Raw genomic sequence first — 1028003 nt, 5'->3', positions numbered from 1 at the left:
CCCACTGCTGTCATGGTGACAGAATAATCTATGTCCCCATTAGGCTGTGATTCTTAAAGGGCAGGTTGGAATCCTTGTTCATCTTGGTATTAGTGTGTCTCACTAGAGCTTGGTTCCTGATACGTGCTCAGGAAAGGTTGGCTTGAGTTGACGAGCAGACTCTCTCAGGGGGACAGTGTTTTGCGGGGAGAGCATTCTGTGAAGCTCCATGAGGGCGGGGGCCAAGGCTCACTGCCTGGGCTCCAAACCCCCAGAGCCTAGCCCAGCACCGGCCGTGTGGGTTCCCTACATGGGGTGTTCTAAGTGAGCAGAGGGAGAACCGTGGTGATTTTCTCTTGCTCAGAAGGAGACTGGGACATAAACGGTCTAGTACCCTCCACACCCACCTTCAGGATTTCGTCTTAGCAGAAACAGCCCTGCTGATGTTCTCTTTACTGCTCCTTGAAGACAGCACATGGGCGGCCTGCAGAAAAGTCACCTCACCTCAAGCTCACGTCATGGCCACACGTCAACTGTACGTGTTCTCCAATTACAGAACACAGAGTATATTAGAATTCCATATGTGTGTGTCTAAAAAAATGCTAGTATGTGCAGTGAAAATACCTAGAAGGTTATACAAGCAATTCTTAAGTGGTTACTTTTGGGGAATGGGATTGGGGGGCCAGCGGGGAAGGACTCATGATTTGGGTATTTCTCATTCTTTCTACACGGCTTCAGTTTTATAACAAGCATCTATTGTTACCCTTTTAAAAAAAGACGAGCGTGGCAACAAAGCCAGCTTGAAATAGATGTGATTTTGAATAATCTGAAAAGTTAGGATTTCAATCAATTCAGCCCTAGACGTGGTCCCATTTCTCAACACATGGAATATCTCATTCCATTTACATACTCCCTTCAAAATGTGATTTTCAAAGATATCTTTTGCCTCATTCTTTGCTTTTAAGTATTATTACAGCCTTTTGGAGACTCACAAAACAAGTGATTTTCTGTAATTATTGCCTAGAAAAAGGGTTGGATCAAATGATTTTTGAGAACCTTAAGATTAGATGTTGCACGAAATGGAAGAAACAAAAACCAGACAGACTGATGAATGATGTTTCTCACAGTCTCTGCTTTCCGTGATGCAATACATAAGTCAGCCTGCAGAGTGTGAAGCTGTTGGCAGCTGAGGAAGGAACTTTGAACTTTTTACAATCCTGTTTGTTCTTTTACCCAGAGGGAAACTCAGAAGAGAGAAAAGTGACATTTCCTTCTGAATTATCTGAAGGAATTTCAATGCTCACCCATCTGTAATCACGTGGGTTTGTTCATTTTATTATAGAAGACCCATGTATTTTGTGCATGTTTTCAGTGAAAACCTGGGAAATCCATTTGTCTTGGTGGATAGTGCTAAATATCATTAATGAAACATAGTTTTCCCTGATGTGATAGATTGTTTTTCAACTGTGTTGAAATGAGCACATCAAAAAAATCTGAGGAATTTCAGTGAGGGGCTCCTGGGTGATGCGGTCAGTTAAGTGTCCAACTTCAGCTCAGGTTATGAACTCGCGGTTTTTGAGTTCGAGCCCCCATTGGGCTCTGTGCTGACAGCTCAGAGCCTGGAGTCTGCTTTAGATTCTGTCTCCCTCTCTCTCTGACCCTCCCCCAAAGGAGGAGTCTCCTTTGTCTCTCAAAAATAAATAAACGTTAAAAAAAAAAACAAGAGGGGCGCCTGGGTGGCTCGGTCGGTTGAGCGTCTGACTTCGGCTCAGGTCACGATCTCACGGTCCGTGAGTTTGAGCCCCGCGTCGGGCTCTGGGCTGATGGCTCAGAGCCTGGAGCCTGCTTCTGATTCTGTGTCTCCCTCTCTCTCTGTCCCTCCCCCGTTCATGCTCTGTCTCTCTCTGCCTCAAAAATAAATAAAAACGTTAAAAAAAAAAAAAGTAAATAAAAAAAAAAAAAAAGAATGTCAGTGGAAAATACCCGAGTGTCAGAAATGCTCGGTTATTTTTTTAAATACTGCAACTCTTTTGAGAAAAGGGAATAGTTAGCTCCAAGTCCTGTTTCAATGGCGTGTCTCCCCTAAAACTTCTATTCAGTCATCATCGGTTTTCTCTGTGCATTGCCGTGGGCAGGCTGTAACAGATCTGCTCGAACTGCTCAGGAAGTTGAAGCTAAGTGAGAGTTTGGTCATTAGCAGAGCCAGTGTTGTTTCCTGCTTTGCAGAATCCCATTTCCCCCACAATGTGCCATCAAGTTAATTAAGGTTTGAATACAGTTAGGGATCAAATGTCAACGAGTGAATATATTCCGTCCCACCCCCAAATTGGTGAGTTATAATGGAAGGAGGTTGGTACAGTTAGAAGTTGGGTCCCTCTCAGCTTGGCATAGGGATGGGCTTGGGTACAATTCTCTTCTATAATTAGAAAAATGATCAATAAATGGAAAATATTCATGTTTCCCACTCTGTGCCTTATTATCCACCAGACTAGATGAGTTGAGAGAAGAACCCTATGAAAACTTACGAGCCCTCCATCTGTCTGCTATAATTGACCATCATGAAGAAAACAGGCAAAAACAAACCTTTATCAGAAAGTTGGAGGCAAGGAGGCATGGTACCTATTCTGTTTGCTGAGCTACTCAAGGAAGAAGAGTATTTGCAATAGTTAATGCCAGAACCAAAAATTTAGAAATTCCGTCAGGCATGTAGTGGGAATTTAAATGTTTCTTGGATGGATGAAATCATATTAAAAACTCAAACATCAAGAAACCAGCTAGAAAGGGAGATAGAGAAAGACAAATACCATATGATACCATTTGTATGTGGAATTAAAAACAAAGAAATGATATGTGACATGATAAAGTAGCTGAGCTACTGTAAAAATCCTACTGTAATATATAAACGTATCAAGCCACACATGGTAGGTCTTAGACTTACACAGTGTTATATGTCAGTTATAGCTCAATAATAATAATCATAGCTAGGACTCCCTGGAGCTTTTCCAGACACAGAGATTTGCTGCACCTGTTCAATGCAGGGAGACAATTGGGCAGAAACAAAACTGATGCATCCACCAGTGGCCTTTCCAAAATCTACTACTCACTGATCACTGATCTCCATCATGATGAGTCACAAGTATTGCAATATTCCTGCAGTGCCTTCTGAATCATCAAAGACTTGTTAAAATTCAGTATGACTTCAGTATTAAGTACATTTTAGTGCGAATTACTATATTTGAAGGTTGGCCACCCAAGTGTGAGAAGTGTGATCCTTCTCCCTTAACCAGAATAGACTAAGAAGAATTCTTCCCCCGTCATGTCAGATAACAAGAGTATCTTCTTCTGCTATCACTGTGTGGCAAAAGAGCCAAGCCTGACATTGTTTAGCCCAGAGAAAGGGTTGCTGAAGTGAAGGAGGTTCATCAGGGTGTATGAAAAGATGCAGAAGAAACGTGGTTACAGAGTGAGGGAGTGTGTCGTGACAAGGATGTCAGCACATCCCCTGGAAGCTGAAGGGGCTGGTGCATGGCAAGGTTGAGTCATTTAGTGCCGTTGACATTGAGGAGGGAGGAAGATGCTAATTTGGGATGGTTTGTATCAGATTAGCAGAAGTAGCTGATTCTTAAGAAAGAGTAATTAATGGGTTTTGTTTAGTGAAAAGTTTATTAGCTTTGGATGCCACCTTTAAGTCTGTGCTCAGTGTGTAGGGTTGGAGCGGATGTGGAAAGGTGATATTTCTGGATGTGGGAAGCGAGGGTAAAACTTTCAAAGAGTTGGATAATGGAAGGAGCAAAGATTTGTGGGCATATTTGGGAGGGGGCAGGGAAGAAGTAGGAAAGAATAATGACGGCCCAAACAATGGGGAGAGAGCACAAGGGACTTTACCCAAATATTTTCTTACCAGCATTAGATGGACAAAGCCTGCCTTCTATCGGAAAAAAAAAGTGGGTGGGGCTGTGTTGCTAATAGCTTTGATGTGAATACAGTCATTTCTATCACTCCTTTCAGATAAAAATATGAAAAACATATTATTTTATAGATGTGATTGGTACCTGGCTCTCAGGGCCCTGCTAAGATTTGCAGCCATTTACATGTACCTTTTTCTTCTCTCACGAGCTCCAAGAGTGCTTACGATCTTACAGACAGGAGGTGCTGGCTGGGCAAGTGCCCTCTCTCTTGCTTTGGCTGAGATCCCCAAGAGGGGAGATGTATACTGTGAGATGACATTTATGCATTCACGCATATTCATTCAATTCATCCATTTATATGCTCATTCACGAGTTTATGTATCGGGCAAGGTCCTGTTCTCAGGCGTCGTGTACAGGCGTCGTGTACAACAGTAGCAAGTGAGTCAGACTCCCTGGGCTCGGGGAGAGTAACATTGTCTGCAGAGTTTGTAGCGAGTGGACTCCCTCCAGTACCTTGTGTCATTCGCATCTTAAACTCAGAATCTCCACTGCAGATTTAAAAACTGGGGAGGCATCCGTCTCCTGTCTTGGTCTCAAGGGCACGGCTTGGAGGAGTATTGCACCACCCATGTAGGTTTCAGGCCTCTTTCCCAAGATTTTACTGATGCTTCTGAGTGCAACTGCTGGCCGTTAGGAAACTTTGACCTTGGGGCACCTGGGTGGCTCAGTCGGTTGAGTCCGACTCTTGGTTTCAGCTCACGTCGTCATCCTGCGGTTGGTGAGATCGAGCCCTGCATTGGGCTCTGCACTGACAGCTCTCTCTCTGCCCCTCGCCTGCTCATGCTCTTTCTCTCTCTCTCTAAAAAAATAAATAAATAAACTTAAAAAAAAAAAAAGGGCGGGGGGAACTTTGACCTTTTGCTTTGTCCCCTTACCACCCCCAGTTTTAGACCTCATCTAGTAAGCTTGGTTGCCTTTCTAGCTTAACCCAGCTAGAAACCAGAATGCCATGTAGTGCTGTTGAAAACACGGGTGCATTCCCCGGTGACCTGGTTCTGAACATTAATGTCCTTGTTGCTATGCCAGAACCGGGCATGATAAGTGCACGTGGGCACGGCCAAGTGGCCTCCTCCTGTGTTTTAGAGGGAAGGGCCTGTGATCAGCCACGAGCACAAATGCAGCTCAGCGAATACAGATCCAAGACCAGCTGTCAGGCTTCCCTCCTCCTTATCACACCACGGCCTCGGGGGAACAAAAGTGCCCAGACATCTCCCCCCAAAGATTAACAAACTGTGCTTCCCAAGAGTATTTACTGATAAACATCTGCCTTCCAAAGAGAAACCACTTATTTAACCAACTGCTCTTTAGAGATTAATGACGCAGCCTGCCTTCCTGCCATCCCTCTCAACCACGATTCCCTTTTTTGTCCTCCTCTTTGTCTTTCCTAAAAATTTGCTTTCTGAGCCTCAGTGCAGAGGAGGTAGCAATTGCACAGTAACATAAATTTTCAAAAGCCCCTGCCTTACTTTACAACATCTTTTTGGTTCTGCCATGAAAGCGTATTTATGGTGAGTAAAATCTGTAGAACCCTGGTTTATCACGCTAAACCACTCTGCCCTCAAAGATAAACGCTCTTAACCAGCAGATCCCCTTCTGTGATGAACGCCAGCCTCAGTTCACGTGTCTTAGCCCTTCATCGGTCACTCGTGTGTGGCTCTTCTGAGATTACATACTGCTTTGTCACTGTATTTACATCACAGGCTGTATGTATTGTCTCCCCAATTAGATTGTGGGGTATTTAAAAGGACAAAACTCTCTCTTCTGCTTTCTTTGTGTGTTTGGAAACTTTGAAGAGAGCAGGTGTTTGTTAATGAATAATCCCCCCAAGATGACCAGTGGTATGAGGGGACTTGGGTTGGACTTTCTGTCTTCTCAGTGGATAGATGTGTGATGAATTATAGTGTATATTCCGTGTTGCTTCTTAAATACCTCCCCCGCCCCCCCTCCCCCCTGCCAACTCATGCTTCCAACAACTACTAGCTTGGGTGACTTTGGTCAAGTTACATGACCTCTCTAAGCTGCAGCTTCTCCATCGATAAAATGACCATGATGCGAGTGCAAGAACTTGAATGTGGTACTCTCCACAAAGCATCCAGCTGTATGGGATGTGCCAGAAGGCCGTGAATGCCCATTAATCACTATCTCTGGAGAGTAGAGATCCTGTCTTCCTGCCATATTCCCAGCAAGCAGAATATGTAGAGGGACACGTTGCTCAGCACTCAAGGTCAGAGGCTCCGGGGGTGGTCAGTGTGAAGCATCTCCTTTGCAATGAAGAGTGTGTGGATGGCAGGCCTTGATCTCCTTGGAACACGGGCTGTACCAGGAGGGAGAGGCCAGAGACCGCTGCTGGGGTAGTCGCTGCACCATCAAAGCTGTCTGCTTGCAGATCCCAGAGCAGGCGCCTCATGCAGTAGGCTGTTCCCAGACCCCCTGGACATAAGCTCCCCCTGTGCACCTGTGTCCTCATGGCTGTCTCTGGGTCTTGTCTTAGTCTCTCTGGACTAAGACCTGCCTGTGGCTGAGCGTCTGCCGGGATGTGGTTGCACACTTAGCACAGTGCCTCACTTTAAGGAAAAGAATCTTCACTAACTGAAGAGTGATGGTGTAGACCCTTGGGGGAGGTTTAATTTTCTCACGTTTTCACCATGCTACCAAAATAATGGATGCAACACCACATCACACATACCTCATTTACAGACAATGTGTATAAATCTAATTATGAATGCTAGTGGCCCAGGAGGAATTCAGGGAGGAGAGACCTGACTGTGGTAAGACTGGAAGATTTCCAGAAGGAGCCATAAATATTACAGACGAGCCAACTGGGTGCAAACCAAGGCCATGCTGGGAATTGAGATCTGGGTTTTGCGAAATGTCTTCTAACTGCAGCATCACATTTGTGTATATTAACCTTCCCTATAGAGGAGTTTTATTTTAATTTTGACTGGATTCATTCCTGAGCAGAGTCGTAAGTGGGCAACTTATTTTGCTTCTACATTATAGACAACGTTCGTGTTAGGGGATTGACGTCTACAGATGGGTTACTCTGGTCGTCGGGAGAGTTACACGAGATTTAGTGAAATCCAACCCACAGCTGGAAAAACACCTCCAACACACTGAGCTATATCTGTATTTTAAAAGCCCTTTTAAAAATAAGTAGTATTCAGGGGTGCCTGGTCAGTTAAGCATCCAGCTTCGCTCAGGTCATGATCTCACAGTTCATAAGTTCGAGCCCTGCGTTGGGCTCTGTGCTGACAGCTCGGAGCCTAGAGCCTGCTTCAAATTCTGTGCCTCCCTCTCTTTCTGTGTGTCCCTCCCCTGTGTTTATGCATGCACTCTCTCTCTCGCTCGCTCTCTCTCTCTCTGTCTCTCAAAAATTAACATTAAAAAATAGTATTTTTTTTATTATAAAACTTGTTCATTGCAAAAAGCATGTTAGCTATATAAAAGTATACAGAGGAAAACGATTCATGATTTAGCTACTAGTAACGTTTCATGACATTTCCTTCTGTTGTCTTTCTTCTTTCTTTCCATCCATGTGTGAGTAGGCGGAATAATGGCCCCTAAAGACAGCTGTGTTCTATGGCAAAAGGGTGGATGTTACCTTCTGTGGTGAAGGATGACATCAAATTAAGAATCTTGAAATGGGGAGATTATCCTGCATAGTCCAGTGGGGCCGAAATGCAGTCATAGGTGTGCTTAGATGAGGGAAGCAGGGAGAGATGTGATGCAGAACAAGGCAAAGTCACCAGTGAAGCAAAATGCCACTGGCCTTGAAGATGGAGAAAAGGACCGTGAGCCAAGGAATGCAGGCAGCTTCTAGAAGCTCAAGAAGCCAGGAAATGGATTCTCCCCTAGAGCCTCTGGAGAGACCCCAGCACCTGACACCTTGTTTTTGGCTCAGTGATACTGATTCCTGATTTCTGACCCACACAACTGTAAGAGACTATGACTGTAGATACCAAATTTATGGTAATTTGTTATAGCAATAATAGGAATGAATACACCATAAATCTTGACAGTTTTTGTACCTATTAACCTACTTACCACATACCTTTTTCAATACAATTTATGTTACTATATATGTATACAAATAAGTATATAACAATGGATACAATATACATCATGTATGCTATGTGTTAATATGTTTTATATATATTGTATATATTCATGTATACATTATTTATTGTGATAAAATATATGACACAAAATTTACCATTTAAATGTACAGTCCAATGGCATGAAGTACATTAATGTTGTTATGCAACCACACCCCCATCTATCTCCAGAAGTTTTTCATCTTCCACAACTGAAACTCTCTCCTCATTAAACACTAACTCCCCCCTCCCCCTCCCCTGCCCTTCCCCCCCCCCCCAGCCCCTGGCGGCCACTGGTCTACTTTCTGTGTTTATCGATTTGACTCCTCTAGGGGCCTCATAGATTTGTAACTCTATGATATTCATCCATTTGTGATCGGCATTTCACGTAATGTCTTCAGGAGTCATTCATTTTGTAGCATGTGTTAAAGTTTCCTTCCTGATTAAGGCTGGATAATATTCGACTGTACTGATAGACCACATTTTGTTTATCCGTTCATTTGTCAACAGACACTCGGGTTGCTTCCACATTTTGGCCATTTTGAATAATGCTAACAATATAGATGTACAAATATCTGTTTACATTTCTGCTTTCATTTCTTCTGGGTATATACCCAGGAATGGAATTGCTGAATCATGTGGTAATTTTGTGTCTAGTTTTTTGAGGGACCTCCATACTGTTTTCCACAGTGGCTGCACCAGTTTACATTGTAATCAACAGAGCATAAGGTAGTTTCTCCATCTCTTTGCCAACAGTTGCTATTTTCTTATTTTTTCTGTAACTGCCATCCTAATGGTGGTTTATACATGTATATTTTTATATTACCTTTTTTCCCACTCAGTTTTCTATCAGAGCCTTCAAAGATATTTTTGAGGCTTTATAACAATCTATTCTGTGTACTGTAATTTATATAACTATTCCTCCTTGTTGAACATTACGCCGTTTCTAATTTTTTGCCATTTAGATTACAAAAGTGTGAGCCTAATTGAGCACTAAACCTTTGCTCACATCTCTGAGAAGATCCTACGAATGAATTACTCAAGGGAGCATCACATTGAAAACTATTGGTGTGTTTAACAAAATTACTTTCCAAAAGGATGTTCCGATCAGCAGACCATGAGAGTACTGAGTAACCCATTTTTAAAATGTATTTTTTTTAGGTGCAGAGTATTTCTACAATACAGATAAGACTACCTGTGGACTTGAACAATCATACTAGCAGAGTCAACTTGTTTATTTGGGGGCAGAAGGCTCAGTTTTCAGTGTTGGAATGTTGAATTTAAAGACAGACCTGGTTTTCCCCTTAGAATTCTGAAGTGAGAGAAGTACCATATGAAAAAAAGGCTGTTGCTAGAAGAAAATACATAATTTGCAAGCAAGTCATAAGACCTGAGCTCCGTTCTGGCTCAGCCACTAAAAAACCACGTGACTTTGGCAAGTCATTAAAATATCTGGGTTTCGGATGGTTCATTTATGTATGAGTGGGTTCAGTCCTCACATTTCTTTAAGTATCATATATAATTATGGGTTGTGAGCTCATATCTGGTGGAGTTTTATCTGCTGGAGTCCTTTAGGCTTCGGTTAAAGATGTGTCCCTCTAACTAGTCCTTTCTTTCAGGCATACCAAGGGTATTATCAGCCTGAAATGACTTTTTTATGTGAATCTTGCAACGTAGAAATCCCTACACAAATGTAGTACAAATGTGTGCAAACATAGGATAGAAAAGGTCCACGGACAAACTCTCAAGGTAGAATTGATTTTGAAGACACTTAGACTTGAAGCACAGGATTAAACCAGAAAGCTCTCTTGTTACATCGCGTTGCTAATAGGCCATATTCTTAATTCACGCTTTTACTGGGGACGTCAGCCTGGAGGGTCTGACTCTTGTTGAGAACTTCTGCTCCATTTTCCTACCATGGGTCTAAGTCTTTATTTGTTTATTTTTTTGTCCTAACATGGCTATTAAAATGATAGCTGCTTGGCCATATAGGGGCCAAGGATAGTCCACCCCCCCCCGCCCCCCCCCCCCCCCCCCCGCCGCCAACCAAATGTGCCATTTCGATAAATTGATGATTTGAAATTAAGTTACTTAAGAAACAGCTGGTGCAGAAAGGACTCAGCCCCCTTTGTCTCCAGAAAGCAGGAAATAAATTTCCCACGGAAAAGGCACTTTCCCTAAGACTGGAAGGTAAAAAGACATCCTGATTACTAGAGGTAGGGAACTCAGAGTAGAGACGGCTGTATAAACAAGTCTTGTTACTTTGATTACTTCCCCTGCCCAAATTCTAGGATTCCTTAGTAATTAAAGCACCTGAAATAAGTCTTCTTTGTCCTACAGTTCTTCACAGATTTATTGTCTGTCTGTCTAAAAAGTATAAAAACTGTCAGCCTCCGTCATTTCTTTAGGTCTCATGGGCTGCCATGTGCACTTAATTAATCTTTGGGTTTTTTCCTCCTGTTAATGTCTCGTGTCAATTTAATTTTTAGATGAGCTGGAAAAGTCTTGAAGGATAGAGAAAAAGTCTTCCTTCCCCAACAGCTGTCAAGTCCAGCAGAATTCATGAGAGCTGTCTGAACTTCTGCTTTTTGGTTTTGTTTCTGGCTTTTCCCTTAAGGATTTCCCTTACTTTCTTGCCTGTTTAGTTATATATTTATTTATTATTTTTTCTCTCTTTTTAAAAACCTACGTCCAAGTCGGTTAGCATATAGTGCAGTAATGACTCAGGAGTGGAATCCAGTGATCTGCCCCCTACATATAACACCCAGTGGTCATCCCAACAAGTGTCCTCCTTAATGCCCCTTGTCCATTTAGCCCATCCCTCCCCACCCAGCACCCTGGCGGCAACCCTCAGTTCTCCATATTTAAGAGTCTCTTATGTTTTGTCCCCCTCCCTGTTTTTGTACTATTTGTGCTTCCTGTCCCTTATGTTCACCTGTTTTGTATCTTAAATTTAGTTATATATTTAAAAGGATGTTTATTATATTTTGTGCAACATTTCCAGGTGGGAAGATTCTCAGTTATTGTAATCTACCTTATTGCGAGAAATAGAAGTCGGCTGTTCTATGATTCTGTGGGTATTAACCACTTTCTCCCATTTAGCTAATTTGGATATTTATCTTATTTCAACTTTATGGATTGAGTGTTGAATCCATCCATCATGAATCCATGATGCGTTGGAACAATCCTGACTCAGTTCTCTTGGAAGCATCTTAGTAAGAGACTGCCTGAATGCACTAAAAAAGCTGAAAGCTGAGAACTTTAACTTCGATCTGAACTTAGCATAAAGCAATGCAATTGTCCTCCCTCAAACATTTCAGCCAGTGTCACAATATTGGCCATCAAGGTCACTTTTGTTGCAGTGCTAAGCAAGCATGTGTACTGTGTTGGGAAGGAACGAATAGCATTGTGCATCAGCAAAGTCCAGTCAGTGGTTGAACCCGAGTTTCCTCTGTGGCCAGCACTGGGGGAGGTCTGATTGCACTTGGGATTCAGTATACTCTTGGGTTTCTTAGACTCTGGGATGGAGGCACCTCAAGAACATAAAAGATGGTCTACTAGTCGGCCTACAGATTATTGAGCCACTAATTGGAAAAATAAAGAATAAGTGACTATGTTTCTATCTAGATTCGGTGGAGCAGTTCACACTAAACTCTATTTTTTCTCTTCCACCGATTTTCTCATTTAAGAAATGGCAATTTTATTCTGGAATATCTCAAACTTACACAGAAGTGGAATGAATAGTGCAATGACCCCATTGTCATCATCACCCAGTGTTAGGAGCTGAATTGTGTTCCCTCCAAATTCATATGTTTGGAGACATGACCGCAGAATATGAATGTAATTGCAGAAAGGTCCTTTAAAGAAGTAAGTAAACTAAAATGAAATCATACAGGTGGGCTTTAATCCAATATGGTGGTGTCCTTATAAAAGAGGAGATTAAGACAGAGACACTTCATGCACAGAGGAGTGGCCATGTGAGGACACAGGGAGAAGGTGACCACCTGCAAGCCAAGAAAAGAGTCCTCAGAAGAAACAGAACTCGTCGACACCTTGATCTCAGACTTGTAGCCACTGGAACTATGAGGAATTAAATTTCTGAGGTTAATCCATGTTACTTAGTTATGGCCTCTCTAGCAAACTAACGTGCTCAACTTCAACAATTGTTAAAACATGGCTAATCTTTCCTTATCTAACTTCATCTAACATGGACTCCATATTGTAGCAAGTCCCAGACATCATTTCATCTGTAAATTTTTTAGTATGTACCTCTACAAGGACTCCCCCCCCCCCCAAAAACATGACCACATGGGAATGTAAACTGGTGCAGCCACTCTGGAAAACAATATGGAGGTTCCTCAAAAAATTAAAAATAGAACTACCCTATGACCCAGCCATTGCACTGCTAGGTATTTATCCAAGGGATACAGGTGTGCTGTGTTGAAGGGGCACGTGCACCCCGATGTTTATAGCAGCACTGTTGACAATAGCCGCAGTATGGAAAGAGCCCAAATGTCCATCGATGGATGAATGGATAAAGAAATTGTGGTATATATATACAATGGAATATTACTCGGCAATCAAAAAGAATGAAATCTTGCCATTTGCAACTACGTGGATGGAACTAGAGGGTATTATGCTAAGCGAAATTAGTCATAGAAAGACAAATATATGACTTTGCTCATATGAGGACTTTAAGATAGAAAACAGATGAACATAAGGGAAGCAAAAATAATATAAAAATGGGGACAAAACAGAAGAGACTCTTAAATATAGAGAACAAACAGAGAGTTGCTCGAGGGGTTGTGGGAGGGGAGATGGGCTAAATGGGTGAGGGGCTTAAGGAATCTACTCCTGAAACCATTGTTGCACCATGTGCTAACTAACTCGGATGTACATTATAAAAAGTAAATAAATTATAGAGAAAAAAAATGACCACAATACCATTATGACACCTAAAATTTAAGAATACTCTAATATCCAGTTGGTATTTACATTTTCCTGATTATCTCTTGCTATTTATATTCTTATGGTTTGTTGAATTGGGATACAAATAAGGCCCATATGTTATAATTGACTTAATGACTCTAAAATCTTTATGGATTCTCCCTCGTTTTCTTGCGTATTTTTTATTGTAATTTTCTTTGAAGAAAGGAAGATGTTTGTCTTACAGATTTTCCTTGGTCTAGATTTGGTCTTCGTCCCCATACTACTGTTCAGCGTGTTCCTCTGTTCCTTTTGTTTCATGTAAATTGTCAGAATCCCTGCGTATTTGAAGATTTTGTTTGTTGTAGTGTTGCACAACCACCGAGTGGGTGGTGTTGGGAATGTCCATCAGGAGGGATATCATGTCTGGAGTCTCTCTTTTTTGTGACGTTACTTGCCATTGATGACCAGCGTCTAGATCTTTTCATTCATTAGGAGCTACAAGAGGGTGATATTCTCATTCCGTCAGCTCATTATTTTAGCTCAAGTACTAATGCAGATAGAAACTTGTTCTCTTCAATTATTTGGTTACAGTGCAGATAATATAGAAACAGCAAAAATAGATACTTCTTTTACCTTATTTGTCATATTTCAAATGTTTCCAGTCTCCAAAGTTGACCAATGAGGCTTGTTTGATGGCACTATGAACTAACTCATAGATACTAACGTATTTGAAATGATTTCCTCCATTTCATTTATTGTTTTATTTTGCTGTTCAAATTTTCTTACCTTTGACCAGTGTGGTATTATTCATTCCCGAGTCCCTGTGATAGAAGTTTAGTGATCTTTAGTAGTGTCCTTGCTCTTGTGTGATCCAGGCTTATCTTTTACATCTCCTTCCCCTTAGAATCAGCCACTTCTCAAAAATCCCTTGTCCTTTTAGCGGGAAATCGTGTTTAGCAACCACAATCTTGGCTCAGGGGTGCTGATTACTACTGGGTTGATGCATTGATTCTTGCTTTATTCAGTGGGAAGAGCAAGGAAATATGATTTTTAAAAGTCTTTCCATTGAAACACAAGTTAGATGCAAAAATGGCACAAATCTTAAGCAAGCAGCTTAGAGAATTTTTACAAATGTATACACCAGTGTAACCATTATTCAAATCCAGGCACAGTAGATCTACCAGCATCTGAGGAGCCTCCCTTTCATTCCTCCCCAGTTACTGTCACTCCCAAATGTACACATTCTAAGTTCTAGCACCATGAATTATTTTTTGTATATAAATGGAATGCTAGAACGTGGGCTCTGCATTATATTTCTGAGGTTAAAGCATGTTGTGTGTCATAGTAATAGTTTTTATTTTTCATTGATGTATGCTATTGTTTGAATATACTACAATTTGTTCTTTCTACGGGTTCGTAGACATTTGGGTTGTTTCCAGGTTTTACTGTTACAGTGAAGCTTCTGTGAACAATTTTGTGCCTGCCTTTTGGTGCGCATATGCGCTCATTTACATTGGGTATATTCCTAAGAGTAGTTAGAGAGTATTTTCGGCTTTCGTGATCGTTCCAAAAGCATCTTTCAAAGTAATTGTACCAGTTTACACCCCCACGCAGTTTATGAGTTCCAGTCGGTCCATGTAGTAGTCACTCTGGGTTGTAGGGTGACTGACTGACTGACCCTGACTTCTAGCTGCCAGTGTCATCATCTGTCTCTACTGCAGGACTTTCTCTGAAGGCTGGGGCCTGCTGTGCCCATGCAGATGGCATCCTGGAAATACTCTAAGGTTACCGCCTGCAGGAGTCGCGCTCAACCCATAATTGACAGGAGTTGGTGTATAAGCCCTCAGTTCCCTCACTCCTCAAGTAGGATAACTCTGAGGCGAGTGTTCTACAGTGTCTCTCAGAGTTCCCATGGGATTAAGCTCCAGTTACCCCCGGTGGTAACTTGCTTGATCATGCGTAATTTATTATCTGCCTTCCGTTTCCTATCTGTCTTCGTCACTTTTATTTGGGATCACATCCCAAATAAATTACCTGCCCTTGAAACCTTGTCTCAGCATCAGCCTTTGGGGGAGCTCAAATACTGGTCTTCACATCCTCGTCACTCTCGTACTGCCAGGGCTTTAAAATTTTAGCCATTTCGTGTATGATGGTACTATGACATTGTGACTTCAATTTGCTTTTCCGTTATGACCATTGATGTTGAGAACCTTTTCATATTCATGATTTTATTTAAGATCATTTCCCCAGCACCCGTAAGTAAAGTTGTTCTTTAGTTTTCTTCTTAAAACAATCTTTATCAGAATTTTGTATCCCTGTGGCTCAGTTGTTTGAGCGTCTGACTCTTGATTTCAGCTCAGGTTGTGATCTCAGGGTTGTGGGATGGAGCCCCATGTGCTTTAGATTCTCTCTCTCTCTCTCTCTCTCTCTCTCTCTCTCTCTCACACACACACATACACACACACACACACACACCCTCTCTCTCTCTCTCTGCCCCTTCTCCAGCTCACACACTCTCTCAACCTCTCCCTCTAAAATAAATACATTTTAAAAAATCACATTAAAAAATTTTGTGTCAATATTATTCTTGCTTCATAAAACAAATTTGGTTTCTGTTCTACAATAATTTAAGTCTAATTGGGAATATTTGAATTTTGAAAGCTTGGTGGACATACCCTGAGAAACCACCTATGTTTGGTTTCTTTATGTTGTGTGTGTGTGCATGCATGTGTATGTGAATAACCATTTTATTTTTTCTATGATAGGTAGTCTATTAAGACTTTCTGTATTTACTGGGATCAATTTTTTCAAATTGAAAATTATCCCTTAAAAATTATCCTTTTCATCTAGTTTTTTTTTTTTTTTTTTAAGTTTACTTATTTATTTTGAGAGAGAGAAAGAGCACGAACAGGAGAGGGCAGAGAGAGGTTACAGAGAGAGGGAGGAGAAAGAATCCCAAGCAGGCTCTACACCATCAGCATGGAGCCCGATGTGGGGCTGGAACTCACAAACTGGGAGATCACGACCTGAGCTGAAATCAAGAGACAGTTGCTGAACAGACTGAGCCACCCAGATGCCCCTCATCTAGGTTTTAAAATTATTTGTAGAGAGTTGTGCAAAGTAGTCTCATAGGTTTTTCCTTCTTTCTCTTTGTTGGTTATTCCCATTTGTCACAGATACTTTGGTATATTTATGTTCTATTACTTTTTTTGTCTTGATCAGCTTAGCTAGTGTTTTGCCTATTTTGTTGAGTCAGCTTTTTGATTTGTTATTTCTGTTGGCTTTCTGTTTTTTAAATCATTAAGTTTTGTTTGTATATTTCTTCTGTCTTCCACTTTCTTTGGTTTTTCTTTTTTACTTGGGTGTTTAATTCATTTTATTTTAAAATACTTACTGGTATGACATTTAATGCTCTGATAACTGCTTTAGTTTTATCCCACAGATTCTGATATATACTGTTCTTATTATTGTTATTTAAAAAGAATTTTGCTATTTAATTTTATGTTTCACCTTTTACCCAAAAATTAATAGCATTTTTTGCTTGTGACCTAAACTCTGACTAGTATTCTTGACTATTCCATGAGCACTTGAAATGGATGTGTACCCCTTATTAGTAGAGTTCAGAGTTAGGTATATATCTATAAAATCTATCTTGTTGATTGTGTTGCTTAAGTTTTCTATAGTTTTACTAAGTTTTTAATCCATTTGATTGGTCTTGGACTGACAGAAGTATACTAAATTTTCCTGTTGTTATTTTATTTCTGTCATTTTTTACTTGCATCTCCTTTGTGAAAATTCTTGCCACGCATTTGATACATATAACTAATAGTTATTATGTCTTATTACTATGAGTAGTTTTCAAACTAATGTGGTACTGCCTGCCATAACTGTAAACATACAGATTAATAGGATAGAATTGAGAGTTCAGAAATAAACCTGAACACTTACAGTCAGTTGATTTTCAAGGAGGGTGCTAAGACTTTCAGTGGGGGAAAGAATAGTCTCTTTAACACACGGTACTGGGACAGCTGGATATCTTCAACCAAAACAATGAAGTTGAAAAACCCCTACCGCACACCATGTGCATAAATTAACTCAAGGTGTATCAAAAGACTATTTTTTAAAAGACCATGTGAAAGTATTAGAAGAGAAAAGGCATAAATCCTTACAACCTTGGATTAGGGAATGTTACTTAGACATGACATCAAAGGACAAGCACCAAAGGAAAAAAAAACCAAGTAAATTTAACAAAATAAGCATTTAAAACTTTTCTGCCTTAAAGGATACCATCAAGAGAATGAAAAGACACCCCACAGAATGGGAAAATTTCTTATAAATCATAGATCTGATAAGGGAGTTGCATGTACAATGTAGAAAGACAATTACAACTCAATAATAAAAGAGCAAATAACCCGGGGTGCCTGGGTGGCTCAGTCAGTTGAGCGTCCGACTTGGGCTCACGTCATTATCTCGCAGTTCGTGAGTTCAAGCCCGGCACTGGGCTCTGTGCTGACAGCTCAGAGCCTGGAGCCTGTTTCAGATTCTGTGTCTCCCTCTCTCTCTCTGACCCTCCCCCGTTCATGCCCTGTCTCTCTCTGTCTCAAAAATAAATAAACGTTAAAAACAAATTTAAAAAAAGCAAATAACCCAATTTAAGTGTTGGCAAAATATTTGAATAAGCAATTCTCCAACAAAGATATACACATGGGCAACAAGAGATGGTCAGCATCATTAGCCATTAGAGAAATGCAAATCAAAAAGCACAATGAGATGCTACTTCATATTTACTGGGATGGCGATCCTCAAAAAGACAAATAAAATGAGACAAACTGTAAAATTCCTAGAAGAAAATATGGAAGAAAATCTGGACATTGGCCTTGCTAATGACTTCTTGGAAATGACACCAAAAACACAGGCAACAGAAGCTAAACCAGACAATTGGGACTACATCAAACTAAAAGCTTCTGCACAGCAAAGGAAACAATCAACAAAATGAAAAGGCAGGCTACAGCATGGGAGAAAGTATTTGCAAACATATATCTGATAAAGGGTACATTTCCAAAATATATAAGAAACACCTACAACTCAATAGCAAAATAACCAACTCATTTTCAAAATGGACAAAGTACTTGAATAAACATTCCTACAAAGAAATTGAAGCATGCTACTGTAAGATTCTTGTGTTATTTGTGAAATGATATGATATTGCTTGAAGGTGGATGGATAAAATAAGATGTGTACTGTAAACCCTAAAGTAAACGCTAACACAACAAGGAGTTATAGCTAGTAAGACAACAAAGGAGATAAAATTGAATAATAAAAAATCCTCAGTGAAAGAAAGACATAAAAAGAATAAAAAGGTCAACGAACAGATGGAACATACAAAAAATAATAGCTGTATGGAAGATTTAAATCAAAGCATATCAGTAATTACATTAAATATAAGTTGTATAAATATCCAATTCTCATGCAGAGATTCTCAGATTGGAAAAAACAGCAATACCCAGCTGCATGCTGCCAACAAGAAACCCATTGTAAATGTGAAGAAGCAATTCAGTTAAAACCAGACCTGTGCAACCACCATTGCCATCTTTAAAGAATCTCCTCTTCATCTGATTATTATTATTATTATTAATTATTTTCTTTTACGGAGAGGGCACATGAGCAAGGGATGGGGCAGATAGAGAATCTTTTTTTTTTAATGTCTTTTTATTTTAGAGAGAGAGAGCGTGAGTGGGGCGGGGGAGTGGGGGGGAACAGAGAGAGAGGGAAACACAGAATCTGAAGCAGGCTCCAGACTCTGAGCTGTCAGCACAGAGCCCAGCGTGAGGCTTGAACTCACAAACTGTGAAATCATGACCTGAGCTGAAGTTGGACGCTTGGCCAACTGAGCCACCTAGGCACGCCGAGAGAGAATCTTAAGCAGCCTCTGTACGGAGTGTGGACTTGGGGCAATGCGGGGCTCCATCCCATGACCCTGGGATCATGACCTGAGCCAAAATCAAGAGTTGGACGCTCAACCGACCGAGCCACTCAGGCGCCCCTTCATAATCTTATTTTTAAATCTTGTACTATATGCCTCTTTATAAATCTTTTCTCAAATGAGGCAAGCTATACATGTTAAAATATTTATGAGTGATACTTAGGATGAAATATATAGCCTTAAACACTTATTTTGAAAAGGAAGAAAGGCTAAGTGTCAATGAAATGAAACTGAAGAAAATAAAACAATAGAATACATCCAAAGAATGTGGAAGGAGAGAGAACATAAAAAATAAGAGCAGAAATCAATAATAATTTTAAAAATTACATTAGAAATCAATAAAACCAAAACTTTGTCCTCAAAAGAGGCTAATAAAGTAGTTACATCTCTGGTGAGATTAATGAAGGAAAAAATAGTAATATTAGGAAAGAAAAAAATTATGTAACTACAGATCCAACCAAAAGTAAAATAAGGAATATATGAACAGGTTTATGCTGATAAATTTGGAAGCTTAGATAAGCTAGACAAGTTCATAGGAAAATATGACCTACTGAAATCGTCTCAAAACAGAAACAGAAAGCTTGAATGACCCAATATCTATAAAGAAATTGAAATAGTAGGTTTAAATTTTTCACACAAAGAAAACACCAAAACCAGAGGACTTTTACAGGTAAATTCTGACAATTTTTCAAAGAACAAATCATTTTAATATTAGAAATATTCTTCCAGAGAATAATAAAAGATCAAATAGTCCTCAGTTTTTTCTATGACCTTTGCTTAATCTTGATGGCAAAACCAGACATTCTGTTGAGCAGAAGAACCAGGCATAGAAGAACAAGGGTTTGATGATTCCATTTATATGACGTTCAGGAGTAGGCTGACAGTAATCTCTGGTGATGGACTTGAGAGCTGTGTTGTCTATGGTGACTGGGATTGACCAGAAGAGGGCATAAGGGCAATTTCTGGAATAATACAAGTGGTTTTTTGTTTTTGTTTTTTTTTTTGTTTGTTTTTTTTTTATCTTGGTTAGACTGTAGATTTATCAAACCTCAATGAATTGCACATCTAACATGTCTGCATTGCACTTCATGCAAATTGTACCTCAGGGGAGAAAGAAATTTAACGAATGCTGAACTCTAGTTAGTAGGCTTGCTTTTTGTGGTGGTCTGGGCTAACAGTTCTAAAACTAGTTTTATTTCCAGCAAAGGAAACAAACCATCAGCAAAATGAAAAGGCAACCTACAGAATGGGGAAAAAAAATATTTGCAAACCACCTCTTTGATAAAGGGTTAAATATACAAGGAATTCACACACCTCACTAGCAAAAAACCAAACAACCCAACTTAAAAAATGGGCGACAGATCTGAAGATGTTTCCCAAGAAAACATACAGATAGAGATACATGAAAAAGTGGTCAATAACACTAACCATCAGGAAAAACAAAACAAAAGAACCACTAACCATCAGGGACATTCAGATCAAAACCACAATGAGCTATCACTTCACACCTGTTAGGATGTCCATTAGCAAAAAGAGAAGAGATAGCAAACGGTGGTGAGATTGCTAAGTGACATAAGCCAGACAGAGAAAGACAAATTCTGCACGGTATCACTTATGTGTGCAGTCTTACAAAAACAAGTCAAACTCATAGAAACATAGAGTGGAATGGTGGGCAGTGGGGGTAAAGGGGAGAGGTTGATAAAAGGGTACAAACTTTCAATTATAACACGAATGAGGTCTGAGGATCTAATCTATAACATGGTGACTATAGTTGATACTAGCGTATTGTATAATTGAAATTTGCTACAAGAGAGAACTTAACTATTCTCACCAAAAACAAACAAAAAACCTGCTAAAAAACCTAAAAAAAAAAAAGCAAATATGTGAGGTGCAGATGTGTTAATTGTGGGATTGTGGGAATTCTTTCATAATGGATACGTCTATCAAATGATCACATGTACACTTACAATATATTATAGTTCTGTCAATCATACCTCAAAAAAGCTGGAAGAAAACTCCTTTTATTAATAAAATGCATGTTTCTCCCCGCTGGAGAAAGCAGTTACAAATATGGAAAGGAGGAGAGTTTATTGCCAAAGCCAGCACTCTGGTTTCTCTTTTTCAATCTGAATTTTATTTTATTTAATTCACTTTTTTATTTAATTTTTTTAATGTATGTATGTTTCTTTGTTTATTTTGAGAGAGAGAGAGAGTACGAGCAGGGGAAGGGCAGAAAGAGAGAGAGACACACAGAATCTGAAGTATGCTCCAGGCTCTGAGCTGTCGGCCCAGAGCCCGACACACGGCTTGAACCCATGAACTGCAAGATCATGACCTCAGCCAAAGTCGGACATTCAACCGACTGAGCCACCCAGGCATCCCTCAATCTGAATTTTTAAAAAATGTCCCAGAATTTGGAAACATTTTGGATAAATGAAAATTCATCATAAAATCAGGAACTTGATAGTTACAACTTTTGATATATGTTGATTGTAGCTCAGGATTATTCTAAGACCACATCTCAGATATCTGATAGATTTTGCTTTGTTCTGGCATTTCCAAAGAAAATTCCTTTTAAAAATTATATCCTGTAAAAAAAAAAAATCCCTTCCTTTCTCTCTGCCCTTCCCCTGCTCACACTCTCTCTCTCTCAAAAATAAACATTAAAAAAAAAAAAGAAAAAAAATCTTTTGGGCAAAAAGATACAGTGGCTTTTAAAAATGCAGTTAACTGTTGAACAACAAAGGTTTGAACTGCACAGGCCCATTTATATGTGGATTTTTTCGATTTTTCTTTATCGTTTTCTTAATACCATTGTCTTTTCTGTAGTTCACATTAATGTGAGAATACCGTATACAATCCATGTAACATACAAAATACGTGTTATGTTATTAAGAGCATAAGCCTATTAAGAGTAGGCTATTAGTAAAGTTTCGGGAGAGTCAGAAGTTATATGACTGCACCAGGGTGGGAGTTCTGTTCCCTTAACCCCCACATTGTCCCAGTGTCGACTGTATGGGTGCAGGACATGAGGAATTTCCTGTCAAAAGTAGGCAACATCCTTGGCGAAGCCTGAGTTGTCTGGTGTTTCTACTTCAAGCCTCTTAGCTACATTTCTGGTCCTGTAGAACAGAGCAGATTCCAGAAAAGTAATTTTTCTTCTTTTGTAGAAACTTCTTTATCTGGCAGAGAACGGTAACTCATCAAACCTGCATCAGAAAGCTACTTTTCAGCTCCCAGTCAATATGACGAACGTTAGGCATCCATCAAATGAAGGATCGCGAGCAATAACCTTAAAAAATCCTGCCGGGCGACTAGTTATTGATTCTGTGTTCAGCCTGATGGATGAATGCGTAAAGGCAACAAGTGACTGCAGAAAGCATAGAGCTGGCCGCCTGCCTACTCTGGCAGGCCCTCTGGCGAGGGAGCACCGTCTTTGGCTTTACCAGAAACATGGTTCAGTCGTCATGATCAATGAGAATTTGATCCTACCCGGAGGTCTGCTCTTCCTCACCTTGCCTTGGAATTTTCAGAACAGCCCAGAGAACAATTTACAATAAAACTTGATTACCTTCCCCCAGGCTGGTTGCATGGTTGAGACTGTTTGTGGGGGATGGGATTTGTGACTGAATACCAAGAAGAAAAAAAAAAATCGGTATGTTAACAGTATGAAGGAGCTTGTAGGAAGGGCTTAATTTATTTTGGAGATTAAATTCATTTCAGGAACTTTAAAAGCATTGATTCATATTAAGCTAATAAATGTGCTAATTACAGTTTAATCGTTTCACCTCATTAAGCCACGACCACAAGACCTCTCATTAGTCATACCACCTTAGTGGGTAAGAATGATTTCATGTGTTTTCCAAGGACTCCTGGGGTCAGGCAGCTGGCGTATGGCTGAGCTGCCCTTGAACAGAATCAGAAAGTAAGTGATCTCTCTGACGGCATCCTTCTCCCAAAGCCCGCTTTGACAGACTGTCAATGCCCTTAGGTTTTCTGCCCTAACACGTCTGAAAGCTTTCCCTGACCAGTTGCCTTAAGAAGGATCAACGAAGGGAACTGTGCTTTATTATGGCCCTTGGAACTTGTATATGGCACTTGCAATGGTTTATTTAGGTTTCTATCCCTACCAGACTGTAACTTCTAGTCAATAAGCTTTTATTGAATACATGAATGTATGTCCAAATTTATAAAAATGACTTATAAAATTGCCTGTTTGAAAGTAAAAGTAATTAAAATTTAATGAACTAGATGGTCAGCTCCTGCTCGGCAAAGAGTAGGTCTTATTTAATCCCGAAGGACGACACGATATCTGGCCCCAAATTGTTGCTTCTCATAAATAATAATGAAAAAGCGATAATCTCTTAACCTCAAAGCAGCAAGTTCTAATAGGAGAATTCTTTTTTTTTTTTTTTTTTTTTTTTTAGTTCTTTTTAATGTTTATTTTTGAGGGAAAGACAGAGCGTGAGTGGGGGAAGGGCAGAGAGAAAGGGAGACACAGAAGCTAAAGCAGGCTTCAGGCTCCGAGCTGTCAGCACAGAGCTCCATGCAGGGCTCAAACTCATGAACCGTTGAGCTGAAGTTGGACGCTCAACCAGCTGAGCCACCCAGGTGCCTGTCTAATGGGAGAATTCTGATCTTGGATGAGAGCAGACTTGGATTGGCATCTCTCCAGGTGACCCTTGGAGTCACGTGTCTCCTTCTGACACCCCCAAAGGGGGAAATGCTTGTGTGAACAACTCCCTTTGACTCAGACCCACCAGAACCACAGCAAACAGCTGCCTGACAGTATTGAGTTGGCGGTCACTGGACGTGTTCAGGGAGCATCAGCATGTGTCGAAGTTGGAAGCCAGAGTCCCTGCTTTGAGAGGATTACGTGATCCCCGAGTTTCTGTGGCTCATGAACCTAGTTACTGCATCATTCACGGAGCGACAACAGGGAACGGTCATTACCTCCTAACGAGGGTTCAGCATTACCGGAGAAGCATGAGAATGTTTTCCAACACCGAGTGTGAAATGCTTGTTGCTGCTAGCTGGGATGCTCCAGCACATAAATCAATTCCTGAGTTAATTAGTCAGCGTCTGCTGAACACCTTGAAAATGGAAAGAGCTATATAACAAAAGTTATATAACAACTCTCCAGCTGCATCCTGTCCCCCCCCCCCCCAAATCTTTGGCATAACTTTGTTCTGACGATTCATCTTTGCCGGTCTCCAAAATTGTGAACAAACAGATTAAGGTAAACAATTAACAAGAAAACATTTCAAAACCTCTCCTCTGCTAGAGGATGTAATTTGGCTGAGTGTTGTATATTTACTTGAGTTGATTGAAAGAGGGAAAAGAAAAACCATCTAGCACCATGCAAATCAGCCAGTGAAGTGTCGAGAGGGTGTGATATTTTTACAAAACAGTCCAGCTGGCTTACACTGTTGGTTTAGGAAAAAAACGTCCTATCATTTTCATTCCTAAGTTTAAGGTTTGTTTTGGAGATGGAAGGAAACTTCACGACCTGCTCTTGTTTCTGGCTAATGCTGACATGGAAACAGTGGGACGAAGAGAGAAATGGATGGGTGACAAAGGTAAATCGAGAGACTTGTGTCTCATGGGTGAGGGAAAGAGAGTTTGGTGGTGAACAGTCCCACTTCTTCCCCCATGCCCCCCGAATCCTGTGATAATGAAGCATTTTGTGTGTCTGTGGTAGAATTTAAACTCATAATGCGACTTGGTACTGTGAGGAAAAAAATAACGTCTGTCCTGGTTTAAAAATTTAGTCTTATCTGGTCATTTGGTTGTGCCCAGCTTCTCTTGACTGAAAAGGCTCAGCCTCTCAGATATGTTTTCTCTCACTTTCCATCTCAAAGATGGTATTTGGGGACGCCTGGGTGGCTCAGTCAGTTGGGTGTGCAACTCTTGATTTTGGCTCAGGTCATGATCTCATGGTTCGGGAGTTTGAGCCCCAAGTTGGGCTCTGTGCTGGGTGTGGGGCCTGCTTGGAATTCTTTCTGCTCTCTCTGCCCCTCCCCCGCCTTAGAATAAATAAACATTTTTAAACAAAAGGAAAAAATAAAGATGGGATGTGGGATGGAGTGAGGCTTACACACATGTTGCTCGCGTGGTGGGGAGTTGGTGGGATGTTGAGCAGTGCTCTGATCTTCAGGGGTAACCTCTCTTGTCCATCCGGAAGCTGCTCGCCTTGCTAGGGTTTGCAGCTGAAGGTTCTGTCTGGTTGGGCCCCAGTCTAGACCAAAGCCGGGCTGTGACTCCCACTGGGCAGGGCCCCCATGGTGGCCCTGGAGAGCCACCACATCACTGCTACTGTGACCTCTGGTCCTCTCCCACCCTTCAGACTCAGTCACTGGGGGTCTTGTATTTTGAAGGAGTGCAAAATACACACCCCAGGATGTGCCTCTTTGGCATAAGGATTATCTTGAGTCGGTTATTTTTAAGAAGCAGCAGACATAGGAAAATCTCTAAAAAGGGAGTAGAAGTTACCATGTTGTGAGGGACATTAACATTTATGATGGAAGTCTCTGTTTGTAAAGTTGTCTTTCTCTCTCTGTCAGGCAGAAGAGAATAACTAAATCTCCGGAAACTTTTGTCAATGGAGAAGGAACTTAAATCTGCATAACAACCATACCCTGGCCACCCTGCTTTGCCGGGTCACCTCCCATAACCTGCCTTCCTCTACCCCTAACACCTTCTTTTGTCTCTAACTGGAGATGGTATTTAAGGTGGTGGCTTGGGCCACTTTGGGGAGTTACATGTTGTTAAACTTCTGTTTGTTTTTGTCCTGTTAATCTGTCTTATTTGGGGGTGGGTGGGTGTAGTGATGGTGTCACAGCCTAGAAACCCAGATGGGCAGAGGGAAAATTATTTTTCTTCCCCTCCAGTATACCCCATTTGAACTGAGGGAAGCTGTCAAGATGTGCCCAAAGCCTGCTCACCTGACCATCCTCTGTGGCCAAGTTCACTTTGAGTGGCAGCATCCTGGGTTGGTACAGGGAAGCCTATTATTGTGATCTTCTTCCAGAGCCCTAGATGAGGAGAGAGGAAGACACACCTTTCCTCTTCTTTCTATGGCCCCTCAGAGTGGAAAAGAGGGATTTGTCTGTCCTCTTCTTTTGGTTACTATATGAGTGCCCTAGGGCTGCCATAACAAAGCACCACAAAGTGGGTGGTCTAAACAATGGAAATGTATTGTCTTTCAGTTGTGGGGCTGGGAGTCTGAGATCAAGGTGTTGGTAGGGTGGGTTCTTTCTGAGGGCTGTGCGAAAAGACTCTGTCCCAGACCTCTCTCCTTGACTTGTTGATGACCATCTTTATGTTCATAGGCATTCTGCCTGTATAGCCGTGTCCAAATTTCCCCTTTTTATAAGGACGCCAGTCATGTTGGATTAGGGTCCACCCTAATGACTTCATTTCAGCTTCATTACTGCTGCAAAGACCTACCTTCAAATAAGATCACATTCTGAGGTACTGGGGTTTAGGATTTCAACATATCAATTTGAGAGGGGAACACATTTCAAAGTATAGTCATATTCTGCCTCTACCATGGAGGAACCCCGGTCATGGTATTATCTCCATGAAGTGGTTGTTATGGGCAAGTGGGTTACCTCTTCTTCATTGTGTGGATGCCTCTATGACCTGAATCACTCAGGCTTGATAGTTAATATTCCAACGGAGGAGAGAAAGGTGTTTAATCTTTTATTAAAGCTGCAGCCTTATTGCAAGACTATTACTGCCTTTGTAGTTAATCCTACTTTACATGTCAAAAGCTGAGTATTAAGCTGTATTTATCTTTATACTTTTTCTGTGACATGTTTAATCTTCCCCATAAACATCCCCTCCTCCCAATTTGTGCCTTCCCCTAGGAAAATGGATGCCCCAGACCAACTAGGACGAAGGTCATGCAATGAGAAAGGTAAAAATATCAAATATTACTAAGTTTTAAAATATTATCCCCATTCCAATACATTGATGGATGAAGCCAGTATCCTTTGGAAGGAAGTTTGCCAAGCTGATTTTTAATCAAGTATTTATTGAAACCCATGGATCTTGATTGAAGAGAGAATCTGGTGTTCAGTTTGTAAATATGAAATTGGAAAAAAAAAAAATGTAATGCAGGGGAGGAATTGATTCCAGAAGCTGAAGAGGTAAGCTCAACTTAAGACAAAATGTTAAAAGCAAACATAGATGGAACATGAGGTGGTTGTAAGTCTTGATCCCTTTTCTCCCCTACCCCTCCTTCCTTGATTTTCCTCTCCTAGCCCCTTCTCTCTCTTTAATTTTCCTTCTGCAGAGCCTGTCTGCATGCCCTACAGCTGGGGACGGAACATTTAGTACTGGGATTAACTGCATATGAGCTGAAAGAGCTTTTACGCATTGCTGCAGAGCTAACTAAAATTTGTGTTGCTTTTGGTTTCCGTTTTTATTTAAAAAATATTAAGTGCACCACTGGGGGCACCTGGCTGGTTGAGTCCATGGAGCGTGCGACTCTCGGTCTCAGGGTTGTGAGTTCCAGCCCTACGCTGGGTGTAGAGATCACTTAAAAATAAAATCTTAAGGGGCGCCTGGGTGGCTCAGTCGGTTAAGCATCCGACTTCGGCTCAGGTCATGATCTCACGGTCCGTGAGTTCGAGCCCCGCGTCGGGCTCTGTGCTGACAGCTCAGAGCCTGGAGCCTGCTTCGGATTCTGTGTCTCCCTCTGTCTCTGACCCTCTCCCATTCATGCTCTGTCTCTCTCTGTCTCAAAAATAAATAAACCTTAAAAAAAAATTAAAAAAAATAAATAAAAATAAAATCTTAAAAAATATATAATATTTCACCATCCAGAGAAAACTGTTTCTCCTAATATCCCTTTCACTCCTATTTTAATACAACGCATTTCGTTTTTCTATAACATGCTCTTGACATACCCGTATACATAAATATTTCTGTGATATTGTAAGCTTGGGCCGCATACCAGATAATATCTCCTGATTCCCCACTTCTCATTCGATTTCCTATGCGACAGCATAATTGACATCATAATCACTTTTAATATTTGCATCATGTCTCAACACACTGATTTCTTCTCACTTATCATTTTTCTCTGTGGCACAATTTGATAGTATCTAGTTTGGCAGTTTAAGGATGACAGCCTTCCTCGAACATCTTGGCTTTTATCCTCCCACCCTCATTGAGTTGGTGGCTTAGGACATATTCCTTGCAGTGGGATTCTGGGGTCAATAATTATAAACACACCCCTGGCTTCTGATAATTAATTTAATTGGGAAATGAATACTGAATTTTACAAAGAAATGGTCATGCAGATAAAATTGCACCCATATTGCTGGTTTTGCAATGGCAGACCAGCTATCTTGAATCACGTTCATGCTATATAAACCTAGCCTTCCAAGTACACGTTTGCTAATGTGTCAGTCTTCGTGTGAGTAGCGTGTCCTTGGCTTTGGAGAGCTACAGTATTATGCCTGAGGGCAGGATTTCTGCTCTATTTCTGCTCCCTTTCAGTCCCTGGGACATTCATTCTTAGCCGGCTGGGAACTCTGATAAATGCATCCAGCCGGGATTCTGGCTGCGTGAGGTGGAGCTTGGGAGGAGAGGTGGTGTCTCTAGTGTACTCATGTCTTTTTCCAGAATATTTCTGTAGGCGGAAGGAGTAGGTAGTGTTGTCAAGGCCTGAGAAACAGGACGCAGCTGCTTCTCAGAGCTCTGTGAGGAGACGGGAGGTTCACTTGTGAGCTGCTGTCTTTCCTCTTTCAGACGAAGCCAGAGTTGAGATATCTCACTAATGGAGTTCTCTAGAGAAACAGAGGTTGCCTTTCATGCTGCAGCCTGCTGCCGACTTTTAGATACTTGCAGCAGCTGGCAGGGCTGCTGACAAACATGTCCAGAGATAGGTTTGAAAGAGAAGGGAGATAGAAATGACTCTTCCTTGCCACCCTTCCATCCTCCCTCCCCCACTCCCTTCTTCCTTCCTTCCTTCCTTCCTTCCTTCCTTCCTTCCTTCCTTCCTCGTCCCTCCCTCCCTCCCTCCCTCCCTCCCTCCCTTCCATCCTCCCTCCCCCACTCCCTTCTTCCTTCCTTCCTTCCTTCCTCCCTCCCTCCCATCCTCCCTCCCCCACTCCCTTCTTCCTTCCTTCCTTCCTTCCTTCCTTCCTTCCTTCCTTCCTTCCTTCCTTCCTATTTTATCTTTCTCCTTTTTTAAGCATTAAAACACTCAGAACATTTTCCTTCATGGGAAGAGCCAATTCTATGCTGCACACTTGAGAACAAGACACGTAGTTCCATTACAACGAGCAGTGGGAAAATTCCAGCTTCTAGGCCTCTCCCCAAAGCTGGATGCAGGTGGCTCCCCCCCCTCCCCCCACCAGACTTTCCCAGCTGAGATGGACTGAACCCGGAAGCCGGCATGGAGCCATCAAGTGATGAAGGCAGGTGCTTGGTCTCACAGTATGACACCTGCTTTCTAATCAGCTGGGGAAGGAGAATGCTGTTGTTCATCTTGAAGTGATAGGTGATGAGGCTGGGCTTGGCTCTAGTAAAGAAGCAGCAGTGTCTTATTCCAGAAGTGCTTCCAGGTTGGATGGGCATGGCCACATCCCCCGGGTATACTATAACCCCTATGGAAATAGGCTTAGAACAGTGCACATAGGAAGCACCTGATAAAAATGAGGCACAATGGAATACTACTCAACAATAAAAATAATAAACCGCTAATACACGCTGCCTCATCGAGAAGTCTTCAAAACATTATGCTAAGAGAAAACAAAGCCACACAGGAAAAACCACATGTTACATGAGATTTCCAAAAAAGGAAAAGATATAAAGATAAAAGCCTATCAATGAGGACCTCAGGCTGGGATGGGAAGATTGAATACGAATGGCCATGACGGAACTTTTTCAGGTGCTGGAAATGTTCTAGAACTGGATGCTTCTCAATGGTACTGATGTTGCACCATTCTGTACATTGATTAAGAACAATTGTAGTGCAATCCAAAAAGATACATGCATTCCTATGCTTACTGCAGCATTATTTGTAATAGCCAAGATATGGAAGCAGCCCAAACGTCCACCAGTAGATGGAAGGATAAAGAAGATGTGGTATATATACATATGTACCATTATATATATATATATAATATATATGGAATACACACACACACACACACACACACACACACAATGGAATGTTATTCAGCCATAAAAAATGATATCTTGCTATTTGCAACAACATGGATGGAGCTAGAGGGGATAATGCTAAGTGAGATAAACTAGACAGAAAAAGACAAATACTGTATGATTTCCCTTATGTGCGGAATCTAAAAACCAAAACAAACAAGCAAACAGAAAAAACAGACTCTGGAATACAGAGAACAAACTGGTGGTTGCCAGAAGGAAGGTGGGGGATGGGGAATGGGTGAAAGAGGAGAAGGGGATTGGGAAGCATAAATTTCCAGTTATAAAATAATTAAGTAACGGAGATTAAACGTACAGCATATGGATCATAGTCAATAATAGTATAACACATGGTGACAGATGGTGACGACACTCACCGTGCTGAGCACTGCGTAACGTATAGACTTGATCACCATGTTGAACACCTAAAACTACTATAACATTGTATGTCGACCATACTTCAATAGTAAATTTTTAGAAATTGTAGTGTACCATTAGAATGAGTGTATTTTCATGGAATGTACATGATACTTCTATAAAGCATCACAGAAACTAAAAAGAAAAAAGCAAACTTAAAATTCTCGAAGGAACGAAGGAGGGTGTCACATCCATAAAGCTGTTGATCATGAAGTGAGGACACGTGACTTTGAAGAAAGCCTATTTGGATACCTTGAAAACAGCACAATTTTGCAAAAGCGATGTATTTTTCATTGGCGACACTGGAAGTCAGAGTATGGGGAAGGAATATGTATAAAGTGCCGAGGGAAAGAATGTGAACTGTAATTCTATCTCGGGCCAAATAATCACTTAAGAGTTGGAGTAACTGGCATTTTATGTCATATAAGGTCTTTATAAAGTTGTCACCCATAGATTTTGTATGGTTGTATTCCAGTTAGCAGATAGGAGAGCCCAGCAGCAAGACGTGTTATACAAGGTGTAACAGTGGGAACATGTAAGTAAAGTGTACTTTTTAAAAGTGTTTATGTACTTATTTTGAGAGAGAGAGTGCAAGCAAGGGAGGGGGGCAGAGAGAGAGGGAGAGAGAGAATCCCAAGCAGGTTCCATGCTCAGCGTGGAGCCGGATGCAGGTCTCTTAATGCAGGGCTTGATCTCATGACTGTGAGATGATGGTGTGAGCCAAAATCAAGAGGTGGACGCTTAACCAACCGAGTCACCCAGGCACCACTGTACTTTTGTTTCAAATTCAGCCTTATAGTAGAAAGATAGACCTCAGTTTGCCGGTTATGCGTGTAGTGTGTAGAGATGAAACGAGAAAAAGTGTGTTAAGGATCCTGGTTTATCCTGGGGGGGCTGTTGAACCACATAAAACTACCGTCTTCTGCAAATAAGAAATGACCCAATATTGGCAATTTTACATGGTTCAACCAAATCAATACTGATTTACTCTTTAAAAGTATCCATAAAAAGAATAGAAATGGAATAGATATTCAAATCAATAGAGGGAGAAAGGGGGTATTTCAAAAAAAAAAATAATAAGCAGGGATGTTGAAGCTGCTTTGGGTTGGAGCCATGCCTGGCTGACTTCAGGACCCTCACTTTCACCGTGGGGTGCTAGGAGCCCACCCTAGTGGTCCATGCTGGATGCTGCAACTTCCTCCCTTCTGACCAGAAATGTATGAACAGTGCAGATTGAGAAGCTGATACACATTCTAGCCTCTAGGAGACCTTCTGGTTCTCAACTCTCTGCTCTCTAAGGGGTGGAAACTCAAACCTGTGTTAGGGATGAAATGGGATCTGTGGTCATGGACCCCTCCCACCCCCATACAATAGGTGGAACTTCTAGTTGGAGGTGCTGAGGGACTCTCAGCCTCTGTCCTGTGCTCTCGGGTGGCTGTGTCTCACAGCCAGTGCTCTGAACAGGTAGAAACAGGCTCTGGTTTGGGAGGAACAAACAAGGAAGGCCAAATGGAGCCCAGGGTGAGGTCCAGAGAAAAAAGACCTGGGGTGCTGCTGAGGAGGCTTCTGCTCTAGACTAAAAGGGGCTCAAGGGGGGCTCACCCCATGTTCATTAGCTGGGGCTCTCCAGAGAACCAGAGCCAAGGGGGGATGCAGAGGGAAGAGGGAGAGTCTGAAATTGACTGTATGGAATTGGCCTGCTTGACCATGGAAGGTGGCAAGTCCGCAGTCTACAGGCTGGAGACCCAGGGAAGCATTCATGCTTGCAGCTGAAGGCTGAAAGCCATCTGGAGGCAGAAGTTCTTCTCCTTCAGGGACCTCTTCTTTGATTGAATGACCTACCTTCATGATAGAGGGGGATCCGCTTAACTCAAAGTCTGCCCACTTAAATGTTAATCTCACCTGAAAAAAATACCTTCATAGTGACATCTACACTCATGGCTGACCAAATGTCTGGGAACCGTGGTCTAGCCGAGTTGATACATAAAATTAACCATCGACTTAAGGTTGGGGCCAGCTCCTCCAGGGACAGGGCAGCTGGAGACTCCACGTGTTCCTTGTGACTTTGGGGCTGTGGCAGATGAGAAAATGAGATCCCATGCTTCTGAGTCCTGCTTGGGGGTCCTTATGTGAATACCAAGTACACATGACTCTGCCTCCCTACTCCCTCCCTCCCTGCCTTTTCTGAAATAACATGGGAAATGTTCTCTAACCCTGTTGGTATTAGGAGGTAGTTTGGTGATGTGCAAAGTCCACAGGATTTGGAGACAGGCAGGCGGACCTGGCTTCAAATCCAGGCTCCACCATTTATCGGTCATTGTAGGGCCTTGAGGAAGTAACCAAACCTCTCAGAGAATCAGGTTCTTGAAAATAAATCAAGAAGTTCTAGTGAGATAATGTGGGTAGGCCATGGCAAATAATAGGCAATAAACAAGAACTGGCCTCCCCACTCATCTGTAAGGCAAGAATAGGGGAGCTGTCACAGGCCCAAGCGGGGGCACATGAAGATTATTTGGCTGCTTTAAAGCAAAAGATAACAAATGGAATTGTTAACTCAGGTTATATAAGCACTGGTCTTTGGCAATGAATACAATTTCTTGGATACTTTCCTTCTGATGATCTGTGTTTCCATGAGATGTGCACATTAGACACCAGAAAGACTTTGAACGGAGACTTCCAGGTTTATAGGCAAGCTCTGCCTGGAGCTGGCGGTGTAGTCTGAGCTGAGCCATTTCACTCTTTGTGGGGACATCTGTAAAGACGGGATTGGGCCTTGGTCTTAATTTCCTTTTCAGCTGTAATATTCCATGATTCTGCATGCCAGTGTTTGTGTTCTAAGATGTACAATAAGGTGTGCCATTTTATAGTTGGCCTCAAGCTGTGTTTAGGAGAGTTACAGTGCGATGTGACTCAGCCATGGGACTGCATAGCTTACAGGTGGAACATCAATCATTCCCAGGAGCAGATGCCTGGGTTTTAATGAATTTTGCCTCTTAGTTCTCTTTTTTTGTGTATTGGCACCCTGTTTTCTCCCTAACTACTTTTAGTCTGGACATATTCAGAGTCTAGATTCTATTGACACAAGGTATACATTCTGAAGTCTTTAGAAATTAATTTTTCAGCTTGTTTGGAACTTCTGAATGCTAAACTGTTTGTTTTTTTTTTTTTTTAATCTTGCAGAGTACTTTCCTTCCTTCCCAAAAAACCTTTTCAAATTTTTTAAAGTTTATTTATTTTGAGAGAGAGAGAGAGAGAGCATGAGCAGGGGAGGAGCAGAGAGAGAGAGAGAGAAAGAGAGAGAGAGAGAGAGAGAGAGAGAATCCAAAGCAGGCTCCACACTGTCAGTGCTGAGCCTGACGTGGGGCTCAGACTCACGAACCATGAGATCGTGGTCTGAGCTGAAATCAAGAGTCAGATGTTTAACCAACTGAGCCTCCTAGGCACCCATTAAACCTTTTCGATTTTTCATTTGAAAACATAAATTCAGAATTATGAAGAACAGGGTATTTTCTTGGAGGGAAGATACCATGTGTCTAATCTTGTTTTCTACAAGGTTAAAATTCATGGGAATTTGTCTGAGATGTCTCTGCTTTTAAAGTAGCCAGGACTCAGCCTTGATGTCCTGTGGTTTGAGTGGGCTCCATCTGGTAGTGCCACGTTAGGGCAGGTTGTCTGAGAGAAGGATGTGTCCGTGGTTTGAAGGAGAAACTCTCCCTATGCTACTACTGCTCATGTGCTATGCTTCTAAGACACAATCCCTAGGCCACAGAATGAGAAGCATGAACACTTAAATCCATGGGTAAATGAGGTGTAGACTCACAGTTGGATCTATTTCTTCTTTTTTTCTATACTTTATTCCCTCTAAAAAAACACTGAGCTAGTACCCAGAACACCTGACTTCCAGTTTGTACCCTGCTTCTAACTGACTGTGTGGCCTTTAGGATGTCACTCAACTTCTCTAGACATTAGTTTCCTCATGTGTGAATTAGAGCAATGGAGTAAGTTGGGAACAGCAAATACACTATGCACACATTACCAGTCGCCCAACTCATGCAAGGAGCAGACATCACTAATCAATTGTAGCACTGCCAGCTACATAATGGTTAATTGATCAGCATGGAAAAGGGCATCTATGTGTTGTCCTTGCATGAAATGTTATCTAAGGTCTGTGAAGGCAGTTTGTTTGAAATGTCAGAGAGTGGAATAGGTTGTCAGTGGGCCAGACTCTCATCTATCTAGAGTTAGGAAAGTTGTACTTGAAGTAAGGGGGAGTGGCTAAAATGACCTTCAAATTACCCAACATGTCTCTAATCCTGTAGCAATTGAACTCAACCAAGACAACATCTATTAAACATCTACTTTGATAAAACCCTCTGCAAGTGACAGTGGGGTGCAAAGACAGTTCCTGGCCTCAAAAAAGTCAGCTAGAGGAAGCAGGTAGAATGGTCTAAGCATGAATAGCCCTATAAGCAATGTGTGGGAAGTGTTTTCTTGCCCAGTTCTGAATGCTTTAAATACAAAATCTTGTTTAGTCCTCTCAACGACTATGAAAGGAGGTATTTTTATTATTCCTGTTTTTCAGGATGAGGAAACTGAGACCCAGCGAGATTCAGAAAACTCTCTAAAGTCACACAACTAGCTAGTAGCAAGCTGGGACTAAAACTCAGGTTCTCAGGCTCCGGAAGGGGATTCTAAGGAGATTAGGCTCATTGTTAGAGAGGGCAACATCTGCCTCAGGAGATGAGAATGATTTTAATAGGCGAGGAAGAGAGTAGGGCCTTTCAGGCTGAAGGAATGGAGCCAGCATTGGGTAGAGTCACGGAAAAGCAAGGAGAGCTCCAGGGCCAGCACTGACCACGTGCTCATGTTCTGTTTACCAACGCTCCTGAGCAGATGCGAGTCCCCTGCTTGAGTGTAGGCTCAGCAATGTCGGTTCTGTGATGGCTGGTGCAATAAATTGTCAGTGCGTGCAGTGGGTGATGAGGTCGGAGGTACCACTCCTGTGGGACTAAGAAGACCCATGATTGGCTGACCTGATTTAAGGGTGATAATTCAGGCATTAATGTGATGAGGGCAAGTGGGGCAGGAGGCTGGTAGAGTTGTCTGGGTCAGAGGAAAGGAGGAGACCCCAGATAAAGAAAGTATCTGTGGGACTGAGGGAAGGGTACTGACTTTTAGGGGGAGCCAGTGAGTGTGGATGGGCAACCTGAAGACTGCTGTTCATGGTCTGGGTGATGGAGATGATGGGACACACACATACACACGTGGATGTGCACCCACACTCACACTTGTCTGTCCTGGTCTGACACTGTTGTCAAAATCATTCAATGGTTAAGTGAATTATGCTTTAGGGCAATGAGATTTGACTGCATAATATAGTGGTTTGTCAGATTCACTACATAGAAAGTGGATCCAACCAAATATGACCCTCCAGTTATTGAGTTATTGAAGCAGGTAGCATGTAAAGGGAGGTAGATATGCACAAAAACAAAGCTGGAGGGTATTGCGAACCAGGTATCCCTTCTAGAAGGTGCAGACTGTTGCCTCTGATCCCAGAGTTATTGATCTCAAACAGTGCATTTCCAAAGCATTAGGGAAATATTCTGTCTGCACACACAGTCAAGGCCAGGAAGCCGTGACATGGTGCAGAGATAAAGGTGATGTGAGAAACTATCAGAATCAGCATCAGGAGCACAGAAAACCTATGGGCTCGGCAGGTCCAGCCCAGTCACCACGACGAAGTCTGGGTGCTTGTCATGGGGAAGCTGCAACCAGGGCCTAGGAGCGGGTTCCTTGCTGGGACTGGTTTTCTCTGACAATAACCTGATGAGGTGGTCAGATGGGCGTGACATGGATAGGAAGTTCTTGCTCCCTTACTTATCAGCTTTGACTTTGGCATCAGCCAAACCCTGGGAGCCTCCATTTCTTCATCTCTGACAAGGACATGAAGGATCGTTCCTTGTAAGTGGTACAATTAGCACGTAGTCAGTGCTCAGGAAACATGAGCCATGGTCATCTAAGCATTAGACTCATTTAGAGTTCTCCTGTGTCTACGTAGATTCTGTGCTTTAGATCTCAGACGATTCCAGGTAGACTTTTTATCCATCAGATTTTGGTTTATTTACAGTCGATTCTGGCAGGAGTCTTAGAAGTCATTTACTCTAACCTCCAGAAAGAATTCAGAGTATAATGCGTGTGCTTTCATTTGTATTTCTTACACCAAGCAAAGCCTCCCCACTGGGAGTAGATGTGTGACCCATACAGAAATCAAACCAACAGCAAGTCCCAACCAGGCGGCAGGTGGACAGTTTCCAAAGCGGCTGCTCACGCCAAGGTGGGTGGCTGTGGTAAGCACAGGGGGCTCTGTGGGGCGCAGGCCTTCTGAGTCATGGGGAGACTTTCCAGTAACATTCAGGCTGCTGTTTATTACCAGTGAGATCTGGGGCAGGAGAGGGAGGGGGTGGGAGCCAGCAGGGAGAAAAAGAGATCTTCTTACTCCCCCAGCAGAAACAAGTTTGCAGCACAAACATTGAAGATGGGCCACGTTGCCTTCTCCTCCTCCTCCTCCTCCTCCTCCTCCTCCTCCTCCTCCTCCTCCTTCTTTTAAAGTTTCATCCATTTATTTTGACAGAGAGATAGAGCTGGGGAGGAGCAGAGAGAGAATCTCAAGCAGACTCCACATTGTCAGTGCAGAGCCCAACGTGGAGCTTGATCCGACGACTGTGAGCTCATGACCTGAGCTGAAGCCAAGAGTCAGACACCCAGTCACCCCGAGCCATGCCTTCTTGAAATCTAGGATTTTGACAAAAATTTGCAGCAGATAGGAGCAGGTGGAGCCAGAGCGATGGAGGTAATGATGAAAATTCTAGATGTAGCTTGAAGACCTTCACCTGTTAGCCTCTATTTGCTGGGCTGTTCTAATGCATCCATCACAGCAGGTTTGGGCGTGTCCCCACCGGTGGCCGGAGGGAGCTAGCCCTGGGGTGGGCAGGCGCTATGGGCCACACAGGAAGGGAGGACAACAGCTTCCCCCCCTCCCCCTCCCTTCCTCTGTATCTGCTAGAACAGTTCATGGCTACCAGTCTCCAGCTCATTTCCCAGCCGGGCAGGGGTCCAGCCCCCACCCTGGCCTGGGTGGTTGGGTCCCTGAACTTCTTGGCCAGGTTTCACGAGCGGCTGCTGCACAGGGTCTGAGCCCTGCTCTCAGCGGTTCCTGCTGCGATGTGGACAGAACTTTGCGGCTTCCGACCCTTGTCTTCTGAGGCATTGACTCCCTGCTGCCGCCCGCCATGTGTCTTCCCAAACCCTTGGTAGGGCAGGTCCGGGTGTGATGGTAGGTTAGCTACCGCCCTTGGATTCACTGATGGCAGCTGTCCACCCTGTGTGACAAGGAGGCCCTCTGTGTTCAGGTTGGTGCCCTCCACCCAGCTCTGTCTGGTTCGTCCCCCTCCTCCACTGAGAAATCCCTATCTCCTCTTCTGAATTACTGACCTGGAGCCTGAGAATTTTCTGCAGTTTATACCTTCGCTCTGTGATTTGTGGGGCCCAGCACAAAATGAAAATGCAGAGTCCCTTGTTCAAAAATTCTGAAACATTTCAGGATGGAGAAAACTGAGCAGTAAGCCGAGCACGGGGCCTTTCTCAGCTCCCCGTCCACAAAGCCAGTCTTGGCCTCACTGAACGAGGTGTGACACAGCCGAGGCCAGGGGGCTCATTCAGAGCTGGTGCTGGGCCTACAAAAGGGACCTGTCCCTGTCCTGGGCGGTGGGACAGAATTGGGTCCCACACTGTGGTCGTCTGTTCTCTACCATTGCATGTTGTATATGTGACTGTGCACTTAGGAAAACTTTATTAAATGATACACTGCTCGTTTTATAGTGGGGGGGGGCTGTCCTTAGTAAATAGCTTTTACTATTGTTGTCACTCTGAGTCCTATTTTGAAGAACCTCTTCAGGTACTGTTACAGTGAAAAGTCTAAATTGAGTGACTCTGAATGAAGTTGTGCGTGAGTTTCTGTTGCAGACGGCCAGCTTGATGAGTGGCCACCCAAATTCTCGAATAAGACAGAAGGAGCTTGGCCAGATGGATAGCAGTGACCACCTGAGGAGTTTGACCAGGTCGCTCGTGATCCTTGTATATGCCTGGGATTAATCCAAACCTGGCTTTGGCAAACAAAACAAAAAACGGGATCATACTGACTCAGTCAGCGGATGTTCTGTTCATCTAGATAAGTCTCTCCATCAGGTGTTCTAGGGCTTTGAGGGGGACCAAGACGCAGTTCTGGCCCCTAATCTCTATCCCAGTTGGGGTAGAGATTGCGGTGTGATACCGCTGGGTTAAGGGGTGGTTTGGCCCTGTGTTCCCGAGAAGTCCAGCTCATGCCGGCTGTGGGAGGCTGCGTGACGGTGGGATGAGCGAGGTGCCCAGGGTGGACCGCAGCAACCCTGGGCGGCCAGAGACATTGTCTTCAGTGGGTCTCGATGGTGTCGGGTCTGAGTCTGGGCTCTGGGGTTGCTGTCCTCGAGCAACGCACGCATCTTTTCTGAGATTCTGGTTCCTCATCCACAAGATGGAGAACTCATCTCCCTCACACAGTTGTCAGGATGAGATGCTGAACGTGAAAGCACTTTGGAGCCACGTAATCATCCATAAATGGCAGGTGTGAGTGCTGGCATGATCTCCCTCCTCCCCGTTCTGTAGCTCTTCCTTCCAATCCGACACACCATCCTTCCCACGTGCTCAGCTCTCGTAATTCTTTGGGAATCTTCTCCAGACCTTTCCCTTCTTGGGAAGAACCTATTTCTCATCTCTCCTCCAAACTTCGACTAGTCGGCAAAGAGTGGAGAATCAGATAAACTAATTTACATTAAGGTGTGCATTAGTCTGCTAGTGTTGTCGGGATAGAATACCACAGACCAGAAGGCTGAAACAACAGCTACTTGTTTTCTCATGGTTACGGAGGCTGGATGTCCAAGATCAAGCTGCTGACAGGGTTAGTGTCCTCGGAGGCCCCTCTCCTTGGGGCGCAGATGGCTGCCCTCACATACTCTTTTCTCTGTGCTCGTGTGTCCCTGGCATCTCTTGTGTGGCCACATTTCCTCTTCTCGTGAGGATGTCAGCCGAGTGGACTAAGGCCCACCATATGATATCATTTAACCTTAATTGCCCCTCTAAAGGTCCCTTCTCGAAACACGGCCACATTCTGAGCTTCTGGAGGTTAGAGCTTCATCATAAGAATTCTGGGAAACACAATTCAGCCCATAACAAAGCGTTAAGGATCAATGATCTCCTTCTAAAGCGCCTTGCATTCATGAAGAGGATGCCGAAGGAGGAATCATAAAGGAAGATTCTAGCATCTCACGACCAGTTGGGTGTGGTGGGGGGTGGATTTCTGGCCGCGGATTTTCTTATCACCCTTCACAGACCAATATATAGGCAGCTACCTGCTCTGTCCGTGAATACAGCTGACACCAAGTAGATGGACCGCATTTCATTTTCTTCCTGGATTCCAGCGAAATATGCCACTCTCACCTCCCCGCCTCTAAGGAACACCAGTATTTTTTAAATAGTTCCTTGAATAGCAGCTGTTTCAGCCCTGCCTGGAGGATTGAGCCGTCAGCCTTGCCAACTGTTGAGTACTACAGGGAGAGGCGTTCTGTGACTCTGAGAAAGGAAGAACTCCAGAGTGCCCCCTGGCAGGGCACAGCCGCGAAACAGCCACTTTTCACAGTCACGAAGCCGGCCCTGCTCCAGCCACAGCGAGTGCTAGAGAGAAATTACTCGCTGTGGTTTTGGGGGGAAGCAACAGAGGGGATTTGTTTCTTTTTTTTCTTTTTCTTTTTTTTTTTTTTTTAGCTTTCTGCAGAAACAGCAGGGTTCTTGCCATGGGTCATTCAGAGACTCGGCACGCTAGAATCTGGATACGTTGTTGGCAGAAAACAGCAAGCTGAGCCCAGCGGCTACCACTGTCCTTTGTAGGGGGTGTTAGGAAGTCCACCTGTTCCCCCAAAGAGATGGGACTTCTTCACATATCTATGACTCCCCCTTTCATTATCCCCTTGCTTGTAGAAAATGGGTATGAGTGAGTGAGTGCGTGTGTGTGTGTGTGCATGCGTGCATACACAGGCACGTTTGAATTCAGAGATCTGCTGGAGCTTTTAGAAACAAAATACTCAACAAATGCAAAATAATTTTATCTTGCTAATCAGAAAGGATGTCCTTAGCCCTTGTTAATGTGGGAGGAATGCCCTTTCATGGCTACACACACACACACACACACACACACACACACACACACACAGCTAATTTTATGCATTAAGAAATACATGAAATATTCTCCAGCCTCTCTGTCCTTCTTTCACAGAAAATGTGATGCTCGCTGTGGCCTCCAGGCCATCGTCATAAGCATTGCTTTCTCTAGTTTCATCCAGCTCTCAAGCTATCATCCAAAGCCTGTTGTCTGTTTCCATTTGCAGCACTCCGGCAGCCTGCTAGGGGCTGGCCCAGAATCCATAACTAACTGTAGTCTTTGCCAGTAGGAGTCACCGGCTGAATTCCCTGGTCAGACAAGACCTGGGGAAGCTTCTCCATCTGCCTGCAGTGGGGATCGGCCCTGTGCTGGCAGAATGGTGGCAGTTCAGAGAAGACTGGGACCAGGCACCTTTTCCCTAGGATGTGATCTGTAGTCATTTGCCAAGAAGCTTCCCTTGCCGTACTGAGCTGCAGCTGTCTGGAACAAAGGAGTAGAGACAAGGTACATTCTCGGGGATAAAGAAGGTCACCACCTTCAGCAAAGATAAATAGGGGATGAGAAAAGGTACAGAAAAGCTAAGGGGAAAGTAAGATTCCATCACCCAAGAGACAGAAAGAAAGCAAAGGTCTCCTGGTGCCTGGATTGAAATAGGAAGTAGATGGTGAGAGCAGACTGAACTAGGTCTGCATGGGCCGAGTCACATGGTGGTTGGTGACAAAGTGCCCCAGTGTTCAAGCGACAGGTTAATTTCTTATGCGTGTGGCTTGTTGCTCGTAGATCAGCCAGAAGCTCTGTCTCTTGTGATCATCCAGGAACTGGGCCCATGGAGGCTCCGCCTTGACTTCTAGGCAAGGAGACGAGAACGTGTGTTAAGTTTCTATTGAGCGCTGGGTGTTTAAGCTCCCACACCAAATAGACATGTGACACATGTGACTGTCACATGTCACTACTAAGGTGACAGCTGGCTCACTCCTAACTTCCAATCCTACCATGCTTAGAAGGAGAACAGGAGGGGCATCCGGGTGGTGCAGTTGGTTACGCGTCCAACTTTGGCTCAGGTTATGATCTCGCAGTTGGTGGGTTCGAGCCCCACGTCAGGCTCTGTGCTGACAGCTCGGAGCCCGGAGGCCGCTTCAGATTCTGTGTCTCCTTCTCTCTATGCCCTCCCTGACTCATGTTCTAGCTCTCAAAAATAAATAAATATTAAAAGAAGGAGAACCAGAAATTCGGGTGAATAGCACTAATGACTACCGTAGCAAGCATCAGAGAATGAGAGAAGGACAGAGGGAGACACAGTGAGTGGGAACCAGGATCACACGCATCAGCGGAGCTGGGTGGGCTCTGGGTAGGGACACCTGCATGTATCACGGAGGACAGAAGTCTGGCAGGCAAGTGGTGTTACCATGTTCCTACACATGGAGTCTTGAGGTCAATATAACCTTGCTCCTTTCAGCTGCTACATTGCCATGAGGGGACACACACACACACACACACACACACAGAGCCATGAAATCTCATCAGCTGAGTAAATTCACCTTTGCCCCATTCTCTTTGTGTTTTCCACCTAGGACACCAGTTCAACTATGTCAGAACTTTTCACAATGTCCTATTTGTCTTGTCTCTTCTCTTTCTGTCTTTTTGTCTCTCTTTTGTCCCTCTATTTTTCTTCTTGCTTAGCTTCCAGTGTACATATTTTTTTTTCTGTTGTATCTAATCTGACACTAAACCCATCCAAAGTGGTCTTGATTTCAGTCGTGTTATTTTTCCACACTAGAATTTCCATTTGGCTCATCTTTTCTAGTTTTTAGTAGTAATTTCTTGTTACCCACCGAAATCTTTCATCTTGTCTTTTCTTTCTCAAACATATTTGTCATGGTTGTTCTGAAGTTTGTGTCTGTTTTATTATCTGGACCTGTTGTGGGTCTGTTTCTGTGGTCTATTTTTGTCTGCATTTTTCGTCATGTTTTATCTTTCTATGCACCAAATTCTCTTCTAATGAGTGCCAGATATTGTATATGAACATCTGCAGAGAGAATTTGAGGCTTTTAATGCTGTGATATTCTTCCAGAGAGGATGCACTTTTGCTTCTGGCAGGCATCTGGGCTACAAACACTCCTAATTCCAAGTTGCCTTAATTCAATCAAGGATTTAGATTATTTGAAATTGAGCTTCAGACCCTGAGGGGGCTGGTCTGTTGGTTCACACTTATTTCAAAGGCAACTGATAGCCTAGGGTATTTTCCTGGGCTCCCCTCCCCAGCAGTCTCTGAAACCCATAGTGTCTCTGTCTCTCTCTGTCTCTTTCTGTTTCGTATTGAAGTATAGCTCGCAAAACGTTACGTTAGTTTCAGGTGTACAACATAGTGATTCGACAACTCTATAGGTTATGCTATTATGATATCATTGACTGTATTCCCTATGCTATAACTTTTATTCCCATGACTTATTCATTCAACTGGAAGCCTGTGTCTTCCCACCCCTCTTCACCCATGTTTGCCCATCCCTCCCCAGCCCCCTCCCCTCTGCCAACCATCGATTTGTTCTCTGTATTTGTAGGTCTGATTCTGCTTTTTGTTTGCTTTTCAGATTCCACCTATAAACGAAATGACGTGTGGAGAACGCTGCCCAGTGTTTCAGGCTCTCAGCTTCCACCTGCAGAATTTACAAATACCTCTAGGGACAAGTGGTCCCAGATGCCAGACTCACCCCTGGGCCTCCTTTCTTCCTTAGAACTGTGATTCCTCGTTGCTTCGGTGGCTCTCTGATGCCTCCCAACAGATGTAGTTCTGGTTGCACCAGCCTTGCTCGCTGTTCTTGGGGGAAGAACCACTTCCAGAAGTGGAAATTTGGGAGGTGACATTTGGACCAAGGCCTGAGTGAGAAAAGGCTGGCATCGTCAGGACTTGGGGTCTGGGGAAGAGTGCTAAGGCCAGGAGATACCAAGAACAATAACTTGCAGTGAGTGAAAACGTGGCTCTCTGTGTCCAGGGAGTAGACAGGCCATTGTGGGTGAGGATCAGTGAATGAGGAGGAGAATGGTAGGGTGAGAGGCCAGCTATGTAGCCGGGGCCACACCATGTGGGTGCTGGAGGTCATGGAAAAGAACACAGGCCCTTCCCTTAAAGAAGATTCAGAGGGATGTGGACACATGTGTTTGTGGAAAGGGTTCCGTCTTCTTGGAACTGCCATCGTAGAGTGGCTCATGGATTGTGTTCAGTTCCCAAACACTTGAAATAAATGATCCACTGGTCCTACTTGTAGATCTGAAAACTAACCAGAATTCCTAAGTTTTTGGCTTATTCATAAACCAGGCAGTTTCCCTCCATCAGAGCACATTGCTAGAGAGAGCAAATGGGAATAAACTCAGAAATGCCATTCATTGGCAGATAGTAGCTGCTGGGATGCTAGGGAAATGGCCAGTTGATTGGATGCTTTTCCATCCTCCTTTTTTCTTTTCCTTCTTCCTCCTTCTTCCTCTCCATTACCTGTTGCTTCCATGCCGTCCAGTGTGCCATCCAAAGTCCCCACAATGTCCAGGCCTTCCAGAAAACTCAAGCTATGCCTCCTGTTCCCTGAGCTTTATGACTCCATTTACTGATGGACCTCTCTGCCTTGGAAGGTAAGAAATACACATTGAGTAAGTGTGTGACTGAGTGTCTAGGTAAAGCAGTTCACAAAAAGGTCTAACTATACTTGACTGTCTCTGGACAGCACAGTTTACCTAAATGAACTTATTATTTCTAGATGATGTATTAGAGCTGATTTTGAGCAGGATTTCAACATAGTTTTCTTTCCTTAAGAAACCTCCCAGGGAATAGAATGCCTGTTCTCAGCCCAAAACCCCGACAAGTTATCTCCATTCCTCTCTCACTGTTTGGAAGTGGCTCGGCACCTCACGAAACTTAGGAGACAGAGGTTACTGCTTCTGGGGACACGCCTTGGTGTGGGAAGGAAGGTACTAAAACATTCAAAACTGGAAGTCATGTCTCCATAAATTCGAGGGACTCACATTGTTTTCAGTTCATAGGAACTTGAAATCAAGGACTCAGAGTCCTACTTGTAGATTGAAGATGTTATCCTTGGTTCTGAAGTTTTGGTGTTTTCAGAAACCAGGGAGCTTAGCTACAGAACCTCCTTCAATATGTACCTGGCAGGCCAAATGTGAAAGAGAGAACCTGTGTCCTAAAGTTCCTGCTCCTGTTTAGCCGGTGACACTTAGCAGGGTCGATCTCCTTCTATATGCTTGAGGATCTTAATTTCATATGGTCATATGATTGGTCTGAATCCAGGAATGGATGGCTGCAGGAGTTTTCCACCAAAAAATATCTCTGAAAGAGTGAGGGGGGAGAAAGGACAAGAAGAACATCTCTGTTTATATTAACATTTTCTCAAATGGCATTATCTAATAATGTGTCCTTCGGGCTCATCCCACCCATAGTCAAGATTTCTGGGCCTGTGAATGCATCTTGTGCAGGAAATTCCATCCATTCCACTTAAGGGGGTACAGCATGCCTTGTCATGCTCAGCTAGGTGTTTCCTGCCTCCCCTATTTGACTGATGATGTGCCCTTGATACAGCTGTGTGTGTGATCCACTGTCCTTTCTGGAAGCGCTAACTCGTTCTCACTCCAGAGCCCTTCGTAGAAGACATGTCTACTTGTTTCGTTGTTTCCTGCGACATGTCCGATGAGCTGAGCAGTGTTCTGATCGTGTCATTCCAAACTTACCAGGAAGTTATCTCCATACTGAGCTCTTTGACAAGAGAATTCGGTGACAGCAGTATGCAAGAACAACAGCTCTGGGCTCCAGAAATGGCGCTGTTTTCCTTCCCCATAGCTTCAGCTCAGGCAGTTAGGCTCACAGATGGCAGCACAACAGAGGGCCCTCCTGGGAACGTTCTTAAATCTGATTCTAGAATCAATACACATAGCACAGGAAGTGCCTGCAAACAAATGCCTTGCATCCATGAGGATGAGGCTCTGTTCCCCGCCTGACCTGCGTCATCGGAACAGGGCCCGTCCATCTGATCAGAGCTAGGTGAGAAGCATCTCATGGGAAGGAAGTGAGCAGTGGATGAGGCAAAGTGATTTACTTGAGGTTACTTCACAAATCAGTGCCAGATTTTCCTGAGAGAACCTAACCTCCTCTTCCCCAAGCTCAAGACACGGAAGCCTGCTACTAGCCAGCACGAAGGGTCTGAGGGGCCAAGAATTGATTCACTGATACATTGAGTGACTCTTTTGGGAGGGAGGTAGGGGCATCTCTCATGCCAGGAATTGAGAGCACAGCTGCCGACAAGCTGATGTGGCCCCATTGTCACAGAACTTTCATTCTATGGGGAAAGACAGACAACAAATAAAAAACGGACACACAAACAACGTTGTGATCAGTACTGCGAAGGAACCCCACAAGATGAGGCTCGAGAGTTTCAGAGAGTGGTCAGGGAGGTGGCTCTGAGGAAGGAACATTCAGGACTCCACGATCAAAGGAAGAGCTGGAGCCAGCCAAGCACAGGTCAGAGAAGTAGGGGAACAGCTTGGCATGTTCCAGAAACTGTCACAATATCAGCGAGCCTGGCAGTGTGGGGAGCAAAGGGCAGAGTGGCAAAAGGTGAATGGAGACAAGGGAGCTGCCAGCCTGGATTCTATAACAGGTTAGGGGCTTTGATTTTACTCTGGGCACCCACAGAGGCTAGTGAAGCTTTCCCAGCAGGAGTGGCTGGCCACAAGTTGATTTGTCCCTTTAAAAGACCATTCTGGATACACTTTGAGGGGCCAGAGTGGCAACGGGAACTTCTTGCATCACCGAGAGATGGTGGGGGTGTGGTGGACCAGGTGGTGGGCCATGGGGTGGCGGGAGTGGGCAGAGTCTTGTTATATTTTGGGTGTAGAATTGGCAGGACATCCAGATGGTGGGCTGTTCGGTGGGCAGGATGAGAGGATGGAGGAGCCCAGGGTGTTACCTAGATTCTTGGCATCAGCAACCGTCTGAATCGAGAGAGATAGCAGAGGCCACTCTCAAGGCGGGGAAGACGCGGGGAGGGACAGGTTTGCATCTCCTCTCCAAACGCACAGGTGAAGAAAGCTGTTGAATGTATACATTTGGCGCTGAGAGGCGTTGTCTGGGTTGAAGATAACAATCTGAGAGTCATCGAGATATAAACGGTATTTAAGGAAATTGGAAGCAACTAGACTGCCAGGGAAGAAAGTGTGGCGAGAAAGCAGACACGAACCTGCAGCACGTCCGAGTTTCAGTGTCTTACAGGGGAAGGGAAGCCCATGGGGTGACTAAGCATAGTCCGTTCATTTCCTGTTGTACTGTAAGCAGCACCACAGACATGGGGGAAAGGCATGTGAGTGGGAGAAAATATTTGCAAGCCACAAATCTGGTAAGGGGTTCACATCCAAAATGTACAAGGACTCATACAACTCAATAGCAAAGAAAGGAAGAGAGAGAGAGAGACAGAGAGAGAGAGAGAGAGAAAGAAAGAAAGAAACACCCAAAAGATCCAATTAAAAAATGAGCAGAGGAACTGAAGAGGCATTTTTCAGAAGAAAACCTACAAAGGGTCCAGGAAAAGATGCTCAACATCCATGATCGCCGGGGAAACACAGATCGAAACCACAGTGAGGTATCACCTCTCACCTGTTAGCACGGCTGTCATAAAAAGACAAGAGGCAACAAGCGTTGGCAAGGGTGTGGAAGGAAGGGAACCTCGTGCACTGGTGGTGGGAATGTGAATTGGTGCAGCCACCATGGAAAACAGTATGGAGGACCCTCGACAAATTAAAAATAGCACTACCATATGGTCCAGCTCTGGGACAAGCCATGTGCCAATGTGACTATGCCAGGTGGAGAGGACCTGGCGAACAGAGCCTCTGAGGTTTGAGAAACTGTAAGAAGGCCAGTATAAGTAAGGGGAATTAGAGAGAGAGAGCGAAAACGAGTTAAGGTCAAAATGAGAGGTTTGCCAGATCACACAGGACCAAGTAGGCCCTGATAACGATTTACCCAGGGTGTGATGTGAATTCCATGGGGCTTTTGAGGAGGAAAATACAACTTGTGATTTTTAAATTAAATTTTGAAATTTTGAAATGATTTCAGATTTACAGAGGAATCGTGAGGATAGTAGAGAGAATTCCCGTGCGCTCTCTGCTGGTGTTCAGCCCAGCTTGCTCCTAGCGTTGGGGTAATTAAGAGGCACACAGGCATTGCCATGGTATTGGGACACGGTGATCCAAGAGATAGTTTCATGGAGGACCCCACTAAGTACGGGTCAGGATTTGCAGGTAGATTCCCAAACTACCGTCACCCACTGATCCTTAGTTTGCCCAAATTCCCAACAGGAAGGGGCACATTGCTCAGCAGTGTCTACCCCACCTGCCTTTCTCAGGGACTTTGTGGTCAGAACTCTCTTCCTACACTCCAAGATGCCAAGGTTTCAGAAAAGGAAAATTTTTTCCTGAATCATCAGGATTCTCTCGTTGGTGGCGCCTGGTAAGAGGTGTCATTCTACTCCGCACTTTTCCTCTTCTGTGCCCAATGCCTCCCTGGGATTCTGGACACGATTCCTTCTTCCTTCTCTGTTTCCTCCCTTCCTCCCTTCCTCCCTCTCTCCTTCCTTCCTTCTTTCCTTCCATCTTCCCTCCCTTCCTTCCTTCCTTCCTTCCTTCCTCCCTCCCTCCCTCCCTCCTTTCCTCCCTTCCTCTCTCCCTCTCTCCCCCGCTCCTTCCTTTCTTCATTCCTGGGATTCACATGCTCATTGGGATTTTCTCTGCCATCTGCCGTTGTGGGTGAGCAGGAGTGAGCACCCACCCAGCCACTTGTCCCGCTGCCCCACCTTGCTGGCAAACAGGGCCCCGCATGGCACATTGGTGAGGAGAGGTCACGGTGACCACAGGAAGAATTTCATCTTCTAGCATCATCCCCCATCTCACAGCTTGGACCAGTTGCATGCTTTGCTTTCCTGGCTTTTGTCAATCACAAACTTCGAGGGCTCTGTTTCTGGTAGAAGAGGGGGAGGCAGTGGAGGCCGGGAGAAAGACACCCTGCATTCCACAAATATAAAAACGTAAAAATATCTCTCCTCAAGACAGAGTGATAAGAAACTGCAAAGCCTGGCGGCAGAATTCCTTTTAGGGAGGAAATGGTTTTTAGCACAGCAGTGTGATAAACCTTTTGGCCTGTGAAATGATAGCTGTCAGAGGTGGCTTGGGTGGGTCGGGGAGCTGCAAGACATTTGAATACCTCTGAGCGAGGGTTTCAGAGAGCCGGTGGCAGGGAGATAGGGGACATCCAGGGAGAAAGAAGGGCCAAGAACCAAGGCAGGATGCTGGCACCTGGGGAGAAGGGGCCACTCATGGTGGGAACAGCTGAAGAGCTCTGAAGGGCAGGGACGTCTAAGGCTCTACTCTACATGATCTGCTAAACTGGCTGACAGTGTAAACACCTGCCCTAACTCCCAGAATCCTCAGCAAAGTCCACCATGTAAATGGTGTGGGTTGTACATCAAGGAAAGGGGCTGCTTTTGCTCTCTGCTTCCTCTGTAAAGTTCGCTGCGTGCCATTTTCCTGGTCCTGAGAAAGAGGAGAAGGTCAGCACACTGATTTGTATCATGCCCCCCAGTGTCTCACTTCTGTGGTAATTCTTCCCATATTAATTTTTTATTTATTTATTTAAAAAAATTTTTTTTAACGTTTATTTATTTTTGAGACAGAGAGAGACAGAGCATGAATGGGGGAGGGTCAGAGAGAGAGGAAGACACAGAATCTGAAACAGGCTCCAGGCTCTGAGCAGTCAGCACGGAGCCTGACGCGGGGCTTAAACTCACGGACCGCGAGATCATGACCTGAGCCGAAGTCGGACGCTTAACCGACTGAGCCACCCAGGCGCCCCAATTTTTTTTTAATGTTTATTTATTTCTGAGAGAGACAGCATGAGCCGGGGAGCGGCAGAGAGAGAGGGGGACAGAAGATCCCAAGCAGGTTCCGAGATGACAGCAGTGAGCCCGATACAGGGCTCAAACCTGCAAACTGTGAGATTATGACCAGAGCCAAAGTTGGATGCTCAACTGACTGAGACAGGTGCCCCCCATTAATTTATTTTGAATTTTTTAGGTTTATTTATTTTAAGAGACAGAGACAGCATGAGTGGGGGAGGGGCAGAGAGAGCAGGAGAGAGAGAACCTCAAGCAGGCTCTGCACTGCCAGCACAGATGGAACTCACGAAACCATGAGATCATGTCCTGAACTGAAACCAAGAGTCAGAAGCTTAACTGACTGAACCACCCAGGTGCCCCGTCCCCCTTTTAATTTTAAGATAAGAGCTTTGCCCTTACAGGAGGAAAGCCTACCATTTCAGGTTGCCATTATTTTTTATATCATTTGGTAAAGAAAGAGTGAAAGCTTCGTCGGTGAGTATAAAATCAGTAAGTTTTATGATCTCATAGTCAGATCTACCAGAGAGCCCCAGGAAAGGGAGAAGGGCTTAGACGTTAGTGATGATTTTCCATCACAACAATCCAGTTAGATAGGAGAAGTGGGAGGCGGGGCAGCGGCTTGGTTCAAAAGAATGAAAATGAGAAATGGATTTTGAGCTGAGTTTAATGAGACTGCTGCAAAGGTTGGCTTTAGGTCTAGGCTAACTTGACATTTTAAGGAAAAAAAATACCTGGGAAGAGAATCAGCAGCAAAGTAGATGTTGGTAGTACTAGATTCTGGGGGGCGGGGGGGGGGGCACCACTAGGGGGATCAAAGACAGACTACAGAAAGTTAGGATGTTTGGTGGTCATTGGCCAGTAAATAACAAAAGAGGAGGAAACTACAACTAATCTGATTGTAAATTCCGTGTTGAATGAATTAATGCTTCAAAGATCCCTGGGGAGGGGTGTGGGCAGGATGGTGATAAATTAGTAAATTAGGAAGGCTTGCCTCCAGGTTTGCCTACGGTGGCTCCAGAGAAAATCCTTACCCTTTGTGGGCAGGGGGAGCTGGCCTTGACTTCCTGAGACGGAGTCCTCTGGGTATGGGCTACGATACCTTGAGGGCTCAGGAAAGTGACTCCTATTGCTTTTAATTCCTTTCCCTCTGGAATTTCCAGCAGCTGTGGAAGCAGGGACTGTGATAGGATAGCTTTGTTTTTAAAAATGAGATTTAGATTTAGCTCCAACTCCTGCTAATCAGGATTTTGAGTAATTCAATCTCAATCATGCATTTTGGAGGAGGAGAGGGAAGGAGGTGGGTGGGGAGGGTGACCACCTCCTAAGATCATTCAAGAGTTCTTAGGGTTGGAGATAAATGCTTTCCAGAAAATCTGAAGGGAGACCGTATTAGTTTCTTGTGACTGCTCTAACAAATTAACCCAAACTCGGTGGCTTCAGACAAAAGAAATGTAGTGTCTTAATGTCCTTGTGGCCAGAAGATGTAAAGCAAGGTTGTTGGCAGGGCCACATTCCCTCTGAAGGCTCTAGGGGAGAATCCTTCCTTGCTTCGTCCAGCTTCTGGTGACTGTGGTGTTCCTTGACGTTTTTTGGCTTGTGATTGCGTTGGTTCATCTCTCCCTCTGTCTTCACATCACCTGCTCTGTGACTTCTCTTCTCTGTCTTATTTTCTGTATCTCTTATGACGATATTTATGATGGTGATTAGTGCCCACCAAGATAATCCAGGCTTGTTGCCTCATCCCAAGATCCTTAACCACACCCTCAAAGATCCTTTTTCCGGGCGCCTGGGTGGCGCAGTCGGTTAAGCGTCCGACTTCAGCCAGGTCACGATCACGCGCGGTCCGTGAGTTCGAGCCCCGCGTCGGGCTCTGGGCTATTGGCTCAGAGCCTGGAGCCTGTTTCCGATTCTGTGTCTCCCTCTCTCTCTGCCCCTCCCCCTTTCATGCTCTGTCTCTCTCTGTCCCAAAAATAAATAAACGTTGAAAGATCCTTTTTCCAATTAAGGTAACACTCAGAGTTTCTAGGGATTTGAGATGCGTACTTCCTGGGGAGGCACTATTCAGCCTGCCCCAAGGACCTTCTGGTTTTCAGTCTGCTTTTGCATAATTGAAATGCCACATTGCCCTGGGGCATATGGTTCTTACTAAAGCTGGGGCTCAGAGACCTCTCAAGGAGGCTCCCAAGCCTTGATGTTTGGCCATCTCAGGTCTCTTCAGGCAAGAAAATTCGACTCTATCCCCTACTCATTCTCAAAGATCTTTCTGTGGACCCTAGACATGTTGTTGCAAGCCCAGTCTCCATCCTCCAGCCAGCTTACTCCCAAAAAAGAACAGACTGCCAAACAAATTGACTGTTGTCCAGCCACGGACACACAATCTAGAGGTTGTGGGGGTTTCTGGGGTCAGCCAAGAAAGATGTGAGCTAGGAAGTGACAGTAAAGGTTGGGTTATGGAAAGGCTCAAAGACATAGCAACGATGTGTTGGTCTATGGGTCCTTGAGGGTGTGGAAGACAAGCCAGCATGGAGAGTAATTACTTACAACAGATGGATGGGAGCAATCGAAGGAAGTTCATAATGATCATAGTAATCAATAGTAATAATAACCGCACCCGGCAGGTGTGCACTATTAATTATGACTATACGCTATGCTAAGCACTTTACAGGCAGGTACTTTGTTCGTCATCAAAACTTCCCATTTTACAGAAGAGAAAACTAAGACTCAGCAAGACTGGGTAATTTAGTCAAGGTCATCTAGTTAATAAGGCAGAACCAGGATGGCCATTTAGGTTTGTTTCATTCCGTAGACTGTACTTGGCTAAGTATAAAGAAAACTGCTTTCCTGTGAAAGCCATTGCTTTGTTTAGAACATATAGCTGAGCAAGCCAAGCACTTTCCTTACTGTTTGGATGGTTTCTGAGTGCCTAGGAAGCCCTGTCATGATGTGATATGGACACGACTCATTCACATTCTGCACCGAAGCTCTGAACTTACAGCTTTTCTGTCCAGAGTTCAAGCTCCGGTGGGCAAACAATCAAGTCTCCCAACTCACTGAGGAAAGGAGAAGCCCACACATACAGAGCTTCTAGAAAATGCTACTGACTCTGTAAGCATCCCTTTCCCTATCGGTATGAGAGTCTAAAGGTCCTCTTATGGCAGAATAAAATAATTGTGCTAAGACTAATACTTAGTCCTAATAAAGATGTAATAAAATGTGATAAAGAAATACATTTATTGGGAAATTACTCACCAGCATCCTATGGCTGAAGTTCTGGAACGTATCAGAACATTTTGTGGTTTTGTCTCTGACCTGCTCCTGTAAAAGATCATGTGGCAGACCTGAGCTTCGAGCTCCCACTTTACCTTTAGTTGTTAGAAAATGCTTTTATTACACAGTAAAGGGAGGAGTGAGCCTTCACCAATCGCAATCAAGGCATTTCACTCTCTTACCGCAAGACCTCCAGGGTCCTCACCAAGTCCTACAAGGAAGGCCCTGGATGGTGCTCTTAGCCCCAGCGTCCACTTTGACTCGATTGCCTCGTCACTCTGTCCTATAACCCCCATCCCGGCCTCCTTGCTGTTCCTCAGAAACCCCAGGGGTGCTCCTATCTTTGAGCTTGTCTTTCCTTCTTAGAAACATTTGCCTCCAGACACTTGCATGGCTCTGCTTCTCCCATCCTTCGCGTCTGTGTGCTCCAAGGTCACCTTATGAGAGAAGCTTCCTCAGACCCTGTGTAAAACGGGACCTGCAAGCCGTCTCCCTCCTTTGCTCTGTTTTTCTTCGGGGCACTCCTCTCTTCTGAGCCTAGCACAGAGCCTGGCACATAGTGCCCACTGCAATCTTGTTGACTAAATAAATGAAGGAAAGGATAATTAACATGTATTCACTCTTCATGCTAAAGAGGATCCAGATTGTGCTGGTGTTTTCTTCAGAGACACACCAGCGTGGACTCATCCTCCACCAGAGAAGACAGAGAAATGGAGCAAGCACTGAGTTCTCCAGTCCCGGGGACGACTTTTGCTTAAGTGACCTAGAAAATTGAGATCAGACTCTGCTTTGACCCAAATAGAACAAGAACGGCTTCAGATTACTTCCTCATTTTGTCAGTGACAGCCACGCCCCAGTTTGCTGAGATAAATTAGATTTTATCCCAGTGCTGTCGTGGATCACTGCCTAACTAATGATAAGTAAATGAAGCTTCCAATTTATCTCTTTTAAAAATGAGTCCAACTTACCAATTTTTTAAAACTTAAGACTATGATTTACACGCGGAGTTCTTCAGGTACTCCAAACAGATAACTGTTTATAGGCACCGAATTCTTTCAACAAAGAGCTTTCGTTTTCGGGCTTATATAATCCTATTTATACACTATATGCTTTGTCTAAGTATCAAAAGAGCTCCTGGTCTTTGCTTATTTGTTGTATATGTGATTTAAGGTCTGCCCCTTCCTTATTTGGATGATATTTTTCTCAGTTTTATTTAAAAAGAAGACGTTTGTCTTATGTCCTCACCTGAGTCACCTCCTTAGCAGCTGTTTCCTTCTACCTCATGCTCTATTCCTAAAAGAATAGACAACAATAAAATACAACATTCAAAAAATTAACTGGAGAGATCTTTTATGTTCACAGATAGGAAGACACTATTGTTAAGATGTCACTTCTTCTTCCTTGATTCCATGTAATTTTAATCAAAATCCCAGCGAGTTCTTTCATGGATATAGACAAACTGATTCTACGGTTTATGTGAAAAGCTAAAAGACCCAGAACAACCAACACAATCCTGAAAAAGAAGACAAAGCTAGAAGGCTGCCTGTTGGACATCAAGACTTACTATAAAGCCACAGTCATTTGGACAGCATGATACTGGTGAAGGAACAGACCATTGGATCAGTGGAACAGAATAGAGAGCCCAGTAATAGACCACACAAATGTTGTCAACTTATCATTGACATAGGAGCAAGGGCATTGCAATGGAGAAAAGATATTTCAACAAATAGCACATGACCATATGCAAAAATACACACACACACACACACACACACACACACACACACACACACAAAGCCTACCCATAGACTGTCCAGCTTCCATAGAAATTAACTCAGAATACATCTTGGACTTGATACATAATGCAAAATGAAAAAAGTTCAGGAAGACAACATAGGAAAGAAATCAAGTGACCTTGGGTTTGGCGGTGAGCTTTTAGATATGCCAAAAACGTGGGGTGCCTAGGTGGCTCTGTCAGTTAAGCATCCGACTTCATCTCAGGTCATGATCTCACAGTCCGTGAGTTTGAGCCCTGCACTGGGTCTGTGCTGACAGCTCAGAGCCTGGAGCCTGCTTCGGATTCTGTGTCTCCCTCTCTCTCTGCCCCTCCCTCACTCACGCTCGGTCTCTGTCTCTCTCAAAAATAAATAAAGATTAAAAAAAAATCTTTAGATATGCCAAAAATGTGATCCGCAGAAGAGAAACGTTGGTAAATTGGGCTTTATTCAAATTAAAAAAAAAAAAAAACTTTCCTATAAGAGATACTGTCAAGGGAATGAAAAGAGAAGACCCAGCCTGGGAGAAAATACTTGCAAAAATGACTCGTATCCAAAATATACAAAGAAATCTTAAAACTCAACAATAAGAAAACAAAGAACCAAAGTTACAAAAACGATGGGCAAAATATCTGGACCCCTCACCGAAGAAGATTCACAGATGGCAAATAAGCATATGAAAAGCTGCTGAACATTATTCGTCATTAGGGAATTGCAAATTAAAACAAGATACTATTGCACACTTACTAAAATGGCCAAACTCCAAAAAGCTGACAATACCAAATGCTGAAGTCTTTCTTAATGTGTATTTAGAATATATTGTTTCTCAGAATAATTGTGTATCCTTGCAAGAGAGGAACCAGAGAGGATATTTGCACCACAAAACTAACCAATAAGGTTACTCAAGAATAAGAGAGAATTCTTACATCTCAGTAGGAAAAAGAAAGCAAACCAATATAGAGAACTGGGCAAAAACCATAATAATGTATTTTATCTAAGAAGAACCACATGTGGCCAATAGACACATAAAAAGATGGTAAGCCCCTAGGGGATTGCAAAGCCTGTGCACAAGTAGAACCCTATTTGATACCCATGTGATTATAAAAGTTAAGAAGTCTGACAATGCTAAGTAGTAGTGATAACATGGTCATTGGGATCTCGCATATAATGCCAGTGGGAAAAGAAAGTAGCGACCGCTTTCTAAAATCATTTGGCATTATCATGTCCATTTCAATATTTGCACATTTGCAATTCCACTGTAGGTAAATATCCACCAGACCTTTTAGCGCTTGTGCATTAAGACGCACATGCGAGACTGTTCGTGGCAGTCTTGTTCTATACAGTAAAACAATGCAAACAACCGACGTCCTTCGACAAGAGAATAAATTGTGGTATATATGCGCACAACGGACTATCACAGCACAGTGAAAAATAGATCAGCTCCAGCCACGTGAGACAACTTGGATGAATTTTAACTACACTTGTTAAGTAGCAAGCAAAATCAAACAATGTATTGGTGGACAGACATATAGATGGGGTAAAACACAAAAAAGGAAAAAGGCTAAGAATGATAAACACAAAACCCAAGGTGTTAACTTGCTGCAGGAAGCAAGCGGGGAAGTGGGATAGTAGATGAGCATATGGGTGCGTGCGTGTCATTGGGAAATTTTTAAGTCTTTGGTGAGGTTGGCTTGGCAGTTTGTTATATAATAAAAATAAATCTGAAAGCAAGAGGGGTTATGTAAGGACCAGTGATGATTATGCATCAGGAGCCAAGGAAGACACTTGGTACAGGGCCATGCGCTTAAGGAGCAAAACTGAACAAAACAAAAAGCTCGTTGATAACTTGTGTGATAACAAAGACAATGTCCAGCCTACTCGTGGGAATAAGAGCTGCACTTGGGGACAGCCCGGGGGTAGGTGACGGTATTCCAGGGGGAAGCCTTTCTCCTCCTCAGAGGGTCTCTTTGAGCCCCAGGATCCCCTCATTTAGCCCCACCGGGCCCAGTTCTCTGTCCTAGCCTCCCCGTGTCCGCAGGTCGGTAGACCTGCTGGCCCATTGCCCCCGCGCCCACGGTTCTCCTCATCACATATTTGTCATATTTTCATTCTGTGTCCACTCCCAAATTTATATGATTTTGCTTTTGCCTCCGACGTGTACTAATTATTGTAATTTGAAGAGTGAACCACAACAAAGCAAAGTGGTGGAGGCAGAGGACGAGGAATAGAACGTGCCAGCCAAAGTGTGCCGAACCCCCTGCATCACCCCATGCATCTCGCCTTTGCACCTTGTAGAGAATAATAACTGGTGCTTTGGGGTGCCTGAGTGGCTGAGTTAAGCATCCCACTTCAGCTCAGGTCATGATCTCATGGTTGGTGGGTTTGAGCCCCGCATCGGGCTCTCTGCTGACAGTTCAGAGCCTGGAGCCTGCTTTGGATTCTGTGTCTCTCTCTCTCTGCCCGCCCCCCCCCCCCCCCCCGCCCCACCGCCGCTTGTGCTTGTGGGCTCTCTCTCTCAAAAGTAAATAAACATTAAAAAAGAGAGAGTGTAACGGTTGTTGGTACCAAATCGCACAAAACAAGGAATCTGGACATGGGCATTTCCAGATGGTGTTGATGCACTGGTTCAACCAAGTCAGGACCCTGGATCGGCACCCGAGTTGCTCTTGGCTTTCCCTTGCCGGGTGCCAGAGGGCAGCGGTAATGCCCAGCACCATTGCCTCGAGTGGCAACATCAAGCAGAAAGGAGGAGAGCTCCTCCTCACATGGCTTCCTCCTCATGTCAGGGAGGGCTGTCTTTCCCACCACCCCTCACTGCACCGTGTTCCTGCAGGTGTCATGATTCTGAACCAGATCACATGCTTACTTCAAAGTAGCAAAGAGGGGATAGGATTTCCATGATTCCTGTGGTTCAGTCGTGATCCCCTTGTGCTGAGCACAGAGCCACCCTCCACCTGCACACAACTGGGGTTCAGGGAGGCAGGACTGAGGAGGACATGGCAGTCAAGAAGGTAAACAAGGGTGCCTGTCCCCCTATCAGTCTCTTGTGTACTTCAGAGTTGGTACCGCACGAATGGCAACAACATTGTACGTCCACTAACACTTCTCAGTTTGCAAAGTGTTAGCGTACATTGTTTCACTGATTCTCACCATGAGCGGGAGAGATAGGAGAGCCGTTCTTCTTTGTCTTTCACAGGGAGGGGGACTGAGGATCGTAGGTGGTGAGTGATTCACCCATGATCTTGCAGCTTCTGGAAATAGAACAAGGGTTTCCGACACTGGCGTCCAGCGTCTTCCACTATCTTCTCCATGGGGACATGGCAGGGTAACTGACAACCCACGGATGTGGCTGGACTGTGAGTTCCCTATGAATTTCCTCTAGGAGCCAATGATGCCCCACGTGTGCCCAGCAGATGTCGCGTGATGGGTGCCGGTTTGGGGACAGGCAGTTGCGGAGAAGGAGTGGGTGGGGAGACAGCATTTTTACACAGACGCATCTTGTGCAAAGTAAGCGATGCCAGAGCAGAGGGTGAGGTCCCGCAACAGAGGAGCAGATGTGTGAAGGCTGTGTTCAGCCCACGTGGTAGGCAAGAGCTCCAAAAAGCGTCCCTGCAGTCCAACTTGCTGTCAGCATCAGCATCAGCGCCTAGCCTCCTCTTAGTGATGTAAACCAAGAAAGATAGAGGTGATGGCTTTCAGGAAGCACTTGGGAACATGCACAGAGGACAAGAAAAGCATCCGGTTACTCTGAAGCCGAGGACCCAAGGCCATGAGGTCCCACAGGTGCTCCCAGCTCCGCCCCTAGGAATCAGCCAGAAGCTTCTCCAATGATGCGTGCTCAGGACAGGCAGGGGACTGCCTTCCCTGGAAGAGTAATTTGGAAGTACATGTCAAGAGGTATAAGAATGTTAAGACCATTTAAACCATGGACAGCCCTCTTGAGACATCATATTAAGGAAATAGCTAAAGGGGAGGAAAGTGGAGGCTGGAGGGGTGGAAAGTGGATACCTATTTTGTTACACATATAGTTTTTCTACATATGTTAGAGAAAAGTTGGGAGCAAACACTCAACGGCAGGAAATAGCCATAGGATCTACTCAGTGGTATCCAGGCAGCTGTTAAAAAGTATAATTGTAAAATTTAGGTTTATTCAAGAAAAATATTTATTGAATGCTTGCAATATGCCAGACCCTGAAACAGTGAACCAAGCACACTGGGTCCCCTGCTTCTGCTAGTTTCTGCTGTGGTGTGCGTGGCACAGAAGGGCAGATACAGCAAGAAAAAGAATTGAAGGTTCGGAATTCAGGGAAAAATACAGAAAAGAAAGATCGTAAGTACAACGTGGTCCTTTCTATGCGATGTATGTTCCAAGTCTGTGAACAAAGACCGGGAGGAAACAAGGAAAAAAATACGTGGCCGATAGAATGATGTGATTATGAACAAGTTATTTCCTTTATTGTTCCAATGCTTTCAATGCAACACTACAAAAAAAAAAAGTCTAAATGGGAACACAAATTATCTGATATTTTTAGCATTCACTCTGGTGTTTCAGAAGAAATGTGTTTATCCAATTGTGTAGAAGTCAAAGAGAAACTATAATAACATATTTGAGGAAGGAAGGAAAGAAAGAAAAAGAGGAGGAAGGAGGAGAAGGAGGGGAAGAGAGAAGAGTAGAGGCAGCGTTTGTGTTTGTGTCTGGTTTTAAAAAGACCCTCTTTTGTTCGTACTTGTCTCTAGGTCCCAGGCCCATGAGAATCAGGCAAAAGATCTAAAATGCCCTTGTGACCTAAATTCTGATTTGCTTGGGCAAATCAGAACCTCCATACTCTTACCACCACAGTGGACCAGTGAAGTGACATCCAGTAAAGGCACGTTCTCTGAACAACTGCAAAACCAGCAAGCATTTGGTGGCCACCTGTAGCCAGCTTTGGTCATAACCTTGAAGTTGCAAGTCTAATTATAAATATGGAAACTGTGTTTTCATGCATGTTGCCTGCGTCCCAGCCGCCCAGCCCTCTAGACACAGATGGCTTCAGGTATCGAAGGGCTATAATGTGTTTCTTTAAAATATCTTACCCCCCCCCCCCTCCCCTTCTTGTTTTCTAGATCCAGCAATCATCTGTTTCAGGTTTCAGGCATTTGGGGTCGTGAAGGAATCCACAGCGCTTTGGGTAAAGAAGCCCTTTTTGGCTGCTCTGTCTCTACCATCTGCTTCTTCTGTTCCGGCTACTTGGAATCCCACCTGCTGCTTCACTTGCCGTGTCATTTGTCTTCAGGTCCTGCCCGGGCTCTTCTGTGCCATTGCCCTGCGCTGCAGAACAGATGCTGTCTTGGAGCAGGCTGCATTTTTGTGAGCTGCAAGATGGTCCTTGCAGGTGTCTGGTGCATGAATTTTCAGCTTGCCAAATGCTTTGAGATAGGAAGCTAAAAATACACATGTGCGTGTGTGTGTGTGTGTGTGTGTGTGTGTGTGTGTGTGTGTGTGATTCTTCTTTGTGATTATGAGCAGCAAGGAAAGAGTGACGAGGGGATAAAGGCTGTGGATGGCTGCATTGTCATCATCATCATCGTCATCAAATAATATTTAGTAAGCTGCTTCTATATGGCTGATGTTAAGGGCAACTGTTGTCATTGTTGGACAAACGCTGTCACTCACTGTGTTGACACACTGCAACAAGAATCACTGAGAAAGAAAGGAAGGGAATCTTCTACTAGATTTACCAAATCAATAGCAAGTGAACAAGTGTCCGCTCTCACAGCTGGGAGACCACTACAAAAAAAGGCCGAGCAGATTTCCAACAGGAGAGGCTAAGGAGCAGATTTTTCGGGACATTGTGTTTCGATTGCTTCCTCTCTCTCAGTTCTTAAAGAGCATTGGAGGTTGTTTTGCAAAGGTGAGTGATATGTTTGGTGGAGAGACAGTGGCAGCAAAGGGGCAGGGATCCTTAGGTATGGAACTGGCTCTTCCACCGGGAAGATTTCCTTGGGAAAATTAATTTAGCCCCATGTGGAGAATTTAACATTTCTTCGTCTAAAAATTGAGAAGGTTGGACGGGGTGGTGCCCTGCTTGTTTTAACACGGACATGCCACGTCAATTTATGGAATTTGAGAGAGCCTTTTGGTCTAACTCTGGCTCTCGGGCTGGAATATTCATGCACGATGCTCTATTCCGCAGTGGAGTGTCATATACTGTGAGACTCTGGCTTTGTTCTTATGGGAAGTCAAGAGCAGTGAATAGTATTGTGTTGTCCCAGCACTAAGCTTTCTCAGTCTTTGATCACAGAGAGGACTCTGGATCCTACTCGTACGCCTTGCAAAGAACTATTCCTTCTGAATTGCTGCAGATCTCATAATTTCCAATAGCCTGTTAGTAGGTATGATTTCTGTGGCAACACATTATACCGTCGGCACCCCTTTTTGTCCACGGAGCTCTCCCATCCTGTGGCTTTTCTGATGCTTTTTCCGCAGAAGCAGACATTTCTCAAACTTCTGCCCTTGGCCTTCTTTCCTCCTTTCCTCATTGTCTCTGTAAGTGAGATTATCCACTCCTGCAACTTCAGCTGCTATCTTTGTGTATTTCTTCCCCAGAACCCATCTGTACCTCTGACCACTTTCTGGAATTCTCAGTATCTAACTGCCTGGTAACCATTTCACCCAGATGTCCTGCCCATGCATTGAGTTCAACATATTTGAAATGGACCTCATCAAGTCCTCAAATCGGTCCTGGTTCCTAACCAGTGTTCCCCAGGTATTGTGTCCAAATTCCAAAGGCATCTGTCAATTACCCTTGGTGCCTACCTTCCCCTCAGGCCCCACAACCAATTTGGCCTCTGTAGTGTCTTGGCAAGCCTCTAACCTTCTGGACTTTCTGCATACTCACTTAGCTGTATATCTGCAGCTGTCATCCTTCAGTTATCAGTATCGTAACATCCTTCAAGTTTATGGAGAAAGTGTTGCCTATACTGGCTTTATCAACCTCTTCCTCCTGTCAGTTTCTTAATTGAAATATAATTCACACACCATAAAATTCATCTGTTTAAAGTATACAGTTCAGTGCTTTTTAGTACATTCACAAGGTTGTACAACCATCACCCCTATCTAATTTCAGAACATTTTCATCAACCCGACAAGAAACCATGAACCCTCCAGCAGTTACTCCCTTCTTTCCTTTTCCCAGCTTTTGGCAAACACTCATCTACTTTCTGTCTCTATGGATTTACCCATTCTGGACATTTCACATAAACGCATGGATACAATATGTGGTCCCTGTGAGTGGCTTCTTTTACTTAACATAATGTCATCAAGGTTCATCCGTGTTGTAGCATGCATTGGGACTTCATTTCTATTTTATAGGTGAATAATAACTCCATTGCATGGGTATACCATATTGTGTTTATCCTTCTGTTCATTGATGGACATTTGGGTTGTTTCCATCTTTTGAATATTCTGAATAATGCTGCTATAAATATTTGTCTGAACACTTGTTTTCAGCTCTCTTGGCTCTCTTGGATATATACCTAGAATAGGAGTAGAATTGCTGAGTCTACATTCAACTTTTTGAGAAACTTCCAACTGTTTACCAAACTGGCTGTACCATTTTACATTCTCACCATCGATGATGAGGGTTCTAATTTCTCTACATTCTGCCAATACTTGTTAATGTCTTTTTGGTTCTAGCCATCCCAGTGGCTGTGCATTGGTATCTTATTGGGGATTTGATTTGCTTTTCCCTAATGACTAACAATGTTGAGTATGTTTTCATAGGATCATTGGCTTTTTAGGTATCTTCTTTGGGATAATGTCTAATCAAATTGCCCATTTTTTCCATTAACTATTTTTTAAGTACAATGTTTATCTTATATTTTTGTTGGTTTTTCTTTTTTCATTGATACATAACTGACATTTAACATTATATTAACTTCAAAGGTACAATGTAATGATTTTGGTGTTTGTATATATAATGAAGTGATCACTGCAATAAATTTAGTTAGCTCCATTACCGCACATAGTTACATTTTTTTCTTATGATGAGAATTTTTAAGATCTGTCTTAGCAACCTTCAGATATGCAGCACATTATTAACTATAGTCACCATGCAGTACGTTATATACCCACATCATTTTTAAAAATATAAATTCAGGTTTAATCATTTTTCTCCCTCTGCTGTATCCAATAGCCCATCAAAAAAAATTGTTCATATCTGATATTATGCTTTCCATTTCTGGCATTTCTATTTGACTTTTTAAAAATAGGGGCTCCTGGGTGGCTCAGTCGGTTAAGTGGCCGACTTCTGCTCAGGTCATGATCTCACAGCTTGTGAGTTCAAGCCCCGCGTTGGGCTCTGTGCTGACGGCTCGGAGCCTGGAGCCTGCTTCGGATTCTGTGTCTCCCTCTCTCTCTGCTCCTCCCTTGCTCACACTCTGTCTCTCTCTCTCTCTCAACAAACAAACAAACAAACAAACATTTAAAATAGTTTCTGTCTCTCTTCTTACATTAAGTTCATGCACTGGTCCATCTTTTTTTTATTAGATCCTTTAACATTTACATCACAGTTATTTTCAAGTCCCTGTTCCTGTTATAACATCTGGATCATCTCTGAATCTGATTCTATTTATTGCTTTGTCTCTTGACCATGGGTTGTGTTTTCTTTGCTTTTCTATGTGTCTTGTAGTTTGTTATTGAATGATGGGCATCATTTATAGAACAGTTGAGACTTGGGTAAGCAGCATTTACATCTGGAAATAGAAACTCTAGTTCATTTGTTAGGGTGTGTGTGTGTGTGGGGGGGTGGGAATGAGTCAATCTAGTTGAGCAAGATTTGAGTTTCCTTGCTGTTTGTTACCCTCGGTGTACCATGGCTCCATATTCCTTCAGGGTTGGGCTGCCAGAGGGTTTTCCTCAGTGTTCTCATTCCACTTTTAGCCTTCAGCTATCTTTGCACATCTAAGCAAATGTGGATTCTCTCTCCACATTCATTCCTCTTCTCCATTGATAAACTGTTACTGTTGATTACTCGGTACTGAATTTATTAGGAAGGGATAGAGAGGTTCTCATGGTCCTATTGGTTCAACTCCAGTTTTAGGCTTAAGGTTTTTGCTTCTTGTGAGAAGAACGTCTGGGGAAGCAGATGATGTTTTGTGACTGGCCGCTAAAGGCAGCATTCACCTGCCACACACCTGTGTCAATGAGAAGAGCTCTCTCAGGTCCCCTGCCCTGCCACCGTCAGTCTTTCTTGTGAGTACCATGTGTAGGTTCATGGGAAAGTCTTGGGATGAGTGCAAATTTTCTGTGTGTCTGGGGCTCCCAGTTCTAAACTGATGGACTAGCCACATGTGGCCTTAAGGAATTTGTTCACTTTTTAGCTGATTTCTATTTCCCCTCCTCCTCCTCCTCCTCCTCCTCCTCCTCCTTCCCCTTCCCCTCCCCCTCTTCCCCCCCCCCCCCCCCCCCCCCCCCCCCCCCCTTCTCCTTTTTCTTCTTTTTAAGTAAGCTCCACTCTCAGCATGGGGCTTAAAGTCATGACCCTGGGATCAAAAGTTGGATGCTCTATTGACTGAGCCAGCTGGGCTCCCCTTAGCTGATTTCTTACCCACTTCTATCACAGCCTCTTTTTTGACCCATGTTCCTCCAATGGTGAAAGAGTTACTATGTCCCAATATCCTTGGAGGGGTTTGCCACTCTTTGGAATTCAGCTCCTTTGGTTGCCTTGAAACTGCAGCTCTCTGTCGGGTTCGAGACAAGTTAGGATTTTGTAGACTATCCTGCTTTTTCTCATTGTTGGGATCAGAGCAACATTCTCCTGGAGCTTTGCACAACATAGATAAGGAAAGGACTCCCAGACTCATCTCCTTTTGTCTTCTCCTCTTTGCATCTCTTTGCCTCTTCTCCTCTAAGCCTTACACAAGCACAACATTGTGTGCTGCTGATACAATGCCACGCCATTTCCTCTGCCAAGGATATCTTGTCCTATCATTACCTTTTGCTTTTATTATTTATTTATTGTTGTTTGATTCAATTTTTAAATGAAAAACAAATATTTTAAAAGGCTTGCTACTGAAGGCAGACACCCCTTGCTCCTTCTCTCTCCTCTGAGCCCCCTTTCTCAGAAAGAAACACTTTAAACGACACTGCTGGATGGTTATTTCTGGATTTGTTTAGTTTTAGATAACATCAATTTATATTCCTCTTCCACCCTTCCCGCCTCACCCCCACCCCAAACATCCACCTGTTTGGTCCTCCTACTCCAACTTCCAAAAATATTTGCCTATATAATAATTTTGGTAAGATCAATATTTAGAGCTTACTTTAATATGACCTTTGAAATGCTATTCAAAACTGAGCCATGGAGTAAACTATTATCATTTTAACTTTCCTGAAAAATCTTCTGCTTCCTCTAGAGTAATGAATTGTCTTGATTGCTTATTTGCTTAGTTTGTGTACTAATCCGGTACTGGTCATTAATTCAACCCCAAGCTCTGTGTTTATGTCTCCGTTTTCTTCTCCATACATTTGGATGCAGCCAGGTATTTTATCAATTTCATCTTCTTTCTCATGTGGTTCAGCCTGACCCGACTGGCTGTGTTCTGTGCTTGGTGCCTCATTGATCTTGCTTGAGCCTTGCTTCTCTATCAATCAACCTCTTGAATTCCGTTTCCTGTGCCATTTTTTTTTTTCTCTTTTGGTTTATTTCATTGTTTTGATGGAGAATATACTCAAATTGCTTCCTCAGGTAATTATAGTTTCTAAGGTTTTTGTCATGTAAATTAAAGGTAGTAAAGCTACCTTTGAAAAAACTACCTTTACCTTGTCAGAGTGATCATTTGTTTGGATGTAGTGCTCTACCTTGACGATAAGGCTCCTTTCAAAAGCTTAAAACATTGTGACATTAGTTTCTGGTGCCATTTTGATCTCTGCTTCATTGTTTGTCTTTGGTATTCCGAAATTTTATGACATTACCCTGGGCACTTCTCGGGCCCTTTCAAATGGAAATTCATGTCATTTGGTTGTAAGAAATTATATTCTTTTATTGACAGTTTCTTCCCTTTTCTCTCTTCCTCTCTGACTTACTCTTTGGGTGTTAGACCTCCTAAATTGGTACTTCAAATTTCTTATCATTTCTCTCTTATAATGCATCTCTCTTTCTTTCTGTTTCATTTTCTGAGAAAATGCTTCAATTTTATTTTTCATTGCTTCTGCTTAATTTCTCATTTTTGCTCTCATGTTTTTAATTTCCAAGAGTTTTTTTTAATTCTCTGAATATTCCTTTTTGAAAAAGCATCTTGTTTTTGGTTAGTGGAGTAAAATCCTCTTTCTGATAAAGAAATATTTTTGAATTTTCTTCTTACATAGACTTTGTTTCCTCCAAGTTCTTTTTTTTTACTATTTAAAAAATTTTTTTGGATTCTTGCACCTATTTTAGAACTTTTCGTAAATGTCTGGTGATGCTTAGTTGTCTGTTCATATTTCAGAGTGGGATGTTAAGAAGACTATTGGAAGCTCTGAGTTTGTTGATGGGGCATGAGGAATTTTGGGATTCGCTGCAGGGAATGTAGCTGGCTGCTGCATTGGAAAACTCTGCCAGTAGGCATTAATTCTTTCAGAGCTGTCCAGATTCCCCAAAGGTCTTCCAATCTCCCACCTCCCGGCATGCTGAGAGCCGAATTGGGGAAGAAGGCTGGGGATTTCAGCATCTGTAAATAGATGTTCACTTAATCCCCTTGGTTTCAGTATGGCACTTCACCCCCAGCTGGGCCTGCAATCACTAAAGTAGGGACCATTTTCAGAATAAGCCCTTAGTCTTTCATTGGGCTGGGAAGGGCCATCCGTTCATTTGTATGGAGGCAGTTGGCGGAGTAGGTCTCGGGCTCTCCTTTGTAAACAGTTTAGCACCATTTTACTTGGTCTTGCTTCTCTATCAGTCAGCCTGTTGTAATCCCTGTGTCCCATGCCGATCTTTTTCTTTTTTTGATTTATTTCATTGTTTTGATGGTGAATATACTCAAATGATATTTACACTGTCCCTATACACACACACACACACGCACACACGCACACATGCACACGCGCACATCTTCCATAATTCCTCCTATGTGCTTCCATGAGATCGCAGTGCTCTCTGCAGGAAGTTCCTTTATCCATCCATTCAGTAAATATTTACTGAGCACCTACCATGGGGCCCATGAGGGTGCTAGGGTTACAGCATTGAATTAAGTATACAGCCTTCACGGAACTTTCATTCTAGGGGGTGAACCAAACAACATGTAGGTGAACATACAAACGAACATGATAATTTCAAGTAATGGTAAGTATTATGAAGAAAATAAAACAGGGCACCAAATAGATAGATGTGGGGTGGGAATGGTAGGACCCTTTTATAATGGGTCTAAGCTGTATTTTCTGAGGTGGTTAATTCACTCTCAATTTGAGTGCATGCAAAGTAATCAGGGTCCTCATTTAGAGCCCAGAGGCAGATGGATAGTTGAGAGAAGGGTTTGAAGATCCGGAGGAATGTTTTGACCACAGACTATAATTCCCCAAGGCCCCTGGTGGGGGAGGTGAGGAGGGGGGTTGGGTAGGTGAGAAGGGCAGAGGACCAGCAGTGCAGAAGCAGGAGTCAGGTGATGCTGAGAGGAAGGTTTGAGCTGCTTGTGGTGGCTGAGGCGAGCAGGGGGGAAGGGCCCGATGGGGTAGTTCTGCTGACATTTTTAAACAGAGGGTGAGGCAGACATCCACGCTAGAGCCTAGTGTATTTGGCCATGGTTTGTATTGGGATCACCAGCCTCCACTGGAGTCCTCAGGTGGGGACTCAAAAGCAAGCACATGGGGCTGCACTGTCTTCTTTGAGGGGTTCTCATGAATGTGTGTGGGAACAAAGGTGGGTCCCCATTATTCATTATGATTGGTGATGGTGATAAGGCCTTTGGGAGGCAGAGGTTTGGGGAGGAATATTCTGAAAATTCCAGGTTGTGAGAAAGCATCTGTGACCCTTTGGTGTCCTTCTCTCCTCTGGGACTGTCTTTCTGGCCGGGTCAGTCACACTAGTTAGATGATCTCTTGCCCAACATCCTTGAATGGAGACACACAGGGCTGTCAGTGTCAGGAACACCTGGCCAGCCTCTCCTGTGGACGTCACCCTGCTCTGTCCTTTGTCCTCTCCCCTGCCCCTTGCTGACAGGACTGTGCTCACGAGTTTTGGCAAAGCTGGCAGAGAGAATCGTTTTGTGTCATGCTGCTGTTGAGATGGCTTCTGTATAGGGTGGCCTTTTGTATCCTTGGCTGTGGCCCTTTTGATAGGTCAGTGTCCTCATTTCCCCCATGAATTTGAGGGTCACTGACATTCTGTGTCACTCAGTGACTTCACATGCCTCCAGAAAGGAAATGGGGTCAGGCACTCTATGTTTGCTCCGATGTCGGGGTTGCCCTTTTACCCCCAGAGCACTTTGTGGAAGGATGGACTTTTCTCCAGACTCGCAGCGGAGGAAGAAAGGAGGGACACCCTACCAGTTAAATAAAAAGCCTCAAAAAGCTCCATAAATTCAACACCAAGAGTGAACCCTGATGTGAGAACTATGGGTTGTGGGCAATGATGATGCGTCAACGTAGGTTCGTTGATGGTGATGCATGTGCCGCTCTGGTGGGGGCCATTCATAATGGGGGAGGCCGCGCATGTGTCGGGGCAGGGGGTGTATGGGAACTCTCTGTACCTTCCTCTCTTTTTTGGTGAACCCAAACTGCTCTCAAAAAATGAAGTCTAAAAAAAATAAAGCGCTGTGAATTCCCAAAGCAGGATTTTAAAAACATGGTTTAAATTATAGGACAAAATAAGGTTACCTGACCCATGTGCCTAGAAAATTCGACTGACTTCTAAAGAGCTTTGTTTTTATTACCTCATTTGCAAGCCAATTAGCCTGGGCAGGGTCCTGGATGTGCCTTGCTGCCCAGAATGCGTGGGGACTGTTGGTTTAGCGCAGGCTGAGGCTCATTGGCTGTGGTTTCCCCCCAGGCTCTCCCCAGCCACCAGATGGACACTGTGCAGGCGTCCAGTTCTTATTATCTCTGTCGTTACCCCGAAGACAGAGGAAACCAGTGGGCCCAGGGGTCCAGGCAGGGTCAAGGCAGTGGGTGAGTCTGGGTATAGTTCCTTCTCTCCATTCCCACTTGGGGGTTCTTTTTGAGAGCAAGGAGGTTGGGGTTTCTCTGCACCATGTCACCTCTTGGCCTGTCTCCCCATTACTTTGTGAGGCCAGTGGGATTCCTGATTGTGACTTGTGTCGGCAAAGCCTGTTCAGAGAGATGAGTCTGAACCAAGACTCTGCTTACCAACTTGCTATGTTAGTGGCTAAATCACCAGGATTCTGGGCATCTGTTTTCCTCTCTGTACAGTTGGGGGAACTTTCAGAGCCTTACAGCTCCAAATATTCTGTAGTTCTAATGGTTTTCTGGATGTCCATAGGTGATGCACGCTTCTTTTTGCCCTTTACTGGCAGGAGCTGAGGCTTTTATTGATTTGGTTTGGTCTGAGGAGAAAGGAACCCCAGGCACTCATATTCTCCTCATTAATTTTTCATGTTTCACAGGCAGCTCTTACTTCTCCCACCAGGAAAGGCTGAGCAGTGGACCATCAGTAGCTTTTGAGCATCAACTATAAGCTGAGCTCCCTCACCTAATGGTCACTGAGTCCCAGTGGGTGACTGGGGGTGGAGGCACAATGCTTCCCTTCTGTCTTCTCGGAGGTAGTGTGGCTGAGAGAAACTGGGGAAGGAGAACAGAGAGACAGGGGAGAGGCAGGGCGGGGTGGGTGGGGGAAGAGAGAGCAGAGGGGTGGCTTGAATAATTGAACGGCAGTTGCCCTCCCCACAACGAAGCCACACCGGCCCTCCCTGGGCCCAGAGGATGGTGGTCATTTCCCAGCCAACAGCGGCTGGAGCCCAGGGTGGTCCAGTGGCTCTCTCCAAGTAAGAAACGGCAGCATTGCAACTTGAATTCCTCCTGGTTTCTTCCCTGAAGCAGAGCTGGCTTCTGTCACCAGGGTACGTTTTGACCTTTCCAAATCGTCACTGAAGATAGTACTGTGTGTGACTGTTTGCTACTGGAGGACTCTTTTTCTCTTATCAGGGAAGTTCTGTGCGTCATGTTCCACAGGGCTATGGAGACCTGGTTGGCCTGGGGCACACAGACATGGGTGACCACAGCGCCCTCTGCACACTTTGTTAAAGCACACATCACAGTATTGGGAATTGCTTGTGTTGAATTCCTTCCCCCTGGATTCTGAATGCTCCGAAGAGAGGTCTTCCTTACTTGTCTGGTTCCTGGGATCTCATCCAGAGCCAGGCACACAGGAAGTGCCCATCAAATAGTTGTCCAGTGGCTGGGAAATAAATATGACCCTGGCTCGTATCTTCCCCTGGGGGTCCTGAGCTCTGGCATTTGGACTGAATGGTTACGGTTTATGGAAGCAGATTCTGTAGACTGGCATCAGGGAATAAAGGGGGTCAGCCGAATTAAAGCCTTTCAGTGTATTAAATGCCCTGGCTTCATTTCCAGGCTTTTTGATGTAGCTGGGAAAATCCACACTGAAATTCAAAATGATCTCCTTGGAGATCATCTAATGCAATTCCCTCATTTTCTTAAACAAGGAGATTCAGAGAAAATAAATTTATCAAGTTCCCCATTGGTAAGCGCCCCTACTAACTGCCTGTTAGAAATCCTGCTTTGCAGTCCTATATTTTGACCAAATTATCTCGACTCCCTGTTTATTCACTTCTTCTAAGAATAGAAATGGCATGGAATTTAAAGAACAGAAATTGGAAAACTAGCATAGTAAATGCATGGTAAGGAGAATATTTAGGTGGCTTGCTTCAGGATGCAGATACTTATCTTTGTCTTGTTCATTGGCTATCCACGAAGGACTTATTTATCGATGTATTTTCTGGAAAGGACAAAGGAGACCAAAGTCTATATTCTCATATCTCTTCCTTTCTTTCTCTTATGCTTAAGGTTTCCTGGGGGAGTTTTTTGTTTGTTTGCTTCGTTAAGTTTGCTATGTCTATTTTGAAACATAGAAAGTAAGCTAATCCTCTCTCTCTTTTCTCCATTCTTCCCCAGGCTGTGTCTCTGTTCCCAGGTGAAGACTGGCTCTTGAGCTACATTCTTGGTGGCCTTCCCTTCTTCCTCTGATCACCAGTGAGGACACTGAGGAGGAAGAAGACGAGAGCAAAGATGAGGAGGAGGAAAAAGAAGAGAAAGACAAGAAAATCAAGCACGGTCCAAGTCAGGAAATGAGCCAGCCAGGCTGCCATTGACATTGTGGTGAATGCGGGTGAAACCCTCTGGAGGTATGCAATGACAGCTGCATACTACGGGGGCCTTAAAGTTAATAAGGACCAAAGGACATTTTTTTCCCAGTAAAGGAAAAAAGGTAGGTGGAAAGGTAGGTAGGAAAAAAGGAAAGAAGGTAGGTGGCCTACCTTCTACAGATACCCACCAACTTGACCTCCTTTTTCTCCTTCTGTGAAGGACTGCGGAAAACTTCATCATGGCCCTGCATCTGGGGACAGCACCCTCAAAAGAACTGCCGAACTTCAGAATCCAGGAGAACTTGACAGATAAGCTCTCCAGGGAGTTTGGGGATCTGACTCCATCATGATTACTCAGGCCAGTATTAAAGCTGATACTTACTGAATCCTTTCCCTTATTAACCCTTTAATCCTCACGACATCCCCACTTCACAAATGAGAAAACTGAGGCAAAGTCCCCACAGCTGGCAAATCTGATGTGGCTCTATCACAGCCATTTGCTAGGGTGCATGCCTGGCCCCCCATGGTAAGAGGGTTAGTTCTAGTGGCTGCTGTCTGGTGGACCCCAAACCCCCTTTCTCTCCCTCATTGGCTAGCCCTGGCCTGCTCCCTAGTGCCTGTCATGATTCCCTCTCAAATCCTTGCTGTTTCCTCCAGCCACATAGTTTCAGCAACCTGGGGCTATGGGTAGCAGGTTGGAACAGTTTCCTTCAGGAAGGGACTGAGGTTCCTTAACCCCGCTTAGCAGTTGTGCGGTGTTGGTCTTGATCTTTTGACACCGATGCTATCCCCTCAGAATGCCTGGGCCCGTATAATGTATCTCTCAGCGAGGCCCCGAAGACATTCTCTCACCAAAGCAAGCGCTGGGGCTGGCCCAGCCTTGTGGTTCTTGCTTTGGCTTCAGGATGCACTTTGGCAAAAACCGTCAGGGACCTTTGAGGAACAAAGTTTATTACTCACAGATTATTACACGGCACATCGAGGGCTGCACAACAAAGTAGAGAGAGGGGATGGGCCTCGAATTCTGAGGATAGGGTGTCTTGGGTTTCTTGGGTTCACTCTTTCTTGGATCATTTAAGGCCTAAGAGTGGGAATTAAGGCACTGGCAGGAGAAGCGGAGTCACTCAAACTGTCTTATGTAGCTTACCCAGAACCTTCTGAAAGAGGGGACTTTTATGGGTTGGGATGGCCTCATTTCTTATCTGGCTGTTTGGCCAGTAGCTGTGTCTTACAGCTGGCCATGTGTTTATTGGAGGTGGATATCTTTGCCGTGGCTATTTCGGCAATCAAAAGCTTCACGTCAGGCGCCTACATCACAATCAGAGAGCTTGATGTCGTGCCTACGCTGCACGTATTTTTATCAATTATTTTTGATCAAATATTGTGTCCCGCTAGAGACTCAACACACTGGTCGTGTGTAAGGTGGCTTTTTGCTGATGGAGAAAGTGGGAGCATGAGAGGTGGGGGAGGTGAGGGCTGTGCGGACTCCTGCCTGCCTGTCTCTGGTGGTTTCTCTCCCAGGGACAGACTGAGCTCTGGAGGAACACCTCCTACTCGCTTCCAGCCAGAACGGCGAAGAGGAGCCCTCCGTCCACCACGGACCCCCGAGTTGGAGACAGAAATTCATTTTTTAGCCTAACTGGATGACTGGTCTTAGTTTCTACTTTTTTTTTTTTTTTTATTTTTAAATTGTTTATTTATTTTTGAGAGAGAGAGAGACAGAGCGTGAGTGGGGGAGGGGCAGAGAGCGATGGAGACACAGAATCTGAAGCAGGTTCCAGGCTCTGAGCTGTGAGCACAGACCCCGATGTGGGGTTCAAACTCACCTTGAACTCACGAGATCATGGCCTAAGCCAAAGTCGGAGGCTTAACCAACTGAGCCACCCAAGTGCCCCTGGGTGCCCCGGTTTCTACTTTTGAATCTTTTGATGGTTTCTGAATGTTCCTTTCTCTTTTTGCAGCCCTGAAATGACATGCCATTCTTTAACGTCAAATTGAACCGGTGCACAATAGAATATTTCTTACCATTTGGGTACACATCAGCTCTGAGGGGTAATTTTATGGCTATGCTTTCTGACCAGACATTAGTAATATTCTGAAGCAAAAAGCATAAAAGAGAGCTGTTGCCATTGAGACACTAAATATGCATAAACACATTTTTAGAAGCCAGTGATTTTGTTTCAGGCTTTTGGGAAGTCTGGCTTGTTATTTTCTGATTGTAACACAATGGAGGACTAGGTCTGAAATTATATAAGAATACCTCAGGAGCGCGGTGCCTATGTTATTTGCGTTTTTAATGCCATTATGAGGACTTATCATAAAGATTCGAATTTCTGTCACAATTGAGTTTCCAGTCGCTGAACACGCCTAATCTCCAGTTTTTTCTTGAGTTCAAATCTTTATCTCATGTCTTCCTTAATGTAAATAGTAGTGCTCGGAAAGAAAACACGACCCATGATGTTTCACACATAGGACGCTGGTTAGTTCAGCTCTGAGGGGCAGGTAGCATGTCGTCCTGTGCACAGCTCTGCCTCGGCTCTATTTTTATTTTAATTTTTTTAATTTTTTTTTAACGTTTATTTATTTTTGAGACAGAGAGAGACAGCATAAACGGGGGAGGGTCAGGGAGAGAGGGAGACACAGAATCCAAAACAGGCTCCAGGCTCTGAGCCATCAGCACAGAGCCTGACGCGGGGCTTGAACTCACGAACCGCGAGATCATGACCTGAGCCGAAGTCGGACGCTTAACTGACTAAGCCACCCGGGCGCCCCTCGGCTCTATTTTTAAATAAAAAATACCTTTTTCTGTAAGAAGGAAAAGGTACCCGGTGAATATGTGTTGAATGATTAAATAAATGAATGAGTGGATGAATACAGTGATGCTGATATGTACCAGTAAATAAGTCACTTAGTCATGAAGCATATTTTTGAGCATCTGCCCATCCCCCCTCGCTAGGATGAGGCCAGAGTTTTGTCTCATGTGTTCACAGGTACATCCCAAGTGCCGAGCACGGTGTCTGGCCCATAGAAGGCACTCAGTAAATATATATATATGTATATAAACATTTTTTAAAATGCTTATTTATTTTTTAATTTATTTTTAATTTTTTTTTAACATTTATTTACTTTTGAGACAGAGAGAGAGAGAGAGAGAGAGAGAGAGAGAGCATGAACAGGGGAGGGTCAGAGAAAGAGGGAGACACAGAATCTGAAACAGGCTCCAGGCTCTGAGCTGTCAGCACAGAGCCCGACGCGGGGCTCTAACCCACAGACTGCAAGATCGTGACCTGAGCCGAAGTCGGACACTTAACTGACTGAGCCACCCAGGCGCCCCAAAAAATGTTTGTTTATTTTGAGAGAGAGAGAGACAGGCAGAGTGTGAGTGGAGGAGGGGCAGAGAGATAGAGAGAGAGACAGAATCTGAGCTGTTAGCACAGGGCTCTAATGGGGCTTGAACCAACGAACTGGGAGATCATGATCTGAGCTGAAGTCAGACGCTTAACTGACTGAGCCACCCAGGTGCCCCAGTATTTCTTGAACAATTAGTGAATCTGAGGCTGTCACCCCAGACCACCCTCCCTCATCTCAGCCAGCTGGTTCCTAAATGTATAATTTTGGTCTCAAAGGGAATTGGGAGAAATATTTCAGGTGTGTTAAAGGATCAGAGCAGGGTGCTTGCTGTTCCTGGTGCCGTGACACGAATGTCTGTCCATGGGAGCCCTTGCTCGAAATGTATGGAAGGCAGCTGCAGACAGCAGCCTGAGCTTATTCATGTTTAAGGATTCTTCCAGATGACTTCTAACTTGTTTACTCTACAGCTTCCGACCAGTGATTTTGCACTTTCTGATTCCTCAAAATAGTCAGTTCTGGTGACTGCAGGGGCTCCAACGGATACTTGGCCACCCACGTTCCAAGCAGCGTTCTTTACAGTAGCCAAAAAGCGGAAGCAGCCCTCGTGTCCACCGACGGATGGAGGGGTAAACGGTGGTATTCACTGCAGTACGGCCATACCATGAAACACTCTTCAGCCTCAAAAAGGAAGGGAATTCTGACACAGAGAGCCTAGGTGCTGAGAGCCCCAGATGAGCCCAGCTTTCCAGACGACTCTACCACAGCCCTAGACACGTGATGGAAACCATCCTGGACCCTCCTGAACAGGCCCCCTGCCAAGTGAGTAGCACTGAGAGACCCCCTGGAACAGGAGAGTTGCCTGCTGAGCCCTTGCTGAATTCCTGACCCACATGGCTGTGAGATACAGTAAAATGGCAGTTGTTGTGTTAAGTCACTAGATTTCGGGCACTTACATTGCGGTAGATAACAGCTTTGCCACTCAAAGTAGTTTCGCTTTTGGAGATTATCTGCTGTCGTTTAAGCTAACAAGGGTCAATTAACTAGGGAAATTCTCCTGCAAGGCTGCTCTGAGTCTTAAGAAATCTCTGGGTGGCTAGATTTCCTCTGTCTAAGCCAAGTGAGCACCATTGCAGTTACCAGGACGATTGAGAAAACCCTACCCTTTCTGCTGCTACTGGCCATGCATTTGGGGGTGGTCACAGCCTACTGACGCGGGACCGCACCTTTGCTAGTGGAAAGACCTGAGCAATAACACTAATGGAACTGAAGAAAAAAAAAGAAAGACATGGAATAAAATTCCTATTGTATCTTGAAAAAAAATTGATCTCCCGAACCATTTTGTTGTGGTGGTTTGGCTCTTGTTTAATCAGAGTAATATGTTTGTATGTTTCAAAGAAATTCAAGTGCCAAAGGAAGGCATTCAATAAAAAGCATCTCCATCGCCATTGTAGCGCCATGTTGAATAGACATGGTGTGAGTGGGCACACTTGTGTTGTTCCTGGTCTTAGAGGGAAAGCGTTCAACCTTCCTCCATTTAATATGTTAGCTGTGGCTTTATTATATTGAGGTGTGTTCTCTCTACACCAATTTTTTGAGAGTTTTTATCATGAAAAAATATTGGATTTTGTGAAATGCTTTGTCTGCATCTATTGAGCTGACCATATGATTTTTGTCTCTCATTCTATTAATGGGTGTTATCACATTTGTTGATTTGCGTGTGTTGAATCTTCGTTGCATCCCAGGGATAAATCCCACTTGATCATGGCGGATGATCCTTTTAATGTGCTGTTGGATTTGGTTTGTTAGTATTTTGTTGAGAATGTTTGCATCTATGTTGATTAGGGATATTGGCCCATAGTTTTCTTTTCTTGCACTGTCCTTGTCAAGCTTTGGTATCAAGGTGATGCTGGCTTCATTAAGTCAGTTCAGAAGTGTTCCCTCCTCTTCAGTTTTTGGAAAGAGTTTGAGAAGAATTGGTGTTACTTCTTCTTTAAATGTTTGGTGGAATTAATCTGTGAAGCCATTTGATCCTAGAATTTTCCCTGTTGGAAGGTTCTTCCTTACTGACTCGATCTCCTACTTATTATTGATCCATTCAGATTTTATATTTCTTCATGATTCAGACATGGTAGAAATATCCATGTCTCTAGATATTTATCCACTTCTTCTAGATCGTCAAATTGTCGGCATATAATTTTTTATAAATCTCTTATAATCCTTTGTATGTTTTGTGGTACCACTTATAATGTCTCCTCTTTCATTGATAACTTTATTTGAGTCCCTTCTCTTTTTTCTTGGTAAGTCTAGCTAAAGGTTTGTAAATTTTGTTTATGTCTTCAAAAAAGAACATCACTGCATTTTCTTGATCTTGTCAATTGTTTTTTCTATTCTCTATTTCATTTATTTCTGTTCTGATCTCTCTTCTACTAACTTTGTGCTTAGTTTGTTCTTGTTTTTCCTGGTTCCTTGGGTGCTAAAGTTAGGCGTTTATTTGATATTTTTCTTTCCATTATTTGTTCAGGAGTGTATTCTCCACATATGTGTGAACCTTCCAGTCTTCCTCCTATTATTGATTTTTAGTGTCATACCATTGTGGTCAGAAAAGATACCTGGTATGATTTCAATACTTTTAAATTTGCTGACTCTTTTGGTAACTGAATACAGTATATGAATGTATATATTAAGGTAATGTATGAATAAACGTAACTTAATATTCTCTTATTATGGAGAGGTCCATTTAGTCTAAAGTGTAGTTCAAGTCCAATGTTTATTTATTGGTTTTCTGTCTGGATAATTTATGCATTATTGAAAGTGGGGTATTGAAACCCCTGCCATTATTGTATCATGGTCTCTTACTCTCTTCAGGTCTGTTAGTATTTGCTTAATATAATTAGGTGCTCCGATGTTGGTTCCATATAGTTTTATATTTAATTTTTATATCATCTCGATGAATCGGCCCCTTTATCCTCAGAATTATCTTGTCTCATACTACCATTTTTGACTTAAAGTCAGTTTTGTCTTATAGAAGCATAGCTACCTCTGTTCTCTTTTGCATTCCATTTGCATGGAATATCTCTTTCCATCTTTTCTTTTTGAGCCTATGTGTGTCCTTGAAGTTTAAGGGTGCCGCTTATAAGCAGCATATAGTTGAGTCTTCTGTGTGAGTATGTGTGTGTATTTTCTCTGTGTTGTTTTAAAAAATACTTATTCCTCCACTGTGGGTTTTTTTTTTTCTTTTCTTTTTTAAGTAGTCTTCATGCCCAGCATGGAGCTCAGTGCAGGGCTTGAACTCATGACCCCGAGATCAAGACCTGAGCTGAGATCAAGAGTCAGATGCTTAACTGACTGAGCCACGCAGGTGCCCCGCCCTATGCCTTTTGATTGGAAAATTTCATCCATTTATACTAAAAGTAATTATTGATAGGTAACGACGTACTATTGCCATCTTGTTAATTGTTTTGTAGTTCTTTTGTTCCTTGCTTCCTCTTTTGCCATCTTTCTTTGTGAATTGATTTTTCTGTAGTCATAGACTTTGATTCCTCTCTCTATCTTGTGTATATCTACTATAGGTTTTTGTTTTGTGGTTACCCTGTGGCTTGCTTGAAACATCTCATAGATGTGATAGTCAATTTTAAGCTGATAACAGTTTAATTTTGATCACATACCAAAACTCTATCCTTTGGGGTGCTTGGGTGACTCAGTGAGTTAAGTGTCCAACTCTTGATTTTGGCTCAAGTCATGGTCTCACAGTTGTGAGACTGAGCCCCATATCAGGCTCTGCACTGGGCATGGAGTGTGCTTAAGGTTCTTTCTCTCCCTCTCTCTCTGCCCCTCCCCCACTCATGCATACTCTCTCTCGAAAAACATTTTTAAATATAATTTATTGTCAAGGGGCTCTTGGGTGGCCCAGTCAGTTAAGCATCCGACTTTGGCTCAGGTCATGATCTCATGGTTTGTGAGTTCAAGCCCTGCGTCAGGCTCTGTGCTGACAGCTCAGAGCCTGGAGCCTGCTTTGGATTTTGTGTCTCCCTCTCTCTCTGCCTCTCCCCCACTTGTGCTCTGTCTCTGTCTCTCTCTCAAAAATAAATAAAATGTTAAAAAAATTTTTTTTAAATATAATTTATTGTCACGTTAGCTAACATAGAGTATATACAGTGTGCTCTTGGCTTCAGGAGTAGATTCCCATGATTCATTGCTTGCATACAACACCCAGTGCTCCTCCCAACAAGTGCCCTCCTCAATGCCCATCACTCATTTTCCCTCCCCTCACCTCCCTATCAACCCCCAGTTTGTTCTCTGTATTTAAGAGTCTCTTATGTTTTGCCTCCCTCTCTGTTTGAAACTATTTTTTTCCCTTCCCTTCTCCCATGGTCTTCTGTTAAGTTTCTCAAATTCCACATATGAGTGAAAACATATGATATCTTTCTCTCTCTGACTGATTTATTTCACTTAGCATAATATCCTCCAGTTCCATCCATGTTGTTGTAAATGGCAAGATTTCATTCTTTTTCATTGCCAAGTAGTATTCCATTGTGTGTGTGTGTGTGTGTGTGTGTGTGTGTGTGTGTGTGTGTGTGTGTGTATCACATCTTTACCCATTCATCAGTTGACAGACATTTGGGCTCTTTCCATAATTTGACTATTGTTGATAGTGCTGTTATAAATGTTGGGGTACATGTGCCCCTATGAATCAGTACTCCTGTATCTTTTGGATAAATTCTTAGTGATGCTATTGCTGAGTTGTAAGGTAATTCTGTTTTTAATTTTTTGAGGAACCTCCACACTGTTTTCCAGAGCGGCTGCGCCAGTTTGCATTCCCAACAGTGCAAGAGGGTTCCTGTTTCTCCACATCCTCTCTAGCATCTGTTGTTTCCTGAGTTGTTAATTTTAGCCACTCTGACTGGTGTGAGGTGGTATCTCAATGTGGTTTTGATTTGTATTTCCCTGATGATGAGCAGTGTTGAGCATCTTTTCACGTGTCTGTTGGCCACCTGGGTGTCTTCTTTGGAAAAGTGTCTATTCATGTCTTTTGCCCATTTCTTCACTGGATTATTTGTTTCTCAGGTGTTGAGTTTGGTAAGTTCTTTATAGATTTGGGATACTATTTATCCCATATGTCATTTGCAAATATCTCCTCCCATTCTGTTGGTTGCCTTTTAGTTTTGTTGATTATTTCCTTTGCAGTGCAGAAGATTTTTATCTTGATGAGGTCCCAATAGTTCATTTTTGCTTTTATTTCCATTGCCTTCAGAGACATGTCAAGTAAGAAGTTGCTGCGGCTGAAGTTAAAGAGGTTGTTGCCTGTTTTCTCCTCTAGGGTTTTGATGCCTTCCTGTCTCACATTTAGGTCTTTCATCCATCTTGAATTTATTTTTGTATGTGGTGTGAGAAAGTGGTCCAGTTTCATTCTTCTGCCTGTTGCCATCCAGTTCTCCCAGCACCATTTGCTAAAGAGACTGTCGTTTTTCCGTTGGATACTCTTTCCTGCTTTGTCAAAGATTAATTGGCCATACATTTGTGGGTCCAATTCTGGGTTCTCTATTCTGTTCCATTGGCTTATGTGTCTGTTGAGTTTTCCATGTAGAGTATCATGTCATCCGTAAAAAGCGGAAGTTTGACTTCTTTGCCAGTTTGGTTGCTTTTTATTTCCTTTTGTTGTCTGATTGCTGAGGCTAGGGTTTCCAACACTATGTTAAACAACAGTGGTGAGAGTGGACATCCCTGTCATATTACTGATCTCAGGTAGAAAGCTCTCAGTTTTTAAAAATTAAAAAAACCCTATCCTTTTATTCCCTCACCCCCATGCTTTGTTTTTTATATGTAAATTTATATCCTTTTATATTGTGTAACCATTAGTAAATTATTGTAGTTATAATTTTTTTGTTTGTTTCAGGTGTACAGTGTAATGATTTGATATTTGTATACATTGCAAAATGACCACTGCAATAAATCTGGTCAATATCCTTACATATTTTTCCCCTTGTAATGAGAACTTTCAAGGTCCACTCTCCTAGCTACTTTGAAATATACAATATGGGGGGCACCTGGGTGGCTTAGTCGGTTAAACATCTGACTTCAGCTCAGGTCAGGATCTCACAGCTCGTGAGTTTGAGCCCTGTGTCAGGCTTTGTGCTGATGGCCCAGAGCCCGGAGCCTGATTCAGATTCTGTGTCTCTGTCTCTGTCTGTTCCCCACCGCTACTCATGCTGTGTGTGTGTCTCTGAGTCTCAAAAATAAATAAAAAACATTAAAAAATTTTTTTTAAAAATGAAATATGTAATATGGTATTATTAACTACAGTCAGTCTGCTATACATTATTTTGTACTTTTGACTCCCTTTACCCATTTTGCCCTCCTCGGGGGCCAGGGCAAGTAGCAAGGGCTGAGGTCAACTGCAGGCTCCCTGGCATCTTCAGGGACCCTGGATATTGGTGTGAATGGCCACGTGTGCTAGTTCTCAGCATGGGTGCATGGCAGTGGAGGCCGGTGTCAGGAGTCAGGCTGGGGGCATGCAGGTGCACAGCTGAAGGGGCTGTCCGCAGGTGAGCCTAGCACTACAGGCCCGCGACAGGAGACGGGGCCAGACCCGGGCCCGCCAGGACTACAGGGGCCCTGGCTGTTGGTGTGTCCTCTGTGACTGAAGGCTCTCTCCAGGGGTGTGCACACGGCAGTGGAGGCCCGGGTTGGGCGTCACCGGGAACCTCCATTACTTCCATCGTGTGTCTGCTGTTGTCGGCTGCTGCTTTTCTTCCTCGCTCCTAGCCGTCTCTGTTCATCCGAGCTTTGCTTGTCCAGGTGGAGTGAAATCAAAGCAGGACCTTTGCGCTGTTCCCCAAAAGGCTAGAGAAGCTCAGCAGTCGCCCCGCTCCCCCTTTCCTGGTGACGGGAATTCTTTCCAGCTGGAGAGGTTCCTCTTGGTTCGGAGTAATGTTGGCTTTGGGGAGGGGATGATGCAGGCGAAAGGAGGCTGTCTTCTCTTCGTGTGCGGTTATTCTTTTTGTTCCATTGTGTTGCTGAAGTCTCTTAAGTGGACTCCAGAGCTGTCTCAGAGCTGTTTTCACTCAGGGGCGGCTATCTAATTATTGACCTTTGTGGGGGGTCGGAGGCTGGGGTCTCCAACTCCATCATCTTGGTGACGTCACCCCCTGCCCCCCAATCCACTCTTGAGTTTGGAGCCTTGACGGATGGAGCTCCCCTACTGGCATCCCCTGCACTCTTCCCTAATGCAACTTCTGGACAGTACCTTCCTCCACTCTTTTTTTTTTTAACTATTAAAATATTCCACATATGTACCATATTCTAGAATTTGTCAGATTTATAAAAAATCTTAATAGCTTACTTTTCCCATTTCTTGCACTGTTTGGGGTTTAATTCCATTTGTATCTCTCCCCCCCACCCTCCCCCCCTCAGGTGAACAGGATTTGGAAAGAAAAGAGCAGTAGTCATGTATGTTCCATTTGTTCATCATCTTGAAACTAAAGCAAATAATACACTTTTGGATGTTGTCTTGGTTGAACCCAGGAGCCAGCATATTAGAGCTGTTTATTCTGGGTTTGGGATAGCTAGTTAGCATTATTCAGGTCCCCACCAAGGAAGGAGAAGTTGAAAAGGTTCATGGAAGCAGAAAGCAAGCAGTTACTATAGATTATAATGATTGTACTATGAAGGCAGTATTGCAGATAGGAAGGAAGTAAATATTTAAGTAGAATACATATATCTATGTACACCATATACCTTTGAGTCTATATATAAATAAGTAGGTGATATATACATTTGATTATTGCTAGCTTTTAGCATGTAAGTTTAGGAAGGCAGGAGTTTTTGTGTCTGTTGTTCATTATTCTATCCCCAATGCCTGTTACGAATTAGGTGCTCAGTTAACACTGATCAAGTGAATGCATAAGTGAACACACACACACACACACACACACACACACAGAGCCATTGCTGCTCTGGCTTGTTGCCAAGAAGTATTATATATATAGAAATTCAAATCTATGGGAACATTTAGCATTTGATAGGCTTTCCTTCTTCTTGCCAAACCATAACTGTGTACAGTTGGAAATGGTATTTCCACTCATTCTTTGGAAAGTTGTCTTCATTTCTAAACTGTTTCATCATCTAAGTTAATTCTCCCTTTCTACACTGTGTGCATACTTTCAATTTTATGAGCAGGTTGAAGATAAATTTCAAGGATGTTAATGACTATGTTTTGAGGATATAAAGCAGGAGAGCACTGAAATTTTCTTTGTACAGTTTTTAATGCTTGAGGATCCTTAGCAATTTAACAATGACTATTTAAGCAGAATGTAGAAAGATGTTTTGGATGTAGTAATGCGATAATTGTGGGTGTTAGTAATACAAGTTTATTTTTTACTTTTTATTTTTTTTGAAATTTAGTAATACAAGTTTATATGCAACACCAATATTTGTTAAACATTTTGTGATTAATTATGGTCATCCCCTTCGGGTCAGTCCTGTGAGCAATATACGTGACTAAGTATTGCTAATCCTCAAAACATTCTTGGGAGCTAAATACTATAGCCTGAAGGTAACACGTGTCTCAGATATTAACTGATTTTGCCATTAAAGAAAAAGGCTAAGAAGTCAGGAAAATGGGAGATTATGGTACAAATATTATGAATTGCTCTGAAAGTACCTGAAATTCTGCACAGTCCGTTTTGTCCAGCAGCCATACTGTATCTTTTCTAAGCTTTTAGCTTTTCTTTCAAGGCAAAGTCAAGCTAGGTTTTGTTCCCCGCCTTCAGGCAGTGAAGCTCAGCCTCTTTGAGGACAGGGTGCCAGTGCTCAGTTTTAAACAACATGGAGATCTGGCACTTTCTGAAAGCTAAGAGAAAAGAGGGAAAGGTGGAAGTGAGTTCCATCCTTAAATTCCTACTTTAATGCCAAGGCACTTTTTTTTTTTTTTTTTATTTTGGGGAGAATGCAGGTAGGGGAGGGGCAGAGAGAGGGGGACCCATGATCCAAAGTGGGCTCTGCTCTGACAGGCCGAGCACAGTGAGCCTGATGTGCGGCTTGAACTCAGGAACTGCGAGATCATGACCTGAGCTGAAGTCGGATGCTCAACCGACTGAGCCACCCAGGTGGCCCCCAAAGGGCCTTCTGAGGGCTCAAGCAGAGAATGAAGAATAAGAATCGGAAATGATATGGGGAGGACAAGAGCTGGATGAGCAGGAAGGAGCTGGGTATGTCCCTGATCTCTCTAGTTTCCGTAGTTTCCCAGCACATTGCTTCTACATCTTCTTACTCCTTGCCCCCGCCCCCCAGCCCCCTGCCATCCCCTCCATCTTTACAGGATCCACCTCAGCAACAGGAAAGGGAAGGCAGGGTGGGAGTACCGGTGAGTGCTGAGGCACCACAATAGGGGAGGCAGAAGAGGAGGGCTTGGTTCTCAAACTATTCAGTTCCTTCTCTCTCTGCTCCTTTTACTGGTCCATTTCACTTTTGCACACCACCGGTCTTTGCCAATACAGCCACAGAGACTCTTTAATACAGCATTAAGAATCCAGTTACAGGGACGCCTGGGTGGCTCAGTCGGTTGAGCATCCGACTTCGGCTCAGGTCAGGAGCTCACGGTCCGTGAGTTCGAGCCCCGCGTTGGGCTCTGTGCTGACTGCTCAGAGCCTGGAGCCTGTTTCAGATTCTGTTTCTCCCTCTCTCTCTGACCCTCCCCCATTCATGCTCTGTCTCTCTCTGTCTCAAAAATAAATAAACGTTAAAAAAAATTTTTTTTTTTTAAAAGAATCCAGTTACCAAAAAAACATCCCGTTACTAAAAGTGAATTGGTCTGTGCAAACCAGGTATATCAGATAGAGAGGGTGCTCAGTCTCCAGCTACCGGAGCATGATGAACAGAAAAAGTGGAAATGCCACGGGGCTGCCCTGACATCCAGTATCCGTCACGCGATGATCCTTGTCCCAGTGGTGAGCGGCAGAATTAGACAGAACAACTTGACCTAGCCAATCAGGATGAGAGAAGCCCTTTTGAGATTAGGAACCCACAAGGCAAAGAGATAAAACTACAAATAGAACATGCTTCACACACAGTAACTGTGGCCTTTGTGCGTAAGCGGTGGGGCTGTGGCTTAAGTGTTGGCATTTATTGTTAATATTTCTAAAAATGGTATAATCTAGAGTCAGAAAGCAACTGTGCATGTCTGAAATGAATAATGAAGACATGAAATCACTCCTAAGAGGACAGCAGCCCACTGATTAGCATACTAAGTCCAACATTTTCTAATTCTATGTGAGATACACATCTTAGATTATTTTTAAAACAATTTCTCACATAGTCTTACAATAATCCTGTAAAGTAGGAAGGAAATTCTTCACACCCTCATTTGACCAGTGGGTCAGCTAAGGGCCCTGCCCTGGTCAGCCGACAACTGTTTCTGTCTTCGGCACCAACAATCGCCTGCTCACCTAGTGATTCTGAGTCATTTAAAGTTTGTGTCTCCCATGTCCGGGCAATATCTCTCACTTCTTTTCAGATATCCCACTTTTCTCTTCCATATTCCCTAGCTCCTCACCAGTGTAGTCTGGAGTCCCCTAGCTGAGCCCACTTGCTTCCTGCTGCCTTCCCCCAACCCAACCTCGATTTCACACCACCTTCATGCCTCCTGATGTCAACATCATTTTCCCATGTCCCTGCAGTGCCTGGCCCGTGGCAGGTATTGGATGAACCCTTGGGGCACAGACTCCTTCCACACTCTATTGGGACTCCCTGGTCTGGCTAACTAGTTCTCTGTGCGTGGCCCATCCCCGGGGTCTCCCAGAACCCCACGCTGGCTCCCACCCATGCTCCCATGAGGGGCTCCTGATCTAGAAGGTGCTCTGCGTTTCCTCTTTCCTGACCGGCAGTTTCCCTAACAGTCCAGGGCCAGCCTATCATCTGCCTCATGGCAGATGCCATGGGCTCTCCCTTTCCCTCATTCCTCTGAATGGTGCATCACTGTGGAACCTTCTTGCAAACTGTCCTTCGGTTGTAATTTTGTGACACCAGCTAGATGCTCAATCACTTGAGGGAAAGGACCAACCCTCTCTTCTCCCAGAACACTTATTTATTCATAACTGTGCTTTAGCGCGTTCTCAACACTTCTCGTCATCCAGGGCAGGGGACTAGGACTCAGGTCTCCAATTCTCTCTCCACAAACCCATTGTTCTGGAAGTTACAGCACTTATGCCCTAATTCTCTATTTTCTATGTTCAGCCAGACAACTTGGCAGACAGTTCTATTAGTCAAGGAAAGTCAGAATTGTATCGTTTCACTGGAGACCAGATAAAACCACTTACCTTTAGTTGTTCTTTTTTTTTTTAATATGAAATTTGTTGTCAAATTGGTTTCCATACAACACCCAGTGCTCATCCCCACAGGTGCCCTCCTCAATGCCCATCACCCACTTTCCCCTCCCTCCCACCCCCCATCAACCCTCAGTTTATTCTCAGTTTTTAAGAGTCTGTTATGGTTTGCCTCCTTCCCTCTCTGTAACTTTTTTTCCCCCTTCCCCTCTCCCATGGTCTTCTGTGAAGTTTCTCAGGATCCACATAAGAGTGAAAACATATGGTATCTGTCTTTCTCTGTATGACTTATTTCACTTAGCATAACACTCTCCAGTTCCATCCACGTTGCTGCAAATGGCCAGATTTCATTCTTTCTCATTGCCAACTAGTAGTCCATTGTATATATAAACCATTTCTTTTTTATCCATTCGTCAGTTGATGGACATTTAGGCTCTTTCCATCATTTGGCTGTCGTTGAAAGTGCTGTTATAAACATTGGGGTACAAGTGCCCCTATGCATCAGCACTCCTGTATCCCTTGGGTAAATTCCCAGCAGCGCTATTCCTGGGTCATAGGGTAGATCTATATTTAGTTTTTTGAGGCACCTCCACACTGTTTTCCAGAGCGGCTGCACCAGTTTGCATTCCCACCAACAGTGCAAGAGGGTTCCTGTTTCTCCGCATCCTCTCCAGCATCTATAGTCTCCTGATTTGCTCATTTTGGCCACTCTGACTGGCGTGAGGCGATATCTGAGTGTGGTTTTGAATATAACCAATTTGACCACATTTGGAAAAAGTGATTATTTACATTCAAAATCACTTCATATACTTGTAGCGATTTGAGTTTTTGTTTTTTTAAGAAATTGACAGATGGGAACATTTTTCTCTCATTCTGTGATTAAAAAAAACAATCGAATGTTAGTATTGTCTACTTTCTAGATAGGATAGTCTGAAAGTTGAGGTAATCTGGCCTGGCTTTATGTTATAATTCATATTTTCATTTCAGTGCATGTGGAATATTTTTGAATACTTACGGAGTCACACAGTTCCATAGTTAGCTCTTTGGTGTATAAATAGAACACTATCTTAAAAATAATTGTAACTGGGTGACTAATCTAACAGAGAGGTAGAACGACTTCTTGTTCACCCAAGTGGATTTCTCTGAGTTTCAGGGGCCATGGCCAAGGGCAGCCTCCTCACCACATTTCTCGTCACCCCACGTTTCTTTTGCCCAGCTTCCCACACCTGGGCCCTGGACCATTCTTGTGAAGACCCAATCCAGTTTCTGTTTCTAACTAACCTGCATGAATGGTTCTGCCCCTCCTCTATCAGGATTCATAATGAAGACTGTGAGGTGGGGTCCTGAGTGACACCAGGGCCCCCAGAGGAAACCAGCTTCTTCCCTGTGTGGCGACTCCTCCCTATACTCCTCACTTTTTTTCCTCCCAACCTCGGAGCATTCTGTGGAGTAGTTTTGGCTGACCCCACCCTGACCATGTTGTCCACCCTCTGACAAGGTACCCAGTGCAGTAGTAGGCACCCAGTAAGTTCTGGGCTAAATGGTTGGAGCCAGGCACCCTACTGAATAGGTTCCAGCTGACGACTGAATGTCTAGGTTGTCTCTGACCTTGATGGTCAGATCATTGTGCTTTCTCTCTTCCAGAAGGCTGGGTCTTAGGAGTCAGCTTCCATAGCCTCCTGGTGATCCCAGCTCCTGGTTATTCCTGCCAGCACCATACTGCTGGCAGCAGGCCACCATACCTGGGCCCATGTCCTAAGTTATGACAAGGGTGGGAGTGGACCTATGAATGATGACAATAGTGACAATTCCATGTATGAGTATCAGTGATATGCCAAGACACTGTATTAGGGCCCGTGAAATGCTTTCTCATTTAATCCTCACAATGCCCTCATGAGGTAAGAATTTCCCCCTCCCTTTTGCAATTGAGGAAACAAAGTCAGTAAGTATAGGTGACTTGCAAGGATATATAACGAGTAAGGGGGAGTTGGAATTCAAATCCAGGACCACGCTTAGTGGTCAAGCTCACACGCTTAACTGTTAAGACATGTTGACTTCCAACAGGATTTCGGATTTTCTTTCCTTCCCACGATTCCTTTTTTTTTTTTTTTTTTTTTCTCTTTTTCGACTTACAGGGTAAAACGTGTGAATCACACAAGCATGAATTTGTTGTTCATTTGCATTATATCTTTGTCCAGATTAGGGTAGTTCTTTTTTTTTTTTTAATTGTTATTTATTTATTTTCATTTCCAAGGCCTCTGGTTCAGTGCTGTGCGTGTACTGGGTCCACAGTAGATAGGGACTGACTAATTAATGGTAGAGCCATGTTTCCTAAATGTAGAGATACCAGAGATGGTAGGACCCAGCTCAGACTTTGTCCCAGAATCCAGTACCACTGGCAAAATCAAGTCCTTGACAGGGCGTCCGCCTCTGTGCACTTGGTGACGCGTGTACCTGGTGCCTACAAGTAGCCGGGCTCCCAGTGACTGCCCTTCGTGTGCTGACGTCTAGCCCTGTATAAACAGTTCTTTTTTAGAACAAGTTCTTAATTCCTACACCCTTTGGTTTATCACTAGTTTCTTGAGAAAGTAATCTGTCCGCATTCTCCAGTCATAGGATGATGATTCAGGCCAGGGATCTGGGCCATTTTCCGGGCAGTAGCTGGACTCCTGGCCTCGTCCTGTGAGAACCAGAGCCAGCACACCACAGAGAGGTGCTCCTTCCACCCTCTGCTACTGATGCCAAGCCTTCTGCTCCCTTCCGCCTGCCCACTCATGCCTCTGTGGTTGCCAGAGTAACCATAAAAATATTACTCCACACGCTCTTGGAACAAAATGTCAGTGCACTTTACTATTGTTTTAATTTAAAAACCGAAGTGTGAAAATAACTCCAGCCTGGAAGAAATTCCCTGTCTGGCAGACAACTCCCTTTGGAAATCAGAGATACAAAATTAGGATGAAGAACTCAAGAGTAACAGCAATACTTAGGTTTATTAAAAGGACCCACACTCCTATGTCTAGTGCAATAGTCAATGTGCAATAAATGCTTGTTCAGTGAGTGAATGACCCACACTCCTATGTCTAGTGCAATGGTCAACGTGTAGTAAATGCTTGTTCAGTGGGTGAATGAATGAGTGGAGAATGTGGCAAACTTTGGTGAAGATTTTAGGGAAAAAGTATTTGAAATTTAAAGTAAAAGTGCTAATCCCCGAATGCTATTATATATTTCCGGATGGTAGGTAGAATCCACCAAGAACCTGAGAATGTGACTTTATTTGAACATAGAATCTTTGCGGATGTAATTAGTTAGAGATATCACAGTGAATTGTTCTGGTTTTAAGGTGGACCCTAAATCCAATGCCCTTATAAGAAGAGAGGACACCAAGATATCTATATACAGAGAGGAAGGCCATATGAATATCATGTCAAGAGAAGCAGAGATTTGAGCTTTGCTGCCATGAGCCAAGGAACACCAACAGGACCTGGAAAACGCAAGGATAGATTCTTTTCCTTTTTTTTTTTTTTTCAACGTTTATTTTATTTTTGGGACAGAGAGAGACAGAGCATGAACGGGGGAGGGGCAGAGAGAGAGGGAGACACAGAATCGGAAACAGGCTCCAGGCTCTGAGCCATCAGCCCAGAGCCTGACGCGGGGCTCGAACTCACAGACCGCGAGATCGTGACCTGGCTGAAGTCGGACGCTCAACCAACTGCGCCACCCAGGCGCCCCAGGATGGATTCTTTTCTAGAGACTTTGGAGGGAGCATGGCCTGCTGGCACCTTGATTTCATACTTCTGGCCTCCAGAACTGGATGAGAATACATTTCTGTTGTTTAGGACACCCAGTTTGATATAATTTGCTATGCAACCCTTAGAAACTAATACAGTGGGATATATGAGATTAATATTGATGTTTCCTTATTTACTTAGTAGTCAGAGAGCATGTCATGAACTCCCAAGGTGTGTGGAAAAGTGCACTTAGCATAATTATCATGGTAAAGAAAGATAATCTCTTCTCTACCTATTTTCTGTTCTTTGGTACACCTTTTCTCCATACATTTATAGTTGCTCAGTGATACAGATGTAATAGGAAGAAAAACAATGGGAAGTTTTGGCTGACTGGCTAAGGAGGAAGGTGGGATAGTAAGGGAGAGGATCTTATAGGTCATTAGAATTGTGCCTCTGGAGCCTAGTCTGGATAATCAATTTCTTGGCATGAGAAAGTGAGAAGAACTTAGAGTTCTTTTGGTTGGTCCCAAAGAGGGGAAGGGTCTTGAAAAAAACAGAGAAAAGGTGATGTATAAAGATGTGAAGGGAGAGAGAGTGGGGAAAAAAGGTGAGGAGACAGAGAAGAGGTGAGGAGAGAAATGGAGGGGAGAGACAGAGTGGAAGAGGTGAGAGAAGGGAGGAGAAAGGAGAAAGTCCTTGGGGGCAGGGGATAGGGGTTGAGGAGAGAGAGAAAGAAAAAGGAGGTGGGAAAAAGGGAGAGGAAGAGGAGTTAGAAAGAAAGGTAATTGTATCCAATCTGCCTTTTAATTGGAATGTTTAGACCATTTATATTTAATGCATTTAGTGACTTGTGTTTAAATCACCATCTTGCTATTTGTATTGTTTGTCCCATTTGTTCTTTCTGCTTTCCTCTTTTTTGCCTTCCTTCCTCTGGATCAGTCAAGGTTTTTTTTTTTTTTTTTTCTTTTCTTTTCTTTTCTTTTTTTGTTTTTTCCTTTTGAAAGAGAGCAAGTGGGGGAGAGGGGCAGAGGAAGAGAAAGAGGGAGAATCCCAAGCAGGCTCACGCTCAGCATGGAGCCCCACACGGGGCTCCATACTATGACTCTGGGATCGTGACCTGAGCAAAAATCAAGAGTCAGATGCTTAACTGATTGAGCCACCCAGGTGCCCCAGGAATTTTTATTATTGTATTTTGTGTCTTTTTTTTTTTTTTTTTTTTTTGGTATATTAGCTATACCTCTGTTTTACTCATTTATTTTCTGTGGTACCTTTACGATTAAAAAGATAAATCTTTAACTTTCACAGTTCAGACTGCAAATAATATCACACCACTTCATATCTAGGGTAGGAACCTTGTATACTCCCATTTCCCCCTCCCATCCATTGTACTACTGTTGTCAAACATTTTACATAACATTATAACATGTATTATAAACTTCACAACACATGGTTATTAGTTTTGCTTTTAAATAGTTTACCACCTAAAGAAATTTAACAATGAGAACGATAAGAAAAAAATGTGTCTTATTATACAAAAAGATCATATCATGTTACTTTCTTGTTTAAAACCTTTCAACAGTTTCCTCTTGTGCCTTGAATTAAATCTAAACTTAACATGTCCCAGAGCTTAAATCTAGCTAGGGGGAAGGAATGTGTTTTTAGCTGGTTCCATGCTCATTTCATGAAAAGTTCTCAAGAAATGATAGCTAGCCTTATTATTATTATTATTATTATTATTATTATTATTATCATTATTATTATTATTTTAGAGAGCCAGCACAAGCAGGGGGGGGGAGGGGCAGAGAGAGAGAGAGAGAGAGAGAGAGAGAGAGAGAGAGAGAGAATCTCAAGCAGGCTCCATGCTCAGTGTGGAACCTGCCCCAGGGCTTGATCCCATGAACCATGATATCATGACCTGAGCCACAATCAAGAGTCAGACACCTAACTGACTGAGCCACTCAGGCACCCCAACTAGTTTCATCATTAATTTAATTACTGTCTCAGTGTAATTTACATAGCCCCAAAGAGGAGTCAACTAACCTAGCTATAAAAGCTCCTTTCTCTCCTTTCCTTTCCTTTCCTTTCCTTTCCTTTCCTTTCCTTTCCTTTCCTTTCCTTTCCTTTCCTTTCCTTTCCTTTCCTTTCCTTTCTTTCTTCTCCAGCCCCTTCCCCATCTCATTGGCCATACTCTGCCACCTAGTCACAAAGGATTTTTGTTACAGAATATAACCTTTTGGATTTGTCATGTATCTCTTACATTTACCTTATGTTTTTACTAAGATATTTTGAAAATATGAGATTTCTGCTCCAGTTATTTGCTCTTTTTTTCAAAGACTGCTTTCTTCCTTGTCAGTGCTCTATATTCTGATGGGAGGGACAGGCTTGTTCTCTTCTTCAGAACACTGAATTAAATTGTACTGTGATTACTGTTACACTGAGTTTCTCAACACCCATTTCTCTTAACACTTTGGTAAACTGTCTGGCAGGTTTCCTTTTCTTGTGGTCTCTACAATGACTGGTTTTGGGGGGGCGCCTGGGTGGCTCAGTCAGTCAAGCATCCGACTCCTGATTTTCACTCAGGTCATGATCTCATGATGGGATAGAGCCTGCTGTCAGCACAGAGCCTGCTTGGGATTCTCTCTCTCCCTCTCTCTCTGCCTCTCACAGCTTGCACTTTGTCTCTCTCAAAAACAAACAAATAAGTAAACATCAAAAAAATAAAATGACTGGTTCTTATCCCCAAACTCATCTATATCTGTGCGTGGGCTATTGATGTTCTCCATTATTGCTAACTCACCTAATTTGACATTTCCCCAGGGCTGCTAGCTTTCCCTGCTCAGTCTTGTGGCTGCACTCCTGACATGGTATCACTCCTCATGGTTCTACTTTGTCCCTGTCCCTATCTTTCTCTGTCTTTCTGGCCCTTCTGACTCACTGCTGAACAGAAGAACACAAATCTTGACACAGAAGACCTCCTCTTCCCAAATAGCCTCCGCATACTACCATTGCAGGAGAGCTCTTTGTTCACTTAGTAGTTCATTCATTGCTTCTTTCAATCAATATCCACTGACTCCCTCCTATGGACCAGGCACTGGGAACGAGAGTGCTCTGCGTGCAATGAATTAGGTCACTCTCAGCGACCTATTGGCTTCTTACGGCTGATAAGTGTTCTAATTAAGAGACTTGGATAAGGAAGTTTGGGCTAGGTCCTTTCCTGATTGTACTGATGACACAACATGGTAATGATGGGGTTACTTCAAGGTTTTTCAGCTCTCACATCAGTCTTCCAACTGGTCCTTGTTTTCCCCAGTACTGCCTGCCCCTCCTTCCCCCGGTGCTTAATGGGCATGTTGTTATCAAACAGAAGACACTCTCTTCTTTCAGGTAGAGCTCAAACACAGTGGAGCCAATACTCCTCATGCCGCCTCAAACTCTCTACTTGGACACTTCAGTTCTGTAATATGGTTTGATAATTTGCTCCCTTTATTTCCTTCATTCTTTTCTCTTTTAACTACTATGAGCTAGATGCCATATCGCCTAGATTGAGACCGCAGGTTTTTCCTCTTTCTCTCCTATGTTTCAGTTCTGTCTTTTTATTCCACTTCCAGGAAAGCCCCTCAGTTTTAACATATAACACTTGGTTGAACTTTTAATTTTGGTTAACATTTGAATTACTAGGAATTCTTATGTGTTTTCTTATTATTCCTTTTGCATAGGCACTTGTTCTTGTTTTATGGGCATGATACCCTAAAATGAGTGATGATATTCCTTGTTACTCTTGTTATTATTTAGCTTTATTCTACACCTTGTATTTTTTGTATCTTGAGGTCATTTTTCCTGTTTTTGCTGGTTTCTTTTTTTCTCAAGGCAGTGGCTTTCCTAAAACATCTGCTTTATCCTTGGCTTTATATTCTTATCTAGTATTAATGTATAGTGTATGTTAGGGGTCAAGCCCAAGCTGCGGTAACACAGAAGTTCCCAAACTACAACTGCCTATACCAAATAGAGGTTTGTTTATCTCTCTCAGAGAGGAGAGGGGTCCCGATTGGTGAGGGGCTCCACGCTAAGGGTCAGTAGAGCCCAGCCAAAGGTGACCGCAGCAGTTAGTAGTGCTGCGGGTTTGGGGAGGTGTGGTAGGCAGAGGAGATAGAGAATAGAGAGCCAGGACATAACAAAAATCTCTGACACAGGATAGAGGGAAGATGAGTAGGGTTGATGGCAATTACAGACATAGGTGGGAGCAACCCCTGGCCAGTGCATGATTTAGGGACAAAGTTCCTGTGCCTGGGGTGGGACCTGACAAAGGTCAGGCAGACTCTCAGTCTAGAAAGAGACAAGGAGTCAGAATAGGACTCAGGGCAGAGCCTGAGGTGCTGTGCCCAGAGGGACTTAGAACCTTCTCGATTAAAAGTTTGCTTCAGACTGTGAGGCCACAGCTGCAGGGTTTCTTGCCTTAGGCTCTGTGATGGGGCTGAATGTTTGTGTCCTGCCCAAAATTCATATCTGAAATCCCAACCCCCAAGGTGATGGTGTTAGGAGGTGGGGCTTTGGGGACGTGATTAGGTCATGAGGGTGGAGCCCATAAGGGATTAGTACCCTTATGTAAGAGACCTCAGATAGCTTGCTCATTCCTTCTGCCACATGAGGACACAGTAAGACGATGATCGTCTGCAGACCAAGTAGAGGGTGCTCAGAGATCTGCCAGTGCCTTGACCTTAGACTTCTTAGCCTCCTGAACTATGAGAGAGAAATGTTTGTTGCTTAAGCCACTCATTCTGTGGTATTTTTGTTGTAGTGTGGCAGCCCAAATGGACTAAGACAGGCTCAGACTGATTTAAGGACAGAGGGGAGAGACCCAGCATATGTATGGGATCAAGTGACTCCTTCTGTGGTTGCCTAAAAGGCTTTTGTTGTTGACGCTCTGGATTGACTTTCAATGTTTGGAAACAAGAAGGGTCTGGTTTTTTTCCTAAGATATTTTATACTGAACAGACTAAGATTTGTGAACAAATAATTAAAATGCATTTTGGGGTGATTCCAAATCAATGCCTGGTTGATTCCATCAGTTAAGCATCTGACTCTTGATCTCAGCTCAGATCTTGATCTCAGGGTGATAACATCAAGTCCCATGTTGGGCTCTATGCTGGGCGTGAAGCCTGCTTTAAAAAAATGAAAAATATAAAAAATGAAAAAAAAATACAATTTAAGGATATACGAATTGAATTTGTAGAAACTGAAAATGAAATATAAAATGAAGCCAGAGCAAGAAGACTGGACATTTTTTGCATATACTTTTATTTTTTATTTATTTAAAAAAAAAATTTTTTTTTTCAACGTTTATTTATTTTTTTGGGACAGAGAGAGACAGAGCATGAACGGGGGAGGGTCAGAGAGAGGGAGACACAGAATCGGAAACAGGCTCCAGGCTCTGAGCCATCAGCCCAGAGCCCGACGCGGGGCTCGAACTCACGGACCGCGAGATCGTGACCTGGCTGAAGTCGGACGCTTAACCGACTGCGCCACCCAGGCGCCCCGATTGCATATACTTTTAAAAGAACAATATAGTAATTTCCATATATGGAAAAACAGAAAAAAACATAAAAGGAAAACTAATTGACTGAGCAAAATACTTTATAGGATATGGAATATAAGAATAATACGGGGCTGAAAGTAGGGCAGTTTACAAGGAGAACCATGAAGAAATACTGCCATTTAGTAGGTAAAATGTTCATAGAGCAAAGTTCAGAGAGGAAAATTTAAAAAGACTAAATGTCTTAGTAATGAAATATATAAATGAAAGATTTTTGTTCATTAAACAGATATAGAAATCTGATCTTAAATGATACCTATAGGGTGGAGGCATTTAAAAACAATTTCGTACCCATCCATGGATTCATCTCTATTGGAACAACACTATGTGATTTGACTTTGGAGGTATGAATTGAATCTAAGACTAAGGGGAAAAAAATCTGGGGCATCCGTGTCCATAAGTTTTGCTTATTGACAATTTTATGTACGGGGAAGCATTGGTTTTTAGAGAATTTGTGGAGAAGTTTGAACATTAACAAAAAAAGGTAAGTTGCCTATTTACAAAAAGAATAATCCAGATGTCTTCAGACTGGCAGACACAACCTCCATATCAAGAAAGAAGCTGGAAGAAAATAATTGTGTAACCTTTTGATGAATATTTGAACAAGAGCAGTAGTAAACAGCATGGCTTTGTGAAGAACAAATCCTGTCAGACTAAATTAGTCTCCTCCTATGACAGAATGACAAGTCTCTGGTTTGAGGGGGAGGTAAGAGATATTCACTATCATGACTTCAGCAAGGATTTTGATTTCTGCTTGGGAAGCAAGTAAATAGGTTAATTCCAGGCAATGGTGACTAGTTAAGAAGGAAATAGGACAGAATATCGCGAAGAGAGGCGATGGCTGCATGTGCCTTGGATGTGGCGGTCAGGGGGGTTTCTTGGAGAGGATGCTTGAGCAACCACAAGGAGCCAGTCATGCAGCGGTCTAAGGGGGAGAGCCCCATGGAGCAAGCAGCTGGTGGGTGACCTTGCCCTCTTTGGTGGGTAGAAAGAAGTCCAGTGGGGTTGAAGTGTAGTGAACAAAGGCAGAATATGGATGACAAGGGGGCTCAGAAGAAACAGAGGATGCAGGACCTTGAGGGTGGGGGATAGGGGGTACGGATTTTATTTAAGGGCAGTGGGAAGAGGTTTGAAGATTGTAAGCAGGGAATAACATCCATTTTACTTTTGTAAAGGGTCCCCCTGGCTGCTGGATGGGGTGACAAGAGTGGGTGACAGGGGAAGTAGAGGCTACAGAAGGAGAGCAGAGGGCGAAGCCTTGGACTCGGATGCTGGTTGTGGGCATAGTTCAGAGGGCCGGATCTGGAACACAGTTAGAGGTAGGACTTGCCATGGATTACACATGGAGAGTGAGAAAAGAGAGTTGACCCAAGGGTTATGCCTGGGTCTTTGGCTTGATCAACCGTGCACCACCATTAGCCCAGATGGGAGAAGACTCAAGAAGGAGTGGTTTGGGGCAGAAATTTGGGGAATTGTTAGTTCCGTTAGGGATATGTCGTATCTGACTGTCTGCGCTCCATCCACATGGTAGTTGGATACTCCCACCAACTACTCTGGAGCTCAAGCAGCAAGGTTAGTGTTGGAGACAGACCGTTTATGAGTCACAGCATAGAGATGATATTGAGATGACCTCATTTGGATTCTCAGGATTTCTCTGTGAGGTAGCTATACCCAGCAGCAATAGGTGAGTGGTGGGTATGTAGTGGTCCAGGTGTGACCAGATGTGCCTGTAGAACCCAAAGTCCAGGCAGAACAAGAGCCATAAGGAGGACAGGTTACATCAATAAGAGGGATTCCAGAGGCTCCTGGGTGGCTCATTTGGTTAGGCATCCGACTCTTGATTTTGGTTCAGATCACGATCTCAGGGTTCATGGGTTCGAGCCTTGCATTGGGCTGCACGTTGAAGGCACAGAGCCTGCTTGGGATTCTCTCTCTTCCTCTCTCTGGCCCTCCCCTGCTCGCTCTCTCACACCCTCTCTCTCAAAATGGATAAATGAACATAAAGAGAGAGAGAGAGAGAGGGCTCCAGGGCCAGTCTCTGTCCCACGAGCATAGCTTTACCAGATTTAGCAAATAAAAATATTGCATGGGACAATCTTATACTAACACATTGATTTGTTATTTATCTGAAATTAAAATGTAATTGGATGTTCTGTATTTTATTTGGCAACCCTAGTTGAACATCTAAAAGAGTCTGAAGCCTTCCATATATCTTCCTCTTTCTCCATCACATACGTCCCCCCCCCACAGTAGTTCTACTTTTTAGTACGTTGGGTTATAATGCTGTAAACCTCTTTCCCCTCTTAGACTTTGTGTGTTTCCTTCTTGTACAACCCTTACACTGGAAGACCAGAGCTGAGTAAAGGACATTCCAACATTCATCTTTTGCTTGTTTGTTTTTTTGTTTGTTTGTTTGTTTGTTTTCTCCTGTTCCATGAATGAAATCTCAGGCCCCTAATGGGGGCCCCTCTTGTCACTTCTAGTCATAAGATCAGTCTTGGTTCAATACCAGAATGTTTAGGCCAGTTTTATAGTCATGACTTTAAACTTCATCTCCTCTCTTGGAACTTAGGAGCAACTGGCAGGGAATCCTAAAGGTGGGGATGATGGGGTCTGCTTCTCTCTTATTTTCCTACCTTATCCCTGTCCTTCTCCCCTCTCTCCTCCTCCAGGCTTGGAAAGTGTCACTGAGAGGGAGAAAGAACTGGAAGGAAGCATAAGTAAAGTTACTCCCATTTGGCAGATCCTTAAAGGTGATTCTTTCTCTCTGAGATGCCTTCAGGGGTTTTTCAGAGGGCCCACCCCGCCTTCCCTCTGCTCCCTATAAGCAGCCATGCCCCTCCCCACCTCCCCCTCCCCTCCTAGTTTATGCTTCCATCTCTAGTCTCTGTGCTGTGGTCGTCTTGCCCTGGTGGGAAGTCCTCTTGGGTCAGGTGCCTTTAAAAAACAACAACAAAAAAACCCCTAACTTGCAGGAAAATGCCTCTGATTGTGCTAAATGCATCAGGCTGCTGGTGTGGCCTTGTCCCTTCCCCAGGGGAAGCCTCTCACTATTTGCCTTTCTCAGGCCGGAATCAGATATGAATCTCTAGGGGACCCACATCACACTTTCTGTATCCCCTCATTGGCTTTGAGTGAGGGATGCACCTGTCCTCTCCTCCCCCTAGACAGGGTGATAGATCCAGGATTTTGGCAGCACTCCACCTTCTCCAAAGACATCAGATCTCTCAGCCACTTCAGACTCGACCCTTTTATATCCACAAGCACTAAGGGCTTCAACATCAGTTTCCAGCACCTTCTCTGCAAGTCCTACATGGGTGTTCTGGAACTTCTCTTTATTATGTGGGAGTCTTTGCCACTTATTGTGTTGCTTTTGGCTTGGGTGCCTTAGCTGAAGTGGTAGATGAAAGATTATCACCTTACCATCTTTTGTTATATTTGTTTCTTTAGCCCCTAGTTCTGTGCCTAGTGTCGAGTAGACACCCAATAACTGTTTTTCGAACCAATTAATTATTAATATGAAACTACAGTTAGGAAAGGAGGTTGGCAATTCCCAATCCAGACAATCCATTAGTCTAGCACATGCAATTCCCTGCACCCTGAGATTTCACAATCAAAATGAGATGGGACATGAGGGAATTCAGAGTGTCTGCTCAATTCCTGGCTCTCCTAAGCACAATATGAAAGAACATCAGTGACGGGCTCTTATGTAATGCGTTGGGCCATTTCAGTTGAAGTGGATCTTACGATGGTGCCACCACTTTTCAGCTTCTTAGGTCCACCCCTGAGATCTCTCCTTCTGCCTTGGTCCTGCCTGTATTCCTCAATCACGAGGACCACTCTTTCTGTGTTCTCCGATCCCCCAAATCTGGATGACACCTTCTTACCGTTCAGCTTACAAATCACTTCCTCCCTATCATCCTCACAAGCCTGCCCGCCCCCACCACCCCCAACTCCTCATCCTAAGTACCTGTCACAGCACTTACCTTTCTGCATTGTGTACATCTGGAAGCTACAGAAAGGCCAGCACTATCTCATTCACTCTGCATTCCAAGAAGAGAGCACAGAACAAGGCAGTAAGTAACAATGAATAAGTGAGTGAATGAATGAACGAATGAACGGGCATTAGAGTATCAGTTGTAAAGCCTCCTAGGTTGGGTTTCACAGTGGATCTGTCCTGGCCTATAGCCTTCAGCTCTCGTCACACCCCAACAGAAGTCAGAGGGAGGGCGCTGGCTTGGGCAACCTCATCCTTTATGACTCCCATTGGTGGCACAGTGCACCGGCTAACTGAAGGTTAAGTAGAGAATTGTGCCCAAGTATCACACCACAGAGCTTGATCGATTATTTTCATCTTGAGGTCCATAGATCCTTTTCTCAAACTCATATTCCTTAGTTCCACCATCTTTAGAAATGTCACCGTGATCATGGCATCCAATGGCAAATTAAAAAATATAATTCTGTTTGTATCATAACACTGTTACTCAGTTAGTATGTAGTTGAGCACTGTAGAAGTCAGTGTTTAAATTCTTCTGGACTTTCTACTCTTCCAAAAGTATTACAGCATTGGATGAGCATGTCACCTTCTCTTTTCCCGGCACCACCTGTGCCCCCAGACAAATGGATCTCTTATTGTCAAATCAAGTTGAAGCTAGAATATGGTAAGAACTTGTAGCTTAAAAAAATCAGTATGTTTTGTGTAGAAGAAGTTTAGTATGTGTGACATACTAAACTGAATATTAGCAAAATAGCAAGAGGCTATTTTGGTGAATTACATATTAATTTTCTTAGGTTTTGGTGAATGCCTGATTTATTTCCATTTGGGAACTAAGCAAATGGATGACATAAAATATATTTCTTAAGGGATTGAGGACGTTCTTGAGACCACCCTCTTAACCATAAAGTTGTAAAAGTATGTACTTATCTCACACGTAAAGACAATTGTAAGGAGGTTGAGGCCAAATATATTGGTTGTCTACCCAGTGTTCGTGTTCATATACTTTCTTACCAACGGATCCATGATTTTGTAGAGACTGTAATGTAACCAGCTAAAACCTGTATTTCATAGCCTCTCATATAAAGAGAGAAGACCACATTCTGGCCAATGAGATAGAAATGAAGGTTATTTGTGGGGATTCTAGGAAAACTCCTTACAGGGTGGGTTAACTCATATGGCCTGTGCCCTTTGTCCCACCACACACCCCTTACTCCCATTTGGAATGGTGCTACAGCAGCCATTTGCGACAATGAGGCTTGATTCCATGACCTAAGGATGATGGAGCTGAAACATACAAGGACGACAGCACACTGATAACATCACAGGAGCCACTGCACCAGTTTTGGATTACCCAGTTTTAGATTTGTTAGTTTCAGGCATGTTACATGAGAGAAACAATCCCCTGTGTTGCTTAATCTCCTGATTTTTAGGTCTTTGTTCCTTGTAACCAAAAACATTCTAAAAGACAGTGGCATATTTGTGGGAATGTAGTTCATCTACCAAAGAAACTCTTTACATATAAATAAGCATGACAAAATTAGAAAAATTTTTATTTTTGAAGTTGTTGCACTGAACATACCATCTGATTGATTTTATTTCAGAGAATATAAGTAATTTTAGTTCTAAATTTAAATCACGTACACACACACACACACACTCTTCAGTGACCGTGTCCATATTCCAGGCATTGTGTTCTGCAAATTATATTCATTATCTCACATGATGTTCACAGTAAGCCTGTGAGGTATTATTATTATTATGCTCATCTTATACATGGGGACACAGAAGTTTAGACTATCAAGTAACTTCATAGTAAGTGGCAAAGAAAGGCCTGGAACTGAGTTTGTTTAGCCTCAAAGCGCACACTTATGATTGCTACCTTGTCCTATTTCCTGGGACGTGAACAGACGAGCATGAGCCCCTTTGTTGGAGACAGTCACCAGCTCAACAGCAAGGGTGATGGAATACAGGATGCCTTTGTGTGCGGGTGTGTGTGTGTGTATGAAATCCATCAAGTTGTACCTCTGGGCAAAATTCAACAGATAAAGATACTCAGATGATTCCTAACACCCCAGAAGTTGACATGCATAGAGCATGGAGATTCAGGTTAGATGTTAAAGTGTGTAGCCAACTAGGCTTAGTTTAAACCAGACTGAGCGTGTTAGGCCTTTTCCTGAAAACAACGGTGGGCGTTCCCTCTTGGAATGGGGCACGATACGTACCATGTTTACTGCCTCCCTGGCCTCATTGCCCACCACTCTCCCGCTCTTTTGCTCTATGTACTACACGGCCCTTCTTGCCATCCTACAAACAAGGCAGCTCACCTCAAAGCTTTGGCACACACCAGTCCTTCTGCATGGAATGCTCAGCCTCTAGAAAGCCACGAGGCACATTTCTTCACTTGATTCAAGTCACTGCCATGGGACTATACCAGCCTTCCCTTGACCACTTTATCTGCAAAATGGTCTCTTCTGTCACTCTCTGTCTCCTTATCTTGCTTTATATTTCTTCATAGCATTGAATGTATCTGACATCTAGATTTATTTATTTATTTATATCTATCTCCTTCCCTAGAAGAAGCCCCATGATCATGAACCTTATGCATTATTCACTAAGACAAGGCCTGGTCCAGTAAGTATTTGTTGAATGAATGAATTAATGAGTGAATGAGTGAAGACTGAGTTCAAAGAACCTGCTCATGTGTTATGTAATTACGTGAAAACATGGAAGAAATTAGGGAGATTGGTCCTATTTGGGGGTAGATTCTAGATTCACAAAGGTTTCTGGGTTACTTTTGTGTTGTGAGCACATCAAGGTGGTTAGTACCTTGCAACTCATGAATGACCTCCGTGTAGGGGAAGAGATAGAAGGAAGAATGGTGTTTCCAAATTTTCTCAAAAGGAAAATAAAGCTGGAAAATTGTGTACAAAGTGGTAGCAGTGACCAGCAGTCTATGACCATGGAGAATAGAGATTCTTAATTACTACATGTGAAGAATGAGCACAATAAGAAGTAGAAGCCTCTAGATGGTTGTTAGTGCATTTGGGGGATACTATCCTTAGACATGTGACTAGAATCCTGGACAATATGGGATGAAGGGCCGTGATTCACATAAGGGAGTTACCATCTCTTGCCAGGGTAATCCAAAGCTCAGAAGTGGGCTTTGAATTACTCCTTGGAGGATGGAACAGATCTTGACAAGATTTTGTGGCACTAGGCAGCAGAAGAAACAGCAAAAGAAAAGGCATGATTGCTTAATGCCCATATTTTATCTGAAGAACAGTAGCTTGGTTTGGGACCAACACAAGAGAGTACTCGAAAGTAAATATTGGAAAGGAATCTGGAAGGCTTTATCATGGAGACCCTCAAACACCAGACTGGGGGGTTTGAATGTAATATGGTAGGTATCTGGAAGTCATTCTTCAATGGCTCCAATTCCTACTGTGCAAGGAAGTGGCTAGTTGTAAGTATTGTTGTAGGAGGTTATTCTGGTAGAGTCTGGAAGATGGCTCACGGTAAAAAGAACAAAACCCAGGAAGACTAGTTAAAAAGTTAGTGAAATAATTGGGGACCTAAAGACAAGAATCAGGAAGATGTCTCTTGACCCAGGAAAGGACACTGATGTTAGGTGGCGAAGGTCAGGGAGTGTCTTAGTCTGCTCTGGCTGCCATAACAAAATCCCACAAACTGAGCAGGCTGCCTAACCAATAAAATTTTATTTCTCAAGGTTCTGGAGGTGCTCCCAAGGTAGGTTTCATTCTAAGGGCTCTTTTGGCTTTTAGGTAGCTGCTATCTCACTGTGTGCCCACAGGACCTCTGTATTCTCCTTTCCTCTTTTTATAAGGGCATTAATCCCATCATGGGGGCCCCCCCTCTCTCATGACTTTATCCAAACGTCATCACCTCCCAAAGGCCCCACCTCCAATACTGTCATACTTGGGGTTAGGCTTCAATGCATAAATTTGGGATCCCACAAACATTCAGTCTATAGTAGGGAGGAATCAAAGAGGATGATTAGCTTTTGGATCCTAGTTTTGGTACAATAGGCATAGGCAAACCAGGAGGAAGACCCGCCTTAGGGAGTATATGACAGCCATAATGACTACTTGTGCAGGCACTGAGGCAGTTTGTGGTGGAGAGGTCTCTGGGGAGCCCATGGCTCCTCAGGAACCCTTTTTCAGCAGAGGAGGGCTTAATTAGCAAACTTTTAGTCACGTAAGGTCAACCCCTTCATGGTGTCAGGGGCTCTGCTGACCCCAAGAGATAGATCATGTTCACTTTTATCATCTGTATGCAGTTTGGTCTTGACCCTGGATAGCAGAATACTAATTATAGTTTGCGGCTTCCAAATGGTAAGCTCAACTTAGGGAACTGATACGATAGTGAAGAATAACTTTCAAGTCTTGAAAAACTGATCTCCCCTAAGAACCCAAACTACAGGCCAGGACACAAGTTGGATTTTATTTCTGATCACATAATAATCCCTGTTTCCTTTTCCAGAACTCATTTGGCATCCCATGAGCTCACAGGACCCCTAGGGTTGGTATGAAATCAGGAGTAAATCTCCAGGGGCTGCCAGGACCTTCTTTAGTTGGTGTTAGTCTAGACTCTTCTGTGGTTTCCATGCTGGGTGGGGGAGGGCCAATGGCACGAAGCAGTGACAAAGATCTAAGGTTTGGAGACCCCTGACCCCGGCCTCACCACTCAGCAGCTGGATGATCTCAGTCTTTACTTAGCTTCTCTAAGTCTTGGTCTCCTTTTCTCTAAAATGGCGCTGCTATAAAGATGGAAAGAGACAATAAAATTAAGTGCCTGGAGCACTTGCTCTGGGAGTAAATGCTCAGTGAATGAGCCTTTATCATCATCACCATCAATGACCATGACCATGGCCATCACCATTACTATCATCATTTTGATGCCATTCCTGACCGTCTTGCATTAATGCAGACCCAGAGATTCAGGCTATGCCCTCCAAGGATTTGCTGGAGTTTGTTTTTACTTCAGGTCTACATCAGAACTGTACTATTTTAGGATACATGTGCTAAAGATGGAAATACAGTGGACATTTTCTAAACTTCTGCTTTGTTAACTTCTGAAACAGGATAGGAAGAGATGCTGTGAAAACCTCCTTAGGTATTGAAATTGGGAATCTGAGTTGATAAGCAGTAGGCTCACCCTTCAGATCCTGGGTCCTCTCCAGCCCAATTTCATCATGATCTAATGACAATAGCAGAGGCTTTCCCCTCAGCATTGGGGTCTTTAATTTATAACTGAAAGAAGCTGAATTAAAATGATAACACTGAGTATTTTAGCTCATTTTCTGTAGAAATCTTCAGCAAGAAGTTACTTTTTCTAATGCTCATGTATATCATTGGTGAGTTTAGTAAGTTGTACACGTAAATGAAAAATCTCATTTCTTGTCTTAATTTTTTCTTCTTTAAGGATGTCTAGAGTTCTGCCTAGGGAATAGTGGGCTACACTGGCCCACTCTGAGTTGATGATTGTAGAAAAATTCTAATTGAAAACAAAACAGGAAGTGATGGTTTCCCCCCTCACTTGCAGGATATAATATTGATCATAAAGTAAAACACATTCAGATATGGACTAAAACATATGGAGATAACATCCTCTCAATGATTTTATAATCAATAAAGTCCTAAAATGGAGTGTTATGGGAAACAGGTATGTTTATACAGAGTACAAAGATTACAAGAAAGCAATATTAAGATGACAAATTTCAGTAACAAAAAGCAAAAAAAAATTATATGTAATATTGATATAAAAAAAGTAACATTTTCATAAGAACTACAAGAACCAGGGGGAACCTGAGTGGCTCTGTCAGTTAAGTGTCCAACTCTTTTTTTTTTTTTTTAATTTTTTAATCTTTATTTATTTTTGAGAGAGAGAGACAGAGCGTGAGCAGGGGAGGGGCAGAGAGAGAGGGAGACACGGAATCCGAAGCAGGCTCCAGGCCCTGAGCTGTCAGCACAAAGCCCGACTCGGGGCTCAAACTCACGAACCGTGAGATCATGACCTGAGCCGAAGTCGGAAGCTCAACTGACTGAGCCACCCAGGCGCTCCAAGTGTCCAACTGTTGATTTCAGCTCAGGTCATGATCCCAGGGTCGTGGGACTGAGCCCCACGTGGGGCTCCATGCTGAGCATGGAGCCTGCTTAGGATTAACTTTCTCTCTCCCTCGCCTCTCTCCCCCACTCACTTCTCTCTCTCTCTCTCTCAAATAAAAATAAATAAAGCACTATAAAAACCAGAGATATTAAGTGTTGGATGCTTATGGAAATTCTAAATAGACAAAATCTTTTTTTCTATTTTATGAAGTATAATTTTGTGCCTCTGAAAATATGTACGAGCTACCCCCAATAGCTTAAGTCTACAATAAGAATAAAGACATTGAACGTAAATTTTAAGCTGTAACCAAAATAGTTCCTTCTCTCAATTAAAATTATGTTCAAAACGGAGATAAGTTCGCATTCTATCATGCCATGATACTTCCAGTCAAAATCAATTTTTCTTGCCATGGTTGTTCACCAGAAGAAACTAGGAAATCATATCCGAACTAAACAAACTGAACCCGTCAGCTTTTTTAGTTTTAATTTAAATTCCAGTTAGCTATCATACAGTGTTATATTAGTTTCAGGTGTCCAGTTTAGTGATTCAGCACTTGCATACATCACCCTGTGCTCATCACAAGTGCGCTCCTTAATCCCCATCACCTGTTTTATCCATCCCCCTACCCACCTCCTCTCTGGTGACCCATCAGTTTGTTCTCTGTAGTTAAGAGTCTGTTTCTTGGTTTGCCTCTCTTGTTTTTTTTTCTCTATGATCGTTTGTTTTGCTTCTTAAATTCCACACATGAATGAGATCATATGATCTGACTGAATTCACTTAGCATAATACTCTCTAGCTCCATCCATGTCAATGCAAATGGTAAGATTTCATTTTTTCATGACTGAATTATATTCCATTATATATATGTATATATACCATATATATACACCATCACATATATATACACATATATATGTATATATATACACACACCACATCTTCTTTATCCATTCATCAGTCAGTGGACATTTGGGCTCTTTCCATAATTTGTATTGTAGATAATGTTGCTATAAACATTGGGGTGCATTTATCCCTTTGGATTAGTGTTTTTGTATTCTTTGGGTAAATACCTGGGTAACCCAATTGCTGGATTATAGGGTAGTTCTATTTTTAACTTTTTGAGGAAACTTCACACCGTTTTCCACAGTGGCTGCACCAGTTTGCATTCCCTCCAACAGTGCAAGAGGGTTCCTTTTTCTCCACATCCTCGCCAACACCTGCTATTTCTTGTGTTGTTGGTTTTAGCCATTCTGACAGGTGTGAGGTGTTATCTCATTGTAGTTTTGATTTGCATTTCCCTGATGATCAGTGGTGTTAAGCATCTTCTCATGTGTTGAAACAGTTTTAAAAAAATATTTCAAAAATTCCCCTAGCTTTTAGTAACTTATTAGTGTTCTTGTGAAAATCATCTCAATTTTTATAATTACGAAATATAGAAAACATATCAGAGTACCAAAAATAATATTCATGCATATACTTATCACTAATATTAGATCACATGCTATATTTCCTTTAGTTCTTTAAAAAATGAATATTATGATCATTCTCAAACATGTTTTTATACTTCTAGTACAGATTAGAGATCTATAAACCTCATAGTATTGTATTTTTATGTTCAAGTCCACACAAATGTATGTTTTACAAAAGTCCTCTGCTCAGTTTGCTACTGAAGACTTACTATATGGTGAATATTAAGTACTCAGGCCATTTAACATGCTATCACTTGAGAGAATTAAAGAAGTAAATATAACTCTTGGTAGAAAAATGTATAGCTTAGCTAATATGCCAAAATGTAAAACCAGTGAGTTAGAGTTTTTATATTTTACCTACTATGTGGGTAGAGTGGAGTAATTCCCAAACATACAATGTGCATGTTCAATTAAGAAATAGTCTATGTAGGCATAGTTACGCATAAAATACAGAAAAATTCAATTTTATGTCATAAATTTGGAAGATCAAACTATTTAATGTGAAATTATGAGCCAATTTCAGAGTATAGTCATCCTTCATGGAGGACTTTTACCTTTTGTGAGGACTCTGATTGCTCATTTAGAGATTCCTAGGAGTAAAAATACACATAAATCGTAATGGTTTAAGATTTAGTTGTCATGGATCACTGTACAAGAATATGTCAAGCACTTTAGGTGACTAGTATCATTAAATATAACAGAACATTCCTACTCTTATAGGGGAGGGAGAGTATTTATCACACCTGTTCTTTTTGGTATTCATTTTACTGGAAACGGGCAAAACCAGCTTAGCAAGTATAAAGTTGAGGAGAGCTGAAAATAAGATGTACCCTGCATAGAACTTGCTGGTAGGTTTTAGTAACTCATTCGATGCCGCAAAATGTGTAATGTTAGGTAAACTGATGCAAAACCTTAATTTTACAGTTCTTTAATCTTTGTAGGACTGAAATTGGAAACTTCGCGTATATTTATTAAGTATCTTAGGTGGCTGCGGTGGGCTAGGGACAAGAGATTAGTGCTTCTTGTCCACATCGTCTCAGACACCCTGCATTTTGTTAAGTCACAGCCCTTTGTCAAATGGCGACGTGGTGAGCTATTGGGTGGATTTGTGCGAGGTAAAGATATTGTGATATATGGTGAGGTGTTCAGATGTTCTGAATTTCTTCAGAAATAAATGGGTACCAAAGTCTATTTAGCTCATCAGCGATTCGAGTTTATTTGATCCCCTCCTTTCCTGCAGTTCCTAGTCGAATCAGAGTTTACACACCGTTGTCTGCCTTGCACTACAGGTGTCTGCCATAGACACTCCCCACATACTCGCGGAATGAATTTGTTCCAGTTCTGTGCACCGCGCACTTTGTATGGATGGCCTGTGAAAAGCAAGGTACACCGAGACTAGATATTGCAGAATCCCCTTGTCGGTCAGAAGTAGAGGAAATCCAAGTTTTAAAATACCCTGTGTTGGGTGACTTAATTTTCGATTACCCACTCCGTGCGTCCAGCTGAAAGATGATCCTTGCGCGCCGTCCGGGGTGCCGCGCGAGTTACCGCCGCAGTCCCCTCCGGGAGGAGAGAACGCTGAGCCCCGGGTTTCACCGAAGGTCAGAGGGGCGGGCGGACCCGCGGAGGTGGAAGGCTGCGCGCTCCTCGGTGCTCGGGGCCCCGATACCCAGGGCAGCCAGTAAGCGGCGCTGGGCCTCGGGTTTGGCGGGCCCGAGCGGCGGGCTGCGGATTACCTGCAGCAGAGGGGAGCCGGCGAGCTCCTCCCCGCCCGCCGCCCCCACTCCCCGCCCCCACCGCGGCACCAGCCGGGGCTCCGCGGGCTCGGCGCACTCGCTCGGAGGAGCCGGGGCCGAGCAGTCGGCCGCCGCGGGCAGGGAGCGCGGGGCCGGCGCGGCTGGGCTGCGGGGTCGCCCTCCTCCCGCACAGTGCGGCGCAGGGAGGCTCCCGCCTTGGCCGCCCCCGCCCGCGCCTCCTCCTCCGCTCTGCAGGCGGGGACCGCCCGGCGCTCGCACCCGGCCGCCGCGGCCCCCTCCGCCCCCGGCTCCGGGCGGCGCAGCGGCAGCGGCGGCAGCAGCAGCAGCGGCGGCGGCGGGAGGCAGCGCGAGGGGCCGCCGCCGGGCTCCGCGGGGCTCGGGAGCCAGCCCCGGCGAGAAGGCGCGGAGCCATGGCCGATGGGGGCGAGGGCGAGGACGAGATCCAGTTCCTGCGAACTGTAAGCGGCACGCAGCCCGCGTTTCCCCCGGGGGCCGGGGCCGGGCAGAGCGGCGGGGGCGCGCGGGCGGGGCGGGGTGCCCCTGGGGCCCCGGGGGAGCCGTGTGGGGGCGACGGGAGGGAAGGGTGCGTGTCCGTGCGCGCGTGGGGGAAGCCGGGGCCGGAGCGCGGCGGGAGCGCTGAGAGCGGGCGGGAGGCGCGCAGCCTCCGGTCCCGGGGCGCCGAGGACCGGCGCCTCGCAGCCGCCGGAGTCCCGGAGGAGGGCCCGTCCGGCCTGACCCGTGGCGGGGCTTGCGCCTTCCGGATCGCCGCTGGGGGTGGTGGTGGTGCGGGCCGGGGGGCCGGTGGGGCCCCGGGACGAGGGCTGTCGCCGGGAATTCCGCCGCGGCGCGGTTTCCCCGGCTTGCGGGCTGGACCCGCGCGCTGTCGCGCAACCCCGGGACTCGCCTACTTGGCGTAGAGCGCGCCGCGGTCGGCTGGTCCCGGAGGAGGTGCGGGACGCGGCCCCCCCCCCATCTCCCCCAAGTCAGGGTGCTGCGGAGGGGAGGAGGAATCGCCCGGGTGGTCACCGAGGTTCCCTGGCACGCGGGCCACGGTGCTGCGACCGTTTGCAGAACGTGGAAGGGATGGGAAGCGAGGGTGTGTGTGTGTGTGTGTGTGTGTGTGTGTGTGTGTGTGTGTGTGTGTGTGCGCGCGCACGCGGGGGTGGCGGGGACATCGTGAACGTGTCGTTCTCTCAATGCTGGCTTATTGAATGCCTAGTGCAGCAAAGTGTGAGCGCGTGTGCGTGTGTAAGGGCAGGGTGACTGCCCGGAATTTCCACACTGGGTGGCAGCAGGGAAAGGTTGGCTCCACACTGATAGAATTTTTTTTTCTCCTTAAGTACCTCCTGGCGCTGCTCCTTCCCCTCGCTGATTTGTTCGAACGCTGCAGATACTTCCCAGGCTGAGGCATTGCTCACCTCAGAGCTGGGACTGGAGAGCCTCTTGGCAAAAGAAAATGCCGTAACTTCGCGGTAGGAATAACCTAGTTAGCATTTGCAGCATCCTTTCCGTCGTTCCTTTCCCGGCACTTGTTTCCTCCCCTCCGAAAGATTTTTCCTTCCAGGGTTCCCCCCCACCCCCGCCCGAGGACTGCAGCTTCTGCTTCTTTTCCTCAACGGTGCAAAAGAGATCACTTCCCAATTACCCGCACAGTCACGAAAATCATAGATTTAAATTTTGAAATATTAGCCAGACAGTAACTTTTAGGTGTGAAAATAGTGTAGATGATGTATACAGGAGCAGAACAAGTGAAAATGGTCAATTTGTTCAGGAACGTTGTAAGTGGCCATTTTTTTTTTCTTTTGGTCTTCTAATTTTTTAAGGCATTTATTTTTCCTTAATATTTACGGTGGGGGTGGAAAGCCTTTGTAAAGGATAAGATCCAGGGTCGGCCTCAAATGGGGAATGATCTGAGCTAACGGCTACACGTTATGCACCATTATATATGCTGTTTGAAGTACAACTGGCCCACGACTGGACTCTGAAGAGCCTGTAGACTAAATCCTTGCTCGTGGGGAATGTTTTAAGCCTACTCATAACACAGTTTTTTTTTTTTTAAGTGAAAAACTGTCCATAAGGTTTTAAAAAAATTAATAAAAGACTCATGGAAATAAATATGTTTCTCCAAACCACAACATCTTTTGTTCAAGTGGGCAAAGCATTATTTCCTGTGTAATTTTTAAATTGTTTTTTTTTTCAAACCCCATAGGGTTAAAATCAGCTAGAAAAATTTGAAGCCTTCACACATTCAAGGGCTTCCTGCAGGCTTAAATGTTAAGCCACACTGGTGGACGTGGTGTTATCAGAATACTTAATAGAGACAGGGGTAATGTGTGTGCTGATGGGGTTCTGCACATATAAAGTAATGTTAACTCCGTGCCACTCAACAGCTGCCTTTCAGCTGGTGCGACACCTTTGATAAGTGGGTCCTGTGTAGAGATCTGGCAGTCCTAGGCTGGGATTTTTCTTTTAATAAAACATCCGTAGGTTGTGCTGATGATAAATGACCTTGAAGGAGGTGGCACAGTGGAGCAGGGGAATATTTTTGGTGTCGCTTAACGTTTAAAAGGAAAACATGCCGGTTCCTCTAAATTTTACAATTTTACGTGGGAATTCTCCAGTCCTTTACCACCAGCTCCACTGCCTTCTGCCTTTGCTCTTTTCCATTTTATTCTCTTAACCTGAGACTGTGTTAATGATTCAGAGATGGTAATGGAGTTATTAACGGAGAGAATGTAGTTCTTACAGTAAATTCATCTCTCTCTCTCTCTTTTTTCCCCCAGGGCATTTCTCTGTTGTGTGCAATTTTCTCATTATGAGTTATTTCTCCTTCTCCTTCTGTTTTAAAGGAAATGGCCCAGAGAGGGTTAATAATCGGTATATTAGATGAAATAGTTATAGATCACAGTTAAAGCTATTGTGTTTAAAAAAAAAACGAATATCAGTCATTAGGAGACCTTAATTGTGTAGTTGATTGATCATTTCATATATCTGATTAGAGCACCTTACGTATTATCTTGGATTCTTATTTAAGCACTATGGCTCATTGACACATCCTTGGCATCCTTCTGTCCACAGAAAACTTGATTTCTTCTTCTTCTTCTAGAAGACATCGGTGATCACTGTTAAGGGAAGCAAAGGTGAAATCTTTAATGAACTGTGCCCATGAGTTATGTCCACTGCTGTGAATTAATTCGTCATTTGTGAAGGGGAGTTTTGTCACTGGTTAGCCTGTGCCAGGCTTTATCATTTTGCAGTTGTGAGTTTGCTGACATTTCTTGCAAGTGGTTATGTGGATGAACGATCATCTTTGATTCAGTGACTCCCCCACCAGCTGGAAGCTTGCCCACTCTGATGTGTTTATCTTGGAGAGAAAGTGAGAATGTGGACGTGTAAACCCTGGATGTGCTAAGGACCTAATCCTGTCGTAAAATAAGCCTTCAGCCCGTGATGGATTTGTTCAGTGTCCTATCCAAACATGCCTGTGATTTGGAATGGGTGGTTTATTTTATTTTAAAATTCTCAGTGAACTGTAATTTGGTACTAAAACCATGGATCTTTAGTAACACTCCTCTTATTTTCCTAGCAATCATAAAATTTTATAGAGGGAATTTCTTGACTTCAAGAAAGCCTTGATGGAAGATGACCGTGGTCAGGGGTTAATTTTCCCCAGTACTTTGCTTTTCCTTCATTTGTGTCGGAAAGTTCAGTTACTCTTTTTTGTGTTTATGCGTAGATCGAGATTGAAAACTTAATCCAAGCTGCAGACATTATTCCTATGGGGATGTTTTGGCTTTCCTCCGGCCTTCCTTTGCAGAATGAGCAATTTAACTGTAGATTTCTTTGCAGGACGTGTACATCTTGCAGATAATAATAAGAAGAATTTTAGAAAGTACTCAGCAATTAATAGTAAGAATCCTAAAGTATCAGGTCCAGCACCCAACAGTGTGAAGTAGATTGAGCCGGAATGTTTAGCCTCGTTTGTGGAGGTACAGGAAGGTTAATTGTACAAAGTCAGTGACTCAACAGTGCGGAACTAAGACTGAAATTCAGATTTTAGGCTAATGTCCTTTCCAGGAGAGAAAGGCTGCATATCAGCGGTTCAAGTAGGTTTCGGTGCTCCAGCAGACAAGGTACCCAGTGGCTTTTGTCAGCTGTAGGAATGTCATGGAGTACAAAGGAAAAGACTCTGAGTGGGCCGTGGGAATTTGCACCTTTTGTTCACTTGATAACGAAGGCATGACGATAGATGTGCACTGTGGTATTTTGTCAAGGGACTGATAGAAAGTGCACCCAGGCTTACATAATCGGACTTTTTTTTTTTTTTTTTTAAATTTGTGTGTACACATTCACAAGAAGGGCAGGATCTGAAACAATTAGGGCACTAATTTATTTGACATTCAGTCTTATTTGTACTTGGGCTTTAGGTAAGTGTTTTTTTTTTTTATCAAGGCTGAATTAGCCGAGAGAAGATTACAACTTCTGGGACTGTCCTTGGAGACAGGAGGAAGGCACACATTTGGCTCCTGAAACTGTGACATTACGGGAATTTTATTAATTCAGAAAAACATTTGTTGAGCACCTTCCGCATGCAGGGCGTGATATTCAGTGTGAAGGAAGCATCCAGAATACGGAGAGATGTGGTTTGCAATTATAATTGCAAAGAAGCGACTTAGAGGCTGGCGTGAAATCAGAAGGGAAGAAAACACATGTAAAAATTCTAGGATATTAGGGTAGGAGGAGACCTTTGGAAAACGACATCTCGTCTACCCCCCTCCCCCCCCACCCCCCGCGGTCATTTAAATAAGGACTAAAGCTCAGGTGCAGGCAGCTGCCATGTGTGACCCCTTCCTGGTTTGCAGCTGGCCGTCTTGCCGTGTCCTCACATGGCTGAGAGAGAAAAATCTTCTGCCCTGTGTGTCTTCTTATCAGGACACTCACTCCATTCCTAAGGGTCCTAGCCTCCTGCCCTAATGACCTCCTAAAGGCCCCACTTCCTGATGCCGTCCCATTTGGAGTTGGCATTTCCCCGTATGAAATTTAGGGGGTTGCAAACATTCGGTCCCTAGCAGTGGCGTAGAGTCAAGCCAGGTGCGTGAAAATCTCTGCGGAACGGTCAGGGAGCTGGTTTTCAGCACGCCATCCTCCCTACAGAAGCCACCTGTCCTGTCGTATCCTTCTCTTTCCCCTTCACAGGGTTCCCTGTCCACATCCGCCCCCGGCCTTCCAGCCACTGACAAGGACGCTGCTTTCCTTTTCTCTGAAGCTGCCGTTTCTCGCCCGTCCTAGACCTTGGCCCCTGCCCCCTGGTGCCGGGCGGGAGTCCGCACATACTCCTCCTTTCCCTGCCTCCCTCTCCGCTGTTCTTCTGGTCCACCTTGACGCACTCGGATTTCTCCCGCCCTAAAGTTTCTCCATTTAGCCGCTCAGCTCTTCCAAATGTGGGCTCCACCCACAGCTGGTCTCTGCCTCTCCTTGTAATTGCTCCCTAGCTGCTTTTACCCCGAAAACCGCTGAGCTGGATGTTTCCAGTAGCCCCCTCCATGCCCAGTCGAGATGCGCCCCTCCACCCCTGTTCCTGTAGTCTCCACACGCTCTGCTAGACTCACCCTCCCGAAGTTCCTCTGTGCACTTTTGGAGACCTGGCACATTCGGAGTCATTTTGATATATATTTCTGATCAGGCTGGATCTTTGGAATAATAGAGTTTGAAAAGACTTCACGATGACCTCATCCAACTCTGAGAGCCAGAGCAATTATAGGAACTTTGTCAAAGTCACTCCTTCCTGCAGGAGAAACCCACCTCAGAACTGACCGTGCTCTGCCCCTCGCTGCCAGCTCTCCCATCCTGAGCTCATGTGTATTCAGCCCCCTAAGTGGCTCTTCCTCCAGTGGCTCTGTGTCGGCCAGTGGCACTGCCATTTTGAGCTCTTAGAAACACCAGTGTGGTCCTAACCTTCATAGACCTGCTCTGAGGTCTTTCTCCAACAGTTACCTAGCTTATGTACTTGGGGAAATTTTTTTTTTTTTAATTTCCCTTATGGCATAAAGAGAATATTAGGCATTTCAGGGGGATTTTTGAAGATCATGTGATAGAATTTATGTGCAAAGCCTATTCCGCTGCCTGGCTCATGTAGGCACTCCATGCATTTGTTGAGTTCTTTTCTCTTCTCTTCCTGTATCTTACTTGTCATCATCTCCTGGGGTGTTTTCCTTGGCATCTGGCTCAGATTTAGATTTCTTTCACACCCCAGTACTTGTTGTGACCCTTCATTGTCCCTCTACCCCACCAGCCAATAGCAACCCACCTTGAATTCTCCTGCCATTTGAATCCTCCTAAAACCCTGTGCCCGTGACGCCACTCCCCAGTTCCACGTTCCTGTCACATGCGGTCTAGTTGCTCTGCCTGGTTCATGACCTTCTATAATCTGATTTTTGACACCTTAAGTTCCCCATCCTCTTGGAGCCCTTGGGTCACTCCAGCCAATGGTGATTTTACCTTTCTCGAACCATCTCTCGAGTGTCCCTGTTCCACACATTTTATCACTTACGTGTGGCCCTAATTTTGCTCCCCTGAGGCTCTGTGAGGGGGTTTGTGACTGTTGGGGGCATTCATTTCCCATGATGCTTAGCACAGTGTTACCTACAAGGACAGGTTTGAGAGGAATCACGGAAATGGAGGACCAGGACAAGAGAAGAGTTCCTCCCTCTCTCCTCCTCCTAATAGTTGTGAAGATCCCGTGAATGTGTTCGAATGCCGAAAGAAATTATCTGTGATGAGAGAAGTAGACAAACATCGTGGGGATGGGAGAGTGTTAGTAAGATCCCTCCTATGGGCAGAAGAGTAGGAGGTTAGGGGAGGTGTGTGGGTGAGACAGACGAGGTGATGGTGGGCTGTGGGAGGGCTGCGGGGGCTCCTGGGCCATCAGGGGAGGGCATTTGGTGCTAGACATGTGAGGAGCATTCCAGAGAGGGAAGTTACCGAGACAACTGACGTAAGGAGAGAACGAGACTAAATGGAGGCCTGAGTGAGTCTGAGTGAGAGACACTGGGTCCCTGTCAGAATTTGCATTTCAAACGAGATGCTTCTAGATGGTGAGGTGACTCTCAGGGCGTCACAGGCGCTTCTGATGGGGCAGTTGCGTCCACTTATGTTCATCTCTGTGAATCACGGGAAGAATATTGGAACATGAATGGTTGTGTGACTTTGAGGGTGGAGGTGTCCTATGAAAATTCTTCTGGGAAAGGTCAAGTGGGGACTTGGCTCTGAGGGGCCCTCTGAGGTTGCCGTGTTAGGAGTTCCTGGGGTCAGCCAAACTCAAATCATTTAGAAGGATGAGTATAACAAAAAAACCTTACCCTTTTGGGGCACTTGGGTGGCTCAGTCGGTTAAGCTTCCAACTCTTGATTTTGGCTCAGGTCGTGATCTCATGGTTTGTGAGATCGAGCCCTGCGTCGGGCTCTGATGACAGTGTCCAGCCTGCTTGGGATTCTCTCTCTCCTTCTCCCTCTGCCCCTCCCCTGCTCTCTCTCTCAAAATAAATATTAATAATAATAAAAAACACCTTACCCTTGTGCCGGAAGTACGTGCTTTCAGTGACTTTTGAGGTCCTTGGAAATTCCCATCCTGGTAGATCACAGAGTCAGTGACCAAACTCCTAGTGAACCTCCTTTTTAATCTTCTCCCCTGGCTTAGTGAGGACTTCTCTGGCCTCCTGTTCTTACTGGGTTAGTGAACAAGTGAGCATAGTTCTGGGGTTTCCTAAAACATTACAGTTGGCCTCAGAGCCCAGATGGGAGGTATATTTCCTGGTTCCTGTGGCCCAATGAAAAGTTCTGTAGTGATGTTATTTTGCAATTAAACACAAATTTGAAGTTTTCCACTCACTAGGAGTGTCCAGACGACCTGCGTGTCGTTGCCTCCGGGCCCGTTAACCAGGCAGAGTTGTCAACAGAGTAAGGGACCAAGAGAGAGCCAGGGCCACCGAGTGCCCCGGTGAGACCTCCGCTAGGTGGCTGTGCGCAGCCACTGACCGTCGCTGACTGGAGAGGAGGATTTGCCAGTTTACCTGAAGAAAACCTGAAGTCTAGCTGGGGAGCCAGGCGAGTGCAGGGCAAAGTGAGGGCTCTAGGAACTCACAGGGCGATGGGGCCTTGTTGGGTCCCAGGAGGGCTGAGGCAGGAGTCACCCAGGGGGTGCCATGAGCACACAGTTGTTCACAAGGATGCACACTTATTAATGTGCGTCGGAAGGTCACGTGTGGCTGGCCAGTGAGGGTCACGGGTCCCACATCGTCATCAGCACATCAGGAAGAGCAACCGAGTGTGGTCCACTTAATGTTTCCTTCCACAGCAAACAGCGTTTTCCCCTGTGAAACTTTGTGATTTAAAAAACTCTCTGCACATGTGTTCCCCTTGTAACGAAATTTTTAATTATTTCATTTCTCTCTGAATTTAGAATCTGACTCATAATGGTCACATGAACCCGTGAATTTTACTTGTGTTTTAACACGTAACCAAAGATATAATATATAAACCAAAGATATAAACCAAAGATACGTATATGGTACCTATAAAAGATACGTTTTTGGAGGACAAAAAAAGAAAAATATGGGACAACTCAAATCCTTGAGTGTTGAGTAAATCGGGACATTGTTAAAGTCAGTACTAAATGTCACACTGAGTTTATAGCCATTCAAAGTTGTGTTCGCTTGCTTTCCACAGCAGGTTTCTGATTATCAAATTAAAAGGAATTATGATTTAACATCTTTGAGATTTCGGTGGAGTTTGTAATTCTTTCACATTCAAAGAAATTTTCATTAAGAAATTTTGGTCTCACACACACATACACACGTATAACGCACTCACATGAGAGCAAGATAGTACTCCATATTTATTTTTTCATGGGTGGTTTTCAGGGGTGGCTTCTTTTTTATTTTTTAATGTTTATTTATTTTTGAGAGGGAGAGGGAGGGAAGGGGAGGGGCAGAGAGAGAAGGAAGACCCAGAATCTGAAGCAGGCTCCAGGCTCCAGGCTCCGAGCTGTAGGCACAGAGCCGGACGTGGGGCTCCAACCCACAAATCGTGAGATCGTGACCTGAGCCAGAGTCGGATGCTCAACCGACTGAGCCACCCACGGGCCCCACTCCATATTTCTTTTTTTACCAAATTTTGACCCAAAAGTGAAATTCTGTTTAATTAGTTCGGCGTGGCAGTGAAATGTTGTTCTCTGTTCCTGCTTCTCATACTTGAATGTCTTGTTTTTGTTCTTTGAACGCGGTAAGCCACAGGTCCCACGGGTGAGCCGTCTGTGAGAGATGCCATTTTGATGGGGGCAGGGCCAGAGACAAACCAGCATCATCCCATGTGTCTTTTGAGGTTGTCTGGGGGAATTCTTAGGGACATCTGGACAATTCTAGAGACTGACGGAAGTCACTTGAAGTATGGTGGCAGCCCTGAAGGGCCATCATCTCTCTGGTGTGGTCAGGAGACCAGGGCTATTTTACGGAATTACCTACCTACCACTGTTGGTGACTTAATTTCTCGTAGGTATATTCGTAGTCACTGTCCATAATGTCTGCTCTGGGTATTTCACTTTTATCTCCTCATGAAATCCATACAAAATCCCTCAGAGGCAGGTACAAAGAAGTTCAGTCACTGGCCCCCTATTGCCAGACACAGGCTGTGGAGCTAGGGTTTCAGGCCCAGGCAGGTGGCTCTAGAACCTGCACACTTAAAGACCGTATGGGGTCCCTTTCCGCTGGAGATTAATTTGTTTTAAAACCAGAGGGAAGCTTGATGCCTTGCTTTTCTCTGTGGGAATGTACTTTATAATATTGAGTGTGAATTTCTTAAACTACCAGTGCCTCACAGGGTACGTGCCGCATGAGAGGCCCTCCTTAGATGTTTGTGGAATCGAAGTGACTGGATTCTGTGAGACAATATGTTGATAATATGTTGACGATAAATACAGAATAGAGCAGTCGTGTGCAAAGTTGACTAGGCTGTCCTAACTCAAGAGGCACACATCGGAAACTGAGTTTGTTCACGGTATAATAATACCAGGTACGTGGGAGACACTTGGCAGGCAGGAGCCAGTCCCGTAGAGCTGAGGTGTCGAAACAGCGGAACTTTGCACACGTCACCTGGGGACCGGTAGGCTCGTGGTCCTGGAGGGTTGCGCTCTGTGTAAATTCAGAGGAGACAAAAGGTGAAGAGTGGTGAATGTAGCCATAATGGGAGGGCTCAAAGGCCACCTCCGTGAGGTGGGGTAAATTGCCACGAAAGTAGGTTTGATTTTATCCAAGACGTGAAAAGAACACACAAAGGGCAGCATCCAGAATGTAGAACAACATGTTAGGCAGGAGTCGAAGCTCAAAATGCCACATGATCTCTGAAAATGCCCCCATCCCGATTCCTCTTTAGGGTTTCTGAAAGTTTGGATTCATTTTATTTTTGGAACAGTGGACATTTGGGAGAGTAGGCTGAGGGATGAAAATACATATCGAAGCACCTTTTTGAAAGGAGAGAATGTTTTAAAGAACTGCCCTTCAGGGACATGTACAGTTATGAGCCTATAGGGCAGAACATATTTTCTTTTCTTTCAGAGAAGAGCATGATGGAAGGATGGTTGAGGCACCTGAAAAAGCAGGCACGCACACACGCATGCTCGCACGTCTTTACTGGATTTAATCCCCGATGGCATTTTATTTTTTTCCTTATTCTCTCTTAGCATATCCCTTCCATCCCTTCTGGTCCGGGACACATCTGTCATGATTTGTCTTCATGGACAAGGCTCACGGTTGGGAGTTTTGCTCAGCTTACAGGTTCTAGCTTGTAGGTTCAATGAAACATCGGGAGAACGTTTCTTCCCGAGTCACAGACAAAATGAAAAGCTGAGCTGAATGCTTTCTGATTGATGGCTGTCAAGGAAGCCGGAAGCATCCAATTCTTCTGCTGTCCTCTCTGTGACAGTAAAGGGGGCCACTGTCTCCTGAAGACGGGGTATCATTATGGAGTATAAAGGTCCCACGACTGCGGCTACGGAGAACAGCATCCTTCAGGAAAGCCTGCAAAACTGGCCCAACTTAAGTCCTTTGTACACACATGAGGATACAGAAACTGCAAAGGAGAAGAGAGAATTGTGGTTTTACCTCTTCCTTCTCCTGTTTACTGTCTTGTCTCTCCCACCCCGCCTCCCCTGCAAGACTGCTTTGATATGTACGTATGTATGTAGTTACTTATTTGAGATAGAATTGACTCATAGCATTATATTAGTTTCAGGTGTACAACATGATTCGATATTTGTATACATTGTGAAATGATCAGCACGGTAAGTCTAGTTAACGTCATCCGCACGCAGAGTCACAAAATATTTGTTTCTCCAGATGAGAAATTTTAAGATCTACTTACTGTCGTAGCAGCTTTCAAATATGCAATACGGTGTTATTATCTGTAGTCACCATGCTGTACATCACATTTCCAAGGCTTAGTTATTTTGTCACTGGAAGTTTGCACCTTTTGACCCCCTTCACCCATTTTGCCCACCCCGCCCCCCCCCGCCGCCCCACCCAGCCCCCAGCTCTGGCGACCACCCATCTGTTCTGTGTATCTGTGAGTTTTTGTTGTGTTTTTGTTTTCAGAGTCTCCATACAAGTGAGATGAGACAGTATTTGTTTTTGTCTGGCTTATCTCACCTGGTGTCGTGCCCTCGAGGGCCATCTATGCTGTCACAAGGGGCAAGATCTCGTTCTTTTTTATGCCCGAGTAACAGTCCATGGTGTGTAAATGTATACCGCGTTTTCTTTCTCCACTCATCCTTCTGTGGACACTTACGTGGCTCCCATGTCTTGGCTGTTGTGGTCATCCTGTCGTGGACGTGGAGGGTGCAGGTCTCTTTTGGAATTAGTGTTTTCCTTTCATTCAGTTAAATACCTAGAAGCGGATCCTGTGATAGTTCTATTTTTAATTCCTTGAGGACCCTCCATACTGTTCTGTGTAGTGGCTGCCCAAACTTATATCCCTGTTAATAGGGCACGAGGGCTCCCTTTTCCCTGCATCCTGGTGAACGCTTGTTATCTTTGATCCTTTTGATAATAGCCATTCTGACAGGTGTGAAGTGATAGCTCGTGGTGGCTGTGACCTGTATTTTCTTCTGGTTCATTTTGAAATATTTGTTGACCACCTACTATGTGCCGAGCACCATGCTAGGTGCTGGGACTCAAATCTCTCTGGGCCTGTTCTGCTTCAAGGAATTTATTGTATCTCTGGTGGGTGGGATGGGGAATAAAGAAACAGCAAATGTCCTACCGTGGATCAGATGCAAGAAGGAGATAACTGCTACGAGCCAGGATGTTGAGGAGGGAAGGATGTGTGTCTGATAATTACGGTTGCCTAGGGCTTCCTGGAGGAGGCATTTATGGTCACAGTGTTTTCAGACTCAAAAGGAACGTCAGGTCCAGCTGAAGGATTTTCTAGTGGAGGAAAATGAAAGTTCCTCAAGAGTTTTGGCTCAGACAGGATAGCCACCATTCATTCATTCAATTCCCCCAGCAATCCATTACGTCCGCAGGGCAGTTGACTGCTTTCATGCAGATCAGAAGATAGATGTAGGGCAGTGACTTGCTCAAGGGCAGCGAGTGAGGACAGGATGTGGGTGGTGAGCCCAAGGTCTTTGTGGCACTAGACCCCGTTTTTGTCCTTCCCTCTCTCCCTCCTCCTCCTGTCCTTGCCTTCTTTCTTTCCTTCCAACAGTCGGGAAGAGTTGGGCAGGACTGTGGATGTGGCCGATGAAAAAAGAACTGTGGGTGTCCTGTCCGCCTCACTCTCCTATTTGGGTCATCTCTGCCTCTCCTTGGTCTTTTGAGCTATTTTACAATTCCTTAAGTTGTGGGAAACACAGAGCAGTGATTCCTGAGTGTTTGGTTGTCGATCACGGAAAATGCAAAGTGTCTGGTGGAACGTGGGCACTCGGCACTTTTGCACATTGCTAGCAAGTTCAGGTTCATTTTTCTGGAGGACTTTGATATGCACACGTCCTTCGGATTCTCCTTTGAACCTGCTCTCTTGTCATACTGGTCCTTTATTGCTTAGGAATTCAGTAAAACCTCAGACGTGCGTTCATTTTATGTTTGCTTAAGAGTTGTGTTTTTACCTCTTTAAAAGAAATCTTTGATGTCACCAGTGCCTTTTAAAGATGGGCAGAGAGGGAGGGAGCTAAAACATAAGAGACTCTTAAGAACTGAGAACAAACTGAGGGCTGATGGGGGGGGTGGGAGGGAGGGGAAAGTGGGTGTGGGCATTGAGGAGGGCACCTGTTGGGGTGAGCACTGGGTGTTGTATGGAAACCAATCTGACAATAAATTTCATGTTAAAAAAAAAATAAAGATGGGTAGATTTTGATGACTTGGGTGAGGAGGGTGGGCAGACAGGATCCCAGGTGAATCGGAACGCGAGCGGAGGCAGGGTGTGGGTTTTCTCTGTCTTCCCCATCCCCGATGCATTTTTACTCCTGTCTGCCCTGCTCCGTGTCCGGGAGGCTCCTGTTCTCCCCGGGCACTGGGAACACGCTCCTCCCTTGCTGCCTCCGGCCCAGGGCTGGTGACAGCTCCCCACCATTGCTGGCCCCGCTCTGTTGGACCCTGTCACCCTCCCTAGCGACTCCTTGCTCCTTTCATTAAACACCTTGCAGTGGAACCTTCTGGAGGGGCCGTCTCTTTTCTTGGCAGGACCCTGGACTGTATAGCCGGGAGACACATGGGGCCACGGCCAGCGAAGAGACTGTGTGAGAGTGTGGGCTGTGGTAATCCCAGAAGGCTGGAGAGCCTTGACACCAGCAGGGGCAGGGATTTATCCTGAATTGGGAAGGTCAGAAGTGCCTCTGAAGTTAGTCTTCTGTTTTCTTTTTCTTTCTTTTTTTTTTTTCCCCCTCTCTGGGGAGGGAACTGGGTCAGAGCCTCTGTTAGGAAGATTAATACGGCGGCAATTTATAAGATGAATTGGTGTATGGAGAGATCAGATGGAGACTGCAGGTCGGAAGCCTGTTAGGGGACGGTCGCCGTGGAGTTGGCGTAAGAGAATTCGGCCCAAATTTGCGTGCTGGCTGTGGGAACGCAACGGAGGGGAGAGGTTTAAGAGATGCTGTGGAGGAAGGAGAGGAAGAAAAGGAGGAGCTTAGGAGACTCAGCGACACGTGGCCCAAGTGAAGGTTTCAGGGGAGGGCTGTGGGGTTAAGTGTGGACATACTGATTTAGAGGTACATTGTGAACTACCTTGCGTCCTCCCCGAAGTGATGCACCGGAGTCCTAACCGGTGACTCAGAGCGCGATCTTATTTGGAGACACAGTCAGTTAAAATAAGGTCGTTAGGGTCGGCCCTAATCCAAGGGGATTGGTGTCCTTAGAGAAGGGAAGTGTGGGCTCAGACACGTACAGAAGGAAGATGATGTGAAGATACACAGGCAGAGTGCCGTGTGCGGACAGGACTGGAGCCTTGTTCCCGCAAGCCAAGGGATGCCCGAGGCCCTCAGAGGGACCCAACCCTGCTGACTCTCTGATCTCGGGCATCTGGCCCGCGAGACGACAGATACTGAACCACCCAGTTGTGGCTCTTTGCCGCGGCGGCCCCAGGAAGCGAATAGGCGGGCAACACTGGAAATGTGCGTTTAGCGTTTGAAGAGGAGGCGCCTGAGGGGGCGGATTTCGACGCAAAGGCGGGCGGATGGTGGTGTCCCATCAGGAGCACGAAGGGCGCCTGCTAGCGGAGTGCTTGATGCGGTCTCTCCGAGGAAGGTGAAAGCAGATGCCGGGTGCAGGAGAGAGGTGAGGGTGGCCGGAGCTGAGGAAGACGGTGCGGATGGACATTTTCATCCCGTACGTTGGTGATGAGGAGGAAGGAGGGATGGGCGGTGGGAGCCTGGGGGGCGGGGGAGGACGCGAGCTTGGACGAAGTCATTACTTTTTTCTCATGGGCGAGACCATAATCTCAGTTACGGAGGATGAGGGATAGTTGCTGGAGCAAGACTGTAGGTGCTGGGCAGGAGAGCGGCCGTCCTCCCCCTGCTGCCGTAACCGGGCACACGGGGACACTGATGCATCATCCCCTTATTGCAAATGCTTCATCACTGCTTTACCTGATTCGAGAGCACACGCTCTTTTCATTTGGTTTTAGGTTGGCTTTGCACAGTTGCATTTTCAGCCGGGGACCTTTTGGTACGCGGTTAAGGTCAGAGCTTTGTTGGCTCTAAACTGGGCGTGTTTCGTTTGGATGTTGCATGGTGTCATCGGTGATGGAATGAGCCACCTGGGCTTGAAGCAGGCCTAGCTCAGTGGGGTGTGTAGAAGTCCCCAGTGCTGGTGTTTTTTTCTTTCCTTTTTCCCCCTTTAGCTATTGACTCAAAAAGATTACAGGGCTTGTATAGGTATTTACAGATAATTTTTTAGCGAATGGACAGCCTAGGAGCATATTAAAACAATTCTCTGACAGTTCGGATCAGGGGAACGTGTTGAAATACCGTAGGAAACAAAAGGATTCTGCTGCTCGCAACTGCCCTTGGCTCTCCTAGTATGATAAATAGCTTAGCCGGCTCAACAAACTTCAGTAATTTTTCAGAAAATTAAGCAATTTACACTTTTGAGATATTTTAATTTCCATAAAAATTACATTTGTATGTAATTGGCACTCTACGGCAGATATAATTTGTAGCTTGCAAAACTCTGTGTTTTGTTGTAAATCTAAGTAGTAAATGCATATAGCATTTAAGCGTGCACATCCCAATTTGTCTCATACTTGAACACCAGGGATATAAAAGTAAAAGCTGTCAGCAGATGTCTGTGCTTAACAACAAAGAATGTATCTTAATCTCTTTATTGCCCTCAATCACTGCCTGCAACACTTTCTTAAAAGGAAGCTGCTTTTGAGATGACGATTATTGTAGGGTCTGCCCCACTAGCCAAAGCACAGGCTCGCCACCATGCATCGATACAGAATTAAGATAAGAGTATGTCACCTTTTGCCGCTATTAAATTAGATACATCTGACCTTATTTAATGTACATAGGTATGTATGTGTAATAAATATGTATATGTAATAAATATGATATGCCACATATCAAACAAAGTTATACACTGTGCAACTTTTTAAGAACCTCTTCAATCAGTAATGTACTAGGTGAAGAATTCAGACACGTCATCTGTCTTTTTGGTCTTGCTGGGATGTGCCTGGGGTGCCAGCATTTGCTACACAAACAAGTTCAAAGACTCTACCTTTCCATGTGCCAGGATTAAATTTTAGAACGAGCCCGGACTCAGACGTAGCAAGCCACGCATACCCAGTTCTCACTCCTTTCTTAGGAAATGAAACCACTCCGGGTGCCTGGGTGGCTCAGTCGGTTAGGCATCCAACTTCGGCTCAGGTCATGATCTCATGGTTCATGGGTGCGAACCCCGTGTCAGGTTCTGTGCTGACAGCTCGGAGCCTGGAGCCTGCTTCAGATGCTGTGTGTCTCTTTCAGCCCTTCCTCTGCTCGCTTGTGTGCGTTCTCTCTCTCTCTCTCTCTCTCTCCCTCCCTCCCTCCCTCCCTCCCTCTCTCAAAAATAAATATTTTTAAAAAGTTATAAAAAAGAGAAGAAAATGAAACCACTCTTGTGCAAATGTAAAAGAGGGTTTGGGCATGCCATGGGGGGCAAAGAGGAGCTGGACCAAATGATCTAGAGGCTTCTTCCTGTTGTCCCTGGGACTCTGTCGTCATTTCAGCCGGTTGCAGTGCTTATGGATGCTGATCCAGAGAGAAGGGGAGAGGAGGACGATGGTAACACTCAAGCACAAACTAGAAGCTGGGAGGGAGGTAGCCACCCAACATTTTTATTTTAAAGTGGTAAGAAACTGCCATATCTGCTGTGAGTAGAGCATTTTCTAGTTTTAGTCCTGCCAAGGACATTTTCTGCAGAACAAAATCTTGAATTTTGGATTGGCAGGATCGGCAGAGCAAGAAACAGGGCATAAGTTATATCAAAAAGAAATATTGTTCTGGAACGGCCCAAAGCAAGGACTGATGTCAGTAGGGAGTGGCACCAGTGATCCTGTAAATCACACCGGGGTCACGCAGTCACACAGGAGGGAACAGAGAGACATTTGTCCCTTCCCTCTACAGATGGGCAGCTTGAAGCCCAGAGTTCTGGAAGAGGGGGCATGTATAGAGATAACCCTGATGACTCAGGTTATAGAAGTGGGTTTAAAATCTCAGCGTTAACAATGGTGATGCTGTTGCCCTCTGCTGTGAATAATGGAGCAAACTAGAATCTGACTAAAATGGAGTCTGGTGAATAAATCAAGGAGAAGGGCTTGCAGATCTTTGCATAAGAGAGAAAATGAGTAATGGAACCCTCTTTTGCTTATTCAGGCCATCAGAAGTCAACATAATTTAATAGTACAACTTCCAAGATGGGGGCCAATATTGTGGATAAATGGAGTCTATTTTTTAAGGCTAGATAAATCCAGCCAATTTTTATGGGCAGAGGAAAATTATTGCTGACGTGATTTGATAAGGTTCTTCTGTGCCATAAGCTGAACTACTGAGAACATAACAGTTTTTCACATGAAGTAGAGAGAAGAAAAACTACTGTAAATTATAGGAGACTAAGGCTGTGTTTATATTTGGGCGTTGAATTAATATGTTTTGGGGCACTCATTTTTATTCACACAATTGGCTTTGGGTTCCTTCAGTTCCTTATGAATGCCATAAATATCGGATTGACCATTTTTTAGGTTGATGTTTTCACTGAATGGTGATATTATGAATACACTGGGTGGGAGGGACCATGATTATTTATGTGCGTGTGTTCCTGTTTTCAGCAAGGATGTATTCACTAGCTTCGATGTATCAGGAATTTGTGGGGTGCTGGGGGTTACCCTAGAGCTTCTTTCTTCATTTGTATTTTCAAATCGTTTTTATAGAGTCACTAATAAATCTCCTAAATAGCAAAGGGCTGAGGCTAGAACCCAGTGCACCAACCTAGTAAGATTTCCTTCTAAGTCTGTGTCACGTCAGTTGTATATTAGAATCATCCGGTCTGCGTTTTCCCATTTTGTCCAAGGGGAGATTAACAAGGATTATCAGATGCTGGCTGAAAACCCTCGTATTTGTAACAGTGGAAATAGAAAGTACGTGTAAATTTATATATTACTATTGTTATTATTATTGTATTCTTAGCGTTTCTGTTATGTATCTGCCAGGCATTCTGCTTGACTCCATGGATATAATGAGATATATAAGACATAGTTCTTGCCTGTAGGCAACTTTTCCTAAGACTGACTTATTGGCCTTCCCTAGATTCTTTTTCCTGTTGAATTTTTCTTAAGTAAATAAAAAAAAAAAAAAAAAACTTAAATTCACAGTGTAATTAGATTATACCTATAGTAAAGCACGTAAGTTTTGTTAAGTTGGTTTAGTGCATTTTTTATTTGTTTTTAACATTTTTTAAAGTATAGTTGACACACAGTATTATGTCAGTTTCAGGTCTACAACTTAGAGCTTTGACAAGTTTATACGTTATGCTATGTTTACCACAAGAGTTAACTGCCATCTGTCCCATTATGTTGCTGTTGCAATATCATTGGCCATAAGTCTTAAGCGCACAGCTTGATGAATTTTTTTCAGTATGAACACACCTGTGTAACTACCACTCAGACCGATCTGTAGAATGTTGTGTGCAATTAGAAACCTCTCTCACCCCCCCCCCCCCGCAAACGCCCCCATGGTTACCGCCTCTCCAAAGGTAACCACTGTTGTAACTTTTAGCAAAATAGATTAGTTCTGCCTGTTTTTGCATTTTATGTAAAATGGAATGTTACAACATGTGGTCTTCTGTGTCTGGTTTCTTTGCTTAATATTATGTCTGTGGGATGCGTCCATGTTGTTGTATCGAATGGTGGCTCATTATTGTCATCGTTTTATGCCACAGTTGACTGAATCATTTGGTTGATAGATACCGGCTTATTTCCAGTTTTTACTGTTATGAATAGAGCTGGTATTGTGAATAATGCTGGTGTTCTCAAATGTTGAATGATCACCTGAAATACAGGTATGTGTCCATTTCTCTTAGATGTGCACCAGTGAGTGGAATTGCTTACTGGGGATACTTGAGGCTCAGGCTTTGAACACTTAACCAAAGTGGTTTCACCAGTCAATGCTCCCACCAACAGGACTTAGTCAATGTTAGTTTTTCTAATAAAAATTAATCCCTATGGCATATATCATTGTGATTTTAATTTGCATTTCATGATAACTCATACCACTGGGCATCTTTTTGTATCTTTAATGGCCATTTGGATATTTCCTTGTGAAGTACCTATTCAAGTATTAACCCATTTTTAAATAAAATTATCATTTTCTCATTAATTTGTTGACTGTTGTATATGCTGCCTGTGTAAGGCCTTTTGTCAGGTTTATTGCAGATATCTTCTCCAGCACGGCTGCTTTCCCCCTCTTTTATGGGCATTTTGTTGTGGTAGTTGAACGGTAGTTTTTCCTTTCAGTGAATTTCAAGTGATCAGGTTTTTCGTTCATGATGTGTTCATGTTATACCTTGTTTAAGAAACCTTTGCCTACCCAAAGGCCACAGAGATTTTCTTCCGTGTTTTCTTCTAGAGTTTTATTATTTCAACATTGACCTTGAAGTCTATAATCCATGTAGAATTGATTTTCCATTATAGCTTGAGGTAGAGGTAAGTTTCCCCGCCACACCGCCATGGGTGTCCACTCGATCCAGCACCAGTCATTACAGAGACCACTTTCCCCCCACTTTTTTGCTCTAATCCTGTGACTTTTAACTTGGTCCAGTTTTATATTGACTTGTTATGCGTTAGTGTTAGTCCTCTGACTTTGCTCTAATTCCTCTTTCATTTCAGTTTAAATTTTGGAATTGGCTTGTAAATTCCAACAAAATAAACTGCTGGGACTTTTAATGAGATGACATTGAGTCTATAGACTAATTTGGAAAGAACTGGTATCTTCACGGTATTAAGTCTTAAATTTCTCTCAGGGATTATACTTAGTTTACTATGAGAGGCTTTTTGGATCAGATATATTCCTACGTTCTTGAAACTTATTGATGTTAATGTAAATGGCATCATTTAAAAATTATTTTCTAGAACCTAAGAATATAGTTACCTTTACATATTGACCTTGTATCCAGCAACGCTGCCAAGTTTACTTATTAATTCTAATAGACTATCTGTTGATTCTTTTGGATTTTCTCTGTACCCAATTATGTCATCTGTGCCTAATGACCATTTTATTTTTTGCTTCCCCATTTTATTTCTTGTTCTTGTCCCATTGTACTGGCCAGGACCTCAGTAAATGACAACTGTAAGACATGATGGCAGATCTTTGATCCTTTTCCCCAATTTCAGAGAAAACTTAGAGAATTTCATCAACTATGATTGCTGTAGTTTGGTAAGATGTTTTGTCGTCTTTTATTTTTTTGAGAGAGAGGGAGAGAGCGAGTGAGAGTGCAAGTGGGGGAGGGGCTGAGAGAGAGGGAGACAACAGAATGTGAAGCGGGCTCCAGGCTCCGAGCTGTCAGCACAGAGCCCAATGCGAGAGTCAAACCACGAGTCCAGAGATCATGACCTGAGCCAGAGTTGGATGCTCAACTGAGCCACCCAGGTGCCCCCATATTTTCCTTCTTTTAGATTAATCATGATTGATTGATTTGTAATTATCTTGGTATGTTAAAATCATATTTAACTTTCAGCAGATGAAACACAATCTTTGAAATGTAGAGATCCATGGTGAATATATATCAATTGAGGATCGTCTGGACTGGGACCAGAGAAGGAAGGGCAGAGTGGAAAGTAAGGTGGTGGGGCAGTGATTGTCTCCCTGTGTGTGGCCAAGTTCAGAGGTTCCCAGTGGTGGCGGCAATGGTGTCCATCGGGAAATTGGCTGTAATCAAGTATTTATTAACACTAGCTTGTGAGTTATATGTTCTTTTATTGCTCTTTCAGTGTTTGTGGTAGAGATTATAGCATACATTCTTATTAGTATCTACCGTAAATGAGAACTTTTCTATTGTACTGGACACAAATAGTGCTATAAAGACCCCATAACATTTTAACTTCATTTACCTCCTCCTGATTTTTTGTGCTATTGTAGTCATGTATTTTAATTCTCTCTCTCTCTTTCTCTCTCTCTCTCTCTCTCTCTCTATATATATATATATAAACTGCATAAGACATTTATATATATATATAAACTCATTATATATATTATATATAAATATATATTATATTATATATAGACATATATATTATATATAAGACATTTTATATATATATATATATATATATATATATATATATATATATATAAACTCCACAAGACATTTTTATTGTTCTTTTAATAGTCAGTACTCATTTAGATTGATTTGTATGTTAGGCTGCCTTGTATCTTACTTGCCTTCTTGAATCACCATGCTTAAATCTGGGATCGTTATTCTGCTATCTGAAGAACTCCTTTAGGATTTTTTTTTTTTAATCATAGGTCTATGCAAAATAAATTCTCGGTTTTTGTTTGAAAGCATCTGTATTTCTCCTTGTCTGAGAATAGAACTGGCAGTTGTTGGTGGCTTTTTTTTTTTTCAGCATTTGTAGCTTCTACTGTTTCTGTTTGAAAGGTCAGCTGTAAGTCTTATTTTTTTCTTTTCTTAATGTTTGTTTATTTTTGAGAGAGAGAGACAAAGAACATGAGCAGGGGAGGGGCAGAGAGAGAGGGGGACACAGAATCCAAAGCAGACTCCAGGCTCTGAGCTGTCAGCACAGATCCCCACGGGGGGCTCCCAACTCACCAACTGTGAGATCATGACCTGAACTGAAGTCAGACACTCAGCCAACTGAGTCACCCAGGTGCCTCTGGTTTTATTTTCAAAGATGATATTTGCTTTCTGTTTATCCCTGTTTGGGATTTGTGAAGTATCTCAAATTTGTGGCTTGATGTTTTTCATCCATCTTGGCTAGTATTTCTTCAAATATTGCTTCTGCCTCATTTTCTCTCTTCCCTCGGACTCCAATTACATGTATATTTCTCCTTTTCCCTAAGTCTGTTTTATATTCTTGTTATGTTTTTACTTTTTTTCCTCTTTGTACTTCAATCTGGATATTGTCTTCTGACCTTTCTACCAGTTCCTAAATGTCTTTTGCTTTGTCTAGTCAAGCTGGTAAACCTATGTACTGAATTCTTAAATTTGCAGTTATTTTATTTTTTACTAATAAGATTTTGCCTTGATTCATTTCCTACATGCTTACTTTCTTGTCATAGTCTTCCTCTTTTTATCTGTTTTCAAAAATATGTATCACAGCAGTTTCCTAATAGATAATTCCAATGTTGATATCACTTGTAGATTTGTTTTTATTGTCTTTTGTTTTTTCTCTTGGTTTTTATTCATTTGGTCTCAGTTTCTGGCAGCCATGCATTTTTTTTTTTTTTTTTTGACAGCTGGGCATTATGTAAGGAAAATTGTAGAGGTGTGGGTGATGTTCTCTTTTTCCACATGCATTATTCCACAGAATATTCCCTATTCTTCCGTAGATATATTAATATCTGGGAGGTAGGTAGAGTACGGGCACATCCCATTAATCTACCTGAGGTTTGTTTGTTTCCAGATTGCTTATAAGTATCACTCTTCCAGAGTCTTACCTGAATGCCTGAAAAACTCTGACCTGCAGAGACTGGGCTAGTGGTTGGGATCCCACGTACCAATAGGCTAATTTGTGCCTTGGCCAAAATACTAGTTTTATAGGTCACGATCCATGGACATGGCTTAAGAACAGTTGAGGGTGCTATTGTTACACAAATGCTGTTGAAACCTATTACGGTAGACAGGACTATGTTCACTGACCACTGTCCCTTACCATTGTGGCTGTTTATGTAAGTGAATTCTCTGTCTTATTCTCCAGTTCCATATTTTCACAGGTGGATGGATGTTCTTTATTCTTAGGAATGAAAAACCAACAACTTCCCATTTGTTAGTTCAGTGTCATCCAACCTATATTCTTATTAGGATTACATTTGTCCTGAGTTCTGCAAAAATGGGTTTGGGTATGGGAATTTCTTTAAGAAAGTCCTACTCCATTATGATTGAAGCGAATGTTTAAATGAATTCTTGTTCACCAAAATCCATTTTTACTATGAGCTTAAGTAGTTTCACTGCCTTTGTTTTCTGTCTTTTGATGTATAAAACGAAATTCGTGGGCGTGTCGGTGGCTCAGTCGGTTAAGCATCTGACTTCAGCTCAGGTCATGAGCTCATGGTTCATGGATTCAAGTCCCGCATCAGGGAAGCACAAGGCTTGCTTTGGGTGAACATGAGCCCTGCTTTGGGTGAGCCCCTGCTTCTCTCTCTCTCTCTCTCTCTCTCTCTCTCTGCCCCTTGCTTACTTGCTCTCTCTCTCAAAAAAAAAAAAAAAAAAAATCTGTTGCTGTTTTTAGAATCTCCCTCTACTGTGGCCTTTAACTGACCTTGTCTTCCAACCTGCTCCTAGGTGAGCCAGTTGAGAAAAAATATATACAATGGAGACATTGTACCGGGGCAAAAATCTCTTCTAGCTCTTAAACTTTGGCATAATCATGGCAACCCCAGGAGAAGTGCCTTTTTTTGAAAAGAGTTTATTTTTTTTTAAAGTTTATTTATTTGGGGAGGGTTGTGGGGGGTGGGGGGAGAATCCCGAGGACACTCTGTGCCATCAGCGCAGAGCCTGACATGGGGCTCAGACCCACAAACTGAGATCATGACCTAAGCCCAAACCAAGAGTTGGATGCTCAACTGACTAAGCCACCCAGGCGCCCCTCTGAAAAGAGTTTATTAAAGTAAGAAAAGTTTAATGATGGATGGGGATAAATGGTCCTTTAGAACATTGTGATCTTGAACTGCTGATATTTTGTAAATGGAATTAAAAATCTTGTCTTTAGAGGTTGCTCTGGAAGAGTGTTAGTGAATGTATTCTAGGCCCTCAAAACCTTGATGTAATATATTTGCAGCTTATCCTTGTTACCCATCGTTTACTGAAGATCTGGCTGTCTTTTGTGAGAAGAGGAAAAGTGAGGGGAAAGACAAGAAAACCACTCAGATGTTTAGCAATAGAATTTAAAGGGAATGATTTTAAAAGGCTAATTGTCTCATGTGTATTGATACATAAACTTACTGTTTATGGGATTTAATCATTCTTGAAATTATTTGTGTCTAGAATAAGTAATACACCTCAAAGTGGGTGCAGCAAGTTGGACATTTATAACTTGCATGATGGGTACGCAGTGGACTTTTGTACTGGACTTAATTATTAATGTTTGTCATCTGGATGGCTAAAAGTAGTCCAGAGAAATCGGGAATGTTTATATAACATTTAACTTAACAGAGAAATATTTCCCAAGGAAAATCCATGATGATGCTTTTTGTCAGTCACTGCTGTTGCCTTTCACAGTTTTTTTTTTTTTTTTTTTTTGAACTTAAGAAAGTACTGAATTATCAGGGGTGAATAATTTTCTTCAAGTATTTTGACAGTCCAGTTCTTTCTTGTAAATAGTGTTAGCCAAGAGTTTGGACATTTATTTATTTATTATTATTTTTTTAAGTATATTTTTGAATGTTTATTTTTGAGAGGGAGGGAGGGAGACAGAGTGTGAGCAGGGAAGGAGCCTTAGAGAGAGGGAGACACAGAATCGGAAGCAGGCTCCAGGCTCCGAGCTGTCAGCACAGAGCCCGATGCGGGGCTCGAACTCACGAATCGTGAGATCATGACCTGAGCCGAAGTCGGACGTCCAACCGACTGAGCCTCCCAGGTGCTTTTGTACTTTTTAATGTTTTATGTCGCATACTGACCTGAAGCAGAGTAGGCCGCACATCCTGTTCACAGTCGGTCAAGAGCAAATCACCCGAGGGAATGAGAAGCGGTGAGATACGCGGGCCCTGCTGTCAGGGACCCTCCGATGTGGGGGAGGGAAAGCTGGCCACCTCACTGTGTTAAGCGGGTATTATCGATGCCGAGAGAACCGTGCGGCTTTTGAGGCCGGGTGGAGTTTGGGACGTTCTACTTCGCACCAGTCGGGATGGGCTTCCTGACATCCTCGATGAGCAGATAGGGTGAGGGAGAGACCGGTGAGGGGGCACTGCCAGCCAGGGAACAGAGGCGAGGAGGCGTGAGGCGTGACCAGCTGGCGCCCGGCAGCCAGGGCTTCTGAGTATTTCCATCAGTGCGCCAGCTGGCGGGAGGGGAGCACGGGCCAGCAGGAGTGCTTGGACGTTTGCTGCTGTCAGCTGAGAAAAAAAAAAATTTTTTTAATATTTACTTTGTTTTTGAAAGAGAGAGGGTGAGCGGGGGAGGGGGACAGAGGATCTGAGGATCCCTGCTGTCGGCACAGAGCCTGATGCGGGGCTCGAACTCACAAACTGTGGGATCACGACCTGAGCTGAATGAAGTTGGACGCTTGACTGACTGAGCCACCCGGGCAGCCCAGGCTGGTGTCAGTTTTGAAGCTGCGTGCCGTAAGCACAGAATGTATTTGGAGACTTGTATTTACTCTTAACAACCGTTTGGGGTTTTAGTCTTCTCTTGCATTGTATATCAGAGCATTTCAATATAAAAATATATTTTTTAAGTTTATTTATTTTGAGAGAGAGAGAGAGAGGTGCTCCTTAATATAAAAATAATTTAAAATACTCAGCAGGTAGTTTCACAGGTGCTCCAGGAAGATGTAGCATGTTCACTCCGTGACCTTTTACGACCTCCACCCCCTTGCACTGCTATAGACATCTGGGGCCTGGGGAAGAGGCTTTACAAATAGGAAGGTGGGGCAGTTAAGGAGTTAAAGACTAAACCACAATGTCATTTGAAGGAATTTGGATTTCATCTTGGAGTGTTTAATTGAATGACTGTAGAACAAACATTTACCGAATGTCTAATTTGTGGTAGGTGTTGACAGTACAAATATGGCTCCTGCTTTGGGCGGGCCCCTACCTTGAGCGAGTGAGTCAGACCGTGATAGGTGGATTAATCCAGCTACAACATGGAACATGGGTGGTAAGAGTGGGTCACGGCCAGAGAAGAGCTTCAGTGAGAGAACTTTCAGTTGGAGGCCCAGGAAGCGAGTTAGTGGCATGGTCTGTATTCAGGATAATCGTTAGAATGATTGCTGTCCAATATGGCAGCCAGTCACCACACACGGCTGTTGAACACTTGAAACATGGCTAGTGGGAACTGAGATGTGTTGTAAAGTGGAAAACACACACCAGGTGTCAAAGACTTAGTGGGGCCAAAAAAAAAAAAATATTAATACTTTTGCAAAAGTGATTGCATGTTGAAAGAATACTTCGGACATATTAGATTATATAAAGTATACAGTTAAAGTTAACTTCACCTTTTTATTTTCATCTTAAAAAAAATTTTTTTTAACGTTCATTTTTGAGAGACAGAATGTGAGCGGGGGAGGAGCAGAGAGAGGGGGAGACACAGAATTGGAAGCAGGCTCCAGGCTCTGAGCTGTCAGCACAGAGCCCCACGCAGGGCTTGAACCCACCAACCGTGAAATCATGACCTGAGCCGAAGTTGGATGCTTAACCGACTGAGCCACCCAGGTGCCCCATCAAATATCTCATTTTAAACGTAAAGGACACCGAGGGACACAAAGAGCTTAGATGCACTGTCCAAAGTCTCGTGGCTGCTCCTCATTCCTTCTGGTGTAATTCGTGCAAGCATTGCCCAGTGCCCGTTGCGTGTCAGGCAGAGTGTAGGACAGTTACCCAGACTTCTTGTCCAGGGCTCTCCTTTTATATTCTTTTAGTTATGTAACTTAGAGGCATCGGCCTGCCTGTCATCTGTATGAGGAGCTTGAAGAGTGAGCGAATCACTTGATAGCAACCTGTGTCTTCTCCCTGAACATGCGAGCATTTGATCAGTTGCAAAATATGAAGAAAATAGTTTGTCTTCCAAACATGAAGCTCTTGTGAATTTTAGGTTTGCAGCTTTCTTTTTTCATGTTTATTTTTGAGAGAGAAAGAGAGAGAGAGAGAGAGAGGTAGGGAACAGAGAGAGAGGAGACAGAGGATCTGAAGCAGGCTCTGGCCTAACAGCAGAGAGCCCAAAGCGGGGCTGAAACTCACGAACCGCGAGATCACGACCTGAGCCATTCAGACGCTTAACTGACTGCGCCACCCAGGTGCCCCTTTTCACCTTTAAAAAAAAAATGTGGCTGTAAGAAAACTTAAAATCATACGTGTGGCTTGCGTTACTTTTTTCAGACAGTGCTGCCCGGAGCTATGTGATAGTCTCGAGACCAGGAGGAATGGGTGGGTCCTCGGGGAGGCAGATGAGGCAGTGATAGGACACAGATGAGGCTCCTTTAAACCATAGGGACCTCGAGCAGGATTCACCGTTGGGTCATTTGCATGCATCCCGTGCCACCTGCTCCTTCTCCCATAACCTGTTTCAGATGGTCTGCGTTGCCCCAAGTTCTCGGTGCTCAGATGTATTTATGCTGTCGCCCGATGACTAGTCAGTCGCTCACCGTGGGTATAAGGCGTATTCAAATGCAGCATCGGCTGGGACCGGTGTGGAACCAAGGCGCGCACCTTCTGTGTCCTGTGTAGAGTCTGGCCCGTGCCTGGTCACTGAGGATTGGGGAATTAAGTCTTTCAGAGATGACTCAAGAGGTTTTACCCTTGAGATGTGAATAGAGATGGGGTTGTCTTAATAGAGGTTGCAGGTGATGGTGATGAGTCCTTGACTTCACAGCTGTAGCGTAGCTGGAGTTGTGTGGCTGGGCCTTGGGGGAGGGGTCGGGGCTGATACCACGTGTTTGGGAGCCCTGTCCATAGAATGGCATGTGGGAGTCCCTCCGTTGTTAGAGGATTAGAGCCTCAAGAACTGGACCTGCCCTGGGGCACCCGGGTGGCTCAGTTGGTTAACCACCTGACTCTTGATTTCAGCTCAGGTCATGATCTCAACAGTGGTGAGATGGAGCCCTGTTTCAGGCTCTGCACAGACAGCACAGAGCCTGCTTGGGATTCTCTCTCTCCCTTTGCCCCTCCCCTGCTTGCGCGCGCGCTCTCTCTCTCTCTCTCTCTCTCTCAAAAATAAGTAAATATTTTTTTAAAAGCTTAGGAAATGGGGTGCCTGGGTGGCTCAGTAGGTTAAGCGTTTGACTTCGTCTCAGGTCATAATCTCGCAGTTTGTGGGTTTCAAGCCCCACGTCGGGCTCTGTGCTGACGGCTCGGAGCCTGGACCCTGTTTCAGATTCTGTGTCTCCCTCTCTCTCTCTGCTCCTCCCCTGCTTGTGCTCTGTTTCTCTCTTAAAAATAAATAAATTACAGCAAAACAAAACAAAAATACACTGTTTAAAAAAAACAACAACTGGACCCTCCCTGATTTAGGTTTCATGCTTAGATGTCAGCACTGTGATCGTAAAATCTGAGGCTCTAAGCAAAATTTTGGAAAGCCTGTTTCATGGTTCTCCTTCTTCAGGGTTTTCCACCTTTTCTGCCCTTCTTTTTTTTTTTTTTCCCCCTACCTTCGAAAGAGGATAAAATGTGGGAAGCAAGTTTGTGGGAAAGGAGGTCAAGAAAATTCTGAGCCACAGATGTGATGTGTCTCCATTGGCATTGGTCCAGGATGCTCTGGTTTATTCCTTACTCCCTGTGTGTGGACACCCCATGTGTGTAAGTTATAAAGGGACAACCTGGACCTCTGAGAGGTCTCTCCCTGTGTACATACCCATATACACACACATATGCGTCTCCATATGTATATGCACCTACCTACCTACATACATACATATGTCTGTGTACAAATGCACTTGAAGTTACCAGATAACACCAGATAACCTCGTGACAGTTTAGACAGTTTAGAACTTTCTTGATGAATTTATGCTAAGATGTGTTACATATGCCACACTTAGGTTGCATGTATGCCCCACACGTCTCTCGCCATACTGTTGCACCCCCAGTGACCCATGCAGATCGAAGGATGGTTTTGTTGGTGATTATCTGGAAACTTACACTTCCTATTGGCTTCCCTTGCTTACAGCGGTAGGAGACCGCCACCCAAGGGCTAAAGGCACAAAACCGTCACTCCTAAAAAATCAGCCTTTCCTTCTCCCAGTGCAGCTGTTCCTTTCCTGGCTGCCATCACTGGACTCTTGTTTTCTTTTAAATACTCCCTGGAAGGCAGGACTTATCAGGGCCTTCATGAAGGGAAAAACCAACAGCTGCAAAAGTCACTGTGAATGTTTGATGGTGGGGGGAAGAAGTGGAGACAAAAACTGACTGGAGGTGAAGCTTCCCGGCCCCATCACACACTGTCTCTGAGGTCACCAGCTGGAATGCTGGCTTGCTAAGATCAGGTTCTCAGAAGCTTTAATTGTTTAACATGGTGGCTAACGTTGTCGGGCACTTAGTAGGGGGCAGGTCCTGTTGTGAGCAGGGTTAGCTCATTTTCTCCTCCTGTGACCACGTGAGGTCTGTACTGTTCTTGTCTCCATTTTAATGGAGGCACAGGGAGATTAAATCACGTGGCTCGTCATTTTGAGCCGGCGCTCAGAGCCTGCATGCTCACAGCTTTCCCAGGCCGCTTTAAAACAAAAGGTATGTTGTAGGGGCCATCTGTGAGCTAAGATGCCACATCTTTCTAGTGGTCTGGAAGTGGAGTATTAAAAATGTTATTGTCGGGGCGTCTTTGTATGTTAATTTGTGGGTGCCACTTTTACGCACGGCCCCATTATCTTGTGGAATTAAAACCCTCGTGTTATGTTTCTTCAAGTATGAAGAAAATTACATAGGTATCATCTCTATGATATATATAATATATATAGATATATTTGTCTATCCATAGGAAAACCTTAGATTGCGAGTAACTTGTTCTGCGAGCGTTCCACAAAACGAGCGAACATTTCTAATACATTTTAACCTGATAAATGAGTGACGTCTTGCAGTACGAGTAGTACGTGATGCCCGGTGTCCCATGATCCCAACGGAGCCGATGGCTCTTGAAATCCGCTCTGATGGACGAGTGCTTCGGTTTACAAGCATGTTTCTGGAACGAATTATGCCCGCAGCCGAGGTTTCGCCGTACATATCGTATGCATCTAGTACCCAGGAGAGACTTGCCTCTTCCAGCTGCCCCCTCCTGCAGTCTGTAGTGATACCAAGTTCTTAGTACTAGAGGGTTAACCACCGAGAGCTCCGATAAACAGATGTGTGTGGGCCTGTTTCTTCTCTATGGAAAGAGTGTCAGATTGGACCCTGCTATTGTTACGGTCCATTATTTGAGGAATAAAATAAGAAGGGAAATAAAGGGCAAGTTTATAATTGACTCGGTTCACATGTGACAGGCATGAGAGTCCAGCCACACCTGCATTGTCCGGTGACCTTGATTCTTGTGTCTCCTTGCTGTCCTTATAAAATACTAGAGAAACCGCGGGAAGCATGAGTTAAAATCTAGCTGTTCAATGAAGTGAAGACTGGATGTTTCCACAAGTTACCACATGACTTACCTTCTGTAGCCACTTGTGCTTTTTCTTTTTCCTGTGAGTGTTTACAATGTTTGTGGGGATCAGAACGTGAATTTGGGAGGCAGCATGTCTGTGTCTTGCTGGGAAAAAAGCAAGGGGGCTGGCACACTGTTTATAAACATTCACAGCTCTTCCCTTTCGTAAACAACAAACAAAATATTTTTGAACCACACTCCATGATTTCCCTGCCAAAAACGTTTGGAGGCAGCAATGCTTTATTTACTCACTGCCCCTGCTGTAGTATGGTTCACCACTCTCCAGGACAGCTGCCTGAAAGATTCCTGGTGGCCAAACGCTTTCTCTCAGCATTAGTCACCTTGAACTTCCCTAGTGGAGATGGGACTGTCTATTTAGGCCTCAAAACCCAGTGTATGTCTTATACACAGGACATCTCAGTGTGGACTGGCCACGTTTCATGTGCCCACTAGCCACATGAGATGCGTCGTATGGGATAGTGCAGCTCTACGCAGAGATTATCTCACTCTCCAGCCTGGTTTCCTTTGCTTCCCACGCTCCTCCCACTGCCCAGACGTGACTGCCTCAGGAGTCTGGTCTTCCCTCATCCGCACACACTTTCTCCCCTTTGACCATCTCATCTGTTGCCGGCCCCCGGCACACAGCATCGAGGATGCTACCTCAGTGGGCCAGAGTGCTCCGTTGTTACCTCCAGTCCGGCTTGTCCAAAGTCAAAAGCTGGCTTCTCTCCTTTCGTCTGTTTTCCTGGCCTCTAATGTTGCCTCTGATTTTATAAAGCAGTGAGAGAACAATCAGTCCATGTAAGCAGACTGAATACTCAGAACCCGAGGGCTGAGGGCATCGTGGAAATTGAATGGCACTTACAAGAAAGCCCAACATACTGAATGATGTGCATACTTCTTACGGGCAGCAAGGTGACAAGGTATATATAACTATTCGTGAACATTAAGGTGGTGATTGCTTTTATTCATGGGCAGAGCAAGCATGTTGGGAGCAAATGGGCAAGCGGGGGAGGGAGTGGCTCACGACCCTCTTTTTGGAACCTCCTTGCTGCCGGTGGAGTGGGGAGGGGAGTCGTGGTGGATGCCCTGCTTTTGTCAGTCCACGTCCTGGGAGCTGGTCTCGCCATTTTTGGTCACCCTTCCCAGTTTTAGTGCTTAGGGACTAGTGTTTTGCTTTTCATCAGGCACTTCCGGGATGAAAGAAAATTAAATTAAGAGCCGATCTGGGGTTCATGATAAGGTGAAATTAAGTGCTGGCTTCACCTACTGCACCCACTCAGGAGGCCGGGGCTGACTTGCTCACGGACCCTGACCTCTGAGAGCCCGGAATAACCTTGTCACCGGAGCTGTAGCCCCCAAATGCTGAATAGTGACAGGAGAGCTCGGGGTTGATGTTGCCATTTTATTACTCTGTATTTTAAAAGTAGGTATTTCACTGAGTTATCTTTCAGTCAAAACTATTCAAGGGTGCTATCGTCATTTTGAGCATGATTTGTAAAATTTGAAGTGAAATTTTAGTTTCTCTACAAGCTCGTGTAGTAGAGAACATCTAATTCATACCATTTTTTAAAAAAGTTTATTTTTCAGAAAGTGTGCATGCGCATGGGGAAGGGGAGAGGGGTAGAGAGAGAGAGAGAGAGAGAGAGAGAGAGAGAGAGAGAATCCCAAGCAGGCTCCATACTTCCAGTGCAGAGCCCGATGCGGGGCTTGAACCCATGAACTGTGAGATCATGACCTGAGCCAAAACCAAGAGTTAGCCACCCAGGTGCCTCTATAGCAGTGTAATAGTGAGCTCTAGGGATATTTGAATACTGTTTACAGTGGCATTTCCACCCCCTCCTCATGTAACTATTTTATAAAACATTCGGCCATCTCAGCTGGGGGAAGGAAACTCTCACATGGTGGAAAAGACAAGGGCTTTGCGACCAGAAATACCTGGGTTCAATTCCTGCTTCCACTGTTGGAAAAGTGACTTTCATCTCTCCGAGTCCCTTTCCTTTTGCATCAAGTAAAATCTGCCTCAGAAGATAAAATTCTTAACTTGCTCAATAAACGTTAATATCCTCTCTGCTCTTCCTGGGGGCTGGAGGGGGCAGAAGGAAGCCACAGGATGTACAATAGCTGTACTTTGGAAATGGTGTAATTGTGTGTGTGTGTGTGTGTGTGTGTGTGTGTGTGTGTGTGTGTGTGTTTAAGCAGATTGCTTTTCTGACATCACGAGCCAGGAGTGTTTGGAGTGAAATGCTCTGTTACTTGATTTCAGGTGGGGGCAGTATGAGGCTGATGGGCTCCTGGGGACTTGAGGGGAGAGAACGTCAGGGGGCAGGCTGCTGTGTAGACAGGGGCAGGAAGAGCGTAAGGCCCCTCAGACACTTGAAGGCGTGCTCTTTTTCTTTCTGTGGTAGTCTGCCAGGGTGGCCATAACAAAGGACCACAGGCTGAGGGGCCTAAACAAGTGTCCCACGATTCTGGAGACTGGAAGGCCAAGATCAAGGTGTTGGGACGTCTGGCTTCCCCAGCAGTATCTCTGCTCTGCTTGTAGAGGGCTGACTTCTCACGGCCTTTTCGCACGGTCTTTCCTCCGTGTGTCTGCGGCCTAATTTTCTCTTCTTATAAGGACACCAGTCAGATTGGATTAGGGCCACCCTAATGGCCTCATTTTACCTTAATTACCTCATCATAGATTTTGTGTCCAAATACGGTCACAATGCTGGTAGTTAGGGCTTCAATGTATACATTTTTGCGGAGGACACAGTTTAGTCCATAACGCTTCCCATCTTAGCGACCAAGTTTTTTTTTTTTTTTTTTTTTAAACTCTTCTGTGTTCTGGATTCATCCTTTCCTTCTTCCCCTCTGTCACCTTTATCTTACTAAGGCTCCCTCGGTGGGAAAGGTGGGGAGCCGACCTCAGTTTCAGCCGGGGCTTGCTCATTGGGCATCCTACAGTGTCCTCAGTATTGAGGATGGCAGGCGGCAGGGGGTGGCCAGGAGCTCTGGTCGGGGCACGTCGCTTGGCTCAGTGAGGCTGGGAATGCTGGGGCCTCGGGAGGACAGGTCACGGGCATTGAGTGTGTCAAGATACAGGGCCTCCGTTCTCTCGCCGCAGTGGACCCTCGTTGGCTGAAAGCCGTAGACATGATGCTTTTCACTTGGATAGAGCTGATGACAGCGGACGAGTTGACGCTCAGCCTGGAGGACCATGGGTCGCCTGTATCGTGTGTGGACGTGTACCTGCACCTCTCAGATGGCAGTGCTAGGCGTGCTGTGGCGTGAGTTCTTCTCTTTCCAGAGGGCGCAGTGCATTTGCACGGCCACTGGCCATGAGAAAACTTCTCAGCTTGCACTGGCGAAAGATGGGGCGGGGGGACTTCCACGTTAAAGCTTTAATTTCCCCGCAGGAGGGACTGTTGTAGGAACAACTTACGAATTGCCAGCCGTTTGCTGTTGCTTTCCAGTAGCACCTGAACCAACACCTGGGCCGAGAGAAGAATGTACTGACTTAGCTTCATTCACTGGGCTTGGCTTTTACGGGGTGTATTTGTAGGAGAGCGTACCCTTTGGCTTACTGTCTTGCTTCAGGCGCAATCCTAGGCTTAGGATACACTGCTTTTTTGGCTTCTGTCCTTCCTTCTCTTCCCCTCCTCTCCCTCCTTCCCCACCTTTTTTTTTTAAACGTTGCTAATGTGATTACCTACCTGTGATGAATCATCCGGTTTTGTAGTCTAGCAAAGTCAGGATAAAAAATGTAAATGTTTTTGTCTAAACAGAGATGCAAAGTGTGAGGACTGTAGTGAGTAATGACTCACGCTTCAAGTACCGTGTGTGGATGTAAATTTATTCCTAATACCAGATACACCAGGACACGTTTTTTTCCCCCTTCAGCCCACAGAGATGTCAAGAAGCAGAAAATGGGGTTCACACATTTTTTGCGTACGGGGGTGAAACCGGCCGGATCTCACCACATTCTCCGATTTGAGATGTTGACAGAACTGATGTCCCTCTCTGGGTCCGGCTGGCCATCTTCGGTTTCTCTTCTCATATTCCTCCTACCACCGTGGGGCTTGGACGTGTTTCTGAAATGAGCTTTAATAAAAATTTGAGATCTCCATTCAGCTCTCTGTGGTTTTCATCTCAGAGATTCTTCTCGGGGCACCTGGGTGGCTCCGTCGGTTGAGTGACCGACTTCGGCTCAGGTCATGATCTCACGGTTCTTGAGTTCCAGCCCCGCGTCGGCTCTGTGCTGACAGCTTGGAGCCTGGAGCCTGCTTCAGATTCTGCCTGTCTCTCTCTCTCTCTCTCTCTCTCTGCCCCTCCCCTGCTCACACTCTCTCTTTCAAAAATAAACATTAAAGAACAATTACAAGAAAGGAAATTCTTCGCATTATTTAGAATAGAGAAAACACGCTGGACCCCTTTAAAGAGACAGTATTCCCTGCCCTTATTCCTCCGTGAACGCTGCTTTAAGTCACTGGTATGTGCCATCCATTTGGCATCTGCTGACACCAGGGGAGAACTGTGTCCAGTGACACCTTCACATCTAGAAGTGCAATGATGGCCACATTTGCTATTTCTGTCTTTCAGAGAATGCTGGAAATTGAGGTAACTAGATGTGATGCTCCCTGAATTTACTCCTCCCAATCCCAGATCGCTTGGCACTAGTTACCTACAGAGACGTGCCTGGGATACACACCTGGCATACGTACATTCATGGGTTGGCGGCCTTTGGGGTTTGGTCAAGATGTGGACGGTTAGCGAGGTCCTCCTGGCCACCACCACACTCTTTGTGACCACGACTCATAATAAGTCTCGATGGCTGGTCGGGAGAGATGGGAAGCGAGCTCTCTCCTTTCCTTCTCATACTTTCCTTGCAAGAGTGGATCCTGTTGAACACACGTGCAAACATATATGACGCGTCTGCTAGGTGCTGGGCAACAGAACATAAATGCTTTTCGTGACCTGTCATCGCAAACACCTGTGCCGTATGAGACCAAACAGAAACAAGAACAAAACCAGGGGTGTGGATGTTGTCCCTGACTTTTCTCAGCTAGTATCATTCCGTGATTTTGGGACCTGTTACTTCGCCAAAGAATAAAACTGGGAACTCACAAATGAGTCTGCGTTGGTTTTATGTTGCAGAAAATACTGAAGGGGTGAAGTCACTTTTCTACCCATCAGGTTAATTCTTTCCAGCCTTGTTCCTGTGGTAGGTGGTATTTTCCCCGTAGTACTTGATGTGTTTAGATGAAGCTGTCGTGTGAAGGACACGTTACGTGCAAAAGAGGTGGCAAGTCAGTATTCTGAGACACAGCACTGTATTGGATTTCAGTTAAGTGTTTGTGTTATTTATGAAGCCAAAATAACCCTTTCTTGACCGAGTTTTTACTCTAATGGGAAAAACGCTTTAGCTCGTTAATAGCAGCCAAACCTGTATGGTTGCATGAAACTGAATCCCTCATTCTCGGGTTAAACTCACAGAGAGTCACCGTCTACTTTCTCGACCTTTTCACTGCTGAGTGCTCCCTTTGAAGTATTTCAGACCTCAGGAGGCATCTGCTCAGTCCATCCTTTTCTTCTGCCTCCATATTAGTCTGTTCCTGATATGGAGTGGCTTTATTCCATCACTGATCTCAGACTAGTGTTTCTTAGGTGTAAATGAAGAAAGCTAACATTTTGGTAGGCATGTCTCAGAATAAGCAGAATCCTTTCTTCCTATCCATCAGATTTTTATGTGCATTTCCAAAGAAGATAGTGGTTGTTAGAATAACCATCTCTTTTCTCTTGAATGCTTTTATTGTTGGAAATCATTTTTTGTTCAGCCCAGTTTACATTTGTCACTAAAAGGTAGTGAATCACTAAGAAGTAACCTAAAGTCACGTGATTTTTAAGAGCTGAGCTCCTGAGCATGAATTAAAACTACAATGTATCATGTCAGGTTTATGTATGACCTCACGTTTTATCACCAAAATCTCTCAAAGGATACAACAAAATCCACACTAGCTTTGGCAAATGAATATTACATATTAGTTTCAGAAATAGGGGAAGATAAATAGGCTACAGTCTAGAAAAATAATTCACATGCCTTAACTATTTCCAGTGTATCCCATGTGATAGTGAAATGCATAATACAAACATAAAACTTAAGTTGGTAAGACTATATAATGAATTAAAAAAAATTTTTTTAACCTTTACTTCTTTTTGAGAGACAGAGAGAGACAGAGCATGAATGAAGGAGGAGCAGAGAGAGGGGGAGACACAGAATCCAAAGCAGACTCCAGGCTCTGATCTGTCAGCACAGAGCCTGATGCGGGGCTTGAACCCACGAGCTATGAGATCATGACCTGAGCTGAAGTCGGATGCTTAACCGACTGATCCACTAAAGTGCCCCTATAATGAATTTTTAATTAATCCCTGGCACTTCAGAAGATTATTCTTTTTTAAAAAAATAATTTAGAGAGAGAAAGAGAGAGAAAGAGAGAGAGAGAGAGAGGAAGAAAAGAAAGAGAATGCTGTCCATGCTGTCAGCACAGAGCCCAACTCGGGGCTCAATCTCACGAACTGTGAGATCATGACCTGAGCCGAAATCAAGAGTCAGGTGCTTAACCCACTGGGCCACCCAGGTGCCCCCAGAAGATTACTCTTAATCAGGTGGTTTGCGGAGATAAGTTTATAAGGTTGGTGTGCTAGATAGGAAAATCGCAATATCCTGTCCCCTGCCAATATCCTGTCCTAATCTGTGGAACCTGTGAATGTTCCCGTACAGGCCACAGGGATTTAGCAGGTGTGATTCAATTAGGGATCTCTCGATGGGAAGATTATCCTGGATTATTTGGGTGGGTCCAACATTATTACAGGGTTCTGAGAAGAGGGAGGCAGGAAGCGGGGGAGATGCTACGCCACTGGCTTTGAAGCTGGAGGAAGGACGACACCCAACAGATGGGTGCTCAGAATTTTAAGAAAGAATACAGCCTGGCCAACCCAGTTTAGACTTCCAACCTCCAGAACCGCGTGATAAATTTTAAACTTTAAAGACAACAAAGGGCACAGGGTGTGGCAAGGGTATCTGAAATAAAATTTATAAATCTAATCAGTTTGCCTTTGCAAAGGGAAGCCTTGGCTTCAACTACGAGACTTGGATTACGTAAGCCAGAGTTGGGCACTGCATATTTCTAGAATTTGGTCTTCAAATGGAATCCTATAAATACTCCCAAGTATGTACCGCATACTTCCTCCGCGGCTGCCTCCGTGGGACCGTGCAGCGCTCTTCCAACAAAGCTGATCCAGACGTTACAGGACGGCCACCCTCTGCGTGTCGGAAAAGGGTAACATTTTACTGGGCCCTTGTCTGAAATCACTCTGTAGCCAAAAAGTGCCACACAAAATAAAAAATGGTTATTTTTCATAATTTTAGCTGACCGCAGGTACCACTGACATCTCCTTCTCACTAAAGGGAAACAGATGCCCCCGAGGCACGCCGTAGTGCCTCCCCCTTAGCCTGGTATCTGGAGGTCAAGGACTAACAGTGTTCCATCTGCAAGGGGGATTTGCTTTGCTTCTTCGAGGCTTTGGGAAGCATTAACCAGCCACCGCCAAACAGTACTCGTGGCTGCGGAGAGGTTCCAGGCAAAGGAGATCAACCAGAGAACGAGATGGCGTACAATAGGCTTGTTATGAACTACTCATTGTGTGGCTCACCTTGGCTCAGGCAAGAGGAATCAGCAAGTGATAAGGCTATCAGCTGGTGATACGGGAAGGTAGACTTATGGTTGACCTTGAACTCTGGACATTGCACGCAGGAGGGACAGCATGGGCCCCGAGAAAACCGGGTTTCCCTTGAATTGTTCTACTGGTTTCCCTTTTTTCATGCAGAAGTCTGCGCCTTCAAATACATTATTGTGACAAGTTGGACTTCTACACTGTCACAGGAAGATGGTAAAGGTCACGGCCCCCTGAGATCCTGAAAATTGTTTTGTGTTTTCATTGACCTTCACAGTGTTGGATTTATGGGAAGGGGGAATAAAAACTGGATTTGACAGTCTCTTCCTTCAACAGAAGGGACATGCCTTTGAGTTTATGACATTAAACAATGCCCTATTTCAAATACTTTCCACGGGAGAAAGAGTGCCCTTCGCTGTGTGACTACCAGTCTGGGAAATCTCTCCTTGGACTTGTTTTGTTAGGGATTAAGTCACGTGCACCTCTCTTCTCCCTCTTTTGCCATTGTACTCAAGATAATCCTGCTTCCTCCCTATGTGATTTTTTTTTTTTTTTTTTTTTTTTTTTGTAAACCAGAAATTAACACTTCTAGTTCACGGTTCCTATGAGAGTAGTTTCTTTACAGCACCTTGTGGAAGATAACAAGATTTAAAACTTAAAGTCTTGGGACTACATAGTTCTCAGTTCTCATTTCCCTGAGCAGCTTTGCTTTCTGGCAAATGGGATATACGTTGGTGTTCTATTATTCTAACCGTGGTAATGGTATTTGGCAGTAGTATTGACTCTTAGGCTGGTTACTCTATCATCGGGAACCTGCTTCAGAAAAGAAAATATGGAGATCCTTAACTATAAAATTAAGTAACTATAAAATTACTTGGACTAGAGATGCACATTCCAGAAGAGTACTGAGTGAGCTCTCTGGCAAGTTTGGAACATGTCTTCTGTGACCTAGACGCTAGAGGGCAACAGCTCGTGCCCCCTTTCAATCTGTGGGGGTGTGTTCCAGAAAGCCTTTCTCCTAACAAATAGCTAATTAGGAGTCCTCCACCCCCAAGGAGCTGGAATGGAGGCCTGTCCCACCATCGGCTGTGGGAGGAGAGCCCCAAGTGAAAGCTGTCCAGTCATACTTGTGATTTTAGTCTATTTTTGTCTAGCCTGTTTGTTCAAAACCTTACTAAAATTGGGATAGACTAATGGCCCTCTCTTAAAATTGGATTGATTTTAGCTTGAATATATGTTTTCTTTTCTTTCTCAACTTCTGGATGGCTCCTATTCCAACTGGTATGATTCAAGTATTCCATTGCAGTCAAGGATCCAAACTATGTCCCTTAGGTAGATAAATAAATAGAGAGTGGAATTCTTTAGAGCTGCCAGACTGACCTTTTCCATCAGCACTAAACCCTGAAAAAGAGTACAGAGATTTAAAGCCTTGAGTTAAAAGGGGAAGAGATTGAGCTATTTGCGTTAAGGAATCCAGAACTCTCTATCTTGTTGGGTTCTTCGTTCTTACGTATGAATTCATTTTCCTTCTGCTCAGCCGGCACGCTTATTAGCATTGAACACAAGACCCCTTGGGACCCCAGGAAACCACACCCACAAGATCCCAGGTCCCCAGAAGCAGGGTCCCTCTGCCCCATTTCTGAACCGAGCTCTCAGGCCTTGGCAGTGGCCGGAGCTGTCCCCAGGGCTGGGAGCCGCAGGGTCTTTTGGCTCATCATCTCCATGACAGCCTGCTTCACGGCATGCTTCTCCTGCAGAACTCGCTGGGGTTTCTCCATTTGGTTGGTGAGGAAGCCCGTCTTCCTCTCGAAAAAGCCCTTGGCTTCCTCGGCGGCTGTCTGCTCCCCATCGATGAGCACGTGTTCTGCATCATGTAGCTTCCTGGGGACACATGTAGAGCTTGTCGGTGGGGCAAGTCATTCTTACGTCTCTTGCTTGTGTTGGATGCGTTCAGACAGTCCTGGGCTTCCACATGGTTGGTCTGTACCACCTTGAGCTGGGTGGCGGGCACGGGCAGGGTCTTCACTTCCTGGTCCACTGGGTTCTTGAACATTTCTAGCTGTGGTGGGTTTTTCTTGGTGATGATCACTGACTGTGAATTTTTAATAAGGAAGTGAACCCCAGATGACAGAACTGGTTTTCTTTTATGGGGTGACTGTTGAGATCTCTTCTGTTACTTAAATCAGGTTAAATAAGAAAGAATTTTGTTTTGGTAAGTCTGGCCTCTGGGTCTCTGGTATATTCACGATTTCTACTTAAAACCTGTTTTTCTTTCTCAGGGATCCTGGTGACACCACCCTCTACTCTGAGAGATTGAAAAGATGAGACAAAAGGAAAGTATCTTTCATAGTACAATCAAAGCAACTTTCATTTTTGTCGGCAGGTAGGATATGGGTTTTAGGTAAAATACAAGTGGATGATGGGCATTAAGGAGGTCACTTGTTGGGATGAGCACTGGGTGTTATATATAAGTGATGAATCACTAAATTCTACTCCTGAAACCATTATGACACAATATGTTAACTAACTTGGATTTTTTTTAATGTTTATCTTAGTTTTGAGAGAGAGAGACAGAAAGAGAGGGAGAGAGAGAGATTGACAGAGCGTGAGTGACAGAGGGGCAGAGAGAGAGGGAGACGCGGAATCCAAAGCAGGCTCCAGGCTCTGAGCCATCAGCACAGAGCCCGATGTGGGGTTCGAACTCACGAACTGCAAGATCATGACCTGAGCCGAAGTGGGACACTTAACTGATGGAGCCACCCAGGTGCCCCTAACTTGGATTTAATTAAAAAAAAAAAAAAGAAAAAATATATAATTCGTATATGTGTATATGTAAATTGATATATATAAATTTATATATGTAAGATTTACATATATATAATTTACATATGTATAATTTAAATGTAAATTTATACATATAAAAATTTTATATATATATATATATATATATATATATATATATATATATGTATAAGACTCCATCTTACTCCTTCTGGGAATTTATTTTTTTTAACCAAGTATGTACTCCATGTACATCTGTTAGCAGTGATGTTAGTGATCATCACTTGGGCTGGAGACCTGGAGAAACGCAGCCTTACATTCTGTGGTATCTTGGCTAGCAAATGCCCCCAGGCCCATTGGCATTGGTGTTGCTCTGGTTTTGTTGATGCACATTTGTATTTTAGAAAAATAGATTGGGTCATGAATTTCCAAGGGATTTTCCTTTTCCATTTTCTTTCTTAAGATGCACGCATTAAAATTTTTGTACTTCAGATAAAAATCAAGATCAGCTCTGATGGTCTCTTTGGCTCCCTCTTCATTTCCCATAGGAATGGTAAAAATTTAATTATTCATGCATGAAAATGGCATTTGAGACCTTGAAAATAGAGACTATTTGGAAGGGAAAGTCACTTGTGGCATAAGAGCTCTGAACACAGAAGAAGGGTGAGTGGTGTAACCTTGACCATAGGAGAAGTCCAGGAGACCCGGAATGGACCCTGCTCACTAGTCAGCAGGGCCCGAGATAGCCTCTCCCTCCTGCACATCGCCGCCCCTGAGTCACATGCCCTGTGCCGCACGACACGTGATGCAAAAGGCATCCGACGGCCACCAGGGTTCCTTGCCTGCATGGACTCTGAGTCCCGTTACCCATCTGATAAATGAGAAAATAGTGTGGGTGTTAAGGAACAAAGAACTCAGAATATGCAATAGCAATATCAAGACCGTATTTAGGTTAACTCAGCCCAGCTGGTCCACAGACATTGCCGTTCTCTCCACATTCCAGAACCACAGATGGCCAGTCAGCCTCAATGGCTTCCTCTCCAGCCCTGTGCCATCGGTTACGGGATGAATCCAAGGACAGGGGCATAATGTGTAAGGACAAATGATAAGTTAATACTCCTACTCTGTTTCACATCCCCTGTGGTGGATCAATAGGATCTTTTGTTCTGATAAACATTGTGTTTTGAAACATATTTAGGTATTTATTGGGGGGAGCAGTGAAAGAAAGAAGAGGTGAGTATTTAGTGCCACTCACTATTCTGAGTATTTATTTAATTCTTCCCAAAATACTATAAAGTAAGTACTCTTAGTTTTTCTGTTTTACAAATATGGAAACTGAGGTAGGGAGGATTTTTTTTTTTTTTTTTTTTTTTTTGTAACTTTCCCCAGGTGAAGCAGCCAATTAGAAGCAGAGCTGGCCTCAGAGCCCAGCCCCTGAGCTCAAGTGCAATCCGCTTCTGCCCCGTCTCAGCCTCAGTTCCTGGGGTTAGGGTAGCTGCACATCCATACTTTCCTCCCCGGGCCTCCCACCTGCCCTCGCTACCAGCTTAGGTGAGAAATGGGGTAGTTTCCATTTTTCTTGGGTCCCCTTTGGGATCAAGTGTGGAGCTTTTTCAAGGAATGCTTTCTGAAAAAAACCAGGGGCAGGGGGAGGATATGAAATGAGGAAAAGGAAAACGGAAAAGCAGAGAAGGAAATAGATGAGGTTGAGGAGAATGAATTTCTTTCCCTCATCCTGACATTCTGCACTGAGCGTCTCCTGCACACGCCTGGGCTTTCAAGGAGTTTCCCCGATCGATCTAGAATGTAAGTAGGCAGTTGCTGGGTGAACAGAAGCCACAGCAAGAAAGGCGTTGTGTACCTGGAATTCTTGGGGTTTTTGAGTCAGCCACTGATTCTTCTCTTTTTGTGTGTGGGGGCTCTTTGGTGTCCCTCTGAAGTTATCCCGGCCCCTGAGGACAGAAGATAGTTCCTCACGTGGCCCTGCCCCACCTCTTCCCTCCCTGCTGCACTGACCTCTTGGTCACCCCTTCCATCCCATCCATCCAGACCCCATAGTGTCCCCTTCCCCCAGAACCCATTCTCTGTCCTGCCTGGTCTGTCCAAAGGGGACCGTCCCCATGGCTTATGTCTGCCACCGCCCCTCCTAAGCCGACAGAAGGCTCTCCTGGGGGCTGCTAACTCATTGCTGCATGACGGTGCTTCCTTTCAGGGTCCAGAAGCTTCTCTTTTGGTGTCTGGCCGATTGCCTAATGGCCTGTTGTCTGCGGTTCAGCTCTCTCCCTTTCGGCTCACTGGCGTGACTTCTGGGTCCGTGGCTCAGTGAATAAGCAAGTTCAGACGCTTGGCTCTGGCCACTTTGTTCTTGTAGACTCATCCCCTTATTGCCTCCAGGAAAATTACCTGCCAGATTCGACTTAAGACAAACCAATAGGACCTCCCAAACAAAACTCTGTTTCTTTAGGGTCGATGCAACAATATGTGGTCCCAACATTAGCAAGGGAAGCTGTCTCATTTCTATTTTTTTCTTCTTTTGGCTCATCAATTACATATTTATTGAGCACTTACTAGGCTCTGTAGAGGTTGAAGACAAACATACGGACACAGCGTGCGAGAGAATTCCTGCTCCTATAATGTTTTCAGTCTTGGTTAAAGCACATATACACAGGGGGCCTGAATGGCTCAGTCGGTTAAGCATCCGACTTTGGCTCAGGTCATGATCTCGTGGTCCATGAGTTCAAGCCCCGTGTCAGGCTGTGTGCTGACAACTCAGGGCCTGGAGCCTGTTTCGGATTCTGTGACTCCCTCTCTCTCTGCCCCTCCCCTGGTCACAGTCTGTGTCTCTATCAAAAATAAACATTAAAAATTAAAGCACATCTACACAGAAGGGGCTAATTAATAGTATAAGGTAAGCGCCAAATGGGCCTCCAGACTGGTTTATAAATACCACAGACGTTTATTTGTACAGAAGCAAAAGCAATGCCCCATCGTTAATAGAGGAGTTACTGTCCTACACACCCAGGAAGCTCTTAAAGGATTATACAAGAGGCACTTTTCATGTGTTTTTCACTACTTCTATTTTTTTCACTTCGTTAGTAGCCTGGGGCTGTGGTGAGCCCCCAGAGATAGGATTGAGGCAAGTTGGTGGGGAACAGGACAGCAGGCGGGGAGAATACCCAGAGAGCAGACGGAACAAGAGCGGGAATAGATCAGCGTACCCAGAGTCGAGGGTTCGTTTAGGGCCGAAGGTGGTGCTTTCTTACCTGAGAAACACCCAGAAAGGTCAAAAACAGATTTCTGTCCCCAAACCCCACCCTGCGTGCACACACACGCACACACATACACACACACCAACAGTCCTTCCTCCGTCAGTGTGTCTTCCTTCCAGATACAAATACAAGTATGTGCACTGCTCATTTAGGAAAGTAGTTACCACACCCAGGGCATTGACCTGACCTCCACACAACCAGGCAGACTCTGGCCTGGGCCTCGGGGCCTGAAGCGAGTGATGTGAGGAGACAGGGGACAGCGTAGAGCCCAGTCAGATGTTGGTGCTGGGGTGCCCTAACTGCTCCCGTGTGGCTCTTGGCTGTGGGCCTCGTTTTGGCCCGCAGCTTGCTTGGGTTCCTTCCGGGCCTGGTGTACCATTCTCCCTGTCAGTCCGTGAGCACCCATCGGCACGCCGGCCCAGTTGACCGCTGTGTCGTTTGCAACCAGGAGCTCTGGTCTGGTTGTCCGTCTGTGGTCACCCAGGCCTCTCGTGGCCTACATCATCCCGGTGAAGATCCCCCATGGGTTCCCCATCTCTTGTGGTTGTAACGGGACCTTTAGTGCCCGTGCCCTAGGTCTGCTCCTCATCACTTCTCACCTGGACCCGGACAGGGCTCCCTATCTCCAGCCCATCTCCCACCCTTGTTGCTTGCAGTAGGACCTGGAGGGGCCACAGTGACCTCTCATCCCTGGCAGGTGCCTGCTTGAGGCTTGGCCCGTGGGGATTTGTGTCCGTCTTGCATTACATCTGGTGCTTGGAACTCCCTTCACCTGCGGCCTCCAGCTGTGCAAGCCCTGCGGGGGGGGGGGGGGGGTTGCATCATGCTCTGGGCCATTTTCTTCTGTTCCACCAAACTGCATACCTTTTCCCCGATGCCCCGAGTCTTCCTAGGTGATTGGCGGGATAATTCTGGCTCATAAGTACCTTCAAGGGTCCTCCTTCGTCTCCTCGTTGTTCCTGCCTCGGTTCGAGCATGACTGGTTTCTCACTGGGGCTCCTGTGACGGCCTTTTCATTCAGGCTCCTCCGGTGAGGTCTCTTCCCTCCGCCACCCCCTCCTGCCTGCCCCTGGGTCCCCCCCGAAACAGCCCTGTTCACACACCCCACTGCTTTCCCCAACCTAGAAGGCAGCCAGTGCTTTCTCCCTTCGGCCTCCTCTTCCTCTGCTCCTTCCAGGTGATGTTCTAGGGCCGTGAGTTTACCAACATTGTTGTTTACGTGTGCTGTCCCTTTCACAGCTTCGTGGCTTTGCAGGTGCTGTTGCCTTTTCCTCCTTTCTTTGCCAGGCAAATTCTGGCAAATTTTTCCTCTCACACTTCAGGATGCCGTGCACAACTTGATTGCATGTTTAACCACAGACGGTGCTTCGGTTGTCTGTGAATGCACCTCTTTCTCTGCTGAGACCCCAGCATCTTGGAGGGTGGGGACGGCGTCTCCTCTAGCGTGAGCCCCGAGTTTCTGAGCACAGCGCTGGCGCACGGCAGGCCCTCTATACATGCCTACTGTTGTAGGATGGATTCTCAAGCAGACTAACCTGTGCCCTGATGGTGATGACATTCTCTCCTCTGTGGAGGCCCCGTCAGAAGTGTCACAATACGCTGAGAGTTTCGGGCACTCTGGCCAACTGGGGGGAAATGGTGCAGAAGGGCCTTCTGGAACCTTCCAAGTAAGATGTCAGAGAAAGGTTGCTGCTCCCTCCATGTGGGTCATCCCTTCTCCCGCGAGAAGGTTGCCAGTCTGGTGCACATGGTTGGGGGGAGTGGAGCGGAACCCCGCGCTTGCTCAGGGGCTTGGGGAAGGCTCTGGGGTTTATTAGGCACCTGCTATGCTCTAGACTTTACTCCAGATGACTGAGCTACATTGTTAATAAACACTGTGCCCTCATGGAGCTTAGATTCTGGTGGGGGAGACATAATGAAAGATAAACATATTATGTGAATTGCATGGTATGTTAGAAGGTACTAGGGTGCCTGGGTGGCTCAGTCGGTTAAGCATCCGACTTTGGCTCAGGTCATGATCTCGCGGTTCATGAGTTCGAGCCCCGCGTCGGGCTCTGTGCTGACAGCTCAGAGCCCGGAGCTTGCTTTGGATTCTGTGTCTCCCTCTCTCTCTGCCCCTCCCCCGCTTGTGTTCTGTCTCTCTCTATCAAAAAAATAAATAAAATGTTAAAAAAAAAAATTAAAAAAAAAAGGTACTGTGGGGAAAAAATGAGAAGTAGACCAGGATAAGGGGGCTGAAGGAGGGAATGAGTAGGATTTTAAATAGGCGACAGTCAGGATGGGGCTGCTTTAAAAATTTTTTTTTTTTCAACGTTTATTTTTGGGACAGAGAGAGACAGAGCATGAACGGGGGAGGGGCAGAGAGAGAGGGAGACACAGAATCGGAAACAGGCTCCAGGCTCTGAGCCATCAGCCCAGAGCCCGACGCGGGGCTCAAACTCACGGACCGCAAGATCGTGACCTGGCTGAAGTCGGACGCTTAACCGACTGCGCCACCCAGGCGTGGATGGGGCTGCTTTAGATGGTGCTGCTTGGGCAGACTTGGGGGAGGTGAGGCTGTTTGTCCCGGGTCGTCCCGGCAGAAGGGGCAGCCACGCACGGAGACCCAGGTGGGGGTGTGCCCGGGGAGTCTGAGGAGGAGCAGGAGAGCAGGGCAGAGGACCCGGCTTCTGGCCAGCAGCGACCGGGGAATCCCTGCGGGGCTCTGAGCGGAGGGATGACTCCTCTGGCCGCTGTGTTGAGAACAGAGCGGGGGAGGTGAGGGGGTGAGGAACACCAGCTGCCCCAGAGCCGCTCCCTCTGTGCCCCGGGGTCCCGCCAGGCTTGTCCCTGGTGGCAGCAGGTGGAAATGATGCCGAGGGGCAGGACTCGGTGCACTGGGAATCTGGAGGCAGCGTGGGATTCCCTGGTTCCCATGGGGGCTGTGAGGGGAGACGAGGGCTCAGGGTCTCTGAGGTTCTGGCGGGCGGGTGGAGCAGGTGTGGCCAGGGGGTTGGTTCTGGATACGTGGACGTTTTCCACCCCTGCCGGGGAGTCACGTGGAGTGGCTGGGAGGTGGTTAGTTCGGGGGTCCAGGAGAGAGGTCTGCAGAAACAGACTTGCCCTTGGGGACAAGGATTTCTCAGCATGGGGTATGTAAGGCATCCCTTCCCCAAATGTGTGGAGGTGAAATCGGAATAAGACATCTGAGAATATGTGGGAAGAATAGGGTTGGAGGACTCACGTCAGGAGTGAACCAGAGGAGGCTCATGAACATTCTTATGTTTCCTTATATTATTAAAGTTGTTTTTAATTTTTATATTTTTTATTAAGAAAACAAGTGTTTTTAAACGTTTGTTCAGTTTTGAGAGACAGAGCACGAGCGGGGAAGAGGCAGAGAGAGGGGGAGACACAGAATCGGAAGCAGGTTCCAGGCTCCGAGCTGTCAGCACAGAGCCCGACGCGGGGCTTGAACTCATAAACCATGAGATCATGACCTGAGCCGAAGTTGGACGCTCAAGCGACTGAGCCACCCAGGCGCTCCTATTAAAATATTTTTTAATGTTTGTTTATTTGTGAGACAGAGAGAGCGCACGTGCGTGAATGGGAGGGGGCACGTTATGGAATATCAGAATGTCAGTGTCAAGGGACCCGACTGCACAGTGCTCTGTCCTTCTTAACTTAGAGGTCATGGGTGCTGTGCTATAAATCCCCCGTTATGATTCCTTGCTTATTAGAAAGCATTCCCTGCAAGTGTAGTTTATCTGAGATGCTTATAAACTCACCTTGCCCTGTTACAGGTGATGCGTGCCTCGTTCTGATTTCTGGCTCAGAGCTTGTGGCTTCCCTCCCTGATGTCCTGTTCCTGAGGCACAATCAGTCTCTGTTATGGTTGTGGAGATGCGGAGGGGAGTGGGGCTTGGGGTGGAAGACACTTCAGTCTGAACTTGATCGTCCTTAGCCTTTTCTTGTGGCTTCCCTGGAGCCATCCTTGGAAAACCTTTCCTCTGCTACGCTGCTTTACCTCCTGGCAAAAAGGTTCGAGCCCAGAGCTCCCAGTTTGTCTCATTTCCCCCGTGGGCGTGTTTCAGACTGACCTGCTGGATGGTGCTATAAACCTCAGTGCAGCTGGCTTATACATACCCAAATTTTGCATAACTGGGACACCGAACCCTAATCATCAGGTTCCGATTAGGATTACTCACCTAAGCAGCACCCCTGGGGAGGATCCGGGAATCTGCATCATAAGACCACACCCAGGGGAGGTATTCCAAGGGCCCAGTGTCCCCTAGTCCTCTTTCCTGCCCAGGTTCTGAGCAAACTGAGAAGAAAAACAATGACTAGGACAAAAGAGGTCAAAATGTCATTTCTTCCCTAATAGAGGCTTGGCTGGAGGATGTCGAGTTAAGTCAGCCCGCCTAGAGGCTTGCTGATTGAATTCTTGGAATGAGGCTTCTTTGCCTGGAGGCCCCAGCAGACCCTCCCTTGGGGCAGAGGCCTGGAGCCCCACAGAACCTCACAGGCTGCAGAAGTTCACTTCCAGCGAGAGAAGGGGGCCCGGCTGGGCTGAGCTGAGCAGGGTGGGCGATTCTCCCAGATCTGTCAGTCTGAGAAGTTACTTCTTCCAGCAGGAACATAGGTAGAGGAGAGACCGAGAGTCCAGGAGTGTGCTGGGGGTGGGGTGGGGGGAAGTCCCTCCTCTTGGCAGTCAGGAGTGAGAAAAGCCTTCTCCCTCCAAACGCCCCAGGTGATTTGCGGGATCTGGAAAATCTGGGAAGCCTGTCCTAGGATTCCTACAGTATTGTCTCCGGTCTCTGATTTTTCTCTGGAATGCTTCGCTTTTATGCTTTCAGGATCTCTGAGCTAACTCAGTTTCTGTGTTTTGGGGTGCTGGCTCCCAAGTGCAGCTGCGGTGTGCGCCCCATGGTGGTTAGATGGGGACCTGCCTCACTGGGTCATCCATCGCCAGTGGCCATGCTGGTGATGCTGTTGTTTCACACAGACCTGAGCGAACGGGTTTGATTTTGAAATCACCAAAAAGTTTTTGGCTTGTGAGTACTTGCCCGTATGTATGGAACAGAATAATCAGGGGAAAACCTAACTCTCTTTCTCTATAAACTATATATATATATATATATATATATATATATATATATACTTGCATTTTAAAATAATTATAGATTCACAGGGGTTGCAAAAATGTGCAGGGAAGTGCCACATGCCCCTCTATTTTTTTAAAATTTTTAAAAAGGAAAAATATTTTTTTTAAGCTGGCAAAAAATACATGCAGTGAAATTCAAAAGAACATGCAGTAAAATTCAGGCATGGTTTTACTCAGAAACTGGATTCGAAAAGGAAGACATCTTGTTTTGCATTGATTTTTGTCTGCGATGTTAACTGTATGTTTTGGAAAAATCTGCAAGCAGCATCTGATACCAGTGCTTCACACCCCCCGAACGACCAACACGCCTGTGGATTCTCCAGAAGGGCCTTTGTGGTGGGCCCGGTCGGGGGTGGGGGGGGCGGGCGGGGGCAGCAGACAGGATCTCCTGCCTGCAGCAGGGGTGAAACTCATTTAAAAACTATGCGCAAGAGGGGTGCCTGGGTGGCTCAGGTGGTTAAGCACCTGACTCTTGATTTTGGCTCAGGTCATGATCTAGCTCAAGGTTTGTGGGTTCAAGTCCCCCGTTGGGCTCTGCACTGACAGTGTGGAGCCTGCTTGGGATTCTCTCTCTCTCTCTCTCTGCTCCTCTCCCTTGCTCTCTCTCAAAAAAAGAAACCACCACCACCAACAACAATATGTGCTAGGGCAGGTGGGGGAATAGGGAAAGCTAGATGATTGCTAGCCTACTACTGTTTTTTGGGGAAGGTTACCTCCCGGAGGACTTTTGCTTTAAATTTTTTTTTTTTTCAACGTTTATTTATTTTTGGGACAGAGAGAGACAGAGCATGAACGGGGGAGGGGCAGAGAGAGAGGGAGACACAGAATCGGAAACAGGCTCCAGGCTCTGAGCCATCAGCCCAGAGCCTGACGCGGGGCTCGAACTCACGGACCGCGAGATCGTGACCTGGCTGAAGTCGGACGCTTAACCGACTGCTCCACCCAGGCGCCCCGGACTTTTGCTTTAAATGTCATCTTCGTGGCGTTCAGCGACCTTTATGGGGCATATGACCCAGCTTTGAGCTCCAGGGGAATTGTGCAATATTACAGGTTCCGGAGTTTGGCTGTAAGATACATACGTGGTCAGCTGTACCCCTTTGCTAAGCTGAGAAAGTCTAGTCCCCCTGCCGTGCTTTCCACGGGTAGGAATGTTGGAGACCCCATATCCTGTATTTGTTTTCCTTCTAGAGATGGAGAGCCCTAGAACTAAGTGTCCTGTGCTCGCTAGTGCTTCTCAAACTTAAGCACGCGTTGGAATCTTCTGGAGGGCTTGTTAAAATGTCTGGGGTACATTTCTGGCAAGTTCCCAGGTGATGCTGCTGCTGCTGGTCTGGGGACCCACGTTGAGAAGCGCTGCTGTAGACAAAGCCTGCAAATTTAGTGCACCCCAGGCACACACCTTCTACCTTCTGTCGCTCTGGGTCTTTGCTGCCCTTCCTTCCTCCCTTCCGTGTGGCGCTCAGGAACCTCCTGGTATGTGCAATCTAACTTTCTGTTTTGATTAATTTGAACTGAGATTCAGTGTCAGCACATCTTTACGTTACTGCTGCTGGGCCATCGGCTCTGATGCTCCGTTTGTTCTGTGGTCTCTCCCACAGCCTCCTGGGGGAACTCTTGTGAGTCTCCCTTCATTGAGACTAGAGTTGGGTGGCTTTATCGAGGTCCAACGAGATCGTGGGTCTCAAATTCACAGCCTCTGTGAACAGTGCTGGGTCCGCTCTTCTCCCTGTAGCTATCATTAAAAAGCACCATTCAACTGAGTATATTTGAAGGTCTAATTGGCTTTATTAAATGATTGATGAGTCGAGCAGCATCCCATTTTGCAAGTAAAGGGGAGCTCCGAGGAGTTGTAAGTTGTACAGAATGGAGGGTTTTGTAAGAAGGAGGGTGGGGAAAGAAAGTATTTGCAAAAGAAAAGACTTGTTCCAGGCCAAGTAGCTTTCCCTTAGCAGGAAGGGCAAGGGGTGTTATCATCGTCTTCTAGGGGATGGACAGGGACCCTGTGGCCAACCCATCGGTGCTTATTGGAAATTTCCAGACTGACCTTAAGATTTTGTTTCTGGGGGAGGTTGAAACTGCAGTTAGATTAGGTATTAAGCCCTGGTTTGGGGACTTGGCCTAAAGGACACCATTTTGGGTCTGGGATTTTCTTCTCAGAGGAGCCCTGGGAAGTCCTTACCTGGAGCATTTGCATCCTGTGTGAGGAATTGGGAGGGTGGAGTGTGTGACTGAATATTTACTGTGAACGTGCATTTGGTGAAATTTCTGACACTGTTATGTCAGGCTGCTACAGGGAACAAATTTGGTTAGATGGACATTCACGGCACTGTCCTTGTTGAATCAGTTGTAGGACTGTCTATTCCAGCTGTTAATATGTTGCTGTCCTTTCTGTCAAAAGTAGCAGAGAATGGAGGAGAAGTTATTCTATTTATTTCTGAGAGGAAATGATTATATCTCACTCCCTGCTGGCGACTTCCCACACGTAATGCCTTCCACGCATGACAGAGAATTTCAGTGGTCCCGGCCAGTGGCCACTGCTGTGAGGATGTGGCCTGTCAGGCAGTTCTTGAGGGAAAGTAAAAATCTGAAGTCCTGTGTGTGAAGGGTGCTTCAGGGTAGGACTTGGAAATCCAGTGGAAAACATCAAGTAGAAGACCCTGCCACCTTTGGGATTCCCTTTCGCGGTGCTCATTTTTGCCTCTCCATACAGGGTCACAGAAAACTCATGAATTTGAGGTCCCGTAAACCTGCTTGGTCTGTGCCCTGATTCTGCCCCATGAGAGCTCTCCTGTGGGCTGTCGGGTGAGTTGTGGGGTTAGATGTCTCAGCCTGTAGAACTGGGATGATAAAATGTAACTCATGCCATGGTAAGGTCCATGGAAACAGGCACCGTATTTGTTGGTACCCTGGTGGCATCCCCCTGTCCCACCTAGCGGCCATCAGATGGACACCTCATCGGTCATTCCGCCAGGGGGTCGCGGGCAGGGGCTGGCCCCAGTGGCTGGTCAGGAGGATTAAGTGAAGTATGAGGAAAACAAGGGTCCCTCTCACTAATTATTTCCTCTTCTTCTCTATCTCTACCCTTTTTGGTTCCTTTAAAAATTTTGTTTACCTCCGCTAATATTTTTTGCCACGCTTATTATGCCTTAGGCAAGCAGAAGTCCAACCCACCTCTTTTATCTAAACTACACCATTTAAAAAAAAATTAGTTGATGGCTCAGTCCTTCCAGGCAAATTTCTAGGATTCAGGGACTTAATGTTTTCTTCCTCTGACAACAAACGCTCACCTTTCCAGCCCACATGTAACAGTCATCATAGTTTTACGTTTCTGGGAGGGGGGGGGGGTCCATGTTTGTTTGATTTATTTCCCTATGAGGATGCGAACCTCTTAGGAATGGGGCCCATGATTGTTTCATGACACGTAGCTGACTTTTAAAATAACAGTTGAGTTTCTGGCTCATATTTAGTTTATGCTTCTTTGTGTAATTTGCTGTCATTCTTGTGTTTAGCTGGTTTATCCTTAATCCTGTATCTTGGTTGTTTGCTTTTTTATCCCTAAGTGCCCTAAGTTGTGGAGGCCCGGTGTTATATAAATATTTGTTAAATAAGCTTCCTAGAATCTTACCAGGGCTGTGTTCACATATCCCAGCAGTATGTTGCTTCTCACATGTGCTGGGCACTTTCTGCATCACCGACCCAATACTCGGTAGGATGGACAATCAGGCTCTGCTCTTGGGGTGTCAAGAATTCCTAAGGTTCAGCTTTTATAAGCCTGGAAAGGGAACTTTCCCCCCCTCCCTCTGGTAGTAGGACCTTGCTGGTTCCTCTGTTACAGGACTCTGTCCCATGGTCATTTAAGGATGTGCCTGATGCTTGGAAGTTAGGATCATGTTGTACTAATGCGTCTACTGGCACCTTGCGTAGTTAGTTGCCCGTCTGGAGGAGGGCACTTCCTAAATGTTTGTGGAGTGGAATTGAAACTTCCATGGAACGGGGTAGAGAAGCACGCAGCGCACTTGTGAGGAAAGGAGATAACCGGAACTTTGCAGGCAGAGGAATAGACAGAGCTAGAAGGTGGAATTCAGTAGGCTAACACCTGTTGGCTGGTAGAGTGCTGAATTTCAGTCCCTTTTATTTCGACATCTCAGAGTGCATTATTTTTAAAGATCCCATGAGGATAAACACTTGTTAAAAATACAGTATTGAGGGGCACCTGGGTGGCTCCGTCGGTGGAGCGTCTGACTTCGGCTCATGATCTCACGGTCTGTGAGTTCGAGCCCCGCGTCGGGCTCTGTGCTGGCAGCTCAGAGCCTGGAGCCTGCTTCGGATTCCGTGTCTCCCTCTCTCTGCCCCTCCCCCACTTGCACTCTGTCTCAAAAATAAACGTTAAAAAATTTAAAAAACCCCAAAAATATAGTATTAACATGCTGGTTCACCCTTCTTTGATGAAGTGAGGGAAATGGAAATGGAAAGCTCGGGAGGTCTCTCCATGGAAAATGGAAATGGAAAGCTCAGCAGAACAGCTAGCCTTGGCAGGACACCTGCTCTGTGTCATTTCTTGTTGCAAACAGGCACAACCATTTGCTTCTTCCTCTCGAGGCCGTTTGCTCAACCAACACGCGGTCAGCCGGGCACCTTTTTGTGAAGGGAGGAGAGACTTTTATCTCACAAGTAGGGTATTTAAAGAAATACAGACGTCCCCGCGAAACCTAATAATCCAGCTGATCTCAATTCCCATCTAAATTGTACAGAAGTGATTCTTTTTTGGTGAGATGTTTTTCACAGGAGTGTGGAGAGAGGGAGAAAAATCAAGAGGCCGGAGTCCCCCAAGACAGACCTGGTCTATTCACTTTGCCTAGGACGGAGCTAGGTGCTAACAGTTCTTTCCTCTTTACTGTGTTTACAGTTTCTTATCAAAAATATTGTTAAATTTGGTCTGTAAAATATGATTTCTCTTTAAAATTTTGACCTCTGCAGATGACATTTCCCTGAAAAGTATTTTTTTGAATTTATTTTTATGTTTGTTTATTTTTGAGAGAGAGAGAGAGAGAGAGAGAGAGACAGAGTGCGAGTGGGGGAGGGGCAGAGACAGGGAGACACGGAATCCAAAGCAGGCTCCAGGCTCTGAGCTGTCAGCACAGAGCCCGAGGCAGGGCTGGAACCCACGAGCCGCAAGATCATGACCTGAGCCGTAGTCGGACATTTAACAAACTGAGCCACTCAGGCGCCCCTCACTGGAAAAGTATTTGAATAACAGAAGATGTTCTACCACGTGAAGGTTTTTGAAATGACATCTGCACCTTTAGCGTGTGATCCTGAATTCTAGAAGTTTCTATCATAGAATGTGAAAGTGTCAAGTGTTTGACTTTGGACACTGCAGGTCTGTTAGAGCTTGTAAAAAAAAATACTTTTTTATTTTTTTATATATTTTTTAACGTTTATTTATTTTTGAGACAGAGACAGAGCATGAACGGGGGAGGGTCAGAGAGAGAGGGAGACACAGAATGCAAAACAGGCTCCAGGCTCTGAGCGGTCAGCACAGAGCCCGACGCGGGGCTCGAACTCATGGACCGCGAGATGGTGACCTGAACCAAAGTCGGACGCTTAACCGACTGAGCCAGGCGCCCCCCCCCCCCCCAAATTTTTAAAAGCTGCCACTCTTCTTTTTTAATTATTATTTTTTTAATTTTATTTTTAATTTTTTTAAAATTTACATCCAAATTTGTTAGCGTATAATGCAACGATTTCAGGAGTAGATTCCTTTGTGCCCCTTACCCATTTAGCCCATCCCCCTCCCACAACCCTTCCAGTAACCCTCTGTTTGTTCTCCATATTTATGAGTCTCTTCTGTTTTGCCCCCCTCCCTGTTTTTATATTATTTTTGTTTCCCTTCCCTTATGTTCATCTGTTTTGTCTCTTAAAGTCCTCATATGAGTGAAGTCATATGATTTTTGTCTTTGTCTGACTAATTTCACTTAGCATAATACCCTCCAGTTCCATCCATGTAGTGCAATGGCAAGATTTCATTCTTTTTGATTGCCGAGTAATACTCCATTGTATATATACACACCACATCTTTACCCATTCATCCGTCGATGGACATTTGGGCTCTTTCCAGACTTTGGCTATTGTTGATAGAGCCACTTTTCTTCTGCATCACTGGAAAATCCTTTTAGAAACCCTGCTCTTAAGGGAAAAACACCTGAGGGTAGATGGAACAGGATTCCACTGAGAGATGCCAGTTTAGGGGAGTAACGGGGGTGAGGGCCGGTCCGCCCTGGAGGGTAACAGCCCTTGCTCTGGAGCCAGACTTTCTGGAACCCGCACTGTGGCCTTGAGCAAGTCGCTTGGCCTCTCTGTGCTTTGGTAGCCTCTTACTGTAGAAAGTGGGCACTCAGGAATGGTGTTTGCCCTCAAGGGTTGTCTGGAGGATTATTGGAGCTGATGCCGATCCTTGGGGTTTCTCGGTGTATACGTGCCTAATATTCATGGGGACTAGCGATTGATGCACGATATACATAGTATGTCTTATGCAATATTAATAGATTATTGTACATGCCTAACCTTCATGGGGCTGATAATTAATATGCCAGTTTTACATGACATGTTTTATGTAATGGTAATAGGGATTTCGTACATGCCTTGCTATGGGGGAAATGAAGACGTTGGGCAAGCACGGTACGAGAATTTGCAATATTTGAATTATGAAAGTTGTGGGGTTAATTTCTGGTATTAGCAAGGAATAGTGTAAAAAGAATTTCAGCTTTGGGTGCTGAGGGTGGGGCTGTTGCTTCTTCCTTGAAGTCTTAGGGAGGGCATCTATTCTCCTTTTTTGGTTTACAAGACCAAGGTATTTTATATACTACAAGGACTCTTCATTTGAAGAGGCGGTAGGGGTCCTCGGAAGGTAGTGACTGAATGTGTATTCAGCTGTGGGCTCTTTGGTGGCCAAGATCATCCAGGAAAGCAGCAAGGGTAAGGTAGTCACCACCAAGTGGTAGGAGGTGGGAAGGGTGCCCAGACTTGGAGGTCTAAATTCGAAAGGGTTGGGAAGAAAAGGAGGGCCAGCAGGGAAGGCCAGTGAGGACTCTGGAGCGGCTGGCAGCCCTGTCCTCTTGAGGTCCGTCTGCCTCCCTGGCGCGGTCCACTGTGCAGGAAGCTGGGTTCTCTAACACATGCGGAAACCCTCCAGAGCCCCCAGCTCAGCCCCACCTTAGCGCGAAGGAAGACTCCCCGTGGTGGGTTAAAAAAGCATGGAAAGTGTTGCGGAGGCTTTCTTTAGGAAATGGGATCGATTTTGTTTTTTCCTTGTGAGGACGAAAGCGTTCTTTTTGGAAACGAAGTTGATTTTGTAGTACCTACTCCTAAAGACAAAGGTTCATTTTCACACAGAAAACCTGAAGCCCCAAACATCAGAACTGGGCTTTGATGACCATCAGAGGTGTGAAGTCTCCTGGCGAGAACCAACTTCGAGGCCTTCACGCTTCCAAAGGTGTGAAATGTTACTCTTCAAAAGCTGTGAAGATAACTTAATAACATCTGAAACTTGCTCCATAGTTTTTTTGTTTTTTTGTTTGTTTTTTGTTTTTTTATCCTAGTCCGTAGATAGGAAGGTGGAATGAATGTGATATTGATGTTAACCTGTTGCCCTTTTTAGTTTCAGCGTATCAATTAGTTCTGTACTTGGAACAAAACCTGTCTTGTGTTTTCTCACCTATAGCTGAAAAGTGGAAGAATGAGTGGGCCTAGAAGAAAAGAGGAGAAAACTCTCATTTTGATAGGGTCAAAAGATGATTTCAGTTGATCTTAAAGTCTGCAATTAGGATATCAAAATCTGAATACCTTCTGTTGAAGAATTCGGATTCTTGCCTAGTGACTTTGTAAGCCTTCTGGGTTGACCCTCGCAAGAATCTGCAAAGACAGGTCAGGTGTGATCGTGGTCCTGGTTTCGTAGGGGAAGCTGAGCCCGGCTAAGTGACCCACCCAACAACCCACCCACCTTGCATGGACTTGTCACTCAGGGAGAGAGGAGGCAGGTGGGAGATATGTTCCAGCACTTTCTTCACTGAGGACCTGTTCCAAGTCAGGCTTTGGAGTCTGATCTGGTGGAGCAGGCAGACATAATGGGAGACCTTCTGATCTCATGAAGGTGTGAGCAGATGGTCTGTAGTCCTAGACCATCGAGGCACACATCTGGGTGTGTGAGTCCGGGAAGGGCCGGGTCACAGGAGTCTGCATCTTGAAGGGTAAATAAAAGCTTCTCAAAGAAGGAGATGCTTAAGAAGGAAGAGAGAGTAGCACATGTAAAAGTGGACGGAGAAAATGTAGGACATGAGGTATTGATTGGTCAGGATGGAGGAGTTAGGTCGGGTTCATATCACAGGAGACCCTCTCTGTTGCCCTGAGGGATTTTGACCGACTTCTCCAGGCATTGGAGGTCAGTGGAGGTTTGTAAATGGAGGAGAAACATCAGGTTGTGTTATTAGGAAGATAAATATGGTAGCACTGTGGAGGATGGACAGGGTGGGTGGAGGGATTTGTTTTTCTATTTGATTCTCTACTTAAATTGTGTGTGTTTGGATTTCTGCACTGAGGTTAAGGAAGGCTTCATGCTGAGGCTGAGATATTGGACATCCTCAGGGAGAGCTGGGGTCTGTGACTGATGGGCTATCGTTTCAACCAGTTTTCATTTTTCCCAAGTTTTATTTAAATTCTGGTTAGTTAACATACAGTGTAATACTGGTTTCAGGAGTAGAATTTAATGATTCATTACTTTCATATAACACCCAGTGCTCATCACAAGTGCCCTCCCTAATGCCCATCACCCATTTAGCCCATCCCCTACTCACTTCCCTCCATCAACCTTCAGTTTGTTCCCTGTTAAAAGTCTCTGATGGTTTGTTTCCTTCTCTCTCTTTTTCTCTTCCCACTTGTTTATCTGTTTTTTTTCTTAAATTCCATATGAGTGATATCATATGGTATTTGCCTTTCTCTGACTTATTTTGCTTAGCATAATACATTCTAGCTCCATCCGTGTCATTGCAAATGGCAAGATTTCATTCTTTTTGATCAGCAAGTAATATTCCATTGTGTATGTGTGTGTGTGTGTGTCACATCTTTTTTTTCAACATTCTTTTTTATTCTACTAATTTTATTTTTTAAATTTCAATCCAAATTAGTTAGCATCTAGTGCAACAATGATTTCAGGAGTAGATTCCTTAATGCCCCTTACCCATTTAGCCCATCCCCCCTCCCACAACCCCTCCAGTAACCCTCTGTTCTCCATATTTAAGTCTCTTATGTTTTGTCCCCTTGCCTGTTTTTATATGATTTTTGTTTCCCTTCCCTTATGTTCATCTGTTTTGTATCTTAAAGTCCTCATATGAGTGAAGTCATATGATTTTTGTCTTTCTCTGACTAATTTTGCTTAGCATAATACCCTCTAGTTCCATCCATGTAGTTGCAAATGGCACAATTTCATTCTTTTTGATTGCCAAGTAATACTCCATTGTATAAATATACCACATCTTCTTTATCCATTCATCCGTCAATGGACATTTGGGCTCTTTCCATACTTTGGCTATTGTCAATAGTGCTGCTATAAACATGGGGGTGCATGTGTCCCTTCGAAACAGCACACCTGTATCCCTTGGATAAATACCTAGTAGTGCAATTGCTGGGTCATAGGATAGTTCTATTTTTAGTTTTTTGAGGAACCTCCATACTGTTTTCCAGAGTGGCTGCACCAGCTTGCATTCCCACCAACAATGCAAAAAAGATCCTCTCTCTCCGCATCCTCGCCAACATCTCTTGTTGCCTGAGTTGTTAATGTGAGCCATTCTGACAGGTGTGAGGTGGTATCTCATTGTGGTTTTGATTTGTGTTTCCCTGATGATGAGTGATGTTGAGCATTTTTTCATGCGTCGGTTGGCCATCTGGATGTCTTCTTTGGAGAAGTGTCTATTCATGTCTTTTACCCATTTCTTCACTGGATTATTTGTTTTTTGGGTGTTGAGTTTGATAAATTCTTTACAGATTTTGAATACTAACCCTTTATCTGATACGTCGTTTGCAAATATCTTCTCCCATTCTGTCAGTTGCCTTTTAGTTTTGCTGATTGTTTCCTTCACTGTGCAGAAGCTTTTTATTTTGATGAGGTCCCAATAGTTCATTTTTGCTTTTGTTTCCCTTGCCTCTGGAGATGTATTGAGTAAGAAGTTGCTGCGGCCAAGGTTAAGGAGATTTTTGCCTGCTTTCTCCTCAGGGATTTTGATGGCTTCCTGTCTTACATTTAGGTCTTTCATCCATTTAAAAAAAATTTTTTTTTTACTTTTTTTTTTTTCTCCGAGAGAGAGAGAGACAGAGCACAAGTGGGGGAGGGGCACAGAGGGAGAGGCAGGGAGACACAGAATCCGAAGCAGGCTCCAGGCTCTGAGCTGTCAGCACAGAGCCTGACACGGGGCTCGAACTCACAAACTGCGAGATCATGACCTGAGCTGAAGTCAGATGCTTAACCAGCTGAGCCACCCAGGTGCCCCTAGGTCTTTCATCCATTTTGAGTTTATTTTTGTGTACCGTGGAAGAGAGTGGTCCGGGTTCATTCTTCCGTATGTTGCTGTCCAGTTTTCCCAGCTGAAGAGACTACTTGCTGAAGAGACTGTCTTTATTCCATTGGAGATTCTTTCCTGCTTTGTCAAAGAGTAGTTGGCCATACATTTGTGGTTCCATTTCTGGGTTCTCTCTTCTGTTCCATTGATCCGACTGTCTGGTTTTGTGCCATATCGCATCTTCTTTATCCATGCATCAGTGGATGGACATTTGGGCTCTTTTCATGGTTTGGCCATTGTTGACAGAGGTGCTATAAACATCCGAATCTGTATTTTCGTATCCTTTGGGTAAATACCTAGTAGTGCAATTTCTGGATCATAGGGTATTTCTATTTTTAACTTTTTGAGGAACCTCTGTACCGTTTTCCAGCATGGCTGTACGAGTTCGCATTCCTACCAACAGTGTAAGAGGGTTCTCCTTTCTCCGTATGCTCGCCAACACCTGCTGTTTCCTGAATTGTTAATTTTAGCCACTGACAGTTTTCAACCTTTGTGATTTTCCAGCACACACACAAATACCTGCAAATAACTCTTTCTCCCATTTCTAAAGAATTTAGGGGAATGTGCACACATGTAGGTACATTTTAAAGGGGAGTTGATTGGAATTTATCACCCCCCTCCCCTCCATTTTTTAAAAAGAAATTTCTTGAATTAGATTCCCAGGTGCATCTGAAACTACGGTCGGGAACTGCCACCATGGAGGACGATAGTTCTTCCTACTGACTTAACACAAAGTGCTTTTCCACATTGCGGAAGCCACATAATGGAAGCCACAGACATTTCCCAGATGTAGCAAAGCGATTGCTGTTTTCATCATTCAGTAATTTGTTTCAGCTACATACTGGATGCTGTGCTGGTCCCTGGGGAAGCAAAAATAAAATTATTCATGGTCACTGCCTCCAAGGGACAGGCTCATTAGTCAAAAATACTTAGCCTGTAGTCAAATTAATAGGTTAGAAAGTAGAATGGAGGTTGCCAGGGGCTGGGGGAGGAGAAAATGGGGAGTTTGTTTAATGGGCGGAGTTTCAGTTCTGCAAGATGATAAGGGTGCCTGAGGTTGGTTGCACAACAGTGTGGATATACTTAACACGACTGAACTGTATACTTAGAAGTGGTAAAGAAGGTAAGGTGTGGATTTTAACCACAGTTAAAACTAAAATGCTTTTGTGTGTATGTGTGCATGTAGCTTAATTCGTTTCGAAGCTGGTTTTGACTATGTTGGCTAGGAGTATTTCAGAAAGACTTCGTGTCTTCACTTCTTCAATGAGAAAACTTTATGGGGCGCCTGGATGGCTCACTTGGGGTAAGTGGCCGATTTCGGCTCAGGTCATGATCTCACGGTCTGTGAGTTAGATCCCCGTGTTGGGCTCTGTGCTGACAGCTCAGAGCCTGGAGCCTGCTTTGGATTCTGTGTCTCCCTCTCTTTCTCTGTCCCTCCCCTGCTCACGCTGTGTCTCTCTCTGTCTCTCAAGCACTGAATAAATGTTAAAATATATGTATATATATATAAAATGAGAAAACTTTGTCCCCGAGACCTGGAGTACCTACATCACTATCACATGGCCAAATGAAAGGAGAAAGATTAAAAATTTTTTATAAGAAAAAAATTTTAAAACGCTAACAAAAGCAATAGATACTCCGTAACCCTTCTTGAGAGAATGTTGGTGTGTATGTCTGTGCCTCTTATACTGTGTATAAATATACTTTATTTTATTGGTCTCCTTTTGAACACCATCTCATAACTCACCCTTTTTACTTCACGGTAGGTGGTGAATTCTTTCTAAGTCCTAAACCTTCCTCTACTGTATGATTTCTTTATTTTTTTTTGTTTTAGAGAGCACGAGTTGGGGAGAGGGGTGGAAGGAAAGCAAGAGGGAGAATCTTAAGCAGACTCTATACTCAGTGAGTAGCCTGACACAGGGTTCGATCCCATGATGTTGGTTTTGTGACCTGAGCCAAAATCAATAGTCGGATGTTCACCCCACTGAGCTACCCAGGAGCCCTTCTACTGCGTGATTTTTAAAGCCCGTATAAGATGCCATAATAAAATGTATTTAGCCAGTTATTTAAATGTTTAACATTTTAGGTTGTATAGTTTGCTAGTACAAAGCATGATAGGATGAGCTTCCTTTTATATAAATATTCAGAATACTTCTATGCAAGTGGAGTTGTCAGGTCAAAGGGATGCTATATTTCTAAGGATTTTTTTCTTCTCTACTTATTAACATTATTGAAGTAGTAATGGCTGAATATTTAAAGGAACTTAAATTAATTTTTTGGACCTAATTCATGTGAAAAAGAAAAAAAAACTTTTATAAAAAATGAATTTGGAATGACATTGTTCTAACTAGTTATAAAGTTTATTTCTAGTGTGGGTATTATGGGTCGAATTATGTGGCCCCAAAATGCATATGTTGAAGTTCTAACACCCGATACCTCAGAATGTGACTGTTTGGAGACGGAGCCTTTAAAGAGGCAGTTAAGTTAGAATGAAGTCATTAGAGTGGGTCCTAATCCAATATGACTGGTGTCCTTGTAGGAAGAGATTAAGATACAGACACAGAGAGGGGCACATGGGTGGCTCACTCGCTTAAGCGTCTGACTTCGCCTCAGGTCATGATCTCATGGTCCGTGAGTTCGAGCCCTGTGTCGGGCTCTATGCTGACAGCTCCGAGCCTGGAGCCTCCTTCGGATTCTGTGTCTCCATCTCTCTGCCCATCTCCTGCTCGCACTCTTTCCCTCTCTCTCAAAAAAAAAAAAAAAAAAAAAAAATTAAAAATGTAAAAAAAGATACAGAGAGAGGACCACATGAAAGCATAGGATGAAGACTGCCATCTGCAAACCAAGAAAAGAGGCGTCGGCAGAAACCAGTCCTGTTGACGCTCTCATCCCCAGCTTCTGACCTCCAGGACGTAAATCGTTTTTGCCACGTAAGCACGCAGCGTGCTCCACTTTGCTGCGGCGGCCCCCGCGAGCCAAGACGGTGGCTGCTTGTTGCCATCGCACGCTGCACACATGCGTCGCGGTGCACCTGAGTGAACACTGCATGCTGGGCTGGTCGGAACGGACTGGACTCCAGGTGTCCAGAGACGCACCCACAGGTGCTGCGTCGAGGGGGCCATCCAGGCTCCAGCGGGTCCCTCTCCAAGGATGACCGGTTTGTTGAGGGGGGTCCACACGCATTCGATGAGTGGAAGGAAAGGCGAGGTTGGCCTTTGTGGGTGTGAGGCTATTCTGTTCGTGTCTTATCGGTTGAAGTCGGGGTGAGAAAAATGGACTGTACTCCGTGGAGGTCCTGCAACTTGTGACCTTTTGGTACCGGAGCCACCCGGAGGAAAGCCCCGTTCACCTGGATCTCTGAAATCTGTCTCTTGGAACCACCTCTTTGCACTGGATCTCATCTGTGATCACTATTCTCTTTCCATTCATAGTTTCGGGTTTAGTTCGTAGCATGTATGCTCTTAAGTGATAAATGATTTCTCCTAACACGGGTTATCCAAAGACTGAGAAGTCCCCTCTCTCTGAGAGTGCAAGCGAATGCTTTAGGCTAACTACCCAGGTGCTTGTTCTTAAAAGCAGAGGTAAGGGGCGCCTGGGTGGCGCAGTCGGTTAAGCGTCCGACTTCAGCCAGGTCACGATCTCGCGGTCCGTGAGTTCGAGCCCCGCGTCGGGCTCTGGGCTGATGGCTCAGAGCCTGGAGCCTGTTTCCGATTCTGTGTCTCCCTCTCTCTCTGCCCCTCCCCCGTTCATGCTCTGTCTCTCTCTGTCCCAAAAAAATAAATAAACGTTGAAAAAAAAAAAAAAAAGCAGAGGTAATACAGTGTGGTATTTATTTTTATGATCTCTGGAGTCAGACCACTTGGTTTTGACTCTTGTGTCCTCTGTTCACTTTGTATCCTTTAGCAGATTTACCAGCTTCTCTGGCCCTCCGTTTCCTCATCTATAAAATGGTTTAATAGTTTTTTAATCACAGGGGCATTGGGAGGATTAATGGGGTGATTTTTCTGTGGTCTGTGTTACATTGCCTGACACATAGTAAAAGGCTGATAATCGTTGGTTACTATTATCCTATTGTTTAAACATCCCATCAGAAAGTACCTTAGGAAGTGCACTTTGAGTTCCAACAATCCCGGACTACTTAGCTCCACGTAAGCGTGTGTCCGAATCTAGTAGATTTGCCGTAGCTGAGTCATCTTTAAGATGCAGTCGTTAGGAGTCTGAAAAGAGACAACGTGCGCACAGTGTTGAACACGTGCCTGGAATCTTCTCAGTGTGCAATAAATGGAGGTGGTAAATGTGCAGCGTGGAGTCACGAGGCGGGTCTGGGTTTGATTTGGGTCCACCTCTTCCCCTAAGTAGCTTTGTGACCGGTGAGTCCCTTAAGCTCTTCGAGGCTCATTGGTCTCCTCATTGGTAAAGTGTAAATAGTAGAACCTACCTTATTAGGTTTATTTGAAGCTAAATGTGCTTCATGGAGCTTTGTATTAATGTTTTTGCTGTTGGCATTGCTGTTTTCCCTGATCTGGCTCTCCTACGTATATTCTAGCTAAGGAGGGATAAGGGCCTTCCAAAATGGAGTTCTGAGTGGCTGTGACAACCGTCTGTGTGGTGCATCTGTGGCCCTGCTGGTTGCCAGGTGATCTGGAGATCTGCGAGGCATTCTTTCCCTTCATGCCTTGCTCATCCCTCCTGAGGCTGTGGGCTCCATCCAAGAAGATGACCTTTCTAGATGGCAGGGCAGCTCTGCAGGTGAAGAAAAAGGAGGGGCTTCCTTCTCCTGTTAGAACGCACAGATCTGTTAGAACTGCAGGTGTGAACTGCAGGGCGTGTGTGTGTGTGTGTGTGTGTGTGTGTGTGTGTGTGTGCACATTCAGTTAGACCACTAACACATATGGGTGGTATGGAGAAGGCGTGGGACCAACTTATAAGGGTCAGAAGAGGAAAATCTCTGAGAGGTGAGGCTCGTACAATTTGCAAAGTCCAGACAAACCCACAAATGCCATCCTTTTGGGGTTGTATTTAGGTCAAGGAGAGGCATGAAAGGATTACTCAGGCCTCTGGTGAAACAGGGAAAAGAAGATAGCAACTGTTTGACTACCAGCTTCATGCCAAGTGTTGTGGCTGGCATGTTACAAATATTCTCTACTTCAGTTTAAGAGTAATTGGAGCTTGAATACTCAACTCCTTTTTTTTTTGTTTTTGTTTTTGTTTTTTTTGCTTCTGTCATCTCCTTGGTCAAGGAGAAGGCTGTAAAAACTTACTTGTAAGAGAATTGAAGCCCGGGAAAGACAAAGAGAAAGTAAACTCCAAATAAGTTGCTTTCCTGATCCAGACCAATTACCTACTAGGATTTTTCCAGAATTTGTAGTGAAGGTTGCTGAACCACTGTCATTTGTCACTGAGGTGCTGTGGAAAAAGGAGAGGTTGTGGAGGACCGAGAATGGAATCTTACACACTTCACATTGGGGTTTTTGACGTTAGTTTCAGATGAAGTTCTGGCTTGATCATCAAATACGGTAAAACCGTGGATTGCGAGTAACTTGGTCTGCGAGGGCTCCACAAGAAGAGTGACCATTTCTAATCAATTGTTAACTTGATAAACGAGCAATGTCTTGCGATACGAGTGTACGTGACACCAAGTATCACATGATCACAACTGAGCCAGTGTTTCTTCTCTCTCTCTGTCTCTCTGTCTCTCTGTCTCTGTGGGATTATGGGTAGTTGTCTCCCATGCTCGGATGCTTGGTCTCAGGCTGTGGTGTTTGGCAGAAATCAGTGATTTTTCAGAATGTTGAAAGGTGCCCACAACTGATACTAGTGTAACTAGTGTATTTTTTGTCACTTCAAAGCACCTATGGGCAGTCCTTTGCTTTTGCAGACAAGAGTGAGCTTACGAATGCTTGCTTCATTCTGGGTCGGGCTTCCAGCAGGTAGAGACCCTTTCCTCTGCCGCCCTACTGCCGGTTACACGAAATACAGTGTATGACAAGAGTTTGTTAATACTACACTGTAGTCGACATCCATGTGAGTGTATGCAATGGCCTCCATGCAGAAAAAGATTCCATTGAGCGAATAGATAGCAGCGATTCCATTAGTGATAGTGAAGGTCGTCCTACACAATGACCCTCCTCTCTCTCGTCTCCTTCGCACCAGCCATGAAACTTTTTGAAGGTAAGTGCAGGTTAATTTGTTTTTTTCTTTATATTTTGTATTTTCTTTATTATTTTGTATTATATTACAGCATTGTAATCATTTTTATGTGAAGATCTTTGGGTTGTGGAACAAATCATCTGAGTTTCCGTTATTTCTTATGGGGAAATTCGCTTTGATATCCAAGTGCTTTGGAATATAAGCATGTTTCCGGAACGAATTATACTCGCAAACTAAGGGTTTCTTGGATGCGTTCTGTGTGAAAGGGAAGCAGTAACCACCAGAGTCCCTCATGGGTTCACGTTCAAGCCACCATAGCGGGTGACCTCATCGGATTCCTAAATATCACTACACTGGAAACTGTTTTAACTGTGCGATATATAGATTCAGACACGGTGTCCTTGATAAAGTGTCTCTTGGTATCTTTGTGGGAAAAGGAGTGAGGTATAGGACAAAGTATAATGGATGATGGCTCATGAATGTGGAGACAAAGCTAGTTCAATGGCTGTTTTCTCAAAGTGCTAGTTGGTGAGTTGGGGTCCCCCCCTTCCCGCCCGGAGGGAAGCCTGCCTTAGTAGCTTTGGGTTCAACTGTTCATCAGTGCTGTGAATGATGATAAGCTTCCCAGATCTGTGGAAAATTTAGTGTGAGTTAATGGGAGCTGCCAGAAAAATGGGATTGCACTTGAAGGTCAGGGATGCTGATGGGAATGATCCATTCAGGAGGGAGGTAATTCAGAGGAGAGGGGCATACTTTTAGCAGTGAAGTAGCTTCCCATAAACTTCACTGATTTGAAATGAAAAGTGGGTTCCTAAATAAGGAAAGACTTAAGAGAATCATGACCTTTCCTTTTGCAAAAGCTGAAAGGGGATGTGCACAAAATGATGGCCGGTGTTGGATGAATAAAGACTTACTCAGTCTCAGAGCAAATGCTCTGATCCTCATTAAAACACAGGAGAAGCACTTAGCTAGCTTTCTCGTAGGCATGCTGCCTGATTTTTGTTCAGGATTGCACAAGTACTCATTTTGTTATTGCATACAAGTTGAAGCTATGTGTAAATGTGCTATCGCTTTCTCAAATAATTTTTATTGGAAGTTAACACTTTTTCTCCGTAAACATTTTTTTAAAATGAAAACCTTTATATGTAAGGGCTAACGTGAATTTTCCAGAGACCCAGAGATAGAAAGACATTTATATCTTCCTTGAAGTTAACTGATGAACAGGTGTCCATGTCCTGGCAGTTGGGAATGATGTAGCTCTGTTAAGCGTTGTCTTGTAATTTGTGTGTGTGCCTTTTATTTTATTTAAAAAAAAATTTAATGTTTATTTTCTTTTTGGGAGAGAGAATGAGAAGGGGAGACAGAGGCAGAATCCAAAGCAGGCTCCGGGCTCTGAGCTGTCAGCACAGAGCCCGACACGGGGCCCGAACTCGTGAACCATGTGACCTGAGCCGAAGTTGGACACTTAACCGACTGAGCCACCCAGGCGCCCCTATCCTATTAATCTTGAAGAATCCTATAAAGGTTGTCAAGTGAGATACTGCTCGATAGCTGGGGACTTCAGTTTTACAGATGAAGGACAATTACAGTAGTGAGTGAGTGGTGAGTGACATTCAGGAAATAAGCTGGAGTCTGGTCATTGGTGTGTGGCCCATTTTGTGATAACCCAAACCTGTCAGCGACCTTGTGTTTGGAAATTCGGAGAAAATACTAACTTCTAGATTGTTCAAATCGGAATCGGAGAAAATATCGGAATCAGAGAAAATATTAGCTTCTAGATTGTTCAAATCAGAAGGAGTTGGAGAGGTTTGTTATAGCTTGCCACTCAATTCAGGGGCCACTTCTGTGGTGTCCTCACAGTTGACCAGCGTCTGCTTGGTTACCTTCAGAAACGGGCAGCTCACTGCATGTGTTTTCTACCGCTGTTGTAAGAAATCACCACAAATCTGGTGGCTGAAAAACACACACGTATTTACTGTCCTGCTGGTCTGGGATTCAGAGGTCTGGGATGGGTCTCACTGGGCTAAATTCAAGGTGGTGGTAGGGCTGCCGTCTTTGGAAGGTCCTGGGAGAGAATCTCTTTTTCCTGCCTTTCCAGCTTGTGTGGATTGCCTGCAGTCCTTGGCCCCGTTCCATGTTCACATCCAGTAACGGCGAGCTGAATCCCGCAGTCCATCGTTCTGGCTCTTAGGTCTGCTTTCCTCTTCCACTTTTAAAGGACCTTTGTTGGGGCGCCTGGGTGGCTCAGTGGGTTAAGCGTCCGACTCTAGGTTTCTGCTCCCGTCATGATCTCACGGTTCGTGAGGGCGAGCGCTGCCTCAGGCTGCATGCTGACAGTGCAGAGCCTGTTTGGGATTCTCTCTCTCTCTCTCTCTCTCTGCTGCTCCCCAGCTTGCTCTCTGTCTCTCTCCTAAAAAATAAACTTAAAAAAAATTAAAAATAGGGGCGCCTGGGTGGCGCAGTCGGTTAAGCGTCCGACTTCAGCCAGGTCACGATCTCGCGGTCCGTGAGTTCGAGCCCCGCGTCAGGCTCTGGGCTGATGGCTCAGAGCCTGGAGCCTGTTTCCGATTCTGTGTCTCCCTCTCTCTCTGCTCCTCCCCCGTTCATGCTCTGTCTCTCTCTGTCCCAAAAATAAATAAAAACGTTGAAAAAAAAATTAAAAAAAAAAATTAAAAATAAAGGACCCTTGTGATTACATTGGGTCCACTCAGATAACCTAGGATGATTTCATTTTGAGGTGTGCTGATGAATAACCTTAATCCCACCTGCATCCGTGATTCTCCCTTGCCAGGTAAGGCAACCTGTTCCCAGGTTCTGGGGATTCCACTGTGGGCTTCTTTGGTGGCTGGCCCTTTGCCTGCCATACTCACTGTCTTCTGAGCTAGTCCGTATTGTTGTCTTTTGGTTCTGATTTTGGGTATGTGCTGACTTAGGACAAGGACTTCTATTTATGCAACAGATGAATTTTTATAAGTAGAATAAGGAGGGGCACCTGGGTGGCTCAGTCAGTTTGGTGTCAGACTCTTGATTTTGGCTCAGGTCAGCATCTCCCGGTTCGTGAGATCGAGCCCCAGGTTGGGCTCTGCACTGATAGCATGGAGCCTGCTTGGGATTCTCTCGCTCCCTCAGTCTCTGCTCCTCCCTTGCTCTTTCTCTGTCTCTCTCAAAATAAATAAATCAACTTAAAAAAAAAAGTAGAATAAGCAAACCTGGGAAATCTTCAACCTTGAGCAAACCCACAGCATTGAATGCCGAGACTGAGAAAAAACTACGGTGGAAATTTAATTCATAGGGAGTAGGGTCTTGTGAGTGAGGTAATTTCTTGGTGTTTCCCAGACACAGGAGAAACTATGAATCTTGAATGAGGAGCACAGAAAAATCTGTAAAACTTTGGGCTGGTGACTTCATCTTAATTGCACTGCTTTACTTAGCTGAGGTTGGAGAGGTATTTTTTTTTTTAATGTTTATTCTTGAGAAAGGGAGAGAAAGAGAGAGGCAGAGTACGAGCAGGGAGGGGCAAAGAGAGGGGGAAACAGAATCTGAAGCAGGCTCCAGGCTCCGAGCTGAGCCATCATCATAGAGCCTGACGCGGGGCTCAAACTGACGAACCACGAGATCATGACCCGAGCCCAAGTTGGCCACTTAAATGGACTGAGCCACTCAGGCGCCTCTGAAAGGGTGTTTTTAAGGTGACTTCCACCAGACCCGGGGGTCGGTTAGTTGTGAGTGATTGTAGGGCACTCTTGGACAGTTCTGACTTTGTTAGAGATTCGAATCTGCTGAGCCATGTGAACTTGGTCTGCTCTCGGTGACTCTCAGCTACAGGGGAAATCACGAAGCAAAGTGATGACTTCATAAAGCCCGTTTAAAAAAACAAGACAAAAATCCCCAAACTCGTAGGTCCTGTGATACTGCTTCATTCTGTTCACGTGGTAATTACAACAGCCGACTAACCCTTTCAGGTGTTCTAGTGTGGTGGGAATGGCTTCATTTGGGGGACATTAAAATGTAATCATAGACTGAAAAGAGACTACTTAAGCAATGATATAGAAGTGTTAGCAACACTGTTCTTATATTAAGTTTGTCAAGTGGCAGGTAGAAAGTTATCAAACCGAAGGAAAAATTGGTTTAGACAGTTTTTCCCACTAAGGCCCTTAGTGAAAAGCAAAATAAACATGTACGAAGTGGAATTTTGCCTTTTCCTTTGGTGCTTCTTTTGGTTGGGCAAGAGGAGACCTTTGTTACTGGTAAATTAAAACCCCTCTTTTCAAAAGGTCACCTTCTCTAATGAACGGAACAAAGCGAACGTTGGCAGAAAGCACGTGGCAGCCATGGGGGGTCTGCCACTCCCCTCCCCACTGCAAAAGAGTAGGTGGCGACACAGTGTTCAGCTGCTGGACCTTCCTGTGTGCTGTAGGTCATGGCCGGCCCACTCTCTCGCTGGCCCGCTTCCACCCAAGGACTGAGTCTGGCAGAGGGAGACCAGGGCTGGGCTGTTCCTGCCCCACGGAGGACTCTTCTAATGGGTAGTCTTTGCTGTCCTTCCTCTACCCCCCGGCCTCCTTCCTTCTCTGCCCCACTCGCTCCCCTTTCACGGGTGTCAGATCTGCATCTGGGTCTGAATGTTCTCCCTGCCTTGTCCCGCTTCATATCCCCTTTGTCCTTCATGGGTGTCTCCCCAGAAAATTGCTTGTATGTCTAAATCTTCCTTGGTGTCTGTTCTTTGGAGGACCCTGAAGTGTTACACATGTAAAGAATCAGTGAATGAAATATAAGGTCACTTGAGGATGATGTTGAATTTCCCTTGCCAAGCTTGGGGTACGGTTGACCCAACTCCTCCAGGTCTGCCCGAGACCTTTTGGGTTTTAGCACTGAAAGTCCCATGTTTTGTGAACCTTATCCTGGGTAAACCTTGACGGTTGTCCACCCCAGTTGTGGGTGCACATGTATCTACTGATTGACATTTCCAGTCTTTTCCCCCAAGGGTTTGGAGTAACTCTCAGTCAAGGACTTACATAAGTTAATGTTAAAAAATTTATAGAATCAGGATGAAGCAAAGGAGGAAGCAAATGTCTTACCATAAGCACTGATCTATTTTGGGGAAACACTGTTTTTCTTGGCATTAAATTTTTAAAGGAATTTCTCACATGGGGCTTCATATAAGGACAATGAGTAATGTAAACATTGTCCTTCTCAGTAATTCTTCAGTAAATCAAAAAATGTTTTTCACATGGTCCTTTCTTTTAGGGTTCTTTTCCAAAACCAAGGGTATGACATTTAGGTGTGCCTTGCACAAATGTTGATTCGTGTTGATTTTATGAAGTTCTGGGCTAATGAAGTGTAAGTATACAGTGTTCTGTTCATCTAGAGTTATCTGAAGGAAAAACTTAGAATTTAGGAGGAGGAGTTGCATAGATGGTCTTATACCTTAGAAAAGTAGCTCTCAGAGAAGAAGCAACGGGCTCAAAATTTGCTCCTCCTAAATATATCTGGGTAATGCCCTTAAAATGGACTATAAATGACAAACGCAATAGCAGAATGGTTAAAAACAAATACCTGATTTAGGTAGAAACGGGCTTTTTGTTTTTGTCGGTGCATAAGACCACAGAATGTTGAGAGGATGATTTATGGAGTGCAGGGTAAAAGGTATGGAAGTTTAACGACCACAGCATTGACTCATGCAATGAATCTTGGTTGGATTCTTGTCGGGGTGCTGGAGGTATACCAGTGGACACAATCTCTTCTCGTGTGGAGCCTGTATCCTGGTGGGGGGGATGTATGTCAGATGGCAAAAAGTGCTTTGGAGAAAAATAAAGCTAGGAGGGAAGTTTTCCATGGGATCCTTGAGGAAGGCCACATGAAGGAGGTACTGGGAGCACTGGGTACTTAGGAGAAGACCTGGGAGCAGGCCTTGCTCTCTGCTTGGTCACATGTTCTGAGGAGAGCCATCTCAGCGTGTGATGAAGACACTCAAGCGGTCGTAGAGGGGCCGTGTGAAGAGGAACCAGGGTCTTCCAGCACAGTGGAACCCAGCACTATGTGAGTGAGTCATCTCGGCAGCACCTCCTCCTGCTTCAGCCAGTCCCTTCAGATGACTGCGGCTCTGGATGGCAGATCGATAGCAACCTCATGAGAGACCCTGAGCCAGAACTATCGCCTAAGGTGTTTTTAACTCCTGATTCACAGAAATCATGCTTTGAGCCACTTAGTGTGGGGTTAATTTATTATATACTCATGGATAACTAATGTGGATGGGCTTACAAACAGGCTGGACACTTCAGAGGACAGAATCTATGAACTTGAAGACGGGTCAAGAAAAGTCAAACCATAGTGCACCTGGGTGACTCTGTCGGTTAAGTGTCTGACTTCGGCTCAGGTCATGATCTCACAGTTCGTGGGTTTGAGCCCCACGTCGGGCTCTGTGCTGACAGCTTAGAGCCTGGAGTCTTCTTTGGATTCTGTGTCTCCCTCTCTCTCTGCTCCTCCCCCCGCTCACACTCTGTCTCTGTCTCTCTCAAAAATAAACATTGAAAAAACTTGAAAAAGAAAAGTCAAACCAGAATACAAAAAATGAGAAGAATTGGAGAAACAGAACCAAATTAAAGAACAATACATCTGAGGTAAAGTGGGGCAAATATCAAATACATGCAGTTGGGTTCGCAGAAGGAAAAGAGAGAAAGGTACGAGAGAAATGTGTTTAAAAATTATCGGTAAGGACTTTACAAGATGAATGAAAGACAACAAACCTTAGATCCAAGAATTTGAGAACTCCAAGCAGGATAATTACATAGAAAAACATACGTAGGCACATAGTAGTCAAATTGTTGAGAACCGAAGGTAAAGAGAAAAATTTTAAGAGAGTGCAGAGGAAACAGAACTGTTTCGGAGGAATAAAAGTTTAGTTATGTCTGCCTTCTCATAAACTATCCCAGTCAGAGGACATCTGAGTGTGATCTTTAAAGTACTGAAAGAAAGAAAAAAAGTCAGCCTAGATGTTTTACTTAGACAAAAAAGAAATGAAGATAAAATAAAGACCTTTTCAGACCCGAAAATCTGAGCAAACTCATTATCGACAGACTAAGAGTATATGAGATCTTAGATGAAGTTCGTCAGGCAGACGGAAAATAATAACAGACGGAAGATCTACAGAGGAGTGAAGAGTGCTAGAAATGGTAACAATGTGGACAAATAAAAACAGACCTTTTTCTCTAATTTTCGATCTCCTTAAATAATAGTTGGCTGCCTAAAGAAAAGTGTATTGGGGAGCTTATAACATGTAGAAGTAAAACGTGTAACGACAATAGCACAAAGGGCAGGAGGGTGCAAACACAAGTAGACTGTACCTTATGTGAAGAGGAATAATATAGACAGTGATGTTAACAATGTATATTATAGGGGTGCCTGGGTGGCTCAGTTGGTTGAGCGACCGACTGACTTCAGCTCAGGTCTTGATCTCGTGGTTTGTGAGTTCAAGCCCTGCGTCAGGCTCTGTGCTGACAGCTGGGAGTTTGGAGCCTGCTTGGGATTCTGTGTCTCCCTCTCTCTCTGCCTCTCCCCTGCTTGTTCTCTCTCTCTAAAAAAATACATAAACATTCAAAAAATGCGTATTACAAACTCTGGCACAATAACAAACAAATTAAGGGATATAGTTAATAGCTAATTCATAGAGGAAAAAGTAAGAATTATCAATAAGAAAACCAGGAAAGGGGAAAAAAGAAGACAGATAAAACAAGTAAAAAAATGAATAGCAAAGTGGTAAATATACATTGAGCATATTGATAATTACATGTAGTATAAATAAATACTTCAAAGGCAGAGGTTGTTAGAATGGATAAAAAGCAAGAACCCAACTATATGCTTTCCATGGGAAGCCCACTTTAAATATAACGATACAGATAAATATTGAAAAAATACTCAACTCAAACACTAATTAAAAGAAAATTGGAATTCTAGATAAATCTTCATCTAGATTCTAGATAAAGAAGAATTACAAGGGATAAAGAATGATATTACATGATAAAGGCATCAATTCATCAAAAAGACAATTTTAAGTGTACATTCATCTAATAGAACTTCATATGAAGGAAAAACTGATAGACTTGAAAAGATAAATCGACAAATTCACAATTACAGTTGCATAGTTCAACTCTCCTATCTCTGTAATAAACAGGAAAAATTGAAAATCAGTAAGGATATAGAAAATTTCAACAGCATTTTCCATTCACAACATACATAGAACACTCCAACCACTCAATAGTACTTTGTAAATTTTTTTAATGTCTATTTTTGAGAGAGAGAGACACAGAGCATGAGTGGGGGAGGGGCAGAGAGAGTGGGAGACACAGAATCTGAGGCAGGCTCCAGGCTCAGAGCTGTCAGCACAGAGCCTGAGGCAGGGCTCAAACTCACAAGCCATGAGATCATGACCTGAGCCAAAGTTAAACGCTTAACCAGTTGAGCCACCCAGGCTCAATAGTACTTTTCATGGATATTCATCAAGGGTGACCATATTCTGGACCATTAAAAAATTCAAATTTAAGAGGATTGAGATCCCAAAGTAGTTCCTCTATTCAAAATAGAACTAAACTAAAAATGAATACAATAAAGGTATCTATAAGATATCCAATATTTGGAATTAAATAACTTTTTTTTTAAACCCATAAAGAAGAAATGACAAGGGAAATTAGAAAATATGAAAAAACTTTTTTTTAAATGTTTATTATTGAGAGACAGAGCATGAGCATGGGAGGGGAGGAAAGAGGGGTAGACACAGAATCTGAAGCAGGCTCCAGGCTCCGAGCTGTTAGCACAGAGCCTGACGAAGGGCTCGAGCTCACAAACTGTGAGATCATGATCTGAGCTGAAGTTGGATGCTTAACTGACCTAGGCACCCAGAAAATATTTTTAACTGAATAAAAATCAAACAATAAATCTTCCAAATCATTTAAAATTTTTTTTTCAACGTTTATTTATTTTTGGGACAGAGACAGAGCATGAATGGGGGAGGGGCAGAGAGAGAGGGAGACACAGAATCGGAAACAGGCTCCAGGCTCTGAGCCATCAGCCCAGAGCCTGACGCGGGGCTCGAACTCACGGACCGCGAGATCGTGACCTGGCTGAAGTCGGACGCTTAACCAACTGCGCCACCCAGGTGCCCCCCAAATCATTTTAAAATAAGGCAACAAAGGAGGGAAGTAGAGATGGGACAAATAAAAAACATATGGAAAGATGGTGTATTTAAACCCAAATATATCAGTAATTATATTAAATGAAAATTTTCTAAAATTGCCAATTGAAAGATAAGGATTGCCAGCCTGGATAAACGAATGAAACTCAAGTCTGTACTATTTACAAGAGACATATTTACAACAGAAAGACACAAATATAAGTGGAATACTGACTAAAGCTATATTATGTGAACACTATTTTAAAGATAGGTGGTATAATACAAGGTGAAGCAAATGTTAAGGCACAAAACATTAGTAGAGCTAGGGAGACCTTTTATAATGATAGAAGATTCATTTAATAGTTCTAAACTTGTATGTAACTGATAACATAGACATAAAAAATATAAAGTAAAAATTGGCAGAACTTTGAAGAGTAGTTACCAAATCGACAATCATAGCGGAGTTTAACATATCTCTCTTAATAACTGCTAAATAAACAGACAAAAGTTAGTAGCAATAAAGATGTGAACAATGATAGCAGAATTGACTCAGATGGTACCATGAAAAAACATATCCACAGTACCAGGAAAAATATTTCCTGTAGATTTTTGTCAGTACTCCTTAGCAGATGGAGTCTGTTCCTTTTTATTCTCAGTGTTTCAGAAGTTTTGTTTTTTTTTTTTTTTTTTTTTTTTTTTTTTTTGTGAATGGATATTGAATTTTATCAAATATTTTCTCATCATCTCTGAGATGTTATAGTTTTTTATCTTTATCCTGTTAATGTGATGAATAGTACTGATTCTTGAATGTTAAACCAAGCTTGCATTCCTAAAATAAACCCAACTTGTTTGTTACATGTTATGATTTTTATATATTGCTGATTTTGGCTCGTTCACATTCTGCTTAGTAATTTTGCTCATGACTGAGATTAAGCTGTAGCTTTTAGCTTTTCTTTCTTGTAATGTCCTTGTGGGTTTTGGAGGGAGTTTAGAGAACATTCGCTTAAGAGCTCTTAAGGTTGGGGCACCTGGGTGGCGCAGTCGGTTAAGCGTCCGACTTCAGCCAGGTCACGGTCCGTGAGTTCGAGCCCTGCGTCAGGCTCTGGGCTGATGGCTCAGAGCCTGGAGCCTGTTTCCGATTCTGTGTCTCCCTCTCTCTCTGCCCCTCCCCCGTTCATGCTCTGTCTCTCTCTGTCCCAAAAATAAATAAACGTTGAAAAAAAAAAAATTAAAAAAAAAAAAAAAGAGCTCTTAAGGTTGAAGGTCTGATTCAGTTTTCCAGCAGAAGTGCTTGCGCATGTATAGAGAGACACGTAAGAATTTTCATAGCAGAGTTCTGTGGGTAAGTTGTGGTTTTGCTACACAATATGATAGCATATATCAAAGACAACTAGCTACAACTGGAGACAACAAAATGGAACATGATATGTTGAGTGAAAGAAGCCAGATTTAAAGAATGTATAGTATATGTTGCTATTTTTAGATTTTAAAATTAGCAAAAATAAACTAGTGTCAGAGATACATGCTTAGATGTTAAGAGTATAGAGAGAAGCAAGAAAAGGAAGTGAGATTATGCTTCCATTCGTAGAGAAAGATGAGGGATCGTCCTTAAGTTGGGTCATGATGGAATTTTGGGAGTAATATTTTATTTCCTGACCTGGGTTGTGATTTCAAGCGTGTTTCATTGAGGGCTACGTATTTGTTTTGTTACTTTTTTTGCCTGTTTAAAGTGCCTTGAAAAGGTACAAGTCAATTCATGTTACTCCTGTGCACGAAACCTGCACAGGCCTCCACACACCCAGAGAAAAGACCCTTGCAAGTCCTTGCAGTGGCCTGTGACACATAACAGAGCCTGGTCCCCTTGATACCTGTGGGTACTCCTCTCTTCCTGGCCTTCCCCTCTCACGCTGCTTCAGCCACCCTGATTCCTTGGCGTCACTCCCCAACAGGCCAAGCCCGGACCTGCCTCAGGGTCATGTTAATGGCATACTCCATCCGAACCGTCACCCTCACTTTCCACAAGGCTCTTCCATACTTCCTGCAGGTCTGGACTCAGCCATGACCTTCTGAGTGAGGCCACCACTGTAATTTCTTCGGTAACTGGAACACATTCCTCTCCCCGCATACTTTCCCTGGCTCCCTTCCCTGATGATCTTTTTTCTAAGTATCCTCCTTATCTAATCCATTATGTTTTACTTATTTTGCTTATTGTTCATCTTCTTCATTAGCCCAACAGAGCCACGAGGGTGGGATTTTTATGGTTTCTATCTCTACTGAACCCTCAGTATCTATGCACATGAAATATGTGCTGAAGAATATCATCGAACGCAAACATAGGTGAGATTAATGAATTTGGAGTTCAGAGCAATGGTCTACGCTGGAGCTACACGTTAGGTCATTAGGCTGGATGGAGGGCACCAAGAAGGGGTGAAAAAGACTGGAGGATTAAGGACAGAATCCAGGGAATTGAGGATCTAACAAAGGACTGGAGGAAAAGTAGGAGAATGTGACATTTTGAAAACCTACTGAAGAAAATCTTTCAGGGAGGATGTGACTGATAATAGTAGCCACATATTAGCCAAGTTTCCTGAGCCCTTTAAATATCATTCGTTTCATAAATATTCATTCGTAAATATTATTCCTCCTAACAATAGCTTTTATGAGATAGATACTGTCATTCCCATTTTAAAGAGAATGAAAGTGAGATGTGGAGAGATTAACTGATTTATCCAAGGTCACCAGGAAGTAAGTGGGGATCTAAGATTTGAACTCAGGAAGTCTGGCTCCAGAGTTTACGCTCCTAACCAGTTTGCCGTGCTACCTGTCAATTAGGTTAAATGCTGCTGATCTTGTAAGGTGGTGATTGGGAATTGGACTTATCACTCTGCAGCTTATTAATGACCTTGACATAGGGTCATGGGGTAAACTTCTGATGCCAGTGGTGTAGGAACAAATGGAAGGAGGGGAATTGAGTGTGGATAACTCCTTAAAAAATTCGGCTCTGGGGTGTCTGGGTGGCTCAGTCGGTTAAGTATCCTACTCTTGATTTTGGCTCAGGTGATGATCTTACAGTTCATGAGTTTGAGTCCCATGTTGAGCTCTGGGCTGACAGCATGGAGCCTGCTTGGGATTTTCTAACTCCCTCTCTCTGTCTCTCCCTCTTCTGCTCATGCTCTCTCTCAAACATTTCAAAAAATAAAAAAATAAAAAATTTGGCTGTGAAGGAAAGGAGAAAACGGAATGATAGCTGGATTGGGAAGCAGGGTCCGAGAGTTTTAATATGGGAGGAACAAAAGCACGGGACTATGTTCATGTAGAGGATCCACCTGAGAAGGAATATATGATGGTGCAGGAGAGAGAGGAGAGCAGTGTCCTTGAATAGGAGAAAGGAAGGGACGGGACCTTGTGTTTCTAGCTAAGGGTTGGCCTTACCTAGGAGCTAATACAATCATCCACGTAAACAGGAGAGAAGGCAGAGAATATGGGCACAGTTGCGCTTAGGTGAGTGAATGGCTGGGAGTTTGTGCAATTTTTCTGATTGCTTCTGCTTTCGTGGTGAGATAGGAGGCATGAGCTTCCACTGACAGTGAAGACTGGGGGGAGAAGTTGACTTTCAAGGAGAGAGGAAAAATGAAATACCCCAGGCTATTGTGAGATCGAAGAGGGAAAGGTCCAAAGATTCCCTGTGGTCCCACTTAGTTTAGGGTTCAGGTGGAGTTGGGCCATTAACCACGGTGGTTTTCTCAGTCAATGTGGAGAGAAGGAAGGGATGACAGGGGATGAGTGTGTTGTGTCAGATGTGCCCTGATGTTTGTGCCCTGATGGTTTGTACTTCACCTGAATGAGGAGGGAAGAGAGGACTTTGGAGGAATAGAGATGGGGTTGGGAGGCAGGGGGCTGGTGGCAGGATCAGGGGTTGTAGGGTTAAGGGTATCAGACAAGTCCTCCAGGCAAAGGACTAGCAAGAATGTGAGGGAGATGCTTAAACGTGGGCTTCTGGGGGCACCTGGGTGGCTCAGTCGGTTAAGCGTCCGACTTCGGCTCAGGTCATGATCTGACACTTTGTGGGTTTGAGCCCTGCGTCAGGCTTTGTGCTGATGGCTCGGAGCCTGGAGCCTGCTTCAGATTCTGTGTCTCCCTCTCTCTCTCTCTTCCCCTCCCTCGTGCTCTCTCTCCCAAGAATAAATAAACATTAAAAAAAAGAAAAACAGTGAGCTTCAGGAAGAATTAACCTTGGTAAGGTCTGGGGCATGACTTTAGTTACGAGGGTTGGACATCTGGCGGAGAACCAGATCATTGGAAGAGAAGACGTTGTGGGCCATTTCCTTACATGTACCATGAGGCCATTGGTTTAAAATGCATTTCCATGACTGCTTTTCTTACTTGAGATTTGATAGGCGTTAGTGGAGAATTTGTTGAGTCTGATAAGGACCAGAATATTTTGCTTGCAACCAGTTGAAAGAAGAGGTACAATGAACCCTCTTAAAGAAATGGAGACGCCTAATGTGCACACCCATTCAGAATGCCTTCATTTTTAATGTTTTGATTTATTTTTGAGAGAGAGTGAGCGAGCGAGCATGGGGGAGGGGCAGAGAGAGAGGGAGACACAGAATCCGAAGCAGGCTCTAGGCTCTGAGATGTCAGCACAGAGCCCGACGTGGGGCTTGAACTCAAGAACCACGAGATCCTGACCTGAGCCGAAGTTGAACACTTAGCGGACTGAGCCAGCAGGTGGCCTTTATTATAATGTAGGCACGAGAAGAAAACGTGTGGAGTTGTGTGTATCTCTGCCTTTTAATACTGTACGTTCAGGCTTGGACTGCCTCTCACAGGGCAAGTAGACATTCGTCAGTTGTGTGTGGGGAGTGAGTAGGGGGGAGGCCCTGTGTAGGCGGTGATCGTCCATTAGTCAAGAAAGGCGAGAAGGGATGTGCTCTGTTGGTCGTCCACATTTCCATTTGTAGCTGTTGGGGGCGCTTCCTGGGATTGACTTGTGCACGATCCCTCCGTGGCTTGGACGGAGTCAGCGCTTGGGATGCGTGAAGGGTATTGGGCTGCTTCTGGGATACCATGGTGGCGGAGGCCTAGGAGGTTCCTGGCTCAGAATACTGCTCTGGACGCCACTACTGCCCCCCTCTGGTTTGGTGGGCTCTGAGCCAGTCCGACCCTGCTGTGGGCGCCCTCCCTTGGAGGAACCAACAACTGATTTTTGGTGTCGAGTTGTTTTTCAACTGGGTGATCTGATGTTCTCTTTATAATGGGTAAAGGCGAGCAGGGTAAAATAGAATTTAATACTTTCAAAGCAAGCGGTCGAGGGGCCGTCAACATTTTTGATCTGTCCTAATGTATACAATCATAAATAGCTGTAAGAAAGTGTCAGGGACTGGAGCGCTTGGTGGTTCAGTCAGTTAAGCGTCCAGCTTTGGCTCAGGTCATGATCTCACGGTTCATGAGTTTGCATCCTGCATCAGGTTCTCTGCTGTCAGCACAGAGCCTGCTTCAGATCATCTATCTGTCCCTGCCCACCCACTCCTCCCCCCCCCCCGCGTCTCCCCTGCTTGTGCTCACTCTCCGTCTCTCTCAAAAATAAATATTAAGAAAAATCGTCAGGGTCAAGTGTTCTGTTTGTTAACTCCTTTCACCCTTGAAACGCTTTGTTGTTTTCATTCCCATTCTGCAGGTGGGAAAACTGAGTCACAGAGCCAGAAAGTGGCAGGGCTGGGCTTCAAAGCCAGATCGTTGGCCTCTAAACTCTTTGCCCTACTTGCCATCCTGTGCTGTCCTGTGTTCTCACGGTGGCAGGAAACAGGGAAATGATGGAGCACAACCAAGCCAGCAACTTGAAAGTGGAGGCTGAGTCCAGAAAACCAACGACCTGGATCCCTTTTAGTGAACAAGTCAGCCGTCTGTAACATATCTGGTGTGCGAGCTCTCAGAGCTGGATGACTCATGCCATCGATGCCTTATGTAAGGTTACTCAGTTCCTTTAGTTTATTTTCAGGTGTCTTCAAGAAATCTTAGCAACGGCAACCAAAGATGGGTAGCATCACTTTTGATTTATCTTTGCCATACAGTAGCGTGAGGCAAGTAAAAAAAAAAAAAAAAAAAGTTCCTATAATGGAATTTCATGGCGGGGGGGCAGTTTTCCCGATATTGTTCTGGGACATTCCAGTCTACGCTCTGACTTCTACCAGGTTCTTCTTGCTGCTTGTGTTTTATGTCAAATTTTGACATATGACTAATTGAGCCTCCTTAACTTTGATGGCTTTGTCTCTTGTCTCTTGTCCAGCCTTCCATTTCATACATCACATCTCTTTGGATCCCTCAAAGGGTCTTTGCCGTGACCAGCGAAGTCTTTCAAGTTGATAACCGTGCAGCAGAGAGAAAGGGCAGGGCCTCCCCCGTGGAGGTGGATACGCAGGCATGTTGGCTTGTGGCCCCTCCTCCACTTGGTCACAGGGTCCTGGGGAAGGAGGGAAAGCTGCCCGAGGGACAGGGAGCAGAAGTCCCCTGTCAGTTCATGTTCCTGTGCTGCCTGCTGGTTCTTGGGAGAGAAAGACGTGTACGATTGCCTTCCGTAACTTGGGTGTGCGTGACAAACTACCCTTCTGTCTTGACCCAATGGTCAGCTTTGCCAACTGAATTTCATTAACGGTCTCTGCCGCACTAACGAAGTAGGAGCAGTCGTCCTCAGAACGTGCTCAGAACGCAGCTGCCATGTAAAGACAGTAGCGTGGAGAATGCTCTCGCTACGGTACAGAGGCTGTTGGAAAGCTATCGAGTGGAGGGCAGGATGGTGGAAGGTGCTAAATAACCTTGGCTCATTCTTACTGTGAACGGTCCCGTCTCCTCTTTCCTGTCGTCACCTGGGCTGTGTGACAGCGTGCGTGCTGGGCAGGAGGGCTTCCAAGAGCTCCAGACGATGAAGGGCCAGATCAAACCTTTCTCTCTTGCCTTTCCCCGCCACCTAGGCCGTGAGACTCCCAACAGGCTTATAAGGAGCACACCCTGCTTCCTGCAGCAGGGGCTCAGGAGGCTTGGCATGTTGCACAGTGGTGATCATTTAGAATGTGTACTCAATGCCTTGGAACTCTCGAGAGCAGACTGTGTGTGGGAGGGACAAGTACTGAGCGGGGGCAGAAGGTTTGCCCGTTCTAATGCACCACGGTGCAAAAGCCAAGTTCTTAGTACATCAGAGGTTATAGAGTGGAAATTAAAAAAGAATACTGGAGGAAATATTGTAGATCCCTCTAGCCGGTGGTCTCCAACTTACCCTTCATGAGCCTGTACTAGGGACCTTGCAAAATTTTACTTTGCCTTGTGAGTCACCAACTGATATAATTGTGTGTGTGTGTGCGTGCACACCCATTGTAACCATTAATTTCACTTCCCTTAATGAAAGATTCTCTGCCAGTGGTGTCGGTCTGAGTCAGCAAGAGTGGGAAGCATCACTTACCCTGTCATTGTCTAGCAGCTCGTTGCATGCGTTTGTTCTGCTGGGCTGACCTCGAATTCTCCAGCTCTAAAATAATTTGCTAGAGAGTGGGCTCTGGGCTGCCAAACAGTGTAAATATTAAGGCTTTTAGTGTCTAATGTGAGAATGTCCTTGCCACTGCTAATCTTTTCCTGGTGAAGAGGAAGAACAGGTGTGACCCTTGGGTTGTGGGTCGTTGAGGGTTGTCAAGAACGTCAAGGGTTTTATGAGGTTGCAATCAATGTAATTTTCAGTAAATTGGCAGCGAATGATGTTTAGTAAAGGGCAGTCACTTTGAAAAATGGGTTGTCTTTGAAGGCGATGCTTCTGTTTATCCGTAGAGAATAAATTGAGATGTGCTGTGTGGTCTCCATTCAAATAAGTATGAAAGACCGAAGAAGAGAATTCCCTGCCTTTAACTGTCAGCTTTGGATGGATTTTAAGTAGTTTGTTTTGTAAAGCAAAATCTCCCCCTTAACTATCCGTAAGTTTCCGTGAGCAGAAATTGATTTTTAAACTTTTTATTGTGAAATACAGTGTCCACACGTCTAGGAACAGTTAAATAAAGAAGCCAGTGCTTGTATAATCCCGACCCAACATAGGACCCTGTCAACACCACAGAAACTTGAGTGTGCTTTGCCCCTTCCAGGATAACCTGACCTTTTTGATAATCATTTATTTGCTGTGCTTTCTAGTTATATCACTCTTACGCCGGTGTTTTTGTTCTTGTTCATCTCATTTTGCTGGAGAGATCTATTGTCTGGGAGATGAGAGACTTATTTACTTATTGCTTGTTTACTTGTTTTTTCCCCTGGCCTTTCCCCCTCCGGTCCAAGATGGTTTTTTCATTTAGAGTCTCTGGGATTATTTTGTTAGATGTGGGGAAAAAAAAAAAAGAGATTTGGTTAGATTAGCAGTTTTGTAGTTTGTTGTTGTTGTTTTTAGGTCACATGATGTTGTTTCTGAAACTGTGTTAGAGAAGCAAATAAATTAATCTTATGTAAGCTTTGATTTATGAAACTAAGTCATTATAACATCCATAAGTGAGAACACATGAGTGGTTGGCAGTATTTAATGTGTTCAATTTGTAATCTGGAGGTCCTCTATTTTGAAATGTTTATTTGTTTTTGAGAGAGAGAGAGAGAGAGAGAGAGAGAGAGAATGAATGAGTGAGGGAGAAGCAGAGAGAGAGGGAGACACAGAATCTGAAGCAAGCTCCAGGCTCCAAGCTGTCAGCACAGAGCCCGATGTGGGGCTTGAACTCACAAGCCATGAGATCATGACCTGAGCTGAAGTCGGATGCTTTACCGACTGAGCCATCCAGGCACCCCTCGAAGTCCCCTATTTTGAATTAATCCCATAATCCCGTGCATAAGGTGTGTAAAGTTGAGTGTGTAATAGCCAATAAGCACATGAAAAGATATTTAACGTCACTGGTTACTAGGGAAATGCAAATCAAAACCACCCTGAGGTACTACTCCATACCTCCTAGGATGACTATAACAAAAAACACAAGTGTTGGTAAGAATGTGAAGAAATTGGGGGGTGCCTGGGTGGCTCAGTCGGTTGAGCATCCCACTTTGGCTCGGGTCATGATCTCGCAGTCCGTGAGTTCGAGCCCCGCATCGGGCTCTGTGCTGACAGCTCAGAGCCTGCAGCCTGCTTCGGATTCGGTGTCTCCTCTCTCTGCCCCTCCCCCACTTGTGCTCTGTCTCCCTCTGTCTCTCAAAAATAAATAAATGTAAAAAAAAAAAAAAAAAAGAATGTGAAGAAATTGGGACCCTCCTACACTGCTGGTCACCATGTACGATCATTCAGTTAGTTGCTTTGGAAAACAGCCTGGCATTCCTTAAATGGTCACACGTAGAGTTGTCATATGACCCAACAGTTCTCCTTTTAGCAGTATACCCAAGCCAAAGGAGAACATATATGCCCACACAAAAACTTGTACACAAATGGTAATCACAGCATTGTTCACAACAGCCCCCCAAGCGTAGGAACAAGGCGAGTATCTATCAACTGACATACGGGTAGACAAGACGTGTATGCACACGATGAATTATGATGTGGTTGGGAGAAGGAAGCCCGTAGGATGCACGCTGGGACGTGATGGCTCTTGAATACGGAGTGAAAGAAGTCAGACGCCCAAGACCACGTGTCGTGTGGTCCCGTGCATATGAAGTACCCAGAATAGGCACATCTTTAGAGACAGAAAGTAGATTAGTGGGTGCCAGAGGCTGAGAGTGCTGGGAAGATTTGGAGGGCGCCACCTAGACGGTGTAGGATTTCTTTTTGGGGTGGTGAAAATATTCTTTTTTTATTTTTTTATTTTTTTTTTTTCAACGTTTATTTATTTTTGGGAGAGAGAGAGACAGAGCATGAACGGGGGAGGGTCAGAGAGAGAGGGAGACACAGAATCGGAAACAGGCTCCAGGCTCTGAGCCATCAGCCCAGAGCCCGACGCGGGGCTCGAACTCACGGACCGCGAGATCGTGACCTGGCTGAAGTCGGACGCTTAACCGACTGTGCCACCCAGGCGCCCCTAATATTCTTTTTTTAAAAAATATTTATTTTTGAGAGAGAGCAAGCAGGGGAGGGGTGGAGGGGGGGGAGAGAGAGAATCCCAAGCAGGCTCTGCCCTGTCAGTGCTGAGCCTGACATGAGGCTTGACCCCACGAACCGTTAGATCGTGACCTGAGCCGACATCACGAGTTGGCCACTCAACCCGACTGAACCACCCAGGCGCCCCTGGGGGTGGTGACAATATTCTGAAATAGATTGTGGTGGTGGCTGCACAAGTCTGTGGGTATACGGAAAAGCCCTCAGCTGTATATTGCAAATGGATGAATTGTGTGGCAAATGAATCCTCACTCAATAAAGCCATTGTGAGAAAGTTAAATACGCAAAAGCGAGCTAATGATCTTGCATGATACACAGCAGGGGGTAGAAAAAGGACTCTGTTCCTGAGAGAAAAATACCATGATAAAATCTCTGTGAGCAGCGTGTGATCAGTTATCCAGTCAGATACAGGATACCTTTCTATACTGACCATGACTTGGAGTCCTCTCGTCCGGTATTCCTAGTGACTTTGTTTCCATTATCACTGGACATTGCATTTTCCTAACATTTATATTCATTCTTTTTTTAAAATAAATGCCAAGACTGAAATGCATTAACAGTTTCCAGTAATTTCACCAATGCTATGATACAACACGAGGATGTTAACAACACGGCATTGCTGGGATGCACTGCTTGGGCAAGTGATGGCCAACGTGTGTGGACAGAGATGTGTGCAAGTTCAAACTCAAGAACGAGAAGGCGGGGTGCCTGGCTGGCTCAGTCGGTTAAGCGTCTGACTTCAGCTCAGATCATGCTCTCACAGTCTGTGAGTTTGAGCCCCGCGTTGGGCTCTATGCTGACAGCTCGGAGCCTGGAGCCAGCTTCAGATTCTGTGTTTCCCTCTCTCTCTCTGCTTGTGTGCGTGCTCTCTCTCAAGAATAAATAAAACAGACAAAAAAGAACGAGAAGGTGATTCTTATATGCAAGTGAGGTTTATTCAAAAGCTGAACACAAAGTTGATGACGGAGGACAGTTTACATTGGAATGCATATATTTCTTTGGCTTTGAAACCTATCAGGAAAAGAAATCAGAATCAAATGTCATGGAACCCTGAAGCACTATTGTGGTACATAGTTTGTAAACCACAATCACTAGATAATATTTTTCAGTTCTCTGATTTTGCTTTTTAGTTCCCACGTGAATATCTACTGACCTCCATCCAAAGGACTCCTTGGATTGATTTTTTTTTTTTTTTTTTTACTATGTGCCAATTGAGTAGAATAATCATTTGTGCTTGATTATTTGCATGGTTGAGTTAAAAATTATTTTTAGTGGTATTGCATGACAGAAACTTTTTAAAAAATGAGCACATGCAAATTTATTATTAAGCCAGTTATCACAGGTTAGATTTTGATTAATTGTTCTCCACACTGCTCTGTTAAACTGAATTTTCTCTGAAAAAAACTTAAAACACTGATGTCCCATCGGAGGGCATCTGAAAAACCCCAGCACAAAAGCCATTTATGTACAGCTTTGTATTCTCATAGGAGACAAGGGAGGCTGTTCGAGATGATCTCGTCCAACTTTCTATTTCCAAACAAACGGTTTGAAATTAGGAACTTCTAGTTGGTGGCGTTTCTTGGTGAAGTCTATGGGGTAATAAATGTTAAGAGATTTGAATTCAAGGCATATTAAAACATTTTAAATAGAAAGCTCTGGAAACCCATGGAATTTCTGGGTCCAGACCATGTCTGTGGCCATGGAAGTAGCTTAATTATTATCAGGTCGCTTTGAACTGTTGTAGCTGAGTTGACTCACTTTGGACCATCGGATATCTTTGGATTATCTGCATGAAAGCATCCATAATATCAGGGTTTAGCCTCACCTTTCCCAGCCTCTCTGTGTCCCCTAGATATACAGAGCCAGGCTGAGTCAGCTTTTTCCCTATCAGCAGCTGCAGGTTAAGGAACGCACCTGTTCTGTTTTTACACTCCCTTGTAGAAATATATTGCAATTTTTAAACACATTTTCCTGTTGGTAGACACTTAGACTGTTTCCCTTCTAAAAATTTCTGCTTACAAAACAGTTCTGCAAGGCACAGTCTTGTCCGTGTCTCATTGTGTATAGTGTGAGAACATCTTCCAGACATAAATTATGAATGGGTTGGCTGAGAAATAGAGCATACACCTATTTTATTTCTGTTTATTGTCTGACTGTGCCTTCTAGAATTTCTGGTACCATGGTGAATGAAACAGTGTTGGTGGATGTCCTTTTCCTGTTCCTGACTTTGAGGGGGATTTCTGATGTTTCACCATTAAGATGTTTGGTGTGGGTTTTTGGTAGACCTCTTTGTCAGGTAAAACAAATTCTCTTATTCCTTGTTTGGAAAGATTTTTTAAAATTATAAGTGGTGGATGAGTTTTATCAGATACCGTTTTGGCCAACTTTGCTTTATTTATTTATTTATTTATTTATTTTTAATTTTTTTTTAACGTTTATTTTTGAGACAGGGAGAGACAGAGCATGAACAGGGGAGGGTCAGAGAGAGGGAGACACAGAAGCTGAAACAGGCTCCAGGCTCTGAGCTGTCAGCACAGAGCCCGACGCGGGGCTCCAACACCCAGACCGCGAGATCGTGACCTGAGCCGAAGTCGGATGCTTAACCGACTGAGCCACCCAGGCGCCCCTGGCCGACTTTGCTTTAATCCAGTCTCCAAGATGTTTCAAATGGGGCATCCTTCCAGTTTCCTAGTGTCTCCTATTTATGGGGTAATCTGGGGACCTCCAGTGACTTAAATTGAGCCTCTCTGTCTTGGGGAGGAGTCCTATAACTTTCAGTTAGCCACAGTCTGCCAGGAACCTCTGCTCTCCCATTCCCCTAAAGTGTTTGTGGGATTTACCAACAGATTCTTCCTTAAAACCAGCCAGTCAGATGTAGTCTTAAGCTTCTCAGTGGAGGGGTGCCCGGGTGGGTCAATCAGTTAAGCATCCGACTCAGGTCATGAGCTTCTGTTTTTTGAGTTCAAGCCCTGCATTGGGCTTTCTGCTGTCAGCACAGAGCCCGCTTCAGTTCCTCTGTCCCCCTCTCTCTCTGCCCCTCCCCAGATTGTACTCTCTCTCTCTCTCTCTCTCTCAAACAAAGATAAACATTAAAAAAAATTAAAAACATAAAAGAAGCTTCGCACTGGAGACACCTTCTGACCAGGTAGGGGCCCCACACTGCACACTGATGAGTTGGGTCCTGCCCTCAGTCTTTGAGGGTATAGGGTGACCTCAACCTCCAGGGGAGGTGTGCACCCTAAGGGGTCTGAGCGCCCCTTTCCTCTATTTGTTGCATTTTTGGGCATTTGGACAGTTTATCAGGTGTTTGTATGAAACCAAAGTGCCAGTATCTGTTATTTATGGACGAAACGGGAAATGCTGTAAATTTCATGACACTTTATGTCCAGTGTCCTATTTGCTCTAAAGGAAAGTCGAGAAAGGCTGGCAGCTGGAGCTGTGAGTTAAGAAAATGACCTCCTGTTCCATTTATCTTAGGTAAATGTGAATAGCATCTCTGGGCACGGAGCCCAGGGAGGGAAGCGATCTGGTAGGATTAAGGCGACCACTCGGTGACGTGGAGTATTCCACAGACGCGTGGAGGACAGAGGAGTGCAGCACCATTGCTGGTGGCATTGCTGGTGGCTGTGGAGCTGCAGCCGAGAGGAGCACACCCATATCTTGGGGGCAAAGAGATTTTGCAAGCGGGGGTCTTTGATCTCATCTGCTCAGTGAGCTCAAGGTCAGATGCACGGAAGGGGCTCTGACCCCCAGAGCACAGTGCATTGCTCCCTGTTGACGGCTTATATTATTTTATTTTCTCCTCTCCCTGTGTCACTGGAAGCTGTGAATGGGGAGAGCCCGTCAGGCTTGTCCCGCCTGGTCGTCTCCAGGACAGGGGGAGACCACTGCTGCGGGTGATGTCTGCTGCCTCTCCTCGCTCCCTGCTGGGGGAGACCCCCGTCAGCTCCAGGTGGCTTGAGACTCCTTGGCATTCTTAAATTTAACGTTCGCAGTTTGTCTTTGGTGAGTAACTCCTAAAGTCTGTGGCAGCACGTTTGTAAATGTGCCGAGGCACAGACATTTCCCTCTTGTTGGGTGGTTCTGATTTGATGGTGCAGAAGTGGAATGACTCTGCAAAACGTAAAATCAGGCCATTCCGTTCAAGTTCTCCGGTAGCTTCCCATGGCAGCCAGGGTCGACCCCAAGCTCCCTCCCAGGGACTCATACCCCAGCCTCAGGGTCCTGCCTGGCCCACCAGCTTTCTATAAACCTCACTTTGGAGGGTTTTGCTTCTGAATGCAGACGTCCGCAGCTCTTCCTTGGAAGAGATTCCTTTACCATTGTACATAGCTGCTTTGTACCAGTGAGTTTATGCCTCTGGTCACCCCCTAGCCCTCTCCATAGCGGTTCAGGATGGAAACAAGAAAGCCCAGCTTCCTGTTGAGGCAGAACGAACACTCCGGAGTTCCCACGTGAAATCAGGAACTTTGGCTGCCACAGCCTTCTTAGCTAGGCTTCCCCCTGCTCCCGGATCCCATCCCCAAGCCCCTACCAGCTTCCTGGGAGCTCTTCCCTACTGCCCCCCTGCATACAACTCTTCCTCCAAGAGTCTGCTCCATGGGAATCCAACCAAAGACCTAAGTTTAGTAGCCTGTCTCCAACCACTCTTGGGGAAATGGAATTAAAAACTCAATCTTCAAAAAAATCTTAAAAAAAAAAAAAAAAGTAAATGTTCTTCCAGTCCAGAAATCCTCTCTGCAAAGGCAGTAGAGAAAAAAAAAAAAAAAACGTTTTATTATTGAATAAGCATTAAACCAGAACGTCATTACACGTGGGCAATCTGCTAAAACCGTAAAGACGAAGAAATCTCACTTTCGTATATGGTGACGTAGACCCAGCCCATGGCATGCGTGGTCTCAAGGCAGACAATAACTAGTCCCCGGGTAAGATGACGTGACCTCACCATTTATTATACACAGTTCATTCTAAATTTACCTGGCCATTGGGGTGATCATCGTATTAACTGGTTTTATACAAAGAAAAAGTTTATTTTTCCTATCTTTTAAAAGAAATTTTAATGTTTATTTTTGAGAGAGAGGGAGCAGGAGCCAGAGAGCCTGAGTAGGGGAGGAGCAGAGAGAGGGAGATACAGAATCTGAAGCAGGCTCCAGGCTGAGAGCTGTCAGCACAGAGCCCGACGCAGGTCTGGCTCGAACCCAGGACCTGTGAGATCATGACCTGAGCTGAAGTCCAACATTCAACACACTGAGCCACCCAGGTGCCCCTGTTTTTCCTGCCTTTAGGACAGGAGATAATTTTGCAATTGGAGCCAGGTGTAGCCCACGAAGTGAGGCTCCTCCCCTCCTCCAGAGACTGGGACGTGGGAGTGCTCCCTCCCTTGGATGTTTCTGTTCTGAAGAGATGGTTCTCAGGTCCTTGAGAAAGACCCATGTGGGTCACGTAGCTGGTAGAGCCTTTAATTAGCTGTAAAATAACTTACACAGATTTCAAAGAGACAAGAAAAAAATCTACAATCACTAATTTTCTAAAGCAAATACTCAAAGGGGAGGTGGCACATCACTTCCCATATTTGTAACTGTGGGAATTAAGCTTATTTCAGATTACTTGGTCTTCCATCATGTTTCAGTCCTAGCTGCCTTAGAAACTGTCATATACCTTATGTTACTTTCTTCATAGCTTTCTGAATGTGATATTTGATACATAGACAATAGTATATGTAACACCTCGCTAAGTTACAAAGCCTAGTAATAAAGTGAATACTTGTGACCCTAGCACCTGGCTTGAGAACTAAACCATGGGTGTCCCCTTCTACCCTTTTTATTCCCTTCCAGAGACTTCCGAACCTGAATTTTATGTTCATTTTTTCCTTCCTTGTATCACATGTTGCATGTTTCCCTATAACTGAAAGTTCTAAACGAAACCACTAGCTTAGCTCTGCTTAGTTTCACACTTAAAAAAAAAAAAAGGGGGTGGTGCACAGGTACCTGGGTGGCTCAGTCAGTTAGGTGTCTGACTCTTGGTTTCAGCTTAGGTCACCATCTCATAGTTTCATGGGATCGAACACACATCGGGCTCTGCACTGACAGTGAGGAGCCTGTTTGGGATTCTCTGTCTCCCCTCCCTCTGTCTGTCCCTCCCCAACTTGTACCATCTCTCTCTCTCCCTCTCTCTAAATAAATAAATAAATAAATAAATAAATATATTAGTAAGTAAGTAAATAAATAAAACTTAAAAAGGCACCCTGTAGGTTGTTTTTGGGGACTAGACTTTCACAATTAGTGTTGTGTTTCTTTTTTATTTTTAACATTTATTCATTTTTGAGAGAGAGAGAGCACAAGCAGGGGAAGGGCAGAGAGAGACAGAGACACAGAATCCGAAGTAGGTTCCAGGCTCTGAGCTGTCAGCACAGAGCCTGACATGGGGCTCGAACTCACGAACCGTGAGATCATGACCTGAGCAGAAGTCAGACGCTTAACCGACTGAGCCACCCAGGCGCCCCATCAATTAGCATTGTGTTTCTGACACTCAGCTTATTTTTGCCCGAAGCATGTACATTCATTTTTGCTACCATCCGATACTTGGTGATGTGCACATTTAAGCATTTACTTATCCATTCTCCTGTCTGTGGGCAAATGGGTAGTTTTCCTCTTCTGTGAAAATCTATGAACATTCTCGTGTCTCCTGGCACCGTAATCCGGAGTTACTGATGTGCACTAGGGTTGAAATACTAGGCACCTGTTTTTATTTTCCTTACAGCACGGATGCCTCTGAAGATGCCTTGTTCATCTGTTTGTTTCCCTGTTTATCGTCTGTCTCCTTCTCTCCTGTTCCAGTGTGAGCTGTCAGAGAGTCCTCTGTGTGTACCCATTGGGTCTAGATCTGCTGTACATGGGAACGCCAGTGGCCCAAATCCTGAATAGTGGTTTTTCCTAAAAAGACCCTCCAGAGAATACCAACTCTCCATTTTGGTGATGGCAGCGAGGAACAAAAATGAGGAACACTAGGACACTGATGGTTGCCAGCCTGAAAATAGAAGTTTTAAGGGAGAAATTATATGCCTTGGCTGTATCTTTGAGTGTAGGGGTTTCTGACCGTCAAGATCTATTATTAAAGTTGAAAGGGGTTTCTCTTCCAGCTGCCACTGTGTTGGGAGTAAACAATCATGGTTAAGGCATTGAGGTCTCGGTCAACAGAGCAATAATGTAAGTATTGGTAAGAGTGTTAGGTTACAGTTTGCCAAGAGGTGGGCATGCTGATAATAGATACTGACTGAAGAGGGGTTTCGGATTAGCATCCGTTTGGATAACAGATGTGATATGTGGTGCTCTCTTGGGTGTAATGAAAACAGAATCAGCTGCTGAATTTCTCTTGAAAAGCCATCTTTTCAGAAGGAGTGGAAAGACTTCATCAGATGGCAGGGTTTGGAAATTTAGGGAGATGTCCAAGTAGGATTTAAAATCTTCGTGGATTTCCCTATCTTTAACCCCACCTTCTAATCTGATGGGTGGTGCCTACGGACGGTGAGAAAGCTGTCTGAGGAGCACGCCAGTTTTGCAAAGAGGTGCTCCTGGAGTCAGCGTGTGGTTTGTGTCTTTGAGACGGTTGTTCAGTTGACACAGGAATGCGTGAGAAAACAGTTCCGGGAGTCACTGACCCGGCCCTCCTGGGAACCCACTTCAAATATGCAGATAACATGGCAGCCGCATTCCTGGAGGAAACCATTCCCACCGCGCGTAGGGTCCTAGGATTCGTTCCTTCTCAGAGCACTTGGCTGTATTGGCAGCTCTTTTCCCTGACTCGTTCATTTGGTGACAGCTTAAATCCTTTTAGAACTCCTTTTCTTTCTTAACCAGTTTCTCTCCACTAGTAAAAATACTTCTTAGAAGTTGGGCTGTTTTGAATGGTCATTTGGCCAGTTTTTTTTGTTTTTTTTTTTTCCCTTTCACTCGGAGAATGTGTGAATCTATTTCCAGAATGCATTGCCCTCATTTAGTCTAGTAGTTTAATTTTTGAATTTTAAACTACAGATGCACCCTCCTGTTGAATCTTTGAACAAAGAGACGGTAGTTTGCAGACCTACCTTCTTTTGGAGTGTTTGTTGTGTTTTGTTTGTTTGTTTTTTTGCAGTTAAAATCTAGACTAATCACCCATTTATAATTAGGTTATCATTAAACATAACACTTAGCAAAAATCTAAATTTGCCCTTAATCTTATGCCAGCTTTAAAATTTGGGGGGGGGGGCTGTAAATTCCCTTCATTCTGGACTGGGGATGACTAATGCCTAAACAAATCTCTTAGTAAGAGTCTTGGGGGTCAAGCAGACAACTTGGAAATAGGGATTTGAAATTCCAGGAAACTCCTTTTAGCTAAAAAAAAATACTGAGTGCCAGAAAAGATCAAGGATACCATGCTGAATTATATATTTACGTAAGAGGCATTGAGAGATCTTTCTTTTTGATTAAAAACTGAAAGGGCTTTTAAAGCATTTTTAGCGTAGCTTAATTATTTTTTTTTAATTTTTTTTTTAACATTTATTTATTTTTGAGACAGAGAGAGAGCATGAACGGGGGAGGGGCAGAGAGAGAGGGAGACACAGAATCGGAAGCAGGCTCCAGGGTCTGAGCCATCAGCCCAGAGCCCGACGCGGGGCTCGAACTCACGGACCGCGAGATCGTGACCTGGGCCGAGGTCGGACGCTCAACTGACTGAGCCAGCCAGGCGCCCCAAGCGTAGCTTAATTATTAAACAAACAAGCACCTAGTCAGTCTTGCGAATTTTGATACATTTCCCTTTTTCTGTTACCTTAAGAGGGAAGGGGGTCTGTAGCTGTTCTCGTAGCATTAGCAGTATCCAGTGAAATCCAGCATTTCAAGCGGGCAGTGGTGGGACATGCACACAGTGACCTGCTGCTGAGGGCATTCTTTCTTCCCTCTTTGCAGCTGAACTTTTCCTCCTCACTGATCAACTTCCTCCTGCACAAGTGATGAGCCTCTTACACCTTCAGCGTTTCGAACGTGTCTAGGGGCAGCCATGCAACGTTGAGATTCCTTCCGTGATCGCATTTTCAAATTTTATTGTAGTTGCTGCCTCTTACGTCATGCATAATGTAAAAAAAAACTCCTCGACACGAGGAGCCGTCTCTTAACCACTTGTACATTCTCCGCTGGTATATCTGGCACATAGTCCTTGTGCCCTGACTATTTGCTGAGCTGAATGTTTTGCAATCTTGGAGTGCTGTGGCTGTCAGAGAATCAGTTTTAACTGAATACGGCAAGACCGAACATGCGGTCAGTTATTGCAGAGTCGTCTTATATTGGGAGAGTAACCGAGTAAGGGATGTTGCCCAGTTACAGTGGTGTTTTCTTTTTATTTTTTTTTAATGTGATTTGACTTAACAAAATTTTAAACATTATATGAAAAAATATTTAATGTTTGTTTTTGAGAGCGTGTGTGCACATGCGTGCATGAGGAGGGGAGGGGCAGAGAGGGAGGGAGACACAGAATCAGAAGCAGGCTCTGGTCTCTGAGCTGTCAGCACAGAGCGTGACACGGGGCTCGAACCCACAAACCTTGAGATCATGACCTGACCCTAAGTTGGATGCTTTGCTTAACCAACTGAGCCACCCAAGCGTACCTCAGTGGTGCTTTCTTAAAAAGACTTCTGCTACCTTGACTTGACCTTGGTCTCCTTACAGTGCTCCTGTTTGGTTTTATTCAGGACAGACTTTAAATATTTATTTTTGAGAGAAAGTGCATGAGCAGGGGAGGGGGGCGGAGAGAGAGAGAGAGACAGTGGGACAGAGGATGTGAAGCAGGCTCTGGGCTAACAGCAGTAAGCCCAATGCGGGGCTCAAACTCACAAGCCGTAAGATCACGACCTGAGCCAAAGACGGACGCTCAACCAACTGAGCCACCCAGGTGCCCCAACGACAGACTTAACCCAGCCACTGGGCTTGTTAACTGTAATTATCTGAAAATTGGATGGCACAGTAGTTCTCTTGTGAACCGTGTTCTATAAGCTGTGGGACAACATGGGTGTGTAAATGGGCTTTGGCTGAAGTGTTCAGGGTCTAATAAACATGAGACTGTGGGATAAATAATTTGAAAAACCCACCTTTCCTTTCTAATCTCCTTTGGGAAATTGGTTTTCGTCTCTGTATGTGGATGATCGTGTGGGTATTCTATCTCTACGCAGAAGCGTATTAGAAAAGACAGCGTGGTGTAAGGGGAAGAACATGAGTTTTGAACCCATGCGGGCTTGTGTTTGAATCTAGGTTCTGGCTGTGCGATCCTTGGACAAATTACTCTGAGCTTCATTTCTTTATATAAAATGGTATGAGTTATATCTACCTTGTAGGATTGTTACACTGATGAGAGAGGATGAATGAAGTGACTGGCACACAGTAGGTATGAAATGGTAGTAGTTACTTTTATCGACATCGGAATTGCCCTGCCCTTTAAGATCGCCTAGATAAGATTTGGTCCCACCTCTATCCAGAGGCTTGAATTCCAAGAACCTCCCATCCTGTGACCTCACATCATCATGACATTGCTCGTTGGAGGTCAAACCATGGTCCAACACGAAATCAAATGCTCTCTTTCTCTGAATGCTTTTAAATATGAACGTGTCAGGAGGCCACTGTTACAGAAGGAGAGATACAGTAACAATCAAGAGCACGGGCTCTAAAGTAAGACACACCTTGTTCAAGTTCCGACTTGCTACTTCCCTTGTATCAGGAAAGTGATTCAATGTCTCTAAGCCCTGGGAAAGGTGAGTACCCTACCTGAAATGTTGTGAATTCTTCAGGTTCTTACATTTATGCACTTATTGCTGGCTCCAAGCTCTAGCTTCTTCCAGATTGGGTTTCTCTTTCGAGTAGACAAATCTAGTAGAGATGCTGTTCAAAGCATCAGTGGAGTGTTCAGAGAGTCCGATGTACTGGGAGATAGTACGTCAAAAACTAAGGCGATAATTGTTTCCAGATGTGGTTGAGGGTGCATTGTTAGATCTGGGGAGTTTATTCAAAAGGTGCCTTTTGCATTATTTTCTATGCCTATATGTACCCTTGAAATATTTGAAAATTAAGAAAGAAATTTAAAGGAGGAAGGATAGGTGTGTAATTAGTACGTGATACGGCTAGCTAGGTTTAGAGATATATTGGTGAGATTTAGCAGTTAGGTTCCCCCAAACATACTTGCCAATGAAGTGCTATCAGCAAATAAAGTAACTGACTCATTATAGAAGTTCATTTTATAAAGTTAACCATAGGCAACACTCTCTGTGGAGAGTACAAGTAGCAGGGTCCTGTTAGATCTCATTAAGAGTGAGATATGGGATTTCTTATTCTCCTTCAGAATGCAAAGAAGCTCACCCCACATCTGTTACAGACAGCCACAGTATCCTGGATTAATTTAACTTTTGACCTCTCCAAGAATTTGGTGGGAGCAACAAGATAGCTCATAACTGGTCTTTGGTGATCATATTACTTTGTTTCCTGGTGAAATGAAACCCAGGCTCCCTCAGTGAAGTAGTGAAATGGGGCCCCTCTGGGAATTTTTATGGAGAGGAAGATTGACACCAGTATTTTCAAATATAAGAGACATTGCCATCATGATTCACGTGCTGGCCTGTTTTCCACTCGAGAAAGTTCGTTAGTGGGGTTTTGAGGACTTAACATGTGCTAGGCCCAGTGGCTAAGTATTCTCTGTACGTCCTTGCTTATGAAAGCCTTGTGAGGTTATGTTCTTTCATTATTTTCCTTTGTTCCTCACCTTTCCCAGGGCTTAGAGACATTGAATCACTTTCCCGATACAGTAAGGGAAGTAGCAAGTTGGAACTTGAACAAGATGTGTCTTACTTTAGAGCCCGTGCTCTTGATTGTTACTGTATCTCTCCTTCTATAACAGTGGCCTCCTGACACGTTCATATTTAAAAGCATACAGAGAAAGAGAGCATTTGATTTCGTGTTGGACCATAGTTTGACCTCCTGCGAGCAATGTCATGATGATGTGAGGTCACAGGATGGGAGGAATTCAAGCCTCTGGATAGAGGTGGGACCAAACCTTTTATTTTTGTGTCTTCGAGCAATTAACACTAGCATGTGGAAAGCCCCTGAATATAGGTTAAGGTAGGTAATTTTCTTGGACTTGTAGTTTGAAAGGTTATTTATTTGTTTATTTATTTAATGGCATGGTTCACACAACTGCCTTCTTTTCTATGAAAGAAAATACTACAGGTAGAACTTAAGCTAATGGAAATGTTAAACCTATGGTACATTTGACTGATTTTTGATAATATATTTGGGGAATTTGAAAATGCGGGGATGAAGCTCTTGAGTGTTTTACCGGGAAGGTTCTAGAAATCCTCCGAGATTTCATGTCTGGAGGCATTAGTAGAAAATCCCACAGATTTTGTCTTCAGAGGCTTTGAATTTGCTTCTGATTGTCAGGGATCCACTTCCCACACTGCTGGAAGAAGAAAATTCTGATTTGCTGGCTGGCATGAGAGTCCAGGGTTTAAGTCACAGTGCTTTCAATTTGGCTCTGATTACTTCTTTTAGATCTCAGGGTCATGATTTTGAAGGTGAAATTTCACAAATAAACAGGAATCGCAGGAGAAAATAGATTGGGTTGATTAGTTTTCCTCTTGAGTTTTACTTCTGATTAATTTTAGATCTGGGCATAATGATGATGCTGTCAGGAAAATAGTTTTAGGGGCCATTTAATTTTGCATTAGGATTGTACTGTGCTTGATTTTTAATTTGAAGCTTAGTATCAAGACATTAGTATTCACATGCCATTTTGCAATTGCCAGAATTGTCCAGAGACCAAAGTGTACTTCTTCTTCTGAAAGACATTATTGCTTAAAAACTGGGTCTCTGCCTGTTCCAGTGATGGATATATCAGAGTGGAGAAATGACCTTAACAGAGGGAGCCGCCCAGACTTTTGGTATTTTGACTCTAAAGAAAATGACTTTCAGTAATGCATAGGGCCCCTCTCAAAATGCTCTATGAATGGCTACTTCTAAATGTTACTTAGAAGTAACAAATGAAACGTGTGTCCTGTTACAATGGATCTTTAAGCAGGGTAGTATATGATTGCAGAGTTCATTCAGAAAGACCTGAGTTCAAATTCTGCTACTCTTGCAATCTTTCTGTATTTCCTTGCAAACCCCTATTTTCTCATCTGCTAAGTGAGCATATAAGTAGTTTCAAAAATATCCAAGTTTATGGATGTTTAGCTCAGTGTGGGATCATTATTGTTATTGATATTGTATTGTTGCTTATGATAATCGAAGTGTCAAGGCGATTGCTGATGGAGCAGGGCAAGGGCCTTGTAATTGATGCCCTTTGGGAACTGGAGGTGGGCTAAGTGTGGAGACCGAGGTTTTTAAGCAACGGGACATGACCTATATTGATCTAGCATATATTTACGAAAGACCTTTACAATAGTCACCTTGCTGGGTGCTGGATCACATTCGCTTTTTAAACAGGTGATTCAAGGGGTACCTGGTTGGCTCAGTCGGTTAAGCATCCGGCTCAGGTCGTGATCTCGTGGTCTGTGAGTTCAAGCCCCGTGTTGGGCTCTGTGCTGACAGCTCAGAGCCTGGAACCTGCTTCGGATTCTGTGTCTCCCTCTCTCTTTGCCCCTCCTCTGCTCACACTCTTCTCTCTCTCTCTCTCTCTCTCTCAAAAATAAGCATTAAAAAAAATAAAAAAAAAAAAAGGTGATTCAAGGCGTGCCTGGGTGGCTCAGTCTGTTAAGCATCTGGCTCTTTGGTTTTGGCTTAGATGGTGATCTCACAGTTGCTTTGTGGGTTCCAGCCCCGTGTTGGGCTCCACGCTGGCTGCATGGGGCCTGCTTGTGATTCTGTCTCTCCCCTTCTCTCTCTGCCTCTCTCTCAAAATAAATAAACTTAAAAAAAACATAAAAGGTGATTCAAGGTACAGACGCAGAGAGACTAGAAATAGAATGCTTAGGATGATATTGTGTGGATGCCAGTGGGAGATGATGAAGGTTTGGACAAAGAGTTGATGGATGACAGAGTATTTAGAGCAAAAATGGAAGTGAGGCAGATGAATTGGTCTGAGGAATGCTAGGATGGGAGAAGAATGAATTAGGGATGAATAAAGTGTTGGTACTTGGGCGAACGAGGACTTTATTAATGGAGAGGTGACATATAGGGGAATAGAAATAAGTTGATAAGAGTTGGGAATGAAGACCGTGTCTGTCTTTTCTAGGACTTCTTTAATTGAAATCTAAATTTTTTTAAATAACGATGGGTCTTTATTACCCATCATTTTTCTGACAGTTCAAATTAGGTAATAATATTTCTATCAAATAACTCTTGTACACTGTTGCAATATATTTGGTTGGATAATGAATTTAATGTTGAGTCAGCTGGCATGAAACAGTTCTAGATAGGACGAGGGATGTGTATGCAGAGCATATTTTTTGTGTAGTTCTTGAAGGTTATAAACTACAACTCAATAAATGTCTTTTAGTTTTTCAATAAGTTTGCAGGCAACCTGCGAAACCATTTTTAGGCCACGGCTAGAAAATGAACATCGTAAATTTAGATGATGCTTCTTTGAATTGTTACATATTTTTTCATTTAAATCACCCCAAGGCTGTGTTTGTATTAGAAATAAAAATGTAGTCTTCTACTGTAGGAATTCTGTGGGCTGTGGAGTGGTGTTTCAATTCTGCAAAGGACAGATTAAAATAATGTGTCTCTTAAAGTTTTCTGGGTTGGTACTTATTACTTTCAAAAAGTTTCATTCTCCAGGGAAGTAGATTTAAAGGGTGGATGACCCTGGGAAGCACCTTTGTCATAAATTAATAAATGTGATTTAAGGAGAGGAGGACCACACACACACATTCACACACACACACACACACACACACACACACACACACACACCAAAAAAACTGCAGCCTGGGGGAAGGGCTTTGGGTTGCATTGCTGTCGCCAGATAACATTGGTAACCTCCAATTATAGCCCCCAAAGGGAAGAGGTCACAGGAGCTGTGGATTATGGATGGTGCACTTTTCTCTGCAAATCTGATTCTCGGCTTCTCTGCGCCTTTGGTTTCTGAGAGTGCCTTGTGGGGCTGGCTTGTTCCTCCGTTGTTACTCTCCAGGGACACAAATAAAAGTGCTCACCTACTGATCAATGAGTGATGCATTGCCTCTCTGAACAAAGTATTATTACTGGTGGGGCAGTCTGAGATCTGGAGATGTGCAGTGATTTGATGATGAAAATTTCCAGCTATTCTGCGATGAGGTTGTCCCCCTGGACCCTGTGAATATCTGTGGGCTAGGAAAGTTAGGTGCAGCTTATTTATTTGTTTTTTTTTGTTTGTTTGTTTGTTTGTTTTAAGACAAAGACAAGTGTCCGTGCTGCAGAAGTGTCCAGAGTGTTTAGCGTGAATCTACAACTAAGAATATACAGTATATGGCTTTTTATACAATTACTTTTTTTTGTTTGGATTTAGGATCTAAAATTTTTATTTATTTTTATTGAGGTATAATTGACATGCAACATTTTATTACCTTCAGGCGTACAATAAAATGTTTTGATATTTGTATAGATTGTGAAACGATCACCATGGTAAGTCTGGTTAGCATCCGTCACATACACAGTTACAGATTTTTTTTCTTTTTTTTAGATGTTCTATTGTTGAGAGAGAGGGCACGAGTGGCAGCGGGGGAGGGACAGAGAGAGAGGGGGAACAGAGGATCTGAAGTGGGCTTTGAGCTGTCGGCACAGAGCCCAATGTGGGGCTCAAACTCACAAACTGTGTGATCGTGACCTGAGCCAAAGTCGAATGCTTAACCAACTGAGCCACCCCGGTGCCCCAGGAGTTTTTTTCTTGCAGTGGGAACCTTCAAGATCCACTCTGTTAGCAACTTCCCAGTATGGATTACAGTATTACGTTGTGCAGTGCGTTACCATTCCCAGGATGGATTTTATAATTGGAAGTTGGTACCTCTGCATCCCCTTCACCCGTCTCGTCTACCCCCGACCCTCCACCTCTCACAACCACCATCTGTGTTCTGTGTCTACGAGCTTAGCTTTTCTGTTTGTTTGTTTTTAGATTCCACATGGAAGTTATTTTCCGTTTCTGATTGGCCAGTAGAACACTGTTAAACTGCTTGCCCAGCTTTCTGAAGATAAAGTAGGATTTAAGCAAAAGAATTCAGTAGTGACCTTTGTGGATTTGGACCTTCTTTGTCTTCCTAAGAGGTTTTATAGACTGCAGTGGGCATAACATACGTGGTTTCAAGTATATTATACTTGTATGTATTTTTGCTTTTACTGTCTCCCCATTGGTTTCAAGAGTGAAATAGGATTTTTATTTTATTTTTTAAATGTTTATTTTTGAGAGAGAGAGAGAACAAGGGAGGGGCAGAGAGAGATGGGGACTGGGCTGCCAGCGCAGAGCCCGACGTGGGGCTTGAACTCATGAACCATGAGATCATGACCTGAGCTGAAGGCAGACGCTCAACCAACCGAGCCACCCAGGTGCTGCAAGAGTGAAATAGGATTTTTAAACGTGTGTGAGTCCCTCTATAACAAGCTCCCCTTCTTGTCAGCACTGAAGATGGATGCGTGCTTCATCACTCTTCATCCTTTCCTCCTGCTTTTGCAAAGTCTCAGGTGCCCCTGGGGCCACTTGGCATTTCATGCCTCAGGGGTCTTTAGGTCTTTGGGGATTAACTTTGGACGGCAGTTGTCTCTTTCTTTCCTCAGATGAAACTCCCTGATAAAAGAGGGGACCTGAACTAAATCAACACATGAAACTGATAGGCAGGCAGTGGGTTATGAAACTAAAGACAGAGACCAGAATTCGATTTAGGGGGAAGAATAGATGGTCTGATTTGAAACAGAAGGTGGATGTTTGCGGTTTCGTATTGGAAGAGAGCTTGGCGAGTTTTATTTTTCACGTTTACTTGTTTTAAATTTTTCACGTTTATTCATTTTTGAGAGAGGGAGAGAGACAGAGCATGAGTGGGGAGGGGCAGAGAGAGAGGGAGACACAGAATCTGAAGCAGGCTCCAGGCTCGGAGCTGTGGGCACAGAGCCCGACGCGGGGCTCGAACTCGGGAACCGCGAGATCATGAGCTGAGCCGAAGCTGAAGTTCGGCTTAACCAGCTGAGCCCCCCACACGCCCCTTAGTGAGTTTTTACTAAGTAAAGTAAGTCTCCACCTGCATGTTCCTGTGGTTTCTATGTAAATGATTTAGTAATTCAGGAGCGTGTGCACGGCTGAGTATTTAACGGCCCTTCATGCATTTCTAGATCTGATTGGGAGGAATAGGAAGGGTTAGTGTTGCTACTACTCTGCAGGGAGAGTGGAAGTTGAATTCTGAGTGTCTAGAAATTATAAAAGTTTGCCATGACCACGACATTGAGGCCAGCAACACAGGCATAAACTAATGCTCTCGTCCAGTCCCCTTGCCACTTGACCGGCCGTTTGCTTATGTGGCACTCCTCTGCCCCTGGGGGCCTGTAGGGATCTTCATAGCCCTGATGGTGCCTTGTCACCTCTCCCAGCTGGGCCTTTACACGACTGCTCGTTCTGCCCAGCCTCACATCTGTCTTTTTTGGCTTTTCACCTGCAGGTGTCTGGTTGGACGCTTAGGCCTCTGGGTTGGAGAGACCTGCCCTGGTCCTTTACTTAGCGGTGTGGGTCCTGTGTTCTCACAGCGTCTGGGGCACCCCTGCCGCATCCCTGAGCATCATGTCACAGGTTTATCAAAATGTGTTCTTTGGGACCCTCCTTCCCCCACTGGTGGTACTTTCCACAAAATCTGTGGTCAGAAAGTTCTGGAATGGATGGTAATGATGTTTGCACAGCATTGTGAATGTACTTAAGGCCAGTGAACTGTGCACTAAAAAAATGCTTAAAATTATAAATTTTACCAAACAAAAAAGAAAGAAGTCTGGGAGAATACTCATTTATACTCACTTCCTGGAGATTTTGCATTAAAGAATCTGAGAAGTCTTAGGGCACCTGGGTGGCTGAGTAGTTTGAGAGTCCAGCGTGGGCTCAGGTCATGATCTTGCCATTCATGAGTTCAAGCCCCGCATCTGGCTCGCTGCTGTCAGCACAGACCCCGCTTCGGATCCTCTGTCCCCCTCTGTCTGCCCCTCCCCTGCTTGTGCTTTCTCAAAAAATAAACATTAAAAAAATATGAGAAGTCTTTTTTTAAAAAATGTTTATTCATTTTTGAGAGAGAGAACATGAGCAGGAGAGGGGCAGAGAGAGAGAGAGAGAGAGAGAGAGAGAGAGAGAGAGAATCCCAAGCAAGCTCTGTGCTGTCCTCACAGATCCCAGTGTGGGGCCTGGGCTCACAAATCACGAGATCATGACCTGAGCTGAAGCTGGACCCTCAATTGACTGAACCACTCATGCACCCCAGAGTATGATAAGTCTTAAAAACCTGTTTAACTTTGCTTGACTCAGTGTTCCCAATGCTGAGATATTTTTTTTTTTAAAGCGCAATTACCTGTTAAAGTCTGCAAATTGATATTGTCATTAATATTATTAATTTTAATATTGATATTAAAATGCATTTTCCCACTTAACTGTGGCTCTCCCACACTATTTGGTGATCTTCCTGAGAATATGGGCAGGACCACTTTTGTAGTCCTAGAATAGAGGCCGGAATAAGCCTTCAGTAAGTATATTGTCTATTCAACTATATTGTATATTCAATTCAGTAAGTATATTCAACCAGTACACTGACGTAGAGAGTGCAGTGGGGTCATGAAAGGAAGGTGGAGGTCTAGACCACTGTCACGTTTACTGTGTGGGTTCCGTGACCCCTTGGACTCTGACCGATTTCTTCACCTATGAAATGCGAGTGAAAAACACCGTATGAAGATTACGAGCGTTTGTGCACTTTGAGTATCTGGCATCGAAGGCAAACGAATGGTAGTCGGTTTCCTCTCCCCGTGGAAACCTAAATCATCATAAAATACTTATAGACGAAGTGGTTCAGGTGTTCAGGATGAGATTCCTTCCCGTTGCGGGGAGTCAGGGAAGGTTGTATTGTCGTGGGGGGCTCAGGGATTGGCGGAGTTTGGACTGTGGAGATAAAGGGAGGAGACATTAAAGAGAACAAGAAGAGTCAATGTGTGGAGAGGAGAGAATGGAGCACTCATGGACTCTTGAGAAAAATGTGTCACCTGCACAGTGTGTCCCTCCCAGATACTCTTTCTCCCTGACTCTTAAGGAGGAAATTAGTGATGTTTACCTGTATCTATCAAGATCGGACAGTTTTGCCTTAGTTTCCTTTGTCTCCCTTTTTTCTTGTCCTCCTACTCCTAAAAGTGCCTCGGTGTTTGCTTTCTCAACCTTCAACTGGTAGCATTTTGGTATGCTGTGTCTTTGTCCAAAATATTGTCTACTAACAGCTGAACTCATAGGCTGTGAGCTCTTTTAGGGCAATAATCATATTCTTTTTCATCCGTTCAGTGCTTAGAATTGTGCTCAACCCAGAGTAGTTAGGGAGTAAATGATTGCCACCTGAATGCATGAATGAATGAATGAATGAATGAAGAAAGAATGGATCTAGCTCTGTGTGTCTGAGACAGGCTCAGGATCTCTCATGAGTTTATGTGAAGTGCTAGGCAGTAGCCAGAATTGGAGAACAAGGTCTTTCTTTCAGACTTGATGTGATTGGACAGAGCAGCATGCTTGCGATACATAATATATGGTCCAGGTTACTCACTGTTGTTGGAAAGGCGTGAGCCAAATTGAGAAAAGAGAAGTGGAAGCTAATCGGTAGTCATGTTAGGTCCAGGACAGGGCGTGGTCTGTGGGGACCGCACCTAGGGAGGAGCAGTGATCAGTAGACAGGAGAGTTCTGTGCAATGTGTGAATTGCTTTTATGACAAATACACTTATATATATATATATTAAAAATTTTTATTTAATGTTTATTTTTGAGAGAGAGAGACAGAACATGAGCAGGGGAGGGGCAGAGACAGAGGGAGACACAGAAATTGAAGCAGACTCCAGGCTCTGAGCTGTCAGCACAGAGCCTGACGCAGGGCTCGAACCCACGAGCTGTGAGATCATGACCTGAGCCAAAGTTGGACGCCCAGCTGACTGAGCCATCCAGGGGCCCCACTACACTTATATTTTCATGGCACTTGTGATTCGGCTCATTAAACACTTTATTGTGTACTCTGCAAGGAGCTGGGCATCAGAGGGATACAAAGACCTTATAATAGATTGACCCTTGGGGAAATTTTCAATTTTATAGAGAAAACATACACATTTGAGCTAGCTTTTAAGGCCCAAATCAATCACCATCTCATCCATAACCTCATCCCCAATGAACACACAAGCTTATGAAATTATTAATATGAGTTGGAAACTTAATTCTGTGTCCTATTATTTACTAATTGCTTCCTATGTAGGGATTAGTTTTATTTTCCTCTCCAGAATGAATATTAGAGGCCAGGGACCATGCCTTACTAATGGGAATGATGAATACACCATGTTAATAGAATAATTTTACAGGATCCTAAAGTCTCTAACAATCAGTACTTGACAAACACATACTGTATTAGTAGCAGAGTATATTATCTTACCAATGAAGAATACCTTAGTATTATGATAAAGCCATTCCATTTATAAAACAAGTTTATTATTCATATTGATTGCATTAGAGTCTGGACTGTGTACACAATAATATATTTTATAAACAAAAGCTTGTCAGGTTTTCAACCAAATATCAAAATAGTTCACTTTTATCATGGTCTTCAACTGCATTTTCTTCCCTATTTTCTTTAATATTGTTTGTAATTCTTAAGTTGTACTGTATGAAGTGATGCTCTTTTCTACTTGGTTAACCAGATTTTGCCACCCTGAAAGACAAATCTTCTTTCCCTCTGATCTGAGTCCTTGTTTTGAACTTGAGACAAATGTTTGTGATTTTTTTTTTTTTTAATGGAAGGGATGTTTGAGAGTGTAGCCCTGAGTGTCTGAATATATCTTCATCCTGTTGTTAATGGAGTTGTCCATTTTACTAATGTCTACTGACAGCCTGTCATTGATCTTTATAGTTCTTTTCTGGGAAGGTAAGATTTTACAAGCTCAAGGTGATTGGACTATACTTGGGATTTCCATCACCTCCCTGCATCCCCAGTAGATGATAAAGCAAAACAAGAAACTAAGAATTGATTCTGAAAACTGGTAAGAGGAAGAATTATTCTTTGTAACAATTATAAACCATTATAATTTATATGTTATTAATTATTTGTGCAGGTAGAAACATAATAACACTCCAGGGGGCTGATTCACATTCCTGGATGTTAGACTTGTCATGGGGTTTTTGCTTATTTAAAGTTTTTTTGCCCATTGCAGTTGTTTCTATAGAAGCATTTATGAAATCCTATAATTTACACTTGCTTAGTAGATAACTAAGCTACACATTGAACGGAGTGCTGTATTAAGAGATTCTGGGGGTTGGGGCACCTGGGTGGCTCAGTTGGGTAAGCATCCAACTTCGGCTCAGGTCGGGATCTCATGAGCTTGAGCCCCGGGCATCAGAGCCTGGAGCCCGCTTCAGATTTTGTGTCTCCCTCTCTCTCTGCTCCTCCCCCATTCATGGCCTGTCTCTCTCTGTCTTTCAAAAATAAATAAACGTTGGGGCACCTGGATGGCTCAGTCGGTTAGGCATCCGACCTCGGCTCAGGTCATGATCTCACGGTCTGTGAGTTCAAGCCCCGCATCGGGCTCTGTGCTGACCGCTCAGAGCCTGGAGCCTGTTTCAAATTCTGTGTCTCCCTCTCTCTCTGACCCTCCCCTGTTCATGCTCTGTCTCTCTCTGTCTCAAAAATAAATAAACGTTAAAAAAAAATTCAAAAATAAATAAACGTTAAAAAATTAAAAAATAAAAAGTAAATTTAAAAAAATTAAAAAGAGATTCTTGGAAACACCTGGGCAGCTCAGTCAGTTAAATATCTGACTCTTGATTTTGGCTCACGTCATGATTTCGCGGTTTGTGGGATCGAGCCCCGAATCGGGATTCTCTCTCTCCCTTTCTATCCCCCTCTCCCAAAATTAATAGAGAAATTTTAAAAACAAAAGAGATCCTGATAATTGTAGATTAGGAATCACCTGTTTGAGCTGTGGACTATGCAAGCAAATACTACGGATGAAAAGAATACGTGTCTGAAAACAGCGTGTGACCAGATGAAATTGTGGTTGTACCTCCGTTAGGATTTTACTTGTCGTTACAAACCAGATGAATTTGAAGCATCTTCAGAGGCAGTGGAGAAGCTTTGGCTGTTTTGTTCCTGCTTAGTATCCTACCGTGTTTGAACTGGTTTTCTGAACTGGTATATAGCTTCCTTTGGGAGATTGAGGTGTGGAAGCAGGTCACCCTGCTTATTCTTTTTGTGGATCATTTATGAGTCTGGCATTGGTAACTAAATACAGTCTGTTAATACGGAATAATCATGCCGTCACGTAATTACGTAATTCATCCAAGAGATCTTTAGTGGACTTCCTGTGTGTCCGGTAACACTCCCCCTCCCCCACTGCCACAAATAACCTTAACCTCTGTCATCAGGGAGCTTTAAAAAAGGCTAAACAGAATTAGGCATGTGATGACCAAAACCCTCTTTGAATTTAACAAACATAAGTACCTTAAACTTCGCAAATATCTGATGGCCACAAGCATGTTAATGAACATTAGTGAGCATTAATGAACATCAGCCAGCGGTTTCTGATCATAAGTTGCTGTTGTTTTCCTTTAATAAAATGCTTGGGTTGCAGGAAAAAAATGTTTGTTGAGTAGTCGAATTTTACTAGGGAGTGAAATCACACATTGTAGGAAAATGCCACCATAACCATTCTCAAATATTTGAAATGTTCAAGTGCCATGATTCACGATTATCCGAGGATCCTAACCATCTGAATGATGCACAGCATGGATGGCCTAATGTTTTTCATATTTAAATCAATGGCCTCATTAGTTGCCTTTATTACAAAAATGTCTTAGATGTACTTGGCCCCAGCCTTAACCTTTTAGCTGGGTATGGTACTTGGATTGTGTAAGTGTGGCTTAAAAGTCACTTCACCATTTCAAATACATAGCCTCACAAAGACAGAATTCTTTGAAATCCTTGTTTTATTCTTTTTACTGAAAAGAAGAAGAAAAAAGAAGGAAGGGAAGAAGGAAGGAAACACCAGCGTTTGATGCCCCTTTGTTTTACTGACTCACAGTCTTAAAGATGTAGAAGCGCCAATAGGCTAATTTTCTGGACCAGAAGATGCCAGCAAGCAGGCTTCACTTACTTGGAGTAGAGATGTTTCCGGTCAGCAGTTCTTAAAGTGCTTCTTTTTTTGAATGCTAAGAAATTATTGAGCATTTTGAAGAGCTTCTGTTTATGTGAATTGCACTTATCAAAATATTAAATTTATTAACTTATAACTTTTTTAATCATTTAAAGCAATTATATTAACATAAGTAATGTCTTTTTTTTTAATGTTTATTGTAAGTATGAGTGCACCTACGAGTGAGGGAGGGGCAGAGAAGAGGGAGGGGGAGAGAAAGAATCTTAAGCAGTAGATTCCACGCTCAGTGCGGAGCCCTACGTGAGGCTCGATCCCACAACTGTGAGATCGTGACCTGAGCTGAAATCAAAAGTCGGATGCTCAACGGATTGAGCCACCCAGGTGCTCCAGTAACATATTTCTTTTTTGTTTTTTTAATTTTTTTAATGTTTATTTGTTTTGGGGGGTGGGGAGAGAGAGAGAGACACACACAAAGCATGAGTGGGGGAAGGGCAGAGAGAGAGGGAGACACAGAATCCGAAGCAGGTTCCAGGCTCCGAGCTGTCAGCACAGAGCCTGTCCACCTCGGGGCTCGAACCCACAAACCTCGAGATGATGATGTGAGCTGAAGTCAGATACCTAACCGACTGAGCCGCCCAGGAGCCTCATCCTAGTAATGTATTTCTTAATGAAATATTAAAAAAAATAGTGGGAAGAATAACACTGTAGATTTTTGCTCATTTCTAATGTTTGGCTTCAGAGAAGACAGCTGGATTCTTCTATCTGCTTTTGTATTCAGTCTCCTGTGGTGTGTTCCTTAAGGTAGTTACTTGCTGGAAGTATTTGAAGAAAATACAGCCTCACATACATATGTGGTTGGAAAAGAGATGACTTGTGGAGTCCTGGGGCCCCTCTAGCGGTCCTTGGATCACGTGCTGGGAAACCATGATTCTCACCTACGAATTGTTGAATCTTTACGCTCTCTGGTACTTAATTTGACCAAAGATTGCCACCATTAAAGGCTCCGGGCTTGGTGTATCAATAGAACATCATGAATCCGTTTAATATTTAGTAGATCTCTGGGGGTAGCTTAGGCTAGAATTCCAGAATACCCTTTTTATTCACATACCTATCAAAGAGGGAGTTAGGCGTGTGCTCAGTGTAACTCTGGGGTCCTTTTAAATTAGAGAAACAGGAATATTGAAAAGCAGAAGAATACTCACCCTGCTGTGTAGTGCAACAGTGTTTCAGGAAGATGGTTATGCCAGTTGGAAAAATAAAGCATAGGGGCTCCTGGGTGGCTCAGTTGGTTGAGCGTCCAACTCTTGCTTTTGGCTCAGGTCATGATCTCATGGTCGTGGGATCGAGCCCTGCGTCTGGTCCCATGATGAACGTAGAGGCTGCTTTAGGGATTCCCTCTCTCTCCCTCTCCCGTGCTCGCTCTCTCTCTCTCAAATAAAAAATAAAGTGCAATGAATATCTCATTATCTAAAGCATCTGTAGGTAGAGTTACAGTTTTCTCCAGGAGTCTAATCCGGCTGTTACAGGGGGTGGCTGAGACATGGTTTTAGAATACCCAAGGAGCAGAGGCTTCATCAGGCATAAAGGCTACTTATTTGTCCAGCTGCTACTTCAGTAGAAACGAGGACCAGGCAGAAATGCTCCATCTCCTTTTCCCAGTGGTAAATCCAGTGGTATTTGATATTCTTATCTACACATTGTGTTTGATAGAAGTAGAGATTGAACAACAGCAGACTCTGGCCTGAGATAGGTTCCTCTTTCAGCTTTTCGAATGGGAACACACAGGCACCCATACCAACTACCGATGTTGGGAGCCCCCAGGGACTTCTAAGTACTTTCAACCCCGCACCTGTGCTCAGAGTTAACCAGTGGTTCCTTCTTTTCAGACACCTAAGGGATATGCCGTACCACACTTCCAACAATAGCATCTCCTTAGAAGTTGCAAAGGATCACAGCTGCAAACTGCCCCTCACCCTCGCCCCTGCCTAGTGTTTTCCAGAATCCACAAGGTCTACGTGGGCAAACGCCAGATGCCTTGGGTCTCCCTTAGGAGTTGAGGACGTAAACACTGCAGGTTTTATGACTGTACTTCACTTGATACTTAAGTAATTCTCTTGAATTCCTTTTTTCATTCTTTTTAAAGCACTTTTTTACCCAAGGAGACCCAGTTCTCAAAGTCAGATTCGCGAGTGGTGGTTGGCGAATAGGTCTTTCCTTCTGAAAACCAGAGACAGAAGAGGGAGCTGAGGACAGACTCTTGGCTTGTTAGCTGCTGAGTGTATCCGCTTACCGCACAGATTTGGTTCACGTTTGAGAGGCCAGGAATTTGGTAAAGGCTTCAGCCACTGGATGTGAAATATAACCGTTTGTCTGTGTGCACATTGATAGATTGAAACATGGAGGAGGCCAGCTAAGGGGCTGTACTAGCCTGTCACCGGCTCACCAGGTTGCTGAGGGAGGCAGGTGGGGGTGGGGGTCTGCCTCTGCCCCTTGCAGGATCCGAAAAATAACTTTATAGGAATGTCCTGGAGTGAATCAGATTCACTGTCTCAAATTCAGAAAGCTCGCAAAGCTGAGGAATCCCATTAGAGCATGGACTTGTTATTAACTGATGCAGAGAAATGTTGCCATCGACCGGGCTGGGGTTTTGCGAACCCCATGATTCCTTGGTTCATCAGACAATAATTTTAGGCTCTTGGGGTATAGTGTGAACAAGACACCATTGTGTTGGGTGTGTTGGGAGGGAGGCAGGGTGAGGGAGCAGACATAGGCCACAAAGAAATACAAGACTGAGAAAACGATCAGATAATGATGCATGATGTGCAGAAGGTGACCTTGGGAGGCTGTGGCGGCAAATGGCCTGATTGGTGGCCCACAGTGCACTGGCCAGCCTTTCCGGCAGTTAAACCAACGGGTGCTTGATGAGGTTGGAATCAAAGACCCCCGGGATTCCCTCCCTTTTGGACAGAAAGGCTGTCTGTCGTCAGGTTCATAAAGACAATCTAGTTCATGCCAAAGCGCTCTAAGTTGATTTTGCTTATCTTTGTTTATAGCTTTCTTCTACTTTGCATGCGAACTCTCAGAAGGCAATTCCTCACCCCCCCTGCCCCGCCACCTTCCCCCCCCCCCCCCCCCCGTCCAGAATCCTCTGAGCTCTGTCTAGCTGCTGTCTATACCCCATGTGCCAGTTGTGAGGTATTGAAAATCATGGAATAATCTGGCCCTGTGTAGGAAGATATTTTAGAGAATTATTTGCAGTGTTCGTGTTTTCAGGTCTCATGTCACTTACTGCTCATTTTGCTTTTTATTCCTGGAATGAACGTACTGATGGGGAGGGCGAACACTGAGGGGAAGCCGGAGATGGTTGAAAATCAGTAACATTATGGCAATGAATTTGTTTTCAGGAGAACATCTTAGGGATGGATTATTAACAAATTCATGTGCACATTCCTGCTGAGTAGAGCGGAGACTTCTTGAAATGGATCAGAATCTTTTTGCTTTTGACTAACTTCATTTGAAAGCCCTGTAGAAACAGATCTGTGAATTGTACATTTTTGAGGCTGTCAAAAATGGGATTTTCTTAAGGTTGGGGTAAACTGTGAACTGCCTGTCCCCAAATTACCTAATATTGTTAATGTATTTTAATTAATATTCTTTCATTTATTATTCAGACTTCAGAATGGGAACCTGAGGGTGATCTTAATGCCCCACCTACCACACAAGAGTGAGTTTCCCTTGGGGGCCCCGGTTGCTTGTCGTCGTGAGCATGTGTTTTTATGGGGCCTGCCCACTCGATCCTGGGGACTTAGCTTCTTAGGGACAGGTTCCAGTCCCCTCACTACCTCACCTAGAACACCCGGGTGTTTTGCCATCTTCCCCTTGATTCTCTGATCTAATTTGTGAGCAGTGTTTTGAAAACTATTAGACAACACCAGCAATAAAAACAGATACTTTCTGCATGAATGTTTTTGGAGGCAGAAAGATGAGCCCATTAAGCATTTTGTTTTCCGATTCACATGAAACATTTGCACACATGGATGGTCTTTTTGAAATTTGTGATTTGCTGTTGTGGTTAATGATATTTAGACTGAAGTCTCTCAGGGAGGGAGCCCAGATTTTAAAATTATTTGGAAAATCTTCTTGTGAAATTAGCCATATAGTGAAATTAGCGATATGTTATAAAATCAGTGCGCAGAGTGGACTTTTGAGACACACATACAATCTAACCATGTGTGTGTATTTATTTTTAGACATTGTTCCATCGCTGAGTCATGTGATGTGTATTTAAGAGAACAGTAATTCCATGGAACACTTACATTTCATGTTGCCCATTGGGCAGAAGAGAGCGTTGATGATTCCAGTTACAGATCACACTGCAGTGTGGAAGGTCTCAACGAGCTTAGAGCATTTGCCACCTCACATATCATCAGTTTGGAGTTGAGAGCATAAAAACATCAGGGCGTACCGATTAGGTTCTAGAGCTTTAGGTCCGATCTCTGGATAGCAAGACTTAACGAGAAAATGCGTAGTCACCAGAGACTGTCCTTGGCATGAAATTGCTTGAGATGAAGCTAGATGTCTTTATTTGGGTTTGAACAAAAACATTCAGTAAAGTAACGAAGCAACCAAGAAACTTAACACACAAAACTAACCTTGTCCTTGCACACTGACTCTTAACACTTAGCATTCTAAGATCGTCCAAGGAAGCTATAACCAAAGCCTTTCTATTCGATTTCCAAAGCCTGCTGTGTTGCATATTTGATGAAACAGACTGCAGATATCTGCAGTGGTGTTTGGGGGAATCCCTGCTGGCAGCTTTAGGAGTCTGTCCTTCTGGAGATTTCCAGGGGTGGACCCTCTACCTGCAGAATAGGAGAGAGAAGCATGATGATTAACCATCACATAAGTAGGCACCACAATGATGTGTGAACCCTCAGAATTTCCCATCTTCACGTAAAATTCCGTGTAGGGTTAGAGTAGGGACCTCCCATCCAACAGAATTGTGGTCCAGCTTTTTGTTTTTTGTTTTTTTCCCAGAGGAACAAAGACTGCTTTAGCAGTTTGTCTCCGGTGAGGACAGTTTTGCTGAGTAATATCTCTGGGCACGATGGTGAGGATCCTTTTGTTTGCTCTAACTTTTCGATTGGATGGATTATGATAGCTTGATCCCTCTTACCTGGAAGACCAGGAGTAAGCAGTGTGGTCTGTCAATAGTTGTTTTCTCTAAATTAGGGCATCATTGAAGCCCTGTGATGGTTTGCGTGTAAGGAGCCCATGGCGATTTCTTTTTGAAAGCTGGGATTTTGTTTTGTTTTTTGTTTGTGCTTTTGAAAGATGTGATTCTAAGTACAGGATGACTTTCTTTCTCTCAAAACAAAACACAGAAACAAACAGCAAGAATAGTTCCTCATTTTCCTGGATACCCATCCAGCCAAAGGGAACCAAATTTGATTGGGATACTGACCTCAGGAGACCAGGAGTCCCGGGGTTGTGGCAGGCTGCAGCCAATGGCAGCACGGGCTGTCTTGGGAAAGGTCCGATGTTCCCTCCGTTGACCTGTCAGTGGTCCGTGTGGCTCCCGCCTGGGAGGAGGGGAACGTGGCCAGCTACTACACAGAGGGTGGATGTTAGCCCCACTGTGTGTCAGCGCTGTCCTTCTCAGGTTCCTGGGCATGACTTGTGAAATATTTCATTAGGGGTGAAGCTTTAAGCAAAATGGCTTTGATCTTGATAGATTTCCAGGACGTCTCTGCATCGTCTTTTCTTCTTCAGCCTTTCTGGGGGAGGACTGTCAGCGCCTTACGAGGATGGAGGTGGAATGTGTATTGCATAATACTTGCATGTAGTTATGGGGGAAACCTAAATGGGAGAATTTAAAATCTTTAGATTTCATTGACCTGTTTTTGCTAATTTTGTAAACTGACTGCCATTAGGTTTGCCCCGCTTTCCGATGTTGAATGCTCTATATCTAGCTATAGATTTAGTTTGCTGGTTAAAAGGAATTTTGCCTTTTGGTATTTTAGGATGTTAATCTGGATATACTGGGAGTATGTAAGCCTTTCCAATTCTTTCCCCACCGTGGTGTCCATGCCATTGGAAAAAACTTGGCTATTGATGATTCTGTTTTTGTTTTATTCTTTAGTCTTCCAAAAAGAACAGAGGTGATTCAATGTCTTATTTGAGATATTTTACTGTAGGAAAACTTTTTTTTTTTAATCTTTGGGTCTTCCATAATGGGAATGGGAATTTTGAGTACCTTGGATATGCCATGGTGATTTCTCTTTTCTTTTGATGATGATAGGCTGAGCTGTTTGTTATTCATAAAATATTAAATTGTTATTAAATTATAGTTAGCATGAACATGCATTCATCACTTTCTAAATGTCATCTAATCAGATTTCTAATTTAATTTCCCCCCACACACCGAAAGATCATTTTGTTTTTGTCTTGGCTGCTTATGATACAAACAGGCTTCTGTGTGTGATTGCCTTTTTACCAGGCGAAATATACTTCTAATTTCTTACTGGTTTTTTAGAGTAAATATGGATGGAATGTCCCTTTTACATTTCTAAATGCATAATGTAAGTGAAATAATGTGAGCAAAAAAATGATAAAGGAGATCTGCTTGGAAATACTTGTACCATTTTTACCCAGGTAGCTTTTTGGTGTTTGGATAATTCACGTACTCTAGGCATGAATATGCTTTTTAGTGAAAATTGTCAGAGTGGATACTACTTAAAACCCTACCATTGGTGAACTGTTAGACACCGCTTAAAATTTTTATCACTAAAAATTGCTCTAAAGTTAGCTTTAGGTATTTAGGTATAGTTTGGACATTTCCCCCCTCCCTTTATTCATTTGCTGAGTGCTTAATGTGTTAAGTCATTACTCTAGGTGCTGGGGTTAGACTGAATAGTGAACAAAATAGACAAACGCCCTTCTCATGGGAAGCTTCCCTTGGAAGACGGGAAGATTCCCACAATAAACAAAATAAGCGAACCAGATAATGGAAGACCGGGATATCGCTTTGAAGAAGAAAAACAACACAGTAATGAGAGACAGAACAATATAGAGTTTGGGGGTAAGAGGAGGAGGGTGTCTTAGGTTGATCGCTGGTTGATTTTTATGGATGTGCTATTTGGGTTGAGTCATGAGTGATGAAAACGAGCCAGCCCCGACAGCATCTGGGGAAGAGCCTTCCACACAGAGAAGCAGCAAGTGCCAAGCTCTTAGGTGGGAAGAAGCTTGGCAGGTTGGAGGGCTCTGTGGTACAAGTAGATCCAGGGTGTAAAGTTGGGGGGGGTGGCAGGGCTCACTGGTGGTCTCAGTCTCAGGCAGGTGGTCTGGGGATGTCAATGGCTAACAGAAGACTGGCGGGATAATTCTAAAATGTGACTAATACTGGGGCGCCTGGGTGGCTCAGTCGGTCAAGCGTCCGGCTCTTGATTTCGGCTCAGGTCATGATCTCATGGTTTGTGAGTTTGAGCCCCATGTCGGGCTCTGGACTGACAGAGTGGAGCCTGCTTGGGATATTCTCTCTCTCTCTCTCTCTCTCTCTCTCTCTCTCTCTCTCTCCCCCCTCTCCTTCTCTCCCTCCCTCCCTCCCTCAAAATAATATAAGTAAATTAAAAAAAATGTGACTGAATAGAAACAACTACAAAGTTGTTTCTATTTAGTTGGAGTATATACTTTTGTTAAACTGTGTATTTCAGGGGCATCTGGGTGGCTCAGTCAGTTAAGCAGCCAGCTTTGGCTCAGGTCATGATCTCATGGTTTGTGAGTTCGAGCCCTGGGTCGGCCTGTGTGCTGACAGCTCAGAGCCTGGAGTCTGCCTTGAATTCTGTTTCTCCCTCTCTCTCTCTGCCCCCCCCCCAAAATAAATAAACATTAAAAAAAATTAAAAAACCCTATATATTTCATTTCTTTTCACCCTCAGACCTATGTGGGTTTTTTTTTTCAATCTTTGCAATAAATACTTGTTAAGGATACAAGAAAGAAATGAAAAAAATATCTCTGGCTATAGAAAATTTTTCCAAAACCCTTAAGTAAGTACATGTGACTTACAGGCAGGTGTTGAACTTCTGTGTGGAGGGGTCGGGTGAAGACACAGCTGATGTAAAACACAAAACCCGCCTTAAAAGTGGTTCTGGAACACAGAGTAGCGTCAGGGTATGTGTGGGGGAGGAGGAGTAGACACAGAAGGAGGTGCACGTGTCAGTGCTGGAAGAGGAGGGGACATCGGTGGCACCGGCGACTTTAATCTGTCCTCTTGCCTAGTTGTGGCATGTCTTGGAGGTTCCTGGCGGGCGGGGCGGGGGGCGTCAGCGGCTATTGGGTATGATGGAGAGGAGAGTGAGGCCAGATGGGCCGACTGTTCTTGAAAATAGGTTGTCCTAGTAAGAAAAAAAAGTTTCCTTAAAAACAGTTTTAAAATACTCTGCCCTAGAATGTCCATCTTTGTCATGAAGTAATAACCATATGACTGAAGCAGAGAACCATGTTGATGGAGGTCGAAGACTTTTCTCATTTCTAACCATGCATTTGGCCGCATGTTTACAACTCACTAAAACCGTCCTGTGGATGACCAGCTACTTCCAGGGAAAACACGGGAGCGATGGAAACATCTGGATTTTATCTCCCTTCCGTGGGCTCATTTTCCTTACTTGGTGTTAGAAACCTCTGGAGCTCAGTGCTCTAGGTAAGCTGCCAATTGATATTTTTGGCTGTTAGCCCCTTGCACTATCCGAATAATATCAGATCTTATCCGGCGAAAATCTCTAAGACTCCTCTGGAACTTCTCATTCAGAGTCTGCTTTCATCAGGGTTTCTCTCTAATCACGTGGTGCAGTGGTTTAGAAAAGGCTGCGGTAGATGCATCTGTCCCTCCCTCCTTGCTTCGCAGTTTTTATATTGTACAATCAGTAGCGTTGTGCTTTGCTTCCCAGAGCTGATGATCACAGAGCTCTATGCACACAGAAGTGGTTTCCATGCTTTTGCTTCTGGGTTTCTCTGCTTTGCTCCCATGAGGTTAAACGCACTTGGCGTTCTTTTCCACATCGTGCATCCTGTACCTTGGCTACCTTTGCCTCCATATCAACGGCTACTAAGCAGCAGGCTGGCTGGGCTGGGCCCTTCCGAGTATGGAGACCTTAGAAAAGAGCATAGCAGGTTCATCAAAGTCTGAGTTAAATGGTCTCTCTGCCCCTCACCACCAGTATTTGGGCATAATTAAAGCACTGTTTAATTTGTTCCGGGAGAAGAGATCTCGTTCCTCTTTAAGTTCAAGTATAGCTATAAAAGATGCATTTAACCAGTAGGCTCTTTCACTAGACTTCGGATTTTGTTTGCTGTTGGGTAGGTGAAACTCCTTTTGCTCCCCAGGCACGGATCCAGACACACAGCTTTCCGTCGTTAACCTAGCTTCCATCATGGGAACCAGGTTTAACCAGTTTGGGGTTAGCACCTGTGACAAGCCTTATTTAAGTGGTCGCCGGTGAGATCTAGCGGCTTCTAGGTCTCCAGTGGGTGCTGGAAGAGGAGGGGGACATATGTGGCACTGGCGATTTTAATCTGTACTCTTGCGTAGTTGTGGCATGTCTTGGAGGTTCCTGGCGGGCGGGGCCGGGTGGGGGTGGTGGCTGTTGGGTATGATGGAGAGGAGAGTGAGGCCAGATGGGCAGACTTTTCTTGAAAATAGGTTGTCCTCGTAAGAAAAACAGTTTTCTTAAAAAAAAGTTTTAAAATACTGTGCACCCTGACAGCGTGCACAGGAAGCAAAAAGAGATGATGATTTTTACAACTGCTTTCCTCTTAAATAACCGAATTTGAATTCTCTTTTTAAAGAGGAAAGCCACTGCTCCAATGAGTCTAACATCCTCATAAAGCCAGTGAAGCGAAAATAGAAAACTTTGATTAGGAGGGGTAACAAGAGATGTGAAACACAAATGCTTTCGGAAATTTACCCAGTCTTCTTTTGCCCTGGAGATGTTTTTGGCAAGACCAGTTTTATCTGACTTAGGCTCTTTAATTACTCACTGCGCATAGAATGTTGGGGCAGGAGAGATTGCTGCGTCATCTAGGTGTGTGACTTCGGGGCCCCAGGGAGGTTCCCAAGGAATCCACATTTCCCCTTTCTGGGATGGCCATTTGCATCATGCCATGCTGTTTACACAGCATGATAGGTAGACTGGGGTGCCTGGGTGGCTCAGCCGGCTCAGGTCATGATCTCACAGTTTGTGGGTTCGAGCCCCGCATCGGGTTCCCTGCTGTCGCTGCAGAGCCCGCTTCAGATCCTCTGTTCCCCTCTCCATCCCTCCCCCACTTGCATTCTCTCTCTCTCTCTCTCTCAAAAATAAATACACATTGAAAAAAAAAAAAGGTAGACTTATAGCCTAGGTAAGATTGTTCACTGTGTTCGAGTACTGGGGGAATCAGATGTCAGAGACCTGCTTAGTGGGCTGTTGGCTGCTTGTTGGGAATCAAAGCAATCCTATTGCCCACTTAATCCTCACCGTAACTCTCTTAAGGTTATTACTACTACTAAGGTGTTGTTGGCCCAACTTTTCAGGAGGTTCAGGAAGAGGAACTTGACACCCGGTGCCTTGTTATAGACGTTACAGGTTCAACTAATGACTCTCTACTTAGCAGCTACGTGTCCCTAGCTGGGGTTCCAAGCGGTTCTGAGAATAAAAAAGGAAGTCTTAACACACTTTGCTGGTGTCTGTCTCGCTTCATGGCTCACTGCTTCCCCCTGGGGTTTGTGCCTAAAGACAATTGGTTTGAGGCCTGGCACTCTTGCTTATTGGTCCTGTGTCCCGGGCACGTGACTGAATCTCTCCAAACCTGAGTGGCCTCCTTCGTGAAACAAGAATGGAGAACGGTGGCAGAAGAGAACCCTTCGCACTGGGTTGTGGTGAGTTACAGGAGGTATGTGTAGGATGGGGTCCTGCCCAGAGTCAGCTCCCCACGACGGTTAGCTCGTAATGTTATTGTGGTTACTTCATTGAGAAAACACCGAGTGGTAGTCCAGAAGTTGCAGGAGAGAAAAGCAGGGTCAGGTGGTAGTCGTCCTCCTCAGGAGTTACTGGTCTCGTTCTCTGTGCCTTAAATTTTGCACATCGACAGGCTGGGACGTGCCATCCACACAGACTCCTTGTCTGTATGGAAACACAGACACTTTTTATGCATGTTTCTTTTTGTTTTGTTCTAAGTTTGTCTTTAAATTCCAGTTAACATTCAGTTTACATATACATACAACATACAGTTGTGTGTATATATAACATATATACAACATATAACGTACAGTTTATATAAGGTTTAGTTTACAATTATAGTTTACATTTATAACGTTTACAGTATAGTTTCAGGCGTACCATAGAGATTCAGCACTTCCATACCATACCACACCTGGTGCTCATCTCAAGCTCACTCCTCAGTCTCTTTCACCTATTTCACCCTTCCCCCCACCTCCCTTCTGGTACCATCATTTCTCTATGGCCGAGAGTCTGTTTCTTGGTTTGTCTCTTTCTTTTTTTCCCCCTTTGCTCACTTGTTTTATTTCTTAAATTCCACCTGGGTGAAATCATATAATATGTGTCTTTCCTTCTCTGACTTGTTTCACTTAGCATTATACTCTCTGGCTCCGCCCATCCATGCTGTTGCAATGAGCAAAATTTCATTCTTTTTGATGGCTGAGTGATTTTCCATTGTGTATACGTACCACATCTTCTTTATCCATTCATCAGTCAATGGACACTTGGGCTGTTTCTGTAATTTGGCTCTTGTAGATAATGTGCATGATTCTTTTTTTTTTTTTTTTAATTTTAAGGTTTATTTTTGAGAGAGAGAGAGAGACATAATGTGAGTGGGGGAGGGGCAGAGAGAGAGACACACACAGAATCTGAAGCAGGCTTCAGGTTCTCAAGCTGTCAGCACAGAGCCCAACGCAGGGCTCGAACTCACAAAGCACGAGATTATGACCTGAGCCAAAGTTGGACGCTCAACTGACTAAGCCACCCAGGTGCCCTGATAATATGCATGATTCCTAATTGCTGTGTAGGCATTAGAAAATTGGACAGACTCACTGAAAGAGTCTACCTTCGTGATAAAAGATTAACATAGTTAATTTAAGACAGCATTCCAAGGATACTTAATTATGGTAGAGTATTCATGAGAATTTAAAAAAAATGTTTCATTTTTGGGACACCTGGGTGGCTCAATTGGTTAAGTGTTCGACTCTTTCAGCTCAGGTCATGATCTCATGGTTCGTGAGTTCAAGCCCTGCATTGGGCTCTGTGCTGACAGTGTGGGGCCTGCTTGGGATTCTCTTTCTCCCTCTCTCTCTGCCCCTCCCCCACTTTCTTTCTCTCTTTCTCTCAAAATAAATAAAAATTAAAAAACGTTTCATTTTTCTTCATTCAGTATAGTTTAGTATTTAAGCGGAAGATATTTAATGGGTTAGACCATGAGTGGTACCTTTATAATAAATCAGCGTGGCTCGGAGTTGTCCTTGAGTATTTTGAGTTTTAATCTGCCCTGAGGTTAGTGGTAGTATTAAAAAATCATAAACAACCACTATATTCTTGCTTAAATCAAGTTGGGTCGTAACTTGTGATCTGGTTTCTGGCCAGCTCTGAGGCATCACCTTTAGTCACTTCTTCCTAAACGAGGTTCCCTTTGAACCGAACTTGGAGTTCAGAGGCATCTACTCTCTCTCGGTGTTGATCTTTCATACTTGTGAACCTGCCTTCCTCATCACCCACCTGTTGCACCTACCCCTGTCCTCAGCCTGTGCTGACCTCACTGCCCCATTTGGGGTTCACCTCCCCGCCTCCTTCTGTGATAGCACCTGAGAGAATGAACTGTAGTCACCTACTTAGTTCTGTATTTTAACTTTAGACCAAATCTGAAATTTATTAATCTCATGCTCTTTCTAAAATATACCTGTTGCTTTTAGCAGTCAGCAAAGTGGGGAGGATGCACTTAGTTTATGCTAAATAGTTAGGAGTAATCTCATAATGGAGCTGTTTTAGACCAGGCTGTTAGAAATACCCCAACAATGATACAGGATCACGATTGAGCAGCATTGGTGAAATCTTTTGATGACTTATGAGGGAAAGGTAATCTTTGTGATGGCTTCCACTTTAAAAAGAACCAAGTGACTGACTTACCAAAGTTAATCAAGGAAGGCTAAAGAAACAATTAAGGTTTTCTCTTTGCAACATTTATTAACAAATATTTTTCTCCAGGTTTTAAGTGTATGATCATGAGTCAATCTTTATGATTGCAAAACCTTAGTCTTATTAATAATACATCACTTCTAAATGAATCATGTGCTTCTGCATAGCTTTTGAATATGCAAGTCTTAGAATACTCCTAATCTGAAGGCTCCTATTTTTCTGTTTATTTAAAAAATGTTATGTCTGGGGCGCCTGGGTGGCGCAGTCGGTTAAGCGTCCGACTTCAGCCAGGTCACGATCTCGCGGTCCGTGAGTTCGAGCCCTGCGTCAGGCTCTGGGCTGATGGCTCAGAGCCTGGAGCCTGTTTCCGATTCTGTGTCTCCCTCTCTCTCTGCCCCTCCCCCGTTCATGCTCTGTCTCTCTCTGTCCCAAAAATAAATAAACGTTGAAAAAAAATTTTTTTTTAAATGTTATGTCTTGCATTACATTTTATAGATATGTTGTTTAGCATATATTCTCTGCATACCACATTCAATCTGGATAGTGTCCTCTAGGGCACCTTAACTGTATGCTATAGTTCTTGAATTTTTAATGTATTTTTCAGAAATACTTTTTTTCCCTCTTTATTTTCCTTACGGTGGATCTTAAAATAGCAAATGGTTGCTCTGGAATCTGCTGTTATGCATGCCAGTCTGCTGGAAGCGGTCCAGGTTTATCTTCTAGTTTGGCCTTCAGAACATTTTGTATTTCTTTAGAGTCATGCCCGTAACCATGTATGATTTCTCCCTTTCATCATGTCTCTCTATACCTGCCTACTTGTATAGGCACATGCTTGTATGTGCATCTATAATACATTGGGAAATTGGCTGTCTTGTACTTCATGTAGTAGAGCTAATGGAACCATTGATGTGAATTCTTTTGGAATCTAAACGTACCGTTCTTAATGCCTATGGCACACTTTATATATAATTTTGAATGCCTTTGAAAAGAGCCTTAAGATCAAAGTTGCTGTTCTATCATGTCCTAAACCACAGAGCAGTTCCAAAGTAGACAGCTGACTTTATCGTGTCGTGACCAATTCAGAAGGACCTGGGCAAAGACATTGGCGGCAAGAGAGCAGAGAAATACTCTGTCACCGACAGTAGAACAAATATTTTGAAGCTAAGAGTATTTCTGATTCCAGGCAGAGTGCCCTGCTAACTAAGACAGTCCTAGCCAGCACAACATCTGTTGGGTTCCAGATTCATCCTGGTCTTTCCCCTGTATTCCTCCTTTAGAGACAAAAGGGCCTCTTAATAGGACCTCTTTCCTATCTTGACAGCCGTAATTTGGAAAGCCCGTAGCTGGTCTTCTCCGTCTGCCGTCTGTAGCGTTATCACTGTCAGTGTTAGGCACATTGTAGATACGATAGGTTGGAGAGTTAATTTTTAAATTATAATAATTTCCTGTGCACTCAGACAAATGGCGAATGTTATTTCAATCACATTCAGCTTGTAAAGTTTGCTCAGCTAATATTGTCTAACTTCAATGGACAGTGGTTCCTACTTTAAAATATACTATTATATATAAACATTTATGGTCCTTACAAGAATCACAGAAACGGCTGTGAGGTGATTTTATTGGAGTCTGTCCCTTAGTTGGACTGAGCACTGTTTGAAATAAGTAAACCCTAGGTCTTGTGACATGCAAGTCTTACTATCTAAAAAACCAGACAGAGACCCAGCAAAAAAAGAGAACTGCAGGCCAATATCCCTGATGAATATGGATGCAAAAATACTCAATGAGATACTAGCAAATCGAATTCAACGGCATATAAAAAGAATTATTCACCATGATCAAGTGGGATTCATTCCTGGGCTGCATTCCTGGGATTTATTCCTGGGCTGCAGGGCTGGTTCAACATTCGCAAATCAATCAGTGTGATACATCACATTAATAAAAGAAAAGATAAGAACTATATGATCCTGTCAGTTGATGCAGAAAAAAAACATTTGACAAAATTGAGCATCCTTTCTTAATAAAAACCCTTGAGAAAGTCGGGATAGAAGGAACGTACTTAAACATCATAAAAGCTGTTTATGAAAAGCCCACAGCTAATATCAGCCTCAATGGGGAAAAACTGAGAGCCTTCCCCCTGAGATCAGGAACATGACAGGGATGTCCACTCTCACCGCTGTTGTTTAACATAGTGTTGGAAGTTCTAGCATCAGCAATCAGACAACAAAAGGCAATCAAAGGCATCAAAATTGGCAACGATGAAGTCAAGCTTTTACTTTTTGCAGATGACATGATATCACACATGGAAAACCTGAAAGATTCCACCAAAGTCTGCTAGAACTGATACATGAATTCAGCAAAGTCACAGGATACAAAATTAATGTTCGGAAATCAGTTGCATTCTTATACACTAATAATGAAGCAACAGAAAGACAAACTGATCCCATTCACAATTGCACCAAGAACCATAAAATACATAGGAATAAACCTAACCAAAGATGTAAAAGATCTGTATGCTGAAAACTATAGAAAGCTTATGAAGGAAATTGAAGAATATATAAAGAAATGGAAAAACATTCTGTGCTCATGAATTGGAAGAATAAATCTTGTTAAAATGTCAAAACTACCCAAAGCTATCTACACATTCAATGCAATCCCAATCAAAATTTCACCAGCGTTCTTCTCAAAGCTAGAACAAGCAATCCTAAAATTTGTATGGAACCACAAAAGGCCCCGAATGGCCAAAGTAATTTTGAAGAAGACCAAAGCAGGAGGCATCACAATTCCAGACTTTAGCCTCTACTACAAAGCTGTAGTCATCAAGACAGCATGGTATTGGCACAAAAACAGATACATAGACCAATGGAATAGAATAGAAACCCCAGAACTAGACCACAAAAGTATGGCCAACTAATCTTTGACAAAGCAGGAAAGAATATCCAATGGAAAAAAAACAGTCTCTTTAACAAATGGTGCTGGGAGAGCTGGACAGCAACATGCCGAAGAATGAAACTAGACCACTTTCTTCCACCATTCACAAAAATAAACTCAAAATGGATGAAGGACCTGAATGTGAGACAGGAAACCATCAAAACCCTAGAGGACAAAGCAGGAAAAAACCTCTCTGACCTCAGCCACAGCAATTTCTTACTTGAAACGTCTCCAAAGACAAGGGAATTAAATGCAAAAATGAACTGTTGGGACCGTCATGAAGATAAAAAGCTTCTGCACTGCAAAGGAAACAATCAACAAAACGGAAAGGCAACCAACAGGATGGGAACAGATATTTACAAATGACATATTGGACAAAGGGCTAGTATCCAAAATCTATAAAGAGCTCCCCAAACTCCACACCCAAAAAACAAATAATCCACTGATGAAATGGGCAGAAGACATGAATAGACACTTCTCTAAAGAAGACATCCAGATGGCCAATAGGCACATGAAAAGATGCTCAACGTCGCTCCTCATCAGGGAAATACAAATCAAAACCATCCTCAGATATAACCTCACACCAGTCAGAGTGGCTAAAATGAACAAATCAGGAGACTACAGATGCTGGAAAGGATGTGGAGACACGGGAACCCTCTTGCACTGTTGGTGGGAATGCAAACTGGTGCAGCCGCTCTGGAAAACAGTGTGGAGGTTCCTCAAAAAATTAAAAAATAGATCTACCCTATGACCCAGCAATAGCACTGCTAGGAATTTACCCAAGGGATACAGGAGTGCTGATGCATAGGGGCACTTGTACCCCAATGTTGATAGCAGCACTCTCAACAATAGCCAAACTATGGAAAGAGCCTAAATGTCCATCAACAGATGAATGGATAAAAAAAATCGTGGTTTATGTACACAATGGAATACTACGTGTCAATGAGAAAGAATGAAATCTGGCCTTTTGTAGCAATGTGGATGGAACTGGAGAGTGTTATGCTAAGCGAAATAAGTCATGCAGAGAAAGACAGATACCATATGTTTTCACTCTTATGTGGATCCTGAGAAACCTAACAGAAGACCATGGGGGAGGGGAAGGGAAAAAAAAAGGTTAGAGAGGGAGGGAGGCAAACCATAAGAGACTCTTAAATACTGAGAACAAATTGAGGACTGATGGGGGGTGGGAGGGAGGGGAGGGTGGGTGATGGGTATTGAGGAGGGGGCACCTGTTGGGATGAGCACTGGGTGTTGTATGGAAACCAATTTGACAATATCATATTAAAAAAAAAATAAAAACCAAACTTTAATATCAGATTTATTTTATAGTCTTACTTTAATAATTTCCATTGGCTGTCCAATTTACCCAATTTGTGATCAAACTGTTAGTACTTTGTGTACTTGGAGAACCATGTGTTTTTTTAAAGAGTGTAAGTCTTTAACATTGCAGGGTGTTGCCTTTTGCTGGGATCTCAGTGAAAATATCCACATTTGATGCAGTTGGTCGCAAACCCTTAATTTGCCTTGGACTGCCCTGTGTCTGGTGAAGATGTTCTTGAAGTTGGTACGAAAGCTTAGCAAAAGGTTCAAGAGCACAGTGTTTCAGGAAACTGTGTCTGACACAAGTTAATACTGGGAGGACACGTGTCAGACGTTTCATTAATACGGGAGGAAATAATATCTTGGTATTTACTGAGATTACCGGGGCTTTTCCCAGATGAACTAACTAGATCTTTTCATAAATAAATCATCTTTAGTATATGCTATGCTGTCCTTCAAAATAATATCTCCTCATCAACCTCATAAAGCATGGATCCTGGTTTTGGTGACTGTTAGGAGTATTTCTTTGCTCTCCTACTGGTAGTATCTTTTGCGTGTGTCCTTCTGAATTGGCCACTATGTAATAAACTCAGCTGCCTGCTTTGGAATTGCTCTGTCACTTTGGGACATGATGCGAATAGCAAATTGGATCTTAAAATTCTTTCCAAAATGATCAGGCTTTAGATATTTAAAATAATGTCACAGATATGTAAATTATGAACGCTAGCAATACATTGACATTATGTGAGCATACCCCCCAGCTTAAGAACCATTGCCGGCTTCAGTCGTTTCCTGGGATCTTTTTCCTGATAGAAATTCTCATTTCCCAATAGATAATCTCTATCCTTATTTTTTTTTCTCGTTTTCTTGCTTTCCCATGTAAAGAAAAAAAAAAATTTTAATGTTTATTTACTTTTGAGACAGAGTGGGGGAGGGGCAGAGAGAGAGGGAGACAGAGTATCCAAAGCAGGCTCCAGGCTCCGAGCTGCTAGCACAGAGCCCGACGTGGGGCTCCAAGCGGGGCTCCAACTCTGGAGCCTGGAGATTATGACCTGAGCCGAAGTTGGATGCTCAACCTACTGAGTCACCCAGGTGCCCCGCTTTCCCGTTTTTTTTTTTTTTTAATTTTTTTTTTCAACGTTTATTTATTTTTGGGACAGAGAGAGACAGAGCATGAACGGGGGAGGGGCAGAGAGAGAGGGAGACACAGAATCGGAAACAGGCTCCAGGCTCTGAGCCATCAGCCCAGAGCCCGACGCGGGACTCGAACTCACGGACCGCGAGATCGTGACCTGGCTGAAGTCGGACGCTTAACCGACTGCGCCACCCAGGCGCCCCTCCCGTTTTTTAAAAACACACACCAGTGTGTTATTTGCTTGTTTCTGAGCTTGAAAAATGATTTCCCATGCCATCAATGTATTCTACTGCAACTTGTTAATGTCACTGAACATTATGTTTCTCACTGATTCACACCAGTGCTGGTAGCTGTAGATCATTTATTTGTGCAAGTGTACCGTATTTCACTTTGTAAATAAATAACCATTTATACAAACTATTATTGGTCATTAGACTCTTCCCTTAAGATTATTATTTTTTTTTAATAGCTTCTAGGAACAGGCTTGTAAATGTCTCCTGAAGTACACGTGCCGGAATTTCTTCAGGATTTACACGGAGGAAGGAACTTACTGGGTTGTAGGGTATGTGTTCGTGTTTACAAGATCATGCCAAGTTGTTTTCCAGCATCCTCTCTTGCCAGGGAAGTGTAAGAATTTGACTTGCTATATGTCTTTGCCGTACTTGACATTGTCAGACATTAGTTTTTGCCAAGATGAGGGATGTAAAATGAAATCTCACGGTGGCTTTAATTACCATTTCTTTGATTCATCATGTGCTTGAATATCTCTTTGCATGGCTATTGGCTGTTGGTCTTTCTCCTTCCAGAAGGTACGTCTTATTTGTCTTTTCAGCTGTAATTTTTCTTACTTTCTTTGCATATTCAGTTCTTTGTTGGTCACATGTGCCATCAACCTTGTCTTTTCCATTCTTCTTTCTGGAGTTTTATAGTGAACAGGTGTTCTTAATTCTTACAGTAGGAGAATTTGTCTAGTTTTCTTCATAGTTAGGACTCTTCTGTGTTTGAAGAAACGCTTCTCTCCTCCAGGGTCATGGTTTTGTTTTTGTTTTAATTTCCTTCTGAAAATCTCAGCATTTTCTTTTCTAACCTTTGGGTTCTTTATTTAATTTAATTTATTTATTTATTTATTTATTTATTTATTTATTTTCCAATATATGAAGTTTATTGTCAAATTGGTTTCCATACAACACCCAGTGCTCATCCCAGAAGGTGCCCTCCTCAATACCCATCACCCACCCTCCCCTCCCTCCCACCCCCCATCAACCCTCAGTTTGTTCTCAGTTTTTAAGACTCTCTTATGCTTTGGCTCTCTTCCACTCTAACCTCTTTTTTTTTTTCCCCTTCCCCTCCCCCATGGGTTTCTGTTAAGTTTCTCAGGATCCACATAACAGTGAAACCATATGGTATCTGTCTCTCTCTGTATGGCTTATTTCACTTAGCATAACACTCTCCAGTTCCAACCACATTGCTACAAAGGGCCACATTTCATTCTTGCTCATTGCCACGTAGTACTCTATTGTGTATATTAACCACAATTTTTTTATCCATTCATCAGTTGATGGACATTTAGGCTCTTTCCATAATTTGGCTATTGTTGAGAGTGCTGCTATAAACATTGGGGTACAAGTGCCCCTATGCATCAGTACTCCTGTATCCCTTGGGTAAAATGAAAAATAGACCTACCCTATGACCCAGCAATAGCACTGCTAGGAATTTACCCAAGGGATACCTTTGGGTTCTTAATAACCACTTAATGTAGGGTGTATAGTGTGAGGTGCATACCCAAGGTTTTTAAAAATGTACATAAATGATTGTCCTCGTACTGTTTATTTACTAGGCTATCTTTGCCAGTTGCTACCTTTGTTGTACATATGTTTCTGAGTTCTGTGTCCTGTAGATTTGTCTGTCCCTCTGCTAACACTCTCTTGCCTAAATGACAATAGCTACTGTAATAAAATTGATATCTTTAAAAAAAAATTTTTTTTTTTAACGTTTATTTATTTTTGAGACAGAGAGAGACAGAGCATGAATGGGGGAGGGTCAGAGAGAGGGAGACACAGAATCTGAAACAGGCTCCGGGCTCTGAGCTGTCAGCACAGAGCCCGACGTGGGGCTCGAACTCACGGACCGCGAGATCATGACCTGAGCCGAAGTCGGCTGCTTAACCGACTGAGCCACCCAGGCGCCCCAAAATTGATATCTTTTAGGGCAATCTTGCTCGTCTTCTACAAGAGTGTCCTGATTAGCAAGTTTTATCTCTGCCATGTGACAGGTCACAGTGACACAGAAACAGCACTGGGACATCTACATTGCTTTTACTCATTTTCAGAAATAATTTCAAATAGTCGAGAGATGTACTTGTAGAGCTCGTTGGACAAAGATTCACTAAAACTGCCGTCTGCTGATAAGGTTAACCACACTGTGACTCAGCTTTTCCTATTGTAGTTTTTGCAGGCAAGCTTGAAGATTTGTCAAGACATTCAGAGCTGGTATTAGATTCTACTTGTGATCCCCCAGGGAGATCTTTTAGGAGCCCTTCAGAATCCTGCAGGACAGTCCTCTAGAAGGGGGAAAGAGGAGGAACAGCTAATATATATTGGAATCTATGAACTTTAGCTACTCCATTAAGCCCTTTGTCTGTATTATTTCATTTCCCTTCCCAGCACCTCTGTCCTGGGATCATACCTCTTGTCCTACGGCTGAGAGCACAGACTTGGAGGGTTAAGGAACTGCGGGGAAGTCCCATGGCTAACAGGTGTCTGAGTAGGGCTCCGTTCCCTTTGTGTTCCCACCCGGAACCCTCATGCGTCTCACTCACGCTACCTGCCCAGCAGCACCTGTGCACTGCTCTGGGATGCGACAGACAGGGATGTACAGAGTTGGGCTGCGTCCTGTGACTGTTCTCGCCGAGCTCCACACTGGCACTGGGTGTTGCTTGACCGACCAAGAGGAAGCCAAAAGAATCAAGAGGGTCATCGTGCCCTCTGTGAGCCTGGCGGGCAGAACAAGGTGCCAGAGTGGCCCTGGCTTTCTGAACAAATTTCAGGTCTGTGGTGCCGAGCAATGAGGCTTTGACTGTGGGTCTGCGGATGACGGGAGGTCCAACCTACTGAACCTCGTCCTTGTCGTCCGCGATGGGCACAATCCAGTGCAAGGGCAGGTCAGGATGCCTGACGGGCGAAGGCTGGTGGGGAGATAGTCTGGGACAGTGGCCAGATGGTGAACGCTGCATTTTGGTCCCCAGGTCTGGAAAGCGAGGCTCCTGGGGGGCAGAGGGGCGGGCACCGCGCTGGTGGTGACCGATGGTAGATTCCAGGCTGCCTGTCCCCAGTTTCGGCTGCCCTCCTTCCCCTTTCAGTGGGAGACCCTGGGCTGCTGTGCAGCCTGTGTTTCCCAGTTTCCTCTGTTTGGACCTTGCTTTCTCTGTTGGCTCTCTGGTAACTGACCCTCTGGCCACTTCATTTGTGATACGCCACATGACTGAATGTCGCTCTGAGACTTTGCTGACTTTTGATCTTTCAGAGCGACCTCTGTTTTTATGCTTTGTCTTTCTGGTCAGCTCAGATAACGAATAATAATAATAATAATGATAATAATATAATAGTTACATTATTATTATAATAATCATCATCTCTGGTCAGTGCAGGTAATTATTGTTATGATATGCTAACCCTCACCGAGCAGATCCAGGCACTGCTGTAGGTGCACTGTCTCCTCTAATCCTTAAAACAGCTCAAGTGAGAGGTTCCAATGATTCTTTCCATTTGAAGTCCTTTGCTCAAGGTCAAGCTTCTGGGTGAGTGGGGGAGCCAGGATTTGAACTGAGGGAGCCCTTTGGCATGTAAGCATCCCTCAAGAGACCAGCAGACGTCAGAATGGCCCAGGATGTGTCGGGTGTTGGGGCAGCGCTGGGGACCCCCAAGACTCAAGTTCACGCGGGTTGGCTGTGGCGCGTGTCCGCTAGGAATAAAGTGGGACATGGGGTACCGAACCAGCCAGCCCACCAGCCTCCGTGTCCTGGGGAAACAGCCACTGCACAACGGCTGCTCCAGGGAATTGCAGGTCTGCTAAACATGCCGGATGAATGCAGAGTAGGTTCTGTGTGCAAAGGGTTAAGAAAGTACGTGATAGGGTTTTGAAAAAGAGAAGGCTTAGCGGTGACATAATTTTATTCAAATTTGCAGTTCCTGTTAACAGCCGACTCGTTGTGGGGCGCTAATCCAGAAGGACTAGGAGCTTGGCAGTGGAGACGGGGACACAGTAAATTGAATTGCAGTTGGGTGCAGGCAGCCATGGTGTGGCTCAGCAAACTTGGTCTTACATTTCTTCTAAAATTATCGGGGCGCCTGGGCGGCTCATTCGGTTAAGCTTCCGACTTCGGCTCAGGTCATGATCTCGCGGTCCGTGAGTTCGAGCCCCGTGTCGGGCTCTGTGCTGACAGCTCAGAGCCTGGAGCCCGTTTCAGATTCTGTGTCTCCCTCTCTCTCTGCCCCTCCCCTGTTCATGCTCTGTCTCTCTCTGTCTCAAAAATAAATAAACGTTGAAAAAAATTTTTTTGAAAAAAATAAAATTATGAAATACCAGGTGCATATGAAAGAACGCAGGTTATGTATGTATAGAGTATGTGGCTTAAACATAAAATACAACTCCCTGGGACCTCTGCCTGGCCCCATCCTAGGCTCACCTCCCTCTCCTGGAAACTGCTGCCCTCTTGCCCTTAGTTTCTCCTTCACTTTGTGTCCTTGATTTTTACCACAGGATTCACAACATCCTCCTAAATAACATATTTTTAGATTTGCTTGCTTCTGAATTTTATAAAAACGGTATCCCGTGCCATCACACATATATTCCCCAGTGACTGGAACTGTGCTATTCTGCCGTGTGAACATACACAATGTGATTGGTTCTGGATTTGGAGTTTGGATCCTGGCGGGATCGAGGGACCCTCACAGAAGCCGGGAAGATTTGAAAGGTAGGCAGGGACCAGACATGGAGGCATTGCGGACCAGTGTAAGGGGTGTAGGTTGATTTCTAAATATAGCGAGATTCCATCAAGGTGTTCTAGGTAGGGACCTGAATACGACAGAACTTGTAATGAATAACCTCATATTTATATTTTAGGATATGCCACTTTTCTGAGGGAACAGCCAGGAAAACGGATAACTCTGGCATGGTGTGATATGTGAAAACATTAGCGGGACAGCCGGACTGCCATTCCCTTTACCAGGCTCTTGCTTTGCTGGTGGCAAGGCACCGCTCTTCGCTGCCAAGATCCTGACTCTGGTCCTTCTGGATCAACCACTATATCACAAGTCGGTGGTTGTGGGAGTTGCAGATTCGAATGAAGTTATAAGGCTCCACTAACCCCTGTCTTTTTCAAAAGCGTATCATCCCCAGTTTTGTGACCCTTTGCATGCGGGACCTCCGTGGCATCCATCTGTATATTTGATAGTGGAATCCTAGAGCGAGCGCTGGTAAAAAGTTTGGTGGAGGGTAAAGACCCTGGGAAGGGACTTGAGAAAGGTCAGTTGGAGGACGAGAGCCAGGAACAGGAGAGAAGAATTGAGGAGAAGGTGGAATCTGCCCTGTGTGTGAAGGAGGCAGTGGTAGTGACCGGCAGGATCACTGTGGGGGTGACAACTCCCAGTGGATCCGCCAGTTAGGGGGCCACCCGTGACCTCTGATGGCAGTTTTAGGAAAGATGAGGGTGTAGAAACCACCAAGTACCTAATGAAGGAAAGTGTATTTAAATGTTAGTATGGTGTATTCAGGTTACGAGAAGGAGAGAATTTCCAGATTGGAAAGATAAGGAACATACCTAGACGTGAGTTTTGGGGACTCTTCTAAAGTCACCTTAGAAGGAAAGTCAAATGTTAGTTAAAATTTAGGCTAATGGAGAAAGACAGGGATGGGCTTCCCAAATGTGGATACAGTGTGGTCTCATCCTTTGTTCCATTTAGAGACTCCCCTTGGCTAAAATACCAGTGACATGGGACAGGGGTGGAAGAGAAGGGAGAGTTTTCCTCTGCAAATGAGGGCAGCTGGTACTCATTAGATTCTCCATGATCCCTTTGAGGTTCTCTGATGACTGAAGACCCAGCTTCGTGTTGCCTGTTGCTTTTCTGGGAAAGTCCATGGTTAGAACTCTCTAATCCCATTTACTTAAGGGAAGGAGGCTCCAAACACTATAAGATCTTATAGTGAATTGACTGGGCTTCATGACCAATCCTTCCCACGTAATTTGTTGCTTTAGGAAGCCACCTGTGTCCCTGTACCCTTCTGGGAGTTACCTGTGCTGGTGTTGATGCCTAATCCTCGAAGGGGGTATGCTGGGAGCCAAAGTGGCGGAACATCAGGGTCACTGCGGCAGACTGGGCTGGCACAGCCCGTGGGGCCTGTGGGGGCACCCTGCCTCCCCCAGAAGAGCTTATTTCCCAAGCCTCAGGAGGGCTGTGGAGAAGGATGGTGGGTGCAGAGCCGGGGGAGGGGGCCAGAGTGAGGAGGAGACTGAAGAATGAATTCTCTCACTGCCGTCTTGGGAGGACATGTGGCTCCTGCCCTTTCTCCCGATGATGAGATGAGAAGATGCTGACTAAGCTTTCTCTGCTCTAGATGATGCAAGTTTTCTCAGGTTATGGAATATGATTTACAAGAAAAGAACGACTTTCCAGGAACCATTAATTCAATCAAGAGTGTGTTTTTTTCAGAGGCTTACGTAATTTGTTTTCTGTTAAATAATAGATGTAACTGTATGACTTACAAGTTCTTGGCAGAATAGATCGCCTTTGACAAAAATAATACTTAGTGTGCTCATATTTAAAAGTTAGGTCATGATTGACTCCAACTATCGCTGAAGTGCCATTTGGGGTAGGTGGTAGTCCATAAATGATCTGGGAGATAGGGCGCCTGGGTGGCTCAGTCATTGAAGCATCTGACTCCTGATTTCAGCTCAGGTCATGATTTCATGGTTTGTGCAATCAAGCCCCACATAGGGCTCTGTGCTGACAGCTCAGAGCATGCTTGGGATTCTCTGTCTCAGACCTTCCCCTGCTCGCTCTCTCCCAAAATAAATACATAAACAAAAAACCCCAATGATCTGGGATGTTCACTGTTTATTTATATTTTTTTTATTAAAAGTGTGTGGAGCCTCCCATAGTCTTCCTGAAAGCAGGGCCAGTTTCTTTTTCAGTTGAGTCGAAGGCTCTCTTTCCTGTCTTTGTATAAAAAAAAACAAAAACAAAAAACAGTCCCAAGCATCGCTGTTCTTTAGGTACAATTAGCATAACATATTTAGATTTCGGCATGTCGTTTCAGATTTACTTTAGTTAGGTGTTGTGCTCAGTTACAGGCTGGATGTTTGTGTCCTCAAAATTCGTAGATGGAAGCCTTATTCCTAAGCTGATGGGGTTAGGAGGTGGGGTCTTTGGGAGGTGATCAGGTCGTGAGGGCAGAGCCCTCCCGAAGGGGATGCGTGCCCTGAGAAGAGCCCCCAGAGGGCTCACCGTGCTCCCTGCCATGTGAGGACAGAGAAGTCAGCAGTCTGCAACCTGCCAGAGGTATGCATTTTCACCAGAACCCTACTCTGCTGTGTCCCTTACCTCAGACGGCAACCTCTACAGCTGTGAGGGGCAAATGCCTGCCGTCTACCAGCCACTCAGTCTGTGGCACTCCAGTGTAGCAGCCCCAAGCAGACTAAGAAATGCCCCCTAGGCCTAAAGCAGAACTCCTTGCCTTTCCAGAACAAGGGAATCCACAGATTCCCCGTTACCAGCCCCTTCACCTTTGGGTTTAGAACAGGGGTCTCAGTCCCTCTCTGTCTTCATGCTGTTGGTCCTATAACTCACGGCAGACCTCCAGGCCCATACTAGGGGCGGGGGCGGGGGGGGGATGCAATGGTGGAGAAGACGGATCCCCTCCCTCTGGAGCCTCATGGTCTGGTTGGGAAGGTCAGTGATAGCACGTGGCTGCGTGTGGTCAGGAGAAAGCGAGTGTAAGTTCCCAGGCAGTTGTCAGGATTGGTTTCTCTGGGGCCATGAGACGCGTGTGATTACCACGCGGCTCCAAGGCTACAGAGAACCAAAGAAGCATAAGCGTTTGCTTCTTCTGCTGCCGGTCTGTTTACCATAGTCGGGATGCAGCACGGTTTCTGGCAGTTCTACCGGACAACCTTCCGTTTACCTGAAGTGCCTACGCTCGGAAAACCACAGAACATGTTCCCTTTGGTGCCGGTGAAGGGGCTTTTGTATTGCCGGGATCGTATTGCCACAATCTGTCTCTGGGTCCTTGGGTCCTTGGGTCCTTGGGTCAGGGGTCTGAGGGCCGGGGCTCCAGGACCTCCTGGGTCTGCAACCCGGGAGCTGTTATCCAGCACCCCAAGAAATGTAAATGTAAATGTATCATTTACCCTCTTTGGGTAAATGATGCATCGTGATTCATGAGAGGAGGTCTTGTCCTGCAGGGCTTTGGAGTTGGGAACTAGGAAGAGCCTTTTCTCTCTCTCCTTCTCTTTCTCGGTGTGCAATTTCCAGACGTAATTACTGCCTGTGGCAAACTCTTCCCATTAGTACAGATAGTCCATTTGGAGCTATTTTAATGCAAGCATTGTGGTTATGTTTGCCTCTTTTATAATCTACGGTTGCATATGCGAGAACAAATATGTGGTCCTTTCAGATCCTTAGGATAGCGATGAGAAGTCTGGATTCTACCGCCCAAGCCCTTGTGGCGGCATCTAGTTTTAGCTTAAGTGGATCAAACTGAACATGTGAATCTGGATATTGAAGTTGCTTAAACTTTTTTTTGACTTTTAATGTGTCCATGATCCTGAATTTTTGGTCCGGTGCTTTGACTTCTGTTTGTCTCTTTTTCCCACTTGGGATTTACCAAGATCGAAAGGCATATTCTGGGTGACAATTCTGGGCATCCCTTCTAACAGAAGGACAGAAACACATAAGATCTAGTTGTTTAACAGGGCACATCACCGTGCCTGAAAAGTACAGGCTGTCCTTCCCCATACTTCCCCAGAAATCCCATTGTCTTGATTTACTGTCAAAACTAGAGAAAGCCTTTAAAAACAATAATCATTTGCTTCTCCCTGTGGTTGTGAGTATCACCGAAGCCTGCAGTTAAGTTTTCAGCATCTGGATGTATTTTTGTCAAACAGCGGCAGTGCTAATAGGCTGCAGAGGACGCAGCCCGCACCGTGGCCGAGCCTCGTTCCAATGCAGCACTTTGGGCTGTGGTCTGTGCTGGCTGGTGAAGGGAACCCGAGGAAAGGAGACCCGCTTTCTGCCACTTCCAACAGCCAGAAGCGGAGCTCACTGCTGACTCGCCTAAGGAAGCCTGACTCCTTGCTAAGTTTGCAAAGGAAAATCAGTGGGAGCCTGAATTCCAGTCGGCGATATAGGAGGAATGGAGTGGTAGGGATAGGATAGAGACTGCAACTGTGACAGTGCTCTCTTGGCAAAGGCAGGTGGCAGAAAGGCACAATCGTCTGTGGACCAATAGACAGGGATTGTTTTGGAAACAGCAGGTCCTCCCCAGACCTAGAGGGTCCTCCCCAGAGCAGGCATTGCTCCTACTTGGTTTTTTAGTTGCAGTTTGCTTTTCTGTTATGTCCACAAAAAATCTTCAAGCCCTTTGCTCCGTGGTGTTATACATACTTGTAAACAATCTCATTTCATACTTGGATGTAACTTCTTCTTCTCATTGCACTGATCAGTAAAGCCATGTCACCCAGCCAGCAGCCTTAGCTGTGTCTCTCAGTTCTTAGGCCTTGAGCAGCTAGTTTGAGATGAGAAAACTGATAGCAGTCTGGTCTCACGGACTGTTCTCAGTGAAGGAATGTAATAATATATGCCTTCTGCAATTTTGCTGTGCAAGGTTGGGGAATGAGCATGCTTCAGCTGTAAATAGGTTTCCCCAAAGGGTGTTTGCTAGCATTTATTTATAAATGTAGGTCAAAAAGAAGGGAGCTGAGTGAGGGACTCCTCAGCTGGGGCAACTCTGGGAGGCTCTATGATAAAAAGGGAAATTGACACGGGCCCCCTCTATTCCAAGAATTTCTCAAGCCCACAATTGCTGGTCAGCTATTTATTTCTGTTTAATTAGGAAAAGATGACATCTGTGGTGAGTTTCACTCTGTGGCGCAGGTTAAGTGTTTAACCAGAGAAGGTACTAGATCATACAACATGCAGCATCCTACTCAGCGGCACAGGCTGGGAGTCCTGCAGCCCTTACCAGAATGTGACCTGTCTCAGCCTCGATATGTGTATAAATTGGACATAATCGTTCTGATCTGTTGGGATTGTTAACCGAGAAGATACATGTAAAGCTCTTAGCCCTGAGCCTGGCATGTATGTTCACTAAATGTTAGCAGTCATCATTATGTTATTTAGAATGGATTCTTACGTGCCTTTATTTGGGGAGTCCAACATTGCAGTCTGGTTGAGTAAACTCAATATTATTAAGTTCCTTAGATTTTTTTTAACAGGATTTTGTTTTATGTCTGTTTTTTTTTTTAATTATGGTCATAAACACATAGGATTAAAATTTCCATCTTCACCAATTTTTATAACTTTAAAAAAATGTCTATTTATTCTTGAGAGAGACAGAGCATGAGCAGGGAAGGGGCAGAGAGAGAGGGAGACACAGAATCCGAAGCAGGCTCCAGGCTCCGAGCTGTCAATACAGAGCCTGATGCGGGGCTCGAACCCACAAACCATGAGATCATGACCTGAGCCAAAGTCTGATGCTTAACTGACTGACCCCCCCCAGGCACCCCTCCGTCTTCACCATTTTTAAGTGTCCAGTTCATTCGTGTTCAGTATATTCACATTGTTGCGCAGACGCATCTCTAGAATGTCTTCATCTTGCAAAACTGAAACTCAGTAACCATGAAAGCCCTAATTCTTTATTTTCTCTTCCCCCCAGCTCGTGGAAACCACCTTTATACTTTCTGTGGCTATGATTTTTTTTTTTTTTCAACGTTTATTCATTTTTGGGACAGAGAGAGACAGAGCATGAACGGGGGAGGGGCAGAGAGAGAAACAGGCTCCAGGCTCTGAGCCATCAGCCCAGAGCCCGACGCGGGGCTCAAACTCACGGACCGCGAGATCGTGACCTGGCTGAAGTCGGACACCTAACCGACTGCGCCACCCAGGCGCCCCGATGTGGCTATGATTTTAATGACATTAGAGACTTCCTATGGGTGGAATAATGTAGTATTTGCCCTTTTGAGACTGGCTTATTTTGCTTAGCATAATGTCTGCAGGGCCTCCCTAAATGTAGCATGTGACAGGATTTCCTTCTTTTTTGAGGCCACAGGATATTCCATTGTATGTATAAACCACATTCTCTCTATTTATTTGTTGATGGATATTTGGGTTGCTTCCATACTTGTATAGTGAATAATATACTACAGTGAATGTAGGTGTGCAAATATCTTTTCAAGATCCTGCTTTGAAATTTTTTTTGGTTAGTTACTTAGAAGTGGAATTGCTGAATCATATGGTAATTCTATTTTTAATTCACTGAGGACCCTCCATGCCATTTTTCCATAATGGCGGCACCATTTTACATTCCCACCAGCGGTCCACAGGGTTCCAACTTCCTCATATCCTCACCAACACTTGTTATTTTCTGTTCTTCTGATAGGGCCCATCCTGATGCGTGTGAGGTGGTATTTCTTTGTGGTCTTGATTTGCTTTCTCTTGTGATTAGTGGTGTTGAGCATCTTTTCATATCCTTGTTGACCATTTGTATATCTTCTTTGGAGAATTGTCTGCTCAAGTCCTTGGCCCATTTTAAAATTTTATTTTTATTTTTAAATTTTTGTTTAGTTATTTTTTCAAACTTTATTTAAATCTGAGCTAGTTTGCATACAGTGTGTAATGGTTTCAGGAGTAGAATTTTGTGATTCATCAGGTAAATGTAACAAGTGCCTTCCTTAAATTTTAAATCGGATTATTATTATTTTTTTATGTTGAGATGTGTAAGCTACTTATATATTCTAGATATTATCCTCTTACATGATACATGATTTGCAAATATTTTATCCCATGACATAGGTTGTCTCCACAGTCTGTTGATTTTTTTTTTAATGTTTGTTTGTTTTTGAGAGAGATTGCGCACCAATGGGAGGAAGGGCAGAGAGAGAGAGGGAGACACAGAATCCGAAGCAGAGAATCTGAAGCAGGCTCCAGGCTCTGAGCTGTCAGTACAGAGCCCAACTTGGGGCTCAGATTCACGAACAATGAGATCATGACTTGAGCCGAAGTTGGACACTGAACCGACTGAGCCACCCAGGTGTCCCGATTGATTCCTTTGGTGTGGAGAAGTTTTAAAGTCTGATATAGTCCCTTTTATCTGTTTATCCCCCCTTTGGCTGCCTGTGCTTCTGGTATCCTATCCAAGAAATCATGGCTAAATACTATGTCCTTAAGCTTTCCTCCTGTTTTCTTCTAGGAGATTTTTTTAGTTTTAGGTCTTCAGTTTTGGTCTTTAATCCGTTTTCAGTTAATTTTGTATACAGTGTAAGGCGGGGGTCCTGCTTCCTTCTTCTGCATGGGGTTGTGCAGGTTTTCTGACACCATTTGTTGTCCTATTCCCATGGTGTGGTCTTGGCATTCTTGTGGATAATTGTTTGGCCGTATGGGCAAAGGTTATCTTCTGGACTCTGTTCTGTTTCGCTGGTCTTGAGGCCAGTCCCTCCCCGTCTTGGTTACTCCTGCATTTGTAGTAGGTTTTGAAATCAGGAAGTGTGGGGTCTCCAACTTCATTCTTCCTTTCGCAAGCTCGTCCTGAAATGATCTCAAGGGGGCCGGTGAGATTCCATATGAATTTTTGGATGTTTTTCTGTTTCTGCAAAGACTATTATTGGAATATTGATAGGGATTTCATTGAATCTTGACCACCTTAGGTTTTATCAGACAAAACTTGTCTTGGCAAGAAAACTGAGTTGTCGGCTACAAAACATTTCTTTGGCTGTAGGGTGGCCTGTGTGGCTGAGTTTGAGTTCTGATTGAGGCCAGATGACAGAAAAGATCAGCAGCATCAAACCAGGCAGGCCTGTCTGTATCCAAATGGTTTTTCTCCCTAATTGATGAAAAAACTTTTTAAGCAACTTTTTGATTTAATGATAAAGGCAGTGAGCATTTATTATTCTTTTTTTTTTTTTTTAATGTTTGTTTATTCTTGAGAGAGAGAGAGAGGGAGAAGGGAAGGGGCAGAGAGAGAGGGAGACAGAGAATCTGAAGCAGGCTCCACGCTACCAGCTCAAAGCCTGTCGTGGGGCTTGAACCCACATCTTGGAGATCATGACTTGAGTCAAAGTCAGACACTCAACTGACTGAGCCACCCAGGCACCCCAGAACATTTATTATTATTGCTGACAAATATGTTTTATGTGAAAAACTCTCAATTAACTTACTTCCAAGAGCAAATGACTGATGGAAATGTTTTATAGAGGAAAAGGTAGGTGATAGTTTTCTCTTGTTGTTGCTGTTGTTACTGTTACTTGCTGAATAATATTTTCCACATTGCTGGGTCACATCTCTTCAGGGAGACAAGGTGGGTTTTGTGTATGTAAGGCCCATGTCTTTGAATACATTTTTGAATTTCTTCCATGGTCTCATCCCAACACCCACAGTGAGATAGGCAGGACAGAAGTTTCTAGAAAATATTCAGTGTAGGGAGGGAGACAAGACTCGTAGGATTTGGGTGATGTGTCTAAGACCTGGTGGCCCTGAGGGGCAGAGCCAAGACTTGACCCACGCTCCGTGATCCCATGCCTGTCATTTCAGATGGTGTTTGGTGAGTTTAGCTAGTAATCTCAAATTCTGCGAACTCCCTTACATAACGGAAACGATAACAGAAACATGCATTTGACTACTAGGCTGGTTAATTAGCCTTTGGACAGTGCTTTTACATGGGGGTCAAAAGCTCATGGGAGACGTTAATCGTTTTAAAATCTAACAAAGCGAAGAGGCCAGAGGGCAGTAATTTCACCTCCCAAGAACCAGAGACATGAGACTTTTAAACATAACCTACTAAAAGCCAATTTTCTTGATTTTTGTTTTACTCCACTTAAATGTGCTTCTTCAAATTAGGAATAACCAAATAGCCATTGATAATGCATTACCTGTAACAGTATTCTAGATATATGTCGTTAATTTATTCTATGTTATTTATAAATTTTTTTTTCAACGTTTATTTATCTTTGGAACAGAGAGAGACAGAGCATGAATGGGGGAGGGGCAGAGAGAGAGGGAGACACAGAATCGGAAACAGGCTCCAGGCTCCGAGCCATCAGCCCAGAGCCTGACGCGGGGCTCGAACTCACGGACCGCGAGATCGTGACCTGGCTGAAGTCGGACGCCCAACCGACTGCGCCACCCAGGCACCCCTATTCTGTGTTATTTAGAACCCAAACATAATGGTAAAGCAGACATGACCGTTAAGTACCCTCTCAAATCCAAACGCTGTGGATACCATGACACCTGTTTGGAGCTTCTCTCAAAATGACCTTTTTTCTGCCTTTGAAAAAGATCTTGAATGGTTTTGAGAGGCTTCTAACTGGTTCACATCATCACTGTGACATATTAAAATGATTTATTTAAGGGGAATTCATTGCTCCCCGCCCCACCCAAAAGATCAGTACCCTTACTCCCTCTGGCACTAGAGGTTCAGTATTGCATTCTGGGGAAGGTGTGGTTGTAAATTATAGATGAATTTGGATCTCATTTTTATATAACTCATTTCTTTTTAAAAACTCTGAGAACTTTGTGGAAATGATATGCACATTTTCTACTGGTGTCAAACTGAGAAGTCCTTATAAAGAGGCACAAAGTTGTTATAAAACTCTACAACAGAATTCTAGGCATCAGGACTTTGACCAAATTCAAGATGGATATATTTGTGACATCTCTGTCATGTTCTTCCTCACTGCGTTTCTAGTAGTTTAATAAAAAACTCGAATGAAGGGGACGTTGTCTTTCTCTTGAGTCAAACATTGCCTCATAACTGCTGTTCCATCTTTAACTTCTCCTTTTTTCTCAAAACTTTGAGGAAGCAGGATCCTTTTGATGTCTTTGAGCACTTGCCATTGATTGAGCCCTTGAAAAGAAATTCTGCTTGGAAATGTCTTTCTTCTGCATTCCCCAGCATTTCCTTTGCATAAATGCATTTAATTTCTTCTTCACTTGACCTTGATGTAGTTGCTGGCAGAATACAGATATGATTTCATAGTTCTTTCGCATTCACTGGTTTCCTTTTCTTATCCTAGACACCCTGGCAGGGCTGGCTAGGACCTGGAATAGAAATCCAGAGAAGAGGGTGCCTGGGTGGCTCAGTCGGTTGAGTGTCTGACTTCCGCTCAGGTCATGATCTCGCAGTTCGTGAGTTTGGGACCTGCATTGGGGTCTGTGCTGACAGCTCAGAGCCTGGAGCCTGCTTCGGATTCTGTGTCTCCCTCAATCTCTCTGCCCCTCCCCCGTTCATGCTCTCTCTCTGTCTCAAAAATAAACATTAAAAAAAACTAAAAAGAAATCCAGAGAAGAAAAGAGATTCTGTGGTGATGATTGCAGCTCTTTCAGGCACAAAATCAAGGTCATTAATGAATTGATTATTCCGAAGTACTTTATGGAACCCCACTGTGTACTGTCTGTGAATGAGACATGGCACTGTAGTGCTAATCGTCTAGTCCTGAGATTCTTGCACAGGAGAGGTACCTCTGGAAGCATCGAATGCTGATGGCAAGTTTGGGGTGGGGGGTAAGGGGTGGCTGGCTGAGCTAGAAAAGTACCAGCAGAGCCCATGGCATTAGGCGGGCAGGTGCTGAGGTCAGGGAGTTAAGGAGATCAGTACTGATCACTGATGCATGCAGACCCCATCCCCTGGCCCAGAGGCCGGCCTGCGCTCATCTTCCGGGTTGATATAGGGAGAGAGCAGGGCCCCCAGAATCAAGCTGTTGCTGGAGAGAAGGCTGACAAGGCATCTTTGCCCCTTGGGTCTAAGAGCCGGGAGTCTGGATCGGTGTTAGCGGCTGGTTTGCAGATGTCACGGTTGTCCCCGTTTGACGCTTTCCTTGATACAATGCGAGGCGGCAGAGGACTGGTGGGAAGATCGGGGAACCCTGCTCCCTTGAGAATCCTCTGAACCCCAATTTCTTCCCGGGGAAAGTGGGGCTCTTCTCGGCAGGCACATAATGAGATGATGTTTGCACAAGGGCCTCACCTAGAGCCTTGTACCTTTCACATGGTCAGGAAGTGTCTACTGAATCTGAACTGTGAATAGATATTTTAACGTTTACCCTGACTCTTTGAACTTTTTTTTAAAAGCTTATTTATTTATTTAGAGGAGACAGAGAGCGTGAGCAAGGGAAGGGCAGAGAGAGAGGGAGAGAGAGAATCCTAAGCAGACTCCATGCCACCAGCACAGACCTCGATGTGGGACTCGATCTCACCATGAGATCATGACCTGAGCCAAAACTAGGAGTCAGACGTTTAACCAACTGAGCCACCCACGTGCCCCAAACTCTTTGAACTCTTAAGCCATTACTCAAGCTGTTAGATTCATGCATGTAGGTATATTTTCTTGTTATTTTTCCGATATGTTTGTTCATACTACAGAATTTGAACTTGCTCACTGTATAAATTTTGGAAACTACAGGAAAATCAATTAAAAACCTCAGTTATTCAAATTAATTGAATTTGAAATAAACATGAAATCACCCAACATTGCGGCACTTAGAAGAGCCAGTATTGGGATTGAAATCTCTCTCATTGGTTTCCTTTAGTGTTTTCTCTCCGTAATTGGAATGTACTCTCCTATCTTTTGCACACACAAATCCATATATTGAGGCAATCCTGAATAAGTGGTTAAACATACCAGATTTGGCACCAAATGGGACCTACCTTCTGGTGCAAGTCTACTATTAGTAATCGCATAACCTTGGGTTAGCCATTTGACCTCTTCATAGTTGTTTCCTCGCCTGTGAGAGACCCAGTATTGCCCACCTCATTGTGTAGATTGGAGGAATAAATGAATTAGGCTCTGTGAAGGGCTTAGCATAAGACCCAGGAAATAGCGAGCCGTCAGTAAATATTAACTGTGCTGCTTAATAATTATTGAGTAGTGAATACTAATGAGGAAATAAGACAGTTCTTTAGGAAAAGTCCTTCATAATTTTAGTCTTCAAATACCTCATTATTAAATTTTTTCTTTTAATGTTTTATTTATTTTTGAGACAGGGAGAGACAGAGCATGAACAGGGGAGGGGCAGAGAGAGAGGGAGACACAGAATCTGAAACAGGCTCCAGGCTCTGAGCTGTCAGCACAGAGCCCGACGCGGGGCTTGAACTCACGGACCGCGAGATCATGACCTGAGTCGAAGTCGGATGCTTAACCGACTGAGCCACCCAGGCACCCCAAGTACCTCATTATTTAATAGTACCCACTTGTCTGGCAGGTTGTGGAAATCCTTGGATACTGAAAGGGATCTGTTCATTTCTTTTCCAATCTCAAGAATCACCTTTTTTCAAGGGCACCATAGAAGTGCTTTCTTTTTTTCATAATGCAAAGGTCATGATAAGCTAAGAAATCATTAATTACAAGTGTAAAATAAATGTCAGCTTAAGGAACAACTGAATATATTATGGTTTAAGAATACTGACATGGGTTTTGGTAGGCTACTAATGTTCTAATAACATTATTTTTACTGGCATTTTATTTATTAAAAAAAAATTTTTTTCTTTAGTGTTTTTATTTATTTTTGAGACAGAGAGAGACAGAGTATGAGCAGGGGAGGGGCAGAGAGAGAGGGAGACACAGAATCTGAAGCAGGCTCCGGGCTCTGAGCTGTCAGCACAGAGCCCGATGTGGAGCTCGAACTCACAGACTGTGAGATCATGATCTGAGCTGAAGTCGGACACTTAACCGACTGAGCCACCAAGGTGCCCCTATTTATTTTTTTAATGTTTATTTATTTTTGAGAGACAGAGCATGAGCAGGGGAGGGGCAGAGAGAGATGGCGACACAGAATCCTAAGCAGGCTCCAGAGTCCGAGCTGTTAGCATAGAGCCCGATGTGGGGCTCGAACCACGAACCGTGTGATCATGACCTGAGCCAAAGTTGGACACTTAGCCGACTGAGCCAATTCTAGACTTATAAATGAACTCCTGCTTTCTGTTTAAGGATTATTTGCTCTTTTTAGCATTTTAAAAGATTTTACCTGGTGTGCCTGGGTGACTTAAGTCAATTTAGTAGTCATTTAATCCATATTCTCATAGTTTGAACCTGGGGCTCAACTTGAGTGGTGTCTAAACTTGAGTGGTGTCCCTGTAATTTCATTCCCGCATCTTAGTGGGAGAAGACCCTTTAGCGTTGAGTGAAAGGATGGAGGAGACCTCTGTTCCAGATTAGACCATAGATGATGTGACAAAGCTAAAACTATCGCAACGGCAAATGGTATGAGTTGGAGGGCAGAAGATATCCTTGGGTTGAAAAAAGGGAAAACTGGCTAATTGCATTGTGAAGAACTTACTTTTGATTGACAGGCAAAGCTGCATCGATAGTATTTCATAGAACAATTTCAGGCCTTTTTATGATCACTTGACTGTTTAAGAGCTCATCCTTTTTTTTTTCTTCAATGTTTATTTTTATTATTTATTTTGAGAGAGAGAGAGTGAGCATGAGTGCAAGCAGGGGAGGGGCAGAGGGTGGGGAGGGGAAGAGAGAAAGAGAGAGAGAGAGAGGGGGCAGTGAGAGAGAGAGAGAGAGAGAGAGAGAGAGAAAGACTCCCAAGCAGTCTCCATGCTGTCAGCTCAGAGCCTGATGTGGGACTCGATCTCATAAGCCGTGAGATCATGACCTGAGCTGAAATCAAGAGTTCAGACACTTAACTGACTGAGCCCCCCAGGCACTCTGCTCAACCTTTTTTATGGCAGTCAGTCTTAAGGAAACTTATGAACCACTTTGATTAAAATTCAGTGAGGGGGCACCTGGGTGGCTCAGTCGGTTGAGTGTCTGACTTCGGCTCAGGTCATGATCTCACAGTTTGTGAGTTTGAGCCCCGCATCAGGCTCTGTGCTGACAGCTTGGAGCCTGGAGCCTGCTTCGGATTCTGTGTCTCCTTCTCTCTCTGCCCCTCCCTAGCTCACACTCTATCTCAAGAGTAAATAAACGTTACAAAAAAAATTCAGTGAGGGATAATTAAACATCTTTTCCACCCGATTCTGCTATTGTGGAGATGTTTACACAGGTTTGAATCTGATTCTGTTTTGTAGCGTAAAAGGTAAATAGTTAGCCTTGGTCTGATCTAGAGTATGTCTTCCTTCCTGTCAGTCTGGGCAATTTCTATCTATTCATTTTTAAGATCCAGGTTTTATATTTAGTGAAATCTTCACTGGTTACTGTAGTCCCCACTTAACATATTTTACCTTCAGATTTGTCCATTTTTTTCAAAGATTTTAAAAAGTAATGAAATATTTTAAGCAAACAAAATAGTGTCAAGACTGTTATAACAAACACTCATGTACCCACTCCCCAGATTAAGGAAATGAGTCACAGCTACGGTTGAAATTTACCATGCACTCCTGCCAGATAACGTTCCCTCCTGCCTTCGCAGAGGAAGCCCTTCTCCTAAATTTGATGTTTATCATTCTCATGCATGTTTTCCTTACGTATCTATACATTAGCAATATATGGCATTTTGCATGTTTTAAAACATGATAAAATGATATAATATTTTTTGTATTCTTTTGTAATGTGCTTTTTCTCTTTATTTTATTTATTTATTTTTTATTTAAAAAAATTTTTTTTAACGTTTTATTTATTTTTGAGACAGAGAGAGACAGAGCATGAACGGGGGAGGGGCAGAAAGAGAGGGAGACACAGAATCAGAAACAGGCTCCAGGCTCCAAGCCATTTAACCCAGAGCCCGACGCGGGGCTCGAACTCCCGGACCGCGAGATCGCAACCTGGCTGAAGTCGGACGCTCAACCGACTGAGCCACCCAGGCGCCCCTTCTCTTTAATATTCTTGGGAGATTTTTCCAGATTGGTCCAGATATTCCACCTCGCTGATTTGTCATTGTGTGGTATTTCTGCAGTGTAAGCACATTGCATATATATCACAGTTTATTCATCCATTCGCCTGTCTTTGTGTATTTATATTGTTTTCAAGTGTTTTCCTTTTTTCTTCTCGAGACCGTTCCAGTGAACATCCTTCACGTTTCCTTGGGCACAGGTAGAGAGATTCTCTAGGGCATAAGCCCAGTGCAGGAATTACTAAATTTGAGCTTGTGAGTTTTCAGCTTTTCTAGCTGTTTACAAGTTGTTGTCCTGAATGGTTATGCTAATTACGCCCCCATTTATGGTGAATAAGAAAGAATTCCTGATTCTTCACATCTTTGCCCAAAGTTTCTATTACCAGACTTTTAATTATTTTGCTAATCTGAAGGGGTATAATAAAGTTATCTTGAAGTTTTAAATTTACATTTTCCTGACTCTTAGTGACTTCACACATCTTTCTGTATATTTATTTGACGTTGGATTCCTTCTGTGAGTTTCCCATTTATATTCTTTGTCCATTTACCATTGGGTTGTTTTCCTTGGTTTATTTCATGCTGTGGATATAAACATTTTTTCTTCCATATTTTGACTGTTTTCTCTCAGTTTCTGGCTTGTCTTTTAACATGGTATCTTTTGATGTATAAACTTTTGCACTTTGAATAAGTCAGGATTCTCAGCCTTTTTATGGTTTGTGTTCTTTTATCTAAGAAATTCTTCTTATCCTTGAATTCATGAAATTTTCTCCTGGGTCTTTTTTTTTTTTTTTTTTTTTTTTTTGAAGTTTCTGTGTGTTGCTTATCACAATTACTCATTTAATTCACCTGGCATTTGTTTTAAAGTTTATTTTTTTCCCGTATTAATGATTTATTGCTGTTTACCTTTACCCCAATTATTGATACTTCACTCTGGTATATTTCAAGTTTCCATATACTTATGGGTCTTATTTTGTCCTTCCAAGGCTCTTCCGATTCTTTGCCATTGTCACATTGTCTTAACTATGGTTTTATAATAAGTCCTTTCTTTATCTTTTCATTTTTAACACGTTCTTAACTATTCTGGGTACTTTGCGTTTTGATATGGATTTAAGAATCAGGTTGTCAAGGTCTATGAAATATACTGTTGACATTTTAATTAGAATGACATTGAATTTATGGGTCAACTTGGGAACAGTTTTCATCTTTAAAATATTGACCTTTCCTATCCATAAAAATGGTCTCTCTCTCTCCATTTATTTTGTTTCCCTTTAATGTATATCTATCAGGTTTTATAATTCTCTTCATAAAGCCTCATATGTCTTTGGTCACTTTGATTCTTAGATACTTATTATATGTTTTCTTGCTCTTGGAACTTTTAAAGATTCCGTTTACATGTTCTGTTTGTTCTAGGTGTGTATGAAGTAAATTGAGTTTTTTTGTCAACTGATGTGATACTAGCCTCTTTGCTGAACTCTTACTCAAATATTTTGAAGATTCTGTAGTCAATTATATTGTCTGTGAACAGTGTGTTTTGTAATTCTCATATATATTTTTTCTTGTCTCATTGCATAGCTTAGATCTTTGGCACAGAGTTCAGTAGAAGTGGTATAAAGTGGGTGTTAACTATGATGCTTGCTATAGGATTTTTATAACATTTTCTCAAGTTGAGAAATTCTCATCCATCCCGCTTTCACTAGGAGTTTTTTTTTTTAATTGATACTGAATTTTTTTAAGTACTTTTTTTTTTTTTTTACTTTTATTGATTGACCATACTTTTCTCTTAATCAAGTCTTATCTGTATTCCCTAATTATATAACTACCTAGCCATATTGAGGCCAAGTCTTTTCTGGATGAAAAGGACTGGGCTATTTTTATCCCAACCAGGAAAATGAACGAACATAATTAATCAAGCAAGTTTCTGAAAGATACATTTGTGTAGGTGTGGACACATCACAGAAGTGATGTGGACGGGACGGGATGTCTTCTTGTGGAAATGAGAGTGGTAGGGGTTGAGTGGAGGGCTGGAAGAAGGGGTGAACTTTTAGACTTGCAGTTGGGGGAACAGGAAATAAAGTGAACAGTAGCACACAGCTAAGGTTAAAATTACCTTTCAGTAGCGCTACTCAGCAGTTCTCTGAATTTAATGCCGTAGTGCTCCATAGCTGGAGTTTGGGGGCGGAGTACAGGAATTCAGGTAGCTGGACTGATCTAAAGATGTGGGTGTGCAAAGGGGTTGTCGCATAATGGCACTGGCACGTAGGGAATTCAGGAGGGAATTGTCCAAAAGAGGAGTTGATTTGATTCATCCTGGGCGGGTGGGATCGGCACTAAAGAAGGAAGAGAAGGCAGGAATAGGGTTGACACTCCTGGACAAATTGTTGGTAATGGAGCAGTGGGAAGGATGGAAGGAGGTTGTTATCTGATGGGGAAATGAGAGTATATGACTTAAAAGAGGACTGCTTTCAGGTATTGACCAAAGCCAGGCTGTGGTCGTGCATTTCAAAGCTGATGATAGAGGGGTTTCCAGAGAGCACTGTAGGTGAGTCTGTTCTGCAGCTTGTCTGCAGAAGGAGTGGCCCACTTGTTCCCATCCAGGATAAAGGCACTTTTATCACCACAGCGCGATTTCGTTCATGTGTCAACTCTTCACAGGTGTCAAGCTGGTTTTCTGTCATCATACAAATGTGTTATCACCTGAACTGTGGTACGTTTTTGTGGAATGGAGTGTGGTGTTAGGCTGTTTAATCTTTGCATTTTTTGTTTTGTTTTGTTTTTAGTTTATTTATTTTGAGAGAGCGAATGAGTAGGGGAAGGGCAGAGAGAGAGAGAGAGAGAGAGAGGAAGAGAGAGAGAGAATGTAAGAATGTGGAGCTCGAAGTAGGGCTTGAACTCACAGACCCGTGAGATCATGACCTGATCCAAAACCAAGAGTCAGACGCTTAACTGGCTGAACCACCCAGGTGCCCCATAATCTTTGCATTTTAAAGGATATAGATTTATAATCTTCTTTATTAAGGGTGTTTGGGTACATTTTTGACTTATATTTTTGCAGAGGGTGGTCTTTTTCCTTAGAATTCTTTGTGTGTTAGTTTGTATCCCTTTCATATTTATAAATAAGATGAAACAAAGATTTCATGTTTTCAAATAGCCTTCTGCTCTGAGAGGTGTCAAAAAAATGCGGGGCACCCGGGTGGCTCAGTCAATTAAGTGTCTGACTCTTGGTTTCAGCTCAGGTCACGATCTCGTGGTTTCATGAGTTCAAGCCCCATATCAAGCTCTGCACTGACAGCACGGAGTCTGCTTGGGATTCTCTCCCCCCCCCCTTTTTTTTTTTTTAATTAAAAAAACGTTTATTTATTTTAGAGAGAAACAGAGGATGAAAAGGGGAGAGGCAGAGAGGCAGATAGAGAGAAGGAGACACAGAATCTGAAGCAGGCTCCAGACTCTGAGCTGTCAGCACAGAGCCAGATGCGGGGCTCGAACTCACGAACTGTGAGATCATGACCTGAGCCGAAATCAGAAGCTTAACTGACTGAGCCACCCAGGTGCCCCACCCCCCACCTTGCTGCCCCTCCCCTACTCTCACTATCTCTGTCTCTCTCAAAATAAATAAGTAAACTTAAAAAAAATTTTTTTTAAGTGTGAAACGTTTTCAACTTGGAGGATGGATTTGTTTGTTCCTGGTGTTTTGGAAAGAATCAGTGTGCAGAATTTATTTTGTCATCCACAATTTTTAGGTTCTTGAAAAACTAGAAAAGGATTCAGAAAGTCACCATGGAAGGAATGTTTTTTTGGAAATATATTTGCTTTTTTTTTCTGTGAAGTGATAGTTCATTTATGACTTAAGGAAGATTTTCAACAATTTGAAGGATTATAGTGTAACCAAATTGGCCAGGTTTTCCATATTTACAGTAAGAATTTAACAAACTTAATTAAATTTCAGGCCAGTGCCATAACTGTTAGATTAATCCAATTAGGATTAATCCAGTTAACTTGACAAGTGCCAACTTTATGCCAGATAGTTTGCAGGGTCCTGCAGAGCATATAAAATGAAAGTCTGACATGGCTTTTGTCTTCAAGACAATTTTACTTTCGTCATAGAGGCAAGATATTGTTGGATTAAAAATAATACTCTGGAACAGCATAGGGTTGCATTAAGTTTTAGGCTTCTTTCAACCCTCGAGCTATGAAAAATAATATTATGTCTGTAGACATTTCTGATGCATGGAAAAAAACTGTATAGAAGAGTTTCCTACTAAAAATGAAATGATATATCCATATTTCCATTATAGTAGTTAGATTCAAAAATATGCTAATTTGAATGTATTTCAGAAATTTATATTCACGAACTGATTTTTGTTTATTGCAATAAATATTTTTTAAGTTTATTTATGTATTTTGAGAGAGAGAGAGTGGGCGTGGGTGCGAGCAAGTGGGGGAGGGGCAGAGAGAGAGAGGGAGAGAGGAAATCCCAAGTAGGCTCCACACTGTCGGCGCACAGCTAGATGCGGAACTCCAACCCACGAACCATGAGGCCATGACCTGAGCCCAAAGTCAGATGCTTGACCAACTGAGCCACCCAGGCACCCCACAGTAAATATTTCTATAGCACTCATTCTGTATCTGTACTAAGTGCCTTACAACTGATAACTCATTTAACCTGTCAGAGGAACCATAGGTCTGTGGCTGTCCTCTCTCTTTTAAATATAAAGAAACCAGAGAGGTGAAGTAACTTGCCCAAGGTCACAGAGCAAATGTACGTACCGCAGAGCTAGGATTGGAATCCCAGTAGTGGGGCTCCACTGTGCCTCTTTACTTTTAGTTTCTTCTGTTTTATTCTTTACCTCCTATTCATGTTGTTATCCTTTAGTGAATGAAGTGATACTCCTCGGAAAAGAAGTGGGAAACTTGAAAATTTGGGGGGATTACTTTTGCTCTTCTGGACGTCTTTTTTTTTTTTTTTTTTTTTTTTTTTTCAACGTTTATTTATTTTTGGGACAGAGAGAGACAGAGCATGAACGGGGGAGGGGCAGAGAGAGAGGGAGACACAGAATCGGAAACAGGCTCCAGGCTCTGAGCCGTCAGCCCAGAGCCTGACGCGGGGCTCGAACTCACGGACCGCGAGATCGTGACCTGGCTGAAGTCGGACGCTTAACCGACTGCGCCACCCAGGCGCCCCTGGACGTCTTTTTAATAGTTGCCAGTATGTTGACGCTGTAGGTTTATAACTCTTCCATTCCTCACAAAAACATGCCATAGAAATCAGCAAGTACATTTTATTATATAATGATAATATCAGTTTTGAGTGCTTATTTCTCTGAAGTTGGTTCAAAGGAACCTTGATTTTTCCCATCAGTAGCTGAAGTTATATGTGCCGTGACCATCTCTTTGAGCTTTTACTCCCTGAGCCTGATTGCTTAGGGGTCTTAGCCGATGAGGAATGTGGTGATGGGGCTGGGATGGCAGCCACTAAGGACTCTGACTCTATCAGTGTGTCATTTATATGAGAGTAATCACTGTAAGCTTCCCAGTCTAGTTATTTCTGTCCCTCCTGCCATTCCTTCCCACCTAGATTTTAATGATCCAGGATAGCATTTGTGGGAAGATGATAATTTGAATGATAAACATCACAGTATCATCTTCTTGAGTTATGTTTTTAAAAGACGTCTGTTTCGGCGCGCCTGGGTGGCTCAGTCGGTTGAGCGTCCGACTTCGGCTCAGCTCATGATCTCGCGGTCCGTGGGTTCGAGCCCCGCGTCGGGCTCTGTGCTGGCAGCTCAGAGCCCGGAGCCTGCTTCGGATTCTGTGTGTGTCTCTCTCTCTCTGCCTCTCCCCACTCATGCTCTGTCTCTGTCTCTCTCTCTGTCAAAAATAAATTAACATTAAAAAAAATAAAGAAATAAATAAAAGAAGTGGGTTTCAGCCAGGGATTGAAAATGACTGGCCCAAGACATGTTGGACTTGGGGCTGTCATAGCCTTGCCTGCCAGGCACTGAAGGAAAGAACAAAACCAACCCGACTTGATGCCTGTTTACTTCTGCTCTCTGTTAGTGTCCCTTCGAGGTCCTGGCACTGCCCTGGCTATTCCTCAAGGCCTAGTTTTACGGGGAGAACTGGTCTTGACAGCTGTCATTTCGCCTCCTCCTAACAGTTCTGGACAGATACGTTGATTTGTAGCATCAGATGAGATGCACACCTAAGACGAAAATAGCTTTGTGATTCTTGCTGTGAAATCTCGTTTGTGTTTTTCTGGCTGTTCTAGGGACATGGCAAGCAGACGTTTGCAAGTAGATGTTCTTTTCCTAAAAGCTTGGTGCACTAGGTATGAAATTAATGGTTGGTTGGTAGGTTCGTTGTTGATGGGAATCCAGGCCAGCGCCTTCCATAAACTAGCATCAGTATCCTCCTCACCTAGCCCCCCCCCCCTGTTCTTCATCTTCATCACTGAGGTTTCAAGGAAGGTCCCTTTGCATGTGCAATTCTCAGTGGATGGTAGGCCCTGGAGGCTGCTGATGTCTCTCCTCCATTAGCTGCGTGACTCTGGCATTGAACTGTGGGGAAGCCTGTGGTTGCTAACAATCTGGCAGGTGATGGGCTGAGAGAGAGTATATTCAGAATTTGTTTGATGAGCACCATTTGGTTCTTTCCAAGCTATTTCATCTCATCTATGGATTTGCTGACTTACCTGCCAGATGACAGAAAGACGGGCAATCACGACTTGGCTGGATTTTCTCAGAGAAGGCAGCTCCAAATGAGTGTGAGCGGAAGCTATAAAACATCGATAATACACAAGTTGGGGAAGTAAGCCTGACCTACACAGAAACTCTTATGGTTCTTGTGAATCCTATACACAAGGAGAGCTTTTCATTTTCACGTCATCAAAATCCTGGATTTCCTTATAAACTTCGCTTTATAAAATTTTCCTCAAGATAGACGTGTGCGTGATGTGACGGATACGTTTTTGTGGCTGATACTCGGTTCTCATCTCTTTGTCATTCATTTCTACTTTCAGGACTTCCTCCCACCAGGTTTCGATTCTGAGCATTTCCACATCAGGAGCAGGTTTGATGGGCTCTAAGCATGATTTAAATTTTACCCTGGTCCCTTTCCTTTCTTTGCAGATGACACGTGGAGTTTCCTTTAAAAAAAGTTTCCTTTGAAAAAGAACTTGTTGACCGAAAACTTGTTGACTGAACAGTATTCATTCAGAAATTTTGAAGATGGGCGATGACATCTTTTAAGTGCTGCTTCTACTCAAATTTTCTTCTCTGAAATGTGGGGAAGGCAGGAGGGTGGCAGGCGGGTGAGGAGGGCCACATTGTGAATGCTCAGCCCTCCTTGATGAAATGTCTACTACAGGACCGACTTTTTAAAGTAAAATAATGAAAGTTTTCTTTAAAGAAAGCTTTTCAGGGGTGCCTGAGTGGCCCTTGGTTTTGGATCAGGTCACGAACTCAGTGTTTGTGAGTTCGAGCCCCAGGTGGAGTTCTGTGCTGACAGCGTGGAGCCTGCTTGGGATTCTCTCTCCCTCCCTCCCTCCCCCCCCCTTTCTGTCCTCCCCCCACCTCTCAAAATAAATAAATAAACTTAAAAAAAAAAAGAACTTGTAGTTAAAAAAAGAAAGCTTTTCATCACCCTTTCATGCTAATACACCAACTACATTTGCATGTGTGTTTAATTATAGTCTATATAGCTACAGTAATAGATGTATTTTCATATATTGACTTGTACACTTAATATCGTGTCATACTATTATATTCCTCCCATGATTTAAATCCTCAATAAGATCGTATCCCATAGGTGTGCCTTAACTTAGGAAATTATTCCCCTATTGTGAGCTATTTAGATCACGTACGTTCTGTAGCTATTTCAAACAAGGAAAATTAGTTTATTCAGAAAACGCTTGTCCAAGCAGCCATCCGTCTACTGTTGGACGCTTTACTGGGCATATTGTATATTTATGGAAGAAGCCAAATATTTGAAAGATCAGTGGTGATGAAGTCGCCGGTGGGATAGCTCTTCTGGGAAAAGTTGTTTTTGTGAAATATTTTGTTAGTTTGCCTAACTCCATATAATGCCTATTTTTTCTAAATTTTCCTAAGATGAACCACAGAAAAAAATTCATTTATCCACTGGTAGGATGCAAGACTTTAAAAGGTTTCCATCCACAGGGTGCCTGGGTGGCTCAGTCGGTTAAGTGTCCGACTTCAGCTCAGGTCATGATCTCGTGGTTCACGAGTTCGAGCCCTGCATAGGGTAGCCTGCTTTGGATTCTGTGTTCTCCTTCTCTCTCTGCCCCTTTCCTGCTCATGCTCTGTCTCCCTCAAAGATGAATAAACATTGAAAAAATTTTTTAAAGGTTTCCATCCTTTTTGACTTTGTATATAATTACAAATCTATAGTAGCATATTAATTTTTCTTATTTTGCAACTTAGGATCTTTGAAAATAGTTGAGGTATATGAGGTTCTAGAAAGATTTTAAGGATTCAGATTTGCTCAGTGAGGCCCATGTGGCCATAGCCAACTGTAACACCTGGGATGGGCTGACACTAAGTTAACCAGTGAGAATCATGGGGAAAAGCTCACATGCTACTAGGGCATAAATGCTGTATTGCAACCAGCACGAGGGCAACATATACGTGCATTTTGTAATGATTTTTATCTTGGCAGATGAAGATATGTGCAGAGTAGCTAAACCTTTCAGAGTTATCTCTGACAACCACTGAGCCTGTGACAAAAAACGGGTTTGGAGTTTGCTGCCTCCACAGTGTCCTACTGTTTTGATTACTACCGCTTTGTAATATAACTTGAAATCCGGAATTGTGATGCCTCCAGCTTTGTTTTTCTTTTTTGAGGTTGCTTTGGCTATTTAAGGTCTTATGTTGTTCCATACAAATTTGGATTGTTTGTTCTGGCTCTGTGAAAAAAGCTGCTGGTATTTTGATAGGGATTGCATTGAATATGTAGATTGCTTTTGGTAGAATGGACATTTTAACCATATTTGCTCTTCTAATCCATGAACATGGGATGCATTTCCATTTCTTTGTATCTTTAAAACATTTTTTAATGTTTATTTATTTTTGAGAGAGAGGGAAAGAGAGAGCGAGAGAGAGAGAGAGAGAGAGAGAGAGAGAGAGAGAGACAGACAAAGTGGGGGAGAGGCAGAGAGAGAGGGAGACACAGAATCCAAAACAGGCTCCAGGCTCTAAGCTGTCAGCACAGAGCCCAATGCGGGGCTGGAACCCATGAACTACGAGTTCATGACCTGACCCAAAGTCGGATGCTTAACGGACTGAGCCACCCAGGTGCCTAGCTCTTTATTCTTGAATGCTCCTAAAACCTCCCCTCAGGTCTAGAGGTCAAATTGATATGCCTAGCCCCGGCTGATTTCTGATGTTGAGCGTGTGTGGGTCTGGCGTTGACCTTGGACTGAGTCAGCATTTCCCCTTGATCGTCTTATGCACGTATGACCCTGTTTTGTCCCTGTCTCCACCATGATATGGGGCAGACTTGTGTTCCCCCTGGGTTTGCATTCCTGGGTGCAGAGAGGTTGTGCTGACAGCCAGAGCTGTGAGGAAGGAGGGAACTGCTCCCCCCACTTCTGAAAGCAGGCTCTAGGGTCCGTAGTTCCATTCTTTTCCTCCAGGAGGCAGGACGAGGGCACCTGGGCCAAAGGTGGGAGTAACTGCTCAGAGATCGGTAACTACTTAATTGATGTGTTTTTTGTTTTTTTGTTTTTTTGTTTTTGTTTTAATTTGCAGTGCTGTTCTCTCTTGGCAACTCTTATGTGTTGTCGTGGATATCTCTGTCAGAAGTTGTGGGAGAGCAAATGAAGCCTAGTGAGTTGACTCTTGTCACAACAGAGGTGTACGTGCTGGGAGGTGGGTCGGATCCAGCTCAGTGTTCCCTCTCAGCCATGGCCCTGGATAGTGCTGGGGCCCTCCGATGGCATTCCTGGATGAAGACCCAGATGTGGATGGGTGTGCATTTCTTCCCTGTTGGAACAGGGCAGAGAAACTCTCAACTTTAGCCCCAGTTTCAGGCATGCAGTGCCGTCCCATGGCATGGACTCCGGAGCTTGGGCCACGCCCACACTTTTATTTGGTCATATCTATCCAACCAATCAGTTTGCTTGGTGAGGATGGTAATGATGCTACAGTTTGTAGGGATTGGTTATGATCTTTGAGTCATGCTTTCTGGCATGGTAATTTTTTCATTGGTACCCCAGATAATCCTGATAGTTTTTCAGAGTTCGTATTCTTTCAGGCAAGGAGATGAAGCCTAGACCTAGGCTTGCAAGAATTCTCCTTGCTAGTTGGTGGTCCATTTGGGATGAAAACCTGGTTTTCCCTGTACCAAGTCTAGTGCTCTTTTCTACCATTGTATCGATTTCTTAAACCAAATCACTGAATCATTTGCTTTGGGGAAGGCATTTTTCATTGCATTGGATTTATTCTTTGCTTTATCATTTATCCATTTGACAGGTCTCTGAACCATGACTGGCCCACTTTTAAGAAATATCAACAGTGCCATGCTTGATTTACCTGAATGCCAAAGCGCTTTCAGTGTGTAGTGAATAATTGTGGTGTGTGTTTAAGGATTATTCTTAATATCCTTATTAAGGATACTCACCCCCTCAATTTCACTCCAGCTAGAATGATTTATTGCACCTGAGGAAGGATGATAAGTAGGATACCCACTTGAGGGAAGTGTCGCCTTTTATGTGGGACATACTTAGGATAAAATTGATGATCGAAACAAATGAAGTTAATTAGATGAGAGAAATTAAATGGATAAATAAGATATTTGCAGTCAGATTTGCACAGAGCTATGAAGATATGTACACATTTTATCATAGTGCCATGTTAAGTCCATTTGGCAGGTGACCAAGCATTAAAATAAATTGCAGACACCTGTCTTATTTCTGCCTGCTCCTTGCAGTGTTTTTTCTTGCATTGTTGTTTACAAAGAAGTTTCTTTGAAAAAAGTTCAGAAAATATTAAAAATGATAACAGAGAAAAACTAAGCTCACTATGAACCCTATAATCCAGAGAGAAGTACCCCCATGTTTCTTTTTTTATACTACGCATATTAATTTTTTTCTCAATTAAAACTACATTGTGGACATGTTTCCTGGCTAGATGTTAATAAAATCAGTTACCCACCAACACTTTCAATGAACATTTAGGTTTATAAATAATGTTACAGGGAATATCCTGTTACATGTACCTTATTAAAGTTTTAGGAAAATTTCTAGAAATAGCATTGCCAGACCAGTATGCACATTTAAAAATTTTTTTGAAACGTCATGCCAAAAAAAGGAACCTTGATGTGCGGTCCCAGCCAGGTAAAATAATGCTCATTTTCCTTTGTTTTAACCACCACTGGCTATTATTACTCCTTTTCATTTGGCAGCCTGATAGGCTACAAGAAGAAACCAAAGCTTGATTGGTTTATTTCCATAGTTTTGTATTTCGGTAGTGAGGTTGGGCCCTATCGTTGAGAGGATTGCTTCTTTTGTGAATGTTCTACTTAGTATCTTTACCCAGTGTTTCTGTTGAGAAACTCTTCAGCGTGTAGAGCTGTTTATATGACAATATTCATCCTCAGTGAATCATATATGACTGCTTTTCCCAGTTTGTAATTTACCTTTAATTGGACTTATGGTGCTGAACTTTTGTTGTATTACTGTGTCGTCACGTTTTTATCTTGTCTACCTTTTCTTAAAATAATTTGTCTTTTCTCCAAGTTTTAGGACTTACATCTTCAATCCATCTGAAATTTATTCGGGCGAAGCTTGAGGTAGAGCTTTATTTTGTTTCCAGATCATTAGTTAGCTGATTGTCCCAATCATCATCTCACTGATTTTCACTGCTTTCATGTCTATGCACAAACTTATAAACTTTTTTCATATTTCTTTAATTAAGTTAACTTTATATTCTGTTTCAGTATGCAGGAGTAGAGCTAGCTTCATTCAAGACAGTTCTTTTTCCAGTATGGTGTTTGGTTTTTTCTTCTTGCTTTCTCATTAATTTAATCATCTAGATGAACTTTAAGAATAAAAATATTTGGGGCTCCTGGGTGGCTCAGTCAGTTGAATATCTGGTTCTGGATTCTGGCTCTGGATTTTGGCTCAAGTCATGATCCCAGGGTTGTGGGGATTGAGCTCCACACGCGCGCGCGCTCTCTCTCTCTCTCTCTCTGCCCCTCTATCCCTTCGTGCGTTCTTTCTCTAAAAGTAAATAAATAAATAAAATACTCATTGAATATATTTCCAAAATAAATGTGAGAACTATACTTGGAATTAGACAGTGTTCTTATACTAGAGGCATCTTGGAGCACATGCCTAGCTAGCAGTTTGAAAATGACTTTAGAACTTGGCAAGAGCTTGCGGTTCTTGAGCAGGGAAAAAGAAAATGGCCCAAGGACCGTGCTCCTCACATGAGATGATATCAGCCTGGAGAAGGTGAGGATCCATGAGATTTAAGTTCTTTCTCTTCTGTCAACAAGAAATGGCGACCGAATTCTGACACCCATGGTACTTTCGTTTGATCCAAGAATTGAGCCGGCAATCCGTGGGTAAAGCAACCTTAATTTTTTTTTTTTTTTTTTCCCCACAATCATTTGAGAAACTTCCCAGGAGGAAAATCTGTAGCGTTGGCAAGATCTGAGTGAAATGCTGCTTTCTCCTTGTAAGGGTGCACATGAAAAGGTAGTATCTCCCATTCATCAGCCTTCAGTGTCAGGGTCTGATTGGTTTCCTAGGCATTCTTAAGTCAGTGCTTAAAAAAGAACATCACGCTTAAAGGAAGGTCTGCTAAGTAATTGCAATGAAGCTAACACCTCTAGTAAGTTACTATCTTGTCAGATCTTCCAACTGCGCTTTCTTTCACCTCCTTTTAGGTCCTACTGTGTGTGAAGTTACTGTGAATCCTTTAGTATTTTTTAGCTGCCCTGTCTTTTTTTTTTTTTTTTAAACACTTTTAGTTTTAAAATATCTTCTAGGTGTTTTGCATGTAATGTGTAAAAATTTAACTAGAAGTTAATAGATGAGACAACTATTTCTTATTGTCATTCTTTTTCCTTTAGGATTACAATATTGTTGCCATTTAAAAATTTTTCATATGAATGAAATCAAAACCAGAGAGAGAAAATATGGTAGAATTTAAATTTGGGAAATGAGATAGCAAAGGCTCAGCTCAACCTCAACCTCACAATTATTTTTGATATTTCATAAGCCTACAAGTCAGAAGCATTTTTGGTACAGAAAACCAACACGTATTTTAGAATCTCGCAGAATGCTATCTTTGCAGGTTCTAAGCTCTTTAAATATTGCCTAGCAGCAGTGGTATGACTGTGGGTTTTTACACCTTGTTTTTAGGACGTTGATTTATTATTTATCATTCTTCCTTTTCTAAAACAAATTGAGATGCTCTACATGAGGATTCTTTTTTATTGGTAGTCCTGGAATCATATGGAGTATTTTTCTTCATGTAGTTATGTGTGTAAATTTCCCTGTATTGTTTCATGTTTCCTTTATATTCTCCTTCTAACTGGGTGTTTTGGCTCAGTGGTAATCATTTTAAACACATCAAAATACTTTTATGGGATTCGCACAAAAATGGGTAAGAAGGGAGGAAACAGACTATGTTTTGAAGACCAGTGGATGCCAGTTTATTAGTCTTATAACCTTGGAAAATTGTTATATTCTCACCTGTCTACTGAAGTCCTGTGTTGCCAAAGTTTCATATTTTAATAGATTAACATTTTAGTAGAAGTATGGACGGAATGTTACAGATTATTCATTGAAAGCTGTCCACATATTTTCTATTAAAATCTAGTAATTATATCATTAAAATTGTATTAGGTCGCAAAGTTTAAGGAATTACAAACAAAGAACTGTATGATGCCATCTCATGCCAGTGTTACTGACACTTTGGTGTATGTAAGTTAATACATCAATATTTGAAGTTTAGATGACCATGGATAAATACACGTAGTGAGGGGTATCTGAGTGGCTCAGTCAGTAAAGTGTCCGCCTGTTTGATTTTGGCTCTGGTTATGATCTTACGGTTCGTGAGTTCAAGCCCCACATTGGGCTCTGTACTGACAGCATGGAGCCTGCTTGGGATTCTGTCTCCCTCTCTCCCTGCCCCTCCCCGCTTGTGCTCTTTGTCTCTCTCTCAAAAATAAATAAAAATTAAAAAAAAGAAAAAAGAAAAAGAAAAAACTATGTAGCTAAAGAAGGAACATGTTATATCATTCTCAATATAAATCCTGTAATAAAATATGGAATGAAAAATATTTGTCCAATAATATCAAATATTAGAGCCTCGTGCCTTCAAATTTAACTTCAGTTCTGGTTTTTGAAGACTTTTCTGGTTCACAGATGAATTTTAGATTCCATATGACATTTGACTGTCTGAGTTTGTAATTCTGTTTCTCCTATATATCTGTTTCAGTAGGTACATTAAATGCCAGTCATACTCAGCCTTCAATATTAGATTTTAAAAGAAAAATTTCTATGCTTTATTAAAAAAAAATCAATAAAATAATAAAATACCTTAGGAACCTAAAATAAAACCTAGAAAAATGAAGATTCTTAGCCTTATGTTGGATGCTAAATGATTGTACCTTTCAAAAACTGTAATGTATTCAATACATTATATAGATAGTGCAATTTAAAACATTCAACGTAGGGACACCTGGCTGGCTCAGTCAGTAGAGCATGCAACCCTTGATCTCAGGGTCATGAGTTCAAGCCCCACGTTGGGCATGGAGCCTACTTAAAATAAAAATTAAAAAAAAAAAATCATTCAGTATAGGGCCCAGTGTACCACATACTCATGAATGGTTAGCGCAGTGCCCTGGGCATTGTAGGTATTCAGTTGATGTTTTTGTAAGTGAAGGACTGTTCCCCAAATCTTTCCTGCCCCTCAAGAGTACCTAGAATTCCAACTCCAGGACTGCATAGTATTTGGTTTCTAATAAAAAGTAGTGTTGTCATACATTGGGGGCCAGGCTGATGAGAAAAGACCTTCTGCCCTCTGCCCAAGGAGAGGGTAGGGGTGGCTTTCTCCATGGGGACCTTGACTTCCAGGTCACTGAGCCTCCTGGGTGGAGAAGTGGTCTCCAAAAGGGAGGTGAGGTTGGCCCCACTGTCTGTCACAGTTCTGACATGTGGAATTTACTTGGTCTTTCTTTCAAAGACATCCCTTATGATCCTTGGCTCTGTGTAATGCTAGTTCCTGGTGTCATTATTATAATAATTTCTTTTCCTTCTGGTGACTCGAGCTTCAGGTGGCTCGTTTATCTACTTGTCCTCTTGATGTTCGAATCTAAAAGACTTTTTTTATTGTTGCTGAAGAACATGGGTGGAAAGTGAGATGTACCTGTACCCCAATGTTTATAGCAGCGCTTTCTACAATAGCTAAATTATGGAAAGAGCCTAAATGTCCATCAACTGGTGAATGGATACAGAAGATGTGGTTTATATACACAATGGAATACTACTTGGCAATGAGAAAGAATGAAATCATGCCATTTGCAGCAACGTGGATGGAACTGGAAGGTATTATGCTGAGTGGAATGAGTCAGTCAGAGAAAGAAAGAAATCATAGGTTTTCACTCGTGTGGATCCTGAGAAACTTAACAGAAGAACATGGGGGAAGGGAAGGGGAAAAAATAGTTACAAACAGAGAGGGAGGGAGGCCAACTCCTCCCTTCATTTTTAAGAGACGAGACTCTTAAATACACAGAACAAACTGAGGGTTTACGGGGGGGTGGGGGAGAGGGGAAAATGGGTGATGGGCATTGAGGAGGGAACTTGCTGGGATGAGCACTGGGTGCTGTATGTAAGCGATGAGCCACAGGACTCTACCCCCAAAACCAAGAGCACACTGTATACACTGTATGTTAGCCAACTTGACAATAAATTATATCACAAAAATAAAATAGCCATAGGAATATCTGGGCAAGCTTAGTTTGGATAGCAACTGTTTCCAGGGACTTTCGGTAGTGGCTAGAAGTAGAGAGACTGGTGACAGAGGGCCTGACTGAATCCTGGCTGCATCCCGCATACACAACCCTGGGCTTGTAACTTCTCTGTGCTTCCGTTTTGTCCTCTGTCAGGTGGGGGAAACGACAGCACCTCTTGCCCAGGATTGTGCACAGAGTACTTAAGCAGAGGCTGGTACCCCGTAAGAATCAGCTCAGTGAATGTTAGTGGGCGTGCCAACGGCAAGGTGTCATGCTGGCTCCAAGCCAAGAGGTTTGTGTCCTGTGATTAAATGGGAGCCATGACTGCTGACCCCCATCCCCTGTGACCCCCCGAGGGGACCTCCGCTTCTTCCCCTGCACCCTGGGTCCCCACTAGGAGAGAGCAGTGATTTGTACTTAGGATTTGTGGTCTGCATTTGCAGGCTTTGCTGTATTTGTTTTGCCCAAAGGGCTATTGCTGTGGTTTCAGAATGTGAAATAATAGATAATGGGGACAAGGGGATTAATGGCAAGATTTAAAATCACTTAGTGACTAATATCATGGTGGCCTAGGAGATCTGTATCTCCTAGATAGTGGCGGGGCCACTATCCTATTAACATTTCTAAAGCTATTTAGAAATCGGCTGGATGCTTTTCGTTGCACGTTCATTTTTCATCTTTGCTCTTCCATTCAGGAAATACCAGGAGGGTGTAATAATTCCTTGTCATTTCTGGAAGGATAAATCAGATTATAGATTATTAAGGGTCATTTTTCATCTTGACGGTGGATAAACATTAAGAAGAATCCTTGCTGAATGGAAACTGATGGATTATGATCACAGGATTAACGAGACCACTCAAAATATTTCAGTGCTCAGCGATTGTTTCCTAGAATTACTGGAGGTGGATTCAGGAATATTGTGATTATGTCCTGATTATTGAACACCTACTATCTCACCTAAATTTCCCAGAGTAGGTGTTTTATACTTGTGGGAATGCAGGCTAGGAGAGGTTGAATAACTGACCCAGGATGTTACGGATTTCAACTCCTAACTTCATTTTCTTTCTTCCATACTTTGCAAATCAAGGCTCTTGATACAATTGACTGCTTCCTATAAACATTGTTTCTAACTTCAATAAAATCTAGCCTTCCATAGGAGTCCATTCACTGTGGCGAATTTGGCATTTGAGTCCTAGAGGCCAGTGTTGAGCTACAGGGATTAAATTAAATAACGTACAGAAAGTATCCAGAGGGCACCTGCCACATAGTCCCAGTGTTCTATCTTTACCCTGGTCTCTAGCATTGGGAGAGGCTCCTGTGGGACCTTTTGAGGTCTGCTGGAATGCAGCTGCCAAGAAAGCAAGCTGGGGCGTCAGACAGACCTGGGTCTGGGTATGGTACGCTCTAACTTTGGGCTGGAGACCACTTGGGGGTGCTTTCGGTTGCAAGAAAGAGACTCTTATTTCTGATTGCCTTCCACCAAAGGGGGTTCATTAACTTAAGTCTAGAGGTAGAGCCTGTCCAGAACTGGATGCTCCAGGAGACACATCTCTCTGCTCTGCTACATCGGATGTTAATCCGTCTATTAACTCATAGCACGATGGCGGAAGGACTTGAAGTCATGCTGTGCAGTTGTGGCACTGTCCAGAGGAAGAAAACACGCTGTTTCTTCTGGGAGCCCTTTCCTAGTAGAGAGGAATATTTTTCCAGAAGCCCGCCTTCTCTTGTGTCTCAGTAACTAGAGGTTGGTCCGATGCCCATTTCTGAAATAAATTGCTCACCAAGTAAAAATAACCTCTGCAGCTCAGAGTGGGGTGGGTCCCCTTGGAGCACAGTGCTTTGTGGGGGAGGAGTGGGTAACTGCACAAAGCTAAGATCCTTTTAGACAGGAAGGAGGGAAGGGATGCTGATCTGCTAAGTCTCGATTTCCTCACGTGTGAATGAGGGAGGCTAACCCTTACCTCACATGGTTCTCAAGTGAGACCAGCATCAGAACAAGGGATTACCATGAATTTGAAGGTGCGGGAGACCAGGGCTGCCCTCCAGCCTCTGCTTAGTCTTGTTTACTAAAAGCTGTGCAATTTTAAATAATCTTGGGCTCTCTCTTTTTTTAAAAAAATTTTAACATTTTATTTATTATTATTATTATTTTTTTTGAGAGAGAGAGAGCACAAGCAGGGGAGGGGTAGAGAGAGAGAGGGAGACACAGAATCCAAAGCAGTCTCCAGGCTCTGAGCTGTCAGCACAGAGCCCCAGGTGGGGTTCAAACCCATGAATGCAAGATCATGACCTGAACCCAAGTCGGATGCTCAACCAGCTGAACCACCCAGGTGCCCCGGGCTCTCCTTTTTAAAAACTTCCTCAACAGCTATCTTTTGAGAGCCTGCCATGTGGCAGGCATTGTGCATGGAACCACACAGGACTTACCTGCCGTGTGTGTGTGTGTGTGTGTGTGTGTGTGTGTGTACTATTAGCTATGACTATGTGTTACATAGTCGGGGTGATGGTTAGTGAACACCTATCGTGTCCTACCCTCTGTCACACACGCATCGTATGTATCATCCACGGTCCTCACACCTGCTTCTCAGAGCAGGTGTTTTACAATTGAGGAAATGCATGTGGGGATGTCAAGCTTGTATCATGAGGCGCTGGTTGGGGAACCACCTGAGGGGTCAAAACTACTCATTATTTTGAAGCAGTCCTGGAAGTTCAAGTCTTCCTGGCTCTCCATTAATAGACATTGGAGGTCTGTCTGCTTAACTTGAGAGCGGGTGGCTGAAGTATCTCACACATTTATATCCCTTGAAATGTATTGCTTTCTGTTAACTTATTATTATGGTTAGTAAAAGACATGAATGAAAACACAGATTTGGTGAAACGCCACACCAGCTCATCTTCACTTTTGTGTATTTAAGACATTAAATTTAGCCTCTGCAACGTGCCAGAAGCAGAGTGGTTTTTCCACAGAAAGTAGTCCGTGTTAGTAATAATGATTTGATTGACTTTGGTTTGGTCACAAGCATGACATTTCTAACACAGCAGACTTTCCAGGAATTAAGATCTTAGGGAAAGAATTGGTTTTAAAAAGCGAAGGGCGTAAGACTATTGGGAAATTTCAGGACCTCTCAGACATTCTGCTGATAGCGCCTGTATTTAATTTAGTCACATGTACTCCAGCTTTCCAAGAAGATTCTTCTAATATTTGCTTTATTCAGCACATATTCAGAAGTAGAGTTAGTAACTGGTTTCTTAACCTGTTTCTGGATTAAGGCACATTTAAAGCATCTGTCTGATTTAACAAGGAAGGAGGTGTTTCTGTCTCTTTATCAAGTGTCTCACTGAAGTGACATTGTCCAAGCAGTGGTCGGCACAGAGATGAATTTTGTTTTCCATGCCAGAGGGCCAGTATCAGCCCTGGGCCTAGGGGGAATGTTGCATTGATGTCTTCCGTTTTGTCGATGGCATCATAGTCTTTCAATGGGATGGGTAGTGCCCCTCCTCTTTTCTTTTCTTTTCTTTTCTTTTCTTTTCTTTTCTTTTCTTTTCTTTTCTTTTCTTTTCTTTTCTTTTCTTTTCTTTCTTTCTTTCTTTCTTTCTTTCTTTCTTTCTTTCTTTCTCTTTCTTCCTTTCTTTCTTTCTTTCTTTCTCTCTCTCTCTCTCTCTCTCTCTCTCTCCTTTCTTTCTTTCTTTCTTTTTTTCCTTTCTTTCTCTTTTTTTTTTCCTTTCTTTCTCTTTTCTTCTTTCTTCTTTCTTCTTTCTTCTTTCTTCTTTCTTCTTTCAACAAATGTTTCGAATGTAAGGAACAGCTTTGTCCAGAATAGATGATGTGAGAGGTTTGAGAATAACCGTTAGCAGATACTATGGACAGAAGAAGCCAGTGGGCTTTGGAAAGACCTGTATTATTCCAGGAATATTGCATTTGTGTGATGTTTTCTGTCCTCTTTCAGATGTATGAAAATGGAGGTGTGGGGCCGGTGTTGGGGATATGTTGGTGCATAATAAGTTGGTGTGTAATTAGTAGGCTAGAGAGAAGCTGCCCATAGTATGTCTTCAACCATACTCTAAACTTGTTGGGTTACCACAGTCCTAGCTTTTTGCTGTTACTGTCCCTTTTTTCCTTGGAGTTTTGGTAGTACACTGGAAAGAAATGTCTCTCTTCTTCCTTGAAGTTTTCAGTCTTTATTTAGGGTTTTGACAGTAGCTGTGATGTAGGTAGAGCCAAGCTGGGGAAAATGTTTTCATAGCCCAGTAGCAGCAGCATTTTCCAACCCCACACTTAACGTTTCTTCTTCATTATACCATTTTAAGGGTACATGTGAGAGCAGGCTTGCCCTAAGTTAATTGTGCTTTTCTAAAAATGAGGTGCATCCCCAAGCTTCCATTTGAACAGTGGCCCTTGCCTGTCATAGAGCAATTTGAGCCCTAAAGGTAACATGTAGCCTGAATGCGAGTGCTGGGGACTCATCTGAGCCCGTTACCAACACTCTGTGTGGCTCTGTGATAGGCAGAAGTCACCAGTGTTGCTAAAGTAAGGCATAAAATCAATTTCAGTTACTAATGAGATGAAAGGTCTCTGATAGCCCGGTTAGCCTTTTCGCTGTAGGCATATTTGGTCAGTTAAATGCACTCTGGTATGTCAAATAACAAAATTTTCTTCTCTCCTGATTTTTTTTTTAGGGTACGTGATAAAGGGGAGAAATAACTGGTTGTGGGTCATAGAAAACCCTGGGCAAAAAGGACGCCTGGGTTTTCTTCTGTTACCCAAAAACATTTGATGGGGCCACGGGTTGGCCTCCATTGTTCTGTCATCAGGCAGATTCGTGCACATCAAAAATTTGGAGACCAGGTGATGCGTGATTACTGACATGAAGGACAAAAACAGAAACACAAAGATCTTTTGTGTGTGTGTATGCTTGTGGAGTTTCGTCTTCTTGTTGAAAGGCAAGACCACTTTTTCAGGTGACAGTGCCCACAGTGGGCCAACTGATTCATTTTCCCACAATTTCTCCATTATCGTTAGTTCATCGTTCTTGGCGTCCTACTGGAGACATGAATTTATAAAATGGAATCTAACCTATCATGGGCAAGTCTCATCTTGTGCAACGAGGTAATAATAGTGATAATAAGAAAAAATGCTTATATTAGTGACACTAAAATTTGTTTAGTTTATTATGTCCAAGCATTGTTCTAAGGTCTTTACATATATTAATTGTCCTATGAGTTACTATTATTGTCCCCATTTTACAGATGAGAAGACTGAGACCCAGCAAAGAATTTTGTGCACGCTTTTGTAGTCGGCAGAGAGGGTTTCAAACATTGTCTCTCCGTGCCAGATTCTCTACTCTTAACCACTGGGCTGTGTTTCCTAAGGTTAGATTTTGTTTGAGTCTTTTCAGAAGGTGGTAATGTTTCAGTGTCTGTGAGCAGGCCCAGCCAGTAGACTCCAGTTTCTTGCTTGGGTTCCAAAGACCTTGGGAAATACAAGAGGAGAGGGGGAGAGACTATGACATCACATTTATTACTGATTGGGTGGCCCATTCTTCTTGTGGGCAGCGCGTTCCCAAGAGGAGGAAAGGCCAGAGCTGAGTCCTGAGTGCACCAATCGGCTAGGTTAGGAAGGGACACAAAGAGGCTCGAGAGGATCCTTCCTGATGGAAACAGGGGTGGTAAGAAGGGTCTCCCTTCTGCCCTCAGAGTTAGGAGTCGATCAAGTCTGGAATCTAGCAGAAGGTTAACAGTACTGGTAGAGGGGTTGCTGTGATGTCAAGTAATACTTTTGTGGTTTGGTGAAAAAAATTGCACGATGGTTTAAATATAGGTGGACTCCTCCTGAGCTCGTATTAAATTGCTGCATACTTCACCTCTCCCTGATTTCTGGAACTACAAGTGTATCCCTCTGGACCCATGTCCTTTCATTTCCTCTGTGGTCCTTGAAGTGCTTTGTCTTTTCCCTTCTGCTTTCAAAGGCATTGCTTACCTGCTTTTTCTTACCGACAACGTGACCAGTTCTTGGGCTTTAGAAGGCATTACTGTCTTAGTGAATGTTAGGATATAAATAGTAATTCTATTCATTTGGAAAAACACCTCAGCTCTCGAGGCACTGTAGAGAACTCAGGAAGCAGCGTCTAAATAGACGGTGGTGAGAGAGAACTTAATAGATCATTAGACTTGAACTTGTTCCCCGTTGTCATAACCATTTAGGAGTGTTTAAAACTCAAGTGCTACTTTGCGGTATCGACAAGAAGGGATTCGTGGTGAGATCTGTGTTTCTTCAGAGTGACAAGACAGTGTAGGAGGCCAGATATCAATTTTGTAGGGTGCCCTCTAGAATGGAGTGGGGGAGGCGTGTATGTCACATGGCATTTAATAATAGTTATGTGTAAACAGTGAGGACTTGTACTGTCCAGAATTTCTACAAAATGTTTTCTAAAACACATCGCAGCCATTCTCTCCCTTTTCATGGTTTTCAAATGCTGTTTGGTGTGGAGCTTGAATGATAAGCCTGCAGTGATATGAGGGAGGCGGGGGAAAAAAGAACAGTGATAGCTAACATGTATTGCATTTGACAGCGTGCCACGGACTGCTAACCACCTTAATCATTGCTTCCTTGAATTCCAGGAGGCATTTACCCTGCTGCAGATGCAGAATCTCGGGCTTGCAGTAGTGAAGTTAGCTCTGCACGGGCCTGCAGGTGATTGGGGGTAATGCTGTAAGCTGGGCTCAGTCGTGAGCATGCTAGGATTTCATCGGGGTGTTGAATCTGCCTGCATTCTGGTGCTCCAGCACACTGGGTCTAGCATGCCTGCCTGGGGCTGGGGAGGTGGTGTTTTATGCAGTTAGTTCAGAGAGAGACAGAGAGACAGAGGGAGACACAGAATCCGAAGCAGGCTCCAGGCTCTGAGCTATCAGCACAGAGCCCGACGCGGGGCTCCGACTCATGAACCGTGAGATCATGACCTGGGCTGAAGTCGGACGCCCAACCGACTGAGCCACCCAGGTGTCCCCATTTAGTTCACTTCTTAAGATTCATGTGCTGAGAGGTTTTTGTTCTAGCTTGGTGGTCAAAACACATTGAAGTAAAAACCAAAAGGCTTTGGACTGAAATTCACCGTGCTCCTACTGTCGACTAACGCGGCTCAGCGCACCTTGGTGGTTTCTAGCTGTGACGAGATTCCCCCACCACCCCTACATCTGCTCCCAGGACACTGAAGGGTATTGAAGATCAGCTGCCCCCAGCACCATCCCTGTTGGTTCCTGTAGAAAAACTCCAGCCTACAAAGGCATTCTTCATTGTTCTTTTTAGGGGGAGGGAGGGAGGGAGAATCTCAAGCAGGCTCCACACTCAGCATGGAGCCCAACGTGGGGCTTGATCCCATGACCTTGGGATCATGACCTGAGCCCAAATCAAGAGTCAGATGCTCAACCAGCTGAGCCACCCAGGCGTACCAGAAGACACCCTTCCTTTTTTTTTTTGTTTTTGTTTTTGTTTTAAGTTTTTAAGCTTATTTATTTTGAGAGAGAGTGAGAGAGCTTGCACGTGCAAGCAGGGAAAGGGCAGAGAAGGAGGGAGACAGAATCCCGAGCAGACTCCGTGCTGTCAGCTCAAAGCCTGATAGGAGCTCAATCGCACAACCGTGAGATCACGACCTAAGCCGAGATCAAGAGTCAGAAGCTTAACTGACTGAGCCACCCAGGTGCTCCCTTCCTTTTTGTATTTAAAAAAATTTTTTTAACATGTTTATTTTTGAGACACAGAGTGAGCACTAGCAGGGGAGAGGCAGAGAGAGAGAGACAGAGACATAGAATTTGAAGTAGGCTCCAAGCTCCTAGCTATCAGCACCGAGCCTGACGTGGGGCTCAAACTCATGAACTGTGAGATCATGACCTGAGCCAAGAGCCAAAGTCGGACACTTAACTGACTGGAGCCACCCGGGCAACCCTCCCTTCCTTTTTTAAATAGAACTCTGCTGTCTGCCTCAACCATGTCCTCCAGATGCTTTTCTCTATGTCATGATATCTTGTTAATCTGAAAGGTGAATAAAATGGTGAAATACGACATTACCCTAAGAAAACTACAATTAATTATGAAAAGCAACTATCTTTTATTTATACTGGGGGAACCACTGAATGGAAAAAAAAAAACACAAATTGTGGCTAACATAAACAGAGAGGGAAAATCAGCCAAGTTTTAGTTTCAATACGTCTAAAAATATGTATTTCTAATATTATCCCTAAGGCTACTTGATTTACTTAAAAGAGGATGTTGACTTAAACCTCTCTTCTATATGATATGAGTTTGAGACTTGTTATCAAGTCATTTAATGCCAAATAGCTTTAGAAAAGGACAAAACCAGCCAACAATCACTTGACTAATAAGTCTCAAAATTATGTTAATTTTTTTCCAAATGGAGGTATTTTAAAAAATTGTCCTTGAAAGTGGAGACAAATTCAGTTTTTTAAAAACATGTCTGTCAACAGCTCTTTCTGCCCATACGTCCTTTCCTGGTGCTATAATAAAATCACCTTTTTACACCAAAAAAAACCCAAAACAAACAAAAAAACAAAACAAAACAAAAAAACCCTGAAAAGAAACAAACAAACAAATAAAATGCCTGTCTGTTAACCAACTGTAGATTTGTTCTGCTCCTTGATAGATGGCTTAATAGAAGTCAGTTGTATAGTGGGATGTTTTTGTTTTTAAAATGATATTCCTAAAATTATGACTAGTTGTAATTTAAAGTATACTTTTCCTTACATACAAGTTAAATCTGGTGAATTTCAGAAGAACATAATTTTAGCATAATGAGTGAGGATTATGAGATTTGTTTACATAGCTGATTTTGTCTGTAGCAGCTTTATATCAAAAAAAAGGTCAACTATATATTTTTATTTTTTGCATCTGTTTCTTCCTGGTTTAAAAAAAATTTTTTTTAATGTTTATTTATTACTGAGAGACAGAGAGAGAGACAGAGCATGAGCAGGGGAGGGGTAGAGAGAGGAGGAGACACAGAATCCGAAGCAGGCTCCAGGCTCTGAGCTGTCAGCACAGAGCCTGATGTGGGGCTCGAACTCACAAACCATGAGATCATGACCTGAGTCAAAGTCGGATGTTTAACCAACTGAGCCACCCAGGCCCTGTTTTTTTTTTTTTTTTTTTTTTTAAGCCAGTTAAATGCCTTGCCAAGCAGAGGTGTATAAAGCAAATTAGAGCTTTCTAAAAGTTCATCCACAAATTTAGTTGATGCTGATGAGATGTATGTGAATCTATGATGGAGAGCCCAGACTTAGCAGTTCACATGGCTCGTTAAAATATGTATCTACCTCTTCTGTATTGTTTTATTGACATGAATTTCTCCCAAGGCCGAAACTTGGTTAATCTTCGCATAACCCACTACATGGTTGTGAATACAGAAGATGCTTTTTCATGTTCCCCAACGAAGGGGATTGTATATGGTGCCAGAAGACTCCGCAGTCGGGCACTCAGGACCTGACTGGCTTCTAGGAGGTTTATGTCTGCAACACTGCGGTTATGGCTTACGTAGGTCATTGTGTGTTGTCCAACCTTTTCCACCTGCCCACGCCCTCCCACCCAATCTTACACTACTTTGTTTTTTATGTTTTATTTTTTTATTTAAAAAGTTAATGTTTATTTTTGAGAGAGACAGAGAGAGAGAGAACATATGTGAGAGGGAATGGGGGGGAGCAGAGAGAGAGGAGACACAGAATCTGAAGCAGGCTCCAGGCTCTGAGCTGTCAGCACAGAGCCTGACGCAGGGCTCAAACTTGTGAACTGCAAGATGATGACCTGAGCCCAAGTCGGATGCTTAACTGACTGAGCCACCCAGGTGCCCCTACTTTGTTTTTTAAAAGAGATGCCATAAATACTTACTTTCTTTGCCGTGGTTTAGGGTGGTGAAGGACAAATCACTTAGCATCTCTAGGCCTTGCATGGGATTTTGCTCTGAGGGGATGAGGACGCCTGTTTTCCCCACTAGATGCCAAATAAGATGAGGCCTTTTCACTTCTGACCCAGTGTTCTGTAGTTTGTTTCTAATTAATTACAGTTTTTCTAATTTTAGGTAGGTAGCAACTTCTGTATGCTACATGATGCCTCTCTGTTCAGGCTGCTGGAACAGATTATCACAGGCCTATAAGCCCCACAATTTATTTCTCACAGTTCTGGAGGCTGGAAGTCAGAGATCAAGGTGCTCGCACGGTCGAGTGAGGGCCGTCTTGGGGGGTCACAGAGTTCTCACTCTGTTCTCACATAGGGGAAGGGCTAGGGAGCTTTGCGGGGTCTCTGTTTTTTTAAAGTTTATTTATTTATTTATTTATTTTTAAATTTTTTTTTTCAATGTTTATTTATTTTTGGGACAGAGAGAGACAGAGCATGAATGGGGGAGGGGCAGAGAGAGAGGGAGACACAGAATCGGAAACAGGCTCCAGGCTCTGAGCCATCAGCCCAGAGCCTGACGCGGGGCTCGAACTCACGGACCGCGAGATCGTGACCTGGCTGAAGTCGGACGCTTAACCGACTGCGCCACCCAGGCGCCCCAAGTTTATTTATTTTTGAGAGAGACAGAAAGAGCATGAACAGGGGACGGGCAGAGAGAGATGGAGAGAGAGAATCCCAAGCAAGCTCCATGCTGTCAGCACAGAGCTCAATGATACGGGGCCCGATCCCATGAATTGGGAGATTGTGACCTGAGCCGAGACCAAGAGTTGGCCTCTCAACAGACTTAGTCACCCAGGCGCCCCTGTGGGGTCTCTTTTATAAGGGCACAAAACCCATTCATGAGGACTTCATGTTCATGACCTAAGGCCCCACCTTGCACACCATCACTTGAGTGTTAGGATTCCAATGTGTGAATATTGGGAGACCTGAACATTCAGACCCTAGCACGTTATAAAATGTGAACGGAGAAGAGAAAGTTTTGGATGCCAGGATGATAGGAAATTTTTCTTGAATGTATTTCAAGACCGAAGGCATTTTTGTTCACTGTATCATCCATAGGACGTTTCAGATAAGCCCTGCGTAACTGATATTTTTATGAGCTTTGCATAGCAGGATAGGATATTGAGAGAGAAATCTGGGAAGCCTATAGGAAAAGGATGTGAAGATTGAAGAAACACCAGTTTGTTGTTAAGCAAGGCATATTTGTTTAGAGGAAGTACTCTGAGATAATTCCTGTATTTCCATGAGTATTGTAAATTCCCCTTTGGTAAGGGTCTCCAATTTTCATGCCCAAAAGCTTTTAATTCTGAGAACACATTGCTGAATTGGAACCTAGACTTTTCTTAGAGGCTGGCAGATTGCTTTATCCATCTCAACTTCCTCTTTATGGAACCTTAAGCCCATCAGTTGAACAGAATTTTTTGTTCTTTTGGAGAGAGAGGTTTATGGTGTAAATAATCATTTTAGGTATTTAGGTAGCTTTTTATTTTTCTCTTGGTCTTATCCAGTAATTTTGTATTAGTTACTGATGGACCCCTTCTTGGTGACCTTTTATACTCTATTTCCATTGGGTGAATTTCTGATTAACGTTTACTGTATTTTTATGCATGTATCGTGGCTAGAAATGGGCCTGTGCATATATCAGTCAAGTGTAGTGGCTGTTTGTCTTGCCATTCCCAGCTTGGTATTCTTACACTTATTTATTATTTTTGTTTGTTTGCTTATGCATTCCTTGGAGTGTTCCTTAGGAAGGATATGCCCTTTTAATATATCTCATTTAGGAATTCCGAGAATCAAAGCTTCAATTTATTTATTTATTTATTTATTTATTTTTATTAAAAAAATTTTTTTTAAACATTTATTCATTTTTGAGAGACAGAAAGAGAGTATGAGTGGGGAAGGGGCAGAGAGAGAGGGAGACACAGAATCCGAAACAGGCTCCAGGCTCTGAGCTGTCAGCACAGAGCCCCATGCAGGGCTTGAACTCACTGACCATGAGATCATGACCTGAGCCAAAGTCGGACGCTCAACCGACTGAGCCACCCAGGTGCCCCTCAAAGCTTCAATTTAAATACATGACACAGTTCCTTCTCTATTCACTAGCAAGCAAAGCTGAGATGATGAAGTGAGGCTATTTATTGCCTGGTTATCAAACATTTGGAAGTTTTGGGTTTGTCCACTGCCGTTGCAACATTGATTTGTTCCCCAAGCATATGTGAAGATAGCAACGTTTTGATCGTTCATATCATCTAAGTAACAAGAGATCTAAGAGAAGGATAGATCATTGAGATGCTTTCCCATCATCCCTTAGGGCTAGACACCATGATCATTAAAATAGTTTTTAGGGCAAAGGTGAGGGTAAAGATGTGCCATCATTTAATAGGCAAATGCTAACTTTCAGCATGTCATGTGTATGTATATTTGAGGAAAGTGTTTCAAACAAACCTTGGTGTTCACTCCATACTTTATCCCACTATTGTTTTGCATTTTGAGTAGGAATTTTCTCAAACCTGCATTCACTCCCGCGTATTCTGAATGAATATGGCATGTCTCCGTGCACAAACCTCTCTCTTCCCCTCCGTGGTGTTCTGTCATCCATTAGCTTTTCAAATTAAGAATAAAACACCAAAGGGGCGCCTGGGTGGCTCAGTTGGTTAAGCGGCCAACCTCGGCTCAGGTCATGATCTCGCGGTCCGTGAGTTCGAGCCCCGCGTCGGGCTCTGGGCTGACAGCTCAGAGCCTGGAGCCTGTTTTGGATTCTGTGTCTCCCTCTCTCTCTGACCCTCCCCCGTTCATGCTCTGTCTCTCTCTGTCTCAAAAATAAATAAACGTTGGGGCGCCTGGGTGGCTCAGTCGGTTAAGCGTCTGACTTCAGCTCAGGTCATGATCTCGTGGTCGGTGAGTTCGAACCCTGTGTCGGGCTCTGTGCTGACCGCTCAGAGCCTGGAGCCTGTTTCGGATTCTGTGTCTCCCTCTCTCTCTGACCCTCCCCCATTCATGCTCTGTCTCTCTCTGTCTCAAAAATAAATAAACGTTAAAAAAAAATAAAAAATAAATAAACGTTAAAAAAATAATAAAAAACCAAAAATGTGATTTACAAATTGGAAAGGTTTATTCCTAATGACCAGTTGATGGCTTTCATTAGCTCTGATACAGGGATGTCCCCTCCATGTCTCAGACACTTAGGACTTGCCGTTTCGGCTCACCTCCCATTCACTTGTAGTGGTTATTATAAGATAATAGGTCAGTGCAAGACATTGAAATTTTGTTTTGATTTTTTTACTTGCATCGTTATCATTTTTTTTTTCTTGCAAAGTTCCAGGAAAGAATTAGGAATTTAGGAAAAATGCATGTGGGGCACATATTTAAAGAGCTAGAATAGAGTCTAAGAAACCAAGCGAGAGTTACAGGATGAACATCAACTTAGTAAAAGCCTTAGGTATCCACAAGTTTGTTGTGACATTTTAGTTTGCAGAGGAGGAAAGTTAGGTCTAGGAAGATTAAAGAGTTTATCCAAGATTGTAAAAGATAGTTATTGGTAAAGAAAGAAAGTCTGAAGTTCTTCTGAGTGTTAAGAATAAGTAACAAAAAGTTCTGAAGATAGCAGGCAGTAAGCTCTTTATCCTTTGAGCAGTAAACTAGAGAAAAAGAACTTACGCTGAATTTAAGTAATTTAATGTGGAGTTTTTGACAGTAGAAGTTTTTACTAATAGAATGTGGTGCTTTGAGATATTGTAATAGAAAATGTGTTTGGTATGGTTCTTTCCTGAAGAGTGGGAGGGAAATGATTGGAGGTCTTGTCAGTATCCTTTATTTATTGTCGTGCTCTCTGAAGATCCCATAATTCAGCAAAGGAAAATATTGATAATCAGATACTGAGAATTCTAACCTTTCCCTTGGTCCCCTGGCCTTGGCCTCTTTCTCCACTATGTGAAGCCAAGATGAGGTCTGTGGAACCATCCACGAGACCAGTGGTCCTGGAGTTCTGTTCTTTTCATCTGTAGTTGCCTGGTATGTCCAGGTTAATAATAGACCTGCGACTCACTTCAGATCTAGAAGAGATTCACAGTTGACCTTTTGCAGTTAATGGTTTGACTTTATTTTGAAGTGGATAATGACGTAGTCTATAGCGTATTTACCAGCATTTGTAAGCGGGTTGTGAAAAACAACAGAAAAGGGCACTACACCAATCAGGGTGACTTGGGAGCATTCAGGTGAATGATCCTTCTACCTGGGTCCACTCAGCCTCGGCGCTTTTCCCAATCAGACTCTCTTCTTGCCTTCTCTTTCAAGTAGACACATATAAACTTAAAAATACTATAGTTTAAAAGATGGGTCAACTTTTGCCTATAAATGGAAATGTGTGTATTTTTGCTGTTGTTCTTTTGAAAAATGCTTCTGAACCTATGCATTTGGGCGTGCCCAGGTTTTGACGGTCCTAGAGCAGTGCACTTGAGCCAGGCTCGTAATTTTTCTTTCTTAACAGTTGCTGCACTCTGTAACATATACACCAAGAAAGCATCTCATTTTTTCATCGGCAGTTTACCCTGCAAGATTGCAAAGACTCTGAGAAATAATTAAGATCTAAATATTCCCAGCAGGGAGGGAGGGAGCTTGGATAAAGAAAATCTTTTTCTTTCTCTTTTAGGATTGTATCATGAGAGGAGATCATTTGGTTTGCTCATTAAGACTGCCATTAATGCTTAAGCACAACAGAATGTCACAGGCTTTTGCTGTATGTAGTTGTTTTCATCTGGATTTAGTTCTCCAGTGTCCTAAAATCATTGAATGCTAGATGGTTTGAAAGGTTTGGAAGTTCTCCTGCTGTTGAGAGGTCACCGCTGTCATGTTACTATGAAGGGTAAGGGATCAAGAAAATAGAGAACATAGATTCTTACAGAGGAGCAGTAACCTTATGGAAATCACTTTAGTACAAGGTCCCGTGGACATTTCCTACAGAAAATGACCTCCTTTCATTGAAAAGGTTTGAGGTTTGAGGTTCTGTGAATTTGAAGTTCTAATGTCGCCAGTACTGGAGGGATTTACTCAAGTTGCTGGTGGAACTCTTTTGGATGTATGTGGAGAAACCCAACTCCTATTGGTACCAAGAAATAAATAAAGGAGGGTGTGTGGCTGACTCGTGTGATTGGAAGGTCCAGGGAAGGTCTCTGTTCACGCATGGCCATTTCCAGGGACCCAAGTGATGCTATTAAGACAAATCGCCTTGGTTCTTGGCTATGTTTTCTTTAGTATCGGTTTCACATTCAGAGAGGTTTTCCCTCTGACACGGCCGGATGGTCACCAGCAGCTCCAGGCACACGTTCTACTAACTTGGAAAGAAAGAGAGAGCTTTTCCTTCCTAATATTTCATTGCCACGATTGAGTCTCATTGCACCAACCTGGGTCATGTCACTAGGATGGAAGCCAGTGGTCACAAGTGGGCCTCTCAGAGGCATGGGAGTGCATAATTCATTTTACCCAGATCACCTAGACTGAGAGTCTGGGAGGAGAAGTTTGCTCCAGAGAGGAATATCACGGTATCTCCCCAGAAGGGGCAGCGACTACTGGGCTATCCAGATGACAGATGGCCACTCCCTTCTGCTTTAAATGTACCGCCCTTTGCATTCATGTGCAAGGTGGTGTTTGAAAATTTAGAAGAAAAAATAACCTTTCCACGTTTAGTGCTTCCAGTCTGATTCCACTAGTTCAAGGGGGGGCTCCCTCCTTGAAAGCCATCCATAGCGAAGCTTTGGAAGTATGCATTTTTTAAGTTTATTTATTTTGAGAGGGAGGGAGGGAGGGAGGGAGGGAGAGTTCTGAGCAGGCTACACACCATCAGTGCAGAGCCCGACGTGGGGTTTCGAACCCACGAACCGTGAGATGGTGACCTGAGCTGAAACCAAGAGTCAGACACTTAACCGACTGAGCCACCCAGGTGTCCCATATTTTAAACATAGTTTTTAAATAATTCATTATTTTTAGGTTTTTATCACCACTAAAGATAATTTATGTATGTTTTATGACGGGGCCATTTAGACACCCTTTTGGTTCTGTTGGAATGCTTCTCTTTGAACTTTGGAGCTTGGAGAGGGCACAGCTCACCATGCACCGAGGAGCAGCATGGGGCAGTTTCTACATGGGCTTCTGAAGGCAAACACGCTCCTGTTAATGTGGAAGTAAAATTCAGCTGTATTTGCGTACCTGTCAGGAGTGTGGAACAGTAAGGATGTAGGCTCCGTTAGCACATGCAGGGAGAGGTTCATTTCCTTTAAAACATATAAATAGATGGAGGCCACAGACTGTCCAGAAACAAGACTTGTACCAATCGAGGCTCGGGTTTGAAGTCAATTGAGGAGTTTTAAATACTGTGTCAAAGTGGGAGGGAACACTCAACCAAGAGACTATTGAGAGAGCACGGGGCTGGTTGAACATGCAGCTGATCTTGGATTCTGGATTGGGAAATCCCTGTTTGCTTTCTTGTCGGGGTCTAAACAGGTGTGTCCGTCAACACTGTTGACCATTTGCTTTAATTTTGGAAGCAGCTTTAATCGGAAGTCACGTCACACCCGGAGTGTTTTAGTCTGTTTTCCTTCTTTGCCTGCTGTTCTGTCCCTCCAGTTGGCCCCTGTCTGTGCCAGCAGCATTACTGAATTATCTGGACCTTGCCAGTGCTGTTCGTTTTCAGGCGGTTATAATCACTTTCTGGACACCAGTGTTGTTTATGAAGTATTTGAATCCTCGAGAAGAACATTAATGAAAGTAATTGAACCTCACTTTTTTTTTTCCGGCTTGGTTGTTTATGGCTTTTGGCTTATTATATTAGATTTGGTTTTTGCTCAGAAATAGGATTATACATGATAATTATTTTTTATTTTTTAAAAATGTCTTTTGGTGTTTTATTAATTTTTGGGAGAGAGAGAGTGAGGGAGAGAGAGCGAGTGCAAATGGGGGAGGAGCAGAGAGAGAGGGAGACATAGATCCCGAAGCAGGCTCCAGGCTCTGAGCTGTCAGCATAGAGCTGGACACGGGGCTTGGATTCATGAACCATGAGATCATGACCTGAGCCGAAGTCAGATGCTTACCCAACTGGGCCGCACAGGTACCCTGATAATTCTTACTTTTTAAATGCTATTTGTTTTTAATGGTTTGTTTCCATGATTTAATGACCACTGGGTTTTTTTTTAAATTTTTTTTAACATTTATTTATTTTTGAGACAGAGAGAGAGAAAGCATGAACAGGGGAGGGTCAGAGAAAGAGGGAGACACAGAATCTGAAACAGGCTCCAGGCTCTGAGCTGTCAGCAAAGAGCCCGATGCAGGGCTCGAACCCACAGACCGCTAGATCATGACCTGAGCTGAAGTTGGATGCTTAACCAACTAAGCCACCCAGGCACCCCTAATGACCACTGGTTTAATTTGTTGATTCAGCCAAGCCCTGGAAAATTTAAAATACTTGATTGCCAATTTCAGTGGGAGATGAACTGTGAGATCATGATCTGAGCCGAGATCAAGAGTCAGACACTCAACTGACTGAGCCACCCAGATGCCCTGGAAGAGAAAAATCTTTAAATGATTCACAATTTGTCATAAATAGTTCCACAAAATGTTTTTTCTGTGAGATTTCTTGAGAAGAAGGGAAAAGAAAAAGCCCTCAAAACTATTAAACAGTGCAGGAAGAATAAAGCATTTGGGCTTCTGAAAAAGAAAATAATGGTTTCTTTAAAATGAGCTTTTTAGTTACAGGTTCACTTTTCTTGTCATTTCCATCTGCCATGGAGTTTTAAATTACACAGACTTTCATATTCAGAGTGCCCACTCTTCCTGTCCTGCCCATTTATTGTGGAAGGGCCCCTGTATGGGGCAATCTTCGAAGAAAGAGGTTGTTACAATAACTACTAGGTGAAGGAAACATTAGAAATGGAGCCCACTCAGATGTCACAGACCTTCAAGGTGCTGCTGGGTTGGAAGCTTCATTATTTTCTGCTGCACAAGAGACTTCCTCTTTTCAGAGCTGATTAGGAAAAGGGACTCACATGACAGCTTAATAAGCTGTCCTTGCTGGCCATTGTAGATAAGTCACAAGCGTGCTGCACCATGGGAAGAACACACAAAGGAGAAACATTTTGTAGAACAAAGACTGTGCCACGGGGTGTTTGGGTAGCAGGAGAGAGGTGGATAGAACCTTCTGGTGATGGAGGGGAGAGAAGATAGTTTCAAGAAGAGAACCTGCTGCTGGTTATGCTAGCAGCAAAAGTAAAAGGCAGAGTCCAAGATATCTTCGGTGGGTCTTAGAGTTGACAACTTAAACTGTAATTGACCCACAGAGGGGCAGAGCAAAGGATTCAGAGGTTTCTATAACCTTGAACTGTCAACTAGAAATCATGATGCTTTGGGTTTTTGCAGAATCTGATTAGATTAGCACAAAAATGATACATAATTTGGAAAATCTGTTTATTTCAAAAGAGAAATACTGCTTCAGGTTGTATTTCAGTTATTGTTTGGCTAAATCATCTTTTGTGAAGATACCTTCAACATGAACTGGGTGGGGGGGGGAGGGTATTTTCTTGGTTTTTATTTTTCCTTATCAGTAATAATCCAAAGAATCCCAGGCAGGAAATTCTTTTTCCTTATTCACATGAAATTTATTTTTTGCTTGATAATATGCCCTTGACACCTTTTGATTGCTAGAAAGGACAGAAAAGGATGTTTTAATATATCTATATTTGCTCTAAGGAGCATGCAGAGCAAGAAGGAATGAACCCAATTTTCGTGAGAAAGAGACTTAAGAAACTAGTCAAGAGACCATCTAAAAAATTCCATTTGGACTTTAATTTTTTAAAAAATATTTTGTAATGTTATTTTTTTTGAGAGACAGAAGAATAGGGAGGGAGAGAGAGAGAGAGAGAAAGAGAAAGAAAAAGAGAAAGTTGGGGAGGGGCAGAAAGTGAGGGAGAGAGAATCCCAAGCCGGCTCTGCACCGTCAGCTCTCAGCCTGATGCAGGGCTCAAACTCATGAACCGTGAGATCATGACTTGAGCTGAAGTCAGACTCTTAACCCACTGAGCCACCCAGGAGCCCCCCCTTCCCCCAATTTGGATTTTTAAAAGACATACAAAGGCGGTAGACATCGAACGTCCTCTTAGGCAAGTTTTTAACCTAAATATTTAAAAAAGGTGTTGAATTGAGCATTTTTGATAGTTTTTGATTGAGCATCCTTGACAGGATATCAGAAACCAGTGAAGCTTTAAGTGCCAGGTACCTGTAGATGAAAGTATTGGGGAATACCTTTGGCAGGTTCATAATTTCTTTGTCCAAGCCAAGTGTGGTATTTGTATTCCTCATAATATGGTTTTTATTTGTTGTTAAGCTTTTTTTTTTTTTTTCTCTTAACACCTCGGTCTTTCATGGATGATATTGACCCAGACTAAGCTCTTACAGGTGATCAGATCTCACCTCTAGTTGGTTTGCGACACTGCTAAAACTGTGCGTGACCTTGTTCATGACCTGTGTTGCTTGTCTGAGTTACCAGTTATGTGGATGTTAGTAATAACCAAGTGTTATATAGTACGTCCCAGTTTACAAAGGGCTTCATGTGTTTAATTTTATCTTTATGATAGTCATTGCGATATAGCAAGGGTAGGGTTTTTTTTTTTTTTTTTTTTTTTTGTATGAATAAGATAATTGAGTCTCATTGAAGGGAATTATTCTAAGATTAAGTAGCTAGAAAGTGAGAGATTTGGTATTTCTTGGTATTTTAACTTATCTCGACTGGACTTTTGTTGATATTTATTTTTTTTAATGTTTATTTATTTTTGAGAGAGAAAGAACACGAGCAGGGAAAGGGCAGAGAGAGAGGGAGACACAGAATCCAAAGCAGGCTCCAGGCTCTGAGTTGTCAGCCCAGAGCCTGACGCAGGGCTCGAACTCACGAACCGTGAGATCATGACCTGAGCTGAAGTCAGACGCTTAACTGACTGAGCCACTCAGGCACCCCTGATTTTTATTTTTATTTTTTAATTTTTATTTAATTTTTTTAACATTTATTTTTGAGAGGTAGAGACAGAGCACGAATGGGGGAGGCACAGGGAGAGAGGGAGACACCCACTCTGAAGCAGGCTCTCAGCTGTGCTGACAGCTCAGAGCCTGACATGGGGCTTGAACCCATGAAGCATGAGATCATGACCTGAGCCAAAGTCGGATGCATAACTGACTGAGCCACCCAGGTGCCCCTGATTTTTATTTTTTATTGACACCTTTTTATTCATTTGCTGGTCTATCACTTATTGAGAAAATCTATAATATTCCAGGTATGATGCAGCAAGAATAAGGCATCGTCCTTGCCCTTGAAGAGTGTAGTCTAGGAAAAGAGAGGCATAGGCCCTTTTGGTGTGATGGATGCTGTGAATCACGGTCCCAGTGAGGACTTCCGTCAGTCTACTTCAAGATTTACATTGTAGTTTATACCTTGACCCTGTGGAGGTACGTTTTTTTTTTTTAAAGATATTTTTTAATGTTTATTTTTGACAGAGAGAGACAGAGCACGAGCAGGGGAGGGGCAGAGGGAGAGAGGGAGACACAGAATCCGAAGCAGGCTCCACGCTCTGAGAAAGCTGTCCACACAGAGCCCGACACAGGGCTCGAACCCACAAACCATGAGATCATGACCTGAGCCGAAGTCAGACGCTCCACTGACTGAGCCACCCAGGTGCCCCTAGTTTTTTTTTTTTTTTTAATAGGCGAATGTAGCAGCCTTTCCAGCATGCCTCAAGTAGTATTGGGATGAATTAAACTGGATAGCAGGTGTGGAGGGGCTCTACAGAGGTCTATTACACGTGCAGCAGGCCGGGACTACACTCGCAGGTGGCTCACCCCTTTCTGCTCCTCCTCTGTCCTCTTCTTGTTTGGTCGTGATGCCCGAGTACAGGTATGCTCCAGTGTAATCACACACCTACCTGTTCTGCCTTCTGTCTCCCCAGTGGACTCTGAGTGCTTTGAGGTTGCTGGCTGCAGACATTGTCAGGATGTTTAACTCCACCTTTGCCCCTGTCTGAGGCCATGACCTCTCCACCTGTGCTCTCGACACGTGGATGTGTGCCTGTGTCCCCTCTCCCCACAAGCTTTTTCCTCTGTTGGGTGTTTTCAGAACTATTCCCACCATCCAACAAACAGCTGATAATATAGTTTTCAAACATGTCAACAGTACCTCTCCTAGAACTTTCTCGTAGATATATATCATCATGGCCTGGCTTCATTCAGACAAATGTCATCACAGAGCTTTTCCCTATATGGCCGTATAAAATATCAACTCCCGTTATATCTTTGTCCTCGCCTGCTTTGTTGTATTCGTATCATTTCCCCGACATTACTGACGGACCGCAGGAGTTTTGTCTGTTTTGATCACCTCTCTCCACAGTGCCCAGAAGAATGCCAGAAATACTATAGGAGCCCCAAATATTTCCTTCCTTTATTCCATATTCCCTTTCTGCTGCTGTACCATTTGCTGCTCCCCCCCCCTTTTTTTTTTTAAAAAAAAAATTCAGTTTATTTATTTTGAGAAAGGGAGAGACAGAGCAAGCAGGGGAGGAGCAGAGGAAGGAGAGAGAGAATCCCAAGATGGTAATCTTAGGCTTTTTCTCACTTGGTGCTTGACTTCTGCTTTGCAACTCACTTTTCTGGCTGAGTCCTGGTGTTCCTCCTCCCCTACAGCCCATGGCCCTGATTCCCTAGGATTCTGTCAAATTCCATCTTCCCACCCTCCTCATGTTCCCCTCTCAAGCTCCTGGTGTTGGCGAGCCCCAGGATTCGGGGTTCATGTTTAAATTTTTTTTTTTTAACATTTATTCATTTTTGAAAGGCAGAGAGAGAGCATGAATGGGGGAGGGGCAGAGAGAGAGGGAGACACAGAATCCGAAGCAGGCTCCAGGCTCCGAGGTGACAGCACAGAGCCTGACGCGGGGCTCGAACCCACGAACCACGAGATCATGACCTGAGCCCAAGTCAGATGCTTAACCAACTGAGCCACCCGGGCGCCCCTAGCGTCAGGGTCTTTAAATACCTTGTCATACAGGTGACTCTGAAGTGTTTATCTTCAGCTGTCACCTAGGACCTGACTTCCAGACTCCTTTCTCCCGCTGCCTGCTTGAAGTCTCATCTGGATAAAGGTCTTCCCAAACCTAATGTGCCCAAAGTTGACTTGACACCCGTCTTCCCTGCCGTCTGGCAGGCTTTCCCCCAGCATTCCCCCGTCAGGCCTAGGAGCTTGTGATCGTTCTTTTCACCGTCTCCATCCCGCTTTCTGTCGACGCTACCTTCCTATATTCTGACTGTGGCCTCTTCCCACCGTTCACACAGGCAGCACCCTGACACAGGACACCATCCTCTTTCGCTTCAGCTTCAGTAATAACTCTCAACTGGTAGTGCTGCTCCCAGCACGGAAGCCGGAGTGCTTCTTTTCAAGCGAAATGAGCCACGTCACTCCCCGGATCACAGCCCTCCGTGGTCCCCGTGCTGCTCGGACTGAACACCGAAGCCCTTCCCATGGCCGGCAAGGCCCTCCGGGTGCTCCGCCCGGTCCCTGTGCTCTCCACCCACCGGCCCCCTTGCTCTTCCTGAGCTCACCAAACCCTTTCCCATTGCAGACTTGTTGTCTTTGCTGCCCTGGAATCTCTGCCTCGAATATGCCACGAGCTAACTTGCAACTGTCTGATCTTGGTTCAGTGTCCTCTCAGCAGAGAGGCCGATCCCGCCCCCCTCCGTTACTCAGGGGGTCAATCCCTGTCCTTCTGTGTTCTTGGCTCTTATCACTGCCTGGTGTTCACTTTTGTGACGGCTCATCTGCTGATTATTCCCTGAGGAGCGTAAGCTTTGCAGGTACAAGAACTCGTTCTGTCTTGTTGACGGAAGCCTGTCTTGAGTGAGTGAACTTAATCCTTACAAAAATTGAAAGGATGAAGCAACAAGTATTTTTTTACGTTTATGTATTTATTTTGAGAGCTGGAGACAGCATAAATGGGGGAGGGGCAGAGAGAGGAGAGAGAGAGAAAGAGAGAGAGAGTGAGAGAGAGAGGACCCCAAGCAGATTCCATGCTCAGTGCAGAGCCCAATGTGGGACTGGAACCCACAAACTGCGAAATCATGACCTGAGCTGAAACCAAGAGTTGGACGCTCAATCGACTGAGCCACCCAGGTGCCCCTGATGCAACAATTATTAATTAATAATCTTCTATATTCTGAGTACTCTGTCCTGGGTAGTTTGTAAATATATTTTTGATTAACTTAATGTCTCGCAACAGCCATCTAAGGTGGGTGTTCACTTCATAGATGAAAATACTAGTCACCATGACTAGTAAAGAGAGCTGGTAACTGGCATTTAAACTCGGAGTTTATTTATTTAAAAAAATTTTTAAAGTTCATTTATTTATTTTGAGAGAGCAGAAGCAGGGTAGAGGCGGGGGTGGGGCGGGGGAGAGAGAATCCCAAGCAGGCTCTGCACTGTCAGCTACCCAGGCGCCCCTAAACTCTGAGTTTAGCCCAAAAGTAATGCTCCCCGCACTTACATTTTTTATTATTCTAAATTAAATTGTGTGTTTCGGACAACTTATTATAACTGACCATTCGGTAATGTTATTGTTTGCACCTCGTAGATGAAAACCATTGAGGATGAAGGGTAGTGCATCGCCGGGGGCCGTGCAGCCAAGAAGTGCTCTGGACAAGGGCTTCCCAGCCTGGGTGTCTGATTAGACTCCAGCGGGCTCTTCCCCCTGTGCAGCTGGTGTCTGTGACAGGCATTTTGTGTGTCTCCCTTTATCCAGGGAGCGTTTGTTTACCACGTCTTATGCTTGACCCTTTGTAAACTGGCATTTGCGAGTTCAGCGCTAAGCCTTCCGAAATCTAGCCCGAAAACTTACATCATGAATTTGCTTCATGTGCACGTTAACCTTTTGCCGATCGGTATGATGCTTGTGTAGACAGCGTGAAAACAACACCGGGGCTGACGTTTGCTACTTCATGTGTACTCAGTCTCTACAGCACGGACGTACTGGACTCTTACCGGGAAGAGGTTCATGCTCAGGTTGAATTTACTGGATCGTTGATTCATTCCCAGGTCAACGAAGAGCTCTCAGCTGAGATATTCACTGATTGCAAGAAAAGTGAGATAAATTACTGGAAGCCTACGAAAATAGACAGGTTTGGGGGCCTGCTACGCTGGATGGTAATCTCTGTTTTCATTAAAGACTTACATTTATTATAGTCAGCAAGAACAGAATTTAATAGGTTTGCCAATTACCGACATAAATCGGAGGCTGAAACTGTCAACTACTATTTCACTGTTTTCCAAAAGGAATCTATAAATCTGTAGAAAAATGTGATACCTATACATTTTGCACTATGAGCCCTTGTATAAACGTGCAGGTGGGGAGGTCCATATCAAACAAAACATATCTCAGAAACAAGATTGAGATAGTTTCTATGAATCGTATTATTACATGTTCTGTGATTTTGCTAAAAACTGTCTTGTTTACCCTCCTCTGGGTGGTTTATGTTCAATATATCTGTCCGGCCTGCTGTTAGCTTTTTTTGATCAGTCTGGAAAATTTGTCCTGGGTTGTGCAGTACAGGAAGAATGCACTTACTGGAGGTCATAGAAATGTCTGTGTAACACCTAAAGAGGGAGGGAGGGAAGGACAGAGAGAGAGAGAGAGCAAGTGATTGCATGCGCACAAGAATGCATAGTGTCTGAAATTTCCTTATCTTGAAATAATATATTTGTTATTATATAATATATAATTACTATATATACATATATGTGTATATGTATGTATATGTGTGTATATATATGTGTGTTATATATATATTTATATTATATATATATATATATATATATATATATATATATATATATATATATACATACATACATACATATATAGTGGTCATGTAGATTCAGATCTCAAAATTGCCTCTGAAATTACTTCTCCATCTTTTGGTATTCTTCCTTAGTGTTGGGATTATTAGTACCCAGTAGTTGTCTGTCCAGGGTCTTGATGTGGTTTATACGATCCGAGTCTAGTGTGGATCTGTGAGAATCTGTACCCCTGGCTCACTGTGGCCTCTTCCATTCTTCAGAGAAGAGAAGGTAGACTTCGAATATTCTGAAATATGCACGCAATCTCAACCAGTATATTATGCATGATGTGTACCTATATTTATACTTCTATATGGGTCTCATCTGCTCTGCATAGATACTAAATATTTCAGACCAGTAGCACTGAATAAATATATTTAATTTTTCATAGAGGCATAACGTCTCATCAATGGCTTGTACGGTAGGTAGAACACTCTGGTATAATTGCAGAATGAATCCTAAGGGGTCAGCTCATGGGGCGCTCTCTTTGGTCTCTTAATACTTGATGCTTCAGCACCAGCCAGGTGACAGGGAGACAGTATTGAGTGCTAAATTACTCTGCTTGTCTCCGTGTTTGATTTTCATGTTGTAGGTGCAAATAGGAGTTCTCGTTTCTTTAATAGCTCTTTCTTTTATTGTGTTCCACCAAACCCATGTATAGGTGTGACAGAGAATAACATTCTTACACTTAGCACACATATTAAGATGCATTTTAACAGGGATCTTTCTATATGTGGCAATCTTCAATGCCAAGGAGAAGTTTCAGATCATTTCAGAGCTGAGAACGTAGGCTTCGACTTTATGCATGCTATTTTCTAAGTGGAAAAGAGAAACAGATACATATCTGTTGACGTTACTGTTGGTGAATATATCTGTCAAACCCAGTCTCTATCTGGCATGAAACAGACACTGAGAATGTCTGAAATATGTTGCCTTTCCAGATCTAATTTTTTACTTCCAAGTCAGCCTTCTTATGATAAACGTTAAATTAAATGCTAAATTTTTGTCAGCGGTTTCTACTGTTAGGATTCTACATATATGACCTCATATATTTTCCAGGCCATGTTAGACCCTCTTTAATTTCCTTTATCTTTTTTTAATTCCAATTTTTGTTCTATCACAGCTCTGGAAATATTTCAGAGATTTATTTTCAAAGATCTATACCAGGAACAAAGAAATTTCCTTTACCGCATGGTTTCTCAGAAACTCTTATTCTTCTAGGTGATATTCGTAAGGGTAGTTTCAATGTTTCCCCCCCCCCCCCACCCCCCCACACACATTTTGAAACAAAATTTCACCAGAGAATAGAGGGGATACGTCGTATCAGGATACTGGAATGGATTTTTCATGTGGTCTTATGGGTGAATAGGTCCTGACTTACCTCACTCCTTCTGTAGTTGGGATCTGATTGATGATAGGATTGTATCTGTGTCCATAAATTATTGGCGAGGTATTCTTGTTGTGCTGTTTAGTATATCAGCCCGTGTGTGTGTGTGTGTGTGTGTGTTTCTGCTAGTAATTCAGCAGGTCTAATATTCCGTGACCCACCTTGTACGAGGAGGGAATGTAGTAGAAGGAGCAGTCACCAGGAGGGAAGGAGTGTATTCCCTAACTGTTGAGAATCGCGTATGCAGGGCGATAATAAAAATCAGGCCAACTTTTGCTGGGTTTCATTACAGAGTTGCAGCTCCCTATAGAGAGTACTGCCTTCTTCTCTGCTCCTGGGGCAGACTGTGCCTGTGACCTTCCCCATCTTGGTTTGCCACTGGTGCTATTTCTTTTTCTTTTTTAAAATTTTTGAGGAAGAGAAATACATACATACATACATATATATATATATATATATATATATATATATATATATATATATATATATAAAGGGAGGGAGGGAGAGAGAAAGGGAGAGTCCCAAGCGGGGTCCGTGTTGACAGACAGATCTGTCCCTGTGTAGGGGCTTGATCTCATGAACCGTGAGATCATGACCTGAGCTGAAAGCAAGAGCTGGATGCTTAACCAACTGAGCCACCAGGTGTCCTGCTCCTACTTCGTACTCCCTCTGCTGGGTGTTAGGATAGTGTGGAAACTGAGGCAAGTGATAATTGAAGAGGAAGGGACTCTACTGAGTCCTAAGCCAACAAATTTATTTTATCACGTATTTTGATGAGTTCCAAAGGATATGGCAAATGTCAGTACGTTATTTTTTTTTCTACAGTAGCCCAGAAAAAGTTTTAAACTAGTATTATTCCATCTCCAATGTGGAAGTTAAACGGGTCCATTTTCCTCTTCTGTCCTCCTGTCTTCTACTTTGTTCTTTTCTCTGTCCTTTCTTAAAAATCTATTGGGGCGCCTGGGTGGCGCAGTCGGTTAAGCGTCCGACTTCAGCCAGGTCACGATCTCGCGGTCCGTGAGTTCGAGCCCCGCGTCGGGCTCTGGGCTGATGGCTCGGAGCCTGGAGCCTGTTTCCGATTCTGTGTCTCCCTCTCTCTCTGCCCCTCCCCCGTTCCTGCTCTGTCTCTCTGTCCCAAAAATAAATAAACGTTGAAAAAAAAAAATTAAAAAAAAAAAATCTATTGAGCGGCATTACTTTAGACTGCCCTTTCTTAGTCTCACTTCTGACTATTGACTGGCTTTTAATTACTTATTAATGATACATCCAGCCTTCTTTCTCCTCTCACCGCTTCCTGCCTCTCCTCCATTCAAACTGTTACTTTCAATACGTTTTTCATTTGGTTTTGTTTCTAACACAGTTCATTCTGCGTATAATAACTTTGTTCAGTTTACCTATAGCCACATCATCGGACATATATATTTTTTAAAGTTTATTTATTTTGAGAGAGCGCACAAGCAGGGGAGGGGCAGAGAGAGAGGGAGAGAGAGTCCCAAGCAGGTTCTGCACTGTCCGTGCAGAGCCCGACACGGGGCCTGAACCGAAATCAAGAGTCAGGCGCTCAGCTGACTCAGCCACCCAGGCACCTCCAGACATATTTGATGAAAGGGAAATTAGAGGATTAGGTTCAGTTTCTTGGTAGATTCCTTCACTTGCCCAGCCAGACTCTTGGTGCGATGATTTTACATCGGTACATGCAGAAGTTTGAGGATAGGCTTTCGAGCCAGGCGGACCCAGATTTTGGCCCCATTCCACCACACCCCAGGGTGGGTAACCGCGGGCAGGCGATTTACCATCAGGATGCCTTTTTCTTATCCGTAAAGTAGCTGCCTTAATAGCACCTACTCGTACTCAGGAGCATAATAATAGTACTTAACTCCTAGAGCTCTTCCTTTTCTCATTGGTTGACTGTGTTCTGAGCCAGATGCTGTGCTCTGTGATGGGTAGAAGTTGCTAAGTAGAACTGACATATGCCTTGCCTTGATGCGTCACTGAGGAATTGCGCGGTACCTGGGATGTAGGTGCTTCACGGTCGTTAGGTGCCCCTCGGGAAGAGGTAGGTAATACGTGGTAGTTCCTGTTCCTTTTGAAGGCATAGAAAGAATCCATTCTTTCTTTTATTCTTCAGATATCCTTTATGAATGCCTACTATGTGCTGGGCACTGGGGGTCAGTATAAACAAGGTAGGCAGAAGACAATGAGCAAGAAAACAGTTAAATAAGACAATTGCAGAACATGAGTCGTGTGCCTGGGGGTTGGGTAGGAAGGGACGGAGAGGACTCTAAGGTAAGACCTCGCTAATGGGAAGGAGCAGGCTTTGTGAAGGTCTGGAGGAAGAACATTTCTGCAAAGGGAAAAACAGGCAAGGCGGAACAGGGCTTTTCACGTCTGAGAACTAGAAGGGAGACGTGTGGCTGGATTGTCATGAGCAATGTGGAGAAAGACATGAGAGAGAGTTGTAGAGGTGGAGAAAATCGAGGGTGCAGGGCGTGAGATCATGAGAATGGGTTGACTTGCTTAAGGCCTGGGCGGTGGGAGGGCAGGTTGAAGGAACACAGGAGTTAGTAGAAGGAAGTTAGATGTCTGCTTTTAATTACTTTGATGGACAGTGCTACTTACGGAGATGAGAAACAATGGGGGATGGCAAAAACTGGGGGGGATTTAAGAAAGATTTACGTTTTGGGTATGCTAAATTCCAAGGGGCACGTAGACCTCTTGCAATGTGCTCATTATTTGTGACTATTCGTAAGGGTAAAGGCTTACCTATACCTTGTTTGATGTTTCTGTTGGTTTCTGCGGCATTTAAGAAAGGCACTCAAGAGCTCTGTAGATGATTCCAGCTTTTATTTTTGCTAAGTCATAGTTCGTAGGAGGCTGAAACTTCGTGTCATCAAGGCTTGCTGATGGCCTGTGAGACCAGCAGAGTCTCCATTGGTTACAACAGTGCAGGTCTTGGAGAAACTGGATGGTTTCCTTAGAGCTTACTGGTGCACCAAATTTGCTCCGCGCCGATGGCCGGCCTGCTGTAGTGTATCAGGATGAAAAAGGTAAAGTTCCTCTCCGATAGTGGTGTTTATTTCTACCGAACTGGGACCAGAAAGGCATCGGTGACATATTTATATATTCAGAGGAAACATTCTGCCTTGCGCCTTCTGTTTGCATAGTACCCCTAGTGACTCGGAGATGAAGAAGAGATCTCATGTCTTGACTGTCTCCAGTATCTAGGTGTTTCTGTCCAGCTCTCCTTCAGCTGACATTACCCAGGCACATGCTAACGCCGCCCTCACGGCTCATCAGCTCTGACATGCCGTTTGATGTATGCACTTTGGCCCGACAGTCATTAGCACTGAGCAACAGACGACTTCTGTAATAGGTCAAAGAGACGAAAAAGAAAGCGTCACTGTCATCTTGCGTAAAACCACACACGCGGCCTAAACAGTTAAGGATGTTAACAAGGTATCTGTTAGTTTCCTCTACCAAAAAAAGAAAAAGAAAAAAAAAAAAAAGAGGAAGCTAGCGATAATTTATGCGGTAAGAGTGTACAAGGTATGCTTCATTTCTGTCTTTGAATTTCTACAAGAGCGGAATTCTCTTTTCTCCGTTTCATCTTTTCCCTGGAACCATAAAATGTGAGTGCTGGAAGGGACCTTGAAGGACATTCGGTTCATTTACCCGTAAGGAACAGAGGATCGCGTAGTCATTCTGCAGTGCCAAAGGGCTCCTGTTGCTGCAAATTAAACTATTACTCGGGAGAAGAGATTTTTCCCAAAGCTTCTGAAGCATTGAGTCATTGGTGCTTCCCATGCCTCATTGGGTTTTGACACACCCTCACGTTCTGCGTGTGTGAGAGATTGTGGGTCTTTAGTTTTGCTTCAGTGACTTCAGTTTTAGTACAAAGCATATGTCTTGTGGCCAGGAATCCGTAACTAGTCGCGTATGGAATCTGGCGTCCTTCAGGAGAATTCGATGTGATGGCTCCTCTCTTTTTCCAAGACTTGTGACCATTTTACTGATGTCCAGTTCAGTGTGGCCCCTTGAGATTGCCATGTTTGCTCCTGAATCGCACGATAGGCCCCACAGAAGAGAGTTTTTCCAGCACACGTGGACCGTTGATGACCTCGTTCCGAAGTGCCTACCTCAACCCATTCCTTGCGGCTGAATACCTTGGTTTCCCATCTTATTGCCGATTCTGTTCCTCTTCTTGCCTCTTCTGTCAAATGTGATGGTGCCATTTCTCATTCAGGATTCTGGTGCTGTTATGCACATTATTATGCGTGCGTTCTCAGAGGAATAAATACGGTTCTTCTCTGGGGAATTTATTTAGGAATGGAGCTGCCAGGTTGCAAGGCATGTGTTTTCAACATCAGTGCCAAATTGTTTCCTAAAATGGTTTTTAACGATTTATTCTCCCACCAGACATGTATAAGAGTTCCCATTTTTCTACATTGTTGCCATCACTTGGTTGAACCTCTTGTCCTGTAATTCACCATTTGTATTTCATCTTCTGAAAGGCTATTCGTGTTTTGGGCCTATTTTTCTCTTTTTTTTCCCCTCAGTGATTTTTAGAAGTCCTTTATGTGTGAATTTGTTTCTAGTATGAATTTCCAAAGTCTTCTTATAGTTTTGGGGTTGTTGTTTTACTTTATGGTGACTTTTATTGAATAGAGGTTCTTAATTTTAATAAAGTTGAGTTTCTTAATCTCTTCTTTTGTGTTATTTTTGTCTTGCTTGAGAAATCCTCATTTATTATAAAAATTATACTGATATTCACCTGTATTTTCTTCTTGAAGTCTTAAAGTTTGCCTTCACAATTTAAATCTTAAATCTTGGGGCGCCTGGGTGGCTCAATGGGGTAAGCATCCAACTCTTGATTTCAGCTCGGGTCATGATCTCACAATTTGTGGGATCGAGGGTCGCGTTGGGCTCTGTGCTGACTGCACGGAGCCTGCTTGCTGTTCTCTTTCCTCCCACCTGTGCCCCTTTCCTGTTCACACTCTCTCATAAAAAAATAAACTTGAAAAAAGAAATCTTTAAATCTTACAACTGATTTTTTTTTTTGTGTATGACATGATACAGGAATCCAATTTAGTTTTTTAAATAAATTATGTATTTATCTAGGCTTCTCGTCACTCTTATGTTACTACTCTAGCCCTTCTCTAATAAAAGTGCATTATTTTGTATTCTACATTTTCACTTGCAAAGAGTTATTTTCCGATTAACTTAAGTATTTATGATTATGTTTAGTGTTGCGTAAACGGCAGGAGCCATCTCACTGATCAACAGGGAGGGATTATTAATGGAAAAAAATGGCCCATTTTCACTCAGCATATTTTCGTGGTTTATATCAGAATAAAAAGCAACATACTAGGTTTTCAACAACTTTTACTGCCTTCCTAGAGTACCAACTTATTGCGGAGCGTGCTTTTAATTGATTATTACTTAATTAATATTATTATAATTTTATTATTATTTGTTACCAAATTCCACACTCAACACTTCTTAGAGCCCTTCGTCTTTATTTTGCATCTTTGCAGTAATATGTCACTCAGCAATTATTGGTAGCACTGGGTTCTTCATAGAGTGTCCTCCCTCGATGGGTTTTCTGTTGTGAGCTCCAGCTGAAGACTCGATGTTAGGATCAGTGTCTCCTCAGGTGAGATCTTAAATGTTGATTAAGGAACGAAGATTGCTCTTCATTCCTGACACTGAGGCGGTCGTGTGCCTTGCCAGCCCATCCGTGGTTTTTTTTTTTTTTTTTTTTAATTTTTTTTTTAACGTTTATTTATTTTTGAGACAGAGAGAGACAGAGCATGAACGGGGAGGGGCAGAGAGAGGGAGACAGAGAATCCGAAACAGGCTCCAGGCTCTGAGCCGTCAGCCCAGAGCCCGACGCGGGGCTCGAACTCACAGACCGCGAGATCGTGACCTGAGCCGAAGTCGGCCACTCAACCGACTGAGCCACCCAGGAGCCCCAGCGCATCCATGTTTTAGAAGTGTTGCTCTATGAGTAGTGGATTTCGGATGCTTTCTTCACTGATAGGCTTTTCTTTTCAAAGTTTTTTTGATGTTTACTTATCTTTGAGAGAGAGAGAGAGAGATACAGCGAGACAGAGACAGAGTGCAAGCCTGCAGAGAGAGAGGGAGACGCAGAATCCGAAGCAGGCTCCAGGCTCTAAGCTGTCAGCACGGGGCCCGACGTGGGGCTCGAACTCACGAACTGTCTGATCACGCCCTGAGCGGAAGGTGGATGCACGACCGACTGAGCCACCCAGGCGCCCCATTGATAGGCTTTTCTAGCAGGTATTACCTGGCATTCTCCAAGAGAGGTGCACCTCCTGGTAAACATCATCTTGCCCTCTTTCTTAAAGATTATGATTTTTTGGGGCAATAATCTTGTTTACACCAGGCCTGGAGCTCGCCTGAAGGCCCTCTACAGTGATCACAGAGATAGACCTTGTCTCAAGTGCAAATTTGCTTGTTTTTCAATTAAAACCTTTCCACACAGATGAAGGGCACAGAGTTTCTCTGTCATATGAATTCTTTTTTTTTTTTTTTTTAAGATTTTTAAAATCTTTATCTATTTGAGAGAGCGTGCGCACAAGCAGGAGAGGGGCAGAAAGAGGGTAGGGTGGGGGTGAGCAGAGGATCTGAAGCGGGCTCTGTGCTGAGAGCAGAGAGTCTGATGCGGGGCCCAAACTCACAAACTTGTGAGATCATGACCTGAGCCGAAGTCAGATGCTCAGTCGATTGAGCCCCCCGGGCACCCCGTCTATCATAGGAATTCTTTAGTGTGAAAAAAGGCTAGCCTTCTGGCTGAAATATTCCCTGTAATCATTATATTCATACAGTTTTTCCCTCTGTGTGGATTCTCTGATGTCCATGGAGGTAATATACTCTGGATGAGGGCTCTTCCTGATTCACTGCATTTACAGCATTGCTCTCCAGTGTGAACTCTCCGATGTTATCTAGGGACAGAGTATGCATTAAAGGCTTTCCCACAGAAAGAAGGTACTCAGTGTGTCTTTTTTTTTTTTTTTTTTAAACCAGTGTGGATTAAAAAAATGTACTCTTAAGGGCTGAATGATGACTGAAGGCTCTTATACTAAGAATATAGTCATAGGGTGTTTCTCCATTCGAATTTCCAGATGGGCATAAAGGTTAAATCTGTGGCGGGGGACCCTTCACTTTATTTATAGGGTTTCTCTCCAGTGTGATGATTTTTTTTTTTTGGTTGTACAGCTATAATTTATTCAATAGTAGCTTTCTGGTTTCTTTTCCTACAATCTGTCAGCAAATTCTGCCAATTCTACCTTGCAAATATACCAAGTTCAAGTTGCTATGTCTTTAGTAGGTTCTCAATTAAACATAGATGGCCTGGGCTTTGCATCCTTGTGATAGGCACCATTTCTGTTGGCATGGCTTAGTTAAACGGCATCCGTACCCCAACATAATGGTTCAGATTTCATTTACCACGATAGCTTATGAGTAACTGTGTGAAATACAGACGTCACTGCTCACAATTCGGTGTACGAATCCTCATCAGATAGGTACCAGACGCACAGCATGATCAGTGACCAGTCACGTGGCTTTTTCCTGAGTCCGTGGGGATCCGTCACCACCCGTGTGTTCTTCGTGCTCTGCAAAGACTGTAGGCGTGCAGGTGCGTTAGTTATGTCCTCGTCTCCCTGTCATCAAGGCATGGGACATTTCGCGAACGTGGGTGAGTGGGAATTGGCTAACGGAAATGGAGGTGCGGTAAAGAAACAAAAAGTGGGGAACCTGGAAATGAAATTCGCATCGAACAGAAGAGGAGTTGTAGATGCTGAGTCTGAGTGTGGGAGTGCAGACACAGCTGCCACTTGAGAAACCGTGGATGTGCAGCCAGAGGGACCGAGCGGAGGCGAGCTTATCGCCACAAATGAGGAATGTGGTTGTGACACAGAGGATGAAGGTTGTTGCCGAGGAAGTAACACTGGCAAAGAAATTCACATTAAAGGAACTCTCAGAGATATTCTAGAACCCTGAAGATGCCGGAGAATGAGCCAAATGTAGGAGTGCGACAGTTTGCTGAGACATAGAGGGGGGTGCTCGTTCCACAGGGAAAATTACATAACCAGCAGGATAAGGCAGGCCCCGTTCAGACTGCTCCTGATGAGTGTTTTACAAAGAACAAAAATACTTTAATTCTCAGTGTTCTTAATGTTTAAAATTATAGGGAGCTAAATATTTTACTGTTTTTTTTTTTTTTTCCCATTTCTCTGTACTTTTATAACTGGTAGAGTTTTTAATGTTTGGACCAAAATTTTCAAAGGTACAATCGTAAATAGTTTCCCCAAAGATTTGCTTTCCACAGTCATTTTTCTGGTTGTACCATTGTGTGAACTGAGGACTATCTTTATTTTTTAAACAAATGACTGTAAACTCCGTGCAAGACCAGAAATATGGGCTTCTTTTTTTTTAAACGGTCTCAGCTTGTTTGTGCTGATAACCACATATTTGCTGTAAGAAAAACCAATAGTATAGATAGCACTTTATTTAGCCAATTTCCAGAAAAGCTAGAAGTGATGATGACATCAAGGAGACAGACCAGTGACCGCTTATCACAGTTCCCGGAACATAGGAAGCACTCGATGAATGTAACATGTATCTAGAATTTGCTCACTTCCCTCCACCTCCACTGCTACACCCTGGTCTGGATCACTTTCATCTCCCTGAATGGCTGAAGTCACTCCCCTTAGATCCTTCTGCTTCTTTCTTGCCTCCCTGTGGTCTGCATTTAGTACAGGACCCAGTGGTCCCCATTCCCTTAGTAGAAGCTAAAGTTCAGACACTAGGCTCAAGGTCTCTCAAGGTGTGGCCCCACCCACTACCTCCCACCATCTTCCCCCTGACTACTCTGCTTCAGCCTCAAGGACATCCCCCTGACTACTCTGCTCCAGCCAGAAGGATGTCCTCTGTTTCCTTGAACATTCTGGGTTCAAGGTCTTTCATGGTGTGGCCCCACCCAGTACCTCCCATCATCTTCCGGCCACAAGGCCATCCTGTTTCCCCGAGCATGCTGGGTGTTCAATGAACATGACTTTCATTGTCCATCCCCCCAGGCAGTGCTCCTCCCGGAGATAGTCACGTGTCCATTCTCCTTCCCTGCTTCAAGTCTTTGCTCAGAATTCATCCCCTCAACAATACATGACAGTTGTGTTCATATTTTTATGCTTGCCACCCATAGCAACACTCCTGATCCCCCTTACACAGTTCCATTTTTTTTTTCCATGGAACTTTTTACCTTTAACACGACTGACAGATTGACTGTGCTTTTTTTTATTGTCCGTCTTCCCCTGCCAAAATGTAAGCCTAATGAGTGCAGGGATCTTGGATTTATTCAATGATTTATCTCAAGCGCTTAGGGGATATCCTATCACATATATCCTCGGTAAATATTTATTCAATGACGAATGAATGTTTGAAAGAAGCTATTGATGTTATTTGGTAATTATTTCCCATTTTGTACTATTTCAGCACTCTTGGCAGCATTTGTTAGAGAAATCATGTCTTATTTACTCATCACAGAATTGCCTGGAGTGCAGCATTCTGGTGCTGGCTCCACCCCCACCCTTCATCCCTGCCTGCCCCAAATGATCTCTGTTCTTTTTTTTTTTTTATTAAAAAATTTTTTTTAATTTATTATTATTTTTTTTAATGTTTATTTATTTTTGGGACAGAGAGAGACAGAGCATGAACGGGGGAGGGGCAGAGAGAGAGGGAGACACAGAATCGGAAACAGGCTCCAGGCTCTGAGCCATCAGCCCAGAGCCTGACGCGGGGCTCGAACTCCCGGACCGCGAGATCGTGACCTGGCTGAAGTCGGACGCTTAACCGACTGCGCCACCCAGGCGCCCCAAAAAAAATTTTTTTAAATGTTTGTTTATTTTTGAGAGAAAGAGAGACAGAGCACGAGCAGGGGAGGGACAGAGAGAGAGAGGGAGACACAGAATCTGAAGCAGGCTCCACGCTCTGAGCTGTCAGCACAGAGCCCGACACAGGGTTTGAACTCACAAACTGTGAGATCATGACCTGAGCCGAAGTCGGACACCTAACCGAGACTGAGCCACCCAGGCGCCCCAAATAATCTCTGTTCTAAAGAGTTGTCAGGTCACAGGAAGACTACAAGAGCACTTAACAAAAGGAATTCAATCCAGCATATACTTATGAGGCATTCACTGTGTCTACATTGGCTGATGCGATTGCCTCGGTTTTCATTAAAGAAGTTATTTGATTGGACACCTGGTTTCTATGAAATTCAGTCTGCCCTGCTTGACCGTAGGATACAAGGCATGTAGTCTTTTGAGTTGGAGCCAGTTGTGGAAAAATTATTAAGACATAACTGAAAAACAAAGACCAGTTGCAGAAGGTCTAGACCTGGATAAACATTTCAAGATGACAAGCATTGGAAGCATCTAAGGAAAACACCTGGTCTGATGTGAGGGACTTTTTAATGACCAGGGTTGTGAAGAACATTTTTTTGACTTTTCAAGGGCACAGTATGTGTGATTTGCTTAGATTGTATATGAAAAGAGTTGTAATTGAAGTTTTATTATGTTTATTTGGAAATGGGGAAATTAGGGACTGGACTGCTTTTTTTTTTTTTTAAATCCAGTGATCTCATTGGGTTTTATATCGATGCTACGAATGCTTATGATACATTGACATTTGTCACAGATATAGTAGGATCAGCAGTTTTCCTCAAATATTGCCCTTTTTCCTGGCTGAATATAACCAGAAAATCACCTAATGGAATCCTGTAATGCTGTCTTTAATTGGAAAGGTAGGATCTTACCTTGGCAATTCTAAAAAGCATCCCTATTTGTCAGCATGGTAGCACTTATTTATGAGCTAGTATAAAGTGGATTAAAATGATCATTTATTGAGTATATTTTCCCAGTGCAGTGTTAGATGCTGTAATTTAATAATTACATAAGTGAATGCATAATGACAACTAAAGGGAATACAGTGGTATAGGAGCCCAAAACAAAGGAAGTGACATAGCCTGGTGGGTCAGGGAAGGCTCACCTCAGGAGTGGGTGCTTGAGTTAAGTAAGATTTGAAAGATAAATGTGTCTTAACTAGAGAGAGATAAAGGGTTTAATAGCATGTGCAAACTCCTGTAGGAATGAAGGAAGGTTGGCTGGAGGAAGTGTTGGGCTGGCACTCTGCTGTGCAATGTGGAGCCTTGCACACTAAAAGAGTCTTTTGGTGTTTTTCCTTAGAGCAGCGGGAGGCCATTAATAGATTTGAAGCCAGGAAACATTACAGTTGGTTGATGGTTGTGTCCTCAAGTTGAAGCGCCGTTGGATGGGAATTTGCAGTGTGGAAAGCTATTCAGTGGGTTTTGAGGATGACTAACCAAGATGGTAGCTGGTGTGGTGAGAAATGGATGGATTTGACGTAGAACCCATAGGACTTGGGGATTGTAAGCTAGATATCACTCTCACAGAAGCGCCATTTATCTTCATGAAGTTCATGAAGTTGCTCCTAGAATATTTGTTTTTTACAATTCCATATTTTCAAAATTTGTGAAAAAAGAGGAGTAGTTTTGTTTCTTCAAGTTTGTTTTATATAAAATGGGAAATGGTGTCAGTTCAAGTGTTTCCAGGAACAGGCATGATACTTGTATCTCATTATTGTGCTAGACATTCACGGTTAATGAACAGACTTTGAAATTTTAAAAAATGAAATGATAGAATATGAGCAGAATGCATATTTGGTAGTGTTTTGATTATGGAAGATGAGTTGCTGTGGGTTGAATCAAAATTTGTTGCACTAGGTCCTAGGAATGAGACATGGGAACTCAGAAAACCAAAAATACCCAAAGGCAAATACTTAAGGAGGGTTTTAGTTGTTATGGGCTCGGGCGGGAAAAGTGATGGTCACAGTGTGCATTTAGGCACTCGGGTACACCAACGGCACGTGCAGCTAAAAGGTAAAGGTCAGTGATGAGAGTTAGGAGCCTGGACCTCAGGACCAGGTAGCAAAGACTAATTCCGAAGCCTTATGACACAAGAGACACCCTTTCACTATAGCCTTATTGTTCTGTTACCTTAGCAGTATTAACTTTCTAGATCCCATCAGTATTAGGCTGTGCTTGGTTTGTTCTCGGAAAAGAAAATGGATTGTGTGTGTGTGTGTGTGTGTGTGTGCGCGCGTGCGCGCGTGTACCTATAACCTTACGCACACATGTATATGTCTATAAAAACCAGATTTACTGCACATGGGTTATAATAAATAAAAAAGCTACTTATTGAGACTTCTCAAATGCATAGTCAGTAGGCTCTCAAACCACAGTGGTTCTGGAGAAAAATTATGCTTTGAGATGAATGATGGGTAAATTAAAGGGAACTGGCAGGTATTTATGAATTGGTCTTTGGTCCATCCATGCTCAGTATATTTTACTTTCTGTCAGAAAGGAACCCTGTGCTTACTGGAATATAAAATGAAAACAGCTGCCAGGTAAACTGGAAAAAGCCTCAAAAGTCAGGCTAGGTTCTGTCATTCAAAGTGGAACCGTGATCTAATGTTGTAGCAACAGCCTCTCTCCTTGGTGGGGTGGCCAGACTCTTTTGAACTTAAGGTTGCTTCGTGGCCAGGCCCTCCATCACAGTGTTAAGGCACTGGGTGAAAGGGAAACTTTGCGTGAGTGAGTTAGTTTTATACACTTAGTAGGGTAGTTCATATATTATTTAAGTTGGTTCCTTTCCCTGATATTTTGGTATGGACCACATATTAATGAGCACCTTCACATGTACTCTCATTTCTGGTTCTGTCCAAAGTATATGTACTTGTTTTAATATTCATCTGTTATTGATTGCCTTCAAGCTCTTCTAAGAGACTACTCACATGTCTCCTGGGATTTATATGCTTTCTGGGACCCGTTTGGGATCCTAATTCCTCGGATCCACTAGTTAGAAATATAGGTTCAGCCTCACCCAAGACTGATAGAACCGGAATCTGCATTTCAGCAAGACTCACAGGTGATAAGATGTGCATTAAAGATTGAGAGGTACTTTTTTAGATAATGATTGTAGTAAAAAACCAATTGAGCCTCTAGAAGCAACATGGGGCTGAGGACTTTTACATTCAGATCAGTTAGGTTTAATGATCAGTTCCTAGAACTAGGTATGATCAGCCCTCTGTCAGCAACAAGTTATTTTGAACCTCATTGTCTTCATCTGTGTATTTGTGGATAATCTTTATACAATGAGATGTGGAGAATAAGTAAGTTAATGCCAGGACTGACATAGAGTGTTCTTTTTGGTAAATATGGTGTGCCTTCTTTTCTTGTGTGGCTTACTGAATAGCACTAGTATTCTCACCTATACCTTTCCATTTTCTTATTCTCATTCCCAAAGTGTCTTTAATGAGTGCATCAAAGTAATTATTTACTAAATGGTACTTAGATAGACTCCAACTTCCAAAGGAGCCCATTTTACCCAAGAGTGCAGTTTGCATGCTGAAGTTAGTTCCAGCGGGTGTGAGTGGGACCAGATAGCAAAAGGCTATGGGGATTTGGTAAGGCACTGAGCACATCAGCACAATTCAGGTCTTTGTTATTACACTGCCTCTTTGGAAAACACAATATATCTTTGATTTTGCAGATTATATAACCAACAGAAACGCTTCATTATTTTTATTATAGCCATGCTGAGCATGAATTAATATTCAGATGTACTCATTATATGAAAATAATGCTATTTTTTTTAGCAGATGACTTTTAAGTTGTAACAATGGAATGTTCACTGGAAATTAATGGGCACCTGGAGGGATAGTCGGGAGGAAATTATTAAGAAATTGGACTTTGCCTGTGACTAGAGCTATAGGCCAGTCATTAGATGTTGCTTCACCATATAGGAAATAAAGCAAATGCATAGGATTATGAAGGCTTTAAATGCAAATTAGAGTTGTACTTTTCCAATTGATACAGCAGATTCTTTGGGTTAACTCAAATGGCTTGTCTTCTGCTTTTGAATTTTTATCACAGCTCGTCACCCCCCACTCTGCCATTTTTCCTGGGTGAGGGTCTTCTAGGATATACTTGTTTGTTCCTTTACTCGGACTCTAATTAAAAGGGTCAGTGAGTATATCCTTTTACTACTCTGTTAAGTGTCTTGTTGCCTTGTGTTTGAAGTGTCAAAAAGTAAGTGGTTAGACTTGTTAGGTATTTGCTACCTAGAACTTGTTAAGGTGAGATATTTTGTTTAAAAATGACAGTGGTATCAGGCACCTGGGTGGCACAGTTGGTTAAGCGTCCAACCCTTGATTTCAGCTCAGGTCACGATCTTACGGTCTGTGAGATCAAGCCCCGCATCAGGCTCTGTACCGACAGTGCAGAACTTGCTTGGAATTCTCTCTCTCTCTCTCTCTCTCTCTCTCTCTCTCCCTCCCTCCCTCCCTCCCTCCTCCTCCTCCTCCTCCTCCTCCTCCTCCTCCTCCTCCTCCTCTATCCCCCTCCCCTACTCGAGATCTCTATCTCAAAATAAATAAACTTAAAAAAATGACAATGGTATCTCCCATTTATTGTCTATTTAGTGCCTTTTGCAGGTCAGTCATGGTGTGACTCCATTACCTTATCATCTTAGAGATGCAATACTTTGTCTAGGATCTTCTAACCTGTGCATGGCAGAGCTGAGATGGGAATCCAGCCATGGCTAATTCTCAGGCCTGTGTTTCTTGCAGTCCTCATGTTGCCTACACGGAGTCGTCCCATTTACCGTCTTCCCCCTTGTATAACTTGTCCTGTAAGGCTGCTTAGTTAATTGGAAGCCAGTGTTGGGTTTCACAGGACTGAACTAGCAAATCCTCTCTCTGCCCATTTCTAAGCAACCAAGGGTCCTTTCAAACGTGGACAAGTAGCCGGTGTGTGGATGAACTAGGGTGACTTTCTGGGTTGGTCCGTTCTTGACCTGTTTTCCTCTGCTGGTTTTGGAGCGATGTGTGTGCCTGCTGTTGGAACCCATGTCGTTCTTGATGATTCGTGATGTCCTAGGCGTGTGTCAGGAAATTTCTTTGTAATTTGGATGATTGAAGCGGCGTGTAAGAGTGCTAACGTGGCAATTTTGTATTTTACCTTTCCTCATGTGGGTTGCCTCTGGGGATCAGCAATGAGAGTGAGAGAACTGTTGGCTGAGTTGAGCAGCTGCACCCTCTTTCTCCCGCCACCCTGTTACCTTTTTTACAAGTAGACATTCTCTAGGGATTGACTCTGTGGGTCTTTTTGGCGAGTTGTTGTTCCCTTTGTCTCTGCTTTTTAATATGCACTAAAATAATAGTGTCCAAGATCTGCGTTAGACCGCCTCATCATGTCAGATCTCTAACTTTTTCTGCTTTTTCTCTTTTTGCAGGACGATGAAGTGGTCCTGCAGTGCACCGCAACCATCCACAAAGAACAACAGAAACTGTGCTTGGCAGCGGAAGGGTTTGGCAACAGACTTTGCTTCCTGGAGTCTACTTCGAATTCCAAGGTGGGATGAAGCCCTGGGAGGCTGTTCAGATATTGGGGTTTTACTCATGGCAGTCGAGTTATTGACGGGCCCTCTGTAATTGCCTGTGGAGCAGAATAAACGAGAGGGGGTGTGGAAGATGTTTTGACTCTTCACGAAGCAAGTTTCTACCTGGACCCCCACTCTTTGTAAGGAAGTCAGATAGGATTGTTGGCAAGAATCAGGCAAAGCCCTTGCCCCCGTCGTGGTGTTTATATCCTCGCGGACAAGTAAACAAGTAAATAAGTGGTGTGATTTCAGAACGAAGCGCTATGGAGAAAGCGGAGTGATAGGGTAGAGATTAATGGGGCAGGGACTCCCCCTTTCACAAAGGGTATTTGGGGAAGGCTTGCTGAGGCAGTGACATTTGAGCAGTTTGGAGTGAAGTGAGAGAGTAAGCAGTACTAAGTACTCTGGAACATTCTGGAAAGAGGAACCAGGTGATGCAGGGGCCCCTGGTTAGGAAGAGGAGTTGTCAGTGGGGCCCGGTCATGGAAGGCCTTCCAGGCCACAGCCAGGAGCTGAGGTTTCTCCCTGGGATGAAGGGAGGCCATTGGAGCAGGTGAGTGATGCGATCTGATGTAGACATTGCCAAGATCGTCCTGGCTCTCGTGGGGATTGGAGGGTGTTGAGAGAGCAAGCATGGAAGCAGGGAGATGGTTGGAAGGTGTCTGTGGAAGTCTGGACGGGAGCTGCTGGGTCTTCGGACCACAGAAATGGTGAGGGATCTGGAGGGGGAGATTGAGAACTTGCTTTGGGGACTCGCACCATGTGCTGAAAGATTAGATTGTGTCGAATGAGGGAAAGAGGAAATGAAGATGTCTTGTGGGTGGGAAGTCATCCAGAAATTGGTCAGTGTAGTCGTTTTTTGCTTAGTACTTCCTGACGTCCAGAACCCTTTGATGGGCGGTCTTACTCCATTGTTGTGGTAAGAGTGTGCATGGCTGTTGCTCTCAAATTCACTGCACAGGGGAGGATTTGGAAAGCTAACAGAGGCCAGGTCCCATGCCTAAGATGCTCGCCGGGCCTTGACACAACAGTGTCAGGAACGATTCTTCCATGCTTTGACCTTGGCCATTTGACTTCAAATGCTTCATTCTTTCCTTTATACCACAGCACTTCTCTGGTGAAATAATTATAATTCTGTGAAATAATACTGAGCACTGTGTACACATCATTCATTTATAATAATAATAATAAATTACAATTATAATAATATAATTATTAAATTATAATTGAATTATAATAATTCAATGTTAGTAACTTTACTAATTTTAATAACTTTTCTAACTTTAGTAACTTTACTAACTTTAGTAATTTTAATAGTCAGTGGCAAAACGCGATCATGGTGCATTTTATAGCTCTCCGTGGATTTATTTACTTATTTTTAAATGTTTATTTTTTTTTTGAGAAAGAGAGAGTGAGCAGGGGAGGGGGGGAGAGAGAGGGAGACAGAATCCCAAGCAGGCTCCATGCTGTCAACACAGAACTGGATGCGGGGCTTGAACTCATGAACCATGACACCATGACCTGAGCTGAAACCAAGAGTTGGATGCTTAACCGACTGAACCACCCAGGTGCCCCTGTTACTTAGATCTGTTTTAATTTTACAAGTGTTTATTCAGCATTCTCTTTGTATTAATGACCGTGATACTTGTCAGTCGTGAAAAATGGTCTTCTTAAAAAGAAAATATTAAGCATTTTAACATTTAGGATGTTCCCTGTGGTTTCTGCTATTTTGTAGTGGCTGGGACCAGGCACATCGTTTACTTAGCTGGTTCTTGATTTTTCCCTTGTGTGGCACACAGTACTGGCTATTGTTTTCTTGTTCCTTTAACGGAAGAGCTGGTTTCCAGCACTAAAAATGAATGCTTCCTACTCGGTAGTGGGCATCTCATGTGGCAGTCAGGGCACTAATCCATTTAAACTGGTTACTTCCTCGGAGGCATGCTTAACTATATCATTGTTAACTGATGACCTAGTGAACTGACCGCCTGAACCTTTTTTTTTGTTGTCATTTTGTTTTATTCTTCGCTCGTGTATTTGAAAATTTGCCTGAAGGATGAGATACTGAGGTGGCTCATCAAGCATAGAATGAGGTAGCAATTGAAGTCCAATAAACCAATTTGAACTTTTTTCTTTAACTTCTTTTTTTTAAATCTTTCTTAATGTTTATTTATTTTTGACAGAGAGAGAGAGAGAGAGAGAGAGAGAAACGGAATGTAAGCAGGGGAGGGGCAGAGAGAGGGAGACACAGAATCCCAAGCAGGCCCAGGCTCTGAGCTGTCAGCACAGAGCCTGATGCGGGGCTCGAGCTTACACGCGGTGAGATCATGATCTGAACCAAAGTCAGTTACTAAGCCAACTGAGCCACCCAGGCGCCCCTTAAGTTCTTACAACATAAGTACAGTCTTACTTGAAAACCTGCTACAATGTCAGGTTTTTGTTTTGTTTTTTTTCCCCATGTTTCCGTTTGCCTTTGTTCTCGTATATCCTTCCTGTACTTTTCTGCCTGCTGAAATCCTGCTTGTCTTTCAAGAGCTATTTCACATAGTCCTTATTCTGGGCTGCTTTTCCCCAAGTTCCTGAATTCTCTTCTCTGTGCTTCTTAAGTGCTTTGTTTATACTTCTGTTTTGTTGCCCAGTGGGATTCATTCTGTATAATATCTGCACCACTTTCTCTCCCTGACTGTATCCATATGTATGTATGCTCCCAGACACATAGACCAGCTTCTGAATTCCCTGAGGACCAGAGCGTATTGATTTATTTTCTTAACTCTTACTGCTCGGTAACGAGCACAGTGCCTTGACCTAGTAAGTGATCCACAAAACTTAGTGGACCATTAAGTTTGAGGCGAGACCGCTGATCTTAGGCCAATTATATTTTTTATAGACTTTTAACTTTCAGTAATAACGGAGTCAAAGCTCTGGATCTCCGTTCGTGTTTAAAGTATGTAAGCCTGGGTACAGATGTGGGTTGTGCAGATGTATCTGGTTTTGACTTTCACTGGTGGAAAATGGGAGATGGTCCTTTTCCCCCTCTCGAGTTTGTTGTCTCCTGTATTGATTATAAAAGTGGAGAGAACAAAGTTATCATTGGCAGTGAGCAAGGAGTCAGTCACTGTAAATTATATATGCGTTCCTGGAAATGATCCCAGAAATGTCTTAAGCTGCAGAATCTTTTAATCAAAGACAGGGCTCTCTTTTCCAGAAGACTGTTTCATGCTGCTAGGATATCTCTCCATGCTGATTTCTGCCTGAAAGAGAATGGCTCGGAACTGCAGCATAGGTTTTCCTGAAGAACATGCAAACGTCAGATCTGATGCTACCTCAGTTTAGTCATTCCTAAATTAGAATCACGGATCTTTACTGCACATTCTTTATATGAATGACTTTTCATTTTCTTTGTTTTACGATTGAGAAGTCAGGCTTTTGCTTTTAGGAACCCAGTCACTTTGAGATAGACCCACCTGCTCTCATTCAGTTTGAGGGGAAATGAGAAGCTCTCAGAGAGGCTTTACGTAAAAGTAGGCAGAGCTTGGAAGAGAGCAGAACTTCACGTACACACACAACACAGTGACACGTTACTAGGTGACACGTTATCCCCACGTATGTGTTAGGACATGAATGGCAGGAAGTGGAGGAAAGACCGCACCATTTCTGTCGTGTCCAAAAATCAGTTACAAGTACTCATGGAGAGCATAGTGGGCCAGTGTGGAAACAGCAGCTGAACCCAAGAGGGAGTGAAGGAGGTATGGTAAGAACGGGTATTTCTGGAGCAATCTTGGCCCATGACTTTGGAAGCTAATCTAGTAAAACCCCTTCCAGACAAGCCTTGTGTTTTTTTTTAATAAATATTTTTTTACTGTTTATTTATTTTTGAGAGACAGGGAAAGACAAGGCACAAGCAGGGAGAGGTAGAAAGAGAGGGAGACCCGGAATCCAAAGCAGGTTCCAGGGTCCAAGCTCTTAGCACAGAGCCTGATGCGGGGCTTGAACTCATGGACTGTGAGTTCATTGACCTGAGCCGAAGTCGGATGCTTAACCGACTGAGCACCCAGGCACCCTCAGACAAGCCTTCCTTTGAGAATAAGCTTTTGAGAATCAAATATGGATTGAGCAGGGTGATAGGGGCAAAGAATAGACAGGGATCAGGTAAAAGGGAGGGAGGGAAACAGAGCCACCAGATCTCAGAAAAGAAAGGCTGTGTTTTAAATACCGGGTAAAAACAGAAGAACAAGTTGCCTAGAGCCGTGCTGCTAGAGAAGCTGACCCATTCTCCTTTTGTCCAAAGAAGCTCCTTCCAGCCTTATCTGTTTCTCTGAAATGTTTTTGTTACCTGTAGACATAATTCTGCTCCTGGTTGGTGTCTCTCTTTTTATTATATATTTATAAATATATAAAAATATTTCTATATGTTATTTATTTCATATATGCTCTTTTATATAATTATTTTTATATTTAATATAGAAATATATGATACATTGATATATGCTATATTCATATATTTAAATATATAAATATTTACATATAAATTATTTTATATATAAATTATATATAAATTACATTATATATACGTATACGCATAAATGTCTAGTGCACATATATATTATATGTGTAATTATACCATTTATGTCATGTACGTAAAATTATGCTATATGTAAAACAGTTATATATACACATAATTATATAAATTACATGTAATTTATGTATTTATGTAAAGATATATGTTATATACATATAACTATACTTTATATAAACCATATGTGTGTATATATATTTATATATATAATTATGTATAATTTATAATAATGGGTGGAGTAATCTAGTTTATATTTATTTACATAGTTATTTGAAGTTACCTTAGATGTTAAAGAGACAGAATAAAGAGCAGAATAATTTTAAGTCAGGTCCACCAGACTTAAAACTGTTACATGATGTTTCAAAATGAACTAAAGAAATTCAGAGACAACAGCATAGATTATAAACTCAGAAAAAAGGTGAGTAGAGAAGAGAAAGATTTGAAGAGCTGAAAGATCACAGGACTGAATTGTAAATCACAGACACACTAACTTTAGGAAAGAACACCAGAGCATATAAACCCATGGTAATGCCTTAAGAGTAACAGAAGAGGGAAAAGTGAAAACCTGTTAAAAAAAAAAAAAACCCAAAAACTAGAGGAGAGAGATGAAAGCACCTGAGAGGTTTCCAGGTTCTTGTCCAGCACGTAAGATGCTTGGAAGTTGCCACTCTGTCCTAACAATAAGTAAAAAGCTGGGCAAACTGAAAAACCAACAACCCTTCTTAGATCCGTGAGGCAGTGAGGTCACGGGGCAAACTTCTGCCCCCAAATCGGAGAGAGTGACAGGCAGGTGCACAGAATCACAGCTCACGTGAGCAGTGACCTCTAAGGAACCGGTGCCTGATGGGACAACCTGAACTGAACTGATGAATCGCCGGGGGCTCCGTGTGGACGACTCTAAGCATTAGAAAATCCCGGGGCCCCACACTTTTGGGAGTTTTCCCTCCTGGGGCTCCCCCGGTTCTCACAGTGAATATTGGAGGAAAATTCCCTGGTGCTTCTGCCAGGGAGAGGGGAAAAAGAACCGTTTTGAGATATTCCAGAGGATTATGTTTTTAACAAGATATGCCCTCTGGAGAACCTGTTTTACCAGAACTCTACCTGCTGCAATTATGTCAGTGACTGACCTACCCAGGGGAAAGGAAATTCCCGACTCCAGCCCACCTTAGCCATCCCGTGCCACCTAAGAGGGGGGAATACTGAGAAACTTGTGAAATTCACAGTCCAGAAGAACAGGCTCACTGAAAGACTGAGACCTAATAACAGAACCAGAAAACACTTCCTCTTCCCGTACCTTACCAGCACGTTACTAAAGGCTTGTTTACAGCAATTCCCTTTACCCAGTACCTCATGTGTGGCTATCAAGAAAAAACAAACAAACAAAAAACCCGAGTACTGAAAGGCAGTAAACACATTTGGAAGGGACAGAACAGGGATCAGAACCAGACTCCGATATGGCAGCAGTGTTGGAATTACCAGACCAGGAATTTAAAACAACTATGATTAATATGCTAAAGGCTCCAGTTCATAAAATAGACAGCCTGCAAGAACAGATGGGCAATGCAAGCAGAGAGATGGAATTCAAAGAAAGAAAAAAAGAAATGCTGGAGCAGAAAAACACTGACAGAAATTAAGAATGCCTTTGATGGGCTTATTATTAGACTGGACTCGGCTGAGCAAAGAATCTGTGAGTTTGAGGATATCTCCATAGAAACCTCCAAAACTGAAAAGCAAAGAAAAAAGTTGGATTGGAAAAAAACAGGACAGGGGCGCCTGGGTGGCTCAGTGAGTTGAGCATTCGGCTTCTCTTCAGGTCATGATCTCAGTTCGTGAGTTCGAGCCCCGCATTGGGCCCTGTGCTGACAGCTTGGAGCCTGGAGTCTGCTTCAGATTGTGTGTCTCTTCTCTCTCTCTCTCTGCCCCTGCTGCTGTCTCTCTCTGTCTCTCAAAAATAAATAAACGTTAAAAAAAAAAAAAAAAAACAGGACAGAATACCCAAGAACTGTAGGACAACTACCAAAAAATTCTAGAACCATGATGAAAGGAATAGAAGAAATATTTGAAATAATAATGACTGAGAATTTCTGCAAGTTATTCTACAATATCTAACCACAGGTCCACGAAGTTAAGACAACGCCAAGAAGAGTGAATGCAAAAACCCCACTACACGTAGGCATATCATTTTCAAGGTACAGAAAATTAAAGGTAAATAAAACGTCCTGAAAGAAGCCAGAGGAAGAAACACTTTATACCTGTAAAAGGGCAAAGATAAGAATTGCATCCAATTTTTTTGGAAACTATGCAAGAAAGAAGGGAATAAAGTGAAATATTTAAAATGTTGGGAGGGAAAAGCTATCAACCTAGAATTCTGTATCCTGCAAAATTGCCCTTTAGAAGTGAAGAAGAAATGACTTTCTGAGACAAAAATTGAAGAAATTTTTTGCCAGTAGACCTGGCTTATAGGAAACATTGAAAGAATTTCTTCAGCAAGAAGGAAGCTCAGAAACTTGAGTTTACATAAAGGAAGGAAGGAAGCATTGGTGAAGGTAAAATTAAAGTTTTTTTTTATTTTTCTTATTCTTAATTGATACAATAGATAAAAGTTTGTTCAAAATAGTAACAGCAACACTGTATTTGCCTATATATGCTTATGTGTAAGTGAAATGAATAATAGCATTTCTACAAAGGATGAGGAATGAATTAAGATTGTTTTGTTAAAAGGTACTTTCACTATCCATGGAATAGCAAATATAATGTTATTTGAAAGTGGACTCAGATTGGTTGTAAATGTATATTGCAAACTCTAAGAAAACCACTTTAAAAAAGTAAAAAAAAAAAAAAAAAAAGAAGTGGGGGGGGAATGCCTGGGTGGCTCAGTTGGTTGAGCATCTGACTTTTGCTTTCAGCTCATGTCATGATCCCAAAGTCATGGGATTGAGCCCCGTGTTGGGTTCTGCACTGAGCGTGGAGCCAGCCTAAGATTCTCTCTCTCTCTGTCTCTCTCTCTGTCTCTCTCTTTCTCTCTCTCTTTCTCTCTCACCCCTCCCATGCCCCTCTCCTCTGCTCACACTCTCTGTCTAAAAAAGAAAAAAAGTATAACTTATATGTGAAGAATGGAGAGAAAATAAAATCATATGAAATATTCAGTTAAAGTCACCGAAGGCAGAAAAAGAATGGAAGACAAAAGTAGAGCAAAGAATAAGGGCAACAAATAGAAAACAGAAACAAATATGTAGATCTTAATCCAACTGTGTCAAGAATTACTTTGAACATCAACGGTCTGAATGCATGAATTAAAAGACTGAGATTGTCAGAGTGGATCAAAGATGACACCCAACTATTTCTTGCCTGCAAGAAACCCGCCTTAAATATAAAGACACATAGATTAAAAGTAAGTGGATGGAGAAAGCTATATCATGCTAAAAATAATTGAAAAAGTAGGAATAGCAGCCTTTTGGGTAAGGAAAATTATCAGGGGGAAAGAAGGGCATTATATGATTATAAAGGAATCAATTTTCTAAGAAGACATAACAATCCTTAACATGTATGTGTGTAACAACAGAGCATCAAAGTATGTGAGGAAGAAACTAATAGAACTACAAGGAAAAATAGATGAATCCACTGTAATAGTTGGAGACTTCTGTCCTCCTTTATCAGAAATGGGGAGATCCAAAAGGCAGAAAATTAGTAAGGGCATAGTTGAACCACACAACACTATCCATCAACTGGATGTCATGGGTATGTATGGAATACACGGTAGCAGAATGCATATTTTTCTCAAGCTCATATGGACCCATTGACCAAGATAGACCATATTCTGGGCCATAATGTACAACTTAACAAATTTAAAAGAACAGAGATCATGCAATGTCTGATCTTAGACAACAAGTGAGTTAAAACAGAAAGGTTGAAAATCTCAGAATACTTGGAGATTAAGTAACACCTTTAAATAACACTTGGTTAATAAATCTTAAGATAAATTTAAAAATATTTTGAACTAAATTAAAATGAAAACACAACTTACCAAATTTGTGGGATGCAGCAAAAGCAATTTTTAGAAATTTAAAGAAATTTAAAGGACTGGGTGCATCTATTAAAAAAGAGGAAGATCTAAAATCAATAATCTAAACTTCCATGAAAGAGAAGAACAAATTAAATCCAAAGTAAGTGTAAGAAAAGAAATGAAAAGAATTAGAGCAGAAATCAATAAAATTGAAAACAGAAAATCAAAATCAATTTTAAAAAGCTGTATTTATTGAACAGAGCAATAAAATTAGTAAGTTTCTAGCCAGGCTAATTAAGAAAAAAGAATACAAATTAGAAATATCAAAAATAAGAGACATCACTATAGATCACACAGACATTAAATAGATAATAAAGCAATACTATAATTCTCTGCCCCAAAATTTGATATATTGGGGGAATGGACAAATCCCTTGAAAGACACAATCTGCCAAAATTCACACAAGAAGATATAGACAACCTGAATAGGCATATAGGTATTAAATTGAATCAACAATTAATAACTTTCCATACTAAAAGCAGCAGGCCCAGATGAATGGTGAATTTAAATCATTTAAACCATCAAGCATTTAAAGAAGAAACTAGACCAGTTAACTATAATCTCTTTCAGAAGCAAAAGAAATATTTCCTAACTCATTCTCTGAGGCCAAAATTATTCTAAAATCAAAACCAAACACCTTACTAGGGAATAAAACCCTGAAGGTAAATACCTCTCATAAACAAATGCAAAAATCCTTAACAAAATATTATCAAATTGAATCCAACAGCGTATAAAAAGAATTATATGCTATCACCACATAGGATTTATCCCAGTTGAGAAAGGCTGGTTCAGGTTCAAAAATCAACTCGTATAATTTATCACATCAACTGAGAAAAAATGAAGAGTCATACAATCATATTAATAGGCTCAGGAATAGCCTTTGACAAAACCCAACACCTATTCATGATAAAAACTCTCAGTAAACAGGAATAGTGGGAAACTTTCTCAACTTCCCAAGAACTATGTATAGAAAACCTATAGCTAACATCTTAATAGTGAGAAAGCTGAAGTTTTCCCACTAAGATCAGTAACAAGCCAAAGATGTCCCCTGTCACCCCTGATTTTCAACATTATCCTGGAAGTCCTAGCCAATGCAATAAGACAAGAAAGATAAAAAAGGCATACAGCTGGGGAAGGAAGAAATAAAACTGCAGATGATCTTTTCATCTATGTAGAAAATCTGAAAGAATCAACTAAAACCTTCTAGTATTAATAAATTATAGCAAGGTTGCAGGATACAATTCTAATATACAAAACTCAATTGCTTTCCTATGTACCATCAGTGAGCAAGTAGAATTTGAAATTTAAACACAATACCATTTATATTAGAATGCAAAAAAAAAAAAAAAAAAAAAAAAAAGAAAAAAAGAAAAAACCCTAGGTATAAACCTAACAAAATACCATAAGATCCAAAATAAAAACTCAGATGAAAGATATCAAGGAAGAACTAAATAAATGGGGAGATATTCTATGTTCATGAATAGGAAGACTCAATGTTATCAAAATGTTAGCTCTGTCTAACTTGATTTATAGATTTAATGCAATCCCTATCAGAATCCTAGCACGTTATTTTGCAGATACTGACAAACTGTTTTGAAGTTTATTTGGAGAGGCAAAAGACCCAGAATAGAGTAATATTGAAGGAGAAAACAAAGTTTCCTTATAAAGCCACAATGTTAAAGACAGTGTGGTATTGGTGAAAGGATATACCAGTAGATCAGTGGAACAGAATAGAGGGTCCAGGAGTAGACTTACAAATAGAGTCAACTAATTTTTGACAAAGGAGCAAAAGTAATACAATGGAGGGAAAATAGTCTTTCCCAATAAGAGGTGCTGGAATAACTGGACATCTTAATTAAAAAAAAAGTAAATCTAGACAGAGACATTATACTCTTCACAAAAATTAACTCAAAATGGATCACAGATTTTAAAATGTAAAACTACAAAATCCTAGAAAATGACATAGTAGAAAACCTAGGGAATGTTGGGTATGGTGATGCCTTTTTCATATAACACCAAGAGCACAACCCATAAAAGAATAAATTGGAAAGCTGGACTTCATTAAAGTTAGAAATGTGCTCTGAGGAAAAATAGTGTCATAAGAATGAGAAGATAAGCCTCAGACTGGGAGAAGAAACTTGCAAAAGACACATCTGATGAAGGATTGTTACCTAAAATATCGAAAGAACTCCTAAAAGTCAGAAGAAAGCAAACAAATGGATTAAAAAATGGGCCGAACACCTTAACGGACTCCTCACCAAAGAAGATACCCACATGACAAATAAGCACATGAAAAATTGCTCCAAATGCTATGTCATCAGGGCAGTGACAATGAAAACAATGAGGTACCACTAACTCTATTAGACTGGCCAGATTCCAGAACACTGACACCACCAAATGATGGTGGGGATGTGGAGCAATGGTGATTCTCATTTCTGGTTGGTGACGATGGAGAATGATTCAGCCATGTTGAAAGACAGGTTGGCAGTTTCTTACCAAACTAATTATGACCTTACCATGATCCAGGAATGGTACTCCTTGGTATTTACCCAAAGGAGTCGAAAACTTAACGGCCATGCAAAAAGTTGCACATGGATGTTTATAGAAACTTTATTCATCATTGCCAAAACTTGGAAGCAGTCAAGGTGTGCTTCAGTAAATGAACAGTATAAACTGTGGTATATACAGATGATGGAATAGTATTCATCACTAAAAGAAAATGAACTCTCAAGCCACAAAAGGACGTGGTGGAAACTTAAATGCATATTACTGAGTGAAAGAAGCCAATATGAAAAGGCTACATACTGTAGGATTCCTGCTATATGACATTCTGGAAAAGAGAAAGCTCTAGAGCCAGTGCAAAGATCAGTAGTTGCCAAGGGTTAGGAAGGAAGGGAGGGATGGATAGGTGGAGCACGGAGAATTTTTAAGACAGCGAAACTGTTCTGTAAGATAGTATAGTGACGAATCTATGTCATTATACATTTGTCAAAATTCATAAAATTCACAGCACCGAGAGTGGAACCTAATGTAAACTATGGACTTTGGATGATTAGATGCATCAGTGTGGTTTCATCTGTCATAACAAATGTCCCAAGCACTGTGGTGAGGGATGTTAATAATGGGGGAGGCTATGCAGGCAGAGAGTGTATGGGCAAATCTTTGTACCTTTCATTCAGTTTTGCTGTGAACCTAAATCTGCTGTAAAAACAATTGTCTATGCAAAAAAGCACAACAGAACATCTTAGAAGAATGTCTAATGTACTTAAAATAAAAGATCCTGGCAAATACCAAAACTCAGGAATGCTTGCTTGAAACTACACGTTGCAAAGCATGGTGCATACTTTGGAAAATCAATTTGTTGTTCATGACAGATATTCTCATAAAGTATATTAATTAAAGGTAAAGAAGAAAAAAATCTGTTGAATCCAGGCAAAAGGATAAGTCACTTTTAAAGGAAAGGAGGTCACGTGTCATCAGATTTGTTAACACCAATGCTTAAGAAACTCAAGGAAAGGAAATAGGAGTCAAGGATTCCAGCCAAACTGACTTTTTGTGGAAAAGCTATAAACAAACTGCTAAGAATATGGAAAAAATTAGGGATATTGTTTCCATGAGCCCTTCCTTAGGAATTTACTGGAGAATGAGCCCCAGTAGATACTCCGGCATGAGGACTGGTTGTGAGCAAGCAACATGCTCAAGAAGCAACTCAAGAAGCCGAGACTCCAGATCATTTGAAGGAGAGAGCATCACATGTAGTGGTCCCATGCTTGACACTGTGAAGTTGGTATACGACCAAAACACGGGAGAAAAATGGGGAGACTTTATAAAAATTATATTAAACTTCCATATCAATAGCTGTAAGTGGACTTAACCTATTGAAATAAGAAGAACTTAAGATTTTCAGGTTGATTAGCATAGCCAAATAAGACATTTTGTATACTAAAACAGAGATAAAGAAAGTACAGATAAAAGGTTGGACAGGGGTATACTAAGAAGCACAAGTAAAAATAAAGTGACTTTCTCAACTCTCTGACCAGGTGTAATTGAGACCAAAAACCTTGAAAAGAGACAAAGAAGGCTGTCTAACCAATGTTAAGGGGTATGCTTCACAATGAAGACGAAGTAGGTGTATGCACCCAGTAACAGAAACCACTTCCTGAAACCAGAAACTACAGGTGCCAAGAGGAAAGAGAAACTCAGTACTAATAGGAGATAGGACACGCTTCAAGTGGAAAAAATAAGTAAAATGCTTCGTATAAAAGGTCGATGAGGTCGACCTTATAAAGACTTGTCAAAATCTGAACCTCAGAGAGTATACATTTTAAAAAATTTTATTTATTTTTGAGAGAGAGAGAGAGAGCACGCGCGAGCATGAGTGGAGGAGGGGCAGAGAGAGACGGAGAGAGAGAGTCCCAAGCAGACTTTGCATTGTGGGTGTGCAGCCCAGTGCAGGGCTCCATCCCACGAATCCTGAGATTATGATCTGAGCCAAAGTGGGATGCTTGACTGACTGAGCCACCCAGGTGTCCCGAGAGTATACATTCTCAAAAGGTTCACATAAAACAGTAAAGTATATTGGGGTGCCTGGGTGGCTCAGTCTGTTAAGCATCCGACTTCTCAGGTCATGATCTCATGGTCCATGAGTTCGAGCCCCATGTCGGGCTCTGTGCTGGACAGCTCGGAGCCTGGAGCCTGCTTCAGATTCTGTCTCCCGGTCTCTCTCAGCCCCTCCCCTGCTCATTCTCTGTCTCTGTCTCTCTCTCGAAAAATAAATAAACATAAAAAAAATTAAAAAAAAAAACACTAAAGAATATTGACCATATCTTAGGTCACATAAAGAGAACCACAGTGAATTGCAAAGAGCAGCCGTAATGCAAACATGACTCTACAGAAATAAAACCAGCAGTAATTTTTCAAAGAAAAAGACAAATCCCCATAAAGTCCCTTCTACCTAAGTTAAAAAGCCACACTATTAAATAAATGTTGAGTGAAGGTAGGAGCCTCAAATAAAAATTGAAGAATTTCTTGAACATAGGGAAAATGAATACATGATATTGTGACATGTAGAATATGTGAGACACAGCTGAGGAAGTTCTGAGGATAAGAATTTTAGCATTAAATCTATAAATTAATGAAAATGAAAGAAAAGAAACCCACAAATGACTTCAACAACCACCTAAAAACTAGAAAATAAGGTAAGCAAAAGAAAGCGATAGGATGCAATTAACAGAGTAAGAAGGAAATGGATGAGTTAATTTAAAAATTGGTTCTTTGAAAAAATCAATAGGCAAACCGCTAATTAATCCAATCAATACAAAGAAAAAAAGCACAAATATTCAAATATTAAAAGTTACATAAAGGAAGGAGGGGGATAATGATCAAAACAGAGGAAATTAAATCATAAGAGAGCATTTGCTCAATTATATGCAAGTGGATTTGAAAATCTTCATGAAATGAATCATTTTCTAGGAAAAAATTAAATTTAGCACAGAAAGTCTGAGCAGACTAATTATTGAATAAAATAAGGCAGTAAAAAGAATTTCCTGACAAGAAATGCGCCGAGTCAGATAATCCCTACTTACCTATACTACTTAAATTATTCCAAAACATAAGAAAAGAAAGAAAACTTCCAGTTTATTTCAAATAAGTATAACACGGATTCCAAAATCTTAAAAAATTATTTTGGAAAACAATGGATCAATTTCACTTACGAATATTGATACAGAAATCTGAAATAAAATATTTTTTTTAAAGAAACCAATGTTGGGACACCTATGTGGCTCAGTCAGTTAAGCATCTGACTTTGGCTCAGGTCATGATCTCGCAGTCTGTGGGTTCGGGCCCTGCATGAGGCTCTGTGCTGACAGCTCAGGGCCTGGAACCTGTTTTGGATTCTGTCTCCCTCTCTCTCTCTGCCCCTCCTCCACTCACACTTTGTATCTCTCTCTTTCTCTCAAAAATAAATAAACATTAAAAAACAATAAAAAAATAAAGAAACCAATGTTACATTAAAATGTGCATTATGACCCAGTGGTTTATTCTAGGAATCCAAGAGTGGCTCAGTACCCTCCCCCCCCCCCCCAAAAAAATCATTAATAATATTCTTCATGTCAGTTGTCCTAAGGAGAAAAATCCTTTGGATATCTCTGAAGATAGGGAAAAGTTATTAACAAAATTCAGAGTGTATGTTTCAGAAATTTATAAAGTAAGAATTGATGGATAGCTCACAAACATTATTTACAAACACTTGTGCACATACACAGACTTCAATTAAAAAGTGAGCACTTTATTTACAGGGAAATGCTCATGATCAGAATTAGGTATAAGTTAAAGAAGGATGGTCAGTATCTCTCTTGTGCAAGTGTGTATTGTAGGTTTGAGCCGATGTAATTAGACATAGAAACTTAAGTTTGGATAGGAAGAGATCATTGCCGCTGATTGGTGGTAGTCTAAGAATTGCAAGAGAACCAGTGGAAAAACTGCAAGATGGATGAGGAGAGAAATCCATAAAATAGCTGGTCATAAAATGAAGGTATCAATAGCCTCTCTATATATTGACCCGTTCGAAAGTATACTGAAGCATATACGTACATGTCTGGAGTGATACCTCATATGCACATGCAATCTACACATGTGTGAATACAAATTCAAGTTTACCTTAAGTTAGAAAAGGGATCATTAATAGTTTGGGGCCAGTGTTTTATCAATAAAGTCTCCCAAAAGGGAAAATTCATTCAAAAAAAAAAAAAAAAAAAGATTCTTGGCAGGCCTGTGTGGCTCATTTGGTTGAGTGTCCGACCTTGGCTCAGGACGTGATCTTGTGGTTTACAAGTTCAAGACCCACGTCGGGCTCTGTGCTGACAGCTCAGAGCCTGGAGCCTGATTCAGATTCTGTGTCTCCCTCTCTCACTCTCTGCCCTTCCCTGACTCATGCTCTTTCTGTCTCTCAAAAATAAATAAAAACATTAAAAATATTAAAAAGAATTCTTATATAATGATCTTATTGCTACAAGCTTAGTTTTCTGGTGTTACGTTTTGTGGACTCAGGAGAGAGAGAAGAATTTTTAAAATCTGTTTCAGCCTAACACTTCAGTGATTCTGGATTTCCAAGACTGGTCCATATCTACTGCATGTATAAAACAACACTGTTTGTTTTTATCAGGCTTCCAAAAAGCAAGTTGAGGGGCACCTGGGTGGCTCAGTCGGTTAGGCGGCCGACTTCGGCTCAGGTCAAGATCTCGCGGTCCGTGAGTTCGAGCCCCGCGTCGGGCTCTGTGCTGACTGCTCAGAGCCTGGAGCCTGCTTCAGATTCTGTGTCTCCCTCTCTCTGACCCTCCCCCGTTCATGCTCTGTCTCTGTCTGTCTCAAAAATAAATAAACGTTAAAAAAAAATTAAAACAAAACAAAACAAAACAGAAAAACAAAAAGCAAGTTGAGCCTTGTAGATAGAACAATATCAAGAGCTCTTTCCATTTCTTCCAATTTCTGTGGCATCACTTTAATTAAAAGTATTTCTTCCCTTAATGGAACATGATAGAGCAATATTTTATCTTCAGTGACTTCTCATTCCAGGATATTATTCACCATCATAAATAATGCATTAGGATATTAATGATGCATAATAGTTGTGATATTCCAGATGAACTACTCTTCTTATTCAAGTGAGAAATTTTGAATAATAAAAATGTCAGTATGGAATAAGTTCTGGATGATGTAGGAAAGATTCACTTTAAAAAGAAAGTTTATGAAATATTAAAAAAAATTTTTTTATATGTATTTATTTTTGAGACAAACAGAGCATGAGTTGGGGAGGGGCAGAGAGAGAGAGGGAGACACAGAATCCGAAACAGGCTCCAGGCTCTGAGCTGTCAGCACAGAGCCCGACGCGGGGCTTGAACCCACCAACCGTGAAATCATGACCTGAGCCAAAGTCGGACGCCCAACTGACAGAGCCAGCCAGGCACCCCAAGTTTGTGTAATATTTTAAACATGGTAGTTTGGTAGTTTAAATATGGTAGTTTGTCATTGTGTTTCTTTTAAAATTAATTGAAGTAATACAAGAATTAAGGGAAAATATTAGCATTATTGTTTTTTTGTTGTATTTACTTTATTGTGATTTTCATAAAATTTTATTTTGGGCAAAAGGAAGGAAAAAGGCCAGTGTGGTTGGGAAGGAATATACATGTCCAGTAGTCAGAATCATCCTGTTTTGGTCATATAATCATTTCTTTGCCAATACTTTAAGAGGAAAACAAAGTAGATGGTAGGTGTGGCAGAAGGGAAACATCCTCATTTTGAACATCCAGTTTATAAAGAATGAACGGTCAATGATTGCATACTTACACAAAGTTTTGCTAGAACAGAAACATTAGGAGAAGATGCCTAACAGTTTTTGGCAGATCATGGCCAGAGGGGAACTATTTGTTAACTTACAATTTGTAAGTTGTGTGGAAATAGTTATTCTTAGTGTCTCACATATACATTGATGCTGCCCAGTTAAGAAAGGGTGGTGATACAAAAGGACAAAGATGATGTAATTGAAATCCCTCAAGGAGGCAACATGCTAGGGGATACGTGAATAATACAGTAGTGATGCATTGTCTTATCAGGTAAAGACTCATTCTGGGAATACTTGTAAGTTTTTAAACAATTCTCATTATAGTAAAAAATTCCCATTATGTTTCTTTTTTTAAATTTATTTAAAAAATGTTTAATGTTTATTTGTTTTTGAGAGAGAGGGAGAGGGAGAGGATGAGTGGGGGAGGAGCAGAGAGAGAGAGGGAGACACGAATCTGAAGCAGGCTCCAGACTCTGAGCTGTCAGCACATAGCCCGACGCAGGGCCTGAATTCATAGTCCGTGAGATCGTGATCTGAGCCGAAGTCAGATGCTCAACTGACTGAGCCATCCAAGCGTCCCCCATTGTGTTTCTTGAAATGAAATGAAAACTTGAGAACATATGGACATCTAACACTGGAAAACAGTCTAAAATCTGGGAGAGATATTCACTAATTATAAGGCAGATGGAACCTGTTGGATAAAAACCTACCTGGAGTTCATGTCTGACACACACAGGTTCACTGCAAACACCGTAGAAAGGTGGGCAGATGCTGTAATCCACCTAAGGAGCCTGTGTGCCTTTGCTCAAGGGGCTGTGCTCACAAGGAAAGTGAAAAGCAGTGTTGTGTCCCCTCCAATGACTCCATCACCAAATTCACACTCCTGGCCAAATGGTGTGGGTGTTGGTAGACACGAAGCTGGTGATGACCCATTGCCTTCTTAGTCCTCACGAATAAAGTACCGAAGGCATATGCAGAAGAGGGGAACAGCATGAGCAGACACAGAGCTGAATGAAATGAATGCCTGTGAAGAAACTGGAAACTGCAGGAGGGTCTTGTACACTGTTTTACCTTCTAGATCTGAAAGTCTGGTTTAGCCATCACTGGAGTGAACACAACTGTAGCAGATGATGATCTCCCCTAGGTGTTGACCCACCTTTTCTGTAAAAAGCCAAATAGTAAATACTTTAGGCTTTGTGGGTTAAAGGATTTTCTTACATCTACTCACCCATGACACTGTAGCATAAGAACAGCCATAGACAGTATATAACATGGTTGTGTTCCATAAAAACTATACTGACGGGCACTTAAGTTCGAGTTTCTATTAATTTTGTGTCATAAAATGTTATTCTTGTGATTTTTTTTTTCAACCATTAAAAGATATTGAAGCCACTTTTTGCTCAAGGGCTGTACAGAAACAAAAACAGAGCCAGATCTGGTCCATGGTCTGTAGTGTGTCTATGCCTGATATAACACATGGAAAATATTATATTCCTAATGGAGAAGCTACAACAAATACAACAGGGGTGACAATCAAAGATATGACGGAAGAAAAATGTTCTGTCTGCAGGTTAAATGTCCTCGCACTATCCTAAAATTTGGAAAGGGAGTGCTTCTGGCTGGAAGCATGAGCGAAGTTTTATGAAGGCAGAGGCATGGAGTGTGAGTGGACTTCTTGACAGATGGTGATGAAGAGTTAATGAGTATGTTTGACATATGAATAAGGGAATAAAGGAGTAAAATAGGAGTATCCATAAATACAGTGTGATGTGGAAAGAAGCATTTCACAAGCAGGATGAGGACAAAGGAAGAGGAGGAGAGGCATTTGTCTGTGAAGAAGAATTCCTAAGTGTTTTTGTGGGGGTTGAGGCAGGCCTTCAAATGCCAAGTAACCTGTGCAACTGTATTTGAAAGATAAAGACCGCTCCTGAAAGCTTTAGAACAATGGACTGTGTTATTCCAAGCTTTGCTACTATCAGAGGCAATCAAAGCCAGACACTGGTTAACATGATAAGGACAGATTTTAATCAGTAACCTACTACTGCAGTGGGGAAGGAGGTCCAGTGGGAACTGAACTCAATTTTGATTTGTGCAGAGGCCACTTGGTCTGTTACAGGAAGAATGAGGAGGTAAGGAAGGGGGGGAGATGAGGGCTTGGTAGAGTAAAGGGAAGTGAAAAATAATGAACGAATGGTCAAGGTAAATGCTGTTTAGTTCAGCTGTATCTACTAGCTGGCAGTTATTGAAGTTAGGATTCTCTTCTGGGGAGACGGGAACAGAGGCCCTGTCCTTCCTGATGATTACATTTCAAGGAATGGCTTTCAGGTTTTCAAGAAAGGCACTCTTGAGTTGCGGGAGATATAGGTATATCCCAAAGGGACAGAGGAAGGATTCACAGTTGTAAAGGCTTTTCAGTAAATGCTCTGAGAAAGGGTAGTAGGTCCTAGTGCCAGGTGTCAACTAGAGCAAACTAGAAATTCTTTTGGGAGTCTTGAGCTTGCTCAGACAGGCTGTTTAAGGGTGGCAGGGGTCATCCTAGGGGTATTGCCTTGAGCTGTTAGAAACTGTGTTAGTGATTCAGTCTTCCAGTGTGGAGGGGAGAGGATGGACAAAATCATTTTTGTTGAGAGTGTAGTTTTTATAGGCCAGTGTTGAGGCCTAGGCAAAAAGAGGGTTCTGAGGGGCCTGTAAGAGTTTGGCCAAGGAGCAACTCTTTGTCACTACTCACCGATGTGTATATTCAGACATGTATAACCTTCCCTGGAGGCATGAACGAGCCTGACTGAGTTTACTGGAAGAAGGCATGCCCTTGTGTATGCTTAGTTCTGTCTGCTCCTGGAACACCCTTGCTCAATGCTTCCCTTGAAGGAAGCCTTTTCATCCTTTAGGCCACTGTCCAAATAGGTCTTCCTTTGTAACACTTTCCTGCATTTCTGATGCACCCTCCTCCTCCCCGCAAAAGTAACTCTCCCCTCTCATGCTCTCTCCTCTTCCCCTCTTTCCCCCCCCATCCTCCTCTCCTTCTTTCTCTGTCAAGCAAAATGAATTCCTTCTACTGTGCCTTTTGCTGCTAAATCACATGTCTCTGTACATTTCCTTTTTCAAATTACTCTGTACATTTAATAATCACTAAAACACCTTCAGGCAGAGAGTATCTCCTTTATCTTGTGTTTCAGGCACATAACACATCTCTGAAGGAAGGAGATGATCAATGAATGGTAGTTGATTTTTACTGATTCTGTTCTTTCCTTTGGACCAACAGCTTAATTAATATTGATGTATCTATTTTGACAGTTCACCAGTTTGTTTGGCTTTTTTAGTCCTGCTGTACCTTCTAAAGAATGCATAGACTCTCCTCCTGACTTAAGGAATTAATTTAATGGCTTTGATTTACCAGGGTAAATATTCATACTTGTGACTATAATAAAGCTTAATCCCGTACAGATTGATAATGGATTTGGTACAGTGCATTGCAGGAATAATTAATTTACTACTTTATGTAAAGAATGAATCTTTGTCAGCATGCTCATACATAATTAAAAAATATAAATTGTTGTTGACAAAGTTGATACAGAATGAAATGCTAGGATTTTTTTTTTTTTGCCAGAATAACTATCTTGGCATAGAAATTTTTTTATTTCACATATTGTTTTATAGTAAGTGATAAAGAACTTGAGATTATATTTCTATTTACTTTGTTTAAATTATAGGTCAGGCAATATTACTTATAAAATGCTTAGCATGTATTTTACTATTAAAATATCCTCTTTCTTGAAAAATGTAATCAGGCTCCCACTGGAGGTGAAGAAAAGAAACCTAAGATAGCCAGAGAACAACATAAGAGATTTATTTATTTTTTCTTCTCTTTTGTTTGTTTTGTTTTCTTTTCTTTGGAGAGCATGAGTAGGGGAGAGGGGCAGAGGGAGAAAGAGAGAGAGACTCTTAATCCACGCTGCATGTGGACAGAGCCTGATTCAGGGATCAATCCCATGACTCCGGGATCATGACCTCAGCCAGAAGTCAACTGACTGAGGCACCCAGGTGCCCCACAAGAGATTTATTTAACCAGATGTACTGTGAATCAGTTAGTAATAGTGGCAGGTTCTATAGAACATCAAATAAGGGAAAGACCACTATACGCTGGCTTGTCAGGAAAGATTTCAGAGCTGAGATACGTTAGAAGCAGGCCCTAGTGTAGTTGTAGGGCTTGGATTGGTGATGAATATATTTGTGTCCTGTGCAGAAAGGGAAGAATACTGAGCTATGAATGAACTTGAAGATGGTCAAGAAGGGGAGAACAAGGACAACGAGGAGAGTGCTAACAAGAGGACAGGCTAGTTCAGAGTCAAAAGGCCAAGGGAGGAGAGCATTTTTGGTGGGAACAAAGTGACAAACCATATCAAGTGTAGCTGAGGGGCAGAGCAATGGGAAGATCCAACGGGTATGCGTAGAACACCTTTGGAGAACTTCAAGTCGTTTAAATGTTGCGCTGAAATTGAAAAACATGTTCATGAAGGAGGTAAGTAAGCACAGGAAAAGATGATCAACACCATTAGTTATTAGGGTAGTACCTATTAAAACCACAGTGGTGTATCACTGCACAACCAGTAAAATGGCTGAAATTGAATGGACACATAGTACCAAGAGTTGATGATACCAAGAGCAGTTTTCTCCTTCCAGTGTGGATGACAATGCAAAATGGCACATTTAGGAAGCAGGTTGGCAATTTTAAAGCGTAAATTTATGTACCGTACACCAATCCGTTCCCAGCTATTTATCTGAGTTGTATACCCACGTTTCTGCCCAAACTCTTAGACTCCTATGTTTGGAGCGGTGTTATTTATAAACAACCCAAATTTCCATGAACTGATAAAGCGTTACCATTTAGCAATACAAAGAACAGAACTTTTAATCTCTGCAACAACACAAGTGCATCTCAAGAGCATTAAGTGTCAGAAGCAAGACACTAAAGACTACATACTGAATGATTCCATTCATATGAAATTATAGGAAGACAAAGCTTCAGTGACAAAAAGCAGATCAGTGGTTGGCAAGGGCTGGAGGAAGGAGGTGGGAATTTATTACGGAGACATGCAGACATTTTTATTCCATGAAATATATGGAAATGATTTTTTTTTTTATGGTTGAGGTCACAGTTACATGGATGTAGACAAGTATTGAGCTCATTAAATTGTATACTTAGAAGTGGCAAATTTTATTGCACTAAATTATATCTCAGTAAAGCTGATGTTTTAAAAATCCAAAAAGGCAAAGCCATGAAGCCAGATAAGTATATATTTGATTACATTAAAATTAAAGACTACTGCATGTCAACAGAAGCCATTTAGAAAAAAGCCTCAGATGGTAGAGATTATTTTTAACATGTTTATATAAAACTGGTAAGACACTACTATTCAGAGTATATAAGGAACTCCTACCAATTAATAAAGAAGAAAGAATATTCAAGTACAAAAATGTTCAAAAGGTTTAAAGAAGTAGTTCATGGAAAAGAAAACTCAGATTGCTTCCAAATATTTAAAAAGATGCTGAAGATCATAATCAGGGATGTACAAATTAAGAACATTCCAGTTCTTGTGCATGAAATTGGCAAAAGTTGGTTAAGTTTAGCAGTGTCAAATGCTGGAAAAGATACGGATCAGTGGAAATTTTCATATAATCCTATTAGGAGTATAAATGGACACAACCACTTTGGAGAGCAATTTTACAACTAATTATTTTAGAACTTTTTGTATTAATTAAAATAATTATACCGACATTAGACCTAAATGTTGGTTTAAGATGATACTATCTAGGACCTGGCAAATACACTCCAAGAAATATACCTGGCCTAGACCAACTCTTGCACATAGCCTCATGAAAATGTGTATACATACGTGTTCATTTCAACATTTTTGTAATAACAAAAGCAGTCAAAAGACCACCATTCACCTGTTAAAATGGTGAAATCCAAACCCCGAAAACACCAAATGCTGGCAAGGATGTGAAGCAACAGGAATTCTCATTCGTTATGGGTGAAGATGCAAAATGAAAGAGCCAATTTGGAGGACAATTTGTCAGATTCTTGTAAAACGAAACATCTTCTTAACCATACAATTGAGCAGTTGTGCTCCATGGTATTTACCCAGATGAGCTGAAAATTTATATCCACATGAAAATCTGCACACAGATGTTTGTAGTGGCTTTATTCATCGTTACTGAAACCTGGAAGCAATTCAGATGTCAGTAGATGAGTAGATATACAAACTGTAGTCCATCCAGAAAATGGAATATTAGCACTAAAAAGAAAGGAGGTATCGAGCCATGAAAAGACATGGAAACCTTACAGACCTATTACTAAGTGAAAAGCCAATCTGAAAAGGTTACGCACTGTAAGATTCAAACTAGATGACATTCTGTAAATGGCGCAACTGTGGAGGCCATCAAGTTAGTGGTTGCCAAGGTGTTAGGAAACTAGGATGAATAGTTGGAGCACAGAGGATGCTCTGTATGATGCTATAATGGTGAATCCATGTCATTGGATATTTTTCAAAACCCATGGAATATACAGCAGCAATAGTGAACTCCAATGTAAACTGTGCACTTTGATAACGATATGTCAGTGTGGATTCACCAATTGTAGCAAATGAACAACTGTGGTGTGGGGAGGTTGTCTGTGTTGGTAGGGATGGGGGGGTGGAGGGCTGTATGGAAACCTTTTGTACTTGCTGATGCATTTTTTGTGAACCTGAAACTGCTCAAAAAAAATTATTTTAAAAACATACAAACAAAAGGTCTCAGTAGGGAAATTGTCAGTAGGGAAATTGATAATTAAATAGTAGTATATTTAAACGACTTTATATATGTGTGTGTATATATATATATATATATACACACACATATATATATACAGTGAAACTATAAACCTAAATACCAACAAAAATAAATCCCAAGAACATAATGTTGAGCAAAAATAAAAATCAAATTGCAGATAGAGACACAGAGGAGGATACCATTTATTCATGTCATGTTACAATATGATAAACAAGTCTGTAATTAGTATTAGACAATAGACATATGTAGTAAAATTCTAAAAAAAATGCACTTGAATAATAAACACTAAGTTCAGCCGAATGGTTAGTCCTTCTTCAGGGGAACAAGCAGAATAAAATCAGGGCTGGATTCCTAGCTGGCTTTAACTGTGTATATAATAATTTATTTTTTAGCTGGTTATTGCAACATGGATGTTTATTATAGTACTTTTTACTATTTTGTACTTCTGAAGTTCTTCATTTGAAAATAGCTTATAGAAGATGATACTTGATTTGTAGCTAGAACATTTTTTTTTAAGTTTTTATTTAAATTCCAGTTAGGTAACATAGAGTATAATATTAGTTTTAGGTGTACAATATAGTGATTCAACACTTCTGTACAACACCATGTGCTCATCACAGCAAGCACACTTCTTAGTCCCCATTGTCTATTTAACCATCCCCCCACCTGTCTCCCCTCTGGTAACCATCACTTTGTTCTCTGTAGTCGAGTCTGTTTCTTGGTTTGCCTCTCTTTTTTCCCCTTTGCTCATTTGTTCTTTTTCTTAAATTCCACATATGAGTGACATCATATCAGATTTGTCTTTCTCTGGCTGACTTATTACACTTAGCATAATACTGTCTAGCTCCATCCACATCATGGCAAGATTTCATTCTTTTTTTTATGGTTGAATAATATTCCCGTGTGTGTGTGTGTGTGTGTGTGTGTGTGTGTGTGTGTCTTTATCTTTTCTTTTTTATCCATTCATCAGTCAGTGGACGCTTGGGCTGTTTCCATAATTTGGCTATTGTTGCTAATGCTGCTGTAAACATTGGGGTACATATCATATATCCTTTGAATTAGGATTTTTGTGTTCTTTGGTAAACACCTAGTAGTGCAATTGCTTGATCACGGGGTAGTTCTGTTTTTAACTTTTGAGGAACCTCCGTATTGTGTTCCATAGTGGCTGTACCAGTTTACATTCCCACCAACAGTACAAGAGGGTTCTCCTTTCCCCACCTCCTCGCCAACACCTGTTCTTGTATTGTTGATTTTAGCCATTCTGACAGGTGTAAGGTGATATCTCATTATAGTTTTGATTTGCGTTTCCCTGATGATAAATGATGTTGGGCATCTTTTCATGTGTCTGTTGACTATTGCCATCTCTATGTCCTCTTTGGAAAAATGTCTTCATGTTTTCTGCCTGTTTTTTTAATTGAATTATTAGAACATTTAAAAAATAAACAGTAAACCCTCAAGTAATTAATCTGGGAAGTTTCGATGTTATGAATAATAACTTTTTGCCTTTTTACATTTACATTTTAAAGGTTAAGCCTTAAGGGGTACCTGGGTGGCTCAGTTAGTTAAATGCCTTACTTTGGCTCAGGTCATGATCTCGTGGTTCATGAGTTTGAGCCCCACATCAGGCTCTGTGCCGACAGCTCAGAGCCTGGAGCCTGCTTCAGGTTCTGTGTCTCCCTCTCTCTCTGCTCCTCCCCCACTCACACTCTGTCTCTCTGAAAAATAAAATAAAATTGTAAAAAAAAAAAAAAGGTTATGCCTTAAAAGCCTCCAGTAGAAGTTGATTAATTGGAAATTAATTGTAATTGAGGGTTTAGTATTGGGGTAAGATAGTCAACTTGGTGAATAGAAATACAGGGATGGACAAGAGCTAAGGATATTTGCACTAAAGAACTGTACTGCAACTGTTAGTTTTGCCAGACTACTGCTTGGAGTTAGTGTTCAGGCCACTAATAACTAAAGTTTACCACCAGTCTTTTAGTTCATAAGCTTCAATTTGCATAAAACATATGACCTAAAATAAGGTTCCAGATTTCATCCAGTCTCTCGTAGTTCTGGAGTTGTTGACTGTGCATAGGATTCTTTTCTAATTTTCCCAGATGTAGCGTCTTAATATATTTAAGATCTATTATATTAGGGAGCTATTACCAATTAGTTGTACCTGAAGTGAAACTGATTTGCCCTCCTGGGTTAATCAAAATAGGGTAAATTATGCTTAATGAGAAAAAAAAAAACCAGGAACCCCCAAATCTCAGTGGCTTTCTATACATGGAGGGTTTAATTCACACACATGTTACATGTCCAACATTGATTAGAGGGCTCTTCTCCAGATGGTTGCTCAGGAACCCCAGGTAACTAACACTTCACATCTAGAATGACTTCATTTGTCAAAGTAAAGTAGTAGGAGAGAAGAGTGTGGAGAACTAACTACCTTTTCTTGGTGGGGGACGGAATTTGGTCCCAAGGAGACACACATCATCTCTGCTTATAGCTAATTGCTCAGACCTAAGGGTCTGACACAATTGCAAGGGAGCTGGGAAATTTGAGGGATCTCATGTCTGTTCAGTAAGTATTAGGTATTTCTGTCACTTGGGATTACTTGAAGAGGAGTAGGCTTACTATGTTTAGAAGGGTTCAGTCAAAAGGAACTGCATTGCAATTGCTGGGTTGTAAGTAGTTCTGTTTTTAATTTTATGAGGAACCTCCAAATTATTCTCCAGAGTGACTGCAGCAGTTTGCATTCCCACCAACAGTGCAAGAGGGCTTCCCTTTCTTTGCATCCTTGCCAACATCTGTTGTTTCTTGTGTTGTTAATTTTAGCCATTCTATAGGTGTGAGGTGGTATCCCATCATAGTTTTGATTTGTGTTTCCCTGATGATAAAAAAAGATGTATATATACACAATGGAATATTACTAAGCCATCAAAAAGAATGAAGTCTTGCTGTTTGCAACCATGTGGATGGGACTAGAGTATACTATGCTAAGCAAAATAAGTCAGTCAAGAGAAAGACAGATGCCACATGATTTCATTCATATGTGGAATTTAAGAAACAAAACAGATGAACATATGGGAGAGGAGAAAAGAGGGAGTGAAACAAACCATAAGAGACTCTTATTTTTATTTTATAAGAGACTTTTATTTTTTATTTAAATTTTTTTTAACGTTTATTTATTTTTGAGACAGAGAGAGACAGAGCATGAACAGGGGAGAGGCAGAGAGAGAGGGAGACACAGAATCTGAAACGGGCTCCAGGCTCTGAGCTGTCAGCACAGAGCCCGATGCGGGGCTCCAACTCACGGATCGTGAGATCATGACCTGAGCCGAAGTCGGACACTTAACTGACTGAGCCACCCAGGCGCCCCCATAAGAGACTCTTAAAGATAGAGAACAAACTGTGGGTTGCCGGAGGGAGGTGGTAGGGGATGGGCTAGATGAGTGATGGGTTTTAAGTAGGGCCCTTGTTATGATAGGCACTGGGTGTTGTATGTAACTGATGAATTGCTGAATTCTGTTCCTGAAACAAATGTTGTACTGTATGTTAACTAACTAGAATTTAAAAAAAAATTTGGAGAAAAAGGAACCGCATTGGGTGAAGATCAGGACAGAATATAACATGGTGTTGTATGTGTATATAATATAATTTAGGGAATTTAGAATAATGAACACTTAAAAAATGTACCTGGGTCAGTCATTTCATTTTATAAATGAATAAAATAAATCCTAGTCACTTGCTCAAGATCACATAGATAGTGGCAGTGTTGGGACTAAGTTGAAAAAGAAACCAAACTGTCTTAATATATATAGACAATATTATTATCTAAAGGGTAAATATAAGAGAATCTCTAGATTAATTAGGACTAGTAAGATCATTCAGCAACGTTGCTGGATATACGATAAATATATAGTAATTTTACTATATTCTAGCAATAACAAAATAGAAAATGCATTAGAAAATGTGAATGCATTATTCACAAAAGGCCATATTTCATTCTTTCTCATCGCCAAGTAGTATTCCATTGTATATATAAACCACAGTTTCTTTATCCATTCGTCAGTTGATGGACATTTAGGCTCTTTCCATCATTTGGCTATTGTTGAAAGTGCTGCTATAAATATTGGGGTACAAGTGCCCCTATGCATCAGCACTCCTGTATCCCTTGGGTAAATTCCTAGCAGTGCTATTGCTGGGTCATAAGGTTGATCTAGTTTTAATTTTTTGAGGAGCCTCCACACTGTTTTCCAGAGCGGCTGCACCAGTTTGCATTCCCACCAACAGTGCAAGAGGGTTCCCGTTTCTCCACGTCCTCTCCAGCATCTATAGTCTCCTGTTTTGTTCATTTTAGCCACTCTGACTGGCATGAGGTGATATCTCTGTGGTTTTGATTTGTATTTCCCTGATAAGGAGCGACATTGAGCATTTTTTCATGTGCCTGTTGGCCATCTGGATGTCTTCTTTAGAGTAGTGTCTATTCATGTCTTCTGCCCATTTCTTCACTGGATTATTTGTTTTTTGGGTGTGGAGTTTGGTGAGTTCTTTATAGATTTTGGATACTAGCCCTTTGTCCGATCTCTCATTTGCAAATATCTTTTCCCATTCTGTCTGTTGCCTTTTTGTTTTGTTGATTGTTTCCTTTGCAGTGCAGAAGCTTTTTATCTTCATGACGTCCCAACAGTTCATTTTTGCATTTAATTCCCTTGTCTTTGGAGATGTTTCAAGTAAGAAATTGCTGCGGCTGAGGTCAGAGAGGTTTTTTCCTGCTTTGTCCTCTAGGGTTTTGATGGTTTCCTGTCTCACATTCAGGTCCTTCATCCATTTTGAGTTTATTTTTGTGAATGGTGTAAGAAAGTGGTCCAACGTGGATGGAACTGGAGAGTGTTATGCTAAGTGAAATAAGTCATACAGAGAAAGACAGATACCATATGTTTTCACTCTTATGTGGATCCTGAGAAACTTAACAGAAGACCATGGGGGAGGGGAAGGGGAAAAAAAGAGAGAGGGAGGGAGCCAAACCATAAGAGACTCTTAAAAACTGGGAATAAACTGAGGATTGATGGGGGGTGGGAGGGAGGGGAAAGTGGGTGAAGGGCATTGAGGAGGGCACCTTTTGGGATGAGCACTGGCTATTGTATGGAAACCAATTTGACAATAAATTTCATATTAAAATAAATAACCTATGATTTAAAAGTCTAAAAAAAAAGACAAAAGTTATTCACAGTAACACCAGAAATAATAAGACATATGAAAGCAAATGTTACAAGGATGTTTGAGACCTCTGGTGAAAATGTCATTCTTATCGACAGATGTGAGGGAAGAACAGAATAAAAAAGATTGTATTCTTTAGGCAAACACATAGATAATCATTGAAATTGTTAACAAAACTTATAAATAAAACATATGTAAAGATGTTAGAGATTTGTAGAGAATGATTACCTCATCATTGAATATGTATTGTCAGGGTTAGGCTAGTATTTTGAAAAAGGAAATAATTTTTTTAGGATGTGTTAACCTGAATATGATGTTTTAGAACTGCATAATCCTTTGTTTGTAGTCTTTATTTGCTAGCATTATATCAATCAAAAAAATAACCAGAGGATATGAAAATGATTAAAAGAAAATAGACTCTACTAATAGGTCTCATAGAAAAACAGATAAAAGTTTTGAGTGCGCCTTGTTTGTCCAAAAAAATCAACTTATTAGCATTAAAAATACGAAGTGGTATTTATACTTCTATGGCACTTACAAGGTTTGTGGCCATGGACCATTATTAGCTCAAGTCCTGTTTCTCAATGCCTTCAGCTGTGAAGTAATTGTCCTTCCCTTATGCTATTATTATAATGACTATGTGAAATAAATTAAAAGTGCTTTGAACAGTGTGCTTTTTAACTGCGCAGTAAATGTAACCAGTGGTTTGTAGCAACTATTTTTATTTCTCTTACTAACTGAGATGCTAATTGTTTTCCATTATTGCATAAAATGAAATGTGCATATATTCTAAAAATTGGTTTGGATAGATTTACTGAACGCTTTATCATAAAGTTAGGTAAGAGTCAAAACAACCCCTGTAACCAGTATTGTAGATTTTATTATTTTTCAAAGTAACAAAGCATGTCTTGGATAGTTGCGAAATCACTGGAAAGGACATCCTTTCCCCCTTTAAAATTTCATCTGTGTTCTGTGACTTTTTGAACAGTTTGTTAGTTAATTCAAGAAACATTTGTTGAGCATTTAATACGTTTTAGACTCTAAGGATATGGGGCGCCTGGGTGGCTCAGTCGGTTGAGCGTCCGACTTCGGCTCAGGTCATGATCTCACAGCTCATGAGTTTGAGCCCCACGTCGGGCTCTGTGCTGACAGCTCGGAGCCTGGAGCTGGCTTTGGATTCTGTGTCTCCCTCTCTCTGCCCCTAACCCACTTGCATTCTCAAGTCTCAAAAGTAAACATAAAAATTTTTTTTTTTTAGAATCTAAGGATAAAGTTGTGAATCGCTTAACATGAAAACAACATCCCTTTAACGTGAAGACAACAGGATCCTTACTGTTGTTGAGCTTTTATGACTGCTATGGGGATGGGAGGTAAATATTTGTTTACATATGCTAAGTGCTATCCAGGGTCCAGAATAAGATACCAATGGAGCCTATAGGAAGGTCATCTTGCTCAATCTTAGCATTTTGGATAAATTGATGCCTAAGTCAAGCCCTAAAGAATACATGAGCTTCTTTGGGGAAGAACCTATAGATTAGTAGATGATGGCTATACAGAAAGCTTATTATAGCCACACAGAAGGTAGGTCAGCCCCTCAGAAGGGAATAAAACTTACTTATGTTTTAGTTGTCTTTCGGTGTGCACTTTTTTGGCAAACACAGAAATTTCTCATAAATATGGAGCTTACCTACTATGTAAGATACACTTTAAATTTTATTTACTTGTTTGTTTGTTTGTTTATGAGTGCAAGCAGGGGAGGGGCAGAGAGAGGGGGACAGAGGATCTGAAGCCGGGCTCTGTGCTGGCAGGCTGACAGCAGCAAGCCTGATGTGGGGCTCGAACTCACAAACTGAGAGATCATGACCTGAGCTGGAGTCGGGCTCAACTGACTGAGCCACCTGGGTGCCCTTGAGGATGCACTTTTAAGGTTTAAATAAGCTTTTTATATATTTGGAAAGATTTTTGAATGGAGTTGACTTTTGAGAATGGTTTTTAAAATATTGACATTTTATATCCATTGAATATATTACATTTCATTATTATTTACTCAGTGAGTTGACTGCTTGCATTGAGTGATTTTTATTTATGCTGAATAAAGATAAATTGGTAATAGGTTAATAAACAATAAGTAGTTTATTTTTTATTTTATTTTATTTTTTTTAATATATGAAATTTATTGTCTAATTGGTTTCCATACAACACCCAGTGCTCATCCCAAAAGGTGCCCTCCTCAAAACCATAAGTAGTTTAACATGAACAAGTTGATACATTTACTATGGTATGTTGATGGCTTTTCTTATATATCTAAGGGTAAAAAATGATCAGCCCTGAGTTCTAAAAAATTGTGTTTCATTTCATGTTTAAATTGTTTTGTTCATTTTTGGTTTAGAGATCCTCTCGAGTAATTTTCCATCAGTGTTAATGAGAATAGTATTGGCAGTTTCCAGGCTTATCATGGTAAAGCAATAGAGGTTTTTAGAAATATCCTTAGTACTTTTTCTAACTGTTTAATATTTGATGAGTAAACGGTGGGTCTAGTTAAAATATAAAAATTATTTCCGTTAATTGGATCAAATTGATGGCCCAGTAATGATTAAATTGCCTAATGGGCTGATGGTTAGAAAAGCTTACTTTATGGGGCACCTGGGTGGCTCAGTTCGTTAAGCGTCCGACTTTGGCTCAGGTCATGATCTCCTGGTTCATGAGTCTGAGCCCCGCATTGGGCTCTGTGCTGACAGTTGAGAGCCTGGAGCCTACTTCGGATTCTGTGTCTCCCCTTCTCTCTGCCCCTCCCCTGCTCATGCTGTGTCTCTCTCTGTTTCTCAATACTAAATAAACATTAAAACAAAAGTTTTTTTTTTTTTTTTTTTTTAAAGAAAAGCTTAATTTATGAAGGGGGATTTCTAAGTGCAATATACATTGATATTGCTTTGGAGTGGGAGGCACATAGGTTGGAAATAGAGTGTATTTTAAGTTCAATTAAAGAAAAAGAATGTGAGAGAACTTCTTAAAATATGAAGCCCTATCTAATATCAAAAGCTTTTAGGACTTTAAAGGCATTGTAGTTCTATATTTGATGTCCATTTATTGAGAAAATGGGGCATGACTGAAAATACTATGAATTCAGAAACACTACTACCTGTTGAAGTAAAATGTCTTATTGGATTAAGCAAATACATTTTGATTTTTTTAATGTTTATTTATTTTCTGAGAGAGAGTGAGAGTGAGCAGGTGAGAGACAGATAAAGAGGGAGACACAGAACCCAAAGCAGGCTCCAAGAGCAAAGCTGTCGGCACAGCTGGAACCCATGAACCACGAGATCATGACCTGAGCCAAAGTCAGATGCTTAACTGACTGAGCCACCCAGGAGCCCCTAAGCAAATACATTTTAAAATAGCATATGCAGTTGCAAATATGTGTGTATGTATTTACACACATACCTGTACATATGTATACAAAGACATACATTTTAAGATGTGTAAATTATTTAGTATACAGACAGTGCTTTTAATTTTTTTTTTAACGTTTATTTATTTTTGAGACAGAGAGAGACAGAGCATGAATGGGGGAGGGTCAGAGAGAGGGAGACACAGAATCTGAAACAGGCTTCAGGCTCTGAGCTGTCAGCACAGAGCCCGACGCGGGGCTCGAACTCACGGACCGCGAGATCATGACCTGAGCCGAAGTCGGCTGCCTAACCGACTGAGCCACCCAGGCGCCCCCGGACAGTGCTTTTAGAATGTTTGGTGCTTTTCCTGATTTCTTCCTGTAATCCATAATATTTGGCTTGCGGATTGGTAACCACTGAATTATGTGTTGAGAATTTCAGGGGGAATTCTTAGAGCATGGAGTCTTTGTGAGAAGAGTTAGTGAAATAATATTAATGAATGTGAGTCACTCTTTCTCTCTCTCTCTCTTTCTCTCTCTCTCACTGTGTGTGTCTCTCTTTCTTTCTTGACAAGGGAGTGGCCTAAATAAAATGCTTTATAAATTGTACTTGAAGTGTTGTGAATAAAAATGGAGTGAAGGACGTCAAAATAAGGCAGGGAGGATTACTTCTTGTAGTGTTATGTATAAGGTAGTGAAAAACTGATTTGCATTGATATATATGGAAAGGGGTCCAAAAATTTGGAGAGAAAGCCATAGCAGGCCTTGGTGATGATATATTTCACATTGCCAGTAAAAGTCTTGTAACATTGAGATTAAGTTCCTTAAACCTGGAGAAACATGGGTATTTTGGATAACTTAAAGAGACATTGAGGTTTTGGGCTATCAGCATTTCCTTTTTTTTTTTTTTTTTAAGTTTATTTATTTTAAGAGGGCAAGAGAGCATTCAGGGAGGAGCAGAGAGAGAGAGAGAGAGACGGAGAGAGAGAATCCCAAGTAGGCTCTGCAATGTCAGCGCCGAGCCCAGTGTGGGGCTCGAACCTGTGATCCATACGATCATGACCTGAGCTGAAATCAAGAGTCAGCTGCCCAACTGACTGAGTCACCCAGGCTTCCCTGGGCTATCTATATTTCTATTAGTTATTGAAAGTTAATAATTTAGAATGTATGATTAACATCATGTAGGATTTGGAAGTACCATAGTTTCTAGAATATTTTAAACACTGTAATGTAATATTTTAATATTCTTTATTGGCTAAAATTTCCACAAAAATTATCTAATATGAAGAAACTTAATTGAGATATTTTAGTATATGTGATAACTTTGTATCAAAAGGAAAAAAAAAAAAAAACAGTGCCATGAAATTCATACAGTGTGGTTTGTGTTTAAAATAAATTCCTAAAACTCATTCATTCAATAAATACTTTGAGTTACCTACCTCCTATATTCCAAGCAGTGTCCAAAATCATGGAGACAGGGTAGTGATTGAGACAGAGTTCATCATCTCATGGATCTTTCATTTTAGTGGACAAAGACAATGATTTTGTTACATTGGTGATACACGCTATAGAGAATGTGAAAATAGGTAAGGTGATAGTAAATGACACGATAGTTCCATTAGATTGGTTTGATTGTAAAGGCCTGTCTGATTGCCGAGTCACAAGAAGGAGCGAGCCATCGGATGTGTAGAGGAAGGAACAGTGTAGGCAGACAGAAGAGACGGTGTGAACACTCTCAGTTGGGGATGAGCGTGGACAGTTCAAGAAAGAGGCTGACATGGTTGGAGTCTAGCACATGAGGGTGTTGAGATGAGATGAGATCAGAGAGATAGGCAGGGGCCAAATCATCAAGGGCCTTGCAAACTAGAGTAAGAGATTTGGTTTGTATTTTAAGTTCAGTGGAAAGCCATCCGACGGTTGTGAACGAGCGTGTTACATGATTTCTGTTTCTAATTTTTGTGCTGGTTGCTGCAGGGAGAGGAGAAGGAGAGGACAAGAGAGGACAGTAGCTTGAACTGGGGTGGTAGTAAAGTCAATCAAAGTGGCTGAATTCAGGTTCTTTGCCAGATGGAGGGCAAGAGCGGAATTAAAGCTTTTGGATTTGAGTGTATTGTTGAGATGAGGAGGGTTGGTGGAGAGCACTGAGAAAGGAAGGTATTAGTATTGAATTCTATTTTGAGGAAGGTTGGTGGAGAGCACCGAGAAAGGAAGGTATTAATATTGAATTCTATTTTGACTGTCCAGGTTTGTGACATCTGAGTAGGGATGTCAAATATGTGGCTTAATGTTAGCCTGGAGTACCAAGGAGAGGTCAGGTTCAGCGACATAGACTTGAGAGTCATTGGGTGGTGTCACAGTCACAGGTTTGGGTAAGAATCACCAGGGGAATTTGCAGTTATAGAAGACAAGTGGTCTCCAATCAAGCACTTCCTGCATTTAGAGGTTATGCATCGGGGAGCATGACTCAGCAAAGGTGACAGATCTTTTGTCTTCCAAGAATATCAGAATCTTTCTTAGAATCCTTATTGTCCGAAAAACTGGAAGAATGGGCTGGGTTTAATATTTCAGAAGGCGTATCAGAGATTATAAAATGTGCACACTTCATCTGGTTGCATTTAAATGGTAAAAGTTGAAAAGTACAGGATAAGCACCAAAATAAAATCATACTTTTGGAAACTATTTAACAGATGATTGTATTTGGGAAAAGTAAGGAATGTGAAAGGAACAAAATTGTTCTCAAAAGTATGAACGATGAAAGCAAAGATATAATGATAGTCATATTTCTTTTGTGGGAGAGGAACAAAAAATGAAACTAATGGAAAACTCCATCCCAGAAATAGAAATACTTGAGAGGGAGAAGAAGATTGATTTGTAAAGAAAAGGAGGGTAAAGAACAAAGAAGACAAAGCCACGAGGCTCTTGCATGGATTTAAATAATTAGAGGGAAAGGCTGAACTTAATCCTTGTGCTCTGCCTTAACAAACTGCAGGAATAGGTAAGACATAAGCTCATTAGTGTGTTTTAACACAGAGTGATGACTTCCATAAAGGTCAAAACCACCATCCTCCATGTGTACAACAGCCTACCTACCGAAAAGCAAGGTTAAGGTGGCTGTTTGGCTTAAAGACTTCAGTGCACTGGTAAAATCCCGGAGGAATAACTATTTCAAACAGTTTAAAAGTATTTTCAGTAGAATCGAGTCCCTGGGGAGTATAAAGTGATGGCTTGGTTCCGAAGAAGTTGAGAGCAATGTAGTACCTTTAAATTCCAATAGCCTCAGTTTTGAAGCTAGTTTTTAGTTTTAAAAAAGTACTCTGATCAAAATAACACCAGCATTATTCACAGAGCTAGAACAAACAATCCTAAAATTTGTGTGGAACCAGAAAAGACCCCAAATAGCCAAAGCGATCTTGAAAAAGAAAACCAAAGCAGGAGGCATCACAATCCCAGACTGCAAGCTATACTACAAAGCTGAAATCATCAAGACAGTATGGTACTGGCACAAGAACAGACACTCAGATCAATGGGACAGAATAGAGAACCCAGAAATGGACCCACAAACGTATGGCTGACTCATCTTTGACAAAGCAGGAAAGAATATCCAATGGAATAAAGACAGTCTCTTCAGCAAGTGGTGCTGGAAAAACTGGACAGCAACATGTAGAAGAATGAATCTGGACCACTTTCTTACACCACACCCAAAAATAAACTCAAAATGGATGAAAGACCTAAATGTGAGACAGGAAGCCATCAAAATCCTTGAGGAGAAAGCAGGCAAAAACCTCCTTGACCTTGGCCGCAGCAACTTCTTACTCCACACGTCTCTGGAGGCAAGGGAAACAAGAGCAAAAATGAACTACTGGGACCTCATCAAAATAAAAAGCTTCTGCACAGTGAAGGAAACAATCAGCAAAACTAAAAGGCAACTGACAGAATGGGAGAAGATATTTGCAAATGACATCAGATAAAGGGTTAGTTTCCAACGTCTATAAAGAACTTATCAAATTCAACACCCAAAAAACAAATAATCTGTTGAAGAAATGAGTAAAAGACATGAGTAGACACCTCTCTAAGGAAGACATCCAGATGGCCAACCAACACATGAAGAAATGCTCAACATCCCTCATCATCAGGAAAATACAAATCAAAACCACAATGAGATACCACCTGACACTGGTCAGAATGGCTCACATTAACAACTCAGGCAACAACAGATGCTGGCGAGGATGCGGAGAAAGAGGATCTCTTTTGCATTGCTGGTGAGAATGCAAGCTGGTGCCACCACTCTGTAAAACAGTATGGAGGTTCCTCAAAAGACTAAAAATAGAACTACCTTACGACCCAGCAATTGCACTACTAGGCATTTATCCACGGGATACAAGTATGGTGTCGCAAAGGGGCACATGCTCCCCAATGTTTATAGCAGCAGTATCAACAATAGCCAAAGTACGGAAAGAGCCCAAATGTCCATCGATGGATGAATGGATAAAGAAGATGTGGTATATATATATACAATGGAGTATTACTTGGCAGTCAAAAAGAATGAAATGTTGCCATTTGCAACTACATGGATGGAACTGGAGGGTATTATGCTAAGTGAAATTCGTCAGTCAGAGAAAGACAAAAATCATATGACTTCACTCGTATGAGGACTTTAAGATACAAAACAGATGAACATAAGGGAAGGGAAACAAAACTAATATAAAAACGGAGGGGGACAAAACAGAAGAGACTCATAAATATGGAGAACAAACAGAGGGTTACTGGAGGGGTTGTGGGAGGGGGAATGAGCTAAATGGGTAAGGGGCACTAAGGCATCTACTCCTGAAATCAATGTTGCACCATATGCTAACTAATTTGGATGTAAATTTTAAAAAATAAAAAATAAAGCTAAAACAAAAAATAAATAAAAAAATATTCTGGAACTCATGGTGAGAATTTCAGTGTGAAAAGAGTATTCAGAAGCTATTGGGACCACTCAAGTATAAATTTAGTAATTGCTTCCTTTCAAAAGGCTGAGCTTTTTCTTTATATATATATTTTTATATATTACAATGATGCTACTAATGCATTTAAGTCATTCATTTCTTCAGGAGCAAGCTGTATCATTTCCTTAACCAATCAGATTATTCTTTGTGGTAATCATTCATCCATCCCTTGACCTTGGACACACGTTCCCTTATCAACTCTGCCACCCTCTGGACACAGGCTTAGTGCTGGGTGCTGGTATAGAAGGATGAAGAGGAGAATCCTGATCTCAGGCGCTCATGGTTTCTTACAGTGACCTAATGGTTCAAAGATATCATAGAGGATTCACACTCCTTTGAAGTTGTGTCCTCAGTTATGGCTATGTGCTTTTTTCCATCAGATTAACAGTGAGGTCTGTGATCAAAAAGAAAAAAAAAAGGAGTAATAATGGTTGACCTAGGCTCTCAAATAATACTGTGTAACTGGGAGACCTAGTGTTGTTCTTGGTTTTGTTTTCTTCTTGAGGAATCGAAATTCTTAACCTTGACATCATTAGTTCCTTTGTATTTGCTTTGGGGTTTCCATCAGCCCGAGAGGCCAGTGCCACTGCAGCAACGTAACAAGGTGAATGAGGCTAATTTTTATATATATAAGAAAAAAGTCATTTTGTGACATTCACTATTCTCTTGTTTTTGTACCATAGGTGAGCCTCTGATTGTTAAACTGTTCAACGTTTATATGAATGCACTTGGAGGTATTTTTTCTGATTAAAATAATGAGTGCTTAAAGTACAATTCTTAGAATTTTTTTTTATTTGCATAGATCTACATAGATTTTGCTCTAAACTCAGGATTAGTCTTAGCTTAAATTCTTAAAATGCTATCGCCTTTTCTGTTTCCCCCTCTTTATTCTGCTGCTGGAACTGAGAATTCCCGTTGATCAGAGTGGTTTTATCCTAATGTGGCTCCTAGAAAGTGACCTTCTGCTAGAGAGAAGGGGCATGATGAAACTTGCCCAAATTTGAGTATGGAAGAAGAAAAGTGTAAGATTTGAGCCACAGAGGGTTCATAATAAAGAGAAGGAGTGGTACAAAATAAGGTCATTAGGCTGGGGTCTTTGAGCATGCAGCGTCCTTCAGAAATGCAGTGGAAAATTCTCAGCCCTGCGATGACACTTTGGTGTGGTGGAATTCTGGGCCAGAAGAGATTTTCTGAGGGACCCGTGATACTTTTCCCACTTCCATTAGTTCAAAGTCATAAACAGTACTGGCTGGATCTAAGAATAGTATCCCTGAGTGGTGAGTTACACCATCTGCTAATAAAAAGTTTTACTCTTTGACATGTTCTGCTAAGTTTTTATTGTGGGTTGTGAATGTTTAATGTCCTCCTAGGGCCTTTTAGGAGAATATGTTTTCACAGCACATGTGGTGCCATTATCCTGTGAACCAGACTAATGGGTTTTAATTACGCCAAGGCTGTGGATCCTGGGGCTGCTGACAAATCCATAATGTGTTTGAAAATTGCTAGGATGGAAAGCACAGACCAAAGATTTAACCCGGAACAATGTCTGGAAAATAATTTCCTTTGCAGAGATGCTGCCTATTATTTTTATTTCTCAAGTTGAAGAATATGGTTGACTCAGGCGGCATTCACATCTACATGGTGGAGGGGAGAAAGGGGATTCTCTTGATTTCGGGAGACCCAGATTGTAGGCCAGGTTTTTCACTTCGCTTTCTGTTTGGATCTGAGCAAGTCACTTGACGTTAAGTACTTCGTGGAGCCTTGGCTGTAACACAGGTAAGAGCTATAACCTAGGGACTTACTGAAGACTATTGACAGAACCCAATAATTCAATAATTCACGGACAAACAGTGGAAATTTGAGAAAGCACCTCGGTGTTTGTTTTGGGCAAGGGGGTTTAAGTGAAAACAAACAGAGTCATTAAGGGTTCTCTGCCTGGCTGGGACTCTGGTTCATTTTGTTAATATTTTCCCCCTTGATTACTATTACAGCCCTCTCATATTCTGTATTCCCTTAGTCTGTTAAACGTGGCTGCCTGGAGGGGGGTAAGTTGCGCCTTGTTTTGCATCCCATTTGACGTATAAGTATATGTAATTTTGGCCTTTATCTGATCTCTTAGTTCTAAGGATGGGAGAGGATGAAACATTACCCTTGTTGCTGAAGTACTGAATAGAGCTCTGTTCTGCTACAAACTTTTCAGCGGTCATATATGTTTGCTGACTGTCATGGGTTGCTAACAACTCACAAAACAGAGGTCTTGGATGCCGACTTAGGCGAAACACTTCTAACCTAATTTTCCTGGTAATGCTCCTATAATTTGTCATGGGATGGTTATACTGATGGTAGGGAATTAATTGGTGCCAGCAGGGCTATATGTTGACTTTTCCATTTTTTAATAAAATACTTCTAAACTTTCTGGAGAGTCCCAGCCTAGCTCCCTTGGTGCTGACAGGGCATCATGCCATCCATGAGGTCTATTGAGTTTTCTGCCTGTCAGTCCTGGGTGTAACTGAGTCTTTGTAACTGTCTTATAATAATTGAAGTGAATTTAATGGAAAAGTACTCATTAAATGTTTTTGGAATTGAATTGATAAGGACTCTGTTCCCTAAGGGGAAGGGAGGGGGTATGCTGTAAGTGTTACAGGAAATGTGGATGTTGTGTCATATGGCTTTGATTTAAATATATGCCAACTTTGTACTGACTAGTCGATTGCCTTACATGCCTTAAACACTAATAAATAGAATCAAATGATTAACCGATTAAAAAAACCCTATAATCTCAATTAAAATTCTACTTGGAGCCTGAAGAAAAGACCTCTGCTTTTCTCTACCTTCTACATAGCTGAGAGCTTCCACCATTGAATACATACTTCTTATCTCTGTAAAACTCAAGCCTGCAGATATTTAGAATTTGTAGTTTCTTGTCCTCTCAAAAGAGATATACATATTGTTTATAGCATGGTGTTTGTTAAAGAATTCAAGACAAAATGTTGTGGTAAAGCTATTGCAGGAACTCTATTTAATATGGATGGTAGAAAAGATATTACCAGTCACCATGGGAAACAATTTGTAATCTTCATAATTCCAGAACTTTCCAAGTAGTTGATATGTGCTAAAAAAGTTAAGTAGCCCTCTTTGCTAAGATCAGAGCTTCCTTGTTACAATTAGAAATGTTCTTATTTAGGGGCGCCTGGGTGGCGCAGTCGGTTAAGCGTCCGACTTCAGCCAGGTCACGATCTCGCGGTCCGTGAGTTTGAGCCCCGCGTCAGGCTCTGGGCTGATGGCTCAGAGCCTGGAGCCTGTTTCCGATTCTGTGTCTCCCTCTCTCTCTGCCCCTCCCCCGTTCATACTCTGTCTCTCTCTGTCCCAAAAATAAATAAACGTTGAAAAAAAAAAATTAAAAAAAAAAATTAAAAAAAAAAATTAAAAAAAAAAAAAAAAGAAATGTTCTTATTTAGGATTTTTCCCTCGTATTTTTAAACAGTACTGATTTCTTAGTAATGAGGTTGGTATTTTCTTCTAGAATTTTCTTAGTTTCTTATGTTTCTAATCTTTATGGAATTAATTTTGATATGAGATGGGAGAGTTTTGTATTATATTTTTTTCTTTGAATAGGCAGTATAATTGCTTGGTACAGAATTTAGAAGATACAGTGACAGTCTCCTTCCTACCTCTGACTGATATGAATATCACTATATTAAAGTTCCCGAGAGTTTAATTATTTAGTAATTAAAAATATTATGTAGTCATTTGAAAATGGCTCTGTGGTTGTCCTTTTTAAATTTTATTTTTATTTTTTGTTTTTATTAAGTTTCTTTTATTTATTTTGAGAGAGACAGAGACAACGTGAGTGGGGAAGGAGCAGAGAGGGAGGGAGGGAGGGAGAATCCCAAGCAGGTTGTACTCTGTCAGCACGGTGTCCAATTCAGGGCTTGATCTCACAAATCATGAGATCATGACTTGAGCCCAAATCAAGACTCGAACACTCAACCGACTGAGCCATCCAGGTGCCCCTAAATTTTATTTTTAGAAGAAAACTTGTGTTTATGTGACCTGAAAACTTTATGCATTCATGGTATCAGATACACGTATGTACCTAATCCTTGCTTTTTCCCACCAGACATATAAATTAGGATAGTATTTGCAGTCATAGGGAGTGTAGAGGTTTTGTCCAGTTTTTAAAGCTGCCTCAGGGATGATTCGGATACATTTGGTGTGTGCTCTACTTTATATGACTGTCATATTGCTTGAGAATATAGACTCCCGAAGCCGACTCCACGTATCTTTTATCCAGCTAGATATTCATACCCCATGGCCAATTTTTCTGTGTGTGTGTAAATCTTACGCGAGGGGTAAGGGATCTGTGTTTAGGGAAAATCTTGACTTAATAGAGTGTTAGTGGTGTGGGAGGGATATAGATTGTGCCAATTCTATCTCTGTACCTATAATGGACCTCACTTTACAATACAGTTCTGAGTACAATATAATCCCTTGATAAGAAGTAGCTACAAGTACATTACACGGATGAGTCACACTTTCAAAACGTGCCCTCTCTCCTGCTTTGGCAGCGTTCATTCCTTACGGGGAAGATAATACGATGTTGAGGAAGGCATGGGGGACTGGAGGTCAGGAGACTTGGACTTGCCTCCACCCTCTTTGCATTTTGGGCACATCCCTTCATCAACTTATTTTCTTAGGTGTAAAATGCCAGTGATCGTTCATTTTCCTCATCCATCACAATTGTTTTGAGCATCACATTAAGTACCTAAAGTACGTTGACAATATGTAAAGGACCACACAGATGTAAATTGCTGTTAGGGAAAGAGGAAAACTCTACTCTGCTGCATATGTGCTCTGTCACCTGGGCTTTCTGATTCCAAGGCTATTTATTATTAGATCCTTCTGTGCATCCCCAAGGTCATTTGGCTATCATCTTAGGGCTTCTTCCCTTTCTATGTGTGGGGAACAGACCACTAAAGGAAAACCCAATTTTACTATTTGGTTTGCTGTGTGCCAAAACGTAAAATTTAAGACCTAGAAGTGTCCAGAATACATTGAGTACTGCTGCTAATCAATATGAGAATGACAAATACCCTAATAGAAAAAAAAAGATGCACAGGAATAGGGGTTTCATAGAACGGGAAGTACAGATGAACCATGATCCTACGAACACATTATCAGCCGTATTAATAACTGGGGACCTGAAAATTAAAAGCACAGTAAAGTACCATTTTACAGATTGGCAGTATCGTTGTGGGCAAGAATTTGGAGTGGCAGGAATTTTCGCCCACTGCTGGCAGGAATGTATACGGGAAAACTGTAACTAGTAAACTCGAATACGTAGGAACACTGTAATTTATTTCACTCTTAGGTACATACTTCAGGAAAATGTGTGAGCACAAGGAAGCACATATAAGAATATCTGTTGTAGTATTGTTGATATGAAAATAATTGGAAATAGCATCAGAGTAAACAAATTGAGCTATAGTTATAAGCAGATTAGAGCAATAAAAAAATGGATGAACAACATGTATTGCCATCAACATGGATGGGTCTCAAAAATGTACTATTGCACCACCAAAAAAATTGTGAAAGAATATATAATACATGTTTTTAATTATTTAAAGGGCAAATGCCAGCAACCAAATTTAAACAATATTTTGTGTAGGTTACAGAAATTTGTGATAATCTTATTTAAAAAAGCAAGGGAATGCTATTGGGTAAAGGTACACAGGGACCTCGAAAATCACTCATAATATGTATTTTGTTTTTTAGTTTTTTTATTTCAGAGAGACAGAGACAGCGTGAGTGGGGGAGGGGGGGGAGAGAGAAGGAGAGAGAGAATCCCAAGCAGGTTCAGTGCTGCCAGAGCAGAGCCCCACACAAGGCTCAAACTCACGAAACCATGAGATCATGACCTGAGCCAAAACCAGAGTCAGCCGCTTAACCAACTGAGCCACCCAGGCGCCCCACTCATAATGCGTATTTGAACCTACTTGATGGATTCATGGGTTGGGTGTTTATTTTATTTAAAACGTATTTCTTTACATATGTTCTTTTGAGGATATGCTACTTATTCAGTAAAACGATGAGGGCCTCGAAGATAATGGTGGGAGCCTAGTCTGCAGACTTTGGCCATAGAGAAAATGTTAGCAATAAATAAAAAATTTTCTTGACTATTTTACTAATGCTGCCCTCATAAATGGAGGAGGAAGTGTGTGGATGAAGACACTGATGACACACAATTAAACCGAGGCAAGAAACTTAAAATATTTATAAGACTGGACTATGGAGTAGTCAGTTATAATCACCTATAGTAGCGGATAGGATTAAAAGCCATTTTACTAATTTTCTGGTCATCTGTTTACATCTATCAAGACTAAAATGTGGGCCTTCTGAGTTCTAACACATTGTTTCTTCTGTATCCATCATGCCTTAATATGATGATTCATTACAATAAAAATGTATCATTTAATGAGTGGAGAGATAATTTTGACTTCTTTGAGATATACGGTTTTACCCCAACACTTTCGTTAACTTGAAACTAAGAAAATAGCAATCCTTTGGGAGCCACGTTGAGTTTAATTTCTCTATAGTTTTTTCCTTATGATAAGATACCATTTGTCTACCGTACTTGAATCCAGCCAGTATTTTCTTTTCTACCTTAAAAGCTTTAAAATAGGGGCGCCTGGGTGGCTCAGTTAAGCGTTTGACTTCGGTTCAGGTCATGATCTCACAGTTAGTGAGTTTGAGCCCCATGTTAGGCTCTGTGCTGACAGCTCAGAGCCCGGAACCTGCTTCAGATTCTGTGTCTCCCTCTTTCTCTGCCCCCTCCCCTGCTCACCGTGTCTCCAAAAATAAATAATAAAAAAAATTTTTAAGCTTTAGACTAATAACATTATTATTACTTTATGCGTCACTTGGTATATCGGGAGTTCTGTATTCTTTCACTTAGTGTTTACATCGTGAGGAAGCATCCGAAGTTCAGAGGGTTTTGGTGATTCACCCAAGATCCCACAGTAGCTGAGTTGAAGAGCTAGAATTCTAATCCAGTTCTAACTACAACACAATGAGTTGTCTTTAGCAGGAACTAAATGGTCAACTCAACAGTGAATGTGTCTTGTGTTCTTCAGTGGAAAAGCAATGTGGAAATGCTGGTCTAGATTTTCATAGTGTAATGGTGGCAAGGTCACATGGAACAGAGGTAGAACTTCCACAGAAATTCTGAAATTGCAGTCATGAATATGTTCAATATGATTTTAGTTTCTGTGTATATTTATTGGTTTATTTACTTATAGAACTTTGTCATCTACCTTATATATTAAGCTCATTTGTCCTTTGTTCCTGTTTTCCATCTGGGAGCATTCTGTCAAACGTCATGGCTCCTGAAATATTGCATGCTTTAACCCTAGAGTCTGCTTTGTTCCTTCTGATATTTATACACATTCTGAGAACTCCTGATCCCAGTACTATATACAGTGTAATACCACATTATATATTATATGTAATATATAATATTTGTAAAATAGTATATGTATAATGTAATATAAATAGATATATTTGCAAGTTATATTTGTACTGTTAATAGTTACGTTGAAGTATGAGCCTTCCGTCAGCTGTACTGTCTGCTCAGTATTACTTGTCCCTTTTGTGGTCTGTAGAATAATAGACTTTTACTACTATCTCTGGTAGTGGTCTCCACTCTAAAATGTTGCCTCTGGGAGGCACAGGCAATTCAGTGGGTGTGGGAGGATAATATAACACCTTTTTGTATTATTTTTATTCAAAAACAAGTAAGAAAGAAACCAGATTTTATCAACAAACATGGCACAGTTTGAAAGTCTTGCAAGACTAATCCTGAAGATGAACAAGAGTTCCACAGTTAGGATTTGTTTGATTTTAGTGAATCATAACACAGTATCAGTTTAGTAGTTACCTATCTTATACGAGTTCCTAGATGAATTGGCTTAATAAATCTAGGGAAGCAAAAATAAGATAAAAACAGAGAGGGAGGGATGCTTGGGTGACTCAGTCGGCTAAGTGTCCAACTTCGGCTCAGGTCATGATCTCACTGCTTGTGAGTTCGAGCCCTGCATTGGGCTCTGTGCAGATAGCTCAGAGCCTGGAGCCTGCTTCGGATTCTGTGTCTCCCTGTCTTTCTGTCCCTCCCCCGCTCATGCTCTGTCTCTCTCTGTCTCTCTCAAAACTAAACGTTAAAAAAATGAAAGAAAAAAACAGGGAGACAAACCATAAGAGACTCCTTAAATACAGGGAAGGTGGGTGGGGCATGGGCGAACTGGGGGATGGGCATCCAGAAGGGCACTTGTTGGGATGAGCACTGGGCATTCTATGTGATGAATCACTAAATTCTATTCCTGAAATCATTAATAAAATAAATAAATGTCAGATGCTTACAGCAGCAACAGGCACAGAGTAGGGGCCAGCTGAGTGTTAGCCATGATGATTATTTATTATAATTACTATTAAATATTCTAGTTCTGTCTAAATTAACTCAAAAAGTGAACAGTTGTCGTTTCGATATTCTGTAGAATACAAATTGAAAACTCTCCTTGCAATGTAGGCACAAATAAAAAGATGAAAATAAGAGTTGGTATTTTCACTTCCACAAACTCTTTAGCTTCCACAAACTCTTTGCCAGCTAGCTGTATTATGAGGTAAAACAACAGTGATTAGATCTGATAAGAAAACGGTCAAAAACACTCAAGTCTATCAGAACATTTATTTTAATTACAAGTCTTATCCTATGGTTTACTTGTCCCTTGAGCCATATAAACTAGTCAGAGTGTATAGTCATCAGAGTGAGACTTTTCAGAACTGAACTATGTATTTAGTTAAAGATTTTTTTAATGTTTATTTTTGAGAGAGAGAGAGAGAGCGAGAGAGAGAGCACACACAAGTGAGAGAGGGGCAGAGAGAAAGGGAAAGAGAGGATCTGAAGCAGGCTCCAGGCTCCGAGCTGTCAGCACAGAGCCCAAAACGGGTCCTGAACCCACAGACTGCAAGTTCATGACCTGAGCCAAAGTCAGATAAGCTTCAACTGACTGAGCCTCCCAGGCACCCCTCTTTTTCAGCTTTAAAAGCCTTTAAACAAATTACTTTTGAGATTAAACTTCACTTGAAACCAGCCTTTCATAGTATTGTGTTACAAATTTTTAATCCATGATTTAAAAAACCATGAACCATATTCAGCCGTATTACATTGATAACCTGAGCAAAATTTGTTCTGTTCAAGTAAAGTAAGTTAGAGAAAATGTTTTAGCTTGATTTGTAATATTTTATAATGTATATTAGTACTGGAGTTCAGCTGTATGATGAAAACAGTATTTTAATACGTTCTGTTTTGTAATTTATGTTCAAAATATTTGCTTATGGAGTTTGTGGTAGGCTCCATTGATGCCACAGGTACCTGGGTCCTTATCCCTGTAACATGTAAAGGCATTATATGGCAAAGGGGATTTTACAGATGTGGCTAAACTGAGCATCTTGACATGAGGAGGTTGTCCTGGATTAGTTAGGTAAGTTCTGATTGGAATTAGAAGTATCCTTCTAAGAGGGAGGGTCAGAGAGATTTGACTACAGAATGGGAGAAGAGGTTGTGGTGAATGAAGATTGGTATTGGAAGGATATGCTTTGAAGGTGAAGTCAAGGAATACAGGTGATGTGTAGCCCCCGAAAAAGGCAGGGAACCCTCCCTTCGGTGCCAGGAATACAACGTTGCTCATATGATTTTTTTTTTTTTTTTTTTAATGTTTAGTTTTGAGAGAGAGAAAGAGCACGAGCAGGGAAAGGGTGCAGGGAGAGAGAGAGGCAGAATCTGAAGCAGGCTCCAGGCTCAGAGCTGTCAGTACAGAGCCTGATGCAGGGCTCGAACTCATGAACTGTGAGATCATGACCTGAGCTGAAGTCAGATGCTTAACTGACTGAGCCACCCAGGCACCCCCACCGTTGCTCAGATCTTGATGTTAGCCTAATGAAACAGATTTCAGGCTTCTGACCTCTATAGCTGGAAGAGGATAAGTTTGTGTTGCTACTGAATTCATAGTAATTGGTTAAGCAACATTAGGGAAGTCATACAGGGTATACAGTGAGAGAGGTTTGGAGACCAATAATCTCTACTCCAGTTTCCAACTTGATGAAATGCTCTTGCTTGAGGTTACAGAAATTAGGTGTTTTACACCATCGCGTTTTAATTCATTTTTCGTCCTTCAATGGCTTCATATTGTTGATTTTTATGAGATCCCGATATTCCACTTTTAACACAATTTTCAGAAGTTCTTTTGAGAGGTGTCTGGGTGGCTCAGTTGGTTGAGCATCCAACTCTTGATTTCAGCTCAGGTCATGATCCTGAGGTAGTGGGATCGAACCCTGCATCTGGCTCTGTGCTGAGTGTGAAGTCTGCTTAAGATTCTCTCTCTCTCTCCTCCTGAACTTTTTAAAAAAGTTTAGTTCTTTTGAAAGATGATAATGAATAATTTAATAGGAAAAACCAAATTTAAAAATCAAATTGAGAAAGCAAAAATGTATTTCATATTTCAGCATGAATTTTCAAAGGCAAAAATATGTTCAAACAGGCATCCTTGAAAAATAAATCTTAGTTTAAGGAGCTGAGTTTTTACACTGTTTTTTGAAATGTGTTCATGGCTAAAGTTATATATGTAAAAAGGAGTGCTAGCTTTGCGGGTGCTCAGATTCCCAATTTGAATTTGAGTATTCTGTGATAATTGAATTGTTAAGTCTATTGAGCATGCATCAATTCAGTGTGAGCTGTTTAAGTTGGTTAGTGTTTCAGGCGTATCATAGACTGGAAAGGTTTGAGTAGTTTCACGCTTAAAGATGAGAATGTTTTCTTCAACAGAGATGGAGACTTTCCTCAAGTCCTGATAAATTATGTGCTTACTTTTCACTGGCAATTATGGCCCGGTGCTCTGCAGGAAATGAGATCAGTCTAACGAAGATGTATTTTAGCAGGCACCGAAAACTTAACTAGATCATTCATTCTTTAAGCAGTTATGGGTATAAACATAAAGTGTGGTTAATGGGGGTGAAATTAATATAAACTGGGATTAGCTTGTAGAAAATAGATGGATGGTTATTTTAATGGACGTTTTTATCATTAAATCTTTTTACTAGGATTAAACGTGTCATCATTCGTTCAATTTTATTATGTTATTTGCCAAATAAAAGATTTACAAGTGTGTAATTTTATCACCAAAGAATTTGCTTCTGTAAAGATCCAACAAATTTTTCAGGTTAGTAACCTACCTATGAATGGAGTAGGTGTGTATGAATCCATTTAGGTTCCTGCAATAAGGGGTCCTGAAATAACGTAATTAAATTCTGTGCAGAAAATTTTGATTTTTTAAGTGTTCTTCAATCTTAAAAACATTATTTTTTTTTTCAACGTTTTTATTTATTTTTGGTACAGAGAGAGACAGAGCATGAACGGGGGAGGGACAGAGAGAGAGGGAGACACAGAATCGGAAACAGGCTCCAGGCTCTGAGCCATCAGCCCAGAGCCCGACGCGGGGCTCGAACTCACGGACCGCGAGATCGTGACCTGGCTGAAGTCGGACGCTCAACCGACTGCGCCACCCAGGCGCCCCAAAAACATTATTTTTAAAATCAGCATGAATTAGAATTTTTAAGGCTTCACAGAAATGTTAGATTTTGCATTGTTTTAACATATTTACCTTGGAAAGATCACATCTACCTTATTTAATTTTTTTTTTTAATTTTTTTTTTCCAACGTTTATTTATTTTTGGGACAGAGAGAGACAGAGCATGAACAGGGGAGGGGCAGAGAGAGAGGGAGACACAGAATCGGAAACAGGCTCCAGGCTCTGAGCCATCAGCCCAGAGCCTGACGCGGGGCTCGAACTCACGGACCGCGAGATCGTGACCTGGCTGAAGTCGGACGCTTAACCGACTGCGCCACCCAGGCGCCCCTACATCTACCTTATTTAAAAATCTTTAGTTAAAAATTTAAAAGTAATATAATTTAAAAATATTTCTAGGGCTTATTTACAAATATTGTTTCAGTGGTTCATTTGCAATGAGATGGTATATGTATCACAGAATTGTTTTTCTTTAATGGGCCTTGTCCATGGAGCACAGACAGTACTATTCAGACTTTTCATCAAGATATATCACAAGTAAAGCATACTGGAGGGTAAGGAAGTCTCTAGGTTACTAAATAGTGAGAAAAGATGTGTTGCATACAAATATGCATCGTACAAGGCAGTTTGAGTCAGAAGGAGATGCTGCACGGACGTACTACTTGAGCTTGGCATTGAAGGATGAGTAGAAATTGGACAAAGGACAAAGAAGGGAATAGGAAATAGGTTTATGAAGAGTAGAGAGTTATCCAATGTAGCCCAATCGTAGTAAGCATTAAATATAGGCTGGAAACTTAGGTTGGGTCTAGAATACGGACACGAGGCAGGGAGCTTGGATGTAATTTACTAGGCAGTGGGATTTACCCCCTAGTTTTATTGAGGTTGTAATTGACAAATTAAAATTGTATATATTTAAGGTATAAAATATATACGTATAAAAATATATATATATACACATATATATCTCACATATATGCACACACACATACACACACACATTGTGAAATAATTACCACAGTCAAGCCGTTTAACACGTCTCTCACCTCTCACAGTTAAAATTGTTTTTTATGTGGTGTGAACCCTTACGATGAACTCTCAGCAAATTTCAAACAGGCAATACAGTATTGTTAGTAGCAGTTACTGTGCTATACATTAGATCTGCAGAATTATTCATCTTGCAAAACTGAAATGTGGTGCCCCTTGACCAAGAGCTCCCCATTTCCCCCTTTTCCCTAGCCCCCAGCCACAGTCATTCTGCTGCATGCTTCTGTGGGTTTGACGATGAGAGATTTTACCCATAAATGAAATCATGCAGTATTTGTCTGAATCCAACTGATTTCACGTGACATAATGCCAGGTTCACTGATGTTGTCGTAAACCACAGGATTTCCTTCCCTTAAAAAAAATATTTTATCAAAATTATTTTTGTAGAGAGTGAGAGTGCACGAGCAAGTGGGGAAGGGGAAGAGAGAGAGAGAGAGAGAGAGAGAGAGAGAGAGAGAGAATGAATTCCAAGCAGGCTCCAAGCTGTCACTGCAGAGCCCAATGTGGGGCTCAAACCCACAAACCGTGAGATCGTGACCTGAGTGGAAACCAAGAGTTGGACACTTAACCGACTGAGCCACCCAGGTGCTTCCCTTTTTTTTAAAGGCTGAATAATATTCCTCTGTTTGTACTTTATATATTATTAATTTTTTATTCAAGTATAATTTATAATATCCATCCCAATAATAATATTCTATTTTGTGTGTGTGTATGTATAGACATCATATTTTCCTTGAAAAATATACAGGGAATGGTTACTTTGATTTTTGTCATTTTATTTTCTGTTTTATGCCTCCTCTTTTTTGTTGTTGTTTTTGTTCTTTTGTTCCTTAGTCATTTCCTTCTTTTGTGTAAAATGGTTAGTATGCCATTTTGAAACCTCTTTTGCTTATTTTTTGCTATGTATTTGTTTTTTAATTTTTTTTAACGTTTATTTATTTTTGAGACAGAGAGAGACAGAGCATGAACGGGGGAGGGTCAGAGAGAGAGGGAGACACAGAATCTGAAACAGGCTCCAGGCTCTGAGTGGTCAGCACAGAGCCCGACACGGGGCTCGAACTCACGGACCGCGAGATCATGACCTGAGCCGAAGTCGGACACTCAACCGACTGAGCCACCCAGGCGCCCCTGCTATGTATTTTTTGAGTTATGTTCTTAGTAGTTACTCTAGGAATTGAAATATGCATTATTTTAATTTATTGTAACTCATCAATGTAACTTCACAATATACTTGAGGTTAATACTAATTTAATTCCAGTAAAATAAAGAAACTTTGTTTCACATAGCTCCATTCTTTTTGTACTATGTTAAAATCATATGAGTGTCGTAAATCCAATTATAGAGGTTTATAACTGTTTCTTAATATAAGCTTATGTCTTTTTCCACCTTTATTGAGGTATAATTGACATAACACTGTTGTGTAAATTTAAGGTGTACAGGATGTTGATTTGATACACTTATATATTGCAAAAAGATTGCCACCATAGCATTACCTAACACCTGCATCACATCACATAATTACCCTTACGTTTTTGCGGTGAGAACATTTAAGATCGTCTCTCTTAGCAACTTCCAAGTATATAATGCAGCATTATTAACTATAATCACTGTGCTGTAGATTGGAGCCTCAGAATTTATTCACCTTAAAGTGGAAGTTTGTACTCATTGATGAGTGTATTATCTTTTCCCCACCCCCTTGTCCCTGGTAAGCACCATTCTGGTCTCTGAGTTTGGCTTTTTTAGATTCGACATATAAGTGATACGCCGTATTTGTCTTTGTCTGTTTGACTTAGCTCACTTAGCATAAGGCCTCAGGTTCAATCCGTGTTGTTGCAAATGAAAGGATTTCCTTCTTTCTTACGGCTGAATAATGCTCCATTGTGTATGCCCCACATCTTCTTTATCCATCCACTCATCGATAAACACTTAGATTGTCCCCATATCTTAAATATCTTGATAAATGCTGCAATGAATATGGGAGTGCAGATCCTGTTTTCATTTCTGTTGCGTATACACCCAGAAGTGGAGTTGCTGGATTGTAGGGGATTTCTATTTTTAATTTTTTGAGAAATCTCCATACTCTTTTTCATAGTGGCTGCACCAATTTATGTTTCCATCACATGTAAACGTATTCCCTTTTCTCCACAATGTTGCCAATATTTGTTATTTCCTGTCTTCTTCATAATAACCATTCTGTCAGGTGTGAGGTGATATCTCATTATGGTTTTTATTTGCATTTTCCTGACAGTGATGTAGAACACCTCTTTATGTACCTTTTGGCCATTTGAATGTGTTCTTTGGGAAAGTATTCAAGTCCTCTTGCCCATTTTTGTTAAAAAAATTTTTTTCAATGTCTATATTTATTTTTGAGACAGAGACAGAGCATGAACGGGGGAGGGGCAGGGAGAGAGAGGGGGACACAGAATCCAAAGCAGGCTCCAGGTCCTGAGCCGTCAGCCCAGAGCCCGACGTGGGGCTCGAACTTGTCACCCGCAAGATCGTGACCTGAGCCGAAGTCGGCGCTTAACCGACTGAGCCACCCAGGTGCCCCTCGTCCATTTTTAAATTGGATTGTTTGTTTGCTGTTGATTTGTATGCGTTCTTCATACATTTTGGGTATAAATCCCTTATCAGATAAATGTTTTGTCTTTTCATTTTGTTGATGGTTTCCTTTGATGTGTAGAAGCATTTTAGTTTGATGTATCGCCATTTATTTTTACCTTTGTTGCCTTTGCTTCTGGTGTCAAATCCAAAATCTCATCACCAACACTGATGTCAGGTTTTCTTCTAGGAGTATTCTGGTCTCAGGTCTTGCCTTCGTGGATTCAATACATTTTGAGTTAGTTTTTGTGTGTGGTGCAAGAGGGTGGTCCAGTTACATTCTTTTACATGTGGCCATCTGATTTTCCCTATATAGCTTATTGTTTACCCATTGTATATTCTTGGCTCCGTTGCTGTAAGTTAATTGACCATATATGCATAGGCTTATTTCTGGGTCTCTGTTCCATTCTATTGGCCTACGTGCCTTTTTTTTTTTTTAATGCCAATCCTATCCTGCTTTGATTAGTACCTTTGTCATCTAGTTTGAAACCAGGAAGCACGATGCCTCCAGCTTCGTTATTCTATCTCCAGATTGCTTTGGCTTTTTGGGGTCTTTTGTGGTTCCATACAAATTTTACGATTGTTTGCTCTCTTTCTGTGAAAAATGCCATTGGAATTGTGTGCCCGATGTGGGATTGGATCCCACAACCCGTGAGATCATGATCTGAGTGGAAACCAAGAATCAGATGCTTAAACGACTGAGCCACCCAGGTGCCCCAGAAGAACACATTCTGATTTCCCCATTTCAAGGTTGTGTTACTTTTCTGCGTTTGGCTTTTCTTTTTTTAGGAACTTGCCTGGACTAAATCTGGGTAATATGTCTCCTCCGTGGTGTTTTAACACTGATGTCAGTGCTCAAATTTTTCTTTTCATTCTTATTTTTATTTCAGCCTGGATTCCTGTAGGTTGCCCTGTTCGTGTGTAGCATTGAGTTAGGGCGATGGTTGCACATGCATACTTTGAACAGTAAGGTTTCTGTCCTCAGCACGTGGACTTGTGTGTGGGTGGAGAAGTGCGTGCGAAGTTCAGGCCATTTGAACCCTGCTTCAGATTTACTTTCTGCTGGGTCCTTTGTGTCTCTTTGTGCGCGCACTACTCAGGGTTAGCCAGGAGTCTCTGAAGAGCTTGGGACTATTTTGCATGCTGGCAACCTCACTCAGGAATGTATGGAGTCAGACTAGAAGGGCTGTTGGGTCTTCCTGGAAAGGGTCACTTTCACAGACAACGTAGGGTACGTGACATCTGCTCCAAATCAGATGAGCTCCCTTCTGTGATGTGGCACAGCTTCTCGTCCTTACAGAGGACAGATGCTTGGGCCACACATTGTTTTTGTTTTAGTTATCAGTGTATACTTGCTATCGTGACAATGCCACATGCTTTCTACATATGTGATCAACATATATGTATTTTGCTAATCCTTAAGACTATCTCTTTGGTGCAGAGTGCAACTTTGCTCCAAAATAATTTATGGTGACTTTCTTCTTGGGCTTGTGTATTCATCCATTTACTTATGTATTTACTCCAGCTGTAAACTCTGAATTGAGTGGGGACCCTAGAGTTTTTGAATGGATTTCTCAAATTGGAGCCCAACTTCCTGGAACATCATCATGTATTTATAGGACTAGAAATTATATGCTTTAAATTTGAATAACATAGTGGGCCATTACCTAGAGTCTGGAGAGTTAGGCTCTGATAAAGATTGTGACTGATATGTGTTTGACTTAGCAGTGTTTAGAAGTAGGGGGCTATATCCAGTGAACCCTTAACAGCATGTATGGTTTTTAAGATACCTTCATATTGAGTCTTAATTCATAGCAGAAATCTCTCTTTTGGTTTCTTTTTGAGTGTTTTGCTTTCAAAATATCATGTACTTGTGTTCTGCCCAACTATGGCTCCCACTCAAGAGGTGAGAGCAGATTCGACCTGAGATCATATTCCTGGGTGTTATTAGAATGGGAGAGGTAATGTGTGATGGAATGTCAAACTAGTGTACCTCTCTATTTGCACTGACGCCTTTGAGTCATCTGAATGTTAAAGTAATTGTACAAATAAGATAGATTGGCGTATGTACTTAATATTGTGTTTAAAGGACATTGTATAAAAAGATATGTGCCAGTGGGTGAAATGAACACCCGAGCAAATCATACGAAACCCTATGAAGTCACTCGGGATTTTCGTGATAAACTGCTGAATTGGTAGAGCTATGGCTCTTTGTAGTGGTGATTTACACTAATTACCAGTCATTTAAACCTCCTAAAAGATCCTTCTCCACCTGGACCCATGTTGCCAAGAACGCCAAGCGGAATGGAGTTTTTCTGAAGAGATTCAAAGCCTTTAGACCCCGGGAAACCCAGACATAATCAGTTTTATCTGTTACGATCGCATTTAGCCTTGTCTATTACAAAGCTGAAAATGAGTTTACATAGGATAAATGTTTCTTTCTCTAAGGCAATTGCATGTTAATCTTTGGTGCAAAGTGGGATGAAGGGAAAAAGAATATGGTAAGAAAAACTACCCAGACCTGTGAACTCTCATAGAAAGGTGTGAAAATCTTGTAATAACCACATTGGCAGGCTGGGGATATAGCGAAGTGTTATGATTGGAGTTTTGAAGACATATAAAGAGGAAAAAGTGAACCAGGATTTTTCTTATATCCTGCTTGATAATACCTTTTACAGTACTTCATGTAAGTCAATGGGATACAACACCATAATTTTATTGGAATGGTAGAATATGTAAACATTTTAAAGAATATTATTCCCCATCTGGTAGGTGAAATTTTGTCTGTTTCCTGTTTCTACTTGGCAGCTTAAAAAAAAAAAAAAACAACTTTATTTTTTGGAGAAGATACATTTTGGTACCTCCATAGTTCATGGAGAAGTTGACCCTCCGTGGTTACAGTCCCTTGCCAAAGGCCACTCAGCAGATGGGTAGCTGAGCAAAAACAAATCTGTCTCAACTTCAGACCATCTGCTCCACTCTAAAATATACTGTCTTCACATTTCTTGATAGAACATTGGTTCTTCTCTTAATTTACATCTCTGCGATTCTGAGCTTTCTATCTGATTTAGGTTTTTCTTAAATTAGGCAGATAAAAATGATATTTTATTGGCACTTTTCGGTTTATAATGCACTGATCTTCTTATTTGAACCTCAGAACAATTCTCTGAAATATGAAAAGCACTTTGCCACTTACACAGATGGGAGAGCTCAGACTGATTTACCTACAGTCCCTTGGCTAGCTACGCCCTGGGTCTGAGCTCCATGTCCTCTGATACACTGTCTTGCTCTCTTTTTATGCTGTCAAACTGCCATGAGCTAACATCTCATTGATTTTCAAAATACATTTTGTGATATCTGAGTTACTCCACAGGTTATGTGGAGCACACTTGGAAGTCACTGCATAAAGGTGAAGCAACCTGTCTTTATATCAGGAGTACTAAAACAGAAGCAAAAGTAGAGATCTGTCATTTGGGCTATAACTACCTACATCCCTGTAGGCAGAAACACTTGGAATCAGAGGTTGAGGACAACTCATTGAACAGTGAACGCTGTGTGTTGTAAGCTACCACATCAGGCTGGTCAAGCGGTGGCTGGGAGGGTGAGGGTCCAAGTTGAGTAACCGTGTTACATGGCAGAGAACTTGAACCAGTCTTCAGAAGGAATATGATACGTGAAGATTCTCTAGCAGTCTTGGAGGAGCCTATATGGATAGGCTCATAGACAATGATCTCTAAGACATATTAGTAATTTAAAATACGTAATTTGGACAAAGGGAGCCCGTTAATGGGAAAAGCCATTCTGTACGCTTCTATGTGAGCATATGTGTAAGTGCACAACAAAAGACCTGGAAAGGGGCACAGCCAAAAGGTCACCAAGCTCCATGTGATGACACCTGGGAGGAAGGATAAGGGAGAATGAGTATAATTAAATTTGGGAAGAGAGAGCTTTCAGTTTTCTAGTATTGTTTGAATTTTCAATAAGGAAAATGTTTTCATATGTAATTCTATTTATGTGTGATGCAAAAACATGAAATAGTTTTCATAGGTGGAGACCTGGAAATGGATATTTTAGGCCAAAGGAGGAAAAGCATGAGCAGGGGTATGAGGATGCTAAAATGGAGTGATGAAGGGGCTCCTGGGTGGCTCAGTCATTTAAAGCGTTCGGCCTCGGCTCAGGTCACGATCTCACGGCTCGTGAGTTCCACGCCTGCATCAGGCTCTGTGCTGACAGTTCAGAGCCTGGAGCCTGCTTCAGATTCTGTGTCTCCCTCTCTCTGCCGCTCCCCTGCTCGCACTCTGTCTCTTTCAAAAATAAATAATAAAACCTTAAATTTTTTTTTTTTAAAAAATGGAGTGGTTAGTTGCTATGCAGTTTTTATACAGAGATAAGAGATGAGCTGTGACTTACGTAGTCCCAAATAACCGGTTGCAGTTCAGTTAAGGTAATGGCATGTTTCAATAGGTTTTTTAAGTGGGTTAGGCAGATATATCTGTGGAAGCCAAATGGTTTGATGGGTACCTCAGTTGGAAACCTAATTGATTTCACACAGACTCTCCAGTGCCAACAAAGCCAGATGCCGTATGTGGTTATTCTGGAGAATTTTCTTCCCTTAAGGCCAGGTAGCTGTTAGGCAGAGGAGAACAGCGACCAATTTGTATTTTAAAAAAGAAGAAAAGATACCCAACCATGCTGCTAGCTTAAGGTTTGTTATTCTTGTGAACGTACACATATCCTCATCGAATTGGGGTTGTCTCTACGTGAAGAGTATTGCTAACCTTTCGCCTGCCCGCTTGGGGTACTGTTCTGGGCAGCCCAGGTAGACATTTAGACAGAAGCACTTTCTCTGAGTTATTTCGCATGGAAATGAAATGTGTGTGTGATGTGTCAGAGGTAGACAGACGTACATGCTGTGCTGTCCTCCTTAGTGTTACATTCTGACGTGGTCTCTTTCGAAGTCCTTATAATGGAAAGCATACAACATAAGGGTGGCTTCCACGATTTACGAGCACACTCATTGTAAGGACAGCAGAGTCCCTTGTTTCAAAATATTTACTTACTTTGGGGAGAACGCAAGTCAGGGAGGGGCAGAGGTGAGGGCAGAGGATCCAAAGTGGGCTCTGTGCTGACAGCAGCGAGCCCGACGCGGGGCTCCAGCTCGGGAACCACGAGATCATGACCCGAGCTGAAGTTGGATGCTCAACCCACTGAGCCACCCAGGTCCCCTGTGAAGTTTTCTCATATTGCAGTTTGAAAACTCAGATTTCTTGGTAACAGGACCTTAAAACATAAGAGATGGAGGACAAGATGATAGCTTGCAGACGTTTGTGGGTTGAGACTCTCACGCCTGAGGTTTCTAGAACGTAATACTTTATTTCTTGTGCCTGCTGTTAGGAGTCACTTTGATTTCTGGCCATTTAGTTGGTTTGTAACTAAAGAACAAGACCCTTTATTTTTCACTGACTTAACTTTATTTTTGGGAAGTGGGAACAAAGGCTTAACATAAATACTATGTTATGGTTTAGCTATAAAACATTCAAGGTTATTTGAAGAAACATTCATCTACATTAAGGAATACTTTTGGTGGTTCACTTAAATTTTCTTTTCACATTTATTTATTTTTGAGGGACACTGAGAGATAGAGCACAAGCGGGGGAGGGGCAGAGAGAGAAGGGAAGACACAGAATCCGAAGCAGGCTCCAGGCTCTGAGCTGTCAGCACGGAGCCCGACGCGGGGCTCAAACTCACAAACCGCGAGATCATGAGCTGAGCTGAAGTCGGATGCTTAACTGACTGAGCCGCCCAGGCGCCCCTTGGTGGTTCACAAGTTTGGGCACCTGGGTGGCTCAGTCAGTCAAGCAGCCAGCTTCTCTCAGGTCATGATCTCACGGCTTGTGGGTTCGAGCCCCGCATCAGCCTCTGCGATGACAATGCAGAGCCTGCGTGGGATTCTCTCTCTCCCTCCCTCCCTCTCTGCCTCTCTTCCACTCACACTCTCTTTCTCTGTCTCAAAATAAAATAAACTTAAAAAAATAAAAATAAGGGGCGCCTGGGTGGCGCAGTCGGTTAAGCGTCCGACTTCAGCCAGGTCACGATCTCGCGGTCTGTGAGTTCGAGCCCCGCGTCAGGCTCTGGGCTGATGGCTCAGAGCCTGGAGCCTGTTTCTGATTCTGTGTCTCCCTCTCTCTCTGCCCCTCCCCCATTCATGCTCTGTCTCTCTCTGTCCCAAAAATAAATAAACGTTGAAAAAAAAAATTAAAAAAAAAAAAATAAAAGATAACAAGTTATAGTAATGATTCTGTTGCGTAAAATAACCAGATGATTTTTCCTCAGAACGAAACAAACATGATACTCCAGAGCTTTGATTTGTGTCGTTTCACATTTTTGTGAAAGGGGTAAACAAGATTTTCTTCTCAGCTTTTCTGTTACATCTATGTGTATTTTGAGGAGGAGAGGGGCAAAGAGAGAGAGAGAGGGAGAAGAGAAAGATGGGTCAGAAGAAAGTGGGTTGAGTCTGAGAGAGAACTACTTTTGTGGATTGTCTGTTCCTTTACTCCTGCTAACTCCTACTATCTAGAAAAACATGTGTAACAGGCGTGTCATGCTGTGGCAAGATGAAATTCCTGTGGCAAGATTAACACATTCCAAATTCATGTGTTTTTCAAGGGTCTTTAAAATAAATACAAGCTGTTGTAGTGATCCATACTTTTAACATTTTGATCAAATGAAGCATGAAACAATTTAATAAATACATCCAGTGTATAAACTTTTGAATGTTACCAGAAACTACCTTTTCTTGAAAATACTAGAACATTTTGGATATTATGAACAGGTGCATAATTAATGATTTTTTAAGCGTATTTATTTTGAGAGAGAGAGCATGAGTGGGGCAGGGAGGGAGGGAGAGAGAGAGAGAGAGATAGGGAGGGAGAGAGAGAGAGAATCCCAAGTAGGGGTTCTCTGACTGTGCAGAACCTGATGCAGGGCTTGAACTCACACTATGAGATCATGACATGAAATGAAGTCCGACACTTAGCCGATGGGGCCACCCAGGCACCCCTGATTTGTGATTTCAAACACTGTTTCTCCAAAGCAGACTCCATCCAAGAGTCAGCTTTAAGACATGAGTGGTACTCCTGAGTGCCACAGAGAGAAAGGACAGTATACAAAGCTAATGACCATGGCTCCCTTATTTTGAGCTCTTGTTCTGTTCTTGACATTGTGATAAGCCTTTTTACTTACTTCTGTTTCACAGGAACTCCATGGGGATGGTGTAGTTGTTATAATTCCTAAACCATTTTCCAGGGAAGGAAACCAAAGATTAGAAAAGTTAGCAGCTAGTAAGTAGTGAGGCCAGGATTATTGCTTAGGTGACTGTGTATAGAATCCAAGCTCTTAACTGTTTTAATATAGTCGTTCTAAAGCAACTAATGGATGTGGGTGTGAAATCAGTCCAATGGTACATTGGGAACAGTTCTTGTAGATTCCTGAGAGCTATGTGTTACATATTTAGGAATTTTATGAGCTGATTTATAAACTTTGACTTCGAGATCAGCAATTATTAGAGTATTTGTGTCACAGAAATGGGCAAATGCTACCCATCAAGGCATTTTTTCCCCCTGAGAAATTGGTTTACTAGCACACCATTTAATAACATGGTAGTCTACCAGCCCTGTTGGTATAGCTTTCACACTCTCACAATTAAATGGATAAGAATGGAATAAATGCTTTGAGTAACAGATTTTTTTCCCCATTGGCCTTTGTCTTGGTCCGATAAATCGCAGTTAATATAGTTAGACCCGAGAAAGTTAAATTTAAAAGAATTTTTCCTAATGTCATAGTAAAAGAGAAGTTCTTGCCTAGGCTCTAGTCTTTCATCTGGGGGTTTTGGAAAGGGAGCCCTTGTCCAGCTGACTGCAGACTGTGAAAGCAGTAGCTATGCCCAGATCTGGGTGTTTGCTTTGATGACCACTTGAGGTAGTCTGAGAAGGAATGGAAGGAAATTTGGGGGCATCAGAAGCCCTGAATAGGAGAATAGAGGAATCCAACGAAGGGAATGTCATTGAAAAAATAAAGAGCAGTTGAGATGAGCACTGGGTGTTGTGTGGAAACCAATTTGACAATAAATTTCATATTAAACAAAGAAAAAGTAAAGAACAGGGGTATGTGGGTGACTCAGTCAGTGAAGCATCTGACTCTTGATTTCGGCTCAGGCCATGATCTCACAGTTCACGGGATTGGGCCCCATGTCAGGCTCTAGGCAAACGGTGTGGAGCCTGCTTGGGATTCTCTTTCTCTCCCTCTCTCTCTACCCCTCCCCTACTGTGTCTTTCTTTCTCTCTCTCAAAAATGAATAAATAATCTTAAAAGAAGATAAGTAACAGGGAGGCCTGGGTGGCTCAGTTGGTTTAGTGTCCAACTTTGGCTCAGGTCATGATGTCACGGTTCATGAGTTTGAGCCCCTCATTGGGCTCTCTGCTGTGAGTGCAGACCCCACTTTGGATCCTCTGTTTCTCTTTCTCTCTCTCTGCCTCTCTCTCTCTCTCTCTCTCTCTCTCTCTCTCTCTCTCTCTCTCTCAAAAATAGATTAACAAAAAAAAAAGATTTAGGGAGGAAGGAAGGAAAGATAGATACATACATACATGTATACATACATGGGTGCCAGGAAGGTTTGTGGGGTATGAGTAACCTTAGTGACCAAGATTATATGTTCATTTCATTCACAAAAGAATTTTAATTCTGGAACCCTGGTTCTCCATTTTCCTTGAAACCATCAAGTATCATTCTCTGATGATAAGAATCATTTTAATGGTCGTGATTCAATTTAATAAATATTTAGACATGAAAAATTGTAATTTTGATTCATTACATCAAGTTAGAATTGTCTTCCTAATGTTCATTTTGTGAAGAAGACATTGTGTCACCTGCATGTACTGTTTAATGTATTCATAATGGTCTTCTGTTAGGAAAATCCTCCTTTGAGCCTCTTCCCAGACCCTGTTGGATTGACCACTGGATCCTGCTTATCTAAAGCAAAAAGCATTCGTGAACGATAATATACTTGCTCCTGATTGGGATAGTTGTCTCTAACTCACCAGTCAGTTCTTACCCTGTTTTCTTCACCACCTTGATAGTTAAGCTTTTGGGATTTTCACAATTTATGGAGTTATTGATTGGAGTGGAAGTTTTAAAGGAAGGAAAGAGAAAGGGAAAATACACACTCCCCACCCCACTCCAAGACAGAGCAGAAGTCAAATTGCCACGTCTCTAGTTAGAGGCCAAATATATATCCAACTTGAGTAAAACAAAGTAACTGTCTTTTTTTCTGGATGAAGAGAAGCCTGTGTAAATGGCTGTTTTGTACCAATTCAGTTTTATATTTATTAACTTGGATAGTTTGAAGCAAGTATTATTCTGTGGTTTGTGTTTTTTTATCAGCTGACTGCTCGGTAGGTTAGGAGAATGCTTGGAAGTCCAAGAAATCAGGATTTTTAATACTGCCTTGAAAAACTTAGTAATTGTGACTTTGGAAAAGTAACCTAACTTCTCTGTTTTTTTATCCACATAACAATAGTAATCATCCTTACCATGGATGACCACACAGGTTTCTGATAAAGCTCTGAGTGCAGTGCCTAAGTGAGTAGGCACTCGGTACACCGTGGCTGTTGTTATCCATAAATTAAAATGTGGATTAAGTGTGAGCAGATTAGATAATGTATTTCGGTGATTGAGGAGCTGATAATAGAGGATTTATAAGTAATCTTTTTTATGAAAGAAACTGAAGTTTAATAAAGTAAATTGGGTCCGACTGCTTGATGATGATGACGACAATGGCAATGAAGATGATGACAATGGCTTCTCTCCCTCTTTCCACACAGAATGTTCCCCCAGACCTCTCCATCTGCACTTTTGTGCTGGAACAGTCTCTCTCTGTCCGGGCCCTACAGGAGATGCTGGCTAACACAGTGGAGAAATCAGAAGGGGCAAGTACTTAATTTATGTATACTTACGGTATTTTAATGAATGATTTCTTTCATAGGTATTGGATATCTTCTTTTTGCTAAAATAAGCCGATGTGTTTTACTTGTGATTTCCTTAAGTTTGACTTCCTGCTTTATCCAGCAGTCCTGTGATGTCTTAAAGAACTTAAAAAAAAAAAAATCCAACCTCAAGATGATGTGTGTCATTGAACCTCATGCTTATGTCTGTGGTTTAAAACAGAATCTTTCTTTTAGCATTTGTGTGTTTTCGTACATTTTCAGAGCTGTTATTGTTACCATTTTAATTAGTTGCTTTATGCATGGCTATTTGTCATTAATCTTCATGTCATTTTCAAATGCCCCTAACCATGTTGACTATGTTCCAAGCTTCTTTATGGCAAGTAAAATTTCATGGCACTCTTCTATACTTTAAGAAATAAAATTAGGGTGATAGGGCTTGGGTCAGTCGGAGTTTTGCAAGCAGCTAATAATTTTCTTCTGAATATTGGAATTCTTATTCTGTCCCCTAATGAAGACATTTTTCTTTGTAGCATATTTGGCAATTTAAATTTTTCTTCCATGCTGTGACTTGCTACGACTGATTTCTGCACTGCTCTCAATTCTTAACCAATTCATTAAAGTTTAAAATGAAGCCAGAGGATGGATGGCCAAATTCTGGTTTCTTGTGGTTTTTTTTTTTGTTTGTTCATTTATTTATTTATGGTGCTATAATTACTGCAGTGTATAGTTTAAGAAAGTACACCATTTCCAGGGCTGAAACTGAAAATTTTCTCTTGCCATTACTGTTCTATGTGTTACTGCTATTGTTTTTAATCATTGTTCCAGTTTAGATGAGTAAGAGCGTTGAAAAATAACACCTAGTTCTACAGAAAATGAGTTATGATGTGATGCATTTTCATTAGCCTTGTAATTTTTAAAAATTTAGCATTACACAAAATTTAATTGGTTTGTGCATCAATTCTAAATTTGTTTTAAATGTTAATAGTATACCAGTAACTATGGAGGAGAAACGTTAGTGATTTGTATTTGATGGTAGAATAAAAACTTACTTTACAAAAGGTCCAAGTATCTTATGTGTGTTTTAACTTTTTTGAGTTCATTTTTGGTTACAAAAGTTTGAAATTACTGTATTAAACTATATAAAGTTTTTTTTTTTTTTTAATTCTGCTCTTTATTGCAAAGCTTTTAAAATAGGCTTACAGAGGAGTAAACCATTTCTCAGTTCAGTTAGGTTTGTTTCTACCTGGAATAACCTCTTCTGATTTTTAAACAGCACTGAAGCATGTCTGCGTTGAAATTCAAGTCTATTTTTTTTTTTTTTAACGTTTATTTTTGGGACAGAGAGAGACAGAGCATGAACAGGGGAGGGCAGAGAGAGAGGGAGACACAGAATCGGAAACAGGCTCCAGGCTCTGAGCCATCAGCCCAGAGCCCGACGCGGGGCTCGAACTTGCGGACTGCGAGATCGTGACCTGGCTGAAGTCGGACGCTTAACCGACTGCGCCACCCAGGCGCCCCAATTCAAGTCTATTTTTAAAAGGACAAATCATTTTTCTTTTGCCTCAGCATCTAGGAAAGTATATTTTTATATTTTTACTCATATTATATATTATATATGTAGTATATTATCTTTTTACTTATATTTGTAGATACCAGCTTATATATATTATATATAATTAATGTATATGTATAATTAATATAATATAGTATAGTATATTTTTACTTATCTTTGTAGATACCAGCTTATGATGAAAGGGTCATAAATTTAAATTTTATGTTGCTAAACTCACTTTTCTAAATTTAACCTGTTTGAAACGATGTCTTATCCCTCCCAAATCATGGGGTTAGACTAGGTTAGCTCTAAATTTTCTGCCTGTACAGGAAGTACTGGAACTACCATTTTAGAAGTTATGTTTTTAAGGTATTTATTAGAATTTCTGTACCCCCACCTGATCATTTTATTTAGCCGTATTTTATTTTGAATTGTTCCCCCTCTGCAAGTGTCTCTCTGTTTCTAAGGTAGCAATTTATGTGATTTGTGAAACACCATGTTTTAAAGATCAGCGTAGCTGCCATAAGGCATTCATTCAAAAGTATAAATTGAGAAAAATTTGCTATAGGAAAGGGACCCATTTCATTGACCTGAGTGTCAATTTTAGATGAGCAACTTTTAGGAGGAAACCACTGTCCTCCCCTCAAGGGGATCCTGTATTTTGTAGGAAGAAAGACTCTTCCAGACCACAGAGAAGTTTTGATGATACCCTGAAGTGATACTCAGAATATTTAACAACTAATTTGGCACAGGTATCATTTTATCAGAGTGGACCCCAGCTATAATGCTAGAGGCTAAGTCCTGGAGAGACTTGGGGGTGGTCCCAGTGATTTGGGGGTATTCTGAGGTAGCCCTGGAATTTTCAGAGTTAGGGAACACTCAGGATTTGGTACCATGACTATTTACCAAGAAGAGTAGAAATTCTCCATGTTATCAACCATCTAATGATAATAATACAAGCTAAATGGCATGTCCGATTGATCACATTTGATAGGTGGATGTTTCTGGCACTTGTAGGAATCAAGTCTTTGGATTCCAAGGGTACCCATAGCCTCATAACTAACTAGTTCTACTTCGAATTCATTATAGGAATCTATGGCAAATCCTTTTGTCAAGCAAATTATCATCTCCAACTTCATAAACTGTGCAGATTTGCTTAAGGAAAGATCCACTGTTACCAGGAGGAAGTATGTCAACAGAGTAATGCTGATTTTTCTCATAATCAACAGAGCCTTGTTCTTTTTCTAAAAAATAATTCTTTCTAAATTCCTTATGTGATTCAGTAAATTGCATAATACCATTTAATGTCCAAAATGCTGTCATGTGCACATAGCAATCTGAACACACTTGAAGATAAGGAAAAAAAAATTTCCATCTAAAGCCATCCTTTTTCATTTTTGCTCATATTCTTGAATCTCTCTGAATAAATGCATGGTTTTCATAAAGCTTCAGGAAACTAGCAAGAAATTCCCAACATCATTTGTGCCAAAACAAATCATGAAAATTACTGATAGCAAAAGGGTGTGTGTAAGATGAAACAGGGCAAAAATGTTACCTAACTTGTGAAGGTTTGATTCCACAGAGTTTTTTATTGTGACTATTCGTAAAAGAAGTAACATTTTTGTGGCACAAGAGCATTCTGAGGGATTTTATCTAAAGGGATTTTCTGAAATATCTGTTTAATAAAAAGATGTGTAATAAGACAGATCTAGATCATGTATTTATCCACTGACTATCATTCAGCTTTTTATTCTTATTCAAAGCATATCGATACTAAATAAGCTAAGACCTGTTGATCTGAGTAGCTGCTCGTAGAGCCTTTGACATTTTGAGGGTGGAGATAAAATATGTAAAACAAGAAAAGGAAAATGATCGCTGGAGCAGTGCCCACCCCTGGGCTTCTGTACATGTACATCCTCGCTTCTGTTGCTCCTTCTGTCCTTCTCCTGGGTCTGTAACTTGTCTGTTTGTGAATCCACGTCTGTCAATGTCTTCTCACAGTTCAGATTTATTTTGCAGGCTGGTGGTATAGCACAGGGCCAGTAGCAGGGCTTTATAGAATTAGAGAAATATTTTAGAATACCAGCTCAGCTACGTATTCTTCTGTGGCTTTGGGGAAGGTAAGTCTTTGCCATCAGGTTTGGTGGTTATTACATTATGGTGCGTGTAGACTGTTTAGCGTACATTTAACAGTGGCTATTGATATTCTTTTACTTATTCTTTTTCTCATCCCTGTATACTCCCTTGGGAGAACTGGTACTAATTTCTTACTGCCTTTTCCCTGGACTTGGCCTATTCTTTGCAATCGTGGTTAATCTGGCTCTGGGTCCCTCTTCCTCCAACATTCCAACCCCCCATAGTTCTGCCAGTATACTGATGGCACAATGATGTTAAACTGTGATAGCATTCGCTATGTGTGTTGTGGTTAGTACAGTTTAATGAGTTAGGTGATCTTACGCTTTTGGCTATGTTATTATACCTTTGTTAATTCACAAACATTTTTAATGAATACTTTCTCCGTACAGTTGTACTTGTTTAATGTATACTTTAAGGATTCCATTTCACAGGAGAACAGACAGGCACTTTCCATATAGAATAGTGGAAAGAGAAAAAAAACAAACACAAAAAACAACTAAGAACAACCCCGAGATGACCTTACCACTCAAAGGTTTAAAGTAGTTGTTACAACTATGTTCAATGAAATAGAAGTTTCAAATACTTAACATTGAAGAATTATTCACAGGAACCAACTGGAATGTCTAGACCTGAAAACCACAGTATCTGAAAAGATCACCTAGCTAGCATGTGGTCGGGCTGGGGTACAAATCTCTATCCTTTGGGCTCTGAAGTCTATGCTTTTAAGCTCTTTACTGTGGAATATCCATGTAATAAGAGCAGTGGCAGAGCCCGAGGTGCTATCACCGTTAGATCAGCGGGAGGAAAAGGGATGGACCCCATGGAAGGCTCTGGGAAGATAGAGTCTGAGAGATGAGGAGAACCGGGAGAAAACAGTCACAGAAGCCACATATATTGGTTTCTGTGGCTGCGGTGACAAATTACCACGCTCCGGATGGCTTGAGACACCATAAATTTATTCCAGTTCTTGAGGTCACACATCTACATTTATTCTCAGTGGGCTGCAGTCAAGGTGTCGGCAGGACTGGAGTCCCTGTAGGACTCTGGGGAAGAATCTGTTTCCTTGCCTTTTCGAGTTCACGTTTTTCATCTGTGGCCAATCCTCTATCTTCAAAACCAGCCACATGTATCATGTAACATACTTACAGATTCTGGGGATTAGCATGTGGATGTCTTTGGGGTACCATTATTCAGCCTGCTACTTCTGTGATGTCGTTGGAAGATGTTGTTGACAAGATCAGATGAAAATCAGAGAAATCTAGTTGGGTAAGGACTGAGAAATACCCTTTTTTGCAAACCGATCAGTGTCAATTTCAGTCTATCTTATATATACGTACCAATTCATATTTAAGACATATTTAAAATATTTAAGACATATTTAAAAGACTGTATTCTCTGAAGAGTTTTTTGAGTTTTTAATATTAATTGGGCATTCCAAAAGTGGATCTTAATGTTTCTTTTATATCCTTATTCTTGTATTTTGGTATATGCTCAGTGCACTGCATATTAAAGACTTATTTTTTCAAACTATCGGGCAGGTCAGAAATTAAAAGAGCTCATGTTGTGTCCACCCTGGGTGAGTTTTATTTCCATATTGATTTTTTTCCTTTTGCTTTCCTCTTCATTAAAGTGGTTTAGGATAGTGTGGTGGAAAGATGAAGGGTTAACAAACCGTGCTTATGGTTCATATGAGATAGATTGTGTTCTGTACATTTTTAAAAATGAGTTTCTCAGATTGCTAAGCTAGTGACTCATTGGGAAAAAAGTGAAGTTGACTTAAACCCTTGATGTTCATTAATTTTTATGTATGTTACTGCTCTGCATGTCCTAAGTCTTTATTAAAACACAGAATGAAATGGATGATTAGTGTTACACTTTTAAATAGTGTCATGGCAGTAGGTACGTGATGCTGAAGAGACCAGATCCCAAGACTGGACCAAGATACTTTTCAGTAAAGAAAAATAATACCACACTCACAATTTTTATTTTTATTATTTTTAATTTTTTTAATGTTTATTTGTTTTTGAGAGAGAGAGAGAGAGAGAGAGACAGAGTGTGAGCAGGAGGGTGGGGGGAAGCTGACAGAGGGAGACACAGAATCCAAAGCAGGTTCCAGGCTCTGAGCTGTCAGCACAGAGCCTGACATGGGGCTCAAACTCACAGACTGCAAAATCATGACCTGAGCCGAAGTCGGACTCTTAAACGGCGGAGCCATCCAGGCGCCCCACAATTTTTATTTTTGCTTCAGCATGATGCCTGCCTGGAATATGGTAGGGAATAAATAAATTTTATAAATATAGGTAAATGTATATGTCTTCATTTGTTTATTTACTTGCTTGATTAGTGGTATGTTAAAAGTAACTTCTTTGACATTAGCTATAGCAACTTCTTTCTAGATGTGTCTCCTGAGGCTAGGGAAGCAAAAGCAAAACTAAACTGTTGGGACTACATCAGAATAAAAAGCTTCTGCACAGCAAAGGAAACAATCAACAAAACTTAAAGGCAAGCTATGGAAATGGAAAAGATATTTGCAAATGCCATATCCAGTAAAGGGCTAGTTTCCAAAATATATGAAGAACTTATATGACTCCACACCTAAAAAACAAATAATCCAATTAAAAAATGGGCAGAAGACATGAACAGACATTTCTCCAAAGAAGACATACAGATGGCTAAATGTATAAAAGATGAAAAGGTGCTCACCATCATTTATCATCAGAGAAATGCTAACCAAAAACCACAATGAGATATATCACCTCACACCTGTCAGAATGGCTAAAATCAAAAACTCAAGAAACAAGTGTTGGCAAGAATGTGGAACAAAAGGAATCCTTGTGTACCTGCTGGTGGGAATACCAACTGGTATAGCCAGTAAGGAAAATAGTGTGGAGATTCTTTCAAAAGTTAAAAATAGATCTACCTGTTATCCAGCAATCACACTACTGGGTATGTACCCAAAGAATGCAAAAACACTAATTCAGAGGGATACATGCACCCCTCTGTGTTTGTAGCAACATTATTTACAGTAGCCAAGATATGGAAACAGTCTAAGTGTCCATCAATACATGAATAGATAAAGACGATGTGATACATACACACACACTCACACACACACACACACACACACACACACACACACACACACACACACAAACAGTGTGGTGGAAAGATGAAGGGTTAACAAACCATGCTTGGGGTTCATATGATATAGATTGTGTTCTGTACATTGTGTGTGTGTGTGTGTGTGTGTGTGTGTGTGTGTGTGTGTGTGTGTAGGAATATTATTTAGCCATAAAAAAGAATGAAATCTTGCCATTACAGTGACAGGGATGGAGCCTAGAGCCAAATAAGAAGACATGCAGATGGCCAACAAGCACATGGAAAGAGGCTCAACATCACTGGTCATTCAGGAAATACAAATAATGAAAACCACAATGAGATACCATTGCATGCCCGTTAAGATGTCCACCATCAAAAAGACAAGAGATCACAAACGCTGGTGAAAATGTGGAGAAAAGGAAATTCTTGTACGCTGTTGGCGGGATTGTAACTTGGTGCAACCACTGTGGAAAAAAGTGTGGAGAGTCCTCTAAAAGTAGAACTACCATATGATTCGGCAGTTCACCTTCTGAGAATATATCCAAAGGTAACAAAAACAATAACTTGAAAAGATATCGGCACCCATTTTCACTGCAGCTATCTACAACAGCCAAGACATGAAAACAACCTAAGCATCCGTTGATGCATGAGTAGGTAAAGAAGTTGTGGTACGTGTGAGTGTGTGTGTGTATAATAGAATATTATTCATCCATAAAAAAGAATGAAATCTTGCCATTTGCAACAGCATGGATGGAAATTGAGGACATTATGTTAAGTGAGATAAGTCAGACAGAGACGAATACTGTATGACTCACTCATATGTAGAATCTACAAAAACAAAATAAAAACACAGTCATAGAAAAAGATCAGATTTGTGTTTTCCAGAGATGGGATGAGGGAGAACTGGAGGAAGGTGGTCAAAAGATAACAATTTCCTGGGAGTCCTGGGGAGCTTAATTGGTTGAATCCAACTCTTGATTTCGGATTAGGTCATGATCTCACGATTGTGAGTTCAGACCCAAAGTTGGGCTTCTCGTTGGGCTCAGTGCTGGGCATGGAGCCTGCCTAAAGATTCTCTTTCTCCCTTTCACTCTGCCCTTCCCCTGCTCACACACACACGCTCTCTTTCTCTCTTAAAAAATTACATTTTTGGGGCCATCACCACGTATACACGTACACACAACACATATATACATACACACACCACACACCCAGACACCCACACACAATTTCTAGTGATAAGGTAAATAGGTCCTGGGGCTGTAATGTGCTGTATGGTGACTAGTTAACTGTGCAACTATGGTGTATAGGAAAGTTGTTAAGAGAGTAAATCCTAAGGGTTGTCATCACACAGAAAATTTTTTTTCTTTTTTTACTTTTTGTTATTGTATCTATGTTGAGGTGATGAATGCTAACTACACTTATTGCAATAATCATTTCATAATTTGTGTAAATCAAACCATTATGCTGAACACCTAAAACTTCTACTACAGTGATGTATATCAATTAATATCTCAATAAAGCCGGAAGGGGGAAAATGTAATTAGTGCCTGCTCATGCATCATGCATGCAATATAAAAATACACTTAAAATTTTTTTTGGATGTTTATTTATTTTTGAGACAGAACACAAGTGGGGGAAGGACAGAGAGAGAGGGAGACACAGAATTTGAAGCAGGCTCCAGGCTCTGAACTGTCAGCACAGAGCCTGACATAGGGCTTGAACTCATGACCCGTGAGATCACGATCTGAGCTGAAGCCGGACGCTTAACTGACTGAGCCACCCAGGTGCCCCCAAATACACTTAAATTTAAGTTAAAGTTTAAATCGCAGCACCATTTCAATCTTTTATTCTCATAACAGTAATATAGAAGAGTATTGAGTGCGAATATTCTCTTCATAATCCTCTTTTGCCCTGAAGATCACTTTGCTCTAAGATTGGTTTATAGCCATCTGGAATGTCACGTATAAATATATTTTTCCATAAACCGGATCACATTACAGACTATTGTGTCACCTTTTACAACTGAATCATATATGGTTTTGAAAAAAATGACACGCCAAAAAAATGACACACGGGCCTATGGTCCAGTTGTAATTGATCAGGGCTCTGGCTCAGGTTTTCTGTTGTTCTCTCCCTTTGTTGTCTATGTTTGGTTGGTTCTTAGACTAGTTTCCCTTGGGATTACAACACGGCTGTAGCGATTTCAGACATGATATCTCTATTTAACATCTTCCTTAGGCAGGCAAATGAGCTGACTTTCTGTATTTTTGTGTATGACAATGAAGAAACCTCCCAGTCGACTTTCTCTCATGCACATTGCTGCATGCTTATGACTGTGGTATTTATTGGGGAACTGTGGTCAACACAACTGGTTCCGAGCATAGGGAGGGAGAGAAGAAAGGTACATCCTACAAAATTAGGTTCTGTTTTTGGAAGAAGGAAGACAATTACATGTGTAAATAAACATTGGATAATTTCTAACGTTGTTTGCTACAGCACGTAGCAGACACGGAGTTAACATCCTTATGGCTTCATTGGAAATATTTACTTAGAGTTGAGGTTCTCCAGAGTCTAGAGCCAAGCAAGTTAAATCTTTATCTAGGAAAAGAGATCAAAGTCTATGCTTCATTTGTATCCAGAGGTCAGAAATGGAAAAGCCATATCCGTTTCTGCCCAACTGATTCACGCTGCATTCATTCCATGAAAGGGTAGTGAGTTACTGTCGTGAATTCTGGGCTGCAGATTCAGAGATAAATAAGAATGACTCTTTGCTCTCGAGAAATTTAGTGATCTAATAGTGACGAGAAAATGTTCTCAATGAGTACAGAGGAAGGAGCCTCTACTCCCTTTTCCAGCACTGTTCCCCTATACATAATCCTATATTACACCATAAATGGCTGATGTCCTCAATAGGTAAAAACTGTGGAAAGCTTAGTGGATTGGTCTGTTTATATTGAAGACAATTTGATGTTATTATTTGTATTGAAACTTCAATTCCCAAATAGCTACTATAACTTAACATTTTCTTTCAAGCGGCTGACTTCTTTTTATCTTGCTGTCTGGGAACATCCATTTGTTCGGGAACAAATACTGTTTTGGGAATGGAGTTACAATGCAAATAAATGAACAAATCACCAGCTTTTTGTGGTCATTAGCCAGCATCTTGTCTAAAGCCTCTGTACATAGCCATGTACCTGTCTTTCATCTGTGAACTTGGTGCACTGATTTAAAAGATGAATATGATTAGAATCTAAAGGGCTGAGCCACAATTATCTGTCACTTTCGTGAATGTGGATGTTTGTCTGTGGCTAAAATGTGCATCTTCTTTCTGTAGACATTTTCTGTTCTACTGTCTTTCTGTATCAAAAAAGACTACTTTCTACTCCGAAGCTAAGGATACTACATATTTCTATGTATTTGAATGATGTGGTTTCCAAAGACTCCAGCATCAAACTCAATAAGGAGGCCAATTTAATCCACATATAATTGAATCACGGTGGCTCAGTTATGCCCTGTTTTAGATTATGAATCTCGAATGTATAGATTATTTTATTCGATTACTCTCATTCAATTTGGGCATCTTCCTCAATTTTTTGTGCGTTTAAAAGTTTAAAAATATTTTTCACATGGAAACCTGTGGTAGCAGATGAATCAGATAATAAATTCACAGGACAAACTATTCCTGAATTGACCAGTGATTTAAAGGTATTCATAAACTATCACGCCAACTCTCCCTTAGTTTTTATTCTCTTAAAGTTCTACCTTATTTTCTTAAAACGTTCTAGTCCAATTTGGTAGAATACTTCTTTGTCTCACTGCTCCTTGTCAGACTATAGTGCCTGTTCCTCTCGTCATTCCATAGCTAATTCTTTTCCTTCCCTTGCTTGAGTGTTCTCCAAAGAACTGTTACCTTTTGACATACTACATACTTCTGTTTTTTTCTTTTCCTTTCTTTTCTCTTTTCTTTTTTTTTAAATTTATACCCATGTTAGTTAACATACAGTGCAGTCTTGGCTTCAGGAGTAGAATCCAATGATTCATCTCTTACATATGACACCCACGGCTCATCCCAACAAGTGCCCTCCTAAATCCCCATCCCCCATTTAGCCCATCCCCCCACCCTTCACTCCCTTCAACCCTCAGTTTGTTCTCTGTATTTAAGAGTCGCACATGGTTTGTTCCCCTCTCTGGTTTTATCTTAATGTTTCCTACCCTTCCCCTACGATCATCTGTTGTGTGTCTTAAATTACACATATGAGTGAAATCATGGGATATCGGTCTTTGTGTGGCTCGTTTCACTTTTATTTTCATTTCTATTGTTTTTCAAGACCACCTGTCCCTACTAGATAGTAAACCCCATTAGTCTGTTGTGTTGACTTGCTCTATCATTAACACCTAGGATGCGTGTTATGAACCAGATGTTCAGGAATATTGCCAGCTTGAGGAAGGGCAAGATAGACTTTGTAAACCAGAAATTAGGGGGCTGAAAAGTGCCAAAAATTCTGTTCTTGCAGCTATTGTAATGGTTTTGAACAAAAGGTAGGACTTTTGCCTGTGAGGTCCCGCCTTTTGTCACCTTGCCCCTCTCTGTTGTGGAAGAAAAGGAACGTTTTCAGAAGGGAAAATGAGAAAATAACCTTTGGAGTCAGGTACCCACACAGTCTTGTTGGCCTGGCACAATCCAGGTTAAGCTCTCTTGTCACCACTCACTTTCTGCCAGTTCCCCTTTTTCCTGTCCACAGTGCCTCAGACCGGGTGGGACATTATATGGCCATCCCAGGCATGGTGCCTTTGTGAACCAGATAGAAGGTCTAGAACCTTTCACCAGATGAAAATACAGATAAAATGTGCGCGTACAAAATCTCTCACATAGTTTCAGATTTGAGGATTTAAATTTTTTTAATGTTTATATTTGAGAGACAGAGAGACACAGAGCCCAAGCAGGGGAGGGGCAGAGAGAGGGAGACACAGAAGCCAAAGCAGGCTCCAGGCTCTGAGCCGTCAGCACAGAGCCCAACGTGGGGCTCAAAGTCATGAGCTGCGAGATCATGACCTGAGCCGAAGTTGGACACTCAACCGACTGAGCCATCCAGGCACCCCCTCACATTTAAAGATTTAGAAGGAGGCCAAGTGGCTCCCCTGAGTTGCAGCCACATACTCTCATAAGCTGTCTTTTGTTGTGATGGTGGTGATGGTTTTGTTTTTGTTTTTGTTTTTTGGGGGGTGGGAGGGGCAGAGGGAGAGAGAGAGAGAGAGAGAGAGAGAGAGAGAGAGACTCTTAATCAGGCTCCACACTCAGCATGGAGACTGACACAGGGCTTGATCTCATGACCGTGACATCATGACCTGAGCCAAAATCCAGAGTTGGATGGTTAGCTGACTGAGCCACCCAGACGCCCCAGAAGATGTCCCCGTTTGCAGCTAATCTCAGAGCTGTGAGAGAAAGACAAAGACCAGTGGGACCTGAGGATTCGAGAGATCAGGTGGAACGTTTAAGCCAGGTCTGGGGGTACAACCAGATTATGTTCATGTGGCTTCTCAGGTCATGGTGAAGCCAGTATCTCCAAGACTGTGTGGAGCCATGGGAGAGTCCTCTACTGGACCAGAAACCGTCAGAAACGCCCCTAGACCATCCACAAAGCGCCAAGAGAAGCACCCAAGGGTGCGCAGTATGGGCTCCATATTGTAGTGCACTGATTGCCATAGTTCTGGAGAAAGTGTGCCTGGTGAGAGACAGGAGGAACATATTGTAAACACTGCATTTTCTCGCATGAGAGGAAAGTGTCCTGACAAGATTAGACCATGCAAAGAGAAAGAGAAATGGTAGGTAAGTAACAGAAGGAGCCACAGTGAGCCAGGAAAATTGACTACTTTGTAAGCTGGGATTGGTTGCATTTGCTTACTCTGTGGATGAGTAACTATGGTCCAGGCTCTCTGCAGAGGAAATGGTGAGAGAGAGCCTGAGGAGCTAGGATTGTTTCTTCCAGGACAGGATGTGAGTGGAATGTGTGAATTGCAAACACTCAGCAAGTGCTTTTTTAGGGAGTGTAGGGATAAAAACCGGGTTTCAGGGTCAAAGATTAAAACAGGATTGTCTGCACCCACCCCATGACCTGGAAATTTCGTCTTGTTTCTTACGGTTTACGCGATAGAAGTATTAGTGTGTATGACAATTATACGAGTAGGGAAATGAATTATGTCGTTTATTCATTCACAAGCTCTGGTTGCCATACTTCCAGGATGGATTTGAGGTGGATGCTACGAGATACTTAAATACGGCTGATTGGTTGGTAGTTTCCCCACAAGGAGTTTTTGGTTCCTCTGAGCATTGAGTAGGAAGGAGTCTGTGCCCTTGGATGGATCAAGCCAATAAGTCGGTCACCCTCATGCTGCTTTGTCAAGGATTGCTTTCCCTATGTCCTCCTTCTCGTCCTTTAACTTGCTTATCGATGTTGCACAACGGTCCCCTGCCCAGACCGCTCCTAATGTAATTGTTACCATGTGACCTTGGTGTTTGTGAAGGAATTTAAGGCTCCAATTTTCCTTTCTTTCTGCCCTTAGCTCTTCATTCTGTCCATTTTCTATCCAAACTGGACTCGCTCCCTGAATATGCTCTATTTTCTGCAGACACCTATTCTTTTTTTTTTTTTTTTTTTAATGTTTTATTTACTTTTGACAGAGAGCACATGAGCAGGGGAGGGGCAGAGAGAGAGAGGGGGCAGAGGATCTGAAGCAGGCCCCAGGCTCTGAGCTGTCAGCACAGAGCCTGATGCGGGGCTTGAATTCACAAGCTGTGACATCAGATCTGAGCCGAAGCTGGAAGCTTAACCGACAGAGCCACCCAGGCACCCCCTCCCCCACCTTTTAAAATAATTTTTCTTTATTTTTTTTATGTTTGTTTATCTTTGAGAAGCAGAGAGAGACAGAGCGCGTGTGGGGGAGGGGCAGAGAGAGAGGGAGACACAGAATCTAAAGTGGGCTCCAGGCTCTGGGCTGTCAGCACAGAGTCCGATATGGGGCTTGAACCCACAAACTGTGAGAAATGACCTGAGCTGAATTTTGCTGCCTAACCGACTGAGCCACCCAGGTGCCCCTCTCTTATTTTTTTATAGAGCAGTTTTAGGTACAGAGGAAACCGTTGAGAAAGTGTTCATACTCTTTGCCCCCAATTCATCTATTATTACTGTCGTGCATTCATGTGGTACATTTGGTATAATTCATGAGCCACTGCTGATGCACCACGATCTCTCAGGGCCCAGAGTTTACTTGAGGCTTCACTCTTCATGCTGTACATTCTGTGGGTTTTGACAAATGTATGATGTCATGTATGTACCACGATTATGTCATACAGAATGGTTTTTACTGCCCTAAAAACCCCCTGTGCTTCCCTCCCTCCCCCAACCACTGGAAACCGCTGATATGTACTGTCTCCATAGTTTTGCCTTTTCCATGATTTTGATTAGTTGGACTCATACGCTACATAGTCTTTTCATACCTAGCAATATGCATTTAATGTTCTTCTGTGTCTGCTCCCAGCTTGATAACTCATTTCTTTTTATTGCTGCATAATATTCCATTTTGTGGATGTCCAGCAATTTATCCACACACCTGTTGAAGAACATCGTGGTTGCTTCCAAGTTTTGTCGACGACGTATAAAATTGCCGTAAATCTCGGGCTCCAGTTTCCATGTAGACATGAGTTTTAAATTTTTTTTTTTCAACCTTTATTTTTGGGACAGAGAGAGACAGAGCATGAACGGGGGAGGGGCAGAGAGAGAGGGAGACACAGAATCGGAAACAGGCTCCAGGCTCTGAGCCATCAGCCCAGAGCCTGACACGGGGCTCGAACTCCCGGACCGGGAGATCGTGACCTGGCTGAAGTCGGACGCTTAACCGACTGCGCCACCCAGGCGCCCCTAGACATGAGTTTTAAACTCCTCTGGGTAAATACTAAGGAACGTGATTTCTGGATCATAACGTTAGCATGTGTTTCTCGTAGCATCCACCTCAAATCCATCCTGGAAGAAACCCTATGTTTCTTTTTTGTAAGAGACTTTCTTCCAACGTGGCTGTACCATGCTGCATTCCGAGTAGCAGTGAATGAGAGTTCCCGTCTCTGTACCTCCTCATTGGCGTTTGCTCTTGTCAGTTTTTGGATTTTAGGCGTTCTAGTAGATGTGCGGTGGTATCTCATTATCACTTCAATTTGCAATTCCCCGATGGCATATGATGTTGGGCGTCTTTTCCTCTGGTTGTCGCTGTATATCTTCTTTGATGAGGTGCCTATGAGATTTTTTGCTAAGTTTTCAAGTGGGCTGTTTGTTTTCCTATTGTTGAGTTTTAAGAGTTCTTTGTATATTCCAGAGCTTGATGGTGTATGTATCTTGTGAAGATTTTCTCCCATTTGTGGCTCGTCTTTCCATTTGGCTAACAGTATCTTTCACAGAGCAAAAGATTTCATTTTAATGAAGCCCATCTTAGCTTTTTTCCCCCCCATGGATCAGGCTTTGGTGTTGTTATCTAAATAGTCATGGTCAAACCCCAGGTCAGGCAGATTTTTGCCCGTGTTGCCTTTTAGGGGTTTTATTGTCTTATGTTTTATATTTAAGTCTGTGATACATTTTGAATTAATTTTTCCCAAGAGTTTAAGGTGTGCATCTAGATTCATTGTTCCAGCATTATTTGGTGAAAAGATCATCTTTTTTCCATTGAATTACCTTTGTACCTTTGTCAAAGATCAATTGACTATGTATGTGAGTCTGTTTCTGGGCCTTCTGTTCTGTTCTAGTGATCTGTTTGTTCTTTAGCCAGTCCTATATTGTCTTGATCGCTATCAATTTATGGTAAGTCTTGATGTTGGGTCGTGTCAGGCTTCTCAATGTTTCTCTTTCAATGTCTTGCTGGCTCTTGTGGGCTTTTTTCGCATTCCTGTAAAAGCTTTAGAATCAGTTTGTCAGTACCCACAAAATAACTTGTTGGGATTTTGATTGGAATTGCATTGAATTGTTTTGTTAAAATCAGGACGTCCCTCTTTGCATCCCTCACTTTTTTATAATAAATGGATCTGGAATTTATTTATGAGCTTATTGTTACATGGAGCTTATTATTACTCAGTGTAGATTCATCTGGAATTTACTTAAATTAGTATGGAAGTTGATTTTTTTTCCCCCTGTAGCTAAGCAAAACTTCCATCATTGTTCATGACCGATGATTCCCTTTTTTATTGATTGTGAAGCCTTTTTGGTCATACATTAAATTCATACATTCCCAAATGTGTTACTCTGAATTATGTATTTTGTCATACATGTCTGTCCATTGTTATGCCCAAACAGCACCGATTTGATCACTGTATTTTGGAAATGTTTCAATATTTAATAGGACTAGTTTCACCTCACTACTTTCTTCCCCTCAAAAATTGTTCATACTCTTCTTAATTATTTATTTTCCCAAATGAATGTACTTGTGGCATTCAATCGAACATTATAATTCTCATAAGAACCTACCTGGAAGAGAGCTACTCTATTATTTCTTAGCACCTATCTTGTTTAAATCACGTTAATATTAAAGTTTATGCAAGAGTCATTTTGACATATTCTGGCTTAGAGAAAGTAGGTGTTCCTAAGGATTTGGACAAATTCAGAAAGCAATTTAAACAGTATTACAGGAACTGTTCCTTTTCTAAAATGGGAATAATTCAGAAGCAGTAAATCTTAGTCCTCAATTATCTAGTTTAAATTTTAGAAGAAAAACAAATTAAACTTCAAGTAGGTTTTCTAAACTCTTTCCTGGAATTAAGTTAAATGTGTTAGTGTAGGAAATTGCTAAGTTTACTGTATTGTGTTAAGTCCGTTTCATTGTTTCACAGACTCCCCAGAATGTGAAGTTTCTGCCTGATTAATACAAAAATCAGAATAAAGCCAGGAAATTTGACTAAAGTGTAATACAGTGAATTTTACTGGATTTTTGTGATTTCATTTGCTTAACTAAATTTATGATGATTTTTTTTGCCCTTAAACTAATGGTAGAAAGGACTTCAGGGTCTCGTGTGGTTTAAAATACAAATCATGGGGTGCCTGGGTGGCTCAGTCGGTTAAGCGTCTGACTTTGGCTCAGGTCATGATCTCACGGTCTGTGAGTTCAAGCCCCGCATCGGGCTCTATGCTGATGGCTTGGAGCCTGGAGCCTGTTTCGGATTCTGTATCTCCCTCTCTCTCTGCCCCTCCCCCGTTCGCATTCGGTCTCTCAAAAGTAAATAAACATTAAAAATTTTTTTTTAGTTAAAAAAGATAAAATACAAATCACATTCCATATTGAACTGTGGAGACATACTTCTTTTTATTTATTTATAACTTATATACGTATGATTTATATATGTATAATTTATTTTTTATTTATTTATAATTTCCTTAACATTAGCACCACATCTATTTGTTCTAATTTAATACTTTGTGTTTTCCATTTTAATATTATGTGGCTTGCTCCTGAGAGCGTTTAAGTAAACACCTCAGTTTGAGGTACAGCAAATCTACAACTCTTTTATTTATTTATTTATTTATTTATTTATTTATTTCAACGTTTATTTATTTTTGGGACAGAGAGAGACAGAGCATGAACGGGGGAGGGGCAGAGAGAGAGGGAGACACAGAATCTGAAACAGGCTCCAGGCTCTGAGCTGTCAGCGCAGAGCCTGACGTGGGGCTCGAACTCACAGACCGTGAGATCAAAACCTGAGCTGAAGTCGGACGCTTAACCGACTGAGCCACCCAGGCGCCCCATGCAATTCTATTATTTATAAATATGTATGAAAATTAAAAAGAAAAGAAAAAAAATACTTCCTGTTGAGACTAATATTTATAGGAGAGAAAGCGAGTATAAATATAATATAATATAAAATATAAAAATATAAATATAAAAATACCTAGCACAGGTAGTAGGTTCTTAATGATATTAGTTTCTTTCCCCTCCTGCTGCCAAGTGATGAGCTCATTGCTTGTTGAGATGTGATTGACCTACCTATATGCCGATATTTAATAAAAGCATATACTGTGGCTTTCTTTTAATTCCTTATTAAATGGCAGTCTGGTAACTTATTCAATCAATAACTAGGCACCAAGGAATCCATGTTTTGTGTGGGGAGGCAGAGGAAGGAAACATGTAAGCCAAAACAAAGCAGTTTTAATTTATTTTGAATCTTCTATTGTTTGCGTGAGGTCTTGTGGAAAAATGAGAGAAAATTTCATTAGTTCCCTTTCCAAGTTGCAGTAGATCACTAATTGCTCCTTCAGCCGTTGAATGGATATGCAAATTGTGATATATTCATACAAAAGAGTGTTACAAAGCCAGGAAAATGAATTAATTCCTACTACCCACGACAGCGTGATGAGTTTTACAAACTTAATGTCCACTAAAGGAACTAGATAAAAAGAGAACATAGTCTATATTTTCAAAATAAGAAAAGTAAAACGTGGGTGCCTGGCTGGCTCAGCCGGTTAAGCGTCAAAGTCTTGATCTAAGCTCAGGTCATGATCTCACACGTTCCTGAGATCGAGCCCTGTATCTCGCTCCACTGACAGTGTGGAGCCTGCTTGGGATTCTCTGTCTCCCCCTTTCTCTTCCCCCACCCTGCTCATCCTCTCTCTCTCTCTCTCTCAAAAATAAAATAAGTAAATATTTAAATTAATAGTGATAGAATAATTGCTATCTTTGGGGAGGGTGTGAAGGAAGTTTCTAGGTCATGGTCGTGTCCTCTGTTTAGATCTGGAGCTGATTACATGGGCTCATTTACTCAGTAAAATTTCAGCAAACTCTATACTCATGGCTTGCATATTTTTCTGAACTGAATATATTCATTATTCAATATATTCAGAATTCAATATATTCTGAAATGAATATATTCATTAAAAACATGGCCTCTCCAAATCATAATTTGCTTTAAAAAATCTAGATGACTTCATCGTGTTTTGAATGCTGGAACACAGTGTGCGAATTTTCATGTCCCTGCTCCCCTATTCCAATCTTAATAATAAACAGCCTGTGTGGTGGAGAATTATTTGTAGGGTAGAGAATTTCTTTTTCACTTTTCTCTAATTTATTACTCAAAAAAATTTAACAGCAGGGTAGTGGATTGTCGGCATGCATTAAAGATTTTGATTATTTGTTTGTGTTATGCCTTGATATTAAAAATTCTTGGGGCGCCTGGGTGGCTCAGTCAGTTAAGTGTCAGACTTCAGTTCAGGTCATGATCTCATGGTTCTTGAGTTTGAGCCCCGTATTGGGCTCTGTGCTGACAGCTCGGAGCCTGGAGCCTGCTTTGGATTCTGTGTCTCCCTCTCTACCCCTCCGCTGCTTGCTCTCTCTCTCTCTCTCTCTCTCTTTCTCTCTCTGTCAACAATAAACAAACACTGTAAATGTATCTATGCAAAACACCAAACATGCTTTGAACAAGTGATACTAAATAACATGTTTGATGTTATAGGTGCATTTTACTTTCTCTCATCTTGATGTTAACATATTATACTGGGTGGCACTTAACTAACAAATAGGCTGTTGAGTCAGATTCTTGATTTCAGCTTGGGCCATGATCTCATGGTTCCTGGGTTTGAGCCCTTTATTGGGCTCTGTGCTGACAGTGCAGAGCCTGCCTGGGATTCTCTCTGTCTGTCTGTCTGTCTCTCTCTCTCTCTCTCTCTCTCTGCCTCTCCCCCACTTGTGCACGGGTGCGCTCTCTTTCTCTGTCTCTCAAAATGAATAAACTTAAGAAGAAATAGGCTGTTGAGCAATTTCAAATTGAATGCAGAATAAAAATTTGAGACAAGAAAAAAAAAGATGATGTAACTTGAATATGGTGTACCAAGTAGTGGCATGAGAGTGTGGGGCTTTGCCTTTAGAGACACATTGTCAAGGTCAAGTTCCATTGTTTAATAACTAAGTGACATTTTTTCATTGTGGAGGATTTGTAACACCTTTATATGTCATTTGTATCTTCATATATAAAATGCAGATAAGAAGATTACACGTAAAACATTTAGTTTAAAGCCTGGCACATAGTAACTGCTTAATATGTGACTTACAGATTTAATGATAATAAAATTCTTCACCTTACACAGTAAGGCTTAACTCAAGCAATTTGAAAGAAGTAACCAAAAATTTTTTTAACGTTATGGAATAGTTTGTGTTTATATATATATCCTGGAAGTATTAATTAAAATATGAATACAAAGAGATGCCATATGAATATTTCATCTTTCATATAATGATACAATTTAGAATTAATTGCTTTTATATTATATTTTTAACTTCTGTCCTTTGCTAAATCAACTTGGAATTTAAACTGCTCTTTTATTTTCCTTAATGGCAGTTTTGTTTTCTTTGAAAAATGAGGTTGCCATTTTTTTTAGTCTTATTATGATAGAATACTTAATGTAATTTCCTAGAGATGTTAATATATTTATTTTCTCTAATGTAATTTCTGCATATTTTTAAAATCCCAAATATTTGGATAATAAATGATTAAAATAAATGTTCATTTGTCTTATATGCTTTATGGATTTGGTAATTATTTAAACTATAAAATTAATCAAGGTTATTGTGAACTTTATATTTCCCTTCCTCAATTATCTCCACAGAAATCATTCTCCTCTTCACCTTTTGCAGGCATTTAATGAAATGGTTCTTGTTAACATTAGTAAGAGATGTGTCATGAAATCGCTCTGCCTTGCTTATGCATAATTACAACTTTATTGCCCTTTAGTCTGTTAAATCTGTGAGCCATTTGTCTTGTCTTTTGTGTTGATGTGATAATTCACCTCCAGCACCTGCTGTTGCTAAGCCTTTCTTTGGGTATTGGGATACTGAGTTTGTTATATTGCTACTAATTCTTGCTACTTTTAAGAAATTGTTTCTCCTTGTAACTATAGATCAGTAAAGAGCTTCTATTACTAATACTAGTTACTGACTTTTGATTACAAGTTCTTTCTTCTAGAAAAATCCTACAACACTTTATCTTTGCAGTGATGCAAATGCGCGCGCGCGCGTGTGTGTGTGTGTGTGTGTGTGTGTGTGTGAAAGAGAGAGAGAGAGAGAGAATGTTTAACATTTAGAAGTGAAAATGATGGGTTAATAAACTGTCTTTGCTCATCAACGGAGTCACTGCGAGTATGGCATATTTTGTTTTCCCGACAACTATTTAAAGGAAATCATTTCACATTTTCTTGAATTACTGCTCTTGAAAGAGAACAAATACAAGGATTTGTCTTTTGGAGGTAGAAAAGTAAATGGTAACTATATTACAACTAGTCACGATTAAATTGTTTCCCTCTGTCCCAGTATCTGAAGAAACAAAGTCATCACGTTGTAAATAAAAGTTTAAAATGAGGACTTGAACTTTATATCACAGCCAAGTATCTTAAAAATTTAGAGTGAAAGCCAGGTCTTTGCATTCAGTAAGTTGTTCTCTCTTAAAAAGCAAATGTGTGTTTTTAAAACTTATAACAGATTTTTCAGAGGACTAAATAAATTATTATATAAACCAAAATGCTCTCTTGTAAGTAGCATCCTGGGGCTTCAAAACAATTCCACCTGTGTACTTAAGTTGGTATTTTTATATCACTGTCTAATATTTTAAAAATAACCACTGTGTGTTACGTTTATGCACATTTCCTTCCACAAGCTTGCTTACTAAGGGATGCAGATTCCTGGCCATGGCCCAAGATTTCTGCCTAACTAGCCTTAGATCTTGCCCAATTGATGAATTGCCTAAGGAAAAAAGTTACAAATAAACTTAGTGTATGAAGAGTCTGAAACAAACCTCAAGTCTCACAAGATACCAATCATAGGTGTTATATTAGCGGGGGTGGGTTTTGCAAACAAATCTGAGAGGGCATATGCCCCTTAAAGTTGACTGTTATTTTTTTTTTCTGATTGATTTGCTAGGAACCAAGGGCATTGTAGAGACAGTCTTTGTTGACATATGGTTTTTTTTTTTTTTAATTCTATTTTATACTTTGGAATATAATTTTATTCACTGATATTTTTAAGGCATCTCATAATGATTATGAGACTAACATGCATCCATTAATAAATGCAATAAAAAAATTTGATGCTGATACAATTTCAGGATTTTTTGGCAAGGCATGCCTTTTGTTATATGGTGACATTTTATACAATGTGAGGAAGATTGGGGTAAGAGAAAGTTTACTTTTACTTCATGAAAGATTTTTATGGTTAGATGCTGTATTTCTAAATTGACCGCTATATTTCTATTTTCATTAAATAGATACTTACAGTTAGAGGAGAAAACTGGTCCCTAAATCTGGAAGCCTATTAGGTTTGAGAATCAGATGAGTGTTCATGTTTGGTTTTGAATATGTTGGATTGTTATGATTTCGTGTACCTGGTGCTTTTCCAGCTTAATAACTTTAAAAATTCCGATATGTAAGTTAATTGACTTTTTCTGGTTTGTTTGAGATTAAATGTTATTAATTACAATTTGAGTACTTTCATTTTCCATTAGAAATGGAAGATTTTGGTGCAGGGACCATTTATTTAAATGACAGTAATTGAAACTTTGCCAGGCATTTATTTGTTTGCTTGTTATTTATTTTGGCTTTTTCTTTCCCCAGCAAGTTGATGTGGAAAAATGGGTATGTGTTTCCATGTATTTACAAAGAAATTGTGATCTTAAACAAGTGCATGTTTCCTATTGCCTCTCATCTTTTTGTTTTGCTTCCGAGTGTGGCTTGTACTATGAATATTCAAACTAACTGCTATCTTGTAATGAACACACATTTTACTGGTCTCTACGTAGAACCTTACGAAGTTTTGGTTTTGCTTCGTCTGAAATGAGGTAGATTGGAAAACTCTCCCTACCTAGAAGTATATGCTTTCTATATAATTTGTAATTATGATATGCTTCTGATCAACAGGAATCAGAATTGTTTATCTCTTATCCAACAAATCTCGACTACTTAATCTTAAAGCCCTCCTACTTAGCTCTTATGTTTTCCATGCTTTATAGACATGGTCTGTTATCTGTATTAATGGAATCTTTAAAAGTACAGGTGTTGTCAGTATTGTGAGGAAAGATGCAGGTGACAGGGTTCTGGAGGCAAAGTCTGGACCAACATTGTGACAAATCATGTAAGGTGGCCATGTTACTACTCAGATGTCACTTTCCTCATCTGCTAAAAGGAGAGAAGAATCCTTACAGTCCTGAACACCCTGAATACCTTTAATTCTGAGTGGAAATTACAGTCTCACCAACACTTTTTTTCCCGAGCATGCAAAACAGCGAAGCATGTTTTATTATTGTTGTTGTATTATTTTGTTTTTATTTGCTTTGTGACTTAATATATTGACTTAAAATTTTTTTTTTAATATTTGTTTATTTTTGAGAGAGAGAGACAGAGCAGGAGCAGGGGAGGGGCAGAGAGAGAGGGAGACACAGAATCCGAAACAGGCTCCAGGCTCTGAGCTGTCAGCCCAGATCCCGATGTGGGGCTTGAACTCATGAAGCCTGAGATCATGACCTGAGCCGAAGTCAGAACCTTAACCGACTGAGCCACCCAGGCGCCCCAAATATTGACTTTTAAAGATTGGCTTAACCGATGGCTTCATTCTATATTTATTATTTTCCCTGATCCTGGGATATGAGTCTCTTGATATTCACAATATTTTTGAGCATTTTGCTACCTGATTTTCAGTAGCCTTTCAGTGGTGTTTCTACCACTGAAACGAATGCATGTTCACTTGGCTTTTTGTGAATCTTGGCTCTTTTTCACTTACTGTATCCCTTTATATTGATGGAAAGCTTTTTTGTTTCTTTTAATTGCCATTTCCATGATGATGATACCCACATAATTTTGAGAACTGCTACTTCTATATTATATTTCTGGAGAGAATGTAAATTCATCATCTGTCTCCTCGTAGCTAAACGATTACTAATTCTGTTCAACTTTTTTGTTGTTGTTTTGAAATTTCATGTCTTCTGTGCCTATAGTTAGAGTTCTGGTCCAAGCTTTACACTCTTCTTGTCTTGGGAATAAAGGCCTGTCTCTATGAACATGTTGGTCGTCTTTTGGTGGCTCCCTGCCAATGTCAGCTGTCCTAAAATGAGTCTGTCTTTTCTCATTTTGGTGCCCCTTTACTTCCATTAGTCAACTTAGGTGCTGTGCCCAGAGACCACTTTTTCTTGAACCAACCAGTCAAGCCACTTTCAAATCTGGAAATAGAATTCATGAACAAATGGGAACCCTCTTTTCCTTTGTCTGTAAGTGTTTGCCTCTCTTCCTCCCTGTGTCTGGTTACTCTTGACCTACCTCCCTGTGTGGCTTTTCTTTCTCTCATTTTCGTAACAATTTCACATCTCAGACTTCATTCTTATCAAGTTTATTCGTGAATCTTCACAGTTGACGTTGCTTTCTGGACCTGAGAAAGAAAAGGAAGTAACATTGAGCTGAAAATCATGCAGTTGAGCTTTGCAAGTAACTAGCTTTATAACCTTATGTAGGCTATCTGTCGACTGTTATCTCCTCATCTATAGGATTAGAATCTGGACCAGTCCTTTCTTGTTCTAAGATAGTACCATTACATTAACAATAAAACATTGATGCTGAAATACGCTGCCATTTAGATATCATATAATGAAAATTCCTGCTGGCATTTTTTGAGGAAACTGGTAATCATTATGAGTATATGACTCGGTAAATTTTTGGTTTGAGCTCTTTTCTTTCTTTGAAGACTCATGTAGTTCAAATCTTACATATTTTCCATTAGAAGTTTGAAATTCGACTGTAACCGGTACCTTGAAGGGTAACAGAAAAACAGTTTAACCCCCTGCCTACCCACCTGCTCTATGGGGCCTCTACTCCTTTGTCCCATTCCTTAAATTAGGATGGGTCCCATGACCTCTCTTATATTCAGACAGTAAGAACCCCTCCCCCAGTCATTTCAAGTCACAAAAGTCTCATTTTGGTAACCAAATCACGCAATCCTGTGTAATCAGGGGGGTCTGAAGTTAATGTAGGTTAACCTGTGTTGGAGCTCGGGGCACCCCAGGCTGGAACCCAGGAGGGGAGGGGGGGAAGGGGTGGGAAGCTGCCTCTTACTTCGCTCTGCCAGGGTCCTCACACCCTTGCCCGTTGCCCAGTGCTCCTGCCCCTGTCAGGGTGCAGCAGGAACATGGAAGAAGAGGGAAGTTGGCAGGAAGTCTTTTTAAAAAAAAATTTTAATGTTTATTTTTGAGAGAGAGAGCGAGTGAGCTAGCAGGGAAGGGGCAGAGAGAGGGAGACACAGAATCCAAAGCAGGCTCCAGGCTCTGAGCTGTCCGCACAGAGCCCGACGCGGGGCTCCGACCCACAACCGCTTAACCAACCGAGCCACCCACGTTCCCCTGGCAGGAAGTCTTTCTTGATGACAGTGACCTTCATTGGGCTCGTCAGGTGTTAAGGCGAGCGCTCTCTGGGGCACTTGGGAGGGTTTTCTGGGGGAATGCCCGTCACCAGAAATCTGACCTGTGGTTCTCTTGCCTCAGCCAATGATCCCCCAGCTGGTCAGTGGTGACGACTGCCTTGTCCCAAGGCCTCTTGGGGGCATTACGGACATCCCCAGGCCGGCTCTTTCTGGGGCAGCCCGTCTCTAACAGCAAGCCCCCTCCTTGCCCTCTGCTGCCACAGCCTGCCTAGCCCGTCTCTTCGTCTTCATCTCCAGGCACAGTCAGACACCGGTCTCTTGTGTCCCACCTCCTGGGGGACACAGGTGTCCCCGAAGCCACTCTCTCTAGGCTTGAGGTGAGGGCAGGCTTGGGTGGGCAAGAGCAGGACTCAGAAGCTCCCAAAACCTCCTTCCAAGAACCATCCTTTTGCTCCCCGACCGCTTCTGGAAGACCAGAGCTGGGGGTCAGCCAAGGGCAGCAGGCCGATTTTCAGCCGCCCCTTTTGGTGGTATAACAGTAAGTTTGGAATGCGGTACTCTTTGCCATCACTTTGTTCTGAGACAGGTGTCCCAAGACAGGGACGGGTGTCCAAGACAGTTATACTTGCTTAACTACACAGGGCATTTACCAACCGCAGATTAAGACCTTTAGGAGCCCTGTAAAATTTACATATATATGGAAAGGCAAATGGCTCCTTTGTAAATTTTCTGATAGTGTAATTCCGGATAGCTTCATCAAAGGTCAATCAGTCTTAATCAATCTCTTCCTCCCCCCTTCCCGCCCTTCCTCTCTCCACTTGTTTCCCAGTGTCTCTTTGAGCATCTTTGAGTATTTTGCATTTAATCATAAGCCCATTGAGTAATCAAATGTTGCTCTTCATACACGACGGGAGAATAACATTGGTGGGTCTGGAGTAGCAGGTGATAGATTGCCTGTTATTTCTGTCTACTCCACCCCAGCCTTCTGGCACCCCTAACCCATAGCATCGGCCTCTAGCGTGGTGCCTGGGGTTGCAGGCCTCTAGTGTGGTAGCCTAGTGCGTGGGGTTGGGTGGAGCTGGGACGAAGGGATGGAAAACAGTGTGATATTTGTCAGACGTGGAGCAGTGTCTGTAGACCGAATGAGGTCTCGTACATATAGTTGCTCTTTTCAGGAATACGTTGATGCTGTTGTAATTAAGATACAAAATTCTTTCAAATGTTCCTAACTGAATAGCAGTTTAAAATTTTTTTTTTCAACGTTTATTTATTTTTGGGACAGAGAGAGACAGAGCACGAACGGGGGAGGGGCAGAGAGAGAGGGAGACACAGAGTCGGAAACAGGCTCCAGGCTCTGAGCCATCAGCCCAGAGCCCGACGCGGGGCTCGAACTCACGGACCGCGAGATCGTGACCTGGCTGAAGTCGGACGCTTAACCGACTGCGCCACCCAGGCGCCCCTGAATAGCAGTTTAAAAACAGTAATGTGTTTTCATGTGCGTGTACTGCCATGTGAGGGCCTGTGAAATGCTTTCATGTTTTCAAGGTTCATACGTGTTTGAAATGGTTTGGAAAAAAATAGAATGTTCTATACTTTGATATACACAATTAAAAAATTTTTTTTAACGTTAATTCATTTTTGAGAGACAGAGAGAGAGCATGAGCTGGGGAGGGGCAGAGAGAGAGAGAGGGAGGCGCAGAATCTGAAGCAGGCTCCAGGCTCTGAGCTGTCAGCACAGAGTCCGACATGGGGTTTGAACTCGTGAACCATGAGATCATGACCTGAGCTGAAGTCAGACACCCTGATATACATAATTTTTTATATGTAGGTGGTGATCTGAGTATAGGTGAGGCTTTATGTATCTTCGGGTCATTACGATCCATATATTTTGTGCAGAGATTAATTTGTTGGTTTTGATGTAGAGAAATTTTTTCACAAGACAAGCTACAAAAAGAGGAAAGCCCTAAATAGCTCTTTTACTTCATATTTTAGGCGTTCATGCAGCTCAGTGATTTATAAACCTGTGTCAGCGAGCCAAAATGGGAGGATTTATGGTAGCCTTTCAGAAGCATTTATTTTTCTTCGCCCTTCAAAAGAAGAAGTGGATAATTACACACATATATATTGTCAAATTAATGACACTCAAAAGAAAAGGCAGTTCATGTAAATCCTTTCTGTACAGAATTGTCAATAGGTTGAAAATGACAACAGTGATGACCAATCTGCCCCCAAAATATAGTGAATTATTTAAAAGATACAAGCATGCACCTGTAATCAGATAGTTATTATTATGAGCCATGTGAGAGTATAGCCACAGGCTCAATGATTACAGGTATCACTGCTCTTTCTTGGTAATGAAAGCCGTGCCCCTTTTAGATGCTCTCTGGGCCTGCAGTCAACATGCCTGTCAATCAGTTCAGTTTTGGATATTTTCAGTGGAGAATCCCTAGAAAGTTAAGTATTTACATACAGTATTTTTATCATAAGAGAAATAGTTGAGGGTTTTGTTATTACAAATATGCATACATATATCCTATTAGATAGTATATATTGATATACACTTGGACCTTGGAGTTGTTACTTTTAAACTTCTTTTGGCCCCTCAAATATATTGGGAACATTATTAATTTAAAATAACCACCAACATGGATGGACCTAGAGGGAATTATGATAAGTGAAGTCAGACAGAGAAAGATAAATACCGGGTCATTTCACTTACATGTGGAATCTAAAAAACAAATGAAGAAACAAAAAAACAGAAACAGACTCATACATACAACAAACTAGTGGTCGCCAGTGGGGCGGGGGCGATGGTCAAACTAGGTGAAGCGGATTAAGAGGTACACACTTCCAGTTATAAAATAAGTCACCGAGATGAAAAGTACAGCATCGGGAATATAGTCAATAATATTGTCATAATGTTTGGTGACTGCACTTACAGTGGGGAGCTTTACGCAGTCTATACGTTGGTGAAGCAATGTCATACACCTGAAACTAATAAAACGTTGCCTGTCACTTATACTTCAGTTAAACGGATAGCCACCAATAACCTCAAGTCTTTGGTGGTGAGAGGTCTTTTTCTTTTTTCAACATCGTGAACTTTACCAGATGTATATCCCCACTTGCAAAGTAGAGGTTACCGGTTGGGGGATTATGGAGAAATCCTAGCATCTTGCTACATGCAAGAGAAAGGATGGCAAATAAGAAATTCAGTGGATAGCCTGTGTGCAAAGTAGGACGTTTCCTGCCCTCAGTGGAAACTTCGTTTTAAAAGGTCCTCCTGCATCAAAATTTTGCCCTAGCCTTTCAGATTGTTGGATTGGATAATTCTTTTTAGTGACAAGCCCCCAAATGTTTATTTTGTGCTAATTCCAGATCTATACAATTTTTGAGAAGATTATTTCTTTTTTTTTTTTTTCAACGTTTATTTATTTTTGGGACAGAGAGAGACAGAGCATGAACGGGGGAGGGGCAGAGAGAGAGGGAGACACAGAATCGGAAACAGGCTCCAGGCTCCGAGCCATCAGCCCAGAGCCTGACGCGGGGCTCGAACTCACGGACCACGAGATCGTGACCTGGCTGAAGTCGGACGCTTAACCGACTGCGCCACCCAGGCGCCCCGAGATTATTTCAGTCAAGGTTCTTTTAAAACTTCTAAGACGGGTCCATGTATAGAAGTATTACATTTTTAAATCAGTTGTCATTTCATAACACTGAAATAACAGCTGTTTTAGTTTATTTTATTTAAAATTTTTTTAATTTTTATTTTTGAGAGAGAGGGAGAGAGGGAGAGAGAGAACGCAAGCAGGGAAGGGGCACAGAGAGAGGGAGACACAGAATCTGAAGGAGGCTCCAGGCTCTGAGCTGTCAGCACAGAGCCCGACATGGGGCTTGAACTCACAAACTTGTGAGATCATGACCTGAAATGAAGTCTGATGCTTAACCGACTGAGCTACCCAGGCACCACTGAAATAACAGTTTAAAAAATTCAAAGTTGAACTGAAAGGCCTAGTTATGGTAGAGGAGCTTTTTCGGTCTCCCGAATCACTGCTTCTTTCTTTATACCAGCGTGTAATTATGCATTCTCTTGATGTCCCGTGTTTGATTACAATTTTCCTAATGGAGTATTGCTATTTGATTTGTTTTCCTACTCATAATCATTTGCATATGCCAAGAAAGCCCTTCAGGTCTCTCAGCTGTGCTAGATCAAATGACATAAACTTACAGACCAAAGACTATTCTGCTTCCGTTTGCCATCCATTGGCCCCCCTCATGGCCATCTATCTGTGAGTTACAGCTCAAGGATGTCTGATTCTCTTCCTGGTTCATGTGAATGTAGCGTAATGGGGGCTCTGCCTCCAGCTCTTGCTCACGTTTGAAGCTTCATCGGACCTACCAATTCGGAAGTCATTTACACTAACCCTTGAATACTGGGTTACTGCCACTTGCCCTTTACCCTAAAGAACTAAAATCTCTCCCTTGTGTTTCATCCTCCACCAGTTTGTTCTAGACAGAAAGCAGTGTCAATTCACCTTGGTGCCTGGACTCTTCCTTTGTTTATAGTCCTCTGTTTCTGTATCTTGCCTAATAGAATTTTAGCTTATATCTAATGACCTTTGCATGAGGGAAATAAATAATTCTTTCAGTAAAGTGGAAGCATAAGGTGATACTCTCTAACCTAAATCAAGCCTGTTCTCTTCAATATTTATCTTCAGGCATGAGTTTCTTCTTTTAATCATGTCAGCACCTTTTAAAGGATTTTGTTACTCTTTTTTCTGTTGCTTTTTATCATATCTAGGCAGTGTTTACATTGATATTAAATTGCATATATATCCTTTTTGTTTTAATGTATCTTGCTTGCTTTTTCATTCCCCAGTGATCCCCTTTGAACTTGTCATAATGTTATCACTTGGATATCAGTAGTGCTTGAGCCAAATAGACCAACCAGTGGTTTGCATAGAAGGTTAATGTCAGTAATGCCACAAGTAATCTTTCATGTTTTTGATTATCTTTTGATAATGTGTGTCTGGTACATGAGCTGTTCTTTGTCATGCTGCAGATGGATATTTTGGCCTTTGCTAATTTTCAGTATTTGTTCTCTTTTATCATATATCAGGATTACTCTCCCCAGTGACTCGCCCTTCTTGTAGTTAAGACACTACTTAGGAATTGTAAATAGCAGCCCTCTGTTCTGACTCTCCTGACCGTTCTTTTCTCTATTTATTACAGTTCTGATGTAGTTTAACCTAGAAAACAGAAAATCAGCCTGAGAACATTTCTCAAGGAAAAATCTCCGAAACTGAGCTCAATTAAAAAAAAAAACAAAAACAAAAACAAAAACTCATGAATAAAGTATCTGTTATAAGCTATGATCTGTACCAAAAGTTTGGAATTGTGTTTTTCTTTTAATTAAGGCTTTAAAAAGGATTTTTCCTAATTCCTCATCTAGTGATATGTACATCACTAGAGATCTCATAATAGGATCTGATTGGCCAGTTTCATCATAGAAAATAAATTTTCTGATGTCATTTACCATTGATACCACTTACAAAATTGTAACCAAACAGCCTATATTTTTAAAGGTAAGAATGAAATGGTTCTTTACACATTTTCCTTAAATTTTTGATATTAAAGAGTCACCTGTCTGTGTCACTCAGAACAGCATGCAACTCTTGATCGGGGTTGTGAGTTTGAGTCCCACGTTGGGTGTACAGATTACTTAAAAACAACATTAAAAAATATAATATTAAAAATGAAAAAAAAACCCAAAGTAGAGTTTCCATTTAGTAACATGTAAATTACTATGCATATATGTTTCAGGAAACTAACTGTGGTATTTACAAATACTATGTTAGATAACTTCCCCTTGCTGTTGTCTTTAAAATAAATGTGAACATGTGTATCTTTTCTCTTTAGGACTTAAACACTGTGACAGCTAAATTTAACCCTAAGTTTGGAAATATATTGTTATTTTTCCTTCTTAGCTCTTTGGCATCTGTGAACCTCTTCTAAGAGGAGGCAGTCAAATTTTATGGGTCTAAAGAAAAATGAAGAAATGTATGTACAAATTAGGTTTTGCAGAAGTAAGATGAGCTATTATATATGCAAATCATAAGAGAAATGTTTTAAGGGAAAAAGAGAAAAGTTTTTGTGGTTTTTCTTTGAAATACACATCTCGGAATATGTAGTATCTAGAACCTGCTTATTGTTGTTTTGCATGACATGTAAACAGCTTATCACAGCATCTTAATTTACAATCTACCTTACCTGTTTCTAATCCACTATCTTTACTAAACTTTGTTGGGTTGCTGTTTTATATCACTGCATTTTTATGCAAGAGATAAAAAAAAGTTATAGAGCATTTTCGAGTATCATTTTCAGAATATACCTTTGGTTCTTTTGGTGCTTAGTGGCTATGTTATAAATCGAATCATGCATTTAAAGTACAGCAGCATGTTTTCACAGAAGTAGGAAAAACTGATATAAAGACAATTCCAAAGAGAGTTTTGCCTGCTACAGCTTTCCTCTAGCATGTAGTTGATACTAAGTTTTCTTGTGATCCCACAGTGAGTGTGGTAGTTTTTTTATTGTTCACATAACTCTATTTTGAACAGTGGAATCTTTATAAATAAGAGATATTTTTAAGAAGTCTTTGCAAAAACGTATAATATTTTCTCTCTTTTCCTTCTGCCCCTACAGAAATTCATGATGAAGGTAAGACATTGGATCATCTGGTCTATATGTAATACTGGGTGCGTTTTCAATTTGGTTACATGGATTTGTGTTTTAATTCGTGGCACTTTTCTTCACATTTTCAAGTTTTTAAAAATTAAATCAAACTTTGGAACTTGTAAATTTAAATAAATCGCGCATTTAAATTTGACGTCTTAATGAACAACGTTTGACATTTTGGGTCATATTGTACGACATTAAGTTTTATTTAGCCGATGTTAGGAATTTCTCCTATCAAAACTTATTTTTTTCACAGCTTTCCATTTAGAATTTTCACTCTGGGGATCATATGGGCTGTTTTGCTTTTAAAGCTGTCTTGCATGAATACAATATGAAATTTATACTCTGGGAAATTGGAAGAGGCACCATGAAGCTGCTACAGGAGAAGTGAAAATAATTTAACCCCTTTTCGTTGCTTAACCAAATTACAAAAATGGAAAGGTCTTAAAAGACAAGTTGAAAGGGAAGAGAAAAATACATGACATGTTATTGAAGGAAATATGAGGTTCTTTCGAGATATAAACTAGAAGTTTTTTGTTTTCTTTTTATGTACCTGCCATTTTTTCTCATATAACATTCATGAAATTTAGTTTTTATTTGAAAAGCCAAGAAACAATGTGTAGAGAAATTTATTGTATTCACTCAGTGAAGGCTTAGTATAATTTAAAAATCCAAAAGAATGTCATTTCTTTTTAAATTTCTTTTTAATATTTACTTATTTTTGAAAGAGAGAGAGACAGAGTGTGCGTGGGTGAGGGGCAGAGAGAGAGGGAGACACAGAATCCCAAGCAGGCTCCAGGCTCCGAGCTGTCAGCACAGAGCCCGACGTGGGGCTCAAACCCACGAACTGTGAGATCACGACCTGACCTGTGAGATCACTTAACCAACTGCGCCACTCAGGCACCCCAAAAGAATGTCATTTCAAAAGATATAAACTATGAAACCTATGAAGTCAAAATTCTGGAAGTAGATTTAAAAGGTCGCATGGAAGAAAAGGAAGCAAAGTATGCATGGCTGAGTGTCTCTTGAGTCTATGTCTGTCATTCATATTTTCCAAAACTCTGTACTATGAGTGTTGTGGGGTCCCCACAACTGGACCTATTCATTAACGTTAAGAATTTGACAGTTGGGGTGTCAGAGCAGATGACTTCTTTGAAGCCATCTATCATCAAGGACACAAAACATTTTCCTAAATTTCAAATAACAGAAGATACTATTATAACCTTAACATTGGGAAGAGAGGACATTAACCACTTAATTAAACATCATGAAACAAGCATTTTAGTTGGAAAATGGTATAAATAGCAGCAAAACATGAGTATGTCCTCTCCTTGCAGATATGAATACGTACCTAATGAAATGGGGTTTGAAAAATTCAGTTTTTCTTGCCAAATCTGCATTTACACTGCTCTTTTTTCCATCTTGCCGTTTTATCATAGCAGTCTCTTATCCAATGCCATATCTACTTCCCCTTGGAAGAGGATGAATGGGATGGTTACCTTAAACTTCTCTTTCAAGCGTTTTCATGAGAGCAGGTTCATAGAAAACTCAGTGCAAACAGAAAGATGATGTAGAATGGAGGAGGGCACGTGTGGGGAGCACTGCGTGTAGGAGACGAGTAGTGACCAGACAAGTTCTACTTCTGAAACCAATATTGCATGGTACGTTAACTACCTAAAATGTAAATTAAAAAAAATAAAGATGATGTAGAATCAATTTAAACCAGGTAGCATAGCTGGAATAATTTAATTAGGGTCTAATTCCCTTTAACTGCAAAGCCAGAAGCCCGATAGCTTATTTTTGTACCTGCATTGGATGATCCAGAGAGGTTAGAATCTAAGCAGAGGGTATATGTGTGAAGTTATAGCAATTTAAGCCACTTAAACGGGAAAAGATGCCGAATTTTCTTTAGCTTTCATCTTCCAATCGTGATTTGCTTTGGGTTTCATACCTGGACAGGCATTGTTTAACCTCCCAGAACCAGACAGATGTTTCCTTGTGGTGAGAGCCCATTTCTACTCTTGGTGCAGTGGTTGTTTCATAGACCTTTGGTCTGCTTCCCCAGGAGACCTTTAGGTTAAGACACCCATCAGAGGTACACCATCCAATGCGAAGTGGCCATCTTGACAGTGTTCAACTGGCTTCGTCAGACACACTTACTCTGCACCGAAGACAGATTTCTCATCAGTTATTATAATCATCTTGTGAATCTATTACGTTCCCTATTAAAGAAGGCAGGGCTGTGAGTGTCTGTGTCCTGCTGCTGGGGACCCGTAGGTTGACCGGAATACCAGGCCCCCCAATTCTGTGTGATTCCTCTTTGATCTCGTGCCATTCACATTTGCATTTTTTAGGTCATTGTCAGATGATTTAAAAATTTAAGCATGGAGATATTTTTCCATTTTTCTCCCTGGAACACCTCATTTCCCAAATTTGACTATTAGGATTTGAAGGTAAACTTAAAAGCTTCTCTGCTTAAATATCTGAGCACAATGAAAGAAGTTCTCTAATACAAAATTCTTGTTCTTGTCTGTTGTTTCATATTTTGGCATGTACTCAAGGATCACCTGCAGTAACAAATTTCTTTTAAGATTTCATTGTTTTACTTCTAAAATGGCATGTTATGTCATAGCAGTCAAGGAATACAGAAAAATGCTGTGGTCTGACTTATTACAAAAACAGCCTTTTTGCATAATAAGGGCCTGGAATGATGATGTCCTACATTTATTAACATAGCATTTTTATACAGCAAAAAATAGAAAAACAGAAAACTTAAAGTACTTAGATACTATACAGTTAGTAAATTAGATAGTGTTAAAGAGTAATAATAGGGGAGACATGCTAATAAGCCAATATATAATACAAACACATATTTAAAGAACACAGAACCAAAAAAAACCCCAAAAAACAAAAAACAAACAAACAAAAAACACTGAAACAACAGAAACACAGTGCCAGTAATTTTTTGTGTGTATAAACCTCTTCAGTTTATCTTAGTCATTGCTATTATGATTTTATGTTTCATGCTTTTCTGCTCTTATACGTCAAATGTAGTTACAGTGATCCAGTTTGTCCCTCTTCCCACAGAGGGTAGCATGAATAAATTATACCCCGTGATGGCATATTGTTCTAAATAAATGTAAACATAGAAGCATGTACATCAAGGCTTTTACTTACAATATGGGTCCCCTAATTGGACATCTTCAGTTAAGATCCTGGCAAGCCAGAAGCATAGGAATGCCTAATAATACTAAATTGATATTAAGAGAATTTGTGTAAAACTTGAAGTGAGACTGGTTTAGAACACATACAACAGTGTTGATTAGATTTTGTTTCAATGTACTCTGGACTCTTTTATCCACTTATAGCTCATGAGGTCATGTTTTTTACACTGTTGTGGAACATTAACCGTGTCAGTCGTTTCAGGGATAATGGGTCCAAACCCACACACACAACTGAAAACATGCTTTCTTTGTTTTTGTTTTTGTTTAATTTGAGAGAGAGAGAGAGAGAGAGAGAGAGAGAGCACGAATAGGGGGAGAGAAGTAGAGAGAGAGAGAGAGAGCACGAATGGGGGAGAGAAGTAAAAGGAGAGAGAGAGAGAGAGAATCCCCATGCTGAGTGTGGAGTCAGACATGGGGCTCGATCCTGTGACCCTGGGATCATGACCAGAGCCAAAGTCAAGAGTCAGGTACCCAACTGACTGAGCCACGCAGGCGCCCCTGAAAACATGTTTTTAGCTGATATTTTCAGAAAGTCAAATTTTGCCTTTTAATAACTCATGGTTAGCTCTCCAACATCAGAAGTACTGAGAGAGTTTGGAAATGATAGTTGATGTTTTTGTTATTTTTTCCACCTAAAATGGCAGTAGCACCTTAACATAGACCTTCATCGTCTACAGGAGACCACAGTAGTCTAGCGGGAGCTGATTTCCAGATCCTGGTTCTGCTGGGGGGGCCCACGAAGGGCTGATGACCAGCAGCTCACTAAATACATCACAGACTCAACCAACCTTAGAGTCAGGGCTAGGGTACCAGCAGCTGCATTTTCAGGGACAGGTAGAACCCAAGTCATGCTTGGAAATGTATTCAAGGACTTGTAAGTTCCAGGTAATATTTTTACGAAAAGGATCTGATGATAATGCATCCCATAGTTGGAGGCATTAAGAATCATACAAATAATTAGCTCCTTAAAACAAATGCTTTAAGGTTTATTTATTTTTGAGAGCACAAGAGAGAGAGTGCAAGCAGGGGAGGGGCAGGGAGTGAGGGAGACACAGAATCCGAAGCAGGCTCCAGGCTCTGAGCTGTCAGCACAGAGCCCGACGCAGGACCGGAATTCACTGACTGCGAGATCATGACCTGAGCCGAAGTTGGATGCTTAATGGGCTAAGCCACCTAGGCACCCCCCCCCCAAAGAAGTAACTCTTAAACTTGTTTTCTTTGTTGTTAGTGTGCAAATATTTGAAGGAAACTACGTGGGATCCAATATATAGTTGTTGAGTAAATGAATAATTAGAGCTTTCAGTTCTTATTGAAAATAAGAAAATATTATGCGTGATACCCTTGGCATTAAGTGCACTGTGCCTCTCAGACAGTAGTCTTCCAAGACATAGCACAGAGTGTTTCTTTCGTGTGATACTTACTGGAGAATTAGCAGGACTAGTTAGAGTATAGATGGCTTTCGTGGGAACTAAAAGTCTATATGTCTCACATAAAATGTCATTTTTCTACTTTTCTAAATTGGTACAATTGAAAGCAATGCTTACTTTGCCCATATGTCAGAGTCCAAAAAACGGTTAATAGGTTAACTTCAAAAACCACTAAGATTATTTTTTTCCTGTGTATGTTCTTGAAAGGGGGCCAGCCTTGAACTACATTAGCTTGATTGACTCTTAACCTAGTTGGTCCTGGCGGGATTCCCAAAGCATAATATGGTTATACAGCTGAGTCCTTATAGGTTTAGGTTTGGGAGGCTAAAGGGAAAATGGACCTTTGTTCTGGGGTCCTGATACATCACCCAGCAGTGATGATCTTTTTCTCATTGAAATTCTCAAGGGAAGTCCAACAGTCTACCTGAAGCACAGTGTTGTAGAGTGTTGAAGGAAGAACTCTAGAACTGGCTAGTATTCGGTATAGCCACTTCATAAAGTACCAGAAGTTCCCAATATCAGAGGAAGTCCCTAAATATTTGTTCACTTAAATTAAAGCAAGGACCAGGCCAAATTTAACAAAAATATTGACACAACTAACCGAATCAAAAAACAAAATAAAAAAACACAGAACCAAGGTACCTCTTTGAATCAATGTCACATACATAATTGTTTTCATATATGTTTGTTGAATGAACAATTATCCAATATATGCTCAAGTGTGGAAATTACACATTTTTTTTTTCTGATTTAGAGGCAATTGGAGTAGTACCATTTAAAATGACACATTAGAGGGGTGCCTAGCTGGCTCCTTCTGAAGAGAATGCCACTCTTGATCTCGGGGTCGTGAGTTCAAGCCCTATATTGGGGATAGAGATGACTTAAATAAATATAAAAAATAAAATGAGACATGAGAGAAAAAGTAGTGTGGACCATGTGACAGAAATTGCATTCACTTTGTGTTAATTGTGCTCTCTTAAGTAACAAAGTTAATTTAGTGTGGGTTATTTGCATACTTTTTCAGTTCTATTAAAACTAAATCTGCAGCATAAATTTGTATTTAAGTGGTGAGGAAATCTATAGTGTAAAATCTATAATTGTCTAGTTGTATAAAATCTGTAATTGGAATATCTCCCTTAACCAATTTGAACATTTACATATGTGTGTGTGTGTGTGTGTGTGCATGTGTGTATGTGTACATATTATATATAAGTGACCTAAAGCAAAGCGTTAGAGTAAAAGGATCATTTGCCATTTTTGGGTTAAATCTAAGGCCTTGTCCTTCATTTTTAAAAAATCTTATTTTCATTGGTGTGACTGTTACTCAAGGTCAGTTGTTTTGTGGCTGTGGAACCTGTATGTGGTATGAAAAGGTAAGCTCCTATCAGAGTGATCCACATCAGGCAAGGTGAATAAAATTGTTCTTGGCTACACGAATCAAACATTATTTTAAAAGAAATGAATACTTTTCAAAGAGTGCCTAGTTCTGAGAAGGAATATGATTTTGCAAAGTAGATTTTTCCCTTTTGCTCTCAGTGTATGTAAAAAGCGATTCTCCTTTTTTTAAAGCAGGTTTTCTTATTTGAATCCCTTTCAAGACCTGTTTTAAGAATGGTTCTGAGGTCTTTTGAGCATAACATGTAAAAAAAGAGTTACCCTAAGGAGTTGTACAGAACAGTAGGAAGCGGGTATCTTTTGAGTGAAAAGAGCTATAGTAGTATAATATATTAACGTACTTTCTTGGGGCACCTGGGTGGCTCAGTTGGTTAAGCATCCAACTCTTGATCTTGGCTGAGGCCATGATCTCATGGTTCATGAGATCAAGCCCCGCAATGGACTCTGCGTTGACAGCATGGAGCCTGCTTTGGATTCTCTCTTTCTCCCCCCCTCCCCCACTTGTGCACATTCTGTCTCTTTCTCTAAATAAATAAATAAACTTAAAAAAAGATACTAATGTACTTTCTTCACTTCTTAAAGTATACATAAGTCAGTATCATCACTCCTTATCCTAGTAAGCTTTCCCAGTGATTTGTAAGTATGCTAAAATTTGAGAAGCATTTCTCTGTTTCATATTAAAAAATTTGGACTCTTAAAAAAAAACAGTTGGAAGGCATGAAACAATTTCAAACCTGTAGATGATTTGATCCATTCTGTGCTTTAGGAATTCTCTTTCATTGAACAGATATTTATTTAGTCCTTATTGTGTGCCAGGCATTTTGCCAGCAACCTGGGATACAGTGGGTGACTAAGGTACCGTAGTCCCTGCCCAGTGCAGCTCACAATGTAATGGGAAATAGAGACAATAAATAACTATAAATAAGTAATTACAAATTCTGATAAGTACTTACAGTTACCAAAATCAAGTTCATTCTTCGAGAACTAGATCAACTGTCAGACTCTCAGTAGAGACTTTTCTTGGTAGCCTTATTCCAACTTAAACATTCTTATCACAGCACTTTGCTTACTTTTATTTTATTCCTTCCTATTAAATGTTTCCTTGATAGCAAGAGATTATTTTATTGACGTAGTTAAGTTTACTCTTTTTTCTTTTTTTTTTTTCTTGTCGACCCTTTCTTCTTTCTATGTAGACTGCTCAAGGTGGTGGTCATCGAACACTCCTGTACGGACATGCCATATTGCTACGCCATTCCTATAGTGGCATGGTGAGTACGCATTTTGATTTCATCTCTTACAGGGCTCATTTAGATATACATCAGCAGGAAGTGTTGGTAATAGCATTTCATTGATGGTATTAATAAATTGGGATGGATGCATTCTTTAATACCTTTGTACCTTACTTATTTTTTCTCATTTAAAAAATGAGAGTTAGCTTAGATGATCTGTAAAGTCCTTCAGTTCTATCATTTACGACTCCTATTTTTTATTATCTTAATTTTTGATAGACTGGTTTTAAGAAGACAGAGGTGTAAGAGTCAAATAAATATTTCTCATTTCTGTTTTTGTTTTAAACAGTTCATTTATTAGAAAAATAAATTTTATAATTAAAGAAATTAAACAGTTCATTTATTAGAAAATTACTGAAGGATAATATTGAAAAAGTCTATGTCCACATTGTTATCCATATAGGTGTAGAGACTCATATACATATCTATCTGTCTATCTAGATACATACTTGATATACTTCTATATATTTTTATGTTATATAATATGCATTATTATTTTATATAGTTTGTAAAATGCATAAAAGTTTTATTCTACTCTTGTAAAAGCTTTATTAGGTTATAAAAGCAATACATATTTATTTTATAAGATTTGGAAATTACAGATGACACAATTCTTCATGATCATGTTAATGGGAGAAGAATGTGTAGGGACTTTAAAAAAATTTAATCCTTGGGGCGCCTGGGTGGCTCAGTCAGTTGGGCGTCCAACTTCAGCTCAGGTCATGATCTCGTGGTCCGTGAGTTCGAGCCCTGCATCAGGCTCTGGGCTGAGAGCTCAGAGCCTGGAGCCTGTTTCGGATTCTGTGTCTCCCTCTCTCTCTGACCCTCCCCTGCTCATGCTCTGTCTCTCTCTCTCTCAAAAATAAATAAATAAATTAATTAATTAATTAATTAAAAAAATTTAATCCTTTCTGTTCTTATTTTTTACATAATTGAGATCTTAGTACATAACCAAATTTATATCCTGATTTTCTAAACATATTATTGTAGCATAAGCATTTTCCACATTATTTAAATTCTTCATCAATATAATTTTCATGAATACATGATGGTCCAACATTTAGAAGTATAATATAATTGATTGTTTCTTTCATGAAGAAAATCTGTTTTAGAGGTTTACATAATTCTGATATTATGTAAATCACTTCAGAACAGGTGACCAAGCATAGCCTCAATATCTGTACCCAAAAACATATAAAAAATTGTCAGGACACGTGGGTGGCTCAGTTGGTTAAGCGTCAGATCATGATCTCACAGTTCATTGCGTTTGAGCCCTGCACTGACAGCGCAGAACCTTCTTAGGATTCTCTCTCTGCCTCTCTCTGCCCCTCCCCGCTCATGCTCTTTCTCTCTCTCTCTCTCTCTCTCAAAATAAACTTAAAATTGTGAGTCTTATTCATGATTACCAGTGTGAAAATCTGACCTAAATTTCTGGTGAATGGAATTCAAAAGTATAGGAAGAGAAGTATAGGAAAACTGTAGATAACATTTTAATGATGACTTAATAATATCATTTTTATTAATGTGCTACATCATATAAAAAGGCCATATAAGAAAAATTGTGATCATCTTAACAGGTATTGAAAAAGGTTTTTAATAAAACTCGACACCCATTTCTAATAAAAACTAAGCATTGATGATTAATTTCTCAGTGATAAAATATAAACATCAATTCAATAACCAACATCAATCTTAATTGTCAAACACTAAGGTGGTTCTTGACAAAACCAAGTCAAACAAATAAACAAAACCAAAAGTGCATTAACATGGTTCTGGATCTCTTGGCTGACACAGCAGTATAAGAAATAAAATTTAGGAAAATACTCTAGTAAAGCGGCTGGATACTAGATAAATACACAAATACAACCTATTTGCATACAGCCATCATGCATTAAAACTTCATGGAAAGAATTCTATTCCAGAACTTGGTCAGTCAATCTGGGTTCAGACTCACTTTCTCAAGTGTGCTAGGTACTGTTTTAGGTGCTGGGTATAGTAGTGAATAAGATCATATCCTTGTCCTCATGGAACTTAATGAACATTTAGTGGAATAATTATATTACCTACCTCATAGTTGCTGTGAATATTATTGGAAGAGAGAATTTATGGTAATATTTATAGTACCCAGTACTGTAATTATTGCAGGATGTAACAGAAGACTTTAATAAGATAAAGGAAGACACTTGATATATTTAGAGCTAAAGTCTATGAACCTCAGGTATCACCATGGGCAGCCTTTCTCAAGGTGAGACTCACAGTCCTACTCAGTTCCTACTCAGAACATTTTTGAGGACCCTCAAAGCAACTTTTCTATAATTTTGGGAGCCAGTGTTTTGTAGACAAAAGGCAGAATTGGAATCTCCATGTTAATTTCATTTTACATCCCCATGGCACTGACTTCCACTTAATGTGCCGGCACATCTGTCCCAATTGATTCACTCCTGCCTCTTCACAGTTACTGACTCCCACTGAGGTGGGTGGATCCTGTTTCATAGAAGGAATTTTCTAGGCTTTGCCCTATTTGTTCGGTAACTCTGAGAGGTCTGGACTTGCTCCGTCCCCAGAATCGTCTCTGAGTACTCTTTGCAGGGCTCCTGGTCTTGCTGGCAGTGCACTGGTTATGTAGATGATAGTGTATCTTGACCTTATACTACGTTCATCCTTGTGTCCTCATTCTTATACCAGTTTGCAAGATTTCTGAGGTTGGGGTACGGTTCAGGAAGGTGGACTGAAAAATTATGCTAGACTTTATGTTCAAGCATATACAGTTAGGGAAGCTTAAGGGGGGGGGGGAGATGGAAGGAGATGATGGTGTTGCAAGAGTTCAGTTACTCCATAGGGAATCACACACACGTATACATGTGATAGAACCTCACTTCAGGGAGGTGACATGCTGCACACCAAAATGAATTCAGATGAATTTCAGAGAGTGAAAATTTTATTTTATTTAAAAAAATTTTTTTAATGTTTGTTCATTCATTCATTCATTCATTCTTTTGAGAGAGAGAAGTAGGGAGACAAGGGCAGGGAGAGAGGGAGACACAGAATCCGAAGCGGGCTCCAGGCTCTGAGCTGTCAGCACAGAGCCCGACGCGGGGCTCGAACCCACGAACCTTGAGATCATGAGCTGAGCCAAAGTCGGACGCTCAACCGACTGAGCCACCTAGGTTCCCCGAGAGTTAAAATTTCAAAAATGAAACCAGAACTAGAAGATGAGAGTGAATAGTTTTCAAATTTCTGTTTGGGAGAAAGATTTCTGTCAGATCAGGTTGTACTTTTGCTTATGATCATGAATATCACATGAAGGGAGATGTACAAACATATCCCCAGTTGTGTGTTTTCTTTTACTGACAGAACACATTTCCTAAGTCTTTTCGTGAGGAGAAAAAGGACTGCATCTCCCTTAGAGCATTGCTCCTAATGAATGCCATATGAGTGTTGTTTTCCCTCACAATGAAAAATCGGGGCCGTGCACAGAAGCATCCAGATGTGAAGGAGAAGACTGATAGAGCAGAGATAGACTGATGATAGCAAATGACGTGTCAGAATTAAACTCCCACAGGACCGTAAATGTTTAGCAACAACTACTGACTCTGTGTCTTTCAGTATCTGTGCTGTCTGTCCACCTCCCGGTCTTCAACTGATAAACTGGCCTTTGACGTTGGCTTGCAAGAGGACACAACAGGTGAGCGCCTTGGGCCCCAGTGAGGCCGTGCTCAGAGAGAGCATGGCAGGGATTGGACTGGGAGAAGTTGTAAGCCATGGAGATCCATTAGATAAATGTTCTTATGGATGGAGTCAAGAAAAAAATGAATGACTTTCTAGGGAAGATTTTTAGTAGAAGGAGGAAGTGTATATTGTTTCTATTGGTTGGTCATTCCCACATAATTAACTGGTTACTCAAACTGTACCTCAAACATTCTTCTTAGGGATTTGTATACAAATACAATATTTACTACATTTTAAGTCTAAAAAATGTAGCATGCTTCATGTCAGGTTTCCAACAAAAAGGTCAAAAATGAAAGTCTGCCTCATTTCTCCGTCCATAGGGCTACGTATCTGTCCAAATACACATATATTTTTATATTTTGAAACAGAAAAGGCATACATTAACACAATTTACCCTTGGAGAGAATCAAAGTAGGAGAACATAGACTCTGTTGGTGTTTCTGTTCTCAGTGCTGTGAGGACTTTACGCTTTATATGCCTCTGTACAATTTGATTATCTTATCTTTTATAATGAGCATGCATTAAAAATTAAAAAAAATTAAAATTAAATTAAAAATAAATCAGTTAAAACTTTATGGAATTAAATGAAAAATTGGAATTAAAAATAAAAATAAAGACCAAGTAGAAAACAAAGGAAGGAAACAGACCAAGTCTTATTGAGTACTTTCTTTCAGGGGAGGGATCAAGCTATCCCCTCACACCTCTCCCCTTTCCTCCTTTTTAAATAATTTCCCAGGGGCGCCTGCATGGCTCAGTCAGTTAAGCCACTGACTCTTGATTTCAGCTCAGGTCATGATCTCACAGTTTGTGGGTTTGAGCCCCACATTGGGCTCTGCGTGGATGGTGTGGAGCCTGCTTAGGATTCTCTTGCTCACTCTCTCTCTCCCCTCTCCCCCTCAAAATAAATAAATAAAATAAATTTTAAAAAATAAAATAAAATACCACCTTCTAAAATTTTCACAGACAACCAGCGGATAAAGATAAATATTCACCAACCTAAATAACTTTTCATAGACCAACACATCACCATGCATGACAGATTCCAGAACCCCAGGCACCAAAACTAGGAATATTATTTTTATTTTTAGAAGCTTGATCACTTCTCTGCATTTTTGCTAGTTTTGAAATGTTTCCTCATTTTAATTTACTTCAGCAACATTGACATGAAAAAGTCTTTAGTTCTGTCTCTCTCAAAAAGAGTCAAAGACATGTACGATCTAGAATTTGTTTTCATACACTGAGATGATTATATAATCGTCAAAACAACAAAATAAGGCAGTCCCTTTGCCAGTGTGTGATCCCTTTATGGTGTACTGTGTTCCCGTAGCTTTTTACATCATCTGAATTGCTGAATTATTATATTTATTGCTTGATGTCTGCCTGCCTTGTGAGAATTAAACTCACAAGGCAGATAACTTTTCATTCCTTGTTTACTGTGTATCCCCAGCTTCTAAAGCAGTGATTGACAGAGTGTGGTTGCTTTATAAACATTTGAGTGAATGAATGAAAAACTCCCTGCAACCCTAAAAATGTGAATTGAGTGAATAAAGATAAAGAACGCTGCAAGGTGACATTCAAGTAAGACTATGGTCCATATAAGGAAAGCATCTCAGGGCATATGACATGTTGGCTGTAAGAATGCTTAAGAAGTGGTATTTGATGATTAATTTACACATTTATGCAAAGTGAATTTTTATTTAGTGCCTACAATATGCTAGTAGCAGCTGGGGAAACCCCAGTGAACAAAAACACAAAGCCCCTGCTGTTATGGAACTTATTCTGGCATTGGGGAATTGGTGAAGAAGAAAAAAATAAGTGTTCTGAAAAATAATAAAGCTGGTCAAAGGGGCAGAATGAGTATTAGATAACAGATATCACTAAAACCCTACTTGCAATTTTGGATAGAACTTAGATTTAGATTTTAAAAGGAACTTTAAACACATTGAAGAATTGTTTGCTTAAGTTTATATTTTAGCTAATGGGACTGAAGAATGGATTGATGTGTGGCTCAGGAGGCTTATGCTTGACTTGTTCTGCAAGAAATTATTTGAGTTAATGTGTACCCAGATATTTTTAAAATGTATCCTTCTATAGCAGGATTCTCTTATATTTTACCCTTAGTTAAGTAGAAACTACCACATTTGAAAATAATAAATAAGGGGCTCCTGGGTGGCTCAGTTGGTTAAGCATCCAGCTTCAGCTCAAGTCCTGATCTCATGATTCGTGAGTTCAAGCCCCGCGTCGGGCTCTGGGCTGATGGCTCAGAGCCTGGAGCCTGTTTCCGATTCTGTGTCTCCCTCTCTCTCTGCCCCTCCCCCGTTCATGCTCTGTCTCTCTCTGTCCCAAAAATAAATAAACGTTGAAAAAAAAATTAAAAAAAAAAATTAGCATCCCCCCAAAGTACAGAGTTTTTAAAATGCTATAATGCAACTGTCACATTACAAACGCCAAGTCCTTTTGAAAATCATGTGCCAGAAAACTAGAGGTTATTACAGAACGCAAGGAACATGTGATTATAGAAGGAATGCAGTAAGACCAGCATGACTGGTAGGTTTGACCATATGGTAGCATAAATAAATACCTTGTAAGCAATTCTCAGTGTGGAGGGCGGCGGGGTGGGGAGGGAGACACCAAACTTCCCAAAATGTCACAACCGGGTTCCATTGCATTTTACCATGTCTTTACCCTAAGCTAATTTGGTCTCAGTCTTTGGAGTTCCGTGGTCTACGAGATGAACTTGCAATAAACTGCAAGTGAACTTTCAAACTTCTGAAAGCTGGGTGAGAAGAACCATTTTATTTATTTATCGGGAGACCGACTTGAAGACTTATTTTATGAAAGACTCTTTCATTTTGGAGGCGCTGGCAGACAAAATCGATTTTAAAATAAGAGGCATCTCTTCGTGTTTCCCCTTTCCAATTGTCCTGCAGGTGAGGCTTGTTGGTGGACTATTCATCCTGCCTCCAAGCAGAGGTCGGAAGGAGAAAAGGTGCGCGTTGGAGATGACCTCATCTTAGTCAGTGTGTCCTCTGAGAGGTACCTGGTAAGTGTGGCAGGAGGGGTTGGGTGTTGGGTGTTGGGTCCATGAAGTTTTCACCGTAAACCCGAGACTGCAAATTCCCTAACGAAATTGCTTAGAGACAAGGCTGTATCTCTCTTTGATGAGTTATAAATAACTTTACGTAAGGGACTAATGTGACCTGTGTGCAAGTGTGGCTTCCCGGGTTTATTTAGACAGGCTTCCCTTGTGCCCTTAGTTTGTGTGTTCATGATACTGACAGCACCTGTTCTCAGGTTATTTTATTAATGACATGCAAATGCACTCTAATCAGGAATTCAAAATTCCACGGACTTTATTTTGTGCCCACCAAAGGCTGTGTTAAGGGGATTGTGATTACCTATTTTGACATGTACGAAAGCAAATTAGTACATGAGAAACTTGTGCCATGTTGACAAAGGAGAAATAGATGAAATAAAAACCAGTTCTGGTCTCTCATTGACACGGCATGGTTTCAGAGGGTGGGGGTTAGAAATGGGAGTGTGAAAAAAGAAGTGTGTATTGTATCATTGAAGGTGTATTTTATTTTTGTGGCAAGGCCGTTATATATTTAATTTAACTTACTTAGTAAATTGTATTTTTGCTGCACCCAAGTTTTCAGAAGAGTGAAACCAATGGAAGTGTGAAGGATGCCAGTGCAAAGTATTCTTTTTATTTTGAGGTTGAAAAAGGAACGCAACAGAGGCACCTGGCTGGCTTAGTCGGTGCGCCATGTGGCTCTTGATCTTGGGGTTTGTGAGTTCGAGCCCCGCGCTAGCTGTAGGGATTACTTAAATAAATAAATAAATCTTAAAGAAAAAAAAAGTAAGTATAAATTATAAACTTTCCAAGAATATTTATGTAAAAAACTTCCAAACATCACAGTGGATGATGATAGAAATAAAAATCAGAAATGGAACATTGTAGCAGTTAAGCAGATACTGATTTATAGAAAAGTGTATTCCCACTGCCATAAATGAAAAGAAACTCTTTTTTGCACAGTCGATTTAGGATCAAGAAGGTAGCTGGTGCCCCTTGCTCTGGGAACATGGAAATAGGGTGGGTTTGGGCTGTTGGGAGTCAGATTGTGCTTATCAACACATTTCATTCCAATTTTGAGACGTATCTCGGAAGAACGGTTTTGTTTCACTTGCTCTGTGGAAAGAGGTAATGATAAAGACCAGGAAATGATGGAACAGTGATGGTCTAACTCACAGGACTGTTACATTAAGTGGAACATCTAATGTTGAACAGCCAAAGGGAGGCCTGGAGTGTTTCTCTCCTTTTGTCTCTTGACCAGTGTGGGTGGAAACGGGCACCATCCATGCTTCTGGGATAATACAGGCATGTCAGCTTGTCAAAGAAGCATTTATTAAGCCCTTGCTGTATGCACATGCTGTGTCTGTGAAGGTGCTGTACACCTTGATCAGGAGATAGATCTTTGGAGTTGTAATTTTACTTGGAAACCAGTAGCAGCTAAAAATAATCATTGCATGCTTTTAAATGTATACGTACCTTATTTTGATTTGGACATGACTGTGCATGTTTTTGCTGTACAATTTGTACTTCCCACGACACAGCAGAGTTTACCTGACGGGATGCCATTGTTAGGTACTGAAGGAGTAGAAAACTCGGAATCTCACTGGGGACAATGCTTCTAGCATCCCTTCTGCCACTAATTCCCTGAACTCCCTGAATTCTGGCTTTCCCACTTGCAAAATGCTGGTGCTTATATTTAACACAAGTTTACTAGGATGAAGCCATCAGATAATGAACGTGAATAAGGTATGATTTCAAAAGCACTTAGACGAATAGTATCAATAATCATAATGCATGAGGTTCACCTTCTCTTGCCTTTAGAAATAAATCTCATGATAAATGAAATTCACGAATTATTTTCTGGCTACAGTTTAGCCAATTCACCCAGGTTCCTTTTCTGGTAAGCTTTTAGCGAACTACAAACAGTGGTCACCCGGACTGTTCAGATTTCGCTTTTATTTGGGCACGAAGTCAGTGCTTTTAGCGTTCATCTCTGTGTACCTAGCGTGTCGTAAAAACTGCAGGAAAGACCAAGGGCCCATTGCACCTGCTTTCTGCCCTCAAAGCATTAGTGGAAGAAGCGAACCAAATACACAGGGAACTGTAGAAGAGTATTGTAAGGCAGTAAGTATGTGTTACAGTTTGGGTTATGGGTATAGGGTATAGGGATGGTTAATTATTTCACACTCTTGCTGTCGTTGGTTACAAGGATCTGGAGAAAGTGTGATAAGGGTAAATAGTGAGGGAGCAAAAGGATTTTGGAATCGCAGCAGCTGGAATAACCCGTATACTGCGCCTAAATAACTAAAAATGGGCTCTGTGTATAAATATCTGTTTATTAGTGTAGGGCCTGGTAAGTATGAGCCTGGGCCAATCATGGAACTTCTTAAAACCCTCACTTTCCTCACCTGCAATATGGTGATAATAAAGAACGTAATTCACAGGGGTGTTAAAAAGATGCAATTCTTTGATCCAAACCAGAGAGTTGCTTAGTGAGTTGCTATCACTGTTTACTTGGGCGATTTGTCCTTGTGGAGAATGGCTAACGACACTGCAGATACTTAACCAGAAGAAGAAGAAGTCGGGAAGGCAGGAGTAAAGGGAGTAATATAGCTGATTTTACATAGAGGTCTACCGTGGAAAGCCAGGTTCACATTCTGAGAAGTTGCTGATGTGTTTAAAAGTAAATAATTTAATAACTTTGGCTGAAAACACATTCGTTAAAAATAACTACTTAAAATAAACTTTTCCAGCCATTGATTTTATAACTTTCTAGTCATTAGTGCCTGTGGACCTTTGATCTAGTTTTCCTCCACTAACAGAGATGGTTAAGCTGAATTGGGCTTTAGGTACTCTAATAAAGCTTACAACTGCTGGGGTGCTAATGGGTAAAATTGACTTTACACGATTGATTTTCACCCTGTCCTCTGCAGCCGTGCCCTGTGGACAGAAGAGGGCGCTGTGTTGGACACCAAGCAGCCCAGGCTGTGCCCTCTACTTCGTATGTTGCTTCTCTGCACATGATTTCCAAGGAATAAGGGGTCTTATTTCTAGAAATAAGTTGTTGCAAACCGCTCATCCAAATATGGTCTTTTCTCACCTTGCTGTTTCATATTCTCATATGGAATGATACCTTCATCCCCTTTTCAGGATATCCAAGAAGAAGAACAAAATCCCTGTGTCCCTATTGGAACTGTTTACTTTTTTTCTTTTAAGAAGAATTGACAAAGCAGCTTAAATATAAGACAGATACGCAACTTAAAATAGAGAAAATATGGCCGTGTAGGTAGTGCTGACTGTGAATCTATTTCAAACTGAACAAAGTAAAGCATACACAACAACTTTTATTGGTTTAGAAAGACATCAGATCACCCTGGTACACACAGAAGTCTTCAATCCATGGGTTGGATTACTTGCATTGGAAACATTGATTTTTTGACTAATTTTTTCTTAATTAGATCACCTATAGAAACATACAGATTTTTTAAAGATCCATGAAAACATTGCCATTGTCTGAAAGTAATTAGGCAAAGCTGAACCCCACAATCTAAAGAATGGTCGGCAGATGCTTAAATAAGGCATTCTCGGGTTCATAAGAATTTCCCCACCATTCCCCTACCCATCTCTGAATTTCTCATAAGAAGTACAAGGTGTTTTGACTACATACGAAGTTGCTGAATTGCCTCAAGTTGCATAAAATACCGATAACTAAAAAGGACAGCGATCATAAATCTTTTCAAGCTAATTATTTTGCAGCAACCATTTTTATTTACTTTGAGCCTTTTTTTTTTTTTTTTTTTTCTCTCTGTGGTTCCAATGATGGAATCATAGAATATTCCTTTCGGAAAGAGTGTCTATTCTGTGCCCCTCATTTTTTCTCAGAAGGAGAAAATGAAGCCCGAGGGGTGATATGTCTTATGTACTTGTGTTTCCTGTCACTGGATGCTAATGTATCCAGAATGTTGCTCACCAGGACCCAGGTGCCTGACACTTAAGAGAGAAACATTTGTGTTGAATGAATGCATCCCATAAGGGTTGAATTCAGATATTCCTAAAAATTTAGGGGCCATAGACTCCTTTGGTAATCTGATGAAGCTTATTGACCGCTTGTCATCAATATTTTAAAATACATGAAACATATACATAGGATTACAAGGAAAACTAGACGTTCTCTAAGTGGAGTTTTGGTTAAGAACTCCCATAGGGGAGTGTGGGTGGCTCAGTCGGTTAAATGTCCAACTTCAGCTCAGGTCATGATCTCATGGTTTATAGGTTTGAGCCCCATGTTGGGCTCTGTACTGACAGCTCAGAACCTGGAGCCTGCTTCAGATTCTGTGTCTCCCTTGCTCTCTGCCCCTCCCCTACTCATGCTCTGTCTGTGTCTCTCTCTCTCAAAAATAAGTAAATATTAAAAAAAAAAAAAAAAAAGGAACTCCCATAGGATGGTTTATAATATCCTCTCTTACTTCTGAGATTTTGTGATTCTATCATACAATGTCCTGTTACTCAAAACACCGTTTTGGGGCCCGCAGCCTTGGTTGGCCCCTCCACACCTCCTGGGTTCAAATATGCATGTTTGCACAAGATCCTCAGCTGACTCCTGTGTGTATTCGATCTGGAGAGTCACTAACACAAAGGTCACGGTGACATGAAGGAGTGGAGGGGGCCCCAGGCCTCTCTACTTTTGCTGGTGGGCTGATGCTACTGTAAGCATGTAAATTCTAGAATAGTTACATGTTTCAGCCTAAGGCCAACTTTGCTTTCAACCTCTGACAACATCTGTTTTGCTTTAAGGACAACTCGTCTTAGTTTCAGTAATTGCAACTGTTACTGCTTTCTGAATATTTCATCCGACAGGTCTGACGATGTTGTGTGTCTTTAGATTTCCCTTAGCTGTTTAAGCAACAAAATTAATTAGAGACATCCAGAATAGTTATGCCCAGAGAATATTTTCTTGAGAAGAGTGGGCATTATTAAGTAAGTTTATGTGCTGCAATACGATCTTAAGGACATTTTTTGGACTTTATTCAGCAGACTGAAACTTTCATATTTTTATGGTCCTCTCGTACGTATTATTTATCTTTAGGTTTAGATAGGATTTGAAAATTGCATCTTAACCCTCCTCGCCACCCCCATTATTTTTCACTACAGCAGCTCCTTACTATTATTTTTTTAATGCTTATTTTATTTTTGAGAGAGAGAGGGAGAGAGAGAGAGAGACAGAGAGAGAGGGAGAGAGAGAGAGAGAGAATGCGGGGGAGGGGCAGAGAGAGAGGGAGACACAGAATCTGAAGCAGGCTCCAGGATCTGAACTATCAGCATAGAGCCCCACACCGGGCTCGAACTCATGAACTGCGAGATCATGACCTGAGCTGAAGTCGGATGCTTAACCTACTGAGCCACCCAGGTGCCCCTAGCAGCACCTTATTTTTTTTTTAATTTTTTTAATGTTAATTTATTTTTGATGGGGGAGGGGGCGTATGGGTGGGGGAGGGGCAGAGAGAGAGAGGGAGACACAGAATCTGAAGCAGGTTCCTGGCTGTGAGGTGTCAGCACAGAGCCCGACGCGGGGCTCGAACCCACAGACCATGAGATCATGACCTGAGCTGAAGTTGGATGCTTAACCGACTGAGCCACCCAGGTGCCCCCAGCAGCTCCTTATTTTCTGAAGCATAAGGTGCTCCCATGTTCTGGTACCTGTTTATCTGCTGATCCATATCTCACTGTATTACTAAGTATATGGTCTCAGCCCCCAACATGGAACTCTCTGCTGTATCCTGTGTTCCCATATGTTTGTCCCTTTGGGTACCCCCTTCTCTGTGTCATAACATTCCCCTTATCAGAGCCTCTTAGAGGAACAAAGAGGTCCAGGCCACTTCCATTTATGAGGTTTCTGGCATATTAAAAATGAAAACCTCCAAACTGGCTTACAAAATGTAAATTGTTTCATAAAAAATGTTGGCATGTTTTAAATATTTAGCACATTAACCTTACTAATATACATACCCACATCCGATGTATGTACAAACTTACTCGGAGACAGCATCTCTAAACACAGAAATGTGAGGCCCAGACCAAGCAGTCCTACTGGCCGCTCAAGCTCTCATCCCATGTGGAATGCCTTCTCTCTTGTGCAAGTGCTGTCCGTCCTCAAGGCTCATTGCAGCGAGCTCTGTTCCGGTTACGTTGGCCAAGGTGCTGTCTCGTTTCAATTCCTGGACCGCTTCAATTACAGTTCACCTAACATTGAAACGTATATTTATTTTACCTTAAAGTATTACCTCAAAATATGCACGTACTTTACCTTCCCTTCCATGTTACAAGTGTACTTAGGGTACAGCATGTGACCTACTGATATTTAACACAGTGCTTGATACGTAGCGTATTCAGTGAAACGTGATGTGTTGACAAACGACGATAATTTATCATCATATGGTATGAGCTTTCACTTCAAATAAAGATATAGGCATTGGTATTTTGAGTCATCTTCTCATGATTTGGTAAAATCCATATAGATATATGTGTGTGTGTGTGTGTGTGTGTGTGTGTGTGCTGTTACTTTGACTCAGGTCATTGAAATGGGAATATTCATAGAATGACTTCAGATTTTTTTTTTGTTTTATGCTACTTTGATTTTAAAGGTTTGGGTGACTTCTTCACATTCTTGCTTAGTGAACAATGCTGCTCGATATGAGGTATACAGTTGTGAACCTGTGTCTAATAGCTTATGAGATGGGGAAAGAAAATACACAGAACAGTTACATCACTCTGACTGCTCTGAAGGAAAATATGGCTTCCTTAGTTATGGAAGCAGAGCATGTACGAATTTATCTGTAAGTAGTTAAAGGAGTCTCATATTGGGGAGGAAATTCAGTAACGAATGTCCACTGGGATTTGGTGTCCAAAGGACAGGCTGAGGTGACAAGGTTGTAAAAAGGCAGATGGTGAGCCAAGAAGATCAGAGCAAGTTATTGCTAAGTATGATGCATCGACAGGGAAACTTTGAATCTTATTGATTGGAAAAGATTATTGATAAGATGACCACCTAAGTGTCAAATGTCAAAATTTTCGTTGATTTTGTTCCCAAGAGAAAGATAGTGACTTACCTGTTTTTGCCGGTGACTTGAGAGTATGTTTAGGATATTCAATGTCCCGTGGAGCACGGGAACGCCCCGTGACTGCTTCGTGATTGTTCTTCATTTAAGGAAGAGGGTCAGATTTCTGGGGAAAATCTGGCACAATTAAAGACCTTAAAAGCTTAGGCTGTCATCAGCATTGGAAAAGTGTTGCAGAAACGTTACAGGAATATTGGTGATGTTTACCCGAAATGACTCTAAGGAAAAAGTGGTTGTTCTATGTGTATTTGAAATTCTAGAATCAGCCAAGTAGTGATCAGTAAAATGAGCAAGGTTACCCATAATTTTGTTTTTCTTTACTAATTATTTGAAAACTCACATATTATGACTCTTCAATGGGAAATATGATATTATTTTAGTACATTTCTGTTTTTAAGAAGGAAAATCTGAAATTTGTAGTATCTGAATTTTGGAGGAAATGGAGGGTGCTGGTTAGCTACCTATTAGGAAATATTGCCACTTACTGGCTGTCATACCAAATTGCAGATAAAAGTTCTCCAAGGACCCTGTGACAGTCCCTTAGAATTGACCTATTTCACCGTCCAAAAGCTGTCACAGTGTGATATGTAGAAAAATTAATTATAATTTCAATGGTGAGTGACCGCTCTCTGTCAAGTTTTGTCCATCAGTGAACTGCAAAGCAAAATGGTCTGTTTTAATGCATAAATTGATTTTAGTAGTTTTGTGTGTGTGTTTCTGATTAGTGGCTTCCGTTAGTCATTCTTAGAATGAAGCTCAAAAATACCTAAAGTCAAGTAGGAACTCTTTTTTTTTCCTACTAGTCTCTTAATGCCTGAGTGACAGGATCGAAATAGATGTTCTCAGTGGACATTCCCAAATCGGCAGTGTTAAGTTCGAGCTGCCAGAAGCCCTTACGTAGTAAGACTTTCGAAAAGCCTGAAGAGATGCCCTCTTTTGCCTCTCCCACAGCATTTGTCTTACGGCAATGGCAGCTTACACGTGGATGCCGCTTTCCAGCAGACTCTCTGGAGCGTGGCCCCAATCAGCTCAGGAAGTGAAGCCGCCCAAGGTAAAAAAAAAAAAAAAAAAAAAAAAAAAAAACTCCACTTCAATTAGAGGGCTTGTCCTTGATCCATGGTTGACAGTCATCCCTGGAATTGTGATAATGAGCAGATTGTTAATCAGGGCATTTTGTGTCAAAGTATTCTGGAATGCAGATACGTGACATTTAAGAATCTTGTTTCGATTGCTATTTAAAAGTGAAGTTTGTGTTAAGATTGATTTTCTTTTTTTTGTGCTGCCACCTTTCGCTTATTTGTGTGTGCCGTATGTGCTCGCTCCCTAGATGTTGTTTTTTCCAGTGTTTTGGCCTCAGCATATTGTTCAGTGAGGCTAATAGGGAGGCTTCTCACCTTCCAGGGTTGGGGGACTTAGAGCCAGACCACGGCAGTGTTTATGCGTCAGGTTACTCTCTGCATCTGTTCTGATCATCCTCATTTACATAGGTTCAGATCTGAGCCTCTCCATGTTTGTATGCAGAACGGAGGCTTTTCTGGGATTGAGGTCATGTTTTCTAGCAGGAACATCACGGACAGTGGGACTTGGGAACCCTGAGCTCAGAGGCGGCAGGCAGATTTTGGCTAGATACTTAAGCCTCACTGAACTTCTGTTTCTCTGTCTATGCAAATAGAAAATTGGACCAGATGATCTGCCTGGCTCTTGGCATCTGACCACGACAGTTCAAATGTGCCTGAATTTCAATCCTTACAGGGTATCTAATTGGTGGTGACGTCCTCCGGTTGCTGCACGGACACATGGATGAATGCCTCACTGTCCCTTCAGGAGAACACGGTGAAGAGCAGCGGAGGTCGGTACCAAGCCTGGTGTATCTGAGTCTTGCCTTGATGCAATTTTTAATTTTTTAATTTATTATTTTAAAAAGTTTTTTTTTTTAAACATTTATTTATTTTTGAGAGGCAGAGGGAGACAGAACACAGGCAAGGAAGGAGCAAAGAGATGGGACATAGAATCCGAAGCAGGTTCTAGACTCTGAGCTGTCAGCACAGAGCCTGATGGGGGGCTTGAACTTACAAACCACGAGATCATGACCTGAGCTGAAGTTGGACGCTCAACCGACTGAGCCGCCCAGGCGCCCCCTTGTACAATTTTCAAATTAAGACCATTCGCTTAATAGAAAATGGGCCACTAACACTCCTCTGTCCACTGAAGCAATCCGTGTGTTGGCCTCTATAGAAGTTTTTCTCTTATGTTTTATTTTTTATTACCTATTGATAGAATTGCTGAAAATTTTGATATAAATAAAACATGGTCAGAAGTATGGACTAAAATACACTGAGTGGGAGGAGTGAACACATTAAACTATTTAAAGCTTCATTACATGTTCCTTACTTTCTGGCATGTACATTTCATTACATGTTACATTTCTTTCTGGCATGTTTAGTCTCAAATTCAGTTTTAAAGTCAGAGTTCTCAAATTGCACAAAAGTTTGGGACCTTTTCCTATTACCTCCCACTTACTGACACACACGATAAAATTGACCACTCTCCCTAATATTTTATGTGATTATAACACCTCTCTGATGGTAATATTTGTTGGTACTGGGCTGAGACTGAAGTCCTCTGGGGAGTCACTGGGGAAAGTGCATAAATAATCTAAAACCATAGAATATTTAGGATGGTTTGAATGTCCTGCTTTGCGTTATGAATTAATGGATCCATAGTGAGTTGAACACACATATATGAGAGTACTAGGAGAGAAGACGTTGTGTGGATGGTTTATTATGTGTTTTTAAGTCTTTGGGTGGACATTTCTCATAATATGAACCTATATAGTGAGGCAACTATTATTTCATACATGTTCAGTTTTGTAACTTTGATATAGAGAACATTTAGAAAGTTAATACTCACTTTTTTTTTTTAAGTTTATTTATTGGGAAAGAGAGAGAGGGGTGGGGGAGGGAGAGAGAGCAAGTTGGGGAGGGGCAGAGAGAAAGAGAATCCCAAGCAGGCTGCCCAAAGCTGGTACAGAGCCCTACACAGGGCTCGATCCCACCATCCACAAGATCATGACCTGAGCTGAAATCGAGACTCAGATGCTCAACCAACTGAGGCACCCAGGCACCCTGAAAGTTAATACTCATTTAACTAGCTGTTTAACCTTGGGAAAAGTCACTTTGAGGCCTCAGTTGTAGTTGTACCTCTCTTACCAGGAAGACCTGGCTTATGGTGAAGTGGCATGCACAGCCTGGAAAATTCCCTAAATGAAAAATGCCACTGGTAGTAGGTTGGGAAGAAGATGTTGATGGTGTTGATAGGGTTTGTCTACAAGATGAGAGGGAATTCAAAAGGCACTTGGTTTGAGGAATTAATTCCAAACAGAAGAAAACACAGAAGACTCAAAGGGATGTATTGTGGAAATAGCTGTTCTTCCAGAGTGACCAGGAGCAGGATGGAATCGGAGGTGCAGACCAGACGAGAGAGAGCAGTGTGGTCAGCTTTTGAAGGATCCTTGGTACCATTACCATGGGCTCGCTTTTACTCTGAGGTAGTTAGGAAGGAGCATGGGGCGGGGGTGAAATGGTCAGGTCTCTTGTAAAGGAATAGTAGGTCTTAACGGGCAGGAGGAGGTTGGGTCACCAATGAGGAGAGTCCAAATCAGGGAAACCAGGAGAAGGCTGTTGTAGGCACTCGTGCAAGAGGAAGGGAGAACCTTTACGTGGAGGGTGGCCATCAGAATGGATAGCTCCATCTGGAACAGAGACATTTTCGGTCACGTTGACTGGTTTAGAGATAAAGCAGTGTGGAGCATGAGTGAGTGTATCTGACCCAGGGTGTCCTGCTGTTTCTGGCTTGAGTAAAGAGAGATGGTGCTAAAGATTATTAGGAGACATTCAGTTTTCATAGTAAAGCTTGAGTAAAGTTTGGATACTGGTTAACTACAGAGGGTCCGTAGGACATTAAGCAGGAAGTTGGAATTTTTGAGTCATTTACTTAGAGCTTGACCTGGATGTAAAGTCCAAGTGCCCAGGGGATAGTTGAAGGAATGAGGGTCCTACATAGGGAGGGCAGAGCTGGAATTAGGGGGATGTGTTGATCAGTTTGGGGCATTGCTTTAAAAAGGCCGCAAAGCCTTGGAATAGGCCTCTCCTCCAGAGAGGAGGCCAAGGGTGGTATCCCAGAGCACGCTGACATTTGGGATGTGGACAGGCAAAGAAGAGTCTGCATGGTAGCCAGGTAGAGAACCAGGGAGGTTAGTCATGGAAGCCAAGGGAAGATTGGGGGGCAGGTGTGTTAAATGCGGTGATATGTTTATATAAACTTAGGAGCAAAAAGAGGTCCTGTCTTAGTCATTGGGGAATTTATTCTCTGATTTGTTAAAGGAAGCACTTAAAGCAAGTGATGCTTCTTAGAGCCCCTCTCTTGTTTCTACAGACATGAGACATTGGTAGTTAAGGCTCTGGAGCTACACACACCTGGGTTTGGGCCTCACCTCTGCCACTTCCTAATGGGGTGACTTGTGCAGGTGACTTAATTTCTTTAAGAATTGCTTTTCTCCACTGTGAAATGCAGCTTAAGTACGGGCTGGGAAGATTCAGGGGGACAATGCGTGGAAAATACTTGATGCGCAGTAAGAGATCAGCAGATTTCGTTGTCACTGTCATTATTATTTGGATGGAAGAGCAGGATTTAGTCAGATATGGGAGAATCTGAGGGACCCTGGGCATGTGGATGAAAGCTTACTAGAGCATAGGCTTTGGAGGAAGCGAGGCTAAACTATATCGAGGAAAATCCTCTATTCTTTGAATTGAATGGAGTCGGTGTGGGGTGAGGAAGGACTCCTGATTCTTGCTAAGGTTCAGAAGCCAGAAATGGATGAGCATAGTTTTTGTTTGAAGAGTTGAATATTTTCATCCTCCGATGAGAATATTCAGTGGCAGAGAGACCCCAGAGTTCCTCAGCTAAGCTCACGGGCAATGACTACAGTTTTCCAGTTCTCCTGGACACTAGAGAACCTGTAGGTTAAATAGGTGTGTGTTTGTTTTTTATTTAAGTTTATTTATTTATTTGAGAGAGACTGAGCACAATGGGGGAGGGGCAGAGAGAGGGAGACAGAATCCGAAGCAGGCTCCAGGCCCCGAGCCGTCAGCACAGAGCCCGACGCGGGGCTCAAACTCACAAACTGCGAGATCATGACCTGAGCCGAAGTCGGCCGCTCAACGGACTGAGCCACCCACGCGCCCCTAAATAGGTGTTTTCTTGAACGGGGCATTTACAGGGTGGGTTTTCTACTGATTGTGTAGGTAGCTGGTTATTACTGCAGGGAAAACTAGCGGGCATTTCAAAGATATTTTATTATTGTTCTGGATCTGCTGTCCCATTGCATACATGTTGACATCTGTCCTTTCTCATATCATTCTTGAGTTAATGTTGTTAATGTCTGTGTCAAATTACTCTCAATATGTATTCAGTTCAGCAAATCACTGCTCTTTCTAGGGAGTGATGTCAGTAAGAACACATCCGTTTGTGCCCTGTGCACAGTATGTTTATGCGGGTGAAATTAGATTTAAAGAGATGTCAGATCCTGGCTTGAGGGAGAAAATGAGTGAGAAATAGGCAGCAGCAACCTAAGGGGTGTTGCTTAAGGAAGGATCGTTAGACTTGTCTTGATGAAATAGTGACATTGGGCATTTAGTTGCATGTCACAAGAAAAATGATTTCTTAAATTTTACATTCGCACTGCACTCAAGTCTTGTTACTATCATTGTGTCGAAATGTCTTTATCCCCCTTTGTTCTGACCCGGAGTCATTTCAGTCTCTTCAGTGACTCAGGGGGCAGGGGGCGGGGGGCAAAGGGCAACTCAGTCTGGAGGCAGTAGCTCTTTTATTGATTTGAATCTCTACTGGGGGAGAAACGCATCATGATAACCGAAGAATATATATTTTGATTCGTTTAAAAAAAAGAAGTGAAAATAATTTGATTTTTGGACAGCCGCTTGAAACCTGGAGGAATTCTAGGGAAATATGTGAAAGAATTCTTTTACCTCACAGCTCTGTGCCACACTTGTGATCTGCTTACGCTCAGTACTCGCGTCACGTTGTGAAAGTCAAAGAACTAAGGTCAAACCAGATTTGTCATAAGAAGTGGAAGTAAGGAGATGGCCAGAAGCGACATTTACTTTCGAGTAATTTAGGAACATGTCGGTCATCAGTGCCTTGTTCCCGAATGGATACGTCGTCCTGCCTATGCCCCGTTCCGTTGACGGTTGTTGAATAGACACAGCTATAATTATAGCAATTGAACGTGCAGTTTGGGGATGGGTTCTGTAATACCAGAGACCAATGGAGTTACCTTTAGTTTCCTCTTCACATTTAGGCTTGTATGTGGAAGTAATTACCTAGGCATTCTCATGAGGGTATTAATAAAATCTCTTAGAACGAAGAGAAGACAGTGGCCCATACAGTTAAGTGGAACTGAATGGGGGAATGAGCTCCTACTCAAGCTAAACTAAATTCATAGTTTTCTACATTCTTCTTGCTCATCTTATGTTTATGGATTGAATTCTGACATTACTCATGAAATATAGCATCACGATAGTTTTATTTGAAATTTCTTTAAAAAAGATTGTTTTATGTTTATTTTTTTTGAGAGAGAGAGAGAGAGAGTGTGTGTGTGTGTGGGGGGGGGGGGGGGGAAGGGCAGGGAGAGAGGGAGACACAGAACCCGAAGCAGTCTCCAGGCTCCAAGCTGTCAGTACAGAGCCTGACGCAGGGCTTGAACTCACGAACCCTGAGATCATAACCTGAGCCCAAGTTGGAGGCTTAACCGACTGAGCCACCTAGGTGCCCCTTAAATTTCTTGAGATTTTTCCAGGAAGACCCTGTGGTTCTAAAGTCACAGGTATGCGAGTTGTCTAAATAACAGTAAAAATATAATCTATAGGGGTTGTGAGCATTTGGGTCAAAGGGGGATACTTTGAGTATCAGCTTTAAATTGTAATTTTTTAGTTCTGAGCCAGACTCTTTAGATAGTGAGAATATATTAAGGAGAGACGGGGATTTGTCAGAGCAATATCGTGTTTTAATTATTTACTTAAAAATAAGCTTTCATTCTGGAAGCTTGAAATCTGATTACCGGTTTTCATTTTGAGCATGACATATTTTACATAGGGAGTATTTTCTGCCCCAGATTCTATCACTGGATTGCATCCTATTCAGTCCATTTTTATGTGAAGCATAATAAAATATCAGCGAAGGCATTTCCTTTATGTGCACATACACTTACTTATGCATGAAATACGCACTATCTGAATTAAGTATGCCATACTTTTAAGTATTCTAATACTTAAATTCTTAATTCTTTTTTTTTTTTTTTCTTCAACGTTTATTTATTTTTGGGACAGAGAGAGACAGAGCATGAACGGGGGAGGGGCAGAGAGAGAGGGAGACACAGAATCGGAAGCAGGCTCCAGGCTCTGAGCCATCAGCCCAGAGCCCGACGCGGGGCTCGAACTCACGGACCGCGAGATCGTGACCTGGCTGAAGTCGGACGCTTAACCGACTGCGCCACCCAGGCGCCCCTAAATTATTAATTCTTAATAGTTAATACTTAATACTTAATTCTAATTTTAGAATTTTCTTTGAGTTTTATTTACTTTGAGAGAGAGAGAGAGAGAGAGAGAGAGAGAGAGCATGAGCACAGGAGGGGCAGAGAGAGGGAGAGAGAGAGTCCCGAGTAGGCGCCATGCTATCATTGCAGAGCCCGACATGGGGCTCTGACTCCTAGACCGTGAGATCATGACCTGAGCCGAAATCAGGAGTCAGACGCTGACTGAGCCACCCACGTGCTTAAGTTAATGAATTTTAAAGTGGAAAAATTGGGGGAATATTATTGGGAACTATTATTTGGGATCTCTGACTTGGATACCGGTTATTAGAGGAACGTTTTTTGAAAAGCACCATTTGTATGTTAAAACCACTTATGCTGTGTAGTTCATGGGTAGTTTTATTCATTCAGTAACGATTTGTGGAATGACTATCATGTTCTGGGTGCTGGGGTTATAGCAGTGTATAAAAAGATGCGATGTCTCTTTTCTCAAGGAGGTTACATTCTAGTGGGGATATGAGGCAACGAAAACATAAATGCACTTATTTCTAAATGCACCCACATATGCATACACCCACAGATAATATACAAGGTGATGAGAAGGGCTTTGGAGAAAAATAAAGGAGACAGAGGAGTGGAGAGGGTTTGTGTTTGTGTGTGTGTTTGAGGGAGGGAGAGAGGGAAGGAGAGCGGGAGAGAAGGAGAGAGGGAGAGAGCGGGAGGGAGAGCTTGATCTGCAGAGAGAGGTGGTTGTGTTTCTGTTTTATCAGGCATTACTGTTGTGTATGCTTGCTCTGTCTTTCTACTTGCCAGTGGAGGACAATTAAGTTATTGTTTCTGACAGTATCTGGAAATAAATGCTGCATTTGCTTTCCAGCATGTGACTCAGCAGGCAAAAGCCGTGCCATATGTATGCATGACAATATTTTTTGCCTCCTTGCCCCTTTTATGATATTTTGGTGATTTAATGAGCTTTAGTTGTAAATAATTGATAAGAAGTGAGATGGGTTTGATACCATGAATTAAGTGTCTCGCAGTCTGGTTTGGAAAGAGATGCATGGTTTATGTCTGTGTACACAATCGGATGACTAATATCCTTGCCGGGTTTGTACGCCCTCAGTCACCACCTCGGAGGAAGCTTATAAAGCTGCCTTCTGTGCTCCTAAATGTTCAAAGGGATAAAGTTATCCGATGAGGGCTTCTCAGGCACCTGTTCCCCTCCACGACCCGTATGTACCTTTGCAGCCTGGCTATGGGAGCTGGATGGCTTTGCTCAGCAGTTTTGATGAAAGAATAAACACATGTCGGGAGAGCTATTTTCTCTTCTGTGCCTCTTCTCCCTTGAGAGAGGTTCACTCTTTTCCCCAAATTTAAACTCCCTGCAGACTGCAGATAGCACAGGGCCTTATTTCAGCCTGCCCTCATTTAGCAGCCTGACTCGGTCTATAACCCACATACTCAAGGAATGACGGGGCTAGCATGCACTATTTGAAAAAATATAGGTCTTGAAGGCAAAAGATTAAAAATATTCACAGGAATTGAAACGATTGGATTTCAGGAAAAATTAAAAACAACAACAACAACAATAGTTGAAGTGTTCTATACACTTAAAGTTAAGTGAATTAAAAAAGAGACAATAGAATTAAAAAAATCAACATTAAAAAAGAAATATCCTCAGGGGTGCCTGGGTGACTCAGTGGGTTAAGCATCTGACTTTGGCTCAGGTCATGAGTTCGAGCCCCGCATCGGGCTCTGTGCTGACAGCTCAGAGCCTGCAGCCTGCTTCGGATTCTGTGTCTCCCTCTCTCTCTGCCCCTCCTCTGCTCATGCTGTCTCAAAAATAAATTAAACAAAACATTAAAAAAATACTCCAGTTAAAGAAATTGTGGTTTATATACACAATGGAGTACTACATGGCAATGAGAAAGAATGAAATATGGCCCTTTGTAGCAACGTGGATGGAACTGGAGAGTGTGATGCTAAGTGAAATAAGCCGTACAGAGAAAGACAGATACCATATGGTTTCACTCTTATGTGGAGCCTGAGAAACTTAACAGGAACCCATGGGGGAGGGGGAGGAAAAAAGAAAAAAAAAAAAAAAAAAGAGGTTAGAGTGGGAGAGAGCCAAAGCATAAGAGACTCTTAAAAACTGAGAACAAACTGAGGGTTGATGGGGGGGTGGGAGGGAGGGGAGGGTGGGTGATGGGTATTGAGGAGGGCACCTTTTGGGATGAGCACTGGGTGTTGTATGGAAACCAATTTGACAATAAATTTCATATATTGAAAAAATAAAAAAAAAATAAAAAAATACTCCAGTTATTTTGTCGATGAAATTCAAGACGATTTTTCACTTGGCCCTGTTTTGTTTCTTCACTTAATCTGAATGTTAGCAGTATCTTTCAAGAAAAAAAAAGAAAGAAAGAAGGAAAGAAAGGAAAGCTTCTCCTTTTTCACTTCCAGATGACTTTGTGGTTGTATTTTGGGTGGAGTGAAAGGTAAGAGCAGCGACATATTTTTGCTGTTTTCCTGCTCTAGTCCTATTTACATGCTTCTCTATAGTATCTATACTGTTTTTAATTCGCGGTGATTCATGTGCATTTATTCTGATGTATCCTCTCAAAACATCCCTGTTTTCTCTTGGACAGCAACTTGAATAGACATATCGTCACAGACTCAGCCCCCAAGTGGAGACACAATGTTACTCTCAACACGGGGTAGACGTGTACTTCCTGAGGTCACTGTTGTATAAACACTTTTGACAGTTTGCTTTAGCACCTGCGGCCCAGGCAAACGCCCTTGTAGGCATGGAGGAGACTGCAGCCAACGCCCAAATTCTACTGTGAAAAATGCGTAAACTCCAACACGTAGGATTTTATTCTGAAATCACCTTTTAATCCTGGGCCTGCTTTTCAGTCCCTTCCACTCAATGCCTTGAATGCTTATTGAGGGACTTGTATGTTGTTGGCATTTGAATGAGAGCCAGCCTGTGTCTTTAAGGAATTCCCTGTCTGGTGAGATCTCAATACTACATTCAGGAAGAAGTGAGTGTTAATCTGGGAAAGGCCAACACAGTCTTTTCAAAAATTGCATCGTAGAAAGCATCTCTTACCATTCTGCCCTTGGAGGAAGGTTAGCAGTCTTCCTCAAGGAAGGAAGGAATCTTTCTCCATCTCTGATTTTGAAGCAATAAGCTCGTTAGCCTGTACGAGCTAGTCAAACATTCTTCTCTTTCCACTAATCGGTTTGAATCTGCTATTCGGTATCAACTGTCAGTAGAAGCTCTGTGTGAGTAATTTTTTGCTGAACCCAATTATTTTGCAGAGGATTCATAGAAGAAGCCTCAGTCTCCAGGGTCTGGTAATACATTAACACAGCTGAACTTAATTTGGTTGAGGCCATGCTGGTGGTGGGACTGTCTTTAACTGCCCCATACAAATAATGACACTCGTCACATACTGCCATTTATTATCTTTATTGGCGATCAGTGTCTCCTATTGTTCATCTCTTCTATTTACTTTTCAGCCAGGGTAGCATCCTGCATTCTTGTACACCTTTTAGATAGTGCCATGTATGTGGGCATCTGCACACAAATGCTTATTCTTTTGCATTTGTGAAAGAAATACATGGAGAAAAAACAAGTCGTGTGCTTTGGGTTGTTTAAAGAGAGCAGTGGGGTGCCTGCATTGACTCCCACTCTGGCTGACTCAGCAGGGTCAGAGGTCCCCCACTTGTGTTATTTTGGTGACTCTTGAAAGACTGTTACCTGCTTTGCTTTGGGGAGGGGAAGAAAAGGTGTCTTAACTAAACCAGCTTACCAACCGGAATGAGCAGAATACTGTTTCGGGGCCTGGGAGTCCCACATCCTTGGCTCAGTCTTCTCTACCGGAAGCACCTTGACTTCAAATCAGTCCATGGAAGGAGTCCCCGTTCTTGTAGCGGGCATCTGAGCCTTGAAAACCATGATTTTCAAAACATAATTGGGTGGTTGTGGGTATCTTTGGCAATCTGATGCACATTACAGATTCTTCCTGGAAAATTCACACACTTGCCAATGTGGAAAGATTTTGTCTGTGGGGTGATTTCTATGATGTTAATTTTTTTGAAGTATGTTCCCTTATTCTTCCCCACATAAGCAATCAGTGGTGCCTGTGTTTTTTCCCCCCAAAGGGGAGGTTTGTGACTTCCCAGAAAGCTTAAGCTTTGTACAAGGCACTTCCCTTTCTGACTTGTATTCCCTAAAGACTAAGTTCAAGGAAGTTGTTGTGCTTTAGTGTCTTAGAAGGGAGAGAGATTGTTTCTGATAGAAAAGAAAATGAGAAGGGATTTTTCAACTTAAAAGACATTTGGATGAAGCAAATGGATGCCCAAGGGGGAAAAATAATAATAATAATAATAATAATAATAATAATAATAATAAATAGCCTTGACCCAAACCTCACACTTGACACAAAAAAAGAACTCCAAGTGGATCAAAGACAGAAATGTAAGACATAAAACCATAAAACTTTCAGAAAAAATAGAAAAAAAAATCTTGAGGATCATGGACTTTTAAAACTTGACATTGAAACCACAACTTCATGAAAAGAAAACGTTGATAAACTGGACCTCATCGAAATGAGAAACTTTGTGTTTGTTCTATAAATGCCCATGTGGAGAAGATGAAAAGACATGTTCTAGAGGGTCAGAAAATATTGGCAGGTCATAATTCCAATGAAGGACTAACATCTAAAAATACATAAAGAACTCTCAAAGCTTGGCAGTAAAAAACAAAAAAACAACAACAAAAAAACGACGTAATTAAAAAATGGGCAAAATACAAGAACTGCTATTTCACAAAGAGGGCATATAGATTGCAAGTAAGCTCATGAGAAAATGTATAGCATCATTAGTCATTGTGGTAAATGACTAATAATCATTAGGCATAATCAATATACAGATTGACCAAAACCAACAAAAATATTGATAGCCAAGTGCTGGTGAGGATGCAGAGAAACTGAATCACTCATAAATGGCTTGCAGAGTGGTACCCCTACTCTGGAAAACATTTTGACACTTGCTTTAAAAACTAAGCATACACTACCACGTGACCTAGCAATTTCACCCCTGGGAGTTTATCCCAAAGAAAAGAAAACTGTATTCACACACACACACACACACACACATATGTGTATATATATGTATGTATGTATACATATATATATATTTACATACAGTATTGTGTATACATGTAATATACAGAAATATTTAGTGTAAAGTAGCTTTTTTGTAACAGCCAAAAGCTGGAATCACCCCAAATGTCCTTCAGCTCATGAATTATTGAACCATCAGTGGTATAACCATAGCAGAGAATATTACTCAGCAATTAAGAGCAGTGCCCTGTTGATATAGCAACTTGGATGAATCTTCAGGCAATTATGCTGAGTGAAAAATATCAATCCAAGCATCTTACATACTCTAAGATTCCATTTTTATAACATTTTTGAAATGTTAAAGCTTAGAAATGGAAGGGAGTGGTTGTCCAGAGTTAGGGAAGCGAGAGCAGGGAGAGAGAAGGAAGAGCATGTAGTTATAAAAGGGAATATGAGGAATCTTTGTGGCACAGGACCTTCCCACTGATGAGGATCAGGAACTAACACAAATGACAACATGGTGTAGAATGTAATAAAAGCAGAACTGGATAGATATAAGATTGGGGATTGTATCAAAGCCAATATATATATATTTAAAAATTTTTTAATGTTTATTTTTGAGAAAGAAAGAGACAGAGCGTGAGCTGGGGAGGGGGGAGAAGAAGGAGACACAGAATCCGAAGCAGGCTCCAGGCTCCGAGCTGTCAGCACAGAGCCTGATGTGGGGCTCAAACTCACGAATGTTGAGATCATGAGCTAAAGTCAGACGCTTAACCAATGGAGCCACCCCGGCACCCCTCAAAGCCAATATTCTTGATGAGAGACTTCCATATTTTTAAAAACATTATTGTTAGGAGAAACTAGACAAGTTCAAGAACAAAATGTTCAGAAATACTTTTCTCTATTCTTTCAATGGCATGTGAATCTACAGTTATCTTACAGCAAAGTTTTTTTCACCTATCCCCTCATCCATATCCCCTCTGGCAAGCACCAATTTGTTCTCTGTATTTAAGAGTCCATCTTTTGTTTGTGTGTGTGTGTGTTTGTCTGCCTCTCTTTTCTTTGTTCATTTGTTTTGTTTCTTAAAGTCTATACGAGTGAAATTGTATGGTATTTGTTTTTCTCTGACTGACTTACTTCTCTTAGCATAAAACACTCTATCCATCACGTGGTTAGAAATGACAAGATTTCTTTTTTAAGGTTGAGTAAGATTCCATTGTGTATATGTATCACATCTTTATTCATTCATCTGTGGATGAACAATCACAGATGCTTCAGTATCTTGGCTATCATAAATAATCCTGCAATAAACAGAGAGGTACATATATCATTTCAAATTATATTTGGGTTTTTTTTTTTTTTTGTAAATACCAAGTAGTGGAATTACTGGACCATATGATAATTTTATTTTTAACTTCTTGAGGCACCTTCATACTGGTTTCTACAGTTACTGAACCAGTTTGCACTTCCCCAACATTGCACAAGGGTTCCTTTTACCTATATCCCTACCAACACTTGTCATTTCTTGTCTTTTTTGGTTCTAGCCCTTCTGACAGGTGTATGGTGATATGTGATTGTGGTCTTGATTTGTATTCCCATGCTGATGAGTGATGCTGAGCATCTTCTCATGTGTCTGTTGGCCATTTGTATATTGTCTTCGGAAAAATATGTGTTTACTTCCTCTGCCTATTTTTTAATTGGATTGTTTGTGTTTTTTTGGTGTTGAGTTGTACAAGTTCTTTAAATATTTTAGATATTAACCCCTTATCAGATATATCATTTGCAAATATCTTTTCCCATTTAGTAGGTTGCCTTTGTCATTTTGTTGATGATTCCTTTCACCGTGTAAAAGGTTTTTATTTCGATATAGTCCCAATAGTTTAATTTTACTTTGGCTTCCCCTGCCTTAGGAGACATATCTAGAAAAATGTTTCTTTGGTTGATGTCAAAGAAATTACTGCCTATGTTTTCTTCTAGGATTTTGATGGTTTCAGGTCTTAGATTAATGGCTTTTTAAAAAAATTTTTTTCAAGTTTATTTATTTATTTATTTTGAGAGAGACAGAGACAGCATGAGTAGGGGAGGGGCAGAGAGAGAGGGAAAGGGAGAGACAGAATCTTAAGCAGGCTACACACCATCAGTGCACAGCCCGATGTGGGGCTCGAACTCATGAAACCGTGAGATCATGATCTGAACTGAAACTGAGAGTCCGATGCTTAACTGACTGAGCCACCCAGGTGCCCCTTACATTTATGTCTTTATTCCATTTTGAGTCTGCTTTTGTGTATGGTATAAGAAAGTGGTCTAGTTTCATTCTTCTGCATGTTGTTGTCCCATTTTCCCAGCAGCATTTGTTAAAGAGACTGTATTTTTCCCATTGGATATTCTTTTCTGCTTTGTCACAGATTAATTGACCATATAACTGCAGGTTCATTTCTGGGTTTTTTATTGTTTTGTTGATCGATGTGTTTGTTTTTGTGCCAGTACCATACTGGTTTGATTACTACAGCATTGTGATGTAACTTGAAATCTGGGATTGTGATACCTCCAGCTTTGTTCTTTTTCCAGATTGCTTTGGCTATTCAGGGTCGTTTGTGGTTCCATACAAATTTTAGGATGGTTTGTTCTTGTTTTGTGTTGGTGTTTTGATAGCGATTGCATTGAGTCTGTAGATTGCTTTGGGTAGTGTGGACATTTTAACAATATTTGTTCTCCTAGTCCATGAGCATGGAATATCTTTCCATTTGTGTCATCATAAATTGCTATCATCATTGTTTTATTGTTTTCAGAGTATAATTCTTTCACTCTTTTGGTATTTTATTATTTTTGGTATGATTTAAACATTTTTTTAATGTTTACTTACTTTTGAGAGAGAGGGAGACAGAGCACAAGTTGGGAGGCGGTGCAGAGAGAGAGAGAGAGAGAGACAGAGACAGAATCTGACACAGGCTCCAGGCTCTGAGCTGTCAGCACAGAGCCCGACACAGGGCTCCAACTCATGAACCGTGAGATCGTGACCTGAGCCAAAGTTGGAGGCTTAATCAACCGAGCCACCCAGGTGCCCCTATTTTTGGTATAATTTAAATGGGATTGTTAATTTCTCTTTTTTTGTTTCTTTATTATTAGTGTACAGAAATGCAACATGGGGCGCCTCCGTGGTTCACAGTCACTTAAGCGACTGACTCTTGATTTCGGTTCAGGTCATGATTTCAGTCATGGGATGGAGCCCTGCTTCAGGCTTCTCAGTGAGCATGGAGCCTGCTTGGGGCTCTCTCTGCCTCTCCCCTTCTCCCCCTCTCCTCTGCTTACATATGTGCTCTCTCTCTAAAATTAAAAAAAAATGGAAAAAATGCAAAATATTTCTGTATGTCAATTTTGTATCCTGTGACTTTGTTGAATTCATTTATCAGTTCTAGTGGCTTTTTTTTTTTTTTTTTAATGGAATCTTCAGTTTGCTGCATCGTGTCTTTTGAAAATAGACAAAATTGGTAAGCCTCTTTCTTACCAATTTGGATGCCTTTTATTTCTTTTTCTTGACTGATTGCTGCAGCTAAGACTTTCAGTACTATATCGAATAAAAATGATGAGAATGTGCATCCTTGTCTTGTTCTTCATCTAGGAGAAAAAGATCTTAGTTTTTCCCCATCAAGTATGATGTAAGCTGTGGGTTTTTTATATATCGTCTTTATTATGTTGAGGTGTGTTTCCTCCGTATCTACTTCGTTGAGTTTTTATCGTGGATGTTGTACTTTGTTAGATACTTTTTCTGCATCTGTTGTGGTGACCATATGGCTTTTATCCTTTCACTTCTTAATGTGATGGATCATATTGATTGATTTGTAAATATTGAACCACCCTTGGCATTTTTGGATTAAATCCCACTTGTTCATGGTGAATGAATTTTTAAATGTGTTGTTGAATTTGACTTGCTACTATTTTGTTGATGATTTTTGCATCTATGTTCATCAGAGATATTGTTATCCTTTAGTTTTCTTCCTTTGTTTTTCTTTGTAGTGTCTTTGTCTGGATTTGGTAGGAGGGTAATGCTGACCTTTTAGAAGGAATTTGGAAGCTTTCCTTCCTCTGCTATTTTTTTGGAATAGTTTGAGAAGAACAGATATCAACTCTCCTTTGAATGCTTGGTAGAAGTTACCTGTGAAGCAATCTGGTCCTAGACTTTTGTTGGTTTGGAGGGTTTTTTTTTTATTTTTTTGTTTTTTTAATTTTTTTTTAAGTTTATTTATTTTGAGAGAGAGAGAGTGAGCAGGGAAGAAGCAGACAGAGAGGGAAAAAGAGAATCTCAAGGAGACTCTGTGCTGACAGCACAGAGCGTGATGTGGGGCTTGAACTCACAAACCGTGAGATCATGACCTGAGCTGAAACCAAGACTTGGATGCTTAGCTGATTGAACCGCCCAGGTGCCCTGGTTCGGAGTTTTTTTACTTACTGATTTCAGTTTTGTTGCTGATAATGGTGGTCTCTTCAAAATTTCTATTTGTTCCTAATTCAGTTTTGGAGGGTTGTATGTTTCTAGGAATTTATCCACTTTTTCTAGGTTGTCCAGCTTGTTGTCTTACCGTTTTTTAATAATGTTTTCTTATAGTCATTTGTATTTCTGTGGTGTTAGTTCAAAACAAATTTTGAAGACATTTGCAGAGACTGGGGAGGGAGTACTTTTACTGGGTTCCACTTTCAGGATGACCAGCCATCTACTACCTGATAGCTTTCTACTTCCCATTTCATCTTAGCTTATAAGGAGATGGCAAGAAGTCAGAGGGGAATGGCTCTGGGTTTTTTTTTTTTCACTTTGGCAAAATGTCATGCCTCTCCAGTGAATAGAAATCAGTAGCCCTCAGACTGGAAGGGAGCATGTGTGTACAGGAGATCTAACGAGTGAACCGGTCTTACCCCATGTCTGAAATTGCTGCACCACTCTAGCAAGAATAATGAGCTCTTGAATTCCCCATTGGCCGGATGGACTCAAAGTTGAAAATAATTGTATTTTAAAGATAATTTTTAAAAGTGAAATTGGTAATAATAATAGATAGGTTATTTCAAACCAAGGTCCTCCTGAGAAAAACTAAAAAAGGTAAACCACCCCCTAAAATCTGTTTGAAGATAACTCAGAGCAAAAAAAAAAAAAAAAAAAAAGTCAAAATGTGAGGGCCAGTGTCCCAAAATACAAGGAGACCAGAGAACTGAGTTTATAGCATTTGGAGCAACCTCGTCTCTCCAGGGGGTTTCAGTGGCTGAGGAGCAGGGAAGAGGAGGAGGGCTGTGGGAAGCATCAGAGTAGAAGACGATGAAAGCCCCAAGACCCTCCCCCCACCCCCGTCCCCCCCACCGAGGAGAGGCACTTTCAGAGGTATAGGTATGGCTTCCAGAGCTGTGCCCTTGAAGGCGAACCAGAAATAGACCAGCCCTCACAAGTATTCAAGACTCAGCCTCAAATAATATTAGTTGCTATTTGGATTAAGATGATGTGAGATTGCTGGTAACCCTAGATCATTTTACCTGCCAGAAGCAAAAAAAAGTACATCTTTTGGGAGAAAGTAACACACAGAACTCAAATGACCTCTATAATTTTACATAACGTCTGATAGTGAAAATTACACTAGCTTTTTGGTCTCCACCCCAGCTGGTAGACTACAGTGAATTTCTGGTACTGACTACTCAGAGTTAGCAGGTCATACAAGTTAAGAGCTTAGTCCTCTACAAAACTACCCTTATCTCAGACTCTAGACACAAACTGGGGGTGGTATCCTCACATCACCTGTGCTTCTAACCAACTGGCTACAAATTTGAGGGTTCCCCTCAGCCAACTCCTTTAGATTCAGGAAATCAAGAAAATGCTATAATTATTATTGCACGATTTTTTTTTTTTACAATACCCGGGATTCGTTGTCTCATCCCCTCTGAAGAATGAAAAAGTGGACACAGAATAAAGTGAGCAGCAGGCAAATGTTTATTCGTGTATGAGATCAGAAAGTAAGAACAGTAGGAAAGCTCTCTTTACGTGGGGGGGGGGATTCAAAAGTGAATGCTCGTGACTGCAGGCAAAGGTCTTTGTTTAATAAGGTTCTGGTTAGTCCCTTCCATTCCCCCTTGTTCCTTCTGAGGTTCTACCCTTATTGGCTAAGTACCTCTAAATGCCTAGTCATTCCCTTTTGATTGGCTCATTTCCATTGTATGAGGGGTGGTCTATGGCCATACCGTTCCTTGTGGGTCATATGTTTTATGAGGGACTGCTTATTTTTAATTAGGTCTCTTGTCAAATTCTTGAGGGAAACCTGAGAGGGGTGGGTGGTGTCTATTGCATTTTTAAGAGGACTCTTCCACCCGAGGGGGTTTGCTGTGGTCACCCTCCCAGCATTGTTCTAAAATATGTGTTTGTCCCCCAGGGATGTCAGGTCCTAACCTTTCCCTCTCTGCCTATTTTATCCTGTCTTTCCCTATCATATTATGATGCCAGTCCTATTGTAAAGCATACACATCATACCAGCCAGCTAAAGGGATGCGTAAGGTGAGGTCTGGGAGGGCCTGATTGCACAGCTGCTCTACCCTTTCTCTGTGGGTCAACATATCTAAAGTTGATGTGTCCACTGTCCAGGAATCTCCACTAGGCTTTGGTTCCAAAGTGTTTTTATCAGGGTTTTATTATGTAGCAATGATTGATTAAATATTCGATGGCATAATTGAATTCAGTCTCCAGCACCTGTCACTCCCCGCAGGGGTCAGGCTGGATTCATCCTCCAGCTCCTCGTCCTCTCATTGGTCTTTCCAGCATGGCCAACCCCCACAGTGAAGCTATCGAGGGGCTGCTATGAGTGCACTTGGTAGCCTAAATTGAGTTGTAATCCGAGGGTCTCATGAATAACAAAGCCACTTCTGTCACTTGGGAAATTCCAGGGGTTTAGGGTCTCTCTCCTAGGAACAGAGACATGGGTCAGCCAAATTCTTTGTTATATACAACACAGGTGTATAAGATGGGAGTTGACCAAGGTGCGAGAGCAAACACACACTGTAGAAAAAGGCACACAGTTTGTGGATACATAGATAATAGAATGATCACAAATAGAATTTAAACTATTTACGGGCACCTGGGTGGCTCCGTTGGTTAAGTGTCCGACTTTGGCTAAGGTCATGATCTCACAGTTCGTGAATTCAAGCCTGGCGTCAGGCTCTGTGCTGACAGCTCAGACCCTGGAGCCTGCTTCAGATTCTGTCTTCCTCTCTTTCTTGCCCCTCTTCCGCTTACACTCTGCCTCTCTCTTTCAAAAATAAAATAAACATTAAATGTTTTAAAAAAATGAAATAAAATACTTATGATTATTATGACCTAAGAATTAAAAGAGAAGATGAAGAAATTTGGTAGAGAACTGAAAACTATAAAAAGGGATCCTTTAGGCATTCTAAAAATGAAAATTAAAATAACTGATATTAGACACTCATAGATGGATTTAACATCAGCTTAGAAGTAGCTGAAAAGAGAATTAGTGAATTGGAAATCAGGTCAGAAGAATTCAGACTGAAACACTGATGGCTAAAAGACTAGGAATATATAAGAGAATAAGAAATAGATAGGAAATAAAGAATGTTCTCTCATACATGTAATTGGAGTCCCAAAATAAAAGGGCATAAAAGGGAAGGGCAACAGGAGAAGGTGAGAGGGAGACAGAAGAAGAATAAGAGAGCTTACAAATACACAAATACACAGCGCACAGGCAATATTTAATACAACTTGCTTAAGGATTCTCCACAACTGATTAGGTATATTAAGCCACGATTTTTTTTAATATATATTTTAAAAGTTTATTTTATTTTGAGAGAGAGAGAGGCAGAGAGAAGGGGGAGAGGAAGACTCTCAAACAGGCTCTGTACTGTCAGTGCAGAGGCTGATGTTGGGCTCAAACTCTAGAACCATGAGGTCATGACTTGAGCTGAAACCAAGAGTTAGCCACTCAACTGGCTAAGCCACCCAGCCTCCCCCCTCAGCCACAGGTTTAAGAAAGACTGTGAACCCTAAGTAAGACAGATAAAAAGTAAAAATACTTAGGACGACAAAAGTGAAACTGCTGGAAAGTAAACACAAATTGAAAAACTTTTTAAAAATGGAGAAAAAAGGTATAGTACCTTTAAAGTGACAACAGTAACTTCATGTAAGAAACATTAAGTTTCTTCGTATAAGAAACATTCAGAGACATTAGATGGAAACGTAAAAGTGCTGAAAGAAAATGACTACCAGCCTGACAACCATTTTATCTAGTAAAATGGTGATTTTTTTTTAAAAAGACTGAGCGAAGGGAATTCGTTATCAGTAAACCCACAGTAAAGGACATATTATTAAATGGTGTTCTTCAAGTAGAAGAAAATTATCTCAGAAATAATTTTGGAGATACAGAAAGGGAGAAAAAAAGAGCAGAAGGAAGGCAAATATGAGGGAAACTTATAAAGACCATCAGTTAAGCAAAGTGTTGATGATGCCAGCTATATATAAATCTTGGATTTAAAACTATAGTGAACAAAATTCATTGTAATAGTAGCACACAAGTCAGGAGAATAGAACTACATGGCAATTCTCGTCTTGTCTGGGAAGTAGTAAAATTAGTAATTAAATAATTGTTTTTAATTTTTTTTCACATTTTATTTATTTTTGAGAGAAATAGAGACAGAGCGCAAATGGGGGAGGGGCAGAGAGAGAGGGAGACACAGAATCCAAAGCAGGCTCCAGGCTCTGAGCTGTCAGCACAGAACCCGATGCCGGGCTCGAATGCACGAACTGTGACATCATGACCTGAGCCGAAGTCAGTTGCTTAACCGACTGAGCCACCCAGGCGCCCCATAATGAAATAATTTTTAATAAGCAAGAACACATATTGTAATCTTTATAGTAACCACTGAAAACATAGTAAAAGAATGTAAAATATTAAAGGGAAGCCAGAATGACAATAATGAAAAAATGTTTAACTCAAAAGAAAGGAGGAGTTTTGAAGGAGAGGACAAATAAAAAATTGAATTCTGAGGTGGCCCCTAAGATTCCTGCCCTCCTGCTGTACGCACTCTGTAATATCCCCTCTTTTGTGTGTGTGGTGGGACTATGAATATGGTGGACTTTACTCCCATGCTGAGGTTACATTGTATAAAAACCTGGAAAATGTGTTGCAAATATATTTTCTCAATGGGCTGACCTTGACTTAATCAAAGGGTGGATTTTCCTCGGTGGGCCTGACCTAATCAGGTGAGTCTTTAATGGAAGACACTGTTGAAGTCAGTGATTAAAATGTGAAAAAAAAAAAAAAAATTCTCCTGCCAGCCTTGAACAAGTAAGCTGAGATATCGTGAGAGGGTTGATGGAGGGGGCCATGTGCCCAGGGTCTAAGGGCAGCCTTTAGTTGTTGAAAGAGGTCCCCACTTGAGACCTGGCAAGAAAATGGACCTTGGTCATACAGCTGCGAGTAACAACTCCTACCAACCAACCACCAGGGAGCTTACCCTGAGGGGCGCCTGGCTGGCTCAGTTGGAGGAGCATGCAACTCTTGATCTCGGGGTTGTGAGTTTGAGCCCCACATTGGACATAGAGATTACTAAAAAAAAATAAAATAAAATCTTAAAAGAGAGAGAGGGAGAGGGAGAGGGAGAGGGAGAGAGAGAGAGAGAGAGAGAGAGAGAGAGAATACCCTGAACTGCAGGCAAGAATACAGCTCCAGCCGACATTTTCGTTTCAGCCTGTGAGGCCCTGAGCTGGAAACCCAGCTATGCTTCCCCCAGACTTCCAGCCTGCAGACCACGGGATTGATAAATGCATATTGTTTTCAACTAGTAAGTCCGTGGTCAGTTGTTACACAATAATAGAAAGCAAAGAATTCCTGAATGATACCATTTTAGGAATGAGGATCACGAAAGAAAAGAAAGACAAGCAGATATTGAAAATAACTATTCTTTTTGTAATTCAGATATAAGACAGCTGTATTGCTCATACTTCACTGATCAAACTCAAGTGTTTGGGGATGAGTCATGTGCTCTGAAACCCTGAATTTATCTGTAATTATCTTGTGAAGAAGAAGAAGAATCACTCACAATGTAGATGTTAGTTCCAGACTTAGTAATGTGACTCAGGATTGGGGCACCCTGGTGGCTCAGTCTGTTAAGCATCTGACTTCGGCTCAGGTCATGATCTTGCAGTTTGTGAGTTCGAGCCCCGCATGGGGCTCTGTGCTGACAGCTCAGAGCCTGGAGCCTGCTTCCGATTCTGTGTCTCCCTCTCTCTCTGCCCCTCCCTCCCTCACGTACTGTCTTTCAAAAACAAGCAAGCGGTAACAAAAGTTAAATGAAAAAGAAATGTGATTCAAGATAGTTTGGATTTTCTCTCAATTCCTTATTTTGTTGTTTAATTTTATGTGTCAACTTGACTGGGCCATGGAGTGCACAGATATTTGGTCACACGTTATTCTGGGTGTTTCTGTGAGGGTTTTTGGGGATGAGTTTAATTTTTTTTTTAATTTTTTTTTAACGTTTATTTATTTTTGAGACAGAGAGAGACAGAGCATGAACGGGGGAGGGTCAGAGAGAGGGAGACACAGAATCTGAAACAGGCTGAGCTGTCAGCACAGAGCCTGACGTGGGGCTTGAACTCACAGACCGTGAGATCATGACCTGAGCCGAGGTCGGCTGCTTAACCGACTGAGCCACCCAGGCGCCCCCAGTTTAATATTTAAGTTGATAGACTGAGTGAAGCAGAAAACTGAAATATCAGGTCTTCTTGGGCCTTGAACCTGGCACTCTTTGGAGTGGAACTATGCAGTTGGCTCTCCTCATTCTCAGCCCTTTGGACGTGGACTAGAACTTATACCATACAGCTCTCCGGGGTCTCCAGCTACCAACTGTAGATCTCGGGGCTTGGCAGCTTGAGCCAACTCCTCATATAAAAATTCTTATTATATAATTAGATATTTATAATATTCTATTTATTTTCATACTAATGGTTACTATATCACATTTATTTATTATGCATGTGTTATATATAAGCATAATATATATAAAAATAAGCCCTATGTATAGATTAGGAGTTATCTATATCCTATTGGTTCTCTTTCTCTGAAGAACCCTAATACAGTGATGAAAATCTCCAGACCTCAGATTTCATCTAGCTGGCTCTCTCGGAGGTTAAAATTGCCAATAATGTGGGCAGGATCTTTCAGATCAGGCTTTGTAAACTATGGTGTGTGGGTCAAATCCAGCCCACTGCTGGAGTGCCCAGGTGACTCAGTTGGTTGAGAGTCCGACTTTTGATTTCAGCTCAGGTCATGATCTCATGGTTCGTGAGTTTGAGCCCCACGTTGGGCTCTGCACTGACAGTGCAGAGCCTACTTGGGAGTCTCTCTCTCTGTTCCTCCCCTGCTCTTTCTCTCAAAATAAATAAAACTGGAAAAAGAAAATCCAGCCCCTTGCCTGTTCTTCTCAATAAAATTTTATTGGAACATAGACATGCACATTTTTTGACATATTACCCATACTGCATTCAGAGTTAAGTAATATGAAAGAAACCTTAAGACCCATTTACCCCCGAGTATTTACAGTCTAGCCCTTTACAGAAAAGTTTGCCAGACCCTGTTCTAGAATTCCTTTTGATGGGGGAAGTGAAAGTGTCAGATGGGCTGTCAGCTCCAGCAGTCCTGGGAATCCTGTGTGGAGAGCCAAAGTTAGGATGCCAGAGTGGGTGCCTTCAGAAGTAGATCTTTGCGGGGTGCCTGGGGGTCTCAGTCAGCTAAGCGTCCGACTCTTGACTCGGCTCAGGTCACGATCTCAAAGTTCATGGGTTTGAGCCCCACATTGGACTCTGTGCCCATAGCACGGAGCCTGCTTGGGGTTCTCTCTCTCTCTCCCTCTCCCTCTCTCTCTCTCTCTCTCTCTCTGCCTCTACTCGCTCTCTCTGTTTCTCAAAATAAAAAAAAAAAAAGAAGGTTTTTGCAAGAGGGAGAAGGTAGCTAGGGCAAAAAAAAGTATCTCTTTGATCTGTGTAATGTATATTTGATTTTCAGAGCTTGACTTTTCTATAGGATCCTACAGCAGATGCCAAAAAAAGTCCTACGGAGTTGTTTGTGAATTTCTTTGCTTCTTATCTTGTTCTGAGCAGTTTCATAACTTAGGACTTATTATACCTTTGCATGTAAACAAGTATATGGTCCTACGGCAGTTCAATTCAACAAGCAATATTGAGTCTTTTTTTTTTTTAATTTTTTTTTTTTAATGTTTATTTATTTTTGAGACAGAGAGAGACAGAGCATGAACGGGGGAGGGGCAGAGAGAGAGGGAGACACAGAATCGGAAACAGGCTCCAGGCTCTGAGCCATCAGCCCAGAGCCCGACGCGGGGCTTGAACTCATGGACCGCGAGATCGTGACCTGGCTGAAGTCGGACGCTTAACCGACTGCGCCACCCAGGCGCCCCAATATTGAGTCTTTAACACCTTATTTAGAAACAGTAAACACAGCGCCATATTCCTCGTCTTCCTGCAAACCCCCAGAGCTACATTTGCCGTGCAAAGTCTCCTCCATGATGTCTAGGTGGGTTCTGTCTTTCATTCCTTTCTCACCAACCCAATGACCCTTAGCTTCATTTTGCATGTGAAGACATGAGGCACGGAGAAGTTCAGTGACTTTGCATCCTCACACAAGTTCACACAAAGAAGAGACGTCTTCAGAAAGTTAGTTACAGTCCAGCCTGAGAGCGATTTGTCAACTTCTCGGGGCCTTGTCATAGACGTGAGCTAGTGACTGTGATGTCACCGAGTGAAGACGCTCCGGGACAGCGCTCACAGGGAGAAAAAGTAGTTTCCTTGTAGGGTGGAGGCTTCTCTTTACCGCGTAGAAGCTTTTACTGATTGTGTTTTACGATTCTATGCTAAAGTCCACTGATTGGAATTGTGTATCTTATAAAATCCTTATAAATAAATGCCAATATATGCCAAACTGTTACACAGTGCAGAGCTTGGAGGGGCTGTGCTTTTGTTACTGTGCTAATGCTCGTTTTTTTCTGGGCCTCGGATGGACCCATCCTGGCTGTCAAAGTGCGTGTGTTCTACTGAGAAAGAAATGGTCCAGCAGTTGAGATTAGACTTACATTGTATTTTATTGCTGAAAACACAAAAATAGCTGACTACTTTTATTTCAGTGACGCTATGATACTCCTGATGAAAAGTGGAATTGATGACATAACAGGGAAAGTTTGTACTTATTACAAGAATAACCTTACAGGGCCTCTCCAGGCAGTTTTATGTGATCAACCTGAAATATGAGCTCCTTAATGAAGCGTGTTATACTGGGAGATAATGTGTTATGTAGGCATAGCTTGCAGTCTGCAGCCTGGAATTTTTCAAAGTATTGTCAAATAAGGCACACACTGTCGGTTATTAGGTGCACATTTTTTTTTAATGTTTATTTATTTTTGAAAGAGAGAGAGAGGGAGAGAGAGAGAGACAGAGAGAGAGAGAGACAGAGCGTGAGAAGGGGAGGGGCAGAGAGAGAGAGGGAGACACAGAATCCAGCTGTCCGCACAGAGCCTGATGCACGGCTGGAACCCACAAACTGTGAGATCATGACCTGAGCTGAAGTCAGACACTTAACTAATTGACTGAGCCACCCAGACGCCCCTGTTAGGTGCACTAAAAATTCATAGTCAGTGAAATTACAGTGACTTTGAAGTTTTTTTTAAGACTTTTTAAAATGTTTTATTTATTTTTGAGAGAGAGAGAGAGAGAAAGAAAAAGAATACGAGCACGGGAGGGGCAGAGAGAGAGGGAGACAGAATCCATGAAGCGAGCTCCAGGCTCTGAGCTATCAGCACAGAGCCTGGCGCAGGGCTTGAACCTGTGAACCACAAGATCATGACCTGAGCCAAAGTTGGACACTTAACCGACTGAGCCACCCAAACACCCTGAGTGACTTGGAGTTTTACTGATTCATGAGGTGGAAGATTCTTTGAAAAAAAAAAAAATTCTGTTACAAGGATACCAATGGCCAGTTATCTTAACACATGTCTTTCTTATCAGCTGTAACATTGTTTTGGTTCATTGCAAAGATGGTCTTTCAGTGAGCAGAGAGTTGCACAAGCACCTTGTTGTTTCATATCCGCATGACCTTCCCTTGCATTTTCGTGTCATTGACGCTGTTTGCATTGAAATCTCATGTGATGCTGACTGAGCCCATAGGTGCTGTTGCTATAGGTCTGTTCGCTTTCTTAGAGAATCTTTCTCTTTTCTTAGTCTTCCTGTTGACAGAAACACTTGCTATGAAGATGATCATTTAGTTGTATGAGTTTAAATATGGTCTCTAATACCATTTGGTAAACTTGTGGGTCTTTAAACTTGATACTTGAGACATATTGCAGGGAAAAGGGATGATCGCTTCATAGAACAGGTGGATTTCTCCAAGTGGACCAGTTTTTAAATAAGTTTACACGTCCTTAGTGTCATTTATGATGGACTGAGACCCTTACTACCTTTAGGATTTTGATATTGTAAGGTTACTTTTCAGTCTGAAATAGCCAATGCCTACTTGATATGACAACCAGTGACATTCAGCACTTGGCATGTATTTATATGGCAGACTGTATAAAAGCAAAGATTTCCCCAGTTGTCATTGAAGAATTGCAGGTCATTGGATTTTCTACACTTGCTGATGAATCATTTAAAAAAAATAGAAATAATGAAAGGCAAGAAGTCCCTTCAGGAGACAAATATCCAGAAAGGAGGTTCTAACTTTCCTTTTGACTTTATATTTGTGTTTTAAATGTTAATTTCCCCCCCAAATTAAAATATCATTAGATTTCTACTTATACAAATAATAAAAGCTCATTGTTAAATTCAGTTAATAAAGGAAAAGTGATAAGAGTAAAACTTTTGAAGGATAATTCTTCCTATACCTTGTTATATATAATATATACAATTGTACATAAACATTACTTAATACTGTTTTTTTTTTTTAATTTTTTTTTTTTCAACTTTTATTTATTTTTTTGGGACAGAGAGAGACAGAGCATGAACGGGGGGAGGGGGCAGAGAGAGAGGGAGACACAGAATCGGAAACAGGCTCCAGGCTCTGAGCCATCAGCCCAGAGCCCGACGCGGGGCTCGAACTCACGGACCGCGAGATCGTGACCTGGCTGAAGTCGGACGCTTAACCGACTGCGCCACCCAGGCGCCCCTATACTGTTTTTATCTTAGAGTACATTTTAGTTTCAAGCTTAGTTCCTACATAACTTTTATTATGTGATTAACATTACTGTCTTGGTGTTCATTATTCAAGAACTTTCTCCATGTTCATATAGATAATACCTCTGCATAGATACATATATACATACATACATGAAATAGATTTATCATGATTTACTGTTGTACAGAAAATTTATATCATTTGTATTCTTGCATTTTACTTATCTTAATAATACATCATAGAATCCCTTCTTTATTTTCTGTCGGTTTATTTTGTTCACTATTTAATTTCTTCAGACAACTCTTAAGGTTTTTTTTTTTTTTTTTTTGGTCATTACTTCTTTAATAATCAAGGGATTTCAGGCCTAAATTTTTCAAAGTTTACCTGTGAATCATAGATTTGTTCTGAAGTACTCTTGTCCTCATTACATCCTAGGTAAGGTCTAATTTCTATTTCCTCTCTGACCCATGAATTATTTATAAGAGTTACTGAGTTTTCCAAGTTGTTAGATTTTAAAAATCTTTTTAGTATTTATTTCCAATTTTCGTTGGTTATAATTAGAAAATAGGATGAGTACATGGCTTTACTTTTAAAAAAAATCTGATAAAGGTTTTTTATATGGCCAAGTACAAGATCTGTATTAAAGGTCATGATTGAGTTAAAAATCTGCGTATCTATATACATATATATACACATTACATCTATATTTTATTATTTGTTATTTTTAAGTATATATCCAGAGATGCTGATTTAATTTGAGAATTGTCTATGCGTTGGAGTTTGTAAAGCTTTTCAGATTATTCTAGTATACAACCGAGGCCAAAAATCACTGCCCTAATAAAATAATGATTCTAGCCCAGTGATTCTCAGAATGTGGACCAGTTGCATCAATGTCACCTGGGAACTTATTAGAAATACAAATTCTTCTCCTTACCATAGATCTACTAAATTGGGAACTTGGGGGTAGCAACAGATTGGGTCCAGCAATCTGTATTTTAAAAACCCTGCAATATCATTCTAATACTACAGATTGAGAGCCACTAATCTAAACCAGTAGCTTGACAGTGGGGATAGTTTTGTCCCCCAGAAGACATTATGGTAATGTCTTGGGAACATTTTTGGTTGTTACAACTGGGGAGGGGGAGTAGAAGAGACAAGTGCTATTGGCATTTGGTTGGTAGGGTCCAGGAATCAGTGAACATCCTAAATGCACTGGACAGCCACCCACAGCAAAGAATTAGCTGGCCCAAAATGTCAATAGTGCTGCTGTGTGGAAACTGATCTGGACCATGATTTCCACACTTTAGCTTCTGATTACCACCAGTTGGAGAACTTTTAAAAATCCTGACTCCAGGGGCACCTGGGTGACTCAGTCAGTTAATCTTCTGGCTCTTGATCTTGATTCAGGTCACGATCTCACAGTCTGTGAGTTTGAGCCCCATATCAGGCTCTGCACTTACAGTGTGGAGCCTGCTTGGGATTCCTGTCTCTCCTTCTCTCTCCCCCTCCCTGGATACTGCACACCCTCTCTCTCTTTCTCTCTCTGTCAAAATAAAAATAAACTTAAAAAAAAAATCCGGACTCCAGATTTGGTTTAATTGGTCGTTGGTGAGGGCATAGCATCACGTTTTAAAAAGCTATCCACATAATTGTATCTGCAGCCGTGATTGAAAAGCACTGCTATGGCACTGTTTGTAGGTATACCTAAAACTCTTATGATAGATGGATCAAGGTGATTCTAAACCTACTGATCAATTTTAATATTAAAAAAGTAGACCAAGTAGTCATTATTACCACCTGATGTGATGTATTAGGAAGTATAAAACACTAGACCTAGAAATCCAACTACCATTTTAGAAGTACATGTCAACACTATGAGCATGTCATCAGAAAAATCCAGAATGTAGAAACTCCAAGACATATGGTACAGATTTTTGTCAAGAGATAATGCCAACAAGGAAAAAAGAAGGGAAAACTGTTAGTAATAGAAATTTAAGATATTTAACCAATTTGTGCATCTTGTTTGTATCTTGATTTGAAAGAGCAACAGAAAAACAAAACATTTTTGAGAAAATGGAAAATATGAACAGAATGGATATTTCATAAAAGCAGATTTTACATAGGAGTGTGTGTGTGTGTGTGTGTCTGTATATTTACATGTCTATATCTACATATGTATGTATGTATTTTTGGGGGGGAGTTGTATGTGAATGGGTTACTAGAGGTTATAGGTGAAACAAGACTGGCCCTGTGTTGATTGTTGTTGACACTGTGTGCTGGGTATATTGAGATTTATCATAATACTCTCTCTACTTTTGTGTCTATTTGAAAATTTCCACAATAAAAACAATGAGAAGGAATATCTCAGTAAGTGAGAAGAAAAGTAGGTGAGAATGGTGTTAGAAAAACTGTCAAGATAGTAGGTATTTCTCCAGTGTAAAAAACCATCAATAGTCCATTGGATTTTGGACCACGGATGTCATATGATGGCCTTAGCAAATGTGTTTCAACGGAGAGGTGGATCAGGAAGCAAGTGGAGGCACAGAGATCTGACAGGAGGTGATCCATGAGACAGATATGGGGGCAAGCAGGAGAGGAGAATATGGTCAATGGTCTTATTATGTTTGAGACAGGACAGGGTTATGTGTGTTTGAATGATTGCAAACATTCAGTAGACAGAGAGTGAGTCTCAAGGAAGAAACAAGGAGCACGTATAAGCATTGGTTTCCTTAAAACCATCTCAACAGGTTGGCACAGAGCTCAAGTTGGATAACATATGTAAATTACCTAGCATTACTTCTGTCATGATTATCGTTATGAGAGCTTTGGAATTTGGGTGTGTGTGATGTGCATTCAAAGATAATTCTCTCCGTGTGTGGGACTTTTTTGGTTGATGTTTATATTTTCGGTGATACTTTTCTATCTTTAGTAATTTTGCAGATTGTTAAAACATTAAAATTAATTAAAATTAATGTGTTCTTATATTTCTTTACAGTGTTTGATATATCTAGAACAGAATATAAACTGCAAATAATTATATGCATGTGTTGAAATAATAAGACATTAAACTACACATAAACTCATAGCTGAGTACTTTTATGGACCTAAGTTAAATAAGTAAGGTGAATGTATTCACTGGAGGAGAGGGAGAGAGAGAGAGTGACAGAGGAGGAGAGGTGGGCTGGGGAGAGGGAGGGGGAATAAATGGGAGTAGAGGGAGAAAATGATGTGAGAATATGTTTAAGTTAAATGTTTATTCAGGGCAAACTTAAATTGATCACTTACTGTTACTTTTGTTATTTTTATTTCCAGCTATATTGTCTCGTGCCAGAAAGTATGACCTTATCTAAAGGCTTTCCCTTGGCTTTTTTTCTTGTAATTGCCTTGAGAAAATAGAGTCCAAGAATGACACTTGTTGAAACTGTGCTTTTTTTTTTCCTTTTTTTAACCAGAACTGTTCACTATGAAGGCGGTGCTGTATCTGTCCATGCACGTTCCCTGTGGAGACTAGAGACACTAAGAGTTGCGTAAGTAGAAGCCGTAAATACAGCCGAGTGCTCCAAGTGTACAAAATCCTGTGGACCTGTGCTTTTATGGAAAATACTCATGCTAACTATAGTAAACAAGCAAATGAAACACTGAGGAAGTGGTGGAGAGGTTCTACTCTTTCCCTTCTGCCTACCTTTCTTTGGCTTTCTTTGGCCTAAATTCACCAGGCAGTACACAATAATTCTATATAGTCTGCTCTTGTCTTTAGCCTTATTTGTTTTGGTGACATCATGTCATCTCGGTCTGTGAATCTCCTGGAAGAAGGTGCTCCTAGGAGAGGGTGACATAAGGTTTGGAAACAGGACAGATGGTTTGCGAGCCTGTTACACATTTCAGGTCTGATGGACTCTGGATTTAACCTTCTAAAGGCACATGTAAAACAGGAAACTTGAACTTGAACGAGAGTACAGGAGTCTTACTGTCAGTCACTGCCTTTATTTACAGACATCTTGATAGCTGAGTGAGAAATTTGGACTGTAATACAAAGTCACTGTGTATTTGTTTTTTATAGAAACAAATATACACATATATATATATACACACACACACACACACATATATATATATATATAGGTATATATTCTAGATATATATATGTATACACACACACACACATATATATATATATGTATGTATGTATGTATGTATATCTTCTTTTTTTCCCTTTCTGGTGACTTCAAAAAGTTGTTCAGAGATTGACTTTTAGTTCCTTTATATAAATTCAATATTGATGATAAAGGTGTCATTTTGAACTATTTTAAATAGAATATTAGATCTTTTTTTTTTTAATGATTGGAAGGTTCAGTCCTTTGCCTAAAAAGTGCTAAGTTTTCATGTATTTTTTCCCTATTTTATTATACTTTTGGAAATTATTGATTTAAGATTATAGCTTCCATGGAGGGGTATAGGGAACTGTCTTGGTATAGAGTAACTACCTTTGAAGACCTAATATTTTGAGATTAGTGCTTATCTAATGACGATTAAGATAGTTTAGTAGTCTTGAAGTGCCTGGGTGGCTCAGGTGGTTATGCCTCTGACTCTTGGTTTCAGCTCAGGTCATGATCTCACAGCTCATGAGTTCGAGCCCTGCATCAGGCTTCATGCTGGCAGTACAGAGACTGCTTGGGATTCTCTCTCTTTTCCTCTCTCTCTGCCCCTTTATGTATGCTCTCACTCTCTCTTAAACTTAATAAATAAACTTTAATAATAGTAACAAAAGATAGTTTGGTGATCTTTAGTTGTTTTTTCTTATATATCCTATACATTAATTTTGAAAAAATTTGAAAATGTATCCTTGAACATTGTAAGTTTTGACATAGACAGGTTCTACTGTCAGTTTAAATAGATGTGTAGAATATAACTTATAGTGTGTTATAAGTACGGACGTCTTAAAACAAAATGGGCATACCATTTTTTTAAAGTATCTTATTGATTACAAATACTGATGTGATTTAATACCCATCTTTGTTTATTGAAAACACTTGAACATAGTCTTTATTAACAGTAAAAATTATTTAAAAAATTATTAAATCATTATTTTTGTTACTCTGTCATGACCGTTTTTTTATCCCAGTTATATATTTTTTTATGATTGAAAGACTTTTTTTTTAACTCATGCTATCATACACCTATGCAACAAAAATATGTATGTAAATTAAATTGATTTTTTATATTTCTTTTCTTTAAATGTTTATTTATTTTGAGAGAGAGAGAGTATGCAAGCAGGGGAGGGCAGAGAGAGAGAGAGAGAGAGAGAGAGAGAGAGAGAGAATCCCAAGCAGGCTCCTGATGTGGGGCTTGAACCCACGAACCATGAGATCATGACCTGAGCCAAAACCAAGAGTCAGATGCTTAACCCACTGAGCCACCCAGGTGTCCCTTATTTTTTACATTTCTTATGATAGTAAGTCTATAACTTCAAAAAGTTCTTCTATATTAACCTCATTAATTATTAATTAACTGAGGATATGTTTCTTCTAAATAAATACCTACTTGATGAAATCCACCTAAATATTAAAGCTTTTGGTAAATATTGAAATTCATTGTAAAATTTTATTCGAAATGCATCTCTTAATGAGATGGAAAAAGGAGTGTCATCCTTATAAAACAAAGGGAGAGAGACTGAGCTTTCATGTGCTTTATAGATTTTTCAGAGAATTTAGGGAAAGAGATTTTAAATATGTGTATGTATTTCCTTTCCTTTGTGTTTTATAAAAATGCAGCTTAATTAGAGAAGTGAAATAGTCGATAGAAATGAAGCTTAGAGAGGTGGCATTGCCATTGGAAAACAGATTCCAGATGGGTTTTCAAATTCATAGATATCCGTACCCTTTGTGATTGTGTGCTTAAAGAAATGGAATTTTTTTTTTTTTTTTTTTGAGCAAACGAGGCCCTAAATCTGTCTCATTTTATAGATTAAACAAAACAGAAAACAAAAGGAAGGATGTGAATTCCTGAAAACCAGACAGGGCTTCCTTTTTATATTGTCAACCTTGTAATTGATGAACTGTAATTACATAATTCCAGATCGTTCTGGACATCTGGTCTGGATTCTTTGTCTCTACTGTTGCCGAATGTTTGAAGTTTGAAATGGGAAGCGTGGGCTTTGTTTTAACTTTGAATTCGGATGACTGATAATATAGAAAGAGCCTGGTCTTGTGGTCAGCCAGAGGTGAAAGGGGGCGCTTCCGAGCCTCAGGTATGCGGCTGTGCGGATTGTTTGAGAGTCCAAATGGCAGCAAGGGGAGCCTAACACCAGAAGGCAGAGCAAGTACCTTTTCAACCCCTTAAAAGATGGAAGAGAGATGTTTTTTTTGTACCGTGTGACCCTCGATTTATACCATGTCATCTTCTTGTCGACGGTAGGAAAGCAGATTCACTTGTAATGAATGTAATTATGTTAAAGTGTTTCTTCAGGTTCTGTTGAATTTTTGAACTACTTTGACTTCACTGTTAATGTGACTGCATTTAGTTTCCGTGTCTTATTGCGTACCTTGGCCATGCAAATACTCATTTTTTCTTTATACTTAGGAAATGAGAGTCAACGATTCTCCTTATGCGTACAATGGAATTTTGCACCCAAAAGTCATTATTTATGTTACAATATTTGGGGTGTTCTTTTTTTTCCTAGAAGAAGGTCTCCAACTATGTATTTGTTGCAATTTATACAGCCTAGTACTTAGATATTTTGTAGCACATACTCAGTAATGTTGTCATAAGTTTTTCAGTATCATGAACATTTTAATAAGGTAAGTTTTAGTTTTGGGAGTTAAATAAGATGGAACACACTTTGCTGTATTTTACCCCAACGTGAAGTTGTAGGAACATTGTAAGTACGATATGTGCTGGTTTCTGTAGTGGGAATGATCACTGCAATGAAAAATATGCCTTATGTGTCCTTCACATGTAGCTTTCTTGTATGTCACAAAAACCCCACAAAAATCAAAGATGGATGTGTCGTGAGGAATGACCAAATACTCCCCATTCCTTTGAAGTCATTTCAGGTAAATGTAGATAAGACATAGGGGACAGGTTTCTGCTATGTTACCATAGGAAATTGCTTTAATGTTACTATTCCTATTTTCAGTTTTTACTAAATATTGTCTTGCCCCCTTGATTCTCCTAGGCTTTTCCTCTTTTCTTCTGGGCCATGGGCATTGCAGGCCAGCTAATTTGAGTGGCTTTAAGCTAAAGAAAATGTGCTTAGACTTTGCAGAGTTTTGCCAGTGATTGTCCTAATTCATTCCATCCCTGACATAATCCTCTTGGTGACTCGAAAGGAGTGCTTGTAAATATGTGCCCTCATCAGTAGATTCGCACATAATATCCAGAATACCTTCTAGAAGTTCTGTTGCAAAGTATTACTTTGTCAAAATTTGGGACTATTTTGAAAATGAATTTTTTATGGTAATTAAGATGAGTCATTGCTTAGAAAAGCATTCAGATGCTTCTTCAAATAATGGAAATGAATATTAAAAATAATTGTGTTTTCCAAAGCATCTGCCAAGGATATACTTAATTTTATAAGAAGGGAATGAACAGAGCTGGTTTATTTACCAGACTAGAAATGATTTAATATTCTGTTGTTGGTAACTGAACTTTAATTGCATTTAAAAAAATGTTTATTTTTGAGAGTCAGAACATGAGTGGGGGAGGGCAGAGAGAGAGAGAGGGAGACACAGAATCTGAAGCAGGCTCCAGGGTCCGAGCTCTCAGCACAGAGCCCAACGCAGGGCTTAAACTCACAGCTGTGAGATGGTGACCTGAGCGGAAGTCGGACACTTAACCGACTGAGCCACCCAGACGCCCCTAATTTCATTTTTAACAATACTGTGTTATTAGTAGGATTTATTGGTACATGGTTATTAATTTAGTTGGTGGATTGTCCAAATTCTCTTTATAAACAAATCCGTGTAATAATGACCTTATCACAGTATCTTTCTACTGTTAGTTTTCCCTGCCAATATTTGAAGCCAAAAATCTAGGTTAGAAAAACAGCATAAAATTGACTTAGAGTTTACCAAGATTGGCAAATTTGAAAAAAGTATTCTCAATTTGTAGAATAGGAAAAAAACCTTATAATTTTTGGTGACCTTTGTAATGACCCTATATTAAAGTAGGCTTCTTGATTAATTCAATCATATAGAAATCCTTCATTTCTATAATTTTTATCTTTTCGATTTAATACATAGTGATAAAAAGCTTCCAGTGTAATTGTCTTTATAAATCATTATCTCTGTTTCTTTTGTTTTGTTTTCTTTTTTCCATTGACATGGGAAGCTTCATGACATACATTTTATGTATGTATGCATGTATTTTAATGTTTTTATTTATTTTATTTTTGAAAGAGAGAGAGAGTTCTAGCAGGGTAGGGGCAGAGAGAGAGGGAGACACAGAATCCGAAGCAGGTTCTGGGCTCTGAGCTGTCAGCACGGAACCCAACATGGGGCTCAAACTCATGAACCGCAAGATCATGATCCGAGCCGAAGTCGGACGCTCAACCAACTGAGCCACACAAGCGCCCCACAAACATTCTTTTTAGAGTTACACTTTTTCTCTTTATAAAGTACATGACGTTATCCCCTTTATGTTTTTTGCCATAAGTTCTAATTTGTTTAATAGCAACTTTACCATCACTATCTCCTTTTGAATTTATATGCATGGTAATTGTTGTCATTCATTTACTTTTAGTTCTTTAAAACATTATTTGATTGTCAGCATACTTCTTGTCAATGATAAGACACTGTCTTTCTTTGCACATCACCATATTAACTGAACGTCTTGCATATCAGAGCCTTGTTTCCCTACCTTACTTTCGTGAGTCCAAGGTTCAGATACACACGACTCAGCTGACACAGCACTGTGCAAAACAAGGATGGTCTGCATCTTGAGTTCTTTTCGACCCTGTCTGAAAGTTATTTCGAAAAGCAGGTTTTAATGATCATAGCTTTGCTTTTCACCTTTTTTTTCTGCAACCTTAGTTTGCATGTTCCGATTATTGTGTTTTACTTTTTTCTCTCTTGACCTTTTTAGAATTCTTTTCTTGGTTTGTCCTTTTTGCTGATGAGTTTTTAATGATATAACTGTTTCACATTATTAAAATTCAATGCCTAGGAATAGGTTTCTTTTTTCAAGCATGTACTTTGTATATATGAGCTCCAATTAATCAGACTTAAGCGTTGACTAAATTTCCACTGTTTTTCAAGTCTGTGCGAATCCAACAAAAGTTTTATTTTTCCAACAAAAGTTTTTGAGCTAGCTAATCTAAAGTATTATTTAAACTTAAAATTTCTATCATAATTTCTGTATCTGTGACTCACGATTAGATGTTAACTTGGAACGTAAGTCCTTAGTCATCTTTGCATAGAGTAGTAGGTAGTGTGGTTGGTGTTCTATTTACTTAAAGGTGAAGTCCTAGAGTTAAATTTCACTCCTATTTACTTTTAGGTATGTAACATTGACTGTTAGTTAATCATTCTGGATAACCATTTTGTTATTTGTGTAATGAAATTAATACCACCAACATCCTAAGAGTTTTGAGAACATTAGGCAATATATTCAAAGCAAATTTCAATGTCCGACACATACATTTTAATTGCTTTTTCTCCTGTGATTGTGGATGCTGTTGGATCAAGTCTTAACTGTGTTTGTCAGGTGGAGTGGAAGCCACATAAGATGGGGCCAGCCCTTCCGACTACGCCATGTCACAACAGGAAAGTACTTGAGTCTCATGGAAGACAAAAACCTTCTACTCATGGACAAAGAAAAGGCTGATGTAAAGTCAACAGCATTTACCTTCCGATCTTCCAAGGTAAGACAGAAAATATAATTTCGGGTTACGTGTCAGTATACTCCCATCACATTTCTTTCAGTGTTAGAAATGCAAAAAAAGAAATGATGTAAGAACATTTTACATGTCTTTCTAAATTTCCAGTTCCTCTTCTGTCCATTCCTTTCAGTAAAACTCTGCTCACGTGTCTCACCTGGTTTATAGTTCTTTGGTTGTTTACATAAAATGCGTTTATCGTGCTTGTTTGTTTTCTTAGACTTAGGCACAGTTAGCACAAACCTTGTGCTGTTGTCATATAACAATATGATGGTAAAACACATCAAAACTTTTTCCTCAAAGACACATTTATTTATACATCTGCTCTTCTATGCGCATCTTTCTTCTTATGTCTTTTGAATCATCTGTAGGAACAAGACGTCCTAGAAAACTCTTTAGATCTCTAATGAGAATCCCTTTGAACCAGATGATGAGTAAAATAGAAAAAAAATACATGTGCATCAAAGTCAAGGTGGAATGCTGGTGCTCCAGCACAACTGGGCCCCTCAGTACCTCGTGGCTGGTCCCCAACTGATCAGCCCCACTATGCAGTGGATTCCCAGTCATGGTTCAGCAAAAGAGCAAATGTCCTGAACAGTGAGGAGTCTCAGGAATGGGTGAAAAATCACATGTTCAATTGACCACTGCCGAGCACCTATTGTATTCATTTTTATCATATATTTCTGTCCTTCAGTGAATGAAGGATGAAACTTGAGCATAATGGTAGGAATGGGGCTGATTACTGGTTAGTTTTGTTGCAGAGATGTAGAACCTGATGCCCCTGTTGTAGCTAATGGTTAAGTTTGGGTGAGTCCAGAAGTAACCGAGAGAAGACAGTAGCCTGGGTACCCATCCTTAGTGCCACTCTGTTAGTTCTTCTGCTCTGCAACATACAGAGTGGTGGAAGATACCCTGGACTCTTGACTTCCTCAGAGATCTCTGGGAGAGACAGCAGTGTACATAGCTATTCCGTGTGGTGAAAAATAGACAAAACTGCTAAACCTGAATGGACAGTCTCAGACAGGACCCGCGTCTGTGTATTTGTTGTATGGGCCCCACAAAGGGCTCTGAAAGCTGTGTCTTGTGGACCTCTGGTGGACAGTTGCTCCTTGTCTCCGTAGTTGGGAAGCACAGTTGATCTCATTGTGAATGAGCTTGGTGTTGAGGGGCTTATTCCTCAAGCCTACCTCAGCAGAAGAGGGGGAGGGTGCTGGTTTATCCACTGATCACACCACAGTCAGAAAAAGACAAAAAATCAGCTCACTCAAGAGGGATCAGTTATCTGATGGTAGAAGCTCTTTTAAGTAAAAAAAGACAGTACCTATTACAAGGGCATACAGCTTTATTGTAGAAAATGAGAAAAACTAAAGGGAGCACATGACATGCTAGCAAAATCTAATTTAGCAAAATAAAATCCCAGAGAAGTAGGAGAACCTGAGCAGTCATATCGCAGTGAAAGACACTGGAAAAGTTTTCCACACTGTAGCATTTGCAAAGCAAAAATCGAACAAAAATTAGAGGCAAAAGAGAAAAAGTGAAAAAGAGGTGCGCTGATTGCCTCCCATAACACATAAGGGCAAAGAATATTTTTTTTAATTGAAAAATCAGGTAATGGAAGTATAAGATATTTAACAGGGAAAAGGCAAACACTAAAGTATAATGAAATTTACTAAAATAAGGTGGTGGAAAAGAGGGAATTTGGTGAAAAAAAAAAAAAAAAGAGGAAAATACTACCATTCTTATTGTGCACAGACCAGTCCAGTAGAAAGAGGACAAGGCAGGGGCGCTTGGATGGCTCAGTTGGTTAGGCATCCAGCTTCAGATCAAGTCATGATTTCACGGTTCATGAGTTGGAGCCCCACATAGGCTCTCTGCTGACAGCAGAGAGCCTGCTCTGGATCCTCTGTCTCCTTGTCTTTCTCTGCCTCTCCCCATATTCGCACACACACTCTCTCTCTCTGAAAAATGAATAGACATTTAAAAAAATTAAAAAAAGAAAGAGGACAAGGCAGAAAGAATAGGCTGTGCATAGCCACAGAAACCCACAGTCAACAAAGACCATAGGCCCTGTACCAAACAATTAGAAAACAAATGAACGTAAAAATAGAAAATCTAAAATGTTGACAGGTGGAGACTCAGTGGATTTGCCTTATCATTACATAAAAATGGGCTAAAATTACAATTTAAAACAATTTCATATTGGATCATGAAGTATAAATAATGCTGACATAATGAGACACTTCTAGAACAATTTTATCTGGAAAGTTTGTAAATTACAAGATGGTTAATTGAATACCAAGAAAATACAAACCAGAACAAAGCAGGATGTCTGATTTAATATCAGATGAGGAGAAATTCAGGCAATGAAAGCGTTGAGTGAAAAAAAGAACGATACTTCCTAGTATCAAAGAGCAAAATTCACTGAGGATGTGAACAGTTACCAAATATTTATACCAAATAAAATGACATAGTATTAATATTCAGTAAGCAAAACCTATAGGAGATACAAGAGGAAATAAAGAGAAAAACCACTGGTAGGATACATGAAGTCTGTAATTTAATTGTTTTTAGTGGGGGGATTGTTTTACTGAAATAAAATAAAACCTGTGAAGGTAAGTTTCATCATTCTTTGTTATGGCAAAAGCTTGGAAAAGACTCAGATATTCAACAAATATAGTTGATAGGTAAGTGGTATTAGCTATTAGAATATACAGATCTGGAAAAATATCCATCATAATATTGTTGAGTTAAAATAAAAAGCAAATCGTAATGTAACTTAAAAAAATTATTTATTTATTTTTTTTTACTTAAAGAAATCATTGGGGTGCCTGAGTGGCTCACTTGTTTAGGCATCTGACTTCGGCTCAGGTCATGATCTCGCGGTTCATGAGTTCGAGCCCCGTGTTGGGCTCTGTGCTGACAGCTCAGAGCCTAGATTCTGCTTTGGATTCTGTGGCTGTCTCTCTCCCTGCCCCTCCCCTGCTCACACTCTGTCTTCTCACTCCTTCAAAAATAAATAAACATTAAAAAAATGAAAAAGTAATTAAAATCTATGATGAAAATTGTTGTGCATTTACATGATAAAGAAGCATTGAATTTACAACCAACTAAAACAGAATAAAAAGTCTTTAATTATAGATGAAATTATTTTTAAAATAAAGTATTTTTTATATTGTCAAGATTTTAGAGAAAATAGTGTAAATTGATTCTCTCATCCCTGTGTTCATTTCTACATTTGAACATGGCCCCTGGTCTTTGAAATAAAGACACTTAAAGGTGTATATATGATGGAATACTAACCTCAAATAAGGCTGCCATTGAGATTAACGATTATGGATCAAATGGCAGAAATAGAAAGAACAAAACATTTTCGGGATGTAGTTTTTATCATGTCATTTTTACTTGGAATTTTTTATTCTTAGTTCAAAAAATTTTTAAGATGTTTTAAAACATGCACACTTCTGCAATGAAAATAAGTATAACAGCTAATAACTTATTATATGCCAAGTAGTGTACTAAGCACCTTAAGTGAATTATCTTGTTTAATCCTAGATCAAGCCTATGAAGCTTACTCTTTTCATTTTAATTTTTCTTTTTAATGTTTTAATTAATGTCTTATTTAGAGAGAGAGAGAGCAAGAGCAGGGGAGAGGGGGTAGAGGGAGAGGGGCAGGGGGAAAGATAGAGAGCATCTCTCTTGGGGGAGTTGATCCCACGACCCTGAGATCACGACCTGAGCTGAAATCAAGAACCTGATGCTCAATCAACTGAGCCACCCAGGAACCCCATTATTTTTAATCTTCATTATGCAGATGGGAAACAGTGGCTTGGGTGAGTTGTGTGACAGCTCCAGATTTTGGATGCAAATACTAAAACTAAAACCCTCTTTAATAAGAAAATTAAAGATATACTACTACTACTACTACTACTAATAATAATAATAATGGCAGGTAGAAAATATATGTTGCTCACTTGGAATAGTCTGACTATTATGGTTTAGGGATTGATTAAATATCTAAAATATAAAAACAAAGTGGAGAATTTTTTTTCTTATCAAAATAGTTATGCAAAGTTATGGAGATGGATTTTGTATCTAATCAGGATTAAATTCAAAATAAACTTTTTCAGTTACCTTTTTTCAATAATGTTTGATAGCATAATAGAAAATAATGCCAACTATAATTTTACAGAAAATAGAGAAATTCAGTAATAGTTTTTATGCTGATTCTTTCTAGTGGCAATCTGCACAAGAATGAGCTCACTGAAACCTTTTGTGGTTAAGATAAGGTGTAGCAGTCAAAGTTCAACCAGAGAAGCGGAGCCAGCGTGAGACATGTGTATGTTAAGGGATTTTTATTATGTGGATTTGCTTTATGAGATTGTGAGGGCTGACCAAGTAAGCCTAGAGTCCGTAACGCAAGTGGCTGGAAAGAAAGATCATGATTGGGATGGAACGCCATGGGCCCTAGCTGCTTAGGGAAAGCCTAAGCCTTCTTTAAAGGGTTCACCTGATTAACTGTCACTCACCCATAGTATTTGTTCACAGTCGATTCAATACAGACTTTAATTGCATCTGCAAGATCGTCTCACCTTTGCCATAGAACATAATCTGATCACAAGGCTATCCCATCATACACACTGGCCCAGCCAGGGGTGGGGTTTATCCAAGATATTAGAGGACTTCTAAGGCACTGTGACCTTGTTTGCCGCAAGGGAAACCCCTCAAAGATCCTTCCTGCACAAGAAATGTTTTAAGGCCTTTCTCTCTACAAACACACCCACCAGTGTATCTTCGTGAGATTTCTAAACAAACACCAGGGACAAAGAAAGCTATGTATTTTTTATACACCTTGGATGGACCGAGCTTGGCCTGGCATATCGGTTCCAGTAATTTCTCTGACCCCGTTACGTTTTTAGATTCACATTTTTCAGTGACCAACCCTTTTATGTTTAAGTATGGCACCATATAAAAGCAAAAGGGTATATATATATTTTGATGTTGAGCTTTTAGTTTTCCTAACTTTAACGATTATTTGTTTAACGGAGAACTGGCTGTTACAAAAACAAACATACCGTCCTCTAAGGATAAAGGCCTTTTTTTATTTTCCTTCCTATTAGCCACTTGGTAGAATAATTTGGATGGATTTAAGGATGGTGTAATTGGAAGAATCTCACTGAACTACCTGGTTCATATAATGAGAACATAATCCTGCGTGACTAGCTTAAATTTCTTAATGGGCCTCATTTGGTATATATAATGCCTGTATATCACTTCATATGGACAGTTGATCACAAATAGTTTTGGCTTTACTAGTCAATTTCATATGCCCAATGCCAAAATGTCACTTAATATTTTTCATGCTGATCTTTTTTACTTCTAAAACTCTTTTGGTATTCATTAGGAAATTATGTTTTCTAAGCATTCGTAAGTGGAATTATTTGAATGTTAGACTTGGGAATAGTTTCTGAAGGGGTATGTGATTTTTTTTCCCAAAAATTGATTTATTAATTTAGTAAATCTTTGTTGAGAATCTAGGATTTGCAGGGACTGTTCTGCTCCTGGGATATGGGCCACTGAGGTGAAGGAACCAGACATATAATTCATGCCCTTGAAAAACTAATTAATAGTCAATGGGAAAGAAGGCAGTTGAGAAGTAATTTCAGTGAAGTGCCAGTATCTCTCTCTGGTTAAAGTATTGTGAGTTATGGTTGTCCATGAATCACAAGAGAAAATGTCCAAAAGATCACCTAACAGTAAAAACAGAATCCTTTTCAATAACTCTAGACTGTGTCAAAAAAAGTTGTTTTCTTTCTGAGCATTTTTATGGTCCTCAGATCACAAGATTATTCTTTATAGGATGGAAAATTAGACTATTTAAAAATGTATGGATGTTAATGAATGCTAAAATAATAGGATCTAAACACTTCCTCAATTAAATGCAGAAGGTATGGGAATTAAATCTTTATCTGGTCTTTTGAGGAAATTTTTTACCTAATGGCAAAGTACTTATTATGTCAGAGTGCTTTTAAAAGCATTCTGATCTTGGGGTGCCTGGGTGGCTCAGTTGATTGAGCATCCACCATTGGCCTAGGTCATGATCTCACGGTTCATGAGTTTGAACCCCACATGAGGCTCACTGCAGTCCGCCTGTCAGTGTAGAGCCACAGAGCCTGCTTTGAATCCTCTGTCCCCCTCTCTCTCCCCTGTCCCTGCTTGTGTTCTCCCCAAAATAAATAAATATTTAAAACATAAATAAATAAATAAATAAATAAATAAATAAATAAATAAAAGCAATCTGATCTTGAGATTGGAAAATTTCTACTGACCTGCTTTCAACTTCATTGTCTCCTTAGTAATTCCAATTTGATGTTAAGCTGATCCAATTAATTTTATATTTCAATTACTGTTTTCATTTTGATATTATATTTCATTTTATGTAGTTTATATTTCTTCACCTGAGAGTCCCATCATTTTATTCATTATGCATATATTTTCCTTTATGTCATTGAACACAGTTTATATTTACAATGGTCACTTTGAAGAGTTTGTCTGCTGGGTTGCCTGGGTGGCTCAGTAGGTTGAGCATCTGAGTCTTGATTTCGATTCAAGTCATGATCTCACGGTCGTGGGGTCGAGCCCTGCATTGGGCTCCCGTGCTGAGTGTGGAGCCTGCTTAAGATTCTCTCTCTTCCTCTGCCTCCTTCCCCCTAAAATAAATTAACAAAAAATAAAGTCCTTGTCTGCTAATTGTAAGGGTTATATGTGCATCATTTCTATTCCCTATCGTTATTCTGTTTTCTTTGGTATGGGTCACAGTGGTTTTGTTTTCTTAATTTAGTATGATCACTTTTTCTTGTGTTTCACATATACTAATTTTTGACAGTATCTATTGGGTATTAGAAATGGTAGGTTATAGAGACTCTGAATTTGTTAAGGTTTCCCCCCACCCCCCTGAGGAGTGATTTTAGTTTCAGCAGGCAGTTAACCCTGTTGGACTGAAACTCCAGTTTTGTTTTCTGTTTTGCAGTGGGCAGTTGCTTGTATTTTTGCACAGTTACATCAGCTTTCATCTGCTTTCATTCCGCAGGGCATAGTTTAGTGGTCAGCAAGAATTTGGGTGAATTTTATAAGCAGACTTTGCAGATACCTTTTCACTACAGGATTTAGCTCATCTAATTTTCCAGCTGCTTGTGAGCCTTATGGTGTGTTCTCTGATATCTCAAGCCAGTAAGGCAGCGGATTCCTTCTTCATGAGCTGCAAGCAGATTGGGCAGGGTATGTCCCAAGGCAAAAGGCAGACTTTAAAGTTTATTTTTGAGAGAGAGAGAGAGAGAGAGAGAGAGAGAGAATCCCAAGCAGGCTCTATGCTCTCAGCATGGAGCCCTGTGTGGGACTGCCCTACACAGGGCTTGATCTCAATTGTGAGATTGTGACCTGAGCCAAAATCAAGGGTCAGATGCTTAATCAGAGGAGCCACCCAGGCATCCCAAAAGGCAGCTTTAAAAAAATCACATGGGTACTATTTTTCTTTAGAGAGAAAAATATTCTCCGATTTCTCCCTGCTTTTGATCCCTCTTAAGGATCTTCAGATAGATTCTGGAAAGTATGTCTTCTAAATTTTACAATTGTTCTCTCTGGGAGGAGTAGTCCAACTCCACTACTCTATCATTTCCCAAAGCCAGAATAATTAAAAAAAAAATAACATGTGTTGAGTGAATGCAGAGTATTAGTAAAATTATTACTTGTCTAATCTGGATACCTTATTTCTAGTAAAACAGGCTAGTTTTATGTTAGGTGCTTTTAGTAGCTGTCATATTCTTGACTCATGTTTTGCCTCTGCTTATAGTTGTTCAAAGCATCTGGATTATTTTTACCTGAATTTCTCCTTCCCCCTAAGTCTGAGTTACAGAAAATGACAGGAAATAAAAGAAAGAAGGAGCATGAATGGCCTTTATTCTTTCATACAGCAAATAATCACTTTACTTTTTTCTAATGTTATTTTAGCCATTCTTGCCTGACCTGAGGCTTAGAGATAGTCACTAAGACACTCTACATGACGTACCATGGTTAAAACTAATTCAGAGAGAGATGTGAACTATTTAATAAAAAGCAAACAAAGCATAACTTTACAATTAGTAATTGTGACTTCTCAAAACACAATCCACAGTCTGTAAAAGTAGGCTACCAACTAACTCCCTTGGATAAAAAACAAAAAAAACAAAACAACAACAAAAAACAAGAAAGTTAGAATGTTAGAGGCTCATTGTTTTATTTTGAGGAGATAATTACATTGTTATATTTTCCCCTAGAATTTAATTTTCCCATTGATAGGGTTGGAGCAAGTAGATTAGTAGTTTATCTTGTTTGATAGAATGAAATTGGAATAGCTTAATTATCTGTTTTATTGCAGATTCTTGGAATAGTGTTTCAAGTTATTTGCATAATGGTTAAATCAACTTAACATATAATTGTATTCATTTTCTTACATGACCTTGACCTTTTGTATTAAGAATTTCAATTCATTTTAATTTCCAATTGTTGGAGTGTTCATAATCATCTTAGAGTTATTAGTATTAGTACAATGTGCAGATCACATGAAAAAATCTTATTAGAACTTTGTTTTGAATTATTTTTATTTGAAGTATTCCTTTCTGTATAACAGCCATAAAGTTTACTCCAACCTAATGTTCAAAAACATTTGTGTAACTATTAGTAATTTTCAACTAATTGTGTAACTATTACCTCAAACTAGTCTCCAAAAACATTTGTGTAACTATTTTGAAAGTTGAATAAGGAAAGGCATAGATGAAAGTTAAATTTATCAACAAAAGTTAGACCAAAGAGAAGAATAAGGAACGACAAAAGGAGATCCAGCAACCAAAAGAGGATTAGATTATTTTGCTGTTATTTTAAGGACTATACAGAACTTAAAGACCTCACATGTGCCTGAGGACCAGAATTAAGCATGGGAGGGAAAACTGAAAGTGCATGGTGAAGAAGGAAGCATTAAAAGCAATAGGGACTTATATATTTAGTTGGTGTCAGAGGATCGGCTGTTCCTTCATGGCACAGGGCGCTTGCCCTCGTAGCCCTAGAGGAGTGAATACTTCCATGGTCCACGTTGGAAGTGGCCCTTGTGGAAACTGAATTATAGCTTTGATCAGTTCAAAAGAAGCCATCACTGGTATTAACATCCTCAGCAATATCCGTGTCAGCATTATCAATACCATTTTCATGGTGAGAATCATTAAAATTTAGGTAAGTGTTTATTTTATCCCAGGAACTGGGCTGAAAACTTTACATGCATTAGCTCATGCTGTCTGATACTATGGTGCGGAGGAGATACTTTTGTTGTCTTTCTTTACAGATGAGAAACCCAAGGCTTATAATGTTTAATTAAGTTATCCTAAGGTCACAGAGGTAATAAGTAGCAGAGATTGAACTCAAAACAGGATTTTCTGTTCTTCTAAATATATGCTGTTAACCATCAATGATGAAAAAAGAATCTGGAAAGAACATGAAGCCTAAGCTACTAATTTTAAGATCTCTGGTTTGGAGTTTGCCATTAAGCAATATAAAATGTTATAGCCAAAATAATGTTCTATTATTATGAATAATTCAGGGTATGTTTATCTTTATAACTTCCTACTTCAATTTTCAGTACAGCTTGAACTGCTGGAATGGAATGTTTGACCATTAGTATTTTAAAGGATGTCAGAGGGCTGAATATTTCAAGGGACATATTTACAGTAAGGCAAAGTTCTTTCAATATAAACTAGTATTTTTACAACATTTGCTTATCTTTTTTTTTTTCTCTCTCTCTCCTTAGGAAAAATTGGATGTAGGGGTGAGAAAAGAAGTCGATGGCATGGGAACATCAGAAATAAAATATGGAGACTCAGTATGCTATATTCAACATATAAATACAGGCCTGTGGCTTACTTACCAGTCTGTGGATGTGAAATCAGTGAGAATGGGATCCATACAACGTAAGGTAAGACTACATAAAAACGCGATTTATAGCCATCATTTTCTGTGACGATAAAACACCAACAGAAGGTAAGAGGTAGCTAACACTTGGGGCCACCTGGAAAACACTATTTACATGCAAAAAGGTCAAATCCCACCATAATAATCTTTTTGGTTTTTGTGGGGTGAACAATGCCAGATGTTACATAATGACTTTAAATATCAAGTGAAGAAATATACTCTTTTCTGGATTCTAGCATAGTCTACCTATTTCACTTTGTTCTCCCTGTTCCTGCCTGAGTTGTATTTCTAGAAAGCAGGAGAGCTCATACACTGTTACGGTTTAGTCCTCTGCTGACACTCTGTTTCTCTTAAGACAAGTACTATACTTCTTGATAGTGATATGATACCCTTCCTGACCTGCCTCTTATCTCATCCGTGCCCCATTCACCTATTCATTGTCCAATCTCTGGGCATCGTCTTTGGTTTTCTCAGCCCACCAGTTGTACCACATTCCTTGTTTCTCAAAAAATCATGGCTTTGAAAAAAAAAAATGTCAATTCAGATCCTCTACCCATTTTTTTGAATCAGATTATATTTTTGTTGTTGTTGCTATTGCTTTGTATGAGCTCTTTATGTATACAGGATATTAATCCCTTGTCAGTTATATGATTTGCAAATACCTTCTTCCATCCAGAAGGTTGACTTTCATTTTGTACACATGAAATTGATATGCTATGGTTGTCAACTATACTTCAATAAAAAGCCAACAAACACACACAATGTGGGTTATACACAACTGTGCTTTTGCAAACACAGTTGACCCTTGAGCAACATGGGACTAGGGGCACCAACCCACAGTCAAAGTCTGTGTTTAACTTTTGACTCCCCCTAAAACTTTACTAGTAGCCTACTGTTGATGGGAAGGTTCACCAATAACATAAATAATTAACACATTTCGTGTGTTATATGTATTATATACTGTATTCTTACAATAAAATAAGCTAGAGAAAAGAAAATATTAAGAAAATCCTAAGAGACAATATATTTACAGTACTGTACTGTATTTATTGAAAAAAAGCCATGTGTAAGCGGACCTGCGTAGCTCAAACCTATGTTGTTCAAGCGTCATCTATGGTTGGAATGCCCTTTAAAACTTTTTTTTCTCCACCCAATTTCTATCTGTCCTGCAGGGGTTAAGTTTAAAGATTTTCAAAGTTCTTCTTGAAAGTCTCAGTTTATCTCTTGTGCCTTCCTTTATGTTTTCATAGTATTTATGTATAACTTATTAAATTTTACATGTGGTCCTGTGCTATTTTGTTTACTAGGGTACTTCTCCCTTCCCCTCCCCTCCCTTCCTCTCTCCACCCCTCCCCTCTCCTCTCTCCTCCTCTCCCCTCCCCTGTCCTCTTCTCTCTCTGTCTTTCTCTCTGTCCTTCCTCTCACCCTCCAGCTCTCCATCCCACACTATTTGTGAGCTCCTTTAGTACTATAGTACTAAATTGTTCATATGTCATAATTTTACACAGAACCAAATAACACCACAAATATTATTTCTACCGATGTGAGATGTTGGAAAGACTGTAGTGGGGCAGAAATCTTTATTTCCAATAGACTTACTAATCATAACATACCTACATTCCAGAATGGATTTTTTAGGGTTATTGTGATCTCTTTGGAGTGACCAGTGAGGTTGGAGGCTGATTCTGCTTTGATTGAGTTGGGCTTAAGTCATCTCTCTCCTAACTTAGAGCTTTGGATGGAAAGCCAGGGACAACTCTTGTAGACCCATATGATCTTTGTGATGAGATCATCTCTTGTCTTTGAGGTCTTTGAGCGAGGCTCATAAATTTAAATGCATTTATTCATATGCAGTATTGTAAACCATTTATTTCCTGTGACTGAGCTTAGCTGTTTTTAACTTTTCATGATGGAAAAATCAAATATATGCCAAGGAAACAGAATAATACAATGAACCCTTGTGTCTCTGTCCCTCACCTTCATTCTTCTCAATGCTTTCGTATTCTTGTTTTATTTATACTCCTACTCCCCTTGCTATGTCCTGGTAAATTATTACCATTATTTTCAATTTTTAGAGGTAGACTTTAAATTTTTTTTTAATGTTTATTTATTTTTGACAGAGAGAGAGAGAGACAGGAAGACAGACAGAGCATGAGTGGGGGAGGGGCAGAGAGACAGGGAGACACAGAATCTGAAGCAGGCTCCAGGCTCAGGCTCTGAGCTGTCAGCACAGAGCCTGACGCGGGGCTCGAACTCACAGACCATGAGATCATGACCTGAGCCGAAGTCGGATTCTCAACCGACTGAGCCACCCAGGCGCCCCTAGAGGTAGACTTTAAATACACTGAAATGCCAAAAGATGATGTGACCCACATGCATGACAATATGGCAGAACAAAGTTCCATTTGTGCAGAAAGTTGTACAGCATTCCTTTCCAGGTTGTCCCCGCCCCTTCTCCCCCAGGGGCAACTGCTTTTTGTAATCTTTTCCCACCACAGGTTAGTTTTGCCCGAAGGAGAAATTTGTATAAAGGAAATCATGCAGCGTGCACTCTTTTGTACAAAGCGTCTTCCACTCAGCAAAATGTCTCTGTCTTTTATCCAAGTTGTTGCGTATTTGGAGCCAGCGAGTTGAAGCTGCTTTTTGAGGTCCACAGGAGACAGAGCCGGAGGTTAGAGTAAGTTCAGCTCACAGGCTAAGGGGGAGAGACAGACAGGAAAGGGCACGACAGAGGTATATATTCATGACTTACTATCTGTCTCCATTACTAGATTCTTTGGGACTGGAACCATGTCTTTCATTTTTGTATTTGTCATATCTAGCACAGTGCCTGAACTCTGAAAGATGCTTGGGGGTTCTTGAATGAAACGTGTATTTTCAAGGGTGTGGAGTTAGCGTTGAGTTGATGAGATCCCACGTGCACCCGTTGGCTTGGTCGCTGGCTACAATAGCATTACAGAATTTTGAGCCCACAGAGCACTGTCTTAACGTTTGGAAGGTAAATGGCTAATGGGCAAATTGGGGCAAGAGAGGTTGATTGGATTCCAAAGCAAACTTTTTTTTTTTTTTTTTTTTTTATAATGATGTTTGAGCTGACCCAATAACTACCAGATTTAGCAGATAATTTCTGTCTCTTTTCTCCTGAATGTTTTATTTTGAAATATTTCAAACAGAAAGAGAAGACTAATCCAATGAACATCCATATACCATCAAATTAGATTCAACCATTATTAATAATTTACAGTATTTACTTTCTTTTACTCCTTCCCTCCTTTCTTCCTTCTCTCTCTCTTTTTCTCTGTATGTGTGTGTGTGTCTATATGTGTGTCTATAGACACATACATATGTGTATGCATATGTGTATATATACATATAGACACACACACACACACACACACACACACACACACACACATCAGTAATACCGTTCCTGTACCTAATAAATAATGAGAATTCCATTATATTATCTAATATCCTGTTTGTATTCATATTTCTTCTCTTGTCCCAGAATGTCTTTTATATCTCATTTCATATCAGGATCCAATCAACGTTCATGCATTTTTTTGTACTTCCTCTCTTGTTTTTATCATTGACTAAGAATCTAGGCCAGTTGTAGAATGTCCCGTGTTCTAAATGTCTCTGAATTATTTTTTCCCATTGCCTTTGTCCCTTGTAATTGCCATAAATTTGAAATTCGGTCTGTGGCTGTGCTGTCCAAGTCAGCAGCTCTTAGCCACATGTGGCTATTTGGTACTTGAATGTGGCTAGAGCTACAGGAACTGAATTTTTTGTTTTGATTTTAATTAATTTAAATTTAAAAGCTTATGCTTAATTAAATTATTAGAGAATTTTTGTGCATGTTTGGAACAGCTTAGGTATGTGAATGTACTCTTCCAACTGTAAATGTCATCAATTCTAAAACAAATCAAGTATTTTCACTAACAGTTTGGTATCTAAATCAGGATACTCTAAGTATCCTGGATTTTAAAGGCAAAGAAGAATGTTAAATACTTCATGAACAGGTTTGTTCTGTTTATTACATATTGACATAATATTTTAGATACAGTGGGGTAAATCAAATATATAATTAAAATTTTACTTTTTGAAAAAAAACTCTTTTAATGTGGGTTCTTGAAAACTCAAAGTTACAGATTTTAGGAACACTTTCTGCCACCCCTCCCCCCCTACCCCATGCTTCCTTCTAATTACTACTACTCTTAAGGATAAATACTACACTGCTTGTGATACTGGAGATGAGTTTTATGCAGGGCTTTTTAGTTTAATTTATGATAGTGATTTTACTGGATTTGCTACACTGCATCCTGTATTATTTGTACCACAACATTCACCAGAAAGGTTAAAGTTCAAAATACGATTGCACAAATCATCAGGAACAGAGTGAATGAAGCAAAATTCTTAACTCAGATATTACTTTCTAAGAGTTCTAGTCTAGTATCAGATTTTCCTTGTATCTTTTCTTAAGAGTTGAATATGATATATGGTTATGGGAAAAATGTGGGTAGAAATGATAACATGTAGACACATTTTTGTAAAGATAGAAATAAGTTTCCATGAGGAAATCAGTAGAAACTTCAGGTATTATTTTGCCATTCTAAATACTTAAGTGGTAAATGCAAAAAAAATGTGTTTATGTATATAAGTATATGTATAAGTATGTATATAAGTATATATATATAATATTAAAAAAGTATATACCACTTGAATGAGTTATTAGAAATCATGCAACTCAAGGGGCACCTGGGTGGCCCAGTCAGGTAAGCATCCACCTCTTGATTTTGGCTCAGGTCACGATGCGACAGTTTGTGAGTTTGAGTCCCGCCTCCGACTCTGTGCTGATAACACGGAGCCTGCTTGGGACTCTGTCTCCCTCTCTCTCTGTCTGCCCCTCCCCCACTTGCGCTCGCTCTCTCTCTCTTTCTCTCTCTCTCTCTCTCTCTCTCAAAATAAATAAAAATAAACTTAAAAAAAAACACACCTCACAGCATAGTTTTCATTATAAATCTGAATAGTTGCACATAAAACCATGTCTGGCTCACTGTAAGTATGAACCGTTATTGTTACGGCTCGCCTTTGAAGTGTGCATCTTCTTAGATGGAGATGTTTAGAACGGAGACGGTGGGAGTAATGGCAGGGTTCTTTTGCATTTGTACAGGCTATTATGCATCATGAAGGTCACATGGATGACGGCTTAAATCTCTCTAGATCTCAGCATGAAGAATCACGGACCGCACGAGTCATCCGGAGCACTGTCTTCCTTTTCAATAGATTTATAAGGTACGTTTCCTTTTGTTGTGGTGGTTTGATGTTTTATCTCGACTTCTTTATTGGCTTTACAAATACACAAGTCTAAAATACACTACGGTGGTAAACCTACAATTTGGTGGGTTGGCAATACGGGAGCTAGGTGGTTTTATGTCTTTATTTTAAATACACTTTTAAAAAGGGAATGTAATTTTATTATTTTTTTTAATTTGAGAGACGGCATGCGAGCAAGTGGGGGAGGGGAGGGGCAGAGAGAGAGAGAGAGAGAGAGAGAGAGGGAGAGAGAATCCCAAGCAGGTCCTGTACTGTCAGTGGCAGAGCCCGACACAGAGTTCGATCCCACAAACCATGAGATCATGACCTGAGCCAAAATCAAGAGTCAGTGCTCAACCGACTGAGCCACCCAGGCGCCCGTGCAATGTGATTTTAGAAATTGTGTGTGTAACTTGTATTTGATAGCTACAGGTTAGGATTATTCTATAACATACCCTTGTTCTGGACCTGTTCATATTCCTTTCACACTGAGGGTAATGAAGCCTACATACGTTGTGAGTTTTGAACGGTATTAAAAAAACAAAATGATTCTTACAGTAACTAAGTTTCATACCTTCTAATGGAAACAGTTATATATCTTCAAACTAAAACAAGCTTTTGCTCAGAGTGTTTTCTGTAACATTATACCAATATACGATCTGGCTTGTGATGGGTATCATACATCTCTTTAAACTTGCCAATTTGAGGGGCATCTGGGTTGCTCAGCTGGTTAAGTGTGTGACTTTTGGTTTCGACTCAGGTCATGATCTCATGGTTTGTGGGTTCGAGCCCTACATCAGGCTCTACACTATGCCTGGGATTCTCTCTCTCCCTCTGCCCTTTCCCTGCTTGCTTGCTTGTGCTCTCTCTCAAAATAAACAAACATTTAAAAAAAGAAAATAGATGGGGCGCCTGGGTGGCGCAGTCGGTTAAGCGTCCGACTTCAGCCAGGTCACGATCTCGCGGTCCGTGAGTTCGAGCCCCGCGTCGGGCTCTGGGCTGATGGCTCAGAGCCTGGAGCCTGTTTCCGATTCTGTGTCTCCCTCTCTCTCTGCCCCTCCCCCGTTCATGCTCTGTCTCACTCTGTCCCAAAAATAAATAAACGTTGAAAAAAAAAAAATTAAAAAAAAAAAAAAAAGAAAATAGAGGCACCTGAGTGGCTCAGGCAGTTAAGCATCCAACTTTGGCTCAGGTCATGATCTCACTGTTCATGAGTTTGATCCCTGCGTCAGGCTCTGTGCTGACAGCTCAGAGCCTGAAGCCTGCTTTGGATTCTGTGTCTCCCTCTCCTCTGCCCCTCCCCTGCTTGTGCTCTGCCTCTCTCTCTCTCGCTCTCTCTCTAAAATGAAAAACATTAAAAAAAATTTTAAGAAGAAAATAATTTTTAAAAAATAAGTAAACTTGCCAATTTGATGGAAAAGTTTATGTATGTATATACACACGTGTATGTATATACATATATGTGTGTGTGTTTACAATAATTTTTAAGTTGAATTTATTCAAGAATTGTGAAAGTAGGTATATTTCATGTTTGTTGACCATGTATTTTTTTAAAGGTTCAGTCCTCTTTTTCTTAATTTTTAAAAAATGTTTATTTAGTTTTGAGAGAGAGAGCATGAGCTGGGGAGGGTCAGAGAGAGAGGGAGACACAGATTCCAAAGCAGGCTCCAGGCTCTGAGCTGTCAGCACAAAGCCCGACATGGGGCTTGAATGCATGAACTGAGAGATCATGATCTGAGAATTCAGAGGCTCAACTGACTGAGCTACCCAGGCGCCCCTGTTGACCATATTTCTTTCTTTCTTTCTTTTTCTTTCTTTCTTTCTTTCTTTCTTTCTTTCTTTCTTTCTTTCTTTCTTTCTTTTAAAATTTTTTTAATGTTTGTTTATTTTTGAGACGTAGAGAGACAGAGCATGAACGGGGGAGGGTCAGAGAGAGAGGGAGACACAGAATCTGAAACAGGCTCCAGGCTCTGAGCGGTCAGCACAGAGCCTGACGTGGGGCTCGAACTCACAAACCGCGAGATCATGACCTGAGCTGAAGTTGGACGCTTAGCCGACTAAGCCACCCAGGCGCGCCTTTTTAATTTCTCTTTGTGATTTGCCCATTAGTTAATTACTTAATTATTTTAATATTATTTAATTCATCACATTCATGTATTTTTTATATATGTGGGTTTTACTTATATGCTCATTAGTATTTGCTGAACCTTTAGACTTCCTGAATTTGTACAGTTCTTAAATATATCTCAGAAACTTTGGACTGTTTTACATAATTACAGAATATGATAAAGGGTACATTATTTTAAGTAAAATAATTTGATTCTTCTGTAATATTCATGAAAGCACTAAAATTCTTTAAAATCTCCAGGTCTTGGGGCGCCTGGGTGGTGCAGTCAGTTAAGCGTCCGACTTCAGCCAGGTCACGATCTCGTGGTCCGGGAGTTCGAGCCCCGCGTCGGGCTCTGGGCTGAGGGCTCAGAGCCTGGAGCCTGTTTCCGATTCTGTGTCTCTCTCTCTCTCTGCCCCTCCCCCGTTCATGCTCTGTCTCTCTCTGTCCCAAAAATAAATAAACGTTGAAAAAAAAATTTTAAATCTCCAGGTCTTTATAATATTGGCACCTGTGTGTTTTCCAAAGTAAAGTATTTTTAAGTATTCATTTGATTAATGTAGATTTATTTACTATTAAGAACCTAATTTTTAAAAATGCAAGGACAGACTTCTCTTTTTCACTGCTTACAGTGAAGGTCAAGGCCATTTAATATATCTTCATTTGTGTGTCTTATGCAGTTTATTTTCTGTGACCCTTCTGTTCCTTGTTTTCCAGGTCAGGATAGTGGTGGTGGTGATGGTAGAAGGGTGTGTGTGTGTGTGTGTGTGTGTGTGTGTGTGTGTGTGTGTGTGTTTGTATTTGTGTTGAGAGAGGGATTCTATTCTTCTGGAATGTACATAATACATATGAAGCCTTCTTTTCCTTTAGGTATATTAATGAATGTATTCTTTTTTTATTAAAAATAATTTAGCGTTTATTTTTGAGAGAGCAAAGCATGAGCAAGGGAGAGGCAGAGAGAGAGGGAGACACAGAATCTGAAACAGGCTCCAGGCTCTGAGCTGTCAGCACAGAGCCCAATGCGGGGCTCGAACCGACGAACATGAGATCATGACCTGAGCCGAAGTTGGACGCTTAACTGACTAAGCCACCCAGAAGCCCCATGTTAATGATGTATTCTTTTTTTTTTTTTTTTTTAATTTTTTTTTTTCAACGTTTATTTATTTTTGGGACAGAGAGAGACAGAGCATGAACGGGGGAGGGGCAGAGAGAGAGGGAGACACAGAATCGGAAACAGGCTCCAGGCTCTGAGCCATCAGCCCAGAGCCCGACGCGGGGCTCGAACTCCCGGACCGCGAGATCGTGACCTGGCTGAAGTCGGACGCTTAACCGACTGCGCCACCCAGGCGCCCCAATGATGTATTCTTAAAGGAAATTATATAAGGGAGGAATCTGTGGTAGTAATATTGTTTAATCTTCAAATTAACAAAATATAGACATGAATTTAAGGCTTTATGTTTTCTCTGGCATAGTATAATTCTACCACCTTTGGATTTCCCCAATTATTTTTTTCCCTTCATTTTTTTGTTATTGATAAATTAAGATGGTAAATGTCTTTGTAGAGATGGAAGTTATAAACCTTAACATAATTAACAATTTTAGGGTCTTGGATTGTATTTGTCTGACAGGAGGCTTCTGGAAAGTAATTAAATGGTTACATTTCTGATAGTGAATATATTCAACTTAATAACCTAAAAGCTGACATTTATTATTGCTCCTTTTTAGGTTTAAAAATGTAGATGTTATATTTGAATCACATTTGAATTTCATTTACTTCAGTATGATGAGAGTTGAGTTTCACTTTATTATCAATATATTTATGATTCAACTAAAGTTTAATAGGACAACAGGTTTAGAACAGGAGTACTTCATTGCATATAAATTTTTATTTTAAAAGAGGAGAAATAATTTTCTTCTGACAAGTCATTTCTATTACTTTTTGGGCATAGAAAGACTTATCGGGATAATAAAACTAGGTAATAGATAAGGCTGAAGTCAGCTCTTCAGAGTTTATTTGTAATCCTTATATAATTGATGATACATTTTAAATTATATTTTTGAGCATTGTAAATTTAAAGAAAAGCTAATTCTCTTATGAGGCTCTTATTGTTTTTAAAATGGGAAGCCTAAAATACATAGCTAGCTAGAAACATTTCCTTGTAATAACATATTGCCATTTGATTTGGCTTATGCAGAGAGCAGGAAAGGAAGTATAATATTGTATGCATTAAATTTTGTCTTGACTAATATGAATATTACTATACCAACTATAGTACAGGCATTCTCACATTCTTTTATGGTGTCTGTTGTGTCTTTTTAAAACTAAACTTGTTTTGGAAAGATGTGGTTTACAAATAGCATATTTTAAAGTTCTTTCCAGATACATTCAGAACTAGGAATTTTAAAAGTCTGAATGTCAGGAAGCTTAACAAATTAACCCATTTATATGCCAGTAATATGTTTTTCTTCAAAGCTTAGAAAATGCAACGTTTCTTAATCCGATTTTAAATACTTTTTTTTTTCAGATAAAAGCATTTTAATTTCTTGTTTTCTGATTAATAAGAAAAATTTTTAAGTTAAAATCATTGGAATATATTTTTAAACAGGCAGGAATTTACAAAATAACAGTGAGGGTCAGTGAAGTAGCAGATAACAATTCCCTCTCTAAAAACAAAAAGTAGAACAATTAAAGCCCAGAATTACGAATCTGGGAAGTTGCATCTTAGACCTTGAAGTATGTGGTGATTTAAAATGTGTATCAGTTAGTTTCTAAATATTGGGACCACTGGCTTTGTAGGAATTGGTTCTTGAGCCCTTCAGTGTTTTGTCTAGACTAGTTTCTCTTGATACTGGTGTTTTTTTTTTTAAAGTTTTCATTTATTTTGAGATAGAAATTATGAATGAGAGAGGGGCAGAGAGAGAGAGAGAGAGAGAATCACAAACAGGCTCTGCATTGAGCAGGCTCTACACTGTCAGCATAGAGCCTGATGCGGGGCTCGAGCTCACAAACCGTGAGATCATGACCTGAGCCGAAGTCGGACACTTAACCCTATTTTTTAGGGTGCCCCTATATTTTATTTTTTAAACATATATTTATTTACTTTCTGGGAGAACACAAGCAGGGGAAGGGCAGATAGAGGGGGACAGAGGATCCAAAGTGGGCTCTGTGCTGACAGCAGAGAGCCCAATGTGGGACTCGAACTCAGGAACCCTGAGATCATGACCTGAGCTGAAGTCAGACACTCAACCAACTGAGCCACCCAGGCACTCCCCCCCACCACCCCCAATACTGGTGTATTTAATATAGCATCATATATAGTTGGCGAAATTTAGAATTTTTTATTGGAATATATTAATTATTGCTGTTTGAGGAAAACTAGGACCTTTCTTATGGGTTCCTTTTACAGGGGTGTGGGGGGAGAGGGTAAAGCTTTAACTCATCCGTGGTCTAAAAAACAGTAAGATTGCAGATCGCTGATGTCGAGACATGTTTGCTGTGTATTTTAGGGGCCTTGATGCGCTCAGCAAAAAAGTGAAGGCTTCCACAGTAGACCTCCCTATAGAATCTGTGAGTCTGAGTCTGCAGGACCTGATTGGTTACTTCCATCCCCCCGACGAGCACTTAGAGCATGAAGACAAACAGAACAGATTACGGGCTCTAAAGAACCGTCAGAATCTCTTCCAGGAAGAGGTGAGTTTCCACCAACATTCATTTCCTTTATGCTGCTGTCTTCGGAAAACCGCTGCTCTGGGGGGAGATTCTCTGACAAGGTTTGCATTTTGAGTTGGACGAGCAGGTAAACAGTGGCATAAGGGAACCGGGCCTTGGAGAAACCCTGCGATCATTTTTGTGTCTCTGTCAGCGAGTGCTAATTTGAAACAGTGAAACTCTTCACTCCCCTGGCAAAGGCATTTTACTTTACTGTGGGCTCAGCCTTCTGCACTGATCATTCACTGCACTGCAGTTTGCTTCCTGTTTGTTACAGACACACGGTATCTCAAAGTGTCCGAACGAACACAGGCTTTGAAAAGCCGGAGGGTTTTTAGACTCGTCAGCAGGTTCTCGAGGCTCTTGGGAGGTGCCTGGTCCCCAGGGAGCCTGGTGTTGAGAGAGAGAAACTGCCCAGGGGAGGTCAGGCCGCCTGTGGAGAGACAGAGCTCCAGCCTCTCTGCTTGGACAGAGCAGATGTACTTTTTACTTTCACATGGACTGAGTTTTCGCGTGTGATTTTATTTCACGCACCTTCCAGTAAAAAAGGAGTTCACGTGCCATATTTTATAGACAGAATTACAGAAGGACCAAGTGATACGTCTAATGCTCCTTTGAACAGAGTGTCGGAATTACTGCCATAGAGAAGGATTTCGGTGGGAGGACGGCAGAGGTGAGCTGGCAAATGCCACCGGCTCAGTCCGTGCTCCCCTTCCTCTGAGTGCCCCCCTGCCGTGTGTGGAATAATGAATGTTTCAGAGTAAAAGTGTCTAAGAAAGAAAGGTTAGAGAATATTGACGAGTACCCACAATCCCTACCTCTACCTTCTTCTAGTTTGAAAACGGTTTCCTAATTTTCCATCAACAGCCTTTGAAATTAACATTAATTTTTGAGGACTTTTTAGTGTGTATACAAAAAAAAAAAAAAAAAGGTGGGTCTAGAGGCTGTAGTGATATGAAAGCACGGAGACCTGTGAACGTGAGCCAGTGACAGCATGGACTAGTTTGATGGGACATGTTCTTTTTTTCTTTTTAAATTTTGAAAGTTTTTATTTATTTATTTTTGAGAGAGAGGCAGAGAGAGCAGGGAAGGGGCAGAGAGAGAGGGACAGAGAGAGAATCCCAAGCAGGCTCCGCACTGTCAGAGCAGAGCCCGATGCGAGGCGCGAACTCGCAAACCGTGAGATCGTGACCTGAGCCGAGAGCAAGAGCCAGGTACTTAACCAACTGAGCCACCCAGGTGCCCCTGTTGAGACCTTTTCATCCTGCAACTGCCAAAATATTCGACCATGCTGAAATACTGGGCTATGAAAATTCGAAGGATTGATTTTGGATTTTTTTTCAATTTCTCGCATAAGACAATCCGGACGGGAACCGACAAATGTACTTAGGGCCGTGGTCCCTCTTACAACTCGGTGTGAAATAGGTTCCCTTGATTAATCAACTCTTCCTTTTGTGTGTTTTGCCTATATTTTGCACATATTTTGATTTTGTTCTTCTGCTTCTATTTGAGAACAGCCCGCAGGATTTAGAAGCCACTTGCATTACTTCAAGAACATTTTATTTCCCATGCAAATGTGTTTCTTCCTGTCATGTAAATACATGGCCTCAATTTTCTTTATGATTAACAGGCTTACTTCAAGCCAGGCATTTTTTTTTTTTTTTAATTAATCAACTGAGCATCATTTCTCGTCTGTGAGCAGCATCGCTGTTTCTCAGAGTAATTCTTGTTAACTTTCCAGGGCATGATCAACCTCGTGCTCGAGTGCATCGACAGGCTGCATGTCTATAGCAGTGCGGCGCATTTCGCGGACGTGGCGGGGAGAGAAGGAGGCGAGGCTTGGAAGTCAATTCTGAATTCTCTCTATGAGTTGCTAGGTAAGACATCTGATGGTTTTCGAGGCAGCCAACGCACGCCCGTGTAGAATGATCCCATAAGTTTTATGACCTGCTTCTTAATCAAGGCTCAATGTGTTTCCTGTTGTTGCACTAAATCCTAGTGACGTTTGGTATTTACATCCATCCCTGAATGTGTACCGTGCCCAGAGCAATAGATTTGTCTTCAGCGTGTGGAGGGGAGACGTCAAGGGTGTAATTTAGGGGGTGAGGGGCCCCTGTATGAATATGCAGGAGATATTTCCTTTGTGATTCTGAAGTTAGTCCCCCAAGACTCCTCTTTCTCCCTCACCAGAGTCTTGTCAGGGACCTTCATATTCCTTCCGTCCTTTTGAGATTTGTGTTTGCAACTTACATTTTTTTAAATTGTTTTTTTAACATTTATTTATTTTTGAGAGAGAGAGAGAGAGAGAGAGAGACAGATTACGAGCCAGGGAGAGGGAGACACAGAATCCAAAGCAGGCTCTAGGCTCCGAGCTGTCAGCACAGAGCCTGATGCGGGGCTCGAACTCATGAACCATGAGGTCATGACCTGAGCCGAAGTCAGATGCTTAATTGACTGAGCCACCCAGGCTCTCCATGCGTTCGCAGCTTCTAAGTGTGCTTGACGTATGTTAAGCAACACTTGTGGTTTAGGAGCATTCCTGTCAACTGTATGCAGACATACGTCCTTATTGGTTTTGGTCTGGGCTATTCCAATAGCTTCTCCGTGTCTCTTGTCAAGAACTATGAACTTGGAAGCTACTGAGCTGGCCTCAAATTAGGATAAAGAGGGATAGTTTGTTTCTCAAAGCAATGGACGAAGCCAAAATATCAGCATCTGGGGGCCAGTTCCCCAAACCCCACTTCTCAACAGGATAATATGAAGGGGACATTTGACATGCAGTGCGTTGAGTTACTGGTAAGGGATTGTGACTCCCAGTCAGTCATGTTGGAAATACGCTTGCCTGCCCTTTGCTTTGGGTGGAGACACCATCTCTCTCTTCCAGGGCTGCTTGCTACAAACATCTGTGAAAAGATGGCCCAAAATAAAGGTTTCAGTGGCTCATTTGTGAGACACGCAAGAGACCTGTGAAGAATTACCTCTCTCTCCACTCACCCTCACCCCCCACAATCCCACAGTCATCTGGTGAACTGTAGCTATGTGTCTCTTCTGCTGAGAAAATTCTCAGCTTCTCCCATCGTTCCAGAAGGCCAAGTTTAACTTGCTTTGCCTGGTACTTGAGGCCCCGGTGAACCCTTTTAGGCTTGCCCTTGACTCTGTCCTTCCCCTTTCTCTGGCCATACCCACTTTCTCAGTATCCTGGCCACATCCACGCTTCAGGGACATTTTCCTACTCCCACCTTTCCCCAAATTCCTGTATATTCTTTGAGGCCCAGTTCACGCGTGACTTTTTTGAAGTTAATCTTGACGTTTTTTCTAAGTTTCAAGCATGATTGAACAGTTCCCTCACCCTCTGTCTCTCCCTCTGTCTCTGCTTTCTTGGAACTCAATATTTACTTGTTGGTAGCATTTACCACATTAGTTACAAATGCGACCATGATCTCCAGGGCAAGAAGGGCACCTTTTCTGATTTGGCCGTCTCTGTCATCGTGTCTGGCACATGGCAGATACTCAGTAAATGTTGACTAATTAAACAAATCGAGTTCTGATACAGTAGGAAAGTGTGTGCGCTAAGTGGAGACAAGAAGTCTCAAGGCATTTTTTTTTTCAGCAAAAAATGGAAAAGTTGTCAAAATATTTAGATATTATCTATAATCTAATTGAAACTCACTAAAATTTAATAGTACTATTTAGCAAATAGAATTCTTGTGCCTGTTCCCTTCAGGTGGCCTGTTTTCTCTGCCATAACAATTAAACACATACATTTGGTATTTTCAGAATAAGGGGTAATGCTGGCTAGCGTGTCTTTGAACAGGACCCAGGATATTGAGGCTTCCTAGGATTGTGGATTTATTATTTTTGAGAGACAGAGACAGAGCATGATCAGGGGAGGGGAAGAGAGAGAGGGAGACACAGAATTGGAAGCAGACTCCAGGCTCTGAGCTATCAGCCCAGAGCCCGACGCGGGGCTTGAACTCACGGACCACGAGATCATGACCGGAGCCGGAGTTGGACGCCTAACCGACTGAGCCACCCAGGCGCCCCCTGGATTGATTATTTTACCCATGAAATCATTAGGGTAAGGATTTTATGGTGCCCAAACCCCTTGCAAAGTATTTCTTTGTCAGTGAAGAAATTACAGCACGAATTTCTGCATTTGGTAGAGTCTGGAGTATGGTAGTGGTTTTGCTACCACAGTTTGACCTCTTCACTGGCTACAACGCTGGCTTTGTTTCTGTGACAAACTAGGTGTTGAGGGTGAAGAGGGGTCTAGACCTCTGTGTGTGTTTGAGGGTAGAAAGGGTTATGTGCAGAAAGTGTGCTATTGCAAAGAAATCCAGGTGATGCCCATCTTACTTACATTTTCACGTCAGCTCTTTCCATAGTCTGTTAGTTTTTTCTTTTCACTGGGTCCATGCGTTCCTGTATCCATAAGTAATACAGATGGACAGAGAGAAATATAATGCATTTTTCTAAAATCATAGAGAAAGTCTCATCCGGCAAAGTCAACATTTCAGTTTTATCCTTTTGGGCCACATATCCCTCAAGCCTATCTTCCTTTTACTTGACAGAGTTCGTTGGGGATTAAATTGGATTCTTTTAGAACCTACTGAAGGAGTAGTAATAAACTCTACAAAATGCTGGGTGGGAGCACACTCTTCGTCGGAAGTGGTTTTATGACTTAATTTTTTTTTAATTTATTAAAAAAATTTTTAATGGTTACTTATTATTGAGAGAGAGAGAGTCAGAGTGTGAGCAGGGGCGGGGCAGAGAGAGGGGGAGACACAGAATCCGAAGCAGGCTCCAGGCTCTGAGCTGTCAGCACAGAGCCCGATGCTGGGCTTGAACCCACGAACTGTGAGATCATGACGTGAGTCAAAATCGGATGCTTAACCGACTGTGCCACCCAGGCGCCCCCGACTCGATTTTTCATGGGAACATGGCTGAAGATCTGACTTTTACGTGACTTACCTACTGAGAGAGGAAGGGGAGAAGCAGTTGTCGTAGGTGGAATGATGCATCTCTTAGGATGTGTCCATGTGCGGATTACAGCCTCTGGTGCACAGCAGAGGTCGTTCATTGGCTCCCAGAGCTGGAGGTCTGCCAGCGGGTGTGAATCCGTGGCTTTATCATTGCACCCAGAACCAGTTTCTTTATGTGTGTCGTGCCTTCCGCAGCAGGGTCTGCTCCCCCCAGCGCTGGCTGCCCTCGTGTGGCCTCAGCCGCCTGCTGTCCTCTCACAGTGCTGCACAAGTGGTCTCTGACATGGAACAAATGAAAGAGGGCCACTGTTGGAAACTGTCTCTTAGGAAAGAGCATGCCATTTCTTAACCCCTTGCAAATCACCCCTTTCATCTCAGTAGACACGTCTGTAGCTCTTCCTGCGAGGGAAATAAGGAATTTCACCAGCATTTCACGGGGACTACTCACGTCAGAAACTGGGGCCAAGCCCATGGACTGCCCGGCTGCCATGCAGAAGTGAGCATTGCAGAGAATTCTGGGGAAGGAGTTGAAGTGTCCAGCTCAAATGTTAACGTGTACACTTCACTCATCCAAAAGGTTTTATGGACTGAATTCTAATCTGAGTGCTTTTGTCCACCACCTAGCACCATGTGCAAATGGGGTTGACGCTCAATAAATAGTTGTTTGAATTATTTAATAAATGTATTAGAGATTCCCACGGGGGGTAGGTTTCCCTGTAACAGATTAGATGTGGCCATCAAGTTGGTTCATGACACATCACTGAACCCGTTATTCTGTTACCATCATGTCTTTTTCTTGAAAAACCAAAGCTCTAATCTTTAATCCATAGGCAACAGCCTCTGAGGAAATGACCCCTCTTTTAGCCCAGAAGAGTGTCAGAATTATAACTCTACCGCTTACATGACCTTGGACAGATTACTAAAGCTGAGCTGAGTTTCTTCATCTTCACTGCCCACTCTAGAGTGCCTCCTGTTTAGGGTCATTGTGCAATTCCGTGAGTTGATGTAAAGCACTCGGAAAAATACCAGGCACATAGTGAGTGACGTCTATTGTTATTATAAATATTATCTGTAAAATGGCAAAACTAATTCCCCTCATAAGATTGTTGGATGGCTTACCTGTTGTAATGTGTGCAAAGGCTCAGCTCTCCCTCTTCTTCTCATTAGTCCTGTTTTTTTTTTTTTCTTTTCTTTAGGATACATTTATCACCATCTTTTTTGTTATCAATGTAGTAAAACTTTCTTCTTCAACTTGTTTCTGTTCTTGTTTTTGCCTTTTAACTATGCCTTGGAAAGGAAATTTCACTTGCAACGATTGGCTATAACAAGGGAAGTTCTGGATTTTGAAAATACAGAAGACGCAGAAGATACAGCATGATGCTTATGGTAGATACACTGTGGCTCTTGATTTCCTCATCAGAAAATGGAGGAAATAAAGTGTTCTTCATAGTTCCCTCCAGGCCGAAAATAATTTTCTATTCCATTTTTCTACCCATTCTCTGAATACAGTCATGCCCATCTCTTACATCTGTATCTTCCACATCTGGGGCATAGGTGATATTCAGTAAATACTTGAGATCATGCTGATAGCTGGATGCTGTATGATTTCTCTCCACCAATCTCCATGGGAGACATCAGGGAATCCTTGCACATTTCCTTCAAGAATTGCCATTGACTTTCAGATACTTGGTATTCACCTTTCCCATTCCAGTCTTTGGAGCCCCATGGCTGGGGTGTCTGCCTTCTCACCTGAGACCTCACTCACTTTGTCCCTGCTCCCTGAGCATTCGGTCCTTCCAATGCTTGCCTCCTAGCCACTTCTATACTTTCAGGATGTTAGACTTAGTTTATTTATATCAGAGGTTTGATAGGCAGTAACTATTATCTATGTTATAGATTAATATGGAGACATGAAGTATACATTTCTTAAATGTATGTATCTGTTTCCTTAATTATTTACATCCCATTTGATTAAGAAATGATTTGAGGGAGCTATTACTTAAAATTGATGTAATTAGAATTCTCTAAAACTCACATCTAAAGGAAGTTAACAGTATAGTAATCGTGTATGTCGTAAGGTAATACACACTGATTTCAGACATGCGCATGTTTTTGTGGCTTGTAAACTAATTTTTTCATGCAACAAGAGATCTAAGTTCTGAATATACTTTCCAAATACACACACACACACACACACACACACGTTCTTTTTTTTTTTTTTTTTTTTTAATGTTTATTTATTTTTGAGAGACACAGAGACAGAGCACGAGCAGTGGAGGGGCAGAGAGAGAGAGGGAGACACAGAATCTGAAGCAGGCTCCAGGCTCCGAGCTGTCAGCACAGAGCCCAACGTGGGGCTCAAACTCACAAACTGCAAGATCATGACCTGAGCCAAAGTCAGATGCTCAACCGACTGAGCCACCCAGGCACCCCTCTCTCTCTCTGTTTTTTAATCTCTCTCTCCAGGGAAGCTTCTTTTTCCATTTGTTTTTCCCAAGTGTTTTGAATCTCTTTCCTTTTACAGTCTTCTGAAGAGGCGTCCTCTGTAACAGAGACTGTGTCGTGTTGGGAAAACGTGGACTTTGAGTCCAATGGGCCTGCGTTTGAATAAGATTCTCATCCGTTCGGAAAGATTAATTGAATACCTGTTATGGGAGATGCCCTAATCTGGGCAGTGAGGGACAGCTGTGACCAGGATCCAATCCCTGCTCTCATGGAGTTAATGGTTGAGTAAGAGACAGAGTAAATAATAAAGCTAGCCTAGCCATAGTGCTGTGCAGCTACTGACTTTGCTGCCTTGACCATCCCAATACGTGTTGTTGTTAAATCCTATTAGTAAGTGATCAATAAAAGACTGATAAATTTGACTACGCAAAAGTCAAACTGTTTATGGTGAATGATATCATTACAAAATAGAATAAAAAAAAAAACAGGTGGGGACTTTATAAAATATGCCACCTGTGTGAAAGACAAAGGCCCGGTTTCTATCATATGTAGAGCTTTCATAAATCCATAAGGAAAGGACATATCGCTTAATAGAAAAACAGACAAAAGATGGGGACAGGTAGTTGCCAGAGCAATAAATAAAATAATAAAAGATATTCAACATGGCAAATAACTACAAATGAAAATGATAAAGATCATTTTTCACTTAGGAGATGAGCACAGATAAACAATTTGATAATACTCGTTATTGGGGGAAATGTTGGGTAGTGTGTTTCTTTCTGGTGGGGGTGCAAATTGATGGAATTTAAAAAACCAAACAAACTCTGGTTGGCAGTATACATAAAACTTTAAATGTATTTCCTTTTACTCTAGAAATTCTACTTTAGGGCGCCTGGGTGGCGCAGTCGGTTAAGCGTCCGACTTCAGCCAGGTCACGATCTCGCGGTCCGTGAGTTCGAGCCCCGCGTCAGGCTCTGGGCTGATGGCTCAGAGCCTGGAGCCTGTTTCCAATTCTGTGTCTCCCTCTCTCTCTGCCCCTCCCCCGTTCATGCTCTGTCTCTCTCTGTCCCAAAAATAAATAAACGTTGAAAAAAAAAAATTAAAAAAAAAAAAAAAAAAAAAAGAAATTCTACTTTAAGAAATGTATTCTAGAGATATATTTGTACAAGTGTGGAAAGGAGGTCCACTGCAAAATTGTTTATAAATTGCATAAAATTGAGAGCAATTTTTCTATCAACAGGGGATTGGTTCCATAAGTAATAGTGTAGTACTGTGTTATTGAAAATTGAGATAAACGTATCATCAGGAAAACTGTATAAAACACGCCAGATGGCTGTTCTTTTTTAGCATGGCCATCTAGGATATGGTGTTGAGTGAAAAAAAGCAAGATGCTTGCTGTATTAAGAATAAGACTGTATTAACATTAAGATTCCAACTGCCTTGCATTAGAAATATGTAGAGAAAGATACATTCTTGTACACACTGAACACTTAAGGAAGGATGCACAGAGAAGGGCTAGGTGGCTGCTTCTTAGGAGACAGGACTTCTACTTTCCTGCGTGTTCCATTGGATATTTATTCTATTTACACACATTACTTTTATAACTGAAAAGAGTCGTTAATGTAAATGGCACAGTGCTACACAATTGAGGATGAAAGGGAAAACTAGTAAATTAATTCCAGTCGAGTGAAGAAATAGACTATTTATGTTAGTGCATGCGTCTAAAGAGGCTCTCTCTCTTTTTTTAAATGTTTATTTATTTTTGAGAGATAGAGCGTGAGTGGGGGAGGGGCAGAGAGGGGCAGAGAGAGGACGACACAGACTCAGAAGGAGGCTCCAGGCCCCGAGCTGTCAGCGCACAGCCCGATGCGGGGCTTGAACCCATAAACCGTGAGATCATAACCTGAGCTGAAGTTGGACGCTTAACCAACTGAGCCACCCAGGCACCCAGAGACTCTCTTTCTTTTTTAATGTTTATTTATTTTTAAGAGAGAGAGGGAGACAGAGCACAAGTGTGGGAGGGGCAGAGAGAGAGGGAGACACAGAAGCCGAAGCAGGCTCCAGGCTCTGAGCTGTCAGCACAGAGCCCGACATGGGGCTCGAACTCATGAACCGCGAAATCATGACCTGAGTCGAAGTCGGATGCCTGACCGACTGAGCCACCCAGGCGCCCAAGAGGCTCTTTTTCAATGTACACATGGTAGGTTCCCTGGTGGGTGTTCGGGGTACACAGAGCGGTGAGAGATTTTGTGGTTTAACTGTTCCTTTGACTACTCTTGATTATCTGTTTTTGTTGTCATGAACACTGATTCCATGATTAGAAAAAAATATATAATCTCATGTTGACTTAAGAACCATCTGCTGCCAGTAATTTTCAGTGAAGTCAGTGTAATCAGAAGATAAGTAGCCATCTATATGTGAACGGATACTTCAATGTGGCTGTGAAAGCCTCAGATCTGTAGCAGTATCTGGAGGTGATAAGATATTTACATCTCAGTGTTCTTTTTTTTTAAAGTTCATTTATTTATTTTGAGAGAGAGAGAGAGTGAGCGAGCGAGCAAACAGAGGCTGGGTGGGCAGAGGGAGACAGAGGGGGAGACCAAGCAGGCTCTGTACTGTCAGTGTAGATCCCAATGCGGGGTTTGAACTCACGAACCCTGAGATCTTGACCTGAGCCGAAACCAAGAGTCAGACTGACTGAGCCACCCAGGTGCCCCTCACTGTCCTTCTTTACCCAGGTATCAGGAAGTGTGGCCCAGGTATCATTAACTCCAAGTCTGTTAAGCTTCCTTCCCATGCTTCCAGCTAGGTAGACAGTAGATCCTGTCGTAGACTTTGGTGTGGAATAAGCCACCTTCTTTTTCTTCAGCAGGTTTATTTAGCATGGAGAGAGCAGGTGGGAATGATAATCTATAACAATTTTAAAATTTGACACAGATCTATTTAATATGCGTTGTAGGTGGAGAATGACAGAGGCAGACTGATGAGCCCGCCTCCTGGAGGGAGTGGAGTGTTCCGGAAACACCAATATTCATAGTTTGAAAGCATTGCCATGGCTGGCTTTCATACGTCTTTTCTGAAATCCACACAATTAATCTGCAGGAGGCTTGCAAGCCAGGATGATTTTCTAAAGATGTTTGAGAAATGGCTCTTTGGCAAACCCTCCCAATGAATACTCATTTAATGAAGGTTCAAAATATGAAACAAATAGGATAGGCTGCAGCCCGTTTAGGGAGGCAGAAGCTACCAGCTTTTGAAGCCTTTAACACTTGGAAAGGGCACAGAGATCAAGGATTTTGGCACACCCAGAGCATTTTCCCGGTGTCGTAAAGAGGCAGATCTTCCTAAATGTCGTAAAACACTGAGGGAAGGTAGTCAAGAGTTGGAAAAGGAGGGCATCGGTTTCAAACATGCTCATACTGGGTAGTATTCTGGCATCTGTGCATATGGGTGTTCCTATGTCATCCTCCAGGAAATCCTGAAAGACATTTTATAAACAACATTTTCTACTCTGTAATAATCTCGTGTCTATGAAATGACAATGAGAATTCCATTGCCATTTTTAATGGAAATTCATTCTGTAACCTATTTTGTGAGATACTTGTTTTTTATTAAAAAATTTTTTTTTAATGTTCATTGTATTTTTGAGGGACAGAGAGAGAGCGAGCGAGCAGGAGTGGGACAAGAGCAGAGAGAGGGAGAGAGAAAGAGCGAGACACAGAATCCGAAACAGGCTCCAGGCTCTGAGCCGTTGGCACGGAGCTTGACTCAGGGCTCGAACTCACAAACCGCGAGATCACGACCTGAGCAGAAGTCAGAGCTTAGCTGACTGAGCCTCTCAGGCACCCCGAGATACTTTCTTAATCTGTTGATGTTGACCGAGACCCCTCCTCCTAATCTCTTCTAGAGCAGGGGTTCAGGCAGAAAGAGACTGGTGGGGAGCAGCGTCGACTGGCCCCGAGCGTGGACTCTGGAACTGAAATTGCCTGTGAGGCATTGGCCCCAGTACGAGCTGTGCCAGCAGGAACGCACGGCCGTCTCCCCTCACCGTGTCCTCCACCAGCCAGCTGTTCGGCTGCCTCCTGATGAGGGTAGAGAGGGAGGAGAGAACATAGCCTAGTTTTTCTTGGTTGTGTGGCTGCCCGATCTCTGGCTCTGGCCAGAAGGTTAAAGCTGTCCTCCTTGGTGGGGGGGAGTGGAACAGCTGGCAGGGGTTGGGAGCTGCCTTTTTCTGGGGGGCATGTCAGATGCCTTTAGCCAAGGCCCTGCTCACGGGACAGGACAGCCGCAACTCTGTTCTCAGGTGGCTGTTTGCGGCTCCTTGCTCGGCCACGCGTGTCTAGTGGCCTGCCTCCAGCCTCTTTCTCCAGAAGTCTTCCTGCTGCCCCTGATGGCTGTACTGAGGAGACTCAGAATGAGTCCACAGAGATGCTCTTCCCCCAGGATCCATGAGAAGTGCTCACGCATTCTTGGCCCAACACAGTCGTGGAGACCCATCCACGCAAAACGCTGGGTCGGTGCCTCTCCCACCCCGTCCACTTCCTGGGCAGGCGGTCCTCAAACCTGAGTTCGCACGGGCCCCCAATGGCAGGGATGCCTCCTCAAGCTCTCCAAGAAGTTTCTGTGGCGCAGCACTCTGAGATCTGTCAACGGCATTCTCGAGTGTTTGTGTGTTTGTGTATTTTTGTTTTTTAGGCTTTTCAGGATTTAGGAGCAACCACTTGTTAATCCGAAAATTTTAAAAATCTTTGTGGATTCTAGTTCTTTGGTCCCTCATTTGCCCATGTTATAACCGTTCACTTGGTATTTCCATACTTTGCTTGTAAGCTGCAAAAGAGAACCTCATTTGATTTCCTGCTATATCTCTTCCTCCCAGAACAGCGCCAGATGCAAAGTAGGTAATCACTATTTGTTCAGTAAATTTTAAAAGTGAGAATACTTTTGGAAGATCTTTGCATCTTAACCTGTCTGTGGTTTTCTGATTCTCCAAGTATTTTGAGAAGTTGAGTCTTAGTGTTTAAAGACACTAAAGCATGGGGGCACAGCGATGTTACAAAACGAGTAAGAGATGCAGAATGGAGTCTCTTTGACATTAATAATTTTTCGGTGGATGGCCATTATTACTTGCGTTTCATATTCTGGTTGGATAAAAGTTGAGAGGTTTAGTTAGTTATTCAACATGAAAAAATGTGATAAAAGAAAAAAAGGTAGAAACTACGTTTAAAAGATAACCACCCATTTTAGCATATAACCTTTTCAAAATATTTCTTTGGGCACCTGGGTGGCTCAGTCGGTTGAGCGTTCGACTCTTGATTTCAGCTCAGGTCATGACCTCACGGACGTGAGATCGAGTCCTGCGTTGGGCATGGAGCCTGCTTCAGATTCTCTCTGTCTTTCTCCCTCGACCCCTCCGCCATTCATGTTCGCTCTTGCTCTCTCTCTCTTTCTGTCTTTCTTTTTCTCTAAAATTAAAAAAAATTAGGAGCTCAGTTGGCTAAGCATCAGACTTCGGCTCGGGTCATGATCTCACGGCGTGTGAGTTCGAGCCCTGTATCAGGCTCTGTGCTGACAGCACCAAGCCCATCTTGGTGTCTGTCTCCCTCTCTTTCTGCCCCTCCCCAACTCGTGCTTTCACTCTGTCTCAAAAATAAATAAAAACATCAAAAAAATTAAAGACAAATAAAACATTTCTGTGAATCTCTATAACATTATACACATATAAAACGCTTCACACACCCATGCACACACATACAATAATAGCATGATGTGTTCACACCCATGCACATCCCACATCACTATGACATCACTTGTGGCCCTCTGCTCCTGAAGGCTTGGGTAGCTCAGTCCAAATTCCAATTTTAGGGACTGAGACAAGCTCAAGGCTTCGGTCTGATGTCTCTACGTTTTGGGGGATTATTTGGATACATTGTTTTCCATTTCATGCTTCTTCAGTATCATCTGTTGTCTCTCCAGGGTTATGTAGTACCTTGGCTTGCTGAACTTCACCTCTTTACAGGTGCATGCAAACTGCCATTTGTATTGACCGTTTGTGATTGTTTTGGGATGGAAGTTGTTGTGACTCCAGAGGGAGTCCTTGTGAAGGAAAACATCACGGAGCATGATCCTTTTTTCCTCCTGGCTCCATTCATCTTCCTTCCTGTTTTAAAATAAGAAAATGTCCCCTTTGGATGCAGGATAGCAGTCCTACCCTTATCAGTGTTCCTTAAGGTCTCTGTTTTCTGTCTCAGGAACTTATCAGGATATAGTTCTCAAAGAAGCAGCTCTCATTTTCCAAGAAATATTCTGAAAAAAACACCATTTTTCCATGCTCTGCACACACTTATACGTATACATATACATGTATACATATACATTGAATATACGCACTTCCCAAAAATGAGATCATACGACCGATATTCTATAGCATTTGTTTGCACCTGTCTTCTGTATTGGGGGCATCTCTTCTTGGCAGTAGCTATAACCCTTCACCAGGTTTTAGTGGACATATACTACCCTACTGATGGGTAGGGTAGTGCACCCTCAGACTGTTTCCAGTATTTTGCTCTTATAAACTGTATCATGACGAACTTTCCTATAATTCTCAGCACAGCTTTCAATTACTTTGGAAACTCACTTAACTGATTTCTTCTTAACTAACTTGCTGAATTGTAAGATTTTACACCCTCCGTTTATCTGTAAGCCATGTTACATACCTGCAGACATGCATCTACCCACACACTGATAATGTTCAGGAGGCACTCGATTTTATGGAGTTTAATTGTTTTCATTAGAAATATATATATATTTTTTCAGAGTCTGTTGAGATCATCACATTTCGTCTTGGACTTATTAACAGACATCCTAATACATTTCTGTCTCATTGGAGGAATGAACCCCTACTTGAGTTAATGTTGCTAATGCATTGCTGAATATGATTTGGAAATGCTACCCTTATAGAAGATATTTGGATTTGTATTCGTAATTAAGAGTTCCCTCTAGTTTTCTTATATGCATACTTTCTTTGTTGGGTCTTGATATCAAAGTTATACTGTCTTTATAAAATAATTAGGGAGGCTTCCTTAGTTTCTTTAAAATAGTGTAGTTTAGAAATCACTTTTTTTCTTGAATACAGAAAAAAGTTTTTGGTCTTTGACATACTTCTCAATATTAATCATGCTTTATTTTTCAATTTAGATTTTTCTTCTTTGGGTCAGTTTTGGTGGAAAAAAAAGTATACATATGCATAATTGGAAACCATTCTTTTTCTTAGTTGTTTCAGAGTTCTGGTACAGAGATACAGTGACTGTGTTTATAATTCCTGTTTATTCTTAATTTTTTTCTTTTTCCTTCATGATTAAAGCAGTTGATATTTAGCTTATATTCAAAAAAAATTCCTGGCAGTGCTTGGGTGGCTCAGTCGGTTAAGTGTCTGACTTTGGCTCAGGTCCTGATCTCAGGGTTCATGAGTTCGAGCGCCGCATCAGGCTCTGTGCTGACAGCTCAGAGCCTGGAGCCTGCTTCAGATTCTGTGTCTCCCTCTCTCTCTGCCTCTCCCCTGCTCACACTCTGTTTCTCTCAAAAATAAGTAATCATTAAAAAAAAATCTTGACTTTGTGGATTAATTTTACCATTTTAATTTATTACATAGATCACGTTTTCTATTTCTAATGTAGTTCTTTTTGGCTATTTATTTCTTTTTCCTATTTTACTTATATTTTTTGATGTTCTCTCTTACATTTTGAAAGGCTTTTTTTTTTTTTTTTTAAATTTTTTTTTTCCAACGTTTATTTATTTTTGGGACAGAGAGAGACAGAGCATGAACAGGGGAGGGGCAGAGAGAGAGAGGGAGACACAGAATCGGAAACAGGCTCCAGACTCTGAGCCATCAGCCCAAAGCCTGACGCGGGGCTCAAACTCACGGACCGCGAGATCGTGACCTGGCTGAAGTCGGACGCTTAACCGACTGCGCCACCCAGGCGCCCCTGAAAGGCTTTTTAATTAACACGTTTCACCCTGTTGCTTAGCAGTGGAAGTGGTTAATTTTTGAGTACAGTTTTGACCATAGACCACTGATTTTATTAGGTAACATTTCTGTTTTTGCTATTTACTAGATATTCTGTAATTGTGGTATTGATTTGTTACTGACTCAAAAATTATTAATGAGAGAGTTTAAATTATTAAGTGGCTGAGTTTTATTTTTGTTTCTACTTTTCTTACTAATTTCTAGTTTTGTTACATTGTTGTCAGTGGGCTGTACCAACATGGGATATGCCATTTCTGTTTGCAGTAAATGTTTTTAAGTTTACTTATTTACTTTGAGAGAGTGTGAGCAGGACAAGGGTGGAGAGAGAGGGAGAGAGAGAGAATCCCCACCGTCGCCAGTGCAGAGCCTGATGCAGGGCTCAAACTCACGAACCGTGAGATCAGACCTGAGCCCACATCTGACACTTAACGGACTGAGCCACGCAGGTGCCCTATGTTTGCAGAAAATTTAATAAAGGTTTTTTTCTGTGTGTGGCTTACTCTATGATTTTCTTTAACGTTTCATGGTTTATTAAAAGGGTTGATTTTTACGTTGTAGCTTCTTCAAGAATCACCTTATCTCTAACATCTGTCCTTTAAAGAAAACATTTACTATCTTCAGGTTTAAAAACCAGAGGTAAAATTAAAAGAGTGAGTTAAATTTTAAACAAATGAGACTCTGTAAAGATTCAGAAACCTTACCCTATACCCTCCCTCAGTGGCTGTTGTTGTAAGTCATGAACAGATATTCTAATGGGTTAAAGTTAGAAATCCTGCTCAGCATATTGGACTCCTTATCCTTCTATGACACCTCATCCTTGACACTTGTCCCTGGCACTTGTCACTTGTGTGTGTGTGTGTGTGTGTGTGTGTGTGTGTGTGTGTGTAGCTGATTGCTGGCTCTTGCTGGGCCTCTGGCCCCAGAGCGAGAGAGGAGTCTAAGTAATTAAGCGCATCATTGTTTACTCTTTGTGCAAATGTCCTGCGGCTCTGTGCACAGAGCTCTTCTCCTACAGTTGTAAGAATAGACCTTCCTGTCTTTGCTGTCACTGTTTCTTTTCTTACTCTCAGGTCAGGTACCAACTTTTAGTTTATGTGACAGAAGTCTAACATTAATTATGCTCTGTCACCACAGGGGCTCTGAAACTTGCGTTCTTCAGACTGCTTCCTGGCACTAGCAGAGTTTAGTGATTGTTAGGGTGTCTGGGTGGCTCGGTCGGTTAAGCTTCCGACTTCGGCTCGGGTCATGATCTCACAGTCCGTGAGTTCGAGCCCCTGGAGCCTGTTTCAGATTCTGTGTCTCCCTCTCTCTCTGCCCCTCCCCTGGTCATGCTCTGTTTCTCTCTGTCTCAAAAATAAATAAACGTTAAAAAAAATTAAAAAAAAATAGTGATTGTTTTCTTATGGCGACATCTTTTTCCCATTAAATGCCCTATTCTGTCACCATCTCACCGACCCTTTGTAGACAATTGTAGTTTCTGAACAATCTCATGAATTAACCTAAAATATTCACCAGATTTGCTTTGAAAGAATGGCATGATTTTGAATCATTGGAAGTTTTAAATGGATTATGTACATTGGATTGAAGGAGATCCTCAAGGTCGCGTAGGAGTTTCATAGAAGATGGTTTCTTTTGTCAAAGGTGTGTCAGAAACAGTAGGTTAAACACAGTTAGAACAGGCGATTTGACTGCATGTCAGAATCCTTCAAATGCACGGTGGTGAATCTTTTTTAAAGGAGAAGTGGAGATACAGGGGGAAAGCAGAAGGTTTCAGACTTACTAGTCATCTACCCTCCCATCCTTTTTTCCAGGTAACATTTTAATTAATTGTATCTGTCTATGTCCCTATTACAGTTACCGAGTTGTATCTCCTAGTATTTTGTGCTCCATTTTCAGGAAAACTGGTGTGCTCTTAACTTCTTCATTATAGAGGTGAGAATGTTGAGCTCTAGGGAAATTAAATGATTTAATCTCCTGGCTAATTAAATGCAAAGAGTATTAGAGCCCAGGTGAGGCAACTCCCAGGACACTGGTTTTTCCATTATCCTTTATTATTTCCTCCCAATATGAAATGTAACTTTCTTCAAGATGTATTCTTTCTAATGAGCTGTGTTTTGTTTCAGTCCCTATTAATAAATACCAATTCTTTTAAAAAAATATCTCAGTTTTGTCCATGTAGGTGTGTCTATATATTTATGTTTTTAGCCAAAGCATTTTCTTCTTGATCCACCATTTTAGGGCCACTAGCAACTTCCCTTGCATTTTAACCTGGAAAATCACATAACTGTGAAGTCTGCTTTTTTTCTTTTGCAGCGGCTCTAATTAGAGGAAATCGTAAAAACTGTGCCCAATTTTCTGGCTCCCTGGACTGGTTGATCAGCCGATTGGAAAGACTGGAAGCTTCTTCTGGTATGTTTTCCGATTATCTCCTTGTCGTGATATATCATTCCTATTTTCTCCTGTTTTATGTCCTTTAAGACATAAAAGCAAATTGAAGATAAAAACAGAGCGTTGGTGCAATGTGTTTTCCTTTTAATAGGTTGAAGTTTTTACTTATTGATAAAATCGTTTTTTTTTAAGTTTATTTATTTTGAGAGAGAGAGAGAAAGAGAGAGTCAGCAGCAACAGCCAGGGCAGAAAGAGAGGGAAAAAGAGAATCCCCAATAGGCTCTCTGCTGTCAGCACACAGAACCCAACGTGGGGCTCGATCTCGTGACCATCAGATCATGACCTGAGCTGACATCAAGAGTCGGACACTTAACCAGCTGAAACAGCCAGGTGCTCCAGTCGTTGGTATTTTTCTTAGTTATTTCTGAAAAGCAATTTTACGATATCTTGTTCATTTACATTTAAAAAAAAAAATGAAGCCCTGAAAGCTTCTAAAGAGCCAGAATTCTCATTCTTTTTCAAATCGTTCATTCCAAATGTACTGTACAAACAAACAAACAAACAAACAAAAAAGTGATTTGGAACTTCTATTTTTGGCTTGTGTTCAAAGGATTATTTGGACAGATTTGGAAAAAAATTAGTTTTCCAAATCACACAGCATAATATTTTATTTTAAAATGTTTCAGTGGGGGCACCTGGGTGGCTCAGTCGGTTGGGCGTCCGACTTTGGCTCAGGTCATGATCTCACAGTTTGTGGGTTCAGGCTCTGCATCGGGCTGTGTGCTGACAGCTCGGAGCCTGGAGCCTGCTTTGGATTCTGTGTCTCCCTCTATCTCTGCCCTTCCCTAATCTCTCTCTCTCTCTCTCTCTCAAATAAATAAACTTAAAATTTTTTTTTAATGTTTCAGTAGATACTAATAAACTGTCTATATAATCATAAAATAGTTATAAGCACTCAACCTGATTTCTCCCTCTCTAACATAATAAGTATGTTATTCTTATTTTGGTGTTGTAGAAACTTAACTCTGATAACCAGGGCTTCCTGAACTTATCCAACACCACAGTTTATATCAGCAACACCCCAGACTGAAATTGGTTGCTTCTTCCTCTCTCTGCACAGTATTTTATTAGCTGCCCTTCTATGCCACTGATGCCCCTTTACGTTACTTATTTTTTTTCTCTCAGTGTCCTACACTAGCAATGAACTCCTTGAAGCTATAGACACGATTTCATTCATCTGGCACCATCCCATCTGGCACCTAGTAGATGTTTGACAGTTTTTATTAAACAAATGAAGAAATGAATGTACGAATGGATGTTTGGATTCACTTAAGAAAATACCTGTCACTACGGAAACAATTTCATGACTCTTGCGTGAGAAAGACCCATTCAAGGATAGGTTTGTTTGTTGGAATGGAATGAATAGAAGAACAGATGGTTGTGGTCAAAGGGGGTAATTTTAAGTCTCCGAGTGAAGTTTTAATGATGAAGATGTAGGAGGAAGAGAAATTTGAGTCACAGACTTTGAGTTTTAAGGCGTTGCTGGCTTCTTGGGTGGCAGATATAAAGGAGATTGTTGAGCTAAAGTAGGTGCAAGAATCATAAATGAGAGTTTTCATGGTATCACAGCACCAATGGCATGACTGTGGACCAAGACAGAATATCTTGAATAAGGAGGAAACTGAATAACTCTCAGGAGTATGATCAATTGATGGTTAACAAGGTGGTGGCATATTTTTTGGGGCCCCTGGGTGGCTCAGTTGGTTGAGCATCTGACTTTGGCTCAGGTCATGACCTTGCAGTTGACAGGTTCGAGCCCCGCATTGGGTTCTGTGCTGACAGCTCAGAGCCTGGAGCCTGCTTCAGATTCTGCGTCTCCCTCCCTCTGCCCCTCCCCCACTCATGCTCTGTCTCTGTCTCAAAAATAAATAAACACTAAAAGAAAAAAAAAAGGTGATGGCATGACTGCATAAATGGATAGGTTCTTGGGTCAACATGTCCAGAATTGTTGGCAATCTTCAGTCGATACATAAAGGTATGCTGACCCCTTTTTCTAGCCATGGGGAGGATCTGGAAAGAGAGAGAGCCCAGCAACCTTCAGGACAGTATTAATGCTCAGGTCATGATCTCACAGTTCATGAGTTTGAGTCCTGCATCAGGCTCTGCGCTCACAGTGTGGAGCCTGCTTGGGATTCCCCCTCTCTCTGTCTCTCTCTCTCTCTCTCTCTCTCTCTCTCACAAAATAAATAAATAAGCTTTTAAAACACACACACACACACCCACACACACACGCACAGAAAAAAAAGTGCTCAGCAAAAAAGGAGAGAGACAAGGAAAGAACAGAATGGAGCATCCTTTAAACTGAGCTAAGTAGAGCCCAGTGTCTGGAGTCTTCTGTTTGGTTGTTTATAGGCACATTCCCACTGGATGCAAATCACTATTTGCTGTTGTCTTTGTCCAATCCAGCTGTTGGTCACAGGCATTTCCACTTCACGTAGAAGCCCCCATGCTCTCAGAAAGCACAGTGAAAGTCAGGAGTAGGAAGGACCCTTGGAAAATGCTGAACCTAACATGTCACCTTAAAGGAAAGGAAATTGAGGGGTGCCTGGGTGGCTCAGTCGGCTGAGCGTCTGACTTTGGCTCAGGTCGTGATCTCACGGTTCATGGTTTCGAGCCCTGTGTTGGGGTCTCTGCTGACAGCTCAGAGCCTGGAGCCTGCTTCAGATTCTGTGTCTCCCTTTCTCTCTACCCCTCCCCCACTTGCTCTCTCTCTCTGTCTCTCAAAAGTGAATAAATATTAAAAAATAAAATAAAAATGCTCTTTCCCTCTATCTCTCCCTCTCTTTCAAAAATAAACATCAAAAAAATTAAGGGAAGGGAAATTGAGGCATAGAACATTTAAATGAATGATTGGAGATACTAGAATTAATTGTTACAGCAAAGATGAAACCCTAGCTCACAATCATACGTCAGACTTGAAGTATGTTCACTATGCTTTGTAGCCTCCTAGTTTGTACATCTCTGAAATATTTTTCACTAAAACAAATTTTCTCTACTGTCCTTACCCTTATGCTTTTAATGAACTACTTTTTTTCTTAGAGAAGGTACAATGTTGCTTAGTTTTTAGAGACAGTAACAGTAACGATATGCATATCATTAGATCGTATCATATACACACATGCATAAGATACATTTATTTCATCTGTACGTAACTGTTTCCTGAGTGCTCATATATGCATCATCTTACTCTCGGAGACTGCTGAACATGATCACCTCAGCTGATCTGTTTCCAGCTGCACTGCTGGTCTCTGTGTCTGTATGTGAACAGTAGAGCAGAGCGAGGGGTAACCCTAGGAACTTTAGGTTTCCTTTAGAAGAGGTCAGTGGACAGGGGTGCCTGGGCGGCCCAGTTGGTTGATTTTGGCTCAGGTCATGATCCCAGCGTCGTGGGATCAAGCCCCGTGTTGGGTTCCATGTTGAGAGTGGAGCCTGCTTAGGATTCTCTCTCCCACTCTGGCCCCGCCACTTCCCCAGAGCTCATGTATGAGCATGCTCTCTCTCCTCTCTCTCTCTCCAAAAAAGGGGGAAAAAAAGTCCAGTGGACAAAAGTCAAATTGGTACAGACTTAAATGGAATCTGATGAAGATCTGGAAAGGCCAGCCAAAGGTTGTGTTAATGAAGTACCTTTGTCTGGTACCACCGGACGCAGACCTTGAGAAAAGGACTGGAGGTTTATTTGGGAAGGGAGTCACCGTGAGACTCGGTAGAGAAGGGGTCAGAGAGGGTGTGTTGACAAGCGAGTTACCACCATGTGTAGCTGGAGCTTTTCCCTTGGGGAATTCTGGGAAACTGAGCCCTACAGTTCTCCCACCTGAGGGCTGAGACAAGATGTTTACAACCAACTTTTCTCTGTCACTGAGCAGTGCTGCTCCCAGGGGGCGTTAATTCTGTGGCTTTTCCAGCTGCCGCTGTGATCAGAGCAAATCCTCAAGCAAAGAAATGCAGAACTTGGCTGCTGGAATTTCACTGAATGCAGAGTGTGAGGGTTTGATCAGGGCCCTGGCAGTGTCTGCTCCCCAGCCAACCACTATTTATCTCCTTATATGTTAGCAAGGCTCAGAAAGAGCAGTGGACACAACCTCTTGTACACATTGTGCGTCATCAAAAGTTGACTAGTATCTCTTCTGCCTAAGGCTCTATCGGAGCATCAGTAAGAACAGCCACTATGAATTTCTTGAGAGAACAAGAGATAAAGTAGACCTTTCCCCAGGCTTCATGTGTGACTATGTCTCTGGGCCAAATTTAATTGAAAAGACAAAAGATTTGCACGAGCAAGTCCAGCTGATTGAGTTGATGTATTTCTGAAGGCTGAGTTCTCCTTAGGATGTTCTTAGCACTTGGAACGCTATTTGGGAACTTCAAGGAATAGTTGACTGAAATGGTCTGCCGGTCAGGGGGCTGCATAGTTTCTCTGAGTCTTACTTTTGTACAGTGTATCCCACAGATAGTTTTGCAGGGATGAAAGTGGTCTTCTTTGAGATTCCTGCCCATTGTTCTCCACTCTGATTAAGTCCCGTGAAGGAAGGTCCCTCTGGGTTTCAGCAGAAGAAGGAATCTTTCAGGGGTCTTGAATTGCCTAAGCTTCATGCTCACGTACCATACAGCATGTGGTACCTAGGAATATGATAGTTTATTTTTTTTAAGCTTATTTATTTATTTTGAGAGAGAGCGAGCTCGAGCATGTCAGCACAAGTGGAGGAGGGACGCAGAGAGAAGGAGAGAGAGAATCCCAAGCGGGCTCCGTGCTGTCAGCGCAGAGCCCAACGTGGGGCTCTATCTCAGGATCATGACCTGAGCCGAAATCAAGAGTCAGATACTTAATGGACTGAGCCATCCAGGTGTCCCGAAATACAATAGTTTAAAGCTTCCAAAGATGTCACAATTATTTCTTGGAGAGCATAAGCTCATCATTTCTCAAAGGGAAAAATGTGTAACCTGTGAATAACCTGTCCCAGAATCTTGTGTGCCAGGGTCCTCCCCCTAAACACGTACTTAGGTATGAACAATCGAGTTAGAAAATGCAGGAGGTCACAGGATATTGTACTCCACTGTTGGCAATGCAGAAATCATAGCTAACCTTTTGGAATGACACCAACCGTTTAGGCAACACTTAATGATATCACAGAAAGGGACGGTTTTCCAGGAGGTAGCTTTGAAGAAGGCAACTTCAGCCGTTGGTTGATTCAGATCTTTCAGTTGTGCACAAAGCCAGCTATGGGTATAGCCAGGACATTGTGCACCTGACTCTTACAGGAAACATTAAATCAGAATCACCATGATATTCCAGACTGTGTAAAGACAACCTTTTGTGATAGCTGTTGGGGTCGGTCCCCATTGACCCTACCACTCCTTTGTAACTTATTCATTCATTTACTTCTGTGGCTTCGTCTAGAGCTCATTATAATGACTGGTGTTTTTAATAATAATCTGGGTCATTACAATATGTAAAATCATGTTTGATGCTAATGGGTCATTTAAGACAGGGAAACTGAGTGTACATCTCCAAAGATATTCACTCAATGTTTGAAATAATGTATTAGCGGTTAAAGGTTACTAATTTAATAGTTAGCTAAGTCCCTGGTCAAAAATTACTCCTTTTTGAGGGATGCTGGAAACGTCCACATACAGCCTTCCTATATCCTTTCCCAGCAAAGCATTAAGTTATGGCTGGAAAGAAAAGGAGGACAGAGAATGGAGAATCTAGATTTGGAGGGCTTTTTTTTTTTTTTTAATCGATTTTACCAGCAGTGTGAAAAGTGGAGGGAAAAGTCCCTCAAAGTAAAGTCCAAATGAAACAGAACATTCCTTTCTGAATGAGACAGGTGATCAAAGTTGCTGGGTTACCCAGAATCTCTATCCGTTTCAGAATGCGTTTCTAAAAGCCTGTGTGTGGGATAGATGGCAAATTGTGTTTTCAGAAAATGGTTTTTTAGAGATGGAAAAAAAAAATCTTCAACGGTCTCACATTTGGGAAGAACACTGTAGTGCTTTGTGGCATAGAGCTGATTGATTTTATTATCTCTTCCCACTTATGCTCATTTAACCATATGACTCATTTCTGGCACCTGGTGTTAAAGTTTGAAGGAGGCTGGAAGGGACCGGGCTCAGGATTTCATAGACAGGTGGGGTCTGGTGGCCTTGTTCCCGGGTGGTGGCTCTCCAGGTTGTGCAATGGATCTGCAATCCTCTCCTGTGTTTTGACACTAAATAGGAAGTTCGGATTCACCGTGGGCTTTTAATTCTTAGATCTGTTTGCCATGTTTAATTTGCCTTTTTGGTCTGTTTTTTTCAATTCTGCCTCAGTGGTCCATGAATGTGTGTTGTCCTCGGAGCGTCAGCTTCTCAGATAGGTCCTGTGGCGGGGAGTATCAAAGGCAGGCTCAGTCTTTGTCACCCAGTCTGTTTAAGGAGTGGGGAGAAGGAGAGCCTCAGTCCAAGAGTCACAGGTGCCATAGCGCTGCTCACTCCATTTCTGCCAACATGGCGGGGATGCCGACCAGGGCTTTCCACCACAGAGAGGAGTGTAACTTAACAGAGATCATCTCCCCAGGCTCTGACTAACCAGCCTCCTAAGGATTTGGGTAAGGAAGGTATGAAAGATTGGAAGCGCAAAGTCAAAGTCAGTTGGTACCTATATTGGACACTTCCCTGCCCTTGGGGGTGTCTATTGTTCTCCCGACATTCCATACTGACCCCAATGGCCAGCAAAGGGCAAGGAATTGTCCTAAGGCAAGGGGGAGAGGGGTTTATAAGTGAAGCTTGCCCACATCTGTCCCGTGTATGTGCTCTCTCTCCAGTCTACGTCCCCCCATCCAGCCTCCCACCAATTCACGAGAGCTTTTGTCCCCTGGGGGTGTTTTTGGACAGTTTCTGGAATCCGCACTCCCATCCTGCTTCCTTAGATCCCCCAGGGTTGTTGTGCACGTAGGAGTATTGGCCCCTTTTGCTGATGTTATTTCTTCCCACACACAGCTGGTGAGATGCCACCCTCTAAATGTCTGCTTAGCTGGAGGAAGAGAAGAGGAGTCTAATCTCAGAGAAACTATGTTATCTGGGAAGGGCTGGCTTGAGGAAAACATCTTATTAAAAACAAAATCACAGCCAGTGATTTCTGCCTTTGACCTTGACTGTTTCTTGTCCTCTCTGGGTACTAAACTTATGTTTTACTGTCATGGACAAAAGTGAAGGTTCAGCTCGTATGTGCTGCTACCAACAGATGGCTGCTTAATGCCAGTGCCTGCTCTGATAGGGTTTCGTTCCTACCATGCTGGATATTAAATACTTCCAGCATCATCTTTGGTGAAATAATTGTGCTGTGTCACTTGCTTTCCATCACGCTTGAAGTCCAGGGACCCTATCATGGCTTAAGCACTTCATCTGGAACTGAGTTCATTAAAGTTTCTTTGCATTGTGTATGACTTAGCTCAGTTTTCTCAAGTCAACATGCCTCTTGATTGAATCAAGCTTTTTGTTTTAGTGCCTTGGCTTTTAAGGTGGGTTCTACTCACTCGGGCATGGTAGTCAAAAGAAAGAAGCCAGTCACTACCCACCTGAGGGGTTTATCTTCGGTGTCAAGGCAGGATGCATCACAGGTGTCCTCCCTTAGTGTTGATGTGATACAGGAAACATAATCTTGATGGGCCGTGAGCTCAGCCGCCTGGGTGCCCGCCGGAGGCAGCTGCACTGGAGAAGGGAAGTGGTGTTAGGTCTCAGGGTATAGTTGATGCAGTGGGAACTGATGTCTCAGCTCAGGCTGTCTCATGCCTCTGGTCTCCTAAATGGGTTTCCTACCATTTCATCAGCAAAGACAGGGTTGAGTGGTCACTTTGGCATCACACAAACTAAACGTGGAAAGATACAGAGAAGATTAGCGTGGCCCCTGTGCAAGGGTGACGTGCAAATTCGTGATACGTTCCATATTTTTATGGGTTAAATGGGCGGTGGGCATTAAGGAGGGCACTTTTGGGATGAGCGCTGGGGTATCATTTGTAAGAGTCGAATGACGTGTCCTACTCCATAAGCCATGACAATTCTGTATGTTAGCTAACTTGAATTTAAGTTAAGGGGCGCCTGCGTGGCTCAGTCAGTTGAGCGACTGACTTCAGCTCAGGTCATGATCTCAGGATTCGTGAGTTCGAGCCCCACGTCAGGCCCTGTGCTGACAGCTCAGAGCCTGGAGCCCGCTTCGGATTCTTTGTGTGTGTGTGTGTGTGTGTGTGTGTGTGTGTGTATGTGTGTGTGTGTGTCTCAAAATAAGTAAACATTAAATTCAAAACAAAAGAAAACAAAAACAAAAAACACGGTTGAACTCTGCCAAGACTACCTCATCGGAAATGGCAGCTCACTTTTTAATCATCTCTTGTTTTCCACTTACTTTTATACTGTGTTAAGAAGGAGAAGCAGAACACTTTTAAGATTGATTACAAGGATGGATTCTGCAATGGACTGCTTAAGTTCCAAGCCCAGCTTCATCCTTTACAGCTGCATGACTCTAACCCTTTGTGCCTCACATTTTTGCCTATAAAATGGGCATTGCCCAAAGGACTGTTAGTCAACACATTTCATTGCATTAAACGAATAGAAATGTCACAATAAGAACCCAACGCCTTTTTTTTTTAATAAGCAGCCGTTGTTAATAACTACAAGATTATTTGCGTTCTCTTAAAAGAGCATTTGCATTATAGAAACAAACTAGACAGGTGTTCTATGTTCGGCAATAAAACTAGGGAAAACTGTTGAAAAGTCCAGATGAAAAGTGTGCCTCCAGCATGCCCCACGGATTGCTATGGGATTGGGGGGGGCAGTTAGAAATTTGATGCCAAATGTGTACATGAACGTACTCTGTGCACCATGCAAAGACCTTCAGCCAAGAGCTTCTTATAAAAAAAAAACTTGCGCAAACCGATGAAACACACAAGGAGTAAAGTGATAAAAGATGTGCTAGATCATACGCTGGAGTCTTTGGATCAGACAAGATCTGAAACTAGAGAGCCTGACTGCTGTGTGACCACAGGCAGTGTCAAAGCTCCCTGATAAAACTGCACAATTCAGTTCAGAGAAATAAGGTTTATTTGTTCTGGTTTTGTTTTTTCCCATGTTGAGATGGCTCCGACTCAGTATGAAGAATTGCAGGTGGAAAAACTTAATATTAGCAAGCACTTACCTTTTTTTTTTTTTTTTAACGTTTATTTTTGAGACAGAGAGAGACAGAGCATGAACGGGGGAGGGGCAGAGAGAGGGAGACACAGAATCGGAAACAGGCTCCAGGCTCCAAGCCATCAGCCCAGAGCCCGACGCGGGGCTCGAACTCACGGACCTGAGATCATGACCTGAGCCAAAGTCGGCCACTTAACCAACTGAGCCACCCAGGCGCCCCATCAAGCACTTACCTTTATTGGGTGCCAGATAGTGTTCTGAGCCCCTTAAGTATGTTAACTCATGGGCCGCCTGGGTGGCTCGGTCTGTTGCGTCCGACTCTTGGTTTCATCTCAGGGCTGTGGGATTGAGCCCCATGTCGGGCCATGTACTGAGCAGGGGGCCTGCTTGAGATCCTTTCTCTCTCTCTCTCTCTCTCTCTTTCTCTTCCTCCTTCACTCTCTCCCTCTCCCTCTGTCCCTCTCCCCTGCTCACATTCTCTCTGTCTCAAAAAAATAATAACTATATTAAGTCTCTAAATCCTCACAATAACTCTATGAGGTGGATAGCCTCAGGATCCCCATTTCACAGATGGGGAAGTGAGGCACAGTGCAGCTATTTTTTCAAGGTCATACAGTGTGGAAGCAGCCAAGGCAGAACTCAAACTTTGGCCTTCTGGCTCTGAACTTCATCCCCTCTATCCCTTCCTGATATATGCTGCTCAGGTACAGGGAAGCAAAGGACTGAGTGTGCCCTTCTGTGTTCTTCCAAGGTCATGAGGGAGAGTATCTCCTGCATGTAAACAGGTAAGCTCTACTGACCTACGTCCTAGAGTGTCTGAGCTGGGAGTGACTTCTGGAGTATTCCACCCCAGCCAGCCCCTCTTGGCCATCACAGCACCGTGTCTCCCCTCTCTCTCGTTTGTTCTCTTGAACCACACTACGTAATGCAGGTTTAGACACACATGATTTAAAATACTAGTCTTGGGGCACCTGGGTTTCCGTCACTTGAGCATCTGACTTCGGCTCAGGTCATGACCTCGCTCGCGGTTCATGAGTTCGAGCCCCACATCGGGCTCACTGCTCTCAGCACAAAGTTTGCTTCAGATCCTCTGTCCGCCTCTGTCTCTGCCCCCACCCCTGCTTACGTTCTCTCTCTCTCTCTCTCTCTCTCTCTCTCTCATTCTGTCCCTCTCTCAAAAGTAAGTAAACATTAAAAAAATGTTACTCTTCACCACATGGCAAAGTACGTTCACGTCTTCGGGGAGTATTTTCTGATGTTTTCAGGCTTGGAGCAAGTTGCTCAGTTTCCTAAAATTGTATCCATCTTTAAATGCATCTCAAGGTGGACTCTTCTCTGTACATACTGTTTCACGTCAGGACCACAGACCATTCTGCACATAATGCCCTGTGAGAAATGGTGCGTCTTGGGGCGCCTGGCTGGCTCAGTCGGTAGAGCGTGTGACTGTGAAGTTCAAGCCCCACATTTGGTGTAGAGATTACTTAAAAAAAAATCTTTAAAAATAAATAAATAACTAAATAGGATTTGTGGGTTTTGTTAAATAATGTGTAACTTTTCTCTTTCCCCTCTTCCACACGGACCAAGTACCAGAATTAGGTTATTCTGTGCACATTTATTTATTTCTTTTGTGCTTATTGGAAATGATGCCCCTGGGTTGTCTTCTTCTTTTTTTTTTTTTTTTTTTTTTACGTTTATTCATCTTTGAGAGAGACAGAGCGTGAGTGGGGGAAGGGCAGAGAGAGGGAGAGGGAGACACAGAATCGGAAGCAGGCTCCAGGCTTCACGCTGTCAGCATAGAGCCTGACGCAGGACTCAGACTCACAAACTACAAGATCATGACTTGAGCCGAAGTCGGATGCTTAACCGACTGAGCCACCCAGGTGCCCCAACCCCTGAGTTGTCTTCGTACAGCAGGAGACCTCCCCCCACCCAATTGTGTAGAGATACAGTTGATACACTTGTGGTGTAACTTTAAGGTATAAAGCACGATGGTTTGGCTTAGGTGATTGTGAAATTCGTACTCCAACAGATTTAGTTTGCATCCATCATCTCATATATATATATATATATATATATATATATATATATGTATGTATAATTTTTTTTTAAGTAAAAGGAACTGAACCCAAAAGAACTCCCCTTGTGATGAAAACTCTTAGGATTTGCCCTCTTACCCACTGCCCTGTGTAGCACAGGGCAGAGTTGGCTTATCCTCAGCATGTGGTAGCTTATGCGACCAGTGCGCACCGATCTTTATCCGATCCTCTGCCGCCACTCCTTGCCTCTGGAAATCACAGGTCTGATCTCTTTTCCTGTGGGGTTTTTGGGTTTTTTTGTTGTTGGTGTTTGTTTTTGTTTTTGTTTGAGATCAGACAGTAGTTGTCTTTCTCTGGCTGACTTACTTCACTCAGCGTAATCTTCTTTATCCCCTCATCCATCAGTGGACACTCAGGTTGTTTCTGTGTCTCAACTCCTGTAAATAATGCTGCTGTGAATGTGGGGGTGCAGATGTCTTTTCGAGTTAGTGTTTTCATTTTCTTGGGGTGTATTCTCAGAAGCGGAATTACTGCATCAGGTAGTGGTTCCATTTTTAATTTTTTGAAGGTCCTCCATCCGGTTTTCCAATAGCAGCTGTACCAGTTTACAACCCCAGCAACGGTGCATGAGGGTTCTGTTTTCTTCACATCCACCCCAGCATTTGTTGCCTCTTGCCTTTTTGATGACGGTCACTCTAATGGGCGGGAGGTGATATCTCATTGAGGGTTTGATTTACTTCTCCCTGATGACTAGCGATGTTGAGCATCTTTTTATGTATCTGTTGGCCATTCATATATCTTCTTTGGGAAAGTTGTCTATTTGGGTCTTTTGCCCATTTTACTTTTTGTTTTATGTATTTTTAATAAGTTTTTTTAAATGTTTATTCATTTTTGAGAGACAGAGAGACAGAGCATGAGTGTGGGAGGGGCAGAGAGAGAGGGAGACACAGAATCCGAAGCAGCCTCCAGGCTCTGAGCTGTCAGCACAGAGCCTGACGCGGGGCTCAAACTCACAAGCTGTGAGATCATGACCTGAGCTAAAGTCGGACGCTCAACCGACTGAGCTACCCAGGTGCCCCAATTTTATTATTTTAATGTTTATTTATTTTTGAGAGAGAGAGAGAGAGAGGGAGGGAGAGAAAGAGCACAAGTGGGGGAGGGGCAGAGAGGGAGAGGGAGACACAGAATCTGAAGCAGGCTCCAGGCTCTGAGCTGTCAGCACAGAGCCTGACGCGGGGCTCGAACTCACAAGCTGTGAGATCATGACCGAGCCACCCAGAAGCCCCACTTTTGCCCATTTTAATTGGATTGGTTTTTTTTCTCCCTAATGGGTTCTTTGTATATTTTGGATATATACCCTTTATTAGATACACGGTTTACAATTTTTCCCCATTTTGTAAGTTGTCTTCTTTTTTTTAACATTATTGATGGTTTCTTTTGTTGCGCAGAAGCTTTTTAGTTTGATTTAGTCACACTTGTTTATTTTTTATTTTGTTGCTTATGCTTTAGGTATCATATCTGAAAGATCATTACCAATTCCTGGGTCAAGAACTTCTTTTTCTAGGAATTTCCTGGTTTCATTTGAGTTAAGTCCTTAATTCATTTTGAGTTAATTTTTGTGAGTGTTGTAGAGTAGGGGTCTAGTTTCATTGTTTTACTTGTGAATATCCAATTTCTCTAGCACCATTTCTTGACAAGACTGCCTTTTTAAAATTTATACAAAGCTTAGGCAGATGCTATGATCATTTTACATTTCTGCCCAAAATAATAGTTCTCAATAAATATTTGCTGCTTTGAGGTGTCTTTTTGAAGAGCTCATTAATCTGTGTTTCTCTTGCCCTGGAGGATTTATTTTAAAAGTACTCAGATGTATATATCTTTGAACATTTTATTTAAAGGCCTTTAGAGCAATTAATTGCATCTGCCAGCATGTTTGTAGGCACTAATATTTCACAGAGAGGCATACCTTTCTTGTTTCTTGAACACTATAATGAGCACATTGTGTGGCCAAGGGAATATTTTTTTAAGTTTCTTTATTTATTTTGAGATAAAAAAAAGAGAGAGAGAGAGAGAGAAACAAACAGCAGTGGAGGGGCAGAGAAAGAGAGAGAATCCCAGCAGGCTTCATACTGTCAGCCAGAACCTGATGCAGCGGCTCAAATTCAGGAGCCGTTAAGATCATGACCTGAGCCAAAAATCAAGAGCTGAACGCTAAGGGGCTCCTGAGTAGGTCAGTTGGGTCACGATCTCACAGTTTGTGGGTTCGAGCCTTGAGTCAGTGTGGAGCCTGCTTGAGATTCTCTCTCTCTCCCTCCTCTCTCTGCCCTTCCCCTCCCCGTGATCTCTCTCTCTCAAAAGAAATAAACTTTAAAAAAAAAAAAAAAGGAGTGGGACGAGTGAGTTTAGGGCACTGTGATGAGATGTCATTTGTATTACCTCAGTGGATTCCCAGGTACTTTGTGAGGTCAGTTCCATTATAATTTCCATTTTACCAATGAGGACTTTGAAGCTAGGAAGCTAAGAGGTATGATCTTTGCAAGGCCAAAGGAAAGTAATGCAGCCAGGACTGAAGTTTCGCGGTCTGGAAAGTTCATAAGAGCAGGAATGACGTCAAATTTTGTTCCTCTTTTTACTCCTATCTAGAACCTCACACGACAGATAGCCCATTTAATGAACTAAGTGATAATTGAACAAATAAATGGGCGGGGGGAACACCCAACAGTAACCAGCAAGATAAGAATATCTTCAAATTATTTGTGATTTCTTGTCTGGTGCTCAGCACTCTGTGGGTTTTGAGATATAGCAATTTATACAAATAAATATTTGTATAATGTCACATTTCTAACATTATTTAACTGTGGTATCATAACTGCATTTAACTGGCATTTTCTTTTCTTAACCATCTTTAATCTTCTAGTTTGTCTGTCTTTCGTAAAATATCGCTCAATTGAAAGCAGCAAACCATCAGGAGCCTAGTTAAGTCTGAATAGTACATTATAATTACATTGCTTATTTTATGCGTTATTTATTTTAGGTAATATACCCCAGGAAGCTTTTGACTCCCATTCATCTTGTCTTCCAGTAAAATACCCTGAGTCTGTCTTTTTTGCCTATTTATCTTGCTAATGCATTCCTGATATTCTGCCCTTCTGTATATGAATAACAATGTGGTATACGTTTATCTTCACGAACTTCCACTTTTATTTTCCTAATTTTGTCAAATTGTGTTATATTTCAATCCTTGCCCCTTTTTCTCTCCCTTCTCAACTTCATGTTAGCTCAAGATTTAATGAGCTTATTTTCTTCTGAAGCCTCAAAACCATTATAAAACTTTGAAGTGTAGAAAATGATGTGTTTTCTCAACTTGGCTTGAGGCCGCATCTCTTGGCATTGTTATTTTCAAGACATGATATTTTCAGATTAAAAAAAAAAAACTTTAATGTTTATTTTTGAGAGGGACACAGAGTATGAGTCAGGGAGGAGCAGAGAGAGAGGGAGACACAAGAATATGAAGCAGGCTCCAGGCTCTGAGCTGTCAGCCCAGAGCCGGACGTGGGCTCAAAGTCACAAACCAGGAGATCATGACCTGAGCTGAAGTCAGATGCTTAACTGAGCCACGCAGGCCCCCCCCCCCCCCCGCTGCCCTGCCCATGCCTCTATATATTTTCATATTGAAATCAACTCGGTCCATTTTTTTTTTTTGGAGGGGGGTGAGATATGGAAACCCTATTTAGTGTTTTTCCTTTACAAGTTAGTGCTGTGTTATAGAAAGAAAGCAAAACGTACATTGCTTCTTTTGTCCCTTTCTATTTGCTTACAAAAGTTAAAAAGCACATTCATCAGTTTATCTCACGCTGAAACTCAAATAGTTTCTTGACTTCAAGTTTGTACCCATTTTATTTATTATTATTATTTAATTCTTTTAATGGTTATTCATTTTTGAGAGACAGAGAGAGACCGCGTGAGCAGGGGAGGGGCAGAGAAAGAGGGAGACACAGAATCTGAAGCAGGTTCCAGGCTCTGAGAACAGCGAGATCATGACCTGAGCCGAAGTTGGACGCTTAGCTAAGCCACCCAGGTGCCCCAATTATTATTTTTTTTATGTTTATTTTTGAGAGGGAGAGAGAGAGCAGAGGAGGGGCAGAGAGAGAGGGAGACACAGACTCTGAAGCAGGCTCCAGGCTCTGAGCCTTCAGCACAGAGCCCGACACGGGGCTCGAGCTCACGGACCACGAGATCATGCCCTGAACCGAAGTCAGACGCTTAACTGACTGAGCCCACCCAGGCGCTCCAAGTTTATACTCATTTTCAACAAACCACAGATTACTCTTACTTCTCTCAGTGCTTCCATCTGTGACATGCAGAATTCACTGTTAACATTAAGAAAGATGTGTTGTAATTATGGCCTGTTTTGGTTGGTTGCTCACCTCCTGCTATTTGTTCGGCACGGGCCTAACACTGATTAGGGAGAGCAAACTAACCTCTCCACTGGCTCAAACTAGAAGTTTCTGCTACTTCTAGGTCCACATTCATGCCCAACCACCAAAGAAGGACAGCTTGGTTGCAGTACATGATTGTATCACTCATTGGCAGTTCCATTTAAATGAATGGAACAAGGGATGCCTGGGTGGCTCAGTCGGTTAGGCCTCTGACTTCGGCTCAGGTCATGATCTCATGGTCCGTGGGTTCGAGCCCCGCGTCGGGCTCTGTGCTGACAGCTCAGAGCCTGGAGCCTGCTTCCGATTCTGTCTTTTTCTCTCTTTCTCCACCCCTCCCCTGCCCATGCACTGTCTCTCTCTGTCTCTCAAGAATAAATAAACCTTAAAAAACAATTAAATGAGTGGAACAGAATAACAGAGACATGCCTTTACAGGACTCCCTCAAGTGCACGGGCCCAGGAACAAGTTAATATGTTTGTACATAACTCAGATTCTTTCTCTTCTGGCCTCACCTTTGGTATGTTGCAAAACTCCTCCCAAACTACTTAGACCTTCTGTCAACATGGAGCTAGCTGAACTTTTCTTCTGCCTTCTCCAACCGCTGCCCACTTTATTTTCATGTGTTTTTCTTTTTCATAATCTTAATACCCAGCGAAGGGGATCCTGTCAAAGGAGTGCTTTCTGCCTTTTTGAACATTGATTAGACAGTAAGTCTACTTGGTGTAATCTTTCATGGTATTTTTGGCTCAGCAATCCTGTTGTCCCCAGAATGTAGAGCTGTCTTACAGTTCTGTCTTTGCCCTAGTTGTGTATGCCTATCTTTCCCTCAGTGTCTAACAGACCAGTCTAATTTCCCCTGGATTTCCTAATTTAACTGTTTTATTTTAAAATCTAGCATCGGTTTCATTTCTTCATGCTGATCAATAAATATATTCCCTGAACTTTGCTTGTGATCAGTGTTGACCATTCAGTATTTCCCTACCTTTCCCTGATTTAAAGTTTTTCATCTCTGTTTCAAAAGAAGCATGTTTCTAATGTTTCCTTGATGATCCTTTTTCTAAATTTCATTTCTCATTTATGTTATTTTGTTGCAACCATAAAATAATTGCAGATGCTTACATAGCTTTCTAAAAGCTTTCCATGTGTTACTCCTTAAAACAGCCCCCCACCTCCCCCCTCCAGAGTGGGTACCATTATTCTAATTCTATTTTAGAGATGGGGGCTCTGGGTAGCTCCTGGGTAGCTCAGGCGGTTAAGCATCCAACTTCAGCTCAGGTCATGATCTCATGGTTTGTGAGTTCGAGCCCTGTGTCAGGCTCTGTGCTGACAGCTCAGAGCCCGGAGGCTGCTTCGGAATCTGTGTCTCCCTCTCTCTCTGTCCCTCTCCTACTCGTGCTCTGTGGCTATCTCTCAAAAATAAAAAATAAAAAGTAAAAAGTTAAAAAAAATTAAAAAAATGAAATAAAAAAAAAAAAAAGAAAGAAATGGTGACTCTGGAACACAGAGAGGTTAAGTAACTTGCCTAAAAATTTGCCAGGACTCAACTGTGGCACATTGGCTGGAGTCCATGGTTATAACCGCTCTGTAATATGACAGGGTAATAGTAATACCTCTTACTATTATAATTCTTCATTAAGCCTAGTAAATACCCAGTGCTCCAGTCCCCTTATCAAAGGATAACAGTCCATAACATGCGTCGTTACTGCATGCAGGAACAGTCTCCTGTAACCCCTATAGACAGCTCTGGCTTGTGAGTTTCATGTTCTGTGTTGCCATGTTATTTCCCAGTGTCTTTCCCCCACGTCTTTTTACTTGAATCACTTTGTTTACATTTAATTATCCAAGGTGGAAAATACAACTTCCCTTATTTCCATTTGCCCTCATTGAGCCCTGGGGATATTACTAATAAGGTCTGACCAAAAAGTTACAAAGGATTTTTGGGGGCACCTGGGTGGCTCAGTTGGTGAAGCAACCGACTTCAGCTCAGGTCATGATCTCGCCATTTCTGAGTTCAAGCCCTGCGTCGGGCTGTCTGCTGATAGCTCAGAGCCTGGAGCCGGTTTCAGATTCTGTGCCTCCCTCTCTCTCTCTGCCCCTTCCCCACTCCTGCTTTGTCTTGCTCTCTCAAAAATAAATAAACATTAAAAAAAATTTTTTAAATGTTACAAAGAATTTTAACTCCTAGGTAGGGAAAAAATAGAAAAGCAACCTATGATTTGAATACTGTGGAATTTGTGGTTTCTCTAATCGTGACTGTTGCTGACCCTGCCGGTGGATATTGCAGTTCTGTGTGCGTTACCTGCGCTGTGTCCCCAGTGTTTCTGTCACTGAGGGACAGTCTGATTCATACTGATTGGCACCCAGGTTGAAGCCTTCTCTTTGCTCGCCTCTTAGACTAAGAGGCTTCGTGTAGAAATTGTCAGGTGAGGCCGTGTGCTCTGTCAGAAAGCTGTCCGGGATCCTTACCCATGCGTAGAGCAGAGATGTAAAAGAGAAGCCCTTTCCCAAAGCTGAATAGTGCCCACATGTGCAGTGACAACTAGGCTCCCTCTAAACCCACATACGCCTTGGTGTTCTGAGATTATAATTTTTATTTTCACAAAACACGCGTGACTGTGGTTGAGAAAACACTTTCTGGAGAGGGCATGTCGGCTTCGTCTCTCCATTCGTCACTGGTCTTCCTTGCCTCACACTAGCCCCCTGTGCCTGAGCGGCTGCCGGTCTGGTTCTGTATATATTTTGCTCAAATGTGCAAGACTTACCATGAACTCGTGCCTACCGAGGATGGGGCGAGATCCCTAGGCTCGATTCTTCCTGGTATGTGAAGTCAGGCCAAATATAGCACTTCTGTTCCGTGGTTTGTTTCCGTACAGACGCTCAGCAAGTTTTGTTCAACCTTGGACCACCCTGCGCATGACCCATTGTAGCACTCGGATGCTTCCAATACCATGAGGTTATTTCCAGACATTTTATTACACCCTCAGAGATCTTTCTTTCTCATGAACCCTATAAAAAAAAGTTACAGCCACAAAAGTTTTAAGGCAAATAGCTAAATATTTCATGTATATTACATATAGGGCTTACACCATTAATTTTGAATTTTGTGTATGACCCCCACAGAAATAGACTAAAGCCCACAAAAATTCTTGTTAGTCAGTAAGTCAAAATTTTCCCTGTTGAAATTAAAGCACAAGTAAAGTAATCCTGGAACTAAGAAATCTACATTTTCCATCTGTGTTCTATCATCTGTCTTCCCTACCTTAAAAAATGTATTTTAAAGTTTTTTTTTTTAATTTTTTTAATGTTTATTTTTATTTTTGAGACAGAGAGAGACAGAGCATGAATGGGGGACGGGCAGAGAGAGAGGGAGACACAGAATCGGAAGCAGGCTCCAGGCTCTGAGCCATCAGCCCAGAGCCCGACGCGGGGCTCGAACTCACGGACCGTGAGATCGTGACCTGAGCTGAAGTCGGATGCTTAACCGACTAATCCACCCAGGCGCCCCTAAAAAATGTATTTTAATATTAAAGTTTCCAGATGTAAAATATGCCAAAGTAGCTATTTTATATACTCTTCACAATAATGACTCTTGTTATATTGGGTAAACCTATCATAGGCTTATTGAGTTTAAACTGAAGGTATATACTAATAGTCCGTTTATATTCATTCACTTATTCAGTTGGCAAACATGAGATGGGGCTCCCTGGGCCAGAGTGTGATGGGTGACCAGGAAGCAGATTTCAACACATGTCTGCTCTCCAGAGCTCATTCTCCAGTGGGAGATTGAAATGAGCATAAATTATTTTAATACAGTGTGATTAATCCTACAAAGAAAGAATAATTCATTCTAGGGTGTTGGTAAAATCCCACTGAATGAGGTGACTTTCTGACTTTGCAAGATGATTCCCATTTTGCAGCCCCAGAAGAAGGGAGTGTATTTTAGTCTGAGAATAACATGTGAAAACATGGAAGGTGGGGCAGAGCCGACAGGCTCCCCCTGAGCCTGGCAGGCCTTGATTGCCAATGATCTTACTGCCTAGAACAGTGCCTGGTAGCTACAAAATAAATGTTTATAACATGCAAATGTATTGTAAATATATGAGCACCTAAGCATATTTATAGTATGTACTTTGAAGTAAGAGTATACTTTAACCGTCCTTTGTAGGAGGGGTTGGTAGGAGTTGAGGCAGTAGAGGAGGGTTGGGTCATCTAGGGAAGGAGCTGGCATACAGGGGAATGGGCTTTGAGCTTGGCTGGAACTGGAAGCCAGAAATTCAGAAATGACGGAATTTTTTAGCTTGGACTTAGACTTGGCTTTTAGAATGGGCCGTGGACCAGAGAAGCAGTTACATGCATAGATACAAAAATGGTATTGTATATTCAGTTTGGGAAGAGTTGAGTTTGGAGGCACTTGGAGACCATTCTGGATGAAATGTCCACGAGATGATTAGGAAGTGGTACTTGAAGTCAACTGGGAATAGTTAACCTGAGTTCTTGTTGCCCCTCACTAAGCCATACCATACATAGTCCTTACATAAACTCTTATAATTCGGGTGCTCTGTGTGTGGGAAAGGGTAGGTTTGTTTATGCTTATTCTAAATTTATGAAATAAGGGACACCTGGGTGGCTCAGTCAGTTAAGCGTCCAACTTCAGTTCAGGTCATGATCTCACAGTTTGGGAGTTCAAGCCCTGCATCGGGCTCAGTGCTGACAGCTCAGAGCCTGGAGCCTGCTTCCGAATCTGTGTCTCCCTCTCTCTCTACCCCTCCCCTGCTTGTGCTCTGTCTCTGTCTCTGTCTCAAAAATAAACAATAAAAAACATAAAAAAGAAGCTCTGTGTACTCATTTCCTGGAATTCATGAAATATGGGAAGAGAAGTATCTTGATCCAGCAGCAACCAGCACGAGCACTCTGGTGTACTAACTCCTGGTGTTTTTTTAAAGTACGTAGTTTATACATAACATATTTGACATAGTTGCAGTCATAATGCATATCCCATTGGGTGCCTACTCTTGAAAGTTTACATTATACGTTATGTATTTTGTATGTTCTTAAAATTTTCACTAAAATCATTTCTGTAAACTTATTAAAACTTACAAATTCAGATTGCTTTTTCTTATTAGTTTGCATATGTGTATCTTTGACAATGTATTGTATATTCTGGTAATATGGTTATGATCTACCAAGCTTTAAATTTTTTCCTTGAGAATCTGGCAATAAGTGTTATGCACTGTTCCCATTTCTGGGTCTTATTCAGTGTGTTTAGAATTCAGTCATCAAATCATCTTTAGTAAAGTGTTGCCATTATAATATTTGTTAAGCCTTGTTCCTCTGTCTCTTTTTTCAAGACATATATTGGCATGATTTACATATACACACAATAGAGTCCTTATAGCTGGTTTTTTTTTTTTTTTTTTTTTTTTGAAAATGAATCTTTTGCTATTTCCAAATTGTTATCTTTTAGGAATTTATTACCACAAAAAATAAAATTTTTTATTTTTATTTCATAAAATATTTGCTGTTAATTCCAACAGTTGAAAATAAAAGTCGTTTCCTCTGACCTTTCACTATCAGACTTGAGGTAGTCAGTCCTTTTCGACTAAGTAGATTATTTGTTGGATATGATGTAGCAGCATTAAAGAAACATATTTGATTGAATGTTAAGCCCCAAACTCTGGAAGCCTTCTATTAAAGTCTGCAGAATATGAGAAGAATCAGATTTATTTTCGTATGGCCATTCCTGCATTTTGTGATATGTGCTGTGCATTTTCAAACTCTAGTCTTAAATCTTTTCTCATATATTCAAGGTTTTGAATGCTGTTGGTTTTCACGCATATTTACTGACAAAGAGAATTTATTTTTCTTGGTCTTTTACTTGCCAGTAAATATATGATGCTCTATGGACCGTAGGGCTCTGACTTTGCAGCCTCAGCTCTACCTCTTTAATGCAAAAGCAGCCATTGAGGAAATGTGAATAGATGAGTGTGGAGACACAGTACAACTGTCTTTTTTTTTTTTTTAATGTTTATTTATTTTTGAGAGAGACAGAGTGCGAACGGGGAAGGGGCAGAGAGAGAGAGACGGAGACACAGAATCTGAAGCAAGCTCCAGGCTCTGAGCTGTCAGCACAGAGCCTGACGCGGGGCTCGAACTTACAAACTGCGAGGTCATGACCAGAGCTGAAGTCGGACGCGTAACTGAATGAGCCCATTTGCAAATATGGGCAGCTGCCATGGGTTCTGCAGTAATAGGTAACAGGGAACAAACAAAGACGTCAGGCTAAAATATGACCAATCTCCTAAAAACGCTCTTCCCTCTCTATTATTTTAGTTTATTTTAGCTCAGAATGAATAAGTTTTATTGCTCCATTTTTGATACGAGAAACTTTCAGTTTAAGGACCCTTACAGAAACATCTTCTTTAACTACCCATCAGCTTGTATTATTTTCTCCTATCTTGGATTTTTTTTTTTTCAACGTTTATTTATTTTTGGGACAGAGAGAGACAGAGCATGAACGGGGGAGGGGCAGAGAGAGAGGGAGACACAGAATCGGAAACAGGCTCCAGGCTCCGAGCCATCAGCCCAGAGCCTGACGCAGGGCTCGAACTCACGGACCGCGAGATCGTGACCTGGCTGAAGTCGGACGCTTAACCGACTGCGCCACCCAGGCGCCCCTATCTTGGATTTTTAACTGGCATGGATTGTTGGAACACAGAAGTCGATTTCGACCTACACCAAAAAATGAACTCATATTTGGGTATTTTTTTTTTTTAACTGAACATACATTCATACCTCAACAAATTAAGTCATTAGTGTAGAAATTAGCATTAATAGCCCTTGTCCGATAATGGATTGGGGTTTGGATCCAGTATAAGTTGTGACAGCCACATTCTACCATTACTTCCACATTCTGCCATTTGTAAGCCTGCGCGCTTTTCTTTTCCAAGAAAGTGAACTCCGCTGGAGATGTATACACCTTTCTGCGGATTTCCCTTGGGCCCTTCGTGACACCTTGTATCTCTCAGATCACATTTCCTCAGTGTTCTATCTAATTACTACAGGTGGCCTGCACTCTCATTAGCGACAAAGCAAGCTTGCTCGGAAACCATGAATACGTATGTACACATTCAGCTTTCCAAATTCACACTAAACATTCCGATCCAAAAATTATTTTCTATTCTCTTTCTTAAAATTTAAGATAAGAAAGGGTAAATTCCATTTTATCTTCTCTGATGGCTAACACTTTAAAATACCGCCATTCTTAATCAGGTTTTGTATGTTGTATAGTTCTCTGTATTTTTGTATTCTGTTGTTTTGCAAACTAAGAAACGTTTTCTGCCATTTACCTCCGGGGGAATGTAATGGTCTGTGTGGGTTAGAATGCATTGTTGTAGGGTTATATTTTTAATGCTGAGAAACTTCATAAGCCGGTCCTAACCTACCATCTACCTGTACTGTCCTCTACTTGCTGTGTACTCCAGGCACCCCAGGTATGCCCACCATTCAAGAATTCACTCAGCCTTGTACCACCTTAACCTTCCTGTCTGGAAAATGGTCATGAATGTGTTCTCTGAGGCTCGACTTAAGGATGCTTTCTTTTGTACCTTCCCAGGCAGAGTTACCTGCTTACTCTGCTAACACTGGCTTTTCCTCATTAAACTAGGACTTCATCATCTTTAGTGATCAGTCCCCTGTCACAAACATCACCTGTCCCTTATCACAGTGCCTTGTGACAAGCACGTTGAGTGCGTAATAATTACATTTTGCAGAATGAAGGAAAGGCAAGACACTGATCATCGCAGACTCTTTAATCATATTTTCTTTCTTGATTTTCTCTTTAGGTATTCTTGAAGTTTTGCACTGTGTGTTAGTAGAAAGTCCAGAAGCCCTAAATATTATCAAAGAAGGACACATTAAATCCATAATCTCCCTTTTAGACAAGCATGGAAGAAACCACAAGGTAAGGGAAGCATTTTACTGCCATGAATGAACTCTGGCATACTTTTAAATACATTTTTAAAATAAGAGAACTTACAAAAGGCGTTTCAAGTGATTCATGAATATTTTTCATTTCTTAATTGCAATCATAATATTATTTAGCGCTTATTTTTTTTTTTTAGCACCAATGGGGCACCATGCAATTCTCAGTTGGTATGTAAGAGAAACTTGTAAAGTCCACTTGTGAGTGGACTCATGGCTGCCATGCTCAAATGGCTGGGTCAGAGGGAATGTGTTTGTGTTCACAAAAAGTGCTGGGATACTTGAATCTGAGAAGGGACTTAGCTGGAAGTGATTGCTTTTTTCAGGTTCTGGACGTCTTGTGCTCTCTCTGCGTCTGCCATGGAGTAGCGGTCCGTTCCAACCAGCATCTCATCTGTGACAATCTGCTGCCGGGAAGAGATCTACTTCTGCAGACACGTCTTGTAAACCACGTTAGCAGGTAGATTCACAAGGACAACGTCACCAAATAGGTGGCATAACAGAGCGATTCATGTTCTGGCTCTATAGCTAAGGCATCATATGGTCCGTTTGTTTTATTAGGATATTTTACATATTCCCCCAGTGAATAGTGTACTTTTTTCTATCAGTCAGATGGTATAATAATCATAATCATAATCATAATAGGTGAACCAAGCAGAATATGCATTTATCCCAAAGATGTAAGCTTTCATCCACTCTCATGGTTCTCACTGACGTCCTCGGGAGCGGGCTGGCCTTTATACAGGGACAGAGTTGTATATACTTAGGTTTTGTGCTTTCTTAGAATATGAACAAAAGCACTACACTTCAATGCCAGTGTTGAAGTGGCCGCTGTGTATAATAAAAAAGTTGAATCGGGATGTCCAACATATGATAAATACCATAAAAAAAAAAAATAAAGCTGCGTTTTTGGTTAGACATTCCCTTCAGGGTTATCACACATCCCTTGACTGCCGTATGTCAGCAGTCCCTGGACTATTCCATGGACTTCCTGTGTGTTCCACCCCGTGTTTGTACTAGGTTCAACTAGTCCAGCGGGGTACCGTTGTGTGCATTTCATAGATTAAAATGTTGAACTGGAAATGGAGCTCAAGTCTAACTCCGGAGACTGAGCTCTTAAACACTGAGCCATGCTGCCTTCCTTATACGAAGTATAATAATAATACAGATTACAATTAAGAAAATAGTATGTGTGATAGTAATAATTTTGATATACTGTATCTAGCAGCTATCTGGGAACTATCCCCCACCTTACCCTGTTTGAAACAAAAATGTAGGGTTTGGTGTATATTTCTATATTGTGTTTTTTAACACAAGTGATTTAAGAACTTCCTGAGTGGCTGTTTGTATAATAGACGTGCTGTTATTGAGAGGTATTTCCTGAGGTTGTCGCTAATCTTTACCGTTCACATAGGGTCTAAGTCCCTTAGGAAGCAGAATTAAATGCAACTCCCTAGAAATTCCTCTGCCCTCAGCGAGGCATGGAGAACAACACAGCTGATTATCACTCTGGTTCCTTTACCAACAACATGGCTTGCTTCAGCCTCGTTCCCTATCTGACACAGAGCTTAGTTAGGGAAAATGTCTAAGTGTCCTGAATTAATAATGCCATGGATCCAAAAGGCCTGTGATACTGAGTGTCCCGTCTTGAACATGATCAGTGATATGAAATATGCAGAAGAGCAATGAAGAAACAATAATCTTAGACTCCTGAGCGATATTTCCAAGTAATCCGAAAAGCAAACACCAGTTACCGACTGTTAACTCTAAGGCTGGCTGTCACCGCCTACTGCATCAGTGACTTAGTAATTTTGTAGTACTGAAGGAAAACATGTATTTAATATATTGCATCTTGGAGAAAGGTTTGTCCGGAGTTTCTCATGTGCTGTTTGTCTCTCTTTAAAAGCATGAGACCCAATATTTTTCTGGGCGTCAGTGAAGGGTCCGCCCAGTATAAGAAGTGGTACTATGAGCTGATGGTGGACCACACAGAGCCGTTCGTGACCGCCGAAGCCACTCACCTGAGGGTGGGCTGGGCGTCCACCGAAGGGTACTCTCCCTACCCTGGAGGCGGTGAGGAGTGGGGTGGCAATGGAGTTGGAGATGATCTCTTTTCCTACGGATTTGATGGCCTTCACCTCTGGTCAGGTCAGCACCCTCTGTGTCTCCCCCACCCCGCATCCGCATGAGAAATCTGTTGCCCTTGCTCTGTGTTTCCGAAAGCTATCGGTGCTGTGTGTATAATCAAATACGTTTATTATTCAGAAATTTAACATGGAGGGGCGCCTGGGAGTGGCTCAGGCGGTTAAGCGTCCGACTTCGGCTCAGGTCAAGATCTTAGGATTTGTGGGTTTGAGCCCCGTATCAGGTTCCGTGCTGACAGCTCGGAGCCTGGAGCCTGCTTCGGATTCTGTGTCTCTGTCTCTGCCCCTCCCCCATTCACAGCCTCTCTCTGTGTCTCAAAAATGAATAAACGTTAAAAAAAATTAAAAAGAAAAATTTAACATGGAAACAACGAGTGAGAATGTTAAATAAAACTCAGAGGGAGAGAAAGAAAACTCTTACAATTATAGTACATTTCCAAAAGACTGTACTGTTGATGAACAGTATGTTAGAAAAGTGGCATTTTGAGTCACAAATCAAGTGCAAAAAAGAAAAAAAAAACAAATGTATGTGTTTCCTACTTGCTTTAGCAGGTATGTGCAAAGCTTCAGCTTCCAATATAAAAGCCAAAGAACAGATCCCAGAAAATAATTGGGAGAAATAGACTAAGTTCCACCTCCTGGTAAATAATGGTATGTCAGGAATCCATCATCTGTGAAGTGTATTGTGAGGAGTCGGTTTATTTTTATTATTTATTTATTTTTAGCATCTATTTATTTTTGAGAGAGAAAGAAAGAGCACAAGCGGGGGAGGGGCAAGGAGTGACTGGGGGACAGAGGATCTGAAGTTGACTCCGGGCTGAGAGCAGAGAGCCCAATGCGGGACTCAAACTCATGAACTGTGAGATCGTGACCTGAGCCAAAGTCAGAAGTTTAATAGACTGAACCAGCCAGGCGCCCCAAGGAGTCAGTTTATAATCAAATGACACTTTGTGTGGAACTGTTTAAAAGTAAATATATAGTTCATTTCACCAGCTGTCAACCTGAACTTGGATGGTTGAGTGTACATTAAAAATGATATTCATTTATTAATGCTTTAGAGTTCTAATCGCTTATAAGAACTTAAAAGTTGAATTAAATCTAAGAGTTTATGGTAATGGGTTTGTGAATCAAAGCACTTTGTGCAGCTGTAGTTTGTCATGAATACTTACTGATTTTTTTCCTTTATTCAGTGCCAGTAGCTTAGTAGTCTGGAAGACCTGAAGCTGCATTTCGGATATTTTCTTTTTTGGAGTCTTTAAGTTTTAGTATAAAATTAATACATGATCAAAAGCTCAAATAGTACAGAAGTGAAAAGTCCCTAATATCTCCTTCCCTTCACATCTACTTCCTAAAGGCGTCCCCCGTTAAATTTTGAAATACCTTTCTGAATTTCTCTATTTATAAACAAGTATATGTCTATAAGTGGCAGGCATGATTATTTTCAGGATACCACATTTAGGAGTGCAAAAATATAACTGAAGAAAAAGAACATCTTAAGCAACAACAAATAAAAAAATAACATCTTAGTCTTTGAGTCTTTGAGTACTAGTACTTCAAGTGGCAGAAAATATTTGTCAATGCAGGGGAAATGCAGGCATTTCAGGGTTCTCTCTGTCAAGTAAGGAGCTTGGCTGAGATTTTTCATCCTAACGTGGGGGCCTGTAGTTGGGGCCCAGGGAGCATTGCGCCTGTCTTAACACGCAGTGGATTGTTCTGGCCCGACTATAGTCAGAGCTTCTGTTCCTGTAGTATGCTTTTCCTGCTGACCACACGAAGGCAATGACCACTAAGTTCAGAAGGCCTAACAAACATAAAATAGGGGTAATGTCTCTCTCATAATACATTTTCACTCTCACCCTTCAGTTTTACTATCTTCTGTTTACTTCCTGGTATGCTTCCGCATGACTTGGGTACTCAGGTGAATGAATGAAACGTGTTAACTTGTTTTCCCAGTACACAGAGATTAGGGGAGAGGGGAGAGTACTCTGATAAAACAATGCTGAATTGGTTCTAATTATTTTAGCCGTATAATGCCACCTTACCATTTTCATTTTTGCATTTAGCTTGAAGCTTTTTCTTTCAACACACAAAAAGAACCCAGTGCTCATGGAATTGACCTGTAATGCATTATACTTTTTATTATGCAGTCTCTGTTAAATAAAGCAGCAGCAACAACAGCAACAACAACAAAAATATTCAGTGAACCTGTGAACATATATCACTGAAAGGAGGATAGGTTGTGGAAGTTCAGGAGAAAATCATTTGAAGCTTAGTATCAGGAGAAAACATTCAGTTGCTTTTTAAATGGCAAGGAAGTACGCACTGTGTCTTGCCTGTAGTTGAAAGGTGTGAGTTTTTTTCAGCTACTGGGATCTGTCAGTCAACAACAAAAAGAAATAAAAGGCATCCACCTTAGTAAGGAAGAAGTCCAACTTTCACTGTTTGCCGATGACATAATACTATATATAGAAAACCTGAAACATTCCACCAGAAAAAAATACTAGGACTGATACATGAATTAAGTGAAGTCACAGGATACAAAATCAATGTGCAGAAATCTGTTGCATTTCTGCACACCAATAATGAAGCAGCAGAAAGAGAAATGAAGAAAACAGTCCCATTTACAATTGCACCAAAAGCCAGTAAAAGTTAGCCGAAGAAATAAAAGACCTGTACTCTGCAAACTGTAAAAAATATGAAATAAATTTAAGATGACACAAATGGAGAGACATTCTATGCTTGTGGAATGGAAGAGCGGATATTGTTAAAATATCTGTGCAACCCAAAGCAATCGCATTCGGTGATATCTCTATCAAAATACCAATAGCATTTTTTCCACAGAACTAGAAGAAAAAAAATCCTGGCACGTGTATGGAATCAGGAAAGACTCCAGATTGCCAAAAACATCGTGGAAAAGCAAAGCAAAGCTGGAGATATCACAGTTCCAGACTTCAAGCCATATTACAAAACTGTAGTGATCAAAACTATACGGTACTGGCACGAAAATAGACACATAGATCAGTGGAACAGAAGAGAACACCCAGAAATAAACCCATAATTATATGGTCACTTAATCTTCAACAAAGCAGGAAAGAATATGCAATGGGAAAAAGACAGCCTCTTCAACAAATAGTGTTGGGAAAACCACACAGCTACGTGCAAAAGAGTGAAACTAAACCACTTTCTTTCACCAGACACAAAATAAATTCAAGATAGGTTAACGACCTACATGTGAAACTTGACACATCAAAAATCCTAGAAGAGAGCACAGGCAGAAATTTCTCTGACACCAGCCATATTAAATGCTTCCTTTTTTAATTTTTTTTTAACATTTATTCATCTTTGAGAGACAGAGAGAGACAGAGCGTAAGTGGGGGAGGAGCAGAGAGAGAGGGGAGACACAGAATCCGAAGCAGGCTCCAGGCTCTGAGCCATTAGCACAGAGCCTGATGCGGGACCCGAACTCACTAACTGCGAGATCATGACCTGAGCCGAAGTCGGATGCTTAACCGACTGAGCCACCCGGGCGTCCCTTAAATGCTTTCTTAATTTTAGATTCAGAGTCAACAAAGACAAAAGTAGATCAGTTGGCTTCTGACTGATTTATTAAGGTCAGAGTCATTCAGATCATTTTCTTGGGGTTACGCTCCTATTCTTTTTAATAGTGAAAGTAGAATTAAATGTGCGATTTCTGGTATAGAGCATGTTCTCTACCACTCCACTTTCTGTAATTAAAGACTGGTGATGTTTTCTGGAATGAGAATTGGGCTCATCAGCAAAAGTTGGGAGCCGTGTCTTCACTTACTCTTTTCCAATTTAAACTCTGCACAGAGTCGCTACATTCTGTGAATGCAGAACTGGGTTTTCGGCATCCAAGTCTCAAGTGTTTGTAAGGGAGGGCCAAAAGTGAGATGAGTGTCGGAGCGTTTAAATACGGAAGTGTGGAGGAATGTCATAGAAGAGTGGAGGAGAAAGATGGGTACGGATTTCTAATCCAGGACCGGTAAATCACACTGCTGCTGTCTTCCTTTGTGGCGAATGCGGAGGACAGGAATGTAGTTCTAATATGGATATGATAGGTTTGCTTACATGAAACCTGAAAATGCTTCCCAGTGGATTCAACAGTGTGAGTGCCATTTAAATTGTGGACCTCAGGTTGTGCACTAGTGATCCTCTCTATCTTTCCTTTTTGTTTCAAGCATCACAAGAGGGTTTGCCATGGTGACTTTTAGTCCTCAGCATTAGCGTAATAATATCCCTCAGTCTGAGCAGTATATTTGGTGTATAGTAAATATCTGTGTAATAACATTTCACCTGGATACAAAGAAGGGTATAGCTCTTTTGACGTGCTTTTATATGATGTTTTTAAAAAGCTCCCTTGGGGCACCTGGGCGGCTCAGTTGGTTAAGCATCCAGCTTCGGTTCAGATCATGATCTCACAGTTTGGGAGTTCAAGCCCTGCATCGGGCTCTGTGCTGACATCTTGGAGCCTGGAGCCTGCTTTGGATTCTGTGTCTCCCTCTCTCTCTGCCCCTCCCGTGCTCACGCTCTCTCTCTGTCACTCTCTTTCAAAAATAAATAAACATTGAAAAGCTCTCTTTATTTAGGGAATTCTAAAAGTACCACTTGATAATGAATTTATTGCTTGCAGATTTGATTACTGATAAAAGTCAAAACTTACACAAAATTTAAAAAGTCTATACCTTCTGCCAGTGGCATTTCAGATATGCTGCTGGTAAAAAATTTGGCATGCTGGAAATTCAAAAAAGGTCTTATAAAAATGCAGATCTTGCATCGTGTCATCTATTTTTGTCTTTGCTCAAATTGGGAAATTTTGTATGCATTTGTGAGCATGTGTATTTGAGAAAGCCTCACCTTCTCGTCTGCCTGTGTGCCCACGGAGACTAATTAGCAAAGGAGTTTTGACATAGTCAAGAATGAGCGTAGGCCACAGGTTGGCTGGGGCAGGAAATGACATTTATCAGATAATCATTTCACGCCTCAACTTGCATCCTGCTGTATTTAGGAAGCCAACCAAGATCTTGTGTGAAATCAATTGTAAAAACAAACCAGTTGGCATATACTTGCCCCTCAGCAAACAGTGCACGAATGAACACATTTTCTGCTTGCATTATCCTTATATATTTTTATTTTATAAAACAAAGGGGATTTAATATTTGGCACGGGGACTGACATGCAAGTCCTGGTGTTCTTTTAAACCATTAATTTAATCATTATTACAACTCTGCAAGGTTATGGCATTTGGCTTTATAAGAAATCAAGGTCTACAGAGGTTATGCAATGGGCTGATGGTCGTGCAGATGGTTGTTTGTAAAACATCTGTTTGAACTCAGATCTCTCCCTGGAGCTTTTTCTCTGACATCATCATGTTATCAGCTCTGAGATGATTTGTGCATCAAATGCCATTCATCTCCACGCAGAATTCTCTGCATATGAGAAGGCCCGTTTTATAGTAAAGATAGCAGCATGGCTCCCCCCAAGAAGCAACAGCTTTTGGACAAAAGATTTAATATATAACATTAATATGCATTCAAGACTTATTCTCTGCCAGTATTGTGCATTGATTTGTCACTACCGATTCAGATCTTTGGCTCTGAAGATGATGCTGTGAGGAAAAAAAAAAGTCACCTCTGTTACTGTTTTTCCTCCATAGGTTGTATTGCACGTACTGTAAGCTCACCGAATCAACATCTCTTGAGAACCGACGATGTCATCAGTTGCTGTTTAGATCTGAGCGCCCCAAGCATCTCATTCCGAATTAACGGGCAACCTGTTCAAGGAATGTTTGAGAATTTCAACATCGATGGCCTCTTCTTTCCAGTTGTTAGTTTCTCTGCAGGAATAAAGTTAGTATTTCTGTGTGTTTTTTGGTCTGTGTCCCTTTTGACTTCTCATTCTTTCACAGAAGACTCTGTACTGCCATCACCCACGCTTCCCTAACCTTCTCTCTCACCCCCGGGGCATCTGTCCCCGGGGCATGTTGCTAGTGCCTTGGAAGAAGAGGTAAGATTCACCCCAGAGGGGCATCTCGAGGGGCTGAATGCTCTGTCAACCTATTCTGCCATTTAGACGGAGCCATCTGCTAAACCTCTCCCAAATAGTGTTCTGGAATATTTCAAGCCAATTTAAGTTCACTTTTTATTTAATAAAGGAAAATGAACTATATTATGTAAGAAAGTACCACTTATTTTCTTATACTTATTTTCATCAGTTTTTCTTTTCTTGTCATCATCTTCCCCCACCCTACTCCAACCCCCCTCATTCTACAGAAACTAAATGGATTTTTTTTTTTGTTCATCAGGTTGAGATATCTCCTCTGTGTTACCCTCTACCTGTTACACTTGTAAATTATCTGCCTGTAATCAGCTGGGTCAAGGTGGTTTCTTCTAACTTTCTGCCTTCTTGCTATTACCAGATGGAAAGAGATAAATGATAATTCTTTGGAGTTCCACAAAGAAAACTTTAACAAGCATCGGTCTGTTGTGATAAGAGGCCACGTTGTCACCTATTAATATATGCATATAGCTAACTAATGAGAATGACTCCCTTATTACGACTGGCCATCGAGTTATTCTGGTTATTCTTTCCATTTGAATTCTATCCACATGAATAATTCATGGTTACAGAAGCACCATATTGAAGAGGGGACAGAGAAAGCATGAATTATTAGCTATCCACGCACCAGTGACCTTTGCTGGTGTATTCATACAAATTGCATTTCTTTTTATAATTTTTAAAATTTAAAAATTTTAGTTTTAAAATTTTAGTTGTCCTCATTTTTTGCTCTTTGCTTTTTATTTTATTTACTAATTTATTTTTCCTGTTATTTGTGGCCTAGAACTGAAGCAGAGAAATTAGAAAAAAAATTGCAAGGAAAAGGAAATTTTGATTTTCCTTTTTTTTAAAAAAAAAATAATGTTTATTTATTTTTGAGAGAAAGAGAGACAAAGCATAAGCAGGGGAGGGGCAGAAAGACAGAGGGAGACACAGAATCTGAAGCAGGTTCCAGGCTCTGAGCTGTCAGCACAGAGCCAGATGCAGGGCTCGAACTCATCAACTGTGAGATCATGACCTGGGCCGAAGTCGGATGCTTACCTGACTGAGCCACCCAGGCACCCCTGATTTTATTTTGTAAGCTGAGCACCCCATCATTTAGCTATGTTTCGAAAGTGTTGTTCAATGGAAGTTGGATTAAATTATTTCTGATATAATCATTTCGATGTATAAAAGATTTTAGTAAGACTTTTTGTCGTCAAATAAGAAATAAGGTTACCTTCTTTCTTTTACAAATGAAATATCATTTGAGTTTCCTTTAAGGAATTTCACTGAGAAGTTGGACACTGGAAAGTGACTTTTTTTTTTTTTTTTTAAATCAGACCTCACCCAGTCCTGTAATTGAAAATACATAGATATTTCAATAATGTCTCCTCTTTCTCAGTTGACTGTTTTGGCCCCTTGAGACATTCAGTGACCCATTACTGTGTACAGGCATTTCATTCCCAAAGGAGTCTGTTGTGTGTGATTTTGCTGTTTCTCCAGTGAATGATAGTTTTCCCTGACCCAGTAACATCATTTAATCCATTTTTTCCTGTGATCCCATTTTATCTTTTGTGTTTAGAGGCTCTTAGACTCTATGGCACCCACATTATGGCTTGGGGGAAAAGTGTGGTGTGTGATAAAGTTAATTTTGTGCTGAGAATTTACTCCTCGTCTTTTGTTGATGAGGCGACTTGCTATACATCAGAGCTGGCACTGACCCTGGCACGCATCCTTTTTAGGGTACGCTTTCTGCTTGGGGGGAGACATGGAGAATTTAAATTCCTTCCTCCACCTGGCTATGCTCCTTGTTATGAAGCTGTTCTCCCAAAAGAGAAGTTGAAAGTGGAACACAGCAGAGAATACAAGCAAGAAAGAACTTACACCCGAGACCTGCTGGGCCCCACGGTTTCCCTGACGCAGGCCGCCTTCACACCAATCCCCGTGGATACCAGCCAGGTACGCGGAGCAGGCGTAATGGCAGCCACTTGTACCGCCACACTGTTGTACTGTTCTCATGTGCCATGGTTTTCCGACGCTTTTATCCGCAACCCTCAGGAATGCATCTGACAGTCCTCCGATTCATGTGTATAATTGGAGCACATTTCATAAAAACAATGCTTACCTTTACCACTTCCTCTCATCTCTTTTCTGTTTGATTTGATTCTATTTTTTTTAAGGGTGGTCTCAAGCCACTACATTGATTTCCTGATGTGCTAATGTGGGTCACACCTGGAGGTAATGGATGCTAATTTTAGGGTGTAGTTTTTTTAAATTTCTCCTCCCATCTCGATACACTATTATTTTAAAGCAATTTTTCTTAGGTCGAGATTGAGATTGTGGGCTTTGGAGTGAGTCATAGCACCCAGGGTCAAATGCTTACTTTGGGAACTTGAGGAAGTTACTCCCCTCGTCGATTAGGATCCTAAGGGTACGGTTAATAAATAACACGTTAGCACAATACTTTGCAAACAGGCACCCAAGAAATATTAGCCTTCATTCTTGCTTTTCTGTTTCATACATGTGTACATATCCCAACACAGACAATGAATTAACTAAATATGGCTCTATCTTGACACTGAAGTAACTTCAATAAGGTTGGCTAGATATTCTGAGTTTGTATTACTTTCGAAGATCCAAGGGATTGCTTCTAGATCCTGAAGTAGAATCAATACCGGGCCTCAGAGGGTCCAGTTGTTTGGCGAACGCTTGCTTAGCTCCTGGCATCGTCTTTTCTGTCTCGTCATGCTGAATTTTTATATTATTTAGTAAAAGGAGCAAGCTTTGGTCATGCCTAAAACTTACTGTGTGTTGTTTCTGGCTGCACGGTGGCAGGATAGGTGTGGTGCTTCCAAAGTGTGGTAGTAAACACGATTAGGAGGATGGAACTGGGCCGGGAGGGACGGTTGGATTCTGCGGTGAGAACACATTGAAGATTTCCCGAGACCTAGAGTATCTCTACCGTTGTGGGGAGAGGGAGTAGTGACAGCCTGCATTTCTGGGGCAACTGCCTCATCAGCGCACGTTGTGGGCAATCGCCTGCCCTCTGTTTGTGGAGGGACTGGCTGTGGGGTGACACGTAAGTGTGTCACCAGACGTGAACAACCAAGCCCTCGCCTTGAAAACCATTCATGTTCTTTGTGAAGAGGTCATTAAACTTTCTCTTTTTAAAATATTTATTTTTGATAGAGAAAGTGGGGGAAGGGGAGAGAATGGGAGACAGAGGATCTGAAGCAGGCTCTGCGCTGACAGCCAAGGGCCCAGCGGGGGCTTGAACTCGTGAAACGGGAGGTGATGATCTCAGCTGAAGGGTGCTTAACCGACTGAGCCACCCAGGCACCCCTAAACTTCCTCATTTTAATGAGAGCATGTAAAGATAGTTTTCCCTTAGAAGCTCATACTTGGAAACCAATAAGAGTGGTAGAGTAGAGTTAAGGGAAAACATATGTCACTACAATCAGATATTTATAGACTCAGAGAGCCTATGGATTATCCTTTGGCCACTGAATCGCCTTCATTCTGACCTATGGGGAATGGCCATGTTGGTTTAAGAAAGAACTTTGAGGTGATTTCTCTTTTAAGTGATGCACACTTTGGTAGCTATATCCCACGCCCATGAAGGCATGTTTCTTAATGCTGACTGCCCCCACCAACACTCTCTTTTCCTTCTTCCCAACTTTTCATATATTCCCTTGGAAACATAAGCTGTCCCTCCCAAAGTCTCCAAATTACCTAAAAAATGTTTAGCTATACCTAATTATATTTTAATAACTACATTAGAATGTTTAGAACCTCGTTATATTAGTTTTGATGGTTTATGATGGTTTTATTTGGTTCAGCTCAAGGTGAGAATAGTTAGCACTGTTTTATTGCATTTGTTTCTGATGTCTGTCTTTCTTTCTTTCTTTCTTTCTTTCTTTCTCTCTCTCTCTCTCTCTTTCTCTCTCTCTCCCTCTCTTTCCTTTTCTTGTAATTTTAGATTGTGTTACCTCCTCACCTGGAGAGAATAAGAGAAAAACTGGCAGAGAATATCCATGAACTCTGGGTTATGAATAAAATTGAACTTGGCTGGCAGTATGGTCCGGTAAGTAATTTTGAAATTTATTTTCAGATTTGTTAATACATCTTTCTGAAAACCTAAATTTTTCTCACTCATCCTGCTATGTGGCAACATGAATCAATTAGATTGATTTTTCCCCTTACATATTAGTTTTTGTCCAGCTTTTCATTACGAGAGGGGACAACATTATTGGCGTGTCTGTTGAAGGATGGCTTGGTTGCATAGACCATTGAAAAGTTGTCATTCTTTTTTTAAATTTTTTTTTTTCTTTCAACGTTTATTTTTATTTTTGGGACAGAGAGAGACAGAGCATGAACGGGGGAGGGGCAGAGAGAGAGGGAGACACAGAATCAGAAACAGGCTCCAGGCTCTGAGCCATCAGCCCAGCGCCCGACGCGGGGCTCGAACTCACGGACCGCGAGATCGTGACCTGGCTGAAGTCGGACGCTTAACCGACTGCGCCACCCAGGCGCCCCGAAAAGTTGTCATTCTTTAGGCTGAAAGTTATATTTTTAAATCAAGGTTAACATATACAGACAATAAGCATTGATTTCTAAGCCACTTGAAAAAAAAAAAAAAAAAAACCTCATTGAAATTGAGAGTGAAAGCTGAAAATGAAAAGAAATCAGTCATTTTTCTTTTCCCCTCCCTGGTGTTTTACTTCTTTTAGTCTTAACTGTGTGTAGCAGTCAGTACGGAGCCTGTGGGCAGAGGGTCATAGTTGATTTCATAGGTGGAAAATAGGCTGAGATACAACGATTGAATATATTTCCAACTTCGTATTTAAAGATCTCTGTTTAGGGGCGCCTGGGTGGCGCAGTCGGTTAAGCGTCTGACTTCAGCCAGGTCACGATCTCGCGGTCCGGGAGTTCGAGCCCCACGTCAGGCTCTGGGCTGATGGCTCAGAGCCTGGAGCCTGTTTCCGATTCTGTGTCTCCCTCTCTCTCTGCCCCTCCCCCTTTCATGCTCTGTCTCTCTCTGTCCCAAAAATAAATAAACGTAAAAAAAAAAAAAAAAAAAAAAATCTCCGTTTATAGTTTGTCAGTAAAATTTAGATTAAGGAGAAAAAGCACTTCCTATGCGATTCCATGTATCCTAGACTTATTTTTAGCAGGACTGAGGCAATACTTTTATTTGTATAATGTTATTAGTCTAAATATCCCAAAGATTGTACTTTCTTATATTTGACTGAATATAGACATGGGTGTATTCATTCTGTCGTAATTTATCGCATTGAGCTTTATTTTTTTTTTAATGATTTTTTTTAACGTTTATTTATTTTTGAGACAGAGAGAGACAAAGCATGAATGGGGGAGGGGCAGAGAGAGAGGGAGACACAGAATCGGAAGCAGGCTCCAGGCTCCGAGCCGGCAGCCCAGAGCCCGACGCGGGGCTCGAACTCATGGACCGCGAGATCGTGACCTGAGCTGAAGTCGGAGGCTTAACCGACTGAGCCACCCAGGCGCCCCTATCGCATTGAGCTTTAAATAAAGAACATTTAGGATTAGCGTTAGCGGTGATACCGCATGATACCCCATGTTAGCGGTAATACTGTACGATACTCTACTTCCTCACATTTATGTATTACTTAGATAAATACATTTTCACTTTCCATTTTCACATACAATCTCACAGGTTCCTGGATTAAATTTTCACAATAGTGCGCTGGGCTATGTGTTATTTCAGTTTTACGGGTGATGATGTCTCCTCTGAGAGTTCTCACAGAGGGAAGGGCCTTGAGAGCAGTCACAGGGATCGTCAGGAGCTAGGACTGGGATCCAGAGTGAGCGGGCAGATGCCCGCATTGGGAAGGTGGATAGGATAAACCTGGTTGAGAAAATAAGATTTAAACAAATGCGGGAGGGGGCTGAGGGGGCGAGCTGTGGGTGTCCGGGTAGAGCAGGCATGGGACCTGGGGCCAGGAACTGTGACAAACAGGACAGGGGGCCCAGAGAACGCCAGGTTTTACCACTGACCTCAAACATTAATGTGCCAGGGGGGTTCCAGGGCGAATTTGCTAGGGTGATGAGCTGGGGCTTCCTTCTTGCTTTCCCCCTCCACTTTCCCCCTCCACTTTCCACCACACAGATGGCTTGCCTTTGCTAGTGTCTGATATTGGAGACTATTACATGAGGATTTTCTGCCCTGTTTCAGGTTAGAGATGACAATAAGAGACAGCATCCGTGTCTGGTGGAGTTCTCCAAGCTACCGGAGCAGGAACGCAATTACAATTTGCAGATGTCACTTGAGACCCTGAAGTGAGTTTCTTAACTTTTCCTGTTTTCCTATCTGCCTTACGTGGAACAAACAAGGTATCAATATAGTTTATAATTCAGCGTTGAAGTTAGAACTTTTCACAAGGCACAGGTGGATTGGATCAATATTTGTTGGGAATTAGACTTTGACCTTGTCATTTTATGTCTTTATAAAGTATTTCCCAAAGAGCATCCTACAGATGGGTGTTACAGAACACAAGAGCTCTGTGATCAGATATAGTGCTGCTCAGAGTGTGGGCCATGGACCAGGTCAGTCACAAATTGTTATTGATTTGTGACAAGAAAAGCTACTAACAATAAGTGTTTAGAAACTTTTATACCAATTCAAGGGAGCAATTTTATGTCTTACTGAATAATTTATAAACAGTAATTTATAAATAATTTACAAAATGTAAGCTTGTATTTTATGTCTTCATTTAAAAAATTTAATTTTCTCGGGGTACCTGGGTGGCTCAGTCAGTTCAGCGTCCGACTCTTGATTTCGGCTCAGGTCACAATTTCATGGCTTGTGAGTTCGAGCCACATTCAAGCACTGCATCAGGCTCTGAACTGACAGAACAGAGCCTGCTTGGGATTCATTCTCTCTCTCTCTCTCTCTCTCTCTCTCCTTTTCAAAATACATACATACCTACATACATACATTTTAAATTAAAAAAAAACACATGGTTTTCTCTGACAAGTTTTTTTGTACTTTATCAGAGAATCAGACCACTACAGGCTAGAAATTAAAAGAAAATTGGTCCTTCATCACGGATAGTTTGAGAAACACTGCTCTAACACATTTTAAAGATGCTGAGTTAAAATAATTAAATAAGTTTTTATTTTTTACTGATGGATTTTCCACTACTATGAATCTTTAAATTGGGGTGGAATCCATTTATATTTCCCCAGATTATTGAGCTATACCGTCTTTTTTTCAGAGGATACCTCAGGACCATTTGCCACACTTTGAGAAAGGCTACTGTAGATTGTTCGCATGCCATCTTAAAAAAAATTTAATGTTTATTCATTTTGGGAGACAGAGAGCGAGTGATGGAGGGGAAGAGAGAGAGAGGGAGACACAGAATCTGAAGCCTGAAGCAGGCTTCAGGCTCTGAGCTGTCAGCACAGAGCCCGATGCAGGGCTCCAACCCATGAACCATGAGATCATGGCCTGAGCTGAAGTCGGACACTTAACTGACTGAGTCACCCAGACACCCCTTGCATGTCATCTTTAAAGGCAGATGTGCTTTTCAGTGACTGCCAATTGCTGTCATGAAATGTGCCACTTAACCATTGCAAATGAAAGAATGAGGTGGTATAAAATAAAGGAGGGAGAATAATGTTACATTTTAATACAGCAAAGTTCAGAAAATATTTTTGAAAGCACTATCATGTTTCTTTTATTCCTTTTCTGTCCTTGATGACCCTCAAGGACTACATTTGTTCAAATGGGTCACTTATTCTAATTCATGCTTATAGTAGGCTTATACGCTGCGTCCGTTTTTATTTGTTTCAGTTTTGTGAAGGGTAAGGAGTTACTTCCGTGAAACCGATTTTACCAAGGATTCAGAACATAAAACTTAACCACCTTGTCACACTCTAGGTTTTGCGTTCAAGTATGTTTCTTCAAAGATGTGATAGTAATTAACCTTATGGAAATTAACATATTGGGCATAGAATGAGTTTAGGTTCTACTATTGATTTAAAAAGAAAGGGAAATATATACAAATCAAGTAAATTGAGAACCTACCAAAGATAAAAATTCTCAGCGTGTGCCGGTGATAAAGAATGCATAATGCATGGCTGTGACCTGTGTACCCCGTGTTTGGGATGCCCTGCCTTCCTTTGTGTTCTCGATGAGAGGCTTGTACATTTCAATAAGTAATTCACAGCAGCTCACCATTTGCCCATCTTTGACAACAAAATGTTTTATTGAAAGGTCATGGTCGAAGATAATTTAGTTAAATTTGCAGTACACTCCCTATAATTTTAGTGATTGGCAACTCGGCCAGCTACTGCAAAGGGCGAATCCTGGGAAGCAGCGAGGTGGAGACATCTCTGTATTTGCATTTAGTGTGTTGAGTTTGACTGCATGTAATCTGATCTCATTCCTAAGAGCCATTGGTGGCTGGTTTGATTAATCATCAGAGTGCATGTACCATGGTGCTGTTGCCCATGGTGAATGCTAATGACCTTTTTCATGAGCCAATTCTCAATAGTTTATGGTTTTACAATGAGCTGATTTAATCTATTTCTTTAAAAAAAATTTTTTTGAGTGTGTTTATTTATTTTTGAGTGAGAGAGATACAGAATGTGAGCTGGGGAGGGGCAGAGAGAGAGGGAGACACAGAATCTGAAGCAGGCTCCAGGCCCCGAGCTGTCAGCACAGAGCCCAACACAGGGCTCAAACTCACAAACTGCGAGCCCATAAACCGCAAGATCATGACCTGAGCCCAAGTCAGATGCTTAACTGACTGAGCCACCCAGGTGCCCCTAACCTATTTCTTTAAAAATTTACCTTCGCACCGGAAGAGACCCCACCTCTCCAAAGTTTGGCCCAATCTCAGTAGTTTAGAGAAAGCACAGTAGTTTCTTTCTGTATTTTCTTTAGTCCTTTGTTTGAAAGTCTCCAGAGCAGGGGCGCCTGGGTGGCTCAGTCGGTTAAGCGTCCGACTTCAGCTCAGGTCACGATCTCACAGTCCGTGAGTTCGAGCCCCGCATCGGGCTCTGGGCAGATGGCTCAGAGCCTGGAGCCTGCTTCCAGTTCTGTGTCTCCCTCTCTCTCTGCCCCTCCCCTGTTCATGCTCTGTCTCTGTCTCAAAAATAAATAAACGTTAAAAAAAAAAAAAAAAAAAGAAAGTCTCCAGAGCAAAGAAGGAGAGAACAACTTTGACTTTGTTTGGTATAGGTTCAAGCACTTGCTGTTCTAAAGGAATCTTAGATTTTTCTGAACCTTAGATTTTTCTTCCCTCATTGAAATGGGGGTCATAGTGAATCTACCTTGTGGAATTGTTGTGGGGACTAAATCATAGAGTACTGATGAAGTCTTGAGCACTACATGTCTGACACGCCATAAGAATATCATGGGGATGATTAACACTTTATTCATTTGAATTCTGAGAAGTGCCAAGTAACAGAGAAGCAAAAGATTACTCCAGCATATCCCTTATTTGGGGTTAAAGGGTTATTTTAAGTGAATTTGAATTTTGGATGCTCTTCTGTGAATTTTTTGTTGTTGTTGTGCCAATTGTTGAGAAAAGACAACGTCAGATTTGATAGTCGTGTGTGTACTGTAGAGTTCTGCAGACTTCTGACACCTTCTCTCAGGACGGCACAGTGGTTACAGCATGCCTGCCAAGCCCTGTCCCCAATTTAACCAGTGTTCCTAAAATCTTAGTTTCTGATTTATTCCCAGTATTTTCTGAATTCCAGATATTAAATTTTTTTTTCAGCTTATGTATTTATTTTGAGAGACAGAGATGCATGGGTCGGGGACAGGTAGAGAGAGAGGGAGAGAGAGAATCCCAAGCAGGCTCTGCACCATCAGCATGGAGCCCGATGTGGAACTTGAGCCCATGAAACCGTGAGATCATGACCTGAGCCAAAATCAAGAATCAGATGCTAAACTGACCAAGTCACCCAGGCACCCCGATCTTAATTATTGAATAAATGACTTATGTTTTGGGAAGTGAAAGTTATAATGATTTTTAGTCAACATAGTGTATACTTGCATAGAATCTTTCTTTGGAAGGGGCGCCTGGGTGGCTCAGTTGGTTAAGCGGCCGACTTCGGCTCAGGTCATGATCTCGTGGTCCGTGAGTCCGAGCCCCGCGTCGGGCTCTGTGCTGACAGCTCAGAGCCTGGAGCCTGTTTCAGATTCTGTGTCTCCCTCTCTCTGACCCTCCCCCATTCATGCTCTGTCTCTCTCTGTCTCAAAAATAAATAAACATTAAAAAAATTTTTTTAAATAAAAAAAAAGAATCTTTCTTTGGAAGTTAACAAAAATCAAGGAAGACTATGACAGTGTTTTTCTTCTGGTCAAGTAGTTTTTTCCTTAAAATTATTTTTGGGAAATGTGATTTGTTTGCATATGTATGTAGGGAGGGATGAGATGAGGAATCGGGACACAGGGACACCAAGGGGAGCAATATGGAACCAGGGGAGAAAAGTAGCAGTTAAGAGAAGAGGAGTGATTTTTGTTTAAAAGAGCATTGTTTCCCAGGCGCCTGGGTGGCTCAGTCGGTTAAGCATCCGACTTCAGCTCAGGTCATGATCTCGTGGTTTGTGAGTTTGAGCCCCGCGTTGGGCTCTGTGCTGACAGCTCAGAGCCTGGAGCCTGCTTCGGATTCTGTGTCTCCCTCTCTCTCTGCCCCTCCCCCACTTGTGCTCTGTCTCTCTCTATCAAACATAAATAAAATGTAAAAGAGCAGGTTTCCCTTCTAGTTTTGTATCTTATTTTAGTTCAGTCTCTTGCTGGCAACAGTTTTCCCCATCTCTAAATATTGTGACTCTTCTTACCGTTTATTTATTTATATTTGAGAGAGAGGGAGCACAAGCAGACAGAGACAGAGAAGGAGGCACAGAATCTGAAGGAGGCTCCAGGCTCCAAGCTGTCAGCACAGAGCCCAACTTAGGGCTCGAACCCACGAAGTGTGAGATCATGACCTGAGCTGAAGTCGGACACTCAACCGACTAAGCCACCCAGGCTCCCCTAAATATTGTGGTTCTTTCTGTTCAGTCCTGGGCTCAGTCTTCTCTCTGTTGCAAAGTCTTCGGGCATTCTCCTCCCACGCAGATACCACACAGGTGCGGACAACTCCCTAGATGTACATCTGTACCCCAGACACCTGCCCTGTGTGTCCCCCGTTCTTCAATTGGTATTTTCCCTGTTTGCGTCTGAGGCACCTTGACCTACAGACTTTCGTCCCCTGTGAATGGCATCTCCACTCATCCTGCTGCATAGACTAGAAGCTTAGGAGTCATCCCGGACTCCTCCTTTTGTTTGATCCCTGCATCCAACCCATCATCAGGTCCTCCCAAGTGTATCTCCAGTCTTTCCCCTTCCCCGATTTCCACAGCACTCCTCTCAGTCTGAGCCATCATCACGTGTCACCTAGACTGTCACGGGAATCTCCTCACTGCCCCCCCCCCACTTGGCTTCTTCCAATTCATTCTGTGCACAGCAGCAGGTCTCAGCTGCCCGGATGCAGTCATATACATGTTGCTTAGAACTGTTCGGTGGCTCCCCACTGCACTTAATCAAATGTCCCAGCCTCATGGGTCTGTATAAGCCCTGGGCGATCTGACACCTCCCACTTCTCAGTGTATCTAATTCCTGCCCTTGTTCCAGCCCCGTGGTTTCTTCCCTCCACTGATTCGCATTTTGTCCTGCCTCCTATATGCTGTTCCTTTGGCCTGGAAAGTTCTTTGCCTTACTCCTAGATAGGCCCCTCCCTACCCATTCCTCACCGTTGGGCATAAATGTACTTCCTCGATGAGACCTTCCCCATGACCTCCCCACTCTCTCTTATGACACCTTGTAGTATTTTTTATAGCTCTCAACACAATTTTTAGTATTACTTTCTGAGTTATTTAATACGTTAATATTTACTATTGGACCGGAAGCTCTATGAAGGTAGGGGCCATGATGTTTTGTTTTGTTTCGTTTTCATTCACCGTCATAATACCCGGTTCCAACAAAGTATCCAGCACAGAAAATTTACTCTGTTGCCAAATTGCTTGGATATTGCAGGTGTACCTCAAACTTTGTGATGTGTTTAACCCCTCCAATCTCAGGCTTTTAAAAAGCGTTCTTCCCCTCGAATGGTGAAGCGCCCCCTGTAACACACACCAGCTATCTCAGAGTCGCTTCTGAGGCTTCTCTTTCCCCTCACCCAGAGCCTTCTAATGATCCTCTAGTCCATCCACTTCTTTCTTTTCTTCCATCGCTAATGATGCGATTAGCCCTCCAGCCCCTCCCGTGCTACCGGCATCCTGTGCCACATTAACCTAAGCTACCGTTATTAACCATCTGAAAGTTGCATGCACTCCCCACGGGCCCAGCAGAAATGTATACATTCTCCTCTCTTCTCCTTCCCTGCTTGGTAGCCAGCTGGTTGTTTCTGAACACTTAGGTCTCCACGTCATTCTCCCAATTTACATTCTTTTTTTTTTTTTTTTTTTAATGTTTATTTATGTTTGAGAGTGAGAGAGAGGACGGATGAGCAGAGAGAGAGGGAGACACAGAATCCGAAGCAGGCTCCAGACTCTGAGCTGTCAGCATAGAGCCCGCCGGGGGGGGGGGGGGCGGCTCAAACCCATGAACCGTGAGATCATCACCTGAGCTGAAGTCGAGGCCCAACCGACTGAGCCACCCGGGCACCCCCACAATTGACATTCTTTTAAAGCAGCTTTCCACCGATCTTTAGATGAAGACAGTGCCTTAATTTGTATAAAAGTCTACAAAGTCTGGCCTCCCGTCTAACCAGCTTCATCCAATGGGAGGGCTACTCTCTGTCTGTCTTGCCATCACAGTAGACTTTTCTGACTCACCTGTTTGCATATTTCTTTCCAGCACAGGGCTTTCTATGTGTCCTCTTCCTGGGAGGTTCCTCTCTGGGCCCTGTTCTCATCCCTTACGTCTCTGATCGCTCCCTCAGGAAACATTTGCGGTTTCAGTAAACATTCCCTGACGCAGTAAGGCCCCCTTTCGTGGACACGCGCCCCTTCTGTATCTCTCAGCGTAGACACTTCCTTTCCTGGTTTGTGTAATCACAGGATGGCCTCTCCACCAGACCCTGCATTTCTTGGGGGCGGGCTTCTCATTTACCCACCATTTTTCAGACTTTACCCAGAACCTGGTAAATGTTCTTTGAATGAGTGAAGCAATGAATAGGCAATAAAGCTCAGTCTCTAACCAGGCTTTTCCATACCAAGTGCTCGTCATCTGCAGGGTGCCTCGTGTTCTCTCCGTGGCTCTATGCCAGTCTGTTTACCTGTTTCCTGTGGCTATCTGCTGTAAGTACTACAGTGCCACATGGACCAGTTTCGGCTATTTAATCTAGTAGTATTTACTGAAGACATGTGCCAGTTACTGCAGAGATCTGCGGTTACTAAGAGACAGGGAACCTACCGTCGGGTAGTCTGTTTCTGCCCCGTTATTCTGTTCTTCTCTGCCGTGGACTAGGACACCTAGCCTCACCCAGGCTTCCCTGGGCACGCTTTGTAGCATGCTCTTCTCTCCTCATTCCTCAGCAGACTCTTTTTTTTTTTTTTTTTTTAATTTTTTTTTTTTTAACGTTTATTTATTTTTGAGACAGAGAGAGACAGAGCATGAACGGGGGAGGGTCAGAGAGAGGGAGACACAGAATCTGAAACAGGCTCCAGGCTCCGAGCTGTCAGCACAGAGCCCGACGCGGGGCTCGAACTCACGGACCGCGAGATCATGACCTGAGCCGAAGTCGGCCACCCAACCGACTGAGCCACCCAGGCACCCCCTTTTTTTTTTTTTTTTAATATTTTGATAATGCATTCCAATATAATCCTTTTATTTGTTTTTAAATGTTTATTATTTTTGAGGGAGAGTGTGAGTGGGGGAGGGGTGGGGGAGGGGGGAACAGAGGATCTGAATTGGGCTCTGCGCTGACAGGAGCGAGCCCAGTGTGGGACTCAAACTCAGGAACCATGAGATCATGACCTGAGCCAAAGTCAGACCCTCAATTGACTGAGTCACCCAGGTGCAGACTGTCACCCCGACGCGGGGCTCGAACTCACAGACCGCGAGATCGTGACCTGGCTGAAGTCGGATGCTTAACCGACTGCGCCACCCAGGCGCCCCTTAAATAGATTTTTTAAATGATCTGTTGCTCTGATTTTAAAACCTCCTTGGATTAGGTATAGAATTCTTAGATATAAAGCCAAAACACATGATCAATAAATTGCATTTTATATACAGCAAAACCTTTTGTACTTCAGAAGAAACTATGAAGAAACTTTTGACGAGAAAAGCCACAGACTGGGAGAAAATACTTATATGTCATATAAATTATGTCATGTCATATATATCATACATTATATTTGTAGACTTTGTAGAAAATAAGGGGAAGTCCTGCTAAAGGATTTGTATTCAGAATATATAAAGAGTTCTTACAACTCAACAATAAGAGTACATACAGCCCAATTAAAAATAAACAAAGCATTTGAGCATGTATTTTACCAAAGAAGATCTATGAATGACTAGCAAGCACATTTATAAAATGCTTAACATCATAGCTCATTAGGAAAATGCAAGTGAAATCATAATGAAATACTTTACACACATTCGAAGGGCTATGACATAAAAGACAGACTGGAAAACCCCCATTAATTTACCAAACAACCTAGCAATTCTACTCCTACATATGTAACTAAGAGAAATGAAACCTTATATCCATGGAAAGAATTTTGTATGAAGGTCTGCAGAAGCATCTTCATAGAAGCATTAGATGTAATAGTCAAAAGGTTGAAACCATGCAAATGTTCATAAACTTATGAATGGATAGACAAAATGTGATGTAGCGCCACAATGGGATACTTTTCAGCAATAAAAGGAGATAAGCTACTGATAAACATTATAACATTCATAAACCTAAAAAACATTAATCTGAGTCAAAAAAGCCTGGCACAAAAGATCCTAATTTATATGATTCTTTAAAAAAAATTTTTTTAACGTTTATTTATTATTGAGAGACAGAGAGAGACAGAGCGTGAGCATAGGAGGGGCAGAGAGAGGAGGAGACGCAGAATGTGAAGCGGGTTCCAGGCTCCGAGCTGTCAGCACAGAGCTCGACGCGGGGCTTGAACTCACAAACTGCGAGATCATGACCTGAGCCAAAGTCAGACGCCCAGCCGACTGAGCCACCCAGGCACCCTGTATGATTCTTTTTATATATAATTTTTAGAAAAGGCAGATCTACGGAGACGGAATATAGATTAGTGGTTGCCTGGGGGAGGTGGGGTCGGAGTGAGGAATGAGTGCAAACAGGCATGAGGAACTTGGTGAGATGAGATATTCTAAAACTGGATTGTAGTGATGGTCATACAACTTTGCAGGTTTATTAAAACAGTAATAAATTAACCTTTTCGAGGTACATTTCTGACCTGACAGCTTCTAATTCTATCTTTCTGAGCATAATCCTCAGTAACCTGTCTGTCGTCCATCCACCTAAGTGTGAGTCCCTCAGTGTGGCATTCAAGGCCCTCACTTAATGTATAGTCAAGTTCTCCATTCATTGTAATCAGAAGATTTCTCAGTGGGTGTGCCCTCAAAGATCGAATTGTCAGAGTTTAAGATAGATCCTAATATTATTGTCACCTTGAGTTCCCTCAGAGCTGGGTCTGGCATCCTCCTGATGATTTCATAGCTTTCTACGTATCTCATTGGACACAGGACGCTGAATTGTAATTAACTATTGCTGTAGTCCTCACTGACCAGTAAGCTTATCCCCAGAATTTAGGACAGGGCCTGCCACTAGTGATGTTCAGGAGGTATTTATTGAATAGTTAAATGAATGAAGGAATAATGACAAAAAACTTCCTATCCTATGGACAATGATTGAGTACATGTAACCCATGTTTGTTCTCTGAGTGTGTTTTCTATCCTTCTATTAATGATCAGTCTCATTTTTTAAAATTGTTTTTAAGTTTATTTATTTTTGAGAGACAGAGAGAGTGAGTGGGGGAAAGACAGAGAGAATCCCAAGCAGGCTCCATACTGTCAGCACAGAGCCCGATGTGGGGCTCAAAGTCACAAACCGTGAGATCATGACCTGAGCCGAAACCAAGAGTCAGACGCTTAACTGACTGAACCGCCCAGGTGCCCCATGCTTGATCTCATTTTAATTGGTACATTCTCTAGGTAATTTTTATAGCTTCAGTCAGTTCTTGATCTGTCCATACTTATGCAGGTTAACACTTGAAGGGTAATTTCACAGGATCATCTGAATTTTACCACGTTTAACCTAAAATTTAACTTGGTGACAGTTGATGTGTAAATATACATAGCTGTACCTATCTATGCCATCTATCTATCTCCAGATTTTCATTTTTAAGATGTTGTGGAGGATAAGTGTGAATGAATTGTAGATGTTTGCCACATCCCTTCTGGAACTGACTAGAACCTAGAAATTCTGTAATCCAAAAAGGATTAGCCATTGTCTCTTATTCTGTTGGGATAGGAGAAACCACTCATTGTCATGGCTACTAAAGGCACATTGTTCCATATAAACCTGGGGGACTTTAAAGGTTGAGTTCTACATGTGAATGGTAAGGATATTTCTCAGGAAAAGCTACGAAAGGTCATTCAGGGGAGGAAAAGATAGAGTATCTTAAAAAAAAAAAAATGGATAAACCCTTCCTGGCAAACAGGGACCCCTGACAGACATTTGAAAACGAGATTTTTTTTCTAGATAGAAAGTTCAGTAAAGGATTAAAAACATATGGGGCATTTGTGTCTACTAAAGGTTGCGTTTCAAACCAGTGGTAAAAGGTGAACTATTTGGTAAATATTTTATGAAGAATTAGGTATCCATCTGGAAAAAAAAAATAAAGCTAAGCTGTGCCTGAAGCTAATAGACCCCCCCTCACCATCACCCCCACACAGGAAAGCATGGACATTTTTCTTCAAATGATTTTACAAATGGGGTATCTCTAAGTGCCACATAAAATTCAGAAGCTATAAGAAAAGATGGTAAGTTTCAGTTATATAAAAACATATTTGAGATTCTGCATATAAATAGCACTAAATAAAGGAAAAAGACAGACTAGAGAAAAACATTTGCAACTCCTATCTCAGACATAGGAAGAGCTTCTAAAATGCAATAAAAAAACCAAATCTAATGGAGAAGTGAACAAATAATATTTTCAAAGAAAAAAAGTACAGGTACTCTTAAGAATATGAAAAAAGCACTCAGATACACTTAGAATATGAAAAATACAGGAGCGCCTGGCTGGCTCTGCTGGTAGAGCATATGACTGTTGGTCTTGGGGTTGTAAGTTTGAGCACCATGTTGGGTGTAGAGGTTACTTAAAAGTATAATCTTAAAAAAGCAAATCAAAATGGTAATGAGATACCCTTTTAACCGACTAATTGGCAAAGCGTAAGCGGTTTGCTAACTGTGTATGGGAAACAGGCGATGTTGTAGACTGCTGGTGGGAATGTAAGTTAGTAGCGACTCTATAGACATTTGATAATATTTATGAATCCTTGTTTTATCTGATTTATTTTGAGAGCTAGAGAGAGAACCAGTGGAGGAGGGGGAGAGAGGGGGGTGGACAGAGGATCTGAAGCAGGCTCTGCACTGACAGTAGAGAGCCTTATGTGCGGCTCAAACCCACGAGCTGTGAGATCATGACCTGAGCCGCAGTTGGATGCTCAACTGACTGAGCCACCCAGGAGTCCTATAAATCTTTAAAATGTATATACCCTGTGACTCAGTAATCCCATGTCTAGGAATTTTTAACCTACAGATGAAGGATACAGTACATGTACTAAATGTATGAGGTTGTTCATTGTGGCATTGTTTGTAATAACAAAAGACTAGGTATGAACAGAGAACTGGGTAAAAACATTCTGATACATCCAACTAATGGAGAACTTCAAAGTTGTTGAAAAATAAGCCAGCTTTATATGAAAGAACCGTATATCAAAGTTATGGTGCAAAGTCAAGATAGAAAATTGTAGAGAATTATACTCATTGTGTAAAAGGGAACAAAGAAACAACACACGTGCACACACACACACACACACACACACACCCATACATGTGTGTTAGAGACTGCACAGACTAGAGCAGGATATTCAAGAATTGGAAGCAATCAGTGCCTTTAGGGAAAGAAACAGGACCACAGGGAGGGGTTTGGAGAAAGACATACTATTCACTTGTTTTTTTGTGATGTTTCAATTTTCAATGTCTTACTCATTACTCAAAACTAAATACTTTATAAGCGTTTTTCCTTTGCATTAACAATTTCTTCTCTGCTTTCAAGGTTGACTGTCCTACCTTATTCCCATCCGCTATTGTGTTGGGTTATTCCAGACATAGAGAGGGAGTTCTTACAGCTCATCTCTGGTTTTGTTTTCCAGGACTTTGTTGGCATTAGGATGTCATGTGGGAATAGCAGATGAACATGCTGAAGAAAAGGTGAAAAAAATGAAGCTGCCCAAGAAGTAAGTTGAACGTCTAAACAATATTAGCCTATGCATCAATTTAGTGCACCCAAATAACTCTTCTTTTAATTGTATTTAAATCCAAGTTATCATATAATGTAGTAGCAGTTTCAGGAGTAGAATTTAGTGATTCATCACTTACATATAACACCCAGTGCTCATCTCAACAAGTGCCTGCCTAATGCCCATCCCCCATTTAGCCCATCCCCCTACCCAGCAGCCCTCAGTTTATTCTCTGTATTTAAGAATCTCTTATGTTTTATCCCCCTTCCTGTTTTTATATTATTTTTCCTTCCCTTCCCCTATGTTCATCTCTTTGACTTCTTAAATTCCACATGAGTAAAATCATGTATCTGTCTTTCTCTGACTTACTTCGCTTAGCATAATAGCCTCTAGTTCCTTTCATGTTATTGCAAATAGCAAGATTTCATTTTTTTAAATCACTGACTAATATTCCATTGTATACATACCATATATATACATTGTTTTTAACCATTCACCAGACGGTGGACATATGAGCTCTTTCCATAATTTAGCTATGGTTGATAGCTATAAACATTGGGGTGATGTGCCCCTTTGAATTAGCATTTTAAAAAATTTTTCTTTAATGTTTATTTGCTTTTGAGAGAGAGAGAGAGAGACAGAGAGACAGAGTGCAAGAGGGGGAGGGAGGGGCAGAGAGAGAGACACAGAATCCGAAGCAGGTTCCAGGCCCTGAGCTGTCAGCACAGAGCCTGACACAAGGCTCGAGCCCATGAACTGTGAGATCATGACCTGAGCTGAAGTCAGATGCCTAATCGACTGAGCCACCCAGGCGCCCCTTGAATCAGCATTTTTGTATCCTCTGGATAAATACCGAGCAGTGCAATTTCTGGGTAGTAGGGTAGCTCTATTTTTAATTTTTTGAGCAACCTCCATGCTGTTTTCCAGAGTGGCCGCACCAGTTTATATTCCCACCAGCAGTGCAAAAGTGTTCCCCTTTCAACTCAGCCTCACCCACATCTGTTGTTTCCTGAGTTGTTAAGTTTAGCCGTTCTGACAGCATCCAGATAACTCCTGATGGATACCTGGGTGACTTCCTCAGTAAGGAAACAAAGCTCAGGAAATATTTGGGAGTATGTTATAAAAAGTATGTTATTTTCTCTGTGTGTAGGTGTGCGTGTATTCACCTGTGCCTATATTCCTAACTGCTTATCTGTGGTTTTCTACTTTCTACAAAAAATATTCGTATAATTTAACTTGGTTTTTACTCAAAGAATATATATTTTTTAAAATGTTTTTTAAGGTTTATTCATTTTTCAGAGACAGAGAGAAAGAGTGGGAGTGGAGGTGGGGCAGAAAGAGAGGGAGACACGGAATCTGAAACAGGCTCCAGGCTCTGAGCCGTCCGCACAGAGCCCGATGTGGGGCTCAAACTCATGGACCGTGAGATCATGACCTGAGCCGAAGTTGGACGCTTAACCGACTGTAACACCCAGGTGCCCCACTAAAAGAATGTATTTTAGGAATAGTTATAAAGTTGGCATTATTATCGACATTTTACGATGAGAATCTGAGACTATGAATGCTCTAGGGGTGATTTTACCTGCTGGGCTACAGCCTCTATTCCGTGATCCTGTTTAACTTCTCAAAACCTCACCTTTCTCAGCTGCTAACAGATGATACCTTCTTCATAAGGATATTTGGGTATTAAGTGAGGAAGTGTTAAAGAAATGATTGCTATATCCTGTTATTGTTTTTGCTTTATTTCAGTTTCCAGGAGGTACACACATTGTAGATAGGAGGTCTGGAAATGTGCTCAGTAATATCATGAAGATTAAAGCAAAGCGGCCACCCCGTAATCTCCATCAGTCACCCTGGCTTTGTGTAACCCCAGATAAACACAAAATCAAAATAGAAATGGTGTGGGAAGCCTGAGTGACTCAGTGGGTTAAGCATCTGACTCTTGATTTCTGCTCGGGTCGTGATCCCAGGGTGGTGGGATGGAGCCCGTGTTGTGTTCCACTCTGAGCTTGGAGCCTGCTTAAGGTGCTGTCTCTCTGCGTTTGCCCCTTTCCCCTGCTTGCACGCTCTCTTCCTTAAACAAACAAACAAACAAGCAAACAAATAAATAAATAATTTTTTAAAAAGGGGGATAAAAAGAAGGAACATCAGGCGAGTCATGTTGCTGATGTCATGCTTGTACCCGGCATTTTAGAAACTAGGAGCATTGTAATAAACAAAGCCCCAGCCCTTATTGAGTGTACATCTACAGAAGTCTGTTCCTCTTCTGTTAGATTTATTCCTATGTGTCTCATCTATTTTAGATATTAAGGATTTCTTTCTTTTGTCGTTGCACATGATCTCTAAATGATATTTTAAAAGATATCAATCTAGCAATATTACTAAATTTATTGTTAACAAATAACTCTGCAGATTCTTGGAGTTTTCCATGTAATAATAATATTACCTGATATTGATGGCCCTTTCCAATATGCCTACTGTTTTTCTTGTGTTATTGCATTGGCTATGTTGAATATCTCAGCTAATAGTAGCTTATAGTGTCTCATTCCTGAGTCTTAAAAAAAAAAAAACAAACAAAAAACTTTGGGGTTTAAGTACCTTGTAGATTATTAATGGATCCCATTATTATTATTGTTGTTTATTTGAGAGAAGGAGAGAGAGTGCTAGTGGGGAAGGAGCAGAGAGAGAGGGAGAGAGAGAAGCCTAAGCAGGCTCAGCACTGTCAGTGCAGAGCCTGATGCAGGGGTGAATTCTGGGAACCATGATATCACAACCTGAGCCAAAATCAAGAGTCGGATGCTCAATTGACTGAGCCACTCAGGCACCCCTTATCCCTCCTTTTAATCAACAAATTAGACATTCATACAGAAACGAGAGCATCTTTATGGAGGTTTCCGGATTTTGCACCTTACTCCAAGAGACCCAGCAGGAATCTCACTCACCAGTTCAGATGGTAGGAGACAGACAGACCCCAAAGAAACCTTAGAACCTGATTAACAGGTGCAACTGCCCAGATCCCTCTTGTGGCTGTTTCGGCAAGAATTGGGTGAGTGCTGAACTGAGCAGACTCTCACCCACTACAGAGAGCTTGCAGAAATCTAGCCCTTCAAAAGGGAGATTCCAATACACCATTGAAGAAGAAAGGAAAAGGAGGGGTGCCTGGGTGGCTCAGTTGGTTAAGCGGTTAAGTGTCCGACTATGGCTCAGGTCATGATCTCATAGTTCATGAGTTCGAGCCCCATGTCAGGCTCTGTGCTGACAGCTCAGACCCTGGAGCCTGCTTCGGAGTCTGTGTCTCCCTCTCTCTCTGCCTCTCCTCTACTCATGCTCTGTCTCTGTCTCTCGGCCTCTGTCTCTCTCTCTCTCTCTCTCTCTTTCTCTCAAAAATAAATAAACATTAAAATAAAAAGAAAGGAAAAAGGAAAAAATGAGTTTAGTCATGGTGAAGTGGTAGGAGAAATTTTCTGGACACTGCCCTACCTCCAAGAAGGTGCCTTTTGGGGCTGATTTATCTAGTGAAGGTGACCTGTCCCACAGGAAAAGAGGAAGATGGTGAGAGAGGACCCAGCTTCCCCAGCTGGCAAGATGCAGCTTGAGATACCCATTTCTGTCCATCAGCACCCAGTGTACTAATGTGGGAGCTTAGTGGGTAGAAGCTTAGGGAGGATTTGGGGAAAGAGGAAGATAATATTTGCAGACATTGAGTCTGGTCAGCAGAAAGTCCATCTAGAAGCCTTTGGGAATGACATGCCCTACCCCATCTCCCTACCCAGTCCATGGGCCTCCCCAACTCACTAAGTGCTAAACCCATACTTCTCCCCCACTCTGCTGCCGGCTTTGTGTGTGTGTTCCCAGGTAACTCCAGGAGACAGGGAGTATGCTCAGAGAACAGGCCACACATGGTGGGCAAGGAAGTAACCATAAACTTGAAATATAACACTCCCCTCTGCAAATCAAAAAAAGAGGTTTCTAATTACCCACCTGGCCAAGTCTAAGAACCAGAGAAGACACAAGAGCTGGTTAAGAGGGTCTTGGCAATTTCAAATGCAAAAGCAAAAATGCATACCTATAAGCAACGTGAAAAACCAAGAAGTGTAGAGTCACAAAAGGAAAATAATTCTCCACCAACCAAGCTCAAAGGCATAGAGTATTAGGAGCTGATAAAGAATTTAAAGTAACCACTCTGAAGAAATTCAACACATTAAGAGGAAACTCAGAAAGACAATCCGGTGAAATCAGGAATCAGGAGTAACGTTAATAAACAAAAGGAGATCTTTACCAAGGCAGTTGAGATTCTAAAAAAGAACTAAAGGGAAATACTAGACCTGAATAAGTCAGGGAATGAGATGAAGAATGCAGAGGAGAAAATCTGTCACAAGGCAGACCAGGGGTAAGAAGGACACGTGGCTTGGAGGACATGAACATAGAATTAATATAGTCAGAAGAAGAGCGGGACCTGAGTTTAAAAAGAGTGAAGAAAGCCTAAAAGACCTCTCAGACTCTATCAGAAAAGCAAACATCTGAATGATCAGGCTCCAGAAGGAGAAGGGAAAGTGAAGGGGACAGAGTTGATTTAAAGAAATAATAGCCAAGAACTTCCCAAACCTGGACAATGACTTGGATGTACAAGTCCATGAAACCAATAGCACATGCTATTATCTGGGTGTAAAAAGACCTTCTCCAAGACACATTAAAAAAATTTTTTTTTAACGTTTATTCATTTTTGAGAGACAGAGCACCAGTGGGGGAGGGGCAGAGAGAGAGAGAGGGAGACACAGAATCCGAAGCAGGCTCCAGGCTATGAGCTGTCAGCACAGAGCCAGATATGGGGCTCGAACCCACGAACCGCGAGATCATGACCTGAGCCGAAGTCAGATGCTCAACCGACTGAGCCACTCAGGTGCCCCTCCAAGACACATCTTAATGAAACTGTCAAAAATCAACCATAAAGAAGGAATCTTGAAGCCAAGGAAAAAAGAAAGTAACTGACAAAGGAAGCCCCATTAGGCTACCTGCTGATTTCTCAACAGAAACTCTGACAGGCCAGGAGAGCGTGGAATGATGTATTCAAAGCATTGAAAGATAAAAATTGCCAGCCAGGAATATGTTGTATGGCAAAGGTATCCTTCAGATACGAAAGAGAAATAAAGCCTTTCCCAGACAAAAGCTGAGGGAGTTTACTGTCTCTAGACTGGCGTTACAAGAGATGCTGAAAGGAATTCTTTGTGCCGAAATGGGAAGACGCTATCCCAGAAACATAGGGTGTGAAAGCTCACAGCACGCTGGTCATGGGAAAGAATAGTCACACTTAGAGAACTGTAACTCTACATTCGGATGGTGTGTTAACCATGCAACCATAGTATGAAAGTCAAAGGAGACGAGTAATAAGAACTATAGCTGCTATAAATTGTTAACAAATGCATGACACAAAAGGAGATAAATTATAACACCAGTAATATGTAACGGAGAGTAAAGGTGGAGCCTTTTTAGGTGTTCAAAGATAAGTTGCTATCAGCCTAAAATGGACTGTTTTATCTGTAAGATGTTTTATTGTAATTCACAAGGTAACCACCAAGCAGAGACCTTGAGTGGATCCTCAAAAGACAAAGGGAAACAGAACATACCTCCATGGGGTATAACCAATTACAGAAGTAGGCATAAACAGAGCGGGAGCGTGGGGTGGGGGTGGGGGGCAGGAAACAATGGAAATGCAAAAGGACCAGAAGGCAATGAATAAGATGGCATTACTAAGTCCTTACTATCAATAATTACTCTAAATGTACATTGATTGAATTTACCCATCAAAAGGCACAGAGTGGCTGAATGGGGAAAAACATAACTCCTACAGGCTGCCTACAAGAGACCCATTTCAGATTTAAGGATGCACACAGACTCAAGTGTCATTTGCATTACATGCTACATTTCCTCTTCGAAAATAGGCCATTTGAGTGTGAGTGTTTTCTGATACATAATACACACCATTTCACTAAAAATCCTTAAGGACTTTTGTAGAATGTGTGATTCATGGTAGTTCTTTTCTCCCTTTCTCCTTATTCCTCCGCAGAACAAACAAGCAGACAGCTGAAGAGTGTAACACATTATATTATCGTCAATTCTTAAATTCACAAATCTTTGTACGTTTATTGTAAAGTGAAGCTCTGGACCCACTGCATAGTTTGATGAACATAGAGTCCATTTACTGTAGGAATAAAGAAAAAACGCAGTAGAAATAATCCACTTAGAGAGTTTATGATTGCCGATTTCTAATATGCCCAAGTAATTGAGATTTAGAAGCAAAACTATAGGTTTACTTTATATTTATGTATTAAAAAAAATTTTTTTTATAGAAAGAGAGAGTGACAGAGTGGGAGTGGGAGAGGGACACAGAGAGAGGGAGACAGAACCTGAAGCAGGCTCCAGGCTCTGATCTGTCAGCACAGAGCCCGATGTGGGGCTCAAACTCATGAACCATAAGATCATGACCTGAGCTGAAGTCGGATGCTTAACTGACTGAGCTACCCAGGTGCCCCCAAAACTATAGGTTTAAGTGAAAAGAAAATCCGTGTCTAAATACCAATGCCATTTATTAAAACTTTTCTTTAGCACTCATGTGTGTTAATAAATCAGCACAGAACATAGGACCAGGAACTGGTTGTCTGACTGTATCACTGGGAACAATAGGTAATGTTGAATTATGAATTGGTAGTGTTTAGATTGTCTGAGAGGTCTTTAAATCCAGTGACAAATCCCCTCCATACCCCACTTCCTTCTTACCACTAATGCTAATGAAGCCCCTGGTGGTGATGGGAAATGGAGGGGTAAGTGGTGTCTCAGGCATATTGAGCCACATAAAAGGCTAAGAATGATAATCTAAGGCTAAGAATGCATGTATATAGATACAAATGACTTTTTGAGATGAAGGCTTGGATGCTGAATGTGTGGACCCATGACGTAGTGCATGTACCAAATTCAGTTTGTGTAAATAGTTACCTAAGTGAAAGGCAGTGTTACAAATACCATTGGATTTTTTCTGTAATGGTGAGGCACTGTGATCACGAAAAAACAAAACCGGTTTATAGACTTCTTTTCTGTGTAAGGAGTAAATTTCACAAACCACAAATTAAAAAATGTGCTAGCGTGCGATGTTCTTTATTTTCTCTGATCAGGTTTAATCTTGCATTCAAGCCCAATGGGCCTTGCACCAGAACGCAGCTTAGTATTAGAAACTTAATCCTAGTCTTTTCAGGGAGAACTCTGTTAAAATCATTGTTTTCTGTGTTTATTCTCACCTTTAAATTTTTGATTGAAATGTCATATTCTCCAAGCGGTTTTTCTTGACATCTTAAAAAAAATAAAATAAAATAGTTCCCTATGTAAAATTGTACTTTTCCCCATGTCCCCTCTTCTACTTTATTTTTCCCCATAGCATTTACATCTTCTAACATACTATTGTTTTACACTTTGTTTACTGCCTACTTGCATCCGAATATAATTCCTATAGACTTTTTTGTCCATATTGTTCAGTGATATATCATTAGTTCCTGGAATAGGACCTAAAACATTCTACCGCCAAATGAATATTCGTTGTTGAATTTGAATTGAAGGTCTACCCTCCTCTTACTCCCAGGACCACCTGTGTTTAGGACACTCACCCAATGGGGAGCGAACACTGGATCCATCGTCCACCTCATTTGACTGTGCTGCCAGGACTGGTTTATGTCAAAGAAAACCAGAGCTGGACAGGAGTTAAAGACATAAAGGCAAATTGTATTCAGGAACTTTTGCAAATAGGGAAGAGAGACCTATGTATGGAACTAGACTCCATTCTGAATACAACAATGATAAGTGGGGATTTATAACCAAGGAGCAGCAGGGCTGCAGGTCAGTAGATAGAAAATTACTTAGGAAGACACATCAAGAAGGGGGATTCTGCAAGATGAACTTGATAGGATTGTTGCTGAAGGCAGACCAGATGATGGGATAACAAGGTAGGGGTTGAGGGATGCCATCCGATAGGAAGGTTGGAGGATTTTCCTTAAACTGATTGATCAGTAGGATTCTTGCTAAAATGGAACTAATTGGAACATGACAGAGCCCAAGGTCAGAGTCCTAGACAGAGGATTCAGAGGAGCCTGACTCGAGTTTGGTCTGAGTGTCTTTGTCTTTTGTCTTCATTCACCTCTGCTGGCATCTTATGGGGTGCCTGTTTTCTGCACTGGTCTTGGTAATGAGTCCACACAGTGGGTTTCTCCTTCTCATTTCTGTGAGTCCTCCAGGTCACTGCTCTTCTTTTTGCCTCTTCATTGCTAGAAACCTGAGAATATTCTCTCTGGCAACTTGGGGATTGCAGTCAGTTGGTGGAGGGAGGTGGGAGACTTGGCTGGCTGCCATATCTGTTTTTCTGTAGTCGTGCTGCACGATGAAGGGCTTGGGTGTGGGAGATTCTAGGACCTGGCCATTATCCTTGGTACACTCTGGGAACAAGACAGAAGTTCACTTTGGCCGAGGGATCTACCTGGTCTCTTCCTGGGTGGGGGTTGGAGAACTCTGGCTTCCCTCTAAATCCTCCTGTTCTTCTAGGCTCCGTGGAACCTATTTGGGCAGGGCATAAGAAGTCTTTATCTGGTCTTCCTTCTGTCCCAAGTCATCTGGGCTTTGCTCTTTTGATACACAAAAACCTAACTTTTACTGTCAGAAGGCCTTTATCTAAAAGACTATGGTCTCTGCAGTGAATTTTCAAAGTCTATTTTAAAAATCCAAACCAAGAATGGCTTTCTTTGGTCTCTCTCTTGAGATGACCCCTTCTTGGGGCACTGGATACCTTGTGGTTTTGTTTCAAAGGGGCTTTGGGGTAGGGGAAGGCCTTGGAGTAGAAAGAAATTGATAAAAGGGAGTTGGGTGGTGGGGGCAGGTCTCCAGGGCACTTCATCATATTACCTTTACTTAAAAACAAAGAAGTGAAGTAATAGAAGAAACATATCCCTTGTCCATTTCCCTCCTAATTTGTACATTGAAATTAATTCTCCTGTATTTGTGCTCTGGAGGAGTTTTGAATTCTCTTTCTGTTCTTTCTGTGAAAATGTCAGCCCAGTATGCATTTTTAGTAGATGTGCTTCCAGCAAAAACTTGTCCTGAATATCTCTGATGTGCAGTCATCTGAGATTTTCCCATTTGTTCCGAGGTACTTGAAGGGCGGATTTGGTTTGGAAATTTACACCTCACATCCACTGAACTTGGACATAATCTTTTCATGTTTACTGCGCATCTTTCACAGCATAATGGCTTCCAAGCTTCATTTAACCTGATTCATCCTAAACAAGGAAGCTTGAGAGGTGGGAGAGGCTAGAAAAAAAAAAAAAAAAAAAGGTTTTTCTCTTTAGTGTTTTTGGAATTCTGCCATGTTTTTGATGCCACCACTTTAATTGCCCCTTTAGTGATATTATACTGAGCACTTTATTCAGAGGCTCATTTAGAATACCTGCTTCAGAAAAATGCGGGTCAGGTGGGAATGAAGCCCAAAGTGAAACTGCTACTTCACGTGACAACTCATCAGTGGGGTCAAGTGCTGTCATTTTTTGTTTACATCTTTGATAATTTGGTGCAGATGACACTGGCAGTTTGCCAGTTTTGTTTAATTTTGTTTTATTTCTCCAGGCGCAAAGGTGTTTTAGAAAAGAAACTGAAGCCCTATACATGTAGTTTATTAATCTGTTTTTTTTTTAAATTACTGGATTTTATGCCACGTCAAAATAAATTAACTGAGAGATAATAACTACAAAAGAATTTTGATACCTTGGAAGGTCAGTATATTGAATGTATTTATTTAATTCCATATATATTCCTCATCGGCTGCATTTCAGGATGATTGATGGAATAGGGACTTTGCATATAAAAGTAAAGGAAGTAAAACGATACCTACTAACCAGACTGCAGGAGAAAGAGATCTATTGACTGATTCTGGCAGAATTTTCCCAGGAAGGTCAAAAAGGGAGAATGTAACACATCAACATCTTTAACATGAGATATTTTGTATTTGATGCATATGATGATGTATTTTGAATTAATAGAATTACTATTGATACAACTTTTCCCTATTATTTGAGCTACGAAATTCTACTCCCCAAGAATTATAATGGTAATCTTTCTTTCCTTTATTTCTTTTAAATTTCTGGAAATTAATCTGAAACTTTACTTGAAACCACTTAGTTTCCGGTTTACATGCAGTACAGGAAAAGCTTTGCTTTTTGTTCTTTTTCAACCACGAGAAGAGAATATTTCATATAAGCAGTTGGTTGATCTTTATGTACCTACTAAAATTACATTAATAAGGTGAAATGGACAGTATTTACCAAAGTTCATTTATGCTCCTTTAAAAAAAATCCTATTTTTATATAATGATTCGATTCTTACTTTCTCAATATGTACTCCAAACGAAAATAGTTTTAAAAATCATTGTGATACCACTAATTCATATTGGTTAAGCATTCATGATGTCACCATTTTTGTTAAGTCTGTGAATTTCAAAAATATCTGTATTTATTTTTACTATAGGTGATTTGAAGTACAACAGTATAGAAATAAGGGTCAGGGGGAATGGGAGTCAGTAACTTTAATTTGGATGGGATTATTAGCCATTTAAAAGAATCACTTTAGGGGCACCTGGGTGGCTCAGTCGGTTAAACGTCCGACTTCAGCTCAGGTCACGATCTCGCGGTCCGTGAGTTCGAGCCCCGCGTCGGGCTCTGGGCTGATGGCTCACAGCCTGGAGCCTGTTTCCGATTCTGTGTCTCCCTCTCTCTCTGCCCCTCCCCCATTCATGCTCTGTCTCTCTCTGTCTCAAAAATAAATAAACGTTAAAAAAATTAAAAAATAAAAGAATCACTTTATTATTATTTTTTAATGTTTATTTATTTTTAAGAGAGAAAGCATGCACAGGAAGGGCAGAGGGAGAGAGAGACAGAGAATCTGAAACAGGCTCCACATAGAGAGTCAGGTATCGCGAGATCATGACCTGAGCCAAAGTCGGATGCTTAACCGACTGAGCCATCCAGGTGCCTCTAAAAGAATCTCTTGAAGCTTCAAATCCTTTCTTGCACAGGGTTATGAAGAAAAGTAAAATAAATTATAGTCTACATCTGAAAATGAGCATAAACCAATTATTGTGCCATGTTAAATCAACGGATGCAAATACATCTCCAAGGGTTTTCATTATGATCACAGATTGAAGCCAGTCTAGTAGATATTCCATGTAGGAAGAGGAAATTTTAGAAGATAAAGAGAAACACTTATGTCACATATTATCCAGCTTTATACATTAGTAGAATTTATCTATAATTTTTGACATGGAAGGACCTCCTTCCCATCTTCCACCCTTCAAACATCCCTCCCCATTCCGTATGAGATATTGCTGGAAAGCCTACCATTAGAATTGGTTGTCAGGGGAAGGATTTTTTTCACTTCACATGCACATACCCCTCATTAAGATGGCTTAGGCTCTAATCGATTTTTCATAGATTAGTTTCCAAACTGTATCCGGTATGTCTCCTGTCTGACAGTTAGGAGGTCTCAGGGCCATTACAAAATGGGAGGAGAAAGACTTGTGTGCTGTTATGCTACCTCCTGCTGGGCGATGGTGGGGAAGCCAGGAGGAGGGTGTCAGGCAGAGGTGGGAAGACGGGGCGATAGAGAAGACTGAGTTCTTGATCACTGATTCTAACACTGCCTCCAGCTAGTCATGTTAAACTTGGAAATTAAACTGTGCTAGCTTGATCATATGTTGGTACTTGAAAAATAAACTCTGTTAGCTTGATCATCTGTTGGTACGTTGGAAATCTATTAGGAGCTCTTTCTTGAAGAAAATATTTTTTGAATGAGTGGCACCTGGCTGGCTCAGTCAGACGAGCATGTGACTGTGGATCTCAGGGTTGTGAGCACAAGCCCCTCGTTGAGTGTAGAGAAAATCTTTAAATGTACATATTTTCTGAAAAAAGAACTTGTATGTAGACTGTGCTTCTAGTTTACAGATTTATCTATTTATAACCAGAATTCTATAACACACAATGATTTGTATGAGTGGTCAAAAAATCCCATGTGATTTCTTTATATAAAAAAAAGACAGAAAAAAAAATATTGTTAATTACCCAAACCTGCAGAGTGCGGATTTAAAACAGAATGAAATTTCTTGTCTATAATTATAGCTTGTGACTATAAATTGAATGACATAAGGCAGGAATCAATTGCCAGACCAATCTAATCCACTTGAACAAAACAAAACAAAATATTTCTCATACTTTTGTCTATAGATAAATGACTTATAAAATACTAGAGGTCTCCTAAGGAAATAGAAGTAACTAAGGCAAAGTCAACCGTATTCAACCTTAAAATTATTTATTGCTGTAACACATCAATTCATTCAACATATTTTTATTGAATGCTTACCATGTATCTGGTACTATTCTCCGTTTGACAGATAGTGAGGAATACGGCAGTCAAACTCTCTGCTCCAAAGAAGGTTGCCTGCTAATTCTGAGAGCCATAGCCCAGAATACTTAAAAGAAAAACGATGACATAGTTTTATCTCAAAGAGCATTTTCTCATGTTCTAATAATTTTTTTTTTTAACTTGGTATAGTTAGCTGGTTTTCTTTGTACAAAGGAGAATCTTTGAGATGAAGCCGCATGTACTGGGGTGCCTGGGTGCCTCGGTCTGTTAAGCATCCAACTTTGGCTCAGGTCATGATCTTGCAGTTCATGGGTTGAGCCCCGCATGGGGCTCTGTGCTGGCAGCTCAGATCCTGGAGCCTGCTTCGGATTCTGTGTCTCCTCTGTCTCTGCCCCTCCCCACTCATGCTCTGTGTCTCCTTCTCAAAGATACACAAACATTAAATAAAAATGATGCATGTACCTTTATATTCAGTATATAAAGTTAATTCTTGCAAACACTACAATCATCAAAAGGCTGCTTATCTGCCATGCCCTGTTTCAAGTATAAAGACAGTTAGAAAAATGGATTAGAAACAGATCCTGACCTCAAGGCATAGTTGATTATAGGGAATAGAACAATGACAGAAGAATGGCAGGCAGGCAGCTATAAAATAGGCTTTGTTCAAATCTCAGTGGTTAAAAAAGAGAATGAGGCAGCTGTGTGTGTGTCTGTACAGAGAAGTAGGGCAGTATTATTGCCCTAATACGTGCATGTTTAAATTTTTATATTTTCAATTTTATATTTCTTCTGAAACATGAAAACTTATGCTCGTTTTAGTACTTTCTTTCCATTTCAGAGTATGGAAGTAGTCTCTGATAAGAATTCCCTAAAATCCAGGCCTTCCTAATATTTTAGATGATTATGCACCTGGGATTTCCTACGCTCTGTCTTTCCAGAGGCTTCCTAAATTATATAACCAGGGAAGTCAAAAAGGGGGAATGAATTCATAAATGCATTAAAATCTCCCTATGCAATAATGAACAGCTAGTATCTGAAAGGACCCACAGGTTTATTAAATAAATACATGCATTTAATATAACATTTGAAAATTGAAGAAAATATAAACGGGAAGAGAAATCTATCACATGTTTTCATTGGTAACCAGTATTTTCGTTAACACTATAAAAAAGCCTCAAATATTAGGAACTCAGAAACACTAAGTCCTTCTCAACTTTGAGAGATAGGTAAGGTGTCTTATTTTAGTTTTATTGACATAAAAATGAAAACAAAGATCGCGTGGCCTTTGTGCCTAATGAGTTATTAGCGTGCATGAAGGGCTCCAGGCTTGCTGACCGACAGGCCAGCGGTCACCAGTGTGGTGTCTGGAATCATTAGAAGTGAGTGGGGCCATAAAAAGACCCTTAGAGGGATTTCTAAGCCTGGACTTGTTTTTGAAAGGCCAATTACATATCTCTTTTGTTTTGCTTTGTAGTTACCAGCTGACAAGTGGGTATAAGCCTGCCCCGATGGACCTGAGCTTCATTAAACTCACGCCGTCTCAGGAAGCGATGGTGGACAAGTTGGCGGAGAACGCTCACAACGTGTGGGCCCGGGATCGAATCCGGCAGGGCTGGACTTACGGCATCCAGCAGGTACGTGGGTGTTGAGCTTTACGGCACGTGGGCTGCGATTTACGGCATGCAATAGGTACGTGGGAATTTAGCTTCATGGCGTGGGGGCTGAGATTTACTTAAGTGGTCATCAGCATGACTCCCAACAGGAGGGATTAAATAATGACCATTTTGAAACTCATATACCTTTCTTAATGTGCCTGTGCACTAAGGCCCCTCTTCAATGCTCGACTCAAGAAATCAGATGCCCATAGCTCTGAGTGTTGCCGTGAGGCACTCAGTGAATGTTAACTAGAACAGAGATTTTTAAGGCAGTTCTGTGGCATTTGTCTCTCTGAGGTTGTGTTGAAGGAGAATCCTTTGAAATAATGAGAAGATGGGGATAAAATAATAATAAAAGAGGTCCACAATTCCTTATTCGAATCCCCTGCGGCCAGATGAATTCCAGAATCGAGATATTTTTTTGGGTTTCTGGGACGTTGATGTGATGTAATATGTGACATATTACGTGTTACTTAGCACTCCCAGCAGGGCAGCAAAATGCTGCTACTAATTGTTCAGCACAGCGTAGGCATGATAACACCAGGAGGGATAAATAAAGACTATAAACAGGCTCGCATCAATTCAGATCACGTTTTACCACCAACGGAGTTTTTGTTAAACTTTGGTAAAAACTGAGTTTTCAGCGCTTTATGGATTTCAGAGCCATGGATCTCCATTAATGGGTGGCCCCCGTGGGAGTGACTGTCATTGAGTACATATTGGAATAAGCATGGCAGAGGGGTGAAGAGCAAATTTTAGCTTTACCTCCTTGTCACCATGTGACCTTGGGAAGGCTACTTCAATTCTCTGTGCCACTGAGAATTTAAGGCTACTTAAATTCTCTGCGCCACTGTTTTCCTCATCAGTAAGTGATTTAACTTCATTATATAACTCCTGTCTGAGAAAGGCTGATAACAGTGCCTGCCTTCTAACGCACACAGAGAGCAGTTTGCTATTATATTAGGTGCCATTCACCACGCCCAGACGTTTACATGTATTGTTTTTAACTCACAACAACAGTTACGTGAGGGAGAATGGTTTTTATTCCCAGTTCACATGTGTACAGGGGGCCTTATTGAGAGCACTGCGCTCAGTGCTGCACAGCTAGCAGGTGGCAGACACAGCTTGGGATCAAGGCTTCTGACTCCAGAGCCAAAAATTCTTCACTTTCTTGTTCCTTGTTGCCTCCAGCCAGCTCGTTTTGGGACTGCCGTGACTTAAAAATTTTTCGGGAATAAAATGGATTCTTACTTATAGGCTTAGACTGTGGTTTGATATACAGCCTCAGTGTTGACTTGAAAAAATGAATTTCCCAAATCCTTCTAAGCTGGTGACTTTTTGCCATTGGGAAGGCTAAAGAAAACTTGAATAGCCTTGAGTGGCCTCATAAAATATATGTTTATATTGAATTAAGCTGGCTATAACAGAGGAGAATGTCGGCACTAAATCTGCTTAAGCATTGTGTGTGTGTGTGTGTGAGAGAGACAGACAGAGAGACAGGGAGAACCTGATTCTTACACCCCAGAGGGCTAAGGGGTCCACACTGGCTCTCTGAGAAAGGAGGGCTTACTTGCCTTGAAGGCCACCTGGCGGTGTCAGACAAACCAGGATTTCCCTGATGTCCGTCTCTTCCTCGAGGGATGTTCTTTCCTGTTCATGCATTTCCTCCTACAAGCCTAAGGCTCTGTTTGAGCTGGCCAGAGCTCTCATTGAAATCCTTTCCCCATTCCCTCTCCCAGCTCCCACCCCTTCCCTCCACCGAATTCCCCACTGACATAACTCATGTTTGCTGGATTATTTGAACAAGCATTGTCTTGAATTTTCCATCACCTTCTTGTTAGCGTAATCTAGTTCAGACCTATACTGAAAGTCCTTGAAAACAGCTTCATTGAATTTACCTCTTCTCTGTCTGACTCTAGCACAGCTGGTCTCAAACCTGAGTGCGTGTGGAATCCCCTGGGGAGCTCCTGTGAACACTCAGAATCTCAGGACATCTCTAGAGAGGATGATTCATTGAAGGCTTCAGAATTTCTATAGAAAGTTTGGGGACAAAAACCATGCTGAAAAACAGGGGTGCTGGGTGGTGCATCTCACAGCTGGGCTGGCAGTGTAGGCGCTCTGTTTATACTGCTGGTTTATTTTGGAGGTGGCTTTGGAGTGGTGCCCCCCACCAAGCAACCTAGGTGCTCTTGACCCTAATGGAGCAGGTATTGGTACGAATTTGCTAGAGCGAGGGGAGAAGAAAGTAGGAAAGGCTTTCCTTGCTCCTACCCACCCAGAACAGACCCACCACAGAACTCATTTTTCTTGAGAAGGTTTGGGAGGAACCACAGCCTCCTAATTCTTCATCATGCTGGGGTTGTAGTGAGAGTTGAGTATGCTGCCCGAAATATGGAGAGTCTGACAAAAACTGCAGCGGAATCTCAGTGAGTGGATGGAAGGGAGTAGTTTCTTTGCCAGGACGGTAGGATAGCCCACTTTCTGGCTTTGCTGATACTGGTTTCATCACATTTATCAACTTGTAACCTCTTTTGTAACAGCCAAATTGTGAGTTTTGTAGTTCTTTCAGTATTTCTGTTATTAACTGGTCTCACAGGTTAATGGAGTCACTTGAGTGCATATTTTTCAAGCTAGTTGAGTTCATAGAATGGCTGCCTATATCACACTGAATTTTTCTGAGAAAGGGACCACAGCCTTATGTTGTTTGTAGACCGATGTCACTAAGAGGTGACCAGTGATCATTTGACTCTTCTTGGAACAAAGACTTATCAGTCAACTGTGCAAGGAAATGCTGTGTGCTCCAAATTAGCCCATTGCCCTGTGACCCCAGCAGATGAAAGATGGTTACAGAGATCCTTCCAATTGGCTTTTGTTACTGCTGTTTTTACTTTTTGTTACTGCTTTGAATGGATGCAGTTATGCATTGGATTGAATCTTCTGTATTGATAGTGGTTCAGTAACTTACCTGAGAAGACAAAGAAGGTGGGGGAGAGGCAGCTTTTAACTCAGGGACTTTACTTTTCTGTTGTATCTGGTGGCTGTCTCATTTCCAGAATGATTGCTTCAGCACTGCTTTGACGACCAACACCTTTTCTCTTCCCGTAGGATGTAAAGAACAGAAGAAACCCTCGCCTGGTTCCCTACACCCTTCTAGATGACCGCACCAAGAAGTCCAACAAGGACAGCCTCCGTGAGGCCGTGCGCACGCTGCTGGGATATGGCTACCATCTGGAGGCGCCAGATCAAGATCATGGTATTTGGGTTTTCCTTTCTTCCTCTTGGGTTGCAAAATTGTGTAGTAGTTCTTTAAAGCCAAATAATTGACTGAAAGGAGGGGAACGTACAAGATGGAGTCCTTCAGGATGTAATTTAGTTTGTAATTTAGGCCAGTAGTTGGAGCATTTTTTTTTTTTCCTGAGGACACAAAGGATTAGGCTCATCTCTCAGTAGAATGTCTTAGGACCACAGTGATTCTGCAAGGGGAAGAAATGGGTTTACCTTCCCAGAGAGTCTGAGGTTAATTAACCCTGAGATTGCCCCTGTTTCCATCCCACAGGCTTTCCTTCAGCTCTCCTTGTTTAGTTTGTGGGAGTAAATCCATAGCTACTGTCTTCGGAACCTTCATTATTTTTACTCATACCTATAGACACTATTCATTAATTAGTGCAACATTTTGCTTTAAGGTGAGCACATTAGAGTAAGCACTCAAGAAATATGTGTTGAAGAAATAGATTTTCAGAGGTTTTATAAAGAACACATTCCCCTTAAATAATACCTTTTAAGAATATGGTTTAAAATGATTAGTCCCTTAAAGCTTTGCCTGAAGTCTGAGTTGGTGTGAATATCCATATTTTAAAATTGGCAGAAATGAAATAAACTGTGCGTTTCCTTATAGTGGCTATATTTTTTGGTAGAAAGTTTTTAAAAATGCATCCTAAATATTCTCTGATGACTACTATTTTCAGTGTAATAGCTGTGCAAAGATGTCCAGACCATAAATAGTAATAATAGCTAATGATTTTACAGTGCTTATCAGGTACAGCAAATGTTTCTAAGACCTTAGGCAATTACTTACTCCTCACAGTAGTAATCCTGTGTGGATGGTTTCTCCCACATCCTGGCCAAGAATTGGTAGTGAATCTTTCTGATTTTAACCATTCTGATAGATACAAAATAGGATCTTATTAATAGTTTTAATTCTCATTTTCCTCAGAGTAATAGTGTTGAAATTTTTTCTTGCACTTATGGGCCATTGGGATAAGTGTTTTTTTCAAATCTATATCCATTTTTAAAAATTGGGTTGTTTTGTCTTCTTTTTATTGAATTGTAACTATATGTCATTGTAAATATTTGTACATATATGTAGATTTTCTGGATATGGAGACTGTGTCAGATATTGGAAATAACTCCTCCCAGGATCTGAGTTGTGCTTCCATTTTCTCAGTGAAATCTTTCAAAGAGCAGAACATTCTTAATTTTGATGAGGTCCATTTATGATTTTCCCTTCATGGTTATATGTTGAAATCTTGAATAGGTTGAAATCTTGGCCTGTGCAAAAACAAAGATTTTCTCTGGTGCTTTCTTCCGGAAGTTTTATGATTGTAACGTTTTCATTTAGGTCTATAATCTGAATTGATTGAGTGTTATTTGTGATGGGAGACTAAGGTCGAGGTTCATTTTTGTCCAGATGGATCTTCAGCTGTCTCAGCACTATTGGTTACAACAAATTATCCTTTCCCATTGAGTTACCTTGCCACCTTGGTCAAATCTCTATTGACCATTGTGTTCTATTCATCCATATGTCTATCTTTAAGTGAGTACCACACTGCTGTCTTTGTTATTACCACCTTATAACAAATCTTAACATCAGGTAGGGTAGGTCCTCTAACTTCTTCTTTAAGAGGTTTTTCGGGCTCCTTTTTTCTTTGCATTTCTTTATAAATTTTAGATTCCAGTTGTCAATTTGGTTTTGTTGGGATATAGTTGGCTTTATAGGTCAGTTAGGGGAGAATTGACATTTTAATAATATTTAGTCTATCAGTTCATGAACGAGACCTATCCTTCCATTTATTTTGGTCCTCTCTAGTTTATCTACTACTTTCAGAGTAGAGGGATTGCCCATTATTTTTAGAGGTATCTGATATTTTGGAAACTATTATAAATGAAATTAGTTTTCATTCATTTCATCTTCCAGTTGAAAGATGAATATGTTGAATATGAGAAACACAAATGTTATGTATATGTTGACATTACATCCTGTGGTCTGGCAGAATTTATCTTACTTTTTTTCCTTTCTCTTCTTTTCTTTCTTTCTTTCTTTCTTTCTTTCTTTCTTTCTTTCTTTCTTTCTTTCTTTTTAGGATTTTCTACCTACATAACCATGGGTCTCCCCCCAACACCCCAAAAAGTTTTACTTTTTCCTTTATAATTATCATGCCTTTTGTCTTTTGACTTATTGAACGGGGAAAGAATTACAATGTTTAATAAAGTGGCAAGGGAGATTATCCTGCCTTATTCCCAGTCGTAAGGGAAGAATTTTTATTGTTTCATCATGGAGTATGATGTTAACTGCTCTTATCACCATGAAGAAGTTCTCTTCCTAGTTTTCTGGGAGCTTTTATCATGAATGGGATATTAAATTTTACCAAATAATTTTTTTGCCATTTATTGAGAAGATTATATATTCTTCTCCTTTATTCTGAAAATACTGTGAATAACATTGATTTTTGAATGTTAAAACAAGGTTGCATTTCTAATACAACTCTACTTAGTCAAGGTGTGTTATCCATCTTTATATATACCTGGATTCTCTTTGCTATTCTATTAAGGATTTTTATATCTAAATTCATAAGCGATACTGGTATGTCATTTTCTTTTCTTGCAACATCTCTTTGTCAGCTTTTGTTATGAGGGTAATCCTGGCTTTGTGATACAAATTAGGAAATGTTCCCACTGTTCTCTGAATTTGAGATAGTTTTGTATTATGTTTTACCGAAATGTCGTATAGAATTTATCACGAAAACCATCTGGACCTATAGTTTTATATTGTAGGAAAGGTATTTGATCATGAATTCAAATGTCTTTAATAGCTATGGGAGATACTTAGATTTTGTTTCTTCTTATGTCAGTTTTGATAAGTTATGTTTTTTTCAGTAAGTTAGTAAATTCACAAATTTCATGAATTCAGTAAATTCATTTAAGTTGCCGTATTTGTTGGCGTAAAATTGTTCTAATGTCCCCTTATTATTCCTTTAATGTTTGGAGGGTCTGTAGTGCCACTTCTTTCCATTTTTGGTATTCACAGTTTATGTTTCTCTTTTTCTGTCATGGTCAGTCTTCTTAGGGATGTATTGACTTTACAAACCTTTCAAAGAGTGAATCAATCTTAAATGTATTTTTTGGAGGTTAAACTTTTTGACATGTGTTTATTTTCCCACATCACCAATCTTGGATTATTATGAGTCACTTGTCACAATTATGAGTGGCTTTGCATCACGTCTCCTCAGAAAGATGGCACTGTTGAATGACTGTGATGTCCTGTGGACAACTTCATTCTTTGATCGGTGTTAGAGCTCCTGGTTTCACAGCCCCGTGAGCCCCCTTTGAAGTGATCTATTAAATGTAATTAAAAAATATTTTTGATGTTTATTTATTTTTTCAGAGAGACAGAGAGACAGAGCATGAGCAGGGGAGGGGCAGAGAGAAGGGGAGACACAGAATCTGAAGCAGGCTCCAGGCTCTGAGCTGTCAGCACAGAGACCAACACGGGACTTGAACCCACGGACCTGAGCTGAAGTCAGACACTTAACCCACTGGGCCACCCAGGTGCCCCTAAGTGTAATTTTTAATGAACAACTAGGTATATCAGGCATATAAATATTTACTAATAACATAGCACTATGTTAACTAGACTTGTAGTGATCATTTTGCAATATATATAAATATTAGATCATTCTGTTGTAATATGAAAATAATACAATGGCATATATCAGTTACCTTAATAAAAAATAGACAAATAGGCAATATATGTAAATAGTAAGGGAAACTGCATCGATTTAAAAACACATGAAGATATTTCAGATCTCCCTAATCATTAGAGAAATGCAAAGTAAAATATTTATAGGTTTATATCCAACAAATGAAAATAATTAGAAAGCTACATGATATCATGTGTTGACATGGATGTGACACAATGGGAACCCTGTGCATCTCAGTTGAAAGTATAACTTGGCAAATTTGTTGCGTGAAAAGCTTGTATTATGTAGAAACCATGAGTATGACCCAGCAAATGGCACACTTGGGTGTAGAAACACTCATGTGTAGGTCTAGACACAGGTGTGGAGGAATGTGTTTATTATAGCACTATTTGTGATTGTGAAAGCTGAAAGTATCCTAGATAAAAATAATAGAAATGTTAAAACCTAGCATGCAGCAATTCAGAAGCAGTGATCATGAAGTATGGAATAGAGCAGGGATATAATACAATTAATATAATTTCTGAGTACCTTACTGCTTACAAAAACACAAACCTGTCCAAGGCAAAACAGCATACACATTGGAGTGATGTCAGTGGTGGACACGGAGTGAGGAAATGCATTTCAGGATAAAGGATTAGGGAAAAGGAAAAAAGTAATAGAGGAGACTTACACAGTCCAACAGAAAAATATAAATGACATGAATAGTGTAGTGTCTTAGCTCCCCAACACATCCGCATACACACACACACACACACACACACACACACACACACACACACCATAAAGTAAAACAAAGCACCAGATTAGACAACACTCTGGCGCATGGGAGCTGGTTAAAAATATCATGGTACATTCATACAATGGAATATTATGAAGTTCTTAAATATAATGAAGTGCCGATAGGAAGCAATCTCAGATGTATCATATTAAGGTAAAGTAGCAAAGTCCTGAGCTCTGTGAAGAACATGGTACTATTTGCATTATAAAAAAGAATATATGTAAATGCTTGCATATGCACAGTCTGACTCTGGAAAGACACAGAAAACAATGGTAACCGTGATTGCTTCCAGGAAAGATAACCAGATAGCTGACAGACAGCTGTGGGAGGGGAGATTTACATTTTGCCGCATATCATTTTTAAAAAAATTTTGTACTCTATTTGCATTACCCATTCAAACAAACAAAAGAAATGCACTGTTTAAAAAACTATATATGGTTGGTATCCAAGAGGGGGAGTCCGTTTTACCCTGTACAAGATGTGCAGTATATGCCACAAAAAAATAATCAGTGATGATTATATTTTAAAGACATTATCAGTCAAGGGCATAGTCTGTGTCAGTTCCATCTGTTGTATTCACTTTTACGGATAACCTTTTTTGGATACTGCGTAAGATGTTATCTTTATGACATATAGTTTTACACTATTTACAACCATAATATAATTTTATCTTCTTAACACCCTTGTGAGGCAATGTATTGCTACCTTACAGTTACCTACTTTCTTGTGACTTATGTGAATTTCAAGGAGAAAGGGAAGCAGTTCGTGTTTATAAAATCCATGTTTGGGTTTCATGTTACTTCCATATTTCAAGTCATCTTCATGTCCACTTGACTCTAATACATAGTTATTGAACATCTACTCTGCCCAGGTCTGGGGATTCAAAAATGAATAAAACAGTTTTTGCCCACAGGCAGCTCTCAGGGTAGGCAAGGAAGATAGACTGAATTGTCCACACTACTATATGGTGTAAGTGTTAACGCTCAAGTATCATAGCACAGAGGGTTTAACTCAGTGATGTCAGAGCAGTCTTCATAGAGGAAGTGTATTTGTTATCTGTTGCTGTGTAACAAATGTCCCCCTAAAATTTAATGGTGCAGCGAACATTTGTTATCTCTGTGGTTAGGAATTTGTGAGTGGGTTAGTCAGATAGTTCTGGATCATGGCCTTTTTTTGAGGTTGCTGTCGAGTTGGTCAGGGCTACAGTCATCTGAAGACTTCAGTGGGGCTGGAAGGTTTGCTTCTAAGAGCTCATTTGCATAATTATTGGCCAAAGGACTCAGTTTCTCTCTGGCTTTTGGCCAGAGACCTAAGTTCCTTGCCAGCAGACCTCCTCAGAGAGATGCTTGAGTGTTTTCACAGAGCAGATGACTTCCCCCCGCATGAATAAGACATAGCATGACGGGGAGACCTCAATGCCCATTACATTTACTTCTATCGTATTCTGTTTGTTAGATGTGAGGCACTTAAAGAGCCCGCACTCAAGCCCACACTTTTTGAAAGGAAATGTAGCAAAATATTTGTAGACATGTTTTAAAACCACCTACTTTACCTACTTAAAAGTAGGCAAAGCAATATTTAGAAGGATGCATAGGAATCAACCAAGTCCCGTGTATTCCAGGCCAAGAGTATGGTATGTAGAAGAGCCTGGAGCCACAAAAGAGCATTACACATGGGGACTTCAGTGTTGCATAGCTGAATTTAGAGTTTGAGAAGTGGCAGGAAATGAAGTAGAGGAGGCAGAGATTGGAAAAAAAAAAGATTTTTCTATTAAAAAAAAAATAAGTGACTCTTGGGAGAATGGGTTGAATGTGAACAAAAGTGGAGGTGAGGACAACAGTTGGGCGGCTACACAAGTGATGTTGAGGAGTATTGACGGCCCGAGCTTAGGCAATACTGTGAATAGAGACAATAGGGCAGAATCGTTTGACATTTAAAAGTAGAATCAGCAGAAGGACAAAGCGGGTGGCAGGGATGGTTTCTGGATTGGTAGATGCCAAGTACATCCACATTCACAGGGAACACAGGATTCAGAGCAAATAGAGGTGGGATTTTGGGGGAGATTCCAAGTTTAATTGTAAACACTTTGAGTTTGAAATGCCTGAGAGACACTAGACACTACCACGACTCAGTTCTGGATATAAACATAAAGCTGAGGCTACCGCAAGAGAGGAAGAAAGGATTAAAGATTAAATATTTCTTTTTTTTTAAAGGGAGGCATTCGGACATTTTTATATGCTAAGGGAAAGGACCAGCAGAAAGTGGGAGGTTGAAAATAAAGGAGAAGAGCTGGATAAGTGTAGTCTCTGCAAGGGTCAGGGGTGAAATCAGAGCACGGATGAAGGGACCAATCTAATATAATAGGGAGAACACCTGCTCCCCTAAATTTAGTGTGAAAGAGGTAAGGATTAAAGAGAAGGTAGAAACCTATGTTCATGGAAAATGAGGATGAAACACAGGGAATTCTTGTTATGTGCTTACTGTTTTCCGTTGAAATAGAAAATGAGCTTATTTGCTAAGGGGCAAGAGTGAGAAAGGGCTGGACTGTGTCAGAAGACTTGCAGAGAACAATGAAGATTTGCTGGAGGTAGAATTCTAGGCTGGCTTTTTCTTTTTCCTTCAGCACTATGTATATGGCCTCCCGTTGCCTTCTGGCCCCCATGTTTTCTGATGCGACACTGGCTGTTACTCTTATTGAAGATCCTTGCATGTGATGTGTTTCTTCTCTCTTGGTGCTTTCAAGACTTTTCGTCTTTCAGTAATTTGATTATGATGTGCCTAGTTTAGATTTCTTTGAGTTTATCCTACTTAGATCTTGTGGAGCTTCTCAGAACTGTAAATGAATGTCAGCAAATTTGAAGAGTGGTCAGTGTTTCTTTAAATATTCTTTCTGCCCTATTCCTCTCCTCTCTTGCTGAAATGCCCATTAGACATGGGTTGTCACACTTGATTGTATCCCAAGGGTCTCTGAGGCTGTTTATTTTTCTTCATTCCTTTCCCATGCTGTTTTCCATACTTGATAATCTTGGTGGATCTATCCTTAAATTCTTTGATTATGTGTTCTGCTAGTTTAAACCTACAGTTGAGCCCCTCGAGTGGATTTTAACTTCACTTATTTTACTTTTCAGGAATTTCTGTTTTTTTGTTTCTTTTTTAATAATCTCTGTCTCTTTATTGATAGGTTCTTTTTGGTGAGGCATTGTTCTCATAATTTCCTTTCGTTCTTCAGACATGGTTTCTTTTAGTTCTTTGAACATACTTAAATGAGCTAATTTATGGGGTGCGTAGGTGGCTCAGTTGATTAAAGCATCTGACCTTGGCTCAGGTCATGATCTCATAGCTCATAGATTTGAGACCCGTGTCGGGCTCTGTGCTGACAGCTCAGAGCCTGGAGCCTGCTTCAGATTCTTTGCCTGCTTCTTTCTCTCTCTGCTCCTCCCCTGATTGCTCTCTCTTTCTCCTCTCTCAGAAATAAACATAAAAAAATTTTAAAAAATAATAAAATAAAATAGCTAAATAAATAGTTTAAATAGTTTAAAATAAATAGTTAAAATCTTTGTCTAGTAAGTCCAGTATCTGGGCTTTCTCAGGGACAATTTCTGACTCCTTTATTGTCCCTGTAGGAGACATACTTCCTTGTCTTTTTGCATGTCTCCCTATTTTTGTTGAGAATCAGATATTTTAAATAACATAATATAGCAACTCTGGAATCTCCCCTCCCCCATGGTTTGTTATTTTTTTTTTTTTTAATTTTTTTTTTTTCAACGTTTATTTATTTTTGGGACAGAGAGAGACACAGCATGAACGGGGGAGGGGCAGAGAGAGAGGGAGACACAGAATCAGAAACAGGCTCCAGGCTCTGAGCCATCAGCCCAGAGCCCGACGCGGGGCTCGAACTCACGGACCGCGAGATCGTGACCTGGCTGAAGTCGGACGCTCAACCGACTGCGCCACCCAGGCGCCCCCCCATGGTTTGTTATTGTACTTGTAATTGTCGTTTGTTTGTTCATCGGCTTTCTTAACTAGCCTTGTATATTTTGTTTTCTTTGTCATTTGTAGTCCCAGGAGCCTCTGTTTCATTAGCCTCATGGTCAGCTAGTGATTGGACAGAGACTTTCCCAAATGCTTGGCGCTTACAAGTCTCCCAGTCTTCGTTGAGGGAGGGGCTCTGCGTGCATGTTGAGACATAACTCCAACACACAAGCAGGCAGTCCTCACCTTAGCCTTCACTTACTGCTTGTGTGGAACCTTAAGGTGTCCCAGAGGTCAGAACTTAGGACCTTCTCAGGTCTTTCTGAACACGAACACACACACACACACACACACACACACACACACACACACACACAGAGCCCTGGGTGTGAGTGTGGCTTTCTGGATTCCCAGGATTACACTGGAAGTTTTCACAACCTACTAAGGACATCTCATTCCTCAGCTCTTCTGAAATTTTCGGTCAGCGTGTTGGTTGCCTCACTGTTATTGCCACATCACGCAGCTGCAGTGTTAAAAAATTGCCTCTGATTATTTTCAACAAATGCCCTTTGGGAAATGATGGTGTGCATTGGGCCAACAAAGTCAGACCAGATAAAGATAAGTGGGATTTTCTGACAAACTACTGTGAAGGGAAAATAATGACAGTTATCAGTGAATTGGGCTTTGGAGGGTTTCCGGCTCCATTCTATTCCCTCTAGAAGCTTCTAGGTTACTGATTTACACTGTAATTGAGAGGCTGTTGGTTTCCAGTGTGCCACATACCTAGCAAGAAGGGGATATCACTAACAGTAAGCCTGCTGCTGTCCTTACAAACATTCATCCATTTTGATGGGGTAACACTACCCAGATTTTTGCCAGACTTTGGTTAATTTCCAGAGCTCTGAAAAAAAGTTGATTTGGACAGTTTTTTCCAGTGTTGTCACTGCTTTTATGGAAGAGGATTTTTGGAGATTGTTACTCTGCCATTCCTGCTGATGTCACACAGCGATAAAGATGAGACATAGCTGTTTTGTGGGATGGAAAAGAGAGCTAGCTGCAAACAGATGAAACAATTGCAGAGAAACATTAATGATCCAGTTGAGATTGGAGACTATGAGGTGGTAGTGGTGCCTGCCAATCTCTTGTTTGCCAGCAAGGTCAACAGAGCACGTATAGATGTTGAGAAGAATGAAGAACCCGAAACCAGACAAAGATTGGGGTGAACAGCAAATAAGAAGAGAAATAGGGCCAGGAAATCTAGAAACCTATGCAGATAGGGGCACCTGGGTGGCTCAGTCGGTTGAGTGCCCGACTTCAGCTCAGGTCATGATGTCACAGCTCATGAGTTCGAGGCCCACGCCAGGCTCTGTGCTGACAGCTCGGAGCCTGGAGCCTGCTTCAGATTCTGTGTCTCCTTCTCTCTCTGCTCCTCCCCTGCTCACACTGTCTCTCTCTCTCTCTCTCTCTCTCTCTCTCTCTCTCTCCCTCTCAAAAATAAATAAAACATTCAAAAAAATTTAGAAAGTTATGCAGATAAGGAAGGGAAGCCCAGGAAGAAGTTAATGTGTTTAAAAAGTGAATATGTTGGGGCGCCTGGGTGGTGCAGTCGGTTAAGCATCCGACTTCAGCCAGGTCACGATCTCGCGGTCCGTGAGTTCGAGCCCCGCGTCGGGCTCTGGGCTGATGGCTCAGGGCCTGGAGCCTGTTTCCGATTCTGTGTCTCCCTCTCTCTCTGCCCCTCCCCCGTTCATGCTCTGTCTCTCTCTGTCCCAAAAATAAATAAACGTTGGGGGAAAAAAAAAAAGTGAATATGTTTGCAAAGGAAATGAGAAAACCAGGAGGAAAAAGTGGTGATCAGAGGATGGTGTGGTTTCTGAACATTAGGAATTTAGAAAGAACCGTTGATCGTTGATGGACAAGGTTGTCCCCCTGAAGTTACATGAGCAAGGAACAGTGAGGCTAGGATAGTACACTCCGCGGTGGAGGCTGAGACCCTGTTTCTTGCTCACCAGTGTGTCCCAGTGCCCAACAGCTTCATAGTAGGGATTTGACTGATCTTTATAGAAAATACATAAGACAGATTTGTTTTCTAATTGAAGGAATCAATAAGGGGAGAAAATGACATCTGAGTTAGGTGTTGAAGGGATCAAAATGTCAACAAGTAGAGAGTAGGTGCGTCAGGGCATTTCTGCCAGAGGGAAAGCGTATCGGATGTAACCAAGCATAGAAAGAGTTGACGGATGATTGGTAGTCTAGTTAGGCTAAATTAGAGGGTATAAGTAGGTAGAAAACACTGTTGGTCACAGGTGAAGGATTAGGACAAAATATGGAATATCTTGAAAGCCCAGATTAAAAAAAAAATGTGGGTAGATGTGTGCAAGGAGTTCCAGCCCCAGGAAGTTTTAAAGCAAAAGCTTGATATGTGATCACAATTTACAATAGCAATGTAACTATGGCAACAGTGGGAAGGAACAGATTGGAGGGGGAGAGTGCTCAGAGATAGAGAGACCAGTTGGGAGGCTTTGGAAAATTTGTGATGTTCAGAACAAGGGTGGGGGAAATGGAAATTAAAAGATAGATGGGAGAGATTGTGTGGAATAAAGCAAAATAAAACTGGTGATCACTGAGATAAGATTAAAAAGGTAACTGGCTATATACTGCCCTTGCTGGTATTAAAAAAAAAGTTAAGGGCATAAAAATTTAGATAAAATGGAATCTAACCCTATGCAGTTTTTTTTTTTTAAGTTTATTTACTTATTGTGAGAGAGACTGAGAGCACGCATGAGTGGGGTAGGGGCAGAAAGAGAGCAACAGAAATTATCCCACGCGGGTTCCATGATGTCAGCACACAGCCTGAAGCGTGGCTGGATCCCAGGAGCCATGAGGTCATGACCTGATTCCAAGTCAGACGCTTAACCCACTGGGCCACCCAGGTGCCCCTAACCCTATGTAATTAAATCAGGGCTACAATTTATTTTCCACTCATCAGCAGAATGCTTACGTATTCCAGATTGAATATGAACTCAGTGGTATCTTTGGAGTATTGTTCTAAAATAACATTTTAAAACATTTGAAAAACTAAGTTATTCTTTTTTTTTTTTTAATTTTTTTTTTTCAACGTTTATTTATTTTTGGGACAGAGAGAGACAGAGCATGAATGGGGGAGGGGCAGAGAGAGAGGGAGACACAGAATCGGAAACAGGCTCCAGGCTCTGAGCCATCAGCTCAGAGCCTGACGCGGGGCTCGAACTCACGGACGCGAGATCGTGACCTGGCTGAAGTCGGATGCTTAACCGACTGCGCCACCCAGGCGCCCCTGAAAAACTAAGTTATTCTTATTGCAAGGTTTTATCAAGGTTTAAATTGTTTGATTAAACATAATACCAGGAGGCTACAAGGATGACTGGTTAATCTCAATCATTTTAGAAGTTATTATATGAGCACACTTGAAGGATTTTAAGTACATGTGAACATTTTAAAGAGACTAGCCTGCCTGCCTTCATAGCATATGGTAAATAACTTACATTTTCAATACATAATTAGACCTTGACTGCCCTCTAGTGTAAGAATCTTCTAAAAGTACAGTTTGGAGTACAGCACGTATGGGTGCTTAGGCTCCGTTTGATCAGTCACTGCTGTGTGGCCTCTCTGTGCTAGGATCTGTGGGGTACTGGGAACACAGGATTTTCCCAGACCTTACCCTTTATCTTGAGGTCACTTGTTAAAGGCATAATCCCTTAATTTCTTCTTCTCTGGGTATCACTATTCTTGGTAAAATTCGCTGGGAATACATCTGCTCACTGTGCCTGTTTCTAATACCAATTATCGTTATGTTCATTGTGACAATATAAGAAAATCACATATACACACTTACATGAGCTAGAATTACCTACCAAGCTTCTACGAATGTCGAGTGTTGAACATGAAGGAAAGCATAAGAATTGCGTATTTGGAGGAACGCTCTTTGCCTTTGAGACTGGTGCTTGCCCATTGGGTATTTGCCTGGATTCCTGTGTCCAGGGCTTGGAATAGTCTTTGTTCCTAGATTCAATTTCACAGGCCCGTGAAGAGCATCTCCTTTGTGTCCAGGTGATCGATGCCCCAGAATATGCAAAAGAAATTTCTTGCAGATTGCCTGGATCTTTTTTCTTTAAACTTCTGTAGATCCAGATTTTCATTAAATATTGGAATTTCGTCAAGAAACAGAATGCTGAACCATTGCTTCTATAAACCCTGGTTGTCAGCTGCCCTACACTAATGTGAGAAATACCGAACAGGAGCTATGGATCACACAGGCATTCAGAGGAAGATCCATGGAGGTTACAAGTCCCGTGCATAATGGTGTCTGTGAATAGCATGTGTGTTTCCATTTCAGATTGAGTCTCATCGGGGAAGTGTAGGTGCAGTAGCTAAGGTCAGGGGAAATAAAATACCAGGACTAAAAAATTCTGCATTGTTACTGTGATTGCCACGTATTTTCCATATACTGTTCCCTATTTTCATTACCTGTATTAGCGGAGAGGATTCATAGTGTTATTACCAAGGGTAATTTGTAGTGGGCTTTTAAGGAAATTATCTGTTATAGTTTTTATATCAAATTTGCCTTCCAACCTATTTAAGCTGATAAGAAAATTTGTTTTCATTCCTTGATTATACAGTGTGCATATGAGTGTGGTCCAATGTCCTGGAAACATAAAAAGGAAAAAAGAACGTGTGAGTTTTCTAGTAGCTTAGTTTTCTAAAGAATGGAATATTTTATTCTTAGAAAATTGGGAGTTTAATTTATTTGTGCATACTGGAACATAATGTATGATTTTATTTGAAAATACGACATAACGAAAAATAAGGATAACTACGGGATGGCTTTTTTCTTTCATGAAAATTAATTTCCAAATGTTTATATGGATCATGGCTCATGTTCTGTATGTCTTAGATTAGTTCAGGGAGGGTTGTAACCACGATTTAAGGAAGTCATGGATCAGTGTGCTGTTTCTTCAGGAAATACTAACTAAGTCTGAAAATCTGACTTCCATCTTTTTAGTACTGCAATATTTAGAACTATTTTCTTTTCTTATTTTTTTTAAGTAGGCTCCACACCCAGTGTGGGGCTTGAACTCACAACCTCGAGATCAAGAGTCACATGCTGTACCGAATGAGCCAGACAGGTGCCCATAGAACTAGCTTCTTTATACCAGTAACTGCCTTCAAGTGTAAAATATGATGATTTTTTTTCCCTCAAAAAGTAGTTTGCTGTCCTGTCTTTCAAAAACCATTGTTACTAAGTAACAGACATGAGAATTTTTTATCTTTCACCATAGAGATGTTTCTCTCTCATTCAGGCTCCTGTCCACCCCCAACTTGAATGCATTAGAAGCAAACATTTTCCTCTTCAGAGGATTTTGTACGTGCAGTGTCCTCCATATGTTATTTTAAATGTCTGACTTTTAAACTCTATTAATGCATTTATTCTTCAGTAAGATGTTTGAATGTAGTGCATGACGTGTGTGTGCACGTGTGTGTGTGCACATGTGAGGTACATACGTGAGCACTCGTGTAAGGTGGCATTTCAAATTTGAGGCTCTCGCTGCTGGAGACACGACCCTTGCTTGGAGCCAACAAAGTCGTTAGGTATATGCGTATGGGTGTGTTTGTGGGGAAAAGATGAAACAACAAAGCATTGCTCATTCAGAAACTTAAAAAGCTTTTGAAAGCTTTGTCAATAGATACAGTTCACCTCTATGTCCTGCAATCGATGGAAATATCTTAGTCCATTGTCTCTTTATGCCAGTCTTATCTTCAGTAGACGGTCTAGCTGTGTGTTTACTGGTGCCCTTTAAAGCTTATGTGGATCATGTTTATGGTTGTTGTTTGTTCCTATCAAATCCGTGGCTAAGCTGGTATTAAACTTCTGTTATTTACGATGTCTTTCCCGACTCTTGAGAGGACAACAGATGAGCACCTGGGTGCCTCAGTCCATTAAGTGTCTGACTTTGGTTCAGGTCATGGTCTCAGGGTTCATGGGTTTGAGCCCTGTGTCAAGCTCTGTGATGACAGATCAGAGCCTGGAGCCTGCTTCAGATTCTGTGTCTCCCTTTCTCTCTCTCTACCCCTCCCTTGCTCTCTCTCTCTCTCTCTCTCCAAAATAAGTAAATACATAAACATTAAAAAAAAAAAAAGAACAGATGAGAACAAATACTTAAGCAGTACCTACTGACTCTGCCAGCTACTGGAGGCAGGGTGGAAAGAACATAGGCTGCAGCATTAGGCGGCTCTGGAATTCTGCCATTTGTCACTTGTGTGACTTTGGTCAACGTCACTTAAATGTCGTCTTCCATCTAACCCAGGTCTTAGCTGAGCTGATGGTTTATCCTTTGACTTATCAGTTCAGTGGACCCTTGTCTCCATGCCCCATTGATTTCCTAGGGACTTATGTTTTCATGGCTGTCCTGTACTCCTGGCATTTTCAATCTATATGTATCTTATTTTTACACACACACACACACACACACATATATAGGTATAGACATAGATATAGATATAGATATAGATATAGATATAGATATAGATATAGATATAGGTATATAGAGAGATATACCTAAATATATATATATGAAGTATATATATGTATATATTTGCCCCACTGATCCTGATGTTGGACTTGATCCTTTTGTTTTCCCCTCAAAACTTAAACACAGCATTTGTATGTGTAGCACATTATGATGAAAATGTGAGATACTGGAAGAGTTTTGTCCTTAACCATCTTGTCTGGGAAATCTGTCAATGGTTACCCTTCTGTGCCATTTATCTCTTTCCCTTGCGGCTTTCTCTCTGTCTTCCTCACCTCCTGGCAGCTTCTTCCTTCTCTCACATCCACAAGCGTCTACTCATTTCTTGTGCACAGCAGTTCAGATCTCTTTTAATGGCTTCTTTCCGGCCATGTCGTCAAGTTCATCTCAGATTCTGTTGGCAAACCACCAAGAGGCTGGTAGGTGTTTTTCCTGCAGAAAGATAATTCCCTGCTGAACAGGGGCTGAGGGAGGAAGCATCACCCACCTTGCAGTGTAACTGAGGTTTGATAACCCATCTCTCCATTGGAAGCCCCTTGTCTTTTCCCCTTCTCGAAGCTGGTTCCTTGTGACAGTGGCTGATCATATGTATAAAAACACTTCATACAATGTGAACCAGAGTAAGAGAGATGGTATTATTACCAACTTCATGGTAAGTTTAGTTACTGATGTTGTGTGGTGTCCTGTCTCCTCTTGCAATGTCCTATCCAGTGGTCACCGGAATCTCTTTCCATTCACAGCTGCCCGAGCCGAAGTGTGTAGCGGCACCGGGGAGAGGTTCCGAATCTTCCGCGCAGAGAAAACCTATGCCGTCAAGGCAGGAAGGTGGTATTTTGAATTTGAGGCTGTCACTGCTGGAGACATGAGAGTCGGATGGAGCAGGCCAGGTTGTCAACCTGACCAAGAGCTGGGCTCAGACGAACGTGCCTTTGCTTTTGATGGCTTCAAGGTGAGCAGACATTGCTGAGCACCAGACACCGGAATTTGTAGGCTCCGGGTATTCTAGGCTGCTGTGTCCCAGGCATCTACATACTCTGTGTGTGTGTGTGTGTGTGTGTGTGTGTGTGTGTGTGTGTGTGTGTGTTTGTGTATGTGTGTGTGTGTGTGAGAGAGAGAGAGAGAGAGATTTCCGCTGCCATTCCTTTGGGTAGGGCAGTAAAATCAGGACTTTCTGGAGCACCCACTCAGGAGAAATAGTTCCCAAGAAAATTTTGTCCTTGTAATCTCAAAACATTTTCCCCACAGGGAAATTGAAGAAGTAACACATTGCTACCCAAAAAATGAATCATCCTTATCTATCAGAAGTGTTAAAATGCATATGCTAATTAAAAATACATATACTTTGGAGCGCCTGGGTGGCTCAGTGGGATAAGCTTCTGACTCTAGATTTCAGCTCAGGTCGTCATCTCACAGTTCATGAGCTCCAGCCCCGTATCAGGCTCCATGCTGATGGCTGGAGCCTGCTTGGGATTCTCTCTCTCCCTGTCTCTGCCCCTCCTTGCACTCGCTCTCCCTCTCTCCCCAAAATAAATAAACATTAAAAAAAAAACTATCAGGGCGCCTGGGTGGCGCAGTCGGTTAAGCGTCCGACTTCAGCCAGGTCATGATCTCGCGGTCCGGGAGTTCGAGCCCCGCGTCGGGCTCTGGGCTGATGGCTCGGAGCCTGGAGCCTGTTTCCGATTCTGTGTCTCCCTCTCTCTCTGCCCCTCCCCCGTTCATGCTCTGTCTCTCTCTGTCCCAAAAATAAATAAACGTTGAAAAAAAAATTAAAAAAAAAAAACTATTAAAAATGCATACACTTTGACTTAGCAATTGCATAGAAGAAATTTATCAATGATAGGTAAACACATTTAATAGCCACAAGAATGCTGGAGACTGTTGTTTATAATGACAAAAAGTTTTCATTTTCAGCATTATTAGTAATATTTCTTAAGGTGGATGGAAGCTGGTCAGGTGCTTATTTTATTATTTACTTACACATTATATAAATGTTTAAAGATTATTTTATGTACATAAATTATTTAAAAATAAAAAAATAATATGTATATGAACCTAGCCACAAGAGAATGATAGTCATTTTTTGATTGATAAAATTATAGAAATTTTAGTCTTTTCTATTCTGTGATTTTCTTCCATGAATTTACATTCCTTTCATATGAAGGGGAAAAGCTATTTTTAATTAAAAGGAAAGTTAGAGTAAATAAGCAATCGTGAGGAGATTTGACATTTGAGTACTGAGGTAGGCATAAGTGGGACAGCATTTCTAGGCTAGAAATTAATAATGTGTCTTTCAGGGGACAACAGACCCACTTCGTTGTGAAACACCACATTTCCTGAACCTGTTTTTTATTTCAGATAGAAAATCTAACACTTATTGAAAGCTAACACTTTCTGAAATAAAATTTTTAAAAGTAGAGTGTATTATACTTGAAAATAATCATATCATTACTTTACATTGGTGACTATACCCCCTGACATATCAGTTTGCAATGAAGGCGATGATTGAGGGGAAGATGAGACTTCTCTGACAAAATAATTGATGTAACTAATTTTGATCCCATAAATCATTGGAATGTACTTATAGATCCATAAGTCACATTTATCAAAAATGTGTTTGAATTGTATTTATAATGTGAAATTTGGCCTCTGTATACAAAACATTGTTGGCACATTTAATTTTTGGTGTATTATTTCAGTAAACATCCTAAGAATATTTTTAGGTTTGATTTGGAGCTTTTTAAGTTTTAGTATATCTTGAAATGCTTCAAGATGTCTGTTTTGTTAAAGTATCCATGCCATTGGTTCCAAGGAATGGAATTTTATTTTGAAGTAGACGAAAACTAGAATGTCATTTTCAGTGATAAATTCTCAGCTTTATTCTCTACTCATAATTCTTTGCATTTTGGAGGAATGGAGAAAAACAACCCAAATACTGAGAAGCATTCATTTTAGTGAGAAAAAATAACCTCTATAAAGACACAGAGGTTTGTTTGTTTGTTTTAAATAGAAAGTGTGTCGGGTTTGATTTTTAAAGTCATCGTTCCTCAAAGTAATGACATAGCATTTGGGTTGTTCTTCAAGATTCCATAGCATACAGTGTTAATCAAAGGGACGTAGAATTCCCAGGCACCTCCACATCGCTTAGGGCGTGTGACCCGCTGGTGCGTGGGGTGGCACTGAGCCCTTCCTCCTGCTGTGTTACTAGAAGGAGCTGCTGTGAGTCATACCAGTAGTGGTGGGTGGGTGCTGTTCTCCCGGCTTTGTCTGTGACAAGAGACTCTTCTGTCCATTAGGCCCAGCGGTGGCACCAGGGCAACGAACACTATGGGCGCTCTTGGCAAGCGGGCGATGTTGTGGGATGCATGGTGGATATGACGGAGCACACCATGATGTTCACACTGAATGGCGAAATCCTTCTGGATGACTCGGGCTCAGAACTGGCGTTCAAGGACTTCGATGTTGGTGACGGTAAGTGGCCTTCGGGTTTGCAGCACAGAGAAACCGATTGTTCTAACGTTTCGTAAGCAGCCATCTTCGACGGTGAGTGAGGAGATGAGTTGCAGCTGTAAATTGCCAGGGTGCCATATGGCTTATTTGATCAGACACCCTTGAAATTACTTTAGCAGAAACACTACCTCTCCTGCTTAGCTAGGATTTCAATAAGGCAGAAATGGCTTTTATGCATGTGAATCAGAAAATAAATGGCAGGCAAAAGGATAGTTTTCCACAAACGTTAAATTTTCATTTAGAACTTCCCCGTTTAATCAGCTGCTTATAGCTTCTTTCTGTTCATTCATTTCACAAAAGTGTAATGAGGACCTGCCACATGTCAGTCCCTCCGCTGGATGCTGAGATGACAAAGATTAATAAAATGCTGTCCTATTTTTATGTAGATTACAGTATACCGGGGAAGTCAATACTGGAATAATTTCTGTTCAGTGGGGAAGCTCTAAATTGAAGAAACGCAGAATGTTCCATGGAAGCACAGTGCAGGGCTTTGAGGTGACCTTGAGCAAGGTTGTGAAGGAAAAGTGAAAGCCCTTTGGAAATAAATGAAAAATTCATTCTTCAGAGCTGCCCTTCCAGGAAGTTGGCCACTGGCCGCATGGGGTTATTTGAATTCACGTTAATTTAAATGAAATAAAGTTACAATTGAGTTTCCCAGAGGCATTTGCTCCATTTCAAGTACTCAGTGCCCCCCTGTGGCTAACTGGTGCCTCTCCTGAACAGCTCAGACTTAGAGCCTTTCCATCATCACAGAAAGTTCTTTTGGATAGTGTTGCTCTAGAGCATGTAAGCAAGACAGTACTTAACAAAACACTATACAAATATCTCATTTTAAAATAAGCAAACACATTTTTCTTTCAAAATGGCTTTGGGATATAACTTATTATTTGAATATATATGTATATAGTCATGGATTTTAAGAGATATACCTCAGTCGGTATTTTTAGTATTTATAAACCGGTCCCTGATCCTCAAAAGTTATCCAGTTCATTCCTTGATTTAAACTTTATATTCATTCATTCAACAAGCTTTTAATTAAAAAAAATTTTTTTTAATGTTTATTTATTTTTGAAAAAGAGAGAGAGACACACAGTGTGACAGGGGAAGAGGCAGAGAAAGAGGGAGACACAGGATCCAAAGCAGGCTCCGGGCTCTGAGCTGTCAGCACAGAGCCTGATGCTGGGCTCAAACTCATGAACCGTGAGATTATGACCTGAGCCGAAGTCAGATGCTTAACCAAATGATCCACCCAGGTGCCCCTTAAATTTTTTTTAATGTTTAGTTATTTTTGGGGGAGGGAGAGGCAGAGAGAGAGACACACACAGAATCCAAAGCAGGCTTCAGGCTCCAGGCTCTTAGCTGTCAGCACAGAGCCCAACGCGGGGCTCAAACCCATGAACTGTGGGATCGTGACCTGAGCCGAAGTCTGACGCTTAACTGACGGCCACCCAGACACCCCATCATTCAACAAGCTTTTGATCAGGCACGTCCATCATTTCTCAAACACAGATTTGTAAAAGTAAGAGGAATCTTATTATTTTATAACTTAATTTCTGTTTTGCACACGTGTATCTCAGGGTGGAGAAACTGGTACTCTACCGACCCATCACCCATCTCCCTTTCTCTGGGATTATGTTTATGACTGCTAATGTATCTGGGGGCCAGGTGGGAGAGGGGCTTCTTCTGTGTTCTGTGTCTGTACTGGCCAGTACCATGGGTATGACCTGAGATTTTATCGTTTAATTGGTTGTTATTTAATAATTGTTGCATACTATGCCTTCCTTCATTGGAAGTAAATGCCTGTTTGAGTTCTTTTGTTAAATTTATGCCACATAAATCTATGTGTAATGTTAGAATTATAAACCATGTGGAGTGCTCATCCATACTGTTTAAGCATGTAACAAATGTTCATGCCACAGCACCGTTGCAAAGACCAATCACCATCGTGGTGATGAACTGGACTGAGTGAGTCTGGCTGGCACAGTCATGTAAACAGCATTTTTGATTTTACACCTCATAGCATTTCAAAATTTTTTTAAATGACTTGAACCCTATACTGGTACGTCTTCTGTAGAGTTAATACAACATTCTGATGGATTACCTGGAAAATTTATGGTGCATATTGTTGGGCTTTTGTTGGAGGTGTTGGGGAGGTATCTTTTGGTCTCTAAGGCATGTTGTAAGTTTCATGTAGCCATGATCATTAACGATTAACATTAACAATTAGCAAGTGGTCATAATTCTAGACTTTCTTCCATAAAATGGAGTTTTATGCCTATGACTTTAAAATACTTTTTAGAGTGGAATTTTCCATTTCTCTCTCAATTATCTTTACATAGCTTACTAAAAAAAATAGGAAATTCGATGGGTATGCTCTGGGTATAACTATAACGGGAGACCCTGAGATGGGCTCCTTAATTGACCCACCACGACTAAGAGATAGCCCTTGAGACAACTAGGGTTCAAAAGAGCAAGTTTGAAAAACCATTTATTTAGTTCAACAGATTTTTTAGCACAGGAATATGTTGTAGCTGCTAAAGCACTACGGAGGCCATCCTTGGATCCTGTCTACTCAGAAGGATAGAGGAGGGGAACTCTAACGTGTGCAGGGCATCCCCAAGCATTCCTCTTCATCGGGCATCATTAGAAGTATATATAATTCTCCCCGTGTGTATGCAGTTAACCCATCAGGAGTCATTTTTATCACAAACCATGTTGTATATAGTGTGAATGTTGATATTCACGCTTTTACACACAGAGTTCTGGTAGCCAGACACCTGCCCCTTTGCAAGAACCTGAAAGGAGTTTTGACTAATCCAGTCCATCTTCGTAAAGCCAGAGATTATTATCCCATACCAACTTTAGGACTCAAGCTTTTTAAGTAATCATTTTTTATATGGAGTGTATATACTTCCTCTTGATATACTTCCTCAAGAGCCTAGTGGAGGTGATTCTTACCATGTTAGGTAGGGAACAAGAACAGGGCTAGTAGAAATTTGAAATATATGTATTTATATTATTTATATATTTATAATTTAGATTTATGGTTTATAATTAATATATATTATATTATACAATATATAATACATTACATGTATATATAATTTATATAACACATAATATATTTATAATTTATATTTATGTTATATATTACAAATACAAATAATTTATATTATTTGTATATTATTAATACGTATTTTTTCATTTATCTTACCACATAGTTCTTTTGATTGCCTTAATAACCACTATATATGTGTCTAAGCTCACTGTCTCTGTACCAATAAGGAGGAATCAGGATAATGGTAAAACCTGCCAAAACAAGCATGGCACAGATATAAAGACAGGTTGTAAGAAGAATGTAAACCTAAAACACTTACAAAATCTTTCAGTACTTTAGCAGCCGTGGTACCTTCCTGCACTAAGAAGTCTGTTGTCATAAATGGTTTTCAAACTTGTGATATGGCAAGAAATGAAATTGGAAATGATGAGAATGAGAATAAAGGGAACAACAAATCTATCATTATTTGCCGATAGTACGATTATTTGTCAGACAGTAATAGGAATCATTTAGCAAGGTAGCTAAATTTCCATGCTAGATGCAAATGTGAAACTGAATTAAAAAGAAGATACCATTACAGTAACATCAGGTATTTTCAGTAACTAATTTTCACTCTAACCTAAGGTGTACAATACCTTTACAGAGAAAAATCACTGAGCTTTATTGAGAGATTAACTGTATTAAGAGATTTATCATATATAGTCAGCTGATCTTTGACAAGGATACCAAGACTACATAATGGGGAAAGGTTAGCATCTTCAATAACAAGTGCTGGGAAAACTGGATATTCACATGTAAAAAATAAAATTGGATCCTTCGTCCAATTCTGGACCATACACAAAATGTTCTTGTGGCTATACACAGAATGATATTGGACCATACACAAAATCAACTCAAAATGGACTAAAGACTTAACTCTAGGACCTGAAACTGTAAAATTCCAAGAAGAAACATATGGGAATAGCTATTTGGCAGTGGCCTTGGCAATGATTTTTTTGGATATGATACCAAAAACAGTAAAAAAAAAAAAAAAAATGGATAAATGGAGTTACATCAAATTAAAAACCTTTTGCACAAGAAAGGATGCCATCAACACAATGAAAAGGCAACTTATGCAATGGGAAAAACATATTTTCAAGCTGTATATCTGATAAAGGGTAATTTTTTAAATTTATAAGAAGCACCTGCAACTCATTGGCAAAAACAACAACAAATGACCCTTTTCAAAAATGGACAAAGGAACATAATAGATATTTCTCCAAAGAAGACATACAAATGGCCCTCAGTTATATGAAAAGGTGCTCAACATCACTAATCACCATGGAAATGTAAATCAAAACCAGAGTGAGATATCACTTCATACCTATGAGCAAAAAAACTAAAGATAGCAAATGTTGGTGAGGGTGTGGAGAAAAGGAAACCCTCATGCACTGTTGGTGAGAAGGTCAACTGGTACAGTCACTATAGAAAACTATATGGAGATTCTTCAAAAAATTAAAAATAGAACTGTGTAATCCAGCAATCTTCCTTCTGGGTATTTATCCAAAGGAATTGAAATTAGGATCTCAAAGAGATCTCTGCAATCCCACATTCATTGAAGGATTATTCACAATAGGCAAGGTAAGGAAACAACCTAAGTGTTGACAGATAAATGAAGAAAATGTGAAATGTACATTCAATGGAGTATTATTCAGCCTTAAAAAGATGTAAATTCTGCCATTTGTGACAACATGGATAGCTGGAGGACATTATACTAAGTGAAATAAGCCAGATACAGAAGGACAGATCCTAAGAACTACATGATACCATTTACATGATGAATCCAAAATAGTCAAACTCCTAGAAACAGAGAGTGGAATGGTGGCTGCCAGGGGCTAGGGAAAGGGAGAAATGGGGAAGTGTTAGCCAAAGGATAGAGACTTCCAGTTATACAAGATGAGTACGTCCTAGAGAGCTTCTTCCTTTAGTTAACTATAGGCCTGAATTATATGCCTAAAACTTTGCAAAGAAGGTACATCTTATGTTAAATGTTCTTACCTCACACCACACACGTGCGCGCACATGCACACACACACACACACACATTGATGATGATGATGATAAAAATAAGAGAGCAGGAGGAAGCTTTTGGAGATAACTGACATGTCTGTGGCATATTGTGATGATTTCATGGATGTATACTTATCTCAAAACTCATCAAATTGTGTACATTAAGTATGTATAGCCTTTGATATGTCAATCATACCTTAGTAGTTTTAAAAAGAGATTTATTACTGGATAAATGAGAGCTGTATTATGTTCATGGAGGAGACAACAGCCTTAAGATATTAATTCTTCAAAATTGATGTATGGATTCAATCCAAACATCATGCTTCATTCATCAAAGTCTCAACAAGTTTTTCACGGAGCTTGACATGATGTTTCCCAAATGTATATAGAAGAATAAAGGGCTCCAGTATCTAGATCATCATGATAAAGAAGAGCAAGGATAGGGTATATGTCCTACTATATTTATTTTAAAGGATAAAATAAATATGGATTTATTTTGAAGCTATCATCATTGAGACAGAGTAGTATTAGTGCAGGGATAAGCAAGTTAATCAGTAGGGTATAATAGAGATGACAGAACACCAGCACATGTATGGAACCTTCTATTTATTTTATTTTTATTTTATTTTATTTTATTTTATTATTTTATTTTAACATTTATTTTTGAGACAGAGAGCACGAGCAGGGGAGGGGCAGCGAAAGAGGGAGACACAGAATCTGAAGTAGATTCCAGGCTCCGAGCTGTCAGCACAGAGTCCATCGTGGGGCTTGAACTCGCAGATCGCGAGATCATGACCTGAGCCGAAGTTGGATGCTCAACCGACTGAGCCACCCAGGCACCTAAACTTTGTATGGAGCCTTCTAATGTGATGGGTGGAATGTCACAACGGTGGGGAAAGGAAGATTGTGAAAAAGGGGATCTGGATGGAAAAGATGAGATCAGAGAATTTCCTCACACCATATATGTGACAGCCAGCCCCAAATGGATTGAGGTCTTAAATGCCAAAAGGAAAACTTTGCACTCCTAGTAGGAAATATAGACAAATCTTCTAGACTATGGGGATAGGAAACCTTTCCTTTAGAGTAGAACAAACAAATATAAATAAAAACCAGTGACTATAGGGGCGCCTGGGTGGCGCAGTCGGTTAAGCGTCCGACTTCAGCCAGGTCACGATCTCGCGGTCCAGGAGTTCGAGCCCCGCGTCGGGCTCTGGGCTGATGGCTCAGAGCCTGGAGCCTGTTTCCGATTCTGTGTCTCCCTCTCTCTCTGCCCCTCCCCCGTTCATGCTCTGTCTCTCTCTGTCCCCAAAATAAATAAACGTTGAAAAAAAAAAAACCAGTGACTATAAATGACTGGTAAATCTGTACAAATTTAAGAACTTTCATTAGAAGAACAATAAGAAAACCTTAAAGAAAATGGAAACACAATTTATTAGTGGGGTAGAGAGACTCAAATGCAGTGTAAACAACTGAAAAAAATGTTAGTATTAAGAGAACATGAAGAACTGAAATCTGTTAAAAAAAAAAAAGGATGAAAAGCCATGAGTTGACATCTCATAGAGGAAATTCAGGGGGACAATAAACATTTGAGGAAATGTTTGTTATTATTAATGATCAGGGAACTGCAACCCCATAATTAGATGCTATTTTATGTCTGTTTTCTCTTGACAGTACACATTGGTGCCCTTGCTGAAAAAAAAAAAGTTTGACAGAATCACTGCAAGCTGAGTATTTACATACCCATGACCCAGAAATTCTATTCCAGTTGTCCCAGTGACATTTATACATGTCTACAGCAGGGGACATGAACAAGAATGTGCATAGGAACACTGCTCACAGTAGCCAAAGCCAGGGACCCATCAGGTGTGCACCTGTAGGAGAGTGGATGAGTAACCTGGGAAACTGTAGTGATAGATGACAAGAGGAATATTTCAAGGAACGAAGTAAGTCATGAAAGAGAACTATGGCAGGCAAAGACAGTGCCCCGCAAAGACGTCCATGTTCTACTCCCTAAAACCTCTCAATAGATTACCTTGCCTGGAAAAAGGGATTTTACAGAAGTGATTAAGGTAAGAATCTTAAGATTGGAGGATTATCCTCGATTATCTGGGTGGCTCCAATGTAATCACTTGAAGGTCTTTTGAAGCGGGAGGCAGAAGTTGGGGGTGGGCAGGAAAGAGAGAAAGAGTGAAGAGATTTGAAGATCTTGGCTCTGAAGAAGGAGGAGTAAAGAGCCAGGCATCAGGGGCAGTAGGAAGCCTCTAGAAGCTAGAAAGGGCAGGGAACAGATTCTCCCCCAGAGTCCGGAGTCCCCAGAATGAACACAAGCCCTGTGGACAGTTTGTAGCCCAGTTAAAATCCACTTTGGACTTCTTGTCTTCAGAAATATAAGCTAATACTTAATTGGTTTTATTTTAAGCCACTAAATTTGTCGTGTTTTGTTACAAAAGCAATCGGAAATGAATACAAGAATAATATAGCATGTTACCATTTTTTGTAAAAGTTTTAAGCAACCAAAACTTTCTAAGTCTATTTTAAAAGTACATATAAAGAAAATAACAGAGTGCTAATTTTAGGATTTAAGGCAATGATGGTTTCCTTAGGTGGAGGGAGGCAGGGAGATGGGAACATCAGCATGATATGGTTGATGTAGGCTATTGTGAAGGCTTTAGTTTCTCCATTGGGCGGTGGGTTAGCAGACACTTATTACAGTATTTTTTTTTAATGTTTATTTATTTTTGAGAGAGAGACACACACAGAGCACGAGCTGCGGAGGTTCAGAAAGAGACAGAGACACAGAATCTGAAGCAGGCTCCAGGCTCTGAGCTGTCAACCCAGGGCCCGACGCAGAGCTTGAACCCATGAACCACGAGATCATGACCTGAGCCGAAGTCAGACTCTTAACCGACTAAGCCACCCACGCACCCCACTTAATTACAGTATTTTAAAAAGTCCAACTAAAGAAGCAAAAGCAGGTCATGACAAGAGTGCGTCAAGAACAACAGTTTGTAATTAATCCACCTTCCACTTCTGTGCACTTGAGGTTCTTAAAGAAATACGAGATTCATGAGCATGTCCATAGAGCTTTGGGGAATGACCTAGTAGAGGGAGAAATTGACGGTAAAAGTCTGAGAGACAATATTAACTGAAATGAAGTTCCTGATAAGGTGAAGAGGGGTGTGATCTCCAGCACAAGAAATCAGGAAGAATCTTTCCTTTTACAGCAGAGAAACTATGGGTATGAGTATAAGGAATAGTAATGGCCTGTGTCTGAAGAGTGTGGTGCCTGTGTTTATGGGGGGGGCCCTCTGGGCAAAATGAATGGCTTCGTATTTCCCACAGCCCCAACTTCTGTTCTCTGTTTTCTCCATCTTCTTCAGCTTTCTCATATTTGATCGCCTTGTGTCCCGCATGTTACCTTGGTCCCTCTTGTTGCTTCCTTCCCTGGAATCCTGTCTCGGGGAGAGGTCTCCCTGTCCACATTCCAACATAACATCTACACAAGAGAATTCTTTTGAAGAGATTTCTGAATTCTAATGGTGCACCAGCCCTTTTGGGGAGGTGCATCTCATTGGAATCTCTTCTCCCAGTCTGCAGTTACGATGAGGTAGTGGGAATGGTCTTCAATGGCCATGTTCTTTCCCCTTCAGTGTTTCCCATCCTTAGGGTCAATCTGAGGCCACCTCAGGGAGGGAAGAGCCCTTCATCGAATACCTGTAGCCGCTCCAGGCCTCAGGGAGAAATGACCTTTTCCTCGGTAAGCTTTTGGATTGGGTTTATCTCTTGCTTTTTGGTGTCAGCAGAATGCAAAATCTCAAAGGCTGAGATCTGTTTATTAGCCTAGAGAAAAGAAGCCAGGAAGACTACTAACCAATGGCTTTTTCTCTAGGTCTCTGGAGGGACTGAAGGAAATCTTGTGGTTCACACATTATCTAACCAAGTGCCCCAATTAAAAAAAAACAGAATCTTAGTCCCAAGTACCAGCTCCTCGCAAATTGCACTTTTATTTTGCTCTTTGCCCTCTTCCCTGCCTTATGGGGGTATTTTATTACTTAAAGCACACTCATAGGGCAAATTTCCATGGGTCAAAAACTAATCATCACTAATTTCAATAGGAAAAATAAGGGTGCATCCCCGAGCCTCCCAATTAAAGCTCATTTAGTCGCTCCTTATCAGGGATATACAGATGAAAACCACACCCAGATATCACCTCACGCCAGTCAGAGTGGCCAAAATGAACGAATCAGGAGACTATAGATGCTGGAGGGGATGTGGAGAAACGGGAACCCTCTTGCACTGTTGGTGGGAATGCAAATTGGTGTAGCCGCTCTGGAAAGCAGTGTGGAGGTTCCTCAGAAAATTAAAAATAGACCTACCCTATGACCCAGAAATAGCACTGCTAGGAATTTATCCAAGGGATACAGGAGTGCTGATGCATAGGGGCACTTGTACCCCAATGTTTATAGCAGCACTCTAACAATAGCCAAATTGTGGAAAGAGCCTAAATGTCCATCAACTGATGAATGGATAAAGAAATTGTGGTTTATATACACAATGGAATACTACATGGCAATGAGAAAGAATGAAATATGGCCTTTTGTAGCAACGTGGATGGAACTGGAGAGTGTGATGCTAAGTGAAATAAGCCATACAGAGAAAGACAGATACCATATGGTTTCACTCTTATGTGGATCCTGAGAAACTTAACAGAAACCCATGGGGGGGGGGGGAAGGAAAAAAAAAAAGAGGTTAGAGTGGGAGAGAGCCAAAGCATAAGAGACTCTTAAAAACTGAGAACAAACTGAGGGTTGATGGGGGGTGGGAGGGAGGGGAGGGTGGGTGATGGGTATTGAGGAGGGCACCTTTTGGGATGAGCACTGGGTGTTGTATGGAAACCAATTTGACAATAAACTTCATATATTGAAAAAAATAATAATAAAGCTCGTTTAGACTAAAGAAATACCAGATCCCCCTAAAATTATGTCAGTATTGAGCATGGTTATGCCCTAACTTAAAAGACATTCCCTCCTTTATTCGTTCTTTGATTTGGTTGTTTATGGCTCTCAGTCTTTCTCTGAACTCTCAAGTAGTATAAACTTCAGATTCCCTCACAAAATACAAATGTAAAGAAAAATGTAAATGTAAGAAAAGCAAAATAAGGGGCACCTGGGTGGCTCAGGTGGTTAAGGATCTGACTCTTGATTTCTGCTCAGGTCATGATCTCATGGTTCCTGAGTTTGAGCCCTGCATCAGGCCCTGCACTGGCAGTGGGGAGCCTGCTTGGGATCCTCTCTCTCCCTCTCTCTCTTTAAAAATAAATAAACTTTAAAAAAAAAGGAAAGAAAAACAAAATAGTGACAGTAAAGCAAAAAAGAAAATAGACAAAGGAACGTTGGTGAAAACATGGGAATAGTATGACGTTTACCTGGCACATTGAGGTCACAGGGACGATGGTGCACAGAATTTTCTGGAATACATAATGTGTGTCCCACACTTCTTTCAAGAATGCATTCAGTATGAGCCAGTTCTTACTACTATGAAGATGAATGCATATCTTCTGCTGGGGCTTGCTATCTCCCAAAGTGTGTGAAAAATCAGTTTTGCTTCCTTATAAAAAAAGAAGAAAAAATGCCTTGTGAGAGTATTAAATGAAATTCCTCCTAGAAGTCAGATTCTTCTAATCCACGGATTCCTTCAGGGTCCCTTGGGACTCAGCAGGCACGGCTTCAGAGAAGATGTGTCTGCTGGTGAATACAGCATTCTGAATGCAACCACGTCTGTGTCCCTGTTATGGACTGAATTGTGCCTCACCCCCATCCAAATTCATATGTTGAGCCCTTAACCCCCTAATGTGACTATATTTGGGCCTTTAAAATAATAATTAAGGGGCACCTTGGTGACTCAGTCGGTCAAGCATCAGACTTTGGGTCAGGTCATGATCTCATGGTTTGTGAGTTTGAGCCCTGCACCAGGTTCTGCACTGACAGCTCAGATCCTGGAGCTTGCTTCAGACTCTGTGTCTCCCTCTTTCTCTGCCCCTCCCCCAGTCGCAGTCTGTGTGTGTCTCTCTCTCTTTCTCTTAAAAATAAACAAAACATTAAAAAAAATTTAATATTTTTTTTAAATTTTTTTTTCAACGTTTATTTATTTTTGGGACAGAGAGAGACAGAGCATGAACGGGGGAGGGGCAGAGAGAGAGGGAGACACAGAATCGGAAACAGGCTCCAGGCTCTGAGCCATCAGCCCAGAGCCTGACGCGGGGCTCGAACTCACGGACCCGAGATCGTGACCTGGCTGAAGTCGGACGCTTAACCGACTGCGCCACCCAGGCGCCCCAAAAAAAATTTAATATTTTTTAAAACAATAAAGAACTAATTAAGGTTAGATGAGGTCATAAGGGTCAGGCCCTACTCCACGATGACTGGTCCTTATAAGAAAACAAGGAGACGTCGGGGGCGGGGGTGGGGTGGTGCCCATGCACAGAGGAAAGGCCACGGATGGTGGCCATCCGCAAGCCAAGGAGAGAGACCTCAGGAGAAACCAGACCTGCGGACACCTTGATCTTGGACTTGTGAGAATCAGTTTCTGTTGTTTAAGCCGCCTAGACCGTGCTATTTTGTTATGGCAGCCCCAGCAAACTTCTACGCTGCCCCCCTCTACATGTAGCCCCTGCTCACCTAGTACCACTCTTGATTTACTCCTGAGTGCCGAGCCTCCTGTTATCCATAGTTTGAAGAGCTCATCGTACCCTTAATTTAAAGCAAGTAAGAGTCATTTAAAATCTTGCCATATGGTGAAAGAGTTATTTTGTCAGATTACCTGCATTTTACAAAGTTGGATGTAGGTGCCTATCTTGTGTTATGTAAGTGGCTCATCACACTAGAGCTTTTTCAACCTTGTCGGCTCTTCTGTAACTAAAGATCAGTTCGGAGTCCTCGGGGTCTGCATCTGTAATCATTATAATCAAATCCAGAAGTGAGGCTTTCCCTGTCATATCTGCCACCTGGGAGGACAGTGAGCAGAATTCCTGGTGCTGAGTCTGCATGGGGTTTAGACTCGTTTAGACTAAAGAAATATTGTTGGAAGCAAAAGAGAAGAATATTGTCGGAATTGAAATAATCACATAGCTTTCGGTTGAGAAGACCTCTAAGGAGAGGGAAGGAAAACTTTCCATTACTGATGATACCACGCTACCTTTAAAAAAGAGGAAGAATATAGAACTGTTGGACTGTACTTACAATATTTTCACACTCAGTGGAAATATTACAACAGATTAACTGCTCAGTGGAATCATGTAGCTCATTAAGAAGATTTTCAACATGACACAAGAGTACAAGGATTGCACCATCCCAGATCCCAGCCTTCTGGCTCCCCCGTAAGTCCTTTCTGTCACTAGTGTCACTCTGAAAAACCTGCCATTGATAACAGACCTGAGATGCATGTCTGTTATCAGACCTGGGACAGTAACTTATGAAGGATCTCCCTAATTAAAAATCAGTACTCATGGGTAGAAGTCAGGACTTTGAGTCACTGCCGTGGGGCCGTCCAAACAGCCAAAGAATTGTGTTGGGACACTGGATATTTGGAGTGAAGATAAAGGCATCAGTTATAAAGTGGTGGACAAATTCTAGAGTATGAAGATGTCAGGAACTAGCATAATTGGTTTCATAGTTTTGTCTAGAATCAGGAAAGAGAGATCCTCAAATTCTCTGGACGTGTCCAGGAATAAAACTCTTCACTGTGTGCTACATTAACAAATGAGGAGAATGTTTATTTTGTTTGCCTAGAGTTAAATTTCAGATGATCTAGTTTCTGTCTTTTGAGTTTACATGTCTATTTTCTGTACATGTTATATGGAGCATCGGGAAATGATTGAGCTCAGTGAAAACCAAACTCTCCTTAAACTGGGCAGTTAATTGACAGTGACATTGTATACCTTGGTGAAGAGGGACACTTGCTAGTATTCAGGGTCAAAAATAAAATTCCTAATGACCCTGATGATCCAAAGTGAACCAAGAACCAGGAAGAAAGTATGGGGGTGTCCCTATTATGCCAAAGCTGATATTACGAAGTCTGCACACTAAAGAGCTTAAACCATAGTAAATTCCCTATGGAATTTTAGTGTATTTGTTAATATACTTAGTTTATTTGTTAATTCATTTTCCAAGCCAACGTAGAATAGAAGCGGCAGATTTCATGTCTAAAGCCCTGGATTCTAGACCCAGTTCTGAAAATAATAATTCTTGTGTGACGTTGGGCAAATAGCTTCTCTGTTTTCATTTCCCTAAAATAAAAAGCTCTGACTGGAAGTGATTGGTTTATGCCCCTTCCAGTTCTTAAGATCCCAGAAATCTAAGGCAAGTATGTCTTGTTTTTATTTTGCCCTCCCTGCTGCATTCTGGATTCAAATTCTCACTTCCCATTTTGCTCGCTGTAGGGCCTGAGACAAATGTTTTAACGTCTTACTTGGTTCCTCTTCTTGAAAAATGGGGTTAATATTTAATAATAAATGGAAAAGTGTTTATATATTACCTGGCACATACTAAGGTGCTATTAAGTGTTATCCTTTCTTCTGACCAAATAATTCAAACTTACATTTTGGTGTAATGTCGGCCATTTTTACTGGTTTTGGCCATTTGGTTGGGTTATAAATGAGGATCCGTATCTGTAGTCCAGAAATTTCAAAGTCTGAAACCATATGTTCTTACAACAAGCTGGTATGCTTGTGATCTGCTTTATCTTCTTTCATTTTAGCCCCCGCCACAGATTTCACGCCTGCGTCACACCCCCACATCCTTGCGACTGCCAGTGCCTTGGTGGACATGCACACTCATCACACACCCCTCTGCTCCGGAGCAGGGTGGCTCGTCAACGGAGAAAGTTAAAATTTGCTGAAGCCATCTGTCTTTTGTTGGAGGAAACAGTTGAACCATACGTCGTAGCTGCTGTTTTAACAAATTTACAAATGGTTAGGGTGGGTCTGGCACAGCCCCAGGAAACCAGTTGGACTCATGGGTACTAATTTAAGATCCCCGGCCAGGAAGAAAAGTTCCCTTAGATATCATGAGGCTTTGTTATTCGCAAGATGTCAGTTAAGGTGACTGGAATAGAAGATTGGGAACATAAAACATAGGAAGGTAGGACCAAACTTTACGTCTGCCTGAGCGTGTGCTGGCATATGTAACTGCGTGGACGTCTGTTTTATTGTGTTGGGATGTTTGTGTGTTCAGCTTATTTCAAACTAACAAAGAACTGAACCTCAGTCATCATGTTTTGCTATGGGCAGTTATTAAGAGTGTTGTCATTTATCAACCCATCTTGTTTAATTTATGGCAAACATTCAGTCAGTCTTGATTGCGTTTGTCATTTCCTGACATTATATTATGTATGATAATATACTATATTATATTATATTACATCATATTATATTATATATACGTTATATATACATTGTATTATTATATACTTTGTGTATATGTGTGTGTGCATAGTTATATCTATATCTATATAAATGTATACTCTATAGATATAGATATAACTATTTACTTGTTATGCCTACACAAAGGTAAGCTCCAGAGGGTTAGGGACTCTTTCCAGTCTGCTCACAGCTATATCTCCAGCCAAGAACAGATCTTGGCATATGCCAGGTATTCATTAAATATTTGCTGAATGGCAAGACCTGATACTAAATGGAGACAGGGTTGAATAGTGACTTAGAGCAGGGGTTGGCATACTAAGGCCTGAGAACCAGATCCAGCCTGCCACCTGTTTCTGTAAATAAAGTTTTATTGGAATACAGTCATGCTTATTCATTTATATACTGTCTGTGGCCACTTTTATACTTCAACTGAGGTTTGAGTAGTTTGGCCCACAAAACCTAATATCTCTACTCTCTGCTTATTTATGGCCCTGGCCTAAAGTGTGGATCGTAGGATCTGGCAGGCCTGGGTTTCCTTTCCGGCCACCCAGTTGTGAGCAAGTGATTTCAGCTAAAATGTGGGTTGCCTTGTCTAGAAAGTGGTAACGATTCCTGTCTCACCAAATGGTTGTTCGTGTTCAGTGAGATGAACATCAGATAAACACTCAGGGAACATTAGTCACTACTAGGGAGCCTCGTGTGATGGCCATGTCATCCATCGTCTGCACCTTTTTACGGTGCCCTTTGCCAAGTACTGGCCAACTGGAAGTGACTGAGCTCTGGCCCTTTTGTCCCGTGACCAAAAAGTACGTGTAGTTTTCTTCCACTCTTTGTTCTCTGATGTCATTGCCGTCTAGTTGTTCTTGCTGTATGTATGCTAATGTAAAAATATATAATTTATAGAAATATTGGTTCTTATTATCACAGAAGTTACTAAAACTCCCATCTTCAGAAGTCACAGTATGATTTAATTTTTATTCAGTTCAGCTTCATGTAAATTAAAAAGAAAAATTCTAATTCTGGATATACTTTCTTAATACCTTCCTTTAAAGAGGACTAAGATAGCAAAGTAGTAAAAATATCATCTACAAGTCTATATCTGCCATAAATTAATGAAAAATTATATCTGTTTATTAAAAAGTAACAAATTCTTGTCAAATATTTGGAAAATACAAAGAAGTGTAACAAAAATGGCTAAAAGCTGTATATATCCCCACTACCCAGAGAGAAATTTGGCTTTCATGTATTTTTTCCCCATTTAAAGCATTGATATGGAAAAATAAATGTCCACAGCCACCTTTTTAACTTAATATTATGTATGTTGTTCCAAGATATAAAAACATTTTACATAGCTTGAAAAAAAATTTTTTTAAGTTTATTTAATTTTGAGAGAGAGAGGGAGAGACAGAGCACAAGCAGGGGAGGGGCAGAAAAAAAGGGAGACACAGAATCTGAAGCAGGATCCAGGCTCAGAGCTGTCAGCACAGAGCCCGATGCGGGGGCTTGAACCCACAGACTGTGAGATCATGACCTGAACTGAAGTTGGACGCTTAACCAACTGAGCCACCCAGGTGCCCCAAATATGGCTTTTGATTTTTTTTAGCCAACTTTATATTTTGAGAAATAGCCTTTCAGAAAAGGGCAAGAATAGTGCAATGGACACCTGTTTACCCTTCACATGGAATCACCACGTGTTATTATTTCCCCGTTTGGTTTTCTTCTCTCCCTACAGTTTCCTCTTGATGAATCCTGTACATACTTAATTTTGTGTATGTATCAAAATTATCCATTCTCTTATTATGAGTATTTAGTTTCTTTAACCTTTTCTTTTTTTTCCCAATTTAATTTTGTTCACCGAGCATCCATGTTTTAAGCACTGCTCATAGAGGATCTCATTTTTTTTTTTAACGTTTTTTATTATTTATTTTTGAGACAGAGAGAGACAGAGCATGAACAGGGGAGGGGCAGAGAGAGAGGGAGACACAGAATCTGAAACAGGCTCCAGGCTCTGAGCGGTCAGCACAGAGCCCGACGCGGGGATCGAACTCACGGACCATGAGATCGTGACCTGAGCCGAAGTCGGATGCTTAACCGACTGAGCCACCCAGGCACCCCGAGGATCTCATTTTTAAAACTGTAATCTATGGTGGGGGGGGGGGGGCGTGCCTGGTGGCTCAGTCACCTAAGCATCCAACTTCAGCATAGGTCGTGAACTCATGGTTTGTGAGTTCGAGACCCGTGCCAACCTCTGTGCTGACAGCCTGGAGCCTTCTTCCGATTCTGTGTCTCTCTCTGTCTCTGCCCCTCCCACACTCACATTCTATCTCTCAAAAATAAACAAACTTAAAAAAAAAAAAAAACCTGTAATGTATGGGGTAGACGTTATAGAAGAAAGGATTAAAGCTTAGAGAATTTAAGTAACCTGTCAAAGGGCAAATAGCTGAGAAGCGCTGGAACTAAGATTTTAATGCAGGTCTCTCAGACTTGAAACTGATCTAAGTCATTTCCTAGTATCTAGGCCTGTCTACCATCTTAGGTGAGAACTCCTCTAAGAAACCTTCCTGAATTTTCTCTCTCTCCTTTTCCTCTGCTCTTAGCACCCCATCTCCAGAGATGGGTCGAGAGGTGTGATGTCTTTCCTTGTCTTCCCACCTCATTAGGCTGTGAGAACCTTTGGGCTCATGTCTGTGTGTCAGTGAGCTATTGTCCCCAGTTTCTGGAACATGGTAGCTGCTCATCAATATTTATTGGATAAGGAAATGAATGGTTGAAAGTGTCTTAATGCACATTACTGAATTGCTCTACATAAATCTTGGACCAGTTTAATTTTAGTGGCAAGATTTCCGGTAACTCACTGGACACTCACCAGCATTGAGACTTTGCGCTTTAGCAGGCTGCCCTTGTTGTTGGACCATCCGCGCTACCCACACGATTGTACACGTGTCTGTGTGAGGAAGATGTAGGTATATTCCAGTTTTCCAGTTTATTAAACGAATAGTTTATTTTCACAAAATCTGTCAGTTGTTTTTATAGCAAAATGCATATTCATTGAAGAAAATCTGTTGAGAGACAGAAAAAGAACAAAGAGTGTTAAAAATTCCACCATTTTATAACATTTTGTTAAGGTTTATTTATTTTGATAGAGGGGGAGGGAGAGGGGCAGAGAAAGAGGTAGAGAGAGAATCCAAAGCAGGCTCCGCACTGTCAGCCTGGAGCCCAAGATGGGGCTCGATCCCAGGAACCATGGGATCACGACCTGAGCCGAGATCAAGAGTTGGACGCCCAACTGACTGAGCCACCCAGGTGCCCCTCTGTAACTTCTTTTAATTAAAAAACTTCTAATGCTTTCCCATCTATTTTTAAAATAATTTTTTACTGTTTGTTTATTATTTTTGAGAGAGAGACAGAGACAGAGAGAGCACGAGTGGCGAAGGGACAGAGAGAGAGAGAGGGAGACACAGAATCCCAAGCAGGCTCCAGGCTCTGAGCTGTCAGCACAGAGTCCAACATGGGGCTTGAACCTGGGAGACCATGAGATCATGACCTGAGCCGAAATCAGATGCCCAACCAAGTGAGCCACCCAGGCACCCCTTGCCTTTCCATCTTTAAAAACTAATCATATGCTATGTCTTTCTTTCTTAAAATAATATGTACTATGAATATTTTTGTATATAATAATGACCATTTGAAAACCAGATTCGAAAGTTAAATAGTATTACATATCAATGGAAAAACATATTTAGTGTGCAAAATATTTTCTGTGATCATAAACGCAGCCATAGTGAACAGTTTGGGACATAAATCGTTGTGTGCAACCCTAGTTACTTGGTTTTTTAAATGAAAAGATTTCCTGGGGCTCCTGGGTGGCTCAGTCGGTTGAGCATCTGGCTCTTGATTTTGGCTCAGGTCATGATCTCACGTTTTGTGGGATGATGTCCCGAGTTGGGCTTCCCACTGACAGCATAGGGCCTGCTTAGGTTTCTCCCTCCCTCTCTCTGCCCCTCCCCTGCTCGTGCTCTCTCTCTCTGTCTCAAAATGAATAAAATGAACTTAAAAAAATAAATGAAAATATTTCAAACATGTGGAAAAGTTCAGATATTAATATAACAAACACCCAGAGATCTATGTGGGTATTTATAACTTCACTTATAGGATAGGGATTCCTTCTACATATAATGTGGCTAGAAAGAAATGCGTATTTACAATCAGAGATGTTTCTGTCTTGGTATCCCCCAGTTTATGTCGAATGGATGTTAGATATGCCAGTTTGTGCAAATGTATTTCAACCTGTCTCAGATCTATTGTATTTATGCAGTCATTTTCTTTGATTCCTTTCTAGACACTTATTGAAAACAATTTCCCTTGACTGACACTTCAAAAGCTGTCACAGCTGTACGCACAGCTGTGGGCTTTAGTTTTAACTAGAAACTCATCATTCACGCTTCCTTGAACACAGCTGGATGTGTTCTTGCTTCCTGGCCGGTAACACTGTTATACAACTGTTTATTTGAGTATATATTGATGAATACAAACTGCGTGAAATCATTATGAATTATAGGATGTAATTTTTATTGTCTTGTGCTATTTTGAGGATTATATATTGCTTTTATATTCACTAATTTAAAAAAATTAATGTTTATTTTATAGTAATTTTTTTTTCAACGTTTATTTATTTTTGGGACAGAGAGAGACAGAGCATGAACGGGGGAGGGGCAGAGAGAGAGGGAGACACAGAATCGGAAACAGGCTCCAGGCTCTGAGCCATCAGCCCAGAGCCTGACGCGGGGCTCGAACTCACGGACCGCGAGATCGTGACCTGGCTGAAGTCGGACGCTTAACCGACTGCGCCACCCAGGCGCCCCAAAAAAATTAATGTTTATTTTAGAGAGAGAGAGAGAGAGAGAGAGAGAGAGAATGAGTGGGGGAGGGGCGGAGAGGGAGGGAGACACAGAACCCCAAGCAGGCTCCAGGCTCTGAGCTGTCAGCACAGACCTGATGCAGGGCTTGAATTCACAAGTCAGGAGATCATGACTTGAACCAAAGATGGATGCTTAGCAATCTGAGCAACCCAGGGGCCCCTACATTGACTAATTTTAACGGAGGATGAAGCGTAAGTCATCACGGTAGACAGTTGCTGGCTTATTCGTAGGATCCACTGCTTCTTTGACCTGTAAGTTACATCCTCTGCTCTGTAGTCTCCATTCCAATACTGACCTTGTTTATTATGCTACTTGAATTTCTGTGTAAAATACTATAGAAGGAAAGGAAGAGTACCTAAGCAGCCCCCCAACACTGAAAATGATCATCACAGCCCTTTGCTAAAGACCGTTGTTTCCAAAGAATTCAAAAAAACAATTAACAATGTTAATATGTTCTCCCCTGTTCATTCAGTAGCAGGAAGATGTACTAACCTTGCAACTCATTACATTAGCTGATGAAATATTTTGGTTTTCCCCCGTCGCTTATTGCTGTTGCTTTTGATTTCGTTTCTTGTTTACTTTAACTTACATTTTGAATTTCATGTCTTAATTATTTAGGTTAGGTGTGGATTGCCCTGCTTAATCTGTAATGGCAGTGACACCAAAGGGTAAGGGACAGATGGAGGAGTTTCAGTGGGATTTTTAGCAACTACATCTGAATATTTATTTACTTATTTATTTATATTTCTTTTTATTTTCTACGCTTAGGTGTAGTGTACCCCAGAAAAAAGGGGGGACACAGTTTTCTTCATAGATCAAAAGCAGCTACAAGCAAATGAAAACCTTTAAAAATGTTGCTTCCAGGGGTATCTGGGTGGCTCAGTCAGTTAAGCGTCCGACTTCAGCCGAGGTCATGATCTCATGGTTCATGAGTCCGAGCCCAGCGTCGGGCTCTGTGCTGACAGCTCAGAGCCTGGAGCCTGCTTCTTCGGATTCTGTCTCCCTCTCTCTCTGCCACTCCCCCGCTCGCACCCACATGCTCTCTCACTCTCAGAAATAAACATTAAAAAAATATTTAAGGGGTGCCTGGGTGGCGCAGTCTGACTTCGGCTCAGGTCATGATCTCACGGTTTGTGGGTTCAAGCGCTGTGTTGGGCTCTGTGCTGACAGCTTGGAGCCTGGAGCCTGCTGCAGATTCTGTGTCTCCCTCTCTCTCTCTGCCCCTCCCCCACTGTCTCTCTCTCTCTCTCTCAAAAATAAATAAACATCAAAAATTTTTTTTTAATTTGTTGCTTCCAATCCTTTTTTCCTTGAGTTATGTGCAAAGAAATCTGTGGCTTAGGCTCTGTTTGGTAGTTGCACGTTTTCAAGTGCTTGTGCTAGATCGAAGGACAAACCCACTTGGGCATTTCCCTCCTTCTCACCTTCCTTCTGAGAGAGTCCCGTGCACTCCTGAGCTAAGAGGCTGTGTGATGGCGACATCCTTCCATTGCTGTACACCCTAAGATCCCTGGAGGACGAGGGGCTGCTGAGCACCTAACCTTCTTCACAGGAGTCCAGGGTAAAAGAAGAGCCTTATCTAGGGGCCACGTTCAGTGAACCATGAGCCAACACTGGTCTTTTGACCCTTACATGTAATACTTAATAACAGTGGTCTCTCTCTCGAACTACTGTTTTACTTTATGCCGACGACTCTCTCAGAGACGAGAGTTCCAGAGCGGTGCTTTTGGAAATTCCAAACAAACAGGCTCTTATACCAATGATACAGAACATTTTGTTTTTTTCTTTTCTTCCCAGGATTCATTCCTGTCTGTAGCCTTGGAGTGGCTCAGGTGGGCAGGATGAACTTTGGAAAGGATGTCAGCACCTTGAAATATTTCACCATCTGTGGCTTACAAGAGGGTTACGAACCGTTTGCTGTGAACACAAACAGGGATATTACCATGTGGCTAAGCAAGAGGCTTCCTCAGTTTCTCCAGGTCCCTTCAAACCATGAGCATATCGAGGTTTGCTTTTTCTTTAAAATTCATACCGTTGCCAAAAGCCAGGGGTGGAATGTCTTTACACTTGGGAATTCCCACTTGGACGATTATTGCCACTTACTTAGAAAGGTGGCCCTACTGTGTTACACAGTAATGGAGTCTGAGCACAGCATGAGGCTCTGATTATAGGTACTTTATGAGCACCTGATTAGACTGATTAACAATAATTAATTCTGTTTTTATATAAGCAACACCAGGCTCAGTCTGAATGAATGTAATTTTAACATGAATTTTCCAAACTATCTTTTGAGTTAGAAAGAACAGATGAACATGGGGGAAGGGAAGGAAAAATAAGATAAAAACGGAAAAATAAGATAAAAACCATAGAGACTCTTTTTTATTTAAAAATTTTTTGTTTTGGGGCGCCTGGGTGGCGCAGTCGGTTAAGCGTCTGACTTCAGCCAGGACACGATCTCGCGGTCCGTGAGTTCGAGCCCCGCGTCGGGCTCTGGGCTGATGGCTCAGAGCCTGGAGCCTGTTTCCGATTCTGTGTCTCCCTCTCTCTCTGCCCCTCCCCCGTTCATGCTCTGTCTCTCTCTGTCCCAAAAATAAATAAACGTTGAAAAAAAAAATTAAAAAAAAATTTTTTTTTGTTTTAATGTTTATTTTTGAGCAGAGAGAGAGAGAGAGTGAGTGAGCGCATGAATGAGGGAGGAGCAGAGAGAGACAGAGACACAGAATCCAAAGCAGGCTCCAGGTTCTGACCTCTGAGCACAGAGCCTGACTCAGGGCTCAAACCCACAAGCCATGAGATCATGACCTGAGCCGAAGTCGGATGCTTAACCGACTAAGCCACCCAAGCACTCCAAACCATAAGAGACTCTTAAATAAAGAGAACAGACTGAACGTTGTCGGAGGGGCAGTGGGTGGGAGGACGGGCTAAATAGGTGATGGGCATTAAGGAGGGCATTTGCTGGGATGAGCAGTGGGTGTCATATGTAAGTGATGAATCACTGAATTCTATTCCTGAAATCATTATTACACTACATGTTAACTAAATTGAATTAAAAAGAAAAAAAGGCAGAGCTATGAGTCTATCTGGAACACAGTACTCCCTGTGTTTAATCTCGTCATTTACAAAATTATGCCAAGTGTGGGCCGTGTTTGGGGTTTTAAAGACGTGATGTGTGTTAGCAATCTTTAGCATCAGGAGGTTGACTGTGTTGATTCGAATTTGAACTATCACTTCTTCATTCGCTAGGTGACCAGAATAGACGGCACCATCGACAGTTCTCCGTGTTTAAAAGTCACCCAGAAGTCCTTTGGCGCTCAGAACAGCACTGCCGACATCATGTTCTATCGCCTGAGCATGCCAATCGAGTGTGCCGAGGTTTTCTCCAAGACGGTGGCAGGCGGGCTCCCAGGCGCCGGCCTCTTTGGGCCCAAGAATGATCTGGAGGATTACGATGCAGATTCTGACTTTGAGGTTCTAATGAAGACAGCTCATGGCCATCTGGTGCCAGACCGTGTTGACAAAGACAAGGAAGCCACAAAACCAGAGTTTAATAACCACAAAGACTATGCTCAGGAAAAGCCCTCTCGTCTGAAACAAAGGTCATTGATACATGGAACATAATTTCAAATATGCAGTTATTTTGTGGGGAGGGGTACAGAGCGAGGGATTTCCCAGGGTCCATTTGTCCTTCCCTCTCCTTCTCCTTTACGCATAAAGGATTGGACAGGCGACAGGGACGCAACCTGTTTGTCATCGAATTTGTTACCACAGACATAATCTATCCCAGAAGTTACTTACTTAATGCACTTTTTTTATCGTGGTGAGAAACGCCTAACAAAATCTACCATTTAAACCATTTTTTAAGTGTATGGTTGCATAGTGTTAAGCATGTTCACATAGTCGTGAAACAGGTCTTCAGAACTTTCTCAGCTTGCAAAATTGAAACTCTCTATTAGACAACTATTAGACATTAGACAACTCTCCTTTTCCACCTCCCCCTAGCCTCTTGTAATCCCCATTCTCCTTTTTATTTCTATGAATTTGACCACTTTATAAATGTGGATTCATACTGTGTTTTTCTCTTCTGTGTGGGATTGGCTTAACTCAGCCTAATATCCTCAAGGTTCATCCATGTCACTGCACGTGCCAGAATTTCCTTCCTTTGTAAGGCTGAGTAATACCCCACTCTGTATGTACATATTTTGCTTATCCATCTGTCCGTTGATGGATATTGGGGTTGATTCTTCCTCTTAGCTCTTGTGAATAGTGCCGATGTGAACTGCGTGTGCACATGTATTTTTGAGGCCCTGCTTTAAATTACTTTTGATACATACCCAGAAGTGTGGTTGCTGCTAGTTCTGTGTTTAAGTTTGTGAGGAACCTTCATGCTGTTTCCCACAGCAGCTGTGCCATTTTACATTCCCACCAACACTGCACGAGGGTTCAATTTCTCCACATTCTCGTCAACACTTGTTACTTTCTGTCTTTTTGATGATGGCCCTCCTAATGGCTGTGAATTAGTGTCTTCTTGTGGTTTTGATTTGCATTTTCCTGATGTTCAGTGATCTTGAACATCTTTTCATATATTTCTAGGCCATTTGTATATCATCTTTGGAGAAACGTCTTTTCAGGTTCTTTGCCCATTTTTTTTATTGGGTTATTTGCTTCTTTGTTTTTGAGTTGTAGGATTTCTTTATATAATCTGGATATTAACCCCTTATATATAATTTACAAGTATTTTCTCCAAAGAGTTTTTAAGATGTTTATATTTACGTTCTTGGTTGAAACTTAAAGTATTCTCTCTAAATAGTATTTTTTATAGACACAAGGCAAGTTATTTTAGTATCCTTTTTTGCACTAAATCTTAATTTCTCCAGATCAGCGTGATTGACACTGTAGTTCAGATAATTATTTGTTGTGAGAGTCTGCCATGTTAATTGAAGGATATTTAGTCACATCCCTGGCCTCCAGGGCACACCCCCTAAATGCCAGTGGCACACCCCCACCCCCACCCCCCACCCCCAATGTGTCAACTATAAGTATCTCCAGTTGGGAGATAAAGGCATAGTTTAGGGAACCAAAATAGCCCTGGTTGTGAACCACTCTACTAAATTGATGATATGCACATGTTTTAAGTAGGCAGAGATTTTTAATGTTGCTGATCCCCAGTCCTGTACTATATTTCAGATTTTTGCTTAGAAGAACAAAGCCAGATTATAGCACGAGCCATTCTGCAAGGCTCACGGAAGATGTCCTTGCAGATGATCGGGATGATTATGATTACTTGATGCAAACGTCCACGGTATGAGGTTGAAGCTTTTGTCACTTCTTTCTCTTTGTCAGTTATTGTGTGTTTCATGTCAAAGAGTTCCTTCTCATTCATCCTCTGTAGCTGACTTATTTTAAAATAAATCTTTGCTTCTATTTTGGGGACTGAAAGTTGAAGAAAATACAGGTATATTCTGAGGTGTATTATGTGGTAAGAGAAGTGTTTTAGGCAAGATAACTTTATGACATGCTTAATCCTGATTTTGCTCTCATGTTTCCTGGGAAAATTTTAATTTCCACTTAATTCTTCCAAGTGCATATAATTTCCTTCATCTTAGTGATATGTCTAAAGGAAGATCATTTATCATACTTTGTTGGAGGTCATGTTTTGCTCTCTGCCAATTCATGTTTAAACCGGGGTGCTTGGCTGACTCGGTAGATAGAGCATGCCACTCTTGGTCTCAGGGTGGTGAGTTCAAGCCCCATGTTAGGTGTAGAGCCTACTTACTAAATAAATAAAAATTTAAAAATTAAAAGAAAATAGGGGAACCTGAATGGTTCGTTCAGTTAAGTGTCTAACTTTGGCTCAGGTCATGATATTGCAGTTCATGAGTTCGAGCCCCGTGTCCAGCTCTGTGCTGATAGTGCAGAGCCTGGTTGGGATTCTCCCTTCCTCTCATTCTGTGCCCCTCCCCCACTCGCACGCGTGTGCGTGCTGTCTCTCTCAAATAAATAAAACTTTAAAAATAAATAAATAAATAAACAATGCTTTAAAAAACAAATTTTTCAAAACAACTTTTCCTAAAACACCAAATGGGAAAAAAATGTATAATTACATCCCTTGTAGAGTGCCACCATGTTTGAGCTAGATTTTTACATATTAGATCTGAACTATTTCAAAGTGATTTTTTTTTAATTTTTATTTATTTTGATAGAGAGAAAGAGAGATTTGGGGGGAGGGGAGGAGAGCGAGGAAGAGAGAGAATCCCAACCATGTTCCGCGCTTTCAGCACAGAGCCCGACCTGGGGCTCAGTCTTCTGAATCGTGAGATCATGACCTGAGCCGAAATCAAGAGTTGGATGCTTAATCAACTGAGCTACACGGGCGCCCTCAAAGTGATTTTAAGGTGTCAAAGTATTATTGATAGGAAAGGCAAAGCATATTCAAAAAGGTGGGTGACAGTTATAAAACACTAGCATAAATTAGTGTGCTTGTGTAAGTTTCCAGAATTTGAAGTTTATCTGCCTGAATGGATTGGTGATTTTATTACATAAATATGCTATGTATGTGCACATACAGTTGTACCCATATTTTAGGAGTATAAAAGACCTCAAATTATTTAGTGTGTTTGCTGCGACAAGGTCATTTCTCTTCTTCCCATTATTTCTGATGTCCTTTCCATTATCTCCGCTTTAAGACTTATCTTCTTCCAGTGTCCGCTCTTTGTTCTTGTTACATTTTAATTAGGCGGAATGATTTTAAACAAAGAAATGCAGTCAGGCAATTCAAAGGCATTGCGTATCAAAGTTTTGTTTCTTTTTAACTTTGCCAACACTTGCTTTTGCTGTCTTGACAGTACTATTACTCAGTGAGAATCTTTCCCGGCCAAGAACCTGCTAACGTCTGGGTGGGCTGGATTACATCAGATTTCCATCAGTATGATACAGGCTTTGACTTGGACAGAGTTCGTACAGTAACCGTTACTCTAGGAGATGAAAAGGGAAAAGTACATGAAAGGTCGGTTTTTCTCAATTTTTTTTTTCTTATGTGAATGACATCTGATAAACATGTTGATAAACCTAGGTGTTTTTTTTGTTTTTTTGGGTTTTTTTCCCCCCTTGGATTTCCTGTCCAGGATCATGTTGTATTTATAGGAACAATATCATGAAACCATTCATGTCAGTGTCCGTTTTGTTATGCGTACAAGCCAGTGAGGAATCTGAATACATTAAAAGTGAAAAACATTAGAAAGTAAGAGCAGTGCATCCTTTGTGGGTAATAGTCTACATTCCTTCAGGTGACCTCGTACGTGACTAACAGCTTGGGTTGCCAGCACTAAGCCTTTGTTTGAGGGATTAGAGATGGGTGGATGTGAGGCTTTTATGGTCTGAAATGTATCTTTGGGAACGGTTTATGCGGTGGGGAGAAAACTGTGGAGACAGTGTGGGCTAGTAGTTTAGACCAGGTGGACACATTTTAACTCAGACTGAGGAGAAGTGGGTTCTTTCCTCAGCTTTGCCATTGACTCGCTGTGTGGCTTTGGGTAAGTCAGTTACACTTTGTGTGCCATCCTTTTTTCATTTGTAAAACAAACCAAACTCAAACCAAACCTTCAAAAAAGTGAAGAAGGCTATCTTCCTTGTGGAATAAGACAAGAGAAGATCTGGCCATTTGCATCTGTCTTTTGTGCCCATGCATCCTCTCTGATCTGCTGTGACAGGTGTCATAGAGGGAGTCCGCCATAATGTTGCTTTTCTTATATACCTGCATCATCATTTTTGGTGACCAGAAGCTCACTCTCCTGCCTTCGGGTTGTAACACTTAAAACTGTGGAACTTAGCCCTTGAGACCATGGGCCAAGCCAGAATGTCCAGGAAAGAGTGCTTTCTTTACAACAGTATGGGAGCCCCATACCCACCTGTCTCTGGGAACATTCTTGAAGGACACATTTGATTTTCAAAGATGGCAACGGTACAAGGAAATAACCCAACAGAGGGACGGGATACCTGGATAGATGATCTTAGTGTAAGAAATAGAGGGCAGGGAAGTGTTGTTGACTGTTTTGTAAGGAGTGCAAAGAAACACAGCCAACCTGATTATTCCAAAACTGATTTTTATCTCAGCCTTCTTTTTCTTTTCCTCCTACTTGCCTGCCTTTGACTTTTTTTTTTTTTTTTTTTTTTTTTTGCTAGTTTCATTAACATTTTCACTCTGCTGTGGCAGAGAAAGGGAAGGAGGCAAAACTCAAGTCACTTTAGGTTTATTACCATCTCTGGGAAAGGTTTTGGTGGGGGTGAAACTCAGGTGGGGGTTTGTTGTTAACATCAGTGATGTTATGCATATTCTAGCTAATTCTTTCTCTCATAACAGATCACCAGGAATTGTCCACAAAGGGGCGTAATGTTAGCCAAATTTTAAATATGTTGAATCACTGATGGCTCAGGTAGAATTTGCGTAAGGACTTTGACAGTGTTCAGAAATGACTGCTTCTCATCTCAGAACAAGTGATTAACAAAAAAAAAACATGAGAATGAGGAGAATGAAAATTGCAAATTTGGATGATTATTAGTTAAACTTTTTTGAACCTCAGAACAAGGTCCAGTTTGGTTTGAGTTTTTGGAGGGGAAGGCACAGGTCAGTTTTTACTTGTTTCCGACTTGTTGACCTGTCTCCATTAGGTGCAAAATTTAGAAACGTGTAAGACCGGATTCAGAATATCCACGACGTCAGTGGAGTTTTTGCTCCGAATCACAGAATCGGCCCATTGTGCACCTCTCCCATTACAGCATGAGCTTGTTGCTTGCACAGCATAATTTAGGTTTAGTTTGCAAGACTTTCTATTATATCTGTGGTCGTACAAAGATAAAAATGTATTTTGTTTTTTGTTTTTTGTGTTTTTTTTTTTTTTTTTTTTTGAAATCCAGCATCAAACGCAGCAACTGCTATATGGTGTGCGCGGGTGAGAGCATGAGCCCAGGGCAAGGACGCAACAATAATGGCCTGGAGATCGGGTGCGTGGTGGATGCTGCCAGTGGGCTTCTCACATTCACCGCCAACGGCAAGGAGCTGAGCACCTACTACCAGGTCCGTGGGCAGGGATGGTGGCGTGCTTCTGAGAAGAAAGCGTTTTGTCCCCATGCACAAAAAGCACATTCTAGAAGATCGGAAAGTACCTTAGAAAACAGACGAAAATGAAAACCGAAATGAGCCTAATTGGGCCTTTTTAGTTCTCTTTGAATAATAACATTGCCCTTCAGGGGAAACAGTACAGGCCTCCAAAAATGTTCGCGTAATAACGAAATGAAATACCCTGAATATTTGCTGAAAGAGGAGATCCATCTGAAAGAACACAAAAGTGTCTGGGCCCCTTCTGTCAAGTGTTCCTTGGCCATTATAAAGAAAATATTTTTTCTTGGTGTTCCTTCTTTGACTAATACTTCCAAATTCATTTCTTTATCTAAGGTGGAGCCAAGTACAAAGTTATTTCCTGCAGCTTTTGCCCAAGCTACAAGTCCCAATGTTTTCCAGTTTGAGCTGGGAAGAATCAAGGTAAGAAAGATTCATTGCTGGTATTCTGTTTGGGGTCTTCCTCTTAGGGAATAGCAGCTACTTCTCCTTAAATAAACTCAGTATTTTTTTTAGCAGCAATGTTAGTGACAGAAGTGACTCTTTTAAAAAAAGGTAAGCCATGCTTGAAAGTTCTATAATTTCCTTCAGGTGGCTAGGGCCATGTTAATTTATTAGAAAGGGTTTGTGCCACAATTTAAATTACTTATTAAATATTCTGTAAGAAGAAGAACAAAAAAGGCTTTCTCTTTGGTCATCAAAAATATATTACTCAATAAAACTAGGCTTATTTGGAACAAAAATGCCAAATAACATACCACTTGATTATCTGGAACTCACAGGTGAGCTAGTAAATGGGCTTAACGACACGAAACTGGTACATTGTGGCAAGTGCTAGAATAGTGCACGTATAGAATACTCCAGGAACAAATGAAAGAACAAGGTGGAGGTTGGAGGGGGATGGATCGGGTAAAGCAAAGAGAAGAGGAGACATTTAGGTTGACTCATAACTGTTGAATAAGAGATCTCAGAATACATTTAGTAGGAGAGGACATCCTAGGCCGAGGAAGGGCAAGAGAAAGCAAAAATATTTGAGTCAAAGTGCTGAAGGTTAAAGAATTCAATATGGCTGTAACAAAAAGTGACTTCCAGGATGTGGCTGGAGATTAACATTGATAGAAGGTAGACTGAAGCCAACCTGGAAAGGCCTTGAGTGCCTCTCTAAGAGGTTGGTACCTACTGTATAGGCAGTGTTGATCCCATTGGAAACTTGAAGCTACGGACTGAGCATAAGCAAACCGGTTTTGGAAAAATACATTGGCAGTAATGTGGAGGTGGCAATGTGGAGAAGTATCCGTTCTCACAAGAATGAGAAGAGGCAGAAGTGCTGAGTTTTTGATGATTTGATGCCATCCGCATGGGAGATGATGAGAGCCTGAGAAGTCATGTTGGAGAGAGAGAGGGGTAAATGAGAAGATGTTTTAGAGGAGAAATGAATAGAATTTGGCAGTGAATTGGACAGATAGTATTCGTTGATGAATTGGATTCAGGTACTCAAGGAGAATGAAGAATCAAGGATTAAATTAATTTTTTGAGTTTGGACAAACTGAGGGATGCTAAGACAACAAGCGGAAGAGCTTGCTGAAATTCAGGAAAAGGAACTGAATTGAATTTTGTGGTTGTCCAAGTTGAGATGCCAGGTGCACGTCAGGGTGGAGTGCGGTGGGAGGTTTTACAGTGCTGGCTCGGTGACTTTGGACATGCTCCTTAAACTGTGTGAGCTAAATGTCTACCTTTGTAAAATGAGATGCTCAGCAGCCACAGAAAGGCAAACGTAATATGGATGAAAGGAATCCATGACTCCTGTTGGTTAGGAGGGCTTCTGACCTTGCCAGAAGAATTTGGGCAAAATGATGGATGAAGCTATACAACAGTGAATTCAAGGTTGAAAATTAGAGAAAGACAGCAAATTTGGATGAATAAATATGTAGACAGAAAGATCAATTGATCGATTGATCTGGCCTCCAGCTCTTCCTCAGACTTGCCAGGCAGACTTCCTCCTTGGGTCCTTTGCATTGACTGTCCCTTCTGCATGGAAGGGACGTCACCTTCTCAGCCGTACCCATTATGATCATCCTCCTTATTATTGCTGCCCTGCATTCTGCTTCCTCTATCCTGGGTCCCCACCATGACCTCTTTTGTCATATGCTATTTAATTTGCTTTTTGACTTTGTCTATTTTATGTTTCCAGTTAAAAAAAAAATATGGAAGCTAGATGAGAGGAGGGGTTTTGTGTGTTTTGTTCACTCAGGGCCCAAAGCAGTATCTGGCTTTCCTCCCCGCCCTCTCCATTATCAGAAGAGAATAGGAAGGTAGCTGGAGGATGAGATAGTCTGAAAGTACGCAGTAGACAAGACTTTATGGGAGAGGGAGACACTGAAGGTAATGGGAGAGGTGAGATCGTTGTTTCCATATGGCCCATGACGGGCAGGCGGAGGGGGTGTCAGGGTCATGAGTGAATGAATAAGCTTCGGCCAAGTAGAGACCTGTGTTGCCCTGAGACCAGACTGAAGGCACTAGGAAGGCTGAAGGTGATCCATACTGAAGCTGGAGCAGGGTGAAGAACAATTAGATTGTGTTAATGTCTGATGAACTCTGTTGTCTTGTGTGATGGTGCTGTTTGTCTGTTGAGCTGTCTCCGGTGTAGAACTGGCTGCTGAAACCTGAGAAACCTGACTTGTGAGTGAGGGAGCCAGTGAGTGAGCACTTGAAGGATAAGGTGGGCGACAGAGGACAGACCAGGAGAGAGAGCCAAGTGCGTGCAACTCTTCCTGGAGTTTGGTACCGCAGACAGCCGCAGGCTTGCCGGATTTGGCGAGGGCCCAGCTTGGTAAAAAAAATACGCAGGTTACGTGGTTCTACTTGGTTGTAGCTGCCTTCTCAGCGTACCAGGGAGTGTTTGCGAAAGAAATCTAGCTCCCCAAGCCTGTTTGCCAGCCCTGAAGTTTTAGGTATGTTCTCTCAGGATATTTTTGCCTCTTGACCTGTCAGGAGCCATTCATCCCAAGTTTTGTTATTTCTTGTATTAACGTTGCCGGACACAGAGGGTATCTTGCTTCCAGGATCTCTTTCCTGTACAGAACTGTGGTCATTACGTTATTAACCCCACGGATTGTTACAAATTAGTTCTTTTTCTGCTCCCTAGAATGTGATGCCTCTCTCCGCGGGATTATTCAAGAGTGAGCACAAAAACCCTGTGCCACAGTGTCCCCCGCGTCTCCACGTGCAGTTTCTGTCCCACGTCCTGTGGAGCAGAATGCCCAACCAGTTCCTGAAGGTAGATGTGTCTCGAATAAGTGAGCGCCAAGGCTGGCTGGTGCAGTGTTTGGATCCTCTGCAGTTCATGTCTCTCCATATCCCGGAGGAGAACAGGTCAGCCCTGTGTGCCCTTTACCGTCTGATTAGGGCCCTTTGAGTTAGACCATTGGCTGGGGGCTCAGGTGTGCTGCTGGGGAAAGAAAATGAAGCTTAAAAATATCTTATTTCTGGGGTGCCTGAGTGGCTCAGTCAGTTAAATGTCCCACTTCAGCTCAGGTCATGATCTCCTGGTTCGTGAGTTCGAGCCCCGCATCAGGCTGTGTGCTGACAGCTCAAAGCCTGGAGCCTGCTTTAGACTCTGTGTGTCCCTCTCTCTCTGCCCCTTCCCTACTCATGCTCTTTCTCTCTCTCTTCCTCAAAAATAAATAAACATTAAATAAATACGTAAATAAATAAACTCTCACTATAGATCATGAAGAGTTTGAGTCATTTTCCCAAAATGTATGAAATACAAATGCACAAAAAAGAGTCACTAGAACCAGATATGCAGGCAAGGTGAGGACAGGAAAATAACAAAGCCCAGGGCGAGACTGGCACGGGGTCACTCACACCACATCACTCTGTGTGGTTGGTAAAGTCCCACAGTGGCTTCAGGCTTCCTAGAAGCCAAAGAAAAATCTGATGAGTTCCCAAATTCAGAATAACAAAGGGATGTGCCATCTAGTGGCTGAGTAGAAGCTTTTTCTCATGCCCCAGTGACATGGCCAATAATTAATACTTAACAATTCGGGATGGCACTACATATATGTTAGTTCTCTGGTTCCTTCGTGACACATATCACTGTTCATAATTTACCTACTTTTTGGTTAAGATTTCCCTCCTCAGCTAGATGGTCAGCTCCCTTAGGGCAGGAATTGTGTCGATGTTGTTCACCATCGTATCACCAGTGCATAGTGCTTCATCCATAGTAGACCCTCTGTGTAATATTTGATGTATAAAAGAATGATATTGACTTATGAAAAATACTTCTCCATTGAGGACTGTTAAAGAGTGTAAGGTATTATATTAGCTTTTAATGCAATAACAACCCCACGTCTCAGTGGCTTGTGAACAGACGTGAATCTTTTGCTCATGTTACGTGAGGTTGTTGGTCCACTGTAGCTCTGCTCCAGGCTGTGGTGGGCTATGAGTGCAGACTTCCTCCTTCTTACCCTGAGACCCAAATTGATGGGGCAGCTCCGATCTGGGACATACAGTTTCCACGGCCAATGGTGGATGTACAGGAGGGTTAACAGACACTTCAGGTCTCTTAGAACTTCTTTTTGCTTGTGGCAGATGTTACATTCACTCACATTTTATTTATTTTATTTATTTTATTTATGACCTGCCTAAGCAAGTCATATAATCAAGCCCAAGCTAAGTAGGGCAGATCAGACTACCCCATATACAGGACAGACGGAAGAAGAGGGAGAATATTTACCAACAACAGTATGGCGTGTGCTAAGGAGGTGTTATATTTTATATTTAAACAGATAAAATAATGTCCTTGTAACAGATAGAATAACAAGTTATTTCTTTTGCTATCCTCCCATGTAAATCCATAGCTTATTAAAGTATGAATATTGCTATAAGGAGTTGGTGTGGAAAGACAGATTAAAGTAGTTGAGGTATATGCTTTGGTTTGCCCTGACCTAAGTGTAGAGTCGTGAGATGGAGACTATAGATCCTTCCAGAATTCTCTTACTCATTCATTCCAGACATATATTAGTTCTCATTGTGTCCCTGGCATTGGATACTAAATGGTGTACAAAACAGATGGGACCCTTACCTTAAAAGATTTCACGGTCTAGTCGGGAAGAGAGGTGCTTTAAAGGAAGTAACAGGGTGCCCTAAAGTGAATAATAGGAGGTGGGTTGGAAGGGGCAGTAGCTAATGTAAATTGTGGAGTCCTTAGTTGTTTTTTCTAGAAACTGGCAGTCTGAGAGGAATTAGATGGTAGGCTAAGTTGTGTTCTTCACTAAGAAGCTAGAATGCAGAGGTTCTGTGTTGCTACGGTGAACAGGTTTATATATTTTGATCATCAGCCAGGCTCATAGTCTTCTTGAGAGCCTGGAGGGCCTAGGTAAGACATGGGAATCATTGTCCGCTATACTTTGAGAGAGAAGGCCTGCTCAGTTATCCCTTCCCAAGAATTGGGTGCTAGCAGCCGGGCCCCACAGTTGGGTGGTTTCCCGGAGGCCTAGGTGAGTCATCATTTGCTTTTGAGTTTCCGACTCGGAATGCTTCTGAAGCTGAGATTTGGGCGGTAGGGTCTGGAATAATTTTGCACCATCAAGCCACAGTGGCTTTTCATAGAATACCTGTGACCCGGGAAGCATAGACACAGTGGATGGGCATGGACAGGATGATCGAGTATGAAGGGCGGTGACAGAGCTTAACAACAAATAATCACAAGTAATTACTCAGCTTCTACTGTGTATGAGGTTAACTGCTAGACGAATATTAATGAAGTCATATAATAACCCATGTTCTGATGAGTTTATATCATAGTCTCACCAAGGACACTTTTCTAGATGAATGAGTCATTCCTTTTATTGTGAATATATCAAGTTTCTACTTTTAATTCTACAGGGTCACCCATGAGCAATCTTAATAATTTAAATAAATAGTGTAGAAACATTAGCACATCGAAAGGAATTACGTCCTCTTAAAATTGACTTCATTTTGAAAGGAATGGCTTTACTTTAGGCATATTCTGGCCATTTTAAGTTTTTTATGGGTTGGAAGGGCATGATACATTCTAGAAGCAAAATGGCCCAGCGTAGACTCAGCTTCCCAGTAGAAACTTTGCTACACGAAATTATCACAAATAGTATTTTTTTCACAAGCCATACATGCCCGATGGAAACCAGGGCTGCACTGGTCTAAGTCTGGGGCCGTGAGGGATGTGTAAGAAGGTACATCACTTCAGAAGCATTAGTCCTCCATTCTCTTACTTCGACTGGTCAGGCGAATCACTAATCATAGGTCAGAGACAGGGACAACTTAGCCTAAGGAAAAGGTCTCTGGCTTTAGCCACGTTGGAAAAGGAGATTCAAGATTTTCTAAGGAGTGCTCAAATTCTGAAAGGAAAGGAGACACGGGTGCAGATCGAGACTCAGTGGCTACAAGAGGTGCCCCAAACCTGAGGGTGATTGATGGAGGATGAAGCAGCTTCAACCACTAGTGGTTAGAAATTTCCCACGTAAAATTTCATACGGAGGAAAACTTGTAAAATACCTAGTACTGACAGAGAAAAAAAAAAAATACACCATCATGAAACCTGTCATAGAAAATCGGGAACAAAAATATGTTTCCGTAACTTTTTGAAATTTATGAGGTACTTAGATCTCTCCTGTGACGCAGAGTTTTTAGAACTTTTCCCCACCTGACCTTGCTACCACTCTCCTCCTTTGTACAGATCTGTTGACATACTGGAGCTGACAGAGCAGGAGGAGCTGCTGAAATTCCACTACCACACGCTCCGGCTTTACTCCGCCGTCTGCGCCCTCGGGAACCACCGGGTGGCGCATGCGTTGTGCAGCCACGTGGACGAACCCCAGCTGCTCTACGCCATCGAGAACAAGTACATGCCCGGTTTGCTGCGGGCCGGCTACTATGACCTGCTGATTGACATCCACCTGAGCTCCTACGCCACTGCCAGGCTCATGATGAACAGTGAGTTCATCGTGCCCATGACGGAGGAGACCAAGAGCATCACCCTCTTCCCTGATGAGAACAAAAAGCATGGCCTCCCGGGGATTGGCCTCAGCACCTCCCTCAGGCCACGGATACAGTTTTCCTCCCCCAGTTTTGTGAGCATCAATAACGACTGCTACCAATACAGTCCAGAGTTCCCGCTGGACATCCTGAAGGCCAAAACCATTCAGATGCTGACAGAAGCTGTTAAAGAGGGCAGCCTGCATGCCCGGGACCCCGTGGGGGGCACCACTGAATTTCTCTTTGTACCTCTCATCAAGCTTTTCTATACTCTGCTCATCATGGGGATCTTCCACAATGAGGACTTAAAACACATCTTGCAGCTGATAGAGCCCAGTGTGTTCAAGGAAGCCGCCACTCCGGAAGAAGACACTGAGGCTCTGGAGAAAGAGCCCTCCATGGAAGACTCCAAGCCAGAAGGAGCTGGAGAAGAAGAAGCCAAAGGGGGTAAGAGGCCCAAGGAAGGACTGCTCCAAATGAAACTGCCTGAGCCAGTTAAATTGCAGGTAATCAGAAAACAAAACAAAATGAAAAAACAAACAACAACAACAAAATTTTTTTTAGTGAATTTCAGGGTCACTAACTATTACGGGATTGATATTTGCCTTTGTCTCTTTTCCTCTTGGTGGTGGGGAAGGGGTGTGTGTGTATTTTTGTGTTCGTGTATAATGATCGTTTTTCATAAAATTAACCAACTTCCTGTTGTGTTTTGGGATGTGCCAGTACAATTTTCTTGCATTTAGAATGGAATTCATGAACGGGGCGCCTGGGTGTCTCAGTCAGTTAAGCGTCCGACTTCAGCTCAGGTCATAATCTCACGGTTTGTGGGTTCCAGCCCCGCACTGGGCTCTATGCTGACATCTCAGAGCCTGGAGCCTGCTTTGGATTCTGTGTCTCGCTGTCTCTCTGTCTCTGTCTCTGTCTCTCTCTCAAAAATAAATAAGCATTAAAAAAAAATTAGAATAGAATTCATGAATTTTCCAATGGTGTCAGTTGACAATAGTTGACAAGAAATACATGTAGTGATTTGGGTGTGTGTGTCTAGCACTTTTTCTCCTCCTCTTCATTAGCAATTTCTCTTTTATTTCTGCAGATGCATTCCACCAACTATTTGTTGGAACGCCTGAAACAGGAGGGACCCCTTACCCCCTTCCTACCCTGCCCCCACTCTCGCTAGCCATAGAACACTTTGTTACCAGTAGGTGTGCCCATTCTCACACAGCAAGATTTTGCTTCCTGCATGTATGTTTCTAAGGAATTAAAGACATTGCCTGTTTCTTGTGCTTATCAAGATGTCTGAAAGATCCTTTCTTAACCTGTCTTCAGTCCGTAAGAGTCCATTTGATGTTTACATCATTGACAGGCTCTTTTACTTTTCAGTCCTCAGTCAACACAGATTGAGGTCTTCCTTGGAGCCAGACATGTGGTTCTGGGTGGAGGAAAAACTTGCCAGCTGTACCTTCCAGACATTCACAGTCTCTAAGGGAAATATACATGTATTTATCTATTTCTGTTAAAATATTTTATTGATAATTGCATTAAATGATCTGAAAGAAAAGAATGAATTATTAGAAAAAAGAAAATCTCAACTGGATTACCGTGAGAAAGGTGAGGGAGTCCTCTTTGAGATGGTGACTTTTTTTTTTTTTTAATTTTTTTTTTTCAACGTTTATTTATTTTTTGGGACAGAGAGAGACAGAGCATGAACGGGGGAGGGGCAGAGAGAGAGAGGGAGACACAGAATCGGAAACAGGCTCCAGGCTCTGAGCCATCAGCCCAGAGCCCGACGCGGGGCTTGAACTCCCAGACCGCGAGATCGTGACCTGGCTGAAGTCGGACGCTTAACCGACTGCGCCACCCAGGCGCCCCAAGATGGTGACTTTTAATTGGAGTTCAGATGGATGAGCTGGAGTCCAGTAGATGTAAAGAAGGAGTAGGAAGAGTGTTCTAGGAGCTTTTAGCACAGAGCACAACAAAGGTTCTGAGGCAGAAAAAGGCCATTTAACCTAATTAGCTAAGGAAACAGGGTGAGATAGGCAGGAGGCAGGTAACATAGAATCCAGGCATTTGACAGACTTTAGATGTTATTCGGAGTTCATTTAAAACCATTAAATAATTTTAACTTTTTTTAATGTTTATTTATTTTGAGAGAGAGAGACAGAGCATGAGCAGGGGAGGGGCAGAGAGAGAGGGAGACACAGAATCAGAAGCAGGCTCCAGGCTCTGAGCCGTCAGCACAGAGCCCGACGCTGGCCTTGAACCCGTGAGGGAGATCATGACCTGAGCTGAAGTTGAATGCTCAACCGACTGAGCTACCCAGGCAGCCCAACCATTGAATAATTTTAACAAGGGAATTTGATTCTAAAAATTTAATTGTAGCTGCTGTGATGAAAACTGATAAGGAGAAGAGCTAGTCCTCCAGAGTCTACTCAGTCGAGAGGCTGTCACGCTCGTCCAGACCCAAGGGGACGGGGCTTGCACTGGGGTGGGGTGAAGGAGATGAAGAGGGGAGTGGATGCTAGGGCTGCGTCAGAGCTGGTATTGGCAGAAATGTCCCTGTTGTGGTTTTAAAGTTCCCTTTAACACTGCTTTGTATTTATATCACAGTTGGTATTAAGTATATTTAAATGCTTTCCGAAACATGGGCAGAGCGTTCTCTTGTAGGCAACATATTCTCTCAGTTAAAAATCCTTTTAGCTGAGGTGCCTGGGTGGCTAGTTGGTTAAGCATCTGACTTTGGGTTTCATCTCAGGTCTTGATCTTGCACTTTATGTGTTCAAGCCCTGTGTCGGGCTTCACACAGCGTAGAGCCTGCTGGGGATTCCCTGTCTCTCTCCCTCTCTCTCCGTCCCTACCTTGCTTGTGCCGTCTTTCTCTTTCTCTCAAAATAAATAAATATGCTTAAACCCTTTTGACTTCCGGTTGGAGAATCCCCCACTCGGCATTTAATGAATGAACAGTGAAACCACTTAATTAATTTACATGCAGAGTCTGGAGGTGCAGAGTTCTAGAATTAGTATAGGAGCTCAATAATGTCCTCAGGAAGCCAGCTCTTAATATTTTCCTGTGCTCCTCAGTCTGCAGTTTTCATCCTAAAGTGAAACAATCATGCCACTCATTACCCAGTTAAACCCAGTTTGAAAAGAGAGTGTTCTAGTCTGTTATTATTGGTGTGACATCTTTCCCACAAGACTCCTCACTGAGTTCGCCTCATATATCTCATTCGCCATAGCCCCGGTAGCTGCCGAGGAGGCCAGGGCAGTAAGTGTCCACCAACAGGGCATGCATTTACCCTTTTAAGCTTAGAAAAATTGTAGGTTTTATCCCCTGGGACCAAGCACATTGCTGCCTACACAGAATCAGAATTCTGTTCATAAAAGAGTTGATACTAAGCGTGTCTGCCACAGGTACACAGTAACTACTTAAGATTCCTGAATTCACCCCTGATGTCTTGTTCATCATCTTTTCAGATGTGTCTGCTGCTCCAGTACCTCTGTGACTGCCAGGTCCGACACCGGATAGAAGCCATCGTGGCCTTTTCAGATGACTTTGTAGCCAAGCTCCAAGACAATCAGCGCTTCCGTTACAATGAAGTTATGCAAGCTTTAAACATGTCGGCCGCGCTTACTGCCAGGAAGACAAAGGAATTTCGATCCCCACCTCAGGAACAGGTACAAGAATGAAATGGAAATTCTTCCCTTTTTACTTTGGGCTTTAGTTCATTCAGGATCCGTACATCGTGAAATTACAGTATAAATTACAAGTGTTTTTTTTTTTTTTCCCTGTTCTCCTTAAACTAGCCAAGTGGATTTAGTAATTCTTAGTTTCACCAAAGGAAAAGAAAAATCTTCTCAGTTTAAACAAATGAGAGATTTATTGAAAGGTATCATGTGTACCATAGGCTCTTCGAGGAGACCTGTGTGCCAGACTCTGAAGTTCTACATGTAGAGACAGTACCCAGGGGAGCCTGGGTGGCTCAGTCGGTTAAGTGTCTGACTTCGACTCAGGTTGTGAGCTCACAGTGGGTTTGAGCCTCACGTCGGGCTCCGTGCTGACAGCTCAGAGCCTGGAGCCTGCCTCGGATTCTGTGTCTCCCTCTCTCTCTGCTCACACTCTGTCTGTCTCTCTCTCAAAAATAAGTAAACATTAAAAAAATTAATTAAAAAAAGAAACCATATCCAACCACAAGTGGATCTGCTTTGGCTGACCTGGCACCACCCAGTGAAAAAGAACCCTTCGCTTCTGTGACTCAATGTCAGACCTTTTCTGTTTGGTCTCTCCTGAAAGACCAAATGTCACTACTGCTGCCAGGCTTGCTGAGAGATTGATCACCTGTTTATGATATCCAAACCCAGATCTGCCTAGGTACAGCAGAATCAAGGGCACATGCCTGAACTAAACAATTAGCTGGTCTAGAATCTACTTCCAGATGGGATGCACACTGTCTTCAGTATCTTCCCCTGACCTTTTCTCTGTGTATCAAGATATTTCCAAATGAAAATGTTTGTGGACTAATTGAAGAATTTGTTTTCTCACCAGAATGAAATTTCTTTGAGGGAAGGGACATGGAATTTTGTTTATTGCCACAAATGGCATTTATGGAGCAGAAAACAAGACCAGGCTCCCCCAAATCAACTCCATTCGTTAAACCGCTATTGGGAGCTCCTGCTTCTAGAAAAATGGAGTACGTGTGCCTTTCCCTGTTCTTCTAAGTACAACTGTCACCCTGGAAATTACATAAAAGACAACATACAAAGACTCTGAAAGATGGAAGACAGGAGACTGACTATGGAACTTGGGACTTGAGAAACAACATGGTGGCGAGTCCCCTGGATTTTCTTTCCCCTCATCTATGCCAGACTTGGAGCTAAAGAAGCTGGCAACCCAGAAATGCTGATGGGCACCGACAGGAAAAGCCCCAACAAAAGCCTTCTTCGTCCAGCCAGAAGACCAAGAAAACCATGTCTCTAGCAAAACTGAAAGCTTTTAGGTACTGACCGCACTACATCAGCCAAACACCAGTCCAAACTGCCCCACCCAGCGAAGACTGAGTGGGAGCCTAGCCTGCCACCCTCATCAGGCTGTAATGAGGTGCCCCGGCTGGAACTGTGAGGAGCTGAGACTTTTCCCAGCTGGGTGGTAACGAGGCTTGCGTCTTCCAAAGTGTCAGGAGAGGCTAGGGAGGGAGAAGTACCAAGGCACTCTTGCCCTTTCCAGCCGGGGTTGTGTGGGTACAGGTCTAGGGGGAACTGGTCTCCCAAACTGCCCAGTGGGAACAAGACCTCCTTTCCTCAAGTGCTTGCGGAGGCCGAGTGGGGAAATGGTCTTCCTCTCCCACCTGGAAGTAACAAGGAACAGGGCCGGTTAAACTCTTCTCCTGCTAGCTACTGTCAGAAGAAGCCGGAAATTTAAGATCGAGAAGTCTCATAGTACCAAAATGCGCAGGTTTCAATTAAAAAAAAAAAAAAAAAAATCACTCATCATACCAAGAACCAAGAAAACCTTGAATGATAAAAGACACTCACTAGATACCAACTCGGATGATCTCCAGCTCATGAAGATTTCAGTTTCTCTGACAAGGCTTTTAAAGCAGCCATCATAAAGCTTCCAAATGGAAAAAAAAAAAAAGTCTTCACAAAGAAAGAAAGATAGGAACAAGAACCAAATGGAAATTTTAGAAATGAAAAATAGCCAAAATAAAGAAACCTTTAATGGATACACTGAACAGCAGAAAGGAGACAGAGAAAAGAATCATTGAACTAAAGAGGGAATAATAAGAATCACCTACCCAGTCTGAAGAACAGAAAACAAACTGGAAAAGAAAATAAACCTTTAAGAACCAGTGAAAATATAACAAAACATCAAACGTTTGTGACACTGGAGTCCTAGGAATAGGAGAAAGAGGGGGAGCTGAAAAAAAAAAAAAAACCTTGGAAAAAATAAAAGTTGAAACTTTTCAAGTTTGGCAAAAGATACAAAGAAAAAGACTCAAGGGGCACCTGGGTGGCCCAGCTGGTTACGTGTCTGACTCTTGATTTCAGCTCAGGTTGTGATTTCAAGTTTGTGAGTTTGTGAGTTCAAGCCTTGAGTCGGGCTCTGTGCTGTCAGCGCAGAGCCTGCTTGGGATTCTCTCTCTCTGCCCATCCCCCACTATTTGTCTTTCTCAAAAATAAATGAAGAAACTTAAGAGAGAGAGAGAGAGACTCAAGAAGCTGAATAAACCCTAAACAGAATACCCAAAGATATCTAAATCAAGATATACCATAGTCCAACTTCTGAAAACGAGAGACACAGAAAAAAATCTCATAAGCAGTGAGAAAGAAATGACACCTAGAGGGAAAAAAACAATGTGAGTGACCGAGATTTCAGATCACAAATCATGTAGGCCAGATGGAGGCAGCACACTGGTTTTCAACTGAAAAAAAGACTGAAAACCCAGAACTCTATAGGCAATGAAAATATCCTTCAGGAATGCAGGGGAAATCAAGACATTCTCAAATGGAGGCAAAGAATGAGATTTGAACTACAGCAGGCCAACCCTGAAGGAAAGCCTAAATGAAGTTCTTTAAATGGAGAGAAAATGACAATAGAAGAAAATTTGGAAAATCAGGAATGAAGAAAGAACAATGGAAGGTGTTAAAATAGGAATAAATACAATGTATCTTCCCTTTTCTTTTGGGTTCTCTGTTTTTAAAATTTTTTTTTAATGTTTATTTATTTATTTATTTATTTATTTTGAGAGACAGACAGACATGAGCCGGGGAGGGGCAGAGAGAGAGGGAAACACAGAATCTGAAGTAGGTTCCAGGCTCCAAGCTGTCAGTTCAGAGCCCGACATGGGGCCCGAATCCAAGAACTGTAAGATTATGACCTGAGCTGAAATTGGACACTTAACCGACTGAGCCACCCAGGCCCCCCAAGTTTCTCTCTCTTTTTTTTAAAATGTTTATTTTTGAGAGAGAGAGAGAGAGAGAGAGAGAGAGGGAAACAGAGGATCTGAAGTAGGCCCTGTGCTGACAGTAGAGAGCCTGATGAGGGGCTCAAACTCGCAAACTATGAGATCATGACCTGAGCCAAAACCAAAAGTTGGACGCTTAACCAACTGAGCCACCCAGGCGCCCCTCCTTTTGAGTTTTCTAGATTATATTTGATGGATGAAGCAAAAATGATAAAGCTCTCTGATGTGTTCTAGATGTATTTATAGGTAATATTTAAGACATTTGTATTTTAAATGAAGGAGGATAAGGGGTATAAAAGGGAGATGAGTTTTCTGTGCTTCAAACTGGTAAAATGTTGATGCCAGTAGGCTGTGATGAATTATGTACGTATATTGTTATATCCAGAGCAACCACTAAAAAAAAACTATGCATAGAGATATACTAAAAAAAAATGCCAGGGATAATTCAAAACGAGATCCTAAAAATAGTTCAAGGAACCCACAGCAAGTTGGGAAAAATAAAGCAGAACAAACAAAAAACATGAAATTACAGACTTAAGTCATATCAATAAAGGCTTGAACATTACTCCAATTAAAAGAGATTGGCCGAGTGGATTATATAAAACTTGGCCTAACCATCTGCTGTTAGGTTACGTCTATGAGATGTTTCTCTGATGAGGTATTTCTAGGAGAAGTTTATATCACATAGAATGATGTAGATAGGTTGAAAGTAAAAGGTTGAAAAAAGACATATTATGAAACACTGAAAGAAAGTAAGAGTGACTCTATCAGAGTAAAGAAATTACCAGAGGCAGACAGGAACATTATACAATGCTGTAAGAACCTACCAAGAAGGCAAATGCACAGGTACTGCCTACAGCCGAAAAATATGTGAAGTCCACACAGAACCGAAAGAAGTAGATAAATACACAATGATAGTTGGAGACCTCAGCATTCCTCTTTGAGTAATCGATAGAAAAGCTAGGCAAAAGTCAGCAAGAACATAGGAAAATGTGACTCTGTCATCACCAAACAGGGTCTTTGGATATTTGTATAACACTCCACCCAACAACATCATACATATTTTTTTTTCAAGTGTCCATGAAACATTCTCAAAGATGGGCTGTATGCTGGGCCTTAAACAGCCTAAATGGATTTAAAAGTGTTTAAATTTTTTCATACAGAATCTTTTTCCTGACCACGGTAGAGTCAACTTAGAAATCAATAAAAGACAGAAAACAGAAAAATCTCCAAATACTTGGAAACTAAACAACACAGTTGTAAATAACTCATAGTGTAAGGAGGAAGTCTTAAGGAAAATTTAAAAATCATTCAACTGAGGGGCGCCTGGGTGGCTCCGTTGGTGAAGTGTCTGACTTCGGCTCAGGTCATGATCTCGCAGTTCATGAGTTGGGCTCTGTGCTGACAGCTCAGAGTCTGGAGCCTGCTTGGGATTCTGTATATCCCCTCTTTCTCTGACTCTCTCTCTCTCTCTCTCTCTCTCTGTTAATAATAAATGTTAATAATAAATAATATAAATTAATTAAATTAATTAAAATAATAATATATAATAAATAATATATAATAATATATAATAAAATAATATATAATATATAAAAATATATATTTAAAAATATATATTAAAATATATATTAAAATATATATTAAATATATTAAAATATTAATATATTAATATATTAATAATTAATATAATATTAATACTTAATATATTAATTAATATAATATATATTATATTATATATAATATATAAATATATATAAATATATATAAATATATAAATATATAATTATAATTAATATAATAATATTAATAATTAATATATTAATATATATTAAATATATATTAAAATATATATTTAAAATAATATATAAAAAATAATAATAAATAATATATAATAAAATAATAATAAATAATAATTATTTAATTAATTAATTAAAATAAATTAATAATAAATAATATAAAATATAAATAATAAATAATAAATAATGTTAATAATAAAACATTAAAAAAATGTTTAAATCAATGAACTGAAAAAAAAGTAATCACATATCAAAATTTGTGGGAACAGCTAACAGTGCTGAGAGGATAATTTATGACATTAAATATTTACATTTAAAAAGAGAAAAACAGTAATCTCAGTTGACATCACAAGCATTTGGGAAAAAAAAAAGAGTAGGGGTGCCTGTGTGGTTCAGTTGGTTGAGTGTCCGACTTTGGCTCAGGTCATGATCTTGTGGTTTGTGAGTTTGAGCCCCACGTCGGGCTGACTCCAGTTCAGAGCCTGGAGCCTGCTTCAGATTCTGGGTCTCCCTCTCTCTCTCCCCTTCCCCCAACACCCTCTCAAAAATAAATAAACATTAAAAATTTTTTTTAAAAAAGAGTGAAATAAACCCAAAACAAGCAGAAGGAAGGCAATAACATAACGGCAGAAATCAATGAAAATGAAAACAGGACAACAATTGAAAAAAAATTAATGAATCCAAAAACTGGTTATTTAAAAATATCAACAAAATCTACAAAACACTGAAAAGACTGACAAAGGTAAAAGACACAAATTATCAGAAATAAAATGAGGGATCACTACAGACCCTGAGGACATCAGAAGGATCATATAGGAATATATGCATGCATTCTGTGTGATTCCATTTATGTAACGTTCTTGAAATGACAATAATACAGAAATGGACAACAGTCAATTAGTGATTGACAGGAATAAGGGATGAGGAGCAAATAGGAGGGAAGTAGATGTGGTTATAATGGTATAGCAGGAAGGATCCTTGAGGTGCTAGGATTGTTCTCTATCTTAACTATCAATGTCAGTCTCCTGGTTGTGATTCTGTACTACTGTTTTGTAAGATGTTACCTTTGGGGGGATTGAGTAAAGGGTATATGTTATCTCTTTGTGTTATTTCTTAAAATAGCATAGGAATCTGCAGTTCTCTCAAAATAAAAGTTAAACAAAAAATTCATGTAAAAAATTCTAAAAAGAAAACAGTTGTTTCTTCGGGGGAATTTGTGAAACAGCAACATTCCTTTCTTTTCTTCATTCAGAAGTGTAATAGTTCTATGTCTGAAGCTAAAACCAATTGAGGATTGTTTCTTGAATTTGGTTAATTGAACTATTAATGTTATTAAAAAGCAAGTTATCCATTATATTACTTTTCTATCGTATTTAGAATTTTTTTGCCTTTGCTACTATATCCTTCTCAAAAAGAATTCTTTAAAATATTCAGTAAAGTTTAGAAATTAGCTAGAAAAAAGGAAATCTAGGAAAAGCACAATAAAATATTTTTTAAAATAACATTTAGATTTTAGTTGATTTAAGAACCCTAAGTATACAAGGGTCTAACATATTGTGGATTTGAAAAAGAGGAAGCAAATTATATAACTATGTTGCAACAAGCGAGGCTTTGAATAGTTCTATTTATTTTGTGGTATTTGTTATACTGAGTGATAATGACTTTTCATCTTTTGGACTGCAGTTTATGAATATTCAAAGATTGAACATCTTTGGTGTTTATGATCTTTGCTGTGTCTTTCCCGATTTCACTTTTCTTTTACTCTTGTTCCTCCTCTTTCTTGTTTGTCCAAACTTTCAGATCAATATGCTTCTCAATTTTAAGGATGACAAAAGTGAATGTCCATGTCCTGAAGAAATCCGAGACCAGCTCTTAGATTTTCACGAAGATTTGATGACACATTGTGGTAATGTCTTCTTGACTTACAACTCTTTTTTAAATGTGTTACTGATTGATTAATTGATAATTGACATACCAACACTATATAATTTTAGAATATACGGTGTGATGGTTTGATTTGCATATCTTATGAAATGATTGCCATAATACGTTCTGCTAAGCTTCCATCTTCTCATATAGATGCATTAAAATTTTAGAAGGAAGAATAATGGCAAAAATTTTTTTCCTTGTGATGAAAACTCTTAGGATTTACCTTCTTAACAATTTTCCTGTATTTCATACAGCAGGTTTAGCTATAGTCATTATGCTGTACATTGCATACCTAGTACTTATTTAACCTATAACTGGGAGTTTGTACCTTTTGACCAGTTTCCTTCAATTCCTCTCTCCCCACTCCCCACTTCTGATAACAAGTCTGCTTTCTTTTTCTCTTAGTTTGTTGTTTGCTTATGTGTTTGTTTTGGTTTTTAGGTTTTATACATAAGTGAGATCATACAATATTTCTCTTTTTCTGTCTGGCTTATTTCTCTTAGCATAATGCCTTCATGTTCTGTCTTTGTTATCACAGATGCAGTATTTCCCGGTTTTCTGGCTAAATAATATTCCGTAGTATGTATATACCACAATTTCTTTATCCATTCATTTCCAGATGGACACTTACATTGTTTCCATGTCTTGGCTATTGTAAACAATGCTCCTATGAGCATGGAGGTGCAGATTCCTTTTCCAAATTAGTGTTTTTGTTTCATTTGGATATGTTTTAAGAAGTGGGTTACTGGATCATATGGTAGTTCTATTTTTAAAATTTTGTGAGGATCCTCTATACTGGTTTCCACAATAGCTGTACCAATTTACAATTCATCAGCAGTGTGCAAGGTGTTCTTTTCTCCACATGCTCACCAGCATTTTGTTAATCTTTTGCCTTTTCAGTGGTGGCCATTCTAATAGGTGTGAGGTGCTTTGCTACCTGATTATGGTTTTGATTTACTTCTCTCTAATGACCAGTGATGATGTTGAGCATCTTTTCATGTACCATTTGGCCTTTCACATGTCTTTTTTGGAGCTGAAGAAACGTCTATTCAAGTCCTTTACCCATTTTTTAATTGAGTTGGTTTTTTTGTTTTGTTTTGTTTTGTTTTGTTTGCTATTGAGTTATAGAAGTTCTTTATATGTTTTGGGTATCAACTCCTTGTCAGATATATAGTTTAGAAACATTTTTCCCCATTCTGTAGGTTGTCTTTTCACTTGGTTAGTAATTAATTTGATGTAGTCCCATGTGTTTATTTTTGATATTGTTGCTTGTGGTTTAGGTGTGGTTAGGTGTTATGTCCAAGAAAATTATTACCAAGACCCATATCAAGGAGCTTTGTTGCTATGTTTTTTTTCTAGAAGTTTCATGATTTGGGGTCAAACATTTAAGTCTTTAATCCATTTGTAGTTAATTTTCATGAGTGGTTAAGATATGGGTCCAGTTTCATTCTTTTAAATGTGAATATCTGATTTTCCCAGCACCATTTATTGAAGACTGTCTTTTTCTCCATTGGGTATTCTTGGCAACCCTGTCAACTTACAGTAAACCATGTACGCTTGGGTTTATTTCCAGGCTCTCGATTCTTTTCCATTTATCTCTTTGTTCATTTTTATGCCAGTTCCATGCTGTTTTGATGACTCTAGTGAAATCAGGAAGTGTGATACTTCTTGATTTACCCTTCTTTCTCAGAATTTCTTTGGCTATTGGAGGATTTTGTGATTTCATATAAATTTTGGAAAGGTTTTTTCTACTTCTGTAAAAAATGCCTTTGAAATCTTGAGAGGGATTGCATTGAATCTAAGATGGCTTCTGATAATATTACCATTTCAACAATATTCTTCCAAATCCATTAACAGAAGATACCTTGCCAGTATTTGTGCCTTCTTCTTTTCACCAATGTATTGTAATTTTCAGCATAGAAATCTTTTGCCTCCTTAGTTAAACCTCTTCCTGAGTATTTTATTGTTCTTGATGCTATTGTAAATGGGAATGATTTTTTTAAATTTCTTTTTCAAAAATTTCATTTTCGGTTTATAGAAACAGTACATATTGTTGTCCTGCAACTTTAGTGAATTCATTGATTAGATCAAACAGTTTTTTTGGTTGAATTTTTAGGATTTTCTATATAAAAATCATGTTGTCTGCAAATAGAAACCATTTCATTTATTCCTTTACAATTCATGTACCCTTTATTTCTTTTTCTTCCCTGATTGTTCTAGCTAGGACTTTCAGTACTGTGTTGAATAGGAATGGTGAGAGTGGGTAACTTTGTTCTGTTCCTAATCTTAGAGGGAACATTTTTAATATTTCACCATTGAGAAATAAAAGCTATGGGTTTGTCATATTGGCCTTTGTTATGTTGAGATATATTTCTTCTGTGCCTAATTTGTTAAGAGTTTTTATCATGAATGCATCTTAAATTTGGTTGAGTGTTCTTTCCAACGTGCCTACAGAAATGATCATATGATTCTTTTCTTTCATTCTATTATTGTGGTGTATCACGTTGATTGTTTTGCATATGTTGAACTGTCCTTGAATCCCAGGGATAAATCATGCTTGATCATGGAGAATGGTCCTTTAAATATGCTATTGAATTCAATTTCCTGGTATTGAGAAATTTTGCATCTCTGTTTGTCAGGCATAATGTCTTGTGGCTTTCTTTTCTGGTAGTGTTCTTTGCAGTTTTGGTGTCAGGATAATGCTGGCCTAGTAAAATGAGTTTGGGAGTGTTTCCTCCTTTTTGATTTCTTTGGAAGAGTTTAAGAATTGCTGTTAATTCTTCTTTAAATGTTTGGTAAAATTCACCAGTAAAGCCTTTCTTCATTGTGAGATATTTGAGTACAGATTCATTTTCCTTAAATTGCTCTATTCAGAGTTTCCATTTCTGTCTTGGTAAGGTGTATGTGTCTAAGAACTTTTCCATTTCTTCTAGGTTGTCCACTTTGTTTGCTTATAATCTTCATCATAACCTTTTATAATCTTTAGAATTTCTGTGGTATCTTTTTCATTTTTTCATTTACAGTATCTCCTTTATCATTTATATTGTTGTTAACTTTAGTCCTGTTTCCTCCCCCCGGCCTTGGTTAGTCTACCTAAACGTTTGTCAATTTTGTTGGGATTTTTAAAGAAATAACTTTTATTTTGGTTAATCTTTTCTATTGTTTTTTGATCTATACATCATTTATTTCTGCTCTAATCTTTAATATTTCCTTTCTTCTGCTAACTTTAGGCTCTGTTCATTCCTCTTTTTCTCGTTCCTTAAGGTTACACTTTGGTTTATTTGGGATCTTTCTTGCTTCTTAATGTAAGCACTTACGTATTGCTATGAACTTCCCTCATAGAACTGCTTTAGTTGCCCCCATAAATTCTGGTATGTTGTGTTTCCAGTTTTATTTGTCTCATTAAATTTATTTCCCCTTTAACTTATTCTTGGATTCATTGGTTATTCAAGAGAATGCTGTTTAATTTCCCTGTGTTCATGAATTTTCCAGGTTTCCCCCTGTCATTGATTTCTGATTTCATGCCTTGTGGTCAGAGAAGATAACCAGTATAATCAGCCCTCTTGAATTTACTAAGATTTGTTTTATGGCCTAGCACATATTCTATCCTAGAAAATGTTCCATGTGCACTTGAGAAGAATGTGTATTCTGCTGTTGTTTAATAGGATGTTTTCTATATGTCCTCTAGGTCATTTGATCTGTACTGTTGTTAAAATCCACGCTTTCCTTATTGATTCTATCCTGGATGATCTATTCATTGTAGAGAGTGGGGTATTAAAGTCCCCACCTATTATTGTATTAATCCTTATTTCCCCATTTAGTTTTGTTTTTGTTTTTGTTTTTGTTTTTTACCTTTTCCTTTATACATTTAAGTACTCCAGTGTTGGGTGCATAAATATTTATAGTTGTTATATTTTATTGATCTCTTGACCTCTTTATCATTATATAATGACCCTCTTTGCCTCATTTTACCATTTTTAGTTTAAAGTCTCTTTTATCTGATGAATGTGTAGCTTCCTGTGGTATTTTATTTTGGTTTGATTATGTTTTGGTGGGAGTTGTTGGTTTTTTAAAATTATTTTATTATTATTATTATTATTATTATTATTATTATTATTATTTTTAGTTATTTGCTTGAAATGCCATTTTTCATCCCTTCACTCTTGGTCTTTGTCTTTAAGGCTAAAGTGAATCTCTTATGGGCAGCGTATGGTTGGATCTTATTTTTATTCAGCTATTCTGGGTCTTTTGGTTGGAGAATTTTATACATTTACATTTAAAGTAATTATATTGCAAATAAGGACTTACTATTTCATTATTTTTTTGGGTTGTTTTGTAAATCAACTTTTCCTTTTTATTTATCCTGCTGTATTTTGTGTTTTTGTGTTGATATCTTTTGTTATGAGTATGCTTGCCTTTTTTCTTGTGTTCTTTTGCATAATTATTATAAAATTTTCCCTTGTGGTTACCATGAGGTTTATGTAAAATACCGTAAAGTTATAACAACATATTTTAATTCATTAAAAAAAGCTAATTTTAAAGAAGAATCATGAGTTATGCACCACTATTACCTTACTGTAAAATCTAATTTTGATTATATGCTTACCATTACTGGTAAGATTTATGCTACCTTTTTGTGTTTTTATGATCTTAATTAGAGTTTTTTGACTTCTATTCAAAGAACTCCCTCTGACATTCCCTATAAGGCAGATTTGATGGTAACGAACTTCCTTAGCTTTTGTTTATTGGGGAAAGTGTCTATCCCTCCTCTTTTTCTGAAGGACAGTGTGGAATTCTTGGCTGATAGTTACTTTCTTTCAGTGTTTTGAATAAGTGGTCCCATTCTCTCCTGTCCTGACAAGTTTCTGATGAGAAATTTGCCAGTGTTCTTATGGGAGATCCCTTTTACATAACTTCTCTCTTCTGCTGCTTTTAAAATTCTTTTCTTGCCTTTGCTTTTTGACATTTTAATCATAATGTGTCTCAGTGTAGCCTTCTACAGGTTCAACACCTTTGGGGTCTTTTGGGCCACATGGATCTGCATGTCCATTTCTCTCCCCAGATTTGGGAAGTTTTCAGCCATTATTTAAATATACTTTCTGGCCCTTGTGCTTTCTCCTTTTGGAATTCCCACAATGTGAATATTGTTTCTTTCCATTTTGTCCCATAAATCTCATAGGTTTTCTTAAGACTGCATGATTTCAATCGACCTATTCTTCAGGTTTTTGATTCTTCTTCTGCGTATTGAGTCTACTTTTGAAACTCTCAGTCAAATTCTTCAGTTACTGTATCTTTCAACTCCAGGATTTCTGTTTATTCGTTTTAATGATTACTGTTTCCTTGTCAAACTTCTTGTTTTGAACTGTTTTCTTAATTTTGTTGAGCCGTCAATGTGTATTTTTCATACACATGTACTGATACCAAAGTTAATATAAATGTAAATAGGCTCAGAAATATACATGATGCCTGTTAGGAGTCCATATAAGAATATTTACTATGCCAAAATGGTTAACTGACCCTGTGTGGGAAGTCATAAAAAGTAGAGAGATCACAAAGGCTTTCGTACTAAGCAGGAGATAACCAACATCTTATTTTTATTTTTTTCTCTTTTCTTCAGTGGCAGGGAATGGGAAGGGGGGATTGGGGCATGTAACCAGATGCTTCTGGCAGAGAGATGAGAGGTTGATTTAGTCTAAAGATATTTGATCACAAATAGTTGTATTTAAACCAGTTGTGGGGCACTTTTTAGGACTGGCCTAAGAAGTGTGGCACATATCTTTTGAAATTAATTAATGCTTAAGGAAATCCTTTGTTAAGTTATATGTCAGTAGCCCATATCTATTAAGGGAGCTTTCCCCACCTTTCATTCTAAGAACTTTTAAAATAGAATTGACTTGTTCTCGACATGTGGTGCTTTTTCCCTTTAAGCAGTGATACGAACAAACTGTCCCAGTGAAAGAGAATTAATTAGTCATTTATTAGTCATTTGTTAAGTGATATATAGCACCAGTGGCATTATTTTTATTTCAGTTTAGTGAAGAGAATACAAGCATCACCTTGCATATTAATTTAACTTATGAATGAAGAAGACTAAATGACTGCCAGAAAAGTTATACTATATATCTGCTATAAATAAAGGGATGCTCTAAAATGATAGGATTATTGCTTAAGACGTAAAGCATTTCGCTGGGTTAGGATAGCTAATTATGCCTACCATCTTTTCTCTCAATTTGTTAAAATACCACTGTGATTTTTAGAGGCAATTGAGGTGGCTGACAGTTCAGGAGATTTTTTTGGGAGGGCAAAGCTGTAAGTGTGTGCAGATAGCACCTGAAGTCAGACATGCCTGAGGGTCAGCCTAAGGGTCAGACTAAATAGCAGAATTGATCTGGACTCTTAAGAGTGTTTTTTTGTTCTCTGTCTCATTTTATAATTTGTCTCAGCTGCTAATAGCCCTGGGCCCATTGGAACAGGAGAAAAAGAGAAAGGAGGACGTAGAGGCCAGTGTGTGGATTTTACCTGAGAGCTAGTGAAAGAGTGCTTAACTCTGTCTTGTCAAATGTTCTTGACATGACAGCATTGCTTTAAGCTATGCGTGGATAAGTTGCAAAACCAGAGCATTTTTCTCCTAAATGTATTTCTTTCAAACACATTTTTCTTTTCTTCATTCTCTTTGCTTTTCTCACACCAGGAATTGAGCTGGATGAAGATGGGTCTCTTGATGGAAACAGTGACTTAACAATTAGAGGACGCCTGCTGTCCTTGGTAGAAAAGGTGACATACCTGAAGAAGAAACAAGCCGAAAAACCAGTTGAGAGTGGCTCCAAGAAGTCCTGTAAGCAGTATGGAAGGAAACTGGCAAAGCAACCCAACTGCTGACATTTATTTCTCCTTTGAGCTAACATACTAGATGAACCAGTGAGAAAATTGAGTTTGCAGCTTCTCAGAATCAGAGTCTTTTTCTTAAAGTTTATTTACTAATTTTGAGAGGAAGAGAGAGACAGAGAGCAGGGGAGGGGCAGAGAGAAGGACAGAGGATCCGAAGCAGGCTCCAGGATGACAGCAGAGAACCCAATGCGGGGCTCAAACTCACGAACCATGAGATCATGACCTGAGCTGACCTGAGCTGAAGTCGGGTGCTTAACCGACTGAGCCACCCGGGCACTGCTAAGAATCACATTCTCAAGTAGATGTCTATGGCCGCCAGAAGTAGATAGGAGCATCCAACTGTATTTGTGGGAACAGATGGAGAGGTAGCAGTATTATAAGGATGGATGGGCTCCCTAGAGCACCAAAAATTTAGGTATTTGATCAGGGACTATCAAGAGAAGGTACAAAGTGGGTAATTTAGCTTTCGTGTCTAAATATTGTGCTATTGACTTTCAAATGTTCTTGCACCAAATTAAACTTTTTTGTTAAAGTTTAGATAGTATCTGTAACTATATTTTGGTTCTGTGATATTTTCTGAACCGTTACACGTTTCTGATTTATTTTTATCCTATTTAACTGAAGAGTAACAGCCGATACTCAGAAAATGAATAATCACACTGGGGCTGTGAGTCTCAGGCATGGCACTCGCCCAGGAGGGGTTCAAGTAGTGGGTTGATGAGATCCTTCTTACTCGCTACCTCACATCGAAGTCTCTGTTCATTCTGTGAGGCAGCACTGGTTTATGAACAGTTTTTACTGAAAGAAGAGAAATAAACTCATGAAGATTTTAGTTGTTTTTCGTTTCCATTAACTTACAGTGAAAATCCTTCATCCATACAGCTACTTCTAAATGTGCTGTTCAGTGTCACACGCAGATCTGAATCATACCTTCTTCCAAATAAGAGTTCAAGATTTCCTATGAAACACTTTTTGTTATTATCTGGTTTATGGTTCTGACGTACTAAAATTATCAGCCTGGTTTTGAGACATGTGGAAGTATACTGGCTGTTTATCTACATTTCCTGTTTGGTTAAAATTGGTAGGTTTTGTTTTTCCTTTACTTCCTGTGTAGATTAAAGCAGGTAAAACAGCTTCTTTCGAAAATCTGCCAGTGTGTTAATGATAGGAATTGAGTACCTCTTTGTGTCTAAGTTGGTCGCATCTTTCTACTTAGCTTTGATATTTTTATTATTTATTTTTAGGAGGTTTGGAAGTTCTATTGCTTTTGTCTGTATTACACTGTATGTTACATTGCAAATTTACGTTAGAATAACTTTTCACTTGAATACAGCTTTACAATCAAATCCTTTGAAAATATTTTAACTGACAATTAGGGATCCAAATTATAGTAAAAATATAATTATATGAGGTCACTATTACAAATGGCTCAAATGAGGAGATAGGAAAATAGATAGTTCCTTGAGTGCACATGACTGACTTTATAAGGATGTATGGTGGTGTCACATCTGGGAGGAAAATAATGCAACAAAGAAAATAAAAGTGGAAGTAATAGACAGTTCATATTGATTACCCTATGGATTGCCAACAATAGTTTTGAAAAAGTGGCCATAGTTCTGAAACAGCTTAAATTCTTTAATTATAAGAATGAGTGTTAAGGAAAAGCTTGTGTGTTTTTGCCTTTTCATGTTCATAACTCATTTTTATTGACATATATATATATATATATGACATACGTATATATTGACATATATATATATAGCGTTTAAATGAAGTTTTTCTTCAAAGAATGTTCCTAGCCTTTTCATTTCTGGTATTAGGCTGGGGCTATGAGAGGTACAGCTGAAATGCCCAACTTATTTGTCTTCTCTCGTTTTTTTTTTTTTTTTCCTTTAAAAAAATATCCGTAATGACTGTGCAGCCACTCTTCAGCAGTTGATTTCTGAGACCATGGTCCGATGGGCGCAAGAGTCTGTCATTGAAGACCCTGAACTGGTGAGGGCCATGTTTGTGTTGCTCCATCGACAGTACGATGGCATTGGGGGTCTGGTCCGGGCTCTGCCAAAGACCTACACTATAAATGGTGTCTCCGTGGAGGATACCATCAACCTGCTGGCATCTCTCGGTCAGATTCGTTCTCTGCTGAGTGTAAGAATGGGCAAAGAAGAAGAGAAGCTTATGATTCGTGGATTAGGGTAATTTATTTAACTACTACAACCTCTGTCTTATAAATGTCTTCCTTCTAATCGTTTATTCCAGTAGGTGCACTGTACGTTTATTAATATAGATACACTGCTTAGATTACAGGCACGCCACATCGCATTGTGCCTTGCTTTATTGCACTTCGCAGGTAGTGTGGTTTTCACAAATGGGAAGTTTATGACCACCTTGCATCGAGCAAGTCTATGGGCAACTTTTTTTTTTTAACATCATTTGCTCACTTTGTGTCTTTATGTGTCACGTTTTGGCAATTCTCACAATATTTCAGGCTTTGTTATTATTATTATATTTGTTATGATGGCCTGTGATCAGTGGTTACGACTCACCGAAAGCTCAGGAAATGTTAGTATTTTCAGCAATAAAATATTTTTTAATTGAGGTACATATGCTGTTTTGTAAAACATAATTTTCCTATGCTTTTAATAGACTTGAGCATATTATAAACATAACTGTTGTAGGCACTGGGAAACCAAAAAATTTATTCGATTTGCTTTATTGCAATATTTTGCTTTATTGCAGTGATCTGGAACCAAATCTGCAATATTTGTGAGATACACCTGTAATATGATTATTAAATGAGATTGTTGCTTTTCTAGACATTATATTTTACAGCTCACTAGAAAAACGACTAATTTTACAACTAGATGCTAAGGTGGCAGTGATACAATACATATCTTAGAGGGTTTTTTAAATTAATTTTTCAGTAATGTACAATCATATATAAAAATACAGGTTAATGAAAACACATTAAACTCTGTGGGGAGACAAACACTCACCACAGGAATAAGGAATTTTGTCTGTATTTACTGGCCTTGAAAAAAGAATGGGGAGAGAATTCAACATTATAGGTGTGCTTTGTGTGAATTTGGGGATTAACATTTATACCTCATGTGTAGCCTAAGGATCCCAAAACTGAGAACATAAAAATTGGCCTCAAATCACTGTGAAATTTTGAAGGAAAAACCTAAATACTACCAGTGGTTAACTTACAATCGAAAATTGCAAAGTACATAAGGAAACAGTCTGCCTTAAGCAAGGGTCTGCAAATACAATACTGGTGGAGTCAGAACACCTATTTCAAAACTTCAGATAATACAGTGCCAGAAAGAGAACATAAAGTTACTATATTTAAAATGGTAAAAATACAAAGGATAAATCAATTCTCCAAAAATAAATCATGGAAAAATGTCCATGAAAATTTGAAAAGGATCCAAAGATTTCTCTCTGCCCTCCCCTGCTTGCACTCTTGTCTTTCTCCCTCTCTCTCTCTCTCAGAAATAAATAAACATTAAAAAAATAAAGAAAAATTATTTTAAAAAAGAGGGGGGGTGTGCCTGGATGGCTTAGTCAGGTTAGCTTCCAACTTCGGCTCAGATCTGATCTCACAGCTTATGAGTTCAAGTCCCGTATCAGTCTCTCTGCTGACAGCTAAGAACCTGGAGCCTGCTTCAGATTCTGTCTCCCTCTCTCTCTGCGCCCCCCTCTCAAAAATAAAGAATAAAAGAAAATATAAAAAGGAAAAGATCAAAAGAGAACTTCTAGAAATGAAAATACATTAAATGACATTAAAAACAGTGAATTGGTTAAATTAGGAAAGATATAGCTGAAGAGAATATTGGTAAGTGGGATCATAGATCTGAGGAAATTACTTAGTACTGTAGCACTGAGAAGTAAAGATAAGAAAATGCAAAAGAGCAGTTTTGAGACCTAGGGGATAGTATAAGAAGGTCTACAATATGGTAAACAGGATTTCTGGAAAAGACAGAATAGATAATCTAGAAAATGGGGACATTTGAAGAGCTAGCTGTTGGCTTGAGTTTTTCAGAATCAATGAAGAACACAAGTTCACAGATTATCCTCAAGTACAGGTAGTTCCATATACCCACCTGGATAGAATGTAGGGAAACTGCATAAAACCAGTGATAGACTATCTTAAAGCTAAGTTGAAAGAAAAGCCAGAATACTTACCAAAAACAGAACAAAACAAAAACAAACAACGACAACAACAACAGCAACAAAAAAACAAACAAACAGTATTTGGAACTCTCAGTGGCAAAACTAAAGATCATTACTCAATGAGAAACCATATTCAAAATTCTGACAGAAAATAACCATCAATTTACAATGTGTTACTCAGTTGAGAATTCTTCACAATGAACTTGTGCTTCAAGGAGATTTGGAGATGAGAGTTTATAGCCCATATTTAAGAGTGAGGGCAATACAAAGATATTTCAGAATATTTACTTACAGTTCCTCATCGAAAGACCTTCTAAAGGCTGTGCATTAGAGAAAAGGAAATGGAATTCAGAGAGAAAGAATGAGAAGCAGTAAGTTTTATTGAGTGTGTTACTGATGCATACATGCGTAAATATAGGAATCACTCACAAGATTGCATAATTCAGGAATATGAAAATACAAAAATAAAAGTTTAAGCTTTATCACGTTTGCAAGAATAATATCTAAACATTGGATGTAGAAATTGAATGTAAAATGTTGAAAAATTATAGAGAATACAAACATTCTGCCAAAACAGTTAACCTAGTTAGATAAATATTAAAGAGGAGAATGAAAATAACTACTGACATGGATAAAATAGGGTATAAAGAAACAATAAAAGGTTTAAAGAAACCTAGAGTTCTTAAAACAAAGCAAAACACTAATGGAATAGAATAACTACTGTTTTCTTTGACCTAAAAAATAACATTGTGGGTAAAAAAATTATAGAAAGACTCAGATTGTGTAGTATTATTTACGTGCATTCTAAGTTCAGAACATAATACTGTATATTGGTCTTGGAACTATCAAGTATTTGAAATCATTAAAATAACGCTGGAAGGTTCTATTCCAAAATCCTTATCACTGCACACTAAAAATAAGTATACTAACAGACAAAAGAAGGAGAACAGAAAAACCTAAACAACAAAAGCAAATTTGATGGTCTTTGTAATCATATGAACATGAATCTTATTTTTTTAACGTTTATTTATTTATTTATTTTGAGAGCAAAAGAGAGAGACAACGTGTGAAAGGGAGGGGCTGAGAGGGGGAGACAGAATCCCAAGCAGGCTCCCAACTCAGCACAGAGCCCAACATGGGGCTCAGTCTCACAACCGTGAATTCATGACCTGAGCTGAAATCAAGAGGTGGACGCTCAACTGACTGAGACACCCAGGTGCCCCTGAATCTTGTTTTGAATACTAATACTTATATCTAACCCAAAAGGGCCTTGCACATAAATGATCTTAATTCACCAAATGAGAAAGGAAGCCTTCTAGGAAATGAACTCTTTCTTGTCAAATGAACATATAGTGATAATATATACTGTTAACACATAAATCAGTAGTGATAAAACAAAATATTTCTGAAACAAAAAGTTACGTCTTTGTGGTATGAGACATACTTCTCAAGGGACACGTTTAATGAGCGACAACCTGCCTACTGAGTGGTAGAATTATAAATCCACTCAATTTACTTGGAACTAAAGGCAAACAAGAGTTTTCAATTAAATATTTTCCAAAGTTGGGTCATGCAAAACGATTTCAATTAATGAAAGAACACATCCTGTGATTACAAGTGTGGTTTGAAAATGGAAGGTTCTCCTGCTACATGTGTTGCTGTCTTCCGTGAAGGAAATGGAGTCCTTTCTTTGCCCCATTTGTTCTTGCACGGAATAGATCTGACCTATTTTAGTCTTTGGCCCCCACGTCATTTTTGTGAGTTGTGCTATCTAAAGACTCTCGTTATTGAAGATAAACTAAACCCAACTAAGAGTGAAAAACTAGGAGCACTTGAGTGGTTCAGCTGGTTAAGTGTCGAACTCTTGATTTCGGCTCAGGTTGCAATCTCACGGTTTGTGGGTTCAAGCCTCACATCGGGCTCTACGCTGACAGCACAGAACCTGCTTGGGATTCTCTCCCTCTCTCTCTGCCCCTGTCTTGCTTGCTCTCTATCTCTCTCAAAATAAACATTAAAAAACAAAAGTGAAAAACTAAAACTAAAAAAAAAAAAAAACATAAGAAAATCATTATACAAGATTCATACTATTTCATTGTCTTAATATGCCTGGAGTACCTATAAGTTAGCATATGACTAAATCAAGAGGTGAGTGAGTCAAAGGAGATCAGATATGAAGGGAAAGTTTGTTTCCCTGCAGGCTGTGCAATATAATTTTCTTGTTACTTCCATGACAGGAGTGTTTTGTAGAAAAAATCATATTGATTTAATTTACGTTCAAATAAAAATCAAGAGTTCTTTATTTTTTTTTTTTAATTTTTTTTTTTCAACGTTTATTTATTTTTGGGACAGAGAGAGACAGAGCATGAACGGGGGAGGGGCAGAGAGAGAGGGAGACACAGAATCGGAAACAGGCTCCAGGCTCCGAGCCATCAGCCCAGAGCCTGACGCGGGGCTCGAACTCCCGGACCGCGAGATCGTGACCTGGCTGAAGTCGGACGCTTAACCGACTGCGCCACCCAGGCGCCCCAAGAGTTCTTTATTTTTAATGACTACTAAACATTAATATCCTTAGAAATGCCTTTACATACATATTATAAAAATATGTAATGGAATAGTAATAATGGGAAACATTTTGGGTATCATCTGCTGCTTTTTTTTTTTTTTTTTTCAAATTGAATGTCCATTTTAATTTGCTGGATTTAGATTAGTTGAACCTGGCCTTGATGTGTATTCAGTTTCTCTTTGAGAATATGTTTCCTTTAAAAAAGCATTTCTCTGGAATGATAACACAAAATGTTATTAAACATACAAATATTGAATATAGTGTGAAAAATAACCTACATGAAAAGCATAGATGTTTTTATATCAATAATTTATATGGGAATTTTCATAGAAACATGGTATAACAGCGACTCATATTTCTATACTAAAGAAGGTTGAACAGATGTTTGGATATATATAAAATTAGGAATAAGTGTCCAAAAGTATATTTCATATAGATGAATGTTTACATATTTAGTACCTTTCTTGTAATGGAAAAAAAATAGATAACTTGTATACTATTTTTGAGAGGCTATCATTATTTTTTGAGGAAAACTCAATTAATATGCTTATTAGCTTTTGCTTTTATTAACTTTAATCATGATTGTGCTTACTTTTTTGTTCATGCCAGGAATTATTTCCAAAAGATTTATCAGGACCTCAGATAAATTGTCATTTAAATTTTTCTCTGACCTTTGTACTCCCCTCCCCCCTACCTATATTGTCCTTTCTAGGGATATCATGAATAATAAAGTATTTTACCAGCACCCTAATCTCATGAGGGCACTTGGGATGCACGAGACGGTGATGGAGGTCATGGTGAATGTCCTTGGAGGTGGAGAGTCCAAGGTAAAGGAAAACCTTTGATTCTTAAGATGCGAAGAAATATGACTCCTAAGGGCATCCATTACATATTCTTAATGAGGATTTCTTAAATCTTCTTAGGAGGACTGTTTTTTAAAGAATAGCTTTCGGAAAAAAAACATAATAAAACGTTATAGATTGAGAATTGAATATGCTAGTTATTTTTTCCTTTGATATTGGCAACAGTTTCTGTCTTATACCGTGTAATTTTCTGTCTCCTAAATATTCCCATTTAGTGGTTATTTAGAAACTTTAAACGTTAATACTATGCTAACTTATCGAAATTCTAAATTCTAAATTAATGTCCATTACATAAAAAGTCCAAACTACAAAACATGTTCTTCAGACCCAGACATTCCCCTTGATTTAGACAACAGTGAGTTGCACTAAATTCCTGATCCAGGCCAAGTTTTGAAGATGGTGCTCTGGAGTATTTGTTTTAAGACTATAAAGTTAATTTTTTAAGTGATTCAAAATTAAAGTTCTTTAAAACCAAATGAACAAGAGTAAACTGATGTGAATCAGTATAATTTCATGACCTATGAATTGCAAAATATATTTCAGTATTTTTGGAAATGTTAAGATATATTCTTCAAAATATGGAAAGGAGTCCATATTTCTCATGTTCAGTTAGACTTACAAAGATATTTATAAAGTATTCGTTAGGGAGGGACTCAAGGGATTCATCTGGGGTATATTAGAACAAGATTTGGCCCTCAGGGGAGATGTATTTGATGGGACATAGCATGTAGACCTTCTGGTCAAGGGGCTCATCACAGTGACAAGTCGGGCAAATCAGGGAAGGTGTGAATCCTGGAAACTTAAAAACAACAATAACACCTATGGTAAGAACGCCCTTCTGTGGTTCCAGGTAGTGGAACTTTTCACAAGTGATCTCATTGAACTTTCCCTATCTTACCTCAAGTAAGTATTATCATTCATTTTAATCCAGTTTTACAAAACTGAATCATTGAGATGGAATATCATCCCGAGGAAGCACAGCTAACGGGGAGTCAGGATTCACAACTGAGTCTGCCTGAATGCTAACTGGGTTTGTGCTGCCTGTAGATTTAGGGCTGTAGATTAGTTCCAGATCAATTCATTGATGATAATGAGGTTTCTAAATTAGTGCTGGGCTTGTTCTTCAATGGCTCAAAGACTAGGTGAGTTAAAGTCGAGACAAATGATGGTCTTCAGTCTCGAAGGCTTGTCACCCATGGGCACCCATGGAATGACAATGTGATTGGATCTCAGCTTCTGAACTCAGTTTTCTGAAGACTATTGGCTCTCACCGCTAACTAAATGCTCTTTATGTAGGAAATCACTTTTCCCAAGATGGTGGCCAACTGTTGCCGTTTTCTTTGTTACTTCTGTCGTATAAGTCGGCAGAATCAAAAAGCTATGTTTGACCATCTCAGCTATTTATTGGAGAACAGCAGTGTTGGTCTTGGTAAGTAAATTCGTGGCTTTTATTTCATCTTTAAGATAAAAAGAATATGTTACAGTTAAAAATTAAACTACAATGGAAATTAATTTTAGATTAGTGCAGTATGTGTTGTATTTAGAAATGAAATTTTGAGGGAAAGTATGTTTTTATATAGCCTTCATGGTTGCCGCACAATCTGGGTTTTGTCTCAACGTTGTTTGAATTAACAGCCTCACCAGCAATGAGAGGTTCAACACCACTGGATGTGGCAGCCGCATCAGTGATGGATAATAATGAACTGGCCTTAGCTCTGCGTGAGCCAGATTTGGAAAAGGTAAGCAACATCCACACCCCTGTGTGTGTGTGATGCTTGTTTGTAGTTGTTTCTCAAGTTTATTTAAATATAACTGTAATGGAGTCATAGTTACATTGATGCAGTCACATCTATTGCGTACTATAAACATGTTACATATATTACCTATAGCATATAATTGTAAATTACAAAGAACAAGAAACTTGAGATAAAGTGTTTCCTCTGATCACATGCATTTTTCTCTGGAAAGGGAATGAACAAAAAGTATCTGTTGTTACTTTTGTTTTAGTCATACAGTTTCAATTTCTTCCAAGGTTGTTTTAACATCCTAAAGTACATTTCATATCCTATAGACATATATTCCAGGGCAAGGCATCCGTGACATATTAAGACCTTGCACTGTAACCAAGCACTTGAAACCCCATCCGCCAGTGTTGTCGTTGTGATTGCACTCTAAGTAGTCTCCCCGGTCCCTCCCTTGCTCCCCTATTTAGCAGCCAGAGTGAGCCTCCTCAAAGGATCTTATTAATCCTGTCTACAATTCTTCCAGAGACTTCCTGCCTCGCTTCAAGTAAAGGCATTGTGATAGCTTCTGACTCATCTGATTTCACATATCCATCTTATTTAATTTCCTGCAGTTCTCCTCATCTTTTCTGTTTGCTCCAGCCACGCCGATTGCGTTCCTGCCTCAGGGACCCTGTGCTCACTGCTCCCTCCACCTGCAGTATTCTGCCTTATCTCTTCCTGGCTCTTTTCCTGACACCCTAACACTCACTCCAAGTCACCTTTTAGTCTAGCCCTTCATGCTCATGCCTTTTAAGATTGAAACCTCTTCTCTGTCTCCTTTCTTGTCTTTGCTGCTTTCTTTTCAACAGTTGAAAAAAAACATATTTGTAGGGGCGCCTGGGTGGCTCCGTCAGTTGAGCATCCAACTCTTGATTTCAGCTCAGGTCAGTGATCCCAGGGTCCTGGGATCGAGCCCCACGTCAGACTCCACACTGAGCGTGGAAACTGCTTAAGATTCTCTCTCCCTCTGCCCTTCTCCCCTGCTCACTTTCTCTCTCCAAAGGAAAACAAAAACCACACAACAAAAACATATTTGTATATTATAGAGATGAATACACATTTTCATATTATTTATATTTCTGTAAATACAGTTTAATATTTATAGTCTAAAATCATATTTTAAAGCAAATATATTTTACTAAAATCTGTATGTTTGCATATTTTTAGAAACCAACTCCTTACCATAGCAGTAAGGTCAGTGAGTCGCGCACGCTCTCTCATTTTTTGTTTTTTTTTTTATTTTTAAAAAATATTTTTTAATGTTTATTTATTTTTGAGAGATAGAGGACAAGCAGGGGAGGGGCAGAGAGAGGGAGACACAGAATTGGAAGCAGGCTCCAGGCTCTAAGCTGTCAGCACAGAGCCCGACATGGGGCTCGAACCCATGAACTGTGAGCTCATGACCTGAGCTGAAGTTGGATGCTTAATCGACTGAGCCACCCAGGCGTCCCTAAAATCTTTTTATCTACACATGCATTAAATTGGCTACTATTTAAAAAGTTGACCATACCAAATGTTGAGGAAGATACAGAGCACCTGGAACTCTTACCTGTTGCTGTTGAGATGAACAATGGTGGAGTCAGTTTGGAAAGCAGGTTGGCAGTTTCTTCACAAATTAAATGTATCCCTGTCCTAAACGCACACCTAGCCCTCTCACTCATAGGTACTTGCTCATTAGAAATAGGAATGTATGTCCACACAAAGGTGTGGACATTGCCGACAACATTGTTCATCTTAGCCAAAAACTAGAGACCATGTCCATCAGGTGATGAATGGATAAGGAAACACAGACTATTTCCATATGCGGTGGAAGGCTGTTATGAAGCAAAGGGAAGGAATGAAGTCTTGACATGTGTTGCAATGTAAATGACTCTAAAAATCATTATTCTGAGTGAAATAAGCCAGGCACAGAACGACATACGTATCTTTATATACATATATATACAATTATATACTTATATGCATGTATACATTTACATACTATATATACGTATATATATATACACACATGCATGTACATTATATCTTTATACATGGATTGCATGTTCTAGAATAGACCAGTTAATTTGTAGTGACACCAAGCAGATTGTCAAGGCATCCACATGCAGGGAGGGATGGATGGGTCCTGAAGAGTGATGGAAATGTTCTATTTTTTTCTTAAGTTTATTTATTTATTTTGAGAAAGAAAGCGGGAGAGGCAGAGAGAAGGAGAGACAGAATCCCAAGCAGGTTCCATGCTCTCAGCACAGAGCCCAACATAGGGCTCGAACTCACAAACTGTGAAATCATGACCTGAGCTGAGATCAAGAGTTGGATGCTCAACCAACTGAGCCCCACAGGCTCCCTGTGATAGAAATGTTCTGCATCTTGACTGTGCTGTGTTTTTGCCAATGCATAAATCTCTCAAAGATCACTGAACTTATACTTTAAATAGATGAGTTTGTTGTACATAAATTATACTTAAATTTGGTACAAAATGTTTTTAGCTAGATTGTTTATTTCTTTTTCAAGCCAATTTAACTTGATCTGGGTTAATTTGATAAGTTGCTTGACTGGCAGTCTACTGCCATTGGTAATAACATAGGGATTTCTTTTAAAACTGGACCAGTTACGAAATTTGCCAAGGATCAACATTCAGTTAAAACAGTAATTTAAAAGGCAACGATAAGCAGAAAATTCAATGTGTTAAAATCAGTAATACTGAAAGGTAGGAAATACTTGCTCAGATTTTATAGAGAGTGAAACCATGGCTCAGAAGGATCCAGTAAATAACGCAGAAAAGATTTGAACCCAAGGTATTTGGATACAAACTTAGATGGATAATACCATGTTGAAAGTAAATTCACTTTTCTAAATATCACTGTATCTCAGATGGGTCTTTCAGTATCAACGATGGATTCAGGTTTTATACTGGGTGAGGGGTCTTTAGACATTTTTTTTTTTTAATTTTTTTTTTCAACGTTTATTTATTTTTGGGACAGAGAGAGACAGAGCATGAACGGGGGAGGGGCAGAGAGAGAGGGAGACACAGAATCAGAAACAGGCTCCAGGCTCTGAGCCATCAGCCCAGAACCTGACGCAGGGCTCGAACTCACGGACCGCGAGATCGTGACCTGGCTGAAGTCGGACGCTTAACCGACTGCACCACCCAGGCGCCCCATCTTTAGACATTTTTAAAGTTTATCAAATATATCATAATATATATATATATGTATATATATGTGATTTATATATAATGTACAATACATATATGATATATAATATAAATGTGTGTATATATATATATATATACACACATATATATGCGCACACAATTTTTTAAACATAAGTTCTACATCCAATGTGGGGCTTGATCTCACAACTGCGAGATCAGGAGTTGCATGGTTTACCGACTGAGCCAGCCAGGTGGCACAAATATGTTTATAGATAAAAGTCTCAAATTAAATGATGTGAAACTTAGGAACATTTTCTTTCATAGAGTTGATTTATAAATATTTTTATGATGATAGCACTTTGTTATGATTTATAAATATTTCTTAATTCTAAGGTTTTGCTAAAGAGAGTTCATGTGTTGTCATGAGGTTAAAAACAACTTGCAGGGGCACCTGGGTGGCTCACTCGGTTAAGCTGCCTACTCTTGATTTCGGCTTAGGTCATTAGGTCACAGTTCATGAGATCGAACACCGAGTTGGGCTCTGCACTGGCCGCTCGGAGCCTTCTTGGGATTCTCTCTCCTCTCTCTGCCCCTCCTCCCCCAAAATAAATAAACAAACATTTAAAAAAACAAAAACTTGCAAAACCACATTCTTTTTTTTTTTTTTTTAACTGTTTTATTTGCTTTTGAGAGAGAGAGAGAAACAGAGCACGAGCAGGGGAGGCACAGAGAGAGGGAGACACAGAATCTGAAACAGGCTCCAGGCTCTGAGCTGTCAGCACAGAGCCCAATGCGCGGCTGGAACCCATGAACCGTGAGATCATGACCTGAACTGAAGTCAGATGCTTAACTGACTGAGCCACCCAGGCACCCCAAAACCTCATTTGTTTTAAACTGTCCTTTGAGAATATCATTTATTATGTATCATATTCGCATCTAATGACTTCTGATCCACAGGATAACACATTTGCTTATCCTTGTTTGTAGGTAGTTCGATATTTGGCTGGTTGTGGACTGCAGAGTTGCCCGATGCTGGTATCTAAGGGTTACCCAGATATTGGGTGGAATCCAGTTGAAGGAGAGAGATACCTTGACTTTCTCCGATTTGCTGTCTTCTGTAATGGTAAGACTAATTGCTTTGGGTCTTTTTTTGGTCATGATTAAAACTGCATAAAAATAGATGTATAAAATAATAATATATCCTAGCATTTTCATATAAGAAGCAAATATTAGTAAAGAAAAAGTTAGTAAAATATTTTATAATCAGTAGTTCGTTCACAGTAATAATTTAATTTCTAATTTTTTTTGAATGCGATGCTTTTATTATTAAACTAACATTTTTAGGCAGTTACAAGTTCTTGTAAATTTTAATAATTAGGTCCTAATTAATAGGTAGGCTTATGGCTTCATTTCCTATAATGAATTAACAAGGGTGAAAAAACTATGCATCTGTAATGCTTTTTACTTCCCAAATTTTAAGTACAAGAAGCTTTCTGAGTCTTGTGTACATAAAACTAGTGATTTAAATTGAATTCTAACTTTATTAGTGACTATGTCCTTTGGTTTTAGTGATTTTTCTTTAAATCTAAATGAACTAATATAACATCTATTGGCTCAGAATGTCCATATAACCAATGTTTGTTTGTTCTTGTTCCTCATTTGATTTTAGGGGAGAGTGTGGAAGAGAATGCTAATGTCGTGGTGAGGTTGCTCATCCGGAGGCCCGAGTGTTTCGGTCCTGCTTTGAGAGGGGAAGGTGGGAACGGTCTTCTTGCAGCAATGGAAGAAGCCATAAAAATAGCCGAGGATCCCTCTCGAGATGGTCCCTCACCAACTAGCGGATCCAGTAAAACACTGTAGGTCTAATATATATACTCTTAGGAGCAAATTATACTCCTTGTCTTGAAATTTTACAAAATATGATTTGCATTCTGTCAATTGCAATAGAATCCTCTGGTACCCATGATTTCTGCCCTTGAAAATCCAATGTGTTAGACTTGGAAGAACGGATGCAGGGCGCCTGGGTGGCTCCATCGGTTAAGCATCCGACTTTGGCTCAGGTCATGATCTCAGAGTTTGTGACTTCGAGCCCTGCATCAGGCTCTGTGCAGACAGCTCAGAGCCTCGAGCCTGCTTTGCATTCTGCCTCCTTCTCTCTGCCCCTCCCCCACTCACACTTGTTCTCTCTCAAAAATAAACATTTAAAAAAATTAATGAAAAAAGAAGAATGGATGGAATTTGCTGTGGGAATAGCTTGAATAAAGAGAAAATAAGGAAGATGGGGTGAATGTAGCAGGGAGAAGTTCAGGTTGTTTGGAGGAGATGTATTTTGTGAATTTTTCCCCGGCGGGGGGGGGTGGGGGTAGGGTGGTATGGCAAAGCGAGTCATTACAAACCGTGGCAGACAAGATTCTGAAATTGTAGTAGGGTTTGGTGGGAAGCTAGCTGGAATGAGTTTTCAAGCTAATAGTAAGAAATTAAGACCTTTAGCAAGAGAATGGGGGACTTAACTGGCATAGTGGTAAAGCCCAGAAAAGGGGGCATTGTCATTCCGAGGAGCAAAATGCTTGATTAAGTACAATGGCTGATATGGGAGGCAGTAGCTACCTTACATTTCTACATAGTAGACATTATTAATACTTGATTCCAGCAACGGACATGAGTCAACCCAGGCATGTTGCTTCACAGTTTTTATCTGTGGCGGTGAGTGTCCTGCTAACAGATCCTACTCCCATGCTACTGACCTCCCTGGAAAAGATAGATTGTAGGGCTTACTGGAGGCAAATTTCCAAGCAGAGTAGTCCTGCAGACCCTCATTCTTGTATACACAGACTAGGCCTAGATGTCCATGTCAAGTCCAAGGTGGTTTCAGACTGGGAGTCTTCCGAGATCATGTTACATGTTTATCAATTAGCCACAGAGGAGCTAGGTGGCCCTCAGTTTCTCTAAGTAGTGGAAAATATATCAAGAGATCTCTGGCCCAGGACCACACCAGTGAGTGTGCACGCAGCGCCCTGGGAGCAGCATTGCATGCCCAGAGGATGTGGTCAACAAGGCCTTGCTGTCACCCTGCAGACTGCTAGGTCCAGCTGAGCCACCTACCAAGGGAGGGGTGAATGATGTGATCTTCCAAGGCCATCTAGATTGGTCCCTCATTAGCAAGATAATGAAGTCTTTGTTTTTCTCACAGAGATGGGGAGGGAGACATGTTGGATTATTTGGGAGTGGCTGGGTGGGGTAGAGTACATGGTAAAGAGATAGTAAGTGAAAGATATCACATTTCTAAGTACTTTCTCTGAGCCGAGCACTGTCCTAGGTGCCTTATATTTGCTATCTCATAGGACAGATCTTTGTCACCTTTTTTGTAGATGTAAGCTATTTATAAAAGTCTTCTAAACAGGGGCACCTGGCTGGCTCAGTCCATTAAGCTTCCCACTCTTGGTTTCAGTTTAGATCTCACAGCTCATGATGTCACAGTTTGTGAGTTTGGGCCCCATATTGGACTCTGTGAGGACAGTGCAGAGCCTGTTTGGGATTCTTTCTCACTCTCCTTCTCTTTCTGCCCCTCCCCTGCTTGTATGCGCGCTCTCTCTCTCTCTCTCTCTCTCTCTCTCTCTGTAAATAAATAAATAAATAAGCTTAAAAAAAAGTAAGTTTAAACTTACCAAGTCTTTCCATTAGTTATTTTCTTTGTTAAAACAAAGGTTGTCTGCCTCTAGAAATAAGCAGATTCCATCAAATTAGCAATTGTTTTTTTCGTTTGAGGGATTCTCAATATTAAAGTTCCCACAAGTGTATTCTTGGTGTCTGGTCTTTAACTCATTGTTACTTCCCTTTAAAAATGTCAAGCTACAAATTAATCACATACATGAAAAGTAGCAGAAGAGGCAGAATGAATTACCTTGGGGATCCCTTTTCTCCCAGAAGTATGTAATAAACGTGAAGTGTCATTTTATCATCATCTTTCCTTTGCTTTCTGTTTCTTTTGAACAATCTACAAAAGTGAGACAGAAGAGGAGGAGGATGACACTATCCACATGGGGAATGCCATCATGACGTTTTATGCAGCTTTGATTGACCTCTTAGGACGCTGTGCTCCTGAAATGCATGTAAGTGCTTTGGGGCCCAAGAACAGCGATCCTGGCTTATCCATCTATGTGAAGAATCCACAGGGCCACCTGGGTGGCTCAGTCGGTCAAGTGTCCGACTCTTGGTTTTGACTCAGGTCATGATCTCACGGTTCATGATTTCGAGCCCTGCGTGGGGCTCTGTGCTGGAAGCAGGGAGCCTGCTTGGGATTCTCTCTCTCTCCCTTCCCCACTCACGCTTGTCTCTGTCTCTCCCAAAATAAGTAAATAAAAACAGAAAACAATCCATAGCTGGCAAACATCGTAACAGCATCCAAAACCAATAATCTCCACGCTCCATTAAAAATAATAGCAGCCGCCTAATTGCTGAACAAGTGTTTATTTAGTTGGAAATGCCTTGGTTGTAAAATTAGTAATGAGATTTCAGTACAAGTCATTAGTGGAATAGCCAGTTACATCTATATCTCTCAAACGCATTCAGCCTCCCTGTACTTTAAGAAGAAAAGAATACATTTTTCCTATAAATTTCCTCTGCTAATTTAGTGCATGCAGAGAGAGAGAGAGCAACAGCTCCCGACAAGAGTCATTTTCTTGGTGCGCAGTATCTCGTCTCTGAGGGAGCTGCCATATGCCCGTCACTGGTTTAGGGGAAAGTGGGAGTGCGGGTGGTTACAGAGATGGAAACAGCTATTCAGGCTCTATGGATTGGTGTTTTCTAAAATGTTCTGACGGAGAAGAAATTAGAAGTCTCCTGGAATGGTACTTACTTTTACTCCGTAATACATTCCGATGTTTTGTACTTTATTTTACCCTAACCGGCTTTGTTTTATTCTGTCGTATTCATTTTAAAAGTGCTAGCTTTTAAAGGCTCATAAAATTAGCTTCATGGCCTGGGAATGGGAAAGACCACAGAGATCGAAACACAGTGAACAGTGCTGGGGCATATGGCAGATAACACGTCTAAACTGAAAAGCCCATGGGACTGTTGCTTACACATCACATCTTTCTACGTGGGGGTTTTGTGCGTTTGTTTTCATGTGGTGTTTTATTTTTCTCTCCTTCTTTTTTCTTTCTTTTTGTTTTTTTGTTTTTTTTGTTTTTTTGTTTGTTTTTTGTTTTGGTCTCCTTCTCTCATGGCTGTAGGTTAAAACCTTCGTGTTTTCTTGGGGCACCTGGGCGGCTCAGTCGGTTAAGCATCCAACTTTGGCTCAGGTCATGATCTTGCGGTTCCTGAGTTCAAGTCCTGCATCTGGCTCTCTACTGAGAGCTCAGAGCCTGGAGTCTGCTTCGGATCCTGTGTCTCCCTCTCTCTCTGCCCGTAACCCCCACCCTCAAACTCTGTCTCTCTCAAAAATAAAAATTAAGAAAAATAAAATCAGAGAAAGCCTTTAAAAGAAAAAAAAAAAAAACTTTCATGTTTTCTTGACATAACTTTTCGTTGTGAACAGAGAGGAATCCCAGCGTGGAGAAATGTCAGAATGTTAGAAGGACTTGGAGCCTGTTTGTATGCTGGAGGTGATTGCATACAAAAAATTTCATGCTCCCAGTATCTGTTCTTTTCTCAGTTGACATGAAAGATCAAAGGAACCAGGAAATTATGCCAATAAATGGAAATTTTGTGCTCTCTTAAACTAGGAGGAAAAAAACCAAGTGACTCAGTAAGGCATTAAAGTTGGCACTTCTGAAATTTATTCATCTTCTGTATCGATTGGTTGAAGACCTCCTATGTGACAGAGATTGTACTTGTGTTTCTCACCTTGTGGGGAAGGAAACAGGCGCCCCCCCACCCCCCTCTCCGAAAGCCCGTGGTCTGTTCCAGAGCCTTGCTGAGGTTCTTGACATATCTCATCCAGTCTTTACAGGTTGTCCATTAGCCAGTGACAGCCTCAAAAACCTGTTATGATTCATATTCACGTTTTCCCCACTACATCCTAAACCCTTCCTTGGGAGAAACCAGTATGGAATATGGTTAAGGATACAATTACATTTTCATCCCAAAGCAAGAAAGAGGCTAAATCAATCATAAATATTACTATGTGTTCTGGGTCCGAAGATAATTATTTCATTGTATTTATTCATGTTACGATAGGTATTTATATATAATTTTGCGAGGTAAGCCTTCGTAGCCTTATCAGATTTTCAATGTATTTAAGTACCCTGCAGAGGATAAAAACTACTGTTTTGATGGTTAAACCATTGGGCCTATGCTGTAGTACATGATTTGGCGTATGCTGATGTCAGCAGTACTGTGTGGACGAGTAAATATCTGTCTGTAAGCCTAAAATAACAAATTCTGTGAGAGGTCTAAGTTTATACGTATAATTAATTAACAGAAAATTATTTTAGATTGGGAGACCCATTCTTCAGATTTTCTGGATGGAATTGTAACACTGATTTCATGAAGTTGTTCTAACGTTCCTTCGTTTTCCTTCATGTAGTTGATTCATGCTGGTAAGGGGGAAGCCATCAGAATCCGGTCAATTCTGAGATCCCTAATTCCACTGGGAGATTTGGTGGGAGTAATCAGCATTGCTTTTCAGATGCCAACAATAGCCAAAGGTAAGTCCAGCTTCTTTGTAATTCAGTAGGGCATTGGAGGACATGATGTTTTAAATACTACCGTCAGCACTCAACATTCCCCCCAACACCTCGCCCCCAGTCCCCACTGCCATGAAGCATAGTTACTGGGTTTCCGTTTCTTCAAGAAAAGTAAAAAAACTTGGGGCACCTGATTGGTTTAGTGGGTTCGGCATCTGACTCTTGATTTCGGCTGAGGTCATGATCTCACGGTTTATGGGATAAAGCCCTGCATTGGGTTCTGCGCTGGCAGCACGGAGCCTGCTTGGGATTCTCTCTCTCCTTCTCTCTCTCTCTGCCTCTTCCCCGCTCTCTCTCCCTGTCAAAAGTAATAAATAAACATTAAAAAAGTTAAGAAGGGAAAAGCTATAAAGTACATCTTTTTCATTGAATTAAGAAAAGCTCTATTGCCATATTCTTCTACACATACATTTACAAACACGTATATAAATGAAAAAGATATTACTATTTTGTAAAGTATTTTCCAGCCTTATTGTTTTTAAATGGCTGTTTTCAATGAGATTTTTGTACATGACATTTCAGACAGTTTCCAGAGAAGAGCAAATATGTACCTCATCTAATTTCTTTCCACTTTTTTTTTTGTTTTTTGTTTTTTTAGGGTTTTTTTTGTTTTTTTTGGCCCTCATTCTTCTCTGTCTTTCTTGCCTGCAATTCCTTTCTTCACTCTTTTGGATAGTTTTCATTGTCATTTCCTTATAATATTTTTTTTTCCCCAGAAATGACCATAGCTTCTGACTTAGACATTTATAAATTCCCAGTGTGTTGAAAGAAGTGCTCTTATCAAGACAAAGGAGAGAATTAAAAAAGAATTTTTTTTACCATTTTGATGAAATGTTTATTGCCGTCTACAGTATGTCATTTTGGTTTAGCAACTGCTTGTGATTAGTTTTTAATATTAACCCAAAAGCATGGAAAATAAAGGTATAACCTACTCTCTACATAAACCTTTGTCCAACAGCTGTGGCCCCTCCCCTGGGGCCAGATTGGGTTGGGGAAGAGGGAGGGCTCAGGCATTGCTGGATGAAGCACAGATGCCTCACAGTTTGGGTGCTTTACACACACACCGATCCCCTGCAGTGTCCCCAAACCACAGCAGAAACAGCACGTGGTGTCGGCCCGAGGCCAATTCCCTGTTGGTGGTTCACTCTGCCTACCATGGAGAAAAAGGTTTAAGAGTTCTTGAAGATTTGGAGCACAGGTCGTGATCTCACCGTTCATGAGTTCAAGCCCCACATTGGGCTCTCTGCCGACAGCACAGAGCCTGCTTGGGATTCTCCGTCTTACTATCTCTCTGCCCCTCCCCTGCTCGTTCTCTTTCTCTCGCTCTCTCTCTCAAAATAAATAAGTTAACATTTTTAAAAAAGTTATCCAAGACCACTAAGGGACAAATTAGATTCCAAATTATACTTAGATTTCCTTTTTCCAGTTTCAATTTTGTTCAGTTTTCAATTTTTTATTGGATATTCTTGCATATGTCATTTTTACATAAACTTCTAATTTTAGAAGGAAGTGTAGTCTAGAATGAAGGGACCACTGTGTAACTGAACATGACTTACCCTCCTAGCCAGCCTTCTGATGAAGAGAAAGTAGTTTCATATGTGCCCAGCTTATAAACCCAGATCTTCCAGCCATAAGAGTTGAATATTCATTGTGATTTTCGAGAAAGAATGAACTGAATAATTGTCTGTGGCTCTTCATCTTCTCCACTTGAGGCAATTTCTTTTTTTTTTGTATACATACAGACTGTTCTCACCTGCCTTCTTTCCACTTCTCTTTCTAACTCATGTTCATTTACTTAAGTACAATGTCCTTTCTTTTCCCTATATTTTGAGCCATAAAATTGGGGCTGTCAGAAGAAAGATAATAATACCAGTGTTACGCAGATTAGGAAAGAGAGAAGTGCTACATTTTTAGGTAAAATCAGTTATCATGAAAAACCAAGAACATAACCCCTAAGGATATCCAGATGTCTCATTCAGAATTCCCCCAAAGTATATATCATTTTGCTCCAGTTATCTGCCATTAGCCTTCAAGATTTTTCAAGGTGGCTTCTTTCCTGTTCTATTTAGTTGTGCTGTAATGATATTTGGTGGTGTTTTCCTTTATAAATATGCACTATATTGTCTACCTTGGGGTTTAAAGGATTTTTTTGTGAGCTCTCACAATCACGATGAAAGTTAATTTTTAAAACCCAATCCATTGGTTATTATTAAATTTCTACTTTTTTATTACCACTTTCCTTTCATGGAAAATATATACAGAAAACTGTATGTTTTTATTTTGAGTGGTACGCATTTAAGTCAACTTTAAAAGCTAAACTGGTACTTTTTTGTATGTTTCTGTGACAAGTCAGTTGCCCATTTAAGCATCACCCATTATCAATAATAATTGTTACTGTATGTTATATATTTAGGATGTGAAGTTTGCCTCTAATGATTAGTTCTTCCTCCCTTAGTGATGGCTGAGGCCTTTCTCAGAAATTATTTATCATACATCTTTTAGAACTACAGCATGGCCCAGAATAATAATGAAAGAGGGAGGGTTTCAGAAAACTTGAGGGACAAACACACAGTCTCAAAAGTTGATATTCGTGGTTTGTGAGATCGAGCCCCACATCAGGCTCTGCGCTGACAGCATGGAGACTGCTTGGGATTCTCTCTCTCTCTCTCTCTCTCTCTCTCTTTCTCTTTCTCTTTCTGCCCTTCCCTGGTGCTCTCTCTCTCTCTCTCTCTCTCTCTCTCTCTCTCTCAAAATAAATAAATAAATTTTAAAAAGTTCATGTTCACTTTCTGCAACACTTGGCCCCCAGCAGATTTGGACAGACTATCTAAGGCAGTAATTGTAATTGTAGGCAGATGAATATTGCAGGGACCACAAAGTAAGGCCAGTATACCTGGCTTTCCTTCTTCTAGTTCAAAAGCCAGAAATTTGACAGGAGGCAGTCTGTCAGCTTTATTGTCTCCACTGTGTTTGAGGAGATGGTAAAAGTGAAACAGCAACTGTAGCAACTCGATGAGTCTTAAATCCCAGGAATGTGTAGCTGTAACATTCCTTAACATGAATGTCTACTTGATTGAGTGTTTAAAACACAGATCTTATTTTAGGATCAGCAGGTTGCTTAACATTTCGTTAGTCACGACTGTATATTAAAATCTTAGAATCTTAGGGCACCTGGGTGGCTCCATTGGTTAAGCATCTGACTTCAGCTCAGGTCATGATCTCACAGTTCGTGAGTTCGAGCTGCGTGTCAGGCTCTGGGCTGACAGCTCAGAGCCTGGAGCCTGCTTCGGATTCTGTGTCTTCCTCTCTCTCTGACCCTCCCCTGCACATGTTCTGTCTGTCTCTCTCTCAAAAATAAATAAACATTAAAAGAATTAAAAAAAAATCATAGAATCTTATAAATTTGAATTCCCTATCATGCAATTTTTTAGGAGAATTAAACTGGACTGGAATTTCATATGGATTTTTAATTAAAAAATATAACATACTGATTTAACATTAAGGATTAAATCAGTTTTGGTTGGATTTGAAAGCTGATTTTCTTGGTTTAAATCTAACTTTGCCAATTACAGTGTACAACACTGGCAAGTTATTTAACTTCCTTAAAGGTCAGTGGTCATCTGTTAAATGTAGCTAAGAATACCAGCCTCACAGTGTGCTTGTGAAAATTGTTATCGAATGGTGTCTGTAACTTTCCTGGCACAGCGCCTAACACCACAAACAAGCTGTTATTCCTATTATTTTAATGATAGGAAGGAAAGTAGTAGGTATATGGGTATTATTATCATTTAATAAGGAATGGAAGCTATTTGGTATTAACCTTTAATATAATGTCCCTGAAAACATTGTTACTTGTTTATTGTCACGATTCAGATATGAAATCCATTCATTAATTACGAATGAAAACAAACAAGTTGTGACTTTATTTTTTCAGGATGATTGTGGTCATGTAACCTCTTCCCTGGATCCTTCTTTTTTCAACATTGTATCAATATTAATGATTCTGTGATAGTCTTTGTAGATTCTCATAGTGTATTATCAGTATCAGGATGTTATTTGGCATAATTACCACATGGCCAAACAGGAAACAGATCTGTCCTCCAGTTTTTTAAATTGGCACATAATCCCCTAATTCCATATCTCAGTGATTCCCAATGTGTGGATCTATGGAATTCTGATGAGATTCCCTGATCTATACAAGCATCAAATAGTGACTATTAATAGAGAAAATAATCTGATTCTCAAATATGTCTTAAGTGTTGTTAAATGCTATTATGATTCATGAAACGTATTTCATTTGACAGTCCAACTGATTCATAGAGTTGCATCATTTTGTCCAAGCCATAAATATGTAAATGAACCATGATTATCACATAGGGATGCATGAGTGTTATTAGTGTTTAAAAGAGGCTCTCAGGGATGCATGAGTGTTATTAGTGTTATTGAAAACACTGATTTTTTGAAAACAGTGAAAACTTTGCAGTTTAACTTGTTATGGTATTTACTAGTTTTCACAGTGTAGATTTGGGATGCCTTTTTGTTTCTTTCGCATTGTCTAGCATAATGCTGTGTATTGAATCAAATACGCAGCTAACAAATGGATATGCCCAAATCACATTTCGAATGACCTTGAATTTACATTTCGCTGTGGTAATTCTTAGGCCAGTTCCTAGCACTTGCTTGTAGGTAGAAGGACAAAAAAACATGCAACTGATAATTTTACTTGAATGTGAGAAGGCTGGAGAGAAGCCATTTGTAAACTGTCCATTAACAACAACATGTTACCTTCTCTCTTTTAGATGGGAATGTGGTGGAGCCTGACATGTCTGCGGGGTTTTGCCCAGATCACAAGGCAGCCATGGTTTTGTTCCTTGACAGGGTCTATGGCATTGAGGTTCAAGATTTCCTCCTCCATCTTCTCGAGGTTGGCTTTCTGCCTGATCTCCGGGCTGCTGCTTCTTTAGATACGGTAATGATTTTAACAATGAACATTCTCAATTCCTGACATGTCCTCCTCTGGCCTGTTCTCCATAGATGTATTCATTCGTTTATGTATTGTCACCAAATGTCTATTGAGTACCAATTATATTTTTAGGCAGGCAGTGGGTAAACATAAAATAAAATAGACTGTATCCTAAGGAATTCATTGAACAGTTGAGAGCACTTACAACCTCAGGATTAAGATAAGAATTCTGATCAGGTACCACGGAAGATAGTAAGTTCATTTAACCCTAATTTGGGAGGTTGGCTGAAACAATCATGCTTCTCGATGAAAGCAGTTACAGTATTAAGAATGTTTAATGGACACTGTTGAGTTGTGCCAATAACAGTATCATCCTTATAATACTTACAAGGATACTATATTATAATATAATATCATCATTATAATATATTATCATTTTAAGATAATATCATTATAAAATAATATCATCATTATAATATAATATCATCATTACAATATCATATCATTATAATATAATATCATTACAATGTAATATCATCATTATAATATAATATCATCATTACAATATCATATCATCATTATAATATAATATCATTACAATGTAATATCATCATTATAATATAATATCATCATTATAATATTTAAAGCATAGATAAGACTGTAATATTCCCTGTGCCTCCTGTGGCCCGCACTGAGAATCTGTCATTCCTGGTGTAAATACCCTCCTGTTTGAAGCATTGTAGAGTAAGCTGAAGCTCTAAATGTCGTTTCGATAGTTATAATACCTCCTTTTCTCAATTAAGTGGGTCTTTTTGATTCCAGAGAAAACCAGATCTTGAGGTGGTAACAGCTTTTTCATGAAAGTCTGGAGAGGAGACTCCTAAAAATACACTGAATTTTCTTTTTTCTTTGTTGGGGGTGTTCACATGTAATTCTGAACCTAATAGGATAGTCGAGAACACAAGAAGACAATGAACCTTTGACTATCGATTCCGACAGACGGGAGCAAAACTGTAAACGTTATTAAGTAGAATTATGGAAGAATTTTTGAACATGAGATTTGTTATGGGAATAAGCTTCTTTCTCTTTTTCCTCCCCTAGTAAAGTACTCACATTCTTGGATATCATTAGTGTCTTCAGCTCACACTCATCTTACCATTGGTATTTTATTATAGAATGTGAGCCTCTTGGGCTTCTTGAGGAGGTAGAGATCACTATTGACATCACTTCATTTTTATCTATTTGTGAGCAATCGAAAGTTGATTGTTACTAGTGGTAAAAAAAAAAAATCACATGGACCACATTTAAAGGTGTAACTCAGGAATGCATCTTCACTTTTCATATACTGGAACACCTTGGATTGCAAGTAACTTGTTCTATGAGTGTTCTGCAAGATGAGCAAACATTTCTAATGAGTTTTAACTTAATCAGTGAGCGATGTCTTCTAATACGAGTCGCACATGACGCCAGACGTCACAGGATCCCAACTGAGCCAATGGGTCTTGAAATTTGGTTTGATATATGAGTGCTTTGGATTACAAGCATGTTTCCAGAATGAATTATGCTCACAAACCCAGGTTTCACTGTATTTGTCATTTTCTAGATAATGAAATTACATGTCAACATGTTCATCCCTTTGAGAGTTGTCTACTGCCAAACACAAATGACTTTCTACTCTCACGATTTCTTTTTAGGCTGCTTTGAGTGCCACAGACATGGCCCTGGCCCTCAATCGGTACCTTTGCACAGCCGTGTTGCCTTTATTAACAAGATGTGCCCCTCTTTTTGCGGGCACAGAACACCACGCTTCTCTCATTGACTCGTTACTGCACACTGTGTACAGACTTTCGAAGGGCTGCTCACTTACCAAAGCTCAGCGGGATTCCATAGAAGTTTGTTTGCTCTCTATTTGTGGGTAAGTGGGAAGCCAACTCCGAATCCAGTTTCTTCTCCTTTAAGGAAGAGCATTTACTCTATGGCCCTTGACAAATAGTTATGAATTTTGGAAACAATTTCTGTATCAAAAAATTAATTCACTGTAGGTAGTCGCCTGTACCCAAGGTTTGAGTCTTATCAGAGCACCTTTGCTCCTTGTCAAGTTCTGGAGTGTTCCTCCAAGCCTCTCTAGGGTATCTGGCCATTGGATATAATGCTGGATCAATTTTACTATTCTGGATGTTGGTGGGTAGGGTGACTGTGTGAGGAGTCTCTGGCTGCCGTAGTGTAAGATTAATAGATTCTCCCCTTTTGACTATGTGTGATGATTTTAACTCCTTTTCCAGAAGAGAAAAGAAAAAAGAGACTTCGTAAATATAGAAAATGATATAGTATAATATTAAAGCATTACTTATGTGTGGCAATCATGAAGGCTGACTTTATTTCCTCCAGCCTAGAAAACCACTTCCTGTAAATGGAAGTGTTCAAATGTCTTACTGTGAAAACCAGAGCATACCTTCTCCTGTCGGAGTTCTGACAGCTAACATGACAATTTCTCAAGCCCCCTAGCTGGGGTGATGGCTCCTTTCTGATTTCAAGAGCAGGTGAAAGCACGTGGCTCGGCAGTCCACTGATGAAGAAAAGTTTGCACTCACAGTAAAGTGTATGTATGGCTTAGAGGCCAGATGGGACTGAAGGAGGTGAAAAATTAGGAGGTTCTGTCTGTAGCTCCCCTGACCCTCAAATTCTGTAAAAATGGAATCAAAATACCTACCTCATAGAGTTTATCTAAATATTAAACAAAGTGAAACATTCAGGATGACCCCCCACAGTAGACGTTCACTGTATGTTGATTTTTGTTCCCTTCCACCTCTGGCAAAATTTGTCTCAGCCTTTTTTTTCTCCCTCCTGTTGGGATGCTTCTTCTTCTTTTTGCTTCTAATTCAGTCACTGAAGACCATTCCCACCCAGTAGAGTGGAGAAAGAAGTATTTCTGGAGGAAGGGTCTCAGGAAGCATTAGGGTCTGCCACTGTGAATGCTGGGAAAGTGAAGGACGAGAAAAGAGGGCCATCTCTAAGGAATGCTCTTCAGATCTAGGGAGTAGAGATGAGTTGGGATGTAACCTTTTATATAGTTGTGTAGCCTTTTGTTGATCTTTGGATTGGGGCACCTAATTAACCACCATCTGAAGAGAGGTTCTTGGCATGTAGAATTTAGTCTAATGAACTCTTTACTTAGTTTAGACACATTTCCCTTCATTATTTAAATGAACTTTGTTCCACCAGCCAATTGAGACCTTCTATGATGCAGCACTTGCTCCGGAGATTAGTGTTTGATGTCCCATTATTAAATGAACACGCGAAGATGCCTCTTAAGGTAAGGATAGGAAATGTTTGTAGTTAGTTGATTACTGAGTCCTCTGACTTTGCTCCTCTTACAATATGTACAGCTCTTAGAAACGCCATGTTTGATTTTTGACGAGGAAATTTTCTTCCAATTCTTGAAAAGGGACATATAAATTTGAGAAATGTGTATATCACAATAAAATAAGTAATAAAAGATCATAGAATTTCCAAGATTGATTTCCTTTAGGTGAATGGAAATAGAAATCACTGGGAAAAAAGATGGGCAACAAGGAAACGATGCACTAAGGTATCGTTAAGTCTGGAAAACATGGTGGTGGATGTGGCCTAAAATCTTAGCAACCTCAAGGGATAAAGAGCAGGCTTTTGAAACATTTTCTAAGTTGGTAATTTCATGACAGTTTCCAAGTGTAATTTCATAGAGTTCAAAGACAACTTCTGTATGTAGTTAGAGTTTGTCACCAAGTATGGAAAAATCACTGACACTTTCTCTGCCCAGCTTCATTATTCTGTTCATGAATGATCTAGTCTCATAGTGTCTTACTGACTTGGGAATATTTTTCTGTCATCTAGTATCTCAGTCAAGACTTAGCATTAGAATATTTGATGTGTCCTAGTACGTCTAATAGCGTGGTCTATGGGTGGAGGTCATAGTCACGTAATGGACTGTTTTATAGGGAACCACTCTGCACTGTCATCTGGTAAGCATCGTTTTTCCTTGTGGCCACCCAGTAATAGTGGTGGAAAAAGAAGTTTGAGATACTAATACGTCTATTTTTTGAACTGCTGTTACTCTGACCATCCCTAGATATTTAGCAAATACAATCTTTCTCCATGAAAAATTGATTTTGGTTTAATAAATTTATATAAGTTAATTAATTATGTAAAATAAATTGTATCCTTGCCCCAAATCCCATTTTTACAGTTTTTATCATCTAGAGACCCTTTGCCATGCAAAATTTTCTTGATATAAATGAGCTGGAAGGTACCTGAAAAAAGAGACAGTATTACTTTATGTGATAAACTCTTTTACCTTATACATATTTCCAAGTTAATCCGAACACATTAGATCTCAATATTTCATCATTTGAGATTTCTAAATTGTATGTGTGTGTATTTTGTAATTGAAGGGGAGACCATAATAGAAGTATTTCTGTAGTAAGAGATGTCATTTTTTGTTAGTTTTTTAAGTTTTTTTATTTTTAAAAAATAGTTTTTAATGTTTATTTATTTTTGAGAGATAGAGCACAAGCAGGGGAGGGGCAGAGAGAGAGGAAGACACAGAATCCAAAGTAGGCTCCAGGCTCCTAGCTGTCAGCCCAGAGCCCGATGCAGGGCTTGAACTCACAGGCCATGAGATCATGACCTGAACCAAAGTCGGACTCTTAACCGACTGAGCCACCCAGGCACCCCTTAAGTTTTTTTTTTAGAAAGAGAGAGCACATGCGGGAGAGGGGCAGAGGGAGACACAGAATCTTAAGGATGCTCCATACCCAGCATCGAGCCCACTACAGGGCTCAATCCCATGACCCTAGGATCATGACCTGAGCCGAAATTAAGAGTTGGCCTCTCAACCAACTGAGCACCCAGGTGCCCCAACATGTAGTTTGTTTTAATAACAATAATCCTTATCAATCTGTTTCCCTTCTTAGTTACAGAAAAGAGTCCAAAAACTTATTGTTGATTCATAAAGATCATTTCATTAATTCAGCAAGTAGTTGTGAATATTTGTTAGTTTATAGATCAAAAATGAACTATCCAAAGAGCTACCAAATAATTTGAAGATTCTATCCTTGTCTTTAAATTCAGTTTAGTCCTAAACAAACAAAATATGCATAGATGAAAATGTAAGAAGCAGCATAGATACTCAGAAAGATAATACGTTGCATCCATAACCACCAGAGAAATATAGATAAGATTACTGAAATGGAGTAGTTTGGGATGTTCAAGCTTGAAGCAAAGCCTGAAGTGTGGTGATGAAGGATTGGCAAAAGGAAGCAAAAATATTGAGAGGTAGATTTCCCTTAGAATGTACATTTCTGGTGCTGTATCCTAGAGATATTTACTTGTGCCTCTGGGTTACCCTGAGGTCAATCCTGTCACTAAGTGTAGATGTGCACATCCAGGGGATGGTGATTCATGAAACTGTGAGTAAATGATACCATCTAATATATAGGACTCAAGGATACATTAGTAACCAAACACTCTCATAAAGACTTCTGTTCTAGATGGTTTGTTCGTAAACCTGGGTATTTGGTCCTCATACTGTGATTAGTGTTAGGCTTTAAAGAGGCATAGTATAGTATTCTCCAGAAGAATTCATAGGAGATTGAGCAGTTTTGACCTTATTACTTGGCCTTTGGGTCAAGTCACATGGGTGGAAATGGGAAAAATCCAAATGGTACCTTTAAGTCATCACTTTTGTAATTAATTGTTTCCTCACATAGTTGCTGACAAATCATTATGAAAGATGCTGGAAATATTACTGCCTGCCTGGAGGGTGGGGGAACTTCGGAGCTGCCTCAGAAGAAGAACTTCATTTATCAAGAAAGTTGTTTTGGGGCATTTTTGACGCCCTGTCTCAAAAGGTGATTCAATATTTTGTGGGCTTTGTGTGACAAAATAATTTAAAAGTTGGAAATATTCCTAGTAGAATATCATCTTTACTTATTAAGACTTGTGTAGTTTTTTTTTTTTTCATTTTTCTAACATACAAATTTTGAGAATGTAATTGATACCGAGTTTTCATAATTATTATGGTAGCATGGTCCTTGTGACCATAACACCATCAGAATTTAAAATGGCTAAGCATTTTAGGAAATTATGAACATGGTTGAGTTTTGGTGCGTTTAAAAAAAATGTTTATTTTTGAGAGAGAGAGAGAGAAAGAGAGCGCGCGCACAAGCATGGGAGGGGCAGAGAGAGAGGGAGACAGAGGGTCCAAAGTGGGCTCTGTACTGAGACCCGAGAGCCTTATGCGGAACTCAGACTCACAGACCGTGAGATCATGACCTGAGCTGAAATCAAGAATTGGCCACTTAACCGACTGAGCCACCCAGGCGCTCCAAGTTTTGGCGCATTTGGACTTACCTGGACTCAAACCCTCCCTAGTCACCCTGATCTTAAAACCATGACAAAATCTTATCACGTATAAAAATATGCGGCCTCCTCTGGAAAGCAGTGTGGAGGTTCCTCAGAAAATTAAAAATAGACCTACCCTATGACCCAGCAATAGCACTGCTAGGAATTTATCCAAGGGATACAGGAGTACTGATGCATAGGGGCACTTGTACCCCAATGTTCATAGCAGCACTCTCAACAATAGCCAAATTATGGAAAGAGCCTAAATGTCCATCAGTTGATGAATGGATAAAGAAATTGTGGTTTATATGCACAATGGAATACTACATGGCAATGAGAAAAAATGAAATATGGCCTTTTGTAGCAACGTGGATGGAACTGGAGAGTGTGATGCTAAGTGAAATAAGCCATACAGAGAAAGACAGATACCATATGGTTTCACTCTTATGTGGATCCTGAGAAACTTAACAGGAACCCATGGGGGAGGGGGAGAAAAAAAGAAAAAAAAAAAAAAGAGGTTAGAGTGGGAGAGAGCCAAAGCATAAGAGACTCTTAAAAACTGAGAACATACTGAGGGTTGATGGGGGGTGGGAGGGAGGAGAGGGTGGGTGATGGGTATTGAGGAGGGCACCTTTTGGGATGAGCACTGGGTGTTTTATGGAAACCAATTTGACAATAAATTTCATATATTATTAAAAAAAAATAAAAGAGAGAGAAAAAATAAATAAATAAAAAACTTTTTCTTTTTTGTTCAAAAAAAAAAACAATATGCAGCCTCATAAAATTATAATATTCCAGTGGCCTTCCTGACTTTCCCCACTTTGCTGCTATGGAGATTAAAGTCACTCCATTCAGTGTTGCTTTCTATATGTGACATTCCCTAACACTTAGCATATTTATAATGGATAGTTCAGATATTTTCAGAAGGCTGGAAGGGGATAGTATTTTGGAGAAAAATCAGAACAGCATGCTTTGTATGCTTCTGCTAAAATTATTAATCGAAATCAGCTTGAATTCCCAGGTGGACATTATTAGACAACCAGAGCAGGATATCCAAAAGTTTGCTACATAATAGAGTCAAGTTAATCTGTGATTACAGTTGGAAGCTACATCTTGATGCTTTCTGTTACCGAATTGCAAATGTTGAAGGTATTTTTAGAGGAACTTACAGCATTAATTTAAAATTGAACACTTGAAGTGAGATAATTTTTAAATAATTATTATTTTCTACTTTTTGAAACATCTGTAAATACTGGGGTGCCTGGGTGGCTCAGTCAGTTGAGCGTCCAACTTCAGCTCAGGTCATGATCTCACAGTTTGCGAGTTTGAGCCCCACATGGAGCTCTCTGCTGTCAGTGTAGAGCCTGCTTCAGATCCTCTGCACCTCCCCTGCTCACACTCTCTCTCTCAAAATAATAATAATAAACTTTAAAAAATTAAAAATTCACAAATACAAATTTAATTAGTTATGTGATTAATATACAAATACCTCTTCCCAGAAATTTTGACTGTGCATATTCCCTATAGAATTTCTTTCTCGGTTTAGAATTTTATTTTTCATACCTTTGTATATGATACAGATCAGTTAAAATTTCTTACTCTCTGGAATGTTCCTTTATTTTTCAAGTATAGCCTTTATAATATGGTATGGCGGTATTCTATAGTTATGCTTTTCATCTACTGAATTTATGTTTCAGTTGTAAAGACATGTTATACATTTAGAATATCTGAGTATATTTCATTTCAAATATTGGAGAAAACCTCTTAGAGAAGCAGAGTTTTTATTCTTCTTAAGCAGCAACTCAGTAATTCTGACTTCAGCCCGTCTCATGTTTGATGGGATTTCAGGCTACATATACTTTCCATTTGCTAGAGAAAGAATCTGCGAGGGAGTTACGTTAGCCTGGGGGTAATTCCGATCTTTTCTGACAGCGCTGTGCCAGCCACAGCGATCATTCTGACAACTTTTGCTCAAGAGTAACCCAGGCTTTTGGTGTTTTGTTTTGGTCCTCCATTTCTTCCCAGAAATATGAACAAGAACTTTTCAAACTGGCACTGCCTTGCCTGAGTGCCGTTGCGGGAGCTTTGCCTCCAGACTACATGGAGTCAAATTATGTCAGTATGATGGAAAAACAGTCATCAATGGATTCTGAAGGGAACTTTAACCCACAACCTGTTGATACCTCAAAGTATGGACTCTTTCTATTGCAGCAGATTTTTATTGTAAATGATGTGTGAAGTCTGAAATTGAATAAGGTACTAATGTGAACTTTCTCTAATCCATGCCCCCTTTGAATTGGTATCCTTTTGGTAGGGGTCCCTTTACTTGACAGAATGAACAGTGGTGATAATAATGATCATACACATGTCAGAAGTAGATAACGATGTACCTTCTAGGCTACGTCACATAACCCGGATTCTGTGTGTGTGACCACATGATAGTATCTACGGTAATGAGAATCAAGAAAGGATATCAGCTATATTTGTAGCTGAAAATTTTCCCCAAGTGTTTATTAATTGCAGCCAGCCTCTGTAGCGCGTCTTTGGCTGGGGTTGATCCCGGCAGGGCAGAGCTGTTCTGTCAGCTGCAGAGTCACCGCTACATGTCAGCAACGTCTAAGGGGTAGCACCTGGTGTTCAGCATCATAAAGCACAGCATGAGATTCCAGGGAATATCAAATGAGAATATTTGTGGAAAATGTAGCATGCTGTTAGAATGCAACGTGACAGCCTTAACCACAGATCAAATGTTCTGTCACATAAAACTGCTTACCCGTACTTAGTTGCGTAACTTGTTTTTACAAATGGGATGTCTCAGTACTTCAGGTGTTTGGAGTCTCAGCATTTTTGTTGTTACTGTCTTTGAGTAGGACCATGGTTTCCCATTTGCGAGGAAAGCTGACTCTTCATGCCACATTATCTTATCGATTCCTTGGTGACTCCGCAAGATTATGGTGTTAGCAAGGCAGTCAGTGGTAGTTCTCATCCACGGCATCCGAATTTGCTTGGGAGTTCAACTTTCAGGCTTCTGGGTGGCCCCCCAGCTGGTTTAGCTTCCATAACAGATCAAAAATTCAACCCAAGTGGTATGCCATTAGTTTGATAATGCCTTAAATTTGCATGTTTGGTATTTGATGACAGTCCCGTGAGAAAAGACTCTACCCCCCAGTATTTGGCTTATGTGATTGATCCTTTGTTTCTCTTCCAATGTAAGTAAACCAAAATATCACATATTCAGTTCCTACATGGGTAAGTTTGTGGTTTGCTAACGTGATATAATCCACGATTTTAAAATAACATCAGAACATGTGGTGGTCTTGGTGTTGATTAATTAGATCTAACTGATTAACAGCTGTCGGGCATGTGTATTCATTTACCTAGGCTTACCCCTTTGGGGCCTTCTTACCAGAGTAGGTTTACTTAGTGATATCAATCATTGCTACATCTTTGTGATTTTTATATATTGTTTCTTAAGTATTTCTGGGTCATATAGTTCAATTCCTGACTGATAACATTGTTGCACAAGAACAGTAAACCATCTCATTATGCTAGGTTTTATTTAGAAGTCAGTTATCAATGGTAATTGTGTTAATAAGTTATATGCATGAATGAATGGAATTATATATATATTTGATTTTCCGTTCATTGATCTATTTGATATTCCCAAGTCTCATAGTTGGACTTGGTCATCAGTTGCATGCCCTTATCATCTGTTGAAGAGATCAAATGTTAAATATGAAAGGAATCGAGAATAAATGTTATCAAGATCACAGAGCATGAGTAGTTACTTTTCGCTATAGTCCATATTAATAGTAGAATGTGATATGTAGACCATAAAATTTAAAATCATTAACACATCTCTAGTTGTATGACATTAATTTAAAATTTTAGTACATTGAAAAAGTGTCACCGGTCAGATTTCAGGAGATCTTTTACCTACTTATAGTTGTTGCAGAAGAGACTTAAGTCAAAAAGGGAGAATAACTTAAAAGAGTGAATATGGAAGGGAAGTATGTCTTTAAGCTCATTAAATCTAACCATATCTTGATTCAGGTTTAAAAAAATTTTTTTTTGTATGATTGATTATCCTCATCTTTGAATATATTTTAATTATATTATATATAATTTTTAATATATACAATTTCTATGAAGACATAGTAAGTCATGAATTAATACAAGATGAGCAGATAAGAACATTACCGGCTTGATTTATATATTATTCCTGCACTAGGGAAAAGCAATACTATGTTAAAATGATTTTTTAACAGTTATGCATCAAGTGGGATTTAAGCAATCATAAGCTGTGAGTAAATTACTGGTATGATTTCCCATAAATCCTGTAAAAATCAAGCTTTTTTTCTTTATTTTTCTCATAGCATTACAATTCCTGAGAAGTTGGAATACTTCATTAACAAATATGCTGAACATTCTCATGACAAATGGTCAATGGACAAGGTAAAAGCCAGAGTATCACATTCTCATTCAGTACTGAATGTACCCAATGAGTGGCCACCACCCAAATATTTCTGACCATGACTATTTTCTACCTTAAAGTGAGAGCTGTATCTAGATTAAGAAAGAATATTTAATTACGATTTGCTAATACAGTATTTGGTTCCGCCATTAATACGTGTAATCCAATATGAATGAAAATATCTGTTTATCAAAAGCACAGTTTTAGGAATAAAAATTCTATTAGTGAAATAATAAATACAGTTTCTAAACACATATTGTTTGTGATATAATCATCATCAGGGGCTTTAGGAAGAAAAGGTGACTGTAGGTCAGAAATCTTTTAAAGAAACTTTTGCTTCAAGAGTAGTTTTATATTAGAGAAATCTTGAAATTATTAATCGGAAATAGTGATTGTTTATACCTTCCAGTCTTCTGTAATAGGTCTTACTGCTAAGTAGATCTGTAGGTCGCTAAAAATAAACTGCATGGCAAGTTGACATATTTTATTTGGATTGTCAGAAAAATGCAAGCTGATGAGTTAAGTGACACATGTCCTACATATCATGAAATTCTCTAAAAGGAACCTTATGGCTTTGTAGTCACATTATGTTGAGCCTGGTTAAACTTGAGAGATGTGAAATAGATTTGTCAGAGAAATTGAGCTGAGATGATGCAGGAATCTAAAATAAGCATGTACTGTTGGCGAAGTGAAAATCAAACATCAAAGGTTCCGAGGTGTTTGTGTTTATGGAGCAGCTCTGTATCATCCTGTTAGACTTCATATTAAATTTCAGTTCTTGCCTTTGCCAATCAGTCCCTTTCTCCTAAGAAACCCTCTTTTTGTTTTGATGAATGTGTGGTTCTTTGTTCACTAATTTATTTACTAGGTGAGTCAGTCCGAGATAAGTGTCTGTTTTATGTAAAGACTCTATTAGGTACCGAGATGGTGGTGATGGAGAGGAAATTTACAAGAAGGCTGTCCTGAGCTATTGCAGTCTAGTTACTCAGATTCCATGGGCAGATATGAAATGAGATAGGGAAACGGTGACACGTACAGAACTGCAAGGGCAAAATCATGTGGAACGAACATGTTGAGAGTTAATTGAATACTGGAGTGGACCAAACAGTTAGCATTATTCAGAGAAGCTTCCCAATAAAAACAGCACACTCCAGTTTTCCTGCTTGAACGAGCATTTCGCATACACATCTCAGATGGAGGGTCCCGAGATGTCGCAGAATCAACATCATGGGGGCCGCGCACCCCATAGTTTGCTCAGCGGGGGAGTGCTTACGGACATAACTATAGACCTGGATCTGTTCAGGGTGTGTTTAATCTTTGGATAGAAAGATTTGTTCTCGGTAATTATTCAAAATAATATTGGTTAGGATGGAAATCTTTATATTGACTTATGCTGGGTGGAATTCAAACCTTAGCCCATATCTTGATTTATTTTTATTTTACTAGTACACACTTCAACACATACATACCTACATTCTCAAAAATTAATGCATGTAAAACAATTTTTATTTTTTTTAAGTTGGCAAATGGATGGATTTATGGAGAAATATATTCAGACTCGTCTAAAGTTCAGCCGTTAATGAAGCCATATAAACTATTATCTGAAAAGGTGAGGTTTCTTTCTTTTTTGTTATACAGTTTTAATTTATTTTGAATTTTTTTCTTTATTATGTAATTTCTTATTAAAATGTTTTCTTTATTTACATATGCTTTTTAAAAAACCTTTATTTAAAGGTTGCAATTTTTGGGGCGCCTGGGTGGCGCAGTCGGTTAAGCGTCCAACTTCAGCCAGGTCACGATCTCGCGGTCCGGGAGTTCAAACCCCGCGTCAGGCTCTGGGCTGATGGCTCAGAGCCTGGAGCCTGTTTCCGATTCTGTGTCTCCCTCTCTCTCTGCCCCTCCCCCGTTCATGCTCTGTCTCTCTCTGTCCCAAAAATAAATAAACGTTAAAAAAAAAAAAAATTTAAAGGTTGCAATTTTTAATTTTAATCTTTTGTCTTTTTTTTCTCTATTCCTATTTCTATCAGCATTTAATAGGTTCTTCTCTACTTAATATTCTTTTGTTCCTTTTTGATATTTTTTCCTCCTCAATATTTTTAAGGTCTTTAGAAAATATTCTTACGTGCTAAGGAGTTTCTTGATGAGGGATAAAGAAGTAATATTTACAATGATTATTACTTATAATTTTTCGTGTATTTTACTTCTTTGGGGGGGAAATCAATATCTTGACGAATGAAGTGAAAAGGACTTTTTTAGCTTGGTGCTTACGGAGGAAGAGTTTTTCTCATCTGTGCATTCAGATGGTAGAAAAGCCTGCACTCATGGTTCATGTAATCTGGCACTGTTTCTCCTTTTTTAGTTTCTATCTAAAGTATCAGAAGCTGGGAAACTAAAGAAAACTAACCTCCAATGAAATAATAAGCTGAAATCCCTCTTTGTAGCATTAGCCAAATTAGATCTCAGCTCACCCTGTACTTTTCAGAATTTTTACTTTCCTTTTTCATTTCTAAATAAATAATGCCTGGGGCGCCTGGGTGGCGCAGTCGGTTAAGCGTCCGACTTCAGCCAGGTCACGATCTCGCGGTCCGTGAGTTCGAGCCCCGCGTCGGGCTCTGGGCTGATGGCTCAGAGCCTGGAGCCTGTTTCTGATTCTGTGTCTCCCTCTCTCTCTGCCCCTCCCCCGTTCATGCTCTGTTTCTCTCTGTCCCAAAAAAAATAAATAAACGTTGAAAAAAAAAAAAAAATAATGCCAGTCTTCTTTTTTTTAAAGTGAAGTGAAGGTAGTCTATTTCAGATTTTTTATTTGGATTCCATGCACCTCCCTTTTTTTTTTTTTTTCTCTCTCTTCCTTTTTGTCTCTAGGAAAAAGAAATTTATCGCTGGCCAATCAAAGAATCTTTAAAAACCATGCTGGCGTGGGGTTGGAGGGTTGAGAGAACACGGGAGGGAGACAGCATGGCCCTCTACAACCGTTCTCGTCGTATTTCTCAGACAAGCCAGGTAAGAACACATCGGTGAATGCACAGCTTATGTTGTTTCACAATCATTTGAATCTTTTATTTAATTAGTGGGTTTTCCAAAACAAATAATTGGAAAATTACGAAGACTAACAGAATGTTTAGAAGAGGAAAAACCATGTTTCTTTTTAAGTGAAGTTAAGTCTTGGTTAAAACTGGAGTTTATCAGGTGATGCTTCTCCTGGTTAGTCTCTAAAGGAGTGCCCAATGGTGAGGTCTTGACGTTTTACTGATGAAGCCTTACGTACAGTGAGATTGTCTGCAGAGTTCTCTTCTCCTTTCGAGAAAGAACTGAAGGTTGGTTTCTTAGGGAACAGTGGGATCGTCAGACAGTGATCCCGATCTAGAACCCACACGAATGGTCCACACAGTGAGCTTGACCACCTGTCCGCTTTTCAAAGCCAATATATGCAACCATACAGGCAGAGCAAGAATTCAGAGAGGGGCACCTGTGTGGCTCAGTCTGTTAAGCGTCCTACTTCAACTCCGGTCATGATCTCATGGTTCATGAGTTCAAGACCCGCATCAGGCTCCATGCTGACCGTGCAGAACCTGCTATGGATTCTCTATCTCCCTCTCTCTCTGCACCTCCCCTGCTCACACCCTATCTCTCTCTCAAAAATAAATAAATAGACATAAAAAAAAAAAAAAAGAATTCAGAGAGCACCTTGCTAGTGGGTCACATCAAGGAAACCCAATCAACTTCACAAGGTGCTGGCTGTGGGGCGTCAGTGCTCAAGATGCGGCACAGCCTCAGCCTGAAGAACCTGGAGTTCAAGGTGGGGAGCAAATGCTAACTATTACCTGTGGCCCTTTCATCTCTCCTGGGAGCCAAACCTGTCATTTCCCTTTTCCAGACTGCTAGGGCTACTGTGTTCGGTTCGCACAAAATATCATGTGTATTATTGCCGTTTTTTAAAGAAAATAAGGGCATTCATAGCATGTGTTTCCCATGTTTCATATTTGAAATAGATTGAGTTCTGATTTGGGCATGTTGTACATTAAATTCTCTTAAGTAAGTATCATGTGGGTGGAAGCCGTAAAGGCATATTTTACCTTTTTATCATGTACGCACACATTTCTGACTAGGTTACATTTTGTTTTAATCTGTTTCAGCACATACTGAGCACAAACCCTCCGGTAGATGGTAGGAACATGAAGATGATAAGGGCCAAAGACTCACAATGTGGTGTCAGAGACAGGCAGGTTAGACCTACTTCAACGTAGTACAGGAAGTTTTCGCCTCGTGCTGCAGAGTGCAGAGGGTGGAATTATTCTTTTTTCTCCTCTAAATTGGACAGGAAATCCAAAAAAAATTACTATCTAATGGGGGTGATTTAAGCTGTGCCCAGAACAAGAAGGTAGATTCTCCCACTGCCCGTAACAGCAAGATTGTGTCCCCTGACTTAAAATTGCACGTGTTGTATTTATTCCCTGTCTTCCTTACTCCTTGCTTATCTCGTAATATTGTTCTCTGGGGACTTTGAGCTCTCGATAGATTCTATCAACCGAGACTCATAGAACCATGTCTTAGGTCTTACTGGCTTTAGAGGGACGTCATACATGTGTGACATATGATGTGCGTTCTTATATCTCCTATGTGATTTCAGTATGCCAGAGGCACAGTGCATAGATGACAAAATATCTGGAGGTAGACCGAGACTTTTTAGAAATGTACCATCAGGCATGTTACTTGATCTGTTTGAGTAAATGTTAACACCCCCATTTTTTTTTCTTTTTGGTAAATGATAACTCTTATTGTTACTGCTATTATTTAAACATTTTTAATGCCAGACAGCATTTCATGGTAGGTAAGAGTGTTTTTGCGTTTGTAGTGCTTTGACCTATTAGTAGTAAAGAAAGAATATTTCTCTCAGTATCAGAAATGGAGAGCAAATTCCAGTCGATGCCACCAATATATTTATAATCTTATCATTACTTTTATTCAAAGATTCTTTAAGCAGAAAGCAACATTACTTGAAATGTTAAAATATATTATTCCTTAATCATTAATCTTGTAGTTCTATCATCTTTTTCAGGTATCATCTTGCCAAGCTTTTTAATGTCTTTTCTTTTCTCTCCATTGCTGGTTTCCCATAAAGCTTATAAAGATATTTTCTATTATGCAATAGATAGGCTCTTCTGGATAAATTAAGGAACGCTTTTTATAGCATCAGTTTATAGTAAGGAATATAAATGGGTGAATTGAGAGAGGTCACTTGTCGATGTGATTTTGGAGCTGAATTGTCTCAGCTTCCTTTCACATGGGGCTCAGCTCTCCCTCTGCAAGGCAGAAGCAGCCTGGATTTAACTGAGCGAGGTCTGGCATAGCCTGCCTACGTTGAAATCCTGGCCTTACCACCAGGTAGCTGTGTGAGCTCGGCAAACTGGTTAACTTCTCTGTGTTACGGTTTTCTCATCTTTAAAATGAAGCAAATGAACCATCTATTTTAAAAGATTATTCTGAGGGCTCATGAGTCTCTTAAAAGAGTAACTGGCCTATATTTCAATAAATATTATACTTAATTATTACCATTATTATTTTATGTGGATCAATAACAATTTTAATGTTTTTTGTTTGCTTTGAACACCACAGGAAGACATGAGTCCTGATTTTAGGAAATTTACTGCTCCATTAGGGTTTTGTAATTTGCGTATGCAAGATACCATAAGGGCTTGGGCGTGGCCGATAACAACTTAATAGGATATAGAATATATAGAAGTGCAGATAGGAAAAAGTGAGGAGATACTGATTAGAGAGGGGGCCTAAGTAGGCCTCTTGGCAAAGACAGCATGGAAGGAGGGCGTTTCTGACAATTTCAGGCACGTTCCACAAGTTCTTAACAATTACTTACTTGTCCCCAAATTGCAAGTTCCTATTTATCTGTTTTTCAGTATTGCAAATATAGGATATAAACTATTTAAACAAATGAAAAATAATTTTATAACCTGGGATGAAGAGAGAGATGGGAATGAAACTTTTGGAAAGTGTGACCACCTGGAACTAAAATGCAGGCTAGGACAAAACCAAATTTCATTCATTCCTTCAACGGATTCTTTATTGAGCACCTATTGTGTTCCAGTCATTATTCTTAGCTTTTCAGGCAGATCAGTGGACAAAATAGACAAAGCTTTGTGCTCTCATGGAGATTACATTCCTGTAGGGAAAGTAAGCAGCAGATATGAGGAAATTATGTACTATGTAAAACTATGATTCATACTACAGAAACAAGGAAACAGCATGGAAAGGCAGACTGGGAGTGCAGAGGGAGGGGGTTGGGTAACATTTGTGGATGAGTTGCAGTTTTATACACGGTTGTCAGAGGGGATTTCACTGAGAAGACCAATAGAGATTTGAAAAAGGTGAGGGAATTACACGGAGTTGGGGGAAGAATGTCCCAAGGAGTGCAGCAGCAGTAAGTTGGGAGTGACGCCTGATACATGTCAGGGAGTGAAGGAAGTGTGTGTATATATTGGTGCTGAGTGAGTTGGAACTGGGTAGCCAGGAGAAAGGTGAGGGTGTCTCAGAAATCAAATCACATGGCATGTTGGGAGAAATTTTGAGAAATTAGTGACGTTCTTTGGACTCTGACAGAATTACTTTCAAAACTTGATGCTGCCATTTTATATGACTTTTGAAATAATTCTTTTGAAATTTTCTTCTCCTTTTGAAATGGTGAAAAGTGACCTCTACCTTTTAGAGTTGTTCTGAAGAACAAAAGACATAATCTGCATGCCTTGCGCATAACCATGCACGTGGTGGCCTTTACTGTTGCTAAAACCACTGGAGTTAATTACATTAATGTTCAAGCCCCTCGTTCAGAAATGGCGCATGTTTCGGGCAACTTGAAATTATAGCAGCCTTGGCCGCTCTTCTGATTTCTCTGTATATGAAGGAGAGAAATAGGTAATGAAAAATATAAATAGAATCTGTCCCTGACCAAACAGGCATCAACTTCACATTCTTTAACCCAGCCTCAGTAACTTAATCTAAAGCTAAAATGATAAATAGTTAGACATAGTCCAAGAGGATATGAAATACTGAGAATTTTATTTTAGGAGCAAATAAAGTTATTGATACCAACTCCATTTTATTCATTTATTCAATTTCCAGAGAGTCTAATATTGTTTGTTTATCAGTTTTAAGACATAGGTTTGCCATCATGTCTGTGAGATTAGGAATCACTTTATCATTGTAGTGTTGGCGAAGTCTGGCTTGTGCCACAGCCTCTGGGAACATTACGACCAATAAGGCTTAGCTCATGCCCACAGATTTTTCCCATACAGTGGAAGAGTTTAGGGAATAACAAAATAAATATTTTGGAAATACAGTTCTGACAACAGAGTGGAGAATGAATTAGAGAAGGAGGATATGGAAGACAGACAGATTCCTTGGGAGGACACCATAGACATCCCTCAAAACAAGACAAATATTAAATATCTGAATTAGAAAGGAGAGAGTGGAGATGGAGGGAAGTGGGCATATCCCGGAGGGATTTTTAAAGTAGAAAAGACAGAGTTCTGTGACTGCCTGATATATGATTGCAGAGGAGGAGGAGTAATCAAAGGTGGTCACCATGGATCCGGGCTGGACTGCCAGGTGGGTGTTTATACTAGGAAAGGTAGGGAGCACAGAGATGGCTACTTGCTCAGAGATGGCAAGGAGGGAACAATGAATTTGATTATAGATGTTGTGTTAGGCAGAATTACGGCTTTCAAAGATGATCCCCAGTTGCTGGAATCTGTGGAAATGTGACTTTACTTGGGCTTGGCCAGTGTGATCAAGGCTTAAGACCTTGAGATGGGGGAGATTATACTGAATTATCAGCGAGTCCAGTATAATCTCAAGAATCCTTAAGAGTGGAATAACTGCTCAGGCTTTGGGTAAGGGAAATGTGACTTCCAAAAAATGGCCAAAGAGATGCAGTGTTGCTGGCTTTGAAGATGGAGGAAAGGGGCCATGAGCCAACAAATGTGGGAGATCTTCAGGTAATGGATAGAAGAGTTGCCAAAGAAGGAATCTGAGGAAATGGAGTCAAGAGAAGTTGAGCACAGAGACAGGAGGGTGGTTTCCTGGAGTTCATGAAATGAAGGGCTGGAGAGTAGTGATTCCTGGTGTCAAATCTAGATGGACTGGCTTGATGGCAGCTGGAAAGAAGCCTTGTGTAGCAGCTTGGAAACTGATAACATTTGAGAGGACAGTTATATTAGATTTGTGGGGAAAGAAATACACTGCAATATGTTGAGGCCATAAGAGGTGATAGGGAGAGAGAAGTGGCCAAGGCATCAGATAGCTTGAATTGGAATCCTGCCAGCTCAGATTTTTAGCTCTGTGACCTTGGGTAAGTCACTAGTGTTCTTTTAATTTTTTTTTTTTCAACGTTTATTTATTTTTGGGACAGAGAGAGACAGAGCATGAACGGGGGAGGGGCAGAGAGAGAGGGAGACACAGAATCGGAAACAGGCTCCAGGCTCTGAGCCATCAGCCCAGAGCCCGACGCGGGGCTCGAACTCACGGACCGCGAGATCGTGACCTGGCTGAAAGTCAGACACTCAACCGACTGCGCCACCCAGGCGCCCCAATCACTAGTGTTCTTTAAGTTTCAAATTTCCTTTTAGGAATATTTAATTTAAAAGAGGGAAAAAAATGTGATTTCATTAAACATTCCATTATTAGATGGTACTGAGCAGTGGTGAAGGCTCAAAAGCCAGGGTTCAGTCAAAACTAACCAATAGGTTGAGAATAGCCCATAAGTCCATTATTAATGGTAACATAACGTTAGCCTCTCTTTTCTAAAAACACAGACATGAGCTATAGTGTGCATTTTATTTTTATTTTTATTTTTTGGCTTATACGTGTCTAACAGGAGACTATACATATGAAATGTAATATAAATACATGCTAGAATATATTAAGATAGAGCTTTAGATTTAAAGCATGAACCATAGCTTATTTCTATTAAACACTGTTATATAACATATACATTGTGAGGAATGTATTGAGAGCTCAAGACAGTACATGAAATATTATGGTTGATGAGAAGATGTTTCGTTTTTTCAAAAGCCAAAATTCAGAAATTAAGTCTGATTGTTACTGGAGATAACTTTGTAAATCATTGACTACTGTATGGTGTTCTTTGGAAGAGTTGGTTGTATTTTATCTTCACATTTGGCCCATTGAGACATTCATAAATATTGCCCTCTTTGATTAATTACTGTTTGCATGAGGAAGAATAAATTTCACTGTAGCCGATTAGAGTCTGTAAGAAACTGAAGAATACAGCGAGTCTTTGACTAAGGTAATGTTTCAGAATCCTGGATACAGGGGCACCTGGGTGATTCAGTTGGTTGAGCTTCCAACTCTTTTTTTTTTTTTTTTTTGAGACAGAGAGAGACAGAGCATGAGTGGGGGAGGGGCAGAGAGAGGGGGAGACACAGAATCTGAAACAGGCTCCAGGCTCTGAGCTGTCAGCACAGAGCCCGACGCAGGGCTCGAACTCACAGACTGTGAGATCATGACCTGAGCTGAAGTCGGACGCTCAACCGACTGAGCCACTCGAGCGCCCCGAGCTTCCAACTCTTGATTTTGGCTCAGGTCATGATCTCACAGTTTGTGGGATCGAGCCCCATGTTGGGCTCCGTGCTGCCAGCATGGAACCTGCTTGGGATTCTCTCTCTTTCTTCCCATCTCCACTCATGTTTTCTGTCTCTCCAAATGAATAAGTAGGGGTACCTGGATGGTCAGTCGGGTAAGCATTTGACTTCAATTCTGGTCATGATGTTGCTGCTCATGGGTCAGGCTCTGTGCTGACAGCTCAGAGCCTGGAGCCCGCTTTGGATTCTTTGTCTCCCTGTCTCTTTCTTCCCCTCCCTGACTCTCACTCTGTCTCTCAAAAATAGATAAACATTACAACAAATGAACAAACAAACAGAAAGAAAAAAAAGAATCTTGGATCCATTGCACAATATGTTGAATTCTGATCATTAGTTTTTGGGAGGGGCAATTCCTGAAATGTTGGGATGTATTATTCAGTCATAAACTGAAATTATCAGATACCCAAATACAATTTAATTTATATGCTCGTGAAGTATGTACGTACAGATACTTGCCAGTTTCATCTGAGGAAACATTACGTTTGAAAGTTTACTTGTCCTGTATTTCTAAAATTTGTCTTAAGTCTCTCTCCCCTGGGTTTTTTAATTAGACTCTATCATTTTCACATAAATTATTTAGGTTTCTGTTGATGCGGCGCATGGTTATAGCCCCCGAGCCATTGATATGAGCAATGTCACACTGTCCAGAGACCTGCACGTAAGTATTACTTTTTTAAAGTATTCTGAAAATTCCATTTTTAAAAAGCATATTGTAACACTTTCCTGCATACATTTCTCTTCATGAACTGCTTGAATATGTTGATCATATAAAGGGTCCATGGAATTTATAGATTATGGACCCTAGCTTTTTAATGCTCTGAAAGTTGATACAACTTTTTCTAGGATGCGTCTTCCAGATAACATATTTTCCTTAGAGATAATGTGCATTAAAAAAATCCTACTATAATTGAATAGCTATGAGTGAGAAGAGAATAAATCAGGAATTAGAAATGCTCTGCTCAAGGGTAACTTCAGTTACCCAGTAAAGAATATGAAATTTAAGTCATTTATCCAGGGAAACGGGTAGCATTTTGCCTGCTGCATCCATAGTTGTATCAGTTCACCTTTGTGCCTAAGGAATGTACTTTGAAATGGCTGATTGGAGTAAACGAAAATTTGTTGCCTTGGAACAGAAATTGATAGGTCAGTATCCTGATCAAACAGCGATATTGGCATTATTAGTATTATTCCACGAGAAATAAATTTATAAAGACAAACCCTATGTAGTAGGTCATGTCAGTTATGTTAAATTGTTTGACTTGCCCGTTGTCTTTGCTCCCGTATGGATGCCTTAAGAATGAGATAGTAGTAATCTTGAAACTCAAAAGGGAAAAGAAGAGAATCTTAGAGGCAATCTTACCAAAAAGCTAACGGCCACAAAAAGGTTAATGTGGTTTGTCTAAGTCTCTCCCTGAGTGTGGGGCAGGCATTGAATCTAGACTTTCCATCTAAGCTTCTTTGCATTCATTGTTTAATAAGATTTAGATTGCCTTTTAAGGCTTTGGAAATTGCAGTAAGAACCTGCAAATAAATAGATTTTTTTTTGTTAAAGTCCATAGCTAATCTGAAGTTTCATTATTGAATTAATAAAACCTTTGTCTTTAGACATTACAAATAACTAGACAAAAACCATTACAAATAACAATAATCATTCCCATCAAATCATCTCTGCTGTTTACTACCACACAATTTCACAGATTGTTTCTGGGTTTCACATGTTGAATCTGGGTTTCAGATTCCAAGTAAGATCATTGTGTTTGATAATCTTGAGATAGTTTAGCCTGGACACGCTATGATTTATTAATTTAAAGCATGTTTTGATATTACCTATTGGCAAGTGAGGTCTTTTTCTACCCATTAAATTATAACTTATTTTCTAAATGTTTCATTCACTTAAGGCTATGGCAGAAATGATGGCTGAAAACTACCATAATATATGGGCAAAGAAAAAGAAAATGGAGCTGGAGTCCAAAGGTAATGTTTTCCAAAAATCCTGATTAAAAAACAGAGTGCATCTCTGTGAATATATGGTATGGATAAAACCATCTTTTTAAAAAATTTTTTTTTCAACGTTTATTTATTTTTGGGACAGAGAGAGACAGAGCATGACCGGGGGAGGGGCAGAGAGAGAGGGAGACACAGAATCGGAAACAGGCTCCAGGCTCTGAGCCATCAGCCCAGAGCCCGACGCGGGGCTCAAACTCACAGACCGCGAGATCGTGACCTGGCTAAGTCGGACGCTTAACCGACTGCGCCACCCAGGCGCCCCAAAACCATCTTTTTAAAATAAGAGCTTATTACACCTTTATTTTCTTAGAATGGTTCAGATGCACCTATAACAGTTGCAGGGTGGAAATTTTATAATTTCCTGACTGTGAGTGTACATTTCTTCATGTCTGGGAATTCCTACGACTCTCTTACCCATTTTAGCATGTAGATATCGATATGCCTCATCCAAACATTCGAGGTGTTCTGTGAATTCCTTACACTTCTCCCCCTGACTTCTATCCCTAACTTAAATATTTCTCTCATGTCATCCCTTCCCCTTTTCCATCTCAACCCCTCTGCTTTGTCCAGTCTAGTTATGTTCTTATCTCTTACATGCTTTTGCTTGGTCTTTGCTGCTGTTATTCTTAAATACTAAAATGACATAATATTCTCGTAGTTGTTTCTCAGATGTTCTCTTAACTTATTTGCATGATTTCTGCAATTTGATGCATCCTACATGGATGGGTGATCTCTTTCATTGTTATTTATTCACTCCTGGTCTATAAACATACTGGTGTGTGTGTGTGTGTGTGTGTGTGTGTGTGTGTGTGTGTGTGTGTATGTGTATGTGTGGGGGGAGGGCAGAAGGGAGAGAGGGAGGGAGGGAGAAACACCAGGAGTGAAGTATAGGAAGTAAGGAACAAGGGAACAACTATAAACAGAAAGTCATTTAGAGTCATACACCTAGACACCTAAAAGCTGCATACCTCAGTTTCTACCCCATCCTGGGCTCGTTATTTTCTCTCCCTCCCATAATAACCTATTGGTGTCTGCCCCCCAAATCATTGTGGTTGCCAAATTAGTATATTTACTAGGAATAAAGGACTAAATGCAAAAACAGCAGATGATAGCAGGATGATCAAATTAGACTTTGATCTACACATTTTTTTCATAAAACATCTCCACAGATCTCTGCTGATGGTAGAAGTCAAATTTGATCCTTGTGTGCTTAATAACGTATTCTGTATCCTTCTTGCTTTTCACAAAATACCGGTTTCTGTTGTCTTCTGATTATTCTGTATTATACTTGATACTATGAGTACTAAAGTATAAAATGACTGATGGCTCCTTAAAATGCTTAGCATTTGTTGGCTTTGTAGCTGTGGTCTGTCCCTTTGCATTTATGATCGTATAGTGTCACCTAATGGTCAGAAAGCTCAGTGCGTGATCACATTTTTGTAGATGGCGCTCTCAGTCCAGGCAAACTCCAGGCAGACATGGCATTTTCTCCTTTGCCTTTTTGTTTGCTTTTTTTGTGTGTAGGGCAAATTCAGTAGGATTGTTTTAGTAGCTCCCGGCCACATCATGTTGGACACTGATATTATAGGCTCTATGTTGCACCAACGTTCAAACCAAATATTAATTTTTAAGTTTTTTTTTTCTGGAATTTCCATAGTAGTTGCGTTTCAGGGAATTTCAGGATTCCGTTCCAAATATATTCCCATACGTGTCTTATAAGGTTGCAATCTGGGGTACACCATGCTAGTCACACTGATGCTGATCATGAGATCTCTACATCTGGAATTACCAGGGCATTTCCTGAAACTTTTATAACTTTTACAAAAATTTTTACAAAATCTCTACTTTTATTAATACTTTGTTTATTATTAGTTTTTTAAAATTTAAATGTTTTCTAGAATTTTTAAATCTAGAAGGTTACTCTTTGATATTTTTCACCAAAATAGGTTAACCGGAAACCTAGATGCCTGCCACAATTTTTAGTCAGTCACATACGTATGTTACTCTTATGAGATGTTGAAGAGAGAGCAGCTTTGAACTTAGCAACCCAAGTATGGGTTTTGCATAGAATATATGGCTGTAAAGTACTGTTTGATCTGGGAGGCTTACTAAAAATTCCATATTTAAGACACTTTTTTTCTCCTCTCTCTGTGAAGTGGCAAGTGAAGCTTAGCTCTTATAATTGCCTTATAATTTCACTAGCTCGAGCTGTGCAAGTTTTAGTGTGTATTTACATGCTCCACATCCGGAGTTCATTTGCATGGAGAGGGTAACACGGCTTCTTCTCCCTTCTTCTGTGATTGCAGGTGTCATCAGCCCTGGATGTCACAAATGTCTACGTGTCCCTGTGTTTTTTTGTTTGTTTTTAATGTGTGTGTGTGTTTTTTTAATATGAGAGGGATAGAACGCATGAGCAGGGGAGGGGCAGAGAGAGAATCCCAAGCAGGCTCCATGCCTAGTGTGGAGCCTGACGTGGGGCTCAGTCCCATGACCCTGGGATCGTGACCTGAGCTGAAATCTAGAGTTGGATGCTCAACCAACTGAAGCACCCAGGTGCCCCATGAACTGCGTCTTAGAAGACATATATGCACAGTGTTTCTTTGAACAAGTTTGCTAAATTAATTGGAACATAAAAGGTGTTGGAGAGTCAAGAGCCACATATGACTTATGTATACTCCATGTATAACTAGAAGATACCAGAAGTTCTGTAGTGTGGTCCTATTATGCACGTCACTCTGTCATATTTCAGATTATTTGTTCATCGCGATGCTGTGTTCTTGTCTTGACATGCTCTTAGGAGGTGGAAACCATCCCCTGCTGGTACCCTATGATACACTGACAGCCAAAGAGAAAGCCAAGGATAGGGAAAAAGCACAGGACATCCTCAAGTTCTTACAGATCAATGGATATGCTGTATCCAGGTAAAAGCACACGTACCAGTATATACCCTTGTTATAAAGACTGACCGTTTAAATATCCCCATCATATTTAATGTTGCAAATGATTCAGGACCCGTTTAAATCTTAGTGCTACTATTTAGTATGTTCAGAATAAACACATCAGAAACATAAATGCCCTTGACTGTTTACCACCTACCTGATTCCTTTCACTACTTAGGTTAAATCCCATCCATCATTTAGGCAAAAATTGGGGGCAGAAATGACCCACTGTTTCTCTAAAGTGAGTCTTTTTTTTTTGCATAGTAATAGAGTGACTCACTACAGTTTTATATCATATGCAAAGTATTCCTTATAAATTAAATCTCACTTTTGCCTGTAGCTACAAGAATATTAGGTAATGTTCCATATTTGTATATACCATTTATACTTTTTAAGCAAAATTTTACCTTCCAGTAGTCTGTGTAGAAACTGGTTTCCATGTTTCACTTTTGCTGCTCTAGGGGATTCAAGGACCTGGAATTGGACACACCTTCCATTGAGAAACGATTTGCCTATAGTTTCCTTCAGCAACTCATTCGCTATGTGGATGAAGCCCATCAGTATATCCTGGAGTTTGGTAGGTACCTACATCAGGGTGTAGAACAGCACAGTCTCCTGGGCTGTTTATGGTCTGTTCCCTGGTGGTATAAACACTTTCTATCCAACCTAGTACTAAACAGAATCTAGCAGTCAGTAGGCAAACACATTTTTAGGGATGGCATAATTTACAGAACTTAAAAAAAAAACCAAACCCATCATTCTTTTCTCCTTACAATGTTTATTGGCATTGATTTTTTATTTTGAAAGACACATTGGATGGATATCCCAATTTAAGGTACAGTTAAATCTTCCCTTTTGAAATTAATTGCCATGCTCTTGAAAAAATGGAAACTCTGTGCATCCCCAAACTTTCCAGGCAATGTGAAGCCCTCAAGTTTATCCTGTGTAGGGATACACATTTATAGTAGAATATCTGCAATGCAGAACACTTTACTTAGGGTCTTGTTAGAGTAAAATGAAAGACCTCCTCCCCCCATGTGGCCCACCAAGTATGAAAAGAATTCCTTGTTTTAACTCTTAGATTCAGATTTTCAAGACAGCCTCCTCTCACTTCTGTTATTTCATGATTGTCCTGAGTACCATTGACTTGAAATTCAAGTTGTTAGTTACCCAGCTTCATGTCGGGTCGTCTTCCAGCCACCAGTTGGTATTAAGATAGAAGGAAGTGGAATCTGGCCCCTTTGGAAGAACAGAGTGTTCTGGTGATTATCTTTTCAATTTCTTTTTCATGCTTTTTTTTTTTCTGTTTTTATTTTTGTTTTTTAATCCTCATTCTTTCTCCTTTTCAGTCCTTTTCCCCCAGCCCATCATCCTCGCCTTAGCAGTAAACACATCCTCAACAAACCCAACCTGACGAAGGAGTCTTCTTTGCTACTGTTTTCTTAGAATTTAGGACTTAGTTTTTGGCACAGTGTCAGATTAAAGTTCATAGAAATTTGAGCTCTGGAATTTGCTTGTTCCTGGTCTCCCATATCCCAAATGCGATTAAAGATTTTCCAGTTGAGTGTCCTTCTCTTAAAGAACTTCCCCTCTCAATCTGTTCTTTATCTGCAGTGTGGATGCTGTGCCCTGGCACTCTTCTTCACTACCTTTTTTCACAAAAGCCAACTGTGCAAACTAATTTACAGTATGTAATCTTTTTGTAGGTCCTGCAATGATTTTTTTTTAATTTTTTAATGATTTTTTTAATATGATTTATGAATCATTCTGAAAAGTAGCCACATTAGTCTCAGTTAATGAAATTTGATCCAAAAAACAAAAATGAAGCTATGGTGAATTTTAAAGCTCTTATGCACGCAAATTAAATATTGAAATTTCTCAGGCACATTTAAGTGTATCTGAGATGAGTGGCAACTCAAGTTTACTCTTCTTTTTGGCAAGAGAGAAGAGAGAAAGCAAAATCAAGGGATTAAGGAAAAAAAAAACTTTTTAAGCTCGACATGGATAACAGAAAGAGAAATTCGAAGGGAAAATTTTGTTTGGGTTTTCTTCCCACTGTGTTCAAGTTTCTGAAAAAAGAAGTGTTTGTGCAGAGGGAGTATTAAGAACCTTACTTTAAATTCACCTAGTTAGGGTACTTCTTTATTTCCACAGGATAAAGGGTGTGGGCAGAAAGTGAGGCTAGATCCATAGAAAGCCCAAGAAATTAAGGTGTTGTTTTACTCAAGAAATGAAGGAGCCGAGGTCACAGGCTCCTTTTTCAGATGGCTGTGACACAGAAAATGCAAGAATTCTGTTAGAGGAGCAGAGTTGGGACCCTTTACATTTATTTTAATTGCCAGTTTTCATTGTCACTGCAAGGAAAACTTCTAGATGTCTTCTTTTGTCTTTAAATTTACTGCCTTTGCAACACATTGGAGGCTAATGGCCGTAGTAAGAATATGCATATGCCTTTTTCTGATTTTTGTATTCCATCTAGACCACAGTTCTCTCCATCAGCATTTTGCACAGAGACATTTTTGTTAAAATGTGTAATGTAAATGCATAATGTAAAAAGGGAAGATACTTCCAATTTAATTCCTTGAACTGTTAACGTATTTTGTGATGTGCAGAATTCCGTCTAGACGTAGCTTGTATGGGAAAGTCTCGTACGTGGATCCAGCCACTTGGCACAATATTCTTGAGAGAGATTTAATGTAAAAGTGATGCCTGCAAGTGTACGAAAGCCGTACTTTTCTTTTACTCATTCGCTGGAAAGAGCATTGTTCTGATATTACAAAACATTACCTCAATTTCCTAAAAGTCATCCCAAACTTAATGTTTCAGATTTTACAAAATCTGTCTCAAATTGCTTTTATTTCTATTTGCAAAAGAACTTTTTTCAAGCAACAGTCAGTTTGCTTCGTACACAATAAGAAATCTCTGCTTTACAAATGTTACTAAAACTGTATATCCCGTTGTGGATAGATTTTGCTCTCCCGTGTGTCTGCATATCATCCTGGTTATTAGAGTTGATGTCACCTCCTGTGGATGCGTGAAGGAGGCACAGAAGGGCCACTTCAAAGCCCAGTGCATTCGGTCGATCAGTTCTTAACCTTTTGAACCATGGGGAAAACTCTGGTGTCTTTGCTTTGCTCATGGAAATTATCTTGTGACATAAGTGAAACTTCTTTACTCCTGAGCAGAATGTTAATTTGCCAACCGAATATTACGGTCTTGGTCCTCCCGCTCATCCCAGGCTGGCTTCCTGCAATTTTTCACTTGGCATATTAATATTGTAACTTCTAGTCCCAGCAAGAAGCAACTATTTTTATTAGAGGCTCACCAATCTAACAATCTAACCAATTTTTGTTTACTGAGTTTATACTCACTGTTGTCATCCCTGGCGAGCTTCTTTCTTACTGAAAGAAGATGCGGGGTTTTTATGTGACTCTATTCCACTTTTCCCACTACGTGTCAAGAAGCTTGTAAAGCTACGCCAGCGTGTGTGGGGGCTGTCCTCGATAGATTTTTTTTATTACGATTTGGGTACTTTTGAAAATCCCTTTTAAAAAATTGTCATACTGCTGAATGAAGTTAGCCTTGATATTTTGGATGGGTTTCTATGTTCGCTTTCCTGGGATAACAGTTCAGCGATGTTATACTTGTGTGTTCTACATGTTGCTTTTTGGGTGGAAGATCTTGTAATGTTTCAAGTAAACAAAACATGTTCAACAACTCTTCGTTTCTACAGATGGTGGCAGCAGAAGCAAGGCGGAACATTTTCCTTACGAGCAAGAAATCAAGTTCTTTGCTAAAGTACAGTATACACTCCATCTTGTTTTTCACTCCATGTGTTTGTCGACCGAATATACCCTTTAGATCTTTGCCTCTTTACGGAGCGTACTGGTCTACCAGTGTGAGTTCTACTACAAGTAAATATTTTGTGGCACAGGAATAAGTGCATGAGTCATGTAGGATGAATTTGCGCCCAGAATACTCGGTCTTATTTTCACTCCCTGCTCTTCCTGCCGTAATTCACAAATCACTTCAATCTGTAGGAATCAAAGTTCTCCTTACTGGGCTTTATCAAATGACAAAGAGGAAAAATAATCTGCTTCTTCAGTTTGGTTGTTAGGATTTAAAAATGTACGAGCATTTCTTTTATAAAGGGGAAAAGAATTCATTTATAAATTATAAATTCAGGAAGTTGTACATGATAAGAAGCTTTACTGTGTCAGCTTTATTGTGGGACCCTCGTCCTACTCGTTTACAGCGAGGAAGCTGAGGGTCAGAGAGGGTGAATTGTTTACATGTAAAGTCTACCCAAATATCGCTCTTCATTCCATTTAATACGAATTTATCAAGAGTTTGCCCTAGGCCGCGAACATTCATGACTTCCTTTCAGCCAGTCAGGAACATTCATGACTTCCTTTCAGACAGACTTCCTGTCTCCAGTCAGGAGACAAAGTGTTGCAGATTCTCCTCATTGGGTCCATTCACTGGCATAGCATGTGCTGCGTGTGTCCAGTCTCTGTCAGGTGTTAGACTACGTCCCGGGGATTCCTGTCGCGAAGACAGAATATGCCCTTGGGAAGCTTTCCTGTTCAAACGATGTTGCACTTGGCCTGAGGATGTAATGCTTTCTGTCAATTTATTTTCGAAGTCTTTGCATTTGCTGGTTCCTAGAGATCATTTGCAAAATGGCGTGTTGTTTTGATTGATTCATATTTGGCCTCTTTTATATGTTTTCAGATTTGTGCCCTTTAGTGTAAGGGAGATTTCTCTTGTCTTTTCTTTCCACTCAGTATAGCACTCAAAATCCGTATCAAGCATCCCAAGTTTATCCTGGGATGCATATTGTTAGTTATCTATCATACTGCATTGTAATCCCCCCCTCGATAGCCAATTATTACAAATGCTGTATCCATGGCCTCTAATCATACATTTAAAATACATTCTTGTATTGTCCTGTTTACCCCTAGTGATTTTGTTTGTAGACGCCTAATGTGGTTTAATTTCCTCTGAGTCTGTAATCCATTCATTCACATATTTATTGAGTAGCTATTATGTGCCAATCAAAATCCAGGCAATGTCACAACTTTCAAGGAAGATCACAAAAAATTTGTATGTTGCTGTTATATATAAATATGCCATATACCACATTGTAGGAAAAATGTAGTTCTAACTTGAGTCTAAATACTGATAATGCCAGTTATTTTTTTTTCATTTATTTAACAAATATTTATCTAGCGCTTGCTGTAGGTCCCATAAAGTCCTAAGTACTGGTGACCCAGGGGTAAACAAAGCAGAGCAAAGAGTTGTTCTGGAAGCCAGGAGAGCACAGTAATGGGAAACAGACCCAGAAATGTGTATTGTTCTTGTGTATTTTATCGACTCTTATGGAGAAAGACTAATTCAGAATCACACGTATTAAATGCAAAATTGCAAATGATGTTCTAAGAACAGAGAATATGGGGATTTTACCTAGTTGAGGAGATCAGTGGACAGTTATCTGATGAAGCACTGAGCTGAGGTCTGCAGGAAGAGTGGAGTGGACGGGTTACGGGGTGTGGGAAGAGCATTTCAGACATAGGGAATGGCATGTGCAGAGCCTTGTGATGTGAGCACACAGGGCAAAGAAGAGGAATTCGCCAAAGGGCAGCAGGATTAGCATGCGGGAAAGGCCAGGCGGCTCTGAGAGAGGCCAGGTGAGAACCCTGTGGAGGTAGGTAAGTGGCAGTGTGACTTTGAGTAGGTCACTCACTTTCTGCACCTCAGTTTAATGCCTGTAAAACGGATGATGACGCTTGCCACACAGAGTAGTTACTAGGAGCAGTGAATTGACAGTGTAGAGTTGCAATTCTCACACACACACATGCACGCACGTGTGCACACACACACACCCTCCAACCCCCCCCCCCCCGGGACTAGAGATAGCAGGGTAAGGTTTGAGAGAGGCATACTCTAAAATCGTGCCAACTGGCAGAGCTATGGATACTGGGGGACCTGCTGCAGGTGGACGGAAGTCTGGCTGCCCCAGAGTCTCCGTCCACCATGTAGATCTGTTTTCTTTCCTTTCTTTCAGGTTGTGCTTCCTTTAATTGATCAGTATTTCAAAAACCATCGTTTATACTTCTTATCTGCAGCAAGCAGACCCCTCTGTTCTGGAGGACATGCGTCAAACAAGGAGAAAGAAATGGTGACAAGGTAAAGAGCTACACAAAACAAAGACTGTTGTTGAGCGAAGTGTATTTGCATTTGAGGAAGAGCATCTGGGGACCTTGAGGTGGGAGCATGCAGTGTCTACCCGGCTTCCCTGACCCTTGGCCCCTTGGGATCAAACACGGAGGAGGATGCTCTCTACAAGTTAATACATGTGTTCTAAACGTTGAGTTTTCTTCCATTTTGCTGCTAAATATAATGCTGAATACAAGGAATAAGACCCCCATCACAGAATCCACAGTCATCACCGCATTAGTATTCGTGATACATGGTGCTTTTTCTAAAATTTTTCTTAACGTTTATTCATTCTTGTTAGAGAGCGTGAGTAGGGGAGGGGCAGAGAGAGGGAGACACAGAATCCGAACCAGGCTCCAGGCTCTGAGCTGTCAGCACAGAGCCCCATGTGGGGCTCAAACCCACAGAACCATGAAATCACGACCTAAGCCGAAATCAGACACTTAACCAACTGAGCCACCCAGGTGCCCCAATAAATGGTGCTTTTAACATTACTTCCTCTAAAATTTCTGAGTCCACTATATTTGCCACAATTTTGAAAAATAAAGGAGTTTTTCTGGAGGGCAAAATCCCACTTACAGAAATCAAATTTTTCAACGTTTGTGTGTAAATCATGACCTATCTTGGAAGAAAATGACGTAAAAATATGTACCTTTCTGAAGATTTGCACCACTCAAGTTGGCAATTTAGCAATGCTTTCTCATTTCTGTTTAAACCCAAGTATTCCTCATAGATTTATTTGTGATTCTGCTGGGTATTTCAAGTCTGATTTTTCAAAATATGCCAAAATTTAGTACATATGTGATCGATTACAGAGCAAATCTATTTCTGTATTATCAAATTACACAGGAGTCCATACCAAGCTTTTAGATTGTATTTGAAAGAAGTTTCTATAAAAATGAGTAACCGAGATAAAGCAGGCTACAAGCTTTCCTTGGACTTGACTTTAATGATATGTGATGTCATGTGATGTCAGATTGCAACCGCGTTAAAAATGGCCCCAAACTTCTTCAAATAATAGTCTTCCTGTGAAGTTGGTATAACCGATTATAATTAAAGTAACAGAGAATCCATCCGGTGACGCACTTTGTTTCCACCACCTTTGTTACCAGAAAAAAGGGGGTGAGGGGCTACTTTCCAAGGTATGAATCTCCTCCTGACTTTGGAGTGGTCTTCTTTCCGCTTTCCCTGGGAAAGAGAGGCCTGGCTCTCTGCATTTCACTAGTGCCCTAATCGCTTCACCGGCCCACCATCCCCGGTGGCTGGAAAATGCCAAGGCATCAAGTTACCTTTCAATACCAGAGAGCCCAGGCTATTGCAGTCTCCTCACCCCCGCCCCCTTCCCCCATCAGAGTAGGATTTTGTAACAGCAGCTTTGTTCCCAGAGTGGTAACTTGGGTATCAGTCAGTTATGTAAACCAAGAGAAATACAATCAAAGAATATAGGAAAGAACACAAATAAAAGTATGCAAATTCTATTCTCCCCCCCTCCCCCCCATCATGTTTGTATCTCCATTCCATTTTCATTCTTACTCTGAGAGCTGTTCACTGACCACAGAGGTAACTAATTTTCCTTTGCCCACTGCCCCTCATAGAAGAAATTGGAAGAGCATCGCTATTCTGTGCGAGCCTCAGTTGATGTGGTTTGGGGGCCTGAGACGCCCCCTCTTTATTAACGCCTCACCAGAAGGTTTTCTGTAATTTCATCTTCAGATTTTCTCCACCTCAGGCAACAAGGACCGGCACATTTTATTTCTCCCGTTACCATTTCCAAAAGAGAAATGGTCTCACATTCCAACATATAAGAATGAGATGCACACTGATAGAAGTACCTTATTTCATCACAGCCCTTGAGTACCAAACATAGGTAGATTTTAACCTCAGAAAAATTCTGGGATGAAAAATGAATAAAGTTAATGATAAAGAAATTAACGGCACATGGAAAATGCTGTCTGGTCATTAATATTATGATGGATGCAAATATATCACATCTTAGGACAATGGTTATTTAAAAAGTAAAAAATATATATATTTATGTAAATAATATGGATCAATATCTTTAAAAAAACCTCTAAATTTGGATGTGTAGAAGAATATTGGTAGGGAAGAAACTTGATTTTAATAGTTGTTTCCCTTGGGTAGCATAGTAGAGATGTTTTTCTTACCATTTTTATATATTTTTTTAAAGTGGAAAAAGTCTTACTTTTCTGATCATAAATCTGTGTCTTAAAACAACCCAAATCACCGTCACACTAACAAAAACCAACTACAAATTTTTTAGACATGTTACATTGGGATCACTGAAATTTGATAAATGTGATTTCTTACCACTTCAGTTAAATATTACTTTGGCGGGTAAAGTAGGTTAAAAAAAAAAAGCATCAAATACAGAGAAAAAAACCCCACTGTCCCTGCTACTGTGAATAAGCAGTCATGCCTTCACACCCATGTTGAACACTGCAGGAGTAGTTTTAATTCGTATTTAACAGCTGCGTGTAGCAGTACGGCATGGGTCTAAATTAACCTCCCCATTTAAGAATGGGTTGTCGCCATTAGATTTTTGGATACTTCTTGGCACTAGAAATCATATGGCGAGCATTTACTGTGTCTAAAGTCAGCACCATCATGTCTGTGGAAAAGAGTAAGGTGTGCTCTCTGCTCTCTGGGAGTGTAGCTGGCACTACCTAAGTATGTGGGTAAAAATATAATTCTAGTAGAAGAAAGCTATGCAGTGCTGTGGGATTCAAGGACAAGGAAGACCACATTGGGTGGGTATGGACAGTCTAGAGATATACAGAAGACACGATAATTCAGAATTGACTTTCAAGAATCTGTAGGTTGTAGATTAAGAAGGGGGACTATTTTCTACATGTCGATAACATATAGAGTGTAGAACATAGCAATTTAGGGTAAGCGTGGGTGACGTAGATTCATTATAGAACCCTGTCATTGATATTAACTGCTGGAACAAGGCACCTTCTTCCTTTTTTCTTTTTAATTTTTATAATTAATCTTCTTTACTTAATTCCTGAGCCCTATGAAGCCATTGGGATAAAGGGCAGTCTGGCCACAAAAGTGGGATTGAGGAGTGTGAGCTTGCTAAGAGGCCATGACAGCAATGCAGGCTGTCGTGAGGGAAGTGCTACCTTAAAGAGGTGGTTCTACCCACAGATCCATTCAGCACGCGTTTCTGAATGCCCGCCATGCCGTGTACAAGGTGCCGTCCTAGGACTGAGGATGATAAACACACACACATGACGATGCAGTTCCAATTAAGTGCACTTAAATGTGCAGCTGAGTACCTGCATACATGTAGCGCTAACCACTTAACAAGTTGTGACGAGTGCAATGGAAACATATATGAAGTACTGGGAATATGGAGGAGATGTACGTGGAGAGAGGAGTTGGATGTGGGAAGCACGGACGAGAGAAAATCACAGACCTTGGCAGTGGGTCATATGGCAGGTCCCCACGGTGCTGGAGTTTCAGTGCTGAGCGGTTGGAACAATATTGCTGGCAACAGTAAAAAAAAGAAATGACGGAGACCTGGTTTTGAGAAGAAGGGGTTCAGTTTGGTTAGGTAATTACTGAAGCATGGGTCCTGGCAGGTTATTCAGCCGGAAATGGCATATTTGGAGATTATCTGTACCCATGTTATGCTCACAGTTCTGGAAGCAGATGAAGGGAGAGTAGACAGAGAAGCAAAAAGGTCTGAATTCCAAACCTTAGAGACTCATTACATCTGAAGGTTTTTCAGAAATGGTTCTTTGAAGAACACTGAGGATGATTTATTAGAGAAGAAGGAGAAACATGTCACCGTAAAACAGAATTGAGAGTTTCCCAGATTGAAGTAGTCAGTGATGCCAAGTACCATAGGCAGCTTTCCAGGACCGAGATTGAAAAAGTATTATTTGATTTACTGATCAGCAAGCACCGAGAATTTCTAGGGAGTGTTTCTGTAGAGCAGTGAGACATCAAAGCCAAGGAATTGTAGGTGCGTTATGAATTCTTTTTATTAATTATTTTACTGTTTATTTTTGAGAGAGAGTGTGTGCATGTGTGAGCGAGCGAGCGTGGTGGGGCAGAGAGAGACGGAGACACAGAATCCAAAGCAGGCTCCAGGCTCTGAGCTGTCAGCACAGAGCAGAGCCCGATACAGGGCTCGAACTCACAGACCCTGAGATCATGACCTGAGCCAAAGTTGGATGCTTGACCCACTGAGCCACCCAGGCGCCCCGATGAATTATAATTTCTTAAGAATGTTAGTAATGGAGGGATATACATACAGAAAGAGAAGACAGTATTATGGAGAATATTTTTAGAGAAACTATAGGCCAAAGCTTATAATAATAAAACCTTATAGTTGATATACAAACTCCACTCTAAAAGTGGATGATAGCACAGGAGGGGAAATAGATACAGTTTGTCCTTTGTGAGAACCTGGTTTTCTACATATCTACATATTTCTATTTCTACATATCGGCTACTGATTAGGAACAACCAAAGTTAAGAAGCATTGCTATTTTAAGAAGTCATTTTTTTCAAACAGGTTCTCAGACATTCACTATAATCCAACAGAATCGGACACAGAATAATGCTGTGTTTTTCATCACAGGAAAATGTCCTAGGTCTGGATGAATTGGGTTCAGACATGATCCTAGCATTACAAATTCAACATCATCTCCGAATGTTTCACACTGATACGACAGAGTCTCAGTTCGTAAGAAGTAAAACGAGATCACTTAAAACAGGTTGATATACATATAGGGATCCAAAATACGTACGACTCTGACAAGCGCTCACTCTCTAGAGATGGAGACAGATCCTTGTTGAATTAGCATAAGGCTCAGTGGGTCAGACACCTGGAGAACTTTGCTTATTTTATTATCTCTTTTTGTTTACATTATAGCACAGAGACAATGCAGCTCAGGAGGCTAATATCTCATTTTAAATATAATATCTGCTTGAATAGATCATTGTTTTAAAAACTTTTAGAACTGCTAGGAGACGACTCAAGACCTCAAATTCACTGAGAGATTTGCCGATGCTTGTTCTCTCGGAAAAGCTGTACGATACGCTTTATAATTATTTTTCATTAATACATTATTCTGCATTGTTACAGAAATGAGAGATGATAGCCAAAACTTACTGTTAAAAAAGTCAGTGTCACAGACGTGATTCTCCGTCTCCTTTCTCCAGTCCTGCCGTGAGCTCGTGACTCCATTTTTTTTCCATGGCATCGTCCATATCCCCAGTCTTGGGGAGGGCATGTCTACACACTGCTGTTTATGGGAGAGCTTTGCAAGACAGAATGGGGCAGTCAGGATCTAGCTGGGACAGTCAAGCTGGGTGTGGGGGGTGCGGTACACATGCATCATCAAGGCTAGAGCTTTCATCAAGTTCTGGCTACACAGAGCCTCTATCTGAGAGCTCAGAAGTGTTTGGGTAGATGTGAAAATAGTATCATTTGCAATATGGAAGGTTACATGTCATGGTAGAGATTTGCACATGACCCCTAGGAGAGGCTGGAAGGAACCCTTTCAGCTTGGACTGGGAATGGTGAAGGAGCACTGGGTGTTAGCAAAGGCTTGTTGGAGTAGACATGTCTGTTGCTGAATCCTGAGGGATGGATAGAAGGGAGTATAGCAGGGAAGGGAGTGAAGGGTATTCCTGAGAAGACCTGGAAGGAGCCCGCCAGACTGCAGCCTGGGGACAAGCTGGGACAATGGCAGGTCTTTCCCAGGTTCTGATGTGAGAGTTAGTACATATCAGTGCTGTCCTGCTGAATGCAGGCCACCCTTATTTGGGATCTCCCACTGCCGATCCACAGGAACACAGTGGCCCAGAAACTTGCTCTGGAGGAGATAAGAAATAGGTTTAAGTCAAGCATTAGCATGAAGAGCCCTTGAAGTTATTGCATCTGCAACATTTTTCTGAGTGATTATCAGTTGTTCAAATTCTATCTCTACCTCACTGTGTTCAAATTCACTGGATGCTTTGGTCTATATGGAAGGGGTATGCTCACGGTTGGAAAGAAGGAGAGTTCAAATGATAAACATACTAAACCTTAAAGTGACATTTCATGCCCCAAGTGCCATACTTCTGATTTCAAACAATAATCCATAACAACAACAACAACAAAAATTCTAGAATTTCAGTGGTACATTTGGGCAGATAAAATTTTAAGCGTTTTCCTTGTGCTATTTGAGTAGTCATATTCTTATGGGGTTCATATAGATTGCTTTTATATTAATTAGCTTTGCTTTCAAATTTTTTTTGGTTTCTTTACTTATAATATGTGCTTTTTTAACCATGTTTGTTAAAGATATGCACTCAAAGATTCTTTCTTTAATACCTCTACTCCACATTCTGCTCAGAAAATTGATTCTTTCTGCGTGACATCATGTTGCTTTTTTCCTGCTCATATATCAGCTGTTTATTTTTCTTTTTTTTTCTTCTTTTTTTTTTAAATTTTATTTTAATTTCTCCCTGTCTTTTCTATCTTCCCTCCCCCTTCCCCCCTTTCTCTTTTGTTTTTCTTTTGTCTTCAGCCTATTCTGCAAACTTGGAGTTCTTGTCAGGCATAGGATTTCACTATTTGGTAAGGAGACCCTTGCAACCAATACTAGCATGGCCATCACTTGGTTTTCTTTGCCAATTTTGCACTGTGTTGTGTGCTGCTATGTTGCATGAATGCATGTTTGCATGGCTGCATGCATGGTTGTCATAGGCCAAGATAAGGTCCTCGAGGTCGTTTGTAAGTAGCATTCTCTATGGTGAAATTGAAGACTGTAACTTTTTTATGCCGGTCCAAAGCACATTTGAAAATCAAAAGGTTGTATTATGAAAGAGAAAATGAATGGACATGGCGGCTTCTGCCATCTTTTATTTCGGAGGGGTGAAGTGCAACTGGGCCCTTGAATTCGTTTGTCTGTTTCTGATAGATTAAAGAATGAGCTGTCATAAATCAGAAAAAAAATTTTAACTGCAATTCTTCTTCTTCTTCTTCTTCTTTTTTTTTTTTTTAATGCTCTTGACTACAGATTTGCATGTTGACTGCATTCCAGACATTGGAGCTTCATGGTAGAGGCAGTGAGGCAAGGGCCTCACGTGGCAGAAGTGACTTTTCTAGCATCACCCACCCCATAGTTAGCTTTTGTTTGTGTCTGAGAATTCGCGTGACTGAAGTCCACACACCGCGCACCTGCTTTTGGACAGCCATGCAGGGCAGTCACCCACATGCCACAGATTCTCCTTGCCGTGGGGCTTTAGGACTCCAGAGCAGCTGGCAGAATTTGTGTTTGCATTTCCTGCATCTGCTTTTGTAAAGCACGAAAGCAAACTTTAGCTCTGTGCACTGTCGGTTTTGAGACAGTGTTGGGGTGATTTTAGTAGTGAAATATTTAGTGTACTGGTACAGATGTAAGTTCAGTTCCATTCACGGGAAACGCTAAGGGTTAAGTCATTTCTATATAAGACACAGTGAATATTTTTTAAAGTTTATTTACTTATTTATTTTGAAAGAGAGAGAGAGAGAGAGAGAGAGAGAGAGAGAATCCCAAGCAGGGTCTGCACAGTCAACACAAAGCCCAACGCAGGGCTCAAACTCAGGAATCGTGAGATCATGACCCGAGCTGAAACTAAGAGTCAGACGCCTAACCAACTGAGCCTCTCAGGCGCCCCTGTATTTCATTTAAATTGCCTGAGTTTTTGCATTCATATTTAAGTTGTGCCACATCATTGGGCAAAATCTCTTCAAAGTAATTCCTAGTTGACTGATTTTTGTTTGACTTTTCCTCGACATAGAAAAATTTGTATGAACATTGTGCAGACAGAATTGTTAGAAACTCTTCAACTTTCTCGTAATAACAGTGGATTCAAGTGTCCTCCATTTGTCTTCCGAGAGTGCTGTCTTATTCTGTATCGCTCTGATGGGGACCCCTTTTCTCAAGGGCAGTGTTTGCATTCTTACTGATGAGCATGGTAATATTTCCGTTGTGCTGTTTCTAAGTTCTTACTGTAAATTCTTGGCTTCTTAGTTTATATTTCACTATAATTTCTTTTAAAAATTTTCTGAGGTGTTCCATATATGGAGCAAAGTACACAAATCTTGAAGACAGCTTGATGATACAGTTTGTTGAAATTTTCCATCCACGCATACATGTCCATTTGCTCAGATCAAGACATAAAACATTTCCAGCACCCCAGAAGCCTCCCTTGGGCCATTTCCGGTTTATAACCTCTGCAAAGGCACTGCATATAGACTTCTTTTACTGTGGATAAATTTTGCCTATTCTTTAATCTCCTATGTTTCTTAAGGGACTAGTAATTGAAGATACATGCATTGATGAAACTTGTACTACCTCTCCATGGAGACAAGCCAGACTTTAACATTCATACCATCCCTACATGATGCTGATACTCCATTTAGGCATCGTATTTTAAATCCTGTAGCCTTTAAATACTATTATTTTTATTTTTAACAGGAATTTACTGGAGAGCTACTTTACCTCAAAAGCGTACTTGTGTGTGTCTTCTTTATATTATTCTAGCGTCTCTTGTTTTCAGGGTTTCAAATTTGTTTTGGCATTTGCCTATACAATAATACGAACTTCAGGAGGCCTTTGTTAATCAAACATTTTCTAATACAGTCTTGTCAAGTTATTAGAATCTTTAAGTCTTATCCGTATCACCTTTACACATGACAGTTACAACCTGGCTTTGGACTCTAGTAGGATGTCCCAGAAAAATAGTGGGCTTCAGATCGGAAAACCTAGATATAAATGCTTTATTTGTAACTAGACCAGCTGAATGATTTGGACGAGAGACTTGATTTCTCTGAATCTTTGTTTTTGTTTTTGTTTTTCCATTAAAAAAAAAAAATTTTAACGTTTGTTTATTTTTGAGACAGAGACAGAGTGTGAGCAGGGGAAGGGCAGAGACAGAGGGAGACACAGAATCTGAAACAGTCTCCAGGCTCTGAGTTGTCAGCACAGAGCCCGACGCGGGGCTCAAACCCACAAACTGTGAGATCATGACCTAAGCCAAAGTCAGCTGCTTAACCAACTGAGCCACCCAGGCACCCCATGTTTTTCCATTTTTAAACTGGGTCACAATAAATACTAATCTTAGAGATCAGTTGCGCATAGCTGATTGAATGTAAGATAATGAACGTTGAAGGATTATGCAAACTGCAATCTTAACAGCTTTCAAACCCAAGGGATTCCTAGGGGAACCTAGAGGACTTGGCTCTTTAAAGTACATGCCCAATTAAGCCTTTATAATTTACCCGTTTCCAGAATGGAGTCGAAGTGGTATATCAACTATTTATTTTTGATGTATCAGTTCTGCCATTGTGGATTTCCCTAAAGAGAGAGACCTAATGTACACACACACACACACACACACACACACACACACACACAAATAATACATACATAGTGGTCCTTTATAGTCATATTATCTGTGATTTTTTCCTTTCTCCCTTCTCTAACATGATATCATTTTTTTCCAAATTCTGGTAGACAATACGCTGATGATCAAAGTGGTTTTTACTGTACTGCTTTAAATTTACAAACTGTTTATGACTTAAGCTAAGGACAGATTAAGACAGTTAAAAGTTGAGGTTGACAAAGGAATGCCTGGGCTTTGTGTCTTAGGAGCGATGACTGGAAGTAAAGATGTAGAAGGACACACCCTCAGCATGTCAGGAAGGTGCGATTGGAGACACAAGGGGAATATTCATACCAAGAGACAAAATATTCGTCTTGGTGGTAGTGATTGTGGTGAGTTCAGGATCTGATGAGTAAGGGACTCTTTATTCCAAGCTGGCTGCCAAATTAAATTGTTGTTATACTTCCAGACTTCGTCTGTAGTTGAAGGACTTTTCTGATTAATTGAAGATTCCCCACGTTTGGACTTCTATATTTGTGTATGTCTTTTATCGACTTTAAAATGCATTCTCTACATTGAGGCACACTATTTAAGAACTAAAGAGACCATCAGTACAAAACGTTTTATGCTTCATATATTTTTTTTCAGGCATTTAAACCGTTTCATTTTATATTTGAAAAAGCTAAGTCTTTTAAAAGCAGAAACAGGCCCTATTCCCCACAGAACAGTAGTTCTGATGAATCCATTAGAACGCTTTATGGAAAAATATAACAATGAAGAAATTAGTGTCTTCATTACACACACACACACACACACATATATATATATAGGCTTCCTGTTTGAATTCTGACATCCTCGTTAGTGATTATAAGTTGGTGTACTCTTGTATTTAAGAAAATTGGTTAGGACGTGGACGGGACCCAGGCAAGTTGAGAAGTGATGGGAATCCCATTTGCCATTTTCAAGGACCCATTGCCAACTAATGAAATATTGCTTTTTAATCCCACCATTTTTGCTCACTTTTGCTAAGTGGAAATTCTGATTACAAATGCCAAGGATGGTAGAAAATACATAAGCCCTCCTGCTACAGCCTGTTTAAGCCTTTTGGTCAGTTGGAAAGGAAGCAGAATCTGGTAACTAAGCCTCCAACAGGGACAACCGTGGTGCCACAGGTGTATGCAAATCAGGACTTCATAAGGGCTTTATTTTTATATGTGAAATAAATAATAAAATATAATCTAATGCCTTAAGAGCATTCATTTGATGCATTCATTCAATATTTATTTTTAATTTTTATTAAAAAATTTTTTAATGTTTAATTATTTTTGAGAGAGACAGGGACAGAGAATGAGCAGGGGAGGGGCAGAGAGAGGGAGACACAGAATCTGAAACAGGCTCCAGGCTCTGACAGCTCAGAGCCTGACACGGGGCTCGAACTCATGAACCAGGAGATCACGACCTGAGCCAAAGTCAGACACTTAACTGACCGAGCCCCCCAGGCACTCCATCAATCAACCTTTATTGTGCTCTGCTGTGTGGGGTCATCCTTTCAGGGTGTGAGAATAGGAAAATGAAGATTTCTGCACTTCTCCACTGTGACCATCTGAGGCCAGTCCAGGCATCGGTCATCTGTCCTCTTGGAACAAACTGACCATTCTCCCTGAATCCCCTCTTGCTCTTCCAAAGTGTTCTCCACAGCAGTTGGATCTTCCCACAATCCTGTCTTTCCTATCACTCTCCTGCAGGTTCAGTGGCTTCCCTTTTCTTGAGAAGAAAATTTCTGAATCTGGCCACATTAGTGTTTCATAGACTATCCCTTAAGTACCCCTCCATCCACCTTCCCTGCCATGTTCTGGCCTGCTCTCTGTGCTTCAGCTTCAGTGGCCTTCTCTCTGCTTCTTAAAAGTATCATATCCCTTTCTGTGCAGGGTCTTTGCACCTGCTGTAATTGCCTACTAGAATGGGGTCCCCAGACATAAGTCTCCTCTCCTCTCCTTCACACTCAGTGGAGTAAACTGCTCACCTCACCCTTCAGATTTCAACCCAAATATTACCTACTCTGTCAGGAAAACCTTCCCCAACCTCCCTGATTTTAGTCCCTCCCCCTACTCTCAGAACATTCTGTTCACTCGAGTACCTGTCCTCCATGATGTCCCCAGAGTCACATCCCTGTCTGGCACAAACCTCTCGGCTCACTGAGGGTTTATTGTATCCGAAGCCTGGCACATAGTAGGTCTTTTATCCATGTCAGGTGACTGAAGGAATGAACCAACTAGGTCTTGCCTTCAGGAAGCCTACATTCCAAAAGAGAAGAGCAGACACTTAGAACAAAGAGATAAGAGCTCTTGATTTGGAATTTTCTTACATTCAGAGTAACTGAAATTTTACCTTTTTTTTTTTTGGCTTATGAGATGATTAAGAAAAATGTATCCAATTATCCCACATTTCATTAGAATCACATATATATATATATTTTTATTTCTTAAGGTGTCCAAGAAACCACTTAGGGCACTTACACTGAAGAGGAAGTAATGCATAATTAATGACTATTCAAACAAGATCATTAAACCCAGCCAACCGCGATCCTTTCACCTAGAGGAACTATTTGAGAAGGCACAAAATAGTTATCATTCGGAGGCCTTTTCTACTTTTACACTTTCTGGTAAATTGTTCCCGTATTAGTGAGATAGCAGATTGTCCAGAGAGCTGGAGAGTTTCCTAATCTGATAGCGGAGACATTGTTAGGAATGCCTGGAATCAAGCAAACACTCCAAAATCGAGCATAGTACTCCAAAATTTCTTCTGGTTTGTCCTCAGTGACCCTAGAACCCAATGAGGCACGTCATTAATTTGACTCCAGTATTAGCCGCAGGGATATTAAATAGGGTAAGTATTGTCACATATTTAAAAGAAGCAGTAGTTCTCGTTAAAATGTTGGGTTTTCTCCCCCCCGGAAGAGATGCCTGATTTAAACTGCCGTGTAAATCTTAATGTTATGTTTGCAGAGTTTCAATAGTAAAGTGATACAGTAGATTCTATCAGTTGGTATCTCTCCCTGATTAACAAATTAATGTGTTAAATTTACGTTGACCCATCTGTTATCTCCCCACCCCCAAAACCCATTCAAGTGTTTAAAATGAGGGCTGCTATCTTGTATCAGGAGATATTAGAAAACTAGTACATGTACGTATTATCCCTAAGAAGGTTCAGATCGTGCTTGTGTTTAATGGGACACATAATGAAAGGAAAATTACTTAAAGCACTCAGGGTCTCTGAGGATAGTATAGTGCATATCTGAAAATTGGACATGTCATTATGCTGGGAATTTAATAGTTCAGTTATGCACAATGTGCTGCTTTTGCTGAGTATTGTTGAAATCACTAAAATATTGTTAAGGTCTTTCCCTAGAGTAACAGTTCTGTTGTTTCATGACAGTATACATAGCAAAGGCAAGAGTTTCCTGGATTTAACTTGTTTTATGTGCTATGTAAAAAATAACGCATTTCTTGTGAAGAAATAGGTGAGAAACGACAGAATTAGAGACCTATCATGAAAATAGTATCAGAAAATAGTATTAGAGCGATAACAGATATTTCTTTCCTTTGAACATACCACTTTGAGAGAATGTACTTACTTCGGGGTCAATAAATAGAATATGTAATTATCTAAAATATATTTTCAGTTTAACTAAAACTTCTCACTAGGTTAAAGTTTCAATAATTTTATTCTGTTCAGTGTCACAGACTTTGGAAGTAATGAAGCCATTGGCCCTTTTCAGTCTCTTTTTATCCCCTCATAATTTTGAGAGAAATTTGTGCCTCTAGCATAGTTTTATTTCACATTATTAATGAGGATTCTGCCAAGATTAATCGTTTCTTCAAAGAAGCGAACACAATGAGGTATTGTGTCAAGAGCCATGGGAGACAAGTGAGGATGAAGAATAAAAATTAGAAAGCCTGTCACTGCTTTCCCAGTGACTCGAAACATCAGATTACAAAGCAGAAGCAGGACATCACACGTCAGATTTTGAATAACATTGAAAACTCCTGATTTACAGGAACCTTGTATTAAAAACCACAAAACCAATTGAGATTAAGATACAAAAAGAATATTTTGACTCTAACCTCTTTTAACTTTGTTGTTTTTATTTAGAGAGTTGTCGTGTTTTATGAGTTGGTACAATCATTGTAAAAACCAAACGCTTGCTGTCTCTTGCTGTCAGATTCAGGGCTAGGTTATGATTTTAATTATGTACCTTTCATGCTTACGCAATGATGGGAACACACAACCTCAGAGACAAGTAGGCAACTAACTCATGGGTGTTTCCTTAAGTGTTGGTCAGTTATGTTTAAGACAAGGGAAGCAGTTTGGACCTTGAAAGAGCATAAGCTGGAAAGTATCAAACTTTTGGTTTTTATTCTAGTCCGAGTAGTGAAGAAATTACATGTAGTTAAATACATGAAAATACAATCATCGCTTTAGAATTTTATCATCTTACTCCACTGTCACTAGCCTTTCCTGTTCTTACCGATAGTGTGATTGACATTTCTGGTGATGGTGATCCAGAGAGCCTTCAGAAGGGCGGGGTGCACAGGGTTCTTATCTTATTTAAAGCTCTTGTTACATGCTTTATCTCTTCAAAACTAATCATAAGCTAGGCCTCTACCCCTGCTGGTAGAATTGATGCTTTTGCTTGGTGTGCCCAACAAGATGTTGAAGATTCAATTTGTACTTTTTCTACATTCCTTAGGGGCCTCCCCCCACCATTTTTTTTTTTTTTTTTACACGGAGATGTTTCCATTCAAAGTTATACTGCGTCTAATATGGAGTATACCAAAATGTGATGATTCCCAGAACTTATGGTGGGTTACTCTACAATCACAGAAATCTCCCATACGCCCTATGCATTTTCCTCTGACCCCCAGAACTTGTCTGGCCACTGGTACTATTTCCTATTCTTCACAGCCCACAAGATTTAACCGAATACCTGCTGTTTACCGGACACTATTCTCGGGGCTGGCCTACACCAGGAAGAGAAATCCCGCCTCACGAGTTCATAATGAATGGAGGTTTATAATACCCCAGCCACTCCTTTGGGAAAGGCTCAAAGTACAAACACTGGCCCTCTATAGGAGGAGACAGCAGACTGGAAGGGAAGGGGAAAAAGAACTGAGTTTTAGGACAAAGAGTGAGGGGCCAGCCTCTCTGACTTGGGGCTAACTAATAACTTCCATTAGAGTCTCACACGTTGCCTTGTGTCCCCTCTCCCTCCTGGGCCTTCTTGTCCTCATTTTCTGGGCCGTCTCCTCCTTATCTTTCACACTTCAAACATTGGAGGCCCTGAGACCTTTTTTTTCTTCTGTATTTATGCACATGCTGACCAATTTCATTCAGGCCCATGATTTTTCAAAGTATCTGTATGCTTATGGGGCCCAAATGTGTAGCTCCAACCCAGCTGTGTTCTCTGCACTCCAGATTTGTGCACTGGCAGCCTATTCTGCATCTCTACCTGACATTAATAGGCCCATCACGCTGAACCTACCTGAAGCAGATTGAGCTGCCCCCAGCTCCCTCATTCCGCTCCTGTCTTGTGCTCTCTCTACATCAGTAAATCTTACCACCATTCACCCAATTGCTCATACAAGTGCTCACCCAGTTTTGGAGTTATCCCTGATTCCTATCCGTCTCATTTCACGTTCAGTCCATAAGCGAAGGCTTAAAATGAATTCTTAACTTCTTCACTGCTGGTATCCTAATGCAAATTCAGTGTCATTGACTGTAGCAGCTTCCTAACCGACTTGCACTCTTGCCCTTCCAGAGTTTCGCACGGTGTGAATTAGTCCTTTTAAAATAGAAACCAGAACCCTTCCTGTTCAAAACCTAAAGATATTTACTATTGCACCTGAAAAAAAAAAATCAGACCTCTTGCTCTAATTGCAAAACCTGGCCAGTCCCCTCCTCTCTACCTCATACCCCCTTCTTTCCCCTGAATCTTGATCACACATCAGCCACCTTCACTGCCTTACGTGGAACACCAGCTTCATTTTCTGCCTCAGAGCCTTTGCACATGCTGTTCCCTCTGCCTGGGCCCTTCTCCCAGGTATAGGCATGATTTGTTCATTCAAATCTCTGCTCAAATGCCACCTTCTTAGAGCCTTGTGACCACTCACCTTATTACCCTATCCAGTTGCTCTTATCCCTATTCTCTGATATATGTATGTGTGTGTGTGTGTATAACTTATATATATAGTTATATAATTAATATATGCAAATATAAATATATAGTTTTTACTGTAGCCTGGTATTAGGTTCATATTGATTTTTTTCTTAATATTTTATTAACTGTGTCCTCCATTAAAATGCAAGTACCATGAGAACTCTGTTTCACTTATAACTGGAAGTTTCAGAATGCCTGGTATTTGACATGTATTTATTGAGTGAATGAATAATTAAATGAGTAATACTTCCATGGGCTGCAGTGAAAGCCCTACTAATCAATAGACAGGGACATAACAAATTCTGCCTTTCTGCTGATTTTGTCTTCATTATTACCAGAAATTCTGAGAATCAAAGCACGAGATGAATGGAACATTTTATCAAAGAACTCAGAGTCTAACAATGACCACCTTAGTTTTCTTTTTTCTTATGTATATCATATCACTAAACTGTCTTATCCAGATTCCAAGGCAGTTGTTAATTTTCATATATATTAGGATTTTTTTTTTTTTTTTGCCTAAAGAATGTAACATACTCAAATGTTATTAAAAATGTACATTCAGACCTCAGGACCCGGGAAATGACTCTATGTATTATAAATAGGGAACTATAAAATGAGGAAGCAATAATGGCAAGCTGTATTGTGAGTGGCCAAATTACTTTGTAACTTTGGATTCATCATTTTATTTATTTGCTATTATGTATCTTCATCACAAAGTAAAATGGGTACAGTAATTCATAATTCCTATTTTTGTACTTTCTGGTAAAATACACAGTTAAAATGGGTGAATGTCATCTTTCAAGAAAAGCCATCCCCATTTCAAATATCTGAGAAGGGTAGGATTTAACTTCTTCAGCTTCTGATGCTTATTTACGTGATAGTTTGGTGGCTCGTTTTCACCGAAGGCCAAAAACACTTGGGCAAAAGAATTCATCCTAATGCAGTTGAATGGAATAAGAAAGCAGAGACGCTTGGGTAATTGCAAAGGAATTCAATTTATTTATGGGACTTTTAGCCCATCTCGTTTCATAAAGGATATGAGCCGATTTTAAAAAGTTGATACACATTATGACTTAGGAGGAAGATGAGCCAATATGGGGAGGTGAATGTATTTGAAGAGTTCAGTTAAAACACTTCAGCCTGGCACAGTGCTTTGAATGCTTCTTGAGTATGTCAGCTATTTGATGAAACATGCTTTATTGCTTTTCTACTTACATTTGCATAACCACTTTCGAGCAGAAAAACCGCATGATTTTAAACTTGATTATCAAAAAATCTTGTTAATTGAGTTACTGTCGGGTTGTACTGTTGACTAATTTTTGGTACACAAATATTAGCAGAAAAGGTCGCTGAGAAATCCTCCGGGCAATTTATATAGCATTTTGTTTGCTCTTTAGGAAATGATGCCACATCAATTGTCAACTGTCTGCATATTTTGGGTCAGACTTTGGATGCAAGGTAAATGGATACGTTTTTGTCTAAGTGAGCACAGTAGTGCTACACTTAAAAGAATATTAAGACATTCCTTGTCTCTTGATTTCAGTGTTTGGAATTGTAATAAACACTTGTGGGTGAAAACGTATTTTGTAAATTACTAATAAACGGCCTTCTGTTATTTTTGTGATCATATGTATATATATCGTTATTTAAATTTCAAGCAATGTCTGTAGCAGCTAGGTATGTAACTGAAGGTTGAAGCGGGAATGTATCATGTCCAGTAAAGATGATGGTAAGCTGCAACTTCAGAGGTCTCAGTAGTTTCTAGGTGTGGTAACTTGTGTTCCACACTTGTGGTAACATTTAGCTTTATAAGGACATGAGCTTTATTGTTATTTTACAGATGAGCGAAGTGAAGCTTAAGATTGTGGAAGTAGGCCAGTTCCCAAGTCCGTGTACTTCCTACTCCGCCCTCCCAGCCACAGGACTGGAAACCCAATCGTTTGCCTAAATACCAAATCCGTGTATCTCGCAGGATTGATTCAGCCTTTAAGTCATACATTTATTTCACTTATTATCCAGGATAGATCTAAATAAAAATTCCTCCATGTCTCCTACAGAGAATATCCCATGATACTCTCGGGTTCTTTATTTTTGCCTTTAAAATTTTACTTGAGGTGTTTCGTATAATGAATGAAAAAAGTAGATGCTATTAGATCCCTTCATTTCCTACTAGAAATAGTGGCATTAGGGGGTCACTTCTGTACAAAGTTCAGCCTTTAGAGGCTCATTTAGCTCATGGCTACACTGCACTCCTAAAACATTTACATCATTTAATGACTTGGTGTAGCAGGGATTCAATGTTTCTTTCACAGCCGTTGCCTCAGAAACCGTTTCGGTTGTGTTGGGTTTGGGGATTAGCTGGCTCAAAACCTGTGTTTTGCTCATTATGAGACAAATACTCAAAATTGCTAGAAAATACAGAGCATGAGCGCTGCCTCTTGATCTGGGCCCTCGTTAAGATGACGGTGAAGACATTTGGGAAAGGTTATGCATTCATGGAGCAATATATTACTGTAAATTCAAGTACGTTGAAAAAGTTTATTGAGGGTGAATTAAAGTAATTGGCTGAGTGAAAGTCACGGATAAGTAACCAAAGTAGAAGCATGTGTTGTTTCTATTCCACTTGGTCCTTTTGCAAGGTGTCTGTTCTCCCTTCTCTAATTGCTAGGACCGTCATGAAGACTGGCCTGGAGAGTGTTAAAAGTGCGCTCAGAACGTTTCTGGACAATGCGGCGGAGGACCTGGAGAAGACGATGGAGAATCTCAAGCAGGGCCAGTTCACCCACACCCGAAACCAACCCAAAGGTGTTACTCAGATTATCAATTATACCACGGTGGCTCTGTTGCCAATGCTGTCATCATTATTTGAGCATATTGGCCAGCATCAGTTCGGAGAAGATCTAATATGTATGTAAACCTATTACTTAGACTTTCACTATCTAATAGTACAATGAGAAATTGTAAAAGCCCCATCAAGCGCTGCTTATCCATTGAAATGCACTCTTTTTTTTTTGCCCCCGGAACATTCGGTTGACAGTTACAGAAACCATTCTTAGAGAGGTAGATCACTGAATCACATGCATTCACAGAAGGGACCAGGAAGGTAGTGGTGGTGGGCAGTCATTTCTACCTTGTTCAAGTGCAGGTTCCAAATTTTGCTGCTTCTCTGTTCCCTCTTTCCATGGAATTTTTCTAATGCAGTTTGATCACGGGATGTGCAACATTGTTTTCCAATTATGTCTGAGTCAGTGCACGTTGTTCTACAAGCTGTAATTCTGACAGAGTCCGTGGCTAAACAATTGGCCTACTACAGTGGCTCACACGCTTTCTATTTGTAGGTTTTGGTCTGTTTTTATGGATGTAATCGGCTATTTTTGCATAGATTTCCATAATTATTAAAAATATCCAGAATGCTAATAGCAATGCGAAACACAATGGTACGTGACCTGTCCCAATTTCCGACTCTCCTACTGATGTTGAGCGTGAGAGATGTAAGCCCTTGTTAAGTGGGTCTTAATGACATGCCTACTCAGACTCTCCACCTTGTGGGTCTCCCAGTGAAGTACGGCTGTGTGTGAAAACCACTGTGTTACTCAGTGGATAACACAGCCGCTCCTCACGGCACATGTCCTTGAACCATTGTAGGAGCACTGCAGTGCAGTGTGGACACGGAACCGGGTCTGGAGGACAAGGATGATTTCTCCATTCATGTCATGGTACATTCTCCAGGAAATACTAGAAGAGCTGGGATTAGAAATCCAAGGTTCTTAGATTTTCTTTCTTGCCTTTTAAACATGCCTTATCGGATCATAGATCACCTATAAGGTTTTATTTTAGTTTCTGGCTTCTCTAGAAGATTGGCTTCCCGATGCCTTGAATGTCAGGTCAAAAACAAGTAACTCACGACCTCCTCCAACACTCTCATTATTGTTCACTTAGGTGTTAAAATAAAAGACACAGTCTTTATATACCTTCAAAACAGGAGACACAATCTGCCTGACCTTCCCAAATATTCTTGTGCTTAATTTTATTCTTGAAGAAATCCTTTTTCCTTCCATCTACAGAAAAAGTATTCTTAAAATGTTCCTGAGAATGTTCCGAATAATTATAGTCCATTCCGTAGAATGCTTTCAGCTCCTTAAAGAAACGCATTTTGTTTGAGAAATAATTTTTTATTTCATTTTACATATCTATTTGTTCTAATTTTGCTTTAAAAACAATTTTTTTTAATGTCTATTTATTTTTGAGAGAGAGAGACACAGAGCATGAGCAGGGGTAGGGCAGAGACAGAGGGAGACACAGACTCTGAAGCAGGCCCCAGGCTCCAAGCTGTCAGCACAGAGCCCGACGTGGGACTCAAACTCACGAACTGCGAGATCATGACCTGAGCTGAAGTCGGACATTTAACCGACTGAGCCAACCAGGCACCCCTAATTTTGATTTTTTTTGAAAATGCTAAAACATAAGTATGCCCTCAATATGGAATTTTGGTTTTATTCTAAAATTTCTTACGACAGTGTATAAATAACAAGTGTTTTTGTTCTGTTTTTATTTTTCCTTAGTGGAAGATGTACAGGTGTCATGTTATAGAATTCTGACTAGCTTATATGCTTTGGGAACCAGCAAAAGTATTTATGTGGAAAGGTAAGGTTTTAAAACTAACTTTGTGTCAATATCTGTTTCAAGTGTTACAACCATTTATTTCAAGTCTTTGCTTTATCATTTTTTCCTTAGTTACACACTAAACAACGAGATCAACATATTGAATTCCTTGGGAGTAATTGAACAATCTTTAAGCTAAATTTGAATTGATACAATAAAAGTCGATCAAGTTATGTTAAAAAAAAAAAAAAAAGTAAAACACTAATGGTGAAGACCATATTCAATGTAAAGATTAAACACAGCATTTATGAGTCCAGTTTATGAAGGAATCTGCTAGAAGAGTTCCTCGTATGTATCTGAAAAGCAAGTTAAGCATGAATATAGGCAGTTATTAAAACCAGCTTTCTTTTTCATGTTTTCGCATTCAAGATGAAGAGATCTTCAGATGATGTGGACAGGTCAAGTTCAGGTGTCCCACTGAATTTTAAAATAAGAGGTCACTTGCAACTTCAGTAAAAAGATTTCTGTGAGGGGCGCCTGGGTGGCTCAGTCGGTTGAGCGTCTGACTTCGGCTCAGGTCACGATCTCGCGGTCCGTGAGTTCGAGCCCTGCGTCGGGTTCTGTGCTGACAGCTCAGAGCCCGGAGCCTGCTTCCAGTTCTGTGTCTCCCTTTCTCTCTGCCCCTCTCCCACTCATGCTCTGTCTCTTTCTCTCAAAAATAAATAAACGTTAAAAAAACTTTTTTTTAATAAATAAATGTCAAAACAATTTTTTTTAAAGTATCTTACTTTTGAGGCGCCTGGGTGGCTCAGTTGCTTGAGCATCCAGCTCTTGATTTCGGCACAGGTCATGATCTCATAGTTGGCGAGTTCGAGCCCTGCATCGGGGCTCTGCGCTCACAGTGCAAAGCCTGCTTGGGGTTCTGTCTCCCTCTCTCTCTCTGGCCCTCCTCTGCTTGCATGCACGTGCTCTCCCTCAAAAATAAATAAACATTAGAAAAAATCTTACTTTTAAAAGCTCACTGATTATGATATTTGGGGGCGCCTGGGTGGCGCAATCGGTTGAGCGTCCGACTTCAGCCAGGTCACGATCTCGTGGTCCGTGAGTTCGAGCCCCGCGTCAGGCTCTGGGCTGATGGCTCAGAGCCTGGAGCCTGTTTCCGATTCTGTGTCTCCCTCTCTCTCTGCCCCTCCCCCGTTCATGCTCTGTCTCTCTCTGTCTCAAAAATAAATAAATGTTAAAAAAAAAATTAAAAAAAAAAAAAGATTTCTGTGAAAAAGAGAAGAAAAAGACGGCAGTTTTTTTAAAGGCTAGACTAAAGAAAATGACATTCGGCGAGAAGACTGATGAAATAAATCAGTGAAAGGATATCCTAATGGAATAATACTGAAAAGTTGTAAATTCTCCCCCAGTTCATCTACTACGATACAATTTCAAGCAGAAATTTGGGCTTTGGGGTGCCTGGATGGCTCAGTCAGTTAAGCATCTGACTTCCGCTCAGGTCATGATCTCATGGTTCATGAGTTCAAGCCCTGCATCGGGCTGTGTGCTGACAGCTTGGAGCCTGGAGCCCGCTTCGGATTCTGTGTCTCCCTCTCTCTGCCCCTCCTCTCCTCGCATTCTGTCTCTTTCTCTCTCAAAAATAAACATTTAAAAAAAGTTTGTTTTCTTTCTTAAAGTTTTTTAAGAAATTTGTTTTTTATTGAAATTTGGGAAATTCATTTGAAAGTTCATTTGAAAGAATGACTCACAAGACTAGCCAATAAAATCTTGAGAGAGGAAAAGGTAATGCGAGAGTACTCACTCATCTGGCCTACCAACTGTTAAAACTTACAAAGCATCAATAAGGAAGGGTGCCTGTTGGCTTCGTCAGTTAAGGGTCTGACTCTGGGTTATGATGTCACCACTCCCGAGATTGAGCTGACAGTGCAGAGCCTGCGCGGGAGTCTGTCTCTCCCTCTCTCTCTGCTCCTCCCCTGCTCATGCTGTCTCTCTCTCTCTCTCTCTCTCTCTCAAGATAAATATTTTTTTAAAGATAATAAAAAATAAAGCATCCATAATTAAAATAGGGTGGCAACTACATAGAGCTAGAACAATTAATCCATATAAAAGGGCAACTGAGTTCACTGTGAATTTTTTTTACCTATATTTTCTTTAACACGTATTTTATTAACTTTATTTTTTTTTATTTTGAGAGAGAGAAAGAAACAGAGCACACAAGCAGGGAAGGGGTAGAGGGAGAGGAAGAGAGAATCCAAGCAGGCTGTGTGCTGCCAGCGCAGAGACTGATGGGGAGCTCGAATGGCGGACCATGAGATCTTAACCTGAACCAAAGTCAACAGCCGGACGCTTAACCGACTGAGCCACCCAGGCGCCCCTACCTATATTTTCAGTTAATCTCTTTTCATATGATTTTTTAGGGCTTCAAATATTTTATACTGAGGGAGTTTTATAATTTATTGTTACCTCATTTTTGAAAAATGAATGTTTTTTTCATTTCCATAAATAATGTTAATCTCCGTTCATAGTTTTCTATTTATTTATGTATATATATTTAAATATATATAAAACCTATATATATTTAATTTTATTTGTTTTAGTTATAGTTTAGTTATTGTCTCAGTTTAGTTATAGTTCAGTTTATTTATTTTAGTTACAGATTAAAGAATAGGCATATATTAAAGGATCATGATAACATCTCACTGTCTTTCCAGAAAATTGATTCACTTGACACTGTCAAGTTTTACAAGAAAAGCTTTGTTTCCTCACATTTTCCTCATTTCTGATTATTATTCTTTTTACTATTTAAAAATACAATAGTTAAAAATGGGATCCAATGTTAATTTCAAAATTTTTTTTTTTTAATGTTTATTTATTTTTGAGACAGAGAAAGACAGAGCATGAGCAGGGAAGGGGCAGAGAGAGAGAGGGAGACACAGAATCGGAAGCAGGCCCCAGGCTCCAAGCCATCAGCACAGAGCCTGATGTGGGGCTGGAACTCGTCAACTGCCAAGATCGTGACCTGAGGTGAAGTCGGACGCTTAACCGGCTGAGCCACCCAGGCGTCCCTCCAATGTTAATTTCAAAGGCACTTCTGTAACTCCCACTTCTCATCCATTGTTTTGTGTTTACTCTGCCATTTTTCTTTATTTTATGAATTGCCTTTCATATCTCTTGTCCATTTTTCTATTAATGCGTTATTTTACTGATTAGTAATGAATTTTATCTATTAAAACCATTTTATTTATAGCAAATATTAATCTCTTGCCTGTTCTTTTTCCCATCTTTGTGACTTATAGCATTTTTATAGCTTTATAGTGCTTCTATATGAAACTATGTAAAGATAATATCTTATGACCTGGGAATTTTTTTTTATATAATCTGTCAATTATTTCATGTGTGTTTATTCTTCTTAGTTTAATATTTTTAGAAAAGTGATACCACACTCATAACAGCTAGAAGTTAAAATATTTATCTCTGGGGCACTTGAGTGGCTCAGTCGGTTGAGCCTCCGACTTCAGCTCAGGTCATGATCTCGCAGTTAGTGAGTCCGAGCCCCGGATCAGGCTCTGTGCTGGCAGCTCAGAGCCTGGAGCCTGCTTCGGATTCTCTGTCTCCCTGTCTGTCCCTCTCCTGCTTGCACTTTCTCTCTCTCTCCCTCTCAAAATAAATAAACATTTAAAAAAAAACTTATTCTTTTAGGTTTTTCATTCTTTTTGTTGTTTACATTTAGCTTTTTAATCCTTTACTCATTCAATAAAAATGTAGTAAGCACCAGGTTCTGTGATAACAACCGTAATGAGCAAGATAGATCCCTACTCTCAAAGACCTTAGACCTAATGAGGAACAAAAAACAAAACAAGTAAAGTGAAGAATGTAATATTGGCAGCTTATCATGGGTCAGTAAGCACACAATAAAGAGAATGACATGGGGTGTTCGGAAATGTATGTTTTAGAACGTTTTGACACGCAGAACTTTCCTCCATTCAACAGAAAGCAGGTAGTAGGTAAGTCAGGTATAAATAGGTGTGTGTCTCCTGGCTTCCATTTTTCTGAATGAAATATGCCTCAGCCAAGTGATGATTGAGAAAAGAAATGTAAGAAGTTCGAGGAAAGTAGTGAATGTCCGGAATGATCATCTCTGGAGTAAGAGGGGAATTTACTGGAAATGAATCTGAATTTCATGTTTCTTTTTAGGTGTTATGTAGAATTCAAATTAAAATTTTAAAACCATCCTCCATGTGGAAAGTATTTATCTTTAAGTGAAATGTCGTTGACATACAATGTTATATTAGTTTCAGGTGCACAGCTTAGTGACTGGACAGTTCCCTCTATTACACCATGCTGACTACTCTGAGGGTAGTTGCCATCTGTCACAGCACAACATTATTACAAAATTATTGACTGTATTCCTTATGCTGCACTTTTCATCTCTGCGATCTATATCTAGAAGTTTATTCCTCTTGATCTCCTTTACCTATTTCACCCATCCCCCAACCTCCTCCCAAAGGAATGATTTATTACATATTTCTTTTATCTACTGATTTAAAATAAGACCTTCATTCTGTACTGTGGTAATAGATTAAATAGGTTATATTTCTAGAATCTCTATTTTGTTCTGTTATTTGACTTTCTAAATTATTAGATCTACAGTACCATGTAGCCTGAATTATTATGATACATTGTATCATAACATATGATACATTTATGATACATTGTAGTATCTGGTAATCCAAACTCTCTCATAACCTCAGCAGTGCTCTCATTGTTATTCTTTTTACCTCTGGTTTTTCCTTGATAAACTTTGGGATTCTTTTGTTAGGATCTAAAAAAGATACTTTTTTTTTTATTTTTCTTGCAGTTATAAAGTCATTTGGGGAGAGTATAAAAATGAAAATTGGCGGGGGTTGCCTGGTGGCTCAGTCAGTTGAGCGTCCAACTTCAGCTCAGGTCATGATCTCATGGTCTGTGAGTTTGAGCCCCGTGTTGGACTCTGTGCTGACAGCTTGGAGCCTGGAGCCTGGTTCGGATTCTGTGTCTCCCTCTCTCTGCACCTCCCCCCTCACACTCTGTCTCTCTCTCTCTTAAAAATAAATAAACATTAAAAAAAAATTGTAATGAAAATTGGAAGATGAGTAAAAGATATCTTGGAAAAAATAAAAGAGTGTCACTGTACTAAGAAAAATGTAGGTATCTTAATAAGCATCATATAAAAAACCTATTTCCAAAATACGAATAATCACAGTTGGTCTGAGAATTACTAATTGAATCAAAATTTTAAAGTAAATTATTAAATAGTTCACATGTATTATTAATAAAATAAAAGGACTTGTCCAGTCAGATGTAAGAGAATTCATTACTTTGGGGTCATATATGAAACATTTTAGGCTATTAAATTCTTAAATAAGTATATTCTCATTATTTTCAAACTGTTATTGAACTCCTATTATGTGTCAGAAATTTTGCAATTCTGCATCCCAGTTTTTAGGTAAGAAAAGCAAAACAGAAAGAGAGTAATTTTCCTAAAGTGATACAAGTATCAGGAAAAAGTTTGGGACTCAGGTCTGTCTGAATCAAAGCCTGTTCCCTTTGTGATTTCTTGCTATCCTAAATTATTTTTAGTGATAAAATGTTATTCAGTGTTTGAATTAAACTCTGTGTTATTCAGTTATTCGGTGTCATTCTATGAAGAGATATTTTCTCCTAGCTGACTAAATGTCTAGTCATTTTTAATTAAAACATTAAACCATTAGGCATTGTTAATTTTATGTAGTCATATATTTTTCCATTAGGAATTTAAAGCTACCAAAGAGAATTGTATGATCTTTTCTTAATTAGATAGATTTTATGGACTTTTAAAGTAAAATATTTATGTAAAGTAATTTCAGGAGGTCATAATATGCTGAAATAACTCATATTGTCCTACATTTAATAAACATGTGCCAGCGAATCCTTGGATTATGTAGGTAGCTAAGGGAAAGAGAGAATTTTTTTTTTAACGTTTATTTATTTTTGAGACAGAGAGAGAGACAGAGCATGAATGGGGGAGGGTCAGAGAGAGGGAGACACAGAATCTGAAACAGGCTCCAGGCTCTGAGCTGTCAGCACAGAGCCCGACGCGGGGCTCGAACTCACGGACCGCGAGATCATGACCAAGCTGAAGTCGGCCGCTCAACCAACTGAGCCACCCAAGCGCCCCAGGAAAGTGAGAATTTGTGTCACTGGCAGGGGAAGCCATGGGTCATGAACTGCCCTGAATCAATTGATCCCAGAATGATTCCTTAAACCTCTTCCTTTCCTTAAAAACAATGAATCAATATTAAGTGTTATTAATAGTTTTTGGTATATATTATGTCTTAATATTTCATAGCTACCTTGAAATTACTTAGTAAATTTTCAGAAAATTATATTAGTGTGTTGGTATCACTACTTTATTTTTTTTTTTAATGTTTATTAGTGCATTTATTCACCTAATAAGAATTCTTCCTCAGTAGGTCATTATGTTTAAAAAAAGAAGAAGATGTAAAGAAAGGAAGCAAAGCAAAAGAAATGTCCAGACTCATGGGGGGGATTTGACAGGGTTTTTCTTGTTATTTTGGTCTATAATGTTTTAACTTTAATTTTAATGTTTTATGTATTTTTTTAAATGTCTCAAAAATATGGATGTATTTATTTTTGAGAGAGAGACAGAGCACAAGCAGGGGAGGGGCAGAGAGAGAGGGAGACACAGAATCAGAAGCAGGCTCCGGGCTCTGAGGGGTCAGTACAGAGCCCGATGCAGGGGTGGAGCTCACAAACCATGAGATCGTGATCTGAGCTGAAGTCAGACACTTAACTGACTGAGCCACCCAGATGCCCCAGTGTTTTATTTATTTTAGAGAGACAGAGACCACAAGCAGGGAGGGGCAGAGAGAGAGGGTCCAGAGGATTTGGAGCGGGCTCTGAGCTGACAGCAGCAAGCCTGATGCAGGGCTCAAACCCACGAACTGTGAGATCATGACCTGAGCCAAAGTCAGATGCTCCCCCAACTGAGCCACCCATGCAACCCTTAACTTCTTTTTAAACTAACAGATAATTTAGCTGTTTTTATTTTTTGTTTGTTTGTTTGTTTATTTATTTATTTATTTATTTATTTTTCAACGTTTATTTATTTTTGGAACAGAGAGAGACAGAGCATGAACGGGGGAGGGGCAGAGAGAGAGGGAGACACAGAATCGGAAACAGGCTCCAGGCTCTGAGCCATCAGCCCAGAGCCCGACGCGGGGCTCGAACTTATGGACCGCGAGATCGTGACCTGGCTGAAGTCGGACGCTTAACCGATTGCGCCACCCAGGCGCCCCAGTTTAGCTGTTTTTAAATGGTGGAGACTTTGCTATTGAAAGCAGATGATGTTTTGCAATGTAGAAATTGGATTGGGGGGTTACTTTTATTATTTGCGTGATTATTATCCCTCTAATGTTAGTTTTTTTGTTTTTAATTTTTTTTTAATGTTTTTTATTTTTATTTTTGAGACAGAGAGAGACAGAGCATGAGCAGGGGAGGGGCAGAGAGAGAGGGAGGCACAGAACCCGAAGCAGGTTCCAGGCTCTGAGCTGTCAGAGCAGAGCCTGACGCAGGGCTCGAACTCATGGACTGTGAGATCATGATCTGAGCCAAAGTTGGTCGCTTAACTGACTGAGCCACCCAGGCGCCCCTCTAATGTTAGTTTTAAACTTGTTGCCTTTAGCGTAACTTCTTCATTCACTTGGAAGACCTAAAAAACAAACATTTTGCACTTGTAGGCAACGCTCTGCATTAGGAGAATGTCTTGCTGCTTTTGCTGGTGCCTTTCCTGTCGCATTTTTGGAAACTCATCTCGACAAACATAACGTCTACTCTATCTACAATACCAAGTCATCGCGAGAAAGAGCAGGTAATGCAGAAGAAGCATGTTCAGTATTTGAGATATGACCTTGAAACATAATGACATCTACTGTATTTTCCTACAGTGATTTTTTTCATGGACCATTTCAATTTATTATCTCCAATGCTATTTGTTTTTAAATGTTATGATTTGGAATTCTCTGGAATGTTTTATACTATCCCCATAGTGTCTCTGCAAGAAAAGTCGTTTAATTTCTTCAAATTATCCCTCCTAAAAATAAGACAAAATAATTGGCAGAAATGGAAATAAATAGGTCAGTCTGATTTCTGATTCCGTTCTCTCTCATAGGTACAGCGAGCAGAGGGTGTTATTCATTATATTTATGGATTTGTACCCTTCAGATTGGTTTTTGTTTTGTTTTGTTTGGGTTCACCAGATGTGTCTGTCTTCTTGGGACAGATTAATTCCAAGTGATTTTTTTCTCACAGTTTAGTCCAATTTTTATCATTTAAAAATCTTATAAATCTGAAACAAAATTAATCAGTGACTCAAATTTGAATCTGACCTTAGCATGTGTATTCTTTTTTTTTTTTTTTTTTAACGTTTATTTATTTTTGAGACAGAGAGAGACAGAGCATGAACGGGGGAGAGTCAGAGAGAGGGAGACACAGAATCTGAAACAGGCTCCAGGCTCTGAGCTGTCAGCACAGAGCCCGACGCGGGGCTCGAACTCACGGACCGCGAGATCATGACCCGAGCTGAAGTCGGCCGCTCAACCAACTGAGCCACCCCAGCGCCCCTTAGCCTGTGTATTCTTAGGATTTTTATGTACGTCTGTATGCATACTAGGTATCTATAAACAGTCATGCCCCTCATCGTCTTTCCCTCGGGAAAATCTATTTTTCTGGGTTGGTAGGCTCATTTTTCCCACTGTCCCAGTTGAAAAGCTTTTAGGACCATTGCTGATGATTTCAAGGATCGGTCTGTGAGAACCTGTTAGAATTATTTACTAGGATTTGAAATGAGTTGGATGACCAATAGTTAACATAGCAGAAACGACTTATTTCTCCAGCCATTGAAAGCGATCAAAACAGAGTTCTCAAGGCTTAAGCATTATGTAGGTGTCCTCTCATATTACTTTTTTGTTTGATTTCTTCTAAGTCTGATACCGTATACTGCATTTCCTTTGCTTTCCAGTAGCCCTGAAGAGTTCTCAAAACTTAGGCAAGAACTATTTGTTGTCCACAAGTGCATCCCTCTCTGTTAATGAGATCATTTCTCTGTGTAACTCCTCTTTTGAGGGGATCTGCTGGTTATACTTGTTTTATAATGCCTTTTATCAAGTAAGGAATCTTTTAAAAACTTGAATCGTCATTATTTAATTTGCCCATTTTATAATTCTGATTTCCTATAACAGAGGAAGCTAAGGCAAAATACGTTGAATGTGAGTTAGCAATATTTCTCTGCATAATTGCCACAATATATTTGTAAATAGTAAAACATGGTTGAATTTGAGCTACTAGGCTTCTGTGTAAACCTGTCTTACTAAGTTGTCTTAGTTAGGATTTTTGACTGATTAATCCTTTTGCTGTGAATCCAGAATGAAGCAGATTTGTTATTTATTGCAGAAAAGGAAACACACAGAGCAGATAATTTACCTGCTTTTGTTTCTGTAACACATCATTTGCATAACAAAGTAAAGGAATTGAATTGAAGGATCCCCTTTCATTCAGGTTTTAGCCATCGCACAAGTAATTGTTTGCAACATACACTGAGGGAAATGGGGGAGATTTGACCAAAGAAAGTATTAGACTTGAATTCTTTCTTTCAGGGGGGTTTTAGTTGCAGTACGGGAGAGACCGGTAGATACATGTGATAGAATTCAGAATAAAGAACACTGAGGACACAAAAATGCAGTGTTCATTGAGGATACCAGAACGGCTTAACTGAGTTGGTTCAAGAGGAATCTTGAAGGGCCCCTGGATGGCTCAGTCAGTTAAGTGTCTGACTTTGGCTCAGGTCATGATCTCATGGTTGGTGAGTTCAAGCCCTGCATCAGGCTCTCTGCTAACAGCTCTGAGCCTGGAGCCTGCTTTGGATTCTTTGTCTCCCTCTCTCTCTGCCCTTACCCCACTCGTGGTCAGTCTCTCTCTCTCTCTCTCTCTCTCTCTCTCACTCTCTCTCAAAAATAAACACTTAAAAAAATTTTTTTAAAAAGTTCTTCAAGGAGGGGCGCCTGGGTGGCGCAGTCGGTTAAGCGTCCGACTTCAGCCAGGTCACGATCTCGCGGTCCGTGAGTTCGAGCCCCGCGTCGGGCTCTGGGCTGATGGCTCAGAGCCTGGAGCCTGTTTCCGATTCTGTGTCTCCCTCTCTCTCTGCCCCTCCCCCGTTCATGCTCTGTCTCTCTCTGTCCCAAAAATAAATAAAAACGTGGAAAAAAAAATTTAAAAAAAAAAAAAAAAAAAAGTTCTTCAAGGAGAAAATAGCCAGTAAAAGGAGCCTGACAAAGTTCAGGAGGGAGTCCGGAAAGACTGAATACATTGAGATTAAGGAAAAGGGAATCTGGCCAGTGATGGGAAATGCCACTGTAAGTTAGCCACGTAAGGGTTTGTGAAAAAGGGCGATCAGTTAAGTGGTGGGAAGCACTTTATGGAAAGTTAACTTTATAGAAAGCAATTTATGGAAAGTTAAACAATCCAGGGGAGATTCGAAGCATGGCAGCAGGTTGCTGGGGAGGAGGCGCTACAGAGTATAATTATATGTTGTATGTTATATATATAATGTATATATATTATGCTGTGTACAGAGCATATATAAGTGGCTCAACATAGGGCCTAAGCATGGCCTCTGTAGTGGGGCATTGAGAACACAGGCCGAGCCCTGAACAGGGACCTCAGAGCTCCTTGCTCTGAAAATAGGTGATGGTCGCAGAAGGATGGACCACGCAGAAGGCCTGTAGGCAGAGACCTTTGATATTCTGGTTTGCTCTGAAGTAGAAGAAATGGTCATTTTCTGATCTTAAAGGAGTGAGGCGTGGTGGTAAGATAGGAACTTGGGGAAAAGAGAGAACTTTGGATATAGCTGCCACCAGTAAAGAGAGGGAGCCGGTGGAAGGCCCGCCGGGTCTTGCTGAGCTCTGAAGCCCAGAGCGAGATGGCTGCTCGTGGCTGCCATACACAGTGGAAGTGTGGCCGTCCTCGTAAGTCCGTCCTTTCACTGAACGCGGTTCACTCTTACGTGTGTTTCTCTAGCTCTGAATTTGCCAACTGACGTGGAGGATGTGTGCCCAAATATACCGTCTTTGGAGAAACTCATGGAAGAAATTGTGGAATTAGCTGAGTCCGGCATTCGCTACACACAGATGCCACACGTCATGGAAGTCATACTGCCCATGCTTTGCAGCTACATGTCTCGTTGGTGGGAGCACGGACCTGAAAATAATCCAGAAAGGGCTGAAATGTGCTGTACCGCCCTGAACTCCGAGCACATGAACACGCTCTTGGGGAATATATTGAAAATCATATATAATAACCTGGGAATTGATGAGGGAGCCTGGATGAAGAGGTTAGCAGGTAAGAATTGCAGAGGAATGCACCACGTGAATTCGTTTCATTTCCAAAAGTCTTTGAAATAACAGAAGACTAGGGACACCTGACCGGCTTGGTCAGTAAAGCATTCGGCCCTTGATCCTCACAGGTCATGAGTTTGAGCCCCACGTTAGGTGTAGAGATTTCCTAAGTAAAAGAACTTTTTTTTTTTTTTTTTTTTTTTTAATTTTTTTTTCAACGTTTATTTATTTTGGGGACAGAGAGAGACAGAGCATGAACGGGGGAGGGGCAGAGAGAGAGGGAGACACAGAATCGGAAACAGGCTCCAGGCTCTGAGCCATCAGCCCAGAGCCTGACGCGGGGCTCGAACTCCCGGACCGTGAGATCGTGACCTGGCTGAAGTCGGACGCGCCACCCAGGCGCCCCGTAAAAGAACTTTTTAAAATGGAAAGAAATACAGAACTACTAGAATTTTCCTATGTTGGGCTTCATTAATATTTTCTTCTGTGCTCAAAAAATCTTTAACACGCTGTTCTTTAAATAATAAAAAAAAAATGTCGATTTGATGAGGCATCAGGTGACTTGTCATATTGATACAACTTTTAAATAAGTAAACATTTTCCTGATTGGACGGTCTCTGTAAGTGCAGCAGGAAAAACTGATGGTTCTGTAGACAGAGACGAAAATAAAACTGGATTTTGAAACAACCCCCTTTTAGCAATTCATCTTATCAGGAGTGGGGAGAGGATAACCTAAACACAAAGTCAAGAATTTACATTTGTCTGTCTTTGCACCTCCCACCTCGGACAATGTGGACCAGCTTCAAGGATGGACAAGATGGGTGTTTAAAAAATTCAGAAATAAATAAATGACCTGGGCAGTCTGAGTCTCCCACTGGGACAAGGCTGGGGAAGCCAACGCGGGATGGCTGTATGTAGGCTCGTGATTATTCAGTGGTGCCTACTCCTTGTAAAGAAAGAGCCAGAAGAACGTTTTCCATTTGGGGATTTTTTTCTTCCTTTTGTGAAAATAATTGGTTTCCAAAGTGAATGAACATTTTTTCCCCCATTCCAAATTAGCTGCCAATTAAAAAAAAAAAACAAGAAAGCACATCAAATTCAATTCAGTAATCATTTTTGAACAGCAACTGTGTAATTAGGTTTGGGACTAGAAAAATGCCTGAGGCATGGGCTGAATCCTGAAAGAAGCCTTGTGCTGGGGGAGGGGAGGCGGGCGGGGCGAAATCATGCTACAATTGTAATTATAATCTGTCTTCTTTTTAATGCCTGTTGATGCAGAACAGAATATTAATGTCTGTCTTCAAACAGTATTTTCACAGCCCATTATAAATAAAGTGAAACCTCAGCTCCTGAAAACTCATTTCTTGCCATTAATGGAGAAACTCAAGAAAAAAGCAGCGATGGTGGTGTCGGAGGAGGACCATCTGAAGGCTGAGGCCAGGGGGGATATGTCCGAGGCAGAGCTTCTCATTCTCGATGAGTTCACCACTCTGGCCAGAGATCTCTATGCCTTCTACCCGCTCTTGATTAGATTTGTGGACTATAACAGGTACACTGTTCCCAAGGGCTTCATTTCTCCGATTCAGTCATGACCTTGCTGGGTTCATGTGTCCTGATGAATGGCTTCATTCGCTTGGTGATGAGCTGGTGCGTGATTGTGACATAACCAGATGTGTATAGACAAGGTGATTTTCACCAAGCATCTCGAAATGACAAAGGGAGATCTCATTAGTAGTCTGCCTTCTGCAAGTAAAAGTTAGCAGTTTGATAGTTACAGTGTTTAAATTGCTTTAAGTGTAAAACACATGTACTCCAGTGGCCATCTAGGGCCTCTGTGGACAGCACACTTGCCCTTAGTTTGCTTGGTTTGAAATTTAACTTAACGCGTGATTTTTTTTTTTAAGTTTATTTATTGTGACAGCGAGAGAGAGAAAACAGCATGAGTAGGGGAGGGAGAAAGAGAATCCCAGCTCAGAGACTAATGTGGGGGAGCAATGTGGCTCAAGTAATGAGTTCAATAGTTGAGCCAAAATCAAGGGTCGGATGCGTAACCAGCTAAGCCCCTCAGGCGCCCCTGAGTGGGTGATTTAAAAAAAAAAAAATCAAGTGGAAGGAGTAACTGAGACACCACTTTATTTATATGTGATCCAGGGCAAAGTGGCTGAAAGAACCTAACCCAGAAGCAGAGGACCTTTTCCGCATGGTGGCCGAAGTGTTTATCTACTGGTCAAAATCCCATGTAAGTAGAAAAATATTGCTTCCGGTTTGGTTTATTTTAAGGGCTTTCAAGTTTTCTTGTTTGTTTGTTTGTTTGTTTATTTGTTTGTTTTTTAATGTTTGTTTATTTTTGAGAGAGGGGTAGACAGAGTGTAAGCTGGGGAGGGGCAGAGAGAGAGAGGGAGATACAGACTCCGAAGTAGGCTCCAGGCTCTGAGCTGTCCGCCCAGAGCCCGACGTGGGGCTCAAACTCACAGACCGCAAGATCATGACCTGAGCCGAAGTTGGACGCTCAACCGACTGAGCCACCCAGGCGCCCCAGGGCTTTCAAGTTTTCAAGTCATTTTCCAGTCCCTTTAGTAAATGCCTGTGACAGTGTTTCTCAAGCTAGCCTCCTAGGTATCCCTTAACTGGTGTGGAGACAGGACACATTCCCCGTGGTAGTTTGAAGCACTATAAACCTTCATTTGGAGTTTGGTAATTTGTATTAAAAAAAAATCACTGAGGGTTTTTTAGTTGCACTCCATAAATGCTTTTTTCTGTTTGCCTCTAAATCTTAGGGTAACGGGGACACAGGGATATGGCATTTTCTCCTCTAGGCTTCCCTCCTGTAGGTGTTTTGCTGAGCCCCCGGGGAGCACACGTGATGCCTAGTTTGAGAAATGCTAGGATGGACTTGTGTTTTTCAATCACAAGATACATTTGTTTACTTGGTAAAGATATTACTTCTTTAAATTTGTTTCACACACTCTTGTTTCTACAGGAGTTTAGTTTCACGTACACGTTAGAATAAAATACAGTCCCTGCTCAGAATCCTGTTGAAAACAAATTAAAAAGTACATCTTTAGTGAATATTTTCACTGTTTTGTATGCTGCAAGTGGAACTATATGTTTTTAAGTCTGAAAAAGGTTTTAATAATAAGAACTCGAGAGCATTCTATAATTATTTTGAATAACTCGCAGAAAATGGGTTAAGTGAACATTTATTATTGTCCCAGATTATTTCAAAATCTTAGAATTTTTGTCTCAGTTATGATTCTGTGGCACTTTGTAAATGTGAGACTCCAAGAAAGAAAATCCTCAACCTCAGTTCCATTATTTGAGAAAACTTCCTTGTTTATTTCGTCAGATTGTTATCCAAATCCTGTTATTTTGGAAATGTCATATTTTTAAAAAAATAAAAATTTCCCACTTCATGTCTAGAATAATGCATAATATTTGTTGCCTGCCTCTGAGGAGTCTGTCAAACTTGATATCAAAATGTATGTAAAAACATACATCAAAAAATATAAGCACACTGAAATAATATATGAAATAATGGCCTTTTTAATATATGCATTTGTATTTCACATTGACTTTCATTTTCTGTGGTGCCTAAAATTCATTTAGGTCTTTATGTCCTCTAGATAAAAAGCAAATGATTTCTCATCCTATGTAACTCATGTTGAGGGGTGCATTAGATGGTTCAGGGTGCTTTTCAAGAAATATTTGAAATCCAGAGCCCAAGACTGAATCACTTAAGAAAACTAAAACCTGCATATTTTCCCTTGAAAAACTGAGACTTTTCAACTTCATTAATCACCAAAATACCAAAAAAAGGGTTCTTTAAATTTATATGCAAGACATAATTTTGGAACAAGTATTTGGAGGAGTATTTATCATCATCAGTAGATTTTTAGATGACTGTCTAATGGTAATTTCAAGAGTAAGAAAAAAATCTGAATATGTACTTTTGAATCTCATGGGATTTTTTTTTTTTATTAAAAAAATTTTTTTAGATATTTATTTATTTTTGAGAGAGAGAGAGACAGAGACAGAGCATGAGCGGGGTTGGGGCAGAGAGAAAGGGAGACACAGAATCCGAAGCAGCTCCAGGCTTCAAAGTGTCAGCACAGAGCCCGATGCTGGGCTCGAACTCACGAATCATGAGATCATGACCTGGGCTGAAGTCAGATGCTTAACTGACTGAGCCACCCAGGCACCCTTTGAATCTCATGGGTATATTTTTTTTTTAATTTTTTATTTATTTTTGATAGACAGAAAGAGACAGAGCACAAGCGGGGGAGGGGCGGAGAGAGAGGGAGACACAGAATCTGAAACAGCGTCCAGGCTCTGAGCTGTCAGCACAGAGCCTGACGCGGGGCTCGAACCCACAAACCGCGAGATCATGACCTGAGCCGAAGTCAGCCCCTCAACCGACTGAGCCACCCAGGCGCCCCTCTCATGGGTATATTTAAAACACAAATCTGTTAGTGTGTGTCATATATATTCTTACCCAAATATTTAAAGATGAAACTCATGAGCAACCATGTTGTTATGAATAGTAAGATTAGAAGGTTAACGTGAGCTGAAGGAAAGTCGAAGCTTGGTCTTTTCACTGTCCTTCACACAAAATATGTTATTACTCATCAATTGTTAGCATTTTGAATGCTTACTAGGAAATTATTTTATTTGAGTTTTGCTCATCCAATAGAGGAAGAAGCTGAGGCATCTGGGTGGCTCAGTGGGTTAAGCGTCTGATTTCAGCTCAGGTCATGATCTCACAGTTCGTGGGTTCGAGCCCCGCGTCGGGCTCTGTGTTGACAGCTCAGAGCCTGGAGCCTGCTTCAGATTCTGTGTCTCCCTGTTTCTCTGTCCCACCCCCACTTGTGGTCTGTCTCTTTCTCTCTCTCTCAAAAATAAATAAACATTAAAAAAAAAAAAAAAGAGGAAGAAGGCATGTGCTTAGATTGTTAATTTCTGTTTTAAACCTCTGATTATTTCTACTTTCATTTTGTGTTTGCTTTCTTCACTACCACTCCTCAAACAGTTGACTTTGACTGTGTTCTCACACTCCTGAATTGAACATGAATAAAATAACGTCAATAGTATTTGAAAAAGTAGATAAAATATCTGGCAGAATGGAAAGCTACATCATAGTCGTGCACGCCCCGTGTTTCTTCCAAGAAGCAATCTGTGCCTTTCGCCAGCTACATTGGGATTTGAGTACTGATTCTATCCCTTGGTAGGTGTGTGACTTTGGTGCTTAAAATATTCTGGATCTTAGCGTTCCCGCCTTTGAAACATTACATATTTGTATCTAGTTCCCAGAATTGTTGCCCCACGCCAAGCACTCTCATTATATACATAACAAATATTTGCTCCCTTTTTTATTAGATCTGTATCAAGCTACTACTTCTCTTTGTAAAGACTTTTGGGTCCTGTGTAACCTCTTGATTATATGGGCTTCTTATCTGTGTGGTTTTAACTCAGATTTTCTTTGCACCTTCTCAGAATTTCAAAAGAGAAGAGCAGAACTTTGTGGTACAGAATGAAATCAACAATATGTCTTTCCTTATTACGGACACCAAGTCAAAGATGTCAAAGGTATTAGTATAATACGTTGTACTGTTCTAGAAAATGTCTGAATGTAACTTTCATTTGCTGATTTTCTTTTAGATCTTTGGAGGATGTATAACTGAGATTTTATAGATTTTGTAATATTATTTACCGATTAAACACATATGCATACACACAGTTTTAAGGAAACCTAGGATGCGAGTAGGTATGGTTAGACAGACCCAGAAATGACTTTCATGAAGGAAGAGGTTTTTACTCACAGTTTCCTAGAAACAGAAGGCGTGTCATATGGGGGGGACATGTGGCAAAACACTGTTGGTCTTGTGGCAGAGGGAACAAGGGGAAAAGGTGGGCAGGAACCTGTATTACGGTTTTTGTGGGACTGGACGGGCAAAGCAGAGTTGGCTAGTTTGCATAATTTCAGTGGTCTCTGGGGTGTAAGGAGTGTCCCTAGTTGGGGTACGTAGCCCTGGGGCGATTAGGGCAAGTGGATCGAGGCCCAGGTGGAGGAAGCGGTTGGGGAATATAGGACTCTGGGTTGGTTGGTTGATCTATGAAAGGCATGCTTGCAGGAAAGTCGTTTATTATCTGTAGGAAATGACTATCTTTGGGAGGGGCAATCAAGGATCATCAAGACCCCAAGACATCAAAGTCTCAGAATGAAAAGGCATGCTTAACATACTCACCCACCCACCTGCAAACACACACACACACACACACACACACACACACACACACACACACACGGACATCAGAATAATTAGCCACATTGTTTAAGAACCACATGGATGGATTCCAGGTTCTCACATAGGAGATGTGGGGGGATGCCTCTAAATTTTTGTCTTCTGTGTCACTCACGTTAGGGAGGGGAGGACCTCTCCAAACACTTAAAGATCCATGCCTTTGTTATTTGAATTACCACTAAATAAGAAAATGAACAGATTACAGACACGCAAAGTATGTAACACCGCAAGTATGTCGCCAGATGGCCAGAGATGCAGCATAGTGTGAGTCTGGCCAAGGAAACCAATCTCTAACTCCGTAGGTTATGGGGTGGCGTTTCCTTGGAACAGGCAGGGACGTCTGTTGCACTGAACCCTAGGAGTGACTCGTGCCTGTCACCTGCTTTGTTGGTGACCACTGGGACGATTGAATAGCATCCCTCAATGCTCCTAGTCTTTTTTAGGGTTTTAAACGCATGCATTTGACACGATTACAGAGGAACTAAAAGCTAAGGGTAACTGAAGCTTTGCATGCCTGCAATGTCTGTCCCCAACTACAGTAGGCTATTTGCATGACCGTGCTCTTGCCACACATAAAAGATGAGAACTTTTCTCCCCTCTGGACTGTCAGCAAGCCTGGAGAGTGAGCTGATGCTCTGTCAGGAGATGCTGCGCTAAAAGCACATGTCTCTCGGATGTTTTGAGCCGAAAACCATTAGTGAATTTCTCTGCTTTGGCAGCATGTTGTCGATATAGGACGCTGTTAACAAAGGCATAGAGAGAGGGCCCAAGGAGTCAGTGTTAAGTTTGGGAGGATGATGGTGATTGTGGTGTATCATGAAACTTGAAATAAGCGAAAAGTCGTAAGATCAGAGGTCTGCACACCCTTACAAAGACATCTTCTTCCCTCCTTTTCCTCATTGTAGTCCAGTGACTCTCAAAGCATACGCTCAGTGTGCTGCACATCCTATAAGCCACACTAGGGCATCTGTACACACTGACGAAGAGTCACATTTACTCCCATTTGCAGGGGAAAAAAATGCAAAAATGGATAGAAGCATCTTAATGCCCGCACCCCCCCTCTAAATTTTCTCAAGGCTTTCAGTCTTTTTACCATATGACTGCTAACGCTCTGAAACAAGATACATAACAAATGACAGCAATATTGATGAAGTACTTAGAAATGAGTGATCATGCTTTCCCTTCTTGTTTTTTGTCTACATGTGTGCTTGAGATTTTGTATCACATACATACCATAAACATTTTTCCTAGAAGTAATGTTTCTAGTTTATTTTTTTTTATGTGTATTTATTTATTTTGAGAGAGAGAGAGAGAGAGAGAGTGCATGCATGTGTGTGCATGAGCAGGGTTGGGGCAGAGAGAGAAGGAGAGAGAAAATCCCAAGCAGGCTCCACGCTGTCAACTCAGAGCCCTATGTGGGTCTTGATCTCACAAACCATGAGATCAAGACCTGAAGTGAGGTCAAGAGTCAGACGCTTAACCGACTAAGCCACCCAGGCTGGTTTAAGACATGATTGTTTCACCAAAAGAATCATGATGTCTTTGTGTTTCAGCATTTGCACAGATTTGAGAGTCACTGTGTTGGCCAAAGTAGCATCATAATTCTACTTCCATCATATCATTGAGGTGCTCTGCTAACCCCATATGGCAGGAAGGGCCCAAAAGCAGGATGTAGCAAAGGGATGAGTAACATCTTTCCCAAAAGCTGCGCTGTTCAGGTCTAGTGCCAGGAATGGGTAACAGGAAGGTAGCCGTAGGTCTTACATCTGAAGCTGAAATGGACAGAGAGATGTTCCCCCATGCAGAGCTGGGAACAGAATGATCCAGAAGGCTTCAGGGATTCCTCTGACAAAGCCTCAAACTGTCTGCCTGAGACATCACAGTGGCCCATAGATCCACTCCCCTGGAGTGCAGAAGGAGAAAGAAACTCTTTTGAATGGAGATTCAGACCCAAACACAAACCAAACAACATATTGTTATGTATCAGTCTTCAAGCAGACATCCAAACAGGAACGATTGCTATTTGTATAGAGTACCATTTCTTTCTTTCTTTTTTTTTTTAAGTTTATTTATTTTGAGAGAAGAGAGAGAGAGAGTAGGACAGAGAGAGAGAGAGGGAACCCCAAGCAGGCTCTGCAGCACCAGCATAGAGCCTGATGCAAGGTCAAACCCATGAACTATGAGATCATGACCACAGCCCAAATCAAGAGTCAGATGCTCAACCAACTGAACCACCAACATACCCCTGGAGTACCATTTCTAAAATTAGAAGATAATATAGAAAGCGGGTAATTATAGATAAAATATGGAAATATGATTGAAGCCAGCAGACCAATTTGGAATATGGTAATCTGGGATTGAGGACCTCATTTTGAATTAAAATGTGTGTAGCTCCTCAGGCAGAGAGGCCAGTGCATATGAAATTGGCCGTAATGCTCTAAGGAGGGGGTGACCACCTGTGTGGGACACAGAAGCCCTGCTGTGCCTTTGTCTGAAGCTTGGGAAGTGGTGTTGTCTACAGCAAGTGCATATTAGTGTACTTCACCCAGTTGTTAACATGTAGGGTGGTGAATGCTCCCCTCCAGTGAAGCCGGTCTCCTCCTGCCCCCTTCTCTTACTCTTAGCCCTCGGTGACAGCCTGGCCCTGAGCACTCTGGGCGGTAGCCCCTGTGACTTCTTTAAGACCCAACATTCTGCAGGGGCGGGGAACATATTTTATTCACATGGTAACTTGAAAGCTCAATGCAGCGCTTGGTGCACGGTGGCTACTTAATTAATATGGATAAATCTAAGTAAGATTTAACTTTAAAGAGTTTGAAATTTGGTCCTTAACCTGGGCATGTGTAAATGTCTTATTTTACTGTTGTTTTTCCAGACTCACTGTTGCATTGGTACCAATGTTGCATCATTGTATTGCCAGCATTGCTGAAGTTTTTAATGGCATGACTTGTTTTAAAAACATACGCAGGGGCGCCTGGGTGGTGGCTCGGTCGGTTAAGCGTCTGACTTTGGCTCAGGTCATAATCTCGCGGTTGGTGAGTTCGAGCCCCATGTTGCGCTCTGTGCTGACAGTGGAGCCAGGGTAGGATTTTCTCTCTCTCTCTCTCTCTCTCTCTGTCTCTGTCTCTCTCTCTCTGTCTCTCTTTCTGCCCCCTCCCCCACTTGTGCTCCCTCTGTCTCTCAAAATAAATAAATAACCTTAAAAAACAAAAACACCAAAAAAACCTGAATACGGAAAGCATCCATGGGTCGCCTGGGTGTCTCAGTTGGTTGAGCAGCTGACTTCAGCTCAAGTCATGATCTCACAGTTCCTGAGTTCAAGCCCTGCGTCAGGCTCTGTGCTGACAGCTCAGAGCCTGGAGCCTGCTTTGGATTCTGTGTCTCCCTCTCTATCCGCCCCTCTCCTGCTCACACTCTGTCTCTCTCTCTCAAAAATAAATAAAGATTATAATTTTTTTTTAAAGAAAGCATCTATTACAAACTCTTGTTAGTTTGTTGATGTGAGAAAAAAATAGTGGGTTTTACCTATTGCGTTATAGAATTCTGTCCTATTTTTTCTTGAGATTTCAGTTCCTGTTGAAATGTAGCACCTGGCCTTATTTATTTAAAGCTAGGCTCACTATCTTTTCCAGCTTTATTAACATACAGTTGGCATATAACAGTGTGCAGTGTCAGGTGAACAAATCAACAACAGATTGACTTGATACACTTCTGTATTGCAACCTGATTATCACCGTAGCATTGGTTAACATCATGTCATATAATTACCATTTATTCCCGTGGTGAGGACACTTAAGATCTACTCTCTTAGAAACTTTCAAGTAGACAACACAGGATCGATCATTAGCTACAATCACTCTGCTGTATGTTGGATCCCCAGAACTTATATTTATCTTATAATGGGAGATGTGTCCACTTTGATTAGCATGTCCCTGTTGTCCCCACCTCCTGGCCCCTGGTAACCACCACTCTCCTCTCTGTTTTTATCAGTTTGGCTTTTTCAGATTCCACATATAGGTGGTATCATATGGTATTTGTCTTTCTCTAACTTATCTACTTAGCATAATGCCCTCAGGGTTCATCCGTGTTGTTGCAAATGGCAGGATTTCTTTCTTATGGCTGAATAACACTCCACGGTGTGCATATATCCATGCATGAATGCATAGGTTGTTTCCATATCTTGGCTGTTTTGACTGACTCTGCAATGAACAGGAGGGTGCAGACATGTCGAGACCCTGTTTTCATTTCCTTTTGCTAAATACCCAAGAGTGTAATTGCTGCGTCCTGTGGTTCTATTTTTAACTTTTGCGGAACGTCTATACTGTTTTCCACAGTGGCTGCACCAATTTACATTCCCATCAAGAGTGAGCACGGGTTTCTTTTTCTCCATATAATCACCGGCATTTGTCATCTCTTGTGTTTTTGATGATGAGACTCACTTTTATAATTAATATATCTGAAATATTTTTTTTTGAAAAAACATTAGTAAATATCTATGATTTTTGTTTTGTTTGGGGAGGCTATTTCACTGTAGGACTATTAGAAAAGTCTTCCCTTTTTCGTGATCCTGTATTAAATTTTATTTTAGGTGAAATTGTTAGGGCTGTGTGTGTGTGTGTGTGTGTGTGTGTGTGTGCCTGAGAGGGAGAAAGAGACTGATTCGTGACGGGGATCAGCTGACCCTACTTTTCTGTTTAAATATGATGCCCATATCGACCATGCTGTTGCAAACTCACCTCTGATTTGAATGTTAGGAATTGGTTGAAAATGAAATATCATGAGAATTCAGTAGTGTTAGCAGTTCTCAAATTATTGAGCAGCTCCTAGGGGCAAGACGGAGTGCTTGGTTCTAAATACTGGAAGGGCCCCTGGATGGCTCCATTGGTTAAGCATCTGACTCTTGATTTTGGCTCCGGTCATGATCTCATGGTTCACTAGGTCGCGCCCCGCATCAGTCTCTGCACTGACAGTCCGGAGTCTGCTTGGGATTCTCTCTCTCCCTTTCTCCCTGCCCCTCCTCTGCTTACATTCTCTCTCTCTCAAAATAAATAAACTTTAAAAAAACTCTTTTGGGCCTCCTGGGTGGCTCAGTTAAGCAGCCGACTTCAACTCAGGTCATGATCTCATGGTTCGAGCCCCGTGTTGGGCTCTGTGCTGACAGCCCAGAGCCTGGAGCCTGCTTCAGATTCTGTGTTTCTGTCCGTCTCTGCCCCTCCCCTGCTCATACTCTCTTTCTCTCTCAAAAATAAATTTAAAAAAACATTAAAAAAAACTCTTCAAAATAATGAGTATGTGAGTGAATGAATGAAGAGTGAATGAATGAATGAATAGAAAGGAGCAGACCAAGTTTGGCCCCTGCCCTGATGGAGCTCATAGTCTGGTGAGAAAACAGCCACCAAACAAACAAACAAACAAACAAACAAACCCAATTGACAGGGGTGCCTGGGTGGCTCAGTCAGTTGAGCGTCTGACTTCGGCTCAGGTCATGATCTCGCGGTTGACAAGTTCGAGCCCCTCATCGGACTCTGTACTGACAGCTCAGAGCCTGGAGCCTGCTTCAGATTCTGTGTCTCCCTCTCTCTCTGCCCCTCCCCTGCTTATGCTCTGTCTCTCTCTGTCTCAAAAATAAATAAACATCAAAAAAATTAAAAAAAAAACCCGATTGATATAGTCGTACATAAGCATATTTGATTGTAGATTTCATTTCTTTATAGTGGAAGTGGACTATATCATCACTGGAAGTGTTCAAAGATGTATTAATTTCTCTTTTCAGTTTATAGATTTCCTGTGGTATACAATGCAAGATTATTATTTGAGCATAAGGAGGAGTTCATTTATCTAAGTGTTTCTCAAAATGGAGCAGTTTATAATTGCCCTTAGTGTTGATTTCAATTAGTCTTATTGTAGGGTCACTTGAATATTTATAAATATCAAACCAGGTATAAGCCCCTTGTACTTATACAACCATAAAACCAAAAATCTTTACAAGTTAGGGTCAAGAAAACCATAACACCAACAAAATTTAGACATTAATGTATTGTATGATATTGTTTTGCTGAAGCTAAATTACCAGAATTGGATAGAAATATGTTTGCAATCATTTGTATCAATTTGTTTAATTTTTAGGATGTTGGTTCCTCATTTGGATAATTATTTTTATCACTGTGGTTACATTTCCTTCATTTTTAAATGAGCAAAGAGCTCATTTAAAACCACTGATCCATTATTTTTATGAGTTAATTTAATAGCACAAATAATTATTCATAGGGTTTTTTTTTCCCACTAAATTTACTGAAAATAATCTCTTATGAATTGGTACAGATAAGAACAGGGTCCATGCAGTAAGTCCATTTCGTTGGAAACTGAATACAATTCTTCTTGCTGTGGTTCAAATATTATAGGTTTGATATATCAACATATACTCTCTGTATAATATGTGTCATAGTAAATATATCATATAATATAATTAACAATATATAAGGCACCATTACTTCATGATGACTCAATTATTTTACTACATAATGTGAAAAAATTCTTTTAACATCATGTTGTGATAGCAACGTAGGGAAAGCATATTGTTTGTATGTTAAGTTCTCTTCTGTTTTTTTTCTCAGTAGACCGAAACTATTACACTATGTCACTGTCATGAAGATATCTGCAGTGTTATTGCTACAAAGAAATTTGACAAGCACAAAGCAGTGGACATGGGACAATTATTTTAGCTTTGACATTAGCATATGCCCTGTTAATAGAAAGAATGACACTTACTACCCAGTGAAAATTAGATTCGGCATTGAAAGTGACCCTGACACATGAACATAAAATTCAACAAAATCCCAAAAGAACCCTGAGGTAGCATGGCACTACTCAGATGTGAACAGGCTGTCCAGAGATATAATCCTGAATATTTATGTTATACGAGTTAGTATATTACATCTGTTTCCACTAGAGAGGGGTTAATGCCCTAGGGAGACGTGTTTGAAGACTGCATAAAAGGCTAATGTATTTTATAATAGTCTTATATACACTGTGTTCATGTGTGTGAGAGTGAGAGCATGTGTATATTTCAAACCAAGCATCTATCAAACAAAAATAAGCTATATATTCCTTTTTTTTTAACAATAAGATAGGATTTTATTCATCAGATTCTATGTATGAGTCTTTCTTACTTGTTAAATATGACCCTATACGTTCTAATTCTCTTGAGCTTCAGTTTGAACAAACCCACTGCCTGAGAGCCATCGGCAGTTAAACTGAACAGACAGACAAGGTGGCTTGAGAGGAGTGACAGGAACATCTCTAGCTGGTTTGGATCCAGAGGAGGAGGTTCTTCTGAAGGCCACGTGGGATTGCATGGATTTCAATTCATCCTGCAGTGACGGCCTTCTTGGGCACAGAGGGATTGCCCCCAGCTCTCCTGCCCTGCCCCCAGCCTTTGGGATGACCCATGAGTTCCAGGAAGGTCCTAGGGGATAGAGTTGGGGGATGGGCACCGACTGGCTCGGCAGCTGGAGTTTCTTGGGATTCTTTTTTATTTTTATTTATTTAAAAAAATTTTTTTTTAACATTTATTAATTGTTGAGACAGAGAGAGACAGAGCACAAACAAGGAAGGGGCAGAGAGAGAGGAAGACACAGAATCCGAAGCAGGCTCCAGGCTCTGAGCTGTCCTCACAGAGCCCGTCGTGGGGCTCAAACCCACGAACTATGAGATCATGACCTGAGCCAAAATCGGGTGCTCAGCTGACTGAGCCACCCAGGCACCCCTAAAATCATTTTTAGTATTTATTTTTCGGTTAGATTTCTTTTCTTTAATTTTAATTTATTTTTAAAATTTATATCCAAGTTAGTTAGCATATAGTGCAACAATGATTTGAGGAGTAGATTCCTTAATGCCCCTTACCCATTTAGCCCATCCCCCCCTTCCACAAACCCTCCAGTAACCCTCTGTTTGTTCTCCATATTTAAGAGTGTCTTATGTTTTGTCCCTCTCCCTGTTTTTATATTATTTTTGCTTCCCTTCCCTTGTGTACATTTGTTCTCTGTCTTAAAGTCCTCATATGAGTGAAGTCATATGATAGTTGTCTTTCTCTAATTTCGCTTAGCATAATACCCTCTGGTTCCATCCATGTACTTGCAAATGGCAAGATTTCATTCTTTTTGATTGCTGGGTAATACTCCATTGAATATATATACCACATCTTCTTTATCCATTCATCCATCGATGGACATTTGGGCTCTTTCCATACTTTGCCTATTGTTGATAGTGCTGCTATAAACAAGGGGATGCATATGTCCCTTTGAAACAGCATACTTGTATCCATTGGATAAATGCCTAGTAGTACAATTGCTGGGTCGTAGGGTAGTTCTATTTTTAGTTTTTTGAGGAACCTCCGTACTGCTTCCCAGAGCGGCTGCACCAGTTTGCATTCCCACCAACAGTGCAAAAGAGATCCTCTTTCTCCGCATCCTCACCAACATCTGTTGTTACCTGAGTTGTTAGTGTTAGCCATTCTGACAGGTGTAAGGTGGTATCTCCTTGTGGTTTTGATTTGTATTTGCCTGATGATGAGTGATGTTGAGCATTTTTCATGTGTCTGTTAGCCATCTGGATGTCTTCTTTGGAGAAGTGTCTCTTTCTGTCTTTTGCCCATTTCTTCACTGGATTATTTGTTTTTTGGGTGTTGAGTTTGATAAGTTCTTGATAGATTTTGGATACTAACCCTTTATCTGATATGTTGTTTGCAAATATCTTCTCCTATTCCATCAGTTGCCTTTTAGTTCTGCTGATTGTTTCTTTCGCTGTGCAGAAGTTTTTATTTTGATGAGGTCCCAATAGTTCATTTTTGCCTTAATTTCCCTTGCCTCTGGAGACGTGTCAAGTAAGAAGTTGCTGCAGCCAAGGTCAAAGAGGTTTATGCCTGCTTTCTCCTTGAGGATTTTGATGGCTTCCTGTCTTGCGTTTAGGTCTTTCATTAAACCATATATTCTTAAATTTTTCCTCTTAAGCATTCAAAACTATTAAACATATAATATCAGAAATTACTGTGGACTTTTCATATATCCATCTGCTTCTCTAAACTTGCAATTTGCATTTGCCTTCTAAAAGCATGTAGAAAGCCCACCAGTGAATTGTAATGACCTGGGAATATGAGAGTAGGACTTAAAATTAGCAAGAGATGCTAAGAAGGAGAGAGGGAAAGTATTCTCAAAAATAGGGACCAAAGAAAAAAGGAAGTTGGAACCACTATCACGTTAGAAGAGCCTCCAATTTTTTTTTTAATTTTGTTTAACGTTTATTTATTTTTGAGAGAGACAGAGACAGAGCATGAGCAGGGGAGGGGCAGAGAGAGAGGAAGACACAGAATCCAAAGCAGGCTCCAGGCTCCCAGCTGTCAGCGCAGAGCCTGATGCGGGGCTCGAACCCACAAACTGTGCGATCATGGCCTGAGTAGAGGTCAGACCCTTAGCCGCCTGAGCCATACGGCGCCCCGAGGCTCCTAGTTCTGAGTGTGGGAAAAGCAGTCACCGACTCCAAAACTTGTCTTTGTTCCGCAGGCCGCTGTCTCTGATCAGGAAAGGAAGAAGATGAAGCGCAAAGGAGATCGGTACTCCACGCAGACCTCTCTCATTGTGGCAGCTCTGAAGCGGTTACTGCCCATTGGGTTGAACATCTGTGCCCCTGGGGACCAGGAGCTCATCGCTCTGGCCAAAAACCGATTTAGTATGGTAACTTTCCTGTTCATACCGGTGGTAATGATCACTTGACCTCCAGACTCAAATGTTTAGACTCCCTTTTTCTCACTGGTCTGTGTCAGGATTTCATTTCCATTAGATGTTTTAGTAAGCACTTTTTCTGTGTATGCAAAGACTGCCCATTTTTTTTTGGGGGGGGCGCTATTTTTATTTCTAAATTATGTTGATCACCTCCAGGGAATATTCTGAAACCCAGTAGAAAAGATGCAAACAAGTTGCTGGTAGCGGGAAAAAAAATGGATTTCATATGAACTCCTATATAAAATTTGTTATGAAAAATGTATTCAAATTTAGGAGGGTTAATTTTTCAGTGTGAGAAGCATCATGGACTGTGCTGATCGTGGTTAGATAAGGTGTTGACTTTCTAAGTCAACCAAGCTGACTCTTCGACTTGGCAAGCATCAACATTTCAGTTCTCAAGATTTCTTTATGACCTCTGTTTTTTCTCTTGGTGGCTACCTAGACGCACTTTTTCAAGAATATACAGCGGGATCATTATTTTATATTTATGTAAATGGGAGGACATTTTCTTTTACCCCCATTCCCACGCGGAAGCACCTCTCTGAATATCCAGAATTGGATACCCTGAGATAAGCAAATTGAGGGGACATTGTGTCACCATGGGCTGCACAGATGCAATTCTGGTGGTGGTCATTCTAGTATTTGATTCTTAGGGTATTTCCTTTTTGTTACTGGATCACAGGGGGTAGTATTAAATGCCAAAATTACTTTATGGAGAGTTCAGAGAATGATGGAGATATACCCCTGTTTGATCACAAGGGAACACACCTCTGCCCCCACTTTTTGTGAACCAGAAATTCCATTCCAGTGAGTCTTAAGACACTTCCTGTAGGGTCGATGTAAGTTGGTACCTTGTTTCCGGTTCACAGCAGTATCAAGAAATAGTCTGAAAAAGAACCCCCCGCATTTGTGGTGTGTTTTGAAACCCTATACGTAGGTTTGGGCAGACATACACTATTTCAAAAGAGGTTGGAGTTACTTCTGTTGACTTGTGACAGTTGATGCATTAATGGTAAGACTTCTTTTAGGTAACATTTATTTCTTGACAGAAAGACACTGAGGATGAAGTACGAGATATAATCCGCAGTAATATTCATTTACAAGGCAAGGTAAGCCAAATTTAAGTACACAGTATTTATGAATTTAGTGAATCTCTCTTTAGAATAGTATTACAAGTAATGTCACTTTAGCAATTCAAATAGTGAAAATATATTATTTTAATCAGTCTTTATTCTACTTGCAAAATTCTTGGTATTAAAGACTCTCAAGATAAGTAATGTATTTTATTTACTTTAAAAAGTCAACGTAGATCACCAAAGATTTTTAGACTTTGAAAAAAAATATGTCACCATTTGAAATAAAGGTTGGAAATTTCCTTCATTAGCTGAGTTTGAGGACTTTTGGGACATGGAGATAGGTGTCCATAAGAATTTGAACTTTTTTGGGGCGCCTGGGTGGCGCAGTCGGTTAAGCGTCCGACATCAGCCAGGTCACGATCTCGTGGTCCGTGAGTTCGAGCCCCGCGTCAGGCTCTGGGCTGATGGCTCAGAGCCTGGAGCCTGTTTCCGATTCTGTGTCTCCCTCTCTCTCTGCCCCTCCCCTGTTCATGCTCTGTCTCTCTCTGTCCCAAAAATAAATAAACGTTGAAAAAAAAAAATTAAAAAAAAAAAAAAAGAATTTGAACTTTTTCATCTAGTGTCCAGAAATTAAATATATGTCATTAGAAGTCATTAGTACATAGGAGATATTAAGACTTGCTGTAATAGAAATAGATGAATAAATGAATTTACCTAGGGAGGTAAAGGAAAACATAAATGTGGGTAAAAAAAATTGGTAGAAGTACTTTTTGTACTACTTTGTAGTACAATTATTTGGAAATTTTTCATACTAGGGGATAAATTGTTCATTTGTTTACAGAACCCGTTATGCAGTGTAAGAAGTCTAGCAATTTGTTATCTTGATTCAGCCTATTTGCTTCTATTCTGGTGTCCCTTCTGGGAAATTTTTTCAATTATGACAGTGTCCAAATGTCAACAAATAGTGACCACAGCATAACGTTTGCTTTTCTGGGTATTAAAATGTTTCTTTCCAAGATCAAAACCATATTCTTCTTTTACCACTTACGAGCACAATATGATAAAGGTGAGACATACCTTTCCAGTATTCACAAGGCACAGACACTGATTTAGAGCACATTTCGTGTGCTCTTTGATGTGTAGGTACTCATATTATTTAGTAATAACTTGGCCAGAATGGGAGATGAATGCCTTTTAGAGTTCGATCTCTTCTCAGATTGCAAAACGATTATGAGCATTTTAAAATGTACTAATAAAGCCTCTGCCTGAACCTCAAGTGAAGGGTTTATGCTTCATATATGGGTGTTCGAGGAGATCCTGTAGTCCATGCAAAGGTCTCAGGATCCCCGGGACTCAAGACCACACTTTGAGAAACATGGTCTAGGGCAACCATTACTGAGTAGAGACAGGAGATGTTCAGTACCTCTAAACGAAGGTTCTATGCTCTTCTCAGGAAATAAATAAAAAAGGATGTCTTGAAGAAGCAGAAGGAAATCCGATTATATTCTAGAATTTTTTTTATAGTAGTACTGAGGGCAATCAATTTATGTTGTGTCTTGGGGAGTCAGAAAGAGAGAGGAGAGCAGAGAAGGAAACACATTTATGATCAGCATTTCACTTCCAACTGAATGAGACCTGAAAATAAAGCAGTAATGAATGCATATTCTTTTTGATATTTCAGTCTATACTTGTTTTGTGAAGAGTCAGGCACATATATTATGGAGACACACAGACTTACAGAAGATGAATTCTTTTATTCCTAGCACCTTCTTGAATGTATTGTCTTGAAATTGTAGGATGGGTCATCCTGGGGCCAAAAGAAGTAACTTTATATGAGAAAGAATAAAGATGCTACTTACTTTACCAAATATAAGTAAAAATGTGTATTTCTGTCTGGAAGCACCAGGCACGGTCCTCAAATGAAAAAAAGTATGTGGAGGAAAAACATTTTGTTTTATCAAAGGACAGATGGTGTCTACAAGCCATTCAGTGTATAAAATCCTGTGTTTGCCCCTAGATGAGTTATTTTTCACATGTCAAACTGTGCTTTCTTGGGCTGGGAGTTGTGAAGTTTTAGATTTGTCCATTTACTTCTGCTTCATTACCCTCAGTCCCCCAGTTTTCATGGAGACTTGAAAGGGGAAGAGAAACATACAGGGATGACTTTGCCTATTTTCTTTTTTTTTTTTTTTAATTTTTTTTTCAACGTTTATTTATTTTTGGGACCGAGAGAGACAGAGCATGAACGGGGGAGGGGCAGAGAGAGAGGGAGACACAGAATCGGAAACAGGCTCCAGGCTCTGAGCCATCAGCCCAGAGCCTGACGCGGGGCTCGAACTCCCGGACCGCGAGATCGTGACCTGGCTGAAGTCGGCCGCTTAACCGACTGCGCCACCCAGGCGCCCCTGCCTATTTTCAATAATGTAGTTATTCTATATTCTTTTTTTTTTAATTTTTTTTTTAACGTTTATTTATTTTTGAGACAGAGAGAGACAGAGCATGAACGGGGGAGGGGCAGAGAGAGAGGGAGACACAGAACTTGAAGCAGGCTCCAGGCTCTGAGCCATCAGCCCAGAGCCTGACACGGGGCTCGAACTCACGGAGTGTGAGATCGTGACCTGAGCTGAAGTCGGACGCTCAACCGACTGAGCCACCCAGGCGCCCCTCTATATTCTTTTTTTGAAGTAATGTGATCTTTTCCCTATAAAGATGTTTATATTTGTCAATTTCTACGATTTTATGATAATCTTTCTCAAAAACATACAGAATTCAGTTGTATCTCCCACTCAGGAAATTTGACAATTTTAAAAAGACTCCTTTATTATAAGAATATGATTTTATATTCCTCCATTGTTTTATATTTGATATCTTTGTTTCAATGAGACTAAACTCAGTTGCAGAGTCCCTGTATTTATAGATAAATGAGATCCTGTATCATTGCCTGTAAAAGTAAGTATGTAAATCTTTCAGTGTTTGACCGTGAAAGGGGAAGAGAAAGATAGATCACTTTGCCTGCTTCCTTGCCTTGATCATATCCAGCTCATCCTTACATTCTAGGTAAAACTTCACTTGTTCAGGGGAATCTTAACAGCCACCAGCAGGTTAGGTCCAAGCTCATGATACCTCATCTTTCTCTTGAGTAGCTCTCCTCGCAACTGTACATATTTAATTTCTGTCTTCCCCACTGGATGGTAAATTCCATGAATACAAGGTCTTTCTCTGTGTTGATCTCTTCATGGTGTTTTGACACTGGGCTACACCCAGTAAAGTAGGTCTTCCCTTCCTTACATCGTAACCTTGTATTTTTGAAACTTTTTCCTTTTTCATGCAGTTGGAGGATCCTGCTATCAGATGGCAAATGGCTCTTTACAAAGACTTACCGAATAGGACTGAAGATACATCAGACCCAGAGAAGACCGTAGAGAGAGTATTAGATATAGCAAATGTGCTTTTTCATCTTGAGCAGGTTAGATGCAGCATGGATTCCATAGTATTTGCCTTAACCATGTAAAAACATTTCAAAGGTGGTATGTGTTAATTTGTTAGCTATGGGTGGGCCAAAAACATGTGTGTTCAGCTCACTCATTATAAATAATATATGATTCAGGAGCGCTTATACCTAATAAGCAAATTTCCAAGCTTGTAATTTTTGTAGCAATATATAGGTAATATATTTTGAGATATCACGGCTTTTGTTGTATTATCTTTTCTCAAAATATTTCTTTTTTAAAAATTTTATTAATTTATCTTGAGAGAGAGTATGTGCGTGTGCAAGCAGGGGTGAGGCAGAGAGAGAGGGAGAGAGAGAGAATTCCAAGCAGGCTCCATGCTGTCAGTGTAGAGCCCAAAGCAGTCCTCGATCTCACAACCATTAGATCATGACCTGAGCCGAAATCAAGAGTCAGATGCTTAACTGACTGAGCCCCCCAGGTGCCCCAAAATATTTCTATATTTATACAGATAAATAGGATTATACACTTAATTTTAAATCATTCTAACAAAAATTTCAGGAGTTACCTGATTTCATGTTCTGTGTATCATTTTTTTATTACTGCTCATAACAACATGTTTGAGATGCTTTCACTAGTTTAATATTTGAATTTTTTTGGTTACTTGCTTCAACTTTCCTTTTATTAGAGATATTTTTGAGTTAATTTTCTCCAAGATCAGCAATAAATATATTTAGATAAGAGCTACAGCATCGATATTAAAACTGTGTGAGAATAGTGGTTTTATATAATTTTTCAGTTGTGTCCTATTTTAAACTACAAAGTTTACTATGTGTTTGATTTCTGTATTCATTACCTTTGTTTAACAATTCTCAAATTGAGAGTATTCGAAAAATTATCCATCAGTGGGTTACGTTTTTGTGTAAGGAATCTTCTGGCCTAGGTAAGATATTTGCAATAGAGGGACATTGTCCCTGTGTCTCATGAGGTCCATTCGGCAAAATGACACCAGAGTGAAGGAGTTCAGTGTGAACCCAACAGTGTGATCTGTCACTGGGCTTTCATGACAGCCTTTACCTGATGTGGCAGATCTCACATTTTTACAGTACACATAAAATCATAAAATGGCCTGTATCATCTCAGGAACTTTGTCACGTAAATGTTTTGCAGAATATCTTAGCATAACAATGACAAAGATTTTTCTTTGATTTCTGTTTTATATTATCTGGTGATCTTTCATCCCTGCCTTGACCAGTTAAGTCACATACAGATATCACCTAACATAATATCCTTTTAATTTACTTGTTTGCTTACTTATGTGACCCTCAAACATTAATAACTTCTCCAGTGTCATGCAATCTGTCACTATACCTGATGAGATGTAGCTAGGATACTCTCAAACCATATGGCTATGGACATGTACTCACATTGTGTAACACCACAATATTTATAATATATGACGTATGTAATATACATATGTAATATGTGCTATATAATGAACTTAATATTTCCCTCAATATCTCCATGAAATATTAAATAAGTACAAATTATCACTCAACAGAAGACAAAACTTAAGGTAATGAAATTTTAAGTGATATATAAAGTCCTAGAGTTGTTTTTCCAGAGTTTATACATATTTAAGAAAGCTATTGGGGAGACTTGGTGGCTCAGTCAGTTAAGCATCTGACTTCGGCTCAGGTCATGATCTCACGGTTCGTGAGTTCATGAGTTCAAGCCCCACGTCGGGCTCTGCACTGACAGCTCAAGCCTGGAGCCTTCTTCAAATTTGATGTCTCCCTCTCTCTCTGCCCTCCACCGCTCATGCTCTGTCTCTCTCTCTCTCTCTCAAAAATAAGTAAACATTAAAAAAAAGAAGAAAGAAATACATATTTAAGAAGGCTATTAAATGTCTACCAGAGAACTATTCCTGGCAGCATTGTTCTACCATAAGGTTTTAACTCTTCCTGGTTTTTATGCATATACCTGGATTTGCTTGAATGAGTATTAGATACATGAAATGAAGCTTATTGAAATCTGATAGTTTTATTATATTCATATATTACATATTGACACATGTATTCAATCATAATGGATGAAGTCATTTGTAAAGTAGTGAGATTCATTTTCTGAAGCAGTCATTCCTTCCTCGAACGTTTTTTGAGTGCACGACCATATGGCAGCATTATACTTCGCAGGTTCAGGGAATTGAACGCGGTCTGTCTACTCAAGTGAGTCATCCTCTAGTACAGCATGTGGATAGATAAATATATAATAATACAGATGTGCTAGGATACAAAAGGTGCTGAAGAGGCTATAAAAGGAGTCCAGTCTTGATCTAGTTACGAAGTAGGTGATCCCCATAATCTTAAAGGAGAAGTAGGAATTTTCTAGGAAAAGGTAAGGGGGTCAGATTTTAGTGAAGGTCAACTATTCTACAGATGGTTAAGAACATGAGTAAAAAGAAATCATCAATTATCAAAGAATAGAAAAGAGCAGAGGATGTACCGCAAGAGGAATTCATGCCTTCAATACCTCTATTCTAATGTTTCTTTGTAACTCAGTCATAGAGTAGCTTGTGATGAGTATCTTCACCTGCCAAACTCAGTGCATAAACAGTGGGCGCACAGCAAATACTTAATTTATCGTAGGTATCAGCGACCTTTGCCATTATATATTTTGTGCTGTACATCCGGTAAGTTTTGTCCATGAGAGTAACCTGTCTCTTGGAATTTCCTAACACATAAACTCGAGCCAAGCTAACACAGCAGCACCTCCCAGCGTTTGGACAGTGAGAAGAGAGGTATTAAGCACTTCTCACATATAGTAAAATGCTCTGCCAAGTGGTAAGCTTCATGATGGCAGACACCTTTTCTACCATGGTCACTACCGTATCCTCAGTGCCTCACTATTTTCAATGTGTTTGTTGACTATCACCCACACCCATCAGAATACCTGATTCCCAGAAAAAACTACCTCATACAGCCTGAATATCAGAATGGCACTGTAATGCATTGAGTCTAGTTGAACGATACCAGCCTTGATTCACTTAACACAGCCACCAAGAAGAAAATCGAAGTGGACAGTTGTCACAAAGCGTTTACTGATCCTGTGGAGGGAGGACCATCATGGATATAAATAAGTGCTTTCCAAAGACAAGTTGCTTCATTAAAATTTCTAAACCACTCTAGTCCAGACACTCTTTAAATGTTTTCTTCAGGCATTATAAAATTCATATTTTGATTCTTTACTGCAAAGGATAATAGACTTTAGATTTATTTTTTTAGCTAACGCAACATTTTTATTTCTTCCAGAAATCTACATCTATGCACCGGAGATATTACAGTCTGGGAAGTACAGTGCTCAATTACCTAGAGACTACTAATTAATTTAGAATTACTTGTTGTTTTTTTTTCCTCTCTAATACTTATAATTAATCTCTTTTTCCTCTTGGAGCTCCAAACACCATTAGCTAAATAAATAGCTTGCTTGCCTCATTTACTGCAACTTTGAATTCTCATTTGTCCCTATCTAACAAAATAATAATGTATTTTAACATTTTTGCAAAATTAAATTCTTTTCCTCACTCCTAGTAATGTGTTCCTGAAGCCTTGTCATTTTCTCCCCATCCTGTTATAGTAAGGAACAGTTGAAATTTCGGTAGAATTTTCTATGTCTGCCTCTATTCGTGTTTACTGCTGTAACTCTCATGATAAAATTGGTCGAAATGGATACATAAATAAGAATAGGTTAATTTTTTTGCGTAGGCAGAAAACATGTTTTAGAACCATAACCAGATGCTGAAATGGCTGCAAAATGATTTTATGTAGAATGGTTTTATATTTCTTTGATTTTACAGATGACATAGCTTCTTAAGTACACACTACTGGGGAGATACTCTGTTTTGACTAAAGAAAATACGTAGCATTCAAAACCACTTCCAATTTAGCACTGGGTGACTTCTAGGACACGGGCTTTCCCATAATAATTGCAGGGGTACTTTGGGAATTGTAATTCCAAACGTTTTTAATGTAAAGGGCGCAGCTGTTTAATACGGTATTGTTGAGGGTAAGTCGGAGTTAAACATATTTAATGTTTTGTTTGTATCGTTTGTACCTCAGGTGGAGCACCCACAGAGATCGAAGAAAGCTGTATGGCACAAACTTCTGTCCAAGCAGAGGAAGAGGGCAGTGGTGGCCTGCTTCCGAATGGCTCCTTTATATAATCTGCCAAGGTCAGAATTTTTTTAATGTCGGCAACAGATGAAAGTTCTTTTTTCCCTAGTAAGCTGGAGGAGCATCGCGTCTACCTTAACAGGAGTGCAGTAGTCTGAGAGAAGAATGCAAAACAAGTCTTGGCTCTTTTGTGCAATGCCTGAGCTTGTTTTTCTTTGTTGGGTGATCTCAGAGGACTGTGATGCGCATTGTCGTTATTCAGTCACTTCTGCATACCGAGGAAGTTGTGCTCACGTATGTAAGGCAGGGTAGGGTAATTAGGAACTCTCTCTTTGGAGTCAGACTGCCTTGATTTGAACCCTGGCATGTCAGCTGATGGCTGCATGACCATTGGTCAAGTTTCTTACCTGACTTTGTTATAGTTTCCTCATTTGTGCCATGATGAGATTTGCCCCATGGAGTTGTTCAGATTATTTTTAATGGATTGAGGTATAGAGGGTGCTTGGAACCAAATTTGGCACTATTAATGTCCATTGCTGTTTATTATTTCTTGTGGTTTTCGGTCTTGGGGCAAAGAACTGGTATGGATCTAGTTTATGGGAATAGCAGAAAGGCGTTTAACAGTCCCTCAACCTTCTCTTAGAGCTACAGCTGGCATACTCGTTAACAGAGAAACTGGTACATTTGAGTCTGACTCGGTGGCCCAGGTACCATTTCAGCCTCCTTGCAGTTTTCCTAAGAGACTGTGTTCTTTCCTCTCTGAGCTTTGTACAAGTGGCATCGTCCCCACACCTGGTAAACAGGACTCAGCTCAACTGCGTCTCTTTTTTTGGAATTTCTCTGACCAAACCATGCCCTTCAACTCCTTGCAAACGGAACACTTCCTCCTCTTTGTTTCCAGAACACTCTTACAGACCTCTCGTTGTAGGCACGATCCTGTATGGTTGGGCCTAGTTGCCTCTCTGATTCAGACTTTGAGATCCTTTATTTTGGTTCTTTTTTTTTTAAGTTTATTTATTTATTTTGAGAGAGAACATGCACGCTGAGCAGGGGAGGGGCAGAGAGAGAGAGAATCCCAAGCAGGCTCTGACTTGTCAGCGTGGAGCCCCATGCGGGGCTGGAACCCATGAACTATGAGATCATGACCTGAGCCGAAACCAAGAGTCAGTTGCTTAACCGAGTGAGCCACCCATGCACCCCTGGACTTTGAGATCCTTTAGAGTTTTATTCAATTTTATATCCTTAGTACCTGGAACACTGACCTTCAGAACATCTTTGAATAAATAAATGAGTCAGGGAATAACAACACAAAATACAAACCCCTCCCCCAGCCCTCAAACAAAGCAAACAAAGAAACTTCACACTTTCCCCTGTCAGTGAGACAGCTGGATTCCTTGCCAAGGCACATTCACTGAGTATAAAATACATTAATTTCCCCCTCAGACCATGTGCTACTTTAAATTCTCTAACTCAGTTATGGTGTCACCAGTTAGTCAATAGAACATTAACCTTGAATCCATAGTTTTACTCCTTTTCTGGTCCGTCCTGTACAGTCATTCTCCAGATTCCATCAGATTTTTCTTAGATCTCTTTTCACATTGCTACCCTTCCTTTTATGGCCACCCCTCCGGCTCACATGTTTATTGCTTCATATCAGGTTGATGGCAGCAGATTCCGAGGTGGTTTCCCTGATGTTATGGAATCTGCTGTTCCACTCTCTCATGTAACCTTCTCAAAATTGTATCCTTTATTGCAGTGGTGCTCAGACCTGGCGCTTTTGGGAAATACATTCAAATTCATTTAAGAAATATCCAAGCCTCAGCCTGTTGGATGAGAATTTCTGTGAGGGCTTAGCAAGTGTATCGTTTAAAAGCCGCTCAGATGATTCTCTTGTACCAATATTGTCGAGCTTGTCCTTTGTCATGTCTGGCCCGTGCACAGGACTTTTTTATGGTGATTTCTAGCATTCTAGAGGCACTGTCAATTCCTCTCCTTGGTTTTCCAGGCCCTTCATAAACCTCTCTAACCGTGTGTCTCATGACTCCATAACTCACCATTAGTTCCATTGGGCTCAGCTTTCTTCCCATCCCGTAATGACACGTCTCCTTTTAACACTTCTGATAGTTTCTTATGATGTTCCCTTATGGTCATGACTTTCTCTTATCCTTTCCCATGGTGGTGTCTTATCCATACCTCTCATCGGCTTCATGATGAGTTTACTTATTCTTTTAGTCCTCGCTATTTTTTTTTCTTTTTTTATTTCTTAGGCCACCGTTTATCATCAGTATTCCAGTATTTAATCTTTGGATGTATACTCTACTAAGTTCATGCAATACGTTTTGTTTTGTCATCCTCAGGGCCTGTATCTAATGTTAACCACTGACTAATTCCTTATTAATCCTTATTCTGTTGTTTTGCCAAAGCTGCTTGATGTCATACTAGCTACCACTTAATGACCATCCATATACCCCACGTGCTTCACATGGTTTATATCATTTTAAGTCTCTGCAAACTGAAGTGCAGATGGGGTTTTCCTAGTTTTATCAATGAACAAAAAGTGAATGTTGGTAAAGTGAACAGTTGACCAGCATTATGAAGCTTAGAAATGGCAGAGCCAGAATTTAAATGCAAGTCAGAATGTGCTACGAGAAGCCTTGCCTTATTTACTACCATGTCTTGCCTGTGCAATCATGAGTGGGAAGTTTATTTTTATCTTATGTCTTTGAGCGCACCGAGAGTCCAGTGATAAAGCACCTTTCCAATTTATTTAACAAAAAACAAAAACAAAAACAAAAACAAAAACAAAAACAAAAACAAACTCTTTGTTTGAAATTATGCTTCTTTTTTAGGCACCGGGCCGTTAACCTCTTTCTTCAGGGATATGAAAAGTCTTGGATTGAAACAGAAGAACACTACTTTGAAGATAAGCTGATAGAAGATTTAGCAGTATGTCTTAATGGGGCTATAAGTTCAAAGAGGGCTTGGGTCTGGTGGAGTAACGCTGGCGTGACCAGGTTATCCTATCACAGCGGAGAGAAAGCACCATTGCAGTGTTGGTCCTAGGAAACTTTCTATTCTTGACTGCTACTGCATTCAATGTTCAGGGAACATCTTATTCTTCTTACTTCAGAGATCTCATCAGCACCCAGCAATTCCGAATTTCAGGTGAATGATAGAAGTTTATTATAACCAGGCTTTGACTCGATTATTCTTTTAAATTCTTCTGCAGAGCACCTTTAAACACCTTAGAACCTAGCATAGAACTATAAAAGCTGAACCGTATAGAAGTTGTCCACCAAAAATAAGTTGAGGGTTAACAAAAGCCAATGAAAGGTAGCTGGTTTTTAAAAATATATGAGGCAGAGAATGATGGGACTAGACGCAAGAAGAACAGGAAGTCATGGTAAAATGCATTCGATGGAGACTAGATTTTTGGTCCCGCCATTTTGGACAGGTAAAGGTGCTCTCGTACTGAGAGGAGAGCAGTCTTCATCTTTTTTTTTTAAATCTTTTTTTTAATGTTTATTTCTTTTGAGGGGCACACTGTGCAAGTGGGGAGGGGGCAGGGAAAGAGAGGAGAGAGACGTTCCCAGACAGGCTCCACCCTATCAGCACAGAGCCCCATGTAGGGCTCAAACTCACGAAGCCATGAGATCATGACCTGAGCCAAGATCAAGAGTCAGATGCTTAAGTGACTGAGCCACCCAGGCGCCCCAGTCTTAATGTTTTATAAGTCGCGGACCTGATTAAATATCTGATGAACCAGGGTGCTCAGTTGGTTAAGTGTCCAACTTCAGCTCAGGTCATGATCTCACGGTTCATGAGTTTGAGCCCCGCATCCTGCTCTGTGCTGACAGCATGGATCCTGGAGCCTGCTTCGGATTCTGTGTGTGTGTGTGTGTGTGTGTGTGTCTCTCTCTCTCTCTCTGCCCCTCCCCACTCATGCTCGCTTGCTCTCTCTCTCAAAAATAAATAAACCTAAAGTTATTTTTAAAAAATATCTGATGAAAACTATCTTCTCAGGAAAATTTCCAGGCATATGGTCCTCTGGAATTTTGCAGACTAGTTGGAGGTTTCTTGATTCTCAAGTTAAAGACCTCATCTGTAAACATTTTTTTTAACTCCCAAGTTATCAGAGAATATTGGATAAACTGATATAATTCATGAAAGCCTGACCCTGACTATCCCTATATATTTTAAATGAATTCTAGTTTGGCTTTAGAACCAAAACAACCAATAGAATTTTGGGTATCTTACAGACGTGTACCCAGTATCTACAATATTAACCTTTAAATCCAGGAAAGAGCATCATTTATGTAGAGAGAAAATCAGTCTAAATGGGTAAGGCCTTGGAGATACAAAAGTCATTAAACCATTCAACAGACAGTCAAGATTAACTAACTCTACAGTCAGTAAAAATGCTTTATAATTTTCCTCATGTTAAAAGTTCTAATAGTACAAAACTATTCTTTGTGAGTTTAAAGTAACTGAAAATAAAAAATGTAGAAGTGGTTCACACATTAACTTTTAGCATTCTTTCCCTGTCATTGCTTGTGTAGGCAAAGACAATGCTGTGTTTAATGATCAATTTTCAGTGTTGTGTGGACTAAACTTTTATACTTGGAACAACCTAGGATATTATTATAATTCTTTATAAATTGAGCCCTCCATAAAGCTGACATCTCTGTACCAAATACACCCCCAGTTGTGAATCTGCTTCCAAGAATGGCAGTCAGAATTTGTAAGTGATGTGAGTCATCCTTGCCCATAGTGTTTTTTGGTCCAATTATTAAATAACTTTTTCTAAGCTGCATAATTTTGCATTGATTATGTAACCCACACACATATGCACAGTGTATATAAAACACACACGTGCACGCACAATGCCTCTAAAGCATGCGTGCACACGTGTGTGCGCACGCGCGCGCGCACACACACACACACACACACACACGCCAGAGCAGGAAGAAAATAGCTTTCCTTTTATTCATTGTTCCTGACCCTCACACTGCTCCTGAGTTTGAGTGAACATTTCATTTCGGTGTGAAATTTTATCAATTTGGTTTTTTTGTAGAAACCTGGAGCAGACCCTCCAGAGGAAGAGGAAGGCACGAAGAGAGTCGATCCCCTCCATCAGCTCATCCTTCTGTTTAGTCGAACAGCTTTAACGGAGAAATGGTATGGTTGGGACGGTTCGTGTGAGCATTGGAAGAACAGATAAAGAAACCCGTGTCTCAGTATCCCGTGTGTCGCATATTCATGTTTCAATTTCATCTGACTCTTGTTAGGAGAGAGAATTGTTCCAAGATAAGACCAGTCTGCCATACACCTGTGGGCCAACATTCATGCAAGTGCAGGCTTTGATGTCTACCTGTGAGCTCCAGTTTTTCCTAACAACTTAGTCATCAGCGGATTTACTTGATCCTGAATCTTATAAAATGAGTTTTTTCTTCATCACAAATGGCCTTCCTAAATAAAAAAAGGAACCCAAAGCAAATTCCAGTACACAAAAAAATGTGGGCACCCAAATTGCCGGGGTAGATTGTGCAGTGGGTCTTAAGAAACCTTAGAAGGTGGGTGAACCATCATCTCCACAGGAAGTTTCTTTGAGGTCTATTTTGAGGGCATTCTCCATTTTCCTTGGCTTTTGCAGCCTGGTTCATATGAGTTCCCCAGAGCCACAAAGGCTGACCCTCTGTGTAGTTAAATAAGCTTTGCGCTCAGATGCCCAGTAATCAAAATGGGCTCAGCGTCTGCTCCTCCTAGGGAGCACTACGTAGATTCGCTCTGTGGAGGAAACCTTGGAGAGGTTATAAAACATTAATCTGCATCCCTGCCATACAAAAGGAATCCTCCTTTGCCCAAGGCCTCCCTCTGGTTCGTGCAGAAGCCAGAAGATAATTTAATTATCAATCCTTTCCGCCCGAGTCTTTTCAGAGTCTAGATAAATTCATGTGACCTCTATGCATGCCATAATAATGCACATTTCTCCCCCTTAGCCAATGTGATCCATTCTTCTCTCACGATGTCTCTCTCTCTCTCTTATTATTTCCTAACTAACAAAATCATCTCATTCCTAAGCATAGAGCAACCCTCTGTCTGGCCTTGTCAGGTAATGAGGTATTTTCATAAGTGAATTTTTCTGATGGCTGAAGCTTTGAACTGCTGAAATAGCTTTGCAAATATTAGGTAATTTTTGATGGAAACCTTTCTTCATGAATTAATGATTTCCATACGCTGTAAGAAAAGGATTAGTAAACATATTTCTTAATTTTTGAGAATCACTATGACCATTGTATTTTTGGGGCAGTATAGTAGCATAAGAATTTGGGGAGTCTTTCCATCCAATGTCAAGTATCGCTTCTGCTGTCAAAGCCCCTACCTCATTTAAATTTGCTTGTTTCAGCTTCTGTAGTTTCAAGAAAATGAAAGCTATACATTGTGTGTAAGTCAATAGATCATTTATTTTGTGAGATTTGAAGGCCTCTTCTGGAAGGTAAGGCGGGACAGGGACAGCCGTGTAGGTCTGAGATGTTTGCTGATTCTACAATATTTCTGAATGATGACTTTGCCTACGTTTTGTGTTTATTTCATTTTAAAAGGGCATACTGGTTGAAAACTAAAGGTTATTTTACCATGATGGTAGTTCTGCTCATGACAAGCCTCCCACTTAAAAACTCATGTGTTGTTCTTGTCTTTCATAGCAAACTGGAGGAAGATTTTTTATATATGGCTTATGCAGATATTATGGCAAAGGTAAATGAATCCATCTTGACTTTAATGTTTAATTTGAATAAAGAGAAATCACTTTCATCTGACATAAGGATAAAAATCTATGTATTTTGGGGTCTAGATAAAATACTGTTAAATCCTAGAAGCCTGAAGAGGCATTAATCTTAATTTTCCACTTGCTGAATGAATCTCTGTTCAAACTTCCTTGACAGGTAACCATTGTTTCCCTGTTCACATTTTATTTACGGGGAGCTAATTTTCCAAACATTCACTCACTCACTCACTCACTCACTCATTCATTCATTCATTCATTCATTCATTCAACAAATATTCACTGGGCATCAAGGTATTGTCGATGACATGGCCAATAAGAAGAAAATGCATACACCCTTCCTGGAGTTGATAGTCTGAGGGAGAGAAAACAAAATGCAAGCAAGTGATCGCAAAAAGCTGTGTCGAGTTCAGTGGTAGCATTGCTGTTAGTGGTACAGGAGCTGGTTGCGTAGTTGGGAGGCCCGCTTAGTCTAAGGTTTAAGGGAGTCCGTGACTGTCCAGTGACAAGTGGAGCATGTGAAAATAGTAACAGTATTTACTGAGTCTTTGTTTCATTTATATCTCACAGTAGGAGGGTGAATGAAGGGGTGAATTAAAAGAGGAGTCAGGGTGTCTGTGAAGCTTCTCACGTGGGCAGTTGGGTAGATGGTGGTACCCGATACTGAGATGGGGAGCCCGGAAGAATTGCGGGCCTGGAGGGAAGAGGAAAGATGACCTATTACATTGTGGACTTGTTAGTTAAAAATGCCTGTGTACTGAGAACAAACTGAGGGTTGATGGGGGGTGGGAGGGAGGGGAGTGGGTGGTGGGTATTGAGGAGGGCACCTTTTGGGATGAGCACTGGGTGTTGTATGGAAACCAATTTGACAATAAATTTCATGTATTGAAAAAAAAATGCCTGTGAGACAGCCACGTGGAGATGTCAGGCATGTGATGAGGCATTTGTGCCTGACATTCAGTATATCAGGGATGGCTTATACATACAGATTTGGGATTTACCAGCATTCGAAGGGAATCGAGGTCATAGACATGGATGGTCTTGCCCAGAAAGAGAAGGCGTCTCTTCCCCTCTCTAGAGGGGAAGGCCTGTGGCTGCACCTCTAAAGACATGGGTTTATGTTTCTCCTTTTAGAAGAAAAGAAACCCGTTATAAAAAAGGCAGGTGGAGAATCTTAAGCATGAGCATGTGTAGGAGCTGTGGACCTAAGGGAGTAGTCAACAGGATCATATGCTGCTAGGAATAGGGATGAATAAGGTAAGAATTGAAACTTCTCTAGGATTTAGTACATGGGCATCATGTGACCGTGGTGAGAACAGTTCCAGAAGATTATGGAGAGGGGCCATTGGTGGTGCTAGCACCATATTATGGGGAACTAAGCAGAGATTCACGAGTGAGGAGATGTGGCCTAGATGTTTCTTTACTAGAAGATTGAGAGAGATGAGAAGAGAAAAAGAATATCTAGATGCAATTGTGAGGTTGAAGGGGGATTATTTTTGTTTGCCGTTTGTTTACTTGTATTTAAGAGAGAGATTTGAATGTGCTTCTGTCCTGGTGGTCAGGAGCCAGTAGAATGGGCAAGGGAGTTATTTGTGGTGTAGCCTCGAGTGAATGGGAGCAGGGGGAGAGCACAGGCTACAGAACATAAGGAATAGTTGTTACCTTCCAGCTTTATTTTAAACATAACCCACAGGGGTGCCTGGGTGGCTCCGTCACTTAAGCATCTGGCTCTTGATTTTGGCTCAGATCCTAATCTCATGGTTCGTGAGAGTGAGCCCCACGTTGGGCTCTGTGCTGATGGCATGGAGCCTGCTTGGGATTCTCTTTCTCCCTCTCTCTCTCTCTGTCTTTCCCTCACTCGTGCATGTGCACATGCTTTTTTTCTCTCTCCCTCTCTCAAAATAAATAAATAAACATTAAAAAAATAGAACCCACAATAAGAAACACATTTATACAGTATATTTATGGAAACATGAAAATAGATAGGTTGAAAGAAAATTTTCATGAAATTAATACCCTTCCTATGAGCAATATAGTCTGATATTTTCTATTTAAATAAAAATGTTATTTAAAAAATTTTGTATGTTTATTCATTTTTGAAAGACAGAGACAGAGCACAAGCAGGGGTGGGGCAGAGGGAGAGGGGGACACAGAATCCGAAGCAGGCTGCAGGCTCCGAGCTGTCAGCAGAGCCCGATGCACGGCTCGAACCCACGAACCGTGAGATCATGACCTGAGCTGAAGTCCGACACTCAACCGACTGAGCCACCCAGGCGCCCCAAGAAAAACATTATTTTAGATCATGAGTCACTAAATAGATTCCATGTCCAATTAATGGGTTAAAATCCATAGTTTAAAAAACACTGAGTTAAAAAATAAAAGAGGAAGGATATTTCCTCCTTGCGGTAATGGGCACGGTGTATGGACTAGAAATTAAAACACAATCTGCAGGCAGCGTAGAAAGCCTGATAGAGGTCGTTGCTGTTGAATGGGTAGCCGTACCAGGCTTCCTGGTTGTGTGACTTCTCTGGCAGTCTTCAGAAGCAGATGCAAATTCGGAGACGCCAGGCGGAGTCCTCCAGGGTAGGGATTCTGGCCAGACTTCTGTTGAAATGACACTGGATGCACCAGTGTGAGAGCCACTGAGTCCTTGACCTTGGACTCTTAACTGGAATAAATAAGGGTGTGAGGAAGTAGGGAGCTGTCATGAGATCAAATAAAGACTGTAAAGACTGTAAATGGACAGCCCTCTGCAGCTGAAGAAGCTGTAGCAAGGGGGCGCTAAAGGGAGAACCTCCTGGGATGAGGATAAGATATTCCTGATAGAGTGCCCCCTTGTGGCTGAAGCCGACTTCCCCTCACATCCTGAAGCTACTCTCCTCTCATTTGAGAGATGGTCAGATATTTGGTGTTGCTCACTTTCTCTCAAGATTTGCCCCTTAAGAGTTAAATAAGCTTACTCCTCTTATTGTAAAACGTATCCCAGAATGCTGATCTTCCATCACTCTGTTCCTTCTACTCCACACATACTCCAGTTTATCAGTATGTGCCCCCTGGAGATTAATTGAACATTAATTGAACACACTAGTGGTGAGTTCATCTATGTAGTGCCCATTGGGACCATGTCCTCTTTACGCTGCTCAGGATCCTATACATTTACGATAAATTGTTAGAGTTCATTAATTTGTAGTTTGGTCTCCTATGGACCTTCCCTGTCCACCAAAATTCCAGGCCATTTATGAATTTCTGTTGAGTTTCATTTCCTACCTGACATTTGACATTTGATGTATTTTTTTTTTAATTTTTTTTTCAACGTTTATTTATTTTTGGGACAGAGAGAGACAGAGCATGAATGGGGGAGGGGCAGAGAGAGAGGGAGACACAGAATCAGAAACAGGCTCCAGGCTCTGAGCCATCAGCCCAGAGCCTGACGCGGGGCTCGAACTCACGGACCGCGAGATCGTGACCTGGATGAAGTCGGACGCTTAACCGACTGCGCCACCCAGGCGCCCCGACATTTGATGTATTTAAAAAAATTTTTCTTAATGTTTATTTATTTTTGAGAGAGAGAGAGAGACAGAGTATGAACAGGGGAGGAGCAGCGTTAGGGAGACACGGAATCAGAAGCAAGCTCCAGGCTCCGAGCTGTCAGCACAGAGCTCGATGCGGGGCTCGAACTCACAAATGGTGCAATCGTGACCTGAGTTGAAGTTGGACACTTAACCGACTGAGCCACCCAAGAGCCCCTGACATTTGATGTATTTTTAATTCTTATAAGTTTTTAAGTTATTTTGAGAGAGAGAGGGGGGAGGGGCAGAGAGAGAGGGAGAGAGAGACAGAATCCCAAGCAGGCTCTGCACTGACAGATGCAGGGATCAAACCCATAAACTGCGAGATCATGACCTGAGCCAAAATCAAGAGTTAGAGGCTTATTTGACTGAGCCACCCAGGCACCCCTAAATTTTATAATTTTTAACATACGTGATCATTTCTTTAATTAGAGTCAGACCATAGTCTGAAGCCAAAATATTTTTAAAGTTCAGCTGTATCATTCAGTGTTAAATAGCTCTTTGCAAGTATGCCGGCCACAAGCTTGTTAAATGTGGTTTCCCTGTGTTTATCTTAGTGGCTAGTTTTGATGATTCATATCAAACTGGAGTCTCTGGAGGTTGCCTTTCTTCATTTTGAAAATCCTCGTCCCAGGGGCGCCTGGGTGGCGCAGTCGGTTAAGCGTCCGACTTCAGCCAGGTCACGATCTCACGGTCCGTGAGTTCGAGCCCCGCATCAGGCTCTGGGCTGATGGCTCAGAGCCTGGAGCCTGTTTCCGATTGTGTGTCTCCCTCTCTCTCTCTGCCCCTCCCCCGTTCATGCTCTCTCTCTGTCCCAAAAATAAATAAACGTTAAAAAAAAAAAAAAAAAAAAGAAAATCCTCGTCCCAGAAACTGAGGTAACCTCTGTGGAAAACAGTATGGAGGCCCCTCAAAAAATTAAAAATAAGGTACTATGATCCAGGAATTATGCTACTAGATATTTACCAAAAAAAAAAAATGAAAATAATAATTCAAAGGGATTCATGCATCCTTATGTGTATATACAGCAGCATTATTTACCACAAAGTGTGTAAGCAGCCCAAGTGTCCATCGATAGATGATTGGATAAAGAAGATGTGGTATATATACACAATGGAATATTGTTCAGCCATAAAAGACAGTGAAATCTTGCCATTTGTGACAACATGGATGAAGCTATAGACTATAATCCTAAGTGAAATAAGTCAGACAAAGATAAATACCATATGATTTCACTCATATGTGGAATTTAAGAAACAAAACAAACAAACAAAGGAAAAAAGAGACAGACAAACCAAGAAACAGACTCTTAACTATAGAAAACGAACTGATGGTTACCAGAGGGGAGGTGGGTGACAGGAATGGGTGAAATGGGTGATGGGGATTAAGGAGTGCACTTATCATGATGAAAAAAAATGGAATAAACAGATGACTATTAGTTCGGTCAGCATTATGAAGTACAAATGTAGAGTCACTTTACTCCTAATCCCTCTGAAAATTGTGCATGTGCATGTAGGGAATAGTTTGAAGAGAAGACTATTTTTTTAAGTGCTGTGAATTTGCCTATTTTTTGCAGAAAGCAGTATATCTTTAGGCTTTGCTGTTATGGGCATTATGGTCATTATTCCTTTCTATTTTTAGCTATGTGGTTAATAAAAGTATTTTTATTTTTTTATTTTTATTTTTAATTTTTTTAATAGGAAATTTATTGTCAAATTGGTTTCCATATAACCCCCAGTACTCATCCCAACAGGTGCCCTCCTCAATGCCCATCACTGACTTTCACCTCCCTCCTGCCCCCCATCAACCCTCAATTTGTTCTCAGTTATTAAGAGTCTCCTATGGTTTGGCTCCCTCCCTCTCTAACTTTTTTTTCCTTCCCCTCCCTCATGGTCTTCTGTTAAGTTTCTCAGGATCCACATAAGAGTGAAAACATGGTATCTGTCTTTCTCTGTATGACTTATTTCACTTAGCATCACACTCTCCAGTTCCATCCATGTTGCCACAAAAGGCCAGATTTCCTTCTTTCTCATTGCCAAGTAGTATTCCATTGTGTATATAAACCACAATTTCTTTATCCACTCATCAGTTGATGGACATTTAGGCTCTTTCCATAGTTTGGCTATTGTTGAAAGTGCTGCTATCAACATTGGGGTACAAGTGCCCCTATGCATCAGCACTCCTGTATCCCTTGGGTAAATTCCAAGCAGTGCTATTGCTGGGTCATAGGGTAGATCTGTTTTTAATTTTTTGAGGAACCTCCACACTGTTTTCCAGAGCGGCTGCACCAGTTTGCATTCCCAACAGTGCAAGAGGGTTCCCGTTTCTCCACATCCTCTCCAGCATCTATAGTCTCCTGATTTGTTCATTTTAGCCACTCTGACTGGCGTGAGGTGATATCTCTGTGGTTTTGATTTGTATTTCCCTGATGAGGAGCAACATTGAGCATCTTTTCATGTGCCTGTGGCCATCTGGATGTCTTCTTTAGAGAAGTGTCTATTCATGTCTTCTACCCATTTCTTCACTGGATTATTTGTTTTTCGGGTGTGGAGTTTGGTGAGTTCTTTATAGATTTTGGATACTAGCCCTTTGTCCGATATGTCATTTGCAAATATCTTTTCCCATCCCATGGGTTGCCTTTTAGTTTTGTTGATTGTTTCCTTTGCAGTGCAGAAGCTTTTTATCTTCATGAGGTCCCAATAGTTCATTTTTGCATTTAATTCCCTTATCTTTGGAGATGTTTCAAGTAAGAAATTGCTGCGGCTGAGGTCAGAGAGGTTTTTTCCTGCTTTGTCCTCTAGGGTTTTGATGGTTTCCTGTCTCACATTCAGGTCCTTTATCCATTTTGAGTTTATTTTTGTGAATGGTGTAAGAAAGTGGTCTAGTTTCATTCTTCTGTATGTTGCTGTCCAGCTCTCCCAGCATCATTTGTTAAAGAGACTTTTTTCCATTGGATATTCTTTCCTGCTTTGTCAAAGATTAGTTGGCCATACTTTTGTGGGTCCAGTTCTGGAGTCTCTATTCTATTCCATTGGTCTGTGTGTCTGTTTTTGTGCCAATACCATGCTCTTGATGATGACAGCTTTGTAGTAGAGGCTAAAGTCTGGGATTGTGATGCCTCCCACTTTGGTCTTCTCCTTCAATATTACTTTGGCTGTTCGGGGTCTTTTGTGGTTCCACACAAATTTTAGGATTGCTTGTTCTAGCTTCGAGAAGAATGCTGGTGCAATTTTGTTTGGGATTGCATTGAATGTGTAGTTAGCTTTGGGTAATATTGACATTTTAACAATATTCTTTCAATCCATGAGCATGGAATGTTTTTCCATTTCTTTGTATCTTCTTCAATTTCCTTCACAAGCTTTCTATAGTTTTCAGCATACAGATCTTTTACATCTTTGGTTAGGTTTATTCCTAGGTATTTTATGATTCTTGGTGCAGTTGTGAATGGGATCAGTGTCTTTATTTGTTTTTCTGTTGCTTCATTATTAGTGTATAAGAATGCAACTGATTTCTCTACATTAATTTTGTATCCTGCGATTTTGCTGAATTCATGTATCAGTTCTAGCAGACTTTTGGTGGAGTCTGTCGGGTTTTCCATGTATAATATCATGTCATCTGCGAAAAGTGAAAGCTTGACTTCATCATTTTTAGATACATTCACAGGTATAGACCAAAAAATGAGAATTAAGGAATTGGTCCTTTGGGAAGACTGCTTTTGGGGGAAAATCCAATGACCACAAAGTCCCTAAACTAAAAATGAAAACATGAGGAGAGAATTTCTAAAGTAAGCCAAATACAGACCTTGGAATTATCAAGTTTTCTTAATTTGAATACTTATTTGCTCTTCATATTTAATTTCCCCACTGCAACCTCATTAAGATGAAGAAATATGGTAATAGTTTTATATTTTTTTCACGATTTGAGGAAGCATTAAGAAGATTGTCTTGGTGTTTTTTTTTTTTTAAATAAAGGGGCATCTTGGTGGCTCAGTAGGTTAAGCGTCCAACTCTTGATTTCAGCTCAGGTCATGACCTCAGAGTCGTGGGATCAAATCCCATGTCAGGGCTCCATGCTAAATATGGAACCTGAAAAAAAGAAAAAAGAAAAGGAAAGAGAAGAAAAGAAAAGAAAAATAAATCAGCATCCCAGAGTCCAAAACTTCCTCTTGGCCTTCATGGTTTCTTAGAGTTTACCAGTAATCATTTTGCATTCACATAATGTCTATTTTTGCCTTGAGTCTTAAAAGTTGAACTCACCTTAAGAGACTTATGCCTTCATGTCTTCTTTCACCATTGCAGGATCTTTTGAAGGCACTGCTTACATATCAGTTAGGTTTTTATTTTCAGTTTTGATATTTTAACCATAGGAACACAGAACTGGGTTAATCGTAACTCTGGATTCCATGTTAGACCCTTACCATTGGCCCATTATAGCGGCCTACTTTTACTAAGTTGGTTACGTAGTCATTTCTAGTAATGTAGCAAATACCCATAAATGCACCACACGCAGGAGAAGTTAAGACCTTCATACTAACTTACACGTAGTCATGTGATCTTCCCCCTTAACCCATACTTTGTTCCCACATACAAGGAAACCATCATCCTGAATTTTGTGTTCCAGTACCCTTGCTCTCCTTTTATGTCATTTTCCCTTATCATACCTATTTGTTAATACATACACATCACATATATGCAAATGTGTATATATTATAATTATACATATAATTATATGTGTTTTTAATTTTAGTTGTTTTTAACTTTTAAAAGGGCAGTATGCTATATATAATTTCTTGGTACTTGTTTTCCTTAATACTGTTTTCTAAGATTCATCAACCCTTCCATGTGTTGCCGGAGTTCATTTGATTTTACTATTTCATTATATTCCATTGGGCAACTACACCCTAGCTTATTTATTTACTTTTCTGTTGATAACCTTTTATGTTGAATCTATGTTTTTGCTAACATGAAAGGGGCTCAAAATGGCCTCTTTTTATTCATTTATATGTTTTTTAATTTTTGTTTATTTTTGAGAGAGTGAGTGAGCATGGGGGAGGAACAGAGAGAGAGGAAGAGAATCCGAGGCAGGCTCCCTGCCATCAGCACAGAGCCTGACAGAGGGCTTGATCCCAGAGGGCTTGATTTTGACCTGAGCCAAAATCAAGAGTCAGACACTTAACCAACTGAGCCACCCAGGTGCCCCCATTTCTTCTCTTGTACAAGGGATGTAGGGTATAGGGTATAAGAATGCTCAACTTAAGGAGAAAATGGCAAACTCTTTTTCAAAGTTTATTGCATGAAATTACATTCTTACCATCAATGTTTAAGAGACATTCTGATGATCCATATCTTTCTAGTATTTGATATTATAGGATTTCTCAATTTTTGCCAACCAAATGGGAATAAAATGGTCTTTCATTGGGGTCTTAATTTTCATTTCTCTTGGCTAGATAATGTCTGTATTTAAAAATCACTTCTCTTTCATGGTATAATCTGAAGCAAATAGCTGATGAATAGCTCTACTCTTCTTTTTTATTATTATTATTACATCTGCTCTAAATCCTGTTCTTACTGTCCCTTATTCTCTTTGCTTCCTCTAGATCTTAAAAAAATCATTTTACATCTTTGTATTTTTTCAAGCCACACTTTATTTTAAACTTGAGATTAATATTCTTTTTCTGTGTCTCCAACCGTCTACTTCTGTCATGTATAGCACTCCTTTAAAAGCGTGTCAGAGAATTTCTAGTGCATCCACATTAGCTTACTGTTGCCATCCCCATTGTCGTCATCATGACCACCCCTGCTTGAGTCTCAGAATGCTTCTTTACTACCCAGTCTCTCTCCTCAACAGTCTGAAGCTGTTTCATTCTAATGGGATGCTCCTACCAATTTGAACAAGATAACAATATGGAAGTATCTACAATAATGCCATCATAAGTTATTCACTCAACAGTGTTTCCAGTATTTTGGCTTCAGGCTGAGAAAATCGTTTTCTCGTCCTTCTCTTACTAACATAATAAAATATTTAGGATACTAGTTATGCCCAATGTTCTATCCTTTGTTGGTTAAAATTATCAAAGGCCAGGGTCACTTTCTTAGGAGATTTCTCTCACTTTGATCTCACTCATTGGCTTTAAAATTTTTTTGTTTTAATGTTTATTTATTTTTGAGACAGAGAGTGGAGGGGAGGGGACAGTTAGAGAGAGAGGGGGAGACACAGAATCTGAAGCAGACTCCAGTCTCTGAGCTGTCAGCACAGTGCCCAACACGGGGCTCGAACTCATGAGCCGTGAGATCATGACCTGAGCTGAAGTCGGACGCTTAACTGACTGAGCCCCCCAGGCACCCCTCACCCATTAGCTTTTAGATTTACATGCATGCTAAAAGTTTCTGGTTTTTGCCTCCTCCATCTTCTGAGGCATGACACAGTCAGAAGGGCAACTTAACAATGTGTGAAATATACTTGCTTTGCAGAAAGAAATTCCCAGCAGATGCTGGCAATGTGAAGTGCCCTACTTACTGCTTATGGATTCTCATCACCAATTGTGAATTTCGATCTGGTTGCTGGAATGGCCCAAAGTATCCTCCAGTTTAGTTTTCTCTCTCTCTCTCTTTTTTTTTTTTTTTTTTTTTTTTTAAATTCTAAAGTCCCTTATTCCACACTTCTGCTCCTTTATATATGGATTTTATTCACTTTTTCCTTCCTGGCATATGGTATCACTCCTTGCCTAGAATTTGTCATTTTGGTGCAGAAAGCTAAATCCTGTGTGTTAGGACCATCTAATAGAACTCTATTTACTTACCCTGTATATCACACAGATGCCATTTGCTACTGAAAAATGTATCTCGTATACATGTGAATCCTTCGTTTTCTTCCCAATACATTAAAAAATTGCAGATCTGTTGTAGTTTTCTTGTGGTCTCAGCATACCCTCAACGTATGCAATCAATAGAAGTTCAAAGTCCTTTATAGGTTTGATGTATATTCCAATTTGAGGCTTAATAGGTCCTAAAAATCACAAATTTTAACCTGATTGGAGCAAATCTCACTAAATTTTCATGGAAAGATTTATTAAGTAGTTTATTTTACTTAAAAACTTTTGTAAAAAAAAATCTGTCAACTAGAGCTCTAAATTCCTGAAGGAACTCTAAAAGCAAGCATATCCTATGACTTTTATAGCTTAAAAGCATATATTGTTATAACCTAAAATGACAATTTTTCTGAATATATTCTTGATTTCAAGGGGCACTTGGGTGGCTCAGTCGGTTGAATGTCTGACTCTTGGTGTCGGCCCAAGTCATGATCTCCCGGTGTGTGGGTTCGAGCCCTACGTTGGGCTCTGGGCTGGCGGTACAGAGCCTGCTTGGGATACCTCTCTCCCTTGCTCTCTGACCCTCCCATGCTCACTTGCGCGCGCTCTCTCTCTCAAAATAAATAAATAAATAAATAAATAAATAAATAAATAAATAACCTTTTTTTTTTGTAACTTGTTTCTTCTTGCTATTTTTTTTTCTTCTTGGTATTTTTAAAGGTAATAAAACTTATATAGGAGATAATTTAAAATTATCCATTAGGAGACATTTCATATTAGTGTTCTAATTTGCTTAAATAGTAAACATGCTTGTTACTTGATAAAATCCCTATGCTTCACTTCTCTTTTTTGGTTTTTAATTTTTTAATGTTTATTTATTTTTGAGAGAGAGAGAGAGAGACAGGCAGAGTGCGAGTGGGGGCGAGGCAGAGAGACAAGGAGGTACAGAATCCAAAGCAGGCTCCAGGCTTTGAGCTGTCAGCACAGAGCCCCGCGTGGGGCTCAGACCCACAGGCTGCGAGATCATGATCTGAGCCGAAGTCAGACGCTTAACTGACTGAGCCACCCAGGCGCCCCATGCTTCACTTCTAATTAATGCAGAAGAGTGAAATATTACATTGGTAATCTCAGAGGGCAGATAGGCCAAAAGTCCTCTGTATTTAACATGAGATACATAGTAGTTACGGATGACCACAGATTTGCCTTGCAGGTATGTTTTGCTAAAGTCATCATGGGTTCTTATTTTTAAAATTCCTGGTGAACTGATTACCTGGGAGCCAAGGTGGCATTAGCACCTAGCAGATAATCCCCCACCCTCTGAACAAATAATTCACATCTTTGTTTCTGGGGGGCAGCACACTACTGAACACCCTTTCCAAAGAGCAAAATTGTCACAGTTCTGTGTGCCCTTTACTTTCTCCTTGGCAAACCATGTTGTCAGTCTTATTCTGAATTGGAAAGGGTGAGAGTCAATATTTGTTGAATGAACAACAGAATATCATTGTGTGGGTAGGAGGATCACATTCTATGCCTTCTCTCCCACCCCCTCTTCATCTCTCTACTCAAAATACAGGCAATCATTGAATTGAAAGCATTTTTCTGATTTGTAGCTTATATTTAATTACTTGCCACCATTCACTTCACTGATACACTGAGTGCTTGCCGACCATAAGGAATCTTTAGAAAGGCTGGAACGATCTAACATTGAAGAACTCAAGGTTTTTCACCTGCCATAGCTATTGGCTAGTGACAGCTTCCTTTGGTCAACCATAATAATAGTAGCAGTTGAGATGTATTAAATGCTTATTATTTTCAGACACTTATTTCTAAGTGGGAAACCATTAGCATATGTTAATTCGTATAATCTTCTCAGGAACCCTGGTCCTCTTTTTCTTATTCCCATCTTAAATATGACGAAAGGGAGACCCAGAGAGGTAAGGGAACTTGCCCTAAGCTAAACAGCTAATAATTGGCAGCATTAGGATTTGAAGCAGACACTCTCTGTCCTCACACAATTTATCAAACAAAAATTTTAACTGTGGGAATTAGATTAAAATGTATGCATGGATTACTATACCTCCTTTATCATTTCTGAGGAAATAACTCAAAATAATAGAATAGTTTACTTATTTTTCTATTAAAGAGTAATATTAGTAGCAGCTAGAATTTCATTTCCTCTTTTGGATCAATTACAATAAAAATGAATTTAAAGGATTACAAGATACACTTTGATAATGGACATGTTTTCTGTTAATTTTATTCACAATTATTGCATGTATCTGTATTACTTAAATTGGCAATTTAATATTTTGATTTTGTAAAAGCACAGTATCATTTTCTTGTAGGTCATGAATTCATTGGTCATGCCGTCCACGTTTACTGTATCTGACACATCCATTTAAACAATGTCAATGATAAATTAATACCAATGATTTGGTGTTCTACACAACATTCTTTTGTACCTCCTGCCTCAACATATTCTAATCCTGCTGACTTTTTTTTAATGTTTTCCATGTATCAGAGTTGTCATGATGAGGAAGATGATGATGGTGAAGAAGAAGTGAAGAGTTTTGAAGTAAGATGGATCTTTCTAGATTTGTCTTTTTTTTCTACTTTGAAACATTGTTTCATAGCTTATAACTGACATTTATGTTTCTTGCTTCATGGCTTATTGCAGCTTATTGTGTCAAGGAACTGCATGTCAGAAGCTGGATAGACAGATCTGAGTCCTAACATTTGCTAAAGTTAAGACCAAGGAACGTAGAGTAATGAAATAATCCAGTAAAACCCATATGTTCAGAATGAGTGTTCCTGAGAACCTTCCGAGATGAGATCACTTCAAATTGTTCTCATCTCAGTGAATGTTGGGATCTGAAATTTCCAACGGACATGTGAGGAAAATACTCACTGAAGAGCAACATGACATCGAGTTTTTAATTAAACCCTTGGTTTGATATTTTCTTCTGAATTGAAGAACTCCTAAAAGATTCAGCCTCTTTTGACTTCAACCCAATTAGGTCACTCATTTCCTGATCATATGTAGATGGTGGTGCAGAACGCAGTTTGCTTGCATGAGGTAGGAATGCGTATATTCCTAGGGCTACATTCTATTCTATGATTATTTTCTCAATGTTCTCAGCTTGTGAATATCCAGAAAATTAGAAAGACTGCTCAATATCAGTTAGCCAGAAGGGAAGTCAGTATTATTTTCCCCCTTTATTTAGACTTGACTTATGTTTTCCATGGAAAAAAAAAAGGAGTTGTTGCTAACCACCCCTTCTCTGTTTCTTTTTTTTTTTCTTTTTCTTTTTTTTTCTTTATAGAATTTTCAAAAAAAAATGAAGTGGAAAGAAACAGATTACATTATTTGTTTTTTCCTATTACATACCTGGATTTCGAGCCAGAAGTCTGTAAACAGATTAGTAGCCAGCAGTCGGTCCTTAATTACAGTGGTCCCATAAAAAGGTAGAGGTTGAGGGGTGCACAAAGAGTAGTGTCCCTTCCAGAAACAATTCGATACAGCATCTCTGCAGCATTGAAGTCAATGTGTAGAAAGTACGAAAACTAATCTGAGAATACCCTGTGACTGTTGCTGACTAAGATGCTATAAGATTAATTTTCCTACATGACACTATAATCTTTTCTAAAGTATGTGTGTTCTGTTCTCAAATCCATCTTTATTGATAAGAAACTGAGGTAAATTCGAATGAGCTCTAAGCAGCAAATAATACTGTTTTTTTCTGAAGTGCACACCATTTATGGTCTATCAGTTGTCTTCCGAGCAATTGTTTATTGCTATTTTGCTTCTTGTCCTCATCCTTCCTTAAGGTCACAGGATCCCAACGCAGCAAGGTAAAACTATATATATATGTGTGTATTTGTCTGGGTCTGAGTTTCGGTTTCTTGTGACATTTACCTTTGTTAGACCCAACATCTTGGATTCTTTTGTAATAAAAGGTCTTGCAATCTTTCTACGAGTTTGTAGCTCTAATGCAATTGGTCCCTTTGGTGCCCGTTCCTTGATGCAGATTTATTCTTGCCATTCCAATGACTCATAATTGAAATGTTATCCTACATGTGAACCCTGGGCTGCACGCTGGGCTGGGGTCAAAGGCCAGCCGTTTAGCTGATTACCTTTCAGCTAAGGGTCTTTCAGTACAGCATTCTGGCCTCATCCCTCTTGATGTTTCTCGAATACGAGTCTTGTTACTCGAAAAGAGACATGACAAATGGCATTGCTGATGAGATTGGAAGGAAGCCTGCTTTCCCATTGTGCTCGTAATACCCCTAGTTAGTAATCAGAGAGGCTGTTCCACAATTTTAATGTCGATTTCAGCATTTCATTACAGGGAACAACTTGATGATTACTTCTATCTCTTAATATTTTGAATAACTGAGCACTTGGAACGTTATCTAACAAAAAAACCCATCTTGATCTAGCATTACAACCATTTTCCTTTGTTATGAACCCTGTTAAGCTTACATATTATTTTCATGACACTAGTTCATAGGAAAATTGATTAGAACATCCCAGGGAAAAAATACCCATCATGGCTTTAGTTAAAAAAAAATTACTGTTAAAATGAATTTATATTGTCATGAAGAATCTATTTAGAAGAAACAAATGATAATACTTTAACTCACTGTTATATTTGGAAGAATATATTATTCGTACATTATGATCCTTATAAATTTAAAAATTTGAGTTCATACAGCTGTCAGATTTAACTCTAATTGGATGGATATAATATAGTTAATGACATGTAAGATATGACAATAATATATTCTGGGCTTAAGTAGTAGGTAATAATGAGTGTGATACTAAGCTGGTATTTATGTTTTTATCACTGATTATCTCAGGTATAATTCTTGTGAATTATTGAGAGTTGAAAACATGAAGGGACCTCCTAGCAGAAACCAAAGATTTGATTTCCTAGCACTAAAGTTCATGCCCCAAGAGTGTATTGATATCTGTGGCATACGGGTAGATAAGGGAGGTCAGGAATGTGTTGCTGGTTAAGAAAACCATCTTACTTTGAGAGAGGAATACAGTTTCAGGGAGATCTAAAAGCAAATCCGGTTTAGTAAATAGGGTCGAATCTGGTGATTCCTTATTCAAAAAAGAAAAGTTCCCTATTCAAAACAGAAGTCTAGGAATGGCTAGTGGTGGAATCTGTCTAGGATTCAGGTCAGACCGAAGACGAGATCAGGTGAGGCACGGAGCCTGACCTGAGGGAAGAGGTTACGTGCCCTGGACTAAGAATGACTGGCAGGACATTCAAATACTGGTGAAGCCTGGCAATTAACCACAGGAAAGGAGATGTAAACCCCCAGGTATAACTGCCCCCACCCCCGAAACAGGATTTTAAAGTTGCTTATGATTGCCATTTATTCATGTGCATAACCATAGACAAGATGTGGGAATGTTCACCTCTTAACCAGATGTTTTACTGCATTTCCATGTGATTCAGGACTGTAATTTATTATATATGCCTAATTTGCATAGCATGCTACTTTTCACAAAATACGTACTCCATGAGTAAGCAATATGAACTCTTACCAATTTGAAAAAGAGACATGAAAGCAAGTCAACTCTTGTCTGAGGTTGACTCTGGGATACTAACAGAACCACTGAACATTGACCAGACAACTGGATTATTACTTTTTCTTTATGAATTTAGTAATCTCCCAGACTTTTTACATTGAAGTGTGTCTGGTTGTTTAACATCACTTAGAGATAGTCTAAGAGTGGAAGTTTTCATCCAAGATATAATAAATGTGAAAGCTTATTTGGCTGTTTCAATAATTCTTAAAACGAATGATGTTAAACAAATTTGGGAATAACCTAAAGTGTGTGGTAGTTTAATTTTATCCCCATAACTGACTAATTATTAACATTTGGTGTATTTCTACTTAAATTCTTCATCTATAAGTATTCAGTGAAGATACTGAGAAGAAACTAGGTCTTTTTAAAAGATGGCATTATAGGGAAAATTTCCATGCAGGGGTGAAGTAAAGTTTAAGAAATGTTAAACACAGGAGGTGGGGACTAAAATGCTGAGTATTTGACAGCTCTTTTCTTTTTCCATCACATGTGTGTTTTGCTGATACGATTATGTTAAAACTTGCTTGATTTAACTTGATAATTCAATTCCCTGCTCCATCAATAATATACGTAAATATTCTCTTCCTGTAACTATTTAATAATTTTGTTGCATATTTAGTTTATTATATATAGCTCTTTTTAGATTTGGGACTACTTCAATACTAAAACTACACAAAAGGACAGTTAAATCTTAAGAAGAGGCCAAGAGTAACTGAAAGGGAAGAAATGTTTTAGCAATTACTTGAGATGTTTATTACTATAGTTGAACACTTTGTTTAGCTTTGGATTTTTCAAATGCCAAAGCAAATAATAATAATAACAAACTAATAATGTTGCAGGTCAAATAACTTCATTTCTCTTGAGCATGATGGGTTTTTCACCTAGATGAACAAAGAGATTTGGTACCAGAGTAAACCACATTTTTAAACTATGATTTTGCAAAAGACACAGAAACGTCCCCCAGATGGCTGCTGCTTTTCTAATGCTGTTCTCTAAGCTCTGAGCGTGTGGCATTAAATGCTAATTCAATGGAAGGATTTCTGTGGAATATTAAGGTACTATAATATAGATTTATTTCTTAATAAAACTCCAAATTAATGACAGTGGAGCTTAAGTAAGCCAGAGGAATGGAGCATTAACTTGCCTTCTAAACCATCTTTCTCAAATATTAGGCAAGTTGCATCATCCTTTGGCAAATGCCCAATTTCTAATTCACAGATGAATTCTCCGCTGAGTCCCTGAGGTCCTATTATTCTGTACTATTGATTAAAGAGAATTGCTACTCTCTTAAATGCTAAAAATGCCTATTCCAGAGTTGATATTCTGTATTAAAAAGCTTTAGGAGACTAACTTGTATTCTGTCCCAGATGGGCCTCAGGCATAACTAAAATATCATCGTACCTGCTAAAGAATTCAGACCAGTACCCAGCTCATATTCCAAAATATGCATCACTGAGTGTGGAAGAATCTATTTAGGCCCAAATGTCTTTAAAGTCTGATGCTATATAGCTGTACCCAGTGATAAAATTGCCTTTGTCTGGCCCCTCCAATGATCTAATTTTGAATAGAATTCCATTCTTTGACAGTCCTGCAAGAATGAATTGTCTATAAGATGTACCCTCCAGCAGCTATATAATTCGATCTTTGAATGGGTTCATTTAATTCTGTCCGTAGGAACAAAGCAATTTAAATTAGAAGGGTTCCCCAAGTCTTACCAAAGACAACCCTTAAATATAAAAAGTCAAAGATATAGCTTTGGATCTAGAACATTGAAACAATGATTCTTTTTATCAGGTAAACTTATAGTTGCTTTGTTTCTTCTGCAGAAGCACCATGGTACCCAAAACGCAGGCTAAAGTGTTGAGTTGCTTATTGTACTACTGAATCATAGAGAAGGGATAAGGATTTTGATGGCCACTGTTCTCATGTCTCTGGCTGCATTCCACTAATGGCACTATTATATACTGAAGTCATCGATCTCAAGTAATACCCCCATGTCTTAGCCCAGGTTCCTTGGAAAACAGGGCAAAGAGATTATGTGCTAACACTTTATTGGGGTTGAGGGGTGTTACAATCCCAGGGAAGGTAAGAGTGAGGGCAAAAGAGAATGGATGATCTAAGGAAGGAGAGAGAGCAAATACAAGATAGTGCATTCTTGAGCTGACCACAGCTATTCAACAGTGGTGTCAGATGGCCCTAGAATGACCATATGCATCTTGGAACAGTGCCTAATGGGGACGAAGGATGAGCACTGGTTCTGTCCCACCTCCTACCTGTTATTGGTTACAGGGGCTTAAGTTCTTCATGCTTCCTGATGTTAAGCAGATTTTTCATGCACCCTTTGGGGAAGCCAAAGCCAGCGTGGGTCCAGCCGTGTTCAGGCACTACAGTCTCTGTATACATGGGCGTGGGGCCTCCTTAGTGGGTAGTAGTGGTGACAGGAGCCAGGTTTCATAACCACAGTAATGCTGTGCGCCATTTCTAGGGCCCACTGTCTCAGAAGTATGGCAAATTGCCAAGTCTTGGAGAGAAAGGGGTATGGGGCAGGATGGAGTATAGTCCTGGTATGAGGAAAGTTCCTAGAAAGCACAGTCCTCTATATTGTATATGGTGACTCATGCATATTGGGTGTGTGCACCTAAATAGCAAACTGTATGGAATATACATTTACACATATAATTGTGCATTTTTGCTGCGCATGACAGTTTGACTTCATGTGCTGGTGTTTTAAAAATAATCAAAGTCGGGGCGCCTGGGTGGCGCAGTCGGTTAAGCGTCCGACTTCAGCCAGGTCACGATCTCGCGGTCCGTGAGTTCGAGCCCCGCGTCAGGCTCTGGGCTGATGGCTCGGAGCCTGGAGCCTGTTTCTGATTCTGTGTCTCCCTCTCTCTCTGACCCTCCCCCGTTCATGCTCTGTCTCTCTCTGTCCCAAAAATAAATAAACGTTGAAAAAAAAATAATAATCTCAGTCGAGGTTTATGCTTGACTGCATTATGTACAGCAGATGCGTAACAGCAGCATCAGTTGAATGAACCACCTGTATTTGAATCCCAGCTCTACCAGCTACCTGTGTGATCTGAAGCCTCAATTATCCTGTCTATAAAATGGGGCTGATTATAGATTCTATTTCATGGGACTGTGGTGAGGATCGAATTAGTTCATACATATAATACACTCAGAACATTGACTATCACATAACAAACTCTATAGGTATTTGTTGTTACTATTACTTTTAATCAATTCTACTTCCTATAAAATCAAGCCGGGGAAGCCCTTAGAGAAACTTTCCCAGGAGGGTGAACACAGAACTACACAGGACAGGAGACCTGGGTTCTCATCCGGGTGACCTTCAGGGGTCATATTTAAATTACTCTGTGCCTCAGCTTTTTCTGTTTTGAACTAGATGTTCTCAGGGGTCACACCCAGCTTTAAAAGTGTTGATTTGCTTTTCATGGGTGAGTTCTTTTAATTTTTCAGGGAAATCTCATAATTCATCTAAATGCAAGAATATTGATAGAAGCGTGCAAACTTTTGTTACTTTTTCTTCCAATCTTTTGTGGAGGAGTGGAAAAAAAATGAACTTCATAGTTTTTAGAATAGAAATGTCACATTAAAAATGTTTTGTAGAAAATAGCTTAGCTTCTGTACATATACACCTGTCTCTACCTTTTTGGCATTTTTTGTTTGTTTGTTTCAAGTTTGTATTTAAATTCTAGTTAGTTGGTATTCAAAGTATCACACAATTACACCTGATACAGTTAGATAAAAAAGGGAAAAGTGTTGAGGGATAATAGGGGTTCAGGGACACATGGAGCCTTCTAAGAATGAGATTAATCCAGAAACCCATGCCTTAGAGTCTTGCTAATTTGCTGGAGTTGGTCAGCATTACTAATTACGATCAGCTTTCCAGGAGTCCACATTCTATCACATAAATTTCACAGTTCACTGTATCAATAAAATAAACATAGTCATCTTCTTTGGGAGAAACAAAAATTCCTGAGGATCTTCGTGAAAAGGATAGCATGTGATATAATGATAAAGGTCTTCAGAAATTCAGTATAAGTAATTATTTGAGAACATATACAATAAAGTCCAGATGTACAGGTGACATCTGAAGGTGGCTGAGCACAGGATAAGTACCCAGAGTCTGGAATAACAGAAGGACTATGTATCCTTAAGACAGTCTCCAGAAAAAGCCCTCTCTCAGCTGAACAGGTCATATTCAAGACTGTATCGAGTACCTCTGTTTCTCAAGAGTTGATCTGGGGAAGGATCAGTAATCATTTGTGAAAACTTAGAATTATAGACCCTTAAAACAACTAGCACTGAGAGAAGTCAAAACCCAGATAATGAGTTGTCATGATCCATTCTATGATAAAATGTATTCTAACTTCTCCCTTTTCCCATGAATTTTTCCAACACTCTGGGACCTTCAGGATCTAACTCTACCTCCATATTATTAGAGACGGCCAATCACCTTATTTTTCTTGTTCTCTCTTTCATCAGGCTAGTGGGACTACATAGCATTTCCTTCTGTATTCAAGGCACTATTTGATGCTTTTAAGGCTTAAGCAACCAAATGGGTAAAGGAACGCTGTTCTAAATCAATTTTGTGCTCAGGACAAACCACATTGCCTCTCATGATAACTTAATCTAACATTGCTAATTTGATACCTTCTGATTTTAGAATTGCTCATTCTCCCCACCCACTTTATATTTTGTTCATGGAGATTTTTTTTGTGTGTGTGAGATGTAGTATACATTTTGCCAACAGGTCCCTGAAATAGATAATTATTTCAATGCGGCTGGGTTTTATTGCTTCAGCATCATAGTGGTTAGTTTTAACTATGCTGAATCCAAGGGAAATAATATTTCAACAAGTATGAGAGTATAAATGCTCAAGGAAGAAGTAAGCCATAGTCATACCATATAGCACATCTAAACTTCAGACCTCCAACACATTAACTGAACGACATTTCTCTGTTTTAGTGTTTCTGTCATCTCTGATCATCTATTAGCAAAAAATGTGGCATTTAAAGTTTGCTTTGGGTGAAAACATAATTTTCTTTTTCTTCATTTTTTTTTTTGTTGTTGTTAAAGAGGAAACATTAGAAACTATGCCCATCCTATTGAAAAGCAGAACTTTGGAAGATTATTATACTATTCGATATTCAGCAACAAAGAGAATGGGTAATAAAGGTACAGACAGCAAATGAAATGAGCTAAAAACCACAATTTGAGAATGAGTATTTGTACGTGTATAATTCTTTGACCAGGTACCGAAAATGGACGAAAAGAGACGTCCACGTTGTACTAGCTTTGTAGCTCTTCACATGAAAAGATAGCATTTGTAAAATTTCAGATCAGTTGTACATGCTACCTGATACCACACTGTTTAGTTCTGCAATTCATTCCACACATTTTCTTGAACACCTGTGATGTGCGGGGAACGTTACTGGATCTGTAGTATATGAATCCTTGTGGTTAAAACAGGCAGACAAGTCTCTTAGCCCCTGGTCTCATGGAGATTTTCTTCTAGGAAACTCCATATACATTCATTTAATTTTTAAGAAATTAAATTTAAAATTTATAAATATGGGGGGCCATTGTTATTAGACAGAGTTATAATCTAAAGTGTTTTCCTAGGACTGCAAGTCGACTCTTTATAAATGTGGCCAACCTACAGTTTCAGAAACTGGAATACTGAACAAAAATAATTGAAGTGTAGAACGTGACTCCCAGCTAGATTTTTGTTTTCCCTTAGTCGGAGTTGGCCTGTTTGTGTTGTAAACCAAAGGGTTACCTTCTCACTGCCTTTTGCTCTTACCCCCATAGTCACCCAATTGAGTCTTCTAAATTTCCGTCTTCTTTTTCTTATAATGTTGAGATTCAACATCACCTTGTAGGTTGTGACTACTTTTAAGGTGCCAAATAAGAATAGGTAAGGTTGACTTATTATGAAATTATGGGAAATATTTATAGAAAGAGTTCAGCTCCTAGAAAACTCAGAACTAGCCTCTACATGCAGCTGAAGAGGAAAACATTATGAAAACCTTTTCAGCAGTTGCTGAATGCTTGGAAATGCAAAGAGAAAAAACAAAAAAAAGGCAAGCCAACTGAGCTCCTGTGGTGTTATGTACTGACTGTAGCTGGGATGTCCACGCCGTCCCAAATGCCCACATAACCGGGGAGGGTCCGTCAGTTTCAGTGTAAAAGTTTTGCTCTCAAAAGGCTGACCTACTTTAAAATATCTTTCATCTCCATCATAGGGATAAACTATTTTCTCCATCAAGAAGCAGTTGTAATTTATTTATTTTTTTTTAAGTTCCATATTTTTCTCCTATAAGACAAGTTGTTGAAGAACTGAATGGATGATTTTTTTCTTCAGGCCTTTCAATTCCCCTCCCCTCCCCCCCCCACCCCCATCAGATGCTAAACTCAAGGCACTCTAGGAAAAAATGGAAGAATCTTAATATTTTATTACAAACTTCAGTCATACTAAATGCAGTCATGATGTTGAATACTTTCATTCAATGCCTGCTATTTGATCATGGGTCTGATTTATTACCACTATTGACCTTGAAAAGGTTCATAGCAATCTTCTGAGGAAAACAGCTGATAATTCCTGGTTGCTCTTGGTAATCAGAACTTTTTGCCTAGGGGAAAATTGAAACTTTGGACCTCCTCCTCCCCACAACCTTCTTTTGTAACCTTAGAATGAATGATTTAGAGACTGAACTTAAAGTAGAAGGTATAATGTTTATTTAAGACTCAGTGGCAGTTTAGGCAGAATCTGGGATGGGACAGGACGCTACTCTTAAATAGATGCCTTAAAAAGCTACTTTTAGGGTACTGTTTCCCTGAGTAAAATTCTTTAAAAAGACCTATCTTCAGTTTTCTTAGAAAAACTAATCTGCAGTGAGGTTGAAATGAAATAATTTTCTTTCTTTCCACATAATCCATCATTTTATTGTCTGAAAACTTCCGGGTTTAGCTTTCAAGGTTTTATTTTATTACACTGTGATAAAATTTCCAATGGAGGGATTAAATTACATACCCAGGAATCACTTCTCAAAGGACAAAGTACCAGAAAGAAATAATATTAAATATCTTCCGAAGAGATAAGCCTCCAACTCAATGTGACAAAGAAGAAATTCAAGCCTAGAGGTTGACCTGATCCCTCCTTATGAAGTATGGCTTTCCTGCTTCTAGATCAGTATATCTTTTTTAGGTCAGTAGTTTTATCAGATGAATCATCATCTCCCCTGACGTATTTATTAATATTGAAATTCAGATGCTGTGTGAGAAAAATGAGGGTGATCTCTGCCCAGGGAGTTTTTTGTTTTTTGTTTTTGTTTTTGTTTTTTTTTAAGAAGGCAATTGAATATTCTCTGTCTCTTGATCCTCTGACCTTCATCCATCAGGCGCGATTTCAGTTACTGCAGAGGATACCAGGATCCAGAATGTATTGTGCAAATTGTTCTGGCAGATCTTCGAGCTGGTCCACCTACTTTTGTAGCACAAACAGCAAAGGGTTTTCTATTTTTTGTTCGTTTGTTTTCTCCCCCCTCAAGAATATACGGCATGCTGCTATCTTCTGTCTTCTTTGGGTTTTTCCTGATGACTGTCTTCATACATTTTATTGGGTTAGTAGAAGAATCAGTCTTTCTAACTCCCTTGCCTCTTTAGTAGATGAAAACGCTAGGGTGGTTCCTTAGGCCAATGATGTCTTACCGCTGTCTTACTGAAAAAGTCTTCCACGAAAGGAATTGGTTACGCTGGGAAGCACAAGTGCAGAGTTCGGGAAGAACGTGAAAGATTGTTGGGTCTAAAAGGAGGGATCAAATGTTGCTGTGACCAATTTTAGACCACACCTGAAGAGCAGGCGAAAGGGTCTTTCAGTTTTTCTGAAACTGTGTTGTAATGACAATATGGTTTTGTGTGTCTGTGTGGTTTTGTTTTCGTTTTGTTCTTGACTTTGCAGGAAGAGGTTTAAACATGAAGGCAACCCTTTTAGATGTTAGCATGGCTATACATATGAAGCAAAGCTGCCTTTTTTTTTTTTTCTTTTCTCTGCTTCCATTTAGACCTATCACATAATTTAAGAAAAAAAATAAAACGTTAACCACAGGAGCTCTAACTATAGTGTGAAAAAAAACCCTGATCAATTTTGTTTTCGCAGCACGATATTATCAAAGATTTAAGAAACAAATTTGCCAGCCTCGGCGAGAACTCTCTGGTAACAGCATAAATGTCTGTGTTGGTTGCTTTTGATTTGAAGGTTTCTTTTTTTTTCATTTGTTTGAGCCCATTTCTTCCCCCCCTCCTCCTTTTAGTTTACTTTCTTTTTCATATTCTGTAACTAGCAAGCCTTCATTTTTTAAACCTCTTCCATCTTCCTGTGTCTATTTTCCGTACTTTGGATGGAAAGTTTATGGCAGCAAACTGTCACTCTGGCTACTTCTGCTGCGGCTCTTCCTGCTCTTAGGTCATATATGTTTTGGCCGTTGTGTTTATGGACATGATACTAATTGACCGTTTCATGTCCCATTGACTAAGCTTCTCTACCACGCCATTTGATGGACTCGCTGTCCTAGGGCTCTATGCAACTTCCATTTTGCAACTTATACTGCTTAGTTCCGTCTCAATTCTCCAGCGAACTGGATAGCTCAAGTGAATGATCCTACCAGTCTTGAACTCGCTGTGCCTTTATATTTTATTTTTATTTTCTTCTTTATGTTTTCAGTGGTAGTCTCAGTGGAAAAGAACCAAACCCCAGCCATTGCTCGAGCAGCACCATGCAGTATCGTTTGTTACCACCCGAGAATACAAAATATAAAGGCACATTGCTTCTTTTATTCTTGGGGGGGGTGACCGGGGAGATGCGTATCATAAGTCCGCTACTTAGTTGAAGCCTACCTTTTTTATTCATATCCGCTTTCAATTTCGCTTAAACTCCAACACGTCTCAGTTCATGTTTTCCTGTCATTTAGTGATAACTTGCAACTCGAGCCATTTGCTGAGCAGTATCAAGTTATGGCCATGGCATGGGAGATGATTAAAAACGTGACAGACTTCTGCACAAATGTATCGTTCAGAAAGTGCACGTTTCAGTGATGAAGTTCAGTACTTCAAAACTGTGATACAGGCTTTGGACTAATCAAACAATTAAAATTGAGAAAATCCATCCGGATAAGCCAGTACCAAAAGTATACCAAGAAAAATATAAAGGGCAAAACCGAGAGTTGAATATTGTTAACATCTGTTGAATAACATTGTTGGTGTTGAAATGGTCCATGATGTTGTCATAGAGCCCATACATGAAGAGATGACTGAAAATATGGTCTGTAGAAAGCTGCTGTGCTTCATGACAGCCACAACATAAATGGTTGGGATTTGTGTTCAGGAAAAAGAAATGGAGAAGCAGAAGCTTCTGTACCAGCAAGCCAGGCTCCATGACCGCGGGGCTGCTGAGATGGTGCTACAGACCATCAGTGCCAGCAAAGGTGAGGCTCGCTGCTCCCCTCACACCCCTTCAGTCTCTCGGAGCACCCCTCTTCAACTCCTCCTGACTTATCTAGTCCCTGAATCTCTTGTTCATCCCTAGGTCAGGTGACTTCAGAAATGCAGGCTCTCATTAACCCAGTCCAACGTGGATTTTTTTTTCCAGAATCGTATTCAAATATTTATTTTATTTCTGGTCCTTAAGTTTTGGAAACTCTGTCGTGACACAATAAATCAGGGGTGGGTCAGTGTTTTCTGGGAGAGGCCAGATAGTAAATATTTTCGGCTTTCCTGGCCATGGGTCTCTGTCACAACCCTTCGACTCTGCCGTAGTAGCATGGAAGCAGCCAGAGACAATATGTAAACAAGCTGTGTGGCTGAGTTCTAATAAAACTTTATTAAACACCCCTCTCCCAGATCACTAAGGTATTTATTTCTATTATTCTATTATTATTTCTATTTCTGTTATTTTTATTATTGTATTTCTAAGATAAGTAGATGTGGATAATGTAAAAGTAAAATAGACTAAGGGTAGACAACTGGTTGGATTTAAATTTTTATCATTATTGGGGCACCTGGCTGTCTCAGTCCATAGAGCATGTGACTCTTGATCTCAGGATTATGAGTTTGAGCCCCATGTTGGGTGTAGAGATTACTAAAAATATAAATGAATAAATTTTGTCATTATTATTTGAGTGACTTACTTCAAATTAGGCAGTCATCCTAATAAAGCAATACTATAAACATAGTAAGATAAAAAGTGCTAAAATGAAAATTATAAAAGTTGTTCAAACATAATATGGAGGGGAGAGGGGGTGCCTGGGAGGCTCAGTCAGTTGAGCACCTGACTCTTGATTTTGGCTTAGGTCATGATCCCAAGGTTGTGGGATTGAGCCCTGCATTGGAGCCTGCTTGGGATTCATTCATTCATTTCTCTCTCTCTCTCTCTCTCTCTCTCTCTCTTTTCTCTCTCTCTTCCTTTGCCCCTCTCCTCTGCTTGTGTGTGCTCTCTGTCAAATTATATATGTATATATATATATGTATATATATATATATATATATATATATATATATATACATATATATATATGTATGTATATAGAGGAGAGAAGGAGAGAGAGGAATTTTCCTTAAAATTCTAGGTAGCCCTTATTTTTCAATATTACTTTAAAAAAAATTTTTTTAACGTTTATTTATTTTTGGGACAGAGAGAGACAGAGCATGAACTGGGGAGGGGCAGAGAGAGAGAGAGACACAGAATCGGAAGCAGGCTCCAGGCTCTGAGCCATCAGCCCAGAGCCTGATGCGGGGCTCGAACTCACGGACCGCGAGATCGTGACCTGAGCTGAAGTCGGACGCTCAACCGACTGAGCCACCCAGGCACCCCCAATATTACTTTAATATGCACAATTAGTTTTAAATCTTGACAGTTTTAGGTGTATTTAAAAATAAGTTGTTTCTGTTTTTTTCTTCAATGTCCTCATCTAGTTTCAATTCTTGGATAAATTCCACAAGATTGAGTAAAAACACTGCTGGCAAAATAAGCATTATTACTCGTTTAGTATTTTTTGACTTGTAAGTCAGTCTGTCCTACTCCATTATACAGATTTGTAGGGGGGGGGGTGATAATAATTTTAAAAGTATACGTTTTGAGACAGAAATGGTTAATGAAGTGGGTGAAATGATATAAGGAACGCCATTTTTTATATTTTGAAGGTGATACTGGGCCAATGGTAGCGGCGACTTTGAAACTTGGAATTGCAATCTTAAATGGCGGGAACTCCACAGTTCAGCAGGTAAGATCTTGAAGCCATCCACAGAGTGTACTCTTCAAACAGAGGGACCCTCTTGTCATCCCATTGAGTTATTTTAGTCATCCTAAAAGCAATACTGGTTGTACAATTTTTCATTTCTGTGTAAAATAATGCCTTTATTTCATGGCCATCAGTCCCAGGATTCAAACATGTAGATAGCACCCTGCCATGTGGGGCACTGACTCTCTTGAGAAGTCCTATCACATGGTGTGCAACCTGCATTTCATGTGAACTAGCATAAAATGGTTTGTTTTAATAGTGGGGGGAAAAGTTAATATTCTTACCTCAGGAGCCTAGTTTGGTGATATGTTTTACAGTGTTACATGTCTTACAAGTTGATTCTCAGGATTTTGTCGTATATTTGGTGAGAAGCCTGTGTCTTGGTTAACATGGAAACAGAATACACTGTTTAAAATATTTTTTTAGTTGTAATTATAGTCTCCCAGGGCATGAAAAAAACCTCTTCCCAGCCAAGTTTTGTAGCTATGCCTTGTTAAGAAGTTAGACAAGCTCTGGGCTGAATTTTAATGACTTCAACCAGTTACGACAAAGGATATAATCTCTATATCCCACTGAAGGCCAGGGTCTGTGAGTTTGTTAGAATCAGAATGTTTGAGTGATTTAAAAAAAACTCTCAGAAACAGACTGTCACAGGCTCTGTACTGCACACCCCTGGGGACACTACTCACATGGCCTACAGTTGTGGCCGTGAGCTCAGAAAGAATTCTTACGCTAATTGAAGAACAGCAAAACAAAACACGAGTTAAGCAGACTGTATTATTCTAAAACTAACATTGATCTCATATTTTTCTATACTGGCTTCTGTATGAGAAAAAACAGTTTATGAACACGGAACTAATAATTATTCTTTCTTGGGTAAGTTTTGGCGAGGCAGGGAAAGCGCTACCCTGTTGGAAGGAAAGGAAGGCTAGTGAAAACCTTGGAATCTTTGACTTCAGGTTTCTGGGAGCCCCAGAATCATGACAGTGGGACAAATCCCTCTATATGTTCCCAGAAGATCTTTGAGTCTAAGGAAAGCAGAGAAAATTCGAAGGTTGCCTTTTGGGTTGGTGAAGTTTGGGACTAGGTTAAGTTGGCAACCCAGAATAGCTGAAAAATTCGTTTGTACACTTTCCTCAAATTGTGTACTCTATTTTTTTTCCTCCTGCAAATAAATCATTATATTTTTGGACTGGAGGAGTACATAATGTCATCTGGGGTGCTTAACTTTTTCTTTTTAATGCCTCTGACAGCTTAGTGAAGCGTCTGGACTCCTCTTGGTTTGACTTTTTTAAATCACAAAGTAAAACTGCACCGTTTCTAAGAGAAACCAAAAATACTGAAATGTGGTTTTCAGAGCATTATAAACACATTTTTTAGCAAATTCATTTGTGCTTCTTTATGAACTCCTTAAATGAAAGATGTAGTACTTGGTCTAATTATTGAGAAGAAATGGTTCGTCCAGGTGATGTGAGATGAAAATCTCTGGAATTTCTATTGGTGACACCGTCAGAGTTACTGCTAATCTGACCTGTGTTTGTTGCTTACATTAATAGTTGAATGGAATGCTAAGTTTCCATCACAACTTCGTGAAAATAATGATGTCTTTTTTTCCCCCATCCAATTTACAGATGTTCCGTTTTCATTTCTATAGTAAGTGACTACATGATGTGAAAAAAAAGAAAATCTAAAGAAAATCTATTTAATCTATTTAATCTCCCCATAATAGTTAACAAATTCCCCTTGCTTTTATGTTTTACTTTAAAAGTTCTTAATGATGTAGCGTTTAGATTCAGAAATCCTTGGAGTCAGAAGTAGCCGTGAGAAATCATATAATATGTGCACTTCCTGTCTATCCAGGCCTTTTCTTTGTTTCTGTAAACCTTCAGGTACATATTCTACCGCCCCGCTTTAATTCTCTGAGCTACATTGCTTGTGTTTAAAAGATCCAGGAATTAATAAGTGCTACACGTTTTATTAGACCAGTAAGTTATCACACTCCCCAGAAAATGGCTAGGTGTTTCGTGTTCCTATTTTTATGTATGTGTACATACATACATACATATGCATATACTGTGTGTATGTGTGTGTGTGTGTGTGTGTGTGTGTGCACAGCCTTGACATAATTGGTAGCTGTTAGTCAAATCTTGGGGGGAAAAATGACTACCAAAACTTACTGTTCAGCTAAGTCCCGTTTAGACAACACTGGTGATAGCAATTATTCACATCTATTCCAGATTCAGAGAAGAGCAGTATCTTTGTTTTCTTGAAACCTTTGGTGTGCCTTCCATCATTTTATCATCTTGTATGTACTTCTTGTTTGAAACTTCCAACACTTACTTCATCCACATTGAAGATAGCTGTTTCATTTTAGTATATAATAATAAGTTAAGGGGCACCTGGGTGGCTCAGTTGCTTAAGCGTCTGACTTTGGCCCAGGTCATGAACTCAGGGTTCATGGGTTCGAGCCCCAGGTGGGGCTCTGTGCTGACAGCTCAGAGCCTGGAGCCTGCTTCTGACTCTCTGTCTCCCTCCCTCTGCCCCTCCTCTACTCGTGCTCTGTCTCTGTCTGTCAAAAGGAAATAAATGTTAAAACAAAAAAACAAAACAACAACAACAAGAGTTAGGAGGGTGGAGCCATTTACTGCTTTAGCATTTTTTACATTTGTGTTTCGTCACAATTTTGGGCACAGAGACTGGACATCATTCTGACAAGAGAAGAGACATTTAGTAGTCAGATGATTGCTACCATTGCTTGGGTTTAGAGACCATGAGAATGGAAACTAAATTTCTGTCTTATACACATAGGTCTATAATAGACAAATAATGTCTTATAGACAGTAGCATATGGTAGTCACACCACATGGATTATAATGCCTTTTAAGAAACTCAGCTTTTGGGGCGCCTGGGTGGCTCAGTCGGTTAAGCGGTCGACTTCCGTTAGGGTCATGATCTCACGGTCCGTGAGTTTGAGCCCCACGTTGGGCTCTGTGTTGACAGCTCAGAGCCTGGAGCCTGTTTTGGATTCTGTGTCTCCCTCTCTCTCTGACCCTCCCCCGTTCATGCTCTGTCTCTCTCTCTGTCTCAAAAATAAATAAACGTTAAAAAAAAAATAAGGAACTCAGCTTTTGTATGGGAATCTCTGACTAGCATCCAGGTGGGCCTTCTTCCCAGTAAACTTGAACTAAGTGTCTACATCTTCACATCCTTAAAGGTTGACTAGAAGAGTTGAGAGTATTATTTCCATGGATATTTATGGTGCTTATGATGTTTACGTAAAGCAGCTGTCTTGTTCCAAGCCACCTGTATATACTGCCGACATTGAAACGTGCAGCTATCTCGTTTTGACATTCTGGTCACCATGTCGTGGTAAAGATGACAGTCGTTTTCGTATGCACTAATTTTTTAAAGTCTTTATTCCAGAACAAAAAGCATGTTTTTGATGTTTCTTGCTTAACAAAAAATAAGCTTTGTGTTCAGTGGCCGTGTGGTTTGTATATTTACCCCTAGAAAATGCTTGACTATCTCAAGGAGAAGAAGGACGTGGGTTTCTTTCAGAGCCTTGCTGGCCTGATGCAGTCGTGCAGGTAAGCCCGCTCCTTCCTTGTTCTGGCTCTACTAAGTGGTTGTGTCTTTCAAGGTGTTTGTTTAACATTACTGACAGTAATTCTACACAGAATATTTTTTAGTGATTCAGTACACGTCAAAGTAGGACAATTGATGGTGCCTTCTTTCCTGCCTTGTTGTTAGGTGTTAGTATGTCGTAATTGCTAACTTACTCAGCGTTAGTAATGTCTTTTAATAGTCTTCCCTATTCTTAAATAGGGACCTTGGAGAATTAACGTATATGCTGCACACTTGAAAATGAGCAGTGTGTGCATTTTAAAAGAGAAAAAGGGAAATTCTAATTAGTTTTCTTTGAGAGCTTGTGGACCACTTCTCATTTTCCCTAAACAAATGATCCCTAACCTCATTTATGGTCATCATTTTCTGTTTTTTGCAGTATTTAAAATCACTCAGACAGCACCTGACAAAGGAATCTGACAGATAGTTAGTGTAATAAGCTATTCCTTCTGGGAAAACATGATTATTATAATTACATTTCAGTGTGTCTGCTAACATTACAATGTACTCCCAAAGTCGAAACCCATTAATGCCTTCTGTTTGCCTCGCCCACGGATCATTTCATTGCAGGCCCTGGGGAGGGACTGGGCTGCTCCTGGGAAAATATGGTTGGTAGACATTGAATTGGGGTATGTCTTCAGGGTATGTTAATATTTGGTTCACATTTCATGATATAGAACTTGTACACATTTGCTCTCCTGAAGAAAGAAAATCTTCTCGTCCTCTAAGCGTTTTTCTCCCTGCTATTGTAGCGTCCTCGACCTAAATGCATTTGAGCGGCAGAACAAAGCTGAAGGACTTGGAATGGTCACCGAAGAAGGATCAGGTATCAGTCACTTAAACTAAAAGGGTCACCTGTCCCCTCTCCCCCCCTTTCCCGAGATGAGTCAGTTACCAATTATCTTTGCAAAACAGAGAGATGTAGGGTTATTTTTACATGGCCAAAATGCTTATGTGACTCATTTAAAAGTTCACAATCGGGCACTCACTCAAATCATACCCAAAACCCAACTTTCCCAGTTGACCATTAACTCCTTTTTTGTTCCAGACCTATTGTAGTTGGCCTTTCCCCTAGTTGGTTAGTAGATCAAGATCCCTTACAAGAGAATCATCTGTGAAATTATAAAGCATATGGATGAACCAAATTAGAGGATATTGGACTTTTTTTGGCCACTTTGGCAAACTGCCAAATCTTCAGATTCCTTGGTGTCCTTAGGAAAGTGACACTTTGAGATCCTCCGATGGACCACTATTCCGACAGTCTCCTCCCTTATAGCACAGATATCTTTGTATCTCATACATCCCTATGTCTTCACAAGTCCAAATTTGATGAAAGAAATTAAGGAGTAATTCTTAATGTTAAAATAATTCTGATCACTTAATTCACATGCACACAAATATAATGACTCACATAATCTTAGACTTTTTTCTCTGTAGATAGATGTGTGTATAAACTAGAAAAATTAGTATATACTACAGTGAAAGCAGAAATAACTACTGCTGCACATTCGTTTTTAGTATTAGGAAAAAAATCTTCAATATTTTTTGTCTCGATTTGTTTTTGTTCTTTTGTGTTTGACATTTTCTCAATTAATTTAGTTTCAATGAGACCCTGTGTGTTGATCTGTTTTTGTTTGTTTGGTCTAGTTTGCAGTGGTCATATTATCAATGCATTAGTTTTGGCACATCGGATCTTTGATAAAACTAATCTTGTTGCAAAAACTAAATTTTTTTTTTTTTTTGCAAAAACTAAATTTTATCCTATCTGCCATTTGCAGTCTGCTTACCTTTCTGAAATATTTTAGAATTAACTAATCTCTCTTATTTCTGCATATTTTTGTGTTCACATTAGGTAAAAGGATTAGCTGCATATTTCTTACTGTTTTTTAAGAATTATCAATGATAGGGGCGCCTGGGTGGCTCAGTTGGTTAAGCGTCTGACTTCGGCTCACGTCATGATCTCACGGTTCGTGAGTTCGAGCCCCATGTCGGGCTCTGTGCTGAAAACTCAGAGCCTGGAGCCTGCTTCGGATTCCCGTCTTCCTATGTCTGTCCCTCCCCCACTTGTACTCTCTCTCTCTCTCAAAAGTAAAGAAACCCTGAAAAAAATTAAAAAAAAATTATCAGTTATACATATTCTAATGCTGCTGCTACACCGCAGCTCCTGTGTGCTTTTATTTTCTTGTTGACATTTGAATGTATAGATTCCACCACCCAGAATTAGTCCTACAGTTACCTGTGTAAGCTACTTTTAAGAAAAAATTGCCAGCAGCACTGTAAACTTATTTAAATTTTCTGAAATGAATATCCAGCCAAATCTCTTGATGACTTAGGTTTATGTCAACAGTGAAAACACTGGCCCGAGGGCCCCATCCAGCGAGCTCAGAGCCCCTACAAATCTCAGAGCCCGTTACCTGCCTGCCTCTAGAGTCTCCAGGAAGCCTGGGTATCTCCCATTAGCTGTAAAGTGCCTAAAAGGGATGATTCTCTGTCCAAAGTGGGACTTCCTGTCTCGGAGTTAGAAATCAGTTTCATTTTTCCCTGCAATTATTATTACCTGATGTTCCAGAGGCTCTGAACACAATTGCATTCATCATTCTTTGCCATTGTTCATATCCGCACAGGAATAGTGGCTGTGCAAGGTTAGCTTTACAGGGTCTCCTACCCTTCGTCAACCAGCTACGGATTGGAATGACATTCGTGAGTCCCGAATCAGAAATAGCTGGGTGAGAATGACCATTCTGATGTGAGAATTAGTCACATCTGTCAGTAGGAGGTTGATTTGATTTGTTTATTCTTTTTCAACACACACAAATAATTGCCCAAACTGATTAACACGTTTTCTATTGTATTTCCTTACAAACAGCAAGACAAAACCAACATCTCAACTTATTTTTTTCCCCGTTTCCTTTTCTTTCACCTGTAAATGTACTGTCCTCCTTTCCTCAGCCATCACACATGAGCGTGGTAATTATTACAAATGATCTGCCTTTTTTTTATTTGCTCCTTCATTTGTTGTTAGCTTTGTGTACAGTCTTGACAGTGAAAGTTTTTTTGTGCATTGTTTTCCCTTTGGTAGACTGTTGAACAAATAGATGATTTAATTTCCATCATTATGCATCCTTTTATTTATAGAACTTATATACCAAGCTTTCCTTTTTCTCTCCATGAGGATGTTCAGTTATGAACATATTAGACAAAAAGGGTCAAGAATTTAAGTTACGTTTTCGGATTTGTTTCGTTCTGTTTCGTTCGTTTAAAAAAAATTCTGATGGACCCAGTGTTTGCAACTGTCGTGTAAACGAATGAACCATAGATGTGTGCAGTGGTCTCTCTGTGGCGTTTCTGTCTCGGACGTTCTGTGGCTTTATGGCTGCACCAATGGGTGCATGGGAAATCAGTGGTGATCCGGGGGCACTGTGTCCTGCTGAGTGTCCTCTTGGCCAGCGGGTTCTGCCAGTTCCCTTCCAATTATTGAGAGATCTACAGAGTTTTTTTTCTATTCCTTTGAAAACATCACACATTAAAAACCTTCCTAACGTAAAAACTGTGTTTTCATTCTTGAGACCCAATTTGAAAAAGCAGTAGCAAACTAGTAACAAAGATGGCATTGGTATTTCAAAGTAGTTTCTAAAAGACATTATAGGCAATGGTAATAAAAGAGGGATGAGATTTTTGAGGAGTACCTGGAACGTCAGCACGGCTTTAGAGATTAAATTGTGCTTTCTCAGTACACACTCTTGCCTTAATCATGACGCCTATTAGAACACATGATGGCAATTCATTCACTCTATGAATAATTATACTACCTCCCAGATTAAGAATACCTATAGCAACTCTATCTTTTGGCATATTTAAACAGTTTCTGTGACATGCCCATTTTTTTACGGGTCTACAGAAGTCAAGAAAAGTTTGTACCCTCATAAGGAGAGGGAAAATCAATCATCCCTCTCAGAATTCATAGAGAAAGCTGAAAACTCCCCATCTGTTAGTGATGTTGTAGCTTTAAAGCCTGAGACCCATGCAGTATAATAAACTCAACACTGAGCAGACAATCTGATGAGTTGAATTTTCTGCATCCCAACCACCTGTCTCTAATAGGCTAAACCTCTTCCTGATGATGATAAAATGGCTGTAAATTATATAGCCATGAAAATGTCTACTAACTTAAATGCAACTTTTTGAAACCTACAACCACCAGTAAGGTATTGTCCCCAGTTTATAGGTATGGAGACTGAGGGGTGGAAAGGCTACATAGTTTGTCCAGGATCACACAGTGAAGTGACAGGGTCAAGACTGAAATGCAGGCTCTCTGCCTCCCACTGTTACCAATTTCATGAGCCAATCCCTTAGCCCCATCTTTTAATACCTTCCGGGGGCTTATTTTATATTCACCATATCAGCTTAGGTGGTATTTTTTGCTTCTTATTGCTTTTTACTCTCTTTAAAGACACAAATCTCTTGCCAGTCTTTACATTCACTGTTGAAGTTTTAAAATCACTTTGGAACTTTTATGGCTTTATATGAGATTCCTAAACCAGTATTGAGATACCATTAGGAAATATGTGCCTTTTTGAGGTTTGTATATAAGGATTTCATACGATTTAATATTTATTCCTGTTCCTACCATTGTTACTGCCATGAAAGTTTGCCAGTATTTCTGTCCCTTCTGAGTAAATTTCCCCCTTTCCTGTAAAAGCCTGGACTTCCCATTTGTTAAAAAAAAAAAAAAACAAAACAACGCAGTTTTCTTTGGCAAGTGTGTTGTTAGACTTGTGATGTGTTCAATGTTGTCTTCTCTGCATAATTTTTTAATCACGTGCTTTCTTTTAACGTATAATGAAGTTCAAAACCAAAAACCTTATGAATATTTAAAATTTCATTCCATCCTTGGATTTTTTTTTTTCTCAGAACCATTTAACCTCATTACTAAGTCATTATGAGCTTGAAAGTGCACTTTTTCTTCTTTCCCACTTCTTGGAGTGTTGTAGAAGATACTTCATTTTATTTTTTGATCATTTTGTAGCAGCCCTGGACTTCATCAACAAGATGAAATTTTGAAGCTGATACAGTCCTCAGAATTTTTTTTTGATTTTTTTGAACATTTTATATAAAACAACTAACATTTCACCTTTCTAAATTTCCATCTGCACTTGGTAATGCACTGAATTGAGGTTCTTACTCGGGATATTTATACTGACCTCATCAAATTTGTATGAAAATGCAGCAAAAAAATTAATTGTTAGTTAGTCAAAATGATAATTTACACAATCTCTAAGCATTGGCTATCCTAATTTTTGGTTAGTATTTTAGTGCTTAATTGTTTATTGTCTATCTCCCATCCCAGATTTGCAAAGTCTGACTCAAGTGTAGTTCAGCTTAGCTCTCAGTTCTGACTACACTGCTCTGCCATTCCACTGGATCAACCTTCTTTTTGAGGAAAGCAAGTGATACTAGTTCATGGCACTAAATAAATTTTCCTAACATCCTTGTACAGTTTTTAAACACTGAACCACTAATTGAAATTTGAGTGGCTATTATGTGCTAGACCTTGTCCTAGGCATTGGCGTTCTTTACGGACTCAGTGTTATGTAGATAGACTTGTAAACAAATAACTTCAGAACCCATGAGCTATGTGTTATGAGTGAACTGAGTTGAAGTACTTGTCTGCCAGGCTGATGGGTTAAGTTTCACAACAGAAGTAACATATGGCCTGAAGTAAGCGTTTACCTGGTAGATGAGAAAGGCGTTGGATATTCCAATGGAAGGGAACCGCATATGCAGAGCTTGAGGTACAAAGCATGACGAAGAACATTACTGACCTAGGGTGGTTGAAGAGACATGAATAGACTAGAGGCTGGAAAGATAGTTGGTGGGAGGCTGTGAAAGGCCTTTTGTGCCATGCCAAAGAATTCATAATTTCTTTCTGAGGCCATGAAGAGCCACTACGTAAGTAACACTTCAGTAGTGTTGTGTGTTGTGTGATGGTGTACCTGGCATTAAGTCCTAATGTACATTGTTCAAGCCAGTAACATTAAAGCGAACAGATTTCTCATTTCTCAGTAATGCTAGTATGCTAACTAAACACTGAGTCCTCTAACATTAGCAGCATGATTTCCTTCATGGAAGTTGGGGAGCTCTGTGGTTATATCTGATGATAGATTGAGGGGATTTTGAGAGTAGATTTTTCTCAACTGCTGTTAAAGGAGTCCATCTTTTTGTTGGGAGCGTTTTATGATTGGATTGCCGGCAACTGTCGTTGTAGGCAACAGTGTTTAAGATGGGCATTGCAGCCTGAAGGGAGGGAGATCAGTTAGGATGTTGGTTAATGGAATGGATAAAGAACAGTAAGGATTTCAGTTAGAGTAATGGGAGCTCAAAGGCATTAAGATGTTATAAGAGAAATAATCTGAGGATCACATTTGAATGCAAAGGTATGTTTCCCTCCATAACTAACATGTGCTTTAATTCTGTTATCCATGGGACATACCTAATTTATTTTACACAGTGGTCATTTTTATTGTCTTGGGATCTGAAATAGGAACGCATTTTATGCACTCATGCCACATTGAGTACATGGAATATGTAGATTATTTATCACACCCCACAGCCCAGTGAAAGTCTTTCTTTTAGAAACCTAGGTCTTTTGAACCTGTGCCTTCCTGTCATTGAAAATTCACTTTTATTCCTATTGTGCTTTGCATGTTTCAAAGCAAATGTACTTGTCTGAGCCAATTTTATTCTCCCAACAACCCTTTGAAAGTAAGGGGGTGAGGAGATTGTTAATTCCCATATCAAAGTGATGCAACAAAGACTCAGAAAGGTGAATTGACTTTCCCAAAGCCACATATCTAGAAAATGGTTTTCTCTGGGTTCTAAAATTGATAAAAAACAAGTAGGAGTTCACAGTTTAACTAACATATAGTACATGTAGTCGGAGGTTGTTAGCCAAAGATCTGATCAGTTACTGATGTGAACTTTGTGATCCAGAAAGACCATTTGGTATTGAAATGACCTTTTTATATCCTGTCTTTTCCATTAGACTATGAACTTCTTTGAGTTAGGGCTGTGTCCATTAGTCATAATTATATGCCCAGGATCTCACAAGGTGCCTACCATGTAGGAGACACTTAATGAATGTTCATCGAAGTTTATTGGACTCAAATCCTTTACTAGTAAATTGCTATAGGACCTCAGTCAAGCTACTTAATTTCTCAGCTGTATCCCACAAAATGGGATTCATGTCACCTGATTCATAGGATTATTATAAACCTAAAATGAAATGATAAGAAAATATATCTAGCACAATGCCTAGCACACTGTAGTCACTAACTGTTAATTGTGAATCCATTTTAAAAATTGTATCCATTGTTGGTTGAATAGTAGTATAATTTAAGTGGCCACCTAAACCATTTAAGCAGTGACATTAAAATTACCCACATGGAACCAAATACCTGACTTTTCACTATTTAAAAATATTTTTAGCCTTAATCTTTCAGTTTTGCCATTATACAAAATAGGTATTTGAGTCTTCTAAAGATCACTGAGCAGAACTGTTTCTTCCATTGCAGGGGCAGGGGAAAAACACTCTTGAGTTCCATATGACAAGCTTTTGTAGGGAGTTCTTTGATGCAACCAGTGTTAACATTTCATGCCACTCATCCTTTTAGCTTTCCATTACTGGGGATATTGCCATGAAAAGACATTACAACAAAGAGGATCTTAGTCTTCTGATCTATGTGTCCTAAATCAATTGTTTCTATATATCTACTCGGCATTTCACTTATTGCCTTCCTTTTATCAACAATTATTGATAATTTTTAGCAAGTAATAACAATTAAACCAAGCTTTGTCTCAAGATAAGGTTATAAATGTCGAGCTAAGACCATGGGTGTTTTAGGTAGTCAATAAAAACAAACACTTAAGCAAACATTATATACTTTTTAATGCCAATTGTGAGTAGAACAGTGGCCTTTAAAAGTGTCTTAACTTGATTAGGTTTTTAAAATAGGAATTGATTTTACTGGTACCTTGCACAAATAAGGTCTAATATTATTTCCAAGTGAAATGGAGGTTTCTGAGAATCTTTTGGTCCATTAAAATTAAGATGGCTTTTTGGAAATAGAAACACTTTTAGTAAATATGTTCAAAGGACTGTATTCATCACGTAGGCATGTTGTTCCCATGTTTATTTAGTGGTGTTGCCACTGCTACTGATAATGTTGACCTCTCCACAATATCTAAAAATGGTCACATCAATCATGAAGAGCTAGTGAGGTAGACAGTGCCCATGTTTCCCTCGTTTTATAGATGAGAAAACTAAGGCACGAAGAACTGTCTCATCATCAGCAACAATATTGAAACAACTCTCCCTATATTACAGTATTAGAAATCATTAGCCCCTTATAATTAAAAATGAAACCCAAGGAATGTCCTTTACATTGACCGTCAGGCAGCTATTACAAATAGTCATTTTAAGAACATCAGAGCACTTTCAACTACATTTTACTCCATTTCGTTGTTATTAATCTTAGTTTCCATCTTGCAGTGGAATGTCTTTTGCGTACATCACAAAATAGACCGTGCATCCTGTGCCTTCTGCAGACATAAAGCCACCACCCATCTCTGTTACTGTACCACTTACGTGCAGCATGGGGAATGGCAGCATTTTAATCGGATAGTAACGTGTTCGTTAAGCAATAGCACCCCAGTTTATACCTCGTTGTCACCTGATGGTAAAGGAAGGCTTGACCCGCCCCCTCCCACGCTCCTCCCCTATTGTTCTGCTGTGTGCAGCGTGTCCTTTTGTAAGTAAAGTTACTTGTATGTGTTTTGGTGTACAGTCGAGAAAATACCGTGCATGCCGACAGTAAATCCTTACGTTATAAATCAGTGTGCATTGCGCAGGGCATTTTCAGGAACACAGGTAGACTGTATGATATTTATTTCCTTGTTAACTTTTCTGAATACTTTCTATCAAGGGTTATTTATTCCACATGGAGTATGTGAACATTGAAAGTACATGGTTTATTGATTCAGTTTTCTAGAGAAAAGCATTTTAGATGGGCTCGCAAGGAAAGAATCAGGAAGACTGTGTAACTCATAGTATTATGTTTTAAATATCATTTTAAAGACTCGTCTGATTCAAACAGTTCATGGAAAGATACTAAGTATCATAAGTGAAGAGTTTAGTTTATTAGCCTAGACTCTTCTCCTTTTCTTTCCTATCCCGTCATGAACGGAGACACTGAGGAATGGGCTTATCAGCCATGTACTGAGAGTCAAAGCAATGTGCACTTAAACTTGAATTTGCCACACAACTGATCTATATGCATGGTGATTTTAGTTTGGTCACCAAATATCATATCTTACAGGGAAACCAGTACAGTGATTTTATGTACTTTTTTTAATGTTTATATTAGTTTTCAAAATGGTTTTGCTTCCTAACCCTCCCATTATATGAAGCCTCTCACTTTGAAAGTCACAGACTGCAGACTGGTAAGTCCATCAGCTCTCTGTCATTATAATCATTCATAATTTTAGTTAAAGTAAACACATGGTCATTGCATAGTTTTCTTTCTCGGCCCAAAGTATTTCCAGTCTGAAAAGTTATTATCATTTTTTTTAAATACATAAGTACATTCATTCACTTGCCAAACGACATTTTTGTGTCATTTTGATTTCTAAGCAACAAATTTAGATTCCAGAACATACACTCATAACGTTGACAGTTTTTCCACTGACACTCTATGCTTTCAAAATCAACTTTCATTTGTGTGGTGCTGTTTTTTCGTTGGTTTCTTTCTTTGTGTTTTTGCTTTCCAAGTAACTTGTGACCAAGATACATTTTGATTAAAATGTAGGTAAAATATCTGAACGCTTTTCTGAGGTGTTTACCCCACAAATATATTAGTTTTTAATGATTCTGAGTAACTTCTATGGCTATGAGATAACCTTCTTTTCACCTTTTGGTTGGAGTGACTCATACAGCATGAGCCACCAAAGTCTTTCATTTGGTTTGATATGTAGAATTAGGTCTGTTTGCTAGTTCTGTCTCCTCTGAAAGTAAAGTTCCAACCAATGGCATGTCTATATCAGATTTCTGAAGTCTTTACTTTTTTAAATCCCTTAGGCAAGCTAACGAGATAGTTAATTGAAACGAATCAAACATTTTCTAGTCATTTACAATTTTCACAAGATCCTTTAATTATTCATTAAATAGAAGAAGCTCTCGGTCCTGTTTTATGTATGCAATGAATGCCTTTGCATTGAAATAACTGGTGGTTCTCTGGGAGCAAAGTAGATTTCACCTTGGCATTTGTAAGAGATGTGGACATCATTCCTATACACACCTTACAAAAAAACAAACAAACAAAAAAACAAAAACCAAAATAAAAGGAAGTTTAAATCTTCAGGTTGTTTCTAAAATGTTGCCAAACCCATGCTGCTACTTTTAACAGAGAGAAATATGAGTTTTAAGATTCAAATGTTCTTTTCTGACAAAGAAACAGTGCATCTATCTGCCAAGCGCATGATTGTACAAGCTTCAGATAGACGAGTGGCTATGATTTGTGACTGTTTTTGGTTCAGAACGATGCTAGATCAACATGCAAGTTTTCTGGAGGTGGGGAAAGAGAGGGCAGGACCAGCGAGGATAGTTGATCATGTCTGATCTCTGGATTTTCTGCAGGAGAAAAGGTTCTCCAAGATGACGAGTTCACGTGTGACCTCTTCCGTTTCCTCCAGCTGCTTTGTGAGGGACACAACTCAGGTTCGTGAGACCCCAGACTCTATGACGGTACCAAGGAGGAAGTAGTTTGAAGCCAGTAGTGACAGGGGCCCGCTCGTTCCAATTACGCCTTGTCCCTGAGTCCACAAACATTCTAGAGTATTCCTCCATATGCTCAGTATACACTGTGACATTTTATGCATTGCATCCCTACTCTCAAAGTCCTTTGCTGGCTGCACCACTTAATTCCTAACACTTGTTTTTCTGTTAAATCAGGTGAAAAAAGATACGAGGTCTACAGAGAGCTGTATGGGTTTATTCCTTCCTACCCCTTCTCTTTAACTGGGGAATCAACTTCATAGTATCACTTAGCATAACATATTTCCCTTTGTTGTTTATATAACAAGCTCTCTCCCAGACTTGTGCATCTGTGAAGGTAGGAACTGTATCTTAATTTTATCTTTGTTTCCCCAGCACTCAGGAACAAATGACTACTGAATGCATAGTTCAATTACTCTTTCCTAAACGGCAAAACTCCTTCCGGGGATGCCCAGGGCTGTAGGGCTAGCAATCAGGAAACAGACGTCAGCAACCACTTAGACAGAAATTGGAAATTGATACTCTCCTGAAGCACCGAGATGTTTTGGGGGTGCTCCCTTGAAGCACTACTCTTAGCCACAGCAATTTTGCTGGAGGCCTCAGTTGCTTTTGGAGTTATTCGGATAACTCATTCAAAACTTTTGACTCAGCTTAAGTAACTCCTTTTGATCTTCCATAGATTTTCAAAATTATCTGAGAACTCAGACTGGCAATAACACAACTGTCAACATCATCATCTCTACCGTAGACTACCTACTCAGAGTCCAGGTATGTGGGCTTCTCTTAGTAACGAGTGAAGGGGGTTGGTGAGTGGATGTGATATGGTGGAGTTATTAAACCGACACGTTTTAATGTGTCGTGATTGTTGACCAAACAGAATTTTTTGAGATCTTTTGTCTTTGATCACAATCTTTCACCAAGTTTTAGGGGGGACCTGCCTCTGTTGTCTTTGCCTCCGATCCTGACTCCTTCTTTGCTCATGATTTTCTTTCTATAAGTGGGAATTTTTCCCCCTTATGTTTTTTAGCTTGATGGCACTTTAAATTCATGTCGTTTTGGAAAGTACTTATATGCTCTGCTCCTTCTTCTAAAGTTGATAGAGAAATTAGGAAGAATATTTGAAATATTTTTAGGAATGCGAAAGAAAGGCTTTCAAAGTACCCACAATGTACTTACATTTGACAGGTAGTTCTTTTTAGCTGTCCCAATACTTGAATTAATTTTAAAATCCAGCTTAACACTCCATCAGGTAAAAATCTCTGTGATGTTGTAGTCATCTTTCACACACTGGTGAAACTGAATCTGAAGGTGTAGGCCTACCTAGGTAATGAGAGCTCTGTGCAATTTTTATTTCCCTCATCTTATTTATAAGAGTAACCAGATAGAGTACTTTAAAACCTACATGTTCAGACTTACAGTTTCTCCCTTAATCTTTTGAGTATGTAAAAGCACAACCCTTTTTTTTTTTAACTAAGAGCTTCCATTTTTGAAGCAAATACAAGAAATATTGCTGAAAACATATTTGTGATTTTTAAAATCATGTCTTGAAATCCAGATGCAATTTACATGCTAGACTAAATTGTGTTATTCCTGGGGCCTTTGGTGGCTCAATCAGTTAAGCGTCTGACTTTGGCTCAGGTCATGATCTCATGGTTGTGAGTTTGAGCCCCACATCAGGCTTTATGCTGCCAGCGCAGAGCCTGCTTCGGATCCTCTGTCCGCCACTCTCTCTGCTCCTCCCATCCGTACTGGTTCTCAGAATAAAATAAATAAACTAAAAAAAAAATAAGTTTTATTATTCCTTTAGCCAACTAAAATTCCTTCCAAATGTAAGTTATTATTGAAAACATCCCGTTCAGAAAGATTGATCTTGTTTAAGGGCGCCTAGGCGGTTCAGTTGGTTAAGCATCTGACTTCAGCTCAGGTCATGATCCCATGGTTCAAGAGTTTGATCCCCGTATCAGGTTCTGGGCTGACAGTTCAGAGCCTGCAGCCTGCTTTGGATTCTGTGTCTCCCTCTCTCTCTCTGTCCGTCACCTGCTCGTGCTCTGCCTTTCTGTCTCTCTGTCTCTCTCTCAAAAATAAACATTAAAAAAAAATTAAAAAAAAAAAGAAGATTGATCTTGTTTAGATGTTTATTTATATCTGTCGTGTCAGGGGCGCCTGGGTGGCTCAGTCGGTTAAGCGTCCGACTTCAGCTCAGGTCACGATCTCGCGGTCCGCGATTTCGAGCCCCGCTTCGGGCTCTGGGCTGATGGCTCAGAGCCTGGAGCTTGCTTCCGATTCTGTGTCTCCCTCTCTCTCTGCCCCTGCCCCGTTCATGCTGTGTCTCTCTCTGTCTCTAAAATAAATAAACGTTAAAAAAAATTTTTTATATCTGTCGTGTCTGTGTTTGTAAGTAGTCCAACCAGTTTCTTGAGGGGCATTTATAAGAGCGAGGAACATTTTGGAGTTCTCATGAGGAAACGCTAGTGAACTTTGTTGGGAAAAAAAAGAAGGTCAGATGTCTGTAACCCCAAAAACATCTAGGACTTGTCTAATGTTTGTACTTACATAAAATTACATAAAATTAATTTAGCTTTGCTCAGTAGATAAATATGCATTAATCTTATGACTCCTTATGTCTGTGAAATTCAAAGTCATCAAAGACAGAGAGTCATTATTTCAAGCTAAGTTTTCTGCTTTTTATCTCTAGTTGTTATCTCTGTCTCGGGAAGACATTGCCACATTTTCTGTTTAGGAAAATCATTGAGAATAGTATTTACTTCACAGATATTTTTGTTTGCTTCCAAATCTTGTTATTTAAAATGATTTCCTATTCTAGATTTCAAAGCCAGGCAGGTCAGTGGTAGCTTTAGAATGTGTCTTAATCCTCTCATCCCTCTTTTGCAGGAATCCATTAGTGATTTCTATTGGTATTACTCTGGGAAAGATGTTATTGATGAACAAGGACAACGGAATTTCTCCAAAGCAATTCAAGTAGCAAAACAAGTCTTTAACACGCTCACAGAGTATATTCAGGTAAACGTTTAAATATTTCTGCCGTTTCAAGAAAAAAAAGAGTCAACTTGTTACCATTAAATTCCATGGAGAAATGCAATATGCCAATTTTCCTGCCGTCATTCACATTCGCTATTGACCTTTCACATAGATTCTTAACCAATGACAATTAAATATCAGGTTGAGGTGTGAATTTATATGGCATGAACTTGCCTTACCATTCGGCAGATTGAGTTATTATTAACTCCTTTCAGGGGTGAACCAGGATGGGGACTCTGTGGTATCTCTAGGGCCTGGTGTATATTAAGCACTCAATAAATATTAAAGAAGGGAGGGAGAAAGGACAGAGCAATAAACTACTCTTTATTGTATTCCAACAAAAATGAGGAAGGACTTTCATAGAAACCTTATGTAAAAGAGAATGTGTTTAAGACTTCACTATGGAAGGAATCCAAATGTCCATCATCACACAAATGGATAAAGAAGATGTGGTATATATCAGATATACTACTCGGTAATGAAAAAGAATGAAATCTCACCATTTGCAACAATATGGATGGAACTAGAGGGTATTATGCTAAGTGAAATAAGTCAGAGAAAGATAAATATCATATGATTTCACTCATATGTGGAATTTGAGAAAAACAACAGGTAAACATAGGGGAAGGGAAGGAAAAATAAGATAAAAACAGAGAGGGAGACAAACCATAAAAGACTCTTAAATACAGAGAACAAACTGAGGGTTGCTGGAAGGGGACAGTATGTGGGGGAAAGGGTTAAATGGGTGACAGACATTAAGGGGGGCACTTTTTGGGATGAGCGCTGGGTGTCCTATGTAAGAGATAAATCACTGGGTTCTACTCTTAACATACTGTATGTTAACTAACTTGAATTTAGAAAAAAAGAAAAAAGAAAAAAAATTAAAAAAGAAACCATTCAAAAAAGCCAACAACTTCATTTTAGTACATATGTATGTGTGTGTGAAGGCACATACACACACATACATATAAAATCATATAATAATGTATGTTACAGGTAGAATTCCAATAACCATGAAGAAAATACCTTTTTGGGGGGCACCTGGGTGGCTCAGTCGGTTGAGCATCCGACTTTGGCTCAGGTCATGATCTCACAGTTTTGTGGGTTTGAGCCTCGCGTCGGGCTCTGTGCTGACAGCTCGGAGCCTGGAGCCTGCTTCGGATTCTGTGTCTCCTTCTCTCTCTGCCCCTCCCCCACTTTGTCTCACTCTGTTTCTCAAAAATAAATAAATGTTAAAAAAATTTTTTTTAAATACCTTTTTTTTTTTTTAAACATCAATTCATTTTATGTTCTTTTTAGGCTATATTTCTAGTCTTGACCTGCAGATTTTTAAAAGATTTTATAAAATTTTGTTTTTTTCAACCAGGGGAAACTTTATTATTATCTAGGGGACCAGTCAGTCATCTTTCCTTTCAGTGTTCTGTCTCCATGGCCAGTTTGACTCTGAATCAGTCAGTCTGTTTGAAGTACCATATGCCAAGGATAAATCAGGAGGAATAAACTTAGGTTGTGTCATTAGACTAAACATAATCTTGCGTCAGAAAGAAGTTAAGTAAAAATGACAGACGGTACCCCAGAGCCTTGCATAGCTACCGTTGTTTATAGAATGACTGAGTACAAGAACACGGGGGGCCAAGTGAAGCCAACCGAGCTAATGTCGGACACAATCGACTGAGCCACCCAGGCACTCCCAAAAGCAAAATTTTAAATCTGTTTCAGCCCCTCACATTCCCATTCCCTTGTCTTCCCTGGCTTCCACTATTGCCTTCATATTCTCATTATTCTCATCCACACCTAGAAAAGTATCAATACAGCATTCCGTGTCAGTTCTCTTGATTAAAATATAATAGTTATCTGATAACATGAGCAAGCCAAGGGACTTTTTAGGAAGCTAATAAATGATTTCTAAGTAACATATGGAACTTAAATGCCTTTTAGGTGGAGAGTGAGCGTTTCCTGGTTTCTAATATAGGTGAGATTCCTGAATTTATATAAAACAAGAAGAATCCATTAACCTCTCAGTATGTGCAAAACTATTTTTTTTAATTGAGCTGGACTTGACAAAACATTAAGTTGGTTTCAGGCATACAACATAATAATTTGATATCTGTATATATTGCAAAACGATCGCTGCAATAAGTCTGGTTAACATCTGGCACTATGCATAGTCCTAGAGTTTCTTTCCTTATGAGGAGAAAATTTAAGATTTACTCTCATAGCAACTTTTGGATATGTAATACAGCATTGTTAACTGTTGTTGCCGTGTTGGACATTCCAGTCCCTAGATTTATTTATTTTATAACTGAATAAATCTGTTTCAGTTTTGGCTGTTTCTGTTTTGGCTCCCTGTACCCATTTCATGTCCCCCCCCCACCTCTGCCAACTAGCAGTCTGTTCTGTGTGTTTATGAGCATGTTCTTTTGTTTATTTTTACGTTCTACATATAAATGAGATCATACGTGAATTGCCTTTCTCGGTCTGACTAACTTCACTCAGCGAAATGCCCTCAAGGTCCATCCGTGTTGCAAATGGCAAGTTTCTTTTTTTAATGGCTGAATAATATTCCATTATGTGTGTCTGTGTATGTGTGTGTATCTCATATTACATTTTCTGTCTCCATTCATCCATCAGTAGACACTTAGGTTGTTTCCATATCTTGGCTGTTGTAGGTAATGCTGCAGTGGACATAGGATGGCATGTATGTTTTGGAGTTAGTGCTTTCATTTTCTTCAGGTAAATAGCCAGAAGTGGAATTACTGGGTTATCTGGTAATTCTGTTTTAATTTTTTGAGGAAGGCCCGTAGTGTTTTCTGTAGTGACTGCACCAATCCCACTAACAATATACAAGGAGTCTCTTTTCTCGACACCCTTCCCGATGCTTGTTATTTCTTATATTTTTTATAATAGCCGTCCTAAAAGGTGTGAGGTAGTATTGCATTGTACATTGCATTGCATTTACATTTCCCTGATGATTAATGATGTTGAGCATCTTTTAATGTACCTGCTGGCCATCTGTGTGTCTTTTTTTAAAAAATGTTTTTAAAAACATTTGTAAATCTGCTCACGTTTTAATCAGATTATTTTTTACTGTTGTATGAGTTTTTATATATTTTGGCCATTAACTCCTGATTTACATATATTTTCTCCCATTCATCATGTCCTTGCCTTTTCATTTTGTTGATAATTCCCTTTGCTGTGGTGAAGCCGTTTAGTTTGATGTAGTCCCATTTGTTTCTTTTTGCTTTCGTGGCCTTTATATTTGGTGTCAAATCCAGAAAAATTATTGCCACTATTTTTTCTTTTTTTTTTTAATTTTTTTTTATGTTTATTTATTTTTGAGACAGAGAGAGACAGAGCATGAACGGGGGAGGGTCAGAGAGAGAGGGAGACATAGAATCGGAAGCAGGCTCCAGGCTCCAAGCTGTCAGCCCAGAGCCCCGACGCGGGGCTCGAACTCACGGACCGTGAGATCATGACCTGAGCCGAAGTCGGGTGCTCAACCGACTGAGCCACCCAGGCGCCCCTGCCACTATTTTTTCTTTAAAGAGTTTTATGATTTTCAGGTCTTCCATTCAAGTCTTTAATGCATTTTGACTTGTCTTGTATATGGTGTATGAAGGTAGTCCAATTTCATTCTTCTATAGGTGGCATATGTTGTTTTCGCAACACAATGTATGGAAGAGGTTGTCCTTTCCCATTGTATATTTTGGCTTTTTTATCATAAATTAATTGACCACATACGTGTGGGTTTATTTCTGGGCTCTCTTCTGTTCTCTTGATCTATAGGTCTGTTTTTATGCCAGTACAATCCTGGTTTTATTACTATAGCTTGTAGTATAGTTTGAAACAGGGAGCGTGATGCCCCCTGATTTCACAAGATGGCTTTGGCTAGTCAGGATCTTTTATGGTTCCGTGCAAATTTTAGGATTACTCTCTTTCATGAAAAATGCCACTGGAATTTTGATAGGCATTGCATTGAATCAGTAGATTGCTTTGGGTAGTATGGACATTTTAACAATATTAATTCTTTCAATCCATGAGCATGGAATATCTTTGCATCTATTTGTGTCCTATTCGGTTTCTTTCATCAACGTATTCTAGTTATCACTGTACAAGTCTTGGTTAAATTTATTCCAAGGTATTTTATTCTTTTGATGCAATTGTAAATGGGATTGTTTCTCTAATTTCTCTTTCTGGTAGTTTATTATTAGTTGATACGAATACAAAATTTCTGTATACTGATTTTGTATCCTGCAACTTTCCTGAATTGATTTATTAGTTCTAACCATATTTTGGTGGACTATTTAGGATTTTCTATATCCAGTATCCTGTCCCCATGCAAATAGTAAGAGTTTTCCTTCTTTCTTTTTAATTTGGGTGTCTTTTATTTCTCTTGCATAATTGCTTTTTCTGAGGCTTCCAATACTACATTGAATAAAGATGGTGAGAGTGGGGGCACCTGGGTGGCCGGTTGGTTAAGCATCCAACTCTTGATTTCAGCTCAGGTCGTGATCTTGCAGTTCATGAGTTCTAGCCCTACATCAGGCTCAGTGCTGACAGTGCAGAGCCTGCTTGAGATTCTTTCTCTCCCCTCTTTCTCTCTGCCCTTACCTTCCTTATGCTGCCTCTCAAAATAAATAAGCTCAAGAAATTTTTAAAAAATGGTGAGAATGGGCATTCTTGACTTATTTCTGATCTTAGAAGAAAAGCTTTCTGTTTTTCATCATTAAATATAATATTTTATGTGACCTTGTCGTATTTGACCTTTATTATGTTAAGGTACATTCCTTATATACCCACTTTGTTGAGAACTTTTATCATAAGTGGATGTTGAAGTCCATCAAATACTTTTTCTGCATCTGTTTAGATGATCATATGATTTTTATCCTTCATGTTATTAATGTGGTGTATCACATTGAATGATATACAGATGTTCAAACACCCATTGCATCCTGGGAATAAATCCTTCTTCATCACAGTGTATGATCTTTTCAATGTATCGTTGAATTCAAATTGCTTAAATTTGTTGAGGACCTTTGCATCTATGTTCATCGGGGATATTGGCCTGTAATTTTCTTTTCTTGCTGTGCCCCTGTATGGTTATGTTATCAGGGTAATTCTGGCTTCATAAAATGATTTTGGAAGTATTCCTTCCTCTTCTATTTTTTTTGGAAGAGTTTCAGAAAAATTAGTGTTAATTCTTCTTGGAATATTTGGTAGAATTACCAAGGAAGCCATCTGGTCCTGGACTTTCATTTATAGGGAGTTTTCAAATAACTGATTCAATCTCCTTATTGTTAATATGTCTGTTCATATTTTATATTTTTTCATGATTTCGTCTCGCAAGGTTGTTTGCTTCTACAGCCATTTTATCCATTTCTCCTAGGTTGTCTGGTTTGTTGGAGAATAATTGTTCATAGTAGGCTTACTGTCTTTTGTATTTCTGGGGTATCAGTTCTAACATCTTCTCTTTCTTTTCTGATTTTATGTGAGTCTTCTCTCTTTTCTTCTTAGTAAGTATAGCTAAAGGTGTGCCATTTTGTATATCTTTCCAAAGAACCAGTTCTTGTCTCCATTGATCATTTTTATTGTCTTTTTAGTCTCATTTCTTTTTGCTCTGATCTTTGTTATTTACTTCTACTAACTTTGGGCTTCAGTTGTTCTATTTCTTGTTCAACGAGATGTAAAGTTTCGTTGTTTATTTGAGATTTTTCTTGTCTTGAAGTAGGCATCTATCACGATAAATTCCCCCCTTAGAACCACTTTTTCTAGGGGTGCCTGCGTGGCTTAGTCAGTTAAGCATCCTACTCAGTTTTGACTCAAGTCATGATCTCATGGTTGTGAGATCAAGACCCATGTCAGGTTCTGTGCTGACAGTGCAGAGCCTTCTTGGGATTCTCTCTCTCCCTCTCTCTCAGCCCTTCTCCTGCTTGAGATCTCTTTCTCTTAAAATAAATAAATAAACTTTAAAAAAAGAACTGCTTTTCTTCTGTACTCTGTAATTTTTGTTACTATATTACTATTTTCTATTTTCTAAAGATATTTTTTAATTTATCTCTTATTTATTCATTGGCTCATTGATTTTTCAGAAGCATGTTGTTTAATCTCCACATATTTATGAATTTTCCAGTTCTCTTCTTGTAATCGATTTCTCGTTTCATACCATTGTGGTCAGGAAATATGCTTGATACATTTCAGTATTCAGTCTTTCTTAAATTGTTAAGACTTGTTTTGTGACCTAATAAATATATGATCTATCCTGGAGAATTCCATGTACAAGTAAGAAAAATATACATTCTGTTGCTTTTAGAGAGAATTTTTTGTACATATTTGTCAAAGTGGTCTGTTTTAATGTGTTGTTTCAAGCTGATGTTTCCTTATGGATTTTATATATGGGTAATCTGTTGATGTAAGTGTGATATTAAAGTTCCTTACTATTATACTGCTGTCTATTTCTTAACTTAAATCCGTTATTATTTTCTCTATCTATTTAGATGTTCCTATGTTGGGTGAATAAATATTTACAAATATTATATCCCCTTGTAAAATTGACCCTTTTATCATTATATCATTATATAATGACCTTTTTCTCTTTACAGTCTTTGTTTCAAAGTCTGTTTTTCTAATATAGATATAGATACCAAGCTTTCTTTTGGTTTCCATTTGCAAGAAATATCTTTTTCCATCCCATCATTTTCCATCTGTGTGTCTATATATCTGAAGTAAGTCTCTTGTAGGCAGTATATGAGTGGGTCTTGTTTATTAATCCATTCATCAATTTATGTGCTTTGATTAGATATTTTGATTCAATTATGTGCTTAGATAATTTAGTACGTTTACATTTAAAGTAATTGCTGATAGGTATGTAGTGATTGCTATTTCATTCATTGTTTCTTGGCTTTTTTGTTTTTTCTTCTTCTTTTCTTCCTCCTTTGTTTATTGTTGTTTCATGACTTTCTTTAGTGGTATGCTTTGATTCCTTCCTCATTATCTTTTTTACATATTTACTATAGGTTTTGCTGGGTGGTTACCATGAAGCTTACATATAGCAACTTCTATTTATAGCAGTGTATTATTTTTTTTTTAATTTTTGTAGTGTTTATATTTGAGAGAGAGAGAGGGAGAGACAGAATTCAAAGCAGGTTCCAGGCTCTGAGCTATCAGCACAGAGTTTGATGTAGGGTTCAAACCCACACACCATGAGATCATGACCAGAGTCTAAGTTGGATACTTAACCAACTGAACCACTCAGGTGCCCCAACAGTTTATTATTTTAAGTTTATTTATTTATTTTGAGAGAGAGTGTGCACATGCAAAAGTGGGGGAGGGACAGAGAGACAGGGAGAGATAGAGAATCCCAAGCAGTGTCACTGTTGGAGTCACTGTCAATGTGGAGCCCAACACGGGGCTTGAACTCATGAACCACAAGATACGACCTGCGCTGGAGTCAGATGCTTAACCGACTGAGTCACCCAGGCACCCCATAATAGTCTATTATAAGTTGATTACAACTTAAGTTTGAACACATTATGGAGCTCTACGTTTTTATTCTCCCCACCCCTCATGCTTTAAGTTCTTGACATCACAATTTACATCTTTTTATCTTGTATATCCCTTAACTAATTATTGTCATTACAGTTATTTTTACTACTTTTGTCTTTAAAACTTATACTAGCTTTATAAGTGATTAATCCACGATGTTTGCTATGTATTTACCTTTACTAGTGAGATTGATACTTGTATATGATTTTTTTTATTGCTAACTAGCACCTTTTCTTTTCAGCCCAAAGCAGTCCCTTTAACATTTACTGGAAGGCTAGTTTAGTGTTGATTATTTCCTTAAGCTTTTGCTTGTTTGGAAAACTCTTGATCTCTCCTTCAATTCTGGATGACAGCTTGACCAGATAGAGTATTCTTGGTTGAAATTCCTTCTGGTCTGTGAAGTTTCTGCTGAAAAAATTTGCTGATAGTTTGGGAGTTTCCTTTTATGTAACAAGTTGTTATTCTGTTGCCACTTTTAAGAGTCTCTCCTTGGCTTTAACTTTTGACATTTTAATTATAATGTGTCTAGGTCTCTTTGGGCCCTTATTTGGTTACTTTCCCAAGGCTATGGAAGTTTTCAGCAATTATTTCTTCAAATAAGTTTTCTTCCCTTTCTCTTCTGCTTCTGGGACACCTGAGATGCAAATAATATTTGGCTTGCTATTGTCCCAGAAGTCCCTTAAGCTTTCTTCACTCTTTTTCATTCTTTTTCATTTCTGTTATTCTGGAGTTTGCTCCAGCTGGTCCGCTGTTGAACCCCTCTTGTGTATTTTTCAGCTGGGTGAGTGTATTCTTCAGCTCTGTGATTTCTGTTTGGAACTTTCTTACATTTTCTTTCTTTGTTGAATGTCTCACTCTGTTTATCCATTTCCCCCCCCCCCCCTTGATTTTGGGGAGCATCTTTATGACCATTCCTTTGAACACTATATTGTTTCATTAATATTTTTTTTCTGAGGTTTTAGCTTGTTCTTTCATTTGGAATATATTCCTCTGTTTCTTCATTTTTCTTGATTGTGTTGGTTTCTGTGCATCAGGTGAAACAGCCATCCCTCCTAGTCTTGAAGGAATGGCCCCCCCTTAGGAGATGAACTTTATCGTTCAACCTTACGCTAGCTCTTGGTTGTGTCTCAAACCATTTTAATTGTCCAAGCAGTCTATTCTGTCTGAATAACTTATAGTAGTTGAGGGTGTGCAAGACCAGTCAGTGTCCCAAAGGGGAAGATCTTAGCCCCTGGAGTCAGGCTGATTGGAAGCTAGACCCTCAGGCAGCAGCTTTAAAAAAAATGCAAATATATACAGTCCTATGGGATTATAAACATAAACCCTGCTGGCCCCAGAGCAAGGCAATCTGGGAACAAGGCAGTTGTAAAACTCGGGGTACCAGATGAGTGTACATGTTCCTTTCTGGGAGATGCCAGTGAGCTGTAGTGAGGCAGAGGGCGGGGGACACAGTGATGGCATCCCTCAGCCTGTGTTCCCTGAGAATAGCTTCATGGCCCCTAGATGCGTGCGAAACCTGAAGCATGCCCCCAAGGTGAAAGCTCCAGGACTAGCAAGTAGGTGTTTTTCACAGAAGGACTGGAGGTATGTTTCTGTCCACTCTCTGCAGTACTTGGGGGTCATAGCCTGGCCAGAACTGTTTCCCCACTTACTACAGTCCCAGGGGACCCAGGAACATAAGCCACCCTGCTCCCCAGAGCCTAGTAATCCAGGGGTGTCCCGTGGGAAGCAGGTCACACAAACCAGGTACCCCACATAGAAATTAGCGTGTGAGGCATATATAAGATCTCCCCTCTGAGAGACGCTGGTGCCCTGGAATATGGCAGAAGGAGAATGTGAAGGTAATGCCTGCTTTTCGAGGTCTCTGGAGGGATTCACCGTCAGTCTTTAGTTTGTTAATGGGAAGCCTGCCCCCTCAGGCTGCAGCTGTGCTGAGAAGCTGATAGACCTCTTTCACAGAAGGATTGAGCTCCTGGGTCTGTCCCAGCTTGCTGTGGCGGCTTCTAAGAACTCTTACATCATTGGTTACAGTCCCGTGGACTGTGAGCTTAAGCCTCACTGGCCGCCAGAGCCAGGCAATGTAGACTTGTTCCCTGCCAGCAGCCACAAAAATCAGGGCACCAGAGAAGACCATAAGCTTCTTTACGTAAGATACCAGTTTGCTGGATGGAGCGAGGGAGAGGGAGAGCACAAAGTGTGTGTTCACTGGCTGTCCTTCCCAGAGAGGAGCTCCATAGGCCCCTGTCCGTGCGCCCACACCAGAAACCTGCCCCCAGGCCCCAACACCTGCACAAACACGTAAGCCTCTTTCTCAGAAAGACGGATGGAGTGCTTGGCTGGCTCAGTCAGTTGCGCGTCTGACTGTTGCTTGCAGCTCAGGCCATGATCTCCGCTTGCATGGATTTGAGCCCTGGGTCAGGCTCTGCGCTGAGAGTGTGGAGCCTGCTTGGGATTCTCTCCCCCTCCCTCTCTCTCTCTGCCTATTCCCTGCTCACACACTCGCTCAAAATAAATAAATAAACATTGAAAAAAAAAAATAAAAGAAAGACCAGGGGTGTATTTCTATCTGCTGTCTGTGCGGTACCCTAGGAGTGATGGGTGGTGGTCTGCTAAGAACCGCCTGTGTGATTGTTACAGTCTCAGGGGACCCAGGCTCACAAGTCTACCAGATGTGTGCAGAAGCTCCCTTCTGGAGATACTGCTGCTCCCAAGCACAGCAAAGGAAAAACACATAGGCCTCAGTGGCTGGAGTGAGGCAGAGGGGGAGTGTAAATATGGCACACGCCAAAAAAAAAAAAAAAAAAAAAAACAAGAGAAGGAGAAGAAAAAGAAAAATGGAGCCGACTGGCTTTAGTCAAGCACTGGGAGAGCATGGAAGAGAGAGCCCACAAAGCGGAGAACAGAGATGGTGCCTGCTGGCATTAGTGAGACAGCGGAAAAACAGGAAGACGGCACCCAGCAGCCTCCACCCCTGGAGAATATCCCAGCGGGCCCCTGCCCCTCAGACCCATGCTTTAAAATCAGGAGATGCGTCTCTGTCACATGAAGTCTGGATGCTTTACAAAGGGCACCTTCTGCGCTGGGCGCTGGGGTGGGTGAGTCGATACAAGGGCACTTTATGAGCCTTTCTTTCCTTAAGTTCACCACAGCCCCATAGGTCTGGTGTGCGGGCAACCCATTGGTCTTAAAAGCCAGATGTTTGTGGGGCTCGTTTCTCAGGTATTCATCCTAATTGGGCTGCCCCACGTGGGGTACAATCGCTTTGTTCCTCAGGGAGAACCTCCAGGGTTTGAGATTTCTTCCAGTTGTCGGGTGTCCTACCTGGGGTGGAGTTTGTGACGAGATCGCTCAGACTTTCCTGCCTCCTACCACGTGCTTTCTTTTTCTTTTTTAAATTAAAAAAAATTTTTTTTAATGTTTTAATTTTATTTTTGAGAGGGAGAGAGAGAGAGAGAGTGTGTGTGAGTGGGGGAGGGACAGAGCGAGAGGGAGACACAGAACCTGAAGCAGGCTCCAGGCTCTGAGCTGTCAGTACAGAGCCCTACGCGGGGCTCGAACTCCTACACCGCGAGATCATGACCTGAACCGAAGTCAGACGCTCAACCGACTGAGCCACCCAGGCGCCCCCTCTTATGTCACCATCTTGAACTGGAACCCCAAACTTCATTCTAATTTGTTCATGTCACAGAGAACATTCTATATGAGCATTTCAGAGATAAAGTAGCTTGGTTTATTATGGCTTGTTCATTTTTTAATTTCTTATTACTCCTAGTTTACGTGGCATTTTTATATAATTTAATCATTTCTGAATTATATGTTTTAGTAAAAGTTATTTTGTAATACTTCTGGATATACAGAAAAGTTGCAAAGAAAAAGTGGAGAGTGGGGTGCCTGGGTGGCTCAGTTGGTGAAGCGTTCAACTCTTGATCTCCGCTCAGGTCATGATTTCACAGTTCATGGGATCGATCCCCGTGTCTGGCTCTGCACTGACAGGACAGACCCTGCTTGGTATTCTCTCTCTCTCTCTCTGCCCCTCCCCTGGTCGCACCCTCTCTCAAAAATAAATACATAAATAAACTTCAAAAAACAAAAATAGAGTCTGCACGTAAGATTCACCTGCCTCTCCCTAACATTGACATTTTATGTAACTATGACACATTTATCAAAAACAAGAAATTGAAATCAGTCTTCTGAACTAAATTATCGACTTTATACTGACTTTATCCATTTTTCCATGCATGTCCTTTTTCTGTTCCAGGAGCCAGGCCAAGCCACCCCATTGAATTTAATGAAATATATTTTGAAGAAGCTTGCATTCGCATCATATTTATGACTGTTATTAATACTGGGAATAAAAGCTCATCACTAGCTTCATGCTTATTTTGGACTCCCTTTTAGATTACACTATTGTATACTGCTTTTGATTCAAATTTTTGCTAACTATAGAGAATTATATAAGAGGGAGATCCAAAACCAATGAAGTCAAAGTAATCATCTATAGGATTTCATTGCAGTTTTAATAAAGGGGAAAGAATAAGAATTGCTTGAATAAGAGGACATTACATTGTCTAAGTTCCTAAATTAGGACCACAAAGTGGTGAGAGAAGAGAAAGTTTTATTTGTTATTGCCAGAAGAAATTCAATCTGCAAGTAAGACCATCTTGCCCTCGGGCAGTCAGCAAAGGTTTTACATGATGCAGACACCGGGTAGATGTGAGAAATAAGACAGTTACGTGGCGGGGTGCTTGGATGGCTCACTGGGTTAAGCATGTGACTTCAGCTCAGGTCGTGATCTTGTGGTTCGTGGGTTTGAGCCCCTTGTCAGGCTCTGTGCTGACAGCTTGGAGCCTGGAGCCTGCTTCAGATGCTGTGTCTCTCTCTCTACCCCTCCCCTGTTTTTGCTCTGTCTCTCTGTGTCTCTCAAAAATGAATAAATGTTAAGAAAAATTTTTTTTTAAAAAGAAGGTTACGCAGTAAGGGAGGTGCAGGTTCCATCCAGATCAGTTATCATTTCCCGGAAGTGCAAGAGTAAAGGTTGAGCAGGTTCTAGAAAGTTCATTAAGTTTTGTTTGTTTCGGCTTTCGAAGGAAAGATGGGTACCTGGGACTTCAGTCTCCAGCTCTGTCACATCAAGTTTGCAAAACTAAGTCTTGGTCACCTAGAGCTTGCAGAAGATCTTAGTCCTGTGTCATTTATAAAGATTAAAATAGTAAATACCACATGTAGAAAGTGTCCTGTGGCTTGAGGAAACATCCAGGCTGTTTTCTTGGAAATGGCATTTTAGGGCTCACGTAGTGGCCCCCTGCCCCTTGCACCCTCCCAGGTTTTTGCACCACGAGGCACGATGCAGACACCGACTTGAGCCCCGGTGGAATCCTGAAGACCCGTCGCCTTGAACCCAGAGTTGTAACAGCCAGGACTGAAATGCACTGTAAAAGCACTATAGCCCGGTCCCTGAATTTATTTATTTATAATTTTTTAAGTTTATTTATTCTGAGAGAGAGAAAGAGAGAGCAAAAGAGGGGCAGAGAGGGAGAGAATCCCAAGCAGATGCCGTACTGTCAGCACAGAGCCTGATGCAGGGCTCGAACTTGTGAACCGTGAGATCATGACCTGAGCTGAAACCAAGTCAGATGCTTAACCAGCTGATCCACCCAGGTGCCCCTGGTCCCTGAATTTATTAACATGCAGGTGAAAATAACCGGGGTCCTCCTCACCACCATCTCGCACTTAGTTCTCTGGGCCATTTCTTTACCAGTCTTTCAATGGGTCTTGTGCACTGGCCCCTCTCAGGTAAGTACAACTCCTTCAGTCACTTTGTCACAGTAATAGCACTGTGGCACACTCAACTCTTAGCCTATTTGAAACCTCCCCTCGCCGTCAGGCTGGAAATGCCTCCCATCTGACAGAGGGTGGAGTACGAGGGGTGCGATCTGGGATTTTCTACTGTCTTCCGCGGGATTCTTCTCTTCCTTCCTTCCCTCCTTCCCTTCAGCCTCTGGCATCCTCAGGGTCAGAACTGCGCAAGAGGAAGAAGGAAAGGAGTGGCGGGGTGGGGGGGTGCGGGGGGAGGTCTTCCTTCCTCCTTGATTCAGGAGTGCACAGTGGAGCATGGCCTGTGGCATCTCGTGTTCATTCGTGGGCTCAGCCCGCTGACTGCTTCCAGCGCCTGGACACGCCTGTTTGCCCACCCAGTTTCAAATTACTCCCCAGACCCTGTGCATCCGGTGGCCTCTGTCTGTCTGCCTTGGAATCACATCACTCTTCTAGAAAGTCTTGTTGGACAAGATTCCAGTCTCGTTGGACGGACGGGATCTCTTCCTCCTTAGTAGCCCATATGAGAAAGACAGATTTTTTTTTTTTGGTCACTTTGTGCCTTTCACATTTTTTTATAAGTTTACTTATTTTGAGAGCGAGGGGGAGAAAAAGCAAGCATGTGAGTGGGGGACGGGCAGAGAGAGAGAATCCCAAACAGGCTCTGTGCTGTCAGAGCAGGTTATAACCTGAGCCGAAATCAAGAGTCGGATGCTTCACCGACTGAGCCACCCAGGTGCCCCTGTGCCTTTCAGACTTCCTGGTACCCAGCTTCCGGAGACAGACACCAGGCACGCCGGGTGGCTCTCTTCACGGCTCCTGGCTCGCGGGGTGTGTCTGCCCTTGCAACACAGCAGAGGTGGAAGGGGGAGATGCCCAGCGCGCAGAGAGCTCTCCCAAGTCTCTCCCTTTTCAACTTTGTCCCCTTTATATCCTTAGGGTCGAAAGGTCTATTTAGTCTCCTCGTTTGCATGACCTTCGTCTAGCCCCTTGCTTTGGAAATGTGGAGGTACCTGGCACTTACTGTCTTTTATTGTCAGTTTTAGGAGAGAAGAGACGCTGACACAGGACAGAGTTCTGTGTCAACATCTCATCAGCATCTTCATTGTGCGCATCTCCCCTGGTCACTTGTTTCTAGAGTGAAATCTGAAACATGTTTTAATGTTCTCTCAAATTGAAGCTCATTATGAGTCATTGGTCAAAAGGAACGAATGAATTGAAAGTTAAGAAATGTGTGTGTGTGTGTGTGTGTGTGTATACATGTATGTATACATGTGTGTGTATATATATGTATATATACATACACACACACACACACACACACACATATATATATATATATATATATATATATATATATATATGTATGCATGCATATATACACACACACACATTTTTTAAAAAAGTAAAATCCCGGGGGGGCACCTGGGTGGCCCAGTCAGTTAAGCATCTGACCTCAGCTCATATCATGATCTCACAGTTTGTGAGTTTGAGGCCCGAGTTGGGCTCTGCACTGACAGCTCAGAGCCTGGAGCCTGCTTCAGATTCTGTGTTTCCCCTCTTTCTCTGCCCCTCCCCTGCTTGAGTTCTGTCTCTCTCTGTCTCTCGTAAATAAATAAATAAATGTGGAAAAAAATTTTTTAGAAATAGACAAAATCCCTGTTATTTATTTCCCTGGTTGATGTAGGTATGTTTGCAAAACTTGGTGATTATAGAATCTTTCTTTGGAAATAGAAATAGAAACTGTCTCCATTCAAGCATCGTGCCTGCTACAACACGTGCTCCATAGTATCACGTGAAGATCACTTCCGAAGTATGAGCTAAGACAGCAAAGTTAGGTTCCACGTGCCCTGGATTCCGGGTTGGGGAATGTAATGATCAACTAATAATCTTTTAAAATCTCAGTGGTTGTGCGATTGGTAAAATAGCCGTATACTTACGAAAGCATTGAAGAGGAGTTTTCCTCAATGGGGATGCTTTGTCCAGGTTACTATTTAGCGATAAGAAATAATTGCCTCTTATCTGAAGCTGAATCGCAGTCCCTTTTCACACCAGGTAGTAAGTCTGATTGCTTTCATCTAATAACCCAAAGACCTGGACCTTACCCTCTTCCTCTAAGTCAAAGAAACTAAAAGCCAGACAAAAATGAAAGAATTCATCATTCTTTTTTTTTTGTGTGTCTATTTTATTGTGCATGCAGAAACAGAACATGAATGTCTCTGAGGAACTGTCTTTGGATTTATTACACTAAACATTTCAAAGGAGAATATACTTACCCCCTGAGGGTACTCTGCCATTATCACCACTGTCGATCTTTCATTTGGGTTGCTATTTTTCCAGATACCATGTTGGTGATATGTAAACGCTAAGTTAATTTTGTTCCTCCCTATTGTTGTAAAGTTGATTTGGCAGTTCGGTTACCTGGGGATGATCGCTGTGTGTCTGTCTCCGGTCCAGGGTCCTTGCACTGGGAATCAGCAGAGCTTGGCCCACAGCAGGCTATGGGACGCAGTTGTGGGCTTCCTTCACGTATTCGCCCACATGCAGATGAAGCTGTCTCAGGTAAACTCTCTTCCCCATCCCAACGCGCAAGGGACGGTAGTCATCTGTATACTCAACCTGCTTTCCTTTGTTTGAATATGATCTTTCTTAGGTCACTTCTTTATATACCTTTCACTCCATATTTTAAAAAAAAGTTTTCAATAGAATAATGTTATGCAAGCTGAAAATATATGGGAGCCATTATTCAAATTTGAGAACAAAAGATATTAAGGAGATGACTATAATGGAGAAATAGAATCGTTCCCAAACACTGTCTATTTTACAATCCTTCATAGACCCACTTCTTGGTGATTACTCACTAGAATTTTCCTCCTTCCTCCAGGTAATTGAAAAAGGATTTGTAATCTGCAAATCCCTGGTGAAAGAGAGACAGTTTCCTTGCTGAGTCATTAACAAGCAGCTGTTCTCAACAGATGACGTTCATTCATTAACAGGACATTTAACTTCATGAAAGTCAAAGAGAAAAAGTATCTGAGGACAAGCACATAAAGAATAGACAGATTGTCCACCTGTGTTTTAATGTTAACTTGGGAGTGCATATTGATTATCAGCATATTATTTCCTCACTACTGTATCTATTTCATTTGAAGCTAAGAGATACACGAATGGAAAAATTATCGATATAAATCTTGAGTAAATGTGTCCCTGTGATAGGGTGCACTTTGGTGATCTGTCCTGAGATCTGATGTACCTGCCTGGGTGTGGGTGTTCGCAGATGTCAGGGGAGGAAAGAATGATGGAGTTAAGACCAGAAGACATTCGTGTGTCCAGTTAGTGTGTGCCAGCTCCCTTTCCTCCAGCGAAGTGAGGACACTTGGGCTTGCCCCCCGTCCCCTTCCACCACGGCCTATAAGCAGGAGCGTATTGTAAAAGAGCAACAAAGCCAGGCACTGGTTGAAGCAATGAGGGCAGGTTTTAATCAGAAATAACTATCACAGTAGGGAAAAGAGTCCAGTGTGAACTGAGCTCCACTTGGATTTATATGGAGGTGACTGGGTATTTTTAAGGGAGAATGAGGGAGTAGGCAGAAGGTCAGTAGAGGCTGTAAGGGAGAAATTACAAAGGGTTGATCAGTACAGACACGATGGGGCCAGCTTGTCTGCAGGCTGGCAGTTGCCCTCACACAGATACTGGGAGAGGAGACCCTGTCCCCGGGTGTCAACTGGCACAGACAGGAGATTTTTTTGGCAGCCTTGAGTTTTTCCAGGCAGGCCATCTAAGGTGGGCTAGGGTCATGCTAGGGATGCGGCCTTGAGCCAGTTAACCCCTATTACAGTTTTGTTCAGGTCTTTAAAGCTCAAGTTTGGAGTCTAGTTGGGAAGAGGATTCAGAGAAGCTTGGCTAGAGTTTTGTCAACAGCTGGTTATTGGTGACTTCCCCCATATATAAGGGAATAACGTGATTCTTTCATCTAATCACTTAATGGCACTTTAGTAAGTAAAGGAAACCAGCAGGAACCAAATTTATACACTCAGAAGAGAGTTCTCATTCTGGTGTATTTCCATCACTTTATTAACATCTGGTGCTACCTAGTAGTTGTTCAGTTTGTAGACCTAGTCAAGGGGACACTATGTAGAAAGAAATAACCTTATGTAGAGCAAAATCTGATCAAAACGATACCTTGTATAATCTTTTACAAGGAAACAAGGCATAGTTTAAAAGTAAAATTTGATGACCCATAATGTTGTAATGTCAACATAAGTATGTTCTGTGTTGTTTGGACACAGCATACCTTTGTAAAAGAATTTTCCATGGTGAAAAATCAAAGGCAAACATAAACAAAGAAAAAATCCAGAAAATCTTAACCAGAGAAATATTAAGGAGTTTAATAAAACTGGTAGATAAGATACATTATACATTATTCCTGTAGGTGGTACCTGAGCACATTTTTGTTAGATTTATATAAAATAAATTTATGTCCCTATCACTGTTAGGCGTGTTTTTCCAGAATAAGTTAATTTTTATAAAACATACAGCATTTCTGTGTAACAAGTTAGGAGAAAAGAAAGACGAGTATAGCCTTCAAGTAAACGAAATCTGTCTAATGCCCAGAGGTGCCTGAGTCTTCCCTGGCCCTGGAGAACCCGCTGCTGCTTTCGTCCTTCTGTGCCCATGTTAGACTCGTTTGTTGTCCTCACACATACTTTAATAAAATGAGATAGAATCAGTAGTAAGTACTAATTCTGAATTGTATCTGTTTACAATTTTACAATTTACAGTTGTATCTGTTTACAATACGCTGCATAATTATGCTTGACCTTTCTTTAGTTCTACACTTCTGAAAAGTGTTTACAATTGGCAAAGCACTTCTCTTTGTGAGAACAAGTACAGTGTTCTTGCTACATAGTCTTCTCATATTATCTAAAATGCAATGTACACATTATGTATTATATGTCATGTATTATATGTTAATATAACATATATTAATATTTTCAGGATTCCAGTCAAATCGAGCTATTAAAAGAATTAATGGATCTTCAGAAGGATATGGTGGTCATGTTGCTGTCCATGCTAGAAGGTAGTTTTGATTTACATTTTCAAGTTCCCATTAGCCTTCGATGTCAAGGATCAGTATGTGCTTGCTTATGGAGTCAGCGTACTGCAAAGCATAAAATATCAACACTGAGATGTGACGGATACCTTGGATTTATTGCTGGCTTTATTACTGTTTTCTCAAGGTTATTTTTTAAGAGATATCTTGCATATCTCAGCTTATATAGCTGGGAGATGAAACCAGTGGTAACTTACAGGGACACTTGTCATTTCCTAGTGATACCCTAAAGAACACGCTCTCCAGACATAGTATATATGAAGACGTTATTTGTTTTGTCCATTGGTTTGTAATCATTGGGCATTACAGGCATGTGGATGAAGCCCGACAGTATAAACCACTGCGTTGAGCTGGCTGCATGGTGACTCCCGTGGGTCCTTCATGGCTTACAAGAGAAGAAGAGAGGACACCATCCCCCACGGTGGCTGCTGGCGGCAGTCCTGTTCTCCCACGGCATGCCTGTATCAGCTCTCGTTCTCTTCTCTCTTTCCAACTTGTCTCGCTTTCCTGCCCCATGTCTCTTCTGGGTCAGGCAGTAAACGTGGTGCTCGAGAGCTTGCGTTCAAGTCCCCGCTTTCCCACGTGCTAGCAGTGTGACCCTTGCTAGCGCTGGTTCCATCTCCATTTTCAAATTCCTTCCTCTGTGACACGGGGGTACCAATAGACCGATGGGCAAAATTGGTGAAATCACGTGAAAATGACCAAACCCACCTAAAACACGTTTGCTGTTGCTACCTCCCCTTTCTTCTTGAACCCCTCCTAATTTTTCTCTCCCTGTTTCTTAGTCCACTGTGCTTTGCATAACTGCACTTTGATTAACTGAGGCCAGAGGTGTGCCTTGTGCTAGGACTTCAAAGATGCCACATTTGCAAAAACCCTTATGTGCCAGCCACTGTATGCCCTCTGGGCACAGGACTCTTTTACCATGACTTCATATCACATTTTAGTCTAGAAAATAGTAACGACACTCATAACTGCAGGAGCAGCTGTGACTGCATCCGTGACAACTTAAAATCACCCATTATAATAAACTTTAAAAAATTTTGTTAATGTTTATTTTTGAAGCAGAGAGAGATGCACAGAATGTGAGCAGGGGAGGGGGAGAGAGAGGGAGACACAGAATCCGAAGCAGGCTCCGGGCTCTGAGCTCTCAGCACAGAGCCCAACATGGGGCTTGAACCCATTAACTGTGAGGCCATGACCTGAACCGAAGTCAGGTGCTTAACCAACTGAGCCACCCAGATGCCCCAAATTCACCCACTTTAATATACCAGCTACTCATTTAATCCTAATACCAAGGTTATGGCTTTGGTAGTATTACCACTGTTTGGCAGATGAGGAAACCAAGGCACAGAGAGGCTAAGAAATCTGCCCACATTGCTCAGCTTGTAGATGAGCCTGGATTCCAACCTAACGGTGTGGCTCCTGAGCCCACGTTCTCAACCACGGTGTTTATTGCTGTGCAGATGGACTCAGCAGACCTCACCACGTGTCTTTTTTCTGATGTCTGTCTTTATGTTACATAGCACATTCTGTTCAATGCATAAAAGCTTTCCGTGACTCTATAATTTAGGATAATATCTAATTTTCTCACGCTTATCAATGATCTTCCATTTTCCTACAATAAATATTCTCGACCATGAAGAAATGCCGGGAGATGCTTTACATTGTAAATCAGAAAGAGCGTATAATTTGCTTTCAGAGGATCACGTTGATGTCCTGGCACTCACCCTCAATAATCATGTCACAATGGGCACATTCATTTAGCCTTGCTAAACCTCAGTTTCCTCAATAGTAAAATCAGAATTAATAAAAAGTATCTGCCTCACAAACATATGAACATTAAATCATATATTTTCTATGAATGGTGATTCTTCAGTCCTAAAATGCTGTCCAAATGCTCATTTTTATTATTAACATGAAACTGGACTTCAGTTTCTGGCTTTAGGATATAAATGTTTCCCCCATTTTCTCTATCCTAAAATATATTGCCTCCTCAATCAATTTGAGGGGGAAAAAACCCAGCTTTTGTTCAAATCTTGATTTATTCCCGTTAGTCTGACTACTTTGTAAATATGTTTTTGACGTGTTTATGTAATCACTCTTTTAAAGTGGGGTTTACAAACAACTCTCCATCGTTCCCTGAGACTTCATGTGGTAGATGATAACCAAGGAGGCGTCCTTGATTCAGATGTCATTTGAGGCTTCTATGGTCATTTCCTCTGCAGACGCTGGTTTTATCAGTAATGTTCATTCTGAACATGTGCCATTCTTTACCACCAGGTAATGTTGTCAATGGAACCATTGGCAAACAGATGGTCGATATGCTTGTGGAGTCTTCCAACAACGTGGAGATGATTCTCAAGTTTTTTGACATGTTCTTAAAACTAAAGGATTTGACCTCTTCTGACACATTTAAAGAATACGACCCTGACGGCAAGGGAGTCATTTCCAAGAGGGACTTCCATAAAGCGATGGAGAGCCATAAACACTACACGCAATCAGAAACCGAGTTTCTTCTGTCCTGTGCAGAGACGGATGAAAACGAAACCCTGGACTATGAAGAGTTTGTCAAAAGGTTTCACGAGCCCGCAAAGGACATCGGCTTCAATGTGGCCGTTCTTCTGACCAATCTTTCGGAGCACATGCCCAATGATACGCGACTGCAGACTTTCCTAGAGTTGGCAGAGAGCGTGCTGAATTACTTCCAGCCTTTTCTGGGCCGCATTGAGATCATGGGAAGTGCCAAACGCATCGAGAGGGTGTATTTTGAAATCAGTGAGTCCAGCCGAACCCAGTGGGAGAAGCCCCAGGTCAAGGAGTCCAAAAGGCAGTTCATATTTGACGTGGTCAACGAAGGGGGAGAAAAGGAGAAAATGGAACTTTTTGTCAACTTCTGTGAGGACACTATATTCGAAATGCAGCTGGCAGCGCAGATCTCAGAGTCGGATTTGAATGAGAGGTCAGCGAATAAAGAAGAGAGTGAGAAGGAGAAGCCGGAAGAGCAGGGGCCCAGAATGGGTTTCTTTTCCATCGTGACGGTCAAGTCGGCCCTGTTTGCTCTCAGGTATAATATCTTGACCCTCATGAGAATGCTCAGCCTGAAGAGCCTGAAGAAACAGATGAAAAAAGTGAAGAAGATGACGATGAAGGATATGGTCACGGCCGCCTTTTCGTCCTACTGGAGTATTTTCATGAGCCTCCTGCACTTTGTGGCCAGCGTTTCCAGAGGCTTCTTCCGCATCATTTGCAGCCTGCTGCTTGGGGGGAGCCTGGTAGAAGGAGCAAAAAAGATCCGAGTGGCAGAGCTCTTAGCCAACATGCCAGACCCCACTCAGGATGAGGTGAGAGGGGATGGAGAAGAGGGGGACAGGAGGCCCATGGAGGCCGCCCTGCCCTCGGAAGATCTGACAGACCTGAAGGAACTGACAGAGGAAAGCGACCTTCTTTCGGACATATTTGGCTTGGATTTGAAGAGAGAAGGAGGACAGTACAAACTTATTCCTCATAATCCAAACGCTGGCCTCAGCGATCTAATGAGCAACCCGGTCCCTATCCCTGATGTGCAAGAAAAATTTCAGGTAATTGACTCTCTGGACTTCTCTAGGCATGATCAATGCATGTCTTCAATGATCAATGAAGTCTACATCAGTTTTCGTGCTACTGCCAGAGTGGTGTTAAATACGTGAGTTGGGTTTCCAAAGGGAAATGGCTCTTGGTAGGCAAAGATTGCCTTATGATGATACTTGGCAAATTACTGAATTATCTTAAACTGTTAGGGCGTAAGCTCAAGTCCTCACCCTAATGACAGGAGTCAGCTGGGCAGTCATTCCATCCACAGATATTTTATGAGTCTTTACCAGGTGCCTAATGCCGCTGGGTATCATAGGACATTAAAGGAGATAGAGGATGTGGTCATTGCTTTCAAATTGCCTGAAAGAGTTTATTAGGAAGAGATAACCAACACTCACGAAGGAACTAGGAAATTATGAAGAGTTAAATGATGCGGGCACTAGATAGTAGAGGTCATGTATGTTGACAAAACGGAAACATCGCTTTGGTTTGGAGTAGCTCAGTGCAACTTAAGAGGGGGGCACTTAAGTTTGCCTTGAAGGGTGAGTAAGGATCGAGTAGGTGGATGTGGGAGGTGTGAGTGAAGAAGAAGGGGCAAGAGTTTAGACCAGAATGAAGGGTGTGCCTGGCACCTTCATCTCCGTGAAGGCAAGAGGGTATCCTTGGCAGGTTGTGATTTGTCACGGGGTCACGGGGTTCCCTAAACTCACTCAGAGGTGATGTGTAACCCCGATTTCTTTCTCCCCCTTGGCCCATTCAAGGAACAGAAGGTGAAAGAGGAAGAAAAGGAGGAGAAAGAAGAAAGCAAATCTGAACCTGAAAAGGCCGAGTATGTGTAATTTCTGTATATGTGCCTTTGTTTCAGTAAGTCTGATTTACCTGCACTCTCCCTCTCTTTGGGGGACAGTCGGTCTTGCTCCCTGATGAAGTCTGCCATTCTTGAGGTAAAGCTCTGGGGGGAGGACCCCCCCCCCCAGCTGCCACTCCATTTCTTCCTCCTTGTTCCATGAGGATTCTGTTTGTGCATTTCCCTTTCAGCAGAAATGGCTCCAGTGATTCCATGGGATGCTCTCCTCAAGGTCACTCAGTGCTGCAGTTCTGTGCTCAAAATCAGGCAGGACTTCTGTCCTTATGAGCCAGGGAGGAGACAAACGTTCTGAATGCCATTGCCCAGAATCCCAGCAGTGACCATCCCCCCAAAGCGTAGCCCCAGAGCCACATGCACAGTGGTGAGTTTGTTAGAAACAAAGATCCACAGGGATGCTGATTCAGCATGTCTGGTGTGGAACCCAGAAGTCTTCGGTTTTAACCACACTCCTGCTGCGGGGCGCGGTTGCCTTTGTGGTGGTAAGAAAGAAAGAGCTGGGTGTGGAGCCATAAAAATGGGTCACTTCCCCATAACACTGGCTTTCTGTTAATCATGGAAACCTCTAGCTTTCACCCAGTTTAAATAATTTCATAGGCACACTTTTAAAAATCAACGAAGTAAAATTTTAAGTACCTCTAAGTGCTACTATGCTCACACAGCATTTTTACTTTCCCCTCCGTTGTTTTCTTTGGCGCGTTTTCGTGGGCTCTTCCTTACAGTCATCTCTGTTTATTGTCGAAGAAGCCCACACAATTGGGTCGGTTATAAAAACGGCCACGTAGATGATTTGTTATAGTGAAATGTAACGTCACAACCGTCGTTTCTGTGGCAATTCTTTCATGTTAAAAATAATGTTAGATATATGTCATCCAGGTTGGGGTTATGTATATGTGACGACGCGTATATATGTTTATATGACTACCCATAAATATGCTTTCATGAAGGATTGGTATTTTGCACCTAGAAGGGGTAGACTGTCAAATTTCAGTACTTCTGATTCCATCGTTAATATGTTGACATGCTTTATGTATGTGAACCGCCAAATGCATATGCCTCTGATATTAAGTCCTAATGGCTGGTCAGTGTTAAAACTGAACATTAAAATCACAATATAAAAATAAGGTTATTGGGAAGTCACAGCAAAAAAAAAAAAAAGTATCTTCATTGTCATTCTGTTTTCAGTTAAATGTTTTTATTGCACATTTGGAAGGGAATGTGGTACATAGAGCCGTAAAGACACTTCAAACCTGTAAGATGCCCTGTATTTATTTATTTTTTAATTTATTGTCAAGTTAGCTACCATACAGCCTCGTCTTGGCTTCAGGAGTAGATGCCCGTGATTCATCACTTACATACAACACCCAGTGCTCACCCCAACAGGTGCCCTCCTCAATGCCCATCACCCACTTCCCCTACTCTCTCAGCCCTCCACCCCAACAACCCTCAGTTTGTTCTCTGTCTTTAAGAGTCTCTTGTGGTTTGTCTCCCTCTCTGTTTGTAACTTATTTTTCCTTCCCTTCCCCTATGGTCTTCTGTTCAGTTTCTCAAATTCCACATGTGAGTGAAATCATATGATACCTGTCTTTCTCTAACTAGTTTATTTCAGGTAGCATAATACCCTCCAGTTCTGACCACATTGTTGCAAATGGCAAGATTTCATTCTTTTTCACTGCCGAGTAGTATCCCATTATACTGGAATACCAAGCAGTGTTCCATACACACACACGCACCATATCTTCTTCATCCATTCATCAGTTGATGGACATTTGGGCTCTTTCCACAATTTGACTATTGTTGATTGTGCTGCTATAAGCGTTGGGGTACACGTGCCCGAATGAATTAGCACTCCTGTATCCTTTGGATAAATTCCCAATAATGCTATTGCTGGGTCATAGGGTAGATCTGTTTTTAATTTTTTGAAGAACCTCCACACTGTTTTCCAGAGCGGCTGCACCAGTTTGCATTCCCACCAACAGTGCAAGCGGGTTCCTCTTTCTCCACATCCTTGCCAATATCTATTGTTTCCTGAGTTGTTATTTTAGCCACTCTGACCGATGTGAGGTGGTATCTCATTGTGGTTTTGGTTTGTATTTCCCTGATGAAGAACGATGCTGAACAAACATCCCTTTAGATTTGAATGTCACAGAATTATCCATCAATGGGAGCCTATGATAGGCAAGGAATCCAACCCCTCATTCTAAAATTCTGGATATTATAATGCACTGGAAGAGAAACTAGTTTTCAACAGCAGTGCTGTGATTTAAATTTTTTTTAATATTTATTTATTTTTGAGAGAGACAGAATGTGAGTGGGTCAGGGGCAGAGACAGAGGGAGACACAGAATCCGAAGCAGGCTCCATGCTCCGAGCCATCAGCACGGAGCCCAACACGGGGCTTGAACCCACAAGCTGCGAGATCGTGACCTGAATCGAAGTCAGACGCTCAACAGACTGAGCCACCCAGGCGCCCCAAGCGATGCCATGATTTAAATATCCATTTATGTAATTTGGCACAAAACCTGTTTATATCTGTAGCTCCTGAATGGCTTGTATTTCATTCATTTGTGTTCACAGGGGAGAAGATGGAGAAAAAGAAGAAAAAGCCAAAGAAGATAAGGGTAAACAGAAGTTGAGGCAGCTCCACACACACAGATACGGAGAGCCAGAAGTTCCCGAGTCGGCATTCTGGAAGAAAATCATCGCATATCAACAGAAACTTCTAGTAAGATGTTTTACAATGAATATTGTTATTGATATATTGTGAGACCCTAATCATTCAGGCCCAGTAAACATTCACCGACCTCTCCTTGGGTGGCAATCAGGGGACGAGTCAGCCCCGCAAGTATGTTTTCTTTGCTCGCCTGAGCGTGTTTATATTTTCTAATAAATGCCTTTGGCCCACTGCTCCCTGTCCTCAAACCATAACCTCCACCACATCCACCTTCCCTGAAGCCATGTGATTTAGTGACTGCCAGCACAGTGCATGCAGAGTGTTCCCAGTAAGACTTTAGGGCAAGTTAGTAAATACCCCCTGAAGCTCCACTCTGCAGGACACTGTGCCAGGGTCTGTAGGCCATTAAAGCAAAAACATACCTGAGGGTATAAGTAATTCGGATTGCAGAGCTGGATTCATCGATTTTTCTAGAACCTCATCTTTTTATTAAAAATCCAGCTATGACAGTATTAATGCAACGAGTCAACTCTCCATTGATACTAAGAAGGTCTGTTCAGAATTATTCTTTAAGTAAAAACCAACGAATGAAAAGAGAGAAGGCGGTTCTTTACGTGGTATCCTATGCATTTTGCAGAAATGCCCCCCAAATTAATTAAATGCATATTCATATTTGAAAAACAAAGAAAGAAGGTATAGTTCTCTATCTTTATTCATATTTACAGAAGATGGCATTCTTAAAAATTTTGGTTGAAAGGCCCTTTTTATATATGTATGTATAATTACAGTATATACGGTTTTTTGAAGAAGAGCGTGTAGATCCAGCCTCTAAAAGGTACTGACCAATAATATCAGACCTAGAAACGAAGACCAGTGCTGCTCCTAGTAAAGCCATTTGAGAGTCAAAATCATATTTAGTGTTTTACAGCCTTTGAGAAATCAAAAGTAGGTAAGAAACTCAGTATACTACGGCACTCTGTCTGTAAGGGACGTGAATTGTCCTCGGTAATTATGTATTCTAACTGCCTATGTAGAAATAAATATTACGCATTTTTATATACTTTATGCGAACATATATTTTAATTAATAGTTTCAACTATGTTTTCTTCAACTATCTTGCCTTTTCCCTATGTTGTGGGAAAGTGTATTAAATGTAAATGGTTTGTAGATCACTCTGGATAATCGCTGATTTGCTATGTTGTAATAGTTGCCATAGCTGCAGACGTAGCCAGTGTAGATGGTATTGGGCATGACGTTGAACGGGCCCCAATAACCTGCCATAGCCCTAGTGAATTCCTGAAGACTCTGTTTCACTACAGTTGTGTGGAGCAAGTCAGTGAGGGTTGTCTTTCACCTGTCCGCCATGTTCTCTTCTCTCTCTGCAGTCCTATTTTCCTGCTTCTGTTTCCTATATATGACTTTCTCTGTTCACCAGTTTGCATGCACAAGGCTAGTCATGGCCACGTCAGGCCACCACAGGCCCCTTGTCCCTCAAGTCTTTGTGACCTCCCAGCTCAGATAAACAAGGTCACTAACTCAGCCTCTGTGACCCAACTCTAGCCTTCCACGAGGACAACCAATGTGACTGGGCCCGTTTGGGTGTGGCAGCCTGCCTTCGTCCAATAAGCCACGGCAGTAAAGTCAGGGTCTCGTGTGGGAGATGACACCACCCAAATGGGGTGTGTCCATGGAGACCAACAATGGCGCATGTTGGTCATTTTGACATGACCTATTCTGCTAAAGCCCCTGGCATATCCACTTGGATACCTCGTAGACCTCTCCCACCTAATATTAAAACAAATACTTTATATTTTCTATAGTCTTTTTCCTTAAACCTACTTCCCCTCGTACTTTTTTCCAGCCAGTAAATGGTACCGACAATTTACTGAGTTACTCGGACCCCAAAATCCAGAAGTTACCATCCCTGAGTCCTCTCTCTCTTTCCTGCCTCAAATCCAACCCAGTGGTAATTCTTCCCAGTTCTGTCTTCCAAGTATATCTGGAGTCTGCTCAGTATCACTATCTCCACAGTCCCTTCCTGAGCCAACCCACCACCATCCATAACATCCCTTTCTGCTGTCCTTTGGTAACTCTTAACTAGTCCCCTTGTTTCCACTCTTGCCTCCTATCTGTTTCCCACACAGCGGTGGGAGTAATCTTTCCAGATCATAATCTAGTGGTATCACGCCCTCTTCAGATCCTCCACTAGATTACCATCCCACCTGGAATAAAATAATAATTCCCATAATAATAATAATAAGAGTAATAACTAACTTTCCCTCAGTGAACTTACCTAATCCTCAGAGCAAACCTCTGAGAAAGGTTTCTGTCGTTCTGCCCACTTTACAGATGAGAAAAGTGATTCTGCAGGACTGGTTAATTGCTTGTCTACACCTGCAACGACTGAGTGGTGATGGTGGGCTTCACAGCTGGGCAACATGGCCCCAGAGGTCATACCCCAACCCACAGCACTGGAAGGGACGTCACAGACTTCTGTCAGAAGCCTGTAAACCTGTGCCCCTCACCTCTCTGACCTCATTCCTTCCCATGCCCTTGTCTCCTCCCTGCTTTTCTCTTACTATCCCTCAAGCACATCGTCAGTCCGAACTCAGAACCTTCGTCCCCTTCCACGCACTGTCTCTCTCTGACACATGTGCCCCCCCCCCAGTTGTTCACTTGACCTCTTCCCTATGTATTTAGGCCTGTGCTTATACATAACCTCCTAAAATAAACCTTCCCTGACCACCTATCTAAAATAGCAGCCCTGTTCCCCAAGCCTGTAACCTGATGGATTTTTCTTCATAGCATTTAGCATCCTCTGAAACTAGATTTTGTCTTTCATCTGTGGATGTGTACCTCCTCCGTGGTGGCCCAAACGTACTCCCTCACTGTTGCGTCTACAGCTCCAAGAATGTTACTGGATGCAGAGTAGGCTGGGGCAGATGAATGAATGCTTTAAATCGTCTGCACGTGTCAATCTCTTCATTCAGTGACCTTAATTTTCATCGTTTTTTTCAGAACTATTTTGCTCGCAACTTTTACAACATGAGAATGTTAGCCTTATTCGTCGCGTTTGCAATCAATTTCATCTTGCTCTTTTATAAGGTACGTACATTTTTATGTTTCAGGAACCAGTACGAAACCCCAGATGGGTTGGATTGCGTGTGCAGAATTCACACATTCGCCAATGAGCACATGTAAATCTCTTTCAAGATATGTTTTGATGAAAGGAAAAAACCTAGAGCTCAGGCACATCACTGACGGTCTAGTAAGGCAGGAGCAGACTTGTTCCTCCAAACTAAGCGGGAAATACCTCAACTAAAGAGTGTTTGATGTAGTACAGGGTTTACCCAGTGTCCCTAGCCTGATTTGGCTGCGTACCCACCTTGGTACCATATCTGGGTGTGGCACACCCTCGTTACATTAAATTCATTTGGTACCTGAGAAGGCAGCCTAGCCATCTGATTTTTCTCCTGCATGCATTAGACTCCTCGTAACTCTTGCTCAGATTAGGAGGTGTTTTAAAGGATGTGCTCGTTATAGGCCATCAGCTTCTGAAAAGCTATCTTTTTATTTTTAGCCTTTGCTTTTAGTCTTTTCGTGGTACCTGAGCCTCCTATCTGGCTCTCTGCTGAGAAGGCTGGGTTTCCATTGTTTCTTGTGTGTGCCAGTCCCTTAGAGGGAGTAAACTGACTCTACTTTAAATGGTTTGAATCAGGTCTCCACTTCTTCTGTGGTTGAAGGAAAGGAGCCCCCCACTCGCAGTTCAAGTGGAAATGCCAAAGTTAGCAGCCTGGACAGTGGCTCGCCTAGAATCATCGCGGTTCACTACGTCCTGGAGGAGAGCAGCGGCTACATGGAGCCCACGCTGCGGATCTTAGCCATTCTTCACACGGTCATTTCTTTCTTCTGCATCATCGGCTACTACTGCTTGAAAGTAAGATAGTAAGGCACCAAGGTACCTGTGTGTGTCCGTGTTTGCGCATGTCTTTTGCAGGTTGGACTCCTGGGGGAGCAAACTCTGAGATGGGAATTTCCTGCACAGAGAGATTGTTAGAGAATGTTCCACGGATCAACACCCGTGGGGCAAGGAGAAGAAGCAGGGTGGAACAGAAGACACAGTGGGGCTGTGGTTCAGATACAACAGGCCACACACACAAGCCTCAGTCCCTGAAGCTGGGATGCCCCTGCAGGGCTGGGGGACTGGAGCCTGGGCTTCAGAGCTCCATGTTGACCAGTCGTTGACTGCAGGCTGTCCTGGGAAGGGCCTGTGGCCCTGGGCTGTCTTGTTATAGCTCCCTGTCACATATTGGCAATTATTTACATAATGACCCTTTTCATCAAAACTTGGCCCCACAGAAATAATCTACCATGTCCCCTAGCAATGCTCCACTGTTTTAGAGTTATATAATACATCATATGGAACCTATGAGTCATTAGGCACCTACCTAATGCCATCATTGGCAGAAAGACCACAGTTTGTCAACCTTCACCCAGAGAATAATGCAGCTCTATCCCCAGAGCCCTACCAAGAGAATAATATAACTTGGTGAACAGAACTCAAGATAGTCTCCGAATGCCCAGGGCTGCCCATTACCTTTGCAAACCTCTTTATTTTTTCCTAGCGAGACACCTTTTCTTGGTAATGCCTTTATCTCATTATCTCCTACCTCAGATTGTGAAGCTTCCAGAAGACTTTTGAAAAGCCAGAGCCCAGGGTGAAAGACTAGAATGTAAAATTTTCTTCAGAAATTCTTTTCCCTTCCCTGTCTTTCCTTTGTTTTATTAAGAGGGGACAGGGGAAGTATTCTTGGATTTTTCTAGAACGTCTGCCTCTTTTTGTATCCGTGCCTTCTGTAAAATCTGTCCATATGAAAAGAGAGCCAATATGTTCTGGAAACATTTTGGCTAGCTGACAAAGATTTTTGCTGATGCTGGAATTAAAATTTATTTCAAAATAGCATATGGGCATGCTGAGTGTGGAATAATTAAAGAGATTTCTCAAATAACACTGCACTTTTTAGAAGCATGCATTTTGGAACATTAGTAACATTGCTGTATTTTATTATATCCGTTCATGTTTCACATATATAAAGATGTATGTTAAGTATATCATAATAAAAGATATAATACATCTTTTTCTCTTTAATACATAAAAGTGATTTCTTCCGTGTAGTTATCTGTCAACTTCTATGTGTTTAAAAACATATGATTATAAACTATATCTATTCTATCTTCTTTTTTTCCTAAACCTCTAGATGTTTCTTTCTGCCTAAATATAACCAATTCATTTTCACTCAATTTTACCTTCCTGGAAGTAACATGGGAAATACTTCTTTTTCCAGAAGCTGTTTTGTAAAGATAGCGACCACAGGAGATGCCAGTAAATCTAAACTAATTTTAACGTGTTTATTTTTTTCAAATGTAGGTCCCATTGGTTATTTTTAAGCGAGAAAAGGAAGTAGCTCGAAAATTGGAATTTGATGGGCTTTATATTACAGAACAGCCTTCAGAAGATGATATTAAAGGCCAGTGGGATAGACTCGTAATCAACACACAGTGAGTAAAGAATTATATGAGACATTACTGTGCTCAAAAATTTCAAGACAAAAAACAAACAAACAAACAAAAACTTTGCTGGAGTTCCTGCAGATTTGTCAAAAGTTTAGCAGAGGTGAATAATAGTTATATTTTCGGCCAAGAAAATCAAAAGACTAAGCACTGTCAGCCTCTTAATGGATGCTATCAATTTTTTTCCCATCTGTGTTCCGAATTCCTTAATCAAAAATGGCTTTGGGTCCATTTCCACAGCCCTGATGGAACTTAACATCCATTACTCAATGTTCAGAGAAGTGTGTGGCTAGAGGGGCATAACCTGCAGTGTGGGGTTATCTCATCCAAAAGACCAGACGAGGCAAAAATGATTCATTAAGGAAAGAGTTGTAGCATTGAAGGCAAAAATATTGAATTTCATACTTTCAATGTATCTAAGTTGTAAACTTTCAGTTGGTACCATAAAGCAGCCCAGCATAAAACTAGTCAAACGTTATGACATGTAAAATATAAGGCAGGGAGACAAATGCTTTTTCTATACATTAATTATTTACCCTTGTGAGATCAAGACCCAGACTCCTAGCAGCTGTTCCAGGTCAATCCATCACAAAAGTAGAACTTGCCACCACTAAAGGTATTAGTGATACACTATTTTTTGAGTAGTTTCTAGTACTCTAGTGTGTCACGTGTGAAATATCTTTTTATTGTGATCAGTTTTGCTTGTTCTTAAGAAGTTAAAATTGCTAATAAGCTGAGTTTTCAAATGAGGATAATGTGTTTGTGCATTAAAAATGTTTACTCTAAATGCTCAATGTTTTATTTGTCAACTCTGGCTGTTAATACTAAGTCAAATTAGATCTGTCCCTTTAAGTGAAGTCCATATTAGTACAGGTGCCATGGTCAGTTTCTTCGAGGATAACGTGGGAATGAGATTTTTTAATTTTATAAGAAAAAAAATGACAGATTTTTAGATACCTTAATTTTTAAAGATAATTGACAGAGAAATGTATGTCATTTGACATGTTACAAATGACATGTGTCAGCATGTAAATAAATACAACAAGCTACTTATTAATAAATATGCTCATATTCTTCCCTGTTAAAATATTAGCCTGGAGTCTTTTTGTGATTTGCATGTATATATTGATATATGAACGCTTACATAATATTTAATGTACCTCTGATATAGAAAAATTATGGGATAAGATGGGACAAAATTGATTATAATTTTTGTGAATGAAACAATATGTGTTTACATATTATTTTAAGTATTTTGTTTATTCCAAACAACATATTGTTATTTATCATTTTTTTAAATGATATTATTTTACTTTTATGCTTTTATATTTTTTAGGTCATTTCCCAACAACTACTGGGACAAATTTGTTAAAAGAAAGGTAATACCTCTCAGAAGGAATGCATTCTCGATTTGTTTCCTAGAGTGCAATTCAGATTTGAATTTGATATGGCTTGTGTGGAGAATGAAATACTGAGGTGTGCTTTTATCTGTCTTTTAATGTCATTTCAAAGTGGCAATAGAATTCAGTATGAATTTCAAAAATTGCACGTAAAGAAGAACCCATACTCTGCAGCTATAAAATGAATAATAAGCATTGCTTCATCCACCTGTCCTCTGACTCAGGTGAATAATCGGTGCTCAGTCCGCACAGTAATAGGAATTGGTGAGAATTTTCTCCGAGCTTCTTTGGGTCCCCTGAATTGTCTAACGACCATTTTCTGATAAGACAGCTGTAAATCACTGGGGCTGGAATCCCGCTTCACCCTGTAGGAGCAGAGTCATTCCATGAGAACAAAGGATTGAGTTTTGTTTATTTCACATGAACTTCGGAGATCTTTTTATTTTCATAAAGTTTTATTCTTCTGACGCATACTGCGTCATAGTGTAGTAGAAAGAACAATGATAGGGCATCAGTGATGAACTGTGGCGCCTGCTAACTGCCCTGATCTTGAAAGTCAAGGATCATCTCTGCTCTTCTCACCACATAGCATTTTAATGTCAGATCTCTTTTAATGAAATAATGTATGTACCGGTACTTGTAGATCATGAAATACTATTGCTTTATGTGAAGACTAAAGCGATTCACATAAAGCGTTACATTCTAGCTCCTGCTTATTCTTTGAACTTTTCTGATTGCCACCCTGACTCAACTCACCTCCTTAATGAGTTCTAGCTCCGACGGGTACCGTCTGGAGTAGCCAGAAACATCTGCCAGATGAAGTGCTCTTGTTGCCTTTGATTCCGTGTTACTCAGGAGGATTGGCGAACAGCAGATTTTTTGTTAGCAATCTGAGGGGAGATAGAGGGCTTGCACCAAGAACTGAAATCAGGTACACGAGGAAGCACGTTGACCTTTTTTTAAAAATCTATTTAATAACAAGACTTTCTAGTTGAGAGAAGTCGTGTGTTTGTAGATTTTATTCTGGCACAAGAGTTTTGTCTCCTGGTGTGACGTGAAATTCTGAGCAGCATTGCCCTCCTGCATACGAGTACATCCACATTGGTCCAGGGCTTTGAAAGACTTATTTTTAAACAATTTTAAATAGGTAACTTGAACATTTTATTCTCATTAGCTACTTAAGAAAGAAGCTTTGAATTGTTAAAGCACAGATTTCTCTGAAGGAAACTGCATATTCAGAGTCAAATAAATACGTTGTCATTGCAGGGGCGCCTGGGTGGTTCAGTCTGTTAAGCATCCGATTTCAGCTCAGGTCATGATCTTGAGGTTCATGGGATCAAACCCCATGTGCGGCTCTGTGCTGACAGTGTGGAGCCTGCTTGGGATTCTCTGTCCCCCTCTCCTTTGCTCCTCCCCCCACTCTTGTGCTCCCTTTCTCTCAAATAAATAAACTTAAAAAAGTAAAACTAAACTGTAATTGCAGCAGGGACTATTGGTGGCATTCCTACTACACTTAGTACTGATTTGTTGTCCTGGGAGTGAGGTGAGAACACAGCCCAGAGGGAACCCCCATGCAGGCCACCCCAGCCCGTTTTTAGCACCGTGAGAATAACACAGAACAGACCTTTGTGGGTGATGTTCATGGGCTTTTTAACTACCACTTCTCTTTCATGTTTTCATTTACCTCGACTGTATACTTTCAGAAGAGGCTTATTTTTATTTTTGCTAATCCCTTTTTCCTTTCCATTAATGTATTTCTTCCTTCGTTCTCTCTCTTCTTTCCCTGGGGAACCCCCTTCCTCCTTTCCCTCACGTGCTCATTTCCTTCTTCTGCATTCCTCGTCCTCTGCTCTCCTACCCTCTTTTCCCCTTAGTGGCCCATTCTCTCTCCTACTTTTCATTCATTGCTTTTCCTGTTGTCTCCATTTTCATTGTGTGTGGGACTCTCATGGAAGCATTAGGCCAAGAGTGGCTGTGTCACGGGGCTGTGCTTCCTGGGCTCAAGGGAAAGCTGTGGGCCCACGTCTACACCGGTCTGAAAACGGGACATGTGGGCAAAGCCAGGAAGATGTGGCAGAGGGAGAGGGGGGCCAGGAAATGGAGGACAGTTGCTCAGAAGGGATTCTGGTGGTGCAAAGGGGTCTATGCAGGGATTGCCCTGAAGACAGGGGGAGGTGACAAGGTTCCGGGGATTACTGAAGGACTGACAGCTCAAGTCAGGAAACTAGGGGAGAGTTGAACGGTTGTAACTGAGAGCCCAGGGAGGATGCTGTCACAAGTGGCCAGCCCATGGCTGGCGATGGTCAGTGCAGATCTTTCCTGAGAGTCAGATCTCGCTTGGTGGTTTCCTTATTTCATCTCTTGCCAAGCTTAGCAAGCTTGGACATGTTACGTTTTCTTATTTTTTTTTTTTAATATTTATTTATTTTGTGAGAGAACACAAGCAGGGGAGGAGCAGAGAGAGGAAGAGAGAGAATCCCAAGCAGGCTCCAGGCTGTCAGCACAGAGCCCAGTGAGGGGCTTGGTCTCATGAACCATGAGATCATGACCTGAGCCAAAACTAAGAGTCGGATGCTCAACAGACTGAGCCACCCAGGTGCCCCAAGGGCATGTTATGTTTTCTAAGACATAACTTCTTTATCTGCAGAATAGGATGCTGATAACATAGTGTGACTTACATAATGTGACAGTCCCATGAGGGAGAGCAAGTCAAATTTCTTTACATAATTCCTGGCGCAAAGTATGAATTTGGTCAAAGTTCCTTTCATTCCATTTTTTCCACTTCTTGACTTATTTCCTTGGGCCCCCCTCTTCCTTTTGCATGCGTCCCTCTCTTAAGACATCTTGTTCCTTGGATGGGTATTACGTACAGTGCTGTAAGTTTGCTTTGACCTTAAGCATTGTGATCACAGAAGAAGAGCCAGAAATGAGATTTTTAAGTGAACTCGAACATAAGACCAATATATAGTAAGTGTCAAAATAATTAGATGTTTGTATGCGCATGCATACGAGGGGTTACTGAGTGGTTGAGGCCAGTAAAATGTTTTATTTCCTGTGCCCAGGTTATGGATAAATATGGGGAGTTCTATGGCCGGGACAGAATCAGCGAGCTCCTTGGTATGGACAAAGCCGCCCTAGATTTCAGCGATGCCCGGGAAAAGAAGAAGCCAAAGAAAGACAGCTCCCTGTCAGCCGTGTGAGTGTTACCTCTTCCCAATGGCTCTAGACCCAAAGGAGAAGAAATTAATACAATTCTGAACTTGATAATGCCTTGACTTCCTTTCCCTCAGAGCCTGGGGGAATAGAGATGAGGGAAACAGAGAATGTACCTAAGGGTCTACTTCTATGCTTCTGGGTATTTTTGGGTGTGGAATGATTGGATTTTTTCCTATTATTTTGGAAGGCGACTTTTTTGTTATTTACATAAAGCAAAAATTATGTAAATAAAGATGTATGTTCTTAACTTAATTTGCCTTTTCTATCCCTGAATGCCATTTAAATCAAAGTCAAACATATACAAAAGCACAATATTTGACTACCTTTTCTGATGCTGTCTGAAAAGAGGTTAATCTTTCTTAGGTTTTGGAAGAGGGGCTCTATGGAGCCCTTTTATTGGGAAAGTTCAAAGTTCATATTCTTTTATTATAATTCTTGAGTTTTGTTTAAATAGCAAAGACTTCACAAGCCAGAAGTACTATGCTGTCATGCTGTTACTCAGGAATTTAACTTTAAAATGAGGTGTTCCTGGAGCGCCGGGGTGGCTCAGTCTGTTAAGTGTCTGACTTTGGCTCAGGTCATGATCTCATGGTTCATGGGGTTGAGCCCCGTGTTGGGTTCTGGGCTGACAGCTCAGAGCCTGGAGCCTGCTTCGGATTCTGTGCCTCCCTCTCTCTCTCTGCCCCTCCCATGCTCGTGCTCTGTCTCTCTCTCTCTCAAAAATAAATAAACATTAAAAAAATTTTTTTTTAAATGAGGTGTTCCTGATAATAGTGCTTTAATGGAATAATAGGTTATAATATAGCTAGAAAGATGTGATTCAGTTGAATTGAATTTGCCTCAGGTTGAATTTCTCACACACACACACACACACACACACACACACACACGTATATATACTGCAAATATATATTTCATCAACTGTAATTCTGGATTAAGTGTAAAGCATGCATGTTTTAAAAAATGTAATTTCTCATTGTAGCCACTTAACGATTTTAGGAGAAACGTAAGTTACTTTCCCTTAAGAACATGTCCACTTTTGTAAATTTATTGTCTCTGTTAGGGATGTGACTACTTTGGAAATATAGACACTTGAGGCTCTGTAGGGTGGTATTATTTTGTGTCAGATAAATATTTTAGCTAGCATTAAAAAAACATGTTGGCTGACCTCATTGGTAATGTAATTTTTTATCTATCTGAAAACTTACTGGAGCTACATGGTTTTTAAAAATAATGTGAACTCAGTTTAAAAGTAGTTCTATGGACAAATACATGACAGAAACTGTGGATTTAGATCCAAAATATCACCTGGGTACTTTAAGAAAACCCATGTGGTACATAATGAGTATGTCACTGTATAGAAGATGAAACACCTTGCCAGTGCTTAGGAACTAAGACCTTTATGTTAGAATATCATATAAAAACAAGGACCATAGAGCAGTGCTGAGCTTTCTACTAATATTTTCAGGTGTCTGACAGTGTAGAATCAAATCGTTTTACTGAATTGTGCTCTTTCCATGGTAATATTTATGATCCTAAAAAAAAAGTCTGAAAAAAATAGAAGGAAAGTTTAGACTATTTTATAAACAAAAGGGTGTTTTATTTTTACTGTGACCAAAAAGTTTTGTTTTTTTTTAATTTTTTTTCAATGTTTATTTTTGAGAGAAAGACAGAGTATGATGGGGGAGGGGCAGAGAGAGAGAGACATAGAATCCAAAGCAGGCTCCAGGCTCTGAGCTCAACTCATGAGCCTGATGTGGGGCTCAACTCACGAACTGTGAGATCATGGCCTGAGCCAAAGTCGGACACTCGACCGACTGAGCCACCCAGGTGCCCCTGAACAAATAGTTTTAAATTAGTGGAATTTTCCACTTTTTTACATAGGAAATGTTTGCGAGTTTGACCCCTAGCAAAGTGCCAAGAAATTAATATGGCATTAATACCTTTAAATATGAAGGGGCACCTGGGTGGCTCAGTCATTTGAGCATTCGAATGTTGCTTTCGGCTCAAGTCATGATCCCAGAGTTGTGGGATTGAGCCCCTCATTGGACTCTGTGCTGAGTGTGGAGCCAGCTTAAGATTTTTTCTCTCTCTCTCTCAGAAAAAAAATTAAAGAAAATAAAAAATAAATATGGATAATAAAATTAGAAGAATAAATTTCCAGTAAATAATGTCCATAACTAGGAAAAAGAATTACATATATTGTTCCTTTATTTAAAACATTTACAAAGATCAAATTTTAAAACATTATCTGGTTTGCATATTAATATTATCTTAATGTGAATGGGTACAAGGATGATTCATCTATTTGTGCATGTTTTATTTGTCAATCAGATATGTAGGGCTTGTCAAACAAACAGGTGGCCAGATTACCTCCTGGGGATAGAATGGCTGCCAGGACCCAGAAAACCTGCATCTTTTTCATTTGTGTCTTTATGGGAAAAGAGGAAGGGATTTGTATCTCAAAACCATCTAGCAAAACTCTTCAGCTTCTGGCTTATAGTCTGCCCCTGAACCAAGCCCTGTGGCCAGGTGAATGCGTGCCCAGTTGGCCTAGATCATCTTTGGCCCATCCCTAGGGGTTGGGTCAGCTCCACCCAAACAGGAGTACTGTCGTGATTGGTGAGAAAAGAGTGTCCTACGCCACCAAAAAGGGCATGCTGCTTCACGATGTTGACAGCAAACTTGTTACCCTAATGTTTGATAGGAATGAAAAATAATCACCATTTTTTAAATAAACTAAGAAACTGCCATGGGGCATTCAGTCATCCTGATAGAAACACTTAATTTTGTTTTAGATTGCTTTCATGGGAAATAATCATGCTCTCATGCAAATTACCCCATTATTTATTTTTTTCTCTGTCTTTGGCTTTTTAAATTTAGGCTAAAATAGTCTTGGGGTGCCTGGATGGCTCAGTCGGTTGAGTATCTGACTCTTGATTTTGGTTCAGGTCATGATCTCACAGTTTTGCGAGTTTGAGCCCCAAATAGGACTCTGGTGACAGCATGGAGCCTGCTTGAGATTCTGCCTCTCTCTCTGTCCCTCCTTTCCACACACTCGGTCTCTCTCAAAATAAATAAATATACTTTAAAAAACAAAAAGAAAAAAAAATAGCCTTGTATTGAAACCCATTTTAAATATTCACAGAACTTTAAAAAATGATCTCTAGTAATAGAATTGATTCTAGCTCAAAGATAACTTTATTTCCTTAAGATAAAAACTCCTAGGCTAAGGTAAATTAAAACGTAACCTTTGGGGGAGAAGTCTCTAAGAAGTCCATTTTGATTAGCGATTACTGATCCTACCACTTGAAATTTAAGATTGGCCTTACTAAAAAAAAAATGACTAAAGAAATAACGTGTAAAACAGTAAATACAGAGAAGCCCTTTTGAAAAGAATACTCATATTTTATATCCTATCATATCAATTACCTAGAATATTAGATAGGCTAACAAAGTTATAATTTCTAGCACATGAATCAGTGGGCAGCTCTAAAAAACAATTAAAGTTAGAAAGTGTGTTTTACTATTTTTGTATTTAATCTACAAAGATCAGGAATATTTATGCTAAGATTTACTCATCCAGCACATTTATTGAGAGATATTCCATGTATGATACAATGTGCTTGGTGTTAGGGAGTTTGCAGACTAGGGAGAAAGGCAGAAATGTACGTAGATACCTGCACACCCGCAACTACAAAACAAATGGGAAATTGTAGTAAGTCTACAAGGTAATTTGGGAACCAAGAGGAAAAGGTGAATGCCTTCCTGGGTAGAGATTTTTTTTTTTTTTTTTTTTTGAAAACAAGAGGAAACACAAGATGAAAGAGCCCTTTCACTGGCAAATTTAGTTGTAAAGTGAATGTGGATGTTTATGCAAGTTTTTATTAGCCTAAGTAAAAATTATTCTGTCAGAATGCAATTACAAATGTATAATGAAAGCGAGGAAACTTGGGATGCACACATGTTGGTTAATGTAGTAGCAGAGTTTCCAGAAATCATGCTCATATAACAAGTGGCTTTACCTTATATTTACTGCAGGAAAAGAAAGTGCTAATCTTAAATAATAGAAGTTGCATCTTTGTTTTGTTTTCCAAGATCCCACTAAAAAAGCATTACAGAATTCTGGAACACATCATCCAGATGTTCCAGATTCCCTTGACACTTTGGATGGAACTAATTTCCTGAGATGGTTGCCAGTTTCATCCCACGGAAAGAATGCCAGCAGGCTCTTTGTTTCACATGCATATCCACAAATCCTTCTTTTTTTGTCTTTCCAGACTGAACTCTATTGATGTGAAGTATCAGATGTGGAAACTAGGAGTCGTCTTCACGGACAACGTAAGCCCACTTCATTACCACAAAGTACAGTGCACTCTGATTAGACAAGTCTGTTGGGATCCGGCAGGCAGATAGTCAGTGATTTAAGGAAGTCAGTCAGACAGCAATTGATTTAATATAGACCATTATCTGAGAATGACCCAAGGAAATATGTGATTAGTTAGCCCCCATCTCTCAATCCATTTCTTTCAATAGCTGAAAGATTAACATGAAAATATATTTATGCAAGAAAAAGAAACTAGATGAAAATTCACATGTATTTTCATTTAGGTTTTAGTTGGGTAATGGCATTTAGTTGGGTAATGAGTTCAAAGTTTCCTAGATGTTAAAGTGGAAGTTCTAAACAAATAAAGTTTTAAAACATTAATTGTGATAAATTTAAGTTTCCCCCAAATTAAGTGCATTAAATTATTGTGGTTTTTGTTCTTGATTGATCCTTCTTTTCTCAAAGAGCCTAATAGCCCAAGTCTGTATCCAAATATAATGAAAAAAATTCACCTGGTACTAAAAGCCACCGTCAGGTCGGACGATCACATTGTACTACCCTGGGTTGCTCAATAGTTTGACATTTTTGACTTAATGATTTTTTAAACTGAAAATTCTATCAGCTGTTTTCATGCTCCCATGTGCTCTCTATGGGAAGTTGCTAGGGACAGTCCTGAAACTCTGCTGAATGGATCAACTACAAATGTTTGTCTCCTCCTGCTGGTTCAGAATCCTCCTCCCATCCTCACACACCTCCTGCGAAGGGGCACTTACAGGCAAATCCAAAGGCCTAGTCCTAGACCCTCCTCTGGTTTTGTCTCCCTTGCAGATCTCACTTAGTCTCAAAATCACACTCTAATTAGCAGTGACTTTTACAGTGAGTGGGAATTCTGTTCTCCTAAAGACCTGCGACACCCCCCAAATTCTCCTGTCTCTATCCCCACCCCTATCGTACCCAGTCATGGGCCCGGAATACTGGGTCTTTTAAAGAACTCTCCAAAGATCTCAAAAACAAGTCTTGTAAGTATCTTTTAGAATTGTCAACTGCTAATGCCTTCAGCAAATTTCTCTTCTAATAATGGAAGCAACTCCCTCAAATTAAAAGGAAACCACCTCATCTCTAGCACTGATGTTTTCTGTTCAGGTAGCCTGGCCATCTTGGCTTTTGCTAGTTAAGGTCAATCCTCCTTGACCTCCTTACATGCCGCAGTACCCGTGTCATGCAAGATACGTATCTTGCTCTAGTTTTCTTGCCTCCAGAGCATTTGGGCGTGGACAGACTTCTTCAGACTTGTTTCTGTTATATTATTCTGATATATTATTCATCCACCTGTAGTTTCATGGCTGTTTGGCCAGCTACTTCTCAACATGTCTTCAGTCCTCAATAGTGTGGTTTCTGTCTGAAACACAGCTAGGCTCACCAGATGAAGTACAGATGGGTTCAAGCCCCGCGTTGGGCTCTGCGCTGACAGCTCAGGGCCTGGAGCCTGCTTCAGATGCTGTGTCTCTCTCTCTCTCTCTGCCCCTCCTCTGCTTCTGCTGTCTCTCTCAAAACTAACTAAATAAAAAACATTATAAAAAATTTTTAATTACAGATAACTAAATATTTACATATTATATTTACATTTTTATATAGGTATGTATACATACCTATACATAAATATAGGTAGTTTTAGATCTATAACAATGTAGAATATACATACTTATATATTTACATTTATATGTGAGTATATCCCAAATATTGCATGGAACATACTTAATCTAAAAATTATTTATTCTTTACCTAACGTTTACCTGTAACTGGGCAGCCGGTGTTTTTATTTGCAAAATCCGGCTAAGGACAGCACCTGTGTCATCTATACATGTATCCTTGGCTCCCCTGATCACCTATATTAGTCTCCTTACTCATCTTGTGTCCACACACTTGTCCTTTCTCCTCAGCCTTTTCATTTCTTAATAGCCTGCTGGGTGTGTCCATTCAAATGTCCTGTGACAAATGCATCTTTTCCTCTCCTCACTCTTCCCTGCTAAACGCAGTCCCCCTGTCCACCATTTCCTCTTTCTGTTAGTGTTTTTGTTCTTCTTGCTACCTACGTCCAGATGACCAGCTTGGACTCCTTTTCCTTCTCCTTCTAATATATGCATTCAATTATGTGCCCAATTGGATCCTTTTCCTGCCCTCTGTCATTCTCTGGCCAGTTCTGCTGATAGTCGTGCCTCTTATAACACTCTGCCACTTACATCTTCTTTAAGAAAGTAGCTTGACCGGAGTGAGCTCACTTTCCTCATTTGTCAATTTGGGGCTAAGATTGCCTACTTAGCAAGAGTCTGGCTAGAATAAAAACAGAGACTGTATGTGCAAATATACAACACAGTATTTTCATAAAATGCTGCTTTTCATATACCATTATTCCGTATGATGCTCCAGGGGTTCTCCCACGCCTGTGGGATGTGCCCATATCCCTTAACTTGGCTTGAAGGCCTTCCAACCCTGCCATACATTTCCAGCCTCATCTTCTGAAACAGAAGCCCACTCTCAAACCAAACTGTCACTCCTCAGCACATTCTGCATAGTCTTATCTCGGTGTCTATTTTCAAGTACTGCTTTCTTCCACCCAATGTCTAACCTCAGCCCTGAACTGCCCATAAAGATGATTTATACCACCTCAGCCCCCTTTGTCTTGTTTGTGTTCTCTGTTAAAGCTTAAGACATATTCTAGTCAAAATGAAGGTTTCCTCCCTTTCCCAAAACGGGTAGCTCTTGACTCCAATGGCAAAACATTTCTTACGCCCAAGGACCCTAATCCAGAAAGCAAGCATGATCTCAGTATCTTTTATTCTACTTTTTTTATTCTCCTCCCCTCAAAAAGTATATACACTTATACATCTAACCTCTGTAAAGCAAATCTCTTACATTGATTATAAACAAGATTCCTACAGATAGTACCAATTGTATTATTAGGTTTATTATAGCCTTCAGTGACATTAAGTAGTATTTGCATTTTCTCCTAGACTTGTTTTGGCTCACATAAAGTGAGATGCTTGGTTAATAAAATATCGCATGTAATTTCTTACAACTAGTAGGTCTCCACAAACACTGATTTAGAGAGTGAGTAAATGAAAAACGAAAGAGGGAAGGATAGTGGGTTGGTTCTTTGGTTGAGTGTAGAGCAGGGCTCTCAAGGGGGGAAATTTTGTCCTCCAGGTGACTTTTGGCAATGTCTAGAGACATCTTTGGTAGTCACGGCTGGCATCTGGTGAGTGGAGATCAGGGTCACTGCTGGTCATCCTACGGTGCATCAGACAGCCTCCAAAACAGAGAATTATCCAGTCTAAACTCTCAGTAGTGCCAAGGTGAAAACACCTTGCTATCGAGTATTAGGTCAGTAAAATTCTCTCTATAGAAAGATACCTAAGAACAGCCTCTCTGATATAAAGGAGAAAGACATTGAACCTCTGAGAACAAGCTAAATAATAAAATACATAAACCAATATAACTGATTTGAATTAAATAAAGAAGGTAAAGTAAATGAAGTGATTATAATGGAATGAAATCAGAGTAGCTTGGACAACAGTCACTCCTTCTGGTTTCTGATATGCTTCCCTCTCGTTTATCTTCTCAGTCTTTCCTCTACCTGGCCTGGTATATGACTATGTCCGTTCTGGGACACTATAACAACTTTTTTTTTGCTGCTCATCTTCTTGACATTGCTATGGGATTCAAGACACTGAGAACCATCTTGTCATCGGTAACTCACAATGGCAAGCAGGTAAAAGTTGATTTTTTTTTGACTCCCTACAAAAAACAAAAAAAAAAAAAAACCAACAAATACACCAATAAAAATAAAACCCAACCTCCAATGGCAACATATAGTTTTAAAGATTTTTGTGAATGGAGGATATGCACTTTTTTTATTTTTTTTTTTTTACAAACCATGAGGAATATTGGTTCAAGAGTCCCCTACACCTACATTCAAGTCTTGGCTTGACCGATTCACTGTGTGACCTTGGATAACTGATTTAACATTTTTAAATTTCAATTCATTGTGTAAAATGAATACAATAAAAGTATCTACCTTTTACAGTTTCTGAGAAAACGAAATAAGAACATAAATGTGGAGGTGTCAGCACAGGCCCCGGCACACACAAAACACTGCAGAAAACAGTTAAATTTTTCCTAATATGATATTTACTCCATTTGATACCGGAGGGAACTGAAATGTGTTTCAGAATCCTGATGCACTAGTTACAATAGTAATAAAACACAAGATGCTGCGTTCTTAATTTGATGTGATATTTAAAAATTGGATATTGTGTGGTCTTTGTAATGTTTCATACTTGACAAGGTCATACTCCAAGGACTTACATACTGGCCTAGTTCCAGATGATCAATTTATGTTTTAATGGAGCCCAGTTGTAATGTGAAAAACTTTAATTATTCATAAACTCATTACAGAAGCATATATTTATTGATTCATTCTCTATCACCTGTCTACTGGGAGTAACACATTCTATATTCGTTATTTGGTTTAACAGAGTCCTTCTTTTCCAGATTTTTATAATTCAGCATATTTTTAAATCCATGTCCCCCCAAACACATGAACTATGTCCATAGTTAAGTTCATATGAACAGTTATCATGATTTTTAGTTTCCTAAATTTCAACACATTGTTGTTCTATATGTCACTCTCATTTTTGAATGTGACTATGACATCAGCAAAAAGTGTTTATTCATTCATAGTATTGAGCCCCTGACATATTTAAAGAACTGGAGATTCTGAATCTCTTGTGTATTTTCACACAAAAGGTTTGGCTTGCTTTCAATTCACTTCTAAAATTTTGGGGGGATTATTCCTTCTTTTTGAGATATCAATTTTTGACTTACGGAAATATAGAGAGCTTAATAGTCCTCATAATAAGATGTGCAGAAATTTATGGTGGCATTGTACTTCGTTTACAGAAGTGAATTAAGCCCTCTATTCAGATAACATATTTTCTCCAGATAATTGTAAAATTATTTTTGAAGGACTTAATATATGCTGCCACGGTCAAGAACATAGGGATTCATTGTAATTAGAGGAAGTAAACACAAGAAATAATGCATTTTAGTGTGTTTAGATTTTCTGTGATATAACCAGAAATATATTTTCAACAACTTGGTGAAATTCTTATTTTCAGCACATACATATTATGATCAATTTGGATGTGAAAGTCAATCAGAGTTTATTCATATTCCAGCTGTAGTATGCATTCATTAACCAATTAAGTAGCCAACTTTTGCATAAAACAGTCTGACCACTTGATAAAATAAAGAGCATATGGAAATAAATTTCCCCACGGAGGGGGGTAAGAAAGGTATGGTGTGAGGTATGGATCCCATTACTTTCTAGTCAATAAATCCAGGCATGTGCTCATAGAATTCTCCCCTCCCACACTGATGTTGAACATGCCAGTCATATATGCCTTGCATTTCTAATGCATGTTCTGTGTCACATTGCTTTCCAGCTTGTATTAACTGTTGGCTTGTTAGCTGTTGTTGTATACCTATATACTGTTGTGGCATTCAACTTTTTCCGAAAATTCTACAATAAAAGTGAAGATGGTGACACACCGGATATGAAATGTGATGACATGCTAACGGTAAGTTCATACACTTTGATCTCATATGAGTGAAAAATTCTCCTGCTTCTTCAGTATGAGTGGTGGTGTAGTTACTCTTTAACCTTGCAGAATAGAAAATAGCATACCCAGTAAAAAGTTGTGTGGCTCTTTAAAGAATCAACAGTTTTCATTCTTTTGCAGAATGTAAAGGACCGTTTCTGCCATTTTTTTTACATCTGCTGTACCAGCCTGATAATCAGATTTTTTGCATAAAGGACTTAGAGCTGGAAGGATATAAATGCTTTAGCTGAATTGGTTCATAGATTCCAGGACAGCGGTTAAAATTATTTCCTTGGAGGGGCGCCTGGGTGGCGCAGTCGGTTAAGCGTCCGACTTCAGCCAGGTCACGATCTCGCGGTCTGGGAGTTCGAGCCCTGCATCAGGCTCTGGGCTGATGGCTCAGAGCCTGGAGCCTGTTTCCGATTCTGTGTCTCCCTCTCTCTCTGCCCCTCCCCCGTTCATGCTCTGTCTCTCTCTGTCCCAAAAATAAATAAATGTTGAAAAAAAAAAATTAAAAAAAAAAAAAATTATTTCCTTCGAGAGTATTTTGAACCCTTAGTTATCTGTTTACTTTCATGATATTAACTGACATCACCGAAGTCCAAAAATAGATCTTTTACTAGAACTCTTAGGTTTTGCTTAAATATTCAGTACTTTAGCTTAAATTACCTTTTCGGTCTTGGTTTTAAAATCAATGGATGTTCAAGCTTTCATATTGCTCTACCCTTGTTCCTTAACCTGCCCGTCTAATATTGGCGAATCAGAAGTTATTACAGGTGAGATCTTAGATTGGAAATATGTACCTCTGGCTGAAAGGAGATGAATTCTTCATTGAGCACCAAATCAAAATACCTACATAGCTGGGGTTAGTGGTGTAAGAGACCAACAAAGTGACAGTAAAATTACTCTAGAAAAAATAAACATCCCAAAAGAGTAATGAGAGGGAACTACTAATGTTATAAAAACGAATACTTAAGGCAGGTTTTGTACTAGAGAATGATACATGTGTGGGACAGAATAGAGAGTCTAGAAATACATGCAGATACACTTGGAAATTAAAAGTATGATAAAATGTGGCTTTTGAAATCATGAAATGAAAAAGAATTCAGTAAATGGTATTGGTACCATGGATATGCTTTTGGGGAAATTTTGATAAAAATTGATACCAACTTAGTTCTTTAAATCAAAATAAATTCTGAATGGGACACATATTTTAATGCAAAAAGAAAAGAATAAAAATTATAACAGAATTTGACTTTTGAAATAATAAACAATTTTTTAAATTTTACTTATTTTCTTTAAAAAAAATTTTTTTTTTTTAATTTTTTTTTTTTTTTTCAACGTTTATTTATTTTTGGGACAGAGAGAGACAGAGCATGAACGGGGGAGGGGCAGAGAGAGAGGGAGACACAGAATCGGAAACAGGCTCCAGGCTCTGAGCCATCAGCCCAGAGCCCGACGCGGGGCTCGAACTCACGGGGCCGCGAGATCGTGACCTGGCTGAAGCCGGACGCTTAACCGACTGCGCCACCCAGGCGCCCCTTTAAAAAAATTTTTTAATGCTTATTTATTTTTGAGACAGACAGAGCACAAGCAGGGGAGGGGCAGAGAGAGAGGGAGACACAGAATCCGAAGCAAGCTCCAGGCTCTGAGCTGTCAGCACAGATCCTGATGCGAGATGAATCATGGGAGATCATGACCTGAGCCAAAGTCGGACACTTAACTGACTGAGCCACCCAGGCGTCCTTGAAATAATAATAATTTTTAAATGGGGAAAGGTCTAAGTGCGTCATAAAACCTAAGATGCATGGGGTCCTAAACAATTACTTTAAAAAGGAACAACACTAAGCGATGTCTTAAAGACAAATGAAAAACTAGGAAAAATATTAACATAGGGCCAGTGTCCTTAATTTACTAAGTACTTATCACTAGGAAGTAAACCAATAGGAAAAGGAACAATCAGCTCGTGGTAAAATTCAGTCAGCTTACAAATTGACAAAGATTAAAGAAATGCAAATCAAAGCAATCAACTGCCACTTCTTAACTATTAGGTTTGCAGAATATTAAAGTTTGTTAATACCCACAGTTGAATCGATGGAAAAACTGGCACTTTCATGAACACTTGTAGGGAATTCAAATTAAGACAATGATTTTACAGAAATTTTGCAATATCTATCACATTTTTCATTGTACTTACCCTTTGACTTGTCAGTTCCACTGATTGTATGGATTTAAATGTTTACAAATATGCTCCTGTGGGTTTAAGGATACTTGCTACTATCACAAATTGGAAATAATCTAAATTATATCAATAGAGTCCCGATGAAACCAACTATGGCAAATTCATATCATGGAAAAGTAGGTTGTTGTTTAAAAATAAGACAAATCTGCACGTGCTGATATAGAAAGACATACAGATTGCATTTCAGTGGGGAAGGGGGGGCAAGATCTTGAACAGTGTTATGATAAGATCCTGATTGTGTGCACACATACACATGCTAGAATGTACATATTAGATACACTAGAATATGTACACGGTGTTTCTGGAAGAATACATGGGACACTGTTAACAAGGGTTCCTACAGGGAGTAGGACTACAGATTAGGGAGAGAAGAAACTTACACGGTAAGGGATTCGTCACTGGTAGTGACGTCCCCCAGAGTCACTAAACATGTGACACTTTACCGCCAGTAAGGATCCTTCATCTCCTCTTGTGAGAGGTGCCTTTAATACCCACCTTGCCTCTCTACCCGGTGACTTCAAGACTTGGGGTAGCAGCTAGCTAGAGGCAGGGAGGGGAGCAGAAAGCTGGAGGAGTCAACAAGGCACAAAAGGGAGTCAGTCATTACTAACAGCAGACAGTTGTGACTCCAGGGAGATTCATTTCTCTTCCAGAAGCACCCCCTCCCCCATGGTTCTAAATCTCAAAGTCCACCTTGGTTGAGTCAGAAAGTTTAGCGAGGTGATTCACTGCCAGAGGGTTTGGTGCCCCCTGAATCGCTGAAGATTGCTGGAAAGTCAGGATGACTTCAGGTAGTGCTCTTGAGTTGGCATTGGGAATGGCGGGGCCTCACTTGCCCCCCTCCTACCACAGTAAGACCCCTGAAACATCCAGGTGTCTCGTTCTAATGTCATGAGTCATATTTGACCCTATTCAATTATCCTGATAGTATCCTTGGATGACTACATTTCGAACATCCCTCTTGGTATGAGTTTCCATTGCTTTTGTAAATTTTCCCAACAAACTTATGAGAGGAATCCAGGCATGGTTTGAACAACAAGTGAGTTAGGAAGACAACGAACTGCCTTTACCTGGTTGGCATGACCCAGTTGCATGGGATGTGTAGGGAAGAGGTAGAGAAGTTTGCCTCACTTTAGGGTGAGGAAATAAGGCTTCTTGATGTTTCAGACCATTGCCTCAGGACTGAGCTAGAGCCTGGATTTTGTCCGGTTTAAGGGATTTCTGCCCCTACCAGTGAGACTACCTATAACCAGGTCTGTTCTGGGTGTTTCTATCTCTACACATAACGGTAAGCTTTGTACCTTGCCTTTGGGTGGGGTGAGATTGGGGGCATCATGAGAATGTACCTTAGATGTGTCTTCTTGCAAAAGAGAAAACTCAATTCCAAGCCACAAACAACATCTCAGCTCCCATACTGCTGCCAGGCGGATCAGGCACACAGGAGTCTGTGTAGCTTTGCACATGCTCGTATCCAGCTGATTGTTCTTAAACGATCACATCAGGGGCCACATCACCTAGATTTACCTTACAATAGTTGGTCTCAAAACCCCTTTTAATTTGCCTCTTATTAATACTTGTGCAGCAAGGTTTGAACAAGCCAACAACATTTAATGAATGTTTTTTTTTTTTTTCAACGTTTATTTATTTTTGGGACAGAGTGAGACAGAGCATGAACGGGGGAGGGGCAGAGAGAGAGGGAGACACAGAATCGGAAACAGGCTCCAGGCTCTGAGCCATCAGCCCAGAGCCCGACGCGGGGCTCGAACTCACGGACTGCGAGATCGTGACCTGGCTGAAGTCGGACGCTTAACCGACTGCGCCACCCAGGCGCCCCTAGCCAACAACATTTAAAATGTAACTGCTCACTTGTAGTAGTGCTTGTTAAAAGTCAAGGCTTAGCAAAACCCAGCAGCTAGCAAGACAGAAGTACGGCGTAGGAAGTGGTCGCGCTTAATATCTTGTGTGTATCTCTCAAAAGAGAATCTTTTGTTTACATCCGTCTCTAACAATTAGTCTTCAAAGGGTGAAGTCGAGGATTGTTTGCTTGAGATGGGTTTTCTTCACTCATGCCCTGTTTTCTCAGCAACATCCGAGTTTCCAGTGCCTTCACTGCTTCTGGTAGTTTCCTGGCATATGTAGGAACATTTTAGGTTTTCACAGCGATGTGGTTCACCTGCCAGTGTTTCATGCCTAACAGCAGGTGGCGCTGTAGCTACAGTTTTACAGACTGTGATGCTTCACGCCTGCCTGCCCACCTACCACCTGCCTCCTTCCTTCCTCCCTCCCCTTCCTTCCTTCTTTCCTCCCTCCCTCCTTCCCCCCCTCCCCCCCTCCCCTTCCTTCCTTCCCTCCCTTTTCTTTCTTCCTTCCTACACTTTCCTTCCTTTCCTTTCCTTTCTTTCTTTACTATTTATTTAGGATCATGGTGTTTTAAGCCTGAGAATCTAATTAAACCATCAGTATCCTGAGAGAATTTGAACCTCTTCTCCAAGAATGTACAAGGAGAAAGTGCAAAATGATCCAAAGTTCCAAAGCCCCAGGCAAAAAGATGATTGTAGCTAACTAGCCAGGGAGACTGACTTGGCCTATATAAAGACATTCATCTCAAAAGGGGCGGTCCTTTCACCAGGACTCACCAGGGCATCCCTTTATGAACCACAGCTCAATGAGGCCACCCTCATATCCCGACTCAGAAACTGCAGGGAAGGTGTCCAGACCTGTTGTGTTTTTTGGAAAAAACTTACCAGGTGGTTGAGAGAACGAGTTACTCCTAGGGAAGTACGATCCCCAGCTCAGGGGATTGTTCTAAATTACTTATTTTACCCTACCCTCCCAACAAGTAATCTCTGCCAGTCTGTCTCTTTCTCTTTCCACTTTTATTTCTCCCCCTATTTGGGGGGGGGGGTCAGGATAAAGATCTCGTAAAGATCTTCACTACTCCACCAGAAACTGTCCCTCCTCAGTATTTCCTAAAGCTGTCATAAATAGTGATTAACTCTGGAATGAATCCACTCGGGAGATGAGTAGGTAGGGGAGAAACCACAGAATATTAAATTTGGAGAATAACTGACTGCATATTCCCAGTGTTGGTAGCACCAGGCACCTTCCTTCCTCATGACTCAGATTCTCTGAACAAAGTATATCGGTTTGGGTCCCAGAATTACTGCTTTCCATTCTCCAACTCTGATGTTCAGGTTTAAGCTGCTCCTGTGAAAAGGAAGGTGAATGAGAGATTTTCCATTTTCAGGAGCAGAATGATCATCTGACAACTAAAAGCCTGACAGCCCTACGTAGGTGGATGTTCACCACCCTACCGCATATTCTAGCCACCCACCTGCTATATCTGGGGATAACCAGGTAGTGTAGATTAACGTTGGGAAAATAAGTATCAAAATCCCACAGGTCAACCTGGAATTTTATACTTTTAAAATCTGGTATCTTACTAAGCCTAAACAATCAAATGCATAAGACTGCCTATCTTTTCAGCATGGCCAGAGTCTATTATTGAAATATGGTGGGAGCCCTTTTGTCAACATCAGAGCTTTCACAGAATGAAGGTGAGCGGAGAGACATGGATGTTGCTAGATGGCTGACAGGAGACCTGAGAAGTAGGAGACATTTGCTTTGGTAATTTAGCCTCATTCCATGGTCCTATCTTCAACTGTGCATGTCTGGAAACTAAACATTCTCTTGAGGACAGACTCACATTAACCAGGCTCCTAAGAGTCACATGTATGAGTCAGAACACCAACATCCTACTCATTAAGAGTTCATGCCACAGGAGAACGCATTCTCTTCCCTAGAGAAAAACTCTATGGGCACCTGGGTGGCTCTGTCAGTTAAGCGTCCAACTTCTGCTCAGGCCATGATCTCGCGATCTGTGACTGTGAGCTCCGCATTGGCCTCTGTGCTGACAGCTCAGAGCCTGGAGCCTGCTTCACAGTCAGCGTCTCCCTCTTTCTCTGTCCCTCCCCAGCTCACACTCTGTCTCTCTCAAAAATAAATGAACATTACAAAAATGACTTTTCTGGCCTACCTGTGAGAGAGACCCCTTACCTGAGCCCCAGACGGTTCTTGGTTGGGCAGTGACAGAGCCGCCCTCTGATCCTCTTCCTTCACTGTGTGCCAGACTGACAAACCTCCTTCCCGAGTGGCCCAGTCGTTATTCGGTTCTGATCATTAGATTCCAGGCATCTGCTCCAGGACACTTTCTGTGTGCTGCATCTATCACTATATTAGCTGTTGAACTATGAGCATTTTGGGGTCAACTTGCTGCCTGTCCTTTGTGCTCTTTGGGGTCATCTGAGAATTTGAGGTTCATGGGCTGAGACAGTGAAGTCTCCATGAGAACACTGATCAGTCATGACTTTTCACTCTTCATTCACCGCCCCCCTCCGCCCCAGTGATGTAGAAGTTCCTCTCATGTGCTGGACATTATTTTAGGCCCTGATAATAGAGAAGTAACCAAAGTCATTCTTCTTGTAATGAAGCCAGTTCAGTGCAGTGAGACAGATCACGAAGCATCAAAATTAGGTAAGTGGTAGGTACAGGTTTGGAATTCAGGAAAAAGACCCAAGGTGTAAACAGAAAAAAATTGTACGTCATTGGCACAGAGATGGTACTTAACTGTGAAAGTGGGGACACTCCTCTAGGAAGAACTGGCCAAGGAGGCTGAGAAGGGATGGCCAGAAATGTAGAAGATGACCAGGGGATATTGGTGTGTCCCCAAGTGAAGACACTGTGTCAAAGCCTTTGCCCCTTTCGTTAAGGCAGATGGTGGGTACGTGTGTTTTGTACTCATGGATGACATCAGTTGGGTAAGTTGGAGTGTCTGGAACAGTCTAAGAAGGCCTCAAGGAGGAAGGCTTGTTACCTGAGGGTGGAAAGGAATGGGATAAGAAAGGGAAATAATTGTTTAAGATGGGAAGGAAATGCAAACCAAGAACTAGAATCAGGAGTTGTTTATCTGATAGGCATGGATAGAGTGCAGGGTGGTACTCGGGAGCAGTAGCCCATCAGTGGAGAGGGATGAAGCGTCCCTGAATCTGAGGCCCCGACCTGGATAGTCTGCCCTTATCCTGAAAACAGATAAAACACTGACGCTTGAAGCCACTGGCTCTCAACTGTTGTGATTTTGCCCTCCCGGGGACGCTTGGCAATGTCTGCAGACGTTTTTGGTTATCTACAATGAGGTGCTATTGGCATTGAGTGGGTAGAGGCCAGGGATCCTTCTAAAACATCCTACAATGCACGAGACAGATCCTATCCAAAGAATTATCCGGCCCTAAATGTCAACGGCACTGAGGCTGAGAAACCCTGCCCTCTTCTGCAGTGGGCACTTGGAGCTCTCCTTCTAATTGGTTGCTTTAATGTTTCAGATTCTTAACAATGAGCTGTTATTTCCTCCTTGCTTCTCCCCTCTGTCTTCTTTCTTGTACACATTAGAGTAGAAACATTTCAGCATCGTATTCCATACGTGACGGATGAGGGGATGGCGTTATTGGGTCCGGTGTTTTCCTAGCTTAATTTCTGAGATTCCATCTTATTAAATATTGAGGTTTTCCTTCCTCTCTCCTATGTCTGTTCTGATCAAAGAAAAAGAAAAAAAGAGCAGTGTGATTAAATATAGCTTTGTGGGCCTTAATGTGATCTTAATGGGATTACCTTATGCCAGATGCTAGTGAGGTATTTTTCATCCCCTGCAAAGTGTGACAGGAGGTGCGAGGCAGAGTATCGTGTCGAGTTTTGTTCAAAGGACAGCAGAGTGTAAGAGCCACATTTTTGCATCATAATCACAAACACTGAAACAAAAAGAGGCAATGTAGAAGGCAGAGATGGTCAGTTTCCAGAGTGAGGGTTAGCAACTACAGAGAGAGCCTCAACTTTGTTCAGTGTGCAGATGGGCAGCATCTCCAGGAAGTGACTGTGTCTGTCTTTTCCAGTGCTACATGTTCCACATGTATGTCGGGGTACGTGCCGGAGGGGGTATCGGCGATGAAATCGAAGACCCAGCAGGCGACGAATATGAGATCTATCGAATCATCTTTGACATCACCTTCTTCTTCTTCGTGATTGTCATTCTCTTGGCCATAATTCAAGGTGAGCATCCTCCTTACTGGAGTTCAAGAGGATCTAGAATTTGAGCCATTTATTGTTCAAGTTAACACTTAAGGGCAGGTCAGAATGTCAAGTGCTATCTGTAAAAAGGCAACGAGAACTTTTCTGTTCAGTGTTTCTCCATTAGAAATCTATAGGGGGGGGATCAAAGGGGACCCTGGTAAAGGGGAAGACAGATACAGATTTCTTTGGACTCTTTTCCCATTACCTAATGGAAAGAGCACTTTCTTCGCTGTGACTTTCTGCCCTGCCACTTATTAACTTTATAATGTTGGGTGGGTGAGCCATTTAACTCCTTTTGAGGGGCGCCTGGGTGGCTCAGTCGGTTAAGCGGCCGACGTCGGCTCAGGTCATGATCTCACGGTCCGTGAGTTCGAGCCCCGCGTCGGGCTCTGTGCTGACAGCTCAGAGCCTGGAGCCTGCTTCAGATTCTATGTCTCCCTCTCTCTGCCCCTCCTTTGCTCGCACTCTGTCTCTCTCAAAAATAAACATTGGGGCGCCTGGGTGGCTCAGTCGGTTAAGTGTCCGACTTCGGCTCAGGTCATGATCTCGCGGTCCATGAGTTCGAACCCCGCGTTGGGCTCTGTGCTGACAGCTCAGAGCCTGGAGCCTGTTTCAGATTCTGTATCTCCCTCTCTCTGACCCTCCCCCATTCATGCTCTGTCTCTGTCTCAAAAATAAAACATTAAAAAAATGTTTTTAAATAAACATTAAAAAATTTTTAATTTTTTTTTTTAAAAAAGAAGTGATGTACATATGAGTACTCAGCACAGTATCTGATGCCTCATAAAGAATCCTAAGGCTATCATTGTTGAGTACCTGCTATGTGCCTGGCACATGTTATTAACTCATTTTACCTTCATACACCCTGTGAAAATAGTGGTGTTATTCACATTTGAAGAAACTGAGCCATAAAACGTGTAACTTGGCCACAGTGCACAGTCAAGAAGTGTCAGGGCTGGAATCCAAACCCACGTTTCTGGACCCAGAGCCCTCAGTTGAAACCAGAGAGCCATCAGAGGGTGCCCGGGTGGCACGGTCGGCTGAGTGTCCAATCCTTGGTTTTGGCTCAGGTCATGGTCTCATGGTTTCCTGAGTTTGAGCTCTATTGGACTCTGGGCTGACAGCACAGAGCCTGCTTGGGATATTCTCTGTCTCTCTCTCTCTCTCTGTCTCTGTCTCTGCTCCTCCCCCACTAATGCTGTCTCTGTCTCTCTCAAAAATAAATAAGTTAAACTTTAAAAAACAATAAAAACCAGAGAGCCATATAACATACCAGTTCTTCCCTTTACCCTAAGGAAACTTGGAATGTGATGTTCTTCTCTCAGAAAAATCACTCTTGTTACCTTTTTCTGCTCATACGTTTATCCTGGCTTGAATTAAATGTCTGTAAATGTGTTATTATCCTCTAAGCTCTGCAGGCACAAAACGGTACTTTTTGTTTCCAGTAAAGTACATGAACAAGTCAACAAGATTCATAATCCATCCTTTTGTCTTTACTGAGTGTAACAATAACATATTTTATAAGAGAGCAAACTCATAAAACACTCGGAAAAAGATGTGCAGCCAGTAAGTCACAGGAGGAAAACGAGCTGAGAGGAAACAACGCGGTGCAGTTAGCTCCTGGCTGACACAGTTAATAACAGGCCGGCAAGTTTACTTGTGAGGAACGCGTAACGAGAATGAGTGGAGGCAGATTCCTCAGTTCATATGGTAATGTTTGATTTCCAAATCGGTACTTGAAATTGTTATCAGTAGACTTTCCTGCGCTTTGCCACCAGAAATCTCTATTGCTCTTTCTTGGAACATCGTGGCGGCTAACATGCCAGGTGCATGTGCCGCGTTAACGAGCGGTTTTTCCTGCCCTGTCACTTCGTTTTGAAACCCCCTTCTCAGGGACGGTGTAAGCACAGTACCCGCTGTGCTTCTGCCCCCCAAGAGATAACGCTGCTGCTCTAGGAGGAGTATCAAGTGTGTGCTCACTCACGACTTCTCCCAACCTGGCTGTACATTTTCTCTTTCCTTGGGAGGACTAGCCACGGGGCTGCAAGCTTCGTTATTATTCTCTGGTTGATAAAGATTCGAGTGTGTTTTTATTTAACACCAGGTTTAATTATTGATGCTTTTGGAGAGCTAAGAGACCAACAGGAGCAAGTCAAAGAAGACATGGAGGTGAGTCTTGCCGCGTCTGACTCAGCTGTGTTGTTTTTGTTGTGGGCATTCATTTTTCCTACTGTCTTTATCAAAGAATCTCGGCCGTGGGAGAAAGTAGCAAAAGGGCATGAGCAATGTGTGACTTCCTCGGCCCGTTTTCCATCCGCGCAACGCATATCGTGTGGTAGGCAGGAAACATGGCGGACGCCGGGGGCTTACAAACAGTAATGTCTCCTGCTCCCTGAGGAGAACCACCCATTCAGAATGATGGATTCACTGACAAATAAGTAAACAGGAAATTGCAGAGCAGGGTGTTGAACCCTTTATAATAACTCATTGGAGAGATGTATAGTGTAACGTACAGCCTGTGGAAAATCAGAAATGGGTTTTAAGTAAGGTGATGGGGTTTGGCAGTGCATTAGCAACTAACAAGATCAGGGGCAGGGAAGTGGGCTGGGAGCATGTTTTAGGCAGGAGATGATGAGGCTCTTTCGAAAGACGTCCACCGAAGATGTAGGAACCAGATGGGATTCAAGCAGTACTTAGGAGTTGGCATGACAAGCAGCGGGTGATTGTCCAGATGCAGAGGTGAGGTGTTTGGAGCAAGCGGGGACGCTACCCAGGTTTCCAGAGTCACAACGATAAGTAACAGAGGAGGGGCGGGTTCGTGGGTGAAGCTGCGAAGCATGAGCCCGTTTAGTCAAGACATCAAATGGTATAAAGACCTGTTGCGCCTTTCTGAATGTGGCCTTCCTGCTGTCCACAGTTGTTGATCAATAAGGCAGAGGGAATTGAATAAATTATCTTAATCATCTTGAGTCCAGGCCCTAGAATCTAAGGCATCATAAATATGCCTCCGATGGCATTAAACAGTTGCTAATTTGCAAGCACGATGAGCATCTGGAGCCACACGAGGGCAATAACTATCACATTTGCTTGAGTTGATACATGTGAAATTCTCATAATGAAACGGGAGGCCTGCTTCTCCTTAGCTTTTGTGTGCTGGTCCTGCACACCACGGACCTAAGCAGGTGCTGTTCTGAGAGATCGGGTTAGAAAAAGCGAGGGGCACAAAGAGCAGGCACCTCATTCCTGGAGTAGAAAGTTCTGATGATGAATGTTCATTGGTTAATTCTGCACTTTAGCTCAGTGCCTGGCCCGTGGCGGACCCTCTCTCAGTCATTGATTGAACACCCCACAGCCTGATATTTGATTTGGCTCTCTCCAGATGGGAGTAATCTGGACCTTTCCCCCCTCCCCTGGGTCATCAGACTTTGTTCCAGTAGGTACCAAGCTGGTGGTTTCAGCTGAGGGCACATTGAGTCCCGTCTACATAACTTGAGTTAATGTCATGAACAAGACTGATGGCTAAGTCTGGGCACTCTCACTTAAGCTGGAGGAAATAAGGAAAAGACAGTGCTTTTCAGCCGTCGTGATCCTGTACGCTTCTTCCTACATGTGAACTTGTTGCTGGTACCTATGTCATTTAAACGTCCAGCCAGATATAGTTGTGGCAACAGTTAAATTAGCATCCATGTACTTGGCACAGCCTTCTGTCATGATCTTCTACAAACATCGAGTAAGCATAGCAGCTGCCCCCTAAGTGGCGAGTTGTGTGTTCCTTTGTTTTGCTTTCTGAAATCTGACATGTAAATATTTCCCTTTGTCTTCTAGACCAAATGTTTCATCTGTGGGATAGGCAACGATTACTTCGACACAGTGCCACATGGCTTTGAAACCCACACTTTACAGGAACACAACCTGGCCAACTACCTGTGAGTGTGCCTGACTCAGACTCTCCAGCCCCTCCTTATACCCACCAGTGAGTGCCCCCGTGTTAGCAAGCTTGAGAAGCAGAAGAGACATAGCTTCCTTTCTTTATACTGTTGAACTCAGGCTTCGTCTATCTCTTTGAGAGAAAGACCCACAGCTAGCGGTCCCCTTGTCCTCAGGAGGTATGTGTATCTGGTATGCGATGTGGTATCAGACGGGTATGTGATAAGAACTTGCAGCCCTTCATGTGAATGATACCTTCTAGAACACGAAATGGAAAGGTGGAAAATGATAAGCAAAATACATGCTCAGCCTCTCAGAGAGCCTTGGCCGTGTTTCCCATTCCAAGAAGGCAGACTCCAGATGCCTCCTAGGGACTCAGGAATCTCCATCTTCATTTTCTGAGGACGTACAGATCTCTTTAGGCCCAATTATCCTCTTTAGGCACTGTGTTCTAACATGATTCAAAGTTGCATTTTTTTCAATACATAGAAATCTGGCTGTTGCTGTAGGACTAGCCCAAGCTGCAGTTTGCTAAAAAATTATTCTTGGTTTCTAACCCAATTTTGCTATCAAACAGAAGAGAGGCAGAGTAGCACTGTAGCAAAAAGAAAAGAAAAAAGCAGGCTTCGGAATTCACAACTGTGGGACATTAGGCAAGTTATTTAAACTTTTTAATCCCTGCTTTTCTAAATGGGGATTGTGATTCCTGCCCCATGAGTGGCTAAGTGCGATCTAACACAAAACCTCATGTACAGCAGCTCCCGAGAGGTATAACTTGATTTGCGCACGCCCACACTGTAGCTACTTTGAAAACGTACTTTTTAAAAATGGTTAAGCTTTTGGTTCCCGTGGCGTCTTTTGCCTTGCAGTTTTGATACGTTTCTCTGCTCTGCCAACAGTGTGCAGTTAGCCCGTAGCCAGATCAGAAGTATCTGTGAACGCTGACATTTCCATACAACCCATTTCTGATTCGTCTCTCTGTATCTGTAGGTTTTTTCTGATGTATCTCATAAACAAAGATGAAACAGAGCACACGGGACAGGTAGGTAAACAGTGACCATACACCGTCTTCTGAAAGAAGTGACAGAGAATATGGACATGGTGGGGAAAATGTGTGCATTAAACCTGAAGAGTTGGGATTACTTTCAGATATAGTATCTTAAAAAATTCCCGTTATCCCAGACGAGCGTGCAAAGATTGCCTTTGTCGAGAAAGTAAAATCGTAAGTTCACATAAAAAAATGTAAGCTTTTAATTAGTTGAAAATGCAGGGCTTTGTGTTCTGATAAGTATAATGTCCTTGATTGCTTAATCAGATAGCAGATGGTTTCAGATGAGTTCCAGCCCACAATATTAGGATCAATTAAAAATAATTGTGTATGAAATATCTACGGTTCTCCTTAAGTATTTGAAATTCTCCCTCCACAAATATTCACCTCCGATTGTTAGCAGTTTGAATTTGAAGGATACAATTAATAATTTCCTGGGGCGCCTGGGTGGCGCAGTCGGTTAAGCGTCCGACTTCGGCCAGGTCACGATCTCGCGGTCTGTGAGTTCGAGCCCCGTGTCGGGCTCTGGGCTGATGGCTCAGAGCCTGGAGCCTGTTTCCAATTCTGTGTCTCCCTCTTTCTCTGCCCCTCCCCCGTTCATGCTCTGTCTCTCTCTGTCCCAAAAATAAATAAACGTTGAAAAAAAAAAAATTAAAAATAATTTCCTTAAGAGAACCCATAAAATCATATGCCACAAATAGTGTTTTTAATCATTATTGTATTATGGTCCAGATGAAGATGGATTATTAATAGAAATATATGAGGTCTGGTATAGCTAGGCACTGTCTAGATGAATTTGGGCTTTTCGAATCATGTAATTATGTGTACTTACACAGTTACATGGGTATGTGATATATATATATATATATATATATATATATGCAACAAATGTGTGTTTTTATCTTGTATTTTGTGGTAATGCACAGATCCTGGGGAAACACATGATGTTAATACATTTCCTTTACGTTTACAGGAATCTTATGTCTGGAAGATGTATCAAGAAAGGTGCTGGGAATTCTTCCCAGCAGGGGATTGTTTCCGGAAACAGTATGAAGACCAGCTAAATTAAACTCAGACTCCGGTCACCTCTGAAAACCAAAACATACACATTCACTCTTTCTGTCTGTTTCGGTCTGTCTCTCTCTCTTTCTCTCTGCTCTCTTGGAGACATCCTGCTGAATTTGTGAATTGCCAGCATTATATGCTTTCTGGGAGCAGTGAACTCTGTTTCTGAAGACCCGACTGTGCTTTCCCCCCCCACCTTGTGTATTTTCTTTGAGAATAAAGACTGAAGAATATTCTAAATTCATACACAGACAACATAGGAACTCTGGAAAGGACACCATTTCGGCCACTCTCAGTCATAACGCAAATGGACCGATTTCCTTCTGAGACTCCTGGAAGTCCCCTTGAGCTATGGGACAGTCACAGAGACGCGTGACAGCCACACTCATCCGGCCCCTTTATTTCACCATCCTGAGAGGAACTCTCTAATGGTCACAGAGCACTGTAGCACTTAAGAGATTGTCGTGGACACCACTTACGAAGGGAAATAGTGCCTTACTATATGTGGGTTGAGCTATGCAGAAGATGTGTGCATGAAAAAAAACATCTTTATTTTCTTCATGTCTATCTTTTTTTTCTCAGATTGATTTTGTGGTTTTTTTTTTTTTTTCCCTTTATTCTTTTCTCTGGTGGGGGAGGGTAAGAAAAGCAGTTTGCGTGCACCTTTTAAAAAAAAAAAAAGACGGGTGGCCTGTCTCAGGACGAGAGGAGGCTCTTCTCATTCACTAAATTCACATTTACCCTCCCCATGTGATCGTGCTCTTATTTTGGTAATGCTCTGGTGCAACACTGCGACTTTATGAAATCTTTGTATGAAAACACAAAGACTGCAAAAAAAAAAAAAATACACTTTCAAAAGAAATAATTCATTGCATGTTTATTATGCAAGTTTAAAAGAACAAAGAAAACCTCCAGAAGCAAGTTGATGAACGTGAGAGACCTTTCATGATAATTCTACTCATAGTAATAAAGTGTCGTGGGCTTAATTGTATATTTGGAGCCAGTGTCATCCACCAACAATGTGATACGTTATGAACTTGACAGTAGTTTTGGGTTTTTCTCTTTCTTTTGGCCACCTGTGATCAGTTGCTGATTAAGGACTTCTCGTCCGGCCATTTTTTTAATATCAAAGCTGAAGCAATATCCATTCAGGGAGTTCATCAGATGCATCAAAAACCACGGGTGATAATTACCAGTCACTCCATTTTGAGTCCTTTTAAATGTAATGCTTATCTTTACAAATAAAAAGACAGATTCAGAATGGAAGCAAGATCATTTTGCAAACATTGGAGCTCTTTTATTACAAGTCTGCTTGTTAATTTTAGAATTGGAAAACTGCTCTGATTAAACTATTTAACTAACTTTCTCACTCTCTTCTTTCTCCATTTCATGTATAGTTGGGAGGCATTATAAAACCTTGAGCTGTTAACTTGAGAGGGGTCTGGGGCAATGCAAACCCTGCCCTATGGCCTTTAATGCCTTCATACTTCCTTGTGGCCCAGCAAGCTTGCTGCCTTTATGATGACAGAAACTCAGAGTCAGCAGGCAGTTTGAACCACCTAGCCTCACCCTTGCCCTTTCCCTGACTCGGGGACATCAGGAGTTCGTTAAAACCACCAATGACAGAAGGATCACTGTCTCCCAAATCATTTAATTTTTATACAGCTTTCATTCTAGAAGGTTCTTCCTTGCTCAGGGCAGTTTTTTCCCCCTGTAATAGTACAGATTCATTTTCTGCCTTCATATGAAAGAGAACTGGTACACTAACTAGCAAGTGGTGTTATTAGATACTCAGACACTAATTGAACATTCGCCGTGTTCCAAGCCCTGGGCTGGGTATCACCTGTCATTTTTCAACTTGTTGACACAACATGAGAGCTATGGTACCTAGAGTTTGCATTTGTCTTTTGGGATCATTTTTATTTGGGAGAAGGAATAGAGTCAATTCGACCACACCATGGGAATTCCCAAGCCTGCCCAGGGAGGTGATCTTATGTTCTGAGGTGTCTGAATAAAATAGATCAGCTCCACAAAACATCAAAAAGCATGTTCCTCTTTGCCACAAAACTGCAGAGGAAGCATACAGTGAAAAGGAATACATATTTCTCCAGGACATAAAATCTGATAGATTTGGGTCTTCATGAATAAAGCGAAGTCAGATTTGATGTGAAACAACAGTCCGGGTGAGAGGTGAGAGAACAAATCCCTAGTCATCTCCTGGCCTGGATTTTGCAGACTTGTTGACTCTAATTGATCACTCCTGGCTTTAGTGCCTGGGAAGGTGACAGTGCTCACAGAGAAACAGAAAAAGGCTGAATTCTGGAAAAAGAGCTTCCTCCACCCTTGGACTTTAGGCATCGGCGTTGGAGGAAGAGTAAGGGAGCAAAGCCAGTCACTTTAGAAAGCCACCCACTGCCCAGCCTTATTGTGGCTGACACTTAGAGGAGATCGCCTCTCTATTCCCTTCTCAAGTCCTCAAGAGAAGAGGGGCTTTTATGTATCAGCATTATTAATTCTCCCAGGAAATGTCACATGAATCTCAAACAACATGGCTCACCACTTCTCTGATTAAACTCTGGACTGATTGACTCAAACTCAAGAAATGTCATCCCTTTCGAGATTTTGTATTAGACAATCATTCAAACATTCACAAAATAATGTCTGCATATTTCTGTTTTAACACAGACATTTTTCTGCCATTCTTATTTCCCCTCTCTCTGTCTCTCTCTTCCCAGAAATCTCTCTTGATCCTACTCCATTAAATACATTTAGAATCATGGTTGAAGATTTCCAAATGCACTAAATGGTACTTAGTCCTTGGACTGATCGTCATTTTTCTCACATAGAAGAGGCAGTTCTTAGTTCCTCAAAACCTTATTTAAAAGTCATATTGTAATGAAAATTACATTCTTCGCCATTGCAAAGGCATAGCTGTGAAAATGATTTTTTTTTTTTTTTCCCACTACGTTGCTTTACTGGGGAAGTGTTCCTGGTTTCTTAAACTCCAATTTTCTGGGTGAATATACCAATATGGCCTCCCTCCCCATTGCTAAAAAGGGCTTTAGGTGGCCATCAGTGTGGCCAGTGCCTCGTTTACTCTGGACACAGTAAAGGAGAACTTTAGACAAATCTGTTTAGTACATTTACCAAGCATGGAATTCATGTAAACTTGACATGGATACATTTGGACAGTTAGACATTCTCCAAATTATTTTATAAATATTGTATGGTGAAGAGGATGACCTCCCTATCACCTTACTGGTGATGTTTCTATCCAACATTCTGAAATACCTGTGACAAAACCTGGGAAATATCATCTCACATTGGTACAAGTGCATGGATGGCACCTGGGTTTTTTAATAGCCATAAATGTAACACATTTTTAATAGTTATTTATTTTCAAAGAGAGCAGGGAAGAGGGAAAGAGAGAATCCCAAGCAGGCTCTGTGCTGTTAGCACAGAACCCAACATGAAGCTCAGTCTCATGAACTGTGAGATCACAACCTGAGCTGGAATAGAGTCGGGTGCTTAACCACCTGAGCCATCCTGCCCCTGATTACACATTTCTCTTTTTTAAGTTTATTTTGAGAGTGTGAGAAAGAGTGTGCATGAGCAGGGGAGAGGCACAGAGAGAGAGAGAGAGAGAGACAGACAGACAGACAGACAGAGAGAGAATCCCAAGCAGGCCCCACAATGTCAGCACAGAACCCAATTCTGGGCTCAAACTCACAAACCCTGAGATCATGACCTGAGCCAAAATCAAGAGTCAGATGCCAAACAGACTGAGCCACCCAGGCGCCCCAACACATTTCTTAATAGGACAAGGTCAGAACCCATCATATCATCTAGACTTCTAGTATTCAACTGTATAGCTAATGTGAGTGCTAAACAGCTAAGTCCTTAAAGTTCCATGTTCCCCAAATGGCAGAGTATTTATGTCACAACTCAGTATAGTGAGCAGTAGAAGCACTATTCTCTTCGTATGTATGACATTCAAGGCCTTCTAGAATGTTCGCACTGGAAAGGATTTGAGCAATCATGTTTCGGATGAGCGATCTAGGCAGGTTAAATGCCTTTGCAGAAGTGCCCGGTTCAGTGGGAGAGCTGGAGCTTTCTTTAAAAAGCCAAGTTTCTGTTTAAACTTTTTCCTATTGTGGTCAGATTGGCTTGAAAAGTAACAGGCACTTTATGACCCAGCAGAAATGAAACAGGAAAGCAGGTAGTTACAAAAGCTTTGATGAAATGTCACTGGTACTCACCTTCTGCGTCTTTGATGAGGGGAATTCTGGAAGTGATTATCAAATGAAGAGCTGGTGTCAAAATGCACGATTTCTGAAAAAAAGAAACAGCATCAATTTTAATCCAAGACAGGAGGTGAAGTTTCATTCACCTCGATATTTTATTTCAGTATCTACCTCACTTCTTGATGGAGTTCTACTGAATGTTTCCTTGGTTTTCCTAATGGTCCATAAGTTACTTAATTGTGGCTAAAAGATCTGGACCCAGTTGTAATATTCATCATGATTAAAATACTTTGGATTCATGGGCACCTAGGTGGCTCAGTTGGTTAAGCACCTGATTTCGGCTCAGGTCATGATCTCACACTCCATGAGTTTGAGCCCCAAGTTGGGCTCTGCGCTGACAGCTCAGAGCCTGGAGCCTGCCTCGGATTCTGCGTCTCCCTCTCTCTCTGCCCCTCCCCCACTCACGCTCTGTCCCTCTGTCCAAAATAAAAATAAACATTAAAAATTTTTTAAGAAATAATTTGGATTCATATTTTCTTAAGCATTTTGGATATCCTCAGTTGAGGAAAGTTTTAGGGAATCAAAGAATCGTACGTGTTAGCACGTCAACAGTGCGTTTTAATGGCAAAAGTGTTTTAATGGCAAAGGAGCAACGGATTTCCCTGTCTTGTCCACCATCTCCCACACACCCACAGTGTTCCAATTCCTACCACACATCATAAAATTTATTTTTCAAGAAATTTGTAAGTGTGATCTATGTGTCCTCCCCTTGCATTAAGTGTGGCTAAATGGGCCTTTCAATTTTTGTCTGTAGAGAAAAAATTTATAGAGACCTGGCTAACACTACTATTATAAAGTGTAATGCTTCTAACATGAACAATACTATATTAACACACAAGTAGAAACACTAGCGTTAATAACTTTTTTCAAAAGATCACCAGACCTGGAAGTTATTGTACATTGTAATTTGAATTACCTGCAGTTTTCAACCTAATTTCCAAAATCATGTTAACATTAGGTAGACCTAATATTTTATATGCAAATTCAGAAATATAGGAAGATACAATGTCACAAAGAAAAATAATGGATGATCTTAAGATGTCATATTCTTTACTCGCAGAAAGAGAAATTGGAGATATCTATTTAGCTTTTTATATTAGGACCAAGCTAAGGGCCTTCCTCCCACATAAAATAAAGATGAATAGATCAGAAGCCTAGGCAAGATATTATATTATAAATTAATAAAAATTCATAGCCAGATGATTGTCATTTTATTCTTTATTTTTATATATACAGAAGAGAAAAAATTATTTAAGCAGTTTTTCACCAGTGAGATAAACTGCTAGAAACTCTTTATCATTTTGTTTGAAGAGTATAAATCATGAAATGACTGCCTGCATATAAAATGTCATGAAGGCTAAGTTTAGAATGAGCTGTGGAAGAATGCTACATGCAAAAAATAATTTATATTCTATACTAGGCATAATGTCAGGAAAGGAACGACATTATTTATGCTGGCTAGTGACTACATGGTATTGTCATAGCCTGGGTTCTCCAGAATGCAGCCTGCAGCAAGGATGGAGGTGATTATGCTTTATCAGGAGAGCCAAGCAACAAGGGTGAGTCAGGGAAGGATGTGTAGCAATGCAAACTAATGCATGCAGGCAATGGCTGTGCCCCATCACAAGCAAGGAAGAGAAAAAGGTACCACACAGGTATGTCCAGTTGTCATGCTGGGACCTCCCATGACATTCTGTGAAAACAAATTGTATGTTACAATAGTCCAAGGGAAGGAGATAGGGCAGGGAGTGCATCTGTCATTTCTCCTCATCTCTTGTTTCCCATTGGTCAGAATTCACCTGGAGGTATATCAAGTACCCTTCCATCTGCCAGACTGAATCTTCTGGCCTGTAAGACCCTACCCTGAATATCAGATCCATACACTGTAGTGGGCAGGTGGATCCAAGCTGGCAGGTAGGAAGTGGGGCCACTTAGCTCGAGTGTGGGAGGGCCCAAGGTGTCAAGAGCAAGAGGTTGGTCAGCCTTTGACCAAGGAGAAAGCAGAACTGTGAGGGCCCAAAAATGTTTTCTGGTGCAGGAGGCTGAGGCAGAACCAAAGGCTGGAGACCCCAGAAGCAAGTAGCATGAAAGAAATCTGAACGTGCGCGTGAGGTTTGAGTCTGATACAAGTGTCTACCATGTAAGTTTTCATTTGATTCTTGGACACTTGAAATATTTAATAATCAAAAATGAAAGACAAGGAAAAAGTAGCTTCGAGGCGTGGTTAAACATGGCCTCATGCTAACAGGTCACAGAAAAAGAACAAAGTTTTCTTAACATTTATGTTACTTTCATGTTCCCCAACAAGGAGAATGGTTCAGTTAATTATTGAACGAAAGCATAGATGGCCTGCTCATCAAATCTGAAAAATACAAGTCTTTAAGATGTGAGAGGAAAAAGAAACCTTTTTTGTTCCCAAAAGTTAATGACCACTTTTCAGAAGTAATATATAGAGGTATTTCTTTCCAATGGCCTTTTAAAAAAAGTTTTTCTTTGAGAGGCAGAGACAGAGAGAGAGAGAGAGAGAGAGGGAGAGAGGCAGAGAGAATCCCAAGCAGGCTCTGCACTGTTAGCACACAGCCCAACGTGGGGCTCGATCTCACAAACTGTGAGGTCATGACCTGAGCCGAAATGAAAAGTCGGATGCCTAACTGAGCCACCCAGGCACTCCATTGGATGGCCTTTTGATACTTCTGCCCAACAGTGATTTGGGCAAACTGGGGAGGTGTTACTCCCCTGAGAAGTATTTAAGTAGAGACTATATGGCAATTTTTCAGTCTTCCTAGGAAAAATTTTCTCAGTATAGGAGCATAAATCATCTGGGAATTGGTAAGTATTTCAGATTCCTCAGCCATGCCCCCAAATATTCTGATTTGGAAGGTCTGATAAGGCCAGGGAGTCTGTATCTCAAATCAGTATCCAGTCTTCACTAATACACAGTACTTGAGATAAGTGGTTCACTGACTACAGTTTAAGAGAACGTTGCATTAATGATCTTGAAGCCCCTAAGGTCATATGACTATTTGACAAGGACATGATGTGTTGGCCTTCAGTGTAATGTGTTAGAGCACGAACCTGAGAGTCAGGTGGATTTGAGCCCCAGCTCTAGAACTTACCAGCCATATATATTTGATAAATTTATTAACTTGCATTGATGAATTCATTTAACCTGGCTAAGGCTTGATTACTTTTTCTGATATTAATGGCAGAATTCTGAGGATCAAAGTTTATGCAAAGATTAAGAATTGAATAACACGATTCAAAGCAAGGGACTTGACATTATTAACTTGCGCAATGTAACAAAATGAGATTTTTGCAAGAGATAACCACTCCTAAACCTAAAGTTTTCCTAAGACTAAGGGAAATTTTTATCAGTTCAGTGTATTCATAATTGTACAATTCAGTGCCTTAACTTTTGAATAGTTGCCTCGTTGAGCAATCTAGAATGGTGCATTTTCTCTGTAATTCTGATAGTTTAGTTGTTTCTACTTTATTCTCTGTGCTTGTAAAAGAGAATATTTAGATTTTATGTTTATTATCTCATGATTTTTTAATTATTTAATGTTTAGTTTTTGAGACAGAGTATGAGTGGAGGAGGGGAAGGGAGAGAGGGAGACACAGAAGCTGAAGCAGGCTCCAGGCTCTGAGCTGTTGTGACAGCACAGAGCCTGATGTGGGGCTCTAACTCACACACCACGAGATCATGACCTGAGCCGAAGTCGGACACTCAACAAACTGAGCCACCCAGGCACCTCTCATTTCATGTCTGTTTATAGGATTCCGGTTGTTTCTCTGAGAAAGTACTAAAAGGGTAAGTACTATTAGGTTTCCAGGGAACCTGAGTCCATCCAGGTCCAAGATCAAAAAGCAGTCAGTTATTGACCACTTGCTTTGAATTTCATTTTTGGCTGTAATACTGGATAAAGGGACCACTAAGGAAAAAGGAATCAGCAAGTCCTTCGTTAAAGGTCATAAGTTGGAAGGAAGGTGAGCAGATGGGAATGATGACCCTGTTTTCTTCCCAACCCTGATATAAAAATCAAAAGGCTAAAAGCTGATTAGGAACTAGAGAATAGGGACCATGATTATAAGGACTTTTCCACTTTTGCACATTTGTCATTATTGTTAGCCCTGTCTGCCATTTTGCCAGTTGAAACAAAAATTCTTGTAAGAGTTAAGTTGGAAATATTTCAAAAAGAATGATAAGTAAAATTGAACATAGCAAAATTTATGGATGTAGCTAAAGCAATAAGTAGAGGCACATTTATAGCTTAAATGCCTGTGTATTTTTAAGATTTGAAATCAATTGTGCAGGTTTCTATATTTAGAAATTAGAATAGAAATAAGAAATTAAACCCAAAGTAAGTAGAAGTAAGAAAGATGTGAGCTGAAATCAATAAAATTAAAAAAAAAAAAAAAAAAAGATTAATGAGGCCAAAATTGGTTCTTTAAAGGGGATAAAAAAAAAAAAAAAGGTTGATAAATCCATAGCAACACTGTTTAAGCATGAAAAAAGGGGAAGAGAAAATCATGATTTATTAATATCAGGAATGAAAGAAAGGATATCACTCTGGATACTGTAGATATCCATAGGACATTATGTACTATCAACAACTATCTGACAATAAACTTGACACTTTAGTTTTTCTAAAATGAAATGGACAGATTCCTGAAAAACACAATACCATACTGACAAAATGGTTAAAAAATGTAAGTAGCCCTAAATTTACTGAAGTCATTGGATTTGTTATAAAAATTATTCCTTAAAAAGTGGTTGTACTGGTGAATTCTACCCAACTGTGTCTTCCTTACTATTTCAAGTGTCCTTTTGTTCTAGTTTCAATTATTCTTGCATAAGAAGAGCCTTTCTATATAGTTCAAAGATGGTCAGCAATGAAGTAACCATGTCCTTGACTTTGTGATTGTTACAGGGGTAGGTAGTTGACTAAAGATGGTCCATCAGAAGTAAGCTTGGGACTCTTATTGGATAGTTATGGGACTTGATATGATATATCCCTTGGCTATGAATCCCCTTGTATCTGAATGACAAGCACTGAGCTCTCACGGTTCAGACAGACATTTTGCTACTGCAAGAGAAGGCAGTCCAAGAATGATGCTGACAGAAGGGAAAGGCAGAAGGAAGAAGCACAGAGAAATGGAGCTATGTTCCTAATACCATCATGAACGTCTAGACTACACTGTCATCAGAAGCCTGCCATACGTTTCTTCATTTATAGAAAACACTAACATTTTCATTACTGCTTAACCTGGTTTGAACTAATTTTCTGTTCCTCGCAGTAAAAAGTGTTGAACAAATCCTACATTTGGACCATGTTTAAATCACTAAAACTTCAAAATGTTTTAATCTATAATACAGCAAGCCCCCCATCCTCATTTATTATCTTTTCCCAAACTCTCGATTTCTCTAATGCTTTAATTCTTTTCAGATAAGACCTAAATCATTTTCATGAGTTCCAAAAAATAATGCCTATTGGAGTTTTGGTTATAATTGTTAAAATTATTGATTATAGAAAATTGACATCCTTATAGTTATCAAACTAGAAACATGTTGGATGTTCAGTTTGTTTATTTTGTCTTCAAACTGAGTGGCTTAAACAGAAATTTATCGTGGCAGTTCATTCTGAAATCACACTTCCCCTTAAAGCTGTGAGGGACAGTGCCCTATGCCTGTCCCATGCCTCTCTCACCCAGCTGCCCATGGTTGCTGGCGATCTTTGATATGGCATTATTATGTCAATGCAACTTTAACCTCCACGTAGCATTCTCCCTGTGTGCATGTCCATATTTCCTTTTTATTATAAGGTCACCCGTCATTCTGGATTAGGCCCACCCACTATAATGATCTCATTGTAATTTGATTACCTCCTTAAAGGCCCCATCTCGAAAAAAGGCCACATTATGAGGTATTGGGGGCTAGGGTACCAACAGATCTTTTGTTACAGGAACACAATTTAACCCATAACAGTCCTGAAATAATGATTTTTGATTTCTTCATCTAGATCAGTATTTCTCAAACTGATCTTCAAGGATATAATCGTTGGTGTCAGTGAATTCTTTATAAAAATTTAAATTTTAATATTTCATTTCAAACTCAATATAAATCAACTATTTAAGATAGTGCTGGTTAACTTCCCTTACTCAAAACAATAGCATCACCTTGTCTAAGTTAACTACACGTTGCCAGGAGTCCAGGGGGCCTTTGGTGGTTAGTGTTCTGTGCCAAGAGAACCAGAGAAGGAGGAAAGCTGCAGAGAAAGAAAGCTCTGAAGGTGCATGGAGGGTCCCCTCCAGTCTTTAACTGGGTAAGGATCAACAGAGGCCCGTGAGGAAAATACCTGAGGTCAGGAAAAGAAACATCTGAAAGAATTTCCTCAGGCTGAAGGCAGAAAAGAGACTCGTCAGAAGAGAATGTTTAGAGAGATTGAAAGTATGGCAAGAATTTAAACCAGTGGTGCTGGCTTTTAAAATTTTTCTTCTATGTTTACTTTTGAGAGAGAGAGGGAGGGAGGGAGAGAGGGAGAGAGGGAGAGAGGGAGAGAGGGAGAGAGAGAGAGAGAGAGCGCGAGCGAGCTTGCGAGCACGAGCAGGGGAGGAGCAGAGAAAGAGGGAGACAGAGGATCTGAAGTGCGCTGCTCCCGGAGAGTGGAGAGCCCGATGCAGGGCTCAAACCAGGACATCATGACCAAAGTCAGACGCTTAACCGGCTCAGCCCCCCATGGGTGCCCCAGTGCTGGCTTTAAACATAGAGAATACCTGGGACAGGAAATGCAAGTGCCCTCCAGAAGCTGAGAATGACCCTGACCAATCGCCAGAAAGGAAATAGGAACGTTAACCTATAGCTGCACAGAAGTAAATTCTGCCCTGTCCTGACTGAGCTTGGAAGTGTATTCCTCCCCAGGGACTCCGCAGAGGAAGGCATCCCTGCCAACACCTGGAGTTCAACGTGTGAGACACAAAGTTTGTTTATTATTTTAATATGAAATTTATTGTCAAATTGGTTATCATACAATACCCAATGCTCATCCCAACAGGTGCCCTCCTCAATGCCCATCACCCACCCTCCCGTCCCTCCAACCTCCCATCAACCCTCAGTTTATTCTGTTTTTAAGAGTCTCTTATGGTTTGGCTACCTCCCTCTCTTTTTTTTTCCTTCCCCTCCCCCATGGTCCTCTGTTAAGTTTCCCAGCATCCACATAAGGGTGAAAACATATGGTATCTGTCTTTCTCTGTATGACTTATTTCACTTAGCATAACACTCTCCAGTTCCATCCATGTTGCTCAAAAGGCCATATTTCATTCTTTCTCATTGCCAAGTAGTATTCCATTGTATATATAAACCACAATTTCTGTGTCCATTCATCAGTTGATGGACATTTAGGCTCTTTCCATAATTTGGCTATTGTTGAAAGTGCTGCTGTAAACATTGGGGTACAAGTGCCCCTCTGCATCAGCACTCCCATATTCCTTGGGTAAATTCCTAGCAGTGCTATTGCTGGGTCATAGGGTAGACCTGTTTTTAATTTTTTGAGGAACCTCCACAGTTTTCCAGAGCGGCTGCACCAGTTTACATTCCCACCAATAGTGCAAGAGGGTTCCTGTTTCTCCACGTCCTCTCCAGCATCTATAGTCTCCTGATTTTAGCCACTCTGACTGGCATGAAGTGATATCTGAGTGTGGTTTTGATTTGTATTTCCCTGATGAGGAGCGACATTGAGCATCTTTTCATGTGCCTGTTGGCCATCCGGATGTCTTCTATAGAGGAGTGTCTAAAACAGGAATGTTTTCTGCCCATTTCTTCACTGGATTATTTGTTTTTCGGGTGTGGAGTTTGGTGAGCTCTTTATAGATTCTGGATACTAGCCCTTTGTCCGATATGTCATTTGCAAATATCTTTTCCCATTCTGTTGGTTGCCTTTTAGTTTTGTTGGTTGCTTCCTTTACAGTGCAGAAGATTTTTATCTTCATAAGATCCCAATAGTTCATTTTTGCTTTTAATTCCCTTGCCTTTGGAGATGTGTCAAGTCAGAAATTGCTGAGAGAGGCAAAGTTTAGAATCCCTGAATCAGGGGATGCCAGGACTTCTGACCAACGGAAGTTTGAGGTAATAAATGAGTGTTGTTTAAAATGCCAAATCTGTAGTAATTTGTTCTGATACCAAGAGAAAACAAGTACCAGGAGAGACACAGTAAAGTAATAATACACTGTCTGAGATGACGAGTAGGTGAGATGGAATTAATGAAAGCTTAGACTATAAAAGAAAAGATTAGTGAACTTGAAGAAATCACAGCAAAAAATACTGAAAGTAAGTCATGGAGAGAAAAGAGACTGAAAATGGGGACTTTATTTAAAAAATGAATAGGGGCACCTGGGTGGCTCAGCTGGTTAAGTGTCCAACTTCAGCTCAGGTCATGATCTCGTGGTTTGTGAGTTTGAGCCCTATGTTGGGCTCTGTGCTGATAGCTCGGAGCTTGGAGCCTGCTTTGGATTCTGTGTCTCCCTCTCTCTCTGCCCCTCCCCCACTCATGCTCTGTCTCTCTCTCTAAAAAAATAAATAAAATAAAATTTAAATAAAATTAAAAAAAAACAAAATGAGTAAATCACACAAAAAATACACAATCTGTCTCTAAAAAAATAAAAAATTTAAAAAATTTTTTTAAAAAAACAGAAAATGAGTAAATCACACAGAAAATACACAATCTGTCTCTAAAAAAATAAAATTAAAAAAAAATTTTTAAAAAACAGAAAATGAGTGAAGCACACAAAAAATACACAATCATCTCAATAGATGCAGAAAAACCATTTAGCAAAATCCAATACGGTTTCATGATAAAAACACTTAACAAACAAGAAATAGGAATTTTCTCAACCTGATAACAACATCTTCAAAAACCTCTCAATTAACATAATTAGTGGTGGAAGACAGAATGCTTTGCCCCTAATATCAAGAACAAAATTAAAATGTCCATTCTCACCACTATTTCTATTCAACTTTGTATTAGAGGACCTAGCCAGAGAAACTAGGCAAGAAAAAGAAATAAAAGGCAACCAGATTGAAAAGGAAGGAGTAAAACTATCCATATTCACAGTGGCCAAACCTAGGGGATATATGTATGTTTACACACACACACATGCACACTTACATCCACATCTACATTTCTATATTTCTACATATTGAAAATGATGAATTTAACTGATATCTCCAACTCCAGTCCAACACCACAGTTAATTCTAGAATGTCCCCTGTCATATTTATAAGTTTTTTGTCCAACAGTTCAAAACCTGGGTCCCTTTATTCTGAATAAATTTATTTGTTAGATTAATAATAATGTGTAACCAATCTTCCATTGCCACACCATCCTCCATTTGGCCACTCTTGTCACTCCGCTCAGGCTGGGATATCCCTAGAACGCTGTTCTTGCCTATGCAGCCATCCCCATGTCCACTCACTGCTGCTACGAGGCTGGCCACTTTCCTCCAATCTGGACACCTTTCTCATCCCTCAACAGCCCTCTCTGGTCTGCTCCCACCCCTCCCAACCCCCCCGACTTAACTCTCACTCTCCCATGAAGCTGTCCTCACTTCTTCGGGATTCCTACAGCCCACACAGGGATGCTACCACTGCCCTCTCCTCACCCAGATGCCATACCTAATGGTTCTGAGGCTGAATTATTAAGAAAGGATAGATAGAAGAAAGGAAGGAAAGGAAGAAGTGGGAAGGAAGGAAATAAGAAGGACTCTGTTACCCAACTATTCCTTACTTTCTTGCCAATTCAGCAAGGCTGTTTAATAAGATGAATTTTATGCATAATGATATCTATAAAGGTGATCACATGCATTCTCTGTAAACCAGAAATTCCCTTACTAGGCATATACTCAATGGTACATATGGGGGAAAATATATACAATAGTTTTCATAGAAGTATAGTCTGTAATATCTAAACGCCGCAGAGAAATGTCCTTCCACAATTCAGTAAGTCAATTCTATCTTTAGGTTCTATATTCACACAATGGAATACTACACCCCAATGAAAATGAATGAACTACTGCACAGGAATAATATGGATGAATCTCACAGTCGAGTGAAAGAAGCTAGATCTGAAAACAATAAACATTGCATGATTCCCAATGGGCAAAAGTAATCTATGGTTTTAAAGTCTACTTGAGGGAAGAAGAGAGGGTTTGTGGCTCAGAGGGAGCACAGCCTGGCTTTGGAAATGCAAGTGGGGTTACAGATGTTGATATGGGTGTTTATTATCCACATGTGTTCCCTTAGGCTAATTAACTATATACTTACTGGACTGTTTTTCTCCATGCATGATAAACTTTAATGAAAATGTTTATTTAAGCCAAAATCGATTTTTATATTTTATTCAGGGTTGTTATTTGTCTTACCAGGGACAGATGGTGATGATGGGTAGCCTACTTCATTGCCAGAAATGAGGTCCCCTCCCTGTACTTACCACTTGACTGAAACATTTTTACAAGGCAAGATGTAATCAGACCCAGGAAACGGCGATTGAACCAGGGGAACTATGTGCGATTTCTCTTAGTGCCGAGTTCCAGGCTGGATGTCTGTCTCCTGGGGGATCACGGACAGAGGACACCAGCAAGGAGCAGCGGTGAAGTCTCCTGCCAAGCGTGTTTGACTCCACCTCCACTTTGCATGCATATACCGTGTTCGGCTCCTCATAAAATTATCGTGCGATCATGGTGCACCAAGTGGAGACAGTTTGACTGCTTAACTGAAGAAGATACGTAAGTGAACGTGGGACAGGACTTCTCGTTGCTGTGGTGAGCATGGCATACATCACCTATGTTGCACCAATTCTGATTTTGTTCTTTCTCAGTTCATATTTTGAAATTTTTCTGAAGGGTCCTCACTCCTGCCTCCTATAAGCACTGTTTCTTTTTCTCCCCGCCTCGCCACCGCTTTTAAAAAAGACTGTGATGACTCCCTGATTGTTGAATACTTTGGGGTTTAATTTATTTGGAAGGATGGGGTTTTGCAGGCACTTTGTTATTATGCTTCCCCCCTAGTCGTTTTTTAAGCCTATCTTGAATGTAGGCACTAATTTTTGGTTTGGAAAATGAAGGAGGGGCTAAACACCCATTTTCTCCATAGGTGTTAGGATTGGTTTGGTAGATATCCCATTGGATTAGTCATCCAAGTGTCCAAGAAAGGATGTAACTTATTTGTCTTGGTGGCTGCTTTAAGTATTAATATTATGAAACTCTCATTTCAAACTGTGTGTCACAGTCCTGTTAGTTACAAGCAATAGAGAAGAGGTTTTAAAGATTTGACATTAGGCAGTCCAAGCTATGAATGTAGGCATCATTACTCTGTTCATTCATTCATTTAAGCATCATTCATTTGTTCAGTACATAGTTACTAAATATCTTTATTTGCCAAGCATTAGACTAGGTACTATGAACATGGGGTGAATGAAACTGAATATGATACATTTCCCAACCCTTTTAAATCTGTTTTCTCCTCTGTAGAATGAAAATAACAATGTCTGACTTCCTTGCATTGTCAGAAGACTTACATGAGATAAAGCATCCAACATTACTGTGTGCCTGAACAATACTCAGTAAATATTACTCTTTATCATACCTGTTAATAATCTGTACCCATGCTTCAAGCAGGTGGTAAATCAAATGTACTGAATCCTCCTTGCTGTTTTTTGTTGTTTCTATACTTTAAAATACTGAAACATCTAATGTGGTTAGGGTCTCTGATTACATTATAACAATCTTCACAATGAGACTGTCATAAATTGTGTGTGCCTCAGCTTTTCTTGGTATTTAAGAGAAAGTTTATGGTCTTTCTATTCATTTATCATTTTATTGGCTTACTGGAAGCTGATAACCTCTCCAAGTTTCTCTTGTGTTCCTTGACTAAAATTTGTCTTCTATATGATCTGCATCTGATGTTCCCAAGTCAATTATAAAGCATTGTGTATTTTTAAAATTTATCTTTTTAATCCTCTTGATAAGAATTTAAAGAAATTGATCACATATATAAACATTCTGGCAGGATGGTTTTAAGTGGAAGCCTCCTACAGCGTCTCTCTCTCTCTCTTTCTGTCTCTCTCTCTCTCTCACACACACCCCAATCTTACTTTTCCTGTTATTACCAAGCTCAGTCTGAACTTTTTGCCATGTCTTCATTCCAGAACAGCAAATGTGAATCTTCTCAATTATTATTGAAGCAGGAGAGGAAAGTCATAACTTTCTTTTCTTATCCTTAATCATTTTTTTGAGTTATAGCCAAACGTATCTATAGCTTATTGCTAAATCCCTCATTCATACAGACATGCCTTTAGCATAACCCCCTTATCATTATCTTGCGTGCAGCTTCTAAAATAAACTTCTAAATAGCCTTTGTTTCTTAAGGCCTTGACCTTGTCTATCTCTCTCTGGACACATTGTCTTCTGTCTTTACTCCCCATACTATATAAAGATGACTAATCTTACAAATGTTCCTTTCTACTTTCTGTCGCACCTCCAACATTCTGCCTCCACCATACACACCTGCTTCACTGAATCATTCTCTCGCTGGGTCTCCCTTCTGCCTTTCTCTTTCTCCACAGTGTCATCTGGGATATCGACTTTGCTCAAATTCCCATGGTCTCAGAGCAGAAATAGCAAAGACAAATACCATAGCATCTGTTCTCCTCCAGAAATTGTAACGTACTTGCAAGATTTTTAAGGGTTACAGGCTGACTCTTCTAAGGCAAATATCCTACTATCGCATCCTAAGGTCAGGCTCTCTTCCTGAAAACATCCTCAGAATGAGAAATTGCAGCTGATGAAAACTACAAGCACGTGTCTATAGTTTATATAGTTAAATAGCTCACTTTTCTGTGAGCTAGAGGATTGTTGTTTTTCCTCAGGGCAACGCAAAGTGTTCTTTCATTAACTTAGAAGGTGAAGGTCATGTTTTCTCTACAGATCTGAATGTAAACCTCTCCTGTCAGTTATCATGCGTGTGACTTTTAACCAGAGTCTAGTAATTGATTTCTGAAGACACTCTGGCCTTTACATATTTGCCCGCTTTAGTGTAATTTCCTCTTGTTCTTCAAATACATGATTAGCCACAATGTGATAAGTATATAAATCAACTCCCTGCCCTCTGGAATCGTGCACATTTAAATTTAGACTAAATTACTTTTGTTATGCTGAAGAAATATAAAAATGCTCTGAATCACAAGCAAGCCACTTCAGAAGCAGACAACGGTCTCCTTCATTGTCAGAAGAAACTATTTCCCCCAGGACTTTCTGGTTTGTAAGGCAGCATTCTCTCTGTGCCTCCATCATCTCAGGTTTGAAATCATCCTGCTCCTAACTCTAAAGGGGATTCAGAATCCGCGGCAGAAGCTTTCCAACCAGCCACGAGCTTCCACTGGACAGTGTCAAGGTGCTTTAAGCAAACTCCTAATGCTTTGGGGAGTGGGGACATCTCACTGCTGCTTGACTTGACTCCATGCCTCCTTCCCCAACTCAACACTCCTCTTAAATGTGTTCTGTGGTATGGTCGCATGCAGGTTCAAATGATTTTGGAGAATTTCACAATGTTATTTGAAATAATTGATGCCCCAAGAGTGTCACTGAGAATCACTTTTGATGTTCCTTCTAGCCTTTAGTTCAAAATGAGTAGCACCAGACATAGGGTTTGAGAAAGGGCTGTATCCTGTGTGAAATTAGATCGGAAGGAGAATTAAAAGGGCTGATGGTTCACATGCCAATTTGATCTCTAATGCGCTGGTCCCCTCGGCTCCTACTCAGGTGTCTACCAGCTTCAGGCTGCTACTTCTGACAGTGCAGTGCCTGGATTACACCATCTACCTGTTGCTTCCCGCTCTGGGCTTTTCTGGCTCTGCAGCAGGACATGCCTGAGGTTTCTATTGCCATACACCTCCTACCCCAAGGTGCAACCCGGGAGCCAAGTCCTATGGCTGATAGGGAACCAGAGTCAACGGATGCACGCTGTCTCCTACTTCCCCGGGGAGGACATTCAGAGTCCTGTGTTGGCAAGATCCTCAAAAATGCCACAGTGTTGCCAAACCCTGAAATCAGATTCGTGTGTCCGATGCACAGTAAGCAAATCTCTGAAACATCAAGTTTGAAGCAGAGAAAGCTTTATTACTGGAAGGGCAGCCAATGAGAAGGCAGGGGATTGGTCCCAAATCTGCCTCGTCCTGTTGAGCCCAGGAACGCTTTATGTATGATCTGCAATGTACGTGGAGGTTGGGGAAGGACCTGGAAAGGCTTCGAAAGTTCTCAAGATTATATGCTATTTTTGGCACCCTAGCACTCTCTGGGGGTCCTGGTTTCTCACTTGTCAACCTCATGTCTGATATGGGTCTTGCAAGATAGATATTATCAATGGCATCCCAGCCCTGGTCCCCGTAATTTACTGCAGGAAAAAAAGCAGAAGGACAGGATTAATAATTCTTGCAAGGTGGTGGAGAAATGTGCCTGTGTGCAGCACATGAAGTTACTATGGAGAGAGCGCGCAGGAAAGGTTTAAGTGAATGAAGAAACATAGACCCAGGCTCAGTAGGTTGGAACGCCTGTGCACGAGAACAGTGGTGAACTTGGCAACATGCCCGTGCATTACCTCTCACTCCATCCTTTTATCCTCACCTTGGTGTCTTACTCTTGTCCCTGGGTTTACATGTCCCGCCAACAGGCAAACTACCTGCCCAGCAGATTTTGTCTCAGTCTTAGCTTATAGAGGAACCCTGCCTAAGACACCAATGGTTTACCCAGTCCAAAAATTGCTCGTTTAGACCAACTGTATACTTTGGACTTCTCTTTCTACCAGTTCTCTTCTTTGGAGAGAAAAGGGAAGAAGGACTCGACTAGCATCGGCACAGAAGGAGCCACGAGACCACCCCGCCACATAGACACGTTAGCGAACAAAAGATTCACCAACTAATCATACTCTCATGAAGGAAAGCAAATCAGTAATTAGGATAAAATCTCCAGAGAGGGTGGGGGGGGGGAGGGAGGAGAGAAGGGAAATGACTGTAGCAAATGCATATTTAATGACTTAGCAAGATAAGATAATTAGGCATAGTCAACTGAACTGTGGGTAGGAGGGAGGGTGGAAACCCTGTCACAACTGAGACATCAAAGCTCATTTATAAAGTAATTAAGTCTCAAGTGCTGTTGTGGCCCAAAGAGATTTAACTTTTAAAAAAAAATTTTAATCTTTGACTCAACTTTTGAAAAGCTGGTTATGTCTAAGCCTTAAGGCTAGTTAGCCAAGAGAGGTTCAGGTAGAAATCCCCATGGAGTAGGGTGTGGGCACTTAGCAGGAATTGGGCTCTCCCTGAGCTTGCAACCAGGTGGACAAGAAAGTGAACTTGGGGCAGGCTCTCTGCTAGATGTTTGAAATACATTCTCTGTTTATTCCCACAACAACCCCTGGAAGCAGATGGACCTACCTCCACTGCAGAAACAAGCTGGAAGCTGGTTGGATTATATGAACTCGGATATGTTTCACTTTGAGACTTGGGTCCCAGGGTGCCCAGCACACATTGACATCAGCTCAACTTTAATCATTCCTTGCTGAAACAGGAAGAGGATATGAAGGAAGCACTGATGTGTTTTGTATTCTCATGTTCAAATGGCACCGGGTGTATGCAAACTGGGGGAGATATTTTTAAGCCCACAGACTGAGGCAGGACTATGGTATCGAGTTTTCTAGAGACAATCATAGATTTTATGGAAAATTAAGGAATTAATGTTCTAGTTTTCTCCCCAGAGCCTTTTGGGTTTATTTTATTTGAGTTTCTGTCAGTTCCTGAGAGAAGAATCAAGTCAGAAGCACCAGATATAAAGTTTCTGGATCGTTTGTTGAAAGCCCCAGGTTCTTTCAACAATTCCGGGCCTGGTCAGCTGGCCATTGCCTGTCAGGCCCTCACCACAGACGCAGCCTAGCCTGGAGTCTCCAAGGCCATGAACATGGTGAGCAATGTGGTGGGGAAGCCCCACCAGCATAGATGGTAAGATTCTGACACAGTTATCGTATCATTTTAAATTGTAAGTCCTGTTCAGTCACATTATCAATCAATGCCATGAGGAAACTATTGATTCAAAAATTTATTACATGGTATATATATTCTGATTGCTATATACACACAGATTAGTATTAATAATAAAAGGAATAATAGTTGGGAGCCTGGATGGCTCAGTTGGCTAAGCTTCTTGGTTTAGGCCAGGTCATGATCTTGCTGTCTTGGGATTCAGTCCCACATGGGGCTCCCTGCTGACAGCGCAGAGCCTGCTTGGGATTCTCTCTCTCCCTCTCTTTCTGCCCACTCTCCCACTTGTGCTCTCTCTCAAAAAATAAATAAACTTAAAAAAAAAAGTCACTTTCTAGGGTGCCTGGGGCTCAGTCAGCTGGGCATCTGACTCTTGATTTTGGCTCAGGTCATGCTCTCATGTTTCATGAATTTGAGCCCCGTATCAGGCTCTGTACTGACATCACGGAGCCTGCTTGGGATTCTCTGTAAACCTCTCTCTCTCTGCTCCTCCCCCAAGTGCTCCCTCTTTCTCGTTCCCTCTCAAAAATAAATAAACATTAAAAAAACTAAATAAATGAAAGAAATGTCTCTTTCAGTAAATAAATAACTAAAAAGAATAATAGCTAAAATGTATACAGTGTATACTGTGTGTCAGGTACTATTTCTAAATATATGTATTCTAATATATATATAAAATATATCCTAAATATATACATAAACTCTATATTCTAAATATACATATATATTCTAAATGTATTTACTTAATCTATTTAATTCTTGCAACTCTCTCATCTTTATTTTACAGACAAGGAAATGTAGATAAAAAGAGTTTAGGTAACTCAGCAGAGAGTAAGACATCCTGAAAGAGTTCACCATGACAAAGAATACAGAGACCAAGGAACCACCCAATAATGGGATGGTGCTATTATAGAAACCTATAGGAAGGATGCTAGGAAGAGAGTGTGGTATGATTTATACTATCTTGGAGAGCTTGAAGGTTGTCAGTCCAGTGACATCTCAGTAGCTCTTGAAACATGAAAAGCAACTTTCAAAATAGGACAGGCTGGCCATCGGAGAAAGAGGTCATACAATCTATAGCAGCTCTATTCATTATTGGAAGTAACCGAGATGTCCTCCTGTAGGTGAATGGATAAACAAACCGTGGTACATCCAGACAATGGTATTTTATTTAGCAATAAAAGGAAATGAGCTATTCGACCATGAGAAATCAGAGGAAATTTTAATGCATATTACTAAGTGAAAGAAGCCAATCTGAAAAGACTACATACTGTATGCTTTCAACTATATGGACGTTCTAGAAAAGGCAAACAATGGAGACAGCAAACATTATCAGTGGTTACCAGGGGTTTGGGGGGGGGGGGGAGAGGAATGAACAGGTGGAGCACAGGGAATTTTGAGGGCTGTGAAAATATTCTGTGTGGAACTGTAATGACGGATACACAACATTATGCATTTGTCAAAACCCGTAGAATGCATAATGTCATGAAGAGTGAACCATAATGTAAACTATGGATTTATATTAATAATTATTACTATTGGTTCATCAATTGTGATAAATGTACCTCACTAATGCAAGATGTTAATAACAGGGCAAATTGTTGAGGGAACAGAGAAGGGATACAGGGGGAAATATGTACTTTCTGCTTGATTTTCTATAAACCTAAAACTGCTCTTAAAAAATGAACCCTGGGGGCGCCTGGGTGGCGCAGTCGGTTAAGCGTCCGACTTCAGCCAGGTCACGATCTCGCGGTTCGTGAGTTCGAGCCCCGCGTCGGGCTCTGGGCTGATGGCTCAGAGCCTGGAGCCTGTTTCCGATTCTGTGTCTCCCTCTCTCTCTGCCCCTCCCCCATTCATGCTCTGTCTCTCTCTGTCCCAAAAATAAATAAACGTTGAAAAAAAAAATTAAAAAAAAAAAAAATGAACCCTGTTAATAGGGGCACCGGGGTGACTCAGCCAGTTAAGTGTCTGGCGCTTGCTTTCAGCTCAGGTCATGATCTCAAGGTTTGTGGGATCAAGCCCCACATCGAATTCCACGCTGACAGCATGGATCCTGCTTGGGATTCTCTCTCTCTCTCTCTCTCTCTCTCTCTCTCTCTCTCTCTGCCTCTCCCCTGCTTGTTCTCTAAGTAAACATTTAAAAAACGAAAAATAAAAAAAATTAACGCTGTTAATAAAAGAAGAGGAAAAGAACAAAAAAGCAAATACTACAGAGTGTTATGGGAAGAGGGTATCAACTTTTCAGTGTACCTTCAAAAATCTGAATTAAACTTGGGTGAGTAAATGAAATATTAAGCCATGAGTAATTTACAACTTAGTACAAATTAATTACGAGATAATTTTCTTCTCTCTCATCAGCTGGCTTCAAGATGTGGAGAAAAGGAAGATTTCTCTCACTGCAAGTGAAATAAACCTAAACTAGACTCCTTCAAGCAAAAGAAAATGTACTAAGTGTTTACAAAGGTGGTATTTCTGGAGCAGGTGAACAAGTGGTACAAAGGAAGTCACGTTAATGCTTCTCTCTTCTGACTTCTTCTCTCTGTCTCTGTCTCTCTCTCTCTCTCTCTCTGTGTGTGTGTGTGTGTGTGTGTGTAGTCCTCTGATTTGATGCAATTTTCTATCAGGTTCTTTCTACTTCGCTATAGTGATAGCCACTAGCAAAACAGGCTAATATGATTCTTAGTGCTTCTGTTCTCTGAAAACAAAATATCTTCTCTCTGTGCCCACCTACCTCAGTCACAGAAAAGGGGTAGTGGCCCCTCTGGAGTCAGAGCAATCTGCGTCTAGGAGAATGGGATCATTTCTTTTAGTGTAGGCTGCATGTCTAACCCAATGGGGTGGCAAGACGTAGAGCTTTGTGTGGGAGGGAAGTAAGTGAAAGGAAACTGAGAAGCAAGTGAGTTTCTTCTGGCAGAAGAAGGAGGAGCGACTAACAGGTCCAAACTAAACCAGACCAATAGAAACAAAAATGGTTTTGAAGAATAAAAATGGAAGCATAGGGATGCCTGGCTGGCTCAGTCTGAACAGTATGTGACTCTTTTTTTTGGTTTGAGAGAAAACACAAGTGAATGAGGGGCAGAGAGAGAGAGAGAGAGAGAGAGAGGAGAGGAGCTCACTCATGGCTTGTGTTTTACCCAAAGTGGGACTTGTGCTCACCCGCAGCAGGGCTCAACCTCACAAACTGTGAGATCACGACCTGAACCAAAATCACATGCTTAACCACTGAGCTGACTGAGCCACCCAGGTGCCCAAAGAACATGTGACTCTTGATTGAGGTCATGAGTTTGAGTCCTCTTTGGGTGCAGGAATTAGTTAAATAAATAAAACTTAAAAAAACAAATGGAAGTGTATTTCAGCCATGACTCTGCCTTGCAAACCATTGATAATGCATCAGTCTGTCCATCTAAGGAAATCAGTTTATGAGCAGGATCTTGGGGGCTCCTGGGAAGATGTGAGGCTGGGGAATTAGACTGGCAAATAGTCAGGAACCAAGGAAGGCCCCAAGGACGAAAGACCAAAGGTCACACCACAGGAACCTGCTAGTTCCCCAGCCACTCACTGCTACTGTGTGCGGAATATCAGTCCCCAGGTGCTTAGTGTTAGGAAGGGGACGGCCCTCTCGCCAGCGAGCCGGAAGAAACCGCAGGGCAACCAATCACCGAGCGCCAGCACAACCCAAGGGAAAGCCCCCAGCGGCTCTCCAGAAGAACTGAAGGTCAACCAATTACCCAGCAACAGCACAACATGGCACGAGAGAAAGACCCACCCGAGCCTGAACCCGGAACTGCTACAGCTTAAAAACCCTACCCCACCACACCCAGGCGCTGCGACTTTCCTGACTCCCTCCTTGAGTCACGGAACCTCGCCCGGAACCTTAGTTCCCAATAAAGCCTTAAACTGCAAAAATTCTTTTTGACTCTAACTCCTATCTTTACCCCGCACAATGCCTGACACTAACATTTGGTGCCTAAACCCGGGAGGGAGGTGGTAGCTCGCCTCCCTCAGCTGAACTCCCCGCTCCTCGCCAAGCCAGATGCCAACCACCCTACTCTCAAGAGCCTACAGGAGCCGGTAAGTAGGACAGACCCCTCCTTCCCCCCTTCCAACTACGGCTGACACCCACGAGAGACGTCTCGCAAGTCAGTCTCCTCTCCTCCGCACGCCGAAAGGCCCCTTATCGCAATGCGAGGGACGCCTCGCCTTGCCACGCCAATGGGGAGTAACGAGTCTAAACTGCCTCGATCTCTTACCCCCCTCCAATGTCTGTTAAAAAACTTCCGGCTCCTAGGCTTACAAGGCGAACTCCTTGGTAAAGGACTCGTCCGCCTTTGCACTGTAGTCTGGCCTCAGTACCAATTAGATAATGATCCTCAATGGCCACCTGAGGGGTCTTTACAATACCAAATCTTAACCAATCTGGACAATTTCTGCCATCGGCTGGGAAGATGGGGAGAAATACCCTATGCTATGGCCTTTTGGGACCTCAGGTCTCGCCCTCACCTATGTTCCTCCTGCCCCTCTGCATGCGTGCTCCTTGCCGGCCCACAACCCCCCGAGGACCCCACCTCACCAACTTCCCCGTTCTCCAACTCGTCAGAGGATCTAGCCACGCTGCCCACCGGCCCTCACTCCCCTCGGTACTCCCAACCCCCAGCCGTCCCGCCCTCGCCTCCCATATCATCCTGAACTCGTCCTCAGGCCCCTCCCAGCGAACAGACCCCAGTGGCCATCTTACCTCTCCGTGAGGTGGCAGGGCCTGAAGGCCTGGTTCGGGTTCACGTCCCTTTCTCCCCCCAAGACTTCTCCGCCATTGAAAAGCGGCTAGGGTCATTCTTGGCTGACTCCACCCAATACATTAAGGAATTCCAATACCTGGCCCAAGCCCACAGTCTCACAATGACATTCATGTGATCCTCACCTCTACCCTCACCCCTGAGGAGAGGGAGTGCATCCAGGCCGCAGCCAGAGAGCATGCAGACCAAACCCACATGACCGACCCCACTATGCCCTTAGGAGCCGTTGCTGTCCCGGCGGCTGATCCCACTTGGAACTACCAACATGCAGGCAATGGTCACCAGCGCCGGGACCAGATGATCCAGGGCCTACTAGCAGGCATGAGGGCAACCTCAAACAAATTGGTAAATTTTAACAAACTTCAAGAAATAATACAAGACCCCCACGAAAACCCCGCAGCCTTCCTTAGCCGGCTCACAGAGGCACTTACCCAATATACCAGACTAGACCCTACCACCCCCGCCGGGGCCACAGTATTGGCCACTATTTTATTTCCCAATCAGCCCCTGATATTCAAAGAAAACTAAAAAGGGCCGAGGACGGCCCTCAAACCCCTATGGCCGACCTGGTAAAGATGGCTTTTAAAGTTTTTAATGGCCGAGAGGAAGCTCAAGAACAACAGCGACAGGTCCGTCTCCAACAAAGGGTACAATTACAAACTCAAGCCTTGGTAGCTGCCCTGAGGCCAGCCGCAGTAAAGTCTGGACCACGGCCCCCTCTGGGGCCTTGTTTTAAGTGTGGCCAAGAAGGCCATTGGTTTCATCAGTGTCCCCATCCCAAAAAGCCTACCAGCCCATGCCCACTGTGCCAGCAAATGGGCCACTGGAAATCCGATTGTCCTAACCCAAGGGACGAGAGACTCGCAACGCCTCCACGTGGCGAGGCTTCACCCGGATTGGGATTGGACTCTGCCTTCCAACTCCTGGAGATGGAGGATGACGACTGACGAGGCCCAGACTCCGTAACTCTGGTGATCCACTCTGGGTAAAACTCCAGGTAGCGGGTAATCCATCTCCTTTCCTATTCTGTCCTGCCGAGCTATTCCGGCCCCACCACGCCGTCCTCCGTTTCTGTCATGGGCATAAATGGCACCCCCTCCATTCCCCCACGCACACCGGTATTCACCTGCTGCCTGGATGGCCTCCACTTCTCCCACTCCTTCCTAGTCATCCCCTCCTGCCCCTTCCCCCTTTGGGCCAAGACATCCTCAGTAAATTAGGAGCCTCTATACATTTACCAGCTATTTGCTCCTCTCCCTCCCCAACTCATCTCCTACTGGCTGTTATCACGGATGACACAGACCACAGCCTTAACCCACACCTGGACCTCCCAATAGACCCAATCGTATGGGATACACCCACCCCAACAATCGCCACCCATCACCAACCTGTCCTCATTAGACTCAAAAATCCATCACAATTCCCGTCTAGACCCCAATACTCAATCTCCCACACCCACCGACTAGGCCTGAAGCCCATCATCGATCGCCTACTCAAGGAGGGCCTCCTAATCCTATGTCATTCCCCCTGCAACACCCCAATCTTGCCTGTAAAAAAGCCAAATGGCTCATATAGACTAGTTCGAGACCTCCAAAGAATCAATGAAGCTGTAATTGCCATCCATCCAGTAGTGCCCAACCCATATACCCTCCTCTCCCAAATCCCCCCATCCACGACCCATTTTACAGTGCTTGATCTCAAAGATGCCGTTTTCACCATTCCCTTACATCCTGAGTCCCAATTCCTCTTCGCCTTCACATGGCAAGATCCAGTCACTTCTCTGGCCTGCCAACTCACATGGACGGTACTTCCCCAAGGATTTCATGATAGTCCCCATCTCTTTGGGCAGGCCTTGGCCAGGGATCTCCTCAAAGCCCCACTCTCCAGTCACTGTACTCTACTACAGTACATAGATGACCTTCTATTATGTGGAACCTCTTTCGACCACACCAAACAAGATACAGTCCAAATCCTAAATTTCCTGGCTAATCTGGGGTATCGAATCTCCCCACACAAAGCCCAAATCTGTACTAATGCAGTCACGTTCCTGGGAGTCTCACTCACACCTACTACCAAGGCCCTAACCCAAGATCACCTCCAAGCCCTCTAGACCCTGTCCTCACCTACCAATGCAGACGAAATCCTCTCCTTCCTGGGTCTAGTAGGCTTCTTCCGACACTGGATCCCTAACTTTGCTATACCCGCAGCTCCCCTATACAAAGCAGCCAAAGAAACCCCCCAAGGCCCACTCTCCAGCCCGGGAGCAGTCGCAAGGGCCTTCCAACGCCTGGTCACATCTCTAGCCACTCAACCGGTCCTTTCCCTCCCTAATGTTTCAAAGCCTTTCCTCTTATACACAGATGAGAGGGCTGGAATTGCAATAGGTCTCCTAACCCAACCGTGTGGACCTAAGTTACAAGCTGTCGCCTACCTTTCTAAACAACTGGACCCTACGATCAGGGGGTGGCAACCCTTCCTTAGGGCACTTGCAGCAGCAGCCACTCTAACCCAAGACGCACTCAAACTCACCCTACACTGCCCCCTAACGGTACTTTCATCGCACCGTCTATCTGATCTCCTTACACATAAGGCCCTGGCACACCTGTCCCCATCACGCATACAATTGTTCCATCTGCTCTTTATTGCAAATCCTGAAATATCTCTCCAACTCTCCCCCAGACTCAATCCTGCCAGGCCACTTCCACAATTCAACCCCAAAGACACTTCACAGCCACCCTTCCACTCCTGCACTGAAGTTATATTCTCTCCAAACCTCCATCTAACTTAAAGGACCTTCCCCTCACTTCCCCTGATCTCACTCTGTTTGTAGACGGCAGCTCACTAGTTGACTGAAAGGGCCACCGACGAGCAGCGTACGCTGTAGTTACATTAAACCAAACTCTAGAGACCCAGACACTACCCACAGGAACCACATCCCAGAAGGCTGAACTCACAGCCCTCATGAGGGCTCTCCAATTGTCCAGGAACAAAAGGGTCACAATATACACAGACTCAAAATATGCTTTCCTTATTGCACATACACACTCCCACTTAGGGGAAGAAAGAGGATTCCTCACAACTAAGGGTACCCCCATCATCAACGGGCCACTCATAGCGAAACTCCTTGAGGCCCTCAAACTCCCACAGGAAGTGGCCATTGTCCACTGCAAGGGCCACCAACCCCTAACCACAGAGACAGCTGTAGGAAATCACACTGCCAGACAAACAGCTCTCTCGACCCAGTTCCTATGGGCATCCTCACCGAAGATACAACTCGCGATTGTACCCCAGATGAACAAAAACAATACATGGCCCATCCCGATGCCCACGCCAACACAGGCTGGATCATGCTGGGCCCCCGGCTGGCCCTCCCAAATAGCCTAGTCCCTTCCCTACCAACAAAATCCACAAAACCCTACACACTGGGCCGGAGGCCACCTTCCGCTTCCTTGAGCCCATTATGTACCATCCCCACCTACGACAACTGGTCGCCAAAACACACCCACAATGCACCACATGCACCGCAGTCAGTTCCCAAGGGAGGATGAGGCACCCAGGCCCCACTCCTCAGCTGCGGGGCCATCTCCCGGGCGAAGACTGGCAAATAGATTTCACTCACATGCCAAAACACAAAAAATTACCGTATCTCCTTACTATAATTGACACCTTTACAGGGTGGAAAGAAAGAAGCCTTCCCCACCTCATCTGAAGGGGCCTCCACAGTGGCTGAGATCCTACTCAAGGACATCATTCCCCGCTTTGGTCTACCGAGAAGGATACGGTCTGACAACAGGCCCGCTTTCATCTCAGCAGTCACCCAACAGGCCTCCAAAGCTTTGGGTTTTACTTGGAAACTCCACATACCATAGCACCCCCAGTCCTCGGGTAAGGTTGAAAGGGTCAGTGGCCTCATAAAAGACCATCTCACTAAACTCTCCATAGAAACTCGGCTTTCTTGGCCTCAACTCCTACCTATAGCACTCACCTGACACCGAGCCGCTCCCCGAGGACCCACAGGCCTCAGCCCATTTGAACTCCTATACGGGCGACCCTTCCTGTTACCCCAACCCCTACCAAAAGATCCTCCGCCTTTGGCTGCCTATCTCCCTTACCTCAGCCTGCTCCAACACCTGATTCGACAGTACGCTGACCTCACTCTACCGGCTCCCATCGATCTCTCCTCTCCCTCACTATCTGTAAACCCAGGAGACTCAGTGCTCCTTCGAGTAAGACAAAAAGCAACCCTTGCTCCCCGGTGGGAGAGTCCCTACACAGTCATACTCACAACCCCCATGGCTGCTAAGTTACTGGGCCACACCCTATGGGTTCACACCTCCGACCTCAAACGGGCCCCCCCTTTACCCCCTATACCAGAAGAGTAGGGGACCTCCCAACCAACAGGCCCCCTCACCCTCAAACTAACCCGACAGGCCCCTTCATGACGGACCCTTCCCCTCGGTTTTCCACCTTCACACTCACAATATTACACGAGCTACAACTCTCCCACTCATCCGACCCCATCACCCTCCCCTTATTTCTCTCCTGGGTCTCCGACTGTTGGCTTCAGAGAACTCTCTCCAATTTCTCCCCCATCGAAATCTCCTTCTTTACCTTTTTACTAACCATACTTATAGATCATGGTACTTCCCTTGTTACTCCTTGTTAACATCATCCCCCTTATGCCCTCACAACCCTCCTATAGGTGGGTTTTTTACCTATCCGAAACTTTTAATGGACACACCTCTATCATACCCTCTACCCCTTGCCCCATTGTTGGGTGCCAAAATCAAGTCACCTTTAAATTCCCCTCTTTCAACACCCTCCAAGCCTCTACGCGGATTACTCCCGCCATTTGCTTTTTATATGACCAAACCGACAAAATATGCTCCCAAACCTCCCCCAACCAATATGGAGGATGCCCCTATCACTATTGTAACATACACTGGCTCAACCTATACTGCTTCACAGGACCAAGGACGGGCCGCTTCTGCTTAAAAAACGGCAACTTGGGGCGCCTGGGTGGCGCAGTCGGTTAAGCGTCCGACTTCAGCCAGGTCACGATCTCGCGGTCCGGGAGTTCGAGCCCCGCGTCGGGCTCTGGGCTGATGGCTCAGAGCCTGGAGCCTGTTTCCGATTCTGTGTCTCCCTCTCTCTCTGCCCCTCCCCCGTTCATGCTCTGTCTCTCTCTGTCCCAAAAATGAATAAACGTTGAAAAAAAAAAATTAAAAAAAAAAAAAAAAAAAAAAACGGCAACTTTACCCTTACTGTCCCTGATCCATGGGATCCCCGCTGGCGAACCGGAATAAAGGGCAAACTGTATCAGAACGGCCATTTCTCTAACCCCATCTCCTCTTTAACTATCTGTCGGACCTATGAGCCCTCTATGTCTCCTTCCCTCTCCAACCTTAAAGATCTTACCCAAGTAACCACGGACCAAGAAGACCACCTCAACACACAACTACAGACACCCCCTGCACAACACCCCTTCTCATGGCTTACATTAATCAGACAAGGAGCGATCCTGCTTAACCACTCAGGCTTAACCAACCTGTCACACTGCTTTCTTTGTGCATCCCTTCAGCGGGATCCAGTAATAGCCGTCCCATTACCCACCCCCTTTCCCAACACCACTAACTCCATCAACCACCCCAGAAGTCAAATCTCCCTACACATTCCCATCCTCACTGAGACCCCTCAAAGCAACACGTCTCACCCAATATGCTACTCCTCTCATGCCTCCCCACCTTGCCCCTCCCCCCTGCCTATGCCTAGCCACGACCCTCCCCCAGGGGGATTGTATTGGTGTTAATGGCACAGCTTATAAACAAATGCCCAAAAATGCTTTTATCTGTCTCCCAGTCACCGTTATCCCCCAACTCACCCTATACGGACAGGAAGAACTCCATCAAGTCCTCGAATTCCGTCTCCAAAAACGAGCCGTTTTCCTCCCACTAATGGTCGGACTATCCCTAGCCACGTCCCTCTTGGCCGCCGGGGTTGGGACCGGCTCCCTTGCACACTCCATTACCTCCTCCAGGGACCTGTCAGGCTCCAAATCGCAATAGAAGCCTCAGCAACCGCCCTATCTGCCTTACAAAGGCCGATCAACTCCCTAGCACAGGTCACTCTACAAAACCGACGAGACAGATCTCCTAACAGCAGAAAAAGGGGGAACATGCCTGTTCCTGAGGGAAGAATGTTGCTACTAACTACCTCAATAAATCAGGCTTAGTTGAAACCAATATAGAACCCCTAAAGGAAATCCAAAAAACTCTATCCGCCCGCCCAGGATCCTCAGACCCCCTAACCTCCTGGTGGCAATCACCCTTCTTAACTCGGCTCCTCCCCATAGTCACCCCACTAGTTGCTGTCTGTATAATACTTATGCTCTTACCTTGTTTTCTCCGTTTCGTAGGGAAACGAATTCATGAAGTTTCCCAGGTGGCATTTCATCAGACGGCGGTCCAGCCCTATTTCCGCATTCCAACCTCAGACCCCACATACTATGGCGCCTCCCTTATATCTGCTGGAAGCAGCCAGATCAGATCCCTCGCCCATTATCACCAATAAGAAGTTGGAATGTTAGGAAGGGGACGGCCCTCTCGCCAGCGCGCCGGAAGAAACCGCAGGGCAACCAATCACCGAGCGCCAGCACAACCCAACGGAGAGCCCCGAGCAGCGCACCGGAGCAAACTGAAGGGCAACCAATCACCGAGCGCCAGCACAACCCAAGGGAAAGCCCCGAGCGGCTCTGCAGAATGAGTTGAAGGTCAACCAATTACCGAGCTACAGCACATGGCACGAGAGAAAGACCCACCCGAGCCCAAACCCAGAACTGCTACAGCTTAAAAACCCTACCCCACCACAGCTGGGCGCGGTTTTCCTGACTCCCTCCTTGAGTCACGGAACCTTGCCCGGAACCTTAGTTCCCAATAAAGCCTTAAACTGCAAAAATTCTTTTTGACTCTAACTCCTATCTTTACCCCGCACAACGCCTGACACTAACACGTAGTAAACGGCATCTCTGGTAATTTTTTGTCCAGCAAATATGAATAAAGACAGGAGAGGCAATAGGACCCTGACCTATTTTGTTTTCTTATCAGGCTCAGACCAAACACTGTGCTTCTAATGTGTGCATCATGCTTCAAAACCACTTTTTTGAGGGTCACTCTGACAGAGCAGACAATGGAACCCCTGTTGGTACATAGACCCAATCTCACGGCTTTGACTGTGTGGCTTTTCTGACAGCAACAGAAAAACCCATATTCTCATTTTCCCTCTTGTGTATCTGTAGATTTTCTTGCTGATCCCCAAATCATCGACCAGGCCACAGCTTAGCAAACAGTCTGCCTATGTGAGAAAGTGATGGCTGATGGGGTGTCACTTAGCTGCCTTATGGCCCTCAGCAAGTACATGAGGACAATTGGATGTCCTTTGCCTATTATATTTCTCCAAAGCCTCCCTCTAAGAATCTAGGTTGTAAGATCAAGATAGACAACAAGCTGATGAAAGAATTTTCTTTCCCTGTCATCTTTAAGAAGTGCTAGAGATACCTAATTTTGTAAAGGCCAGAACATTCTACAATGATGGAAAATGTCCTATATCTGTGCAATTTAATGTAGTACCCATTGGTCACGTGCGGTTGCCGAGCACCTGAAATGTGGTGAGTGTAAATGAGGAACTGGGTTTTTACATATTATTTTATTTCAATGAACTTGAATTTAGATTCCCATCATCTGTGGCATTTAATAACTCTACTAGAATTATCTATTACTTAGAGGCCAGTGCTATTCAACAGAACTTTCTACAAGGAAGGAAATGTTCCATATCTATATCTGTGCAATTCAGTGTCACATGAACACCTGAACTAGTCACATGAAATGTGGATAGTGCAAATGAGGAACTGGGTTTTTTAATTTAACTTTATTTCAATCAATTTTAAATGCTGCAGGTTCCTAGTTTTAGTGGCTACGGAGTTAGCACAGAACTACACTCGGATGCTAACCCCGGCTAAGGGACTCTGCCCCACCCACAGTTCAGCAGCGGTGGTTTCTGTCACCTGACCTTTCCCATCCACCCGCAGCTGATTGGACCAGGGGTGGTCACGTGCTGCAAGGACAGCCATTCAGGGGCTGCTAGTGATTAGTGAAGCCTGACTCCAAAGATGAGCTGCTCCAATCATATTTCTCTCCACCGAGTTTGGAATGGGGAAATAGTGCATTGGCTCTGGGAGGTGAGCGTGAAGTTCTCGCAGCAGCGTCAGACTCCGGGTCGCCTCTAGGAGCTGTGCGGACACAGCGATCCCAGGGGTCTAACAGGGAAAGCAGGTCCCGCCCCCGCCCGGGAAGAGGGGACAGTGGGGCTGATGTGGTCAGGGGAGAAGCCACCAGGGGTGCTCAGCCGCCAAGAGGGCGAGGCCACATCAGAGAGCTCTTGATGGCTCCTCCTCGTCCCATTTCTTTCCCTGAGGCCTGGGTGAATTTCAGCCTGTGTCCCTGGCTTCTCCTGAGATTCCCTTCTTCACGCCTCCTGTCCTGACCTGACAACAGACACCCGAAATATGAGCCAGTGTGAGCGCGACTCTGTTCCCTGTTTCTTAAACCACTTTTAATAAAGTCATGACAATTCTAATACAAATTGTCAAACACATTCTAGAGATAAGCATCTTATGCACCCCCCAGGAGTAAATACAGTATTCCTGAGCTGGGAGGAAATTTAGGAATCAGGAAGTTCACTCTTGTCTTTTTGAACCGTGAGCAAAACTGAGCCATGAACTGCTACCGTCTGAGATCACACGGCTTGTTTCTGACGAAATTTCATATGTTAATTTTAGTTCTGGAAGTTTATTCAAACAAACAAAAACCAAAGAAAAATCCTGTCAATGTTTACTTTTAGTGAGAGCAAAAATCAAATAGATTGAATATATCAGTTTTAAGCCTAATTGAACTTTTCCCAGCCTTGTTATTTTAAGGAGGTTACAGTCACAGTTATAATCCAAGTTTTGTTGGCGTTTGCCCCGCATGAATATTGTGGGGCCTCTGTTTTCTGTAAATAGCCTCCTCCCACCCAGGTGTCTCTGATCTATGCTCCCTGCGTCCCCGAGATGTTGTCTTCTGCTTCCCGACCACTTGGGGGCGCTGCTTTATCACTGCCTTGTCTGCACACTTAAAGGAGTTTTGACCCTTGGGTCAAGGCCGCTGTTTCCGGCCTCTTCCCAAAGCACAGCTGGCCTATTTGAGGTTCCTGATTAACCAAAGCCACGTGGAAGATGCACGTGTCATCAGGGCTTCCCAGTGCCAAGGTGTGGCTGGGCAGGGGCGAGTGAGGCCGGGACCACACCAGGGGGCATGTGTGTGTGAGGGTGGGTATATGTGCGCTTGAAGATGGGAGCCTGTGTTGCTTAATTTGTAGGCAATGAAGGAATGATGAATATTTAAAGTCCTGGGTTTCTGGCCTGGGAAATGCATGCATGTTGGTGCCACCCACCAAGATTGGAAACATCCAGAGAAGAGGGTCAGAACAGGGCAAACTTAGTCTAATTACCTGTGGTGTTTATGCTTTTTAAAAAAATTTTTTTTTCAACGTTTATTTATTTTTGGGACAGAGAGAGACAGACAGAGCATGAACGGGGGAGGGGCAGAGAGAGAGGGAGACACAGAATCGGAAACAGGCTCCAGGCTCTGAGCCATCAGCCCGGAGCCTGACGCGGGGCTCGAACTCACGGACCGCGAGATCGTGACCTGGCTGAAGTCGGACGCTTAACCGACTGCGCCACCCAGGCGCCCCTATGCTTTTTTATATTAATGGGCACATGCTTGACTCAAGCTGTGATTTTATACTCATGGTGTCTTCTTTTTTCCCATTAAAGATTGTTTTTAGGGGCACCTGGGTGGCTCGGTCTGGTAAGCGCCCAACTTAATTTCAGCTCAGGTCTAATCTCAAGGTTCCTGGGCTCGAGTCCTGAATCGGGCTCTGTGTTGATAGTTTGGAGCCGGCTTGGGATTCTCTCTCTCCCCCCTCTCTCTCTGCCCCTCTCCTGCTTTCTCTCTCTCTCTATCTCTCTCTCTCTTTCCCTCCCAAAGTAAATAAATCAACTTAAAAAAAAAAAAGATTTTTAATGATAAAGTAACCCGTACTAATATTTTGTTTTTTTCATAAACATACTTAATATCTTTCATTTACGATTTGTCAGATAAGTCTGGACGTTTTTTGAGGCCACTCATGGGTTTTGAGGATGACATGGGGTGGGTGAAAGAGGTTGCTTACCTTCCTGTCTGCTGAAGGCAGGGGGTGCTTCCAGTGCGTGTGATTGCTGAAACACAGTGTGTTTGATTTTGATTAAAGGCTGCCTAGGCTCCAATGGCAACTGGACCACTAACGATGAGCTCCTCCTTCGGCTGCTGCTTGTTCATCAGCGAGCACCTGTGCGAAGCTGCTGTCCCAGCAGCTGTGCTTGGAGACTTAAAACAGACTGACGGCACCTGTTTCCCCGTTTCTATCACGTGGCTGAAGGTCCAGGGCGAGAACGACTCCTGATGAACAACTGGGATCCTCGCTGTGATGGAGGCTTATCAAACATTCATTCTTCAGTCATCAGCTGTCCATCGATTACCAGTGCCGGGCAGACCCCGTGCCGCTGAGTCAGTAAGAAAACGCTGTGGTGCCTGCCGTTGTCAGCCTGTCCATCCTGCCTGGGAGTCATTTGGCCCTAGCAGCTTCTTCTCTCGCTTTTCCTCAGTAGAGATGAATTCAACAGGTGGAGTAGCTGGCTAGCAGTTTAAAATAGGACAATGAATAAAACAAGCATTTGCCCCATGGGAACTCAGCCTGGGCTCCAGGATTGGACTCTTATCTCCCAGTACCAGATCCTGCCCCAGGTAACCTGGAGACTGCCAGCTTTTCCAGTCCTTTCTGTTCTTTAGTAGCTTGAAGTTTGTTTGCTGTCCCTTTGTTTGAAAGTGGGGAACTATTTATGTAAATTGGCCTCAATCACGTAAAGAAGATTTAATTGGTCACTTAAAGAGTCTAAGCTTTTTCCTCAATTCAGATATTGGAACTGGCTTGCTCTGGTCTGGACCCAAACTGCCTCCTCTTAGGAGTGCTAACTGAAGTGAGGCTAATCCCTTTTTTGCTAGAACCAGGGAGCCAGGTGTTTGGGTCTTTTCCTATTGTGCTCATCCACCCTTAGAGGATTGTGTTGCCTCTTTACTGAGAGATGGAGAAAGGACTAAGATTTTCTTTCCCATTCCTCCCCTGGAGGGCAGAAGAGAAGGAAATAATAGGATTGCGTGCTGTAGGGGAAAACGCTAATTCTAAGCAATTCCATTAGTTAGCATAGGACCCTGTACTTGGACCCTCCAGGAATGGGGGAGACAGGGCTGGGGGTTGGCGGGGAGACTGAGAAGGAAGCAATCTGGGCCCACATTTTAGTTTGGGGATTGGCAGTCTGATAACACTGATTCCTTTTACTTTTCCTGTTTGGAGCTTTGTCTTGTTATTACTTGCCTTTAATTTTGAAATATTGTTTCTTTCAAAATCTTTATCCAATTTTCCTACATTTTGTTCTTGCATTTCTTCTTTCTTTTTTTTTTTTTTTTTTTTTGAGAAAATGGGCTACATACCATTTGATCCAGCAATTCCACTTGTAGGAATTTATCCCAAAGAATTGAAAGAGAACTTGCAATTGCCTCCATTTTGACCTTAGTCTGGTACTTTCTAACTGATTAAGGTCTTTCCAGCTTAACTGGGGCAAAAGACCTGGTGGGAACTGAAACTTCCCACTCCAGCAGTAAGACTGCCCTGCAGGGCTGACCCCAAAGGACTGACCCCAGACAAAGACTGACCTGACACTTACTAACCACCTGCGTGTGCCTGTTACCTACACAATAGAAATTGACTAGAGGCCAAACCGGGAAGTTCCAGGCAAGTTTTCATAGGGGCTCATGCTCAAGCACAAGCGGAACAGCACAAAGGAAAGGACCCTTCCTGCTGGGTCCCAGAACAAAGTCCAGGGAAGGATTTTAAAGACACCGACGCGGGAAGGGAATGACGTCTAAACCTCAAACCAGCAGGGAGAGAGAGACAGGAAGTTGGGCGCGCAGGCGCAATAAGCAAACCCTGTACCGGGTCTCATTCATTACGTGAAATCTGCACTCCTGGGCGTGCTTGTTAGTATTATAATGAGGGCGAAAGTCAGGGAAAGGTCAGCGCTGGGGTGCACCTCAGAGCAGACTGGTTTGGTTCTGTCTTCGCTGGTCTTGGTGGTGGAGTCGCCTTTTGGTAAACTTCCTGCCCCGGGTTCTTGCAAGGCGTGCTACTCTGGCGCCTGGATTCAGGTCTCCGGGAACGCTGCGGTTTTTGGTCAGGATTGAGGGGACCCCTGTCCAGCCCCGGCTTTGTCTCATACCCACCAACCTTTGTCCCACATTTGCCTCATATAGACGTAGAAGTATTTTCAGCACTTTGGAGGTAGTTGAAATGCTAGTCCCCTGTCTTCCTGATGTGGGGCCCTCAGCGAAAGACCAAGAAAGAATCCTTGAGACATTTTCTGTGCAAAAAGGTGCTTTATGAGAGCACGGGGACAAAATCCATGGGCAGAAAGAGCTGTACCGGGATTAATGCTTTATCCCAGTAAGGATGACTGATGATATACATTTGAGGAATAAGGGATTATATACATTTTACTTGGGGTTAGGGATAGCTGAGTCTCTAAGGAATTCGTGCTTGTTAAAAACAAGCTCTCCAGGATCTTGGAGGGCTAGCTGTTGTTGAGGTTGGTTTCATTGTTGTGCAGTTGAACCTTAGTGGTGAGACCCTTCAGATGTATGTCATTGGGCTGTATGTTTGAAAGATGATCGCTGACATATATGGGGGGGGGGGGGAGGGTGTGGGGGCGGTGTTTATGGTTATGGGAGTGAAGTTACACTAACCAGATCACAGGGGAGTGGTAACGCATTAAAGGAAGTTCTTGAGGGAGCTGTAGGAGTTAGTCTGCATGCCTGAGGAATCCTGCCTGCAGACTAGGAGCCACAACAACGTCTGGGCTTTGTTCCTTTTTCTCCCATCATTCCCAGCATTGGCCTTTCTGAACTCAGTTCCTTTTCTTGTGTTACTACCACTCAGCTCTCACCTTTTGGATTTTGTCAGCGTCAGGTGACCACAGCTGGTCTGTTTGGGACCCCCAGAGTCAGGTGCTCCTGCTGCTTGGACCCCGGTTGCAGAATAATTAGAAAAGGACGCGGAATGTGTATGTTAAGGGCACTCATCTTTGAATTGTTTATAAAAGGAACAAATGGGCCATGACATAAGTGTTTATTAAATGAATATGATTTGCAAAAGTCTGGCATAGCCACACATTGGAATGCTGTGGAGTTGTTTGCCATGACGTCTGTTACTTGCTTTAAAATATTTTGGGGCGCCTGGGTGGCTCAGTCAAATGTCTGACTTTGGCTTAGGTCATGATCTCCCAGTTTGTGAGTTTGAGCCCCGCATGGAGCTCTATGCTGACAGCTCAGAGCCTGGAGCCTGCTTTGGATTCTGGGTCTCCCTCTCTCTCTACCCCTTCACCACTCGTGCTCTCTCTCAAAAATAAATAAACATTAAAACAAAAAAGATTAAAAACATATTTCACCATAGGCAGTGTTTTAAGTTATACCCTATGGGCACGTGGCTGGCTCAGTCAACAGAGCATGTGACTCTTGATCTCGGGGTTGTGAGTTTGAACCGCGAGTTGACTGTAGAGATTATTTAAAAAGATAAAATCTTAATCTGGGTATAGTTATTTATTGTCTCAGAAATTTGAGCTCCTGCAGGGGTAGTTAGTTAACATTCTTTTTTTTTTTTTTTTTTAATGTTTATTTATTTTGAGAGATAGAGTTAGAGTGAGCTGGGGGGTAGGGGGGACGGACAGAGAGGGAGAGAGAGAGAGAATCCCAAGCAGGATCCATACTGTCAGCCGGCTGTGGGGCTCGAACTCATGAGCAATGACATCGTGGCCTGAGCTAACACCGAGAGTCAGACGCTTAACCGATGGAGACACCCAGGCTACCCCTCATGTTCTGGTTAGGAAGCCCCCACTTGGTGTGACCACAGCCAGGGTTCCTCTCTCCCATTGCTTCTCAGCCCCACAGACTGTGCTAATTACCGTAATGATTGTTAGAGGTGGGCCTTATTGGAGGAATCAGTGGTATTTAAGATCATGGGTTGAATTCATTATTTGAAATACTCCCTACCTTTGCCTGCAAAGGGTGCAAGAATTTAGCAAGGCCTGTGGCCCACACCCTAAGGGGTGACACCTTGAGGCTTGATCTTAAGAATCCAGTGGCTGATTGATGCTGGTCTTTCAACAGGGCTCCATTTGGGTCTGGATTCTGGTTTCTGGTTGCTCTAGCTGCCTGAATTCTAGGATATACTGTGCTGCCTGACTGAAGCTTTCACTCAAGACTTAACTGAACCAACATGTGTTTGCTCCTCGGTGAGTCACAAATAGAAACTTCACACAAAGGAAACTTTATGTGCTGCAGATAAGGAGATGGGGGGAATAACTTCGAAAGCCATGACTCCCCAAGCAAGGGTGAATGGGTTCCTCTTCTTTAGGATGAATATTCAGAAAGCAGAGACTTGTCATGGTGTCTAGAAATGAGGTAAGGTTGCACATGGACCTTAAGGAAACCTGCCTATACACACATCGCATGCTGTGTAAATGAGGCTGAGGGTCCTCCTTGGGTGGAGATTTTAGTATCATAACGAGGTAAAGGTAATTGTCGGTCATTCTAGAGGTCACCCCATGGTCCGTCTGTGCAGATGTGAGTCGGGGGTTGAGCTCAAGCTGTTCTGGATGGACTGGCCGCCACAGCTCTTCCTCTGGGCAGTCATTATTGCTTGAGTGGTCGTTTCTGTTTCCATCATGGGATATGATGCCCATTGGGCCATTGGGTCCTTTGCCTCAGTTAAGAGAGAAGCTGAGTTAAGAGAGAAGTTAAGAAGAGCTTAAGGAAAAATGTGGTACAAAGGTCAGTGGGCACAAGCAGGGAAGCACTTAAGGTCAGGTCTTGGGGGTCCACCTCATGGCAAATTTGGTAAAAACAACAAAAACCCACAGAGCTGGGCTTTCACATACCTCACCGAACAGATGGCATTGCTTTTCTGTGTGTGTGTGTGTGTGTGTGTGTGTGTGGTGTGAATTTCGACTGAGGCTTACTTTCATTTGTGATGGGAAAAAATTCACTCTCAATTACCTAAATGTTCTGTGGCTACCATCATCTACCAAAAAAGAACTTGAGATTTATACAAGGTCAGATTGGCTAAGGTTGGTTTGCTATCCCCTTTAATAACAATGTAGATTTGCATATATTAACATTAAGGTGTTGATGATATAGTGGCGTATGTGTTACTTTTTGCTAGAGAACAGCATCACAGAAGACAGAAGCAATATCTTTTTTATAACCTGACCTTAGAATTTATACCCTGTCCTTCCTACATAGTCTATTAGTTAAGAAGTCAGCCACCAAGCCTGACCCACATGCAGGGGAAAGAATAAGGCTCTACCTCTTAGTGGGAGAAATGTCAAAGAGATATTTTAAAACAACCACAATGGGGGGAGGGTAAAAGGGGAACACAGGACATAAATTATAATCCTATTTTGGTGAAAAGAAAAATAATATGTAAGAATTTTGGAAGAGTATATCCCCAAGGGTAATGTTTGTTATCTCTTTATGTGTTTTCTGAATGTTTAATGCATATGTCTACTTTTATAGTCATGAAAAGGAATAAATGCTATTTTCATTAAACATAAATAAGATATAAATATGTTGTAAAAAATTCAAACAATACAGAGATAGAGTGAAAAGTTGGAAATGCTACCTTTTCCATATACAAAATTCACTGATAGAATTGGTTTTCTTTCAGCTCTCTTCTTGGTTCTATTGATGCGTTTGTCCATTCTAGAACCATTTTCACAGTGTTTGCAGATTGATAACTTTATCATGTGCTTTGGTACCTGTTAGACACATCCAGCTGTTTCTCACCTCTTCCTGACTTTGCTCATGCTTTTTCTTCTGCTGGGAATGTCTCCCTTCCTCTCCTTCTAAGCCCCCATTCCTCTCTCTGTCCCTCCTACCCCAATAATACGCCAATATAACCCCCAGGTTTTTAAGCCCTTACATGTGGTTCCTACACATGGCCACAGCCAAGACCCTTCCTTGGCTCTATCTCTGTATTTCACTTACCTCAGGCAGTTATTCTTTAGACTGTGACTTCTGATCCTCAATTCTTACCTCGCACAGTGCCTGAAAGATAAAGAGTATTTTTTAAAATTTTTTAGAGAGAGAGAGAGGGCACAAGCAGGGGAAGGGCAGAGAGAGAGGGAGAGAGAGAATCCCAAGCAGGTTCTGCACTGTCCGTGCAGGGCTTGAACTCACGAACTGGGAGGTCATGAGCTGAAACTGAGAGTCCAGATGCTTGACGGACTGAGCCTCCCAGGCGCCCCGAGACAAAGAGTGTTTAAGAGAATCTCTTTGAACAATGAATTTTACTTTGGCTTCTATGAAGGAATGGGTCCCTCATTCTCGCCAAGAAAGGACCAGGTGGGTGGGAAACCAGAAACAGTGTTATGCAACTTCCCATGATAAACTCAAAAGAGCCCTTTGAGTACCTAAGTAAGAGTTTGCTTTCCTGTGATGATCTAATCTTCTGCAGGATGGCAGAAAACTATATTCAGCACGTTTTGCTACTTTTGCCTCTGTGTCTATATTTAGCAGCTGTGGTATATTGCAGGGGGTGTTGATCTTAACCAGAAAGGACATTTACTACCACAAAGAAGTACAAGTCCAGAGATAGGTTGATTGCACGGCTCAAGGATGTCCTCAGGAATGCAAGTAGTTTTCTCTGCCTTTACTCTGTCCTCTTAGGTTCAGCCTTTGAATGTAGAGACCAAGCCCACAGGCTGCAGCCACACTAGGTGGCACAGCCGTACCCACAATTCCCTGCAAGAAGAGGGTATCCCTTCTAGCTCTCTCTTAGGAGTGAGGAGATTTCTCCAAGTTCCCCCAGGAGGAATTCTCCAGTCACAGAGCCAAGTGTGGTCACACATTCACTCCACAACCAGCTGTGAGTAAAGGGAGATGGGATTCCTCTTAGAACGAAGAGGCCACCTGCTAAAGCAGGGGTGGGGTCAGCCTTTTGGAACTGTGAGATCATGACCTGAGCTGAAGTTGGACACTCAACTGACTGAGCCACCCAGGTGCCCCTCTTTCTCTTTTCTTAAGATGTTGATAATACTATTGCCTACTTCATAGGTCATTGTGAGCATTACATAAAATAATCCATGGAGATTGCTTACACAGTGTTTGGCATATTGTATGTGCTAAAAAATGGCAATGATTATTTTATGCTTTCTAAACATTTATTTCAGGGGTTAAAATGCACAAATTAATATTTTCCTTTCAACGCCATCTGTTTCATAGAATAACCTTGCACTTGGATAAGTTCATCAGGGTAGACTCATGATTAATTCTGCGTCTCATTTTGTTTTTAATCTCACCCAGTGCATCGTGAACATGAAGTAAATATTGATTGCACTCCTAATATTGAAATAACACTGTTTTGTGCTCTGTCCACTTTGTCACGAATCTATTCTGGTGTAGTTTCATCAGGCCTCAGCCGGGGAAGTCCTTCCATTGTGCTACCATGTTTCAGTCACTCAGATTTCCATATTGTATTTTTCTTTTGTGGCCAGAAGAAGAAGGTTCCTGAGGTACCAGAGATTAAAAAAAAAAAAAAAAAAAAAAGGCAAAAAGAGAATTTAGGGAATTGTAATGTAGCCATCAGGGTGAAATGAGGGGAAGGACTCATTCACAGGAAACACAGAACATTAAGTCAGTTGGCCCCAAACCAAGGGCACCGAGTCACCCCGGAGGTGTCTCAGGGCTTCGGTGTCATCTTATGGAGGCCGCTCCGATAGATTATATTAAGCTTGGCTGCTGGGTAATTGCGAAAAGGGTTGACTCATCGAATTTAAATGTGACTTTGACAGAGGGCTTCTTCCTAGGCCTTCATTATGAACGGACTTACTTACGAGTACTTTCCTATCACTTGTCTCTGTAGCTTCCTGGGTAACAGCAAATGCCAGAAACTGCATGCTCGCAGGTATAAACCATTGGAAGGAGACAGGGAAGGTAATGTGCAAAGTGTTATCAAGAGCATGGAGCCCGGTCTAATGGCCTGATGTAGAATATGATACACGTGCCTAAAAGCACCATTGACCGTGGCTTCCACCTTCCCAAGGCCCGGGATTTACTTTTGGGAGCACTGAGCAAAAAAGCCAACACACACACTGCTTCTTCACACCATGGTCAAATAAAAGTGGTCTTGTATGCTGGCTTTCCTCTATGCACAGAGCTTTCCTAGGCCCGTGGAAAGACACGGAGGGAACAGATTACTTTGCCCTTCGGGACTCCTGCTGGGCATGCTGGTCTTCCTGTGTCCTTATTTTTTGGAGACTATAGGCCTTCTGGGCAAGAGGCAGATAACACATACCATAGGGAGGAGTAAATGTGACACTGTGCACAGGAGGGCAGGAGGTGTGTTGTCACTTTTGTGTAAACCAAAACACGTGCGCACATGAGACTTGTTTCTGGACTGACCTGTAAGACGCCATTGAAGACGGTTGCTTTCAGGAAGAGCACCTGGGGTTGAGGGGTGGGAGTTCTTTTCTTTTCTTTAAAAAAATATTTTTTTAATGTTTATTTATTTTTGAGAAAGGGGGAGAGAGAGAGAGAGTGAGCAGGGGAGAGGCAGAGAGAGAGGGAGACACAGAATCCGAAGCAGGCTCCAGGCTCTGAGCCGTCAGCACAGAGCCCAACATGGGGCTCAAACTCACAACCCGTGAGATCACGACCTGAGCCAAAGTCTGACGCTTAACTGACTGAGCCGCCCGGGTGCCCTGGCTGTTCTTGTCTTTTCACCTGGCTTTTCAATATGGTTTGGATTCTTTTTGATAATACCCATTAGTATTTTTATTGGTAGGATTATGGGCCTTTTCATTGTCTTTATAGTTTGTTTTTATTTAAAAATAGTTTATAAATGTTAACTTGTAGTGATAAGACAAAAAGATAACAAGTGTGGTGAGGATATGGAGAAACGGGTCGCTCATACGTTCCTGGTTGGAATATAAAATGTAAATTTCTAACAAATAGAAATTTATCCAGAAAGTATGTTCCAGATAAATTCAGCCATTCTCTGGGAATTTTCTAGGCTCCTTTAAATCTGGTCAAATTATGTCATAGTTTGGTGTGATTCATTCAGCAAATGTTCTGTGAGCTCCAGGTCTGTGCCAGGCCCTTTGTCCTGGACAAGGACAAGGGAATTTTTAGGATGAAAGTCTGACTTTGATGAGTGTGGGTAGCACCACCAGCTGTGAAGACTACTGGCACCAGAAACGACACTTCCCAGCAACCTCTTTGTCAGTCTCCGGGCACTTCCGTGGGGCAGCCTTTGCCATTTTGAGGAAATAGTGGCTGGTGGACAATGGGTTTCTCTCTTTAGGATGGTGCTGGTCTCCTCCTCTGTCCTCTCCCTGCCAACACCCCTAGTATTTAGCCTGCAGAACCCAATAAGGCTGAATAATTATGAGGGTAAGAGAAGATGCTTCTTTGAAAACTAAACTCAGATACTTTTGACCCATGCAAAATACAGTCAACATCCTGAGAGAGCCTGATGAAGGGATAAACGATCAGACAGGCACATAGGAAGAACGTCTTGTAAACATGAAGGTAGTTCTTATAATCCAGCCCCTTACTCCAATGTTGAGATTGGTCAAAATTTGGTGGGTAGAATTCATTTTGTCCAATATCATTGAAGCCTGTTCTTTATTTTACTGCCATAAATCTTTATTTATTTATTTATTTATTTATTTATTTATTTATTTAGAGAATGGGAGAGAGAGAAAGTGCAAGTCAGGGAGGGTCAGACAGAGAGGGGGAGAGAGTCCCAAGCAGGCTTGCACTGTCAGCACAGAGCCGGATACAGGGCTCGAACCCACGAACTGTGAGACCATGACCCAAGCTGAAGTCAGGTGCTCAACTGATTGAGCCACCCAGGTGCTCCTACCACCATAAATCTTTGTACTGTCAGCCCTTTGCCCCCTACTTTCTCCCCTCCCAAGTGCTTTATTCAAGACACTTCACTGGGTTTGGCCATTTCTTACCACCTAACTTAGCTATTGGGGGGCTGGGGAAGGTGACTTATTTCTCTTGGTCATTGTCTTCAGTTCCCTGTCAGCAAGAATGAAAGAACAGTACTTCTTGGGAGAAGTGGGAAGAGAAGAGGTTGGTAAGTGGCAGAATCTCCTTATTTCCGCTCCCCCCAGGCCTGTGGCCATTGCAGTAAGGCTTGCTCAGACTTTTATTGAAAAACAGCAAGGCCTTAGCTCTCAGAAGGCAGAAATGTGCGATGGTGTAGGACAAAAGCACATTGCCAGCTCACAGCATGAAAATCCTGAGCCAGGAATTAAGGAAGCAGAATTTCCAAGCGATAGCCGGGAATCAAAACCAATGAAATTGACTAAAGGAGATTCAGGATATTCCAAGAGCCAAGGATTTAAAGTCAGAAAGATAGAAATAATTTAGTCCTTATTTCAGATGTGAGAAAGTGGAGATTGACAAGGTTAAATGTTTTACAAACAGTCATGTAGCTAGTGTCCTGGTGTGAATATTTTGGGTGAAGGTGAGGGTGGCAGGAACCAACAATTTCTATTAAAAAGAATAGGTTTCCTCCAGAATGTCCACTGTGATATCAGGTTCAACTTCTGGTTTTCTACCTTTTCTCCTATTCTCAGACCATGTAAGTTCCGTGTTGGTTGTTGAAATAGATTGCTCTAATTTCAATTCCTAATACAAAACGGAGTTTATTTAGTTGAACATGAAGATCCAAACCAGTAATTTCAAGACATAGGGCTCAAGTCAAGATGCCGTTTCCAGTCATCTGCCAACTACTTTGGGTTTTTCTTAGATTTGTCCTAAAGTGAAATTCTATTTCCCTGGAAAGTGACAGAATGAAAGAATCTTACCACTTCGTAGATCCCTAAGTGGTTGATGACAAACAGATCTCAATCCTTGCTGACTGTGAAAACGTTAATTTTTGTCTTTCAGTTTTATGGGTTTTATGAATCTTTAGATATTTCGTTGGCTTATTTGAAAGCTCCCTTGCTTGTGGGCTGATTAGACAGGCAGCAAGAATCCCCCAGTTTGCTAACACTGGGGATCTAGCGGTCTATGTCCTCTGTGGGCCCCTGTAGTATACCTCTAGGTACACTCTAAGGAGGAGAGGCTGACCCTGGATCAAAGCAGATCTTCCCTCTGAAGATAGGTTTCTATACTTAAGGGATTTAGATTAATTGGAACTCTTTTACACAGCTAATAGCTATGTGAGTATAAAAATAGAAATACTTTGGAAAACAGTTTGACGGTTGCTGATGAAGTATACACTGAACAATTCTTTCTCATTCAAGAGGAGACATCTCCACACAGAAAAAAAAAAAAAACCCGTAAGTATTTATTACTTATTGTGCCTTAAGATGTCACCCCAAAACGTAGTGCCTTATAAGAGCAATAATCCTTCATTTCTCATGGTTGTGGTAGAGCAGGTATTCAGAATAGGCTCAGGTGGTGGGGCTGGGGCATGGGCTTTTAGAAGGTTGCAAGCAGATGTGGACGGGGCTGGAGGACTCACTTCCAAGGAGGCACTCCCAGGGCTGTTGGCTGGGAAGGCCACTTCCTCTCCCTTTCTGCGCGGCATGACAGCTGGCTTCTCCAGAGACCAGGCAGAAGCTGCACTGTCTTTTGTAACCTATGCTCAGTAACACTGTCACTTTTACTATGTTCTGTCGTCATAGGACCAGTTTGGTTCAGGTAGGAGGAGATTGCCTAACGCTGTTGTAACCAGCCTCCTTCCTAGGGTACCAGTGTTTACTGAAAGTTTGTTACTAGTAACCCCAAACTGGAAACAACTCAAATGCCCACCAATAAGAATAAACTGATGTATTTTTTGAAGTTTATTTATTTTGAAAGAGACAGTGCATGAGGGGGAGGGCCAGAGAGAGTGAGATGGAGAATCCCCAAGTAGGCTCTGCCCCGTAGAGCCTGATGAGGGGCTTGAACTCACCAAACCATGAAATCGTGACCTGAGCTTGAAACCAAGAGTCGGACGCTTAACCCTTTGAGCCACCCAGGGGCCCCAAGCTGATACTTTTATGTAATGTAGTACATAAAAACTATTCCAACTTGCAGTATAGGTCTCAGACACTAGATCAAAGAGTCTAAACACCGAAGACTGTATAGGATTCTGTTTATATGAAGTTCAAGAACAAGTAAAACTAATCTCTGGTGCTAGAATAGTTATCACCTGAAGAAGTGTTGACTGGGAATAAAAATGAAGGAACTTTCTAAGGATGCTTTTTTTTTTTTTTTATCTTTTACCAAGGTGGTAGTTAGATAGAAATATTCAGCAAACTTTCTACAACATTGGTACACCTTATATGCTTTGTTGTAGGTGTTGGGACTCAGTAAGTTAAAAAAAGAAATAGTTGTTAAAAATCTTATCTCTTTGTGATAGGACTAGGAGATTTGCTTTTTCCCCGTCCTGACAGTGAGCAGATTGGCCTGGGATTCTTGGAATTTAGGGACATTAGACACCCTGGAAAGCAGAATATGTTGTTTTAAACTCTTTCAATATTACTTTGAATAGACATATAAATGGAAAAGAAACCTGAACACTAGTAATTTTTGGTCCAGTGTTTGAACTTAATCATCTTCAGTCACGCAGAGCCTCTGGTTGGCTTTTGTACCATGTGAATAGACAGGATTCCTATTTGAAAACATACTATCAAGAAAAAAGATCTCAGCAGACCATGCAGGATAAACAAATTTGTATTTGAAAAGTCAGAATATACGAGATCTCTATAAGGCTCAAATCGTGCCAAAACTCAAGACAAATCAAGGAAATGGAGAGGCAATTTCAGAACATTTCATCTGGAAATGAAGCGAGGGGATGGAAACAAGATGGAAGGGAATAAATCAGAAATGAGAATTTTTCCTTGACTTAAAAGCTGTGTACTCTATAGATTAAAAATTTCCATCAACTAATCACAGAAGACCAGAGAAGACTTAGAATGGTGATAGAGAATATTGTAAGTTCTAAAGCATATGGAATAGCCCAAGGTAGGACACTTTGCAAAAGACCAGGAGTCAGAATAACAGGCTACAACACAAACATGAAAGTCAATAGAGCGATACCTTCAAAGTAGAGTATAGGCCACTGCACATCTATACTTTGGTACCTAGCTAAACGGTCAAGAGCCAGTTTGGGGATAGGCAGGGAGAAAGATAGTGTCAGGCATCTAACTTCTTAGAGTTTGCCTTATACATCATTCTTTCTCAAATGGATACAAAGATGGTATATGCTGCCTGCGCTAGGTAACAAATTCAAATATGACCTAGGAGTTATCCCCTGAGAAAGGGAAGACATCACAGGGAAATCTTAAGCTGGCAGCTGTGCAGCAGGCCTGGGTGAGCCCCTAGAAGGGCTATGTTATTACGTGACTACCCTGCAAGATAAGTTAATGATAGCCACACAGAGGAATTAACAATCAGCACTGATTTTATCCAGGAAAACCCTAAAGTATATAAGAGCAAATTACATTATTCTGACTAGATGTGAACAATCCTTTAATCCATGGGTAAAAGTTGTTACCCAGAAATCAGTGTCATTAAATTTGGAAGCTATGGTGAAGGTAGGGAAGAGGCTTGGGTGGCAATCTAAGTTCATAAGAAGTTACCAGAAAAAGCCTACTTAGAAGGAGACAAATACCAAAGTAGTAGAAGTCGGTTAAGCGTCCGACTTCGGCTCAGGTCATGATCTCACGGTTCGTGAGTTTGAGCCCCGCATTGGGCTCTGTGCTGACAGCTCAGAGCCTGGAGCCTGCTTTGGATTCTGTGTCTCCCTCCCTCTCTCCCTACCCCTCCCCTGCTCATGCTCTGTCTCTCTCGTTCTCAAAAATAAAACGTTAAAAAAATGATTCCACTGTGGATAATGAAGTTTCTAATTTAGTGAAGAGACTACGTATTAATAAGCTACTCCAGTTAAAGTTCCCAGGTGATATTTCACTTCAGAGCAGTGATTTAACTTTAAGCTAGGTAGTTTTGGCCAGGGGCTTTTCACTTCAGAGGCACATTGTAATTTCTCCCTGCAATATTCCTTTCTCCCTGTTGAGCAGGCCAAGTTCCAATAAGGATTCCATGGTTAGGAAAGCAGAAACACCCTGGATCTAAAGTAGTGTAGATCACTACTCCTGGAAGATTCTCTGAAGAGTTTCCATGGTCAACTCTATTTGGGAAATCGTGTTTAGCTTCCTTTGGAGGCTAAGGACAATCAGTCTGAGAAGCCCTGCTAGAGAGAATCTGGTAGGTTCTAGGTCAAGGCTTAAGCACCAGGATTTTCTCTTTGGTTGGATCTAGAATTAGCATAGATTTTTTTTTTTTTTTTTTTGAGGGAGGGTAGTAACATCAATACTGAGTAGATAACCTACATTCCAGGTGCTCTACTAGAAGACTCTCCTCTTGTAAATCCAAATACTTGAAATAAGCAAATTAGTTTCATTTACAGAACCCCACATACCTGCTTTGTTTTAGTGGGATAAGCCTGGAACTCATATCCCCTTGGTTTTATCACGGGGAGAGCAGGATGGGACTTTGGAATCCTGTTCTCCCTGCCTGTCTTGTCTTGACTTTTCCCCTCACTTACCATCCAACATTTGTCCGTTCTTGTTGATAGGGCATCTTTCCTGGTGGTTGTTGCTTGGTTTCCTGGTGGTTGTAGAATGCCTGTCACATCGTGTATCTCCAATACGTGTTTGAATTTAGTGGACTCTAGTCATGCTGTAGCTCCTAGCTTGAACAGCTCCTAGCCAAATGTGGCTATAGACCCACAAAGTAGGGCTAAGAAATTTAATGAAATTTAGAAACCGCTAGTGTATTTAGATACTCGGAAACTTAATGTTTGGAACAATTTGGGTATGCGAACCTATTTACATACCTATTTGGGTATGTAAGCGTTCTAAGACCTAAATAATGGTACTTCTGGCTAATGTTTAACCTGCAAATTAAGGTGTACTATAAATATACATGGATGTAAAACTAGAGCTTAAATTAGGTTTTACAGAAGTGATAGGATTTGGATGCATTACATCTATTCGTGGTTAAATTAATTACATCTATTCATGGTTTCCCAGGTCAACTACAGTTCTACTTAGTGAACAAGTTAACTGCTATCTCCACTGCAATCCAAGACCATTGCCCTTCCCCTTTAGCACAGAAGGTAGTCAGTACTCCCAGCCCTTTTCTCTAGGCATCTATTTTAGCCACATCCCCCAAGCAAGCATCAGGTCAACAGGCAAGCTTTAGAAAACCTTGTCAAGCTGAATCTATGTGCCACTGGAAATTAATCCTATGGAGGAGCAGAGGGTTTTCAGTAGGAGATGGAGTTAAAAGCAGAATATCTGAAATGACACTAGATCTCAGACTAAAACAGGCATCCCTACTTCCAAATTCATGTTTCTGCCCTCCAAGTTCAAGTTGTGTTGCCTTGGTCCTCATTTGGAGTAGGAGTTTACAAAGCACGGTGGGTGCGTGCTACCTCATGTTTTTGTGAGGCTCAGGCGTGTTATCAGGCATCTAGGATAGTTCCTGTCACGTAAGCATGTAGTGTCCCTGTTGGTTGAATACACAGTCCCTGCTTAGCAGTTTGAAGTGAGGTTGACTTGTCTACAAAGCAGGTATTTCAGTACCAAGCTTAATGCCTTTTACTTTGCCAAGATATAAAGCAATCTACAAGTTACTCCCTGAAGACAAATGGGGAAACTTTGTTTAACCAGGATTAATTTCAGAAATCTCCCCTGGAGAGATTAGAGACTGCCAGATTATGGCCAACAGTCCTAGGGAGTCCTTGGAGCAGGATGTTTATTTCCCTGGAGAAGTCACCATGCTTTTCTGTTAGTCTTAAGACTGGTTCGGGCTCAAAACTAAGCTTCTTCTGATCAAACTACTTGTGGTTGACAAATCCATGATCAGATGCTTCCTTTTAGTCACTGTTAATGGACACGGGATTTCAGTGTGGGATGATTAGAATAATATCAGGGTCACTTGAGAAGTGGTTAGAAGTGTAAATTCTTAAGCCTCAGCCCAGACCTACTTAAACTCTGGGGGTAGGGCCTATTATGGTTTTAGCAGCCTTCTTTCAGAGAACTTGTGGTCTAGAAGATTTCAGACTAGGTCTAGATTAGTTCTGCCTTAGTTTGATTGGTCTTTTGGAAGAGTTTTTTTCTACACCCTCTCTTGAGCTTGAAACCATCTCTGCTGAATCTGATGTGTTTAGTTCTTGTATCCACTGCTTAGGTGGTCATCCAACTATGAGTCTACTGCAACGTTATTCTATTTGGAAGCTGGAAAGGCTGGCTGGAGTCAAAACCTAGGGTATCATTGTTTTTCTTCTACCGTCATGCAAAATAATGCCCCAGGCTGGAGAGAGGAGATGCCCAGAGCAGATAGAGGACTTTACTTACAATAGTGCTTTACCTTTCGAATGAGAGGCTGGGCACAGGCTGGTAATGCAATCTGGTTTTATTAACACAACTGGAATAATTCACCTCCGTTTCCTGATAGCCAAGTAGGACACTAACAAGAATCCAAAGATTAGGGTCCCGGAAAGGCCTGCCATCCACAGAGCTTGGGAGTCTATAGAACCTGTAGGATGGACAAGGAGGTTAACCAATACCAAAACCAAGTGATACCATAGCCTGAAAAACACGCATGCTCTTTAGGAAAGCCAAGCTGGTCAACTGGAGATTCACACTGGTCGTATTAGCACGGGATAAGAAGTGGGGATGAGGAAGTAGCTTTGGTTTGACTAGTGGTTCAGGTATGAGGCTTCAAATAGCTAGTTGGGTCTCTTCCCACTCACTTGAGTTGTTGTGGAGCTTCTCTGCAGAGTCCATAGTGGCTTGGAGTAGAATCATGGGACCCTTGCTAGAGATGCTAGCAGTACTGCTGTCAAGATGGAGGTCAGAGCGTCTTCTTCCTGTTGGAGAGAAGAGAGCTAGGGATTAGTCAGACTCTTTGCACACAGTGGGGGTGGGAGTTGGAGAGTTAAGTCCCTCACTATGTATAGCTCCATTCCATGCCTTCAGAAAACCTCGTTAAAAACAAAAACAACAACGGGGTGCCTACGTGGCTCAGTTGGTTAGGCGTCTGACTCTTGATTTCGGCTCAGGTCATGATCTCACTAAGTTCGAGCCCCACATCAGGCTCAGCCCTGACAGTGCAGAGCCTGCTTGGGATCTTGCTTGTCCTTTCTCTGCCCCCTGCTCGCACTCTCTCAAAGAGAATTAACTTAAAACAGTAAGGAAAACACAGAACCTCCTTAAGGTGTTAGATATAAAGTCTTGTCTGAGTTTATATGAACACTGCTACCTCAGTTTCGCCAGAATTTGTTAATAGAGATTAGGATATTAGCCTTTCCCCAAATTGCCATCGTCCTCTAGAAGAGTCATTTGGACAGTAACCTGTTAATACCAACACACTTTCCTAAGCTACAAAGGTAACTGGTAGCTTATGAATCCCATTTCTATTACCAGTTATAGGACTTTGGAAAAGTCCATCTAAGTTTTAGTTTCTTTAGGAGCGTACAGAATATTTTTGGAGTTAGATCCTAAGTATTTAATGCAGTATTTCATGACTCTCATTACATTACCAGGAATATATTTTTGCCAGAAGGGGCTCACGAATCCCAAGTAATGCAGGGGCTAGACAGGTAAAAGTTAGTGGACTAGGTAGGAACACAGACATGTAACAAGAGTATTGGCTCTGATCAACTCAAGTAGATACTCTGTCGGCAATCATATGCCACCTATAAATCTTCAGGTCATGTTGCCAGACCTGCCTTCGAGCAGGGGTAAACATCTAGATTTGTGAACTAGCCTGATAACAAGGGTTTTGTTAGACTGAGCCATAGGTAGGTCATGAGCCAGTTTGATTCCTGGCTTAATCATAATGTATATGGAAAAAGCAAAGACTGAGAGTTACTGGAGGATTGATAGCTCCTATTTAAAAGGCTTGGAATTCTAGGAAGCTGCTTGTCTGTTCTATTGCCTCAAAATACTTGAGGCAGCCTCATTAAGAAAAATCAATCTTCACTTGGAATCATTTGCCCACAGGGCAAGAGAGGTTAGCGGTGGGACTCCAGATTATTTCAAGTTGGTCCTCCAGTGTAGACAGTGTGGATACTCACGCCTGGCAACAGGACAGGTTATCCTACAGGAGGAGGTCCCAGCAGGCTGGCAGATGGATACATTACAGTGCAGATACACCTGGGAGCCAACAGAATGGAGATCATGGAGGAGAACCACCTCAGAAGTCTTAAAACTTACCTCCCCGGGAAGAGGTTGAAAGAAACTTAACAGCAAATCTGGACACCCCAAGCCAATATCACAATAGCACTGAAGAACTAGAGTCTAGAGGGCAGATGACACTTGTGTCATTGGGATCAGAGATCACTTTGAGGAAGTACCAACAAGCCAAAATCAAAGGGCAGCCTTGGCCAAGGACTGGTGGGATGTGGAAAGGATTCCAAGTTGGCGGTTGGGGAGGGGGCATTCGGAGCCCTGCTGAGGAACACACAGGGCAGAATACACATCATACCGGTCCCCTGAGTGCCCACTTTGCCATGGTGTCCACAAAGCTGAAGGTGAAAATACTGAAGCGCTTGTAGTAAGATGGAAATGGTGTATCCAGGGCCTTCTGGACAGGGATCAGCTGGGTTTGATAGTTGTCTCCAACGTAGGGGCATCTAAGCAAAGATATCCAGCAGTCAGGATGGGCTTCCATGGGGGACCCCAGCACAGGTACACGGAGAAGCCACTTACCCTTTCACCAGAATGGGCCACTGGGACGGACTCTGGGAGTTCTTGCCGGGTGTGGCCCAACAGTTATGGAGGAGCAGCCCCAGGGAGGGGTCTGTTCTGTGGCGGATAGAGACCTCCACATAAATGGGATCCCGAAGCAACTTTACCACTGGGTAGTCACCAATAGTGTAGTAGGAGCCATAGTGCTTATCTGCAAGAGGCCAAAGTGGGTTGGAGCACTAAGGACAGAGCTAGAACTCTCTAGATGGCCTGAGACAGACCATCGCCCATATGAGCACCTCTAGCAAGTATCTTATTACCAATTTGGTCTATTTAAATATTTTTAGTATTTATTTTGAGAGAGAAAGAGCTAGACAGAGCAAGTACACAAGTGGGAGGTGGGGCATAAAGGGAAGAGAGAATCCCAAGCATGGCTGGGGCCATCAGCCTGGAGCCTGATGCAGGGGGCTGCAAACCAGGAGATCATGACCTGAGCCAAAACCAAGAGTCGGATGCTTAACCAACTGAACCACCCAGGTGCCCCAACCAAGTTGGTCTCCTAATGCCAAGAGAAGTAATAAGGCTTTAAGACTGTAGGCTAGCCAGGAGGGTCTCACCTTTGGCAATCTTGAGTTCCAGAGTGAGGGGTCCATGCTGGGTTTTCAGATGGGGTGGTGGGATGGTAAACACCTGAACACTAAGCGGGAAAGCATTGCTCCTTACAGAGTAGCTGCAGCTAACTCGAAGCCTATGGATAAACATGATCTTTGTTAGCTCTCGTGGGTGGTAGGATGGGCCCCCACCTTTCAGGTTTTAAAGGTTTTTAGGAACCATTATACACTAGGCATGGGACGAGTTTGTCAACAGGATGGGTATGGTTTCGGAGCTTGTGGGAACTAGATCTTAGCTGGGGGGACTAAGACCTAGACAGGATCAGTGTTTGAGCGTTGGAGATCTAGGAACCAGGCAAGACTTAGACGTGATACTGTGAGAAACCTGTGCCTTTTGTAGAGAAGGTTGTCAGGGAAGATCCTGTAGGGAGTGGCTATGAAGGAAGGTAAGTAGTAACAGAGGTAAGAGGAGGGAGAGAAACAGCAGAGAACAGAGGCCAGAGTTGGTCCTTCTATATAGTCTCCTGAGACCACAGTCCAGGGTTGGAAACAGGGAGAGAGAGATGGCATTTCACAGAAGATGGGGTAAGACCGGGAAATAGGCAGTGTTTCATGCAAGGTCCTACAAATTACCTTCATATCAAGTTTAAGCTATGTCAGGACAAGGAGGAAGCTTTGAGTGTAAAATGTGAGGTGTTAAGGGATTCTTTTTGCTACAGGGTGGACTATGCAGGCAGAAGGGAGAAGGCCAAAATGAACACAAGGAAGTCCCGGTCAGTGAAATAGGAGTCCGGGGGAGTTTGAGGCTTAAATGAAGTCAGTGGCAGCGATGCAGGGAGATCTGATCCGATATGGTCAGTAAGATCAGACAGCCAAGGCAGTAGATGGGTCTCTGGTCATGACCAGAGGTTCTGTGGATTCAGGGCTTTACCCTAGAGTCCTGTTTTATGGAAGGGAAGTCATTCTGGTCCAGCGGGGTGAGGTTAACTCAGACCTTTACCTGAAGATACTGTCACGGGTAATAGAACCATGGCTCCAAGTTCTCACATCTCTAGCTGCGACCAGCTCATTTTCATATACTGCCTGGTCTCCAGTGACCTAGAAGTATGGGCAAAGGAGTGTGGCCATTCCTGCTAGCCAGGTGCCCTATCACTCAGAATTTGCTCTGATCTAGGGGCGCCTGGGTGGCCCAGTCGGTTAAGCGTCCGACTTCAGCCAGGTCACGATCTCGCGGTCAGTGAGTTCGAGCCCCGCGTCGGGCTCTGGGCTGATGGCTCAGAGCCTGGAGACTGTTTCCGATTCTGTGTCTCCCTCTCTCTCTGCCCTTCCCCCGTTCATGCTCTGTCTCTCTCTGTCCCAAAATAAATAAATAAACGTTAAAAAAAAAAAAAAAAAAGAATTTGCTCTGATCTAGCAGCCAGCAAGGCTACCCCATCACAGGCTGCATTTTCTTCCCCTTGAGCAGAGGCAAGAGCAGGTGGCATTAACTCACCTGGGACCTTCTCACCTCACTTAGCTCAGCATAAGAGAATAGGGCTTTGAGCACTCCGATGAGGCAGCCAGGAACATGACCACCACGGTCAGCCAATTTCCCTGCTTGCTTCCCAGGGCAGTGTGGCAAGAAGAACCTATTACTTGTCCTCGTGTGTGGCTCGGTAGAAGTGCTCCGGCACAATTAGGATCTTAGCTGAACACCCAGGGAAGTTTTCTGCTTTCTCACCCATGAAGCATTCTTCTGTCCTAGAGACCATCCTCCGGACCAAGAGGTGGTCAGCTGTATCCTTCCTGGCTAAGAGACTCCACCACTCCTGCCCTGCCACTAGGACATTTCTTTCTGACTTCGAGTTAGGAACAGGGCCAAAACTCAGCTGTTCTTACCCATCTCGTGGTGCCACAGGAATTAAATGGAAAAAAGAACAGGGCAAAGGCACGTGTTGCTTTCACAGGGTTACATTCGTGGTCCTTCCCGAAGGCCAAGCGCAGAGAATTTAAGAGCAGTGGGGGTGAGGTCACGTTCCGAGACACGGCGATGGAGAAGTGGCCGTCTTGGGTACAGCGTGAGGTCACTGAGAAATCAGAGTTGCTGTGCTGAAAGCAGGTCCTCCCTCCCGGTATTGAGCCAGCTAGACATTTAGCTACTTTTGATCCCTCCTCCCCGGGAAGCTGCCAGTCCCCGCTAGCGACCTTGCTGCATGTTCAGCTGTCTGAGCCTAATTAAAGCACTGAATGAGCATCCTCAGGAGCCCCTGGGTTTGAATGTTGCCTCCACTACTTGAGCAACTTGAGGCAAAGCATGTAACCTCCTAACTCTAGCCTCCTCCGTACAATAAGACAAAGTACTATTATACCTATCAGTCAGTATTCAGAGCTTAGAATAGAGGGCTGCCTGTACGTGTTTTGCATTAGAAAACCTTAGAGTAGGATTTGGGACACACAGGGAGTCTTGAGAGGAGGCTCTGTGGACACTTAACCTATTTATTCCCAAGGTGGCTCGTAATCTTCAATTTCTGTCAACTGGCTTTTTTGCACATAGCCTTAGCTTCTGGAGCTCATTGAATATTTTGGTTTCTAGGAGAATTGGCAAGGGAAGGCTGTAGAAAGTGAGCGCATAGGGTCAAGTATTCTAGGATGCGTTCATAGCTTATACATTCAACTTCTGGTCATCTTTAAACATTGGTTTTCTGGTGGGGGTAAGGGGGAGGGAAGATCACCCTTCTCCGGGTTTAGTTGCGAGTAATCCAGATCTTAACTGGTTTCAGAGATGCAAGAACTCACCTGTGTTTCCATAGTAACAGGAATTTGCCTCTGATTTGTAGCAGCAACCAAGCTTATTGCAGTCTGCCTGAGTGATGGGTGAAGAAGCACATGGTAGCCTGTCCCACATTGGGACAGAGTCACACAAGTCAGCGTTTGGAGCTTCTAGTGCTACGTTTTGAAGAGGAGAGGGACTTAAGCTCGATACCAAAGCTTGGTCTTTCAAGAAAAAAAAAAAAAAGATAATTACAAAGTATCAAAATTTGGGGCACCTGGATGACTCTATTTCAGCTGAGTTCATGATCTCCTGGTTTGGAAGTTCGAATCTCACATCAGGCTCGGAGCTGTGCTAGCATGGGACCTGCTTGGAATTCTCTCTCCCCTCTCTGCCCCTACCCCATTTATGCGGTCTCTAAATCAATAATATGCAAACTTAAAAACAAGTATCAAAATTCCCACAGATGCCCCGATGATCAGGGTGGATCCATAGTACATACTAGCAATTACATTTCAGGAAGTCAAGTCAATATTAAGTCCCCTGGGAAGAGTCCCCTGAAACTAGTACATTTTGAAAGAAGAGAGTCCCAGCAAGAGCTGTAGGTGCAGTGGGGCCCTTTATGCTTTGCTTCAAGCAAGATATCCTTCCTTCTGTTCTGCTGAGATGCTACTCCATCTTTGAGAGCTAGGAATTACCAGGGGATTGTTCTGAAATGCAGGTTCTGGTACCGTAGGGCTGGTACAGGGACCGGGAGCCTGCATTTTCATCAGTGCTATCCCTCTGGATTACATTTTGGGTACAAGGTGGGGTAGAAGAGGGGACTACAGGTTGGAATCCACTAGGACTTTGAGGGAGGGCTCGCAGAGGACAAGGCAAGATTCACCGAAGCCTAGTACGAGTCACATTTCCTGCTAATTCCCCAGCTGAATGATCCAGTTGCCTCCAGCTGAAATGGTGGAGTCCTATTTTCAGGGCACAGTTGCTCCTGGAAGGCATCTGCCAGGTGTCCTTGGTAGCTTCAGTTTTCTCCTGAAGCGGCTCAAGGTTGAGGAGCTCCAGGTTCTGGGCTAATTCTGGTTTGAATCCCAGCCCCGGCACCCACTGGGAGGGGCCCTTGGCCAAGCTTGCTGCTGGGGGCAGCGATAGATAGCGTGTAAGGCACCGGTTAGGACAAGGGAGGGGACAGTGAAGCACTCTCCACCGTGCCTCGTGCTGAATAGTTGCTCTAGTGGTGGTTATCCTAAGGGCTGTGTGCGCAGGGTAGCTGGAGGGGAGTCCTTCAGGAGTGGCAGGGGTCACTATCGCTGCACAGAGCGGGTAGAAGAGGCCCAAGAACACATTCCAGGCAGCTCAGCACCACCGAGAACCCGAGAGCTTCCAGCCCTTACCTGGGGGATTCCTAGGACACCTGAGCACCTTGGTATTGGTAACCCTGCGCCCAGCCGCATCTGTGCCTTCAACTCCGACTGTCATGACGTAGTGGGAGTCCTGGGGAGTCACCCTGGATGCTGGGGTGGGGGGCCTCGACGTTCCTGGGGATTGGGTCGTGCTCACCCACTCGGTGACATAGCAGCTGCTGTAAGACGCTTCTAACAGCACGGAGCCCCCCGGGCTCTCCCTTACCCAGGTACCGCAGCCGGAGTTGTTCTGCAGCCTGTGTGGCAGCCCGCGATTGTCTGGGGGGTGAAGGGGAGCAAAAAGCACAGGTGGTCAGTCTCCACACTCACCAGGGCTGGGAAAGGACCGCCAACCTTGCCCATTGGACCCTGAGGGGCAGCAGCGAAGAGAGAGAGGGACAAGAGGGGGCTCGGATTCAGAAGTTACATCTTAGAGGGTTTGATCTGTAGGAGTACCTGCAGAGTTCACCAAAGGGGGAAAGTGTTAGGAGGGTGAGAGCGCTAAGCCCCTAAGCCGGGGGGGTTGTCCAACTTACCCCAGGCTATGAGTGCAGGAGTCGCTTTCCCGGGGCTCGGGTTTATGGCAAACTGAAGGCTCTGGAGCCCACAATGGAGTTCCCCGGGATAATCTGGTACCTGGGGCTTCTGCTGGCCACGCACAGCGAGAGACAAGGGAACACAGAGCAAGAGGGGCTGCAGCAGCCACATGATGCCATCAGGAGCCCCCACTGGCTGCGAGACCTATACTTAGTTTCCCACGAACCAGAGCTCCCCTTGCCCCGTGAGGTGGCTTTAAATACAGAAGGAAACCGCTGTCAGGTGCACACCTGGGTGACATGCAGGTGAAGCTCCTTTGGAAAGGGTGGCTCTTCAGCCTCATTCACTTTAGGCCAAGGTCTGCAGCTGCATCGTGTTAAACACTGCAATCCAGGCAATTCTGAGCTCAGGAAAAATGTGGTCCCTTGTAGCTCAAAGAGGCTTTTCCAAGATGGCTCCCATGTAGCACTTTATTCTAGCAGCTTACTGACTTCAGGAGACCATCTTCTAGAATTTCGCATATTTGGGTACGAATCGAGCCCCGCTGCTTATGAGCTATGTGATCTGGGTAAGTTACAACTTTTTGGAATCTCAACTTTTCTCTTCTGTAAAATGGGAATAATATCTCCTGGTAGGAGTATGCTTGAGGGTTACGTGAGCTATTCTATGTCACGTGTCTGGCACGGTGCTCAGCCAACACTGTTGGGGCCTTGAAGGACCCCCATCACCTTCATGGTTCTAGGCTCTCACAAGAAGTTACTGCACAATTGGAACCTGGCTTCAATCTCAGAAAAATGTAACCTTGATTCAAAAAAGAAAAAAAAAAGCTGACTTAAAACCCTTCCCTGGCTCTAAGAGAGAATTCCACCACTGGAGTTTTTTCTTGACAAATTCCAAAAACTGTGTTTGCCATAGTGTCCTATTGGGCTCCCTAATAAGACCTAGGTGAAAATGTGGGTCGTGACATAAATTTCCCAAACAAATTCTGCCTCTTATATGGATATTTTTAATCTCTTACCATTCGCCTAGGTTTTAGCCATATTTTCATAAATACGTGGGAGTTTGCTATTTGCATGCTTTCCATGTTGGTGTTCTCATCCTTATGAGCTGTGGTTTGCATGTTCTGGGTACTGTTTAGGCCCTGGCACCAGACCAGGTTATAGAGGCATTCTGAGAGCTTGAGGAATGGATGAATATACTCCTCACTGCTGAGGCAAGAACTTGAAAACTGGCTTCTGATCTTCCACCAATTTCCCCCAAATGGTCTTCTGATTCTGTTTGGCCCAATATTTATCATATGGAAACTTTTCCCAGGTCAACAAAAAGTCTCAGCCAAAGCACTGAGAATGCATAACAGGTATCTTTACTTCTCGTCAACTAATGGAGAAGAACAAACATATCTTCCTGGGGAAATTGGATAACTCACGTAACCATGTGGTAACAGCCAACACTGAGGGAATGCAGAACTCTGCCCTCCTGGGTGGGATGTGGCTCCCTCACCTCCTCTGCACTGGGTTTGGCCACTGGCCTGACACATCCCATTTCCTTACCCACAGGACTTACCTCGTTGGATTCCAGTGGCCTCTTATTTTTTATTGCGTCCTGAATGCCTCAGACAGTGTGTACTCAGTGTTGACTGAGTAAAGAATGAATCAATGAATGTGCTTTCAGTAGTGGCCATGTCCTGAGGCTGAACCCCATTGAAAATGTGGCTCAAACCCGTAATCTTTAGGTATTTTTCCTTTGAGTAACTATACACGTGATTGCAAGTACAAGAAAGAAGGCGACGTGTGTTATGTCTCGGGCTTAAAGGCCAGTCTCTCCGCTAGACTTACGAAGGCTGTTCTCTAAAGCAGTGAAGGATCGAGGAGGGTTGCTCGTTTTGCTAATGCTTGGGAGGCAGTATAGCTTAGTGGTTATTTGGATTTTGGCCGTGAACGAGCCTGGGAACAAATGCTACATCATTACTTCCTGGCTCTGTGACCTCTGTCAGCGAGTTGCAACTTTTGCATCTGGGAAGTGAGGATACCTCCCTCACGTGGGAGCTATTAGTACGACTGACAGGTATCGTTTCATGAAGCAAGAGAACGCGTGTACAGTGCTTCTGACGAAACTTGCTGCATAATTGTTAGTGTCAGGAGTGTCAACAAGACCAGCGCAGTGCTTGGGAGACACAGGTGAGATGGGAGGCACTGAGAAAGCAGGTGCCATGCAGTGGCCTCCTTGGACTGGGGGTGGGGGTGGTCTGAGGAACAGCTTATCCTGGGGAGATCTCTAGTCAGGCTCTGTGTTTACACAGTTAACAAATGAACATATAAATCTGAAACCGGGGAAGACATCTGAAAGTCCACCCAGGCTCATACCAGTCACTCTGATGCCACAGGATCAAGGATGCATCCTAGGAGAATATGCCAGCAGGGCTGGGATTAGGTGATTTCATGCTTGCTGCCGTGCTAAATCCCCTGAGGACGTGTTCATTCGGCTACACCGCTCAGTTTCAGGAGAGAAAATGCACTGATAGTGTGTGATCCACCTCGAGGAGCCCCACGTTTAACTTGTAAAATATCCTCTCCCCCTATTCTCTCGAAAGTAATGCTCTGCTCTTTGAGTTTGGAAGGGCAAGAGTTTAGGTCAGAATCACTCGATCACTTAAAAATAATTTTAGTGGATTTACATACAGATTACAAATCACTATAACCTGTAGAGACTTACCGAGAGCCCTGTAATCATTGTACCATTTGTTTGATTCCTATTTTATACGCAGATTTAAGGATCCATCTTGGGACACCTACCAGGGTACTGGGGAGTCCCACATGGGAGGCTATGTTGCCTGTAATGGTTAATTTCATGTGTCAACTTGATCGTGATGTGGAGCCCACATTAGACATTATTTCTGGGTGTGTCCATGAGGGTGTTTCTGGATGGCATTAGCAGTTGAATCCGTGCACTCAAGATGGCTCTCCCGGGGATGGGTTGGCACACCTGTTGTTCTAAGAAGAGCGACAGATGAGGAAGGAGGAATCCTCTCCTGTCCAATTCCTGCCTGCATGCTTCAGCTGGGGTACTGCTCTTACCCTGCTCTTCCACTAGAGTTTACACTACTGACTTCCTGGCTTCTCAGGACTTCGGACTTGGGCCGGAGTTATGCCACTGGCTTTCCAAAGGGTCCAGCTTACAGACAGCAACTCATGGGACTTCTCAGCCTTCATAAACACATGAGCCAGTTCCTCATGGTAAATCTCTATATAGAGATATATAAACATGCATGTAAATATCTATTACTCTTTCTGTTTCTCTGGAGAACCTTGACAAAGACGCTGCCCATTCCTCATTCATTGTCTGGCCACGGAGGGGTCTCTGTAAGGGGGGAGGACAGAGTAGTTTCTGACAATGGGGCAAGGCACACTGTACTTTCCAAAGACCTTGTTCAGTCGGGGCATATTTTTTCCTGAACCACCTTTGCATGTTTCCGTTGAAACCAGAGAACAAAGGGAGCACCTGGGTGGCTCAGTTGGTTGAGCATCTGACTTCGGCTTAGGTCATGATCTCATAGTTTGTGAGTTCAAGCCCCGCATCGGGCTGTATGCTGACAGCTCAGAGCCTGCAGCCTGCTTTGGATTCTGTGTCTCCCTCTCTCTCTGCCCCTCCCCTGCTCACTTTGTCTCTGTCTCTCTCAAAAATAAATACACATTTAAAAAATGTGTTTAAACTAGAGAACAAGGGTACCTCTATGCCGTTTACTAATGTTCCCTTTATTGGAATATGGGCACACACAGTGATTTCTCCGGAGAGCGGTTGCATTCTGATAGCACCAGGATTGTTAGAAAGCTTATGGCCGTCCCTTGGGATAGACATTTACCGGTGGTTCTCTTGCTGTGACTAGAGTGTGTCCTCCTGACTGGAGGGTGAGGTATATTGGGTAAACAAAGCCCCAGGAAACCCTCTCAGAGTCTGATAAGGCAATAATCAAAATTACCCCCAAATATGGAGGAGCGATTAGGCCATTGTGTGTGCTAATCAGTAATTAGGGAGCAGTGAGGGAGCACCCAGCTGTTCTCGGCATGTGGTGGAAATTAGGACACTTCTCTTCTGAAGGAAGATGGCAAACTGAATTTACTGTAAGTACTTACATGGTTTGTCTTTTCAACAAGCAAGAATGAGATGTAAGCCTGAGTCAGTCGTGAGGTGACGGGTCCCGTTGCTGGGTCTCTCCTTTCAACTTCCTGTCTCCATCCTGGGCCACGCAACCCACCTCCCCCACACCCACCCTGCTCTGAGGTGGTCTCGCCTCTCCTCCACCATTTCCTTTGCCACCAGAACTGATGACCACCAGTGGGGAGGATGATCCTTCTCCTCTCACAGGCAGGAAGACCCAACTGAATAGCTTTTTGGACTTTGAGAGGAACGTCAATACATTGGTGGCTCCTCCCTCTTGAAGTGGAAGGGGAGTTTAAGGAAGGTAGGAGAGTAAGTTGCTAAAGAGAGAAAAAGAGCTAAAACTAAGACTTTGGGGTGGGGATTCACAGAAAAAGTTGCTGTTTCTGGTCCACACGGAATGTCTATTAAACTGTTGCCTCTCCTCCTCCATTATGCTCACTTCCTTAAGAGCAGGGCACCGGACGTATCGGATTAAAGCCCACACTGATGACCTCATTTTAACTTCATTACCTCCGTAAAGACCCTATCTTCAAGAAGTCTTTGTTAGGCATAATTCAGCTCAAAACACCTTGCAAGCCATTGTCAAGCTGCATCAGCCAAACTGATCTTTGTTTGGGCTTTTTTTTTTTTTTTTTTTTTTGGTTGACATGAGAACTGTGTGCATGTGGATGCCTCTATTTCTTTACTTTTTAAGTTTATTTATTTTGAGAGAGAGAGAGAGAGAGAGAGACCATGAGTGGGGAGGGGCAGAGAGAGAGAGAGAGAGAGAGAAAGAAAATCCCAAGCAGGCTCCACACCGTCAGCGCTGAGCCCGGTGCAGAACTCCAACTCATGAACTGTGAGATCAAGACCTGAGCCACAATCAAGAGTTGGATGCTTAACTGATTAAGCCACCCAGGTGCCTCTGTTTCTTGACTTGTATAATTTTCATTTACTTGTTAAAATTCTTTTTAAAAATCCCCAAACGTGCTTTGGCAAAACTAAAGGGATTTTTATTTATTGTTTTATCTGTCTATTTTTTTAAGTTTTAAATTTTATTTCCAGTTAGTTTAACATCCAGTGTAATATTTGTAGCAGGTGTACAATACAGCGATTCAGCACTTCCATACACCATTGGGGGCTCATCACAAGTGCCCTCCTTAATCCCCATCACCTACTTTACCCCCCCCACCCACCTCCCCTCTGGTAATCATCAGTTTATTCTATATAGTTAAGAATTGCTTCTTCATTTGTCTCTCTTTTTTTCTCCTTTGCTCCTTTGTTTCTTCCACATATGAATGAAGTCATAAGTTGTCTTTCTCTGGCCAGCTGATTTCACTTAGCATCATACTTTCGAGGTCCATCCACGTCATTGCAAATGGCAAATGTGATCTGCAAATAATGAAAGTTTGACTTCTTCCTTATCAATTTGCGTGCATTTTATTTCTTTTTGTTGTCTGTCTGCTGTGGCTAGGACTTCCAGTACTGTGTTGAATAACAGTGGTGAGAGTGGACATCCTTGTCTTATTTCTGCCCTTAGGGGAAACGCTCTCAGTTTTCCCCCATTAAGGATGATGTTAGCTGTGGGTTTTTCATAGATGGCCTTTAATATGTTGAGATATATTCCCTCTAAACCTACTTTGTTGAGGGTTTTTATCATGAATAGTTATTGTACTTTATCAAATGCCCTTTCTGAGTCTATTGAAATGGTCATACGGATCCTCTCCTTTTTCTTATTGACTTGATGTATCACATTGATTTGTGAATACTGAACCACCCTTGCATCCCAGGAATAAATCCCATCTGATCATGGTGAGTGATTTCCTTAATGTGTTATTAGAATCGGATTGCTAGTATATCTTTGAAGAGTTTTGCGTCTATGTTCATCAGGGATATTGGCCTGTTGTTCTCTTGTTTAGTGGTGTCTTTATCTGGTTTTGGTATCAGGGTATTGCTTGTCTCATAGAATGAATTTAAAGTTTTCCTTCTAAACTAAAAGGATTTTTAAATTCCTTTTTGTTTAGAGGAAAGGGATCAGTAATGCACACTGTGGCTGAGTGGTTGGTACTAATTGGATTGTTTTGGTTTAGAGAGCAGGCGGACCTGGTAAGACAGGACGGCTGAAGGATAGAAAATTCAGGAGGAAAGATGCAGGCCACATGGAAGCCAGGCTCGCTTTGGTCGTTGCCTTATGCTTAGTAACTCTTGTAGTTCAATGGCTCTCAGCTGACTGGAGTTGATTGGGTAATTAATTTACAAATGTTGTGTCTGATTCTATCGTGTATACTCATGTTTCTTGTGTTCTCTCCTCAACCGGGATATAGCCTTGCTTTTCTAACCACATGCCTTTACATACATGGCTTCCTCTTCATGTGATGCATAGGGTCCCCTCTCTGTTGGCCCAATTCCCTATGTTCACTTGGGCAAAGGTTCTCCAAAGACCCGTCCCCGGACCAACGATGTCAGCCTCGGCTGGGGACTTAACAGAAGTATAGATTCGGGAGCTTTACAACAGACCTGGTGAATCAGAAACTCTGGGGTGGGGACCCACAGAGTTAAGTCGTCTTCCAGGGGGTTCTGATGCATACTCAAGCTTGAGGACCAGGGCTTTTGGGTGGTGGTTTTCAGGTCCTCTTTCCCATGAAGCATTTCGTGATCCCCCATCTGGAGGCAATTTCCTCTTGATTTGGTTTCCAGCTGTCTTTGTGTTGCTCTTGGGACAGTTACAATCCAGGACTCTGCTTCCCCTCCTGGTTTGTAAGGTCTTTGAAGTCTGTGTCGTACTCACCTTTGAATTGCCCCACATGATTTGCCCACGTCCTCAGACAGCATCTTTGAGACGAATGAGCACTTACTACTTATTTATTTTGAGAGAGTGCATGAGCAAGTGAAGGGGAGGGGGAAAGGGACAGGGAGAGAGAGAATCCCAAGCAGTCTCCCTGCTGTCAGCACAGGGCCAGACGTGGGGCTCGATTTCATGAAATGTGAGATCACGACCTGAGCCGAAATGAAGAGTAGGGTTAGGTTGGGGCGCCTGGGTGGCTCAGTCAGTTAAGCATCCGACTCTCGGTTTTGGCTCTGGCTTAGGTCATGATCTCCTTGTTCGTGAGTTCCAGCCCCACATCGGGCTCTGCACTGACAGTGTGGAGCCTGCTGGGGATTCTCGTTCTCCCTGTCTCTCTGCTCCACCCCTGCTTGTGCTCTGTCTCTCTTACAAGAAAAAAACAAAAAAAAAGATGCTTAATTGACCGAACCACCCAGAGGCCCCAGAACTCTGTTATTTAAATGGTTTGCATCATGCTTCAGAGGGGGCCTGTTTTGCAAGTCCTACTTCCTATTTGCCACCAGCCTGTGTTTTTGTGCTTAACTCACCATGTAAGTGAAGCTTCCTGTTCTCTTCAGGCTAAGATGCAGACTCCTTGGCATGGCCTCCGAGTCCTCCCCGATCGTGTCCCTGCCCGCTGGTCCAGGGAAGCCTCTTGCCTCCCGGTGGCTGGTCCAACGGTTTCCCAGACCCTATCCTTTGTCTCTCACACTGTGCTGTGGCCTGTGCTGTTTTCTCTTCTGGAACACCCTCTCCTGCTTTGTCTGCTTCTTTGCTCCTGCCTGGCTTATGTTAACTTACGTCATTGCATCTTATTCTTTAAAAGGTCTGGCTGAGGCATCACCTCCTCTGGAAATCCTTCTCCGGCCACTGGCCCCCAGGGTTGGGCTGGGGGATTTCCTGGGGACTTGTGCCTCCTTCAGCCCTTCTCGGTGCGTCTTAACTGTTACTTACTGGGTCCCGGCCCTTTTTGGCCACAGAGTCTTTGAGTGCAGGCTGTGTCCCTTCTAGCTTAATGCCTTCACCATAGTAAGGCCTCAGTAAATAATTACAGAATAGGAGTGCCTGGGTGACTCAGTCGGTTGAATATCTGACTCTTGATCCCAGCTCAGGTCTTGATGTCAGGGTCGTGAGTTCAGGCCCTATGTTGGGCTTCCCCCTGGGCATGAAGCCTACTTAAAAAAAAAAAAAAAAAAAAAAAAAAAAAAATGGGCAGATAATGTTCTGGGAATGCAGCTTAAACAAAATTTAAATAACCCATTGAACACCCCTCCTACCCTCTTGCCTGTCTGTCCTGCATGTCCCAGTCCTGACAGGCAGTCCTGTTTGCATTCAGTTAAACAGAGTTTTCTTAACTTCACAACCTTCCCTAGAAGTGGGACCAGTTCAGTGATTTTACCAAAGCATATTTGTGCACCTACGAAGATATATCTTGGAGAAGGGTAGCTGCTACCTGGCTTCCTTTTACTCTAAGCAAATATCAATGGAAGCATCACATGTTTGTGTTAAGATCTTTTTATCCAGCCTGAGCACAAGTAACTTGAGTCATACAGTTAGTGAGTGCTTTGGGTGTCAATTATGTTAATTCCAGTCTCCGCATAAACAACAACTAACGTTCACTAAACCTCTACTCTGGATCAGAGACTTTTCCTAGATCCTGGGGATAAAACTCTGCTTTCTCCTGTCCTCATTTTCTCGTTCTCTCCTTCTATCCCAGTATCTCTTTCATCGGACATACTCTGCCATGTACTATGCTAGGCTCGGGGGTCTAGTAGTAGATAGGGGGTACTCGATCTCATGGGATTTACAGATGAGATGCTTTTGAACAATAGCTAAATACACACGGACTCCTATGCCTAGCCCAGTATCTGGCAATGGATACTTGGAAAGTGAATAAATGAATAAAACTATACTCTCATAGGCTAAACCAATTTCAAATGTTTACATTTCACTTAAGAACAACCAGCGGCTGGTTGTGTCAGGGCATGTGATTTGGGGGCTGTCCTTTGAGACAAGGTGCCAAGCATTACAGAGAATCCTTCCAATATTCGCCTTCTCCATGTATTTATTTCTCACTCTCCTCCTTTTCCTTTCTTTCTTCACGTGGCAGAGGAGTTAAAGGTTAGAATCCGAGCTAGAACACCTATTCAAGGTTGCTGTTTTTCTTTCCCTTCAATCTTCAAAGGCTTCATTTTACAGAGCCTTCTCATTTACTTAGTGCTGATAGAATTTGAAGTAAGATTCCTCCAAATTCAGCAGGAGCCTCCGAACACCTAGCTTTGGGGCTGGTGTCCATGACTGGGGGACCCACAGGTCCCAAAGCCCAAGGGGGATGCCCCTGGGCGTCTCCCCCTGGAAGCTGACCGCAATCCTTCCTCACCTCTTCCCTCTGCCCCTAGTGATACTTTGCACAGCTTTATCACAAAAATTTCTCCAGAAGTGATGAAAATTGTTGCAAGGACAAATTGAGGTAACAGCTGGAGAAAGATTGCTTGTGGATTGGAGATGCAAATTGGCCACGGCACCGGGTAATAAATGAGTCCAATCTGTGTAAGAGGCTAGGGTCATGCCTCGCACCTACACCGGCGAGAGCTAGACTCTGGCAGGGATTTATCACGGAGTGTATTAAAAGTGTCATTAGTGAAAAATTAATATTACAAAACATTTTAGGAGGGCTGAAGCAATCATCCCTTTTTAATAACACAGGACAGTTCCCATAAATACCCTTTATTTTTTCCTCAAGCAGAAAATGAGGAGTCTGCCAGGATTGTCCGATCTCACCCTCTCTCCAAATTGCCAACTGAAACGGGTGATCATTTCATTTCTTTCTTCTTCAAATGGGTCACGTTGTTGGCTTGTTGTGTGATAGGCCATGCCTTTCCCTTTATTTAAAAACACAGAAGGCTTGTGGCCTTTGGAGGTAAAGGAATTGCTTCTCATCGGTTGAAAATTATAAGCTTTGAAGATGGATTTTTTAGGGAGCCTTTTTCTTGCAATAAGTACTGAGCCGTGTTTATATCATCCTCTCCATGCCTTGAAGGGGGTAGAAAGACCTTTTGTTGACACTCACAGCTTTGTAGCAAAAGCCTTAGGAATTGAGGGACACTTCCAAACACCCCTCTTTAACCCTTGGAATTCTGGCATGTCCACAGAATAGCCAGGGAGATGATCTCACTGTCCTCATTTCAACGTTCTCCTTGATTAAGCATCTACAGTTGACCTTTGAACTATGTGAGAATTAGGAGTGCTGACCCTGTTCGCAGTCAAAAATCCATGTATAACTTTCCACTCCCTCAAAACTTAACTATAAATAGCCTATTGTTGACCGGAAACCTTACCAATGACATGAATAGTCAATTAATGCATATTTTATATGTTCCATACTGTATTCTTAAATAAAGTAAGCTAGAGAAAATAATATATTAAGAAAATCATAAGAGAAAATACATTTACATTATTGTACTCTAAAAAAATCTTCATGTAAGTGGACCCGTGTAGTTCAAACCACTTGTTGTCCAAGGGACAACTGTATGATATGCCATAATTGTGGCAGGAATTAAAGGAGTGGTAATAATAATAAAACTCAAAGGAAAAAAATCTGATTTTTTTTTTTGAGAGAGAGAGAGAGAAAGACAGTATGTGTGTGAGTAGAGGAGGGAGGGGCAGAGAGAGAGAGAGAGAGAGAGAGAGAGAAGGAGGGAGAGAGAATCCTAAGCAGTCTCCACCCTCAGTGCAGATCCCAATGCTGGACTTGATCTCATGACTGTGAGATCATGACCTCAGTCAGAAACAAGAGTTGGATGCTTAACCAACTGAGCTACCCAGGCACCCCAAATCTGAATTTTTAAACAGTAAAGAAAATCTCAGACGTACATACTATTAGAGCTGGAAGCAATTTTAAAGATCTTATATTTTATGTAAGAAAATGGAAGATTGTTGGTTTTGCTCAGAGTAGTTGAGAATTGGAATGAGAAACTAGGAAAAATAAAAAGAAACTAGGAGTTTTGATTATATGGAGTAAAAGTTCAAAACTCGGATGGGAGCCAAGGCAAACACAGCGAAGCAATGAATAAGTAATGCAGAAAATTCCAAAACAATAACATGAGACATTATATAACCAAGTGAAAAACATGCAATACAAACAAAAGGGGCTAGGACTTCAGAGCAGGGCAAGGCCAAAGACATTGGAGTTGAAGCTATCCAGAGGTGTAATTTGAGTTCTTGTTGAGGATGGTCAGGTGGGAAAGGATAGGTGATAAGGAAGGAGGCTAGTCTAGATTTGATGGATGAATGACCAGCGAGAATTCAGTGACTGAAGCCATGAATGAACACGTAGAACAAGGAATCAACAGGATATAGTTGGGAGACAGTGAAGGGTCTTGCCCAGTGGAGAAGGTCTGGGTTGGGAGATGAATGTGATAGGAGACACGGCTTCTGCTCTTCTCACGTGCCTTGTGTTGGGAGCAAATGTACAAGGTGAATCATTTAGATCTGGACATGTTTACATTTGAATGTCAGAGCTGGAGCCAGAATCTAGCTCTCCTAAACCTAAGCCTAAAGACTTTTCCATGGAAGCAAATTGCTTCTTGCAGCCGTGTACTCTGGTGGTTGTGTGCACATGCATTTTCCTCTGGGTAGTTCAAAAGCATGGATTCTTGCTTGCCAAGTTAGAAAAGGAATATGGATTTTGTCTCAGCATGGGAAAGCATTGATCAATTAGAAAAAAGGAAATTTAAAAGGGAAACACCATTGGGGCGCCTGAGTGGCTCAGTCAGTTGAATGTCCGACTTCGGCTCAGGTCATGATCTCATGGTTCCTGAGTTCGAGTCCCATGTCGGGCTCTGTGCTGACAGCTCAGAGCCTGGAGCCTGCTATGGATTTTGTGTCTTCCTCTCTCTCTGCCCCTCCCCTGCGTGCGCTCTCTCTCTCAAATATAAATAAACATGAAAAAATTTTTTAAAGAATTACAAGGGAAACACCAAGATGACAGGCATGATGATGGTGTTGTAGATGGCCTGAAGGGGGCAGTGTGTGGGAGAGAATTAGGAGCAAGTACAATCCAAATAAAATCTGAGATGATCTGGGAAGAGGAGGCAAGTCTTCAGGCCTCCTATTTTATCTACATGCTAATGATACCTTTTCCTGAAATTGTAAGGAATTCACTTCGGTCAGAAATTCCAAGTTTTCTCCCAAGTGATCAGGCTGATTGCTCATGCTTCCCCTATTCCATCTGTAGCTTGCTCCTTGGCTGCTAAATGATGTGGCAAATTGACATTTCTGCAACAGCACAGGAAAAAAAAAAAACCCCTAACAACCTGTTTTTGATTTATGCACTGCATTTTTATGCTCTGGGGCCTAGATAATTTAGCAGAGTCTTGAAATGAAGGAGAAAGCATTCAAAGTCATGTGGGGATTTGATAATACCATTGGATTCAAAGTTATTTGTATGATATTTGGAAATAATTAGTTTTCCAAACCTTCTTTATTTTCAAACACAGGTTATTCGTCTACAGGTGCACAGGTGACCCCCTTGATGGTAAGTGAAACCATCAGAGTGTGGGGACGTTGCATATTTACTAATGCAACCAGGCATTAAATGCCATTCCATTTCAATGTCCTGAAGGAAGCAGAGGCCATTACAACAGCCTGTCTTCCAGGGAAAGAAAGAGCTTTGGCCTGGGATTGAGGAGATGTGGGTCCTAGTTCCAGTAGATTTTTCTATCCTTGGACCTCCCATCCTAGGGCTCACGTGTAAGAATTGTCAACTAGCATGTTGCCGAATGCATGACAAGCTAGTTGTGGGATTTTGCACACTTGCCTCTCTGGATGTCCGTGTCCTCTGCTGGGAAATAAAAGCATCCTCGTTGGGCATCTTTGCACTAAAATCCCATGACTTGGGTCTTGTGAGATGTGAGCTTATTTATCACTTTGACTCACTCCAATAAAAATGTTAGCTGTGGCCTGTGATGTATGAATTGAAAAGTCTTGCTAATGATTTTGCTCACGATGAAAATTCTGTTTAAGGCAACCTCCATTTTTTCTAAATTATATATAGATAATTATGAATTAGGCATAAGACATCATACCAATACCAGTGCAATAACATATTATTTTAAAAGCGAACAGTTTCCTATGACCCAGCAATAGCACTTCTAGGAATTTACCCAAGGGATACAGGAGTGCTGATGCATAGGGGCACTTGTACCCCAATGTTTATAGCAGCACTTTCAACAATAGCCAAATTATGGAAAGAGCCTAAATGTCCATCAACTGACAAATGGATAAAGAAGTTGTGGTTTACATATACAATGGAATACTACTTGGCAATGAGAAAGAATGAAATATGGCCGTTTGTAGCAACGTGGATGGAACTGGAGAGTGTTATGCTAAGTGAAATAAGTCATACAGAGAAAGACAGATACCATATGTTTTCATTCACATGTGGATCCTGAGACACTTAACAGAAGACCAGGGGGGAGGGGAAGGGGAAAAGAAAAGTTACAGAGAGGGAAGGAGGCAAACCATAAGAGACTCTTAAATACTGAGAACAAACTGAGGGTTGATGGAGGGGGAGGTGGAGGGGAAAGTGGGTGATGGGCATGGAGGAGGGCACCTGCTGGGATGAATGCTGGGTGTTGTATGGAAACCAATTTGACAATAAATTTCATATAAAAAAAATAAAAATGAACAGTTTCCTGTTAACTGTATGTCAGGGCATATTGCCTTGATCCATTCAGCTTAATTTCTAATTCTAATAATTATTCCGAATGGGGAATCTTACCATTATAAATAAAGGTAATGAAAGAAAAGCTTTGTCTGACATAAGGGCTTAAGAAACCCATAGCGAGTCCATTGGTGAATGGTGAGATGCGGGCTCAGAATGCTTTATGTTATTTTTGTGTATTCTCTACGGGTACACTGGGATGCTCTTCTAGAACTTACATTTGTACCTTTTTTTCTCTGCTGAAAGAAGAGCCAGGGAAGGGCTTTGGAACCCCAGAGGGGAATTGCCTATTTCTCCAGTATGGGTGTTGGTCTCCCTGGAATCCCTGCTGGGGCTCCGCTGGAAAGGGGAGGAGTAACTGGGATCTTGAAGAAGCTTCTTTTCCACGGGTATTGCTGAGTAGTGACCCTGTGTGTAGAGACAAGTGAGTGTACTCAGATTCTTTGTTTTGTGCATGTATGTATGTATGTATGCATGTATTTTTAAATGTTTATTAATTTATTTTGAGAGAGAGGGAAATAGAGCATGAGCAGGGGAGGGGCAGAGAGAGAAAGCGAGAGAGAATTCCAAGCAGACTCCATGCTGTCATCATGGGAACCTCTCTTGGGGCTTGATCCCACGAACCGAGAGATCATGACCTGAGCAGAAATCAAGAGTCAGACGCTTAACCCACTGAGCCTGTGTTTTGTGTATTTAAAAGGAACAGCTGGGGGCCCCTAAAGCATGGATTCCCAGGAAGGGAGGGAGGGCAGTGGCCTAGAGGACAAGGTGCACACAGTGGTTCTGGACCAGTGAGAGGCGAGGTGAGTGAACACACCAGAACCAGCCCTGAGTCCGCCTGAGAACACCAGCTGGTCCCCTGGGAGGTGGCCAGGTGTGGCAACGGAACATTCGAATCCTACAGTCTGCAGCCTCAGGTGCGCATTGGATTATTGAAAAAGTGGGTGGGCCCTGCTGTAGAGAGCCTCTGGGCAGAAAACCATTTCCTCGAGGCTCAGATCCTACTGTTGGCACGGGCACAGGACCCACCTCACACGGGGGTGAGCCTTCAAGACATGGGGAGTAGGTTCAGGCACTGGCCCTGCTTCAGTGGTGAGATCTCTGCCCTCTCCCCTAATGATCACCCCCACCTGCTCTGGGACTGCTGAAGTGCCCAGACAATTCTGGAGGTAAGGGGCATCTCAACTGTAGATAATGGAGATCCTGTTAATGGTACAGATCAGGGCTTGAATCATGAACTTAAAAAGTGACTGTATGGCATCTTGAGTTGAAGGAACATTTCATACTGGTTTTCTAAGTACTACACATTTACTACACATTTAGAAGATGTGGAAAATGCAGAGAAGCAGGAAAAGGAATAAAATCATTCAAACTCCGAAACCCAATGACAATCTCACTGTTACAATTTTGGTGTGACTATTCTCCTAAGAAAAGAATATTCTAACAAGGAGACTGCAAGCAAATATTTGAGACCAACTGTATATCTCCTGACAGGGACCCAGTGGTGGGTTGGGGCCACTCCCCAGGCAGTGCAGCCTGCCAGATTTTATAAACACCTAGATTTGGTTTTCATTATGGACTAAAAGCTTGGTGAGGGGTTTTTGTTGCGTTCGCTCCTGAGACTTAGCAGCTAAAAGAGAGACTGGCTCACAGTTGGCACTCAGTATAGACTTGCTGAATGAATGAATGAGTGAATGAATGAGTGGACTCTAGTCAGGGTTATCTGATTCAGCAAATAAATATACAGCACACCCAGCCAATCTGAATTTCCAATAAATGAATACTTTATTAGTATCCTTCTATCTAAATATTGCATGGCCATACTTCTATTACAAGTTATTTGTTGTTTTCCTGAAATTCAGATTTGAGTGAGTGCCCTATATTTGATCTGGCATTATTTTGGTGAGGCTCACTATTCCAGCTGGATTTCTTGCTGCCTTGTTATTGAGAGATTTAAGCTGTCCCTTCTAGGAGAAGGGAGGGAGATGACTGGCATGTGACTTTCAGAAAGCAGAGGAGGCTTGTCACAGCCTCTTCACCCAAGCGGGTCCTTTACCCAGACTTCGACCAGCCTCTCAGACAATGAAGGCTTTGCACCTGGCAGGTGTGTGTGCGACACACCTGTGCTACCAATTCCCGAGGGAGCCATGCCTTGGGGACCTATGGAGGAAATTCGATGATTATTGTTCTATTGCACGTCAGTGACAACAAGTGAAGTTGGTACTTATTTCACCTCAGGCTATAAGGCAAGTCTCTGCTCCACAGGGAAAGGATGACAGTATATCCACGAGAAATTTCATATTCTGTTCCGTTAGCAATTCAGGAGAGGCGGGTAGAACTGGGGGGAAAATAAGCTATGCTAGGGAAGTACCTCTCCAGAGCTACTTAAAATATACCATATTGGCGTAATTTCCTGCAACCGAAACTATCCCACGCGTTCTTCCTTGGGTACCCATGAACGGCAGCTCTTTCAGGATGCTTTCTTGGATCTACTAATTCAGATATTCATCCAATAGATGTGCGAGGAACACCAGCTCTGTGTGAGCAAGATGCTGAGGGGTAATTTTAAAAACCATTTTTTGGAGGAGACAGATAAATAAAATATGCAAAATAAATGTGTAATAAATAATGATGGAAAACTGAGGATAAATGCAGTGAGGAAAAAATAGAGCGTGCTATCAGACTGGCTGAGATAATGAAAGAAGGCTGGTGTGGCTGGTGTGGGAAGAGAGGAGGCGGAAGTGCTTTGAAGACATGTCTGGGCCAGGTCACGTGGAGCCTTGGAAAACACATCCGTGTGTTCTTCCTTGTCACGAGAGCAGTGGGAGTACATCATGAGGTTTTAAGCTAGAGAATGAAATAAGCGGATCGCAGTTTGAAAAGCTTACTCGGGTTGGTGTGTGAAAACAGATGGAAGGTCAATGGTGGGTATGGGCAGGGTGAGTTAGAAGTCTTGAGCAGTGGTTCAGGTCGGACAAGATGGTGGTCTGGGCCAGGGTGGTGGTAGAGAGGACAGAGGGAAGGATATGCAAATTAGGGAAGCAGTCAATGGGGCTCGTGAAGAAGGGAGTGCGGTGTCACGACTGGCTCTCGGGTTTCTCGTGGGCACAGCCTGATGGTGTTAGTACCATTCTCTAAGATATGGAAGACTAGATGGAGGGAGACTAGGTTTTGGAGGAAGATCCTGAGTTTGGTTTGGGACCTGCTGAATTTAATGTGCCTTTGGCGCTTCATTTACATTGAGTAGGTATTTGGATGCATTGGCGCTGGAATTCCAAGAAAAGGTCTGGGTTACATATTTAAATTGGGACTCATTGACAGATGGATGGCGTTTGCCTAAACAAAGGGTATAAAGTGAAAATAGAGGGTGAACTTATGGCTAATTTCTGAGAAGCCCCCTTTATGTAAAAGGGTATTCAGAAGGGCGCCTGGGTGATTCAGTCAGTTATGTGTCTGGCTCTTGATTTTGGCCCTCGGTTGTGAGACGGAGCCCCACATCGGGCTCCACATTGAGCGTGAGGCCTGATTGAGATTCTCTCTGTCTCTCTCTCTCTCTGCCCCTCCCCAACTTGCATGTGCACTCTCTCTCTCTCAAAAACAATAATAAAGGTTATTCAGAGAAGGATAAATTAACCAAGGGGATTGGAGAATAGCCAGAGGAAGCCAAAAGTGTGTAGAGCCACGAGAGCTGGGAGAAGAGAGCATTTTAAGAAGGAGGATCAACAGAGTCTCTTGAAAGATTAAGTGAGATAGAGACTAGACAATTCCATGGCAAAGAGTTGGGGGGAGGTGAGAGGTAGACATAGGGAGTTGAGACAACACAACAATTATTTGGACGTTTTTGTGTCAAGTAGAAGAGACAGGGCAGTAGCTGGAGGAGTAAGTGGTAATGGTAGAAGGAATTTTATTTTAGGATGGAGGAGACTCCAGACAGTTTAAAAAACTGATGAGATGAAATCATTAACTAGAAAGAGAAGAAAACAATGCAGGAAGAGAAGAGGTCATTGCTAGTGTAAGTAAGAACCCAGCAAAGACCAGAGGAAATGGGCCCACAGCATAAGCTGAGGATCTGAGCCTCCAGTGGAGAAGGGGCATAGTAATAGGAAGAAACAGACACATTTCACCTCCAAAAAGTGTGTAAGTTTGGTATTAGAGAATGGAGATCTCTATTCTTGTGACGTAGGAGATGAGGCTGTTCATCTACTGAGAGTAAAGGGAACCGGGCAGTTCTGGTTCCTAAGTGAATGAATGCCACTAGTGTTTGCCATGGGCATCCAATTAGAGGGTTAAATTGGAACCCACACCGAACTGGAGTTCTTTTGTTGGATAATTAGCACAGAGGCTGTGCAAATACTTCTTTTGAAAAGCTTTCTGACATGTACACCATTCGTGTTTTATTACTCCCAACATTTTTTAGCATATAATAATCTATTTCTGTAAGTAACATAGCCATCTAATACAAAAAGTTAGAACTCCCCTCAAGTATAATTAATTTTATCACAAAGCTGGAAAATCAGATCGGAAAAGTTATTTGCATTATATAATGTGGTGATGGCGTAAAAACTGCCTGCACATGCCTCACATTTATCTTAAAGCAGGTTAGTAATTATTATCAACAACTAAAACTCTTCTGAAACCACTGAATTGGAATTAACTTTTCAATGGCGTATGCGATGTTAAGAATGTGACTAATGTTAATGAACAAAATATAACTTATTTGGACTTTTTTCTTAAAACGATGCCTTTCTTTTGAAAGTACAAAGAAAAGTAATTATAAATACCCATGTTTGAGGGAAAAGTAAAAGTTGAGGCATTCATTGAATACGAATAAAGTATCTCAGAAAGGTTAGTTTTTCTTGTACTGTGTATTCAATGAAGCAGGAATTATATGAGAATTTTTTTTTCTTATTTAGCAATTTGCCATTCATGCAGATTATGTATATTAGGACTTTAAAACTACTGTTGCCATTTGCCTTCATGTGAATGCTCTGAAGTTAAACTGGGGACTGAAAAACCTTTTGTTAACCTTGTCCAAACTCATGTCAATACTGAATTACTGTTTGGCCAATAGAATAACTCCATGAAGACTTTTCAGCTATTTTGCTGAGATCTGTGCGCCAATTCTTTTCTTCAGTGTTCTGATGGTTTTTGTTTGTGTGTTTTGTGAGTTTTTTTTTCTTTTTTTTTTTTTTTTTGTTTTTTGTTTTTTTGAGGCCTTTAATGGCTGTCAGTCAAATGTGAATGTGAATTTGTTTTAATCATGCTGCCAGAGCCTGTTTTTTTTTTTTTTTCTTTTTTACCTCAGAGAAACGAGTATGCGTCTTCACAGCTGGGACCGCATCAAATAAAATGGCGATGGCAGAAAAATGATGAGACTAAGTAACACTGTGATACATCCTTAAGCATGCCATTGAAAAATTAAGAATGTAGGAGTTTTTCACTGCAGATGGTCACCAAGATTCATCAAATAATTATTTATTGAGCATGTACTAAATTCTGGGCACTGAGCCAGAAGCTAGGGAAGACGGACACATTCTTTGCCCTTAAAAATCTAGAGATCCAATAGATTGCTTGGCAGAGCAGATGGCTCGTCAAATCTGATAATTTGAGAAGACACAGAGTAGGATATGTTAGCTCAATTCATTAAGCAGATCGTCTAGTGAGAAGAAACTTTGGAAATCCGGTCCTCCTTCCCTTCACAAGGAGATCTGGAAATTTCCTTGTTTCTCTCTTCTTAAAAGTTGCGCAATCCTCTTCCTCACCTTTAGCACTTCCCTTCATTCTTCTGCCTTCATGAAGTCTTTCCTGGATGGTGGGATGAGGTTCTAGCTCCATATGCGTGTTCCACAGCTGCCCACAGATGTTCCACACTTTTACCTTCCCTCCTACAGATTGATGGGTTTGTCCAATCCTTTGTTCAGTTCATAAGTTTCGTCAGTGGGCAGTGGTCTGTGCTTTCTACTTTGAACTTGAGAGCAGCATTAACGGTTTCAGACTCTAAGATGTCTGTGTGTGAACACCATGCTTGTCTGTTTTTTGTTTGTAGGGCTTTCAGTATACCATTATAAGATAAATAATAGCTGATATTTATTTACTATTGATAAGAGGCTCACGTTCTGAATAGAGCTCAGAATAGTACTAATGAACCACAAGTTGTAGCTACTTACTACTTTTTTAGACACAATGCTAAGTGCTTTCAATGTATGATCCCATTTAATTATTCTGACAATGCTGTGAGAGAATTAACTCCACTTTACAGATGATAATAGAACTTAGGCCACACAACTAAGGCAGAAATGCTTGGATTTGAGTTCAAGTTTTGCTGACTCTATTCCTCAATGCATGGCCACTAAATATGGGAAGTTATTAGCACGATGCAGAAGAGCCGAGACTCTGGGGTTGGGCCATCTGACTCTGTCTCTACAGCAACTGTGTGACCTGAATCACTTAAACTCAGTTTCTCTACCTGCAAAAAGGGGATAATAATAGTACTTATTGTATGGAGGCTTTTACAAGAGATACATGAGTTCAAATATGTAATAAAATTCCTTAAATAGGGGAGCCTGGGTGACTCAGTCGGTTGATCATGACATCAGTTTAGGTCATGATCTCACAGTTCATGAGTTTCAGCCCCACATCGGGCTCACTGCTGTCAATGCAGAACCTACTTCATATCCTCTGTCCCTGCCCCCCCCCCCCGTACCTCCCCCGCTCATGCTCTCTGTCTCTCTCTCTGTCTCTCTCTCAAAAATAAATAAATGTTTTTGAAAATTCCTTAAATAGTGCCTGGTACATGGTAAGTAAGTACTATTGAAGTCAGCTATGATATGATATCATTACTATCCATCTTGTTATATAGCTTTTCTGATGCTAGAGTGGTAGAAACAGAAGAAAGAAGCAGATAGATCTATAATGCTCTCGCCAGCATGGTCTGAAATCACACAGTACATATATCAATGGGAGAACAATAGACTATTAATACAGGGCTGATGAAAGTATCAAAAGGATGAGCGGATTGAATGAAAGGAGAGGGTTGTGTCCCTGTCTTGGGTACACTACGATGGAAGTCTTTGGCTCAGTGATACTTTATCGAAGTAGAGAAGGAAACAAAACCCAAGAACCCTTCAAGAGTCACACACAGAAGCCATGGAGAGGAATCCCAAATACTCGTGTAACTTGTCCTAATCTGCAGCTTAATTCTGTGCAGACAAGCCAGAAGAGGTTCTCGGTACACATGTTGAATGCCACATGAAACAGCAGTCATTGGCATAACTGGTTGGATTGAGGATAAGTCCTGGACCCAAAGGAAGTCCATATTTTATAGGCTGGGCTTCAGGAGGGTTGGCAGCCTGTGAGAAATCCTACTGTGAGCACCGTTCCTGACAGATGACCTCTGTGTGGAGTGGGGTCTTCATATCTCCTCTCACTCAGAATTTGTGCATAAACACTTCAAAGAGGGACACTCAGAAAAGGAAGAATGGAGAAGTCTCATGTGAGTCAGGAGAAACCACAGAGCAGCAGAACCCATGAGCTCAAAGGAGGAGGATATAGGGCAACCATGGTGCAGGTGGAACTCACACAGACTGCGACCCTGGAGTGAATCATTCCAGGGATAGTTTTCGAGCAGAAGTTGGTTTGTGGATCTCTACCTGACATCCCAGGCCTTCCAGAGGCCTGACTGAACTTGGAGCTGAGACCTTGATCTTGATTCTGTGCCTTGTGATCCCTGGTTCCCTAACACCTGTGACAGGCTCATTCACAAACACACTGGACCTTTCATTCTGTCCAAAACACAAATGGCTTGTTGTGATTTCCAGTTTTTTTTTTCCTTCTGGGACCCTGCTTAAAAGTATGCTATTGCAGGGGCACCTGGGTGGCTCAGTCAGTTAGGCATCTGACTCTTGGTTTCCAGCTCAGGTCAAGACCTCAAGGTTCATGGGATCAAGCCCCTTGTTGGGCTCTGTGCTGACAGGGCAGAGCCTGCTTGGGATTCATTCTCTCTCTCTCTCTCTCTCTCTCTCTCTCTCAAATGTTAAAAAAAAAAGTATGTTACTGCAATCACTTCTGGTACCAAGTAGCCAGAGACAGGCCAAATATCACAAGTGAAGGGCACAGTCTGTTTCTGACACCAGCCACAAGCTCAGGGGTCCTAGGCCTCCTGCACTTCTAACCAACCAGCTCCAAATTCAGCGGTTCTCACTACCTTCTCAGGTTCCATAATTCACTAGAATGACTCCTACAGCTCAGGAACAAGTTATACTTACTGTTACAGTTTTATTACAGAAGAATGAATACAGATCAGCACCAGCCAAAAAGAGAAATGGTTGGGGTGAGGTCTGAAGGGATCCCAAATGTAGAACATCTATCTGTGTCCTTTCCTTGTGAGGTCAGGACGAGTCCTCTTCCCAGCACATCATTGTGTAAGAATATGCACAGAATATTGTTAACCAGGGAAGCTTATTCGGGTTTCAGCATCGAAGCACGATCGATTGAATCAATGGCCAATCTCCAGCCCCTTTTCCACTCTGGATATTGGGCAGATATCGCATGGCTCAAAATCCCCACTGACCTAACAAGGTTAGTCTTGGGGTGGGGCCGGCCCCCTTGTGAGTCTCCCGTTAGTATAAACTATGTAGGGACCCACCTCCAGCCACCATGATAATGTAAGCTATCAGAGCACACCCTAAAAACAAAGACACCCCCATCACTAGGGAAATTCCAAAGATTAGAGACTTCTTGCCAGGAACTGGGGACAAATGGCAGCCAAAGTCTTTATTATGTAACAGATTTCTCATTCTGTTTTTCTAATAAAAAAATGTTTTTTAACATTTATTTATTTTTGAGAGACAGACTGAGATAGAGTGCAAGCAGGGGAGGGGCAGAGAGAGGGAGACAGAATCCTAAGCAGGCTCCCGGCTCTGACCTGTCAGTACAGAGCCCAATGCTGGGGGCTCAAACTCACAGACCTCGAGATCATGACCTGAGCCAAAGTCTGACGCTTAACCGACTGAGCCATCCAGGTGCCCCAATCTGTTTTTCTAATATTTTAACCCCTCTTTCACATTTTGTATCTTCAGTCTCTCTGAGGTTCAATTTAAGTCATTATTTCACATCTGTCTTCCCATTGACTAATTCCCAGTTTTTTCCTTGGGTGTGGTTCATGTACTTTTTAACCTCTCTGCTGTGTTTTTAGTTCCAAAGATTATGTTTTTCATTTGTAATAGTTATATTTAAGTTGTTTTAATATATGCCTTCTCATTTTTTAATAGTATATTCTTTCTTGCTCTTTACTTTTATCCTATTTTATTTTAATGTTTATTTTTGAAGGAGAGAGAGACCCAGTGTAAGTGGGGGAGGGGCAGAGAGAGGGAGACACAGAATCTGAAGCAGGTTCCGGGCTCTGAGCTGTCGACACAGAGCCCGACTTAGAGCTCGAGCTCACAAACCGCGAGATCATGACGTGAGCCGAAGTCAGATGCTTAACCAGTTGAGCCAACCAGGTGCCATATACTTTTATCTTATTTTAATTATTTTATTTTTTAATGTTTCCTACATGGTCACTTTCTGTTCTGTATCCAATCGTTTTGTTGACTGTGGTTCTAGAGGCTCTAAATATATTGTCAGCTGTTTGTCCCCATCAGATCTGTTTCCCTGCAAATTTGGGGATCTTCAGTTTTGAGTTCCTGTTTAGCTAACCCTCACCTGTGGGGTCAGGAGGGCTTAAGGTGGGGGTGCTTTCCCTCCAGTCCTTTGCCCCTTGTTCTCCCATTTTCCCCACTGGTCGGGACTGATTATAAGTAATTGATACTGTCCTACTCTTCGTACTATGACATTAAAGAATAATATGAATTTTTTTTTTTTTTAATTTTTTTTTTTTCAATGTTTATTTATTTTTGGGACAGAGAGAGAGACAGAGCATGAACGGGGGAGGGGCAGAGAGAGAGGGAGACACAGAATCCGAAACAGGCTCCAGGCTCTGAGCCATCAGCCCAGAGCCTGACGCGGGGCTCGAACTCACAGACCGCGAGATCGTGACCTGGCTGAAGTCGGACGCTTAACCGACTGCGCCACCCAGGCGCCCCAAGAATAATATGAATTAAACACAAGAAGTTTAGAAGAAAACATTTTATTTTATTTACTTATTTATTTTAAATGTTTCTTTATTTTTGAGAGAGAGAAAGTGAGCACAGCTGAGGAGGGGCAGAGAGAGAGGGAAATACAGAATCTGAAGCAGCTCCAGGTCCTGAGCTGTCAGCACAGAGCCCGATGTGGGGCTTGAGCTCACGAACCACGAGATCATGACCTGAGCTGAAGTCAGATGCTTAACTGACTGGGCCACCCAGGTTCCCCTAGAAGAAAACATTTTAAAACCTTAGGAATACATCTCCATAAGAAATTTGGAAAGAGGCTCCTGGATGACTCAGTCAGTTAAGCCTGTGACTCTTCATTTCAGTTCAGGTCATGATCTCGTGGTTAATAGGATTGAGCCCCGCATCGGGCTCCGTGCTGACAGTGTGGAGCCTGCTTGGGATTCTTTATCTCTCCCTCCCTCTGTGCCTCCTTGGCTCATGTGCATGCTCTCACTCTCTCTAAATAAATAAACTTAAAAAAATAAAAATCTGTGAGGAGCACCTGGGTGGCTCAGTTGGTTAAGTGTCCCACATTAGCTCAGATCATGATCTCACACTTCGTGAGTTCAAGCCCTGTGTCGGGCTCTGTGCTGACAGCTCAGAGCCTGGGACCTGCTTTGGATTCTGTGTCTCCCTCTCTTTCTGCCCCTCCCCTGCTCACACTTTCTCTCTCTCTCTCTCTCTCTCTCTCTCTCTCTCTCTCTCTCTTTCAAAAATAAACATTAAAAGAAAAAATAAAATTCTGTGAAAAACATACAGAATAGGGAAGGTGAGGAATGCCAATTAAGTAGAGAAATTGTTCTTCCTACCAAGTGGGGCCCTTGGAAAGTATCTGAACACAGTGTAGGTGAGGGGATGTTGAGCAGGAGGGAACCCCTCTCTCCCAGAACAGAGGACCAGACCTCGTCAAGAGCTGGCTTGATGGGCAGTGTATACAAGCATAGGCCGCAGACAGTGAAATCCAAGAAGCACTGAAGTACATAGGGTGGCCTCGTTTGTTCACTGGAGGTGGAGAGGGGACTGTGTTGAGCTGATGTCTCAGACTTGGGCCTGAATTGCTGATGCATTAGTCCCATGACCTTGAGAAAGCCACTGCCTCTTTCCCAAGAAGGTCTCAGTACACTCCTCCATTAAAAAGGGAATTCCACCACTGCCATTATTATTGCTATTAAATACCTTGCAGGGTTATTCCATTTTGCAGGGCAAATGCAATGACAGGTAGAAATGGCTTTGAAAAAAAAAAAACAAAACAGATGCTAATTATTATTAATTCATTGGAGAGAATTCCATCTTTGACATCACCCGATTGATTCCTTTTGGCCTAAGTGTCGAAGATTCTAAATGTCAGTGTTAACTTGTTAAAGCCTCAGCCCAAATGCACTTGCTCAGTTAGCTTCTGTGGGGTTCTATCACATGGCATCAGGCCCAATGGTCTGTAATGCAAGTGGGCATGGAAGGTGGTCCTGGAGCTTGAAAGTAGGAAGCCAGGGGCACTAAGCACCTAGCTGTGGACATTAAGAGTTCCTGTTTAGCTCACCCTCACCTGTGTTGTCAGGAGGGCTGAAGGTGGGGTGCTTTCCCTCCGGGCCTTTGCCCACCTGGCCTTAGCTGAGCCCTGAATACAGATAAGCCCTTACCAAATTTGCAGTTTAAAAGCAAATGGAGTAGCAACTCTTTCTGGTTACCATGCTTCCATTCCATCCCTCACTTGCCTGTTTATTTAGTTTCATTGGCTTTTAGTCAAAGATGAGTCTGTAAAATATTTGGAATAGAAAGTAAAGTCGAACAGTGAGAATTCAAAGGGACAGAATATAAAGAGTGAACATAATTTCCCTGGTCAATTATTTCTTGTTGCCTTTGTTTCTTTAGCAAAGGCACATTCTCAGAGGCCTGAGCAAGTCCTCCTTGTGGTCCTTAAGCCTCGATGAAGTCACAGTCCTCCATCTGTGGGATCTTTGTTACCAGGGAAATGAAAACTGGGCCAAAAATATAAATGATGCCCGTTTGCAGAATCCTAAAGGAAACAGAGAAGCTGGCAACAATGGACAAGCCATTCTCACAGGCTTGTTTCTCCCTGATACACATGTTTTAATTTAAGAACCATCCTTGTTATAATATTAATTGCTTAAATAAGATGATCAAATTTACATAAACATTAGTTAAATTTGATTAGGCAATGCTTAGAATGGGCAGATTTTTTTCCCCATTTAATTAAGCAGCAAAAATGCCAGACTAATTATTAAACAAATTAATGGAAAGGTCAGAGGATTTATGTTGCAAATTTAATATATTTGACTATCTCCCCTCTAAGAACTCATTCTTGGGATTATTTTGTTCAAACACCCATGAGATGTTTTTCTTTGCAAAAATGCTTTCCTTTCATATCAGTGAAATCTGTTGTTTCAGGCCTGGTGGGAAGGTTGCAGAAAGCAAGAGTTCGGAGAGACTTTATTTTTCAGCTTCTTGGGGAATGTTGGCAACTGATCCTGTTAACGTAGGATGAGTCCGTGCCATTCTGACTATGCCAATGGGGAGAAGAAGTGGGATTAAAGAAGAAAGAAAAAAGAAATGAGGCACTTTGGTTGCCCAGAAATGGCACTAGGGTGTGTGTTTGCTGACGTTGACACCTTCCAATCCTCTCAGTGTTGGAAAGGGAATTTCCAATGACTGTTTTGAAATGACCCAGAAAATGTTTTTCACCACCATTAAGTCTATTTTTTAAAATTTTATTTATTTTTGAGAGAGAGAGAGAGTGAGAGAGAGCAAGAGAGCGTGCACAAGCAGGGGAGGGGCAGAGAGAGAGGGAGACACAGAATCCGAAGCAGGCCCCTGGCTTTGAGCCATCAGCACAGAGCCCGATGTGGGTCCCTAACTCACACACCAGGAGATCATGACCAGAGCTGAAGTCAGACACTCAACCGGAGCCACCAAGGCGTCCCATCATTAAATCTATTTTTACTATGCCACTAACCCAAAACAAGATGAGGCAAGACAACACGACACAACACTACGCAATGAACTACTTTTTCAGTTGTAGAGTGCATCCTTTAGCCCAAAATGCAGACCTCTAAATCCCTCACTCCACGTGAGAACAGCACAAAGACTGTATTCTGAGTTATATATGACTTGTTCTTTGAAACGGAATTGAGGTGATCATTGCGCTGCTAGCAATTTTGTGACGTCCAGGCTAGTGGCAGAACAGGGGGAAACCCACTAAGGAAACAGAATATTATTTTGTGTTTACAAAAAGTGCTGCTCGTCGGTATAACAAGGTGTTGTGGGACTTCTCAGATCTGGAAGACATTTGTTGGGAGCCACTCACTCTCTGGCCTGATCCACCCACACACGTAACCCTGTTCGAGCGCAGGATCGGTGAGCAATGTTGGTGGAGGGGGGCACTTCTGGGCTTGCGTCCTGCGGGGAGACAGCTGGCATTGATCTTCGTACAAACTCTGTGACCTCAGATAGGTTATATAACCTGAGTCTCGGTTTTCTCATCTTTAAAATGGAGATAACAGTACATACTTAATGGGTTTGTTGCCTATATGAGACGATGTATGGACAAGACACTTCGAATACTGATGTTTGCAGTGATAATGATAGTAGTTATTATAGTCATTATTTTGTCTCTTCATCAATGGTTGGACAGAGTTATTGCTTCTTTCTGTGTACCGAGAAATAAGAGTGGGTGATATGGCAGATCATTCCAGGTAATGAGGAGTGGGTGGATAGCACATCATTGAAATCTAGTCTTCTTGTCACAGGACATTTCTGGACCAATATTATGAAGCATTATCCTAAAGCTGGTTGTAATTTCCCATGGGAACACTATTAGAATTTAATTCCACAAATGTGAATTGGGCACCATTATGTCCCAGGCATTGTGCCAGCGGCTGACAAGGGAGAAGGAGGAATATGATGATGCTTTTCCACCCCAGTCCCCACCCCTCATCTGCAGATTCATGGTCAAATAAGAGCAGGCCATCCAGAAACTAGTAACCTGAAGACAGGTAGGATTCTGGCCAGTGGGATCAAGAGCCCAGGGTTTTGAGTCCCAACTCTACCTCTTATAACAGCTATCTTCCTAATGTTTCTACAGCTGTTTTTCTCTGTAAAATTGGGATTAATAAAACCTTCATTGTGTGGGATATTGGAAAGGGTAAACAAGGTGATCTCTGTGTTGGTTTGCAACCCTATCTGGAGCTTCCAGGATGAAATCTGAAACTTCCCCCTGTACATGGAGGGCAAGGAGAGACTGAAGAAAGAGGTAGGCCACTCCAAATGGTAGGTGGCAGTTTTAATAAGCTAAGGGGACTTACGTAGGAGGCTTGTTTGGGGAGGCAGCAAGGCAGGTGGATCCCCACACCTGCCCACCAAATCTTACAAGTTTATGGTCTTTAACTGAGTTTAGTCATATATACCATGTAGGTGTTTTCAACATCACATCGCTATCTCAAATCAAGGCTGTGTCCTTGGAGCAGCCTCTGGCAGTGGAAAAGGCAAGAGGTACCCATATTTCAAGAACAGGGGAGGGGGTAAAGAGCCTCTGCGTGCCTAGGTACAGCCCATGGGTCAGTTGGCAGTCATGTCTTTTTGATGACTTTCCCCAACACTCTGTAGTGTTTAGCATCAGAGTCTGCCACATGGTAAGCCCTCGATATGTTAGATTTACCATTTTTATTCAGCTGGAACACAGAGAAAGTACCCATTCATTATGATGGAGGGAATAAGAAAGAAATTTCCTTTAGATTTTGTTGCTGTTGTTTTTTAAGTTAGATATGGTAGGACTTTGAATAGTGGATGGAGAGGGAGCAAAGGAGAGAGGGAAGGGAGGGATGGACTGGAGGAGAGAGAGAGGGGGGAGAAGAGGAAGAAGAAAGAAGGAGAAGGAGAAAAAGAATGAAGAAGGAAGAGGAAGAAGAAAGAAGAAGGAGAAGAAAAAGGGAGAAGGAGAGGAGGAGAAGAAGGAGGTGAAGGAGAAAGAGAAGGAGAAAAAGAAGAGGAAGAGGATGAGAGGGAGTAACAGGCAGAGGGAACTGTCCAGAATGAGGAGACTGTCCTGCCTATTGAGGGAACAGCACGTATATTGGACTGGAGGGTAGAGGGGCTGGACAGCCTGTGTAGTTTAGGTCAGAATACAGAGACTTCTCTCAATGTACACACTGAGGTTGCTTTCCTGTCCAGGGGTTCAACTTCAATAAAGGAGAGCTTTGTGTTGGACAAAAGAAAGACGGCACAACTGAAAACCTGTGATTGTTTAAAATGCCAGAATGCGGTGCCAAGTCTATCACATGGGTGTGAATATACATTGACTGTGTAACAGGACATCAACTATTAGGATACACTGAATAGGCAGAACAATACCAACAACAAATGGAACTAACACTAGTGCTCATATTGGTAAGGATATAATGAGAGTTTGCCTGTGTAGAATTTACAAGGACTTCACCAAGTATGATTTGCACGTGGGTGTAAAAGTGGCCTTTGACATTTTAATGGAAGAATTCATAACATTCCTTTGATTTGATACATATCCTCAAAGATGGGATCTCTGATCATTTACTTCAAAGTAGCCGCTACAGAGTGAAATTGATGGGTCATATGAAAATTCTATTTTGAGTAATTGCCTCATTATTTTCTAAAGTGGTTGCACCATTTTACACCCCAGCAGCAGTGCATGAGGGTGCCAATGTCTCCACATCCTTACCAACATTAGTAATTGTATATCTTTTTGATTATATCCACCCTTGTGGGTATGAGGTGGTATCTCTTAATGGTTCCTATTTGCATTTCCCTAATGGCTAATGATGTTGAACATCTTTTCATGGGCTTATTGGCCTTTTCCATATCTTATTTAGAGAAAGGTCTCTTCATGTCTTTTAGCCATTTTAAAATTGGGTCATTTGTCTTTTTATGGTTAAAGAGTAAGTTAAAAAAATATATTGTGGATATATGTCTCTTCAGTGACACGTGATTCGAAAATGTTCTTTCTCCCATTTTGTGAGGTCTTTTCACTTTCTTGATGGTGCTGTCATTTGAAGCAAAAAAAATTTTCATTGTTGATAATGCCAGATTTATTTTTTCTCTTTTCTTCCTCCCTCCCTCCTTCTTTCTTTTTTTCTTTCCTTTTCTTCCTCTTTCTTTCTTCTTTCCTTTCCCTTTCTTTCTTTCTTTCTTTCTTTCTTTCTTTCTTTCTTTCTTTCTTTCTTTCTTTCTTTCTTTTTCTTTCATCACTTGTGCTTCTCATGTCCTATCTAGAAAACCTTTGCCCAATCCACAGTCATGATTATGCTATGCTTTTTTCTAAGTGTTTTATAGTTCTTACATTTAGGTCTACATATATTGAGTTAATTTTTGCATATGATGTGAGGTAGGAGTCCAACTTCATTCTTTTACATGTGAATATCCAGTTGTCCCAGTACCATTTGTTGAAAAGAATTGTCTGGGTACCTTTGTCAAAAGTCAGTTGACCATATGGGAGGTTTTATTTCTGGTCTCTCTATTCTGTTCCATAGATCCATATATCTACCCAATGCCAGAACCACTTGGTCTTGATTAGTATATCTTTGTAGTAAAATTTGAGACCAGTAAATGTGAGTCTTCACTCTTTGTTTTTCTTTTTCAAGACTATTTTGGTTATTTGAGTCCCTTGCATTTCTACATGAATTTTAGTATTAACTTGTCAATTTATGCAAAAAAGCAAGCTGAAACTTTGACAGGGATTGTATTGATCTGTAGATCAATTTGGAGGCACTGTTATATTTACAATATTGAATCTCCCAAACTATGAAATTTATTCCTAAGTATTATATTCTTTTGAATATTATTGTAAATGGAATTGTTTTCTTACTTTAGTATTTTGGACCTTTCAGTGCTATTATATATAAATTGAATTGATTTTTCTAAATTGATCTTATATTCTGCAATCTTGTTAAACTTGCTTATTATTTTTAATAGTTCTTTAAAATTCATTCCTTGGAATTACCAGTATTTAGGATCATGTCCTCTGTAAATAGAGATAGTTTTACTTCTTCTTTTCCAATTTGGATACCTTTTATTTTTTTTTACCTAATTGTTTGGCAAAAATCAATTAGATATAATTTTGACCAGATCTATATTTGTCTCTGATAACATCCATTTACTTTCATCTTTAGTATTTTGTATTTCTAGAGCTTATTTTAGCTGATGCCTTCAGATAACAGAAATATGTGTTAGTCAAGCTGCAGAAAGGTAACCCTGCCAGAGATTTCCATGCAGAAGTAGACTGGGACAAATGGAATGACAATTTGTTCCCCCCATCCCCCAACTTTTTACTTTGAAGATTAGATAAAGAGCAAATAAAGAACAACTAATATTTACTATTTGCAATGCACTAAGCTAAGAGCTTTAGATTGATGATCTTATTTAAGTCTCAAATCAGTGAGGATGTTATAAATAATATCTCCATTTAATAAAGAAAACCAAGTTTAGAGAGGTCCATTGGTTTATTTCAAGTCATATGGCTTGGATATTGTGGCTGCATAAGTGGAAAAATTGATGGATGATGGTATTTTCCAAAGAGAACAATGATATCACCTAAGAGGAATCTTCCACACTTGGAAAATCTAGGATTTTCCATAAGAAATCTGAAGCTGTCTTATCTAGGTACATGGCTCTATTTTATTTATTTATTTATTTATTTATTTATTTATTTTTTATTTTTTATTTTTTTCAGTATATGAAATTTATTGTCAAATTGGTTTCCATACAACACCCAGTGCTCATCCCAAAAGGTGCCCTCCTCAATGTCCATCACCCACCCTCCCCTCCCTTCCACCCCTCATCAACCCTCAGTTTGTTCTCAGTTTTAAAGAGTCTCTTATGCTTTAGCTCTCTCCCACTCTAACCTCCTTTTTTATTTTTTTTCCTTCCCCTCCCCCATGGATTTCTGTTAAGTTTCTCAGGATCCACATAAGAGTGAAAACATATGGTATCTGTCTTTCTCTGTATGGCTTATTTCACTTAGCATCACACTCTCCAGTTCCATCCACGTTGCTACGAAGGGCCATATTTCATTCTTTCTCATTGCCATGTAGTACTCCATTGTGTATATAAACCACAATTTCTTTATCCATTCATCAGTTGATGGACATTTAGGCTCTTTCCATCATTTGGCTATTGTTGAGAGTGCTGCTATAAACGTCGGGGTACGAGTGCCCCTATGCATCAGTACTCCTGTATCCCTTGGGTAAATTCCTAGCAGTGCTATTGCTGGGTCATAGGGTAGGTCTATTTTTAATTTTCAGAGGAACCTCCACACTGTTTTCCAGAGTGGCTGCACCAATTTGCATTCCCACCAACAGTGCAAGAGGGTTCCCGTTTCTCTACATCCTCGCCAGCATCTATAGTCTCCTGATTTGTTCATTTTGGCCACTCTGACTGGCGTGAGGTGATACCTGAGTGTGGTTTTGATTTGTATTTCCCTGATGAGGAGCGACGTTGAGCATCTTTTCATGTGCCTGTTGGCCATATGGATGTCTTCTTTAGAGAAGTGTCTATTCTTGTTTTCTGCCCATTTCTTCACTGGGTTATTTGTTTTTCGGGTGTGGAGTTTGGTGAGCTCTTTATAGATTTTGGATACTAGCCCTTTGTCCGATATGTCATTTGCAAATATCTTTTCCCATTCTGTTGGTTGCCTTTTAGTTTTGTTGGTTGTTTCCTTTGCTGTGCAGAAGCTTTTTATCTTCATAAGGTCCCAGTAATTCACTTTTGCTTTTAATTCCCTTGCCTTTGGGGATGTGTCGAGGAAGAGATTGCTACGGCTGAGGTCAGAGAGGTCTTTTCCTGCTTTCTCCTCTAAGGTTTTGATGGTTTCCTGTCTCACATTCAGGTCCTTTATCCATTTGGAGTTTATTTTTGTGAATGGTGTGAGAAAGTGGTCTAGTTTCAACCTTCTGCATGTTGCTGTCCAGTTCTCCCAGCACCATTTGTTAAAGAGGCTGTCTTTTTTCCATTGGATGTTCTTTCCTGCTTTGTCAAAGATGAGTTGGCCATACGTTTGTGGGTCTAGTTCTGGGGTTTCTATTCTATTCCATTGGTCTATGTGTCTGTTTTTGTGCCAATACCATGCTGTCTTGATGATGACAGCTTTGTAGTAGAGGCTAAAGTCTGGCATTGTGATGCCTCCTGCTTTGGTCTTCTTCTTCAAAATTCCTTTGGCTATTCGGGGCCTTTTGTGGTTCCATATGAATTTTAGGATTGCTTGTTCTAGTTTCGAGAAGAATGCTGGTGCAATTTTGATTGGGATTGCATTGAATGTGTAGATAGCTTTGGGTAGTATTGACATTTTGACAATATTTATTCTTCCAATCCATGAGCAGGGAATGTCTTTCCATTTCTTTATATCTTCTTCAATTACCTTCATAAGCTTTCTATAGTTTTCAGCATACAGATCTTTTACATCTTTGGTTAGATTTATTCCTAGGTAACATGGATCTATTTTAAAGATACACTCATTGTGTCACTATTACGGGATGGTGATGTCCTTAAAAATAAAGATTTCTGCATGAATTAGCCTCTAAAAAGTGGGTTGTGAGGAAAATTAAAAATGTGACATTGCCTGTAAGTTCAATACAGTTCTTTAAATGTCTCTATCCTATTTAAGTTATCTGATTTTGTGTAGATATTATGTGTATTTTGCTAGATTTATGCTTAAGTATTTCATTTTTTTGGTGCTAATATAAATGCCTTCTTTATTTAATGGTATATTTGTTTTTAATTTCATATTCCAAGTGTTCATTGCTGGTGTATACAAATGTGACTGACTTTTGTATATTAATGTTGTATCCTGCAACCTTGTATAATCACTTATTAGTTCCAATTTTTTTGCTGTTTTGTTGTTGATTCTTGGGATTTTTCTACACAATTATATCATCTGAGAACAAAGACAGTTTTACTTCTTCATTCCAAGTCTGTATACCTTTTATTTCTTATCTTATTGCATTAACTAGGACTTCTAATGCAATGTTGAACAGGGGTGGTGAGAAGGGAAATCCTTGCCTTTTCCTGATCTTAGTGGAAAAAAATCTACGGGTGCTTGGGTAGTTCATTCAGTTGAACCTCCAACTCTTAATTTCAGCTCAGGTCATGATTTCATGGTCTCGAGATCAAGCACCCTATATCAGGCCTGCACTGGGTGTGAAGCCTGTTTAAGATTCTTTCTTTCCCCCTCTCTCTGCCCTTCCTCTGCTCGTGCTCTCTCTCTCTCTCTCTCTCTCTCTCTCAAAAAATCTAGTTTCTCTTCATTAAATATGTTAACTGTAGGTTTTTCTGTAGATATACTTTATCAAGTTGAGGAAGTTCACCTCTATTCCTAGTTTTGTGTGAGAGTTTTTATCATATGTTAGTGTTAGATTTTGTCAAATGCTTTTTCTGCTTCTATTAATTTGATAATATAAATTTTCTTCTTTAGCTTGTTAATGTGGTGGATTAATTGATACCATTTGTTAATAGTGTATAATTCTTTATATACATTGTTCAATTTGACTTCCTAATATTTTGTTGAGGAATTTTTACGTCTGTGTTCATAAGAGGTATTGGTCTGTCATTTTCCTTTCTTGTAATGTCTTTTTCTAGTTTTGGTATTAGGTAATTCTGGCCTCACAGAATGAAGAAAGTGTTCCTTCTGCTTTTATTTTCTAGAAGAGATTGTAGAGAATTGTTATTATTCCTTCCTAAAATATTTGGTAGAATTCACTAAGGAAACCATCTGGGCCTGATGCTCTCTGTTTTGGAAGATGGTTAATTATTGATTCAATTTCTTTAATAGGTATAGGTCTTAAAATTCACATTATCTGTTTCTTCTTGTGCGAGTTTTGGTAGACTTCATCTTTCAGGCAATTGATCCATTTCATCTAAGTTATGAAACTTGTGGGCATAGAGTTGTTCATAATATTCTCTTATCATCCTTTTAATGTCCATGGTATGAGTAGTGAAAGCCCTTCTTATATTTTATAATAAAAGGACATTTTAGGTTATGAAAATTGCTTTAGAGTAATAGGATCTTCCATTTCAAATAATGATAAAGTATCAGTTATCCAGTCAACAAATATTTATTGAGCGCTCACAATATACCAGGCATGGCTTTACATAGCCATGAGCAAATCGATGTTCCTGTACTCACTGTGCCACCTTCAGTCTGTTGGGAAAGAGGGACAATAAGGGATGCCTATATTTGAATTTTTTAAAAGTTCATCATAATTAAGATGCTAAACACTTGTGCACATTGCATTTCAAACTTAGGATAACCATGTAACGTATGTAGTACTTAAAACAAAAATTAAACCCAGACAAAATGAGTAGTACCCTAGGTCTCACAGCCACTGATTGAAAAAGTAAAAATTTCAACCAAATACGATTTCAGAACCCTGAAAATTCTGATGTTCGTATCGGTTTTTCAGACTTTAACATTAGATATTTTAAATAATAAAATTATGTTTTTCTGAGAAAGACCTCTTCAGCTTTTTCTTATAAATTAGAAACTCAAGACTTTTCAAATAGAAAATACTTTGAACCTTTCAAGAAGCTTTACTTTTGTCTAACAATATATAAATTTATTAGATGTATTATTTAGAATGATCGGAGCTGTAGGAGCACTCTTCGCAAATCCTTGGAAACTGATAAAAATATATGCTCTAATCTGACAGCGACCATCACTTTGTTACATCATCCAAAATTCCCTGTTACTTTCTGTGACATTTCCCAAATCACCTAGAGAATTCAAGCTGTTAGAGCAGTGTCTTTTATCAGCTATCTCCAGTGGCTCACCCAACTGAGACTTGTATAATTTTGGGGGAATCTATATGGACCTTGCCAGAGATAGACCTTTTGGAAGATGATAGTGCTAATGTCTAGTAAGATCAACACTTGCTGGGTGATTTTTATATTCATAAAAGCAGCTAGCTTAATGCTAAGTCTTTGTTCTTTAAAGAGTAAAGAGGATTTTCTTAGAACTGGAGTAACCACACATGGGATATTATCAACTGGTATTCTTTAATGTGAAAATTCAATGATGACTGCACTTTTTTTTTTAAATTTATTTTTGAGAGAGTGCAAGTGGGGGAGGGCAGAGAGAGGGAGGCAGAGTATCTGAAGCAGGCTCTGCACTGACAAACAAGGAGCCCTGTATGGGCTCATGACCTGAAATTAAATTTGGTGGTGCCTGGGTGTATCAGTCAGTAAGCATCTGACTCTTGATTTCAGCTCAGGTCATGATCTCACAGTTTGAGGGTTTGAGCCCTGCATGTCAGCATGGAGCCTGCTTGGGATTCTCTCTCTCTCCCTCTCTCTCTGCCCACACCCCCCTCCCAAATAAATTAATTAAAAAAATAAAATAAATTTATTCCTGGAGCACCTGGGTGGCTTAGTTGGTTAAGCATCCAACTTTTGATTTCGGCTCAGGTCATGATCTCACAAGCCCTGCTTTGGGCTCTGCTCTGGCAGTGTGGAGAAGCCTGCTTGGGATTCTGTCTCTTTCTCCTTCTTTTTCTCTCTCTCTCACTCTAAATAAATAAATAAATAAATAAATAAATAAATAAATCTGAAAAAATATAATTAAGTTTATTCCTCATATGCTATTACCCAAATCTGTACTTTGTAATTATATATTTATAATTCCATATGCTTTTACATTGACTCAGATATCTTCACATGCATCCAATATACATATTTTTTTTAAAAAGTTATGTTTTATTTAAACATTTTTTCCTGTAGGTTTGTAAAGAAATAATTAATATTACTCAGAAGACCACTTCTTTATGGTGTCTACTGTTGTTCTTTATAAGCTAAATAAAGAAATGAGAGGTTTTTTAATGGCAAATTATCAGCATTGTTAAAGAATATTCAGTAAAACGTAGGTAACAACTTTCTGAAAACCCTCGCGAATCCCGACAAATCCCAGCCTGATCAACTTTATATGTATGTCGATGTATGTTTCTAGACCTAATATTTATTATGCTGGTGGAACCAGAAGTATTGGTTTCTAGGGATTTCTAATTTTTAAAGTACTCTGTAACATGCCTCTTAAACTGTTTGCATGTGTTTGTGAAAACTGGGAAAGTATAATTACTTGTCTTCTATATGCCTACTACATTTTCCCTATGCTTTTTCTTTCTTTCTTTTATTTTCTTGTAAGCGAGACAGGATGTCAGGCCAGGTATGTTTCTGAGAGGTCTGTTGTCTCTTAAGTTGTACCTGATACCTGTTGGTGTGCGGTGTTTTTTGTTGACATCTGGAGAATCACTTCCTTACCTGATTACAGAACAACAGCATGACTGGGGCACAGAGTCTGATGCCGCCAGACCCCATTCCAGCCGTGCCATTTACTGGTTACACAGTTGCAAGCAGGTCACTTAACCTTTCTGCTCATCAGTCTTCTCACCCCAAATGGGGATGGAAGTACTATCCACATCAGACACCTAGAAGAATATCAGTAAATATTAGCGTTTGTCATTATCATTAGTATTTATTCTCAACACATCAGTAGGACTTAGACTATGTCCCTGCTTCAGCTGATAGAAAATTTTGTTTCTCTGGGATCACATAGCAGGGTAGGATCATGACTGTGACTTACTCTTTTAAGATTTCTAAAGCTCGTTCGTTAAAATGCTTCAGCATTTACTTTACAGGAGGCGTAAGGATCCAATTTTTAGAAAATTAGTTTCATAGTGTTACTCGATTCAGGAAAGTAAAATATTTTTAGAGTAATGAAATCTAAGTAAAAAAATATAGCATTGGGCTTCTTGAAAACCAAGGCCATGCCTCCAAAACATTTGGTAAATTTTCTTCACTTGCTCAGGAAGGAATGTGCCAACCTCAATTGTTTCTAGGCAGGTAATTTAAGTTAAGGGAATGTGATTCCTCCAAAGGAATTGTGGTCAAAACAAATAATCCGTACTTGTACAAAAAGTGCCAGTGGATCTACTTTGGATATTATTTTTCAGGAGCTGAGTGAAGTGAATTTAGGAGAGTAGGAAATATGGATCTGACTTGCCCGGTCTAATATTGAAGCCTCTGAGTGGCCGCATGAACACAAATTATCCATTCTGAGCTAGAGTTTAACCATAGATGCATCCAAAGTGAACTTCTCTCCAGGTCCCTTTGCTTTGATTTATCTAGGTGGTCCCTCCAAAAGCATCAGTTTAAAATCACTCTTCCATAAAAGTAGCTTATAGAGCTGCTGGCATTAAATACAATACCTGCACTTCCTGCCTCAAGAGTCATTTCCGGATAAAGCATTACAAAGGTGATGTATAGGTAACAGAAGTTTCAGGAAAGCACCTTGATTATTTGCAGCTATGAAAATTATGTGCTTCATGTGAGACTTTCTGCATTGGCAGGAGAAATACTGAAATAGAATGGGGATATAAGTTAAAATACTACAAAATTTGGCTACCCTCTATCAGCCAGAAAAGGATAGCACCAGCTTTCTGTGCCTTACAGTATTTGGGGGGAAATAGAATATCATCTTAAATAAAATTTAAGATCATACAAAGCGAGACTCAGGGAGAGGCAAACCAGAAGTGTTCGTTGCGTATTTATTACATGTTTCCTGGGAGCTGTGGCAGGTGCGAACAGGTAAATATGCTGTTTAAGCTTCACGCTAACTCTAAGGAATAGAAAGGCTAAGTAATAAACCCAATGTGACAGCGCTAGAGGCGAGGTAAGACTGGAGTAGATGAATAATAAGTATTAAATAAATAGGAGAGACATTAAGGCTGTACAATTCAGGTAAATTATATCTAGTTGGGGGGGATGAATTCCAGGCTCTACATCAATGAGAAGATGGGGCTTTATTTTGATTTTTAAGGATGTAAACATTTTGACTAGAAAGGTAGAGGGGGGAGGATGAGAAAGAGAATGAATTGTAGGAGGGTGGTGAACAATGAAAAACAGATTTCAAAGGTAGGAAAACCTGAGCTGCATTCAGAGGATGTCGAATGAAGGACTTTCAACCCTGAGTTGATGCAAGCTGAAAAACCTGGGAAGGGGCATCTTGTGGCTGGGCAGTTGGGGTCCTTAAGGAACTGAACCTTTAGAAGGTTTTACAGGAGTAGTTTTTAAATATTCTCAGGAGTGAAGTGAATTTAGGAGGTTAGGGGATATGGATTTGAATTGCCTGGTCTAATATTGTACTCTGCACGTTGAAGAACTTTTTTAGGATTATTAACCTGTGTATGTGACAGATTAGAGGAAGGCTGGTTATGAGCCTGTGGCTGAAAACGGTCTGAGCACGGTTGGTACGGTGGTGATTGCTAATTGTGTACCTCGGCATCCATCGTCCCCTTGCTGCCTAGGAACAGAAACCTGGTTTTCCACCAGGAACAGGTCCAGCCAGCTAAGATATGAATTTGTCAACCTCCTTGCAGTTGTGTATGGCACACACCTAAGTTATATCCAGAGAGATGGAAGAAAAGCATATGCGGATGTCTAGGAAGGGATGGCCTCCTCTTTATTGCCTTCCTCCTGTTGGCTTAGGAGAACTATATGATGATGGCAGGAAGGTCACCTGCTGTACTGGGCCACGAAGTGTGTCTGCAGGTAGTAGATGTGTGCAGGGATGGTGGAACAGGAAGGAAGGTAGGTACATGGTCCCTGATCACCTCCAGGGGCTGCCCCACCAGCCCTGGATGCCTAATTCAGGACTTCTTCCTTTTTTCTCTCTCTCTTCTTCTTTCTCCTTCTCCTGATTGTCCTCTTCCTCCTCTTCCTCCTCTTCCTCCTCCTCCTCCTCCTGTTCCTTGTCCTCCTCTTCCTTCTTTTTTAATGGGAGAAGGAAATAAACTCTTATCTTGTTTAGGCCACTCTTAGTTGGAGTTTTTCTGTTTTATGAAACCAAACTTGATGCCAGCTAAGGAAATTGTTGGAGAAGGAAAAGAAATGGTAGATGTTGGGGTGCCTGGGTGGCTCTGTTGGTTTAGTGTCCAACTTCAGCTCAGGTCATGATCTTGTGGTTCCTGGATTTGAGCCCCACATTGGGCTCTCTGCTGTCAGCACAGAGCCCACTTCGGATCCTGTCTCCCTCTCTCTCTGCCCCCCACCTCATCAAAAGTAAACAGTAAAAAATGGTAGATGCAAAACTTAATCATTAGTCTTAGTTGGAGGACTGGTGAGTTGTTAGCAACCACAGCCTGGCAGACTGGTTGCCTCCTGCAGCTGCCCAGAATTGCCCTCTATGGCTGGGTACTCCATCTGAGGTGACTTTGGTACTCAATCCATGTTTATTGATAAGGTAATGCCTATGCTAGATTTAAGTGTTTGGTGCCTTTCCCCTTCTAAAAATTGTATTTATTTAATATTCCTTTTATTCTAGAGGAAGGAAATTGGCATTAACTGAGCACTTACTATGAGCCAAATCGTGTAACGTATTTTATGTATTTTGTCTTCCTAAAGTCCTTGTAAAAGCCTACAGAGAGAGTTATTAACTCCATTTTATGAAGGAGAAACTGACATTTAATGCATACTATGTTTACAGAAGTGCGATCTAGACCGTGGCCCATAGGAGCTCACAGTCTATGACTTTTCATCACAAGAACTAATTTGAGGGGCTTGAAAAATCCATGTGACCTCATAACCAAGTGTGAAATACGGTATGCTTGTGTACACATGTGTGCAATACAGTTTTAAAAGAAAACCAATTTTTCACATCAAAGTTCTGCTACCAAATTCTCTCTTTTAAAAAGAATTACAAATAAGCAGATTTGTATCCGTTTCATCTGATAGAGTCAGTGTAAATTAAATACTACTATTTTATAGTGGACACATTTCTCAAGATAATTGAATGTTCTTTGAATTAATAAGGTGAAAATTAAAAAAAAAATTGTGTTTAAGGGAGAATTTCCCTGAAGCAGTAACCACAACCCCTGCATTTCATAATTGCCAGTGGGAGTGGCACTCTTGGGGGTGTGGCTTGTCCATGGGTCACTGATTGCTTTTTCTGGGGATGAATGCCTCTCTTCACCACTGATCCATAGGGTAGTCTTCTGGCAGCCGTCTCTGCATCTCTTGACCCAACTTCCCTAAATACAGTTCAGGCTCAGTGTGGACACCCAACCCAGGCTGGGCCACTTAGCTTCTTTCCCAGAAATTTGGAATTGGGACTGAGAGCCAGCCCGTCAGTTTCTTTAGAGATATGGGATGCCCACCTTCTATTCTAGGGACTGGAGCAAAGCCCAAAACGCCCTGTTGGCCAAAAGAAAATGAGGCAGGAGTGCAGACAGAAGCAGAGACGGAGAAATGTGGATGCAAAACCTTTGGGAGTTTTGCTGGTTCTGGTTTCAGGCTTCCTGAGACCCAGAAGAATTTCTCCTCTGTGGTTCCATGAAACATCCCTCTTTTCTTGTAATCAAACCTTTATGGCTTAAGCCAGCTTGATTTGGTTTCACTTAACTTGCCATCAGATGGCCTTTACGAAGAACACACAGAGCATCCATCTCCCCTGGCAGAGGTCACAAAGATCCCCCGCTGGAATGTGAAATCTGGAGCACGGTGGCATTTTTTCCAGGTCACATGGTGCCCCCAGGATTTAACTGTCCCTTCCTGTGCCCTGTCAGCCCCCAGCAAAGCCTTGGGAATGGGGCCATCCCCAGAGGACAGGTTTCTGAGCACTTCACGTCTACTTTGGCATCAAAGATGGCTAAATGTGGGTCCGTTTGGATGTAAGACCTGGTATTTTTGTTGTGATAGGTCTCAAGTAGGAAATTGGAAAGCACGCTTACCATGAGTAGGGTAACCAGGCAGCACTTAAATGGTGGCAGGTTCCACAAGGGGAATGTGCTGCCACTCCTGACACTCACCGATTTAAGAGCAAATACCGAAACAGGCATTCTGTGTTTCTCCCATTATTACCATGCACTTACAGCTGTGTTCGCACACGCACTGAAAACGCATGGATAGGCAAGGGTTTATTTTTGCAAATTTGGGGATGAGCTAGCAGATTCTTTTCTGTTTTTAAGAATGACTTCAACTTTGTTCGCTGCTTTCTATAAACCATCAATGAGTTTTGATTTTTTTTTTAAACTTTGAGATGGATAGGATTTAAAATGTTTTGTGATTTGTGTTGTGTTTAAAATGTAGGCAGGCTGCCAAAACACTGCAGGACCCATCAAGTTTTTAAGTTTCTACTCCCCTGCCAAACACCCCTCACACCACTAGGGGTAAGACATGGGGAAGGAGATTGCTCAAATGTTTTGTAATTCTGTAGCCAGGAGCGGAGGCAGTGAAATATATCGCAGTGAGAAATGGAATTAAGATGTTTCCTTGGTCATTCATTGTAAAAAAACTGATGATTATTCTGCCAGAAGTGCGCATTTAAAAATATTTTATGTATAATAAATTGCTTGTCGTGAAGACAGGAAGTGTAAACATGTCAGTATTTCCAAGAGATGAATATTAATACTGGACACAGCCTTTGTTCACATGTGTTGTCAAACCAGGAAATTCTTAGTTTGCTGGTAGTGTAGTTTAGGTGGAAAGTGATTAATGGTTATTCCTCCTTATTTAAAAAAAATGGTCTTTGGCTTCATTGGGCTGTTGGAAGCATCCAAGGGCCACCATGATAAAAGAGCATCATTTTGGGTTGATTTAGACTTCTTTGCATGCTGCTGCCTTTCTGCATTGTAGCACATTGTTCTGCCTTAGAAAAAATTTTGAAAGTTTCCCCTGTGTCAGAAGGGGACGAATGAAATTGCTAGTATTCTCCATTGGTGTGTTTGGCTGAGGCCAGGAGAAAGGGAATGGGCAGGGGCGGCTGCCTTATGGACCACCGACATTTGGAGAGAGTAGCGTTTAAATTTTTTTTTTTTCCAACATTTATTTATTTTTGGGACAGAGAGAGACAGAGCATGAACGGGGGAGGGGCAGAGAGAGAGGGAGACACCGAATCAGAAACAGGCTCCAGGCTCTGAGCCGTCAGCCCAGAGCCCGACGCGGGGCTCGAACTCACGGACCGCGAGATCGTGACCTGGCTGAAGTCAGACGCTTAACCGACTGCGCCACCCAGGCGCCCCGAGAGTAGCGTTTAGATACCCAGATGTTCACCTCAAATAATTGGCGCAAGGTCTGGGTCATAAATTGGGCTGGTGGATTTATTGTCGAATTTGTTTTTCTTCTCTCTTTGTTTTTGGTACAATTCGGGAAAGAAGGTTCCATTCAGTACCCGATTAAACATAAAACTGCTATTTTCTTAGATGGCCTCTTACCAAAAGTAGGTATTAAACTAGCTGTTAAGTGTTTGAAATTACTCAAGTTCTATAAGCACTATAGTTTTATGGATATTCACAGTTCTTAAAATTAAAAGACACGTGGGGCGCCTGGGTGGCTCAGTCGGTTAAGCAGCCGACTTCCACTCAGGTCATAATCTCGCGGTCCGTGAGTTCGAGCCCCGCGTTGGGCTCTGTGCTGACAGCTCAGAGCCTGGAGCCTGTTTCCGATTCTGTGTCTCTCTCTCTCTGCCCCTCCCCCGTTCGTGCTCTGTCTCTCTCTGTCTCAAAAATAAATAAATGTTGAAAAAAAAAAAAAGACATGAAAGGACTCATTCTTGTGGAGCCTGGAACAGATCTGGGACAAGGGGAAATGTTAGTTATTCAGGGACAGATTTTTTTTTAAATGCTAACTATACATACATACCTATCTGAAAAAAAAAAAAAAACTTTTTAAGTTAAAAATGGTATGTTTTTATAGTTAAATTATGCACTCAAAAGCACATTGAGTATGTTAATTTTGTTCTCAGCTTAGTTCCCGTTTCCTCATTTGGGAGAGTTGTGATCATAGCATATGAAATATATGGTTTTCCACCAAATAGTATAAAATAAGTTGATGAAAGTTGGTCCAAGGGACAGCGAGATGCTCCATGAAAGATGGGGTTCTACAGTTTGAGAAGTTTGTGAAAAGTGTGATTTGTGCTCTCCCTTTGGGATTTACGAAGAGAAGTCTTTTAATAAACAAAGGGGTTTAAACTGGGACTTAACAAGCAAGACCACTTTTCTAAATATTATTTGTTTAGAGCTGTTATTCTGTTATCTCACAGGGCTCTCTGGGAAGCCCTGGTGGAAGTTGTGTTGATTTGATCTATTGCGCTGGGGAGGGATCCTTGTAGGGCTCCAACTGTTGATGGAGCTGTCTTGGTGATGAGTCCATTCCAATGGCACTTTTGCAGTATCCCAGTAGTCGGATTGCTGGGTTTAGTTGTCTTCTGGCTTTTTAGGTCCTGGGACTAGGTCACTATCGCTGCTCTGTAACCAAAGCCTTAACCGATACCCTGACCCTTTTAGAAATATGATTATTTTCTTTGAGCCCTTGTGCTCTTGGGACCAGGTCTCTAAGGAGGACCACTGGCTATGCTAACAGATTGCTGAGGGATTGCCTACCACGTGCCTCTCTGCTCGTTGCTGGCCACTCAGACTGCCAGTCATAGCCTGGTTTCCTTCTCTTTGCACAGAATCCTGGATATTGGATGTTACTCACTGAACAAATGTTTATTGAATGCCTACTTTATGCAAGACATTCTTCTTGAGTCTGAGTACAGCAGAGAACGTATCAGAGAATTTCTTCTTTCTAATGGAGCTGAGATTGGGGGCAGCAGGCAAAAACAAACACAGATATAAGTAAACAATGATGTGTGCTCTGAATAGAAATAAAGCAGGGGAAGAGGGTTGAAAATCTAGAGTGACAGAACACACGGTCATTTTCGATGGTGTGGATTAACCAAATCTTCCTGAGAATCTGTTCTACAGCCCAGCTGTCTATTTCTCCAGTGATCTGATATGGGTAACAATGCCAACTTTGTTATTAAGCAAACTTACTTGTAATACAAACGATACCGTGTTGGTAAATAGCCTCTGAGCTAAGAGGTACCACAAATAAACTCAAAGCATCTGATAGAGGTGCCATACTTTGGACTTCTGAGTCCATGAATCCTATAGCTGGCGTGTTGGTTTTGGGGACTCCATAAAATATGCCCATTAATTTCTTGTAAGAGTTATTGGCTCATGTGGGACAGGAGGCTTGTATGCCTGGCCAGCTCCCACACCACCCGTGCGGCTCTCTTCTCCCTGCCCTGGTGTGGAGTGTGGCACCTGACTCACTCCAGTATCCCCACTGCTGAAGAGAAACACCTGAGACTATGGGTTGGCAGGTTTGATTTTATTCCTGTCAAATAGCCTTTGCAGGAAACTGGTGTCACGGGTGGCTATGGCTGGGACTGTCTCCTGAGACTGCATGTTTGGTCTCTTGGTGGGCATGGCAGAAGGGGAGATCCTTCTGAGCAGAAGAGGATGGATGAAGTGAGCCAGGGGAAAAGCATTTTAGGCAAGGGAACAGCAAGTCAGGAGGCTCTGAAGCAGGAACAAGTTTAGTATGATTGACGAAAAGCAACAAGGCTAGAGTAACCTGGGCAAAGATTCTAGCGAATTTTTATACCCATGATTTCATTCACATGCCTAAACTTTTGAAGAAGTCAGTATAGTCAGGAAACAGCCTTCAAAAGCAGTGTCCTCAAAGTTCCATTGTTTTTTCTTTCCTTTTAATACATGTTAATAAAAAAGGGGGGCACCTGAGTAGCTCAGTCGGTTGAGTGTCTGACTCTCGATTTTGGGTCATGATCCCAGGGTCGTGGGATTGAATCCTGTATTGGACTCCATGTTGGGTGTGGAGACTGCTTAGGATTCTCTCTCTCCCTCTTTCTTTCTCTGCCCCAATCTCTGCTTGCATGCTCTCTCTCAAAAAAGAAAAAACGTGCACTCATGATTCAAAAAAATGTACTTTTCTGTTGTTTTGAAGCAACTGAAGTGTGACTTGTGTTTAATAATGAACACACCTGCTTTCTGTGCTTTTATGGTTAATATCCCATTCCCTATAGCTACACATTTTTCCCCAATATGGGAAATTGGGGGAGATTGAGATCTCTCGGGGGAGATCGCTGCCTCTTCTATTACCCTCTCTTTCTGCAACTTTCCCCTCTCCCCCATATGTTTTATATAACTGACACAATCCTGAACAAGATAAGCATCACTGTCTATAGTTTACAGATGTAAAAGTTAATGACATAACTAGAGGGGAGACAGGAACTCAGATCTTTTCACAGCACCCTGGTGGTTGGATTTTTGACCAATGAGATTTGTCTCTGACCGGCTCACTCTTTTACTATATAGTCTGTAGGTGGATTTCTTGGCTTTGAATCTTCCTGTGGTTCCCCTCTGCCTCCCTCTGAATCTTCTATTTAGACCCTAATAGCAATCTGACTTTCTCTGGCTGCTCCTAGTTGTGGCCTCAGATGTTCCACTTCTGCTACTGCTTCTCACACTGACCGTTGATAAGCTATCATTGGCCTGGATTGCCTACTTCTGATGCTTTACTCATCATCCGTTGGTGGAATTCTCTGAGCTGGTGTATTCCAACAGAAGGTATGCTCCTAGACAGCAGACAAAGAGATTTGGGGATCTTCCCACTTTCCCATTCCAAATTTGATCCCTTGACATGCATCTCTAGGGGAACTCATCAGAAACTAAGGTTTCTGGAAGCGGATGGGGTTTGGCCAGAGGAACTGAAGTCCAGCTCAGGGTTCAGAGGTTTCCTGGCAACAACAGCGGGTGGGAGAGAGTCATTGCAGAGGGGAGACTATGGCAGACGGAGAGAAGGAATAGCTTTTCCGCCACATGAAAGCCAGATGCAGGCTGTGGCCCAGAGCCGGCAACTAAAGATGGAAGACCATCCAGACTTGAACAGGAAGCCAGGCAGAAGCAGGGAAGACAGAAGAACTAAAGGTGGAAACCTCCTTTATGGCTGTGGTATCTAATAACAATACAGTGCCAGCCACGGGCATGAACTGCAGGTGTGTTTACATTTTCTAGTAGCTACACTACAATAAAGGAACAAGAAACACGTGAAACTAATTTTAACTGTATATATTTTAAAAATCTTTATTTTTGGGGCGCCTGGGTGGCGCAGTCGGTTAAGCGTCCGGCTTCAGTCAGGTCACGATCTCGCGGTCCGTGAGTTCGAGCCCCGCGTCAGGCTCTGGGCTGATGGCTCAGAGCCTGGAGCCTGTTTCTGATTCTGTGTCTCCCTCTCTCTCTGCCCCTCCCCCGTTCATGCTCTGTCTCTCTCTGTCCCAAAAATGAATAAACGTTGAAAAAAAAAATTAAAAAAAAAAATCTTTATTTTTTTTTAAGTGATCTCTATGCCCAACATGGGGCTCAAACTCACGATCCTGAGACCAAGAGTCATATGATCTTCCGACTGAGCCAGCCAGATGCCCGACAATATATTCTATTTAAATCAATTGTATCCAAAATATTATGCTGTCAGGATGTGACCAACATAAAAAAAAATATGAATGAGATACTCTCTCTTCTTCATACCATATCTTCAAAATCTAAAGAATATTTTATACTTAAAGTACATTTCAGTTAGAACTCGCTCATAATTCATGTGGATTCATGTGGATGGTGCTACCATATCATACAGGGCAGCGGTAAGATCAGGGAGGGAGGCTGGGTGCTGGGGACACAGACAAGCCCTACCTGGTGGCAATTGGACTCTTTTGATAAAGTGACATCGTGAAGCTCCGTTGTCCAACTAGGACTTTGCCTTTTCTAATTTATTACATGAAAATTATAATAAAATTTTATTTAAATTTATTTAAGATTTTTACTCTAAAAATTATTTTTATAGTAACACTCTGTTATGGGTATGAATTATAGACTGAGTTAGAAAGTGTCTTGAAGGGGTGCATGGGCAGCTCAGTCAGTTAAGCATCCGACTCTTGATTACGGCTCAGGTCATGATCTCACGGTTCGTGGGACGGAGCCCCGCATCTCCCTCCATGCTGACGGTGTGACGCCTGCTTGGGATTCTCTCTCTCCTCTCTCTCTGCCTTTCCCCTGCTCAGTCTCTCTCTCTCTCTCTCTCTCTCTCTCTCTCTCTCTCTCTCTCTGTCTCTCTCAAAATAAATAAATAAACTTAAAGTGTTTTGGAGACTATATGCTGAATTTCAAGGGTTGAAATTTATTTTCAACTCCTGAATGAACTATGATCAGTTGGTTGAAGCTGCCCAGACCACTGTGTTGAGTGGGATTCTGAGGTTATGTCTTGTCTCAGTAGGAAAGAGCACGATGATTGTCTGCCGGGGAGGTGGCACATACTTACCATCCCTGATGTGGTAAAAGGATCTCCAGGTTCTAGAGACCTAGGGGAATGCTTTGCGAATTGTTGAACATCACTGAGTTCAGTTTTCTTCTTTTGCAACAAAGGAGTAACTGCCAGTGCTATTCAGCATACCAATAAATGCTGGTTTCCTTCTCAATTTCTGTTTTAGTATTTAATCAATATTGGTTGAGGGACCAGTTTGCACCTGGTATTGTCTGTTAATCTGGGGGTTATGATAGCCAAAACACTGTCCTTACCTGTAAGGATCCAGGTTAAAAAATTATGACATATTAAATAGTGAATAGTCAACTATAATATGTATTTACATGCCTTATTATGTTTCAGAATGTGTTACTACTGTTAAAAGGGAAAGAAAAGGAAAGTCAGGGAAGGCTTTCTGAAGAATGCAGGTCTTGGGTTAAACAGATATATAACCACTCATGATATTCACAAGAAATAGACTATTTTAAAGGACACAGACTAAGAACTGCCTAATTAAATCCCAAAGTGAATTCTTAAGCCTTTCAGTTCAAACCCTGCCAATCTACGATCACATTTTTGAGTTGTGGCTCATGTTGAGTTACTGGAATTAATACTGTATCTTACAGTCAGCTGTGGATATCTTGTGATATCCTTAGTGTCCTGTTTCATAAAATTGTTAAGTGTCAGAAGTCAAAACAGAAACTTTCTACTGTATCCGAAATTTACTGATGCTGTGAGGAGCTGGCATGGTTCCAACACCAGTTGTCGCCTCTGATTATCTCCTCTCGTGGAGACTGGTTGGACGGGCAGAGATTTGTATGAGAGCAGTGGCTGAGCCATTTCACATGTCACCTGCTTCAGTTCCTTCGTCTTTAATTCCAAATCATTTTATTTCCTGTGGCCAAAACGAGTCTTTGAACTTTGCGGTCTTTAATCAGAAGATTCATTATTCCAGAAACATGCCCAGTTTTATGATTAAAATAAGTCAGGCTGCACACATTTCATTTTCCCTGCAAGAACCCAGCAGCAGGCAGTAAAGAATCTGTCAAAGGTTTGCTTTTAACAAATATGGAAGCCAGCTACTTTGAGCCCTGAAGCTGTTGGAGGAATACCAGACTTAATGGATTTATGCATCAAACTTACTTTCTTTCTCTTTCTTTCTTTCTTTCTTTCTTTCTTTCTTTCTTTCTTTCTTTCTTTCTTTCTTTCTTTCTTTTCTTTCTTTTCTTTCTTTTCTTTCTTTCCTTTTCTTTCTTTTCTTTCTTCTTCTTCTTCTTGAGTACAGGGGAATTTTAGGGGAACTTTGGAATTCTGATTGTTCTAAAGGCACCTTTCTCTCGATTAGTTGTTTTCAATTTTACAATTTGTGTCCATTTTTCCTTGTGATCCAAGTCAACCTATAGGCACATAACTGAAAGTTGAGTCTCATGATCCAACACGTGTAATTACTTTGTGATGTACTTGTTATTTTTCTATTCCTTTCTCTTCTAATACGTTCCCTGGAAAATGAAATGGATTGCACAATACACTAAGGGGTTGTGGCCTACAGTCTGAAGTTGGGGTCCTGTCTAGATGTAATGGCTTTCCAAGGATGTGAAGTCCTTGTACTTAGGAGGAAACTAGGTCAAAAGTTGAAATTTACCACTAGTTGGCAGCAAAGGAGCACCATAGCTTCTAACCCTTAAAGGTAGGGGTCTGGATAGGGCCTCTGAAGGAAAATCAAGGTAGGAATGTTGCTTGGCCCAAGCCTCAAAGCTTTGGCAGTGCTATAGATTTTAGTTTCTGAAGGTCAGGAAGACTTTCTGCCGGTCACACCTGCTTCAGATGACTTCATACGATGTATTATTAGGCATATTTTATTTTATTTTATTTTATTTATTTTTTAATATGAAACTTATTGTCAAATTGGTTTCCATACAACACCCAGTGCTCATCCCAAAAGGTGCCCTCCTCAATGCCCATCACCCACCCTCCCCTCCCTCCCACCCCCCATCAGCTCTCAGTTTGTTCTCAGTTTTTAAGAGTCTCTTATGCCTTGGCTCTCTGATTTTTATGACATATCAATAAAGGAAAAAAAACCTCATAACAAAATAGTATATATAGTGTGATCCTGTATAAAAATATTTGTATTTTTGTGTGTATATATGTATGTACATATATGTGTGTATTTGAGATTGTTGGGCTATAAGTTTTATTACCTTTTTTCCAATGAGAAAAATTATTATTAAAATACAGATGTTTAAATGTTATTCTAACTCCACCAACTAGCCTCAAGCTCTTAGTGCCGTGTGATGTTCTGTAGGGAATACAAAAGTGGCCTAGATTGTCTAGATGGTTCCACTGTTCTATCTTCAACAGAGCGTGCGGCAAGGCACAGTGGAAAGAGGAACAGAGTTGTGGTCCTGGCTTTACATGTGACTGGTTCTGACTTGTGTAAAATATGGGCCTCACTCCTCCTCCACCGACCTTGCTCACCGGTAGAAGAAATTGGCCCTTTCCTATTTGGTCCCCTGGTGCCCGGAGAATGCTTGGAGCCCCAGGAGAATGGCTGTTCACGCTTGGGTGTTTTATCTCCAGTCACAGACTTAGGTGAAACTCAGTGGCACACGTGGGGTAGGATCTTGACCGTGGCTCCTTAGCATCTCGTACCACCCATGGATTTAATAGCTCATGTGAAATCTAGAAGTTGGTGGTAACGCTCTGTGCACAAACTAGTGCAGGCTGCTCACTGATCTTCATTTTTGCTTTCGTGTTAGACTCTGTGAAGACTGCAGTGGAACCACTCAATTCAAAACACCGAGGGGTTTGACAAGGTTATTATAATCTACAGACTAGACTTAGTTGAATTTCAACACACCTAATCTATGTTCACTCTGGTTTTTTCTGCAACAGCTTATCACATTGGCTCAGATGATTGGCACAGCAAGGGGCTGCTAATATATTCTTGTCGTGTCTCTATCTATTTAGAGAGTCTTTAACATACAGCTGTTTGACACAATACAAGTCAGCACCTTCATTGAAACTATGAGACTGTGGCTTAACAGTATCTACCCAGGGAATCTTTCATGCTATGCTCTTGATGTAATGTGCCATATTGGTTCCTTGGGTGCAGTTAGGGTTTATTTTGCCAATTTGTATGTAGGAATCACATAACATACTGATCCATGTGAACAGAGTAATAACAAGTACTAATGATTCCCAGGGACTTTGCTGAGTGCAGAGAGTCAATGGATGCACTTTAGGAAAGTGGCAGTGTGTGGAGCTAGAATGACCCACACCCTTCCCCCCCACCACCCCCGGCTGTCCTGTGACAACAGAGGCGTCTCATCTCTGACTCCACGTCTTCTTGCCAGCGCTCATCAACAGGCTCCCCTTTGGCAGCGTGCAGTGTCTCTACCGCTTTGACTTAAATACATACTGATGCATTTATTACGTTTTTACTTTTGGAAGTTTATAGCAAAAACATAGCTTATCCAGTCATAAAATATAAATGAGAATACATATGTTAGCATCAGAGAAATGTAATATAAAGTAGGAATTTAAGTCACAAGGAGGGGAGTGCCTGGGTGGCTCAGTGGGTTAAGCGTCGGACTCTTGATTTCGACTCAGATCATGATCTCACGGTTTGTGGGTTCAAGCCCCACATTGGGTTCTGCACTGACAGCACAGAGCCTGTTTGGGATTCTCTCTCTCTCTCTCTCTCTTTCTCTCTCTCTCTCTCTGCCTCTATCCCGCTGATGCTCTCTCTCTCTCTCTCAAAATAAATAAACAAAATAAAATTACAAGGAGTATTTTCTCTCCCAGAAACCTCTAACCTTTCTGGTTTTAAACCACTTTCAAATCTAATAATAGCTAGAGAACTTCTGCCAAAAAAAAAAAAAAAAAAAGATGTATGTACACACACACACACACACAGAGCAATTGTTGCCAACAATTCTAAAATTTCAGTTCTTCTTGCCTTCTCTGAAGTCCAAGCCTGAACCAGTAGAGGTGCACTAGACTCATGTTAAGACCCTTGCTTAGGACTTGCTTTTGTTTGCAGGATATTAGCTGACATGAGGACACCTGTCCCAGAGAGTACCTGTCCCACAGCAACTTTTGTCAGGACGTATGTAGGGTTCTGGTGCTAAGGGGGACTGAACTTTCATGCTAAGGAATTCATGCAGTGACCTAGACCCAGAGTCAAGGTGAAGACATGTAATTTCTGGAATTAGGGGCAGATATCTTAACTGTTGCCTTGATGATTTATGTGCTGAATTGAGTCAGTGGTACTTCACTGATGAACCCCGACAGAGGTGATGGATGGCTGTGTGTGGATGGTGTGAATACTTACACATACTGTACTTTTCTTCCCCTGGTTCTTAATATACCACAGACACAGCTTTTTCTTTCTCCATGATTACTGATTTCCCTAAGTGGTCATGAAGCCATTTAATATATTTCTTTGTATATTGAAAGACAGAGAGCAGGGGAGAGGCAGAGTGGGGGGGGGGGGAGAGAGAGAGAGAGAGAGAGAGAGAGAGAGAGAGAGAGAAAGGAAGGAAGGAAGGAAGGAAGGAAGGAAGGAAGGAAGAATGGAAGAATGAATGTTAAGCTGGGCATGGAGCCTATGTGGGGCTCGATCTCATGACCGTGGGATTAGGATCTGAGCCAAAATCAAGAACTGGGTGCTTAACTGACTGGGCCACCCAGCCACTCTGTCTTCAAGACATTTCAATTGCAAGTCCTCCAACATTCAGCCTCCCGTTTGGGATGAGAAACTTTCACTTCCTATTCTCTCTTCTGAATTCTCCCTCCCTAAAGGACGAGATATATATAGGCCTACACACGGTAAAGCAAGCATAAAGTAAAAGGTATTGGGATAGCAGAAAGATCACTGGCTTTAACGCCAGACAGAATTAGTTTTAAAACCCAACCTCACTGTGTACTAGCCGTGTGACCTTGGTCAATGTCATGGAACAGCTCTGAACCGTATGAAGTAATATAAGTGAACAAATGTGTACTTGGTGCCCAATAGGATAGAATAGAATAGTTTGCCAGCCTTCCTAGTCTTTCTTAACCCTTCCCCTTTGAAGGCTTAGGGCAGTTCACCAATGTCAAGGGAAAAGGATTGATTAATTCATTTGTTCATCTGTTTATTCTTTCATTTGTTTATTCAATTCTGTAAACAGGCTTTGAGTCTTTATAGGTGTTAGGTACTAAACAGAAGAGAGTAATTATCGTGTCTGTTCTCAAAGGAATTACGGCTTGGGAACATATTAACGAGTGACTAACTGTAGTAGGGATGTGATTCTTCCCTAAATTCCCAGATTTGGATCTGGTAAGTAAGCCCTTCCTTCCCTCTGGGGAGGTCCTTACTACATTTTAATAGCTAGGGTTTAAGACGAAAGGAACAGGGGGACTTTCAAATTGTGTCTCAGTCCTACCATGTGGAGTAGGAAAAGGACAGGACAAATCCCTCAGATGGAAGGCCTGAGGTGTAGAGATGTTGTGTTGTGCCCAATAGTCTGACCAATGACTAAAACAGCTAATCGTAAAATAATTCAAATTATCAGTTTAGTTTAATCATTTATGGATCTAAATAATGGGTAAGTTGAGTCTACATTATTTGGTCTGAAATCCTACTTCATATAAATATGCAAGTCCTTGGCGATAAATACAAAATATATAAATAGTAACCATTAGTGACTTTGGTTCTCAAAACTCTTTCAATTTTAAAAGACATTCCTTTTGTTCAGATGGCTTCCTGGTAAGCAATTAGATACAAGTGGAAGAACATTAATTTAGCCCTCAGGGTTTGCCTTTTAGTCTATGTTAGTTTCTTTAGGCATTTAACTTCAAAGAAATTATATATGTTCCAGGGAGAATAGAGTACATTATTTTTAAAGACTTTAGTTGCTACTCTCTACATTTTTTTTCTTAAAAAAGTCTCACAAGTAATAGTTTCCTATTTTCAAATGTTAATAAACTCAATTCCTATTCCTTGCATTTATAATGAGAAAATTATAAAAACCCTCAAGTTGCCCCAGAGCACATGAAGTTTAAAATGTCAATGGAAATTAATGGAGATGGTTTGATTTTTAATTGTGGTAAAGCAAAAACATCTGGTATCTCAAAAAAAATTAAAAAGAAAGAAAAAGCCCTTTTGGAGTTCAGAAGCTCTTAGAGAAAAATTGTGACTATTGAAAAGAGCTTTACTAGTTTTACTGAAACTTTCTGAAATAGAGGACCAGAATTAACATCTTTTTATCCCTCTAAAATATTCTCCATATGAAGAGGGAGCTTTTAATGTCAGAACAATTTCTGCATGTGAACTAAAGTGTGGTTATAACATCATCAGATTTTTGTTATTAAATGTAGTAAGGAGGCAAAAAGAGGGGGACTTAACATTCAAGAATTTGTGGGGATGCCTGGGTGGCTCAGTTGGTTGAGCATCTGACTCTTGGTTTTGGCTCAGGTCATGATTCCAGGATCACAGGATCAAGCCCACATCAGGCCCTGCACTGAGCGTGCAGGTTGCTTAAGATTCATTCTCATTCATATTCCCTCTCTCTCTCCATCTCTCTCTCTCCCCCTTTGCCCCTCTCCCTGGCTTGCACACATGCAGTCTCTCAAGTTAAAAGAAAAAAAAAAAAAAAAAAAAAAAAGAAAGAAAACAACCCTAAAGGAAAAAAAAAAAAAAAAAGAATTTGTGACCATTTTTGAGCTCAAGAAAAAAAATGTTCACCAGTTCCTAATTTCTAGTTTAGTGATTCTTCAATGGCTGGCCCTTTGGACAAAGTCTCAAAGCTCAGTTTATGGGAATTTTTTTCTCACTAATATTTGATGGAGTTCTCACAATGCTCCCCTCCAGGACATTTTTTTCTTTCTGAGATAATAGAATGCTTTGCTATCTAGGAAAACACATCATTTTTTTGTTGAGAAAAGGACAGAACTTCTGTGCTTGGCAAGAGAAAGCAATTTGAAATCCTAAGATTTTTCCTGATGAGGCCAATTTAAAGGGAGGGCATTTATACTAAATGCAAGCAGTTGACATTGCCAGTAAAAATGATAGATCACTCCTGCTGTTGTTATTGCTGCTGCTGCTGTTTGAAGGAAAGTCATTCTGGTCCCTATCCATCTTCCTTGTTTAGCAAAAAAAGATCCAGTGTCTATATAGCAAGAGTCGAAGTGCCCTGCTAGAGGAGGTAGTTTTGTGCCAAATAATTTCAGCCTCAAGGGGAGGTGAGGGATCCATTGTAACTCCAATCACAAGTGTTCCTATGAGGCTAAAAGATTTTCATAAATATATACAGATCTTCCTTGACTTGCGATACGGTTATGTCCCCATAAACTCATTGTAAATTGAAAATATCCTAAGTCAAAAATGCATTTAATACACCTATCCTACCGAATGCCACAGATCAGCCTAGCCTACCTTAAATGTACTCAGGACACTTACGTTAGCCTACAGTTGGGCAAAATCATCTAACAGAAAGCATGTTTTCATAAAGTGCTGATTATCTCATGTAATTTATTGAATACCGTACTGCAAGGGAAAAACAGAATGGCTGTGTGGGCACAGAATGGTGGTAAATGTATCATTGCAACTGCATGGCTTCCTAGGAGCTGCTGGTTGCCACTGCCCTCATGGAGAGCGTCATATTACAGATCTCGTGTTAAGTCTGCCTACCACAAAACAAACACACAAAGGGACACAAGGAACCTTTGGGAGGTGGTGGATATGCCTATTGCCTTCCTTGTAATGACGGCACCCTGAGCGTTCGCGTATATCCAGACTCCTCAAGTTGTGCACATTAAATACGGGCGGTTCTTTGTATATCCATCACATCTCAATATAGCTGTTGAAGTGTTAATTAACTAGGAGAAGTAAAGTACTATTACTAACAGCAACAGTGGCAAATGTAAAGGGAAGAAAATCAAGAATATAAATAGCATTTCAGTACACTCCAAAGATGAAAATGTATGGAATCCAACAGGATAGAGAAAAACAAATTTTCACCAGTATTCACTTTAGAGAAGGAACTATACCTATTGGTAAAATCTCCCTAGTGAGTACGTGGGATAAAAGAAGGGACTCCTGGGTGTGTGTAGAGTTTATCAGCACGTGGCCAATAAGAGGCAGCTCTTCCAAGGCTTCTGGAAGGAAGGATGGGTGATGGCAGAGAAAGAGAAGGCTGGTGGAGATTGAGTCAGAGACATGGCCAGTTCCATCCCTTCCTGCGGATCCCGCATTATTAGTGAATCTGAAACATTTCTTGTGTTGCTGGTGATGGTAAACACACAGCACCAGGTATATATGGCATGGGGGGGGGCAGACAGAAGCGGAGGGACTCACAGACTCAGAGTGGAACTCTTGGTGTGCAGCTGTGAGCAGTCACTGGCCAAGGAATTGAATTCAGGTCAACTCTCAGAAGTTTCTTCAAGGACAGCTAACATCTGGCTTACACGATAAACCCGACTCACGTCTCCTCTCCTCCCCCCGCCCCTGAAAATTTCTGGCTTTCACTTCTGCCAGGAGCATCACAGAATTTCATGGTTTTCTTCTCTTGCCTCCGATCCAGCCAGTGCTGGGGCCCTGGCAATTTTTTTTTTTCAACTATCAGCAGAAGTTATACACAATATGCACAAAGTGGTCATTTCTAACCCTGACATGTTTTTCCTTGCCAATTTAAATTGGTTTCTGGGGAGTCTTGACTACATTTAACATTTCGAGTTATTAAATATAGCCCAGTCATGATCTTACTAGCATCCCAGCTATTTAAGAAATATCTCTGTCATTTCATGCAGAATTATAGATACTTTGTCCACTGTTTGTTGAGGACAAACAGTGTCATTTTAATAGGCAGTCATTAGTTTTGCCTTCAGGGAAGGCTTTGTTTTATTTACCCATGCAACCGTGAGAAAAATGAGGTTGTACGGGGTCAGGGGATTGATGAGGGAGTGCCTGGGCACAGAGATCCCCAACAGAATAACCTGAGTTCTGCATAGGGGTTCAATGTCAACTCAAGGTTGTTCATAGACTAAACGACAGCCCTGGTTTTCATCAGTTGTTGGATCCTTTTATTATTGTTGTTTGCTTGTGTTGGTAGGAGACATTCTGCTTTCTTTCCTGCCTTTGTTTTAATCAGGCTGCCCAGAGAAGAGGAGGGATTAGTCAGGAGATTCTGAGGCAGTGAGTTGAACAACTAGTTGTTCCATAGATTCACCACTAATTTTCCATAAAAGGTGACAGTAACAGAACCAGATTCCCCGTCTTTCCCATCTGCTAGTTATCCTTTAAAACATCTCCAAGGAATTTGTCATTGAGATGTTGATGAGTCTCCCATAACTTCTTGTTATTTAGAAAATTTAAAAATGTTCTCATAGTCATTAATAGTATCTAGTCTCTTTTTTTAAATGTTTATTTTTTTATTTTTTTATTTTGAGAGAGAGAAAAAGCATGAGCAGGGGAGGGGCAGAGACAGGGAGAGAGAGAATCCCAAGCAGGCTCTGTGCTCTGCACGGGACCTGACATGAGGCTTGATCTCATGACCACAAGATCATGACCTGAGCTGAGATCAAGAGTTGGACGCTTAGCTGACTGAGCCACCCAGGTGCCCCCAAATCATCTAGGCCCTTATAAACATATTCTAAAGGATGATTTTGATCAATATAAATGATTTAGTTTTTCTGCCTGATTGATACTAAGTTTATATTTTCTAGTTTGGACATTTACATTAATAAAATTCATTACGAGTCAAGTAATGATGTTTGTTTATTTATTTTAATTAATTTTTTTTTTTTTAGAGAGACTGAGCAGGAGAGAGGGGGCAGAGAGAGAAAGAGGAAAGAGAGAGACTCTTAAGCAGGCTCCATGCTCAGTGTGGAGCCTGATGTGGGGCTCGACCCCACAACCCTGGGATCATGACCTGAGCTGAAATCAAGAGAGACGCTCACCTGGCTGAGCCACCCAGGCACTCCTCAAGTAATGATGTTGAAAGCAGAGGAAAATGGTGGAATGGAAAACAGAAAATAGTAGGGAGGGGAACAAATTAGTGAGAGTATGGAACAGGGTGGCAGTGTGGCAGTGGGAAGTCCAAAGTAGCTCAAGTGGCACCAGGAGGAGTCTTGAGGGGGCAGGACCAGCATTGTCTGTGGAAGATGGGTGAACATTGGTCGTGGTCACACCGTCGAGCAGGGGGTAGAAACAGGATCAGGGGATGGATTGGCAGAGATGTGACAACAGGGGTGGGTCTGAGATCAACAGATCACATCTCGAAGAGGAGAGCAGTCAGACTCATCACCTGAGCCAAGGAAACAGACCAAACCCGGACCCCAATGCCTCCATCCAAGCAGGGACCGAGGGAGAGTTGTGAGTCTAAAGATTCAAAGAGCAAGTGACCGGTGAAGGCTCAGGCGGGCAGATGAGCAGCTTGAGAAAGAGGAACCGTAGTTTGACAGAAACAGCAGCCTGGTTTATGGAGACACCAGGCAGCTTCGGGCAACCAAATGTGTGTTAGCAAAGAATTGAGGGACCAGTTAAATATTGCAGCTACTGTATGATGCTTTGTCCGTGTTCAGTCTTGGTTTGCTTGTCTCCCCTGTACCACCCCATCTTGAGAGCAAGGCTATCTTATTCCCCCCCCCCCTTTTTTTTTTTACCCCTCAGGAACAATTCTTGGCACAGGTAGGTATGTGGGAAATGTAATTAGATGGACTCAATCATGGACTGATTCAGGGGCACAAACCAGGGGCTTGAAGAAGCAGAAGTCCTAAATCAGGGGAAGACCAGTGGCAAGTTTGACGGAAGTTGGCCACATGTGTAATTGCCCTGGGGTTATGTCACCATTTAGGGTCAGAATCAGGCCTGGATTCGGAGGTATGCTCCACTTCCACACGTGTGGTGAAGAACCTCCTACCTGGATTCGAAGAGTGTTGCCAGTGGGAATCTGGTCATTAAATATAAAGGTTTTTTTTGGAATGACTATCTCGGGATAAAAACCAGAAAAGACGGTTATATCCGTTAACTTCTGTTGCATAATGATCTATCCCCAAAGTTAGTGACTCAAAGGAACAAACGTACTATTTCCCATGCTTCTGTGGGTTTGTCCACCGGTTCTTTTACTGTGGGCTGGCCCTGCTGGGGCTGGGCCCCACGTGTGTGGCCTCACCCACATGTGTGACGTTTGGCCCACTGGTTGGTCTGGGAGGGGCCTCAGAGCAGACAGTTTATCTCTGTTCCACGTGGCTCCCATCTTTCGGCAGCCTCACTTGGACTTTTCACGTGGCTCTCTCCAAGTCCCAAGTCTCTGCTTGCATTTCCTATTGCCCCATTGGCTGGGGTGCAATAACGGGCAAGTCTAGATGTAGGGTAAGAGAAATGGAATCCGACCCTTGAGGAGAGAAACTTCAGACGTCACACAGCAAAGAAGGGAGCATGCAGGAGTGGGAAGCATATGGAGCCATGCTCCGGAATCTCCTGCAGTCATTTCCTAGATATTGTCTGTGTTTCCGTTCTACAGGATTACGGGAGTAAAAGAGAAAGAAAAACTAAGAAGTGGAGATATCAAAGCAAAGACTCTTCCTGTAGGAAGCAAATTAAAAATCTGAAAAAGTATGTTTGCCATAGAGAGATAGGCATGGTCTTTGAATCTCTTCTTGGCTAAGTAGCAGATTTGTGTTAACCTGTGAATTATTTTTATAATTTTGGACTAATTACCAGGCTTCTCCACTGTCAAATTACTTCTTTCCCTTTTCATACTCCGTTCTTTGGAATCAAGTCAGTAAGTCCTGCTCACAGTCAAGGGGAAGGGAATTAAGGTCCATCTTTTATGGGAGTACTATCTGAATATGTTATATGGATTCTTCTACAGTGAAGAGTTGTCCTCATTTCTTCTTATTTTTTGAATGTCGTTGGGGTGGGGCACCTGGGTGGTGCAGTCATTTGAGCATCTAGCTTTTGATTTTGGCTCAGGTCATGATCTCACAGTTTGTGAGACTGAGTCCCGCGTTGGGTTCTGTGCTAACGCCGCAGATCTGCTTGGTGGGTTTCTCTCTCCCTCTCTCTCTCTGCCCCTCCTTCTTTCTGTCTCTGTCTCTGTCTCAGTCTCTCTCCCTCTCTCAAAAATAAATAAATAAACATTAAAAAAATAAATGTCTTTAGTGTTACTAACATCTCCCTTATCATTCCTAATACTGATTTTTTGTACTTTCTTTTTCTTGATTTGTCCTGTCTGGGTTTATACATTTTATAAATACTTTCAAAGAAGCTACTTCTAGTTTTAAGGAAACTACTTTTATAATTTTCTCTGTTGTAGGTTTTCCATTTCGACTTCTTTCCTTTCTTGTTTTCTTAATTCTACATTCTTTGCTTCTAATTTGCTGTTTGTTTTACAGCTTTTGGAGTTGGATCATGAGTATGTTGTTTTGTTTTTTTCCATCTTTCTTCTTTGCAAATATATTTATCCAAGTTGACATCTTTTCCATAAGTATGGGTTCTGCTTCAGACCACAGCTTTAGTATGTATCTTCTTTGTATTAGCGTTCAGTTGAAAATATTTTCTAATTTTCGTGGTGATTTTTCCTTTGACCCATGGGTTATTTGAGATCATTAGTTCTTAAATATTTGGAAAATTTCTAGCTTTTTGTTATTGTGTTCCAGTTTATTCCACCCTGGCTGAAACACATAATCTGTGGGATTTCAATATTCTGAAATGTTTTGAGACTTTCTCCAGGTCTAGTTAATGGCCCAAATGTGCCATTTGCACGTTAAAAGGGCATGTATTTTACACCTACTGGCTATTCTGCTCTCTGTTTGCCAGTTTGTTAACTGTGTTCAGTGTTTCTGTGTCTCTTCTGATTTATTGTCTATTTTGTTATCAAGTTATCAAGAGAGGCATGTTAGCATCTCCATAAATCTGGATTTTTCCACTTCTTGTAGTTTTCCTGTTTGACTTTATATACTTTTAGGCTATGTTATTAGGTGAATATAAATTTCAGATTATTGCGTCTGTGTTTAGAACTGACCTCTCCTCTTTAGGCAATGCGCCTTTTTTAACCTAGTGATTGCATCTTCCTTTAAAGTCTAGGGGCGCCTGGGTGGCGCAGTCAGTTAAGCGTCCGACGTCAGCCAGGTCACGATCTCGCGGTCCGTGAGTTCGAGCCCCGCGTCAGGCTCTGGGCTGATGGCTCAGAGCCTGGAGCCTGTTTCCGATTCTGTGTCTCCCTCTCTCTCTGCCCCTCCCCCGTTCATGCTCTGTCTCTCTCTGTCCCAAAAATAAATAAAACGTTGAAAAAAAAAATTTAAAGTCTAAATACACCCACGTGAGCTTTCTTTTGTGAACATTTATATTAATATACCTTCTGGTTTGTTTGTTTTTGCTTTCACACTTTCTGTGTCTCTCTTGTGGGCAGCATGTAGTGAAACTGAAAACTTATCTGGTCTGAGAGTCTTTTTAATTGGGATACGTAAACATTTCTATTTAACAAACACACTGATGCATTTGGGTTTCTATTGTATGCTTCTCTATTTGTTGTATTGTATTTCTTCCCTATTTGTCCCATCTGTTTTTGTTCTCTGCCCCCCCTTGTTTCTTGACTTCTTTTTATTTAATTAATTAATTCATTGTTAAGGATTTTTTTTTAATGTAATCTCTATACCCAACATGGACTCGAACTCACAGCTCCGAGATCAAGAGTCATACACTCCACTGAGTGAGCCAGCCCAGCACCCCTTGGTTTACTTTTATATTAATCAAATTTTTAAAAATCATTCCATTTCTCCTTTTATTTGCTTCATAGGTATACATGCTTTTATTATACTTCTAATGCTTACAACAGAAAATAAAATACACATCTTCAGAAGGATTTTTGGTCCTATTTGGGACTACATATGATATATTTACAAGTGGGGTGATTGTGTAACTTATTGTTCAAACCTGTAGCAAAGAGGACACTCTTCATTTTTAATTTTTTAAGTGTCTATTTATTTATTTTGAGAGGGGAGAGAGAGAGAGAGAGAGAGAGAGAGAGAGAGAGAGAGAATGAATCCCAAGTAAGCTTCATGCTGTCAGCACAGCTGAGGCCAGGCTTGATCCCTCAAACCATGAGATCATGATCTGAGCTGATATCAAGAGTCAGGCGCTTAACAGGCGCTGATATCAAGAGTCAGGTGCTGAGCCACCCAGGCACCCCTATTTTTGTGAGTGAGAGGGAAACTCTTCATGATCATGTCGGGACAACAGATGCAAACAAGGCTTTTCCTGGGCCAGCTCCTTCATATGTTATTCTCTGAACAAGAGGCCCATTGATAAAGCCACCAGATAAAATCACTGAGTGTTTATTTTAATTAAGAGGTGGTTCTAGGTGTTGGACAATCAAACAAGATATTGTTAATCAGGCACCTGTGTGGCTCAGTTGATTAAGCATCCCACAAATGATTTAGGCTCATGGTTTATGGGTTCAAGCCCCGCATTGGGCTCCCCACTGATAGCATGGAGCCTGCTTGGGATTCTCTGTCTCTGTCTGTCCCCCGCTGGTGTGCCTGTTTCTCTCTCTCTCTCTCTCTCTCTGTCTCTCTCTCTCTCTCTCTCAATAAATACACTTAAAAAAAGAGGTATTGTTTCTCCCTGCATAATTTTGCATTATGCTTTTCAACCTTGAAGTCCATATATCTGAGTCTTTCCCTCATGTCCTTAAAACAAGTGTGTGGGTTGGACAGGTGGGGAGAGAAAAAGAGTGTTAGCGTAGACAGAGGACAGAATGTGGGACAAGGGTCAATCAAAGGATAAGGAACCCCATACATTAATGCACATTTCAAGCACTTTGAAAATCAGGATGGGGAAAAAAATGCATCAAAGATAGGTGAAAGATTTTATAAGCTGAGGGAGATGCTATCTAGAAGGAAAAACGAAAGAAGCTACTGGGGTGGGAAGCATTTAGGATGCTCCTGGGGTGGGGAGAGAGAAGGGCTGCAAATAAGATTATGATCCTTTAGGGAGAGAGGGGTGGATGTCAGCACTCTGAAGGAGCCCCACAGTCCGTTCAAACACAGATGATGCCTTCTCTTTGGGGTGATGCACAGCAGGAAGACTATGGACATCTTCAGAAACACTGTTTTCCTTCTACAAATCATTATTTGAACCAGTTGGTTATGAGAGATGCTTTATTCATTACACTGGGGATAGCAAATAAGCTGTATCAATTTACAAAACTCTTGTCTGCCTCAGGGAGCATAAAGAACTTGTGATCAATGTTCAGTGTAAACAGATTGGGAAGGAGGCCTTGAGCAATGTGGTATGTTTTCAGAGTTGTAAACTGTCAGTGAGTTTTTAGTGTGTGTGTGTGTGTGTGTGTGTGTGTGTGTGTGTGTCTATGTGTGTATGTATGTACTGGATTTTTTTTTAAGTTTTTGCTTCTTTCCATTCCCTATATGTCCATGCTGCTGAGGAATTCATAACAGCATTGGTTTTTTAATTTTTAATTTAATTTTAATTTTTTTATTTTAGAGAAAGAATGAGGGGGGATGGGGACTGAGAGAGAAGAGAGAGAGAGAAGAGAGAGAAGAGAGGGAGACAGAGATAGAGAATATCCCAAGCAGTCTCCATGCTCAGCACAGATCCTAATGTGGGACTCGATCCCAGGAACTATGAGATCATGACCTGAGCCAAAATCAAGAGTCAGACACTCAACTGACTGAGTTGAGTCCCCAGTATCAGTTTTTATATGTATTTAATAACATTCTGAAAAACCCTGTTAGCTAAGCGAGATAAAACTCAAGTTATAAACCTTCTGATTCCACCCTGATCCCCACCTGCCACCAGCCAGAAGGCAAAGGACTATAGTCATCCTAGTTTCTTTTGAGAAAATCCACTTTGACATCAGTACCCAGTTGAACTTAGCTTTTCTTCTCCCCCAGAAAAACTTTTGTCAGGTGTTAGAAAAATGCAATAGTCTGTAACAAATGGCTCTGTGTCAGCTCCTAGGAGGTCTGCTTGCTGCTTCAGTTCAGGCCAGCTGGCAGTCTTACCTGAAGCCAGAGATGGGTGGGGGAAGGCAGAGCTAAATGGTTTTGCTCTGTCTCGAGGCGCGGAGTCCCCTGGGAGGGTTCATGAGAGTTGGTCGGGGAGATTTATACTGATGCCCACAGGCCAGGTCTGAGGACCAAGAGGAGGCCCCGCAGGACCGGCCAAGAGGGTCCCTGACCGCACATAAGATTGAAATCAAACGTGAGCCAGCAGGAGGTGAGAGCAGTTTATCGAAGGCATAGGGAGAGAGCAGGTACAGACAGAGACTAGAAAGGAAAGCGGAGAGTCTAATCTTTGCTTGGGGTCTGGCGTTTTGTAGTGAGGATCGAGGTCTGGTGCTCACGTCCCCTCAAGCATCTGGGAACCGGTTAGAAGAAAGATGGGGGCCCAGGAGTTATTCCTCGGAACCAGGGAGGTATGGTGTCGAGATGTCAAGCCCCGGTGGTCTGGAATACACATATGATAGCTTCATCTGGTCCTTCTCCCCTGGTTCTTCCTTAGGTGTTCTCTATTCTAGAGAAATCATTGACTCCTTGTCCCTTATGAGGAGGACATACACCGTTTGCACTATGCCACACGTATAAAGTGGGGGTACAGGTCCCAGCAAGAGTAGAAGCAGGAACAGGAGCACAAAGCAGGTTTTAATGGACTCCTTCAGTTTTCCATCTCCATACGGCTAAGATTCTCTCTCTCCGTTCAGATGAAATCACCTCCTGGTTCCTTTCATCTGCATTAAAGCCACTGAAATCTTAGTCCCCTCGGAAACGGTGCCACACAGAAAAGAAAGAGAAACTCCAGTTGTCCACGTTTCCGTCTTCCATTTGTCTCTGAAGGCGGCTGGTGTCACGGAGAGTGGGGCGTCGGGGGGAGGAGGGCAGAAGATGGCAAAGAGCAGATGGTCTGTCAAAGCTTATGGATGCCAAGCTATAAAAATTGTACAGCTTATTTTTTCATGGCGGTATTAATTCCTTGACGGAATCCATGAGCCTCGATGTTGGCAGCTGTGGGAGTCCCTCGGGGGCTGTCACATGAGCGGCTGTTACCGGGAAGGCCCAACTGTCTCGCCTTCTCGTTCCTGATGGACACACACAGGGTTCTGTTATGTAACCTGTGGTTCACAGGGACCAGCGTCCTTTTCACCTTGGCAACTAAGCCCTCCCCCCAGAATTCTCAGCTAGGAAGCAAGGCCTAGCTAAGTCTGAAATAGGCTAAGCAAGTTCCAAAATTTACTCCTTTCTTGAAATAATGTCGAAGTGACTAGAATGTGTGTTTGTGTGTTTCTGTGTATTTTGTGGTTCCTCAAACAACATGAGTGCCTATTTATAGACAGTTTAGTGAGTAAAGAAAAACTGGGCCCAAAGAAAGCATAACCTGAGAGTTTGGTTTTGAAATACTTTGCTGTTTCCAGCTTTCTGAGGGACTCTTATCAGGAACATTTGTGATAATATTACTTTGACAGCGTGCAGGAGTTATGTAGGAAAAAAGATTACAATAGGTCACTTTTCTCTTTTTTTTCTTTTTAAGTTTACTTATTTATTTTGAGAGAGACAGAGCACAAGCAGGGGAGGAGCAGAGAGAGAGAATCCGAAGCAGGCTCCACACATAATCTGTGTGCAAAGCCCGGCATGGGGCTCGAACCCATGAAACCATGAGATCATGACCTGAGCCGAAACCAAGAGTCAGTCGTTTAACTGACTGAACCACCCAGGTGCCCCCATAGGTTACTTTTTTTATAATGGAGTTCTCTCTTGAGGATCATACATTTTGCCTGGACACTTGAATTGTTAAAAAAGTGTGCTGTAAATTCAATATTTTATCACAAACATTGTGTATAGTGAGGTATGAGAATACTCACATTGTAGTCCTTGTACTATTATGATAATTTTGGTTCCCAATGATAAATCTCAACTCAAAACTTTGAAAAAGAGATGAATTTCTTGCAAGCCTATGTGACTATTTCATGTATTTGAATGGAGAGTTGAACCACAATGTGATGAAATATTGAGATGTAGCTGGACTTTCGGAGTATCTGAAGCCAGAGGTTTGAACACCTCCAGAAAATTCTGTCATCTGTATTTTCTTCTGTTTCTCTCGTTTTGCTGAGTTCTCATCTGCTGGACCAGTTTCCTTCAGATGGTGGGAAGAATGGCGATAATAAGTTCTGATGTTCACATCTTGTAGTTCTTACCACCAGAGAAGGTGGTCCTATGTTTATAAGTCCCAGGGAAGGGACCCATTCGTCCCACTGGGCAAGGTGTCCAACCCTACACCAATCAACAATGGTTAAGAAAATGAAGTTCTAGAGGGGCCCAGTTCACGTGTGCACCCTTGAACCAATGGATGTGGTTGGGGACAGAACTGGCAAGAACCTGGGAGCTCTATGGACATGAAGGTTGATACAGACGAGAGGTCCCACAAGAAGAAAGGATGCGTGAGGAAACACTATCCTAAGTGCTCCCTAAGGTCCCGTGGTATTCGAAAGAGTCGAAAGATAGTGAATCACACTGAAGGAAAGGGTAAAGTGTAGTTTATTTCTTTGACCTTATTCATAGACTTCAGATCTTCACATTCTGTTCATATAGGCTCATGACTAGAGTTTCTAAACTTTGCACCACAGGAAAAAATTTCATTTTATAGTTCTCCTTTCAAGGGAAGACTGGGAGGATGGGCATTTCTACCTGTTTCTTCTGCCCTGAGCCCTAGGATGATAGCCAGTTAAGGACCTTTTCTTTGTTTGCTATTGTCCTGTTGAAACTGTAAACACAAACTCCACTAGCAACTGGAGCCAGGCTGTGGAGGGTTGTGTCCTCTGAGTGGTAGCCACCAAAGCCAAGTTACCAGACCATGTACACAAGCTCCTTTCTTGGAGATGCTGATGACCTGGAATGGGATAGCAGAGAGTGCAAAGATGGTACCCCCCTTGCCTCCCTGATTTCTCGAGGGGATTGTATATGTGTCTTTAGTTGGAAACCTGCCACTCTGGTCACCACTATTAAGGTAATATGGGGTACCTGGGTGGCTCAGTCGGTTGAGCATCTGACTTTGGCTCAGGTCATGATCTCATGGTTCGTGGGTTCGAGCCCTGTATCAGGCTCTGTGCTGACAGCTCAGGGTCTGGAGCCTGCTTCGGATTCTGTGTCTCCCTCTCTCTGTGCCCTTCTCCTGCTCATGCTCTGTCTCTCTCTGTCTCTCAAAAATAAATAAACGTCAAAAAATATTTTAAGAAAAGGTAAGGTAATATGCCCCTTTCAAGGAAAGGCATGAGTTTCAGTTTGTTGTCTTCTCAGTGTGCCCAGGGGCAGAGGGGCAGTAGCTGATTGAGAACTGTTTCTTCCATTTGCTAAAGTCCTGTGGGGCCCATGAATATAAGCCCCACTGACCACCAGAGCCAGGCAATCAAGTGGTGTCCCCTGCATAGCAGCCACAACAATTGGGACGCCTTGTGGGGGAAACCAGTGACCTGGAGCGAGGTAGAAGGAGGGTTGCAAAAATAGCACCTGCTGGCTTCTGTCCCTGGAGAGTATCTTGGTAAACCCCTAGATGTGTGTTAGATTAGACGCCTGCCCCTCAGCCCAAGCCTCTTTCACGGAAAGATGAGGTGGCTCTCTCTGCTGGGTCCTGGGGTGGGTGAGCCTGTGTGAACCTTTCAGGAACTGTTTCTCATATCAATAATACCATTATGGATCTTGTGGATGTAAGACCTATTGGATTTATTTATTTATTTATTTATTTATTTATTTATTTATTTATTATTTTAACGTTTATTCATTTTTGAGAGAGAGAGTGCAAATGGGGAAGGGGGCAGAAAGAGAGGGAGACACAGAATCTGAAGCAGGCTCCAGGCTCTGAGCTGTTAGCCCAGAGCCTGATGTGGGCCTCGAGCTCATGAACCGTTAGATCATGACCTGAGCTGAAGTTGGACGCTTAACCGACTGAGCCACCCAGGTGCCCTACCCCTATCGGTTTTCAAAGCCAGATGTTTCAGGAGCTCATCTCTCAGTTATAGATCTTAAAGGTTGGTGTGCCAGATGGGGGTTCAAACCTTAGGCTCAGAGTTGTGAGTTCCCTCCCGATTGTGGGTTTGCAGCAGCAAGGGTGGGGTGGTTCCATAGGAGGGGGTGAGTTCAGAAACCTTGTATGTTGTCATTTTGAACTGGACTGATGTTTCTGATTTTAAGTGTTAGAGAAAGTAAACATTTAATGGAATGAAAAAAGATGGGTAGAAATTCTAAGTCAGCTGTGGATTATTGTCCCAATAATGTCAAGTAACATTTAGGCAACCATGTCAAATAATATATTGGCGAATAAGGTCAGGTAACAAAATAAGAAAAATAATCAATATAAAGTAAGACAGAAATAATGAAATCAGATAATTAAGACCAAGTGTGAATTCTTCAATTGAAAGAAGAACCGATAGGATAGTTAAGAGGAACTAAAGAAAGCCTCCACTCCCTGTAATGGATCCACTATTAGGATAAATAAGCCTGTGGGGGTAGTCTTAGATCAGTTCACAAGATAATGCAACATGATTCTTTTCTTTTTCCGTTGTGTCTCCTTTCAGTCCAAATAAGTTCACCTCCATTTGACTGTCCTGGACCTTGTCTTTTTCTACTCTTCTTCCTTTTCTTTCATCCTCACCCATAGTCCCCTCAATCCTGCCCCCCAGGGTCTTGGCTTTGTCCTCAGTGCAGGACCAGCTACATAATTTGCAGGACCCAGTGAAAACAAAAATGCAAGTCCCCTAATTTAAAACAAACAAAAAAGTAAGAATTTCAAGTTGATGATATCAGAGGCATTAAACTCAATCCAGGGTCCATGGGAGTCAGGGCTCGGTGCAATTGCATAGATTGCTTGCCCAAGAAGCTGGACCTGCTTCCAGGTTGTGAGCACTTTCCCTACTCCATCCTTTGGGACAAACAGTAGGATCTTCCCATGCATCTTAGTCTCTGCGACCAACCCAAGAAAGAGACAACTCCCTGACTCTGGCTGCCTCTCTTCCTGTAACTCACTTGCATTATTATGCTGACAATGTCTCCACAAAAGAACTGCCTCCTCACCAGGGTTGAGGGAAGAAGAAAGGAAATATTACGGTGGAGTCATAATTTTGGTTTAGTGAAAAACAATGAAATTGGAGACTAAATTACAGAAAACTTTAAGCATTGCATTCTCCATTTCCTGGGGGGTCGTTAAATGAGCCATTGGAGGATGAGTCAAGTTCACTTTGATGATGATGTGTTTGGCTATTACAAATGAGATCTTATTTAGATTGTAGCAGGTGCTCATTGAGGTGAAGAAAGTACATTTCAGGTTTATAAAATAATTTTATGTCAATTGCCTTATCACTGATTAGAGATATTCCATAAAACCAATCACAACACCTGATTACATTATTTATCCTGTACACACTTCACAGATGAAAAGCTCAATATTTAAACCCATCACAGAGAAACTTTGCTGGCAGTGCCTCAAAGTAACTAATCAACTATCAAAATCTATGCTAACGCTGCCTCACTGTAGCTCTTGGCTGTGTGGCAATCAGCATCCTTCAGACACTTATTTCAGTAGATTAAGAAGTGCCTGATGGCTGTCCTATGTGTTGAATCACCAAAAAGCATGCTCTTTTGCCCTACAGGTCCCAGGCAATTTTCCCTTCCTCCAGGATTTCCTGCCACGTGGCCTGATTGTCCAATAAGTGTATCACACGGTCACAGGTGGGACTGGTTTCTGTGGCAGAGGAATTATTTACAGGTCAGTCCTGCTGTGCCGACAGTGGGGTGGAGTGTAAAAACATGAACTTTAGAGTTCTGTGAAATTGGCTCTGCCAAGTAACTTTCTTCTCCTCCTTTTTTATTATGAAACCAATTAGGAATTTGGCGAAAATCCAAATATCTTAGCAAATTATAAAATAAAATAGCAAAAATCACCTGTCCCCATCCTAGTCATATTGCACAGAGATGATCATCTTCAGTATTTCTTGGCTTACTTCTACCAGTTTCCTCCAGGACCCTAAATACTATTATTATATATTTAAGTCTTCATTTGTCAGTTTTGAACATTGTCTCTTGATTACCCCACAAGACCACTCTCCCCTGATTGTTATTAATTACATGATTACATTAGTTCTCTGGGTCAACTTAAGTAGGCTTCCTTCCCATCGCAGCAGTAACTATCTGCCATATAGAGTTGCTGTAAGAATTAAATGAGACAAGCTGTGCAGAACATTTTGCACATTTAGTATCTGGTACAGAGCAAGTATGCAAATAAACACCAGTAGTTGCGCCAGCTCAGGCCCTGGCTGTCCCTAGACCCTTCCTCACTCTCCCCTTTGAGGCTCTGCCAAACCCTTCAGGCTGTGCTCCCAGGGCTGTGGGTCTTGCTGGTTTCTGGCTGGAGTGAGAAGCCGGGCGTGTCTTCTCCTCCCCTTCTGCCTCAGGTGCACATCTGACAATTTTCTTTGTCTTTCCATACCCTTCAGCCCCAAAGGTGATGCCTGCTGAACTTTCAGATTCTTCTGGGTAAGGCGACGCCCTCAGGCTCCAATAACACTGCCTCATCTTTTTGTAGGTGGCCATGGCTTCCTGCGATTGCTAATTTGCTAGTTGCCTGATTATTCCTCGGTTGCCCATTCAGCCTCTTCCGTCCCCTGTGAAACCAATTCCCTGGATTGAATGCCCTCTGTAATAAAAAGCTCAGATGGTTTTGTTTCTCTGGTTGGATGCTGACTAATAAGGTGGTAAGGGTAGAAGCCTCTTCTCTGGTTTTTGTTTTGTATGGAGAAGCTTCTATTAGAGTAACGTATCTGGGCTATTCCCCCCAAGGGGGGGCAGTGACTAATCTGATCGGCGACTTTGTTAGGAGGGACAGTGATACATAGTTCATCTTCGTCCTTTCTCTCCATTCTCTGGGGCCAGCCAACCTGGAGAGAGTATACATTTTGCTCTGCACTCTGGGAAAACTGGGAACTGGGTTGGTAGACCTTCCTAAGCTATGGGGTGTAGCACTGCAAACCCATTGCTGCTGGAGACATAATTCAGCTTTTCCAGTTGCTTTTTTTATTAATCAAGTTAATGTTTTACCCTCTGGTCAGACTGACTCTGTTGTCTATCCCCCAAATGGTTCCACAATCAGGCAGAAACAGAGGTACCACTTGTGTAGCTTCTTCACACAAAAGATTTTCAATGTCGTTTGATTATAGTGATGAGGATGATGGTGATGGTGATAGTGAAGACTCAGCCCTTCAGCCCACTACACCCTTCCAAGAGACTGGTGGGATTATCAAAAATTCTGTGCGTGTGTGCGTCGGATGACAAACAGGCTCCACTTGAGAGCACACGGGTGGAGAGCAGGCAGGCTGAAGCAGCCCCAGCAGGTTGGCCACACGGCAGAGGAAAGAGGGGCCCAGATACCTACAAGAGAGACACCAACCCTCCCCTAGAAAATCAGTTGCTTCGGAAGGCAGACTCCCAGGAGTCACGTGTAATAAATGTCACCTTTGCCGGGTGGTTCACATGTATGGCAGTGGGTGAGGTTTCTGGGTGGTTTGACTGTCAAAGCTCTTCCATAGACTCATCTGCAGTGAGTCATGCTGCTCTCTGTCATTCTTTCCACTCCCACGTCCAATCCTGAGTATTCAGAATTAGGATCTAACTCCACAGGAGCCCTCCCACTTTGTTTTTTTGGTTCTTCTTTTGTTTGAGAAATGTATCGAATCTCTCTTCCACAATCTCTCTCTCCTTTTCATTGTCTTGTTACAAATTTATTATCTTTTGTTCTCTCCTTTCATCTCAAAGACTTTAGAAGTGATAGAAGCTAAATGCGTGTTCTTGATATACAATCACCTCTTAAGAGATGATAAGGAATATCAGTTACATTTTATTTGGGCCACAGAGATCTGGTTTACATACTCCTAACATTTTCTTGGAAGTTTTATCTTTATAGCTACTTTGGGTTATATTTTATCAATATTTATAACTTAAATGGATCTGATGTTAGAGATAAATGATGTTCTGGCAGGTTTAATGTGCTTTGTCCTTATATCATGTGGCCAAAGAGTTGCCACATTTAATGGACAGTTATAGATACATTTCAGTAAAAGAGAGAGGGAAAGGAGAGAGAAAATGAGATAGAATGAAAGAGAAGGAGATAGAGGGGAGATAAAGGGGAGACAAATAGAGATTTATTTGATTCTAGGCATATAGATTATAGGTGAGAATGGAAACCCTTCTTACTATTGTTATAATGAGGATGTGGTTCTTTGTGTCCAGCATTAGAATGCATGTGAAATTATCTGGACCCGTAGCTTGACTGTGAAAACATAACTTTTTAGATTGGTAGAAGAAAGTCCCAACGCACTATGTCAACAGAACATACTAATTCGCTTAGCACTGTGTACAAAATTCTCTTGAATACTGCATGTGCTGTTTCCTTCCCTAGATGATAAAACAATTGATCATGATGTCTTTTAAATCAATGAACTTCTGAAAGTGTTCATTAATAAGTCAGTATAAAAGGGACTAATAGGACATCCATTAATAGGGCATTCTAAAATAAAATGCACAAGGTCAACATTACCTTCTTAAGGAAAAACCTCTATGTGATACTTAATATGTCTTTTTGCAGTAACAAAAGTAAATAACTTTGAAGGAATTTTTGAAAATAATCAAATCATAGCCTCTTTTCTTTCTTTCATCCATTCCCCCTGCCTGTCACTTATTTTCACAAAATGTATATTTCTTGCTAGGTTACTTTAGTTATTTTGTATTAATACATGTTAAATATTAAATGTATTGAGCCTGTACCAAAGCTTGGTTAATTTTGTTTACATTTTCTTAATTTTGATCCCTTTTTCTTTTGAAGATGCTTAAGCAGAAATACAGTAAAGGGTTTCAGATAAAACAAAAGTAAAATATTTTGGTTTTACTGGTTTTAATATGAACAGATTGAAACTGGAAGGAGAAGGAAAGGGAAGAATACAATGGTAGAAAAAAAGGACAAGAGTCTTTTGGTTAAAAATGGCATAGTGAAAAACTCTTGGAATTAATAAGCAATTATAGTAAGGTAGTAGGATACAGGATTGATATACAAAAGTTAATCAGTTTCCTAAATAGCAACAATAAACATGTGAATTGAGATTTAAAAAATACCGTTTACATCAGAACCTCCCAAATTGAAATACTTAAGTACAAATCTAACAAGATATGTACAAAATCTATATGAGGAAAATTAACCTCTAATGAAAGAAGTCTAAAAATAAATAAATGGAGAGATGGCTCCATGTTCATGGATAGGAACACTCAATATTTTCAATATGTCAGTTCTTCCCAACTTGATCTGTTGACACACTACAAGCCTAATCATAATCCCCTAAAAATATGGATATTAATAAACTGATTCTAAAATTTATATGGAGAGGCAAAAGACCCGGGACAGCCAACATATGATTGAAGGAGCAAAATGAAACAAGGACTTCAGGATTTACTGTACAGTTACTGTAAAGTAATTGAGACAGTTTGGTCTTGGCAAAAGAATAGGCAAATATGCCAATGGAACAAAATAGAGAGTCTGGAAATAGACCCACATAAATATAGTCCAAGGCTTCTTTTGACAAAGAAGAAAAGGCAGTACGATGGAGAAGAGATAGTCTCTCTAACATATGGTATTGGAACAGCTGGATATCCATATGCAGGAAAATAAAACAAAACAAAACAAAAACACAATCTTGACACAGACCTTACACCCTTCACAAAGACTAACTTAAAATGGATCATGGGCCTTAATGCAAAATGCAAAACTATAAAGCTCCTAAAAGACAACACAGGTGAAAACTTAGATGATGTGTTGGGTATGGCAATACCTTTTTAGCTACAACACCAAACACATTCATAAAAGAAAGATTGGTTAAGCTGTACTCCATTAAAATTAAAAATGGCTCTGCAAAAGAGAATATCAAGAGAATTAGGAGACAAGACATAGATTGGGGGAAAATATTTGCAAAAGACACATCTGATAAAGGACTGTTACACAAAATATATAAAGAATTCTTAAAGGTCAATGGTAAGAAAACAACTCAGCTGAAAAATGGGCCAAGGATTTCAATAGATACCTCACCAAAGAAGAGATACTGATGGCAAATAAGCGTATGGAAAGATGCTCCACGTCATATGTCATCAGAGAAATACAAATTCAAGCAATAAGATACCACTACACATGTATTAGAATGGCCAAAATCTAGAACATTGACAGCACCAAATGCTGACAAATATGTGGAGCAATCGGAACTCTTATTCATTACTGGAGGGAATGTGAAATGTTGCAGCCACTTAGAAACACAGTATGGTGGTTTCTTAAAAAAGAAGTTAATATAGGGGCGCCTGGGTGGCGCAGTCGGTTAAGCGTCGGACTTCAGGCAGGTCACGATCTTGCGGTCCGTGAGTTCGAGCCCCGCGTCGGGCTCTGGGCTGATGGCTCAGAGCCTGGAGCCTGTTTCTGATTCTGTGTCTCCCTCTCTCTCTGCCTCTCCCCCACTCATGCTCTGTCTGTCTTTCTCTCTCAAAAATAAACATTGAAAAAAAGAAAGACATTCTACCCAGGTGTACACAGCTCCAAGCTGACTTCTTCAGAGAAAGCAGGACCTAGACAGGAAGTAGGCTTTCTGCACAGGTGTTAGCTCCTCACACCTGCTCCGGGGCTGTGACTTCTCTCAAACCGAGAGCAGAGTGCCTGGTGTCCTCTTCAGAGAAACATACCTGGTTGCTGGTTCTAGAGCAGTATTGGCCTGTTGATGACTCGGAGTGGGTGGCATCCAAACCTGTAGATTTCTCAGGGTTACAGTCTGAATCTGTGTGAAGTCTTCTGCTAGAAATAGAGGCTTGTTTTCAATAATAAAATTATTAATCAGCTTTTGTGGGAAATGTACGATTCATTGAAACAGCATTACATAAAATAGCTCTGCCTTTATCCTGAGGATAAATCTAATCAAGTGATGCAAATTAGCTTAACTAAAGAATATGGGTATCAAAATCTTCGTGCTAAGCTATTCACTGATATTACCATTGGGGAAATTTTCTGAAAGCTCCAACATGATGAGATAATGTCACTAATAACAATATGACAGCATGGAATTAATTGTAGTTAGGCAATAAGAGTGAAATGTAAATGTTAAATTGATAATATATTCATTATGATAGAACTGTACATAGTGATTTTACAGCTGTTTTAAAGCATTTACTAACATTTAATACGTGTATTTCTCTGAAAATCATCTAATGCAACATTTTTGTAAGGAAGTAATAGTTTGAAAATTATTTGATTTTCATTTTTTTTCTGTATCATTAGTTCAAGGTGCTATAGAGGAGTGATATTCATCTTTTGGCTTTTATAAATAGGATCTGCTACAGGAACATAAGAGGGACAGTTATTCATCTGGGAGAGAACTGATTTTCTAAACTCCTTTATCTCTACCTCAGCATCTCACCATCAACCCTAGGGGACCTTACACTTAGGGCCCTCCGTAAGAGTTGTGTGCAGAATAAATTTTTTGTCTCACTACATTTTGCATCACAAAAGCAGATGTAATTTACTTTTGGAAAGTCATTGGTATGCAATCAATGACAAGACAGTACATTGACCCTTGAACAGCATGGGTTTGCACTTCACAGGTCCCCTTATCCTCAGATTATTTTTGATAAGTACAGCACAGTACTATAAATGTATTTTCTTTCCCTTATGGTTTTCTTAGTAATACTTTCCTTTATATATACTTATATATAATATATGTGTATTATATATTATATACTTATATATAATACTTGCTTTATTGTAGGAATACAGTATACAACACATATAATATGCAAATATGTGTTAATCAATGAATAATGTTATCAGGAAGACTTCCGGTCAACAGTAGGCTATTAGTAGTGAAGTTTTGGGGGAGTCAAGAGTTATGAATGGATTTTTGACAGCGTGGGGATTGGTGGCCCTAAGCCCTGCATTGTTCAAGGGTCAACTGTAGTTGTTATTTAGTTTCAGTGCTTTGCTATACATGAATCACAATAAACATCATCAACTTCCATTGTCCAGAAAACTGTAAAGCTTCTAGGTTCCCCAGCATCAAGTTTCCACCAGTTGTCAGGATGAAGAAGACAGAGTTTTACTTTTGGGCTTTAATAAGGAGAGTATAAATTGGGGCCCCCAAATACTGTGTGGAGGGTTTGAATTGGATTCTAATCACAGATGAGAACTTCGTGTTAATTTATCTTACAAAAGGAGATGCCACACTAATTATGAAAATCTAAAAGCTAGTCGTTCCCTTATTAAGCGAAGTTAATGCAGTTTTCTTTACTGCCTTCTCATCAGGGTCAACTTTTCAAATTATAGCTGAATTCCATCAGTTTCTCTTTTCAACATTTCCTTCTTTCCTGCCTCTCAGAACCAAGCTCTTGTGTTTATTGCCCATCAACCATTCAGCTAATGGTTTTAACATCAGTTTTTGCCTTCGTCAATCATTTCCTTGGAATTTGAAAAAGTGATATCATTTCTTACACATTTAACTGGAATTCTTGTAAAGAGCTTTTTCTTGTCAACAGGAGCATTTGGTTATCCTGAAATTCAGTTGTTACTGAATAACTGGTTACTTCTTTCCCTTCAGTTGCCAATTTTCAGATCAAGGAGTTGATTTAATAGTTTACTGAATGGTGAAAGAATAGATTTTTCTGGTCCTTGTGAGTATCTTCACAGACTCACGCATAGACATAGATGCAATGTGTTACATTCACCTCTTCATTCTCATGTTCGAATTGTCATTGCAGCCACTGAGCATGTCTTCAGGCTGGCCACCATGTCCTGTTGAGACAGCATTTAAAGCTTCTTTGTTTTCTGATCTACCAAGATGTCCTGAGCCCATCTTTGGCCTTCTCTGTCCTAGGCATGCAATTAGCCATTTATCCAAGAAAACTCGTCCTGTGTAGTATGAATATTGTTAGGGAGAAAAATCTGCTTGAAGGAAGCTCACTGCTGCTGAGGTGATATTGCTTAGCTACAATATCATGGAATATAGTCAGAAAAGAGATAGTTTAGAAATTTGAGTTCATACTGGTAATTTCTAGTTTCATTTGACTTGACAGTGTTCTAATTCTTCCTTGATTTCACAGTTGTACCAAAAGCTTGTTTTTGACATTAACCAAATTAATTATTTTGCTTACTTTTTTTTTTTTTTTAACATTTTTTATCTTTAGAGAAAGAGAGAAAGAGAGTGCGACATGAGCAGGGGTGGGGTCAGAGAGAAAAGGAGAGAATCCAAAGCACGGTCCACGCTGTTAGTGCAAAGCCTGAGATAGGGCTCAAACCCACAAACCATGAGATCATTACTTGAGCTGGAGTTTGATGCTCAACCAGCTGAGCCACCCAAGCACTCCTTATTTTGCTTATTTTATATAATATAAAAGAATAGTATATATTTTATATACTATAGAAAAATAGTATAAAAATGTCAAGAGATATTATTACTAATAATAACTCTATAAGATTTACTTTAGTGAAACACTAGTGAAATTTGAAAACTTTGGATAGTTTTTTTTTTTTATTTATTTATTTTTTTAAAAAAAATTTTTTTTTTTCAACGTTTATTTATTTTTGGGACAGAGAGAGACAGAGCATGAACGGGGGAGGGGCAGAGAGAGAGGGAGACACAGAATCAGAAACAGGCTCCAGGCTCTGAGCCATCTGCCCAGAGCCTGACGCGGGGCTCGAACTCACAGACCGCGAGATCGTGACCTGGCTGAAGTCGGACGCTTAACCGACTGCGCCACCCAGGCGCCCCAGGATAGTTTTTTTAATCCTAGACAACAACCCACTAAATATGTATAAGGTACAAAAAAAAAAAAAAAAAAAGAAAAAAATCTCTTTTTTTTGACAATTAGATATATGCTTATATTCATTTGTTTTGGGTTGTTTTTAGTTTTTAGTTTTTTTTTTTAGAAGGTAAATTTTTTGTTAACTTTATTTTGAAATAATTTCAGACTTACAGAAGAAATTTATAAATACAGGGGTGCCTGGGTGGCTTAGTTGGTTAAGCATCGACTTTGGCTCAGGTCACGATCTCACGGTCCATGGGTTTGAGCCCCACATACAACTCTGTGCTGACAGCTCAGAGCCTGGAGCCTGCTTCAGATTCTGTGTCTTCCTCTCTCTCTGCCTCTCCCCCACTCATGCTCTGTCTCTCTCTCTCAAAAAATGAATAAACATTAAAAATTAAAAAAAATACTGCAAAGAGTTCTCATATATCCTTCACTCCCATTCCTTAAATATTAAGAATTCATCACTTTTGGGTCACTGGAGTGGCTCAGTTGGTTGAATGCCTGACTCTAGCTTTCAGCTCAGGTCATGATCTCACTATTATGGGATTGAGCCCAGCCAGCATCAGGCTCCGTTCTGACATCCGCAGAGCCTGCTTGGGATTCTCTCTCCTGATCTCTCTTCCCCTCCCCTACTTGCATGCACTTTCTCTCCCTCTCTCTCTCTCTCTCTTTCTCAAAATAAATAAACATTTTTAAAAAGAATTCATCACTTTCGCTTTATTATTTTAAGAATTCTCTCTGTACATAGATTTAGACATTTTTTCCCCTGATCCATATGAGATGTAATGCCACTCTAACACTAAATATTTCCATGTTTATTTCCTAAGAGTAAGGACATTCTCATTCTGGGTCATGTTCACCTGTGGGTCCCATCATGCCTCTGTAGTCTTCTTTCATCTGTGACAATTCCTCATTGTTTTCTTACCTCCATGACCTTGGCAGTTTTGAAGAGTAAGGTCATTTATTTTGTAGAACATCATTCATGTTTCCTCATGAACTGATGCATGTTATGTATTAAAACAAAACAAAACAAAACAAAACAAAGAAGTACCATACAAGTGCTGTTGTATCCTTCCAATGTATGTTGTCAGGAGGAACATGATGGTTTTTATCCCATCACAGGTGGTGCTAACCTCAGTCGCTTGGTAAGGGTTAAATCTGCTAGGTTTCTCTACCATAAATTGACAACGTTTTCCCTTTTGTGATTAAGAAATATATTGTGAAAAGATACCTCAAGACAGCCTAAAGATCCTGCTTGACGTTGAATTTTTATTTACTAGTTTTGGCAAATATTGCCGATTCTTGCCTAAAATAATTGTTTATTATTTGCTTGATAGTGATTTTATAATTTGATCATTCTTTCTACATTAATTAGTTAGCACTCTACTCTAAACGGGGTATTTTTCTTTTTCTCCATTTGGTTATTTATTCACAGGTTCTTATTTTCTTCCGTGTGTCAAACTGTGTTGTCACCATTACTTATTTTGAGGACCAGGTGGTCCTAGACGGGTTAGTGAGAGAGAGCTCCTGCTCCCTGACATCTGTGACTTTCTGCATACCCCCATTACCTTTTAGCGTTTTCCCTTAGGTTTAGCTTTTCAGCATATCTTTGTTTTGGGTGTGTTTCTTTTACATCACATAGAGTTGGATCTTACTTTGAAAGTTAAAAAAAGAAAACATTTTTCTTTTAACAGGTTGAGCCCATTGATATTTATTGATATGACTGATTCACCTTGTCTCAATCCTGTCCTGTATTTTATGTTAGAGTTATTGTGGTATAATTGCTATGTTTCATTGTGTGATTCATTTTCATTGATCTTTATTTTAAGAATTCTTTGGGTATTCAGGAGAATGTTTGTATTTTTGTTTTAATGATTCTCCTTGTGCTTATATAGTTTTTAGTGCCCTTGGTCCCATGTTTTGTTTTGTTTTTTTAAATTTCACTTTCTGCTATCGTGATTTGTAAATCTTTCATACAATGCTTAACTCCCTCCTCTTGTCTGTATAAATATTTTCGTTTGAACTTCTTTGAACATAATAACCAAAATGTCCATAATATCATAGTTTGCTGCAGAAAATACACCTCTTGAAAATTTATTCATTATTCTTTTTTTTTGCAGATATTTATTGATGGCTCCGTGTATAGCAGCCATTTTTATTTGATCCCTTTTGGTGTCCATATTTTATTAGTCAATAAAAGTCTTTACCATTTTAGATATTACACATGAAGGAGGTAGTAACTTTATTGCAAAATTGGCCAGGATATGCTTTGTCTCTTTCTGCTCCTTGAGTTTGCTCATAAGAAATCATATTGAGACCTGTAATTGTCCTTTCTTTCTCTATGAAAGATTAAAATAAGATTAAAATGATTTAATATGATCACACTTATCATGCCTAATAGCAATGGGTAAAAGCACTGAATGAATGGCTCAAGGATAAGGAAGAAAGAATTTCATGAGGTTTAAAGCTGGCTCTTTGTTTTTAATAACTTGTGATACAAGGCTAAAACACTCAATATTATTCAGCCATGTTGAGCTTTTGGTTTTATTGGAATTATTGATGTAGCATGCAGCAAAGCCCAGGGAGAACAAAAAGCCTAATGAAGGCAGAATTCTGCTAGGATTGTCACTTACCTCGACTATTATAATATAGTTCATGTCCTGAATTCAGGCATCAATATATTTTGTAACATTTATAAGCTGTTCTTTAACTTGGGATCTTATGAACATTATATATGATCTGATGTGAATGGCTAAGTCAAACTCTGTAGTAATAAAATATAAAATTTGTATGAAATGAATTATGAAAGTTGTAGAGTGGATTCTAACCACGTAGGAGTTCCAGACTAGGTCCATGTTTTTGAAGAAAATCAGAAGGAATTAAAATTTATGATTTTCTTTGAGGCTTGTGTAAGGCCGGTAAAATTTTAGCACATGGCCAGCCATCAGATAACAAGTGTGGGACAGACTATTTGTTTTCTACAGTTTCTCCTCATTCCTATGTCCTGGAGCTCAAGGCTCTCCCTTGGATGGGCTCTGTTGGTGAGAGGATGGGAGGGAATGAGCTCTTCCTGGATGACCTGGTTATTATAGCCCATATCTATTCAAAAGGCACAGCCTGGTGTTTGTAGGTGTCCTCGGACAGTCAAATGTGCCCCGTTTCCTTTTCCTGTCTGACTCAGGGTAGGAATTAAGCTTTTAATGCTAAACTTTTATGTTACTCAAGATCAATATGAGACAGGCTGCATTTGTGAAAGATTTTTAAAATTCTTTCTCCTGTGGAATAAATGAGATCTTGTGACAACTAGTATGAATACTATATCAGCACAGTTAGGGAAGTTTTATAACAACACTGTTATGGTTAAAAAAAAAAGTGAAATCAATATGGCAACAATGAACTTAAATCCCACTGGACAGTAAAAAGTGAGAAGATATCTTAAAGATAATCTTCAGCAAAGATAATAATTTAACTAGTTTCAAATAAATGTGTTGTGTTTATTTAATAAAGTTTGTTTTCTTCTAAATAAAACATAACCCATTCTCACTATAAAAATTTGGCAAATGTAGAGATGGAAGGAGAAAGAACATGTATAATTGTATTCCTAGAAACAACTATGTTAATGGGGCACCTGGGTGGCTCAGCCGGTTAAGTGTCCAACTCTTGATTTCAGCTGTGGTTATGGTCTCATGGTTCTTGGGGTTGAGCCCTGCATTGGGCTCTGTGCAGACAGTGCAGAGTCTGCTTGGGATTTTCTTTCTCCTTTTCTCTCTGCCCCTCCCCTATTCACATACTCACTCTCTCAAAAATAAACATTTTTTTAAAAAAGAAAAAACTTTGTAGTATAGCTTGAAGTCCGGGATTGTGATGTCTCCTGTTTTGGTTTTCTTTTTCAAGATTGCTTTGGCTGTTCAGGGTATTTTATGGTTCCATAAAAATTTTAGGATTATTTGTTCTAGCTCTGTGAAGAATGCTGGTGTTATTTTGATAGGGATTTCATTGAATATGTAGGTTGCTTTGGGTAGTATTGACATTTCAACAGTATTTGTTCTTCCTATCCAGGAGCATGGACTCTTTTTCCATTTTTTTGTGTGTGTCTTCAATTTATTTCATAAGCTTCCTATAGTTTTCAGTGTATAGATTTTTCACCTCTTTGGTTAGATTTATTCCTAGGTATTTTATGGTTTTTGGTGCAATTGTAAATGAGATCGATTCTTTGATTTCTCTTCCATCAAGACAGTATCATACTGGCACAAGAGCAGGCACTCAGATCAATGGAATAGAATGGAGGACCCAGAAATGGACCCACAAACATGTGGCCAACTAATCTTTGACAAAGCAGGAAAGAATATCCAATGGAATAAAGACAGTCCGTTCAGCAAGTGGTGCTGGGAAAACTGGACAGCGACATGCAGAAGAATGAACCTGGACCACTTTCTTACCCCATACACCAAAATAAACTCAAAATGGATGAAAGACCTAAATGTGAGACAGGGCGCCATCAAAATCCTTTAGGAGAAAGGCAAAAACCTCTTTGATCTTGGCCACAGCAACTTCTTACTCAACGTGTCTCCAGAGACAAGGGAAACAAAAACAAAAATGAACAACTGGGACCTCATCAAAATAAAAAGCTTCTGCACAGTGAAGGAAACAATCAGCAAAACTAAAAGACAATTAACAGAATGGGAGAAGATATTTGCAAATGACATCAGATAAAGGGTTAGTTTCCAACGTCTATAAAGAACTTATCAAACTCAACACCCAAAAAACAAATAATCCAGTGAAAAAATGGTCAAAAGACATGAATAGACACTTCTCCAAAGAAGACATCCAGATGGCCAACTGACACATGAAAACATGCTCAACATCACTCATCATCAAGGAACTACAAATTAAAATCACAATGAGATACCACTTCACATCTGTCAGAATGGCTCACATTAACAACTCAGGCAACAACAGATGTTGGCAAGGATGCGGAGAAAGAGGATCTCTTTTGCATTGTTGGTGGGAATGCAATCTGGTGTAGCCACTCTGGAAAAACACTCTCAAAAAACTAAAAATAGAACTACCCTACGACCCAGCAGTTGCACTACTAGGCATTTATTCAAGGGATACAGGTATGCTGTTTCAAAGGGGCACATGCATGCCAATGTTTATAGCAGCACTATCAACAATAGCCAAAGTATGGAAAGAGCCCAAATGTCCATCGCTGGATAAATGGATAAAGAAGATGTGGTATATATATATACAATGGAGTATTACTCAGCAATAAAAAATAATGAAATCTTGCCATTTGCAACTACGTGGATGGAACTAGAGGGTATTATGCTAAGTGAAATGAGTCACAGAAAGACAAATATCATATGACTTCACTCATATGAGGACTTCAAGAGACAAAACAGATGAACATAAGGGAAGGGAAACAAAAATACTACAAAAACAGGGAGGGGGAAAACATAGGAGACTCTTAAATATGGAGAACAAACAGGGTTACTGGAAGGGTTGTAGGAGGGGGGATGGGCTAGATGGGTAAGGGGCATTAAGGAATCTACTCCTGAAATCATGGTTGCACTATATGCTAATGAATTTGGATGTAAATTAAAAAATTAAAAAAAGAAAATACTTTCTTAATATTTTGTTATACCTATATCCAGTTTTTTTATGTAGTTAAGATTAAAATGTACGATCTGAGCTTTTGTCATTTAATTTAGTATCACACCAGAAACCTTTCCTATCTGAATTTTGAATGGAGTTTCTTATAGTTGTTATACTATGTCTTTATAACTATTACTTCAAAGAAAAGTATTAACTTGGATAACAGTCTCTGGCATATAATATGGTTAAACAAAACCCAAGAATTAATAACAATAAAAATATGTGTGTTGAAAATTAGAGAGATCGGGGTGCCTGAGTGGCTCAGTTGGTTAAACGTCCAACTTCAGCTCAGGTCACAATCTTGCAATTCGTGAGTTTGAGCCCCACCTCTGGCTCTGACAGCTCAGAGCCTAGAGTCTGCTTTGGATCCTGTGTCTCCCTCTCTCTCTCCCTGTCTTCCCCTGCTCATTCTGTCTGTCTCTCTCTCTCTCTCTCTCTCTCTCAAAAATAAGTTAAAAAAATTTTTTTTAATTAAAAAAAATTAGAAAGATCAAGAGCTTACTAAAAGAATATAAGCCAAGAGCCTATGATGTACACGGTGATTTTGAGCACTGTCTGAGCAATATTAAATATTTTTGCGATGTCTTATCCTTTAATATCAAAGACATGTTGGTTGTACGTTATATGGAAAAGATGTTTGATACTATATGACATAAACAAACAGGATTAACTTTCATAATCTCCTGATATGGCTTAATTATAACATACTTACATAGATGACAGAGGTAGAAAAGGAGTTAATGAATTTATATATGTTTCATTCTATGGTTATCACTGCATTGAATTCCTATCTGACTTAAAGGCATTGAAGGACATTCAAGAATCTGACAAAATCAACATTCAGGGATGTAAGATTTTTGGTAAAGCTTTTTACTAAGACATGGGATACCATCTAGTTGACTATCTGTTGCTTAGCTATTCATATCTTGAAATTCATGTTCCATGATTTTCTACTTTGGCCTAAAAACAGCTATAATGTGAGGCCAGATGTTTTTAGCTAACTGCGCAAAGCAAAAACATAGCAACTCTGCTCTTTGTAAGACCTAAGAGTATAGTCAAACTAACAGGTAGGTACAATTATTTTGTTAAGTGAGAGAAAAAAGAAAATCAAGCCCTAGGAGAGGAGGGATGTTGGAAATTGTCTTTGTAAAAGAAGAGAGACTCACTGCAATTAACTGGAGAGGATGAGTCCTTCTGGGAAAGATGCTTGTAGCCCAGAACTGGAAAACTTAGGCTCTAGAGCAACCCTAGGAACCAGCTTTTCCCTCCTGGCTCATGTCTTTCCCTTTGTGTGTCTGTTTCATTCTCATCTCCCAGTTGGGTGTTTTTTTTTTTACATTTAGTTATTTTTGAGAAGAGAGAGACAGCATGAGTGGGGGAGGAAAGAGAAAGAGAGACACAGAATCTGAAACAGGCTCCAGGCTCTGAGCTGTCAGCACAGAGCCCGACACGGGGCTTGAACTCACAGTCTGTGAGATCCTGACCTGAGCCGAAGTTGGATGCTTAACTGAATGAGCCACCCAGGCGCCCCTCCCAGTTGGTTTTTACGTCAACTACCATCCACATCTTTTCAACTTCCTTATAATTTCCACTTGAGAATGTATTTGGCCCACTAGAGTCTCAACTTACTTTTTGGCACCCTTTCACCTTTGATTCCACTACCAACTGTCTTAATCTCTTTCTTTCCAATTGCCTATTCCAGTCAGAGGAATATGAAGGGGAAAAAAATCACATTTTAAAGATGGCCGCATAGGGGCGCCTGGGTGGCGCAGTCAGTTAAGCGTCCGACTTCAGCCAGGTCACGATCTCGCGGTCTGAGTTTGAGCCCCGCGTCAGGCTCTGGGCTGATGGCTCAGAGCCTGGAGCCTGTTTCCGATTCTGTGTCTCCCTCTCTCTCTGCCCCTCCCCTGTTTATGCTCTGTCTCTCTCTGTCCCCCAAAAAATAAATAAACGTTGAAAAAAAAATTTTAATAAAAAAATAAATAAATAAAGATGGCCGCATAGATGGTAGGTTTATTGGCCATCCCATGATTTGGCTTTTTGGGTCCAGGGATAGACATACACATTATTAGGTCTTTGGAGCTATGATGGGCTGTCTTACATTACGAGAGATATGGGCAAGCAAACCTGTAAAATTACCAGTGCAGAAGTCCAAATCAGGTCTTCTTATATATGCAAAAAGAATGATATCATGGTGAAATGGATTGATTGTGTACTGGGCAGTAGGCAGACTTTCAGGTGACTCCCAGCGATCCCCGCTTCCTGGTATTCATACCCTTGTATCATTTCTTCCCCTTGAATGTGGGTGGGGCTAGAAACTTCCTTCAAATCAATAGAATATATATTCCAATAGAATATATCAAAGGTGAAGGGATGCTACTTCTGTTATTACATTATGCTGTAGAAAAATTTGTCTTGCTAGCGGACTCACTTTAGGAACTCTTTCCTGCCAGCTTTTATGAAACAGTTGGCCATATTGGGGGTTTTAGATGGTGAGGAACAGTGGATGGCCCCTAGGATCTGAGGGCCATGTCTAGTACGGCCAGCTATAAGCCATGGCCCTTGGTTCTGTAGCTTCAAGGAAGCAGAATCTGCCAATGGCCTGAGTTAGAAGTAGGTGGACCCTTCCCCAAGTGAACCATTAGATGGGATCCCATCCCTGATTGCTGCCTTGCAGAGAACCCAGCTAAGCTCTTCCTGGACTGCTGACCCACGGCAACACGCGTACATTGCTTTACATTGCAAACTTTGTGGTAATTCGTTAGGCAGAAATAGCCAAAAATACACACTGCTTCCTGGTTTAAAAGTCAGCAGAGGCAATATAAGTCGGATGCTGAAAATTTCAGAATCAGAGCCATCCCAGAAAAGCCACGTTTTCTCTGCCTTTTCTGCCATTTGTAACCTAGACATGGATCACTTTCCCTTTGACTCTCTGTATCTACACCCCACACTTTTCCACCCTGCCTGATGGCTCAGTAGGCTGACCCACTTAGATTGCCTTCTGACTTCTGGTTCCATTTAGGCTATGGGGGCCCCAGGAAAAGATGTATTGGCTGGGAGGAGAGTGAGCCATTTTTTTCTTTGATTCCCTTCCTCCCAGGTCTTAGCACCTCTTCCAAAGATCAGTCTTTCTCAGGAGCCTCTTGCTAAACAACAGTCTCTTTGGGTTGGGTAACCACCCCCTACCCTTTCAGGTTTAGAGGTGGTGCTGGCTCCCCGTCTTCTAAGCTCCATCCTACTGTCCCATGCCTTGATACTTTCCTTAAACTCTGATTCCTCCTTTGTAAATAGTTAAACCCTTATTAAACTAACATCAAATTATCCAATTTGTTTTCTGATAAATAATACAAAGTTCCACCATGTTTTCCATACAACATTGTCCAGAATTAAAAGGGGTGTCTGTATGTATAGATTCTGAGTGGGAAGAAGGAGCTTTCTAAGGGAAGGAAGATGAGAGGGGGAAGTGTTATATTGTTGCTCAGTGTCTGTCCAGCTTTAGGATGATATGTGAGTATCGCATGTCAAGGAATGAGCAGGAAGTGTTTTCCTAGGGATCCCATTTTGTAGACCGTAGGCCAAGGGTGGGAGGGTAACAGGCTTCAGTTGTCATTGAAACCTGCACGGAGAATGCTCCATTCTTTCATAAAGAACATTGAACACAGACAGATTAAGAAGAGAAATCGAAATATCTCTTTTCCAGAGACTTTTCAGAAAAGGAGAGACAACCACACGTTTGGACAAGCAGAGGGGCAGAGCTACATGGGGGATTCTTCGATTCTTTTTTTTTTTTTTTTTTCAGAGAGTTGAAACCAAATGTTAATACAAGATTGCTGAATACCATGCATGCCTTTCTATTTCAAATGTGTGTGACACAGAAGATGTGTCTGGGAACTCAATGTGATATTTAGATTTTAAAAGAATCTGCTTCATAAATTCACTACAGGTGGGGACAAGACCCAGTCCGTCTTAGAGGAGCTTCCTGATGACTTGGGAAGTGAATATTTCTCTCTAGTGTAATACAACTCTGGGATTTGAATAAACTAGGAGAATGCCATGTTGACAGAATAAAATATTTAGGGAAGCAGATGGGCTGGGAAGACGTATGTGCCCTTGGCCTCCACCCCCCTCTCACCAGGCTTGTTACTTAACCTTGATTACAGAATACTGGAGCTGAGAGGGTCCTTAGGGATCAACTAATCATCACTTATTTATTATTTATTTAGGAAACGAAGCCATTAAAATTCACCTCACCTCACATAATCATAATGTGTACGAGCTCGGTTAAGCCCAATTTCCTATTTCTGAAAAGATTCTTCTCCATCTGAATGAACTGGACCTTTACATAGAAATGCACACTCAGAAGTTACAGACTAAACTCAAACCAGCTTTAGTGCACCCTCTGTGTTTCCATAAATCTGTAAGGGAAGAAAGGGGAATATTCTTACGAGGAGAATAAAATGCCATAGTCGTCACCACCCCAGGCAGGTTGCACAGACCATACCAGTTATTACAGAGAGTGTCAAAGTGACCCGTGGGACCCTGAGGGAATCTGGGCTTTCCCATCCCATCCAGGGACAGTGACCACCCAGCCTTAATACCCTATTTTGTCCTTGGATGGATGGTGATTGGGTTCGACTTATGGGTTCATTTGAAAACGATCTTGAGTCTTCCCAAACATGGCCTGACATTTAGGACCAGGCTGCCCTGAGAAAATGAATTCACCAATAATTTCTGAAGATGCTGCTACATGCTTGTCATATACCTAGATTTTAAACACTGTTTGTGTTTCAGTTCAAATTGATGAATTGTAATAATTATTGGAGCAAGTTTTGTATTTAGTACTAATAATACTAATATCTAATTAGTTTTGAGGGCCAAAGGAAAAAAGATTTGTCACAAAGAGGTAATTTTATGTGAGGCTTGGAGCCCCTCTCCCTGAATAAGTTACCCCAAAAGCACTTGATCAAGATGTAGCCCCAACACACTCCCCCTCACACACACACACACACACACACACTCCCCCTCACACACACACGCATGCACACATACTTCCCCTTACACACACAGATATCACACACACACACTACCCCTGACACACAGATATCATACATACACACACCCTCACACACACCGACATGCACACATCCTCCCCCTAACACACACATACATCACACACACACACACACACACACACACACACTCCCCCTCACACACATAGACATCAAAAACACCTCTCTCTCACACACACATGTGTGTGTATACACACAGTCATGTCCTTGGACTCACAATTTGGTGATTTCTTCTCAGTATTCTTGCTTGCACATGAGAAAAATATAATGCAGTAAAAATACTTTCTTCTTGGCCCAAGCTATATTTTCAGATAAGATGAATCATTAGTTGCTTATCTGGGTTTCCAGCCTGATCTATATAAGAAGTAGAACTTTCTTGATTTTCAAAAATCAGTTAAATTTTTTTTTTAATTTGTTTTTCAACGTTTATTTATTTTTTTTTTTTGGGACAGAGAGAGACAGAGCATGAACGGGGGAGGGTCAGAGAGAGAGGGAGACACAGAATCGGAAACAGGCTCCAGGCTCTGAGCCATCAGCCCAGAGCCCGACGCGGGGCTCGAACTCACGGACCGCGAGATCGTGACCTGAGCTGAAGTCGGACGCTTAACCGACTGCACCACCCAGGCGCCCCCAAAATCAGTTAAATTTTATTAATGAGTGCTCACGTCAGTAATCAGAGTCAGATCAGGGGGAGCCTTCCTCTGCTGCTCCCTGTGCTCCTGGGCATTAGGGGTATCTTTTTCTCTATCTTTGTCTGTCTAAGCATCCTCTTTTACGTCTGCCATTCTCCCAGGCCTGCCATTCTCCTGGGTCACGGCTGTGTCACCCCTCATGCCTAACCACAAGGTCCTCTCTGCTGAGGCCCTTTACTACCTCAGGGACCCCCTCGGGGCACTTTGGTGTCCTTATGTTGTCCCCTCACCCCCCGGGGCACAGGACGTTGGTGTGGCTGTCTTAGGACCAGATGCCTACGCTCTCCACATCTCCATTCTCTTCTAGGGCGTTTCTCTTGGAAATAAGCTCATGTATTCCTGAGAGCTTTCTGGATTTCTGTCAGATCCTACATTCCAGAAGCAGGCGTTAGGCCACTTCTCAACGTCCAGTCAGGTCTAAGCCCTGCTTGTTCCTCGCCTAGTCATCCTCTCTGCTCCTGTGCCCCAACTTGTAGAACTTTTTTAGTCTCAGGACGTGAAAGTCCTGTCCTGAGGCATCAGATATTCTCCTACATCTATGCCCAGATTTATATTATGCCCGGGGTTTCTTACCAGAATTTAGACCTCTCTGTCTGTTTTGTCCTCCCTTTTTTGAGTTGCTGAATGTGTATTTGCTCAGATGCATTAGGGAAAGAGTCAGAGGTAAAAAGAAATACCCAAACCAGAGATCTTTGATAGTATTTCAAAAATGTTATATCACCACAGAGTTATCAACAAAAACATTTTATTTTGAAAAGTTCAGACTCTCAACTAAAAAAAAAAGTCTACAATAAAATTGAGATTTTTTAGAACCTCGAGAGTTGGGCATTTTGGTATTTTAAACTGATACACTGACTTCAGGTTATGCCTTTGCTTTCTATCAACCTGGGTGCTCGACAGGCACCTTAGACTCATAGCCAAAAACCTCATTTTTGTTGTTCCCTCAATAAACCCCTTATACAGGAATCTCCAGTTGTTGGTGAGGGTATGGAGAAAAGGGAACTCTCTTGCACTGTTGGTGGGAATGCAAACTGGTGCAGCCACTGCGGAAGATAGTATGAAGGTTCCTCAAAAAGTTAAAAATAGAACTACCCCAGGATTCAGCAATCGCACTACTAGGTATTTACCCAAAAGATACGAAAATACTAATTCGAACAGATACATGCAGCCGTAAGTTTATTGCAACATTATCTACAATAGCCAAATGATGGAAACAGCCTAAGTGTCCTTTGACAATAAAATGATGGGATGCCATATATATCTACATCTATCTATCTATCTATCTATCTATCTATCGATCAATAGATAGATGTGTGTGTATCTTGTGGGTGAAATGGGTGATGGGGATGAAGGAGTGCACTTGTGATGAGTGCTGGGTATCGAATCACTAACTGGTACACCAGAAACTAATATTATGCCATATATAAATTAGCTGAAATTTAAATAAAAATTAAAAAAAAAAAACCCAGAATCTCCATCTCAAGTACTGCTTCTAGGAAATTCAATTTAGTTTGAAGATGGACAATGATAGAATAAGGGCATCTAAAACTGAGGGGGTGTCAGATGCTCATTTTGGTGTCATTGGCATCCATCACAAGAGCGGGTGCTATCACTCAGGGGAACCATCGAGTAGATGTGCACTGAGCTAAGACACAAAGTCCCAAGGAGACTGAGCTTTAAGTAAGGAGTGAGTGAAAGGGTGACAGGCAACAGGACTCACCTAGTCAAGCCCAAGTAAGGAGGAGTGTCACAGAGGTCCGGGGAGAAGGAGATTTTAAGACAGTTTTAAGACATTTAAAACAGAAGAGTTTAAAAAGTGAGAATTTATGTGACTATTTGCCAAGTAGGATGTCACCGGTGATCTTTGAGTGGTTTCAGTGGGAAGGTGGAATGCTCCAGAACCAAATTGCTGCCAACTGGACAGTGAAGGGGCAGTCAGGGAGTGGACACAGTTATGCAACAGCAGGAGCATTTTCTTGCTCCTAATCTTTGCAGCATCAGAGACACTTGCAGGCAGAGGAAACTACCATAAGAGGATTAGAACTGAAATAAGATCAACGAGACATGAATGGTTATAGGATTGGAGGAGATCAGAGAGGCTGGTGTCAGGACTCTGCTCTCCCCACTCAGCTGGGTCTAGCATGGTCTCTTTGGTATCATATTATATTTTCATTAATTCATTCATCAAACATTAAGCATCTGCCATGTGTCATTCTGGGCATACTTTTAAAATTTTTATTTATTTTTTTAAAGTCAAGACCCCAGGGGTACCGGGGTGGCTCGGTTGGTTAAACGTCAGACTCCTAATTTCAGCTCAGGTCATGATCTCATGGTTCGTGAGATTGAGCCCCGAGATTTGCGTCCAGCTGAGCTCCACGCTGACAGTGTGGAGCCTGCTTAGGATTCTCTCTCTCTCCATCTCTCTGTCTGAACCTACCCTGCTCATGCTCTCTCTCTCGCTCTTTCTCTCAAAATGAACAAATCAAGTTTAAAAAGTCAAGACCCCAATTCTACAGAAGTTCATAACTTAGTCATTATACCTTAGTGGAGCAAGGGGACAGAAGTAGTATTGCAAAGCAGGGTGATAATTGCTGCAAAACAGTCAGAAAGTACCGAGAGGCACAGGGGTTAAGCACCTGATTCTGATCGTGGGTGACAAAATAATTTGCAGAGGAGACAAAGTTTGACCTGGGAATTGAAAGGTGAGTTTAAAATGTCCTTTGGGCATGAGGAGTGGGTGTCTGGATATGTGACCAGGGCCCCAACCGTATGATTAATTTGTCTGTTAAGAAGCCCGCGTTCGTGTCAGGCAGTGATTCATCTTTCCCCTTGGTATCTCCAAGTGCAAAATCTATTTGGACGTTATTTTTTAAAAAATGCTTTCTCTTAAAAAAAATCTATAACCAAGAACAGTAGAAAGAAGGGAAAAGAAGGAGAAAATGAGTAATTTTTTCTCCTGGCAAGAGATCTTACAGAATTGTTATCTTGGGGAAAGTAAGAAACCTGGTCTTATTTCTCCTTTTGAACTAAGCTGACGTCCTTGCATGCTGCCTTCGGTAAACAACGGACAGATCTGTAAAATATTTAAGCAATTGACCATCTCCTTCAGGCATGCCTTCTCTAATCTCTTCTACCTATGAAAATCCCACTTGTGTTGGAAATCCTGTCAAGTTTCAGGTCTCCCTTAAAGGCAGTCCAAAGGTAACTATTGTAGTTCTACTTTTACCAGAACTTACTTTCCTTGTTATTTTTTAAATAACAATGTTAATTAAACATTAAATGTCTCGATTGGCTCGTCGATGGGTTAGGATGTAGGTGGTAGCGTATTCAAGAATCAGGTTTTAAACATGTTTTAATTAGAGTCAAATGTTATTTATTTGAATATCAAATTGTAAACATTTTCTTTCCAGTGATTTGGTATGACTTAATTCTATTAAAAAGCAATATCCAAATAAGTAAGAGAAGCAACCAAGGTCCATTGTGTGTGTGTGTGTGTGTATGTGTGTGTATGAACCATTTCCTTGGTGATTTCTTTCTTCCCTATGTCACCTTTTCTATTCTTAGCTACTAATTACTGCCATTAGCTAAGGGATCGAAGAATCGACATATTTAAGAAACAGTCACTTTGTATTGGGTGGAATATGGAAGAGGAAAAAATTTCTAGTTCTTATCTTTCTCACTTCTTCATCTCTAGTATATTTGGTTCTCAGTGTGCAGAAAAATCACCCAAGGTATATGCAGTGCCTTGGAGCACCTGGGTGGTTCATTGATTAAGCAGTCGACTTTGGCTCAGGTCATGATCTCACGGTTCTAGCCCCACATCGGGCTCTGTGCTGACAGCTCAGAACCTGGAGCCTGCTTTGAATTCTGTGTCTCCCTCTCTCTCTGCCCCTCCCCCACTCGTGCTCTGTTTTTTTCATAAAAGATAAATAAACATTTTTTTAATGCACTGCCTTGGTTAGCATCTTGAGTGTTCTCAATCTTAGTGTGAATTGACGTCCTAGATGTTGAATTTTTACAAATGTCTCAGAGAGGGGCTCCTGGGTGGTTCAGTCAGTTAAGCATCCATCTTCGGCTCAGGTCATGATCTCACAGTTCGTGGGTTCGAATCCTGCATCAGGCTCTGTGATGAGAGCTCAGAGCCTATAGCCTGCTTCAGAATCTGTGCCTCCCCCTTTCTCTGCCACTCCCCTGCTGGCACGCGCTCTCTCTCTTAAAAATAAATAAACATAAATAAAATAAAATAAAATAAAATAGTCTCAGAGGATTCTGATGTGGTCAGTCCTCAGACCAACTTTTGTGGAAACTGTTTCATCCAAACCCAAGAGACCATGGAGGCTGGGTTCTGTGGGTCTCACTTCCAAAATTCAGACATTTTATTCTTGAAATTTGAAAGGAAATGGAATCCTAAATGTAAATACCATGTTTCTGCATCTTACAATCCATTCACCAGTTCAATATCTACTGTCGTAGCTTAATCTCTAGCTGGTAGAAAAGTGTATACAGAAACTTTGTTAACAGGAGGAGATGAAATGAGCTTGACATTAGTTGTAAAAAAGCACTTGTGACATTACTTAAGATTTCTAGAACCACAGTTCGGTTTGTTTTACCAAAGATGGGTTACTCTGAAGAGTCGCAAACTTCTAGCTGGGAAGGGAGAGAAACCAAAAACCAAAGTCACCATTAAAGAAAACTATGTTAAATGGCATTTTAGAAGCCCACGTGTTCTCAGCAACATCTTCATTATCTCAGTCTCACAAAATTGCCTTTTCAGTCGTCAGGGAAGAAAGGTCACATTGTGCCTTGAACAATGAAAGCCATTTCTTGTAGAAATACATTTCTAATAAGCAGCCTTTACAACTGGAGAATTTTTAGCCTGTTTCTGAAGCCATCGCGGATCAAGTGTGATGGTAAAGTGATACAGTGCAATTCTGGAAATGACTTTTAGGCAACTCAGAATTTCTTCTTTATGCTCTTCATTTAAAAAAGTCACAGAAAGGTATTTTTCTTCTCCTTAAGTATCTTTCTCGCAAGAAACTGTTGAAGGGAACTTAGCATGCAAAGTATTAAGAACTACGAGTGATCCAGTAGTAGTGGAGAGACCGTGAAGAAGAGCTGAGGAGGACCCTCCAAGTTGGGGAAGTTGAGGGGACTCGGTTTATTTACAAGTGTAAAAAGGCCCCCCTGGGAGCAGACACTTCACAAAGCAGGTTAATGTATTGCCCTGAGGGGTCCTCTTCCCATGCATAGTGTCAGAGGGGGTATGTGTTCATAGAGTGCATTTATTTTGATGGCATTCTACTTATGAATTTATCTATTTTATTAATACTTTTTAAAGTTTATTTATTTATTTTGAGAGAGAGACAGAGAGCGTGAGCAGGGGAGGGGCCGAGAGAAGGAGCGAGAGAATCCCAAGCAGGCTCTGCGCCGTCAGCGTGGAGCCTGATGTGGGGCTCGAACTCACGAACCATGAGATCAGGACTTGAGCCAAAACCACGAGTTGGATTCTTAACCAACTGAGCCACCCAGGTGCCCCTTTATTTGAAGAGATGGCAGAACAAAGTTCTATAGCATGTGTAAAGGTACCTGTCACATGTAAAGGAATATCTTTACCACTGGAGTTCCTCTACTTACCTGAGTCCTAAATTACTGAAAGGTACACAGAGACATTAAAACCTTTCTCCTGTGGGGTGCCTGGGCGGCTCAGTCGGTTGAGCATCTGACTCTTGATTTTGGCCAAGGCCATGATCCCAGAGTTGTGATATAGAGCCCCATGTTGAGCTCTGCCCTGAGCACTGAGCACTGATATGGAGCCTGCTTAAGATTCTCTCTCTCTCTCGGGGTACCTGCCTGGGTGGTTCAGTCGGTCAGGTGTCCAACTTTGGCTCAGGTCGTAATCTCTTGGGTGGTGAGTTCAAGCCCCACATCTGGCTCACTGCTGTCAGTGCAGAACGTACTTCAGATCCTCTGTTCCTCTCTCTGCCCTTCGCCTTCTCTCTCTCTCTCAAAAATAAACAAACATTTAAAAAAAAGATTCTCTTTCTCTCTCCTTCTGCCTTCTCCCCTGCTTACACTCTCTCTCTTTCAAAAACAACTTTTTCTCCTTTGCATAAATCTGTTCCAATTTATTGAACACATGGCATGTTCCAGATTAGAATGTAATTGCCAGGGAAGCAGGGCTTTGTTTCCTTTCTTCACATCTGAATCCCCAGTGCCTGGAACAGTGTCTGGAATATTCCAGTTGCTCCAAAATTTGTAAGGACATGAATTAATTGGTGAGCACAGAACTCTATGCTATGGAGGAGGAAAAAAAAGAGGTTTGTGATACATAGTTCTTATCTCTGTAAGGCTTACCGCTCTTATTTTTTTTTTTCAACGTTTATTTATTTTTGGGACAGAGAGAGACAGAGCATGAACGGGGGAGGGGCAGAGAGAGAGGGAGACACAGAATCGGAAACAGGCTCCAGGCTCTGAGCCATCAGCCCAGAGCCTGACGCGGGGCTCGAACTCACGGACCGCGAGATCGTGACCTGGCTGAAGTCGGACGCTTAACCGACTGCGCCACCCAGGCGCCCCTTACCGCTCTTATTTTTAGGGGCTGGAGCAATTGAAGGGTAGATTATTTTTGCAAAGTGTGCTCATGGTTTTAATATACTCACTGCAGTTTTCAGTTGTGTTCTTTGCTGACCCGTGGGATAAGTCATTTCCTTCCCTCCACCACTCTACAGCTCACTAACAGCCATCCTTGCTTAATGTGGAGCTATTGCAAATGAGATTAGGGTCCAGAATGTGATTTGGTGGAAATGTTCAAAGAGGCCCTGCATATTTTAAAGCACATTTAAAAGTCTTATTCAATTCAAAAACAGGAATCAACATTAGAGAAGAAATCATACTCCTAAAACACATTTCCTTCCCTTCTCATCTGCAGAGATATTTCCTTGCAGGCATTTCTATGGGGGAAAACAATTTCTCTTCTCAGAAAAAAACCAGGAGCTCACTTACAAAATGGAGCCATCACACTTTGCTACTCAAATGGCCGTCTACACAGTGAGTGAGTGAGTGAGTGCTGCTTATTAAAAATACTCCTGTTATAATGGAGCCTAACAAATTATAGTGGAATAACGAGGGCCTGGTTTAGTAGAAGTAAAGACTCTTAACATTTGAATGCTAACTATTATTACTGCTGGAGAGTAGCCTATAATTTAAGCTATATTCAGAAAAGAATAAATGTGTTCTGTTCCTATGGGGTTTCTTGTTCAGTATTCCTGCCAGATTTCATTCATCCTTAGGCATCCATAAAAGATGGGTTTGCTTTAAATAATGGAGGGAAACCCAGTGTAGGAGAAGGAGAAATGGTTCTCACAAAATTAAGAGTAGACTTGTCTTCCCTTGAACTTGAAGCAAAATGGCAACAGTGGAGGGTGGGCAGATTGTATGCTTTAAAGTGAGAAGAGCCATAGTTTTTTAAAGTTTTTGTTTATTTACTTATTTATCTATTGAGTGGGGGGGGGGGGAGAGAGAATTCCAAGCAGGTGCCACACTGTCAGCACAGATCCTGATATGGGGCTTGATCCCATGAACCGTGAAATCATGACCTGAGCCAAAATCCAGAGTCAGGCACTTAACCAACTGAGCCACCCAGGGGCCCCCATTTTTAAAAGTTATAGTAAAAAACACATAATGTAAAATTTACCATTTTAGCTATTTCTCAGTGTACATTTCAGTGGCATTAAGTACATTCACACTGTGGTGCAACCATCACCACCCTCCATCTCCAGAATGCTTTCCATCCTGCAACACTGAAACTCTGTCCCCATTAAACAACAACTCCTCATTCCCCCTCCCGCAACCCCTGGCAACCACCATCCCACTTTCTGTCCCTGTGAATGTGACTCTTCTTGGTACTTCTTCCAAGTGGAATCATACAGTATTTGTCCTTGTTTCACTTATCATGATGACTTCAGGTTTCATCTGCTGTAGCTTGTGTCAAGATGTCCATCCTTTTTGAGGCTGAATAATATTCCATTCTGTGTGTGCACCACATTTATTTAATCTGTCCATCTGTTAGTGGACACTCAGTTGCTTCTACCTTGTGCCTCTCTTGAATAATACTGCTGTGAGCATGGGCAGCCAAATACCTGTTCAGAATAGCCCAGAAGTACAATTGCTCAACCACATGGCAATTCCACTTCTAATACTTTGAGGATCTGCCCCGTTTCCCATACGACAGGAGGAGCCATTTTTGAGCTTCAGAGAAGCTTAAGAAGATCGAATAACCATGAAAGATTTGCCTCCTTTTCACCTTTTTTTCCTTTTCCAAATTTAAAACTACCTTTATTTGTGGTTGACTCAACATGAGATGCCATCGTCAATCAGCAGAATTGTAAGACCGTACAGGAGGTACAAAAATATGCCATTTAATTACCCTCACATCATCAAGCCTTAAAAACACACATAAACGTTCTACAACCTTCATGAAATATGAAGCTAAATGGAAGATTTTAGTCTCCACAAAGAGGACTGCATCACACAAATAACACATACCCACGAAACAATTAACTGTCCATAGAGAAGACACGATGGTAGAGAATTTATTTAAAACTCACTTAAAAGTGAACATTTTTACCCACATCAAAAGACCCTTTAATGACAAAACTACTGCAAGGCATCCTCTTGTGGAAGGATGTTGTGTAACTTTTCTAGTTTCACAGTGGTCAGAGGTGTTGTCCACAACAAAGCTGATATGTTTTATAAGCAGGTGTAATTGTAACTGGATATACTTCAGGTAAAGATTAAATACAATGTAAATAGGTTAAATATATAGGTCACTGCAAGGAGAACACCAGGAAGATTTCTCACTTCATTCTTGGAAGGAGACATGAAGTGGCTCATGACTCCTTGGTATCACTGGTGATGTTTACATTCACTTTGCCTGGAGCATGTTGGCACCCCTCCCCCTCCCCCATCCGAAGAACTCTATTATTTATTTATTTATTTTTGAACTCTATTGTTTTAAAAAAATTTTTTTTTAACGTTTATTTATTTTTGAGACAGAGAGAGACAGAGCATGAACGGGGGAGGGGCAGAGAGAGAGGGAGACACAGAATCGGAAGCAGGCTCCAGGCTCCGAGCCGTCAGCCCGGAGCCTGATGCGGGGCTCGAACTCACTGACCGCGAGATCGTGACCTGAGCCGAAGTCGGACGCTTCACCGACTGAGCCACCCAGGTGCCCCTGAACTCTACTGTTTTCAAGTGAAAAGTGAAAGCTGGTCTATGGGTTGCTTTCGAAAATTCTAGTTCCCACATAGTATTCTTGATAAAAAGTATTAAAAAACAACAACTGAGGGTAAAATTTACTTATTGCTGTTGTCATATCACTTTTTATAAAAATACCTAACAAATATTGAATACCTACTATAGCTACTATATACCACCAGCTTTAGAAATATGGAAAAATGAAATTTATATTGTGTTTTAAGGATAATCCCTTCGGGGGCGCCTGTGTGGCTCACTTGGTTAAGCATCTGACTCTTGATTTTGGATCAGGTCATGATCTCACGGTTCATGGGTTCGAGCTCCCACTGGGCTCTGTGCTGGCAGTGCAGACCGGCTTGGATCCTCTGTCTCCCTTTCTCTCTGACCCTCCCCTACTCATGCTCTCTCTCAAAAATAAATAAA

General features: G+C 41.4%; 2 protein-coding genes, 1 long non-coding RNA gene, 1 other non-coding gene and 1 pseudogene across 13 annotated transcripts; 2 read left to right on the top strand and 3 right to left on the bottom strand.

The window, feature by feature from the left end:
* The first annotated feature begins 108710 nt into the window (after positions 1-108710).
* On the top strand, positions 108711-871017 carry RYR2 (ryanodine receptor 2). Of its 9 annotated transcripts, XM_045437228.1 has the most exons (107): positions 108711-108868; positions 313407-313526; positions 376102-376206; positions 398635-398655; positions 408122-408136; positions 415394-415468; positions 419096-419174; positions 422149-422261; positions 430361-430460; positions 431162-431258; positions 460806-460880; positions 467056-467212; positions 477057-477221; positions 482391-482512; positions 488148-488331; positions 490091-490226; positions 506113-506208; positions 529720-529838; positions 530185-530318; positions 531765-532006; positions 537677-537869; positions 539802-540018; positions 542039-542143; positions 544274-544377; positions 556499-556582; positions 570501-570660; positions 573787-573934; positions 589715-589923; positions 592268-592442; positions 613723-613931; positions 615169-615521; positions 617110-617224; positions 618768-618928; positions 620836-620995; positions 621374-621460; positions 624183-624409; positions 627756-628560; positions 631525-631725; positions 638612-638717; positions 645432-645575; positions 647550-647823; positions 653080-653194; positions 654527-654659; positions 654866-654969; positions 659156-659291; positions 659838-660024; positions 662172-662277; positions 664695-664815; positions 669654-669823; positions 671512-671732; positions 673040-673130; positions 675565-675705; positions 678224-678387; positions 680575-680653; positions 682192-682281; positions 683535-683672; positions 690924-691001; positions 692242-692317; positions 695148-695271; positions 695751-695866; positions 699023-699087; positions 701357-701478; positions 708060-708109; positions 718516-718576; positions 719787-720025; positions 721681-721762; positions 729502-729632; positions 732836-733156; positions 734461-734701; positions 735304-735391; positions 738643-738735; positions 749009-749179; positions 750277-750336; positions 753635-753769; positions 757064-757099; positions 757871-757983; positions 760774-760870; positions 762999-763102; positions 764629-764680; positions 777607-777660; positions 778914-778937; positions 790097-790196; positions 791911-791990; positions 795519-795595; positions 796385-796458; positions 805098-805130; positions 806323-806403; positions 807140-807228; positions 809353-809481; positions 825313-825417; positions 827854-827935; positions 830252-831549; positions 832303-832370; positions 834983-835130; positions 838098-838184; positions 838798-839016; positions 840508-840638; positions 841987-842029; positions 845113-845246; positions 849547-849607; positions 853216-853362; positions 855098-855232; positions 863438-863594; positions 865720-865784; positions 867441-867541; positions 868533-868584; positions 869564-871017. In XM_045437228.1, exons 1-107 carry the CDS (start codon positions 108821-108823, stop codon positions 869657-869659), a joined length of 14961 nt encoding a protein of 4986 aa, XP_045293184.1. In that variant the 5' UTR covers positions 108711-108820; the 3' UTR covers positions 869660-871017. The 9 variants fall into 9 exon arrangements, with proteins under 9 accessions (XP_045293184.1, XP_045293185.1, XP_045293188.1 ...); XM_045437229.1 differs by lacking the exon at positions 398635-398655; XM_045437232.1 differs by lacking the exon at positions 757064-757099.
* Positions 145475-154200, bottom strand: LOC123577556 (annotated as a pseudogene).
* LOC123577642 lies at positions 514065-514171 on the top strand. The gene has a single exon (XR_006701984.1). It is a non-coding gene; the product is annotated as a U6 spliceosomal RNA (small nuclear RNA).
* Positions 859350-901368, bottom strand: LOC123576417. 2 transcript variants are annotated; one of them, XR_006701377.1, is made up of 6 exons: positions 901223-901368; positions 889436-889559; positions 873915-873987; positions 861552-862368; positions 860132-860212; positions 859350-859621 (listed from the first exon to the last, which is right to left on the bottom strand). It is a non-coding gene; the product is annotated as an uncharacterized LOC123576417 (long non-coding RNA). The 2 variants fall into 2 exon arrangements; XR_006701374.1 differs by having other exon boundaries at positions 859350-860212.
* A 20151-nt stretch (positions 901369-921519) lies between these two features.
* ZP4 (zona pellucida glycoprotein 4) lies at positions 921520-929244 on the bottom strand. The gene is made up of 11 exons (XM_045439788.1): positions 929073-929244; positions 928528-928815; positions 927163-927312; positions 926266-926453; positions 925388-925485; positions 924394-924524; positions 923798-923987; positions 923574-923721; positions 923164-923242; positions 921838-921954; positions 921520-921620 (listed from the first exon to the last, which is right to left on the bottom strand). The coding sequence occupies exons 1-11, from the start codon at positions 929242-929244 to the stop codon at positions 921520-921522; spliced, it is 1662 nt and encodes a 553-aa protein (XP_045295744.1).
* Between the last annotated feature and the right edge of the window lie 98759 nt (positions 929245-1028003).

The sequence above is a fragment of the Leopardus geoffroyi genome, chromosome D2, assembly GCF_018350155.1.
Source record: "Leopardus geoffroyi isolate Oge1 chromosome D2, O.geoffroyi_Oge1_pat1.0, whole genome shotgun sequence".
Lineage (NCBI taxonomy): Eukaryota > Metazoa > Chordata > Mammalia > Carnivora > Felidae > Leopardus > Leopardus geoffroyi.
This window is presented reverse-complemented; position numbering and strand designations above follow the sequence as displayed.

Bases quoted from the DNA above. Each gene is read 5' to 3' on its own strand.
- RYR2 (XM_045437228.1), top strand. From the start codon at position 108,821: ATGGCCGATGGGGGCGAGGGCGAGGACGAGATCCAGTTCCTGCGAACT. The intron at 654,660-654,865 runs GTAAGTAAATTC...TTGAATTAACAG, and splicing joins GAACAGCAGTGTTGGTCTTG to CCTCACCAGCAATGAGAGGT. The intron at 778,938-790,096 runs GTAAAACTATAT...ATTTGTGTTCAG, and splicing joins CAGGATCCCAACGCAGCAAG to GAAAAAGAAATGGAGAAGCA.
- ZP4 (XM_045439788.1), bottom strand. From the start codon at position 929,244: ATGTGGCTGCTGCAGCCCCTCTTGCTCTGTGTTCCCTTGTCTCTCGCT. The intron at 925,486-926,265 runs GTAAGAACAGCT...CCATACTTCTAG, and splicing joins CCTGTGGCACCACGAGATGG to GTCACTGGAGACCAGGCAGT. The intron at 923,722-923,797 runs GTAAGTGGCTTC...ATCTTTGCTTAG, and splicing joins TGGCCCATTCTGGTGAAAGG to ATGCCCCTACGTTGGAGACA.